Raw genomic sequence first — 1,153,433 nt, forward strand, 5'->3', positions numbered from 1 at the left:
CTCAAGACACTTGGAATTATTCAGAAAATGATGTCCAATTGAAGAATTACATCTACTATTAGGTAGTATGTTCTGAGTTTTCCAAGTAATGGCTGGTTATTGACTCTGCCTCATGCTATGAGACATCTTAATCATTGGATCCTAAACATTATATATTTCATTATTCTTTTTTGCATGAGGTGAAACATCTTGGCTTGGTGGTAGCATCCTGTTTTTGCATGAAACAGCTAGCTTTATTTGTTGCTGAAATCTTTCAGACAAAGAGTAATTTGAGATAGACTGGGCACGTTTTAGATCTGGATGTGAAAGCCACTTGTGAGTTGCACAATACACAGAGAGGAATGATTTGATTGGCATAGCTATTATCCTACAGGACAGTTTTAATGCGATCAGTTCTGGCATCCAAAGCAAAGTAGCTTCTCTGGTTGGTTTAAGATTCAAAACAAAGGAAAGCAGAGCGGATGATGGCTCAGTGTTTTCTACTGCTGCCTCACAGCACCACAAACCTGGGTTCGATTATACCCTCGGGTGACTACCTGTGCGGAGTTTGCACATTCTCCCCATGTCTGTGTGGGCCTCCTTCAGGTTCTCTAGTTTCCTCCCTCAGTGCAGGTTAGTGGATTGGCCATGCTAAATTGCCCATAGTGTTCAGTGATATGCAAGCTAGGTGGACTAGCCATGGGAAATGCAGTGATAGAGTAAGAGAAGGGACGGGGGAGATAAGGTGGGTCTGGGTGGAATGTCTTTCGGTGTGGACCCAGAGGGCCAAATGATCTACTTCCATACTGTAGGAATTCTATGATTCTATAAAAGACTGAATAGCAAAAGGAAATGAGATCATATGAACACGTCAGCATGAAATATGCTGTAATGCGCAAAGACAATATTCTTCAGAATATCCATGCTAAATTTTTTAAAGAACATTTAAAACATGAAGTTTAGATGTTTAACATGATGCCTATTCAACCACAGACTTGTTGGTAAAGAGCGAACCTGGAAAAAGCACAGCAAGTCAAACAGCATTAGAGGAGCAGGGGAGTCAATGTTTCTGGTTGGGATCTTTCATCAGGACCTGCTGAAAAGTTCTGCCTTGAAACATCAATTCCCCTGTTCCTCTCATGCTGCTTGACCTGGTATGCTTTTTTCTAGCTCCACCCTTTATCAACTCTGACTTTCCAGCATTTGCAGTCCTCACTATCCCCAAACACTGACTTCTGACAGTCTTACCACTTTTGAGTTCCCATCTTTAACGATCATGAATCATGATGCTCTCCATTCTCAGGTGTTTGCCTTCTTTTCTTGCTTTAGGTACAATAACAAGAATGGAGGATTCATGGCAATCATGGAGTGATATTAATACCATGTTTTTAAACTTAACTCACTGTGATAGTTTCCTGTGATTGAAAAGAAACTATAATTCTCTACATGCAGTTACCAGTGCAATTTTCTTTATTTAGAGTTCAATACGTTATAATATTCATTAACAAAATGGCCTACATTGTTTGCAGCAATTGTATTCTATCATTATCTGAAGTCATCATCAGTCTATTTCAAATCATTATTATGGTGACAAATTGAAATCTCTTTCCCACACGACAAAGACATCCCTTTCGACAAGGGTATAAAGTTTCTCCTGGAGGTGGTACATTATTGTCTGTCTGCAAGGTGTGATTGTCTGTCTACAAGGTGGGATGGGCAAGTACCAGATTCCAGAATTATCAATGGCTCAATTGCTATTTGATGATTTGAACAAGTGTCTGGTACCAAAAGGAGATTTGGTTTACAGAAACATTTAGGAAATGGATGTTTTGAAGTCTACACAATAAAAACAGGCTTTGGAGTCAAAAATCATGACGCAAAGGCAAGTGTCTAACCTATATGGTATGCAAAGAACCAACAGAGGTTCTTACACTTATGAATGATAACCGAGAAATTCAAAGACAAAATAAGCTTAAGGAAAATGCCACGACACAGAAAAATACTGATACAGAATTTACTGAGAAAACAATGCTGAGTTTAATGCATTTTGTTGTTGGCACATTTAAAAAATCAATTTGTGGTGAGACTGAGTGAATGTTCTGAGCTGCAGATCACCACAAATTGCTGAACAATTTGTATAGCTCTGCATTCATTCTCATAAAAAATGGTGGCTTGCCCTCAATCTCCCAATGAATTTGAAGAAATTGCTGTACTTTTGCCTTAAATGTCAATGAAACTCACTACTGTACGTTACAGCTTGAATTTCATCATCTAAAGACCCTGTGAATAAGATGATTTATGTTCCTCCAATGTCATTCAATTTCTGGCACCCAGAATGAGAATAATTCAAACTGTGCAGCCTCTTTCCTGAGCTGGTAAATGTAATGTCAAGATTTTCAAAAAAAAAACCAATCGTACAATTCCTTACTGACTCCTTTGTCTCTTTTTCTCAATCCAATTTTTCATTCCCTCCTATTATTTCTTCTTGTGTCTAATTTGGTCTATTTTTTCCTTCACCATTCTACTTTGATTCTTTCTTGATCTTTAAATCTTATTAAAATCAGTGGGGATTGGAGGAAACTCTCCAATTGTTGGAGTCAAATCCAGTTCATAGGTGGCGATTGTGGTCATTAGAGATCAGTCATCTCAGTTCTAAGAGACACTTGCTCAGCAATAATCTGCTCAATGATGCTCAGTTGGGTTTTGTCAGGGTCACTTAGATAAAAACAGGTGAGGGAGGTGAGGCGAGAGAGACTGCCCTCATTTGATTTGTCAGAGTGTGACATCAAGGACCCCCACCAAACTGGAGTCTATGGGGAATCTGGAAAAAAAGTCTTTAGAGTCCTATCTGGCACAAAAGAAGATGGGGGCAGGTTGGAGGTCAATCAAGACAGCCCCAGACCATCACTGCAGAAGTTTCTCAGGGAAATATCTGAGGTCCAAACACCCTCAGCTGCTTCATTAATGACCTTCCCTCCATCATAAGGAAAGAGGTGGGGTCACTGACAATTGCACAATGTTCAGCATCATTCACAACTCCTCAGATACTGAAGCAGTCCCTGTACAAATGCAAAACAACACCTGGACAATTTCCAGGCTTGGGCTGACAAGTGGCAAATAACATTTACATGAGACAAATGTCAGGCAATGACCATCACCAAAAAGAGATTATCTGTGAACTGACCCTTGACCTTCAGTGGTGTGTCAAGAGTCACTTCGTAGATAATGTTACCACCACTGAATCCCCTCCCAATCGGCATCCTAGGGGTTTCCATTCACCAGAAACTCAACTGGATTTGCCATAAAAACACAATGGCTCCAAAAGCAGGTCAGAGGCTAGGAATCATGCAATGATTAATTCATCTCATGACTGCCCAAAGTCTCTCTTCCATTCCTGAGGCACAAATCAAGAATATGGTGGAATATTCCTCACTTGCCTGAATAAGTACAGCTCAAACAACACTCAAGAGGTTTAACACCATCCAGGGCAAAGCATTGATTGGCACCACATCTGCAAAATTCCACTCACTGATGCTCAGTAGCAGCAGTGAGTATTATCTGCAAGATTCAATGCAGAAACTTGCCAAAGGTCCTAAGATAGCACCTTCCAAAACCTTAATCACCTCCATCTAAAAGGAAAAGTGCAGCAGATACATGGGAACACCATCATTCGCAAGTTCCTCTGAATGCTACTCACCATCCTGACTTGGAAATACACCACCGGTTCCTTCACTGTCACTGGGGCAAATTCCGGAAGTTCCCTCCCTGATGACATTGTAGGTTTGACTACAGTGCATGAACTGCAGTGGTTCAAGAAGGCTGCTTATTGCTACCATCCTAAGGGCAATTAGGGACAGGCAATAAATACTGGCCCCGCTCGTGACATCCATGTCCCGTAAATGAATAAAGAAAGTTAAGAAAATAGGCTGTCACGATTAACAAATATCCTAGACACCCTGTTGCCTAGTCCTGCCCTGATCAGATCATAATTTCTAAAATATGCAATGAAAAAAATTTCTAAATGGTAAACAAACAAAAAAAACTGATGACAGATGCTTTGCAATGCCTCATGCCAACAGATTCTGGCTAATTTTGTATGATTCAATATAAAATGTCAGTTTCATCGCAAAAATATTCATTAAGTTTCACTAAAGACAACATTGTATTTGTGATAAGAGATGATCAAATTGAAGCCAGGTTACTCAGAGCAAATTATATTTGCATAAATGCTGCAGTCAGCAAAACATTGTTTGAACCCCTCAAGCAAGTGAGTACATGCCATAAACAATGTTAGTGAAGTAGAGATGTCATTCTCTAACTGGGAAGATAAAAATCTGATGCAACTACTCAACTGTATTTCATGGACTTTAAACATATGGTAAATTTTATGTGCATAAAAGAATTGTTCACTGCATGGACAAATGTTGATATGGTATGATAATAGAGTCATTTTGTGAAAGTACACAAAGCAAGAAGAAATGATTGTCAAATAAGCAGCGAATAAAGAAGGACATTAATGATGTGGAAGAGCAGGCTTGAACTAAGAATGCAATTTTATGGATTCCATTCAGACAGTTGAACAGACAGCCAACTTCAAGATCAGCGATGGAATGGTTTACCTTCTGTGCAATATGACAGCTCAGTATGATATTGTGCCACACTTTTGGGAAAAACAAAGTTTAACATTCAGCGAATCTCATTTAGAAGTTGATGAATTAATTTGCTGAAGTATCAGACCAAGAGATAAACATAAATGTAAAAACAAAAGCACTAAATTCGACAACATCATGTTCAGGAATGCTAATTACTCTTGGATTCAACTGCTCCAACAGGAATTAGAATTAGCGAAAAATGATATTGATCTTTTTTTACGGGTAAAAGTAATCAAAGGATGTGGAGGTCAAAGCAAGAAAATTAAGTTGAAGTGCGTCTCAACTATGATCTAATTGAATGATGTGGATGTCCCGGGTGTTGGACTGGAGTTGACAAGGTCAGAAGGCATAGAGTCACAGAGATATATACAGCACGGAAACAGACCCTTTGGCCCAATTCATCCATGCCAACCAGATATCCTAACCTGATCCAATCCAAATTGCCAGCACTTGGCCCATATCTCTCTAAATCCTTCCTATTCATTTACCCGCAACTTTTTACAATGTATGTTAATGATATAGAAGATGGTATTAGTAATAACATTAGCAAAGTTGCTGATGATACTAAGCTAGGTGGCAGGGTGAAATGTGAGGAGGATGTTAGGAGATTACAGGGTGACCTGGACAGGTTAGGTGAGTGGTCAGATGTATGGCAGTTGCAGTTTAATGTGGATAAATATATGGTTATCCACTTTGATGGCAAGAACAGGAAGGCAGATTGCTACCTAAATGGAATCAATTTAGGAAAAGGGGCAGTACAAAGAGATCTGGGTGTTCTTGTACACCAGTCAATGAAGGTAAGTATGCAGGTACAGCAGGTAGTGAAGAAGGCTAATAGTATGCTGGCCTTCATAACAAGAGGGATTGAGTATAGAAGCAAAGAGGTTCTTCTGCAGCTGTACAGGGCCCTGGTGAGACCACACCTTGAATACTGTGTGCAGTTCTCGTCTCCAAATTTGAGGAAAGACATTCTGGCTATTGAGGGAGTACAGCGTAGGTTCATGAGGTCAATTCCTGGAATGGTGGGACTACCTTACACTGAAAGACTGGAGCGACTAGGCTTGTATACCCTTGAGTTTAGAAGACTGAGAGGGGATCTGATTGAGACATATAAGATTATTAAAGGATTGGACACTCTGGAGGCAGGAAACATGTTTCCGCTGATGGGTGAATGCCGAACCAGAGGACACAGTTTAAAAATATGGGGTAGACCATTTAGGACAGAGATGAGGAGAAACTTCTTCACCCAGAGAGTGGTCGCTGTGTGGAATGCTCTGCCCCAGAGGGCAGTGGAGGCCCAGTCTCTGGATTCATTGAAGAAAGAGTTGGATAGAGCTCTCAAGGATAGTGGAATCAAGGGTATGGAGATAAGGCAGGAACAGGATACTGATTAAGGATGATCAGCCATGATCATATTGAATGGTGGTGCAGGCTCGAAGGGCATAATGGCCTACTCTTGCACCAATTGTCTATTACCTATACCCATTTAGGTGCCTTTTAAATGTTGTAATTGTACCAGCCTCCAACTTCCTCTGGCAGCTCATTCCATACACCCATCACCCACTGTGTGAAAAAGTTGCCCTTTAGGTCCCTTTTAAATTTTTCCCCTGTCACCCTAAACCTATGCCCTCTACTTCTGGACTCCCCCAACCCAAGGAAAAGACATTGTCTATTTACACTAGCCATGCCCCTCATGATTTTATCAACATCTATGAAGTCACGTCACCTGACAAAGGAGCAGTGCTTCAGAAGCTTGTGATTTCAAATAAACCTGTTGGATTATAACCTGGTGCTGTGTGACTAATTGAATGAAGAGTATACTGAATGACTATTGCTATTTTGCATATTCCTGTGCATGTCTAGGATTCTAGACTTTCTAACCAGTTATACATTGACCATGAAAAGTGTCTGTTGTGCTTCATGATAAAGATTTTGAGGAGCAGCATAAAATGGAGATGAATAAAGGAAATGGAGGAGGTTGGAGTTCTTTGTGAAACTGTAAAATTGGTGATAATAAGCAGCCGGTTTATGATCCCTCAATATTTTCCCTTCCATTGACTTCAATCCACCAGCTTTATAATATTGCAAAGAGTCAAACATACCCTTCAGAAATGAAATTAGTGAATTGGGAAAGTGGTGAAGTAATCAAATTAAATAGTGAGGAAATGAAAACGTGCTTTGATTGTAAAGATTTAGATAAAGGTAACATCAATTAATACAGACCTTAAGAAGTTGAGTCATAGTTATCTGATGGCAATTTTTTTATTATTGTTTCTGCAAGTGCTGATGATTGGAAAGTACAACTGACTGAAAGCTCAAAGTGCATACAATTCATAATTCTCTTAGAAAATATGCATGTGCTGAATGCCTTTTAGGGTCAACTCAACTTCAAACATTTTCCAGTGATGCTAGATTAAATGACGATATCTACATTGGACTATAGGTAATTAGACATAGTTCACAAAGAAAATCACCAGATATTCCAGCAATTAAAGTGTTCAACTTAAAGCATAATTAGGCAGTATGAAAATCAAAATTTTTGCTAAAAGTACACTCATAAACAACTTTAAAAACAAGAAATGTAACCTGGATTCCAACAGTCATTTGCACTACAAATACACTTTGAAAAAAATATTGATTTTCATCCCTTAAAATTCAAAACTGTGAGTGGTATTTTCAGAGTGCTGATTTGAAATTGGTTGAATCCTTACTCAAAGTGTGTTTTGGTCTCCTTATTTAAGGAAGGATGCAAATTATTTGGAAGTGGTTCAGAAGTGCTTTACTGGATTGACAACTAGAATCAGTGGATTGTCTTATGCAGCTAGCTTGGACAGACTGGGCTTCTTTCTTTTAGAGTTTAGAAAATAAAGAGTGACTTGATTGTAATGTACCTGATCCTGAATGTCCTTGATAAGATGGGCATGGGAAAGATGCTTCCTTTTTTGGGGCAATCCAACAATAGGGGACACTGGTCTAAAAATAGGGGACACCCCTTTAGAATAGAGTTTGGGAGATATTTTTTTCTCTCAAAGAGTTGTACAACATTGGAATTCTGCCTCAGAAAATGATAGAGCTGGGTCATTATAGACAAGGGTATCCAGGATTATCAGCGGTAAATCATCATAGAATCTCTACACTGTGTGGAAGATGGCCATTTGGCTCATCAAGTCCACACCGACCACCCAAGGAGCATCCCATGCCAGCAACCCCTCCATCCTATTCTGGCATTTCCATTACTAATCCACCTAATCTGCATATCCCTGGACACTGTGGGAAATTTCGCATGATCAAACCACCTAACCTGCACATCTTTGGACTGTGGGAGGAAACCAGAGCATCAGAGGAAACTGACATAGACACTGGGATAACGTGTAAATTCCACACAAACAGACACTAGAGGCTGGAATCAAACTTGGGTTCCTTGCACTGTGAGGTAGCAGTGCTAACCACTGAGCCACCTGTGCTGCCGAAATGCTTTATATCTGCTCCTACTTTGTATGTTTGCACATCAAACATCAAACTTCATTGTACATCAAAAAGCAGAATATAATAGCTATGTTTTGGCTGCATGTAGAGTTGATGTCTTCAAAGATCTTTCAAACTACTCTCAAAGACAAGTTAAAATTAAGATCTACCTGTTACGAAGTTATAATGGGACTGCAAGTATAATTGCCTTGACATTTTTTTGAATATCAATTGATTTTCATGTGAAAGTGAAGAATATATTAAAATTTAATGTAGAATTTTCATCCGTTAATGATTTTAAGGTGAACATATGGCTAACAATCTTCTTAGCTGGAGACATTATTGATTACATCAGTGAATTGACTAATTTTAGCTACCCTACAATCTATGATATTGGAATCATTACTGTAACGCAATCCAGCCTTGACCCAGATATCAGCTCAGCTCAGCTCAGAGCTCTGTTCTGATTCAGAAAAGGTACCCAACAGTTCAGAAAAAAAGGTCAAGAAAATTCTGTGATCCCACAAGTCTAAATGTCATCACCTCCACCCTGATCCTTCATAGTCACAAGTCTACCACTCCTTGTAAGTCTGCCACTGCACAAAAGATATAGAAGTATATTTAGAACATTCAGCCTATCGAGTCTGCTCCATTATTCGATCATGGCTGATATGTTTTTCAACTCCAATCTCCTGCCTTCTCCATGTACACCTTGATCTCCTTATTAATCAAGAACCTGTCTATCTCTGCCTTAAATACACTCAATGATGTGACCTCCACAGCTCTCTGAGGTAATGAGTTCCACAGATTAGTCATCCTCTGTCTGAAGAAATCCTTCCTCATGTCAATTCATCCCTTCACTCTGAGGCTGTTTCCCTGAGTCCTCGTCAGTTCTGCTAGATAAAACACCTTCTCCACACCCACTCTACCCAGGCCTCTCAGTATTCTGTAAGTTTCAATTGGATCCCCCTCCATCTAAACTCTATCACATACGACCTGGAGTCCTCAACTACTGCTCATATGACAAGCCCTTCATCCCTGGGATAATTCTTGTAAACCTCCTCTGGACACCCTCCAAATTGAGTACATCTTTCTTGAGATACAGGGCCCAAACCTGCTCACAATATTCCAAATGCAGTTTGACCAAACCCTTATGCAGAGTCTGCAGTATTTCCCCACTCTAACATTCCAGCTCTCTTAAAATGAATGCTAACATTCCATTTGTCTTTCTCTCTGCCAATTGAACCTAGATGTTAACTTTAAGAGAATCCTGAGCTAGGACTCCCAAGTCTGTTTGTGCTTCAGATTTCCAAAGCCTTTCTCCATTTAGAAAATAATCTATGTGGCTATTTTTCCAACTAAAGTGCATTACCTCACACTTCGCTTAATTGTATTCCTTTGGCTACTTCTTTACCCACTCTCCTCGCCTTGCCACATCCTCCTACAATCTCCCTGCCTCAACAATTACCTGTCACTCCACCTGTCTTGGTGACACCTGCAATGTTAGCAAAAATACCCTCAGTTCCTTCATCCAGATCATTAGTGTATAACATGAATAGTTGTGGTCCTAAAACTGATCCCAACATAACTTCAATAGTTACTGTGTGCCATCTTTACCAGCTGCCATCCAACAAAAGTCCCCTTTATTCCCACCATTTGCCAGTCAGTCAATGTTCTATCCATGTCAGTACATTGCCCCTAAAAACCATGGGTTCTTATTTTATTTAGCCGCCTTCTCTGTCTCTCCTTGTCAGAGGCCTTCTGGAAATTCAAATAGACCATGTCCACTGGCTCTGCTTTGTCTAACTTGCTCATTACCTCCTCAAAGGGTCTCAACCAGTTCCATCTCCACCTTCTAACCAAAGCTGCACTCCATGCTTTCCACTAACAGTGGGGACACTTCACCACCTCTCCAGTGTATACATGAACGATAAATGTTCTTCCACCCACTTCCACCGTATTCACATTCTCAGCCATTAATTACTTCACCAAAATGCACACGTTTATCAGAGGCACTCAGTAAGCTGCCAACATTCAGAGGACAATGCAGGGCCCAGCATGTATGTGTCTGTCTGTGTCTTCAGACTGCTTGGAGACCCAAGTCTAGTACACACACATTGTCTGCCAGATGTGCATGACCTGCACTTCTTTGCAGTAGCCATACGCACAAAGTATCAATGGCAAGGTGTGGTACCTCACTCTAGGTACCACTATGTCTCAGGGAGTAAGATGGTATCAGCAGAAATCCAAATGGAGGAAGAACCACACATGATTGGCAGAAGCTCCTTCTCAAGACACTTCACATGTGTCTGGCTCCTCCACCTCACCATTGTCTGTGATCCCAAAGCCTGCAGAAACTCAATCCCACAAGGGTTAGCTTGCATCTGGACAGCAGAATCTCAGCAGACCTGGGTCTTCTGGGTACAAAGGTCCCCAGGAATGACCACCCAAGTCTTCCAGGGCAACAGGACTAACTCCATCCCATCTGCAGAAATCAGGACTGTAGTTTGGTACAGAGGAAGGCAGAAGAAGAAGTAAACTTGCAGAGGACATTAGATGACATGGGTGAAACATCATTGCAACTAATCTGCTACTTTTCTAAATACACATTCTTTTTCACTTTCAAAATCTCTACTGTAGTATCGTTTTCGCTGTCAGACTGTTACTGTATGAGAGATGAGCAACTTCTTCCGACAGCTGAAAGATGAAAGAACTTGAAATTGCCAAACATAGCTCACTTCTCACAAGCTACGCACTCTTTGACTATAGACAGCCTCAAATGTCAGGGATCATTGAACCATGACATTCAAGACTCCAAGTATGATGATCACCACGTGAGATTTGTGAATAGATTATCTATGGGGATTGTCAAAAAGAGAGCACAATTTCATTGAAGGAAAACCTGAGCCCTCAGATCCATCACAATGATGCCTCATGTTACACACAGTGTGAGACATGAGGTTTCCCATTGAGGTAATTGTCCTGCCTACACAAAAAGCTCTGAGGAATATGATATTATCCAATTGTACATAACCAACATTGTACTGTTTCATTAGAAGTTGAACTCTGCCAGCAAACCACCATCATAACACCATACTCAGCACCCCAAATAAAGTTTTCCTTCCACATCACAGACCATACTCTTGCAGACTTTCAGTTCACTGTGAGAATCTGGCAGCTACAAAGCACTGTCTTTTTCCAATAACAATGCAATATGTTAATGAAATGGAAAGTCCAGGTGTTACTTTTGAAGGTATTGTCCTACTGACAGTTGTTTTGCCGAAATCGCCAGGAGAGAATTAGTGCCCTCAATGTGATGCTCCTGATTGCTTGAGATCAAGGCATAGAATGTGCATTTGTGAACAACAAGTGACCTGCTGAAGAAGTGTAAATTGAAGCCAGACGGTGACATTACTGAGTCAGTGGAGGACAATTACTACAACTGCCCTAACAGTATTTCCATATCCAAAAGTGAGAATCTGTTCCCGAGAGAGAAAACAGCAAGTTTCTCTCTGCACTCCATTCAAATTAAAAGCCATTTTAGACGGTTTTTGCAGAGTTCACACAGCTAATTTTCAATCTGACATGGCTACGTTCCAACTTTGTGTCCTTCTGCGTAAGTGGCAGGCATATCCTCCCATCTTTCCCTAGATATTTCTGTGGTCAGTTTAGCCCCAGCTTGCCCCCAGTTCCACTGAGCCCCTTTATATTACAATGATCATGCCCACTTTATCCCCAGAGCCCATGATATTGGAAATTCCCAGGCACCTGATGGCCCTACACGCTCCCCATGGTGGAGACCAGAACCATTGTGACCTGTACGAACTCCCTATCAAGAAGCTCCCAGTCTCTTTCTATTCTCTATGAAGGAGAAAAATTTGATCTAGAATTGCCCCCTGTCACATTGTACTGTGCAATTGAAAGAATGGTCAATGAAGCCCATCCACAGACTTGAATTTCGTCCATTTCCCAGGACTCCACGGACATCGTCCAGATAGGTCCCCTGACCATTACTGACCAAATCTGTAGGACTCACCATTACCCACCACCCAGACTAGCTTGACAGGAGAGCTCCAACAGAGCGCAGTCAAGACTGATCTCTCAGCAGCACCTCATACAATTCCTACACTTGTTACATTGACCTGCAGGACTGACCAGAGCCCAATCCCCAGTCTGCAAGGATGTGGATCCCCAGAATGGTAGGACCAAGCACCTGACCCAGGCTAGAATCAGACAAAGCCTATTGACTGACTGTCATCCCCCTTGACATGACTAAGGATTGCTCACTTTTAATATTCATGTATTTAATTGAAGAACATGGGTTACCACATTGGGCTTAGATGCTACAAATATGACAGTGACATGGCACAGAGCCACACACAGCAACATGGATAAAGTGAGGTCTGCAGATGCTGGAGATCAGAGATGACTAGTGGGCAAACGCACAGCCGGACAGGCAGCATCCGGGGAGTAGGAGATTCGACACTTTGAGCATAAGCCCTTCATCAGGAATGAGGCTTATGGCCCAAAGGGGCTGAGAGATAAATGGGAGGGTGATGGGGCTGGATGAAGGTATCTGAGAATGTGATAGGTAGATGAAGGTGGGGGTGAAGGTGGTAGGTTGGAGAGGAGGGTTGAGCTGATAATGCAAAGGAAGCTGGACAGGTAGGACAGTTCAAGAGGGTGGTGCCGAGTTGGAAGGTTGGATGTAGGATAAGGTGGAAGGAGAGGAAATGAGGAAACTAGTGAAATCCACACTGATCCCACGTGGTTGAAGGGTCCCAAGGCAGAAGATGAAGCATTCTTCCTCCAGGCGTCAGGTGGTTAGGGTTTGGTGATGGGGGAGGCCCAGGATGGGAGAGTTAAAGTGTTCAGCCACAGGGCAGTGGGGTTGGTTGGTTGTGGGTGTACCAAAGATGTTCTCTGAAACATTCTGCAAGTTAGCGTCCTGTCTCCCCAATGTAGAGGAGATCAGGAGCAATGAACACAGTAGAAGACATGTGTGAAGGTACATCTATCAGATGTGGAAGGACCCTTTGGGGCCTTGGATGGAGGTAAGGGGAGAGGTGTGGGCGCATGTTTCGCACTTCTTGCGGTAGCAGGGGAAGGTGCCGGGAGAGGAGGGTGAGTTGGTGGGGGGGCATGGACCTAACAAGGGAGTTGCAGAGGGAAATGTCTCACCAGAATGCAGATAGGGTGGGGAGGGAAATGTTTCCCTGGTAGTGGGATCTGCTTGTAGGTGGCTAAAATGATGCAATGTATCTGTATCCCTCCAAACACACAGGATCAATGTGGATTTCACCAGTTTCCTCATTTCCCTTCCTCCCACATTATCCCAGATCCAACTCAGCACCACCCTCTTGAACTGTCCTACCTTTCCATTTCCTGCTCCATTCTCCTCTCCAGCCTATCACCTTCACCCCCACCTTCATCTACCTAATGTATTCCCAGCTACCTTCTCCCCAGCCCCTCCTCTGCTCCCATTTATCTCTGAGCCCCTTTGGGCCACAAGCCTCATTCCTGATGAAGGGCTCATGCCTGAAATGTCGATTCTCCTGCTCCTGGAATGCTGCCTGACTTGATGTGCTTTTTCAGCACCATACTTTTCAATGCACATGGCAACATGTACACTTCTCTTGACTGTTTATAATTTCCTACCGGGACAAATGTTGTATCTCTCCCTCTGGATTTAAAAGCTGCCCAAGCCACAGAAACTATCAGCTTGCTACTGAGCACTAAAGACCCTGTGTGCGAAAACATAACGTGACCCACACTAGGAGTAAGTCACTGCTGAAGTCACTGAGTCAACACAAAGAAAGCAATTTGAAGTAGACAGTGAATTGCAATCTCCAAAAAGAACAAAATGAATGAGTACTGAGAAAGTAAGTGAAGAGACATAAGATGCTTCCTGTGAGGATACTTGGATGTTTATTTGTCCCTGCGTGTAAAGTTAGCTGGCAGAAACATCCAAGTCCTAGGTGTCCCTGAGCTCCAAAGCAAAGTGCTGAATCACTTGCGATGCAATGAAAGTTGATCCAAACATGATGATATAGTCAGGCTGGTGGTTTACTGAAACCAACATGCCAACGAAGGGTGACGGAAGATGGTGGCCACGGAGCCTGCAGGGGCTTTGTGGTGGACTTAGCATCAGATGATGCCTGGGACAAACATTTGTTAGCCATTAGCCATCCACAATGATTTACAGACATTTGCAAAAAACTTATGCTGTTAGTTTCTCTGGGTAGGAGAGTAGAGTTGGAAGTGAGATGTAAGAACACAGATTGGAAAGACAGGGTTTGATGAGGAAGAGTCAGCACAGCTTTGTGAGTGGGAGAGCATGCCTCACATATTTGTTAGAGTTCTTTGATGAAGTGATCAGGAAGGTTGACAAGGGCAGGACAGTATACATAGTCTATATGGATTTCCATAAGGCCTTTAATAAGGTTTCACATGATAGGCTGCTCTGGAAGGTTAGATTGCGTGGAATTCAGGGGGAGCTGGCAAATTGGATACACAATTAGTTTGGTGGTAGGAAGCAGAGGGTATTGTGGAAGGATATTTGTCGGACTGGAGGCCTGTGACTAATGGAGTGCCTCTCAGGTCAGTTCTGGGCCCATTGTTGTTTGTTATCTATGTCAATAATTTGGATGAGAATGTACATGGTATAATTACTAAGTCTACTCGTGACACTAAAATGGGAGGTATTGTGGACAGTGAGGAAGGTTATCAGAAATTGTAGCAGGACCTTGATCAACTAGGGAAATGGGCTAAGAAATGGCAAATGAAGTTTAATATCGATAAGTGTGAGGTCTTGCATTTTGGAAAGTCAAATCAAGGGAGGAGTTTCATGGTGAATGGTAGGGTCTGAAGGAGTGCAGTGGAATAGAGGGACCTTGGCATTCAGGTGCACAGTCCTCTGAAAGTGGAGTCACATGTAGACAGGACAGTGAAGAAGACTCTTGGCACACTGGCCTCTAACAGTCAGGGCATTGAGTATAGAAGTTGGGAAGTTATGTTGCAGTTGTCCAAGATGTTGGTAAGGCTGCACTTGGGGCACTGTGTTCAGTTTTGGTCAACTCGCTATAGAAACTGGAAAGAGTACAGAAGAAATTTATAAGGATGTTGCCAGGACTCAGCTGGACAAGTTAGGACTTTTTTCTTTAGAGTGTAGGAGACTGAAGGGGGATCTTACAAAAGTGTGTAACATCGTAACATCATGAGAGGCATGGATAGGGTGAATGCACTCAGTCTTTTTCCGAGGGTTGGGGAATGGAGGACTAGAGGGCATCAGTTTAAAGTTGGAGAGGAAAGAATAAAAGGGAACCTGAGGAGCAACCTTTTTACACAGAGGGTGTTACTGCCTGTGAAGTGGTTGAGGCTGGTACATTAATAACATTTAAAAGGCAGTCGGACAAATACATGGATAGGAAAGGTTTAGAAGGACATAGGCCAAGTGCAGGGAAATGGGGTTGGCATAGTTGGACATTTTTGTCAGCATGGACCAGTTTGGACCAAAGAGCCTGTCTCCGTGTTGTAGGACTAAATGACTCTATGACTCTATTAATAAGATGCAAATGCATGAAAGTAAGATAGTCATTGTTCAATGGTAAAATACTGAAGTTGCCATTTAAGGGTTAGGAGAAAATTGCAAAATCTTTTCTCGACATCAAGATTTTGGTTCTTTCTATTTCTTCCATTTTTCTCAATGTTCTCACAATTGCTCTTGCCACACCAGAGAGGGGAATAATTCAATAACTGCATCTTCCCACATTAAACATAAGGCTGGGTGAGGTACAAACTGAAACGGAGAACAACTAGTTGTTATAAAAAATTAATTCCCTGATTTTTGTAGGATTCCCAGTCATGAAACCTAAAGTTGATCCAGAGCAGTGTTGGGATTTGCAAATTCATTTGAAGCAAGGCTTACCTTCAAAGTCAAACTTGCTAACCAGGGGATAAAAAAATATTGAAAGAAATACATCAAAACCACCAAAGGGTTGAAAACTACAAAGCATTTCTTTCTATTTAAATGCTTATTTAATTCAACCCCTTTGGCTGGGTTTTGGCCATTGAAGCTCACGAGTCCATATGTAATTCAACATCAAAATTTGTTTGATACTGCTACAGTAAAGTATCTGAGGATTTCTTTGTTATTAGCAATGTTATAAATTTATAAACTGTTGTCATCACAAGTTTACATCCACCTTTTCTATTCTAAATATGAACCTTTATAATGGAATCTACCATGACGCAGATGATAAAATGAAACAAGAAGAATATGCCATCAGAAACTCAGGTTTTGTTGTCACAAACTGCATACAACTGTTTAAAGGTGATCACAAACATGAAGCACATATGGGAATGGCACTACATGGCAATCCAAGCAGATCTTTGCAGAAATTTGGGACCCATATATTTGATTTTCATTTGCATTAATCACTATGACTGCTTTTTTCAATTTCCTTTTTAACTCTGAAAGACAGATCTTCCCCATGCTGGATTTCATCAAAAGCAAACACCGAGGCAGAGCATATAGTGAAAAGTCAACGAGGTAACATCAAATTATATACAATATTGAGTCCAACAGATAGCAGACAGATTACTGTTTATTTGCACGATATATTGTCTTCTGATTGTAACCAACTCAATCACATTGGGAAACCATCATAATTGTTCCTTTCATCATATATTAATGGGATCAACTTTGCTATTAATATAATTTGAACTCATTCTTATTCAATTTTATGCGTGTTACTAGTTTCCCCATTCATACATTTTCTCCAATTCCTTTCATAGGACTCTTCCTACTTACACCATGAAAAGAAAATCACCTGGAAGTCTAAAATGATTAATTGGTTGAATGAATCCAAATTATTTATGAGTACTAACAGGGAAATGACCCAACTACAATCATTGTCACATCCTAATCATTTCCCTTCATCATGTCATTCTTCTAACAAGTTCCTACTGTTACTTTTCCAGTCCATCACTATGTTTAAGATTTATCCTATCACTCCAAGCAGCTTCCCATGAAAAAACATTGTCATGGAATTGAATAACAAGATACCTACATTTCTATTGCACAATTGAGATGGCATACCCTCAAATATTGGAAAGTTCATCAAACCAAATTAGGCCCTTTGAAGTTTGTTGGCAAATTCTGATCATTTTGTTGGTGGTTGTAATCAAATTCATTAGTTTTTCAATTTTTGACCATCATGTAAATAGTCAATGGATCCCTAGATTGGATTTGTTTTGTTATTTAAATACACGCGCATTACATTTACCTAATATATTTCTGATCTCCCCGTCACCCATATGATAATTCTCAGCACTTACTCAAGTTTCACCTCTGAGGTCTCTTATTGTCTTGGGATAGAACCTAGAAATATGGGCAAGCCTTTTAAATTTGTGTTGTGCTTATTGATGTTAAAGTTGGTAAAATTACATCGATTAGCTCCAATATTCAAAACTGTTGTTGGCAACTTCCCTAGTGAGTGCTTCAAGTAAATAATCATTGAGCAAATACCCTATTTTCATCATCGGTTTCAACCCTACTGGAATAATTATTTTGTCTCTCCTCTGCCTACACATTATTTCACAATACTGAAAGAACCCTTGATGCTGTACCTCCCACCAACAGCTCAAATCATCTCCAGTTTATCCTGGATTCTCATCCCTTCAAATTCATGCTGTTTAAATGCTTCTGAAGTTTTCTTTTCAATGGATATCATCATTCCTTACTCTCTAGCTTTTTGAAACTTGTTTTTCTTTCTATTTTCATTCCTATCATCTTGCTACACCACTGTGTTCATATTTTCTAATATCTAAACTGGATCATATTTTACTATGGATTTGCTCTTCATACTTCTCAGTGGAACTTTAAAAGCTGCTCAATTGAGGTGTCAATAAATCAAATAATAAGGTTCAGCTCTTCCCTTCTGACCTTGTTGTTGACTTTGGGAAGCTTTGACATTGGTCCTTGCCCATTCGATCCCAAGTTATACCAAATTCAATCAAAATATGTTCACCATCACCCAGAGATGTCACAAATTTCTATTTGTTGTATGCGATTGGAGTCACATGTTGTTACTGAGAAAGGCTCACTGCTGCCTTTTGTGGCAGCTTTGACACACTGAATAACAGAATTATTATGATGTGAAAGGATACCATTCAGTCCATCGTGTCTGCATTGGTTCTATTACCTAGTGCCAATCTCTTGCCTTTTCCTCCTGTCCCAGCACACATTAAGGTCCAAACAATTATCCGGTGCCCTCTTGAGTACCTCAATTGAACCTGCCTCCACCACATTTCCAAGCAGCGCATTCCATACCCTAACTGCTCATTATGTGAAGAAGTTTTTTTCTCACAACATTCTCGCTTTGTTTGCTGTTGCGTTAAATTGGTGCGTTGTTGATTCTTTTACAAGAAGAAACAGCTTCACTCTATCTACACTGTCCAGCCTACTCAGAATTTTGAAAACCTCAACCAGATCTCTTCTCAGCCTTCTTGCTTCCGGGGTGAACAGTACCAACTTCTTCAATCTATCTTTGTAGCTGAGGTTTCTCAAACCTGGAACCATTCTTGTAAATTGTTTTACACTCTCCAATGCAGAGCACAGTTTCCCATAAGATCACTCCCACGACTCTAACCAGTACTCCAGCTGTGGTCTAACAAGTGCCTTGTACAGGTTCAACAGCACCTCCTCACTCTTGCATTCTCTGCTCCTGTTATAGAGTCATAGACTATGTTCCCAAACTAATCTAATCCCACTTGCCTTCATTTGGCTGATATCCCTCTAAACCTTTCTGATTCATGTACTTATCCAAATGTCTTTTAAATATTATTAATATTATTAATAACAACTATACATTTGTATAGTTTGTTTACTACTCTCGCTGTCTGTCCTGCCACCTTCGATTATCTGTATACATATAAGCCCAAGTCCCTCTGCTCCTCCATGCCCTTTAAAATTGTGTGCACTATTTTACATTATGAATCAGCTTTCACCCTTACATTGTTTTGCATTTGTTAACCCAGGAGGGGTACTTGCAGCTGGCAATCTTACCATGTATTTGCTGTCCTTGCCCTTGTAGTTGGAAGTGGTTGGGGGTTTGGAAGGAACTGTCTATGGATCTTTGATGAATTTGTGTAGAAATTCTTGTGATTCTTGTAGAAAGTACACATTGCTACTACTGAGCTTCAATAGTGGAAGAAGTGGACACTTGTGCATGTGGTGCTAATTATGGGACTGTATTGTTCAGCTTCTTAAGTGTTATTGGAGCTGCATCACATTCCTGCTTTGTGCCTTGAAGATGGTGGACATGCTTTGGGATGTGACGGTGAGTAACTCACTGAAGGAATCTTAGCCTCAGCCTTGCTCTTGAAGCCATAGTATTTATATGGTGAGTCCAGCCCAGTTTCTGGTCAATGGTAACACCCAGGACGTTGATTGTGGAAGATTAAGTGATGGTAATGTCATTGAATGCCATGGGGTGGTGGTTGGATTGTCTCTTCTTAGAGATGGTCATTGCCTTACATTTGTGAGGTACAAATATTACTTACCACGTTCAGTCTGAGTCTGGATATAGTCCAGGTCTTTCTGCACAAGGACATGGACTGCTTCAGTACCTGAGCAGTCATAAGTTGTGCTGAATATTGTGCAATCATTGGCAAACATTCCCACTGATGGCCAGAAGATCTGGCAGCTGTTTGGATTCTGACAGGGCATGCTTTCTCTCCACTGTCTCACATGTTTTGACCAAGTGTGAAATCGAGAAGATTCTGCCCTTATCTTTCCAGGATGTGCTATGCATTTTTAGTCTGATTGCATAAAGTTGGGTTGTACTTCCCTGAGCATGAGCATAAATTTGAAGGAAACACAGAAAGCAACCTATACAGCAATTTGAGGACAAAAAGATAATCTGTTTCTGTGCGTTTTTTAAATTCATTCACAGGATGAGGGCATTGCTGGCGAGGCCAGTATTTATTGCCTAAACCTAATTGCCCTGAACGGGGAGGTAAGAGTCAACCTCATTGATGTGGATCTGGAGTCACATGTAAGCCAGACCAGGTAAGGATGGCAGTTTCCTTCCCTGAAGGACATCAGCAAACCAAGTGGGTTTTTCTGACAATTGGCCACACTTTTGTGGTTGTCATTACACTCTTAATGCCTGATTTTTTTTATTGAATTCAAATTTCATCATCTGCCATGACAGAATGTTACCTGGGTCTCTGGATGAACAGTCCAGTAATAATACCACTAGGCCATTGCCTTCCCTGTGATTTTGATTGAGAGGTAAGTATTAACTAGGAGCTTGAGATAACATCCCTGCCCTTCTTCAAAATGTTGCCATGGAAATATTTTGCATCTATGTGTTGAAATAGTTCCATGGTAGTTGCCTTAGTGCTGGTTATTCATGTAATTAATCCTGCAATTGGTTACCTCAATCAGCCTCCTTTAGAAGAAGCAGATCCAGTTAGTTACAAAAATGGCACCTTTTATTTCTACAGCAGTTTATAAACAGTATCTATCCTCCGAGAGGAACAACAGATCATGTCCAATCATGTGGCACAGGACAGTGATGAAAGCTTAGTGAGTATTGCGACTTACTTACTGAGTTCCGGGTTAAGCATTAAAATGATGGATATGATGTGGAGGTGCCAGTGTTGGACTGGGGTGGTCAAAGTCAAAAGTCACATGACACCAGTTTATAGTCCAACAGATTCCTGATGGAGGAAATTCAATTACCATGGTAATTGAATTCTCAGTCAATCATGAAACCATGGGTCAGAAACATTTGGGGTGGGTAGCTGGACACCTTCTAAAATATTGGTAATCAGCCAATGATCCAGGGATACCTCAGACCATATCTTGAATACTGTTTATAGTTTTGGTCTCATTATTTTAAAAAAGACAGTTTGGATTGATACCTGAAATGAGTGGGTTGCTTAATTGAACAGGTTGGGCTTGTTTTGACTGGAGTTTAGAAGAGTTAGGGATGACTTGACTGAAGTGATGAAGATCCTGAATGGTGTTGACAAGAAGTGTATGGAAGCAATAGTCCTCTTGTGGGTTAGTCCAAAGCTCAGGCACACCATTTTAAAACCAGCCCCCACCTCCACACCCCCACAACCCCCACCACCTTTCAGGATAGAGATGGAGATAATTTAGTTCTCTCAGGCAGTTGTGCATCTTTAAAACTTTTAATGTCAGAAGGCAATGGAGGATCATCGCTTTTTTTTAAACTTGAGGTAGATAGATTTTTGTTTCACAGGAATCAAGAATTATTGGGAGTCGGTTCAAATGTGCAACTTGAAACACAAACAGATCTGAAATATTGAATGGCAGAACAGACTAGAGAGACCCAACAGTCTACTGCTGTTCCTATTCTTGTGATGGTTCATTTATAAGAAGCCTGTTCCATGCCAACTACACACTTCAAGTGAGCTAAATGAATTCCTAGCTGGAGTTGCGTACATAATCGATGGCACTGTCACCCTCTGCAGTTTTCCAGCCAGTCTATTTGGCCAACAGGTCTCAGAATCCACTAATACCAGAGCCATTAAGTGGGCACTGCTGGGTCAAAAGGTAGGCCCAATGGATTCCACAGTGAACTATAGGAAATAGGGACAAGAGTAGGCCATTCAGTCTTTTGAGCCTGCTTCACCATTCAATAAGATTATGGCTGATCTGTGGCCGAACTCCATATTTCTGCCTTGGGCCCATATCCCTTGGTATCCATACTAAATAAAACATTACCTATCTCAGGTTTAAATTTTGCAATTGAATTAGCATTGAACACCATTTGAGGAAGACAGTTCCAAACCACCAATACTCTTTGCATGCAGTAACATTTCTTCTGAATGTTCTGGCCTAATTCTTACACTATCCTTCATATACTTACCCCGTTCTAGAATCTTCATCTGGTGGAAATTGTTTATCTTTATTTATCCTGTCTTTCCCTGTTAAAAACATGATCAGTTACATCCCCCCTTAAAGTTTAAATACTAGAGAATAAAGGTCTAATTTGTCTAATCTCTCTTTAAAACTTACCCTTGAAGTCCAGGCATCATCCTTTAACCTTGCATTAAACTCCCTCCAGTGACAAAACATCCTTCCTACAGTACTGTAAGTGAGGTCTAAATAGCATTTTGTATAACTGCAGCATAACCTCTGCATCCCTACACCCAACCCTTCAGATATGTAGGCCAGCATTCCATTAGCCTTCTTGACTACATTATGCACCTGAGTGTGGCATTTTAAATCTCATTCAGCATCTAATGTATTTAACTTTGCGCCTTCTAAAAGCTATGCTAAACTATCCTTTTACCAGTCTAAAATGGAGTAACTCATGCTTGCTTTTATTAAAATCCATCTGCCACAGCTTTGCCCATTCACCAAACCTAACAACATCCTGTTGTAATTTTATGCTGTCATCAACACTACCTACGATGCTGCCCATCAGCAAGTTTGGATATTTCACACCTTATAGGCAGAAGTGGGTACTGCAGATACTGGAGCTTAGAATCAAGATTAGAGTGATGTTGGAAAAGCACAGCAGATCAGCCAGCATCCGAGGAGCAGAAAAATCAACGTTTCAGGCAAAAGCCTTCCTGATGAAGGGCTTTTGCTCGAAACGTCAATTTTCCTGCTTCTTGGATGCTGCCTGACCTGCTGTGCTTTTCCAGCATCACTCTAATCTTGACTCCATTTCACATTTTATGCCATTCTCCAAGTCATTAATGAATATTGTAAATAATTGAGGCCCCAGTATAGATCCCTGGAGATTTCACTCATCACATCTTGCCAATTTGAGTACATAACCATTATTCCAACTCTCTCTTTCCTGTCACCCAATTAATTTCCTATCTACCTCAGTAATTTACCCTCAGTTGCATGGGTTTCCACCTTAGTTAATAGTCTCTCATGTGGGACATTCTAAAAAGCCTCTGGAATTCTATGTAAATAACATCCATTGACTTACCTCTATCTACCACCTTTGTCACCTCTTCAAAAAACTCAGTGAAGTCTGTCAATAATGACCTACCCTTCATGAATCCATGCTGACTGTCCCTGATTAGCTGAAATTTTCTGAGGTGATCAATTACCCTATCTTTGATTATAGACTCCAACAATTTCTTCATTGTGAATGTTAAGCTAATTGGTCTGTAATTCTGCAGTTTCACTCTGTCACCCTTCTTATATAGCAGTGTGTCATGACCAATTTTCCAATCCAGCGGTACAACTCCTGAATCCAGGGGCCTCTGAAAGATTATGGTTAGGACATAGGCAATATGCTCTCCTACCTTCTTTAACACCCATAGATGGAAACCATCAAGTCATTGGGTTTTATCAGTCTATGGTTCTATTAATGTCCCTATTATTGATTATGAGGAGGTACCAGTGTTGGACTGGGTGGACAAAGACAAAAATCACAGAACACCAGGTTATAGTCCAACAGGTTTATTGAACAAGACTAAACAGCAACCTAGGTTTGTTCAATATATTGTAACAGCTGCATTACACTATGATCTTGTACTATAAATTCTGTGTCTTACAATCCTGCTCCATTAGCTACCTGATGAAGGAGCAGTGCTCCGAAAGCTAGTACTTCCAAATAAACCTGTTGGACTATAAGCTGGTGTTGTGTGATTTTTAATTTTGCCCATTGTTGATGACTTACTCAAGATAATTTTGCCCTGTCCCTAATTCTCTGTTAATTTCTTCTGGACTTTCAGCAAGCTATCCTGTTCTGCTGTGACTACCTGAAGCAAAATAATTGTTCAGCATGTTTGCCATTTCCCAATGGTCATTGACAATATCCCTACTCTCAGCGGGTGAACAGTGCTTTTAACCAGCTGCTTTCCCTATATAACTTCTTATTTTCTTTTATGTCCCTTACAAGTTTCATTTCACAATCCTTTTAGTTATTCTGGTAAGCTGTTTTTTGGTCATTTGTCCGTCTTCGTATTTGTCACATTCTCTGGAATCTATTTGCTTATCAAGAGCACGATTATGAGATGGTAAAGGGAAGTCTTACCTCTCTGAATGGCTACAATGGAGGAGAATTAAAATTATCTCCAGTGTACTGCAGCATACTGAGGAATGGCCCCTACAGAAGTAAATTCCTTCAAGGTGGTTTTAAGAACAGTATTGTAGAAAGCAATAAGTAACTAAGTGGATAACTTGCATAGTTTAAAACCATATTGTGAAGTTGGTAATACTTGTTTTGTTTAAGTATTTATATACAATAATGTTTATATGTAACAATGATTATTTAAATAATGCTTACTTAAAAATGTGAAGTCTTGAGGTATAGTTCTATTGGTTAAAACAAAGTATTTGATTTCTCCAGTCCTAAACCAAATTACAGCTAGATTATAGAATAATTTTCTACCACAGTTGGTAGATGCTCTTCAGGTTGGTCACAACTGAATGGAAGTCTGCTTTTAACTGCTGAAGTATATGACTTGGCAAAGCTTTAGACTTTGTAGGCTGTTTGCCCAAACTGTGAGAGAAATAAATGTAGCTGTCGGGCCTCTGCAACAATGCATCAATCACTTCCATAATACCAACGCAGTGCAATGACCAAAACTATTTGTAATCTTCCTCCTGGTGTCTGGAAAAACCCAGTAGCACAAGAAAAAAGCTAAATCAATGATTGCTGATATATTAATAGCCACAGGCATAGGTGTTGGTGGCACTAAGGTTTCTTTGCTATTTGCGATCATCGTCTTACCTCCCTCAGTAATTTCCTCAAGTGTATCTCTAAATTTGCTGTCAAGTTGTTCATTCACAGTTTGTAGAGTCTGCCTTGAGGGTATAATGTTTGCTTGCTACCTTACATGTCAGTGCCTTCATTGCCCATTTTACTTACTGCCTCTCAGTGTAATAGTTGTCTGACCACTGTAAAAACACTGCAGCAGTGTTTTAAAGTGCTGTGAAGTTTGTCAATGGCATCAAGTTACACTTAATTGCAATGTATATTACTGGCATAAAAACAATTGCTAAAAGACCAGAATACATAGAGTTAATTAAACTAATTGGATTTAACTCCTGATAATTAGTACTTTGTTGATTTCATTTCATAGAATCCCAATAGTGTGGAAACTGGCCATTTGGCCCAACAAGTTCACACCAACCCTTTGAAGAGTATCCCACCCAGACCCACTCCCCTACCCCATTTCCCCTGACTAATGCACCTAAACCTATACACCCCTGAACATAATTCACCTAACCTGCAAATCTTTGAATTGTGGGAGGAAACCAAAGCGCTTGGAGGAAACCCACACATACACAGGGAGAATGTGCAAACTCCACATAGACAGTTGCCCAAGGGTGCAATCAAACCAAGTTCCCTGGTACTGTGAGGCAGCAGCGCTAACCATTGAGCCACCATGCCGCCCTTTGACTTGGGGTGTGAGTAGAATCATTTAACACACAATCATTAAATCAATGTTGAAATATGCAAAGTGGTCCCAACATTCTCAGACTGGTAAATATTAACCAACTGAATGTCTACCCCATAATTCTACGTTGTTGACTGCCCAAAATAAAGCTTATTTCAGTCTATAGTTTGTCAGTTGCATGCTGGCCTCTTACTGAGATATTTATATCATCGATAGTCACAGATGAGGTGCCAGAAGACTGGAGATTGGCTAAAATGGTGCCACTGTTTAATAAAGGTGGTGAGGACAAGCCAGGGAACTATAGACCAGTGAGCCTGACGTCGATGGTGGGCAAGTTGTTGGAGGGAATCCTGAGGGACACGATGTATATGTATTTGGAAAGGCAAGGACAGATTAGGGATAGTCAACATGGCTTTGTGCATGGGAAATCATGTCTCACAAACTTGATTGAGTTTTTTTGAGGAAGTAACAAAGAAGATTGATGAGGACAGATTAGTAGATATGTTCTACATGGACTTCAGTAAGGCGTTCGACAAAGTTCCCCATGGGAGACTGGTTAGCAAGGTTAGATCTCATGGAATACAGGGAGAACTAGCCATTTAGATACAGAACTGGGTCAAAGGTAGAAGACAGAGGGTTGTTTTTGAGACTGGAGGCCTGTGACCAGTGGAGTGCCACAAGAATCGGTGCTGGGTCCACTACTTTTCATCATTTACATAAATGATTTGAATGTGAGCATAAGAGATATATTTAGTAAGTTTGCAGATGACACCAAAATTGGAGGTGTCATGGACAGCAAAGAAGGTTACCTCAGATTACAATGGGGTCTTGATCAGTTTGTCCAATGGGCTGAGAAGTGACAGATAGAGTTTAATTCAGATAAATGTGAGGTGCTGCATTTCGGGAAAGCAAATCTCAGAAGGACTTATACACTTAATGGTAAGGTCCTAGGGAGTGTTGTTAAACAAAGAGACCTTGGAGTGCAGGTTCATAGCTCCTTGAAAGTGAAGTCACAGGTAGATAGGATAGTGAAGAAAATGTTTGGTATGCTTTCATTTATTGGTCAGAGTATTGAGTACAGGAGTTGGGAGGTCACGTTGCAGCTATATCGGACATTGGTTAGACCACTGTTGGAATATTGTGTGCAATTCTGATCTCCTTCCTATTGGAAAGATGTTGTGAAACTTGAAATGGTGCAGAAAAGATTTACAAGGATGTTGCCAGGGTTGGAGAATTTGAGCGATAGGGAGAGGTTGGATAGGTTAGGACTGTTTTTCCTGGAGCATCGGATGCTGAGGGGTGACCTTATAGGGGTTTATAAAATCATGAGGGGCATGGATAGGATAAATAGACAAAGTCTTTTCCCTGGGGTGGGGGGGTCCAGAACTAGAAGACCCTAGGTTTAGGGTGTCAGGGGAAAGATATAAAAGAGACCTAAGGGGCAGCTTTTTCACACCGAGGGTGATACATGTATGGAATGAGCTGCCAGAGCAAATGGTGGAGGCTAGTACAATTGCAACAGTAAAAAGGCACCTGGATGGTTATATGAATAGGAAGGGTTTTGAGGGATATGGGCCAGGTACTGGTAGGTGGGACTAGATTGGGTTGGGAGATCTGGTTGGCATGGACGAGTTGGACCGAAGGGTCGGTTTCCATGCTGTACATCTCTACTATGACTCTGTGACTCATAAAAAATGTCTTTGAATGTTTCTCAAGTTTCATCTCTGAAGATGAAGATTTGCTCAAATGATTGTTTTCCATTACTTAAATTAGTACAATAAAGAACATTAAACTCAGCTCAGTTTTGACTTCACATTTATCGTGGTGGGGAGGAGAAGTTAAACATGTACCAATGTTTCTGGTGTAATTTTAGACTGAGTAATGTGACATCCACTCTACATTACTGTCCACTCAATATATCAGATCTCTTACTCTCAAGCTGTGTCTGCCTTAAAGTTTAAACGAGCATGATTCATCATATTCTTTTGTTAATGTCAGAAGTCAAATGACACCAGGTTATGGTCCAACTGGTTTATTTGAAATCACAAGCTTTCAGAGCGCTGGTCCCTCATCAGTCTTTACCTGACAAAAGGGCAGCACTCTTAGAGCTTGTGATTTCAAATAAAGCTATTGGGCAATAATGTGGTGTCATGTGATTTCTGACCTTGCTCATCCCAGTCTAATACTGGCACCTCCACATCCAGCTGTGTTTTTTTAAACAGCTATTTCTGTTTTGAATGTTTTCTCTTTAAATTACAATAGTAACACACTATTTTTATAGTTATGGAAATTTAGTGTTAGTTTTATCCCAGTTTAAAACTGTAGGATGACTAATTCAGTAAGGAAAATTGGGATGCGCCAACTACAAATCTTAATGGAATATGTGAATGTATTCATAAGATATTTTGCTGGTAAGAGGCTAATTTAGATCATCATTAAGAAGTACAGCAAAAGGGAAAATATTAATAAGATAGAAACCTCCTGAAAGATGTTTCCAAATATACAGGAATCATTACAAAATCCATAGAGGCCAATATAACATTTTCAACAAGATTTCAATATCATTATTGAGTATACTTTTCAGTACCTAAACCATGTTAAAGTAATCCTTACATTTATGGAAAAGATAGACTAGCACTAAAAGAAGAACAAAGGACAAACAACATTTACAGCTCAGGAACAGGCCCTTTGGCCCTCCAAGCCTGAGCCGATATAAATCTACTGCCTAAACCTGTTGCCCAATTCCTAAGCATCCATATCCTTCTGCTCACCACCTACTCATGCACCTGTCCAGATGCATCTTAAATGTTGTGGTTGTGTTCGCTGAGCTGGGAATTTGTGTTGCAGATGTTTCATCCCCTGTCTAGGTGACAGCCTCAGTGCTTGGGACCCTCATGTGAAGCACTTCTGTGATCTTTTCTCTGGCATTTATAGTGGTTTGAATCTGCCACTTCCGGTTGTCAGTTCCAGCTGTCTGCTGCAGTGGCCGGTATATTGGGTCCAAGTCGATGTGCTTGTTGATTGAATCAGTGGATGAGTGCCATGCCTCTAGGAATTCCCTGGCTGTTCTCTGTTTGGCTTGTCCTATAATAGTAGTGTTGTCCCAGTCAAACTCATGTTGCTTGTCATCTGCGTGTGTGGCTACTAAGGATAGCTGGTTGCATCAAGACACTGTTCAAAAGGGCCACAACATACTGCAGCACACCAGAACTGCAAAAAGAGGAAGATGAACACCTATACAATGTATTCACCAAAAACTGATACCCCCGCAATTTCATCAACAGATGCCTAAGGGAAAGACAATGGAATGAGGACATGGCACAACCCAAAGGACTAGCCACTTTACCATAGATCAAGAACATTTCTGAACTGACAGCCAGACTACTACGATCACTAGGACTCATAACAGCACACAAACCAACAGCCACTCTCAGACAACAACTCACCAGGACAAAGGACCCAATACCCAGCATGAGCAAAACCAACACAGTATACAAAATCCCATGGACTGCACAAAACACTACATAGGACAAACAGGAAGACAGCTAATGATCTGCATCCATGAACACCAACTAGCCACGAAACGACACAACCAGCTATCCTTAGAAGCCACACACACAGATGACAAGCAACATGAGCTTGACTGGGACAACACTACTATTATAGGACAAGCCAAACAGAGTACAGCCAGGGAATTCCTAGAGGCATGGCACTCATCCACAGATTCAATCAACAAGCATATCGACCTGGACCCAATATGCCAGCCACTGCAGCGGACAGCTGGAACTGACAACTGGAAGCGGCAGATTTAAACCATTATAAATGCCAGAGAAAAGATCACAGAAGCACTTCACAGGAGGCTCCCAAGCACGGAGGGTGTCACCTAGACAGGGGACAAAACGTCTGCAACACAAATTCCCAGCTCGGCGAACACAACAACGAGCACCCGAGTTACAAATCTTTGCACAAACTTTGTGCATCTTAAATGAATCTACCATGCCTGCCTCCACCACCTCTGCTGGCAAAGCTCTTATACTCAATACCCTGTCCAATGAAGGCAAGTATGCCTTCTTCACCACTCCTTCAGCAACCTTCAGGGTACAATGGACTTACGAACTTAATAGAGTTCTTTGAGGAAGTGACCAAGTTGATAGATGAAGGAAGGGCTGTTGATGTCATATACATGGACTTTAGTAAGGCATTTGATAAGGTTCCCCGTGGTAAATTAATAGAGAAAGTGAAATCATATGGTGTGCAGGGTGTTCTAGCTAGGTGGATAAAGAACTGGTTGAGCAACAGGAGGCAGAGAGTAGTAGTTGAAGAGAGTTTCTCGAAATGGAGAAAGGTGACCAGTGGTGTCCTACCAACCTCTGTGTGAAGTACTTGCTGTGTGTATTCTCCATAAACATTTCACCTCTCACCTTGAAAGCGTGACCTCTTGTTATTGAATCCTTCACCCTGGGAAAAAGCTTGTCTCTATCCACCCTGTCTATACCCTTCATGATTTTGTAAACCTCAATCAAGTCCCCCCTCAATCTCCTTTTTTGTAATGAAAATAAACCCAACCTACTCAGCCTCTCTTCATAGCTAGCACCTTCCATACCAGGCAACATCCTCTTAAACCTTCTCTGCACCCTCTCCAAAGCGTCCACACCCTTTTGGTAATGTGGTGACCAGAACTATACACAGTATTCTAAATGCGGCTGAACCAATGTCTTGTACAATTTTAACATGACTTGCCAGCTCTTATACTCAATACCCTGTCCAATGAAGGCAAGTATGCCTTCTTCACCATTCCTTCAGCAACCTTCAGGGTACAATGGACTTGCACTCGCAAATCTCTCTGCCCACCAACTTTTCCCAAGGCTCTTCCGTTCATTGTATAATTCACTCTAGAATTAGATTTGCCTAAAGGTATCACTTCACATTTGTCTGGGTTGAAATCCATCTGCCACTCTTCAGTCTATCTATATCCTCCCTTATTCTTTGACAGTCTCTGATGCTTTTTGCTACTCCACCAATCCTCATGTCAACTGCAAACTTACTGATCATACCAACAGTGCCATCTTCCAGATCATTTATGTTTTTCACAAACAACAGTGGCCCCAGCATTGCTCCCTGTGGAACACCACTGGTCACCTTTCTCCATTTCGAGAAACTCTCTTCAACTACTACTCTCTGCCTCCTGTTGCTCAACCAGTTCTTTATCCACCTAGCTAGAACACCCTGCACACCATATGACTTCACTTTCTCTATTAATTTACCATGGGGAACCTTATCAAATGCCTTACTAAAGTCCATGTATATGACATCAACAGCCCTTCCTTCATCTATCAACTTGGTCACTTCCTCAAAGAACTCTATTAAGTTGGTAAGGTATGATCTCCCCTGCACAAAACCATGTTGCCAATCACTGATAAGCCCATTCTTTTCTAAATATAAATAGATCCTATCCCTCAGTACCTTTTCCAGCAATTTTTCCACCACTGACATCAGGCTCACTGGTTTGTAGTTACCCAGAATATCCCTACTATCCTTCTTGTACAGGGGGACAACATGAGCAACCTTCCAGTCCTCTGGCACCTCACCTGTGTTTAAAGATGCTACAAAGATATCTGTCAGAGCCTTAGCTATTTTCTCTGTCACCTCCCTCAGCAACCTGGGATAGATCACATCCGGTCCTGGGGATTTGTCCACCTGAATAACCTCTAGCCTACCCAACACATCTTCCCTACTTATGTCAACATGATCCAGACTAACCAAACTTTTATCTCTAATCTCAAGATTCATCATGTTCCTCTCCTCAGTGAATACTGATGCAAAGTAATCATACAGAATCTCACCCATTCTCTCAGGTTCGACACACAGCCCTCCTTCATTATCCTTTAGTGGACTAATCCTTTCTCTAGTTATCCACTTGCTTCTTATATAAGAATAAAATGCTTCGGGATTTTCCTTAATTCTGCTCGCTAAAGCTATTTCATGACCCCTTTAGCCCGCTTGATTCCTTGTTTAAGACTTGTCCTACTCTTCCGATATTCCTCCAGGGCCCTTTCTATTCTTCGTGCCTAGATCTTATGTACGCATCCCTTTTCCTCTTGGCTAGTCTTACAATTTCTCCTGTCATCCACGGTTCATGAATCTTGCCTTTCCTATCCTTTGCTTTCAATGGGACATGCCTATCCTGCACTATCTTTAACCTATCTTTGAAAACTTCCCACATATCAAATGTGGACTTCCCTTCAAATAGCTGTGTCCAATCCACATTTCCGAGCTCCTGCCTAATTTTGATATAATTGATCTTGGCCCAGTTTAGTACTCTTCCCTTAGGACCACTCTCATCTTTTCTACGAGTATTCTAAAATTTCCAGAATTGTAGTCACTGTTCTCAAAGAAATCCCCCACCGCAACTTCTACCTGTCCTGGCTCATTTCCCAATACCAGGTTGAATATGACCCCTTCCTTCGTCGGACCATTGACATACTGCTCTAGAAAACTCTCCTGGGTGCTTCTTACAAACTCTACCCCATCCAGACCTCTGACAGTAAGTATATCCCAGTCAATGTTGGGAAAATTAAAATCTCCCATCATAACTACCCTATTGCCTCTACATTTTTCCATAGTCTGTTTACCTATTTGTTCTTCTACCTCACGCTCACTGTTGGGAGGCCTGTAATACAGCCCCATCAATGTCACAGCACCCTTCTTATTTCTCAGCTCCACCCATAATGCCTCACTACCCAAGACCTCCATAGTGTCCTTCTTTAGCACAGTCTAATATCATCCCTGACCAGCGATGAAACACCACCCCCCCTTTTACTTCCCTCCCTGTCCTGTCTGAAGCATCTATATCCTGGAACATTTAGTTGCCAATCATGCCCTTCCTTCAACCAAGTCTCTGTGATTGCAATAAAGTCATACTCCCAGGCACCAATCCAAGCCCTAAGTTCATCTGCCTTATACACTATACTCCTTGCATTAAAGTCGATGCATTTCAGGCTACCAGTTCTTTTGCGTTCAGCACCAGTTCTTTTGTGTTCAAAACACCAGCTTATAATTAGTTGAGCCTTGAAAAGAGAATGAACAAGTTACTCTTATTCCTAAAAGATTAGGAGATAAAGTGCAGGTTTTTAAAAAGTCAACAAAACCAATGAGATGCATCCCAAGAAACATCCAGACGCAACATTTATTTCAGATAGACTGTAGCTCACCACCACCTTCTCCAGGCTGTTAGGAAGGGTAATAAATGCTGGCCTAGCCATAATGCTCATAGCTCATGAAATGTGAAATAAACTTGTGCGATATGTGAACACATGAAATCCTCAAGCTCAAAAATACTGATTTATATTTTTACCAGACAGTCAACTAATAGGGTAAACATGGCTGCAATGTAAGTAATAATGGAAAAAGAAGGAGATTGTGGATGAATTGAAAAGCATTTTGCAACAGTCTGTCGGTGACACAAGTAACATCCAAAAATAAAGCTACAAATCAAGAATGGAAGGGAGGGAGGAACAGCATAAAATTGCTATGAGCAGAAAAGTGGTTATGAGCAAATTGTTGAAGCTGCAGACTGATACGCACTGTCTTCATGACCTGTCCTACCTGCCAATCTTCCTTCCCACCTATCCGCTCCACCCTCTTCTCTGACCTATCACCTCCATTCCCACCCCCATTCACCTATTGTACTCTTTGCTATCTTGCCCCACCCTCCCCCTGGCCTGTCACCTCCATCCCCACCCCCATTCACCCATTGTACTCTTTGCTACATTCCCCCACCCTCCTCTCTGACCTATCAGCTCCATCCCCACCCCATTCACCTATTGTACTCTTTGCTACCTTTCCCCACCCTCCCCTCTGACCTATCACCTCCATCCCCACCCCCATTCACCTACTTTACTCTTTGCTACCTTCTCCCCAGCCACCACCACCCCCCTCCCCCCGCCCCCAAACCATTTATCTCTCCTATCTCTCCATCCTGGAGACTTCGTGTCTCTATTCCTGATGAAGGGCTTTTGCCTGAAACATCGATTTTCCTGCTCCTCGAATGCTGCCTGACCTGCTGTGCTTTTCCAGCACCACTCTGATCTAAACTCTGGTTTCCAGCATTTGTAGTCCTCACTTTTACCTACATCCTGGGGTGCTGATAGACTTCATTCTATGGTTCTAAAAGAAATAGCTAGTGAGATAGATGATGATAGGTTTCAATTGTTCATCGTTTTCTAGATTTGGGGAAAGATCCTTTGGACAGAAGAATACTGCATGTCATTAAATATTGATGATTATGCTTTTTTCATTCAAAAAGAGAGGAAGTCAGAAAGTATAATCAGATAGCATGACTTCTGACAAAGGGAAGGTGTTAGAAGCACTGATCAAATATGCTTTACCAGGTCACTGAGAAAAGTTCAAATCAATAAAGCAGAGTCAAAATAGCCTTGTGGAAAGGAAATAATGTTGACCAAATTATTGGTGTTCCTTGAAGAAATAATATATGCTGTGGATAAAGCAGAACCAGTGGGTGCACTGTATACAGAATTCCAGAAGGCACTTAATAAGCTGATACAACAAAGGTTATTGCACAAAGTAAAAGTTCATGCTGTAGGAGGTACCATATTGGCATCATTCGAAGGTTGGCTAATGAACAGGAAACAGATTAGTTCTAAATGTGTCTTTTTCAGGTTCGCTTTCTTTCCATGAAGCAATCTAGTAATTCACAATCTCCCAATCTAACCTGTGGTCCTGCATATTTATTTCCTGTTAAGGGCCCATGGAATTTCCTTTTCCAAACCACTCATTACTTTAAAAAAAATCACCCTCACATTCCCTCTGCATCCATTGCCAAATATCTTAAATCTGTGTGCCCTCATTGATGTTTTATCAACTAATGAGTACAGATTTTCCTTGTGTATCTTATTCAAACATGTTATAATCTTGAACACTAATCAAATCTCTCTTAATCTCCTTTGTTCTATGGAGAGAAAAAAAAGCCCAGGTTCTCTGAATAATCTTAAAGCTGAAGTTACCATTCATGGAACCATTCTGGTAAATCTCCTTTGCACTGCATTAAGTTGTGGCCTAAGCAGAGTCAAACGACATAAAGGTTTGGCATAACCTTTGAGCCTTTGTGCTAATTTTTTTCTTCAAGATCCCATTAGCTTTGATAACACTTTCTCAATATGCCCTTCAAAAAATTAATTAATATAGGGGGTCAGGTTCAACAATAATACTTTAGTAACTGAGCCTGTTCCAGGTCTATGAAAGAATTTTAATTGGCATAGCAGATGTACTACTCGTCAGTTTTGAAAGATAGCTACCTGTGAAACAGAAGCACTGCCAGGAATTGCTATTTTCCTAAACCTTCAAGGTATACAGTAGAATTGATTTCACTCATGAGGCAACTTAAATGTGCAAATCCCTTTCATTTTCATCAATACAAAAGGACACAATTTTCTGAACAACCTAGTATTCTGTGAACACTTTCAAAAACTCACACTCACCAATGCATGATTTCCAGGGTATCACCACCTTAAGGGAATTTAGCTTTTCTTTTCTTATTCATCCCAAATAATAGAAAGAAATAATTTGAAATTCTATAGTATGGCTCATAGTGAACTTAATACTTTTTGATGTGTTCTCATTTTTATAAGGCAGCAATGTGTGATCAAGTTAATGGCCTTTTGAATAAAAAGTCAAGTCACATTAGTAAAACCTGTTGAGAAACAATTAAAATAAATACATGCCATTAGAAAGATAGTGTATGATTTCAAAACTAGTATGAGCTAAATGCATAATATTATTCCAAAAAATAGTACTGCAGCATTTTGACATCCCTTTATGAGCCACACAGCAGAGAACAAATGTTTAAATACATTTCACAGTAAGTGGTGAAGAACATCCCTTTTTCTAACTGAATATTTTATCTTTGATTAATCATTTAGTTCTTAAAACCACTGCTGAGCTTTCAAAGTGAACACTGGAATCATTGATGACTGGTTTCAGTCAGTTAGTCATAGTTTCTACATTTTTGAACACATTCAATGCAACTGATGAATAATCCTCTCATTTATCCCAACAATTTAATGTACCTTTTCTTCAATTGCACATTGACAGATTACAAAGTTGAAATTTCATTGGCTCATTGGTAGGGTTTTTGTCCCTGAGCCAGACAGTTGTTATCTCAAGCTGCATTCCAGAAGTTTCAGCAGGAAAACTGAGCTCCACTCTGTACAGATATCTTTCTTTTGGTTTAGAACTCTGCTTCCTTTGAAGGTGAATGTGAAAGACCCTGTGGCATTATTCAAAGGTGAGCAGGGACTCCTTTCCAGTCATCATTTATACCAATAACCATCACAACTAATACACAGGATCTTGACATTTATTTCATTGCTGTTTGTCAGAGATTACTGAGGATAAATTGACTGCTGTGTCTCCTACATTGTAAAGGGTGATTGCAATTTATGCTTTGAGACACTCTGAGCTTGCATAAAGCTACATTAAATGCAAGTTATATCCAATAGGCTGCTAACACACAAATGCTTACCGCCTCCTTTCAAAGTTTTCTCTTTGCATTTTGAGAAATTTAGCTTAAATGTGTTGATGCTTCCACTAAGATAGAGAAAATTTCAAATAAATATGTTAAACATGCCTGCACTAGAATTTTACAGTTTAGTTTTGTTGTGAATATTCTTAATATAACTTAAAGAAAAGAAAAGGAAGGTGAGTTTCTAGTCAGGATTTTGTATTAATATTTTGCAAGACCTCAATTTGAAACCTCAGCTTTACTTGCCTATTTATTGCCTACAAACATCAAAAGAACTTTAGGCACTCCAAATCAACTGTACTTTTGACATTTTATCTTGTATATAATTATTAGCTTTTCGATCAGGTTAATGCAATATGGTGATTGTTGGATGCTCCTGAAAACATCCCAGAAATTAGCAAGGAATGAGCTGTCAAACTGCGAGAATTGGGCAGCAAAAGATTCAAGAGTTTGCATCTAAGGTTCCTTCTTTTATTGAATACAATAACATTGGTTTCCACTAAATACCAGTCCATGAGAATGATTTTGAACACAAGAAAATTAAAAAAAAACAGGAGAGAGATATATTCTAATCAACCTGCTCAGAGATATTACTGCATACCTCTGTAGCACGTGGAACTTGAACCTAGACCTTCAGTTCACAGATAATGACACTACCACTGAGCCACAAGAGGACCCTAGTAGGAGGGATGTAAAGTAGATGGTTGAATTGCTATCACCTGCCTTGCTCTATTTGACAAAGTTAAACTTCCCCAATTTATATCTGAAATAAGTCTTTAAATTATTCAAAACAGGCCATGCTAACTCAACTGATCAGATACAGAGAGATAAACATCCCTATGTTTTCAAAACAGCTATACATGTTTTCTTCATTCTTTAAGGACATGCATTACAACATTCAGGTGTACAGAATTTGAATGTTGCTGAAAATATGCACATTGCTAAAGGTTTTCAACTTAAACTATTCAGGATAAACATAGAAACATGGAAAATAAAAGCAGGAGTAGGCCATTCAGCCCTTCAAGCTTGTTCTACCATTTAATATGATCACGGCTGATCATCCAACTCAATACCCTGTTCCAAATTTCTCTTGATATCCTTTGATCCTCTTAGTCCTAAGAATTATATCCACATCTTTCTTAAAAAGGCTTCAATGTTTTGGCCTCAATAGTTTCCTACGGCAGAGATTTCCACAGGATCACCACTCTCTGGGGAGGAAATTTCTCTTTAGCGCTGTCCTTTCTCCTTAAACTATGACTCCAGGTTCTGATGATCCCTGGTCATCAACAACATCCTTCCTGCATCTACACTGACTAATCCTGTAAGATTTTTATAGGTTTCTATTAGTTGTCACCTCATTCTACAAACTCCAGTGAATATGGTCTTAACTGAGGCAGTTTCTCCTCAGACACTAATCTCATGATCCCAGGAATTAGTCTGGTAATTCTTTGTTGCACTCCCCCCATCACTACAATATCCTTCTTTAGATAAGGACATCATAACTGCACACAATATTTCAGGTGTGGTCTCACCAATACTCTGTGAAGTTGCAGCAAGACACTGCTCTTGTACTCAATCTCTGTGTTGTGAATAGCATTTGCCTTCTTCACTGCCTGCTGCAGTTGCATATTTATTTTCAGTGATTGGTGTATAAGGACACTCAAGTCAAAGTGCACCCGTCCCTTTCCTAAGCTATCCGCATTCAGATAATAGTTCACCTCCTTGATTTTGCTACCAAAGTAGATATCCATAGTATACTGCATCTGCCATGTTTATCTTCCATACTTAACCCAACCAAATTGCTTTAATTTTACATGCTAACCTCTTCTGTGAGACCTCATTGACAGCGTTCTGAAAGTCCAACTAAACCACATTCACTAGGTCTCTCTTATCGACTCTATTAATTATATTTCAGAAAGTTTAAGTAGATTTGTCAAATACAATTTCCCCTTTGTAAATCCATGCAGAATCTGTCTGATCCTGTCACTATCTTCCAAGATAATGCTAATATATCTTTTTACATCTTTTACTGATGTCAAGCTGACTGGTCTACAATATGCTGTTTTCTCTCTGTCTCTTTTCTTAAATAGTAAGTTTACATTACCTACCCTCCAGTCAATAGGAACTGTTCCAGAGTCTGTAGAATTTTTAACCACTAGTGCATCTGCTATTTTTAAGGCCTCTTCCTTAAGTACTGTGGGATGCAGATGATCAGGTCCTGGGTATTTATCTGTCTTTAATCCTGTTAATTTATACAATACAATTTCCCTACTAATACTAATTTCTTTAAATTTCTTCTTCCCATTAGACCCCGAGATCCCCCATTTTTGGGGGGCTGTTATTTGCGTCTTGTGTTAAAAGAACTAAAGTATGCATTTAATTGGTCTGCCATCTTTTTGTTTCCCATTGTAAATTTCCCTGTTGCTGTTTCTAGGGGACCCATATTTGTCTTTACTAATATTTTACACTTCACGCATCTATAGAAGCTTTTATTATTCATTTGTATGTTGTCATGGACCACACCAAACCTGCTCAACATATATTAAGAAGATAGTCTAGACCCTATCATTTTAATATTTTAAATATAAGTGTAAGGTGTTGCATTCCAGGTGCAATTCGATTGGTCAAACTACCCGATGTTAACCAAAACACACTTTATTTTTATACTACAGTTAAAATATAGACAAAACAAAAAAGACTGACTTAGCTAAGTCTACTAAAATGCTGAACAAAATAATAGATATAATAACTACTACTAATTAACTGTTTCAATATAGTAACAGAGGAAGGAAAAGGAGCTTCCACATCCAGCTCCAATACCCCAGCAACTACTGAAAACTAAGACTAAAAATCTTGGTTTTGTGGGAGCTTGAGCCCACCCATTCAGACTGCTTCTGTTGTTCCAACTTTTAAAAAAAGCCTCACAATCTGTTTACTTTAATGGCTTTGAGCAGACTGCTCAGAACCTCTGTCTCAAGCTTTCTTCATAAAACAAACAGGACAAATTATACCTCTTAAAGCCATAGTACTGTCACAATGTACCCTGCAAGCTTACTCTCAGACCCTACCTTCTGCCTTTTAATCAGCCTCCTTGTCTCTCTTTGCTGGAATCTAAACTATTCCCAATCCTCAAGTCTGTTTTGTTTTATGGATAATTTGTAAGCCCCTTCCTTGGAATTGATGTGATCCTTAATTTCCCCTGTTAGCCATGATCTGACCACATTTCCCATTTAATTTTTATGTCAAATTGGGATGATTAAATTTTACAGTTCAACCAATGTTCTCTTGAAATATGTGACAATGCTTATCCACTGTCATCCCTTGAAATATCAATCCTCAATTTATTGTAGCACACAACTCATACCATTGTAATTTCTTTTTTAAAAAATTCAGCGCCCTAGCCTCAGAAGCAACATTCCATCTCAATGAAGAATTCTGTCCTATTGTGATCATTCTTCCCTCAGGGCCCACACACAATGAGATTGTCAATTATTCCATCCTCATTACACAATACTCAGTCAAGCACAGCCTTTTCTTAGTTGGTTCCTCAATATATTAATTTGTAAAACTATCACACATACATAGAGTCATGGAGTCATATAGCATAGAAACAGACCCTTCAGCCTAATTCGTCCCCTCTAACCGAACATCCCAATCTGACCTAGCTCCATTTGCCAGCATTTGGCCCATTGACCTCTAATTCCTCCCTTTTCGCATACCCCATTCTTGTGCCTTTTAAATATTGTAATTGTACACACCTTCACCACTTTCTCTGGCAGCTCACACCACCCTCTGTATGAAAAGGTTTTCCCTTATGCCCTTTTTAAATCTTTTCCCCTCTCACCTTAAATCTATGGCCCCTACCCCAGGCTATTCACCCTATCCATGCCTCTCATGATTTTGTAAACCTTGAAAAGGTCACCCCTCATTCTTTGACGCTCCAGAGAGAAAAGCTCCAGTCTATTCAGCCTCTTCCTGTAATTCAAACCCTCCAGTCTGGACAACATCCTTGTAAATCTTTTCTGCAACCTCTCAGGTTTAACAACATCCTTCTTATAAAAGGACAACTAGAATTGTATGCAGTATTTGAAAAGTGGCCTCACCAATGTCCTGTACAGCTACAACATGACCTCCCAACTCTTATACCAAAAGTTCTGATTAATGAAGCATGCCAAACACCTTCTTCACTACCCTGTCTTCCTGCAACTCCACTTTTAAGGAACTATGTACCTATGTCCTCAGTCTCTGTATGGCAACAGCCACCAGACCCATATCATTAACTGTATAAGACCTGCCCTGATTTGCCCTACCAAAATGCAATATCTCACATTTATCAAAATTAAACTCCATCTGCCACTCCTCAGTCCATTGGTCCATCTGATCAAGGTCCCATTATACTCTGAGATAATATTCTTCACTATCTATCACACCTCTTACTTTGATGCCATCTGCAAACTTACTAACCATAAGTTAGTAAGTTTAAAAAAATGATGAAAAGCAGAGGAGATCCTTGTTACACACGTTGGTCTCAGGCCTCCAGTTTGAAAGTAAACCCTCCTCCACTACCCTCTGTTTCCTACCTTCAAGCCAATTTTGTATTCAATTTTCTAGCTCATCTGGATTCCATGTGATCTAACCTGACTAACCAGTCTACCAAGCAGAATCTTGTCAAATGCTAAACTGAAGTCCATTTAGACAATGTCTTTCCCTCTCAATTCATCAATTTTCTTTGTGACCTCTTCAAAACTCAACCAAGTTAATGAGACACGATTTCCCACACCCAAAGCCATGTTGACTATCCCAAATTAGTCCTTGCCTTTTCAAATACATGAAATTCCTGTCCCTCAGCCTCCCCTCCAACAACTTACCCACCACTGATGTAAGGCTTACTGGTCTATAGTTACAGCCTTACAGCCTTTCTTAAATAATGGCACCACATTAGCAACCTGCAGTCTTCTGGCACCTCACCCATGGATTTCAATGATGCAAATATCTCAGCAAGGGCCAAGAAAACTCTTCCTTAGCTTCCTACAAAGTCTCGGAAACACCAGATAACTCCTGTAATCATTATGAGCATCTCTCTGTGGTAAGGAGTTCCAAAGACTCACAAACCTCTGAGAGAAGAAATTCCTCCTCATTCCCATCTTAAATTGGTGGCCCTTAATTCTGAGACTATGCCCTCTAGTCCAAGACTCACCCATGAGGAGAAACATACACTCACCATTTACTCTGTCAAGCCCCTTAAGAATCTTATATGTTTCAACAAGACCACCTTTCATTCTTCTAAACACCAATAAGTAAAGCCCCAAACTCTTTAATCTTTGCTCATAAGACAATCCCTCCATACCAGGAATCATCCTAGTGAACCTTCTCTGAACTGTCTCCAATGACATCATATCTCCGTTTAAATAAAACAACCGAAAATTTCTCACCATACCCCAGTTGTGGTGTCCCAGCACCTTGTGTAGTTACAATAAGACTTCCCTACTCTTACAGTCCAATCCCTTTAAGTAAGAGCCAACATTCCATTAGCCTTCCTGATTACCTGGTAGTTTTCTGTGTTTGGTGCACAAGTACATCCAAGGTCCTTTGAGTTGCAGTTTTCTGCAGTTTTTTTTTTCCATTTAAACAATACTGTTCTTTTGTCCTCTCTTCCAAAATGAACAGTTTCACATTTTGCCATATCACATTGTATTTGCCAAAATTTTGTCTGTTTATCTAACTTATCAATATCCCTCTGCAAAAATGTTTGTATCCGTCTAGCAAGCTGCCCTTTCAACTATTTTTGTGTTATCTGCAAATTTGGCACAGTGTATTCACTTCCCGCGTCCAATTATTAACTAACTTTGTAAACAGTGGGGTGCCAGCATCGATCCCTATGAAACCTCACTAGTCACAGGTCACCAACATGTAAAAGAACCCCTTACCCCCACTCCCTGTTTTCTATTTCCTATCTATGCCAACATACTACCTCCAACATTGTGAGCTCTTATATTATGTCTTAATCTTTTGTGAGTTACTTTGTCAAACAGCCTTCTGGAAGTCCAAATACAATACATCCACCGGTTCCCCTCTGTCTACTCTAGTGAAGACTTCTTCAAAAAAATTCAAATAAATTAAACAGACATGATTTCCCTTTCATGAAGCCATGACGATTCTGCTTTACGAGATTATGATTTTCTAAATGTTCTGCTATTACTTCTTTAGTAATTGATGCCAAATTTTTTTCCCAAGAATAGATTTTAGGTTAATCCACCTGCCTTTCTCCTCTCTCCCTTTTTGAATAGGGGTATTACATTGGCAGTTTTCCAATCATCTGGTATTTCTCCAGAATCCAAGAATATTTGGAAAATTAAAACCAACACATCCAGCATCTCTGTAGCTACCTCTTTTAGGATCCTAGGATGCAAGCCATTAGGGCCATGGGATTTATATGCCTTTTGCCACATTAATTCATCAATACTACTTTGTCTAGTGATGGTAATGGTCCTTAATTCCTCTCCTGCATTATTTAGTATTAGTGAGATGTGCTATGTATCTTCCATGGTAAAAACTAATGCAAAGTTTTTGTTTAACTCCTCTGCCATTTTCGTGTTCCCATAATCGCCATACACTCCAAAAATTCCTCCTCTTTGGTAATGCTACAGATTTGATTTGCCTACACTATGTGCAGATTGACATGACCTGTAATTACAGCCATACCTCTATTACTTGCATCTCCAATTTCTTTTTTAACACCTATCACTTCTACAGTTTGGGAATCTACATACAATTCCTACTATCATTCTCAGCCCCCGGTGTTTCTAAGCTCAGAAGTGTTGGCCCAATGAGTTCAAGACAAATAGCATCAATGAAATACATTTATGAAATATGATTACACTTAAATTGTGGATGGGCTCTTTCTTCTGAGAAAGCATTTTTTCCTCCTATTTGAAGCAGATTTGAACTGGATGTGACCTTTCTCACACAATGTCCATACAAATGTCACAATAATACAGTTCCTGCATAGCTGATGTGATTGCATTGTGCAGTAATTTAAAAAAATAGTCCCACTGCCATGTCACTGCTCATAGAGTCATAGAGACGTACAGCATGGAAACAAACCCTTTGGTCCAACCCATCCATGCCGACCACATATCCCAACCCAATCCCCAGTCCCAAATGCCAGTACCTGGCCTATATCCCTCCAAACCCTTCATATTCATGTACCCGTCCAAATGCCTTTTAAATGTGGCAATTGTACCAGCCTCCATCACTTCCTCTGGCAACTCATTCCATACATGTACCATCCTCTGCATGAAAACGTTGCCCCTTAGGTCTCTTTTATATCTTTCTCTTCTCACCCTAAACCTATGCCTTCTATTTCTGGACTCCCCCACCCCAGGGAAAAGACTTTGTCTATTTACCCTATCCATGCCCCTCATAATTTTGTAACCCTCTATAAGGTCACCCCTCAGCCTCCGATGCTCCAGGGAAAACAGCCCCAGCCTGTTCAGCCTCTCCCTATAGCTCAAGTCCTCCAACCCTGGCAACATCCTTGTAAATCCTTTCTGAACCCTTTCAAGTTTTGCAACATCTTTCTGATAGGAAGGAGACCAGGATTGCACGTAATATTCCAACAGTGGCCTAACCAATGACCTGTACAGCCACAACATGACCTCCCAACTCCTGTACTCAATACTCTGACCAATAAAGGAAAGCATACCAAATGCTTTCCTCACTATCTCATCTACCTGCGACTCCACTTTAAAAGGAGCTATGAACCTGCACTCCAAGGTCTCTTTGTTCAGCAACACTCCCTAGGACCTTACCAATAAGACAATGTTCAACTATTTGAAAAGTCAAATGAAACGTTTCAAACTACCTTAAAATCAGTTTTCATATCACAGCGACTATCCTACAGTTAACATAATATTTTAATTGTTTCCTACAGATAAAAACATAAGAGCAGAATTCTCTATCATATCACCATCAACCATTTAAATCAATGACATAATTTTGCAAGGCTAAGAATAAGTGATAACCTGATGACTGCGAGTAAATGTAAGAAATAGGAGCAGGAATAGGACATTCATACCTTTAAGCCTGTCTCACCAAACATAGTAAGATCATGGCTACTCTGACCCCAACCTCATCTCCTCTTTCATGCCAGCTTCAACTTCAAGATATTTTAACCATCTGTCTACCTCCTCTTTTTATACTTTCAGTGATCCAGCCTCCACAACTCTCTGAGGTAGAGAAATCCAGACATTCATCTCTCTGAGAGAAAACATTCCTTCGCACCTCACTTTTAAGTCATTGTTCCCATTGCAGGAACTGTGTCACCTAGTTTGAGATGCTCCCACTAATGGAAATGTCTTCTCAACACGTACCTTGTCAAGCCCCATCAGAATATTGTACATTTCGATAAAAAATTACTCCTCATTCTTCTCAATTCTAAGGAATGGAGTCCTAACTCATTTAGCCAAAAGAAATAAGGAAACTGAGCAATATAGTTATTTTAAACAACCTGTTTAGTTATGTTATGATACCATCTGGGTTAATGAATAGTTAAACTGAAATGACATGTGTGTCTTTACTCCTCATGTAAACTTTAAATTGCATAACATCCTTTCAGATTGTCAAGGAAAGTGATGATTAAATTTTCAGTTTACTGTCATATAGTCTAGATTAAATACCACATTCAATTAATCTGCATATATTTTAATGACTTGAATGTATCCAAGGGATTTCGTTGTGAGAACTTATCTTTGTCTTGAATAATAACAATTTAATGAAAATGAAAACAAATTAAAATTGGTGAAGATATATGGTTGAGGAACAACAAAAATGCATTTTGATACAGAGTCGAAATGCTCTTTAAATCTCTCAGAAGGAGCATGCTGAAGACAACAAATTTATTTCACCACTAGTTGACAAGCTAGACACATCACATTTGAATCTGTGCCTTCCTATTAACAGCCACTAGGAGAACATGGTCACATCCTGGCACATAAGATTTCAACATTAGCCATTATATAAATAATAGCACAATTGTAATCAACTACCTAGCTAAGTAGATATTAATTTATCTCATTTACTAATGTTACTGGACATGAGTCTGCAAAACAGTGACAATTCCTTGGAACAATGCTTCTATGTTATAATGAGAAATACAACAATGTAATGTTTGAATTCAATCAAGGAGTACAACGTAGTAAGAAAGAAACAAAGGGTGGCATTGGAATTTGTATGAACACAGATCTCTATCAATCATTTTAATGAAGATATAATCCATAGAATAGCACCTTGGTTCACACAGTAGCAAAAGCAATTTCATCCAAACAAGTTAGTGCATTCATCATCAATACTATAATATTTGTTCAAACAATTGCAATCATGTAAACAATTCATTCATTCAGTTCCAAATGCAAACATAGACATTTTTAAAGAACCTGCAATTCTTAAAATCTACAATATAATATTTAACTTTCAGAATATTAGCAACACTTGCTCTGCTAGGAATTTAGTGGGGTGAGACTTTGATTTTGAGGTTACATGCTTGCCAGAGATTTGAATCTGACTCCAGAGATTCCAAGCAAGTGATTTCTGGGTCAACATCCAGTAGCATACTTGCATCTGAAGGATGAATGTGCCTCTCCATCTCAAAAGATGAATTATGGAGTAGATAAAACTCTTGCAGTGTATAGTGGTATCCAAATTATTGGGTGGTATAAAGATGGTTACGACCATGGAAGGACCATTCATGTTGTAGCGAGTCAACTTGTCAGTCCTGGTGCTGCTTTGTATTATTCTCAAATGGATCAGCGTGAATGTACAGCAATGGCACGTACTAAAGTTTATGAATGTTGTATAAATCACAACAGTTGCTTTTGTCCTTTTTAATCTCAAGTGAATGTGAACTGCTTGCCAACATAGTATGTAATGATTAGAGTAGACAGATCGAAATTCTCTTTTTAGCATTTTTTAATGAGGCCACTTTTTATTGAAAATAGTTATGTAGGTGCCATTCTGAGCAGAGATCAATAGGAAACTGCTTGGAGTCAATAACTATCATTGATAGACAGCCCTTGGCCATTTAATTTACTGCCAAGCTTCAGGAACCTTCAACAGTTCTTTTTTTTTGGTGCTTGAATTCTGAAAAGCACAGAATTTTAATTCTTTAAGAGCAAACACACTTTAATATTTGGTGCTAAACTTTTCGCAGTAAATAAGCTGCAATTTGTTTTAGCTTGGTGCTCACAGATCTCATCTCCTATTCATGTTTCAGAAGAATGAGAGGTGATCTTGTTGAAACATTTAGACCCTATCCTTAATTTGGCTTGGGCATCAACCTCCCTAGTTCCCAATCTCACCATAAGTGGAAACATCCTCACAGCATCTACCACCATTTCAGATATTTCAATAAGATCTCCTCTTGCTCTTTTGAAATTCAATGAGTATAGACTCAATTTGTTCAATCTTACCTTCTAAGACAAAAACTTCATCTCAGGATTCAACCCAATGAATCTACTTTGAACTGTACCTTATGCAAATATATTCATCCCTTAAAGAAGGATACTAAAACTGTACTTTTACACTCTAGGCGTGGTACAAGAACAGAAAATGCTGGAAAAGAATTGGTTATACTTTAGGGAGTTTGTTGACATAAATAATTACAATGTCTAATCAAAATAAATAAAAGGAAATCTCTTTCTGCAACAATTTTAAAATCCAATGTAATCTGGCAAAGAAACATTCGTTTCCTGAACAGTTCAAGGTCATTCTTCTGCTATATGTGTCTGAAGTAGATGCACAGGTGCCATAAAGCTACAATAGTAAAATAAATCATCAATAGTATGTGGCATTAATCATTAGACCATAAGACCTTAAAATATAGGAGCAGAAGTAGATCCATTGGGCATACTCCCCCATTCGATCATGGTTCAAATGATTCTCAATTCCATTCTTCACCCTTCTCCCTGTAACTCTTGACCCCCTTACCAATCAAGAATATATTTATCTCTTTCTTGAAAATACTCAATGATTTGGCCTCCACAGCACTCTGCAGCAATGCATTCCAAAGATTAACCACCCATTGGCTGAAGAAATGCCTCCTCATCTCAGTTCTAAAGGGTTATCCCCATTCTGAGGTTGTGCTCTTGGGTCCTAGTCTCTCCTACTAATCAGAACATCTTCTCCACGTCCATTCCATCTAAGCCTCTCAGTATTCTGTAAATTTCAATCAAATTTCAACTCATCCTTCTAAGCTCCATCGAATACAGACCCAGAATCCTCAAAGGCTCCTAATGTGACAAGCACTTCATTCCCTCCTCTGGACCCCTCCAATGCCAGCACATCCTTTTGTAGATACCGGGATCAAAGCTGCTCACAATATTTCAAATGCAGTCAGACCAGAGCTTTATACAGCCTCAGCAGTACTTCTTTGCTCTTGTACTGTAGCCCTCTTGATGCTAACATTGCATTGGCTTTCCTTACTGCTAATTGAACTTAATCAAGTGTGTCAATGGGCTCAGGAGTGGCAGATGGAGTTTAATTTGGATAAATGTGACATATTGTGTTTTGGTAAAACAAACAAGGACAGGGTAATTAATAGTAGGACCCTGCGCAGTGTTGTAGAACAGAGTGACCAAGATATTCATTGATATTTGCATCACAGATAGCCAGGGTGATTAAGAAAGCATTTAGCTCACTTGCCTTTATTGCCCAACCCTTTGAGAATAGGAATTGGGACAACATGTTGAGGTTGTACAGGATGTTGGCGAGTCCTATTCTGGAGTATTGTGTGCAGTTCTGGTTGCCCTGCTACAGGAACAATGTTATTAAATTGGAGAGCATTCAGAAAAATAATTATCAGGGTGTTGCTGGGATTGCAGGGTTTAAGTTTAAAAATTGGTTGGATAGACTGGGAATTTTTTTCACTGGAGCGTAGGGGGTCGAAAGGTAACCTTGTAGAGGATTGTAACATCATTAGGAGCATAGGTAGGGTGATTAGCAAGAGTCTTTTCCCTAGGGTGGGCGAGTTAAAAACTATGGGGAATATTTTCAAGGTGAGAGGAGGAAGTTTTAAAAAAAAGGACATGATGGGCAACTTGTTTTACACAGACGATGGTTGAGTGTGGAACTGAACTGCCAGAGGAAGTGGTCAATGCAGGTACAATTATAATTTGGATAAATACATGAATAGGAAAGGTTTGGAGCCATATAGGCCAAACACAGGCAAGTGGGACTAATTGAGTTTGGGAACATGGTCACCATGGACTAGTTGGACCGAAGACTATGTTTCCATGCTCTATGACTCTATGACTCACACTTTCCCACATTGTTTTTCATCTGTAAGTTTTTTGCCTGTTCTCCTAGCTTGTCCAAGTCCTTCTGCAGCCTCCCAGCTTCCTCAACACTAGCTGTCCCTCCACCTGTCTTTGAATCATCTGCAAAATTAGCAACCATATGCTCAGTTTCTTCATCCAGGTTGTTAATGTACAACGTGAATAGTGTGATGCCAACATGAACCCCTGCAGAATGCCACTAGTCACCTGCTGCCATCCTGAAAGAAAATCCTTTATCCCTACTCCCTGCCTTCTGTCAGTCAGCCAATCCTTTACCCATGAAAGTACCTTGTTGTTAGCACTATTTGCTTTACCTTATTTAACAGCCTCCTGTGCAGCACCTTGTAAAAGGCTTTCTGGATATCCAAATGGATTATAAGTATGGATCTCCTCTGTCTAATTTGCCCAATACCTCCTCAAAGAATGTGAGCAGATTTGTCAGAGACGATCTCCCCTAGGTGAAGCAGTGCTGACTCAACACTATTTTACAAAGCACATCCAAGTATTCTGCAATGTCATCCTTAATAATGGACTCGAAAATATTACCAACAACTGAAGTCAAGCTAACTAATATATAGTTTTCATTCTGGTGCTACAGACCAATAAAAATGAGGTGTTAATTGATAGCATCCAATCATGCACCAAATATCAGTTAGAAACACTCAGGTCCTGCCTGTTAGGTCTATGAAAGACACCAAGTAACCTAAAATAGGTGGCAGATGTTTGGAACTCTCTTCTACAAATGACACTGGATGCTGGATAAGCTGTTAATTTTAAAGCTGCGATGGATAAATTTTTGTAAAGCAAAGTTATAAAGGGATATGGGCCAAAGACAGAAATCTGGAGTTAGGCCACGCAACAGTCTCGATCTCATTGAATGGTGGAGCAGGCTCAAGGGGCTGAATAGCCCAGTCCTTCTCCTACTTTGCTATAAAATGGATTTGAGAATTCAACTCAGCATAGATTGCTGCAACAACTTCCAATTTGGTGAAATTAAAATTCAGCATAGCTGGTATCCATTTAGAGCATCACAATTGTAAACACCATTAACTTCAATGACAATTGAGACTGAGAAACTTAGATACACCAACACAATCAGTCCTTGCTTTGTCCTTGAAGCCTCAGTTGAACAGAGTTTTAGTCCAGATTTTGGAGTAGTCGTCAGTACAGTGAAACTGTCACGGTCAGTTTCTACCTTGTGAAAATGACACGAACTCCCATTGTTAAGCAAAAAAAATCCAAAATTTGCTGTCCCCTTTCTTCCCAATTGCACTGTTGTAATCTTCACAGATGGAAATCAACTAGCAATCACCAAATTGATGAGAACTTAATTTTTTACACTATGATTCTCAACATAAAGACTATTTTATAGTTAAGTCGTATTCAATGAGATGTAACCGTGTTTAACAGCTTATTAAATCATAATTAGCAATAAATAACTTTGCTGGTATTGATAAAATAATAATATATGCCTGGAAAGTCAAATTTCTGCATTCCCACAGAAGTTCGAAAGTGGTATTACAGCGTCAACCATAATCCTGTATGTATGTATCATTCTTCAGTTTGGTGTCTGTCAAATTATACAAAGTGAATGAAAAAGTGGTTTGTAACTTCCTGGTTTGCTATTTATGAGAATTCTTCAAAGTGATTTGGTGCATGTCATTGACCTGATATCATTACTGTTGCTAGAATGAAGTTATAATTTGATAAAGGTGGAATCCATGTCAAAAGGTACCTTGGATGAGTACGCCACCATCGTCACAGACTTTATTAGCAAGTGTATAGAAGACAACATACTGAGGAAGTCAATTTGGGTATTTCCCAATAGAAACCCTGGATGAATCAGGACATACAGAATCTGCTAAAAAAACAGGTGTGGGGCCTTCAGATCAGGAGACCCACTCAAATATAAGGAATCCAAGTATGACCTTCACAGAGCCATTAAGACAGTCAAAGACCAAAACCAATCCAAACTAGAGACCCAGATAGACACCCAGTGACTATGGAAAGGACTGAATGACATAACAGGTTCTAAAAAGAGACAGTGCAAGACAGCAGACGATGACATATCCCTTCCAGATCATCTCAATGCCTTCTATGCTCATTCTGAGCAGAATTTCGGCAGAGAATTAACACTTATTCCAACAGGTCCTAACAAACCTTTCCCAACAGTCACTACATCAGAGGTTAGATCAGTTTTTCGTTGTATGAGTCTAAGGAAAGCGATGGGACCAGACAGAGTAACAGGTTGTGCACTCAGAGCACGAGCAGATCAACTGGCAGAAGTCTTCTCAGACATCTTCAACCTCTCCCTGTAGCAGGCCACTGTCCCTGCCTGTTTCAAGAGGGCCAACATCGTCCCTGTGCCGAATAAGGCTTACACAGCATGTCTCAATGACTACCGCCCAGGGGCCCTAACTTTGGTGGTCATGAAGTGCTTTGAAAGGCTGGTCATGGTATTAATCAATTCCAGCCTCCCCACTACTCTTGACCCACTCCAATTTGCCTATCGGACCAACCAATCCATGTCAGATGCCATATCACTTGCCTTTTACTCCTGCCTAGAACTTCTTGACACCAAGAACAGCTACGTAAAAATCCTACTCATTGACTACAGTTCAGCCTTCAACACTATTATCCCCTCGAGACTGATCACTAAACTTAGTGACCTCAGGCTAAGCCCCACTCTCTGCAACTGGATCCTCAGTTTCGTGACCCACAGGCCACAATCAGTGAAGATTGGGGACAATATTTCATCCTCACTAACACTCAACACTGGAGCTCTCCAGGGGTGCATACTCAGTCCCCTACTGTACTCACTGTATACTCATGAGTGCGTCGCCACATACCAAACTAATGCCATTTACAATTTCGCTGATAACACCAACATAGTCGGTCAAATCTCAGCTGGCGATGAAACAGACTACAGACGGAAGGTGGAAGACGTGGAAAAATGGTACACTGAGAACAAGCTAGCTCTCATTGCCAGCAAAACCAAGGAAATCATTATTGACTTTCGACAGGGCAATCACAAAGGCCAACCTCTTATCTATAGAATCCATCTACCAGGCCGGTTGTCAAGGAAATGTCGCCACATTCTCAAAGATCCATCCCACCCTAGCAATGTTTTTCTACAACCTCTACCATCGGGGAGAAGGTACATAAGCCTGAACACATGCACCAGCTGGTTTCAAAACAGTTTCTACCCTACTGTTGTTAGCATACTGAATGGACTCACAAACTCTTAACATTTGCCTGTACCTGTGTTTTTGTTTTTGCTGCTGCTTACCTACTATTTACTTATCTACGGTACTTAACTCTGTGATCTGTATTGCTCACAAGGCAAAGATTTTCATTGTACTTCGATAAATGTGACGATAAATAAATTCAATTCAATTCAAATTTGAAACATACACCTGGGCGGCACGGTGACTCAGTGGTTAGCACGACTGCCTCACAGCGCCAGGGACCTGGATTCGATTCCTGCCTTGGGAGACTGTCTGTGTGGAGTTTGCACATTCTCCTTGTGTTTGCACGGGTTTCCTCCGGGTGCTCCAGTTTCCTCCCACAATCCAAAGATGCGCAGGTCAGGTGAATTGGCCATGTTAAATTGCCCATAGTGTTAGGTGCATTAGTCAGGGATAAATATAGGGAAGGAGGGTGGATTACTTGTTGGAGGATCAGTGTGGACTTGTTGGGCTAAAGTGCCTACTTCCATACTGTAGAGAATCTAATCTAAATATCATGCAGGATAGCACAGAAATAACAAGGAAAATATTCATTGTCAGACAAAAATGAAAGCCTTTAGATTTATCAGAATCAGACCTTTTTTGGGGGTTAAGCACTGTGCAGGCAAAGGTTACAACAATGCTTTATCCTATAATTGACAAGACCTTCAGTGAGTCACTGACTGAAATCCTTTGTGGCAGAAGGACATTGATGTTTTTGCTTTATCAAAGTAATGACATCTCTGCGGATACATATTTTCAAATTGACGTGATCAGCGATGTCATTACACACTGCTGATGCAAGTGGGACTTGAAAGCAGACCCCCTAGTCCAGAGGGAATGACACTACTGCTGAACCACAAGAGCTCTTCATACAGTCACAATTAAGTGTGTTACGTAAAACCTGATGTTAGCCATTACATGACTATTGAAATCAAATGTCTAACCAAAGATTAAGCACTTTGTTCAGCTGGGCTCCTTTACTGTCACAAAAAAATGCTTTCCTTTCACAGACAAATCTGTTTCAATGTAAGCAGATTTACTTCACATCACATACTCATCCATCCAAGGCTTTCTACTGCCTAAAACAACTATAAAAATATAACCCACAGATAATCCATTTCAGAGAGACTTAATTTCTGTTTGCAATTTATTTTTCCAGACACAGCCTTCTAAATTTAGGAGAAGGAACTGATAGATAAGAAATATATATCAGTTTTTTTTTCATATAGAGGTTACTAAAATGACAACAGCTTGCATTTATAAAACATTCCTAGAATAAAATAGAAACATAGAAGAGTCAGAAGCACAGAAGCCAATCATTTGAGCCATTATGCCTACACCACTCAAAGAAATAGTGATGAAGGGCTTTTGCCTGAAACGTCGATTTCGAAGCTACTTGTATGCTGCCTGAACTGCTGTGTTCTTCCAGCACCACTAATCCAGAATCTGGTTTCCAGCATCTGCAGTCATTGTTTTTACCTCGTTGATTTTAACCATACTTCCCAGCTTTTGGTCCTTGCCCCTGTAGTTTACAGCCGTTCAAGTGTCTATTTAAGTATTCAAGGCACTTCATAGGAGCATTATCAAGTCATGTTTGACAATGAGTTACACAAGAAGACCTTAGCACAGGTGACTAATTAGTCATCTCGGTCACAGACAGAAGTTTTAAGGAGCATCAATAAAGAGAGGGTATAGTTTGCTGATGAAATTCCAGAGTTTAGCATCAAGGTAGCTGAAAGCCTAGCCACCAATGGAGTGATTATAATAAGTAAGGGGCTTTTCTCTTACTTTTAACCATTTATTTTCATGTTTACAATCTGGAAGAGAAGCATTTTTATGGCATTGCTCAGATTCTCTTGAATTATGTCACCATCTCCCTCCCTCATCATTACTGAATTTAATATATCTGATTGAAAATATACCAAACTGGTTGAAGTATTACTTCTTCTATGCTAACTCAAAGTTATCATACTTCAACCAACAATCATTGGAAACAACTGTGAGATTAATTGGGTTCACATTGATCCTTCTCAATTGAGCTAAGAGTATCATGCTTCAAAAATAATCAGTACAGTTTAAGGAACGACGTCTTGAATTTATCTGAAGAGTAAGAAATCATGGTTAATTCAACAGTCATGTTGTTGAATGATGGGTCAATCATTTTTTAAAAATCTTAAGTAAAAGCATAAGTTGGGTTTCAGCTGTGTCCAATGCTTCACCCACCCAGTAACAACATTTCTCCATAGTTCTTGAGGAGAGCTGCAAAAATGATTCTCAGCTTTAAAAAAATCATCAACTCTGAAAGACTCTAGATACTTGGTCTATTTAGTTTCAAGCAATATAGAGTTAATAGACATCTAGGAAACAAAAGATCTGGTTAGTGCATTTTTTGATTATTCTAGTTTAGAAGATTGAGGAGGATCAGTGAAAATGTGTTTAAATTAGTTGAATAGTTCTTCTCTTCCCAGAGAGTGAGCAGTGATCCTCGAGAATACTTTATCTTCTGCTTTGACGGGTTACTTATATTTTCTAATTCTAATGCTTAGTTCATGTAATCTCCAGATTGGTTTTGATGAACTAAGGGATAAGGATTTGTCATATTATATTTTCCCACAAACTGATTCTTTCACACACACACACACACACACACCCTCCCCCCACCACCACCACTTTGCCTTTCCCTTTGATGGAGCTACAGGGATAACTGGGAAACAAATGTTTGATTGAGATATTACAATATCTTAATGAGGGCTTTTTAATCAACCTACTTTTTATTTCCTTGCCTGTCCATTTTGTATCAGTGTAAACAATAAAATATTATTCAGCAATGGAAATCAGACAAAGGAGATTTTCCAATGTGGTTTCTGTGGCAACCTTGATTTTTGAACCAGTCCAGTTTATGTTTATCTATAAAAACATACATAATAGGTTAGATGCACCAAAATTAAGTGGTTCACACAAAAGGAACTGAAACTATCAATAAAACTGCTTCTCAAATTTTGCAAATGCCCATGATGCTATTTTACGCCAAGGGACTCCCCTTCTCTCAGGACCTGAGATTCTATCTTCCAGACCTTCCTGACACTCCACATGTTGGTCTGCGTGTGAATCCACTGGAAGTTTGGACAGGAGCAAATGAAATGAAACCTCGGCATATCTGGGTTTCACCTCAAATTCCTGCCCCATTACCCCTAGATTTCTGTCTGGGTTGCACTTTCCTATATCCTAGAGGAATGAAGAACAATGTCCTTATTACTCCCTCACATCAATAATTACGTTTAGCATATTTTCACTTGAGTGGGGATTTTAACATATTTCTGATATTAATTAAAATATAAGGAGAAAATCTTTGCCCTGTGATTCATAATCACAGTTGTGCAAAAATCTTAATGTAGTAACTAGAAAAATGATTATCACTTTTTTTGCATTCTGATTGGCTAGAATTGGCTCAAGAGCTAAGTGCCATAAATTGAATTCACTCTCCCCCTGCCCTTTAAAGGCAACCAATTTGCATCACAAATTGCTGGAACTGTAAGATAGTAACGATATGGTGATGTCAACAGGTTTCGTAAAATGCATGACATGGCTAAAAGTTACCCTCTCAAATAATTCGATGGCAAATGCCAGAAAAAGGGATAGGGAAAATTCGAGTTAGATGAAGTGAAATAAACAGAGAGGGGATTCAAGGAGAAAAGTAAAACAGACAAAGGAAGAGAAAAATAAATGAACAGAGAATCAAATTAAAGAAAAGCTCCAGAAATTAATTGCTGCCTGAAGGAATGATATTGTAGTTTGAATTGTTCCCTTTCTTGGTTGGAGAGTTTGAGTGGGTTTAGAAGAACCCTAAATGTTACTATTAATTTTGTTACATAAATAGGAGGAAGATTATGTCATTCAGCTCTTTAAGCCTGCTCTTCCATTTGGTAAAGATCCTGGCTGATCTGATTGTGGCTGCAATTCTACCTTCCTGTTTATTCTCTTAGACACCGCCCTATCGACCTACTTAACTCAGCCTTAAAAATATTCAATTAACCCAGAAGGATACAAACTGATTGGCCAGGTGAGCAGATGGAATCTAAACCTGATAATGGTGAAGTCATGCACTTTCGAAGGAACAAGACAAGGCACTAGGAATCTCAGAGGAACAGAGGGATTTTGGGATGCTTGTCCACAAATCCCTGAAGGTGGCAGGACAAGTTAAAGGATAGTTAAGGCATATGGGACACATGTCTTTATCAGTCGTGGTATACATTGTAACAGCTGGGAGGTCATGTTGGGGCTGCACAGAACTTTGTTTAGGCCCCACCTCGAGCAATTCTAGTCTTCACACTATAGGAAGGAGAGTTGCAAAGGAGATTCACCACAATGTTGCCTAGGATGGAGTATTTCAACTCTGAAGAGCGGCTGGAGAAGCTCAGGTTGTCTTCTTTACAGCAGAGAAGGTTAAGTGGAGACCTGATAGAGGTGCATGTGATTATAAAGAACATGAATAGGGTGAATAGAAAGCACCTAAGCTGAAGAGTCAATAATAGGCAGCATACTTTTATGGTGAAAGGCATGAGGTTTAGCAGCGATATGAGGAAAATATTTTTCACCTATGTGATATTGGGGGTCTGGAATGCACTATCTGAGAGAACCTTACAACCTTTAAAAAAAAGTCCTTGAATGATTACCTGAGGTTTCATAACATTCAAAGTTATGGGCTTAGAGTAGATACATAGGACTAGTGTAGGTAGAAGGATATTTTTAGCAGAACAGACTTGATGGGTTGAAGGGCCTCTCCTGTATGGTATGATTTTGTGATTATATGTCATTTAAAGGGGCCAGTGGTGTGCTAAAATGTGGGAGCAGCTTATCACCAAGGTGAGGCAGAAACTGGGCATATAGGAATCACCGCTTCCTCTTCTTTTCAGGTAAAAACATGGTCCCCAGATGTGAGATGCTCTCAGTGCTGCTATATGTAGCACAGATCAATCTTATTCCCCAAGCCTCCACTGCATAGTCACTTAAGCCATCTTTTACTTCAATTTGAAGTTAAAGATGGATTTTGGCAATAGGGACACCATGCCCAAATCTCTGGATGGGAGGGGGAAGATGTACCCAACATCTCCCTTATCGTGATGGCCACCTTTGTATGTGGCCACATCATTCTGTGCATAGACCTTCAGTACGCAAACACTAAGTGTCACTATGTGCTGATGTTATATTCGAAGGTTTGGTCAGGCCACACAATAGTCAGACTGCAACATATCACCTGTCCCTTTTGCAAATGTTTGTACCTTTTTACTACAAGTCCATTAGGCAGTGGTTGGTACATAATATCCTCAAAGAAAGAGGGTCAATCTTATCAGATGGTTCCCTGAGCAGACTGTCAAAGTCATTTGGCAGAATGTTTCATTACTACAAGTTTCTAACAAGCATCAAGACTTAGATCAGCTCTTAGTGAGAAGGGTACCACTTGTCAAATCTTTCATTCAAGTCAGGATTTTCTGCGCCACTATAAACTGCCCTTGATATTTCCATAATGGCAAAAATACTGTTATATTGAACCTTCTGAAATGTGCCTTTGCAAAGAATGTCTGGCGAGAGATGCAGTGGGTTTTTTTTCAAGGTTCAATCAAGCAGCTCTGTGATCCAGAACTTTGAATTCTAAGGGCTGTTCCCTGAGATGCACATTGACTCAAACATCAACTGTGCCCATTAGATCATCAGCTTGGTGAAAGATCAGTTTTGGTCTGCCCAAAACCTGTTAATCTTCAAATTGCAAGAGTTGGCCTTGACTGATTATTGCGGACTGGCACATTCCAAGGTGCAGAACTATGTGCTGAGACATGTACTAAAACTTGGGCCAGGCATCACCAAAGCGAAGTGGAGAAAAGCCACTAAGGTTTTTCTATTATCATAAGTGTCTGTTATCTTATAGAACCCTTTGTAACTTGTAATATACAAGAATATATATGGTTTTTTGACATACTGAGTAAACTTTCCAATTTTATATTTGGATGGAGGCACCTAAGAGTTCCATGCTCAGTCGAGAATTTGTTTTTACTGTATGTTCTGTAATGTCTGATTTGAACTGTTTTGCAATGTACACATAGGTAATTTTGAAAATAAGTATATTTTTGTAATGAAATTTTGATCAGTGACAAAATTCACAAAAATACATCAATTCTCAATTCTTTCCATTATTCAATGGACAAATTTTGAAAGTGCCATTCTGCTTTGGAAGTATTGTTCTGAATTGTCCCTGCAATGAAACAGAAGATTCCTTAATCAATCAAGCAGCAAAATGATTCAATCCCTAAGCTGTTAACAAAAACCAACCATAAGATTTGTGAACAGAATGAAAAGCAGATTTAACTTTCACAGTATAAAGCAATCTGTGCTACTGTCCTTTTGTGGATTAAAAACACACTGAAAATATTATAAAGGGTGCATTCTGTTTGGTAACTCCACCAGTTTTAGCTGCTCTGTTCTCACAGTACAAAGAGGTATCAACTAGTGGCAAAAACTTTTAGTTCTCTCTTCTTTCTTAAGTGACTTGATAAATTCAGAGTACTAGAGTTACTTTCTTTTCTAATACAATTATTGTTCCCACAGGATTAAAAAAATATGTAATCAAAGTGGTTATTCAGACTAAGTGCCCAATAGTGATATTACAATAAAACAATTATCTAAAATAAGCCTCCACTGGGACTCTGTATATGCAAAGCTCTAATGGAATTGGCACTGCATCGAACTTTAATAGTGCAGCTACATAATCAGTTTTACTTGGACAGTTAAAAATGCTCTTATTTTCTCAGAATTAATAGAGGAGAGATTCATTCAAAAGCATGTCTTTCTCTCATGTATCAAAAATCACGATTCAAAACTTTCAAGTTTTTAACTTTTCTTCTGCATGTTCATTCAAACGGATGGCCAACATGGAAAATAAAGCATCCTTCAATCCTGACAGACAGTGTTCATATTACAACTGGTGTAGGAAGCCACATATCCAAATGTTTCCATGTATACAGACAGGTGGCATAGTAAGCAATGTAGATGGAGGTGTAAAATCACAGTGATATTGACAGATTAAGTAAATGAGCAAAACCTCAGTAAATTTGTTTCAATGTAGCCAAATGTAGATTCACTTAGGACCTGAAGTAGACTGAACAGTGTCTTTTCTAAATCGTAAATATGCAAAAAGAATAAAGGTTCAAAAAGACTTGGGAGTTCAAGTACGTTGATCATTAAAATGTCATGAACAGCTATAGAAATAATCAAAAAGCTTAATAGAAAGCTAATTTTTATATCTACAAGATTAGAATAGAAGGGAGTAGAAATCATCCTGCAGCTCTACAAAGCCATGCTTAAGCTACATATTGTGTAACTAGAAGCAATTCCACACACTCTACCTTCGAGGCAATGCAACATAGATAAATCTGAGTGATATTTAGGATTAAATAATGACAAAATATTCTGGAGAAATGTATTCTCCAAAATTTGGAAAGTTAACAAGTGATTTGATTGAAGTTTTCAAGATATTAAGCGGAATTGACAGGGTAATTTAAAAATAAGCTAATGCCCCTGAAAAAAAGACTAGGTCTGGGAAGTATAGCCTAAAAATTAGAGGCAAGCTTTTCAGGAGTGAAATTCATGGAAACTTTTAGATACATAAGTTGTAACTCTCTGATAAAACACAATTTCAATTGATCATTTTAGTTCCGAGATTAGTAAATTCTGTTAAAAGAGGTATGGGGCATAGACAGTTTTATGAAGTCAGATCACAGATCAGTCATAATATCACCGAATATCACTCAATAACAGGTTCAAGGGGATAAATATCACTTTCATTCGATTACATAATTTGTAAAACTCTACAGCATATCTTATCTCTAATGTTGGAGATTACAGCTCAAAATATACCCAGAAAAATGTCCTTGGATCTACAAAAGCCTGGCTCATGATTTTTCCAAATGTGATGGAAAACTTAATGCTAATTTATGCATCGATTAATGACTAACTTTGCGTGACAGCATTGAAAAAGAACTCAGTTAAGAGTACCATGAACAAAGTCTTTCCCTCACGTTGAATAGAGGGATGAGACTTTCTGTCTGGGAATTTGATCAATGATTGCTCCAAACAACTCTTTTTCTTTTAATCTGAACACTATGCTCTCCATAGGGCACGAACCTATTTTCAGAGCATTCATTTTGAGTTTTTCATTCAATAAAATATAATACCTGACTCTGTGCTCTCAGAAAGCCCTGTCGTTCAGACTTAATGGTCCACTTGATTGATGCTTTTATAATAAAAGCTAAATACTTGAAAGGAAAATAATTGCTACTTTTATATGTTTGATGAATGACATTGTATTACAGTTGCGACTGGGCATGGGCAAATGGATCACTTGATCACTATTAATGGTAGTGCCATGTCCTACATTGGGAGTACACACTCTATCATCAGATAGAAAAAGGAACTGTGGTGAAGGATTGTTTGTTTAGAAGGAGATCTTCGTAAATATTCTCGTAATGTTTATGTTCCTTATATTACTGCTCTACACATATATTTAATGAAGCTTTAAATGTGCAATTTTTTTTCTCATTTGTTTCCAACAACAAGGGAGGTTAGGTGATGTAAGTATCACCATTAAATTGTGGAAGCAATATGAAGATGTTATTAAGGTGTCACTCCAGTTTTAGACATACAGGGCAGTGCTCCACATACTTGTAGTGTTTGCCAGAAAATAGCTTCCTGACCAAGAAAATATGTTACAATTGCAAGTGCATATATGCAGATGGGTCACAGAGGTCATTCTTAATTGCAGTGCTCATTTCCTGCACTGGGCACACATAATCCATTGCTCAAAGTCTATTGCATTTATAACATTTCTAGGCACTGATGAAAGGTCATTGACTTGAAACATTGAACATAATTTGATGATTTCCCATCTGCCCAACTCTGGAGGTGAGTTCAGAGCTGACTGGGCTCTGACCCTACACCTGATGATGCCCAAGCATTCCAACGTATTTTCCAGGACATCTTTGCCAAGGGAATCTGGAATAACCAGTCTACTGTCATGGACTATGATATCATTTACAGTTGTGAATGCTGACAGTCCTCAAAGTATGTGGATAACTCACTGGGCCCTTAATCTAGTCATTCACTAACACAATACTGATGAATGGTGTGGCATTCTCGATCTCTCTTCCATGCCTACTGTATTTGATTGAGCCTATCTTAGCTGCTGGTCACTATCTCTTTGCAATCAAATCAAACCAATTTACTATGACAGCATGGTTAATCTCAATAAATTCTTCCTTATTTTTCATTCTGTCGTAAATCATGGAAGCCCAATGAAATATTTTACCAGTTGTCCTTTGCCCAGTTTATCAACAACTGTTTGTTCTACAAACTTATGTATCTTTAACCCATGGTACCATAAATGGCTGCTCCTTTGCTAGTTATTGACTAACTTGGAGCAGTCTCGGCAAAACTGGCAGTCTTTTGACTCACTTGTTGTTTATTTTATCTAATCCAACTCTTTCTACCATTTGAATAAGCTTGATGGTCACAACATGCATTCATGCTGAAGATTGTGAAATATTGATTATGACGGGTGTATATATTTTCCACCCTCCTGCACTCTTTATGTTCCAGAGTTGTTTGAAGCATGCCTTTGGTACTCCCTGGGCCATGTGGTTGCACCATTGTAGGTTTTTCACTCAACGTATGTGATTTGATAGTGACACTGACTTCAGAGCTGCTTAAAATTAACGAGATCACTACCGATATAAATTACTTCTTGCAAAAGGAATATATTGGAATTATTTTCTCTTGCAGATTACTCTAGTTTGTTATCGGAAGAAAGCGAGGACTGCAGATGCTGGAGATCAGAGTTAAAAAGTGTAGCGCTGGAAAAGCACAGGAGATCAGGCAGCATCTGAGAAACAGGAGAGTCGATGCTTCTAGCATATGCCCTTCATCACTACTTCACATTCCTGATGAAGTGCTTATCCCCGAAACATCAACTCTCCTGCTCCTCTGATGCTGCCTGATGTACTATCTCATTATCATATTTGTGTCAGAAATTATTTGACTTTTTTGCTGCTCTGTAACTGCTCTCTGACTACTTGTGCATATCCTCAGGAAGTGATCTGTTATTTCAAAGATATAGCATTAATTTTAATAGTTACATTTATGTTTGTGAAGTCTCTCCTTCGTGATATTGACATTGACTCTTAGTATCTCCTATTTGACTTACTTTTTATTCCCTTTTATGTATTGTTAAGGTATTTATTATACTTTACAAATCAAACAGATTGTGCAGGTTTCCTGTGATAGGGGTGGCATTCTTGTCTTAGGATTGATGTGTGTTGTTTCCTAGATTTTTGCTTCAGTTGCTATTTAAATGGCTGTCTCCAAGCTCAAATCTTCTTTGGACTGCAATAAATCTGATAAAGACTCATCAGTAATTCCAACAACAACTTTCTCCTATGAATTCTAATTTTTAAACTTCATATTTATATGTTTCTGCTCAACTGTAGACAGCATAAATGAAATTATTTATGGATCAAAGGATTTTACTTGTTCTAAAATTGTCAAAAACTTGTTGAACTCCAAAGTATCTTTTCTTGAAAGCTTTTAGTTTATTGCAGAATAGCAATCAGGTACAAATTATGTTGCTACAAAGACTACAAGGAAACTTAGATGGGAGTTAATCTCCTTCAAGATTTAATGCCCATCTGTCTTTCCCCACACAGGTCCTTACGTTATTACCAGATTGGAGGAGCTTAATGTAGCTTTCAGCATTAACCTCTTCAGAGCTATTAACATATACAATGCCCTCACCTCTAACTCCAGTCAACTGCCTTGCTGGTGAAGGCCTGAGAGCAATACTAAGAATGGCCATTGCTCCTCTAACTGCTGCAGCAGCCAGCTTCTGGTTTGCCTGTACTTCTGGGGGTCAGAGTTTCTATTCTACACCAGATTAATTGAATGCTGACCCGACACTATCTGGGTAAATGGCACTTATCATCAAATTGCATCAGACCTCCTAAAAATGTTCAATGCAGCATTCCCACTGGGTTTCCAAACAATTGATGTGAACCCATCTCAAACAATAAATTCTACCCATTCAGTCTGTTTATTTCTCGACAGATGCTGCAGGACTTTGTGATCAAATTACAAAAAAGCAAACACATCACATCTCCAGAGCAGGCGGGACTGGAGTCTGAAACTTCTGAAGTAGAGGTAGTGATGCAAGCAATGGATCACAAGTAGATATTTTATAATCAACCTGTTCAGAGATGTTCTTACATAGTACTGGAGGCAGCGGGACTTTAACTCTGGCCTCTTTGTCCAGAGGTAGGGACATTACGACAGTACACAAAAGATCTACTGCTGACCAATAGTTATGTTAATCAACCTGTTCAGACATGTAATGACATACCTCTGGAGCAGCTCGGGACTTGAACTTCAGTCTCCTGGCTCAGAGGTTGGGACATTATAATTTGACCCAACAGCCCACAAACGATGTCTTTTTTTTTGTTTTGTCCATAATGCTCTTACACACAATTAATTTTTTTTTCTCTTATCACTAAATTTCAAACACATTGTTATAGTATTTTTTTTAAATCAGTTGTGGGATTACTAACAAAACAACTACCAGACTTAATGTTGGCATTGGGAATCAGTCATCCAATCAACACAACCGACATCAGTGGAAATGGAGAGCAAGACATCTGTATAATGGCAGACAATCCACTGTGCCAGGTAAGGTTTTGTACAGTACTGGCAGTGTCCCTACTTCTGAATCAGAAGACCTGTGTTCAAGTCTCACCTGTCCCAGGTATGGGTCAAAAATATCTGAATATGTTGATTAAAATATCTCCACTTTGTAGACTCTAATTTAGTAGAAAATCTACCCCAGTAATTCCAATGCCTTGATCTGGTGACATAAGTTCATCATACATTATTCTTTCCAGATTTTATGGTTGGTGGTGTCATGGAGTCATAGAGTACAACATGGAAACAGACCCTTCAATCCAACCCATCTATGCCAACCAGATATCCTCACCCAATCTAGCCCCACCTGCCTGCACCTGGCCCATATCTCTCCAAACCCTTCCTATTCATATACCCATCCAAATGCCTCTTAAATGTTGCCATTGTACCAGCCTCCACCACTTCCTCTGGCAGCTCATTCCATACATGTATTACCCTCTGTGTGAAAACGTTGCCCCTTAGATCTCTTTTATATCTTTCCCCTCTCACCCTAAACCTTTGCCCTCTAGTGCTGGACTCCCCCACCCCAGGGAAAAGACTTTGCCTATTTATCCTATCCATGCACCTCATAATTTTGCAAATCTCTATAAGGTCACCCCATAGCCTCTGACGCTCCAGGGAAAACAGACCCAGCCTGTCCAGCCTCTCCCTATAGCTCAAATCCTCCAACCCTGGCAACATCCTTGTAAATCTTTTCTGAACCCTTTCAAGTTTCACAACATCTTTCTGATAGGAAGGAGACCAGAATTGCATGCAATATTCCAACAGTGGCCTAACCAATGACCTGTACAGCTGCAACATGACTTCCCAACTCCTGTACTCAATACTCTGACCAATAAAGGAAAGTATACCAAACGCCTTCTTCACTATCCTATCTACCTGAAATTCCACTTTAAAGGAGCTATGAACCTGCACTCCAAGGTCTCTTTGTTCAGCAATACTCCCTAGGACCTTACCATTAAGTGTATAAATCCTGCTAAGATTTACTTTCCCAAAATGCAGCACCTCGCAATTATCTGAATTAAACTCCATCTGCCACTTCTTAGCCCATTGGCCCATCTGATCAAGATCCTGTTGTAATCTGAGGAAATCTTCTTCGCTGTCCACCACATCCCCAATTTTGGTGTCATCTGCAAACTTACTGACCATACTTCTTATGCTCACATTCAAATCATTTACATAAATGACAAAAAGTAGAGGACCCAGCACCGATCTTTATGGCACTCCACTGGTCACAGGCCTCCATGTCTGAAAAACAACCTTCCACCACTACCCTCTGTCTTCTACCTTTGAGCCAGTTCTGTATCCAAATGGCGAGTTCTCCGTGTATTCCATTGATTGTCTTGATGACTGCCATTATATACAGCAAGGTGAAAAGTCAGATATCTTAAAAGCACGGGAATTAGATAATCAGATGAAAGACTTTTATAGTACTGAAATCTATACTATGCACTTACAACCAAAATATATGTGATCATTCTTCATACAGGTGTCTGAATGTTTTAATATTTCATTGACAAAATCCTATATTAGCATAAATTACTTTTATACACCAATTTTAGTGATCTTGACAATTCATCTGTGAACTTATAGTTGATATATAGCTCTGTTACCTTGCTGAAAAAGTTGACGAGCACAGCATATTAATTCACAAGTCTTCTATTCTATATAAAGCATCCCCTTTGACAGACTGACTTGAGTTCCAGGGTAATTGACTCAGTTGATTGACTAGTGTGTGTAAAATGAGTATTGAGCTTGGATGATCTTATGTTATGCTGGGCTTGGCAAAAATGTTAGCAGACACATACTGGCATGACACAAGGCAGCAATGATATACTAGGTAGTATAAACAGGACATATGACCACATACTTGGAGGAAAAGGAAAAGGTGGAAAGGCAGAAGGGATTAGAAAGGAAATCCAGAATTTAGGGCCCAGGCAGTAGATTTAATCTATTTCTGTGACTGATATCACTTATGCCTGAGATAGCTCCTGTGAGGTGCTTTAGTACAAGTTGCAATATTAAAGTGATTACAGAAATACAAATTGTTGGGGTTTTTGTGCTTAGAAAGCTGACATGATTGTCATGCTTCTGAAACAATTAGACAATTAGCCTTCACCAAAACTCACTGTAAAATATGGAGCTCAGAATGCAAAACACCCAATATAAAAACTCCCATTATGTTCATCAGCAGCATTGAGGCAATTCATGGCACGTTGTTCAGGGTAATGCATCTCGCAGAAATGTCAGACTTGACTACACTCACACAAGCCTATTATTCATAGACCAGCACAGTTGAAGTCTTCCAATATTAATGCTTTGGGACAAAGCCCAGATGTACAATGATAATTCAGGAGTACTTAGTGACAAAGAAATGTGTAACCAACTGTGGTACTTAAAAAAGCTTCAAAAATCATCACTACTTGTCATTAGAAGGTGAAGGCTTATAGACAGATAAAAATGCTTTTGAAGCTCCTAAGAATCACTTTCTGTATCATTTTTACTGTGATCAAGCCCTTCCAATTTGACAGGCACTCTTGGTGAAAAAAGAGGCAACTCAACAAATGAAATTGCATCTAGTGAAAAATAATTCGAGAAATGGTTCACATGCTAAATCTTACCCTGAATACACAAACTCCCCTCACTGTTACCGGGAAGTAAAAAGTCCTGGGCTTTCAGAGGCATGAATATTGCAGTTCCAGAGCCAGACTGAAGGCAAACAACACCATAAATACTGTGAATGCAGTAAATCTGATGTAAACTCCCTTTCTTTCCCCAAGAAGCTGACCAACCACACTGAGCGTTCAGCATTCTCTGTATTTAATGGAATTTGCAGGATCTGTTTTCATTTCAGAACATAGCTAATGGGTTTGTTTACTTTTACATGGTTTGAATTTATTTATGAATTTATATATGAATTATTCACTCAGTCAAGACAGTGGAAACTCAGTTTCTTTGACTGAAATTCATAATTTGGGGAGTCCCGGATTTTAACTGCAATGACGATGGTATCCAATGCTCTAAGCTTTGAAATTTCCTGCTCTCTCTCTCCAGCATTAAGTTTCTCTTCAACATCTTCCTTGCTGACCAAGCTTTTAGTCAACTTGCCTAATCTGTTCCAAAACAAAAACTGGAAATGCTCCATTGATCTGACAGCTTCTGTGAAGAGACTGAGAGACAGCATTTATACATCAAGAGGCTGATCTTTCACCAAAACTGGCTGCAGTTAGAGAAGTGAAGCGAGCACAAAAGAGTAAAGATCAAAAGGGCAAGGGTGTCAGGCAGGAGAAATTAAATAATAGAAGACTGGTGATTTAAAGCAGTCTTCAATGTTTTTTAGCCCTTTGCAGAAATTCTCTTGTGATTTTCCTAGCATCCCATGTGATTCTGTAACTTAAATTCTTTCACACCTTTATTTTTTGCCAATTCTGATAAACAGGTAATTGATCGAAGATGTTAACTTTATTTCAATCTACTGACCACCTTAGACCTTCTAACATTTTCTGATTTTTCTTTAATTTCATGCTTCCAACATCCACAATATTTTGCCTTTCTAAGGCTACTTTGTAAATTGGTGCCATGTATTGTCTGATTACATTTCTGAGCAGCAGCTTGGAATGTTTTACCTTGTTAGAAGAATTATAAAAATGTAAGTAGATGTTGTGAGTGAATGGTACCCTTCAATGAGACAAACTGGTTTCAAATAATATTTTACAGTTTCAACATTGTCCATTTGTCTTTTGTCTTTTGTGAATCCCTGCAAAACCAGCTTGTAACAAGTCCTCACTGAAGATTAAGACAACCTGAATCATGAAGCATTCAGTCAACCAATCACAAAAGGTTTTCATGAACAGATCTCCAAGTTTCATTCTGTTTCCTAGCATAAAAGTTAAAGGATAGCAGTTAAAAGATTAGATTACTTACAGTGTGGAAACATGCCCTTCGGCCCAACAAGTCCACACTGCCCCGCCGAAGCATAACCCACCCATACCCCTACATCTACATCTACATCTACATCTACCCCTTACCTAACACTATGGGCAATTTAGCATGGCCGATTCACCTGACCTGCACATCTTTTGGACTGTGGGAGGAAACTGGAGCACCCGGAGGGTGCCCACGCAGACACGGGGAGAACGTGCAAACTCCACACAGTCAGTCACCTGAGGTGGGAATTGAACCCGGGTCTCTAGCGCTGTGAGGCAGCAGTGCTAACCACTGTGCCACCATGCCGCCCATGCCTTCTTATAGGTTTAAAATTGAGAGCTGAAAAACTTCCTCCAGGCATAGAATTAACAATAGCAGTCAAAATATATTGTCATTTGACAGAGACCTTCTGTTCAAAAGCACTAAAAAGTGACATTCCAAAGCAAAGAAGCTTACCTCTGTGCAGTAGCCAGTTGGTTCCACTATTTTGTTTCCTTCAAGGCTGGCGTAATGTCATTACTCCTTGTTTGGTGTGAACTCCCTCTACTGGCTGAACTTTGTTACTACAGACCTTGATCTCTTAAAGGCACAAAGCCACAATTAGCAAAACTTCTTAAAGAGCCCTCATGAAAAATAATGTAAAATAGAGGCAAAAGGAAGAAAAATAAAACAGAACAGACATCCAAGATAAAAAAGGAACTAATAAGTCTTAAATTCTATTTCAATAAACTGAGAATCACAGACCTTCTACAAGAAATAGAAGGCAAACATTTGCTTATGGATTGGCCAGCACATAACATCATCATTGAATTATTGCTTTTTAAGCAACATTTGCAACGTGACCTTGCAGATCAAGTCATAAATGATCCTTAAGGTGGATATCTGAAAATCTTACTAGCAATCAGAAAGGTGCAGCTTCACAGAATAAATATATCTTGTCTTTCTGAGCATGGTGAAAGTGATCCAAACAAGATTTGGTCAGTAACTCAGGACAACCTCATGGTATGAACCAACTTCAGGATTAGCAAACTCAACTAATGTTGTACAGACAGAAGCTACAATAACCTATTGCCATTTTTGTTGTTGTCAAGTGCTGCAGCAAGGGCATGAGTGACATTTATCCAAAGAAGAACTCATGAAGAGGCTAGTTAAATTGGTAATTGCATCCCCTTCAGCCATAGCTTTCCAAACAAGATTTTCTGGGCATTTGCAGAGACCACATCCTTGACCCCTTTCTGGAAGTTGAACCCAACATGAAGCTATAGGCGCATTTCAACATCAACTTCATGTTTTATGGGCAGGCAACATTATGGGTAGGGTCAGCAAACTGCACCAAACCAACAAGATCACTAATAGCTGCAATTTGTCACAGCCAACCAGATGTTGTCCAGCATTTCTTCACATCTGGAAATCATGTGACACCGAAGGGGATAATATGTGCAGAAAGTCTGGTGTTAAAGTTCAAACCAGACCCTGAAACAAGACCCAGGTGACCAACAAGTGGTACATCACCACATTACTGGCAGCACAGAAAGTCATCTAAATGTATACAAAAATATCAGCAAAATAAACAGGCAACAAACTGAAAAGCAGCTTTTGGAAGATGACCAAGTGTTCTTATTGTCAATCTCATAGACAATGTCAATGTTATAAGATGACCAGAAGCATCTTTTTTAAACTTGTGGACAAAATCATAAATCACACGACACCAGGTTATCATCCAACAGCTTTATTTAAAATCACAAGTTTTTGGAGATTTTACATAAACCTGTTGGCCTATGACATGGTGTTGTGTGACTTCTGACTTTTTCAAATTTGCTCATGCAATGCAGATATCATTGGCACTTATTGCCCATCCCTAATGGCCAGATGGACAGTTAAAAGTAAACACATCACTGTAATTGTAGAGTAGGCCAAGCCACATACAGATGCTGGATTACATTCCCTAAATAAGATTAGTGAGATGGATTTTTACAACAATTGACAATGGCTACATGGTCATGCATCGACAAGCTTGTTATTCCAGACTTCTATTGAAATCAAATTACACCATCTGCCATGGTGGGATTTGAATACATGTCCCCAGATTATTAGCCTGGGTTTCTGGATTATTCGCCTAGTGACATTACCACTTCCTCAAAATATCACTGTCCCAAAAGACAGGTTGATGAACCCTGAGAGCCAAATAGGGCCAAGTCCACTGTTTAAAAGACATGTTATTTTAACAGAATAACTTTATTTGTAAAACATTTCAGAGTTGCAGCTGAGTTTATTTCACACTGATTTGTTCTGGCATGCTCCTGATGTCAGAATTACCAGAGTCAATGACAGCCAGTTTGCACACTCTGTAGTATTTACCCGAAGCTGCACCTAGTTTAATGTTGTTGCCACTGTACTGGTGCTCACCAGTCTTGGCTAATATAGAATCATAATCAATCTCTGATTTACTCATGACTGGACAGCTGTTGGCATGAATACCAGCTTGGTTTTGCCTTGACAAATCATTTGTTTGTTTGTAGCCCAGCATATATTTGCCACTTTTCACAAACAGCTGGAGCCTAGAATTCATGGATCCTAATGGCTTTTTTTGTTTTCTTGGCCGCCACCATTTTGCCTGCCTAGCCATCTACTTTCCTGTGTTTGCTGAGCCCAAGGGGCCATAAGAGTGAGGAGGAAGACAAGAAGGAGCCAACAGTGCAGGGTCAGACTTCACTCAGGGATGACCATAAGCAACGAACCCAATGTGATATGTACAGCTATACATAATGTTCCGTGGTACAATATAGAAAAGACAGCATTGCTGAGCTTTTCCAGAAATTCCTGTTTTTGTTTCTGATTTACATTATCCGCAGTTCTTTCAGTTTTTATTTCCATGTGCTGAATTTCCATATTTTTATTTCCATTTTTTCCAGTTTTTATTTCCATACTTCTGTTCCTACATCTTATGGTCACCTGACTATATATAATGTTGTTGGGGATGAATTTTGTTTGGAAAAACAAATTTTATGTCTCACAGCGGATATGCAATAAAGCTTTAAAGGACATGCATATGACCTAATCATAAGTCTTAGTCATTCCTCTAGCATTATGATATAGATACATGGATGCAAACATGCTGTAGTATATCTAAAATCCTTAGCTTTGAGCAGGAGGAGAATGTGCAAACTCCACACAGTTACCCAAGGCTGGAATCAAACCCAGCTCCCTGGTGCTGTGAAGCAGCAGTGCTAACCACTGAGCCACCATGCCAGCCAGCATTCCAAAACATGCAGTCACCATCTCATTGCTCTGCAATGAATTTGGACTGGATGCTGTTCTAATAATCCATCTGATTGAGAACTGGAAAATAATGAAAATATTTCATTTAAACTTCCTTAAAAGATACATTATCAAAACGCAGAAACATATTGACCCATCTAAGTCATAAAATTAGATTAGAAGCACACATTTAACTTCAAAACTGCATGAACCAAATGCTTTCAAAAATGAAGAATTTTCAGTTCTGTGGAAGAGTGATATTGAAATCAATGTTAACTCTGTTCTTATTGCCACAGATACTGCCAGGTCTGTTTGGCTTCTCCAGAACTTTCTGTTTACATTTCAGATCTTCATGATCTACAGAGTTTTGCTTTTGGACAAGAAATGTGAAAAAAAAAAAATGTTTTGACTGGGAGAAGTTTGGAGAGCTGTACTGAAACATAACTTCACTCCAAGCTCTGCACAATAGCTCTGAGGTACTTAGTGAATAGAGAACTTTATTTTCTAGACCTTTTATTTGTTTATTTTTGTATTGTACACAAACAATTTAGCATCAAATACCAAAGACCACTTCTGTATTTGTCACCAATAATATTCACAGGAAACACTCATCACACAGGATCTGTTGCCATGTTGCCTAGCTCTTGGTTAAATATAAAATTAAGTTGTCGAGACTTCAGAGCAACGTGTATCATCATTCTGTCCACAATGGAGGTATTAGCCATCACTCAAAAAACACAAGCTCCAACATTATTTTACTTTCACCTCTTGCTCTGACCAAAAACTTCATATCTTCATTAACTAGAATTAGAATTGATATCACCTCAACTTAAATTCTTTGTCCTCACCAGGGAGATTTGACAGGCCAGTCAGTTCCCACTTATTATTAAACAACTGAAGAACAAACTCGCAATCATTCTCAAATTAGTGCAGTATATGGTGTATTTTAAGATTTGCTGTGCATTAAATGGTTGGGAGAGGACAAAAATCATGCCATTCACCTGTTCTCAATTACAATCCATTTGCCACCAAGTGAAGTGTGTTAATAGGCCAGAATTTTGTTGGAGCCAAGGGGTCCTCAGTGACAGCCCCAATAATTGGAAACAACTTTGTCATCCCCATCTACATTTCTAAGTTCTCAGGCGACTCACTAGTTACAATCAGCACTTGTTTCCACTTACAGGGCAGGGTCAACCCTGAAGAATTGCCATCTGGTCAAAGAATTGACACCACAGCAGTCTCAACAACACGATCTGGAACAATAGCTATTGCTGGGACTGAACTTAGCAGATAGGGCACCAGTAGACAGACTACCCTCCCGGCTAGTGAGTGCCAGTGTGTGGGGCCAGGGTTGGTCAACCTGAAGAAGACTGCTATCAGACTCAACATGTTAACTCCATTCCTTTCTCCACAGGTGCAGCCAGACCTCCTGAGTTTCTTCAGCACTTCCAGCATATACAAAATTATGAATGGAATAAAGGAAAGCGAAGAGGGCTATCTCAGATTACAACAGGATCTTGATCAGATGGGCCAATGGGCTGAGAAGTGGTAGATGGAGTTTAATTCAGATGAATGTGAGGTGCTGCATTTTGGGAAAGCAAATCTTAGCGGGATTTATACACTTAATGGTAAGGTCCTAGAAAGTGTTGCTGAACAAAGGGACCTTGGAGTACAGATTCAAAGCTCCTTGAAAGTGGAGTTGCAGGTAGATAGGATAGTGAAGAAGGTGTTTGGTATGCTTTCCTTTATTGGACGGAGTATTGATTACAGGAGTTGGGAGGTCATGTTGCGGTTGTACAGGACATTGGTTAGTCCACTGTTGGAATATTGTATGCAATTCTGGTCTCTTTCCTATCGGAAAGATGTTGTGAAACCTAAAAGGGTTCAGAAAAGATTTACAAGGATGTTGCCAGGGATGGAGGATTTGAGCTATAGGGAGAGGCTGAACAGGCTGGGTCTGTTTTCCGTGGAGCGTCGAAGGCTGAGGGGTGACCTTACAGAGGTTTACAAAATTATGAGGTGCATGGATAGGATAAATAGACAAAGTCTTTTCCCTGGGGTTGGGGAGTCCAGAACTAGAGGGCATAGGTTTAGGGTGAGAGGGGAAAGATATAAAAGAGATCTGAGGGGCAACGATTTCACACAGAGGGTGGTACGTGTATGGACCGGGCTGCCAGAGAAAGTGATGGAGGCTGGTACAACTGCAACATTTAAGAGGCATTTGGATGGGTATATGAAAAGGAAGGGTTTGGAGGGATATGGGCCGGGTGCTGGCAGGGTGGGACTAGATTGGGTGAGGATATCTGGTTGGTATGGATGGGTTGGACCGAAGGGTCTGTTTCCATACTGTATATATCTATGACTCTATGACTCTATGAATAGATAAGATAGAATGCAGGGAAGTTGTTTCTACTGGTGGGGGAAACTAGATCTAGAGGGCATAGCCTCAAAATAAGGGTGAGCAGGTGAAGGATTGAGTTGCGGAGGAAATTCTTCATTTAGAAGGTTGTGAATCTTCAACAACCCAGTGAAGCAGTTTAGGCTACCTCATTGATATTCTTTTTAAGGCAAAGATAGATTTTTGAACAGTAAGGGTTACAATGGTTATGATGAGCAGGCAGGTAAGTGAAGCTGGGGCCAAGAAAAGATTGGCCTTGATCTTATTGAACGGCAGATCAAGCTTGATGGACCAGATGGCCTACTCCTGCTCCTACTTCTTATATTCTGCTGCTATTTTAGTTAACGTGATCCCTGTCAAGGGCCCCCCCACCCCCCTCCATAGGCCACAGGTTGCTCAATAAGATCCCCTGATTTACAAAGGTTCAGCACATATTGTAGAGCCCATCTGCTGGGTGGCAAAAGGAGAGAGGCGCACAAGTGGCTCAATTAGTTTCTGGGTGGGACAGTGGTCATTTATCTTCCCTAGTAAAGAGGCAATGGGAGCAGTTCATCACTGGGTACTCCACCAACCCATATCCTCCCTCACCATTTTACAGTTTCTCCACTGCATTATCTAATTACCTCTTACCAATCTATAGTTGTCAGCTAAGTATAGGACCATGTCAACTCTGATGCCCCATAATAAAAAAAATTAACAACAATATCCCATGTTCATGCAAAGAGACAATAATCAGATCACTAATGCCCATAAGAAATGCCTTATTGTGAACTGCCACTATAAGGAGAGATGGAACAAAGTAAGAAAGTTTCCTGAGAAAGGTGCAGACAAAAAAATAATGTCAAAATAAATAATCTTTTCAGATGTTGACAAATCTATCAACGCGCATTGCAGTCAAAACCTCAATGCTCTGCACCGTGCAGTAAAACACGGACATCAAGATGTCTGTCATTTATTGGTGGAAGAAGAGATCAATGTGAATGCAGTGGGTCAGGTAAGAATGAAACTTTCTGTACCACTGTATAAACTCAGGTTTTGTCTCCAAACCTGCACTTAATCTCAATCAAGCAAAAATTAGTTACAGAAAATGTCTAGAGAAGAATGAAATCTAAATCAACCAGAATTTTCACTTCTGATCAGATTCCAGGGACAATTATTGATAAAGTGCATAGATGTCAGATGGTGACAGGGTTAGGCCCAGCTACTTCGCTCCTGTATATAAGGCTATGCTGACCCATGAAGAATAACAATTATAAACAGAAACTGCTGGAGAAACTCATAAGGTCTGGCTGCATTTGCGGAGATAGAAACAGTTATTGTTCCAAGTCCAGTACTACTCTTCAGAAGAACAATCACCTTAAACTCAAAATGTTATTGCTGTTTCTCCATGAATGCTGCCTGACCTGCAAACTTTCTGCTTTTATTTCAGATCTCCAGTATCTATTGTATTTTGCTTTTGTGTACTTGAAGACTGGATGTTTAAACTTGATATGGCTACAGGAATGGTGCAGGAGGGAAGGATTCAGATACCTGGGTAATTGGGGCTCATTCTGGGGTAGGTGGGACCTCTACAAGTGGGATGGTCTACACTGAACCAGAGGTGTGCCAATATCCTGGGGGGGATGGTTTGCTAATGCTTTTCGGGAGGATTTAAACTAATTCAGCAGGGGGAAGGGAACCGGAATTGTAGGTCCAGTGTACAGGAGGTTGAGAGTAGTGAGGTAATGAATAAGGTTTCAAGGTTGCAAGAGTGTGGCGGCAGGCAGGAAGGTGGTTTGAAGTGTGTCTACTTCAACTCCAGGAGCATCCGGAACAAGGTGGGTGAAGTTGCAGCATGTGTTGGTACCTGAGACTTCGATGTTGTAGCCATTTCGGAGACATAGATAGAGCAGAGATAGGAATGGTTGCTGCAGGTTCTAGGGTTTAGATGTTTCAGTAAGAACAGGGAAGGTGGTAAAAGTGGGGGAGGTGTGGCACTGTTAGTTAAGACCAGTATTATGGTGGTAGTAAGGACGTTTGATGAGGACTCGTCTACTGAGGTAGTATGGGCTGAGGTTACAAACAGGAAAGGAGAGGTCACTGTGTTGGGAATTTTCAAAAGGCCTCTGAAAAGTTCCAGAGATGTAGAGGAAAGGATTGCAAAGATGATTCTGGATAGGAGTGAGAGTGACAGGGGAGTTGTTATGAGGGTTTTAATTTTCCTAACATTGACTGGAAATGCTGTAGATGGGTCAGTGTTTTGTCCAGTGTCAGGAGTGTTTCCTGACACAAATGTAGACAGGCCCACAAGAGGCAAGGCCACACTGGATTTGGTACTGGGTAATGAACCTGGCCAGTTGTTAGATTTGGAGGTAGGTGAGCACTTTGATGGTAGTGACCAGAGTTCGGTTAAGCTTACTTTAGTGATGGAAAGGGACAGGTATATACTGCAGGGCAAGATTTTTAGCTGGGGGAAAGGCAATTATGATGCAACAAGGCAAGATTTAGGATGCATAGGATGGGAAAGACAACTGCAGGGAATGGGCACAATTGAAATGTGGAGCTTATTTAAGGAACAACGACTGCATTTCCTTGATAAGTATATACCTGTCAGGCAGGCAGGAAGTGATTGAGCGAGGGAACCGTAGTTTAATAAAGACGTTGAATCTCTTGTCAAGAGGAAGAAGGATGTTTACGTAAAGATGAGCCATGAAGGCTCAATTAGGATGCTTGAGTGTTACAACTTAGCCAGGAAGGACCTAAAGAGAGAGCTAAGAAGAGCCAGGAGGGGTCATGAGAGGTCTTTGCCAGGTGGGATCAAGAAAAACCCTAAAGCTTTCTATAGGTATGTCAGAACTAAAAGAATGAATACAGTAAGATTAGGGCCTATTAAGGACAGTAGTGGGAAGATGGGCATGGAATCTGAAGAGATAGGAGGGGCACTAAATGAATATTTTTTATCAGTATTCACACAGGAAAAAGACAATGTTGTCAATGAGAATACTGACATACAGGCAACTAGACTAGATGGGATTGAGGTTAATAAGGAGGAGGTGTTAGCAATTCTGGTAAGTGTGAAAATAAATAAGTCCCCTGGGCTGGATGAGATTTATCCTAGGATTGTCTGGGAAGCTAGGGAGAAGATTGCAGAGCCTTTGGTTTTGATCTTTATGTCATCATTGTCCACAGGAATAGTGCTAAAAGACTGGAGAATAGCAAATGTTGTCCCCTTGTTCAAGGAGGGGAGTAGAGACAACTCTGGTAATTATGGACCAGTAAGCCTTAATTCAGTTGAGGGTAAAGTATTGGAAAAGGTTATAAGAAATAGGATTTATAATCATCTAGAAAGGAATAATTTGATTAGGGATAGTCAACGCAGTTTTGTGAAGGGTAGGTCATGCCTCACAACTCTTATTGAGTTCTTTGAGAAGGTGGCAAAACAGGTAGATGAGGGTAAAGCAGTTGATGTAGTGTAAAGTGTTTGATAATGTTCCCCACAGTAGGCTATTGCAGAAAATGCGGAGGCATGGGATTGAAGGGGATTTAATGGTTTGGATCAGAAATTGGTGAGCTGAAAGAAGACAGACCGTGGTGTTTGATGGGAAATGTTCATCCTGGAATTCAGTTATTGGTGGTGTGCTGCAAGAATCTGTTTTGGGGCCACTGCTGTTTGTCATTTTTATAAATAACCTGGATGAGGGCATAGAAGGATGGGTTAGTAAATTTGTGGATGACACTAAAGTCGGCGGAGTTGTGGACAGTGGGAAGGATGTTGCAAGTTACATATGGGCATAGATAAGCTTCAGGGCTGGGCTGAGAGGTGGCAATTGGAGTTTAATGCAGAAAAGTGTGAGGTGATTCACTTCGGAATGATTAACAGGAATAAAGAGTATTGGGCTATTGGTAAGATTCTTGGTTGTGTAGATGAGCAGAGAAATCTTGATATCCATGTCCATAGATCCCTGAAAGTTGCCATCCAGGTTGATAGGATTGTTAAGAAGGTATATGGTGTGTTAGCTTTTATTAGTAGAGGGATTGAGTTTCGGAGCCATGAGGTCATGTTACAGCCGTACAAAACTCTAGTGCAGCCGCACTTGAAATATTGCGTACAGTTCTGGTTGCCACATCATAGAAAGGATGTGGAAGCATTGGAAAAGATGCAATGGAGATTTACCAGGATGTTGCCTGGTCTGGAGGGAAGGTCTTATGAGGATAGACTGAGGGACTCGAGGCTGTTTTCGTTAGAGAGAAGGTTAACGGATTACTTAATAGACACATACAAGATGACCAGAGGATTAGATAGGGTATAGGACAGATGTCAGATGTAGATTCTTTACTCAGAGAGTAGAAAGGGCATGGAAAGCCCTGCCTGCAACAGTAGTAGACTTGCCAACGTTAAGGACATTTAAATGGTCATTAGATAAGTATACGGATGAAAATGGAATAGTGTAGGATGGGTGGGCTTCAAATCGGTTTCACAGGTTGGCGCAACATTGAGGGCTGAAGACCCTGTACTGCACTGTATTGTTCTATGTTCTATGTTCTACTGAGTGTTTTAATTTTCTTATTGATACTTTCTTAACAGGCTTTCAATATGAATAACTAGCTACTAAGCACATCATTGCTAAAATGAATAAATAATACACCAATCAATCATGTAGTTAGCTCATGTTTGCAGCCCTGCAATTTATTGCTCCCTAAATGCATTTTTTTCTATGGTCTGCAATCAAATGAATGCTACTTGTCAGTGTATTTTCAAACCAGTACCTTAGATGGTTTGCATGTTTGATAAGCACCTGACTTTACTGTGTAGATATGGAAAGAATGTTTCCTCTTGTGGGAGAATCTAGAACTAGGGATGATAGTTTAAAAATAAGGGGTCATAATATCATATTCTTCAATACACCTATAGGAATATGTGTTACAAAGTATCATCAGCTTTTATAATAACATATGAAGGAATAATTTAGCAATAACTTAACCATAATTGAATGTCATTGTTTGAGAATTTGACATTCTTGACCCAAAACAGAATTACCCAACATAAAACTTTTTATATAGATTTATAAGACTTTTTAAAATATAATCTTTATTTCACTGTAAATCACTTAATCCATTTACACAGCTATTGGGGAATGAGTTAATGGTCCACTCATGCCAACTGAATTCATCTGCCACAAATTATCATGCAATTACGTACTGCTAGTCAGCAATTGTAATTCACTGAATTTTACTATGGAAGGCATGTGGAATTGATGTTTAAGATACTTAACATCACAGAAGCTTGGAGCAGATACATGATTTAAAAGGGTACTACTGTATTTTAGTTTTAACAACCAACTCTTGTTTACAGTTTACTTCCACAACAATTCTATTTGCTGCATCAGACTAGATTTAATAACTAAACAGAAATACAATTGAATCTATTCAGATACGTTGAGACCATCCTCCATTTCATATATACCAACTTAGTGTATGACAAAATCTTATGAAAACTTCAAGCCCAGTGGCCTCTGGAGAAGTACATTAGTTTTCAGTGCTGCTGACCTACTTATAAATGGCTCTCTGATTTATTTTACTGGGACTCCAATTGGATTGGTAACTTGAAAGTGACAGCTTTTACTTTGCAACAGAAGTGAGGCCAGTGGATTTGCAGCAATCAGGTTGCAGCAATAAATTCCACAGAAAAATACACTGACTACGGTATCTTGTTGCAGAAGGGTATGCTTGTCAATTAACTGCAATAGCGATGAACTCAGCAAGTTCTTGCAATAATCCACTCAAATCATATATTAATTCCCTTTGGCTTTGCATCATTTACTACACGAATTTCTCGTAGACTGTGATTTCCTCCATCCTGGGTGAATATGGGCCATTACTGCTTCAGGAACAGCATCTTTAGAACGATTATCAAACTAAATTAAACATTGCAGTTTTCTCCTGCTGATTAACTATTATTGTTCCTATGCATAATGGCTCTCAGATGGCAATTATTCTGAAAAAATTTCCCTCTAAGATAGTTACATTCAATGAATATTACCTTAAAAGTAAGTGAAATATATCAACTGCAATTAAATAATAAAAATGCTCAAATAAAGAATTTTTTTAACCAAGTCACAACAGCTGTTCTGTGTGTGCCTTTAATCTGTGGTTTGACTTTGGTAGAATTGTAAGAAGCAACTTCTTTTGGCACATTTTCCAAAGTCCAGCCATTTGAGAGTTGTCTTATTCAATTTAACCAAAATACAAAGTGATAGATAGCTTTTAAGTTAAAATAATTAATCACTGTTCATTTACTGAAACTTAATCATCAAAGAAAATCAATTTAGCAATAATCCTATTTTGTCTTAAAGATGGATGGATTTTAGATATCTACCATTTATTCCAAAACTGTGGCACTGCAACTGCTTTCAAATTGTGAGAAAAACGTACAATATAGGAGTGAGAATGAATCAACCTTTTCAGCTTATTCTTAAAACCAATAACTCTACATTTTCAGAGGAATACTCATTTTGCCAGACAATAGGTCTGGCACAATAACAAAACTAGGGAGAACATTTATTCAACTGATTGGAGAACAATGCTAACATAGAAAATAACATAGAATACTGTACTTCCACCTTGTGCATATTGTAGATAAACTGCAACTCCTTAACCAAAAATAGAGAATTTAAAAATCCAGCAAATCTGAGCAAAAATTGCAAATATGTTTCTCCGTAGATACTAACTGCACGAGGTTCAAGATCATGACCTAATGAAAGCAAACAGATAGTTAACTTGTGACTACGTTAAGAAAGGGAAGTGGAGTTGTGGTCAAAAGTGGTTCAGAACATAATATTATTTCACTTGATGGAATCCTCGTCTCAGAGTCAGAGGTTGTTCACCAAACCGCATCCAGGATTTCAGCACATAATCTGTGTTCACATTCCAGTGCCATACTAAAGCAATAAGTATGTCACAGGTGTCAACTTACAGATGAGATTTTAAACTGTTGTACCATCAACCTATTCCAGTGGTTCAAGCAGACATAAAAGATTTCTGGAATTGTCCTGATGTTCTCTCTCAACTAACAGTGTAAAAAAAAGGTTAACTTGTCATTCATCTCACTATTAAAGTTATTTCTAAGAGGTTATTTCTGTGTTCAAATCTGATATTATTTTTACAGATGTAAGAGGTAGTGAATGTGAAGCACTGCAAGACATGAAAGGGTACGGTATATGAACAAATCTTTATTTACCACATTTCCTTTCAATGTTTCATGTTATAAATGAAGAATGGTGATCCACAGAAAAATAATGTGTGATGCTTTTGTTAAGTAACAAGTAAACTATGCCTCAGTATTATGAAATGCTCCATGACTGATTAACAATGCTTTCAAGTTGTGTTCTTTATGTCTATAACAGACTCAATTTTATTTGTCTCTAATCCATCATCAAAGCAATAACATTGCTCACCTCTACTTACTGCCTCCTGCTGTTCAACTGACCTTCATACCCTCCAGAATCAACATTTTGCCAATGAATTCTTACTTTCACTGCACAAAAGCTATAACTCATCCAAACTTTCTTGTCCATTTATTATCCCATAACGTCACATCACCAATTTCCAATGATAGCCCATTCGTCCTTTTCTCTGCAAATTCACTCTTCCCTACCCATTGCCTGTTCTAAGTTATAAGCACCTGCATTGTATTCTCAACTCTAACTTTCCATCCCCTTCTTATGACGCTAATCTCCTTTCTTTCCTCTGCTTAGACTCCACCTATGATACCAATATCTTTCGGCAACTTGTACTGTTCTCCCAAACATTTTACTTCTCAGTACTTTAGCCATGCATTTGGCACCTTTTCTTATTTAATTCTGCACCTCTTCATAATGTTGTTTTTCACGTTATTGCTTTACTAAACATGTCTTTAATGACAAACAATTGCATTATATTCATTTTTTGAATTTTTTTGCTAATAATGTAACAGATGTTTCACATCAACTATTTTCCCATGGCAGGCACCCATTAATAAAACAAAGTATTTCTATGTCAAATAGAGTGCAATATGCTTCTCCAGCAATATGCTGTAGCCTCATTCTCTGGAGAACAACTTATGTTGTATCAGTGTCATTTTTTTTCACTTCCCACGCCTGCCATCTTCGTGTTCTCTTTGATGGAGATTGCTAATTTCATCACAAATATGTACAAGGCTGAAACTTATTTCACCCAGAACTCTAGCAGCTAGCAGAAAGCTAAAGCCTTCCATCTCATTAGTATGTGCTTGACTCAAAGTCATGCTCAATAGATTAAATGGCAAAAGGCCCATGCATTTTAGTTTTATTTTGTAATTTATGGTAAGCAAACTTCAGCAAAGGCCTGTTCATTAATATCATATTATTCAGTCAATCTATGGTAAATAAAACACTGGGCCCTGTGCAACCCACTGTGAAGGAGAGAGCAAAGGAAAGAAGTATTCAGAGATGTTTAGACTTAATAATTAGTAAGAATGTTGAGTCACAGTCATTGGATTGAGTGTCAGTATCTGTGACATTACTAAATGAGAGAAAGTTATCTGTTGATGTTAAATTCATGTGTATTTTATAACTGAATATAGTCATAGTCAGGTACCCAAGGCCAATTTCCAACGAAAACCTGTGTATCACTGTTGATTAGATTAGATTCCCTACATTGTGGAAACAGGCCCTTTGGTCCAACTAGTCCACACCAACCCTCCAAAGAGTAACCCACCCAGAGCCATTTCCCTCTGACTAATGCACCTAACACTATGGGTAATTTAGCATAGCCAATTCACCTGACCTGCACATCTTTAGACTGTGGGAGAAACCAGAGCACACACACACACACGGAGAATGTGCAAACTCCACACAGACAGTCACCCGAGGCTAGACTCGAACCAGTGACCCTGGTGCTGTGAGGCAGCAGTGCTGACCACAGAGCCACCATGCTGCCCTAGTTATAATGTTAATTGTAGTACTAATACAGTGAACTGCCATTGACTCTTAATGCAATTTGTTTCCATATCACACAAATTATACCATGAATATTTATATGAGGATTTTAAAAAATATTTAAAATTTCTCCTTCACCTCAGTCAAAATGAATGTGTTTGTATTTCTCATGTTTCCATGAGAAGCAAATAATGCTGCCAACAGGGACAGGAGTTTCATCAATCACATTGAGAATAGTAGTTGTTTTTAATCCTAATTGAATTGATGTTCTGCAATATACTGTCCCACCAAAAACAGTTTTTTTTAATGAAGTCTGTGTCCCTTGTAATTGATACTGTAACAAGATTCATATTTTCATTGGTATTTGTATCTGTTTGGACAAGGACAGTACACATTGAATGACTGGTTAATGTATTTTTGCAAGAATGAAGGAGTTTTATCATTTACATATAAAGTTACTTTCAGCTACTGTGATCATTGGAAATGGCATGCCTGTGTGGTAAATATTTGTTTCTGACAAGATGCAAGTTAGATTTTAGTAATCTTCTCGTTCGTGTTCATTCTTTCTCGTTCCTAATAATTTAAAGTGCTTAGGTTCCATTCATCATCCTGTAAGTTAGAAGATAAAACCAGCAGTGCCTGTGAATGTTGCACAAAAATTTAAGGTCAGGGCATGAATTCAGCCTGGATTTTGTTGACTGTGAGCTGGCAATTTCGACACCTACACTTTGCCCAAATAATCCCAGTCGTGGATTAGTAAAATAAATAATTGAGATATTGGTCATTCTTTTGTGAGAACATGTGAGTTGCTAACTAGAGTCGGGCTTCTCTGACATCCAGGAAGGGAAGGGGTTGTAAAAAATTCCACCCGGGCAATGACGCTAGTCAGGCTGGTTGGCCACATGAGGCAGCGCCTATCAATTCCGCTTCATTGCGTTTGCTGAAACGGAATATCAGGAGTTGCGTGGAAAAGGGCGCCCCATCCAATGTCGCTTGTTTTGCGCCACTACCCTTGCGGAATGTGTTAGCTCAGCACGGACAAGCCGTCGCATTACTCTTGTTCCTCATTATTAGCAACACTCCCCCGATGGTCAGCTAATAGCCAGAGGCTCATCATTTTCACGAACAAAAGAAAGTTAAGAGATCTGCGTAGATTTCACACACCATTAGATGTTTAGAAGGTGAGACAGCGAAGTGCCTGTTCCTTTTGAGTTTAGGGACCATTGTAACTTCAATCGACCTATTTAATTGCACGTTGTGAGGACAAGGTAGAAAGGTTAACAAAGCAAAATCAGGCTGAAATATTCTCATATTGAATATTATATTTGCCTTGTTTAAAATCAAGGAGCCGACAGTGACCCTTTGATGTTTATTCTGGATTAGTGGTGCTGGAAGAGCACAGCAGTTCAGGCAACATCCAAGTAGCTTCAAAATCGACGTTTCGGGCAAAAGCCTTTGATGTTTATTGTCGAGCGCATCTCTTGGACCTGTAGTGTCCCTATCTCTGAGCCAGGAGGCCTGGGTTCAAATGCCACCTGTTCCAAAATTGAGTGATAACATCTCTGAACAGATTGCTTAGAAAATGTCGAAAAGAACACGCCTAGCAGGAGTTTTCTCTAACACTAACCAGGTAAAAGCTGGCCAGGGCATCAGAGCTGGGTGTGTGATTAAATGGGTGTGTGTCTTTCCTGATGAAGGGCTTTTGCCCGAAACGTCGATTTTCTTGCTCTCAGATACTGCCTGACCTGCTGTGCTTTTCCAGCACCACTGATCTAAACTCTGGGTGTGTGATTAATCCCGCTCGGCCTAGGCAATAAAGTGGTGATCTCCCCATACAGGCCATATACTCTCCATTGCCAGCATGGCGTGCTGCACACCAGCAGACCCGATGCCTTCTCTACTTACAGCAGTGACCGCTTGCCCAGGCTTTTCACCAGGACATCCTTAATCCCTTGTCTTTCCTTACCCTCCCGTGTTTCTTTCGGTGATTGTCTCTCCACACCCTCTCCCTCAGCCCCCACATCAGAAAATCCCGGTTCCAGTATCTGAGTCATCACCACCCTAGGTAAAAAAAAAAGTGACGAGGCGACAGCGAACACTTCCTGAAAATGTGAATAATTCTCTCTTGGTGGCGAAGGGCTCAGAATAATTCTGGTTCCAGCTATGGGCTTGGCTGTGGCTGGAGGCGCGATTGAAGCGTCATTCTTTGTCTTGTATAGCAAACAACGGGGGGAGGATTTCTGGTGAATATGCCATGAGTTGCCGTGATCTAGAATCCGCTGCCTGAAACTGTGATGAGTGCCGATTCACCAATAAATGTTCAAGAGGAAGTGAACAAACAATGTAAGGGGTTTTGTAAAGGAGTGGGATTAATTGTACAGCTGGAACAAAGAGTTAGCACAGGCACAGTGGGCTGAATGGTCTCCTTCTGTGTCACATCATTGGAGAGACAGACCAATCCGTGTTCAGTTCGGCTCCTGAATGTTACGATGGGGTCTGGCTGCGATTGTCACTCGGGATTTCGTCGATGTTTCCAGTCGCGGCTGTAGTCTGTGACGGATGGTGCTGATCTTGGAACGCGGCTCCAGTTATTAGTTCTGACCGTGGCGATGTTTGTAACTCGGATTGATTATGTCTCCAGTACTTCTTGTGCTACACGGTGACTGGGAGCCGTGTTTGGATTCAGATGGCAATAGCTGAATGCCTGTGGCTGCTGCCAGAATTCAGACCATCGCCCCAGGTCAGCAGGCTGGATGTGTGGCCGCGATGACACTGTCCAGGGTGCTGAAACTCTCTCTCCCGCCCCCAATAAATGAACACATCGCACGTTTGTGCATGAAACTCCCGCATTCTTCATCAAAACTCAGGGCCCAAATGGCCAGGGGGCTGCGAAGTTGATTTGCGGGAGGGTAGGGGGTTATTCTGAAGGATATAACAACACGTTGGGCCAGAACATCTGGACAGCAGTGAATCATTGACTTATTTTTTTTAAAAAACTACTCTTAAAAATTTCAGCACACAGTGAACTAACCGTGTTTCACAGGGCTTTCTGGTGATATTACATTGACTGGAGTCACCGAAAGAGAGAGAGAGAGAGAGACTTATTTGCACTGTGCGTTCGTGACATTGAATTTGACACAGAGAGAAGTGAACCTGAGTTTTCACCTAAGCAGACATAATTAGTCCGTGTGCATTTGCAGTGGTAATCTTTTTTACAGGGGAGCAGGCGGTTCAGAATCCTTGAAAGAAAATGCATTGACCTGCTATTTGGTGCGAGTAACAATAACGAAGCTTCATGATTAAAGAAGTGAAGGTTACAGCCACAGATGGCATGTTTATACTTAACTGGTTTAATCGATTTTCGGGTTCTGGAAACATTAAATAGGCAATAACAGAACAAAATGTAAGCGGTTTTTTATGATTCTATAATCAGGAGTAGAGTCGCTTCTCTCTCTCTCTCTCTGATGCTTGTTAACAGAATAGGTTTCGACACTCAAACCCCTATCCCCTCTACAACCTTCATATTAACTGAAGTAAAAATAAACACGAATTGTTTCTTATGTCACTGTCGAGGTCGATACTAAACAAGGTGGGGCAATGGTTACATCTCCAGTGGAGCAGAGGAATTCAGGTCGCTCGCCGGTGCTAAGTTAAAACGAAGATGCAGTTCGGTTTGGTTTAAACTAAATCCCCGTCGAAGCCGCCGTCCAGATCTCATCGTCTTCCCCCCCCCCCCCCCCCACCCCCTTGCCCGAGCACTTGTTCCCACAGATTTGAATCAAATTCATGTTAAATCTGTTCAGGGAACCGGTCTGCCCCGTTCCCAAAACCCGGGGGGGAATGTGGTATGTGACAAAGCGAAGCCTTACAAACCAAAATGAGCAGGAGCTGAGCCTAACCTCCCTCCCCTCACGGTCTGTGCGATGCCGATACTGAATTTTGTGGAGGTGGTGGGGAGAGGGGAGAGAGGGAGGTCGGGCGGCGGAGGGGGGTGTTCGGTGTCGGTGAGGGTTGCAGAATGAGATACTGGCAACTTTCACTCTTGAAAACGCTCCAGTAAAACGGCCGTGGCCTTAAGGGACGGCCGGAGATCAGTGATATTATGGTGGCATATCTCGGCTCGTCAAGGGCAGAATATTATATCGTAAGTGAATGCTGGGGATATGGAGGGAGTGGGGAAGTCACTAGTGTTTCTCCTTTGATCCCGCGGCTGTCTGTTTAAGGGATATCACGCATATTTGAAAATAAAGGTGCATGAAAAGGGCCCTGCAAGGTTCGTGGGGCACAGCAGCAGTATAAATGTCACATATTTGTATTGATGCTATCAGTGTCGAAGCTCCCGACTCTGGCATGGGAGAGATGGCGGCGAGAGCCTGAGAACTGTAAGGACTGATGGTCAGATTCTTGCGGGCACAGTGCGCCGTTCGTGCGGTTCATTCTCACAGAGCGAGGTCAAAACGCTATCTGATCATTGGCGGTGGGCGGTTCCAGCGCAGGTTGCTGGGTACACTCTCACACTCAACAACCAACTGTAGGCTCTGTGCCTTTCTCTCCACCCAATCCACCCCCCCCCCCCCCCCCCCTCCAATCCCACCTCCCGATATGTACAAGAAAACGGCCAGAGGTCGTTTCTTTCCTCTCGCCGCTAATAGAATCACATCGCTCCTGAGAGCCTTGCTCACAATTCAGGTCATCAACTTGTGGCTGCGGGGGAAGGTAGAGACAGAGCCAATGCGAATGCGGCGCATCCAATCCTCAATAACTCTGTTTTCAATGTATAATTTCAGTTACATCACACTGTAAATTTTTGCTATAAATTCTGTGTTACGATCGAGCCCTCCACTATCACCTGATGAAGGAGCGTCGCTCCGAAAAGCTAGTGTGCTTCCAATTAAACCTGTTGGATTATAACCTGGTGTTGTGTGATTTTTTAACTTTGTACAGCTTCAGCGATTGGTATCAGTGTAGCACTCAATAAACATTCGCGCTTTTAATACTAAAACTTGTTGCGCCAACAGCGACGCCAATCTCCAAATGCAAAGCACCCCCTGCCACCCTAGCTCCCCCCCCCCCCCCAAGCCCCGCCCCGATGGATAGCTTTCCAAACACTGAGACTTTTCAGCCTGAACCTGACACTGGCGTGGTTTGATGTCTGACCCTCTCGCCGCTCCCGCGGTTGGTTTATCAGATGTGCCTTGGTGAGGAGCCTGACTCCGACATGATTTGCAAACAGAAAGCGTTAATTGTTGTCAGTTGTTAAGCGTCAGTTGTTTTCACACCTACATTTCAAATATTGAATCGCGCCTCCGACACTCCAGAGAGAACTTCGCCCCTGACAGTTCCTGTAATGAACTACCGACTGTAACTATACATGCGAGAAGAGTTTACCATCACACACACTCCTACTGCTTGTATCTCACAGTTGTGACTATTCAAGTCGGTTGGCGCGCTGTCCTAGTTTTAGGCCGGACTCTCCTTCATTCCTTTGCCTGTTTACCATTTGGAGCTAACCTTCTCGATTTGAGAACGGGCACGGTTTGGTCCAATAGTTGGATATAATGGGCTGGAAGACCTAGGGGTGAGGAGACATCCGGCTGATCCTCAATGCACATTCATCTCTTAACTCTCTGCCTCTTATGAAGGTGTGTTCAATTAAAAGGTGCTGTCCCACAGCAAGCATTTTTTTTTCAAAGCAAGAGACAAACAGTTCAACATCGCTGAGTATGACTGGTACGTTAACTTCATGTGGAATCAAAACAAAAGTTATTAGTCTGCGGAAACCCTTCTCTTCTAAAAACAAGAGAACACTGTGGTTAACAAGGATAGCACTGTCAATAGACAGGCCACAGCACACTCTGACAGTTGGACAGTACCCCCTGAGCCAAGCGGGGAAGCACTGGACTGTTATAAACAAAACTGGACATTTTAACAGCGATCAATGGAACAGGACACATTAACCCAGCCACACCGACGGGTCGACCACACAAGTTTCACAAATCTGCGTTTGTGAGGGAGAGCTCTGAAACTGAATATGTGTGTGTGTGTGGGGGGGGGGGGGGGGAGGGGGGGTATAAAAAATGTAAAATCTCACCAAATCTTAAAACGTGCGGCATTCCTTGAGAATATCCCATCCACAACAAGCACAGGAAAAGTCTAGTCGAACACTCAAAGACCAGGTTGTTTAGAAGCGGACAGATAATCTTCATGATTTCTTGTATTGAGATCAATTCCAGCGGTTGGTTTGTTCCGGCCCGCCGGCGGCACCTTCTCTTCTGGAGCAGCTTCCGCGCTCGGATTCGATCGAGGGGCGAGCAGGAGCGATCGGAGGGCCCAGGGACAGGATCACGACATGGTCACAAGAGAGGGATCCGAGAGCGAGTCGAACCCATTAGCAATCCCCGCATGTTTTTCATTCATTCACTGCGCAAAGGAGCACTCTTCCGCTGCAAGGAATGGCGGGACATCCCCGCTCTCCTCAGACTCGGGGCTTCTTGGAAAAATCCATCCACACAAGTCCGGCTCGGCGGCGCTAAAGGGAGGCAGGGGAGAGGGAGACAGAGAAAGAGAGGAGGGAGTGAGGTGTCGGAAGGAGGGGGGAGAAGTGGGAGGGGAGATCGGCACACAATTTGGGGGGGGGGGGCGGGGGGGAAACAAACCCAGTGGTGAGAATCAATACCGAGCGCATTCACGCCGTCAGACCGTACAGAAGAAAGACATAGAGAGCATCCCACTGCACTGCTACACACACACACACACACATACAGCCTTCTGACGTGGTGCGTTATAGAGCAGACACACAGACAGACAGAGACAGAGCCCAGAAGCTAGCTCACTGCCGCTACTGACCACACATCCCGAGGAGTTGGCATCTACTAGACAAATAACTCGATTTCCCCTTCAGTCCCCTGATCGCTCATTCAGTCACTCTTATTAAAATCCTATTAGGGCCGATGAGCCGGTAGTTCTCTGGCCCCACGATCAACAGCGTGCAAGCGAGAGAAAATAAAACAGACAGCTACACACACACACATACATACATACACAAGCACATATACACACACACACATACACACATATATATGTATACATACACACACATACACACATATATATGTATACATACACACATACACACACATACACACCTTATGAAAGGGAACAGACTGCGTGGCCAGCACCGGTTAAGAGTGAGTGAGCAATGCAATCACTATAATGCTGTAGTTTTGTGGCTGTTAGCCTTGGGGAGGGGGCGAGAGGGTCGGTTTCTGTCTGGATGTGGCCGGGAGGTGGGGGCTGCAGTTATGTTATTAACTGGCCCATCGGGAAGCAGTTCAGGAGTTGGGTCTGGAACAGCAATTCTCCTGCCAGTCTCACATATCACCTACAGAAGAGTCACCAATGTGCACTGTCACCGGCCAAGTCACCGAGGCGGCTGGTCAGAAAGCAGGGAGACCCCGCTGACAAATGCGCCGCTTGCACCGCCTGTTTAAAACAAACCGGAGCAGGATTCAGTGTATGGGGTGGTGAGGGCCGGAGGAGGAGATTGGAAACTTCCAGACACTGTTGCATTCGGAGGGAAAAGCCGCTTCACCAGGATTCAAAAGCTCAACATTCCCCGGGTTTATTAAACCCAACCCCGAACTCCCGGAGGTGGATGCCAACCCAGGAATGTCCAATTCGCTCTGCGACCCGTTCACAGCTGGAGCGAACCCACAAGGTCAGTCCCTGGTATAACACATCTTGCCAACTCGGATAGGGGACGAGTGTCTTTCTTTAACAGGAATGGGAACCTTTCTTAAATGCACGTTTGCCAGCACTATCTATCTAAACGAGTTCATCTCGTACTGAAGCAGAGCTATAGAGAGCCTGTCCAAGTGCTTTCAATTCTTATCCACGGCTGAACAGTTACATGGTTTGCTAAATTGGTACTCGGTAACCAGCCTGCATTACTGACTGAATTGCAAAAGGTCATGACATTAACTGTCTTTATACAATCCCGGGACACTACCCAAAGGAGTCTGCCGCGCTCCAGTCTCACGTTTTGACATTTTAAACGTGTCGCCTTGCTACTTTATGCTCTTGAAATGGAAAGGCCAAATATCGTAAGTGATTGGGAATCTGGAGGAGCAGACTCGAAGGCAGCAGCGGGGCACAGTGTCTGCATCAGGAGCGAGCGGCAGGAGCAAGGGCAATGACGGCCGAGCAATGAAAGCAAGAATTGGAGCGACCCCTTCCGTCCACATCGTCAACTGCAAGCTCCTGTCCAGGCTAAAAGCTTCCTTTGTGATAAAAACACGAGTAGACATAAAGCAATTGACTCCGCAGGTTTGGGGATATTTTTTTTTGAAAAAAAAAGACCAGCGCCAGTGAAAACGTGGATCTGATATCTGCCAGCGCAGCCGCGATAAGAAACCAAAGAAAAACTGTCTCAGACTTTCAGAGTCGCACATCCCAACCGCGCGGATGTACAAATGCAATCGCTTGTCGGGTTTCCCTTCACCAACGGGTTGGTGAGGGGGTGTACTGAGGGTAAATCCGCAGCCCAGGAATTATTGCAAGAATTTGCCTCCCACTCTGTCCAGCCAAATGCTGCTGTTCAGTTCGGATTAAAGAGCGCAGCAAGCGGGAACCAGGCAAAAAGCAAACTCAGTAACCTACCTCAGGGAGAAGTGCCATCAGCTCGGTGCTGCCGGCTGGCACTGCAGAAAGTGGACTCAGGCTTCGGCCAACTTGTTAATTCATTGGCAAGAGTCTGCCGACTGAGATGTGGGGTTGTGTGCGTGTCGGGTGGGTAGGGGTGTGGAAGTCTGTCACTTCTATGGATCCTAATTTACAATGAGTTGGGGGCGGGGGGTGTTCAGCATTGGAAATAAACACCAAGCCAAGCAGCTCACTCAAATAAAAGCGTCTAAAAGAAACCCTGTGGGCACACTAGAAAGCCGCGCCAAGGTGTGAGCCCCAAACCTCTGCCCATGTGGAAACTCAAGTCTTCCCCGGCCACTTCACGGAATGACCGCCCGGTCTGCTTTCACCGTCAGTCTGTCCGCGCTGGTTGTTACTGTTGCCAGAGTGCGGCCAACTAAACCCCTCCTTCAAATTAAATCCCCTCTCCTTCCCCGTACCTGAGTGCAGCCTTGTGTGTGTGTGTGTGTGTGTGCGTGTAATTCCCTGAGCATGATGTTCAGCTCATTCCGAGAGGGTGACACAGGGAGCTCGATTGCAGCCAATATCTTACACAGATCCAATACAGAGAGAGAGAGGGATAAAACCAGTTAGCACTCACATTTGCGTCAGGACCCTCAAGCCGGGCTGTGCGGAGTCTCTGACAGTGCGGGGTGGGCAGGTGAAAGTGAACTCTGTGTGTGTGTGTGTGCGCGCGCTTCCCCCCAATCCACTGACTGAACCATCGCTGCGTTTCTCAACTCCAGAGCGATTTGGACTTCCTTCCAGCCCCGCTGGGAAAGTACATGGCATTACATGGCACGTTTCACTGAAGCGCCCGCACACGCACTGTTTGTGTGTCTGTGTGTATCTGTGTGGGGGTATGTGTTTGTGATTGTCTGTATGTGGGTGTGTGTTTGTGGGTATGTGTAGGTGTTTGTGTGTGGGTTTGTGCTTGTGTGTTTGGGTGTCTGTGTGTTTGTGTGTATCTGTGTGTGGGTGTGTGTGTGTGCGTCTACGTGTTTGTGTCTGAGTGCGGGTGTGTGTTTGTGTGTTGGTGTCTGTGTGCTTGTATGTGTCTGTGTGTGGGTGTCTGTGCGTGTTTGTGTCTGTGTGTGGGTGTGCGTTTGCATGTATCTGTGTGTCTGTGTGTGGGTATGTGTTTGTGTGTGGGGGTGTCTGTGTGTGTTTGCATGTGTCTGTGTGTGGGTGGATGTTTGTGTGTGGGAGTGTCTGTGTGTGTTTGCGTGTGTCTGTGTGTTTGTGTGTGGGTGTGTGTTTGTGTGTGTGGGTGTCTGTGTGTGTTTGCGTGTGTCTGTGTGTGTGTCTGTGTGTTTGTGTGTGTTTGTGTGTGTCTGTGTGTGTGTGTCTGTGTGTGTGTGTCTGTGTGTGTGTGTCTGTGTGTGTTTGCATGTGTGTGTTTGCATGTGTGTGTTTGCATGTGTGTGTCTGTGTGTTTGCATGTGTCTGTGTGTTTGTGTGTGGGTGTGTGTTTGTGTGTGGGGGTTTGTGTTTATATGTGTCTGCGTGTGGGTGTCTGTGTGTGTTTGCATGTGTGTCTGTGTGTTTGCATGTGTCTGTGTGTCTGTGTGTCTGTGTGTGGGTGTCTGTGTGTGTTTGCATGCGTGTGGGTGTTTGTGTGTGTGTGTCTGTGTGGGTGTGTGTTTGTGTGTGTGGGTGTTTGTGTGTGTGTGTCTGTGTGGGTGTGTGTTTGTGTGTGTGGGTGTTTGTGTGTGTGTGTCTGTGTGTGTGTGTGTTTGTGTGTGGGGGTGTCTGTGTGTTTGCATGTGTGTGTCAGTGTGGGTGTGTGTTTGTATGTGTGGGTGTCTGTGTGTTTGCATGTGTCTATGTGTTTGTATGTGGGTGTCTATGTGTGGGTGTCTGTGTGTGTTTGCATGTGTCTGTGTGTGTTTGTATGTGTCTGTGTGTGGGTGTTTGTGTGTGTTTGCATGTGTCAATGTGTTTGTGTGTGGGTGTTTGTGTGTGTTTGCATGTGTCTGTGTGTTTGAGAGAGAGAGAGAAAGAGAAAAGGCGAAGAATGGTTTCTTGTCATTCAGCCGGTTCAAGCCGAGCCAAGTCAGCCTTGGCCGTCTTTGCCAGCGGCCACGACTAGTGGGGCATGTTCAATGAGCTGGCCGCCCAGCCAGGGAAGACAGAGCATCCTTATGTACAGTGCACACAGTGAGCGCTTCATGTGCATTGTTAAACAGAGGGAGACCGCTTTCCGGAGAAAACCACTTCATTAGTCTGGCCTACAGTTCAATCAATCCACAAAACGCGTTCTGATCTGTTGCATCTATTCGCAAGGCGAATGTGGGGGGGGGGGGGGAGAGAAAAACCGCCTCAAAGTGCCGCCACTCTATTGAAAGGTGCAATCAATCCACCTCCCCTCTCTTTAAGTAGATCCTCTCAAAATTGGAACCCAAGTACATTTCCAACAAGAGTAAATCGCGGCGTAAATTAATATTTGTTTTGGTTTGGAGAGGTAAAGGCAATGTTTCGTTACCGAGAAAGAAAAAAAGCGAAAAGAACCGCAGTTTAAAATGCTGGCGAATGCCCTTTCACTCTTGTTACCTCTGGTTTGAGAGTTCGATTAACCTCTCTCCTCCTATTTCTTCTCAGTCAGTTTCTGGATGCACGCTCCCAGCTAGGGTCCCGTTTGCACGGTGAATCGCTTCGGTTTTAACTCCAGCAGAGCCCACCCGTGTGTTCAGTGAACAGAAGGGGGATCTCTGCTCCAGTCCGCACGGATATATGTGTGTGTGTGTGTGTGTGTGTGTGTGAGAGAGAGAGAGAGAGAGAGAGCTGAGGGCACAAGCATTCCCAACAAAAGGCTGGGTTAATGGATCAGCACTGGTCAAACGCTCCCTTTACACATATCGAATCTCCCCGATTTTTCAACCCGGATGGAGGCGATATTTTTAACCAAACATAAATTCGGTTGCACCCGACGTAAGGTTTTTGTTTCAAGAACAAGGGACGACAGTAACCAGAAGTAACGAGCAAACAGACAAAACCGTCGAAATCTGGGGAAAAAAAATGTTTGACACAGGAACGTGGGGCGCAGTCCCTGCATGTGGGCTCGAAACCTCTAATCCCATCCGACTCGTGAGCTGTTAGTGGTACAGGTTGTTTTGTGAAATAACTTTGTGCATCATTTTAACGCTCTGGCCACAAATTCAGATGTTGCCTGGACTTTCACCAGCCAGTTTGCAAATGCTTGCACTGTATAGCAAGGGGACAGAGTCAAAGCACACGTACCTCACCTCCCCTACTTCCCCCACCCATCACCAAATTCCCCCCCCCCCCCCCCCCTTTATGAGAGTCTTCACGACCCCCATGAATGTGCTGGATAGTCCCAGCTCTGAGCTAGTGAGGATACTCGGCAACTGGGAGCGGCCACTCAAACTGATGCACTGTGCTTTCAATCCCTTTGTGCACTCATTAGCAATAATCAAACGTGGGAGGGGGTTTGGGAGCCCCCAGCTGGTAAGTGCAAAAACTGACCCTGCAAGGAGGTGAGGCAGAAGTTAGGTTTTTACTGGAACGCTCTCAGCTCTTAAAATCGTGGACCAGCAAGAATTAAACCGTTTAACAGGCCGAGGGGCTGGGGAGAGAGGGAGAGAGGGAGAGAGATCGTGTTACGAGGCCTCCAGGAATGCCTATCCCAGTTGGCAACCCTTATCTTCAGCAAGTGTCAGAGCTGGGCAGAGAGTTAATCACTGGAGGGTTAATGATTCCCGTGGCTGTAGATGGAAGGAGTTTCCAACTGGGAATCACTATCCTCGCATTGTGGAGTGGGTTTAGTGGAGAGCGAGAGATCGGAGCCAAGAAAATCATGAAATAATCAATAATGCCTGAAGTTTCACTTCCAGGACTCGGGATTGAGGATTGCTGAGGATTGAGGCGCGGGGAGAGGCTGTAATATGATTCCGTTACAAACTCAATTCGTTGGCAAATTGTTAATGAGGAGAAACAAGCGCATCACCCCGGTCTCCTGACACAAAAAAAAACTCTTCGAGTGCCCATCGCCAATCCGCACAGAATCCATTGCAGATACGAGCTTATTCGCAGCACGAAATGTAACCGACAGGCGAGACTTCTCAAGGAGTATATGGCTAAGGTAGTTTTAGAACCGGTCAGTGCTACATATTTGCAGGCGACGACTTGGACATTTTTTTTAAAAAAAGAAGAATTCAAACAAAGCCGTTCGGTTCGACACTGAGCTGAAATCCATTTCAGAGTGCAAAACACCTACAACCAGGTCCCTCCAGTTCTGAAGTACTGTGGTCAGGCTATCAAGACTGTCTCTCTTACTTCCAGAATTGCACTCCACATTACAGCGTTTGATTCTCCTAACAGGCTTTTGCACTTTAATTTCCACGCGAGTTTCTATTCTGCGCCTGGCTATATTCCAGAAATTGTCAAATGGTTAAGATATTACACACACACACACACACACACACCTCAATTCTCTTCTGAGACGCAATTCTGCAGCGAGCGCATTCTACCGGATCAGTGGTCCTTTATTATTTCTGTGCACTGACATTTATTGGCAAAAAAAACCCCACAAATAGAGTAAGTTCTGCTTGAAAGTCGAATGTAGAAATCTGCTGCTTACCTTGAACTGGTGTGATCCGAGAAGCGCCGCTGTGAGTGGCCTGCAGCGCCGGTGCTCCACTCTGTCCAACGCGGCTGCTGCTGCCGCCGCTAATGCTGCTGTGGGAGAGTCGCGCCCCCTCACGGTGGAACTCGCTACAACAACCTGACCACGTCCAAAACAAAAGCGTCAACCGATTTAAACCTGATGCTGCTGCTTGGGAACTTAAAATAGATGCAACCCAATCTATAATAAGCACTTATTATCAAGGCTAGAAAAAAAAAGCCATGTTCTGCATCAGGGCGGATATTTTAGGGGATATTGGGAATTGGTGAGGGCATCTGCCACGAGTTCAAATTGATACAACCGTGTCCATTTCATTCGTCAAATCAGTACGTTTATTTATCCAAACAACCATCCCGGTTGTTATATCCACGTTACCACATATTCTGGTATTAGAATCTCAAGAGCGATCAACTGAAAAGCAAATATAAGTTGTCGTTGAAGGTAATTTTCGTTAAATATTATGTAGAGAATTAAAAGACAATGCAGATTCCTCGCTCGTTGAAAGTGGAGTCACAGTTAGATAGGATAGTGAAGAAGGCGCTAGGTATGCTTTCCTTTATTGGTCAGAGTATTGAGTACAGGAGTTGGGAGGTCATATTGTGGCTGTACAGGACATTGGTGAGGCCACTGTTGGAATATAGCGTGCAATTCTGGTCCCCTTCCTATCGGAAGGAAATTGTAAAACTTCAAAGGATTCAAAAGAGATTTACAAGGATGTTGCCAGGGTTGGAGGATTTGAGCTAGAGGGAGAGGCTGAACAGGCTGGGACTGTTTTCCCTGGAGCATAGAAGCTGAGGGATGACCTTATTGAGGTTTATAAAATCATAGAACATCAAACAATACAGTGCAGAACAGGCCCTTTGGACCTCACTGTTGCACTGACCTGTGAACTAGTCTAAGCCCATCATGAGGGGCATGGATAGGATAACTAGGCAAGGCTTTTTCTCTAGGCTGGGGGAGTCCAGAACAAGAGGGCCCTAGGTTTAGGGTGAGAGGGGAAAGATATAAAAGAGACTTAAGGGTCAACTTTTTCAGGCAGAGGGTGGCATGTGTATGGAGTGAGCTGCCAGAGGATGTGGTGGAGGCTGTTACAATTGCAACATTTAAAAGACATCTGTGGATATATGTATACGAAGGGTTTGGAGGGATATGGGCCAGGTGCTGGCAGGTGGGACTAGATTGCATTGGGATATCTGGTCGCCATGGACAGGTTTGGACTGAAGGGTCTGCTTCCATGCTGTATGTGTCTATGACTGTATGACAATGTATATTAATAGCATGAGAATTGTAGCGTACCAGCTTCCTTGATCTTGTTGTTTTTTATTATTGGGCTATTTCATTTCTAAGTGTGTGTGCAAATAGTACCAAGTTGACTACCGCAATGACAGTCACATTTAATTTGCTAGCTTCAGGTTATAATAACATATAATATACAGCATCAATTACCTGAATCCAAATAGGCACCTGAACAACATTAGAGCAAAAGAGTAGCTACAGTTCCCGGAGGGCTTCACAAAACACTGGATTGTGAATATACAGATACATTTTTTTTTAAAAAACAAACACTCTTAAAAGAAACAAGTCACAATAAACTAATATCCAAGTTCAGCAAGTGACAGGGAGAGCAAATGGAATGTTGGCCTTTATTTCAAAGCGAATGGAGTATAAAATTTGGGAGATTATGTTTAAACTATCCAGACTATAGCTCAAATACTGTGAACAGTTTGGATCCCTTATCTGATATACTGGCATTAGAGGCAGTCTAGAGAAGATTTATTAGACTGATACCAGGTATGAAGGGACTGTCTTATGAGGAGAGGTTGAGTAGATTGAGGCTGTACTCATTAGAATTTAGAAGAATGAAAGATGACTTTATTGAAGCATACAAGTTTCCCAGGAGTCTTGATGGTGTCGATGTGGAAATGTTATTTCATCATGTAGGACAGGCTAGAACAAGAGGAATTAATTTCAGAAGAAGAGTTGTGCATTTAAGACACACATGAGGAGAAATTTACTCTCTCACAGGGTAGTAAATTTGTGGATGGTTTTTACCACAGAGAGCGATCGAGGTTGGGTCATTAAGTGTATTCAAGGCTAAAATAGATAGAAGTTTAATCAGGGGAAAGCGAGGACTGCAGATGCTGGAGAACAGAGTGAAAAAGTGTGGCGCTGGAAAAGCACAGCAGGTCAGGCAGAATCCAAGGAGCAGGAGAATTGACATTTCGGGCATAAGCCCTTCATCAGGAATTTCAGAAGTTTAATCAGTAAGGGAATCAAGGGTTTGAGGAAAAGGCAGGTAAATAGAGTTGAGGATTATTAGATGATGATCTCATTGAATATCAGTGCAGTTACAATAGGCTCATATGTTTTTTGTCTTTAAATAATCAGGCCAGCCACAAGCCTAACAACTGTACAATCACTGCAGCCTCATTCAAATTGTCATGGAAATCTATTTACTACAAACAAATAAGACGCAATAGATATGAAACATTAACTGTTTCTCTATTTCTCTAGATGTTGCCAGCACTTAAACATCTTTATTCTAGCACTGTTGGTCATATCACTAAGTGCTCAAGATAATTGGGTAATACCTGCATTATTTGTATTTACAATTTATATCAGTAAAATGGTTGTGAACATAATATATATGGATAACCTGCAGTTTAATGGATCATAAATTATGTAACATTTCTTATATAATAAATAATAGTAAAAGAAGCATCACCACCATTGCTCAATCGCCATTAATAATATCTATCTCTGTTGATTCTTCCTTTCCAACTCTATAAAAACTTCCATCATAAATCATTAACTATGCACTTCCATGATTACTCATTCATTACTTTCAGCAAGCCAATTTTGGCTAATTTCAAATTTCATTTCAATTTTATTTCTTTTTTCCCTCCCCGTAGGTACTGAATGATTGCTAAAATGCAATTGTATTTTGGTCTGAATTGGACATTACTAACTGCAAGGGCTCGCACACAATGTCTGGTTTTGTCAAATCTCAAATAGCCAACTTTTCAGACAAGACAAAGCAAAATACTGTAAAAACAGTCTGAATCTTCCCTTGAAGTGCAGAAACATTGACATTAATGACTGTGAAGTGTTTGCTACAAATCATTTAGAATCATTTAGATATCTATCAGTATGCATCATGCTCAGATGTAAACTGGTAGAGGGAATGAAAGGGAGGAAAGAAAATCTTGATCTCTAAACTCCACTACTCTGTAGGGCATCCTATTCCAAATGTCAAAAGACCTCTGGGTCAGATATTGGTCTGTTAAGGCAAATGGAAACCCATGGCAGAAATACATGACCAGGAGTAGATGGCATCCTCAAATCAAGGGTGTTGATTAACAGTCAGTAGCATTCTCTGATGCAATACCTAAGTGCTTTTGCTTATATCAAAGTACCAGCAGTCAGTGTCAGCAGTCAAACCTGGGATTTGTGGGGCATGTTATCAGTCACATCATATGAAATCCCAATAGTGTCTGTTCTGTAGGTCCTCACATCAAATTTTAAACAGGTACTTCCCCTAAATGCCCAACATAACTCAGAGATGGTTCAGATCAACTGTAGTACAACAACTTCTAGTGTGGCAATGATTAACAAACTCAGCACAAAGGGGTAAACCAGCCTGGGTTGTAGGTTCTTGCTATTTGGTGGAATCATACACCAAGCTAATAAAGTAAAAATGCTCTTAATATTTATTTCAGAAATAACAATAGGGCACAATGGTAATACTAAGCGTAAAGCAATTAAACTTAACTCAAGGGGAAAAAAAACACATTTGTTCCAAGGACAGGATTCACACATCAAAGAAATCCAATCCAATCCAATTCCATTTCCTTATCATTCTTAGTACAGGCACAATGCACATTAATTAGCCTATCAGATATCATTCACACAATTTCTGCAAAAGATATTTTGCACCATATAATGGTGCTTTGAAGCAGGTTAATGTGCTTTGAATTTGTTTAAATGGGCCATATACAGACAGTACAAATTGGACGTTACTTTTCAGAAACATTGAACCAGAAGCTCCAGTCTCATCATAATCGTGACCTAAGCAGATATTTCTTGGCAAGCTAATCATGCATTTATCAAAATTACCCTTAATTGATTTTTGTGTACATTTCTACACAAAATAAAGCTTTAAAAAGGCTTACTGATAAATGTAACAGAAACACTTCAGGTCACAATGCATATATTACTTACTAAAAGTCTAAAAGACTAAATCCAATTAAACATGCCCTGGAGCCCAGATGAGAGAAAGCAGGGATATCAAACTAACAATTTCAACTATAACAGTTTAAAAGATAACAGCTTTCTCTGGAGTAAGGTTAATTGAAAACATGGAAGAGAAACTGTGTTAATTTTAACAAAAAAAAAGACAAACACAAACACATTGCAAGACCAGAGGAAATTAACATTGAATCTTTTTCCCATCAGTGCTGTTATTCAGAGTCAAACTCCCTTTCTAAAATGAATGAGAAAATAAATTTAACCTTAAAACTTAAGTGTGGCCCAAAGTTATTCATGAATACTTCAATTATGTTATTCCGTGTAAAGGCAAAAGGAAAGAGATCATTAAAGAAAAGTAAATGATGTATATAGTCATACTCAACATATCATACCTTACAAATTATGCTACAGATACTTTCATCACCACTATATATGACCTGTACCACCAGCAGGCCACAACTATCAGAGGTGGGGACACATTGATATGCAGTCAGGTTCCCCTAGGAGTTGTCAAGAATGACTGAAGAATCTACATACTCTAATGGTATCAGTCGAATACACTTAAGAAAATCTCCTGCTGATTATCACCTTCCACCTTAACTCAAGTGATGTATTAGTACTCTTCCATGTTCAGCACTGCAGGTAGCAAAGACTCAAGAAATATCCTTTCCATCAGCAAGAATGGCTGAGGTGCACACTACTGGTCAAGTTGGCCAGGTCAAATGGGCTTAAAGCAGATGGTGAGGAAACAACCAGGAAGGGAAAAAACAGTTCTTGATATCCCTGTTAATGGCCCAAATGACAACCTATAACCTCATGGCTCACCAGTTCCCTCATCATCATCAAGCCAGCAGACCAATGCTGCTTCAATGAGGAGTGGAGGATAGAATGACAGGAGCAGTACCAAGCATACTTAAAACTCTCTCCACTTGATGAATGTGGGTTTTGCTGACTGAGTCATCCCTAATGGCCATGGAGAAAGTGGTGGTGGGCTCCCTTCTTAAACTGCCACAATGCATGTGGGGTAGGTAGACTCACAAAGCTGTTAGGGAGGGAGGTCAAGGACTTTGGCCTGGTGACCATGAAGGAATGGCAACACATTTCCCATCATGATGGTGAGTGGTTGATGTGATATTGTAGGCGATGATTTCCATGTATTTGCTGCCCTTGCCCTTCAAGATGGAAGGGACTATTGCTTTAGAATGTGCTGTCTAAGGATCCTTGGTGAATTTCTGCAGCAAATTTTATGAATGGTACAAACTTCTGCCACTGTGCATTGGTGCTGGAGGGACTGTGGACTGATCTGTCCTTGCTTGACAAGCTTTATGAGTGTTGTTGGAGATTCCATTGCAGTCCTGACTTATGATTTGTAGATGGTGGACAGGCTTTGGGGAATCAAGAGGTGAGTTACTTGCTCTGGGATTCCTAGACTCTGAGCTGTTCTTGTAGTCGCAGTATTTGTATAACTAGTCCAGTTCAGCTTCTGGTCAATGGTAGCCCCCAGGATGTTGATAGTGAGGGATTCAGTGATGGTATTCAAAGTCAATGGGCTACCATTCCAATTTACCCTCAGTCTGTGTTCATTTGTCCTCAGTTGTTCAAATATATGGAAGCAATTCCTTCCTTTGTAACTCTCTCCAGACTGTTCATGATTATATTATTGACTTAATACTACAATTAACTTAATAATAAAGACCATCATTATTTTTAATAACTGAAACCTTTACTGGAAAGGAACATTATTTACTGTTGAATATCAAAATAGATCCATAACTGGTGATGTAGCTAGGCCAGTCCCAACCCAGGGTCTGTACTGCAGACCCATCCTTGGGTCTGCTAGTTTTTCCTTAGATCTGGTAGGGCTATTACACACACTGAATGTATCCTGTCCCATCACCAAATCACCAATTCCTCTATTAACAACCATCGGTAAATCACTTGTGTTTCCAACTGAATAATTTACATCAAAGGTGAGGAAAAGGTAGGCAGAATGGGAATGAGTGAAATCAAAATGGAGTTTGGAAGGGGAAAATAATGGACTGTATCCCCTTCAGGGCCCACCTATCTATGAAGGCAATGAGCTTTTGGTGACACCACATGCACCCTCTCCAAGAATACCTGCTAAAAGCATAGCTTGCATACAACTGTACGGTTTTTGTGGGTCGGCTTTATATCATTTTTAAAACAACCTGCCTAGAGATGTTGTCACACACCTGTGGAGCATGTGGGACTTGAACCCAGGCCCCTTGACTCAGATGCAAGGACACTAACAATGCACGACAAGAGGCCTCCCTACAAGTCTTTTACTTTTCCTTTTTCTTTATTTTCCCACCCAGAAGTGTTAGCACATACAAGTGAGTGACCTTCCCATCACTAAAATCACCAGGATTGTTTTTAAGGTGACTGACCAAAACTAGTAAAGACACCCATGCAGCCAATTCAATATTTACATGCAAATTCCATTGAGGTCAACCAGTCTGCTTTTTCTTAATTTAACCAATGTTTCTAATCAATCTGTTCAGAGATGTTATTACACATGTCTGTAGCAGGTGGAACTTGAACCCAGGAGTAGGGACACTACCACTGCACCACAAGAAATGTTCAGGCGATAAGTGTGAGCTGGCAGGCCATTGCCTCTTACCAAGTGACCACACATCTGATGACCTCCACAAGAACATTCCCCACGAGTCTTATAGGAGCTATGACACTATTAAATAAATATCTGTGCACCAGTAGGGTGTTAATTAAATTTGGATCATTAATAAACCCCTACTGCTTCTCATTGATTCTAGGGAAAATTTGTTTCAGGTGGTGTGCTTACTGGCTCTCATAACAAAAGTGTAAGCACTGACAGCAGAAATAGAGGTCACTTGACTACAGCAAGCTAGCCTGAACACACAATAGACAAATGCATGCTCCAAACATCACACCTTCCAGTCCAAGATGACAGTGGAGTAGGGCTCCTATGCCAGAGTTCATCTGCTCTGATAATTTCTCTTTCTCTTTATCCTTCACTTTTTTAGTGTTTTAACTTACTTAGCCTTGAGCTTGGATGGCATCAAGAGTCCAGCAGACCTTGAGTGAAGCCAGGTTGTGGACCTCGAGCAGCCTCCAGCCAGGCCTAGGGTGCAGACCTTGAGCAGTCTCCAGCTAGGCCCAGGGTGTGGACCTCGAGCAGTCTCCAGCCAGGCCCAGGGTGTGGGCCTTGAGCAATGTCTAGCCAGGCCCAGGGTGTGGACCTTGAGCAGTCTTCAGCCAGGCCCAGGGTGTGGGCCTTGAGCAATGTCCAGCCAGGCCCAGGGTGTGGACCTTGAACAGTCTTCAGCCAGGCCCAGAGTGTGAGGCTCGAACAGTCTCCAGCCAGGCCCAGAGCCTGGAGCTTGAGCAGGCCCAGGGTGTGGAGGAGAGTGAGTCCCTACTTGCTTTTCTGGAGCAAGCACAGGAACTGGAATACAATGAAAGAAGCAACATCGATGAGGTATGCCCAGCGGCAAGGATGGCACCTGAGGATCTGCAACTTCGATGTTAGTTGGGTCCAATATGGAGGCGAAGTGGTTGTGGAGGGATGGCGGCATAGATGTCTTTGACAATGATGAACTGGCTCAGGACCAATGGACTGCTGTACCTTTTTATTGCATATTTTTAAATTATTCAAAATGGTGACATTTTATGGTGGCAAATGAAAGCTTTTCACTGTACTTTATTGTATTTCCACTGTAAAATATGTGTGACCATAAAATCAAAATCAACTCTTTCCATTAAAATTTGCAAACACTACCATTCGCAGCTATAAGTTATCCAAGTTACCCAATATCTAGTCAACAATGAATATTATCATCATTAACAAAAGTTTCTGAATTATAATCAATCAAGTGTCTTTTCATTGGTCTCTGTACATGAATTACATGGAGATCTGAAAATGATACCCATGTACCTTGTTATTGGTGATGATGCCTCCATGTTCTTAGAATGCTATCCCTTCTCCAATGAGTCTCATTCCAATGGTAAGTGCTGTTACTGTGGACTCCATTGTTGCTGATCCATTTCCATTGTTGAATAATGGTGAACCTCTGGAACTGATGGTCATTCTGTACTCTGGAGAGGTGGTGAGACCACAACTTCATGATCAGTTGCCTGCAGTAAAAGAACAGCTTCACTGGTTGTATACTTATGCCTGTGATGGTGATCGTGTAGCTGGTCATCCACATTTATCACCTATGATCGGAATGACAAAAGTCCCAAGTTGCCAGGTAGACTGACTTTTGTTAAAAGCATTGCATATTTGCACTTTGGCTCACTTCAAATACTCTGGTCTGGGAAGATTGGTCAGTTTTATCAGAATGAAATTTGTCTTTCTCTCATTTCCCTTGATTTTGTCACTTCTGCCTGTTACTATTGGTTTCAATAGTTTTTTCAATATTCAATATGGCATGATATTCAGTTTGGGATGGGACTGCCTTCAGTGCCTTTGGTCAATTTGTTTCTCCACTTGGTTTACCTTGTACAAGTCTTTACTGGATTTGCTTGATTTCTTTATGATTACCTGGGTGCTTTTTATTGCTGCCTCACCCTTCCTATGTAGTGTGGAGGTTAATAGAGGTTAAATCCTTTACTCATGAATTGAGGGCAATTTTCAATCATCATAATGCCATTTTAACTGACATATTTTCAGGCATTCTACGGTCTCGTCAATAATCATTGACATCAGAGACTCTAATTCTCAGTGGTCAGATTAGTAGCCAACAGTGACAACACAATTAGTTCCTGCGAGCCTGAAGAGGTCTGGTCTGTGGTGTCATGAGTCAAGAGTCACTTTTAGGTTGCCTAGCTTGGCATTCGTTATGGTCACTGCACCGGTTGATGCGGTGCTTAATCTTGTTGTTCGCGTTTGTGGTATGTTTGGCACTCCCCTTTCCTTCCTCTGACAAGACACAATTCTTGATTAGTGGTGCTGGAAGAGCACAGCAGTTCAGGCAGCGTCCAAGGAGCTTCGGAATCGACGTTTTGGGCAAAAGCTACAATTCCTGATGACTTGCATGACTGCAATTCAGCAGCTGTCTTCTCACCTCTTTAGGGATAGAATCTACTTCCTTTTGTACAATGTAAACTTCCTAACTTTAGTACATGTTCATGGATTGAAAGAATCAACAAAAGATAAACAAAAATAAGCGGTAATGACTTTCTGGAATAAACTGATTCTCAGGATGAAAGGGACAAAGGCAAGTTGTTACCCAGAGATTGAAAGCAATTAGCCATGTCTTGGTGACATTGCATAAACAAAACTGCTTCGATATCTCCTTGGTAATCTGGATGCTTTATTACCTCAAAAGACAATGTTTGCTCTGCAGAAGACTTTAAAAAGAGTTTATTGCAGGAAAAGCTGTGTTTCAAACAGGCAAATAACCCCAAATCTAACAAGGAATAGATGAGGTGTTACGATAAGAAGCGAGCAACATACCTGAGGTCACCAGGAATGTAATCAATGTTGGGGATGAAAGAATCTTTTGAATTGTCAATAATGCCACACCACAAACTTGAAGGTGGGAACCTTGTACAAGAGTCCAACATCAGAACAAGTCAGCAGTAGAACTTTGAAGAACAGTACTGCAGAAGGACTTCATGCATCTACAATGGAATCTTTCTATTGTTCAGCTTCAGCTTCATCTAGCAGGATCTCTTGCAGTATCACTAGATTATGATCAGAGTTTGCAATGGCTTCTTCCATTATGTTTCCACATACATAGATGAGCAGATAATTCAAAATAACTTCCACACAAGGAGAATCATTCATTATCTCATGCTGTCTGTATTGATAACCTTCTGGAGCAGTGGAAATGCCAAGTGGCATACTCATCCATCTGTAACTCTGAAAATTCACATAGACTGTAGTTAGAAAACTGTTGCTTGTATCTAGCTTCAATTGCCAGCAACTATTCTTCGCACTAAGTTTGGTAAAGATCTTTGCCTTTGCAAGTGGCAGCAAACTTTCTTCAATGGTTAGCATAGTGTAATGCTATCTCTGCAAAGTTTTATTCAGATGTTTTATGTCTGTAACACAGTTCCGACTGTCCATTGGTTTGTATTCACAGCTTTACAGGTTTTTTTTCACTGCTAGTGTGCTGCTAATGTAGTCTGCTAGAGGTCACTTTCTTAATTACTCCCTTCTTTTCCAGCTCTTCAACCTTGTCTTTGAGACTGGACTTCAGGGTGTCTGAAACCATTCCCAGCTGATGGTCCCTCAGTCTCAACTACTTTAAGATGATATTCACCAGGGAGTCATCGAAGATCTGTAAACGCATATTTGTAATATTCTTAGATCTGTGTAACAGTCATTGGCCAAGTGGCCTAGAATATGCTAGAAATCTCTTCTGGCTTATGTAGGGCTTATCATGATAAGATTTTCATGGCTTATCTGGAACTCCATATCATCACTGGGCTCTCAGCTTTGTTTGCCCTCTTGGAATGAATATTGTTCAATCATACAGCCTGAACTTGACCTTCACGGCCTTCATTATTAGGTCTATCTTGAGCTGCAATGCACAGATTGATATTGTCAACCAACTTAGATTTGGGTCATTTGGCTTTGCAGTATGGTCCATTTATGGGTATTGAAAGCTACATGTATGAATACATAGGGACCTATTTGTGCAGTCTGTTTTACAAGTTTATAAATATTGGCTGTTAAATGTCAGACAACATTAATGGGTGTATTTTCCATGACAAAACCTTTACCAGAGTCAATGTTCCAGCTGATCAGCTCTTCCTTTCTTGCAGTATAATTATTGTTCTTTTGTTGTTGAATTAGTATCATTGTGAATTGTCCTGATAAGTGCAAGACAAAATCTTTGATGCAGTGTATTTTTTTTTCAACAATACTCAGAAGTTGAATACCAGGAAAATGGATTCCTGGCATTCAAAGCAACACAAATGTAGTCAAAAGAATGAAAAATGGAGAGTACATCTCATCAGCTGGGAAACATAATTCAGGATGGAGCCTGAAGATTTTTAGACTTCAGAGGACAGTTAGAACTATTTTTGAGACATATGGATGTGAGGGACGAGAGATGATCAGGGCAGAATGCAAACTATTAGGAGAGATCAGATCTTGGTCACAGTGGATCGAACATTTCAAAGCCAAACAATGGATAACTGAAGTCAACAGAATCATTCATAATAAAAAACAGTTCTGTACAAAACATCATTCAACCAATAATTAGGCTTACCAAAAGGTTCCTTTAATATAATGCATTTACATCTGAGAAATTTATCCAGGTACCTTTTCAAAGTTAGATAACAATATAATTGGTCTAGAAAATCCCACTGTTTGCAGAAACTTTTGAACGGAGGTGCAGAAGTAAAGAATTATGGTGAATGGCTATTTTTCTGGAGGAACATTTTAATGGAATTTAATGGTCTGTATTGGGACCTTTGCTTTTCTTGATCTGGTTCTGGGGCTTGGTGTGCAGGAGGCAATTTCAAAATTTGCAGGTGATGCAAATTTGTATTCTCAGCATTACAGATGTTTTTTGGAAGAATTGTAAACTCTAAGGACAGTGCACAGTTCCCAAAGACTGGTGGAGTGGACAGATATGTAGCAGGTGAAGTTCAATGGAGAGAAGTGTGAGGTGATGCATTTTGGTAGGAAAATCATTGAAAGACAATATCAAATTGACTTTTGATCCTAAAGGTGTTACAGAATGAGAGGGACCAGAGTGTGTAAGTGCATAGATCATTGAAGGTGGCAGCAGAGGCAGAGAAAACATTTAAGAAAGCATATAGGGTGCTCAGCTTTATTATTAGGGGCATAGAGTACAAAAGCAAAGAGGTGATGTTAATCTTGTAAGAGACACTTAACAGACCTTAACTGGAGTATTGTATACAGTTGTGGGCACCACTTTATAGGAAAGATGTCAACACATTAAAGTGCAGAAGTGAATTTCAAGAATGGTTCCAGGAATGACTAACTTCAGTTATGAAGATAAAGTGAAGAAGTTGGAGCTGTATTCCTTGAAGAGAAAAAGGCTGAGCGGAGTTTTGACAGCTTTGGAAATCATGAGTGGGCTGGAATGAGTATAAAGGGAGCTCCTGTTCCAGCTAGTAAAAGGAACAAGTAACAGAAGGCACAGAGTTAAGATGATGTGCAAAAGAAGCAAGGGTGGTATGAGAGAAAAAAAACTTATTCACACAGCAAGCAGTTAGGGTATGGAATGCATATTCACCTGAGAAGCAGATCCACCTGGGGTATTCAAAAGGGCATTGGATGGTTATTTGTATTAAAATGGTAGGCAGAAGATCAGCACTAGGTAATAATGCTCCATTGAAGAGTTTAAGCAGGCTCAATGGGCCAATTGGCCCCCTTCTGCATAGTGACATTTCGTGATGCTGAGGTAATTTTTGAGTTTCATGGTATATATAAGTAGTAAACCTAATGTAGCCAGTTAACATAGAACATAGAACATTACAGCACAGTACAGGCCCTTTGGCCCTCGATGTTGGGCCGACCTGTCATACCAGTCTGAAGCTCATCTAACCTACACTATTCCATGTATGTCCATATGCTTGTCCAATGATGAGTTAAATGCACTTAAAGTTGGCGAATCTACTACTGTTGCAGGCAAAGCATTCCATACCCTTACTATTCTCTGAGTAAAGAAACTACCTCTGACATCTGTCCTATATCTATCATCCCTCAATTTAAAGCTATGCCCCCTCGTGCTCGCTGTCACCATTCTTGGAAAAAGGCTCTCCCTGTCCACCCTATCTAACCCTCTGATTATCTTATATGTCTCTATTAAGTCACCTCTCAACCTTCTTCTCTCCAATGAAAACAGCCTCAAGTCCCTTAGCCTTTCCTTGGACGACCTTCCCTCCATACCAGGCAACATCCTAGTAAATCTCTTCTGCACCCTTTCCAAAGCTTCCACATCCTTCTTATAATGTGGTGACCAGAACTGTACACAATACTCCAAGTTCAGCCGCACCAGAGTTTTGCACAGCTGTAGCATAACCTCATGGTTCCGGAACTCGATCCCTCTATTAATAAAAGCTAAGGCACTATATGCCTTCTTAACAACCCTGTCAACCTGGGTGGCAACTTTCAAGGATCTGTTTACCTGGACACCGAGATCTCTCTGCTCATCTACACTACCAAGAATCTTACCGTTAGCCCAGTACTTTGCATTCTGGTTACTCCGACCAAAGTGAATCACCTCACACTTGTCTGCATTAAACTCCATTTGCCACCTCTCAACCCAGCTCTACAGCATATCTATGTCTCTTTGTAACCTACAACATCCTTTGTCACTATCCACAACTCCACCGACCTTAGTGTCATCTGCAAATTTACTAACCCACCCTTCTACGCCCTCATCCAGCTCGTTTATAAAAATGACGAACAGCAGTGGACCCAACACCGACCCTTGTGGTACACCACTATTAACTGGACTCCAGGATGAACACTTCCCATCAAACACCACCCTCTGTCTTCTTTCAGCAAGCCAATTATTGATCCAAACTGCTATATCTCCCACAATCCCATTCTTCCGCATTTTGTACAATAACTTACTATGGGGAACCTTATCGAACGCCTTGCTGAAATCCATATACACCACATCAACCAGTTTACTCTCATTTACCTATGTGGTCACCTTCTCAAAGAACTCAATAAGATTTGTGCCGCACGACCTACCCTTCACAAAACCATGCTGACTATCCCTAATCAAATTATTCTTTTCTAGATGATTATACATCCTATCTCTTATAACCTTTTCTAACACTTTACCAACAACTGAAGTAAGGCTCACTGGTCTATAATTATCGGGGTTGTCTCTACTCCCCTTCTTGAAAAGGGGAACCACATTTGCTATCCTCCAGTCTTCTGGCACTATTCCTGCAGACAATGACAATTTAAAGATCAATGCTAAAGGCTCAGCAATCTCCTCCCTGGCTTCCCAGAGGATCCTAAGATAAATCCCATCCGGCCCAGGGGACTTATCTATTTTCACAATCTGCAGGATTTCTAATATCTCTTCCTTGTGAACCTCAATCCCACCTAGTCTAGTAGCCTGTATCTCAGTATTCTCCTCGACAACATTGTTGTTTTCTAGAGTGAACACTGTCGAAAAATATTCATCTCGTGCTTCCCCTATCTCCTCTGACTCCACACACAACTTCCCACTACTATCCTTGATTGGCCCTAATCTTACTCTCATCATTCTTTTATTCCTTAAATATCTTTAGAAAGCCTTAGGGTTTACCCTGATACTATCCGCCAACAATTTCTCATGTCTCCTCCTGGCTCTTCTGAGCTCTCTCCTTAGGTCTTTCCTGGCTACCCTCAAGTGCCTTCGTATCTCATCCTAACATAAGCCTTCTTCTTCATCTTGACCAGATATTCCACTTCCTTCATAAACCACGGTTCCCGCGTTCTACAGCTTCCTCCCTGCCCGACAGTTACATACTTATCTAGGACACTCAGGAGCTTTTCCTTGAATAAGCTCCACATTTCTAATGTGACCATCCCCTGCAGTTTCCTTCCCCATCCTATGCTTCCTAAATCTTGCCTAATTGCATCGTAATTGCCTTTCCCCCAACTGTAATTCTTGCCCAGTGGTATACACCTATCCCTTTCTATCACTAAAGTAAACATAACAGAATTGTGATCGCTATCACCAAAGTGCTCACCTACTTCCAAGTCTAACACCTGGCCGGGCTCATTATCCAGTGCCAAATCTAATGTGGCTTCGCCCCTTGTTGGCCTGTCTACATACTGTGTCAGGAAGCCCTCCTGCACACACTGGACAAAAACTGACACATCTATAGTACCCATACTATAGTGTTCCCAGTCAATATTTGGAAAGTTGAAGTCCCCCATGACAACTACCCTGTCTCTTTCACTCCTATCCTAAGTTGCAACATCTTATAAAGTTAAAAGACACTCTCCAAGTTACACCTGCCTATTTGTCCTAGCATCTTCAGAAAGATTTATGCCCAGCATTCTTGATATATTTGGTGACTAATTATTTTTAATGCATAACATAAGTTGTTTGTTTTTTTTTTCGAGCATCAGAAAAAAAGAAATGCTCATGCTGTTCATTGTTTCTCTGTTTAATAAAAATATAAAATTCTGGTTGCTATTCCTAACAATTGGTTGTGCTGGGGTTCCGACACGCAGGCTGGCTTCATCAATATGCAAGAGTGCAGAAGTTGAATTGATTAACAAACAGCAAGCTGTATCAGGCTTTGTGAATGGCTATTCCTGGCAATCATTAAAAAAAAATTACAAGTGGCAGGCACGAGGCATGGTGGAAGCAATATTCCACAATTTTGGGGAGTCGAATCAACTGAGACTGATAGCCTTAGCAAACACAGTGAGTTCAAAATTCAGCTGTCTGAAACAAGCACAGGCTTGTGTGGGTTTAATCACTTGCTTTTAAGTTTTGCTTTTTTGTCTAATATGCATTATGTCACAACAGTACTTCTTTACATAATTCTATTTCCTAGTACTAATCTAAATATTTCCTACACGTGTAGTAATAATTCATTGTTTAGTTCAGTGTGGTATTGGAAAAGCACAGCAGGTCAGGCAGCATTCAAAGTACAGGAAAATTGACGTTTCGGGCAAAAGCCCTTCATCAGGAATAATCACTTTGGCCTAGTAATAATTCATTGCTATTTCTTTGAATATGAAATTTGAGGAAAATTCACACAATTTGCAATTGTGTACTTGTACCTTGTTATTTTATTCATTCTTAATCCTTTCCAGATATTCATTATTTTTAAAAAGAGATAATTCCCTTGCTTTGTGCAATATTGCTGAGCTCATCTTCTTCAGAAAATTCTTGTGATCCTCCCTACCTGATTAGAAATATCCTGCAATTTATGCATTATCTAATCCACAGTGGTGCAATGAAGTAGGACTCAGATCTGTTGTTGACTTGCTAAGCCATTTCAGAGGACAATTATAAGACATCCAGATTGCTGTGGGTCTGGAGTCAATTTTAGACCAAACCAGGTAAGAATAGCAGATTGCCTTCTCTAAAAGGAACCAGATGGCTTTTTAGGATAATGATAATAGTTTCATGACACCATTACTAAATCTACTTCTCAATTCCAGATTTTTTAACTGTTAAAAATTGCACACCAGGTTTTAGTCTAACAGGTTTATTTGGAAGCACCAGCTTTCAGAGTGCTGCTCCTTCATCAGGTGGTTGTGGAATATAAGATCATAAGACACAGAATTTATAGCAAAGGTTTACAGTGTGATGTATAAATAATTTGCTATTAAGTTCTGTGTCTTATGATCTTATATTTCACAACCACCTGATGAAGGAGCAGTGCTCCCAAATAAACCTGTTGGACTATAACCTGGTGTTGCGTGATTTTTAACTTTGTACACCCCAGTCCAACACCTGCATTTCCAAATCATCAGTTTTTTAAAAAATATTTTCTAATTAACCTGTTTGGGATGTTTTTACACAAGTCTGGAGTAGGTAGGACTTCAACCCAGGTCTCCTGGTTCAGGGGTAGGGATGATATCAACTCAAGCCCAATTCTTGTACATTATCTGGGTCTCTGGATTAATCTGCAGTCCTTGTTTTTACCTCTCTGGATTAATAATTTGGTGATAATACTGTTTGGTCATCACCTCCCAATGTGTAAGGGAATCACTATTTACAACACTGTCACAAACTGATGCAACTGAGACAACTAGATTGGTGAGGACCTGCTTCACCTGGAAGGAGTACATAGGGATTGAACAGTGAGGAGAGAGCAGCATTAATGGTACATAATGTGTAATCTATGAACAATGGGAGGAAAACTATAAAGCCCCTGAAATGTATTCACTTTCCAGGCCCCCTTGCTTATTAAGGGAGGGAATATTAAGCCATTTTATGTATCCTTTAGTTAAGGTTCATCCATCAGCCAGTGCATGGAGGTTCAGCTTATTCAGTTTGGTTCAGTCCAGTTTCATATAATTGAAAAAACATACTTTGAAAGTATGCATTTGTGATTTGAAGGTCTGTCCACTAAATATGCATTGATTTTATGCTTCCCTGCAAGGTCTTGAGAAAAAGTATTTCACTAAACTAAATCTGCTACTTACAGCTGATGTTAAATATACTTGGAGTGTGCAATCATCTGACATAGACAAGTTTAATCAACAGAGGCCAAGCAATTGTTGGTCTAATTTACTTTCACATTTAAAAGCAGAAAGAATGAAGAGTTATAACTGAGCCATGATGTCAGCTAAAAATATTGAAAGATGAGATCTGTTAGGTCAGGATTATTTCTGTTGATCACAATATCCATTGTAATAAATTCCCATATAAATCACATGGACAATAGAGGCCGAGAATAGCAGGCAATATGAAATGTATAAGAACAAGAAAAGACACACTAGTATGAAAAATAATTGTCTACTTATATAGTTGCACAAATACATTTTTGATCACCTTGTTACATAAAGATGATGTACGGATCAGTTATAGTTCAATTTCAGTCCTGAATTCAATGATATGATCTATGAATATAATTGGTATGATTCTGGTAGAAATGTGTCATTTAGAGCAGCATGTAGCTGTCAGCTGGAATTCTACTGCATTGAATTTTCAGATGGTAGTTCACTTATCCCTGTTTGCACATAAAACTAGATATGACTTCAAACTGTAGCCTTAGTTGGAAGTCTGTTATGGTATTTCTACTATTCTACAGGCATGTCAGGAAGGCTACTTGGATATGAAAAATCGAGCCACACGTAGACTCAGAGGCAGCACCCGAGCAAGCAACAAGCACACATTATAAAGAATTGGTATCAATTTGTGAGGAGAAAAGTAGTATGAAGGACCAAAACTACAGCTTTAATATAATAATTCTGAAGCAGTGGAGGATTAAACTACAACCTGGTTGGGCAAAATGAAACACCAAAAGAATGAGCCTCTGGTAATCGAGGCATAAGAATCAAGTTACAGTCAGAAGACTTGTTTATTCTTTGAATGAATATTTTGCAATATAACCATTGTTGCTAATCGTGAAATGGAAATCTTTGACTATTTTCTCCCCCACTCTATTCCTTTGGTTTTGCTGCAAAAAACCTTCAACTTTTTCACATCATATATGACCCAATCTAATCATTTTAACAAAAACCAAAAATCTCTGATCCTCTGAACACATTATATTTCTTAAGAAATAAAACATAACATTCAATTTTGTCCATCTTCATTTTATTTTGCACCTGATTCAGATGGATAGTTTGTAAACTACAGAGACTCTAACAAGTCGTTTGTCATCTCTTGCTCACCATTTCACTCTCATCTCTGGCAGGTCAGTACCATACATTTTCTGCTGTCTTTGTTCTTGCAAGAGTTTGTTCTCATTTCATTGGCTTCATTACCCATTTTTTGACTTTGAAATGTCTTGGATCCTTGACATGAGTGACCTTCCATGAAGCTGTTGTCTTGAAAATTTTCATTCAGCTCTAATCGTTTTCAAATCCCAATGCCTTTAATTAAAGTTCTCTCAAATGCTTAGATTTCTGATTCCAGACCAGATTCAAACTATGTTCGCCATCTCTCAATCTCTTGATTCTTGGAGCCTGGAAAGCCAGTGTCTTATTCTTTTGATGTTTCATTTTTCCCAATCTGGTTGTAGTTCAATCTTCCACTACTTCAGAATTATGATGTTGCGGCTGTATTTAAGTTCTTTATTATTCTGCTTTTCTTCTTCAAACTGATACCAAGTGTGTATGATGCAGCTGTGCTTGTAGCTGTTTGTAGCTTGCCTCTGAGTGTAATCATGGCTTAATAGGGACAGCACAGTAGCTCAGTGGTTAGCACTGCTGCCTCACAGCAGCGGCATCCCAGGTTCAATTTCAGCTTCGGGTGACTGTCTGTGTGGAGTTTACACATTCTCTCTGTGTGTGTTTCCTCTGGGTGCTTCAGTTTCCTCCCACAATCCAGGTCAGGTAAATTGCCCATAATTTTAGGTGCATTAGTCAGTGGGAAACCGGTCTGGGTGGGTTACTTTTCGGAGAGTCAGTGTGTATTGGTTGGGCCGAAGGGCCTGTTTCCACACTGTGGGGAATCTAATTCTCCATGCCTAAATAACTTTCCTAACCTTTCTGTAGATTCATAGAGACAACATCATGGTATTTCAACTAAGGCTGTAGTTTAAAGTCATAGTGGGTTTTTCTTTGTGGAGCCAGGCATATGTGAACTACTAATTACTCTAAAAGAAAATTTGTAACAGAACATTATCAAGTCTCCATGAGACCAATAAACTTGTGGGATATTATAACTGTCCACTGAATTTTAGCAAAGCATAATTTCCATCTATCTTGTCAAGACTGACAACTATATCTGAAATATTGGAAACAATAATTTGCATATTAATGCAGATCATTAGTACATGAGCTTGTATGAGAAGCAGCTGCCTTAACCCAATCTGATCCAAGATGCAACAAACTCCACCCGTGGTTCAAATGAGCCGAAGAATTTTTGAAAATACTCTACAGTGGACACTGGAGAAACTCCAGTTCGCACTTGGTAATTGGAATCAGAGAATGATTACAGCACAGAGGGGAGACCATAATGTCCATCATGTCCCAGCCTGCTGTCAACAAAAGCGAATGACCCAATTACACTTTTGGGTATTTTCCCAATTGTCTTGAAAATATTTTCTCCTCAGATAAGCATCCAATTTCATTTTCAGTATCTCAATTGAATCTGCCTCTAGCACACTCTGAGGCAATGTCCCCAGACGCTTTCCCTTTATTGCATAAAAAAGGTTTTTCCTTAATTTGTTATTGCTTCTTTTGTTAATCCTCTTAAATCTGTGTGTTCTGGACCTTAGTTCTTATGCTTATAGGAATGGTTTCTTTCTTCCTATTCAGCCCAAATGTCTTCTTACTTTGAATATCTCCATTTAAACTTCTTCTGTTCTCTAATGAGAACATCTCTAACTTTTCCAATCTAACCACGTATATTCCTCATTCCTTGAATCAATCTCATGAATCTTTTTCCATAGACTTCCTTCCAAATATGTGGCAGCCAGAACTGTGAACAGTGCTTCATTTTCAAGCTGGGCATGTGTTTTCGAAGTAACATAACTTATCACCTTGTAGAACTGGTTACCTTACTTTGGCAAATGATTTAGCCCTGAAGGGAGCATTCTAGGTTTCAAGTAGCAAGAGGTTCTTCAAAGGCAAAAGCAATAAATTTCCTTGGAAATGGTGTGAAATCTTCATGTCATGGCCCTTTGATGCCAGGACGAAAGGAGAAGATTCACTCATTGCGCCTAATATTGTTGCTTATAGGTTCACACCAAATAAGTTTAATCCCAGTAGCTTCAGGTTCTAGTTTTAAATATAGGTGTAAATTGAATTGATGACTTATCTAGCTTTGGGTAGTCATTAGCCGATATTATTTCCCTGCGCATTACTTGTAAATAATCTGTTGAGCAAAGTGGTCTATTCAGTTTAGTAAAAGGAAGGGTGATTCCGGGTATCAGGAGCACACAGAATGTGTTGCAAATGTATGACATTACAAAGGCTCATATTTTACAACGTTAATCACAATTTCTTTATATTAATGCTATTAGTTGGATTACCTGCCTTCAATAAAATTCTAACCTATTGTGATTGATTTTTAAAATGAAATTGGTGTCTCTTTAAAACTGATTTTGTATAGTATTTCCTCTGATCTAATTTAGTGGCTGTTCCAACAGTTACTTCCTTTCTTCTAATAAACAAGAACAAAAGAGAGGTGACAATAAATACCACTGACGCCATTATGTTACATTAGCAATCAGCAAATAAGTACCTGGCACCATATGTATCCAATTATCAATGCAGGCCTAAGGAAAGTAAACATTTTGTTTCCATGAAAGATTAAAAACTGTCAGATGGTGGTGGACAAGGGGCAATGGTTTTTCTGATTTCATGAGTAGTTGTCCTGTGCTCATTGGCTAAAAGGATTCAGACAAGTGATTGGCACAGCATAGATTGCCAGTCCCCCGAAACAGTGGTTATCACCAAGTGTTCAGTCATTGTAGGTGGCAGACCTAATCTTGGAGCTGCTTTCTTCAGACTGGAGATGATCTAGAAGAGATAGAGGGAAGACCCAGGTAAGAGTTCCTGAATACTTCGCATAGAGATGGGGATGTTGCCTTCACAACTTTAGTTAGATCGGCACACTTCATGCCACCTGCTTGTGTGTTGTCTGGGATCAGTTGTCATGGGTTGTATCTTCTTTATATCTAAGTAACTAATGTTAAATATATAAACAGCAGGCCTTTTTAACAAACTTAAGAAGCTCTCTGAAAATTCATTAATTTTAATAACCGATATGCAGACTGGCATACTTGGTAAAAACAATGACTCAGATGCTGGAAACCAGAGTCTAGATTAGAATGGTGCTGGAAAAGCACAGCAGTTCAGGCAGCATCCAAGGAGCAGTAAAATCGATGTTTGGGGCAAAAGCCCTTCATCAGAAATACAGGCAGTGAGCTGAAGGGTGGAGAGATAAATGAGAGGAGGGTGGGGATGGGGACAAAATAGCATAGAGTACAATAGGTGAGTGGGGGAGGGGATGAAGGTGATAGGTCGGGGGGAGAGGAGGTGGAGTGGATAGGTAGAAAAGAAGATAGGCAGGTAGGACAAGTTATGGGGACAGTGCTGAGCTGGAAGTTTGCAACTGGGGTGAGGTGGGGGAAGGGGAAATGAGGAAACTGTTGAAGTCCACATTGATGCCCTGGGGTTGAAGTGTTCCGAGGTGAAAGATGAGGTGTTCTTCCTCCAGGCGTCTGGTGGTGAGGGAGCGGCAGTGCAGGAGGCCCAGGACCTCCATGTCCTTGGCAGAGTGGGAGGGGGAGTTGAAATGTTGGGCCACAGGGAGGTGTGGTTGATTGGTGCGGGTGTCCCAGAGATGTTCCCTAAAGCGCTCTGCTAGGAAGCGGTCCAGTCTCCCCAATGTAGAGGAGACCGCATCGGGAGCAACGGATACAATAAATGATATTGGTGGATGTGCAGGTAAAACTTTGATGGATGTGAAAGGCTCCTTTAGGGCCTTGGATGGAGGTGAGGGAGGAGGTGTGGGCACAGGTTTCACAATTCCTGCGGTGGTAGGGGTAGGTGCCAGGACGGGAGGGTGGGTTGTTGGGGGGCGTGGACCTGACCAGGTAGTCAAGGAGGGAATGGTCTTTGCGGAAGGCGGAAAGGGGTGGGGAGGGAAATATATCCCTGGTGGTGGGGTCCGTTTGGAGGTGGCAGAATTGTCGGCGGATGATTTGGTTTAAGTGAAGGTTGGTAGGGTAGAAGGTGAGCACCAGGGGCGTTCTGTCATTGTTATGGTTGGAGGGGTGGGGTCTGAGGGCAGAGGTGTGGGATGTGGATGAGATGCATTGGAGGGCATCTTTAACCACGTGGGAAGGGAAATTGCAGTCACTAAAGAAGGAGGCCATCTGTGTGTTCTGTGGTGGATGTAGATGTAATGTCAGCAGAGTAACATTTAGGAGACAATGATCATCATATCTTAATATCTAGGTTGATTGTGGATGCTGATGTGGTCAATCCACAGTAAGAAAACTCAGGTGACGTAGAGCCAACTTCAATATTGCAAGAATGGATTTGGGCAGAGTAGATTGGTCAGAAAACCTGGTGGGGCTGAGCAATGGACTGCTTTCAACAGTGAGATAGCCACAGTCAAGATGTATTCCCTCAAAAGGATAAGGTAGGACAAACAAATCCAAACCTCCGTGCATGCCAATGAAAATAGAAATTAGGTGACAGATGAAAAAAATGTGCTTACAACAAGCGTCAGGTTGAAATTATCATTGAGAACCAAGTTGAATATGAAATGGTAAGAGATGAGATGCGTAAGTGCATTAGAGAAGCAAAGAGGAATGTTGAGAAAAATGGACAAGCAAAGTTTTCCAAACACTTATGGCTGAATCAAAGAGTTAGTTATGACATCATTCCAATAGTAAGGAGACCAGAATTGCATGCAATATTCCAACCAATGTCCTGTAAAGCCACAACATGACCTTCAAACTCCTGTATTCAATACTCTGATCAATAAACGAAAGCATACCAAACGCCTTCTTCACTATCCTATCTACCTGCAACTCCACTTTCAAGGAGCTATGCACCTGCACTCCAAGGTCTCTGTTCAGAAACACTCCCTAGGACCTTACCATTAAGTCTATAAGTCCTGCTAAGATTTGCTTTCCTAAAATGCACCACCACACATTTATCTGAATTAAACTCCATCTGCCACTTCTCAGCCCATTGGCCCAATCTGGTCCAGATCCTGTTGTAATCTGAGGTAACCTTCTTCGTTGTCCACTACACCTCCAAGTTTGGTGTCATCTGTAAACTTACTAAGTATACGTCTTATACTCACATCTAAATCATTTATATAAATGAAGAAAAGTAGTGGACCCAGCACTGATCCTTGTGGCACTCAACTGGTCACAGGCCTCCAGTCTGAAAAACAACCCTCCACCACCACCCTCTGTCTTCTACCTTTGAGCCAGTTCTGCATCCAAATGGATAGTTCTCCCTATATTCCATGAGATCTAATCTTGCTAACCAGTTTCTCATAGGAAACCTTGTTGATTGCCTTACTGAAATCCATGTAGATCACATCTACTACGCTGCCGTCATCTCTTTGTTACTTCTTCAAAAAACTCAATCAAGTTTGTGAGACATGATTTCCTACGTACAAAGCCATGTTGACAATCCCGAATCAGTCCTTGCCTTTCCAAATACATGCACATCCTGTCCCTCAGGATTCCCTCCAACAACTTGCCCACCACCAATGTCAGGCTCACCGGTTTATAGTTCCCTGGCTTGTCCTTACCACCTTTCTTAAGCAGTGGCACCACGTTAGCCAACCTCCAGTCTTCCAGCACCTCACCTGTGACTATCGAAGATACAAATAACTTCGTAAAAGGCTCAGCAATCACTTCCCTAGCTTCCCACAGAGTTCAAGGGTGCACCTGATTACGTCCTGGGGATTTATCCACTTTTATGCATTTCAAGACATTCAACACTTCTGTAATATGGACATTTTTCAAGATTGGGGAGTATAATTAATCATCAAAGGGAATGCAAGAGGTACCAGGTTATGTTTCAGCTTTGATTCATTAATAACACTCTCATCTTTGAGTCAGGGAGTCATGGGTTCAAGGTTTAGTGCAAACTGCCAGCTCCAGCACATCACCCTGGCTAATATGTTAGTTCTCCTTTACCAACATCATGAAACCTCTGTTAGAGTTTAAGACTCCATGGTCAACATTTTATTGTTACTTGTAGGAACACAGATTTTGAGCCATGGTTCACAATATTTTAAAATGTCACATACTGTTTGAGTTTGGGAACTTCCTGAAATTGCAAAAGGGGCAGCCTAAAAACAAAGTCATTTTTGTTGTGGTTCTGTTCGCCGAGCCGGGAATTTGTGTTGCAGACGTTTCGTCCCCTGTCTAGGTGACATCCTCAGTGCTTGGGAGCCTCCTGTGAAGCGCTTCTGTGATCTTTCCTCCAGCATTTGTAGTGGTTTGAATCTGCTGCTTCCGGTTGTCAGTTCCAGCTGTCCGTTGTAGTGGTCGGTATATTGGGTCCAGGTCAATGTGCTTATTGATTGAATCTGTGGATGAGTGCCATGCCTCTAGGAATTCCCTGGCTGTTCTCTGTTTGGCTTGTCCTATAATAGTAGTGTTGTCCCAGTCGAATTCATGTTGCTTGTCATCTGCATGTGTGGCTACTAAGGATAGCTGGTCGTGTCGTTTCGTGGCTAGTTGGTGTTCATGGATGTGGATCGTTAGCTGTCTTCCTATTTGTCCTATGTAGTGTTTTGTGCTTGCATGGGATTTTGTACACTACATTGGTTTTGCTCATGCTGGGTATTGGGTCCTTCGTCCTGGTGAGTTGTTTTCTGAGAGTGGCTGTTGGTTTGTGGCTAAGGACCAGCTAGCCTTAGTAGCCACACACGCAGATGACAAGCAACATGAATTCAACTGGGACAACGCTACTATTATAGGACAAGCCAAACAGAGAACAGCCAGGGAATGCCTACAGGCATGGCACTCATCCACAGATTCAATCAATAAGCACATCGACCTGGACCCAACATACCGACCACTGCAGCGGACAGCTGGAACTGACATCCGGAAGCGGCAGATTCAAACCGTTACAAGTGCCGGAGGAAAGATTACAGAAGCGCTTCACAGGAGGCTCCCAAGCACTGAGGCTGTCACCTAGACAGGGGACGAAACGTCTGCAACACAAATTCCCAGCTCGGCGAACAGAACCACAACAACGAGCACCCGAGCTACAAATCTTCTCACAAACTTTGAACAAAGTCATTTTCTTTAGGAGTGGGACAGATAGGTGGCAGCAACACTTAAATGTGGAGATGTAATGCAGTTTTTGTTAAAGAACAATAACAGTACATTTACTTTACATTGCAAGGGACTAATTTACACTTTTCTGGCTGAAAAGTCATCCCTACAATTATGAAGCTCTCGTTTCACTTAAAGTTTGCAGCAGGGCTATGGCGGTGGAAGGAAAGAGATGTTGGAAAGTATTGATTCTAAAAAAGCATTAAGACCAGGCTGGGATAGCTTGTAGCAAGTTGTATTTATGGTACGGTATTTTATTGCAATGAACCTTTTTACCCATAGAACTATTCTGCACAGAATCTGACCAGCTCTGAACAAAATACTGATTGTAGTCCTACTTGCTGTTTTCTACATTAGAAGAAGCATATCACCTGAAATAGACTTTGGGCACTCAGGCCCTTTAAAAGTAAATCACTGATGTTAATAAGGCAACAGAACAAGCCATATTTTGAGGCTATTATTGTCTCATGAAAGAAGATAAACTACAATTCATATAATATTGATTGCAAACACTGCCAACATATTATGGATAGATTCATCAATTCTTCATATTAGTATCAGCGGGGAAGGTTGCCACACAAAGTATATGCAGAAGATGGTCTTTACAAACAGCAAAGATTTATAACATAATACTTAATAGCTAGTTGAATTACATGATTAATGATTGCATCTTGTGAATCATCAAGCTCATCTTAGGAGCATGTGGATGTTACTACTTAAGCTATATGTCATCAGCACAAAGGACAAGCACTTAAGCATGAGAGTCATAGAGTCACAGATGTACAGCACAGAAACAGACTCTTCGGTCCAACTCGTCCTTCCAACCAGCTACCCTAATCTGATCCAATCCAATTTGCCAGCACTTGGCCTATATCTCTCTAAACCCTTCCTATTCATATAGCCATCCAGCTGCCTTTTAAATGTTGTAATTGTACCAGCCTCCACCATTTCCCCTGGCAGCTCATCCTCTGCATGAAAAAGTTGCCCTTTAGGTTCCTTTTATATCTTTCCCCTCTCACCCTAAACCTATGCTCTCTCATTCTGGACACCCCCACTCCAGGGAAAAGACCTTGTCAATTTATCCTATCCAAGCCCCTCATGATTTTATAAACCTCTATAAGGTCATCCCTCAGCCTCTGACATGCCAGGGAAAACAGCCCCAGCCTATCCAACCTCACCCCATAGCTCAAATCCTCTAACCCAGGCAACATCCTTGTATATCTTTTCTGAACCTTTTCAAGTTTCATAACATCCTTCCAATAGGAAGGAGACCAGAATTGCATGCAATATTCCCAAAGTGGCCTTACCAATGTCCTGTACAGCCACAACATGACCTCCCAACTCCTATACTCAATACTCTGACCAATAAAGGACAGTATACCAAATGCCTTCTACACCATCCTATCTCCCTGTGACTCTACTTTCAAGGAACTATGAACCTGCACTTCAAGGTCTCTTTGTTCAGCAACACTCCCCAAGACCTTGCCATTTCCTTAATAAGCAGATGGACAGAGTGGGTGGAGTTTCCTTGTTTCATTGGGCCACTGGAAAGTGAGGCTGAAGAAGTGGTAATAGGGAACAAAAAAGATGGCAGAGGAACTGAATAGCTACTTTGCACCAGTCTTCACAGTGGAAGACACCAATAGCATATCAGAGCTTCAAGAAAGCTCGGATAGAGGTGAATGGAGTTACATCACTAAGGGGAAGGTGCTGGGGAAGCTAAAAGCTCTGAAGGTGGATAAATGATCTGGAGCAGGCGGACTACATCCCATAGTTTGGAGCAAATGGAGCACCCTCCAGAATGGAGAGAGGCAAAAGACAGAAAATTACAGATCAGTTAATCTGACCTCATCATTGGCAAGATTTTACAGCCCATTAGGGATGAGATTGTGGTGTGTTTGAAAGTGTACGGTAAAATGGAACTGAATCAGCACAGTTTCATTGAGGGACATCGTACCTGACAAATCTTTTAGAATTCTTTGAGGAGTTAATGAGCAAAATGACAAAGGAGATGATCTATTTGGATTTCAAGAAAATCTTTGACAAGGTGCCACACAGGAGGCTGCAAAATATGATAAGAGCACATAGTGTAAGGGGCAAAATACTGGCATAGATAGAGGATTGGCTGACTGGCAGAAGGCACAATGTGGGGATAAAGGGGTCTCTTTCAGGATGGTAGCCAGTGACTAGTGGAGATCCGCAGGAATCAGTATTGGGAAGATAACTATTCACGTTATACATTAACGATCTGGACAAAGGAATTGAGGGCATTGTTGCTGATACAAAGGTAGGTGGAGGGACAGATTTTGTTCAGGAAGTGGGGAGGCTACAGAAGGACTTGGACAGACTAGGAGAGTGGGCAAAGAAGTGACAGATGGAATACAATGTGGGAAAGCATGAAATTATCCACATTGGTAGAAAGAATAGAAAAGTAGAACATTTCCTAAATGGTGAAAGGTTTCAGAAATCTGAAACAGAAAGGAACTTAGGAGTCCTAGTTCAGAATTCTCTTAAAATTAATATGCAGGTTCAGTTGGCAGTTAGAAAGACAAATACAATGTTTGAATTCATTTCAAGAGACGAGAATACAAGAGCAGATATATAATGCAGAGGCTGTTTAAAGCTTTGGTCAGACCACATTTAGAATATTGTGAGCAGTTTTAGGCCCTGTATCTGAGGAAGAACATGCTGGCATTGGATAACGTTTAGCATAGGTTTACAAGGATGCTCCCAGGGATGAGGGGCCTTGTGATTTGATGAACAGTGGAGTATTCTGGGTCTGTACTCGATACAGTTTAGATGGAAGGGGAATCCAATTGAAACTTACAGAATACTGAGAGGCCTGGTTAGAGTGGACTTGGAGCAGTTATCTTCACTCATAGGAGAGACCAAGACTCAAAGACACAGCCTCAGAGTGAAGAGATGACTCTTTAGAACCGAGATGAGGAATTTCTTCAGCCAGAGAGTGGTGATTCAGTGGAATTGTCACAGATGGCTATGGAGGCTAAATAATTCAGTGTAATTAAGACAGAGATAGATAGGTTCTTGATATGTATGGGGACTAAAGGTTATGGGCAGAAGGCAGGAGAATGGGGGTTGAGAACCATATCAGCCATGATAGAATGGCAGAGCAAATTCAATGGGCTAAAAGGATTAATTTTGCTCCTACAACTTATGGTCTTATGGTTTGAAAGGGAATGAAGGTTAAGGCTTCAGAGACCATCAGGCAGGGAAGTTTTGAAGTGGTATAACCTTTGGGAGGCCCCTTCAATGGGCCCAGGATTCCATTAAGATGTGAAAAAAGGCCTCTCCTCCCCATTAACATCACTAGTCCTTGCAAGGACTTCTTCTGGAATGTCTGATTTACACAAGCAGTTCCTGCTGCTTGTTTAATTGAGGAAGTGATGGAATGAGGCCCTTAAGTGGGAATTAATTGCTGCCTGATGCCACCACTGTGAATAGGTAGGTGGGGTAGGGTGCCTTTAATGACACCCTCCCAAAATCACTTTCAAACTATTGACAGAGGAGTGCAAATTTCAGTCAAAATTGCGACTAAGATGGACAGGCTTCATAAATGTTCTGTGATTATGCACTCTGGATGGAGCATAGTAGATTTGTTAGAATGTGACCCAAGGATAGGGGAGTCTCGAGATCTAAAGGCAATTTCAATTAAATTGAGATTTAGTAGAGGTTTTATAAATAATGTCACAACTCTGGTTGGAATAGTGCACAGGAAATCAAGCCCCACTATCCCACGAGTCATTGCATTATACATACAAGTAAGTATGCTTGTAACCATTACCTGAGCTAAAACAAACTCACACCAGGTTTCATCAATGAACAAAAAACAAATTGCATTTATTATAAAAAGTTTATAAAGTAACTTACAGCAAAAACAGATTATTAATTGCTAATGTAAACTTTAAATCTAACCAGACACATTCATTCACACATGTGTTGGACTAATGAATGAGATAGTTTTTACAGAAATATTGTGGCTGGAAAATATTGGCAATAAGGCAGAGTCAGTGGATTAAAGTCCAAGCCAAAAGGGATAAAATGAAATGAATTCTTCATGAATACTTTTTGCTTTTTGGCAATGTTAGCATGTTATTATTGATTGCAGTCATTCTCCATTCTGCAACTGGCCAATAAACTTAGATATTGGCCTCAATAATTGGAAGTCAAAAGGTGTGGTGCTGGAAAAGCACAGCCAGTCAAGTAGCAGCCGAGGAGCAGGAGAGTCGAACGTTTCAAGCATAAGCCTTTTAGAATTACTTTTGGATTGCTGGTAATTCCTGATGAAGGGCTTATGTTCGAAACATTGATTCTCCTGCTCCTCGAATGTTGCTTGACTGGCTGTGCTTTTCCAGCACCACACTTTTTGACTCTGATCTCCATAATAGTTAGAAGTTTTCTTCTTCTGGCAAAATCTTTTAATTTTTTTTACAACTAAGAGAGTGAGAGAAAAGAATCTGGCTTGCTTACAATCTCTTTGGAGGTCGGTGTCTCAGTTTCTCTCTTTACAGTTCAGTGTCAAGCTGTTACTTTAGACCAATCCAAATCATGTTGCTGGGGAGTTGCTTTTTTTTATTCAAAAACACCTGGTACCAGTACAAAATCCAATTCCAGCAAAAGAAGACAGCACAGTTCCAATTTCTTTCAAAGAATAATTTTCTGCAACAAAACAGGCCTGATTTCCAGTTTATGTTTCCAAATAGAATATCTCTTGTCCGTGCAATTCTACAAAAGAAAGAAAAACCTGCAACATCCATGCAACATCTTTAAGAACTTCAAGACATTCTAAGCACACTTTGCAGCCAATGTAATAATGTAGAGAATGGCTTTAATGGGTTGAACAATAGGTTTCTTTTAGTAGTGAATCAGTGATGAGGACACCAATTTAAAATCACCATAAAGAAACTGAGGATAAGTTATTGGAGAATAATTATTTTGTACAGGCTTGTTGAAATGTGGAATGTTTTGTCACAAGGAATAGTTGAGGCAAAGACACTTCTGTCAAAAATTTGATAAATATTTGAATTGGTAGAAGGTACAATGTTACGAGCAGGGCAGCAGAGTTACTTTTAGAGTGAAGGAAAACAGGGAACTAAGGCTGATAGAATGGTGGAAACATTATAAACTTTTATGGTTCGAAGAACAATGGGAAGATGTAAAAGAGCCTTTTGTGAACAAGGAATAACATGAAATGCTTTATTCCAAATCATTTTAAAACTTCATTCATAGGATTGAGTGTTACTAGCTAGGGCAGCATTTATTACCCAGCCCTTACATGCCAGAGGCCAGTTCAGATTCAACCACATTGCTGTGCATGTGGAGTCACATGTAGGCCAGACTCGGTAAGGATGGCAGATTTCTCTCCTCAAAGTACATTAGAAAATCACATGGGTTCTTACAACAATTGACAATGATTTCATGATCATCATTAAGACTTTTAATACCAGATTTTTAAAAAAACAATTAAATTCAAATTTCACGACTGTAATGGTGGGAATAAAATCTATGTCCGCAGAACATTTAGTCTGGGGTTCTGGATTACTGGTCCAGTGACATTACTGCAACACAATGGCTTTCCCTGGATTAGTGACACAAATGGTCTAGTTTTGAGTGGAAAGAGACTTAATAATTATATAAGGATGAAAAGTATATGCTAGGATGCTAGGAATGACATAGTGGGAACAAGCAAGGAAACAGCAGTGAAGGAGACGCCTGAATGTTTTCACTCCTCTGCTTGAGTCCCCAGGATTTTCTTAGCTGTCAAAATGAATGGGAAGAAGGTCAGAGGCTGACAATGTAGCAGTAAAAAAAACATTGCTCATTGCTGAAGTATGGATGTGACTGGTCAAACAGTGTCCTTCTGTAACAATTTCTAGATTTTAAGCTGACCTTTGGAGTTCAGTTGCCAACTCCTGCAATGTCAGACTACATACGTAATATTTTAATATTATGACTTGAAGATTAGACCCGCTTGTTGAAGTATAATGAGCGCAAGAAATGGTGCAATTTCTTGTTATGCACAACAGACAAGCCATAAAACAAGCATGTTATTACAATGATTATTGTTATGTAAGTACCATCATTTTTTCACTGAATAAATAAATGAAGGTAAAACATATTTACAAGTGTGGCCTGAAGTTGAATACATGGAAATGATAACGGTCATTTCTTTGCGGCCACGTTGAAATTTTGGCCATGCCCGTTAGACTATGAAATGGTTCAGAAACCTTGCACCTCAAGACATATAAACATGTTAAATTGATCACCTGGAAATGTTTCTCATCTGTTAATTCTGAGATGTTAGTTAACATTAAATTTTGAATGGAACAGTTGTAACATTCCTCACAAATCAAAGCTGATAATTTGCCAGGGATTAATTATAGTGTAACCCAATTAGACATAACGACAGGTAAATGTGAATATCACACTTGCTTCAAGGATCCTCCATTGTGGTGTTTCAACTGTTATACTGGGTGACAAAGGGTGAAACAAGTCAACTTTATTCGATGTCCTGGGACAAAGATTTTCTGTTCTTTTAGTATGCAGCTATACTTCATTCCTAATTTAAAGCAATTTTATCACTTGATAACTGCTAAGAAAAATAATAAAGACCTGACATCATAAGTACAAATGAACACATATCTACTTTGAAGTTGAAAATTGATAGTTCCATTTTTTATCATTGTTGCATTATCTACATCACTTATTGAATAACCCTCATATTTTGACTACCTCAATGAAAGCTGCATTATGCCTCATTTGAAATTCTTTTTTCAGTTTTGGATGCCACCCACAACATTACAAATAAAGCAGCAGTGGATGCAGATAAGCTGTAGAATATTCAGGCTTGGACTGAAAAGTGGAAAGTAACATTCACACCTTGCAAGGAATAGACAATAGCCACCTCCCAAAAAGAGTCCATCCTTCTCACCTTGATAGTGCAATATCATTACTAAATTCCCAGCAACAACATTCTGCGAGTATTGATTAGTAACTTAATAGGACTAGCCATACAGAAATTGTGGTGAAAAGACCATCCTGACTTGGAATTGTATCGCCATTCCTTCACAGTCGCTAGATCAAAATCCTGCAATTCTCTCCCTAATACCATTTTGGGTCAGCCCACAGCAGGTTGGCTGCAATGATTCAAGAAGGCAGCTCACCATCACCTTCTCAAGGGCAATGAGGGATCAGCAATAAACGCTGGACAATCAGTGATGCCCACATCCCACAGCAGAATTTTTAAAAAGAGCAGATAAGAACATATTTTGGTAATCTGTAGAAAGTTACCTCACCTTTCACCAAATCGTCCCGACCACTGATCAGGTACAAGTCAGGAGTGCAATGGAATACACACCACTTGCTTAGATAGGTGCAGCTCCAACAACACTCAAGAACTTCAAACATTTGAAGTAAAGCAGCCTAATTGATCACTTTGTTCACTCTCTCCAACATGAAACGTCACTGTTGCAGTGTGTATCAACTTCAAAATACACTGTAGCAAATCACAACGGTTACATTGACAACACCTCAATGTAGGTTTGCTCACTGAGCTGGAAGGTTCATTTTCAGATGTTTTGCCAGCATACTAGGTAACATCTTCAGTGAACCTCTGCATGAAGCACTGCTGATAATTCCTGTTTTCTATTTATACATTTGGGTTTGTTTGGGTTAGTGATGTCATTTCCTGTGGTGATGTCATTTCATGTGGTGATGTCATTTCCTGTTCTTTTTTCTCAGGGGGTGGTAAAACGGGTCCAAGTCAATGTGTTTGTTGATAAAGTTCCAGTTGGAATGCCATGCTTCTAGGAATTCTTGTGCATATATCTGCTTGGCTTGTCCTAGGATGGATGTCTTGTCATAATTGAAGTGGTGTCCTTCCTCATCCGTATGTAAGGATACCAGTGAGAGAGGGTCATGTCATTTTGTGGCTAGTTGATGCTCATGTATCCTGGTGGCTAGTGTTCTGCCTGTTTGTCCAATGTAGTGTGTGTTACAGTCCTTGCACTGTATTTTGTAAATGGCATTAGTTTTACTTGTTGTCTGTGTAGGGTCTTTCAAGTTCATTAGCTGCTGTTTTAGTGTGTTCTCAGTCATTTCTGAGATGTCTTTGATGTAGGGGAGAGTGGTTAAGGCTTCTGGATGTGTTTTGTCTGCTTGTTTAGGTTTGTTGCCGAGAAATCTGTGGACTGTATTCATTGGATACCCTTTCTTTTTGAATACACTGTATAGGTGATTTTCCTCTGCTCTGCATAGTTCCTCCATGCTGCAGTGTGTGATGAATAATGTTCTGATGTAGCTTCCTTCGTGGATGTTGGGGTGATTGCTTCTGTAGTTCAATATTTCGTCCTTATGTGTTGTTTTCCTGTAGACTCTGGTTTGAAGTTCCCCATTGGCTGTTTACTTTACTGTGACATCTAGGAATAGTAGTTTGTTTTGTTTTTTTCCTCCTCTTTAGTAAATTTTATGCCATTAAGGGTATTATTGATGGTCTTGAAAGTTTCCTCTAATTTATTTTGTTTAGTGATGACAAAGGTGTCATCCACTTGGCAGACCCAAAGTTTGGGTTGGATGGTTGGCAGAGCTATTTGTTCGAGTCTCTGCATTACTGGATCTGCTGAGAACCCTGATATTGGAGTTCCCCTGGGTGTTCCGTCAGTTTGTCTGTAGGTTTTGTTGTTAAAGGTGAAGTGAGTGGTAAGGCATAGGTCCACTAGCTTGATGATACTGTCTTTGCTGATGAAGTTGGTGGTGTTTTGTGTATGTGTCTTTGGTCTTCTAATAGTGTGGTCAGTATTTCCTTGGCCAGGTTGATGTTGATGGATGTGAACAGGGCTGTTACATCAAAGGAGACCATTATTTCATCTTCTTCTATCTTAGTGTCTTTGATGGTCTTGGATGGAGTGGATAGAGTGGCGTGAGTCTTCTACTAAGGGTTTTAGTCTTTGGCGTAGCTCCTTGGCCAATCTGTAAATTGGTGCTCCAGGTAGCGAGACTATGGGTCTGAGGGGGGCTCCTGGTTTGTGAATTTTGGATAATTCGTATAGGCATGGTGTGTTGGATCTGTCTGGTTTCATTTTTTGGACGTCGATCTTATTTATGTCTCCAGATTTCTGAAGATTTTTAAGTTGGACTGTGATTCGGTTCTCTAGTTGTGGGATGGGGTCTATCGCCACTTGTTAGTAAGTGTTGGTATCTGCAAGTAGTGCATTCATTTTTTTCAATGAAGTCTCCTTGATTTAAAATGACTGTCAAGCTTCCTGCAGGTAGGATAACAATATTTTTATCTTTTTTTTAGTCTTTCCTTTCTTGTGTATTGAGTGTGTTTTCTTCCTTTTTTTCTGCTTAATGTTGGTGTGACTGCCTGTCTGATAACTTGCTGGATTTCTTCTGTGAGTTGGTTGTCTTTCAGTGTTGTTGCTAATGCTGCTTACAGATCTTTCTTGTCCGCATCCTAGAAATTATAGTTTAATCCTCTTACTAAGATAACTTTTTCAATGTCTGTTAAGGGTCGGTCAGATAAGTTTATTATCCATGCTTCTGTGTTGTCAGTGTTGTTACTTTGTGTAAGTTTGTCTAGTGTTTTTTTTGCAGATCTAGTTTTCTACTTTTCTGTGTTGGTCACTGGCTTGTTGTACTGTGTCCGTCCATTCATTGTTGCATGTTTCGGAATCACCATAGGAAATGACATCACCACACGAAAAGACATCACCAACCCAAAGAAATCCTGAACATATAAATAGAAAGCAGGGATTATCAGCAGTGCTTTGTCTGGAGGCTCACTGAAGGTGTTACCTAGTATGGTGTTGAAACATCTGAAAATGAATCTTCTACATCCAGAACCTCAACTTGAGCTACAAATCTTGTCAAAACACATTGACAATCCCTTCCATCTAGAGGTTAAGGGAAACGAACACCATCACTGCCTGCAAGATCTCCTCCAAGCACACACCGTTGTAACTTCAGAGGATATTCCTCAAAATCTTGGAACTCACTTACTTGCTGTATGTTCACAACACAAACTGTAGCAGTTCAAGATGGCATCCCATCAGTATCTTCTTCGGGTAATTAAGGATGGCAACAATGCTGGCATTGCCAGTGATGCCCACAGCCTAGGAACAAAAATGCCTTCTATTATATTGGGGGGAATGCAAAGATGTGAAGATGATTCCAGAACTTCAAAGTTCAATTGTGAGGAGGGTTAGGTAACGTTTTATCAAATGGCACTTTATAATATTTCACACCTGTATCAGCATGTGTGACACAAAATCAGAAATTGCGTGAAATACTTAGGGAGGGGAGGGGAAGGGAATGTGTTTCTAGTGATGGCACCCCATTGATTTTGACAGAAATGGAAGCTAATGGTCCTTTGGAAATGGATGCTAGTGGCGTGGAAATTAAGGACTAGGGGAATCCTTTATTGTAGGAGGCAGGAGAAGGGATGAGGGCAGAAGTGCAGAAAATGGATGCCCTATCGTAGTAGGGCATCTTCAGTTGAAGAGAAAGGTGGACATGATCAGAACCGATGTGTTGGAGGTGGAGAACCTGGGAAAGTGGAATCGAGTCATTACAGGAAGCAAGGTGTGAGAATCACAGATGGACAGATGGCAAGGAAGCGAAGGGAGAAGTCAGAGATGGACCAGCTGAAGATGAGGGATGGATAACAATTGGTTGCAAAATTGATAAATTTTACCAAGTCCAGACAAGAAAGGGAAGGAGCGCCAATGATGTTGATGTACCAGAGAAAGTTGTGTGGAAAAACCCAAGGAATGTTCAACATATCCAACAAAGAGACAGTAATAACTGGGCCACAAATGGGTATCCATTTTTTAAAAGATTGGAGATTTTATTACTCTTCAAGGCTGCTAATTTGTGAAAATCGTGAACTGAAACATATATTTCTAAATGATTTTAGTGAAAAATGTTTCTGAGCATTATTTATATTGTAATTATGCCATGTCTTGTCACGGTTATATTGTGAATTTTGATCAATCTGATTGTTAAAACAGTAGTGATTAAATAGTCTTTCAAGAAGTTAATTCAGTGATCATGCACCAAATTTAGCTGCAGCAGTAGTTTCTTTTTTCTGGAAGATTTGGAGATTTGGAAAATGGACAGTGGTATCAAACCGGCAAAAGTGGGGACTGCAGATGCTGGAGATCAGAGTCAAGATTAGAATGGTGCTGGAAAAGTACAGCAGGTCAGGCAGCATCTGAGGAACAGAAATCTGACGTTTCGGCCAGGAGCCCTTCATCAGGAATGAGGCTGGGTGCCCCTGGGTGGAGAGACAAATGGGAGGGGAGGGTGCTGGGGAGAAGGTAGCTAAGAGTGCAATAGGTGGATGGAGGTAGGGATGAAGGTGATAGGTTGGAGAGGAGAGTGGAGCAGATAGGTGGGCAGGAAGATTGGCGGGTAGGACAGGTCATGAGGATGGAGCTGAGCTGGAAGTTTGGAACTGGGGTGAGGTGGGGCAGGGGAAATGAGGAAACTGATGAAGTCCACATTGATGCCCTGGAGTTGAAGTGTTCCGAGGCTGAAGATGAGGCGTTCTTCCTCCAGGCGTCGGGCAGTGAGGGAGTGGCGGTGGACAAGGCCCAGGACCTGCATGTCCACGGCAGAGTGGGAGGGGCACGGGACGGTGGGGTTGATTGGTGCGGCTGTCCAGGAGATGTTCCCTGAAGCGCTCTCTGAGTATGCAGCCAGTCTCCTCAATGTAAAGGAGACCACATCGGGAGCAACAGATACAAAAAATAATATTGGTGGATGTGCAGGTGAAACTTTGATGGATGTGGAAGGCTCCTTTGGGGCCCTGGATGGCAGTGAGGGGGGAGGTGTGGGCGCAGGTTTTGCAATTACTGCGGTGGTAAGGGAAGGTGCCAGAAGGGGAGGGTGGGTTGTTGGGGGATGTGGACCTGACCAGTGAGTCATAGAGAGAACGGTCTTTGCAGAAAGTGGATAGGGGTGGGGAGAGAAATATACCCCGGTGGTGGGGTCCATTTGTAAGTGGCGGAAACGTTGGTGGATGATGCGGAGATTGGTGGGGTGGAAGGTGAGGACCAGGGGGTTTGTGTCCTTGTTGCAGTTGGAGGGGTGGGGTTGAGGGTGGAGGCGTGGGACTTGGATGAGATGCGTTGGAGGGCATTTCAACCACATGGGAGGGGAAATTACGGTCTTTCAAGAAGGAGGCCATCTGGTGTGTTCTGTGGTGGAACTAGTCCTCCTGGGAGCAGATATGGTTGAAGAATTCAGAATATGAGATAGCATTTTTGCAGAAGGTAGGGTGGGAAAAGGTGTAATGCAGGTAGCTGTGGGAGTCGGTGGGTTTGTAAAAAATGTCAATGTTGAGTTGGTGGAGATGGAGAGGTCCAGGAAGGGGAGGGAGGTGACAGAGATGGTCCAGGTGAATTTAAGATCAGGGTGGAATGTGTTGGTGATGTTGATGAACTGCTCAACCTCCATGCAGGAGCACGAGGTGGCGCCGATGCAGTCATCAATGTAGCGGAGGAAGAGGTGGGGAGTGGTGCCGGTGTAACTATGGAAGATGGACTGTTCTATGTAGCCAAAAAAGAGACAGGCATAGTTGGGGCCCATTCGGGTGCCCATGGCTACCCCTTTCATATGGGAGATTCGAAGGAGAAATTGTTAAAGGTGAGGACCAGTTCAGCCAAACAATTGCGAGTGTCAGTGGAAGGGTACTGGTGGGGACATTGGGAGAGGAAGAAACAGGGGGCTTGGAGGCCCTGGTCATGGCAGATGGAGGTGTACAGGGATTGGATGTCCATGATGAAGATGAGACGTTGGGGGCCACGAACCGCAAGTCTTGGAGGAGGTGGAGGGCGTGGCTGATGTCTCGAACATATGTGGGGAGTTCCTGGACCGGGGGGATAGGACAGTATTGAGGTTGGTGGAGATGGGTTTGGTGGGCAGAAGCAGCCTGAGACAATGGGTCGGCCGGAGTGGTCAGGCTTGCCGATCTTGGGATGGAGGTAGAATCGGACGGTGTGGGGTTCCCAATCTATGAAGTTGGAAACTGTGGGTGGGAGATCTCCTGATGTGATGAGGTTGTGTATGGTCTGGGAGATGATGGTTTGGTGATGGGGGTGAGGTTGTGGTCGAGGGGGCGGTAGGAGGAGGTGTCTTCGAGTTGGCTTCAGTGGTGTAGAGGTCAGTGAGCCAAATTACCACTGCACCCACTTTTATCCACTTGGGCAGCACAGTGGTCAGTGGTTAGCACTACTGTCTCACAGCACCAGGGTCCCAGATCCAATTCCAGTCTTGAGTGATTGCCTGTGAGGAGTTTGCACATTCTCCCTGTGTCTGCATGGGTTTCCCCCGGTGCTCTGGTTTCCTCCCGCAGTCCAAAGATGTGCAGGTCAGGTGAATTGGCCATGTTAAATTGCCCATAGTGTTAGCTGCATTAGTTAGAGGGAAATGGGTCTGGGTGGGTTACTCTTCAGAGGGTCGGTGTGGACTTGTTGGGCCGAAGGGTCTATTTCCATGCTGTAGGGAATCTAATGTCTAATCTTGTGGTTTGATGGTGAGGTTGGGATTGGAGCAGAGGGAGTGGAGGGCTGTGCATTGTGATGGTGAGAGGTTGGAGTGGGGGAGGGGTGTTGACAGGTTGAGGCAGTTGGAAGTGAAGAGATGGAGGGAGGGTAACGCCCTGCTCTAAGGTAGCAGTTAGGCTGCAGCAGATAGTTAATTTTCTGTAGGCCTCCTCAGTGAAACAGTAATATGTGACTTTGTTCTTCAATGAGGCTCAGGTCAGACAATTCCTATCAAGTTGAAAAAAAATATAATGTGGCAAAGAATCACAGTAAGCCAAAGGTTTGGGAAAGTTCTTGCTGCCAACAAATGATGACCAAATAAAAAACGGAGAAATAAACTTTCAGGGAACATTAGCAAGGAATACTTAAGAAAAGTTGATGGTGCTCTTGAGAAGGTGGTGAACTGCCTTCTTGAACCACTGCAGTCCACATGCAGTAGGTTGAACCACAATGCCCCTTAAGAAGAGAATTCCAGGATTTTGACCCAGCGACGGTGAAAGAGTCGTGGTACATTTCCAAGTCAGGATGGTGAATGACTTGGCAGGAAACTTGCAGGTGGTGGTGTTCCCATGTACACATTGCCCTTGTCCTTCTGAATGGAAGTGGTTAATAGTTTTGAAACAAATTCTGCCTCAAAAATGATAGTTATTGCAGTTTCTAAAATTCTTGAGGACATTTGTTACCTGTGACATTGATATGGAATTTTTATATATTGTAGAGTAATTTCTCCAAATTCATACTCTCACTTATCAGAAAAATGATTGTAGGAGTCAACACCTTACAAGATTTTTAGATTTTTTAAAGAGAATTCTTTTTTGAGGTGACATTTTGTTAAAGGGAAAATATTTGTTTTGCAAAATACACTCTATATTACAAATGCTTTACGTTCACAAATTGTATTCTTTTTAATGGAGTAGAGAGTTCACATAGAATAGTCACTGAATATATTTCCAAGATGCTACTTGTATCCTTTTGAATGAAGACTGGTGAAAAATACCTAAATACCTATACAATTCATCTGCCATCTCTTTATCCTCCATTACTAATTCCCCAAACTTATTTTCTATAGATAAAACACTTGGTCCATTATCTCTTTTCTCCTGGCACAGTTAACAGTAATGCCTCCCACATAGTGTACAGCTTTATTGGAGGTGTGCCATAATGTTTATAGCAAATATCTCCAGAGTCACTTGTTTAGAATGGAAAAGGAAGTCATTCGGCCCCTCATATTCATGCTGGATCTCTGTGGAGTAAACATATTTTCACACTCTACCTCAACAGTAGATTTATTTCATTGAGTTGTCTATCCATTTTTTAAATAATTGCTTGTGTCTGCTTCTGTCACTATTGTGGGTAACATGTTCAAGGCCATTCCTATTTGTTGTATACAAAAGTTCTTTTACACATCACCTCCATCACCTAAGACTTCAAATCTGTACCCCTTAGTAGTGTCTCCTGGTCTACTTTATCCAAACCTATTGCAATTTCATTCACATCTATCAAATGTAACATCAATCTCCTTCATTCCAAAGAGAACCAGACCAGCTTCTCTAACTTTAAATTGTACCCAAAAACCTCAATCCCTGAAACCCTTCTGATAAATCTCCGGTGCACTATCTCAAAGATCCTCACATCTTTCCTAAAGTCCAGTGGCCACTAATTATTTATAATATTTCCTTGATAACCTAACCAAACCTTTATGAAGGTTCAGCGTAACTTTTTTTAACTCAATGTCTTTCTTTATACAGCCCAAGATCCTATAAACTCAATTGACCATTCTTCAATAGGTTCTGCCATCTTCAAATACCTCTCCGCTTGTACACCTAGATCCCTCTATCCGAGCATTCTTTTAAGATAGTGCTATTAAGTGGTTAGCACTGCTACCTCACAGCACCACATACCCGGGTTCGATTCCAGCCTGGGGCGACTATTTGTGTGGAGTTTGCACATTCTCCCAGTGTCTGCATGGGTTTCCTCCGGGTGCCCAGTTTCCTCCCACAATCCAAAGATATGCAGGTGAATTGGCCATGTTAAATTGCCCGTAGTATTCAGGGATGTCTGTGCTTGGGTACATTAGTCAGGGATAAATGTAGAGTAATAGGATAAGGGAATGGGTTTGAGTGAGTCACTCTTCGAAGGGTCAGTATGAAATTGTTGGGCCAAAAGACCTGTTTCCACTCTGTAGGGATTCTATGATTCTGAGTCTATATTGTGTTTTCCTATTCCTTCTGTCAAAATACAGCACTTCATACTTTTCTGTATTAAATTCTATCTGCTACCATTCTGTCCATTCTGCTGCCTATTTTTGTCCTATTCCAGTTAATTCAATGTCCAGGTCATATGTGTGTAGAGATATACACACTTGGAGAACATTGCTACTTAAAATCCTCCAGTCTGAAAAATAATCATTTACTACAAAATACTTTTTGTTATCCCTTAGCCAATAGTTTTGTCCAAGCAGGCACTCACTCTTCTATCCCATGACTCACATTTTTTTTAACCAGCCTTTTATGTGGAATTTTGAGAAGCACGATGTTCAATTCATATAAGAAGCATCCATTGTATTTCCTTCATCACCTTTCAATGTTATTGAATAAAAAAATTAATTAGAATCATCAAAAAAATTGCTTTTAATAACTATGTAGACTTTCATTTTTCTTCAAGTGCCTTTTGATTTTATTTTGGATATTTAATTCTAAAGATTAATCCTTACCTACTACTGAAATTAAACTGACTTGCGGTTACTATCATAATAAAATATAGTTGTGTTTGATTCAGCCAGCAACTGGGCAGGCACTTGTTTGAGTAAGGTAAGGATCGTAGTTGGCAGACTTTGCAGGGGTAATGCCAATGTGTTTCGAACTTTAATCTTAGCCACTGAGCCACGACTACTCGCTTTGGTCTGTCCTGTCTCTTGCATTGGATGTCATTGGTGAATATTCCTGTTGTGAAGACACATGACAATCCCAGCAATTCTGCCTGGAGAGTGGTGGGTTAGAAACAAAAAAAAACTGCAGATGCTGGAATCCAAGGTAGACAAGCGGGAGGCTGGAACAACACATTAAACCAGACAGCATCAGGTGGTGGAGAAGTTGACGTTTTGGGTGTAATCCTACTTCTGGAGAGTGGTGGGTGAGAGAGAAGGCCTCCAGTGGCAGCAGCAGGCTGTGCCAGGGCAAACCAGGCACAGCTCCACCTCAGCTCAGTGTCTCCTGGTAAATGAGGAGCAGGCCCCAGGCCATACTCACAGGCTGAAGGGAGATGTGGAAGACCCAGGTTCCCAAAGGAGAGGAATCATCAGTGAAAGGGACAGTGGAGGACCATGGTGACCAATGACCTTTGGCAGCAGCTGGAAGGGCATCAGATGGGGAACAGGAGATGCAGAACCCATTCATCCCCAGGCCCAAAGTTCCAGCTCGGATTTGGCAGTCAGGATTGTGGTGATGGCAGAGTCCCATAACCAAGACCCAGAGCCCATTACAAAGACCCAGGAGCCTATTACATAGACCCACGGGCCCATTGCAGAGACCCATTACAGAGACCCAGGAGCCAATTACATAGACCCACGGGCCCATTGCAGAGACCCAGGGGCCCATTACAGATATTCCAGCCATGTCAAGCAGCAACAGGAGACACAACAGAGGAGGAACAAGAAGAGGAGAGAAAGATAAACTGTACTGCATGAAATCTTGCATTATTTTCAATGTCATCAAGATGGTACCAGTGCGCGATGACAATTAGCATATAACAGGTGAGAAAACACTGCATTGTTTATATACATGCATAGCGATTGGAACCAGATTGGTCTCATTGACTAGTAGGTCATTGATTGGGGTTGTTAACCTGGACCAATCAGGAAAGCCTTGGCTGACCAATATAACCAGGAGATCACACAGCATTAAAAAAGAAAAAAAAAAAAAAAAAATAAAAGGAGGAACGCCCCCGGGTGTCCTAAAGAAAGAAAAAAAAAAAAAAAAAAAAAAAAAAAAAAAAAAAAAAAAAAAAAAAAAAAAAAAAAAAAAAATATAAATATACATGGTTTCGATCACACAGCATTACCCTTTGGTGTGAAGGGCAGTACTTGTCACTGCCCACTTGGGTGTTTCCCCTTTTGAGAGTTGGACCATTTTTGTGACTGACTCTGTGTACGTGCAAGGACTCTCCCTATTGCTGCTTGGGGCCTGCCTCACTGCTGCTGCCTGGGACTTGCCTTGGGGCCCCTCCCCAGGACTTCCACAAAGAAAAAAAAAAAAAAAAAAAAAAGAAAAAAAAAAAAAAAAAAAAATATAACCAGGAGATCACACAGCATTAAAAAAGAAAAAAAAAAAAAAAAAATAAAAGGAGGAACGCCCCCGGGTGTCCTAAAGAAAGAAAAAAAAAAAAGAAAAAAAAAAAAAAAAAATATAACCAGGAGATCACACAGCATTAAAAAAGAAAAAAGAAAAAAAAAAATAAAAACTAGGTGTCCACACAGCATTGCCCTTTGATGTGAAGGACAGTGCTTGTCACTGGCCACTTTGGTGTTTCCTTTCTTCCTGGTGGTGGAAATTGAATAAAGATTCATGCACCTTGTGTCTAAAAGAAAAAAAAATATAACCAGGAGAGCTGTTTGAATGGTAGGGTTTGGTGCCTAGCTTTGCTGCTCCTCTCCCTTGTAAAATTGCTGTTGTAAACAGCTGTAAATGTTAACTGTTTTTTGTAAACTGTGTTTTGTAATTTGGTTAATAAAATAAAATATAACCAGGAGAGAGAAAAAAATATAACCAGGAGAATCAGGAGATTAGAATCGCCTTAAAAAGGAAAAAAAAATAACCAGGAGATTAGAATCTCCTCTGTTCAGGTGACTGGCTCAGGGCTGGCCGGCTGGCTGGCTGGCCGGCCAGCCACAGCCAGTGTATTGGGCACAAATAAAAAAGTGAGACTCTGTAACAGGCTGTAAGCCTTTGTTTCAGTGGTGATGAGAGTGGAATAGAGTGTGCCTGAAGAACATTGGCTTGCTAGTCATCTTGGAGTTGGGGTAAGCATTTCTAGCATCATGCCTTTATTTGGGAAGCTTGACTCATTTGATCCTGCTGTCACAGACTTGGCCCAGTGTAAGGAAAATATGGGATATTTTTCAGGGCTCATGACATTAGGGTGGATGAAAAGCAACGAACAATCCTTTTGATTGCTTACAGACCTACAACATTTTTGATTATAAGGGGTTTAACTTTCCCAGACACGAAAACCTTCGAGAAGTTGATGGAGCTGGTGAAGGACTATTACAATCCCAAACCACCTCTAATTCTGAGATGTGACAATGATTTGATTGTTAGAGAACCGGGGGAATCTATATCAAGATTTTTGACGAAGTGATTTTGGGTTAACACTGAATAACGTGCAGAGACCATTAGGTATGTGGGATTTATGACATAACCATGCAGAATCGCCTACTAGCTAAAGTCTAACTAGACTTCAAACAGTCACTACAATTGACTTTGTCATTAGAAAATATGGCAAGTGGAACATGGGAGCTACAAGACATCCAAATGGAAGTGGACTTCCTCAACTCTCTGGCTGAGCTTTGAGAACACCATTTGAGTGTAGGCAGAGCCTCACATGGGGCCTTTTCTGAGCAGAGGGACCCCAGGCCAGCCCCACAGCAAAGCCAAGCCTTGGCCAAGTGGCTAAAAAGCTCTTGAGGTTCTGAGTTGGCAAGCCATTGTAGTTGCTGCCAGTATGTGGACTTGAGACAGCAAAGGTGTCTTACAAGGCCTGACTTGAATAAGAAAACTCATAAGCTGGTACCCAGGAGAGTGCACACCTGGGAATGTTCCCCTATATATGGGTTGGAACGATTAAATTGCTTTGTGACATCCTAATCAATACCGATTACAATTAATGTTTGACAAAATGGGCACCCATTTCCCACGGAGATGCAGCTGTATCTGTGATTGCAGAATCTGTCTTTAACAAGATTCACTCGGGACTCCAACCCTGAAGTTTGCACAAGACCTGAGCCAGATGAGAACATACACTGGGGAACCATTGTAGATTAAGGGTACAACTTTGGTTCCAATCTCCTATGAGAAGCAGTTGGTGCAGTTAACACTGATGGTAGTAAGAGGCTCGGGCCCAAGCCTATTGGGGCAGAATTGGTTGAGAAAGGTCCACTTGGATTGGCTCAACATTTTTCAATTAGAAAATAGCTGCCTTAGTAAAATCTTAGTGAAATACCCATGAGCATTTCAGGGAGGGCTTGGAACTATCAAAGGGGCCAAAATCACTTTACATGTTGACCAGGACACAATTCCAAGATTTTGCAAGTCCTGCCCAGTGCCATTTGCCTTGTGGACAAAAGAGTAGGTGGAAATCAGGAGGCTGGAGAGTGAAGGAATTATCAAACCAGTGAAGTTTGCAGAGTGGGCAGCGCCGGCTGTACCGATTGTGAAGCTTGACGGCTCGGTTCACCTTTGTGGGGATTTTAAGCAAACGGTAAACTGCTTCTCAAAGCTGGATGGATAACTGATCCCTCAAAAAGAGGACCTGTACGCAAAGTTGGCGGGAAGGAAGGGGTTGGGAGGGGGGGGGATCTATGGGAATGGTTTTAAATTTCCTAGGCATTCTTCCAGTCACCACTGACAATAGATCCTGTCCTCGTGAAACTAAAACAGCTGGTGGTAATGGGGGAGACAGAAGGGCCATTGCAACCCAGATTGAAACTTTTATAATCCCAGTGCAACCAGATCACCGTAGAGAATGCTGGATATGAGCCATGCCCACCTGCAGTTGTGACTGGAGAAGGAATCCCGGAAGTATGCTATCATTAATATCCATAAGGGTTTATATCAATATATAAGACCACCACTTGGGGTGTCATCAGCCTGCATCCTTTTCCAATGAAGCATGGAGAACATTTTACAAGGGCTACCCCAGGTTGCCATTTATCTGGATGATGTACTAATAAGGGAAGATCAATAAAGAGCATTTGGTATAACCACTACTGCTGTTAGGTAGTGTTTAAACATTGCTCCCAGGCTGGTGTATGCCTTAGATGGGAAAATGTGGGTTCCAGGTGCCACAAGTGACCTACTTGGGTTACAGAGTGAACAAAACCAGGTTACACCCATTGGGAGAGAAAGTGAGGGCGATCTAAAGAACCCTGGCTCCCACGTCTGTACCGGACCTTAGATCTTTCCTTGGGCTAGTGGATTATTATGGACAATTCATACACAACCTGACCTCCACCTTGGCACCATTACACCTGCTACTGAAAAAGGGCCAGACTTCAAAATGGTCACATAGCCAAAAAGTAGCATTAGGGAAGTGAAGAAGTGTTTATCATCATCTAAGGTGTTGGCCCACCATGATCCAAAGTGAGAGGTAGTGCTGACATATGATGCATCCCCATTTGGTATTGAGATCGTGTTGGCTCACTGGTGATGCAACAGAGAGGAAGCCCAATAGCATATGTTTTCTGGACCTTGTCTGATGTCAAAAGTAAGTATGCCCAGATAGAGATAAAGGAAGATTTGGTGTGAGGAAGTTCCACAAGTACCTTTATGGGTGGGAATTTGTCATAGTAACAGATCACAAACCCCTGCATGGGTTCCTGAAGGAAGACAAGGTAATGTCACCCATAGCTTTCAGTAAAATTAAGCGCAGGGCCCTTCTTCTCAGTGCGTAAAAGTATAAGTTAGAACACTGTCCAGGAAGCCAAGTAGTAATGCCTTGAGCTGCCTCCCACAGGCAGATACTCCACAGGTGGTGCCTGCCCTGGAAAAGTCCATTCTGGTTTTAAATTTCCTGGGCATCCTTCCAGTCACCACTGACAATAGATCCTGTCCTCATGAAACTAAAACAGCTGGTTCTAATGGGGAAGACAGAAAAGCTTTTGCAACCCAGATTGAAACTTTTACAATCCCAGCACAACCAGATTACCGTAGAGAATGGCGTATTACTGTGCGGTGCAAGAGTGATTGTCCTGAGTAAAAGGCAATAGACAATAGGTGCAGGGATAGGCCATTCAGCCCTTTGAGCCAGCACCACCATTCATTATCATCATGGCTGATCATCCACTATCAGTATCCTGTTCCTGCCTTATTCCCATAACTCTTGATGCCACTATCTTTAAGAGCTCTATCCATCTCATTCTTGAAAGTATCCAGATACTTGGCCTCCACTGCCTTTAGGGCAAAGCATTCTATGTATCCACCACTCTCTGGGTGAAGGTGTTTCTCCTCAACTCTGCTTGCTTTCATTGACTGATGTATAAGAACACCTAGATCTTGTTGTACTGCCCCTTTACCTAACTTGACTCCATTTAGGTAGTAATCTGCCTTCCTGTTCTTGCCACCAAGAACCACACATTTATCCACATTAAACTGCATCTGCCATGCATCCGTCCACTCACCTAGCCTGTCCAGGTCACCCTATTCTCCTAACATCCTCCTCACATTTCACCCTGCCACCCAGCTTTGTATCATCAGCAAATTTGCTCTATTACTTTTAATACCTTCATCTATATCATTAATGTATATTGTAAACAGCTTTGGTCCCAGCACTGAACCTTGTGTTAGGAGAAAATGAGGACTGCAGATGCTGGAGATCAGAGCTGAAAATGTGTTGCTGGAAAAACGCAGCAGGTCAGGCAGCATCCAAGGAGCAGGAGAATCGACGTTTCGGGCATGAGCCCTTCTTCAGGAATGAGGAAGGGCTCATGCCCGAAACGTTGATTCTCCTGCTCCTTGGATGCTGCCTGACTTGCTGCGTTTTTCCAGCAACACATTTTTAGCTCTGAACCTTGTGTTACCCCACTGCTCTGCCGTTCTGAAAGGGACCCATTTATCACTACTCTTTGCTTCCTGACAGCCAGCCAATCCAAGTCAGTATTTTGCCCCCAATACCATGTGCCCTAATTTTGCTCACTAATCTCCTCCGTTGGACATTATCAAAGGTTGCTGCCAGATTCTGGCTTAACTTCACCAGGGTCATCCAGAGGTTTCCAAGATGAAGAAGCTCTCAAGAAGCAATGGCTGGCTGGGATTGGATGCCAACAAAACTGTGTTGGTGGGGCAGTGCCCAGAGTGCCAACAAACACAAAAATTGCCACTAGCAGCACCCTCCATATTTGCGAGAATGGCTGGGAAAAGCCTACACTTGGTTGCATGTTAACTATGCTGGTCCTTTCATGGGCTCAATATTCCTTGGTTGGATGTGCATAAAGTTCATTCGGCAAGCTCAGGGATGATGATTGAAAAGCTGCGAGCAACATTCATGATAGATGACTCCCAAAAGTATTGATCACAGACAATGGGATATCATTTACCAGCAGGGAATTTGAATATTTCCTGAAGTCCAATGGCATTCAGCACATAAGGTCAGCTCCATGCCATACATCGTCTAATGATCTAGCGTAAAGAGTGCTCTGAACATTGGGGGGAGGCTTAAAAAACCAGCCTACAGATGATTGATACCAAACTGTCCTGGTTCCTGTTTGATTGTAGAACCAGCCCGCACGCATCAATAGGAATAGGTCCAGTGGAGTTGCTGTTGGGGAGAAGAGAAGACTCCGCATCAGTTTAATCCTGATATTCCAAGACCTGGAGGAGGAAGGGTGAAACAGCATCAGCACTGCCATGCTGGCCACATGCCGCCTCTGAGCGAGAGAAACAATTTAATTTGGGGATGAAGTTTGGTGCCAGAGCCATGGAAATGGCCCTGTATAGGTATGAGGCGAGGGTGACGCAAGGTCAGGTCCCATCACTTACAAAGTTCAGGTAAGTGATACAGTCCTGAACAAACATGTCGATCGCCTGAAAACTGTCACCTCACAAACAGGGCTGGAGCAAAACATACCAGGCCCCTCAGAATATCCAGAAGGTCTATCGGAAACTGTTGGTTGTCTCTCTCCATCTAATGTCGAGTAAACCTCAGAGTCTGAGATGGATGCAGTCTCAATACTGTTAGCACTGGAAGAAGAGGAGGAGACTCTCCTGAAACACTCCAAATGCAAGGGATGGACGACAGTCCAGTACACTCTGCCCATGTCAGAGTCTGAATCAGAGAACCAGACTTGGGGCAAAAACGTTGCAGGAAACGCTACAAGCCAAAGATCAGGCCTACAACAGGAGCCAGGTGGACTTCATTGATGATGAGGTATTTTATTGGGGTTGTTAACCTGTGCCAATATGGAAAGCTTTGGCTGACCAATATAACCAGGGGCTTTCCTTTCTTCCTAGGTGTGAAATATAAATAAAGATTTATGCCCTCGTTGTCCTTCACTGTGTCCTGTACCTGCACACACATGACAAGCGTGCTGGGGAATTAATAAATACTACTGCTGTTAGGCAGTAGTGTGGGGGTCTTTTAAAAAAGCCTAAAACGAACAGGAGATGAGCATCTCAATAAAAAAAACAGGGGCTTTTCCACATGGATGTGCTCCTGGGCCTGACCAAGCTGGCTATAAACAGGTCCAGGCAGCGGGCTTTCCTTTCTTCCTGGGTGTGGAATATAAATAAAGATTCCTTAGAAGAGTATAAAGGCAGTAGGAGCATACTTAAGAGGATAATCAGGAGGGCAAAAAGGGGACATACGATAGCTTTGGCAAATATCATTAAAAAGAATCCAAAGGGTTTTTACAAATACATTAAGGATAAAAGGTAACTAGGGAGAGAATAGTGCCCTTCAAAGATCAGCATGGCAGCCTTTGTGTGGAATCGCAGGAGATGGGGGAGATGATAGAGGAGTATGTTGCACCAGTTTTTACTATAGAAAAGGACATGGAAAATATAGAATGTAGGGAAATAGATGTTGATATCTTGAAAAGAGTCCATATCACAGAGGAGGGAGTGCTGGACGTCTTGAAACACATAAAAGTGGATAAATCCCCAGGACGTGATCAAATGTACCCTAGAACCCTGTGGGAAGCGATGGAAGTGATTGCTGGGCCTCTTGCTGAAACATTTGAATGATTGATAGTCACAGGTGAGGTGCTGGAAGACTGGAGGTTGGCTAACATGGTGCAACTGTTTAAGAAGGGTGGTAAGGACAAGCCAGGGAACTATAGACCAGTGAGCCTGATGTCAGTGGTGGGCAAGTTGTTGGAGGGAATCCTGAGGGACAGGATGTACATGTATTTGGAAAGACAAGGACAGATTAAGGATAGTCAACATGGCTTTATGCGTGGGAAATCATGTCTCACAAACTTGATTGAGTTTTTTGAAGATGTATCAAAGAGGATGGATGACGGCAGAGCAATAGGCGTGATCTATGTGGACTTCAGGAAGACATTCGACAAGGTTCCCCATGGGAGACTGATTTGCAAGGATAGATCTCAAGGAATACAGGGAGAACTGGCCATTTGGATACAGAACTGGCTCAAAGGTAGAAGACAGAGGGTGGTGGTAGAGGGTTGTTTTTCAGACTGGAGGCCTGTGACCAGTGGAGTGCCACAAGGATTGATGCTGGGTCCTCTACTTTTCATCATTTATATAAATGATTTAGATGTGAGTGTAAGAGTTATAGATGGTAAGTTTGCAGATGACACCAAAATTGGAGGTGTAGTGGACAGCGAAGAAGGTTACCTCAGATTACAACAGGATCTGGACCAGATGGGCCAATGGGCTGAGAAGTGGCAGATGGAGTTTAATTCAAATATATGTGAGGTGCTGCATTTTGGGACAGCAAATCTTAGCAGGACTTATACACTTAATGGTAAGGTCCTAGGGGGTGTTGCTAAACAAAGAGACCTTGGTGTGTAGGTTCACAACTCCTTGAAAGTGGAATCGCAGGTAGATAGGACAGTGAAGAAGGCGTTTGGTATACATTCCTTTATTGGTCAGAGTATTGAGTACAGGAGTTGGGAAGTCATGTTGCGGCTGTTGGCCACTGTTGGAATATTGCGTGCATTTCTGGTCTCCTTCCTATAGGAAAGATGTTGTGAAACTTGAAAGGATTTAGAAAGGATTTACAAGAATGTTGCCAGGGTTGGAGGATTTGAGCTATAGGGAGAGGCTGAACAGGCTGGGGCTGTTTTCCCTGGAGCGTCGGAGGTTGGGGGGTGATCTTATAGAGGTTTACAAAATTATGAGGGGCATGGATCGGGTAAATAGACAACGTCTTTTCCCTGGGGTTGGGGAGTCCAGAACTAGAGGGCATAGGTTTAGGGTGAGAGGGGAAAGATATAAAAGAGACCTAAGGGGCAACATTTTCACACAGAGGGTGGTACGTGTATGGAATGAGCTGCCAGAGGAAGTGGTGGAGGCTAGTATAATTGCAACATTTAAGAGGCATTTGGATGGGTATATGAATAGGAAGGGTTTGGAGGGATATGGGCCGGGTGCTGGCAGGTGGGACTAGATTGGGTTGGTATATCTGGTCAGCATGGACAGGTTGGACCGAAGGGTCTGTTTCCATGTTGTACATCTCTATGACTCTATGACTCTAACTGCTGTGGATGCAAACCACCATTCAAGCTTTTTATTATTACAACAAATCATAAAGTTGTATAAAGCATTTCCCCTCAAATTTCCCACTAATGCTCTATTATGGACAAAATAATGTTTTTCCCTGGTCTGTCCACAAAAGAAATTTTACTGTGAATGCACCAAATCCTTGCAATCAAAGTTATATAAGTTTGGAATTTCATTCTGCCTTGTTGTTGTAACTTTGGCAGAAATACAAGGGAAATGTTGTTGCTGTCCTTCCAGCAAAGTTAGTGCTTAAAAGCAGTAAAACAAACTGAGGAAAAAAGTCCCGCTGTGGTGTAACCAAGCTCTAAAATTAACTTGCATATAGCCCACGTTAATGTCAGCTCCCACAGCAGTACTTTTTCAACCCTGTAACTGTGAATTCCCTCTTATCAGTGCGAACCTATTAAGTCATCCTCTTGATTTCCAATCTGGCACTGTCTTCAACAATTCTTTCCATAGGCTGTGATCCCAACTGCAAAAACAACTCCATAAAAGCTTATTTAAGAGCTATGACAGTGGATGGTGATATTAAATTGTATATAAAATTAGTGCCATATGCTGATGTACACATGACATGCAATTTAAAATCTCAAATGTGAGAACTTTTATGTTTTTAAAAGTTTATTTAAATTCAATACCACTTGAAATACAATTAAACTATTATTATTAAACTCATGCATGCTGTTTTGAATATCAACATCCACGCATGTCCTGGGAAATTCTTTACGGGAAAATATGGCTTTCCAAAGCCCTGTTTTAGTATTTTAATTGGTATATGCTTCAAAATATATTTTTCATACTAGGTGCATCAGACACTTCTGTTGCCTTTTTTTATGGAATTAAAAGTTTTGAGCTGTAGCCATTTTGCATTGTTCATTTAGAGTGGTATCAAAAGTGCGTATCTGGGATTGAGTAGATTTTGATAACTGTAATAATGCCAGAAGCTATGAAAAATAACAAGGAATAATTAAGATTTCATTTTGAAACTTTGTACTGGACTTTCACTGTTAAGTGAAGGTGACTCACGTCAAGTACATGGATCATGTACTAACAACTAAATAACTTGAAATCACTGAGGCTACAGCACTTTCAGAGTGACATCACATTCAGAAGTTGTGTGTAAAATATGTTGGTTTTAAACAAAGAAAAACTGTCCAGTAGAAACAAGTTTTTGACCTCCCTCACTTTCTACAAAAATACTCTGATCAAAATTTGAGAATTGAAAACCCACAGAAAGATTTCATCAAGTGAATGCTTCTTAAAGTAGAATACTGAATTTACAACACTGTCTCTAGAAAAAGAGTCTTCAACCAACTGTAACTGATCCATAGTTAAAAACCCAATATCAATTGTTTGTGTGGAAAGTGATTTCAGCTCCCAACTATTCTTCCAACAATTGAATTTTTTTTTGGTATTAACTGTTACTTGGCCAAGTTTTTTCAAGATAATTATTTGCATCATTTTTTAAAAATCCAGGATTCGAGAGGGTTGTTGTATATACAAATTGAGAAAGAGTGCCTGCATATTATCAGTTATTGTGAATATTAAAACCTGAAGCTGAATGTGGGAGATAAAGTGAAGTTCAATGAGGTTAGGTCGTTCGTATATGTTAAGCAACATAAAATGTCCAGGGATGTGCAGGCCAGGTGGATTAGCCATGGGAAATATAGAATTGTAGGGGAGGGGAGGTGTCTGGATCTAGGTGGGATGCTCTTTGGAGGGTCATTGGACATGATGGGCCAAATGACCTGCTTCCACATTGTAGGGATTGTATGACTCCAAAGCACCTTTCATTAACTGCTTCCATCTGGTCCAAACTATTCGTAAAATATGAGAAAGTTATACATGACATGCTTTGGATGTCATCAACATGGCAGAAACAAACAGGTGTCTTGGTTAGAACAAGAAAATTTCATAATGATGTAATTCTTCAGATACTATAAGAAGCTTCGGTGAAAGAATGGTGTGTGAAACCATTAAGACTATGCTTGTTATTATAGAAGGTATTTGGCAATACAGAGATGATGTAATAGTCCAAGATATCTTTTGTCATAATCTCTAAACAGAAGAGAATAGAGATGCAAACCATAAATGAATCAAGTCCAGTCTGAGGAAGGCATTCATAAGAAAGGGTTCAGAAAAGATTTACAAGGATGTTGCCAGCATTGGAGGATTTGAACAATGGGGAGAGGTTGAATAGGCTCAGGCTGTTTTCCCTGGAGTGTCGGAGGCTGAGAGGTGACCTGAAAGAGGTTTATAAAATCATGAGGGGCATGGATAGGATAAATAGACAAAGTCTTTCCCTTGAGGTGGGGAAGTCCAGAACTAGCGGGCATAGGTTTAGGGTGAGGGGAAAAGATACAAATGAGACATAAAAGGTAACATTTTCACTCAGAGAGTGGTACGTGTATGGAATGAGCTGCTAGAGGAATGGTGGAGGCTGGTACAATTGCAACATTTAAAAGGCATCTGGATGGAAGGAAGGGTTTGGAAGGATATGGGCCAGATGCTAACAGATGGGACTAGATTGGGTTAGGATATCCGGTAGGCATGGACGAGTTGGATCGAAGGATCTGTTTCCATGTTGTACATTTCTATGACTCTATGACTATATAAAGGACCACATCCATCAATGTAATGTTTGCAACAAACAGGCTAGAAAGACCAAATCATTTTTTGTTTGTATTTGCATGACACTTTTCTTCATAAAAATATGCTGTCAGAGCCTAACCAGACTATATGGCTACTCTTTTATTAGAGAGACAACTGGTAATGGTTTAGAAAGAGAGACATCAGATCTTAGGTGATGGGAGGGATTGAGAGTCTTTCATAACAACCTCAGCCATTGCAGGATTTGAAGCCACTTTGTGTTACTTTGCAGCATAAGCCAGCTGTCTAGCTAACTGATTTAAACAGCCCCCTTTTATAACTGATTTAAATAGTCCCCTTTTACCTTTGTGATAGGCTAGAAATATTGAGTAACTGGTTTATGTTTGTATAAATACCTTTGCATAGCAACTTGTCATACTCAAGTTTTTTTTTCCAATATAATTGTATATAAATAAAGGTTTTGGGCAGTAATTATTTTACAAACTCAAGCAACAATAACATAGCTTCCTTGGGAATAAAAGATAACAAACAGAACGTGCAGCAGTAACTCTAAAAAAAATTCAGCTCTTCTGCAACTGTTTGCCTCAACTATGGGAAAAACTAATGGTCTTGTGATATAGTTTGCTCAGACTTGGTGCAGATACCTGTCCAAATCTCATTCCTAGAAGAAACTATTTAGCCAGTATAGAAACAGACTGGATCGTTGTGTACGTTGTGATTTTATTTTACAAATAGTTAAGCTGCGATGTAGATCATTTTCTGGACATGGGGTTCTGTACATTATGTACAAATTCGCTTTAACTAACCTTAAAGATAAGAGCAATTACGGAAAGGTATCACTACTTCCCCATGTGATCTCTATTTATTTTCATGGTGATTAATTTATACATTACAGTATCAGTTTTGAAACCCAATGCTGGTACCAATTTACGTAGGACAACTGGTGGGAAAAGCTCAAAATTAATTTTAAGAACATTGAAAACTCATGGAATTTTGAAAATAAATCTTTCAATTATGAGAAAAATTCAAACTTTCCAAAATTGCTGAATGAACTTTATTCATTATTCTCATCTCCTAAAAAGAATTTCACGGTAATTTATACTACATTGCATCTTTTATTCAGATGTTTAGACATCAAAATATATGAATTAAGTTAACATCAATTATTTCCATTTTATATTATTCCTTTCATACATGATAGCACCTTCCTATGGTTTTTGAATTCATATTTTTCACATTTGTGTGCATTTATAAATATTCTTTAATCATGTTTTAGTGTTGTTGTTTAATATAATAGACTTTGTTACATGATGGATGAAATTGAAACTTGAATATGATTATGTTTACTGTTCATAATGTTACTAAAATTCCATGTTTACATGACACATTTGATTACTAATACTTCCATGGGTGATTCTTTTATTAGTAATGACATTTATTCAAAAATAAAGAATGTCAAGGTATCTGCAATGACTACTAAAGCAATTAATTGGGATGTGAATTTTAAGTTCTTTGCAAGATAGTTGTTATGATATTTACCCATTCAATTTGTTTTTGAGTATTAACTATGATTATAGTGAGTCATCTCTCTGGAACAGGAATCCGAAATGTAAGTGTGATATGCATGATTTTCTAACCATTTGAAAATAATGATTGGGAAATTGTGTGCAGCACGAGCTTGGAATCCCCAAGGAGTGCCAAGTCATGTTATTATCCCTTAGATGCTCAGCACTTCATTGTAAATTGTGCTTCATTTTGTTCATATGTGACACAGAAGAGTTTATATACAGTGTAAATCTTGCCATGGTCATTTGCCAATCTGTTCAAATCATTCTTAAACTTTTTCAAACTGACGTAGAATCTAAATCTGCTCTGCCTGTCAGATGGCCCTAGTTTCTCCAGCAGTCAGTCTTATCATTTCTGTCTCACACAGAAACATTTCATTGTCTTCTGTTTGCTGTGTGTAGACTCTCAACAACAATCAACCTCACTGTTCAAAGTTTCACTTTTCTCAGTCTCACTGCTCTTAGTCACATTGATCTGTTTCATTGCACCCCAATTTCACAAGCAGATAATTTGACTGTCAACAGACTCACAGACTATCAACAGCCTGATCAACAGACAGTCCATCGTTTTCAATCAGACTGGCAGCAGCCTTTGAGTTCCCAGTATTCAGCTGTCCATACTCCCCATCTGTGCTGTTCACATCTTCCTCACATTCGGTCTTTCTGTCCCTGCTCTTAATCTGACCCTGCTTACCTCAACATTCAATTTCTCCAACATTCTACATGATGTTTGCTCATATTACAGATGACAATACATTCTTTTTTCATATAATTCTGCTGCTTTGCTGTTTGGAAAAGATTCATTCTTAACAATGTTCCCTTATTTATGAGTTGGGGATTTTTTTCCACCAACAAGGAGCTGAAACTGGAAATAAACTATTACTAAATGAACCACTAAGCCTGTGAAATTCAAGTAATCACGATGAATGGCAGCAACCAGGGAAACTGGATAAATAGATGATGTAGGTCCAGAGAAAAATGCTCATGGCCAACAGAAAACCACATTTCTGTTCACTCTCACGAGCTCCTCACCCCTTGTGCTCACAGATCTCCCATACAACACCTACCCTCCAAAAGTTAAGGATCATGGCAATTTTCAAGCATCAAACTGGGGCCACAATGGTAAGCAGTGTAATATTTTCCTGGAGAGAATATTTGGTTGGGGTGGTGGTTGGGGAATGGGGAGTGTGGTCTCCTCTTCTTAGTCTGCCTGCAGACAATTCAACAATGTCATTATAAAAAAGAACTTATTTACAGATATTGCCCACACAACTGGAAAGTATTACTGAAGAAATGCAGGAAATAATTTCTAGTTGTTGTATTTGAAAAAAAATTTTGAATTTAAAAAGTATGTTTCAGGACCTTCTGACATCTTAAAGTCAATGAAGTAATTTTAGAAGGTTTATCACTACTGTAGCATAAGAGATGCAACAGCCAATTTGCAAAACATCCCACAAAGAGCAAACTTAGTCATCACTGAGTCAAAGGTGACTGATGACCACATAATAAATGAATAGCTGATGTAGTGGAGGTATCAAAGAAATATTGTCTTAAAGTTGAGTGCCTACCTTCAAGAAATTATAATCATTGAAACATTAAATGTTTACTGCACAATGTGATGAAATGTGCCTTTAAGAGGAATATTTCTGTCCTGGTTCTCCTTGAAGAGAGGTGTCGTAAACCTGGTGCTGTACTGTCTGCTCCATGGAAAGTAGAGTAAATAGCTTTGGGTTATTTTCAATTAGACAAAAGAAGCATGAATGGTTGAAGTTAGTTTCACTCAGATCCAGGGTTTTAATTTTGCTTTCAATGGTTGAAGTTCGGATTTTGGAGTTGAAGCTGCTGGATACAGCTCTCTCTCTCTGCTGCTGCAAAAATCTTGAGGGCTCTCTCTGCTGCTGGATTCATTCTGTTGGTATAGAGGAGGTAGTAAGTGAGGGAAATCTGTTTTGCTGAATCTGTCTTTGCCAAGGGTGCATTTATGGGATGCAGCTATACTGGAATGTTTGATGAATAATCATTAAATGATATATTATTTTGTTAAGTATTTCAATAAACTTAAGATTACACCAGTTTTTTTTTGATGTGGTGTATGAATAAAATGTGTTTTGCTTAAAGCCTCATAGTTTGACCAATCAAATTGCATCTGCAACACAGCACCTTACACTTGCCTTTAAACAAGATAAAAGTTAGGGTCTAGGCTATCTCCTTGAAATGTTATGAGGGGCCCATAACAACAGAAAGTGGCTGTTGAGCCCACTGTGTTTGTGCAGGTCAAAAAAGGCCTGCCTGCTTTCTAACATTTGTTCAGTCACCTTGCGGATTATGGCACTTATTTTATATATTCAGATGCCTTTTAAGTGAGTTAAGAGTTTCTGTCTCTACTACCCTTTCAGGCAGTGAATTCCAGACATCCAGCACTCTCTAGATGAAAGCAAATTTTCTTCATCACATTTCTAATATTTTTACCAATCAGTTTAAGTTGATGCTCACTGGTATGGCAGTGAGGCCCTTGTCATTATCCAGGCCCCTCACAGTTCCACAGAGCTCAATCAAACGTCCTTCTTGGCGTCTTCTGCTCTGTGGAGAACAACATCTCCCTCTCCATTCTTTCTTCGTAATTCCATCTTGCAGTGTCCATGCAAATCTCCTCTATACGCTAATGTAATTTCATCCTTTCTATAATGACATGATCGGAATTGCTTACAGTCTTCAATTTGTGGCTTACCTAATGATTTTTACAGTTTGGCAACAATCTCCTTGTTTTTTTATTCTATACTTAGCAAATAAAGGAAAGGATTCCATATGCTTTCTTTACTCCCTTTTTGACTTGTCCTGCTAGCTTCAGGGATCTATGAATACTCATTCTGAGGTCCCTCACCATGTTATTTGCTTATTCTTTTGTCTTGTTTCACCTCCCCAAATTCATTCTCATGATTCCATTTGTTACTTTGCTGGCTACCTGAAGAGTCCATTGATATGTTCATGCAATCTACAGCTATCGTCCTCACTGTAAACCATGTGACCTAACTTGTTGATCATGATCTCTACATTTACGTCCAACTTGTTAATATTTGCCAGAGTTGGCAGGGGACCTCGTTCTGACTCTTGTGGAACCCCACAAGAAACAGCCTTGCAGTCACTAAAATGCCTGCCAACAATTACACTTTCTTTCCTGTCATTGAGTCAATTTCGTACCAACTTGCTACATTCCCCTGGATCCTATGGGCTCTTTTGTTCAGCAAGTTGTCATGTGGGACTTTGTCAAAGGCCTTGCTTAACTCCAGATCAACTTCACTACACTCATCAATCTGTCTTGTTACTTGTTCAAAAATTTCAATCAAGTTCACAATCTTCCCTTAACAACTCCATGCTGACTACCCTTGATTAATCCATGCTCTTCTAAGTGACAGTTTATCTTGCCATTTAGAATTGATTCCAAAACATTCCCATCTACTGAGATTAGAATGACTATGCTGTAGGTATTCTGTCTGTCTCTCATTCTTTTTTTAAACAAAGGTACAACATTAGCAGTCTTCCAGCACTCCAACACCGCATGCATCCAGTGAAGATTAGAAATTGATGGTTAATCATTCTGTTATTTCCTCCCTGGCTTTTTTTAACTGACTGTGTTATATTTCATTTGTCCCTGCTGATCATTCCACTTTGATGCTAATCCCATTAGTACTTCCTCCAACCCTCTCTTTATCAATTCCATTATTTCCCATTTTCCTCTTCCCCAGCTAAAATATCTGCAGCCACTCCCTGTTCTGTGAAAGTAAACACCTTCTTGACATTCCATGCTGTTGACTTAATAAAGAGAATTCAGGAAGGTGATGGGCTCTCTACCCCATTCCATCCAATAATACCACTACCTTCCTACCCTGCCTCCTAGCCTGTTCCTGGTAGGGTCATTAAATTCCACTGTCAGGCAGTATTTCTGGAATTATTAGTCAGGTTTACTCTGGCAATGCTACCTGACTCTCAAGAAGTAACTAAATGGGAAACTCTGAAAAATAATCCTGTCAAATTTGAGAGATTGTATTGACTGCTATATTGTGTACAGATGCTGCAATTGTTAGAAAAGAGAAAAGGCCTTTGAAATGGCTGAGTGACAAATAGATATTTCTCCATTGCAGATTGATTCATAATTGGCAAGTTTCTCAATCCATTATAACATTATCCTGGGTAGACGAAAGGGGAATTTAAACAAGCTGGTCCACTGCCAGTCTCGAGCAATGTCCCCTGCTGTCATTTGGAGATTATACATTGTTGCTAAGCTAATGATATAATTAAAGCTCATTTTGGATCTGCTTGGGTGTTAAATCAACATAACGTTATGTTTAGACTGCTGGATGGCATTGGAATGCAGCTCCCTTTGAATGCAGTTCTGAGGACTTTTGTCAATTCTGCTGGTTTTATACTGTGAGTGGCTTATCTAGGCAGTCAGGAATAAGTACCAATTGACCACAGTGAGGATACATTAGATTTTTGACAGTATTGTAAATCATGTGCTATTACTCCCAGGTCTTCATTAGAAACGAAAACCAGAAGTATTTGACAAGTTATCAAATTAATGTTGCATCCTTTACACCATTAGCAAGAGTCAAAAATGCCCTCAACCTCTATTATCATTGCTTAAGCGTTTGAGTGTTATCAACAGAGCATCTCTCAAGTGTGACCCTTTTTGATCTGATTCAAACAGGAAAGAAAAGGGGAAATAAGAATTGCATCACATGGCTTCACACTTTACCTCTGCAGCATTTTATTTTTCTATTTCTTTTCTGTGACAGGAGTCATTTATAAAGGTAAGTCTGGCTGATCTGAAGGGCAACTGGAGGAGGAGACTGTTAAGTAACCCCTTTGAAGCCATACACTTGCTGTGACAAGTAAAAACATTGTTTTTCCAAAATTCATAATTTATGAAACAATAATAAATTAGAAAGTGTCGTTGTGTGTTTTAGTTGTTCTACATTTATGGTAGCAAATCAGACTCCAATTGTCTGATCTTTCTGATTGATCAACTTGTATTTGTAAATAGAAATGAAGTGAAAGTCAATGATAAAACTTTATTTTCATTAATGACAGAAAAATAAAACTGTACATGCTGTCAATCTAAAATAAATTCTGGTGCTGCTTAATAGGTTGATCACCATCTGAAGGAGAAAGGTAATGCAGTCATTCATCATTTTGATTAGTGCCACATTCAAATATCTCCAGAATCTCAAGAAACTTAATATTCAGTAAGCTCAGTGCCTGGACTTTGTGATATGAAATACATGACATTAACATGTCTTTGAAAGATTTATTCTAAATTAATATTTAGCCCTGAGAATCTTAAGATACTCCAGTTTGGTCTTATTCATTCCGGTCTAATGCTTTGCTATTCGGTATCAAATCTTCCAAGAAATGCTTAATTCAGATTTTTACTAATGGCTGTCTCATTTGACATATGGAGCAATCTGCCATGAGAGAACATTTCTAGCAGTTATCAAGAGACTATGTCAATTTATATTCCAAAGATGGCTAATAGATTAAGCTTCTTTATGATTCCTTATAAAGCTTAACGAATTTTAGTCTTCCATTCTATCCTTTTAATTGCTCTCCAGTCCTTTAAATTAACTTGAAATAAATTTCCACTCCCATTGTTACAGGCTTTCTGACTTTTTCAGAGTACAAACCTGATTCTTTTACAATGTTTACAGACCTACAGCAATTAGTCTGGGCTCAGTGTTATCATTCAATGTTGTAACAGGAGCACATACAACTGTAAAATTATTTTCACTGCACAATAAGTGGAAAAATTATTATATGACACAAAAGCAAAAAACAGAATTTTGAGTGGTCATTTGTGGATTTGTCAGAGTCACAATGTTGTAGGTTTAAGTCCCATTCAAGTCCTTGAACATAAGAATCAAGACTGATCCTCTCATGCAATCGTCAGTGAGTACTGCACCATTGAAAGTACTATCTTTTGAATGAAATGTTAAACTACAGCTCCACCTTCTCTTTCATGCAAATATAAATGATCTTATGTCACAGTTTTGAAGAAGAACAGAGGAGTTGTCCAATTACTTGGTCAGTCATTATCCTTCATTATGACATTGTTATTTGTAGTATCTTGTATGTACGTGAATTGGCTTCCTTGCTTCTTATATGACAATAGTGACTACATTTGCTTCCAAAATTGCTTTCTTGGTTATAAAGCAATTGGAAACATTAACTTATCATGAAAAGAGCTGTAAAGGCAAAAGGCAAATCTTTTTTTCTGCTTTTATGGTCCTGATACTGCATGGAATAATATCATGTATCTCAAGTAGTCTCCTATCTTTATAGCAGACAGAGTAGAAAGCTGTACAGATAGAATAGGGCGCCATCATCAAACAACAACTCTGTGACACCATTTAACGAATGTTCAAAAATCATGTATCAGCATGCAAAGTAGCTAAAAATGACAGATCAAGACATAATTAGGAGAAACCTTATTGGAGGTATAAGTGACATGGGTTTTGGCGAAATTTGTGGCAGAATTGGACGAGATGCGTGGTGAGGCCCATCACAATATTGGAAACATCTGGAGCAATTCTTTATATTTTTACCGAATTGCAAAATAGGCAGGAGGCTGGAAGAACACAGCAAATCAGGCAGGCGGTGCAGAAATCGACGTTTCAGGTGTAACCCTTCTTCAGGCCTGGGGGAATGGCTGTTGGGGGGGCTGCAGATAAAGGGGGAGGTGGGGTCAGGGTGGTGAAATGGGGATAAGTGAAGACAGGCAGAGGATATGAACTGGTTGGTCAATGGGAGGAATGAATCTGGTTGGTGGCAGGGAGCAGTGGAAGAGAGAGGGAGGGGCTGGGAAGGGAGTCGGAGGATGGGGAGGGAGGTTATTTGAAATTGGAGAACTCAATGTTGAGAACTCCAGGCTATAGGGTGCCCAGGTGGAGATGGGGGTGACCTGGCCATGGGCAAGGAGGCAGATGCCAAATCCACCCCAGACAGAAAGGATTCAAAACCCGTACTACTGGCACCAATTTTATCTGCAGTACCATCCAGCCAACCGGGATAACTACCCCTTCAAAGAGTCTGGTTTGCTGTGGAAAAATATATTCTTACATGAGTGTTGTAGATCAGAGCTATGGATAGTGATGTTAGCCTACAATTATCTTTCCATCTGCTATATTGAAAAGATTGAAACATTGATACTCAACTTATTTGATTATGTTGTGAATGCCATCAGGATTGATCCGAGGGCTTCAGCCTCATGAGCAGGATGACTCTTGAGGGCTGTTGATGGCTTAGTGATGTTATCACTAAGCTATTAATCCTGAGACCCAGGTACTGTCCTTGGGACCCGGGTTTGAAGCCTGACATGGCAGACGATGGGTTTAAGAGTCTAGTAGCGCCCATGAAGCTGCTGCTGATTGTTGGGAAAAAGGACCCCAAGTCTCGGGAAGGAAACAATGTCCTTACCCGGTCTGGCATAGACATGACTCCAAACCCACAGTAATGTAGTTAATTCTTAACTGCCCTCTGGGCCATTAGGGATGGGCAATAAATGCTTGACTAGCCTGTGACACCTACAACCTGTGAATGAAAGAAACAAAAGTGCTCTTCCACACTCACTTTTCAGCACTATTGCCAGAGATGAAGTGGAGCAAGTGAGCAAGGGCAAGTAGATAATGGCAAAAAATGTTGGTCTAACCAATGACAATCACATCCCATAAAAGAATAACTATTTTTAAAAACCGTTCGAAGAGAGAGGTGGCTCAGTGGTTAGCACTGCTGCCTCACAGCGCCAGGGACCTAGGTTCAATTCCAGCCTCGGGTGACTGTCTGTGTGAAGATTGCACATTCCCCCCATATCTGCGTGGGTCCTCTCCGGGTGCTCTGGTTTCCTCCCATGATCCAAAGATGCACAGGTTAGGTGAATTGGCCGTGCTAAATTGCCCATAGTGTTAGGTGCATTAGTCAGGGGTACATATGGGGGATGAGTCTGGGTGGGTTACTCTTCTGATGATCAGTTCGGACATGTTGGGCCGAAGAGCCTGTTTCCATACTTTAGGTAATCTAATCTAATCTAATTAGATTCTGTATGAAAAATTAATAGGATGAAGATCAAGTCAAGTCATTATAGTCTTACCAGAACAAAGGGTTGCTCTGTTGTTGGAGGGAGATAACTGGTTGTGCATTAATCTTAGGGCCACCACACTGCAGGCAAGGGGAGGAGTTGAGGATGAGAGTTCTTCATCGTAACTTCAGTCAGTGTGGGAACTGAACTCACACTGTTGGCTTTGCAAATCAACCATCTACCCAACCAAACTAAACCAACCCCCAAACACACTTGACTGGAAAAAAAAGAGATTTCAAAATGCTAACCTGGATAAATTGAAAATAATATCTGGAAGATAAAACAGTAAAAATGCACTTAGAAACTTACAAACAGAAGATAATACAAATGCAGAGTATATTCCTGTGAGAAATAAATGAGATTCAGGAAAAGCAAGAATTTCTTAGATGAGTAAAGAAATTAAATTTAAAATGTCATGTTTAAGAAAAATGTGGTCCAAACATAAGGCTAATAACACAAAATGAAAATCAGGTGGAGTGTAGAAAACAGAAAAGGGAAGGAAAAGACTATGGGGATTTGATAAAGGACAGAAACTGAATATAAAAGGAAACAGTAATGGATCTCACAGACAAAACAATTAAGAACAGTTGAAAGAAGAATAGTAATGAGAGAAATTCAGGGTAAGAAGTGGAATTTCTTGAAGTAAAGACAGACATCATTAAAAAAAACACAGAAAGTGCTATAAATATTCATTCGATCTGATCGCAGGTCTGACAGCATCGGTGGAGGTTGAGTGCATCCACCATTTTCCATCTTTCTACGTTTCCATAAAACCTGGCTCCTCTATGAAAAGAGTAACTTTCCTCAGCTTTTGCATTACAATATAATAGTGTAAATTTAAAGTTACAAGAGGAAAAGGCAACTTTGGCAAATTAAAAGGCAGAAGATTGGCACTGGATAATAGAGCCAGAGTAGGCACTATGGGCTAAATGGCCTTCTTTTGCACCAAATTAATTCTGTGATTCTGTGAAGTAAACATCTTTTGAGGAAATAGTAAAGTGTATTGATAAAGAGAATTAAATGAATATTGCTTATGTGAATAATCAAAACCTATTTGATTAAGTGCTGCATAAAAGTAAGGTACAATTGAAGTAAGTTTAAGTAAATTTTAAGAAACAAGTGAGCAAAGAATAGAAAGCAATAATTAATAGATTTTTTTTTTAGATTAGATTACTTACAGTGTGGAAACAGGCCCTTCGGCCCAACAAGTCCACACCGCCCCGCCGAAGCGCAACCCACCCATACCCCTACATCTACCCCTTACCTAACACTACGGGCAATTTTAGCATGGCCAATTCACCTGACCTGCACATCTTTGGACTGTGGGAGGAAACCGGAGCACCCGGAGGAAACCCACGCAGACACGGGGAGAACGTGCAAACTCCACACAGTCAGTCGCCTGAGGCGGGAATTGAACCCGGGTCTCTGGCGCTGTGAGGCAGCAGTGCTAACCACTGTGCCACCGTGCCGCCCACCGTGTTCTCCCAAATGGAGATGTAGACAAGCATCAATGTTGGGTTCACTACTCTTCTTAATATCAAAGTTTGCATCGAGGAAATGCAATAAAGGTCCATTAGATTTGTTTCCAGAGTGGCAGAGCTGTCTTAAAAAGAGAGGTTGTTAAAACTTTGCCTGTATTCTCTGGAATTTTGAGAAATTAAGTGTGATCTCTCATTTGTGTGGTCTTATGTAAACATGCAAAAGTTTGGTTTCAATTAGATTGTAACAGAAGAAAGTATGGTCACGAACTATCTTAGGACTTAAACTTTTTTAGAACTCTGTTTATTGCGTATAGGCACTATGACAATAGATGATAATCTGAGATCTGCTCAGTGTATTCTTACCCTACTGCATTATTGAAAGGTTACTCTTTTCTTGTGCTTCTCTCTATCAATCTCACAGACAACCCTCTCCCAATCTACTTGACTCCACACTCACTGTGCTCTTCATTCCCAGTGGAGGCTGATTGGTGATATCAAGTGAAAGTTGTTCCAGGGTCTTAACATCCTTAACAACAATCTAATTGAAACATACTAAGTGTAATGAATGTCACCATAATCCCAGATGATCATAGTTTATTCTCTCATTGGAAAGAGGTGACTGGTTGTGAGTTTAACCTGAGGGTCATCACATCTTAAGCAGGATGCAAGGTTGAGGAGGAACGGCTTTGATGGTAACCTCAAATTGAACCAGGCCATTGGCATCACACTGCATGACAATTCAGCCATCAACTAGAGACAAGGTAGATGCAGGTTAGGTGTTACCCCTGATTGGGAAGTCTAAAATCAAGGGATACAATCTCAAAATAGGGGGAACCATTTGGGACTGAGATAAGGAGACTTTGTCTTACTAAGAGGCTGTGAATCTTTGGAATTTAGCTCAGTCATTGAGTTTATCTCAAGTAGAGATTGATAGATTTCTAAGTACTAATGACAAAAAGACGTCTAATGTAGGAAAATGGCATCGAAGTAGATGATCAACCTTTATCTAAAATAAAGGAGCAGGTTTGATGGACTGAGTAGCTATTCATATTCCTATGTTAACATGTCCCCATGTAATGAAGTTAGAAATGGAGTGGGCCTGGTGGAACCCAACTGGCATGAGCGCGTGCAAGTAAATGATGAGCAAGTGCTGCTTGGAACCACTGTCAACAACATATTTACGTAAGATCCTAAGACCAGGAGTAGAAGTAGGCCATTCAGCCCATCGAGCCTGCACCACCATTCAATGAGATAATGGCTGATCTGACAATTCTCAACATTATTTTTCTGCCTTTTCCCCAGATTCTTTTACCAATTAAAAATCTGACTATTTCAGCTTTGAACCTACTTAATGATCCAAACTCAACAATCTTCTATGATAAAGAATTTCACAGATTCACAACCTTTTGAAGGAAAAAAACTCCTTATCTCTGTATTAGGTGTGCAAAACCTTATTCTGAGATCATGCCTTCCCATTTTAAACTGTCCCATAAGGAGAAATGACCTTTCTGCATCCCAGTCTAGTTCTCTAGAAATCATGTTATCACATTGTTAATGTTTAGGACTAGGCTGATGGTTTAGTCATTGGCTGAGTTGGAGTTTTCTTGCTTTTTATGGACAGGATATACTTAAGCAATTTTACACATTCTTGGGTGGATGCCAGGATCGCGGCTGTACTGGAATATCTTGGGTAAGGGCACTGCTATTTCTGGAGCACTAGTCTTCAGTGCTATTGCCAGAATGCTTTCAGGGTCCATGGCATTTTCAATGCCAGTGTTTTCAGCCATTTCTTGATAGTAATTGAACAGTACAATACTGTGTGCAATATTGGTCTCCTTATTTTCGAAAGGAAGCAAATATGCTGGAAGAAGTTCAAAGGTAGTTTACTAGATCAATCCCTTCAATGGATGTGTTCTCTTATGAGCAAATGTTGAACAATCCAGGCTTGGAGTATAGAAGAGTAACAGGCAGCCGCATTGAACAAATGGGATCCTAACAAGTCTTCAGGGTATGGATGCGGAAAAGATGTTTCCTCTTTGCCAGTATCTAGAACAAAGATTCATACTTTAGCAATAAAGGGATGGCCATTTAAAACAAGAGATTAAGAGACTTTTTTTTTCTCACAGCAGGTCATGAGTCTTTCCTCAAAAGGTGGTGGAAGCAAGTCTTTGAATATTTTGAGGCAAAAGTATATAATTAGCAAAGTGCTGAAAAAGTGTTAGGGATAATCGTGAACACACAGTAATTAGACTAACTATTAATTTATTGAATGGAAGATCAGGCTCAAAGAGCTGAATAGCCTACTCCTACACTTACTTTGTATATTTGTTTGTTTAAAATTCATAAAAAGTTTCCATTACCATCACAAGGGCAATTAGGTGATGTTTTATGAAGCAATCTGTTTATCTAGAAATATGCAACAAACAAATTAGCTTTTGCTGCAGTTTTTAACATTGCTTTTGATAGAGACTAAAGTTATCACTGACCTCTGTGCATTACACAGAAGTATTGACTTATCCACACACATAATTGATAACACAAAGTTTACAACCATTAGATGCTTTTCATATATTCAAAATACATAAAAATCCATTGGGAAGCAAATACTTAAATTCTTCAACACTCAATCAATCTTTGTTATCCTGTGTTATTTAAACTGGCAGTATCTTATTATGTAGGTCTGTGCAATTTATCTTACTAGTAAACAACAAGAAAGCCATGCATGTATATATTGCATTTAACATAACAAAATGTCCAACAGCCTAATCAGACAAAATTTACCAATTCTGGAAGTCATGCCACTGAAGCCGGTGACACCATTTTTGGCAGCAGGGGGACAGGGCAATTTATAATTGATGAGCCATGATTCATGGAAACAGTTGCACATGAAAAAGTGCATTTGCCTTCAAAGACTTCCAAATTGTTTCATGGAATATCCAAAATGTGACTTGTGCTCTTAATCTTTTCTTCAAAGGTTTAAAGAAGCCAGTTATTTTGAGTGATATTTTTTGTTTGTTTTTAATAGGTCCAGGAATAAGTTTGGAAGGAGTATGATAAATTGATAAAGAGCTACGTTAATTGGGAAGTATTACTTTAAGGGATTACATTGGATAGCAATGGCAAACATTTAAAAAGTGCATGGAAGAAATGCAACAATTGTTCATTCCTGTCAGGCATAAAAATAAAACTAAAAACATGGCCTGATCATGGCTAACAAAAGGGAAATTAGGTATATATAGGATCCAAGGAAGAGAACACACAAATTGGCCAAAAAATGCAACATGGTTACAAAACTGGCTGGCTACAGGAAACAAAGAGTAGGAACAAAAAGGTCTTTTTCCATGTGGCAGGCAGTAATCAGTGGGGTACAGCAGGAATCAGTGCTTGAAAGACAGCTATTCACAATTTGCATTCATGATTTTGATGAGGGAACAGAAGCATTACTTATAAATTTGCAGACAACACAAAGCTAAATGGGAGTGTGAGCTGTGAAGAGGATGTGAAAATGCTTCAGTGTGATTTGGGCAAATGCACGGCAGATGTAGTCTAAAGTGGATAAATGTCAGATTATCTATTTTAATAGCAAAAATAGTAAGTCTAATTGTTATCTCAATGGGGATAGGTCAGGAAAGGGGGAGGTGGAATGAGACCTGGGTGTCCTTGTATCCCAGTCACTGAAAATAAGCATGCAGGTGCAGTATGTGGTGAAGATGGCAAATGGTATTTTGGCCTTCATAGCGAGAGGATTCAAGTACAGGAGCAGGGTTATCATGCCGCAATGTTACAGTGACATTGTTGCAACTACATCTAGTGTATTGTGTGCAAATTTAGTCTCCTAATCTGAGTAAGGATTTTCTGACTCTGAAGGGAATGCAACAAATGTTCACCAGGATTCCTAAAATAGAATCAGTGATTTATGAAGAGAGACTGGATCAGTTAAGAAGGCCACATAGGACCAAGATGAAGAGAAATTTCTTCACCCAGAGAGTTGTGTGTCTGGGGAATTCTGTGCCATAGAAAGCGTTGAGGCCAATACATTGAATATTTTCGTGAAGGAGTTACATATAGTTTTTAGGGCTAAAGGGATCAAAGATTGAGGGGGAGAAAGCAAGAACAGGGGAATGAGATGGATGATCAGCCATGATTATATTGATTGATGAAGCAGGCTTGAAGAGCAAAAAAGGCCAACTTGTCCTCCTCTTTTATATTTCGATGATAAGGTGCCATTTAGGAGAGGTAAGATCCATTTTGGTGTTGTTAAGAGTAAACATGAATGTACATACAAGAAAGCTCTATGGAACTGTCAAGCTTTCAAAAGATTTGAATCTCCTGCCTTTTAAATGAACAAAGTCTGCCATTTTAAAGTCAATTCTTGCGATTTCACTCTTTCTGTTGGCATAAGCCTGAGGGCTATCAGTGTTCGAATTGTGCTGTTCGATTGATTCAGTAAATTACTATTATCACAGTTTTTAATTCAGTTTGATTTGCATTTCCAAATGGTTATAAAGTCTTTGATATGAGGCCATGAACACAGATGTTTGTTTGAAAGGGAATAAGTGTTTGAATTAAAGGGCCAGGGGATAACTTTTTGTTTTGTTTTAATCCTCTTCTCATCAGCTCCAAAGCACGAAGTCTGAATAAGCAGTCAAATGCCCCCTCAGCTATTGTTCTCTCAGGCTGTGAATGGTTTAATACTGAGGAGTGCCTTAAGCACTATCCTTATTAATGATGTCATCTGGAATTGTGGGCAGAAGAGTATAAGATCTCGAAAGACATGACATCCAGTTCCTCCTCAAACTATAATAATATCTATGATATCAATTATTATGATCACAAACCAGATTGCCAAGCTAATGTTATGAGTCGGCTAGGGACCAGTAACTTATGTATTTAAAGTCAACTAAGTCTGAGGTCTGGGGGACTTAATAACAGAATAAAGCCACAAGATTCCATTGAATTGAATGAACAACAATAAATTTTACTATACAATGTCAGAACAGTAATATAATCTACAACATATGCACAACTTGTTTCTACACCCCCAGATTAAACACGGTAAATATGGATTTTAAACAGTGATCAAACACCCCATTGTACACGTCAAATAGCAAATACCAATCAAGAAAGTTCCTACAAATTTTTCAGAAATTCCCATTGCCAGACATTTATGAAATGGGGTCATCAAATCTCATTAACTTCACAAGGGATCATAACTTGTCACTTCTGCATATCTGGTCTTCAATCTCCCTCTCAAGAACTATTCTATCATGACCTCAATTAATGGTCATGTTTTGATTGATCACATGTCTATCCTGAGTCTGAATTCCAAAACAGCCCTCCTATGCTCCTCATAAACATAACTCCAGCTCTTCACTGACAGTTAGCTTCACCAGGAGAAAGTGAGGACTGCAGATGCTGGAGATCAGAGCTGAAAATGTGTTGCTGGAAAAGCAAGGTGCAGGAGAATCAACATTTCAGGCATGAGTCCTTCTTCAGAAATCATTCAGGAAACGTCGATTCTCCTGCTCCTTGGATACTGCCTGACCTGCTGCGCTTTTCCAGCAACACATTTTCAGCAGTTAGCTTCACCAAGCCAGTCCTGAACTTGGGTTGTTACACGAGCCCCAGTCCTGTCTGCTTGCATCAAGAAAATGATGTTTTTGAAATTTTTAACCTCCTTTTCTCTCAGTTGCATTGAAGAACTAATACTCACTGCTTCTTCTAACACAGAGTCAGTGACTCTCCCACTGTCAGAACTCTCAAGGACTTGTCATGCACTCTCACTCCAATACATTGTTGCCTTCTAATTCCTGGAACTTTGTGCTGAGATTTGACTGAACCAGAGACATCCAACTGTACTGACTCCACACTAGCTTCTCTATACAGGATCTACTTAATTTAGCAGCATTCCCAGCAGGACAACTAACTATTAGCATCTCTGTGTCTGCATCTTTCTCCTTCTCCCACTCACAATCTGGAACTTTGAACTCTTCGTCGGTGAGCCCTGAACTGTCCTAAATGACAGATTGAAAACTTTGCAATAAAGTGGACAGAACTGAACATTCTGAACATTTTACAAGACACAAGTCAGGAATGTAATAGAATACTGGATAAGTGCAACATCACTCAAGGTGCTTGAAACCATCCTGGTAAAAGCAGCTTATTTGATTGGCACCACATTCATAAACATCCATTTTCTCCATTACTAATTTCAGTGGCAGCAGTGTGTAAAATCTACAAGATGCAGTCCAGAAATTCACGAAGGCTCCTTAGATAGTACCTTCCAAACTATTGACCACTACCATCTAGACAAACAAGAGCAGCAGGTATATGGGAAAACCACTATCAAGTTCCCATCAAGGGTCAAAATCTAGGTACTCCCTCCCTAACAACATTCTGGTTGTGCCTATACTAAATGGACTGCAATAGTTAAAGAAGGCCGCTCACCTCTAACTTCTGAAGAGCAATTCGAGATGGATAATAAATGCTGGCCCAGCAGAAGAAATAAAACAAAAATAAACTTGTTCAATGCAAGAGTGTCTTCTAGTTCGAGCACTAAATGCTTTTCCTCCCCCACATTAGACCTCAGAGACTCTGAAGAATGTTATAGTTAAAGATACTGGTGGCAGCAACCCTACCTCATGATGAGGTACAGATCTGGTTTAGATGAAAGTGTAACAACTGTCCTCATGCTCTTTCGGTTGGTGGTGAATTCAACCCTCATTAGTGCTTATTCCCATCCCCAAATGAAAGTTAGAGAGTCCAGGATAATTTATCCCGAGTTTGGTTTCTGGAGTCGATACTTTCCTGAACTCTGAACTTTGGTCCTGAGAACAAAAATGCAGTCCCCTCCTTCTTAATGCTGTCAGTTACACTGAGCAATCCCCGATTTGTTACCATTGTAGCAGACAAAAGATGTATGAATTGTGAGGCACACCGTCTGAAATCTGCATCACACTTTCTAGTAGCCCCTAACAACCTGAACAATGTGTAGGGAATGAATGTCATATCAGGAGCTGGCAGAAGAGATTTACAACAGAAGCTTTTGTGCACGTCTATGAAATACTGCAGCAGAAAGCAAGGTGACCACAGCCCTCAATTTCTATTACAGCAGTTTCTTCCAATCATCCACTAAAAATTCCTTCAATATCTGCCAGAGTGCTATGAAGGGCTGCATTTGCAAAGAAAGAGATGCCCTCTTCTGTAGGACATACGACTTCATCAAACAAAACATCTCCCTTTTGAAGCAGAGAGGCAGGGCTGCTACATAATGCCGGGTGATGTCACATGGTTCTGACAGTTCCACCTGAGGAACCGATCATATTTAGCAATTGGAAACGGACCCACTCCCAAAAATGTAAATTGTTGCAATGCCCAGTGAGGAACCCTGGAAATAAATTCAGAGAATCAGAAAAGCTATCACAATCTCTTAAACTGCTTCACTCCATAATTTCCAAATTATTCAGCAGGTACTAAAACCCAGAGGGAAAAGCAGTCTGGGCCAGTTTGAAACCTGTATGAACCTGGATCAGACAGTCACCTGAGGCTGGAATTGAACTCGGGTCCCTGGCACTGTGAGGCAAAAGTGCTAACCACTGAGAGCCATGGTGGTTTTGATCTGAGTATTTTGTTAGAGCTAGTGCTGATTTTCATAGTTTGTATTTTGACTCATTTGTCGATTTTGGTTTGGAGCCGTAAACTGGGAATTGTGAGCTGAAAAGGACATTGGGACAGTTTGCGATAAGAAGAAAAGAATGGAACAAATAAGTTTTCACTTTTTCTCTGAGGCCAGGGTGGAGGTTAGTTGCAGACTGATTAAAAGGATTCCCACAGATGCAGTGATCGTGGGAAGAGCATTGTGTTTAAACAGATAACAAAAGTTGGCTATTAATGAGGTTAGTATCTGAGGACTGGTCCCAGCAAGTCTAGAAGAGACCCTATATTCAAGCAGATGACAGGGGTTGAATGGTAATTGGGGCTTGAGGAAAAGATGATCAATCTACAGGGGTGGAATGCAGACTTGATCTTTGTTTTCAACTTTTTTTTAAATGGGAGAAGTGTTTTGCTGCTGATGAGACAGCATGTAAATTTGAAAGATCTCTGCACAAACCCATTTATCAGGTTTTAGTTGACCAGAAAGTAGAAATCTGGGTTAGAAATATTACTACTTATACCTTAGGAAACTGAAAAGCTGACCCTGATCAATGTTTCCAGGGCGGCACGGTGGCACAGTGGTCAGCACTGCTGCCTCACAGCGCCAGAGACCCGGGTTCAATTCCCGCCTCAGGCGACTGGCTGTGTGGAGTTTGCACATTCTCCCCGTGTCTGCGTGGGTTTCCTCCGGGTGCTCTGGTTTCCTCCCACAGTCCAAAGATGTGCGGGTCAGGTGAATTGGCCATGCTAAATTGCCCATAGTGTTAGGTAAGGGGTAGATGTAGGGGTATGGGTGGGTTGCGCTTCGGCGGGGCGGTGTGGACTTGTTGGGCCGAAGGGCCTGTTTCCACACTGTAAGTAATCTAATCTAATCTAAAAAGCAACAAAGGAGTTCACATCCATGCCTGTAAAACAAGGCATAATGAAAACCATTAAGTAATCTAGCAAATTTTATTATTTTCTTTTATTTATCTTTTAACTGTGCTTGTTTGTTTGTCCATCTATATGCAAATCAGACTGAAAACAGATGTTTTGGGGATCTGCGTGGGTTTCCTTAGGGTTTCCTCCCACCATCCAAAGATGTGCAGGTTAGGTGAATTGGCCATGTAAATTGCATGTAATGCTCAGGATGTGTAGGTTAGGTGCATTAGTCAGGGGTAAATCTTGGGTAGGGGAATGGATTTGGGTGGGCTATGCTTCGAAGGGTCAGTGTGAACTTCTAGGGCCAAAGGACCTGTTTCCATGATATGGTTCTATGATAAAGCATAGACATTAATTTGATTATCCCATTTTTTTTCTCTGTTAACTTAATTGTGTAAGATATAAAATTGGTGACTTGAATTCGTTATTCACAAAATCTGAGATTGGTTATTCAAGAGTCTGGTTTGGAAGTATCGAAGTAATTATTGAGGGTCTTCAACAGTTTCAATTCTACGGTGTTGCAAATACAGAAGTAGAAAGGCTGGTTTCATTTGGCTGTCTGCCTCCATTTTTATTGAAGGTGACTACTATCGGCTGTTGATTCTGTTGATCAGAAATCTAGCACCATTATTTTACAGCATAGAATCAGATTCATTCACACTGACTAATTGCATCATTGCACATGCTGGCATATAAAATCCATTTGAGTGTTATGTTCATTATCTCATTTGTTTTTTCTTTTATTCTTAGATAGCATCTGCCATCCACACAATCCTTCTTCCCAGCTCCTAGCCCCATACACACCCTCACAGCTCCTGCACCGTCCCAGCCTTGATTCTCTCCTTCTTTATAATTGCAGTCTTTGAACTGAATTACTCAATTGAGACCAGTGAAAAGTTTACAAGTCACCAGTTAGAGTGCCATCTTAGATCCATGGATTCAAACATCATGCTGAGGCCAGGGGTCCAAGTTTGCATTGAGGCCGGGAGTTCAGGATGTTGCTGAGAAGAGAGAATAAAACACAAAAGAGAAGAAAAAAACAAAACAAAATGGGTAGAGTGGATGAGCTCTGGCTGAAGTGTTCTATTCTTAACTCAAAATGGAAACTCATCCAAGCTACATCTTCAGTATTGTCATTTTCATGTTATTATTGAATGAAGAATTAAGGAAGTATATGCAAATGACGTGTTGTTTCCATACATGGAAGGGGAAGGCACCACCTTACATTTAGCCAGCACCATCCTTTTGGGGTGTCATGTCAGAAAAAAAATCGTTGTTGTAGAAATCCAGCCTTTACTGTGCCTTGGTAAATGGGGAGGGATGTGGGAGAAGATTTTGCCAACTTTCCTTTCTGCCCATTGCAGCATTTCAACTCAGGACGAGTGATTTCAGTGGCTGCTGCTGAGCAGCATACCGTGCCTGTGTTAATTTCAAAAGCCACACTCAGCAATGAATTTCATTCACTCTTTCTTCCCCTCTCTTGTATATTTTCCTCACTTTCTGTCTTTTGTTAATTTCTGTGGTAATCTTTCTCCCAGGACACAATTCATCTGCTGGGAGGAGCATTGGCTGCACTGTGGGATTTAAATCACTTCACTAAGCTCAATTTCAAAGGCTGCTCAGTGTTAGAGTTTGATCATGGTTCAGTCCCAATAAGGGGTCTTGGAAGGTCCAGCATTCTGGAATCTACCCTTTCTGGCCCTTCTCTGGATTGTGCCTTGTTCATCAGACAATCACGAGGGCAGGGAAAGAAGTCCACATGCAGACGGTGAAGGTCCTGAACGGTGAAATGCACATGGAGGTCATAATCACGATCCTTCACCACTAAGACAGCATAGACCAAATGTAGGTCCTCAATTTGGGGTGACATGGTGGCTCAGTGGTAGCACTACTGTCTCATAGCACCACAAACCTGGGTTCGACTCCAGCTTCAAGCGACTGTGTGTTTGGAGTTTGCAGGTTCTCCTCATGTCTATATGGGTTTCCTACGGATGCTCCAGTTTCCTCCCACAGTCCAGGGATGTGGAGGTTAGGTATATTAGCCATGGGAAATGCAGGGTGAGAGGATAAGGGGGTGGGTCTAGGTGGGATGCTTGTCAGAGGTTTAGTGTGGACTTGATGGGCTGAATGGCCTGCTTCCACACAGTAGGGATTCCACACAGTGTAACATATTTGCTTACCAATGCATGCTTATATGATTGCTTGTTTCCAATCAGAGCACAGCATCTGACTACAAAGAGAATGAAGAACTTTCTTTTTTCGTGTTTTTTTGCAACATGACCTCAACAGAGCAGCCAACCCATGGATCTCGTGAGACCAGAATCATCTAGCTCACTGCAGATGAGTGAGAACCATGTGCCACCATCAAATGGAATAAACAGAGAGCCTAGCTTCCTTCAAAGCACCCTCCAAACTTCCATCCAAGAGATGGCAATTCTCATTTGTTCATTTTGATACGTCTTACCACATATTTTGTTTTATATACTGACTGTGCACTTCTATGGAATGCTTATAGTGCAGCAAAAGTCCATTCAGCCCAATGAGTGTGCACCAACCTCTAAACAGCATCCTACTCTTACCAGGCCCCTACTCTATCCCATTTAGTAAACCTATCCACCAAGCCTGTATATCTTTGGGCACAGGAAGAAACCGGAGCACCCAAGGGAAACACATTCAGATACTGGGGGAACATGCATACTCCAGACAGACAGTGACCCCAGGGTGGAATCGAACACGGATTCCTGGTGCTGTGGATCTGCATACCGCCCCTCTTTTTGTATGTTGCATTTTGTATTTTTCACTTACATTCTCAATAAAATACCTTTCAAATTCTTAAATGAGTGCAACAATAGATGTTGCCATAACACTCACCGCAGTACAAACATACACCCACACAGACTTTTAAATCTAGTTTGTGAGACCTCAGGAGAACACTATCTGGGCAGAACTTGTATATAGAACCACAGGCAGTAACACTTTCTGTGTACAGACCAGCATCATAACGCACATTTCCAGTGCACTGCATCCTGACTGGCAGCTTGACCAGTATGATTGACATAAAGACCAGTGTTACTGGTGTCTGCTTCTACTGGTCTCAAATCTCAGTCTTTCACTGATTTTTCCCTCTGGGAAAGAAACTAATCAAGTCTGTGATTGAAGAGTTCTGCATCACGAGGATGTGGCTGATTTCAATATATTGCCTGAACTTATTGCTGCCTAACAATGAATTGTCCACAAAAGTTGCAGATCTTTTAAAGTTCTTTCAACAGGCAACACCAGGAAAACTTTACCTCAACGAGCTTTCACAGTGACATGTCTATTGTCACTCCATGGTTTGTCGTTGTGTTCACCTCAGCATTTCAGATGACTTTTCCAGGAAATCTTAAAATAAATTTGCAACTGGATGATATAGTGCAAGTTAAGGCGTGTGTTGCTGATGGTGGCATTCCTGGAAATTCTGCACTATTCTTAGATATTCATTTCATTGCTTTTCATAGGATCATACTGTGTGTAAATTAGCCACTTCATTTGCTGCATAACAGCAGTTACTACATTTCTAAAGCAATTTGTCTGAAATGCTTTGAGACTTTTCTCTAAGATGTAATAAAACATTATGGCACTGAATTTTCACTATTTTTTTCAATCTCCTGTCAGAGAGAGATTTACTGTGTGACTGATGTATTATAAAGGTTCACCTGTAGATTGGGGAAAATGTGTAAAGTACTCAATTGTACTATACATCACTTTATGATAAAATATTAAAATATCGATTAACAATGGATCAATTGTTCCAAATGCAATGGATTTTTGATCCATTTTTAAAGCATTTTTTTTCATGGGCAATGTGAATACTCGATGAGTGGGAAAATATAAAATAGCTGCTTAACATTAGGATTTTGGAATAGTTATTCACCATTCAGTCCATCAAGTCTGTTCCACCATTCAGTTAATGGAATATCATGTCTAACCACCTGTAGTCTTTAATATCAATGCTTAAGGAAAGTTCTTGATCATTTAACCAAGCCTCAACAGCATTTTGGGAAAGTTTCAAATTTTCATTACACTTTAGGTGAGGACGTGCTTCCAAACATTACTCCTTAATTTACAGCGAGACATAGGAACAGGAGGAAACCATTCAGCCCCTCGAATCTGTTCCACCACTTAATGAGATCTGGCTGATCTGTGACTTAACTTCATGTATTTGCCTTTGGCCCATATCCCTTAATCCCTTAACAAAAATTTATCTATCTCAGATTTAAAATTTCCAATTGATCCAGCATCCATTGCCATTGTGGAAGAGTATTCCAAACCTCTGCTACCCTTTGTGTATATATGTGTTTCCTAAGATCTCTTCTGAATGGTCTGGCCCTACTTTGCAGAATGTGTATCCTAGTTCTAGAATCGCTAACTAATGGAACCAATCTTGTCTTCCTCTGGAGATTCCACCAGAGAAGGTTGTTTCTCTCTTAATAGATATTTTCACATCAACCTGTTCAGAGATATTATTACACATTTCTGAACCAGGTAGCACCTGAAACTACAACTCCTAGCTACCACTACATGACAAAAATTCTCTTGTTTCTCTCAATCTAATCAATAAAATGTTTTAATCAATTTACGCATTTCTAACAGAACATCATTAGTGTTCTGGTTTCAAGCGACTTCAAGCTTCACCAATGCAAACTGTCCCTCCAATTTCACCCTTTTCGCCTCGGTATCATACTGGTGAATCTGTGCCGCCATTTTTTTCAAGGCCAATGTGTCTCTTCTCAAGTGTGGTGCCCAGAATAGAATGCAATAATTTTGGTGGTGTCTAACCAAAGCTAGCTAGCTATTGTTTACAGTATAATATAACTTCCTACCCACCCCCTACTTTGCCCCCTGCCAAGCCCAACCCAACTTCGTTATCAAAACCTCTAATTTAAGGTTGTGCATAGATTTAGAAACTCAAAATTATGATTTAAAAACAAACATCTTGTTGACAATAATGTCATTTATTGCAGGTGGTACTTTTGGTTCAAAGGTAGGGACACTACCATGGTAGCACAAGAGCCCTTTTTCAGACAACTTTGCCAATAGTGCAGAAATGTAATAATGATTGAAATCACTCTTGTCATTTCTGAAATTAACTTAATTCTGACACTCAGTACAAAACCTTCAGCAAACCTTACCACATTAAGGATCAACTCTTCCCCTCCCTGGTGTGGTGTAAGCATTGACAAGAAATGAATGGAATTAAAAGTTCTGGTTTAGATTATATTCCCCACAGTGTGGAAACAGGCCCTTTGGCCCAACAAGTCCACACCGACCCTCCGAAGAAAAGTCTACTTCACTTCAGGTACCAAATCTCGGGTGGAAGCAAAGAGGCAGCTCAGAAATTGCAAAAGCAGATGCAAAACAAAATCTCCTGAGGCTAAAACAAGCCAAAGGTGAAATTTGAACGCTGTCAATTTGAGGTGCTGTATGAGTGTCTAGCATACACAATGAGCGGTGTTCAAACAGGCAAAGTTGAAAAGGAACTGTAGACTTGAAGGGGTGGCATGGTGGCTCAGTGGTTAGCACTGCTGCCTCATAGCACCAGGGTCCCAGGTTTGACTCCAGCCTCAGGTGACACATTCTCCCCGTATCTGTATGGGTTTCCTCCAGGTACTCCGGTTTCTTCCCACAGTCCAAAAATGTGCAGTTCAAGTGAACTGGCCATGCTAAATTGCCCATAGGTTAGGTGCATTAGTCAGAGGGAACTGAGTTCTTGATGGAGAGGTAATAAACTCCTGAATCTCCTCTCATGTCTAAAGCTACCACTTCAGAATCTTGCCTTTGAGTGGTGATGATTATTAGCATGCATTTGCACTTAATATCAATTTATATACATGCCACTTTGAAGTCTCCGCTCCTCATCTGAGAAACTAGATGGTTCAAATTCCTAATATGTGTGTCAGAGTGGGTACCCAGCGGCTGAAACTCACAAAATCGTTCTCACACATTATGCAACAACTCATTCAGAACAACATCACTGCATGGTCCGTGATCACCTCCTTGAGGTTTCATCCAGAAAAGTTGACATTGACAAACCACCAACCTCACCACAACCTCATGCCTGGTCTTGATGTAACTCAAACCAAACTTCAGACCTTCAATGCTTTATGTTGGAGCTCAGGAACATCTCAGACTTCCATACTTCTGTCAGGTTGCTCTATATGCAGGAACATACACTCAATTTATGCATTTGTATAAGATGTACCTCATGGTACTTAACTTGCTTTCTTCGCACTCAGTCACTTTAATGTGGACTGGCAGTCAGCTGTATACTTCACATTGTTTTCTTAGTACATGCACAAATACTTCAGATTGCCAGCTTCTGTGGGGCTTATATTATGCCAAGGAAAGGCAAGCATCTTATGATGCTGGAAGCACCGAACTGACACTTTATTAATCATATAGGGAGTGGACATGCCACGATGTGACACTGTGCAACGTTAATGTCTATCCAGCAGCACATACCAGCAGTTTACATGGCAAACACAGTGTATGTACTTCGATCAAACAGTGATATGTGAAAGTCAAATGAGAACAGTCCTCAGTGGGGTAAAGTAGGACTTGACAGAAGGTGCGTGGGTATCATGAAAGTAGTCAAGGAGGTCATCTGATTACAATAGAGGGAGTTGGCCACAGTCGGTCATGCACTCAATTCTATCAGAATTCAAAGATCTGAGGAAGAGTCACTGACCCGAAATGTTAGCTTTGTATTCTCTTCACAGATGCTGCCAGTCCTGCTGAGCTTTTCCAGCAACTTCTGTTTTTGTTGCCAATGGTCCATTGCCTTGCAGTCCAGGAATCCGACAATGGTCCATGGTCACTCCTGTAGATCAAGTGCAGATATTAGTATTAGGTCAGTTTCATTAAAGTACAAGCTAGCTGCCTTCCTTTTAGTCTCAAATCTTTTTTAAAAAATGTCTTGGTTTGATTTTGAGAGAGATGACCATTGCCAACATCAAGAGGAAAATGGAAGTGATCAAAAATAATCAATAATGTACTATGAGCTCAAGTTCTGCTGTCAAATTGTCAAAAGGAAGTTTTATCTTGGCTGAAACTATTTATAAGTTGAGGCGTAAATTTCCAGCTGAAATTACACAACAAAAGCCTTGGCCTGCTCTAGCGAAGAGTCCACGACCAAGACAGCTTCATACCATTCAGCAGCCATGCAAATGCTGAATCAACATGGTTAACTGTACATCCCGTGACAGCCACCATGCAAACTGAAGATATCAATGGTGTTATTTAAAAAGTGAATTCCAGTCACTTCCATAGTTGTATAATGCAATATTGCTACAAGCCTGGATCCTTAAACTAGAAATCTTCCTGATGAAAGAAAATATCAGTGGGTTGGCAGATCGATTGAGCAAGGATTGAGTCAATGTTTTCTTCTGTGAGACAATGGGAGAATTTGAGGAGATGGAAGTGGATGCAAGGGCAGTTAGTGGTGAGCAGCAGCGGGAGTGGAGTGTACCCAGTGAGTGAGCACAAAGTGCAGAGGGCAGGAACATTTACTGGTTCAGGAAGAAGAGTTGGTTGAGAGCCTTTGAGAGGATATGCTGCATGAAATAATGAGAGTTGTAGTCAATGAATCTTACTCAGAAGCTGGAATCCCAACACCAAGTCATCCTTTATTTACATGTGCATAATAGTGGGCACTGGTCTGGCATCCTCAGAACCAGCTCTCAGAACCTGAGAGTTCCTGTTTAAATCTGTCAGCCAGAGCTTCTTGACTGGACCAGATTAAGCCCCAATCTGGGAACTCATATTCTATGAGATGCAGTTGGCCGATCTCATTACAATCACTACATAGTAACCCTGTTAATGTAAAGGAACAGATAAAAGAAGGTGGGGTATTTGCCCTTGCAGAGTGCAAAAAATCATTGATGAGCATCCCACTTCACCAAGAAAACACCACTGACCTGAATCTGTGCACAGGTTGTTAGTGTAGCTGGCACGGCCTTCAGTGGCAGTCAGCTGGAAAAGGGGTTGTCCTGATCTCCAACACTCCATTCACCAACACCTCCAAGTTTCTGTATATGAAGGAGGGAGAGAGAGCATTCCCATTCTCTGAGGCATGTGTTAGGTGATAATGATCAAGCACCACAGGGTGAGGACCAGTTCCTGGATTGTGGCATCTGAAATCATGTGCAGCAGGACTTGAAACATGTCACCGGAGGCTCAAAAGCCAAAGGATCCCACTGCTCTGGCCAAGATTTCCCAAGAAGATTGTGTTACAATGTGGACATACACTCCCAAATCAAATCAATCTCCTGATCCCTGTGTTCAAAACACAGTAATATTCAAATACTTAATGACCCTCAAAAATGACCACAATGGTTTCTCAGCAGATGTTTTGTATAACCAGTATCAGACTTTGTGAATAACCATGTTTATAGCTTAAACAAAATAACAATTTATTAATAATATACTAGTTTTAGTAGAGCAAAGTTAAACCACAAGATAATTTTAAATTAATGCTTATTATTTAAACCCAGTCTTACTTGATGTTAGCCCCAACTCACACAGAAACAGACAGACAAATTAACACAGTCAAATCTAAAGAAAAAGTAAATCAAACGTAACTGGCAAGTTCATTTATGCAGATTCCACAATCCATCATTTCACTGGCACCTGGGATTGCTTGGATTCTGAAGACACCAATGCATGCGAATAGCATCCAATGGGCTCCAAGGAATATTCATACTTACAACTGTGATTCTCGTTACCAAACTTTTATTCAGTTGATAATAGGAGGACAACCAGGGAGTATTAAAACCTCCATCCTGTAGCTTTCGTAGGCACAACCCATCTGATTTAGACCCAATTTAAAAGCAAGATTAGAGTGGTGCTGGAAATGCACAAAAGGTCAGTCAGCATCCGAGGAACAGGAAAATCGATGTTTTGGGCAAGAGCCCTTCGTCAGGATTCCTGCTGTTCTTTTCCAGCACCACTCTAATCTTGACTCTAATCTCCAGCATCTGCAGTCCTCACTTTTGCCCCAGTTTAAAAGCAGTTTGGTTTCTCTTTATTAGACTAGTTGTCTACCTAAGAGGTCTCAGGCAACATGCAAAATCTACCCTGTATTTCAGCGTATTGGTTTTCCAGAACCAAAACATTGACAGTGTTCTCTGAACAACAATCAATCTGCAATTAACTTCCAAGCCTGGCCTCGTAAACATATATCAGTTTGTTTTCTCACTTTTGTGCTAAGACGAGCCAGTGCTCACAGTCCAAAGTTCAGCTTCAGCTCTCAGCTCATCGTTCACAGCTCCAAACCAAAAATGATGTCAATAAATAAGAAAAATCAGCACAAGTTATGATAATTGTATGAGAAACATCACTCCAACAAAGCATTTTAACCACAATTGGGAAAATTCCACCATTAGTTTAAGTCACAATTGCATCTTGATCTGTGTTTTGAACATGTTTCATTCGAGCTCTGATATATTGACGGAGCCTTTTGATATTCATGTAATATTCGAAAATGTATCAACTTACATTCAAAATGTACAAATGCCGCAAACACAGATCAAAGGCAACCAGTTGCCAAGGTGAAATTGAATCTGAAAATTTCTGTAATAATTATTCTATGTGAATCTCCTTGCCCGTTATAAAGATTCATATGGACTATGTCAAGCACATTTTCTGTGGAAATGCAATGAACATATCTATAAACATGACAACCCTTTAAGGACAGTCTATGGAAAGAATACATTGTGGTTTTTATGTAAGTTTAATTCAGCATGATATGTATAACTCAGTAAAGTGTCCATAATTGTCCAAGTTTTCAATGAATTAAAATAATACTTTAACATCACAGGAGAAGATCATCTTGTACAAATAATATATGCACCTAGCATCTTTGGACAGTTGAACTCAAGCTGTACATGAGCTATCCAAAGTGAAGGTTTCCTGCAAACATATTCCTGCAATCATAGTTCTATTGACTCAGTGGCACACTTTGAGACTGAACTCATTCTTAATTAACAAAATGGATTCAGTCTTAAGCTATTAACTCAATTTGTCAAATGGTCTAGTTTTGGAAGCTGTCAAAAGTTTTATTATCGTTTTCTAAACATATAAATCTTCACATCCTCTGCCAAAATGGTAAGAATGCCCATTTTTAAAGCACATGTCCAAACGATTAATTACATCATCAATTGATTTTGTTTTAAGTTCAAAATTAGAATTATAAGAAGACAAAGAAAATTATGTGAATGTGGTTTCATAACTAAGCATCTTGAATAAATATTTGAAGATCTTTGAAGCAGTTTCTGCCAAAGAAAACATCATTACCATTACTATATACAAAACTGTTATAGAAGTGAACTTAAAATAATTGTCAACTACTTAAGAATGCAGTATTACAAATCCATACTGAATGGGAGGAATGCTTTGTCTTCCTAATTTATATTTTATGAAATTATTGCCATTAAAACAAATACATTTTCTGTAATAAAGAAATCTTTATTACAGAACCCTTCTGTTTAAAACTGGCATTTGGTTTCCTGGATATGTTCTTTCTCCCTTCTTCAATAAAGATATGATGTTAGCTATCCCCCATTTCCGTGGCATTACGTATATACTTTTCTAATACATTTTTAAACATGCATAATTGTGCCTCTATAATCTGCTTGCTAGGTTCTTTAAAATAAAATCCTTGTAGATGTAGGGAATTTATTGCTTTAGACTTTGATTAATTTAGTTGATATTTCCCTTACTTTTATTTTAAATGTGATTATAGAATCTCTAATCACATTTTAAAATGTTTGCTTTTGACCTATTTCCAGATAAATATGAAGATAAAGTGTATATTTTTAAAATATTTTTGCTAGTTTTCAATCTCTGAATGAGTTTTTATTGAGTCCATTACTCAATTATTCAAATTTTCATCCAAATATTTGTTTTATTTAATTAATATCACAGACAAGTATTTTTCCACTTTGCTTTATCTTTCTTAGAAGTTTAATTTCATGGTTCTGCTTTGTTGTCTTATTGTTGTTATGTCTCCTATCCTAATCTATTCATATTCTCCCTTACATTCTCATTCTATTCTGTTGATGTCCATGTCCGTTCCTTTCCCAGTGAACTTTAATTTTTCATGGTGTCACTTCAGTGTTAGCTTTACTCTTGGCTCTTATAGAATGAGTTCAGTGAGTAGGTAAATGCATGACAGATTAGGTACAATGTGAATAACTGAATTTTTGGTAGCAAACACAAGAAGGCCAATTATTATCTGAATTCAACAATTAATATCTGCCCTTGTACACCAGTAAGCATACAGGTGCAGCAGGCTATGAGGAACATAGATGGCTTGTGGCATTCACAGTGAGAGGATTCGAGTACAGGAGCAGAGATGTCTTGTTGCAGTTACACAGGTTGCTGTGATGAGACCACATCAAGAGTATTGCGAGCAATTTTCATCACCTTGCCTGAGGAGAGATGTTCTGACTATGTAGGGAGTGTAGCAAAAGTTTACCAGATGGATTCTTTGGTTGGCAAGACCATTTGTGAGGATAGATTGGCTCAATTAGGTGTTTAGAAGAATGAGTGGGCATATCATAGAAACCTATAAAACCGAACTGGACAGGACAAACACAGGAAGAAAGTTCCTGATGGCCAAGGAATCCAGAACTATGCATCATAGCTTAAGGATAGAAGGTAGGACTGAGGTGAAGAGAAATTATTTCATCTAGGAAGTAGTAAGTCTGTGGAATTCTCTGCTACAGAAAACGGCTGGGATCAAAGGGTGTAGGTAGAAAGCAAGAATAGGTAAATGAGTTTGTTAATCAGTTCTGATCACAGGGAATAGCAGAACAGTCTAGAAGGGCCAATTAGCCTATTTCTGTCTCCTATTCTCTGGGTTTATAATATATTTTCCCTGGATTTTATTGAAAACCATTTTAAATATTTCCCCTTTGCTGTTCTATGGTATTGATTTTAAATGTTATTATTGATTTTACTTCCATAAGTCCTGTTCTCAACCGTTCAGTGTAATAATTCCTCCAACCTATTGGGTTATTCTTTGTCCTCCCTTTCCCTTCTCAATTTTTATCCCAAGTTGTGTACATTGCTTACAAACAGAAATTGGTGGAGGAATTCAACAGGTCTAGCAGCATCTGTGGGAAGAGAAACAGAGTCAACACTTTGAGTCTTATGATTCTTCATCACAACATCTGCCAGACCTGCTGAATTTCCCCAGCAATTTCTGTTTTTTTTTCAAATCTCCAGCCTATGCAGTTCTTTATTTTATTTCCAGATTATATTATGCTCATATTGCCTCAATGTTACTTCACTGATTTGCTCTGGTTCATACTGCATTATTAGATCCAGTAGCAAATCTTTGTTCATCAAGTTTTGTTATATCTTGGGTTAAAAAGGTTTTCTGTGCACACTGTAGAAACCTACCCCTTCCCTATATCTCCTGGCAAATTATTTTTAGCTTCGTTGAAATCCCTTGTGATTATTGTTCTTCTTATTTTATTCATTGCCCTAATTTTTTTGCATATATCTTCCTCTACCTCCACTTCACTATTTAGAGGTCTGTACACAATCCTTATTAGTGTGATTTATCTTTTATTTTTGTCCATATGGATTCTATTTCTGGCTTACTGATGGCAGCTTCACTTTGTTCCTACTACCATTATACGGTAATTAATTAGTTACTCCACGTTTCTTTTCTCTTTCTCCAACTTTTCTAAATACGCTACACCTTATATTGTTTAATTCCCTGTCCCAAATTTTTTTGTCGATGTGTCATGTTTCATATCTGAGTAATTCCTACTTTACCTGGCTCCTCAAAATGGATTATTGCCTCCAATTTCCGGTTTTATTCCAACTGGTGTCCATTGCTGTCAAGACAGTTTATTCATTTTTAATGCTGTAAAAACAATGACTGCAGATGCTAGAAACCAGATTCTGGAGTAGTGGTGCTGGAAAAGCACAGCAGTTCGGGCAGCATCCGAGGAGCAGTAAACGTCCTGACGAAGGGCTTTTGCCCGAAACGTCGATTTTACTGCTCCTCGGATGCTGCCTGAACTGTTGTGCTTTTCCAGCACCACTAATCCAGATCATTTTTAATGAGGATCATCTTGCTTTATTTTTAACCATCTTTTTATACATCTGTTCTTTAACTCTGTTTATTCCCTGGGCATTTATGTCTTCCCTCATTTTATTCTGTCTGAACTCCTGCTTCATTTATGTTTTGGCTTGTTACATTTGTTATAAATTCAATCCACTCTAAGTCCCACTCTATTAAAGCCTTTGCTACTGCTCTATTACCCTGATCTCCAGCATTTAAATTTAACACTTAATCTTGATGTAACTCTGGCAGACTAATTGCCTTTACCTATCTGTATAGTATGTATCAATGTGGGTCATGCTAACTAGATTTTTATTTTACCTTCCTTTACAAATTTCTCTTCAGTCACCTGGGAACATAAATTAAGCATTAAGCGGACTCTCTATTTCAGCCCTCTCCCAAAAATCAGACTTACCTCTTACTGACCCTATGCTTCCATGTGCATTTTTCTTGATAGAACAATCCAGACATTTTTCCTCTCTCTGTCTCTCATGTTGGAATGTCTCTAACTCTTACATGCTCCTGTCCTGATACAAAGCCCTCCCATTCTTAATCTTATTTATTCAGGTGTTTATTAATTGTTGGAATTAAATTAGTCAGCCTACTTTTCATAAAAGATACTTACTATTTACCTCTTTAAGATCAGAAGTGCGCTGCTCACCAATAAATCACTAACCTGTTGTCCTTTGACACCAAGAGTTTTGAAAGTCATTTACTCTTTCCAAATTGACATTGCTGGAAAGTTTCACACATTTTGAAATACTCTTTAGTTGCCTTAGTAATTTCAACTTTGGTTCTTGTCTCATGTTTCTTACAAAACAATAATGACTATACTTCAAAACTACTTTTTAGCAGTGTCCGATAATAATGGGAAGCACAAAATGAGTCCAAGCCTTTCTTCTCTTAAACGCCTATAAGTAAATATAGACTATCTTCTGAGACTTATTTCCTGGGCTTTTTTTTGCTTACTTATTTTGAGAATGAATTGATATATGAATTAGCAGGAAATAGCCATTGGGGCTCTCATGCCTCCTCCATCAATCAACAATATTATGGTTGATCTGAGGGGGTCTAACTTCACTTTCCTTCCTTCCCTCATAATCCTTATCTCCCTTGTCAATCAAAATCTGTCTAACAATGAATCTTCGCAGAAACTCCTCCTCATCCTCACCTTAAAAGGGAGATTCCTTATTGTAAAACTGTGCTCGTAGTATGAGATATTTCCACTAGAGGAGACAACCTTCAAAAGCGCAATTCTTCAAAGTAGGAAAGAGTCAAGCGAATCTTCTCTGAACTGTATCCAATGTCAATATGTCCCTCCTTCAGTAAGGTGACAACACAGTGGCTTTGGTGTAATTTTGCATAAGCCCTGTACAGTTGTAGCAACACTTCATTTATTTTATACTCCATTTCCCATGTTTAAAAAATGCTGTTGTTCCATTTGTGTTGTTATTTTCCCTTTTAGTGATTTTAATGATTTAAATACCTTCTCAGTACACGTTTAGTGATTCAAGTTGTACCAAGGTCAGACAGGTGGACCTTATAGATATTATCTGGAGTGTCAGAGGTTCTGTTCAGTCTGAGAGTTGGCTTTGAGGGAGCTAGATCAGTGTCAAGGACTCTCCACAAGTAAATAAAGGGTAACCTGGTGACAGGATTCTGGCCTCTCTGGACTTATTTTATAAGTACCTCTATAAGGACACCCAGATTTCTATGTACTCCTGCATGTCGCACTCCACCTTTTGCCATTTATATAATATTCTGCTTTTCTGATATTCCTGACAGAGTGGACAATCCCACATTTTTCCACATTACATCACATCTCTCAAATGTCTGTCCACTATTTTAACTTTTGCAGGTCCCTTTAGAAATTCTTCATATGCTTTTCACACCTTGCTCCCTCTCCCCATCTTTATATCATAACTAAATTTTTATAGTCGGTCCCTTCATCCACATTATCAATACAAATCATAAATAGTTGAGGACCCAGCTCTGATGTCTCAGCTACTCCACTCATTACATTTATGTGACACTTTATTGAATATCTTTTGGAAATGGAGACACACTGGGTGCAACTTTCCCAGCCAGTGAATCATGTGGGCAATGACACAATAGTTAGAAAAACCTACCAAGCATGGAAAAATGAGATTCTCAACATCAAGAACAACAAGTCTAATTTTCTGCATTAAAATGTGACAACTAAATGGGAACCCCACCAGTGAACGGCAAGGGGTCTATTTGTATACAATAACATCCTGTTATTATCTAAGCTCATTTAGATGCCTTTTTACCAGGAAGAGGAGAGAAACTGACAATGGCAATTCCCAATTGGAAAGTTGGATCAGATACCGGGTGGTTTATACCTCGCTGGTATCATCTCCAGGCATGCACCTTGGCCAGCTTTCCCCAACATCTCAGGATATGCTCCATGAGCAGCAACTGCCTACAACCTCTGTCCATGGAAGTTCACATTAACAAAGCACCAGCCTTACTACATCATCATTGCAAACTTGGACTCACTTATCATACAATTCAGCACATCAGCATTGTATTTGAAACTCACTCACATCTTACATTATATTGCTACTACGAGGCTGCTTTGTTAATGGGGCCAGACGTCAATCTTGTGCATCTCTGGGCTGTTATCTTGCTTTCTTCAGGTTCAGTCACTTTACATCTTCTTGCTCATGTCTCTTCCTTGCCTTGTTCTGCCTTGTCTTTTTGCATGTAGCTTCTTCATTCAGAACTTACAGGCTCAGAGCACTTCGGTCTTGCCTGGTCTTTTAGTACAGACAGAAAGCCAGGCGGCTTGTCATGTTTGACAGCACTGATCAGCCTCAGGGGCAGACATGCTGCTGCATGACACCACGCTATGTCACATAGACAGGAAAGGGCATCATCTGATCTCAGCCCAGGGGCTTGGACACAGTCAATCAGCTGCTTGGGACATTCACGTTCAGGGGGTGCATATCATTTGAGTCTGGTTAGCAGGCAGTGTCGATCCTGTATGTCCAGAACAACAAGTCTGGGAATTAGTGATAAACTGACTGGGGAGTTACATTGAAATCACTCAGTGGTTTCGTCCCTTGTCAGTAGGGATGGTCATTCTGAATTGTTTAGGATGTTGGCCCTAGTTAGATCTGGCAAAGATGTCAATGTCAGATTTAGGAGGCTGGGGCCCAGTCAGATCTGGGAGGCTAGGCCCAGTCAGATCTGGGAGAGTGGGTCAATGTCAGATTTAGGAGGCTGGGGCCCAGTCAGATCTGGGAGGCTAGGCCCAGTCAGATCTGGGAGAGTGGGTCAATGTCAGATTTAGGAGGCTGGGGCCCAGTCAGATCTGGGAGGCTAGGCCCAGTCAGATCTGGGAGAGTGGGTCAATGCCAGATCTGGGAGGCTGGGCCCAGTCAGATCTGGGGCAGGTTTTGCTCATTGAAAGTCAGAGAGAGTTATCACTGTGGTAGGGAAGTTGACAAAATCAATTTTGGGAATTAAAAGCAATGTGCTGGGAAGCAAAGGCAACAATAACAGTTAACAATTGGCAACTTGGTAAATAAGGGCGGGAGCCATTACAGCACAGGAAAGAATGTCATCTATGGTCACCACTACCTCACCTTCAACAGGGGAGGAGCGGTGCACAATGATGTTTGATGTAAATAAGCTGTAGAACTAGAGCTTCGGAGTAAAGTGGGGAAATAAAGAGTTAAATAAAGGGGTTAGAGTGAGAATATGGGGAGGGTCAAATCTGTTGGGGTTGACAGAGGATAATGATACATGAAGAATTGGGATTCATTCAAATTGACAGGCCAAGTCTGCTATTTACTCTGAAGCTCTACATGTGTAGTTTTCCATCCAAATACAGATGTGAACAGAAATGTTAAAAAAAGCTGCTACTACTATATCCAGAGTTGGAAACTTTTTTTTTGTCTATGAAAACAGGAACCACTGTGAGCAATTTAAGACCCTTCAAGAGACAAATGAACTAATCAGACACTTACACAATATGGGCTAAAGACATGTGTAACCACAAAATTCTGGATGTGAAACTTATACAGAGACCAACTATGTTGAATAAAAATCTTTTCCACAGTCTTAACTATATAATCAATTATGAGAAATGAATCTTTGTAATTCCTGTGAAACGACAAACTGTGTCAGGTGAGCTGTAAATTTCACCTGGAATCCATAATTCACAAACATATTCCAAGGTCTTATAAACTGCACAAGGTCCCAGAGCTGCTTTTCTTGCACCTTGGACTGTAAAATCTTTAACAGCATTATCCTCTATACAATTCTTCAACCATGAGAGTTTGAGGGTCGGCACACCAGTTCTTCTTCTTCCCATCAAACATGCAACCTCCTACTGTGTCCACTACATGGCTTCAGCAGTACGTGTCTAAATTAGGTCTACAATGTAAAAGGTCCATGTAAAGACATTCTATTGCCCTCTTTATTGGAGGATAATGATAAAATATTATTTCTGTTTTCTGTGACTGCTGACTGATCACATTCAAGAGGAGTTGCTTTGTTTCTGATTTGCCCACATAGGTTCATTGGAACTATTCATAAGAGATCCAGGCACAGAAGCTGCTATCATTTCAACAATGGTAAGAAAGAAATGAGACTGGCATCCTTTGATAGGAGCAACATCCAGCGAGTGCCAAACAGGTTTCAAATGCAGATTTTCCCCTCATGGATCCCTTCATGATAGGGAAAAATTCTAGGAGCCCACAGTCTTTCATTTTTGATGAGGCATTCTCCAGATGAGCAAGGAATAGTGCTGCTGTTAAATGAGGATTTCTCAAGACATCCTAATAGCACCATGTCATCTGCTGGAGCAGTCAAACTGCAGGGGTCTTTGTAGACTGTACACAGCCAGTGGAGAGAGGACCATACTATGAGGCATAGTGTATATACAACACGTTCTTTAACCAGGGCTATTGAGGGCCATTGGCTGTCTGCTCAAGATGATGTTCTGCACAAGTCTAGGGTTCATTGCTGTAGAATGCAGAGGACAGTGTATAAACCCAGCATATTGTGCTCTGAAAACTGGAGCAAGCAATGAGTATGTGTGATGGACAATGAAAATCTCTGAGAATCACTGAATAGCTCCTGGCAGGAAAATGAGGACATTCATCAGGAGGAACATCTTCTATACCATCTTATAATGCAGCAGCATTGATTGCAACAACCCAGACAGGAATTACATACAAATCACTTTCAATGGAACTGAGATTGGTGAAGTCATCCTTCGTTGACTATAAATGTGCAGGTGCCGGAAAGTCACATTTATTCCTAACTGCAAATTTAGTTTATTGGTTTGCTCTTACTTTGCTTTTCGTGTCATTTAATAAAAGTTAATGTTGTGCACTGATGGCAGACTTGACAGCATGTGATGCTCCCTCAATTAATCATGATAGTATGGTACGCTAGTATGGATGCAGTGGAAAGTATAGTTATCCTTCATACAAGATTATAATCTTATGTGACACTAAGAATAGGTACCATCCCTAGCTTCATTCTTATGACTGTAGTTAAAATGACATCAATCACACAGTTGATGATGTGAAGTGAATGTTTCATCATAAATGTGTTGCTCCATTTACAATTAAGGTCTACATGTAAAATGTGCCCCCGTGTTCTCTTATAAGGGTTTATTTCTTCTTTGCCACCTACTACATCTCGGTGCAGTCCCAGGGTCCACAGAAGGGGTAGACAGAGATTTCCCTGTCATGGAATCTGTTGACCAGAATTTTAATTTGATGATGTTTAACGTGTTTGTCGCGAGAGGGTATATTGTTGAAAGTGTACTGGCCAGAAGCAGCTCTCTTCCTTAACTTGAACTTCCACAACTGTGAAGCTTGCAGACAGAGTGAATGGTCCTGGTACCTCAGGAGTATCCAATGAGGAGATTCTGGCCATATCTGTATGGGTTCCTCCTCTAGTTCAGTGCCAACTGATATTACCCTGTCTCCTTGTGAGGAAGAGGCATTTGAAATGAGGTCAAATTCCCTCATCCCCCTGTTAGCCTAATCATTGATGCTGACCACCAATAACTACAGCTTTCCAGTTCTAGTGGTGGCAGCAATTGAGGAAAAATGCTATATGTACTAATGGGAGTGGTAAACCATGGTTGGAGACAGATGTGGCTATAGTGTGAGATAATAGAGTGAAGATGGTGGTACATACCCTTGTGGTGCACAGAAAATCATTAACCTTCTTGCTGCATTGTTAGGCTTTCTTTGGGCATGCAGACACTGTGCTGACTTTGGTGGCAACTTTGGATCTGGTGCTGTGACCTCCTTTGCTGAGGAAAGAGTATGGCCCGACTAACCTTTAGGCCCTATTCAACAAACTGGGGTGCCAACTTGCTTCAACTGGCCATCTTGGACACAACTGTCCATGCACTGGAACTGTGACACCCAATTCTGAACTGGTGCACAGCTGAGGTTTAAATATAATGGAAAACTCAAAAGATTCCAGCAAACCCTTCCATAATCAGCACACCAGTGTGAGAGTGGAGTCATGGAGACATGGCACATTTTTAAAAAGATATAGCTACTGGGATGTGAGCATTACTGTCTAGGCCAGTATATATTGCCCATCCCTAATTGTCAAGAGGGCAGTTAAGAGTCAATCACATTCCTATGAGGCTGGAATCACTTGTACACCAGGTAAGATAGCCTTTCCTGAAGGATATCAGTGAATAATATGAGCATTTTATAATGATCAACAGGGAATATGTAGTTGCCATGATTTTGTTTTCAGATTTTATCCCAAATGAGTTTGACGGAATTCAAACTCTTGCCCTCAGAACATCAGCCTGGGGTTCTGGATTACTCCTGTAGTGACATTACACCATACTACATTCTCCCCTTACTGAGATGAACACTGTAAAATTGTGTATAGTAGCTTATTCCTGATGAAGGGCTTTTGCCCGAAACGTCGATTTCGAAGCTACTTGGATGCTGTCTGAACTACTGTGCTCTTCCAGCACCACTAATCCAAAAAGTAGCTCAGTAGAGCTGACTGAGAGAAATCTTCCATGAAGCTCTCCAAAATTGACAAAGCTACATTTTGGGAACATTCTACCCACAGCGCCCACTGTATCCACTGGTTCCATGTTATCCAAACTGTCTGTCACATCCTCATAGAACTCTGTTACAATCTCAGTGGAGACCAGCAACTTGTAAAAAATGTAAAAGAAATCTGAAAATCAGTTACTTATCAAAGGAATGAAGTCACAAAATCCAATGGTTTAAAATAGAGCAATTTTTGCTTCATCAGAATGAAACAAGAAAGGCTAACATGAAATACTATTTTAATTGATCACCTGCATTTTAAAATCCTTCCTTCTATCAGGTTTCATTATGAAGAATTCCAGCTCCTTTTCTTTCTGATATGGTCTGGTACCAACAGTGGTACGTCAGGCAGCATCCAAGGAGCAGGAGAATCGACGTTTCGGGCATGAGCCCTTCTTCAGGAATGAGGAAAGTATGCCAAGCAGGCTAAGATAAAAGGTAGGGAGGAGGGACTTGGGGGAGGGGCGTTGGAAATGCGATAGGTGGAAAGAGGTCAAGGTGAAGGTGATAGGTCGGAGTGGGGCTGGGGGCAGAGAGGTCAGGAAGAAGATTGCATGTTAGGAAGGCGGTGCTGGATTCAAGGGATTTGACTGAGACAAGATGGGGGGAGGGGAAATGAGGAAACTGGAGAAATCTGAGTTCATCCCTTGTGGTTGGAGGGTTCCTAGGCGGAAGATGAGGCGCTCTTCCTCCAACCGTCGTGTTGCTATGGTCTGGCGATGGAGGAGTCCAAGGACCTGCATGCCCTTGGTGGAGTGGGAGGGGGAGTTGAAGTGTTGAGCCACGGGGTGGTTGGGTTGGTTGGTCCGGGTGTCCCAGAGGTGTTCTCTGAAACGTTCTGCAAGTAGGCGGCCTGTCTCCCCAATATAGAGGAGGCCACATCGGGTGCAGCGGATGCAATAAATGATGTGTGTGGAGGTGCAGGTGAATTTTTGGCGAATATGGAAGGATCCCTTGGGGCCTTGGAGGGAAGTAAGGGGGGAGGTGTCGGCGCAAGTTTTGCATTTCTTGCGGTTGCAGGGAAAGGTGCCGGGAGTGGAGGTTGGGTTGGTGAGGGGTGTGGACCTGACGAGGGAGTCACGGAGGGAGTGGTCTTTTCGAAACGCTGATAGGGGAGGGGAGGGAAATATATCCTTGGTGGTGGGGTCCGTTTGGAGGTGGCGGAAATGACGACGGATAATACAATGTATATGGAGGTTGGTGGGGTGGTAGGTGAGGACCAGTGGGGTTCTATCCTGGTGGCGATTGGAGGGGTGGGGCTCAAGGGCAGAGGAGTGGGAAGTGGAGGAGATGTGGTGGAGGGCATCGTCGATCACGTCTGGGGGAAATTGCAGTCTTTGAAGAATGAGGCCATCTGGGTTGTACCGTATTGGAACTGGTCCTCCTGGGAGCAGATGTGGCGGAGACGAAGGAATTGGGAATATGGGATGGCGTTTTTACAGGGGGCAGGGTGGGAGGAGGTGTAGTCTAGGTAGCTGTGGGAGTCGTTCAGTTTATAGTAAATGTCTGTGTTGATTCGGTCGCCAGAGATAGAAATGGAAAGGTCTAGGAAGGGGAGGGAGGACTCTGAGACGGGGGCCCAGGTGAATTTGAGGTCAGGGTGGAAGGTGTTAGTAAAATGGATGAACTGTTCAACCTCCTCGTTGGAGCACGAGGCAGCGCCGATATAGTCATCGATGTAGCAGAGGAAAAGGTGGGGGGTGGTGCCAGTGTAGCTGCGGAAGATGGACTGTTCCACATATCCTACGAAGAGGCAGGCATAGCTGTGGCCCATGCGGGTGCCCATGGCTACTCCTTTGGTTTGGAGGAAGTGGGAGGATTGGAAAGAGAAGTTGTTCAGGGTGAGGACCAGTTCAGTCAGTCAAAGGAGGGTGTCAGTGGAAGGGTACTGGTTGGTACGGCGGGAAAGGAAGAAGCGGAGGGCTTTGAGTCCTTCGTGATGGGGGATGGAGGTGTACAGGGACTGGATGTCCATGGTGAAGATAAGGCGTTGGGGACCGGGGAAGCGAAAATCATGGAGGAGGTGGAGGGTGTGGGTGGTGTCCCGAATGTAGATGGGGGGTTCTTGGACTAAGGGGGACAGGACCGTGTCGAGGTATGCAGAGATGAGTTCAGTGGGGCAGGAGCAGGCTGAGACAATGGGTTGGCTGGGGCAGTCAGGTTTGTGGATTTTGGGCAGGAGGTAGAAACGGGCGGTGCGGGGTTGTGGGACTATGAGGTTGGAGGCGGTGGATGGGAGATCCCCTGAGGTGATGAGGTTATGGATGGTCTGGGAGATGATGGTTTGGTGGTGGGAGGTGGGGTCATGGTCAAGGGGGCAGTAGAAGGAGGTGTCCGCGAGCTGGCGTTTAGCCTCAGCGGTGTAAAGGTCGGTGCACCAAACTACTACCGCACCTCCCTTGTCTGCCAGTTTGATAGTGAGGTTGGGGTTGGAGCGGAGGGAGTGGAGGGCTACACGTTCCGAGGGTGAGAGGTTGGAGTGGGTGAGAGGGGTGGAGAGGTTGAGGCGGTTAATGTCGCGGCGGCAGTTGGCTATGAAGAGACCGAGGGCAGGTAAGAGGCCAGCACGGGGTGTCCAGGTGGATGGGGTGTGTTGGAGGCAGGAGAAGGGGTCGTCAGAGGGTGGGCAGGAATCCTGATTGAAGAAGTAGGCGCGGAGGCGAAGGCGGCGGAAGAATTGTTCGATGTCATGCCGCGTGTTGAACTCGTTAATCCGAGAACGTCGGGGAATGAAGGTGAGGCCTCTGCCAAGGACTGATCTTTCATCCTCAGAGAGGGGTAGTTCTGGAGGGATGGTGAAAACATGGCAGGGCTGGGAGCTAGGACCTGGTGTGGGGCTGGAGATGGGAGTGGGGGTGGGGTTGGGTGTGGGGGCAGGGATGGAGATCAGCATGGGGGCAGGTTTGGGCGTGGGGCAGGGACGAAGTTTGGCATGGGGGCGGGGTTAGGCATGGTGACGGAGATCGGCGTGGGGGTGGGGTTAGGCATGGTGACGGAGATCGGCGTGGGGGCAGAGTTAGGCATGGTGACGGAGATCGGCGTGGGGGCGGAGACGCATGCGGCGTGGTGGTTGTGCAGGCTAGTGATGTCACTGGGGGTGGAAGTGGCTGTGGTGACAACAGAAACGGTATTATTCCTGATAGCCGCGAAGGTCACGAGTCTGTCGGCAATGGTCTTCCTGGCGATCGTGGAGGCAGTTGTCTGGGTGGCGATCGCGGAGGCTGCGAGGTCGGTGGGTCGGACTCCTCCATCACCAGATCATAGCAACACGACAGTTGAAGGAAGAGCACCTCATCTTCCACCTAGGAACCCTCCAACCACAAGGGATGAGCTCAGATTTCTCCAGTTTCCTCATTTCCCCTCCCCCCACCTTGTCTCAGTCAAATCCCTCGAACTCAGCACCGCCTTCCTAACCTGCAATCTTCTTCCTGACCTCTCCGCCCCCACCCCCACTCCGGCCTATCACCCTCACCTTGACCTCCTTTCACCTATCGCATTTCCAACGTCCCTCCTCCCTACCTTTTATCTTAGCCTGATGGACACACTTTCCTCATTCCTGAAGAAGGGCTCATGCCCGAAACGTCGATTCTCCTGCTCCTTGGATGCTGCCTGATCTGCTGCGCTTTTCCAGCAACACATTTTCAGCTCTGATCTCCAGCATCTGCAGTCCTCACTTTCTCTACCAACAGTCGTACATGACCATTCCAATATATGAACGTCTTCAAAAGTTGTAGACATCAGTTGAATGTCCTCAACTCAATCTGGGAGGCATAGCTTCATCAATGTAAAACAGAAACACTGCTGCAATTATCCTCAGCTGCTAGATTTGGCCTCTTCTTTAACTTACTTGTACAGTACCACTGGCCTCAGAAACTTTAATGACTGAGCCTGAATGGTTTTATGTAACTTAACATAACCTCAACCAATTCCAGCCTGTTTGGTTTCCATTTCGGTTTCATTAGAGATGGGAAGGGTCAGGTTCCTCTTGTCTGATTTTGTTTCTATCTCATCAGTCATTCTGAAGCGGTTGAGTGCAATCTTAGTCAGAGGACTTCACAGTCATTAGAAGCCTCATAAAAAGTCAATCTCCATGTTTTAAGGCTAAATCTTGCATTGAGCTTTTGCACAAGAAGTGCATAAATCTTATTTTTGACATTTCAAGGAGATTACTCCAAGTTTTTCATTACAGTATGTACACTATTAACACTGAATGGTGTTTTGCTGCATATGTTCAACAGACTTGCATAGTGTTTTAAAGCCTGAGCCATGTTCTTATGCTTGTTGAAAAGCAGATTACAAGGTGATATGGAATATCATCCAATAAATTGGCGTCAGTGACAATGGTTCTCTGCTCATCCACTAGGCCCTTAGTACATTTACGTCAATTATGAATAGGTAAATGATGTTCTGATACACAAGTCTTTGGAATGGTTCCTGTCATTGAATTTGAGAAGCTCTCAAGGGCAATTAAGGATGGTTAATAAATGTTGGCCTTGTCAGTGATGTCCGCATCCTAAAAATAAATAAAACAATTTGGCATGAATCTCTTGTTTTACTATGACTAAAACTATAATACAATATATGAGTAAAACTGTAAATAAAAACATTCTGACAAAAGGACCATAAACCTACAGAGACATTAATAAAGTCAGAGGAGTTAACCCAGTTTTACAGTTACTGATTTAATATGTTGCTTGTTATGGTATGAACAATGGGGTGGAATTATTGACTTCAAATCTGCCTCTAATGGTGTGAATTTAAAGTTGCTGCAGTGAAGGCCACAGTAACAAGCAAGCAAGAAAGCAGGGCAAACCCATAGTAGCCATTTCTGAGAATCCCAGTGTGACTCTATTGCCAATAACAAATAACGCCTGGCATTGGTGTTCTGGTCTCAAAGATCCTACCCCAAGGATAGCTGGTCAAACAGTGGCTCCACACTTCTGCAGTTGAAACAGCATCCATGGAAATGATAGCCCCTGCTGAGTCTGCAATCAGACAGGATCAACCACACAGGACAGAACTCAAAATGCAGGGAGGTAGGTTGGAGTTACTGAAGCTGCTAACACATATCCCAGTGTGAGGATCCACCATCCTGCTCACATCGCAAGCCAGCAGAGAAGTCACTTAAGTGGGCACATAGTGTTCACAAATCAACATCAAAAAGTCTGGAGTTCAATACCACTTGGTATTTATTGATAATTTCACAAGCAGAAGGCACGGGTTTGATGTTGTTTTTGCTTCAATCACTTGTGGGACTGGGCCGGCCAGCATTGATTGTCCCCAATTGCCCTTAAGAAGGTGGTGCTGAGCTGCCTTCTTGAACCGCAAAAGCCCACAGGCTGTAAATTGGCCCTCAATACCCTTCAGGAGGGAATTCCAGGATTTTGACTCAATGACAGTGAAGGAACATCATTATATTTCCAAGTCAGGATAGTGAGTGGCTTAAAGAGGAATTTGCAGGTTGTGCTGTTCCCATATATCAACTGTCCTTGTCATTCTAGATGCAAGTATTCATAGGTTTAGAAAGTACTCTCAGAGGATCACTGGTGAATTTCTGCAGTGCATCTTGTAGATAGTATGCATTGCTGCTACTGAGTGTCGCTAGTGGAGGGAGTGGATACTTGTGGATGTGGTGCCAATCAAGCAGGCTGCTTTGCCCTGGATGGTGTCAAGCTTCTTTAGTAGTGCTGGAGCTGCACCCATTCAGGTAAGTGGGGAGCATTTCATCACACTCCTGAACTGTGCCTTGTAGATGATGGACGGGCTTTGTGGAATCGAGAGATGATTTACTCACTGCAGTAATCCTAGCATCTGACCTGTTCTTGTGGCCAAAGTTTGTGTGGTGAGTCCAATTGAGTTTCTGGTCAATGATAACCCCAAGGATGTCGATAATGGAGATTAAATGATGTAACACCATCGAATGTTAAGGGGCAATGGTCAGGTTGTTTCTTACTGGTGATGGTCATAGCCTTGCATTTATATGGCATGAATATTACCTGTTACTTATCAGCCCATGGCTGAAAATGTGTTGCTGGAAAAGCGCAGCAGGTCAGGCAGCATCCAAGGAGCAGGAGAATCGACGTTTCGGGCACGAGCCCTTCTTCAGGAATCAGCCCATGCCTGGATATTGTCCAGATCTTGTGGCATTTGAGCATGGACAGCTTCAGCATCTGAGAAATCACAAATAGTAATGAACATTATGCAATAATCAGCGAACATCTCCACTTGGACCTTAGAATGGAGGAAAGGTCATTGATGAAGTAACTGACAATAGTTGGCCTAGGACACTACCTTGAGGAACTCCGGCAGAGATGTCCTGGAGCTGAGATGACTGACCTCCAACAACTGTAACCATCTTCCTATGTGCAAGTTATGACTCCAGTAGTGGAGGGTTTGCCCCTCATATCCATTGATTCCAGTTTTTCTAGGGCTCCTTAATGCCACATCGGGTGAAATATGGCCTTGATGTCAAAGGTTAACACACTCACCTCACCTCTGGAATTCAGCTCTTTTGTCTATGTTTGAACCAAAGCTGTAATGACTTCAGGAGTTGAGTGTTCCTGGAAGAACCAAACTGGGCATCACTGAGCAGGTTATTGCTGAGCAGGTGCTACTTGATAGCACTGTTGATGACACCTTCCATCACTTTACTGATGATTGAGAGTAGACTGAGTGGACAGTAACTGGTTAAATTGGGTTTGTTCTTTTTTTATGTACAGGTCATACTTGGGCAATTTTCCACATTGTTGGGTAGATGTCAATGTTATAACTGTACTGGAAGAGTTGGCTAGGGGACCAGCATGCTCTGAAGCTCAACTCTTCAGTACTATTGGCGGAATGCTGTCAGGCCCCATCGCCTTTTCAATGTCTCGTGGCTCCAGCTATATCTTGACATCACGTGGAGTGAATCAAATTAGCTGGAGACTGGCATCTCTGATACTGGGGACCACTAGAGTAAGCTGAGATAGATTATCCACTTGGCATTTCCAGCTGAAGATTGCTGTGAATGCTCCAGCTTTATCTTTTCCACTGATGTTTTATCACTGATGATGGGGATATTTGTGGAGCCTCCTCCTCCAGCTCTGCAGAGGTTAGATCTGATTCATCGGCTATGGGATTGCTTAGCTCTGTCTATCACTTGCTGCTTATGCTGCTGGTCATGCAAGTAGCCTGGTTTCGTGGCTTTACCAAGTTGATACCTTACTTTTACGCATACCAGCTTCTTTTCCTGTGTGCCCTCCTACATGCGCCATTGAACCAGTGTGGGAAATAAAATTGCTGTGCAACTTTAATCAGTTCCGGTCATTTTCAGAAGATTGACTGGAGTGTTCCTCTGTATTTCACCCTCCAATATCTCAGGGGAGAAAGTTTCATACTGTAATTGGGTAATCATATAGGCAACAGAACTTCACATTCAAAAAATGCCATAATTGGTTTAATTACCACATATTGCTGACAGGATGAAAACCCCACCACAAAAGTTGTTGGAATTTAAATTTGATGAATAAATCTGGATTTGAACATTTGGTTTCAGTAATGGTACTCATGATAACATTTTCGATGGAACAAACATCAAATTTGTTTACTAATATTCTTTGAGACAGGAAATCTGCTGTTTGTAACTGATCTGGTACACATGTGACAATATTTATGTCAAAAATATTAGGAATTCTATCATCTGCAAGTTGTCCTCCAAGCCACAGATCATTCTGACTTAGAAATTTATCACTGTTTCTTCACTGTGATAAAGCTACAATTTTAGAACTATCTTCCCAACTACACTGTGGGTGTACTGGCATCCAAAGACTTCAGCAGTTCAAGAAGACAGCACACCACCACCTTCTCAAGGGCAGCTATGGAATGGTAATAAATTCAGGCCTATTCTGTGATAGTCATGTAAGATGAATGATTTCTTTTAGAAAGAGCTAACCCCATTCGATCCTTATTGCATTCCTGGACTCTCAATTAATTGGCTATGATAGGGAAGAAACCATTGCCCATCTCTTTGTCGAGGTGCGTTTGCAAAGCATCTCTGGAAATAAATGCTGTGGATTTTATCAATGTACATCCCAAATATTGCCAGGACTGTGTTCTGTACAAGCTAGTTGCAGGGATACATACCTAGATAAATGTCAACTGTGGCTGCATTAACTTCAACTCTGTGAAAGACATACATTGCTCTGTTTAAGACATGTTGGTCTTTCAGAGCAATTAGGTGTCCATAACTCAATTTGCAATTAATACTTTCCAAGGTGCAAGACTATGTGCTGAGGAATGCAACAAATCTTGTGCATAGGCTTAATTGGGAAATGCCATTGTCTAAGATCCTTCAAGATCTTAGACCTAGAGGCTAGAAGCTGAAAAATTCCCTTGGGCTATATAGTTGTCATGTGATAAATGGTATAGATTTGACTGCAATTGTAAATGTAGTATGTACCATTCAGTAGTGGAAGAAACTGATTTATTTTTAAATTTATGTGATTTTAACTTTGAGCATTTGCTGTTGATTTATAATGTATTTGAGGAAGTTGTGATGACATAACATCTTGAGAAGCTAAATCCATCTCGTGGAGGTCCACGCAATGTTTCGAAGAAGGTACACCCACTTGACTATGCCTCAGTGATACACAATGTTTCCACCACAAGTAAATTTCGTATGAGTCTTGCATGTGTGGGAACACCCTTGTGATTGATGCCCCTGCCTTCTAGGTGTTAAGAGGCTGTGAAGTGGTCTGGAGCCTTGGTAAGTTGCAAAACTGCATACTACAAATGTCACACACTGCTATCACAGTGTGCAGTGGTGGAATATGAATGTCTAAGGAGCTGAATGGTGAGGCAACCACAGCTGTAGCTTTAGTTTGCACAATGGCAAGTTGTTGCATTTCCGTTGGCCCAAAGCCCACATCACAAGTTTCACCTCACACTGCTCACTTGCCATCTTGACATGAGGACAAGCTTTGGTTAGATACAAGATGAAGTTGTCTCATTTGATTGTGAGGCTCTAGCATATAGTTACAGGCTCAGCATTTAAAGGGTGCCTCAAACACAAGCTGTGAATTTCAGCAAATTAAGTTTACAGGATTAAGCAATGCATTGAATGTCAAGGGGTATTCTGGCATTCTGTCTGATTGAGAATGGACAAATCCTGGAAGATGTGCAAGTGTAATCAATGGATACTAAGAGAACAATGGCTCATTAGGTACTTACAGCTAGATGGTGCAGTGAGATCCTCAGGGCTGCTCAGTATAAAGAAGCCCCTGGGGACAATAGCATCCTGAATGGATCTGGACGTGGATGTCTCGATCTGCCCCTCAGGATGTCTCCCACTGTCACCCTTTTTCATGGTTCCATCTTCGTCTGAAATAATACTGTCTTCCTTGCCTGCCCTCTCCTGTGGCCTGCTTCTTTCCAAGACATAGTACAATCCAGAATGCTGCAAGGTATTACACATATGTATCTAAGAGGGAATACTGGAAGTGGATGTTGTGATGATAGAGCTTCACCTTCCTATCTCCACTGCAATCTTACCTCTTCCTATCACTGCTGGTATTTTACTTGGGGCAGGGGAGTGGTGTGACACCAGTAGGTAGACCCTTATTTGCTGACTGATGTTTGGGGGAGAGGTGGTTTCTACAGTTCTGGTACTATGTGACCCACAAAGCATTTCATCCCCCTTCCCCGATAAGGGCCCATCCCCGGTTGATCACCTCTATTTCTGGCCTTCTCTTCATTTTCCTCCTACCGCAGTAATAGGGGGCTTTATTAAAATTCATTTGTGTGATGTGGGCATTGCTGGCTGGCTAGCATATATCACCCATTCCGAGTTGCCCTTGAGAAGGTGGTAGTGGATAGACTTGTTGAAACATTGCAGTCCCACCTGCTGTGGGTTGACCCACAATGCCATTAGGAAGAGAATTCCAGGAAATGGACCCAGCGACAGTGAAGAAATGGTGATATATTTCCAGGACGGTGAGCGGCTTGGAGAGGAATTTGCAGATGGTGGTGTTCCCATGTATTGGCTGTCCTTAGATGGTAACAGTTGTCAGTTTGGAAGGTGATCTCTGGGGCATCATTGGTGAATTTCTGCAAAATGCCTTAGGTTTGCCCCACTTGCATGTACTTGTAGCCTCCATCACTGTCCCTGGTTGTGAATTGGTTGCAGTCCCAGAAATGGCCATTGTTCCTCGAGATTGACAATTGCAACCCTGGAATTTAAGGATAGGGACATATTGAGAAATAATAACAAAAACAAATTTGCTGGTAAAACTCAGCAGGTCTGGCAGCACCTGTGGAGAGAATGCAGAATCAGCATTTTGGATTCAGTGACCCCCCCTTCAGACCTGGACATAAAACTGCCAGACCTCTTGAATTTCTCCAGAAATTTCTGCTTTTGTTTCAGATTTATAGAATCCTCAATTTTTGTTTTTTTTAGTTGAGAAATTGTAGCTCAGTTCATCTTACTTAACCATTGTTGAAACATACTTCTTAAGTATGAGGCAATATGAGGCATTGAGAGACAATTGCAAAAACAAAAACACAGAGCATTTGAGGTTTAAAAACCTAAAAAAAAATTCGGTGTCACACCAGCACAAGGGCAGTCAGAGAAGGGGTTAAGAAACATAAAGGCAACATGCTTAAAAAATGAAAAGTATTCATAAAATAGGAAATATTCTGAATGATGACTTCCTCTAGTTAATCACAGGGGAAGAACTGAAGAACATGCTGTCTCCAAGTAAAGCCATGCAGAGCATAATTAATGAGTGAAAGCCTGAAAAGCCTATTTAAGAACATAAGAAATAGGTGAAGGAGTTCTCCATTCTTGTCTCAATCAGCACTATTGAATAAATACCATCTATTCACAGGGCTTTTATACAAACATCTGTTGTAAGAAAATAGTTCAGATAATGAGAAGGTTGCTTGAAAGTAAAGGAAACGATTTAGTCACAGAAAAGACAGGGATGTCAAACGAATATTTTATTTTTGTTTTAAAAAGAAGTGGATATTGGGACTGCAGAACTACTGAAGAAAAATCCAGAATTTTACTTATTAAAGGTAGAAATTGTGAAGTAAGGAAAATATGATGATCTTAATGGACAATAAGGAAGTTGTGGAATGGAAATAGGCCAGTGTGGCTGTTTATTCAAAAAGAATGATCAAACAGAGACAGGCTGATTAGTTTCAAATAAACAGTACAACAGTACTATTGTTAATAACATCACTGATTCAATTGGATCACAGCCTACTTGACCAACCTGCCTGGTATCTTTGAGGAAGTACCATCTCTTGTAGATTTAGCTAAACTATGTGAATATTGTATCTTCATCTCCAAGACACCTTGAATCAAGTTCTAAATGTGATTATGAATTGATCAAATTCTCAGGAGAGGGCAGATAGAATTGGAAGAAATAAGTTGAAGATTACAGGATGAACTGAACAAAATATTGTAAAAGATAAGAAAAGGCCCTGCAAGGTGTTACTTTAGTTATGAGGGATAGATTGACGAAGTTGGGACTGATATCCTTGGAAAGAAAAAGGCGGAGAGGAAATTTGATAGAGATTTTCAAAGTCATGGCTGGGCTTACATAGAATAGAGAGGTAGAAGCTATTCTTACTTGTAAAGTTAAAAAACAGCATGATATTGCATGGATTTAAAATGATATCCAAATGAAACATGGGAGATGTGAAAAACAAACTTTTTCACATAGTGAGTACTTAGGGTATAGAATGCACTGCCTGGAAATGTGGTAGAGGTAGGTTTATCTGAAGCATAAGAGATGGCATTGATGATTATTCAGATAAAAATGTATGGGGAAAGGCAGGAGATTTGCACTAGGTAATAGAACATGATGGGCCAAATGACTCTTTCTGTGATTCTATTACACCAAGAAAAGAAAAGTAGATGAAATACATTAGCTAAGAATGGTGTAAAGATAATTAAAGTTGAAGCAGAAAGAGACATTGGAGTCTTATTAGACACTGATAGAGCAATCAGTAATCAGAAAAGTTCATGATATTGAACTGCATAGCCAAAACAATAGATTTGTAATTGAAAAAGTTGACAATTAAGCCATGTCTGTTGAATGTTGCATCTAGTTCTGATTGGCATGAAAGGAAAGAAACATTTAAGAAACATTTAAGTGTTGAAGAAAATGCACAGAAGATTAATGGGACAAATCCTCAATGACAAGATTCTGAGTCAATTAAATACTAGATAGTCTTGAATTGCTCATGCTAGAAAGAGGATATCAGAGAGGTGGAGACAAGAGCTGACAACGCTACACATTATACTAGACATCATGAAAAGATATAATTGAATAGAACTTTTAATTAAATGATGTAAGTAGAACTGGAGGCATGGGTTAAACTGATGTAAGTAGAACTGGAGGTATGGGTTAAAACTGATAAATAGCAATCTTAGAACTGACATCTGTATAATTCCTGCTGACGCTATTATTGGACAAGTCAGATTCCAAACTAATTTTGATTTTTTTGCGATTTTAGTAAGTGGTTTTTCACTGAAACACAAAGACACAATGATGCAGATTTCAATTTAACAATAAAAGGGAGGTTGATTATACAAAAGTAATAATGATGAAGTAGAAGAGATCAAACTACTTATACATAGTATAAATTTAAAGGTTTTGAAACTTGTGATATCATTTCATCCTATTAATCATAAAAAAATGTATTTGCTCAATTCTCTTTCTCATCTTTAGGGTTTAATTTAACTGTGGCTTCAATTTTTCTTCTTGGAATCAGATAACCTCTTTGGCTGGAGTCTTCATACAACTTAGCTTAGATTTTGTCCGCTTTAAATAATTCCTTCAGGTTTGTAAACAAACACATTAAGTCTGGAATGCAAATTAAACTCCTTAGACTGAGATATTCTTTTTGGAACAGCCCTAAACTACCACCCTTTTTAGGAGTAATTCAAGTGTGTTAGAGGCATCTTACTTACTTATTAGTTTCCTCTTACCTTGTGTATTTAAAGTGTGGAGGAAGAGGCCAATTTATTGAAGCAATGAATGTGTTAATTAAGATAAATTAAATTAAAAGAAGTTCAAATAAATGCCAAGAAACTACAATGAAAACATGATATAGAGGTACAGGGCTCTTGCGAAGAACCTTGGAGGCCTTACAATTATAAAATAACAGACCCATGGCAAAAAGTAAACAAAAAAAACAGTGAACCTTAATAATCCACACAAAAAAAAGTGTGAAAAGAAGAAGAATTTATTTTGGTTATACAATTGGTACACAATGAACAATGAAGCCTGGTCAATAGCTACAGAAACAGACTAAGATCTTAAAAGAGCCATAAAGCACGCACTAGAATATAGGGACACAAAAAGATCACTTTTACCACCAACTCCTCTTAAGATTTGAGACAAAGACATTCCCAAGAAATTGTACTGAATTGTGAATGTAGATTTCTTTAAATCATACTTTTTTGAATATCCAAATAGGTTTTTAAGTTGGATTTAGACACTGTATACATTTAAATTAGAATAGTTACATTATAACTGTATTTGATTGACTATCTACCATTCATTATTAAAGGAATACAGCATTGAATATTTACATTTCTTACAGTAATCACTGTCAGTAGAAGTAGTGGTGAATCAACTTCATTCGATGACCCAGTTTTCATTATTGTAAAATAATCTTGAATTGATTTTTACAATAAATATTCATCAATTACGACAGAGTTGTGGTTTTGTGTTTATATCCTCACAAGCTAATGTATACATAATTTTAAAAATTCTTAAATTAAGATTCTAAATGTTGATATCAGTAATTACGTTTTAAAGACTTGCTTCTTCTACAACATACCAGGAGATATATTTTTGATAATTTTGTTGGTTTGGAGGTTATTTCATAATAGCACCCAGTCTATAATTGGTAAAGCTGATGATCTGGAATTTGTCTTACTTGAGGCTTTAAAGCTTGATTGTGTAGGTTTACTTTGCTGAGTGGGAAGGGTAATGATACAACCTTTCCTAAAGGTAAATGTTATATTAACAATTGATAGAGAGTTCACTTAAATATTTTGCTATCATGATATTTCTATTTAAATATTGGATTGTCCTATAAATGTAGGCTTTGTGATCTGTATTTGCAATATATTAATTGGGACTTGGTTTTGAATCAAAAGAACAAAACACTTTAGTTTTCAATTCTATCAGGTGATTTGTGTTTTAACAAAGATCAAGTTTTGAATGAAGTAATCTTTTTCAAGATAGCATGTAACTTAAGTTAAATTACTTAATCATCGACATGGGAGGTAAATTGACAGAGTGGTTAAAAATAATTATGATATATAGAAAGACCAATGGTCAGGAGACACTGATAGGTTGGGTTCATCACAGAAGAAGGACAGGGTTTAGTTTGTCTAAGTTTCAAGACTGTGAGAGTTAGTTTGTGGAAGACTCCAAAGTGTGATTCTAGTTGTGAGACATTTCCAAGCTGTCAGATTGGAAAAATGTATCCAGACTATCAGAGTTGAAAATAGGTCTTAACTTCTTCAAAAAAACAATATGAGTTAGAAAGTAAAGAGGTAAGATAGAGGGGATATTTTACTAGAAATGAATAAATGTAAAGGATATTGCTTTGAAAAGGGTTGTGAATTTCTTTTTTCCATTAATGTTAAGTTTTTCTGAGTTGTCATGTCTATATAGCTTTGATTTCTTTTTTATTTTGTGGCATAAGACTGTTTTCTGTTATTAAAAGAATAATTACAGTCATATGTGAATATGTTCAATGACTGATCACTATAGTAACCAAACTGCAAAATATTAAAACATGTGATTGATCAAGCCAGACTTCAATCTGAGATCTGACTTGTCCAGTATTGCCAACAGTTGGAGTCGTAACAGGTTGTAATTTTACTTTTTCCAAAGACTGTTAATGTTGCAATTGACTGTCTCATCAACTGTGCACTTACCTAACTTTGCATGTTAGCTTTGTCAATAGGCTTCATATATAGTTTAGAACTTATACTGTCTTGTAGTCTTCTTTGTCACTAACTTGTAAAGCTCATCTCTCCAAATGCTTTAGTAGAGAGACACATGACTAAGGAAAAATCATTTGGTCTTTACAGATCCAGGATATTATCATGTGTTTGAAACTTGACAAAAAGGCTAACTGGGAGGTGATGAATTCTTAGTGTGTTTCTTTGCTGTGGGGTGACTTAGTCGAAGTCTTCATGTCAATTTAATGGCTTTAGAATTTAGCTTCCTTAGCCTTATGTTAAGAGTGAACATATGAGAAGTTTGAAAGGGACAAAGATTATAATCCACCACAGTTGACCTCTTACACTGGTGATGAGTTATCTTTAATGTAGAGAAACCTCTGCCACAAAACACAGTAAACTTAATTACTAATGAGAAAAATGAAAAACATTCAGGTCAACTCGTTATGACATAGACATTCAGTTTCAACACTATCATCAAAAAAGATGCTCAACATCCTATTATAATTATCATAGATACTTCAATAATACACCGTTATTAACAAAATCACTCAACATCAGACTATCATTAATATCGGCATGTTGATACATACAGTCTAATGCAATACTGTTATTAAAATAAACACTCCAATAGACCACTTGCATGACACTCGGATAAAAGATTGCCATTCTAATTCACTCAGCAGTACTTCAATACATAATGAAGTGTAATTCCAGTTCTTTCAACAATAGGGAGAGCTTAAAGTTCTTAAAGATCAGTAAGTATTAGTTGCATTCTTGGTTTTGCTAACATATGTTAGAACACACCTGCCTTTGAATTAACTCCAGGTGTTTGCACTATTTATATGTTGCACTGAAGATGGCGGAGGAGTAGCAGAGTTGTGTGTGGGCTTTTGCCTGAGGCTTATCAGTTCCCATCTGCTTTCCCACTTCTGTTTCACTTGCTTCTGCTCTTTTTCTTTCATTTTCTTTTTCTTTTTTTCTTTCTTCATCTCCTATGGTAAACAACATTGGCACAGCAATGAGCATGGACCATGTGTGGACTGGCAGATGTGACTTCCCCCAGAGATTGGAGGTTGCGGCAGTGGCAGCTAGGACGTCTTCCCTGCATTTGGAGACCTGCTGCAACAATTGGGACCAGCGGTGCCAGCACCCTGGACTCTTTAAAGAGGCAGCACCAGCATGACAATATTTGCAACCAAAGTGGGATTCTTGGCACAGGGGTGGCCTGGCTTGGCAGTGGAGCTAAGGATTCCTGGTGGGGATTCCTGGTGGCAGTGGGCACAGAGCAAGGATTTCTGGTGCTGGCATGGCAATGTTGGCAGTCTGTTATGCCCAGAGTGGGATGTCCTCGTGTTATCGAGGCAGTAGAGGAGTTACGGAGGCAGGGATCCTGGTTGCAGCCATGGTATGCCCAGAATGAGGACTTCTAGTAGTAGGCGAGGTGGTGGCAACAGTGGAGCTGGGGACTCCTTTTTGGGAGCAAGTGTGGGTTCAGTGGCATCGGTGTGGTGGGCCCAGTGATGAAGAGATAGTGCCCAAAATGTAGCAACTCCTATGTTGGTGGGTGTGGCGCAGATGCAGTGGAGGTAGAGACAGTGGAGGTCTCTCTTTCATTTACTGGAGGCTGGGTGCTAGTATGGACTGTTATTCTGAATTTTTTAATTCTTTATTTTTCTAACTTATTCTTATGGACTTCTTATTTCTTTACTTTTCCTCCTTTTCTTCTGAAGAATTTGTTCTTAAGAATCTGGAACTAGGTATCTTTGTACTGAAGATGGTGCTGTAATGTAGCAATTTGTAAAGCTTTCATTGTACTCATTTGAATACATGTGACAATAAAGCTACCATATACACTCGATTTGGAGATGCCGGTGTTGGACTGGGGTGTACAGAGGTAAAAATCACACAACACCAGGTTATAGTCCAACATGTTTAATTGGAAGCACACTAGCTTTCGGAGCAACGCTCCTTCATCAGGTGATAGTGGAGGGCTCGATTGTAACACAGAATTTATAGCAAAAATTTGCAGTGTGATGTAACTGAAATTATACATTGAAAAGTTGATTGTCTGTTGATTTCAGTTGATTTCAGTTACATCACACTGCAAATTTTTGCTATAAATTCTGTGTTACAATTGAGCCCTCCACAATCACCTGATGAAGGAGCATCACTCCGAAAGCTAGTGTGCTTCCAATTAAATCTGTTGGACTATATCCTGGTAATGTGTGATTTTTAACTATATATACTCGAGTAATAGTCGAATTTTTTGACTACTTTTTAAGGTTAAATTTATGGGGTTGACTATTACATGGATACTACTTTTGAGGGGCTGAAATTCATGCCTATCAAAATTCATAACGTCTCATTAGCAGAAGCCCAATTGATCTCTAAACAAATAAAGAAAGAAAAACACAACGAATTATGGTAATTTTGAAGACCCGGAGCAGAGCACGATGGCCGGTGAATTGGGAAGAGCCAGAGCGGAGTGGGACGACCAGCAGACCGACTCATAAATGTTGACCTGCTATCTGTGAAGAACTGGGGTCAACTTTTACATGAGATGTATACAAAATTCCACATTATTTTGCAAAAAATAAGGGGTTGAAATTTACATGAGATTGACTATTACTCGAGTATATGTGGTAATTCAGTTCAACAATGGAAATAACCTGTATGGTACCTTTAACAACATGAAAGACCCCAAGGTGTTTCATAGGAATGTTATGATGCAGTGAGCCATATAGGTTGATATTAGATTAGAATCACTCCGATCATTGTGGCACAGACAGTCTCACACAGGGCAGCTCACACCTTAAATGCATTGTCTGGGCCAACATGACACCAATTGTTAAAGTTCACTTGAGAATGTAATTTTTTTTAAAAAGTTTTGCGATTTACATATGAAAGAACTGAAAACAACATGTTCATTCTAAAAAATGAGAGACTTAACAAACAATTCAAGTCTTATTAAACATATAATTTCAGTTCCATCACAGTGTAACCTTGTGCTATAAATTCTGTGTCTTATGATCTTATACTCCACAACTACCTGATGAAGGACCAGCGCACCTAAAGCTCGTGCTTACAAATAAACCTGTTGGACTATAACCTGGTGTTGTGTGATTTTTAACTTTGTACACCCCAGTCCATCACTGGCATCTCCAAATCAAGGAATCAGAATTAGAGTACTACACAGGGTTGTGTGGTTGGAAGAGATTACAAAGATAGAGAAGGGTGGGGATATGGAGGCATTTGAAAAACAAGAATGAGAATTTCAAAATCAAAACATTGCTTGACCAGGAACTAATGTAGGTCAGCAAGTACAAGGCGTGTTAGGGGAACAGCACTTTCTGTGAATCAAGAAATAGGCAGCAGAGTTTCAGATTTCCTCAAGTAAATCCGAGTGTAGAATGTGGAAGCCAGTCAGGAATTAATTGAAATTGTTGAGTACAGAGGTTACATAGACATAAGTGAAGGTATCAACACCAGTTGAGTTGGCCTAGGGGCAAAGTCAGCCAATGTTGGAAAGACAGAGAAAGGCAGGCCATACTGAGGGTACAAAATGATGGTAGAAGTTCATCTCAGTGTCAAATATGATACCAAAATTGCAAACTGACTGACTTCACTTCAGACTGTTGCCAGGGAGTGGAATGGAATCGGTAATTAAGGAATGGAGTTTGGAGTAGGGGCTGAAAATAATAGTTTCAGCCTTTTCAACATTCAAGTGGAAGAAATTTCTGCTTATCCAGTACTGTGTACCAGATAAGCATAGAGTCAAAGAAATGTACAGCACAGAAATAGACCCTTCGGTCCAACTTGTCCCTTGCGACAAGATATCCCAACTGTCACAAAGCTGGCCCCTTTTTTTTGCTAAAAGCTGTTCCTCAGCTCAAGGAGACTCTGTCCTTAATTTTTTTTCGGAGGTGCAATAAACTGGGCTAGACCAAATCAGTCTGGTTAGGTATAGAGGTGAAAAGGATTTTGAGAGGTCTTTTGTTTATATGTAAACAGATGAGACTTCAGGCCAAAGTGGTCATGCTTTAGAAGTGACCTGTATAAAGAAAGGGGAGTGGTCAACTTTCTAGCTGAGCTCAGAAGATTAATTCACTCTTGAACTGGTTGGAAATTCAACAGGAAGCTGTGTGGAAACTCTCTCTCTCTTTCTGCCCTTCAACTTCAACCTATAAGCATGTGTTCCATTTATACTGTGTTTTAAAGGGAGTTTGCTAATTGGGAATGTTGCGTATATTTGGAACAGTATAATTACGTCTAGTTGGATAGGCTGAGTTCTGTAGGGATTCTTTATTTTGTTCTTTGTGTTTCATTGTGTAATGTTGTGAATAAACTTTTGTCTGTTTTACAAATCCGGTAGTCAACCTAGCTAACTTAATCCAGGTAATTTTCACTGTACACTTATCAAAGCAAATTGCAAAGTTATGGTCTGAGCTGCCTGCTTAAGAATGCTTTGAGTGATCTGGCCTAGTCCATAACACAACCAAATCTAGTCCCACCTGCCAGCACCTGGCCCATATCCCTCCAACCCCTTCCTATTCATATACCCATCCAGATGACTTTTAAATGTTGCAATTGTACCAGCTTCCACCACTTCCTCTGGCAGCCCATTTCACACACGCACCACCTTCTGCAAGAAAACGTTGCTCCTTAGGTCTCTTTTATATCTTTCCCCTCTCACCCTAAACCTATATCCTCTAGTTCTGGACTCCCCCAACCCAGGGAAGAGACTTTGTCTATTTTACCCTATCCATGCCCCTCATGAGTTTATAAATCTCTATAAGGTCACCCCTCAGCCTCCAATGCTCCAGGGAAAACAGCCCTAACCTATTCAACCTTTCCCTATAGCTCAAATCCTCCAACCAATGAAGCTCCACAGAGGTGGTGGAGAGGTAGACCTGTGTGTTGTCAATGTATATGTAAAAATCAATGCCGGGTCTTCAGAAAATCTCACCAAGGGTCAGCATGTAGATGACAAATGGGAGGGTTCCAAGGATTGATTCTTGGAGGCGACCAGAGGTAACAATGCAAAAGCAGGAAGAGAACCTGCTGCTATTTTGCAATGATTTAAACATGGAGTTCTAGGAAATTGGGGTTAAATCTGCGTAGAAAAACACATTTGAGCAAATAAAGGAGATTGGAGAGGGGACAATATTTGTCAAGAACAGTGATGTCAAGCATTGACTTTTTAAGGTGAGGGAAAATGATAACAGATGCCAAAACAAGACAAGAAGGGCAATGTCTGAAGAGATTACATCTTTGCCCCAGAGACATAGCAACAATTCAGGTTTTTTTGTAAGTCCATGGGCTGAATCTTCCGTCTCCTGGGTGCGGTAATGGTGATGTTGGGGCTGGGGGTGAGGGGAAGGTTGTGAATAGTCTTGGGGAAGGACTGGAATGAATTCCACAGAAGCTGGTGTCACGTCAAGTCTAGGCAATTTTTCGAGAGACAAATCGGAATGTGCATGAGCTCCTAAAGTGGCAGAAGTAGCAATCACCAACCAACATAATCCATATACAATTTGCAGGTTGATTGAGGAAGTTAATAAGATCTTTCTGAAAATGAATGTATTCACAGCTGGGGGCCAAGCCTGGCAGGTGCCTGGAGATATCTTGCCAGGTGTTGGTCTGGGCTCCCCATGAGGTATTCCTATATGCACCCCTGGTGGAGACCAATAATAGAGGCCCTTTGCCTGAGGAGATGTTTGCCCTCCACAGAGGTATTCCGAGAGCTTTCATCAGAGGTTTTCTATAAAACAAATTGAAACCCTTCAGAGAGCTTCTCAATACAAAGGTAGCCTTGCATTTCTACTCCAGGGTGATCGACCCTTTCACTAGTAATAAAGCTACTGCTGTTCCAAGTCTGCAGATCCTCCGATTGGGCTTGCAACCTGTTGCCCTTAATTGGAAGATTGAACCAGAGGTAGCCAATTATGAGATAAACAATCATTATCTGTGCAGACTGAAACACAGTTAATGATTCATAATAGTAGTTTGCTTTTGGCAGATATGCATCAATAATGCAAGGATAATGGTAGAACATTGCTTACCAACCTGAACAGTCACCTATTTCAAGCAGGCACTACATTACAGAATGTTAGTGCTGATCTTGTTAATGTTGATCTTGCTTTGCGAACGTTCTTAACAGTGTAACCTGAATGCCTACTCTGTCCAAGTTTTCTTCACCCTTTGATTTGTATGTCTTTGGTTATTATGATCTACCTGTAATTATTGCAAACAAAGCTTTTCACTGCACTTAATTCAAATCAATCAATCAATCAATCAATTAATTCCAACTATTAAAAATGCACCTATTTTTAGGTATCCTGATCCAAATTTGACCATTGGAACTTGGCAAAGAATGGACTCAGTAGCCATTCTTAAAGGGACTGCTGCAAATTCCTCTAAAAATACATGAATTAATTCAAATTAATTTTATTGAGTTAGGGGAATATGGATACTGCAGATCACTACATTCATTCCTCCTAGATACTATCCTCAACATCCTGGGCTGTGTTCACTGCCCCTTAAATACAATTTGTAATGTTGTAGTCAGTGGATTTTTGCCACTCCGTCCCTCTTCCTGAATTGAAGTATAGGCTCACATTGACAACTCACTGAGTATAGTCAAATAAGATCTAGCCACAAAAATGGCTTGGATTTCTCACCAATTCCATCAGTAATCCCTATTTGCCACCCAATGGAATTAAACACATTAAAATTTACTGCAATGGGTGAACTTACAAATTAAAATATGGTTAACCCAAGAAGACTTGCATTCTCCAAAACTGCTGACTGCTAAAGAATGAAATCTAAGATATCAAATTGGTGAGGTTAAAGATGAATTTAATTTATGAATTTGACCCAATTATAATACACAAAGCGTTGAATGGAAATTATGAAGCATAATATTAACATGCAGATGCTTAAGTCATTTATTGGTGAATTGAAGCTTTAATTAATATATTTTAAAACTAGCAGATAATACTATCATAGATTTATTTCAAGCACCCATTTGTTAACATTGTGGATCATAATTTCTCAGCTCATGATTCATTCTTCTTCTTGAGCTCTCTGCCTGAAGACAGGTCTTTTTGGCAATTAGTCACTGAATCATGGCAATAACATTTACTGTGGATGGACTGTAATTATGAAGAAACTTCAGTTAGACACATTTTAAAATACTTAATGAAAGTCACATGTCTTCAGCTAATTTTTTAACTTATTTTCTAGAAAGCATGTGTCTGAGTTTATGGCCATCAGCATCTGTGGCAAATCGATATTGTTTGCAGTTCTGTTGAAGTATAGCCTGCTGAGAGAAACAATGCAATTCCATTCTTTTGGCACCTTTTGAAGAAAACACTTTGAAAACACACTGTGAGTGCTGAAAAAACAAACTGATCTGTCTATTTTGCAGAAAAACTCTGGAAGACTTCTTCCCTACATCTCATGAATGAATTGCTTCTGGAAAGATTCCAGTGTCAACCATGGGTGTCGAAAGAAACTTTCAATGTATGCCAGGATGTGAGACTGAAAGGCACTTGAAATATTTCATATCTTACATTTTAGTATTTCAAGAATTAATAATTGTTTGGCTATTGTATATTTCCACCCACTTGCCTGGATAAGTGCAGCTCCAACAAGACTGAAGAAGCTTGACACCACACAGCACAAGGCAGCCTGCTTGATTGGCACACATCGACAAGCATCCACTCCCTCCACCACTGATTGTCAGCAGTAACAATGTGTACTATCTACAAGATGCTGTGCAGTAATTCACTAAAGATCCTCAGACAGTACTTTCCAAACGCATAACCACTTCCACCTAGAAGGACAAGGGCAGCAGATACATGGGAACTCCATCGCCCTCAGGTTCCTCTCTGAGCCACTCACCATCCATGCGTGTGTTTGTGTGCATGTGTCTGTGTGGGTGTGCCTGTGGTTATTTGGAAGGATATCTATATTTACTGTTGTATTTCAAAGTGTTAGTTAATAAGCTTTGCATTGTTATTAAGTGAGTGTAGTTATTAAATAAATCAATATGTTATAGACTCAGAATTGTACAGTGTGGAAACAGACTCTTCATCTATACTGACTAGATATCCTAAATAAGTCTATGCCCATTTACCAACATTTGACCCACATCCCATCAAAAGCCTTTGTATTCATATACCCTACCAGATGCTTTTTATAAATTGTAATTGTACCAGCCTCCATCACTTCCTTTGGCAGCTCATTATATACATGCACCTTTCTCTGTGAAAACGTTGCCCCTTAGGTCCCTTCTAAATCTTTCCACTCTCATCTTAAACATATACCCTTTCGTTTTGGACTCCCCCACCTCAGGGAAAAGACCTTGTCTATTCACCCTATCCATGCCCCTCATGACTTTATAAATCTCAGCCTCCAATGCTCCAGGGAAAATAGCCCCAGCTTATGTTTGTTGTTTAGTTAATATTCAGAATTTACATATGTAATTGGTAATACTGACAACTGGGTAAAATGTCTTCTCATACATGTTATGGTGAAACATTGAAGCTGCAGAGTGACAGTGCACACCTTCTGCCTCAGTTGTAATAACATAGAAGCAGGTTTGGAACACGGAAAGGAAATTCTCTATTGCTGCTGTTAATTCTATCAAATAGTTGTGTTAGCTGTGATAACTGAGTTAGCCATGACCCCAATGATTCCTCACACTCTGAAAGAATCCTATTCTTTGATATCTTGAGTTCACATATAAATGTATTAATAAAGTCGTAGTCCACGGTGTTTTTGCATTGAAGTGGGAGTGATGGGTGCTGACCAGGGTTATAATAATGCAGAAGAAACCCAGTACTGCAGTGAGTACAGCTGAACAATCAGTGTCTTTTTAAACAGAGTCACTAAGTAAGCACATATATTGAGGCGGTGAGACCAGATTCATAAAGGCATCAAAACATTAAGGAATGCAAGTTGAATAACTCCAAGATGCCCATAACCCTTTGGAACCTCTGTCTCCTCCTCTCCCCTTCCCTCTGACTCCATCTTGTGTATGTATTTACTATCACTCTGACTTTCCGCTTTCTGATGCTGAATATTATATATTCAGCAAAGGTCTTAGTTTTATCCCTCTGTGCCCCAACTCAATGAATTTTGGGCAAGACATGATGATGAAATCTTTTTCAGTCACCTCTGCCTCTGTGCCGATTTCTTTGGACAGGAGTCCTGTCTCTATCCCACAGACCTCTTCACTCGCCTCCAACACTCGCCCTTCTCCCTTCCCCTGGTCATCTCCCTGTGGCCTTTTAACTGTACTTGACCTGTTCATTGAGAACTGTCAATACAACTTTGCTCACTTTAATTTCTCTTCCCCCACCTTACTCCTTCAAACTTATCTCCCTCTGAACTGATCGCACTCGGTGTTCTCAGATCTAAGCCTGATTTTGTCATCAAGACTGCCAATAAGGGCGGTGTATTGTTGTCTGGTGTACTGAAATCTACATTGCAGAGGCTGAGAACTAGTTATCAGATCCCTTCTCCTATAATCCCTTCGACCATGACCCCACCATCAAACATCAGGCCATTGTGTCCATGACTGTCACCAACCTCATTTCACCTGGGATCTTCCCCTCCCCCCCCCCCACCCCCCACCTGACAGGCTCCAAGTTCATAGTCCCCCAACCCCATATAGTCTGCTTCTATATTCTTCCCATAATCCACAAACAGGACTCTTCAGGCAGACCAATCGTTTCTGCCCATTCTTGTCTCATGAAACTTATCTCTTTTTACCTCGACTCAATTTATCTCCCCTTGTCCAATCCCTTCCAACTCACATCCATGAGTATAAATACCGATTTTTCCTAGCTGCAACCAGTTCTGATGAAGAGTCACCAGACTCGAAGAGTTAACTCTGTTTTCTCACTCCAGATGCTGACAGACCTGCTGAACTTCTGTATATATTTCAGATCTTCCGCTTCCACAGTTCTTTGTTTTATTATTACAAAAAGATTATCATAGTGGGGCATTGACAGCAGGAGAGAGAGCCACCAACTTCTCTTAATTGATACTTTTAAGTTGCATCTGGGATCACTTTTATTTATATTTGTGTCTTTATTTGAATAAGATTAGGATGTCTGAAGCATTTGAAGCCCCAGTTATTGTTAATTTAATGGTCTGTATGATTGACACTTTTGGAGGGATTTAGGAACAACAGAGCCTCGTTTTCAAAGATGTGTATTTGATTTTGTTTTCTCTCTGAGTAGTTGCCCATAAGTTATTTTTACTGTATGGCACACTATACATAACATTGATTGAGAGAATGGGCATAGAAGGTTCATAAGTTGGCATGGCCATTATAAGGAGCCACGAGTGTTGGCATGGAGGTAGCAGAAGGAATGGTTGGGAAAGTGTGCAGAGTGAAGACATGAGAACCTAAAATGTCACATTACGCCATGATCAAACCGAATGAAAGCAACCCCCTTCCTGATAGGACCTAGGGTTGTGGGTACGGCTAATGGACAAGGTTCATATTTTGAAAATGTTAAACTCAATGTTGAGCCCTGATAGTTGTAAGAAACTGAAGCAGGAGATGAGGTGTTGCTCTGCCCACTTATGTGAGCTTCACTGGAGCACTGCAGTAGGCCTGTCACCTTTCCAGCTTCTCAACCACTACCTACAGCAAATCTGAAGCCTCCAAACAGTTCTTCCTCCAGATCCTCCACTCCACTCTCACAGCCATGTGCCACCAATTAATCTCCCTGCAGTCAGCTATGCCCAAACTCAGGGCCACAGTCTCCCAGACTTGCAAAGGACCTCTGCTGATCTTCAGCCTGAGAAGAATACACACATTTAACAAACACTTTTTCTACAGCTTATCTAACATCAAGGAATGTAAGTATATCAAAGTTCCACATACTTACCTCCAAACTTGGGATTCCTCGATCATTCCAAAACCTTCTCCCGGCCTCTGTAACTGTTCCGACGTCATTAGCCACACGGCCGCCACAGCCACCATCACCGAAACAAATGATGACATCACTTCCTCCTCCACCAGTCCACAGACCACGGCAACCATCCACTATACCATCTTCACAATCGCCACCATAACCACTGCATTCACATTTGCCACCAAGACAACTGATTCAATGATTACCACCAGAACCACTGTCATCGAAATCTACCCATCACATCACTTCTGCCCCTATAGTTGCCGTCGCCTCATCTACCCATGTCATTCACTGGCACACCACCGACGAACACGCAGCTATTATCAAAGTCATTGCCAACGTCATACAGAACGTCACTTCCGCCTCTCAGATGCCACCGAAAGCACCACTTCTTCCACCTGACCCCCATGGTGTGCGTCACTTCCTTTGGTGATGTCATCCATGACAGCATGACCACATCCACTCCAGAGACAGTCTCTGCCCTCAGTCCCTGCTCCAGCCACCACTAAGTCCTAGCTCCCAGCTCTGCGGTATTTTTACCATCCCCCCCAGACTGTCCTTTCACTGAGGATGAACAATCAGTCCTTAGTAAAGGCCTCACCTTCATCCCATTACGTTCCCAGATCAACAAATTCAACATGCATTTAACTTTTCTTCCACCGCCTCTGCCTCTGTGCTTATTTTTTCAATTGGGACTGCCATGCACCCACCTTTCTTCCACCTCCAACACACTCCATTCACTTGGACACCCCATGCTGGTCTGTTACCCACCCTCAATCTCTTTATGTCCAACTGCCACCATGACATTGATCATTTCAACCTGTCCACCCCTCTCACCCACTCTAACCTCTCACCCTCACAACATGCAACTCTTCATTCCCTCTACTCCAACCCCAACCTCACCACCAAACCTGCAGACAAGGGGTGGGGGGGATGGGGGGGGTGGGGTGGGCAGGGGGTGTGCAGTGGCAGTTTGATGCACAGACTTGTACGCCACTGAAGTCAGGTCCCAACTTGTGAACACCTCCTCCTATTGTCTGCTCGACCATGACCTCACTTCCCATCACCAAACTATCATTTCTCAGACTAACCACAACCGCATCACCTCAGGGGATCTCCCATCCACAGCCTCAACCTTATAGTCTGGGAACCCTGTACTCCCAAGTTTACCTCTTCCCCAAAATCCACAAACCTGTCTGCCCCGGTTGACACATCATCTCCACCTGTTCCTGCCCCACCTAACCTATCGCCACATACCTTGGTACTGTTTTGTCTCCCTTCGTCCAGGATCTCCCCATATAAGTTTGGGACACCACTCATGTCCTCCACCACCTCCATGACTTTCAATTCCCCAGCCCCCAATGCCTCACCTTCGCTATGGACCTCCAGTCCCTGTACAAGTCCATCTGCCATGATGAAGGCCTCCAAGCCCTCCAATTCATATCCTCCTGTCAACCCAACCAGTAGCCTTCCACCGACACACTCATTCGATGGTTTAAACTGGTCCTCACCCATGACAATTTCTCCTTCGAGTCCTCACACTTCTTTCAGACCAAAGGGGTAGCCATGGGCACCTGAATAGGTCCCAGCTCTGACTGCCTCTTTGTCAGCTACGTGGAACAGTCCTACTTGTCCTACTTCCCATCTATCAGCTCCACCCTCCACTCCAACCTTGCCCCCAACCCTACCTCCCTCCTATTTATCTCTTAGACCCTTAGCCCCCTTCCCACCACAGTCCTGATGAAGAGCTTATGCTGGATCGTCGACTCTCTTGATCCTTGGATGCTGCCTGACCTGCTGTACTTTTGCAGCAAAACACTCTTTGACTCTGATCTCCAGCATCTGCAGTCCTCACTTTCTCCTAGCTTCTCTTCTTCCCTGGCTCACTATCAACAAGTACTTCAGTTACCACGAGTGAGGAAAAAAGGCTAGCATTGGATGAGTATGACTGATAGTTAATGATATGTGTTTGCATGATAGTGCAGGAAAAAGCGTGAGATCTTGCAGAGAGGTACTTTTCATGAAACTCAACAAAAAATGATACTTAGCCAAATACAGCAAGATTTAGTCCAAATTTTTCTTCACATATTTTCGTAGTTTTAACATTGTGGTAGGCAACACAGGTGAATGTCTGCCTTTCCACCCATATCAATGAAATAAAAATCAAGCAGCTTCTCGATAGTAGTTACTTGATCAGTCTGGAGAAGGAATAGAAATACATTGGTAACTCAGTTAGACTACAAAATGGACGATGATATATAAACCCAGGCAATGTGACACAAATCCACTATCCAGTTGACCCCTGCTTTAGTTTTTCTTTTGTCTTTTGTAGCCTATCTACAACAATTCGAATTCATACCTGATCTGTGAGAGCTTCCCAAATAAGAATATTCAATAAGACTGTCACTGAATTTAGGCAAAAGTGAGGACTGCAGATGCTGGAAACCAGAGTTTAGATCAGAATGGTGCTGGAAAAGCACAGCGGGTCAGGCAGCATCCGAGGCACAGGAAAATCAATGTTTCAGGCAAAAGCCCTTCATCAGGAATAGAGGCAGAGAGCCTCCAGGCTGGAGAGATAAATGGTGGTGGTGGTGGAGGGGCTGGGGAGAAGGTAGCAAAGAGTACAATAGGTGGATGGGGGTGGAGATGAAGGTGATAGGTCAGAGAGGAGGGTGGAGTGGCTAGATGGGAAGGGAGATTGGCACGTAGGACAGGTCATGAGGACAGTGCTGAGCTGGAAGGTTGGAACTGGGGTAAGGTGGGGGGAGGGGAAATGAGGAAACTGGTGAAGTCCACATTGATGCCCTGGGGTTGAAGTGTTCCGAAGTGGAAGATGAGGTATTCTTCCTCCAGGCGTCGGGTGGTGAAGAAGCAGTGGTGGAGGAGGCCCAGGACCTGCATGTCCACGGCAGAGTGGGAGGGGGAGTTGAAATGTTGGGCCACGGGGCAGTGGGGTTGATTGGTGCGGGTGTTCCCTGAAGCGCTCTGTGAGGAGGTGTCCAGTCTCCCCAATGTAGAGGAGACTGCATCATCAGCATCACTGAATCTAGACTCATGTACAATATTATGTTTGAGAATGTTTGTAAAATGGCTGTACTTTGATGTTACCTGTAAATAATTCAAAATTTGGCTTTGTTTTTAATTAAATGCTTCGGTCATGTCATTTGGAACTATATTAGTTTGGTTCACTGTTTTAAATTGCTAATGACTGCACCAATGTAAATAGGTTCTCTCTAATCTGCATAAAATACTTTCGTGTCTATTCTGAGCATCTTATTAAAAATGCATATATCTATGAACCTGTTAAAGGAGTAGGTCATGTAGACAAAATGTATTCAAGATAATCTGATCTTGTAGGTTATTTAATTGAATTTAAGTAGGATGCCTTTGTCAGTTCAGAGAGTCATTTACTGGCAGACACAATTGCTAATCAAAAACATGAGTTGCTTTTTGATTTGGCCTGAGATAAGCAATGACTGAGATTTCCTATTTGAGGAATAAAGCATGATAAGGTGCACTGGAAGCAATACAATATGCCAATAGCTGCTGAAATATATCATTAAGAGACAACCTTCTACAGTACAAGCAAAAAAAATTCTTTCAAGGGTATTTGATTCATTATACACTTTTAACTTTGTTCACATTGTACTTTTAATAGTTGGTTAAATTTTATACATTAGTTTAATTATAAGTACGTTAATGGTTTAACCTGACTTGTGATTAATATTCAATATCCTGAAATATCCTGAAAAAAAATTGGTCATATTGTATTGAGGTGAGATGCAAGTCAAGAAAATTGCTATATTATGACACAATTGACACAACGAGCGCAGAACCAGAACTGAAACAGTGCAGTCCCTGAAGAGCAAGTTGTGGAGTTTCTTCAGGGAAGGATGGTCAAACTTGCCTGACTAACCTCAACAAGACCCCTACAGCAGTGATTTCTCTAAGGTTGACACTATGTTACATAATTAGAGACATAGAGATGTAAAGCATGGAAACAGACTCTTCGGTCCAACTCATCCATGCCGACCAGATATCCCAACCTAATCTAGTCCCAAATGAGATAACGAGAGAGCAGAGACAAGATATTCCTGTTCGGGTGAACGTAAAGGCTGCTAGGTGTAAGGAATGCTGGATGACTAGAGAAGTTGGGGTTTTGTTTTAGAAAAAGAAGGGAGTATATGTCAAGTATAGACAGAAGAGATCGAATAAATCCTGAGAAGAATATAAAGGCAGTAGGAGTGCCCTTAAGAGGGAAATCAGGAGGGCAAAAAGGGGACATGAGATAGCTTTGGCAAACAGGGTTAAGGAGAATCCAAAGGCTTTTTATAATACATTAAGTACAAAAGGGTAACCAGGGAGAGAATTGAGCTGTTCAAAGATCAGCAAGGCAGCCTCTATGTGTGGAGCAGCAGGAGATGGAGAAGATGCTAAATGAGTATTTTGCACCAGTATTTACTGTGGAAAACGACATGGAAGATATGGAATGTGGAAAAATAGATGGTGATACCTTGATAAATCTCCATATTACAGAGGAGGAGGGGATGGATGTCTTGAAATGCATACAAGTGGATAAATCCCCAGGACTTGATCAGGTGTACCCTAGAACTCTGTGGGAAGCTAGGGAAGTGATTGCTGGGCCCCTTGCTGAGATATTTGTATCATCGATACTCACAGGTGAATTGCTGGAAGATTGAAGGTTGGCTAACGTGTTGCCACTTTTAAGAAAGGTGGTAAAGAAAAGCAAGGGAACAATAGACCGATGGGCCTGATATTGGTGGTGAGCAAGTTGTTGAAGGCAATCCTGAGGGACAGGATTTACATGAATATAGATAGGCAAGGACTGATTAGGGATAGTGGACAGCAAAGAAGGTTACCTCAGAGTACAATGGGATCCTGATCAGATGGGCAAAGGGGCTGACAAGTGGCAGATGGAGTTTAATTTAAATAAATGTGAGGTGCTGCATTTTGGAAAAGCAAATCAGTGCAGGACTTATACACTTAATGGTAAGGTGCCGGAGTGTGCTGCTAAACAAAGAGACCTTGGAGTGCGGGTTCATAGTTCCTTGAAAGTAGAGTTGCAGGCAGATAGGGTAGTGAAGATGATGTTTGATATGCTTTCCTCTATTGACTAGAGCATTGAGCATAGGAATTGGGAGGCTATGTTGCAACTATACAGGTCATTGGTTAGGCTATCTTTGGAATACTGCATGCAATTCTGGTCTCCTTCCTATCGGAAGGATGTTGTGAAACTTGAAAGGGTTCAGAAAAGAGTTACAAGGATGTTGCCATGATTGTAGGATTTCAGCTTTTGGGAGAGGCTGAATTGGCTGGGGCTGTTTTCCCTGGAGCGTCAGAGGCTGAGAAGTGACCTTATAGAGGTTTATATTATCATGAGGCGCATAGATAGGATAAATAGACAAGGTCTATTTTCGACAAGTCCCAAACTAGAGGGCAGAGGTTTATGGTGAGAGGGAAATGATATAAAAGGGACCTCAGGGGCAATGTTATCACGCAGGAGGGTGGTGCATAGAATGCTGGAAAAGCGCAGCAGGTCAGGCAGCATCCAAGGAGCAGGAGAATCGATGTTTCGGGCATAAGCCCTTCTTCAGGATTCCTGAAGAAGTGCTTATGTCCGAAATGTCGATCCTCCTGCTCCTTGGATGCTGCCTGACCTGCTGCGCTTTTCCAGCAACACATTTTTCAGCTCTGATCTCCAGCATCTGCAGTCCTCACTTTCTCCGAGGTGCATAGAATGAGCTGCCAGAGGAAGTGGTGGAGGCTGTTACAATTACAGTATTTAAAAGGCATCTAGATAGATATATGAAGTGGAAGGATTTAGAGGCATCTAATTCATGAATCTCCATGGAATTTACTGGGAAAGATATCTTCATAAAAATTACAAAGCTCTGAACTGTTAGCAACACCAAACATTATGATGGAAAATGACGAAAATTCTCCAGAGGTCTGGCAACATCTGTGGAGAAAGCAAGACTCAACATCTCAGGTCATACAGTCATAGAGATATACAGCATGGAAACTGACACTTCAGTCCAACTCATCCATACCGACCAGATATGTTGAATTAATCTAGTCCCATTTGCCAGCATTTGGTCCATATGCCTCTGAACCCTTCCTATTCATATACCTCTCCAGATGCCTTTTAAATGTTGTAAATGTACCAGCCTTCACCACTTCCTCTGGCAGCTCATTCCAAACACGCACCACCCTCTGCATGAAAAAGTTGCCCCTTAGGTCCCTTTTAAGTCTTTCTCCTCTCACCTTAATCCTATACTCTCTAGTTTTGGACTCCCTTACCCTGGGGAAAAGGCCTTGGCTATTTACTCTTCCCATGCCCCTCACGATTCTTAAAAACTTCCATAAAATTACCCCGCAGCCTCTGATGCTCCAGGTAAAATAGCCCCAGTCTATTCAGCCTCTCCCTATAGCTCAAACCCTCCAATTCTAGCAACATCCTAGTAATTTTTTTCTGAACCCTTTCAGTCCTTGCCTTTCCAAGTACATATAAATCCTGTCCCTTCAGGATCCCCTCCAACAACTTGTCCACCACTGATATCAGACTCACCGGTCTATAGTTCCCTGGCTTTCCTTTTCCATCTTTCTTAAATAGTAGCACCACATTAGCCAACCTCCAGAATTCTATCACCTCACCTGTGCCTATTGATAATACAAATATCTCAACAAGGAGCCCATCAATCACTTCCTGAGCTTCCCACAAAGTTCTAGGGTACACCTGACTGGATTGAAGGGACTTATCCACCTTTATGCACTTTAAGACATCCAGCACCCCTTCCTCTATAATATGGACATGTTTTTCAAGATGTTGCTATTTATTTCCCCATGTTCTCTCATTGAAATTTCATTTGAAGAGACATACCATTAAGAGAATCATACTTGTTGCTGCAACATGCCACAACTTTACAAGGAGCCTCTAGGTAATGTGAAGGAGGCTATGAGGAAATACTCTGAAAATCAAAGGAATTTTACCTTTAAATTAAAGATGTTTTCAAAAGCTTTCCAAATATGCAGCCTTACTGCATTTGCATTGTAAATTGACAATTCGGCTTGCAACACATATTTAATACATGAATATTATCTGAACAGCTGGACCATGAAAATGTTTTTTAAGTTGGTGGCATCATCCCAATGATACCAACTGTCTTTCGGTATATTTGTGTGTTGATTTGTTAGACAGAAATAATTATTTCTTTATTTGAAATCCACTGATACACAGATATGTTTCAACTTGTATCAGTTCTCAGAACAGCAATACTGAGAAGTTTTACAACTTAGGAAAATATATGGAAACTACAGATGTTGATTTTTTTTTTAAAAGAAAATAGCTAATTTTCAGCAAATGGTGTCAGGAATTAAGGTGGAACTGATAAATGTAGTGTTATTTGGGTGGTACACTACAGAGATATCTTCTTTCTGAACTAGTTTGTCAGGTTAAGTAATTGTGATCATGATCACTCAGAACAATTCAGTGGGCTAGAATGGCTTTATTGAAGGTTACTGTTCTTTGCAATGACTTTCACTGAAGTAAGTTTAACTAAATCCATGACGATGATTGGAGAATAATCCGGGAAATTCATGTCTCCACAAACTATAGAATGGAAAAGAGAATTTGACTTATCCAATTATAAAGCAACAACTGTCACAGACATTTTGTAATTTTAAAAAATAAATCTTCCTCCCTACTCTCACCATTGGTCTGTAAGTGGGATATGATTTAATTTCTTTCCTTCTTTTAAACAGTGAGGATATATTTTTTCCATTACCCCTGTCTGTGAACTTTAACTTTGCAACAACCACAACAACACTGTGGTCAAGTTAAAAACCAGTAGTATGGTTTATTTCACATATTTTTAGATGTAGGGGTCGGGGAAGAGGGTATATGGTAGTAAATGCTTTGTAACACAACCACACAAAGACAAGCATACTGAGATGTATAGAATCAGAATAGATAAAGATACCACTCAACTTGTAGCAACTTAAGTGCAAATGAAAACAATTGAAGTTCACCAGTTTAACCTTAAGGATAGATCCTCATGTTGTATGTGACTCAAAACATTAACTCTGTCTCTTTTTCCACAGATACTTCCAGATCTGTTACGTGCCTCCAAAGCCCTTTGTTTTTACTTAAGGATGTTGACATTCTGTCAATGTTGTCTAGAGCTGTGCTGACCCCTGAACTGTCTAAAAATCATATGTTCCAAAGTTTTAGTACTGTAGGATGGTGATGGGTTTAGACAAAGGCTTACATTGCAGATAGCCAGTTGTTTAGGGTGCAATCCAGGGATTGAATGGAAAGTCATCACCACGTCTTCTTTAAAATGGATGCAACCTGTAATTCTATTGCTTATGGGTTTCCTTTGATAGGATCATTGCTGTGGCAGATTGTAATACAATGGTGTATATTCCTGATCTGGAAATAGTTGGTGTTCTGGCACAAAGAGTCATACAGTTATATAGCACGGTAACAGACCCTAATGTTGACTTCAGAAATTGTTCCACAAGATTATCAATGACTCCATTCACCGTATCATAGTTAACAACTCCCAATGATGTCTGCTATGTTTTTAAACAGTCACTATATATGGATGAACAATTGCCTTCTTCTCTGTTTGATTACAGCTGTAATTATGACTGGATGGAATTTGGGAATAACAGGCGCAAAACTTCATGAAATCCCACGTAATAATGTGACACCTTTACTTTCAGAGCCAATGAGTCTGGGGGTTCCTATACCCTTGCTGAAGTATAGCCTATAGCCTATCCTTATGAGGCCTGAGTCATCTTGATGTTCTTCAATGCCCATCTACCATCCATACACACTTTGAGATCTCCTTGCTCAGTAAAAATAAGTCAGTGTTCTTCACATTTTAATCTGTGGCTAATCTCAAAATGACCCTTCCCTTAGTTGTGCAAGAATGTCTTTATGCACAGCACTGTCAAAATTGTAGATATTATCTTGTATGACACTTTGTGGTCACATTGCCTTTATGATTATACCTAATGTTTCTGATTGATAACTGGGTGCTGTGACTCTTCAGCTCTACCTGTTTTGAAAGTGACAACCATGGAACCTTCATAATCAGAACATATCTGCAGAACTACAATAATTAACACGAATCTGTCAAAGTCTAATTGTCCTAGTGACTAACACTATAAATATAGATTAATTATAATCATCAATTTAAATTAGGAGTATCATAAAATAAAAAGCTTTAATTATTCATAACTGTATTGATACTGAAACCTACACTGATGGTAACGTTCATTTTGACTTGAGTGATTCCCTACTGAACTAAAAAATTGAATTCTTGTATTTCATTAAAACTGATATTTTTAGTACTGTTGTAAGATCAAAATAAATGCTAAACATGATAGTTGAGACTGGCCAATATATTGTGTGAATTGCTAATGCTTAATTACATTTTCTTCTTTTTTAATTACTAACAATGAACAACCATTACCCCCAGTTAAGAAGAAAAGGCCGGGAGCAGAACTCTATCTTAATTAAAGAAGGGAAAAGGGTTATGTAAAATCAATGTGTGGTTAACTGTCTTCCTGTGATGATTACTTATCATGCTGTGATTGAGCATTTGGATATAATTGACACTTTGGTTAAAGCATGAGAACTAAAAGTAAGGAACAAATCAATATTATTGTTTGTAATTGAATGTAGAATTTTCGCTCTCCTGGATATGTTGAGAATAATGGCACTAAATGTTACTGTTGAGATATCAGTGCAGGGAGTGGGCCAGGGTCTATCAGAGGAGTTTGGTTGCCAGTAATCAGCGGGACATATCAGAAGTTTGTCCTTGACATCCTGGAAAAGTGGCCATGTCAAGCATAGGGATGGAGTTCATTGTATTGGGAAATGGTACAAAGGGAATGGTCACAGTATTAAGGGGCACTGGAGCTTGGAGAGTGTAACCTCATGGGAAATGGGAAAAGGTAAGGAGATCTCAATGTGTGTGTGGGTAGATGGTGAATGGCCACTCAAGCACATCAGTATGACTCGGGCCTCATATGGGGAGACTGTAGGGTCAACAAGGAAATAGGAACCTGCAGAATCATTGGCTCTGGAAGTTAAGTGGACACATTAATGGTGGTGTAAAGGGGCTCAACAAAAATACAAGGAGGCTAGAGGGTCATAAGAAACACAAAGGCAGCAGTGTGGTAAGTTCAAAATGTGAAATTTAATCCTCCCTAATACCTGGATTAGTGCAGCTTCATTGGTAATTCTGTAATAACATTGGGTTCGCAAAATATGATCTGGATATGCTGGTGTTTGGTGAACAGGTCAGAAGTTACACAACACCAGATTGTAGTCCAACAGGTTTATCTGAAATCGCTAGCTTTCGGAGCACTGTCACTTCATCAGGTGAAGTGAAAGAGAAGCACTCAGGCACAGAATGTATAATCAGAGAGATCAAAAGTTCATACAAAGAGTGAGTGAAGTGGCGACAGGCTGAATAATAGTGAAAGATGGTGTCAGTAAAGTGTCAACAGCGAAATGGGAGAAAGTGAGGATTACAGTTGCTGGAGATCAGAGTCGAGAGTATGGTGTTGGAAAAGCACAGCAAGTCAGGCAGTACTGACGCTTCGGGCAATTCCTGATGAAAGGCTTATGCCGAAACATTGATTCTCCTGCTCCTTGGATGCTGCCTGACCTGCCATCAACAGCTAAATACCAAGTGAAGGGATGACCTATAATCTGATTAATTGAGGCAGAGCTAATTACAGAATATTTAAAATAAGGTGCTCGAGATTAACCAAAATGAATAGAATAACATGATAGGTATAAGAGTCGCATGTTAAGGGTCTAAACAAAGTAACAAGTAATCCAATACTGTACAAACTAATTAAGGTAGAGAGATCACAAAAGGTTTTGAAGGTGATAGTGAAGGAAATCCTGTTGTCTTCTACAAAGCAGCATAGGGCACCATGGTGGCTCAGTGGTTAGCACTGCTGTCTCACAGCACCAAGGCCCTGGGTTCGATTCCAGCCTCAGGTGACTGTCTGTGTGGAGTGTGTACATTCTCCCTGTGTCTGCGTGGATTTCCTCTGGGTGCTCTGGTTTCCTCCCACAAACCAAAGAGGTACAGGTCAGGTGAATTGGCCATGCTAAATTGCCCAGTGTTAGGGGTAAATATAGGGTGGGTGGTGGGTTACTCTTCAGAGGGTTGATGTGGACATGTTGGGCCAAAGGGCCTGCTTCTCTACTGTAGGTAATCTAAAGCCTGTTTTAAGTTTTACAAATCCAATATATCTGACCAACCTTAGTTGTTAATCTTTGATGTCAAATAAAGCCCTACCTATAATGTAACTTATTGGTCACCAGGGCATATTTTGGCAATTAATTAAATTCTGAAGGCACAAATACAATTAAAAACAATAGCTTTGTGTCACTTCCATCTCAATTACAGATAATAGAGTATTAGCTATGGGGAATATATTGGAAAGAGTGAAGGTCCATGAAATTTTTAAATTGTGGGCAGCACAGTGGCACAGTGGTTAGCACTGCTGCCTCACACCGCCAGAGACCCAGGTTCAATTCTCGCCTCAAGCGACTGACTGTGTGGGGTTTGCACATTCTCCCCGTGTCTGCGTGGGTTTCCTCTGGGTGCTCCGGTTTCCTCCCACAGTCCAAAGATATGCAGGTCAGGTGAATTGGCCATGCTAAATTGCCCGCAGTGTTAGGTGAAGGGGCAAATGTAGGGGTATGGGTGGGTTGCACTTCGGCGGGTCGGTGTGGACTTGTTGGGCCGAAGGGCCTGTTTCCACACTGTAAGTAGTCTAATCTAAAAAAAATGTGGCAGAACCAAACTAAGATGTAAGTTAAAGAAGATTCTTGAGATACAGTGAAACATAGACAATGGGTAGTTTGAGGATAAGGATTTTAAAGTCAATAAATTTGATCCAAGCCAGCAAGGATTGTGGATATGTGATGATTTTGGGAGACTTTGTACATGCTGCAGCATTTTGCATGTTCCAGAGGCTTCAGAAATTGAATAGGCAATCTTGGCACTAGTGTGGATATAGGACAAAGTGCTCATCTTAGGTTAACAGCACGTTCATGTTTGTGAATTCAGTCAAAGAGAATCATGGAGAGGAAGATAGAATCAGCACCTGAGGCAAATAGGAATAAATTCCAGTGTTGTTCCACAGTCTGCCTGGGATGGATTGCATGTAATCAAAATGGCCTGCAAAATGAATTGATGGATTCAGGCACTGTTAAATTAGAGAAAACCCACATAGTGTTCTGTTCAAATGAATTCACAACTTTGTGAAACCTAGTGTACAGCAGAAATTTTCCACCAGAGAAGCCTGGGGCTCCAAACATTTCTCAAAAAAGCAATTGGCTAAGTTTAACCAGCAATGATGTAGTTTACTTATCACCCGTAAAAAGGAAATGTGAAAAATAACTGAGACTTCAATTGACCAAGCTTTTTCCCTGCTTCATAGTGCATGTGATTTTTTATTTTAGAAGTGTTACTCTAGGGGTGGTATACACACTGGCCAAAATAGATTGGATTAATGTTTCCTCTGAAAGCGAAGTCTAAAACTTTCATTCATTCTTATAGAAATGATCTGCGCTTCAGTGAAACTCAAAATCAAAATTTTTCACTGAAATGTAATAAATTTCATGCAGTAAGCCTCAGCGTGAAGGACTGAATATTTATCAGACACTATCATTGACTGGTTAGAGGTTTATTCCAACTACCATAGATTTAATGTTACTTTGACGGAGTTATCTTATAATTCAATCAATAATATGCAATTGTAATCTTATTGTTTGCATTTCTTTCCACACTTCATTGCAGACAACTGTCTATATAACTAATGAACATATATCTTGTGTAACTGCTTGCGTTACAAGGATCATTATCTTTAGAATTGTGCAAAAGAGGGTTACACCATTGCAGAACTGCTGAGTGAATTTTGCCGCTTTAAATATTAACTCTTTTTGGTTGCATTTGCAAAAGATGACATAAAGTGAACTCTTGAGCTTTTGAACTTCAAAGTCAAGAAACTGAAAAAAGCTGTTCATTACACCAAGTTCTAGTATTATTTTATTTAAATTGATCCTGTTTTATAGAACAAAACTACATTTATTTCAGGTAAAATTATCAAAAAAGGGAATGTTGATGCTGGGGAATGAAATACATTATGATCAAAAATCTATTAGTCAATTGTCTAAAAAGAAGTAGTTTGTAGACTTCCATAATCATTAATCACCCTTTGTAATGTTGAAATCTGCTCTCTTAATTTTCAATCACTCCAAATAAACATACTTTAGTTTTACAGTATTTTGTTCATACAGCATTTCCACTTTTTACAAAATGTAAAGTAAAACCAAAATGGAAATATAGCAACTAGGAATAGGAGTTTTCAGTCCTTTTCAGCCTGTTTTTTCATTCAATATCGCCATGGTTGACTCTCTCTCTCAATGCCATATTAGCTCTTTCTCCTAGTATTACTGCTTTCTGTCCATGCCCCTCAATGCTAAAAATGTATCCATCTCATTTTTAAATATATTCAGTGACTTGGTCAGTCTTCTGTGGTAGAGGATTCCATAAACTCACTACCCTTTGAAGAAACTTTTCTTCAGCTCAGTCCTAAATATATGTATAAGTGCAAGTGTATCCTGAAATTGTATTTCCTGATTCTAGACTCCCAGCCAGGGAAAACATCCACCCTGCATTTAGTCTGTCCAGCCCTGCTAGAATTTTATGTTTTAATCAAAGAAAATATTTACTCCTCTTTGAAATAACTCCACAGTGGCTGGTATCTGTCACCAAGTCACCCTTTATTTACACAAGTATAATACTTGACACTGATACTTCTCCAGAGCCAGCTCTCAGAGTCAGTAGAACCTCTGACACTGCATTTCATATCTGTCAGCCAGGACTCCCTGAATGGGCAAGGTTAATAGCTCCAATCAGGGAACTCATATTCTATGAGGTCTACCTGACTGACCTGCTTACAATCATTAAGTCTTTCCCTCTCAAAGTCTGGGGACATAGGCATGTTCTTTCTCTTGTATGAAAATGCCTCAGGGGAAACTACAAGGGTTTTGTTGAGTTCCTCTGTTCAGGATATATCCTGAGTGAGTCCTATGCAATTGCCTTCACTTAAATGGCTCAGTCGACCTGGTGAGGGTGTCCACTTCTATCGGCCTACCCTGCAACTCAAATGCTCCACTACTGAATTTTCCAATGACAAAGCTAGTTGTAGTGCCTGTTGAAGTCCAGCTGGGCTTCAGCTAGTAGGTGCTTTTGCATGGTTCCATCATTAATCCCACATACCAAATGGTCTCTCAGTATCTCAGTAAGCATTAAACCAAAATCACATGTCTCTGCCAGTTGTCTTAACCTCATCCAAAATCCTGGCACAGATTCCCGAGTTCTTGAACCGCCAAGTAAAATCACTACCATCTCAGAATTAGAGGAGGCTTGGGGTTGTAATATTCCTTAACTAAATCTGTCAACTCTTGAATTGCGAGGCTCCTAATAATTGAAAAAGCTGTGTTCCACAAGCCATCAGGAGATGTATGCATTGTTTTTCATTTGCGTTAATGTAATTTGCCTGGAAAAAGAAAGTGCATTCTTTCCATATGCTGAGCACAGTCTTCAATGGCAGGATCAAATGGATCAAACTTCCCAAATAAAGTCATGATGCCAGAAATGCTTACTCCCAACTCAAAGACAACTGTTGTGAGTGAACTTCTTCAGGAGCATTTTTTTTCCCTCATCACCACTGAAATAATTCCACAGATGCTGGTGTCCCATCACCAAGTTACCCTTTATTTGCACATGAACAGTATTTGACACTGCCCGGCTTCCTCAGGGACAACAGAACCTCTTTCTATTGAGAACACTTCTTCAATCATTGACAACATTACAAAATCTTAGACTCAGTTCTCAATGTTAAACACTTCAAACCAGTGTTTTCTAATACAGAGGAACCTCAATTATCCAAAGGACACAGGTGGGGAGTATTTTGTTTGGTTAATTGAATTCCAGATAATCAAATGCCAAGCATCGGAACCTTGCGATCTTGCTGGGTAATCCAATATTCAGATAATCGAAGGCCAGATAATCAAGGTTCCTCTATATTTGCTCATGGTAGACTGACTGTAGAATAAATTCCTAAGTAATAGTTCATAGTTCTAAAATGACTATTAATGTGTATCAGTAATTCAATATTGGCCTGTCCTTTTATTATGTTAGATTATTTTGCAGGCTACTCGCTGCAAATAAATTTGCATGAATATTCTTTTATTGTCACATGCATTCCATATAAAATACAGTGAAAAGTGTGTTCTGTCACTCGTACATAAGCGCCATTCACAGAATAAAATTTTAAAAGAAGTAAAGGAAGTCCAACTTTTCCTACTGTGCTGTTACACCATACTGCTGTCAGAGTCCTGCTCTGGGCTTCCCAGCCATGTCATGCCGCCAAGAGAGTGTCCCGCTCTGGCCTAGACTAGCTCACGCCATGTCACAGGAAGTGTCCCGTTCTGGCCTCAGCCAGCTTAGATGCTGTTGTTATAATCAGGAAGAATATTAATTGCAATACTTGACATATAGTTAAGAATATTGTTATGTGAGATTCAAGAACATGGACCAATGTTTAGAGGGATCTTGTGTTGCACTGGCATCAAATTGTTAGAAACATTAATAGAAAAGCTTAACTTAGAGAAAACACTATTTAAAATGGACTTGGTATCCAGTACACCAGATTCACGAGGAGAACAACAAAAGTTTAGCTCCTGACCTCTTACAAATAGGCGGCTGAGTTCAGTCAGTGACCTCCTGTTATTAATTTCCTGTCACCACATGACCCGAATTACCTTGTCTTCCTGACAAAAAAGGAGATTTTTCTCTCCTTATGGCCTCTTGAACACAAGGATGCTTTGCAGGTAACCCACTTGGGTCTCTTGCAACTGTTCACCTACCCCTCTGCTACTTCCAAGTTTTTTATCCATTCTCCCCAGTGTTCTCTATTCATGACCGTTGCTCCTCAAAGCTGTGATTTGCCAGTCTTGAACTGCTGCTCCTGCTACTTGATTGCGACCTGCTCTCTGTTCTCTCTCCATATATAAGGCAACCATCAATGACCACTCTTTCTGTTTTCATCTTATACTGCTCGTTACGTTCTTGTCTTCCTCCCATCCACACAATACATAGGTCATTTCAGGATTCCTCATCCCTATTTGGCTCCACTGTACTTGAATACTGACATTTGATATTTCATGTTCAGCAAACCGTTGAGCTAGCTACTTGCTTCCACATCACCCATCAGACTTTTGGCTTTCAGCAAATTTAAGTGGTGAACTATTTTTGGAATCTATCTTCCCACTACTAGTTTGATAGCACTGGTATGGTAAACATGCATAAAATCACTTAAGTATTCTCTGGGGTTCAGGATCCAAGATAGTCTGGATCTTATCCTGACCCCTGAAATTCTTAGACCAATCAGAATTCTTGGAACCATGCAGGTCTTTTTTTTCTCAGTGTTTCTTTCTCAGTTCTCTTGGAAGTCGCCTACAATGTCTGGTTTAGAATTGCATAACTGCTCAGCAATTCACTCAACAACCTGGCTATTTCTCCCAGAATCTGTGGTGAGCTATGATCTAACGGTTGAACACACTTCACATTCAACAACCAAATATATGAACAAATCAACGGCACACCCATGGGCTCACCCATCTCTGGACTCATAGCAGAAGCGGTAATGCAAAGATTAGAACAAACAGTCTTACCGCAAATTCAACCCAAACTCTGGGTCAGATATGTGGATGACACCTTTGTAATCATTAAAAACACAGAAATAGAGAACACACACCAGATAATCAACGCCACACTCAGAGGAATCCGATTCATTAGAGAGGAAGAAAAGGACAACCAACTCCCATTCCTAGACGTGATGGTACAGAGAACACCTAACGGAGAATTCACCACAAAGGTATACAGGAAAGCCACAGACACAGACCAAGTCCTGAACTACGAAAGCGACCACCCCAACACACACAAAAGAAGTTGCATCAAGACACTGTTCAAAATGGCCACACATACTGCAGCACACCAGAACTGCAAAAAGAGGAAGAAAAACACCTATACAACGTATTCGCCAAAAACGGATACCCGCACGATTTCATCAACAGATGCCTAAGGGAAAGACAACAGAACGAGGACATGCCGCAACCCAAAGGACTAGCCGCACTACCATACATCAACAGCATTTCCGAACTGACAGCCAGACTACTGCGACCACTAGGACTCATAACAGCACACAAACCAACAGCCACTCTCAGACAACAACTCACCAGAACAAAGGACCCGATACCCAGCATGAGCAAAACCAATGTAGTGTACAAAATCCCATGCAAGGACTGCACAAAACACTACATAGGACAAACAGGAAGACAGCTAATGATCCGCATCCATGAACACCAACTAGCCACGAAACGACACGACCAGCTATCCTTAGTAGCCACACACACAGATGACAAGCAACATGAGTTCGACTGGAACAACACTACTATTATAGGACAAGTCAAACAGAGAACAGCCAGGGAATTCCTAGAGGCATGGCACTCATCCACAGATTCAATCAATAAGCACATCGACCTGGACCCAACATACCGATCACTGCAACGGACAGCTGGAACTGACAACCGGAAGCAGCAGATTCAAACCACTATAAATGCCGGAGGAAACATCACGAAGTGCTTGACATGAGGCTCCCAAGCACTGAGAATGTCACCTCGATAGGGGACGAAACGTCTGCAACAAAAATTCCCAGCTCGGCGAACAGAACCACAACAACGAGCACCCGAGCTACAATTCTTCTCACAAACTTTGAAGCTGGACACCATATCGTAAATTTGGTTTCACCTTCATCCTTTGAGGTTAGAATCTGCAGTGTCTGTTCTCGTGTAATCAAGGAAAACTATTAGGTAGTCTAATGAGAAGAGACTTTATTAGCGAGTTTTAAGAATCTTTATAGCTCAGGTTGAGGTTCTGCATGTAGGTTTGCTCGCTGAGCTGGAAGGTTCATTTCCAGATGTTTCGTCACCATACTAGGTAATGTCATCAGTGAGCCTCCAGTGAAGCACTGGTGTTAGTGACTCACTTTCTATTTATAAACGTGAAAACGAACCTTCCCGCTAAGCGAACAGATTTACATCCAAAAGACTTTTGTCTTAAGCAGAATCACTTTTTGATTGCAATGTGTTGGTATCATAGCCATTGTAACTAAAAATATAAGGAAGACCTTGTTCTTGCATCTTCAAGGTTAAAAACAGTTCTCGCGACCCAAGTCCTTGTGGCATCATTTTACTGAGTGAAGTTTAATATGCTCGTAAGCACTAAGAACTCTTTCAGAGTCATAGGCTTTTCTCCAATAATTACCATTTACTCATTCATGTATATAATTTCATTTATGACTAGTCCCTATCTATCTATCCCCTACCAACCCAAGCCTCTGACTTCATAAATTCAAGATGTGGAGGTGCTGGTGTTGGACTGGGTGAACAAAAATCACACAACACCGGGTTATAGTCCAACGGGTTTATTTGGAAGCACTACCTATTGGAGCGCCACTCCTTTATCAGGCAGCTCCTTCACCACAGTTGCCTGATGAACGAGCAGCCCTCTGACAGCTAGTATTTCCAAATAAACTGTTGGACTACAACCTGGTGTTGTGCAATTTTTAACTTCATAAATTCAGGCAGTTTAGAGTTTTCATTATTCTTACAGAGTGGTTGTCTTCAGGTTTGAAAGATTGGTGGATTTTTTTTAGGACCATTGACTTTGATTTTGTCTTGACTGTACAATGTCTGTAAAACTCATTAAGTTGGAAGATCCTTTATTTCTTGAAAGTCCTTACTGAAGCAGACAATTTCTTCTTAATTGCACCCTGAATCTGTGGACATTAGTGATCCCAAATCAATGGTTGGTTCCATGGAGTCATATGCAGTTCATCTGGAATCTGTTTGAGCACATCTTTATTCCCTGTCTGCTTACCAATATGTATTGAAGTGTGAAGACACTATATTTATTGTTAATCAGATGCTTGTATTTGCTGCTACAATTACTTTATTGGAGATCCCAACATGTTCATTTCCTCAGTCATGCTACGTTAGATTGCTGCTTACTAAGCACAATATCTATCACTAATACCAGTGATTCTTTGTTGGAAAATAAAGAATTAAGAAGTATCTCTTGAAATTGTGTTGTTTCATTAACAGTAAATCTAAATCTGTCATAATAATTTGTTTGCCAGGCTGAGTTACTGCCAAAACAATTTCAATCAAAGATACCTCAATAAGGTCAAATGGATCATACTTGTATTTGCATTCTCTCACAAACTTCGTTCTGTTTTATCATTTGAGCTAAATTTATTTTTGATACAAATGAAAAACATTTTAACCATACCTGTGTCGTGACTAATTTCCATTCTGTTGATGGCATGAAGCAAGTCTCTTTTGCAAGCCTTTTTTTAGACTGGAGGCCAGCGATGTTCCACAAGGAACAGTGTTGTGTCCACTTTTGTTTGTCTTAATATAAATTAATAAGATGAGAATATCGAAGGCATGGTTAGTAAGTTTACGTGTGATACCAAAATGGCTGGTGTAGTGGAGAGTGAAGAAGGATATCTCAGGTAAAAAAGAGATTTTGATCAATTGGATCAATGGGCTAAGATGAAGCCTAATTTGGATAAATGTGAGGTATTGCATTTTGGTAAAACAAACAAGGGGAAGATTTATACAATTAAAAGCAGAGCCTTGTGTAGTGTTATAGAACAGAGAGACCTCAGGGCTCAGGTACAGAATTCTTTGTAGACAGGATGGTTAAGAAGGCGTTTAGCACACCTGCCTTCATTGGTCAGAATTGAGTATATGAGTTGGAACGTCATGTTGAATGAGTAGAGAATGTTGGTGAAGCCTTTTTCTGGTGTATTGTTACAGGAAGGATATTATTAAATTGGAGAGGGTTCAGAAAAGATTTATCAGGATGTTGCCTGGAGTGGAGGACCTGAGTTTTCAGGAGAGGCTAAATAAACTGGGACCTTTTTCACTCGAATGTAGGAGAAGTGATACTATAGGGGTTTATAAAATCGTGAGGGTATAGGTAAGGTGAATAGCAGATGTCTTTTCGCTCAGGTGAGGGATTTCAAAACAAGGGGGCTTTTTTAAAGGCGAGAGGAGAAAGGCTTTAAAAAGATATGAAGGGCAATATTTTTTACACAGAGGTGGTACGTATGTGGAAGGAACTTTCAGAGGAAGTGATAGATGAGGGTACAGTTACAAAGTTTAAAAGACATTTGAATATGTACATGAATAATAAATGTGTGGTGGGATATGGGCCAATTGCAGGCAGATAGGACTAGCTTAGTTTGAGATATGGTCAGCATGGACTGGTCAGACTGAAGGGCCTGTTTCTGTGTATTCTGACTCTATGACTCCATGCTTAAGTCATCTTGATGGATTCTAGCTCCTTTTTAAGTTTCTTATGAGTCTATAAGCTATATGAAATCTGCCAGTGTCCTTTAATATCTGATTGACAATTAACATTTTCTTGTCCTATGGTTCCAATTTTGTCAATATCTTTATAAATTGTTCTATGACTGAGGTCTGAACAATTGTAACATCACTAGTTGCTGCATAGCCAGATCGCTATTAATTGTGAGCTGCTGAATTCCTTCCACCATCAGATAAGGTTGGTGAATACGCTCATGCTCAAGAGTGAGAACTCTTGATTATTAAGTACATGTATATTCTTTACTTTCTGACACCCCTTGTATTGCAGTGTTCCTGTAACATATCTTTAATCTTGAGATCAAAGCTGGCTGGGCCATGTATTTTCAATGTTGTAGGCTGTAATATCTGTGACTTCAACAATAATCTATGAACTGATACTGTAGTGACACTTGCTCCAGAAATAAGCTTCAACATGCTATTTACTATCCAAGCAAGTCAACGCTCTTACTTGCAAAAGTGTCATCATCCTTCAGTGTCACTAGGTCAAAATCCTGGAATTCCCCCTCATATGACATCATAGGTTTTATTTTAAATTTCACTTCTGCGACATAGACATTGCTGGCAGGGCCAGCATTTATTGATGACCCTAGTTGCTCTTGAGAAGGCAGTGATGAGCTACCTTCTTGAACTGCTACAGTCCATTTATTGTTAGTTGACCCATATTGCTGTTAGGGAAGAAGTTTCAAGATTTTGTCCCAACCACCCTCAAGGAAGTGACAATACACCTAACTCTAATAAGTTCAAGTTAGGTGGTGTTTCCATGTATTTGCTGCTGTTGTCCTTCTAGATAGTGGTGACTGTGCATTTGGAAAGCATTATCAAAAGAGCTTTGGTGAATTTCTGCAGTGCATCTTGTAAATGGTACAAACCGCTGCTACTGAGCTTTGATGTGGAGGGAGTAGATGTGGTGCTAACCAAGGAGACTGGTTTGTCCTAGATGGTGTCAAGCTTCTTGAGTGTTGTTGGAGCTGCATCCATCTAGGTAAGTGGAGAGTATTCTAACATACTCCTAACTTGTGCCTGCTAGATGGGTGCAGCTTCAACAACACTCAAGAAGCTTGACACCATCCAAGACAATTCCCTCCCTTTCCATTAAGGACATGCAGATCCTGGGCCCCCTCCATCACTAAACCCTTACGACCTGACACCTGGAGGAAGGATGTCTCATATTCTGCCTTAGGACCATGCAACCACATGGGATCGATGTGGATTTCAACAATTTCCTCATTTACCTTCCCCCCGCCACATTATCCCAGTCCCAGGCCTCTAACTTGACACTGCCCTCCTGACCTGTCCATCACCTTTCCCATCCATCCGCTCTACCCTTCTCTCCGACCTATCACCTTCTCCCTCACCTTCATCTACCTATCGCATTTTCAGCTACCTCCCCCCCCCCCAACCCCATCGCCCTCCCATTTATCTCTCAGCATCCCCGGCCCACAAGCCTCATTCCTGATGAAGGGCTTATGTCCAAAACGTCAATGTTCCTACTCTACGGATGCTGCCTGACCTGCTGTATTTTTCCAGCATCACAGCTCTTAAAGCTAGTGGTAGATGATGGACATGCTTTGGGAATCAGCAAGTGAGTTACTCACAGCAGGATTATATGTTTGCCATTCCTTCACTATCACTGGGGCAACATCTTAGAATTCCCTCCCAAGTGTATTCAGGGTCAACTTATTGCACGTGGACTGCAGTGGTTCAGGAAGGCAGCTCATCATCTTCTTCAGTCAATAGTAGTAAATATAAGATTTTTCAAAGACAGCAAGTACAAAGGACAAACAGATACTTCATGTGTGGTCATGTCAGATAATTACGATTGCAAGTGTATAAGCTCCAATTTTCAAATGATTTAAGTTTCAGAATTATATATGAATTTATAGATTCCAACCAACAGCAACCAAAACACACATGGCCCATTTACTAATTTTAAATATTACCTAGATTTCATATTCAGGAATTATTGTACATCTAATCTTTGAAATTACAATGTTGGTATTTTGCTACTTCCTGTCTTCAAGACAGTGTCATATTTAAATTAAAAGTTATCAGGGTTAAATTCAGCCAATTCAAAAATGAACCAATAATATTAGCTCTACAAATGCAAACAAACAAAATTTATTATTTTAAAATTAGAGCTTCCTCTAAGATATACTCATATGCTCTGTCTTTGTTGTACGAATATAATTCTAGCATATTTCTAAGGAAGTTTAGAATTGTTGAGGAAAAAAACAGATAATTTGGAATGCACAGAATTAGGGAATCCATGAGTTGTTTTATCAAAGTTTTAAAAATTATTTAATGCTTCTGTTGCTAAGTGATATGCAGATCATCCCATGAAAAGGAAAATTTAAGTCACTGGCAAAATGGTTCAAACTGAGTAAACTGCAGCTTAAATTTGGTAACAACAAAAACATACATTGCGCTACTTCAAATTATCAAAACGATCATAGTATCAAAATGATACTCAAAAGTGATAACGTATGTAAAAATGATTGTCTGAAAAAGCAGAGAGTCATAGAGTCATAGAGATATAGAATTATGATTAGTGAAGATCAGCAAATGTGTATTGGTCCTCTCATTTTAATGTTAATTATATGGATGAAATGGCAAGCAATTTTAATATTAGACTTACCAGTAATATCCATGTAACTAACGCACAATCAATAGATGAAAACTGAGCAAAGAGACATAGATAAATGAAGTGAATGGACTATGAAATATCTAGTGACATAATAAGGTAAAGTCACCATAGTCCAGAAGACTGTAGGCTGCTCTCTCATGAAAAACAGACAACTATTGATAAGTTTAACCTTACTGTCACTATGCCTCAGGTGAGGGGCAAGATTGAGAAGGCAGGACCTCCACAGTGACATCAGCCAGTACAGGAATTGAACCCACATTGTTGGTATTACTCTGCATTGCAAAACCAGCCATCCAGCCAATCAAGCTAACCAATGACCTGATACAATGCAATATTCCTCGGTGCAGTGTAGGTTGAGAGGGGGCCTGATAGATGTATAAGATAATGAGGGGCATAGACAGGATGATTAGGAAGGTAGAGGGATCAATCTCTGGGGCGATTAGATTTAAGGTCAGAGGTAGAAAGCTAAAGGAGAGTTGAGGAGAAACGTTTTCACCTAAAGAGTGGTGGGAGTCTGAAATTCACTGCTTTTATCAGGTGTTTGAGTCAGAAATGTTCTTACTATTTAAGCAGTAATTGGACATTCACCTGCATGGCCAAAGCTTCTAGGGCTATGGCCTAAGAGCTGGAAATAGGTTTAATGTAGTCAGATCTTTGTTGACTGATACAGACATGATAGGCTGAATTGCATCCTTCTGTGCTGAAATTGCCCTTGCATCAATGAGATTCAGAATGGACATAATGGGCCAAATAGCATCCTTTGTTTGGTAACCATTCTATGATCCAAACTCAGTCAGGTTTAGCAATCATGATTTGCCTTTAAAAATTGAGATTTCTATTAATTCTGAATTTGTATTAAAATGATAATCAATTATGATTTTAAAACTGGCAATCATATTTTCCCAGATTATTGCTTAAACTCATTCATGTTAAGCTTTACTTGCTGGGTTTAGCCCTCTACCATTTTGTGAACAGACATGTAACATTTATAATCCTGAAATGCTTATATAAATTCAGATTATAATTTTGGCATTTTCATTTTACACTTGGGTGAGGTGGTGGTGAATTGGTTCTTCTCTCCTTAAATCCCCACCTTGGCAACTACAACAAATATCTTTAATTCCTTTTAACGTGCAGCTAATAACACTTCAATTTTAAAATTGATCAAAATGAAGGAGACAATTACAAAGTTTTCTTGAGAGGCGAATTTCATTGCTTATTAATCTTGAAAAAAATAATAAAAAGTGACAGACAGCACCTACAAACATAAGTATAAAGTTTTTTTTAAAATGGAAGGAGGTTTGGAACAGTAAGATAAAGAACATGCAGATTAAAAACATTCTTAAAGTTTTGAGTTGTTATTGTTGAACTTGAGCTCATAGCTGTTTGTCTTGTATCCTCAACAGTAACACAATGCTTGGAATCCTTGAATTCTCAATCTGTGGATGTTTCTAAATTGTTTTGTCAACATTGGTGGCTTTCAAGTTGATGAAAGGAAAAAAGAATAAAGACAGTTTTCCAGCTTTTTCTGCCACTGATCCACTTCTCTTTCGCTTTCTCAGCTGATCTGGCTTCATTGGCTTTTCAAGCTGTAAAGCTGCAGGCACCTCATTCATGTCCAATGTGTGTAACTTCTCATGTTAATGTAATTCATCATTGGAGCACTGAGCTTTTTCATATGTGACTGCATTGACTGATAACAATGACTTTAGATAATGCGGTAATTTCAATGCAGACAATTTTGTTTAAAACATTACACATCCCTCTTGGTCCCACCCCTTCACTTCCCAGGCCCTATCCCTACAACCTAATGCTCTGTACTGTTTCCATGGGGCCCATTATCCTCCTTACAAAACTATGCCCCTGTACCCAAAGCCTGTTGCCTCTCATCAACGTTTTGCCACCCTATGGTCACCTAATTATCTCACATGGCCCCTCATACCCCAATGCCACCATATGTTGTTCGAGGCCCATTTACCCATCTCTCATGAAGAAGATCTCATTGTCTCTATGCCCACCAATCATCCCCATGTCCCTCGATACTCCCTATGCTTATGCCAACTCACTGTCAACTCATACACTCTACATCTACCCTTTCACCTTTCGTCTCCATACAAATTAGCTCATGACTATTCGGGTATACATCAGGAGGCATATTAATAGAAAGTAATATTATTGATATGAAATAAATCAGTATATTGAAATTCCTTCCACTAGTTGATTCTGAAAGCAAGCATTTAATTTATGTGCTTAATCCCATTTGTAAACAAACATTTAAAGTCAATGAGCAGTTGGAACTACCTATTAAAATGTGCAGTACTCTGAAAATGATTCTTTAGAAAATCAGTAATGTGGCACAAATCCTACAATAGATTACATAAAAGAAATACTTAAATACCTAGCACATGCTTTTAGGCTGTGAGTTTGGAGGATTACCACTTCTAGGTGGTGCAAGGACTGCATAAGATACAAAAACTTAACTTCAGTGCCATGTGACTTCTGAGAGATGCAAATGCTTTCCAATCAGAAGGACAGCACTCTCATGCAATCTTTTTTTTTGTTCAGATATTGGCAAAATCTAACAAATGGACAATTAAAAACAATTCCAGCAATCAGAACCCAGCTTGGCAGAGATTCATTCACAGGACACAGTTTGGTTGTAAATGCCTGGATGTTAGGCATCAACCAATGACTGCTCAGGCAGTTCCTCACAGAGCTTAAAATAATGGATGTAGAGCAGGCTCGTATTAACACTCCCATCCAAGACATACATCCCCTAACTTGAGATCATATCATTGCTCCTTCATTGTCACTTGGTCAAAGTTCTGGGACCCCTGTCTAAAAAGCAGTGTGAATGTCCTTGAAGCAGTTCAAGAAGGCAGCTCACTGGGCACCAGGATCTTCTCCAGGGCCATTAGGTTTCTCAGGAACCATCATACTCAACTTTTGTTTTATCATTTTTATCTACGTAATGCCTGATCGTATTCCTAATCAGCTATGCACCATTTTTTAAAAAGTTATTAATCTACTATTAGTTACATTTGATGGCACCACATTTACCACACTCACAATGCTGTCAAGACTTTTTATTCCCCAATACATCTTGTCTCAATATTTTGCACTTTTGTACTCTCGCTCATTATGTTCATCATCTACATTAGCTAACCACATTTTAGCTGCACCTTCTAATGTTCATAACATTGTCAGGATCTGAATCAGTACTTTACTGTAATGGAAACAGGTCCTACTCAGAGTTTGACATCATAAATTATGGGTTTAAGTTCTTCAGTCATTTTTGTTGCTGTCCTCTGCATTCTCTGCAACACATCAATGTCATTTTGAAAGTAGAGTATCCAAAACTGCTCATATCACAAATGGTTTATCATCAAATGTCCTTCATGTTCATTCCAGTCCTTATTAGGACATTCTAATAATAAATTTTACATTGAGAATTTTTTAAAAATCAACAATAATTACACTTATTTTCCTGTCTAGTTTTGCTGCCATTGTTGATTGACACCCCCTTATTTTGAATATGTCCTTTACAAAGTAACATTGTATTTATCAATATTGAGTTCCTAAAACTATTCTGCCACTTGTGCAGTTAATCAGGTCATGTTCAATTGAATATCCCTCATATTAATACTTGTCGCACAAACAGTTGTCAGAAATCCTGAACAATATTCCAACAATACAACTAAGGCCTTGTGCTCTAGAATTAGCTGTGCACCTAGGTAAGCAGTAAATTCAGATGAAACAGAAAGAAAGAGACACTCTGGAATGTTACAGCTGATGAAGTATCAAGGAAGATTTTAAGGGATAGGCTTAAGAGGGAGGAATGCACTACAAACTGAAACCTCCTGGGAGCTATCTCAGTGTTCTTCATTTTCTCGGCAGTAGTTGCAGTGGGAGAGTGACAGTGAGGACCAGAGGCTCGATGGGAAGGTAGGAGTAAAGTTTAAAAACTTACCTCATGTATCAGCTGAGTGCACGCTGAGCAAAAGAGAGGACCGCTGGGTAAGTGAGGCTTTATATTTTGGCAGTTGCTTTATCCGAAACACTACCTGGGTAGTGTCTCACACCCATCCTTCTTCTCTAATAAAAAAAAGTTATGTGCTCTGTATTGATAAGGTGACTAGTCTTTTTTTTCCTCTCTTTTAGTTTTCAGAGGGCATGTTGGGAATTTAGAATATTGGGAATGGCGGTTAGGGCAGTTGAATGTTCCTCCTGCAGAATGTGGGAGGTAAGGGTCCCTGCTAACTGCATCTGCTGGAAGTGCACCCAACTTCAGCTCCTCGAAAACTGCATTAGGGAGCTTCGGATCATTTGGAAGGTGGAGGGGGTAATTGAGAGGAGTTACAGGGAGGTAAGTCACACATCAGGTACAAGAAGAAGGTAGATGGGTTACCGTCAGGGATGGAAAGGGAATCGGCAGGCAGTGCAAGGATACCCTATGGCCATTCCCCTCAACAACAAGCATACCATTTTGGATGCTGTTGGGGGCAACGACTTACCAGGGGTAAGCAATGGGGCACAAGTCTCTGGCACAAAGTCTGTCCCTGTTGCTCAGAAGGGAAGAGGGAAGATGAGCAGAGCATTAGTCGTTGGAGACTCCATAATCAGGGGTAGTTGGGACCTCTACACAGGATGGTCTTCACCTGAACAGAGGGGTACTTTGCTAATGCACTTTGGGTGGGTTTAAACAATTTCAGCAGGGGGATGGGAACCTAAATTGTAGTTCAAGTATAGAGGAGTTTTTCAGGGTCACAAAAAGGCACCAGAAAGCAAGAAGTTGGTTTGAAGTGTGTCTATTTCAACACCAGGAGCATCCAGAATAAGGTGGGTGAACTTGCAGCAAAAGTCAGTACCTGGGATTTTGATGTTTTGACCATTTCAGAGACATAGACAGAGCAGGGACAGGTATGGTTGTTGCAGGTTCTGGGATTTAGATGTTTCAGTAAAAACAAAGAAGATGGTAAAAGAGGTGAGGATGTAGCATTGTTAGTCAAGGACAGTATTACGGCTGCAGAAAGGACGTTTGAGGACTCGTCAGCTGAAGTAGCATGAGCTGAGATTAGAAACAGGAAAGGAGAGGTCACCCTGTTAGGAGTTTTCTATCGTTCCAGAGATTTAGAGGAAAAGATAGCAAAGATGATTCTCTACAGGAGCAAGAGTGACAGGGTAATTGGTGTGGGGGACTTCAACTTTCCAAATGTTGACTGGGAATTCTATGGTTCAAGTACTTTAGATGGGTCAGTTTTTGTCCATTGTGTGCAGGAGGGTTTTCTGACACAGTATATAGACAGGCCAACAAGAGGCCATATTAGATTTGGTACTGGTTAATGAACCTGGCCAGGTGTTAGATTTGGAGGTAGGTGAACACTTTGATGATAGTGACCACAATTCAGATATGTTTACTTTAGCGATGGAAAGGGTTAGGTATACACTGGACTACAAGAGCTACAGCTGGGGGAAAGGCACTTACGATGGGATTAGTCAAGATTTAGGATATAAAGGATGGGGAAGGAAACTGCAAGGTATGGGCACAATAGAAATGTGGAGCTTATTCAAGTTACAGCTACTTTGTGTCCTTGACAAGCATGTACCTGTCAGACAGGAAGGAAGTTGTCGAGCGCAGGAGCCGTGGTTTACTAAGTTGAATCTCTTGTCCAGAGGAAGAAGAAGGCTTATGTTAGGATGAGATGTGAAGGCTCAGTTAGGGTGATTGAGAATTACAAGGTAGCCAGGAAAGACCTAAAGAGAGAGCTCAGATGAGTGAGGAGGGGACATAAGACGTTGTTGGCAGATAGGATCAGGTAAAACCCTAAAGCTTTCTATAGGTATATAAAAGATAAAAGAATGACTAGAGTAAAATTAGTGCCAATCAAGGACAGTAGTGGGAAGTTGTGCATGGAGTCAGAGGAGATAGGGGAAGCACCAAATGAATATTTTTCATCAGTATTCACACTGGAAGAATACAATGTTGTTGAGGGGAATACTGAGAAACAGGCTACAAAACTAGATGGGATTGAGGTTCCCAAGGAGGAGCTTTTTGAATCCTGGCAAGTGTGAAAATAGATAAATTCCGTGGATGGGACTTACCCTATGATTCTCTGGGAAGCCAGGGAGAAGATTGCAGAGCCTTTGGCTTTGAGCTTTATGTCGTTATTGTCTACTGAAATAGTACCAGAAGACTGGAAGATAACAAATGTTGTTCCCTTGTTCAAGAAGGGGAGTAGAGACAGCTCTGGTAATTATAGACCAGTGAATCTTACTCGGTTGTGGGTAAAGTGTTGGAAAATGTTATAAGAGATAAGATTTATAATCATCTCGAAAGGAATAAGTTGATTAGGTTTGTCAACACGGTTTTGTGAAGGGTAGATTGTGCCTCACAAACCTTATTGAGTTCTTTGAGAAGGTGGTCAAATAGGTGGATGAGGGCAAAGCAGTTGATGTGGTGTAAATGGATTTCAGTAAGGCTTTTGATAAGGTTCCCCATGATAGGCTACTGCACAAAATATGGATACATGGGATTTAGTGGTGTACCACAAGGATCTGTTTTGGGTCTACTGCTGTTTATCATTTTTATAAATGAGGGCGTAGAAGGATGGGTTAGTAAATTTGCTGATGACACTAAAGTTGGTACAGTTGTGGTTAGTGCTGAAGGATGTTGTGGGTTACAGAGGGACAGAGATAAGCTGCAGAGCTGGGCTGGGAGGTGGCAAATGGAGTTTAATGCTGAAAGGTGCGAGGTGATTCACTTTGAAGGATTAACAAGAATGCAGATTGCTGGGGGAATGGTAAGATTCTTAGTAGTGTAGATGAGCAAAGAGATCTCAGTGTCCGTGTATGTTGATCCCTCAAAGTTGCCACCTAGGTTGATAGGGCTGTTCAGAAGGCTTATGGTGTGTTAGCTTTTATTGGTACAGGGATGAGTTTCGAAACCATGAGATCATGTTGCAGCTGTACAAAACTCTGGTATGGCTGCACTTGGAGTACTGTGTGCAGTTCTGGTCACCGCATTATAGGAAGGATGTGGAAGCTTTGGAAAGGGTTCAAAGGATATTTACTCGGATGCTGCTTGGTATGGAGGGAAGGTCTTACGAGGAAAGTTTGAGGGACTTGAGGCTATTTTTGTTAGAGAGAAGGAAGTTGAGAGGTGACTTAATTGAGAAATATAAGATGATCAGAGGGTAAGATCAGGTGGACAGTGAGAGCTTTTTTCCTCGGATGGTGATGGTGGAGGGGCATAGCTTCAAATTGAGGGGTGATAGATATAAGACAGATAACAGAGATGGTTTCTTTACTCAGAGAGTAGTAAGTTGTGGGATGCACTACCTGCTACAGTTATAGACTCGCCAACTTTACAGGCTTTTAAATAGTCATTGGATAGGTATATGGACGAGAATAGAATAATGTAGGTTAGATGGGCTTCAGATTGGTTTCACAGGGTGGCGCAACATCGAGGGCCAAAGGGCATGTACCACACTGTAATTTTCTATGTTCTATTGTGAACATGAAAAGAAAGGGATCTAGGCAAGAAACAGGTTTTACCTCTCCTCTTTTCAAAACTTCCATGGTCTGTGTATGCTGGTACTTGTGTGTTCCAGCCATGGTTTGAGCACTAATGTGCTTTGAAAGTCACAGTCAAAGAACCACACAACAATCATCTCTATGTTAAAGTATAGGACTCAGAGTGCTGGAAGCCTGTTAGCTAGCAAGCTATTCATAACAAACCAGACAAAAACGGGACTTTCCCATTCTCAGAGCTGCCAGCAACAACTGTTGAAATAAGCCAGGGCAAAAGAGATTCAACTAACCTGCCAAACCTAGAATCCTGAAATCAATTGCTTAGTTATCAATGCTTCATTATCTATACTATACAAGCAACCCATACAGATTGATCTTGAAATCTTTCAACTTTTTTTTGGACTCACTTATTATTTGATGCATTTACGTGTGTTGACTTATTTCTTCTCACATTTAGTAACTAATAAACTCAGTCTTTCCTTGATTAAAGAAAGCCTGGTTAAATTGAATTCTTTTAATACATAAATTCACTTGGTCTTGGATTCGCTGTATTGCAACCAGGAGTGGGTGACAGTTCATTGTTCCTCATTCAGGAGCTTGACAATTTAGGATATCTCATTTGGAACCATATTAATTTGGGCATCTCCCCAGGGTTGCAATCATAGATTACTGCTTGATATCAAAGCAGCAATTAACTATTAATGGCATCAAGGAGCCCTAGCAAAAGTCCTTGATAATCAAGGATGAAACTTTCTGCAAGTTGGAATCATACTGAGCACAAAATAAACTTTTCTTTTATTCATTTATGGGAGGCGCACATTATTATTGCTTAGTGTGGTGGAATACTTTCCATGTGTCTGCATAAGCGTACCAACAGCACTCAAGAAGCTCAATAGTATTTGGGATAAAGCAGGCCATTTGATTATCACCCCATCTGCCACCTTCAATCTTTACTTTCTCCATCACCAACACATAGCAGCAATGTGTACCATCTACAAGGTGTGTTGCAGCAATTCACCAAGGATCCTTTGACAGTATCTTCCAACTCACCAAGAAGCACATGTCAGCAGATGCATGGGAATACCATCAGCTGCAAATTCCCTTCAAGCTGCACACCATTCTGATTTGGAACTAAGTCATTGATCCTTTATTGACAGAAGGACAAAGTGCCAGAACTCCTTCCTCGTAACATGGGATTTCTTCCTATATTGAGATGTTGTGCAAGGGCTTTCAGCCCTGAAGCAACCTTATGATGATGTCATGGAGCTGCTTCCTGCAAGGCATAAATAGAATAGCACAGGAAGTGCTGGCCTTAACAATGTAACAATAAACTCTGAATCTGGTGTATCATTGATCATATTGTACATAATGTATTGTACAATATAAAAATATTGCACAAATTTGTTCATGATTTGTGGGTATTGCTGTCTTGATCATCATTCATTGTACATTCCTAATTGTCCAGAGGACAGTTAAGAGCTCATCAGATTGCTGTGGGTCTGGAGTCACATGTAGGACAAACCAGGTAAGGTTGCCAGGTTGCCTTCTCAAAAGGAAATCAATGGATCAGATGGGGTTTTACAACAGTTAACAGTAGCCAACATGGTCACTATTTGTATAGCTTTTTATTCCAAATTCCAGATGTCCAGTAACCTAAGCTTGAAGATATTCCTTGCCTTCTTCTTGACCAATCCTCCAACCACATGGCATCAACATCGATTTCACCAGTTTCCTCACCTCCCCTCCCCTCCCCTCATCCCAGATTCAACCCTCCAACTCAGCACCACCCCCTTGAACTGTCCCACTTGTCCATCTTCCTTCCCACCTATCCACTTCACCCTCTGCTCCGACCTATCACCATTGCCTCCCACCTGCATCTCTCGTCTTCACAGCCAACTTCCCCATAGCCCTCCCACTACTTAATCTCAGTCTCCTTCACCCACCCCCCCTACCCCTCCCCAACATTCCTGATGAAGGGCTTAACACCAGAAACGTCAATACTCCTGCTCCTCGGATGCTGCCTGACCTGCTGTCCTTTTCCAGCACCACATTTTTTGACTCTGATCTCCAGCATCTGCAGTACTCACTTTCTTCCATATTTCTTTAAGTCAAACTCTCAGATTTGACTCTACAAACCATATGACAAAAGGTGGTGGCAATGATGGGATACATTACTTAGAAAATCATTGCCGTAAGGAAGAACTGAACAGAAATCATTTGGGGAAGAGAATAACTCAAAAAATCACTTGTCCAAAAAAAAATCATAACTACATCTTTAAGAACAGCATGCTGCCACAGAGCTGATCAGGAGGCCCCTGCAGAGAAGCCCCAATGACTGTGCGTTAATGAAGTCTTTCTCTCCAGCCAATTTTGGGGAAATAAATTTTAAGGGAAGAGAAATAGCAGCGAGAAAAATGAAAGCCCATTAGCAGTCAAGGCGATGAACATGGATCATACACCTGCAAGAAGCGGCTAATTACTGGACACACAGAACAGATTTGATTCCTTTGATTAACATCTCCCTCCCAAAAAAAAACAAGACTGGGAAGCCAGAGTCCAGAATTCTGACAGTCGTTTGTAGGTTTAGATTACTAATTCAATGGAAAATTTGTCAATAAGCAAGTTAAAGAATTGCTTTACTAACACTCTTAAGGAACATTGATTGATTGAAAAAGATTATAAGAATCATTTTGGGAATGCAAAGTATTAGAACCTTAACAATTAAATTAGCTAAATTTTCAATACTTTGATGGTTTGGGCAAAAAGTTGCATGTTTTATTCAGTAATAACAAAGTTTTACTGAGCTAAATTATGAAATAAACCGGCATGGAAGACAAGAAAGCTCAAATCTGATCACTTGGTGATAAACTTGGTGTGAAAATACCTCAGACGCAGAAAAGAAACTACACAAGAACATCACTGAAGACATCTTTGATACAGTCAAAGATAATTGAATTTTAGTGATTTAAGCCATTTTGAGAAAATTTCTAAATAGATTACTTGGAAATCCTTCAGGAAATCTTCATTCATCTCCATGAAGACAATATACTTGTAAAGGGTAACTGAACAGTAACATTTCTGACAATTCAACAGTCACTCAAGAAATTTACACAGTCTGTTTCTGAGGTTGGCTAGTTCTAATTCTAAGTTTTGGCCCTCAAAATTCTGAGGAAGGGTCACTTGACCTGAAACGCTAACTCTGATTTTTCTCCACAGATGCTGCCAGATCTGTTGAGCTTTTCCAACAATTTCTGTTTTCGTTTCTGATATACAGCATCTGGAATTCTGTCGGTTTTAACTTTAAAAGCGCTTCTTTTTAATATAATTTTATTTATGTTTTATTTAAAGAACTATGTATATAATAACTTCCATGGTCATTTTCATAGTAAATGAAGTAGATTTAAAATCTAGTCAGTGTTCTTAGGCAGACAATCTTTTGCAACACCATAGTTCTACAACAAATAATTGTCCAAATTAGTTGTTTCAGGAATAAATATTGGTCAGACCACAGGGAGCTCTCTCCCGCCCTCCCTCAAATGGTGCTGTAAGTGGTATCAGTTCAACATCTGACAAGCAGAAATTTTATGAAACCGCACTCATTCAATAATACGTAGACCAAGAATTTTAAAGTCCTTGGAGTTGAGTTTAAAGCCATGAGTCGCTGATTCAAGGTAAGGGTGCTACCAATGAGTCAAGGCTAACATCTCGAAATCTTTGTGAGAAAGAGTTTAATTTATGACCCGTATACCAGATAATTAAACATAGTGCGATACACAGGTTGAATGGAGCTTGCTCCAAGCAAGTAATGCTTTGAGTGGTTCAAATGACATCATATACCATAAGACTAAAGCTCGTGCATTTATCAATGTCATCTCAATCTTCATGTAGAGTACATTCTTCAATTAATATAATCAATTGTAATAAATCATGAAAATTTTAGTCAGAATTAGTCTGGATTTACCAGACACATATTCTTAAAATGGAGTAATAACATCTGGCACAGTTCTGACTTCCTAAAGTCTGCAAAATGTTTATATTTTAATAAGATCATACCAAACAGAACTGCCTCTACTTCTAAAAAGACAATGGTAAACTACTGTGAATGATGCAGTTTAATGTCAAACTAGGCTGATAAAACGGTCCCCTGGGAATTCAACCCAGTTATTTGTGGGATGTGACCAGGATTTATTGCCTGCCCATTGTTGCCCTTGAGAAGTTGGTGGTGAACTGCTGCAGTTCAACTGTCGTAGGTTAACTCACGATGCGCTTAAGGAGGGAATTGCAGGATTTGGATCAAGCGACAGTGAAAAAATGCCAATACATTTCCATGTCAGGATGGTGAGTGGTTTGGAGGGGAACTTGCAGGTGGTGGTGTTCCTGATACTGGCTGCCCTCATCCTCCTAGATAGAAGTGGTCATGGGTTTGGAAGATGTTGTTTGAGGATCTTTGGTGAATTTTTACAGGGGGTCTTGTAGATAATTCACACTGCTACTACAGAGTGCCTGTGTTGGATATTTGTGGATGTTGTGCCAATAAAGTAGCTGCTTTGATCTGGATGGTATCAAGTTTCTTGAGTGTTGCTGGAGCTGCACCCATCTAGGTAAGTGCTGAGTGTTCCATTACATTCCTGATTTGTGCCTTGTAGATAATGGACAGGCTTTGAGAAGTCAGGAAGTGAGTTACTCACAACAGTATTCCTGGCCTCTGACCTACTCTTGCAGTCAGTGATTATATGGCAAGTTGAGTTGATGGTCAATGGTAACCCCAAGGATGTTGATAGTGAGGGATTCAGTGACTGTAACACCATTGAATGTCAAGAAGCAGTGGTTAGATTGTTTTTTGTTGCTGATGGTCATAGCCTGCATTTATGCGGTGCAAATGTTACTTGCCACTTGTCTGCCCAAGCCCGGACATTATCCAGATCTTGTTGCACTTGAAAATGGACTTCTTCAGTATCTGAGGAGTTGCAAATGGTGCCAAACAATATGCAAACATTGGCAAACATCCCCATTTCTGGCCTTATGTTAGTGGGAAGGTAGTTGATGATAGTTGGGCCTAAGACACTACCCTGAGGAAATCCTGCAGAGATGTCCTGGAGCTGAGATGACTGGCCTCCTACAGCCAAAAGCATCTTCCCATTTGCAAGTTACGACTCCAACTAGCAAAGAGTTTGCTTTCTGATACTCATTAACTCCATTTTTGCTAAGGCTCCTAAATGCTACATTCGGTCGAATGCAGATTACTGCTCTCACCTCACCTCTGGAATTTAGCTCTTTTGTCCATGTTTGGACTAAGGCTGTAATGAGGTCAGCACTGAGTGGTCCTGGCGCAACCTAGACTGGGGGTCATTGAGTAGATGCTGCACGGTAGCACTGTTCATGGCACCTTCCATCACTTTATTGATGATCGAGAGTAGACTGATGGGGCAGTCACTGGCTGAATTGGATTTGTCCTGCTTTTTACGTACAGGACATATCTGCACAATTTTCCACATTGTCAGATGCTTGAGTTGTAAGTATACTGGAAGGGCTTGGCTTTGGGAGCAGCAGGTTCTGGAGCACAAGTCTTCATGACTATTGCTGGAACATTGTCAGGGCCTTTGGCCTTTATAGTATCCAGTGCCTCCAACACTTTATTGATAATACATGTTGTTTGTTTACGTACAAGACCCTCTAATCTTTCAGCCACACTCTGCATCACAAGCTCCCTCCCATCCCCAATGCCCACTCCATGTTAACTCATGCCTTACCCATTCACAATGGTCCCTCAAATTTTTCATGCCTCTCACCCATTCTTCATGGCCCCTCATACCCTTCATGCCAACTGAAGGCACCTGCATGCAAATTTACCTACATACACTCTGTACAGGACCAATTAACTGTTTTGTAATAATATCATGTGTGAAACTGACTTTACAAACATCCACAAATAAAGAACTGCAGATACTAGAGATCTGAAACAAAAACAGAAATTGCTGGCAAAACTCAGCAGGTCTGGCAGCATCTGTGGGAAGTCAGAACAGTAGTTTCTGATGATGAGTCCCTGGATTTGAAACATTAATTGCTTTCTTCCCACAAATGCTGCCAGACCTACTGAGTTTTGCCAGCAATTTCTGCTTCTGTGTAAACAAAACCTTGCTTTCTTGTTAAAAAATGCTGTTGCGTCAATCTTATCAAAAATAGCCCATCAACTAGACCTTTAAAATATTATTACAGGAGCATTCACCACTTAACACCTCTTTGTCTTGTGCAAATAAACATTGACAAAAATAGATCGAAGAATAGGACCTTGTTACTAATGGCACAAGGCTGTCGAACAAACAAATCTTTCAGTTATCTACAGTGATGTCAAAAAAGTTAATCCTTTAATGGGACTTTGGGTTCTCAGCCAAGCATGCAGAGGCTTTCGGACACATTTTAGGCCAAAGCAATTTATATTCACTCTAATATCTACTTTGGCAGCTTGGTATCAAATTTTGCTTGAAAGTGTACCTTAGAATTGCCTAAATAGCACCTTTAATACATTAAAGCATCCGAAGTGCAAGTTGTTGTTACTTTCAGATTGTTTGACTTCGTTGTCAGGCCAGACTTTTGTGGTATCATGGTCAACAGTGTGGTGCTGGAAAAGCACAGCAGGTCAGGCAGCATCTGAGGAGCAGGGAATTTATGTTTTGGGCATAAGCCCTTCATCAGAACTGAGGCTTGTGGGCCAGGGGGCTGAGAGATAAATTGGGGGTGGTGGGGGAAGATAGCTGGGAATGAAATAGGTAGATGAAGGTGGGAGAGAAGGTAATAGGTTGGAGATGAGGGTGGAGCAGATAGATTGGAAAGGTGAAGGACAGGTCAGGAGGGCAGTGCCAAGTTGGAGGCTTGGGACTGCAATAAGGTGGGAGGTATGGAAATGAGGAAACTGGTGAAATTCACATTAATCCCGTGTGGTTGCAGGGTCCCAAGGCAAAGATGACGAGTTCTTCCTCCAGGCGTCGGGTGGTTAGGGTTTGGTAATAGAGGAGGCCCAGCACCTGCTTGTCCCTGGTGGAGTGGGAGGGGATTTGAGATGTTCAGCCACGGGGTGGTGCATTTGGTTTGTGCAGGTGTCCCAAAGATGTTCTCTGAAACAATTCTTAAGTTGGCAACTGGTCTCCTGATGTCGAGGAGCCCACATCAGGTGCAATGGATACAGGAGATGACATTTGTGGAGGTACAGGTAAATTTCTGTCGGATGTGGAAGGATCCTTTGGGGCCTTGGATGGAGATGAAGGGGGGTGGTGTGAGCACAGGTTTTACACTGACTGCGGTGACAGCGGAAGTGCCAGGAGTGGGGCGAGGCTGGTGAGGGGTAGGGGGGTGGGCGTGGATCTGACAAGGGAGCCTTGGTGGGAATGATCTCTCCAGAATAGCTGATAGGGGTAGGAAAGAAAATGTATCCATACTGGTGCGGTCTGTTTATAGATGGCCAAAGTGGCAGAGGGTGATGCAGTATGTATGGAGATTGGCAGGGTGGAAGGTGAGGACCTGGGAAGTTCTGTCTTTGTTGCGTTTGGAGGGATGAGGTGCAAGGGCGGAGCTGTGAGTAGTGGAGAAGATGCGCTGGAGGGCATCGTTGACCAGGTTGGAGGGGAAATTGCGGTCTTTGAAGAAGGAAGCCATCTTAGATTTTCTATGGTGGAATTGTTCATCCTGGGAACAGATGCAGTGGAGGTGTTGGGAATAAGGGATGGCATTTTTACAGGAGGCAGGATGGGAGGGGGTGTATTCCAGGTAGCTGTGGGAGTCCGTGGGTTTGTAGTCGATGTCCGTAGTTAGTCGGTTGCCAGAGATGAGGATGGAGAGCTCCAGGAAGGGGAGGGAGGTGTCCAAGATGGTCCCGGAAAATTTGAGGTCAAAGTGAAAGATGTTAGTGAAATTGATGAACTGTTCAACCTCCACATGGGAACACAAAGTAGCACTGATACAGTCATCAATGTAGCAGAGGAAAAGGTGGGGAATGGTGCCGGTGTAGCTGCGGAAGATGGACTGTTCCACATATCCGACAAAGAAACAGGCATAGCTAGGCCCTATGTGGGTGCCTATAGCTACCCCTTTGGTTTGGAGGAAGTGGGAGGATTGGATGGAGAAGTTGTTAAGGGTGAGGACCAATTTAGCCAGGTGGATCAGGGTGTCTGTGGAAGGGTACTCGTTGGGACAGTGTGAGAGGAAGAAACGGAGGGCTTGGAGGTCTTCGTGGTGGTGGATTGATGTGTAGAGGGACTGGATGTCCATGTGAAGATGAGGCATAGGGGGCCAGGAAAACAAAGTCTTGGAGGAGGTGAAGGGTGTGGGTGGTGTTCCAAATGTAGGTGGGGAGTTCCTGTTCTAAGGGGTATGTAGAGATGAGTTCAGTGGGACAGCAGCAAGCTGAGACAAAGGATTGTTCAGTGGGACAGGAGCAGGCCGAGATAATGGGTCGTGGTATCATCACATGATTTGAATCTAAACACTGTACAACAACTGAACTACCCATTTCAAAAACAAAACCCTGTTTATTATCTTGAATAGTATACCCTGGTATGAAGGGTTATCTAATGGGAAAAGGTTGGACAAGTTGAGACCTTATCTAATGGACTTTAGAAGACTGAGAGATCATCTTATTGAAACATATAATCCTGGGGGTAATTGACAAGTGGAAACGGAATAGACTTTTCCCCTTTGCAGGAGAAGCTCCAATTAAAGTTCTCAATTTAAAAATAAGTGGTCTCCCTTTCAGAAAGAGCTAGGAATTTCTTTTACTTAGAGGATCACTAATCTGTGGAATTCTCTATACAGCAGTAGAGCAGGCAGGGTCATTAAATATTTTTAAGGTAGAGTTTTAGTTTCTAGACAAGAAAGTAAAAGAATATAAGGATAGGCAGGAAAGTAGAGGTAAGGCAACAATCATATCACCCATGATCTTATCAAACGGAGAGCAGATTCAAGGGACTAAAAGGCGAAAGTGAGTACTGCAAATACTCGAGATCAGAGTCAAGATTGGTGTGGTGCTGGAAGAGCACAGCAGGTCAGACAGCATCCAAGGAGCAGGAAAATTGATGTTTCGGGCAAAGGTCCTTCGTCAGGAGGCGAAGCTCCAAGTTTGTTTGTATGTTCATATTTAACGTCTGAAGTGTTTTTTTCCCCACAGAAATAACATTTCAAAACTCCCACAAATATTTACAATCACTATTACCATATAAACGATTTGGTTGCCATTACACGCTAATACAGTATTTGCTATGTTCTAAAATAGTTTCCCAGTCATCTCTTCAGTATCATGATTTTACAAACATTTAACCAACAGGCCACCTCCCAGTTTCCACTGAAAATATCAGGGGTCAGTTTACACAGCCTGTGCTCAGAAACCTGTAACACACCTTTGAATTTCTGGAAAACAACAGAAAGTTGTTAATGAAAATCAACATGAACATAGAAGAATTCCTAATTTGCTTTCTTTTTTCCTCCACTTTAGACAGTCTATCCATTACTGATTGTTCAACTAGGAGGTGTTTGCCACATTTCATAAGTACGGAGGAGAAAGTGAGGACTGCAGATGCTGGAGATCAGAGTAAAAAACTGTGGTGCTAGAAAAGCACAGCCGATCAGGCAGCATCCGAGGAGCACGAGAGTCGATCTTTCAAGCATAAGTAGAGCAGGCAGGGTCATTAAATATTTTTAAGGTAGAGTTTTGAAGGAGCGTTTTGAAGAACTCATTGCTGATGAAGAGCTTATGCTCAAAACGTCGATTCTCCTGCTCCTCGTATGCTGCCTGACCAGCTGTACTTTTCCAGCGCCACACTTTTTGACTCTGATCTCCAGCATCTGCAGTCCTCACTTTCTTTTATTGAAAAGCCATATCATTGACTTCAAAGAGGGGACCAGGTGCAATGAATCCAAGTAAGCTGATCATGTGAATCTAGAATGAATGAACAAGAGACAAAATAAACTTGATAGTCAATTCAGGTTTGGGAAATGGATGTTCCCTTAATTTCTGTGTCCTGACCTGTACTGCTTCACATGGGCAGCACAAGTGTTAATGTCCACATTAGGATGGAGGTGAACTTCACAGTCAATTAATGATGCCAAACTCTGCAAGGAGGTGGGAGATGTCAGTTTGAGCTGGAATATCAAAGTCAGATGGCAACCTGCTTCAGCTTAGCATAAAACAAAAGGAAGGAGTTCAGAGGCCCAGCAGCCTCAGAGATTTGGTCAAACAGCCAAGTAAACAATATTAAATGCAATTTCACTGCATAATTCTGGTGTCAAAACATCTCCTGGTTTACAAAAATAATTTCAATCTCCCTGCATTAAAAACTTGTTAACTACGCATGAACATGCACCTGGCTATTTAGTTTTGGCAATTTAACATTTAAAAATCACCTCCTGGCCTGTCCTAGTTTGTTTACAAGCTCCTTAAGGTGCCCAATGGATATTGGAATCCAGGGATGCTCTCCAGGAATACAAAAAAAGTCAAAACAACAGCACTTTTAAAAGGGAGAGGGACAGACAAAGGTCAGTGCAGGAGAGAGAAAGAAACCCACACTGCTGACAGCAGTGAACCTGTGCAGTTACTGCCTTTGCTGTTTGAATTCATGCATTGCTGGACATTGGAGTGTGTCTCAGAAACCTTAACAGTGAAATTCATAACTGATCTTAAAGGAATCAGTTTGGGAGAGGTCACAGCATAGAAACTGGTAAGTGAATAGCTTTAAGTACTAAATCTACAATAGTGAGTAGAGTGGGGTTTTTTAATTGATTATATGCTCTGTTGAGATATGTTTCTGAAGTCGTAAGTATTAAATTAGCCTGGAGCAGTGTTTTACAGAGGAATAAGATGGTATATTTTGTAGGTATGTAGATTGGGGCAAGCAAAAATGGCTTTTAGTAGAGTGATATGCTCTTCTGTCAGATGCGGGAGTTTAGGGAGAGATTCCACGTTACTGATGATTATATCTGCAGGAAGTGTCTTTGGTTGCAAATCCTATCCGATCGCACAGATCGGTTGTAGCTATAGTTAGAGACAATAAGGAATTTACAAGAGCAAGGGGGTGTAGGGCAGCACGGAGGCTTAGTGGTTAGCACTGCTGCCTCACAACATCAGGGATCCCGGTTTGATTCCAGCCTCGGGTGACTGTGCGGAGTTTGCACATTCTCCCTGTGTCTGCGTGGGTTTCCTCCAGGTACTCTGGTTTCCTCCCACAATCCAAAGATGTGCAGGTTAGATGAATTGGCTATGCTAAATTGTCCACAGTGTCCAGGGATGTGTAGGTTAGGTACATTAGTCAGTGGTAAAGGTAGAGTAATAGGGTAGGGAAATGGGTTTGGGTGGGCTACTCTTCAGAGGGTCGATGTGGAGTTGTTGGGCCGAAGGGTCTGTTTCCACACTGTAGGGATTCCAAGTGTGATGGATGGCAGTCATAGAAAGGGAGAAAAGCTGCAGATACAGTCACATAGATGGATTAACTCCAGTAAAGGTAAGAGAGGTAGGCAGGTAGTGCAGGAGTCTTCTGTGGCTATCATTTCCCCTCCCCCCAACTTACCCCAGTTCTAACCTTCCAGCTCAGCACCAGCCTCATGATTGGTCCTACCTGCCATCTTCCTTCCCACCTATCCACTCCACCCTCCTCTCTGACCTATCCCCTTCATCCCCACCCCCATCCATCTATTGTACTCTTTGCTGCCGTCTTCCCAGCCCCAATCCCCTCCCATTTATCTCTCCACCCTGCCTTCAGTCCTGATGAAGGGCTTTTGCCCGAAACGTCGATTTTCCTGCTCCTCAGATGCTGCCTGACCTGCTGTGCTTTTCCAGCACCACTCAAATCTAGACTCTGGTTTCCAGTATCTGCAGTCCTCACTTTTGCTCAGGAGTCTTCTGTGGCTATCATCATTTCAAACATAATAAGGAGAAAAATGGCGGTGGTGCCTGGATGGATAGAGGATGAGTGCTGACAATAAAACCCAACCTGTTGCTCCTCAGCTCATTCCCTTGTGCCAAAAGAGTTTGCTGTTTTGGAAAATGTAGGGAGTGACAGATTCTCAGGGGAATGTAGCACAAACAGCCAAGTTTCTGGTACCAAGACAGGCTCTAATGTAATGAGGGGTACGTCTGAATCCAAGCAATCGATTGTGTTCGGGGACTCTCTTGTCAGAGGCACAGACTGACGTTTCTGTGGCCATCAGTGAAAAATCAGAATAGCTTGCTACCTCCCTGGTGCCAGGATCAAGGATGTCTCAGATGGTGCTGAATGTTCTCAAAGGGGAGAGGGACCAGCAGGAGGTCATGTAAACATTGGAACCAATGACAGAGGAATAGAAAAGGATGGCATTCTGAAGGGAGAATATAGAACGTTAGGTAGGAATTTTAAAAAGATGTCCTCAAGAATAGTAACATTTGGATTACTCCTGGTGCTATGAGCGATTGAGGGTAGGAATAGGAGGATGGAGCAGATGAATGCATGGCTGAAGAACTGGTGTATGGGAGAAGGATTCTCACTTTTGGATCATTGGAATCTCTTCTGAGGTAGAAGTGACCTGTACAAGAAGGACGGATTGCACCTGAATTGGAAAGGGACTAATATACTGGCAGGGAGATTTGCTAGAGCTGCTTGGGAGGATTTAAACTAGTAAGGCAAGGGGTGGGAACCAGGAAGATAGCGAGGAAAGAGATCAATCTGAGACTGATACAGTAGAGAAAAGAAGCGAGTCAAGCCGTCAGGAACCAAGCAGAGAATAAGGTAGGACTGATGAATTAAACTGCTTTATTTCAATGCAAGGGGCCTAACAGGGAAGATAGATTAACTCAGTGCATGGTTAGGAACATGGGACTGGGATATCTTAGCAATTACAGAAATGTGGCTCAGGGATAGACAGGACTGACAGTTTAATGTTCCAGGATACAAATGCTACAGGAAGGATAGAAGGGAGGCAAGAGAGGAGGAGGAGGAGTGGCATTTTTGATAAGGGATAGCATTACAGCTGTGCTGAGGGAGGATATTCCCGGAAATACATCCAGGGAAGTTATTTGGGTGGAACTGAGAAATAAGAAAGGGATGATCACCTTATTGGGATTGTATTCATAGACAACCTAATAGTCAGTAGGAAATTGAGAAACAAATTTGTAAGGAGATTTCAGCTATCTGTAAGAATAACAGGATGGTACTGGTAACGGATTTTAACTTTCCAAACTGGGATTGCCATAATGTTAAGGGTTTAGATGGAGATGAATTTGTTAAATGTGTACAAGAAAATGTTCTGATTCAGTACGTAGATGTACCTACTAGAGAGAGTGCAAAACTTGACCTACTCTTGGGAAATAAGGCAGGTCAGGTGACTCAGTGTGGCCAGCAACCATAATTTTATTAGTTTTAAAATAGTGATGGAAAAGGACAGACCAGACCAGATCTAAAAGTTGAAGTTCTAAACTGGAGGAAAACTCATTTTGATGGTATTAGGCAAGAACTTTCAAAAGATAATTGGGGGCAGATTTTGGAGGTAAAGGGTCGGCTGGAAAATGGGAAGCCTTCAGAAATGAGATAATGAGTCCAGAGACAGTATATTCCTGTTAGGGTGAAAGAAAGGGCTGGGAGGTGTAGGAAATCCTGGATGACTAGAGAAAATTAGGGTTTGGTTAAGAAAAAGAAGGAAGCATATGTCAGGTATAGACAGGATACATCGAGTTAATTCTTAGAGTATAAAGGCAGTAGGAGTATCCTTATGAAGGAAGACAGGAGGGCAAAAACGGGACATGAGATAGCTTTGGCAAATAGGGTGAAGGAGAATCCAAAAGGGCTTTTACAAATACATTAAGGACAAAAGGGTAACTAGGAGGAGACTAGATCAGCGAGGCGGCCTTTGTGTGGAGCTGCAGGAGATGGGGGAGATACTCCAAATTCAATAGGTAGGTCCCTACAATGGGGAAAGGTGACAGATCTGTTCTTGCAGCAAAAATCTATCAAAAACGTTACCATCTATTGCTACTATATTAGTCGATAGAAAATGTACAATGTTAATTGCTCATCTTTGTAGCAGCTTCACATACATTATTTTTTTCAAACATGTCCAAATATGAAATAGGTGTCACAGGCCTAGTGCAGTGTTTCAGTTAGCCTCAGTGCAAGCTCAAAGCACATTTCATTTTCCACTTTGGACCCTGCAGCCTCAAGGAATCAACATTAAATTGAATAACTTTAGAACCTGATTCTATCCTTCCATGTTTTTGTCCGCCCCACAGCCTGTCCAGTTCCGACATGGGTTGATTTTTGCAGTCACCCAGTCCAAAATACTTTTTGGTGCATTATCACATTAGAGGAACCTCGATTATCTGGCATTTGATTACCCGCATTTCAGATTATCCAGTAAGATCGCAAGGTCCCAATGCTTGGCTACATTGTGTTATCTGGCATTCAGTTATCCGAACATTTGATTATCTGACAAAATACTCCCTTCCGTATTGTTCAGATTATCAAGGTTTCTCTGTATATGGGTTGCATTCAGCACAGCTAACCCATTTTCTCACTCTTCTCTCTCTTAGAATCAGAGATATATACAGTATGGAAACAGTTCCTTTGATCCAACTCACCCATGCTGACCAGATATCTCAATTTAATCTAGTCCTAGTCATTCAGTTATTTTTTTTTCCTGTCCTAGTCTGCTATCCATTATCTCCTTATTTACCTACTCCTTTAAATCTCTCTTTCTCTGGGCTCTGTGTCCACCTATCAGCTCACTTTCCCCTTCAAATCATATCCCCCTTCCAATCTTTGCCTTCAGCATTAAGTCCAGGTAATTCTCCTACAATGCCATAGTTGCGTTCTAGCAAAACCTTGCCTAACAGAAAATTGCTTAATATAAATAATGGGGCTTATGGGAAAAGTGGGTTAGGGCTAGGCCAGCAAAAGATATCATTCTCAATCGCTCGAAAATCACCCAAAAGTCTAACACAAAGTATAGCACAGCCTGAATGAAGTTTGAAATCATATTTATTAATGAAACAGAAATTTAACACAGGACATTCAAAAACTTTAAGAAAGCTATTCTCAGCAACATCTGCAGCTGACATTAGCACGTGTGCAGTATGACACAAAGACTGGTGCTGACATTGTGCATGCGCAGATTAGGGTTGAGACTTCGCTGTGGACTACGGCACACGCACAGAAAGGCAGGAAAACTGGTGCTGACATCGCACATGTGCATGGCAATGCGGAGACTTTGGTGCAGATATTAGCACATGTGCAGAACTGCACAGAGATTTAAGCGCATAAGCAGAATGGCACAGAGATTTTGGTGTGGACATCAGTACATGTGCAGAACGAAGGACCTGAATTGAATCCCTGCTGGAATTGTACTATTGCGAATAGAGGTAAGCCTTCTCAAAAATACCATTCCGTAATTCTTCAGCAACAGTATAGCCAAATCGCGCTGCCAAAATGTGCATTATTTCAGAACCACCTATACCAGTCTTTTCAAACTACAAACACTTCTGATGAAGAGTCACTGGACCCAAAACGATGCGTTTTCTGCCCATGGATACTGCCATGCCTCCTGAGTTTCTCCAACAATTTATTTTTCTGTTTCAGATCTCCAACATCTGCAGTTCTTTGTTCTATTTTTGTGTGAGAAATAGGCAAAATTCATCTTTCGATGCATGATTGGATTACCTGTAGGCAGGTGCTAACAAAAAAATTACTCTGCATCAATTTTTGTATGCCATGGAAATCAGTTTTACTTTTTAATCATAACAAATAGCTACCACAATTCTACAGGCATCGAAGAGTATGAGCAATATTTGTGAGGAGCTGGATATCATGAAGTGTTACTAGTTCCAAATGAAAAATGGGAACTGTTTATACACAGGACAATTGGTTGTTTCTCCTTAAAGACTTATGTAAAGAGTAAGTTTAAATGGACCAATGACTATGCCTAACCCAAACTAACCAAGTAAACTGAAACAAAAATTTTATTTGGTTTTATGCTTGATCGACTTATGTGCATTACATCTCCAATGAGACTAACCAGCTGAATGAAAACTCTCCCAACCATCTAATAGACTTTTTTAAAAAATAGTTTCTTGCATGAGGGTATTACTGATAATACTGACATTTGTTTTCCATGTACATCTGTCTTGACAAAGCGATGGTACACTGCTCATTTGAAGCACTGAAATCCATGTGATAGACATCATCTCATAATGTTGTATGGTAGGAGCTCTAAGATTAAGTCAATGAAAGCACAGTTAAATATGTCAAAGTCAGGATGCTGTGCATTGTGCAGGTGATCTGGTGAATATTTTAGTCCCTATGCTTCTAATTCATAGATTATAATTATTGAGAGATGTTGCCAAAGAAACTGTGCTTATCTGCAACAGTGCACTCTGGAGTACTCTCCGTTATCTGCAATGTGAATGACCTAATTCTTGTCATCCCTTATACGTAAGGGAGGAAATCGGGATAATCAGAAACTGAACCATTTGCCGCAAGAGTAGGTCTTACAGCTCTTCAAGCCTATTCTGCTTTTTCACATGATCGTGGCTGATCCAATCAAGAATCTGTCTCTGCCTTAAAAACATTTAAAGATTCAGCATCCACTGCCTTTTGAATTCCAAAGACTGAAAATCCTCAAAAAAGTTTCCTCATCCTTGTCTTAAATGGGCAACACTTTTCTTTAAACTATGACCCCTAGTTCTCCATCCTCCAACAGAGGTAATATCCTTGCAACATCTACCCAGTCAATTCCTCTCAGTATCCTGTATGTTTCAATTAAGTCATCTCTGACTCTTAAATACCAGAGGACACAGGCCTAACATGTCTAGCTTTTCCTCATAAGACAGCTTGCTCATGCCAAGTATTAGTTTTGTAAATCTTGTCTGAATTGATTTCAATGCATTAACTTCCTTAACTACAGTGACCAGTATTGTACACAATTTTCCAGATGCAGTAACACCAGTGCTGAATAACTAAAGTGCAGCCGTCCTACTCTTGCATTTAGTTCCTCTTGCAATAACAAACAAGTCTTGTAACTTTCACGATTTCTTGCTGTCACTGCATTGTGGACTAGGGCATTTAGATCCCTCTGCATCTCAGAGCTCTGCAATCTCTCACCATTTAGATAATACACTGTCTTTATTCTTTCTGCCAAAATGAAAAATTTAACATCTTCTCATAATGCATTCATTTGCCAGACTTTTGCCCACTCACTCATCCCATCTATATCCCTTTATAGGCTCCTTAAACCCCCTCCAAACTCACTTTTCTACTTATCTTTGGGACATTAGCAATTTCAGCAACCATAGCTTTGATCCCTTCATTCAACTAATTTAAATAACTTGAAAAGAGTTGAGACCCCAGCACTGACCCATGACACACCACTTGTGATATCTTGCAAACCTGAAAAAGATCCATTTATTCCTACCTCTGCCTCCTGTAAGCCAACCAATCATCTACCCATGTCAACACATCACACCCTACACAATGAGCTTCAATTTTCGGTAATAACCTTTAACGTTGCACCTTATAGAACATATAGAACATAGAACAATACAGCACAGAACAGGCCCTTCGGCCCACGATGTTGTGCCGAACTTCTATCCTAGATTAAGCACCCATCCATGTACCTATCCAAATGCCGCTTAAAGGTCGCCAATGAATCTGACTCTACCACTCCCTCGGGCAGCGCATTCCATGCCCCCACCACTCTCTGGGTAAAGAACCCACCCCTGACATCTCCCCTATACCTTCCACCCTTCACCTTAAATTTATGTCCCCTTGTAACACTCTGTTGTACCCGGGGAAAAAGTTTCTGACTGTCTACTCTATCTATTCCGCTGATCATCTTATAAACCTCTATCAAGTCACCCCTCATCCTTCGCTGTTCCAACGAGAAAAGGCCGAGAACTCTCAACCTATCCTCGTACGACCTACTCTCCATTCCAGGCAACATCCTGGTAAATCTTCTCTGCACCCTCTCCAAAGCTTCCACATCTTTCCTAAAGTGAGGCGACCAGAACTGCACACAGTACTCCAAATGTGGCCTAACCAAAGTCCTGTACAGCTGCAACATCACCTCACGACTCTTGAATTCAATCCCTCTGCTAATGAACGATAATACTCCATAGGCCTTCTTACAAACTCTATCCACCTGAGTGGCAACCTTCAAAGATCTATGTACAGAGACCCCAAGATCCCTCTGTTCCTCCACCTGACCAAGAACCCTACCATTAACCCTGTATTCCGCATTCTTATTTGTTCTTCCAAAATGGACAACCTCACACTTGGCAGGGTTGAACTCCATCTGCCACTCCTCAGCCCAGCTCTGCATCCTATCTAAGTCCCTCTGCAGCCGACAACAGCCCTCCTCACTGTCCACAACTCCACCTATCTTTGTATCATCTGCAAATTTACTGACCCACTGGAAATCTAAGTACAATACACCCATTGATTCCCTATAACTACAACATAGGTTATTTCTTCAATAAATACTAATAGATTTGTCAAACATGACTTGCTTTTGACAGAATTATGATGGCTTTGCCTGATTATCTTGAACATATCTAAGTGCCATGTAATAATATCATTAATGATTTTCGAACAATTTCCTAATTACAGCTGGTAAGTTAACTTGTCTCAGTTTTCTTTCTGTCTCTCCTTTTTTGAATAGAGCAGTTATGTCTGCTATTTTCAAAACCAAAGTAACAATCCCCAAATCTAATAAGTGTTGCAAGATTAAAAACACTAAGTACTATTTCAACTAAAATAAAACAAAGAACAGTAGATGCTGAAAATCTGAAATAAACGGAAGCAGAAATTGCTGAAGAAACTCAGCAGGTTTTGACAGCTTCTGAGGGAGAGAAAACTGAGTTAACTTTCAAGTCCTGTGATCTTTCTTCAGAACTAGATGCATCAATGATTTCAGGGGCTACTTCTTTTAAAGACCTGAGGATGAAATCCATTTGAAGCTGGGGTCTTGTCAACTGGCATTTCCAACATTTTCCCATGTAATTCCAAGTTTCTGGAGTTCTTCCCTCCCATTCAATTCCTTAATCACTGCTATTTCCATTCTCTCTAGGTGCATGGTAGCTCAGTGGTTAGCACTGCTATCTCTCAGCGCCAGGGACCGAAGTTCGATTCCTGCCTCGGGCCAGTATCAGTGTGTAGTTTGCACATTCTCCCCACGTCCGTGTGGGTTTCCTCTGGGTGCTCCAGTTTCCTCCCACAGTCCAGTCAGGCGAACTGACCATGTTAAACTGCCTGTAGTGTTAGGTGCATTAGTCAGAGGGAAACGTAAGGGAATGGGTCGGGTGGGTTATTCCTTGGAGGGTCGGTGTGGACTTGTTGGGCTAAATGGCCTGTTTACACACACGTAGGGAATCAAAGCTAATCATTAGGCGAGGACTGGAGATTAGAGTCTAGATTGGAGGGGTGCTGGAAAAGCACAGCAGGTCAGGCAGCATCCGAGGAGCAGGAAAATCGACGTTTCGGGCAAGAGCCCTTCATCCGGAATAATCTAATCATCCGGAATAATCTAATCACCATGCAATACATGAATGGCTCCTAATCAGGCTGCAACTTCTTCAACTAACTCGATGAACTATGAAAAAAATCCTCACAAACTGATAATGTTAGGTAAGTATGATCCAAAATAATCAATCCTGGAAAGTGTTCATGCAAAATTGATGTATAACAGTTCCCATGGAAATACCTTTTCCACCACCGTTTCCGCTTTCAGTTTCGGTTGGGGGCGGCCACGGCGCATGCGCCGACGTCAAACCTCTCGCGCTCCAAACCGCCCAGAGAATGCGGCTGATGTCGCACGCGTTGTCCTCCGCCCCGCTCATCGCACGCGCGCGAAGCGAAGCCCCGCCCCCCTCCTCCTCCAGCGGGCGCATTCCCCTTTCAGCCCCTCCCTCTAACCCTCCCGAAGCGGGGTTAACACGTAGGCTTACGCAGTAACGCTAGTGGCTGCAAGAGCAAGTCGGTCACGGTGCGTCCGGCTGCGAGGAGTTTATTGCGGTAGGTATTACCTGACCGTACAATGGGCAGGAGGTAGACGGGGATCGGTGGTCTTAAACAAGCTGCGTGGTTTCCCAGCCGAGGGAGGGTGGGGAGGTGGGTGGTTGGCTGGGGGAACGGATCAGTCAGAGCGAGGTGTACAAGCGTGGTGTGTGGCCTAAAGAGAAACTGAGGTTGGTGTGCCGGGTGGGGAAAAACTACAAATCCCGGTGGGCGTTGCGATTCCTGAAGCGGATGTGCATGCTCCCGGCTGAAAGGTGACAGCTGAGGGAGGGCACGGACGTGGCTATCCAGTAATGAAACTGAGCCCCTGATATATCTGTCAGGGTTTTTACCGCCACTCCGCTTTGCCATCTACGCAAAAAAAAACACCGTGAACCCTACGTTGCTCAAACATGGTACTTAATCTCTCGCAGGATCTGCTTTTGTTTCACTTTTTGGGAAATTCACCAGATGTTTTACAAGCTTGTTTTTAACGGATTTGTTCTGACAAGAGGGTATTAACTAAATTGTAACGATTGTAAGTTTCTCTTCTGACTCTGCTATTATTTCAGTGCTTGAATACATTTCAGTGGAACAGAGATTTACGTGGCTTATTTATGTATTGGATTTTTGGCACACTTGGCGGAATTGGAAACTTTGAACTCCATGAGCATAAGCTTGTTTAATCACAGGAACTGGCCAGTTTTGCCTAGAGATTTATAGGACAATGGTAGGATTAGATGCACCATCAAACAGAGTTAATAACAAAAGTTAAAAGTGGTGGAACATCTCAGCAGGACTCCATCATCTGTGGAGAAATAAACAGAATTAATATTTCAGTTATGGGGACTTGAAATATTAGCTTATTTTTCTCTCTGCACAGATGCTGACAAACCTGCTGACTTTCTCCAGCACTTTCTTTTTATTTTACATTTGCATAATCTGAGGTATTTTGCCTTGATTGTCAGTAGTGAGATCTCCTCTCCCTCAACATTAGAAAGATGGATGTAGGAAATATGATCAGGAGTATGCCATTTAGCCTCTCAAACTTGCTCCTCCATTCAGTAAGATCATAGCTGGGCTCATCGTGTCCTTAGCTGCCAAGTGTTAAAGATCTGAAGAGAAGGAATGTATTTGTATGTGGGGAGAGGGTAGGGAAGCAAATATGTCACTTGTTCCTGAGGATGACCAGCATGAATGTGAAAGGCATCTTCTGTGCTGTAATAATTATATGATAATGCTCAACTCCTCTGACCCAAATTCTATTGAATACATTCCAAGTCTGCATTGTGTTCCATCCTTGATTGCTTTATGGAGCTTATGTTATTGAAGTCATAACGTTATACAGCATGGAAACAGGCCCTTTAGCCCAACTAATCCATGCTGGCCAGGTTTCCTAAACTGAACTAGTCCCATTTGCCTGCAGTTGGCCCATATCCTTCTAAACTGAAAATGTGTTGCTGCAAAAGCGCAGCTGGTCAGGCATCATCCAAGGAGCAGGAGAATCGACGTTTCGGGCATGAGCCCTTGAAGAAGGGCTCATGCCCGAAACGTCGATTCTCCTGCTCCTTGGATGATGCCTGACCAGCTGCGCTTTTGCAGCAACACATTTTCAGCTCTGATCTCCAGCATCTGCAGCACTCACTTTCTCCATATCCTTCTAAACCTTTGCTCTCCATGTACCTGTCCAAATGTATTTTAAATGTTGTAAACTGCCTCTGTGGAGGAAAAAAAAACAGAATTAATGTTTTCACTTATGGGGACTTGAAATGCCAGCCATTCTTCTGTCTCCGCAGATGCTGAGTGTCTCCAGTCTTTACCACTTCCTGTAGCAGCTCGTTCATATGCATTGCCCTCTGTGTGGAAAAAATTGTCCCATGGGCTCCATTTAAACCCCACCTCCACTATAAACTTCCCTGTAGTTTAGACTCCCGTACGCAGGGGCAAAAATTCACTATTCACCTTATTTTTGCTCCACATGCTTTCATAAACCTGAACCTCCTACACTGCAGGGGAAAAAAAAGTCAGTCTATCCAGCTTCTCCTTATAATTCAAATCTTATAGTCTTGGTAACATTTTTGTAAATCTTTTTTGCACACTTTTCAGTTTATTAGCATCCTCAGTATAGCAGGGTGACCAGAATTATGTGCAGTACTCCAAATGTGACCTTACCAGTGTCTTGTACAGCTGTAACATGACAACCCAACTCCTGTACTCCGTTCTCTGACTGCTGAAGCCAGGCATGTCAAATGTCATCTTCGTCACCCTGTCTATCTGGTGATGCCACTTTCAAGGATCTATGTGCCTGAATTCCTTGGTTTGTTTGTTCAACAACACTCTCCAGGGCCACCGTTAACTGTGTAAGTCCTGTCCTGGTTTGTCTTATCAAAATACAATGCCCCACATTTATCTGCATTAAATTCCATTTGCCATTCCTCAGCAAACTATCCCAGTTGATCAACATCCTGCTATACTGCTAAGTAGCCTTTGGTGTTATCTGCAAACCTAATAGCCTCCTGCATACTCATTCAAATCGTTTATGTACTGATGAACATTAGTGGACTCAGCACTGATCCTTGCGGCACACTGCTAGTCACAGCCCTCCAGTCTGAACAACAACTGTCTCCTGCTGTCAAGCCAGTTTTGTAAGTAATTAGCTAACTCTTCCTGGATCCCATGTGATCTAACCTTACTAACCAGTCTACCATGCAAGACATCGTTGAAGGCCTTGCTAAAGTCCATGCCAATAATGTCTACTGCTTTACCTTCATCTATCTTTTTGGTCACCACTTTAAAAACTTAATCAAATTTGGAAGACACAATGTCCATGCACAAAGCCATTGTGACTATCCCTAATAAATACTTGCTTTTCCAAATGCATTTAGATCCTGCCTGTCAGAACCCCCTCCAAAGACTTGCCCACCACTGGCATTAGGTTCACCAGTCTGTAATTCCCTGCCTTTTTCTTACCACCTTTCTTAAATAATGGCACAAAATTAGCTACTCTCTAGTTGTCTGGCATCTCACCCAAGGATGATACAAATGTCTTTGCTTGGGGTCCTGCAGTTTCTTCCATAGCTTCTCACAATGGCCTGATGTACACTTAATGAAGTCCCAGAGATTTATCTGCCCTTATGTTTTAAGACCTTCAGTACCATCTCTTCTGTAATGTGTACTCTTTTTAAGACATCACTGTTTTAATTCCGAGTTTCCTAGTTTCTCCATGATAAATACTGACGAGAAGTATTCATTTAGGATCTCGCTCCACACATATGACCTTGTTGATCTTTAAGGGGCCCTGTTCTCTCCTTAATTCTTCTTTTGCCTTTGAAAAACTTGGAGAATCACTTTGGATTCTCCTTTGCCTTATCTGCCAAAGCTGTCTTATATCCCTTTTTTTTCCCCTCCTTATTACCTTCTATGAGTACTATATCCTGTTTCTCCTGAAGGGATTCACTTGATTCCAGCTGTTTATACTTGGCATATGCCTTTTTTTTTGATGACCACAACCTCAATATCTCTAGTCATGCTCTGTACTCCTACCAGTCTTGCCCTTCACACAGACAGGAACATGCTGGCCCTGTATACTTAATATCTCGCTTTTGAAAGCCACTCACTTGTCAGACATCCCTTTGACCTACGAATAGCCTCTCCCAACCAACCTTTGAAGGTTCCTATCTCATTCCATCAAAATTGCCCTTTCCCTAATTTAGAATTTTAACTTGTGGACCAGGGCTATCCTTTTCATAACAGTTTTAAAACTAATAGAATTATGTTCGCTGATCCCAAGGTGTTCCTCCATTAACATTTAAGTCACTTGCCCTGCCTTATTTTTTCAAGAGGATGTTGAGTTTTACCCCTTCTGTAGTAGAATGCAGTTAACTAATTCATCCCCATCCAAGTGCTTAAAAGTATGGCAACCCCATTGTAACAACCTACTTATTCTTACATCTATCTGTGATCTCCATACACATCTGCTCCTCAATTCCATGCTGATGATTGGAAGGACTATTGTACAACCCAACAAAATGATCATCTCTATCTCATTTTTCAGTTCCACCCATAGAGTTTCACTGGATGATCCCTCAGGAATATTCTGAGTCATTGTGGACACAATTATTCACAAGTATCTTCCTTGGACTCCAGGCTGCTTTAGGAGAAAGTGAGGACTGCAGATGCTGGAGATCAGAGCTGAAAATGTGTTGCTGAAAAAAACGCAACAGATCAGGCAGCATCCAAGAAGCAGGAGAATTGACGTTTCGGGCATGAGCCCTTCTTCAGGAATCCTGAAGAAGGCTCATGCCCGAAACGTTGATTCTCTTGCTCCTTGGATGTTGTCTGACCTCCAGGCTGCTTTAACCAATAACAAGCATTTGTGGAAACGCGCAAAGATTTAGGGTAAGGCAGGTAACTGCTCTAAACCCAATTTTCAGCTCTGGGTCCTATTGGTATGGCACTTTCAATTATAAATCCTTGTGTTCTTTTTTGAATGTTTTCAGGGGCTGTCTTTCTGTTCTTTCAGTGGCATGGTGACTCAGTGGTTGGCACTGCTGCCTTATAGTGCCAGGGACCCAGGTTCAATTCCAACCTTTAACTGTGGAAGCTTCACACAGATGTTTTGTGTCTGTGTGGGTTTTCTCTGGGTTTTTCAGTTTCCTCCCACAGTCCAAAGATGTGTGGGTCAGGTGTGTTGACCATGCTAAATTGCCCATAATGTCCTGGGGTGTGTAAGTTATGTGGATTAACCATGGAAGATGCAGGGTTACAGGGTAGCGGGTGAGTCTGGATGATCTTCAGAGAGTTGGTGTGGACCTGTTGGGCTGAATGCACTGTTTCCACACTGTAGGGATTGTATGACACAAGTCCCCACCTGTCTGAGTGTAAATAACTTATCATCTTCAACTCCCTTTGCTATTTCCAACACTTAAACGCCTGGTTATTGAACGTCTCTGGTAATGGGAAATAGTTTCTTTCTATCCATTTTATAAGGCTTTGAATAATTTTATACACATAAATTAAATCTCCCCAGACTAAGTATTCTGATTTAAAAACAAATAAGCCTAGACAATCTAATCTCTAATTTTAAAAAAATCCATTGCTGGAGTCATGACTGTGGTCTCCAGTGTTCCACCATGCTTTACAGAATCTTACTATTTGTGGAATATTATATTCCTTATTTCTCCTTGTCACATTTATTACCCCTCGCTTTTGTGTATTGATTTCCATTTGTCACTTTAATAAAGGAAAAATACTGTGGATGCTGGAAATCTAAAACAAACAGAGAATCCTGGAGAAACTCAGCAAGTTTGGCAGCATCAGTGGAGAGATAAACACTTGTCCATTTGTCACTTTCTTACATACTTGATCAGTCCAATAATAACTTGAAGTCTCAACTTTCTTCCTCAGTATCAATTTATGGCCTCCTTTATTGTTTATAGGAAGATGGGTAGGCAGTTCACTGTGTCAAGCCTGATCTGCCATTAATAAGACCACATTATCCTCAAACCCTTTTACACCATTGATAATCAAAAATGTATTAACTTCCACTTTAAATATCCCAAAAGATTGAACTTCCTGTCTTTTGGGTATAGAATCCCAAGATTCGCAGCCTTTGAGTCAGAAAAAAGTTCATAAATGGATTTACCCAGTTTCAGTCACACCAAATGCCTTTTAATATTTTACTAAGGCAAAGAACTATGGTCATTGAAAATCTGAAACAAAATCAGAAATTGCTGGAGAAACTCATGAGGTCTGCCAGCAGCTGTGGAGAGAAAGCAGAGTTAGCATTTTGAGTCAAGTGACCCTTATTTCATTTTGAACTAGAAAGGTAAAGCCACCATAGTCTTACCAGACCATAACACTTCAGTTACTCAGCCCCATATGCCCCTCTCATTAGAAAGAGGGGTGACTGGTGGAAGGTCACCGAGGTTGCAGAGGAGAGATCTTCATTACAACCTCAGCTCGTACAGAAATTGAACCTATGCTGTTAGCATCACAAGCCAGCCATCCAGCCAACTGAGCTAACTGACTCCATTCGCTATTTGGTACCTTCGGTCTGCTAAAATATCTTAGTGTGTCATAGGAACTTTTCAAAGGAAATTTGGCACAGAGCAACACTAGGAGATATTAGAAGATGAAACTGAAGTGCTGCAGTGTGTGTTGCAGAGAATACTGGTAAAATCAGTGTGGGGCTTAGTACTTGGAAGTATTATCCCACTATCCTGAAGTTCTGGATCCTTTAGATGTTGTCTCCAGGCTGGAACTACCACATTTTCACTACTCTCACCCTTGGTTATTTCCATTCTTAGCCTAAGTAAAGTAAAAAAATGCTGGAGACATTCAGTAGATATGGTAGCATCAGTGGTGAACGAATGTTTGCGTTTTAAGTCTTTGATTAGAACTGAAAAAATTTAGAACCATAATAGACTTTGCATATCCCATTTGCCTTTTCTGACTGGTTGAAGGATTGAGTAATGGAAAGTTAATGCTGTGCCTCGGAAGGAGTCATGGCAAAGCTTATCAACTAGTAGGTGCTCAGTCCCCAATATTTCGTCATCAGCATCGGACATTACCGAGGGCTGATCATGCAAGAATGTTTTTGCAGTTGGGAATCCTTGTTGACACTAGTTTACTCCCTTTCTCTGGTGCATTAAGGCCACTTATGACATTGTTCCACTAACCTTTTAATTAACTAACTTGGTACAGACTGGGAATGGAATCTTGGACTTTCTGCTTTGTCTGGTTTAATAAGTATCTTTCTGCATTAGGTTGTTTGGAAAGTGAAAGACCATTGTTATAAAAAGCAAATTATTTTAAATTGTTAATGTTATAGATGCGCACTGTTTTTAGATTGAAGATAATGCAGAGTAGCGTGCTACAAAATATCTGGATGTACACTTTGATTTTGCATTTTACCTTGTATAGGTGAATATTGTTTCTTTTTATAGATATAAGACAGCTGCTACTAGTCCCTTCAGGATTGAATATGCTATCTGTAGTCGCAAACAATAACACTGTACTAAAATGCAGGCTGAGGGTATATGCAGCTCAACTAATGACATTGCCAGTCAGGTCTTCTAAATATAAACAAAGCTATAGAATCATAGAGATGTACAGCAAGCACAGTGCATTATTTTGATAAAATGAAAATTGTTATGCTTTTTTGTGCAGCATATCAATCAAAGTATAGACACTATTTACTTTGTTAGTAAATGAATACTGCTCGTCATTCACATACCTAACCAGTAATGGACCATTTTAAAAGTGAATACAATTGGTCATTATTCTGGTTTTCATGTGTCTGTCCTTATAGTTTCATTACATAGTAATATGATAGAACCAATTGAACTGCATTTGAGCTATAACTACCAGAGTTTATATTTTCCTTGTTAAATAATTTCACATTCGTGCCATTTTTGTTTTGCCTGCAGATTTTGCGAATCCCAGTGGCACATTGATTACTCTTCCTATGGATCAGTGAATCAAGGTTAAATGGAACTACCTCGTCTAACAGGAGCTTTACGCTCCTTCTCAAATGTCACAAGACAAGATGAATATACTGTGGATTCTTCAGACTTGATGGTGGGTTTTTGCAATCACATTTTCTTTTCCAATCCACTTTAAAACCGAGAAAGGACAAATGCATTCAAGATAATGTTTCAGTGATGAGACTGTCTGTCTGTATTATAACAATATTTTGTGCTAGTATACTTTTTAACTCTGAAGATTTTTCAAGATTTCAATTGTAAAGACTAACAGAATAGACTGTGTATCTTGAACTCCTGAAGAATGGTTTTGGGACTTGTAGGTATGTACTGTAATAAAGTGATTATCTTTAGACTGGGCCAACATTACTCATGTGAACTTAAAATGCATAGCATTTACACTTTTTTTTTCGAGGATATTAAATCCCAATTGTTATTTCCTTGGACAATAGAGTAAACAATTTGCTTACTGGCCAGTGTTCTACAGAATAATTGAAGCACTGCAAACCTGATTGGTTTCCAAGTGTTGTTTGAATTAAAATAAAATTACAATCCGGAAAATACGGCCAGCTATTTATTACATCCAAACTCTGTGGAATAGTTGAAAGGACAAGTCTGTGCCAGTTTTCCTCCTGTCCTTGTGTTAAATTTCTATATTAAGAAATCAATACCTAATTGTTCAAATTTCATCAGTGAAACTACATATAACTATCTGAAATCCATACCCCCTGTTCATTGACAAAGGGGAAAAGGTTCTGCCTGTCTATCCTATCTATGCCCCTAATCTTCTCCCCCCCCCCCCACCACCACCACCACCACCATATTTTTATACCATTTCAATTATGTCCATTGCCTCTGTCTCCTCTGCTTGAACGAAAATGTTCCGGGTTATCCTAGCTCTCTCTTCGGAGCTAAAATTTTCCAGCCCAGGCAAATCCTTGGTGAATCTCCTCTGTACTTTCTCCAGTGTAATCATATATCCTTCCTATAATATGGATAATTGCACATAGTATTCTAGGTATGGCCTAAGTAATGTTTTATACAATTCTAGCATAACCTATCTGCTCTTAAACTCTGTCTTGATTAATAAAAACAAGTATCCCATGTGCCGCCTTATCCACTTTTATCTACATGTTTCACTATAATCAAACTATCACATGTAGGTGTTTTTCAAGTTTGTGGCCCATTCACAATGAAGCCTCAATTTAAGGGAAATGGGAAAGGAAAATCTTCTCAAAGGAGAGACCATTTGAAAACACGTCAACAGTCCTAGGTTAACAGAGTACATAAATCTTCTCTGAAATCTCACCAATGTAAAAACAATTAAAATATAACCTTTTGTTGACTAAAATAACTAAAGGTTAAAATTAAACCCCAAGATAAAAATCCATGACAACAAAATCATGATAAATCAGTAGACCAAAAGAAAGTGCATAACCAGTAAAATAGTGCAATGAAGTTGGGCGCCATGGGATAAAAATAATTAAAAATAGATACAAATCCTAAATATCCAAATACAGTAAAAGAGTTACATTTGACATGTAGCTGGCAAAGGTCTTTTAGTTTGTTTTTTTTTTCTTTTGAAACAGTCAGCAGTATGTCATTCATTTCAATCAACTTGGCCTGGGCTCCCATCACAATGCTGAAAATTTTAAGGTTTTTAGTACCAAACAATTTTTGTTAGACTGGCTTCAAATGCTTGTACTTTGTTGTCCTCTCCTCTAACATTGTCTTGAGGGAGGGATCGTTGTCTTCAGAGCAGATTGTAACGTCAATCTCATCTATATGCATGAAGACAAGCTCTAGCCACCTGTAGTTAGTTCCATATGAGGGTTCAACCAATACATCCCATCCATAATGTATGCCTTTCTCTTTCAATAACTGCTGTTTCATTTGTGCTGATGGATCCATATATTCTTCATGGCCAAACAATTCCCCAAAATGTGAGGAAGTGTTTCTTCTCTCTCTCCATACCTTCTGCAAGGTCCATCAAGGCAGGATCAATATTTAGTTAGATAAGTATTGGTTCTTATTTGCAGCATCTTGAACATCTGTTTCCCAACATATTGAATTGGAACCAGCTATTTGATTTGGAGTTGTTATGAAAGCAGGTGATGCTGACACTCTGAAAGCTGAGATTTCTACTTGATATTTAGCTCTTTAACAGTTTGTCTATTGGGGGATCTTAAAAAAATTTCCTCAATTGATAAATCAACAACTTTATTGTCAGTAATCCCATGAACCATGCCAACAACACTGGCAATAACCTCACATAATACTGAGACGAGTTAACTGCTGTATAAAAAGGATATTTTCTTTGCTGAACAAAGAGACCTTGCTGTGCAGGTTCATAGCTCCTTGAAAGTGGAGTTGCAAGTAGATAGGATAGTGAAGGTGTTTGATATGCTTTCCTTTATTGGTCAGTATTGAGTACAGGAGTTGGGAGGTCATGTTGTGGCTGTGCAGGACATTGGTTAGGCCACTGTTGGAATATTGCGTGCAATTCTGGTCTCCTTCCTATCAGAAAGATGTTGTGAAACTTGAAAGGGTTCAGAAAAGATTTACAAGAATGTTGCCAGGGTTGAAGGAGTTGAGCTGTAGGGAGAGGCTGAACAGGCTGGGGCTGTTTTCCCTGGAGCGTCGGAGGCTGAGAGGTGACCTTTATAGAGGTTTACAAAATTGAGGGGTATGGATAGGGTAAATAGGCAAAGTCTTTTCCCAGGGGTCGGGGATTCCAGAACTAGAGGGCATAGGTTTAGGGTGAGAGGGGAAAGATATAAAAGAGACCTAAGAGGTAACTTTTTCATGCAGAGGGTGGTACGTGTATGGAATGAGCTGCCAGAGGAAGTGGTGGAGGCTGGTACAATTGCACCATTTAAGAGGCATTTGGATGGGTATATGAATAGGAAGGGTTTCGAGGGATATGGGCTGGGTGCTGGCAGGTGGGACTAGATTAGGTTGGGATATATGGTTGGCATGGACGGGTTGGACTGAAGGGTCTGTTTCCATGCTGCACGTCTGAGTCTATGACCGAAGGGCTTGTTCCTGTGCTGTTTTGTTCTTTGTTCTTAGTCAGTGATGCCGACATGATGTGAATAAGTTGAAACATTTTCTCGGTCAGTTCTTCAAAATTCCATTTGTCAAACACAAACTTCCTTCTAGCAAATTAGTTGTACTGTTTTTGTTGAATAACAGCTTTTCTCAAATATCCGCTAATATATCTCAGAGTTGGCCTGAGTTGGTAGATTAGCCGGTTCATTGTTTCCTGATTTATTCATGTCTTCTCTTTTGCTAAAGTTGTTAAATGAGCTGCTTTTCCAGTTAAGCGCCAAATTTTGCATTTTTAGCTGGACTTCAGAACTGGTGGGCAGAGTCATTCTTTCCTCTCTCACTTAAAAAGCCTTTGTATCCCAAGAGGCCTGTTGACTCCACTGTCATAAGATATTGAAACATTCAGAACTAATTGAATCATAAGGATAAGTTCCTTGTGTTACTTTATAAAAATGACAGCTGCTTTAACTCATGAGACCCCACCTTTCTGTTCCATTGACAGATTAGAAATTGTAATCTAGGGGATTTTTTTTTGTTTTGAAAAAACAGGATTCTTCAGATTAATGTTGCCAGCATTTTACTCTGGCTTTGTTATATTGGTTGGCTCCCAGATTATTTTGAAGTACCAGTTATCATCATTAATCAGATGCTGAACGATGGCTTCCTAAAGGTCAAATGGAGCAGTCTAGCACTGAGGCTGCCTGACCTAATGATTCAGTTAAATTTGAATATTTAATTTCATTTTCTTTAGAAAGTTAGACTTCTGTGCCCGCAAAACTCTGAAAAATAAATAGTGTCCTCACAAGGAATCACATGAATTAAATTTGATATGTACCACAAGCGTGTTCACTACTATTCATGCTGTAACTAATATGATTCTAAAGAAATGCACCTTTTTGACAGTCAGGATTGTGGCTGTGTATTCTATCTTACTGTCTGACACTGTATTGTTTGTGTGTGTGCATATGTGATCCTCTCAACTTTTGCCATTCAGAGCCCAACCTATCCAATCTTTCTTCATAGTTCAGCTGTTATCAGCAATGACTCCATTTCACATAGCAGACAATCTTTCATCTCAGTTACTGCCACACCTCTCTATTCCCCAGTTCCTCTATGTACTGTTATGAAGTTAAAGGTTTGTACAGTACCTTTGAGAGAGAGAATGCTGTTCTGAACTGAGAATACAAGCACCTGAGTATATGACTAGATGGCAATCCCAGAATGTACTGTAAAATTAAAAATATGTAACATTTGGCTGGAAATGGATACCTGCGTTTGGGCTGCTGTTTTGACAACAATTTGAATTTAGCTATTCAGTTTAAATTATGTAGGAGAAGGTGAGGACTGGAGATCCGAGTTTGTGTGGTACTGGAAAAGCACAGCCGGTCAGACAGTATCTAAGGAGCAGGAGAGTTGACGTTTCAAGCATACATACTGGATCAATGTGGATTCCACCAGTTTCCTCATTTTCCCCTCCCTCGATCTTATCCCAGATCCAACCTTCCAATCTGCACTGCCTTCTTGAACTGTCCTACCTGTCCACCTTCCTTCCTACCTATCTCCTCCACCCTCCTCTCTCACCTATCATCTTCATTTACGTATCGTATTCCCATCTTACCCCCCCCCCTCCCCCCCCACCCTTCCATTTATCTCTCAGCTCTCTTGGGCCACCCACTCATTCCGGATGCCTGAAATATAATTCACCTGCTCCTTGGATGCTGCTGATCTGCTGTGCTTTTCCAGTGCCACACTCTCAACTCTGATCTGCAGTCCTCACTTTTCTCCCAGATGGAGTGGTCAGAGATCTTGTGGATAATGCTAGTTCAGACTAAGCTGATAGACAGCGCTAGCGCTGTTAGATGAGGGGTCAAGAGTTTATGCAGATATCAAGAAGGCTATTTTGAGTGCTTATGAATTGGTACCAGAAGCATATAAAAAGCGGTTCAGAACCAAAGAAGGGATCAGGTCAGAGTTATGTTGAGTTTGAAAGAATTAAACATACTAATTTTGATAGATGAGTGTGAACCTTTAAAAATAGATAAGACCTATGTGGCAATAAGAGATTATTCTACTGGAGGAGTTTAAAAACTCACTTCAAGAGATGATAAGCATTCGTGTGGATGAACAGAAAGTTCAAGAAGTGAGAGCAGCAGAGATGGCAGATGAATATACATTGGTGCATAAGGCAAAATTTAGCATCTCTTACTTTTTGGATAGAAATTAGGAGAAGGGGAGATCCTACACTATAAAACAAAGATTCGAGCACACTGGTAGTAGTTCTCCCCAAGTGAAAAAAGAAGCACGAGAGGGTAGAATGGAGGCAAAAGGCCTTAGGTGTTTCCACTGTAGTAAGGTGGGACATGTAAAGTCAGAGTGCTGATCATTGCAGGAAAAGATGTGGTAAAAGAAGCTAAGCCAGTGGCATTAGTGAAAGTAATAAAGGAAACCTCAAGACAAGTCGAGGAGCTGCAGGAGAGTGCACAGCCGAGGCAGGGGCTGGGTATTGAGTTAGTGCCCGATCTCTATAAAGACTTCACCTCTGTGGGTAAAGTTTACTCAAGAAGACCAAGGGAGAAATGAAAGAAGTTATAATTTTGAGAGATATGGGATCTAATCAGTCTCAAAAAGTAAGAGATGAATGTATTTGCACTCTCTCTGCCATGTTACCGAGTGAGTGGTAATTTATGGAATAGCTGGACAGAACTTTAGCATTCCCCACTATAAGATCAGGTTTGAGATCCAAATCAAGTCTGGGAAAGTGACTGTGGGAGTAATTGACAGTGTCAGTTCCAGCAATACAGTTGGTTCTTGGGAACGATTTAGCAGGATCCAAGATGTGAGTGACCCCCCTCTTGTTGCGGAGAAGCCAAAGGAAGTCCAGGGAACTGAGGAGTTAAAAGAAAAATACCTGGGAATTTTTCCAGGTAGTGTAGTAACAAGATCCCACTGTCGAAAGTCAAAGCAAAAGCTTTGACTTTCGACAAAGGAGTTGAGGTTCAGTTAGCTGAAACCCTGTTTGATGAAATGGTGCAGGAAAAACCTGAACAGGTAGAGGTTCAAGCAGAAGTGTTTAGTTCTGAAAGGCTAATGGACTTGCAACAGAATGACGAGACAATAAACAATCTATATTGATGCATGCTCAGGGGAAGAATCAGAATGTATTCCTGAGTGTTATTATCTTAAAGATGGAATCCAAAGACAAAAATGGAGATCACAGCAGGTCTGTGCAGAAGAGAAATGGGCAGAAGTACACCAGATTGTGTTGCCGATAGCATACAGACAGGAAGTGTTTTGGGTAGCACGAGTTACCAGTAGAAGGTCACCTAGGTGTGAAGATGACTCAGGCCAAGGTCCAAAAGCACTACTTTTGGCCTGGACTGCACAAGGATGTGGTTAAATTTTGCTGTATATGTCATATGTGCCAAATGGTAGATAACTCACAGGCAATAATAAAACCAGCAACTTTTGCCAATTTCAGCATTTGAAGAACCTTTTACGCAGGTTATGATTGATTGTGTAGGTCCCCTCCCGAGAACTAAGTGGGAACCAGTATTTGCTAATCATAATGGATGTGTCTACCAGATTTCCAGAAGCAATTCCATTAGAGTATTAAGGCAAAGAGGGCACTGGAGGAGTTAGTGTCTTTCTTTACACGGTGTGGGCTACCCGGAGAGATTCAGTCCAACCAAAGGTCTAACTTTACTGATAGGCTGTTTAAGGAAGTCATGGATAGCTTTAAATCAAGTGCATACCATCCTGAATGCCAAGTTCAGGAGTTTTGGAAAGGTGACATCAGATGCTGAAGACTATGTTAAGAGTGTACTGTCAGGATTACCCAAGTAATTGGAGATAAAGTTATCCCATTCATATTGTTTGCCATTAGTGATGCCCCAAATGAATCGACTGTTTACTCCTTTTGAGTTAATATTTTCACATGAAGTGAGAGGGTATTAATTAAAGAAAAAATTGACAGCCCCGAAGTTGGAGTTCTCATACTTGGAATATGTATTGGAGGTGAGGGAGAGATTAAATCAGGTAGATGCCATAGCTAAACAGCACCTGAAGAGGGCACAGCAGAGAATGAAGCAGGTGGCAGATTAAAAACTCTAAAATTTGGATGTTTTCCCATGAGGATGATGTACTAGTATTGTTAGCAGTGGTAAGAGATCCCTTCAAAGCCAGGTTAATGATCCCTATCAAATTGAGAAAAAGTTGAGACAGGTAAACTGTCTGGTAAAGATGCTGGATAGAAGAAAACGGTCTCAGGTATGTCCTGTGAATATGTGAAACCTTTTAATGTAGAGATGGGGAACTGGAGAAACAGGTGATACTGCCCTGTGAGGTGAGGAATCAAATCCAGATGCTGTGGAGTTTGATGTGCCTCAAAATACTTTAAATAATGAATTCCTTGAGGCAGTAGGATAGGTTAGTGAGCTTTCTGTCTCAAAGAATCCAGTTGAAAGGTTTGTTACAGCAGTATGAGGACATATGCAGGAATAAGATGGGGAGGACTAGTACTATTGTGCATGAGGTGGAAATAGGGAATGTTGTTCTGATAAAACAACACCCCTACAGACTTAATCCTCTTAAAGCCACACAGGTCCAGAAGGAAGTGGATGTGATGCTCAACAAAGATATCCTTGAACTGAATCAGTGAGTGGAGTTCGCTGATGGTGATAGTTCCCAAACCTGACAAGACTCCACAATTTTGTGGACTAATGGAAGGTCAACGCCATAACAAAATCCAACTCCTATCCAGTATTGGAGGACTGTATCGAGAAAGTTGGACAAGTCAGATACGTCACAGAATTGGACTTATTGCATGGTTATTGGCAATAACCACGCAATAATCTTTTTATTAGAGAAAGCAAAAGAAGTTTCTGCATTTGTAACCCCAAATGGGCTACAATCAATTCAAAATGATGCCTTTTGGAATGAAGAAAGCACCAACCGCATTCCAAAGACTCATGAACAGAGTTGTGGCCAGTTTAACAAACTGTGCAGTTTATCTGGACGATGTAATGATCTTAAGCGAGTCATGGAAAGATCACAAGATACAGTTGGCAGAGCTTTTTGAATGATTACGAGAAACAAGACCGGCAATGAACTTAAAGAAAACAGAATTCGCAAAAGCAGAGGTAATGTTCTTGGGACATAATGTCTGTTATGGAATGTTGACCCCAAGGAATGTGAAGACGAAGACCATTGAGGAATTTCCATGACCATCCTCAAAAAGATGTGCTTTGGTTTTTAGGACTAAGTGGATTCTGCTGAAGTTTCTTCCAAAAGAAGAACATAAAATTTCAGTGGACAGAACAATGCCAGGAGAGATTTGAGAATTTAAAACCGTATTAACCGCTGCACCTGTTTTAGCTACACCAAATCTTTTGAAATGCATCAAAATTGCAATTGATGCTAGTGATACATGAGTTGGAGCTGTACTGCTACAGGAAGTTGATGATGGAATTGTATGGCCAATTGGCTACTTTTCAAAGAAACTCAACACCTGCCAGAGAAAGTACTCTATTACCGAAAAAAGAATTATGAAGTTTGGTACTGGCCTTAAACATTTTTAATGTTTATGTGATGAACAATGTTTCGGAGACAGTTATGCACACTGACCACAATCTCTCTCATTCTTGGAAAGATTTGAAGACAAAAATATTAGACTATTACATTGGAGTGTTATGTTATAGACTTTTAATTTACAAATTGTAATTGCTGCGGTTAGTAAAAATGTGATAGCAGATGTGTTATCACTGATTTAAAGGAAACATATAGATAAGATTAGACAGATTCCAATATTATGTGTGCAGAAATTAATATGAAAGTATAACTGAGATTAATGACCTATGTGTTCCATTGTAATGAGATTAAGAATTAGGGAAAAAAAGCCATCTTTTCACGATGATGGTTCACTTTTTCTTAAGGGGGATGTGTTATGAAGTTGAAGGTGTGTACTGTACCTTTAAGAGGGAGTAAGTGCTGTTCTGAACTGAGCGATTACAAGCACCTGTGTATATGACTAGATGGCAGTCTCAGAGTAATGGAGAATTGAAAATATGTAACATTTGGCTATGAAATGGATTCCTAAGTTGGTTGTTGTTGTGACAACAATTTGAATTTAACCAATCAGCTTAAATTATGCCCCAGCATAATAAAACTCAATCGAATTTGAATTTATTGTTTTGCCAACCATTGATTCAAATGAGAAGATCTGATGTTGAGGATGTAAAAATGCAGATGTTTTGGAAATCGCAAAGAAAACAACTGCCATCAAGACGATCCAAGAAATTCGGAAACACTCTATCAAAGGTACCTTTTCATATGAAACATACTCGCGGTAAAAAAAAGACAACCACCCAAGGAATTCAGCAGCCAGAAGAGTGAAGTCACAAAAGACAACAGCGGCTGTGTGGTTTTGAAATTAAGTTGCTGTAATTTTAATAAGTGTCTTATTGGAACAGCATATTGTCATGGAGTTGGAGGCAGGTAATAAAGGGAGGCTTAGAGTTGTGAATAGTTGTTGTTTAATGTTCACTTTTCGAGTTGAAAAATAAATTGTTGTTTTCTTTAAATAGTGGAATTTGGGAGTTCTATCACTCATTTTAACAGCCTACAAGGGAGGTGAGCTTTTCTGGATATTTGGTTTAATTAACAAAGGGGTTCACCATACTATCCAAAGTAATTTTGCTTTGTGGCTCCATTCGCTTCTCTCCCAAAAAAATGCCTGCCTTCTATCTCTTCAGTGCTTACTGTTCTGGTTATGCACTTTCCAAAATCACAATATCTCCTTTTCTATGAAGTACTTGTTTTGTCAACCATGCTGTTATCTTCCATTGTCCCTTCTCATGTATCCAACCCCATGCTATTGCTGTTACGAAGTTTCATTTTGATGTCATCTGTGTCCTAGCATTGTCTTGTCATGTATCCCTGTTTGTTCTGTCCTTTTTTGTTTTAATTTCTCCTGCCTCTCATATGCATTTAAGGTCAGTTCCAAAGTAATGCAGGTTGTGTGGCTGCCTGTGAATTGGGCTGTGATTCCAGAATGAGAGTCGAGGTTGTTGATGACTATTATGGGTTACACAGCAGACATTGGCACTCTGTGAAGATTTAACAGAAAACAAATTCAAAAACTGCCTCCGAACTGGCACTGCTCAAAATGCCTCCACACAAACTCCAAATCCCATCCATGCCAACCCAGGGCCCATCAAATCCACTATTCCAAGATAATGTCCCTCTACATCTTCTATGCCAAACTACATCCTTGAATCTTCACATGGCCATTTAGAACTCTTCTGACAGCTTAGTGTTGATGCATGTGTTTTTCCAGCAAATTCTGTCATTGTTAATCACCAATCTTTGCGCTTTCACTTCCCATGTCAACTCACTCAGTATCTACATGGGCAGGGCCATGCATAGATGAGAAATTTTTTTTAAAATAAATTAAGTGTATAACAGGCTAAGACATTAAAATATCAAACATTTACTATGTTCATCATCTCAAAGCCTTATGAAAACATTTTGTTCAAGAGCAACAGTTGTTGGAATTCACTGTCCTTCATCGCACAGTCTAAGACCTCTTGGGTGTGGTAATAAAACTGAACTGAAAGGTACCCACAGTCTCAATGGTTCCATTAGATATCAGCAAGGCAGCATTAATCCAGTAATGGAAGTGCTCAGTTTTTTGTTAACGTAAAGATTCATTTAAAGTTCATACTTTCTTAACTCTCCAGATTTCTTCTTGAAGATTAAAAGGCCTGAAGTTGTAATGGCTTTGATAGTCTTGATTCTTTTGGCGACCTCAATACGTTTATGCATTTTTTTCATGCCTGCGCAGCTGTACTCCGATCAGATCCAAAGGAGCACCCTGACTATCCAAGTTTATCTACAAAGGTTATTCATGTTTGTACCTGGTCTAATCCAAATACTTTTGGGTTTGAGACATTTCCACTACCAAAATCACACAACAATAGACATGGTGTTGATGACCACCTGTTTCTATTAACCGTTATTGCATGAATCCCAGGCTGACTCCATTTCCACTCATTCAAAAGGGGACACACTTATGAATTCTGTCTACTTCTGACATTTTTACTATGATGGGGAATCACTGCTTTGACAAAAATCTGGGTTAGCATGCCTGTCATGTTGCAGATTAGAGTTTTTCTTCCAAATGGAAAAGACCCAAACCACCATTTTGTGTCCCTTGCCAGAAGCTTTTGCCACTGTTTCTGTCCTCAACCCTGGCTATGAATCAGGACAATATATTAACAATTTTAGATTAAATTGTGAGAAGCATTATTGAGAAATTTTGTAGATGACACAAACTGGCTGTCTAGGTGATCGTAAGGATGATGGCGGTTCGACTGCAAGATGTTGCCAATAGTTTGGTTGAGTGCGTAGAAAGATGGTAAATGGGTTTCAAACTGGACAATTGAAAGATGATGCAGTGAAGGCTGCAATACACTTATTAAGTAGAACATTATTTTTTCTCTTCTGTGCATGGCCCTGCCTGTGGATACTGAGTAAGTTGGCTTGATAGATAAAGAAAAACTGATGAGTTTACAACGTATAAATGGCCACGTGAAGATTCAAAGGCATAGATTGGCATGGAGGGTGCAATGGGGCAGAACAATGCATGAGCACCAGCCAATACACAATAAATTAAGGAGGTGCCGAGAAAATTTAGGTCCACTGGTGTCTGGTAGGTCAGGTAGATAGGTTGTCACAAAGACACTGATGATTTGCTTAATTGGGCAAAGTACTGAATACATGAGCAAGAATGTAATGCTAAAACTGTATTAGACTACAGCTATATTATTATTAATAATATTATAATAATAATAATTTATTGTTTATATTTTTAGATAGATATATAGGCTACAGCTGGAATTCTGTGTACAGTTCTGGTCTCCACATCATAGACTGGGTAGAGGGATGATTTACATAGGTTGCCAGGGCTTGAAAATTACATCTGTGAGTATAGACCAGGGATGCCAGGGTTGTTTTCCTTAGAACAGAGGGGACAATGCAGGGGAACTTGGATAGAGTGGACAGGAGACACCTATTTTCACCAAGATTAGAGATTTGTTACCGGGGGCACACATTTTAAGTTGTTTAGTAGAAAGATTATTGGAGACATGAATCTCTCTTTCACTAAGAGGGTGATAGTTTATATCTGGCATTTGCTATGCAGTTTGGAGATTGAGGTAGAAACCCTTAACTCACTTGAACAGAATCTGGATGTGATGTGAAGCCTGCATCTGCAAGGCTATGGACAAAATGGGTTAAGAATGGATGGCTAGTTTATTCAGCCATACACACATGATGGGCTGAATTGCTTGTCTTTTATACTGTCTAGGGATCCTAGCCAAAGCTGAGGCATCAGATCCAGAAACCCTACCAAAATCAAAACTTATCCAAAATATTTAGATTTATTGGATTTATTTGTCAACGACCCAATTTCATAGATACAAGTTATGCTAAACTTGTATTGAATTCGGTTTTGATTTAAGAGCGCTGTTTACCTTATTGAACTTTGTTAGAGAGCTAATAGCGGAGAAGTTGCAAAAATTATCAGAGGGATGGTTCTAGAATTGAGGTTATGACGATCAGGAAAAACTTATAAAGAAGAACAAAAACTGGGGACCTTTAAATAATGAGTTACTAATAATTTCAATAAAGAATTCAAGTTATTTTTCTTCAACAATTCGTCACTTATGGAATTCGCAAGCACAGAGTGGCTGAGGTGCATCGATTCCTTTATGGGAAAGCTGGAAAAGAATGAGAAGGAAAGCATTGGAAGCATTTGTGAAGAAAGATTAGGTGATGTAGAGTGGGAGGAGGTCACGTGGTACATAAACCTGTTAGGGTGAATTAACTGTTTTTGTGCTGTTCATTCTGTACACCAAGACAGGTTACATCTATGCAGCCTCGTACTTGCACTCTTACCAATGCAACTGAAATTCTTATTAGTCCTCTCCTTGATTTTTTGCCAACTTTAGACTTTTTTTTTCATTGCTGTCAGCTTCCCATTATTTACCCATCATATACTTGCAGTTTGGTTGAAATTCAGCTGTTTATTTCTTCCCCTCCATTTAAGTCTTGCTAAGTCATCAGACCTGAACTTGCTAACCCACATGTGTTTGTAGGGTCTCGTAATGAGTGACAGTGTCCTTACTTCTGACACAGGAATTACAGGTTTTAGCTCTCCTGTCCAATAGGTGTCACTATGTTCCTGCACAAGTTGGTCAAAAATCTACAGTAGCTTCCGGTTTCCCCACACAAAAATCATTCAGTGCTATGTCCTACTTTATCTTGACAGCCTTCCCTAGCTGGCTGCCCGATCTTGCTTCCTTTATTATTCTTTGGAATTCTCGTGTTTGTCCTCCGAGGGCAAGACAAAATATTTTGGCCATGTACCTTTTTTTTTCCAACAATACTCAAGTTCTGCATGACCATGCAACTGTAAATTACAGCTTTGTAGTTCTTGGAATTAGTACAAACAGTTCTACTTTAATGTGGTGGTTCTGTTCTCATGCAACCCCATGTTATAAGAAAATTGCAGCACCATTTAAACTAATGGGGCCGGAATCATGTTAGAGCCAATATATGCTTTAAAGGTTCGTGCTGTAGATACAGCGTTCCCAGTTCATCAGTCGGGTTACGGCGAACTGGCATTAATGAAACGTGTGTTATAGCAGAATGACCTGTACTGTTCATGCAATGATTTTTGAAACTTGTTAAACATTTACTAGAGTGCATTCTTGTAAACCGATCCAGTTACTAGCACAACAAAGTTTTCAATCAGGGATGCATGCTGTAGAACAGTAAAATGCCTCACCAGGTAGAAGCAATGGCTAGAAGCATTTCTTATTCGATAGGAAATTGATCTTTTAAAATTAGTAGTTTTATTTGCATTTTGAATTTTTCTGAGACAGCAGCATATCTATTTTTATAATTGAGTTTCTTTTTTAAAAAACGTTTAGCTCTTATTTGCCTGAAGTGTGTTTTAACATGAAGCACCATACTTTGCCTTTGTTCAATTGTAACACCATTAGTTAAAACAACAGTTTTCACAGTGCAACATTTAAGGCCATTTTATATTATTGCAGAATTGCTGACTCAAAAGTTATTATATCCAAATTATATTTTATTCATGAATATGAAATCTCTACAGTAATTGTTTATTCCAAAATGATAGCTGGAATAGTTTATTTGTTTCATCTTAATACGAAGAATTAATTGCCGTGTGTGTGTGTGTGTGTGTGTGTTCCTATTTAGTGGGTCGGTGCGGCCTCAATTGACCGAACAGCCTTCCTCCACTCTGTAGGAGAAATTATTTAATTATTTATTGTCTAAGTTTGTTTTTAAACATGCCCCATTCGCAGACCAAGAGATCAAAGTTGAAAGAATACTATTGCCAGACAGAGTTGACCTGGAATGATTTAACCCACTTTGTTGAGAACGTGGCACAGAATGAGCATCAAGTTGTCAGTGAAAATCTGAGAACTCTCTTGAAGGCGGCCAGACAGCTTGGTAAGTCAATTTGGCTATTTTGTTTATTAGTAAATGTTCAAGTACTACTTAATTTAAATTCTTAAATATATATCGGTCATCAGTAAAGTTTGAGCTGTTAATCTCATTGCTTACCATTCCTTTTCCTGAGAAGTTGATAGTTTCTTTGCTAGCTGTTGTATTTTTCTGGCATGGTGCTACGTGTTAGGGAATTTTGCTCTTGTGATCCTGCTGGAATGAAGGAAATATCCAGATCTGGATCATGTTGGATTTTGAGGAAATAGTCTTACTATTGTTGAGAGTGTTCAGAGGATTGTGGTGTGGAGTTGATCTAAAAGAATCCAAATATAAAGGCCTGTGAATGAAGTAATTCTAGAAAATAAAGAGATTTTACAGACTTTAATTTTGAGTTGGTCAGAGCTCATCTGAATTTTCTGCATTTTCAGATTTCTCCATGCCAAAGAGACAGGTCTTTTTCAGTATGTATGTCACCCATTTAACAAAGCTAGCAAATTCCATTCCATTAGTGCTGTGCCTGGAGGCAAGCCCTTGGCTACTGTCTGCTGATGCATCCTGAACTGGTTTCGTGGGCAGCTTTTGTCAGTGGTTATTTGCCATTGTCTTCTGTTCGTGGGTATATGGTAAAGAAACTGATCTGCCTCAGTCAGAATGGGAATTGTTAGTATTATTTAGTTGCATGCTAACAATCTAGCCTGTTAGGCTAACCTGCCCTTAGCTACTAAATGTCTGAAGAATATTTGATAATAAGTCACTACATACTAGGCTGCTTTTATTCTTCTTTGCTGTCCTGTTATTTGTGCACACAAATTGTATTTGAGCTTGTTGAATAATAACCAGAAGTGATATCCTTGTCAGATTTCTTTTCCTCTCCCCTCCTTCTCAACCTGGATGCTGAGGCTGATTATGCTATCGACACTCCCCTAGTTACACTCAGTTAATTTAGTGCAAATCAAGGTTTCACCAAAAACTTCAGGATTTTGAAAAAAAATTTCTGATCTTTGTAACTGTGCAGGGGAAAGATTTGAGCTGTTGTTATTAACAACAATTGTCCTAAGCACACAAATTGAATAACGCATTTGATTTAATTGTAAGTGGTGAACAAAGCAAATCATAGAATCCCTACAGTCTGGAATCAGGCCATTTAGCCCATTGAGTCCACACTATCCCTCCGAAGAGCATCTCATCTCATCTATCCTGTCCCGTTCTATTCCACCTAATCTGCATATCCCTGGACACTGTGGACAATTTAGCATGGCCAATTCATCTAACCTGCACATCTTTGACTGTGGGAGGAAACCGGAACACCCGGAGGAAACCCATGCAGACATTGGAAGATTGTGCAAATTCTGTACAGTCCCCTGAGGCTGGCTTCGAATTTGGGTCCTGGTGCTGTGAGGTAGCAGTTCAAACCACTGAGTCACCGTGTTGCCCAATCTTAAATAAATTATAAATCTTGCAGTGGATTTCTTGCAGTGAAGTATCTAGCATTATTTTGATAATTTTTGAAAGTTTGGATCATCTTTTGAATTTATTTTGGTGGATACCTAAACAAAAGTACAACCTTATGGAGAACATATTATTATGGCTACAAACTTTGAACCAAAGTTTGGTAGCCTACATCTAGTTTGCAAGCCACAAGCTATGGATGAACTATGGGAAAAATACTTAACATTTGGCTCTTTAAACTTGAAAAAGACTGATCAGATGTGACCTTTTATGGAGATATACATGACAGTAAAAGTTGTGGAAATGATAAATCTAAGAAATTGCTTATGAAAGAGGGATAGAGTGAGGCGTGTTCAAATAAAAGGAAAATTTTAGATCTGCTGTCAGAATGTTCTTCTTAGAAACGAGTCAATAAAATGGACTTCTAAATAGAGGAGTTCAGGTTGGCTGTTGTATTTGTATTTGACTCTAGTACAACAATGAGGTATTCTTCCAAAAGTTAGTAACATTTGGGATATGGTGAAGATGTGAAAGGATTATATAACCAGATGCTGTTTGTTATAATGCATTCATAAAGGTAACCTAAAGTATGTTCAGACTTTAAATAAACAGTACAGTATTTTCCAAAATTAGCAGAAATCTGGTTTGCTTCAACTTTAAAAAGGAAAGCTGCTTTCATATCAGTAGCTCCACTGCTTTATATTGGATAATGACAGATTTTTGGAAATTTGATGAGACTTTTCTGTAAAGCTATGGCCAATAGTATGGTATTTCCACATTTGGGGGTTAGCTAGCTCAATTGGCTGGTTTGCAATAGGCTGTGACACCAGTTGTACAGGTTTATTTCCTATACAAGCTGAGATCGACACAAGTCCTGCCTCACCTTTGGCTTGAGTCGTGATGATGACCCTCTGGCTAAACTCGCCATCAGCTCTCTCTCTCTCTCTCTCTCTCTCTCTCTCTCTCTCTCTCTCTCTCTCTCTAATGAGAGAGCAGCTCCATAGTTCTTTTTGACTGTGGTGACTTTATTTTTAGGTCCCATAGCTTTGGACCAGTTCTTGTGTTGGTATTACTCCAGGGTCAGTGGGAGGATTCTCCATTGGTTACCTGATCTCCCACCCCCACCCTCCTATTTATCTCTCAGCCCCTTCCCTCTTCCCCCACATTCTTGATTAAAGGGCTTATGCCTGAAATGTCAACTCTCCTGCCCCTTGGATGCTGCCTTACCTGCTGTGCTTTATCAACACTATATGCTTTTCGACTGAATAAATAAGCAGGTTATAAGTGCTTTATAGCATATTTATAAAGATATTAAACAACAACTGCGTTTTTACAATAAAACAAGAAGGTTTCTGTGTCAATATCTAAACTACTTAAAAGATAAAGCTACTCGTTATTAGTTCACATTTTAACCTTGGGATATCTGACATGACATAGCATATTATGTACCATTTGACAACAACATTTTAATCTTTTGTGGCATTGTTGATGAGTACTATGGGACCTGGAGTGACATGTTGGATTATTAAAATTCTGCTCAAAGTATGACAGTGAATCATTGACCAGTACTGTACACTGAAACAAGCAATATATGTTGGTTGACAGTCTCCAACTGTGACATCTATGCCAAACCAAAATCTTGGGTATAAGGCAGTCATTTTTCTGACCCTTCTGTATGGCTCTGAAACATCAACCACCTGAAGACTCTTGAAGTACTGCCAAAAATGTTTGAGATGGATTCTCCACATAAGCTGGGAGAACAGGAGTATTACGAGCAGAGTCCTTGAAACAGCTAATAGCACCAGCATTGAGGCCATGATCTTCTGAAACCACCTCTGATAGGCCAGTCATATGGTTAGGATGTCTGAATTCCAACTGCTAAAGCAAATCATCTTCATCCAGCTCAAGGAAAGCAAATAAACACTTTTTTGTCGTCTTCTTGTTCAAAGCCTCCCTCAAGGCTTTCCTCAAATGATGCAGCATAAATGGCAACACATCGGTGGTCCTTGATCAGAAGAAACTAATTTGGAGGAACCTCTTATATGAAGGAATACAATTCTTTGAGAACTCCTGTCGACAAGAGGAAGTATGGAAAAGGAACCAGAGAATGTAATGACAGTGATCTCGAGGCCGGGGGCCAATTGCATCTCCCTGAAACACCTACCAAATGCTTGGTTGGATTTGTGGCTCTAGATTTGAGTTACTCAGTCACACAAGAACCCACCGAACCCATAGGCAGTGTAATGGAATTGCCTAGATATCAGTCATACCTATTAGTGAGTGGTTGCTGATGATGATATTCACATTGAATTAGTTAGGATGAAACTCACTCAACTCAAATTGAGTTGCCTTTCTGCAATGACACAAAGTGATGAACTTGTCACACTTTCCCACATCTGTGGATCATACATATTTGTTTCAAGCAAATGACTTCTCACTGTTCTTTTCAGTTTTCTGAACTTGACTAACTCTTGATTTCTACATATTGACCTAACTATTCTTGCAGGTTTCCTAATACAAAAATCTTCTTTTTGTCCAGACTTTGTACTTCCCTCTTGTATCATTGGAAATTGCTTAACTTGAGTTTGAACCAAATACAATGTGGTGGCTTTAAAATGTTTTCAGTTACTGAGGCAAACAAAATACTTCACATTCCTAGCCTGTGGAGACACCAGCAAAGCTTCTCATAAACATCTTAAATGGCTTTCATCTTATTCAAACAAGTAAACAAAAGATTAATTAAAAATATATCTTGATGTTAACTTGTTTATTAAAATTCTTGTGGAGGAATGGCCAATCAATAGGTGACTGTCATTTCATTCATAAGATATCACCTTGACTTCAGCCACTCAGCAGTTGGATACTCCATGTGTTGACATCTCTTTTCTGTCTGTGTCTTGTGATGTTTAGTTAATACTGATAAGCTTGGACCAGAGAATTGAGTGCGATTTTTCAGTAGTTCTAAACTGTTTATGTTGTTGAGGACACACAACTGGCAGTGTCAGATCGTCAATATATTGCCTGAATATATGTACTGATTTGAAATTGTCAGCAAGACATTTCACAATATTGTTTAATGCAGTTTTCCTCAGGTTCTCAAAGCAAACCCAATCCCAAGTAAAACTGTTAATGTAGACTATTCTGTGAGTGGCTTAACTGTCTAAAGCTTATTTCTATCCCATGTTGTTCATAATTTTCTACCCCTGTACTGTGTCCTGGATGTTGTACTTCTACAAGTACGAAATGGTTTTGTTCTCATTTATCCAAGGAAGCGTTTACAGCTTTGAAGAAAGTGAGACAAATGGTTCACTAGACTGATTTGTGGAAAAGGATTATCTTATGAAGAAAGATTAAGTCAACTGGTACAGCCTTTTCTAATGTTTAGATGAATGAGACTTGATCTCATTGAAGTATATAAGTAATTCAATCGAGTAGATGCTTGGAGAATGGTTTGCCTGACCAGGGCCTCTGTTGATGAACGGTTTCAGAGAAAGGTATCAGCTATTTATGACTAATATTAAAAAAGTTTCAACTTGAAATACTTTACATATTTGTGATTCTGTTCCCCACAAGGTTCACTGCTCAGTAGAACGTATTTTAAGATCATCAAAAATCTTATAGCTCATTAAGTATTATGATTCCAGCTGGTGGTAAAACTGGATAGGTCAGCTTCCAGAGTGAAAATTAGCAATTGTATACGGTCAGTTTCTGAACACTGACACAAGCCTGTCAATGTACTTCTAATGAAGTACATAACTCAAAAGAGAACAAAACTCTTTATAAGTTATATATTTTATATAATATAAAGGCACAATTTGGAAGGATCGTATCACAAACAAAGCTAAATTCTTTACCCAGCATAATCCTTTGTAGAAACCCAGCCCCAGTGAAGAATCTCTCCGATCTTCTCTTTTTTTTCAAAATTTCTGAGTAAGTAATTTCGGTAGCAAGCATTTCCTGTTCACAACTTCTGCACCATTTGTCACTTGTGTTTCTGTGTGTTCTTGCCTCTCTCAAGAGTCACAGCCACCCAGGCTAACTCTACAACTTTTCTTACTAAAATATAAGAAATAAATTCAAGGCATTGACTATTTTTAATCGACAAAGCATCCGGTACAGATCTTTACTTCTGAATTGCAAGCTGCTTCTGATCCCTGGCAAAGAAGTTATAAAGTTCCGGTGTTTTCATTGTAATAAAGTGGGCCACACAAAATCAGTGTTGGTGCACTCGGAGAAAGCCAAGTGTCAGAAAACCAGACAAGCTGGAAGTTTTGTTGGACTAATAACAAAGCACAAGGGAAGTTAGACAACTGCCTCAGAGGTTGATTCAGGAGGAAGTGCCAGATCTGCTTAAAAAATGTACATGCAAGTGTAAAGTTTATCCACCATTGGCCAGGCGTAGTAGGTAAGAAGGTTACAATATTAAGGGACATAGGATCCTCTCAGTCTATAATGCTGAAGGATGAGGAGATATATACTCCTGAGGGACTATTGCCGGAAAAGGTACTAGTAACAGGAATTCATGGTGAGACAAAGTGTTCAGTTATGTAAAGTGAGGCTAGAGAGTCCAGAAAAGAGTGGAGATTTTGTGGCAGGAGTACTGGACAACTCTCAGCTCCAGGAGTACAGTTTGTCCATGCAAATGATATAGCTGATTCACCGGTAGACATGCTGTCCACTCTAGTTGAAAAGCCAGTGCTGATGCAGGCAACTGAAAACATGGAGAATGTTTATCCAAGAATTTCCCTGAGTCTATGTTCACAAGATCATAGAGGCACAAGCTGAAGCAGGAGAGTTCAAAAGACAGAGATAAGGAAGCTGACAGTGTTGTCCGAAACTCAGTTTGATCAGATAAGTGGAACAGAGAAGGAGCAAATAAGTGAACATGCAAGTATCTTTAACTCTACTAAGCTGATTGATTTACAGCAGAAAGATGAAGAGTTAAAACAGTTATATCAACAAGCATAAACAGAGAAAGAAAGTGAATACTGTGTGTTAGTCCTTCACAAATGATGTCTTAATGAGGAAATAGAGGCCATGGCACATTCATGCAGATGAGAAATGGGCAGAGATTCATCAAATTGTTTTGCCAATAGGGTATAAAAAAGGAGGTGCTGCGAGTGGTGCATGAGCTACCGCTTGGAGGTCATTTAGGGGTGAGGAAAACACAGGCAAAAGTACAAAGGCATTTTTACTGGCCTGAACTACACAAAGATGGAATTGAATTTTGCCATACATGTCAGCTAATCAGAAAACCACAAGCAGTAATAAAACCTGTGCCTTTAATGCCAATTCCAGCATTTGAGGAACCTTTCACAAGAATCTTGATTGATTGCGTAGGTCCCTTACCTCAAACAAAAAGTGGGAATAAGTATTTATTAATTATAATGGATGTGTCGACTAGATTTCCAGAGGCAATCCCATTACGCAACATCACAGCTAAAAGGGTTGTAGAAGTATTACTTAATTTTTTTTACTAGATATGGGCTACCAATAGAGATCCACTCAGATCAAGGATCAAACTTCACATCCAAACTATTCAAGTTGTTTATGGATAACTTGGTAATAAATTCAAATCTACTGCATACCATTCAGAATTTCAGGGAGCGCTGGAGAGGTGGCATCAAACACTGAAGACTACGTTGAGGACTTGTGGTCACGATTATCCAGATGATTGGGATAAGGGAGTTCCATTTGTACTTTTTGCGATCAGCAATGCACCGAATGAGTCTGCCAAATTCGGTCCATTTCAATTAATTTTTTTGGATGTGAAGTAACAGGACTGTTAAAATTAATTAAGAAGAAATTAATAAGTTAGAATTCAGAGACCACCCATTTGTCAAAGTTTAGAGAATGATTAAATAGAGCTGGAGAGATGACTAGACAGCATTAAAAAGTATCACTGCATGCAATTAAACAGAAAGCAGAAAACAAATCGCAAATTTGCAATCTTGTAATTGGGGATAAGGTATTGGTGTTACTTCCAGTGACAAGTGAGCCTTTAAAAGCCAGGTTTAGTGGACCGTATCAAATTTGAGAAGAAATTAAGTGAGGTGACCTCCTTGATGAGTACTCTAGACAGGAAGAAATCTCAGCGTATTATGTGAATATGCTCAAGGTATTTTGATGGGGAAGGAAAGCAAGAGGAGAAGGTATTAATGATTACAGCACAGAAGGAAGTACCAAGTTCAGAGGATTTTACATTGAGCATAGTTGTCAAAAATTGGGATAAATTGTTGAGTTACCTTCCACAAGAAAATCAAAATGACCTGAAAGATGACTTACTACCACATGGGGAGATATGCAAAAATAAACTGAGAAGTACTAACCTAATTGTGCATGATGTAGAGATCGGAGATGCTGTTCCAATTAAGCAACATTCTAAAGTTGGAACAGGTACAGAATGAGATAGAGTGCATGCAGCAAGATGGCATAATCGAAGTGAGTTAGTAACTGGAGCTCACCCATAGCCATGGTGCCAAAGCCAGCTGGTACCCAACAGTTGTGTGGACTATCACAAAGTCAATCCTGTTACAAAGTCTGATGCATATCCAATTCCACGTTTGGAGGACAGTGTCGAAAAGGTGGGACAAGCAACTTACATTTCGAAGTTGGACTTGCTCAGAGGCTACTGGCAAGCACCTCTGTCAAAGAGAGCAAAGGCAGTTTTGGCTTTTGTAATGCCAAATGGACTATACCAGTTCAAAGTCATGCCATGTGGTATGAAAAACGTTCCAGCTGCTTTTCAGAGACTGACTAATAAGGACATTGGCGGATTATCCAACTGTGTGGTGTATATTGATGACTTGGTGATTTTTAGTCACTTTTATGGAAGGAACATTTACAGCATTTATCGGACTTGTTTGATCGACTTTGGAAGACAGACTTGGTGGTAAACCTAGCTAAAAGTGAATTTGCAAAAACCCAAGGCATCTTCTTGGGCCATGTTTTGAACGTGGACAAATGGCCCCATGGAATGCAAAAACGAAAGTAATTGGGGAATTTCCCACACCGTTGACGAAGAAAAGCAGTACTATGGTTTCTGGGATTAAATGGATTTTCCTGAAAATTTGTGCTGAACTTTAGCAATGTGGCTACTCCACTAACCGAATTGTTAAAGGGCAAGAGGTCTCATGGACAGCGGACTGTCAAAAGGCTAAAAACTGTTAACCACTGCCCCAGTATTAGCTACCCTGGATTATACTAAGCCTTTCAAGGTGGCTATCAATGCCAGTGATGTGGGTGTCCATGCAATGCTCCTGCAGGAGGATGACAGGGAAATAGAAAGCATCCAAGTAGCTTCGAAATCGGCGTTTTGGGCAAAAGCCCTTCATCAGGAGGGCTTTTGCCCGAAACGTCAATTTCGAAGCTACTTGGATGCTGCCTGAACTGCTGTGCTCTTCCAGCACCACTAATCCAGAATCTGGTTTCCAGCATCTGCAGTCATTGTTTTTACCTAGGGGAATAGAATACCCATTGGATATTTTTCCATGAAGTTGAACGTTCATCAACAGAAATATTCAGCAGTGGAGAAAGAGACTTTAAGCTTGGTATTGGCCTTACAACATTTCAGTGTCTGTATTACCAGCAATGTATCTGAGACAATCATATGCACTGATCAAGACCCATTGACATTCGTGGAAAAATTTAAGGACAAAAATGCCAGACTGTTTAGATGGAGCTTGTTGTTGCAGCCATTCAGTTTGACAATTGTGTGTGTGGCAGGTCGTGAAAGCGTGATTGCAGATGCATTATTGAGACTTGAATGAGATACGGAGGCATCCGGTGGTGGGTGTACTGCAGTCTGAATTTGCATATAGTTGTGCATGTTTGCATGTTTATTATTAGTCTAAACGCGCATATACACAGTACTACTAACTGGATTTTGAAGGTTTAAAAATGAAGCTGTCTTTTGGTATTGATGTTTCATTTTTTTTTTGAGGAGGGAGGTATCACCAAAACTAGTCCTTTTTTTAACTAAAAGCTGTTCCTTAGCTCAAGGAGACTCTGTACTTGATTTTTCTTTTCAGAAGGGAATAAACAGGGCCAGGCTCCGATCAGTCTGGTTTTGTACAGAGATGAAAAGGATTTCGACAGGCCTTTTATTTATGTGTAAACAGATGAGACTTCAGGCCAAAGTTGTCTTGCTTTAGAAGTGACCTGTATAAAGCAAGGGGCGTGGTCAGATCTCTAGCTGAGCTGAGCAGTTTTAGTTCAGTTTGAACTGGTTGCAACCTCAACAGGGAGCTGTGTGGAAACTCTCTTTTTTTCTGCCCTCCAACTTCAACTTCAACCTGTAAGCATGTGTTCCATATATATTGGTTTTTAAAAGGAGTTTGCTTATTGGGATTGTTGCTTATTCATCAACAGCATAATGAAGTCTAGTTGGATAGGTTGAGTTCTGTAGGTCTACTTTATTCTGTTCTTTGTGTTTCATTGTCTGAATAAATGTTTGCTGTTTTAAAATCTAGTAGTCAACCTAGCTAATGTAATTTAGGTAATTTCCACTGTTCACTTACTAAAACAAATTGCAAAGTTATGGTCTGAGCTGCCTGCGAAAGAATGTTTTGAGTAGTCTGGTTTAGTCCATAATATTACCTCCTTGTTTCACATGAAACCAACCCATTGACCTTTGCCCTCCCAAGAATTTTCTCTGCTTTCTCCACCATCTGACCCATAAACATTCCATGTTGAAATCCAAGTGACTGTTTTTGCTCAACATTAATGATAAAAGGTGATTATGAGCAGATTCCTGGAATGTCCAATTAGATTGGCCAAATAATCAGGACAATCGAGGCATTCTCAGTTTGATCTATGGGCAGAAAAGCTGGGAAAGAGAAAAACATTTTAGGCATGAAATATATGCATCATTGTTTAAAACACATGTATATCTGAGCTACTTGGTCAACTTTGTGATGCTTCATAATTTTTCTTCAATGTCTATTAACTAACTTGTTTTCAAATTTTTCCCCTGTTTATTCAATCTTCATTAATAGATAACAAATAAATTAATTGTTCTTTGACATTTCTTTTGTTTATTCATGCACATATTTTGCCAATAACCAGATAAGTACTTAATTCAGAATCCTGTTACTAATTTGTTTTCTGTATAACTATGATGCCTTTTATGAAATGGGCAAACAATGGTTGCAAAGACTTTTGATTTTTGACAGTAAATATGTAAGAGTGTTACCACAGTACAATTAGGTAATCAGCAAAGTGAAACTTTTAAAGTTAAAGTTTGTGGGTCTTTAACTGATAACGTAGCGTGTTTTCTTCTGGCCAAAGTTGTGCTACGAAAGGACAAAGACCTTTTAAGCTGTTAAGCAGATAAATGGTATGTAGTAATCGTTCAGTTATGGTTCTGAACCCTTTAGCAACCAGAAATCAATGCACTTTGTTTGATGCAATGTTTGATACTGTGGAAAAGGATATGGAAGATATAGACTGTAGGGAAATAGATGGTGACATCTTGCAAAATTTCCAGGTTACAGAGGAGGAAGTGCTGGATGTCTTGAAATGGTTAAAGATGGATAAATCCCCAGGACCTGATCAGGTGTATCCGAGAACTCTGTGGGAAGCTAGAGAAGTGATTGCTGGGCCTCTTGCTGAGATATTTGTATCATCGATAGTCACAGGTGAGGTGCCGGAAGACTGGAGGTTGGCAGACGTGGTGCCACTGTTTAAGAAGGGCGGTAAAGACAAGGAACTATAGGCCGGTGAGCCTGACCTCGGTGGTGGGCAAGTTGTTGGAGGGAATCCTGAGGGACAGGATTTATGTGTATTTGGAAAGGCAAGGACTGATTAGGGATGGTCAACATGGCTTTGTGCGTGGGAAATCATGTCTCCCAAACTTGATTGCGTTTTTTTGAAGAAGTAACAAAGAAGATCGAGGGCAGAGCAGTAGATGTGATTTATATGGACTTCAGTAAGGCGTTTGACAAGGTTCCCCATGGGAGACTGATTTAGCAAGGTTAGATCTCATGGAATACAGGGAGATCTAGCCACTTGGATACAGAACTAGCTCAAAGGTAGAAGACAGAGGCTGATGGTGGAGGGTTGTTTTTCAGACTGGAGGCCTGTGACCAGTGGAGTGCCACAAGGATCAGTGCTGGGCCCTCTACTTTTTGTCATTTACATAAATGATTTGGTTGCGAGCATAAGAGGTACAGTTAGTAAGTTTGCAGATGACACCAAAATTGGAGGTGTAGTGGACAATGAAGAGGGTTATCTCAGATTACAACAGGATCTGGACCAGATGGGCCAATGGGCTGAGAAATGGCAGATGGAATTTAATTCAGATAAATGCGAGGTGCTGCATTTTGGGAAAGCAAATCTTAGCAGGACTTACACACCTGAATGGTAAGGTCCGAGGTCATGTTGCTGAACAAAGAGACCTTGGAGTGCAGGTTCATAGCTCCTTGAAAGTGGAGTTGCAGGTAGATAGGATAGTGAACAAGGCGTTTGGTATATTTTTTGGTCAGAGTATTGAATACAGGAGTTGGGAGGTCATGTTGTGGCTATACAGGACATTGGTTAGGCCTCTGTTGGAATATTGTGTGCAATTCTGGTCTCCTTCCAATCGGATAGATATTGTGAAACTTGAAAGGGTTCAGAAAAGATTTACAAGGATGTTGCCAGGGTTGGAGGATCTGAGCCAGGGAAAGGCTGAACAGGCAGGGGGTTTATTCCCTGGAGCGTCGGAGGCTGAGGGGTGACCTTAGAGGTTTACAAAATTATGAGGGGCATGGATAGAATAAATAGGCACAGTCTTTCCCCTGGGGTTGGGGAGTCCAGAACTAGAGGGCATAGGTTTCGGGTAAGAGGGGAAAGATATAAAAGAGACCTAAAGGGCAGCTTTTTCATGCAGAGGGTGGTATGTGTATGGAATGAGCTGCCAGAGGAAGTGGTGGAGGCTGGTACAATTGCAACATTTAAGAGGCTTTTAGATGGGTATATGAATAGGAAGGGTTTGGAGGGATATGGGCCGGGTGCTGGCAGGTGGGACTAGATTGGGTTGGGATATCTGGTTGGCATGGAAGGTTGGACCGAAGGGTCTGTTTCCATGCTGTACATCTCTATGCACTGCCTCTTTAAAAAAATCAAGGTTATTTGACTTTTATAAAAGATTTATAGTTTCAAAATTTTTATTTTGTATATTCCATTTCGTAGATTCCTTTACTGTGCATTTCTTTAATTGCATCAAGTGTACAAAGCTTAATAGGTTGCTATTTTTATTCTTTTATAAAATAATTCTTTTGGGATATTTCATCTGAGATCATGATGCGTCAAGGTGACATGTATTTTGTGTCAGTATAACTGTCAAAGCTACTTTGTCAATATTAGTTCTGAGGTCAAGCAGTAGACCTCAGTTTCCAGATGTATGGGACTTGAGGTACAGTGTTTTAAAAGGCCTTTAATCATATACTTTTATATAAGAGGTAAATTGAAATTTAAATACTCAGTCCACATGCAGACAAATAATGTCCTTTTGTAACTATTTTAAACTGATCAGTGAGATACTTTAACCTTCAATATCAGTGGTATTATAAAAAGAATTAGCTCATGTTTAGCAAATTGCATTATAAATGGCAAACTTGCTATTGTGCTTTCCTTCTCTACAAATGGAATATTATTTCTTGAAAGATACCTAAGGCATTATTAGTACACAGAAAATAATAGATTATGTAATCCTAAAACGCGCCTTCATGAAAAGAAATTTAATTGCAATGTTCTGCAGATATATAGCACCTCTTAATGAAACTAGGTAAGTAATTCTTTTGAAAAAGATTGTAATATCAGTGTTGAAAAAGGGTTGTAATATCCATAAAATCCACTAATTTAATACTTTAACATTAAGGAACAATATTGATACACAACAAGGAGAGAAAATAGTAATAAAGAATTTGGGGCCAGATTTTATAAGACATGACAATCTACTGTAGATTGCCACTCTGGCCATATTTTAGAAAGTAAGGGAGCTCTGCATTTCTGAGTGATTTCACTCAGGGCTCTCTCAGAAATTTTGAGCCCTGCTTCCCTTTGGGCAGTTCCTTCATAACTCAGAACTGGCAGAAAAACTCAAACTATGCACACTTTTTGTTTAACCACCGTGACCCAGCCCTTTTTTTTGTTAAATGTCGAGGTCCTCACAGCTGCTGTTATAAGAATGGAAAGAAGACATGACGTTAGTATGCTGGGAGGGTAGTGTACCAGGGATGGGATCCCAGATGGTTAAGGGATAGGCTGGTAGGGTGCAAGATAAGTAATAGATAAGTCAGAATGTGTGGGTGAAATCTGCCCCAGCAGGGTTGATGCGGGAGGGAGGGTTAGTGGGTGGGTGTTATTGTGAGGGATTTGGGTCTGTTGTAGGTGAATCTGGTCACTTCCTCTGAGGGGGTCAGGTCAGTCAAGTGTTGGATGGTGGAGGGTGCAGTCTGATGATGGTGGGCCATATTGCGGTGTGGGTACACGGTGATGTTTGGGGTTAGTGGAGAAGCGAAATATCTGGCTGGATGGAGTCTGGTGGGTTCATGTCACATCCAAAGGGGTGGGGAGAAGGACTGTTAGTTTCTCCCTGGCATGGGAAGAAATGGGGTTGGGATGGGTGTAGTGGGCATTTTTTAGAAAGGGGTTCCTGAGTTGGGGTGTTGGAGGTGGAGGAGTTGTGGGGGGTGTAAAGTAAGTTTGGGGTTTGCTGAATAGTTATTCAGAAGTTAGACTACATATTTAATAGAAATTAACTATTTCTCTTAATTCATTTGGAACCCTCCCAAAGTCTCCAAATTAAATGGATGCTTTCACAAGATTCAAAGGGTAGAGGAATTGCCAGTGGAAAGTTTTTAAAATTTTCCTGAGCGATTCTTCAGATCTGTTAAAATGAGAATTCCATAACATCCCCATTGGTAACGACTATCTATGCTGCCAGTACAAAATTCAGGCAGTGATTATGACTATAGATGAATTGTTCTTTTCAAGAAAAATTGTTCATCTCAACATGTTCATGGCTCATTTTTGTTTATCCAAATGCTTTCAAATAGAGGAGGAATAAACAGTGAATCTTGAAGGAGATGAACAAAGCAAAATGAGAATTTGAAAAAAAATCTTGCCGTAAAATGTGTGGCACAGTGGTAATCTGGGCCAGATAATCTAAGTTTATGTCCCAACTCAGAATCTGATAGCCACCATGTATGTCAAAATCTCCAAAAGTCTTGTGCTGCTACGGTAATGTCCGAACAATGTTGTGCCGAACATTTATCCTAGCTTAAGCACCCATCCATGTACCTATCCAATTGCTGCTTAAAGGTCACCAATGATTCTGACTCTGCCACTCCCACAGGCAGCGCATTCCATGTCCCCACCACACTCTGGGTAAAGAACCTACCCCTGACATCCTCCCTATACTTCAACCCTTCACCTTAAATTTATGTCCCCTTGTAACACTCTGTTGTATCCGGGGAAAAAGTTTCTGTCGACTCTATATTCCTCTGATCATCTTATAAACCTCTATCAAGTCACCCCTCATCCTTCACCGTTCCAGTGAGAAAAGGCCTAGCACACTCAACCTATCCTCATACGACCTATTCTCCATTCCAGACAACATCCTGGTAAATATTCTCTGCACCCTCTCCAAAGCTTCCACATCTTTCCTAAAGTGAGGAGACCAGAACTGCACACAGTACTCCAAATGTGGCCTAACCAAGGTCCTGTACAGCTGCAACATCACTTCACGACTCTTGAATTCTATCCCTCTGCTAATGAACGCTAATACACCATAGGCCTTCTTACAAGCTCTATCCACCTGAGTGGCAACTTTCAAAGATCTATGAACATATAGACTCCAAGATCCCTCTGCTCCTCCACCTTACTAAGAACCCTACCCTTAACCCTGTATTCCGCATTCTTATTTGTCCTTCCAAAATGGACAACCTCACACTTGACAGGGTTGAACTTCATCTGCCACTCCTCAGCCCAGCTCTGCATCATATCTAAGTCCCTTTGCAGCCAACAGCAGCCCTCCTCACTATCCACAACTCCACCAATCTTTGTATCATCTGCAAATTTACTGACCCACCCTTCGACTCCCTCTTCCAAGTCATTAATAAAAATTACAAACAGATTCAAGTTTGGATTCAAGTCACACTTGCCATGGAGGTATGTTGTAACCTGTCTGAATACATTGATTAAAATAACCAAAACGTCTTTAACTTTATTTTACATGGAAACAATCTCTCAACACCAGGTTAAAGTCCAACAAGTTTATTTGGAAGCACTAGCTTTCGAAGCATTGATTCTTCACCTGATGAAGAAGCAGTACTTTGAAAGCTAGTGCTTCCAGATAAACCTGTTGGACTGTAACCTGGTGTTTGTGATTTCTAACTTTGTCCACCCCAGTCCAACACCAGCTCCTCCAAACAATGTAGAATAGACCACTGAAACATGAACAACTAGATCTTAACTGAACAAAAGTGGATAACGAAGTCCTGATATATAAAATAATTATCCTTTGGAATCCAGACACTTGTAAGCATCTGGAATTGTTTTAGAATGCTGTACAGACAACTGCAGATGATGTAACATTTTTGATTGTGAATATTCTTTGTTAAAAAATGTATGTCTCTGTTATGGTCTGCTGCTGCTTATCTGGGCTTGCAAATAATGACCTCCGAGAAGCTACTCAAGCAGGATGATGTAGTCTCCCTGGACTTCACAAAGCTCTTGACAAGGTGTTGAAACACCAGCTGATTAAGAAACTCAGGGCAATTTGGCACATTGGATCCAAAATTTGTTTAGTGGCAGAAAGCAGGGGGCAATGGATGAAGGGTACTTTTGCAACTGAAAGCTGTGCCCAGCAACAAATTGCAGGATTTGGTGCTGGAACCTTTGCTGTTTGTTGTACACATGAATTATCTAGAAATGAAAATCTTGGATCCAGTGTGCCAAATTGCCCTGAGCTTCTTAATCAGCGTGTGTTTCAACAACTTGTCAAAAGCTTTGCGAAGTCCATGGAGACGACATCATCTTGCTCTTTGAGGTCATTCTTTATTTGCAAGCCCAGATAAGCAGCAGCAGACCACAACAGAGACATACATTTTTTAACAGAGAATATTCATAATCAAAAATATTACGTCATTTGTTGTCTGTACAACATTTTAAAACCATTCCAGATGCTTACAAATGTCTCGATTCCAAAGGATAATTATTTTATATATCAGGACTTTGATATCCACTTTTGTTCGGCTAAGACCTAGTTGTTCATGTTTCAGTGGTCTATTCTACATCGTTTGGAGGAGCTGGTGTTGGACTGGGGTGGACAAAGTTAAAAATCACACAAACACCAGTTTATAGTCCAACAGGTTTGTCTGGAAGCACTAGCTTTCAAAGTACTGCTTCTTCATCAGGTGAAGAATCAATGCTTCGAAAGCTAGTGCTTCCAAATAAACTTGTTGGACTTTAACCTGGTGTTGAGAGATTTTTAACTTTGTTTCCATGTAAAATAATGTTTTGGTTATTTTAATCAACGTATTTAGACAGGTTACAACATATCTCCATGGCAGGAGGTGTGATCAGAAAATTTGCAGATGACATGAAAATTGGGTGGATGGCTTATGGTGAGGAGGAAAGCTTTAGACCCCAGGCTCATTTTATCAGGTTGGCTGAATGGGCTAAGAAGGGATAAGTGGAAATTTAATCCTGAATAGTGCAGTGATACATTTTGGAAGGAATAACAAGGCATGGGAGTAAATGCTAACTGGTAGGACCCTAGGAGCACAAAAAAGCAGAGTGACCTTGGTGTTCATAACCAAAGAACCTTGATGGCAGCAGGACAGGATCAATAAGTTACCTATTGCACTAGACTATAGGAAGGATGTGATTGCCTTAAAGAGGATGCAGAGGAGGTTCATCAGGATAATTGAGAGATTGAACGATTAAGAGAAACTAGGAATGCTGGGGTTGGTTTCCATAGAGAAAGCTGAGGGTGCAGGGAGTGGAATCTGATTGGTGTGTACAGTGTTATGAATGGCATAGACAAGGTAGATAGGGAGAAATATTTCCCCTTAGTAGAGGGTCACTTGCTCGGTGATAGTTTTAAGGTATGGAATAGGAGGGTTAGAAATGATTTGAGAGAAAAGGCTGAGAGGAGATCTGAAAGAAGTTTTCAAAATAATGAAGGATTTGGACAGAGTAAATTTAGAGAAACTTTTCCACTCTATTTCAAAACCAGTGGGCATAGATTTAAAGTAATTTACAAAAGAAGCAAATGCAATGTGGGGGAGAAAAACCTTTTTCACTCAGTAAGTATGACACAGTGTAAGAGTACTCTGCCTGGAAGTGTGTTGGTGGCAAGTTCAAGCGAGGGATTAAAGAGGACATCACATGATTATTTCTATTCACTGTACAGGATTTTGTGGAAAAGGCAGGAGAATAGCACTATAGTAATGCTAACTCAGAACCAGGGCTGACATTGTTGGCTAAATGACCTCCTTTAACAGTGTAACAATTTTGGGATTCCAACAAAGAGTCCTAGAGATGTACAGTACGGAAAAAGACCTTTTGGTCCAACTTGTGCTGTATGATGCTTTGTGAGCACTGTCATTGCTGAATGGTGCAGAGGCTGGAGTACTTCTGTTTTTAAATGTACAAAAAGAAAGAGTTAGTATTGTCTTTTTCCTTGTGAACCAGATTGGAATATCTAAGGGAGGTATGGCATTCATGCCAGTGTGGATATTTCCATACAAATCCACCATCTGCTGAGTTGCCTTTTCAAACATCTGAACAAGTCTTTTTGAAAATGTCAGCATGAGAAAGTAAATGTAGTTGAATCTGATCGAATAAATCTATTAATAAATTTATGCTATCACACCAATGTGATGTTTGAAGACTAAGTTCATAAAATCTGGATTGAATAGTGGGAACAGAAGGAAAAATTCAGATGGGGACATTTTGTTACTGATTATGAAATTTGGAGAAAGATTCTCTAGTCATATGCTATTGCACATTAAATTAAGTCCTGGAAGACTGTAAAAATTAATTATGTGTAAGAAAAAATATAAGTGGTCCTTGAACTGCAGTGATATAGCTTTAGGAGCTAAGATTGACTTGCTAAAAGATTAGAGTCTTACCAGGCTCTTGAATAAAAGTCAATTATCATATCGTTCCTCTTCAAAGAGTGGCGATAATTAATGCCACCATAAAGATTTGTGTTCATACCTGAATCATAACTTTATAAATGCCTTTACTTAGTGATGGCTAAACAAAATAGTGTTATAATTCCATAAGTTATAACACATTTTTATATCCAACCAGCAAAACAAGATCCGTGTCCTAGGATTAAATCATCAACAGTTCTTTTACTTAATTAACTCGGCTACATATGTCCTTTTAAAAAAAATGTGCTGGAGATCATCAGCGAGTCAGTCAGCATCCAGGGAAAGAAAGCAAGCTAACGTTTTGAGACTAGATGATGAAAAGTCATCTAGATTCGAAATGTTAGTTTGCTTTCTTTCCATGGGTACAGCCTGATCTGCTGTGATCACTAGCTTTTTTAAATTTTCTGTTCAAATTCCAGCATCTGCAATAATTTGCTCTGACAAATGTCTTCATCTGTGCACTGTCAAAACACCCAGTCAAATTAGATTTTGTTTTCACTTTTTTTTTTCTGGCTTTCCATGTTTAAGTTCATTCAGAGCTCAGCATCCTGTATCCTAACCTGCATTAAAGTTCCATGTATTCATTAGGTATGTCTTCTCTGACTTTTGTTAGCTCCCTGTCCCCAACTTGAAAATGTTACCTTTCTTTAAATCCCTCAATGAAATTGCTCTATTCTACTACTTTGATTGTGGTTTACTGAGCATTTCCAATTCTCTTCCTGCCAGGTAAGCTGAATCCTGTACTCCAAAATTGATGTTTTCAATGATTTATATTAACTTCTTAGTGGTCTATTAGTCCTAGATAAGACATGTTGTCTAGTTCCTCCTGGGAAAAAAAGAACTAAAGCCTATGGGCTCAAGAAATGAGGAGCTTTAGTTGTAAGGGGCTTTCCAGGCTGGTAACAGACTATCAGGTTTGCCTAAATTATGTTTTTTTTCAGGAAATGGATCAAGGCTGACATTACCATAGGCCACAAAATGACCCCAAACTGCTGATAAATTTCAGTCAAACTTGTGTTCAGATATTATTGTTTGGCCTAAGTATGGTACAGGGATTTTGCTGGATTTAAGGCGATTTATGAACCTGACCTTGGATTTTGGGAAATGTTCATCAGGCATTGCGGTCTCCATGAGGAATTTGAAAGGATTTTATTACTTAGGAAAGCTGAGTTTCGAATGAATTATATTGTCTCCCAGGGTTTTATAGTCAAAGCATTGATCCAAGCTTAGTTGAAAAGGTACCAAGGAGGCAGCTGTGTAGTTCACAGCTGAAAAATCAACCAGCATCTGTGAGCTTGATGGATCTCCAAGTTGAGACAACAGGAAAAATTAGTGTTGTTTATTAACTGTTTTGAATTCCATTCGATTTTTAAAAAATTTGACGTTGGTCCCCGGCATGTTTGATACTGCCTAACAGTGGTATTATCTTTACTAAGACCTATGAGGCTGACTAATCAGGAGGAGCTTGTTAATGGTAATGCAATAAATATTCTAGGAGAGACGGGTGCTTCTGTAATGACCGGAACTGATTGTTGGAAGGGAAGTTTTTGTTAGTGCTGTTCGGAAATGTTTAACCTAAAATGGAAGGGGAATGGGAATCTATGCATGGAGACAGAAAAGAGGATAACAAGGGTAAAAAGAAAAGACAGAACATGAAATGAGGCAAGTGACCGACCATTCATGTGAAAGAATCAAACAGGACAATGAGTATTAAAAAGACTGGCCTTAAAGTAATTGTAATTATACTATTCCCACTTTTATCTATTTGCGTGACTAATTCATGAATTTTATTACAAATGCTCTACACATTAACACACAAAGCTTTCAACCCTGGATGTTGTGCCGGCCTTTTATCCTACTGTAAGATCAAACTAATCTACACACCTCATCATACTATATTCCATGTGCCTATCCAAGAATTGCTGAAATGTCCCTCATGTATCTGACTCTGCTACCACCTCTGGAAGTGCATTCCACGCACCCACCACTCTGTGTAAAGAACCTACCTCTGACATCTCCTGTAAACCTTCCTCCAATTGGCTTAAAATTATGCCCCTTTTCTGCCATGGGGAAAAAGGTCTCTGGCTATCCAATCTACCTATGCCTTTGAATTTCTTGTACACCTCTATCAAGTCACCTCTCATCTTTCTTCACTCCAGTGAGAAAAGCCCTACGTCCCTCCATCTTTCTTCATACGACATGCCCTCCAGTCCAGGGACCATCCTGGTAAATCATCGGGGTATGGTATAATTACGATTACAGAGATATGGCTACAAGGTGACCAGTGATGGATACTCAATGTCCAGGCGTACTCTGTTTTTAGGAAGAATAGACAAAAAGAAAAAGAATATGGGGTAGCATTGCTGGTTCAAGAGGAAACCAATGCCCAAGTGAGAAAGGGTATTGGCTCTGGAGAAGTGGAATGTGTATTGTTACAGCTTCGAAATACAAAAGGGCAGAAAACAATGGTGTGTGTATTTGTGTATATACACCCCAAGCTATATTGGTAATGTTGGAGAAGAAATAAAAGGAATTAGAAATGCACACACGAAAGATACAGTTATAAATCTGGGTAACGTTAATCTGCAAATTAAATCAGTGACAATACAGAGGAGGAGGAATTCCTGGTGCATATATGGAGTGGTTTCCTCAATATATTGAGGAACCAACTAGAGAGCATGTAAATAAAATAAAACAAAGAACTGGAGCCATGAAATAAAAAGACAAATTGCTGGAGAAAAACGGCAGACTGCATCTGTGGAGATAAAGTGGAGTTAATTTTTCGATTCAGTGACCCTTCTTTGGAACTGACCCGGTCACTGGACTCAAAACATTAACTCTGCTTTCTCTCCACAGATGCTGCTGTCCAGCTGAGTTTCTCCACTAATTTCTGATTTTGGTAGAGAACAGGTCATCCTAGACTGGGTTTTGTGATGAAAAAGGAATAATAAAAGGGTGGCACAGTGGTTAGCACTGCTGCCTCACAGCGCCAGAGACCAAGGTTCCATTCCTGCCTCAGGCAACTGTCTGTGTGGAGTTTGCACATTCTACTAGTGTCTGCGTGGGTTTCCTCTGGGTGCTCTGGTTTCCTCCCACAGTCCAAAAATGTGCAGGTTAGGTGAATTGGCCATGCTAAATTGCTCATAGTGTTAGGTGAAGGGGTAAATGTAGGGGAATAGATATGGGTGGGTTGCTCTTCGGAGGGTCGGTGTGGACTTGTTGGGCCGAAGGGCCTGTTTCCACACTAATGTAATCTAATCTAATTATCAATAGAGCTGTGCAAGACTACTTGGAGAAAAGTGACCAAAATATGATAGAACTATTGTGATATAGTTGATCTTGAGAATTGGATCCAGAATCTACTTACAGGGAATCAGTTAGCTCATAGGCTGGCTGGTGATGCAGAGTGATGGAAACAACTTGGGTTCAATTCTTGCACTGGCTGTGGTTACCACAAAAGAATTTCCTTCTCGAGCTCTCACCTCTCATGAGGCATGGTAACTCTCAGATTAAACCACTGCTAGTTGTCTTGAATGAGAGAGCAGCCTTGTGCTGTGGTAGGACAATGGCAATTCTACCTTCATCTTGCTGAATCAAGGTAAATTGCAGTATTCTAAGGTGTGATCTGGCTATGATAAAGTGGTGAAGGTTACTTAAGGGATGTCAGTGGCAATAGAAAGCATTTAAAGAGAGCATGGAGGAATTGCTACAATTGTTCATTCCTGTCTGGGGAAAATATATAAAACTAGAAAGTTGGCCTAACCATAAAGGGAAATTAGGGGTAGTATTAGACCCAAGGAAGGGGCATGCAAATTAGTCTTAAAAAGCAGCAGACCTAAGGATTGGGAGGATTTAGATTTCAGCAAAGGAGGACGAAGGGATTGATTAAGACTGGGGTGAGAATCTGAGAGTAAGCTTGTGGGGAACATGCAAACTTATTGTAAAGGTTTCTAAAAGTATATGATAAGAAAAAGATTAATAATAAGAAATGTAGAGCCCTTACCGTCAGAAACTGGAGAAGTTATAATGGGGACCAAAGAGATGAGAGGTCAATTAAATACATGTTTGGTTCTGTATTTACAGAGGAGAACACGAATGATGCCCCCAAATATTGGGGAACGCCAGGTCTAGTGAGAGGGTGAAACTAAAGGAAATCTGTATAAGGAGAGAAATGGTGCTAAGGAAAATGAGATTAACAGCCAACAAATCTCGAGAGCTGACAATGTCTATTCCAGAATACTTAAAGAAGTGATGCTATAAGTAATGGATGCATTGGTGGTCATCTTTCAAGATTCTATAGACTCTGGAAAGGTTCCATGGATTGAAGGATAGCTAATGTAATTCCATGATTTAAAAAAAAAGAGGCAGAGAGAAAATTGGATTTTAGGCTGCTGTGCCTGACGTTGGTACAAGGGAAGTGCTAGAGTGTTTTATAAAGTATAATAACAGAGCACTTAGAAGGTTTTCAAAGAGATTAATATGAAAATTTAAAGTGCGTGGGATTGGAGGTAGTGTGCTGACATGAATAGAGAACTGGTTGGCAGCTAGATAGAAGGCAGAATGGGAATAATTGAGCCCTTTTCTGAGTGGCAGTAGTTTTGGTAGTTGGATACTGCAGGAATTGGTGCTTGCACTTCATTTATTCACAATATATAAATGATTTAGATGAAGGAACTAAATGTAATCTCTCCAAGTTTGCAGATGTCACAAAGCTTGGTGGGTATGTGATCTCTAAGGAGGCTGCAGAGATGCTTTAATGTGATTTGGAGAAGTTGAGTGAGTGAGCAAATGCATAGCAGATGAAATTCAATGTGGATAAGTGTGATCTTATCAACTTTGGTAGCAAAAACAGGAAGGCAGGCTATTTTCTGAATGGCGATTTAGATTGGAAAGAAGGTGGTGCAATGGAACTTGAGTGTCCTTGTACACCAGTCACTAAAATTAAACATGCAGATGCAGCAGGTGATGAAGATGACAAATGGCATGTTGGCCTTTGTAGTGAGAGGATTTGAGGACAGGAGCAAGGATTCCATAGCAACACAGCCTACTCCAGCTCCTAATTTTTATTTGTCCTTTTGAGTCTGGTTCTCCATTTCAATGTGACTATGGCTGATGATCCAACTCAGTACCCTGTTCCTGCTTTTTCCCCATATCCTTTAATTCATTGAGCCCCAAGAACTATTACTAACTTCTTCGGGAAAATACTCAAACTTTTGGCCTCAACGGCTTTCTGTGGCAGAGAATTCCACAGGCTTACCACTGTCTGGGTGAAGACATTTTCTCCTCATCTCAGTCTTAAAACGCCGTCTGCATATCCTTAGACTGTGCCGCAGATCTGGACTTCCTAGTCATCAGGAATATTTTTACTGTTAGAAATTTGTTTCTGTGAGATCCTTCTCAATCTCCTAAACTCCAGTGAACATGGTCCTAACTGATCTAGTTTATTTTCATTCGTCAGTCCTGCCATCCCCTTGGATAAAGAGACCCAAAACTGCACTCTGTTCTCCAGGTGTTGTCTCACTGTAGCCTGCACACAAAACCCACTGTCCATTTCTCCCTTTTCACAATTTGGAGTAGCTTTTTTACTTTTTTCTAATTTGCAAAGATTAAGGAGCTCCAACGTTGAGAATTGTGGGGAGGTTAAATTTATGTTAAAAATAGTAAATATAATTTTAAGGAGTACATACATTTGGGGAATAAATGTCTATATTATAGTGAACTGCAAACTGGAAGTATTGCATTGTAAAACAGGAATTGCAAATACAAATAAAATCAGTTCAGTAATAGATGAGTGCAATAATAGATCTGTACAAATGCAGACCAAAGGGTTTTATTTTGTATAAAGGGAATGCCATTATACTCTTTTGACAGAAATTATGATCTAGAATAGCAGACCCAGAATATAAGTTGACAAGGCTGTGTATAGAATTTAATTTAAGGAATAGTTCATGTTTAATCATGTGGAGTACCAGGTAATCTGTTTTAGTGTTGTTAATTGAGGCATGAATATTTGTCTCAAAGAAGCCATAAGCTCCTCTTCAAATAGTACAATGGGATCTTTTTATTTTCAGCAAAGAAAGCAAATAGCACCTTCATTTAACATTTCATCCAAAGTGCACCATTGATCAGCAATACACTGAAGTGAGATCCTTGAGTATATGCTCAAGGGTTGGGGGAAATTTTCTGGACTTTCAATTGGGGTGCATACTCGTGTTTTAAGCCAAACCACCACCTCACATCCTTAAAAGGCACTCCTAAAAGTCAGAAAGGTTGCGAATCAGAGAATGGATCTCATGTGCCATTTTTAAAGGGTCTCTGAGTCAATAATGCTGCAAACATCTGGCCCAGTGACTCACAAGCTAACATTCCAATTTTGATTTGGGGCTCACAAATTACACAGAATTTGCAAAAAAGCTTTTTTTTTGCCACTTTTGGGCAGCATTGTTATTGAATGTAATGTATTTTTTGGAGCAGTTTTGTATATCTTTATGAACACTTTCATCGAGGCATGCCCAAACATGATCACAAATTCTGTTTGCTTTGTTTGTGGCAATAAATTGTTCAGCTGCGATTTAGTTAGCTTTTGCTACAGTTGTCTACTTTAATTTTCAATTCTTTCTTATTAAATTTATTATGCTGATATGATACTGTCATTTTAGTTATGATTTAATGGTGTTCATGTAGTTCTCACATTATGTAGCACCCTTCTGGCTATTGGTAGTGTTGACCCCTTCACCATTATCATAAAGGTAGTATTTTGGATGAGAGAAATTTACTTATTTAAACGTTTTCAGATAACAGTTTTGAACAGGGAAAGTAATATTGTGTTACTTTTAATTGATATCAACTTCCATTAAATTTATGACAAAAATGCTTTTGTTTGAGACTGCTTTGGTCAACTTATAATTCAAAAGTAGTTATTATGTTTGAACTGGAAATGTGGAAGTGTAGATTTTATGTTATAGTGAAATGCAAACATTTATGGTTTTTATGAAAGTTCATGAGAATGTTTTGTTATAGAAAGTGTATTCACTGTCCTCTATGCTGAACTGTATGTTTTGAAAATTTATTTTGATATTGCATAGTAAGCTACAGCACAATTTGTGTTATTAACAATTTTGAGAGCTTTGATTTGCTGCAGTTATTTTATAATGCAAACTAGTTTAGTGCAAAAGCAAGTACAGGTTGGAGCTTAAGCTTTTGAAAAGTGGTTTAAACCTGATATTCTTTCTTTTGTTCATAATGTTTACAGAAATGACAGAAAAATAGTCCTCAGCTCCTCTGCAGGGTGAGGGCATCACTTTTGAGACAGAATGGCCTGCTAACAAAGGGTGTTCTTTTTACCTCTCTTTGACCATTATATAATTATCGGATCTGAGACAATTGTTTGTTTCTTCTTATGTTGCTTAACCCTTCCTTGTAAAGTTGCAACAATTGAACATTTTGGAATTACTGCCATGGTTTTTGGAGAATTAAAGAATTGTGGATAGTGTTCATTTCTTTGTTTCTTTGGAGTTAGTGGCATTTACCAATATTTAACAGCAATGTAAACATTTAAGCTCATACATTTTAAATGCATGGGTTCAGTTGAGAACATAAATTTTGTGTTGAGTCAGTGTAGGAGAAGTACTAGTTTCACTGTTCACGATTTGCTCAAGAAAGTACAGAAATGTGTTGACTCCTGGCTTTATAAATATGAAATTAAGCTGCCCTGTAACAGAAATCATTTCTGAAATAGACATTATAATGGCCAAAACATTCATTAATAGTGACCTACTGTTGACACTTTTTTTTTTCTGTTGGACTTTGACTGCTACTAGTCACGTTAGGACTTGTTGAATGACATAGTAATTTTTGGTTTGAGTTTATTTTTTCCAGGAATAAAGATGTGACATTGACTACTTGTATTCAAAGGCTTCTCCATCCAATGGATCAGATTTCAGCTCTTAAGTACTGCAAACATTAGTTGTCAATAATGGTGGACAATTAAACAACTCACTGGAGGAAGATGCTCCATTAATATCCCTATCCTAATTAATAGGGGAACCCAGCGCCTGAGGATGCAAGATTAGCCTGAAACATTTGCAACAATCTTGAGCCAGAACTACCCATGTGGATGATTCATGTCAACCTCTAAGGTCTCCACCTTTGCTGACCTTCGGCCAGTTCGATTCATTCGATATGATATTGAGAAGTGATTTGAAGTACTGGATACTGCAAAGATTATGGGTTCTGACAATATTTCAGCAATAGTATAAACACCTTATGCTGCAGAACTTGCCACGCCCCCACCCAAACTGTTCTAGTGTAGGTAAAATAATAGCATTTACCCGAAAATGTGGAATGTTCCCAACAAGTATGAAAAGCAGAACAAATCAAACCCAGACAAAGGACACCGGTCAGTCTCCTCCCAATCATCAGTAAAGCTGTGGCAGTGGACATCAATAGTGTTATCAAATAGCACTTGCTTAGTAACCTACTTACTGGCTCTCAGTTTGGGTTCAGTAAACTATGCTGTTGACTATGAGGAGAAAGTGAGGACTGCAGATGCTGGAGATCAGAGAGCTGAAAATGTGTTGCTGGAAAAGCACAGCAGGTCAGGCAGCATCCAAGGAGCAGGAGAATCGACGTTTCGGGCATGAGCCCTTCTTCGGGCTCATGCCCGAAACATCAATTCTCCTGTTCCTTGGATGCTGCCTGACCTGCTGTGCTTTTCCAGCAACACATTTTCAGCTATGCTGTTGACTATGTCAGCATTTGAATTTTATGTGATTTAAAGTTACTGATTTTGGTTTAATGTTGCCTCATTTTCTTGTCCAGATCCTTTCACTGTGAATTTTTTTTAATTCCCACCTGGTTCTTGGGTGTCTTTGGCTGGGTCAGCATTTATTGTCCTTCTCTGGTTGTACGTGCACTGCCTTTTTGAACTGCTGCAGTCATTGTTGTGTTGCAGGTAGACCTGTTATACAATTAGAGAAGTACAGGATTTTGACCCCGTGACATTGAATGGGGTTATAGTTCCAAGTCAGGATGGTGAGTAGCTTGAAAGGGAGCTGGCATGTGGTGCTGTTCCCATGGATTTGCTGCCCTTGTCAAGTTAGATGGAAGTGGTTGTGGGCTTGAAAAGCTGTGTCTCAGAAATGGTGAATTTCTGCTGTGCCTTTGTAGATGGTGAATAGGCTTTGGGAAATCAGAAGGTGAGTTATTCACTGCAGGAATTCTAGCCTCTGACCTGTTCTGGTAACCAGGTACTTATATAGCCAGGAAAAAGTGAGGACTGCAGGTGCTGGCGAGCAGAGTCAAAGAGTGTGGTGTTGGAAAAGCACAGCCGGTCATGCAGCATCCGAGGAGCAGGAGAATCTAAATTTCAAGCATAAGCTCTTCAGGAATGAGGGGGTAGCCCAAGGGGCTGAGTGATAAATGGGATAGGGTTGGGGCTAGAGGGAAGGTAGCTGGGAATGTGATAAGTAAATGAAAGTGGGGATGAAGGTGATAGGGTGGAGTTGACAGGTGATAGGTGAGAAAATTGACAGGTAGACAGTTGAAGAGGGCGATGCAGAGTTGGAAGATTGGATCTGGGTAAGGTGGGGAGAGGGGAAATGAAACTGGTGAAATCAACAGTGATCTCTTATGGTTGGATATTCCCAAGGTGGAAGATGAGGCATTCTTCCTCCAGCTGTCAGGTAGCTAGCATTTGGTGGTGGAGGAGGCCCAGGACTTGCATGTCCTTCACAGAGTCTTGTCTCCCCAACGTTGGCTGCCAACTTGCGGAACATTTCAGGGAACATCTCTGGGACACGCACTAAACAATCCCTCTGCCCTGTGGCCGAACACTTTAACTCCTCCTCCCACTCCGCCAAGGATAGGCAAGTCCTGTGCCTCCTCTACCGCCAAACCCTAGCCAGCTGACGCCTAGAGGAAGAACTCCTCACTTCCATCTTGGAAACCTCCAACCACGCGGGATCAATGTGGATTTCATCAGTTTCCTCATTTTCCCTCCCCATGCCCCAATTCCAACTTTCCAACTCAGGACAGCTCAAGGGGGCAGTACTACCTGTTAAACTTCCTTCCCACCTATCTGCTCCACCCTTTCCTCTGACCTATCGCCTCCACCCAACCTTCATTTGCCTATTGCATTCCAAGCTACCTCCCCCACCCACCACACTCCCATTTAACTTTCAGCTCCCTTGTGCCATCCCCTCATTACTTATATAGCCAGTCTAATTTAGTTGCTGTTCACTGGTAACTCCCAGGATGTTGATATGGGGGATGCAGTGAGAGTAACGCCATTGAATGTTAAGGAACAATGCTTAGATTCTCTCTTATTAGGAAATGCTAATTGCCTGGTATTTCTGTACAGTAAATGTTACTTGGTAGTTTTCAGCCCAAGCCTCGTTGTTGTTCATGTCTTGCTGCATTTAGACATGGATGACTGAAGTATCTGAGGAGTCATGAATCATACTGAATATTGTGTAATCATCAGTGAACTTCAGACCTTATGGTGAAGGGAAGGACCCTGATGAAGCAGCTGTGCATGGTTGGTTCTGGGAAACTACTGAGGAACTAGGACTGTTGTGGTGCAGTTGTTGTGCCCTTATCTCTGACCCAGGTTTGGGTCCCACCTGCTCCAGAAATATGTAATAACATAATTGTGCAGGTTGATTAGAAAACACCGACCCCCAAGGACAATTTTAATGTAGGTTTCAATACATATTAAATTTATTTTAAAAATTGTATGTATGTTGTAGTGACATGGCTGGAAATTTGAATTGTCTAAGTTGCATTTTTTATGAACTGGTGTGCACATTAAAAGAATTAAAAATAAAGTTGGCAGATCTTCAAATTCTTCTGCCTTTTATAGGTATCTCTAGAAAATCCATATTGTAACATGCCATTTTATGAAAGCATTTTTTTTTAGGCATCATGCATGATTTAAAGATTTACCACATGTTAGGACAAATTAGCAATTAATGCTGTCTTTGGTTGAGGTTCATCGCAATTTTTGTTGATTTGTAGTAAAATTGTATCGTAGTATAACTCTCAGCTGAAATTTCAACTGTTTAAGTAAAAATTTAAATTTTCTTCACAGTTGGCATCGAACATGAACAGGAGACTGTTGAAAGTGCAGCAGTTTTTCTCTTCAAAACATTTCATGATAAGGACCACGTTGGACATGAAGAAACAAAAGCTGTTAAACAAATGTTTGGGCCATTTCCTTCTTCAGCTGCCACTACTGCCTGTAATGCAGTATATAGAATCGCTTCAAATTTTAGTGAAGAAGAATTACAGAAATTACTTTGTGCAAATGAACCTGCAGGACAAAATTCTCATGTACACTTTGGTAAAACTATTAAGTTTTCGTTTGACTCATTTGTTTTGGAACCTTCAGAAGAGTTGCCCTTGAACTGGCAGACAGACAACCAAAAGGATTTTAGTCTAGATTATATTAAGTATTTAAACAATAATCAAGGAGATTTTAAAAATGGATCAACTGATAGTTCAGACCTAAAATCTTCAAACAAAGTGGATGGTTCATTTTTAAGGCAAGAGGTTGATAGCTATATTATTAGAACCTTACAAGACTCATCAGATAGACCAATGACAGACGACTTGTACGGAACATTGTTTGAGATGCTGGCATCTACAAAAAGTGATGATGAACTTCAAAATGAGGTAAGCCAGCCTAATAATAGCTACAGCGTAAACTGTGTCGTTGCAGTCATTCAGGTTTTGTTTGTGAACTTCTTTCCAATCATTTTGGTAGCGTTACTTAATGTTTTTCCATTCAAAAAAAGGAGGAAACCCAGTTACAACAGCCTAACGTCAGAGATACTGTGAGAAGAGAAAGCCATGAGAGTGTGTGAGTGCATGTATATGTACGGTTGTGTTGGTGTAAATATTCTAAAATATAGACTTAGAAATCACAGTGTTATAAATTCATTTTGAATTTCATGTTTCAGTGTTAAAGCTTATCACAGTCACTTAAGGTCGAATGTGATACTGTAGCTCTTGAAGAATACTGCTTCAGGTATTGCTGGTTTTTAATATACTTGGGTGGTTATCCCATTCTGAGTGGAAAACAATTTTGTTTTCGGTCTTCTTTTTCTGAATAGCTGTGTTTTTGGACAGTGGGCACCCATAAATCAAATTTAAATGCTATGGAGTTAATGATTATTTGTCAATCCATGATACAATCAATAAATCTCTTAAATGTCCTGATCAGAAAGCAACTAAACCATTCCTGTGATCAGACGGCTGCATAATTCAAGTACTTATTTTATGAGCGATCAATTCTACATTTTAGCACATATTGTTAATTCTCTGGCAGAAAAGCAATGAACTTGTTATTTGCAAAATACTCTCTCTTGTTTTAGCTGTTTGAACTTCTTGGACCTGAAGGATTTGAGCTAATAGAGAAGGTTCTGCAACACAGGAGTGCGATTGTAGAAAACGCTCTGACCCACAGCACAGATCTGAAGCTCCGATATCTTCAGGGTAAGGACGTTGCTTTTTGGAGAAAAAATATGCTGATCCTCTATTTGAAATCATTTCAGGACTGTTGAAAGCTTTTGTCTAGGAAGTGGTATTAGTGAGAACAGCACAGCAGGATAACTTGCATTTATTTAGGATATTTATAGTTTTTTTAAAAAATCCCAGTATGTTTGTTAGAAGCAAAATCAAAATATGGATTAGAAGATGTTGAATTTTCTGACTGGGACAAAAGACCGTGGATTTGGTTTTGTAGTTATTAGCTATAAAAAATGTTGAGCTATCCTAGACTTAATGTCAGTCAAGATAAGAGAAAGCATAAAGGGGTTAGGAGAGATGGTGAATAAAGATAGGTCACTGCAGATGTCCAGGTGAGTTATGACTGCATATGATGATGGCAAGGGGCAACATGTAGACAAGAAAGGGGAAAGGATTGGGGCAGATCTTAAATCGCCCTAGAAATATCTGTATGGGGAAGGAAATCCATTGCTGAAGATACTCTGATTTAATAGCGAAGAATAGAATCAAACATGGTTTGGAAGAAGGTGATGTGGTTGATTATTTCCAAGACGGGAGAAAGGTTGCAGAGGGATAATATTCAAGAGATGCAGTCATGCAATTACATCCAATTTATAACTTTAGTTTGGGTATAACAGCAGTTATAACTTAGTGTTTTAAAGTGATCCATACTTACAAGAATGGTGCATTTAGGAGGTACCAATGAGTTTGGAGAGGAAAGGAAAGCTGAACTTTCCCAAGGACAGTGCTTTTGGATGTATTTTTGAGGAGTGGTGGTAATTGCTTTGAAAAGAGACAGACTAGATTTAAAGTGAGAGAACAATTTCAAAGTCTGAATTAGGTTGCATGCTATCCAAGAAGGAAAACTTTTCAGATTAACAACTAATAAAAGCTTCATGATTCTGCCATCCTTGAAAATTCTTGTTTGTAAGGTAGTGCCAATATGTGCATAAGATGACACAGAACTAGTTAATCTTTTGCTAGCTTGTTTTAGAATATCTGTTTTAATTTTGTGACTGTCATGATATTAAAATTTTCTGTTCACAATCTACATTGCTATACAAAAATTTTTCAAATCTTTATTTGTACTTCCACATACCAAACAGAATGTTCATTGCATGCTCTATAAAACATCAGTCCTTCCTGTAAAATGCAGTCCAGTAATGCATGTGGTACTGTTTTTGAGATTTAATTAAAAGTTTTATATTATCTCATGGCATAATATTCTATACCTTGAGTTACAACCTTGAATTCTAACTTTTTCTTCTGAATAGTCTTATCAACCTTGGGTATTGGCTATAATGTTCTGTGAAGATAAGTGTAAGTCTTCAGGCACTTAGGTTCAACAGTGTATGGAAACTAGAGATCTATGCATCTTGAGCTGAATGTTGCAAGTGTGATGTCCCATAATTAAATGTTTTAAAAAAGATTAGCACTGTATTCACTTACGGAAAAGCTTATTTTTTAAATCCTCCTGTTATGTGAGCACTGTTGGCAAGACCAATATTTGTTGCCTACTCAAAGTTGTCCTTGAGAAAGTGGGGGTGAGTTGGCTTCTTGAACCATTGCAGACCATGTTGGGAATGCTCACAGGTGTTTTGGAGGGAATTCCAGGATTTTCACTTCGTGACGGTGAAGGAACAGTGATATAGTTTCACATCAGGATAGTATGTGGTTTGGAGGGGAACTAGCAAGTATTGATGTTCCATATGTCTGCTACCCTTGCCTTTCTGAGTAGTAGAGGTTACTGATTTGGAATATGCTGTTGAAGGAATGATTTGGAGATACCGGTGTTGGACTGGGGTGTACAAAGTTAAAAATCACACAACACCAGGTTATAGTCCAACAGGTTTAATTGGAAGCACACTAGCTTTCGGAGCGACGCTCCTTCATCAGGTGATTGTGGAGGGCTCGATCATAACACAGAATTTATAGCAAAAATTTGCAGTGTGATGTAACTGAAATTATACGTTAAAAAATTGATTGTCTGTTAAGCCTTTCATCTGTTAGAATACATTAGTAGTTTCACTTCTGTCATGTGTAAATCACAAAACCCTTTTTTTTAAAGTTGCATTCTCGGGTTAGCTGTTAACAATGGTGATAGCTAGACAATATGTTGAAGGTGTTAGCCCCCTGTGTTCTCTGTCTATGACATGATGTTTAGATTGATTCTAATCTAAAAAGTGAGTTAACAGAGTTTTACATGAATGTATGCAGTTTTTGAGCAAAGTGCAATGTAACTCTGCAAGTACAAATTCACCCCACAAAATATATGTGTGCATGTAGGTCGTTGTGTGTGTGTGTGTGTGTGTGTGTGTGTGTGTGTGTGTGTGTGTGTGTGTGTGTGTGTGTCTGTCTGTCTGTCTGTCTGTCTGGGGTGGGGGTTGAGAGTGTGAGAAAAGTGGGTGAATGGGCACCGCACAAAATCAATAGACAGGAGGGTTCCCTCCCAGTTGGGGAACACTTCAGTTGAAGGAGGCTTCAATGATACCTACAGCTGTCCCTGCGTACTGTTAATGGAGGAAGTGAATGTTTAACGTGATTGATTGGATGCTGGTAAAGTGACCTGCTTTGAGCTGGGTGATGAGTATTGTTGGAGCTGTACTTTTCTATGCAAATGGAGAGTATTCCTTCACACTCTTGACTTCTGCTGTGTACCTGCTGGATAAGCTTTGGGGAGTTAGGATATGAATTACTGCAGAAACTTCTATCCTCTAATTCTTGTAGCCAAAAGATTTATAGGGGTGGCCTACTTTAGTTTTCAATCATTGTTCAGGAATTCATTTGATGGTATTGCTGTTGAATGTCAACGAAGATTTTTAGGTTTTTGCTTTTTGGTCATTGAAATTATCTATCTGGCAATTGTCTGCCTTGAATGTTACTCGCCACTTATCAGCTCAAACCTCAATGTTGTCCAGGTCTGGTATATGTAGGCACAGAATACTCCATTATACAAGGAGTAGCAAACAGTATGGCATACTGTGTAATCATGAGTGAAAAATGACACTTGTGGCCATTTCTTTGAGAAAAGATTATTGAACCAACTGAAGCCCTTCCTGATGAAGGGCTTATGCCCAAAACATTGATTTTCCTGCTCTTTGGATGCTGCCTGACCTACTGTGCTTTTCCAGCACCACACACTCAACATCTGAAGACAGTTGGGCTTAGGTCACTTTCCGGAAGAACTCGTGAGTGATGTTCTGGGGTTGGAATGACTGGCCTGTAACAGCCTTTGGCATTAGAGCACCATTTGATCAAGTTTTGCATCCAGAAGCCTTTGCAAAGCTAGAGTCACTGGGAGTCAGGGGAAAGCTCTCTAATGATTTGGAGTCATTCCTGGGACAGGAACATGGTTGCATGTGGCTGGGCTTGATATCCTTCCCTTATTTAGGCTAAGTTGTACTCCTCTCTTGTCATGTTCCTGAGGCTATACTTGATTATGTAGAGCATGAGGGCGGCACAGTATCTCAGTGGTTAGCACTGCTGCCTCACATTGCCATGGACCTGGGTTCAATTCCAGCCTCTGGACTGTGTGTGGAATTTGTACGTTCTCCCCGTATCTGTGTAGGTTTCGTCCGGGTGGTCAGGTTTTCTCCCACAATCCAAAATGCGTGCAGTTAGTTGAATTGGCCATGCTAAATTGCCCATAGTTTTTAGGGATGTGCAGGTTAGGTGCTTTTAGTCAGGGGTAAATGTAAGGTAATAGGGAATAGGTTTGGGTGGGATACTCCTCAGAGGGCTAGTGTAGACTTGTTGGGCTGAACCTTGTCAGGATTCTAGGAATTGTGCAGACCAGAGAAGTAGGGTGGGAAAAGATCAATTCTTAAACCTAGAACTGACTTTCTTTTGCAATCATAAATTGGCTTGATTGGATGTATAGCCTCAGCACGGCTTGATACAAATATGTCTTTTGTAACCAAAATAATTTCTATTTGTCATTAAGTCTGTGTCTGAAAAAATGATTTCAGTAAAATGAATTGTTTTATTATGTCACATTTGCATTCAGTAATTCTTCCAATATATGGATGGAGAAAAATTGCTGACCTGTTAATTCTCTCCCTAAGCGCCTCTGTCTTGCTCTGCTTCTTTTATGATCTCATTAAGGCCCTACCATTTTGACCAAATCTTTGACCTATCATCTCCATATGTGGCTCAGGGTCAATTTCTGTTTGATCATTAGTGGTGTGCAAGTGCAAGTTTTACAGAGAGCCAAATACAACTGATTTAACTCAACAGATGCTTCAAAAAAGTGTTTGGGAGGAAATGCACAACCCATTTATGGCTGTCAAGTCACTGTTCGTTCTGAACAAGAAAAGCAACTGTTAAAACAGTATCGTAGAGAAGAAAAACGTCAAGCCAAGCGAGAGAAAAAAGATGAGGGCGAAATTTCAGGAGATGGTCTGCAAAACTTTGATCCAAAAGAGTTACGTTTACAAAGGTAAGACTATTCAAAATTATATTTGCAACTTGCTTAAGTAATTTATTAATTGTAAAACTTGTGAGTAAAAAGGAATTTTAATTTTGAATTATCCAAAATTTTAGCTGACAAAGGGAATTTTTAAAAATAAATTGCATTTTTGCATTCAGTAATGCCTGAGATTGCAAAAAGATCTGGAAATTGTTAGAGAATTTGGTGGGCAGGAATGCATTACTAGAGGATGAGGGTGTTTTACTTGGTGGTTTAGTCCACTTCTGCTGCACCTAACCTCCCAAACACTGCTAGATCTGACACACACACTTTTTTTTTGTCGGATCAGTTCAAACAGATGCCTGACGGTTTATCAATAGTTTCAGTGCTGTAGATGGCATCCCAAATTGTCCCGTGTTTCATGGTCCCTTACCCCAGTAATCCCTAATCCCAGGACCTGGCCAATTGTTTCACAATTTCCTTCTATATTGTTTCTCATACCCATTTAAATTGCTAGAAGACCCCATTGTAGTTCCCAGATTCCAGCACTGGTCTCTGCCCCGTGCTGATAAATTGCAGTTCTGGTATGCACCACAGGAAAAAATGTTAGATTTATTTTTGAAGTATGAAGATCCCTCTACGCACTGTCATTTTATTGCGAAGTTTGTCTCATATTGAGTAAATTGCAGCATAGAAGTTAACTCCGTTAAAACGGTAAGATTGTGCATTACTTTGCATGCCCACACTTACTAATACTGTGCAGCGACCGATTGGAACTAAATGAATTACCTTAAGGAGGAGGCAGCTTATTAGCAAAGCCCATCAATGGATGAATATTATCTCTTTAACTGTGGTGTCCCTTTCTGACCTTGGTCATTTACTGTGAGGTTTTTCTAGGTTTTAATTTCCTCTTTTTAATGCATCTCTTTCCATTACATTGTCTCATCACGTTGTTTCTGTGTCTCCTTTCCCTATAATTGAGATTTAAACAAAAGTGTACAAACTGGCAAACAGTATTTCCGTGATTGCAGATGAGTTGAGTTTTTTTTTTGGCAGAAATTACCACAGTAGTAAAGGCTAGCAAAAGCACTTTTTAATCAAAATACACATAAAGAAAAATCTCAAGAATTGGTTTGTAACTTTATAATACATAAAACTTTGTTTTAGCTGGCTCCTTATGAATCGGCACTCGTTAAATTGGTAAAACTTGCATATCTCAAAAACCAGAAAAATAAAAAGATAACATTCTTTACAATAGTATCATTGCCATGATGGTCTGACATTAGAGGCACAGACATTATGGTCAATCATCGCAAATCATTGAAGACAGACAAATTAAAGGGTGACTGATGTTAGGAATTCTGCAAAGATATTGCTGAAGTTTTGCTTTAAGCCTTCAACTGTATTTGTGATTTTCACATATATGGCAACAGTTTATTTGGCTGTTTTGACTATCAACATTACTTTATTATTAGAATTACATGGGCTTATCGAAGTATGGAAAATTTTGATCCAGCAATGGTATGTTTTGGAATTGCCCCAGCAGATTAGTAGATCCAGCATTGCTATTCAAGAAGGAAGGGAGAGAGAAACAGGGGACTAAGGCTAGTTAGCTTAATAATGGCTTCCCTTATTAAAATAGTCTTAAAGACAGACTTAGGCATAGAATGGTTGTTGAAATTCAATGTTGCTTTACAAAAGTGGAATCCTGTCTGACAAATTGATCAAATTAGAATTCACTTGGAATGTGGAATCAGTTGATGTAGTGTACTTAGATTTTCAAAGGGCATTTGATAAGATGCCAAACCAAAGGCTGGTACACATTCTAAGGATTTAGGAAGTTATCGATGATACATTCGCATTCCTGGGAGATAACTTAATCAATAGGAAGTATACAATAGAGATGAGTGGAGCATTTTCAAGTTGGCAGGCTATGACCTCGAGTTGTTGGGACCTCAGCTATTTACAATCTGTATTAACGACTTGCATGAAAGGATAGAGGGCAATGTATTTAACTTTGCAGATCATACAAAGCTAAGTGGGAATGCAAGTAAGAGGAGGACCATGCGTTTTTAAAGAGATATGGACAGGTTAAGTGAATGGACAAAAAGTTTGCAAATAGTGGGTCACGTGAGATTTCTTTTTTGTAAGAATATCAAAGCAGTGTTTTAAAAAGCATGAAACTTGTAAATCCTGATGTTCAAAGAGACATGGGAATGCTTGTACAAGGTCCCACAACCAGTTAGGTGTGTAAATGGCATTTTGGCAAAACGGTCAGAACATAAAAAGGAGAAGGAGTAGGCCATGGCCTATTGAGGCTGCTCCACATTCATTAAAACCATGTCTGCTCTTTTCATGGACTCACCTCCACTTAGTCACCTGCTCATCATACCTCTTAATACTTTTGCTGTTCAAAACTCTATCTATCTTTGTCTTAAAAGCATTCAGTGAGGTAGTCTCAATTGTTTCACTGAACAGGGAATTCCACAGATTCGCAACCTTCGAGTGAAGACGTTCCTTCTCAATGCAGTCCTAAATCTGCCCCCGAGTTCTAGTTTCACCTGCCAGGGGAAGCAATCTCCCTGATTCTAAGTTATCTATTCTCTTCATAATTGTATATCTATCTATAAGATCCACCACCTTTCCCCACCCCCCACCCCCCCCCCACCCGACCCCTGCAAAATTATGATGAGTATAGTCCAAATGAGGATAGGAATAAAAGGAAAAGGGAGTCTTCCAAAACTGTATGGAGCTTTGCTCAAATCACACCTGGAATACAATGCAATTTTGGACACTAAGTAAGGGTGTACAGGGGGTTCTTGATTCTATAAATGCTTGACTTACAAATGCCTGTACTTACAAACGTAATTCCAAACAGGAGTGTCATTTTAAAGATTAAATATATAAACATTTCCTGTGCTTACAAACAGCTGCTTTATATTGTCCTACATTATGTTCTGATTTGCATACCAATTGACTTGTGAATGGATTCCAAAACGGAACCTTTTTGCAACTCTGAAACTACCTGGAATTGCTTTGGAGGTAGCACAGGAAAAGTTCAGTAGGTTTTTTTTGGAATGGAAGGTTGTCATAAGATGAGAGGCTGGGTAAATTGGATTTTTTTTTGAGTTTGGAAGCATGAGTAGTTGATCTAGTTAAAACATTCGATTTTGAAGGGGCTTGATAGGGCAGATATTGAAACATTGTTTTCCCTCTCTGTGATATAGAAACATACACACACAGTCAGGAGTATAGGTTAATCATTCAGGCCATATTGAGAAATTTCTGCACTTAAAGTGCTGCAATTCTTTGGAATTTTTACAAAATCGAGGGCTGTGTGGAATGTATGGGAAAGTGGAGTTGAAGCCCAAGATTTGCCGTGGTCATTATCAATAGAGAGCACACTAGGCAGGTTGTATTGTCGCTCTCTTCTATTTCCTATGATCTTGTAGAATGTATCTGACCACTTCCTCAGTACTGCAGTTCTCTGCTACAGAGTGGAGTTGTTTTATACTTCACCTCTGCAGTAGAGTTTGAGCCTGAATGGATTGTTTTTTTACTATGTGAAGATTCATTAAAATGTCAGTTTTAGGGTGGATATTCCAATTAGAGTAAAATGGAGAGGGAAAATTAGGTCTAGTTAAGCTTCAAGACATATATGCAGGTACGATTTTGAAATTGCATTTTCTGTTTTGTATTTGATAGAGAGCTTGCTCTTCAGAATGCACGGATAGCACCAATTCTGACAAGACAGCATGACTATGAACGAATCAAATATCCACATGTTTATGATTCAAAAAGTGAAGCTAAGCAATCCCCAGCTTTTGTTGCTGGTGCAAAGGTATGATTTTTGTTGACTTTGTCCATTCAAGTTGTATTCGTTGGATTTTGAGAAAAAAAAGAAAATGTTCAGATAACATCGGTGGACAGAGGAATAAAGTTAATATTTTAGATTGAGTTTTCATTAGAAAGAGAAATGTGTAACTGGTTTTAAGCAAATTAAAAATGAGTAGGTGGAAAAATATCCATGAAGATCATATTTAGGAGCACATAAATATTTAAATTCATGGTTTATGCTAAGGGTGGCTCTGGTGGGAAGTGAGTTTGATTTCTGCATCTTGGAGTATGAACGAGAAATGTTAATAAAGCAATTGTACTTGACATTAGATCTTTTTTGTGTGATCCTCCATGCGCATAAAAATAGTCACTATAAACGTGGCCTTAAAAGTTGATTTTGAATCAATAAATAACCAATGAAAATAAAGATCTGTTGACTGTCTTGCAGTTGTTAGCAGAATGCTTAATTCTTAACTATGCTCAACTATTCTTAACATCTGTATCATTTATGAAACCTTAATCTATTCATGTGCTAACATATGTACTTTACTGTTGTACAGATATATCTTTCAGAAGATGTTGAGCGAGAGAACAACAAAGTCCATGAACAAGTAGTCATTCCTGCAACACAATCTATGCCAATTGGTATTCAAGAGAAACTGATTGATATTAAAAACTTGGATGAGGTAAATAAATTAATACTCCAGATAAGTTGATCAGAAGGTTATTGTTCATCAGTTGTAATGTGCATACGTTAAATACAATTATGGAATTGATTTTGGAGTTAGTTACAACACAATTGATATAACTTTAAATTTCAGTTAGCATTTTTCTTTTTTTTTTGAGACTACAGCAATACATTTTCCTTCAATTAACAGTTTGCTGTGTTTTTTGAAGATGGTGATTCTGTTCTGAGTTGTTTTTGTCATTGTAGTAGTGAGAAAAGTTTTTAGTTTGTTCTGTGGTTGATACCAACTTCATTCCAGTCTTTTTGGCTTGTGTGCATCTTGTTAAACACCTGTTCAGATGTGTTATGACAACTGTGTGGAAGAGGTTGAAGTCTGGCCTTCTGGCTCAGAGGCAGGGGCACTGCTGCTGCTGTGCCACAAAAGCCCCCTCCTGATTATTTGTTTGTTTGCATGCATTAAAAGAGATCACAGCTGACCTGTTGTTTGGGAATAATGTAACACAGTTAGATAAGCCATCTTAGTGACACAAGATCAATCTTAACGGCACCTACTGTCAGTAAAGCTGCTTCTATTCCATCCCAAAACATGTATTTGTGAATTGCTATCTTCGGGATCCCTGAGACAGGATGAACAGAGTTGTTGGTGAGCCAGCTCTATTCCTCATTTTGTAACCCACTGAAAAATGAAATTTTTGATTTGCTAGATTGTTCTATCAGGAGCTTACAGTGGAGCCATTTAAATCTGTAAAGTTGCCTGGGGTTTTGTGATCACTGGTACATATAATGAAAGTGAACCACAAGAAAAATATATGGAATATTTTAGTTTTTAAAGAGACAATATTCACTTAAGTTTTGAGTTGAATAATTTTTAGGTCGGACGGAATTTGAAAAGTGCGTACAAGACAATTTTCTGGTTCAGTATGTGGATGTACCTACTAGAGAACGTGCAAAACTTGACTTACTCTTGGGAAATAAGGCAGGACAGGTGACTGAGGTGTCAGTCGGGGAGCACTTTGGGGCCAGCGAACCATAATTCTATTTGATTTAAAATAGTGATGGAAAAGAATAGACCAGATCTAAAAGTTGAAGTTCTAAATTGGAGAAAGGCCAATTTTGATGATATTAGGCAAGAACTTTTGAAAGCTGATTGGAGGCAGATGTTCGCAGGTAAAGGCTGGAAAATGGGAAGCCTTCAGGAATGAGATAACATTTGTCCGGAGAAGATATACTCCTGTCAGGGTGAAAGGAAAGGCTGGTAGGTATAGGGAGTGCTGGATGACTGAAGAAATTTGAGGGTTTGGTTAAGAAAAAGAAGGAAGCATAAGTCAGGTATAAACAGGATACATCGAATCTTTAGAAGGGTATAAAGGAAGTAGGAGCACCCTTTTAAGAGGGAAATCAGGAGGGCAAAAAGGGGACATAGCTTTGGCAAATAGAATTAAGGAGAATCCAAAGGGTTTTTACAAATACATTTAAGGACAAAAGGGGAACTAGGCAGAGAATAGGGCTCCTCAAAGATCAGCATGGTGGCCTTTGTGTGGAGCTGCAGAAAATGGGGGAGATACTAAATGAGTATTTTGCATCAGCATTTACTGTGGAAAAGGATATGGAAGATATAGACTGGAGGGAAACAGATGGTGACATCTTGCAAAATGTCTATATTACAGAGGAGGAAGTGCTGGAGATCTTGAAGTGGGTAAAGGTGGATGAATCCCCAGGACCTGATCAGGTGTACCCGGGAACTCTGTGGGAAGCTAGAGAAGTGATTGCTGGGCCTCTTGCTGAGATATTTGTATCATCGATAGTCACAGGTGAGGTGCCTGAAGACTGGAGATTGGCTAATGTGGTGCCACTGTTTAAGAAGGGTGGTAAGGACAAGCCAGGGAACTATAGACCAGTGAGCCTGACCTTGATGGTGGGCAAGTTGTTGGAGGGAGTCCTGAGGGACAGGATGTACATGTATTTGGAAAGGCAAGGACTGATTCGGGATAGTCAACATGGCTTTGGCTTGGGAAATTATGTCTGTCAAACTTGATTGAGTTTTTTGAAGAAGTAACAGAGGATTGATGAGGGCAGAGTGGTAGATGTGATCTATATGGACTTCAGTAAGGCGTTTGACAAGGTTCCCCATGGGAGACTGATTAGCAAGGTTAGATCTCATGGAATACAGGGAGAACTAGCCATTTGGATACAGAACTGGCTCAAAGGTAGAAGGCAGAGGGTGGTGGTGGAGGGTTGTTTTTCAGACTGGAGGCTTGTGACTAGTGGAGTGCCACAAGGATCAGTGCTGGGTCCTCTACTTTTTGTCATTTACATAAATGATTTGGATGTGAGCAGAAGAGGTACAGTTAGTAAGTTTGCAGATGACACCAAAATTGGAGGTGTAGTGGACAGCAAAGAGGCTTACCTCCGAATACAACAGGATCTTGACCAGATGGGCCAATGGGCTGAGAAGTGGCAGATGGAGTTTAATTCAGATAAATGCAAGATGCTGCATTTTGGGAAAGCAAATCTTAGCAGGACTTATACACTTAATGGTAATGTCCTTGGGAGTGTTGCTGAACAAAGAGACCTTGGAGTGCAGGTTCATAGCTCCTTGAAAGTGGAGTTGCAGGTAGATAGGATAGTGAAGAAGGCATTTGGTATGCTTTCTTTTATTGGTCAGAGTATTGAGTACAGGAGTTGGAAGGTCATGTTGCGGCTGTACAGGATATTGATTTGGCCCCTGTTGGAATATTGCATGCAATTCTGGTCTTCCTATCGGAAATATGTTGTGTAATTTGAAAGGGTTCAGAAAAGATTTACAAGGATGCTGCCAGGGTTGGAGGGTTTGAGCTATATGGAGAGGCTGAACAGGCTGGGGCTGTTTTCCCTGGAGCATTGGAAGCTGAGGGGTGACCTTTACAGAGGTTTACAAAATTATGAGGGGCATGGATAGGATAAATAGACGGTCTTTTCTTTGGGGTTGGGAAATCCAGAACTAGAGGACATAAGGTTAGGGTGAGAGGGGAAAGATATAAAAGAGACCTACGGGGCAACGTTTTCACACAGAGAGTGGTACGTGTATGGAATGAGCTGCCAGAGGAAGTGGTGGAGGCTAGTACAAATGCAACATTTAAGAGGCATTTGGATGGGTATATAAATAGGAAGGGTTTAGAGGGATATGGACCGGATGCTGGCAGGTGGGACTAGATTGGGTTGGGATATCTGGTCGGCATGGACGGGTTGGACCGAAGGGTCTGTTTCCATGCTGTACATCTCTGACTCTATGAATGACTTGATAATGTACTTTTGAGGATTGAATGCTTCTGATATGATGCTGTCAGCATCACACAGATATATAAGTTGGACTGACATTTGTGTATTCGTGCAAGTTCGTATACTCAATGTTACACAAACTGCTGTCACTGTACATCATTAATGCTGGTACTGATTGATAAAATTTGATGAGCTTCGAAGGCTGCAAAATTTGCTGTTGGTTGAGTTTCTCATTTTGTTGAGAAATGTTTTAATAAAACACTGCAGTTATGTCGTTCAGCATATTTCCAACATTTTCTTTTTATGTTTCTGCTAAGTGTGATGGTCAGACTGTTCTGCTATTGAAATTTATTTAATATTTCTCATCACTGAAATGATTACTCTTTGGATTGCATTTGTTTTTTATTTCAGTGGAGACTCAGTTATGATCTGTTGATTTCATCTCCACCTTCTGACAACAGAAAAATTGAGAATTTTTGTTCCCTAAACATTCTGGTTTTGATGTTCCATTTGTGATCTGTGAGTTGGTTTTAAGTGAGATTGGAAACTAATATTTTGAGTTTGGGTGGTAGCTTAATTTATCTCCAGTTTAGTTTGTCATGGGGGTCCTGGCAGCCCATTTGAATCAGTGAGGGGAGTTTTTGTTTTAACGTTTTACTACTTGTGAATCTGTGAATTGGCAAGTCTGTACTCAAGTTGGGGTTGGTTAACTCACTTGGCTGGATTGTTGGTTGTGATACAAAGTGATGCCAACAGTGTGGGTTTAGTTACTGCATTGACTGGGGCTATCATGAAGATCTCTACTTCTCAGTTTCTCACCGCACCTGAGGTGTGGTGACCCTCTGTTTAAACCACCACTAATCGCTTCTCTGTAATGAGAGAATGGCTGTATAGTTTAGTAGGACTATGGAAACATTACCTTTTACTCAAGTGCAATTATATAGACTATCCAGTTCACAAAAAAAATGTTTTCAAGTATTTGTCCCAGTGTGAAAGATGTACAGGTAGAAGATCCTTTATCCGAACATCTAAAAACCGAAAAGCTCCAAAATCCGAAGATTTTTTGTGAAGTTTTTTTCTCATTAACAAGGTTGCTTGGCAAGCAAACAGTTAATCCAAGTCGACACCAACTCAAGGCGTGTCACTCAGATGCGAGGTGGGGGGCATGGCCAAGCACATTCCTATTTAGAAGTCTGCTCCTCCGGTAAGATTTTTAAAAATTTCATCATTAAACTGTCACTTATTCTGAAAAATGAAAAATTCTGAATTCCGAAAAACAGCTGGTCCTGAGCATTTCAGATAAAGGATCTTCTACCTCTAAATGCATGTAACAAATTTATCTCCTTGTGTAAAAGACTTAGTCTTTACTGCAAACCCTTCTTATTTGGGTAATTCTCAATTTTGTCAGAAGTATAAACCTGGCATTATTCGATCATCCATCTCTTGTGCATTTGACCAGAATGTTTTTCCCTTGATGCCATGGGAAAGCGAAATTGGATGAGGTGAACATGGATGACCAATCCAGTCTCCAGATATTTTATGACGTTATGAAAGTTGTTAGTTAACCTGTTTTGATTCATAGAGCTACTCAAATTTTGATGCGCAAATACCCCAATGAGCGATATTTTCTTCGTCCCTACAAGTTTTCCCTATTAAAGTCCATTCTTTCAATTTTTAGGAAAAACCTATTTAGGGACTCAGAATAATTTTTTTTTGAAACTGAGCCTTCTTGGTGCTCTGTCTTAGTCCTTAAAATGGATCTTTAAAATGTTAGAATGCAAATGCAATTCCTTTATTCAAAAACAGAGGGAACTGGAAAGCATGGGCTAATTAGCTGAATGTCTGCCACAGGGAAGGTGATAGAAGCTCTTATTAAAGATGATGTAGCAGGGCATGTGGATAAGCTTCAAGGTGATCAGGCAAGAGCATGGTTTTGTGAAATGGAAGTTATGCTTAAACAGTTGGAGTTCCTGTAGGAAGTTAAGGGCTACAAAGGTTATTGCAGAAAATAAAAGCTCAAGGTGTAATGCCTTGGCATTGATAAAAAGTTGGCTAGTCAGCAGAAAATGTCAACATGTCATTTTCTGATTGCCAAGATGCAATGAGTGGTGTTAAGTTCTTAAGCTTTGGGGTTTCTTTATTTTGATGAAATTTTTGAAAACATGGTTTGGTATCAGGCTCATTTGGTAAGTCTCCTGTGAATTACCTTGGAACATTTTTTGTGCATTAAATGCACTATATAAATAGGCATTTTTGTTTGTATTAAAACATAATAGAAATTCAGAACTCTAACATGGAATCAAGTTGGATATTATTGTGCTTCAAGAGGTTTAGTGCAAGTGAGAAAAAGAGTTAAGGATATGAACAGGGATCAGGGATGTTGCCAAGAGCAACACTTGTTGCCCATTGCTCTCTGAAAAGGTGGCTGTGAGTGTTGTCTTGCACCATTATCAGGACTAGAAAGAAACCTCTCGGTGTCAGAATTGTGATGAAATTTCTAAGCTATCAAAACTGAAGAGTCAATTGAGTAAGAGATCTTAAAGTTAAGGTAGGAGTAATACTTATCTGGGATTGAGTATCCTTAAAGGATATTACAGATATGAAGGTGGAGTGATGAATTACCAGTTACTTTGATCTGAATGGTGACATGCTTGGTGAAACTGCATCCATCCAGGTAAGTGAAACTTATTCCACCAGTTCTGTCACCCCCCCCGACATGCCTTGTAGATGGTTTGAATAGTCAGTTAATGAATCACTTACCTCAAAATGCTAAAAAGGAATGTTTGACAATGTTTTGGACCAGGCCAAACTACTCAAAACATTCTTAAGCAGGCAGCCCAGACCATAATTTTGCAATTTGTTTCGGTAAGTGTACAGTGAAAATTATCTGGAGTAAGCTAGCTAGGTTGACTACCAGATTTTAAACAGACAAAAATTTATTCACAAGATTACACAATGTAACACACAGAACAGAATAAAGAACACCTACAGAACTGTCTATCCAAACTAGACTTAATTATGCTTTTCTGAATATACAACAGTACCAATAAGCAATCCTCCTTAAAAACCAGTAAAAAATGGAACAAATGCTTACAGGTTGAAGTTAGAAGGGCAGGAGAGGAGACAGTTTGTGCTTCTACACAACTCACTGTTGAACTCCCAACTAGTTCTGGACTGAATTGCTCAGCTCGAGATCTGACCACTCCCCTTTCGTTATACAGGTCACTTTTAAAACATGACCACTTTGGCCTGAAGTCTCATCTGTTTACACATAAACAAAAGGACTTCTCAATACCGTTTAATCTCTGTACCAAGCCAGTCTAATTGGAACTGGGAGCTAGTTTATGACCCCTCTGAAAATTTTCAAGGACACAGTATCCTTGAGAAAAGGAACAGCTTTTAGAAAAAAAAGAGGCCTTCGTTGTGACAACAAGTTGTTACATTTGCAGATGCCACACCTCCCTGCTATGTACTGATGGAGGAGAGCAAGATTTTAACATTGCAAATATCGTGTCAAACAAGTTGACTGGCATGACCCCAAACTTAACTGGATGAGTTCTATAAATACTGTGGCTGCAAGAGTAGAGTGTGTTTCAAGTTGATGTGTTCCGAAGTATATTAGCATAATGAGTGGTAGTGCATGATGCATAAACTGCTCGTCAACTCTTGCTGTCTTTGCTGACAATTGGTATAACTAGTTGAAAAAGAGACCTGAGTACATAAGCCTCTTGCACTAATATATACAAATGATAGTGAGAAGAAGGACGGTTAATATAGGATTGAAAGTGTTATATCTGAGTGCAAGCAGTATAAGGAATAAGGTAAATGAGTTTGTGGCGTAGATCGAAATTGGCAGATATGACGTGGCTGCAACGGGTTAGGATTAGGAGCTGAATGTTCAAGGTTATGCATCTTATCGGAAAGATAGGCAAGTGGGCAGAGGGGGTGGGATTATTGTTTTATTAGAAATAAAACTAAATTAGTAGTTAGAAATGAAGTGGGGTCAGATGGTGTAGAATCTGTGTGGGTAGAATTGAGGAACTGCAAAGGTGAAAAAAACTATAGTTGGAATTATGTCCAGGCCTCCAAATGGTAGTCAGGAGCTAGGGCACAAGATACACCAGGAGATAGAAAAGATGTATAGGGAAGGCAAAGTTACAGTGATCATGGGGAGTTTCAATATGAACGGGTCTCAGAAAATCAGGTTGGTAGTGGGTTGCAAGAAAAGGAATTTGTGGCATATCTACAAAATGACTTTTTGGAGCAGCTTGTGGTGAAGCCCACTAGGGAACAGGCAATACTGAATTTAGTGTTGTGTAATGAGGCAGATTTAATAAGGGAGCTTAAGGTGAAGAAACCCTCTGGAGGCAGTGAGCATAACATGATAGAATTTACTCTGGAATTTGAGAAGGAGAAGGTAGAGTCAGAGATAACGGTATTACAGAGGAATGAGGGAGGAGCTGGGTAGAATTGACTGGGAGAGGACCCTAGCAGGAAAGACAGTGGAACAGCAATGGCAGGAGATTCTGGGATTAAGTCAGAATACACAGCAGAGATTCATCTCGAGTAAACAGAAGCATGATACAGGGAAGATGAGGCAACCATGGCTGACCAGGGAAGTCACGGATAGCGTGTGATGTGGTGAAGGCCACTGGGAAATCAGAGGATTGGAAAGCTTGCAAAGATCAATAGAGGGCAACAAAAACAGGAAATAAGGAGGGAGAAGTCTAAATACGCGAGTAAACTAGTAAGCTAGCCAGTAATATAAAGGAAGACTGTAAGGGTTTCTTTAGATATCTAAAGGAGAAAAGAGGCAAAAGTGGACATTGGACCACTGAAAAATGATACTAGAGGTGGTAGTAGTAGTAGTAGTAGTAGATAACACAATGTCTGAGGAACTGAATAGTTACTTTGCATCAACCTTCATGGTAGAAGACACAAGTAATATCCCAAAAATTCAAGAGTGAGTGGGCAGAGCTGAGTTTGGTGGCCATCACCAAGGAAAAAGTTCTAGAAAAGCTAGAGCTTTTCACACCGGAAAGGAGGAGGAAAAGAGATGACTTGATGGAGGTGTACAAGGTAATGAGTGGCATAGATAGAATAGATAGCCAGAGGCAGAAATAGCGGTCACGAGGGGTCATACTTTTTAGGTGATTGGAGAAAAGTATAGGGAAGATGTCAGAGATAGGTTCTTTACACAGAGAGTGGTGGGTGCATGGAATGCACTGCCGGCAGTGGTGGTAGAGTCAGATATTAAGGACAATAAAGTGATTGCTGGACAAGCACAGGGGCAGCAGTAAATTGAGGGTTGTGTAGGTTAGGTTGATCTGAGGTTAAGGTAAGTGCTCAGCACAAAATCGTGGGCTGAAGGGCCAAGTCTGTGCTATACTGTTCTATGTTTTATCTTTTGGGTTGCAAGCTGGAATGTAAGAACAGTATGCCCTGGTTTTACAAACTACCTTCATGTTGGTGACATGTGCAAGCGGTGATCAATGAAGAACTTGCAAGGGTCAATGTGGGCATTACTGTGCTAAAGCAAACTAGGCTTGCTCAAAGTGGATCCCTCAAAGGGCAACATTAATTCAAAATGGACAATATTGGAGATATCAAAGAGAAGTCTTGCATTCTGTGTTTTGCAGAATCTTTTACCATGCACCATGTGAGAAGTTCTGAAACAGTGTCCACTGAATACTCTGCCCCTCCCATTCAAGTACACCATTTCTATAAATTTTGTGTTATAATAATTACATGCAACATTTGATGACATTGTTAGTCATGTCCCCCAATCTATACATCCAATCTTGTAAACACACAATCAATGATGGGCATCTCTATGGTTAGCCGCAGATCCCCCCCAATGATTACATGAAGTTACCAGACATCTTTATCACTAGTCCTTGGGACCTTGCACTGTGTTTATCCACATTCCAATATACCGATGACTGCACTCTTCCTCAGACACTTGCCAGCTGTATTATGTTAATTAACAATTATTTATCACTAAGGAACTCTTAAATTCTCTTATGTAATCTTTGTTTTACTGCTGTCATTATGGGATATATAAAAGAATCCTAATTTCTACCCATTATTATGACATTTGTAATATATCTTCCAATCTAAAGTTTGTAATGTGTATAAAGTGATATAGTTACAAATAGTTACAAATAATATTCTAATTATAATGTTATATAACAAGGCCAACAAATTGGGGAGCGGAAACAAACAATCTTTGCATTTTCCAGCTATAAGTTGGTTCAAGTTGAAGATCTGAAATCTGAATACAGGCTGAAGTAACTAGTTGTAGTCAGAAACAGCCATTTAATACATGCTCTCATTAACCTAGGCAACAATAAAAAGGCTTCTTGATGCCAATAACATAACAAATGGCTTCTAGGCTGCAAATTGACAATTCTGCTTAAAGCTGCTAAAAGCTGCATTCCTTAATTAACCATAGTGTGCTTTAACAAAGATTAGCAGAGAATGCTTCCTTTACAGCATAGAAATAAGTAGACTAGATAAGACATTACGAGCCATCCTAACTGACCTTGCAAGTGCAGGTGGAGAAAATAGTTTCTGGAGATAAAGGTACTTGGATGTGTAAAGCAAGGTTGGTTCCCAGGAAATATCACTAGGCTAGATTACTGTCAAAAATGTCATTTTATTAAATTTGATTGGTAATTGTTTGAATCTACTCAGTAACCATGGCTGTACTTCTTTTAAAAAAAGATATAAAAATGTCTTAAGCCATATGTGCAGCTTTTCCTAGAGACACAGAAGTGTTTAACCTCTGTGTTGCTGGACAACATGTTCCCGGCTGCGATGATTAAAGTGTGAAATTTTACAGAACCAGACTGAATTGCAAGTGTTTATTGACTGATCGCAGTACAGAGAGACCTTCCTCCCAGGGGGAGTGCAGATCTTCAAAGACAGAAGTTTGATTCCTTCTCCTTCCCCTCCATCCCCAAACCAAATCGGGCTTTTCTTCAGATACCTTCTACAATAATTTCCCTACCATCTATCACATATTCAAACTCCATTGATAACAATAAAGTTCAATAGCTTTCATAGCTTTCTGCATGCTCAGCTGCGAAGCTATGATCACTTATTTTCCATGCTTTATAGCCTCTTTTGCTCTCTTAAAGATTGTCTCTTTGCACCATTTGTTGCGCCATCTTCCCTGCCAGTGAGGGGTTCCCTTTGTACTGTCTATAGTTGGTTGCTCATAGGAATTCAACTGAATCCCTGTATGGAAACTTGTAGTTTTCATTTTTAATTTCACAATTCTAGTTGATACGTATGTTTAATATAGTTTTTGCTAAATTACAGGCTGGTTTACTAGACATCTCTTATCTAGACTTTTCAAGGATGCTTTATTATCAGAAATGTTTGTGTGTGGAGATGTCTGTTGACAGAAATTTAATTAACTTCCCGAATATCTAATATACAGAAATGACTGTGTGTGTGTGTGTGCTTTATGCAATTTACAGCTGTTTGGAAATGTTTTAACTAATTGGGTTCAGTTTGCCCTTCTACTTTATCTATGCATCCAATATTAGATAGGGATGCCTCACTGACTACATTCCCCTATCCTCTCTCACTGAGACCTTCCATTATCTTATCCAGTGACCCTGTATGGAGGTTACAAATCTGACTGTGAATGTCCGTTATATGTAACTATCAATCCCTTTCAATCATCTTATGTCATCTAAAAAGCCCCAGGTGGCCATCTTGTCAACTTTAGTCATAGGCCACTAGAACAGGCAAATTCAGCTTCTTTGACGTTCACAAAATCCAATCTACCCTAGTTCAGAGCAAAATTTTGTCCCAAAATGTACTTCACTTCATCTTTAATTGTGATCTGGGTTTCACAGTGTTCTTCTCATTGAGGTATGCAGTAGGAGAAGCAGACATGCATCCTGCTACCAGGACCTTCTGATGTTCATGCTGCTGGTCCCATGTGTAAGCTAGGAATTTCCGATCATTATTGTCATACTGCATTGCTATCATAGAGGATATGCTCCAGAAAAGTAGGTTATTTCGTACTTAGTCTACAGGGACTGGAACTGTTGGTAGATAGGATAGTTGAGAGGAGAGCACTACTTTATCCTACAGGTCAGTAAAGCAGGCCATGCCATAAGAACCAACCAGCCTCAACTGAGGCAAAATGTAATACACAAGAGTGCAGAAAGAAAGTCCATGATAAGTTTGCACCAGTGCTACCACCTACTCTAACTCTGTCATTATACATACCTCATACCAAGACTCATTATTCATTTTGATTGATTAATTAATGGGATCGGGGCTGACCATTTGTTGCTCCTTCCTAATCACCCTTGTTTTGAATGGCTTCGCACTTCAGACCACAGTTAAGGTTCATCTATATTGTGGACCTGGAATCAGACTAAGTAAATGTTTCAGATTTTCATTGCTACAGGGCATTATAGAACCAGATGGGTGTTCATGCCATTGATGCTATGTCACCATTAAACAAGTCTCTTAATTCTAGGTATTAATTGGATTTGGTTTTTTTGTACAGCTTTCGCATTCCTACAATTTAGCACTAATATTTGTCATATTTGTTTTTTTCTTTTAACTTGATAAGACCTTTAACTTCCTTGATGCACTGCAGCAACTCATCAAGCCTTCTGTGACAGCACCTTCAAAATGTTTGACCTGTACCACCTAGAAGGGCAAGAGTAGCAGATCTATGGGATACTGCATATTCCCCCTCAAGCCATGTATTGTTTTGATTTGAAAATATGATATACCCTAGTTCCTTCACTGTAGCTGGATCAAAAATCAAGAACTCCTTTCCACATAGTGCTGTGAGTACTCCTATATTAGAGGGACTCTGAGTTGAAGAAGGTGTGCACAATCAGCCTCTCAAAGGCAATTGAAGTTAGGCAAGAAATGCTGATATTGCCAATGATACTCCCATTTCCATGAAAGAAATTGCCATATCTAGTACCACTAGATTTAGAAGTGCATTCGGTACATGGAACAACACCATTTTCATGTTGCCCTCTGAGTAATTTACCATGTTGATTTGGAGAAATAGCGCTGTTTCTTAACTGTTGTTTGGTCAAAGGCTTGGAACTACTACTTCAGCACACCATCGGTGTATCTACACGACATTGACTAGTGGTTCAAAGAGGCAGGTGTCTGCCATCTTGTCAAGTGTAAATAGGGATAGACAGTAAATAACAGCTCAAACAAATAATTTTAAAAAACTTTCAAATGTAAAAACAATTTTCAAAATTACCAAATAAATCATTTTGTTGTGGTCCCATTCTAATCAGTTTCTGGTACACAGATATTTTTCAATTCCTGTTTTAGACCACTGTATTAAAGATTTTCTACGTTTTTGCTTGAAGCTGATTCATAATACCATCTTGGACAGACCTTTAAGTTTTTGTTTAAAACTAAGAATTTAAATGATTTCCAATAAATTGTCAAAAATGTAATACCTTTCACTTTATATTGTTCAGCAATCTAATCTTATTGAGGGATTTCCCTGCTCCTTCAAGAATGTTTTTACATTACAGCCAGCAAGAAATGTGCTCAAGGGATGAAGTAGATTAATCGTTTATGTGGTCTGCTTTTGTTTAAAATAGCTTAGAGAGCAACACCGTTAAAATTGTACAATACTGGATGATTTAAGGTGCATGCCGACTCTGCAGGATCTTTCTCTACCAGAGACCAGTAAAGCTGAGGTTATCATATATTACCATGCTCTATACAAAACTCATAAGACTTTTTTTTGTATTTTCTGGCAGTGAAAATAGATATGCAAGTTGCTTACCACAGACAGTTTTTTTTTGTTTTATTTTCTAGCTTTCTTGAACTTGCAGTAAATAAATGAAATACATTACTGTGTGACACATTTCACACACAATATTTCTAAGCTGACTTGTATTAATTTTTTAGCTTGCTTACTACTACAAGAATTTTGTACTGTATGTGCTCTTATTTTCAGTTAACTCTCAATTTAAAGTTGTTTAATTAGAATTTTGTCTATTCATTTTTGAGCAAATAAAATGTGCTTTTTTTTAAATTGTTTCATTTATAAGACTGAATAGTGAGCATTTTTGTCATTATGTATCTACATCTGTTTTGTACCTATGTGACACTGATAAAATCTTGTCAAAATGAATAATGATTAGCTTTCTAAGTTATATAGTTAAAGGTAATTGTGAAGTGTTTTAGGTTTGAGGAATAGGACTTTTGATTTTTTTTCCATGAGCAGGTATTCTTTAAGAAAATGTAAAACCATGTAATCTGATATGCAAGGCATCTTTTTTGGCAGGTTCATATTTCTGCCTTGAATTAAGTGTATGATTTAAATGCCTATTCAATTGTCATATTGAAAATTTAAAAGTGAGAGAAGTCCAGATTTTGTAGATGGAAGCTGAATAAATTTGTCATATTGTGTTTTGTATAACATTACCTATTGTACGTCACTCACATTATTTATGAAATGCAGCGAAATAACCTATGAAGATCAAAAGAATGGTATCAGGATCTCTTTCAATGCATTCCTTCATTAGTAATTTATGTTCAAGTTGACATCTTTAATATTGTTAATTATCCTAACCAAGAATGCATCTTGTTTGGCACTTTACATTCTGTGCACTGAGCTTGAAATTAATCACCTCTTGTATAGTTTGTTTAAAGTTGTCATTTTAATTTGAATTCAAGGAAGCTAGTTGTTTTATATTAATGCAATTTTACTCAGTTTTAGACACCTGACATTACTTCACTGGCTTCTGGTGTCAATGCTGCTAAATCTGGTATCCTTAGTTGCCAATTCTTCAATGCACCTTTCTTCATCTATATTGTTAAAAGGAGTTTCCTGAAATCTTACTGCTTCATCCATATCTTCAAACTTCTCTCCTTGAACATATTGCTTACTCACAAATAATCTTTTCACAGTTTGCTGTTTCAATCTATCCTGTCAGATTTCTACTCATAACCACAGAACAGAAGTAGCTGTAAATTCAGGCATCACATCACTATGAAAAATGCCTGTTATGCAGTATTCCTTCACATCCTGCGATGCAGACCTTTCGTGTGATTTTGATTGTGAAAGGATTAGCCTTTCCTTGTTTGTTCTATACTGTTGGACTGTCCTGTCTTAGTTGCATGCATACTTATCTGAACATAGCCAGAGCATCTCATGAATCTAATAGGGACTACTACTGACATTTAGTGCAAGGCAAATGGGAGATCATCCTAACAATAAAGCACTGGAAATTTGCAACTCATGCTGTCTATCATAATCCCTACACTTTCTGTCTGCCTACACTATTAGCAATGTGTGCTATAAACACACCCTTCATTTTCTAACAAGATCTAGTCATACTCTTTTCTTTCCTGATTTTCAGTTCTCTTTAACCTTATCTGTGTCGAAAGAAATGTCCAATATGATATTCTGATTTGTTATTGATCTCTTGATTTAAAAAAAAATCATTATAATGTCTTTGTTCAATTTGATTAGATATATTAATATTACCAATAAAGGAACTAATGGGAAAGAAATGTGAGCTATTTGTAAAACACAGATTTAATGTAGAACTATAATAGCTCTTTGGTAATGAATGGTAAATAGTATCCAAAATAACTCCATTTGTTTAACATAATTCACGTTGTATAACAAAGTTGTTATTAACCGGCACCTATGGGACCAAGAGTATGCTGATTGATCAAATGCTCTGAAGAATCAAGAGGTATGCATAATTGCAGTAAACCCTGACCAAACGTGATGCAGGGGGATACACATCATCACTATTATATTTCATTTACAGAGGATGTCACGGTAGATCGTGGCATTTGAGATATACAATTTTTGCTGGTTTATCAAGAGTGCTGTCTGATTAAGATGCCAGTTAAAACAAAGTTTGCTGTAGTTCATATGTGTTATTTAAATTGGTCCTATTCCTCCAAAATGTTAAAGGGAGCAACTTTATTTGTTTCAATTTTCTACTTGTTAAGTGTTTGTCAACAACATATTCAAAGTATCATGATAGGAATTATGGGAATACTTCAGATATTTTTTCTCTTTAGTTATGGTTATTTTATTGTAATTTTCATGATTGACCTTTCAGATCGGACAATTGGTTTTTAAAGGGATGAAGCAACTGAATCGTATCCAGTCACTGGTATTTGAGACCGCTTACAACACAAATGAGAATATGCTGATCTGTGCACCTACTGGAGCTGGAAAAACGAACATTGCCATGCTTACTGTTCTGCATGAAATCCGCCAGCATATCCAACAAGGAATGATCAGAAAGGATGAGTTCAAGGTATGGATTTCGTGTGTGTTTCTTTTTCAAATATGGTTTGTTTCTGTAATAGATACGTTGACAAACCTGACCAAATATGTCACAATCTTAGTATTTGACTGTTAATATTAATAAAATATGTGCACTAATCTGATTTTGTTTTGAACACGATGCAATTTTCAAGGTTAGCACTAAATAAATATGTTGTAAGCAGTTACATTTTGAGCTAACAAGGATAATCACTTTTCACACATTTAAGCTTTAAGCTTAAGTGAACTGAACCTATTTGGCAATCAAGTATCATTTATAATAGTTTCTGCTTCAAATACTTCAATTTGTTATGCATTTATTAACAGCATTTGATTTCTGTGCAGATTGTATATGTAGCTCCGATGAAGGCCTTAGCTGCTGAGATGACAAATTACTTTAGCAAGCGTCTGGAGCCATTAGGTATTCTGGTGAAGGAACTTACCGGTGACATGCAGTTAACCAAAGGAGAAATTTTAAGGACACAGGTATGCCTGAAGGTCCACGACATCTAACTGTTACCTTGATGTAATATGCCATCCAAACTGATTTTACTACAAATCTAACCATCCATTTTGTTCAAAACTGCTTTTTATTCTGAGAGGTTTAATTTCTCTATCAATGTCATTATTTTTATCTGGTATGTTTTCTATGATAGTTATAATCAAACTAGTAAAGGACAAATACATTGTTCTGTTAATTTTAGATGGTTTCACTTTGCAAGTAAAGTCTCAACATTTGTAGAAAAAAAAGAGAGGATCGCTAGTGCTTCAGCCCTGATTCTAGACATTTCACTCCCAACTCTGGCAGCCACCAATTTCACCAGTTGCTGAAAGGGAACATGTTGTACTATGTGTGTCGTGGAGGCAACTGCACACATTCAAGTTCAGTTGCCTTCAAACTGAGCTCATTTTCATTTATGGCTTGTCTAAAACATGACTTTGCAAGAAGAAGGTCTGAAGCTGCTGAAGTTATTTGCAGAGGTATAGGACATTTTTGGACAATCCTGTGGATGTCTTAGGGAGACGTCAGGTGACCTTTGGGCAAGGCAGGGTTTCTTGTGAGATTGCAAGTGCCCTATGTGGTTTTTTTTTAAAGGTTTTCATGAATGTGCATAAAAAGGTGGATAAGCTCATTTGAAATTGTTAAACTTTAAAGGGAATGTCACATTCATTGAAGCTGTCAAGCATTTAAATGACTTGGCCTTCAACTTTTGAGGAAAAAAACTGGGATAAAACAAAAAAAAAGCTGTTTGCTTTTTCATTCCATTGACATACACCTGAGAGTTATCATTGTAGGATTTGTGCTGCATGACTGATTTCAGAATCTACCTATCATCCTGGGGTGTCTGTTATTTAACATTTTGATTTAATCTCCCAGTCATTGTTAAGTTTATGAACTAGGTTTCTGTATATTAGTGCTTGTTTTTATAATAGCTCCTAAGTTTTTGACTATAAATAGTGAATTAATAAATAGACATTTTGGAAGCCCATTTTATTTCATCTGAACATAACTCCTGAGATCAGCCTATGATGGACTGTTGTGAGTTAAGGCAAAGGATGGTCGGTGGGGCATGGGTTGGCAAGTGGATAGGCTGTGGCTTAATGGACATGTCACTGGACAAGTAATCCAGAGTTCCGAATTAAAATCACATTAGGCAAGAGCTTTCAAAAGCTGGTTGGGGACAGATGTTTGCAGGTAAAGGGATGGCTGGAAAATGGGAAGCCTTCAGAAATGAGATAATGAGAGGGCAGAGACAGTAAATTCCTGTAAGGGTACAAGGAAAGGCTGGTAGGTATAGAGAATGCTGGATGATGAAAGAAATTGAGGGTTTGGTTAAGAAAAAGGAGGAAGCTTATGTCAGGTATGGACAGGATAGATCAAGTGAATCCTTAGAGTATAAAGGCAGTAGGAGTATATTTAAGAGGGAAATCAGGAGGACAAAAAGGGGACGTGAGATAGCTTTGGCAAATAGAGTTAAGGAGAATCCAAAGGGTTCAAATACATTAAGGGCAAAAGAGTAACTAAGGAGAGAAAAGGGCCTGTCAAAGATCAGCTACATGGCCTTTGTGTGGAGCCGCAGGAGATGGGTGAGATACTAAACGAGTATTTTGCATCAGTGTTTACTATAGAAAAGTACATGGAAGATATAGAATGTAGGGAAATAGATGGTGTCATCTTGAAAAATGTCCAAATTACATAGGAGGAAGTGCTGGATGTCTTGAAATGCATAAAAGTGGATAAGTCCCCAGGACCTGATCAGGTGTGCACTAGAACTCTGTGGGAAGCTAGAGAAGTGATTGCTGGGCCTCTTGTTGAGACATTTGTATCATCGATAATCACAGATGATGATGTGCTGAAGACTGGAGTTTGGCAAACATAGTGCCACTCTTTAAGAAGAGTGGTAAGGACAAGCCAGGGAACTATAAACCAGTGAGCCTGATGTTGGTGGTGGGCAGGCTGTCAGATGGAATTCTGAGGGACAGGATGTACGTATATTTGGAGAGGTAAGGACTGATTAAGGATAGTCAACGTGGCTTTATGCGTGGGAAATCATGTCTCACCAACTTGATTGAGTTTTTTGAAGAAGCAACAAAGAGGACTGATGAGGGCAGAGCAGTAGACATGATCTATATGGACTTAAAAGGCGTTCGACAAGGTTCCCCATGAGAGACTGGTGAGCAAGGTTAGATCTCATGGAATACAAGGCGAACTAGCCATTTGGATACAGAACTGGTTCCAAGGTAGAAGACAGAGGGTTGTTTTTCAGACTGGAGACCTGTGACCAGTGGAGTGCTACAAGGATTAGTGTTGGGTCCACTACTTTTTGTCATTTATATAAATAATTTCGATGTGAGCCCAAGAGATGTGATTAGTAAATTTGCAGTTGACACCAAAATTGGAGGTGTCGTGGACAGCGAAGAGGGTTACCTCTGAATTCAACAGGATCTGGATCAGATGAACCAGTGGGCTGAGGAGTGGCAGCTGGAGTATAATTTTGTTAAATGCAAGGTGGTGCATTTTGGGAAAGTAGATCTTAGCAGGAGTTATACATTTAATGGTAAGGACCTAGGGAGTATTGCTGAACAAAGAGACCTTGGAGTGCAGGTTCATCGTTCCTTGAAAGTAGAGGCACAAATAGATAGGATAGTGAAGAAGGCGTTTGGTATACTTTCCTTTATTGGCCAGAGTATTGAGTACAGGAGTTGGGAGGTCATGTTGCAGCTGTACAGGACATTGGCTAGGCCACTTTTGGAATATTGCATGCAATTCTGGTCTCCTCCCTATCGGAAAGATGTTGAGACTTGAAAGGGTACAGAAAAGATTTAAAAGGATGTTGCCAGGGTTGGAGGATTTGAGTGATTTGGGAGAGGTTGAATAGGCTAGGGCTGTTTTCCCTGGAGTGTAGGAGGCTGAGGGGTGACCTTAGAGGTTTACAAAATCATGAGGGGCATGGATAGGGTAAATAGACAAGGTCTTTTCCCTGGGGTGGAAGAGTCCAAATCCTCCAACCCTGGCAACATCCTTGTAAATCTTTTCTGAACCCTTTCAAGTTTCACAGCATCTTTCCGATAGGAAGGAGACCAGAATTGCACGCAATATTCCAACAGTAACATAACCAATGTCCTGTTCAGCCGCAAAATGACCTCCCAACTCCTGTACTCAATACAGGGCATCTTGAGATGGACAACAAATTCTGGCCTTGCTAATAATGCCCACATTCCACACAAGAATAAAGGAAAGAAAAGGAGTATAGAAGGGTAATTGCAACTGGGTGGAAGGGCATTGATTATCCTGTGTTGTATTGCAGGGTGGCTAGGGAGCAGAGATTGCAATGAGGGAGCATGGGAGGTGAGTTGAGAGATATGCAAACATACGAATTAAGAGTATGAGTGACCATCCGGCAACTAGAGTTTACTTATGTATTCTAGAAGAGCATGGCTGGTCTGCCTGGTCTGCATTTCTACCTATACCTGATAATGTTTCATTCCTTTGCTTATCAAGAATCTATCCATTTCTGTTTTAATATTCAAAAACTGTTTCTATTGTCTTTCTATCGAAAGCAATTGCAAAGATTCCTAATCCTTTGAGAACAAAAATTCTCTTCATCACTGTCTTTAAACAGGTGACCTCTTACTTTTAAACTGTTTCAGAATCTCCTGCAAGATCAAACATCCTTTCCTTATCAACCCTGTCACTAGCCCTCAGGATCTTGTATGTTCAATCAACTTTTCTTTTACTGTTCTAAACTCCAGCAGATACAGGTTGACTTTGTCTCATTTCCTCTGAAGCTGATCCAATCATTCCCAATATTAGGCTAGTTACCCTTCTCTGAACTGCCTCCAATGCATTTATATTTTCATTGAATAAATAGACCAATGCTGTACATAATAATCCAAATGTGGTCTCACATATGTCTTGTGTAACTGAAGCATAATCTCCCTTTTGTATTAAGTTACATTTATAAACAGAATTTCATTCTGTTAGCTTTTGTAATTATTTGTTGCCCCTGCATACTTGTCTTGTGATTCATGACATCTCAGAGCTGTGTAATCTCTCCATTTCAAATAATTTCTTTTTTTATTTCTCCTGCCAAAATTGATAATTTCACACTTTTTAACTTTATGGTCATTTTGCCAGATCCTAGGATAGCGAAGTATCCAATCATTGCACCTTTGTGGCCACCTAATGTCTTTTTCACAGCTTACTTTCCTATCAATCTTAAGTTATCAGCAAAGTTAGCTACCATACCTTCATCCCTTTATCCAACCATTTATGTAAATTGTAAAAAGTTAAAGCCCTAAAGCAGATCTCTCACCACAGCTCATCACATCTTTCAGCCTGATTTATGCTACTCTGCTTTCCATATGTGTCTATGTAGGAAATTACTGGCAGTAATGTTTTTCATTGTTTGATTTCTGTAAAGTTTTCTTATCTAGAACCATTGTTATAAATTGCCTGCCGCAACCCATAAACTGATCTCATGTAGGCTTAGTTTTGCAAAGAAAAAACACATGGCTTAACATAACTTGTATTTAAGTCATTTCTGTGAAAAATTAGTTACAGGTTCTGAACTGTATTAATGAGCCATGGGAATTGTTAAGTATATAAGTATTACTTCTGACCTTGAAATAGCTTTAGTATTTCTGTATAAAATCTTATCTTTCATCTAGCAGATTAATTTCCTGTCAGTCAGTATAACTTTGGAAATAGAAAAACTTCTCTCAACAGTAATGTGGGACAAAATTGATAAGTCAAGTGGATGAAATTTGTGTCCAGGAAAGGTGGCATGTTTTGTTCCAGGGACCATTGCAATTTGTGAAGAGGCAACAAAGACTATTGATGAGGGCAGTGATGTTGATGGTGATATACTTAGATATCCCAAACGTATTTGATACAATGCCATGTAACAGACTGGTGAGGCAAATTTGTAGCTTGTGGCATAAAAGGACTGTTCATAATGTGGATATGACATTGGCCGAGTGACAGGTAACACCAAAATGGTGGTTGCATTTTCTTCAGATTGGAGGAAGGCTTGTCGTGGCATTTCTCTGAATTCAGTGTTGGGCGTCTTGATTTTTCTGATATATCAATGACCTTAACATTGCTGGACAGGCTCCAATTTTGAAGTTTATGGACGATGTAAAATTTGGAGGTTATGTGAACTGTGAGAAGGACAAAAGTGGGGTGGAGGAGCATGGAGACCTGGCTATGTATGTTTAAAAGTTATTCAAACTGGCAGGACAGATTGAGTGTATGGTTAAGAAAAAAATAGTTTCCTAGACTTCATTAGTTGAGGCGTAGAGTTCAAGAGTAAGGAAGGAGCCTTTTAAAAATTTATTTTGGGTATTAGTTTGACCTCAACAGGTGTGTTGCCTGTAATTTGTGCACGACACCTTAGGATACATCTGAAGTTTTTGAAGAGTGCAGAAAAGATTCATGAGAATGGTTCCAGGGATGAGGAACTTCAGCTATGAAGTTAGATTGGAGCAGTTGGGACTGTTTTCCAAGAAGAGAAGGCTGAGTGGAGATCTGACAGAGGTATTAAAGGTTATGGTGTTTTGGACAGAGTAGATGGGAGGAACTGTTCCCATTTGTCAACTGATCAAGAACAAGAGGCCAAAGATAGGAGAAAAGGCTTTCTTACACAACAATGGTTCCCTTGATTGTGCTGGAGGCAGATTCAATTGAGGCATTTAAAAGGCTGCTATTTGAAAAGGAACAATATGCCGCTTCTCAGGGATAAAGTAGGACAAATTCAAAAGTTAATAGAGTTGGTGCAGACTTGTTGGGTTGAATCTGCGCTATATTAATTCTGAAATTCTGTGATTATAAAAGTTGAGTTTAAATAAGTTTGGTTCAATAAGGTGTAAAAGTGTAGCAAATTTCTTAACGTTCACAGTATAAATATTGTGATTTGTTAAAATGCACAATAAAATCTGTTTTAAATATTTCAGTAAGCTAAAAGACATCAGTCTGAGCCTCAATATACTTTTAACATTGCTTGAAATGGCAAAGTTGCTGTGATTTCTTTTATTAAGAAAGAAATTGCCAAATTGAAATTGTAAACTATGCCTGAAGTTATGCCAGATCTGCTCAGGATTAGCAGTTGGTATAAAAGACTACAAAATGCACATACAAAATACCACATAAGTACTCCAGGTATTTTGAAAATTGTGGATGTATCCTTCCATCATTTTCTGCACAATGATTTTTATGATTAATCATGCTCTTGCTGATTTGCAGAAAGCTGCCCACCCTATGAGGTACCAGTGCCTCAGGTCTTTTGAAAATTAGGTTCTTATCTCCAGGAACAGAGCTTTTTTTTTTGTTGCTTTATCTATTTTTTTCATTCAGTTAATACATTTTAGTGTTACTGATTCTCATAAGTTGGAAGTTTACTGTTTTGAACAGAGCTAAAGACATCAGGACTTAAGTTATAATAGGTAGAACATCCCAGTGTTTTCGGTTGGTACAGCAATACATTTTTCAGAGCAGAGTGTATTTACCTCAATTGTGTCTCTGCCATAAATACAATATTTTCATTAGTTCAAGGTATGTGAGCATTTCTGTTACAGCCTGTTATTGCTGATCCATAATTGCCTTGAAAGTGTATTGGTGAATGCCGTCTTGAAATGTTGCAGTCCTTGGCATGTAGGTACATCCACAGTGATATTAGGGAATTTTAGGGTTTTGACCTAATGACACCAAAGGTTCTTAGGGTGATGTGTGATTTGGATGTGCAGTTGACTGTTTTCGTGCACTGGCTATCAGTGTTGTGTGTTTTCTGCTGTCCCCCTCTCCCCCTTTACAAGTATGTGATAAGGAGTAAGAGGAAGCCATTTGGCCTATGAGCGTGCTGTGCTGTTTAATAAGATCATGGCTAATGCTATTGTGTAATCTACCTTCCTGCCTATCCCCTGTACCCTTTCATGTCAGACCTGAATGTGTCTGACAAAGCCTTAAAAATATCCACTGATCCTACCTCTACTATTCTGTCAGGGAAAGACTTCCACAGACCAATATGAAAGCTCTCTGAATTTCTATCTAAAATGGGAGGCTCCTGACTTTTAAATTGTATATCCAATTTTTAATCTCTCCCACAAGAGGAAATATCCATACAGCATCCATCATGTGATCTTTTATGTTTCAATACGATTATCCCTCATTACTTCTGAACTCCAATGGATACAGGTACAACCTGGTCAATCATAGAACATAAAACATTACTGCACAGTACAGGCCCCCGGCCCTTGATGTTGCGCCACCTGAAGCCCATCTACCCTGCACTATTCCATTATCATCAATATGTTTATCCAGTGATCATTTAAATGCCTTTAAAGTTGGCGAGTCTACTACTGTTGAAGGCAGGGTGTTCCACGCCCTTACTACTCTCTGAGTAAAAGAAAACTGCCTCTGACATCTGTCCTATCTTTATCACCCCTCAATTTAAAGCTGTGTCTCCTCTTGCTAGCCTTCACCATCCATGGAAAAAGATTCACTGACATCCTATCTAACCCTCTGATCATCTTGTTTGTCTCAATTAAGTCATCTCTCAACCTCTTCTTCTCCAACGAAAACAGCCTCAAGTCCCTCAGTCTTTCCTCATAAGACCTTCCCTGCATACCAGACAACATCCTGGTAAACCTCCTCTACACCCTTTCCAATGCTTCCACACCATTCCTATAATGTGGTGACCAGAACTCTATGCAATACTGCAAGTACAGCCACACCAGAGTTTTGTACAGCTGCAACATGACCTCATGGCTCCGAAACTCAGTCCCTGTAATAATAAAAGCTAACACACAACATGCCTTCTTAACAACCCTATCAATCTGGGTGGCAACTTTCAGGGATCCATGCACATGGACACTGAGATTTCTCTGCTCATCTACACTACCAAGAATCTTACCAGTACTCTGTATTCCTGTTACTCCTTCCAAAGTGAATCACCTCATACTTTTCCGCATTAAACTTTATTTGCCACCTCTCGGTCCAGCTCTACAGCTTATCCATGTCTCTCTGTATCCTGCAACATTCTTTGCACGGTCCACAACTCCACCAACCTTAGTGTCATCCACAAGTTTACTAACCCATCCTTCTATGCCCTCATCAGGTCATTAATAAAAATTGCAAACAGCATTGGCCCCCAAAACAGATCCTTGCAGTACACCACTAGTAACTGAACTCCAGGATGAACATTTCCCATCAACCACCACCCTCTGTCGTCTTTCAGCAAGGCAATTTCTGATCCAAACTGCTAAATTATCCTCAATCCCATGCCTCTGTATTTTCTGCAGTTGCCTACAATGGGGAACTTTATCAAACACTTTACTGAAATCCATATACACCAAATCAACCACTTTACCTTCTTCCATCTGTTGAGCACCTTCTCAAGGCACGACCTACCCATCTCATAAGTGTTGACTCTTCCTAATCAAATTAATCCTTTCTACATGATTATAAATCCTATCTCTTATAATCCTTTCCAATACTTCATCCACAACTAAGTAAGGCTCACTGGTCTATAATTACCAGGATTGTCCCTACACCCCTCCTTGAACAAGGAGACAACATTTGCTATGTTCCAGTCCTCTGATACTGTTCACTTCATATCAGGAATCAAGTCAAGTGAACTTTTTCTATATTGCTTCCAATGCTAGTTCAAAGAATCTCTCAAACCTGAACCTAACTTGAAAGAAAATTAGACGTACCTTATATTATTCATCTCCAATAAACTTATTGCTGGATTAATGAGTTTGCTGCAGTCCATGTTGCACCAGCAGATGGTGCTATGAGAGTTATTCTTAATGTCAGATATTATGTAAAATTAGAAGCTACCAAATTATTGTCAGCTTATCTGGCAGAGCGGCCCAAGCAGTTGCCCTTTTCTGCCAGTCAGCAATGTAATCCTTATGTTACATTCTGATACTATCAATGGAGCTTTGGCAGTGCTCTTTTGAAATATATTTTGGACTTTTTACTATTTCCCTTGTTGAATGATTTCTGTAATAACCTGCTTCCAGTTACTTCACAGCTGTAATAAAGGCAAGAATATGAGCAGGGTAACAAAAATCACCAGCTTGAGAGTGTCACACTGCATTGAAGGCATATTATGCTTGACATGAGAGTAATTAACGCAAATGCTGCATGGACAATAGAATTTATTTTCCCTCAAGCCAGCACTCCTGTTTTTGGTAATATCAGCAAAATTTGTCTGAATCTTGTTTTTCTTATGACTGTTACTTGCTTCGCAGCAGAAAAATGATATTAAAAAGAGCTCGCCATCATTGGGAAGTCAAAATTTTAAAAATCATGTAGCTAAATTGAACTTTTTCTCTGGTCAAAGTTAAGTATATAACTTTCTAAAAACATCATCTTGAGAACTGGAAATTGTCTGCTTATAGGCAAATCAGAGTTGTACTGTTGACCCATAACTAGCAGGTGTTGAAATTTACATCTGTTTGGTACAGTCTGAGAAAGGGCCACAGATTCAAAACATCTGCTTTTTCGCTGCAGATGCTGCCAGACCTGAGTTTTTCCAGCAATTTCTGCTTTTGTTTGTTTCAGATTTCCAGCAATGCAATCCTTTGTTTTAATTTAATATGTAATTCCACTCACTGCCACTTTCATGTGAGATCAAGACCAACCATCTAACAAAGGTAAAAAGGTTATAGTCTCTGTCAACTAAGAGTTTCATATTGAAGTACAGTAGGTTGTGTAGTCCGATGCTTTTTTAGAACCTAGTTATCCAGCATTAAAGACATTTTGTGTTGGTTTTTATGACCAGTAAAGACAGTTTTCTTACTGAAAGTACTCTTTCAAAAGGTTGTTTGAAAGAAACCTGTGTAATTGTGTTTGACAATGTGATGAATAAACTGGGTGATACCTGAGAAAAATGGTTCTGTTTTACTTATCGAATGGTATATGTTGGTATACTAATTCCAGTTCAAAAAGATTATTTTTGTGGTTTATTGATACATTTAAACTCTTATTCAAAATATTCTGGAATAAAATCATCAGATGTATAGTTTTCAAACAGATTTTTGTTTTGCTTTGTCTTAACCTTTGTTAATATTGCAGAAGCCTCAATTTCCTTTAAGTCTGGAGGTGTGTTACAGCCACAGAATTTGTATGGCTGGTCCAGTTCAGTTTTTGGCCTGTGGGATTTTGGTAGTAGGAGTATCAATGATTAAATGCCATTGAATTCAATGCATGACTGTTAGATTCATCTTGTTGAAGATACCACTGGCTGTCTCTTGTGTGATGTGAACGTTACTTGCTGCATATGGACACCTACAGCTTCGCTGTCTGAAGAGTTGTGAATGGTCCCGAATACATCAATACAAATGATAAGACTGAAGCATTTTCAACAATCTTCAGCTAGAAACGCTAAGTGCATGTCCATAAGACATCAAGATATGGCTGGGGGCTTGGACCCCACGGCAAATGCTATGGCTCTGACAACATCTTGACAATAGTGCTGAAAACATGTGCTGTAGGACCAGTTGTGTTCCAAGGCAAACAGTTCCAGTACAGTTTCAACACTTGCATCCACCTGATAATTGCCCATGTAAGTCCTGTATAGAAAAAGCAGGACAAAACTAATCTGCCAGTTATTGCCACATCAGCCTAATCTAGATCTTCAGTGACAATAGACAATAGATGCAGGAGTAGGCCATTCAGCCCTTCGAGTGGTGTTGAAAGGTCTCATTAACAGTGCAATTATGTGTCACTACTAATCAATAACCTGCTTATTGATTCTCCAGTTTGGATTTTACCAGGACCACTTCATTGAATCCCAACTTCGTTGCTTCATTCTCTTGACCTCTCAAACATGATCAAGAGAGCTGAATTCCAGAGGCGAGGTGAATGTGACTGTCCTTGACATCATACCTGGATCAAAGGAAGATGGCTGTGGTTGTTAGGGATCAGTCATCTCAGCTCCAAGAAATCTCCGCAGGTAGATAATTTAACAATGATCAGCACCATTCACGATGACCAGATATTGAAGCAATCCATGCCCAAAGGCAGCAAGACTTGGCCAATATTCAGACTGGGGCTGACAAGTAGTAAGTAACATTTATACTGCACCAGTGCCAGGCAACGGCCATCTCCAACAAAGAATCTAATCAACCCTCGAATTTCAGTGGTATTTGCATCACTGAATCTCTCACTATCAATACCTTAGGGGCTACCATTGACCAGAAATTGAACTGAACCAGTCATACAAATACTGTGTCTGCAATAGCAGTTCAAAGGTTAGAAATTCTGCAGCAAATCCAGTCCAGCCTGTTACAACCCTCAATCTAAACAGTGGTTAGCACTGCTGCCTCACAGCGCCAGAGACCTGGGTTCAATTCCCACCTCAGGCGACTGTCTGTGTGGAGTTTGCACATTCTCCCCGTGTCTGCGTGGGTTTCCTCCGGGTGCTCCGGTTTCCTCCCACAGTCCAAAGATGTGCAGGCCAGGTGAATTGGCCAATCTAAATTGCCCATAGTGTTAGGTAAGGGGTAAATGTAGGGGTATGGGTGGGTTGCGCTTCGGCGGGGCGGTGTGGACTTGTTGGGCCGAAGGGCCTGTTTCCACACTGTAAGTAATCTAATCTAATCTAATCTAATAAACTTGATCATAAGCAAGATGACGGAAGAGGTTGTCAACACTATTAAGCTGAACTTGTAAACTTACTAATGTCTAGTTTCTGCCAAGCTCCTGACCTCACTTCACCTTAGTCCAAATGACAAAATAGCTGAACTCTACAGTTCCTGATGAAGGTCCACCTGCAGCTATACCCAGTAGAGGTAAACTGAAGCCCTTAACAGATCACTGTTTGGCCACTTATGGACCTCAAGCGACCACTCGGGCACCATTTGGTGGGGTTGAGGTGACGATGGACATTCACTCTCAGAGATTGAACTGTGGTTGATGCAAAAGGATAGCAGATCCTTCCTGGATCCAAATTCACTAGGTCCAGGAGCAGATATTTGTCTTGTGGTGATGCTAAAAGGGCCGTGAAGAAGACCAAGGACAGTTTTTTAAAAAAAATCTTGCTGATAAATCTTATTTGCTAATTCAATTGGACAGGCAAGTATGGACTAGAATGATAAGTTCAATTTATATAACAGCTTTAAGATCACAAAATGATGTAAGCAGACCAATGTGTAACACTGAGCCAAATAAGGAAATCATGCGTTTTTCAAACTATCTTAAGTGTGAGTGCACTTTGTCCAATATTAATGGACTTTTTAATTATTTAGGTTGTTTTATGACCCACCATGGTAAATAGTGGGACTTCAAGCTTTAATGCTGACTTCTGAAACTTGATTTTTCAGCTGAAAAGAAAACATAGACTGTTAGGTGCACTTTTGCTTTTGAGTGGAACAGTCCTGTGAATCCTTTGGAATAGGATGACTGTGTAGACTAATTTTCCTGAGAAGGGAAAAATATACAGTGTACCAGATTACCTTAGAATGAAAGTTGGTGTTAGTACAGACCAGATAATTGGGAGAGAGAAACTCTGAAAAAGTTACTTCAAGCTAAGTACGTTTAAACTCAGATGTAGGATAGCTCCATGAAGAAGCTACACCATTCTAGTCTATGCATTAAATCACAAGTGAATTAAACCTATTGGGGTGTTAGTTAAAATAAGTAATGTGTGGGTGGTGTTTTTGGGTCCACACCAGTGGTGTTTTTTTTTGTTTCTTTTTCAGTTTATTATTGAGTGTTTGGGATTGATGAGATTATATTTTACTTTTTTTTAAAAAAAGTTGTTGAACTTGTATTATGAGGATTATTTTATTTTATCCTAACTTTTTTTTAGAAACATAGAATCTTGGTGAGGCACAATTTCAAAAAGACATCCCTGCTCCTGTACACTGATCATCTTGCCCTGAAGGCCAACATAGTATTTGCCTTCACCCCACTTGCTATATCTGCATCTTTACTTTCAGAGGCTGGTGTACAAAAACACCCAGGTCTCATTGCATCTGACTCTTTTATAAACCATGACTGTTCAGATAATCTGACCTGACTTCTTGTTTTAAAAATGGGTAATCTCACATTTATGGGAGAAAGTGAGGGTTACAGATGCTGGAGATCAGAATTGAGTGTGTGGCACTGGAAAAACACAGCTGTTCAGGCAGCATCCGAAGAGCAGGAGAATGAAGAGCTTATGCTTGAAATGTCGAATCTCCTGCTCCTCGGATGTTGCCTGAGCAGCTGTGCTTTTCCAACATCACACTCTCAAATCTCTCATTTGTCCACATTATACTTTATCTCTCATTCATTTGCCCACTTACTCAACTAGTCTAACTTGTTCTTCTGCAATAAACTTCCATTTTATTGTAAAACAAAATCTGCAGCATTGCATGTTTATGCTTCAGTGAGAGGACACTGAATTAAAACCAAAACAACTCAAAACATGATCTATCAAAGCAGGTTCTCAACTGGTATCTGACTTGTCTAGTCATGACATCAGCTGGGATCATCCAAAGAAATGCTTTGCACTGAATAATTTCCATCTTCTCAAAGATACTTAGGAATGGGCAATAATTTCTGGCCTAGCCTGTGGTACCCATACCTGTAAATAAAATCTGTTATTTCTGTGTCTAGTCTTTGCTAGAACACTTTGAAATTAATTTTAATTATTCTGCTTTTTCCCCCATACCTATATCTACCTTTCTTCAAATATTTCTTTACTGAGCTATATACACATACCCTATAACAACTACTTATTACCTTAATACTTAAGTGAAATATGTTTATTTCACTCTCGTGTGCAACATGCTAATGCTGCTGGCTAAAATTCTGTAGTATGATGAATGAAGATTAATGTAACCAAAAACAAAGATTTATGATTTTAGGAAGATTGGAGATTACAGAGGAGAGCTGAACTGTAAAATGGATCAGGTGTGAAGATGTGTTAAAGACTTAAACTGCACAGTGTGATGAGATGATCTTTTTAAGAGGGATTTGTTCTGTCCTGTTTCTCTTGAAGAGGTGTGTTGTCGACCTGGTGGCAAGATTTCTGCTCCACGGAAAGCAGAATAAGTAGTTCTTGGGTAATTGTTTTCAAAATAGACAAAAGAAACATGAATGGGTGGAGTCAGGCTCTCACAGATCCAGGATTTTAGTTAGTTCAGTTGAATTTTTGGAGTTGAAGCTGCGAACTACAGCTTGCTCTCTGCTGCTGCAAAAACCTTGTTCTGTCTCTATTCCTAGATTCATTCTTTTGATTTTACCTTTCTCCTGGACTGGAGAAGATTGAAAGCGAGAGAAATCTATAATGCTGAATTTGCTTTTGCCAAAGGTGTGCTTAGAGGATGCTGCTGTATTGGAACAGTTGATAAATGATGTATTATTTTGATAGAGTTAAATTTGTGAAATTTTTATGTATTGTAACTATGATGTATGAATAAAGTGTGTTTGTTTAAAGCATAATAGTTTGACCAATCAAATTACATATGGAATGCAGTGCTTTACACTTGTCTTTAAATAAAGTAAAAGTTAAGGCCTAGACTGTTTCATTGATATGTTTTGAGGGGGTTTGGTCTGGTCTAAAACAACAGCTCGAGTAAAATGAAATAATTACCAACTAAATCAAGAAAATACGACAAGAATGCATAAACTGAGGTTCAAAGCTGGAAAAGTTTTATTTACTATGATAAATCTGGGAATTATTTTTATATGTAACACAAATTAAAACATTAGGATATACAAAATAGTTTTGAATGTTATAATGGGAGCGTGGAGTCAGCTGTATAAAACTTCACTATGGATAAGTCAATTGTTTAAGATGATTGTAATTTAGCATCACAGGTGGGATCAACCAGCTCAGCTGTGTCTGCCAGTGGTACCAAATCAATAGTGGACAAATTGGAGTCCCAAAGTGATTTAGCTGACCATCTTGTAAGATTGTGCACTGAAAATCAATAACCTTCAATTTCAAGGTTCCAGGTTATTGAATTTTAAGCCCTCTGTATATGTTGGGCAAAAATGACATGCTTACCTGGTTAAGATGCACTTACAAACATTTTTTTAAAAAAGGAGCTGGAGTAAGCCATTCGGCTCTTTGAGCCTGTTGCACTGTTCAGTATGATCCTGGCTGGTCATCGATCTTAGTATCCTGATCCTGCTTGCTCTGCATACTCTTTGATCCCTTTAACTCTAAGAACTATAATCTAACTTCTTGAAATCATTCAATATTTTGATCTCGGCCACTTTTCTGTTGCAAAGAATTTCACAGGCAAAGAATTTCACAGGCTTGCCGCTCTTTAGGCGAAGACATTTCTCCAGTGCTTAGTCCTAAACAGACTGCTTTATCCTTAAACTGTGACCTGTCTTGTCCAGTCAGAATCCTGTATGTTTCTGAGATGTCCCTTCATTCTTTTAAACTCTCAAATACTGTCCTAATTGATCCAGAGTCTCTTCATATGTCCGTCCTGCCATCCCAGGAATCAGTTTGGTAAAGCTTGTTGCATTTCATCCGTAGTCAACTCATCCTTCCTCAGATAAGGACACTGGAACTGCACTTAATACTCCAAGCATGTACAGCAGGTCTTACTAAGGCCCTGTATGCTTAAAACCAAAACACAAAAAAAACAAAAAGAACTACAGTCAGTTCTTCTATAATGTGATGGTTGCAATCTTGTACAACCCTGCGTTATTAGAAAAATCACAGTTTAGAAACAGTGCTTTGTGCTGGAGCTGTAATCACATTACAGCCAACACACGTTTTAAACGTTGCTGTTATAGAAACAGCATCTCCAATTTGTCAGTTGCGTTACAGTGAATTCATGTTGACGAAATGCGTGTCATAACAACGGCCTGAAGGAATGCAGGATATCAAACAAAAATTGAAATTGTGCGGAAAACTTATCAGGTCTGACAACAAGAGAAACCAGAGTTATCGTTTTAGATTCAGTGATCCTTCTTCAGAACTGATTGATTGATTGTAACTAGGAAATGTATGGTATATATGCTGAAGATGGGTGGGGTAGGGGAGGGAGTAAATGATAGGTGGAGATGAAGCCTGAGCAGAGAGCAGTTGGACAAATAAAGAAATGGGTAACGATCACCCTTGAGAGTGAATAGTTGCTAATGGGAATCATTAGTGGCTGACAATGGACTGTTCATGGTAGCAGCCCATGTGATGACAGGACCTGGTTTTTGGGGATTGAGATGAGGACATGGGAGAAGGTGCTCGGGTCATAAAATTATCAAACTCAATATTGAGTCTCAAAGGCTACATGGTTCCCAAATAGAAAATAAGCTGTTGTTTTTCCAGCTTACACTGAGTTTCACTGGAACTCGGCAGCAAGCCAAATAGAGATATAGACCAGGGATCAGGGTGGTGTGTTGAAGTAGCAGGCAACTGGAAGCTCAGGTTCATTTTTGTGGACAGAATCTAGGTATTCTGCAAAGTGTTCGCCCAGTGTACCTTGTGGCTCCCCAATGTAGAGGAGATCACATTGTGAGCAGCAAATGCAGTAGACTAGATTTAGTAAAGTGGAGGTAAATCACTGCTCCATGTAGAATGTGTATCTGGGGCCTTGGATAGTGAAACGTGAAAAGTTAAACAGGCAGGTGTTACATCTTCTGCGATCGTTTACTCCTCCCCTTCCTCCCACCCCATCGTCAGCATGTATTGCATCCTTTTCCTAGTTACAATTGATTTGCACAACGGGTCACTAGACCCGAAATGTTAAGTCTGTTTTCTTTCGACAGATGCTGCCAGACCTACTGAGTTTTACAGCAATTTCTATTTTTGTCTCGGTATGCTTAATGTAGGAACAAGCCTAAGTAAGTTAAAACATTTTGTTGAATATTCAATAATTTTTCTGTGACCATAAACCCTTGTAATGCTTGAAGTAATGTGGGATTTGTTTGTAAACTAGCTGCAGTTTTAATAATAAACTTGGAGGTTGAGAGGTGACCTTATAGGAGTTTATAAAATCATGAGGGGTATGGATAGGATAAATAGACAAAGTCTTTTCCCTGGGGTAGGGGAGTCAAAAACTAGAGGGCATAGGTTTAGGGTGAGAGGGGAAAGATATAAGAGGCCTAAGGGGCAATGTTTTCATGCAGAGTGTGGTGTGTGTATGGAATGAGCTGCCAAAGGAAGTGGTGGAGGCTGATACAATTGCAACATTTAAAAGGCATGTGGATAGGTATATGAATAGGAAGGGATTGGAGGGATATGGGCTGGGTGCTGGCAGGTGGGGCTAGATTGGGTTGGGATATCTGGTCGGAATGGACAGGTTGGACCGAAGGGTCTGTTTCCATGCCGTACATCTCTATGACTCTCAATAAATTTTTTTGTCTTGGTGTGATCCTTGTTTAGGGACCTGTATTTTGTGATATCATTGCTGCCTGGATGTTGGACAGTGTCCCCCTCAGTGCCATATGTGGTTTCTCTTTTAGGACTAAGAACTGAAATGGAATTAGAGCTGCTACAACTGAAATATCAGGAAAGATTTGCAGCTTGAGAATCTAGTAGGAGATATTATTTCTGCTGGGTGACTATTGCTTTTTAAGCAGTGAGAAGAATTCAAGACTGTATGGCAATTCAAGACTCTCAATGGCACTGAGTGCCTGATCACAGCCTTCTGAGTTGCAGGGCAGCACCAGAGAAAAACACCCAGAGTCTGAAAACAGACAGTATATCTTTCTCTTGTGATCTTGCTGTCATTCTTTTTTTCCCTTGCTCACTCCCTTGCCCCCTCACTTAGTCATGTGCATTCTCTCTCTCCCCACCCACACTCACTCTCATACTTTTTCTCTCTTTGCCCCTTGCTTCCTTGTGCACTCTCTGTTCTTGCTCACACTCTCTCTTCTCCCTGACTTACTCACTCTCTTCCCCCTTACTTGCTAGCTCTCTCTTACTTTATCCTTGCTCGAAAAAGTGGGGGTCTTATTATAACTTATTCAAATTTTCTTCTCCCCTTCTCTGTTCTCCACCAATCTCTCCTCACCTCCCCCCCCAACCACCACTTCTGCTTCAGCATAAATACTACGTTTTTCTAGATACTAACAGTTCTGATGAAGAGTAATCGAACTCGAAACCGTAACTCTGCTTTCTACCCATAGATGTCATGAGATCTGTTGAGACTCTCCAGTAATTTCTGTTGTTGTTATGGAAGAAGTCTTGCTTTGAAAGAGATGCTGAAAAACAGTAGACTCCATTGGTTTGTGTTATTGGTTTTACAGCTTGCCTAAAGACAGAAGCAGTTTAACTGATCCTTTTACAGTAATGCATTGCAGTGTACATTGTGTGGCCAGCCACAAAGGTGAACTACAAGCAGAAGAACTAGAGGGTGAAGTGTCAGATACAAACAAAGCGTCACCAGACAAAGACAAAAAGAGGAACACGTTGAATTATTGTAAGAAGAAGATAAAGCAAATTGTTCTCAGGAAGAGGTTTCTTTTTCACATGACCGAAAAGAGGACTGGAGTTCTTGAAAGCAATATGTGAATGTGCTGAACAAAAAGAGCTCTGAGTAACTCAGATGCTAATAAGCTTAGTCATGTGCAAAAATTCACAAAAGCAGTCAAATCATGAATAATTCAGTAAATGTTGTTATTTTAGTTTACTTTTTCCCTGCGGGATCTTAGAAATAGATAATTCATCAAGACAGAATGATGATTATCATTGTATCTGGGGAGGAGGCTAAAATACAGGTTAACATAACTTTGCAAAGGTTAATAGCATAGCATAGTTTGGTAGGGAAGTGAAATAGATTTGTGGGATAGTAATTTAAATTTATCAATCAATTAGGGCTGATCTGATACTATTCAATGAAAACCAGTTTCAACAGATCATTTAAAAATTGATAAATTTAAATGTGAAGTTACTTGACTAGCATTTAGTTATGCACACATTCTGTCTACTTAGCTTACACTTCCATTGCTTTTTTTTAAAGCCTTCTCCCTGCCTCATTGGATCAAGTAATGAAGTTGCTTATTCATGATATTTTCAGGCAATTTTGAGTTTATAACTTAACTGTTTTAAATAAATTTAGTGACCTTTGGAATTCAGATTTGCAGGAGCCAGTGTTGGACTGGGATGGACAAAGTTAAAAATTAGCGAGTTTTGAGAAGATTTGTAGCACAGGTTGAGGTTCTAGATGTAGGTTTGCTCGCTGAGCTGGAAGGTTTGGTTTCAGATGTTTCATCACCATACTAGGTAGCATCATCAGTGAGCCTCCAGATGAAGCACTAATAGTATGGCCGGCTTTTATTTATGTGTTTAGGTTTCCTTGGGTTGGTGATGTTATCTCTTGTAGTGATGTCATTGCTTCTAGGGCATGGCATTCCAACTGGAACTCTATCAACAAACACATTGACTTGGACTCATTTACCACCCCCTGAGAAAAGGAACAGGAAATGACATCACCAACCCAAGGAAACTTAAACACAAAAAGCAGGCTATACCACCAGTTCTTTATCCAGAGGCTCACTGCTGATGTTACCTAGCATGGTGACGAAACATTGAAAATGAACCTTCCAGTTCAGCGAGCAAACCTACATCCAAAGTTACAAATCACATAACACCAGGTTACAGTCCAACAGTTTTATTTGAAAGTATTAGCTTTCAAAGTGCTGCTCCTTCATCAGGTAGTTTTCTGCACGATTGTCTTAGAGATCCTCTCCACTTTGAGCCAGCAGTTAGTGGTGTCACTGGTAGTCATGATTTGGAGGAGCTGGTGTTGGACTGTAATCTGGTGTTTCGTGATTTTTAACTTCGTCCACCTGATGAAGCAGCGTCTTCAAATAAACCTGTTGGATTTTAAACCTGGTGTTGTGTGATTTTTAACATTGGAATTCAGCATTACTGTTCACAGCAGACTATTAAGCTCAATCTCATGATGAATTTTAGGAAATCGGATAAAACTGTCAGAAAGGTAACATTTAACTGAAATAGAGCTTGCGATCTTATTGATCTCTTCAGGGCAACTGAATAAGTTAAAATATGTTTATTGTTTTCAGTTTGTGGATTTTATTAGTGTTTTAGATTATATCTCTCAATTCAGTACACTCCTCCAGGAATACAATCCCTTGTGATGTAGGAAAAATGCTCATAATAACAATTTAATGGGATGCGAATGCCTCGAGTGAAGGAAATATGGCAGCAGAAATATTAGATAGAATATCAGTAGCACCTTCACAGTGTGTAGTATTTTGATTTTACCATGAAAATATTTCATTTATGACTGCTTATATTTGCATCAAGTCTGGTTAGAGATCTTGTTTTATGAGTTTGGACTAAGAGATGATTAGCTGTTCGAGCAACTAAAAGATCTCACTGGTAGACTGAAACCACTACTGTTTAAAGCCAAATAAATCTCTGCAATGGCAGCTGATTACCTGTTATTGCAGTCAGATTTTGATGAACTGATTATTACTGCTATTGCTATAGTGCTCTCTCCTGGTTAGATTATGGAACTGAGTATCTGAGAGTTGTCAGGTTCTTAAGCACAAGCGTGGTTTACTGTGTCTCTATAATCCAGTTAGAAATCAAGGGGATGTAAACTTTTTCTTCCCTGGGAGGGATAAGAAGTGAGACCTAAATTACAAGACATATTTAAGCTTGGTTCACATACTTGTTATGAAGTCTCTTTTTCATTTTACTTTACCTTTTCCATTTATTTTATAAGTCATTTGAGAGATTTGTAAAATGTACATTCCTGGATACATTTTTGGGGGAAACAAAATGATTGGAAAAATGTATAATACTTGAATCAGTGAACTTTGGTTCAAACTGAACAGAACTTTTTAACTGATTCAAATTATCTATTATATAATTAAAATCTGTCTTGCGGAATGCTGATTTTAAAAAAAAATTAAAATTTTACTGATTAGGACTACTTTTTTCTCCTCAACCCGCTCGTAATTGAAATTCTTCATCCTGAACCCAACTGTAATTTGCTGAGTCATGCATTAAATTGTCTAATGATGAACAATAAAAACTCATTTGTGGCTTGAGTATTATGCTTATTACAATCTAGGTGGTGTGTGGTGAAACGTTTCCATTTAAATGTGGGATAAATTAATATGACTTGGGAAGCTCTCAAGCCAACAAGTTGTTTGCACCACCCCAGAGACAGCTAACTATGGGTTGCTGTCAACATTGATTAACAGTACCATGGGTAATGATTGAAATTGACGATGCTGTGTCAAGATAAAAGGTTCTTTGATTTTATGATATAGCTGTGATTGTTAATCTATATCAAAATCGCACATGCTTGTGCTTTTAAATGTAATATAAACTTTTGTATTTGGAATAGATTAATACCATGCTACAACAATCGTAATTATGCTAGGAATTTGGTTCTTAGCTCTCACTGAAATAGCAAGAAAAAAACAGTGATGCCTTCAGTAGCTGCAAAGGCAATCAGAAGATACAATGAACAGGGCATAAAACAATGAAAACATGTTTCAGGCCTGAATTTTGTCACAGTGTGTGGGCTGATAGGCCGGGTATGCGTAAAATTGGTTAATATAATGTGGATGTCATTCTTACCTACCCACCTCGGCTGTAACTTTAAAATTGATGGGTTATTCGTCAGGTGGTCTGCCATGACTAATGTGGCCAATTAAGGGCCTCCTCCTAATGCTACTGAAGTTTTATGAACACAGATGTTGCCTCTGCTGGTTTCTCTCCTTCAAGTCACCAACTTGTTTTGCAGATAAATGACTAATGACTGTAAAGTCTAGTTATGGTAGCTTCTTGGCCCAATAGAGGCAGTCTCATCCTTGATTTTTAGTCAATGCAAAGAACTGTTTTATGCAAGGTGCGCATCTTGTATATGTTTTAAGATAATTTATTTTTGAGTTTATATTTTTAAAATTTTGACTAGTGGCATACGGGTTTTCTGGGCATCTGAATGATTAACTTGAAATTTTACCATATGCTGACGACTTCTTAAAAAATATTGAGAGGCAGTTCTGGAGTTTATTAGGAATTTGCTTAGATTACACTTTTTTAGAATATATATATATATATATATATATATATGTTTATATATATATATATATATATATATATATATCATATTCATGGAATGTGCATGTTACTGATTAGGCCAGTAATTATTGTCCATCCCTAGTTGCTCTTGAGAAAGTGTGGCGAGCTACCTCCTTGAACCACTGCAATCCATGTGCTGTAGGCTGACCTGCAATGCCAGCAGAGAGGGCATTCCACGATTTGACCCAGTAACATTGAAGGAATGGCAAAATATTTCCACGTCAGGAAGGTGGGAGTGGCTTGGAAAGTATCTGTTGCTCTTCCAGATGAAAGTGGTCCTGGGTGTGGGAAATGCTATCTAAGGAGCTAGAGTGAATTTCAGCTGTACATCTTGTAAATGGTACATACAGATGCTACAGAGTATCAGTGGTGAAGGAAATGGATGTTTGTGGATGTGGTGCCAATTAAGCAGGCTACTTTGGCTTGGATGGTGTCAAGCTTCTTTAGTGTCATTGGAGCTCTACTCATCCCAGCAAGTGGGGAGTATTCCAAGGAGGTGAGTTGCTTACTGCAGAATTCCTAGCTTCTGACTTGCTGTTGTAGCCACTGTATGTTTGTGGTGAGTCCAGTTCACTGGTAAGGCCCTGGATGTTGATAGTGGGAGATTCAGTGCTGGTAGCACCATTAAATGTCAAGGGTGATCACTAGATTGTCTCTTCATGGAGACGTTTATTGCTTGAATTTGTATGCCTTGAGTGTTTTGGCCAAAGCCTGGATATTGTCCAGATCTTTTATTTGAACATGGACTGCTTCAGTATCTGAGGAATAGTGAATGGTGCTGAACACTTTGCAGAGTTGATGGGGCTAGGTTTGTAATTGTCAATATCAGGCGATCCATCTAGTTTCATTTCTTTTTTTTGATAATCTCTAGTGATTGTTACTACTATGGCATACCCATTTCAGAGAGCAGTTAAGAGTCAACCACACTGCTGTGGATCTGGATTCATGTGCAAGCCGGACTAGATGTGAGATAGAGAAGGGAATTTTCCTGTGGTATTTTGAGAACTGTACTGGGATATCATTGGAATTATTTTTACTGTGTATTTAAAAATCTTTACATGTATGTTAAATGCTACAGTAAACACTCATTCATTGGTTAGCATATACATTCACTATCTTTGCTGAAACTTGAGGGTTTTTTTTGTCGCATCAAGTAAAACAATTATTTCTATCTCGAAACATGGAATAGTCCAATAGAATGCAAGTTTGTTGCATTGCAGTCCACTTTGGTACATAACATTAAACCTTACTATGTAATGTAAGAGTTTTAAATGAATGTTTCTGTTAACTTATACATGATGTCAGTTGTGGATACCAAAAGACGTTAGTTTTATGATTGCGAGCACAGTATCGAAGCGAACACACTTATGCTTTAGAAAACGTTGGTATGCCTGAAGTGGAAGCAACAAATGCTGCAGATCATGCTGTGATTCACTGGCGCACTACAGTGTGCTAAAGATAAACAAGTGTGCATGCAAGCAGGCCACTGTGTTAAGATGACCAGCTACAGGAAGGTCAGGGTCATGCAGTATCCATGGAGAGAGAACAAGCTAACATTTCAAGTCCAGCTGACTCTTCATCAGAGTGAAGTGCGGAGGGGGGGGCAGCAACTATTTATGCTATAGTTGGGTTGGGGGGACACTTTTTTTATAGGTCTTGAAAAAGCAGAAGAAAAATATCTGTACAATGTTTTCAAGATAAACGAGTACCCAATAAACACAACTTGTCGATTCCTCAGAAGCAAACCCTAACAAGCAGACACAATGCAAGCAAAACTGTAGCCACATTACCTTGCATCAAAGACTATCAGCAATGACTTCCACACTACTCAGACTGCTTGGCATCATGGTAGCCCACAAACCTATCCACACACTTTAAACAATGAATAATGAACCTGAAAGATCCAATAGATACCACCAGCGAAACTAACATCATTGACAGGATGCCATGCAAGAACACTACATCGGACAAACTAGCAGGAAACTTGCTGCCAGCATACGTGAACACCAACTGGTCACCAAAAGACATGACTCAATATCATTAGTTTCTATAGATACAGACAAAGAAGGACACCACTTTGACTGGGACAATACAGACATCCTAGGCCAGGCGAAACAAAAGACACAGACAAGAATTCTTAGAGGCATGGCATTCTAATTAGAACTCCATCAATAAACCCATCCATTTAGACCTTATCTACCTTCCCTTGAAAAAAAGAACTGGAAATGACATTACCCACCTTAAGGAGCCAAGACCTATAAATAGAGAGGCGGGACATACCACCAGTGCTTCACCAGAGACTCTTGCTGACGATGTTGCCTAGTATGGTGATGAAACATCTGAAAACAAACCTTCAAACTCAGCAAGCTAATTTACAGACTTATGTTGTTCCTCAGTTTTAGCTGTGTTTCACTGGAGCACTGCAGCGTGCTAAGGATAAACAAGTGTGCATGCAAGCAGGCCATTGTGTTAAAATGACCGGCTATGGGAAGGTCAGGGTCATGCTTGTGCAAGACTGGAGGTGTTCTGCAAAGTGATCACCCAGTCTGCATTTGGTTTCTTTAATGTTGAGTAGGCCACATTGGGTACTCAAGATTGGAGGAGTACAGGTGAAATGCTGCTTCACCTGGAAAGACTGTTTAGGCCCTTGGATGGTGAGCAGGGAGGAGGTGAAGGGATGAGTGTTGCACCTTCTACAGTTACATGGGAAGGTGCACTGCGGAGTGAGGATGGTATTGGTGTTCAATGAATGGACTAGGGTGTCCTGGAGGGAATGATCCTTGCGACATGTAGACAAGGGAGTGAGGAGAAGATGTGTTTGGTGGTAGTATTCTGCTGGAGTTGTCTGAAATGGTGGAGAATGAACCTTTGAATATGGAGGCTGGTGGATGTGATGGCAAGGGGGAACTCACATCACACAGTTGAGTGATGGGAAGGGACGAAGGCAGAGGCACGGGTGATTGGTTGGATGTGGTTGAGGGCCCTGCCAACCACAGTGGGTGGGAAACCATGGTTATGGAAGAAGGAAGTCATGTCAGCAGCACTATTTAGGAACGTGGCGTTATCAGAACAGACTGAGATAGACGAAGGAACTGGGGGAATGCGATGGAGTCCTTGCAGGACATGGAACATGAAGAGCTGTGGTGAAGGTAGCTATCAGAGTCAGTGACTTTGTAGTGGATGGCTTGCAGTGGACAGTGTATTCCCCAAAATGAAAACAGCGGTTAAGGAAATGAAGGGAAGTATCGAAAACGGGCATGTAAAGCTTAGAGAGGTGGAATTTGGAGGCAAAATAACCAAATTTTTCAAGGTCCTAGCAGGAGCATGAAACAGCATTGAAATAGTCGTTGATGTAGTGGGAAAAGAGTTGTCAGAGGGGGCCAGTGTAGGACTGGAATAAGGATTGTTACACATACCCTATAAAGAGACAGGCATAACTGGGACCTGTGTAGGTACCTGTAGCCACTCCATCTCATGTCTGCCATTTCAAAGAATTCAGCGGGTGAAAAGGTTCAGCCAGGCAAAGGAGAGTAGTGGTGGATGGGGAATGTTCAGGCCTCTGGTCAAGGAAGCAACAAGGTTCCCCATGGGAGACTGATTAGCAAGGTTGGATCTCATGGAATACAGTGAGAACTAGCCATTTGGATACAGAACTGGCTCAAAGGTAGAAGGCAGAGGGTGGTGGTGGAGGGTTGTTTTTCAGACTGGAGGCTTGTGACCAGTGGAGTGCCACAAGGATCAGTGCTGGGTCCTCTACTTTTTGTCATTTACATAAATGATTTGGATGCGAGCATAAGAGATACAGTTAGTAAGTTTGCAGATGACACCAAAATTGGAGGTGTAGTGGACAGTGAAGAAGGTTACCTCAGATTACAACAGGATCGGGACCAGATGGGCTGAGAAGTGGCAGATGGAGTTTTATTCAGATAAATGCGAGGTGCTGCATTTTGGGAAAGCAAATCTTAGCAGGACATATACCCTTAATGGTAAGGTCCTAGGGAGTGTTGCTGAACAAAGAGACCTTGGAGTGCAGGTTCATAGCTCCTTGAAAGTGGAGTTGCAGGTAGATAGGATAGTGAAGAAGGCATTTGGTATGCTATCCTTTATTGGTCACAGTATTGAGTACAGGAGTCAGGAGGTCATTTTGCGGCTGTACAGGATATTGGTTAGTCCACTGTTGGAATATTGCAATTCTGGTCTCTTTCCTATTGGAAAGATGTTGTGAAACTTGAAAGGGTTCAGAAAAGATTTACAAGGATGTTGCCAGGGTTGGAGGATCTGAGCTATAGGGAGAGGCTGAACAGGCTGTGGCTGTTTTCCCTGGAGCGTCGGAGGCTGAGGGGTGACCTGAAAGAAGTTTACGAAATTGAGGGGCATGGATAGGATCAATAGACAAAGTCTTTTCCTTGGGGTCGGGGAGTCCAGAACTAGAGGGCATAAGTTTAGGGTGAGAGAGGAAAGATATAAAAGAGACCTACGGGGCAATGTTTTCACACAGAGGATGGTACGTGTATGGAATGAGCTGCAGAGGATGTGGTGGAGGCTGATACTATTGCAACATTTAAGAGGCATTTGGATGGATATATGAATAGGAAGGGTTTGGAGGAATATGGGCCGGGTGCTGGCAGGTGGGACTAGATTGGGTTGGGATGTCTGGTCGGCATGGACAGGTTGGACCGAAGGGTCTATTTCCATGCTGTACTCTCTATGACTCTTAAGAAGCCAAGAGCTAGCAGACCGTTCTGGTGGGAAGTAAATATGGATGGACGGATTGGACATCCATGGTGAACGTGAGGCAACTAGCGCCAGAGAACTGGAAATTGTCAATCTGTTGGAAGGCCTCCGAGGAATTGCGGATGTAGGTGGATAAGGTTCTGAAGATTGGGACAGTAACCAACGATCATAAATGTAAGCAATTGACAAAGGTTGTGAAAGGATGATAAGAGACATTTTCACACCACCTTCTTGGATCAGAAAACTTTAGCTGAAAAGATTTTGAAAGATGCTTCCATGAATAATTTTGATAGGCAATGCAGAAGTGCTTGAGCATGAGGAAGCTATATGGTTATAGATGACAAATCGGGATGTGGGATGGACATGAATATTTTTCACAGCCACGAAAAACTGCATCTCTCCTCTTACACTGCAGTTATCTGTGATTGTGTGGGAAGCATGTAAGGCGACTTTTGTGTTGACTGAAAATGGTAACAAGGTTTTGTTCAATTTTTTTTGTCCTTTCCTCAAAGTTGCTTGTTTGTTATGTTGTCTGTATATATTGTCTATCTCACTCAACTGGCTTTTAATTGTATATAATTCAAGATGGTGGGTACTGTGGATTATTTTCCCAGTGAGATCTTAAGAGCTGAACTGTATCTTGTCTTCACCTAATTTCTATAAACGTTCACTTGCAACATCATTCCGTTCAATTAGAATGTTGGTGATTGGAAGCTGGACTCCAAGCCTTTACCACTCTAAACTTATTTGATGTCTATAAATACATTTTGCCAGATAGAATCTTTTGGAATCCCTGGCTAATTTTTTTTTTGGCCATTATAATACCTTGGCTGAGATAAACCAGCCGAGCAAGGATCAGGAATGGAAGAAGGGAACATCCTGCTCTTGATGGTTTGTGACCAAGCTACATTTTGTCACCATGTCATTTTGAGAACTGGCTGTTAGTTTTAGTACTGTATACTGTGTACCTTTTGTTAAGTACTGGTACCGAATAGATAATTTTAACTTCAGGTAGTTGTGTAAAAGTGATAATATCTGCTTGGCTGCCTGCTGATTTCAGTGAATGGAAAAGGAGGGAAAAGAGTGTAATAGATGGGTGACTAAATGCTGTCCAGTTTATTTGCACATACAAGATTTAAAATCCTCCTCTAGAAATGGACTTCATTGTGTAGTTCTGCAGGCATTAAAGAACATCTGAATTAGAGGCAGTAGTAAGCCATCTGACACTTGGTAACATCATGGCTGATCTGATTGCTGCACATTCCTGACTATCCCAGTAATCTTGCACTCGCTCAATACTAGCTAAGTGCTCATAAGGCAAATCAGGGCAGGACTTGTACACTAAATGGTAGGTTCTGGGGAGTGTTGCTGAACAAAGAGACCTTTTGAGTGCAGGTTGTTAGCTCCTTAAAAGTGGAGTCACAGGTAGACAGGATAGTGAAGAAGGCATTTTGTATACTTGCTTTTATGGGTCAGTGTATTGAGTACAGGAGTTGGGAGGTCATACCATGGCTGCACAGGACATTGGTTAGGCCACATCTGAATACTATGTGCAGTTGTGTCCTACCAGCTATAGGAAGGATGTTGTGAAACTTGAAAGTGTTCAGAAAAGATTTACAAGGATGTTGCCAGGGTTGGAGGGTTTGAGCTATAGGGAGGGGCTGAATAGGCTGGGGCTATTTTCCCTTGAGCGTCAGAAGCTGAGGGGTGACTTTAGAGAGGTTTACAAGATCATGAGGGGCGTGGATAAGGTAAATAGATTAGGTCTTTTGCCCGGAGTGAGGGAGTCCAAAACTAGAGGTTACAGGTTTAAGGTGAGAGGGGAAAGATTTAAAAGGGACCTAAGGGGCAATTTCGTCACACACAGGATGGTGCGTGTATGGAATGAGCTGCCAGAGGAAGTGGTGGAGGCTGGTACAATCACAATTTTTACAACTCATCTGGATGGGTATTTGAGTAGAAAGGTTTAGAGGGGTTCAAATGGGGCTAGATTAGTTTAGAATATCTGGTCATCGTGGGCAAGTTGGACCAAAGGGTCTTTTTCTGTGCTGTGCATCTCAATGACTCTTAGTGTCATAATTTTTCCTAAGACAGGAGGGATGTTAGTTATGCTTCATTTCTCTGATGGGCAGACACTTTAGCTGTCACACCTTAGTGTGAGTGTTTTAATGCAAGGTCAGGGAGGTCAGATACCTCCTGTAAAGCAATAGGGCAAAAGTTCACTTGATCTTGATTTTTTGTATAAATTTAATACATTACTGTATGTCCCTAATAATTGGCATGGACATGGATATGGATGATTGCTGAACATTTGATCTTTCTTTGTAGAGGCTTCTATTGCACTGTCTAAATGCAATTTCAATATTGATAGGACAGTGCATTTGACAGTGACTTGTAAAGCAAACAAGTTACTTTAAATTGAAATCCAGCGTGCATTTAACTGTGTTTGCAGTGACTTTTTTCTCAATGATGAATACTGCGTACTATTGATCAAAAGTATGTGTAGGCTTTCTGTTAAATGATTTTGAAGAAATTCTTGCACTTAGTACATCCTATTTAGTAGAAATCCATGAGGCATGCAAATTTGACGTTTTCTTTTTAATCTTGGGATGAATATCAATGTCAAGGCCAGTATTTTTTGATCACCCCTAATAGTACTTGGGAAGATAGTGATAGCTGTAAACTGGATATATTATTTTAGCAAAGGCATGATCATTTTGCTCTGAATTCACCTTTTCCTCCCTAAGATAATTATCAATCTGTGTAGCTAGTTTAATGTTGGAATCTGAAGCAATATTGTCGATGGGAAGATGGGACTGACTTATTTGGTGTTGCTGTTAATTTCTAATCTCCACACAATCCTAAATCTGGAACAGCATTCATGATTCACAAATCACTGTCAAAGTATGCCATTTACATGATTTTGGAAAATTTGAGCTGACAGTAAAAATAGTGATAGTTAACCCATATCTATTCAGCCTTTGCTTAATATTAAATACAAATTGAAATGTCTTGCAGGAGTTCCAAGTCATTATACAAATATGACACTTGATTTTCAAACTGACGTGCTATTAAGTGGAGTAAAATGGTGAAAGTGGTCAGTGAAGTAAATAAAAATGCATGTTCCAGCACTGGTGACTGAACATGCATTCATAAAATGCAAGTGCAGTTGTTTATTTTTTAGCTTTTATGATTGAAATAGAAGATACTATTCTGTAATGTATCCTAGAGTTTACAGCTAAATTAATAAATAATATTTTCGGAGACTGTTTTACCTGGTTAGTTAAGAAAGTAATGTAAGCTAAGCAATCCATGCTTATTTTGAAGTGAGGACCAGAGGGATATTGTTCTTTTAGTGATCTGGAGAGGTTGGCTCAGGACAATCAAAGAATTGAGCGCATCAATGGCAATGCAAAAATTGTGATTTTGATGTAAGTTGAAATTTAGTGCAGAGGAGGAAGAGTTACATTTTTCTTTTTGTCCTTCAGTATTTTGTGGCTCATAAATTTGAGGCAGGATTTTAAAATAATATCCAGCGAAATGTTTCATGTAAGTTCGTGTGCAGAGGAAGAAAAATACTTCTGCAGTTTTAAAAAAAATCTTGAAGAATCGAGATTAAGTTTTGGCCAACTTAAAGTATGTGGGGAAAATGTGGGTAATAAGACTACACAAAATGAATATGTCTACAGAAGATGCCTCTGTGTAGAATCTTTCTGGTTCTGACTCGTTGAACAGTAATACTTGTTGGAGATGTTCTGACACTTGGAGAAAAGGGTGAGATTGAAGGAGTAGCAGTATCTTGCCAGGTTGCTTTAGACTTCTGTTATACCTCAGAGGGAGGTATGGGTTAAAATAGAGGCTGGTGTGTTTGATAGCAGATAGATAGTATGATTGGAACCTAGATAAAACAGAGGACAAGCTTTATTGAGGATGATTCTCTTGATAAAAAGTACTTGGTATCAGAGGATAAAAATAAGGACCATTGGGAAGAGGGCCAGAATGTAGACCTTGGAGCAAAAGACAGCTCAAAGTGGGGAAGAGGGGAAGCATAATGTGCTAACTGTTGGGGATTCAACAATTGAGAGTTTGGAAATGCTGTCATCTGTTGAGGTCAGGGACATATCAGACTGGCTTGAAAGGATACTGAAGAGAGAGGGATGGAGAGGGTCCAGTTTTTTGTGGCCCATGTTGGGGACAACAAAAAAAGGAAGCGTAGACAAAAGATCCTGTTTGCAAAGTGTGATGGACTGGAGCTATATTAAAGAACAGGATCTCCAGATTTATAATTTCTGGATAAATATCTAAACTATATGCAGGTTGTCATGGAGATAAGTAGATTAGAGGGGTAAATACACCTTGAATGACTGGTATGGTAAAAGAGGGGCACCATTTCATGGGCTCATGTATTGGTGCAGTAAGGAACTAAATCATTGGGAAAGTTTCCACTGCAGTGAGGCTAGGGTCAGATCCTAGCAAACAGGACACATAGTGTAGAGGCAGAATGCAAGGAGAGAGAATAGAGTAGCAGTCAAAATTTGCACTGTATGTTTTGTGCAGAGGAAAAGCTTTTAAAAAAAAAAGTAAATTGATTAAAACAAGTGAATTTTAAAAAAGAGGTAAGAGCTGAAAGACCGGTTGTTGGATATATGGCCCTGATAAAGTTTTACATACAAAGCTGTGCTGTAAGGAATAAGTTGAATTGTGGGTGAAAATTCAACTTGTTGGATGTGACATTGTGGCTGTAACTGTAAGATTAGCACAACCAGGGACTAAATATGAAGCCTACAGGAAAGAAGAGCAAAATGATAGTTTAGGAATTAAAACCTGTATGGTCACCGATGATTTCATCAAGTGATTTCAATGACATGCACTGGAGACTTCAATATTAATAAATCGAAAATGATTTAAGACTATCTTATGAGTTGTCTATAGGTCCCCCATGATAGTTGCTGTGAAGTGAGACATAAGTTCTCAGAATATCAAGTGTTTAGTGTGAGCAGAGTGGTTTTAGTGGAAAACATTCATCTTTATATATGTCAGAACAAATATATTAACATAGGTCAGAAAAATTGAGTTTCTTCACTGTCCAGTATAGTTTCCTGCAAACGTTTACATGAACAAACAAGACAGGATGCCATATTAGATTTAGGAATATTTGGATAAAATCTCAATAATAAACGAACAATTGTCTAATTATGATCCTAAAAACATGATTAAATCCTTGGTAGTGTTTGGAAGGGAGAAATGTGAAACAGTGATTAAAAATTAGAATTCGGCGTGGCTGACTTTGATGTAATGAATTTTGCAATCCACTTGGTAAGTGTGCAGATACTTGAACCCACTATTCCTGAGGTCATCACAAAAGTTGAAGATGTAATCAAACTTCTCAAAAGTACCCAGTTTTAAAAATAAATTTATTTCCCCCCTCCCCCTCTTTATTTGCCTGATAAACTCAGGTTAGTAAAATACACCAACCAGGTTTCTGTATTAATAAGAAACAAATTTTTTTTACAAATAAATCAGTTCAAATGACAGGCAAACATAAATATAACTTATCAACTTCTAACTCTTCAACCAAAACTCTACTACTTCAGAAACCCCTACATGCACGCATGCAGTTAGACTCAGACAAACAAAAACTGAGATGTTATGGGTGGAGAAAAGATGATAAGAGAAAGCATTTCAATAGCACATGTCTACAGGATTCAGTGGGATGTCCTTTACCAACTTCTGAGTCCTCTGATCTGTGATCTTTCATGTTACTTTGCTTTACTACAGGCAAATGATAATTGGCACACAAATTGTTCAGTCCTGCACTGTTTAGAGGCAGCAATTTATAGACAAATGGTGAGTGAGAATAGCTAGTTATGTTCTAATTCTTTGTTATTTCTCTGTAAGGAGAGAGAGGATTATTTTTAGGGCCTGGAGGGTTTCTGCAGTTGTATTGTTTATATACAGGCTGTCCATTTGTTCTGGAGCCAGTATTTGTCACGTTGAGCTTGTCTGACCCACATAACAGGTCCTGGTTTGTTTTTTGAATGAACAGCCTGCTTCTGAGCAACTGTCCTTAATCTACACCCATAGTGTTGATGAGTCTAGCATTTCTCCCCCATTGTTTGAAAAAGACAACAGTGTAAATGCGACTCAAGAGGAGTTCTAGTGACTTGTTTTAAAACTGCACCATCTTTTGCCAAAGTATCCTTGGTTTAAAACCGTATATTTCTTCCATTGTTGTCCATAATCCAAAACAAAAGGTATCCTTCCATGAGCCAGATGTTGTCCACAGTAAACTTAATACTTCTGTTAATGTGCAAAGCAACAGAAGAGGGAATATCCAGTCCATCGTTGCACCCATTAGATGGAGAAATGGTCTTGTGATGTTTTGATGCTAACAGTCTTTGATACAGATTGAAAATATTATAATCAGCTGAAAGTCCCTGTATCAGGCCGACTGCTGCAACTTGTTGACAGATAGCGGTTTTCGAACTATTAGTACAAAATCTAATAGTTTTAAATTTTACTGGTCAATTGTTGTTAATTTACATTTTGTTGCTGCTGATATTAGTGATGAACAAAAACAGAATTATGGTATCTCTTACCACCAGGTGATGCTGCATAATTCATGAAATGGCATTATTAGTACAATAGGTTATACTTTGTGATACAGTACATATTTGTACAGGCACATAGTGTGGGGTGATGCAGAATATCTCATGACATTCATAAAAATATCTGGAATGCTTCGATTCTAAAAGAGATTTGTTTCTAAATTGGTATTATGAATAAGTAGTAAGAGGTTATGTTATTCCGAGCTAAATGATGTCAGCTGTATGGCCTAATGAGTGTAAATTATTAACTTCTAGAGTGTAATTTTCTCATTTGTTGCATTAATGGATATTGTACACAAAATGTAAATGGAAGATTCAAAATTTATTTAATCAGTCTCCAAGACAGATATCAAACACGAGGGGTACTGATGAATTTATTATATTAAAATATTACCTTTTTACTGCATAACCATACAGTCCACAATTAATGTTTACAATGAAAACACAATAAAATGCATTATACCTTTTTAATGCATAAGTGAGATCATTGACAATATTTCACCAGGAAGCAGCATGATACTTATCTGTTTAATGCTTTTGACGAAACTGCATGAGACTATAAATACAGTAAGATTTGCATTAAATTGACATTTAATTAAATGGAGTTACCGTAGCAATTAAACATGAGAATTTTCCATGTGATAGTTACGTACTCCATTTGGATAGATATAGATGGATGGATGAATGAATAAAAGAATGAAAAGAATATTTTTGCAGCATGCATGCTTGGATGGACCTTTGGGTAAATGGTCAAAAATGGGGCGGCACAGTGGTTACCCCTGCTGCCTCACTGCATCATGGGCCTGGGTTTGATTCTAAACTCGGGCGACTGTGGAGTTCAAACATTCTCTCTGTGTCTGTATGGCTTTCGTATGGGTGCTCTGGTTTCCTCCTGCACTCCAAAGGTGTGCATGTTAGGTGGATTGACCATGCCAAATTGCCCATAGTGCCCAGGAATATACAGGCTAGGAGGATTAACCATGAGAAATGCAGGGTTACAGGAATAGTGTAGTGGGGTGAGTCGGGGTGGGTTGCTCTTTGGAGGGATGGTGTGGACTCAATGGGCTGAATGGCCTGCATCCACATGACAGGGATTATACTACAAATGTAAGAAGTTTAGGTCACAGGCTACATTGATAAAGTGGTTAAAAAACCCCATTGAATATCTACCTTTGTTTTATACATAAATAATCAAATTAAACATCAATCTGTGATTAGGCTTCAGATGGAATATTTTGTACAATGCTAGACACCAAGCTTCTCAGAAGAATATTACAGCCTAGACACAATAGGAAGGAGATTTATTTGTATGATAATAGAAATTTCAGTTATGTAATGAGATTGGAGAAGCTGAGAATGTTTTCCTTAGAGCAGTGAAGATCGAGGGGAGACTTAGAGGTTTTCAAATTATAAGGGATTTTGATAGTTTCTGTCCCTCCTTACACTATTTCTTTTCCTCTGACAAGCAGCTTGGTAACAAGAGTTCTGGAAGTAAAATTTGCAAAAGAAGTGAAAGAAGATTATTTTCATTCAACATCGGGAATGTAGTATCTACAAATGTCATGAAATCAGATTTGATTTGAATTTTTTAAAAGGCAAATTTTTATGTGGAAGGTGAGGACTAATTTGCATGGTTAAAAGTTAAAGAATGGTTAAATCAGGCGACTTTTTCAAAGACCTGACACAGGTATGACAGATTGAGGTGGTGGAGAGAGGAGCAATAATTGTTATCTCAGTATTACTATTTTAGCCGTAATAAAGTGCAGAATAACCAGTGAATAAAAAATGTTATTGGTTAGGCATCTGAAGTACCCCTACTCAATAAAATTTTCAGTGATCGTTACAATGATTATAAGTAAAGCCGCATCTTTTAGAAGCTCTTTTGTGCATTTGAAATTTCCTTACTCCCTAAATCTATGAGCTTAACTAATACAAATAGCAATGTCCTATGAATACACCTTGGTTAGCCATTGTTACTTAAAAATATAGTGAAAATTTCAAAACCTAACCTCATCTGTAACCAGGAGAGGATATGCAGAAGACAGAAAAATGAATGATTTATCTGCTCATGGAAAGTCAAAACATAGGCTATTGGATGTGTAACAGTCTGTATCAGTAGGAGAAAGCGAGGACTGCAGATGCTGGAGATCAGAGCTGAAAAAGGAGCCTTGGATGCTGCCTGACCTGCTGCGCTTTTCCAGCAACACATTTTTCAGTCTGTATCAGTAGTTTATTTCTTCTCGCTCCATTGATCTAGTGTGTTTTTACTCTGACAAACTGGATTTGTTTATTGGCTGTATAAAAATTACATTTAACTGAAGTGCATACATTTGTAATAGCTTTTTCAATTTAGTTCCACTTAATTTATTCTCGAAACATATTATGGAATCACGTGATTTTTAAAAGATTCATGAATCGCTAGAGGCATTGCAAATTATCCTTTAATATGTTGTGTCCTGTCTTTTCAAGAAATGCATTCTCATCAGAATAAAGACATGGGTTCATTTGTTGGTTGTCTTCTGTATGAATTACAGATTATTTCATTGCAACAAGCCTTGAATGCAAGCTCTCAAGTAGAGAGTTGTTGGATATATGAAACAAAGACTGATTAAGAGGATTAGTGCATTTGACAGGTAGAATGGGAGTGTGATTTACAATTACATTGTTACTCAAGTGAAGTTAGTGCAAAATTGATTTAAAATTATAATTATTTAACTCGACAGCTTTGTTTGTATAGTCTCTTTGTGCAAAAGTTAACTGTCTTGACATCTTATCACATTTCTTTTAGAATTTAACAATGCATGGTTTCCGTGTTTGATTTTATCCTTTGACAATTTGCCAGTTATATTCCAATCTGTTTCCACTTCAAAGCCACTGGAGTTAAGAAATTGGCCTGTTTTAAAATCTCTGCCATTTTAGTAAAGTTAACTCTTATAAAATCTAGAATTGAATGTAGTTATCCAAAACCTTTGACACTTTCAGATAACTGAAATTGTATAAAATTTGAGTCACTTTTGCCCAAGTCTTGTTCCAACTACTGGTTTTATAGCAAGTTAGGCTCACTATTAAGCACAAGATCAAGTGATTACCTAGGTTTGAATTGTTCATAAAAACAAACAGATAATGAGTGGAATTGTAAACAATTTCCTCTTCAAGTTTGCTCTGCATGCATTAAGATCATTGCTAATCTGTTTGTTATAGAACCATAGAATCCCTACAGTGTGGAAGCAGGCCATTCAGTCCATCAATTCCATGCTGAGTATCTGAAGAGCATCCCACCCAGACCCATCCTCTACCCTATTCCTGCATTTCCTGCGGCTAATCCATTTAGCCTGCACATCCCTGGACATATGGACAATTTAACATGACCAGTCCACCCAACCTGCACATATTTGGGCTGAGGGAGAAAACCAGAGCACCCGGGGGAAATTCATGCAGACATGTGGAGAATGTGCAAACTCTATACAGTTGCCTAAGAGTGGAATTGAGCCTGGGTCCCTGGCGATATGAGGTAACAGTGCTGTGAACTTCATCTTTTCACCTACCCCGTTAACTTAGATTCTTGTTAGGCAATGGAATCTAATCTACCTTGACTTTAAAAATATTTGACTTTGTCTTTTGAGGCAGAGAGTTCCAAAAAGGGTGAATTCAAAATTTAAATTAAGCCTCCTGGTTCTGGACTCAACAAGAGTAAATATCCATTCCATTTCCACTTGGTGAAGACTGTTCAGGGACTTATACACTTCAATCAAGTCAACTCTCACACTTATAAACTGTAGTGGAAATGTTCCTGTCTGCTCAACTCTTGTTTATGAGGCAATCCATTCATTCTAGATGTCAATCTAGTAAACCTTCGTTGAACTGCCAACAATGCAAATACATCCTTTCTTAATTAAAGCGACCACAATTACACATAACATTTGTGATAGGGTCTCCCCAAAGTCCTGTGTATCTGAAGCATACCATTTTTATTTTATTTTTGCCTCCTTTTATGAGAAAGTACAGCATTCCATTAGTCTTAATTACGTGCTGGGTACTTGTCTGAGTTTTTATGACTCATGCACAAGAACACCAAGATCTCTCTGCACCTCAGAATTCTGCAGTTGTTCTCCATTTAACTCATTCTTCCTGCCAAAGTGAACACTTCACATCTTTCAACATTTATTTTTGAACTGCCAGATCGTTACCCACATACTGAATATGTCTATCTACTAGCAAAATTCTTATGTCTGTCTTGCAATATACTTTCATACCTAATATTGTGTCATATACTATCGATTTAAATCTTGTACTCCAACTTTGCACAGTAACCTTTTATGTGGCAACTTTTCTGAGCTGTCTTTTGGAAATCCAATTACAGTCCCTCTCCAAGCTCCCCTTTAGCCACAGCGCATGTTACTCTTTCAAAAAGAAAACTCTGGTAAATTGGTTATGCACAATTTCCCTTCACAGAACCAAACTGACTCTTGCCCATTAGGTAGTGATATCTAAGTGCAGGCTATAAACTACTTCATGATCAATTTAAATACCTTTCCCACAACTAGTTGTCAAATTAAACCATTTCCTGTTTCGGCCTCCCTCCCTTCTTGAATAGTGTTTTATTTGCTATTTTCCAGTCTGTTTGAACCTTTCCAGAATATTGAAAATTTTGGAAAATTAACACCAATGCATTTATTAACTCATTAACCTCCTCGTTTTGAGACATCAGTTTGAAATACAAGAGCCTAGATTGGAATGAGCCAGCAAAAGTCAAATGAAGTTAATATCTTAAGATTCTTCCTACTTAATGTTTCTAATACCAGTACAGTATTTTGACAAAATTCAGCAATCCATTTTATATTTTTACATATCTTTACATCAGTAAGAATGTATTTTGTGCATAGTAGCTACATTTCCGTTACTTTTAGCAAGATAGCAGCAAAAGGATGTTATAAAACAGAAAATGCAGGAGAAACCCAAGAAGTTCTGACAGAATCTATGGAGAAAAAGAGAATTAGTGTTTCCAGTCCAATATGACTTCTTCTGAACCATAAAACGGTTTAAAAATGGCGGTTTTAATGTTGTTGAGAAATGGTGGCAGAAGGAGCAAGTGGAATAGATGGTAAGGAGACCCAGAACAAAAGACAAAGGAATTGCTGTGGTGGTAAAGGAGCAATTGACAAGTAAAATAGGAGGATATGATGGATGGTGAAAAGGAGAAAATGGATCAACTTTACTGAGAGCAAAACAAAGATACCCCTTTGAGGGTGGGGGTTTTAGTCCAAGTGGAGAGCAGAGGTTGGTGAATGAAGCTCATGCAATGAATGAAGTTTTTGAATTGAGTGAATGACATTGAATGGAATTGTTGAATTCACTTTTGAGTCCAAGAGTCTATAACATGCCTAAGAGGAAAGTAAGATATTGTTCCTCCAGCTTGCATTGAGCTTCATTGGAGCATTGAAGCAGATGATGTTACAATGGGATCAGGATGATTTATTGAACTGGCAAAAAAACTGGAAAATTGGGGCCATTCATATGGACAGGAAAAAGCAGAAGGCTTCCAAAGCAGACACCTACTATGTATCTGAAATTGCCAATGTAAAGGAGACCAAATTGTGAGCAAGAATATCTACCACAGCATAAAACCTTTTTAATACTTAAATCTGATTTAATAGTGAATGTAGTTAAAATGATACAGCCATGTCATTTTTCCCCTCAACGTATTGTGTGCTAAACACCATAAATGCAGAGCTTTGAATGTGATTGGTTCAAGATTGAACAAACTTGACCTGTTTAGCTTGCAAGTGTTTGAGAACTGCTGTTGCAGAGGTGCATAAAATATTTAATCTCATGATAAAGTAAATCTAGCAAGTTAAATTGTGAGTGTAGTACAAACAGTAAAGGGCAAATCTAGGAGTGATTTCAGCATGTCCTTCATACAATGTGATTAATTCATAGAATGAAACTTAAGATAAGGGTAGGCCTGTGCAAATCTGGATTCATTTAACAACAAATTGGCTGGAACATGGAGTAGATAGAATATTTCTGGATGGGTGAGTCAAGGTGAACTGAATACTCCATACATAAATAAGTGATGCTACATTTAACTTTTTGGAACAATATGCTATTATTAGATTGTACTACATTTTCCCAGGAAGACCGTTTTAAAACTAAAAGTAGTGTTGTAGTGATCGGAAGAGTGTCCTTCATTGGTGGAACAAATAGAGATTGGGACAACCAATAACCGAGGTTGGAAATGCAGTTTGGAACATGTAACTGAAGAAGGTTGCTGAAAGAATGTTTACCAAATCAGGAGCTCCATAATTGAGTATGCAAGGCAGGTATATGTGGCATGAAGTGGGACATATATTAGCATTCTGGAAGGATTTTAAAGGTGGAATTGCTTCTTATGGATGGTAATTTTGTTGCCACGTTGGAGAAACAAATTAATTGTTAAGGTGGTGGATGGTGTTCAGTCAAGGGGGTTGCCTAGTCAAAATGGTTTTGAGATACTAGCTTTTTATTGGAACTACAATCATCAAGGTAAGTGAAGAATATTTCATCACATTATTGACTTGTAGACAACATACACATATAGCATATGGATAGTGGATAGGCTTTGGAGAAGCAGTACATGAATTACATGTTGTAGAATCTCCAAACTGGTCTGCTGTTGAACTGACAGCATTTTTATAGCTGATCTAGTTCAGTTTCTGTTCAGTGATAATCCTCGGGATATTAATAGCAGTGGATTCAGCTATGATAATGCAGTTGAACAGCAAAGGACATGATTGTGCCGGTGTTGTCTGCACCTGTTTGAATGGTACTTGCCACTACTCATCCCAAACCTGAACAGCATTCAGACGTGGTTTCAGGTGGCATGGGTGTCTTCAGTGTCTGAGGATTTATGAATGGAACTGAGTGCAGTACATTCATCAATAAATATTCCCCTCTCTGACTTAAAAGTGGAGGAAAGATCATTGGTAAGATGTTTGAAGGTGGTGGGCTTAGGGCATTGAACTGAGGGGAGATGGGTAGCATGGCTTCAGTGGCACTGATCTGATAATCCAGTGGTCCAGGCTAATGCTGTGGGACCATGTCTTCAAATTGCAACGTTGCAGCTGGTGGAATTTAAATTCAGTTAATAAAGTCTTGCATTGAAACCTGGTCTGCAAAGGACATAATTGTACTATTGGTGCTACCTGCTCACTTGTTTGTTGCTTTTCACCATTGCTTGAGTGGGACCGTTAGCATCTTCGTGTTTTTTCCCTCTGGTTTTCTTCAAGTGTCCTTCAGTCAAAGTCTAAATCTTATTCACACATCAAATATTTTTCTTCTGCTTCGGTTTTTACTAACATTTTATCTTCCAATTATTGCTCAGGACATTGCTGTCAGGTCTTTGTTTTCAATTTCTGTACTTGACAATCTTTCTCTCTCTGCCTGTATTTAGCATTCCCTTTTTCTTCCTGGACTTCTGTTCTTTATTTAATTAACGCATCCGTCCAGCTTGTCCAACATGCTGATTGTGATATCCTCGTATAATAGTTTGAATGTTGTTATCCTTCTCTAGACATTTTTGTCAGAGATGACCTCTCCCATCTAGGGCTTATGACATTCAAACTAGTGACAATACAAGACTGATCTGGCTTACATGTAAGTTCAGACATATTGTTGACCCTTAATTGCTCTCGGAAATGGGATAGCAAGCCACAGAGGTATATCAAACTGCCTAAAAATTCTCAAAAGGAATGAGCCTGGAAGGACCATCTGACACTGACCTAACTACTGGAAACAACATGGCGAAATCAGCCCTGTTGACCCTTCAAAGTCCTCCTTTAATGGCTATAGCTGACTAAAGCCAAAATTCTGAATTGTTTCAGACTAGTCAAGAATAACCTCAACCTCCAGGTTTGTAGATTTTGTAAACATTTCAAAGGTCACCCCTCAGCCTCATTCTTTCCAGTGAAAACAATCCAAGTTTTATCCAACTGCTCTTCATAACTAAAGCCCTCCAGACCAGGCAACATCCTGGTTGACATTCTCTGCACTCCCTCCAAAACACCCATGTCCTTCTGATAGTCTGGTAACCAGAATTACACGCAATATTCCAAATGTGGCCTTACTAAAGTTTTGTACATCTATAACTCAACTGTCAACTTTTATGTTCAGTGTCCCAGCTGATGAAGGCAAGCATGCTGTATTCCTTCTTGACCACTGTATCTACCTGTGTTGCCATTTTCAGGGATCTTTGGACCTGTATGCCACAGATCCCTCTGTACGTCAGTGCACCTAAGGGTAGGTCTTAGCTGAATTTTTGAAAATTATTACTTGATTTTCAGTTGCAGTTTCTTCTTATAACAAAGCTTCACTTTTCAAATGATTTTTCAAACCCTAATCCAGCTTTACCAAACTCGATGCCATTCATATTGCAATGTCTGTGCAGAGCTAAAAGATTTATGCTGTTTATCATTCTTTGATTTTTCTAATACACGGTATGACTCAGCCATTTTTTAGAATTTTTTTACTGAGGTTTTGAGAATCTAAATAATTCTTCATTTTGATCCAAATGTATCTTTCAAATGTTTGCTTTTTCCAAAACAATGTATTAGCACCGAGTAATTAAGATTTGTGGAATGAATTAGAATAGAATTGGAAAGAAATGAGCATTGAAATTGGAGTTAGTCAGTTGAGACCTCATTAACCTGTCCTTTTAAAGTCTGTTTATTTACTTCAGTAACAGGTCTACTTTGATGGATCTAGCCTTAATTTGTATTGCCAGTTAGTGAACTCATTGATTATTGTTGTGCACTATTTAGCACCTCGTATTGAACTGTCAACTTCATGCTTACAAAAATTATTTTTATAATGAGCAGACAATTTAGAAGGACAGAAGTCTTGCAGCGAAAAATTGTCAACTCCCAATGCTAATTTCGGATGCCGATATCAGAGATATTTCCGTACAGAAGAAGACCATTCAGGCTCTCTGTAAAAATGCCGAATCAGTTGTATCCACTTGCTCTATCTCTGCAAGCTTCTTTCACTTCACTGTCCATCCATTTTCCTGACACCAGCTACTGGCAGTGTTCTCAGTCATTAATGCTTGCTGCACAAAAAAAAGTTTGTTTTCACATCCACCTGTACTTGCCAAAATGTTAAATCTTTCCCTTTGTGCTTGTACCATTAGCGAAGAGGAACAAATTCTCTTTGTCTTTTCTAAACCAGTCATGATGTAAAAAAGTCTCCCTCCAATCTCCTGTGCATACCAGCATTTATTTGAAGAAGGAAAAAGAAACATTCTGTTACGTGTTGGAGAGAATGTTATCTTTTTGGAGGTGCTTTCCTTTTGAGATGTTGTTAAATCAAGGTTCCAAATGCTATTCCTTTTTGTAGTTCAGGAATACATTAACAATTTCATGGCATTATTTACTAAGAATAGGCAGTGTTCTGCTGTATTCAACTTAATATTCATCTTCAGTAAAAACTACATAGGCATGGCTTAAAAGAAGTTTCAGCACAAAATACAATAGGAGTGGAAATAGTGAATTATTCAACAAAAACATTTAATAATGAAAATTCTCAGCATGACCATCAATGTTTGTATGGAGAAAGTTTTGTGTGCTGAAAGAAAATGATCGTAGAGTCCAAATCCAGAAGCCCCATCCCTGAACCCATGTTTGCCGTTTTTGCAGCGGTAATGGGTAGGTCTAGTTTCTAAAGTGGAAATCTGGATTTCTGGGTGTAGTTGCCCATAGAAATTGGTAGCTATCTGCACTCATGAGGTTTTAGTGAGATAACTGTCTGACATTGCAGATTTAGATCTGGCAGAGTCAGGTCCGAAACTTGAGAATTGTTTGGAAAATAAGCATTACTCTTTTGGTTAGATAAGTTATCCAGTGAGTATGGTTCCTGTGGCACATTTTGTAAGCTGTTGGATGCACCTGCAGATTGTTGGAAGTAGTAAGTAATGTGTGTACAAATGCAAAATCTCTTGTGATTTTCAGCAGTTTACCTGGGTGTGACATGCTGCATCTGCTTTAAACAAAGTGCACTGTGATGAATAAAATGCATTCATTGTATATTAACTAAAGTAATACTTTGATTTTGATGCACAATAACAATAGAAATTTGTCAGAAATCAATTTTACTCCAATGTTGGTCTTGCCATCAATGCCCATATACAATGAACAAATGGAAGGATTTGGCACAATTTTGTGATTTATTAGGCATCTGAAACCTATAAATAGATTCTTTTTGCATAACTAAATGAGCCTAGATAAAGCCCAGATAATTAAAAGAAGAATAAAACCTGTCTGGTCCTGGTGCTCTCGAGGGAAACCTACATGTATGTAAATTTGACACCAGACTCGCACTAATCTCATTAATCATTGAACATGCTTAGTTGTTCGAAAGCATTATGGGAATACACTTCCATCCGTGCAACAACTGAGTGGGATTATAAATGGATCGCACATAAATTATGCAGTATTTTGGACAAAATGGGAAAATATTTTGCAGACCAATGTACTGTACCATCAGTGCTCCTGAAATTAATGTTGCATCCTTTACTAGTGCTTAAAAAAGTTCTTCCTAAACTTAAAATCCAAATAGATATTGAAAACAAGGCAACTATTTTGATAGAGTGGAATATCAGGAAAACTAGTGCAACTTTACAGCGAACAAAAGGCGTACAGTTTCTATTGTTAGAGCTTCAGGTCAGTCTTCTGTGAATTATCAGGTGATTCTGAGTACCTATGAATACATGCTAGTAAATCTAATAGTTTGCAAAGCAATTTTTGCACACTAAATATACATGCATTGTTTCAGTAATTACCATTGAAGCAGTCTGACAATGCATTTTCACGCTTAAATACATAACTCACCTTTTTTATTCCAAAATATAATTTGAAAAAAACTTAGAAGTGCTGGTAAACAAGTGACAATAATGACAGTATTTATCATGCCAGTCTACATCGTGCATGTTGATATTTTAAATACAATCCTTAAAAGTTCATGAATTTTGATGAGAGTCATATCTGGAGCAGGCCTGGAGTTTTGCTCCTGGGTCAAAAGTACAAAGTTGGAACAACTCCTGATTCCACGGATCCGACCTGTGAAAATATAGCCCAGAGAGTTGGATGTACATTCTGTCTTAACGGGGTTCCCAGAACAAGAACAGGGACCACTGGGTATAGCGGTAGTGTGTAGAAGGCTGACTTGGGTGCTCTGACATTTTGTTGAAGCTGGTTTAAAAAAAATACATTAAAACTAGCCCTTACCCCTGAATGCTCACCCCTACAATGAACCATTCATGCTGACATGCAACGATACCCCACCTACCCCTACAACCATTCTTACCCTTTTGGTAATCAAGCTCCTTCTATTTGTGCCCATATTCCCAATGCTACCCTCTACATACTCACCGTAGACCACCCTTATCTATAGCTTTTTATAGTCTCTATGCCAATTTACTACCAACTCATACAACCTATACCCTCAGGAGAAAGTGAGGACTGCAGATGCTGGAGATAAGAGCTTAAAAATGTGTTGCTGGAAAAGTGCAGCAGGTCAGGCAGCATCAAAGGAGAAGGAGAATGGATGTTTCGGGCTTAAGCCCTTCTTCAGGAATGAGGAGGGTGTGCCAAGCAGGCTAAGATAAAAGGTAGGGAGGAGGAACTTGGGGGAGGGGCGTTTGGGAATGTGATAGGTAGAAGGAAGTTAAGGTGAGGGTGATAGGCCGGAGAGGGGATGGGGGCGGAGAGATCGGGAAAAAGATTGCAGGTCAAGAAGGCGGTGCTGAGTCTGAGGGTTGGGACTGAGAAAAGGTGGAGGTAGGGGAAATGAGGAAGCTGGAGAAATCTGCATTCATCCCTTGTGGTTGGAGGGTTCCTAGGCGGAAGATGAGTCGCTCTTCCTCCAGGCGTCGTGTTGCCATGGTCTGGCGATAGAAGAGGCCAAGGACCTGCATGTCCTTGGCGGAGTGGGAGTTAGTGTTCAGCCACGGGGCAGTTGGGTTGGTTGATGTGGGTGTCCCAGAGGTGTTCTCTGAAACGTTCCACAAGTAGACTGCCTCTCTCCCCAATGTATAGGAGGCCACATTGGGTGCAGCGGATGCAGTAAATGATGTGTGTGGAGGTGCACGTGAATTTCTGACGGATATTGAAGGATCCCTTCAGGCCTTGGAGGGAAGTGAGGGGGGAGGTGTGGGCGCAAGTTTTGCATTTTTTGCAGTTGCAGGGGAAAGGTGCCGGGAGTGGATGTTGGGTTGGTGGGGGGTGTGGATCTGACAAGGGAGTCGCGGAGGGAGTGGTCTTTCCGGAACACTGATAGGAGTGGGGAGGGAAATATATCCTTGGTGGTGGGGTCCGTTTGGAGGTGGCGGAAATGACGAAGGATGATCCGATGTTTCTGGAGGTTGGTGGGGTGGTAGGTGAGGACTAGTGGGGTTCTGTCCTGGTGGCGATTGGAGTGGTGGGGTTCAAGGGTGGAAGAGTGGGAAGTGGAGGAGATGCGGTGGAGAGCATCATCAACCAAGTCTGAGGGGAAATTACGGTCTTTGAAGAAAGAGGCCATCTGGGTTGTTCAGTATTGGAATTGTACCCTCACCCTGACCCTGTCCTTGCTAAATCATCAAGTATCCATTATAAGTGTACCATAGGTCTCATGAAAACAAAACAAAAAGTCAGATCGCTTGATCCGTGCAAGTGTCATATCTGACAGGTAGATCATGAGATTAATCAAACAATGAAGAACGGCCAGTGATCAATTCCCTAAGTTGATCAAATGAAGTCAGTTGTTCTCGACCGCTGTGCTTAGACAATTGGGTTGAAGATTCTGCTTCAATAGAATTAGTTCAAAGAAAACAGTGCTAAAATACATGACATTCCAGTATAAAATTTCATTTATTGCTGCTGTAGAGTAATGGTGCTGAAACGGAATCTTGAAGCAGATATTCGGAGAGTGAGAAGTGAATTGTTGTTGTGCAAAGAGTAGTAATTGTATTGTGTGATGAGGGTAATGAGGATTGAGAGCAGCAGACCTGGGAGCAAAGAAAAGGTGCATCTTCCCCTAATGTGAAACTAAGTGGTTTGAGACCAGTAATTGGGGTTGTGGGTGTTAGTTGGTACAGGGTGAGGAAGGATTTGGTTGGAATGACTATCTTGAATGATTCCATGAGGATGATCTTGCGTCTAGGAAGATTGGGAAGTCTGTGATGTTTTTGCAAGGATGGGATGAAACAGAAAAGTGACAGAATCTTTTATTAAATTCCTGGAGTTGCAGCTTCTTTAGACATTTTTGTAATGCTAGTTTCCCCATTTAAAGAAGCAACATGTGATCGTGGAAAGTTGAAGAAGAGAGAGTTTGTCAAGACGCCAGTCTTTCGATCCCTCTTTTGAATATGTTTTGTAGCTAATCAAAAGCAAGTTTAAAAAATAGGTACACTTGAACATAACAAAAAGAACATTATACCCAAGGTAAGAATATTTGCATATGTGTAACATCAGTTAACTAATTAGTTAGATGCTTAGTTGTTGGCATTCAAAGTATTTTGTTTTGTAGTTATTAAAGTCAGATGTATTTTAGTCTGCAGTCTTTTTGACCTAATGTGTGATGGCAATAGATGCCTTTCTAATGGTCCCTGGCATGGACTAAGAATGTATTCTGGTTTAACTCCGAGCCCTGTCAAACAAAGACAAGAATCATGTTTCAGTGATCTCTGGTAATAGCAGGCAACGTGCAAGAGGGCATTCGCCAACAGGAAAAAAAAAATTGCTTTCTGCAGTACTCATCTAGTCAGTAAAAATTAATGAAAATACAAATCATGCTGATTCAAATGCAGCTTGCAAATTCAAAATTTGTGTTTTTTGGCATTATTTTTCTTCTAAATGATTTCATGAAATAATTATGTAAGCATAATCTTCAAAAAACTTTTTATTTTATCTTTGGAATGTCATATTCTATTGAAAGTATTTTAAATTGGCCAGCAGAGGAAAAGCAGAATGGTGTGTTGTTTCTCTGGTGTTAGGATCAAGGATGTCTCCGAAAGGGTGCAGAATGTTCTCACGGGGGAGAGGGGCCAGCAGGGAGGTCATTGTACATATTGGAACCAACGACATTGGAAGGGAAAAGGTTGAGATTCTGAAGGATGATTAGAGGGTTAGGCAGAAATTTAAAAAGGAGGGCCTCAAGGGTAGTAATATCTGGATTACTCCCAGTGCTACGAGCTAGTGAGGGCAGGAATAGGAGGATAGAACAGATGAATGTATGGCTGAAGAGCTGGTGTATGGGATAAGGATTCACTTTTTTGGATCATTGGAATCTCTTTTGGGGTAGAAGTGACCTGTACAAGAAGGACGGATTGCACCTAAATTAGAAGGGGACTAATATACTTGCAGGGAAATTTGCTAGAACTGCTTGGGAGGATTTAAACTCGTAAGGTGGCGGGGTGGGACCCAGGGAGATAGTGAGGAAAGAGATCGATCTGAGATGAGTACAGCTGAGAATAGAACGGAGTCAAACAGTCAGGGCAGACCGGGACAAGGTAGGACTAATAAATTAAACTGCATTTATTTCAATGCAAGGGGCCTAACAAGGAAGGCAGATGAACTCGGGGCATGGTTAGGAACATGGGACTGGGATATCATAGCAATTACAGAAACATGGCTCAGGGATGGGCAGGACTTGCAGCTTAATGTTCCAGGATACAAATGCTACAGGAAGGATAGAAAGGGAGGCAAGAGAGGAGGGGGAGTGGCATTTTTGATGTGGGTTAGCATTACAGCTGTACTGAGGGAGGATATTCCCAGAAATGCATCCAGGGAAGTTATTTGGGTGGAACTGAGAAATAAGAAAAGGGTGATCACCTTATTGGGATTGTATTATAGACCCCCCAATAGTCAGAGGGAAATTGAGAAACAAACTTGTAAGAATAATAGGATAGTTATGGTAGGGGATTTTAACTATCCAAACACCGACTGGGACTGCCATAGTGTTAAAGGTTTAGATGGAGAGGAATTTCTTAAGTGCGTATAAGACAATTTTCTGATTCAGTATGTGGATGTACCTACTAGAGAAGGTGAAAAACCTGACCTACTGTTGGGAAATAAGGCAGGGCAGGTGACTGAGGTGTCAGTGGGGGAGCACTTTGGGGCCAGCGACCATAATTCTATTAGATTTAAAATAGTGATGGAAAAGGATAGACCAGATCTAAAAGTTGAAGTTCTAAATTGGAGAAAGGCCAATTTTGACGGTATTAGGCAAGACTTTTCGAAAGCTGATTGGAGGCAGATGTTCGCAGGTAAAGGGACGGTTGGAAAATGGGAAGCCTTCAGAAATGAGATAACAAGAATCCAGAGAAAGTATATTCCTGTCAGGGTGAAAGGGAAGGCTGGTAGGTACAGAGAATGCTGGATGACTAAAGAAATTGAGAGTTTGTTTAAGAACAAGAAGGAAGCATATGTCAAGTATAGACAGGATAGAGCGAGTGAATCCTTAGAAGAGTATAAAGAAAGTAGGAGTATACTTAAGAGGGAAATCAGGAGGGCAAAACGAGGGCATGAGATAGCTTTGGCAAATAGAATTATGGAGAATCCAAAGGGTTTTTACAAACATATTAAGGACAAAAGTGTAACAAGGGAGAGAGTAGGGCCCCTCAAAGATCAGTCAGGTGGCCTTTGTGTGGAGCCACAGAAAATGGGGGAGATACTAAATGAATATTTTGCATTAGTATTTACTGTGGAAAAGGATATGGAAGATATAGACTGTAGGGAAATAGATTGTGCAAGGTGTCACCATGTCCAGATTACAGAGGAGGAAGTGCTGGATGTCTTGAAATGGTTGAAGGTGGATAAATCCCCAGGACCTGATCAGGTGTATCCGAGAACTCTATGGGAAGGTAGACAAGTAATTGCTGGGCCTCTTGCTAAGTTATTTGTATCATTGATAGTCACAGGTGAGGTGCTGGAAGACTGGAGGTTGGCAAACATGGTACCACTGTTTAAGAAGGGCAGTAAAGACAAGTCAGGGAACTATAGACCGGTGAGCCTGACCTCGGTGGTGGGCAAGTTGTTGGAGGGAATCCTGAGGGACAGGATGTTCATGCATTTGGAAAGGCAAGGACTGATTACTGATTCGGGATAGTCATCATGGCTTTGTGCATGGGAAATCATGTCTCACGAACTTGATTGAGTTTTTTGAAGAAGTAACAAAGAAGATTGAGGGCAGAGCAGTAGATGTGATCTATATGGACTTCAGTAAGGTGTTTAAAAATGTGTTGCTGGAAAAGCACAGCAGGTCAGGCAGCATCAAAGGAGCAGGAGAATCGACGTTTTGGGCATAAGCCCTTCTTCAGGAGTTTAATTCAGATAAATGCGAGGTGCTGCATTTTGGGAAAGCAAACCTTGGCAGGACATGTCCCCATAAAGGTAAGGTCCTAGGGAGTGTTGCTGAACAAAGAGACCTTGGAGTTGCAGGTTCATAGCTCCTTGAAAGTGGAGTCGCAAGTAGATAGGATAGTGAAGAAAGCGTTTGGTATGCTTTCCTTTATTGGTCAGAGTATTGAGTACAGGAGTTGGGAGGTCATGTTGCGGCTGTACAGGACATTGGTTAGGCCACTGTTGGAATATTGCTTGCAAGTCTGGTCTCCTTCCTATTGGAAAGACGTTGTGAAACTTGAAAGGGTTCAGAAAAGATTTACAAGGATGTTGCCAGGGTTGGAGGATCTGAGCTACAGGGAGAGGCTGAACAGGCTGGGTCTGTTTTCACTGGAGCGTCGGAGGCTGAGGGGTGACCTTATAGAGGTTTACAAAATTGAGGGGCATGGATAGGATAAGTAGACAGAATCTTTCCCCTGGGGTCGGGGTGTCCAGAACGAGAGGGCATAGGTTTAGGGTGAGAGGGGAAAAATATAAAAGAGACCTAAGGGGCAACTTTTTCACGCAGAGGGTGGTACGTTTATTGAATGAGCTGCCAGAGGATGTGGTGGAGGCTGGTACAGTTGCAACATTTAAAAGGCAATTGGATGGGTATATGATTAGATTAGATTACTTACAGAGTGGAAACAGGCCCTTCGGCCCAACAAGTCCACACCGCCCCGCCGAAGCGCAACCCACCCATACCCCTACATTTACCCCTTACCTAACACTACGGGCAATTTAGATTGGCCAATTCACCTGACCTGCACATCTTTGGACTGTGGGAGGAAACCGGAGCACCCGGAGGAAACCCACGCAGACACTGGGAGAATGTGCAAACTCCACACAGACAGTCGCCTGAGGTGGGAATTGAACCCCGGTCTCTGGCGCTGTGAGGCAGCAGTGCTAACCACTGTGCCACCGTGCCGCCCTTCGGAGGGATATGGGCCGGGTGCTGGCAGGTGGGACTAGATTGGGTTGGGATATCTGGTCGGCATGGACGGGTTTTCCGAAAGGTCTGTTTCCGTGCTGTATATCTCTTTGACTCTGTGACTCTAAATTAACTTTGTAAACACTAATCTTGTGGGAAAGAGGCATTAATCTTTTGATGGGAATGTGCACTCAATTCCTGCAGATTGATGTACAGGAAACTGCACTACCCATTGCTTTTAAGTGGAAACCAGCACTCTCTTCATTGTGAGCCCACACAGATATAAGTGACATCGAGTGATCATGCAGATTTATTAAATCTGTTTTAGCAGATTTTCTGGCTGACTAGATACAGTTGTTATGGAAACAGATCACAGTCTTCCACTTTTACTGTCCATGAGTTGTCATGTTGGAAGTTGTATTTCAGACTCTGCAGTCTTTGAGTGAAATGATAAAAGTTAATTAGTTTTTTTGTCTCTAGAAGTTTATTATGCGGCACTTTTTTTAATTTTGTGGTACTGTTTGGGAAATGGGCTGGTTGGTGGAGGTGTTAGTATAGAAGAAAAGCTCAGTGATTTTATGTAAATTCTTTTGACAGCGTAAACGGTTGTAGCTAGGGGGCAGTGATACAATTAAGAGATGTTTCATATTTGATCCAAAGTTTTTCTGTGAGTAAAGAAAGCTAAATTACAAAGAAATATTTAGTTCTCTTGTGGGACTGGTCATCGCTTGCAGGCCAATATTTTATTGTCCATCTCTATTGCCCTGGAGAAAATGCTGGACATCTGCCTTTTGAATTCTGCTGTCTATGTAATTGGTTGCATATTGATTTTTTTTTCATTTTACATGTGTAATTCAGAAAGCTGCTGAATGATTGTTCATCATTGCTAACTATTTTTCATTTTAAAACTAAAATTTTTGGAGATGCTCCCACTTTAGATTTAGCGAGGCGCTCTGGGGCCAGATGGACCATGTGGAGACTCTTCGATCGCAAAGCGTGGGTCCTGTTGCAAATCGAGATCCTTCTTGCATTTTCCCAGATGTCCTTCCATATTTCAGAAGATATCTCAACATCCCACTCCCTCTCCCATATCTGAAAAACCGTCCGGTCTTGTCCGAGGAGCCCTCTCCAATTGATGATAAGCATTGCTAACAGATAATATACCCTCTTTTCTATGTCTGCCTATAAGGATCAGTTAGAAGTGTGGTCTCTTTGTATGAAATTTCTAATTTATAAGAACCAGAAGAGGTCCCTACTGGGCAATTCGTATTTCCGAGCCAACTGGTCAAAAGACATCAGCCCATGGTTTAAACCCAGAGTCTATCATCTCTGGCTGAAAGCCCAGCATACCAACAATGGGTATCAAAAATGAAGTTTTAGCAATATTGCCTTCACTCTGTTGCATTGCCCTCCATGCCTTGGCAGTGTTGATGACTGTTGGGCTATAGCAATATTCCTTCACTGTTCTCATTTTAAAATAGCAACGAGTTTAATTGATAGTTTTTGATATCTGGAAGGCCCACTCCTCCCAGTCTGTAAGGTAACTGCAATTTAGTCAATTTAATTAGCGGTCGCTTGTGATAAATATAAAGTGAGCATGGGCACCTGACTAATTGTCTTTGGTCCAGCTGTAGACAGTGGGTATACTGGAGCGCTGTGGTAGGCAAAATAGATAAGGCCTTGGGGATGGAGGTGGAGATGGACCTGGTATCTCCTCTTCTTGGCTTTAATTCTCTTTCATTAGATGCACACAAAAAAAGGCTTTTCAGTATCCTCACTTCTTGTGCCAGAAAGAACATTCTATGGATGTCAGAAAATCCCCTGGAGCTGGTGGGCTGGTGTAAGGTAGTGATGGAGCATATCCCCTTGGACTTTCTGACGAGGGTGGTGCACCATAAACTGAGGATTTCTGTAAGATGTGACGGCCCTTTTTGGACTATCTGGGTTCAGATTTGTCCGCCATATTAATAAGAGCCTTTATATAGCCATGGCAATTCTAAGAAATGGGTTTGGTATCTAGAAGGGAGGAACTGCAAACAAATGAATATGTGGACACGATGATAGAGGGCCATTGTTTTGTTTTGCTGAACTTTGTTACAGTAGTTGTGATTATTATTATTATTATTATTATTATTATTATTATTATTGTTGTTAAGATTTTCATTTTTTAGCTTAGTTATTAGTATTTATTTGTGTTAGTATAAAAAAATTTTTTAAAAACTTTAATTTTTTGATCCAGAAAGACAATGTTCTTATCTTTTATAAGTGAACAAAAAAATTCTGTATGTTGTAATTCGTCTCCTCACCGTAACTTTTTCTATTTATCAGTCAGGCAGCTAGAAAGTAATACTTTGTCAATTTGCAAATTTAATGGTTTATTTACGCTGAGAATGTACACAATAATGGCTTGCTCACATCTAGTGTTGATGTCATGCATATAAACAGTGAGTTCGTACTCCTAGGTCATGTGCTACAAAGCAGTGCCACTTGGATGATTAGCATTTCAAGTATAACAGCATAAGATTAATGTATCTTCTGCATAAATAATGCACAGTTGTTGTCTAAAATACAGGCTAGTATTAAATTTATATGTGGATTATACTTTCAGTATATTTACTAGTGTTAATGACAGCTGAATTCTACTTGAGTAGCCCCTACCAAACATCTTGCCTTGATGCACAATAGTTTAGTATTAGTTAGACTTTATAAAATGGTAAAAAGTGATTTTTACATTTAACAAATAATTGTTTTTAAGCTCCACAACAGTGTAATTTATTTTATTCACTTTCATACTTTATAGAAACAAATTTTGGATTGTTTTCATAAAAATTATTGAGAAGTTATGCACAAAATCTTAAATGCAACTAAAATGTTTGTCACAAATTTTTGAGTCATGTACTATGTATTGTTGAATGTGTCTTTTTCTTTTTTTCAGATGCTCGTGACAACGCCTGAAAAATGGGATGTTGTCACACGTAAAAGTGTTGGTGATGTAGCCTTGTCTCAGATTGTTAGGCTGTTAATTTTAGATGAGGTTCACCTGTTGCATGAAGATAGAGGACCGGTTCTTGAAAGCTTAGTGGCACGAACACTACGACAGGTAAATAAACCTGAGAAATTTAGACTTTGGTATTACTGTACAACATTTAGCGCACAATTGTACAATGTTTTCTGAAAAGTGACTGGTGCTTAAATATTGCAACTTTTTGAAAATTGAGGAAAAGGCAAAGTATTTTATCTTGCACATTCTAGCATGTCCTGTGCAGAATCTTTTTTATATTTGAAGTTGTATCCCTTACATGGTTTGCTCTAAAATGTGGATGTAAATGTGATGTGTATAAGGCGTAAATAATATATTCTATTGAATTTGGTATTTTAGAATGTATTGCTTTTTCCATGTTGTTTAGAATTATACTTGCTGGTAGTTATAAGTTTTATGCAGCCAATTTAATATTGCTTATGACATGTGTTCAAGACCCACAAAAACTGAACTTGTACCCAAATGGTTGTGAAGTTGCTGGAGTGGTCAGGTCTGACCCTGCAAGCCATTTGGATTCTGGCCTCATTTGAATGTAGGTGTGAACAGATTTGAAGAGACAACTGATATGGTAACGATGAAAACAGTTAACTTCAAGTCTGTATGCAGACTAAGTACAAAAGATGGATGTTACTGAGCAGATGCTGGGGAGCTGAACAAGGGAATTAGGTGATCATGTTACTGGGCGAGTTATCTCGAGGTCCATGCTCATGTTTTGGGGATACAAGTTTACAGCCGATCCAAGCAGCTGATGAAATTTTAATGGAATTAAGTGCTAGCCTATTGGCAACTATGTGACCACAGTTGATTGTCAGAAATATCCACCTTGTTTGCTGATGTCCTTTTTAAGGAGGGAAATCTACCGTCCTTACCTTTTTTGGACGATATGTGACTCCAGAGCCACAGCAATGTGTTTGACTTAAACTGTCTTCTGGGCAGTTAGATCAGGTAATAAGTGTTAATTCGGCCAACAATTCCCTACATTCATTAATAAATAAAAGGCCAATCTGTTTTCCTGATTCACACATTATCTTTCAGACAGGGGCATAGGAACATTGAACATGATTAGGCCATTGAGCCCATTAAAATGTCTTGCCATTCACTATGATCATGACTGATGAGTTTTGCAGTACCTGTTTGCGAATCAATAGTCCTGTAAACCACTGGGAATTAGAAATCTATTAATCTCTACCTTAAACATACGTAAGACTGGGTTTCCACAGGCCTCTGGGATAGAAAATTCCAAAGGTCCATGATCCTCTGAGTCAAAACATTCTAATCTCAGACCTAGGTGACACCCGTTTGTTTTTAAATTGTGCCCTGGGGGTTCTAGACTCTACAAGCATGACAAATATCTTAGCTACATCTACATAGAAACTTCAAACTACTTAATAAGATATACAATGAGATCACCTCTCATAAATAAAGGCTCAATTTGTGCAATCTCTCTCCATAGGACATTCTCAAATTCTTGGGAACAAGTCTAGTGAAGCCTCATTATGCTTCTGCCAAGAGCAATTATATATTTTGTGAAGTAAGGAAACTAAAACTGTGCACATTTCTCCTGATGTGGTCTAACCCCAAGCTAGACTTTACAAGTCCAGTGCTCAAATCTACTTACAATTGAGGCTAACATTCCATTATTGTTCCCAATGGCTTGCTGCACTTACACTTTAACCTTCAATGACTTATGAGTAAGGACACCTAGGTCCCTGTGTATATCTACACTTCCAAAACTCTTACTACTTAAGAAATACATTGCACTTCTGTTTCTCCTGCCAAACTGGATAACCTCACATTTTTCTACATCATATTCCATCAGTCATGCTCTTGCTTATTCACCATGCTTGTCCAAATCATCCTGAAGCGCTTTATATCTTCACAACACATGTTTCCACTCAGCTTTTTACCATTTCTAAATTTGGAAATATTGCATTTGGTCTCAACATTCAAATTTTGCTACATACTCCCATACCCACAGAATCATTTTCTGCAGTTTGTTACCTGTAGTTTACCATGGCCTAAACATATTTACAGGGAACATTCCAGAACCAGGGGCCAGAGGCTTCCGGGAAGGTAAATTTCCCATTTTAAATGAACGGGTCTGCTCCTATCTGCAGTTTTGGGCTTCCCCGGTAGGTCTTGGAACCCCTGCAGGTATGGGGAGACCACTGTATTTTGAACAGTTGGAGCCATCTACTGATTCTTGCAGAGCCCCACGAGTCACAGCCTGCCAATATGAAAATGACCCATTTATCCTTACTGTTTTTGGACTGCTAGCCAATTAATCCAAGCCAGCACATTACCTTCTGTCTCAACCTCTCTGGAGACTTTATCAAACCTTCTGAAAATCCATGTCTATTGGCTCTCCTTTATCAATTTTCTTTGTAAAATCTTCCAAAAAAAAGTTCATTAAACATGATATCCCATGCAGTTTGCAAATCCATGCTGATTATGTCCAATCAAATCAATATCAACCATTTTTTGTGTATTTTTTCTAATACTGATGTAAGATTAACAGGTCTGCAGATCCTTGATTCCTCTTTTGCTGTCTTTGATATGGGTTGCTACCTAGGCGAAAGTGAGGACTGCAGATGCTGGAGATTAGAGTCAAGATTGGAGTGGTGCTGGAAAAGCACAGCATGTCAGGCAGCATCCGAGGAGCAGGAAAATCAATGTTTTGGGCAAGAGCCTTGCATCAGGATTCCTGATGAAGGGCTCCTGCCGAAAACGTTGATTTTCCTGCTCCATGGTTTGCTACCTTCTAAGGAAGAAAATGAGGTATTCAGGTGAAGGTGTCTATGGAGGAAGTACTAGACTTTGGGAAAGAGGCAACTGAAAGCACAAGTGCTGGTGGTTGGGCACTTGTAATCTGGAATCCACAGAGGTCAGAGATAGACCAATGACAAATACCTTGGCAGATTTGTGTGGCTGGAGGAAGCTATGGAGATAGGGAGGGGCAAAGGCATGGTGAATTGCAAACTATAATGAGATTTTTAAAATCCAGGAAGGAAAAGCAGACTAAGATTACAGGGTTTAAAAATCACACAACACTAGGTCATAGTCCAACAGGTTTAATTGAAGCACTAGCTTTCGGAGTGTTGTTCCTTCATTAGATGGTTGTGGAGTACACAGTTGTAAGACGCAGAATTTATCGCTTGGTGTTGTGTGATTTTTAACTTTGTACACCCCAGTCCAACACCGGCATCTCCAACTAAAGAATACAGGCTCCACTTTGAGATGGTTAGCGTTTTGTTGCTGTCAGCTTTGAATTAGGGAAACTGATTGCATGAGGAGCTGTGAAATATTTAGCAAATAGAAGTTGTTCACATGAAGAATGATATTGCTTATTTTTTTAAAGCTCTCTAAAATATAACCATTGCCAAGCCAGAAGAAATACTTGTAAAGTTACAAAATAAATTCAATACTATTAAATTCTTTCAGAAGTTTGCTTGTATTCTCATTAATTTGAACATAGTGACCCAGTAATTATTATCCTTTTTGTAGTGTCTCAATATTATAATTCTTTCCCTCGGTAGATAAAGAGCTGACTCAGAAGTTCAGGTCGTTTACTGCGCTCAAACAAATGAGCTGGTGCACAGCCACAGTGTACACTTGAAAATGAAAAAGAATACCTAGAAATTTTGTTCAACTTCTGAGGACACTTTCTTACATTTGGAATAACATAGACTGAAATTAATTAATAGGTGAATCTACACCAAAAAAGTTTGTGAATGTTTAATTTGTGGATATCTTTACTTTGTCATTTTCTTCTGTTGGGTTTTAGGAAATAAATTACAATTTAAGGAAGGCGCATATGAAAAATGAGCAGAACTTGGAGTTCATTTGAGACCTTGCTAAGAAAACATCTTGCCTGTTTTATTATAGGTGTGCTTCCCACAACCTAATTTATTTCTTATGGTGTATTTGAAAATATAACATCCAAAACAGAAAACAAGAAACAGACCCTTTGGCCCAAGTCATCCATATTGACCTGGTTTCCTCCAGTGAGCCAGACTTATTTGCCTGCATTTGGTCCATATCTCTCTCAATCTTTTTCTATCAAAATATCTGCCAAAATCTCTATTAAAAGTTGTGACTGTACCTGCATCTATTACTTCCACCGGCAGTTCATTTCAATATATGCACCACATTCTGTGTGGAAAAAGTTGTCCCTTTTAAATCTTTCGCCGTTCACCTTAAACCTATGTCCTCTAGTTTTGGACTCCCCTACCCGGGGGAAAAAGACCTCGGCTATTCACCTTACCCATGCCCCTCATGATTTTGTAAACCTCTGTAAAGTCACTCCTCAGCTCCGATGTTCTAGAGGAAAAAATCTCAGCCTATCTAGCTTCTCTGGGAAGATCAGTTCCTCTGGAATGTATAGTATTGGAGAATTCTAAAAACTGATAAGATGTTCAATGATTTATATGTATGATAGGTGCAACACTGGTATCATTCCAGTTAAATCTTAGATAACAGTAGCAACAACAACCAGTATTTCTAACGCTCTTTTAACATTTATTAGATAATGCAAGTACTTTACAGTAGGATTGCAAAACAAAGCATGATATCAAATCGCACAAGGAAGTGATCGATCAGATGACCAAAGGCTTAGCCAAAGAAGCAGGTTTTAGAAGTGTGTTAAAAGAGAGGAGTAAAGTAGAAAGATGGTGAGAAGTACAGGGTACATATTCAGAACTTTGGTCCGATCCTGAAAGTGAAACCACTGAATGTAGAGTAATTAAACTCAGGGAATCATGCAAAGCCAGAATTAAAAGAGTACAAATATTCTGCAGGGTTGTTGTGTTATTGGAGATGACAGAAATACAGATAAGGCTGAGGAGGGATTTGAACCAAGAATAGCTAAACTAGGAGCTGTTGTAAATTAGGTGAAAGTGGGTACTGCAGATGCTGGAGATTAGAGTCAAGATTAAAGTAGTGTTGGAAAAACACAGCAGGTCAGGCAGCATCCGAGGACCAGGAAAATGATGCACCCACTTTTGCCCGAAACATTGATTTTCCTGCTCCTAAGATGCTGCCTGACCTGCTGTGCTTTTCCAGCATTACTCTAATCTTGACGCTGTTGTAAATTAGCTAGAACAAAATTAGAGGGAGAAGGATTGCTGAGAGTTCAACAATGTCAACAGGAGTTTGAATGACATGAAATTTACTGAAGATATAATGAGGGTGATCAGCCAGGATTGTGTTGCAGTGATTGGGTTTGGAGGTAGCAAGGCATGAATGAGGATTTCAGCTACAGATGAGCTGAAACATGTCGAAACATATCAAGAAAGGTGCAGAGATAGACCATTTGGACTTTCGAGCGTGATCATGCAACTCAGTAGCCTGTCCTCACTTTCTCCCCCTACCCTATCTAATGCCTCCTTGAAAACATTCAATGTTTATGCTTCAACCCCTTTGTGACAGTGAATTTCACAGGCCCACTCTCTGGGTGAAGAAATCTCTTCTCATCTCAGTCCTAAATGGCCTGTCGCTCACCAGTTGTGATTCCTGGTTTTGGACATAATTTTATGAATCATCCTTGACCCTGGGACTCCTTAGATGGGAGACTTGAATATTGTGGCCTTTGGGTCTGAATAATAATCAAATGTTGGAAACAGATAAAGTCAATAGAGGGATGTGTATGCTTAACTAAATTCAGTGATTTGCTGGAAATATTCTATATTAGACACATTACAAACCTAGAGACTGAATAATATAAACTTGACTTGTTCACACAACCTGATTTGATTGTTTTATTAAGTGTGATGCAAGGTGAGCATCTTGTTTGGTTCTAAGTCACAAGGAAAGTGGAAAAACATAAAGAAGATTTTGAAAGGTACAAACGTGGTAAAAGGAAGCACCATAGAAAAGCGCAACACAAGAAATTTGAAATGTACCACCAAATTATATTATTGTTAAGGATTGATTTAGTTTATGACAGGAGAAATTCTCTGCTGATATGAAAGACTTGCTTAAGCTATTGAGGAATGGCTTAATCTATCTGCTGTGTTGGGAATCTGGAAGTAGATGACTGCATTTTGAGATAATCCACAAATATTTAAGCCAAAAGTATGAATATGAACTATGAAAGCATGAAATAAAATAGTGTCTGCGTCCATGTAAGTATTTGAATGTGAATGTGTCTTTTTAGCTAAGAAGGAAGTAGAAGAAACATAAAGATCATTTGAATTAACAGCAACAGCAAGAAGAATGAATGCCAGAAGTAGTGGAAATACACGAGAGAAAATTTGTTGCATTTTGGGTGTAAATTATTTGGTTGGCAAAGAGTTATGTAGTAGTTGCAGTGTTTTATTTCCACCCACTCAACTCATTCAGTCTATATATATGCTACTTTAAAATTTAGTGACCTGAATTTTTTGAGTTCTGGCATTGCTGAGTGCATTGTTGCTTCAAGCAATAATTCTCTTGAGCTGTGCTACAGTACATTTCTTCCTGTCCAGGCTGTCCCCAAAATGTACTGCGCAGTGCAGCACAAGGTAAAGACCCTTCCCCATCCCCCCAGAGCTCTGATGGAGTGGAGTAAATGGGCAAAGCAAATCATCCCCCTCCAATGGCGTTGGCTGTCTTATTCCGTCTAGTAAGATGAAAAAAACTAGACCTTTTAAAGAGTGTTCGAGAGTGCTTGTGTAAATTACTGGGAGATTGTTCAGGTGAATGAAGGGCCCTTTGGATAGGAGTGGGTAGTTGTGTCAGGGGCAAGGGGCTAGTCAGGTGGTAGGGGAAGGGTGCAGATGGGTTGGGTATACTCAGGACAGGTTGGGAAGTAATTGTGTAGGCAGGCTGGGGTAGTTTGGATAAGGTCAGGAAAGTTGATTGGAGGTGTGAGTGGTGAGGGGAGGCAGTTTTGGAATGGTTGAGGTATTAGAGCAGATTTAAATTTGCCCTTATTTCTGCGTAATAATCCAGGTAAGCCAAGCTAAGAGTTGAAGACATTTGCAGAGAGTTCCGAGCAGCAGGCCCACTGGAATTTTAAACTCCCTGCACAATTCATATCTGTCCATTTGTCAGGACTTCCACAGGGTCCTGGCACATATCTTCGGTTATGTTCAGTGTCCAATGTTCAAAAGGCTGAGCTCCAATGTTTTGGGTAATTAAATTAGATTGTATGGATAGATTCTTTGGATAGATTATAATTCATTATAACCATTTTGATTCCACTTAAAATGACACCATGACTGATTATGAAAATATAGGAAGCATGAAGGGCCAATACTAGGAAAGAGAGATGTGTTTGGGAAGGGGCAAGCAATGATGTTGCCTATTTGCAGATAGTGACCTAAAATATTGGGAAATGACTTAATCTAATCTGCCATAAAATGGAGTGAGGCAAACACTAAACTTAGAATAATTAGGAAAGAGGTAGAAAACATATTGAAGAAATTATTTATGCTTATGTGAATGCAAATAGTAAAATTAGTGAGCTAGAAGCACTGACACAAAACAAAGAAATGTTGCTAAGGAAGACTAAAAGCTGTCTAAAATCAGACGATGCTTGTAAGCTAACTTGTAAAAAGTGTGTTTTTCAAAAGAAAGGTAAGTAGGAAATAGATGACATCAATTTTTAGAGATGGATCAGTAACAAAGAGATGCAAGAAATGACATCTGGATATTTTTGGAAAGAAAGAAAAGCAGAAAAAGGGGAAAAGAAGTAATAAGAATAGAACTTATTATTAAAGACTGGAATTTGTTATTCATGATGTAGTAACAGCATACTTGGAAAGTCGTGATTAGGCAGAATCAAATGGTTCTATGAAAACAAAAACATTAAACAAACACTGGAATTTTTTAAACGTAACAGTGTAGGTAGGTGGAAGTGGTAGGTGAAGCATATTTGGATTTTTTAGAAGGCCTTCAATATGGTGCCAAGCCAGAGATTATTCCAAAAATGTTTGAAAAGGTGGCACAGTGGCTCGGTGGTTATCACTGCTGCCTCACAACACCAGGGTCCCAGGTTCAATTCCAGCCTCTGGCGACTGTCTGTGCGGAGTTTGCACATTTTCCCTGTGTCTGCATGGGTTTCCTCTGGGTGCTCCGGTTTCCTCCCACAGTCCAAAGATGTGTAGGTCAAGTGAATTGGCCATGCTAAATTGCCCATAGTGTTAGGTGCATTAGTCAGAGGGAAATGGGACTGGGTGGGTTACTCTTCGGAGGGTCAGTGTGGACTTGTTGGGCCGAACGGCCTGTTTCCACACTGTAGGGAATCTAATCTGCACTGGTTATTTCACTGAAACAAAATTATTCTGAGAAGACTTGACAGGATAGATGCTGAGAAACAATTTTTCTTGTCCTGAGAGTTTAACTTCATCAAAAAAAAACTCCAAGTTATTTATTTACTATTGGCCTTTTAACAAGTCTTTCATAAATTAACCCCCATTTACTGAGTGTTTTCCTCAATTCACCCTTCCAGAAGCTTCTCCACCATCAACTTTGAAGTAACTGAGCTGTACCTACTAGCCTTGTTTACTCTTCCTTTTCAAAAAGGGTATTATTTATTCTTTATTGGATATGGGTGTTTCTGGCAAGGCCATCATTTGATGCCCATTCCTAATTCCCCTTGAACTGAATCGTTTGCTGGGCCATTTCATAGGGCTATTAAAGGTCCACCACATTGCTATGCATCTGAAATGATGTGTTAGTTAGACCAGGTAGAAATGACAGATTTGCTTCCCTAAAGATCAGTGGTAAATAAGATAAATTTTTGTGACAATGACATGGTTCCCAGTTTTGAGTTTTGTATTCCAGATTTTTAAATTGGATTTAAAATCCACGAGTTGCAATTGTGTTGTTTGAGCGCATGTTCTCAGAGCATTAGCCTATGTTCCCAGAGTATTAGCTCGTGCCTCTGGATGATGATTCCAATGGCATTACAACTCTGTCATTGAATTTGCAATTCTCCTATTTTTAGCTACCATTAGGCTCATTCATGAAGTCAGGAGGTATGAGATACAGGGAGAATTGCCTCTCTGGGTTCAGAATTGGTTGGCTGACAGAAGGCAGAGAGCAGTTGTAGATGGAAAGTATTCTGCCTGGAGGTCAGTGTTGTTTGGGGTCCCGCAGAGCTCTGTTATAGAGTCATAGAAATATACAGCATGGAAATAGACCCTTTGGTTCAACTCATCCATGCCGACCAGATATCCCAACCCAATGCAATATTCCAACAGTGGCCTAACCAATGTCCTGTATAGCCGCAACATGACCTGCCGACTCCTGTACTCAATACTCTGACCAATAAAAGAAAGCATATCAAACTCCCTCTTCACTATCCTATCTACCTGTGACTCCACTTTCAAGAAGCAATGAACCTGCACTCCAAGGTCTCTTTGTTCAGCAACACTCTCTCTAGGACCTTACCATTAAGTGTATAGGTCCTGCTAAGATTTGTTTTCCCAAATTGCAGCACCTCATTGCAGCATCTGAATTAAACTCCATCTGCCACTTCTCAGCCCATTGGCCCATCTGGTCCCGATCCTGTTGTAATCTGAGGTAACCACCTCCAATTTTGGTGTCATCTGCAAACTTACTAACTGTACCTCTTATAAATGATTTGTATGCAAGCATGTAAATGACAAAAAGTAGTGGACCCAGCACCAATCCTTGTGGCACTTGACTGGTCACAGGCCTCCAGTCTGAAAAACAACCCTCTACCACCACCCTCTGTCTTCTACTTTGAGCCAGTTCTGCATCCAAATAGCTAGTTCTCCCTTTATTCCGTGAGACCTAACCTTGCTAATCAGTCTCCTATGGGGAACCTTGTCGAATGCCTTAATGAAGTCCATATAGATCACATCTACCGCTCTGCCCTCATCAATCCTCTTTGTTACTTCCTCAAAAAACTCAATCAAGTTTGTGACATATTATTTCCCACACACAAAGCCATGTTGACTATCTCTAATCAGTCCTTGCCTTTCCAAGTACATGTACATCCGGTCCCTCAGGATTCCCTCGAACAACTTGTCCACCACTGACGTCAGGCTCACTAGTCTATAGTTCCCTGTCTTGTCCTTACCACCCTTCTTAAAGAGTAGCACCATGTTTGCCAACCTCCAGTCTTCCAGCACCTCACCTGTGACTATCGATGATACAAATATCTCAGCAAGAGGCCCAGCAATCCCTTCTCTAGCTTTCCACAGAGTTCTCGGGTACACCTGATCAGGTCCTGGGGATTTATCCACGTTTATGCGTTTCAAGCCACCCAGCACTTCCTCCTCTGTAATCTGGACATTTTGCATGGTGTCACCATCTGTTTCGCTTCTTCCTATATCTTCCATATCCTTTTCCACAATAAATACTGATGCAAAATACTTGTTTACTATCTCCTCCATTTTCTGCGGCTCCACACAAAGGCTGCTTTGCTGATCTTTGAGGGGCCCTATTCTCTCCCTAGTTATCCTTTTGTCGTTAATGTATTTGTAAAAACCCTTTGGATTCTCCTTAACTCTATTTGCCAAGGCTATCTCATGTCCCCTTTTTGCCCTCCTGATTTCCCTCTTAAGTATACTCCTACTTTCTTTATACTCTTCTAAGGATTCACTCGATCTATCTTGTCTATACCTGACATATGCTTCCTTCTTTTTCTTAACCAAGCCCTCAATTTCTTTAGTCATTCAGCATTCCCTATACCTACCAGCCTTCCCTTTCACTCTAACAGGAATATACTTTTCTGGATTCTCGTTATCTCATTTCTGAAGGCTTCCCATTTTCCAGCTGTCCCTTTACCTCCAAATATCTGCCCCTGATCAGCTTTTGAAAGTTCTTGCTGTCAAAATTGGCCTTCCTCCAATTTAGAACTTCAGCTTTTAGATCTGGTCTCTTCTTTTCCATCACTATTTTAATCTAATAGAATTATGGTCACTGGCCCCAAAGTGCTCCCCCACTGACACCTCAGTCACCTGCCCTGCCTTATTTCCCAAGAGTAGGTCAAGTTTTGCACCTTCTCTAGTAGGTACATCCACGTACTGAATCAGAAAATTGTCTTGTAAACACTTAACAAATTCCTCTCCATCTAAACCCTTAACACTATGGCAATGCCAGTCTATGTTTGGAAAGTTAAAATCCCCTGCCATTAACACTCTATTAATTGTACAGATAGCTGAGATCTCCTTACACGTTTGTTTCTTAATTTCCCTCTGACTATTGGGGGATTTATAATGCAATCCCAATAAGGTGATCATCCCTTTCTTATTTCTCAGTTCCACCCAAATAACTTCCCTTGATATATTTCCAGGAACATCCTCCCTCAGCACAGCTGTAATGCTATCCCTTATGAAAAACGCCACTCCTCCTCTCTTGCCTCCCTTTCTATCCTTTCTGTAGGATTTGTGTCCTGGAATATTAAACTGCCAGTCCTGCCCATCCCTGAGCCATGTTTCTGTAATTGCTATGATATTCCAGTGCCATGTTCCTAACCATGCCCTGAGTTCATCTGCCTTCCCTGTTAGATCCCTTGCATTGAAATAAATGCAGTTTAATGTTTTAGTCCTACCTTGTCCCTGCCTGCCCTGACTGACTAGCTTCTGTTCTCAGCTGTACCAGTCTCAGATTGATCTCTTTCCTCACCATCTCTCTGGGTCCCACCCCCCACCTTACTAGTTTAAATCCTTCCAAGCAGCTCTAGCAAATTTCCCTGCCAGTATATTAGTCTCCTTTCAATTTAGGTGCAAGATGTCCTTCCTGTACAGGTCACTTCTACCCCAAAAGAGATTCCAATAGTCCAAAAAGTGAATCCTTCTCCCTTACACCAGCTCCTCAGCCATGCATTCATCTGCTCTATCCTCCTATTCCTGCCCTCACTAGCTCGTAGCACCATGAGTAATCCAGATATTACTACTCTCGAGGACCTCCTTTTTAATTCCTGTCAAACTCTCCCTTCAGAATCTCAAACTTATCCCTTCCTATGTCGTTGGTTCCAATGTGAACAATGACCTCTTGCTGGCCCCTCTCCCCCTTGAGAACATTCTGCCACCTCTGAGACATCCTTGATCCTGGTACCAGGGAAGTAACACACCATTCTGATTTTTCGCTGCTGGCCACAGAAACGTCTGTCTGTACCTTGGACTAGAGAGTCCCCTAACACAATTGATCTCTGGAACCCGACGTACCCCTCATTGCATTAGAGCCAGTCTCAATACCAGAAACTTGGCTGTTCGTGCTACGTTCCCCTGAGAATCCGTCACCCCCTACATATTCCAAAACAGCATACTTGTTTGAAATGGGTATAGCCACAGAAGGCTCCTGCGCTAGCTGCCTACCTCTCACCTTTCCAGGAGTTAACTCATCTATGTGATTGTATCTGAGATTTTCCTCCCTTCCTATAACTGCCATCCATCACATACTGTCGCTGTTGCAAATTCCTCATTGCTTCTATCTGTCTCTCCAACCGATCTACTCGATCTGACAAGATTCACAACCAACAGCATTTATTGCAGGTATAATCCGCAGTAACCCTTAAACTCTCTTTAAATTCCCACATCTGACAAGAAGTGCATATCACTGCAAAGGCCATTTTTACTCCTTCACAAATAATACTGTCTTAATCCTCTACAAAACAGTGACCTAGGTTAAATTAATAGTTGTGGCTTTATATTTTATGTTTAATCAAGAGACACATCTCAAAAAGCATATAATCAAGAAAGAACCCATTCTACTCACTACTGCTGACTTTCTGTAGGTCTCACTTAAAACCATACACTTATCTGATTCTCTGCTGTGAACTTCACCCAAACAGTTCCTCCAAGATCAGTTGTGAATTTCAATATTTGTTAATTTTCCCACATGCACTCTGATGTCCAGCGATACATGAATTCAAACAGCAAAGGCAGTAACTGTGTCTTGGGCCTCTGCTGTTTGTAGTTTTTATACATGACTTGGATGAAGAGGTGGAGGGGTGGATTAGTAAATTTGCTGATGGCACAAAGGTTGGAGGTGCCATTGATAGTATTGAGGGCTGTTATAGGCTGTAGCATGACATTGACAGGATGCAGAGCTGTGCTGAGAAATGGCAGATAGAGTTTAACCTAGGTAAATCCGAAGTGATGCATTTTGGAAGGTCGAACTTGAATGCTGAATATAGGATTAAAGACAGGAGTCTTGGCAGTGTGTCCCTCAAAGTTGCCACCCAAGTGGATAAGGTTGTTAAGAAAGCATATGGTGTTTTGACTTTCATTAACAGTGGGATTGAGTTTAAGAGCTGCGAGGTTTTGCTGCAGCTCTACAAAAACCTGGTGAGACCACACATGGAATATTTTATCCAGTTCTGGTCGTCCTATTATAGAAAAGATGCGGAGACTTTGGAGAGGGTACAAAGAAGGTTTACCAGGATCCTGCCTGGACTGGAGCGCTTGTCTTATGAAGAGAGGTTGACTAAGCTCGGACTTTCCTCTGTGGAGAGAAGGAGGAAGAGAGCTGACCTGATCACGGTCTACAAAGTAATGAGAGGCGTGGAAAAGCCAGAAACTTTTCCCCAGGGTAGAATTGACTGCCATGAGGGGTCATAGTTTTAAAGTGTTAGGATAAAGGTAGAGAGGAGACGTCAGCGATAGACTCTCTATGCAGACAGTTGTGAACGCATGGAATGCATTGCCTGTGGTAATGGTGGAAGCAGAATTATTAGGGACATTTAAGCGACTGCTGGACATGCACATGGACAGCAGTGATTTGAAGGGTGTGTAGGTTAGGTTGTTTTATTTTAGATGAGGATTAATATTGACACAACATTGTGGGCCGAAGGGCCTATTCTGTGCTGTACTGTTCTATGTTCTATCTATGTCTCACTCTGTTTCTGCATCTAATGGTTTTATGGTCACTTAGGCCCTGTAAACTTGCAGCAAGATATTGTTACTCTGACACTCAATCCTCTCGCTGTGAAGGCCAGCATACCATTTGTATTCTTTACTGCATGCTGTACGCATTCTTTCAGTCACTGGTTTCCAAGGCCATCCAGGTATTGTAGCACCTGCACTTTTCCCATCTGTTGCCATTCACATAATTGCCCATTCTGGTGTGGGCGCTAACTCCTTGCTTTGCCCATCATACCTATGCATGAGAGTGAATAATGACTTTTAAAAAGTCTTCACAAAGCTCTGGCATTACAGGCATTTTGTGTTGTAAGGCTTTCAATCAACAATTTGGGCTGTAATGTCATCAGAGAAGTCCAGGTAAATTTTTTGCACTGAAGCTTCCTCGTTTGACTCCGTGTTGACTGTTTATTAAGCTGTAGTTCTACCAACAAACAGTGAAATGCTTTTATTTGTTTAATGAACTACTGTTTGTGCAAATATATTTAAATTTTTTAAAAAATTCCTAATTGTATTTGTGCTTTAAATAATTGTAGGTAACGAGAATAGATATGAATTTCACTGCATTTGTTGCTAGAAAATGTGTCCGAAATTGTTGCAAGTTTTTTTTTGTATGCCTATAGATTGATCTTATAATTAATAAAGATTGTAATGAATCTATTTAATTTCATTTATGGAGTGAATTAATGGTTAGTGCAGATGACCAGAGATTGCTGTCTGATTTACAAAAGGATTGATTAAACTGTGATCACATTCTACAAGCTGATTACAGTATTTAGTATTGTTTTTCCAATTCTGGAAAAGTAATGTTTGGTTTGTTTTGAGTAAAAGCTCACGAGGCTTTTTTTCTTTAGATGAGACATTGGTTTCCAAACACAGGTAGCTGACATAAGGAAAAGCAATATTAGAAGAGTGCGCTAAATTGGAAAAATAACAAAAATATCGTTTACCCACCTACTTGTTTTCGCTCTGTAATCATGATTACAGAGGCCCTTATTCCATCCAGTCTGTCCTACCAGAAAGTGTCACAATATTTTACCTAAAGTGGCTTTCAGAACAATCAATGCATCATTAGCAATGAGTTTTGGTTACAGTAACAATGCTCATTTGTGGTCAAAAGTGTTCAATTATACATCTTTTAACATCCTGATCCTGCTATTTTAGGAGTCATCAAAGAATGTATAAGTGTTCAAAAACCATTACAGCTTGTTAAATTTAGTGAAATTGGTCATTAGCATTCAAAAGTAAATATAAGGCAGAAAAAGTGAGCCTGGGTGTGTTAAGATGGAAAACCTCAATAAATCTCACTGCCTTTCAATGTTTTTCTTCCCTTAAGAACTTCTGTTGCCCATTTCGTTTCACCTGAGGCATCAACTCTTCCTTCATATCATTTTCTTCCCATCTCTTTGTTGTTTGCCCAATGCTGCCTCCAAATTTGCTGCCACATCCACTGGTGTTCTCACTACCTCTGCTGTTGTCACTGCCTCTTCCATGGTGACGAAGGCTGCAGTGGGGGGGAAAAAAAGGGATGCTTCGTCAGAGCAGTAGTGGGGGAGCTGGTGAGACGAGGAATAGTCTGGAGTTAATTCTCCCCAAGGAATTGCCGTTCATTATCAGCATTCAGGACCAACTATCCCTCAGATTGGCTTGACTCCTAGAGTGAAGGATAAGAGGAAGGAAGGGGGGGGAGGTGCAAGCATGAGGGATCCACAATCTGTAGGGTTGAGGGGAGATGCTGCAATCTAAGGGGTGTAGGTGCGGGTCATGCTCAGTTTGCACCACTCAGATAAATTTACGAAAAGACGAGTGAGTACAGAAATAATAATTTAAAAATGGTTGGGATTATGAAAATATCTTATTATTTTTGTAATGTGGAGTATTATAAATATATTAGTTCAGGCAATACCAAATGTATTCTTGAGTCAAATACTTAAGTATTTCATCGAGTAAATAGTACTTAAAGAAAAATAAAACCATGAAAGTGCCCCTAGAATGAATTCTCATTAACAGAACATGTGCACTCACCGGAAGAAAAATATAAAATAGAGATTAGTAGTCTGCAGGAGTGGGAAGGGACTCGCAATGAAAGTCAGCTAATAATGGGCAGACATATATAATGGATCACGAATTAATGCCTCTGTGCCTATGTTATGGGATTACTTGGGATCTGTTTGGAAAATTTGCTCAAATTTGTTTAATGCACCATTCCTCCTGTGATTTGTGCACAGATCCTATGCTATACAATCTTTACACTTCAGCTATGGCTTAGAAAATTTGATTTTCTTGAAATGTGGTCAATTTTTCAGTAATCCATAGAAATTGTTTTTCCCCAGAAAGCTCCTTGATTGTTTTTGATAAAAATTGAATACTCTCTGTGCACTTAATTTATTGCACATATTGTTGCTTGAGATTTGCATGATTTCATTTCATGTCAAATGATGATCGAATGATTGCTTTTGAACATAGATGATCTGTTGCATTTTGGTAAGACAAACCAGGGCAGGATTTACATTGTTAATGGTAGTGACTAGTGAGTGGTGTTGAATAGAGAGATCTAGGCTTTCAGGTACATAGTTCCTTGAAAGTGGAGTCACAGGTACACAGGGTAGTGAAGAAGATATTTAGCACACTTGCCTTCATTGCTCAGACCATTGAGTACAGGAGTTGGGACATCATGTTACAGCTGTAGGTGTCATTGATATGGCCAGTTCGGAGGAAGGGTCACTTGACCTGATATATGTTAACAGTGATTTCTGTCCACAGATGTCTCTTGCTCTCTCGTCTGTCTGTCTCTCTTTCTTTCTCTCCTTCTTTCTCCTTCCCTCCCTCCCTCCCTCCCTCCCTCCCTCCCTTCCTTCCCTCTCCCTTCCTTCCCTCTCCCTTCCTTCCCTCTCCCTTCCTTCCCTCTCCCTTCCTTCCCTCTCCCTTCCTTCCCTCTCCCTTCCTTCCCTCTCCCTTCCTTCCCTCTCCCTTCCTTCCCTCTCCATCTCCCTTTGTCTCTTGTTCTCTGTCTGTCTCTCAGATTTGTATTTTTTTAAATAATGGTTGCATATTTTGTCCACAGCTACAGTTTTTCGTTTGCTTCAGTCTCAGTTGTGTTGAGAAGTTTGATCCTCCACAGAGTAACAAGAATGAAAGATATTTCCATATCCTCAAAATAAATGCAGAACATGCGTTTGGTCCTAATTTATAGCTAATTGAAGCACAAATTGATTTGTTGTACTTGATATTATTAATCCATTAGAAGCTTTGTGGATGATGCTAAATAAGACTGCCTTGAGTAAATCAATTCTTCCAATCACTTGGGCAATGATGTATGAGTTCTTCAACCCTGAAAAGCTTGGGGAGTTGCCTGGATTCTTTGATCTAGTTACTCATTAATTGTCGCTACATACTTTGTAAGATTCATCTCTCAAATTTGTCAATTGTCATTTGTGATTGTTTACTTTTTGTGGATGTCAAATAGAGTCCTTTTATAAAAGTACTTAGAAAACTATGGTTCTCGATACATGGTCACATTTAATAATTTGTGACTAGCAAACCAAGTGATTTCCCATTATACTTTGGTTTACATATTGATTATAAAGTAATATATTATTAATTTGCAGACAGTTACATAAACTGAATAGTAACACATTTGAATGCAGAAAAAAGCTATGTACAACATATGAAGTCTGCTACAAATGAATATAGCTGTTTTCTCAGCAGTTGGCATCAGTTACAAAATCCTTTTTCTTCTTTCTTGCAGGTGGAGTCCACACAAAGTATGATCAGAATTCTGGGTTTGTCAGCCACCCTGCCCAACTATCTTGATGTAGCCACATTCCTCCATGTCAATCCCTATATTGGGCTTTTTTTCTTTGATGGAAGATTTCGACCTGTGCCTCTGAAACAGACCTTCATAGGAATTAAAGCATCAAATAAAGTAAGTATCAGTGTTCCATCTAACAATAAAGTAACATGAAAAGGAAATTTCATGCTGTTCTTTTTCACACATTTGGATTCAATGAGCAATCCTTCAATGGTTTCAAATAAAAGCATTCTTACATAGAAGAAAGGAACTGGTAATTGAGGAGCATCAGAGCTACACTATCATTTACATGACTTCTTTAATGCAAGAAGAAAGAACTTGGAGGCTATTTCAGAAATACAAATAATAAATAAATGCCCATCCAAAAAAAATTGGAGTGATTAGACTGTAAATAAAAACTTTGTAAGTATGTGAGCTTTAAGAAGGCTCCCAAAGTAAGTGTTTTCACTTTTGTTAGGATGGCAAGAAAAGTTGGTGAATTAATTATCCAAATTTTACAGGCTGACCATGGATCTATCCCCCTGTGTGAAAGTTGGCAGGTGCATCACTCTGCACTATGCCAGCAGTCAGGGTTTCCATAACTTTACAGACCAAGGTCCCGTCATCAAGAACTGCAAATCAATCAGAGGGCTGGCATCATTCGCTGCAATGCCACCAGTTGAGCTAGTCAGCTCCAATTCATCTCCATACTGAACACTCTGGAATGAATTTGAGTAAATGGCTCATGAGGCCTGACAAGTTCTGATGAGTGAGGAGGATTTCTTTCACCGGGGTTACAGGGTGCACTGGAGGAAGGTTCTTCTTGAATCCAAAGGTGTCTCCATATGGCCAAGTAGCCATCTGCCTTTGATAAATTTCAACAGTAGGGTAAAGAGGTCTTTGAGGAGTTCTTAATTAGTAATTTAAGGGCCTCAATTGATTCTGCAGAAAGATTCTGTTACCTCCCTATTGCATGCCACCTCTGACATCTCCTAATTTTTCACCCACCATATCTGTCCATCTAGAATGCCCTGGTGCTGGTTAAAATCCTGACCAATGTGTGACATATTATATACATATTTATTTCATATAATTTGGTTCTGTTTCTCTAAAGTAGTTAATATATATTAAAGTTTCTGAGCACATTTCTAACTTTGGAAAGTTATTCAGTGCAAACATAGAAGGAGCAAGGCTATATTATTTTCCATTTCCCAGATCTTTGCCCAAACACTTAATGAAATTACAAAAATATATAGTTAGGTTATGTCCTCTTCACCGTTTACTTCCCATCTTCCTTGTGTCATTAGCAAATTTGGTGACCATACACTCCATCCCTTCATCCCTTGATATTAATTGTAAACAGTTGAGATCCCAGCACAGATGCCTGTCATACCCCACACATTACATTTTGCCAACCAGAAAAATACCCCATTTGTGCCCGGTCTTTACTTTATGTTCACCAGCCAATTTTCTATCCATGCCAATATGTTATTGCATACATTAGGAGATTTTATTTCCACAGTTTTTGAACTGGCAATATGCCACATACCTTCTGAAAATTGAAATTGAACCCACTGGTTCTGCTTCATCCACAGTGCGTTCAGCGTAGGGTTATAAAAAAAATGTTGAAACATTTCCTTTTAACAAAATATGAATTCTGAAGAAGTGTTACACCTGGCTGAACATTTGTTTCTCTCTCCACAGATGCTGCCAGATCCGCTCAGTTTCTGCAGCCCACTGTCTGTTATTCCATATTTACTCTGTCTGATGATCTAGAACTTTACCAAGACCCCTGTTGTACCTCCTTTAATAATAGCTTTTTAACATTTTCCATCTGACAGATGTGAAGCTAACTGGCCTGTAGTGTCCCTGCTTTCTGTCTCCCTCCCTCCCTTGAATGAAGGAGTTGTATTTGTTATCTTCCAATCTAATTTGACCTTCATTGGTTTTAATTTTGGAAAATTAAAACCAATGTGCCGACTGTCTCATTAGCTGCTCAGTTGCTGAATAGTATTTTAGCTCCCTGTAAATTTAACTGCTGCTTCATTTTGAACATCTTAATTTTTTGTCATATCATTTGAATGAGGTAAAAACCATGACTGCAGATGCTGGAAACCAGATTCTGGATTAGTGGTGCTGGAAGAGCACAGCAGTTCAGGCAGCATCCAAGTAGCTTTGAAATCGACGTTTTGGGCAAAAGCCCTTCATCAGGAATAAAGGCAGTGAGCCTGAAGCGTGGAGAGATAAGCTAGAAGAGGGTGGGGGTGGGGAGAAAGTAGCATGGAGTACAATGGGTGAGTGGGGGAGGGGATGAAGGTGATAGGTCAGGGAGGAGAGGATGGAGTGAGTTTCCTCATTTCCCCTTTCCCCCACCTCACCCTAGTTCTAAACTTCCAGCTCAGTAACTGTCCCCATGACTTGTCCAGACTTGTCCTACCTGCCTATCTTCTTTTCCACCTATCCACTCCACCCGCTCCTCCCTGACCTATCACCTTCATCCCCTCCCCCACTCACCCATTGTACTCTATGCTACTCTCTCCCCACCCCCACCCTCCTCCATCTTATCTCTCCACGCTTCAGGCTCACTGCCTTTATTCCTGATGAAGGGCTTTTACCCGAAACACCGATTTCGAAGCTACTTGGATGCTGCCTGAACTGCTGTGCTCTTCCAGCACCACTAATCTGGAATATCATTTGAATGCCCTTGTTTACACGCTTAGCACATATTTTTGGGAATGAGGCAGATATATTTTTTGGGGTAGGGTGGAAAGGAGAGAGAGAGAGAGAGAGAGAGAGAGAGAGAGAGATTTGGGAAGTTGATGAACAAGGCAGGATTTTCTGAAATAAATGATAGCATATTTTTTTCATAACCATTTTTATTGTAGTCATTGGACCTCAAATATCTTCTGTCAGACCAAAGGAAGAAACTGTCTGAGGGTTTCGGGGGTCATCAGGCTGGTAGTAATCAGTCTGAACTTCACAACAGCCACCTTTCCCAAATTCCTTTATTCCTTATTACTAGAGATGGAATCTTTTAAATAACCATAGCATCTACAATATTGAGGAATTGATGTGGTGCAACTGAAGACTATAGGAGATGCTTTTGTGAAGCTCTGGATTTTCTCTTGTTTGTGGTGGTCATTGCTTGTTACTTATTTGGATATGATTAGAACCTGCCTCTTACGAAATTAAGGTAGAAAGTAGGAGGCTGGAAGAATACAGCAAGCCAGGCAGCATCAGAAGGTGGAGAGGTCAACGCTACACCCGAAATGTTGATTTCTCTACCTTCTGATGCTGCCTGGCTTGCTGTATTCTTCCAGCCTCCTGCTTGTCTATCTCCTGATTCCAACATCTGCAGTTTTTTTTGTCTCTTACCAAATTAAGCTTGGATGTATTCCAAACTCTGTTTTTGTAAACTGTGGTAAACTCATTAATTATGGGAGGAGTTGTGCTTGGAATAGAGGTTTTATAGATAACCGGTAACATAATCTTTTACTTTGAAATGGAATGGTGATCATTGATGAAACAATTGATATGGCTGGGTAGTGGTTGCAACCTTGAGCTTCAGCATTGTTCTGTTGTTGTGATGACAAGAGTAACTCTGACCTTTTATTAAACATTTGATATGACTTTAGCTGTGGGCACAAAAGACTCTTATTGGTAAACTAACCTAATGATTACTAGGCCAGGGAACAACATTGACACATTTTGAGAAGAGGACTAGAATGAATAGATTATGTGGAATAAGTGGGATGTCTTACGAGGATAGGTCAGACAGGCAGGGCTGGAGTTAAGAAGAATGAGATGTGATTTGATTGATATAAAATCCTGAAACCTCTTGATAAAGTGGACATAGAAAGGTTGCTGCTCTTGTAGGTGAGTCCAAAACTAGGGGACGCTATTTTGAAGTTAGGAAATATCCTTTTGGAAAGGAGTTGAAGAGAATTTCTTTTCAGCGGTTTATGCAACTTTGGAAGACTCTGTCTCAGAAGGTGAAGCGGGGGTCATTGAGTCTTTTAAAGCAAAGACATGTTCATTAGTTAGCTGAATAAAAGATTAGATAAAAAGTTGGAATTCAAAACACTTTTGGATCGGCCATCATCTTATTGACTGGTGAAGTAACCTCAAGAGACTGAATAACCTATTTCTGCTCCCGTTTTGGTTATTTACATGTAGCTTCACTTTTTCTTATGTTAAATGTCTCATTATAACTTTGAAGGTAAATGTTAAAAGTTATCTTTTTGTTATGATCCTGGAGGAGACTGCCAACTTTACAGCATTATCTGGTTAGGGACTAATAAAGCGGACAAAGTTTGAAATCCAAGATACTTAATCAGATTCCACAATTTTGAGTAAGCAAATTAAACGCTACAATACACTTAGAAAAATAAATAAACTACACATATTCAGGATTAGCATGGAACAAAGTAGTCCAAAGTGAAGTTGTAGTCAGACTTCCCATAGCCTTCACCTTAAATAATACAGTCAAGGCATATCCCGCTCAGATGTAAGTGACATTGTGGGTCACCAAATCTGATTAAAACTCCTGTCTTTTCTGCAACAGATTCCAAATTACTTTAGAAGCAGCCTTAAACTCTTACTGTTCATATCTTGATAATTCAACAACTTCTGAGACTGTGAATTCCTCAGAACTCCTGAGATTGCTCCCAAGTTTCTAATTACAAGCACATTTTCAGCTTTTACCAAATAAACCTTACCCAGCTGCTGCTGCATTTCTTGACGCTCGAATTTTTCTCAGCTGTTTCAAGCTCATTCTGCTCATGAGCTTGCTTGAACCTACTCTCAACTACAGTGAAACACCTATGCACCCAGGGCTTCCTTCTATCCCTTACCTTTCAAAACAACATGAAGGCACTACTCCCTGAGACTTTTCCTGAACCTTAACTGCCTGGAATGTGCTGAAAACAAAACTCGCTGCCTGGAGCCACTTCTGCTTCAGGACTCTCCCAGCTCCAAACTACAACTAATGTTTCCCAGAAAACACAAAAATAAACTGAACTGTCTCATCTTCTTAAATCACATCCACTTTCATAATGGCATGGCATAGCCTGCTCTGAGCTATCCTTAATTGGAATTTTATGTTAACCTTCCCTGATTTTCAACTTTGATCTGGTATGGTCACTGTGTTTTAAAGCTTTTCAGAGATCACTGAATGTCTTTAACAAATTTAACTTTAATTTCTGAAAGAAGCTCTCTGAACCATCATTACTGCAAACAGCATAGGCACCATATCTCCAGCTGAGCAAGCCCCCCTGGTATTTCTAATGCTACCTTTCTAGTTGTCAACATAGTAAATAAAAGCGAAGTATGGCAGATGCTCGAGGTCTGAAATAAAAATAAAGTGCTGCAGAAATTCCTTATGACCTCAATCTTTTACCTGTGGAACACTACCAGTGCTCAAGTTATCCTGTAAAACTTAGCCCATATTTTGATATCAAATTCAAATTTCTAAAACTACAGGTTATGTTCTAGCTACAATACATAAGCTACATATTTATAACATGTTGAAATTTGTGTGTTATCCAAATTTATACTCTTGCAGTTGGACTAGATTCCTGATTTCTGGAAGTTTGATGTCTATTTGACTTTGCTGAAAGTTTACCAACTTATTTCACCAACTTCCATCTGAATGATGTTTAATAAAATATTTTACACAGGGGAAAAAAAATTGCAGTTCTTTCTACCAAAAACATTTGCGAAAATAAACAAACCTGCATACATGTAAGTATATATGAAAGTTCCTATAGGTTTTAAACAAGTATTTATTTTCATGAATATATACTTATTTTCAATTCAGTTTGCAAAATCTTACCAACACATATCTTTGAATTCTTTGCAAGATGAGTAAACATTCATACTATGAATAAATCCAATATTAATAAGCAAAAGGTTGTCATTCATAGATTTTGATAGAAATTAGTAGAAATTTTCTGTTCCTGTCACCAGCACAGGAAAAAGCATCTTTGTGTCAAGAAGTCATACAACATAGAAACAGACCCTTGGTGGAATTAGTTTACAGAAATGTTGTTACTTCCGTTTTCTAAAATATCTTCATTCAGAATCATGAAATAGCCGATTCTTATGGGAAATATGTGAAAATAATCAGTATCAATTTTTGATATGAAACAAAATCTGCTTTCTTTGCCAACTCGCACTTGTTTTGCTTCACTTTAAATCAGCCATCCGTTCATCTTCTCTGAGTTCACTATTAATTTATTTTTTGAATGCAAAAACAAGCAGTTCTCTTCAATAAGACCCTGTGTTTCAGCTTTTGCTGTATATCTGATGAGAAATTAAGGGCCGAATCCTGTTTAGCTGAAATGATCATTTTTTTGGATAATTATCATTGTAAGTTTTTTTTTCTTTTAAGCTCATTACTGTCTTTCTGAAAGTATAATGGTTATGCTTGCAAACTAGGTTCTTGGAATATTGGGCATAACCTCTGCAATTAAGGATAGCTCTATTCTGAAATCTCTTTGACATCTTCACATGCTTCTGAAATGCTGGTTTATCCAACTTGCATATTAGCACAACTGTGTTGTTTCTGATGGAGAGGGATGGCTTTATGGAACTCTCCTCTATTGTACTGAATTACAAAATGCTAATATGCTTCGTGTTATGAATTGTGCTTGAACCCTGATCTGATTCTGATGTGAAATTGATAACCGCCAGGGTAGCTTTGCAGGTTGAATGCTGCATATGAATTACAGGGGTAACCAAACCACTGGTTGGGAAAGCATCACATCCAGCATTGTTCTCCATTCAATATGGAGAAAGTGAGGACGCAGATCAGAGTGAAATGGGTGGCACTGGAAAAGCACAGCAGGTCAGGCAGCAAATGAAGAGCAGGAGAGTCAACTTTTTAAGCATAAGCTCTTCATATATTCCTGATGAAGAACTTATACTCAAAACATCAACTCTGCTGCTCCTCAGACGCTGCCTGGCCTGCTGTGCTTTTCCAGTGCCATGCGTTTGACTCCATTGAATTTGTAAGAGTAGGTGGAAAATGAACACTATGTTCTGTGGCTAGCTTTGCATCTGGTGGTTAAGTTAAAATTTACTCCAGTTTGTACAGCAGTAATTTTACTTTCCAAATGCTACTAAGACTCTCACTTCTACATTGATGACCAGGGACTGTTATAACTACCTCTGTTGTAGGTTGTGTTAAGGGTTAAAATATAGTTTGTTGGTTTAAATTTAAAGTGAATTAGAGTTTGTCTACTTTGTTTGTAGGCACATACAGACATAACATAATATACAATGCTTGTGGCTTCTGAAGTAACTAAGAGATTGTCATGAGCACTGCTAAACGTTTAAATATTTGACAAAGCTGAGGGGCTTTCAGAAGTAAGAAGGTCCTGTAGTTACTATGCAGATAATTTCTGTGGGTTGAGCTGAATTGAATTGAATTGAATTTAATTTATTCTCACATGTACTGAAGCACAGTGAAAAGCTTTGGCTTGCGAGCAATACAGCAAGATCACAGAGTTAAGAGCTATGCCTTTGAAAACAGGTTGATCTGAATGTTAAGAATATCAAGTGAGAATAAAGCTGACGTGGAGGCTATGAATATACTTTGTGTTTGACCTTGTAATTCAGTTCTATATGTTTAGGGAGAAAAGGATTTCTAGAGAATTGTCAAGTAGCTCTGTACGGAGAGGAGTCCCACCCTGCGTGGTTCTCAAAGGAAGTGTCCGCATGTAGTTTCTAGTTTGTGGTGAGTTACTGGCACTTGGAATAGGAGGTCATTCTATCAGGATGTACCACGGACTAGAGCATCGACAGACTCTCAACATCCTCAAAAGTAATCCTTAAATTTGACTGCCCTCAGAAATTTGTCACAGACTTCCACCTAATGCATGATGCCACAATCCTCCCCAGCTAAACCAATGCAGGTGCTATACAAATGAAAATTGCGGTCAAATAAGATTGTCATTGCCAAGCTCCTCCTCCTTCTCCCCCTTTTGCAGTTTGGCACCACACCTCCAGCAAATTGCCGTCAGGCATGCAGGTAATTCACTGAAAATATGGGAAACTGTTGAACCTACACTATTTTTAATCCAGAACTAAAATTACTCCAACTTCAGTCAGGAACTCCAATATTATGACCACATCTGTATGCACATCACTCAAAAACTGAACTTTTGGTCATTGTTGACTTCTTTTCCGATGTGTATGAGAAAATCTGATGTTAATTAAACACTAAGATTCTCTTTCAAACACTTTCTCCAAAGCACAATACCTCCAAGTCATTGAGATCAGTGCTGACATCCTCCTGTGAATTATTTTCTGTACCTTGGTAACATTTTTTTTTTAAAACATGGATTGCTTTTGAGGATTTCATTCAGGGTCTGGCTGCACAGGTCAATGCTCTAGTCTGTGGTACGTCCCTACAAAGCCAGTCCCAGACACCAAATTCTTCTTCACGCCCAGTTTGCCAGCTTACCTTCTTCAATTGACACAGCAAAGATCTATTTAAGGACCAGGGTCTTGAACCCACAATTAAGTTCATGGTTTGTGTGGTGATGAAAAATCATACTGGTCAGGCAGCATCCGAGGTGCAGGAGAGTTGATGTTTCGAGCATAAGCCTGACTGGCTGTGCTTTGCCAGCACCACACCTTTTGACTCTGATCTCCAGCATCTGCAGTCCTCATTTTCTCCTAAGGTCAGGGTTTGACAGGTAGCATTGATCCCTGTGCTGCTGTCAGCCTCTGAGACCTCTGCAGCTGCAGCAGGCACCTGAAAGCATGAGAGAAGTAATATCAGCTTACTTTTCCAAGATTGGCCAAATCTGGTGGAAAGAAAGATGGCCCATCAGTGGCATCCTCTCCCAAGCCAACTGCCCAGTGTCAATGCACTAATCAGTAAAAAGCAACTCTGCGGGATAGGGTCTGTCATTGATATTTTGTCACTGGATATCCTTTTAGTCAGAACACAGGACAGGATAGCAACTGAAACTGAGGTTTAGATTACATTCCCCACAGTGTGGAAACAGGCCCTTCAGCCCAATAAGTCCACACTGACCCTCCGAAGAGCAACCCACCCAGACCCATTCCCCTACATTGACCCCTGACTAATGCTCCTAGCACTACGGGCAGTTTACCATGGCCAATTCACCTAACCTGCACATCTTTGGACTGTGGGAGGAAACTGGAGCACCTGGAAGAAACCCACGCAGACACTGGGAGGACGTGCAAACTCCACATAGACATTTGCCCGAGGCTGGAATTGAACCTGGGACCCTCTGGCCTGTGACCAATCAAAATGGCAAATGCTTATTTGGGAAGATGCCAAATACATTAAAGGATTTGGTCGAAAACAGAAATTTTAAGTCACACGTGAAAGCAAGTGCATGAACTTCCCAACAACTCATTCTGATCCTTGAAACATTACCTGTCTTTTGTGTGATTGATCTGAAGCTTGTGTATTGCACATCATCAACAATCTCAAGTTCATCAGACTGGAGTGGAATCAAAGTCATCCTTGATACCTAGGGACTGCCTCAGAGATAGAGGAAGGAGGAATTTATTGGTGAGGTTGAAGCAAGCAATGATGGGGAATTTATGAACTTGAGACGGAGTGTATTTATGCTAGCAGCTTGACTCAGGTTTGAACAGGATGCTGAGATTGTATGGTATGACTAGAAACTGTATATATGAACTAGTGACAAGAATAGGAGACTTGATCAAAGTCAATGGCTTCATTCTTTAGTTTCAACTAGATCATATTTTACCTTGTCCTTAGTCTAGATATTTAGTAAGCTGTTTAGTTACAGAGGTAGTTGACAGGTTGAGCAAGGCAGTGGAGAGATAGAGCTGTTGTTGTCAGTACACATGTGAAAACTGACCCAATGCCTGTGAATGAAATTACTAAGAAGTAGTATATAGATAAAGAAGAGGAAAGAATGAAGAATATTGATGCTGCAAAAATATTGATCCAAAAAATATTGATGCTGCAGTATTGTTAAAATGTTTCTCGAGTTACCTTGGCTACAGTAAGATAGTAATAAGTGGAATTGAGTGTTGACTGCATAAAAAATTCTCAACTCTGAGTAAAGGAATAATGCAGTAGATTAAATTATGTTTCATTGTCAAGTGTACCTGAGTACAGGAGTACAGTTAAAAGTGCATAGAGTTGCCATTGTCTGGCACCATCTTAGAATACAACAGCAAAATTAAAAAGAGACAAAATTAAAGAAACGGAAGGAAAAGAAAATATCCAGATTACCCCCTCCACAGCTGCTGTCACAAGTCTTGAGTCAGGCTCCTCAACACCGCCTGTGCTGGACCCACCGGACTCACCAATGCTGTGGTGCTGCCACTGCCAATGCCACCATCATGAGTCCTGCACCTCACCTCCACCTGTACTGGACCCACCAGCATTGAAGTTGACATGCTCTGATGCCATCACTCATCCATGAACCATCTCACCAATGCCATTTTGGAATCATTTCATGATACTGAAAGAAATCAGTAATGTAACATTTTTCAACTGAGCCTCAATAACCATTACCAGAAGTGACAATTAGAATTGAATGCATTACAACAACTGTTAACAAGTAAATTCAACTCTGATGATTGCAGTTTTATTTTCCCTCTGGCTAGTACCCATTCGTTGTGAACCTTTGATTGAACAGATCTAAAACATAATTTCAACATCACACAGGAATTTAGTTTCTGAACCAGTGGGAACAAATGTATTTCTTCCCTGGCTGATATTGGAACAGGGCAAAAGTGAGGACTGCAGATGCTGGAAACCAGAGTTTAGATTAGAGTAGTGCTGGAAAAGCACAGCAGGTCAGGCAGTATCCAAGGAGCAGGAAAATCGACGATTCGGGCAAAAGCCCTTCATCAGGAATAGAGGCAGGAAGCCTCCAAGGTGGAGAGATAAATGGGGTTGAGGGGGGGCTGGGGGAAGGTGGCAAAGAGTACAATAGGTGACTGGAGGTGGGGATGGAGATGATAGGTCAGAGAGGAGGGTGGAGCGGATAAGTGGTAAGGGAGATTGGCAGGTAGGACAGGTCATGAGTTCCAATCTTCCAGCTCAGCACGATTTGGACAGGCTGAGTGAGTGGGCAAATACATGGCAGATAAAGTATAGTGTGGATGAATGCACTACATCATTCTCTCAAAGGACATAATTTGTGACCTGTTTGGCTGTTTCAGTGCTGCCACAAGGATCTGTGTGGAGAGATCAAAATATAGAGATGCAAGCAAGTCAAGTACAGTATTGGAGAGGAGTAATACTTTCAAACATGTCGGAAATTACATAACGATTGGAGAGGAGCAGTAGTGTAAAAGAATAGTATCATTGAGAAATAGAGTTACATTATTTGCTGTACTGTAAAACTAATGGAAGGAAGAGTAGGAACCATGCAGCAGATGGCGCTTGCTGAAAGACTTGGCCAGCAAAGAAAGTTGCTTTTCTGTTCAGTTGCTAAGGTAAAATTTGGGTCTCATGGAGTGACCATGTTGGAGAGAGAATCAAGAGATCCAGAGAGAAGGCAAAGAAAACAGCAAGCTAAAGGAAGAGATGGCTGATAGGAGTATTGATCTAATAGATAGACATAGGTGGGGGATGAAATCAACAGAGATGACATGTCAACAGGGTTATGAGTTCTTTGGATTTTGGAGGTGAGTGTAACAGGCTAATAATTTACAGAGATGGTGTTCAGGGGATGATTATGGCATAGTGTACACCCCTTTCCCTGGTTGAGTTAATTTAATCAGCTAATTCTTTACTTTATCTTCTTGCAATATAAAAATGAGCCAGTCAATAAATTTGCTACATCTGTTGCTTAAATTTGACAATTAGAGTTTATAGTTGTCAAGTGTTATTCAGCAGCATCATGGGAATGGAAAATGTTAGATTAGTGTGTACTGAGATGTGTTTTTGTTGCTAATGTTGTAAAAACAAAAGTGACGAGGAATCAGACCTTATCTGCTCTTCTGGCTGATGGATTATAGGCTGGCCAAAGTGAGGAGACGTGTTCATTTTCTAAACTTGTTGCTCACTTTGAAGCAGATTTGGAAATAAATTATTTGCTTTTTTAGAAAACTGTTTCCCTTTTATTCAACCATAATATTTTCTTTTTCATAGATGCAGCAATTGCATGATATGGAGGAAGTATGTTACGAGAAGGTTTTGATGCAACTGAAAGAAGGACACCAGGTAAGGTTAATTTTGTAAATTCTCATGAGTTTACATGCTTAAAATGACTAGAGGACCAGAGCCATATTGTCATTATGGTTACAGGATTTAGCAGAAATCAGCAATATGAATGAAAATGATCAAATGTCTTGGTAAAACATGTTAAAACAGATGGTCCTGCAGTAGCATATTTCCATAAAGAGTTGTCTTTATCTCCTTATGGCAGTTTTATTACAGGTCAAATGTTGGGACTGGAGATTTGACTGTTCTCTAGTTGAAGAAATTTTATTTCTGTTATATTCCTAGCTGATTTTTTTCACTGAATCAATCAAATCCCAGAATAAAGTCTGGCTTTATAGATCATATACAGTTTGCTTTTGGATCTAATGAGATGATCTCCGACAGATATATAAGTATGTAATATTGTAGACTTAGTTTTAACAATAAAACTAATGTTTGTTCTGCAAAAATAAAGACCAAATTATTTACGCATAAGATGCTTTAAAAGATTTTGAAAAATATATTGAAAATAAAATGCCAATAATCACACTAATCTTTCTTTGTAGTAATCAGAAGCACTCTTTGCACAGTTCTTATGTCAGAAAAATCACTTTCCAACAGCACAGTAGCCTTAAGGTAACTGTGACCTCAACTCCCAGTCTGGAAAATGTGATCAGTTTTTTCTGGACCATTCAAATATGAATTTAAACATTTTCAACTCAAATAATTTCTTTGGGATTTTTTTCAAATAATTCTGGTGAAGGACTATCCCTAAACACTTTACTCAGGGCGGCACGGTGGCACAGTGGTTAGCACTGCTGCCTCACAGCACCAGAGACCTGGGTTCAATCCCCACCTCAGGCTACTGACTGTGTGGAGTTTGCACGTTCTCCCTGTGTCTGCGTGGGTTTCCTCCGGGTGCTCCGGTTTCCTCCCACAGTCCAAGGATGTGCAGGTCAGGTGAATTGGCCATGCTAAATTGCCTGTAGTGTTAGGTAAGGGGTAGATGTAGGGGTATGGGTGGGTTGCGCTTCGGCGGGTCGGTGTGGACTTGTTGGGCCGGAGGGCCTGTTTCCACACTGTAAGTAATCTAATCTAAAAGATGTTCTAGTTTTACTATCTTCCCCCCTTCTCAAAAACACTACTTTATCTATTCATCTTCATCCAAGAACTTCTGCAGAACTGCTCCAAAACTGAAAATTACCATAAACACTTTTCTGTGTTGTGTGTTTTGCTTAACCTTAAAGTTCCAGAATTTTATAGCAGAAACCTTGATGCCTTGTTCATTTGTAAACGCTTCCAATGTCAATAAAAATAATTCATTAGTTTTGAAAGCTACTCCTTTGAGCCATTTTAAAACTAATCACATGGCTGGAGAAATTCCTCCAAGTACATCACTAATTCTTCAGACATGGAAAAACCCATGTATCACTTATTCACAATTCATAAATCCAAACTCAAAACGAAGGATAAATCACAGAGGCCTTAAGTGCTGACATTATTTTACTGAAGTCTACTTAGAACTTTTCTAGTTTGAAGTGTAATGTAGTTGGAGCTTGGAAGTAATGACCAGAAATAATCAGTGCTAATAAAAAAAACTAGAAGGAATGTTTCCGAAATAGAAGTTCTCACTAACTCCTAACTGTGCGTGACTGAAATCCAATTAGACCATCATATTGGTCACAATTCATTGTTTTTATTTGCTGAAGTACAACTTTAACTATGTGTCATTCATTTGTTAAAAATGGTTTAAAAATTAATATTGAAGTTTTATTTTGTTTATTTCTGTAAAGTTGCTTCCACTTATGAAGCTTTGCTTTGCACTTTACCACTATGCCAATAGCTCCCTTTAATGTTAGTGGACAAGTAACCCAGGGCACCAGGCAAATGTCTGGTGCCATGGTTCCAACCCCATCCATTGCAAATGGTGAAAATAGATTTTGATTAAGAAAACAGAAGCAATGTGAATTGTCATGAAACCCATCTGAGCCCCTAATTACCTTTTGGAGAATGAAATCTGTGCTGTTTTTCTGTTCTGACCTAACTGTGACTCCAGTTCGACAACAATGTGGTTGATTCAAGTGCTCTCTGAAATGCACTAGGCAAAAGTGGGTACTGCAGATGCTGGAGATTAGATTCAAGATTAGAGTGGTGCTGGAAAAGCACAGCAGGTCAGGCATGGAGTGGGACCATTCGCCGCAGCCACTTTGGTGCGAGTGATTCGGCGCAGCCGGTTTGGCGTAACCCATTTCGTCACAGACCCATTTCGGCACAGAACTGTTTCAATAGTAGTTATTAAACTACTATTATTAAAATATATTAAAATAAAACATAGTAATATACAAATTATTAAAATAAAATAATTACCCTTTAAAATGCCATCAACAATTTTGTATTTGCCTTATTTCTTTCATTTTTATTTTCTTTGTAACATTTTTACTGAAGAGGATAAACATTATTTTTCTTTTTTTGCTTTCATTAATGCTTGTAAGTAAGCCTGAAAAGGAATTAATAAGACCTGCGCCAAATTGCTCGCACCAAAATGGGTCGCGCCAAACTGGCCGCACTGAATTGCTCGCGCCAAAGTGGCTGCGCCGAATGGTCCAACACCCAGTCATGCAGCATCCGAGGAGCAGGAAACTCGACATTTCGGGCTCTGTCTATGTCTCTCTCTACAGATGCTGTCAGACCTGCTGAGTCTCTCCAGCACTTTTTGTGTTTGTTTCAGACTTCCTCCACAGAACTTTGAGTTTATTCGTATGAGGAGGGATTGTTGCCTCCTTTGGGTGAATCTGTGACTAGCTTTCTCTTTAAATTTAAGATGTCACCCATTTAAGCTTCCAACTGAACATCATGGGGAAATGGTTAGATTCTCACTTGTTGGAGATAGTGTTATGAACACTTTGAGGACAACACACATGCCAGAAGATCAGAACAACTGATCTATAATTGTATTTATTAAGAAACTTGGTTGATTAGATCTTCATGTTTAAAACTTCATGCAGAAAAGATATTCAGTCAATCATCTTGGTAAATAGAGAGAGTCCTTTTATGTTGCGACCTGTGGCATAATGAGACTAGAGCAAGGGAGTCCACCTTTTGTTTTATTTCCCCACACTGTATTCCATTTGCCAGATCATTTCCCGGTCACTTAAATAACATAACGTTTTTGTAGGCTCCTTATATCATTTCCACAATTTATTTCCCTGTCTAACTCTGTCTCATCAGCAAATCTGGCAACTAGACCTTCCATCCTTTCATCAAGTCATTTATATAAATTGTAAACAGTTGAGATCCCAGCACCAGTCCATATGGTGCACCACACATTCCATTTTGTCAACCTGTCAACAACTTGTGCCCACCCCTTTGTTTTTTGTTAGCTGATCAATTTTCGGTCTCCAATGTGCTACCCCCTACACCATGAGCTTTTACCTTCCACAATAACCTATGATGTGACACTTTGTCAGATCCTTTCTGAAACCTAAGTACAGTACATCCACTGGTTCCACTCTATTTAGAGCATATTACTTCCTCAGAGAACTCCAACAAATTAATCAAGAAACAGAAGGGATGGAGGAATTCAGGAAAATTACAACCACCAGAAAAGTAATATTGAGTACATTTTTGGAAATGCAGGCAGGCTTATGCCCAGATCCTGATGAACGTCATCCTAGAATCTTAAAAGAAGTGGCAAGTAAAGTAGTTGATGCATTGGTTTTAATTTTAATTGGAAGGTAATGAATACAGCACCTTTATCCAAGAAAGAAGACACCAAACAGGAAACTAGAGGCATATTAACTTAACATCTATCATGATCTCTTTCAAAAAACTGTGCCTGATTAGCTTGAACTTATCTCAGTGCTCTGCTATAACTTCATTGTGAATAGCTTCTGACATTTTCCATATGATAGATGTTAAGTTAATATGCCTCTAGTTTCCTGTTTGGTGTCTTCTTTTCTGGGCATAAGCCTGCCTGCATTTCCAAAAATGTACTCAATATTACTTTTCTGGTGGTTGTAATTTTCCTGAATTCCTCCATCCCTTCTGTTTCTTGATTAATCACTTTAGGTTGTTAGTTCCATCATGTGTAGTGAAAACCAATACAAAATTCCTGTTCAGTTACAGTGGAGCGAGGGAGATGCTATTGGTGAGCAATCTTTATTGTTCATAAAAGCAAAATATTGAGTTTTGAAATAAAAACAGAAAATGTTGAGAAACTCAGAAGATCTGGCAGCATCTATGGAGAAAGAAATAGTTAATGTTCTGAGCTCAGTATGAAGAGGGAAAAAGGGTCTTATTGAACTGAAAACATTAACTCTGTTTTTCCACAGAATCTTTATATTTTATCCTGTTTAGGAATTCAAGAAACACTTGGTGATTCAGAATATGCAGGAATTTTCAATCTGAGAGCAATATTCAGCCAATATGGGAATAAGGAATTTCCCTCTGTATGCCTATTATTCATATCTGTATTAATAGAATTCATGGTACTTTGTTGCTGTATCTTAAAAAATCAAATTATAGAACACAGAAGGAGGCCATTCTACCCAATGTACTTGTGCCCACTGTCAGACCAAACCACCATGAATGCCACAAACTTTCTCTTTTCTCAAAAATCCCTCTTTGAAATAGAGATGCAAAACTTTTTGAAACTGGAACTGCTTTCACCATCCTTTATTAGCAATGCATTCCAGATCGTCTGACTTATTGAGTAGAAACACTTGTTTTTTGAGTATTTTAATTAGTTGTCATCTTGTTATTTGCTATTTTGTCCCTGTTATAGCATGAAGTAAACAAAGTTGCTTTTTTTGCAGTTACGGTGATAAATGCACAATAGTTTGGACTCCTGGTGCTTTGGAGTATTTTTTTCAGGCATCAGTGTTGAAATGGATCATGTTTCTGTTTGCTTTGTGGGAGGTTGCTATTTTATTGCTAAAATAGCTTCAATGTGTTTCCTTTGAAAATGCAGAATGGTAGGTGACAGACTAGTTGTAAGCATTTGGGATGACAGATGGAGCTTGTCTCAGTCTCTTTCGTTTGTTGATTTTTCAAGTCATACTGTGAAAAGTTTTCAGCTCTGTTTGGCTTTTGGGAAATTAAAACTTGGCTATTCAGTCATTAATTCTGATCCATCTGCTCTAACTAATGAGACAGCATGTTTCAGCCTTCAGTTTGAATTAACAGTTGCATGTACAACTCCTTCATCTGTGCATTATCCCCATCCTCTTGAGTTGCTTTCTGAGTGTCGATGTAGAATATCTGAAACAAAAATATATGAATATGACCTACAAAGCCTTAATTTTAAAGTTCTCTTGTGGCACTCTGCTTCAAACAGTTGCCAAAATTGAGGTGCTGAAATGCTGAGAATAGCTCCATGGTGTAATGTAAAGAATGCTGACTGGTTTTGATGTTATGGAAGGTGTATTTTAATCACTTGGGGGCTATTGTAATGTGAAAACAGTTATGATAATAACATTTTAAAGCTGATTTTGCGCATTTTGTGTAGGTTTAGTTGAGAACTCCAGTAAGATGTTCGACAAGGTTCCCCATGGGAGACTGATTAGCAAGGTTAGATCTCATGGAATACAGGGAGAACTGGCCATTTGGATATAGAACTGGCTCAAAGGTAGAAGACATAGGGTGGTGGTGGAGGGTTGTTTTTCAGACTGGAGGCCTGTGACCAGTGGTGTGCCACAAGGATCGGTACTGGGTCCTCTACTTTTTGTCATTTACATAAATGATTTGTATGCGAGCATAAGAGGTAAGTTTGCAGATGACACCAAAATTGGAGATGTAGTGGACAGCGAAGAGGTTTACCTCAGATTACAACAGGATCTGGACCAGATGGGCCAATGGGCTGAGAAGTGACAGATGGAGTTTAATTCGGATAAATGCAAGGTGCTGCATTTTGGGAAAGCAAATCTTAGCAGGACTTATACATTTTTATAGTAAGGTCCTAGGGAGTGTTGCTGAACAAAGAGACCTTGGAATGCAGGTTCATAGCTCCTTGAAAGTGGAATCGCAGGTAGATAGGATAGTGAAGAAGGCGTTTGGTATGCTTTCTTTTATTGGTCAGAGTATTGAGTACAGGAGTTGGGAGGTCAAGTTGCGGCCGTACAGGACATTGGTTAGGCCACTGTTGGAATGTCACGTGCAATTCTGGTCTCCTTCCTATTGGAAAGATGTTGTGAAACTTGAAAGGGTTCAGGAAAGATGTACGAGAATGTTGCCAGGGTTGGAGGATCTGAGCTACAGGGAGAGACTGAACAGGCTGGGGCTGTTTCCCCGGAGCATCGGAGGCTGAGGGGTGACCTTATAGAGGTTTACAAAATTGAGGGGCATGGATTGGATAAATAGACAAAGTCTTTTTCCTGGGCTCAGAGTCCAAAACTAGAGGGCATAGGTTTAGGGTGAGACTGGAAAGATATAAAAGAGATCTAAGGGGCAACTTTTTCACGCAGAGGGTGGTACATGTTTAGAATGAGCTGCCAGAGGATGTGGTGGAGGCCGATACAATTGCAACATTTAAGAGGCATTTGGATGGGTATATGAATAGGAAGGGTTTGGAGGGATGTGGGCTGGGTGCTGGCAGGTGGGACTAGATTGGGTTGGGATATCTGGTCGGCATGGACGGGTTGGACCGAAGGGTCTGTTTCCATGCTGTACATCTCTATGACTCTAACTTAACGTGTATTTTTGTTGTCCCAATGAACTCTTTGTTTTCTAAAAGCGAATTGACCATTCAACCTACAGCAGAAATTTTCCAAGGTAAAACCAAATATTAATCATGCATAATCCTTCTCAAAAATAACTTTGAGTTGCTGGCTGCACTTTTGTTTATTTCTGTAAATGCACATAATTCATTTACCATTGCTTTCTTCTTTCCAATTTTGTTATTGATGTTCAAATCAATTCCTCAAATGTAGGGCTTCACAGAAATAATGGATCATGTAAAATTTAAAAATAAATTTATTTGGTCTGTAAAATTTATAAATTGTCTCCTTTTCAAAAATTGACCAGAATGCAATCTTTTTAATTATCTGAATTGTATTGTTACATATCTTTTTTAATTGACAAGCTATTAATCTGATTCTCTCTCAATTTTTCCCGATATTGTTTGCAAAGGAAAACAGACTTCACACTTTTATACTTGGAAAATTGTACTGTTGGAAGGAGAGTGAAATGGCAAGGAACAAGTTTAAGAATTGTTGGTCGAGAATTGCTGATCTTAGACCTGGACAGCTGAAGGCATGGCCGTTAATGATGGAGCAGCTAACAGTGGATGATGAGATCAGGATTACAGAAGTGCAGTTCTCATGAACAATGTGAGGCTCAAACAGAGCGAAATGGGAACCAGTGAGATTATGGAAGAAATTAAAAGAAATAGAAAATAATTTACAAGTTGAGGAATACTTGACTGCACAATGAGCAGATCTTGGACAATGAGCACAGGGTTTGATGGATGAAGGAACCTTTGGTGCAATTTAGGACATTGATTGCAAAGTTCTAAATGTTTATAGTTGAGGTTAGTTTATAATTTGGGATATTAACCAGGAACGCATCGAGTAGTCAAATATAGGCAAGGCAGAATAGGGTGCTACTGTTTCAGTGGATGTGAGTGGTCTTACTCCAGATATCCAGTTGCAAGTTCTTTTTGCAAGTTAAATAGAATACCAAGACTCTGCAGTCAGGTTCAGCATTAGATAGTTGACAGGAAGAGAAATTGAGTTTGTTGTTAAAGAATGGAGCTTGTGAGGCAGGCCAGTGACTGTGGCTTCAATCTTGATAATATTTATCATGGACATTTTAGCTCATTTGGTGTTACATATCAGGCAGTTGAGATTCAAGAAGGGTAGTGAGGTAGAGATTTAAAAAAAGGATAGAATACAAATCCTGCATTGAAAAACAACAACATCTAAATGAAGCATACGATTATTCATAAGCAAAATATCGAGCAACATATTGTGAGGAAGAGGTATAAATTGTAAATCTAGGCAAGTTGCTGTCTGACTTGTATGTGACCAGTATTAACTTCACAAAAGTGTTGAATTGCATTTTGACTTTCATGTAGTTGCTACATTTTCATTTAATTGCTGTTTAAATTTTTAACAAATGATTAAGTCTAGTAATTTTCACTTGAAAAATGCATTAATTGCTAATCGCTATCCATTGGCCTCTGTTCCCCAAGGATTAAAAATGCTACGGATTGTTTTGGGATATTTTAATGATGTAAGTTTTACAATTTGACATTTCTTATTATTTTTCTTGTTAGTGTCTTGTTCTTTCTCTTTGTTTCTCTTCCTCTCTCTCTCTGTCTCTCTCTCTCTCTGTCTCTCTCTCATTTAATCTTTCTTTCCCAATTTTAGTTTTCTTTTTGTACACTGCATTCTCCATCTCAACATTTCATTTATTTTTCAATATTAAATCTAGTTGGTTAAGGATTGTTATTCATCAAGTTCCAAGATAATCCATTGCCCTAACTGCATCATTATCAACTTGTGCATTTATCAACTTTGTGAACAAAAACAGAATATAAATATGAACGTGCAAGACTACTTAATGAAACAGGCCCCAGCAAAATCAGATCATTGATTTTCAAAATCTGATAGGCTCAGTTTTGAAAATTAGAAATTTTGCTTTTCTTCAAATTCTGTTGGAACACTCCGTTCTTTAAAATAAGGCAGGGCAGGTGACTGAGGTGTCAGTGGGGGAGCACTTTGGGGCCTGCGACCATAATTCTATTAGTTTTAAAATAGTGATGGAAAAGGATAGACCAGATCTAAAAGTTGAAGTTCTAAATTGGAGAAAGGCCAATTTTGGTGGTATTAGGCAAGAACTTTCAAAAGCTGATTGGAGGCAGATGTTCGCAGGTAAAGGCTGGAAAAAAGGGAAGCCTTCAGAAATGAGATAACAAGAATCCAGAGAAAGTATATTCCTGTAAGCATGAAAGGGAAGGCTGGTAGGTATAGGGAATACTGGATGACTAAAGAAATTGAGGGTTTGGTTAAGAAAAAGAAGGAAGCATATGTCAGGTATAGACAAGATAGATCGAGTGAATCCTTAAAAGAGTAAAAAGGAAGTGGGAGTATACTTAAGAGGGAAATCAGGAGGGCAAAACGGGGACATGAGATAGCTTTGGCAAATAGAATTAAGGAGAATCCACAGGGTTTTTACAAATACATTAAGGACAAAAGGGTAACTGGGGAGAGAATACGGCCCCTCAAAGATCAGCAAGGCGGCCTTTGTGTGGAGCCACAGAAAATGGGGGAGATACTAAATGAATATTTTGCATCAGTATTTACTGTGGAAAAGAATATGGAAGATATAGACTGTAGGGAAATAGATGTGACATCTTGCAAAATGTCCAGATTACAGAGGAGGAAGTGCTGGAGATCTTGAAATGGGTAAAAGTGGATAAATCCCCAGGACCTGATCAGATGTACCCGAGAACGCTGTGGGAAGCTACAGAAGTGATTGCTGGACCTCTTGCTTTATATATTTGTATCATCGATAGTCACAGGTGAGGTGCTGGAAGACTGGAGGTTGGCAGACGTGGTGCCACTGTTTAAGAAGGGCGGTAAAGACAAACCAGGGGACTATAGACCAGTGAGCCTGACCTCGGTGGTGGGCAAGTTGTTGGAGGGAATCCTGAGGGACAGGATGTACATGTATTTGGAAAGGCAAGGACTGATTAGGGATAGTCAACATGGCTTTGTGCATGGGAAATCATGTGTCGCAAACTTGATTGAGTTTTTGAAGAAGTAACAAAGAAGAGTGATGAGGGCAGAGCAGTAGATGTGATCTATATGGACTTCAGTAAGGCGTTTGACAAGGTTCCCCATGGGAGACTGATTAGCAAGGTTAGATCTCATGGAATAAAGGGAGAACTAGCCATTTGGATACAGAACTGGCTCAAAGGTAGAAGACAGAGGGTGGTGGTGGAGGGTTGTTTTTCAGACTGGAGGCCTGTGACCAGTGGAGTGCCACAAGGATCAGTGCTGGACCCTCTACTTTTTATCATTTACATAAATGATTTGTATGCGAGCATAAGAGGCACAGTTAATAATTTTGCAGATGACACCAAAATTGGAGGTGTAGTCGACAGCGAAGAGCGTTACACCAGATTACAACAGGATCTGGACTAGATGGGCCAATGGGCTGAGAAGTGGCAGATGGAGTTTAATTCAGATAAATGCGAGGTGCTGCATTTTGGGAAAGCAAATCTTAGCAGGACTTATACACTTAATGGTAAGGTCCTAGCGAGTGTTGCTGAACAAAGAGACCTTGGAGTGCAGGTTCATAGCTCCTTGAAAGTGGAGTTGCAGGTAGATAGGATAGTGAAGAAGGCATTTGGTATGCATTCCTTTATTGGCTAGAGTATTGAGTACAGGAGTCAGGAGGTCATGTTGCGGCCGTACAGGACATTGGTTAGGCCACTGTTGGAATACTGCGTGCAATTCCGATCTCCTTCATATTGGAAAGATGTTGTGAAACTTGAAAGGGTTCGGGAAAGATTTACAAGGATGTTGCCAGGGTTGGAATATCTGAGCTACAGGGAGAGGCTGAACAGGCTGTTTTCCCTGGAGCGTCGGAGGCTGAGGGGTGACCTTATAGAGGTTTACAAAATTGAGGGGCATGGATAGGATAAATAGGCAAGTCTTTTCCCTGGGGGCGGTGAATCCAGAACTAGAGGGTATAGATATAGGGTGAGAGGGGAAAGATATAAAAGAGATCTAAGGGGCAACTTTTTCACGCAGAGGGTGGTACGTGTATGGATTGAGCTGCCAGAGGATGTGGCGGAGGCTGGTACAATTGCAACATTTAAGGGGCATTTGGATCGGTATATGAATAGGAAAGGTTCGGAGGGATATGGGCCGAGTGCTGGCAGGTGGGACTAGATTGAGTTGGGATATCTGGTCGGCATGGACGGGTTGGACGGAAGGGTCTGTTTCCATGCTGTACATCTCTATGACTCTACAGGTTGCAGCACGGTAGTGTTATTTAACTCGAACTTGCACGCTTAATTAAAACCCATTGAGCTAGCTGCAGGTCGATCACTAGGGCACAATGAGTCTATGTTCAGTGTGGCTCAGTGACATTGAATAAGTGAAGTGATGCAAATTAGCTTTTTTAAATGAATTTATTGAAGATGTTGATCTAATTATAATCATAGCTTATTTCATGGCATGATTATCCATTTCACTAATCTTTTGCCCTGAATTTATAACATTTCTTTGTCGTAGATTAGAGTTTTTTCCAAATATGAGTTGAAAGGCAAATGTTTTGTTTGTGTCGTCACTTGGAGCTTGTGACATCTTAAATAACAGTTTTTGTTGATTGTTGCTTCTTTGATAACTTTAGTTTTGAATAAATTGCAAAGGAATCCTTCCCTTTCAAACTATTCTTGTTTTTAAAAAGAAATGATAGATTGAGCTTCTTAAGCTGTTACAATTCTGGTCTGCACTTTATAGCCAGCAGTTAAGTGACATTTTTGTTTTGCTGCTGACTTTTCATGAAAACTGTCCACAAAGATCTGACTATTTACGTGGAATGGATTTCACCATTCTTAGTGCTGATTTCATTCTGACTTTGTTAGTGTGGATCTCCGATGACTAACCATACTGATGCCATCAAACGTCTAATCACATTTTAAAGTTTCTCAGACACAGCAAACCACAAAGTAAAATGTATTGATTTTTCTTCACATTTTATAAATTTCAAACAAAGCTAAATAGAGTGGAATATGGAATTTGAATGCATGCTTAAATATAATAAATGTCCTAAGTTTTTTTATGATTCTAAATCATAATAGGAAATTTTGACTTGCAACAAATAGATGTAGGACTTTCGGGCCAGAGAGATTGTTCAGTAACCATTGCCCAGTGAGAAATGAATGGCAGAGTATTACTTAAGTGATGATACTTATTGAGCTGTTAATGTACTAAGGGATGTGACTATCTTTGTACATGGGTCATTGAAAACAGGCATGCAAGTACATTGAGCAAATAAGTAGGGGAGAGGGTTCGAATACATGGGCAAGAAAGTCTTAATGCAGTTGTATAGGACTGTGATGAGACCACACCTGGGATATTGTGTGTGGTTTTGGCCTCCTTACCAATGAAATGTACCATAAAGGGAGTGCGGCAAAGGTTCACCAGACTGATTATTGGAATGGCAGGTTTTTGTATGAAGTGAAATGTATGATCCTGTGTTCAGTGGAATTGAAAAGATTGAGTGGGATCTCACTGGATCGCATAAACATCTGACTAGTTATTTTCATTCCCAGGATGTGGCAGTTGCTGGCTCAGCCAACATTTATTTCCCATCCCTAATTGCCTTTGAGAAGATGGTGGTCGCTACCTCCTTGAACTGCTGCAGCCCATTTCGTGCAGGTATACTCACAAAGAAGGGCGATCCAGAATTTTGGCCAAAGACAATGAAAAAACTGTGTTATATTTCCAAATCAGGTTGGTGAGTGGAAGGAAAACATGCAGATGATAGTGTTCCCATGTGTCTTCTGACTATGTCCTTCCAGATTCTAGAGGTCATTAGTTTGGAGGGTGTTAACTAAAAATATTTGGTGAATTTCTACAGTGAGCCTGGTACATAATATGCTGCTGTTGAGCATTGGTAGCAGAGGGACTGATTTTTGTAGATGTCGTGCCAGTCACGTGGCTTTCTTCATGCTGGATGATGACAAACTTCTTAAAGTTGTTAGATTGTCACTCATTCATGCAAGTAGAGGGGTGGGGGGTGGCGCGGCAGTATTACATCACATTCGGGCTTAAACTTTGGGAATGGTGGGCACACTTTGGAGAGCCAGGGGATGAGTTATTCACTGCAAGATTTCTAACTTCTGACCTGATCTTCTCACCATAATAACTGATTACTCCAGTTTAGATTAGACTAGATTAGATTCCCTACAGTATGGAAACAGGCCCTTCAGCCCAACAAGTCCACACCAACCCTCCAAAGAGTTACCCACCCAGACCCATTCCTCTACATTTACCCCCGACTAATGTACCTAACAGTATGGGCAATTTGACATGGTCAATGCACCTGTCCTGCACATCTTTGCACTGTGGGAGGTAACCAGAGCACGCGGAGGTTTCTCAACTGTGGTAACCCCAGAATGTTGTTAGTGGAAGATTCTCTGAGGTGATGTCATTGAATGTTGAGGAGTGATGGTTAAATTATCATGTTGTTAGAGCTGGTCATTGCCTGTTTTTATGTAATGTGAATGGTGCTTTTTTCTCATCACCCCAAGTCTGTAGATTGCCCAAGTCTTGCAGTATTTGGGTGTGGACTGCCTCAGTATCTGAGGAGTTGCAAATGGTGCTGAACATTGTGCAATCATCAGTGAACATTTCCATTTCTAAATGTGATTGAGGTAAGGACATTGATGAAATAACTGAAGATGGTTAGAACCTCATGAACTTGTGAAATCCCCACAGGGTGAAAACAGATCATTTGGCCCAGCAAGTCCACACCGACTCTCTGAAGAGTAACCCCCAGACCCATTCTGCTGCTCCACATTTACCCCTAACTAATGCACCGACCCTATGCCTCCCTAAGCACAATGGGCAATTTAACATGGCCAATTCAGCTAACCTGCTGCTCTTTGAATTGTGGGAGGAAATCTGAGCACCCGGAGGAAACCCATGCAGACACTGGGACGATGTGCAAACTCCACACAGTCACCCTTGGTTGGGATTGAACTCTGGTCCCTAATGTTGTGAGGCAGCAGTGCTAATCACTGAGGCACCGTGCCACCCTAAATTTCTGCAGAGAGGAGGTTATATTGCGGCTGTACAGGACATTGGTTAGGCCACTTTTGGAATATTGCGTGTAATTCTGGTCTCCTTCCTATCAGAAGGATATTGTGAAATGTGATAGGGTTGAGAAAAGATTTACAAGAAGGGTTGGAGGGTTTGAGCTAGAGGGAGAGGTTGAATAGGCTAGGGCTGTTTTCCCTGAAGTGTCGGAGGCTGAGGGGTGACCTTATGGAGGTTTATAAAATTGAGGGGCATGGATAGGGTAAATAGACAAAGTCTTTTCCCTGGGGTGGGGGTGCCAGAACTAGAGGGCATAGGTTTAGGGTGAGAGGGGAGAGATATAAAAGGTCAACTTTTTCATGCAAAAGGTGGTGCGTGTGTGGAATGGACTGCCAGAGGAAGTGGTGGAGGCTGGTGCAATTGCAACATTTAAAAGGCATTTGGTTGGGTATATGAATAGGAAGGGTTTGGAGGGATGTGGGCCAGGAGCTGGCAGGTGAAACTAGATTGGTTTGGGATATCTGGTTGGCATGGACAAGTTGGACTGAAGGGTCTGTTTCCATACTGTACGTCTCTATGGCTCTATGACACTATGCCTAGAGCTGAGAGACTGACCTGCAACAACCACAACCATCTTCCTGTGCGACAGATATGATTCCAACGGCCACCCCTCAAGTTCCCATTGACTTCAATTTTGCTAGAGCTTATTGATGCCAGATTTAGTCACGTAAAATCTTCATGCTAAGGGCTGTCACTCTGACCTCAACTCTGCAATTCAGCTGTTCTGTTCATGTTTGGGCCAAGTCTGTAATGAGCATAGTAGCCCTGATAGAACCCAGAATGAGTGTCAGTGAGCAGGTTATTGCTGAGCAAATGCAGTTTGATTGCACTGTCGATGGCACCTTCCATCACTTTACTGATGATCGAGAGTAGACTGATTGGACAGTTAATAGCTAGGTTGGATTTATTCTGCTTCTGATGACAGGATATACCTGGGTAGTTTTTCACATGGTTATTTGGATGCTAATATATTTGTACTGAAATAGCTTGGGTAGTGGCACAATATGCACTGGAGCACAAGTCTTCAGTACTATGCTGAATGATATCAGGGTCTGTAGCCTGTGCAGAATCTAGTCCCTCAAACAGTTTCATAATGTCAGTTTGATGGTAAATAGCATTTAGACATGGACTGAGGGAGTCTTGAAAGCCAGAGAAAAAGCAAGAGGATGCTGATGGTCCCACGTAAGCAATGGTAAAAAGCAACAAATGAATGAGCAGGCAGCAAGGTGTGCATTCCACATATTTATTTTTCCTTCCCTTAGCCTCATTTCAGAATTTATGGCTAAGAAACTAGAGAGGAGCACAAGGTACAGGTAATTTCTATGGTACACTTTTAATTATTACAAACTACTTATTACAAACTAATTGTGACAAAATACAAACTTCAATCACCTTATCACTGTGCTTTTCAAAGTGTGGCTTTAAGTTTTGTGTATAAAATCATCATGGATTTTAATTACTTCAGAGCTAAGTTGTTATTGTTTATAGCTTACTGACTTCATTCTAAGTTGGAACAGCATATTTTTGGAAAAAAAATTGGAAACTGAGTTGTACAGTATAAACAGACCAAAATATTTTTTTCTCCAAGCCTTCCCATTTCCAATTTCACATTGGCACTAAAGACAAAGTAGTTACATGTCCGCAGATGATTACAATATGGTAGAGTAATTTGGCAGATTGTAAAAAAAATTATCACATAATATGTTGGCAAAAAATCTGGGTTTTTTTTGTCCTCTCTTGTGTAAATTGAAAATGAAGAGAATTTCTTAAGAAAACAGCTATTTCACAAGTTGATTTTTTTTTGATGTAAGTGTAACTGCAGAAAGCAAAAATTAGGTTGAAGATGGGTCATTTGAAAATAAATTGATAAAAAACAGAAAAGCTTCAATGGAAGTGATGTCTTTCAAATGTACACCACTTCTAAAATCAACAATGAGGTGAATGACTTAAAAGGTATAAAATACACTACAATTTTATTTGATTATCTATATAATGTATGACTTATTTAATGTCTGATAGAAACAAATAAAAAGGAGCAGGATTAGCCCATTCAGCTCATCAGTCCTCCTCTTCTCTTCAATATGATCATGGCTCATTGTCTAATTCAGTACACGATTCCTGGTTTCTCCCCATGCCCTTTGATCCCTTTAGCTCTCCGAACTATAGCTAACTCATTCTGAAAACATTGTGGCTTGGCCTCAATTGCTTTCTCTGGCAGAGAATTTCACAGACTCTCCACACTTTTGGCTGAAGAAATTTCTCCTCATCTCAGTACTAAATGGTCTATCCCTAATTTTTAAATGTGAACCTTGGATCTAGAATCTTTGGTTATGAGGCACATGCTTCCTGCATTTACCCTGTCTAGTCCTGTTCGGATTTTATTCCAATTATTTCCTTTCTCATTAGACGATACCCAGTACAGTAAGATGGCCTGTTCTCTCATTAGTTCCTCACAGTATTGAGCTAGAAAATCATCCTCTGCTTGCTTCATGAATTCCTCCTTTATAGTATTGTTAACTGATTTCATTTGTCCTATCTATGTACAGATTAAAATTGTCCATAATTGAAGCTGTACCTTTGTACAGATATGAAAGTTCAGAAATATCTTGTACAGTAAATTCTGTGTATCCATGAAATCGCAAATTGCTAATTTTTCTATATGCACCAAAAAAAGTCTCAACAAAAATCAACATTCCTGGGCAAAAATAGTGTCTTTGTGATTTTAAACCTATTTTTCACCTTTTAATTGAGTTGCGCATTTGAAAATGTTATCATTGGCAGGAGTGCTCAGAAATTGAATCCTCGTAAATATGAAGGAATGATTGTATTTGAAAAAGAATTGAACTTTTTCTCGTTTTCTACATACTAATATGATAGAAAAGAAGTTTTTTGTTGGAGAATGTTGAGACATCATTTAAAACAGAGAACTATTCAGATTACCAAAGAGAAGACTGACAGCATAAGCAAAATTTACATTGCCCCAAATGTCCTTAATCTAAATTGCAAAACTGTATAGATCTGCTTACTGCTATGAGGCAGTTTGCTGAAACAAAAAAAAACTGTCATTTTCAAGCCCATTGTCTAAGTCCATTACATATGGCTGATGACTTTTATAATTGTCTTACCTTATGCATTTCATCAAATCCTTCAAAACCAGAAGAGAATTTTTAATGGTGTTTCTTCAACTAATTTCACATCTTGATAGACCATCTTAATAAGCTCTGACTCAGCCAATTACTGCCAAATCTACTCTAGTAGATAACAACAAATCCATCAGGACGTAAATCACTGATATTTACTGTCTGACTTCTGAGGTGTAACAGTGTTTTAACTTAGAGTGCACTATACTACCTTGTTTATATCACTGTAAGGTGGATTTTGCTCATGAATACAAAAGTGGCAGTATAACCTTGGACTTTTGGCCTGTTTTACTTTGAACTACAGGTGGAGTGGGAGCCCGTCCATAATGTGACATCACTGGGCTGCATTTTGTCAAGGAGGCAGAATCCTAGCATTGAGAAATTTCCTGATTCTGCAATTGAGTCTCCACTTTGGAGATCTTTGCCCCTCATTTAGGCTGAAGTTATGTTGGAATGAGGGTTGCTGCCTCACAAAGCAGGTCTGAGGCAGTCAGTGAAGGAGGAATTTCTTCTTCAGTCACAGAATGGTGAATCTATGGAACTCATCGCCACAGAAAGTTGTAGAGGCCAAGTCATCAAGTATATTTAAGACAGCGAGAGGTTCTAGATTAGTAAGGCGATGAAAGGTTAGGGGGCAAGTGAGTGGGGTTGAGAATGATCAAATGACTCAATGGGCCAAAGGCCTAATTTCTTTGTCTCCTGGATCTTATGCTTGTATGGTCAGTGGCAGGTGGATATAGAGTCCAGCATGTCTGAAGGCTACTTCTGCTTGCTGTGACATGACCCAGTTGTATTCGTGACTGGTAGACCCATTAGACTTTGCCATCCTCCATCCTCCTGCTTTTTCTTCTGCTTGCATGCTGCCATCTGCCTGCTATTCCCCCCATGGTGGTTACCAGTATCCGTGATGTATAAAATAAATGAGGTTTGTAATAGGTTTATCTATCTTTGAGATGCTTTTCAGTGCTGCCTGATGAATAATTTAGATCAGGAAATAGAGATTTTAAAAGGATTCAAGTTTTTTTTTTAATTATTGGGGCTGTGTTGACACTTTTATGAGGTTGTAATGGCGGGGTTGGGGGGGCGCGGTGCAGTGGTGCAGTTTTTCTCTTCCAAGGAAGATTTTGAATGTCCATTTACAACTTCATTTTCATGAACATTTCTAAGATGTTCCAGCTTTAGAAGAACTTTGGTGGTTGATTAAACCTGATTGCTAGTTATGAGGCTAATGCAAAGATTTTTGAAAAAAAGTATTTTTGAAAGCAATGTTGAGTGAGGTGATGGGTATAGATTCAATGGTAGTTTTCAAACGGCATTCAACAAATACAGAACAGGATAAAGAACAGGGACAGGTGGAAAGAGTCAGGAAGTTTATCTTCACAGAATCACAGTATGGAAGCAGGCCATTCGGCCCATCCAATCCACACTGACCCTCCTGAAGAGCTTCCCACCGAGGCCTACCCCATACCTGTAAATTTGCATTTCTTGCACCTCTCCTACATATCCCTGCATACTAGGGGCAGTTTAGCCCAGTCAATCCACCTAACCTGCATTTTTCTTAGGATTGTGGAAGGAAACTGGAGCACCTGGAGGAAACCCATGTAGACATGGGGAGAATATGCAAACTCCCACAGACAGGCAGTTACCTGATGGTGGAATTGGGGCCATGTTACTGCTGCTGTGCCGCAGCACGGCTAACCACTGAGCCACCATGCTGTCCCTTACTGGATTATTTTTTCAAAATACTGTTTAAGAACTAATGTGCTGGAAAACTATTTTGTGCTGTATTATTACATGACATAGCAGTAACTAGATGGTACTTGAGACCATGCCTAAAGAATTATTACTGCAGTAAAGCAGGACTGAGTGAAGCTCCTATATGAATTGCCTTTCGGGCAGCATCCGAGGAGCCGGAGAATTAATGTTTCTGGCATCTGGAGTAGATACAGAAACAAACAAGTAGAAGTTCAAAACAAGCTAAGGCAATTTCCAAAAAGAACTGACAATTATTTCAGAGCTTTCTTTGCACAGCCCTATCTTCCCTTCAGTCATTCAAAAGTTTACTTTGTAGAAAAGGTGCAAGAACACATTTGGTGCTCACAAACATAGAAGAGATAATGGGAAATCAAGTTGAGAAAGACCCAAAAGTCTTGGTAAAATCAATTTCAATTGTAGAATTATAAAATGATTACAGCACATTCATCCCATCGTGTCCGTGCCAGATTTTTGCAAGAACATGTGCGTGGAGGCAGAGGAGTTTGGAGAGACACTAAATCAATACTTTTCGTCAGTATTCACTCAGGAACAGGACATTGTTGCTGATGTGAATATTGAGTCACAAGTGATTAGAATGGATGGCTTTGAGGTATGTAGGGAAGAGGTCCGGGGAATACTGGAAAGGGTGAAAATAGATAAGTCCCCTGGGCCTGATGGCATTTATCCTAGGATCCTCTGGGAAGCTAGGGAGGAGATAGCGGAGCCATTGGCCTTGATTTTTATGTCGTCGTTGTCTACAGGAATAGTGCCAGAAGACTGGAGGATAGTGAATGTGGTCCCCTTGTTCAAGAAGGGGAGTAGAGACAGCCCTAGTAACTATAGGCCAGTGAGTTTCACTTCTGTTGTGGGCAAAGTCTTAGAGAGAATTGTAAGGGATAGGATTTATGAACATCTGGATAGGAATAATGTGATCAAGGATAGTCAGCATGGTTTTGTGAAGGGCAGGTCGTGCCTCACAAACCTTATTGAGTTCTTCGAGAAGGTGACCAAGGAAGTGGACGAGGGTAAAGCAGTAGATGTGGTGTATATGGATTTTAGCAAGGCGTTCGATAAGGTACCCCCATGGTAGGCTACTGCAAAAATTCTGGAGGTATGGCATTGAGGGTGCATTAGAGGTTTGGATTAGGAATTGGCTGGCTGGGAGGAGACAGAGGGTAGTAGTTGATGGTAAAGGTTCATCTTGGAGTGCAGTTACTAGCGGTGTTCCACAAGGATCTGTTTTGGGACCATTGCTGTTTGTCATTTTTATAAATGACCTGGAGGAGAGGCTTGACGGCTGGGTGAGCAAGTTTGCGGATGACACGAAAGTCGGTGGAGTGGTGGACAGCGAAGACGGATGTGGCAGGTTACACCGCGATATAGATAAGATGCAGAGCTGGGCAGAAAGGTGGCAAATGGAGTTCAATGTAGCTAAGTGTGAAGTCATTCACTTTGGTAGGAGTAATAAGAAGATGGATTACTGGGCTAATGGTAGGCTACTTGGTAGTGTCAATGAGCAGAGGGATCTTGGTGTCCATGTACACAGATCTCTGAAAGTTGCCACCCAGGTAAATAGTGCTGTGAAGAAGGCATATGGCATACTGGGCTTTATTGGTAGAGGAATTGAGTTCCGGAGTCCTGAGGTCATGTTGCAGTTGTATAAGACTCTGGTGCGGCCTTATCTGGAGTATTGTGTACAGTTCTGGTTGCCATACTGTCGGAAGGATGTGGAGGCACTGGAACAGGTGCAGAGGAGGTTTCCCAGGATGTTGCCTGGTATGGTAGGAAGATTGTATGAGGAAAGGCTGAGGCACTTGGGGCTGTTCTCATTGGAGAAAAGAAGGTTTAGGGGAGATTTGATAGAGGTGTACAAGATGATTAGGGGTTTAGATAGGGTTGACAGTGAGAACCTTTTTCCGCGTATGGAGTCAGCTGTTACTAGGGGACACAGCTTTAAATTAAGGGGAGGTTGGTTTAGGACAGATGTTAGGGGTAGATTCTTTATTCAGCGGGTTGTGAATTCATGGAATGCCCTGCCAGTATCAGTGGTGGACTCTCCCTCTTTATGGTCATTCAAGCGGGCATTAGATAAGCATGTGGAGGTTATTGGGCTAGTGTAGATTAGGTAGGCTTCAGTCGGCGCAACATCGAGGGCTGAAGGGCCTGTACTGCGCTGTATTTTTCTATGTTCTATGTTCTAACAGCTCCGCTTCTCTCAGTCCCACCTTTTTCCGATAGTCCTGAAGGTCCCTGTGCTCCTGGAAATCCCATATTTGTATCCTTTCTTTTAAATTATTGCTCCACATTCCAAAAGATACCATTTTATAGTGTTCTGCATTAAATTTCATCTGTCCCATGTCTATCCATTTCACCGATTTGTGTGATCTTGAAATCTATCTCCGTTCAACTCTCATACTGCTTCCACATTTCACATCATGCACAAATTTTAGAAGTTGTGTCCTGCAAACCCAAGCCTTGGTCATTATTGTAGCATTTACTGTAAAGTTTCATCCAATCTGTAAACCAACTGATCACCACTACTTTTAGTTCCCAGCCATTAAGCCACCTTCCTAGCCATGTACTTGGTGTGCTTATCATTGCAACCTCCTTTTAATAGGAGTGTAACATTTGCAATTTTCTAATTCTCTCGCAGCACATCTGAATCAAAGGAAGGTTGAAAGATTATGGCTATTATCCTTGCACATTTCAAATCTTATTCTCCCGATATTTCATGGATGCATTTGAACCAGTTCTTAAAATGTTATGTGAAGCCAGCTTCTCCCACCAATATCTTTTTTTAAAATTAAGTCCATTCCATTCCAGTAGCCTCCTCTTTCATTGGGACTATGAAAACATTTTCTTTCTTGTTAAACACAGTGAAAATACTCACTTAGCCCATACCGATACCATCTGCCTCCCAGTATAAATCTATTTCATTTAATGGTTGGTACATTTGGAATTGGGATATACAAATGGATCTTGGTGCCCTTGTACACCAGGCAATGAATCTACATAAGCAGACACCACAATTAGGAATGCAAATAGTATATTGGCCTTCAGTGCAAGAGGATTTTAATTCTGAGGTCAGGATGTCTTAACTGCAGTAATAAAGGACTTTGGTGAGACAACACCTGGAGATTTGAACTCCCTATCTAAGAAAGAATACACTTTCTGTAAAGGAAGTTTTATAATCACGGTCTCTTAAATGTTTGTTTTTTGAAGTTTGTACCATTTAACCCACCTAATTTTCTACAACCAATTGTAGCAATACCACCTCCCTCATTCGATCAAAAATATACTAATCTAAAACATTCTCTTGAATATAGATTAGAAACTTTTGCCCCACCCTGTCTTTTACAAGATTCCTATCCCAATTTTTATTAAAGCCCCTTATTTTAGCTATTATAAAGTTGATACTTCTGTAATATCCTTGAAAACTTTGTTCCTTTCTATCTTTCCCATGAGGTGGTGACTTATGGTGTATATACCCAGTAATATAACAGTATCTCTAATGCCTCTGAGCTGCAACCAGATAGATCTTTCTCTTCCACAGTTGTATTCTTAATTAATACTTCCACCCATCTTCCTTTGTTCCTTTCCTGTTTTCTTTGAACACCTTGCAGCTAGAAATATTTAGGATCCAGACCATAAGGTATAAGAGCAGAAATAGGCCATTTAACTCATCAAGTTTGCTCTGCCATTCAGTGAGATCATGGCTGATCAAATTATCTTTAACTCCACTTTCCTGTCTTTTCTCATAACCTTCAATTCCCTTTTTGATTCAAAATCTGTCTATTCCCGTGTTGAATGTACTTAATGATCCAGCTTTGACAGCTTTCCACAATAAAGTATTCCACAAATTATTTACCCTCTGACAGAAAATTCTCCTCATTTTGTCTAAAATGTCGAATCCCTTACTCTGATATTATGCCTTCTGGCCTGAGAGCCTCTTTCTGAAGCCTTCATATACACTGGCTTAGAGTTTAGAGTTTTATCCAAACAATTCTGGTCTTGAACAATTAACAAAGTCCTGACTGTCAGGTATTCTATGTTTGAATCATTGTAAACTATTTTCTTTACCTATCTGCTTTATCCATCTACCTTCAGCTAAAATTTCTGCAGAACTATCCCTTAGTGAAACTAAAACTGTAAGGTTTCTGTCCAAGCTGAGTATTTCTTCCTAAATTCAAATTTTAAAAGTCCAGATTCTTCCTTTTAAAAGCTTAATGCGCTACACTCTCAACTTTATATATGTTGATCTATTTAGTCAAAATAATGGAATAATGATCAAAATAAATCATGAGCAAACTCTGCAGTATTGTAATTAAGTTGCACCTTAAGTACTTTTGTCATGTATAGACAAGGTATTCAAGTATGGGAAATAGTGTAAACATGAAACTGATTGCTCACGTTGAGATTTGAGACTAAAAAAACTTGGTCTTTCAGCTTGAAAAGATATACCAATTTATCCTTTCAGAAGTTTTAAGTGATATGGAATAGGGAAGTCTGTAACATTATTTTAAAATTAAGTTTTGAGGAAATGGCATGTAGTCATCAAGATTACTCCAATTGAAGCAAAAGTTAGGTTTGATCTTGGGAAATGCTACTTTTTTCATTGTGATTAACATAATGGAATGGGCTCCCAGATATAAAATTTGAGGTAAAAGCTCTGCATTTATTTACAGACTACTGAGACAAATGGCACTTGTCCCTTATCGTTATCATATGAAAAGAGAATTTAAAAGGTATCAAATTCAAGCTTTTTAAAAGTGCATTGAAGTTAAAAGGACAAGGATAAAAGGAATTGTTCTTGACTTGCCTGCCAAGACCGTTGTCTAGCAGAGGAGATCATCTAATCTTTAAAGAATTAGCCTCACTTCCATCCTATTGATTTTCTTTTATTTATGATAATATATGTCATCTTGTTTTCAAGCAGTTCAGGATTTACATCCTGCTCAATAGCCTTTTCTTTTGTAAATACAAAATGGTAAAAAGCGAAGTCAGGAATAATGTTGGAAAGATTGTCTAAACAGGAAGATTAATGCCTTTAGTGATCTTAGGGTGGTGGGGGGCAGTTGAATGCTGTGATGGTGGCTCCTCAAACATTTGCTGAATTGGAAGAATGAGCTAAATTGCTCAATTTGGCACAGATCATTGATGAAACTTGGGACAGTTTTTTGTTGTATTTTACTGATTAGCTGTTAAAGCTGAGTCATTGAGGAAACTTGTGAAGGCAGACTCTTTTATTTAATTGTTACGTGTGAGTACAATTGACTGTGAGAACATTTAACAGGTTATTGATTAAGGTTTCTGAATCAAGCAGGATTTAAATTAAGGTCATAGACAGTTAGAGAAGGACAATAAATACTGTCTTGTCAGTGATACGCATATGTTGTGAATACATAAGTGAGAAAAAAGATTTCATGGCATGAAATGAATGACATTAGACAAGAACTGAAATCAACATGGTCGTTCTAAAAGATGCGAGACTTAACAAACAGGTCTTTTTAACTATATAATTTCAGTTACATCACACTGTAAACTTTTGCTATAAATTCTGTGTCTTACAACCTTATACTCCACAACCACCTGATGAAGGAGCTGCGCTCTGAAAGCTAGTGCTTCCAATTAAACCTGGTTGGACTATAACTTGATGTAACGTGATTTTTAACTTTGTACACCACAGTCCAACACTGGCATCTCCAAATCCTGACAGTAGACAAAGTTAGTAAATAATTTTAAAACCAAAAAATGTTGAAGTCAGTGTTGCAGTTTCTACAGAGACAGAAATAGACTTAACTTTTCAGATTGATGACTTTGTCAAAGCACATTCTGATGCCAGAAATGTTCTGTGTTTTTACTACAGAGTGCAACTTATTGTGGTTTAGGTTTTTTTCTAATGTTCTGTGCTTCATTTCGGTTAAAATAAACTTTTACCTTGATTTCACCTTCAGTGTTTAAAGTCTGTGTTGAAACAATTCACTTTGAGAGAGCAAGTCCTTTGTTTTTGAAAAGGTATCCACAGTTATATAATTGTGCAATGCAATGAGATGAGTAGTCATTAAGTTGGCCCTGAAAGGTGTTTATTGGGATAATGTATAAATATTGATTGTCTGTCTGCAATTATTGGAATAATGCATCAGATATTCCGCTTAGGAGTGATGTACTCTCCCAATAATTTGTTGAAGCATGAGAGATGAGCAATAGATATTTATAGCTGCTGAATGAGTTCTGGTAGATGGAAGCTAATGGTAATCTATAAAAAACATTTAAATGGGACTGTAATGTATTAACTGCAGTATTGAGTAGGTATCTGATGCACCAAGGTAGGCTTCCTGAATTATTGACAAACAATTTTAAAAATAAAGAGAATATATATTTGACATTATTATGGCTATAGAATAAATTGCACTGAATATTCAAAGTCACTTTCAGTTTGGCTAGTGCAATTAATTTACAGGTGTCTAGAAAGGCACTTTTGTTTTGCACTAACCAGTAGTTATTGATGAGGTAGCGCAGTTCTTGTTAGTGTACAGAACCTTGATTACACGTAATAACTATCAGCCATATGTACTAGAGACTTTTCCAAGTTTAAGTACCACATGGAATGACCGAGAAATTCTGTTAAAAATCACACAATACAGATTATTGTCCAATAGGTTTCTTTGGAAGCACTAGCTTTCTAAAAGCTAATGCTTCCAATTAAACCTGTTGGACTATAACCTGGTGTTGTGTGATTTTTAACTTTGTACACCCCAGTCCAACACTGGCACCTCCAAATCAGAGAAATTTTGTGCAGTCAAACCAAACTTCTGTTGTAAAATTGTAAGTAATCAATGTTTCATTCATTTGGAGTAATAATCCATTTCTGGTGTCTATTTTGATCAGAAAGTGTAAGTAATAAGTACATTCAAATAGCATTCAACTTAAAAATGAATGAAATTTATCCATTTTCAAAAATACCAGAAGACCTTTCTTTTTTAAAAAGACTTGTAAGTTCCTTGTAGTTGAAGGTTTCAAAAGAATTTCAATAAGTGTCTATAACAACAAAGTTCATTTTCTGTCCTGTGTTGTGAAAGGTGATAGTTCAGGATTGGATTCCAAATGTATTTTTAAGCACCATGGAATAGACAATAGATGCAGGACTAGGCCATTCGGCCCTTCATTATTCGCACCACTATTCATTATAATCATGGCTGATCATCACAATCAGTATCCTGTTCCTGCCTTATCCCCGTAACCCTTGATTCCACTGTCTTTAAGAGCTCTATCCATCTCTTTCTTGAAAGTATCCAGAGACTTGGCCTCCACTGCCTTCTGGGGCAAAACATTCCATATATCCACCACTCTCTGGGTGAAAAAGTTTCTCCTCAACTTTGTTCTAAATGGCCTACCCCTTATTTTTAAACTGTGTCCTCTTGTTCTGGACTCATCCATCAACAGACACATGCTTCCTGCCTCCAGAGTATCCAATCCTTTAATAATCTTATATGTCTCAATCAGATCCCCTCTCATCCTTCTAAACTCAAGTGTATACATGCTCAGTCGCTCCAATCTTTCAACATACGATAGTTGCACCATTCCAGGAATTGATCTCATGAACCTATGCTGCACTCCCTCAATAGCCAGAATGCCCTTCCTCAAATTTGGAGACCAAAACTGCACACAATCCTCCAGATGTGGTACAGCTGCAGAAGGACCTGTACAGCTGCAGAAGGACCTCTTTGCTCCTATACTCAATTCCTCTTGTTATGAAGGCCAGCATGCCATTAGCTTTCTTCATTGCCTGCTGTACCTGCATGCTTGCTTTGATTGACTGATGTACAAGAACGCCTAGCTCTCGAACTTGCCCTTTACTTAACTTGACTCCATTTAGATAGTAATCTGCCTTCCTGTTCTTACCACCAAAGTGAATAGCCACACATTTATCCATATTAAACTGCATATACCGTGCATCCATCCACTGACCTAGCCTGTCCAAGTCACCCTGTATTCTCATAACATTCTCCTCATATTTCACCCTGTTACCCAGCTTTGTGTCATCAACAAATTTGCTTTTATTACTTTTAATACCTTCACCTATATCATTAATGTATTTTGTAAACAGCTGCGGTTCCAGCACCGAACCTTGTGGTACCCACTGGTCACCTCCTGCCATTCTGAAAGGGACCCATTTATCACTACTCGTTGCTTCCTGTCAGCCAGCCAATTTTCAATCAAAGTCAGTATTTTGCCCCCAAACCATGTTTTGCTCACTAATCTCCTATGTGGGACATTATCAAATGCTTTCTGAAAGTCGAGGTACACTACATCCACTGGCTTTCCCTTGTCCATTTTCATAGTTATATCCTCAAAATATTCCAGAAGATTAGTCGAGCACGATTTCCCCTTCATAACTCCATGCTGACTCTGACCTATCCTGTTTCTGCTATCCAAATGAGTTTTAATTTCATCCTTTCTACTTGATTCCACCATCTTTGTTCATAATTAAGAGCTTTTTGATTGCAGTTTCTTTTATTTTAGATGGTTCTGATTCCAGGGACCCCCTTGTGAGGGATAATTCAGTAGATTAAATCATAGAACCTGCTCCCCTCCTCTCTTACAAAGACCTGTTTTAAAGATACTTTGCCGATACTTGTAACGAATGCAGACTTTGGAAATGTTTTACGTTGCCTTGCAGCTAGCTGTGGTATCTCCATTTTTAAAAAATTGAGCCTTAGCCTGTAATAAACAAATTTTAATGCTTTCATAATTTCTTCTACTTTGTTCCTTTTGCTATTAAGTAATAAATAATGGAAAAAAACCTAAAAATATAGAAATCCATTAACACTCCAGAAGGATTGAATATGTGCAAGTTTTATCTGTTGTATGTTAATAAAAATCCTAAGCTTCACATGTCCTTGTTCAGTTGTTCAGTTCCTGATCCACCTTTATCCGAAGACTCGATTGATAATCATCTGTGTTTGATGTTGTATCTGTTACTGGTCGTGATATGCCCAAGGGCATTGTGAGCTGAATTACTTCCTTCAGAGTCAACATGGTTTTGTGAAAGCGAAATAAATCAGTCAATCGATGTTTGACAAAATTGCTGGAGTTCTTTTGAGGATCTAACAAGCAGAGTTAATAACAGGGAACTAGGAGATGTCATATATTTTGAGTTCCAGAAGGCATTTGATAAAGTAGTGCATAAAAGATTGTTGTGCAAGATAGGAACTCATCCTATTGGGGTAAAATATTAGCATGGATTGAGGATTGGTTAATGCACAAGACAGAGAACATGAATTAATAAATAATTTTTAGGTTGGAAGGATGTAACTCATGGAATGCCATAAAGATCAGTCCAAGAACCTTAATTACTTAACATCTGTGTTAATGCCTTGTTTGTTTGAAAAGGGGACGCAGTGAAATATATCCCAATTTACTGACAATACAAAATAGATGGTAGAGCATATTGTGGTTGTGATAGAGAATCTACAAGGGGATACTCTACTTATGAATGTCTGACTTAACAAACTTTCAGATTTACAAACGTGAACTCATACAGTGATGTAACTTTAAAGATCCAACACATGAACATCACCTTTTTGAATGGCTCTTTTGTATTGTCCTGCATTGTGTTCTGACTTGAGTACAAATAAACTTATGAACAGACTCCAGCATGGAATCTGTCTCAACCTGGGACCGCCTGTAGCTAGGTTGAGTGATTGGGCAAAAGACTTGGCAGATGGAGTTCAGTGTAGCATACAGTGAGGTAGAATCAAAAGGCAGGCTATTAACTAAATAGAGAGAGAGAGAGAGAGAGAGACTCCAAAGAAGTGCAGCACAGTATTCTTGCATGAAGCACAAAAGAGTCAACATGCAGGTGCAGCAAGTAATTAAAATTGTAAATGAAATTTCAGCTTTGAATGTGAATGGGTTGGAGTTTAATAATGTAAGGAATTCTTGTTACAACTGTGCAGGATGTGGGTGAGGCTTCCCATGAAGTTCTGTGTACAGTTTTAGTCTCCAAATTAAAGAAAAATGATATGCTGGTATTGGAATTAATTCAAAAGCGATTCAATCTGCTGATTCCTGGGATAAAGGGACTAACTTATCAAGAGCAGCTAAACAGGTTTGGCATTTATTTACTTGAGTTTAGAAGAGTGAGGTGTGATCTTTTGAACCATACAAATTTCTGTGTTGGTAACTGTGGAGGAACTGTTTCCACTGGTCAGGTTGAAATAACTGCATAGAGGCGGCATACCATCACCAAGTCACCTTTTATTTACTTGTGCACAGTAGACTAGCTGTAGCCAGCCAGCATGGACTCAGTCCCCTGAACCAAGGTGATACTAAATCCCCTTTTTAAATATTTATATTTTTGTTTAAGTTCACATAAAGTTACAACACACGATGACAATCACCACAACAGAGAAATAGAAATAGGACACATATAGGGCACTGCAAATCTCACGGTAAACCATAACAAAACATCATAGAAAACAAAGCAAAAGTATTAGACATGTCACCTCTTTTAGAAAAAATATTTTCACAAACAAAATACATCACATTAAAAGAAAACATAACAATCTTCAGAAATAGAAGGATGTCAACAAGGTAAATTGCACAATGCACAACAGACACTGCGTAGCAAAGCACATAACTGAAAGTCAGGTATAAAACAAAACTGCCCATAAGATAACATCCCATTCAAAATGGTAGTACAAAACAGTTTTAAAAAAAATACAACCCACAGATCTGGCTCCCAGCAGGCCTGCGATCCCCTATTTATTTTTTTTCACTCAAGTGGCCAGTCACAACTCCAGGGTGTTGGTGGACACTGCGTGCTCCTTCTCCAAGGACACCCGGGCCAGATCCCCTATTTATTTTATTTATTTATTTTTTGTTTTCTAGCTCTCAAAGTGAACAGAACCTCTGACTTACCTATTTATGTTTTTTTTTCACAGTGACGACCTCCTGTTTTTTTTTTTTGTTTTTTTTTTTGGTCCAATCTCTCCAGCAGGGAAGGAAACACTCAAGTGGCCAGTCAGAACTCCAGGGTGTCAGTGGACACTGCGTGCTCCTTCTCCAAGGACACCCGGGCCAGATCCCCTATTTATATTGGTCAGCCAGGACTTCCTAATTGGCTCAGGTTAACAATCCCAATCCAGGACCCAGTAGTCCACAAGGTCCACCTGGTTCCAATCACTACATACCTCTCCTTAAGTCTGGGGATGTAAGCCTAGTCTTTCGCTTGTAACTTTATCTGTGGTGTTTTGCCCCAGGTCTGGTTCCTCAGATTTGCACTTTGACATGGGTGAGGTGTACCAGACAGTAGCCCATCTCCTGCGTCTGGAGTATCTCCTCTTCCAGCAGCAATGATATCACGGCTGTATCCATCTCAGACTCTGAAATTCCCTTGACATAGAGAACCTATGGTTTCTGCCAGGCCTTCTGCCTGTTCTGAGGGGCTTGGTATGTTTTGCTCCTGCTTTGTTTGAGAGAAAACAGCTTTAAGGTGATCCACATGTTTGTTTAGGACTTCCTCACCTACCCGAACTTTTTAAGTCACTGGACCTGACCTGACGTCCATCCTGCCTTGTACTAAAACAGGGCCATTTCCATGGTTCCGGCAGGAAACTTTGTCCCCTGAATTAAATTGCATCTCTCATTTAGAGGAGGTGTATGGCCTGCATTGGTGTTCCTGCTGCCATTTCACCCCCACTCTCCCACTCCTAGGTCTGGGAATATTAGGTTTAATTAGGTGGAGAATATTTTCCCCACCAGCAACTCTGCTGGAACTATCCATGTTGTTGTGTCCGGGGTGGTCCTATATTGGAACAGGAACTGGGACAGTCTGATATCAAGTGAAGCTGTAGGCTGCTTCTTTAAGCCTGCCTTCAATGCTTGGACTGCTCTTTCTGCCAGACCATTGGGCGATGGGGGTATGGAGCTGTCCTTATGTGCCAAATGCCATTTGACTTCAGGAAATACTGGTGTTCCCTGCTGGTAAATGATGTCCCATTGTCTGTGACCAATACTACTGGGAGTCTGTCTATCATGAACGACACTCGCAGCTTCTCTATCATCATCCCTTAGTTGCTGAATGGATTTTGTTCACGTCCAACCGCTTTGAATGGGTGTCCAAAATGACCAGGATCATAGAACATAGAACATAGAAAAATACAGCGCAGTGCAGGCCCTTCGGCCCTCGATGTTGCGCCGACCGAAGTCTACCTAACCTACACTAGCCCAATAACCTCCATATGCTTGTCCAATGCCCGCTTAAATGACCATAAAGAGGGAGAGTCCACCACTGCTACTGGCAGGGCATTCCATGAACTCACAACCCGCTGAGTAAAAAATCTACCCCTAACATCTGTCCTATACCAACCACCCCTTAATTTAAAGCTGTGTCCCCTAGTAACAGCTGACTTAATTAGTGGAAAAAGGTTCTCACTGTCAACCCTATCTAAACCCCTAATCATCTTGTACATCTCTATCAAATCTCCCCTAAACCTTCTTTTCTCCAATGAGAACAGCCCCAAGTGCCTCAGCCTTTCCTCATACAATCTTCCTACCATGCCAGGCAACATCCTGGCAAACCTCCTCTGCACCCGTTCCAGTGCCTCCACATCCTTCCTAAAGTATGGTGACCAAAACTGTACACAATACTCCAGATAAGGCCGCACCAGAGTCTTATACAACTGCAATCATTGAGCCCATGAAATGAGAGTCATGGTTGATATGTAACTGAGTCTACAGTTTACTTGGCCCTTCCCATAAATATGGGACTGCTGTTGGTGGCAATGTTGTTCCTTGGTAGCACTCATTGCATGGCCCAACTAATGCAGCTATGTCGGCATCTAACCCTGGCCACAGACAAAGCTTTTTGCAAGCATCTTCATCTTGGAAACCCCTGGATGACCCTGATGGAGGTCAGATAGTACTTGGCGCCGACCTTCACTCAGGACAATCCCTCTTGCTCCCCACAGTAATATATCGTCCTCTATGGTGATCTGGTTTTACTGGGTCCAGAAAGGTGTCAGTCCTGGTTGCAATGGCCTTTCTGTCATCCCCATTACCACCAGCTGTTTTAGTTTTGTTAGGACAAAATCTTTGTGTCCAGTCAGATATTGTCATTGGTGACTGGAAGGAGGGCCAGGAAGTTTAAAACCAGAATGGACTGTTCCAGGGGAGGCACCGCCGGTGGAGTATCTGCTTGTGGGAGGCGGCTCAAGGCATCCACACTAGTCACTTGGCTTCCTGGATGATGTTTTAATTTGTACATGTAAGCACTAAGAATACGGGCCCAGTGCTGAATTCTACCAGAACCTGTGGTACTGTCTTGTCTTCCTTCAGTAGTCCTAGCAGGGGTTTGTGATCTGTTAATATGACAAATTCCTGTCCATAAAGGTAGGGGGAACTTACTCACATCAAAAATGATCACCTAATCTTCCTTCTTTATCTGAGCATATTTGCATTCTTCATCAGCCAAAATCTGGGAAGCATACGCAATAGGGTGTTCCTCTCTGTTGGGCCACTGGTGAGCCAACACTACCCTGATGTCATACAGGGAAGCATCGCATGTCAGCACTATCTCTCTCTTTGGATCCTAATAGGCCAATACCTTAGCTGGCAATTAGTTGCTTTTTCACTTCCCTGAAGGCTACATCTTGGCTACGCAACCATTTCCAAAGCTGACCCTTTTTTTAACAGCAGGTGTAAGGATGCCAAGATGGAGGCCAGGTAATATCTGAATTTTCCATAATAATTCACTAGCCCAAGGAAAGACCTAAGCTCTGGTACAGACATGGGAGCTGGGGTTCTTTAGATCACTGTCACTTTCTCTTCCAACGGGTAACTTGGTTTTGTCCACTCTGTAACCCAAGCAGGTCACTTGGGGCTCTTGGAACACACATTTTTCCCATCTAAAACCTACATCAGCCTGGGAGAAATGTTTAAGCACTAGTTTTCGAAGTGTTCTTTATTAGTCTTCCCAGTTATTAGTCTGTCATCCAGATAAATGGCAACCTGGGGTAACCTTTGTAAAATGTTCTCCATGGTCTGCTGGAAAAGAGCGCAGACTGATGATACCCCAAACGGTGGTCTTGTATATTGGTATAAATCCTTATGGGTGTTAATTGTGGTGTACTACTTGAACTCCTTATCTAGTTGCAATTACAGGGAAGTGTGGCTCATGTCCAGCTTTGTGAAAGACAAGCAGCAGTAGTGCTTCTTTATTCCCCAGCACCCATGTCATGTGTGTGCAGGTGTAGGACACAGTGAAGAACGAGTGCAGAAATCTTTATTCACATTCCACCACCAGGAAGAAAAGAAACATCCGCGTGGCCAGTGACAAGCAGTGCCCTTCTGAACACAGGGCAATGCCTGAGTGATCAAAAAAGTGAAGGGGAGTCTAGGGTTTAGATCAAAATAGAATTGGAAGGGGAAATAAGACATTCCACACCATTGTTCCCACCTCTACCTAAAGGCGTCACAAGTGTTGGTGGGCACCACATGCTCCTTCTCCAGGGACACCCAGGCTTGAACATAGTCACAGAAGAGGGGATCTCCTTTTTTATATTGGTCAGCTAGGGCTTCCTGATTGGCCCAGGTTAACAAGGTCCACCTGGTTCCAGTCATGACCGGGAGTACATTGAACTATGGAACATATCACATAACTATGTGGAAAGTCATTTAACACTTAGATGTGGAGCAATTTCCTCCGAGGGTAGTGAATATTTGGAATTATATATCCTGAGTATTGTGGAGGCTAGATCACTGGAGTAGGATTTAAAGAGGAGGTAGATTGACTTTTCAAATATCTGGGGTGAGGGCCATGCGATGCTGGCATGGAAGAGGAAATGAGGTCTAGGGCAGATCAGACCCAAACTTAAAGAATGGTGAGGCTGCCACCTCCTATTTCTTAGATTCCAAGGTTCTCCCCATCTCCATGTTCACACTAGGGCATCACAACAATTTTCAGGCCTCGAAATAGGATCATACTAGGGCAAAGGTTTGGGAAACACTGCTGTCTACCCTCTTTCAGAAACTTAACCAAGCGTCTATTCCTCTGCTTCAATGCCCTCTGTCTCTAATATTCTTACCTGTAAACAGAAGAGGACGTACTGGATGTCTTGAAACAGTTAAAGGTGGATAAATCCCCAGGACCTGATCAAGTGTACCTGAGAACTCTGTGGGAAGCTAGAGAAGTGATTGCTGGGCCTCTTGCTGAGATATTTGTATCATCGGTAGTCACAGGTGAGGTGCCGGAAGACTGCAGGTTGGCAAACGTGGTGCCACTGTTTAAGAAGGGTGGTAAAGACAAGCCAGGGAACTGTAGACCGGTGAGCCTGACTTCAGTGGTGGGCAAGTTGGTGGAGGGAATCCTGAAGGACAGGATGTACATGTATTTGGAAAGGTAAAAACAATGACTGCAGATGCTGAAAACCAAATACTGGATTAGTGGTGCTGGAAGAGCACAGCAGTTCAGGCAGCATCCAACGAGCAGCGAAATCGATGTTTCGGGCAAAAGCCCTTCATCAGGAATAAGGCAGTGAGCCTGAAGCGTGGAGAGATAAGCTAGAGGAGGGTGGGGATGGGGAGAAAGTAGCATAGAGTACAGTGGGTGAGTGGGGGAGGAGATGAAGGTGATAGGTCAAGGAGGAGAGGGTGGAGTGGATAGATGGAAAAGAAGATAGACAGGTCGGACAAGTCCGGACAAGTCAAGGATACAGTTACTGAGCTGGAAGTTTGAAACTAGGATGAGGTGGGGGAAGGGGAGATGAAGTCCACATTGATGCCCTGGGGTTGAAGTGTTCAGAGGTGGAAGATGAGGCGTTCTTCCTCCAGGTGTCTGGTGGTGAGGGAGTGGCGGTGAAGGAGGCCCAGGACTCCATGTCCTCAGCAGAGTGGGAGGGGGAGTTGAAATGTTGGGCCACATTGGGGAGACTGGGCGCCTCCTAGCAGAGCGCTTTAGGGAACATCTCCGAGACACCCGCACCAATCAACCAAATCGCCCCGTGGCCTATATGGACTTCAGTAAGGCGTTCGACCAGGTTCCCCATGGGAGACTGATTAGCAAGGTTAAATCTCATGGAATACAGGGAGAACTAGCCATTTGGATACAGAACTGGCTCAAAGGTAGAAGACAGAGGGTGGTGATGGAGGGTTGTTTTTCAGACTGGAGGCCTGTGACCAGTGGAGTGCCACAAGGATCGGTGCTGGGTCCTCTACTTTTTGTCATTTACATAAATGATTTGGATGCGAGCATAAGAGGTACAGTTAGTAAGTTTGCAGATGACACCAAAATTGGAGGTGTAGTGGACGGTGAAGAGGGTTACCTCAGATTACAACAGGATCTGGACAAGATGGACCAATGGACTGAGAAGTGACAGATGGAGTTTAATTCAGATAAATACGAGGTGCTACATTTTGGGAAAGCAAATCTTAGCAGGACTTATACCCTTAATGGTAAGGTCCTAGGGAGTGTTGCTGAACAAAGAGACCTTGGAGTGCAGGTTCATTGCTCCTTGATAGTGGAGTCGCAGGTAGATAGGATAGTGAAGAAGGCATTTGGTATGCTTTCCTTTATTGGTCAGAGTATTGAGTACAGGAGTTGGGTGGTCATGTTGCGGCTGTACAGGACATTGGTTAGGCCACTGTTGGAATATTGCGTGCAATTCTGGTCTCCTTGCTATAGGAAAGATGTTGTGAAACTTGAAAGGATTCAGGAAAGATTTACAAGAATGTTGCCAGGGTTGGAGGATCTGAGCTACAGGGAGAGGCAGAACAGGTTGGGGCTTTTTTCCCTGGAGTGTCGGAGGCTGAGGGGTGAACTTAGAGGTTTGCGAAATTATGAGGGGCATGGATAGGATAAATAGACAAAGTCTTTTCCCTGTGGTCGGGAAGTCCAGAGCGAGAGGGCATAGGTTTAGGGTGAGAGGGGAAAGGAATAAAAAGACCTAAGGGGCAACTTTTTCACGCAGTGGGTGGTACGTGTATGGAATGAGCTGCCAGAGGATGTGGTGGAGGCTGGTACAATTACAACATTTAAGAGGCATTTGGATAAGTATTTGAATAGGAAGGGTTCGGAGGGATATGGGCCGAGTGCTGGCAGTGGGACTAGATTGGGTTGGGATATCTGGTCGGCGTGGACAAGTTGGACTGAAGGGTCTGTTTCCATGCTGTACATCTCTATGACTCTATCACCCTTTGAAGAACATTGGAACTTTTTTTGTGATGGAAGTGCTCTGTGAAACATGTTGATTTATTTATTAAAAATAAAAAATCATGATCTTATATTACACTTTTTTTGTTTTTCTTAAAATGTAAGAGTCTTAAAACTCCTGCTTGAAATGGAACATTCTGTGTCCCTGACATATAGGCTGGAACTTTGTGATTACCCAGCTCAAATTAACCCCTGGATAAAGGTGTTTGAGAGTCATCCATCACTTTAATCCATTTTCCTGCTACTTTCTTGTAAATGAATATGTGCTGAATAGGTCTATTCATTCTGCACTCCATAACTTGAATTTTTGCCCTAGATTCTTTTTTACCACTTTGGTTAATTTCAGCAATTACTTAAGATTATGGACCATAGATTACAGTCTTCAGCCATTCCGATTCACTCCATGAAATAGCAAGAAACAGTTGAAAGGTATTAAACTAAGGTCAAAGAGCCTCTCAACATCATACTCTGATGGTGAAGAATTAATTGTGTCCCTGACTAATTTTTTCCAGTATAGCAGCCTAATGAGTGGAAAATTACCCAGGTTTTTTGATAAAGAGTAGTACATCCCCAATTTAGCCAGTGATTCTCTGTCTGTATGCTGTAAACCATCAGCACGGTAATCAAAGGTGTTGTTAAGTCTCTACAAGCAGCACTTGCCAACAGGTTATTATTATCTATTCAGCGATGCCCCAATTGGATTTGGCAGGACTATTTGACTCCAGACTTCATTCAAAATTTGCACCACACATGGACAAAAAGCTGAATTTCAGAAGTGAGAGTTTTTAGGTTGCAGATAAAAGATGGCTGTGGTTGTTGGAGACCAGTCATCCCAGTCCTGCTACATCATTGGAGGAGTTCCTTGTGATATTGTCCAGGGCACAAACATTTTCAGCTCATTCGTTAATGATGTTTCTTCGATCATAAGGCCAGATGTTGAATTGTTCACTGATGATTGCATGTTGCTTTGTTCCACATATAACCTTTTGGATCATTCTTCCTCATCCACTCAGATCTGGGCAACATTCAGGTCGATATGATGGCAAGTATCATTGCCAAGATCCAAAAGAATGATTCTCTCCAGCATGCGAGAATTTATCCAAATCCTCTTGACATTCTACAGGAATCTGCATCAATATCCTGTTGGACATCATTCAACAGAAACTGGACTGGGCTAGTCATATAAATAACCTGGGTTGAAGAGCAGTTAAAGGGTTGGTTTTCTTCAGTGATTAATTGACTTGTCGACTTCCCAAAGGCTTTATGTCAAAGGCACAAATCAAGAGGGTGATAGAATACTCCTCAGTTGCTTGGATGGTTGCAGTTTCAGTAACAATCAAAAAAACTTGTCACTGTTGTGGATGCAACAGTCCACATGATTGACATGCCATTCACTACATTATTCATTCTTTCCCAGCACCACCAGCACACAGTGTTTACAGTACACACCATTGACAAAATACAATGCAACAACTTTAAGGCTTTGTAAAATAAAGCCTTTTGAACCTATAACTACTAACATCTAAAATAAACAACGGAGTCATTTATTAGAGAGATGTTGGGCTATAGGCATTGTCATGTTAATGGGAATGTTAATCCAGAGAGCCACGCTAATATTCTGATGATATGAGATCAAATCCCATCATGATAGTAAAAATTGGCATTTACAGGGTGGCACGGTGTCTCAGTGGTTAGCACTGTTGCCTCAGAGTGCCAGAGTCCTGGGTTCAATTTCAGCCTCGGGAAACTGTCTGTGTGGAGTTTGCACGTTTTCCCCGTGTCTGCATGGGTTTCCTCCCACAGTCCAAATTTAGCATGGCTAAATTGACCATAGTGTCCAGGAATGTGTAGGTTTCGTGCCTAAGTCAAAGAAAATGTAGAGTAATAGAGTAGGGGAACAGATCTGGGTAGGTTTCTTTTCAGGGTGTTGGTGTGGACCTGTTGGGCGAAATTACCTCTTTCTACACTGTATGGATTTTATGAAACTATGAAAAAACTGACCATATTGATTGTTGTAAAAGTCCATCTGGTTCACTAATGTTCTTCAGGAAAGGAATCCTGACCTGGTCTGCCTTACATATGGCTCCAGATCCATAGTAATGTGGTTGACCCTTAACTACCCTCTGGGCAGTTATGGATGGATTGTAAATATTGGCCTAGCAGGCAACACTGACATCCCATGAATGATTTTAATAAAAAGAAATACCCGTGTCCTTCAAGTTACCTTCCAAGTACCATCTTGACTTCATTGTCATTGGTTCAAAATTCTCGAGCATTTTCTCTAACGATCTTATGGGTATATATCTCAGACTGCAGCAATTCAACCATGCAGCTCACTCCAACCCACTGAACGGCATTGAATCTTGCCAATGTTACCCACATTCCATGGATTGAATAAAAAAAACTCATCATTTTGTAAACAATTAAAATACAAGTAACTAATTACTTTTACTTAATCAAGCATTGATTTTTTTTACTGTAGAAAATTGTTCATTAACCTGGTGTGTAAAAAGCTTTTCTAAAATTAGCAGCTAGTCGAGTACTGTGACTGCTAATGAATTAATAGTGTTTTAACCTAAACGGTTTATATCTTCAGTCATCAAATTTAAAGAAACACTGAATTGTTGAAGCAAAAGTACATACTGAAAACATGAAAAATCATAGAATCCCTGATGTGGAAGCAGGCCATTTAGCCCATCGAGTCCACACCAATTCTCCAAAGACCGTCCTATATCTACCCATCTCTGTAACCCTGCATTTCCCATGGCCAATCCACCTAACCTGCACATCTTTAGACTGTCGGATGTAATTGGAGCACCTGAGGAAACCCATCAGTTCAAAAGAGAGCTAAATAAATACTTAGAGGAAAGATTTTAAGAGCTTTGGAGAAAGCGTGGGGCATTGGGACTAAATGGACACCTCTTTCAAGATGTCGCTTAACAGTTCTGTATGACACTACTGTATACGGTTTGGTTTGCTTTTGGCAAAGCTTTGATCCAGGTAATCTGACAGTGATGTAGAGTCACATTTCTTGTACTCATCACGAAAACAATTATTCAAGTTTAAGGTTGTTTAAAACATACAGAAGGAGTAATGTTAATACTCTCAGGCATTACTTGTGATAAGTTAATTTAGGTAAGGAATATGAGGGGCATGGATAGGATAACTAGGCAAAGTCTTTTCCCTGGGGTCAGGGAATCCAGAACTAGAGGGCATAGGTTTAGGGTGAGAGGGGAAAGATATAAAAGAGACCTAAGGGGCAACCTTTTCACGCATAGGGTGATATGTGTATGGAATGAGCTGCCAGAGGATGTGGTGGAGTCTGGTACAATTGCAACATTTAAGAGGCATTTGGATGGGTATATGAATAGGAAGGGTTTGGAGGGATATGGGCCGGGTGCTTGCAGGTGGGACTAGATTGAATTGGGATATCTGGTCGGCGTGGACGGGTTGGACGGAAGGGTCTGTTTCCATGCTGTACATCTCTATGACTCTATGAATGCAAATGGATGAACTGAGAGGGGCAGGGAATTAATGGTGTTTCTTAATTAATGATGTAACGAGATATTCCTTTCTTCTTTTTTGCACTTTCTTATTTGTTTTAGATTTTTAGTACTTATTAAAATTTTGTCTATCGTTATGTGTTACAAGCATAAGGAAGCAAGAGACTCCTTGGGGGGAGAAAGGGGCAGAGTAGTAAAGGATTCTAAGGGGTGCAAATTCACATCATGTTAAAGTAGGATCTTGGATCTGACATCTTTTGTTTGACATATCCTACACTCTTCTGCATGAAAGTACTGCCATGCATTGCTGGAAATGCACACTATTACAGCAAGAGCAATAGCATTTTGGGAATCTTAATGAATGGAGATAAATGACGTATCTTAAACAATGAGATTTAGGATTTGAGAGGAAATACGATCATGGAGAAGGATTATTTGGAATTTTGATAGTTTAGAGATGCTTAAAGTCATGTTTACATAGGGTTGATGCAGTGCAATGTTTCGTATTGATTGGAGCGTGAAAACTAGAGGCTAAGATTTAAGGTGACTGACAAAACTGCTAACAGCGACGTAAGGAAAAATATTTTAACACAAGAACTGGTTATGATCTGGAACGCGCTGTTAGAAAATGTAAGGAAGCAGATTCAATCTTTAGAAAAGGAATTGGATAAAGACCAAAAGGAAACCCATTTGTAGGGCTGTGGCACTAACAACATTGCACTTGCAAAGATCCAACATGTGATCAATCAGGTGAATGACTTCCTATGCTATAAACATTATATGATTCTGTAAATTTTGATCAAGAAAGAAATAGAGGAAAACAATGGATACTATTAGTAGAGACAAAGAGATAGAAAGGAAAATTAATAAGAAAAGAAATCAGTGCAATTTTTTTGTATCTCTAAGTATTTGTTGCATGTCGAACAATTACATGTTCCCTTTCAGGACCCAAGTGATTTGATTGGCATTACATTATTAATTATCATGTTATTAAAAGGCTACTTGCATTCTTTATTACACATCCGACATTTCTGATTATCATGAAAATCCACAACTTCTTAAAGATAACAGGAAGCTAACAATGCAATGCCATTTTGAGGCAGTGGGACAAAGTAAATTGGCCAATAAGCTGAAGAGATTTCGACTTGTGATGCATCTAGTTCTTCTGAACTCACCTTTTGTTTTCAAAGATGACTTGACCCAATGTATCACAGCAAGAAAGTAGTGTTCTATTTTACTCCACATTCGATATTAGAGGAATTAAATCAAAACCACTCCAGTGCATTGTATGTATGTACTATACAGTTAAATGAAAGTCAGTCTGCAACATTGATTTAGATGCGCAATTACAGAAATTACAATGATTTTATTCTTAATTGCTGTGAACTGTGGTTATTACTATTGATATGTTCCACAAAATTGCTTTTAATGATCATTTAAGTGTGAAATACAGATAGCAGTTTAAACCACAGCTTTTTTTAAACAATTGATGTTACACTTAAAGATAACTGCAAATATATTATCAATACTATTATTGTTCAGAAATCTATAATGAAATATTTGGATTATAATACAAAGGAAATCAGTATTCGAAAATCTCCCATCAGGAAAAAATTGAATGCTACCTAGACAATAAGACAGAGTGGCAGAAATAGACCTTTGGACTATTGTGTCGGCTCCATAATTCAATGAGATCATGCCTGAGCTGATAATCCTCACTTCCACTTTCCTTCCTTTTTCCCATAACCATTAATTTCCTTATTGGTTAAAAATATGTCTATCTAGCCTTGCTAATTACAATGCCACACAAACAGTAATAAACATAATTGGTAAACATAGCATATTTGAAAAATCATGAATCAATAATCAATCTGGTTAGAAATTGTCAATTTGAATATGAAGTAGATTAGACCAATTAATGAGTGACTGGGAACTTGAAAGTTTTAGGAGTAATAAGATAAAAGGTGGAGATACTGAGGCAAGAAGTATGAAGATAACAATCTGTATTGCTAAGAATTAGACATGTTTGAAAAAGGTAAAAACCTGAACTTCTGACTTGCATTCTGTCATGACATTATATTCTGTGTCGTTGCCACATAATGAGTGGCAAATGTAATTTAGTGCAGAGAAGAATGAAATGGTTCATTTTGTAGGAAAACAATGCAGTGAAACAGTATAAAGTGCCCGATTCTAAAAAAGGATGCATGAGTAGAGGGAAGCGGCTGCATATATACATAAATCATTGAATATGACAGGACTAATTTAGTGGCTAATAAAGCATACAGCACACTTGTATAAAACACAGGTTTGGTTTTAACTAACTGTAACATGCAGTTCTGGATTTCAAACCTTAGAAAGGATATAAAGACATTATATGGGTGCTGAAAGGATGCACAAGAATGCTTCAGTAGATAGATTAGAGGTTGGGACGATTTTCCTTGGAGGGTATAAGGAGATTTGATGAGGCTATTCAACGCAAGAGCAGATGGGAAGACATTAGGGAGCACGGGCGTAAGATCATTAGCTAAAGAAAAAGTGGCAACCTGAGGAAAACCTTTATCCACACACTGAGTGATTAGGACCTGGAATGTGTCTCAAAACTAGTCCCTTTTTTTCCAAAAGCTGTTCCTTGGCTCAAGGAGACTCTGCCTTGATTTTTTTTTCAGAGGAGTAATAAACCAGGCCAGGTTCCAATCAGTCTGGTTTGGTACAGAGATGCAAAGGATTTTGAGAGGCCTTTTTTTATATGTAAATAGATGAGACTTTAGGTCAAAGTGGTCATGTTTTAGAAGTGACCTGTATAAGTAAAAGGGTGTGGTCAACCCTTTAGCTGAGCTGAGCTGAGCAGTTTTAGATCAGTCTTGAACCGGAAAGTTCAACAGGAAGCTGTGTGGAAACTCTCTCTCTTTCTGCCCTTCAACTTCAACCTGTAAGCATGTGTTCCATTTATACTGGGTTTTGAAGGGAGTTTGCTTATTGGGACTGTTGTGTATATTCTGAACAGCATAAGTAAGTTTAGTTTGATAAGTTGAGTTCTGTAGAGGCTCTTTATTCTGTTCTTTGTCTTTCATTGTGTAACTTTGTGAATAAATTTTTGTCTGTTTTAAAATCTAGTCGTCAACCTAGCTATCTTATTCCAGATAATTTTCACTGTATACTTACCAAAACAATTTGCAAAGTTATGGTCTGGGGCTGCCTGCTTAAGAATACTTTGAGTGGTCTGGCCTAGTCCAGAACAAATGCGCAACATGAGTGTGTGATGGAGGCAGGTTCAGTTGAAGCGTTTGTGCGGAGATGGATCATTATTTGGAAATAAAAATGTATTGGACAATGGGGAGAAGTTGGGGAATGGCATGAGTGAATTTCTCCTTCAGAGAGCAAGTATAGCCATAAGTGGCTTCTGTTGTTATCAGAAACACTTATTCTTTGCTCAAACCTCTTAGAAAATAAAAAAACCTGAATGTTAAAGTGTGTGCTTATTCCCAATAATCGTAAAATCCCAACATTGCAGGAAGAGGGTGTTCTACCTAAACAGTCCACACTGACCCTCCGAACAACATCCCACCCCAATCCTTCCCATCTACCCTATCCTTGTAACTCTGCATTTCCCATGGCCAATTTACTAACCTGAACATCGTTGGACTGTGGAAGAAAACTGGAGTACCCAGCAGAAACCCACGCAGGTCCGGAGAAGGCATGAAAACTCCACACAGATGTTCACCCAGGGCTGGAATCAGATCCAGGTCCCTGAGGCAGCAGTGCTAACCACTAAGCCACTGCCCAATGTTCTTAATAGTCTTGTGCATTCTATAGTCATAGAACTGATTACCTTAAGATCTCTAATATTTCATGTTTAGATATTTGAATTGTTTCTTATGGTTTACATCTAATCAGTTTTCGAAGAAATTTGTGTGTTAGTATCATTGGGTGTTTTGAACATTTGTAAAAGAATCAGTGACTGAATAAATGAGATCTTCTTAATTATGCCTTTCTATATTTTCCTGCAATTTTATCCCACTCCTCCATTTGACTTGTTTTAAGAATAATGCAAACTTTAAGTTTAATTTTTTCAATATAGGTTCCATATTCAGAGTGGGAAAGCATTTTTCAAGTTTCTTTGTATGTTTGTTGCTGTGGTATTGCTGTGTGTTAACAAGCATTTCATTGTGGTTTTGCCCCCTTAACTTGAAAAGCAAGGTGACTAACCGTTCAGTGCATTAAAATAATATATTTTTGCCTACCATCAGGAGCTCACTAATACAGAGAAAGATCAAACAATTCAGAAAAAGTCAGTCTGAATATGGCAAGGCTGCTGGACTGCTAAATTTAGGAAACTCATGTCTTTGCTCTAAACTTCAAAGTGGTATTGAGTTTAGTTGTTTAGTTTGTAGTTTGTTTCAGCTGTTTGAGGTGGAGAGACACCATATGAAGAGGAAACACTGAAATTGGCTAAAAGGCATTGGTAGTAGCAGCTCTAAAGTTTGTTCAAGGGCCTTAGTGTGGAGATGGTGATAAATTTTCACTGAGGTACTGGGTGCGTGTAAGGATTTTGCTGGGTAAAAGAAGTGTTATGATTTTGTGTCTTTTTCATGTGTCTGTTATTGGTATCTGTCAACCTTTACACCTAGTTTGATTAATTCATGCTCTTTCCCTTTGTTTAATAAAGATTTTACTCTTTATGTTAAATGCACACTGGCAAATTTTATGAATATAGTTATTGCATGACCTACATAGTGTTTTAAAAATAAACAAAATTAGGATGTGGATCGAGCAAGTCAGTTATTAAAAATAATTTGTTCCAACAAATATCTTGAGCAACTATGATTCAGAGAAAGAGACTACTACTGCACTAAGTGCCCATAGTTTTTACTCTAGGTTCTGACATGTTCATTATTAAAATTAGCAGGGAAACTAAAAGCAGTTAGCAGTTAATTAACATAGTACCTCCCAGTGAAGGTCACAGTTCCAATGAAAGGCCTCTGAAATAAAAAGGTTAACTTTTCTCTTAGCAGAAATGCTGCCACATCTGAGTATTTCCAATATCACAACTCACTGGGGGTAGCAAGCTACAAATCAAGTCCTGCTATTTCTGGGTCATCATAAAGTTAAACATTTTAAAATAAATATGCAAAATTCCCCAAATAACTTCACTTTCAGATCCAGATTAACAAAGTCAGAACTGGGTTTCAGAACATAAAAATTGGAAAGTCAAATTGCAGCTATATAAAATTTTAGTTAGGCCACATTTGGAGTATTGTGTGTAGTTCTGGAATAATATGGAGACTGTGGGAGGGTGAAAAGAGGTTTACAAGGATATTGTCTGGATAGAGTGTATTAGCTACAAGGAGGAGGTTGGACAATATTGGATTGTTTTCAGAAGAGCTTTGGAGGCTGACGGATGACCTGACAGAAGCTATATAAAATTGAGAAGCATGGATGGGGTGATCAGTCAAAGTCTTTTTCCTAGGTGGCATAGGTTTGTAGCTGAGAAGGGAAAGTTTAAAGGCGGTTTGAGAGGCAAGTTGTTTTACACAGAAGGTGGTTGATGCCTGGAACAGGCTGCCAGGGGAAGGTGATAGAGCAGATATGACAGTAATGTTTAAGAGGTATTTAGACAGACTCATGAACAGGCAGGGAACAGAAGGATACAGACCACGTGCAGGCATTCAGGATCAACTTAGAATGGCATCCTGGTTAGTGTCATGGGCCGAAGAGCTTGTTCCTGTGCTGTATTGCTCCCATGTTATTTGGGACTATTTCAGACCCCATTCTTTTATCTTTTCTACATTTGGTTCAGTTTTGGTATTTGTAACATATCAATTAATAGCTATCTCTTTATTCTGAAGAAACCGTCAGCAATAGCTTGTAATAAACTAATATTTAACCTGCTTTAACAAAAGCTTACTGTTGTTCTACTTTAAGGTGAGTCATACAAATTAAAAAGAGGGCTAACAAGCTATATTAATTCACAGTTCACTGACTGTGCTGCGAACATGCCTGATAATTTAAAGGGCGGCACGGTGGATCAGTGGTTAGCACTGTTGCCTCACAGCACCAGGGTCCCCAGATTCGATTTGGTGTCGACTGGTTGGACCGAAGGGTCTGTTCCCACACTGTCGGGAATCTAATCTGATCATGTCACTCCTCTAGCTGAGGTCAGAATTTTCTGCTGTTCTGACAGTTTCTACATCACTTGAACGGAGAATGAGAAATAATGGCCTTTCAGATTTGATAATGCATAATTTATTGCTCCAAGTTCAGTTATTAAGACAACTTTTGTGTCCCTTAGTCTTGTGTATAAATCCCATTGTAGGATTTCAGCTCAGAAAGCAAGGTTGATGCATCAGTGGTCACTAAAATAGTGTTGCATTATTGGAGATCCTGTCTTTTAGACAAGATAGGAGCCTGCCTGCCCTCATTAGTTAAGATAAATATTCATTGGCATTATTTTGAAGAATAATTATCCCTGTTGCCATGGTTAGTTATTTCTTCAAAGAACAATCACAAAAACAAATTATCTAGCTATGATCAATTTATTTTTTCAGGAATAGTTTTGAAACAATTGGCTGCTATGGTCCTACCAATATGATTGTAACATCCATTCAATAAATACCTAATTGTCTGCAAAACCATTTTGAGAAATCCAGGGGTCACGAAAAGCACTATGTTAATCAAAGTCTTTATTTTGCAAGTTGGCCTGAACTTGTTTGCTTGCTGCTGGTAGCTTGATGTAAGTCAAAATTATTTTAAAGTATCATTTAGTACAGGCATTAAATAGTTGTATTACAAACTCATTTCACCTGAGGTTTAAATGACCACTGATGTGTTTGCCTAACTATCTATGGTCATAAGATCATAAACTAGGAACAGGAGTAAGTCACATGGCCTCTAAATTGATATTTCACAGAAATGTTTTTTTTTCAACCAAAGCAATCACTAGTACTTGTGCATTAGAATACTGTTGTCCTCTTCAGGTTTTCCTTTTAATATCTCTAAACCACAAAGAAATCCATAACATTCCAAACTTAATGATTGTAATGGCTATTCCATGGAATAATGAAGGCAGTATGGAGATCATATAATTATATCTGCAAAGTATGATGGCTGTAGCCTAGTCAGCATGGGATCTGTTCAATTGGCCCTAATGTTGTCATGTTCAGAGAAGAAGCAAACTGATCAATATCAGCAAGCATCCTAGTTATTAAAAGCAGATTAAAATTGGCTATTAGCTTCACCACTTCTGATTTTCTAATGTGCCTGATGTGGCTAATTCTAAACAAAACCGGAGGGAGATGTAGAATATGTTATCAATGATGAGATTGATAGATTGGATTTATGCTGTGTTCACCGATATCTTAGTTGCAAGTAAATCTGGGGCAATTTTGGCAAATGCCTTTCAGAGTTAATTTTATAATCCATTTTATAAAGATCATTAAACAAAATTCTTGTGGTTTTGTTACAATTAGCATGAAATACCTTAATATAGTTTGCTTGAATGTACTCATCAGTAACTTTCTCCCCACTTATCAGCATTGATAATAAAGAACTACCTCTAAAGTTTCTCTTCAGTCATCATCTATTTACCTTCAGTATGAAAGTTATTTCTTACATGTGTAGAATTATAGAATCACAGAATCATAGAAGACTGAAGAGGTCCTTCAGCCCATTGAGTCCGCAGTGACAAAAACTAAATCTACACTCGTCCAACTTCCCAGTATGTTCTGATATTTTAAGTGCTAATGCAAGTAGTTTTTAAAGGTTGCGAGGTTTCCCGCCTCAACTACCCTACAATACAGACACCACCCTCTGGGTGAAAAGACCTTTGCCCAAATCGACTCTAAGCTTCCCCTTTTCATGTTAAAATGATGTCCCCTTGTTATTGATCCTCCAGCTAAGGGGAATAACTGTTTTCTATCCATCCTGTTCAAATCCCTCACATATTTATACATTTTATCAGGCCCCCTTCAGCCTTCTCTGCTCTAATGAAAATAACCTGAGCTTATGTGGTCTCTCTTTAAAGCTAAACTGCTCCACCCCAGACAACACCCTGCTTAACCTTCTCTGCAACCCCTCCAATGCAGACAGCTCCAACATAACCTCCCTGTTTTTATAATCTATACCTCAACTAGTAAAGGCAAGCATCCTGTATGCCTCCTTAGCTCCATATTCACCTGTCCTGCCACCTTCACAAATCTGTGGACAAGCACCCTAAGATCCTGCTGTTTCTCTGATCTAGTTATGTCCGATGATTCATTTGAATAATCTCTTGTCTGGCCATCTGTTATGTATTTTAACCTGCTGGTAGAGTCCAAACACAAAAGTGAACGTTTTCCCACAGTGTGAGCAAGGATGAATTGTCTTGATTTTGTTAAGACTGCCTTTCTGGTCTTTCCAGCTTGCCTTTGGATGTTTGAGAGAAGCAATGCCCTTCCTCCCAGGTATTTCTTTATTGAGCATTTTTCTCCCAGTCTGCCGCTTCGCCTGATTGCCTTTCAGGTGTCCTTGGAATCTTGATCTTGGCCTACTTCAGAGACTGTGTCTAAGTTAAAGTTGTGAATACATGACCAACTTTAGGGATTTTATTATCAGTCACAAATAATCCATGCCCACTCCATCTGAGCTGGGGTCTGATGTGTCTTTCAAGTAGACTTTTTTGCTTTTCAGAGTACCTCAATATTTAACATTTTGTCTTCCCATGATGTTCTGAATGCGTCTTATATGGAAGCTGCTGAATATTTCTGGCATAGTTTGTTCATGTCTTTCAAGCATCAAAAGAGGACAAGTGTTGCTACAGTCTATTTAATAAGAATAGATTTTGTTTAAAGTTTGATACCTTGGTTCCTCTGATCTCTTTGGGAAATGAGCAAATGTTGAGTTCACCTTACAATTCTGTTTGCTGTCTCATTATCAATGCAAAACTTTCTTAAGACTGCTTCTAAATAGCTGATGCTTCCTGCACTCTTAAGCCTTGTGTCACTAAAGTCACTTATACACACAAAGCATCATAGATTTTGAAACTGTCTTCCGCAATAGTTGGATTAATTGATCATTTTAAATTTGAGATGGATAATTTTTTGTTAAGCAAAGGTATTCAGGCAAGGCTATGGACTTAAGCAACAGATCAGTCATGATTTCATTGAATGGTGGAATGGGCTTGCGGGGCTGAATGGCCTACTCCTGTTCCTATGATACTGATAGTAAATAGGTATATTTAGGTTTGGTAGTAATTAGTCGAATGTCATTGCTTAAAGTAACGGTTTGTCCAAAGTAGTAAATCGCCTTTGAAAAACAGTGCATAATCCTTTGAAGATGACACTTAATATGACACAAGGACACAGTGATTGGGGGAAAAAGCAGTTTCTGTATCAGCTGTATTTTGCCTGGTTACCGCCCTCAACAACAATTATTGGCTTGGCAAAGGACAAGAGTCAAGTTTGTGTCAACTAACCACTACCTTTATTAGTTTGTTTAAAAGAATATACAGTTTGGTTAGGAAAAGGCTGACAACATGGATGCAATTCATACAGTGCTAACATCTAAGCACATACCCACTAAGTTTAATGTTCCTGAAAGAGTCAACAAAAATAAAGGCTAATCCGCAAGAATAAAAGCTCATGCTGGCCAGGTGATTTCTCTCAGATCTGGAGCCAGGTGATTTCCCTCAGATCTGGAGCCAGGTGATTTCCCTCAGATCTGGAGCCCGGTCCACACTTCCAAGTGTCGGGGCCACGACTTCACAAAGGTTGCTTTCCAGAGTTTTTGCTGATGGTACATCAAAATCCTTCATTTTTATCCTTTTTCCCAAACTATGGTGTCTTGTTCTTGTTAGTTCTTAGCTGATATGAGGGCTGGTGTCTTTCCACGATAGGGTCACTCCAAGGACACTTTTAGGGTAACCTCTTTACTCTTCCTCCCAGTAAAGACTTATGTTAACCTTAAAGCTGGTCTGATTGAAGCCAGTGGCTGAGGCTCTGGTAACTTCAGTTCACAAGCTTTCTGTTTTTAATGTGTGAGCAGCCCCTGTACAACAAGTGATACCTTAAGAATTTCAGTCACGTGAAGTTGAAAAGATTCCACCTTTTCTGAATTGGTGTATTGGATGCAAATTCCATCTCTTTCTTACTCATTTAGAATATGCAGTAGGGATCAAGCTGTTTATCTAATAAGTCAATGTTGGTCCCAAAGATCCATTTGACTTTCATCCTATCTACTTATCCACCTTCTCTTTGAATGCATCTCTGCTATTTGCTTCAATTACTCTGTGAAAAAGGATTCCATATTCTAACCACTATCCAGGCCAAGTATATTTTGGTAATAGGTCACAAGCTTTTTTTGTAAAATGTAGAGCTAGTTATTTTCTAGTCGTTACAGTGTAAAGCAGAGAAAGCCATTCAACCAACTCATTGTAACTGTGCCGAGTCTTTGATAGAGCTACCAAATTTGTTGTGTGCTGCTTTCTTTTACCCTAGTCCTGTAATTTTTGTTTTGCTCCAAGTATTTATACAATTTCTTTTTTTTTTGAAGGTTGCCCTTTTAGGCTGTGCATTTCAGATCACAGTCACTTTATAAATAAAACAACAAATCTTTCTCTCATGTTATCTCTCATTCTTTGCCAATTAGTTGAAACATTTGTCCTCTGCTCATTGTTCATTCTGCCAGTAGAAGCAATTGCAATATTTAAACTTGTTAGAAAGTAAAATTATGGATAAATATTGGTATCCATAGGGCTGAAAGAACTCGAAGGCACAGCAAAGGGGAAAAAAAATCAAGATCTGAAAAAAAAATGCAAAAGGGACTTGGGAGGCTATCAAGTACAAGATTTTACAATTAGGTCATACATATAGTTGTAATCAAAGAGAATGTAGACTCTTCAAAAACAGCTAGAAGTAATATGGAAGTAAGGAACTGGCAGACTTGCTGAATAATTTTATCTCAGTGCATCACAGATCGTTTCAGACCTTTACCTGTACATCTCTTGTACAATTGCTCATATACTTTTTAAAAACTTGAGTTGAATCTCCATCATACTGTAAATAGAATTGCATATAAAAGTAAGACCGGCCTTTTCTGAGCTCTCCTGGAAGCTTGAACTTTAGCACAAGAGTATGTTCTGACCTCAATCAGATGTTCCTGCTGGAAAGCAGAACGAGATTCATAATGTTATTAATTACTCTGATATTTAAATTTGTTTCATAGGCCATAGCCAAGTAGCTTTTGTTAAAATGTAATAAATCTTTTCATAAATATTAGCTATCCTCTGTTTTAGTGGTAGATTGAATAGTGTTCCACAGAAAAAGACAACTTGATTTGTTATGAATTAAAGAATTTAAATAACATTCTATTGGACAAGTGTGTTTTTTCTCTTCTGAACGCCAAATCTAAGATAGCACTCAGAAAGATGGTTGCTTTATTTAGATCTCTTCACATTTTCAATCCTTGTTTGAACTTAGAATTAATATTGCGCTGATTATTTACGAAAGATTTTTTATATAAAAGAGAGCTATTCAAGATTCACAAGAATTTACTGAAAGAGAAATGGAATATTTAGCTATACTTCTTTAGCATGTTGTTGAGACCGCATCTCATGTACTGCACAGCTTTGGCCTCCTTATTTAAGAACGCATTATGCAGAAACATATGAATTAGGAACAGGAGCCCCTCCAGCCTACTGGATCAAAGTCCAGTCAGATCATGGCTGGTATGTTCGTTATGAATTCCACTTTCCCATCTAATCTGATAATATTTGATTTACTTGCCCATCAAAACTCTGTCTACCACCAAATAAAAGTATTCAGTGAAATAATTCAGCAAAGGTTCATTTTGCCTGCTCCCTGTGATTGGCAAGCTTATGAGGAAAATTTTATCAGAATGGGTCTGTATGCTTTGGAGTTCAGAAGAATGAAGGGTGATCTTGTTGAAAAATACAAGATCCTGTGGGGCCTGGACAGGGTGGATTCTGAAAGGCTGTTTCCCTGTGTGGGGCAACTAGAAGGAGGGTACTCAGTTTAAAAATAAGCAGTCCCTCAGTTGAGATCGACATCAGGAGGACATCAGCCTGAATCTCTGGAACATTTCTTTTGTTGAACTGATGTAATGCTATAGCATGTTTGTGATAACTGACACAAAAAGATAACCCACTTAGAGTAACATATTATGGTCGACTCTTGATTAAAGTTCAGCTAAACATACAGTGCTCTTACTGCTGCTACTGGAACACAGATTCTGACTGATATTTACCAATAGAATTTATTTTCACTTGCAATGCCATGATTTTTTGTTAAATCATTATGATGTTAAGTTCAAACTGATCCCATACATTTTTCTCTTGGGTTTCATGTATTGTTTCAAATTATCCTCTGCTGTTGTATTCAGCCTTGCTCATTCAACAATGAAAAAGATGTGGATTCCTGTATTTCCTTGTTTATGCTAAAATGCACTTAATTGGACCACTTCTAAAAATTCTGGTGAAGTTAGCATAGAAATCCAAATAATTTTGGATGTAAGGGAATTCCCTTAGCAGCGTTTGTCTCAGATCAGTTAGCCAGAATGGTTTGATCTTGGGACATTCACACAGTGCCTGAGTGACGACTGAACTGATTTTGTTTTAATGTGGTCAGATCACAGTTAATTCATTATTTGAGGTTTCCTCATACAATTAAACAAGCTTAGAATATAACTCAAACCTATGAGGCATTGCTACATGCAAAATAGTTTTCAGAAATTTGTTACAGAAAAGTAGAAAATTAATGTGCTTCATTATCATGGCTTATGGTGTTGTTTAACCATTACATTGTTGTGTCTTCCTAGGTGATGGTTTTTGTGCATGCAAGAAATTCAACTGTCCGAACAGCCATGGTTCTTCAAGAGATGGCAAAAAACCAGGGTGATATCATGTACTTCTTACCAAACCAAAGCGCAGACTATGGCTTGGCCGCGAAACAGGTATGCCATCAAGAGAACCTTCAACTGAAAGAATATATGAGCATATTCACTCATATGCCTGAAATTCCTGATTGCAATGCCAGCAGCACCCTTCAACACTGACTACTCCACAGCTTGTGGATCAGTAAAGTAGGCCCCTCATTAGGACCAGGTCGGCAGGTAAAAGCACTATTTTGTGTCCATCTTTGACACCTCTTTGTCCCATGTCCTCCAAAACTTTGGCCTTCGCTTGCTCTTCTACAAATAACGAACAAGCATCTGTGTGGTGCAGCACAGAAAGAGCCCAAATATGGCTTTCTGTAGTCTATTAAGCCTCCATGCACTTGGTTGTATCAACTGCCACATACTGAACTTTAGAAGAGACAATTCATTTGTTTTGTAAGGGGCAGGTGGAAGTACTAACTTGATTGAGTTTTGACAAAAAAACAAAGATGGGTTATGAAGAAAGTGATGCTGATGTTGCATTTAAAAGGTACACAAAATAGTACAATTACAATTTAAGTTAACTTTTTAAAAGTGTGATTTGTTTTATATTTGTAGCGTTTTTCTAAAACTTCAAAGCTTAAATGATCCCAAAGTCTTTTTTGTTTTGTCATTGAAGAATATAATTTGTTCTTGTTTCCTCGTTATTCAGTTGATGCTAAAGTAGATATTAGTAACTGCGAACCTCCAGCTGTCATCAATTATGCATATTTGTTACATATTTCAAATTCTAAGTTGGTAAAATTTCTTCATACTCCAGTGCTGATGTTCTATAACTAATCAAATTGTAATTTTTTAATGGTCTCTCTAATAGTCCAATAACAGAACCCTAAGCATGATGATAATCGCTGAGCTTGAACTAAATGAAGTGAATAATTCTACCTCATTTTAACTGTATTATTTCCACTGCTTGTCCATTATCTTGAGGCATCTTGGAAAATAGAACAGCATCTTTTGGAGAAAGCATGGCCAAATTTCAAAATGGGCAATTCTTATCTATCTTTTTTAAGGAGGATACTTTACCTCAGTGCGTGAAGTGGCAGCAGAGAAATTGGGTGGGATAGAAATATGGAAGAGACACTTCAATTTGCCGATTTCCATGCATTACTGGCTATACAGCTGGTCTACAAGACAGAATGCAGGTTCAATTCTCATACTGGCTGAGATCATCACGAAGGTCCTATCTTCTTGAACTTGCTCTTCTCTATTGAGGCATGGCGACCTTCAGGCATGGTGATTTGTTTAACCTCTCTCTAATGAGAGAGCAGTCCTGTGGTCCTTTGAGACTTTGGCGACTTCACTTTTACTCATGTTCCAACTTATTTTTAAATTTATATTTTCATCGGATGTGGGCATCATTGGCAAGGCCACCATGTATTGTCCTTGAACTGAGTGGCTTATAACACTACTTCAGAGGGCAGTTAAAAATTAACCACATTGCAACAATAGGTTGGATCAGGTAAAGAAAGCAGATTTCTGTCCTTGACAAAATGACAAAGTGAACCAGATGGATTTTTATAAAAACTGATTAGTTTCATGGTCACCATTACTGATATAACTTTATACTTTGGATTAAATTTAAATTCCACTAACAACTGCAATGTGGTTTTAGTCCATGTCTCCAAAGTATGAGCATGGACCTTTTTTCGATTACTAATCCAGTGATATTACCACTACAGCATCATCTCTCCCCCCCATACTGTATGCCATCATATTCCCTTTCAAATAGACTTTAAAATTCAGTTTATAGTGAATGAGTTCCTTTAATTTAGCATTTTGTTTCTGCTCATCACTTCAACCTTCAAACGTTCACTTTGAATGATTCTGGGCCCAAGCAGAATTACATCTCGATTTTTTTCTAGTGTGCTCCTGCTGGTTGTGGCATTTTCTACCTATTGTTTTCACTAGACAGAGTTGGAGATCACAATTGTCAAATCTTGTGGCATCCATCACCAGTATTAAAATTGCAGTGACAGGCCATTTTAGAACAATCTTGAAAACAAGATTGTTTTCATCAACTTATTCAGAGATGTAGGAGACAGTAAGGACTGCAGATGCTGAAAGCCAGAATCAATAGATACGAAGCTGGAAAAGCGCAGCAGGTCAGACAGCATCCAAGAAGCAGGAAAATCAATGTTCCGGTTTAAAATGTTGACTTTCCTGTTCTTTGGATATTGTCTGACCTGCTGTGTTTTTCCAGCTTCACATCTGTTCAGACATGTTATTGCACACCTCTGGAGTAAGTGAGGCTCTAACCTTGGCCTCCTGGCAAAATTTTAAAAAATAACATTTTAATACTTGTCAGTGTCCATATTATACAATGTAGCCAAAAGTGAAGCAACGTATTTCAAAAAAAGAAACAACTGCATTGCCGGAAATCCGAAAAATAAATTGCTGCAAAAGCTCTACTTTCTCTCCATATGTTGCCTGACCTGCTGAGTTAACATTTCAAATCCAGTGACCCTTCTTCAGAATGTATTTCTTTTGGTTAGGAGTTGATCTAAAGGAATAATTTGAAACTTTTACAGCTTACTCATAGATGTTCACCATCAATAGCAGAATTGAAGCTGACATACAGTGAACTCACCAGTGAGCAAACCAATCAAGATTGTACAAGGGGTGCCATTCAGTTGAGCTACTCTCCTTTCAGATGTAGAAAAATCAATATTAGCTGCAACATCATTCAAAAAACTTGCACCAGTAATAGTTTACCACAATAAATCACAATAACAAATGCATTAGTTTAAATGCTCTGGTTTCTTAATAGATCATAAAGTCTATGATGTTATTCAATAACTCTCTATTCAGAAATATATACAACTATCATTTGTTCCTTTTCTTTATCCAGCTGCATCAAACTATAAATGATTAATTAAAGTAAGTCAACCCCGGAAGCTGTTTTCAATTGCTTGTAAATAACAAGCACTTAAATTTGAGCCTTTAGCTAGCTAACCAGTGCAGATGTTTAACGGGAATAGAATTGAAACCAATGAAACTGACACAATTCTAACTTTGCACGCTGCATTCTAATTCTGTCACAAACAATAATGAGAACATATAAACAATTTATTGTGCAGGCTACGGTTAGCTAAATGGATAATGTTTTTTCACTTATTATTGCATTAAAAAAACAGCAAATACTGTACAATGAACAATTTATACAACAATAATATGTATTTATATAGCAACTCTAACACAATAAATAGCCAGAAATCCTCACAGAAGTATTACGAAACAAAAGGAAGAAAGACAGTTAGGGAAGCAGAGTGGCATTAAGGAAGGTTATCCAGAGCTTGGGGCTTGGCCAACTGAAGGCACAGCCACCAGATAAAGTAATTACAGTTGTGGCTGCACAAGACACCAGAATTAGAGGCGTATAGATTTCTTGGAGGAAAGGGAGAAGCTATGGAGGAATTTTAAACCAAAGGGAGAATTATAAAACCAATTGTTGCTTGACTGGGAGTCAGTTTAGGCCAGTAAGCACAGGAGCAATAAGAGAATGTGGAGAGTTTGAAAAGTGTGATCTCAGAGGGAACGTAGGAGTCCTTACTCATGTCACTGACAATATGCTCCAGAGGGCTGTGGGTGCTCAGACATCAAGTAAGATCACAACACAGATTGATACATTTCTAGTTGCTAATAATGTCAAGAGACCTGAAGATAGCATGGGAATTTAGCATTTGGTAGGTTATCAGTCATGACCTAGAATATCTGAGCAGGCAGGAGGCTTTGAACAGCCTACTTTTGCTTCTATTCCAAAAATGGGACTTGTTACAAATTAAGTTAGAAGCAGCAGAGTTTTGAATGCTCTCAAGTTCATGGAGGATAAAATATGGGAGATCACTTGTTGAACAGAGAGACCTAGGGTGCAGGTTCATAGCCCCTTGAATGTGATATTGCAGGTAGACAGGTTGGTGAGGAAAGCGTTTGGCATGCTTGCCTTCATTGGTCAGTGCATTGATTTTAGGAGTTGGGATGTCATGTTGCAGCTGTACAATACATTGGTCAGGCCACTTTTGGAATACTGCGTACAATTCTGGTCACCCTACTTTAAGAAGGATGTTGTTAAACTAGAAATGTACATAAAAAATTTACAAGGATGTTGCTAGGACTGTAGGTTTTGAGTTATAAGGAGAGGCTGAATGAGGTGGGATTTTTTTCTCTGGAGCATCGGAGGTTGAGCGGTGATGTTATAGAGGGGCATAGATAAGGTGAATAGCAAAGGCCATGGTAGAGTTAGGAGACTGATTTATCCCTGAGTTACCTTTTCAATTTTGCATCAACATAGTGTCACAGTCACTTTGTATCAAGGAGTTCAAAAAGGCATGATAGGTTTGAGAGTTCAGATCCCGTGCTTTTTCTTTCATAGATGTGGTTGTCACCAGCTGGGCCAGTTATGTACAAGCAACAGTGGATGGACAGTGATCTAGTCCAAGTCAGAATGATGTTAGAATGGATAACCATGATTGCTTAAATATTTGGCTTCTTTTTTTATATATAAATGTGGAATAAGAAAAGTCTGATATTAGTATAAGAACCAAGATTGTTGTATTGTTATAAAAACCCACCTTGTTCATTGATGTCCGTTAAGGACAGCATGTTTCCTGCCTTAACTAGTCTGGCCTTTGTGACTAATCTCTGATCAATATGGTTGATTCCAGCTTTTCTTCTAACATGTCTCAATGAACCACTCCATTGTTTTAATGTGGGCTTTGCTAATAGATAACATCCTGATCATTTATTTATAAGCAAATGGAACCTTTATTTGTGAACAATTTCATTCAGTTTGATGAACGTTATGATGGGAGAGGAGTTGCTAAGTATCAGAAGCTTCATATAAATATCACTGTAAATACTCCTGTGTGACTGGATAAAATCTCATGGCCAAAAAGATTGGAGTCAATAAGCTGCAATTGTCATTTCTATTTTAATATTAGTTTTGTTTTATCAATTTGGTTGCTGGAGCTTTTGTTCTTTTGGGATGTAGAATTACTATTTTTTTTAAATTATCATTTATAAATAATATGGCTGATTGAAATTGAATCAAAAATTGACTGATATAGAAGTGCCCTCATCTAATTTATTGAGCTGTTTTTTGAATTTAACATCTTCACATAATCGTAATTATTATTTTACAAAAGTAGCACATTTATGTATCAATACATAAATGTATGTCTCAATACATGTTTATGTCTCAATACATGTTTGAGCAATAATCCAATCCTAAACCCTTTTTCATTATTGTGCATTTTAAGTGTGATGGTTTACTTGCTCATTGGCTCAGTACTTTGGAAGCATTCATTGTAACAAACAGTTTAAAAATCCTTGTTACCGTTTTGCAGAGAAATTAATTGGACTTGCACTGTAAATCCAAGACATTCTGAACTCCTAATTGAAATTAACGTAAATAGTGAGTCTGATTTACATTGATACGGTAAGTCCTTCAATGGCAGTAATATGGCGCTCTATAATCTCTTACTTTCGCTATATTTCTCATTAGCAGAGTTTTCACTTCAACACTTTAGTTTGGTATTCAAATATCAAAAGATACCTATAAATGGAGATAAAATATGGAAAGCAACGATATTTTGGTGGAAAATAAGTAAGAAATTAAGCACTTGGGATTTATAATACTGATAGAATAATGTGTACTCCACAATTTTACTATAATAATCCCTACAGATCTTTTATTTAACAAATGAATGCTAAGCTTCATAAAACCCAAGAAGGATAACCATTATCCAACTGCTTGGAGCAGTGATAAGTAATGAAATGCTTTGCTGCATTGTTACAAATGTCAAATACATCTTGGAGAGAAATGCAATACTGTGTTGTGTATGACAGTGTTATTTAACTGTTACCTGCAATGCTAACAATCAGATAACCATTGGCATTGCAATTACAAATGTTCAGGAAAGATATAGGTGATTTATGGAAAGTGTTCTATAGACATATTAATGTGAAAATGGTGTCAGAAGGCGGAGTAAAGCTAATGGGTTCAAAGATGAAGGCAAATCACATGGTTGAAGCACTAAATGGAATCTCTTTTTACCAATAAAGAAGTTGCTGCCAATGTCAAAATGAAAGAGCAGTGAATTGGATAGGCTAAAAGCTGGCTGGACATAAAGTTCTTAAATCATGAGGAATGGCTCAGATGTACCTGAGGATGCTGAGAGAAGTAAGAGAAGTAGGGGAAATGCAGGAGCACTGATAATAATCTTCCAATCTTTTTCCAATACGGATAGCTGTAGTAACAGAACTGGAGAATTGCAAGTGTTACAACCTTTTGCATATATGCACAAACTGCTTCAGTATCTGAGGCGTTGTAAATGGTACTAAACAATGTCCAGCGAATAAACCACTGCAGACCTTATTTTGGTGAGTGGGTTATTGTTCAAGCAGTTGAACATGTTTGGTCATAGAACACTGCTCTGAAGCAATGTCCTTGAGCTGAAATGATTGACTTCCAACAACTAACACCATATTCATTTCACTAACCATGACTACATCCCCCATAGAGCTAAATTCCTAATTTCCATGACTCCATTTTTCTTGGGCTGCATGAAGCCATACTCAACAAAATGCTGCTTTGATGTTAAGGGCAGTCAATCTCACCTCTGCAGTTCAGTTCTTGTAGATGATTTTTGTTTGGACCAAGGTTGTAATGAGGGAATTACTTTGAACTGTGAGGAGATTAGTGATAGTCTCTAATAGTTGAAACGGGGAGGTTGTGGCCTATCAGTATTATCACTAGGCTATTAATCCAGAGACCCTGGGAATATTGTGGGAATCCAGATTTGAATCCTGCCATAATAGATGGTGGATTTTGAAATCCCAAAATATCTGGAATTTGGAATCTAATAATGCTCATGAAACTATTGTCAATTTTCAGAAAACCCATCTGATTTACTAGTGTCCTTTAAGGAAGGAAACTGCTGTCCTTATCCAATCTGGCCAAAATGTGACTCCAGACCCATCTTTTCCCACAATTGGGAATTGATAATAAATATTACCGTAGCCCACATCCCATGAATGATTTTTTTTTTAAAAAGTATGTTAGCTAGTGGAATGAATGGAAACAGTTAAAATTTTAGACAGTGGTGTGAAGTGAAAAAAAAAGTTGTAGAAAAACAGTAGTAGAGTTGATGTAAAATTAAGGTTCCAATTCTAAATAGGACTGAGGAGGAGAGGAACTTGGAGGTATATGTTAACAAATGGTTTAAAAACAGGGCAGGTTGAAAAACTAGTTTACAACTCATAACAAAATTTAAATCACAAAGCAGGGATGTTGAGCATTTTAGACATTGCTTCACTGTCAAGTAGAATATTGTGTCCAATTTTAGGCTCTACACTTTAGAGAGGGTGTGAAACTATTAGAGAAGCTACAGAAAAGATTCATGAGAGTGATTCCATCAATGAGCAACAATGGTTATATGAGTAGATTGCACATTTCTTTGAGAGGAGGGGATTAAGAGGAGATTTGATAGAGCTGCTCAAAGTCTTTAGAAGCCGATACAAAGTAGATAGGGAGAATCTGTTCCCGTTGGATAAAAGTTGATAACCAGAGGACTTCGATATAAAGTGAATAGCACTGGCGGTTTTGCCAATATGAAGATTTTTTTTTAAAGCAATGAGTAATTTGAATCTGGAATAGACTGCCTGGAATTCAGTTGACGGTTTCAAAGGAGAATTGAAAAATTATCAGGTGAGAAACAAACTTGCATGGCTACAGGGAAAAAGTAGAAAAAAACTGGATTAGCTGAGTTGCACTTGAAGGTATTCAACATGGACGTAACAGGCTGTATTTGTCCCTTCCATGTTGTAACCACACTGATATAATGATTACTGTGACGATTTTGAGGCGAGTAAAATGTTGCACTGGCAGTTTCTAAATGCTCCACATCATTGTTTCTTGTTTACCTATTATGATTCCATTTTAAGTGGAATATTATGATTCCATTTTAAGTGAGAATCCCTTTTGACTTATAACGTCCTCCAATGCCTTCCTTCAAATGAGAACATTGTGAGTAACAGAAAGTTAGAAGTCATTTTGTTGCTGTTGTAAACCATTAAAGGTTAAATGATAAGCAGTTGTTGGTTAGGTACATGTAATTCTCCTACAATGCTGTAGTTGCATTCCAGTGAAACCTCGCTTAACAGAAAATTGCTTAATAAAAACAATGGGGCCTATGGGAAAAGTAGGGTTAGGGGCAGACTACAAAAAGTATCACTCTCAATCACTCAAAAATCACCCAAAAGTTTAACGTGAAGTATAGCACCATCTGAATGAAGGTTGAAACCATATTAACAAAACAAACGTAAATTTAACACAGTACATTTTTTAAATATAAGAAAGCCAGTGTCTGTATAGTACCTTTCACAGAAAGCTGCTGTCTCGGCAACTAACATTGGCACATGCACAGCATGGCAGAGCAACTGGAGCTGACATCGGCGCATGCACAGAACAGTGTGGACACTGGCTCTGACATCACACATGTGTAGAACGGTGTGGACACCGGCTCTGACATCACACATGTGTAGAACGGTGTGGACACCGGCTCTGACATCACACATGCGTAGAACGGTGTGGACACTGGTGCATGTGCAGAACGAAATGTGCAAACCAATTCCCACTAGAATCGCACTATTGTGAACAGAGATAACCATTCTCAAAAATACTGTTTCCTAATTTTTCAGCCATGTTATAGCCAAATTGCGTTGTTGAAATGCATGTTATCCCAAAATACCTGTACTGAAGATGGATGGATTGCTTTCTAATCAGAGATTAGACTCTTGCCTTTCATTGACTTCAAGCACTCGATCTTCTACTTTCAAAGATGGTGGGCACAGGTGTGCGAAGAGGACTTAATTAAAAAGGGGTACTGGTATATCCAAACAGCCACAACTTCTTGATCTCAGTCCCTGCTGCTGACGGGATTGACCATGCAGTGTACCTGACAGATATACCTTTGTAGCAGCTTGTCACTATGAGTGGAACAGGGATGGTCCTCAATCAAAGACAGTCAGACTCTGATCGAGGGTCTGCATATTGGACAGGAGACTGTCTATTGAATACCACCTTCTTGTTTTGCTTCTGACATTCCAAACTCTGCCCACAATCTTCTACCTACCTCTGAAATTATGTATCTGATTCTTTAGTCCTCTGAGATATTAGGTCTCAAAACTGCTTTCCAGCAACATCTACACCTCCTCTGTGACACTGTTGAGTGTAAAGCTGCCAACCCCTGATTAGCCAGTAACGCTCATTCAGTCGTGCTCCCACTCCCAGATTCTTGATTGTAAGACAAGACCCACTATTGATGTCCTGTCTGATTGGCCTGTGATTTACTGTGGCCACCTTGCAAACTGCAGTGCAGATTTCTCACTGGCTGTCCAGCTAACTGATAAGACTTCCTTCAACTCAACTAGATTCTGCCCCATATTTCTATACTTTATCATTTAAACTCCGACATCTCCTTTGGTTTTAGCCCCATTGTAAATTGCTATACATTGGATTAGATAAACTCCATACGCTGGAACCCAGTTCCTAAACATCTTCCTCAACACCTCTTAAGGCCTTCCTCCAAATCCATTATGCATTTGATCCATCTTCCCATTACCTTCTGTAATATCTCCTCCTTGTTCTGAATGTCCATTCTTGACTAATTATTTATGCTTCTGTGAAACATGAGAGAGAATTTTTTTCTAATTAGAGACATTTTATAATGGGTAATTATTCTTGTTCTATCACTCTCAGCCAGTCTAAAGCAGTTACCTATTTAAGGAATTGCGTTCGACAACATTGTAAATTGTGAGCAGCTTCTTCATCAGGCGAAGGGGGGTGTTGGTGGGGGTGGAGGACGTGGGAAGAACCCATTAATATCACAATCACTTATACCTGAGCACGCAATACTTATCTTTTTTCTGTATGTTTTTTGCTGCATTTTTCCATAGAATAAAATCAGAAATTAGAATAAAAAGCAATTTAAAAAAAAAATCCTCAACCACTAGTTTAATTAACAGTAGAAATGACTGAAAACTGAAATAGCATCCAAAGATGTTATTGAAGTGAACCATTTCATTAACATTTTACATAATTTATTTACTGGACAGAAACCAAACATCCATTAGAACATGCAGATGTTTTTGTTTAATGGCAAAGATATAATGCTGACAACAATCAACAATTCTTGGAGTTCTGAAGTATAAGTCTGATTTATTGGATGAATAATAAAAAGACCTACATTTATATAGAGCCTTCCACAACTTCCCAAATTAGTTTTATTATAGTTTAGGAAATAAGCAGTCAATTTGCATTGAGTAGGCTCTCTCAAATCGCAATATAATCATGACTGGCTAATCTAATTTAAAGATTGAGGAGCAAATCTTGGCCAGTAAACATGGAATCAAACTTCTGCTCCTCTTCACTTCAATTTGATGATTGACCAGCTTTGTGATGATCCCCCAGTAAAATGGGAGAAGATGAATGATTTTAAAAAGGTGAAGCAGTGAAGATTCACCAGAATTACACTAGAGCTAAAAATGTCATGAGACAGGTTGCATAGCCGATGGTTATATCTCCTGTTTAAGATTAATGAAGGTGTAATTGAGAGGTTATAAAGATTTGATGAGTAGATAGAGAGAAGCCATTACCTTTACTCAGGAGTTCAGAAGCAGAGTGTGAACTGACTCACTAGAGTAGCACACTGGAAATAGAGAACCAAAATTCCCAGAGTCATCCCAAAGTTCCCTAATTTACCTGACCTTACGACCTTGGTTGATGCAAAGCATGAGCCAGGTTTCTGAGATTAACAAGAATTACTTATTTATTTGTCTGTAGCTAACGTCTAATGACTCAGAATAGTTATAAACTGTTAGCATTTAATGCTACATATTAAATGTCAGATTTAAAATTCTAATCGCCTTAGTATCTTCACATCTTGCTCATAAGCGCGTGCGCGCACATACAAATAGTCTCTCTCTCCCTCTCTCTCTCTCTCTCTCTCTCTTTCTCCCTCTCTTCCGCCTCCCATCTCTGTCTGTCTGTCTCTCTCTCTGTTTCTCTCTCTTCGTCAGCTACCACTCAGTTCGAGTGTGTGTTCTCCATAAAGCGCCTACTTGTGGGGCTTCAGATAGCTGAAGAGGCTAACTCAAGATCCACAGATTTTAACACAGGTGCGCAATGGTGGGTGGTGATGGTATTGGATGGTTGTGGTGGGTGGGCTTCCAGATGTTCTGTCTGTCCTCCTGCAAGAGTCACTTCTGTTCTGCCACTTGACGGAGATTGTTTTTGTGGTGTATACTTCCCTGCTGGATGATGTTTCCCCAGTGATTCTGGTTTGTAGTTGTGTCCTCCCAGTTGTTTATGTTGATATATAATTACTTGAGGTTGGTCTGGATAATATCTTGGCCACCCTGACCTTCCTGCAGGTGCTGTACATAATCTGTTTTGGGAGGCGTGAGTTGGGCGTTCAGATGACATGTCCAGTCGGAATTGCTGTTGAATTATGGTGGTGGTGGTGCTGGCTATGTTGGCCTCCTCCAAGATACTGGTATTAGTGCGCTTGTCTTCCCAGGTGACCTCCATGATTTTACGTAGGGATCTCTGGCGGTGTTGTTCCAGTACTTTAAGGTACCTAATGTAGGTAGTCCATGTTTTAGCTCCATATAACAAGTGTGGGAAGGACTTCAGCTTTGGAGACCAGAGGTTTAGTCTGGGTCTGTACGTCATGGTTTTGAAGCATCCCTCTTCTGAGTTGGGTATAGGCTCCACTGACAGAGCTCAGTTGTTGTTGTATTTCTGCATTGGTATTGGCTTTGGAGGAGAGATGAGTGCCAAAGTATGAGAAGTGATCCACTTTTTTAAGGGGATGGTTGTTGATTCTTATTGAGGTGAGGTTGATAATTGATTGAGTACTCAAGTCTTTTTTGTTAAGTGTAAGGCCTAGTAGCTTATATGCCTTGGCAAAGCCATCCAAGATGTACAGCAAATCTTCCACAGAGTGTGCTGCAATAACGTTGTCATCAGCATATTGAAACGCCAAGATAGAAGTGGTGAAGACCTTGGCCTTGAACCTATTAAGGTTGTGCAGCCTGCTGTCCATATGGTAAATGATTGAATTCCCTTGGGCAGGTTTTGGCCAGTGAGACAGAGAATGGTGGTAAGGAAGGTGGTAAAGCCCTGCATGACCCCTGCCTTCACGATGAGAGTCTCAGATTCCAATCCACAATCACTGAGCACTGTCGCAGACTGTCATCATGTAGCAGCTGATGAATTTATCAGGGCAGCTGCATTGGGACAGTATCTGCTAAAGAAACTGGTGGATATCTGTGTCAACGGCCACAGTTAGGTCGATGAAGGCCATGTAAAGTGATTGCTTCTGCTCCTGACATTTTTCTTGTAATTGACGTGCTGTGAAGAACATGTCTTTTGTTCCTCTGGACGGGCAGAGGCCACACTGCAATTCAGGGACTATTTCCTCAGATAATGGCAGAAGTCTATTGGCAAGGACCCGTGCAAATATTTTGTCAGAGGTTCAAGTGTAGTACTTTCAAATAAACCTATTGGGCTATAACCTAGTGTTGTGTGATTTTTAACTTTATCTATCCCAGTCCAACATCGGCATCTCCTCATCATTGCCAGTGGTTGACAGAAGGGAGATGCTACCGTAATTCCCACAGTCAGTCATGTCCCCTTTTTGAATATGGTCACAGTCAGAGCATCCCTGAGATGTAAGAGGGGAGTTCTTCCTTGAACCAAATCTTCAAGAACAAAGCATTTGTGTGTTAATGGAGCTGTGGGCCATTTTTTAAAGATCTCTGCAGGAATCCCATTGGGACCAATAGCCTTGTTGTTTCTGAGGCTTCTTATGGCATCTTGTACTTCAATCACACTGCGAGGTCCTCCCATGTCACCTTGCATAGAACTGTGCACTTCTCTCTATCTCTTTTTCTCTTTCTCTCTCTCTCTTTCTCGTTCCCAGCTCCAAGCTGTTCAGTTACCAGAGAACAAATCACGTAGTTGCTAGCAGGAAAAAAAAGTTCTGTTATCGATAACTGGTCACTAGTCCATAAACAAATCAACTTTTTGTCAATCTGTACACCCCATCAGGTACAAATCTTCTGGAACTAAAGCTTCATTTACTGCTCGATCATGCCCGTTGTCTCCCTGATGCCTGCAATGTGTTCAGTACCAGTAGGCCATAATGGATTTGGTTGATGATTTCCAAGTTAACAAAAATATTATACTTGAGTCTTTGAATGCTTACGCCAGTGGGCATTTATTGCCTCGTCGTTGCACACACATATACGAACACACACGAATGGATGATAACACACATGAACTTATACAAACACAGGGAAACTAGGTTGTTGGGGAGTGGCAGAGAAAATGGAAAGATAGTTTAGTAGTCTGTGTTCAAGCTTCTGTGATTTAAGACAATGTTGCTGGCCAACATGTTAGATCATTTTTCTCTTGCTGTTTTCACTAGTAGGTGCAAGACACAAGATGATTGGTTCAAGTATAGAAATCCTCTGACTTATCAACAACTCTAGCAACAAAGATAAGTTGGTTTTGTGAAGGTTTATCATTAGTTTTGATTAGAGAACAGAGAGAGCTCTCCCAAACAAGGGAAGAACTGTGCACTTCTCTCTCTCTTTTTTTTCTCTCTCTCTCTCTTGTTCCCAGCTCCAAGCTGTTCAGTTACCTGAGAACAAATCACGTAGTTGCTGGCAGGAAAAAAAAATTCTGATATCGATAACTGGTCACTAGGCCAAAAACAAATCAGTTTTTTGTCAATCTGTACACCCCATCAGGTACAAATCTTCTGGAACAAAAGCTTCATTTACTGCTCGATCATGCCCGTTGTCTCCCTGATGCCTGCAATGTATTCAGTACCAGTAGGCCATTGCTACCCCATTATCACCAACTGTTAATCCAGGGACCCAAGTAATGTTCTGGTGGAATTCGAATTCCATAAAAATGTGGAATTAGGAGTCTAAGTGATGACCATGATGACAATTGCTGATTGTTGGAAAAACTCATCTGGTTCACTAATGTCCTTGGGGAAGGAAACTGCTGTCCTTACCTAGTCTGGCCTACATGTGACTCCAAACATAAAACAATGTGGATGACTCTTAAATTCCCCCCAAGACAATTAGGAATGGCTAATAAATGCTGGCCGTGCCAACGATACCCTCATCCTTGAATTAATTGTTTAAAAATCACTTTCAAAGCATACTGCCATTCTTTCAAGCCTTTAAAACAGTTCTTTCTCTTTTCAGTCCACATTTTTAAAAAGCACAAAAGTTTAAAAAAAATAGTCCTTTCAAAATCAACTTAAAATTTGAGCTGAAATACTCTGGCATAATGCCGGGATGTACTTCAAACAAAGAGGAATGAAAATCTAGAACTATCCTGCTCAAACTGCTGTAGAGGACAGGGCCCAACTGAAATTTCAAAAGGGAGTGGTTTTTGTTGGGTATACATGCGAAGGATTACAGGTTGAAGATATACCTCTTTTATTTTATCACCACCATATCACCTTTGGGAAAAACTGAAGTGGATGAATGGAGTTGGGCTACAAATCACATTTATTATCTCATGGAACAGACTGTGGGGGCCGAATGGCTTACTTCTGCTACCACGATCAAACAAAAAAAAAGGAAGAAATATTACTGAGTAGTGTTAGGGAAAAGCCATGATCATGCAAGAGGCTGGCATTGGAGACGTTCTGGAATGATAGTACAGTCAAATAAAAATACTGAGATAATATAAATTACAAAGCAAAACAGAAAGAGCTACAAATACCCATGTCAGGCATTGCCTGTAGAGAATCAGAAGTCACGAAGCTGGAGGGCCCATTGTTTACAGAGGCATCCTTTGGAACAGTATGGCAGAGTTACAGAAATGCCCATTTCCCCAATCACTGCGCAGTTTTAACTAGAGAGTCTCCAGATCCTACGTTGGTGTGGTCGAATCAGGGAAGCTGACATGTCTTGGGGTGTTAAGTAGGATTGGGAAAGGGTGTTGGAAATTGTAGAGAGTTATGTTGTGGGGGAGTGTGTGGTGATTTCAGGTCTCAGCTTCTGGAGGTAGCACTCCTGCTCCTTGTCCTTGCCCATGTAAAAATAATTATATTATGATGGCTCCTCTGTCCTTTTCAACCTGTAGTTTTTCTTGGATTTAGAGACATACATGCCATGTTAGTTACTTATAGATACATTGCTAAAACGGAAGTATGCAGTCTCCTTATAAAAAAAGCGCAATGACAGGCCAGCTGGTTGAGGTGACTTGTATTCACGTTGATTTATTTTATTGTTAACTTTCCATCTAAACCCACAGTCCTCCATCTTTGGGATTAACATTACCCTGGGCTTTCCAGATCTGAGAGTCGTCTTCAGTACTGTCTGTTTGAAGGAAGTGTTGTAGACTTGCAATGTCTGCTCACTGACTACTACTGATTGTGGTTCTCCATTGATTTATCATGGACCTCACACAGGGAGCTGCTGCAGCAAAGTTACTCAGTCTGACAGTATGAGGGGAATAAATTAAATTCAATAGATGCAATCATTAAATAGTTTTAGCATCCTGACAGTGCAGGTTAATTCAGTTCCTTTGCAATGTGAATTTCAGTAACTGTTGCTGACCAGTTCATTTGATGAAAGCATCACATCTACTGAGACAAGATATAATCAAATTAACTGTGCAAAGACAATATCATATGAGTAGTAAATTCAGTTTTTGGATTGGATTAGATTGCCTAACATACAGTAAAACAGGAATGGGAATGCTCTGTGCTGTCTTGTTTTCACATGCAGGTTTTCCACGATTGAATATCCACTTGTATTTTCTGTTTTTAATAGTATCTAGACAATTCCTATGATTACACATTGCTAAGGCATAATTGAAGTTATTCTGTTGCACACTCGAGTGAGATCTAGTGCCTTGGAAGATTTTCATTTTACAAGAAAAAAATTTGCCCTTTGTAACCTGATTTGGTGATGCATACTGTAGGTAAAATTGAAAAAAAAGGTCTGTTTCTCCTTCTGCCTGTAACTGATATACCCAATTGCTGATCATTAAAAATACCTCGATGTATTCATTTCTGCTTTCACACTGAAAAGAGCACTTAACCAAGTTAATTTAAAGTCTTCAAGATTTTGTTTTTGGAGTATAGATTTACAAAAGGAATTAGTCCAGCTAACAATTAATTTTTTCACTGTTATGTTTACATTGCTGAGTTTTGCAACAAAGAACATAGTTATGCACAGTTGCACAAGTATATAGCAGGAGCAAATTGATTAATTATACGTAACGTTGCAATAAACACAGACCAACAAATGAAAGAGCACTGAACTAAGAATAGTTCCTCACTGTTAGCCTACTGTCGTGAAGTGAAAACGATGTTTTTGTCATTATTTGTAACAACAAAGTTTTGCTGATTACTATTAATTATTGACAGTGCTGCATAGTGCACCTACGGATACTGAGGTTCAGAGGCAGTGTAATCCGTTCATGCTTCATCCTGCAGAGGACAGTCGAGAATAGTGAATAACTTGCACCACCCAGTGGATTATTACTGTACAGCGCTTATAAAGTCAGAGTCATGCAGAAACAGACCCTTCAGTCCAATTTATCTATGCAAACCAAATTTCCCAAACTAAACTAGACGCTTGTATTTGTCTCATTTCCCACTAAACCTTTCCAGTGTCTCCTTGCCCAAATGTCTTTTAGCTATTGCAACTGTACCTGCATCTACCACTTCCTCTAGCAGTTCATTCCACACGTGAACCACCATCTGTGTGAAAACGTTGCCCCTCAGGTCACTTTTAAATTGTTCTCCTCTTTAAAATATGCCCCCTAGTTTTGAACACCCTTACTCTCAAGTAAAGACCTTTGCTGTTCACCTAATCTATGCCCGTTATGATTTTTAAAATTTCTATAAGGTCACCGTCTCCAGTGGGGAAAAAAAAGTCCCAGTCTTCCCAGCCTCTCCTTGTAACTCAAATGCTCTAATCCCGGCAACATCTTTGTAAATCTTTTCTGTAATATCCTTCCTATAGCAGGGCAACCAGAACTGTACACAGTACTCCAAAAGAGGCCTCACCAATGTCCTATACAACTGCAACATTATGTTCCAAGACTTATACTCTATGGTCTGAGCAATGAAGGCAAGTGTGCTAAATGTCTTCCAAACCAATTTGCTTACCTGAACCCCTAGGTTTCTCTGTTCAAAAACACTGCTGAGAGCTGGACCATTAACTGTGTAAGTTCCTGCCTTGTTCATCTTAACAAAATGCAATACTTCGCATTTCTCCAATATAAATTCCATCTGTCACTCCTTAGCCCAATTGGCAAGCTCTTTGTGAATCCCATGTGATCTAACTTTACTAACCAGGCAACCATGCGGAGCCTTGTCAACAGTACATGTAGACAACATCTACTGCTCTGCCCTCCTCTATCTTTTTGGTCACGACCTCAAAAAAACCAAGTTTGTGAGACACTATTTCCCTTGCACCAAGCCATGCTGGCTATCTGAAATCAGCCCTTTCCTCTCTAAATGCATGTAGATCCTCACTCTCAGAATCTTCTTCAACAACTTGTCCGTGACTGATGTCAGACTCACTGGCCTATACTCACTCCCAGGCTCTCCTTACAGCCTTCTTAAATAAAGGCACAACATTAGCCTCCCTCCAGTCCTCCTGTACCTCACCCATGGCTGTGGATGATACAAATATCTCTGCCAGGGGCCTCACAATTTATTCCCTAGCTTTCCACAACATCCTGGAATATGCTTGATCAAGTTTATTCATTTTTGTTTTGTAACACCTTCATCACCTCCTCTTCTGTAATATGGACTGTTTTCAATAGATCAATATTTATTTCTCCAAGTTCTCTTGCTTTCATGAATTTCTTGACAGTACATACTGACAGGAAATATTTGTTTCATATTTCTCCCATCTCCTATGTTTTCACACTAAGACAGGCACCATCTTTAAGGGGCCTTATTCTCTCCCTAGCTGCTCTTTTACTCTTAATATACTGGTATAAGCTTTTTGGATTATTCTTAATCTTATCTGCTAAGGCTATTTCATGTGCTGTTTCTCCCCCCTCCTGATTTCCCTCTTCAATATGCCTGTCTTCACTTGATCCTAGTTATCTATACCTTGCATATGCCTCCTCCTCATTCTTGACCAGAGCCTCAATATGTTTATTCATCCATTTTTCCCTATTCCTACCAGCCTTACCCACAACTCTAACAGAAACATACTGCTTCGGAACTCTTACTATCTCACTTTTCAAAGTTTCCCACATACCAGTCGTCCTTTACCTGTGAATGGTCTACTGTAATCATCTTTTAAAGGTTCTGTCTCATACAGTCAAAATTGGCTTTACACTAATTTAGAACTTTTAATTTTTATACAAAGCTTGCCCTTTTCCATAACTATGTTAAAACCAATGGAATTATGATCACTGGTCCCACACTGCTCCTCTACGAAAGCAACTGGATAAAAATGCTTGATATTGCTTTTATATGCAAATAACATAACATTTCACACAAGTATATCTGTTTTGTTTATTTAATACTAGTACTTTTGTTTAATTTTATATCTTGATGTAAAAAAACACATTAAAATGTAAAATTGGTCGGAGGTGAATATCAGTCTTACTCCAGCAGTGATTGATTGTTCTGTGACAGACCGCACTTAAAGTAGCGCACCAGTCACTCATTATTGTTGTTAAAATAAAGTCAACCTAGTCATGGTTTTCTTGCTTCATGTGCTTTGATAAATTTATTAATTGCCATTGTTGAATGCAATTGTCAATTTTGGAATCTGCCTCAAAGGCTTCAACTGGTATGATCAGGTTCGGGTCGTTCTGGTATAATGAACGTTTCGTCAAGGCGAATTGGCTCTAACACAATTGATGAATTGTAGGCATTATTTGGATAACGCAAACTTTCTATTGAATGGATGTACTGATTTTCGATAGCAATCTTCCACAGTACAGTCTTCAATAGTGTTTTTCTATAGTGCGAGACTACAAAGGAACACAACTGCCACGTTAAACCAGAATGTCCTGCAATTTGATAAAATATGTCCCATGTTAAAATTTAAAAATTCAATTCCATGCCCCAAACTGATGATTTATTCCAACAAATAATTACCAAGGTGATCATCATTCAGATGTGCTGTGAATAAACTTAAAAAGGATCATAGCACCACTTCAGAAGACTTTAAATGCATATAATTCAATGAACACAAGAAAATCATTCATCTAGAGGGGGGAGTTATGATGATAAATAATTAATTTAACTTTCTTTATAATTTTGGTTACCAATAATTAAAGCACAAAAAGCATTAATGATAACAAATAATCCAAGTCTGAATAGCCTTCAAATATGTGCAAACTATTTGAATGTACATTGACTTCAGGCTGTTTACAAAGCACAAAACATTTATTTTTAATTTAGAAGGCCTCTGCTTTCATTTTGGACTTTATTAATGTTTTGAAATTCCTATATTTTTGTAATAATAGAGTCATTAACATTAACATAATTCATTTTGCTAGAACATGGTAAGTTGAATAATTGTTTATCAAGAAAAATTTCTCACTTGCTAGTTCAATTACTATTGGGGCTGTTCACAAGAATATTGTCAAATATTGAACGTTTATATTTCTTTACTCCTTTTTAATTGTTTCTCATTAAATTTAATTGTTTCTCAAATGTGACCACCTGAGAAATGTAGATTAAATTAGTAATATCCTGTGCTCCCATTGTTTTGACATGATCTGTGCATTGTTCTCCCATTTACAACTTCCTTTGTGGGTCAGTAGGTAAATGAATGGTACTGTATGGTCCCAAAGGAGTTAGTTGGACTCAGTCACAATTATGGTGGTACTATTGGTATTCATAACCTCTTTGTCTCGATAAGGAGAAGGAAATATCCAGAGCCCTTGTACTTGATTGCTTCCGATTGACAATTGCTGGAGGTGATGTACGTGTGAATGTTTCGTGAGGGCATAATCCAATTTAACTTTTGTGCTGTATAAAGTAATCTGGAAAAGTTCACCTTTTGGATGGCTAATATTTTGATGACATTTGAATAAGACCAAAGTCACACAGAAATAATGATGTGAAAAATAGGCTTGATTTCAAAATTCATAATGACTTCCTGAGGATAATGTATTAGAGAAAAGTTTGAGTTTTAGAATGCTCCCATTAGTATGTGGTAATTATAAACCAGGTCAACAAAATGTTTAATTACATCACCTAATTTAAATCCATAATGTTTTAAATCCAAAAATGTATATTGATGTTTCAAATTCAATTCTCATCAGCCTGCATCCAAGTTAGGGCTAGGTGGCCATTGATGCAACAAATTAGCATCTGTCACTGCTAAGTTCAGAGGAAGTTTAAGTGCAATTTTTTTTAGTTTGGCAAAAGAATAATGTCATCAAAATTATAGATATTCTGAGTTCATTTTCAAAGGAAATCTAGGAATAGTTTATGTAAAGTATATCTCAATGTCTGATAGGAATTGTTATTGAAGGTCCCTAATTGGAATATAGGGGATTTTCTTCTCTATTTAGTTTAAAGTGCTGCTCTTGGAATGGATTGTGCTAGTGTCGAGTGAGGAAAAAATGCAAAACCTGTTTCATCTGCATAAGATGACAACCTTCAACTTGATGAGCAGAAAATATTTATCTTTAAAATACCGGTGAGAGAGATTATCTTCAGCATCACATCACTATATTTTGACAACAGGCTTTCAGAGCTTGGCCAAAAATAACAACCTTGTGTCACTTATAACAGGATGGACAGGAATCAGCTCAACTATTTCTCATCACTTAGCAACTCGCAGGATTAAATGTGAAGCAATTAACATTTCCGTGCTTGTTCATCTGTTAAATCCTCCATTAAATATTAGAGCTAATGGAATGTTTATGAAAGCAAAAGTGCTGCACATATGTGACAGCAAGGTTCTGTTTTGCAGAACACCTCCACTAAACCTGCAAGCAATAGCCCGTGCTTCCAGTTGCTTGCCATTTTAATTCTCCACCTTGCACTCACAAACATTCCTGCCGCAGCTTGCTGCATTGTTTGAGCAATGCTCATGCCCAGCTCAAGGGAAAGCACCTCATCTTCCATTTAGGCACTTTACAGCTGTCCAATCTCAGTCTTGAGTTCAGTGATTTCTGACAATGAACTCTGACCCCATTCTAATTCTTTATTCTACTCTTAATCTAATGTAAATGGTAGTGCTTCCAGGCAGACTGTTCATTTGTCAGCCATTCGCACTCATCTTGAGAAATACATTGTTTCTTTGCCCCCCTCCTTGGTCAGGCCATAATCGCACTGCTATCAAACAGCAGAGAGTCATAGAGATATACAGCACAGAAATAGACCCTTTGGTCCAACCTGTCTATGCCGACCAGGTATCCTAACCTAATCTAGTCCCATTTGCCACTGCTTGGCCCATATCCTTCTATACCCTTCCTATTCATATACCTATCCAGATGCCTTTTAAATGTTGAAGTTGTACTCGCCTCCACCACTTCCTGTGGCAGCTAGTTTCTACACGCACCACCCTCTGCGTGAACCTATGCCATCTAGTTCTGGACTCCCCTACCCAAGGGATAAGACCTTGTCCATTTATCCTATCCATGCTTCTCATGATTTTATAAATCTCTATTAGGTCACCCTTCAGCCTCCGACACTCCTGGGAAAACAGCCCCAGCCGATTCAGCCTCTCCCTGTAGCTCAAATTCTCCAACCCTGGCAATATCCTTGTAAATCCTTTCAAGTTTCACAGCATCTTTCTGAGAGGAAGGAGACCAGAATTGCATGCAGTATTCAAAAAGTGGCCAAACCAATGTCCGGTACAGATGCAACATGACCTCCCAACTCCTATACTTAATACTCTGACCAATAAAGGAAAGCATACAAAACACCTTCTTCACTATCCTATCTACCTCCAACTCCACTTTCAAGGAACTATGAACTTGCACTCCCCGGTCCCTTTGTTCAGCAACACTCCCCAAGGATCTTACCACTATGTGTATAAATCCTGCTAAGATTTGTTTTTCCAAAACATAGCACCTCACATTTATCTAAATTAAACTCCATCTGCCACTCCTTAGCCCACTGGCCCATCTGACCAAGATTCTGTTGTACTCTAAGGTAACCTTCTTGGCTATCCACTACACCTCCAACTCTGGTGGCATCTGCAAACTTACTAACCCTCCTATGTTCACATCCAAATTTTTCATACAAATGAAAAAAAAGCAGTGGACCCAGCACTGACCCTTGTGGCACTCCAGTGGTCACAGGCCTCCAGCCTGAAAAGCAATCCATCACCACCACCCTCTTTCTTCTAACTTCGATTCAGTTCTGTATCTAAATGGCTAGTTCTCCCTGTATTCCATGAGATCTAACCTTGCTAACCAGTCTCCCATGGGGAACCTTGTTACTTCTTCAAAAAACTCAATTAAGTTCATGAGACATAGTTTCCCCACGCACAAAGCCATACTGACTGTTCCTAATCAGTTCTTGCTTTTCCAATTACATGTAAATCCTGTTCCTCAGGATTCCCTCCAACAACTTCCCCACCACTGATGTCAGGCTCACTGGTCTATACTTCACTGGTATTTCCTTACTTCCTTTCTGAAGTAGTGGCACCATGTTACCAACCTCCAGTCTTCCGGCACCTCATCTGTGACTATTGATGATACAAATATCTCAGCAAGAGGCCCAGCAATCACTTCCCTAGCTTTCCACAGAGTTCTCGGGTACACCTGATTAGGTCCTGGGAACTTATCCACTTCTATGCGTTTCAAGGCATTCAGCACTACCACCTCTGTAATATGGATATTTTTCAAGATGTCACCATCTAGTTCCCCACATTCTATTTCTTCCATGTCCTTCTGATACAAAATAATCATTTAGTATCTCCCGCATTTTCTGCGGCTCCACACAAAGGTTGCCTTGCTGGTTGTTGAGGGACCCTATTCTTTTCCCTAGTTACCCTTTTGTCCTTAATGTATTTGTAAAAACCCTTAACCCTATTTACCAAACCCCCCTTTTTGCCCTCCTGATTTCCCTCTTAAGTATATTGCTACTGCTTTTATACTATTTAAAAGATTAACTCGATCTCTGCTGTCTATACCTGACATGTGCTTCCTTATTTTTTTTAAACCAAAACCTCAATTTCTCGAATCATCTAGCATTCCCTACACCTACCAGACTTTCCTTTCACCCTAACAGGGATTTACTGTCTCTGGATTCTCATTATCTCATTTTTGAAGGCTTCACATTTTCCAGCCGTCCCTTTAACTGCAAACATCTACCCCCAATCAGCTTTTGAAAGTTCTTGCCTAATACCATCAAAATTGGCCTTCCTTCAATTTAGAACTTCAGCTTTTAGATCCAGTCTATCCTTTTCCATTACTATTTTAAAACTTATAGAAGTGTGGTTGCTGGCCCCAAAGTGCTCCCCCACTGACACCTCAGTCCCCTGCCCTGCTTTATTTCCCAAGTGTAGGTCAACTTTTGCACCTTCTGTAGTAGGTACATCCACATTTTGAATCAAAACATTTTCTTGTACACTCTTTACAAATTCTTGTCCATCTGAACCCTTAACACTATGGCAGTCCCAGTCTATATTTGCAAAGTCAAAATCCCCGACCATAACCATCCTATTATTCTTACAGATAACTGAAATCTCTTTACAAACCTGTTTCTCAATTTCCTGCTGACTATTAGGAGGTCTATAATACAATCCCAATAAGGTGATCATCCCTTTCTTATTTCTCAGTTCTACTGAAATAACTTCCCTCGATGTATTTCCAGGAATGTCCTCCCTAAGTACAGCCTTAATGCTATCTCTTATCAAAAACACCTCTCCCCCTGCTCTATTGCCCCTCTTTCTATCCTTCCTGTCACATTTGTATCCTGGAACATGAAGCTGCCAGCCCTGCCCGTCCCTGAGCCATGTCTCTGTAATTGCTATGATATCCCAGTACCATGTTCCTAACCATGCCCTGAGTTCATGTGCCTTTCATGTTCAGCCTCTCGTATTGAAATAAGTGCAGTTTAATTTATCAGTCCTACCTTGTTCTCTGCTTCCTTCCTGCTTGCCCTGACTGTTTGTTTGACTCACTCCTTTTTCCAACTGTACCAGTCTCAGATTGATCTCTTTTCTTAGTATTACCCTGGGTCCCAACCCCTCCACCCTTACTAGTTTAAATCCTCCCGAGAAGCTCTAGCAAATCTCCCTGCCAGTATATTAGTCCCTTTCCAATTAAGGTGCAATCCATCCATTTTGTACAGGTCAACTTCTACCCCAGAAGAGACTTCAATGATCCAAAAATGTGGACCCTTCTCCCCTTCACCAGCTCCTCAGCCACTCACTCATCTGCTGTATCCTCCTCTTCTTACCCTCACTAGCTTGAAGCACCGGGAGTAACCCAGGTATTACTACTCCCAAGGACCTCCTTTATAAATTCCTGCCTAATTTGCTATATTCTCCCTTCAGAATCTCATCCTTTTCCATTCCTATGTCACCAGTTCCAATGTGTACAATGACCTCTTGCTGGTCCCATTAACCTTTTGAGAACATTCTGCACCCTGTCAGAGATATCCTTGATCCTGGCACCAGGGCAGCAATACGCCATTCTGACTTTTTGCTGCTGGTCACAGAAACATCTATCTTTGCCGCTTACTAGAGTATTCCCTATCACAATCGATCGCTTCAAACTCCTTATTACTTTTGAGCACTCCAGGTACGAGAAACTTGGCTTTTCGTGTTACACTCCCCTGAGAGTCCGTCATTCCTTACATTTTCCAAAATAGTATACTTGTTTCAGATGGGGATAGCCAAAGGAGGCTCTTGCACTACCTTCCCACCCGTCCTATCTTTCATGGAGTTAACCCATCTACCTGACTATATCTGTTGCTTTTGTCCCTTTAATTAAATGTTATCCATCACAGCCCCTAGCCCTTGTAAATTCCTCATTGCCTCTAACTGCCACTGACTGATCCATGCGATATGATAGGATTTGCACCCAAAGACACTTCTTGCAAACATAATCATCAGCAACCTGGAAACTCTCCCTAAATTCCCATCTTCTATCGGAAGAGCACATCACTCTACCACAGACCATCTTTGCTACTTCACAATTTACAGACCCAGAAAATTACACCATCTTATTGCTCTTTTAAAAAAAAGTGTTCCAGGCTAATTCAGTATTAATGGGTTATGTTTTTAAAATTTAATCACAAGACAGATCTCAATAAAACATATACTCTAGAAAGAACCCACTCTACTCACTACTGAAGACTTAAAGCAAGGTTACACTTAAAAAGTATGCACTTATCTGCCCCTGTGTTGTGAGCTCTCCGACACAGTTCCTCCAAAATTCAGTTCTGAATTTTGCGGTTTGTTAATGTTTCCTCAGCGCACTCCGATGTTCTGTGATACATGAACTCAAACAGCAAAGGCAATAAGTGCTGATTCACTGCTGTGTCAGTCTATCAGTGTAGGTTTCTTTTTCTGTCTCCCTCACTGACCATGTGTTCGCTGACTTTTGTGTCTTCCTCCTTTTAAAAGTGCTGTCATTTTGATATTTTTTCCCCAAATTTCCAAAACAATGCAACAGCACATAAAACAGTAATTGCTCCTCCTGGAATTTGAGGAAATCACCTTTGACACCTAAAATATCTCAAAAAAGGAGCAGCTCTTACAGCCACATTTTTTTTCTGTACTCCATCTTGGATTCCCCCAGTTGCAAAAGAAAAGTCTGTTCACTGTCTCAGAGTTTCAGTTCTGATGGGGCCATCTGATTCCTGCAGTATAGCCTTACTCTAAACATTGAGTGGTTGGAGTTATACCTGGTACATAGGGTTGTGGTGTTTGGAGATCAGTCATTTCACCCAGGACATCCCTGCAGGGGTTCATCAGGGTAGTGTCCTTGGCCCAATTATCTTCAACTGCTTCATCAATGACTTTGCCTCCACCAAAAGGATTGGAAGTGGAAATGCTCTGGGATGATTGCACCGTGTTCAGCACCATTTGTAACTCTGTAGAAGGTGAAGTAGCTGTCTTCATGTGCAGGAAGACCTGGAAACATCCAGGTGGAGTCAATAAATGGCAAGTAGCATTCACATCATACAAATGCCAGGCAATGAACACCTCCAACAAGAAAGAATCTAATTGTCACTCCTTGACTTTAATTGCCATCACTGTTGCTGAAGCCTGGCAGTTACCACTGATAAGGAAGTGAGATGGAACTACAGGGCGTTCTGGTACAATGTGGCAGTTGTGTTCTTTTTAACCTCGTGCTATAGAAAATTGAGCTATGGAAAACCGTTACAGTAGATCGCTTTAGAAAATCGATATACTCATTCAATAGAAAGTTTGCATTATCCAAACAACCCCCACAATTTGTCAAATTGTGTTAAAGCCAATTCATATTAATGAAATGCACATTACACCAGAATGACCTGTATGTAAAAACTGTGGCTATGAGAGCATGCCAGAAACTAGAAATTCTGCAGAGAGTTACTCACTTCCTGACTCCCCAGTGCCTGCCCTCGATCTGTGAGGTACAAGCTAGGACTATGATGATCTTGTCCACTTGCCTGTAACTCTAAAAACACCCCTGAAGCTAGATGCCATCCAGGATAAGGCAGCCTATTGGATTGGCATCCCATCCACCACTTTGAACAATCACACCCTTTACCATTGATGCACAGCTGCATTAGTGTATAACATCCACAAAGTGCATTGCAATTACCCACCACAACTCCTCTGACACCATCACCTTGGATTGGCCAGGAGTTGGAAGCGGTAAACCTTAGCAATCATCCGTAGATTTGCTTTGTTCTCGAGAGAAATAAGGTTTCTGTTTAAAATGTACTGAAATTTTAAGACTGAGAATATTGAAGATTTTCGCAAATGGCATTTGGCAGTAAAACAGTGTGTATTCGTAGACAGAGTCAGAAAAACCCATTACCCTGGTTAAGGATCATCATTTTAAAATAGTCACAAAGAGTAAAGAAAAAATTTAACATTTTATTGAGGCAGGGACCACTGCGTCATTGAAGAGGTGAGTAGATAAATATATTTCAGGATATATACATGAAAGGGAGTTGCTCACCTGGGCTAGCATGTCAGCCATCCACAACAGATTGAAACACAGACAACTGTGTTTGGCTGCTAATGTAGCCAGAATGCCTCTCACTTGATTGCCAAAGCACATCTTCAATGGAGAGCTTTAGTCTGGGGTGAACTCTACTGGTGATCAAAGGAAGTGCAGCATTCTAATGTTTCACTTCAGAGTTTTAACATTAACTCAGTCCCCTGGGACAACCTTAGCCAGGATCACTGCACTTGGTACAACAAATAAGAGCCCAATTAAAACAAAATAAAAACTCTATGTACAAAGCAACAGCATATGAGAGATAGAGAGAAAATGTAATAAAAGGGAATCACAAGCCAGTGACTCATGGAACATGCAAATTACCTGTGGTATTCTATCCTATTTGCAGCAGATTATGCAAAAATTGACCTTAATGGTCACCTATGTACCCACTGAACCCCACCAGACATCACATGATGAGCATAATTATTTTCACCTCAAAAGATAAGCAAGTGATTTTAAAAGACACAAATCTGTACATTCTACCTAATAGGGCTAATTTTATTGTTCTCAATAGTTAGAATCTTTAGTTAGTATAGGTCTCTGTCATTAGGAGCCGGCATCGGCATGATATGACAAATGAAACCATTTATAATTCTCTGGTTCAATGTAAGTGTACCATCCAGAACGGCAAGGGTGGCAGACAGAAGGGAATACTACCACCTGCAAGTTCCTTACAAAAAAACTCCCCATCCACATTTGAAACTATATTGCTGTACCTTCAGTGTTGCTGGGTCAAAATCCTGGATCTCTGCTATTGGCATTGTGGATGCACTTGCAGTGGTTTAAGAAGGCAGCTCACCACCACCTTCTCAGCGGCAGCTTGGGATATGCAATAAATGCTGGCCCAATCAGCAATACCAATATTACCTAAATAAACAGAAAAAAATAGAATATAGTTATGCTGAAACAAATCTGAATTAGGTTTCTGATTATCTCTATTAACACCTTTTGACAAACAATTGATTAATTAAATAATATCAGAGTAGTACAGTGTTGGCTTCCCTGCCTGTGAACAGGAGATTCGGGTTCAAATCCCAAAATGTCAGAAGTGTGTGATGGCATCACTGAACAGATTGATTAGAAAATATCTACTTCACAACCCCACCTTTGGTACCATTCCTACCTCTCAGCCTGGAGGCCAGGTTCAAGCCCCACTTGCTCTAAAACAGCTGTCTGAACAGCTTAATGACAAGTTCCACACTCCATAAAATTTTATCTTTTGGAGATTTCCACAAAATGTATTCCTGCATAGATCCTCACTTACATTTTAAATCACAATTTACTGTGCAGAGAGGGGGGTTGTTGAAGATCATATCTCTCTTAACTATTACAGGCACGCTTTTACTACTTTTAAGATGGCACAGCGAATGCCTCTGTATGCTGTACCTTATTCAGTCTCTTCATTGGATGGTTTGCTAATCTGAGTTGAGGCATGTATCAATCCAGTTCACACAATCTGAACAAACTGTAAATGGGGTAAAGGAATGAGTATTGAGGAGTGCTTTTGTGCACCTCAGGATAGGTTCCCTTAAGTGAGAACCTGTCACTGTCCAAACCCAATGGTTCTTCAATGTGCCATAGGGTGATTGTGGCAAAGACTGAGCAAAATAGGTTGTTGATAAAAGGATTGATTTTTAAAAAAAAATTCATCCCACTAAAGGATCTATTCAAAGAATTAGATTGGTAAGCATGTTGTTCCATTACTTCTTGCCTATTCTATGGCAGCAACTATTGTTGAAATGAAAGAACAGAAAGTTATTTTGTTTATTTCTACAGTGCTTTAAAAGAAACTGAACATTCTCATTTAGAAGCCATTGTTTTCTGGTTGTTACATTAAATGTATTTTCACAAAAGTCACTTCCAAAAATAGGGTGGTATAATTGTGTTCCCACATGTCCAATTGATTTGTTGCATAAAAGGTTAAACAAAATAAAGATTATTGAACATTGAATGAAATGACACTCCATCAGCTCAGATTTATCTGATTGGATATGGTCCTTTTCATCATTAAGATCCAAAAGAAACAGTTGTTGGATGAAAAGAACGTGCACTCCAGTAACTGCTACTAATGGAAACAATTTGTTCTTTTATTGCTTCTGAATTTCAAATCAAAATATTCTTTATTATTGCAGCAGATGAAAATAGAGTTTCCTTCAAACTGTTTCAGTGAGATATGGAAAAGTGCAAAGATATCATTCTTGATTAACTTATTTTTGTTTTTGAGTAAAACCAAATTAAATTGGACTCTCAGTTTTTTTGCAAGCTGCAGTTTTGATAGAAATATTAACATATTCTTTACTCCTAAAGCTACAACATGTAAAAGAAACCTTGTTAATGTTTTAAAGCAACCCTGCATCCTCGTGAATTTAGTTGTGCAGATTTTAGTGCATGCCTTTCAAATTACAAAAATTCTGAATTTTGATTGCATTTTGGTAAGTCAAAGAAGACAGGGCTTATACAGTTAATGGTAGGGCCCTCGTGTTATCGAACAAAGAAACCTAGGGATGCAGGTTCATTGTTCATTGAAAGTTGCATCAAAGCTAGACAGGATGGTTTAGAAGATGTTTTACATACTTGTCTTCATTGCTCAGACCATTGAGTATAGGAATTGGGATATCATGTTGCATTTGTACGGGATGTTGGTCAGGCCATCTTTGGAGTACTGTGTACGGTTCTAATTGCCCTGTTACAGAAAGGATGTTATTAAATTAGAGAGAGTTCAGAGTTATGAGGAGAAGCTGGATAGGCTGAGAATGTTTCACTGGAGCAGAGGAGGTTGAACCTCACAGAGGTTTAAAAAAACTGCAATCAACCTCTGTCACCTGTCTTCAAGCTAATTGTATATACACATAGATAAGGTGAACAGCAAAAGCATCTTTTTATCTTTAGGATAGGGGTGTTCAAAGCTAGAGGGCATATTTTTAAGGTGAGTGGAGAAAAATTTAAAATGGAAGTGAGGTGCAACATATTCACGTAGAGGGTGGTTCATGTGTGGAATGAACTACCGGTGGAGGTGATAGATGCAAGTACGGTTACAACATTTAAAAGACATTTGGGCTGATACATGAATAGGAAAGGTTTGGGGGAAATTGTCCAAACACAGGCAAGTGAAACTAGTTTAATTTATGAAACTTGATCAGCATGGATGAGTTGGACCGAATGGCCTGTTTCTATGCTGTTTGACTTTATAGCTGATCATTCAACTCAATAGCCTGTCCCCGCTATCCCTTTTCTAGTTCCTTTGATTCCTTTCGCCCCAGATGGTATATCCAGCTCCTTGAAATCATGCAATATTTGGGTCTCAACTGCTCTCTGTGGTAGCAATTTCCATGGGTTCACCACTGAGTGAAGGAACTTCTCATCGAGGTCATACAGTCATAGAGAGAAAGTGTTGTTCAGCACGGAAACAGACCCTTCAGTCCAGCTCATCCATGCAAGCCACATATCCTAAATTAATCGCATACTATTTTCCAGCATTTGGCCAATATCCAAATCCTTTCTATTTATGTACCAATGAATAGAACGACACAGTTTAAATGTTGTCATTGCACCTACCTCCATCAGTTCCTCTGGTAGCTTATTCCAAACATGCACGAACCTCTGCATAAAAAGACTACCCATTAGGTCTCTTTTAAATCTTTCCCCTCTCATCTTATACCAATGCCCTCCAGTTTTGGATGCTCCTACTCTGAGAAAGGGACCTTGGCTATTCACCCTATCCATGCCCTTCATGACTTTGTAAACCTTTATAAGGTCACCCCTGAGTTTCTGATGCTCCAAAGAAAATAGCCCCAACCTGTTCAGCCTCTCCCTATAGCTCAAACCCTCCAACTCCAACAACGTCCTTGTAAATTTTTCTGAACCCTTTCATGTTTCACAATGTCTTCCCTGTGCAGAGAGACCAGAACTGAATGTAGAATTCCGAAAGTGGTCTGACCAATGTCCTGAACAGCTGCAACATGACATCCCAACTCCTACATTCGATGCATTGACCAATTAGGGCAAGCGTTCCAAATGTCACCTTCACCATCCTGTCTTTCTGTGACTCCATCTTCAAGGAACTACGAATCCGCACTCCAAGGTCTTTTTTTTTCAGCAACATTGTCCAGGATCCTCCCATTAAATGTATAAGTCCTGCCCAAATTTACCTTATGAAAATGCAGCACCTCAAATTTCTGTAAATTTAAGTCAGTCTTCCACTCGTCAGCCCACACAATCAAGGTCCCATTGTACTCTGAGACAACCTTTTTCACTGTCCACTACACCAATTTTGGTGTCATCGGCAAACTTACTAGTCATTCCTCCTATATTTACATCCAAATCATTTATATAATGACAAAGAGCACTGGACCCAGCACTAATCCTTGCCACATACTGCTTGTCACTGGCCTCCAGTCTGAAAAATAACCCTCTGCAATCAACCTCTGTCACCTGTCTTCAAGCTAATTGTATATACACATAGCTAGCTCTCCTGGGTTCCATGTGATCTCACCTTGCTAACCAGTCTACCATGTGGAACCTTGTCAAGCACCTTGCTGAAGTCTATATGGACAACATCCACTGCTCAACCTTAGTCAACCTTTTTTGGCATTTCTTCAAAAAATGTAATCAAGTTAGTGAGACATGATTTCCCATGCACAAAACCATGTTGACTATCCCTAATCAATTACTGCTTTTCTAAATGCATGTAATTCCTGCACCTCAGAATCCCCTCCAACAATTTACCCATCACTGACTTTTCCTTCCTGCTTTTCTTAAATAATGACACCACATTAGCCACCTTCCACTCTTCTGGCAGCTCATCCATAGTTATCAATGATACAAATCGCTCGGCCCCATGCTGAGATATCACTTCCCGAGCTTCCCACAAGGTTTTTTGATGCATCTGATCAGTTCTCGGATTCACCATCTTTCTACATTTTAAAAACTCCAGCACATTATCCTCTTTTCTTTGGACACTTTTCAAAATATTATTATTTATTTCTCAAAGTTCTCGAGCTTATGTATCTTTCTCCACAGTAAATACCGACACGAAATACTCATTTAGCATCTTACCCATCTCTTTCAGTTCCACACATAGATGATCTTGACCCAAATCCTTCGAGGAGAAAGTGAGGACTGCAGATGCTGGAGATCAGAGCTGAAAATGTGTTGCTGGAAAAGCGCAGCAGGTCAGGCAGCATCCAAGGAGCAGGAGAATCAACGTTTCGAGCATCAGCTGAAGAAGGGCTGATGCCTGAAGAAGGGCTGAAGCCCGAAACATCGATTCTCCTGTTCCTTGGATGATGCCTGACCTGCTGCGCTTTTCCATATCCTTAGACTTTGACTCCCTGGTTTTGCACTCCCTGATCATTGGTAACATCCTTCCTACATCTACCCTGCTTAGTCCTATTAGAATTTTACAAGTTTTCATGAAATTCCCCCGCATTCTTCTGAAATCCAGCAAATATAATTGTAACTGATTCAACCTATCCTCGTACCTCTGTCCTGAGAGCCCAGGAATTAGTATGGTAAACCTTTGTTACACTCCTCCTGTAGCCAGAGTGTCCATCCTCAGAGGAGGAGACCAAAGTTGCACACAGTATTCTAAGTGTGGTCTCACCAAGTCCCTGTATAATTGCTGCAAGACAGCCCTACTTCTGTACTCAAATTCTCTCTCTATGATGGTCAAAAATGCCATTTGTCGTCTTCACTGCCCAATGCACCTGCATGCTTACTTTCAGCGACTGGTGTACAAGAAAACAGAAGTCTTGTTGTACCATCCTCTTTCCCAATCTAACACAATTCAGATACTAATCTGCCATCCTGTGCTTGCTACCAAACTGGATAACCTCAAGTTTATCCACATTTCATTTCATCTGCCCACTCACTCAAGTTGTATAAACTAATCTGAAGCTTGTCTGCATCCTTGTCACACTTCACTATCATATCAAACTCTGCATCATCCTGTAATCTTGGAAATATTACATTTAGTTCCCTCACCTAAATCATTAATATATATTGCCAATAGCTGGGGTCCAAGCAATGTTCCCTGCACTAACTACCCCCCACCCAGTCACTGGTTGCCACTTGGAAAATCACCAGTTTATTCTTATTTTTTTTTCCTATCTGCTAGTCAGTCCACCCATTTTCTATCATAACCATACACTACCTCAATCCCATGCACTTTCACTTTAGATGCTAATCTGTTATATGGAATCTTACCAAATGCCTTCTAAAAATCTGAGTAAATGACATAAACTATACTAATTATGTCCTTAAATTCCAGTCGATTTGTCTTTTGTAAATCCATGCTGATTCTATCCAATCTGATCACTGTTTTCACAGAGCTCTGCTGCTAAATCTTTTATAATGGACTCCAGCATTTTCCCCACTATCAAAATCAAGCTAACTGGTCTATCATTTCCTGTTTTCTTGCAATCTCCCTTTTTAAATAATGTGGTTATGTTAATCCTTAGGAACTGCTCCAGTACCTATAGAATCTTTAAAGATGACTACTATTTCAAGGGTCACTTTCTTAAATACTCCGGGATGTAGATTATCGGGCCCTGGTTTGGCGGGCATCGTAGCAGGGTCCACAGGGGCTGACCGGACCTCCCAGTCACCACCCATTTCAATTCCCCTAACCGCTCACCTACTGACTTGACCATCCTTGGCCTCCTCCATTATCACAACTAACCACACCACAATTGGAGGAATAACACCTCATCTTCCACCTGGGCAGCCTACAGCCTGGAGGACTCAACATTGAGTTCTCTAGTTTCAAATAACCTCCCTTCCCAGCCACCTCCCACCCCTTCCATTGTCCCCTGCCACCAACCATGTTCATTCCTCCCATTGGCCAACCTGGTCCTACCCTCTATTGGTCTTCACTTCCCACTTCACCACCCTGTCCCCACCAACCCCTTTATCTGCAGCTCTCCCTGCACCCATCCCCAGTCCTGAAGAAGGGTTACATCTGAAATGTTGACTTCTCCACTTCTGGCTGCCTGGTTTGCTGTGTTCTTCCAGCTTCCTGCCTTTCTGTTTTGGATTCCAGCAACTGCAGTTTTTTTTTGTCTCTAACCTGGAGATTTTTCGACCTTTGATCCCATCAGTTTCTCAAACACCATTTCCCTATGAATATTGATTTCCTTCAGGTTCACCCTCTTTATACCATATGTTCCCCACCGTAGTTTGGGATAGTACTTAACATCCTCTTTTATGATGACAGAACCAAAGTATTAATTTACTTGGTCTGCCTGCTCTTCATTCCCATTATAACTTCACCTGATTTTGAATGTAAGGGGACAACATCTATCTTCTATAATTTTTTTTTCTCTCTTCTCATGTTGGGTGTGTGGAATTCAGGCTGCAATCAGATAATCAGTGACCATTGTGAATGGCAGAGTAGAACTGGGGAACTGAGTGTCTTACTCCTGTTCCTATTTCATGTGTTTGTATGCCTTCTGTTATCAAGCTTCTCAGCTTAGAAATCCATTCTTAAATTTCTCCACTACTCTATATTTTTCTTCTTTGTTTAAAACTTTTTCCGACCAAACTTTGGTATCACTTTTCTTTAATTCACATCTATTTTTATCAGAGGTATGACAATTAACCCAATTTCCACATTAGGTGCAAGTTGTTGGAAGCTTTGCTCCACAGCATCTAATCACGTGTTTGAACTGTAATTCATTTTGCCTCATTAAGAATGTCAAACTAATTTAACAAGCAGTTGAAAATTAGTTGTTCTGTATTAGATTATTTATTAATCCATCTGTTCATATATGCTCAGCATTTTACATTTTTATTGTTATGGTGCAGTCTTCATACAGTGCCCGAACTGTAAAAAGACTCTAATTTGTAGCAGTATGATGTGTGTATGTCACACTTGGTCCTTAGCTAATTAAAATCAGCTGGGAAGTTCTTCGTGTATTAAAAGAACTTAAATTCCTCAGAATAAAGGTCATAAATTTGTGAGTCTACTTGTTAATCTATATCCTCAGTAGGTTTGGAGGCTGCAGTAGCTTTGCAAAATAGTGAGAGTTGCCACCTTTCGGGTCACTTTTCTGCTCCATACCAACTCTTTTTGTACTGTCAATATGGTCCATCATTTTGGAGAACTTGAATAAATTTGTTACGTGATACCTCCCTTCCAAAAATCTATGTTGACTCTCCATTCAGTATCCATTTAGGTATTTGCAGGTTCTTCTTTCAAGATATCTAACACTTTATCATCGATATCTAGAAGACACTGAGCTGTAGATTACTGAGACAGCCCTATTACCCTTCTTTAATTTGTGCTAGGTTATAGAATCATAGAAATGTACAGCACGGAAAACAGGCCCTTCAGTCCAACTCATCCATGCCGACCAGATATCCTAACCTAATCTATTCCCATTTGCTAGCATTTGACCCATATCCTTCTAAACCTTGCCTATTCATGTACCCATCCAGATATGTTTTAAATGCTGTAATTGTACCAGCCTCCACCACTACCTCTGGCAGCTCATTCCATACACATACCACCCTCTGCATGAAAAAATTGCCCCTTAGTTCCCTTTTAAACCTTTCCCCTCTCACCCTAAACCTATACCCTCTAGTTCTGGACTTCCCTACCCAAAGGAAAAGACCTTGTCTATTTATCCTACCTAGGCCCCTCATGATTCTATAAGGTCACCCCTCAGCATCCAACATCCTTGTAAATCTTTTCTGAACCCTTTCAGGTTTCACAACATCCTTCGTTAGGAAGGAGACCAGAATTGCATGCAGTATTCCAAAAGTGGCCTAACCAATGTTCTGTACAGCCGCAATATGACCTCCCAACTTCTATCTTCAATACTCTGACCAATAAAGGAAAGCATAGCAGACTCCTTCTTCACTGTCCAATCTACCTGCGACTGTACTTTCAAGGAGCTATGAACCTGCACTCCAAGGCCTCTTTGTTCAGCAACATTTCCTAGGACCTTACTATTAAATGTATAAGTCCTGCTCTGATTTGTTTTTCCAAAACGCAGCTCTTGGCATTTATCTAAATTAAACTCCATCTGCCATTCCTCAGCCCATTTGCCTATCTGACCAAGATCCCATTGTACTCTGAGGTAACCTTCGCTGTCCACCACACCTCCAATGTTGGTGTCATCTTCAGACTTACTAACTATGCCTCTTATGTTCATATCTAACTCATTTATATAACTGACAAAAAGCAGTGGACCCTGCACCGATCCTTGTAGCACTCCACTAGTCACAGGCCTCCAGTCTGAAAAGCAGCCCTCTACCACCACCCTCTTTCTTCGACTTTCAAGCCAGTTCTGTATCCAAATGGCTAGATCTTCCAGTATTCCATGAAGTCTAACCTTGCTAACCAGTCTCCCATGAGGAACCTTGTCAAATGCCTTACTGAAGTCCATATAGATCACGACCACCCGTCTGCCCTCATCAATCCTCTTTGTTACTTCAAAAAACTCAATCAAGTTCGTGAGACATGATTTCCCCACGCACTAAGCCATGCTGACTATCCCTAATCAGTCCTTGACTTTCCAAATACATGTAAATCCTGTCCCTCAGGATTCCCTCCAACAACTTGCTCACCACCAACATCAAGCTCACTGGTCTATACTTCCTTGGCTTTTCCTTACCACCTTTCTTAAATAGTGGCACCACGTTACCAACCTCCAGTGTTTCGGCACCTCACCTGTGACTATTGATGATACAAATATCTCGGCAAGGGGCCCAGTGATCACTTCCCTAACTTCCCACAGAGTTCTAGGGTACACCAAATCAGGTCTTGGGGTTTTATCCACAAATATGCTTTTCAAGATATTCAGCACCTCCTCCGTAATATGGACGTTTTTCAAGCTGTCACCATCTATTTCCCCACATTCTGTATCTTCCATGTCCTTCTCCACAGTAAACACTGATGCAAAATATTCAATTAGTACCTCCCTCACTTCCTGCAGTTCCACACATAGGCTGCCTTGCTGATCTTTAAGGGCCCTAGTCTCTCCCGAGTTACCCTTTTGTCCTTGATGTATTTATAAAATTCCTATGGAAATCTCCTTAACCCTATTTGCCAAAGCAATCTCATGTCCCCTTTTTGACCTCCTGTTTTCCCTCTTAAGAATACTGCTACTGTCTTTATACTCTTCTCAGGATTCACTTGATCTATCCGGTCAAAACTTGACAACATGCTTCCTTTTTTGTCTTAACCAAAACCTCAATTTCTCAAGTCATCCAGCATTCCTTATACCTATCAGTCTTTCATTTCACCCTAACAGGATTATACTGTCTCTGGATTCTCATTATCTCATTTCTGAAGGCTTCCCTTTTTCCAGCTGTCCCTTTACCTGCAAACGTCTGCCCCCAGTCAGCTTTTGAAGGTTCTTGCCTTTCTATCCTTCCTATCACATTTGTATCCTGAAACATGAAGCTGCCAGTCCTGCCCATCCCTGAGCCATGTTTCTGTAATTGCTATGCTATCCCAGGCCCATGTTCCTAACCATGCCCTCAGATCATGTGCCTTTCATGTTCGGCCTCTCATATTGAAATAAGTGCAGTTTAATTTATCAGTTCTACCTTGTTCTCTGCTTTCTTCCAGCTTGCCCTGACTGTTTGACTCGCTCCTTTTCCCAATTGTACTAGTCTCAGATTGATCTCTTTTCTTACTATCTCCCTGGGTCTAACCATTACCTTGCCAGTTTAAATTCTCCCGAGCAGCTCTAGCAAATCTCCTTGCCAGAATATTAGTCCCTTTTCAATTCAGGTGCAAAATATCCTTCTTGTACAGATCACTTCTACCCCAGAAGAGATTCCAGTGATCCAAAACATGTGAAGCCTTTCCCCCTTCACCAGCTCCTCAGCCACTCATTCATCTGCTCTATCTTCCTATTCCTACCCTCACCAGCTCGTAGTTCCAGGAGTAATCCAGATATTACTTCCCTTGAGGTCCTCCTTTTTAAATTCCTGCCTAACTTTCTATATTCTTCCTTCAGAATCTCATCCTTTTCTCTTCCTATGTTGTTAGTTCCAATGTGTACAATGACGTCCTGCTGGTCCCTCTCCCCTTTGAGAGTATTCTGCACCCTCTCTGAGATATCCTTGATCCTGGCACCAGAGAGGCAACACACCATTCGCTAATATCCAGCTCTCTGCATGGGTACTCCTGCTTCTGATACTTTCACAGAGTTGGATGATTTTGCTTGCCTCATCTAAAATGTGTTTGTTTTCCTGTAGCATTTCCCTTTTTTCCAACAATTAAATGTTGTTAACGTCCACTCCCAGAGTACTTTTTTTTGAAAACACCAAAATCTGTATTGGAAAAGCTAATGTGGGCTAAGTTTTACATTTTACATTTTAACCTTTCACATTACTGGGCTAAGGTGCAATTTAGATTCAAATCATTAGCTATTGCCTGTTTGAAACAGGGAACATGTTGATGCCTTCAAGTATATATTTTCCTTGCTGTACATTTTGAGTATTTTCTGAGTTCAATTTCTCTTCAAATGTAGATACTTACAATCCGCCTGTTCAACAATGTTATGACACGTCTCTGGAGCAGGTGTGACTTAAACTCAGGCCTTCTTTCTCACTTGCGTAGTTATTAAAATTTAGTCATGTATTAAATCTCAATTATGATTAATTAACTGTCTAAAGTTAATTATGAACATTCAAAAATTCTAAAGTAATCAAAAGAATTATATTAAATTGGCTAATGAGTTATATTACTGCAATTCAGTCAGATGATATTCATGCACACCTGTTAAGCATAGGTGTTGACACAAACAAGGTACAATATATATTAGAGGAATATTCCAGAGAGGTAACTGAAAATAATTATTGGAAGCAATCTCAAAAGTTAGCTACCATAAATGTGTAGCCAGCAGCTATAAATAGCTAATAGTTATTTGTTTGTTGTAATAAATATCAATTATTCACATTCTCCAACCTTTATCAATCTTTAAGATCTTAGTTACTGTGATTCCTTTGAAGTTTTGTGCTGAGCAATAATGCATCTTTCCTAGCTTTCTCTGACTTAGTTTTAAGGCCCATAGCTAACTGGCAGCAGTAACCTTTATTTTAATAATATTCTGCTCTTGGCATGCAAATTCTTCTAGCTTTTATCTTATGAATTCATTTATTTGGATGTTGGGTCTTAGAAAATTTTAAAAACACCGTCTCCCTGGAGGCCACTAAACAGGGAAATATGAAATGTCATCGGAAGTTGGTGCTGAACTCAGCATCTGGCACTAATGCTGTCTTAGAGCAGAAGAATTCAAGGCATGAATTATATAGCAGCAGCAGTGGCAATTGGTATATTGAAACATGAAGTATGCTGAAAAGGGTAAGGTGAAAGTCACTTCTTATGTATTTCCTTTGCACAGGCAGAGATCTGACCATCTTTGAAATAACACATGGTGAACTGCATGATGTACAAAAACCCATCCCAGCTTGAAAGATAAATACATTTAAGAAGTAATCTGGATATGAGGAATGCACTGCAGTATTATACAGATATTGTTAGTGATGCATAAATAACGTGCATGATGTCCAATTTATAATTCAATGTTTTCCAGGTAGTTTAAAGTTCCTTACTTCTTCTCATCCGTTTTAATCTGTTAGCTTTTAAAACAAGCATTTCAAATCTCAAATTCAAACGAAACACAAGCAGAATATAGAAAATAGTGTGGAGAAGCAAAAAAAATTTGAAAGCCTGAGCAAAGGTGAGAAAGATTGTCAGGTAACTTCAAAGAAATAGTGGACAGTTTCATAAAATAAGTCAAAGAATATTCTTCCACCATCTGTAAATTATCTGATTGCTTACCTGGCTTCCAATACTGGATGAGACGAACTGAAACTTTCTTTGTCTAAATATTGCTGAGACTGAAGCCAATGTTTTCAGTCTATGTCACAATCTCCGTTTCCTACTTACCAATTGCAACCCTCTCCCTGGCAACAATCAGAAAGTTCCAAATGCAGTGTGATTTTCAACCAGGAAATGAGCTTCTAGATTAGATTAGATTAGATTACTTACAGTGTGGAAACAGGCCCTTCGGCCCAACAAGTCCACACCGACCCGCCGAAGCGTACCCACCCATACCCCTACATTTACCCCTTACCTAACACTACAGGCAATTTTAGCATGGCCAATTCACCTGACCTGCACATTTTTGGACTGTGGGAGGAAACCGGAGCACCCAGAGGAAACCCACGCAGACACAGGGAGAACGTGCAAACTCCACACAGTCAGTCGCCTGAGGCGGGAATTGAACCCGGGTCTCTGACGCTGTGAGGCAGCAGTGCTAACCACTGTGCCACCGTGCCACCCACAATGAATCAGCTATCCTTCACTTTAGCCATTAAGATTGCCTTTTTCCATCTTCGGAACATTGCCCCAGTTCCATTCTTAACCTTGTCTGCTGCTGAGGTTTTTATTCACACCTTTGTTACCTGAGACATAACTCTTCCAGCATAATTCTGACGAGCTTCCCATCTATCACCTTTCAAAAGTTTTAAGTTCAATCAAAAATCTGCTGCCTACACCATGTCCTATACTGTTTAGGATTTAGCCAAATAAGGGGAAATCAAATTGAGGTATTCAAGATAAAAGATGTGGATAAAATAGACATGGAGGGGGTGCTTCATCTTGTGGGGAGTGGTGGAACAAGATGTTCTTGGCTGTACATTTAAATACTGTAACCCTAAGACCCAGAATATCCCCCAACACCTCTCTGCTTCTCTTTGTTCCATTTGCATACTCCTTGAAGCCTACTTCTTGGTTGAAACTTTTGCTCATATTCGCCACTACTTCCTCGGTGTTAGATTTCCTTGTTTCTGTGTAGGGGATATTTTACTTTATTAAAAGTGAATGTAAACAGCTATGTAAGTATAAGAAGTTTATGGTGTTAAAGAAATTCTGTGGCAGATTAAAGATGAAGAAATAAGAGTTTATAGAATATGTTCATTTGATAACTTATCACAGTCTAGGTTTTCAAAGTTTGGGAGAAGATTTGTAGCTCGGGTGCTCGTTGTTGTGGTTGCGTTTGCCGAGCTGGGAATTTGTCTTGCAAACGTTTCGTCCCCTGTCTCGATGACATCCTCAGTGCTTGGGAGCCTCCTGTGAAGCGCTTCTGTGCTGTTTCTTCCGGCATTTATAGTGGCCTGTCTCTGCCGCTTCCGGTTGTCAGTTCGAGCTGTCCGCTGTAGTGGCCGGTATATTGGGTCCAGGTCGATGTGTTTGTTGATAGAGTCTGTGGATGAGTGCCATGCCTCTAGGAATTCCCTGGCTGTTCTCTGTTTGGCTTGCCCTATAACGGTAGTGTTGTCCCAGTCGAATTCATGTTGCTTGTCATCTGCGTGTGTGGCTACCAAGGATAGCTGGTCGTGTCGTTTCGTGGCTAGTTGGTGTTCATGGATATGGATCGTTAGCTGTCTTCCTGTTTGTCCTATGTAGTGTTTTGTGCAGTCCTTGCATGGGATTTTGTACACTACATTGGTTTTGCTCATGTTGGATATTGGGTCCTTCGTTCTGGTGAGTTGTTGTCTAAGAGTGGCTGTTGGTTTGTGTGCTGTTATTAGTCCTAGTGGTCGCAGTAGTCTGGCTGTCAGTTCTGAAATGCTCCTGATGTATGGTAGTGTGGCTAGTCCTTTGGGTTGCGGCATGTCCTTGTTCCGTTGTCTTAAGAGCATTTCAGAACTGACAGCCAGACTACTGCGACCACTAGGACTAATAACAGCACACAAACCAACAGCCACTCTCAGACAACAACTCACCAGAACGAAGGACCCGATACCCAACATGAGCAAAACCAATGTAGTGTACAAAATCCCATGCAAGGACTGCACCACAGTGTCTTATCCTGCTTGATCGCCAAGTGCCATTGGCCAGGGGCATTTCTCTCATAGCCAGTGTGGAAATGTTATGTACCCACACTCTTTAAGCCTACGGTTCCCCATATGGTGTCTGTATCTGAACTGGTGGAGATTCAGGAGGCAGAGGTTGAGATATGCATTTTTCGAGGCGCTGGGTGTTTCTCTGTAGTGGTCAAATGGAGGCCAGTGGAGCTGCAAGGGAAAGGGGAGTGGCTTGTGATTAGTCATGTTATGCCATAATTGAGAATGACAGTTTTGATTAATATGAGGATTGCAGTGGAATGAAGAGTGGTACTTACTCACTTGGTGGGACATGGATGTCTTGTCCCCCACAGGCACAGTTTGGGTCTTCTCCTGCGTGGGCCAGGATTCTGGCCTCCTAAGGAATGAGTACACAGATGTGGAGCACCCGTTCACCCTAATGGACGTTCTCTACCATGTTTTGGGCTGCTTCTCCTGTATTGAGCAGAAATGGAGAGGTGTGATGATGAGTGAGTTTACAGTGGGTTTCACAGCTTTTAGTGGATTAGTGGTGCTGGAAGAGCACAGCAGTTCAGGCAGCATCCAACGAGCAGCGAAATCGACGTTTCGGGCAAAAGCTTTTGCCCGAAACGTCGATTTCGCTGCTCGTTGGATGCTGCCTGAACTGCTGTGCTCTTCCAGCACCACTAATCCAGTATTTGCTTTCCAGCATCTCCAGTCATTGTTTTTACTTCACAGCTTTTAGACCTGGTGAATGTGGGGAATAGGTGGTGAGATGTACCAGAGGACTGAACAAGCATCGCATATGCATACAGGGTTTGTGGCATGGGAATTGAGAGGTTTGAGGGGAGGAGAGTATGAGTGAGAGAGAGAGAGAGAAGCTGTTGTCAGCAGTAGAGAGAGTGGCAGATTATTTACCTCAGGGAGCTGTGGAGTTGCTATCGCAGAGAGAAGAGATGGTACTGAAAGTGGCAGAGCGGAAAATGTCATTGACCTTATGGCACCACTGGCAACTCCTTTACACCCTGGAGTCAAAACTGACTGCATGGTGACCTCAGGCCAAGTGGACAGTGTTTTGGGGCATAGCTTCCTCTGCCAGTCCTCAAGTAATTTGAAGCTTCTTTTCTGGACCATTCCATCCACCAGGTCCCTTTCAGAGAATTATGGTGCCAGTTGCTCCTTCTCTGATATGTTTAGACTCTGTCAGTGACTGAGCAGTTTAGCTGTGGAATGCCAAATGCTTATCCAGGTGCAGAAGCACCGTTTAGAAGTGGTGCAGGTACAAATGAGACCATTCCTTCAGGGGGCATCTGAATGATGAGTTGTTGTGGGAATGGCACAGTGGTAAAATGCATGGAATTCAGATAAGAGAGACAGCATATCGACATGGTAGGTAATTAATGAATCAAGTTTGGTAAGAATAGAGAAAGAAATCTTACTAGGCCCCGCAGCAAAAATCCCTCCAAACAATTCATCACAGCTCAGATTTAGCTAAAAACTAGAAGATTCAGCCTAGTCTCCAAGTATTAAATCGAGAAAAAAAGTAAAACATCTTTATGTGGTCAAATTGTTTCTGTAAAGGTCCTAGAAAGATAACAAATTATAGATGCTGAGCAATACATTTGGTGGTGTTGTATGACAGGGTTCCAAAATTGTAAAAATTTTTAGTCATTATTTTGTACTTGAAGGTCAGATGTTTCTATGCAGTAATGGTTTATATGTATGTTAAAAGGTCAGTCAATATTGCATCTGTTTTATAATTTGTTGCACTGTCTGACATGTGGAACCATAATGCAGATCCCAATACCCTCAGTAGTAGTGCAGTAATCTAACTATTTGGCATTTACTCATAAATTACTGCTAAATATTTCCAAGCTTTCCTTCTGTGACTTAAAATATCATAGTTGTTTTAAAAATAAAAAGTTGTTAAACTAGGAAGCAAAAATGAGAGTTTAAAAATATTGATCGTGTCTTGCATTTGTGGAATAAATCCAGATGTAATAGAGAAAGAACTGTGGATGTTTTGAAATTTAAAAATAGATTTAAGATTGGAAAAGCTTAAACAATCAATCCAGTATTGTCACTGATGGGTGAGCACAAACTCAAAGCTCAAGCTATCATACAGTATGGAAAGAGCATTGTACTGTCAGACCTGCATAACCTTTAGATATTCCATTAAATTGACGTCCATCTGCTCTCTCATGTGAGCATAAAGTATCCTTTGGCTCAATTTGAAGAAGAGCAGGCTTTTTTTTTCTTATCCTCTCCCCAGTATTTATCAGTCAGTGTGACTATGTGCACATTCAATCTGGCTGTTACTGTTTTATGAATTTTGCAATGTGCAAATATACTTTGCCTTGGGCCGTTCCTCAGGTTTGAGGATGACTTTCTCCCACTTGTGTGTTGTAGGCTTTGAGGTGGCTAAATCCTGCCACTTGCTGGAATGGGTAGGTGGGCCGTTTCTTCCGCACTCTCTGCCTGTTGGATAGACTTAAAATATTTGGTTCCTTCATGGATGCTCCTCCAAATTGTCTGAGCTTGGGCTAGAAATTTCCATGAATTGGTGGGGGTATTGCATTTTCGTAGGGAGGTTTGGAGGATGTTTTTGGCATATTTCTTCTGCTGGTTTGGTGACCATTTCCCATGTTGAAGCTCAGATTTAGAGAGCTTGTTTTGGAAGTCTGTGTCAGGCATGCAGATGGTGTAGCCTTCCGAGTCCAGTTGATGTACTGCAACCGGTGTCTTGATGCCTAAGATATTGACCAGAGAGAGGATACTGATATTGTGGAGTGGCTAATCTGGCAGTAAATTTTCAGGATATTGTGGAAGCAATCACTGATAATATTGCTCAAAGGATTTGAGGAGATTTAAGCAGATATGACAAGTAATTTGGAAAGCTACTGGAATATTATCATGATTTGGACTGGGTGTACAAAGTTAAATATCACACAGCACCAGGTTATAGTCCCAACAGGTTTATTTGGAAGCACTAGCGTTTATAGTGCTACTCCTTCCTGATGAAGAAACCACCTGATGAAGGAGCAGCACTCTGAAAGCTAGTGCTTCCAAATAAACCTGTTGAAGTATAACGTGGTATTGTTGATTTTTAACGAAGAATATTATCATTTGTTGTAAGATTAATTGAATACAAAAGTACAGAGGTTATACTTTAGTTAGACCTCATCTACACACCGTATGCACTGTGTTGGTCATCTTATTTAAAGGTTGTAATTTAGTTGGAGGGGGTTCAGAGAACGTTATTCGAGTAATATCTGAAATTTAGAGGTGTGGATTGTCTTATTAGAAAAGGTTGGGTAGCCTAGTCTCATATCAACAGAGTTTAGGATAAGTCACCTTTTGATCATAGAGTAAATGTTGACTTGATTGAAGCATATGAGATGCTTTGGAAGGGGATGTTTCCTCTTGTGGGTGAATCTAGAGCTATGTGTCACTGTTTAGTGTGGATCTCAAGGATTTAAAGCAAGAGATGAGGTAATTTTTTTTCTCATGGGTCATGAGACTGGAACTCTGGTGGAAGCAAAGTCCTTGAATATTTTTAAAGAAGACATAGATAGATTCTTCATAAACAAGAGGGTGAATGATTATCATGAGTAGGTGGGAATGCAGATTTGAGGTTACATTCAGACCAACCATGATTTTATACAATAGTGGAATAGACCGGAGGGGCTGAATGGCATATTGCTACTCCTAAATTACATGGAACATCCTGAGATCACGAGAGCTGCATTGTGAATGCAGTTGTTTCTTTTAAAGTTTAAAAGGCAGTGGTTTCAAGATTTCACTGCTTTATTTTGTATTGGTGTCAGGTTAACTCAATTGGTTGGATGGCCGGTTTGTGATGCAGACTAATGCCAACAATGTGGGTTCAGTTCCCGCAATGGCTGAAGTTACTATGAAGGATTGACTTTCTCAACCTCTTCCCTCACCTGAGGCATGGTGACTGTCAGGTTAAACCATCACCAGTCTCTCTCTAATGAGAGAGCAGTCCTAGATCTGGTAGGACTATGGTAATTTTACCTTTTTACTTTTTTTTTGTTCTACGACAAAAACTAAAAAATGCAAAAGAAGTGGTGGTATTACCAACCTGAACATTGACGATGAGTTGGGAAATCTTAGGTTGTTGAGTATTTGTGAAAAGAAGAAATAAATTAATGATTTTCATGGGAACTCTCCATATCATAGCAGTGCTGGAGAAGAATCATTTTGACTTTTTCATGGTAAAATTTGTTTCACTTTAACTATACAAAGAAAAGTGATGGCATTGTCACCCAGTGTCATTATCAATGATAGACTAAAAACAACTTTCTGAAGTGGAATCACATTTGTACTCGAACAATCAATATGAAATTAATTTTTTGAGTTATTTGAGAATTTATGCAAGCAAAGGTGACTGAAGTCATTATTGAGGTTTTGATAACAATGTTGTGAAGTCTGTTTCTTCTGGAAATATATTGAACTGTATTTCCTTTCACTACCTCATAAACTAAGCAGTATCATTATTACTTTTGAAGATGCAATATGTACTTCTCCAATCTCATGCCACTTGACTCATATTCTACTGTGGTTTTCAGTTTGGAGATGAAAACATCTGTAATATTTCACTTTTGCTTGCATAGCTGCCATTATGTGACCATTCTTTTTCTTTCATAATTTCTTTCCTGAAACATACATTTATACAAGTGATTTAGATGTGAATGTAGGAGGGATTGTTAATACTTCTGTAGATGGCACCAAAATAGGTGGTATAGTGGACAGTGAAGAAGATTGTCTGAGTACAGCGGGCCCTTTGTCAGTGGGCTGATGAGTGGCATGTGGAATTTAATTTAGATACATGTGAGGTGTTTCATTTTGATAAGGCAAACCAGGGCAAGACTTGTATACTTAATGGCAGCACCCTGAGCAGTATTGCAAACAAAGAGACGTCTGATTCGTGTACATAGTTCCATAAAAATGGAGTCACAGGTTGAACGGATGGTGAATAAGGCATTTGGCACACTTATGTTCATTGGTCAGAACATTAAGTATTGGAAGGGATTGATGGATATGGGCCAAATGCTGGCAAATGGGATTAGATCAGATTGAGATGGACGAGTTGGACTACAAGGTCTGTTTCCATGCTCTATGATTCTATTAATAAAGAGGCAGCTTATTATCTAACTGGAGAGAAACTTCAGAGTTCTTAGGTGCAGAGAGATCTGGTTGTCCTCATGCATGAATTGCAGAAAGCTAGTCTGCAGGTACAGCAGATGATAAGGCAGATATATGGAATTTCAGCATTTATTACTAAAGGAGTAGAAAATAAAACTAGGGAGCTGTTGCTACAACTACCCAAGGCATTAGTGGGACCACACCTGCAGTAATGCATACAATTTTGTTCCCCTTACTTGAGGGATGTAGTTGCATAGTTGCATTGCTGGTAGTTCAGAGAAGGTTCGCTTGATTGATTCCAGAGATGAGGGATTTAGCTCATGAAGAGAGATTGAGTAGTTAAGGCCCATACTATCTGGAAATTAAAAGAATGAGCAATCTAATTGAAGTATTTTAGATGCTAAAGGGATTATACAATAGATGTAGAAAGAATGTTTTCTCATGTGGCGTAATCTAGAATGAGAAATCATAGTTTTAGGTTAAGGAGAAGCAGATTTAAAACAGATACACGAAGAAATTACTTCAGTCAAAAGGTGGTGAATCTGTGGAATTTTCCACCCAGTGTGTGCTAGGACTTTCAGTAAATTTAAGGAGGAGATGATTTTTCCTTTGTAATAGGTCAAAGGATTATGGAGACCAGGCAGAAAAGTGGAGTTGAGGCCAAGATAAAGTCAGCCATGATTATATCGAATGGCAGAGCAGGTACAAGAGGCTGAATTGCCGACTCCTGCTCCTAGTTCTTATGTCATGTAAAACATGTCTTTCATTTGATGCAAGACACTAACAATGAAGGCTTGTTTAGCTTTGAAATGTTATAACTTGTAGTAGCAACAATTTTTCATGTTGTACAGGTTATCAATGCTAAGTAAATCTTCTGAGTAGTCTGTATCAACATTTATTTATGAATTTAATTTGCAAGCAGAACCAACATTCAAGTTAGATTGTAATTACTCTGAAAATAAGATACGAATGATGTTTTGGGAGATCAGCCAACATTTCAAAGAAATCTACCATTCTTAGATCAAATAAACTAAAAGAAATGTTCATCATCATTCATCAACATTTGGCTTCTGTTACTTTGAAAGTTTCTCCTTTGACATTAAAAAAACAAATTGTTCAATTCTGTGTGAGAAGGCTGATGGTTTGATCCCTGATAGCTCCCTGAAGCCAGTTTTTGTTTAAGTGCAGCAGCTGTTTCGTGTCATTTTGTTGGTAGTTTTTTGTTGCTCCCAATTGGTAGCACAAGTTTCTGTGTATTTTTCTATTAGCAGATCAAATAAGATTAAGATCTCTTCAAATTAAAGGTTATGCCTGTAAATTTATGTCTCACCACTTCATGCACAATACCGCTCAGCATTAGATCAATAGATCTCTCTTGAAATATAAATGATATATTGTACTTAAATTATTTCCAAAGCAAATTTATCTCGCCGTAAGCTACTTTGTTTCTCAATTGACTGTGAGGGAAGATTTAATTCCACCTGACATTCTGACAGCTTTCATTCATGCAGACTGAAAGAAAGAACATCTCAATTGAACAGTTGTACTAATTTAAATATTAATTCCAACAGATTTTATAGTTTCCCCTTATTACTGAAATAATAGCTACACTAACAAGCAATTTCAGGCAATCAGTTGTGGACTCAGGTTGTGTCTCGAGTATGCTGGCTTGAAGTGATTTACTTTCACAAGCAGAGTCCCATTCTCTGCCACATGAAGAAATATGTTCAAACCTTGCATTGTTTATTTACTTATTCTGAAGTTTAGGGAGCCTGTTGTTTTCTCCATGGCAACCTCTACAATCTCTACCATCGGGGACAGAAGCCTGAACACATGCACCAGCCGGTTTTGCAATAGTTTCTACCCGATGGTTAGAATACTGACTCTCAAACTGTTAACATTCGCCTATACCTGTGTTTTTATTTTTGCCTATGTTTACATATTATTCATTATCTATGCTACTTAACTCTGTGATCTGCCTGTATTGCTTGCAAGACAAAGCTTTTCACTGTGCCTCGGTACATGTGACAATAAATTCAATTCACTATCAACTTCTGAATGAATCCACAACTGTTTCTCTTGGAAAGATACTGATTGTTTGAAATGTAGCATTCTTGTGTTTGGCCTGCTCAATGCAAGATGAAAAGTTTTGTCAACACATCACTTTTTAGCCGTATTGAATTTACATTAAATGCTTGTTAGTTCCTTCAAATATTTCCACACACATTACATATAACCTTTAATTTTTTAAAACTGAAAGCTATGCTCTAAATGATATGGATCTTGAGTTAGGTAAAGGGTTCTTGCAGAGTCACATTTTAGTTTCTTTTCACAAGCATATTTGTTTCTAAGTCAAATGTTGATAATTATGAAGATGAGATCTCTTTGAGTGAAAAGTATCAAGTAATCAAAATGATAAACTTCCAATAATGTTAAATCTTTCCTGTCACTGGATCATCAAAGACCAGATGATCAACTGAAATACGTGTTAGGATTCTGTGGAAATCCTGTGGAAGTCCCAGCTTCTGATAGACTGTTTCCTCTGTGAACATTTTTGACTCTAAGCTAGAGTGTGAGACTTTGGACAGTTCCATAGCACTTCGTTGGTTTGGAAGTGGTTGGAGCAAGCCAGGAAATTTTGGGCGTTTTGGCACAAGTACTCCAATGCACAGCAGTAGCCATCAAATTGCTGCTCTGCTCTTACTTTGTTCAAGCAGGACTGAGCTCTACATTTCTGGCTGGGATGTCCAATCCTAGATTCTTCAAAAATGAACTCTGTATCTTAAATTTAATTCTGCCTCCTAGCACTGGATTGTTGAAGGAAGACGAGCCACACCCACTATTTTCACCACATTGGCTGTCATACTCTAGTAGGACCATTGATTCAACTTTTCAGTTTTTGATGGCAAGATTCAGGAATGAGTGACAAAAGATATTGAAACTTTAGTCAAAAAGATAAAGGAGGCATATGCAAGGTTTAGGAAACTGAAGTCAGACTAAGGCCCTTGTGGAATATAAGTGAAACAGGAGAAAACTTAAACAAGGAATTAGGAGGGCTAAAAGGGCCCAGTGAAATATCCTTGGCAAGGACGATTAGGAAGAAACAAAAACAGAAACTGCTGGAAAAGTTCAGCAGTCGGGCAGCACCTATGGAGAAAAATCAGTTCATGTCACAAGTCAAATGACTCTTCCTCAGAACTTCGAGTCACTCAAACTGAAATGTAAACTCTGATTTCTGTTCATAGATGCTGCCTAACCTGCTGAGCTTTTCTAGTAATTTCTGTTTTTGTTTCTGATTTATAGCATCCACAGTTCTTTCAATTTTTATTCATTATGGCAATGTCTTGACCAATCAGAGTTGATTTGGCAGTTTAAATTGAGACAAAATCTTGGCATTCACTGGTCCATGGAAAGTTTCGCAAATAAAGCCTTTCTCAAGCAGAGTCTACTTGCTAGCTTTCTCTTCTCATACACTATCATTCATTGCTGCCATTGAGATTTGGCATTTTTGCAATTTTATCCTGATAAGTGTTAGATGCAAACTATCAACAGCATGTCTATAATTTTTAAACAATTGTGTTCTTGGCTAGCAATTGAGTAAAAATATTTTACCTAACTGTGGAATTACTGTTCTGTAAATCATAGGAAAAACGTTCAGTTTCTTTGAAAATATATCCGGCATTCTATTTAAAATATGCATAGCCCATCATCATTTGTTACAGAATGGTTTCAAAAGATTTTAAGGCAGTGAGGATCTAAAATTTGAATTTAAGTAACAAAATATGTAGATTTTTATGATAACAAGATGGTTTCTCGACTTTCAAGAATACTATAAAATGGCCTGTGAACCATACTGCTGATTTGCAGAATTAAGTTGCAGTTGAAAGATAAGAGGACAATTGAGTCTTCAAAAGCTGAATACTGACACGTTAATTGACCATTTGAACGAACCTTGAACCAGTACAGGGAATGACCATTTATGTATACAAGATATTTTTGAGCATAGAATACCATTGGATTAGCCTGTCTTCAATCATGTCACCTTATTACGGTTGGTTGGACCTTTCTTGTAATTAAGAACCCTTTCCCAGGAAATATCATTGGAATAACTTGCTGTAAATCATATCACCTTATTATATGTGATTAGTCTTTCTTGTAATTAAGGCTGTACTATTTCTTCAAAAACATATAAGTAATGTGTAATTTTCTAATGTAATTGCGCAACTTCACCCCGGAACACACAAGCTTCAGTCTCTGTGTTGCTGGATAGAATTGTGTCAAGGTACCTTAATTCAATAAACTAATCAACCTTGCTTTTTGAATAGACTGCATTTGTTGATTCCTTTGACCGATCTCGAACCAAGAGGCCCCTCTTGAGGGGATGCAGATCTTCAGCAGTTCTGACCATTGTATCTCTGCCAGCTGTAACCACAGGACTATAAGAAATAGGAACAGAAGTAGGCTATTCGGCCCCTTGATTCTGCTCTGTTATGCAATAGGATCATGTGTAATCTAGTATTCCTCACATCCGATCTCCTGCCTTTTCTCCGTAATCCCGATTCCCTTCCTATGTTAATGTTAAATATACAAAGGTGTCTACCTCCCCAGCTTTCTGTGGTAATGATTTCCAAAGACACTCATCCCTCAGAACAGGAAGGATCACTGGACTCAAAATGCTAACTCTGATTTCTCTCCATAGATGCTGCCTGACCTGCTGAGGTTTTCCTGCAGCTTCTGATTTTGTTTCTGATTTCCAGCATCTGCAGCTCTTTCGTTTTTTAAATTTAGGATATTGAAGAATCCCAAGGTGTTTTATACATATATTGGGACCTGGCAGGTAGTTAGGGAAGGGGTAGATCCACTCTAAGACAAAGGAAGGAATTTATGCATAGAGCCAGAGGAACTGGGTGAAGTCCTTAATGAGTACTTTGTATCAGTATTCTCCAGAAGAATGACATGGAATATGGGTTAGATTAGGGAGGGGAGTATTCATATTCTCAGGCATTTTGATATTAAGCAGGAGGAAGTGTTGGGTATCTTGAAAAACGTTAAAGTAGCTAAGTCCCCGGGGCCTGATCAGATCAGTCCCAGGATACTGAGGGAGGTGAGGAAAGAGATTGTTGGGGTCTTGGCAGAATTCTTTATCCTTTTTAGGCAGAGGTGAAGTCCCAGAAAACTGGAAAATAGCTACTGTTGTCAATTTGTATAAGACCGGCAACAACAATAATCCAGGAAATTAAAGGCTGGTGAGCTTTATTCATTGGTAGGAAAAATATTGGAGAAGATACTGAGGAACACGAGTTATTCGCATTTGGAGAAGTATGGACTTTTTAAGGATAGTCAGCATAGATTTGTGCAGGGGAGGTCTTGACTCACAAATTTGATTGTTGTTTGAGGAAGTGATGAAGATGATTGAGGGTAGGCCATTGGATGTTGACTACTTGATAAGGTCCCTCACGGTAGGCTGGTCCATTCGATTAAGTGAGATGAGATCATAGTGAGTTGGATACAAAATTGGCTTGATCGTTGAAGACAGAGGGTAGTTGTGGAAGGATGTTTTTCAAACTGGATGTCTGTGACCAGTGGATTTCCACGAAGATCATTGCTGGGACTTTTGATGTTTGTAATACATATGCAAATGATTTGGATGAAAATGTAGGTGGTTTGACGAGTAAGTTTGCAGACATGTAAATTCGTGGAGTTGTGAATAGTGAGGAAGATCGTCAAAGAATACAACAGGATATAAATCAGTTGGAAAGTTGTGTGAAGAAGTGGCAGATAGAGTTTACTCTTGACAAGTGCAAGGTGATGCGTTTTGCGAGATCAGATGCTAAAGAAAAGTTTAAGTAAATGACAGGACTCTTAGGAGCATTAATATACAGAGGGATCATGGGGTGCAAGTCCATAGCTCCCTGTAGGTGGCAACACAAGTGGATAAATGTTAAAGAAGGCATATGACATGCTTGCCTTCATTGATCAGGGCATTGAGTATAAAAGCTGGCAAGTCATGTTGCAGCTATGTAAAACTTTAATTAGGCCACTTTTGGAGATCTGTATGCATAACAAGTTGCCACACCTGAGGAAGGATGCGGAGGCTTTGGACGGTGCAGAAGTAGTTTACAAGGTTGTTGCCTGTTTGAGTGTAGCTATGAGGAAAGGTTGGACAAACTTGGAATGTTATGGCCAGAGTGTCAAAAGCTCAGGGGCAGTCTGATGGAAGTATATAGAATTATGAGTGATGTAGATAGCATGGAGAATTAGAGTATTTTTTGGCCCCCAAGGTAAAAATGTTAAATGCTAGGGGGTATAGGTTTAAGTTGAGAGGGGGAAAATGTAAAGGAGATGTCTGAGGCAGGTTATTTTTATTACACAGAGGATGGTAGGTGCCTGAATGCATTGACAGTAGAAGTGGCAGAAGCAGATGTGATAGCAACATTTAAGAGGCATTTAGACAGATACCTGAACAGATAGAGGGATATGGACTATGTGCATGCAGATGGGATTAGTTTAGAATGGCATCATTGTCGGCTCAGAAATGCTGGGCCAAAGGGCCTTTTGCTGTGCTGCACTATTCATTGTCGATGTTAGCTCAGTGGGTTTGTGAATGTGTTTGTGAGTAAATGAGTATACAAATGAATAGTTGTATGCTGTGTGAACAGGTTGGTTGAGTGATGTGTATGAAGTGAGTGGGTAATGCAGTAAGTGACAGCTGGGTAGGTGAGGATGGTGTTTTCTGGTCATAGAACAGGTTGGCAGGGAGTCAGGTATTTAGGGTGAGAGGAGTCGGTTGGTGAGGGGGTAAATGGTTGAAGCGGATAAATGAATGAGTGATTAAAGTGGGTAATCAGTATTAGAGACAAGTTCCAATGCAGATTTGATAATCTGGCTCTGATTTGAGCTTCATCCTTTTTAGAAAATGTAATTTACCGAAACCTACAATTACAGCTTTGTAAAATTGAATTTCCCATAATATTTAAAAACTACCTTCAAAAGCCTATTGCTTATGTTTTTAAAAAGCATTGTTCCTAAATGTTTCAACACTATGTTTAAGTTTTAAGGAAATTCTGTTCTTACAATCTTTCAATTGGAATGACCCTGTGATTCAGTGCTGTCTCACATCACCAGGGACCGAAGTTCAATTCCAGTCTCTGGCGACTGTCTGTGTGGAGTTTGCACATTCTCCCCGTGTCTGCGTGGGTTTCATCCAGGAGCTCTGGTTTCTTCCCACAGTCCAAACCTGTGCAGGTTAGAAATGACCCATAGTGTTCAGGGATGTGTAGGTTAGGTGCATTAGTCAGGGGTAAATATAGGATAGGGGGAATGGATCTGGGTGAATAATTCTTTCAAGGGTCAATGTAGAACTTGTTGGGCCAAAGAGCCTGTTTCCACACCGTTGGGATTCTATGATTCAATGATTGTTACATATCCAAAATATCACCATAGAATTATATGAAAGAAATATGGTTTAATCTTGAATTGCAAAGAACTGGAATTTGCATGGAAACTGGAAGATGTGCTGATGCTTACCTAGTTGTTTAATTATTCTTATATGGTTGACTGTAAGTAACATTTTATAGTACAAAAGTTATAAGAAACTGAAAAATTCAACCATTTGTATAGAGACTGAAAAAATGCCATAGGTTTACAGCCTATTACAAAACAGAATGTAAGCCTCTCAATTCTAGAGGGTGGTGATAACACCACTGAAGTCCAAATCTAATCTCCTAAAAATAATTTTGATGAGCATTTCAATATTGCTGGAGCTATCCTGTCAGTACTTGTAACATTACTTTGTTTGTTTGTTTAGATGATGATGCAGAACTGATGTCTTCTCTCTAATGCATCATTGCTATTTCTGCCTGTGGACATCATTATATGTGATCATTAAACAAATTTGATCCGTGTGCTTTGTGAGAATTGATAGAGTTTCTCTTTCTAGATTAGGTTCAGAATGTTTTCATTTGTTTTATCTGTTTTCAGCAAATGTTCAAGTGCCATTTTGCATTAGGGAAATTTTAAATGCTTCAAATCTAAGTAGTAAAATAAATCCAATCTCTCAAACACACTTATTTAGGGTTACTTACTTAAAGAATAGTAAGCATACACTGATAAAATGTGAATTGCACTTTAATAAACGAATTATTAATTATATTGGGATGCAACAACTCTTCCAAATTAAGACACACTGAAGATTTTTAAATTTGTGCAAGATAATTACCAGCAACATGAATCTGCAGCTATTTTAAAAATTGTTAATATATTGCCATAGCTTTCTAAATCCAAGACCCATTTCTCCTTTTAAAACAAGATCATATTCATATCCTTATTGTGATCACACATCACACAGTAACTCAACTGTAATGCAGAATGCAGATTGTTAATTTTCAGGCATACAATTCTATATGATGAGCTTAAATAGCACTCTGCCTCACAGCGCCAGGGACACAAGTTCAATTCCAGCTTCTGGTGACTGTTTCTTCAACAGCCTCATTGCTAATGCAAGAGATGTTACTTTTCTCAGTTTGTTATTTCACATAGTGGGAAAAATTACTTTTTCCAACTTTGTTCACATAACCATGCATCCTGTTTGTATATGACATGGCACTAGGTGGTTCTTCAAAAATCCATGATTCTACACTTACCATCCGATTTGGTCGGGGAATGCTTTATTTTAAAAGTTATTGTTCTGAATGTTGATTGCAAAGCTATCTTCACTTAGATATCAATAGGAAAGCAAGATACTGTGACTGCTGGAAATTTTAATGAAGAACAAAAAATTGTTCCAGTTATTTTTGTTTTTAATTTCATTTAGCTTGTCTTTGCACAAATGAGAAGAAAGGGAACACATTGTTAGGCTTTCAACTGGTTATTTCTTAGAGGATTTGTAATAGGGTTTGATTGATTTTCCTCAAACAATGTTCAGGTAAGCAACAATAAATTTGCAACTGTTCGGATCAAAGTACTTTAGGGTGATATTGAGCAGAAAGAGATAGAAATTGCTTTTTACGTCATACTGTAAATACTTATTTCACTCTTCTGCGTGACAGACAATTTGATGGTACTGATCCGACAAGTCATTCATTAAATTAGAGCTTTTAAAGATGAAGTAATATTAAATCCACATGGCAATTCATAAAAAAGCTTTCAACAGTGATCTCACCACCTTCCAGACTCTCCCAATCAAACAATGGGAAAGCTAGTGGGTGGCTTTCAATGCCCTGATTGGCTAATCTGAGTATTCCCACAGAATAGCAATCAGGTATCTGGGAAGTGGAGGTGGGGGCAGGGGTGGGGAGAAAGAGAGAGAGAGAGACCAGCAGGGAGGAATTAAATGCCAGTTGGTAAGAGTTGGACAGAGCTCGAAGCCAGCAAGGAACAACACTTTTGCAGATATTCTGGTTAATATCTCGAAGTTACTTGTAGTGATTGTAACAAGGTCAGCCAGGTGGACTTCATAAATATGATTCCCTAATTGGACCAGGTTAAGAACCACATTCAGGGTATCCTGGCTGACAGATACAAACATGACTGTCAGAGATTCTGTTCAGTTTGAGAGCTGGCTCTGAGGAAACTGGACCACTGTCAAGTACTATGCACGCGTAAATAAAGGGTAACTTGTTGATGGGATACTAGCCTTTGTGGAGTTACTTCATTACTAGTGGTAAATTCTAGGATTTACCATGGGTAGTCATTACTGGGTCAAATTATCAGGGGGTAGGTAGGGGTAATCTCTAGGAGTTATTAGGATAATATCTAACAATTACGAGGGATAATTTTGAGGGATTATTGGCAATAATTTATAGAACATCATGGGAATAATCATAATCATGAGACAGAAGTTCACAGCACAGAATCAGATAAGTTAATTGTTGTTTTAAGTCTGTCCAAGAGAAAGGCTGCAGGAGTGAGTATAGTGAATTCTTTTTTGTGTGTTTATGGAGATAATTCTCTTGATTAAACTTAAAATATAAGCCATAGCTATTAATTTCACCTGGGACAGTGTTTGTAGAGGAACAAGACGGTGTTATTTTCTCGGTCTATAGATTGTGAAGGAGCAAAAATGGCCTTTGCAGTGATATGTACTTCTTGTCAGATGTGGGCGTTTAAAGAGAGTTTAAGGGTTACTGCGGATTATATCTGCCATAAATGCTGTTGGATGCGAATCTTATCAGATCGAGTGGATTGGTTGGAGAGACAGATAGAAGCGATGGGGAATTTGCAACAGCAACAGTATGTGATGGATGGCAGTTATAGGAAGGGGGGAAAGTCTCAGATAGAGTCACATAGATGGGTTAACTCCAGGAAGGGTAAGAGAGGTAGGCAGCTAGTGTAGAAGTCTTTTGTGGATATACCCATTTCAAACAGGTATGCTGTTTTGGAAAATGTAGGGGTGATGGATTCTCAGGGAAACGTAGCACGAACAGCCAAGTTTCTGGTATTGAGACTGGCTCTAATGAAATGAGGGGTACGTCGGCTTCCAAGAGATCAATTGTGTTAGGGGATTCTGTAGTCAGAGGTACAGACAGACGTTTCTGCGGCCAGCAGAGAAAAAGCAGAATCGTGTGTTGGTTCCCTGGTGCCAGGGTTCAGGATGTCTCAGAGAGGGTGCAGAATGTTCTCACGGGGGAGAGGGGCTAGCAGGAGGTCATTGTCCACATTGAAACCAACAAGATTGGAAGGGAAAAGGTTGGGATTCTGAAGGGAGATTACAGAGAGTTAGGCAGAAATTTAAAAAGGAAGTGCTCCAGGGTAGTAATATCTGGATTACTCCCAATACTATGAGCTAGTGAGGGCAGGATAGAGCAGATGAATGCATGTCTGAGGAGCTGGTGTATGGGAGAAGGATTCACATTTTTGGATCATTAGAATCTCTTCTGGGGTAGCAGTGACCTGTACAAGAAGGGCGAATTGCACCTAAATTGGAAGGGGACTAATATACTGGCAGGGAAATTTGCTAGAACTGCTTGGGAGGATTCAAACTAGTAAGGGTGGGGGGGGGGGCGCGGGGGGGGGGGGGGGGGGGGGGTGGAGACCCAGGGAGATAGTGAGGAAAGAGATCGGTCTGAGGCGGATATAGCTGAGAACAGAAGTGAATCAAACAGTCAGGGCAGGCAGGGACAAGGTAGGACTAATAAATTAAACTGCATTTATTTCAATGCAAGGGGCCTAACAGGGAAGGCAGATGAACTCAGGGCATGGTTAGGAACATGGGACTGGGATATCATAACAATTACGGAAACATGGCTCAGGGATGGGCAGAACTGGCAGCTTAATGTTCCAGGATACAAATGCTACAGGAAGGATAGAAAGTGGGGCAAGAGAGGAGGGAGAGTGGCATTTTTGATAAGGGTTAACATTACAGCTGTGCTGAGGGAGGATATTCCCGGAAATACATCCAGGGAAGTTATTTGGATGGAACTGAGAAATAAGAAAGGGATGATCACCTTATTGGGATTGTATTATAGACCCCCCAATAGTCAGAGGGAAATTGAGAAACAAACTTGTAAAGAGATCTCAGCTATCTGTAAGAATAATATGGTTGTTATGGTCAGGGATTTTAACTTTCCAAACATTGACTGGGACTGCCATAATGTTAAGGGTTTACATGGAGAGGAATTTGTTAAGTGTTTACAAGACAATTTTCTGATTCAGTATGTGGATGTACCTACTAGAGAAGGTGCAAAACTTGATCTACTCTTGGGAAATAAGGCAGGGTAGGTGACGGAGTTGTCAGTGGGGGAGCACTTTGGGGCCAGCGACCATAATTCTATTCATTTTAAAATAGTGATGGAAAAGGATAGGCCAGATCTAAAAGTTCTAAATTGGAGAAACGCCAATTTTGACGGTATTAGGCAAGAACCTTTGGAAGCAGAAGTTCGCAGGTAAAGGGATGGCTAGTAAATGGGAAGCCTTCAGAAATTAGATAACAAGAATCCAGAGAAAGTATATTCCTGTAAGCCTGAAAGGGAAGGCTGGTAAGTATAGGGAATGCTGGATAACTAAAGAAATTGAGGGCTTGGTTAAGAAAAAGAAGGGAGCATATGTCCGGTATAGACAGGATAGATCGAGTGAATCCTTAGAAGAATATAAAGAAAGTAGGAGTATACTTAAGAGGGAAATCAGGAGGGCAAACATGAGATAGCATTGGCAAATAGAATTAAGAAGAATCTAAAGGGTTTTTACAAATATATTAAGGACAAAAGAGTAACTAGGGAGAGAATAAGGCCCCTCAAAGATCAGCAAGGCAGCCTTTGTGTGGAGCCACAGAAAATGGGGGAGATACTAAATGAATATTTTGCATCAGTATTTACTGTGGAAAAGGATATGGAAGATATAGACTGTAGGGAAATAGATGGTGACATCTTGCAAAATGTCCAGATTACAGAGGAGGAAGTGCTGGATGTCTTGAAATGGTTAAAGGTGAATAAATCCCCAGGACCTGATCAGGTGTACCTGAGAACTCTGTGGGAAGCTGGAGATGTGATTGCTGGGCCTCTTGCTGAGATATTTGTATCATCGATAGTCACAGGTGAGTTGCTTGAAGACTGGAGGTTGGTAAACGTGGTGCCACTGATTAAGAAGGGCGGTAAAGATAAACCAGGGAACTATAGACCAGTGAGCCTGATGTTGGTGGTGGGCAAGTTGTTGGAGGGAATCCTGAGGGATAGGACGTACATGTATTTGGAAAGGCAAGGACTGATTCGGGATAGTCAACATGGTTTGTGCGTGGGAAATCATGTCTCACAAACTTGATTGCGTTTTTTGAAGAAGTAACAAAGAAGATTGATGAGGGCAGAGCAGTAGATGTGATCTATATGGACTTCAGTAAGACGTTCGACAAGGTTCCCCATGGGAGACTGATTAGCAAGGTTAGATCTTATGGAATACAGGGAGAACTAGCCATTTGGATACAGAACTGGCTCAAAGGTAGAAGACAGAGGGTGGTGGTGGAGGGTTGTTTTTCAGACTGGAGGCCTGTGACCAGTGGAGTGTCACAAGGATCAGTGCTGGGCCCTCTACTTTTTGTCATTTACATAAATGATTTGGATGCTAGCATAAGAGGTACAGTTAGTAAGTTTGCAGATTACACCAAAATTGGAGGTTTAGTGGACAGCGAAGAGGGTTATCTCAGATTACAACAGGATCTTGACCAGATGGGCCAATGGGCTGAGAAGTGGCAGATGGAGTTTTATTCAGATAAATGCGAGGTGCTGCATTTTGGGAAAGCAAATCTTTGCAGACTTATATACTTAATGGTAAGGTCCTAGGGAGTGTTGCTGAACAAAGAGACCTTGGATTACAGGTTCATAGCTCCTTGAAAGTAGAATCACAGGTAGATAGGATAGTGAAGAAGGCGTTTGGTATACTTTCCTTTATTGGTCAGAGTATTGAGTACAGGAGTTGGGAGGTCATGTTGCGGCTGTACAGGACATTGGTTAGGCCACTGTTGGAATATTGCGTGTAATTCTGGTCTCCTTCCTATTGGAAAGATGTTGTGAAACCTGAAACCTGAAAGGGTTCAGAAAAGATTTACAAGGATGTTGCCAGGGTTGGAGGATCTGAGCTACAGGGAGAGGCTGAACAGGCTGGGGCTGTTTTCCCTCGAGCGTCAGAGGCTGAGGGGTGACCTTATAGAGGTTTACGAAATTATGAGGAGCATGGATAGGATAAATAGACAAAGTCTTTTCCCTGAGGACGGGGAGTCCAGAACTAGAGGGCATCGGTGAGAGGGGAAAGATATAAAAGAGATTTAAGGGGCAACCTTTTCACGCAGAGGCTAGTACGTGTATGGAATGAGCTGCCAGGGGATGTTGTGGAAACTGGTACAATTGCAACATTTAAGAGGCATTTGGATGCGTATATGAATAGGAAGGGTTTGGAGGGATATCGGCCGAGTGCTGGCAGGTGGGACTAGATTGGATTGGGATATCTGGTCAGCATGGACAGGTTGGAGCGAAGGGTCGGTTTCCATGCTGTACATCTCTATGACTCTATCATTGGAACAAGTCTGCTTTGTGATCTCTGGTTCATTTAAGGTTGCCAGATCTTGCCACATTCTGGGAGATGTCACATGATCTGCTTTCATCTGTCTCTTCTTCAAGTATATGTATCATCCTGAAGCCCCATCTTCTCAAGGCTTTTGAAAATATCCTTGTATTGACTTAAAACTTTGCTCACCTGACTCATAGATGAAAGCATAGTAGATTTTTACTTTTGCTGTTAGTTTTTAACATGTCCATTCTACCAGGTCAACATAGGCATAGCGTTGTATTCTCCAACTGCATGTGGATCTCCAATGGAAACAATTTTTGCATCCAGCATAAAAAAGGAGGTAACAAGTCATGTAGACTGTCTTGACAATCGAGAAATAGAGAAAGTGAGGACTGCAGATGCTGGAGAGTCAGATTCAAAACGTGTGATGCTGGAAAAGCAAAACAAATCAGGCAGCATCTGAGGAGCAGGAGAATTGACATTTCAGGCATAAGCCCTTCATCGGGAATGTGGAGGAGGTAGAGGTGGGATGGTGGTAGGTAATTGTGATAGGTCAGTGGGGGGAGTAGAGCGGAAAGGTAGGAAGGAAGGTGGACAGCAGGGCAGGTCAAAAGAGTGGTGCCAAGTTGAAAGGTTGGATCTGGGATGAGGTCAGGAGAAGGGAGATTTGGAAACTGGTGAAGTAGATGTTGATGCCGTGTGATTGTAGTGTCCTGAGGCGGAAGATAAAGCGTTTTTCTTCCAGTTAACAGGTGGCTTTGATTTGGCAGTGGAAGAGGCACAGGATTTGCATGTCATGGGGAAGTGTGAGGGGGAGTTAAAATGGTTGGTCAGAAACATATAGTGCTGGCCTTATTTGGAGGGTATTGGAAATGTACATACAAGATGGTACTTTCCCATCTCTCTCCTTCACTGCTGTCAAATAAGCAGAATTGTCTTTGAATGTTCATAGTCCAACCTTCAGAACAGACTTACATTTTAGAGCCAGGTGCTTGCTGCTTTCTACCAGAAAATGGATGTGGTAAATTGTTTTACCTACATTTTGTGCTGAAACCTGAAGCTATTTTGTCAAAATCTGTTATCCCTGGTAGAAAGTGAGAAATAGTGACTTATCTAGAGAAACAGAAGCTAAATTTGATTTCATCAGCAGGCCAAGAACACAATGAATGATCATCTCTCATGCACTCAGCTTGATAAGGCAAAGAATGATGTGTACATATAGGAAGGATGATCAATTTTAGAGTACTTTTCTGCCTACATTTAAGTTAGGTTATAAAGTAACATGCATGCCAATACAGACAACAGAAAAAAGCAACTTGTTTTGTTAGCTTATTTCAATTAGCAATTGTTTCATAAATCAGTTGTGATATCTGTTATCTGCAGTTTTGTATCCAGTAGCTGCATTTATAAAATACTGCAGAGTTGAAAGCATTTGAAATGTCACATTCTGTGTATGCCTGTTTCTTTTTAGGAAGCTAAACTACAAATTTACACGTTATAAATTAAACTTACCTCTTAGTTATTGGTGATTCTTAGCTTTAAACATGTATCATGATGCAAACATTTTATTATTACTTGTTATTAAAAATGTATGCTTTATTTTTGAAAAATCTACTGTGCAGGACACAACCACTGTTGGGAAGAGTAAGAAAAGCAATGTAAAGTAAGAACTAATGATTCGTGAATGCTGAACTTCATTTTTAAAAGCCTGACATATAATTAAAAGGAGAGGTTGTAAGACCAAAATTGGAGGTGAAGTGGACAGCGAAGAGGGTTACCTCAGATTACAACAGGATCTTGATCAGGTGGGTCAATGGGCTGAGAAGTGGCAGATGGAGCTGAATTCAGTTAAATGCAAGGTGCTGCATTTTGGGAAAGGAAATCTTAGCAGGACTTATACACTTAAGATCCTAGGGAGTGTTGCTGAACAAACAGACCTTGAATTGCAGGTTCATAGCTCCTCGGAAGTGGAGTCACAGATAGATAGGATAGTGAAAAAGGCATTTGATATGGTTTCCTTTGTTGGTCAGAGTATTGAGTACAAGAGTTGGGAGGTCGTGTTGTGATTGTACAGGACATTGGTTAGTCCATTGTTAGAATATTGCGTGCAATTCTGGTCTCCTTCCTATCAGAAAGATGTTGTGAAACTTGAAAGGATTCAGAAAAGATTTGCAAGAATGTTGGAAGGGTTGGAGGATTTAAGCTATAGCAAGAGGCTAAACAGGCTGGGGCAGTTTTCCCTGGACCATCGGAGGCTGAGGGGTGACCTTCTAGAGGTTTATAAAATTGAGGGGCATGGATAGGGTAAATAGGCAAAGTTTTTTCCCTGGGGTTGGGGAATCCAGACCTAGAGGGCATAGGTTTAGGGTGAGAGGGGAAAGATATAAAAGAAACCGAAAGGGCAACTTTTTCACACAGAGGCTGGTATGTGTATGGAATGAGCTGCCAGAGGAAGTGGTGGAGGCTAGTACAATTGCAACACTTAAGAGGTATTTGGATGGGTATATGAATAGGAAGGGATTGGAGGTATATGGGCCGGGTGCTGGCAGGTGGGACTAGATTGGGTTGGGATATCTGGTCGGCTTGGACGGGTCAGAGCGAAGGGTCTGTTTCCATGCTGTACATCTCTACGACTCGGTGAGATGAGTACCACCATAGTTACAAGGACCTGAGAAAGAGAGTTAGAGTCAGAGATAGTGTAATCTGATTTCCAACATGACAATGTAGAAAGGAACAGTATCTGGAACATAGAAGTAAAAGGGAAACTATCTTTGGAGCTTTGACCATTTAATATCAATTAAATCAGAAAAGGCAAGCAAGATTGTGACAGGTTAAGAAACTACTGTTAAGGTTTTGAGTACTTCACTGCATATTTCTTGAGAAACTACAGAAGACTTTTCAGTCCCATTAGAAATGGGAATACTTTTCAAGCCTTGGAGTTCTGCATTGTTGAGTGGGAGCCGTATGCTTAACACAAAAAAAACTGTTAATTTATAGATCTGTATGTGACAGCAAACAGAATGTGACTCTGTTTATAAAGCTAACCAGAACATTTTCCTTTATTTTGCATTCTAAAAAAAGATAATGAAAATATTTCCTCTTTATTAGCCAAGAACCAGAATAGGAGTAAAAGACAATGTGACTTTGTTTTGTTGTTGTTTACAGCAAATGCTTTGATTCTGGAATGCAATACTTGAGGCTGTGTGGAGTCAAATTCATTGAGACTTAAAAAAGAGATTGGATAATTATCTGGAGAAAATTTTGCAGGGACTTGGGGAAAAAAGACATGGGAGTGGGACTCTCTGACTAGCCCTTGTAATTGGAAGTTTTCAAAGATGTCACTGCCAGAGTGGATAGAAGGGAGCCAATGTTGTATTTGGACTATTGGAAAGCATTTGGTGAGGTGCCACACAAAAAAGTTAATCATACGATAAGACCCAATGGAGTTGGAAGTAGTACGTTGGCATGTATAGAGAATTGGTTATGGGGCAGGAAACAGCGTGTGGGGATAGTGAGGTTTTTGGGTTCACTCTGGAACCAACAGGTTTCCACAGGGATCAGTGCTGGGACTGCAACTGTTCCCATTATATATTAAAGACTTTGCAGCCAAATTTGCAGAATAGGTGGAAAGGTGTTTTCGGTGATATGTTGATAGGTTCAGTTCGTGGGCAAACTTTAGAAAATGGAGTACAATGTGGGAGAATGTGAAATTGTTCACCTTGGAGAACAAAAATTATTATTTAAAGGAGAAAAGCTACAGGAAATTGTAACACTGCATGAAACACCGAAAGCTGGCACACAGGCACGACAGATAATCAAGAAGGTTAATAAAATGTTGGCCATTATTCCAAGAGAGTTAGAATGTAAAAAAAGTAAGAAAGTCTTACTGCAACTGTACAAGATGCTAGTGAGACCACATGTGGAATACTGTGAGCAGTTTTGATCCCCTTCTTTAAGGAAATATATCATTTCATTGGAGACAATCAGAGAAGGTTCACTAGGATATACCTGGTGTGGAGGAATTGTCTTATGAGCAAAGGTTAAACAAGTAGGACTCTGCTCTTTGGAAGTTAGAAGCATGAGAAGTGATCTAATTCTTAAAAGGCTCAACAGGGTAAAGCCAAGAGGATGTTTTTCCTCATGGGGAAGTAAAGGACCAGAGGGCATAGTCTCAGAATAACGGGGCACTTATTTAAGACTTGCTTTTCTGAGGGGTGAGTGTCTTTGGAACTCACCACAGAGAGTTGGGAAGGCAGATACCTTTGCATATTTAATAGTCAGATAGTAAGGAAATTAGGAGTTATAGAGAAAGGGCAGGAAATTGGATGTGAGGAATGTCAGATCAACCAAGATCCAATTGAATGGCAGAACAAATTCTAGGGGCCGAATGGCGTACTCCTGTTCCTATTTTTTATGGTCCTGTGGTTATAGCTGGCAGAAATGCGGCATGGTGGCACAGTGGTTATCACTGCTGCCTCACAGCGCCAGAGACACTGGTTCAATTCCCGCCTCAGGCGACTGACTGTGTGCAGTTTGCACATTCTGCCCGTGTCTGCATGGGTTTCCTCTGGGTGCTCCGGTTTCCTCCCACAGTCCAAAAATGTGCAGGTTAGATGAATTGACCACACTCAATTGCCTGTAGTGTTAGGTGCAGGGGTAAATGTAGGGGAATGGGTCTGGGTGGGTTGCACCTCTGCAGGTTGGTGTGGACTTGTTGGCCGTAGGGCCTGTTTCCACACTTAGTAATCTAATCTTTAAAAAAATGCAATGGTCAGAATTGCCTCTAAATCTTTTATAACCATTCTGTGACATATGATGTTGATCCTTGCATATTTCAAATAGAGTGTTGTGTATTTTTCAAAGAAACGGAATGTCTTTCCTATGATGTATGCAATAGTGATTCAAGATCTGGGTAAAATATTTTTGCTGACTTGCTGGTCAAGAACTTAGTTGTTTAAAATATAGACGTGCAATTAGAAGTTTACATCTAACACCAATCAGGATAAAATTGCAAAAATATCAAATCTCAAAGGGGGCAATAGACAATAGGTACAGGAGTAGGCCATTCTGCCCTTCGAGCCTGCACCGCCATTCAATATGATCATGGTTGATCATCCTTAATCAGTTTCCTGTTCCTGCCTTAGCTCCATAACCCTTGATTCCACAATCCTTGAGAGCTCTATCCAACTCTTTCTTCAATGAATCCAGAGACTGGGCCTCCACTGCCCTCTGGGGCAGAGCATTCCACGCAGCCACCACTCTCTGGGTGAAGAAGTTTCTCCTCATCTCTGTCCTCAATGGTCTACCCCATATTTTTAAGCTGTGTCCTCTGGTTCAGCACTCACCCATCAGCGGAAACATGTTTCCTGCCTCCAGAGTGTCCAATCCATTAATAATCTTATGTGTCTCAATCAGATCCCCTCTCAGTCTTCTAAACTTAAGGGTATACAAGCTCAGTCGCTCCAGTCTTTCAGTGTAAGGTAGTCCTGCCATTCCAGGAATTGACCTCGTGAACATACGCTGCACTCTCTCAATAGCCAGAATGTCTTTCCTCAAAATTGGAAACCAGAACTGCACACAATACTCCAGGTGTGATCTCACCAGGGCCCTGTACAGCTGCAGAAGAATCTCTTTGCTTCTATACTCAATCCCTCTTGTTATGAAGGCCAGCATGCCTTCTTCACTACCTGCTCTACCTGCATGCTTACTTTCATTGACTGATGTACAAGAACACCCAGATCTCTTTGTACTGCCCCTTTACCTAACTCGATTCCATTTAGGTAGCAATCTGCCTTCCTGTTCTTGCCACCAAAGTGGATAACCATACATTTATCCACATTAAACTGCATCTGCCATGCATCTGATCATTCACCTAACCTGTCCAGGTCAACCTGTAAACTCCTAACATCCTCCTCACATTTCACCCTGCCACCTAGCTTAGTATCATCAGCAAATTTGCTAATGTTATTACTAATACCATTTTCTATATCACTAATATATATTGTAAAAAGCTGTGGTCCCAGCGCTGATCCCTGCGGTACCCCACTGGTCACTGCCTGCCATTCCGAAATGGAACCGTTTATCACTACTCTTTGTTTCCTGTCAGCCAACCAACTTTCAATTCAAGTTAGTACTTTGCCCCCAATACCATGCGCCCTAATTTTGCTCACTAACCTCCTATGTTGGACTATCAAAAGCTTTCTGAAAGTCCAGGTACACTACATCTACTGGATCTCCCTCGTCCATCTTCAGAGTTACATCCTCAAAAAATTCCAGAAGATTAGTCAAGCATGATTTCCCCTTCATAAATCCATGCTGACTCTGACCTATCCTGTTACTACTATCCAGATGTGTTGTAATTTCATCCTTTAATAGACTCCAGCATCTTTCCCACCACTGAGGTCAGACTAACTGGTCTATAATTTCCTGCTTTCTCTCTCCCACCTTTCTTAAAAAGTGGTATAACATTAGCCACCCTCCAATCCGCAGGAACTGGTCCCGAACCTATCGAACTCTGGAAAATAATCACCAACGCATCCACGATTTCTCGAGCCACCTCCTTCAGTACCCTGGGATATAGACCATCAGGTCCCGGGGACTTATCAACCTTCAGACCTAACAGCCTCTCCAACACCAATTCCTGGCAAATATAAATTCCCTTAAGTTCAGGTCCTTCAGCCACTGTTACCTCAGGGAGATTGCTTGCATCTTCCCCAGTGAACACAGATCTGAAGTACCAATTCAATTCTTCTGCCATTTCTTTGTTCCCTGTAATATATTCCCCTGTTTCTGTCTTCAAGGGCCCAATTTTAGTCTTAACCATTTTTTTGCCTTTCACATACCTAAAAAAAGCTTTTACTATCTTCCTTTATATTTTTGGCCAGTTAACCTTCGTACCTCATTTTTTCTCTGCGTATTTCCTTCTTAGTAATCCTCTGTTGTTCTTTAAAAGCTTCCCTGTCCTCCGTTTTCCCACTTATCTTTGCTATGTTATACTTTTTTCTCTTTTAACTTTATATGTTTCTTAACTTCCCTCATCAGGCACAGCCACCCATGCCTCCTCCTCGGATCTTTCTTCCTTTTTGGAATGAACTGATCCTGCATCTTCTGCATTATACACAGAAATATCTGCTGTTGTTCCTCCACTGTCATCCCTGCTAAGGTATTGCACCATTGAACTTTGTCCAGCTCCTCCCTCATAGCTCCATATTTCCCTTTATTCAACAGAAATATTGTCACTTCCGATTGTACCCTCTCCCTCTCAAATTACAGATTGAAGCTTATTGTATTATGGTCACTACTTCCCAATGGCTCCTTCACTTTGAGGTCCCTGATCAATTCTGGTTCGTTGCACAATACCAGATCCAGAATTGCCTTCTCCCTGGTAGGCTCCAGCACCAGCTGTTCTAAGAATCCATCTCGGAGGCACTTCACAAAGTCTCTTTCTTGAGGTCCAATACCATCCTGATTCTCCCAGTCTACCTGCATGTTGAAATCCCCCATAACAACTGTAGTAACATCTTTGCGACAGGCCAATTTCAGCTCCTGATTCAACTTACATCCGACATCCAGACTACTGTTTGGGGGTCTGTAGATAACTCCCAAGAGGGTCTTTTTACCCTTGGAATTTCTCAGCTCTATCCACACTGACTCTACATCCCCTGATTCTAGGTCCCCCCCTTGCAAGGTACTGAATATTATCCCTTACCAACATGGCCACCCCATCCCCTCCGCCCGTCAGTCTGTCCTTACGATAGCATGTGTAGCCTTGAATATTCATTTCCCAGGCCCTGTCCACTTGAAGCCACGTCTCAGTTATCCCCTCAATATCATATCTGCCAATTTCCAAAAGAGCCTCAAGCTCATCCATCTTATTTCTAATGCTTCGTGCATTCATATATAGTATTTTTAATTTGTTCCCTTCCCGTCACCCTTCCCATCAACTCCTATTTCACTCAACCTTACAGCATGATCCCTTTTGATACAGTTATCTTTCTTGACTTCCCTTGTTCTAACTTTCCCTTCAATTTCCTTCTTAAACATCCAGTTTGTCCCATCCCCCCCGCTACTTAGTTTAAACGTAGCTGTGTTGCAGTAGCAAACCTGCCTGCCAGAATGCTGGTCCCTAACCTATTAAGGTGCAAACCATCTCTCTTGTATAATTTATGCTTACCACAAAACATACCCCAGTGATCCAAGAATTTAAATCCTTGCTTCCTGCACCAGTTCCCCAGCCACCCATTAAGTCCATTATCTCCCTGTTTCTGGCCTCACCAGCCCGAGGAACTGGAAGCAAACCGGAGATAACCACCTTGGACGTCCTGCTTTTCAGCTTTCTTCCTAGTTCCCTGAAGTCCTGCTGTAGTATGTTCTTCCTCTTCCTCCCGATATAATTTGTGCCAACATGTACCACCACCTTCGTCCCTGAGGATATCCTGCACTCTGTCTGTGATGTCTTTAACCCTGGCACCAGGGAGGCAACACACCATCCTGAAGTCCCGCCTGCTGCCACAAAAACCACAGTCAGTTCCTCTCACTATGGAGTCCCCTATTACCACGGTTCTGTGCAATGTCTGACTCTTCCGCTCTGCCTCCACGCCAACTTTTGATTGACAGACTTGGCCGCCTCGCGGACTGGTAGTGTCATCTGCCTCTATTGTTTCCAAAAGATTCAACTTGTTCCTGACAGGTACTTCCCCCGGGGTCTCTTGCATCTGTCTCCTCTCTGCCTTCCTCATCGTCTGCTCTCTTCTGGTATGGTCGCTGTAATAACCTTGCTGGAGGTCTTGTCCAGAAAGATCTCGTTCTTTCGGATGAGCCTAAGGTCCTCGAGTTCTTTAATCAGTGCTACAATATGCTCTGTCAGTAGCTGAACGTGCACACACTTTCCACACTTATACGACCCAGACACACCAGAGTTGTTGACCTCCCACATCAAGCATGTAGCACACTGAACCAGCTTGGCACTCATGTCTTCGCCCTCTTCAACTGTGGCGTAATCACTTCACTCAACCTCCTTGTCAAAGACTCCTGAGCTAAAGCCTCACTCTTCAATCCACAGGAACTTTCTTGGACCCTCTTTTTGGGGCAAGTCTGTGGACTTTTAATTTAGGTTAGAGGAGGCCCTACTTTGTAGGACCTGGGGTCTAGAACACGCCCACTCAAATACCAATCACCTACCTTCCCAACCGGCTTTGCACTCCGACTTCACTTCCGCCCAGCACCCGCCGTTCTCTTCTGCAAATGAATTGTATTGTTTGGGAAGAGAATACTGACTGGCAAGTGGACTCTGTTCGGAAAAGGCTTCATCATGGGAAATGCACCATGGACCAGTGAATGCCAAGATTTTGTCTCCATTCTGGCCAGGCAAATCAACTCTCATCAAGACATTGCCCTAATGAATCAACCCAAGAAAAGAAGTCCACTAAGCTTTTGTTCAGTTAAAAAAAAGAAATATTTCAAAAAGAAAATGTTCTTTCTATTCGCAAAGAAACTACCTTATGTGTGAATAAGTGTGGCTTCTAGCATGTGGTATGTGAACCACCCTGGTAGCATGACTGATACTCTTACATTGTTTATTTGTGTAATCCTTAGCATGGTCAGATTATTTAAGAAATGTTGCCCAATCACAGAATTGCATCTAGTGTTGGACACTGTGGTCTGAGGTTTGCAAGCATGGAGTAGTTGAATATGTACAGCACTCTGCTTGCTGCAAACAACAGAAGGAGCTTGCCATTCCATAGAATTTCCAGGTCATAGCAATGTATGACTTAGATGCTTGACATTACAACAGTGCTGAATGTTTCATACATTACTCATTTAAGTAGCTAATGTTTTTTTGGCTTGATGGCAAAATCTCGTCAGTGAGAGATACCACTCATTATAACTGCATAATAGTAGCATGAAATAGCCAACTTCACCTGTTGCTGAAACTTTTAAGGCTTCCTACCTTTCCAGGATAATCTGAAGGGCCCTTTGCACCCTGAAAAGGCGCGTTCTTTATTTTTTGATTTTTCTGTCTTTATATTGTATATTTTGGTTTACTTTTCTGTTTTAAGATGGCAGTGGACAGTGGCAACACTATACAACACGTATCACTGTATTTTGTAACAAAATACATGTGACAGTAAATAAGTCAAATTCATAATTTTGCACATATGCCAAACATTGATTTGATTGGAGTAGCCATTTTCATGCAGAGGAGCTTTTATTGTGCCGTATTTCAGCATCAAGCCTTATTTCTAAGTTATGGATAAAATCAATCTTGTAGCATGTGGAAAATCTGTCAACTAGCATGTTGAGAAACAAGGAGCTCTGTTTACAAGTAAACATAGAGCCCATTGAAGTGTGTGAGGAAAATTCTGCAAGCAGCAGCAGATTCAAATAAAGCAAATATGTCAATTATGCATCTATGCAAAGAGCAGGTTAGAGGTCATTCCATCGAAGACCCATTTCTCATGGTACCCAACAATGATGTGAGTGAATATTGGGCCTATAGGGCATCCCATGGCAACACTATCTATTTGGGTGCACGTGGTACTATTACAACTGTACTCAACCACATGAGTTGTTACTTTTATAAGTTCAATATTATGAATTCAGCCAATGGAGCGTTGTTTAGATTCCCATGACATAATACTGCAATACAAATTCCTATGACCTCTTTAAGCAGCATATTAGTGAATAGGCTAGCAATGTTAAACAAGAACAATGGATACAGTATTACTATATGTGCAAAATCTCATTTAGACCTCTTAGTGGCAACTTGCTGAATCATTTGGTAAATTCATGTACAGAAGTAGCCATCGATACAACGTGTTTGAATGAGATATTAGTTTTGTGTGTCTTTTGACAGTCCATATATGTGTAGATGCAGTAAACCGTAATGACAAATACAATCCTATACGTCGCCACTCATTATTTCTGCATGACTCCAATAAATATTTTTGCAACTTTTTGAGCAAGAATCATCAGTTGGGCTCACCATGCAACTTCTTTACATGTGCTTAGCAACTGCATATATTTTACATAGAGGCCCCACAAACCAAAGGACTGATCTATTTCACTTTGTTGTGTATGGAATTTGACAACTTAGTTTGTCGTCTTAATATAAATTCTGCATCCAGTTGTAGCCTGTAACCAAAAGATTGCTTTTCTAACAATGGTTATATTGACTGTGATATACAGTTTTTTTACAAGAATTGATGTAATCTTGCCTATAATTCAATCTGACAAAGAAAAAGAATGCAAACTGTTATCTGTCATGGCTTACAGGAGAGGCCATTGTTTACAGAGGAAAATGCAAATGATTTATCTCTTCTTGCTGGCTCTGAATGTCTGCTACACATAAAAACATGACCATGATTTTGGAAATGCGTATTGTGGAAAAATCACAAATGGAAAATGGCTCACCATCTTAGACTGTCCTCTATGTGGAGAACCTCGAGCAAAGAATCAGATAATGTACATTTGAAACTGCCCAGAACATAATTGAATGAATGTTAATTGATTTATCTGCTTATTCCATGGAGATATTTTATTATCGATTGGTACTACAGCAGGATTTTGGTTGTAGTGACTAACTCAAATTACAATTATGGTTTGATTATATTACTGCTTAGATTCAACACCGATCTGTCATGAAATATCCCAAAGTTATATCAAAAACAGATTCCTTTCAAACTAAAATTATGCTGTATATTTGAAGAATTGAAAATAAAAGTATAGACCTTCTACTCTTATCTATATTGAGCACAATCTGACTGCTGCTGTTTGTCTATTGAAAGAATATTCCAATATAGAAAATAATTAAGTTCCTGTTGAGCTAAAGTGATTGAAAACTTTTTCAATCCTTTTTTGATATTTATCTGTTAGAGATCTGATTTCAACATTATAGCAGTCTATTGTGAAGTTTGCTGAAATTGAAGAAAGCTTATAGAGTCATAGAAATATACAGCATGGAAACAGACCCTTCGGTCCAACCCGTCCATGCCGACCAGATATCCCAACCCAATCTAGTCCCACCTGCCTGTAAAGAATTTATGTGGAATAGCTTCGAGTGCTTTTGAAACATTTTGAGCCCTTTCTAATACAGGTGTCTGTTGATATGACCTCTGTGATATTTCATTTTATAACCAATTTTTCCTACTGCTGCCCTCTTTTAATTCCTTTCTGTCTGGCAACTTTAAATCCATGAGAAGTGTTATGTGATTCTTCACAACCACAAGTAGGCCAAAAGAAGGCACTTCAAATTGTTTTGAGTTTTAGCCTTGATTTCTGTGCTTACGTCTTGGAATAAGACTTGAAGCCAGAGCCTTGTCCCTCAGGTAAGAGCTGTAACAACTGAGTTGCAGCTGACACTGATTGGCTATTGCATCTGTAGTTTTATTGGATTGAATGTTTGAAAGGTATGATCAGCCCAATTTATGGTGAGCTTCCAATGAGCAATTATTTTTTCCAAATAGGGCAGCCTGGATGATGAGATAGAAAGCCATGTGTCCAAATTTGTAATTGGGGCAAAGGTGATTGATATTTTAAGACGTGCACATGGAAACCTAAAATCATTCACTTTTGGCCGAGAAAGAACACAATAAAGTACTTGGAGTACTCTCTAAATGGTGAAAAGCTAAAAATAGTGTTTGGTTCATTTCGATAATCATTAAAATGTTATTAATGGGTACAGAGAATAATCAAAAGGGATAATGCCATGCTAAACTCTTTATCTGGGCTGGAATATGAGTCATGTTACAGAAAATGCAGGTTTTAATTAGACCAAAATTGGCATAAGGTGATCAGTTCTGTCACCACATTGTGAAGAGATATACAGTATTGACCTTGTTATGAGTCCAGCACAGAAAGGGTAAAATGATGAGGAACAGTTACACAGACCAGGCTTTTATTCCCTGGAATTTAGAAGGGTAAGTTCTGGGTTGAACAAATTTTTCAAATAACTGATAGAATAGATAGAGAGAAACTGTTTTGTTGAATTGTGAGTGGAGGATAAAGAAGCAAAGTCTAAACATTGGAGCCTGAGCCAGACTTTGTACAAGATTTTTTTAAACCCTTAATGGAATGTCTAGATCAGTGATTTTTGTCCTTCACTAATTGCCCTTCAGAAGATGGTGATGAGATACCTCCTGAAACTGCTGCTATCCTTAGGCTGTAAGTAAATCAAAGTCACCAAAGTCCCAGAGGATCATATGACTGCTCTGTCATTAGAATAAAATCATATAGTAGCATAGAATCCTTAATGTGGAAGCAGGCCATTCGGCCCACTGAGTTCACCCTCTGAAGAGCATCCCACCCAGACGCAACCTCTTCCACATTGAATAGAATAGAAATTTATTGTCACATGTACTTTTACATGAAAAATACATTGAAAAGTTTTATAAGTCAGCCCACCACCACACCTATATACAAAGAACAAAGAAAATTTACAGCCCAGGAACAGGTCCTCCAAGCCTGATCCGATCCAAATGTACTGTCTAAACCTGTCACCCAATTCCTAAGCATCTGTATCCCTCTGCTCTCCACCTACTCGTGCATCTGTCCAGACGCATCTTAAGTGAATCCACCGTGCCTGCCTCTACCACCTCTGCTGGCAATGCATTCCCGGCACCCATCATCCTCTTTGTGAAGTACTTACCACCTGTATCCTCCTTAAACTTTTCACCTCTCACCTTGAAAGCGTGACCTCTTGTTATTGAATCCTTCACCCTGGGAAAAAGCTTATCTCTATCTACCCTGTCTATACCCTTCATGATTTTGTAAACCTCAATCAAGTGGGACCTGTTGAGGGTAATCTCAGCCAGTCCAGAATATTGCTGTTGAAAGGGAGTTCCAGGATTTTGATGCAGTGAACTTTAAAAATGTTTCTCCACAGAAAGGGTGATACAAGTTTAGAATTTGTTCCTGCAAATGGTACTAACACCAATTGTTGAATTCATGTTTGATAGTGATAATTTGTTATCCAAAGGATTAATTAAATTTTGGGCAAAAGCAGCTTCATGGAGTTACGTCACAGATTAGTAATGATATCCTTGAGTGGTGGAAAAAGTTTGAGGAGCAAAATGGTATACTTGGGTCTAACCCTATCATATGTTTGTACCTGCGTGTACGATATTTTACCAATTTTTTTTCCCTGAATTAAATGAGCTGCCAGGAAAGTGATAAAGGCTGATACCATCACAATATTTAAAAGACACCTGGGTTGAAAGGAATATGGGCCAAATGCTGGCAGAAGAGACAAGATTAATATAGGTTATCTGGTTGACATGGATGAGTTGGACCACAGGGTCTGTTCGATGCTATATAGCTCAATATCTGTAATAACTCCATGGTCCGCCTTTTGTTTTGGCTTATTGGTGAAAATGGATTGCTGGCATTGATAGCTTAAAGGAATCATGTGGAACAACGATTCTTTTACTCCTTATACATGAAGTAATGCGTCATGATAAACAAAGGTTCTCAAATGCTTATGGGTCTTCTGTGCTAAATTCTGTTATTAAATAAACGAAAATAAAGCCCATCATTATCATCTTAGGAATTAGATTGTAAATATTACAAACCTGATGAGAATTCAACACTACTCATTTCGTAATAAATAGATTCCATCATGTCGATCATTTCTTTTGCAGAAAAAGCAAGTAGGTTAAGCTATATCTACATGTGATTTTCCTTGAGATATTGTGATTTACCAAAGTAGTGTAGTGAGGTTGGTCTGAAAAGAGGCACCTTATCAACAATATGCAGTCAGATATCTTATTGTGAGCTCTGCCAGCACTCGGAATATTATTCAGGTCAAGTCTCATTTGGTTTCACTTTATTCACTGTTGATGCATGAGTGTTCTTGCTCTATCAAATGAGTTCCAGAAAGATTGAAAGTGATTTCTATTCCTTAGACACTTCACTGTTCCATCTGAAGTATAAAAGCATAAATAAGGTTAGAGAAATAAAGTTTGCCACCACCGCGTAGTGATCATACCTAAGAGGTTAATGGGAAAGTCTGTTACAAAATCAGAAATTGAAGTTGAAGTGTTGCAGCTTGGTCAAGAAAACATTTTCTTCAGTTTTGATGAAGGTCAAGCTTAGATACAACCTAGTGTTGTTATATTTCTTCTTGTTAGTCAATCTATTCTTAATTGCTTATTAGGAAGTGTCTAAATCCCCGAATGCTGAGGTTATATGTAGTCTGAATTGTGCAGAAAGTGTGTCAGTATGACTTTTAGCTTGTCTGAAATAATAATATATCTATCCCCTAGCCTAGTTTACTCTGAAAATCTTTTGTATCTCAGTCATAAGCTTTTCCAAGTAAACATAAGTTCTGTCTCTCAGAATCCTCTCCAGGAACGTGCCCAACACTGATGTAAAACTGGTCTGTAATTCCCAAGGTTGTTCCTATTCCTTTTTTGAACAAGGTAATAACATTTGCTACCTTCCAATCATCTGGTACTACTCCAGTGGACAGTGAGGCGCCAAAGGCACAGCTATCTCTTCCCTCCCTTCCTGTAGTAACCTTGGGTATATCCCATCTGGCCCAGGGGACTTATCTATCCTCATGTTTTTCAAAATTTCCAACACATCCTCCTCCTTAATGTCAACCTGTTCAAGCATATCAGCCTGTTTTACGTTGTCCTCACAATCAACAAGGTCCCTCTCACTATTGAATACTGAAGCAAGGTATTCATTGAGGACCTCCCTTACTTCGCCTAACTCCAGGCACAAATTCCCTCCATTATCCCTGATCGGCCCTACTCTCTCTCTGGCCATTTTCTTGTTCCTCACATAAGTGTAGAACGCCTTGGGGTTTTCCTTAATCCTACCTGCCAAAGCTTTCTTTTTTGATTTCTTCTAGCTCTTCAAATCCATTCTTCAGCTCCTTCCTGGCTATCTTGTAACCTTCCAGAGCATTTGCTGATCCTTGCTACCTCACCCTTAAGTAAGCTTCCTTCCTTCCTCTTCACTAGGCGTTTCAGATCTCTTGTCATCCAAGGTTCGTTGACCCTACCAACCCTTCCTTGCCTCAGTGAGACAAACCTATTCAGCAATGGCAGCAAGTGCTCCCTAAACAACCTCAACATTTCTGTCATGCATTTCCCTGAAAATATCTGTTCCCAATTTATGCTCCACAGTTCCTGCCTAATAACAATGTAATTCCCCCTCCCCCGATTAAATACTTTCCCATACCGTCTGCTCTTGTCCCTCTCCATGACTATAGTAAAGTCAGGGAGTTGTGGTCACTATCACCAAAATGCTCTCCCACCAAGAGATCTGACACCTGACCTGGTTCGTTACCAAGCATCAAATCCAATATGGGCTCCCCTCTCGTCAGCCTATCTAAATACTGAGTCAGGAATCATTCTTGGACACACCTGACAAAGTCCAAACTATTTGCACTAATAAGGTTCCACTCATTATTAGGAAAGTTGAAGTCACCCATGACCACACCCTGTTACTTCTGCACCTTTCCAAAATCTGACTCCCAATCACCTCCTCTGTTTCTGTTGCTATTGGGGGTCTATAGAAAACTCCCAAGGAAGTGACTGTTCCTTTCCTGTTTCAGATTCCACCCATAATGACTCAGCAGACAAACCCTCCTCTATGATCTCCCTTTCTGCAGCTGTGATACTATCCCTGATTAGCAATGCCACTCCTCCACCACTTTTACCTTCCTCGCTATTCTTTTTGAAACATCCAAACCTCGGAAAATCCAACAACCGTTCCTACCCCTGTGATATCTAAGTCTCCGTAATACTCTCAACATTGTAGCTCCAAGTACTGATCCATGCTCTAAGTTCATCACCCTTTTTCACTTCTTGCATTAAAATAGACACACTTCAACCCATCGCACTCACTGCAACTTTGCCCTATCAAATGTCTGTCCTTCCCCTCAGACTCTCTACATGCTGTATCTGCCTGTTCACCAGCTACCCCATCTTTTGATCAGTAGCTCCAGTTCCCATTCCCCTGCCAAACTAGTTTACACGCTCCCGAAGAGCTCGAGCAAACCTCCTGCCCAGGATATTGGTGTCCCTCCAGTTCAGGTGCAACCCGTCCTCCTTGAACTAGTCCCATCTTCCCCAGAAGGTATCCCAATGATCCACATATCTGAACCCCCCGCCCCTTACACCAGCCCTGCAGCCACATGTTCAGCTGCAGTCACTCTCTGTTCCTATTCGCACTAGCCTGTGGCACAAGTAGCAATCCTGAGACTATTACTCTGTTCGTCCTGCCTTTTAGCTTCCAACCTAACTCCATATTCACTTTTCAGATCTTCATCCCTTTCCCAAGCTATGTCATTGGTACTGATGTGTACCACAACTTCTGGCTGCTCACCCTCCACCTTAGGATCCTGGAGACTCGATCCGAGACATCCCTGACCCTGGCCCTGAGAGGCAACATACCATCCTGGAGTCTCGTTGGCCTGTCTGTTCTTCCCCATTAACTCTCTTATCACTATAGCTCTTTTGTTGTCCCCCACTTCCCTCTGAGCCACATTCCCTATTTCCTTTCCCTCTCCTGACAGTCACCCAGCTACCTTTATCCTGTAACTTAGGTGTGACTACCTCCCTATAACCCCCAGCCTCCCGAATGATCCAAACTTCATCCACCTCCAGCTCCAGCTCCCTAACGCAGTCTGTGAGGAGCTGGAGTTTGATGTGCTTCTTGCAGGTGAAGTCAGCATGGACAGTCTTGGTGACTCTTACCTCTTGCATCCTGAAAGAGGAGCATACAACTTCCCTAGCTTCCATCCCCTTTGCTCTAAATTGTCAAAAGAGATTTTAAAAAAATACAACCTTACCAACCTTCCAGTCTATTTATGTTAGAAGAGGAGGACGGGTGGGAGACACTACACGTATAGTGTTTTAGGTTCAGCCACTGCCTGAATATATTAGGTCACTTAGCCAGCAGTCTCTGTATCTGCTTCTGCTCCGTTCAGCCTTCGCTCTGCTGATTCACGGGCTAAGTATTTTATATTAGATATATTCCCGGCTGCCCCCTGGCTTGTGCTTTCTGGATACCCGCTGCTGAAATGGAGGATTCATGAGATAAGTATTTTATATTCAAACTTACCTTGCTGGCAGGCCCCTGGACGACAGCCATTCTTCTGCAAATGAAAGATCAGTAACCTACGAGTTTAAACTATAGACTAGGCTGATACATTGTCTTCAATGTTTGAGAATGCTGGGGTCACACAGATTAAACAAAATCAGTAGAGTACAAAAAAAAATTGTCCATTTTCACACACTATATTTCACCCTCTTGATGTTTGTGCTCATTAAATTGTGCTATGTTAGAGCCTGTGATCCTTTTCACTTTGGACATATAGTTTCAAGATTTTTTCATGTTCATGAGATGTTTCTGCATTGATTTCACTGGCATTCTTTTGGGCAAAGTCATTCACTAGCAGAGGATGATACATTTCATAAAATATATTATATGCTCTGAATGTGTTTTTAAATGTACCAGGTAGAGCTATGAATCTCTTTTTTTTTTGATTGAATTTTCAAGTGGCTTGGAAACTGAATTTAATGGTGGTTAAGCGATAATATTTCATATGGAAAAGCAGTGTGACCCATTTCTCTTCTCAAAATGCAAATAGATTTAATGTGAAAAAGCTCCAAAAGACAGCCTTATTGCATTTCATATTCAGTTATGTAAGGGCATGGTATTGGATAGCCTAGCCTTGTTGGCATAGAACACTCAAGTAATTTGATGTTGTTATACTGATTCTTTGAAAAATTGTTTTTAATAAATGGAAATCTGCTGTCTGTACTAAATTATGATGAATTTTTGGCAAGTGCTTTTTGGAATTATTATTTGATATGTAAAACAATATGAAACTTGCTTTAACAGTTTTGGTTATTTGATGCTGTTCCTGTCTTTCAGCAGCTTTAGTAGAGGTTGCCAAAGATAAATTGGATGAATTTATATTCCTAGCACAGATATTCAATAACCGAGGGAACTCATCAGGAATTATGGATATGGGGATCAGAAAGCTTCACAAGATTCTCCATCTATTAATGCAAAGCTTGCTGACCTCTGCGCTCAAATTCTCATAGACAGCAGAAATGTAAACTGATAAACAAATTACCTGCATAAATGGACCTTTTCCCACTGTGATCTACAAGCTGCTTCCAGTCTTTCTTTTTGCCAATGTCTATTCGAATAATTTGTTTGTGGTATTCAGTTTATTTTTCAAGTCCAAATTATTTTCAAGAGTTATGTGAGGTCAAATGATTACATATTAAATCAGTTACTATCTTGATTTGTAGACAACTAGCAACCTAATGTACAATATACATATTAGCCCAGATTTTCCAGTCAATGGATAGTCAGAAATTGAGCACACACCTGAGTTGTTAGACCTCTCAGAAGTCCTGACATGCCAATGATTTGGTTATTGCCTGAAAGACCATGCCTATCCAGGGCTTTTTGAGACCACCACGGCTCCTACCATCACCCACACAATCGAAGCCTGAGGTGTCTCAGATTCAATAATAAATGCTCAGTAAGAATCTCCTACAACTCTACCTGGAGCCTCATAACAGTGTAAGCGCAGCATTACCAATGGTCAAAAAGGTCATGGTGGCATTGAAATTTTATGTGCCCAAGTATTTCCAGGCAGGAGCCTTTGAGGTACATTGGCATCCACAAGGTACACTACATGGTGGCACAGTGGTTAGCACTGCTGCCTCACAGCGCCAAAGACCCGGGTTCAATTCCCGCCTCAGGCGACTGACTGTGTGGAGTTTGCACATTCTCCCCGTGTCTGCGCGGGTTTCCTCCGGGTGCTCCGGTTTCCTCCCACAGTCCAAAAATGTGCAGGTCAGGTGAATTGGCCATGCTAAATTGCCCATAGTGTTCGGTGCAGGGGTAAATGTAGGGTCTGGGTGAGTTGCGCTTCGGTGGGTCGGTGTGGACTTGTTGGGCCGAAGGGCCTGTTTCCACATTATAAGTAATCTAATCTAATCTAAAAAAAACTACTTGCTGCAATGACTTATCAGCTTTCCAATTCCAAAATACAAATTCCAATCTCTTTTCAGTTAAGAAAAACTGTGAATATCTGTGGATAATCTCACATTTTGCCACATTATGCTCCAATTGTCAGATTCTTTCTCACTCACTATGCCTGTCCAAATCCTCCCGCAACTATTTAATGGTTTCTTTGCAGCACACATTCAAGCTTAATTTTATATCATCTGCAAATTTGGAAATATTAGATTGCATTCACATCCAAATCATTGTATTGTGAACAGCTGAGACCCCAAGTACTGATGCTTGCACTTACCAGCTAATCATGACCTGCCAATGTCAGAATGGCTCGTTTATTTCCACACTCTCTTTTCTGAATGTTAGCCAATCCTTACTCTTGCTAATGCATAATCTGTCACCTATCCAATATGTTTTAATTTTTGTAGTCAACCTCCTGTGGATGACCTTATCAAAAGCCTTTTAACAATCCAAGTATATTAGGTTCATGACTCCCCTTTATCAATTTTATGAATAACATCCTCAAAAAACTCTGCCAAGTTTGTCAAACGTTATTTCCCATTTGCAAATTCATACTGACTGTGCCCAACTAGGTTGTTTTTGTACAAGTGACCCTCTAACATGCTCTGTATATTAGATTCTAGCAGTTTTCCTCATGTTGTGTAAGGCAAACAGATCTCTAGTTCTCTTTGCTCCTTTTTGTTTCAGATTACTTACAGTGTGGAAACAGGCCCTTTGGCCCAACAAGTCCACACCGACCCACCGAAGCGCAACCCACCCATACCCCTACATTTACCCCTTCAACTAACACTACGGGCAATTTAGCATGGCCAATTCACCTGACCTGCACATCTTTGGACTGTGGGAGGAAACCGGAGCACCCGGAGGAAACCCATGCAGACACGTAGTGCTAACTTCCAATCTGCATTAACTACCGCTATAATCATCTCTTTCAATTCTCTGGGATGTAGACTATAAGTCTTGGTGAATCGACAACTTTCAGCTCCATTAATTTGTCTAATACAGCCTTCTTACCAATGCTAATTTCCTTAAACTCCTCATTCTCCCTCATCAATTTAAGACTAATTCTGGGAGATTTCTGATGTCTTCCTCAGTGAAAGCAGACACTCCACTACCATTTCTCTATTCCCCATTATAAATTCTGCTGATTGTGCTTATAATGTTCCTACATGCATTTCAGCCAAATAATTCTTTTTCTCTCTTTTTTAGAAACTTTTGCCGTCAGTTTTTTTTTTGCCAGATTACTTCATATTCTGTTCTTCCTTTCCTCATAAGTTTCTTTGTCCTCCTTTGCTGTATTTTTAAAAGTTCCCAAACCTCTGATTTATTACCATTTCTGATTCCATTTTATTAGCCTTTTCTTTAAGTTTAATGCAATCTTGAACTTCCTTTGTCAGCCATGGTTCAGTGACTTACAGTTTTTGAATGTTGAAAGAATGTACAGTTGCTGTGCATCATTGTTACATGTATTGTCTATGTCTTTTAATATATTTTCTCAATCAATCTCAAATTGTCAATTTATCCTTCATGCTGTTGTCATTTCCCTTATTCAAATTTAGTATCCTTGCTTCAGAGTCAATCGGGCTGCACGGTGGCATGGGTGGCACGGTGGCATAGTGGTTAGCACTGTTGCCTCACAGCACCAGAGACCCGGGTTCAATTCCTACCTCAGACTGTGTGGAGTTTGCACATTCTCCCTGTGTCTGCATGGGTTTCCGCTGAGTGCTCCGGTTTCCTCCCACAGTCCAAAAATGTGCAGGTTCGGTGAATTGGCCATGCTAAATTGCCCATAGTGTGAAGTGAATGGGTGAAATGTAGGGGAATGGGTCTGGGTGGGTTGCGCTTTGGGGGTCGGTATGGACTTGTTGGGCCGAAGGGCCTGTTTTCACACTGTAAGTAATCTAAAATCTAATCTACATCACTTTCAAACATGTAAAATTCTATCACATTGTAGTCACTCACCCTTGGAAGTTCTTTTACAACAATATTGTGAATAAGCTCTCTATCATTACATAATACTGGATCCAATATAACCTCTCTTCTTGTCAGCTTTTCAATATTCTACTCTAGAAAATAATCCCTAACGTACTGAAACTCATACTCCAAGCAGTTGGTTTGCCCCGTCTATATGCAGATTGAAGTGACCCAGGATTACTTTATTACCCATATTACATGCTTGTCTCATCACCTGATTTTTACTATCCCTGTTATTGTCATTATTATTTTGTGGCTCATAAGCAAATATTCACCAACCTTCTTGTGAATATTCCACGCATTCAGTTAGAGTCCCATTAACTTTGTATTTTTTGGACATCATTCCACATCAAAGCACTTGATGCTTAGCATCTTGTTCTCCTGTCTTTTAGTCTCACTAGCAGCTTTCTTTTAAACTTCCTTTTACCAGCTTTACTTCCTTCCAATGTGAATCACCCCTATATTACTGGACAAGCTAGTTTGAACCCACCTCAACAGCAAATCACCCTGTGATTACTACCTATCCCAGTGCTGTTAAATGTCCAGCTTGTACAGTCTCATCAATCCCAGACATATCCCAAAGCTTCAGAATCTGATACCTTCATTCCCACACTGGTTGTCCAGCCTGTTATTCAATTTATCGGTCCTCCAGTTCTCATGTTAAGTAGCATGTGGGAATGGAATGTATTCTTGAGATTATTGCGCTTGAGCCCCTGGTTTTCAATTTTATTACTATTTTCCTGAAATATTGAGTAGCTTAATGTGACCTCCAGATGTGAAGTGTCAAAATAAACAGGCATATCCCCGACCTGCATTTCTGCAATGGTGGCAGCACCATACCTCCTCTCAGACCTCAAACTTAGAAAGGGAAAATCCATTCTTACAGCGATACAAAAGTGGAAGGGTTTACAGTAAAACAGAGTGACTATCTTCTTTAAAAATACACACAAAACATTACATTTCCAATTAAATAATTCGGCAATGAAAGTAAGCATCGCACAAATAAATAGAAAATAAAAACGTAATGATTGTGCTTCCAATAAAGCATTGTTATGGCACCACAAGATAATGCCATTCAGCTCTTACAATTGACTATTTTGTGTACAAATCTGTGTCTGAGCATGCGGGCATAGCATGTCACGATTCCTAAGTTGATTGTCATCTGCCCCACAATACTAAATGGTGGTTAGTACTGTGGATAATCTTTTTTTTCAACAATCAAAACCGAAATTTAAGCATAATATCAGATTTACCACAGTTTACAAAGATGCTCATTCCTTTCCCAGGCAGCAAACTAATTTTACCTCCAACATCAGCATTTCTTCAAGCTTTATATGTGTATAGATATATACATATATAGAATCATAGGATGAAACAGCACAGAAGTTGTCTTTCTGTCATTGAGTCTGGAGAACCTCTTCCAAAGAGTAAATTCAGTTATATCTATTTCCTAGCTTTTCCTCACGTGCTTGCACTTTTATTTTTAAATATTTATTCAGTTTCCTTCCGAAATATATCATTGAATCTGCTTTTACCCAGCAGTGCTTTCTAAATCTTAACTCGTTTTCTTCATGTCATTTTGGTTCTTTAAGCAATGAATGTAAATCTGTACCCTGTGGTTATCAAATCTTAATTCATAAAGATGTGTTTCTCTTTATTCACTCAATTTATGTCTTTCATGATTTTAAACACCTTTTCAAATTTCCTATCAGCATCCATTGCTCTAAGGCAAACAATCCCAGCTTCTCCAGTTTACCTGCAGAATTGCAAAGCAGTCTGATCAATTTATTCAATACCAGGTTTCTAGATTTTTTTACATCCTTCCTAAAAGGATGATGTTCTCTTGGGACTGAGCTAATGCTTTATTTAGGTTAAGCATAACTACTTGATTTTTGTACCGATACCTTTGTTTATGAAACCCAAATTGCTTACATTGTATTAATGTTTTTTAAACACAAAACGCCAAGGACTCCGAAATATCTCTGTGCTTTTTCCATTTAAAATTTTACCCCTGATAGTAGTATCACTGTTAATTCAGTCTACCATAATGCATCACACTTTTCAATGTTAAATTCAATCTGTCACATCTACACCCATTCCTTTGACTTTTGTCTGGCCTCTTGAAACCTGTTATTGACTTCTGTGATCTTGTAAATAGTGAAGAATTGTCAGAGCAAAGAAGAATGCCATTTGACTTGATTTGGAGATGCTGGTGTTGGACTGTAGTGTACAAAGTTAAAAATCACTCAACATCAGGTTATCGTCCAACAGGTTTAATTGGAAGCACTAGCTTTCGGAGCATCGCTCTTTCAGCAGGTGGTTTTCATGTCACAACCACCTGATGAAGAAGTGGCGCTCTGAAAGCTAGTGCTTCCAATTAAACCTGTTGGACTATAATCTGGTGTAGTGATTTTTAACTAGCCATTTGACCTGTTATTATTATTGTTGCACCAACTCCTCATAGGAGCAATAGTGCCATTCCCTTGTCCTCTCCCTATAGCACTGCATATTCTCCTCTTTTCAGGTAACAATCTAAATTTCCTCTTGAATACATCGATTGAAACTCTCTCCACCATCCATAGATGCATTTGGTTAGCTGCATCACTCCAGATAACAATGAATTTGTCATGTTCATCAAAGAAAATCTGCTAATCTATTTTAAGTAATTCTACTCAAAGCATTATGTATGTTGCGAAGGTGATCTGGTACCACCTGAATTTAACACCACCTTTTTAGTTAAATCATTGGACTTTTGAACATATTTTTTGCGGTTTATTTAGTTAAGTGGATTGGATGGCCTCCTTCCATACTGTAAATTACTCAATGGCATTTTGGGGGCAGGGTAATGAGAAAATGTTTATTATTTTTATGTATTTATTTCAGTAGTGTTTTTATTCTTTCCCATTTGATATTGGAGGAGAATACCTGAATTCAACCATGTGTAAATGAAAAATAATTTTGGACAAAAAATGTATTTTAAAAAATATAAAAAATAGGAGCATCTGTAATTACTATATTTGACTATACAGGCTCTATTTAGGTCATGATTGCAAACTGTATAGGAAGTAAGTGCCATTTTATATATGAAAATCATTGAAAACATTGTAAAAATTTGTTTTGGTGATTAAAATGTTACATACTGTAATTCGGTAACACAACTCCAAACTGTATGTCAGAACATTTCTGGTGAAAGGAAGTTCACAGGCTTGGATGCATCTGTAGAGAGAGAAACCGAGCCAGTGTTCCAAATTCAGAAGAAGATCTGTATATTATACTCAAAGAGTTGGTTGTTTCCTCTCCTTGCAGATGTATTAGGCCTGCTGACTTTATTAAACAGTCTGCATGAGCATTTCCAGTACCTAGCTTTTGATTTTTACAGTTAATGAAGTCGCACTGTCAAAGATGACAGACTTTTAACAATTTGGAGAAAGATTGTTAGTTCAGTAACCAAAATTGTAATAACTCTGTTCATCCAGGAAGGGGTTTTTATCTTGTTTTCAATACTGTTAGTAATCAAACCATTGATTTTTCAAAATGTACTTATAGACATTCCATACGAAATGATTGATCCATAATGCGCGAGTGCAACTGTTGCTTTAATGAGTGAATGAGTGATTGCAGTTTAAAATATACAAGCAGCTGTTCCATTCCAATTTATAGTAATACTCCACTAGATATACACTCACGTTTCGTGAAAATATTATAAATTGTTGGTTTACGAAGACATTATTTTCCCTATTAAACATGACAATGAAGAGCACAAGCCTACCACTGTTTTTCTAAATGTGCCAGATGTGTTTTAAAGGGCATAATTGAAACTAATTGTCACATTATCTATTGTATAAATTGTGCTTCACATGTGCCTGAAGAAAATAATTGCGTAAAAGCAATGTGAGAATAATCATTACTTTTTCTTTGATCGGAAATAGTTTTCGATTTAATTTTTCATTTTAAATGTAATTTTCGTGATAAATAATGCATTGCAATTTGCATCACTTGGATTTTAAGTGTAAAGCCTCAATATTTAAAATTAGCTCATGTTCATAATCGATTGGAAATCTGAATAAAAAGTCTCAAATATTTCCCCATAGAATTTCTCAGCCAGCAAAACACTAATAGTGTGCTACCTGTGCTTTATCCTGCTGCACTGTTGAAAAGTTCTATCTTTTGGCTTCACAGATCAATGTAAAACATCTCATGACACTATTTCATAAAGGAGTAGCATAGCTATTTATTCCCAGTGTCCTGGCCATTGGTTATCCCTCGATCAATATCACATGCAAAATAAAAACTGTTCATTATCACATTGCTGCTTAAGGGATTTTGTCGTGCAGAGATTGGCTGCTGCATTTAATTTATTACTAGAGAGGTTTGGCATATATTCTCCTCCCAAAAGTGGCAGCTTGTGCTTTGAGTAGATTGCTACCATGAATCCTTCTTTCTATTCTTAAAATAAAATTTAAACAAGTTAGACAGTCCCTGATGACATCACTCCTCTTTCCTCAATATTTTTGACATGGAGGTGCCAGTGTTGGACGAGGGGTGGACAAAGTTAAAAATCACCCAAAACCAGGTTATTGTCCAACAGACTTATTTGGAAGTACAAGCTTTCCACCTCAATAGCTGCCTGACAAAGGTGCAGCACTCCGAAAACTTGTACTTCCACATAAATCTATTGGACTATAACCTGGTGTTGTGTGTTTTTTAACTTTCTCAATATTTTTGATCAACCTGTTCAGGATCCTCTAGAGCAGGACTTTTTTTTTATTTGTTCATTAGGATGTGGGCATCACTGGTTTAGCCAGTATTTATTGCCCATTCTTAATTTCCCAAAGAACAATTCATATTTAATCACATTGCTGTAGGTCTGGAGTCGCACTTAGGCCAGACCACATAAAGATGGCAGATTTTCTTCCCGATAGGGCATTATTGAACATGGAATTCGAATTTCAGCATTGGCCATGGTGGAATTTGAACCTGTGTTCTCAGAACATTCACCTGAGGTTTTGGATTATTAGTCCTGTGACCGTACCACTACACCAATGCCTCTCCAGAACTGTGCCACAATCCTCTCCAATCCTTGTTTCTAAATATTTTCTAGTTTAACCTCTTCAGAGATGTTATTGCACCGTTTTGGAGCAAGTAGGACTTGAACCCAGGCCTCCTGGCTCAGTGGTAGAGTAATTACCACCGTGTCACAAGTGCTGTAATCAGCAGTGACTGTAGGAATTAGACACTATTGAGTCTAAATGTAAAGTGGCATTAGCTTTAACAACAAGATATAGTTTATTCCATGATCGCAATTAGAACCATTCACATCGACTAGCGAGGCATAATTACAGAGTTAGTTAAGACCCTGGGAAGATGCGCCTATCTCCAGCAGGATCTCATTTTTTTTTCCATTTAATCTGTGTGACATCACCAGCTTGGGCAGTTTCAAATCTTTCAAACCATAACTATACAACAGAGTTGCAATTAAAACTGACTTCATTGACTGTAAAGTGCTTTGAGATATCAAGTGGTCATGCAAAGCACAATATATATCAAGGCTTTTTTTGCTCCAAAAATGTCTCTTGGTTGTTCCATATAACTAGCTGTAATTCAATGGTTCATTTTAAGTGATCAGTTTTGAGACATTTAAGTATAAAACGAGACATTTCTATTTCAAAATAAGTTTTTTTTAGTCTGCATGTGAAGCTCCTTTGCAGGTAGATGTCTAACTAGTATTGAAATTTGCACTGCTGATGTTTGCATTACTTAAACATCTGATAATCCAGTTCTTAAAAGGGTCACTGGATTCGAAACATGAACACTGCTTTCTTTTTATTCGTGCTGAAAGACCTGCTGAGTTTCTTCAGCATTTTGTTAATTTGTTTCAGACTTCCAGCATCCATAGTTTTTTGTTTTATTTATTTGATAATCTTTGATAAGCAATATAAAATACTTAATTTGTTTTCACTAAATTTCAAGGAGGTTAAAAGTAAAGTGCTTGGTGTCTCTTTTAAACAGGGCTGTTTATTCTGTTCCCCATCTGCCTCTGACCAAATTGTGCAGCGTGACACAAAGCAGCTAGTATAAGATGATGATATAATCTCTGTACTCTCGTGACTTTTAGCAATCAATGATGATTAAAATGTTGTCTTGAAATTTGTCATGGAAATGCATTTTTATACAATAATTGCAGATAGTTGGATAATTGCTAAAACTATGCCTTTATCACATAATTTAATTATCAAAGCACTTGCATGCAGGTTTTGTATGTCATTTAATTGTCTTTTGCTGCAGTGAATGAACAGCCAGAATTCAAGTGAGAATAACAGAGGTATAAGCATTAGCCAGAAATATAACCACTTGTGTTTATATTAAAAGATGTTTTAATATACTGGAGGGGAATATTTATAAGTGCAGTGACATGCTTGCATTTATGGAAATATGAAATATGGGTCGTTTCTTTAATGCAAATTTGCTATAACACGATTGACGAATTGGGGACACTGTTTCTAAAACGCAAAGTTTTAAAGTGTTTATTGGTTATAACACAATTCTGGCCACATTAGTTTCAATGATGCTGCTATTACACGATTTTCTTATAACATGGGATTGCAAGAGAACGGAACTTTCGAGTTATAGTAGAACTGACTGTAGATCAATCAGTATCAATAAGCTAGAACTTTGCACTTTATTAAAGCTGTATTTTTATTTGTCTTTTCCATCATTTGCAGATGTTTGTTTAAATATGTAATCACATACTGTAACAGTTGTGTTGTGATTTGTTACATGTTAGCATTATTGGTAGTTCAGCTCAAGATAGTGAATTTGGAGCCCCTTGTGAATGCAGTCTAAATTCTGAGAAGGCATGACAGCTTTTGACTTAGTTCATCTCAATTCCCATGGAAACAGAGTACAGGAGTAAAACAATCTCTGATTGTTTTGAATCTGTCAAAATGGTCTTCTGTAACTGTTATTAAAGATTGTATTAACAGTACCAGAAATTATTGTATTGTGCTGAAGGCACAATGAGCTTCATGAAGTTGTCTAGCTCTCTGTTAGCATTGTCACCTAGAAAGATAAAGGCAGCAGGTGTATGGTAGCACTACCATATACAAGTTTCCCTTCAACCACACACCATCCTGACTAGAACGATACTGTTGTTCCTTCATTTGTCACTACATCAACATCATGGAACTGCCTTCCTTATGGAACCGTGAGTGCACTTGCACCAGATGGCCTAGAACAGTTCAATAACATGGCTCACCCAGCCTGTTAAGGGAAATTGCCAGTGATGTCTGTAACCCATAGCAGAATTTTAAAGAAACCCTCTTAAAGAAGAATTTTCTCCCATCTCTGTCTTAAATTTGGAGACTCCTTATTTGTGAGCTGTTAACTAGTTTTTGACACCTCTATAAAGAAAACATTATCTCAGCATCTACTCTGCCAGCTCCCAAGAGTCCTTTATATTTTGATAGTATCACCTATCCTTCTTCCTAAGCTTTGGAGAATATAGGTTCGTGCTGCGCAACCTTCCCTTCTGAAGGCGGTCCCTTTATCTGAAGAAGCAGGCTATTTAATTTTCTCTAAATGGTTCCCAATGAATCTACAAAAAACCTATTCAAAAAATGCTGGGTGTGGTCTCAGCAATGCACTGTGTAGCAAGACTTCCCTCCTTATTTACTTCATCCCCCTTATAATATGCCTCTTGAAATGATGAAAATATAGCAAAATATTGCTGAGAAGCTGAAGAGAAACAAAATGCTTGAAATACTTGGCAGTCTGGCGGCACTTGCGAAGACAGAAATAGAGTTAATGCTTGAAGTTGACTGTGATTCTTGAAATACTTAACAATTTAAAATTCAGTTGCAGTCAAGACTAAAGCTGGTAAAGTACTGAACCAATTGTTCTTTGTCAACTCCTCAGATTCAGAAATCCCGGAACAAACAGCTACGTGAATTGTTCCCAGATGGGTTTGGCATTCATCATGCTGGAATGTTACGTCAGGACCGGACTTTGGTTGAAAACTGCTTTTCACGTGGACACATAAAAGTATTGGTGTGCACAGCTACATTGGCCTGGGGTGTCAATCTTCCTGCACATGCTGTCATCATCAAGGTAAGTTACTGAGAACCAATTCCTATTTGGTTATATTAAAACATTGTCATTAAGAAATCTAATACAAGTTTCTGATTTTAAGTTCTTAAATTAAATGGTTTATTTCTGTTATTCAGCGTAGAATTCTTGCTGATGATTAGTGAGGGTTTAAAATGTTTAGTAGTGCCAGGCAGGATGTTCTGCTCAAAGTGCGAGTGTGTGGACAGGCATGCATTCACTGGTTCATAAGGGCTTTTAGCATCAAGGTGAAAGTGTGTTCTGTCTCTACGATTGCCTCATCTTGCAGCTCCATCATACAGAGTGTAGTATTGTCAACCAGGATTTGTTTCCACAATTGTCCTTGCTGAACATTCCATGCTGGCCTCTCTCAGCTGGCCTTTGACAATATGAGCCTTGTCATTGGGCTAATCGGCTCATCTTGCTGCTCCTCATTCTTGGTTTCTTGAGCACCCTAGGCCTGTTTGTGCCTGCTGTGGCAGAAGCAGTTGGTGATTGTGACTTCTGTTACCATATTCCATATCTTTATCTCTCATATTTATCTGGCTGAATCCGCAAAGGCCGTGGAGATGCTCTGGGAGTATACACTGCAGAATGAGAATGATGCTTGACTGCACTGACAATATGGCAGACTCTCTCCAAGAAGAACAAAGAAAATTTATAGCCCAGGAACAAGCCCTTCAGCCCTCCAAGCCTGAGTTAATCCAAATCTACTGTCTAAACCTGTCACCCAATTCCTAAGCATCTGTATCCCTCTGCTCCCCACCTACTCGTGCATCTGTCCAGACGCATCTTCAATGGATCTACCATGCCTGTTTTGTACTTTTCCGAAGGCTGAGCAGAAAAATATTGCTGAACTTTTCCAGAGTTGGTGTGGAAGGAGTGGCCCAGTAGTATTATCATTCGACTATTAATCCAGAAACTCAGCAAATGTTCTGTGGACCCAGACATTAATCCCAACACGGCAGAATCTCAAATTCAATTTTTTTTAAAATTTGCAAGTAAGAATCTCCTGATGACAATGAGACCATTTGGTTCATTAATGTCCTTCTGGGAAGGAAATCTGCCACCCTCACCAGGTCTGGCCTACATGTTAGACCCACAGCAATGGGGTTGAACTCAGCTGTCCTCTGGCACTCAGTTATAGCTCAATTGCTATAAAGTCTCAACAAAAAAAGGGAACTGGAAGGACAACCTGGCATTGACTAGGCACCAGAAACGGCAAAAACAAACACAGCCATGAGGACTCTGCTAGGTCCTCCTTACTAATATCTGGTGGCTGGTGCCAAATTAGGAGAACTGTCTGACAGACTCATCAAGTGACAGCCTGACAGTCATGTTCACAGAATCATACCTTACAGGCAATGTCCCAGACACCACTGTCACCATCCTTACATATGTCCTGTCCTACTGGCACACAGATCTAGAGTAATCAATACCTCTCAATGTTGAACAACACAAGGAGGAGGGACTGAGGGTGGCAAGAGCATAAAATGTTTCAATGTCCACCACCAAGAATGGCTGCAGTACTACTGAGTGCAGTTTTCACATTGATTCTGTTACTGTAATATTGACATTGAGTGTACCCATTGGCAAATCAGGTTACACAGTGGCATCTTTGGTGATCTCAAAGCTCCAATTAATGCAAATTCGTGGGCAGGACACCTGAAATTCAAGTTATGATAATTTAATATAATAAATTTCAGCCATATTTTGAGAAAGCTGAAATAAGTGAGACTATTTTGCTTAAAAGGAAGTTTCATTCAATTCTGTTTTTGTAATCAATTCCTTTCAATGATTGACATGACAAAGTCTACCCACTTGCATCCATGACAACAGTCATGTTTGCCAATCTGCTACTGTGACACTCAGCATGATTAGCTCACCTGCAGAGCCAGCTATTCCTGACAAGACCGTAAGACAGAGGAGCAGAAGTGGTCCATTCAGTGCATCAATCGTAATCTGCTATTCAATGAGATCATGGTTGATCTGAAACTCCTCAACTTCATTTTCCTGTTTTTTCCCATAACCTTTTATTCCTTTAATGAATTAAAAAGTCCTGTATATCTCAGCTTCAAATACACTTAATGACCCAGCTTCAATAACCCTGTATAGAACTCTGAAGCATTCCACGGATTCACCACATTTTTGAGAAAATATATTTAAGGCAGAAATGAAGAAGAATTTGTGACTCCTTATCTGAGACTATGTCCTCGAGACCTAGACCCTCCCACCTTTCTACCTCGACATGAATTTTGTACATTTCTATAAGGTTACCTCTCATTCATTAATATTCCAATGAGTACATTGGAATCTGCTCAATCTCTCTTCACAAGATAGACCTTTCATACTGGCTGAATCTCTGCCTTCTCTGCTAAATCTGCTCAATCTCTCTTCACAAGATAGACCTTTCATACTGGCTGAATCTCTGCCTTCTCTGCTCTGCCTTCCAGTGGCAGTGTATCTTTTCTTAAAGAATCCAGAAATCTTTACATTATTCCAGCTGTTGTCTTACTAGTGTCTTATATAGTTTTAGCAAAACTTACCTATTTTTGTGCTCTACTCCCTTTGAATTAATGGACAGCATTCAATTTTCTTTGCCAATCACCTATTGAACTTAGATGGTAGCTTTTCATGATTCATGGGCTCAAGGAACCCAAATACCTCTATTCCATAACTTTCTCCATTTAAATAATATTCAGTTCCCCTCGTCTCCCACAAAAATGCATAAACTCACATTTGCCCAAATTATATTCCATCTGCCCAAGTTCTTGCTCACTTGCTGAACCTGATTCTGGATTAGTGGTGCTGAAAGAGCACAACAGTTCAGGCAGCATCCGAGAAACAGTAAAATTGACGTTTCGGGCAAAAGCCCTTCATCAGGAATAAAGGCAGAGAGCCTGAAGCGTGGAGAGATAAGCTAGAGGAGGGTGGGGGTGGGGAGAAAGTAGCATAGAGTACAATAGGTGAGTTGGGGAGGGGATGAAAGTGATAGGTCTGGGGCGGGGGAGGGTGGAGTGGATAGGTGGAAAAGAAGATAGAGAGGTAGGACAAGTCAGGACAAGTCACGGGGACAGTGCTGAGCTGGAAGTTTGGGACTGGGGTTAGGTGGGGGAAGGGGAAATGAGGAAACTGTTGAAGTCCACATTGATGCCCTGGGGTTGAAGTGTTTGAGGCGGAAGATGAGGCGTTCTTCCTCCAGGCGTCTAGTGGTGAGGGAGCGGCGGTGAAGGAGGCCCAGGACCTCTATGTCCTCGGCAGAGTGGGAGGGAGAGTTGAAATGTTGGGCCACAGGGCGGTGGGGTTGATTGGTGCGGGTGTCCCTGAGATGTTCTCTAAAGCGTTCCCCAATGTAGAGGAGACCGCATCGGGAGCAACGGATACAATAAATGATATTAGTGGATGTGCAGGTAAAACTTTGATGGATGTGGAAGGCTCCTTTAGGGCCTTGCATAGAGGTGAGGGAGGAGGTGTGGGTGCAGGCTTTGCAGTTCCTGTGGTGACAGGGGAAGGTGCCAGGATGGGAGAGTGGGTTGTACGGGGGCGTGGACCTGACCAGGTAATCACAGAGGGAATGGTCTTTGTGGAAGGCGGGAAGGGGTAGGGAGGGAAATATATCCCTGGTGGTGGGGTCTTTTTGGAGGTCGCGAAAATGTCAGTGGATGATTTGGTTTATGCGAAGGTTGGTGGGGTGGAAGGTGAGCACCAGGGGTGTTCTGTCCTTGTTACGGTTGGAGGGGTGGGGTCTGAGGGCGGAGGTGCGGGATGTGGACGAGATGCGTTGAAGGGCATCTTTAACCACGTGGGGAGGGAAATTGCGGTCTCTAAAGAAGGAGGCCATCTGGTGTGTTCTATGGTAGAACTGGTCCTCCTGGGAGCAGCTACGGCAGAGGCGGACGAATTGGGAATATGGGGCAGCATTTTTGCAAGAGGTAGGGTGGGAAGAGGTATAATCCAGGTAGCTGTGAGAGTCAGTGGGTTTGTAAAAAATGTCAGTGTCAAGTCAGTCGTCATTAATGGAGATGGAGAGGTCCAGGAAGGGGAGGGAGGTGTCAGAGATTGTCCAGGTAAACTTAAGGTCAGGGTGGAATGTGTTGGTGAAGTTGATGAATTGCTCAACCTCCTCGCAGAAGCACGAGGTGGCGCCAATGCAGTCATCAATGTAGCGGAGGAAGAGGTGGGGAGTGGTGCCGGTGTAATTACGGAAGATCGACTGTTCTACGTTGCCCCCTGTTCTACCCCTTTGGTCTCTACATTCCTCTACATTCCTCTACATTCCTCTGCAAACCCTTTGTGTTATCTTCAGCACTTGCCTTCCCACATATTTCTGTGTCATCTGCAAACTTGGCTATAATTCATTCACTTTTCTCATCTGAATCATTACTATGTATTGTAATTAATTGTGGTCCCAGCGATGATTCCTGCCACACTCCATTAGTTTATAGATTGCCTTCCTGAAAATGCCTCTTCTTGTCCCAACTCTGTGTTCTATCATTTAGCCAATCATCTATCCATGTTAATACACTGCTTCCAACACCATGGGCTCTTAGCTAATTAAGTAACTTATTATGTGGTCCCGTAATGAATACCTTCTGAAAATCCAAATAGATTACTTCCCGTTTAGCTATTGCTACTTGTTACCTCCTCAAAGAAATTTAGCAAATTGGTCATGCATGATTTCCTCTTCATGAAGCTATGTTGACCTTTCTTGATTGTATTGTGTATTTCTAAATGCTATGTTAGCACATCCTTTATGATAACCTTTATGTTTTCCCAACAACAGGCATTAAGCTAACTCACTGAGAGTTACATGTTTCTGTCACCTCTTTTTAAAGAAAGGTGTTACATTAGCAGTTTTCCACTGCTCTGGCATTTTTCCAGAATGGAAGGATTCTTAGAAGATAACTACTAGTTCATAGAGTCATCGAGAAGTACAACATGGAAACAGACCCTTTGGTCCAACTCGCCCATGCCGACCAGATATCCTAACCTAACCTAGTCCCATTTGCCAGCACTTCACCCATATCCCTCTAACCCCTTCCTATTCCTCTACCCAGCCAAATGCCTGTACTAGCTCTGTAACTACAATTGTAACATTTAAAAGGCATCCGGATGGGGAGATGAATAGGAAGAGTTTAGAGAGGTATCGGCCAAGTGCTGGCAAATGGGATTCGATTAGGCTAGGATATCTGGTCGGCATGGACCAGTTGGACCAAAGGGTCTGTATATCACTATGACTCTATGACTTCAATTTCGAGGATGCATCCAGTCAGGTCTAGGGGACTTAGCAGTCATTAGACCCATCAGTTCCCCTCGCACTGTTTCTCTAGTGATACTTCTTGTATTTATTCCCTTTCCTCCTTTTGCCAGCTCCTGTTTTCTATGTTTCTAAGTTCAAAATATTCACCAATCATACTGATCAGCTTTTTTATCTGTGTACTCACAACATGTTGAGGTTTGTGACATTACTCAGCTGCTGGTCTCACTGCAAGTTAGTCTCTTAATCCACACCTTTTATCCTCTTGCTCTGGAGAGTTTAGTGCTTACAGTAAAATCAAGTTAAAGCACCTGTGCCTGCTTTTTTTATCACCAAATTTCCACTCTGAAGCAAATTTCCAATTGTAGTCAGTCAATAATTCACTTCAGCCTTTGTCTCATTCTGCTGAGGTCCCACACTGACTATGCTCTTTACTCTGGCCTATAAACCTGTAAGATTCAGTTTATATAAAAACTCATGTCCGTAACCATTGCCAAAGCAAGTCATGTTGATCTACTATTCCTGTTTTTGCAGACCTACATTCACTCAAGGGTTCAATTTAAAATTGTCATCTTTATCTTTAATTCTCTTAATAGCTCTGCAGTTATTACTGTAGCTTCATCCTTTATTTGTTTAAAATCTCTGAATTTGTATTATAAATGTATAGCGTAGTTGATTCCATTATATTTTAATTTCTTTTGGTTAATAAACTCCTGTTTTATTGTTAAAACAAAATATGCAACCTTGCTTGCATATATCTCAGTAAGAGACCACTTTGCTGGAATTAAAACAGAAAAAAACATAGCTGGCTTTCAGTCTGGGATCTGACTTGCCCTGTAAATACATCAAATGGGATCATAATAACATTAATGGGTGAATTATAATGATTAGATATTATCGTGTTAAACTGGAATGTCTCAATGATAATTTCAACTTGTGCATTCATCCAGATTCACACACAATGCTTCCTTGACACTTTTTTTTTGCACCACCTCCTCCACCACCACAATGCCACCACCATACCACTCATGATCATGACTTCAAATATCTATACTTCACATCTTCAACTTTTCTCTCTAAATCTTGTTTTCTTTCCACTCTTTCATCTTTGAGGCCACGTTTTTAACCAAACTTTTGATCATCCTATCTAATAGCTTTTTCTTTGGCTTGGCAATTCATTTTGTTTAATTACATCTCTGAAGTACCTGGAGATGTGTTGTTCGAAGTGTTTTTTTTAATAAAGCTTTAATGGGAAACTGTAGAGCGCATAGGTATCCTAAAGCCAGGGGGTATTTTATAGTACCAATGTGCGTCATCACATAGCTTTGATTATAATTACATTATACTGCATAGCAGAATGTGACACTGATTAAGTATGTTTAAACATGTTGAGTACAAAATTAGAAAGCTTGGGGTGGTGGATAACACTTGTGAATAGTCCACACTTGCAATCTTAGTTCGAGCTTTTGTTTTTAAGAAGCTTTTCAAATTTTGTTTTATTGAATGAAGCTTTACAATTTCTAACTGATAAACTATTTCATTTTTTAATCCTTCAAATTAATTTCCTTCACAGAATTCAAAAGAACTTTTTCACACAGAAAAAAAAGACTAGCATTCAGCACAGAAACAGAATTACTATTTCACCTATTCAGGAAATAAATCAACAAGCTCCATATAGTTTAAAACCACAGTAATCAGTAAACACTCTGTTGTGTAAACTACCCATTGAAAAAAATGTGAATTATCAGATTTTAAATATTGCTGATGAATTAAATTCTTGAATTATGATTCAAGCAATTTTTTTCTGTATTTTTTTCTCCTTTTATTGAAGTGGGAAAAGGAAAATGTTGTGCTGGCGTATGATTTAGTGAATCTAACTCAAAAATGTACTAATGATGGTGCCATGAATATGGATGAATGCACAAGTTGAAATTATCATTGAGACATTCCTGGTTGACATGATAATATCTAATCGTTATAATTCACCCATCAACGTTATTATGATTCCAGCTGATGTATTTACAGGGCAAGTCAGATCCCAGACTGAAAGCCAGCTATGTTTTGTTCTGTTTTAGTTCAGCAAAGTGGTCTCTTACTGAGATAAATGCACACAAGATTGCATATTTGCTTTTAACAATAAAACAGAAGTTTATTAACCAAAACTGAAGATATACTGGAATGAGCTATACTATATAATTATACTACAAATTCAGAGATTTTTAAACAGATAGTAAGGGTAAGTCCCATTAATCCCAAAGTACTCCTTTATAAATTTTTTAAAAACCCTTGTATAATACCCCAAAATACTCCATTTTACAGTACTCATGCATGAGGAAAATAAATTACGAACACTTTGACAGACTTAAACTAACTGTGACATAAATTCCTAAATTGAAAATGTTGGTATCTTCTTCCTGGGGCTGTCATATATCTGAATGTAAACATATTTTGCTTAAAATAACCTCATCAATATTTTACCTCAATAATTTGCGGTTTGGAACTACCTCCTTACCCTAAGGTAGCCCCAGCAGCATTGCTCTTTCCAACTATCTCTATCCAATGAAATCACAGAACCACTCAAAACAAATTAAAATTTTTAAAATAGTCCCTTCCTCCAAGCAATGGTGTTCCCACCATGCTTTAAAAAATAAAATCTGGAAATTTCTACCAAACCTTAAAGTAGAATGGTTCTGGTTAGTTGTAAAATGGCTTGCTATTTTGTAAAACATCCCAAGGAAAACACAAATCCATCAGTGCTGCCAAAGTCGCTCTGTCAGACTGTTGGGAAAAAGAAATCACTATGGCCACAGCAATGCTTACAAGTTACACACACGCAACCCAAACTTAAAATAAATGATTAAAAATATATAGACCACACAATTTATATCACACGATTGATCTCAGTAAACTCCCAGCCAGTTGCTATAAGCACTGCCTGTGCAATATAAGTTATTGAATAAAATAGAAACAAGTATAGCTCAAAAATCAAAGGATGTTCTAAGCCATAAAACAATATTATATGTCAAACATAGATCTTTTTCAAGTTGTACTGATTGAAAACTAAATTATTTTATAGAAATGAAGCAATATTAATTGTAGATATTTATCGTGCTATTTGTGTGGATTTTCCACAGGGTACTCAAATATATGATGCCAAGAGGGGCTCCTTTGTTGACCTTGGAATTTTAGATGTGATGCAGATTTTTGGCAGAGCTGGACGACCACAGTTTGACAAATTTGGTGAAGGCACAATCATCACTTCTCATGATAAACTGAGCCATTACTTAACTTTACTGACTCAGCAGAATCCAATTGAAAGCCAGTTTCTGGCTCGTTTGGCAGACAATCTAAATGCAGAGGTAAGAGCCTTGAAACTTGGCCAGATCTTTGTCTTTTGAGAAATGTACGTTTTTATTTGTGATTTTCATTCATAATCATATTTTTTGTTCCAATACTAGTTTGCAGTATACCAGTCAAGGATACTCTTTCTTAGTGGATATAAGTTACATGATCAATGCCATCTATCAACTGAAATCATTCCCATTTTCTTCAAATTATTTAACATTGTTCTGGAAACCCTTTTCCTATTAATTTAACCTAGCAGTCGTGCTATCACAGCTTTTATGTAGTTGTTTTGAAGGGTCCTTATAACTAGTTTAAATGCTAGGAATTTTCATATATCTTAAAATCCATATCATGTTATTCAAAATCAGTAATGCTGCGATCGTCAGAAAAAGATCAAGATGGAACATCCACTCTCCGTTTCTGTCTCAATGTTTCAGTCTTGTCTAACATACATATCATACCCCACTTAATTGTTTAATTTCCCACTACTATTCATGGTTAGATGTGGCGCGATTGCAGAGCTTTGATCTGATTCATTTCTTGTGGGATTGATTAGCTCTGGCTGTAGCATGCTACTTCCACTGTAGAACATGTTTGTATTACTAGGTTTTACCTACACAAGTTTGATAAACTAATTTTTATGTAGGACTGATGTTCCTTTCATGTTTCTGTTTGTGAACCAGGGTTTGTCCCTTGGGCTTGATGATAATAGTAGGAATATGTCTGGCTGAGAGTTTATAGATTGTGACATTGATGCTCACAGTGTTTCAGTTGTTCTAGATCGATCCTATTTAACATATTGATGGTGCCACTGAACATAATGGTGAGTAACCTAAGTGTGAAGACTGGATTTTATCTCAACAACGAAAGTGCAGTGGTTATTCCTACTTCTGTCATTGATGGATACAATTGTGACAGGTAGATTGGACAGGGTTAGTTGGAGTAACTTTTTTCTCCTCGTTTTGATTCTCTTTCTTCTTGGTACAAGCCCAATCTGGTAGTCATTTGGCTACTTCAGTAAGTTGCAGTGAGCTAGTGTTGGTGATGCACATTGAAGTTCCCCAACAAGAGTACATTTTATGCCTTTGCTCCGTTAAGTTCTTTTCAACATGGAGAAGTACTGATTCATCACCTGAGGGAGGATGATGGGTTCTATTCATGATCTGATTCCTGGAGACTTTGTCGAGTCTGGAGTCAATGCTGAGGGCTTTCTGACCAACTCAGTCCTGACCAAGTACTGCATTGCTACCAATTCTGATGGATCTGTCCTGCAGTTGGGACAGGATGACAATTTTAAAAAGGCAGGCTTTCCAGGATCAGCTTAGAGTGGACTATTTGTTTTCGATCCTCAGTGGATGTCTGGTAGTATGTCAAGTTTTACTCTTACTCAGTGTCTGAGCAGCCTGCTGGGTCAATCAGACCGCAATTGCTGCTCCACTGCATTGCTGTGCACCTGGGTTCATACGTAGGCCACACCAAGTAAGGACTACTAATTGAAAGCCCAGGGTTTGAATCCCACCATGGCATAACAAAATCTGGAATTAAAATCGGATGATGACCTTAAAGGTGTTGTAAATGGTTGGAAAAAATCCATTTGAATCAATAATGCCCTTTGGTGAAGAAAACTTACTTGGTCTGGTCTACAATGGACTCTTAACTGCCCGCTGAACCTAACTGTCTAGACAGCAATACCCACATCCTGTAAATTTTAAAAAAGGATGAAGAGGATTTGGAAGTGCTTTATGAAGATAAGTTTAAAGATGAAACAAAGTTATTGAGCCTCAAATTAGAACTTGTTACTCTCTCCACTACTATCCCACCCCTATCACGAACAACGTGAGACTGTAACTATATGGAAAAAAACACACAGTAAGTGAAATTTGCTTAAACTGATAGCATTTTTCAAAAGGAATTGCCTGTGAAATCAGCTCAAGGGAAATCTTAAGACAACTTGATTTATTTTCCATACATTGTTGAAATATAGAGCTTCCTTCAGTGAGACTGCAGCAGTAGGCATGTATGTTGTATAATAGAAGTATGGGAGTGATGGATGTGGTGGTAACATTAGACTGAACGAGCAATGCAGATGCCCAGGTTAAATGTTTTGGGAATATTCCATTGCTATTACAACAGCTAATTGAAGATTAATTTAATTATTAAATCTGGAATTAGAAGATTGGCCTCAGTATTGACAACAATATAGACCATCAGCAGCAACAGATTTTTGTTTGACTCGTTCATGGGGTGTAGGCACTCACTGGCTAGGCCTGCATTTATTGCCCATCCCTGATTACCCTAAGAAAGGTAAGCTGCCTTCTTGAAAACTTTAGGAAGTTAGAATATCTGCAGTACTTTTAGGAAGGGAGTGGCAGGATTCGATCCAGCAATCATGATGGAGTAACAAAATAGTTCAACCCTGGCTGCTGTGTGACTTGGAGTGGAACTTTCAAGTAATGGCTTTCCAATCTGCCACCTTGGTCTTCCAATTGGTAGAGGCCGCAAGTGTGAAGATACTGTCAAAAGAGCCTTGGTATGTTACCAAAGTGCATTTTGCAGATTCGACACACTGTGCCATTATGAGTTGGTAATGAAAGGCGTGAATGTTGAATAATCAAGAAGGCTTTTTTGTCATGGATAGTGTGAAGTTTCCTTGGTGTTGTTGGAGCTGTACCCATCTAGACACTTGGGGAGTATTCCATCACTACTCCTGGCTTGTGTCTTTTAGATGGTGGACAGGTTTTGGGGAATCGGGATGTGGGTTACTCATTGTAGGATTCACAACTTCTGGCCTAATGTTGTAACCACATTATTTAAATGGCTTGTCCAGTTCAGTTTCTGGTCAGTGGCAACACCAAGGCTGTTAATAGTGGGGGATTCAATGATAATAATGTAATTGAATATCGTGGGGTAATGGTCCGATTCTCTCTTGTTGGAGGTGAACATTGCCTGGCATTCATGTGGTGTAAATGTTCCTTGTCACAAATCAGTTCAGGTCTGACTGTTGTCCACATCAAGAGCTGCATGTGGACATGAATTGTTTCAATATGAGCAGTTGCAAAAGATGCTGTCCATTGGGCAATCATCAGGAACATCCCAATGCTGACTTTATGATAAAAGGATAGTCACTGGTGAAGCCTAGGACACTCACCAGACGTACTTGTACAGAGATGTCCTGGAGTTGAGATTATTAACCACCCACAATCACAACCATCTTCTTTTGTGTTAGGTATGACTGCAACCAACAGAGAGATTTCCCCTGATTCGCATTGATTCCAGTTTTGTTAGGGCTCCTTGATGTCATACTTAGTGGAAAGTTGCCTTGATGTTAACAGCAGTCACTCTCAACTCATCTCCTGAATTCAGTGCTTTTGTCCTTATCTGGATCAATGAGGTCAGGAGCTGAGTGGTTCTAGTGGAGCCCAAACTGAGCATTTGTGAATAGGTTACTCCTCTTCAAGTGCTACTTGATAGCACTGTTGATGAAATGTTCCATCACTTTGTTGATGATCGTGAATAGACAGACAGGGTGGTATTTCGATGGGGCAGATGTGTGCCCCTTTCATGGACTCTGCATACCTGGGCAATTTTCTACACTGTCAGATTGATGCTAATGTTGACAGTGTACCGCAACATCTTGGCCAGTGCAGGGCCAATACCAAAACACAACTTGTCGGTACTTTTTCCATAATATTGTCAGGGCTCATGGCCTTTGTAATATCCGGTATATTCATCCATTTCTTCACATCACACGGAGTGAATTGGATTGGTTGAAGGCTCCAGGTATGATTTGGATACCTCCAGAGGAGGCCAATTTGGATCACCTTCTTGGTACTTCTGGCTGAAGATAGGTGCAAAAGCTTTAGTCGTATCTTTTATTGATTTACTGGGCTCCCTCATTATTGAGCGTGAAGCATGGAATCGCCACCTCCTGTCAGTTGTTTAGCCATCCATAATCTTTCTTCACTGGATATGGCAATACTGCAGAGCTTAGATTTGGTGGTTAGGATCACTTAGCCCTGACTTGCATGCGGGTTTCCATTGTTTGGCATGCAAATAGTCCTATACATCAGTTTCACCAGGTTTGCATCTCATTATGTAGGTATATTTGATACAACCCATGGTGTGCCTTTCTCCACTCTTTGTTGAACCGTGGTTGATCCCTTGACTTGATAATGATAGTAGATTGGGGAATAAACCAAGCCTTGTGGGTAGTAGAATTTGATTAAGCCGAAATATGGTTTAAATGGTGGATCACAGCACTCCAAGAATGCTTTGAGTTGCTAGATCTATTTGAAATCTGTTCCAGTTAACAGAGTGGTAGTCCCACAAAACACAGTAGAGAATATTCTCAATGTGAAGATAAGACTTCATCCCCACAAGGACTGTGCAGCAGCGATGAGTGAAGTAATCTTTCCTATTAATACTGTTATGCATGGACACATCAATGAGAGGTAGATTTGTGTGAATGAGTGCAATTGACTTTCCCCTTTTGGTCATCACATCACTTGCTGGAGACCCAGTCTAGAAGCTATATCCTGAAGTAGTTCTGAAGAAGGGTCACTGGACCTGAAATGTTAACTCTGCATTCTCTCCATTGATGCTGCCAGGCCTGCTGCATTTTTCAAGCAATTTCTGATTTTGTAGCAGATGTGGTCTTGTGTTCTTGGTTAGTAGTGGTGCTACCAAGTTATAATGAGGGCTAAATGCATGCTAATAAATAGACAGAATATGGAATAAACAGAGCTAAGCAGTCCATTTCTTAGTCTTCATGCTGCTTTTCTCTCAGGCTGGTGTGCACATGCATAATTGTATCTTTCAGGACACACTGACACATTAAAGTCGAAGCATCTTTTAACTACTTAAACTTCACAGCTATCTTTTCACGTGGGATAAAATATCTTTCAGCTCCATGCACTGTCAATTTAGGCACTCAATTAAGATTTTTTTTGTTAAGTCAAATCCCTCCGTGGAATCTAAATCATCCTTTCAATTATTATGTTATTTTTTTTCCTTTATTCTAAGCATTTCCCTAATCAAGTCATATTATCTACATTTTTTATTTTTGATAAAACTTAAGTTCCATTTTCTTTTCATTTTCCTTCTACCCCCTTTTGATTTCACTTTGCTTTTCTCTCTTGTCATTTTAAGCTTTCTTCTTTCTATCTTTCTTTCAATTTCTCCTTCCTCTCTCTCTCTCTCTCTCTCTCTCTCTCTCTCTCTCTCACTATACGTTCCATTTCTGTTTTTTTTTGCTTCCATCCATGTGTTTTTTTTTCATTTGTAACTGAATCATAGTGAATTCTACTGCTGACATGTCAAATTCAGGTTACCCTTCTTTAAAACTATGATCTCTGTCAGCATCTCAACCTGATGACATCCTGCTTTTATTTCTAAGTCTGACATTTCCACTAACTCTCAGTCTAGCTTTAGTCAAGGATTTCATTGTTACACTTTCTACTCTTGGGAAAATGTCATTTTGAAATTCCAACCTATGTAATACGTATCAAAAGCAATATTCATGTGTCTTTGCCCAGTTCTTCCATATGTATGTTTTTAAAGATTCACAGATCCATTTTTACTTCAAGGATTTTTAATTTCATAAAGAGTGCCTACTTTATGATCCCAGCCTATGGTAATACTGAATAAGTCCAGAATGAAACCTGGCTTGATGGATTTTTTTTTAAACCAGGAGCTCAGTCACTGAACATATTCAGGGGAAGCTGCCAACATACTTCTCGCAAAAGAACATAAAGGTTTATTGCACAAAGGAGAAACATGAGCCATAATACTCTAGTTCAGAAAAAAATTGAAAGGTCTCATTGTAAAGATAAAGAAATATTCATCCCTTTTTACTCCAGGATTTCCTGACAAGACACTTAAAATATCTGTGAAGAATCACATAATCTCCACGCTACAGATACTCACTCAGCTGACCTGGCTATCATTGGTTTCCTTTTGGCAACTTTCTATGTTTTCACGAGATGCTGTTTTCTTCAATTAATCTCTCTTCCTGAGGCTCTTCAAACAAACTGCTAACTCTATTGACTATGACTTAACATAGGTGCCCTAAGCTCATGTCTTCAATGGCTTTGTAAGATATCTTGCTCCCCTACACATCCAGACTCTTCTGCTTCCAAGGTATTCTCACTGACCTTTAAGCACCTCAGGAGTTTTCTGGAAGCCTTTCCTGCTTAGAGACTGATTGTAACGTCACTTTTTTCTGTTGTGGGTCTCTTTACCGTGAATGGCTCCTCTCTGGTAATATAGACTTCCCTTCTTTGTTATTCCTTTGTAAGCATTCTCACACCCTTTGGGTTCATATATCTTCTACTTCTCAATCATGTCAATCTGTGTAACAGTGCTGACAGTCAATTCTATTTTTGTTATCCACCTTATTGATTGCCAAACCTTTTAATTTTCCTATTTGTCCCTATTCTCTGGCTGTATTGTCATTGGACCAGTAATTCAGACTGATTCTAATGCTCTGAGGACCCAGGTTCAAATCCCAGCATAAGTGCAATTTAAACTTAATCAATAAAATATCAAATTGAAAATTAGTCTCAATAATAGTGACCATAAAATTATCATCAAATCTCATTAAAACGCAAGTGTTTCACAATGTCTTTTAGGGAATAAAATCTTTCTTTATTCAGTCTGGGTTACATGTGACTCTAGATCCACAGTAACATAGTCAGTAAATGCCCTGTAGTTCAAGAAGCTGCTGGCTTCGAGAATGATAAAATACAAACAACAAGTGTTGATCTTCCCAGTGGAAGGATTTTTTAAAATTGTAAGCTATGCATTTATGACCTCATATTCTGACAAAGTTTCATGTAATCTGAAATCATTAACTGTATTAACTTTCTTGACAAAAGCTGCCTGACTAGCTCATTGTTTCCACCATTTTCTGTTTTCATTTTACAATTTATATCTTTGTATACTTGAGATAACAACCTAGCATTTATACTAACTGCAGATGTTCCTGTTGTTGACAATTGTGTTATTAGGGACATTGACTTACAGGGACAGATAATCACATTGAAGGAATTCTGAAATAAAAGGCACTGTTAGGAGCAGTCCATCTGAAGGGCGGCAAGGTGGCACAGTGGTTAGCACTGCTGCCGCACAGCACCAGAGACCCAGGTTCAATTCCCGCCTCAGGCGACTGACTGTGGGGAGTTTGCACATTCTCCCCGTGTCTGCGTGGGTTTCCTCCGGGTGCTCCGGTTTCCTCCCACAGTCCAAAGATGTGCAGGTCAGGTGAATTGGCCATGCTAAATTATCCGTAGTGTTAGGTAAAGGGTAAATGTAGGGGTATGGGTGGTTTGCGCTTCGGCGGATAGGTGTGGACTTGTTGGGCCGAAGGGCCTGTTTCCACACTGTAAAGTAATCTAATCTTAAAAAAAAGATCATATTAAGGGAAGCCCCCTTTCACTGCTTTGATAACTGCAGGGTTTCTGTGTTTTTTAAAAAATATATTTCTTCACAGAAATTGAATCAAAAGATCTGCTGGCATGGAGAGTTCTATTAGTATCATCAAAGACAAGCAGGCTGGGTCACTGTCAGAGCACGTAACCAGCTACCATTCAGCAGTCAGAAGGGAGAATGGGTTTTTCATGTTAAATAAAATGAAAAAGCAATTATTCGGTATGGAGTGAACCTGGGCAGTTTCAGCCACAATTGAAATTGGAATCAATTGTCAGGAACTAGAACAAATCTGAGTAAAAGAAAATAGTTTTTGTTTCACCAAGGGGGGATTTGAGTTCAGGAAATTATGACCATATTACTAGTGAGCTGCCAGTGAAATAACTCGATAGAGACCAGTATCTTCTCACCAAGTCACTCTTTATTTACATGTGGAGAGTCCTTGACACGGAGCCAGCTCCCTCAGAGCCAGCTCCTAGAGTGAACAGAACCTCTGACACCCTTTTGCTCTGGCTGACAGATATAAACATCATCCCAGTCCCAAGCCTCCAACTCGGCACCGTCCTCCTGACCTGTCTATCACTCTTGCCACTCCCACCCCGACCTATCACTTTCTCCCTCACCTTCATCCACTTATTGCTTTCTCAGGTACCTTCCCCCCACCATGCTCACCTCCTCTCCCCCCCCCCCCCCCACCTTTCCATTTATCTCTCAGCCCCCTGCCCACAAGCCTCATTCCTGATGAAGGGCTTATGCCCACAATGGTGATTCTCCTGTTCCTCGGATACTGCCTGACTGGCTGTGCTTTCCTCGCAACACGACCTGGATAACTTCAGGCTTGAGCAAATAAGTGACAAGTAATCTTCTTTCCATATGTACCAGGCAATGTTCATCTCCAATCTAACCACCTCCCCTTCAAATTTAGTGACATTTCCTTTGCTAAACCCTCCACTATCAGTAACCTGGGGGTTATCATGGACCAGGAACTAAACTGGACCAGCTATTTACATACAAGGGCAAGGGCTGGAAATTATGCTCAACACGCCTCCTGATTCCCCAAAGCTTGTCCAGTGTTTACAAGGCACAACTCAGGAACACGCTGGAAAACTACTTGCCTGAATGTATGTCTCCAAAAACACTCCAGAAATTTGATACCATCCAGAACATTGCATCACACCCTCTTGCTTAAACATTCAATCTCCACCACCAATTCAAAGTGATGGCAATGTATAACATCCACAAGTTGCACTGCAACATCACATCAAGGCTGCTTCTAAATCTGTGGCCTCTACCACCTTGGAAAGACAAGCCAAACAAGTGCCAAGCTTTGCTGGATAGAAGGCCTGCCCCAATTCTCTGAGACTTCATCTAAATTATTTTAGAAAGTTCCAGGCTCTCTCATTTTTATCCTTCACTCCTACTAACCCCGATAGCAAACCCACATGGCCACTTATAGCCTCCATTCCAATTTATTGCTAAGTGTTACCACCCACCAACACCGTGTGACGTCCAATATCGTCTTTGCCACTCATCCAGTATCTATCATGAGCTCTACTCAGGACCCATGTCTAAATGAGAAAATGAGCCTTTAACAGCATAATGCAGCTCTCACTCCTACCAACCTGAGTTAAAAAGTCTCCCATTCATAAAAGTCATTCAAAACTTTTAAATCTCAAGAAATTTGTTAGATTCTTATAAAATCAAACTTTGTATTCAATAGTCACATGAAGGATGTCCATCAAACAATTCAGAAACCCCACTGAGATAACTGTAACTTTTGAAACACACGAATGCATTGACAATGGCATATGAAATCCCTTGGGGAAATGTCAATAAACAGCTCCATTGAAATGGCACAACGAGATGCTCCTTTTTTTTCTCTAGCCTATCCCTGTCAATCAAGGCAGAAGAAGAGAGGTTTGTTTTCTCTTTGACTGAAATCTGCAACTGTTTTTTCTAAAGTTTAAAGAGCAGGGAATAGAAGAAACCTCATATGTCAGTTATCGATGATTATAGTCTGTACTGTGACTGCAGTCTACTTCTTTACTGATCACTTAGTTTAACATTACAGCAAAAAATTGGATCAGGTTTGAAGCAAAGCTGCCTCAGACTCACTGCTGAGACTTGGACAGTACCCATACTGCTGAGGGAAAGCTGGCCTGGTTTCAGCCACTCAGCTGGGTTTCTCCTTCTCCTCTGTGCTCAAGGTCCTGTTTCTGAAATAGTTGTTCCTTGGTTACGTTGCTGATGTAATGGAGTCATACAGCATGGAAACAGACCCTTTGATCTAACCAGTCCATGCTCAACCTAATCCCAAACTAAACTAGTCCCACCTGCCCATATCCCTCCAAACCTTTCTTATTCATGTACTTATCCAAATGTTTTTTAAATGTTGTAATTGTAACCTGCATCCACCACTTCCTAAGGAAGCTCATTCCACACATGAGCCACACTTGATTCAAAAACATTTGCTAACTGTTACCACCCACCAACACCGTGTGATGTCCAATATGCTCTTTGCCACTCATCCAATTTTTAGATTAGATTTCTTAGTGTGGAAACAGGCCCTTCGGCCCAACAAGTCCACACCGACCTGCCGAAGCGCGACCCACCTCCCTACATTTACCCCCTACATTTAACTTGGCCAATTCACCTAACCTGCACATTTTTGGACTGTGGGAGGAAACCGGAGCACCTGGAGGAAATCCACACAGACACAAGGAGAATGTGCAAACTCCACACAGTCAGTCACCCGAGGCGGGAATTGAACCCGAGTCTCTGACGCTGTGAGGCAGCAGTGCTAACCACTGTGCCACCGTGCCACCCTACCATGACCTGAACTCAGGATCCATGTCTAAATGAGAAAAATGAACCTTTAACAGAATAATGCAGCTCTCACTCCTGTCAACCTGAGTTAAAGAGTATCCCATTCACACCTTTTTAAATCTCTGAGCTCTCACCTTAAAGTATACCCCCTACTCTTGATATCCCCCATCCTTGGGAGAAGAAACCTCCCATTAACCCTATCTATGCCCCTCATAATTTTATAAAACTCTGTGAGGTCACCTCTCAACCTCCTCCACTCAAGTGAGAGAAGTCCCAGCCTGTCCAGCCTTTCTTTATAACTCAAACATTCTATAACCAGCAACATCCTGGTTAATCTATTCTGAACCCTTTCTATCTTAATAATATCCTCCCTATAACAGGTCAAAGAGAACTGGACACAATACTACAGAAGAGTCCTCACCAATGTCCTGTACAACGTCAACATGACTTCCCAAGTCTGATACTCAAAGGACTGAGCAATGAGGGCTAGCGTGCTAAATGCCTTTTTTACCACCCTGTCTATATGTGACGCAAACTTAAAAGAATTATGTTCCTGAATACCCTAAATTTTACAAGACTATTGAAGGCTCTACGATTAATTTTATAGGTCCTGTCCCTGTATGTTTACTCATAATTATCTCACATTTATCCAAATTGAACTTCATCTGTTGTTTCTCAGCCCGTTGACCCATTTGATTGAGATTCCTTTGTAATCTTAGAAAACCTTCTTCACTGCCTATTATGCAACCAATTTTGGTGTCATCCTCAAGCTTACTAACCATACCTTCTACATTCCTGTCCAAATCATTGATATGTGATAAACAAAAGACGACCCAGAATCGATCCCTGTGGAAAACCGCTGGTCTGAGGCCTCCAATCTGAAAAGCAGCCTTCTACTTCCATCTCTGTCTCCCGTCTTAAGCCAATTATGTGTCCAAATAGCAAGGTCATCGTGAATCCCATGGGACCTAATTTTATCAATTAGTCTCGCATGCGGAGCCTTGTCAAAGGCTTTACTAAAATCCAAGTAAAGAAGGTCTATTGCTCTGCCCTCATCAATCTTTTTGCTAATTCCTCAAAAAACTAAAGAAAGCTTGAGGCACCATGCTGACTACCCCGACTCAATTCTTTCCTCTATAAATTCTTATCTTTAAGAATCACCTCAACAACTTGCCCACAACCAAAGTTACTCACAAGTCTCTCGTTTCCTGGTTTCTCCTTACAACCTTTTTTAAACAAAGGCACAACATTAGCTACCCTCCAGTCATCAGGCATCTCACTTATAGTTATAGATGATGCAAATATTCCTGCAAGGGGTCACACAAATTCTTCCCTTACTTTCCACAGCGTTCTGGGATACATTAGATCAGGTCCTGGATATTCTCTAAGACCTCCTAAACCTCCTTTTCTGTAATGTGGACTGTTTTAAAAATGTCAATATTTATTTCTCCAAGTTCTCTAGCCTCCATGTCTTTCTCCACAGTAAAAACTGATGTGAGTATTTATTTAATATCTCTCTTATCTCTTGGGGTTCAACACACAAATGACCTGTCACAAAACCACGTTTGCACTACCCTCTGAGAGAAGCAATTAATTCTCATTTCTGTCTTAAATGTACAATCCCTTATTCTGAAATTATATTCTAGATACTGAATTTATTTTACTGTTTTAATTTGTTAATTGTGTACACAGGATATGTTGTTCTGTGTGGCTTTTAATAGTGTTTCTCTCTTCCTGAGTCCCTGGTCTGAAAAATGTCTTGATAATTATTGAAACAAATTGTAATAATTGGTATGTAATTTAAGGCGAGATTCTTATTACAACAAATAACCTCTGCAAGTGTTGTTAACTCTGAAGACCTGTTCGTGCATCATGCCTCCAAAATGGAGAGAAAATTTCAGTAATGTAGGAACAAATTACTGCAGATGCTGGAATCTGTACTGAAAACCACCAGTGTTGGAGACCACAGCAGGTTAGATGGCATCAATAGAGAGAGCGCAAGCTAACATTTCAAGTCTGGATGATTCTTCATCAGAGCTGAAGTGAAGTCTGGTGGGGATAGCATTTATGCTATAGTTTGGTTCAAGGTGGGTGGGGGGGTGTAGGGTGTTAATGGAGAAAAGCTGTTGATCGTTCAGATTAAGTGATCGTTCAATCAGAACTAACAACATATTTTCTCCACCAACACCCTACACCCACTTCCCCCACCCCAAGCTATAGCATAAATGCTGTCCCCTGCACACTTCATTTCAGCTCGAATGAAGAATCATCCAGATTCAAAACTTAGCTCCATTGATGCTGTCTGACCCATGATGATCTCCAGCATTGATTGCTTTCAGGAGAGTTTCAGTAATGTTTAGCCTAGTGACTACAGACCAGGAAATCCCAAATTCAGTAGATGTTTTGAGCTGGATTTACAGGTCTTAACCAAAGAAGTTTTGAAATATTTGATAATCCATCATTTTTTTTTGCTGTGAAAGATGCTGTTTTGCTGAACTTTTAGATTAACACAGAAATTGTAAAATAAACTTCTGAGAATCTTAAGCCTTAAAAGGTATAGTCTACAAATAGCAGTGAAAACCACTAGATGGCACCAAAGCTATGTTGAAGTGTCGTTGCTTGCTTTATCAGCCAGAGCATATTCAGCATTCAGTAGGTTTTTCAGTTTTCAAAGTTGTCATAACAGTAACAGTTACTCCATGAAATGTTTAACTCATTAGTAAAGCAATTTGCCAGCAAAAAGACTTTAATTTTTGATTGAAGTATGAACACTATCTTTTTACTATAAAGAAAAATACTTGTTCTTGATGTAATTAAACTCATGCTGTTGTTGGGATCATAAAATTATGTTACAAGAGGAGAGGGTGTTATATATCCAAATTACCTGATTTTAATTGCATTACTCAATTTGAGAGTTCAAATGACACTTTATGAAGTCAAAGAAAAGTCTTCAATGATTTTTTTATAGGCGTCATGCAGCATGTTACAGCATTAACCAAGTGTGCAGGTACAGTCTTAAACCCCTGACAGGAAAGAAGCTTTTATATTCTATCGCAGAAGCTGGTAAAAACTGTGTTACTGAGTGGGCCTGCCATTGTACAATATCATAATGCTCTCTCCATGTTAGTGTTGAAAAATTAGAAAGAAGTTAGCACTATTTTTATCTATTTGTTATTGATAGCATGGGCATTCTCATTATGTATTACTCATCCCCTGTTGCCCTGAGAATGAGGAGCAAGTAAGGGTCAGTTAGACTCAAAACATCAGCTCTTTTCTCTCCTTACAGATGCTGCCAGACCTGCTGAGATTTTCCAGCATATTCTCTTTTGGTTTCAGATTCCAGCATCCGCAGTAATTTGCTTTTATTTTTAAGCTTTCTTCCTAGCCACTTCAATCCTTGGAGTGATCCTGCTTTCTCAACAGTATTGCTTGAAAGTGTGGTGGAGGCCTGTTCAATTGAGCCTTCAGGAGGGCATAGGAATTATTGTTCCTGTTGTAAAAAAAAATGTACAGGTTCATGGGGAAAAGACAGGAGTTTGCACTAGGTCAAATTGCACACTGAGCCATTGTAAACACAATGGGCTGGATTACCTACTCCTATACCATAACAATTCTGTCTCTCTGTTAATGTTAAAATTGAAACAATGGCTCCACATGTCCAGTTGTAAAAGTGTTAAACTGGGAAAGAAACTTAGAGATAGCGGCAGACTCACAACATTGCTACTTTGTCCATTGAGGGCTGTTGACAAGAAAGGTGTTGCCAAAGTAACCTTAGCAAATTGCTGCAGTTTACCGTATAGATAAAACGTATAACACATCAACAGGACAACACAAAGCAAATTACATGCATGCAAATTGTATGGCAGGGACGCAATTGCTCTATTCCAAACCCTGTCACGCTACTTAGATGAAATTACAACTTTTTCTGTCCTGGTGAAGGTGAGCATTTCATTACACTGTGGTTTGAACTTTGTAAATGATAGAAAAACTGTTACTGATCAAAAGCAGTGTCCCATTGATGAGCACTCAGCCCTGCTCTTGATAACTTACGTTGTTGTTGTATTCATTGGTGACCCCCAAAATATTAATGGTTGGAGACTTCGTGGCAGTGGTGCTATTGAAGGTTAAGGGCAATGTCTGGGTTTTCTCTTGATCAAGTTGATCATTTGTTTGCAGTTATTTCCTGATAGTGCTACATCAGTTGTCACTCCAGGTCTGGATGTCATCTCTACTGTAAGGTGTCATGTGATGCTGCTGCTGCTGTTTCATTTTTAAATGCTTTGGGAATAGAGTTGAGCACTCTGAAATTGTCGCCTTATGATGAAGGGAAGATAATTAATTAATCAGATGAAGATGGTTGCCTGAGGTCAACTGTCTGAAGAAATCTTGCAATGATACTCTGAAAGACACACTCATCTTCTTTTGGATCAGTTTGACTGAAGCCACTTGTTTAAGATACGCACATTTCAATATGCTTCGAGGGTTACTCTTTGTTGGGCTGAAGGGCCTGTTTCCACACTGTAGAAAATCTAATCTAATCTAATTAGCAGTTAGCTCCAATGCAGAATTAGTCATTTTATGTAATACTACAGGCAGTGATAAAAATGTTGTAATATAGTCACTTCATGTTTGAAATCCATTTCATGTGACAGTCTGAAAGAAAATCTGAATTTTTTTTTAAAAAACATGTTTTGACATTATTATGTTGAAAGGAATATTCAAAAATAGGGGTGACTAATATGTGACACATTAATATCAGGAACAAATGATGCGGTTACACAATTGAACATCACACACATTGTGTTGAATGTGTCTTTAATGCAAAACAGAAAAGGCCATTGTGCCAAATGCTCCTCTTTTTTGGGAATATTGATAAGGTAATAGGCATAAGTCATTCAGCTCCTCAAGTCTGTTTCACCACTCAGTTAGGTTATGGCTGAGAACCAATCCGAAACTTGGAAGTTATTAAATCGATGTTGTTTTAATTGTTCTATGATCATGTAATATTCTGTGATTCTGTGGTGAAGCAGTTGATATAAGTTAGCATCCGTTCCATAACAAGGTTATGTTCTTAGGATAACATTTCCTGTAGAATTGGGGTTTCATCATACCATGATTCTAAAATGAGACAAGGAAGCCTCTCTTTCCTTCCCTCCAATTTTGAAAATACTCAGGCAGTGGGCAATTCTGACCAAAAGGCCTCAAATCAGGCCAGACAATTTAAACAGAGACAACCAATCAATGAAAAGCCATCCCTAAAGTGTAATGGGTAAGGACCTGCTTCTCTGCTCTTAAGCTGGTTCAATCATATGCTTGCCATTGATAATTCATTATCTGCAGGCCAAGAGCTGCCCCAGGAGAGGCAAGGATGGGAACTGAAATCTGGGAGCAGAGGGACAAGAGCAGGAGAAGGCGTAGCTCCTGGAGATCTTTGGCTTGAATGGTAAACCAGTGGAAGGCGAGAGTGAGGCTGCAAGAGGGGTGTGGAGGAAGGAGGAGGCTGCAGGATAGGTTCCAAGAAAAAGAATGGCTGCAAATGGATTACAGGGGAAGATACTGTGAGAGTGCATTGAATGAAGAAAGGCTTCTAAAGGATTGAGGGAGAAAACGAAGATGGTGAGAATCAAAAGATATCTCCTGAAAATCAAAATGAATTAAAAGAAGTTGATCTCTGCTTAGTTACAGTGTAAGCTTGGGTTCTAACTCCAGATTTTATCTGTATTTACATTATAAATGTACACATCTATGCATTACATCAGGCATGTATGCCTTAGTTGTACTGTAAGTATTTCCCTCATTATTGGAAATTATAAGCTATTTGTCCAAAACTGTTTTAAGCAACAAGCTTCCATATTTTACAGACAAGGACATCATTTTATGTTCAGATTTCTTTTTGTTGTTTAAAAAATAATAATGTTCGTGCTGGAGTTGTTAGGAATTACTGGGGTAATTAAGTATAGGTTTGGGCTTGATATTCACCAAACAAAGTAACATTTTATGAGGTGGAAAATTGAGAATAAATTCGGTTTTAAGTTACTGTGTAAAACGTTTTAGAGTTTCAATTCAGTGCCAAAATACATTCTATGCATAAGTGATATTAGAAAAAAATCACTTCTTGTAATTCTAAAGTAAAAGCAAATAATGTTGAAAAACTAGATGTGTATTTTTTTAATGAAGTGGATTAATACTCCCTGGAAAACCTCTGATACTCATTCCATTCGATCAAAACATTCACAGTATGTAATATATTGTGAAATACACATTCAGTCAATTCCAGAAAACGTATCTCCTATTATTTTTAGTAATTTCAGTGTCACTGTGACAAGCAAAACAAAGATGAAAAGTCAAAACTGCACCCTTTTGCATCTTAGAGATTAGAATGCCTCAAACATTGTGACACCCACTTTGTGGATGTCAAACAGGGCACACTTTTGGCAACCAAATCCTTATGGTTAAGGGCTGTCTGAAAATAAGGTAGGGAATTTTTTTGGCCTCTGTAGGATGGCACGGTAAAGTAAGCATTATGCTTCAGTGCCTATTTAGATCCCCTCAGAAATTGGCAGTAATATAATGGAAATATAACTAGCCTGGTGTCAGATGGATCAACGCTGAGACCTTAACTATTTGTAGATTAGTTCCAGGAGTTGCAAGGTAGCAACATTCTATTTTGCTGAACGGTATTGGAAGGGCAGGTGCTTATTCAAAGCTTTTTGATAAGTCACTCAGGTCAGTTCAGAGGAGGAGAAGTCATCGTCTGGAGTTGAGAAAGTGAGATGGTCACTAGCTCTGTGTTAGAGTAAACTGTGTGAAGCTTGGAAGAAGCCAGTAAGCATTAATGCTTTAGTGCACCTGAGAGATTGAAGCTTGAAAATCTCACAAACAGTATTCTTCTGAGTGCTCAATGTATCACTTAGCTGCCTATTAATTCTTACAATGCCTCCCTGTGTTGTGATAGCACAGAGACATCAAACCGCTCTTGACTCCTCTTTGAGTACCCTACTCAGAACCTGTGTAGCTCAGCTGCCTTTCCGGCTGTACTGCAGCACTCCTCATTTGGAGTCTACATCTCTCTGTCTGTTTTTTTCTTGAATAGACTAGATTTACACCAGAGTGAAGTTTAACTTTGGGTGCAGTCAGATGGTAAACAGACACGGTTTAGATTTTAGGTCAAAGGTTTGAGGTCAACTTATACCCAAAATATATGAAAAATGAAGGATATTTTGACATAAGTTTAGAGTCAGTTTTTCTATAAGTTTAACCATTACTGGAACATAGAGAGTAAGAAACCGAATGGGGCTTTGCAGGATAGATGCAGAGTGGATATTTCCTCTCATATGGGAGTCTATAACCTTGGGGTACAGTTTCAGAATAAGATGGCAATTAGGACTTTTGTTTATGAGTCATTACAGTGACCATTTAGAAAACTGGTAGGATGGGCCTTACTCTGGAAGTCCTGCTGTATTCCCAGCACCACATTTCTTGTTACTGTTTGTTAAGTGCTGCTTGCATTTAAAGAGAGTTGGTTACAAGCCCCACGTTCTGCATTCTCAACCTCATCAGCTTCATTTCAGAGGTGAACATGTCTCATTGTCATACAATTTGTATGGACTATGCTTAACTGACATCTTTAAGTGATCATATTAAATTGTTTAAGTCATCTTTTTTTCAATGCATTTATTTATTTGGACAAATTAAGATGTGCAAAGTCTTTGAAAACTTTGTTATTGATAGTTAAATATCTGATACTTTTAAAAGGCTGGAGAATTTTTGGCAGTTTCTCACTCATTATTGCTATGTAGGTCAGTGCGTCAGTTGTCATGGAGCATTGAAGAAGCCGTGGAGATATTTGGAGGTGGGGCATGAATGGGTAAGGAATGTACATGAGGCCCTGAGGAGTGTTTGAGGGGTATGCAATAAGGACTAGAAGCCCTAACGTCTTCGAATATAACTGACACTAGGTCCCAGACAACTGAGAGTTGACCTTGGATCTTGCCCATCCTTGCAGCTGCCAAACACTCTGCTTCCACATTGGGTTTTGCTCCATCACATACCACAGCAAAAGTTGTAATTTTTAAAAATTAATTTGAGATGTGGGCTTTGCTGGCTGGGTCAGCATTTGTTGCCAATCCAGCCCTAGTTATCCTCCAATACATCAGGGCACATTTACCATGATGAGTTTGGTATATTGGGACATTTTCCAACTTCCTGCTTTGGTAGCCAAATCCCAGCCCATAGTTTCAGTCAAGGTTTATTGAGATAACAAAACACTGTACCATGTATGTCACCACCCACTGTCAAATAAGGTTTCAGGATACTAACAGCATGAGCAAATGCATCAGATGCTATAGTTTTTGAGGTCCTCAGTGCAGGATATGGGTTGTGAACTGGTGCACATCCTTATTACTATTAACTTACATGCAAAGGATGCTGACGTCCTGGATCTAGTCAGTTGCGATATATGATTGCAATCTGTGCAGCATAGTTATTTTAATCAGCTGCCTGTTTGGACTTGTTTTGACACATATCTGGGGTAGGTGGAACCCAAGCCCTCACCTCTGAGGTTGGGACAGTACCACTGTGCTACAAGAGCCCTATGTTTGCAGGGTAACTTAATGCAAATTAGCCAATGTTACATGATTGGGCAGTAACCAACCATCACTTGTTGGGAAGACCAGAGAGCCACATGATAAGATGCCTTCAAAGTGGAGATAATTATAAGCTATCAGAAATTACAAGTGTTCCAAAATTGAGCATGTAGTGGAATTTAGTGATTAAAGGTTAGATTTTAGTAGAAGTTCAAATGTTGGTGTATAATATGTAAACCGTGCCGCCCACCGTGCGTGGTTAGCACTGCTGCCTCATAGCGCCAGAGACCCGGGTTCAATTCCCGCCTCAGGCGACTGACTGTGTGGAGTTTGCACGTTCTCCCCGTGTCTGCGTGGGTTTCCTCCGGGTGCTCCGGTTTCCTCCCACAGTCCAAAGATGTGCAGGTCAGGTGAATTGGCCATGCTAAATTGCCCGTAGTGTTAGGTAAGGGGTTGATGTAGATGTAGGGGTATGGGTGGGTACGCTTCGGCGGGTAGGTGTGGACTTGTTGGGCCGAAGGGCCTGTTTCCACACTGTAAGTAATCTAAATCTATATCTAAGTAACAGTACCAAAGTTCCTGGATTCAAAATATCTAAAAGCAATTAATGTTTTTAAAATGTTAGTTGTGCAAGTAAATTGCTATCAAATAAAGTCATAAATCATTTCTTGTATTTTTCTGAAATCTTTTTTCAACAGTCATTCATTTCGCTGTCATGATTTGTTTTGTAGATAGCCTTGGGAACAGTAACAAATGTTGAAGAAGCAGTGAAATGGCTGAGCTACACCTACCTTTACGTGCGGTCGCGAGCAAACCCATTAGCCTATGGGATCAATTACAAAGCTTGCCAGGTAAAATGTAGATAAAGTTAGTGCGTACTTGTGTTTTTTCCTCTTTCTTCTGGTACAAACTGCAATCTGAGAACAGATATTTGTCTCTGTAGTTACTTTAAAAGATGTAAGTTTGTAAAGAAAACATTTTTTGTCATTATAAATCCACATAAGTACCTTAGTGTACTGACATTGTGACTGAACCCAGTGCATTTATTCTGATTGTTTTGGTAGTAAACATATTGGAATTGTTGCACATTAGCATTCAATGATTCACTGCTCAGTGTCTCATCAAAACAACTGTCGTGCTTCAGTTGACGTGAAATCTCATTCTGTTTCATTGTAATGGAAAGAGTGATTAATCCTCAATGTGGTACAGGAAAGAAAGAAAAGAAAACTCACCTGTTGGGTTAAATTGCAAAGACAGAAGTATAATGGTAAAGTTTATTTATTGTCTGCTAAATACCATTATCTTTTATCTGACTCTACCCTTTTGTCCTAATTATGTCCACTTATATCCTTTATTCAGATGGACCCTGGGCTGGAAAAATACAGGCGAGATCAAGTCATAGAGGCTGGCCGAAAACTAGACAAAGCCAAGATGGTTCGTTTTGAAGAGAGGACTGGTTATTTTTCTGTAACAGATCTTGGTAGAACTGCCAGCCATTACTATATTCAATACAATACTATTGAGGTATGGTTTTAACAATTTTGAAACTCGATAATCTGAAATTGTTCGGAAGAATACCTTGTTTTGAGTTCAGTAAAAAATAAGATTTTTTTTCTCTATTCGGTGTCAGTGAAATCCAGGATAAAATATACAAATGCCCTTCATCATTAATTGGGGCAGGTTCTTGGATCTATTCCTATCTATTGCATTTTTTTTAGAAAATAGTCTGGTTTTACATCAGTAGTGAAGGTGTTTGGTTAATTCATTGATTAATTGAGATATTTGTACTTGCATCATGACAGCCCAAATAACAGGTTTAATTGTAATGCCATTATTGCCACTTTTAGATCAAATTTCTTCATTTTTATTTGAGGGGAGATGGGATTTAATCTGTCAATGCTGACTGGCTATGTTGACCATTTAACAATTAGGTTAAGCTTAGGTTATGTCACAAAGATCATAGAATATCTCTTAGTTTAATAATTGCTGTGCTGTTTATTAGGAAAAATGGGGTGAATTTCCTGGAAGGGCATACTTGGCTCGAAGCTCCATAGTCAGTCTGTTTTGCTCTGGCAACATTATACTAAAATTTCTTACAAAGTTGAGGCTAATATGTAGTGAGCATTGGTGATAAAACAGAATTGCTACTGTTAATGTCCAGTGTTAATGTTGTGAGGCTAGACACAGAACTAAACAGCAGATTATTTTTCCATAAAAATGAAAGTAAAATTTCTTGTATCTGAGTTATGAGTTTACTTTTTTTTAAAAGTCTCATGGTTTGTAGGCATTGCTGGTTGAGTCAGCATTTATTGCTCATGCCTAGTTTTCCTTGAGGAGGTGGTGGGGTTGAACTGCTGATTTTCATGTGCTATAGGCAGGCCCATAATTCCATTAAGGAGGAAATTTCAGGATTTCGACACCTCATACTGAAGGAAGGATGATATATTTCCAAGTCAGGTGGCTGATGGCTTGGTAGGGAAGTGGTTATGGGTTTGGAAGGTGCTGTGTGTAAGGGCCTTTGGTGAATTTCTGCCTTGCATCTTGTCGATAGTACACACTGCTGCTACTGAATATCAATGATAGAGGGGATAGATGTTTGTGGGTGTCATGCCAAACAAGTGGGATGCTTTGTCCGGGAGGATGTCAGGCTTCTTGAGTGTTGATGGAATTGCACTCATCAAGCAAATGGGAAGTATTCCATCACACTCCTGATATCTTGTAGTTGGCGCACAGGTTTTGGGAGTCAGTTGGTGAGTTATTTTCTAGCGTACTCCTGGCCTCTAGCTTGCTCTTATAGCCACAGTATTTACATATCTAGTCCAGTTCAATTTCTAGTCAGTGGTAACCCCAGGCTGTTGATAGTGTAGGATTCTGTGATGGTAACATCAGTGAATGTCATGGGGTGATGGTTCGATTAGTTGAGGGCAGGGAGGGACTGCAATTGTCTAGGCCAGATTTGGAAGAGTGCGGAGTTTTGAAAGGTTTCTGACACTGGAGAAGGTTCGAGAAATAGGAATGTGAATGAATAGAGAGATTTCAAAGCAAGGATGACAGGTTTTATTATAACTAAGATGTTTACCAACACACTTTATTTGTGCCAGTATCAACAAGGCTAGTTGTAATTCAGAGTCAAAACGTGTGGCGCTGGAAAAACACAGCAGGTCAGGCAGATCCGAGGAGCAGGAGAGTCGACATTTTGGGCATAAGCCCTTCATCAGGAATGTGACATTTCTGATGAAGAGCTTATCCCCAAAATGTGAACTCTCCTGCTCCTCGGATGCTGCCTGACCTGCTGTGTTTTTCCAGCGCCACACTTTTCGACTCCGTCTCTCCATCATCTGCAGTCCTCACTTTTTCGGTTAGTTGTACATACAGGGTCAGTAGGTTACCTGAAAGGCATAGGATGACTGGAATTACTGTACCCAGGTTCGACAATCATCCCTTTAGTGAGACATTTTACAATTGAAGTCACATGAAATTTTCTCCATGTCCAAACTCTCCAACAGAAATAGAAACATCACATCACTGGGTTCAGCCTAAAGCTATAGAAATGTATTGCAGTAATTGAAAATATGCAGAGACAGAAAGAAAGTGGCAACACAAAGCTTTATGATAATACTGTAAAGTAATTGCCCCAAAATTTGAAAGCATATTTTCCAGAATATGTTTTACAACATCTGATAATCTACAAGATTTCCCGCTGCAATGTTTGTGCATGGAGACAGTGTTTTAATCAACATTCGCACCAAATTCTGTTGATTTTTCACACAAACTGAAATAAAGCTGAAAGAATGGTCTACGTACTTTGGAATATCATACCAAAGAGCCTTTGAGCATAGAGCTGTTAGTCAAGTCAGACATTTACCAATTGAACTGTTATTTGAAGAAGCTTTGGGTCTTTCTGAACAATTAAAAAGGAAATCTTTTTCTATTACCTAAAGGGTTTCAGGATGTGGCTAGTAAGTCATTGCTCTAGAAGTGTTTATGAAATTTAGCCTGAAAACCTTTGGGATCTCTATCTGACATGGTCCTTAAAGGTTTGTCACAATCACAAGCAATCTAGTTCTGTTTCACCACACAGTAGTAAAAAGTGCATACTTTGCTTTTCACTGATATAAACTAGTAGCCTGAAAAACTTGATTTCTTTTTATGTAATAATGTGGTGCCATCTTGCAACTACTGCTTTAGTATTTGACTTCCAAATCAGTTTTTTTTCTACTGTTTGCTGTTCATGCTTTATTGTGATGACCTCATTTATAAAATCACCCCAACATGTAAAAAGGCTGTGATGTAAATGAGAGGCTAGCTGAGAATGTATTCACAACTCCTTCTCTTTCATTTCCAGACATTTAATGAGCTGTTCGAAGCTCACAAGACTGAAGCAGACATTTTTGCTCTTGTATCTAAAGCAGAAGAATTTGAGCAGATCAAGGTAAAAAGATTTGAGAACTGAAGTGCTAGTTGCTTCACCGTCAATAGTTGAATAGCTGATGAAGGCTGACAGAGCCTAGTTATAGTTGCTGTTAAGTTTATTGTCACGTACTCACAGTGAAAGGTTTACAAGTTGCCGCTTATGGCGCTACCTTAGATACAAAGGTACAAAGCAGCAAAATAAATAAAATAAAGCTAAAAAATTTAAGCATGACACTCCTTCTTACTAAAAAGTAGAAATTTAAAAAACACAGTTAACAGTTCAACACCACAGTCCATAAGTGCCTGGCTATGCTGGGCTCGCACTCCTCACAAGGTCTCAATCTCCCCCAGTTCCAGGCTTGATCTCACCCTGCTGCCAAATGGGCTGTCTACTGTCATGACCTTGCAGCCTGTTTCTGCTCCTGCTCTCGCCACTGGCCATCTGAAGCTGTCTCCAGTTCAGGAGGAGCTGTCTGCTCTCACCGGCAATTGCCCAGGTTGTATGTTCTTGCTCTCACTGTCACTCGGGATGATTGCCATTGACGCCGAGGACCCCACTCATCATCACTTTGGATTCGCCCTCCCTGTGGTGGCTCGATCTCCTCAGCACCTCTCAAACTCACACCTTACAAGAGGTAGGTAAATTAAACGAAGAAAAGAATTAGTGAAAGAAGAAAAAGAAAGTAAAAGCGGACAGAGCAGATGAGCCCCAAACAGGAGCCCACACGCTGTGCTGCTACTCTGCTGCCATTTTGGAAATGGATGCATCTATAGTTGATTTGTAGGGAAGTACTTTTTGCTTTAACAGTTATGACTTTGAAATTGTTAATAGATTGGGCATTTATGAGGTTGAACTTAAAGATTTGCAACTTTAAAACACTCATACAATGATAAATGAAAAAGCATCCACTCATACCAGGCCTACATACACTGGGAACCATTTAACCGATTAATGAATTTAAACTTCAGTAATTGTATACCATAAGTAATTTAGCAATTAGAACTCTGAGATTTGTGTTTTTATTGAACATTGTTCAAAGTAATTTTGAAAAGCAGAAGATAGTGCTAAATCTGAGATCAAAGTACTTGTGGATTTTGGTTCCATTATTACCACAAAGCAGTCACTCAGAAGGTAAAACATTAAACCTGCAATTGATAAGCATCTTTTACTTAAGCCAACAATATGCCTTGACTCCTGCCTTAGAAAATTACTATCCATTGTACTAGTCTTGATGCTTGTATTTATTAGTCCAACCACCCTCATAGCTTTGCACAACAGTCAAGTGATTGTCAATTGACTCTCACTGGCAAGAACCTTATGTCACTTCTTCTGCGAAGGTGTACCATAACAGATGCTACATAGGCATTTTACAGGCCGTGGTAGACCTTCCCTGTGATCAAGGATCCCAGGAGCAGATGTCTCTTCCCCTGAAAGCTAATGGCAGATCAGAGGCTGACAGCTATTCTTTATCTCCAGTGCACGACCAGAAGCCCAGGATCAGCAAATGACCCAGGCCACATGTGAGTGGGGTGTAGGATAAAAGGTCAGGAGGTTTCTTTCACCTATAACCTCCCACCCCACTTCCCAAAATTGGGTTCTTCAATCAGAAACTCTAACTGACATTGAAGGATCCAATGACAGTGTTTGTTTCCCGGGCTTCCTGTCTGATGACTACCCTGCCGACCACTGACCAACATGGGATGAGGCCCTTAAGTTTGCATTAGTTGCCAGCTTAAGGGTTTCCCCTGATGTTGATATGGGAAAGTCATTCAAAAGGATATCCTCTCTTAATTAAGAGCAGAGAAAGGAATCTTTCAGTTTCGTCTTCTGCACTTTGTTTTATCCACATCTTGACTGTAATTCTTGTTCACTTCTTCCAACTTCACAGCTTCTGCACATACTAAAGCTTTGAAGAATTTCAAATTACTACAATTTTTACAATGGTTCTCAGCTGGTCAGAGCGTAAAATGAAATCCTTTGTGTCAGGCAACAATGAGCCTAGAGACAGGCAGGAGACTTAACCGGCATCTGCCTTTGTTTCTGACTCCCATACCCTATGAGACCTCTTCCCCCAATAAAACATAACAATTACCTTTTCTGTGGGTGACACTCTGGCCAGAGAAGTGGGTGTTAGACCAGCAGCAGCCTTGACCTTACTAGTTCTGAAGTCTCCAGCCTCTGACTGGTCCCTCAGAGTAGATGGGGCTACCTTGTCCTGGGTCCAAATCCTAGTGGAAAGACAACCAGCAACCAAGCAACTGCCTGTTTGCCAGAAGATCCAACAGACTTGACAGACCACAAGTTTCCCTCCTCCAATCTCACCTGCCTTTGAAGTAAACGAGGAAGATACTGCACATAATGTCTGTTGTAACTACTTTAAGGCTGTAATATATTGCCACCTTTTCTTTACCGAATTAGTGCAATGAACATATCAACTTCAATACATGATATGACTAGCACACTGTAGGTTTCCTCTAAATACAAAACCAGAACAGTATCCTGGAATGATATCATATGTCACAAGAGTGCATCAGCTCAACTATCATGCACCCTGATCATAAAATAGTTTTGCTGTGCAATAGTTTGAAGGAGCAAAATTGCACAAATAATTCGCTATGTTTTGAGGATTGTTGGAATATTGTATTCGTTTTGTTTAAATGCGCAATCTGGCCAAATATTTTCTTTCATGTCGGTCATCCTTGAATAGCAGCTTATTTAAGTCAAAGATTTTTTTGTGTGTGTGTGAAATAAGAGGGAGGGAGACAATCATCTGTTTATCTCAAGGAATTATACAGTCAAATAAAGAATTATTTAATTCTTCACATTGAGGAACAATGGCCTATCACTTCCTTTGCTTGACACACAATAAATGTCAGATAAATTGAAATGAAAGGCTGAAACCAAACATTCTCCTTACCTGAGTCGCAGTCTAGTAGGTCCTGTGTTCTGGTTTGCAGAGAATATGGTTTAATTTACTCTTTGTTTTATAGAATTAACTGCAAGATTATCTGAATTTAAATCCCCAGTTAGTCAAGAGAAAATTTTAGTTCAATGTGAAGTTTTATGAATGAATTAGCTACTTTGTCACGTAATCTTTTAAGGAAGTTCCAAAACTGCGCATGGAATGTGTGGGAAAATATCCCAGTGTTTCTCAAATCTGTCAATTTTGTGCCTCTGAAATAGTGTGTGTTCTATATCGTGCAGTAAACTGTATTTAAAACTAAAAAGAAAAGAAAGAGGCTTCAGAGATACTGAATCCATTGGTTAGAATATTCCAAAATTCCCTGGATTCTAGGAAGGATCCAATAGATTGGAAAATGCTAATATAATGCATTATTCAAAAAAAGAGCGAGGCAGCGAATAGGAAACCCCAGACTCGTTAGTTTAAAGTCTGTCATTGAGAAGTTGTTGGATTCCATTATTGACGAAGTAATAACAGGATATTTGGAAAATTAAAGTGCAATCTATCAGGATCAGCATGATTTTATGAAGGGTAAATCATTTTGACTAATTTGCTAAGAGTTCTTTGAAGGCGTAACTGGTAAAGTGGATCATGGGGATCCTGGAGCTGTGGTATATGCAGATTTCCAAGAGACGTTTGATAAGTGCCGCACAAAAGGTTAATATACAGGGTAAAATCCTGTGGTTAGAGGTAATATATTAGTTTGGATGGAGGTTTGGCTGACCAGCAGAAAGCAGGCAATCAGGATAAATGACTTGTTCTGGTTGGCCTGATGTAACTAGTGAGGTGTCATAGTGTCTGGTATTGAACCGCGACTATATACAATTTATATTGGACGACATGATAGCACAGTAATTAGCACGACTGCCTCACAGCACCAGGGAACTCGGTTCGATTCCAGCATCAGGCAACTGGATGGATGGAGTCTGTACATTCTGTCCATGTGTGCGTGGGTTTCATCTGGGTGCTTTAGTTTCCTCCCACAGTCCAAGATGTGCAAGTTAAGTGAATTGGCAATGGTAAATTGCCCATTGTTTCCAGGGATGTGCAGGTTAGGTGGATTGGCTATAGGAAATGAAGAGTTACAGGGAGAGGGAAGGAGGGTAGGTCTGGGCAGGATGCTCTTAAGAGGGTCAGTGTAGTCTCGATGGACTGAATGGCCTGCTTCCACACTGTAGGGATTATGTGATCCTATGATGCTGTTAATGACTTAGATGCTGGGTAATGTTGCCAAATTTGCAGACAGCATTAAAGTAGGTGAGAAATAAAAAAAATTACAAGTGTTTATGGATCCTTTAGGTGACTGTGTCAAAAGTTGGCTGATGGAGTTTAATGTGGATAAATGTAAGGTTATTCATGTTGGTTGGAAGAATATAAAGGCAACTTCTTAACTAAATGGAAGGAAATTTCAGAGTGCTTCAGTGCAGAGGCATCTGCGTGTCTGTATGAATCACAGAAATCAAGTATGTAGATACGACATATCATCAGGATGGCAAATGGAATTTTGGCATTTATGATGAAAAGAATAGAGTGTAAATGTAGGGAAGCGTTGCTGCAACTGTGCAAGGGATCAGTGAGACAACGAAGAGTCTAGACCAATCGAGTCATACAGCACAGAAACTGACCCTTCGGTCCAACCAGTCCACATCAAACATAATCACAAATTAAACCAGTCCCACCTGTCTGCTCCTGGCTCATATCTTACCAAATCTTTCCTATTCATGTATCTATCCAAATGTATTTTAAACGTGGTGAATGTACCCCCATCCACCAGTTCCTCAGGAAGCTCATCGCACATGCAAACCACCCTCTGTATAAAACGTTTGTCTCTTACCCTTTTTAAAATCTCTTTCCTTTCACCTTAAAAATGTGCCTCTCGTCTTGAGGTCCCCCATCCTAGAGAAAAGTCAACTGCCATTGACTCTCTCTATACCTCTCAATATAATGTAAACTTCTTTCAATCATCTCTCAACCTCCTTCACTCAGTGAAAAAGGTCCCAGCCTATCCAGACTTTCTTTATAGCTCAAACCTTTCATACCCAGCAACATCTTTTGAACCCTCTCCAGCTTGATAATATCCTTTCTATAACTGGTGACCAGAATTGGACACCGTATTCCAGAAGAGGACTTACCAATGTCCGGTACAAATTCAACATGACTTCCCAATTCCTATACTCAAAGGACTGAGCAATGAGGGCGAGCATGCCAAGCGCCTTTTTAACCACCCTGTCTATATGTGATGCAAACTTCAAAGAATTATGTATTTGCACCCCGAGGTCTCTCTTGGTCCCCTTATTTAAGGGGCGCAGTTGCATTGGAGGCAATGCAGAGGAGGTTCACTAGACTATTCTAGAGAAAGGGTTTTGTCTTGTGAAGAGATATTGAGCAATCTATTGCCTACACGGTCTAGAGTTTAGAAGGCTGAGAGGAGAGCTAATTGAATTATGTAAGATGTTGAAGGGGATTGACAAAGTATATGTAGAGTGGATGTTTCCTCTTTTGGGGTAAAAGAGCATCAGTGCAATGACAAAATCTTGCTTGACCCCAGTTTGCAAATGTATTAGATCAGTGGTAGGTCTATTGGTGAGGTTCAAGGTTTGCATGTCATCATGCAGCAAGCACACAAAGGTGATTAATTTTTTGGGGCAACTAGATTTGAGTAAGATGCAAAGTAGTCCTGTCCAGTTGCTTACGTCAAAAGTCAAAGAAAGCCAAATATTTAATTGCAGAACCTAGAGAGCAATAACCCCAACTGCATTACTTAGTTTACCAGTAAAGACTATTATACTAAAGCCTGAACTTTAGCAGGGTATTTTCACAGGATTTGCTGGATTTGTCGTTTACCGTGTATTTTCCCATTAGAAAGGGTGATTACATCACAAAAAATACTTCATTGCCTGACTGTAAAGCAGTTTGCGACCGCTGATAGTTTTAAGAACTTTAAAAGTTTTCAGGATAATGAAATGCCATGAGATCAAACAAGCTTAACCCAATTTTTCCAGCTCAACTCCCTTTGACAAACTTCAGCACACATCCATTCTTCCTGCAGATATAGTTCAGTTTATATTTTGAATCATTTTTTGCCTAGCAGTAACAATTCAACAGATTTATTCGCTCTCCTTCAACAATTACTTCTGACAGGCTCATCATGAACATTTGGACCCTGGTATTTGAGTATTTCATCAGAGTGAACAATTGCTTCTTTTTCAAAGAAAGCTAGTTGAACTTGCTTGCCCTTTCCTCATGATCTCAACTCCAGATGTCCTGTATTGTCTTTGCTTAAAATGTATGGTTTTGAGGATCATGTAATTTGTCTTCTCATTTGTTCCTAACCCAATTAAGTACGATATAGCTTGTTAACAATTTACTGGCAACAATATCTCATAATTTGATATTGTTTCCCTTGTAACTTATTTACCGTTTATTTAAATATCAGCAAATAACCCACTTTGCTTATGATTTCATCAGTCCACAGTCAGCATTAGAACAGTGGCTGTCAGTCATTTCTACCAGAATAACCTTTGAAAAACAAAATGCCTACAATGAAATCTGTTGGGAGCTGCTAAATGAACTTCTGGCACTTACAAACCAAATATTTTGCAAGTTACTTGTGTCTCCAATTGGATGCATAATTTTCAAATTTAGAAATTAAATAAATGTACTGAGCTTGTTTATCACTAGAAAATTTTTGGCTTAATTGAAGTTTTATAAAAAACTTTTTATTATAATCGCTAGATTAATATCAGTAGCGGATTGAAACTTTTGGATACATAGAGGCCTCAATTAGCGACATGGTCAGAAGGCTGTCCCTAGGCTCTACTGCTATGAAAATAATCTGGATGGAGATTTCGAAGGCAGCAGAGTATCAACTCCTTTGAGTAAATGCTCCTTCAGCCATAAACCAGCCACAAACAAGGGCATTTAATTCTGGAAGCAGAAATTCTCCCTGGTCTGTGTCTTAAATGAGAGATTCCTTGTTCTGAACCTATGCTCCCTGGTTCTAGTTTCTTCTGCAAGAAGAAAACATCCTCTCAGCATCCACCTTGTCAAGAATCTTTCTGTTTCAATAAGTTCACCTCTTATTCTTCTGAACTCCGATAGGTATAAGTTCAAGTTCATCGTAGCCGGTGATACGATGGCTCAGTGGTTAGCATTGCTGCCTCACAGTGCCAGCGACTGAGGTTCGATTTCACCCTCGGGTCCCTGGCATCTGTGCAAAGTTTGCACGTTCTCCCCATGTATGCGTGGGTTTCCTCCAGGTGATTTGGTTTTATCCCACAGTCCAGAGATGTGCAGGTTAGGTAGATTGGCCATGATAAGTTGCCCATAGTGTCCAGGGATGTGCAAGCTAGGTGAATTAACCATGGGAAATACAGTTTACAAGGATAGGATGGGGGTGTGTGGGTCTGGGTGTGATGCTGTTTGGAGAGTCAATGTGGATTTGATAGGTCAAATGGCCTGCTTCCACACTGCAGGGATTCTATGATTCTATGACTTTTCCTCATAATTCAACCTGCTGGAGTAGGAGGGAGACTCACAAAAAACTGAATCACTGGGATCCTTTCCAGGGCAGACGGGGTCTGAACAAGATGGATGGGTTGCATATAAACTGCATGGGCACTAATATCCTTGCTGGGAGGTTTGCTCGTGCCACTTGGATTGAAACCAATGTGGCAGGGAGTGGAAACCAGAGGAGTAGGTCAGCATATGGAATGATTGAGGAGAAGGTAGAGGTTAAATGAAGGAAGTTTAATAAAAGGAATTGGAAGGACCCGCTTGATGAACATGGCTGGACCGACAGTCTCAAGAAAATTTATTTTAATGCAAGGTGTATAAAAGGTAACACAGAAAGCAAAGAGCTTAGAGTCTCGATTAGTACTTGGAACTATGGTGTTGTAGCTATTACAGAAACTTGGTTGAGAGAAAGGCAGGATTAGACCTCAACATTCCAGGGTTTAGATGTTTCAGTCGAGATAGCAAGGGGTGTTAAAGGGTGGGGAAGTTGCATTATTGATTAAGGAATATGTCACAGCTGTATGAAGAGAGGACACCTTGGAGGGCTCACTCAGCAAGGCCATATAGATAGAACCCAGGAAAAAGAAAGGTGCAATCACAATGAAAGGTTTATATTGTAAAACAGTGGGAGACAGAGGAACAGATATTTAAGCAGATCGTGGAAAGATGTAAAAACAGTTGGGTTTGTGATAGTAGATGATTTTAACTGAAAGCAAACAAGTCCTGTCTGATATAAAGGAAGCAGGAAAGAACATAAACAAAGAATTAGGAGGGCTAAAAGTGACCATGAAATATCCTTGGCAGATAAATTTAAGGAAACCCCTGTTTATGAATATATATTAGGAGCAAGATAGCTAGCAAGAGTATAGGTATACTCAGAGACAATGGAGGGAATTTGTATGTAGAGCTGACAATCTTGGTATTTGCTGGAAAATTGGAAACTGAGACGTGACCTGATAGAAGTACATAAAATTATGAGAGGTATGGGTAGAGTGGATAATTGTCGTTTTTTTTAAGAAAGGAGACCAAAACTATATATAATGCTCCAAGTGTGGTTTCATCAACAATTATAACAAGGCTTTCCGACTTTTTTACTCCAGTCCCCTTATAAAAAATGTGGACATTAATTTACCTTCTAAACTACTTGTGTGAGGACATCCAGAATTACTCAATCCCTTACATTTCATAGTCTAACTACATCTGAATAATATTTAGCTTTTCTTCCCTTGTTTCTACCACAGTGGATAACCTCCACATTTCCTACTTTACACTGTATCTGTCAGATTTTTGCCTAGTCACACCGATCTATGTCCCTGTGTAGACTTTTGTGATCTTTTCATAACTTATTTTCCCACCTACTTTTTGTATCGTCAGCAGATTCTGCTATAATGCAATCAGTCCCTCCATCCAAGTCTTTGATATAGACTGTAAGCAGTTGAGGCCTCAGCGTTTTCCAGTGCCAGACGACCTGGAAATATTACATTTGCCTCAGCTTTCTGTTTCCTGCTAAACTTTTACTCTGCTCACACAAATGTATTCCCCTGAAAATCTTTTCTTGTATAGTAATCTTCACGTGCAACCTTACCTTTGGAAATTTAAATATATCTGTTGGTCGTCCTTTATCTATCCAATTTTATATTTTCAAAAAGGCCTAAAAAATTGCCGAACACCCTTTCCCTTTCATGTAACTGTTGCATTCCCTTGCTTGTATTGATCTTTTTTCTTTTAAATCTCCTGCTATACCTCCTTAGTCATGGATTCCTGCATTTTTGCAATTACAAATGTTAGACCAACTAGACACAGTTTCCCACTTTCTGTCATCTTCCTTTTAGGGATTTTATATTTGCAGTTTCCCAATCTGCTCAAGAAATTGTAGTAAATATATATATACCCTATCTTTGCAGCTACTTCTTTAACAACCTAGTGTGCAGGCCTTCAGGTCCAGGGAACAAACTGCCTTTCCTCTCATTAGTTTTCCTCAAGTCTTTTTCTTCAATGACGGCTCCTCTTTTTCCCCATTTATTTCCCAATATTCTTGACTGCTTTTGGTACCTCTGGCATGATGACACAAAAAAATGCTTGTTCAAAGTGTCCGCCATTTCTTTCCTCTTATTATTAATTCCCAAGCTTCATCCTCTAAGGGACCAATATTCACTTTAGCTACTCTTTCTTCTTACATATTTATAGAAGATCTTGGTATCTATTTTTATATTTTGCAAGTTTACCCTTGTATTCCGGTTTCTCTTTTTTTTCAACAATACCTCATGTGTCCCTAATAGATGAATGCAATTAGTTTTAACAGCAGAGTCACTTTTAAGTTATTCATTTGCTGTTATCACCTGCAGTGCCAGGAAACTACAGCAAACTTTGCTTCACTGTTTCTGATTACTAGTGATACAATCAATAAAGCCAATTATAGTGAATAACCAAAATATTAGAAGACATGTTAGTGAAATATTTCATCAAACTGTAATGTTTTACAAAACTTTTAATTCTGTAGCCACATTCCTTATAGCCTAAACTCTGCAAAGGTGATATTTTTAAAATTCTGAATTTAGTGAAACTAAATTTAGCTCATTTTCCTATTTATATTAGATTAGATTACTTACAGTGTGGAAACAGGCCCTTTGGCCCAACAAGTCCACACCGACCCGCCGAAGCGCACCCACCCATACCCATTCCCCTACATTTACCCCTGCATCTAACACTACGGGCAATTTAGCGTGGCCAATTCACCTAACCTGAACATTTTTGGACTGTGGGAGGAAACCGGAGCACCCGGAGGAAACCCATGCAGACACTGGGAGAATGTGCAAACTCCACACAGTCAGTTGGGTCTCTGGCGCTGTGAGGCAGCAGTGCTAACCACTGTGCCACCGTATCGCCCACAAATATATATAGTCCTTTTGTTTTTATATCATTTATTACATATCCAAAATATACTTTTTAATTAGAATGGTCTGTTATTATAACACCTTTGATGGGAAATTTTATCAAAATCTCTAAACTCTTCCTTACACTTAATTAGTCATACAGTCATACAGGAGTGAAACAGACCCTTTGGTCAATTTGTCCGCACCCATCAGACATCCCAATTTGACCTCGTCCCGCTTGCCAGCATTTGGCCCCTATCCCTCTAAACCCTCCCATCCAGCTGCCTTTTAAATGTTGTAATTGTACCGGTCTCCACCACTTCCTCTGGCAGCTCATACACCCACCACCCTCTTGCATGAAAAAGTTACACCTCAGGTCCTTTTTAAATATTTCCTCTCTCATCTTAAATCTATGTCCTCTAGTTTTGGACTCTCCCACCATAGGATTAAAGTCTTGGCAACTCACCCTATCCATGTCCTTCATGATTTTATAAACCTCTATAAGGTCACCCCTCAGCCTCTGACGCTTCCTGGAAAATAGCCCCAGCCTATTCAGCCTCACCCTATAACTCAAACCCTCCAACCCTGGCAACATCCTTGTAAATCTTTCTTGCATTCTCTCATGTTTACCAACATTCTTCTTATAGAACGTCGACCAGAATTGTATGCAGTATTCTAAAAGTGGCCTCATCAATGTCCTATAAACATGACATCCCAACTCCTATATTCAATGTTCTGGCCAATGAAGGCAAATTCTTCATAGTGTCTTCAGAAATACATAAGGGGATAGATTTCCTCCCTGCAAATGGTTATTAATATGTCCAAATGTTTTTTTGTCTGCACAGCATGTTTTCTCATTGACGGTATTTTTAAAGTGTTAGGGATGTTCAAGTAATGTATAATGTATAAATGCTGAGTGTATGGCCTTGGTATCTCTTTATCGTTTGAACAGAATTCTGCTTTTTATGTCTTAGTTTTTTTTCTTTCTTGATGATGGTACTTAAACTAACAAGAGACTCTGTAATTTGGCCATAAATCATCAATAATGCAACTTCTTCAAATATTTTCCAAAAATCTACATGTATAATAGATGGATTATCTAGTCGTATGAGGTGAAGAACTGGCATTTCTTTTAGTTGCGAATGTTTGATAGGATTAATATGTCCTTTATTTTCATGGGGCGGTCTGAGTTCTATAAGGTCTGCTTTGTATGAATCATTTAATGTTTTACATAAAGTGTTTCTTTGTGTTGATATAGGTAAGAGAAGAAGAAATGGAGGAGCTCCTTCAGCTGCTGGATGATTACTGTCAACTACCTGTCGCAGGGGGAGCAGAAAACACCTATGGGAAAGTGAATATTCTTCTCCAAACCTATATTGGCCACGGAGAGTTGGATAGCTTTTCACTAATTTCTGATACTGCTTATGTTGCACAGGTGAGTACTTCCACCTCTCATTCATTTGACGGATGTAGTTGAAGACTGCGGTACTGGAAAAGCACAGTATGTCAGGCAGCATCCAAGGAACAGGGCATAAACCCTTCAGCAGGAATGGGGGGTGTGAAGGGGGCTGAGCGATAAACAGGAGGGTGAGAGTGGGGCTGGGGGAAAGTAGCTGAGAAGGCGATAGGTGGATGCTGGTGGGGAGGGTGGAGCAGATAGTTGGGAAGGAAGATGGACAGGTGGGACAGGTCAAGAGGGTGGTGTTGAGTTGGAGGGTTGAATCTGGGATGAGGTGAGGCGTGGGGAGATTTGGAAACTAGTGAAGTCGATGTTGATGCTGTCCAGTTGAACGGTCCCAAGGCAGTCGATGAGGCACCCTTCCTCCAGGCATTGGGTGGCTTGGATTTGGCGGTGAACGGAGGCCTAGGACTTGCATGTCTGTGGAATTGGGAGGGGGAGTTGAAGTGGTTGGCCACAGGGCGGTGGGGTTGTTTAGTGCATGAGCCTCTGGATGAAGCACTTGTGGTATGGTCCGCTTTTTATTTGTGTTTAGGTTTCTTGGGTTGATGATGTCATTCCTGTGGTGATCTCATTTCCTGTTCTTTTTCTCAGGGGTTGGTAAATGGGATCCAAGTCAATTTTGATAATTTGATTTATCACCAAAAGAATAAATGGAGCAGTTGGCATCTCTTGGTTTGACATGTCATGTCCCAAGAAAAATGGAATCTGTAATGGGTTTCAATAGAGAATTGGACAAATAATGGAAAGTATTGGAGAAGAGAAGGAGAGTATAACTAAATTTACATTTATTTGCATTCTCATGGAATGTGTGTATCACTGGCTAGGCCAGCATTTATTGCCCATCCCCAATTCCTCAGCAGTTATGAATCAATCCCGTTGCAGTGACTCTGGGGTCACATGGACATGATTAGACAGAGAACAGATGCAACAGGAAACAACCAGTAAGACTAGAGGCTACAAAAATATTGGGACACAACCTGTAGAAACATATCGGAATGTAGAATTGAAGTCAAAATCAAATCAGCCAAGATTTTGATGAATGCAGAAGCAGATTGGAAGGACCAAGTGGTTTACCTTTGTTCTTTGATTATATGTAACCAGACTAGGTGACACTGGCAGATTTATTTCCCTAAAGGGCATCAATGAACCATGTGGAGTCTTGTTTTTAATGACATTCAAAAATGTTTACAAGGATTATGTTAAACTGGCTTCTTTTCTTAATTTAACTCTAAATTTTTTTCATTGCATTCAAGTTTCACCACTACCTAGCACGGGGTTGTGGATTATTGGTATTGTGACAAAAGCACTTTGCCTCCCATAATACCTCTCAGAGAGGTAGCACAAATGCGATGGAGTAATTTTCTTTGTTGTGCAGTTCTTTGGAACAACGAAGCTGAAATGGGGGAATGTTTTTTGAATAAGTTGTTGACAATGTAAGTTAAGAGCATTCAATTAATATGAAATAAATGTGAAACTGTAGGAGTACTTTTCTTCAAGATTACATATCAAATGTGCCTGAATTTCCATCTTAAAATTTCAATGTTTTTGGAAGCTATAAAAGTCATAAGTAATTGAACCCAGTCTTGAACATCTGGATAACTACCTAGAAAAGAATAACTTTTATATGGATCACAAGGACCATGTACACTAATATATCAAGTTCATATCTAAAAACTTATTATGTCTGTATTCTGAGCAAATTGCTACTATGGTAATTAGTAGAGCTCACATGCTGATAATTGGCACATACTAACTACATTGGATACCTTCAAATAACTTCTGCATTTGCAGCTTTTTAATTCTGATTTTAATTTAATTAAGCATGGTGCAATTTTGTTTTCTTTCCCCTGTGGGAAACTCATCAAGCCATAGCTACTTTATTACTTCCTCAGCTTTTTATAGTGTTATTTCGTTTCTGTCGAGAGAGTACTGCATTTTATCATGGACGTAAAGAAAGTTGAGCTCCTCTAGGTTATTTTTCTGGTCTTTAAACTGCTAATAATATGAGAACAGCATGAGATACCCCAACTTCTAGGTGGCAGTCCGCATTTTATTTTTTCCTATTACTTATGAGAGTTAGTTTGATAATGAGACAGAAATAATGTTATCTAACGTAAGGTGATATTTTTCAGAACTTCGTTTGTGAGCTTTATGCTGAGTCTCCAATTTGAAGGCTGTAATGTGAGCATTGAAGTTGCAGGCTTGTTCCTTGTTTCCCAGCCAATTGTTGTGCCAGTGTTCCTGACTGTTAAAACAATCATTTATGTTGCCAAAAGGGTGAAGAATATTTAAGCTGAACATTGATCAAGTCTCTTGGCCCAGTAAATAATTATTTCACTTTACAAAAGAACATACGGTGGCTCAGTGGTTAGCACTGCTGCCTCTCAATGCCAAGGACCCAGCCTTGATTCCAGCCTCAAGCATGTCTGTGTGGAGTTTGCATGTTTTTCCAGTGTCTGCATGGGTTTTCTCTAGTGCTGCGTTTCCTCTGACAGTCCAAAGATGTGCAGGTCAGGTGGATTGGCCATGCTGAATTGCCCCATAGCATCCAGGGATGTGCAGGTTAGATGGATTGGCCGTAAGAAATGCAGGGTTACAGAGATAGGGTGGCTCTTCAGAGGGTTGGTGTGGGCTTGATGTCCCAAATGGTGTGCTTCCGCACAGTAGGGCTTCTAGGATTTGCATAAAACTCCAAAGTGATGCATGGATATGATCCACTCATGAAATTCAAATCTGTTTCATGACAGCCTTCGAATCTATCACTTTTCTTTAGGATTGTTTCAAATTTGAACATTTTATTTATTTTTATCTGATCATTAATAGTAGCATTAGGTTGATTTGGGGATCTACTAATTTTTCTATATTTAATATCTTTCAAAAAGTAATTCAGTAATATATTTGCCTCTTGCTGCTGTTTGGCTAACTCCTAATTTATAGGAGAGGATGCAATCTAGACTTGGACTATGGGGGTGTTGTCCAAATTGATGCACAGCTCATAGACTCAACCACAGAGTCAAAGCTCTGCAGTAGCTGTACCTTAAATAAACTCCACATTTCAAGTGTGTCCATTCCCTGCAGTTTCCTTCCCCGTCCTGTGCATCCTAAATCTTGCCTAATCGCATCGTAATTGCCTTTTCCCCCAGTTATATCTTTTTCCCTGCAGTATATACCTATCCCTGTTCATTGCTATTGTAAACATAACTGGATTATGGTCACTATTGCCAAAGTGCTCACCTACCTCCAAATCTAACAACTGGCCAGGTTCATTCCCCAGTACCTCATCCAATGTGGCATCACCCCTTATTGGCCTGTCTACATACTGTGTCAGAAAACCCTCCTGCACACATTGAACAAAAACTGACCCATCTAAACTAGTTGAACGATAGTATTCCCAGTCCATATTAGGGAAGTTGAAATCCCCATGACAACCACCCTCTTACTCTTGCTCCTATCGAGAATCCTCTTCCTATCCTTTACTCTACATCCCTGGAACAATTCAGAGGCCTGTAGAAAACTCCCAACAGGGTGACCTCTCCTTTTCTGTTTCTAACCTCAACCCAAACTAATTCCGTGGATGAGTCCTCAAACATTCTCTCTGCTGCTGTAATACTACCCTTGATTAACAATGCCACACCCCCGCCTCTTTTACCATCTTCTCTGTTCTTGCTGAAACATTTAAATCCTGGAATCTGCAACAACCATTCCTGTCCCTCCTCTAGCTTGGGTCATCTACAGGCCATTAAATGGAAGGGAAGATGTGCAGAAACAAGTTTCCAAGGAAATTACAGAGGTACAAAAATGATAAAGTAGCAAGATTAGGAGAATTTAGTTGTCCAGCTATTGACTGGAATAGTGTTAGTGTAAAGGGTAGAGTGAGGCAAGTGGTCCTAGAATCTGTTCCAGAATAATAGTGTGATTCCAGTACAGGACGCACCAACATATCAATAGGAAAACATTTAGGGTGCAGTGAATATTGTACCTTAAACTTTATAATGACTATGGAAAAGGACAGCGTAATCCAGAGTAAAAGAAATTAACTGGGTTAGAACCCATCTGTGCTAAATGAAGTGAAATCAAAGGTTGGCGGGCAAAACCGTAGCTTAACCATAGCTACCTTTAAATAAGAGATTTTGAGCACAGTCAAGGTGTATTTCCTCGAAGGGAGTGGTAGGTAAAGCAAGTCCAGAGCCTCCTGAATGACAAAAAAAATGAGCTTATAGCCCATGTCTGGCAGAAGCTGCAGTGGGAGAGGCAGGCTGAATGTAGAACGTTCAGAGATGAGGAGAAAACAAATCAAATATGAAAGAGTGTATGAAAAGAGGGTGGTAGTTAATGTAAAAGGCAATCTAAAGTCTTGTATAAATAGTAGAAAAGTGATAAAAGGAGAAGTAGGGCTGATTAAGGGCCAAACAAGAATTTGTGAATGGGGAAGAAGACATGGCTGAAATATTCAATGGATATTTTGCACCTATCTTCAACAAGGGAGAAGGTGCTACCAAGGCCATTATAGAAGAGGATGTATTTCAGACTTGAAATGGAGAAGTGTTGGATAAGCTTACTGTACTTAAAGTCAATAAAGCATCAGGACTGGATAAGATGCATCCAAGGATACAGAATGAAGTGGAAATTGTAGACACTGGCTATAACTTTTCCATCTTTCTTTAATTCAGTTGTGGTGCTAAAGAACTAGAGAATTGCAAATGTTACACCCTTATTCAAGATAAGCGCAGCAATTACAGGTTAGTCAGTTTATCTGTAAGTGTTGAAGAAACTTCTAGAAACAAAATTAATAGTCAGATGGACAAATGTCGATTAATTCAGAAAAGTCAGCATGGATTTACTAAAGAAGAATGTTTTAACTTTTTGCAGAGGTAACAGAGGATTGGTGAGGGCATCGCTGTTTGTAACAAATTTGTGATTTAACTGTATCATGCTACTAGTTCTCATAGTGACCAAGAATTGAACTGAATTTATTCATGAAGCAGGTCATGTAGTAAGAATCATTTCACTGCAGTTTAGGCTGTGTTGTATTATATGTAGCACACTCAGTTTGACTTTAAGAGACGTGCTCATGATGTAATCACTGTTCAATAGCATGTTACCCAAGAGTACAAAGATCTCATATTCCACTTTGCCTCTGATCACTTGAAGCATTACACTGTACAGGAAATGTGGTCCTCAGTTCAGATGCTAGTTTGTGTGAGGAATGAAATGTTTGCACATTGAATTAGTTGTAATAAATGTTCTTTGAATTCTCCAATTCCGTGGTATCCATGCCCCGTTTGTTATGTTGTGGGGGATAACATGGGCATTGTCATGTCAGAGAATACACCTGTGTTGGAGGCAAACTCCCATCAGGCTACAGCCATATTCCAACCTCAACTAGCAAAGCACTATTTATGAAGCTAGAAAAAGAAGACCCATGAAATTCAACTCACTGAAACCCACATGGCAGTCATTGACAAACTGAAAGAATGTTGCTTTGTCAGATGTACCAGGTTTTATATGAGATGATATATAAGGAAAATCCTGCCTTCCTTTTTAATGTATGTTAAATATTCTAGGACAGTTGTATAAGGGCTGAAGCAGACAGTTTGTAAGTTTGATGTCATTTGTGACCCCACAATGATTATTTGCACCATTAGAAATGCTGCTGACTGCTATTTCCATACATTTGCATAACATTTCACCTCAATTTATCTGCTGCTGAAATACTATTCATATCTTCATTAGCTCCAACCTCCCATGTTCTACACTGTCAAACTTGATTTCCTCAAAAATCTTTTTTGTATATTAACTTCTTCACTGTTACCCATGTTGCTTGCTGACTAGAGGATACTGAAGTTTGAAACACTCTGGTTGAATGAAATTTAAAATATGGTCCTTTGAATACAACTCATTCCACCAGCAGAGTTGCTGACCAGCAAAGAGTTTTGAGATTTGTAGATTTTCCTGAATGTCTGAACGCATGCAGAGTCTTTATTAAATGATGCTGAAATAGTTATTAGGGCTATCATCATAAAGTTTAATTTGTAATAATCTATGCCAATATGTGATAACATAAATTTACTGTGTAATACTATTAAAACTTACAGTTGACAAGCAGGGTACTTGGTTAAATTTGCAGTAAGAGTTTTTGCAGGTAAAGATTATTGATCAATTCCAGTTATTTAATTAGATTGTTTCCTTGCAATGTTTGCAGAATGCAGCCCGTATTGTACGAGCACTTTTTGAAATTGCCCTGAGAAGACGATGGCCTGCAATGACCTATCGATTATTGAATTTGTGCAAGATAATTGACAGGAGATTGTGGGGATGGTGTAATCCACTACGCCAGTTCTCGATTTTGCCAGGTCATGTGCTCGCAAAACTGGAGGAAAAGAAACTCACCATAGATAAGATGAAGGACATGCGCAAGGATGAAATAGGTAAGATAATCTTAAATCTTCCTCTAACTTCTGAGAGAATTGGCAAACATCTAATGGTGTGGAACTTAATGGGTTTGGAGGGCATGTAGGCCATTTGATTGGGCAGGAAGGTGCAGGTTAAGTAGAACATAGAACATAGAACAATACAGCACAGAACAGGCCCTTCGGCCCACGATGTTGTGCCGAACTTCTATCCTAGATTAAGCACCCATCCATGTACCTATCCAAATGCCGCTTAAAGGTCGCCAATGAATCTGACTCTACCACTCCCTCGGGCAGCGCATTCCATGCCCCCACCACTCTCTGGGTAAAGAACCCACCCCTGACATCTCCCCTATACCTTCCACCCTTCACCTTAAATTTATGTCCCCTTGTAACACTCTGTTGTACCCGGGGAAAAAGTTTCTGACTGTCTACTCTATCTATTCCTCTGATCATCTTATAAACCTCTATCAAGTCACCCCTCATCCTTCGCCGTTCCAACGAGAAAAGGCCGAGAACTCTCAACCTATCCTCGTACGACCTACTCTCCATTCCAGGCAACATCCTGGTAAATCTTCTCTGCACCCTCTCCAAAGCTTCCACATCTTTCCTAAAGTGAGGCGACCAGAACTGCACACAGTACTCCAAATGTGGCCTAACCAAAGTCCTGTACAGCTGCAACATCACCTCACGACTCTTGAATTCAATCCCTCTGCTAATGAACGATAATACTCCATAGGCCTTCTTACAAACTCTATCCACCTGAGTGGCAACCTTCAAAGATCTATGTACATAGACCCCAAGATCCCTCTGTTCCTCCACCTGACCAAGAACCCTACCATTAACCCTGTATTCCGCATTCTTATTTGTTCTTCCAAAATGGACAACCTCACACTTGAACTCCATCTGCCACTCCTCAGCCCAGCTCTGCATCCTATCTAAGTCCCTCTGCAGCCGACAACAGCCCTCCTCACTGTCCACAACTCCACCTATCTTTGTATCATCTGCAAATTTACTGACCCACCCTTCGACTCCCTCCTCTAAGTCATTAATAAAAATTACAAACAGCAGAGGACCCAGAACTGATCCCTGCGGAACTCCACTTGTAACTGGACTCCATGCTGAATATTTACCATCTATCACCACTCTCTGACTTCTACCGGTTAGCCAGTTTTCTATCCAATTGGCCAAATTTCCCTCTATCCCATGCCTCCTGACTTTCCGCATAAGCCTACCATGGGGAACCTTATCAAATGCCTTACTAAAATCCATGTACACGACATCCACTGCTCTACCCTCATCCACATGCTTGGTCACCTCCTCGAAGAATTCAATAAGACTTGTAAGGCAAGACCTACCCTTCACAAATCCGTGCTGGCTGTCCCTAATCAAGCAGTGTCTTTCCAGATACTCGTAAATCCTATCCCTCAGTACCCTTTCCATTACTTTGCCTGCCACAGAAGTAAGACTAACTGGCCTGTAATTCCCGGGGTTATCCCTATTCCCTTTTTTGAACAGGGGCACAACATTCGCTACTCTCCAGTCCCCTGGTACCACCCCAGTTGCCAGTGAAGACGAGAAGATCATTGCCAACGGTACTGCAATTTCCTCTCTTGCTTCCCACACTCCACCATATCCCTGCAACTACTAGATTAAGTCATTGTTAATGGAATGCTAACTGTAGTATTGAAGGTTACACAACAAACAAATATTAGGAATGTATTGGGTTAATTAGAAAACATCTAAAGTGGTCAATAGATGAAAAAATACCATGGGCAGTTTGGTGATGGGAAAAAGAAACAATCGTTCAGTTGTGTGTATGAACAGTTCTGGATATAAAGAGAAAGAAAATATCTAAACCCCACAATTGAAGGGCTCTTGTAGTACAGTGGTAGTGGCTTTAAGCCTGGGTGCAAGTCCAACCTGGTCTCTGTGACCTAGTTAATCTGAACAGATAGTTTGAGGCTGTTGTGGCACAGTGGCAGTGTCCCTACCAGAAGGCCAACTTAAAGTCCTACCTGCCATGGATGTGTTGGTATAAGATATCTGTACATAAAAGGAAAGGCCAGCTCAAAGGACAGGGAGAGTATATTTCAATGGGGAAGCAAACTGTGTGTGAAGAAATGAAGAAGCTGTTCCAAAGTATCTCTTTATGTGTTTCACAAATAATGTAAAAGTCTGTTATATATAGACCACAGCAAAACTCTTTTCAATGATACTTTCTTTCCCTGTCCCATGATGCTGCATCACTGAAGTGCTGTTTTTTATAAGTGCCTTGCCGACACACAGTGACACAACAAGGCAGGTTGTGTAATTTGTGTGTAACAAACTGGTATCTTTACAGCAATTGGTAAGTTTATGGTTATAAAAATGGTAAATGGTTTTGCTAAAGCTCAGAATTTATTAGGTGTCAGCTGAATTACAAGGTGAAAATTCAAACTTTATAAACAGCTCAAATTGAATATAAAAGAAATCTCTTTTTACATTTGAGAATGTGAAAGTCTAATGGCCTGTTTTCCAACACAGGTACACAGACACACAAAAACACTACTTGATGATTTGATATAATTAGTTGATACTTAGTGCCTTTGGTTGCATTGTTTTTCAACATATCCCTAGTCATAATTTTTATGTAATTCTGTAGATAAGGTTTTGTTTGCTTGCAGAATTAGAATTTGTTTTTAATTGCAGTTAAGTGCAATTAGGTTGCCAGACTGCCATGCCATTTTGAGTTAATTGGGCTTGGTGGAGCATATAAGTCTAACATCACAAACAAAATTTATGATGTCAGGTACAGTTTTATGCAAAGTTTCAGGTTGTTGTAAGTTGAAGTAATTGTTCTTTACTGATTTGAGAAATGAATAAGATGCATTGAATACTCAATGTTGCTTTTGGAGTTAGATTTGAATATATATTACATATTAACCCAGTATGGCTAACCACTCAAAAAAGGCTGTTGAAATTTTAATTTTGTTCCTTCAGAAGGACTGAAACGTTTAATTTCTAACTTTGTTTCATTATTTCTAAGATAGGTGGAGTTGTGGACAGCGAGGAGGGCTGTTGTCGCCTGCAGAGGGACTTAGATATGATGCAGAGCTGGGCTGAGGAGTGGCAGATGGAGTTCAACCCTGCCAAGTGTGAGGTTGTCCATTTTGGAGGAACAAATAAGAATGCGGAATACAGGGTTAATGGTAGGGTTCTTGGTCAGGTGGAGGAACAGAGGGATCTTGGGGTCTATGTATATAGATCTTTGAAGGTTGCCACTCAGGTGGATAGAGTTTGTAAGAAGGCCTATGGAGTATTATCGTTCATTAGCAGAGGGATTGAATTCAAGAGTCGTGAGGTGATGTTGCAGCTGTACAGGACTTTGGTTAGGCCACATTTGGAGTACTGTGTGCAGTTCTGGTCGCCTCACTTTAGGAAAGATGTGGAAGCTTTGGAGAGGGTGCAGAGAAGATTTACCAGGATGTTGCCTGGAATGGAGAGTAGGTCGTACGAGGATAGGTTGAGAGTTCTCGGCCTTTTCTCGTTGGAACGGCGAAGGATGAGGGGTGACTTGATAGAGGTTTATAAGATGATCAGAGGAATAGATAGAGTAGACAGTCAGAAACTTTTTCCCCGGGTACAACAGAGTGTTACAAGGGGACATAAATTTAAGGTGAAGGGTGGAAGGTATAGGGGAGATGTCAGGGGTGGGTTCTTTACCCAGAGAGTGGTGGGGGCATGGAATGCGCTGCCCGTGGGAGTGGTAGAGTCAGATTCATTGGCGACCTTTAAGCGGCATTTGGATAGGTACATGGATGGGTGCTTAATCTAGGATAGAAGGTCGGCACAACATCGTGGGCCGAAGGGCCTGTTCTGTGCTGTATTGTTCTATGTTCTATGTTCTACTTTGTACCTAAGATTTTGTCCCGAGATATCTTTGTACCTAAGATGGCATTGGGAATGGCAACATGATACAATTTTCACTGTACTCATGTACCTCTGTATTTGATTGCACATGATATATTCTAATTCTAATGTGTAAACATATTTAATGACAATGACACAACAAGGCAGATGGATTATTCATTTGACTGCAGGTTTTTTTTGTGGTTTCTTTCACAACACTATTGACTGGTGTATGATATAAAGTGCAAAAAGAGAGTTAAAAGACACAACTTTTGATATGTGTAGGAATGTTATTGTTAGCTGGAAGCATGGAGTTTTTGCAACTCAGGGAGAGGTTATTTGTCTTGTGAAGGATTGTTACAACTTAATCCCACACATAGTTTTTTTTTCTCATAACATTGAGAATTGTTCAGTTTTTGATTTCAGTTTGAATTATCTTTCAAAATTTCCTGTGAACTCTACATCCACCATTTCAGGTCAGACGAGACTGGTGGTCTAGCAGTAATGTCACTAAACTAGTCACACTCAGGCCCAGGCTAATGCTGTTGGGAAGAGTCCAAAACCCACCACATCAGCTGGTGGAATTTAAACTCAACTGAAAAAATCTGGAAATGAAAGTCATCCTCTGTAATGGTGACCATGAAGCCATCATCTGTTTCTGAAAATATCGTCTTGTTCACTGATGTCCTTCAGGGAAGAAAATCTGCTATCCTTACCCAGCCTTGACTGCAAAAGAGTCCAAATTTGCAGTGATGCAATTCACTCTTAATTGCTACTTGATAGGCCCCAGCAAATCACTCCATTCAAGGTCATTTAGTGATTGGGCAGCAAATAGTGGCAAAATAAAGAGATTTTATTGAAATACGTAAAATTCTGAAGGGACTGGATGGTTTGGATACTTAAAGCATGTTTCCCATTGTGGGAGAGACTAGAACCATGGGCACAGAATTTAAAAGTAAGGGTCTCTATTTAAGACAGAAATTAGGTTTTCTTTGAGGGTTGAGTGTCTTTGGAGCTCTCTTCGGAGTATATTGGAAGCAGCATTATTAAATACTTTTACGGCAGAAGTAAATAGGGTTCTTGACTAACAAGGAAGTTGATGGTTATTGGTGATAGGTAAGAATGTGGATTTGTGGCCACTATCAGATTAACCATGACCTTGTTAAATAAAAGACGAGGATAAAGGAGCCCACATAACCTACCCTAGTTCTGTGTTTGTATGGATTTTAGACTTGAAGAATCTTCTGTGTAAGATAAAACATCCTCTCTACTCTCTGACTCACATGACAATTAATTTCAATCTATGAATTCTGGCTATTCTGACCCAGATGTTGAAACTAATCTTGAATACCTCTGTTTGACCTTTCATTAAAATTCTTGGTTTCTCCAATCTCTCCACATAACAGCAGTCCTAAATCCTTGGCAATGTCCTGCAAACCTCTTCTTTAACCTTTCCAAGACCATGACATTTGAATTGTGGTGCACAGGATCATACATAATTCAAGATAGCCAGTGTTTTGTGAAAAAAAATTTCCATGCTTTTTTTTTAAATCATTCATTTGCAGGATGTGGCTGTCTCTGGTTAGGCCATCATTTATTATACATCCCCAATTACCAAAGAGTAAACCACATCTCAGTGGATTTGGATCAAGAGTGGACCAGAACATTTTAAGGACACCAGATTTCCTCCCCTAAATGATATTAATGTGCCAAGTGGGTTTTATGACAAGCGTCTGTGGTTACGTAGTTGCCATTACATTAGCTATTAATTTTAGATTTTTTTTGTTGAATTCATATTTCACCCTTTGCCATGATGACGTTCCAAACCATTTTACCAGAACATTGTCCCGAGATTCTGGATTAATGGTCTAATGACGTTACCACTACACCAGAGCCTCCCCAATGATTTTCACCATCAAGGTAATCTTAGCTAACAAAGATGTTCACAAGCAGAAAACTCAACATTGGTGAGTGTTCCTACCTTGAAGACACGTGATGGTTACCAGAGGCAGGAAAAGGACAAATAAGGGTAAATTTGCTGGAATTTCATAGAAGTCCTACAACGTAGGAGCAAGGCTTTCAGCCCATCGAGTCTACAACGATTGTCCAAAGAGCAGACCCACCCCATCCCTGTAACCCTGCATTTCCCTGGCTAACCCACCTAGCTTGCATATCCCTTGACAGTATGGGAAATTTTGCATTGCCAATCCACCTAACCTGTGCATCTTTGGACTGTGGGAGGAAACTGGAGCCATCCAGAGGAAATCTACACAGACACTGGGAGAATGTGCAAATCCCTCACAGACAGTCACCCAAGGCTGGAATCAGGCCCGGTGCAGTGAGGCAGCAGTGTTAACTATTGAATCATTGTGCCGCCCCTAAGTTACTCACTAACGTTTTAATTTCGAATAAATTTAAATCTAAAATGTGGTTAAAATAGTTTTAAAATGCTAATTGAAATAAGAGTGATAAAGAGGAACACAAAATTTGAAGATATGAAATTTAGTTTTTATATTATAAACACTATTATGATAGTGTTTGTTTTAGGGCCACAGTGTGCAAGCTGAGAACTTGATAAAGCCTTAAATCTGTTGGCGGTCTAGGAAGTATGTGAACATGTGTCTAATATGATTGAGAAATACATGGACACTTCAAAACAATGAGGTTTTAGTGAATACCAGATGCTTTTAGCTTCATGCCTGAGTTTATTTTTGCAGTGGTATGTGTCTATTTGCCTCCATTTTTACAAGTAGTAGTTTGTTTATTTTTAATGGAAGTATATTAAGGCTGGATTTATTTGTCTCCAACCCTCCAGCTAAGCAAATACTTTATGGTCCAAGAATTTATATGAAAATTTCAGAATAAGAGTTGTCTTGAGCAGGAAGAAATTGTTTTGTCTTTAGAAGGAGACCTATTCAATTTTTTTTATGCATATCGACTGAGGTGGCAGACTTACTATTTTTAAATATGACCAGGAATAAGCCACATTTGAAAAAACAGTTTGCTAAATAATATTAGAAGGCAGACCATAGGAAAATTTAATTTGCAAAGAAAGTTATTTCCATTTGATTGTAGACATCTGTCTATTGTTTGTTGAATTGTATACATTTGTTTTTCCAAATTTTATTTTATTGTCTAGGCCACATGTTACATCATGTGAATATTGGTTTAAAGGTGAAGCAATGTGTTCATGAAATTCCTTCTGTAGCTCTGGAAGCGAGCATCCAGCCTATCACACGCACTGTCCTTCGGGTCCGACTGACCATTACTCCTGACTTCAAATGGCATGATCAGGTAAATATAAAATCCATGATGATGGCAAGACATGCAAAGGTGTCATAACTGATTATTACAGCTCACATTTAGTTATCTGCAATATTTGCATATACTTAAGAAAAAGTTGTTTTTAGATAGGGATTTGTAAAAGAAAGATTGCAAAATAATGGAGGTACATACTGTGAATTTGGAGCCACACGTTTGAATGTACTGTTAAGCCATAAAGTAGAAGCTTCTGCTTTGAACTACTTTTATTCATATTTCCTCATTTTTGAAGTTTTAATTAGGTGATGGCTTTCTTTGAGTGGACAGGGTAAGTTTTTGTACGCATTATGCTCTTGTCAATTACTCACTTTTATTAATCTCACAGCTAGAGGGAGCTGAGGCATTTAGTCTGAAAGGAAAAAATACTTTGTTCTTGATAACAGCAACTTGTATTTAATATTGTACATGCAAGATAACAAAAAGCCCAAATGACTTTGAAAAGGAGATCAGACATAAGTCAAATGGGGAATTAAGAAGGCTCGACAAAGGTTTCATTGAATAATAGGTGTCACAGCCGGCGAACCTGCAAAATATACAGTTTATCCCTGTTCTCTGTTTCCTGTCTTTTAACCAATTCTCTATCCGAATTAATGTATTATTCCCAAATTCAGCAGCCTTTACCTGAGAAATGAACATTTTTTGTGGCACTTTATCAAATGTCTTTTGGAAATCCACATATTGCATCTATTGGCTCTGTTTTACCTACCCAAGAAGTACCATCCTCAAAATTTTTCATAAATTTGTCAAGCATAATTTCTCTTTCATGAGACCATATTGACTATATCTGATTTTACTATGACTTTCGCAGCACATTATTAAAGCTTCCTTAAAATTAGATTCACTTTTTTAAAACATCTGACGTCAAGCTAATATGCCTTAGTTCCCTGTTCCTCCTTTCTGAAAGATATATAGAGATTTAAATAATTACACATGTATTTGGTTTATCCTTCCTTTGAAACTATGTAGTCTACAACGTGTACATGCTTTTTTAAAAAATAATTTCTGGCATAAAAACCTAAAAAGTTTAAAATTTGAACACTATTAAAAGGTGTGCTTAATTTTTGTAAATCCAGCATGGGGGTCAGTTCCCTTGAACTCAAGCAACAGTTAAAACTGTAGCAGTGTGTAAACATTAACTTTGTGATAGACCTTATGACACTCTGTAGATCAGTTATAGGGGTGCTATTTGCACCTCAACAGAAATTAATGCAATTTAACCTGAACTAGTTTGCTTTTCCTATGCCTTAATAAGCAATTTAAAACACAGTTGAGATTTCAGAAATGTTACCGTGAATTCAGTGCTACACTCATTTTTGACTCATTTGTGTACAATAGTATTATGATGCATAAAATTCCACTGGGTATTCATCCAAAGTGCTCCCTTAGAAAAGAACTGTTTTATATTTTCGGGATATGTTGCTTACATGTTAAAAATCATTGCTGCTTTTCCACTGTTTGAGGAGGTGTCGTGAAATACTTGATAGAAATAAGTCGTCAAAATATAATAAAGTGTTTCATGTGATAAATGTCACTTTATTTTTTGGAACAGAAGCATTTTCCATATGGTCTATGTGCATTTAGATAAAGAACTTTGACATGATTTTCAATTGACAATTGAAATAGCAAATTTGCAAAATTAGGCCATAAATCGGAAATCAGACTTTCAGCACTATTATTTTGATTTTCACACCCAGGCTTATTATTAATGGAGCTTTAAGTTAAGCACCAGGCTCTTGCATAATTTATCTTTAATTTCACTATGCTATAAAAGACGATTGGTAGACTGCTGGGCCACTTCTAACAGATAAATACTTGTCTTAATGTTTACTGGTGCATTAAAGTTGTATTTATTTTATCTTCCACAGTTCCCTGTTTGAGTGTTTAGTAACTTTTAATGCGTGCAGCTATGTTTAGGTTTATGTCCTTATGGAATTGACAGTGTAACAAGGCAAGATCTTTGGGTCATATGATAATAACTTAGCTAGTCTCGTACTACTTGGATTTTGTGATGGGTGCATTGTATCACAGTGTGAACCATGTCTAAAAACTACCCTAAATAAATAATTAGACCTCAAGGGCTTTAATAGTTTAATGTTGGAGAAGTCAGAACCATTTAATTAATATTAAAAGTTAAATGGGAGGAAATCAGAATTTATGCTGGAAGCTCATTTGTGAGTAATCGCAATGTAAATCTCAAGAAGGCAGAGTCAATAATATTCAGTTCTGCCCATAGATCATCATATTCCACAGATTCAAGCACGAGAGCAGTCAGTTTCATATAACTGCAGAATTGTAGTGAAAGTTTGAGAGCTTTGAGGTGGATGCTGCTCTTGATCTGGTTGCTGACTAAATGTGAAAGTTTTCTTTCTCTTTATGGAGATAGAGCTCACTTTTAGGTTTGGTATTTCCTAGATAACCTGAAATCATACTTCCTGTAACAGTGTAACCCCAGAGCACTGAGTTAGAATCATGACTTTTGTCAGAGGATAGGTGTGTAATGTTATGCAAAATTGAAAAGTTACCTCTCTGTTCAGGGTTTTATTTGGGTACCTGCAATGTAAGTAACTACTGGATGAAGAAGGGAATGGTGTAACCATCTATCGTTTATTTGTGTTCAGAATATACACAATTAAACTTGTGAACTCCACCATGAAAGAAAAATTTGCATATTGTGCACATGCAGCTGTACTGATGAATTAAGATTTGTAGTTAAAACAGGTCATCAAAACTAAATTTAAAGGAAAAAGTTTTTACAAAAAAAAAATCCAGTCTCCAAATCAGAAATTCCTGCATTTGAAAATAAGGTCAGTAGCCGATAGCACCTCTTCAACGTATAGGTGATTACAGTTAACACCTTCAAAAATTCACAATTAACATCATTTCAAGTGCTCACTTTTGAGTCATAAACCGCTGATCCCTTTCACCCATTCAATAAAGTTGTAAGTTAGAAAAGGTTTAACATAATGTTGTGTTAAGCACTGATACCAGATAACTTTTAAGGATAAGGTAGCACAGGATTTGTCATGTACTAGAGTGTTTTTCTTGTTCAATGTTGCTTCTTTCCAGCCATGCTCCTCCCTTCAGGTCATTTCTGCCTGTAGGCTTCGTTACTGCATTATATGTCACAGGCTAGCACTGGGAGTGCTAAAATAGTATTAATATTATGAATGTCACTTGGAATGGTGCATTGTTGCAGAAATGTCCCAGCTCGAAATAAACTGGAAAAACTATAATATAATTTGTATTTTTGCAATAGGAGTGTATTGTGGAAGAACCCAGAGGCTGAATTTTCTCAATCAGCTAATTTGGGGGATTTTCTTGTGCAGTGCTTTCTCTGCCAGCTCTCGCAAGTTATCTCATAAAATTCTCAACTGCCAACCTCATTATACATGCAGCAAGTTGCTATCTCACGTTGTCTTTGGCTCACTAGTAGCAAAGTGCTTGCCACTGCTGAGACCTTCTGAGATTTCTGGTGCCGGTGCCATATTTAAAGCCCAGCTGTGAAAGAGATCAAATGCTACAAGCCAGGACTAACCCTTTACAATACACTCTCCAACTGACTTGGAAAATCAGTCCTGACTGATGAATGACAAGGTTTCTAAACTGTCTTACTGTGAATTTCTGGACTGCTTGCATGAGACCTGCAAGACAGGCCATCGCCTAGTCTCCTGAAGAAGGGCTTATGCCCGAAACATCGATTCTCCTGCTCCTCGAATGCTGCCTGGCCTGCTGTGTTTTTCCAGCGCCACATTTTTCAACTCTGGTCTCCAGCATCTGCACTCCTCACTTTTTCCCATCGCCTAGTCTCAGACTATAATGGTGGAACCCCTGAACCTAAATGGCCCTAGTGGCTGCCAAACTAAACCCACAGACAGATATCAGACAATGCCCTTGAACTGACTGGCAGGACCCCTAAATGACAATAATCCCTTGACTTGACTGAGCATTTTTTTCCCTCAGACATTGAGTTATGCCAATTTAGTTGGAGCTTATTCTGTTTGCCATTTAAGCTGCTGGAACTTGATATAGGTATGACACTTTCATTGCACGGGGCCATGCAAAAACAAGTCCACTTCCTTGACCATTTGTCGCTAGCAAACATGACGTGCTGCCTGGCTTTGTGTGTGCGGTAAAAGTCAGAGCAAGACAGAGTGTGAATTTAAGCTGAGTGACCAGCAAGCATCCAAGCTAAGAGCCGGGACCCCTACTCTTACATGTGAGATGGGATCCAGTCCCTGCATGCACTGTCACCTGGCTATGGAATTGTAATGTAAGGTGTTGGTGAGCTTGAAGTGGTGAACTATTATAAGGGATGTGTGGTAATGATGTGGTGAGGTTGATGCATTTTTAATGCCAAGATCTGTGAACAAAGGATGCAGGTAGTTGCTGCCCATGCAATGTGCCCTGAGATGTTGGGAAATGCTGGCCTAAGTGGATGACTGGAGAAACTTGGTGAGCTGGCAAATTGAGACTTTCATATTAGGAATTGTCACCATCCAATGGAGTGTCACTCCAATACCTGAGATGAGTTGTTAGTAATTTGTTATGACTCATTATGACAGCATCATGCTGGAGATCCAAGCCCTGCTATTCCAAGTCATCACAAAAGTTAAGGCTTTTTTAAAGTTCACAAAGTTCCCTAATTTACCTGACTTCTGCACCCAGATTGATAGAAACGTGCAGCAGGTTTCTGTTTGGAATCTAGAATCGCTATTTATTACAAGTATTAAACCAACTACAGATAAATAATTGTAAAGCCTGTGCATATAGTGTTACTAATAAAAAAGACACTAATCATGTTATAAATTCCTTCTTACACACACATACTCATCTTCTTTCTCTCTCACACACTCTCTCATGCGTGCACACACACAGTCTCTCATGCACAGACCCTCTCAAGAACACACAATCTCACAGGATAAATAAGTTGTAGACCCAAGGGGAAAGCTAGAAAGATAGTTTGGTAATCTTTGTCTCCAGACACTAATGTTGAGGTGATCCTTATGACTTTTCTGCTGTCAAGTGCATTGCTGCAAAGTCTTTCTCCAGTTTCTTCCACTGATTGGTGGAAGATGCAACTCGACAAAAGTGAGGACTGCAGATGCTGGAAACCAGAGTCTAGATTAGAGTGGTGCTGGAAAAGCACAGCAGGTCAGGCAGCGTCCGAGGAGCAGGAAAATCGATGTTTCGGACAAAGCCCTTTGGGCTTTTGCCCAAAACATCGATTTTCCTGCTCCTCGGATACTGCCTGACCTGCTGTGCTTTTCCAGCACCACTCTAACCTTGACTCTGGTGGAAGATGCAAGGTGACTGGAACAGTTACAAAATGTTCCTGACTTAAGTTGAAAGTCACAGCATGCAAGAACTTTTGCAGGAAAGATAAGCTTTTTTTTCAGGTTTACAATGAGTTTTGATTGCAGAAAATAGAGAGATTGCATCTGAGCTGGGGGAGAACAGAATACTTCTCTATCTCTAGCTTGTTCCCAGCTCCAAGCTGTTCAGTTACCTGAAAGTCAATCACATAGTTGTTGGCAGAGCAAAAGGATGATGTCTGGTCACTAATCCAGAGACCATTCAAACTCTTGGTGCCAGCAAAAGCTGCATCAATAAACCCTCTCTGTTCCAAATCATCTATAACCCAAACTGCAATTGCTGCTTGTTCAAACAGTTGTTTACACTGTATTTGGCAGGGCTGGCAAGTTACTTGTCTTTCAAAACTGCAGCCACCCTTTCAAAAACTGCTTTTTGAAACAACATTCCTATTGTTTTCTCATTTAAAAAAAAACACAGAATAAAACAATGGACTTCCCTCAGCATGCAATAGTCACCTAGTAGTGTGATTCTCATCTAGACAATAAACCCAACAAGAGTTTTATTTTTTCATTCTCACCGTAATTTCCTCACAATCTGAACATTACCCGCACATTTCAGGCACTAGGAAAGTTCCACCCAAAATGGTGGCAATGCATGCTCTTTGTTCAAAAAAATCATTTACAGACCATTGTAATAAGCAATTGTACTGGTCTTCAGGGATAAAAAAGAAACAAACAAAAGGATAAAATGCTGTAGCAACTCAGCAGGTCTAGCAGCATATATGGAGAGAGAAGCAGAGTTAATATTTTGAGTCTAATTCGACTGTTCTTCAGAACTGTGTGGAAAAGCTTTGGAAATACAACATCTAGAAATTGGTGGGAGAGAAATTTTTAAAAGCACAGGGAAATGGTTAGATTTGACTTCAATCAGGAAACAGAATAACCAAGATTAATAAAGCTATTTGAAAGACTTAGAATTGCTTCGGGCTCAAATAATAAAGAAGAACTGAAACACAGAACTTACTGGTGTATTTCAGCTGATGCAAGACATTTTGTGCTCTTTTCAATTACTCAAGGTTGACAGGATGAGGTCAGTTTGAAAACAGGTTTCATAAATTGTTAATCTCAATTTAAGTATTGTTAAATTTGATCAGAAGAAATAAACAGAAACTTCATCAATGGTCAATTCTGTAAAACTCTTGTACTGTTTGTCCCTCTATTGTTTTACATTACATGAGAACAGTGGGGATAAGAGATTGAAGAACGATGTAAATTTACCATTGGTAAAATAATCACTCAAATCTCATAGCAATTAGTAATTCACCCACAAATATTAGGAGGACCAAATATCAAGCAATATAAAATGTGGGTTGAGACAACAGGAAATTACAACAACATGGTAAACATAAAGTATATTTGTAACCATGACTACAGTTGTTTAAGAAGGCAGCTCACTACCACCTCCTAAAGGGCAACTATGGACCAGCAGTAAATGCTGGCGAGCCAATGATGCCCACATGTGAATAAAAGAGGTAACCATGGTGATCAAAAAGGAATGAAGACACAGGAGATACAAAAGCCTTATTGATGTGAGAACTGATTTGTATATGTTTAATATTACTTATTTACTTCTATATTCCTCCCCTTAATAATAAAACCTAGAATCAAACATTCTTTGTTCATTTGTTTTTCTGTTATGGAAAACAATGCTGTGGACCAGAGGACCATTCCATAAAGTGTCACACCCAAATTTGGGGAGCCGAGGATGGACACAATATGTACACAATTTCCTTTGCTTTGGCATCTTCTTTAGAATTTTCTTTTTTATTTAAATTTTCTGCCTCCCAAAGTTAATCATCAAATATCCAGTGATATCTCCGTTGTCATTGGACATTCTACTACAATAGAATTACTGCTGAATTCTCCCTAACTGTAATCATTAGTACTACCATCCTGTTATTCACAGATTACTATAACCACACAATAACTCCTACACCCATCTGCAACTTTCTTTACAAATTTGACCCTGTAATCTTTTTTGCTGGTCAATGGCCCTATTAGAACTAGTCTTTGGCCCCATGAACTGAAACTTCTTTCCCAAGTCCTTCTGTCATTCCAGTTTTGAGTCTCTTCTGAAAAGAGACACATTTTTGAATAGCCTTTTAGTCACTTCCCCTTGTGTTCCCTTATTTTGCAGGTATCTTATTTTTATTGTAAATCCGACATACACGTTGGCCTTTCTGGATTTGTTTCTGTGTACGTGTGTGTGAGAGAGAAGGATGGGTCGCAGAGAATTAGACAAAGGGGAATTGTAAGAGTTGCACAGAGAAAATTAATGAAAAGAGATAAAGAATGGTATGCCAGAATTAAGAATAAGTAGGATAGGTGTAATTTTAAATTAGAGTGGTGCTGGAAAAGCACAGCAGGTCCGGCAGCATCCGAGGAGCAGGAAAATCGACGTTTCGGGCAAAAACACTCATCAATTTTCCTGCTCCTCGGATGCTGCCCGGCTTTTCCAGCACCACTCTGATCTAAACTCTAGTTTCCAGCATGTGCAGTCCTCACTTTTGCCTAGCTATTATAAATTACTTTGTATTACACTGAAGTGCTTGAATCAACGGGAATAAGTTGAAGGAGGGCAATCTGTTTGCTAGTGGGAGTCATCCCTAGTACAATAGAGAACGGTTATGATTGTTGGAGGTCAATCGTCTCAGCTCTAGGATCTGACTGCAGGAGTTCCTTCGGCCCAGCCATCTTCAATTGCTTCAATGACCTCCCCTGCATCTTAAGGTCAGAAAAAAGGATGTATGTTGATGATTGCACATTCTCAAATTCCTCAAATACTGAATTTTTCCTATCTTTATGCAGTAAGACCTGTTAAATGTCCAGGCTTGGGCAAATGGGTGGAAAGTAATATATATGCTATACAAACATCAGGCAATGACCAGAGAATCTAACTACCACCCCTTGATTTTCAATGTCATCGCCATCAATGAATCCTCCACTCCCAATGTCCTGGAAATTTAACATTGATCAGAAACTGAACTGGGCCAGTAATGTGTACTCTGGGCACATGAGTAGGTCAGAGACTAGGCATTCAGCCATGAGTCACTCACCTCTTGTTTACAAGATCTATTTCAGAATGGAATATATTCCATTAACCTGGATAGTTGCAGTCCGAACAACACTTGAAGTTTGACACCATCCAGAACAAAACAGCCTACTTGATTGGAACCTTAACCACCATCTTCAGCATTCATTTCCTTCACCACTAATGTACAGTACCCTAAGTATGTGTCACCAACAAGATGCATTGTAGCAACTCACCAAGACTCCTTTGATCTTCCAAACCTGAAAGTTCTGCTATCTACAAGGGCAGCAAATACATGAGAATACTTCCATCTGCAAGTTCCCTCCCAAGACACATACTGCCCTGACTTGGAGCAATATTGCTCCATATTGAATTGAGTCAACATCCTGGAGCTCCCTTTCTAAAAACAATCTGCGTGTCTCTACATCCTCCCAAAATGCAGCACCTCGATAAGGCATCTCACTGCCACCTTCTCCAAGGCAATTAAAGATTGCTGATAGTTATTGGCCAAACCAGTGATGCCTACATCTCATGAATAAATAAAAATTACCCCCAAACTGTAGTGTGCAAGCTTCCTAGCATACAGGCCCCTCTTTGGACCTTGAAGCCATTGGCTCTGACTATCCCCAGGACTGCTGCAGAGAACCTCTTCCACAAATCTGACAGTGTCCCTATGCTGCAGCAGACTTCTTCAGCATCCCAAAATGCAGGCATCCCAATCACAAAGCCCTGAATTGAGGCTTGAAATATTTAAATCAGCTGCCCACCACTCCAGCTTACAACTTGCTAATTTTTTTTACTGGACATTTGCCATCCCAAGGCTAATAAAATTCTACGTATAACAACAAATTAAAGGGGTTTCTAAGAATATCTAGAAAGGAAAAGTGATACGTGGAAGCTCATGTGCGAGAAATATTCTGAGAAAAAAGGAAATGATAGAAACATTATACAAATACATTGCTTCAGTCTTCACTGTAACTATTTTGAAAATTATTAGATCTAAGAGCTTAATGAGAGTCAGGAGGTTGAAGTAATTAATGTTAACAGCAAAGCATGAATGTAATTACTGGGACTGAAAACCACGGATCTCAGATACCACTCAGCCTTGAAAGAGGAGACTACAGAAACAGTGGATGTAACAGTTATCATTTTCCAAATGCTGCAAATATCCCAGAGTGCAACAAATCTTAGTACTGCTATTCATGAAGTAAGATGGAGAGAAAACACAGGTAACTATAGGCTACCTACCCTGACCTAAGTTGAAAAGAAGATGCCAAAACCCATTATTAAGAAAGTGGTAACAGAGCACTAAGAAAGTATAATATGATTAGGGAGTGTTGACATCGTTTTTTGAAAGGGCTGTTTGTTTGACAAATATATTGCATTTTTTTCAGGATAGAGTCATAGATTCATAATGTGCAGAAACAGACTCTTTGGTCTAACTAGTCTACATTGACCATGTTCCCAAACTAAACTAGTCCCACCTGCCTGCATTTGGCCAATATCCCTCCAAATCTTTTCTGTTCATATACTTGTCAAAATGTCTTTTAAATGTTGTAACTGTATCTGCATCTACCATTTCCTCTGGCAGTCCATTCCAATCACGAACCAATCTCTGTGAAAAGATGTTGTCACTTGTCCTTTTTAAATCTTTCTCTTCTCGCCTTAAAATACAACCACTAGTTTTGAACTCCCCCACCTTAGAGAAGAGACCTTAGCTATTCACATTATCTATGTCTGTCATGATTTCATAAACCTCTATAAGGCCACCCCACACCCTCCTAGCTTCCAGTGAAAATAAGGTCCCAGCCTATTCTTATAACTCCAGCCCTCTAGTCCTGGCGGCATCCTGGTAAATTTTTCTGAGTCCCCTCCAATTTAATAATATCCTTCTTATAGCAGGGCAACCAGAGCTGTACACAATACTCCAAAAGAGGCCTCATCAACGGCCTGTACAACCTCAACATGACATCCCAACTCCAATGCTCAAAGGTCTAAACAATGAAAACAAGTGTGCTCAATGCAGCCTTAACCACCCTGTCTACTTGTGATGCAAATTTCAAAGAATTGTGTATCTGAACTCCCTAGGTATCTCTATTCTACAACAGTTCCCAGGGCCCTGCCACTAATTACCCATGACTTGTCCTACCTGCCTATCTTCTTTTCCACCTGTCCACTCCACCCTCCCCCCTAACCTATCACCTTCATCCCCTCCCCCACTCACCTATTGTACACTATGCTACTGTCTCCCCACTCCCACCCTCCTCTCACTTATCTCTCCACCCTTCAGGCACTCTGCCTGTATTCCTGATGAAGGACTTTTGCCCAAAATGTCGATTTTCCTGCTCCTCGGATGCTGCCTGAACTGCTGTGCTTTTCCAGCACCACTCTAATCTAGACTCTGGTTTCCAGCATCTGAAATCATTGTTTTTGCCTTTTTAACTAATTATATTAGTCCTGCCCTTGTTTGTTTAATCAAAATGCAGTACAAAATCAAGTTATATCATGATTTATCCTGAGAAAATCTGAGCCAGTTATCCTTTATTCGACCAGAATTGTCCAAATAGCTGCGAATTACGCTTTGTAAAAGCGCCTGCACCACCAATGTTAAACTAGCCTGTGATTTTCCTCTGTTGTTGTGACGATTCAGAGAATAGATAAACAAAGTGGTAAAATAGTGTAATACAAAATGTAAATTATATTATGAAAAATGTTTTGTTTTCAGGCTAAGCTGCAGCCTTTCATTTTGTAATACCTTTGTAGACTCTCAAAATCTTATTAAAAGCCTCACTACTCTCCGACAGCCAGCGTGTGGCGTGCACTGACTGCAACTAGGTGACTCTTCAGTTATCACTTTCTTGTTCGATTCTCTGTTCCTACCATTGCAACCTTACTTCAGAGTTTTCATGACTTTGAAAATTATTTATACTAAAGTGGGCGGCAGGTTGGCTCAGTGGTTAGTACTGCTGCCTCACACTGCCAGCGACCCAGGTTCAATTCCACCCCTGGGTGACTGTGTGGAGTTTGTGCATTCTCATGTCTGCATGGATTTCCTCCCAAAGACCAAAGATGTGCAGGTTAGGTGGATTAGGCATACTAAATTGCCTATAGTATCCAGGACTGTGCTAGGTGGATTAGTCATGGGAAATGCAGGGTTATGGGGATTTGTTGGAATGCTTTTCAGTGTTGACTTGATGGGCTGAATGGCCTGCTTCCATGCTATAGAAATTCTGTGAAACATCTTTGCACTGTATTTCACTATTTTACGATCTTGCTTACCTGTTCTCTGAAAAGTTGCAACAGCACAGAGGAAAATCACAGGCTGGTTTAACATTGGAGGTAGAGGATCTTTTACAAAGTGTAATTCTCAGCTACTTGGACAAGTATGGTCTAATAAAGGATAACCGGCTCAGATTTTCTAAGGATAAAGTATGATGCAACTCGATTGAGTGCTTCACTAAGGTGGTGGAAAGGGTGAATGAGGGTTATACTGTTGGTGTATACATGAACCTGCGAAGGCATTGGATCAGTGCCATGTAATAAGTTTTTTTAGAAAAATTGAAACCCACTGAATAAAACAGACAATCGTAATATTGATATGAAATTACCTAAGGGATAGGAACCAAAACTGTGGTGACTAGATGTATGCAATTCCCTAGAGTCAGTACAGGGAGCAAATTTTCTATGCCGCAACCTTGGAGATACCAGTGCAATTAGGAAATTTATGGATGACATAAAACTTGGAAATATAATGAACAGTTAGAAAGAAAGTAGTAGACTTCAGAAGGACATTGAGAGGTTGAGTGGCATAGTCTGGTGCAGGACAGCTGAAATTCAACACCAAAAAGTGAGAGTGATATATTTTGAGAGGAAGAGTGAGCAGCAAGAACCAGCTAAATGCTACAAAATTAAAAGGGATGAAAAAGCAGAGGTATCTGGTGGTGTCTTAATATCTTGAAGAATAAGTGCAGAAAGCTGTTTATGAAAATTATACGGAGTGCTTGATTTTATACATAAATACTTTGGGCAGAATTTTCCCCTGCTTGGTGTGGTATTGACAACAGCAAGAAAATTGGAAAAATAATGGCAAGAATGAAACAATCAGCATCTTGACATTGAGAGAAAGTTTTCCAATTCTCCCATTCATCTTTAAATGTCAATTCCAGAATAACGTTATCAAGCAGTGATCAACTTGGTTCCATGTATTTGCATGTTGTTATTCGCCCAGCTTGCCTTATTTATACACCACTTGGTGGACCAACTATCAATAAATTTCCCAAATGGCTTTTACCGAAAATGTTAATATTTTGCCACAGAGTATTAAAGTTAGGAAGTTTTATTGAACTTCTATAAAACACTAGCTCAGCACTAGTTGTAGCATTTTCATTTCTGTGCATCATGAGGAAGAACTATTCTTGTGAAGAGGTACAAAAGATATTCGCTTGACTAGTTCCAGGGATGAAGGATTACAGTTATATGGAGAGACTGGAGAATTTAGGTGTGTTTTCCTTACAATAGAGAAGTCAAACAGAAGATTTAATAGAACTGTTTAAAATAAGGAAGTGCTTAAATGAACAAGTAAAGAAAAATATTTTCTGCTGGATAAAGGGTGAATGACCAGGGAGCACAGATTTAAGTTGAAGGCCAAAAGAACCATTGGTAACATGAAAAAAAGTGTTTTTGCACAGGTAGTGAGGATTTGCATTTCACTGTCTGACACAAGCTTTTAAAAGGAGTTGGATAAAAATTGAAAGAAAAAAAAAACTTCAGGAATATGAGGATAAAGCCTGAGAATTGGACGAACTAGATTGCCATTTGATAGAGCTGGGACAAATGTGTTGGTCCAGATGGCCTCTTCCTTTGCTGTAATATCCAATGGTTCAAAATAATAATAAAATTGAAAGTACTAGAGAAGCTCAGCAGGCCCAGCAGCACCCATGGAGAAGCAAAGTTCACAAAATATCATTGGACGTGATATGTTAACTCTGCTTCTCTCTGTACAGATACTGTAAGACCCCCTGAGTTTCCCCAACCCTTCCTATTATCATTTCACATCCCAAGCATTTACAATACTGTATTATGTACTTATTTTTCTTTCTCTGACACTGGCTTCATTTCCTTCAAACTGCTTTAAACAGTGCTGCAGTACTAAAATTAATTGATTGCCTTTATTCCCTCAGACTCACGGATCTGTTGGTGAACCTTGGTGGATTTGGGTGGAAGATCCTGTGAATGACCACATATATCACTCTGAATACTTCCTCCTCCAAAAGAAGCAGGTGAGATGTAACCACATAGCTAATGCAGTCATGATATTTTCACCACACCCACCAAGTTGTATCTTTGGCGGCTATCACAGTGAAGTAGAATTGACATATTGCTGCAATGCGTTTCTTACAGGAAACGTGTTTTTGTTTGGGAATACAATTGAAGGTTGTTTTATTTTCACTGCATAAAACACTATACTTATGTCTGAAAGCTCTTAACCATGATTTGATAACTTTGTAAAGTCAATTCTGTTTTCCAAATATGTGTTATCTGCAATATCCCACTGTTCCATAGAGCAATTATTTAATCCTATTGATCAGCCCTTTCGAACTTTCCTGGAAACAGTTAAAGTTGCTTCAGTAAACTTGTTGATTTATGTTTTGTTCTTCAGCATTGAAATCATACAAGACCATTAGAGACATACAAGATAATCAGAGGGTTAGATAGGATGGTCAGAGAGAGCCTTTTTCCAAGTATGGGGACGGCAAACACGAGGGGACACAACTTTAAAGTGAGGGGAGATAGGTATAAGACAGATGTCAGAGGTAGTTTCTTTACTCTGAGAGGAGTAAGGGTGTGGAATGCTTTGCCTGCATCGGTAGTAGATTCGCCAAGTTTAAGTGCATTTAAGTCATCATTGGACAGGCAAATGGACGTACATGGAATAGTGTAGATGGGATGGGCTTCAGATTAGTATGACCGGGCCGTGCAACATTGAGGGCCGAAGGGCCTGTACTACGCTGTAATGTTCTATGTTCTATTGAGATCAGTCAGTCCTTTTCAATTTGGCTTGAATGAAAGATGTGGATTCCATTGTCTGGGTAGCACTGCTACTTTTTCTGGTTGATCCCAACGGTTTTACTAATAATCTTCTTAAGTAAGAATCCTGCAACATAGTATACAAGAAAATAATGTGAAGGCACAATTTATGATGAAAAGAAAACAACACTTAAATTCACAGTTGGCAGTTTTCTCTGGATACTTTGATATTAAAGAGACTTTGAGATGGTCATAAGATGATGTTGAACAGTGTTTCCTTGTTGATAGAAAAGTTAAAGCATAAACAAGGAAAATCTGCCTTGGATGGTCATAAATAGTTCATTAAGAATCTCTGTGCAGCACATTTAAAAATGTTATGCAAGTACAAACAGTAGTTAAAAATTGTCCAAACAGCTGAACAGTAAAATAGGTCATCACTGAGGATGGTGAGCATAATTGCAAGCCATGCTTATCTTTCACTACTCACTTGCTGCTGTCTGTGATGCACCTGCATCATTCCTTTTCATCTCCTTGCCCATGATGTCTCTGCCTTAGATTGTACTTCAGCATAGGGTCTAGCAGTCTGACCTACCTGTCAACTGTAAAGGTTAGACCGAGTTACAGGGGGCGGTGCAGAATGCTGTCATTCAGAGCAAGGCCAGTTCTTGCTGCATGATTGCCACATCACTACTACCTTTTTTTAATTCATTCATGGCTGGGCCAGCATTTATTGCCCAAAGGGCAGTTAAGAGTCAACCACATTGCTATGGGTCTGGAGTCACATATAGGACAGACCAGATAACGATAACAATTGCATTCCCAAAGGGCTTTAATGAAATGAATTTTCTTTCCAACAATTCACAATGGATGGCCATCATTAGACTCTTAAATTTCAGATATTTATTGAATTCAATTTCCACCATGTGCCGCGTTGGGATTCGTACCCAGGTCCATAGAGAATTACCTTTGTCTCTGGATTAACAGTCCAGTGGTAGTACCATGAGGACCTTAGAATGTATGTTTTGCCCAATCACGAGGCTATTCATGTCAATTAGTGAAATTTCTTGTGACGCCGAATCCGTGTAGTCAGGGCTCATATCTGTTACATCTAAAGCCAATAGTATCATTGAGTAACTTCTTTCAATGCTATAATTGTTCCACCCATCTCTCTGAAACAGCAAATCAGTCCTACTTACTCCAGCATTTGCCCCATGGCCCTGCAAATTATATCTTTTCAAATAAATGCCTAATTCCCCTTTGAAAATCATGACTGAACCTACCTTCACCACATGCTGCGGCAGTGCATTCCAGATCCTAAACATTCACTTGGTTAAGATGGTGTTCCTCATACCACCTTTGTTTTTTTTCTGCCATTCACCTTGAATCAGGTTGGTCTAGTTCTTGACCATTCTGCCAGTTATTTAAATGCACAGGTACCTTTTTTTCTAACTGACTGTGCGGCCTCCTACACATAGTCCAAGCATCATTCAGAGAATTGAAAATCAGTCACATTTCAAACTTGCACCACTTTCCATTGACTCTAACAGGAAAAGCAAAAGTTATTGCATTTATTGCTCTGAATGACAGCATTCCTGCCATTATATGAGATTGCTCCCAGGTTCACATGAATAGTGACCATAGTCAGTGCTAGACCAAAGTGACAAGAGGGTTCCAAGAGGAATCAGTCTCTTCTGGACTTCCTCCACAAGGACCTCTACATCCAGGAACCTATAAGCCCTCACTCTTTGTCCTGAGCCATGTACTATTATGTATTAGCTAGAAAATTTCACATCTTCAATGAAAGTGGATCTAACACCTCGGTAGAATTTCTCCGAATCCACGCTGGAATGCTAAATGTCAGGATCTATGTTTTGAGTGCCTTCCACCTATTTGAATCATGGTAATCATAAGTTATCTTTAAAACTTTGGGCTATATCCAGGTTTTCAAATAGGTGTGTCTTATTATGACAGTATCTGTTTTGTCCTTGTTTTCACCCTTTACCCAAAATAACCAGAGCATCAATATGGTGAGATTTCCATTAGAACAAGATGGGTCACGAGGACAAATATGCAGTTAACAGAATGTCTGTACTCTAGATGAGAATCTTTATGAACTGTTCATGTGCATGATGTAATTGTTTTGTTTTCTCTTGGAAGTTTGAATAATAGACACTTGCAAATTAAAGGCATTTTGGGAGTGGACAAAGTACTTCATTTTCTATTTTGTTTTATATTGCTTGTAGGTTTTGTCCAAAGAGCCACAGCTGCTGGTATTTACCATTCCTATTTTTGAGCCGTTGCCCTCTCAATACTACATCCGGGCTGTGTCTGATCGGTGGCTGGGAGCTGAAGCTGTGTGCATAATAAACTTTCAACATTTGATTTTGCCAGAGAGACATCCACCTCATACCGGTAATATAGCTATGATATGCCAACTAATGTATTGTTGGTTGACTGAAGATACTTTTCAATAGTGCTCAGCACTCTAAGTGGCTCAGTAGTTTAATCAATGCATATCTGGTCCCAGCTTCAATACAATACAGCGCTGTTAGCTGATCTCATTCAGGTTGATGATCAAAGCCTTTACAAGTGGCCTCAGCAAGCATCATTCAGAGACCTGAAAATCAGTCACATTTCGAACTTGCACCACTTTCCATTGACTCTAACTGGAAAAGCAAATGTGGAGACGTTAGATGAGATTGCTCCCAGGTTCACATGAATAGTGACCATAGTCCATGCTAGACCAAAGTGACAACAGTGTCACTCCTGAATCAAAAATGATTGTGACTTCTACCTTACTCCAGGACTTAGCATCAGATGTTTCACTGTAGTAGCAAGAAAGGGTAGATTGTCAAAGATGCCACCTTTCATATGAGATATTAAACTTACGTTCCTACCTATGCAGTTAAATGGGTGCTCTGCCAAGAGAAGCAGGAAGATGTGCTCTTCTGATATCCTGCCTAGGATTATCTGGTCATATAAACGCCAGATAATCTTTCCTCGAAGCAATAATTGAGCAACGTCTGGTCATTTATTTACTCCTTGTGGCAATTTGCTGTCTGCATACTGGCTGCTGCATTCGATCACAAAACTGCATTGATCACACTTCCAATGCAGACATTACTTCCAGTGATTGGCTTTCAATAACTTTTTCATTAAAAAAAAGACATGTTGTATGCCAGTGCTACATAATGATATTAACAATTTAGCTAGAAAAACATTTTGTATTTTGCTCAAAGAAAGTGTTCATGTTGAGTTGTATCTGTCCCCAAACAAATCGGGAAACATTTTGTCTGATTTTTTGTTTTTTAGTCCATCTCTCTTGAATAAAGACATTGCAATTCAAACCTTGTCTTTTGCACCGTAAGAGGGTTTTTTAATCTTTTGACATTATCTGCTTGTTTCCATCTTGTCTGGTCGCATGTGTATATTCATAGATATTACATGCTTGAATTTTTTGTGCTTTATAGAATTGCTTGACCTGCAGCCATTGCCCATCACTGCTCTGGGAAATCGAGAGTATGAGGCACTGTACAAGTTCACACACTTCAACCCAATCCAGACTCAGATATTCCACACCCTCTATCATACCGACTGTAATGTACTGCTTGGAGCTCCCACTGGGTCTGGAAAAACGGTTGCAGCTGAACTGGCAATATTTCGCCTTTTCAACAAATACCCAACATCTAAGGTAATTTTGGGTTTAAGTTTGTCTCTTAGTAGCATATTTGTTTGAGTTATTTAAGTTACACTTTTATAAAGGCTTAGAGAAGGTTTATCATAAAAGCTTTCTCTCAAAAAATACTTTTGCCCTCTTTGAAACTTAGGTTCTGAGTTTTTATTGCCTGTTATTTGTTCAGGAATTTGACTCCTGAAGCTTAATTTTGTTACCTTTGAACTCTTGTATGATTTTTAGGCCGTTTACATTGCTCCTCTGAAAGCACTTGTCCGTGAGCGAATTGAAGATTGGAAAGTCAGGATTACAGAAAAGCTGGGTAAAAAGTAAGCATCAACCTGAATGGGATCTTTTTTTATCAAATGAGGTATTCAGTGGTGAAACAAATCAACTGCACATTTTTGCTGTTGTTTGGAGTAGAATTAAATCAAGCAGGTGTACATGTGGGCATTATATCCAAAACGTCACCTTGCTGTAATCTTGAATTTCTAGTATAATGCCAACCAAATACCCAGCTCCAAATGTCCCAAGCTTGAGATTCTTTCTTAAAACTTGACCAAGTATCAAGCTCACAAGATTAAGAGAACTGTAATTTAATTGTCAAAATAAAACATATTCATAATTGCTGAATCTTTTAACTTGCAAATGACATGTCCATGATGTAAATTATATCTGAATTGTATTTAATTTTTAGCAGGTGGTAGTATTAACTAGGGAATTAGTTGCGCTCATATTGGATAGAAACAGACTAGTATTGAGGTTGGATTAGGAGGTGCATGTCTGGAATGTATATCTCCATTAAATAAGTACCTACAACTCTGTAATGGTCGGCTCCAGAATCACAGAATTCTTATTGCAAAGAAGAAGGCCGTTTGCTCATTGTACCTTCATTGATTCTGCTAACTAGTGCCAATCTCCTGCTTTACCCAATCCCTGCATGTAATTTTTGAATAATTATCCAACGCCCCTTTGAATGCTTTAATTGAACCTGCCTCCACCACATTTCCAGGCAGTGCATTCCATACCCTGAGTAGATTAGATCAGATTCCCTACACTGTGGAAACACACCTTTCAGCCCAACAAGCCCACACAAACCCTCCGAAGAGTAACCCACCCAGACCATCCCCCTATCCTATATTTACCCATGACTAATGGGCAAATGACTAATGCATCTAACACTATGGGCAATTTAGCATTGCCAATTTGCCTGACCTGCACATCTTTGGATTGTGAGAAGAATAATTGATTATTTGGTTAATTGATTAAATGCCTATTCTCTAGGGCTCCGAGTTTTCTGTTAAGTCCAGCGCCAGGGACCCAGGTTCAATTCCCACCTCAGGCGACTGTCTATGTGGAATTTGCCCATTCTTCCCATGTCGTGTTTGCGTGGATTTCCTCCGGGTGCTCCGGTTTCCTCTCCGGAGACAAGACAACAGCATACCCTGCACGAGCCCCTGCCCACCTCCCAACCCCATTCAACACAGCAGCCCTCCCCCCCCCCCCCTCCCCCCCCAGCCCCACCTCTGCCTGCCTCCCAACCCCGTCCAATACCGTCCGGCCCCTGCCCACCCCCAAACCCCATCCGCCCCCCACCCCCCTCTCTGGGGCAACCAGACTGGACACCAACAACAAGATTGCTGCTGCCTTGTGGGAGATGAGTCTCCAAATAGCGCACACACAAACATAGCCACACATAGAACTTTTTACTAAAACTTCTTGACAGATTCCGCCTTTTCCCTATACAAGGCAATGTTGGAAAGATTATCTCAGGAAGAGGAGGGTTGAGGGTACATCCTTGTGTAGAACTCCAGAGAAAGTGTGGGGCGAGAAAGGGCAGGCAGTCAGTCATTTGGAGACAGTGTCTGAGCTCCCAGGACTGTTCTTGGCAGCATTTCAGTAAGTCAAGAACATACTATGTTTTATTAGCTGTTCTCTCCACCTGTCCTGCCACCTTTAATGATCTGTGCACATTAATCCAGGTCCCTCTGCTTAGGGAGAAACTCTTCCTGCTTTAGAATTGTACCCACTATTTAATATTGTCTCTCAATGTTCTTCCAACCAAAGTGCATCACCTTACACTTCTCTGCATTGAACGTGATCTGCCACCTACCCACACACTCCAGTAACTTGCCAATGTTGTTTGAGAGTTCCACACTGTCTTCCTCACAGTCTACAGTTCTTCCAAGTTTAGTGTCATTTGCAAAGTTTGAAATTGTTCCCACACACCAAGATCAGATCATTAAGGTATTCTCTATGCTAGTGCCAGCTGTATCCCTGAATATTTTGCAAGCTCTGGTATTCTCTTGTGTTATTCTTTCTTGGTTGCCACACCCCTTTAACTTTGTGGAGAAAGTGAGGACTGCAGATGCTGGAGTACCAGAGTTGAAAAATGTGGTGCTGGAGAAACGCAGCAGGGCAGGCAGCATCCAAGGAGCAGGAGAATCGACGTTTCGGGCATAAGCCCTTCTTCAGGAATCTGATTGTTTCACTATAAGAAATGTAGATGGAATTAAATGAGGCCCTGGAGAAGGCCACAACATAATTCTTTGTGTAGAATATGGAGGTCTTTTGATTTATTTGTTTCTTTGTTATATATTGAACCTAATTTTTATTTAAAGGAAGAGAGCAGAATCTGTTTGTTATGTGATGATTATTTTCATTGGTCGATGTTAAATAGGGGTTCACGTGGATTCATATAATTAGGGTCAAACTGCAAGTAGGGATGGGTTAGGTGGTGCATGTTTGAAATGTGTATTCTGTGAATAAATGCTAACAAAAGTATGTGGAGCTGATTGCCTCCAGTTCTTCATTTATCACTTGACTTCTGTGGGAATAATAGCATTTATCTGTCTTTAGTGTCGTGGAGCTGACAGGAGATGTGACTCCAGACATGAAAGCAATTGCAAAAGCTGACCTCATTGTCACAACCCCTGAGAAATGGGATGGCATCAGTAGAAGTTGGCAAAATAGAAGCTATGTCCAGAAAGTGTCAATCATCATTATTGATGAGATCCATTTATTAGGTAAGCATTGCAAGATATTAGTTTTGTTAATTAATTCTATACATTCTTTCCTCCCCTGAATTTTAATCATGTCTTTTCTATCCAAACAGCAGGATGAGGAATTTTTGCTGTTTGACAGATTTATTTCAAATAAACATTGTAACCTGGGCTACTTCAACATACGGGGATTTCTTTTTCAAAAGCATGAAAATGCAACTCTGCTGTAAATCAGTCAATGTGGAAGTTGACTGCATGTTCTAATTCGACAAGCAGATTGAGAGAGAGAGCAAAAGAGATGGTTGGAGAGAGATGGAACTAATCCTCCAATCAGCGATTCTGTCTTTGCCATGCAAGCATCATCAATTCCTTCAGTCAGAGATTCCCTCCTTGTCTGTCTTTGTTCCTTTCGACACTGGATCAATGGTTGGAAAAGCAGCAAGGCTGGCAGGGAAGGAACCTATGATTGGAGGATCTGGAGGAGTTATTGCGTCTAATTATGCTGATGCCATGTAGGAGACCAATTGGCTGCTTTTGATCATATTCTCAACAGGTTGACACACTTAATATCCTCCATAATACCAAGGCAAGAAACTGAGTTCATAAAGTGTGGAGGTGAAAAAAAAGCTCAAAACACCAAGTGGGGGATGGAGTAGAAATTTGTATATGAGTGAGGGCTTGGGTTGACGTCTGTATCAGAATGGATGTTGTGATAGGGCTCTTGTATGTGGTGGGAATTGAAGTATGTGTTAGAATAAGGGTTATAGTAAGGTTCTATACTGGGCTAAGACAGAAGCAGGGTTGTCTTCTAGAGAGTGGTAGAAGTCTACACTGAGGTGGAACCGAACTGTCTACTTGAGTGAGGATTGTGATCCTGGTGTGTATCAGACCAGGGTGAGGATCAGTACTGGAGTATGAATTTTGGTCTGTAGAAGACTGTGTGAGGCTAGAGTTCTCTTCCAGAGTATGGATCGATAGAGATCTGTACAAGAGTGTGGGTTGGGTTTGGAGTGTCGGCTAATGTCCCGAGAAGGTGGAGGCGGGTGGCTGTTCTGGAGTGGGAGTGGGTATCTCTCCAACAGTGACGGTAATGGTTTAGGGTACGGCGGCTCTCTAATAGCCAGTCCGTTCTTCTGAAAGCTCAAAGCTTTCAGTGGTCAAGGGTGGAAATCCAGGGGAGGATTTCCATGGCAACATCAAGGGACCTATCTATCAATTTAACAAGGTCCCATGTGCCACAAGTGAGGAATGATAAATTGTTGGGAACATTGCAACACTGATTATCTTAGTGTTACATCAAACTAAGACATGCACGTGCTGGTTTTGGACTGTATTACAGTTCCAATGAATCAGCAACAAATAACTAATTCAAGAAAGACACTTGAACTTGGAAATTTCCTAACTTGTGAAACAAATGAATATATGGCTGGGCTGTTGAAATCTTGACCGCTAGAATTAATTAAATCAGCCTGTGAATGGTGGGTAGCCAATGCCAAATGAGAAGAAAGATCATTAAGCATGCATTAGATTTTTTGGCATGCTACTCGTTTATATAAACTGCATCTTATGCTTGTCTGATTCCTGTTTCATTACATCAAATCAATGGAATTTGAGATTAAGATCTTAGTTTATTGCTGGGAATTGTATTTAGAATCCAAATTTGAAAAGAGCTGCCAAGAGACTATGAAAGAATAATATCACAAACTCCTCATTGTTAATTGCTTTGAATAACTGAGACCGAATCACCTCGTCTTCACAGGTGATGAATAGAAACTTTCTAAGGTAGCCTTGCGCCATGGGTGCTGACACCTCTTTTTTTCTCTATTACTAAAGATTGTTGGGTATGATGTACGAAATACTGTGCACCAATATCCTGATCCTTTATATGTATGGGTTTCACCCTTACAAGTACAAGTACTATCAGCACAAAAAGCTGAATTGTTAAGGTCACATCGGTGATTTTATACAAGCACATTGATCTGCAGTCTTGATGGCAATAGAAGATAAATAAACGGAAAACACATGTTCCAACTTACTTGAAATCTGATCATGTCATCTACTTGAGGTGGCACATGTGAGAATTACTTTAGTTTTCTGGTCCCCCATAGAAAATTAAAGTGACTTTATTAATTGTACGCCTCAAATGGATGGAATAATCAGATTTCAGTGACTTTGCAACTTCGCTTTTCTTTATATTCTGACCAATCATCTGGCCTGCTACTTTCCAGATTGATGCATTTTCATTAAGCTTGATGTTTTCCCTGGCTACTTTAGTAAACCACAGATAATGGGTCCTCCAATTGGAATTTTTCTTTATAGTATGAACAGCTATCTGAATATTCTGAAATACCTCCTTGAATGTCTGTCACTGTATCTCTATTGATCCACTTCCTAGCCTAGAATACCAGTTCACTTCAACTCGCTCAACTTTCGTCTCAGTATTGTTACCTTTATTCAAGTTTAAAGAATTAGTCTTAGACCCATTCCTTGTCCTTTCAATGTAAATTGCAGTGTAAAAGTTTTGGTCACTGCTACATGGGGTGCCTTTACTCTTAGGTCATTAATTCTGTCAAATTGCACAAAATCATGTCAAACATATATTTTTCTATGGTTCCAGAACACGCTGTTCTAAGCAATTAACTCAAAAGCATTCTATGAACTCCTTATACCCTCTGCCATAGAAAGTAGTTGAGGCCAAACAGTGAATGTTTTCAAAGAGTTGGATAGAGTTCTTAGTCTTTGATCTCTTTAGCCCTATGAAGTGGAACCAGGAATAGGGACTGAGTTGGATCATTAGCCATAATAATATTGAATGGCAGATCAGATCAAAGGACGTAATAATCTATTCCTGCTTTCTATGTTTCTATGTTTCATCTAGGCTATGACTGATAGTCTGATCTTTCCATGTGTATGTAGATTAAACTCGTTATACCACAAGTACCCAAATTGCTTCTTCTATACTTTCTCCTACATTGTGGTTACTATTACAGGGCCTGCAGACCACATACAATCATTTTCCCTACTTCTCCCTACTTTTCCATACTATTTCTTTCCCTTGCTGTTCCTTACCATCACCCAATTGATTCTGCATTCTGATCTCCTGAGATGAAGCAAGCTAGTAATATAAAAGAAGATTGCAAATGTGTTTATTTTTTAGATATTCAAAGGTAAGAAAGAGGCAAGAGTAGACATTAGACAGCTGGAAAATGAAGCTGGAGAGGTAGTAAAGGGCAACAAAAAAATAGTGGAGGAACTGAATAAGTTCTTTGCATCAGTCTTCATAGTGAAAGATACCTATAGTATACCAGAGCTTCGAGATTCAGGGGCAGAGGCCATCACTAAAGAGATGTTCATAGGTTCCCTACAGTGCAGACAGAGGCCATTTGACCACCAGCGATCCTCTAAAGCCCATCCCACCCAAACCCCATATTTACCATAGTTAATCCATCTATCTTGCACATGACAGGACAATGTAGTATGGCCAATCCATCAAATCTACACATCCCTTTGGACTGTGGGAGGAAACTGCAGCACATAGCGGAAACCCATGCAGACATGGGAGAACATGCAAATTCCACATAGAGAGTTGTCTAAGGCTGGAATCGAGCCTGCATCCCTGGTGCTATGAGGCAGAAATGCTAACCACTGAAGCTGACTGGATAAATCACTGGAGCAATGGACTCCACCCAGGGTTCTGAAGGAGATAGTGAGGAGATTGTAGAAGCATTGGCAGTGATCTTTCAGGAATCACTGAAGTTGGGAAAGTTCCAAGGACTGGAAAATGGCTAATGTAATGCCTCTGTTTAAGAAGGGAGGGAGGGAGGGAGGCAGAAGATGGGAAATTATAGGCTGGTTAGACTGACCTCAGACATTGGTAAAATTTCAGAGTCCGTTTTTAAGAATGAGATTGTGGAGTATTTGGAAGTACATGATAATATAGGGCTGAGTCAGCATGGTTTCGTCAAGGGGAGGTCACACCTAACAAATCTGTTATACTTCTTTGAGGTGTTAATGATAAATTTAGATAAAGGTGAGCCAGTGGGTGTGATCTATTTGGACTTCAAGAAGGCCTTTGAAAAGGTGCCGCACAGGAGACCATTCAATGAAAACCCATGGTACGAGAGGCAAGATACTGGTGTGGATATAGAATTGGCTGACTGGCATAAGACAGAAAGAGGGGATAAAGGGTCCCTTTCAGGATGGCAGCCAGTGACAAATGGAGTTCCACAGGGGTCAGTGTTAGGATCACAACTGTTCACATTATACATTAACAATGTAGAAAGGAACTGAAGTCATTGTTGCTAGGTTTGCAGATGTCACAAATACAGGTGGAAGTACAGGTCATTTAAAAAATGTTGTAAACTAACTTCAACAGACAAAGTGGCAGGTGGAATGCAATGTAGGGAAAGTGTGAAGTTATGCACTTCATTTGAAAGAAGAGAAGTGTAAATGGGGAAAGGCTTGAGAAATCTGAAGCAGTAATGGACTTAGGAGTCCTAGTTTGGCATCTCTTAAGGTTAACATGAAAGTTCACTTGGCAGTTAGGAAAGCAAGTGCAACGTTAGCATTCATTTCAAGAGGTCTAGATACTGTTAAGACTGAGAAGGTTCTGGTCAGACCACATTTGAACTATTGTGAGCAGTTTTCAGCCCTTTATCTAAAGGAAATGCTGGCAATGGATGGGATCGCAAGGATGTTTATAAAAATTATTCTGAGGAAGAAAGACATACTGAGGAGCAGTTCTACCAGAGATGTGCAGCACACAGAGACAGAATGAAGGCTTATCAATATTTCTACCACTTCTATACTGTTGTCTTAGAGACTGCTCAGCTGAGATTAGAAATGTATAACCATATCTAAAGTAAAAAGAGAAGTTTTTTAAATCTATTCAAATTCCAAAGGATAAAATGTTTGTCCCTGTGAGTTGTATCTCTGCGTTTTAAAAGAACCCAAGGAAAATATAGCAAATATATTGAATACTTCATTGGAAAATCGGTGTGGTATACATCTTGTCATAGCCATGTCACTCGAACTCCTGTAAGATTCCCCTCAAAGTTGATTAAATGGCTATTAAGATAACTAACATCCAACAAATATTTAGAAAGCAACCAGGGTAGTTAGATTAACTTTGGTGAAAGTAATGACAATTAAATTATTGTCACATAACGTATCCTGCCAAAGTTAATGAGTTTTACTTAGTTATTTAGTTATATTATTCACCTATTAATGTCACTGTTTTTATATTTTCTTAATTTTACTGCAATTTGTGAAATATTTCAAATTTTAAGAATATAATAGACCACACCCACTTACCAGATGCTCATCAAACAGCTAATTAATTCCCCTGTCGTAGAGCAGAAACCAATTCCAAGCTCTCAAGTTTGCACTCCATTTCATCAACCGCGTGTTTGCGTCTGACTACAAGTTACCTTGGATTGTAACTACAGTTGTGATTATTTTAACACAATTTATACCTTGCTGTACTGTTTTGTAAACAATGTACTTCACATTAACTGAAGAACCATAATTTGCCATTGCTGCTGTTGAAAGCATGGATTTAGTTTTATCTGAGCTTAATAATTAAAGTGTTGTTTATAAAATTGATTAATGCTTAAAAATAATGCAACAGCATAAATTGTGTTTATTTTCAGGGGATGAAAGAGGTCCTGTGCTGGAAGTAATTGTGTCCAGAACTAGTTTCATCTCCTCTCACACAGATAGCCCTGTGAGGATAGTGGGGCTATCGACCGCACTGGCAAATGCCAAAGACCTGGCTGACTGGTTAGGTATCCGACAGGTAAGAACAATATTAGAAAAAAAATCATTAGACTATAGGGAGCAGTTACAGATAATGGGCTTAATGCCAAATGAATTATATGTGTCTGTGCACTTTGTGAGCACATATCTAATGGTACATTGCCGAACCCAATCTATGATTTGCAAGCTGCAACTGACAGTGATGGAAGAATGTGCCTGTCATTTATATCACTGATGGTGCATTTCAGTTAACAATAAAAATGCATCTTTTGACTGAGGCCATGTATCTTTTAACAGAACTTGTATAACTCACTTCGCATTTAACACTAAACTGCCTTCTATCATTTTAAAGCTTCTGTGGCCTTGATTTTATTACCTCAAAGAAAACTGATAGCTTGAATGCTTAGGACATTTGGCCTTTCTGTTTATAGTGTACTGCATTCGGTGCAAGTAGGCACAGCTTATACAATAAATACTTGACAGTTCAAAAATGGAATTATCATACTGATGTACACTTGGCATGCAACTAGGTTAATGTTGTGGGAACATGGCATCAAATTCTATCATAATGATGGTGAAATCTGAATTTAGTAAAATATGGAATTAAAAATGTTAACCTAAGGGTGATCATGTAACCCCATCGAATAATGTAAAAGCTTATCTGGTTCATTAATGGCGTTTAGGAAGTAAAGTCTGATAGTCTTGCCTGCTTTGGCCTTTATGTGATCCCAGGTCCACAGCAATATGGTTGATTCTCAACTACCCTCTGAAGTGGCAGCCAGTTGTATCAAGCTACTGCAAAGTCTAAAGAAGGGAATGACACTGGAAGGTCAATCCATCATTGACCAAATTTCCAACAACAGGAAATCCAATTTGTCAACCATGCAAAGTCTTACTCACCAATATATAGGGGCTTGTACCAAAATTGGGAAAACTGTCCTGTAGACTAGCCAAAAATAGTCATGCTCGTACAATCATAAATTACAACATCAGGTCAAACAAGGAGTCCTCCTGCTCATTACCATGTACTGCACCACTAGCCCTCCCCCCAACCTAATATCATTGGCTCCAACTCCCTCCCATGCCAGCTGATGGATCAGTACCTCTTCATGGTTAACAGCACTTGGAGGCAGTGCTGAGGGTGGCAAGGACACAGAATGTCTGAGTGGGAGACTTCAATGTCCACCAGTAAGAGTGCATTGGCAGCACCTCTGCTGACAAACTGATTAGTTCGAAATGACATAGCTGCTAGACTGAGTCTGCTGCAAATGGTGAGGGAACCAACAAGAGGGAAACATATTTGATCTCATCATAGCCAAGACTGACCACCACATAATCCTTGTGGAGACAAAGTCTCACCTTCATATTGAGATTTCCCTCTATTGTGTTCTATGGCATTATCACTGTAGTAGGTTGGACAGAATTTGAACAGATCTAGCAACTCAAGACTGACTATCCATGAGCTGCATTATGGGCCACCAGCTCCAGTCATATGGTCCAGCATCACCCCCAGTCTAATCTTGCCAGGGTCACTCAGCTCCTGATCTCATTCCAGCTTTGTTTCAAACATGGACAAAAGAGCTGAATTCCAGAGGTGAGGTGAGAGTGACAGCCCTTGACATCAAAGCCTCATTTGACCGAGTATGGCATCAAGGATCCTTAACAAAACTGGAAATCAGTGGGTATCAGGGGGCAAACAGTCTGCTGGTTAGAGTTATACCTGGCACAAAGGAAGATGGTTGTGGTTGTGAAGGGTCAGTCATCTCAGCTCCAGGACATCTCTGCTGGAGTCCCTCAGGGCAGTGTCCTAGGTCCAACAATATTCAGCTGCTTCATCAATGACCTTTCCTCTGTCATAAGGTCAGAAGTGGAGATGTTCTCTGATGATTGCACAGTGTTCAGCACCATTCATAACTCCTCAGATACTAAAGCAGTCCTTCCTCATATGCAACAAGATCTGGACATTAGCCAGGCTTGGGCCGACAAGTGGCAAGTAACATTTGCGCCACACAAATGCCAGACAATGACCATCACCCCACTCCAACCATTCCCCCTTGACATAGAACGGGTATCACTATCACTATCAACATCCTTGGGGTTGCCATTGACCAGAAACTCTACTGGACTCACCACATAAACACAGTGGCTACAAGAGCAGGTCAGAGACTAGGGAAACTGCAGCGAGTAACTTACCTCCTGACACTCCAAAGCCTATCCACATCAATAAGGCACAAGTCAGGAGTGTGATGGAATACTCCCCGCTTGCCTGGATGGGTATAATTCCAACAACAGACAAGAAGCTTAACACCATCCCGAACAAAGCAACCTACTTGATTGGAACCCCATCTACAAACATTCAATCCCTCCACCACCGGCAGTCAGTAACAGCAGTGTGTACTATCTACAAGATGCACTGCAGAAATTCACCAAAGATCCTTAGACAGCACATTCCAAACCCACGACCACTTCCATCTGGAAGGACAGGTACTTGGGAACACCACCATCTGCAAGTTCCCCTTCAAGTCACTCACCTTCCTGACTTGGAAACATACTGCAGTTTCTTCACAGTTGTTAGATCAAAATCCTGGAATTCCCACCCTACCAGCATTGTGAGTCAACCCACAGCAAATGGACCTGCAGTGATACAAGAAGGCAACTTACCACCAGCTTCTCAAGGGCAAATAGGGATGGGCTATCAATGCTGGCCAGCCAGTGACACCCATGTCCCACAAATGAATCATAAAAAAGCTTGAGGTATAAACCTGGTTCAAAGAAGGGAACAGGAGGGCATGCAGTAGCAGGGCCAGACATAAGAATAAGGCGTTGTCATTGGTGAAACTGTGAAATGAAAGTAACAGTGCTAAGCAACAAGTGATAGAGCTAAGTGATTCCACTAGCAATGGATCAAAACTAAACTGTGCAATCCTGCCACATCTAATTGTGAATGGGTGGACAACTCACTAGAGGGGGAGGAGGCAATCTCACAAATATTCCCAACCTCAATAATGGGGAAGCCTAACACATCAGGGCCGAGTTAAGGCTGAAGCATTCACAACAGTCTTCAGCCAGAAGTACCAACTGATCTTTCCTGACTTCCTTCAGAGATCTGCAGAACCACAGAGGCCAGTCTTTAGCCAATTTGACTCATTCCATGTGATTATCAAGAAATAGCTGGAGGTGTTAGATACTACAAAGGCTTTGGGCCCTGACAACATTCCTGCAATAGTATTGAAGACTATTTGTTCCAGAATTTGTCAAGCTCCTAGTCAAGTTGTTGCAGTACAGCTACAACCCTACATCTACCTGACAATGTGGAAAATTGCCCGAGTATGTCCTGTACACAAAAGCCAGGATAAATGCAATCCAGCAACTTCGAACCCCATTAATCCAATCTCAATCATTAATAAAGAAGTGGAGAAGTCTTCTAAAATTGTGGTGTTAATCTGATGAAGGACTATTTGCATGCCAAATGGTGGAAAATAGGGTATGATGGAAAGGAAAACAAAGCAAAGAACTGAATACTGGAGATCTGAAACAAACAAAAACAGAAATTGCTGTAAAACTGCTGTAGAAATCCTCAACCCATTTCAAAGGAACCTGTATCTGCACCTGAAATGCTGGAACCTGCAAGGCTATGGACCAGATGTTGTTAAGTGAGATTAGACTGTGTGGCAATTTTATTCAACTGGTATAGACATGGTGGCTGACTGACATCTTTCTGTGCTATAACTTTTCTATGGCCTAACGCAGGTTGGTAATTGTGGACAGTCCTTGGACGTCACTTTAGAAGTTCCACATAGTAATGTAGACCCAAATACTTCCTACTACTTCATTGATTACTTTCTCACCTTTATAAAGTCAGAAGTAGGGCTGATGAATGGCAAGTAGCATTCATGCCACACAGGTTCTACCCAATGACCATCCCAATCATTGCCCCTTGATGTTCCATTGGCATTACCATCATTGAGACCCCAGTATCAATATCCGAGGGGTTTCCGTGATCAGAAGCTGAACTGAACAGGCAAAATAAATATTGCGCTACAAGAGCAGGTCAGAGGCTGGCATCCTGAAATGTCCACTCCTGTATCTCCAAAGCTTGTCCACCATTCACAAAGCACAGGACAGTAATGTAATGGAAAACTTGGCACTTGCCTGGAATAGTTCAGCTCCAAATACATTTGAGAAGCTTGACTCCAGCCAGGTCAAAGCAACCCACTTGGTTCAAGTCCATCTGCCATATTCATCCCCTTAACCATTGTTACTCTTTATTCACATCATGATCACAAACATTCACTGCCTCTCTACCATCGCACAATGGCAATAGCGTGTATTATTATACAAGTAACTCACCAAGTCTTCTCTAACAGCACTTTCCAAACCTATGACTTCGATCACCTAGAAGTGCAAGGCAGCAGCTGTATGGAATACCACTGCTTGCAAGTTCCTATCCAAGCTTTATGCCATCCTGACTTGAAACTGAATCAAAACCAAAACAACTGTGGATGCTGTAAATCCAAAACAAAAATTGAAGTAGCTGGAAAAGCTTAGCAGGTCTGGCAGCATCTGTGAAGAGAAATCAAAGTTAATGTTTCAAGTCCGGTAACCCTTCCTCATAACATTTCTGAGGAAGGGTCACCGGACCCAAAACGTTAACTTTGATTTCTCTTCACAGATGCTGTCAGACCTGCTGACCTTTTCCAGCTACTTCTGTACTTGTTTTTGAAACTGAATCATATTTCCTTCATTTCAGTGCATGAAAATCCTGGGATTTCCTCCCTAATAGCAATGTGTGTCTCACTATTAGCCATGATTCAAAAAGGCAGCTCATCAACACCACCTCCAGGGCAATTAAAGATGGGTAATAAATTCTGACCTAGACAGCGTTGGCCACATCACATCAATGAGTAATAAAAAGATCTCTACCTCTGCCCCAAACTTTATACCTATATCTGCCAAAATTCTTTTCTAATTTCTCAGCATTTCTAAATTTAATCTGTCCCATTATCACTTGTCAGAAACTGTTGGATCCATCATGTCCTGCTCATCCATCATGCTTGATCTCATTGTTTTAGATTTGCTCTCTCTTTCCCCGATGCATCAAGCTACGGATACTCACTTCTCTGTCATTTCATTCCACTGTACTTTTATCACATCCTACAGGACTTTCATTCTAGCCTATTCATACTGGTTGGTGGAATTTAAGGTGATATAAGAGCTGCCTCTTATAAAAGTGAAATGCTGTGGATACTGAAACTCTGAAATAGAACAAAGTACTGGAGAACAAAGCAGGTCTGCCGACATCAGTGACAAGAGAATCCGATGACATTTCAGGACTGTAGAAGAGTCTGTTTTACTCTGTTTATGTCTCCACACAATGCCTGCAGACCTGCTGAGTTTTTCACTCACTTTCCATTTTATTTTATTTTAAATTATGTAAGAACTGTTTCCTCCTGGCCATGATTCCAAGGATATAAAGAAGATGTCAACATCAAGGCAGCATGCCTGGCTGGTTATCTTGGTTGGGCCTGGAGTGCGTAATGAGGTCAGCCAGGTGGATCACATAGAATATGGGTTCCCTGATTTGGGGGGCTGCTAATCAGTCCAATCAGGAAACCCTGGCTGACAGATAAAAACAGAATTGTCAGAGGTTCTGTTCACTGAGAGCTGGTTCTGAGGAAACTGGATCAGTGTCAAAGTCTGTAAATAAGGGATGACTCAGTGACAGAATACTGGCCTGTATGGAGTTATTTAAGAGTGGATGTATCATTCAGCTGAAAAGAAGCCATTGAGGATGTTGTCTTTCAGCTTTGTATGACTTAGAACATAGAACATAGAACACTACAGCGCAGTACAGGCCCTTTGGCCCTCGATGTTGTGCCAACCTATAGAATCACTCTGAAGCCCATCTAACATACACTATTCCATTCTCGTCCATATGCCTATCCAATAACCATTTAAATATCCTTAAAGTTGGCGAGTCTTCTACGCGCAGGCAGTATGTTCCACTCCCTACTATTCTCTGATAAAAAATAACTACCTCTGACATCTGTCCTATATCTATCACCCCTCAATTTAAAGCTGTGTCCCCTCATGCTAGCCGTCGCCATCTGTGGAAAAAGGCTCTCACTGTCCACCATATCTAACCCTCTGATTATCTTATATGCCTCAATTAAGTCACCTCTTAACCTCCTTCTCTCTATCAAAAGCAGCCTCAAGTCCCTTAACCTTTCCTCTTAAGACCTTCCCTCCATACCAGGCAATATCTTAGTAAATCTCTTCTGAACCTTTCCAAAGCTTCCACATCCTCCTTATAATGCGGTGACCAGAACTGTGCACAATATTCCAAATGTGGTCACACCAGAGTTTTTACAGCTGCAGCATGATCTCATGGTTCCGAAACTCAATCCCTCACCAATAAAAGCTAACACATCTTATGCCTTCTTAACAACCCTATCAACCTGGGTGGCAATTTTCAAAGATCTATATACCTGGACACCGAGATCTATCTGCTTATCTACACTACCAAGAATCTTATCATTCGCCCAGTACTTTGCATTCCTGTTACTCCTTCCAAAGTGAAACACCTCACCCTTTTCCGCATTAAACTCCATTTACCACCTCTCTGCCCAGCTCTGCAACTTATCTATGTCTCTGTGGCCTGCAACATCCTTCGTCACTAACCACAACTCTACCGACCTTAGTGTCACCTGCAAATTTACTAACCTATCCTTCTATGCCGTTGTCCAGGTAATTTATAAAAATGACAAACAACAGTAGCCCCAAAACAGATCCTTGTGGTACACCACTAGTAACTGAACTCCAGGATGAATATTTCCCATCAACCACCACTCTTTGTCTTCTTTCAGATAGCCAATTTCTGATCCAAACCACTAAATCACCCTCAATCTTCTCCCGCTGTATTTTGTGGAATAGCCTACCATTGGAAACCTTATCAAACTCCTTACTGAAATCCATATACACCACATCAACTGCTTTACCCTGATCCACCTGTTTGATCACCTTCTCAAAGAACTCAAGGTTTGTGAGGCACAACCTACCCTTCACAAAATCGTGTTGACTATCCCTAATCAACTTATTCTTTGTAGATGATTATAAATCCTACCTCTTATAACCCTTTCCAATACTTTACCCACAACTGAAGTAAGGCTCACAGGTCTATAATTTCCAAGATTGTCTCTACTCCCCTTCTTGAACAAGGGGACATTTGCTACCCTCCAGTCTTCTGGCACTATTCCTGTAGACAATGACGACATAAAGATCAAGGCCAAAGGCTCGGCAATCTCCTCCCTAGCTTCCCAGAGATTCCTCAAGTAAATTCCATCCGGCTCAGGAGACTTATCTATTTCTACACTTTCCAGAATTACTAACACCACCTCCATATGCCCCTCAATCCCACCTAGTCTAGTAGTCTGTATCTCAATAGTCTCCTCGATCATATTGTCTTTTTCTGGTGTGAATACTGATGAAAAATATTCATTTAGTACTTCCCCTATCTCCTCTGACTCCACGCACAACTTCCCACGACCATGCTTGATTGGCCATAATCTTATTCGAGTCACTCTTTTATCCTTTATGTACCTATAGAAAATCTTAGGGTTTTCCTTGATCCTATCCGCTAACAACTTTTCATTTCCCCTCCTGGCTCTTCTTAGCTCTCTCTATAGGTCTTTCCTGGCTAATTTGTCACCCTAAAGCACCCTAACTGAGCCATCACATCTCATCCTGACATCAGTCGCGTTCTTCCTCTTGACAAGTGATTCAACTTCCTTAGTAAACTATGGCTCCTGCATTTGACAACTTCCTCCCTGCCTAACCAGTATGTACTCATCAAGGACACGCAGTAGCTGGTCCTTGAATAAGCTCCACATTCCAACTGTGCCCATCCCCTGCAATTTCCTTCCCCATCCTATCCGTCCTAAATCTTGCCTAATCACATCGTAATTGCCTTCCCCCCCAGCTATAAAGTTTGCCCTGTGGTATATACCTACCCCTTTTCATAACTAAAGTAAACATAACTGAATTGTAGTCACTATCACCAAAGTGCTCACCTACCTCCAAATCTAACACCTGGCAGGGTTCATTACCCAGTACCAGACTTGATGGAATGGAAAAGTACAATTATACTGGGAGCAAACTAGTTTGTTATTCTGTTGATTTCCTATCTCTGAAATAGACATAAACCCTATCTTTCCACATGGCCCTTGGAAATGTAATTGCAAGTACACAAACTGCAAGGCTGTGTACCAAAGCTGGAAGTGAAATTGTGTTGGCTAATCCTTCCTTTTGGCCAGCACAAGTACAGAGACCTCCTTTTTGTATCATAAAATTTCTCAATGGCTGGGCGCATGCCATTCCCAACCTCTTAATCGGAACTGTAAGTAACTTAAACTCTTCTTTTTTCCCCTCATTTCCTGCTGCATTTCCGTTCCCATAAGTCTTGAGAGTCCAAATACTATTAGAGGTTTCTCAACATTAAATTTCAGTTAAGTGTTTGGCATTGCATTGATTTCACTTTATTCATGTGTGCACCATCTTTATTTGTTGAGGTAAGCTTTGACAGAGAAGTCAATTGGTTTATAGCCTCACAGTTGATGTGTAAGATGACAATAGGGGAGTGTGGATATTGCTAAACAAAAAAAAAACAGAACTGTGAATGCTGGGAATCAGAGATCCTAAAGTAGAGTCACAGGACCTGTAAAGTTAACTCTCTTTTCTCTCCACAGATGTTGCCAGAGAATTTGGTTTTTCCAGCAATTTCTGATTTTGTTTTTGAGTTATGAATATTCCCTTTACAATGGAATTAAATATTGTTATGTTTTGTTTGCTCTTTATTTGATGTTCATGTTAGTGTCCAATGATGTACTTGTCAGTCTGAGAGACCTGGCTTAATATGCAGACTCAGCTGGCCCTCAGTACCTTGTATTGTAAATTACATTGTGCAATATCACTCAGCAGGACTAAATAAAACATTGTAGATGGACTGGAAGTACTGTAAGTATTCCTCCTGCCAACACCCTGAGAGGATGCACATTTGGGTAACACTACAACAGGCCCTTCATTTTCTTATCTTGACTGACTGTCCTGACCTCCTCCTCCACTTTCAGGACACTTTACCCTTCCATGCACTGACCCGCCCTCTGTCTTCTCCTGGATCCCTCTTCCTGTGTGCTACAATTCCATTGAACAACCCCCTTCAAAACTGACTCAGTCTTGTCAGTACGAAACCTCTATGCAAGCAATCTTTCTCTTGTTTTCCTCCCTTTGGCCATAAAATTAAACAGGGAAATCCATTGACTTGACCGAGAATTCTACAAATTCAACTGGTGCAGATCATGAGCTAAGTACCACAAAGCTCTTGAAGTTAGAACATAATAAAAACAGTTTTACACTAACAGATCCTCTTGGCTCTGTGCAAATTTATTACCTGTATGAACTTGCCACATGCCAGCATGATACTCAGCATACCACAACATGCCTGTGACTTGATCTCTGTCTTTCAGTCCGCTGTTGGGAAGTTGAAATTTCACATGCTTAATTATGTCACCCCCGATCATCCCATTTGCCACTCTTGCGGATGCCACAAAATCTCCCCTAATGTTCCCTTGCCTAATCCAAAGACTTTAAGGACAAATGTAGCACTTAAAACACTGCCTCATTTTAAATCAAGTAACTCAGCAATAAGGATGGGTCCTGTTGGCCTCACAGGAGTTTGTTTATTTCAACAGGCTCTATCCTTGTGAATATATTTCAAAGGAGAGCCAGCCTGTTTATTGAGTTTGTAACTCTGTGTGCCTTAAGTGAATATTAAAGATCAAAGTTATACTTTAAATCATCTTTAAAATAATATGGATTAACATTGTACTTCTTTTCCTGTTTAATTTAGAATGGTTTGTTTAACTTTCGACCATCTGTTCGCCCAGTTCCTCTTGAAGTGCATATTCATGGCTTCCCAGGCCAGCATTACTGCCCCCGCATGGCCAGTATGAACAAGCCGACATTCCAAGGTAAATATTAGAATTTATTAGATAGCAAAACAATCTATAAAATATTGAATCTTACTTTTTTTGCTGTTTATGTTCTTGAAACTATCCATTGCTGTCGGATATTATAGATGAGACAGTAATATAGTGGCAATATCACTGGACTAGCAAACCAGAACCACAGGCTAATGTTCTGGACATGGGGAAATTTGCATTCAGTAAAACAACAAAAAAATGGAATATAAAGTTGACTTAATGGTGACTATGCAGCCCATGTCAATGGGGACAAAACATCTGGTTCACTCATCTCCTTTAGCAGAGGAAATCTGCTATCATTACCCAGTCTGGCCGGCATGTAACTCCAGACCCATGGTAATGTGGTTAATTCCTAACTGTCTCTTGGCAATTACAGATGGACAATAAATGCTGGCCTCGTCAGCAACGTCCACATTCCCATGAACAAATATATTATAAAAATTAATTGGCCGTGTGACCTGATGAATGCAATGTACAGACTTTCTACGCATGATAAAATGTCTTTTACAAGAAGAAAAGTATTGGAGCAAAGCAGCTGCACACCTCCAGGATTCCTGTGCAATTGTTTCAACTGTTAAAAAGTAAATTAATATCATCCTGTAATAATTGCTCTGCATCTGTAGCCAATAACATTTAGTGGTACTTTTTAAAGTGTGATAGAAGCAATGTAAGTAAGCTCATTTGGAGTTTAAGTAATAAAGGAATGCAGTGTATTGTGACTGTTTTGGTACTCAATGTTTCCTTCCAGACATGTATTTTAATTTAAAATGAAATTAACACTAATGATTGACAAATGGTAGCCATAGAGTCATACTGCATGGAAACAGATCCTTCGGTTCAACTAGTCCGCACACACCATGTTTCCAAACTAAACTAATCCCATCTGCCAGCATTTGGCCCAAACCACTCCAAACATTTCCTATTTATGTTCGTATCCAAGCTTTTAAATGTTATAACTGTGCCTACATCCACACTTCCTCTGGCAGTTCATTCCACACACTAACCTCTGTGTAAAACAAGGTGCCCCTCATGTCCTTTTGAAAACTTTTCTTCTCACCTTAAAAATATGCCCCCTAGTTTTGAACTCCTCCACCTTAGGGAATAGACATTTGCTATTCACCCTATCCTTGTCCCTCATGATTTTACATTCTTCTCTCAGATCATCTCTCAACCTGCTCCACTCCAGTGAAAAAAGCCCCTGCCTATCCAGCCTTTCCTTATAACTCAAACACTCCAGTCCTGGCAACATCCCAGAAAATCTTTTTGGAGCCCTCTCTAAATTAGTAATATCCTTCCTATAGCATGGTGACCAGACTGTACACAGTACTCCAGAAGAGGCCTCACCAGCATTCTGTACAACCTCAACATGACATCCCAACTCCTATACTCAATGGTCTGAGCAACAAAGGTGTGCTAAATGCCTTCTTAACCATGCTGTCTACCTTGACACAAATTTCAAACAATTAGGTACCTGAAGCCCTAGCTCTCTCTGTTCGACAACATTAGCCAGGACCCTACCATTATTGGTATAAGTTCTGTCCTTGTTCGTTTTACCAAAATGCAATACCTTGCATCTGTCTGCCACTCCTCAGCCTATTGACCCAACTGATCAAAATGTCTTTACAATGTTAGATAATCTTCTTTACTGTCCACTATACTTCCAGTTTTGGTGTCATCTGCAAACTTACTTACCATACCTCCTATATTCACATCCAAATCATCTCTAAATGACAAACAAAAACGGACCCTGTACCGATTCCTATGAACACTGTTGGTCACAGGCCTCCAGTTCGAAAAACAATCCTCCACTCTCATCCTCTGTCCGCTTACATAAAGCCAATTTTGTATCCAATTGGCAACTCTCCCTGAATCCCATGTGATCAAACTTTACTAATCAATCTACCATGTAGAAACTTATAAAAGGCTTCACTAAAATCCAAGTAAATAATGTCTACCACTCCATGCTCATCAATAGAGTCACAGAAATGTACAGCACCAAAATAGGCCCTTCAGTCCAACTCGTCCATGCCGACCAGATATCCTAACCTAATCTAGTCCCATTTGGCAGCACTTGGCCCATATCCCTCTAAACCCTCCCTATTCATATGCCTATCCAGATGCCTGTTAAATGCTTTAATTATACCAGCCTCTACCCCTTCCTCTGGCAGCTCATTCTATACACTCACCAACCTCTGTGTGAAAAATTGCCCCTTAGGTCCCTTTTATATCTTTCCCCTCTCACCCTAAACCTATGCCCTCTGGTTCTGGACTCCACCACTCCAGGAAAAAGACCTTGTCTATTCCGTGCCCCTCATGATTTTATAAACCTCTATAAGGTCACCCCTCAGGCTCTGATACTCCAGGGAAAACAGCCCCAGCCTATTCAGCCTCTCTCCATAGCTCAAATCCTCCAACCCTCGCAACATCCTTGTAAACCTTTTCTGAACCCATTCAATTTTCACAATATCCTTCCGATAGGAAGGAGACCAGAATTACACACAATATTCCAAAAGTGGCCAACCAATGTCCAGTACAACCACAACATGACCTCCCAACTCCTGCACTCAATACTCTGACCAATAAAGGAAAGCATACCAAACTCTTTCTTCACTATCTTATCTACCTGTGACTCCACTTTCAAGGAGCTATGAACCTGCACTCCAAGATCTCTGTTCAGCCACACTCCCTAGGACCTTACCATTAAGTGTATAAGTCCTGCTCTGATTTGCTTTTTTAAAATGCAGCACCTTGCATTTATCCAAATTAAACTCCACATACCACTCCTCAGCCCACTGGCCCATCTGATCAAGATCCCATTGTACTCTTAGGTAACCTTCTTCGTTGACCACCACACCTCCACTTTTGGTGTCATCTGCAAACTTACTAACTATGCCTTCTATGTTCACATCCAAAGCATTTATATATATGACAAAAAGTAGTGGACCCAGCATCGATCCTTGTGGCACTCCAAAGGCTACAGGCCTCTCATCTGAAAAGCAACCCTCCATCACTACCCTCTGTCTTCTATCTTTGAGCCATTTCTATATCAAAATGGCTAGTTCTCCTTGTATTTCAAGAGATCTAACCTCGCTATCCAGTCTCCCATGAGGAACCTTGTCAAACGCCTTACTGAAGTCCATATAAATCACTCGTCTACTGATCTGGCCTCATCAAATCTCCTTGTTACTACTTCATAAAACTCAATCAATTTTGTGATTTCCCTCGCGAGTGTGCTGCTGGAAAAGAACAACAGGTCAGGCAGTATCCGAACAGCAGGAAAATCGCATTTCGGGCATAAGCCCTTCATCAGGAATCATTTCCCTCACACAAAGCCATTCTGATTATCCCTAATCAATTGTTGACTTTCCAAATCCGTGTCAATCCTGTCCCTCAGGATCCCCTCCAACAACTCACCGGTCTATGGTGCCTGTCTTTTCTTAAATAGTGGCACCATGTTAGTCAACCTTCAATCTTCCAGCACCTCACCTGTGACTATCAATGATACAAATATCTCAGCAAGGGGCCCAACAATCACTTCCCTAGCTTCCCACAGAGTTCTGAGTACACCCAATCAGGTCCTGGGGATTTATCCACTTTAAGCATTTCAAGACATCCAGGACCACCTCCTTTGTAGAATGGACATTTTTCAAAATATCTCCATCTATTTCCCCACATTCTATATCTTCCCAAGTGCTTCTCCACAATAAACACTGATGCAAAATACTCGTTTAGTATATCGCCCATCTCCTGCGGTTCCACACATCGGCTGCCTTGCTGATCTTTGAGGGGCCCTATTCTGTCCCTAGTTATCCTTTTGTCCTTAATGTATTCATACGAACACTTCGAATTCTCCACAACCCTGTTTGCCAAAATTATCTCACGTCCCCTTTTTGTCCTCCTGGTTTCCCTGCTACTTTCTTTATACTCTTCTAAGGATTCACTCAATCTCTCCTGACTATACCTGACATGTACTTCCATCTTTTTCTTAACCAAAACCTCAATTTCTTTAGTCATCCAACACTCCCTACACCTACCAACCTTTCTTTTCGCCCTAACAGGAATATATTATCTACCAATTCTTGGATTCTTATTTTTGAAGGCTTCCCATTTTCCAGCTGTCCCTTTACCTGCCAATATCTGACCCCAATCAGCTTTTGAAAGTTTTTGCCCAATACCATCAAAAGTAGTCTTTCTCCAATTTTGAATTTCAGCTTTTAGATCCGGTCTATCCTTTTCTATCACAGTTTTAAAACTAATAAAATTATGATCACTGGCCCCACTAATACTGAGTCACCTGCCCTGCCTTATTTCCCAAGAGTAAGTCAAGTTTTGCACCTTCTCTAGTAGTTACATCCACATATTGAATCAAAATTTTCTTGTAAACACTTAACAAATACCTCTCCATCTAAACCCTTAACACTATGGCAGTACCAGTCTATGTTTGGAAAGTTAAAATTCCCGACCATAACCACCCTGTTATTCATAGAGATAATTGAGATGTCCTTATAAATTTGTTTCTCAATTTTTTGCTGACAATTACAGAGTCTATAATACAATCCCAATAAGGTGATCATCCCTTTCTTATTTCTCAGTTCCACCCAAATAATTTCCCTGGATGTATTTCTGAGAATATCCTCCTTCAGTACAGCTGTAATGCTATCAAACAAACACGCCACTCCCCCCCCACCCCTCTCTTGCCGCCCTTTTTATCCTTCCTGTAGCATTTGTATCCTGGAACATTAAGCTGCCAGTTCTGTCCATTCCTGATCCACGTTTCTGTAATTGCTATGATATCCCAGTCCTATGTTCCTAACCATGCTCACAGTTTATCTGCCTTCCCTGTTCGACCTCTTGTATTGAAGTAAATGCTGCTTAATTTCTCAGTTCTACCTGTTCTCTGCTTTATTCCTTTCTGCCCTGCGCCTTAATAGTTTAAATCCTTCTGAACAGCGTTAGCAAATTTCCTGCCAGTGTATTATTCCAATTCAGGTGCAATCCGTCCTTCTTGGGCATGTCACTTCTACCCCAGAAGAGATTCCAATGATCCAAAAATGTGAACCCTTTTCCCCTGCAACAGCTCCTCATCCCCTACGTTTTTCCAAAACAGCATTCTTGTTTGAAACAGGGACAGCCACAGGAGGCTTCTGCATTGCCTGCCTATCCCTTCTACCTTTCCTGGAGTTAACCCATCTAACTGACTGACTGTATCTGTGGCTTTTCTCCCTTCCTATAACTGCCATCCATTACACCCCCTAGCTCTTGTAAATTCCTCAATGGCTGAGGGACTTGATGCTGTTGTCGTTTGAGAGAAGGTTGAGAGGCGAATTAATTGAGATGGATAAGATAATCAGAGGGTTAGATAGTTGGGCAGTGGGAGCCTTGTCCCTCGGATAGTGATGGCTAACATGAGGGGACATAGCTTTAAATTGAGGTGTGATAGCTATAGGACAGCTGTCAGAGGTAGTTTCTTTACTCAACGAGTAGTAGGGCGTGGAATGCACTGCTGCAACAGTAGTAGATTTGCCAATTTTAAGGGCAGTTAAATGGTCTAGGATAGACACATGACGAGAATGGAATAGTGTAAGATAGATAGGCTTCAGATTGGTTCCACAAGTCGGCACAACAATGAGGACCGAAGGGCCTGTACTGCGCTGTAATGTTTTATGTTCTGTGAAAATGAGGAAATCGCCTCCAACATCTAAAATATCTCAAAAAAGGAACAGCTCTTACACCCACAATTTTTCCCCTCCTCTATCTTGGATTACCCAGAATTACTTCCTCAAAAATCTCAATCAAGTTGTGAGACAATTTCCTTTGCACAAAACCATGCAGATTATCCCTAATCATTCCTTACCCCTCCAAATGCATGTAAATCCTATTTTCCAGAATTATCTCCAACAACTTACCCACCACCGATGTCAGACTCACAGGTCTATAGTTCTACCATCAGTGAGAATTATCCCATACCTAATGTTGAATCAAATGAGTAGTCCAAATTCAACCTTAAGATCAACATGTAACACTTGCCATATGTTTAATTTAAGCAACATTTTCTGATGGAAAACAGCAATTTTACTAACAGTGCTTGTTCCCAATTCTCACCTCTAGTTGTCACCAGTAACATCACCAAAGGCTAACAGCAATAATTGTAAATAAAGCGTACCATTTTCAAGATCTATTGCTTTATGGAAAAAATTGTCCAGGTAGAATGCATTTGGTTTAATAAAGAAGCGCAACATTAGACTGAAAAGAATAAAGGCCTTAATACAGAAGTGTGAAAATATACCTATCTTATTTTGCTAACTAGTGCTCACTGATTCTGTTGAGAATACATTTTGTATTGATTAGGTAATAGCTGAAAAAATAAATTCTCAAATGTAACTACTGTGTTATCAGGTTGACAGTTCCTGATCATCTTGGGTCAAGCTAATTACAGCTGTATGGCTGAGCTAATTAGCTGTATGACATAAATGTGTGTATTGATTGTAAAGAGGAGGCCAGGCATGTCAGCTCAGATTAATTACAACCTGACTGTCACAAAGTACTAAACATTAAGTAACAATAAATCTGTCCCAGCCTATTCAACCACACCTGTTCCTAAATCAGCAACAAGCCATTAGATGTCAAGTATTTACAAATTGTTAAGATAGTTTATTTTTTTTTAAACAGCTATTCGAAGCCATTCCCCATCTAAGCCTGTGCTGATCTTTGTGTCGTCCAGACGTCAGACTCGCCTCACAGCTTTGGATTTGATTGCCTTTCTGGCAGCAGAAGATGACCCTAAACAGTGGCTTCACATGGATGAGCGAGAGGTACAGTGCTCAATCTGAAACGTGTACTATTTTACATATTTTTGGTTTTTTCAAAAAATCACATTATTAATATCAGTGTTTTCAGGCAAGTAGAGTGGACACACTGTTTTCTCTTCAATCTTACCTCTTGTCATATCCTCACTCGATGTGCTGTATTGAGGCAGACTTTTTATTAATTCATGGCATGTGCACTTCACTTTCTTTCTCATTCCTCACTGGCCTTCAGAAGGTGGTGCTTAGTTGCCTTCTTGAATTGCCATATTCCCGTTAGCATAGGTATACCACAATGCTGTTCGAGAAAGACTTCCAGGATTTTGACCCAACAACAATGAAACCGCAGTAATGTCGTTCCAAATTAGGATGATGTGTGGCTTGGAAATGATGCTGATCCTATGAACCTGCTGCCCTTGGGTTTGGAAATTGTTTGGAAATGGTGAATTGTTGAGTGCATTATCTTGTTGGTGCATGATGTACCGTGGTATACGGACAGTACACTATCCATTGATGGAGTGAATGTTGAAAGTGTTGATGGAATGCCAATCAGGTGAGCACCCTGGATGGTGTTGAGCTTCATGAATGTTCTCGGAGCTGCTGTCATCATAGTAAATGTAGTGTATTCCATCACATTCTTAACTTGTTCTTTGTAGGTGCTAAACAAGCTTTGAGGAGTGAAAACTTACTCACCAATGAATTGCCAATTCCAGACCTCTTGTACAAACATATTTATATGGCTCGTCCAGTTCAGTTTCTGGACAATTGTAACGCTGTCCCCAGAATGCAAATGGTGTGGGATTCAGCAATGGCAATGTCATTGAATATTGAGGAACAATGATTTAATTCTCTCTTGTTGGAGATGGCCATTGCCTAGAACGTATGTGCCATGAATGTTACTTGCAGCTTATCAACTCAAGCCTGAATATTACATAGGTTTTGCTGCATACATGGACCGCCTTAATAATTAAGGTCATTGATGAAGCCAAGTGGCCTTAGGAAAGAGGAAAGCACTGATGAAGATGGCTGCACCAGAGAAACTGCAGCAGAAATGTGCTGTGGCTGAAATAAATGACCTTCAACAACTACAACCATCTTTTGTTGTTCTCGGTATGACTAACCAGTATTAAGTTTCTTTTTGATTCTCATTGACTCCAGTTTCACACATGCTCCTTGATCCTGCATTCTATCAAATGCTGTGTGACGATGACGTTTCTTTATCCTGGTTTTTTGGGTTTTTTTTTAAAGTTGGGACAACAGTGGCAGCCTGTATGGATTTGGTTGAGCTCCCACAGAACCAGGGATTTTAGGTTTAGTTTTTAGGAGTTGTTGCTGAGGTCTCAGCAGGGTTGGAAAGCAATGAATCTCTCCTGGCTGCTATACTGTGTCTCTGAACTATTCCTTCTGAGCTGCTGGAGTCGCATGTGCGATAATCTATTTTCTAAATTTACCTTTTGCCAAGGGTGTGCTTGTGGGCCTTAATTACATTGGAACAGTTACTGTTTAGGTGTAAAGTAATCTGTTATTCGGTTAAATTTTCCAGTAGAGTTGTTATTTCAAGTTCCTCTTTCTTTTGTTGTGTTTTAACTATCATGTTTGAATAAATTGTGATTTGCTTAACATCGAGTAGTTTAACCAACTGACTTGCATCTGAAGCATAGCACCTCACATTTAATTTTAAAATAAGAAAAAGTTAGGATTGAGGCTACCTTCTTAATATATTGTGAGGGGGTCTGGTCTGGTCTGGTCCATAACAGCTGCTTGATGCCAAGTTCACTTGCTGTCACTTCCCCTTATAAGTTCAACTCTTGGCCACTTTGGGTTTGATGGAACTGAAAATGAGCAATAATAAACCGATTATTGCTGAGCAAGTGCTTCTTGTCAACATTGTTGACCACACCTTTCGTCACTTTGCTGATAATCGAGAGCAGATTAATGGAGCGATAATTGACCAGTTTGGAACAATCCTGCTTTTTGTCAACAGGAGATACCTAGGCAACTTCCCGCATTGCTGGTATATACCAGTCTTGTAACTGTACTGGAACAGTTTGGTCAGGAATTTAGCTAGTTCTTGGATACATGTCTACAGTTGTATTGCCATAATGTTGTCAAGGCCCACAGCCTTTGTAGTATCAAATGCCTTCAGCAATTTCTTGATGTCCCATAGTGAATTAACTTGGCTGAGGGCTAGCATCTGTGACTTTGCAGACCTCAGGAGAGGGAATGATGAATCATCACTTGGCATTTCTGGTTGAAGAAGGCAAATGTTTAAGACTTTTTTTTTTCACGCTGATATACTTCACTCCTCCATCATTGAGAATGGAGATATTTGTGGGGTCTCTTTCTCGAGTGAGTTGTTTACTTGTCCACCATCGGTTGGGAGGAACCTTTAGCTCATGGAGGGGAACATGGAGCTGCTGGTGTTCTCAAGCATCCAACGACTTTCAGCTACAATTGAAAGACACTTCACAGTTATTGTTGTGCCTTTTGGAGAATGTACACAGTGCTGCCAATGTGTGCAAGTGCTAAATGACATCAAGCTTCTTGAGTTTTGTTGGAACTGTACTCAAAGTATTCCATTCCTGACTTGTATCATTTACATGATGTATAGGTATACATATACGTGTACAAGTCAGGGAGTGAGTTACTCAACACAGAACTCTCACCCTCTAACCTGCTGTTCAAGCCACATTATGTATAAGCTTGTCCAGTTTCTGATGAATAGTAACACCCAGAATGTTGATGGTGAGAGAGACAGTCAATTTAATGCATTGAATATCAGGGAAGATGTTTGAATTTTCTTTTACAGCAGATGATCTCTTCCTAATGTTTGTGGCAAATAGCATTCACATAATTATCAGTTGAAACCTGAAAGTTGTACAGGTCTAGTTACATGTGGTATGAACCTTTTCAGTATCTGAGGAGTTTTAAAAGGATAGAGAGGGAGGGGAGAGAGTCAGATAAGGAAGGAGAGAGAGGCAAGTAATGAGACAGGGAAGGAGGGAGGAGACAGACATGGAAAGAGGGGAGAGAAACACAGAAGAGATGGGAGAGTATGACGGGATAGAGGGAGATAATGATGATGAGTAGGGGAGGAGGAAAGGGAAGATATGAAAGGAAGAGGAGATGGACACGAGGGAGACAAATAGAGTAGGAGGAAGAAGAGAGCCAAGGAAGAAAGGCAGAAAGATGTGTGTATGGGAGAAAAAAGGAAGGGGGGGGGTAAAAGAAAAGGATGGGATGGCGGGGAGGGAAGGAGGAGACAAAGACTGAAGAAAGAGTGAAGGAGAGAAAAGGATGGAGGTGTAAGGGATCTCAAAGACTCCAAATTTTAGAATTAATTGAGAATATTTTGAATAATTTTCGACATCTGAATCCTAACCATCTAAGTTCATACTGATTTCACTCACAGGCCTACACATTTATTGGTGCAATTATAAATTCCCCTTCAAATGTTTGGTGATATCTCCTGTATAAAATGCAGATCACCAAAGTAATTGCATTGATCTTGCAGTCTGTAGCACTGACATCGGGACTGTGGTAAAAGACCTTTATAACAATGGGATATAGCAACAGGCCTATTAAATATCAAATTTGGACCCACTGAATTCATGCAGCAGCCCCTCAGGACTTGTTCGAAAATCAAATCAAAAAGGAACACTAAAGAGGGTAACAATGAGTAGTGTTCAAGGCTGTTCTGGTTGTGATCAATCAAGAAACCCTGTAGCATACACCAGATGGCTGTTTATTCCATGAAAACAATAAGGAAATAAGTTCACAGATGCTCTAATAGTTGAGCTTTCACACTTTCTAAATGTTTGGTTTAATGTTTGACATATAATGTTTGTTAGTAAGAGGTAATGGCTTTAAAATATTTATAAATGCTTTACATATGTTGCAGTAATCTATTACTGAATATTAATTTTGTATTTTATCATTATGTGACACATTGGTGCAATGGATTTATTCAGGTATTCTTTTGAAAGATATTATTGCTATAATTACAGTATGTAAACTGGATTCAAACCTGTATCCACTTAATAAAAGATTGCATTTTTTTTTAGAAAGTATTTAAATTATCGGCAGCATTGTTGGCCTGGTTAATTTTTGCACAACTAACTTGGTCAGAAATAGATTCGCAAATTCTAGTTTTGACCTTGAGTTTAAAACTTAACCCAATTTTCAGGATTGCTGCAAATTTTCTTTGAGGCCATTGGAAACCTAACAAGCAATTTTTGGCTTAAATTCATGAACTCATTTTACAAAACATAGTAGTAAAAAGCAAAGAATAATCTATTGCTGCTTTTCCCACTCTTTTCTCTGTTGGTTACTCATATTTGCTTTTCTGGTAAGCCTAAATTGGCCATGGGTTGTCCTCTCAGTCAAGTTACCATATGTTCAGACAAAATACAGTAGAGGTCAACCATTCAGCCCCTCGAGTCTGTTCTACCTTTTGGAAAGATCCTGTCCTGAAGAAGGTTTACACCCAAAACGCTGACTTCTCCACCTCCTGATGCTGCCTGGCTCGCTGTGTTCTTCCAGCCTCCTGCTTGTCTACTTTTGAAAAGACCATGGCTGAACTGTTTGTTTTTTAAATTCCACTCCCATCAAATCTATCAACCTCTTTTTTTTAAATATTCAATGGCCTCACCTCCCTCACTTACTTGATGTAGCGTGTTCCAAAATCTCTCAGTGCTCTGAGAGAAAAAAATCTGAGCAGGTAACCACTAATTTTAAAACAGTGTGCCCTCATTCTGGACTGCTCAAGAGGAAATATCATTTGTGTATCTACCTTGTCCAGAGAATTCAGGTTCTTCTATGTTTATTCATCTTGTTAATTTAAAAAATTGGAGGGGGGGGGTGAGAATAATGTTGGTCTGTAGCTTCCGCTATTGTTCACCATGCTATATGCTTCCGTCTGAAGCTTTTTTCTGAAAAGCTGCATGAAGCTAGTGTCTTTTCTTTCAGGTCCTGCTACGGGCTGTTGCAGCAACTGATGTAATGCTGTGTAAACAGCTATGTCGCAAAAAATTCCTTTCTGAAGCAGAGGAGCAAAGATAATTAGATTTCTTCTGTTTATTGTTCAAATATATGCACACACTTACTGTGGATGATTTACTTTAGGACAACCTTGAAATGTTGTATTTCAGTGGTTGTTGTGTTATCACATCCTGCTACTTTAGCTGCATTGAGCTAAAGGTTTCTTGTTTTCAAGTACAGGTCTTGCTCATTAAGAAGCTGTACTGGAATTCTGTGGTTTGCAACTATAATGCTAGGGAGAAAGCACAGATGCCAATCTTAATGAAACACACTGATGTTTATTTACAAGCATTTAATTACTGTCACCTACAAACTGGTAGATTAACCGGTGCCAGTTCTAACATAATCATTTTCCTATATAAATATGTACGGATGAAAATCGTCATAGAAATTCTTGTTCAGTAGTTTATATTGAAGTTTTGAGGATTTGCCATTCATCAACCCTTGTGACTAGGTAAAATATTGAAAATCTGTTGTGAGATAAGACATTGCAGAAAATTTACTTGTTGTGTCGCCATAGTCTTACCAGACCATAGGGGCTGTTCTCTTACTAGAGAGAAGCAACTGTGGTGATTTAACCTGAGGGCCACCAGACCTCAGGCAAGGGAAGATGTTGAGGAGGAAAGACCTTCATGGTAACCTCAAACCGGTGATGTGAATTGAACCCACGCTGTTGGCATCACACTACTCTGTAAACCAAAAATCCAGCCAACTGAGCTAAACCAATTCAAAATTACTTAGAACCTAACTGGCAGTGTAAGGCACTACTTAGACATCAGCTGAAGTACTGTGTAAAGTTTTAGGCACCACATTATAGGAATTTGAGAGAATGCAGAAGCAATTTAAAAGAATGGTTTCAGTAATGAGAAGCTTCGGTTATGAGTATAGATTGAAGAAGTTGAGACTGTTCTCCTTGGAGGGAAGGAGGCTAAGAGGAGATCTGATTGAACTTTTCAAAATCATGAGCAGGCTCAATTGAGTAGAGAAGGAGAAGCTGTTCCCACATACAAGAGGAAGAACAACAAGTGGGCATAGATTCATAGTGATTTGCAAAATAAGCAAGGGTGATAGGAGCAAATAGTTAGAGTATGGAATGCACTGCCTGGAAATGTGGAGGAGGCCAGTTCAATTAAGGTATTCAAGAGGGCAATAAATGATTACTTGCATGAACATGATGTGCAAGGATACAGGGGAAAAAGCAGGAGATTGGCAGTGGGCAGTGCTCATTTGAAGAGCTGGTGCGGGCACAGTGGGCCAACTGGCCTCCTTCTCCACAATATAATCTGTAATTATATGATTCAGTTCAAGCTGACATGTACAGTTATAAAAAATTATAAATGTTTCCTGGAGACCAATTGGTAGAGTGTAATTAAAATGTTTGTTCACCCCACCCATATTGATAGGTTGCATTGCTCAGACACTTGGAGGATTCCAAGGTTAACTTGCCTCATTTGACAGCATTCTCACCTGAGACATAGAATGTAGAAAAGTACAGCACAGAACAGGCCCTTAGGCCCACGATGTTGTGCCGAGACTTAATCCTAATGTAAAATAGAGTAACTTAACCTTCACACCCCTCAACTCACTGCTATCCATGTGCATGTCCAGCAGTCGCTTAAATGTCCCCAATGACTTCGTTTCCACCACCACAGCTGGCAACGCATTCCATGCATTCACAACTCTCTGCGTAAAGAACCTACCTCTGATGTTTCCTTTATACCTTCCTGCTAATATCTTCAAACTATGACTTCTTGTACCAGGCAGTCCTGCCCTGGGGAAAAGTCTGTAGCTATTGACTCTATCTATTCCTCTCATTATTTTGAACACCTCGATGAGGTCTCCTCTCTTCCTCCTTCTATCCAGAGAGAAAGGTCCGAGCTTATTCAACCTTTCTTCATAAGGCAAGCCCTCCAGTCCAGGCAGCATCCTGGTAAACCTTCTTTGCACCCTCTCCAAGACCTCTGTATCTTTCCTATAGTAGGATGACCAGAACTGGACACAATATTCCAAGTAACATTCAAGAGACATTCAAGCCCACTCCAAGACATCAGCATAAAATCTAGTCTGACAGTTCAATGTGATATTCAGTGCACCAGTGGTGAGCAGATATAGATTTGGCATTTTTTGGTTACATTGACAACTTGGCAGATGCAATTTAGTGCAGAAACATATCAGACAATGCTTTAAAGCATAGAAATATAAAACTCAACTTTTGAAGCAAAGCTATGAAAAGAAAACAGTGAAGTTGGTTTAGTTTTTGCTTATTTCAGCAAAAACCCTTTGCAAAACTGAAGGGTCAAATGTCTTTTGTGCTGTTAAATTGTAGAGTTCTATTACAGGTGTAGAAATGTTCGGCAAGGCATATGGAAAAGCAGCTGTCTAACTGCATACTAGCCAAAATTCCTTACTAAATAGCAGACCAAAGAATATAAGGTTTATGATTAAGAAAGGTGACAGACTGAGGCAAATAAAAGTCTCTATAACAAGTAATAGTAAGTAGAGTTGGCAGACCAGGTAAACATAATGCTGATTAAGTTGTTTAGAAGTGCAATTAAATAGCATAAAAATGTATAGGAAATATATAACCAAATATTCAATACAGCACAATTGTTGTGTGTGTCTGGAATCATAAGGTTAACATCCCGTGAACAGATCAATGTTAGCCAACTTGGAGCAATGTTCTGGATTGATGTATTGACCTTTTGAGAATGAAACCTTTTCCTCATTTTGAAACTCTACATTTAGCTTCCATGAGAGAGTCAGTTGAGTAGATACTACAATGGGACATGATACTGACAAATAAGTAAATGCTCATTTCAAGTTGTTCTAAGGGCATTAAAAGTTTACCATAAAGTGTGGAACTGACTTGAAGTGTAAGCCAGACCAGGTGAGAATGTTAGTTTCTTTTTCTCTGAAGGTCCTTGGGTTTTAGAACAATCCAGCAGCATTTGTAATTATTTTTCTATTGTTATCCCCAAATTGATTTATTATCCTCAATTTTACAATGTTCTGTTGTTGGGATTTTGAACTTCATGCTGACTTGCTCATCCTGTACCATAATCCGCAGTCCACTGGACCATGGGGCTAATGTGCATTTTCCTGCAGAAAATGGGCTTATAGTTTTTACTCGCGGTGTTTTCTTTTGCTTGACAGGGGTCTGAAAAGCAATTACTTAAGGAGCTTTTCTCAATGATTTAATTGCCTCTTTAAGTCTCATTAAATGGAAATAGTTGTTAGCTTGAAGTTTATGTTAGAAAATGAAATGCAGAAGTTGAATTTGTGGTCAGTTAGTTGATGAAATATTCTTAAAACCACTCAGCAGATGTAATTATGTGTGAACTGGTGACTCATGCACACACACCACTAACTTAAATAGCATAACCCAAAACCAATACCTTAATTTTTGCAGTAAAGAAAACCTGAAACTTGAAATGTGAAAAATTGCTGTGCTGTAATACAGATATGCAAATAACTTAGACTTTTATAGTATAATATATTTGTTTTGTTGTCAGTGTTATAATTCTAGAAATCCTACATGTAAATTAGTAGTGCCATAGGCTATTTGATGCTCAAAGGTATCAGTCTTTTTTTTACAACCTGAACAGATAATGTTCTATTATGTGAACTGTCATATTTTGAATATAGACAACTTTTAATTTTCTGTAAAACCAAACCATTTTCATTACCCGTTTGACATCTTGTTGGTAAGAAGCCAAATTAGCATTATTTCCAGACATCTGCTTCCTCATCTCAAATGCTTTGAAATCAGAATCCAATTAATTAATGTGATGTAAGCGTCAGCACACCAAGCATACACTGGACAGTTAAATATGGAGGGAATAAAACATTAGGCATCAGCTTCTAAAAATAAATGATTGTGGACAAAAGAACTGAGTGAAGCTAGGGATTTTTGATGAAGTCAGATCATTAGAACCTCCCCACCCACCCCCACCAAATTTTGCTCCTCGACACCCACCCCACACACAACCTCCTACCCACCTCACAAACCCCCACCCCCACCCCAACGCAAAGCCATCCCCTTTCACCACGGGCACTCATGCCTCCCCCACTGCAGGCAGCCTTCTCCTTAGGACCTGAATTTTACATGAAAGCTGGAATGCTGTCAAGTCCTCAACAGGATGCATCCATATGTTACAGCACAGCAGCCACATATCTGATTTGCTAAGTGTATCCTTGAAAAATAATCGAATAACCATGTGTCAACTATAATAACTGACTATAATAACGATAATGGTCCAACAAGTCTCAATTAATTTCATACAGAAATTGATAATAAATAGTGTCTGTTGGGCAAAATAATTCATTCACTTTGGAAAGTTGCCAAAGTATGCTGCTTCAGTACCTCTAATACTTGTGTTTAAACTATCACAAATAAAAGATAAATTATGCAATGTCGAATAGCTGGATTTTAATTTGGATATAACATGGTCTCCAAAACTAATGACATACTGGAAATGTGCATTTTTATTCATTTCTGAATGTGGCCATCACTTCAGACCTTCAATAGTTGCCTTGAATTGGTTTTCTTCAATTCATGTAGTGAAGGTCACACAAAATACATTGAAGTGGGGAGATCTGGGGTTTAGACCTAAAACTGTCTAATGCCGTGTGGCTTGAAATTGAGCCAGGAATTGGTGATCTTCCCATCCACTTAATCCATTTGATTTTCTACCTAGTAGACATCAGAGCTTTGGAAGGTGAAGGGGAGGTGATGGTGTGGTTGTATTATCTCAGGACTGCTTAATCCAGAGACACTGATAATACTTTGAGGATTTGAGTTTGAATCCCATAGCAGATGGTAAAGTTAGAATTTTAAAAAAACATGAAATTAAAAGTCTGATGATGATTATGAAATTATTTTTGAATGTTGTAAAAAAAACCTGTACCATTTTCTGTGCCATTAATACCCTTCAGAGGAGGAAATTTGCCATCGTTACCTGATCACCAACACTCCCCAGCAACTTCCAAACCTTCGACTACTGCCATTTAGATGGACAAGGGCAACAGGTAGTTGGGAACGCCACCGCCCACAAGTTCCCCTCCATGCCACTCACCATCCTGATTTGAAAATATATCGCTGTCCTTCACTGTTGCTGGGTCAGAATGCTGGAACTCCCTTCCTCATGTCATTGTGGGTCTGTCTATACTAAATGAACTTCAGCAGTTTAAGAAGGCAGTTCAGCACCACTTTGACAAGGGCAATTAGGAAAGGGCTATAAATGCCAGGCCAACCAGTGATTGCAGCGTCCCGTGAATGAATTAAAAATCAAACCTGGCCTATCTATGACTGCAGACCCACAGCATTGTGGTTGGCTCTAAACTAACCTCTGAAATGGCCCAACGAACCACAAAGCTCTAGAATGATCTGGATGATCCACCTGGAAGTTAGCAAATGTACTCAAGAAAAGAGGACCGTAAACAACAGACCAGTTAGCTTGATATATGTCACTGGGAGGTACTGGAATATCTTATTAAGGAAATCTTATAACAATGAATTTGGAAAATTCTATATGATTTGGAAGATGAAGGGGAGGCAATGGTGCTAATCCAGAGACTCAGGTAATACCTTGAGGATTTGGGTTTGAATCCCACAGCAGATGTGGGGAGTTAACACTTTTTTTTAAATGAAATTCAATATTATCAAAGTCAACATGTTTCAAATGGGAAATTATGCTTGAATGAATTTGTTAAAATATTTGGATGATCTAGCTAGTGGATAAAATGAACCCAGAAAATATAGCATGTTTGGATTTCCAAAAAAGCATTCATTAATATGAGTGAAATTGGTAAATCACAGAGTTATTACAGTATACAAGAGGCCATTCAGCCCCTTGTGGACGGACTGGTTCTTTTTTTAAGCTGCTGTATTATCTACTGCCAGTTTCCTGCCTTTTCCCATATCCCTGCACGTCATAAGTATCCAAAAGCCATCAGGTACCCTCAGGAATTCTTCAATTAAACCTGCCTCCATCACCCTGGCTTCATTTACACATTCTTTAACTCTATGGCCCCTCATTCTTGTTTCTTTTACAAGTGGAAATAGTTTCACCCTATATACTCTGCAGCCTGTCTGTGATTTTGAAAGCCTCAACCAGATCTCATCTCAGCCTTTTTCTCATTAGGGAGAATAGTCCCAACCTCTTCAATCTATCCTCATAACTGAAGTCAGTCATGCCTTGAACTATTCTTGTAAATTGCTTCCATATTCTCCAGAACATTCACATTTTTCCTATGGCACCCATAACTGTATACAATACTCCAACTGAGTTCTATCAAGTATCTTCTACAAGTTCAACATCACCACCTCCTCTTGTACACTCTGCCTGTATTAATAAAGCTAAGAATACTGTATGCTTTATTTACCACTCTCCACCTGTCCTGCCACCTTTAATGATCTGTACATATATACACTCAGGTCCCTCTGCTTCTAGACCCCTTTATTAAATAAAGCATACAATGCCATTGTTTTTCAGTGTTCTTCTGACCAAAGTGCATGTTTATGTTTTAAGGAGCTTAAGTGTGCAGAAGAAACAAAAGTTAACATGTAGGTACAGTAACAATTAATAAGACAAATAGTATGCTTGGCCTTTATTGCAGATAGATTGGAGTATACTCGTAAAGAAGTCTTGATAACATTGTGTAATCCAGAGTACGTGTGCAATTTTGGTCTCTGTATTTAATGGAAGCTGTAGTTGGGTTTGATGATGAAGGTTTGGTGATGAAATGAAGGTTCACTAGATTGGTTCCTGTGATGAGAGCATTGTAATAATTAAGATACTTGCATTCTTCACATTAGAAGAATGAAAGCCCACCTCATTTAAAACATACAAGATTCTAAAGAGATTTAGTGGGTAGATACAAAGTTATTTTCTGTGGCTAAAGAATGCAGATTAGTTAGGATAAGAATGCAATTATTTAGCATAGAGATAGTAAGAAATTTCTTCACTCAAAGGTTTCTGAATCTTTAGAATTCTTAACTGCAGATGCTTGTGGATGCTTAACTGTTGAATATGCTCAAAACTAAGAAAGACAGATTTTTGGTCTGTGTGCTCAATGTGACTCCAACTATGGAGATACTTCTAACGATGTCTATTGACTGAATGAGGTTTCCTTGTTAGGAGACTGCAATCCGTGCTGAGGACATCAACATTGGAGGTGTAGTGGATAGCGAAGAAGGTTACCTCAGAGTACAATGGGATCTTGATCAGATGAGCCAGTAGGCTGAGGAGTGACAGATGGAGTTTAATTTGGATAAATGCGAGATGCTGCATTTTGGAAAGGCAAATCAGGGCAGGACTTAGACACTTAATGGTAAGATCCGGGAGTGTTGCTGAACAAAGAGACCTTGGAGTGCAGGTTCATACTATCTTGTGGGCGGCACGGTGGCACAGTGGTTAGCACTGCTGCCTCACAGCGCCAGAGACCCGGGTTCAATTCCCGCCTCAGGCGACTGACTGTGTGGAGTTTGCATGTTCTCCCCGTGTCTGCGTGGGTTTCCTCCGGGTGCTCCGGTTTCCTCCCACAGTCCAAAGATGTGTAGGTCAGGTGAATTGGCCATGCTAAATTGCCTGTAGTGTTAGGTAAGGGGTAGATGTAGGGGTATGGGTGGGTTACGCTTCGGCGGGGCGGTGTGGACTTGTTGGGCCGAAGGGCCTGTTTCCACACTGTAAGTAATCTAATCTAATCTAATCTAATCTAATCTTGAGTGTGGAGTCCAGGTAGAAAGGATTGTGAAGAAGGCGTTAGTATGCTTTCCTTTATTGGTCAGAGGATTGATTATAGGGGAGTGTGGCTGTACAGGAAATTGGTTAGGACATTTTTAGAATATTGTGCAATTCTGGTCTCCCTCCTATCAGAAGTATGTTGTGAAATTTGAAAGGGTTCAGAAAAGACTTACAAGGATGTTGCCAGGATTGAGCTATCGGGAGAGGCTGAATAGGCTGAGATTGTTTTCCCCTGAGTGTCAGAGGCTGAGGGGTGACCTTATAGATGTTTATAAGATCATGAGGGGCATGAATAGGGTAAGTAGACAAGGTTTGTTTCCTTGGGGTGGGGGAAATCCAGAATGAGAGGGCATCAGTTTAGGATGACAGGGGATAGATTTAAAAGGGACCTAAGGGGCAATATTTTTATGCAGAAGGTTGTGCGAGTATGGATTGAGCTTCCAGAGGAAATGATGGAGGCTGGTATAAATGCAACATTTAAAAGGAATATGGATGGGTATATAATGTCAGAAGGGTTCAGAGGGATATGGGCCAAATGCTGGCAAATGGGACTAGATTTGTTTAGGAAATCTGGTCGGTATGGACAGGTTGAACCAAAAGGTCTGTTTCCATGTTGTACATCTCTACAACTCCTGGATCAGCCTCCTCCTCATTAAATACTGCTGTGCCACCATTCTTGTGGTTCTGTCCTGACGATGAGATGAAATGGTGATGGTGTTGTTTGGGACATTGTGTGGAAAGTATGGTTTGGTGAGTGTGACTGTTGTTTGACTAATTTGTGTGCGAGCTCTCCCAGGTTTGGAAGTAGCTACCAGGTATCGATGATAAAGATAGGCTATTTATGGTTCCGAGCTCAATGCCAGATGGTTAATCAATATCATTTCTTTAGCTTCACTTTGTAACAGTTTGATCCATTTCAAAGTATAGTTAATAGTCAACCACTTTGCTGTGGGTCTGGAGTCAAATGTAGATCAGATGTGGTCAGGATAGCAAAATTCCTTCTCTGCAGGACATTAGTGAACCAGATGAACTTTTTATGACAATCAATGGTGTTTCATCATTTGACTTTTAATTTCAGCTTTTAAAAATTTATATTCTACCCTCTTCTGTAGTAAGATTTGAATCATGATCCCTGCAACGTTTCCTGGATGTCTGAATACTAGTCCAATGACCCGAGTATGACACACTCCCTTCTGCCACCTTCCAAATTGGAGGTGTTCCCATACATAAGCATTTTAATAGCACAGAAGATGGATTTTTGTGAAATAATATAGCCAATGACAATGCAAAGCTGGTGAAGATGATGTTGGTGATCCACATGATGATGACACTGAAGAAGCAGTTTGGGGTGAATTATTGGTTTTGAAGGTGAGGAGGTGCCTGATTGTTATGGATTTTAAACACTTGTTCAATGTGTACTCTGCTTTTCATATAAGTACCAAAAACTGAAATTGTATACCTGGTTAAATTTAATGCAAGTCTTTTATGATGCATTTGATTAAATTTGTGAATAGAAATTAAAATCTGCATACAGTGAAGTGTTATTTATAATTATAAATTTAATAATAATTTTGGCTCTGTCTGTGCTACCTTTGGAGACCAGGTTTGGGAAACAGTCTCCGATGTGGTAGTCGCATGAGCAAGGTGATGGGAGAGCGTGGAATTCAACCTTTCCAAAAATATTACTCCTATGAGTTGAGGTCCTACTTTGTGATTAAATATTTAATCGTACAAACTATATGTTATACTTGCAGTCACTTACTGGCTCAAATTTCTTGGTCTATATCCTATACTTAAGCAGTGAATACCAGCTCCCCTCAATTCATAAAGCAGCTAAGTGAAGCACTCCGAAACGTCCAGAGGTCATGAAAAATGGTTACAAAGTGCAAATCCTTTTTTAATTAGTACAGTATGATTTTCAGCCTGGGGCACTGCTCTTATCTTTGAATGAGTATTCTTCTAATTTTAATTCATTGCAATTGATATTCAGTCATCATCATCTTGATGTTCATCACAACATCTCAGTGATTAATTTGTTAATGGAACTGAACTGAAGTTGTGAAGTAATTGATGATTAATGCTTTCTACAAGTTTATATTCTGACTTTCTTATGTCCAAACTACCCCGATGATATAGTTATTGTTCACATACTTCTTGTAATTAATTACGTAATTATAGTTCTCTCTGTACAGTCATTTTTATCAAAATAGTGTTATTTGTGCTATACCTTAGCAACTCAGAATTTTCTCATGGTTATAGTTGAGCACAGGTTAGTTGCGTTTCGTCGGACTGGAAACATATGTTGCAGTGATTTATGCAAACACATGACAATCTCCAAGCAGCAGCCTGGGTTTCCTGCTGTTAACAGCTCCGCAGGTTCATTAGGCAAGTACCAGCCCCCCTACCAGAGGCCTTTATTTTTCCAATTTACATTACATAGTCTACTTGGCATTATAGACAGGAAGCAAGGGCCACATGCTTGCCCCAATCAATGAAACCTACCCATTAATGTCTACAAGTAAAGAAAAGCATCATCTGTGTTTAAAACGTAACATTTATCTGCTTTTTCTTTCTGATTCGATGTGTTTTATAAATCTTACAAAGCAAAATTACAAAGGATACTTGAAGATTTTATTTGAACCTATTCCATGTGATAATGCAGCAAAATAAGTCATGTAGTTGAAGAAAAATCATTTTATTGTTTGATTAACGAATTCATTTTAAATCATTTCACATCTTTGATCCAAATTAGAAGAAATTATTTATTAAAGTACTGGATATGACAGTTCTTCAAACCTTAAATTTACATTGCAGTCTTTCAAGTCTGAGATATTTGTCATTGTTTTCAATGCATACTGTTTACAGCAATTTAGCCAAAATAAGTTTGCCATATTGCTTCAGCTTCCAGAGAGCTGCTGAATGCTAACTTGACTTCAGGACTGCGTGTTTGTCCTCTCAATCAGAACAGCTGTTTATAGTTAGTTACCATCGGCTTATAATGTCATGTCAACAGCCAGAAGGTTTTTACAAGAATGTCAATTGTACTAGACAACCCAATTCACACCATATTGTAAGCTAACTGTATTCTTCATTTTAATGGAGAGGAATATTTAGCGTCACCTTATTTCTGTTTTATAATTTGTTTTTTATTTGAGTGAAAGGGGTATGTTGTGACCTTATTCAAGAGTAATGGTTGCCATGCTGAGGATGAGGATGAGCATCAGCATAAGCACCATCCCTGTACTTAAGTGATGATTCTGGAAAAGATTCATGAAAGTAGATAGGTTTGCAGTTTGTGTACTTGTGCAATCATAGACTGGCTGACAGTTATTGTGTGTGCACAGATATGAGGCTTGTAGTTAGTGTGATCTTAAGATTATCACCAATGTATTTGTGCTCAACTGGTACATAAACAACAGTGTGGACTGGTTGGGATGAATAGTCTATTTATGTGCCATATGTCCTCCACAAATACTATTATAATTAGTGCGCTTGGGAAATCTTGGACAAGATGCAGTTTCTAGAAGTTTAATGGCAAGATTATTTTTAAAGTGAAATTTTCCTTTTCTCCTGTTTACGTCTTTGCAGATGAGTGACATAATTGATATGGTGAGAGATTCCAATCTAAAACTGACCTTAGCCTTTGGTATTGGTTTACATCATGCTGGACTCCACGAACGTGACCGGAAACATGTGGAAGAACTGTTTGTGAACTGCAAAATCCAGGTAAGTGGTTTCTCTTGTTTTCACACCTCCAAAATAGCCTTTTGTTTTAAATCCTTCATTTGACCCTGCGTTTTTATTTGTAATTTTCGAATATGTTTTAATCTGTTTGTGCTCACTACTGTTGTAGATTCTTATTGCCACAAGCACTTTAGCCTGGGGAGTGAACTTCCCTGCTCATTTGGTCATTGTTAAAGGTACTGAGTTCTATGATGGAAAAACAAGACGTTATGTGGACTTTGCTATCACTGGTAAGTGACATATTGTGTTAATTTCTCTTTTTTTTCCCTTGCAAGACAATGTTTTGGCATCATTGAATCTAGTCTGTGTTTCCCCAATAGGAATCATGGTTTAATTCGAAGAAATGTAACTCAGTAGGCCCAAAAGGCTTTTTCCTTTCTCATGCACCAACACTACTTCCAGACCACATCCTTCAAACCCCTCTCTCTCAAACTCTAAATCCATTTCCTATTCACAGTCTTTTGAGTGAAGACATTTCTCATCTCAGGGCTATTTTCAATGCCTGCCCCCTTATTCTGAGACTATATCCCAATATTCTGGATTTCCCAGTCATGTAACAGAGAAGCTAATTTGTGCACTCCAATGTCTCCCAAACGGCAACCAGACAATTGAGAATTTTAAAATTAAGTCACGTTTCAGTGCGGATAGTGGAACTCTGGGGGCAATGAAGTAAATGATGGGTTAAATCATTTATGATGGATTTGAATTGTGGATAAATGGGAAAGTTGTATGGTCCTCTGGTTATAACTTGGAGGTTTCTTGCATCCATTTGAGCTCAAAGATGGAACTTTGATTTAACATCTCATTTAAAGACTGCATTTCCAACATTGCAATTTTCCTGCGCAACGTAGGTTAAGTGCTAAATCATGGAATAGCTCTCTAACTCAGTCAAGTAATTAGTGTAATGAGTAACTGGTGGAATTCCACAATTCATATTAATGACTTGGGTGTGGAAAGTGAATGTACAATTTTGATGTTTGTGTATGACACAAAAATAGATGAGAAGATAAGTGGGGAGGATGACAGAAAGAGTCTGCAGAGGGATATAGACATGTTAACTGAGAAGGTGCAAACTTGGCGGAAAGTATATAATATGGGAAAATATGAGGTTAAGTACTTTATCAGGAAGAATAGAGGAGCTGAATATTATTTAAGTGGAGGAATGACTGCAGAAAGCTACAGAGCAGAGGGATTTAAGCGACCTCATCCATTAATCGCAAAAAGCTAATATCCACGTTCATCGGATAACAGTGAAGCAAACGGAATGTTTGCGTTTATTTCAACGGGAATAAAGTGTAAAACTAGGTTGGCTTTGTTACAGGTATACAAAGTACAGGTCAGACCACTGCTGTAATGATGTGAGCAATTTTGGTCTTCTTATCTAAGGAAAGAAGCATAGCCATTTGAGGCACTTCAGAGAAGGTTCACTAGGTTGATACTAGGTATGAGTCAAAAAGTGTGGTGCTGTAAAAGCGCAGCAGATCAGGCAGCAACCAAAAGCTGAAGAGTCGATGCTTCGAGCACAAGTCCTTCATCAGGAATTCCTGGTGGAGGGCTTATACCCAAAACATCGACCCTACTGCTCATCGGATGTTGCCTGACCTTCTGTGCTTTTCCAGCGCCATACTTTTCAACTCTGACTCTCCAGTATCTGTAAGTCCTCATGATTCCCTAATACTAAGTATGAAAGACTGTCTTTGGAGGAGCGTTTGGATAGGTTGGGAATGTACTCAGTGGAGTTTAGAACAATGAGAGGCAACCTTAATGAGTATTCTTAGGGAACTTGGCAGGATCGATGCAGAAAGGTCGTTTCGCCTTGTGGCAGAATCTAGGATCAAAACACTCAATCTCAGAATTTAAGACACGTATGAGGAAGAATTTCTTATCTCGGTTGTGAATCTTTGGAAATCTTTACCACAGAAGACTATCGAGATTGGGTTATCAAATATATTCAAGGCTGGAATAGACCGATTTGTAATCAGTAAAGTAATCGAGGGTTATAGGAGAAAGGCAGGTTGAGAATTTTCAGATAGCCATGATGTGATTAAATGATGAAGGGGACTCAGTGGTCAAAGTGGCTTATTTCTACTTCTCCTTTATATGGTCTCATGGTGTTAATGGTCCATCATTAATCCTCGGAATAAGTACTGAAATATTTTTTTCAACAAGTGAATTCTATACGATAAGTGCATTAGGAGCATATCTGAATGGATGAATGGTCAGGCAACATTCCCTTGTCTGTAATTATCTTACATTCTGGTGCCTAGTTGCATCCAAAGTAGGATTTTTTAAAAAATTATGAACAATGTGTAACATGAAATGTCCCACTTCCCTAACTGTAGATGTGCTGCAGATGATGGGCCGCGCAGGCAGGCCTCAGTTTGATGACCAAGGCAAAGCTGTGATATTAGTCCATGATGTGAAGAAGGACTTCTACAAAAAGTTTCTGTATGAACCCTTCCCTGTTGAATCAAGGTAAGCCATAATTACAGGCTTACTTTATGCTGGTGTTCACATTTGGATACTTGACTTTTTTATTTACTCATGTTTTACATGTTATTTGTTTATCTACTTGTCTTAGACTTGCATTTTCTACAAAAGATATGAGCGTTGCAGAATGGAATTCTTTCCCAATGTCCATCCAAAAATCTGTGTTAATTGTTTAACGTAAACATAGATGAGAGAAAGATGAAAGCTCCTTCAACATGACCTGAGAAATATGCTTCAAGCCCAGAGCATATTTGCATGTTGTTGCCTGAACTAACTATTCTCTATACCCCCTCTGAGGTAGATTTAACAATTCATGACTGCTTCAGTGTTAGCAACAAAAACAAACAAAATTCAGTTCACTAAGACCAGCCACCTCTGGCTGAGGAGATTTCAGCTGTTTTTTAAAAATTTTAAGCAACTCATCCCAAGGTAGAAAGATACAGTGCTCGTGCTACCTTCTTCCTAGCACTTCTAAATTAAGTTTAGCTTTCGTACCAGTGTCACCAGAGATACAGGGAAAGTACTAAAGTCTTGTTGGTCATAGGTCCGTTGATAGTTCTCTAGCCATTCACTGTACATAAGGGCAACCTTATTTTAAAATTAAATTTTATTGATCAATCTTGGAATTTAGTCAGTTTAGCTGTCTGATCTCAGATTCCATAACTCACAAACATATAAGCACATGTTTAGACTTGGTAGAGAAACATACATAATAAACAGAGTTCCTGAGTGATGGCAAATGCAACCCTGGAGGAGAATGCAGGCCAAAAAGGCCAAACAGAATGGAGTGTACTGCTGTGCTCATGTCCAGTGTAAAAAATGATAAAAGGTAATGGGATAACTGAGAGTGTAGTTCTTAGAAAATGGTTATTTTTGAGTAAATACATGTTTGTTGTAACCAGTCACTCCTTTAGAAAAAGAAATTCAAGGCTACTGTGTTTTTTTTCTGCAATAATATTTGAACAGATAGTTATAAATATTCCTAAAAGGGTAAAGATATCATGTGAAATTGCATGTTTTAAGGTTTTTACTAAAACAAACAAAAACTAACATTGATTAAACATTATTAATGTATAACTAATACGCAATAATATTGGAAAGGTAGTCTCCCTACCCTTGACTTCTTAATACTGCACATTTATATGTTTTATCACACTCTCCATAGACATGTAGACTTAAGTTTAAAACCCAATTATTCTTGATATTAAGAGAATCCCTTCTCCATGGTTTGTCGGTATTCATCTTCCAGAATGATTGCACTATCTCTAACTTTTCAAAATCTTTATTTACTTGAACATTGGTTCCATCCTTCACAATGCTTCATTTATTTGATTAACCCAAAAGCTGTCCTTTTCATCAGCACTTACTCTAATTCTACTCTGCCCTCCCCATCCCCACTATGCCCAATGTTAAAGCTTTTACTGTCTCTTACTCTGAGAATCTAAGAGTCTGCAACAGTGAGGCTTATTACTTTTTCCTTTATGTATCGATGTTGAAGCTCGCACATGACTTTACATTTTGATCTGTGCCTTTGTACCAGTGACAGCCAGATAAGGTGGCATCTAGTACAAACGTCATCTAATCCCACCTCCTCATCCTTACCAACCAACCCACACCCCTCACCCCCCTCAAAACTCCACCTTCCAACCACCACCACCACCAATTCCAAAGCATTCTGTTTTACCTTAAAAGAGAGAGAATATGGCCATCTCATAAAGTCTGACAGTCAAGGCTGTTGCATTGCTAATATGCATTTTCATACATTGCAGTTTGTTGGAGGTACTCTCTGATCACCTGAATGCTGAAATTTCTGCTGGAACTATTTCATCCAAGCAGGATGCCATGGATTACATTACCTGGACCTACTTTTTTCGGCGTCTTATCATGAATCCCAGGTCAGTGATGACGCTTTACTGTTGCAGAGTTCTAGTTTCGTTCTGGAAATTCTGATTTATATGTCTCAGCTGCATGGTTTTAAAATTATAATGTGAAACCTAGCACAGCAGGCAGCATTGTTGTGAACCAGACTGGGAGGAATGCACAGTGGACAGCATTGTTGTGAACCAGACTGGGAGGAATGCACAGTGGGCAGCATTGTTGTGAAGCAGACTGGGAGGAATACACAGCGGGTCAGCATTGTTGTGAAGCAGACTGAAGAAGAGAGAGGTGGATCCTGTGCTTCTGAAATGGCATGAGGGAACAGCAGCTTCAGAAAGAGTGTGTGGGAGAAGGAACAGCACCTTCATAAAAAGTGGGAGAAGAAGCAGAGTCAGCAGTTTCTCAAACAACGTGGAATAGCAGGTCAAATACTTAAGAGGAGTTCGAGCCTGTGTAAGAAGCGTAGTGACAGTGGCAGAGATCATCTTCAACTTGTTTCTCCTTGGGGATTGGTGGAAATTTCTCCTGTGTCTTTCAGTTGGCAAATCGGTTTAAATCAGGAGGTACCAATGTTCAGGATGTCTGTTCTGTGCTGGCAAGGAACTTGTTATGAGAGGGGAAACATCCAGTTGTTTTGATCCACATAGTTACCAACTAAATGTATGCCGAAGAATGTCACAGAAATTAGAACCAAAGAGAATAGCGATGGTAAAAAGTCAAAGTTTTAATGCTCTTTATTTAATGCATTCGGCATTTGTAATAAGATGAAATTGATTGCAGAAATAGAAATAGATGAATATTACTTGTTGGCTATTACAGAGCGGTGGTTGCAGGGTGGCCAAATACATCTAAAGTATATAGGTTTTCAGGAGGCATTTCATAAGGTGCCACATAAAAGAGAGGGACTTAACAAAGTCGATATTCAGAAGTCAATGGGGAAACCTCAAATTAGCGGGCACAGTTTCAGAATAAGGGCTTATTCTTTTAAAAAATGATAAAATCATAAGATATAGAAGTAGCAATAGTGCCTGCAGATAATCAAAGGGAGATCCAAGAAATTGGAGACACCACCAATGAAACAGAATATGTAAATAATGTGAAACCACAAAATGTTGGAAATGCTCAGTAGGTCAGCCAGCATCTGTGGAGTGAAATGGAATAAATTCAATTCAATGGTACTTCTATCGGCAGGGAATCATATCTGAACACTTTTATCTGAGGAAACTCACAATGTCTATCAGATTGAAATAGGCAACTGCAAATGGCAACCTGATACCTACTGGATCTGGTGATCTTGCTTAACCAGTAGTTGCCATGGACACCACTGCCGTCAACTTTTTTGCCTCCAAGACCCATTCTAGATTTATGCCAGATCTCTGAGTCAGCAATGAGTATATACATATACAGGTGGCTGAAATGTTGCTTGCTGCAACTGGAAATTATGTAAATTTGCCAATGATATCAGTCAAAGCATCAGCTTGGCTTTGTAGCTTTGGCCGGCATCCCCCATAGACTCATAGAGCATAGAAGCTAACCATTCAGTCTGAATCATTGGCACCGATCAGATATCGCAATCTGACCTTGATCCATTTGCCAGCATTTGGCCCATATCCATCTAAACCTTTCCTATTCATACACTCATCCAGATGCCTTTTGAAATGTTGTAATTATACCCACTTCCACTATTTCCTCTGACAGCTCATTCCATACACGTGCCACCCTCTGTATGAAAAAAGTTGCTCCTTAAGTCCCTTTTAAAACTTTCCCTTCGCATCTTGAATGTGGAGGGTACTTTAATTATGTGTAAGTTACAATCCAGATGCTCCCAGATTGATGAGAAATGGCAAGTTTTTCTACTTGTTAATATGTAACTAGTGTTCAATCATAGAAAGAGTTTATGTAGTTGTGCAGAAGAATTCCAGGTAGCTACGATAAACCTTTCCCCTAATGACCCAAAGATTGGCCATCCAACCTATCTTGCCCATGCCAATGAAAGCGAGCTATCTAGTCTAATCCATCTTCCATCCCTTGGTCCTTATCCCTGTAGATTATTATTCTTCAAGTATATGTTCAGAACTTTGTAAATGTAATGAGGGCTCCTGCTTCTGCACTATTTAAGGCAATGAGTTCTGGATTCCCACGGCCACCAACAGGGTGGAAACATTTTTCTTCCAAATCCCTGCTAATACTTTAAATAATTAATTCAAATGCATTATCCTCCCCCACTCTGCTTAGTAAACTAGGTCCTTCCTGTTCACCTTATCCAAATCCCTTTTGACTGTGCCTTACAAAACTGTATTTTCCCTCAGTTTCTTCTGTTCCAAAGAAAACAACCGTAGCCTATCCAACCTCTTCACGTTGCTAAAATTTTCTGTTCCTGACAATATCCTCATAAATCTCCCCTGTAACCTCCAGTGCAATCATATCCTTCCTGTAATGTGGTAACCAGAACTGTACACAGTAGTCTTGCTGTAGCAAACCAAGCTCCCTGATCTGTTTGTGCGTGGCATCATCCTTAAGGCATTGCTGATAGACAATCACAGCAAACGTTGTTCATTTTACCCATGAGAAACCTCATCACTGAAGCACAACGGTGCTACAACAAATGTTATCTCATACCAGATGTGTGCTTGAATAGAATATCAATATGCTGAAGATGCACTTGAAGTGCCTGGAGAAATCTGACTGTGCTCTTTGGTCGGAACCAGCCAGAATCAACAGGATCAGCATGGCTTCCTGTCTTCTGCACAACACATCATAATAGGAGGAATGGGACCTATAGAAAGAGTAAGGTGAAGAGTTCAAATCTTCATCAGGACTATTTAGAGTGGCAGTAGAAATCAGAGGAGGAGAAGGATAATGAGGGCAATGCCCTTTAGCCATTCACTTTGCTTAGCATCAGTAAAAGAGCCAGTCTTTCTTCCGGTTCCACCTCTGCCAAATAATGCTTCTGACATAAAACAGTCTTGCAGTCAAGCAACCACCTCGTCAACGTTCTCTCTTAGTCTTTTCAATGCCTTCTTCTCATCAATTTTTAGTCCATCTAGTATCTCAACTATATTGACTTTCATTATAATTGGCAGCATTTCTTTGCTTGGTAAAGAAATGCTTATTTCTTACCTCAGACATGTTCACTGGCTTCAGGAATAAATCCTCTTTTTGGTCACTAATCTCCCCCAGGGAGATAGAGGGGTCTGGATTTCCTTTTCTGTGAGCTGTCAGTCTCTCCCCATACTCTCTTTGCTCCTTTTATTTCCTTTTTCATTTCTCTAATGAATTTTCTATATTTAGTCGAGTTCTGAGTCATATTGTCATATTGACATCTGTCATACGCACCATTTTTCCATGTCTCCTTATTTCACCAAGCAAGGGGCTCTGACTTTGATTACTCTGCCTTTTTTCATGTGTGAATATACTTTAACTCTACCCAAATCAGCTCTTCTTTAAAGGCAGCCATTGTCTTGTTACTGTTTTGAATCCAGTATACCTGGAACTGGTCCCAGCCCATTGAAATTGCCTCACCACCAATTAAATATTTTACTCTAGTTTACTCCCTTTTTTTTGACCATAAATCTAAACTTTAAGTACTTAACCACACTGGTAGAACAGTAATAACCACATATTGGGAGGTCATGTATATATGGTAAGATAATAGTTTGGTATTGTGGTAGTTATGCTTCAATATAAGGATTAGAGGCAAAAAAACTGCAGATGCTGGAATCTAAAGTAGACAAACAGCAAGTTGGAAGAACACAGCAAGCCAGACACCATCAGGAGGTGGAGAAGTCACAGCACTGATCTCTGTGAACTCCATTTATTGCATCTCATTAACCAGAAAATGATCTTTGTGCCTATTCTCTATTTCCTGCTTGTTAACCAAATCTCTCTCCTTACACCATGATCACTTTCTTGTACTGTAGCCTTTGTTGGTGCCTTGTCAAATTCCAAGTTCAAGGCATCTACAGATTCCCCTTTATCCATGTTTTTATTATTTCCTCAAAAACCTCTCTTTTAAAAACAAATTCCCTTTCACAAAGCCAAAGTGACTTTCCCTGATAACCGTTATTTTTATTTAAGTACCCTGCTACAACGTGCTTATTAGACAGGCAAGAAACTGGAAGATCACGGCAAGCCAGGCAGCATCAGGAGGTGCAGAAGTCGACGTTTTGGGTGTAACGCTACTTCCTTATTGCTTATTATGTCAGTTATTAGGTTAAAGGGCCTGTAGTTTCCTGAGTTCTGTCACCATCCTCATCACCTTTCTTGTACTGAAGAATTGTGTTTATTATTTTCCAATTTGTTGAGACCATTTCAAGATCCAGAGAATTTTGGAAAATGCCTCGAAGAACCAAAAGGCCCACCCCTCATTCTCCGTAGCTTTATTTAACTTTGCAATGCCCGCAGACATTAACATTACTGCAATCATGGCCTGGCATGCATCACTGATTTCCTTTAGCTCACTGGCAGTTGTGATTTCAGTTACCTTTTGCATTCAACTTTGGACTCCCCAAGCCTTTGTCACCAATCTGTTCCATTAAAACATTCCTTCAAAAACTCCTGATGACCTGTCTTAATTTATTTAGCATATGCATAGTCACAGAACTAAGCAATAACCTTGTCAGTGGCAAGACGTTGTTCTTTAAGTCCACCCTTTACGTTTACTGAGGTGACCAAGCCTCGATGACATGAGTCACTGTTTAAATTTTACCACAGCTGAATCCTGGCTGGTCTCGGGGATACCAGTGATGTTGGCTGAACAGAGGGCTCAGTCAGAGAAGAAATGGTTTAAAAAGCCTGTAGTTGCAATGGATGATCCCAGCTGGGTGGATGAGTGGTGAGGTCTTTTTGAGTTTTGATGGAAGTTATGCTAGACTCGAAACAGTAACTCTCCTCACTCGACAGATGCTGCCAGATCTCTGAGCTTCTCCAGCATTTCCTGTGTTTGTTTCAGGTTTCCAACGTCTGCAGTAGTTTACTTCTTATTGTTTTGGAGTAAACCTTCTCCAGTAGTATGTCTGTCGCAGTTGCCCTCCTGATGTGGTAATGAGTGACCAAGTTGTTCAATACTGGGAGTGAGTGGAGATGCAGTGGTGGAAGAGTGTCTGTGATGATGGACATTATTGAATTATGAGATACACATTCTTTCCTTGATGTGGACAGATTGGCAGTACGTTGGGGCACAATATTTGTAGGGAATATATGGTGCTAAAACTGAATCCTTACTGCCTTGGCATACAATCCCTGTGCAGTACAGATCAGGTTATTAAGGCAGTTGATGCAGGTATTAATTTCTGCAGTCTTAATCAAATGCTGCCAATGTCTTTATCAGAATTCTATCAATGATGCTGGCTGGATAAACAGGATGGGAATCATAACTTCATTGTTTGGCCATTTAAGGTGATAATCAGTTCTCAATCAGTGCTGGCACTATGGAGGTGAAATATGCTAAAGGGCTGTTTTACTGATTGTAAGCACCATGTCTTGCAGCAGTCTGCCACATTTACGATATTGCCATTTAATGTGTCATCCAGTGCAAGGAAAGTCTAAGCCTTTATGCCACGATGTCTCCTTCTTTGGCTCTGTGTCACTTAATTTTCCAGTTACTCTTCTATGATTCCAAGTTGTTACTGGTTACACGGATGCTTTCATAAGACACAGGCAGAGCTGCACTAGGGGCTAACACCCAGAGGAAAAACAGTCTTCCTCATCACTGGTGTAAAAACTTATGGTTTTCGCTTCATCTGCCATCCTGATTATAGGTGATCTCAACTGTGAGAGATCCAGCCATCCAAATATAAAAGCAAACCAGAATACCAGGTATTTTGAGGGGGAAGGCTTAAAGTACTTTTACATATGGTTTGCAGTTGCACTATTAATGGACTCCAGATGGGCGATACTAGAAAATATGACCTGCTGTAAGCAAAATTCTACTCATTATTTTAAAGGAAATTCCTATCAGCTGGATTTTCCCATAAACAAAATATTTGCATAATTTTAAAAATAAATTCAGTGAAATCGATACAATCTTTGAATTAAGAGCATAAGAACAGGAGAATTGCTGAATATTACCAACTTTCAATAAATATTTCTTAACAGCTTTATGTATAAAAATCTGGCAGTCTCAGATTTAAAATTAACCAATGATCTAACATTACTTTAGGAACGAGTGTTCCAAACTTTGTGTAGAAGTGTTTTCTAATTACACTTCCGAAATTGATTTATGAACTGGTCTCCAGTCGATCAACCTGTCCTGACCAAAGCTTACATTTTACACAAGAAATATTTGCCTTGAGTTGCAAATCTACCTGTGCCATGAATTTATATTTGTTGATATTTTTTGCTTAATCATCAGAAACGGTTAGTGCGTTTCATTAGCTATTGTTCTGTGCAATGTGGGTTTGCTCTTTCCTTAAGATAATTCTATTTGAACCTCTTTGTTGGGATATTTTTCATTTTAGTGCTTTTGCATTAATGGACATTGACATTTTCTTAAATATTTCTGTTTGAGAAAGTAGGCTCTTGACATAGTATATTTAGTATATCATTCCCATTGTTCATACACTAACAATTTATCAATTTGCATCGCCCTCCAGTTTCTGTCCTACCTTCCATTGTACCATCTTGAGACATATCTTGACCATGACACTCAATTCTTGCTCTCTAGACCATGTTACAGTTTAAACCACTGACCACTCAGCTTTCCTTCTTAGACCTCTCTCCTTCAGTTTTGTTACCCTCGCCTTCACTTACATCATAAAGCTAACCTTTGATCATCCATCTTTGCAACTTACTGCCCCATCTCAAACCTACTTCTCCAAAATGCTTGGGTGTGTGGTCACCTTCTGTCATAAATCAATGCTAATCTTTCTCTAATCACTCTAATTAGACATCCATTCCCTTCAAATATCAAATCAGGTTTTATCAATGTCACAAACCCAAAGCTGTGCAGGTTAGGTGAATTGGCAATGCTAAATTGCCCATGTTGCCCATATTGTTCAGGTATATGTGGGTTAGGTGCATTAGTCAGGGGTAAATGTAGAGTAATAGGGTAAGGGGAATGGGTCTGGCTGGGTTACTCTTTGGAGGATCAGTGTGGATTTGTTGGGCCGAAGGGCCTGTTTCCACACTGTAAGGGTTCTATGATTCTATTCCATAATTACATCCTAGTTAATTAGGACTGAAGTAAATTATCCTTTCTCTTCCACTTCAGCTTTGTCAAAAGTTGTAAACTAGTCTCAAAGTCTGTTCCAATTGCTGTAATGACTGTCTGGCTAAGTTTACTTCACTTATCTGTTTTGTTCTTCCTCCCTATGATAGTCAATCTCCAACAATAACTGATCTCCCCAAAAGTCTGTCTTTGGCTGTTGCTTTTTCTCATGCAGTTGCTAGCTCTCAACAGGCAGCATCTGAAGTAATGGCATCACTTTTCTCAGGGACCTCCCTTTCACTTAGCTTCACTGCTGTGGGCAGAATCCTTTAGGATTGTGAACAAGTAGGCTATAGTGAGATTTGGAGCAGATTCATTTGAGGTTTCTGGTGAGCCCTTTCTCAACATCAGGACCAACTTGCTGAATCTTTTACGTGTCATTATACAGAGTCAGATTGCCAGTTGAGGTGGATTATTGCTTGTTAAACACCTTTTTACTGGCACAACTCACCTCAGTAATTTTCCGCTTCCAGTCTTACCAAGCACATCAAACAAAGTTAATATCGAGAATTCTCAATTGAAGAGTAGGTACCTACTTCCTCAGATTTTGTTTTCTCCCAAGGGCTTTCATGTTAGACACAGGGCACCAGCATCTCTCAGCAGCTCCATATACCTTGGCCACGTTCACCCCATGTCTACAGACATTGGCATCTGACATCTGCTAGTCTCTAAGAACCATCAGTTCAGGTTCACTTAGTGTTTTTCTGCACTTCAGTGCTGCATCCTGGGCTGCATGAGCACTATCTTTGTAACATTGCTGCAAGGACACTGTGTGCTGAGGACCATGTACCCAGCTCACAAAATGGACTGCATCTTAAGGCTGTATTCTTGCTGTCATAGTGTTTACTCATTCTGAGCTTGGCATCCCTGTCCTGCACTTCCTTTCCTTGTCTTTTTGCTTTTCTCCCCCTCATCCATATGTACCAGTCTCTCAGTACTGCAATTGGCTGTGCCGTTCAGTACAGTTGTAAAACCACTGTTACATTGTTAGCAATCTTCAGCGAAGTCAAGTGAGATGGCCTTTGCTCAGGGCTGCCCAGCGCAGTTAGACAAGGGCAGTATCCAGTGCCAGTTCAGAGGCTTGGCAAGTCAGTCAGCCACTTGGGCTGGTCAGGGTCAGGATGCTTTCCACAAAAGGGATGAGGTCTTGAGTCCTTCGGCCATTTTGGAGCTGTTTTACTCTTGGAATGTTAAGGGATATGAACGTGGTTGACCCAGCAGTTATTTTTGGTGCAAATGGAGCGGGTGTCCCAAATGACAACATATGCAGAGCACAGAACATGCTGGGTTATTGGTTTTGGGTGTTGGAGACAGCAATGATAACAGTGCTAGAGCATGACATGGTAAGAGGTAGATACAGTAACAGAGATGGATTAACTGAGGTATCAGAACGGGATGGTGCTTAACACTGGAGAAGGTAATTGACCCTCTTCCTACATTGCTGCACATTCATCCAACTGGTTGAAACTGCACTGACCCAGGTGGCAACCTCAGACCAGGCAAGAAGGTCTGCTGTTGTGGCCTGCTTTGCTGGTCCTGGAGGAAGAGGACAATTCCATCTGTGCATCACTCCATCAAGCAGGACCTCCAGGTCCCTAGCTTGCAAGATGGGTACCAAATTTCTCTTGTCTGCCATGTACGGGAACCGTATAGGGGAGCAGCAGCAGCCTAACAGTGCTTGTCCAAGTGCACAACTGCCTTTTAAAATTAATACTACAGGAACTATGTCAATCAATTCCAGGATATCTCAAAATGAACTAGCCACCACATATATCCTGGTCTATTCCAGAAAGCCAGTTCTGGAAGTATAGAACTGGGGCTAAGTTTTACAGAATTAATGTTTATTTACATGGCAAACGCCATCCAAAGCAAAACAATTTTTAATCTGTCTTTTTATAATTGGTATTCTAATCAACCTGATTATCCGCTCCTCATCAAACTGTGCCTTGATTTTATAATTCTCAATCATTGTTTTCAAAATCCCTCCATGACCTCATCCCTCTCCATCACTATAATATTGTGCCACGAGGATTTGTGTTGTGTACATCTATGGTAGTTTTTTTTTAAACCTACCTTGTGGAAAAAATTACATTCCCATTCTTCACATTATAAAGGGTGTTCCAGGAATTGGATCCTGTGCCAGTTATGTCACTTTTCTTTGATATTGCTGATGAGCAGGGGGTTTTTTTGCCATTTTTCAGTTGGAAATTGGCCATTGTTAAAAAGCTAGTAGCAGAACATGTAGAAAATCATAATGCAGTCAAAGTCAACATAGTTAAGAAAAAAGAAATAGTGGTTGACAAATTTATAAATTCTTTAAGAACACAACAAGCAGAATAGATAAAAGAAGCTTTAAATGTGGTACATTGGATTTTGAAAATTTGTAAGATGAAATGCCCCCAAAAATGTTTCTGCATAAGAAATGAGCTTTATGGTGTTGGGGGTTTTAAATAAACGTGGATAGAGGATTGATTAACTAACAGAAGGTGAAAGCTTTTAGATAAATGTGTCACTTTCAGGTTGACATTCTGCAATGAGTGAAATATCACCTTGATTAATGCTGGAACCTCCGTAATTTACATTCTACATTAATGAAGGCACCAAATTTATGGTAGATAAGTAGCAATGTAAGTTGAGGAGGATACGAGTCTGCATGACGAGATATTGATAGGTAAATCTAATGGGCAAAGTATTGCCTGTGGATCTGTATTGGTGGAAAATTTAGAAGTTATCCACTTTGGCAGGAAAGAAAAATTTAAAATATTTTTTTAAATGGAGATTGCAGCAAGAATGCTGCAGTGCATAGGGATCTGTCTTTGTACATAATGACCAGAAGCTGTCATTCAGCAAGTACTTATGATGTCAAATAGAACTTTTGTCTTTTATACTCCATTCCCTTATAATAAGTTAAGCTTTACAACAACTATATAGAGCATAACTGAAACCAAACCTTGAATACTATATAACAGTTTTGATGTCCTTACTTGAGGAATGATATACTTCCTAACAGTTCAGAGAAGATTCACTGAACAGATTGCTGGGGTGAAGGGATTTTCACATGAGGAAAGATGGAGCAGGTTAAGCCTTTACTTATTGGCATTTTTAAAACAATTAGAGGGATCTTATCGAAACATGTAAGATTCGAATGGGACTTGACAGGATAGATGCTGTCGGGGAACCTAACACTGGAGCCATAGTTTAAAAATATTTGGTCCCTCTAAAGATGGAAACAAGGATTTTTTTTTTCTCTCTCTCGGAAGATTGCGTATCTTTGCTATTTGCTACTGCAGAGAGCAAAGGAAACTTGGTCATTGAATATATTCAAAACAGACAGAAGTTTGATTAACAAGGAAGTCAAAAATTATAAAGGACATCAAAAAGGAAAGTGGAATTAAGGCCACAATTACCCTTGCCTTAGTATTGGGTTCAATTCTGAGTCAGAAGATTGTGGTTCACACCCCTTCATTTCAGGACTTCAAAATATTTATGCCAGCAGTTCAGTACAAAACTGAAGGAATGCTGCATTGAAGCAGGAACCCATCTGTCTAATTTATGTTTAACTGTTTGAATACTTCTGAGAGAATTGATCAGTCATGATAGAAGTTCAAACCTTGTTTTCTTTCTGTCGAGGAATACAGCTTTGTTCTCTTGAAGCACACAAAAAATGTTCCATTGTTGTCTCCATAGCATAAGCCCATTATTTTAGTATTTGAAAATAATTTAAATTTGGAAGTTACAGCTACTGGTCAAAACTTTTTTTTTCAACATTTCTAAATTCCAAACACACAAAATTCCTGAACACAGTTTTTGAAAATATTCCCTAAATGATTTATATGTCCAATTTTGTGCATTGTATTTCTTTTATTCAACCTTGACATGGTGTTTTGGACTTGGTGCACTTCTTCAGTGGTAACTAAAACACTTGTGTCATAAAATGCCTTGAAGTGCTTTTAAAAATGAATTAAGGACAGAAAAGAGATGATATTTACAATATATGGACCATTTATTCATATAATATTAAAAAACCTAAGCTTACACTTAGGCACCTGGTGCAGCTGTGTTAAGCCCATCTGTAAAAATGTCTTGCAGATTTATGACCAATTATGTGCTAATTCTAATAAGATTGCCTAATTATTCATCTCAGCACTCCATTGTACAAACAACAGACACCCACTATTAAAACAGTATGTTTTGACAATTAATATTCCACAACTTGCAAAATGTAAAAACTGTGAAATGGTAATTAATTAGAAAATTAGTGGGTAACAATACTTTTTTCCACTTTATTATCCCTTGTATCTATTTCCTCGTTATTTTCAGCAAAGAATTTTTCTTTGAACTTTGGTCCCTACTCCCCTATATGCAATTCTGTGAACACATTAATTTTTCTTATTTTCCCCACAGTTGTTCTTTTCTTCTGCTAACAGGAGATATGTGCTCCTTTTGTAGCGCCATCCAACATTGCATCTCAAAAGTAGTTCCAAGTACAGTAAACTGCAGACCTTTCAGCAGCTGTGACCTCGAACACTTATCACAGCCTCGAACAGGTAAAGGCTGCTATATTCCAGTAGGGTAAAAACAAGGACTGCAGATGCTAGAAACCAGAGTCTAGATTAGAGAGGTGCTGGAAAAGCACAGCAGGTCAGGCAGCATCCGAGGAGCAGGAAAATCGACGTTTCGGGCAAAAGGCCTTCATCAGGACTGCTATGTTCTAGCAGATGAGGAACTGCAATGATTTTGAGGCAGATGGGCCAGCAGATGCAAAAACTTGCATTGGGCTTTGCTGTAGTTCATATATTCACTCAGGTCCTGGGGTCATCAACTGAACCCACATAGCCATCAAAGAACTGACCACCCTTTTCAACAAAGGAGGGTGGTAAGATGTAGGAGTCAGTTAGCTTAATTCCTGTCATTGGGGAATTGGTGGAATCCGTTATGCAGCAAGTATTACTGGGATATTTAGTATGTCAAAAGGCAGTCATCCATGCTGCACAAAACGATAGTACACTTGATAAGATCAGTCAGGATTACGGTAATATATTAGCTTGGCTAGAGGATTGGCTAATCAAAAGAAAGCAGAGATTTGGATAAATGAGTTTTTTCTCGTTGGTGCCGCAAGGTTCTATTCTCGGGCCTCAACAGTTCACAAATCACATTCATGATTTGGATGCAGGCTGGAAAGTATTATCGCCAGATTTGCAGATGACTGTAAAATAAATCGGAAAGTAAGTTGCAATAAATAAATATGTTTACAAATGGATATGGATAGTTGGGTGAATGGGCCAAAATTTGGCAGATGACATTTGTAAGAGTGAGGTTATTCATTTTAATTGAAAAAAATTAAAAGGCAAGTTATTATCCAGATGGAAAGAAACTTCAAAATCCTTCATTGCGGAGGGATCTGGATGACTTCAGGCATGAACCACAGAAAACTAGTTTGCAGATACAGCAGGTAATAAGGACAGCAAGTGGAATTCTGACATTGCTGAAGGAATGGAATACAAAAGTAGAGGAGTGTTATAGCAACTGTACACGGCAAGGGTGAGACTGCATCTTAAGTACAGCTTACAGTTTTTGTCCTTTTACTCGAGCAAGAGTGTAATTGTATAGAGTAAATGAAGACTGCAGATGCTGGAGATCAGAGTCAAGAGTGTGGTGCTGGAAAAGTACAGCAGGTCAAGCAACATCCGAGGAGCAGGAGAATCAACGTTTCGGGCATAAGCCCTTCATCTTGTGGCTTACGGGCCAAGGGGGGGGCTGAGAGATAAATGGGAGGTGGGTGGGGCTGGGGGGAAGGTAGAGAGATGGTTCAGAGAAGGTTTGCTAGATTAATTCCAGAGATAAACAATTTGTGTTATGAGGAGAAATTGAGCAGTTTATGCCATTACTTCCTGGTGTTTAGAAGAATGAGAGGAGATCTAATTAAGGTATCACAACACCAGGTTATAGTCCAACAGGTTTATTTAAAATCAGAGTAGATGTAAAGCGGATGCTTCCCCTTATGGAGAAAGATAAAATGACAGGTCATAGTTTCAGGCGAGGAGGTGGCAGATCCATGGAATTCACTACCACCGGACTGTGGTGGGTGCAAGGGCACACAATAAATTTAAGGAGATTGCAAGGACCTGTTGCAGGATCTGGATGTGCGTTCCTTGTGGCATGGTGGCCACAACTTTATCAAATGCTTCATTATCGGTAACTTAATTGATTTGGTCCGTTTCTCCTGGTGGCGGTTTCACTGGCGGCTATAGCGATGGTGGCATCTGGCACTGACTGAAGTGGTAACTGCTTCAGCGTATTTGGCAGGTCCTGTCTATTCCACCTGGCTATGATAGTGATGGAGTGCCACTGTTCTTGGAGTCAGTAGTGGCAGCATGGTGCGTCTGGTCCAAAATTCCTTGCTTTAGCAGCTTCAGGAGTGGCTTCGGCAGTGAGTCCCATAGCTACCTCAGAAACCCAGGAGGAAACAGAAGATGAACTTTGTCTCAATTATTTATCTTTACACTTTCTGTAATTAAAATTGTGCCATATTACAGTGACTTATACACAGCTCATTGTGTTTTCATAAATACAAGTGAAAGTTGTAATATGTTATACTATACATTTTGATAAGGCTGGTACAAAAGGTAGAGTCTCATAGGATCCAGGGTATGCTGGCTAGATGGATACAGAACTGGATTGGTTATAAAAGACAGAGTGTAGAGGTGGAAGGGTGCTTTTCAGAATGGAAATCAGTAATTAGTAGTGTTCCACAGATTACAGTGCTGGGACCTTTGTAGTTTGTAATATATATATATATATATATATATATAGATGATCTGCAGGAAAATGTAGGTAGTCTGATTAATAAGTTTGTGGATGACACCAAAATTGGCGGAGTTGAGGATAAGTGAGGAGGATTGTCAAAGGATACAATGGCATATAGATAGATTGCAAATTTGAGCAGAGAAATGGCAGATAGAATTAAATTGGACAAATGCAAGGTGATGCATTTTTGGAAGATGATGTTCAGGTGCGAATTGTAGAATAAACGGCAGAACCCTTAGAAGCATTGACATATAGATGTATCTGGGTGTAGAGGCCAAAGATTCCTGTAAGTGGTAACATAGATAGATAATGTGGTCATACAGCATGCTTATCGGATCGGCGGAGCATCAAGTATAAAAGTTTCCGTGCCATGTTACAGCTGTATAAAACGTCAGTTAGGCTGCATTTGGAATATCGCACGCAGTTCTGTTTGCCGCACTACCAGAGGGGCATGGATGCTTTAGAAAGGGTGCAGAGAAAGTTTACCAGGATGTTGCTTGGTCTTGGAGGGTTTTAGTTAAAAGGGGAGGTTGGATAAACGTGGATTGTTTTCATGGAAAAATGGATGCTGAGGGGCAACCTGGTGGAGGTCTGCAAAGTTTTGAGAGTCATAGAAAGGGTGGATATCAGAAACTTTTTCCCAAGGTGGAAAGGGCACAAGTTCATGGTGAGAGGGAAGAAGTGAGGGGAAAAGTTTTCACACTGATTTTGTTAAGTTCCTGGAATTTTCTGCAGTGGAGGTAGTGGAAGCAGGCATGTTCGCGGCATTTATGGTGTATCTTAATAGGACACGTGATTGGGAGGCAAATAGAGGGATAAAAACAGCTGATGGGCATAACCAGAATTTGGAATTGGCACAGGCTTGGTGAGCCGAAGACCCTGTTCCTGTGCTGTATTATTCTTTATTCTATCCTCCAGTACGAAGCAACCAGAGTGTCTCATTTAATGGTCATTTTAAACCAATTTTTTTACGGAATGTGGATATTACCAGCAAAACTGACATTTATTGCTCATCCCTAATCGCACAAATGAGTGGTATATTAAACAATTTCAGAGGAGTTAAGCGTCAGCCACAATGCTGTGGGCCTTAAGTCACATGTAGATCAGACAGGCCTAAGAATGGAAATTTTCCCTCCCAATAGGGAATGAGTAAAGCGAATAGGTTTTTACAGCAATCGTGGTCATCATTACTGAAATTAGATTTCATTTCCAAATGTGAGACTCTTTAGTTATGAGGAAAGATTGGAAAAGTTGGGACTGTTTGTCTTGGAGAGGAGTATGCTTAAAGGAAATGTCATAGTGTTTTTACAATCATGAGGGATGTAAACAGAGTAAATAGGGAGAAATTGTTTCAACTTGTAAAAGGATTGAGAACTGGAGAGTACAATTTTAAAGTGCTTTGCAAAAGGAGTAAATGCAATATAATACAGCAAGTAGTCAAGGTCAGTCTGTAAGTTGTGTGAAAGTGTGGTGGAAGCAAGTTCAATTTAGGCATTCAAGACAGTCTTGGCTGATGATTTAAATAGAATCAACATACGGGCTTATGTTGGAAAAACAGGAAATTGGCACTAAGTAAAAAGATGAGAGACCTGGCACAAGCATAATGGGCTGCCTTCTGTACTGTAACAAGTCTATGAGTCTGTAGATTTAAGATTTATTAATTTGATTTAATGTCCACCAGTTACTTTTGAACTCCGAGCATTAGCCTGGACCTCTGTCCAGACACATCGCCACTCTGCCACTGTCTTCCCTTATCTGTATATGCTGCACAACTTGCAAAGAGGACTGAAGCTGGATGAAGAGGGGAACCTGGAACTATTCTACTATGCGGCTGTGGCAGGTGGTGATGAAAACTCAGGCTACTTGGCTAGTGCATCAGCACAAAGAAGCTCACAGATGACAGTAGTCAAAGAACCACAGTGCTTACTGGGCAAGTATTTCCTGTTAACCCTTCACCTGAAAATAGAGCTATCAGATGAGCTTCCCTTCAAGACTTCCTGTCTCGTTATCATCAATGGTTTGTCACGATGACACCCAAGCAATATTAAATGCCACCTCCCCTCTGAGGGCCAAGTCATAGAGGTCAGCAACACTGTCAGCCACAGGGCCATCTTGATCTATTGTTGTCTCACTTTTCATGCAGGATGAGGGAACAACAAAGTTTGATCATGCTGAGCTTTGTCACCTGTTCAAGGATGACTTTGACGTGATCTGCTGGACTCCTCAGTGATGCCCTCTTCTCAGTTGCACCCCTCAATGTGAGGCTGGCTGACTGACACTTCTGACTCACAATGTAAGGGAAACCTATGGACACTCATTCTGGTCAACTCACACACATTGCTGCATAAAGTTAGAGTTCGACACCCACCGTCTGAGATATTTGACATTTTGGCCATTCCTTCACTGTCACTGGATCACACTCCTGGAATTCTGTCTCTAACTGCATTGCGGGTCTACCTACATAGGTTGCAACAGTTCAAGAATGCAGCCCACCAGCGTCTTTAGTGATAGGCAATAAATGTTGGCTAGCCAGTAACACCCATGTCCCACAAGAGAATACCTTTCTTAAAATATTGCATTAAAGCTCTTGCAGCATTAGTCCTCTAACAGTATCCTTTATGGCCATTCTCAACTAGGCCCTTTTCAGTTTCAACTTTCAGCTATGAGATGGTAGAAAAAAGGATCTCTCACTACTTAGCAACTGTGTTCCTCAGACTTTCAAGATCGGGAAATTTGGGAACGCCATGTGGAGACTTGCGCATGCACCCTCCTGTGACGTGTCTTCAGCAAGCCCAGCCAGAGCCTTTCAGTGGGCTCTCTGGAGCCATCTCCCAGTTCTGAGTTGCTCCAGACACTATTAATGCGGGCCAAATTCATCCCTGGATGAATAAAACCATTTGAGTTTGAAAATTATATTTTGTCGCTGAGACTGTGCGGGGTCAGAAACTGGAAATTATCTGGGTATTGGTGATCGATTTGAAATTGAAAATAGAGTCCCTGTTTTTTTTTTGACTCAGCATCATATCAGGCTGTTCTATTTGTAATTACCTGCTCAATGGAAAGTTTGATTTTTATTTAGCCGTTCTCCATACTTTACTCCTCATTTGTGGCTGTCTTCTTGCTGTAATTTAGATTAATCTTATATTCAACCATTGTCAAATAACATATTTTCTAAAGCTGCAAATGTTTCCATGACGGTCTGTTCATACTCCATTTCTTTTTAGCTGACATCTTGAACTCATTGTCCGCAATCATGAGTGCAAACGAGTCAGTTTCCCACCCTGCTGCAGTATCTTGAAGTTGGATACACTATCCTCTCCTCCCTCTCTCAGGCATTACTGTTGGTTTTCTTTCATTGTCTCTACACAGCCTGTCTTTTAAATATTTATACTTCTGTAACATTGGAAGACATCAAGGCTGTGGTTTCTTTTCAAAATGTGATTTTCCTAACTCAGTTGTCATCATACTTCCCATCATTGTTATTCTTCAATAATATGTATTGCAATCTTAAAATTTATTACAAATCTCTCTATTACAACTAAAAGAATAATGTCATCTCTGCATCACTCTGTTGATGGTTTTATAGGCATGTTTGAAATTTTGATTACACATGTTTATGATACCTGAGGGAGTTGTTCCTGTGTTTCTCAGAAGGCTACTAATGGAAGTTAGCCAGTCTACCCCATGTGCTAGCAGCTATTAGTATGGAACTGCTTCTGATTTTGACTCATCTCCTGGGACAAGTAATTGTTGTGTTCAAACAGGGCTATAATTCTTATCCTGCTGGCTCTCTCAGTACGCCCCTAGCTATTAGAATCATTTAACATCTCAGCACCTGTTAACAGCAGTGTAAATATTCAACCCTGCTTACATGCAGGTTATGAGCCGTATACTGAGAAACCCTGTGAGGCTAGCCTTTTTTAAATTGAAGCTTCTGACTACTCAATTACTTGTGTTACTAGGGTGTATAATAAAATGTCTATTTAAAGGAAATGATAAGACAAGTCAATTAGTCTGTTGCTGGGGTGTACAATGAAACAGCTGTCCAAAGGGACTGGATTACTGCTGACTGAAAAACAACAGGTAAATGATCTTCACAGATTGAGGCTGCAGATAATTTCCTCCCTAGTTCCACACTTACCTAAAACAAACGTGAAGTTCATTTCTTCAAAGAAAAGATGCATGTAACTGAAAAATATTTCTATGTCACTCAGTAAGGTGATAATTTTACCACTTAGCAGAATTGTAAAAAAAAGATTTATTTTTCCCTGGCAGCTTCCATTTCTCTCCACAATTCTCTCACCTTCACCTTATCTGGCTCTTCTCTTCCTGCACATATCCGTTTCCAATCCTAACAGTAAACTACCAACAAGTATGATCTCTTTCAATCTTGCATTGTTCAATCTTCACCTTGTTTATCTCTAACTACAGTATGTCGTAAGATTTTGAAGCTTTTTACGCCAGTCTTCATCAAGGATTTCCACTCTCTGACAATCTGTCACATAGTGCTAAAAGGCAGTTAAGTTTTCCTAAAGCTTAAAACCTGTTATACTCACTGCAGATAGCTCTGGGCCTGGGAAACAGTGTTAGGTGAGATATAAGCATATTTAGCAAGACCTGGAGAACAGACTGTACATATCGATGAAAATACTCATTTGAAGCAGAAGTAGGCCATTTGGCTCCCTGAGCTGGACCTGTCATTCAATAAGATGGTGGCTGATCTGTTTGTGTTTTGAATTCCACATCTACCTCCCAATAACCTTTGATTTCTTTGCCAAATGAGAATTTATTAAGCTCCACCTTAAAAAATATTTCATGGCCCACTTCTGAAGCAAAGGTATCCACACAACCCACTGAGAGCAAAAGTTCTTATCATCTCAGTCTAAAAGTGTAACCCTTATTTGCAAAACAATGTCCCTTAGTCCTGATTTGGAGATGCTGGTGTTGGACTGGGATGTACAAAAGTTAAAAATCACACAACACCAGGTTATAGTCCAACAGATTTAATTGGAATCACTAGCTTTTGGAGCACTGCTGGTGTTGTGTAATTTTTCCCTTAGCCCTGGAAGCTTACACGATAGGAAACTTCCTTTCTGTGACCACCTTGTCAAAACCATTCAGGATTTGATGTGCTTCAATGAAGTCACCCTTCATGCTTCTAAACTCCAGAGAAAACAAAGCCCAGTCTGTCTAACATTTCCTCAAGATATCCTGCTCATTCCAGATCCCACTCTAAATGGTCTTCAATGCATGTGCATACTTCCTGTAATAAGGAAATCAGAACTGCACACAACATTTGAGGTGTGATCCCACCAATGCCCTGTGTAACTGAAGCATTACTTTTGCATTCAATTCCTCCCATAATGAATGAAAGAAACAGAGAAAGATAGATCATGTGCCCCTTTGCACCTGATCCACCACTCAGTTTGATCATGGCTGATCATAACTTCGTACACAGTTCCTGTTTTCTCCCTGTACCCTTTGATTCCCTTAGCTCTGAGATATACCTAACTCCTCCTTGAAACACTCAATGTTTTGACCTCAACTGCTTTCCGTGGCAGAGAATTCCACGCATTCATTGAGGTCTGGCCTGTAAGCTTAGTATCCATCTTCTCATACATCGTGGCAGAACCTCTCGTAACTTTATCTGTATTGTCAGTATGCACATGGACCACCGCATCTGGATCTCTTCTCTTTCAAATTCCATCTCTTCTTCTTTTCTTCCCCCCCCCACATTCACATCATATTTCCCTCTGCTAGTTGTTTCAGTAAGTGAGCAAAATACTCAGCAACCAATCACTTATCCTTTTATTGGTCTCTGAATGCACTTGGTGGTGGGGGATTGAAAGAGATTAATGCTGTCTCGCTATCTGTCCCCTCTTGTGTATCTTTTCAACTTATGCTTTGTTGGAAGCTGACGAAAGAAAGAACACCTTGCTCGCTCACTCACCAAACTCTGCTCCACTGCACTCTCTTAAGAAGCAATGGAAAATTTCTGTGTATCAACCTAACATTTTGAGGACTTTTAACATGAGGGTTTTAAGTTTTAAGACTTATATTTTATAAGGAAACCATTATAATTCAAGATTCCTTTGTTAGCAATTGATTTGTAACGCAACAAAAATCATATTCAAAATCAAGGATGTAGACAACCTCTTTTCAGTATGTCTTCAAATGAAGGAGAGAGGTATGGAGTACTGTGTGGAAGGGGAAGCAGGGGAAGGACCAAAATGTTTAATCCCAGACTAGTCTCCTGTTTTCTGAAGCAAAGAATATTCGCAAAATTACTGTCTAAACCATAAAAGCATATTGAGACCATTGACCACAGTACCTGGGCAAGCTTGATTTTCATTAGTCTGTGGTGAAATGTTCAGAGATAATTTCTGAAAATAAAAGTTTAGTGATTAATATCAGTGAAATCTTTGATATTTTAGTGTAAGGATTCAATGAAAATAGGAGTGGAAAATGTTCATAACATAAGGGGTGATATGACTGAAAATGTCTCCTTCATTTTCAAACCATACTAACTGCAATCCAAAAATCACATGTTTTGTCAACAGCAGCAATATTGTTCTTGGTCAGATTAAACAGACCAAATTAATAGCAAGGACAAGTGCCTGTCCAGACTTGTCACTATTCTGTGGAGAACAGTCTTGGAGAAAGAAAAGGTTTTAATGATCATAAAGCCCAGAAAAGCATAGGGACCATTTAAAAAATGAGAAACATTCATATCCAACTTGAACCATCAATGTTTCAATAGTTAATGAAGTAGGTTCAGGAGTTGATGTTTGATACTAAAGTATTAACTGTTACCACACCATTGAAAATTTCAGATGCTTTGCCTAAACCCATGTATACTGAACTAGCTACCTAACAGTATGCTGCTGCTTTTCCTGATTTTGTTGTGAACTTTTAGCATTGTGATTGCATACAGTTTTAAACTAAACCTGATACATTACTGTGTACTGCTCCCATTATTATTTGCAGCACATCCAATATCAGTCTTTTGGACGTATTGGTAGTTACTAATGTCATTTTTCTTTCTTTTAGCTATAGCTTTAATGTTGATATAAACTATTTCTGTTATGTACAACAAGAGAGCCTCCTCCATTTCTCACAATTTGCACATCCCCAATTTTTAGTGGTATTTGGGGAGAGGGTTCACTGTAGGCTGAGTCATTGGTGTATGCATTGGGCTGCAGACTGTCAGTTGCTCGTATGTGTGTAAAATAGAATAGCATGTCTCACAGAAATAATGTGCATCGTGAGACTTCTTCAGCAGAGCAAAGGTATTATTTGCCCAGGTATTTGCAGGGCAGTAGACTTCAGATGTAATATACTGCCACTTTTCTGATGTTTCCTCAATAATGCAACTAGCAAATCACGTACCACGATCAAATCTAAAGAAATGAGGAAGCTGTCCTCTTTACCATAAAATTGATATTTTGGCACTTGATATTTGCAAGTGCAAAAGATGGTGCTTCCCTTTACAGTAATATAATTCTACTTCAAACTGGCTATTATTCTACAGAGATGTAGGAAACAGTTGCTGTATTATCCTAGGACACGTTATTATTTCAGCCCTTTAACCAATGCACAAAGTGATTAGGTAAGCATACACAGGGTTAGTTAAAATTTGATTAGCCTATGATTCATATTGTAGACCCATCAGAGGAGATGTAAATATCGGTCTGTATTAAACATGGTGGAGCATAAGCCAAGAGTATCTTTTGATTTTTAATGTTTTCCTTTTTTTCTTACAGCTATTACAACTTAGATGATATTAATCATGACATCGTGAATAAATATCTCTCCAACCTCGTGGAGAAATCTCTTGCGGATCTGGAATGTTCCTATTGTATTTCAGTAGGGGAGGTAAAACTATCCTTATAAGCCTATTCATGCTTACTGCTAATCTATATCTGCATTTCATTGTTAAAAGATCCAACGAGAGTGATGTGAGTATTTCCTGCCAGCCATTTTGGTTAAAGGCAAGCAAGATCCATCCTTTGCATTACTCCCCAACCCCATCAAACCTGAAACAACGGTTAATTGCTTTGCCTATACAAATAAGGGAATATAAAAAGATAAGACTCCACTTTGACTTCCATGATAAACTATTCAGCCCATCAAGTCTGATCCATCATTCATTGAGGTCATGGCTGATCTGTTAATTTTCAACTATGCTTGTCTCCTTTTTCCTCATGACCTTTGATTGTCTTGCTGATTTTAAAATGTCTTTCTCTGCCTTTAGTATTTTCAGTGATCCAGCCTCAACACCTCTCTGCAGTAAAAATGTCCACAAATGTTCTACCATCTGGGAAAAGAAATTCTTCCTCACCTCCATCCTAACTGGATGAGCACTTACGCTGAGATTATGTCTTTGACGCAAGTCACTCGCTGAAGAGGAAAAAGCTGCCTAAGAATCTTATTTGTTCTTTTAAACTCCAAAGTATATAGGCCCAACCTACTCAACCTCTGGTCATGGGAAAAATCATTTCTTATCCAGAATCAAGCAAGCAAACTACCTTTGGACTGCCTCCAGTGCCAGTTTATCTTTTCTTGGGAGTTGGTTAGTTCAGTTGGCAAGAAAGCTAGTTTCTCTGTCTGTCTGCCTCTCTCTCTCTCTCTCTCTCTCTGCCTCTTTCACTGTCATGCACTAGTAGCCCCTTGGGACTCTGACACTATGACAACCTTATCTTTTTATCTTTCCTTAGCTGAGGGGTCCACAACTGTCTCCAGTGTTCTAGGTGGAGTCTGACTAATGCCTTGTTATTTTTAGCAAGACTCCTATATTTTTGTACTCCACTTGCTGAATAGGATGCTAGCTTTTTGTGATTCACACTTAAGGGTCTCCAAATCTCTTGGTTCTGCACTGTCTCTCCATTTGGATAATGTTCAGTTCTTCTATCTTTCCTGACAAAATGCATCAACTCATTTTGTCACATTATATTCCACCTGCCCAAAGTTTTACCCTTGATCTTCTGAGGTTTCTCCCCTCCAGGATTGGTTTCCCTTAAGGCAGTTACTGTCATGTTCACCAACAAGTAATACCAACACAGGCTTCAATTGGGAAAACCAACTCTATCAATCAGTCCAGTAAAGCAATTACTTAACCATTCAGCTTACTTAAGCTGAATGTGGAGCTGGGAGGTGTCAGAATGCTCCTCCCAGCCACATCTTTAAAACGAATGGGCTGCTTGGAACCCATGCCCCACTCACATCACTGGTTAATTTTCCCAAGGGAGTGGATAAATACTTGCAGGAGAAAAAATTGCACATCTTGGGGCAAGGGGCAGGTTAATGCAATTCCTTTGAAAGTTTTTTTTCATTGAGCCAGCCCAACACAATAGCCTCCACTTGGGCTTCAAAATGATGGGGAGACAAAATTGAATAAACTCACTAAGACCACAGCACAAAATCATAACATTTTGATACAGACTGCAACATTTTGGTTTTAACATTGTTTCAGCCTTTTGTGTACCTTCGTTTTTATCTTCTCCAGTTAACTCTCCCAGTTTCTCTGTTACTATAGTTTTAGCAACCTCCTTTCCTACAGGCTGATAAACAGTACTCATTTAGTCATGTTCCCTGTTTTTATGAGAAGATCTCCTATCTGGTCCACCCTTCTTTTGACTGACCCTTTTGATATTTATATTTTTATATACATTCCTTTTTAGATATTTTCTCATTAACCTGACCAGAGATGTTACTACACCCACCACCTGGCACAGAGATAGTTACACTACCACTGCACCAGATGAGTTCATATTCCCTTTTATGAAATCCAACTAATTATTCTTATGCATTGACTTTGCCTTGCTTGTTTACATGTTTTGGTCCTCTTCTATATTTCCTGCATTCAGCATTGTTCTTTATGTGAGCTTGAAATTTATCATAGCTGTACCCTTTTATTAAATAACTGCTATTTCTATAAATATTTGGTACCTAGTGGTAAATTTCAGTTTTCACCTACTACTATTCTAAAGTGTCAATTGTGACTCAATGGCAGTACCTTGCTCCTGAGTCAGAAAGTTATGCGTTTGTCTCCTTTTCCAAAGGAATGAACACAGATCCAAATACAGCACTGATAGATTGCAACTCTAACTGCAGCACTCTATCATGTGAGACACTAAACCAAGGTCTATCTTTTCCCTTAATTGAACATAAAAGATACCCTGAAACTATTTCAAGAATTTGGCAGGGAACATGTAATCAATGTTCTGGTCAATCCTTATCTCATTCCTGAAGAAGGGCTTATGCCCAAAATGTCGATTCTCCTGCTCCTCGGATGCTGCTTGGCCAGCTGTGTTTTTCCAGCATCACATTTTTCAACTCTGGTCTCCAGCATCTGCAGTCCTCACTTTCTCCGAATACTTAACTCTGCCCAATATTGTGAAGGAATATATTGTCTGATTATTATCACAGAGCTACTTTTGAGACCTATCTATACTACCTACCTGAGGTTACCATGAAAGTCCCTTCTTCTCAAGCTGAGGTGTAGTGACCCTCAGGTTAAAGTCACCACGAGTCATCTCTCTGTCTCTAATGAGAGACCTTGGCACTTTAGTGGTTTGACCTTTACTGCATGCCAATTGGCTAATAACCACTTTAAGATGGCCTGCTTTCATAAGTTGTTCCATGTACAAAAATAATTTATTTTCTTTTTTGGATATTCCGTAGATCATGATTTCTGTCCTGCTTGTACATGTAAATCACCTAGCCAGCAGTTCTGGTTGTGAGCAGAGATTGGTTCCTTAGAAAGGGGTAGGAAAAGCAAACATATTTGGGGAGCCTCACATTTCTTTCTTTAAGCGAAATATGTCAACATCAAATATCTGCATCAAATATCTTTTGTTTGCTTTTTTACAGTAGTATAGTTTGAAAGTAAATAATAAATCATTTGCAAATCTTTTCCTGTATTTGAGAATTTATTTAGACATCACAAAATGCATAATTTTAGCTGAAGGTGATGCAATCTATCAAATCAAATCACTCATGTATCAAGGACCTGCCCAAAATCAGTGACTTCTATAACAGGCATGTCACCTGCTTTTGCAGGTTACTGCCCATGCAGGAAACACCAAAATTTGCTCCAAATATCAGAGGAATGTTTTTGAATTTTAATTCTAAATTCATTTTTAATAAAGCATATCTTTGTCTTGTAGGATAATCGCAGCCTCCAGTCACTGGATTTAGGCCGTATAGCCTCTTATTACTATCTGAAACACCAAACTATGAGAATGTTCAGGAGCCAGATGAAAGCAGATTGTAGTGTGAAAGACTTGCTTTCTGTTCTAACGGTGAGTACAAGGTGCTGTAATGCATTTGCTGGAATCTCCAATCTATCTCTCTCAAACGTAGGATTTGCTCATGAAATACATGCTGAGAGATATTGACAAGGGAACCTTAAAATCTATGCATTGTATTGCAGTTGTGTGTAATGGGTATGTTACAATAGAAGGTCAGTTCATGGAAATTCATTTTGTTTCCTGTCTACATTATTAAGGGCTCTAACTGAACAGGAGGCTATTATGGTCACCATTTTGTACCATATGTCAGAATGTCTCTTATCTGTCATTTATGTTATTTACGATTGGCGGTTTTAAAGAATGGACTTGCAGTTACGTAATTTCTTTTGGTATGGTTCTGTGGTAACACTCTAGCCTTTTGAGCCATAAGGTTATGGATTCAGGTCCATTTGGGACATAATTTAAGCTGTTACTCCACTTCAGTGCTATGAGTGCTGCAATGCACATTCAGCAATACTGGCAAGAATTTTTGCACCTCTTGGGTTTAGCGAAAATTGTAATGGAGACTCCAGAAAACCCAACCACCCTTTAGCCAACAGGCAACAGGTAGAGATGGCATTGAGTCACACAGAATGCATATATTTCACAGAGGCAGCAGCATATGTAAAACTATTAACTACTTGCAGTCAGATTGATTTTTGCAAAGAAGGACTGGGAAATACAATTTGTGGTGATTATACCTGGTCGTGGAAGGTCTAAACTTTGCAAGGTTGCTTGGATTGGTAGGGACATCTTTTTGGACACATGCAGGGATCTGTTTGGAAATGCTGAAGAGCTGCAGCAAACGTCACAACAATGGCAGCAAATTAGTTGCAAATATCTGGCTTAATCCTAAGGGAGTAGGAGGGTAGAATAACTGCACTTGTCAAGGCAACACTTCTTTGCCCTAACTGATTCAGGTCCACAGATGGCAGGAAGGAGATTATGTGAAAATAAAGCATTGCACATTTTATAAAAGAAGAGACAAAATAGGCAGGCACTATTGCATATAGATGTCATAGATGCAAGGAAACCAGAGGAAGTATACCAGACCAAGAAGTAAAGGCCGGGATGCATGCACCAAGAGAAAGGGTTAGGATTTTTTTCCCTGGAGTGTAGGTGTTTGTGGGGGTGACCTTCATAGAGGATTATGAAATCATGAATGGCATAGATAAGGTGAATAACCAAGGTCTTTTCTCCAGGGTAGGGGAGTCCAAAACGAGAGGACATAGCTTTAAGGTGAGAGGGGAAGGGACCTGAGGGGAACTCTTTCACACTGAGTATGGTGCATATATGGAATGAGTTACCAGAGGAGGTGGTAGAGGTGGGTACAATTACAACATTCAAAAGTCATTTGGACAGGTACATGAATAGGGAAGGTACAGAGGGATATGGGACAAATGCAGGCAAATGGGATGAGGTCGGTTTAGGAAATCTGATCAGCATTGATGATTTGGGCTGAAGGGACTGTTTCCATGCTATTATAACTCGAATGAAGGTTGGGACAACTAATTTTGTGGGGAGGTATACTAACATCTTAGATCATAACTGAAAACCAGTGCTGAAGACAGCTGATGTTCACCTAAGATTATGGTCACAAATGTAGGTTGGAACAATTATAAATATACCAGAGGGAATGATCCTTGCAAACTGCAGGCACGTAGATGTAGCACATAGTGCAAGAAGATCTCGGACCACAGGTCTGTCCGCTCTTATGCCCTGCCAGTGGTTATAGAGGTTACCATGCCTACACATTTTTATACGTCAGGCTCTTTCCGGGGCTCAGCAGAAGACCTATCCAGAATGTCACAGTCAATCACACACTGTCAAATCAAATCTATTTGTATGCGAGGGGAAGTATATCCAGTTCTCTGTTAATTCGGAATCTCGAGTATCAGCTTCATTCAGATGCATGTATTTCTTGATTGTCCCCACATTGTCTTAAAGGCTCCAAATCAGCAATAAGACTAAATGGAATGAATTAATGAATGGAATGACTATTCATTCACTCAATGCCCAGGTAGTTGGTGACGGTAACCAAGCTTTCCTTCAGATCTTTGCAAAGGTCACTGTTAGCTGCCATAACTACTTCATACTGAAGAATTGCCAATTCCCTGAGATTTTTCATCCCCCTACATAAATCTGTAGTGAGCCTCTTGGGAGAAAAACACAATGCCTTTTCAGAAGATTGTAAATTACCCTTTTTGAACAGATGCTAACTGAGTACAAATGCACAATAGATGGGTGGTGACAGGGAGTAATATCGAGCAGGCACTTGGCAATCTAGGGTGCGTGGAACTTGTTGTGGAGAACAGCAGTATTCCTGTACAGAATACAGTAGGCAGAATGGTAGTGATTTGCTACCTGCTTGTCTACATTGCACAACAAAGCGACTCACATCTGGACTAGAAAAATTCCATGGCCAGAGATCCAACATCTGAGGAGCAGGACGGTAAGAGGAAGATTGTCATTTCTTTTCTGAAGAGTATGATACAAAGAAGGATAGGGGAGGGCGGCAATGGCAGAGCAGCTGAGAAACATGCCCACGTTACCAGGGCTATTCAGTGCAGGAGGGGTCATCACCAGTTATGCCTAATACAAAGCAGATTCAACTAAGATCCTGAGATCTAATCTTGCCATCAGTCAGTCCCTGGTGAGCAGCTTTCATGTAATGAGCCTATTCCATGGAAACCAGTTACTAAGGGAAATGCCCACCCCAATAAGATAGAAAAGCAACATCAATGAGTTTGACTCTCGTGATTGCAATGAGATCAGCCATGTGGACTTCATAGAATATGAGTTCCCTGATTGGGGCTGTTATTCTGGTCTGACCAGGAAGCACTTGCTGACAGATATATAAAAAAATGTCAAGATCTGTTCAGTCTGAGAGCTGGCTCTGAGGGAGCTGGAGTAGTGTCAAGGACTTTTCACGTGTAAATAAAGGGTGACTTGGTGACAGTACACCGCCTCTGTGGAGTTATCTCAGTGCTGACAAGCATGAGACAGCAAACAAGTTCCATTAGATCCAAATGGAGCAAGATAATTCATTGGCTGGTATCCAGGAGAATGCACACATGAAAGGTTCACCTACATCTGGTTTGAAACAGTTAAATTGCTCAGCAATATTCAAGACAAAACCAATCAAAATAACAATCTGGTTAAATGGTCACCCAGCTCTAATGGAAATCAGTAGCAGCATGGTCATTTCAGTAATCACAGAGCCGGTCATTAACACAGTTTGTTCTGGACTCCCAACCTTAAATTTGCACAAGATCTCAGCTAGACTGAGAACCTACACAGGTTGTTCTGATTTCAACAGTGCAAATTGGCTATAACGCGATTGATGAATTGTGGATAATGCGAACTTTCTACAGAACCGTATAGCAATTTTGCATAGTGGCCTTCTATAGAGTGGCCTTCTATAGCGCGAGGTTGTAGAGGAACGCAACTGTCACGTTATAGCAGAACGAACTATACTGGGGAACCTTAAGGATACAACTTAAATTCTGGTCTTTTATGAGCAGTTATTGTTGATTGTGGTAAAAAGTTCAGGCCCAAGCTTGATGGGGATGGAGTGAAATTGGTTGAGAAGATTCATCTAGATTGGCTCAACATTTTTCAAATGTCTGAGTGAAGTCCTAATTAAATACCCCAGAGGTTTTTCAGGAAGGTCTAGGATGCAAGGCTACCTTGCATGTTGACCAGGAAGCAATTCCATGATTCTGCAAGTCCACCCAGTGCTATTTGCCTTACTGGCTAAAGTAGAGGCAGAAATCAGAAAGCTAGAAAGCAAAGGAAGTGTCAAATCAGTCCAGTTTGCAGAATGGGCAGCACCACTCATACTGATTGTGGAGCCCGACAGGTCGATTCGCCTCTATGGAGATTTTAATCAAATAGTAAACCGCTTCTTGCAGCTGGATAAATAGCCGATCCCACACCAAGAGGATTCATATGCAAAGCTGGCAGGGAGTTGTTTTTCACAAAGCTGGATATGAGCCATGCTTACTTGCATTTCCTGTGAGATGAAGTTTCCCAAAAATATGTTACAATTCATACCAATTCAGGTTTCAATCAATATATGAGAATGCCATTTGGATTGGCAAAGTCTCATAGAGTCATAGAGATGTACAGCATGGAAACAGACCATTCGGTCCAACCCGTCCATGCCGACCAGATATCCCAACCCAATCTAGTCCCACCTGCCAGCACCCGGCCCATATCCCTCCAAACCCTTTGTATTCATGTACCCTTCCAACTGCCTCTTAAATGTGGCAATTGTACCAGCCTCCACCACATCCTCTGGCAGCTCATTCCATACATGTACCATCCTCTGCGTGAAAACGTTGCGCCTTAGGTCTCTTTTATATCTTTCCCCTCTAACCCTAAACCTATGCCCTCTAGTTCTGGACTCCCTGATCCCAGAGAAAAGACTTTGTCTATTTATCCTATCCATGCCCCTCATCATTTTGTAAACCTCTCTAAGGTCACCCCTCAGCTTCCGACACTCCAGGGAAAACAACCCCGGCCTGTTCAGCCTCTCTCTGTAGCTCAAATCCTCCAACCCTGGCAACATCCTTGTAAATCTTTTCTGACCCCTTTCAAGTTTCACAACATCTTTTCGATAGGAAGGAGACCAGAATTGCATGCAATATTCCAACAGTGGCCGAACCAATGTCCTGTACAGCCGCAACATGATCTCCCAACTCCTGTACTCAATACTCTGACCAATAAAGGAAAACATACCAAACGCCTTCTTCACTATCCCACTGCGACTCCCACTTTCAAGGAGCTATGAACCTGCACTCCAATGTCTTTTTGTTCAGCAACACTCCCTAGGACCTTACCATTAAGTGTATAAGTCCTGCTAAGATTTGCTTTCCCAAAATGCAGCACCTCACATTTATCTGAATTAAACTCCATCTGCCACTTCTCAGCCCATTGGCCCATCTGGTCCAGATCCTGTTGGAATTTGAGGTAACCCTCTTCGCTGTCCACAACACCTCCAATTTTGATGTCATCTGCAAACTTACTAACTGTACCTCTTATGCTTGCATCCAAATCATTTATGTAAATGACAAAAAGCAGTGGACCCAGCACCGATCCTTGTGGCACTCGACTGGTCACAGGCCTCCAGTCTGAAAAACAACCCTCCACCATCACCCTCTATCTTCTACCTTCTACCTTTGAGCCAGTTCTGTATCCAAATGACTAGTTCTCCCTTTATTCCATGAGATCTAACCTTGCTAATCAGTCTCCCATGGGGAACCTTGTCAAATGCCTTACTGAAGTCCATATAGATCACATCTACTGCTCTGCCCTCATCAATCTTCTGTCTTACTTCTTCAAAAAACCCAATCAAGTTTGTGAGGCATGATTTCCCATGCACAAAGCCATGTTGACTATCCCGAATCAGTCCTTGCCTTTCCAAATACATGTACATCCGGTCCCTCAGGATTCCCTCCAACAACTTGCCCACCACTGAGGTCAGGCTCACCGGTCTGTAGTTCCCTGGCTTGTCTTTACCGCCCTTTTTAAAACAGTGGCACCATGTTTGCCAACCTCCAGTCTTCCAGCACCTCACCTGTGGCTATCGATGATACTAATATCTCAGCAAGATATTAGCTTCCCACAGAGTTGTCGGGTACACCTGATCAGGTCCTGGGTATTTATCCACCTTTAACCGTTTCAAGACATCCAGCACTTCCTCCTCTGTAATCTGGACATTTTCCAAGATGTCACCATCTATTTCCCTACAGCCTATATCTTCCATATCCTTTTCCACAGTAAATACTGATGCAAAATATTCATTTAGTATATCCCCCATTTTCTGTGGCTCCACACGAAGGCCGCCTTGCTGATCTTTGAGGGGCCCTATTGTCTCCCTAGTTACTCTTTTGTCCTTAATATATTTGTGAAGCCCCTTTGGACTGTCCTTAATTCTATTTGCCAACACTATCTCATGTCCCCTATTTGCCCTCCTGATTTCCCTCTTAAGTATACTCCTACTTCCTTTATACTCTTCTAAGGATTCACTCGATCTATCCTGTCTATACCTGACATATGCTTCCTTCTTTTTCTTAACCAAACCCTCAATTTCTTTAGTCATCCAGCATTCCCTATACCTACCAGCCTTCCCTTTCACCCTGACAGGAATATACTTTCTCTGGATTCTTGTTATCTCATTTCTGAAGGCTTCCCATTTTCCAGCCGTCCCTTTACCTGCGAACCTCTGCCTCCAATCAGCTTTTGAAAGCACTTGCCTAATACCATCAAAATTGGCCTTTCTTCAATTTAGAACTTCAACTTTTAGATCTGGTCTACCTTTTCCATCCCGATTTTAAAACGAATAGAATTATGGTCGCTGACCCCAAAGTGCTCCCTCACTGACACCTCAGTCACCTGCCCTGCCTTATTTCCCAAGAGTAGGTCAAGTTTTGCACCTTCTTTAGTAGGTACACCTACATACTGAATCAGAAAATTGTCTTGTACACACTTCAGAAATTCCTCTCCATCTACACCTTTAATACTGTGGCAGTCCCAGTCGATGTTTGGAAAGTTATAATCCCCCACCGTAACCACCCTATTATTCTTACAGATAGCCGAGATCTCCTTACAAGTTTGTTTCTCAATTTCCCTCTGACTATTTGGGGGTCTATAATACAATCCCAATAAGGTGATCATCCCTTTCTTATTTCTCAGTTCCACCCAAATAACTTCCATGGATGTATTTCCGGGAATATCCTCCCTCAGCACAGCTGTAATGCTATCCCTTATCAAAAATGCCACTCCGCCTCCTCTCTTGCCTCCCTTTCTATCCTTCCTGTAGCATTTGTATCCTGGAACATTAAGCTGCCAGTCCTGCCCATCCCTGAGCCATGTTTCTGTAATTGCTATGATATCCCAGTCCCATGTTCCTAACCATGCCCTAAGGTCATCTGTGTTCCCTGTTAGGCCCCTTGCATTGAAATAAATGCAGTTTAATTTATTAGTCCTACCTTGTCCCTGCCTGCCCTGACTGTTTGATTCACTTCTGTTCTCAACTGTACCAGTCTCAGATTGATCTCTTTCCTCACTATCTCCCTGGGTCCCCCCCCCCTCCCCCCCCCCACCCCCCCCCACCCTTACTAGTTTAAATCCTCCCAAGCAGTTCTAGCAAATTTCCCTGCCAGTATATTAGTCCTCTTCCCATTTAGGTGCAATCCGTCCTTCTTGTTCAGGTCACTTCTACCCCAAAAGAGATTGCAATGATCAAAAAATGTGAATCCTTCTCCCATACACCAACTCCTCAGCCATGCATTCATCTGCTCTATCCTCCTATTCCTGCCCTCACTAGCTCGTAACACTGGGAGTAATCCAGATATTACTACCCTTGAGGACCTCCTTTTAAATTTCTGCCTAAATCTCTGTAATCTCCCTTCAGAATCTCAATCATTTCCCGACTTATATTGTTGATTCCGATGTGGACAATGACCTCTTGCTGGCCCCTCTCCCCTGTGAGAATATTCTGCACCCTCTCTGAGACATCCTTGATCCTGCCACCAGGGAAACAACACACTATTCTGCTTTTTCTGTGCTGGCCACAGAAACGTCTGTCTGTACCTCTGACTACAGAATCCCCTAACACAATTGATCTCTTGAAAGCCGACGTACCCCTCATTGCATTAGAGCCAGTCTCAGTACCAGAAACTTGGCTGTTCGTGCTACGTTCCCTGAGAATCCATCACCCCGTACGTTTTCCAAAACAGCATACCTGTTTGAAATGGGTATATCCACAAAAGACTCCTTCCCTAGGTGCCGACCTCTCTTACCCGTCCTGGAGTTCACCCGTCCTGGAGTTCACCCATCTATGTGACTGTATCTGAGACTTTTCCCCCCTTCCTATAACTGCCATCCATCACATACCATTGCTGTTGCAGATTCCTCATCGCTTCTATCTGTCTCTCCAACCGATCCACTCGATCTGATAAGATTCGCATCCAATTTATAGCAGATATAATCTGCAGTAACCCTTAAACTGTCTTTAAATTCCCACATCTGACAAGAAGTACATATCACTGCAAAGGCCATTTTTGTTCCTTCACACTCTACAGACCGAGAAAATAACACCATCTTATTCCTCTACAAAACACTGCCCCAGGTTAAATTAATAGCTATGGCTTATGTTTTAAGTTTAATCAAGAGACTTATCTCCAAAAACATTATCAAGAAACAACCCACTGTACTCACTAATACAGCCTTGCTCTTGGACAGACTTAAAACAACAATTAACTTATCTGATTCTGTGCTTTGATCTTCGCCCAAACTGGATCTTCCAAAATTAGTTGTGAAATTCACTGTTTGTTAATTTTCCCAGATGCACTCCAATGTCCAGCGACACATGAATTCAAAAACAGCAAAGGCAGTAACTGTGCAGGTTTTCTCTATCTCTCTCTCTCTCTCTCTCTCTCTCTCTCTCTCTCCAACACTGTTCTCACCATGTGCTTCCTTTGTCTGCTCTTCTCCCTTTTAAAACTGCTGTTGTTTTGACTTTTTTTTCCCAAAGTTCCAAAACAATGCAACAGCATATAAAACAGTAATTGCTGCTCCTGGAATTCGAGGAAATCACCTCCAGCGCCAACAATACCTCAAAAAAAGGAACAGCTCTTACAGCCAGAAGTTTTTCCCGTCCTCCATCTTGGATTACCCAGAATCCTCATCAGCCTGTGCAATTTTTCAGTGGTTAATGGAGAACGTTTTCCAAGGTCTACCCTAGCTCGCCATTTGTCTAGATGTGATAGTAACAGGGAAGATAAATAAGAATCACTTCGGGGCACTTCCAGGCCGCCCAAGTGATCTACTTGGATTACATTGTCATCAAGATCAGATTGTGAGGGTGATCAAAGGTGTCCCAGCTCCCACATCATTAGCAGAGCTTAGGTCTTTCCTTGGGCTGGTGAACTGTTACAAAAAGTTCATACATAACCTCGCCACCATCTTGGCACCTTTGCATCAACTCTTAAAGGGTCAGCCTTGGAAGTGGTCGAGTAGCCAAGCCATGGCTTTCAGGGAAGTGAAGAAGCCACCATCATCCTTGAAGATTTTGGCACATTGTGATCCCAAGCGAGATGTCGTATTGGCATGCAATGCCTCCTCATACAGCATCAGGGTAGTATTAGCTTGTAGGTGCCCAAATGGAGAGGGACGCCCAATACACACTAACTAATGCAGAATGTAAACACGCCCAGATAAAGAAGGAAGGTTTGGCAGTTGTATTTGAAGCCAGGAAGTTCTACCAATGCCTTTACAGACATAAATTTGTAATATCAATGGACCACAAACCCCTGCGAGATCTACTTTAAAGGACAAGTCAGTGCTGCCCATAGCTTCAGGCCAAATGCAACAGTGAGCTCTCATACTAAGTGCATATAATTACAATTTCTGGATTAGTGGTGCTGGAAGAGCACAGCAGTTCAGGCAGCATCCAAATAGCTTCGAAATCGACATTTCGGGCAAAAGCCCTTCAGGACTAAAGGCAGTGAGCCTGAAGCGTGGACAGATAAGCTAGAGGAGGGTGGGGGTGGGGAGAAAGTAGCATAGAGTACAATGGGTGAGTGGGGGAGGGGATGAAGGTGATAGGTCAAGGAGGAGAGGGTGGAGTGGATAGGTGGAAAAGAAGATAGGCAGGTAGGACAAGTCCGGATAAGTCATGGGGACAGTTACTGAGCTGGAAGTTTAGAACTAGGGTGAGGTGGGGGAAGGGGAAATGAAGAAACTGTTGAAGTCCACATTGATGCCCTGGGGTTGAAGTGTTCCGAGGCGGAAGATGAGGCGTTCTTCCCCCAGGCGTTTGGTGGTGAGGGAGCGGCGGTGAAGGAGGCCCATGTCCTCGGCAGAGTGGGAGGGGGAGTTGAAATGTTGGGCCACGGGGCGGTGTGGTGATTGGTGCGGTTGTCCCGGAGATGTTCCCTAAAGCGCTCTGATAGGAGGAGCCCAGTCTCCCCAATATAGAGGAGACCGCATCGGGAGCAACGGATACAATAAATGATATTAGTGGATGTGCAAGTAAAACTTTGGATGTGGAAGGCTCCTTTAGGGCCTTGGATAGAGGTGAGGGAGGAGATGTGGGCGCAGGTTTTACAGTTCCTGCAGTGGCAGGGGAAAGTGCCAGGATTGGAGGGTGGGTTGTTTGGGGGCGTGGACCTGACCAGGTAGTCGCGGAGGGAACGGTCTTTGCGGAAGGCGGAAAGGGGTGGGGAGGGAAATATATCCCTGGTAGTGGGGTCTGTTTGGAGGTGGCGGAAGTGTCGGCGGATGATTTGGTTTATGCGAAGGTTGGTAGGGTGGAAGGTGAGCACCAGGGGCGTTCTGTCCTTGTTACGGTTGGAGGGGTGGGGTCTGAGGGCGGAGGTGCGGGATTTAGTCGAGATGCGTTGGAGGGCATCTTTAACCACATGGGAAGGGAAATTGCGGTCTCTAAAGAAGGAGGCCATCTGGTGTGTTCTATGGTGGAACTGGTCCTCCTGGGAGCAGATACTGCTAGCAGCTATCCTACATTTGTGGGAATGCCCACAAACCTTGGACTCAGTACATGTTGACTATGAAGGTCCTTTCATGGGCTCAGTGTTCTTAGTCATTGTGGATGCCCACTCTAAAGTGGCTGGACATGTGTAGAGTTTATTCGTCAAACACTTGAATGATGATAGAAAAACTGCACACATTTTTTGCAATTCATGGACTTCCGAAAGTGTTGGTTGCAGATCATGGGCCATCATTTGCCAGCAGCGAAAATAGAGTATTTGCAAAAGTCGGATGTTATTTTTCATATAAGGGCAGCTCTATACCATCCATCGTCCAATTGTCTGGCAGAAAGAGCAGTCCTAATGTTGAAGGCAGTCTTAAAGAAACAACTTACAGCTTCACTAGACACCAAACTATCCCAGATTCCTATTTGACTATCGGACCACCCCTCATACGACTACAGGGATAGCTCCAGCAGAGTTGTTAATGGAGAGCAGACTCCATACCAGATTAAAACTGATCTTTCCACACCTAGTGGGGAGGGCGAAACAGCATCAGGAATGCCAATACCAGACACAAGACTCTGCTAACTGAGAAAGACAGTTTACTTCAGGGAACAAAGTTTGGGATAGGAACCATGGGAATGGCCCTGCATGGGTAAGAGGCATGGTTGACGCAAGACCAGTTCCAGTGATGTATAAAGTTTAGGTAGACGCAATGGTCCTGAACAAACATGTGGACCATATAAAAGCTGCAAACATGCAAACAGACAGGAGCAAACAGTGTCCAGTTCTCTGTCTGTCTCGCGTTGAGGATATCTCGGAATCTGAGATGGACATAGCGGATGTCGCCACCTTAAGGCCTTAGCTGCCTGAAGACGAGAATGAATTTCTTCCGAGAATCTCTACGCACAAGTGACGAGCTACTGTGTATGACGCTCTGCCCATATCAGAGGCAGAGTTGGAGGAACCTGACCTGGTGCTGAAATGCCCCAGTAGAAACGACAAAAAGAAAAGAACCAGCCTATGCCCTCGGACTCAGAGAAGGAGGGATGACATGATTGTAATCCGGTCAGCCAGGTGGACCTCAGAATATGAGCTCTCTGATTGGATCAGATTAACAAACCCAATCAGGGAGGCCTGGCTAACAGATACGAACAGAAGTGTCAGAGGTGTGAGACTGGCTGTGAGGGAGCTGGATCAATGCCAAGGACATTCCATATGTTTATTAATAAAGAATGACTTGGTGACAGGATACCGTTCTCTGTGGAGTTAGTTCAGACTCACGACATAGAGTCATAGAGAAGTACAGCACAGAAACGGATCCTTCAGTCCAACTCATTCATGCCGATCAGATATCTTAAATTAAATCGAGTCCCATTTGCCAGCACTTGGCCTATATCCCTCTAAACTATTCCTATTCATATATCCATCCAGATTCCTTTTAAATGTTGTAATTGTAACAGCTTCCACCACTTCCTCTGGTAGCTCATTCCATGCATGTACCACCCTCTGTATGAGTAAGTTGCCCCTTAGGTCCCTTTTATATCTTCCCCTCTCACCTTAAACCTATACCCTCTAATTTTCGATTCCTGGGGAAAAGACTCTTATCTGTGCCCCTCATGATTTTATAAACCTCTGTAATGTCACCCTTCAACTTCCGACACTCTAGGGAATATAGGCCCAGCCTATTCAGCCTCCCCCCTATAGCCAATATCTCTGAAATCATTACAACACATCATTACATAACTTCTGGATTTAGCATATTACAAGCTCACTACTTGAGATGTCCTTTGTGAACAAGACTCTTCACATTACTGCCAACAGCTGTCAGTAAGATGTCATTGTCACCAGTCTGTGCATAGTCAAATCATGCTTACAATTCTGACAGTGCTATTTGGAATTATGTCTTCATACCCAGTAGCTACTATTAAATTATTGGATTTGCTAACAAACATTCAGATAATGCATGTTATGCAAGGTGAAGATACAACTATGTTAGACCAGCTTTTTGAATGATGTTGTACATCGTCCATTCAGAGTATTGGTCCAGTTTCAGGAGCAGATAACATTTGCAATGTACAACATCTCCATCAACCTCAGCCCTCTTACACACCACAAGCAGAACAGATCTGAAGAAGGGTCACTGAAACTTGAAACATTAACTCTGCTTTCTCTCCAGACATGCTGCTAGACCTGCTGAGTTTCTCCAGCAATTTCTGTTTTTATTTTACTCAGATCTCCAGCATAGAACGTAGAACATAGAACATAGAAGAATACAGCGCAGTACAGGCCCTTCAGCCCTCGATGTTGTGCCGATCAAAGCCCACCTAACCTACACTAACCCACTATCCTCCATATACCTATCCAATGCCCGCTTAAATACCCATAAAGAGGGAGAGTCCACTACTGCTACTGGCAGGGCATTCCATGAACTTACGACTCGCTGAGTGAAGAACCTACCCCTAACATCAGTCCTATATCTACCCCACTTAATTTAAAGCTATGCCCCCTTGTAATAGCTGACTCCATACGTGGAAAAAGGTTCTCACTGTCAACCCTATCTAACCCCCTAATCATCTTGTACACCTCTATCAAGTCACCCCTAAACCTTCTTTTCTCCAATGAAAACAACCCCAAGTGCCTCAGCCTTTCCTCATAGGATCTTCCTACCATACCAGGCAACATCCTGGTAAACTTCCTCTGCACCCGTTCCAGTGCCTCCACATCCTTCCTATAGTATGGCGACCAAAACTGCACACAATATTCCAGATGCGGCCGCACCAGAGTCTTATACAACTGCAGCATGACCTCAGGACTCCGGAACTCAATTCCTCTACCAATAAAAGCCAGTACGCCATATGCCTTCTTCACTGCACTATTTACCTGGGTGGCAACTTTCAGAGATCTGTGTACATGGACACCAAGATCCCTCTGCTCTTCCACACTACCAAGTATCCGACCATTAGCCCAGTACCCCATCTTTTTATTACTCTTACCAAAGTGAATCACCTCACACTTAGCTACATTGAACTCCATTTGCCACCTTTCTGCCCAGCTCTGCAGCTTCTCTATATCCCGTTGTAACCTGCCATATCCTTCCTCACTGTCTACAACTCCTCCGACTTTCGTATCATCCGCAAACTTGCTCACCCAACCTTCTAACCCTTCCTCCAGGTCATTTATAAAAATGACAAACAGCAATGGTCCCAAAACAGATCCTTGCGGAACACCGCTAGTGACGGCACTCCAAGATGAACCTTTGCCATCAACTACTACCCTCTGTCTTCTTTCAGCTGGCCAATTCCTAATCCAAACCTCCAACTCACCCTCAATGCCATATCTCTGTATTTTCTGCAGTAGCCTACCATGGGGGACCTTATCAAACGCCTTACTAAAATCCATATATACCACATCTACCGCTTTCCCCTCATCTACCTCCTTAGTCACCTTCTCAAAGAATTCAATAAGGTTTGTGAGGCACAACCTGCCCTTCACAAAACCATGCTGACTATCCTTGATCACATTATTCTTATCCAGATGTGCATAAATCCTATCCCTTACAATTCTCTCTAAGACTTTGCCCACAACAGAAGTGAGACTCACTGGCCTATAGTTACTAGGATTATCCTTACTCCCCTTCTTGAACAAGGGAACCACGTTTGCTAGCCTCCAGTCCTCTGGCACTACTCCTGTAGACAAAGAGGACACAAAAATCAAGGCCAATGGCTCTGCAATCTCCTCCCTTGCTTCCCAGAGAATCCTAGGATAAATGCCATCAGGCCCAGGGGACTTATCTATTTTCACCCTTGCCAGAATTTCCAACACCTCTTCTCTACATATCTCAAAGCCATCCATTCTACTTATTCGTGCCTCAGTATTCATATCGACAACAATGTCCTGTTCCTGAGTGAATACTGACGAAAAGTATTCATTCAGTGCCTCCCCAATCTCTTCAGCCTCCACACGCAACTTCCCATTACTATCCTTGATTGGACCTATTCCTTCCCTAGTCATTCTTTTATTCCTAACATACCTATAGAAAGCCTTAGGGTTTTCCCTAATCCTACCAACTAAGGACCTTTCATGTCCCCTCCTTGCTGCTCTTAGCTCTCTCTTCAGGTCCTTCCGGGCTACCTTCTAACTCTCAATCGCCCCTATTGAACCTTCACGCCTCATCTTTACAAAGGCCGCCCTCTTCCATTTAACAAGGGATTCCAACTCCTTATTAAACCACGGCTCCCTCACATGACCCTTTCCTCCCTGCCTGATAGGTACGTACTTATCAAGGACACTCAATAGTTGCTCCTTGAACAAGTTCCACATATCAATTACGCTCTTGCCTTGGAATCTACTTTTCCAATCCACACATCCTAAGTCATGCCTCAACGCATCATAATTTCCCTGCCCCCAGCTATAACTCTTGCCCTGTAGTACACACTTATCCCTCTCCATCGCTAGAGTAAAAATCACCGAATTGTGGTCACTGTCCCCAAAGTGCTCACCTACCTCTAGTTCTAATAACTGGCCTGGTTCATTACCCAGAACCAAATCCAGTATGGCCTCACCTCTTGTTGGCTTATCTACATATTGTGTCAGGAAACTCTCCTGCACACATTGCACAAACACTGACCCATCTAACGAACTTGAGCTATAGCTTTCCCAATCAATATCAGGAAAGTTAAAGTCTCCCATAACAATCACCCTATTACTGTCACTCTTCTCCTGAATCATCTTCGCAATCCTTTCTTCAACGATTCTAGGACTATTAGGAGGCCTGTCAAAGACTCCTAACAGGGTGACCTCACCTCTCCTATTCCTAACCTCAACTCAAACTACCTCAGATGGCAAATATTCGTCCATCTTCCTTTCCACCGCTGTAATACTATCTTTGACAAGCAAAGCCACACACCCCCCCTCTTTTACCCCCACCTCTGACCCTACTAAAACATTTAAACCCTGGAACCTGCAACAGCCAATCCTGTCCCTGATCTAGCCATGTCTCCGTAATAGCCACAACATCGAAGTCCCAGGTACCAACCCACGCTGCAAGTTCACCTACCTTATTTCGTATACTTCTGGCATTAAAGTATACACACTTCAAGCCACTCTTCTGTTTACAGGCACCCTCCTTTAAGATTGATGCCATATTCCTAACCTCCCTACACTCCAGGTCCTGCACCCTAAGGTACAGTCTGGGTTCCCATGCCCCTGCAGAGTTAGTTTAAACCCCCCCCCAAGAGCACTAGCAAACCTCCCTCCAAGGATACTGGTGCCCCTCAGGTTCAGGTGCAGACCATCCTGTTTATAGAGGTCCCACCTTCCCCAGAAAGAACCCCAGTTATCCAAGTACCGAAATCCCTCCCTCCTGCACCATCCCTGTAGCCACGCATTTAACTGTTCTCTCTCCCTATTCCTGAAGCTCATCTGAAGCTCTTTGTTCTATATTACTGACATGAATTCACAGGGTTTCATTGAGGTGGAGCAGGACGCATGGCCAATTTTCCCTTCCCAAAGCTGGGAACACTGCAAATACTGAAGTAATTTATAGAATCTATCACTCAGGCAGACCTCTCTATTGACAGAAGCTTAAATCCTTCCCAATTAGTTTAACTGTACGTTTGAATACATTTGCTATGTTATTTGAGATACCTGTAGGTTCATTGTATTTACTCCTCCCTTTGCTAAAAAGAACAAAAATCTGTTTTGCAAAGCATTAAATGCAGACATAGATAAATTATTTCCTTCTGCACTATAAAATTTCAATTCTGTACTGTTATGTGATGACTATATATTTTCATTTAATTAACCGTTCATTAAAAACAAGATTTTGGATTTTCTGAGTGGGCTCAAATGCAACCAGAAACAAAGCAAAATGAGATGTTCACTCAGCTAGCATCTGAGTGTTGACCTGGCTGTTTATTTCAGGGTCAAACTCATTGAAGTATTGTTAGCAAGCTTCAGACATTAGAAATGGCTCTGGTTGGCAGATTAGCCTCAGGGGATGAAAAAATCTGCAGGATTTAGCAGCCTGCAGCAATTTATAGAGCCAAGCATCAAATCATCAGCCTATCTGTTTTCTCTATGCCCAGGCAAACTCATTAGTAAAAAAAAACCATGGCTGTGTGCCTCACATTTCTATGGCTGCAGTTGCGGAAGGTTGCTTCAGGAGTTCAGGCAGAGAAGAAGCTCCTATTTGGAATGAATCAAGGCAGACTGTGAAAGAAATCTGTGCAGGTGTGGTAACATGATTAGGGCACTGACATAGGTCATTCTTCACCAGAGAATTTATATTATTTGTGAATAGATATTTCTCTTTTATCTCTCCTCCTCCCATGTGATGCCAGTCTCTTGCCACTCAAATGTTTTCCACATTCTGCTTCAGGTTGATGTTAAATTACTTTGAGTACCTTTACTTTATCAAAACAAGCATTCAGTAGAGATCCTTATTCTCTATTGAGGGAGGAGGAAGTATTTGGAAAGTTGGGAGAGAGTCAGTGGCTTACAGTTGGGCCTTTCTTGGTTGTATTTTTAGTTGTGATATTGATCAAACTCTCTTGCGTGAGCTTATGAAAAATACTGTTTGTCCCCTTTCTTGTTGTCAGATGCTTTCTGAAATGAACCCCAATCACTACTGGTATACCTGTCGCAGTTAATCCGAGACAGATTGAACATTGTCACAAAGCCCAATCGCTAGTAACAATTAAATATCTTGTATCTTTAGATGTTAATAGAATTGAATATCTTTTTTCTGATTGGTAATCAAAGGAATGTCTTTTACTCTACAGTGTGTGTGAATAAGCAGCTAAAAATCCTAGTTATCAGAGGGACAGCATTATACCATTTACTCAGTCTTCAGCAATTCAGCAGTCAGGCTTCAGTCAGAATGAGCAGATGGATCCCTGACTGCTTGCTAATCCACAGCTGGAATTTTATCTTCCACTGTCTTATCCATGGTGTTGGAGAGGAGTAGTACCTCTACTGGACAGGGAGGGCAAGGAAGAAAGTGAAATCATTATTCATAAGTATCCCACTGGGAACACTGCCAGGAGAGATTAATTTTTCCAGTAACAAGCTCAGGTGGGATCTCTAATCCTTAGGGCATGGAGGCAGATCAAAAAAGATGCAACACAGCTAGTTCATTTTCTGGTTGTAAGCAAAACAAGTGACTGTGTTCAAAGTCTCAATACATGATTGCAAATTTCAGGAGGTCTTTTCCTCAAGGGAGTTTTTCATCTTCTGCATATGCTTTCCCAGACTTTTCATAAACGAAGTGGCAGTATTGGAGTTTTATTCATAACACAATGAAGACCTCGTCTGTTAAATTGGTAATATAAAGTTCAAAGTGCCACAAATATTTTGCTTAATAGATCTGTACTTATCTGATAACACTTCTGACAACCAGGACTTTTTTTTAATTAAAAGCCTGATGACATTTGAATACTGCAAAATGAAGGAGATTACTGTTTGAAATGTTGTAAATGCATCATATTTTTCCAATCGATGCATTTTCAGGTGGAGTAAAATGCACATTAAAACATAAGAGTAGAAAATGCTGGGGAAGCTCAGTAGGTCTGGCAACAACTGTGGAGTGAAAAACGATATTAATATCTCAAGTCTAATATGAGGTCTTCTGGACTAATGGAGAACTAATCTACTCTGAAAAAGAATCAATTCAAACATGAAACATTTCTTTCTTCACAGCTGCTGCTGGCAGACCTGCTGTGTTTCTCCAGTAATTTATGTTTTCATTTCAGATTTATAGCATTCAGAGTACTTTGTTTTTAGTATATTGTAACATGCAGACATGATGGCCTTGAATTTTCTAGAACAGGGCATTTCATGATATGAATCATTTATTAGACTTGATCAGTTAGCCAGAACAACATTTGCATCTCAAATTTATGGAGTTGACAAGATTAACAAGTATTTGGGCGTTGTTGAATAAGTTTGTATTTCCTTAACCGATGAGATTGAAGAATAGGAAAAACGCTGGAAGGAGAGAGGAAGACTGGAATTTGAGTTGAGATAGATATAAATAAACAACAAAAAAAAAGCACAAGGAGAAGTAGACTAAGGGCGGGAAACAAAGAGACTGAAGGAAAAAAACGAAATATTGACTTAAAATTTGAAAAAGCTCCAGGAATAATTCACTGCCTATGAAAATGAGATTGTGCGGTTTCAGTGGTATTCTTTAGAGAGTGGATGACAATACAGAAATATGAATTTCGCCATTAAAAGGTCTTTATCATTAAGTACCAGCTTTAACTTTCTGCAGTGAGCTTAATTTGTCTTATCGCATAATTACAGCAATTTTCTGAAGCTTGTGGAGAAATTCATACTCTGCTCCCATTTTCACAAAACCGACCATGTAACTCAATAAAAACTAAATGATGAACTGCGGACGTTGGAAATGAGAAACAAAAGCAGAAATTGCTGGTAAAACTCAGCAGGTCTGGCAGCATCTGTGGAGACAAACCAGAGTTAACATTTTATGTCTAGTTTTCCAGCAGTTTCATTAACGTGAATTGTCCAGAATTTTGTGTTTTTTACAACCCATTTCTTGTTGCCACAATATTTGGGTAACTTATCCATTAATTTAACATCTTTCCAGTAAATTCTGGGTCAGTGATAATGCTTAACTGTTAGAACATAGAACAGTACAACACAGTGCAGGCCCTTCAGCCCTCGATAATATGCCAACCTTTTATCCTACTCTAAGATCAAACTAGCCTATGCACCCTTCATTTTACTATTATCCATGTGCCTATCTAAGATTTGCTTAAATGTCCCTGATGTATCTGACTCCACCACCACGCTGGCAGTGCATTCCACACACCCACCACTCTCTGCAAGGAAACTACCTCTGACATTTGCCCAAACCTTCCTCTAATCATCTCAAACTTATGCCCCCTCATGATAGTGATTTCTGGCCTGGGAAAAAGTCTCTGGCTATCCACTCTATCTCAGCTTTTCATTATATCGTACATCTCTATCAAGTCACCTCTCATCCTTCTTTACTGCAATGAGAAAAGCTCCAGCTCTCTCAACCTTTCTTCATAAGACATGTCCTCCAGTCCAGGCAGCATCCTGGTAAATCTCCTCTGCACCTTCTGTAAAGCTTCCACATCCTTCCTATAGTGAGGTGACCAGTACTGAACAATATTGCAAGTGCGGTCTAATGAGGGTTTTGTAGAGCTGCAGCATAACCTCCTGGCTCTTAATCTCAATCCCCCTGCTAGTGAAAGCGAACACACCATACGCTGCCTTAAAAACCCTGACAAGTTGGGTGTCAACTTCGTGGGATCTATGGACGTGAACCCCAAAATCCTTCTGTTCCCGCACACTGCCAAGAATCCTGTGTTTAATCCTGTAATCTGCATTCAAATTCAACCTTCCAAAATGAATCTCTGCACACTTTTCCGGGTTGAACTCCATCTGCCATTTCTCAGCCCAGCTCTGCATTCTGTCAATATCCCATTGCAACCTACAACAGCCCTCCATTCTATCCACAACTCCACTAACCTTAGTGACATTGGCAAACTTACTAACCCACCCTTCCACTTCCTCATCCAAGTCATTTATAAAAAGCACAAAGGGAACAGATCCCAGAACAAATCATTGCGGAACACCACATGTCACTGAGCTCCAGGCTGAATACTTTCCATCTGCTACCACCCTCTGTCTTCAATGAGCCTGTCAATTCTATATCCAGTCAGCTTGATTTCCCCGTATCCCATGCCTCTTTATCTTCTGAATGAGCTTACCATGGGGAACCTCATCAAAAGCCTTGCTAAAATCCATATACACCGCGTCCACTGCTCTACCTTCATGAATGTGTTTTGTCACATTCTCGAAGAATTCAATAAGGTTTGTGAGGCATGATCTGCTCCTCACAATGTCAGGTGAATTTCTTGCCATCTATAAGATGTGGTTATGTAAGACTTCATTTGAAAACTTCAGTATAATCAATTCAATAATTTACCACAAGTGTAGCCATTCCAGCCTGCCACAGTCATGACACTGAACATGAGGTCAAGGAGCAAAAACGAACTGTTTACTTCGCAATTTAATTCAAGGTTTGAGAAAGCAGAGTTCAGCTCCAAACAAAGCTACTACTGCAGGATGACATTGTGTCCTAAATAGCAAGAATTGCTTGAATACACTTAGAGCTAATAACCTGTCACAGTGTTCTACCAGTGGGAAGGTAAATACTTCATTGATACAAGTACCTGCCAATTTCATAAACATACAAACCTCGGCAGGGCCAACAATGGATGTCCTACTCTTAAAAACATTGCATTGAGAAAAAAAAGATGCTAAGAAGTAGAAAATCTTGAAGCCCCAGATTCTCAAGGCAGATATTTCTCAAAATAAGCTATGAATCAATCATTATTCTTGACCTTCAAAGTAAGGTTATTGGCCATTCTAAGTTGCCCATAGTGTTAGGTGAAGGGGTAAATGTAGAGGAATGGGTCTGGGTGGGTTGCGCTTCGACGGTTCGGTGTGGACTTGTTGGGCCGAAGGGCCTGTTTCCACACTGTAAGTAATCTAATCTAATCTAGTAGTTTATTACCATTTTTCCTACCAAAACTGAGAGAGTGCACTTTGATTTTGTAACCCAACAGTCAAATGTGGCACTTCTATCAAAACATAATACTGGACATAACAACAGTAGACCCCTGAAGCCTATTCCACTATCTAACCAGGTTGATGTTGTATAATAACTCACCTTTGTTTTTTCATCCTTAATACCCTTGTTGTGGATATATGGGAAAAAATGTAAAAGCACAGCAACTTCCTTCTAATTTCCTTCTAACTTCCTTCCTTCTAAATCTCTCTACAGTTTTGCCTTAAATTAGGATCTAACCATGGTGTTACAACACGGGATAAACCCCAGCCCTCCACTAATTTAAACCAGCAACACAGAAAAGTGTTGTACACACCTCGTGCTGTAATCTGTGAAAATGCAAGAGGCAAAGAACTATCCCAAAAGTCACTATTTAAAGTAAAAATTAACAACTTTATGTTTTAAAGTCTAACAGAGCACAAATAACTAGCAAGTATTTACAACTCATTTATCTAAACATGTCTTTTAACTTCCCCTCTACAAACTGGTTCACTAAAACCCCCGATTAAAATTTACAGAAAAATTCAAACTTCAAAACCAGCCAGTTGTCGAATCTTCCCTTTATATCTTCTTCTGTAAATTTGCTCTCCAGGTCGGTGTCAATATTCTTTTCTGTGCAAACTCCTCTAGACAGGTACCTCTCAGAGTTCTTACTAGCAGCCTACATTTGTTGGTCTTTTAGCAGTTCTCTCTCAATTGTTCAGTTTTTTCCAGTTTTATACCCCAAAGCATCAGGTCATTTCATTGACTTTAATATTGTCAAAATACCAAATTCAAACTTGATTGGAGTTTGGTATCTTGGGGCATAATTTAAACTGGCTGAATTTGAATGTATTTTTGTCTTGTAGCAACCCAGCCAGTGCTAGCTGTTCTGACCAAGTGTTACATTGTTACTTTGTTCTGGACACACTGTGCCTTTCTAAGTCCTTGCTAGCTTTCAACTCTCTTAAAGGTACAGTATCCCTTCGACCTTCATAACAATGGAATGTTCCAAAGTAAGATCAAACATGCAACATCAGTTTTGGAATTTTTAAAAAATCACAGCATTCTGTAAATTTATTGTTGAAGTCTAGGCATTTAAATAAGCAACTAAAATGTTTTTTTGTCATTTATGAACACTATTTCACAGTATTTTAAAGACTGCAATTATCTTTAAAAAGTGCACTGAATTCACTATACTTCACCATTGCTATTTTTATGTCGGCATACTGTTTCACGTAGTAATATTTCCAAAAGATGCTGAGGTAGGATATTCACCATCAGCAATCTTCCCCAGATTATCCTGGAACGAGATGGTGTCTCAAATATTTGGACAACAAGTGAAGTTAACTGTCTGTTGCTGCTACAATGCAGCAAATCTCTGAGTGGTTTTCTCCAGTAACAGGATGCTGCCATCAAGTGAAAAAGACATTTTGTCTTCCACACAAATGTGATTTTTGAGTATCAGTATTGATGTGGTGTCAGGTGTGTAGACTGTATGCCCCATTGCCTGGCAGACAATATCAAGTATCTCATGCTATTGACCATTCAGAACAGGCACCATGCCACCCATGCCCAACCAGCTTGTGCTTGTAAGCCTCAGAAAAGTACATCCACCATTAGATGTGATTTAACTTTGGAAATCACTTCTTAAAAAGTTCAGACTGTGCCAGGAGTTACATCAGAAACCAATTGAAGATCATCAGGCTGGCACACTGTGTGGTGCGTTTTGCACCTGTTAAAAGCTACACAAGTATTCATGACCCTGTTTTTTATATAGACCAAAGGAATTTAAACATATATTTGCACCTTTTTCAAAAGCAAGGGTTTATAGAGACAGCCAAACCCTTTCCCAATGTCCTGACGAATCAAAATTTGGCTGTCTCATCTGCCAATTACGATTGAAAGTTAACAGTTCTTGCTGCATCTCCATGCTAATTATGGCACAGCCAATCGGCACTCTTTCTCATTCTGTATCAAATTAAATCTCTTTTATTGAAGTCAATGTTTTGTGTCTTAGTTCTGATGAGTGCAAGACAAAAAATTTTTTTAGAATTAAATTTTTGAAAAACTGAGGAGTTGAAATCTGGGAGAAACTGATATGAGAAAGGAGATTTGGCAGAGCCCATGTTTGGTCTGGCTTAAAAGGCCTTCTCCTGTTTTTTCATTCTGACATTAACATAAATCAAATTTTATGCCACCTTTACCTGCAGTGCGGAGGAGTAGGGCAATCTGCTCATCCATGGGTGAATTGAGACCTTTAGATATCAACTAATGATAATGTAAGGGCCCCCTCTCACCAGTGTGATTTTTATCTGTCGAAGAAGAGGCCTAATGCCCAGGCCAGCCAGTAAGATTTGGTGACTGCGCCAGAGGATGTGTCAATTAGAGGTTTTCTGCCCACATTTTGCCTCCACTGCCCTGAACACCCAAATCTCACCCACAATTAGATCCTCTATTCACCAGGAGAAGGTTACCATCAGCATAACTGATCTTAAAAATGGCCCAGAAGTGAATATGATGCCAATAAACCAGCATGCTAGCCAGCACTGGGCACCGTAGGCTCACTAGCAGGCATCCAGAATCCAGCTCAACATTTCACATGGTTGAGTGACCATTGATGTGAAGCATTAATTCAGTTTCTGTCTGCACAGATGCTGCCTGACTTGCTGAGTATTTCCAACGTTTTCAATTGTCGTACCACACTGCACCATTTTCCTAGTAATGGGCTAGATAATTGATCGCACCTGCTAAAAAAAAATGCTCTGTGAATAGAAAAGACAATTAGAAACATGCTAACACACATTGTCATTATTTGTCATATTCTTGAAAAACATTTTAAAGAATAAGCCAGTATATGTTTATATTTAGATTCAAAAATCTAGTTGTTCCTAATGATTATGAATTCTTCAGTAGATTAATTGGTTGATAAAGCCACATTGTTAAAAACAGTCTTAGTATATATTCTGTCATTTTTTAAATGAAAACAAATGTTATCCGCAATGCTTTTTTTTGAAAGATTTTAATTGGTCTTTACTACAAATATTTGCTTTTGTGAACTTAAACTTAAAGAAAGATTGCATCCATCTTTGGCTGCCTGTTTTTTCATATGACTTATTCCCACCATCACCTTTCTAAGCTGACCTCTCGCTGCTCTTTGCATAGTGGCCCATCTAATTCAAACCCATGACCCCAGTCATCTATAAAGCTATCAGCAATTTGTACTTTATACCTCAAACTGCAAAGTGAATGTGCAACTTGAAACTCCCTCAGGATTTAATATAGGCACTGAACTGTTTTGACTCTGACCCTTGTCCTGTGTTTCTCACTAGTTTTCAATGGTTGATCTAAGGTGTAGGAATAATTATCAGCCCTAAAGTAGAAATATAACTATTAATATTTTCTTTGTTCCTTTTGCGATAAGGTTCTTGACAGTTGCAATAAGACAACAAGAGCTTGTTGTAAATGTATGGAATTCATCAAACTCTCTACTCTGTTCTTATGTGAAATTTAACTCATAGCATCAAGAGCCTTTGGCGTCATGCTTTTCAGAATGGGAAAAGCTTGAATAAGGCGTGAGCTGCTGCTCCCAATAGCTCTGAGGTTTTGTCTTGAATAGCATCTATTCATTTCAAGTATCTAAACTCTTCATTGCTGGAGCCAACTGAAGCTAACAATCTGATACACTAAGCTAATGCAGTCTGACAGTATATATTTTTTACCTATTGGTTTCCAGCATCACTTCTCCAAGTGAAAATAATATTTTTTTAATAAGAAGAAACATTCAAACCTTCAAAGTATAGAGTTTTAAGGACTTGAAAGCACTTAATCAATGTACAAGTGTTTTTAGGAACTAGTTTGGGTAGGTAGCCACTCACACCTGAGATCACCCCATGATGGAAAGGGGAAGGTCAAATACCAAAATCAGCAGATCACGATGCTATATGAATAGATATTTAAAATTCAGTTGGGCTTTTTAGAGGCTCAATTGACCCTAACATGCTGCACACGCAAAAATATGACTGGCATGGGCAGTCAGACAGGAGTGCGCAAGGCAGTTTTAAAAGCCAACATGAACAAAGGTGGAAAGGAAAGGAGTGATTGCTTTCAAACTTCCCTGTGTGCATCAGATGCATAATCACACCCTAGGAATAACCTCACCCACCCTTCTATCCACCTGTCTGACTGAACTTGCTGCTCCTCCATTCCCGTCCCTAACAGTAGGTTTCATTCTCACCCAAAACCTCAGCTTCTCAGAGCTGTCATGATCCTCTACAAGTCTCTTCATTCAGTCCCTGGGGTGAGTTCTCAGGTTGGCCAGAAGCTCGTGAGCTGAAAATGTGTTGCTGGAAAAGCTTAGCAGGTCAGGCAGCATCCAAGGAGCAGGAAAACCGACGTTTCGGGCATGAGCCCTTCTTTAGGTTACACTTTCCTCATTCCTGAAGAAGGGCTCGTGCCCGAAACGTCGATTCTCCTGCTCCTTGGATGCTGCCTGACCTGCTGCGCTTTTCCAGCAACACATTTTCAGCTCTGATCTCCAGCATCTGCAGTCCTCACTTTCTCCCAGAAGCTCGTGAGGGCAAGATAGTTTCCTGATTGATGGGTAGATTCCAAAAGTAAAGCAATGCAACTCTTGCAACTTCTTTCTAATGTCATGGTGCATTGTCACTTTTCCTTCCTGTGGGTGGTTGGCTGGCCAAGTAGACCACCCACCTCTGATTCCCTTTCACTATCAGCCTTGTGTGGCTGACCTACTTTGGCACACAGTAAAAGCAACATCTTGATTTTGAAATTATAGAACATAGAATAGTACAGCACAGTACAGGCCCTTCGGCCCACAATGTTGTGTGGAGCACTTACCTTAAACTAAGATCAACTTAAGCTACACACCCCTCAATTTACTGCCATCCATGTGCCTTTCCAGAAGTCACTTAAATGTCCCTAATGTCTCTGACTCTACTATCACCGCCAGCAATGAATTCCACACACCCACCACTCTCTGCATAAAGAACCTACCTCTGACAGCTCCCCTATACCTTCCTCCAATTACCTTAAAATTATGACCCCATGTGACAGCCATTTCTGCTCTGGGGAAATGTCTCTGGCTATCTACTCTATCTATGCCTCTCATTATCTTGTACACCTCTATCAAGACACCTCTCTTCCTCCTTCCCTCCAGTGTGAAAAGCCCTAGCTCACTCAACCTCTCTTCACAAGACAAACCCTCCAATCCAGACAGCGTCCTGGTAAATCTCCTCTGCACCTTCTCGAAAGCATCTGCATCCTCACTATGATGAGACAACAAAAACTGGACACAATATTCCAAGTGTGATCCAACCAGGGTTTTATAGAGCTGCAACAAAATCTCGCAGCTCTTAAACTCAATCCCCGCTAATAAAAGCCAAAATACGTCTTAACAACCAATCAACTTGGTGGCAGCTTTGAGGGATCTGTGTATGGAGACCCCAAGATCCCACTGTTCCTTCACACAATCAAGAATCCTGTCTTTAACCCTGTATTCAGCATTCAAACTCAACCTTCAAAAATGATTCCCTTTTCATTTATCCAGGTTGAACTCCATTTGCCACTTCTCAGCCCAGCTCGGCATCCTGTCAAGAGCCTTCGACACTATTTACGACACCACCAACCTTTGTGTCATTGACAAACTTACTAACCCACCCTTCCACTACATCATCCAAGTCATTTGTAAAAACTACAAAGAACAGAGGCCCAAGAATAGATCTCTGTGGGACACCACTGCTCACCGACCTTTAGGCACAATACTTTTCCTCCACTACCACTCGCTGTCTTCTTTCAGCCAGCCAATTCTGTATTCAGACAGCCAAATTTCCCTGTATCCCATTACCTCCTAACTTTCTGAATGAGCCTAGTGGGGAACCTAATCAAGTTCCTCACTGAAATCCATACATATCACATCCACTGCTTGACCTTCGTCAACTTGTCTCCTCACAGTTAAAAATAACACAACACTAGGTTATAGTCCAAAAAACTCTTTTAGGGCCTCCCCTACCTGTTCAGACTTCAGGCATGTTCCCTCCACACTCCCTGATTGGAAGCACTAGCTTTCGGAGCGCTGCTCCTTCATCAGGTGGTTGTGGCATACTGTGGTTTTTAACTTTGTACACCCCAGTCCAACACCGGCATCTCCAAATCTTGTCTCATTATATCTTCAAAAAACTCAATAAGGCTTGTGACGCATGACCTGCCCCTCACAAAAGCCATGCTGACTATCTTTAATCAAACTATATTTTTCCAATTAGTCTTAAATCCTATCTCTGAGGATCCTTTCCAATACTTTACTTACCACAATGTAAGACTGACTAGTCTGTAATTCTCAGGGATTTCCTCCATCATCCCTTCCTTGGAGAGGAACAACATTTGCCTCCCTCCAATCATCTGGTACTACCTCTGTGGCGAGTGAGGGTGCAAAGATCATTGTCCGAGGTGCAGCAATCTCGTTCCTCGTTTCCCATAGTAATCTTGGATATATCTGGTCCAGCCCTGGGGTCCTAACTACCTTAATGCTTCCCAGAATTTCCATCACAACTGTCTTAATATCAATCTGTTCAAGCCTATTAACCTGGTCCACAGTGTTCTCACTTTCAACGGAGTCCCTCTTTCTAGAGAATACTGAAACAAAAAACTCTTTTCGGGCCTCCCCTACCTCTTCAGGCCTGTCCCCTCCATTCTCCCTGATCACGTTCCCTCCACTCTCCCTGATCAGCCCGACCTTCTTTCTGATCATTCTTTTATTCCTCACATAAGTATAGAATGCCTTCGGGTTTTCCCTAATCCTTCCTGCCAAGGCTTTTTCCTGCCCCCTTCTAGGTCTCCTCAGTCCATTTTCGAGTTTGTTCAAAGCTACCCTTTAATCCTCTAAAGCTGTGCCAGATCCTTGCTTCCTCAAATTACAAAGTCATAGAGTGAAAGAGATGTACAGCACGGAAACAGACCCTTCGGTCCAACCTCCTTGTCCTTGTTTTCAAATCCTGCCCAAGAGGGGACCCATTACCCCCCCCCACTTCCACTCCACTGTCCCACAATCATTAACAGTACCTGCAATAATCTAATCTGGCCTCTAGTGCTTCACTGATTTTAATCAGACTTGGAATACCTTGCATACAGCTCTTTGTCTCTCTCTACCTCACTTTCCTTCTTTAAGGCATGCCTCAAATCAAAGCTTGGAATCTTAGAGGGGCTGGAATAACGTGGAATACAGCATTTGGCTAAATCATGCAAACCATACAGTGAGGCCCTTCTTGGCATCAAGACCAACCCATTGAATATTTTAGCAAAGTTGACAAAAGATTCTCACTTGGCAGAAATGATTTGTTGAGGAGGATTATCATAAAGTGCAGCATTCCTTCTTGTCTTGCAAGCAATCTAGATGTTGACAATTCTCAACAGGAAATTCAGGGCAGGTACTTGGCATCTCCAATTCGCTGCTTGCTTCAAAAGCCCTCCATGTTGGACACCACATACCGACATCCCTGGGAAATCCATGGGCAGCAGCCACCTCATGTCAATGGACATTGACATCTGACGTGTCAGCCTGTAAGAACCCTCATGGCACATCGGTAATTCACTTTCATTGTACTTCTGTACTTCAGTGCTGTACATCAGAGCACATCAGCAACTATCATTGTGCTGCTCCAACAATACTTCGCACTCAGGGATGTAAACCCAGCTCATAGAACAGGCGACATCTCCACTCTGTTTGCTTGCTCCCTCACCCACTTTGACCCTACCTGGATGCTCACAACATACCTGTCTTGCTTCATCTTACCTTGCCTTGCTTTGCTTTTTCGAGCTTTGTCCCCCCAGCCAGTGATGACAGGCTTCCAGCACTACTGCATTATTTTACTGTTTAGCTCAGACATAAGCTTGTCAAAGGTTAGCAATGTGGGGGTTTGGGTTGGTGAGAGTGAATGTGGTGTGATTTTGCATGCAATATTGAATATCATCGAGCATGAGCCTTGGTGGGAGGTAGATGCAGTTGTAAGTAATGAGAGTGTGAGATACTAGAGATCTGATGGATATGGCAGATAAATTATTATCGGAATAGTAATAATTTGGGAAAGGGGCTGGTGCTACGAGATCTGGGTGTCCTTGTACATTGGTCACTGAAAGTAAGCAGGCAGTATTGTATTTTGGCCTTCATAGCAAGAGGATTTGAGTACAGGCACGTGGATGTCTTTTGACAGCTGTACAGGTTGTTCTGCTATAATGCAATTGATCTGTTCCAATGTGACCTTATGCTGTAGAAAATCATGCTATGAAAACCTCTATAGAAAATGGCGCTGTCGAAGATTGCTATAGAAAATCACAATACCAGTTCAGCAGAAAGTTTGCATTATCCAAACATCATCCACAATTCGTCGTCGCATTATAGCCAATTCACATTGAGAAAACCCATGTTATACCAGAACGACCTGTATAAGACATCAGTAATATCTTACCTAATCTATTGTGTGCAGTTTTGGTCTCCTTACCTGAGGAAGGATGTCCGATTTTGAGGGCATGCAAAGAAGGTTTACTAGTCTGAGTCCTGATATGTGGGGCAAGACTGGATCAGTTAGGACTTTATTCACTCAAGTTTAAACAAATAAAGATACATCTCAGAATGAGGAATAGATAAGGTAGATGTAGAAAGGGTGGGCTCGATGATCAGGTAGAATGAGAGGTCACAACCTAATGATAAGGGGTAGACCTTTTAGGACTGAGATGAGGATGAATTTCTTCACTCGGAGAATGGTGAGCCAAGGAAACTGTTGAGGCCAAAACATTGTGGAGACTTTCAAGAAAAATGTAGATACAGTTCTTAGAACTAAAATGATCAAAGGAAATGGGGCAAAACAGGGACAGGATACGGAGTTGGATGATCAGCCGTGATCATATTGAATAGTAAAACAGGCCCAAAGGCCTGAATGACTTCCTACTGCTCATATATTCAGTGTTTCTATGATGGCTGAGACTGCACTGACCTAAGTGGCAATATCAAACCAGACTGGCAGATCTGTTGCTGTGGCTTCCTCTCATTTTCCTGAGGAATGCGGACATGCTTCCTCAGTACAGCCACTTCTACCAGGATGGCCAAGTCCTTGCTAAGAAAACAGGGCACCAGTTTCCCATGTCAGGGCAAATGTCCAGAAGAGAGTCATAGAGATGTACAGCACAGAAACAGACCCTTCAGTCCAACTCGTCCACGCCGACCAGATACCCCAACCCAATCTAGTCCCATCCGGCCCATATCCCTCCCAACCCTTCCTATTCATGTACTCATCCAGATGCCTTTTAAATGTTGTAATTGTACCAGCCTCCACCACTTCCTCTGGCAACTCATTCCATACACGTACCACCCTCTAAGTGAAAAGTTGCCCCTTAGGTCTCTATTATATCTTTCCCCTCTCAGCCTAAACCTATGTCGTGTTCTGGACTCTTCCCACCCCAGGGAAAAGACTTTGTCTATTTATCCTATCCATGCCCCTCATCTCTATAAGGTCACCCCTCAGCCTCTGACGCTTCAGGGAAAACAGCCCCACTCTATTCAACCTCTCCCTATAGCTCAAATCCTTCAACCCTGGCAATATCCTTGTAAATCTTTTCTGAACCCATTCAAGTTTCACAACATCTTTCCGTTAGGAAGGAGACCTCTGGATTGACGGAGCTTATCCAAGTGCACAATGGTCATTTAAAGATGGCCTAGTGCCAGGAATACTGGTCCTTTCCCATATGACCCAGAAGTGACAAGTTGTGGAGGCTAGGGAAAGTAGTAGAATAGGGGTTAGATGCTGACACAAGGGACTCCATGTGATTGGGACAGATAATTCTAATAAGATGCTGGAAAAAAACCCACTAGACTCACATAGAGAAAGCATCCAAGAAGCTTGACAAAATTGACACTTAGCCAAAACAAATGTAAGATCTATCTCTTTGAAGCTTTTGGCCATCTGACCTAATGTCTCATTCAGTGGCCTAGTTTAGTTCTATAATTCTCACGCAAAGAGTCGTGGAATGTTTTAAGATTTTAAAGTTGTTCTGGAAGCATATACTAACCTAACCTACCTCATTAGTACCACTGTTGATGTACCTTTAATTGAAAAATGTTCCTAATGAATTTTGAGACCATTTAGAAATTATTGTTGGAAATTTCTCCAGATTTTTGCCTGTTCGTGGTGAGACCCAGGTTACTTCAAGGCCAGAAAATCTATTAGCTAGTGGCTTTTGTTACAACTTTGTTTTTTTACTGCATAGTTTTTTTATATATTTTCACAAATTTCTTGGCCACCTTTAGTTGTCCTTGAGATAATTCTCATTACCTGCCTTATTGAATTGCTGCAGATCATCAGTTGACAGTGCATCCATGTTGCTATTCAGGGAATTCCAGAATTTTGACCCAGTAACAGTGAAAACCAGCGATAATGTTCCAAGAGTGTCAATTGGTGGTATTCCCATGCATCTGCTGCCCCTGCCCTTCTCGGTAGTAGAACTTAAGGGTTGAGAGATAATGCCAAATGAGCTTGGTGGGATTCTGCTATGCATCCTCTATGTGGGACACACTTCTGTTACTGTGTTGGCGGAGGTCTACATTTAAGCTGGTGGATAGGTTGTTGGTGAAGCGGGCTGCTTTGTTCAAGTGTTGTTGGAGCTGCATTCATTTCAAGCAACTGAAGAGTATTCCGTCATACTGCTGAGTCATGCCAAACAACAGGCTTTGAGGAATTGGTGTTTGCAGGATATGACATCTGAATTGCAACGTTGACTGTGACAGACACTTTCTCAAGTTTCCTCATTTAAAAATCTTGTATTTGTGGATATTTCACATTTGAGTAACGTGTTCCAATTGTTTGTGTGCATTTGAGTCTTCCAAACTACAAGACTGTTCTCTGGAGTCCTGTCCATCTTGACAATTGCTTTCTACCAGGATATTTGATCATTTATTTTTTCTTCACAGAGAGGATTTGAGGATTGAGTTCTGTTTCTGTGATGTGAATTCACTTTGCTGTAAAGCACATTTTTTTAAAGATTCCTCAAGCTTCAGACTCTGAAGAGAGAGAGGTTGAAGCTAGGGAGGCTAATTTGTGCAATGCCACAGCAATGAGGATAATTCTCGGCACATTGGGCAGGATAACACAATTCATCTTAAATGATAGTGCTGGTACTCTTAAAATCCACATTCAAAGAAAGCAAAATTAACTTTTTATTGTTCATCCTATTGTTGAACCACTAACAAGAGAGGAAATGAGTGTCAGAATAATCTAGGAGGACAAGGAGGAAACGTACATGTACTTAGGAGTTTTCAAATATGAGACAACATAATCACAAGGTGACACAGTGGTTAGCACTGCTGCCTCACAGCACCAGAGACTCGGGTTCATTTCCCGCCTCAGGCGACTGACTGTGTGGAGTTTGCACATTCTCCCCGTGTCTGTGTGGGTTTCCTCCAGGTGCTCCGGTTTCCTCCCACAGTCCAAAAATGTGCAGGTCAGGTGAATTGACTGTGCTAAATTGCCCATAGTGTTAGGGGAATGGGTCTGGATGGGTTGCGCTTCAGCTGGTCAGTGTGGACTTCTTGGGCCGGAGGGTCTGTTTCCACACTGTAAATAATCTAATAAACAAGGTGGAGTGTAGAGAGATAGATTGGAACACAGGGATAATAGTGTAGGAATGTTACTGCTATCTTTGCAGGGTTAAAACTCATCTAAAAGTCATAAACTAGCACAGTCATTCTAACAAAGCCTGTCTGTCTTGTTTTCTAAATCTCCCAGCTTCATAATCAGCTGTGTTTTCAATAATCTTAAGGATTTTCCAGACATCTGTCAAGTTTGCATGAAGAAAGTCATCATAATATCTAATTTTATTTTATGTTTATGACCTCTGGTATCAGTATCTTTGTTTGTTTTAAAGTAATTTTGAGGGTTTACCTTATCAAGCTATTTGACGCTTTAAAACCATCACCAGCACCCTCTGTAGCAATGTTAGAGATTGAACGTCTTAAAAAAAAATTCCTCTTGAAGTGGATGATTTGATAGAGATAATTAATAAATTAGGAACAATAATGCAACCTTTGCTTCTCACCAATATGCACACTGAAATGAGGAAATAACGTAGTCCTATTTTGTCACCTCTGTATGTTACACATTAAACAGGATTGCCCTAAAGTCTTGTGTCCATTAACCACAACCTCATTGCTCATCTCTTAGCAGGCAAACAGTTTAAAGATTAAATCCTATTCACTTTCAAATAGGCACTTATTGAAGTGGTAAGACACTCAACTTGTGCCCCTGCAGCATTTGGGTAACTACTTCATTGCCTCAAGCATATAGTTTTAAATATTAAAGAATTGCTACAGAACAACAGCAACAACATTCGGTCTTGCATTTTAGTCATGTTCCCTAAGAAGGTTTATTGTTACTTCCCTATGGAGTGGTGGGGACAGGAAAAGATTTGTTCTTTTAGACCTTAAATTTATCATTTGAGTATTGAAGTCAACAACTTAAAAATGGGAAATTTACCAAATCCTGCTCATTTCAATGAAAGTGATATAGAAGTGTGTGATTTCTATCTCAGAGAAATTTCATGATGATTTCCAAAAGGGATGTAATTCCCTTCTTTGGAATCTCTGTGAGGAAATATAACAGAAGATTTTTAAAACTTGGCATTAAATAATCATCAGGGCATAAGGGAAATTCAGACAAGGGAAGTCTTTGTAACAGAGGCTGTCAGATTTTCCTTCCATTTAAATGAGAGAGTATAAATTCAGATAATTTCTCTTACAAGTGTGCAAGAAGATTATTTAATGGTAAGATAGATAAGCAAAGATCTGTCTGATAGTTTGGAAAATGACTTTAGATTACTGCTTCTCCTGACCCCACCTAAAAAACCATAATATTAAATTTGAAATTGCCTATGATTTTCCACTGGTGAATATTGTCTCCAAGAAGTGTTTTAACATTTTCCTGATTGAAATGCCCATTTCTTTCAAAACTGGTATTATTTTAGTGTTGTGAAAGCTATAGGTAAAGTAATTGTTAACACATTAAAGTAGCACCGTTAATTTAAAACCACATTCCAAAGGAACTTAACCAGACAAAAATCAATATGAAAGCAAAGGAGATATTGTGAAAGGGTTACTACATTCTTAATTATCAAGGTGGGTTTTAAGGAGGTTGTTAAATGAGAAAATAAAAAAGAATAAAAGTATAAGGATGTCATTCCAGTGCTGAACGTTTGGCAACCAATGTTGTACTGAAAATATTAAACACTACATTTAACATTGGAAAGAATCTTCCATTATTTCTGCAGGAAAAGGTGCAGGAGCTTTAAATTTGATACCATAGTGCAATCCAGATTTTCTTGTTACAGTTATTATCCTCCACAAATGTATATTTTATAATAAAAGATGTTAAAATCTGAGACATTTCATTATGCTAATTCAGTTAGACAGATCCTCATTTAGATCACTTCCACCTAACTTTTACCTTTTTAACCAGCACAGTTGTATTGCTCTGCTCTGTTTAATTTTAAGTGTTATTATTGAATAGACATTGACTGCTATGTGATATTTTTCACAATTCACAGTTTCAATATCTGGAATGTATTAAATGGTTTGAAATTAGCAAAAATTCATTTAGTTTCTGGACTTGTAAAAAGAAATACTCATTCATCCTGCCCACGCTAGGCAGTTTTGAATGTATTGTAGCTGAAATACTCAATAAGCTAGTACATGTTTTAAATCTTATGGGACAACATGTGTCAACACATATTCTGTTTCTATATTTTCTCTGTTGCATATTCAGACAGTATATGCATTCAAAATAAAATTGGTAAATGCTTTATTCAAGATTAAAACTAATTGCTGAACTTGCTTCATGATTCAACTTCTGAGTAGTTTCCATATGGTGATAATTGTCCAAGTGAAATGCAAAACTATTTGTGCTATTACATGAACTGTACGCTCCTCAATGTAATTAATTAACCTTCTTTCATTGTGATATAACAAAGAAATCAATGGGAAAGAAATATTCTGTTTTTTTTAAAATGCAGATATCAAGGAATTAAGTACTTCTGAGATCATTCGTTAACCAAAAGCAAGAAGCTCTTAATATAACCAGTGTTATTTATATGTTGTTGTATTTATAACTAGTACCAGAAAATTAGGTGGATGAAAAATCAAGACTTCAAAATCATAAGCAATTGTAGTATTCTTCTTCTGTCACCAACTAATCTAAAAATGACCTGCAGAGTAACTCCAAGGGTGCCTTGGTATAAGCCATTTGCTGCACAGATTGAGATTTTCATTCAAGAAAGTACAGAAGTCACTGCGGGAATAGGTGGCCTTCTCATGTCAGCATGAAGCATGGTTTCCTTATTCACTCCATTCTGTTGCAGACTCCAAGAACAGTAGCTGGGTTACAGCGAGTGTTCATCACAGAATTGTCAATCACTGTCTCAACATTTGTGAGAGTAGATGTCTTTATTCAAAGACAGCTGGGCAAACCAGGGATACAGACTGGTAGTAAGCAATTTGCTTGGACTGCAGAAAACAAACAAGGGCAGGACATAGAAACCAGCCCTTCACATAGGAATATAATGGGTTATGGTGACCTTTTGCTACTCCATTGAATTCCATTCTCTGTTACACAAAAAGCCTCAGCCCCTGTTGTCAATTTACTTTAATTAGTGGCATGATGCAGATAAGAAAATGAACTTCACTTATGTTCTAGCTGTAACTATGTACTAGAACTTAACTATTTCTGCTTAAAATGACGAGGAAGTAAATGAAGTCTACTCTTTCTGAAAAGGCAAAAGGAATACATCCCTAACAAAAGCATAACCAAGATATGGCATTCTGTCAAGACTGATGAGATTTGAAAGCGTCAAAGACTCCTTGGTAAATAGAAGCCAGTGCACTTTGAAGCGCCTTAAAAAGAAGCAGGTCCCATAGAAAGAGATCAGAGGATAAATAAACCTGTAAAGGGTTTAAAGTAAATAACTACATTCCAAGGCTAGAATGTCTAAACATTTCAAAAGCTGTAGAATATCGCACTGATTGAGGACATTGTTGGCAGTCACATATTCTGAATTATAAATAAAATTTTGTTTTAAAGTTTTCTCTAATTTTAAGCAGAACAGAAATAAATAAAATTGTCTTATGATCTTAAGTTTTTCAGTTTTACTCCCAATACTCACCTTTTCTTTACAGCTCTGATACCTTCTGTGACACAAAACATTAAATCCTCACCCAAGTTCCATGAGCCTTGGCATCAGAAGCTCATCCAAATCTGTCCGACCTTATATTGCTATAAATATCGGAGAAAAGCAGAATTGATGTTTGAGGCCAAGATTAGTTCCCCCACCATCTTAATGTGTCCCGTCCCAACCTGGCTTTGCCATCAGAGCTTCCAATCCATCCCAAAAAGCCATGGCACGGCCATGATCAAAGTGATGTGCTCCACTAAATACTCATTAAATTCTCCCCTGGGAGTCTGTTTTTTTCACTGGTTCCTATATAAAGCAACCTGGAATGCTTTTCAATGCTCAAAACTGCATTTTATATTTGGCATGCATCCTTACAGCCAAGATATTCCATCATAAAGTCATGGCATATTTACAGCACAGAAGGAGACCATTCAGACAGCTAAGTTCATGTTTGTTCTTTCTGAGAGGAATTAAATTCTGTCAAGACCACTCATGATTTTGAATGCATCTACCAAATCTCTTCTAAGTTTCATCTCATGAGAGCAACTCAATCTTCTCCAAAGTATTCAAGCAACTGAAACCCTTCATCCCTGGAATTATTCTTGTAATTATTTTCTGCACCCCTTCTCAAGCCTTCACATCCTTCCAAAGAATGCTGCCAGGAATTTGATGCAGTACTCCAGCCATGACCAAACCATTGTGTTTTTAAGGTTCGTCATAACTTCCTTGCTGTTGTGTTCCATTTATAAAACCCAAGATCACACGTGCCTTTTTAACCATTTTCTCAATGTACCCTGCTAAAATCAATGATTTGTGTGCATATACGCTCGTTTCTCTGTATTCCTGCACTAACTGTTAGTGTCATTCATTAACAAACACCAGGGGGAGTCCTGGCATTTTTTTTCCCCATTTTTTTCCCCAAAGCAACTAAAGCCAATTGTGTGCTTCCAATTAAACCTGTTGGACTATAATCTGGTGTTGTGTGATTTTTAACTTTGAAAGCTAATTGTAGCACTCTTGCTTCTTGGCCTAATGAGTTAAACACCCCTGCTTAGACCAATAATCGATTTTGGTAACATTAATATTTTGTTTCTAGGGATGCAGTACTCTGAAAGCTAGTGCTTCCAAATATACCTGTTGGACTGTAACCTGGTGTTGTGTGATTTTTAACTTTGTTTCTTGGGAAGTTACTTTGCCCGTTTGCTCACAAGGAAACTCAGCTTATTGTTTTTCAGAAAAGCACAACATTTTCAGCACCATATTTCTGTATGAGGCATTCAAATATAACATTATTCTTTCTTAAAAATCTGTGAATCAGTACATGATTCTGTTTTATGGCAGATGGAACATAAATTAGGAGGAGGAGAAAGCCATTTGGTCTCAAGGACCTGGTGTGCCATTTGGTAAGACCATGGTTGATCTGATGGTAACCTCAACTCCACTATCCTTTGTACCCCTGTTGAGTCCATGTTAGTCAAGAACCTATCTATTTTAGATCAGAGTGATGCTGGAAAAGCACAGCAGGTCAGGCAGCATCCAAGGAGCAGGAAAATCAACATTTCGGGCTGCCTTCTCCTCGGATGCTGCCTGACCTGCTGTGCTTTTCCAGCATCACTCTGATCTAAACTCTGTTTTCCAGCATCTGCAGTCCTCACTTTTGTCAAAGAACCTATCTATCTCTGCTTGCAAATATTCAGTGATTTTGTCTCCATTATTCTCTGAAAATGTTGAATTTGATTCATTTTATCACATGTGAAATGATGATGATTGCAGAAAGTTTTAACTGTAAAACAATTGAAATGTAATTGATCAATAATAGCTTGAATCTGTCCTAATTGTTGAGTGTGCAATATAATCAATGTACCTATGTAACGGCATGAAAAGCATAGCCTCCCTAATGTCAGATGTCATGGTCAGCTTCTTTATCTGCTGTCATGTGCTGTTGAGAAGACTTCCACAAAAACAAATAAGTAATTGCCTTCCTTTTGCTTATTTTCTTTTCGTTCTTTGTGATATACAAATTGCTGAGTTTGCACCAAAAAATTACTTTGAGATTTTCAGAAGAGCTTTTGAGTTTCATCTTCCCTCCCCTTACATTTAAGTTTAGAAAGCTGTTCCCAAAAAAGTACTTAGAACTAGTTGGGGCCTATTTTGATTTCTGCTTGTTAAAATTTTGAAACTATCACTTTGTTACTGTTTTCAGAATTTCGATTGAAACATGCATATATTTTAAATGCATCTTTAAAAAAAGGTAAGGCAGGTAACAATAACTATTTGCAAGCGTATGTTCCCAGGCATTATTTGTGCACTAAAATATTGTAAGAACAGGTCAGAATCTTGATTAAAAGTACTAATCAATAAAAAATTTATACATTTTAACAGCAACCATAGGATCATTAAGAGTCTTCTTTCTGATTAGACAATGAAAGTGAATGTGAAAATGCATTTTTAAGTGACCAGTAAAATCAAGTAGCGAGGTAGTTAAGCAAGAATTTGGCTCATGAGAATGCTTTCTGGCTTTTTATTGTGAGTCTGTAGTTCTTTTTGAAGAGTATGTGCCCAACATGTATTTGCAATGAGCAACAATATCAATATCAAATTTCATGGTTTTTCAAGTTTTGGTTAAGTATCGAATTGATTAGAATACCAAATCAAAATGAGATCTAAAATTTCTTCACTATCTCAGTTTACTTTATTATTTAGTCCAGTGTGTTTTTCTTCTTGTGTGTTCATTTGCTCTCCATATTGTTAATACTCATAGCAACTAAATCTTCCAAATCTAAGGTCTAGTTTGTTTTCATTTTTCTCAGGATGCTACTGAATATGCAGACCTTCCAGTGCGCCACAATGAAGACCAACTGAATAGTGATCTGGCTAAGCATCTTCCCCTTGAAGTAAATCCACATTCATTTGACAGTGCAAATACCAAAGCCCACCTGCTGCTTCAAGCACATTTTTGCCGAGCTGCCTTGCCATGCCCTGACTATGCTACAGATACCAAATCTGTGCTGGACCAGGCCATTCGAATCTGTCAGGTAGGAAAGCTAAATATTGTCAAACTATTCAAGTAACAAAGAAGGTTGATGAGGGCAGAGCAGTAGATGTGATCTATGTGGACTTCAGTAAGGCGTTCTACAAGGTTCCCCATGGGAGACTGATTAGCAAGGTTAGATTTCATGGAATACAGGGAGAACTAGCCATTTGGATACAGAACTGGCTCAAAGGTAGAAGGCAGACGGTGGTGCTGGAGGGTTGTTTTTCAGACTGGAGGCCTGTGACAAGTGGAGCACCACAAGGATCAGTGCTGGGCCCTCTACTTTTTGTCATTTACATAAATGATTTGGATGCGAACATAAGAGGTACAGTTAGTAAGTTTGCAAGTGACACCAAAATTGGAGGTGTGGTGGACAGCAAAGAGGGTTACCTCAGATTACAACAGGATCTTGACCAGATGGGCCAATGGGCTGAGAAGTGGCAGATGGAGTTTAATTCAGATAAATGCGAGGTGCTGCATTTTGGGAAAACAAATCTTAGCAGGACTTATACACTTAATGGTAAGGTCCTAGGGAGTGTTGCTGAACAAAGAGACCTTGGAGTGCAGGTTCACAGCTCCTTGAAAGTGGAGTGGCAGGTAGATAGGATAGTGAAGAAGGCGTTTGGTATACTTTCCTTTATTGGTCAGAGTATTGTGTACAGGAGTTGGGAGGTCATGTTGCGGCTGTACAGGACATTGGTTAGGCCACTGTTGGAATATTGCGTGCAATTCTGGTCTCCTTCCTATCGGAAAGATGTTGTGAAACTTGAAAAGGTTCAGAAAAGATTTACAAGAATGTTGCCAGGGTTGGAGGATGTGAGCTATATGGAGAGGCTGAACAGGCTGGCGCTGTTTTCCCTGGGGCGTCGGAGGCTGAGGGGTGACCTTATAGAGGTTTACAAAATTATGAGGGGCATGGATAGGGTAAATAGATAAAGTCTTTTCCCTGGGGTTGGGGAGTCCAGAACTAGAGGTCATAGGTTTAGGGTGAGAGAGGAGAGATATAAGAGAGACCTAAGGGGCAACCTTTTCACGCAGAGGGTGGTACATGTATGGAATGAGCTGCCAGAGGATGTGGTGGAGGCCGGTACAATTGCAACATTTAAGAGGCATTTGGATGGATATATGAATAGGAAGGGTTTGGAGGGATATGGGCTGGGTGCCGGCAGGTGGGACTAGATTGGGTTGGGATATCTGGTCCGCAGAGACAGGTTGGACCGAAGGGTCTGTTTCCATGCTGTACATCTCTATGACTCTGTCATTCCTACCAAAAGAAAAATTGCAAACTTAAGCTTTTTCAAATTTTTAACAAATGTTTAAGGGATTGTTCTGGCTCATTTAAGTTTGAAGGTGGTGTGTTCTTTTACGTCTTTGCACCTTTCTGTGCAATGGAAATAAGTTTGACCAATTTGTCTTGTTGATTTTGTGACCAACACAAGTTTATTTTGTCAGGGTAGCATTTAAAATCAAGAATTCTAAATCTGGTTTACTGTCTAATTACTTGGTTTTAGATTAGAATAGTGAAGAGTTAATGCATCTGGATGTTAGAAATGATGAAAGTGCAGTTAGTCAAATAGGTGACTGATTTGTTAGACTTTCCAGAGGAATGTCAAAGGAGGATGTAGGCTCTTTTATTTTCCATGTATTGTTATTATTAAAGTTAAGATAAGTGGAGCAAGCAACAATTAGCCATTGATAAAGAGTGCAAAAGTGTACAAAGACAATGTTCCCTTTACAAGTTTAACAAATTCTGTATTTAAGGTGATGCCAGTATGCTTTTTAAGACATGGATTCTGCAGAATTTTCCTTGCCTGATGAAGCTATATAATTTAGATTTATAGAGCAAATATACGTGTGCAAGTAAGAAGGAGCAAGCCACTTTCTTTGTTGATGTATTAAGTTTATGTTGTGAAATTATAATTGATTTTAATAGTTGTGGAACCATAGCTCCAACAGCAATTTATACTTTCGCTGAGCATTAATCCAAGGAGAATGAGATAAGGTGATGAGATGATAAACAATATCCAAGCGACAAGTTTTGAAAATAAATTAGCATCATGCACTGCCTTTAACATTGAAAAATGACTCCAGGCACTTCACAAGAACATAATGAAAAAGCAAGAGAAAAGAGATCAGGAGATTTGATTTGAAAACTTGGCTAAAAAGGTCTCTTTTAAGCAGCGTCGAAAAGAAGAAACTCGAAGAGAGCAAGGGTTTTGAGAGAATTCTAGGCTGTGGAGTCTGCTACTTGTGGGACAAGGAATAGACATGAGGAATGTGTGACAACCTTTGACCCAGAAGAAAAAGTAAATTGATGAATCCAGAGGATAAGAATTTATATATCAGGGATTTGTCCTTGAATTCCAATTCAGAGCTACCCTTAACCAAAAGCCAAATTTTTTGCCATCAGTCAGCAATGTTCGTCTTGACTAAATTAACCGAGCCTGGCAAATTATAAAACCTTTAAGCCTAACACAGGTTGTGATTGGAGACAACCCAGTACAGAGTTTGAAAAAGCAAAATAAAGATTGCAAAACCATGTTACAGATCTTTAACCAAGAATCCAAAGGCTGTTATAATGGATTATGAAGTTGTAAATGTTTCCAACAAAAGTTTTGCCTGTGTATACTGAAATAACATGATTTTGGATGCCACGTAGAGAGTTTAAAGAGCAGTGAATGGTAACAGTATCTTAAAGACAAGTGAAAGTATTCAGTTTTAGTAGATTGTAAAATGAGTGTTAATGTATCGAAGTCTGGTTTATTTTGAAATAAAATACGCAATTGTTTTTATCAGTGCAACATGTAATATGCCAGTTGATAAAGTGGTTATGATGTTGGATTCGCAACATTTTGAACACAGTTGTAAAGAAAGTTTTAGCATGGTAAAACTTGATTTTGTGATGCCCTTTGACTCAGAAGCAGTATAGTCAGGGAAATTTGTAATTTCTTTAAAAATCTGTGGAATCTGTCGTTGTTTTTAAGAATGTTGGAAAAGGGCTTTTAAGAGTTAGGACAAGAATGAATTGCATTTTCTTAGATAATAAGAGATATTGCCAGGAAGGAAGTTGAGAAAGAATTTGTGTGGCTGGTAGACAAAGGCAAGCTACAAGTATCAACAGACAGATGCAGACACAAAGAGAAACAGGCAGAGAGAAAGCAGAACACTGAATTCTTGTGAGGATAGCAAGCAAGTCACTGTCAAGATGAGGTCATTTTTTTTTCTGTTTGTCAGTAAAGAAGACAAACAGAAGGTAGTGTTCAAGCTAAATAACACTACCTTCAAGAAGGTCTGAAACCTGAAAGGCTGTGCAAATGTTTCAGATACTAAATCTCAGGATGTTTTGCCAAAAGTGAACTGGGGAATCACTGGTCAGTTGAAGAGAAGCTCTGGAAATCTAATGCCATCAGCACTGTCATGACCTGAGAGATTGAGGGTTCATCGAGTGTGTATTGCTTATTATAATCATGCCCTTGAACGTTGAAGGTGAAAGTTGTTGGGTAGGCCTCTGACTTACCCTGCATGAATGGAGTGTAGCATATTGTGTAACAGTGTAACCACAGACTGTCACACATTTGCAGAAGGAGGTATACGTTTACTTCTGATTGCATAAACTGTACCTTTTTGTTGTATTAGTTTAAATTTAGGTTTAGTTTTTCATTTGTGGTATGATTTATCCGTGAATATGTTTAATTTATTTTGGTTTTGATGTTTGTTCAAATAAGTCACAATAAGTGAAATTTTTTCACCTTTTTAAATTTGAGAGTCATTTGATAAATTTTGATTTACAGATTTCCCTCCGGGATTGTTAAAATAAAATCACAAGGCATTAGGTTTAGAGGAGCATAAGTTACAGGGATGTTTTAATACTGAATAGAACCAATGTCTTTGATTTTAATGCAAGGATTACATTTTTAATTTGAGGGTCTAAACTGTAAGGACCAGAGTGATGAACAGGAGGAGGTGATGAATGTAACAGGAGTTTGGATAAAGGTATTGTGGGAGGATGGACTGGCGGAAGACAACAAAGGCATGCAAGAGGGTTTCTGTAGTTGATGAACCAAGATGCAGATGGAAGCACTCAGTGTTACAGACGTAGTAGTGGGCAATCTTTGTGATTGTTAAGGGCATCATTACTGAGCTCAGGAATATAATTTCGTTCACATATGTTTAATTACTCATGGCATTGTCTGCCAAGAACCAAGATCAACTGCATTTCTGAGATGGCATGCAGTTTGAACATTTGGATGAGGAACCGCAGTATAATTCAACTGCAATTTTAAAGATCGTGTTTTTATGTTTCTATTGAAAATTCAGAAAAAAACAATTTTGGATGGAAACAACTTCTTTTGAACTGCAGTTACACCTTCCTCCCAGTGGTGGCAACGCAACATTGATATTTGATAAGATGAAATTAGAGCATGAGAAGTTTACTTCATTGTAAATATAGATCATTAGAATTTATTACTGAAAATGTTGAGAAAAAGGAAAGTAGATAAGTAAGCATTGCTAAAAATAGACATTAAATCAAAACATTTTGCCTTGCATTCATTCAGATTAAAATGTAGTGAATCTAAAGTTAGGGAGTGAGCAATAGTTTAACCACCATGAGAAGGGAATGCTGATTGCTTGGACTATGATTGGCATGGAAAAGCAGCAGGAACTACTGTCCATCCTAGTTAACTGATTAAATTCAAACCAGACAAGGCCACTCTGGCTGTTAAGGACTAGACATGGGAAGAGACAAGAAATAAAAGGGAAATTGTGCCATGTGACTTGAAACCAAATAATAAACACCATGTCACACTTCAATAAACTCCATTCATGAAGAATGAAGAAATGATGAACATAAGAATGGATTTGAAATATAAATTGCAGTTACTGGATTTACTACATAAAGCGCAAACATAACACTGACATGCTTTATGTTATAAGTTAATCTTAAAAATATAAATAAAGGAACTCACTTAATAAATATCTTTCTGTAGTATTCAGAAAACACATTACATGACACTTTTATTTTTTTTAAATGCATTAAATGATCCAAAAATAAAATACTTAAGCAATGTTAAGAAAAAAAAGGATTTTTTTTTACTCTTTTAGGGAATGTACATGTCTCTGACAAGGCTAGCATTTGGTTTCTATCCCAAATTATCCTTGAGAAGGTGGTTATGAACTATCTTCTTGAACAAGTGCAGCCAGTCTGGTGCAGGTATGCCCACAGTGGTGATAGAAAGGGAGTTCAAGATTTTGATCCAGTGACAGTAAAGAAATGTGATGGAGCTTGAAGTCTGGCTGATGTGTGATTTCCAGGTCATGTTCCCATGTTTCTACTGCCCTTCTCTATGGTGGAGGTCGCGGATTTGATAGGTGCTTTCAAAGGAGTAAGTTGTTGTGCATCCAGAAGGTCAGGCCGCATCTGTAGTGAGAGAAAATTAATGTTTCAGGTCAGTGATAAAAAATAATTTGTTTGGAGCTCACCATGTTGCAGATTCTAAGTACACTTTCTGGCATTGTTTGTTATATCTAATTATATATTCAATTTCCTAAGGGTTTTTGTGGCTCAGTGATAATGTTCATAGCTCGGAGGCAGGAAGTCCAGATCCAAGTCCCATCTGATCCAGAGGTGTATAATAACACTACTGAACAGATTGGTTCGAAAATATCCATATCAAGTTGCTGTGCAGTCTGAAGCATTTATGAACTTTCCACAATCTCAAAATTAAAAGTGGACTTAAGTTATACGTACTTAAATACGTACTGGATTCAATACAAAGTCACTACAAGCAATGGAACCTCAAGAAAATGGATAATCCTAACGAATGCCTCAGGGATATTGTAGTCATGTGATCCAACTCAGAAATTCATTTACTCTCTTCAAATCTAAGATGGTTTAATCTTTAAAGTGCAGACTATGCTTTATAACTGGTAGTAAAGTCCACATACCTCTAATTGAGTACATGATCCAGTGCCTCAAACCACTGCCTTTTATTACACAGTTTTATCCCCACTGCGCTGTTCAATCACAGAGGCTGTAGATTCTAGTGTGACTTAGAACTGAGGGTTAGGAAACATATCGTGTTGGGAAGAATAGCTAGCCATTAATGTTAGATGAAAATTATCTCTATGCTGGTCAAAGATGCGGGCAATGAATGTGACCATTCCAGTTAGCTGAACCCTGAAGGTTGCTCATTGTTGACAGCAATTACCATCTTGCATAATGTCAAAATGCCAAGAGTTAGATTGCTGTGTCCCTTGTCTGAATCAGTCTTCTTTGATAACATTATTTTAACTCCTCACATACAACTATTGATGAAAATATACAAGTATAATAAATTAAAAATGGAATAAAAGCAAACACCAATTATGCCCACTAAACATGGCAGCAGTGATATTGTTTATGGGTAAAAACAAGGACTGGAGATGCTGGAAACTGGAGTCTAGATTAGAGTGGTGCTGGAAAAGCACAGCAGGTCAGGCAGCATCCGAGGAACAGGAAAATCGTGTGTCTAGAGGCCAAATTATTACTTTTTATGCTGCTGATGCAGATTTCAATAAGTTAAAAATTACTGCAGCCACATTATATGACAGAATTTTTTCCAAATCGGAAAAATGGGAATCAGTTTAGTGTGTATTCTCCTTAACAACAACAAGACGTATTTATAGATAGTACAAATACTGAAATGGGATTAATCTGGGAGATTCTAAACCAATTGAATAATTTCAGCATATAAGAACCAAAATGTATAAAATATCATCCCTTTTTATAATACCTCCCAAATCTTTTTGTGGCATTAAAAGCTAATGGAAATTTCCTTTTAAATCTATTACACTGAATGCTGGACCGCATAACAGTAGAAACTGGTGTCTTAGAAACTAAAGAAGAGGTCTATTTTGGAATCAGAGGAAAGGCTAGAGGTGTAGAATAGTTAGCATAATTTACAGCCAGCTGCAGTGACATGGAAACCAACTACCTCATAAAAGATGTGTGTGCAGGGCTTTCTAAACTGCTGTCCAGGGAATCGCCTTGTTTATCATTGCACAGAAAAGCTGAAGTGCAAGCTTACGTATCTGCTACTAATTGTCCATGCATGTCCTATGCTTATAAATGTCTCTCTTCTGTCAAACTGTGGAAATCAAGCTACTGTTGATTCATGTAGCCTTTAACTCACTTCCCAGCCCCCTTTATTCCAACAAAATCCTTTGACATTCCTAACTGTTCACCTTCATTTACCCAACACTCCTGCTTCAAATATTTGTACATATGCTTAATGTTTATTGCATTTCTTCTATTTATTCCTCATGTCTGAACAAGTTGCCATTGCAAAAATATTGCTACAAGTCGCACGTTTTGAAGTTATCACCTTGAAAACCTTAAAAAGAGTTTATTTTGGAAAGGATAAAATGATAAAGCTTTAGAGTACTGAACATAATTTATAGCCAGAAATTACTTTGAGAATTTGTCAGAAGAACTTAATGCAGTTGACCAATAGGGATCTTAGCAAAGAAAAATTTGCAGAAAGCTAGATACTCTGTGAAAAGAGGAGGGGACATTTGTCCTGTAACCTCAGTTTACAAGATACAGTGAGCCACGGCACAAAAACCAGCAAAAAGTCACATTGTTCAGATGTATTCAGTACAAGACAAGCCACCACCCTCTTACCTCATTCTCAGCTCTGCCTGTCTAGAGAGAGGGCTCTAATACAGTCTCCTGGCCATACACCTATTAAAAATGACTTAAGCATCCAGATCCTGTCATGTTACATCTTTGTTTCACTAATATGGAATGTATTTGCTTAACAGTAAAACACACGCACGCACACACAACACAAAATTGAAAATCCTGAAGTACTCAGTATACCTAGTAACATTTGGTGGGGGGGGGGGGGGGGGGGAGGTGGAGGTGGTGGAGAGAGAGTGAGAGATGTGGTGTTGAACATTTAAGACAAATGACCATTTATCAGATCTGGGAATATTTAAAGATGTAACAGTTTTCCATCAAGACAGCGATGGAGAGAATGGGTGGAAAGTACAGGAGAAAACTTAGTGATAGGTTGATGGACAGGACATTTTAAATGACAAAACAGATGATGGTGATAAGCAAAAGGTGGTAATGAAGTGTCAAGAAAGCTTCAGAGCCGGTATAAATGGGGAAAGCGGAATCATCACTAATAACTGCAGTCATGGGCTGTTGAATCTGTGACAGGTAGTTTATGGTGGTGAGGGCTATACCGTTACTCTGTTTTGCTGGTGAAGCAACAAACTCACAGGCCTAGTCTCACAGATATGACCTTCAGGACTCAGAAGTGATGCTACTGAGTCTTTGTGATAAACTTGAAGTTTCTCATTGAGGGTACATTCTGTGCCCTAGCTACTTTCAATCTTTCCTGTAAGTGGTGTTCGATATGGGCATGTACTGATTCATCAGCTGAATGAGGGCTTAGGTCATAACATTATATTAAAAAAGAGCAAGAAAAGGCTATTGACGCCTTGAACCTGTTCTGCCATTCAGTAAGATCATGGCTCATCCCATTGTAACCTTAACTCCACTTGTCTGATTGTCTCCCAGAGCTATTCACTCCTTAGTTAATTGATGTCTTCCTAAATCAATTCTTGATCTTGGAGCTTAATTCTAAAACACAGCCTGAAATATATTCAGTGAGTCAGCTCTACAGGAAGGAGAATTTCGAAGGCTAAAAACATTCTGAGAGAAGCAACATCTCCTCATCTCTGTCTTAATTGGGAATGCCTTATTTTGACACTATCTCACCTAGTTCTAGATTCCTCCACAAAAAACAACACCCTCTCATTCTTCTAAACTCCAATGAGCAGATATAGCCCTGACCTGTTCAACCTTGTCTTGTAAGTCAAGCGTTCCTTTTAGGAATCTGCCTGGTGAACTTGGTCTGAACTGTTTCCAATGCAAATATATCCCTCCTTAACCAAGTAGACCAGATCTGTACAGAATATTCCAAATATGAACTCGCCAATGTCCTCAACAATTTGTGGCAAGAATTGCTAACTTTTATACTTCATCACCTCCATCATAAAGGCTAACATTTCATTTGCCTCCCTAATATTTTGAATGCTAACTTTCATGATTCATGTACAAGGACATCCAGAATTATCTGATTTTCTATTCTTCCTACTAAAGTAGACATCCTGTCTCATTCCCACTATTCTTTTAACACTCAAAAAATACCGTTCGTAAGTATAAGGATGCATCTTTTCCACCATTTTATCCATTCTCTTTGCTACTTTATCACAGAATTCTATCTGGTTAGTCAGCAATGATTTGTCTTTTAAAAATTCCATGCTGGCTGTCCCTTATTAACCAGTACTATTTGAAATGAAAATAATTTTGTCCTTCACAATGATTTTTAATCGCTTTTCCACTACCGAATTTAAACTTATTGGAGCTATTAGGTTTATCCCTCCATTTTTAAAGAGGGAATTTAACCCTTAAGAACTTGTTTGTCTTTTTGGCATTGCTGGATATTTGAATCATTTAAAATCTGTTTATCACAAATCATACAGTGAGCTACATTGAGTTATGTTGACCTCTTTATTCTTAAAAAAAAAGTGATAATGGGAAAATGCTACCATGTCAACTGAAAGCAATATTTATTATGTACCAGGAGTAGTGTTATTTTCTTTCCCAACAAAACAAGAGGCTGACTGAGAGGAGGTGGGTTCAAAACTGAGATGAGGAGAAACTGCTTCTCTCAATGGATAGTGAATCTGTGGAACTCACTGCCCCAGAGTGCAGGCGAGGTAGAATCAATCAACAAATTCAGAAAGAAAATAGGTGTGTTCCTGATGAAAAGCAGAATAAAGGATCGTGGAGAGCAGGAATGAATATGGAGGCGAGACCATGATAAGATCAACCATCGTCGTGTTAAGTGGTGGAGCGGGCTCGAAGGGCTGAATTTCCTACACCCATTCCTAATTCCTATGTTCATATGAGTAACGCAGCTGCATTAATAATGCATTTTTTGTCAGTGGTAGAAAATCTGTCCCAGTGGTTCTTTAAGTCTCCCAGAATTGCTTTCGTTTGCAAAATGAAATTTTAAAAATGTATTACGCACACTAGGCTGGAGTTTCTATTGGATTTATTCAATAGGAATATAATAATTTGTGTTAAGTTCTTACACTGGTTTGAATTAACTATGTGCTAGATCTTTGAAACCACTTTCATTTTGATATATTTTAGATAAGCCACAATTTCCTTATGTTTATTGGAATTAACTATTCTAAGTTGTTCATACTAGCTTTGAGCACATGATGTCCCTTCTTCAGAAGAAAGGAATGGTTAGCAGGGTCTCTTTAGGATCGAATTGGCTTAAAGATGAAACATGGCATTTGCGTTCAGAAAAAGTTAACCTTCGAGCAGCATTATGACCTAATACCTGAGCCCACCAACTCTGCATTACTCTTAGGCACTGTTATAAGACTGTGTCATGATTATGTCTAATTTTTGGGTGTTCACACATACACAGTCTCTCCTATTTTTAAAAAAAAGTTTCCATGAACGTAGTGTCTTGTTACGTATCTTAGAAATAATCACAGCTTTTCAAATATGCACTGTCGTTGAACTAAATTGCTATCGTTATGGTAGCAAATGTGGCAGCCTGTGCAAGGAATTGCAATAAACAACTTTAGGAAACCTCTTAATCTATTTCTGTACTGTTGATGGGAGGAAGAATCTTGTCAGAATTTAGGAAGAAGTCTCTGCTGCTCTTTAGTTAGTATAATGAAATCTGTCATTTCCATCTGATATGCCTAAACAAGTAGACAGTACTTCATTCAAAAAAGCCTTTGGTAGTGCAACACTCCAATATTGTATTGCAGTCTCAAATTTAGTGCTTGAATGAGGCTTAATTCATAGTTTTCTGACTAGGATGAGCATGCTGTCAATTAAGCTAAACTGGTTGAATTTTGTTTAGTAATAAAATAGACTGAATTTATTTTTGTTTGTTGAACTTTGATGTTGACTGATGGGAAAAGCCTGTGTTTTATTAGACCTAGTCAGAATGTAGGGAAGTCTTTATGTAGTAAACACTTTTTAAGAGATATAAACAATTGCATATTGTTCTTTTGATCTAGAATACACTGCCTAAAAGTGTGATAGTATTAGATTTAATAGGTGCCTGTACTTCCAACAGAAAATTGGATAAATACTTGAAAGGGAGAATATTGTGGTGCTAAGACAGACCTGGGGAATGAGATTAATGAAAAGTTCTTTAAAGAACTGGCAAAAACATGATGGGCCAAATTGCCTCCTTCTGCTATGTAATATTGTATAATTAACATGGCTACTTCTCATACAGAGATTTCTTCCTCTTTCCATTTATATAATTTCCCATTTAAGTCTGGCTGGTGCATTGTGACGTGCTGGAAGAGTCTGGAATTTACAGATTTGATTAGTTATTACTTTTGAAATATCCACTTTTTACTTCTAATTTCTGCCAGTCATCTAAATATGTCAAGTGGGAAAAGATGTAATTTTGAGTAAGTTTTTTTTCACTGTGATCTTACACTGAGTGGTTTACTATGCCATCACAAAGAGTTTGTAAGAGTCAACCACATTGCTGTGGGTCCGGGTTCATGGCTAAGCCACAATGATGATAAGTCCCTCCTCTCAAGGACATTGGTGAACTAGATGTGTTTCTTTTTCCCAAGTGATAGTTTCATGATCACCAATACCAAGATGAGCTTTCATTCCATTGAACCCATGTCTCTAGAGCATCAGTCTGGACCTATTGGTTACTAGTCTGGTGACATTACCACAATGCTATTATCTCTCCCTGAGAAGTTCCTATTGGCCAAAGGAAGTTATCAGATGCATTTTTTTTGAAAGATGCATAATTTGAGGATGGCCTTTGCATTTCTGTAAGTGTCAATCTCAAACTGGGATGTGCTTGCCAAATAAGACCATTAAGCATCTCTGAGTTAAGTTATTTGATTTTCTAGTTGGATATTGCATTAAGCAAAATGGCATAACAGATCATTTTCTTGCAACATAATATAGAAGTGCAAGTCTCTGCCTGACAAAATAAGCCTTCCGAAAGTTGGTGCAATTGCATGTTTCAATTTTCCATATTCAACATCAATATCACTCAGTCTCAGATTAGCCAAGGCCCAGTCGGGTACTAGGTAAACTTTCCTAACTCATCTACCTGACCTTTAGGTATCACCTGTCCACCCCTGCATACAGCAGAGTTTGCAGCTTGGGCACTGAACTTATCAGTCATCTCAGAAATCTTAGATCTAAGGGGATTGCCCAAGAAGAAAGCTGCCTGTACTCTCAACAGTATCCACTGACATGAATTGTAGAAGAATATAGGCAAAAGTGAAGACTGCAGATGCTGGAAATTAGAGTCCACATTAGAGTGGTGCTGGAAAAGCACAGCCAGTCAGGCTGTGGACGAGCAGGAAAATCGACGTTTCGGGCAAAAGCCCTTCATCAGGAATTGTAGAAGAGAAGATTATATCCAATTTCAGATGGCATCAGCTTCAATCAAACATGACATTTTCTTAAACAAAAACAAGTTGCTAGTAAAGCTCAGCAGATCTGGCAGCACCTGTGAAGAGAAATGAGAGTTAATGTTTCCTCAGAACTGTTCTGAGGAAGGGTCACCAGACCTGAAATGTTAACTCTCATTTCTCTTCACAGACGCTGCCAGACCTGCTGAGCTTTTCCAGCAACTTCTGTTTTTGTTTCTGATTTACAGCATCTGCGGTTCTTTCGGTTTTTATGACATTTTCTTAATTTGTTCCTGTTGACATGTACATAACAAAATCGTTCCCATTGCAGAATTGTAATCAATTCTACGTATAATCAAGTTCATCTTGAGAATACTTTTATTTTAATAATAGAAGTTATCTTGATTTGCTTGGAATCATGGACTGGTCAAGTACAGTTAATATCTTTCTTGTTGTGCACAGCCAAAATGATATGCTGTTTGATACAACCCACCAGTCTTTGGGACGTATGACCTACTCATAAACCATATTTTGTCCTTGTGTGATCGAGAAACATTTTTTTTGGCTTGATGGCAACATCCTAAATGCCCCTTGTGTTGCTACTACGTAGTAACAGGATGAAGTAGCTATCTTCACCTCGTAATCAAACGCTTGATGTACCTTGAATTTAACTGGGCACTTTTCAATATCGTAACTGACCCTCTTAAGGCTTGAGTTGGTACTAACCCTCCAGGCCACTTTTTTTTTTAAGGTGAGCTTTCAACTTACTATACGAAGTTTGGCCGAATAAAGATGAGCCGATGTCTTATCATTCTGTAATATTTTGTAATATAATACCAACATATTGCGCATTACCTTTTTTATCGACTTTCCTATCAAATCAACTTCTTAATACTAATAGTCTCACCAGTTAGTTTAGTTTCTGGGTTTAAGCAATAATTTTCGTTCAGGCCTTCAGCAGACTGCTTAATGAAGACATCATCATTTTGTTGAGCACAGTCCTTTTAAATCCAGACATGGGAAGCAGGTTTGATTTCTTAATGGTTATAAAGAATTATCAGTATCATCATGTGCTTTTCATAATGAAAAGCTGAATGCAGATCTGTTTACTGTGAGAATCCAGAACAACAGCTGGTGAGACCAGGAAAAAATGCAGTGGAATCTCTCACAGTGTCTAAAATGCTCTGTGAGCCTTGTGACAGTTTAATGACAATACAATGCTTACGAACAATCCATCTTCAGCACATGACAAACCTTTTCCCATTTCAGTCTGGGAGGAAATGAGTAATGTGTAATCCATTTGTGTGATCAATTTGCTCAAGCAGCTACTGTGAAATGTTAATCACAACTTTAATTTGTACAGCATTAGCATTTTGATTAACTTGTAGGTTTGCTGGCATACTTAAAACGCTTTTTAGTCATAGTTACAGCAAGGAAATGACTTTTTGATTAATTAAGTTTGTTAGACAGCAGCTGAGCTTCCTGATTGGTAACCTTTCAGGATGTAGGTTCATAAAGTAACAACAGACAATTGCACAAGTTACAACAACCAAAGGCTTTTTAATCATTTATTAATTACCACATATCCTCTGACAACACTGTTAAACGAGAGTACAGTGGCGCATTTTTTTTGTAAAAGAGCACATGTCACCAGGGCCTTTTTAAAAGTCAAATAATTACAAAAAAAAATCATTAACCTGAGGAAATACGCAGAGAACAAACTATTCAGCCCATTTAGGTTGCTTCTGTATAAGACCTGCTCAGTTGCAGGCCATTCACTGACTAGTTGACTGTTGGTAGTATACTCCTTTTGCACGAATCAAGACAAAAGCATGCAAGCTTGTCTTTGTCGAATACTTGTGCATATATCGTCAAAGTGGGCTATCTCTAAAATTTAACTTGATGTTTTTATTTTTAAACTTTGTCATGTGGCAATAATGTGCCCCAAACCTGCATTTCCCAAAGGTGTTTCTTGTTTTGTAAGCGAAAACTGGGTAGAAAGAAATAAAAGTGCAATTAGAAGCCAAATTACTGTGACTTCATCAATGGCTAGGCTGGACATTTAATCTGGAGGCCATTGCTTAGATAAACAGTAGGAACAGATCTTATTGTGAGGGTATTCAGCCTTATAATGCCACAGAGTGCATTTGTGATGGTACTGCTCCTTCAGACAGAGTCCAGTTCCAAAACTACTCCTGTGCTGAATTCCTCCAGTGATTGCAGGTGGAAATTCATAACTACTGTAGAGTCACTATTTCATCAGCTACTCAAACTACTACTACTATTGTCATTTTCTTGTTCAAAAAGTACTTGTCCATGGTCACGATCACAACTAGAAACTTTGACTTGTTGCTGCCATTCAACAAAACTCTTAGAACCTCTTATAAGATAATTCTGAAATTGCTGTGACAGCTCTACATAGAACATAGAACATAGAACAATACAGCACAGAACAGGCCCTTCGGCCCACGATGTTGTGCCGAACTTCTATCCTAGATTAAGCACCCATCCATGTACCTATCCAAATGCCGCTTAAAGGTCGCCAATGAATCTGACTCTACCACTCCCTTGGGCAGCGCATTCCATGCCCCCACCACTCTCTGGGTAAAGAACCCACCCCTGACATCTCCCCTATACCTTCCACCCTTCACCTTAAATTTATGTCCCCTTGTAACACTCTGTTGTACCCGGGGAAAAAGTTTCTGACTGTCTACTCTATCTATTCCTCTGATCATCTTATAAACCTCTATCAAGTCACCCCTCATCCTTCGCCGTTCCAACGAGAAAAGGCCGAGAACTCTCAACCTATCCTCGTACGACCTACTCTCCATTCCAGGCAACATCCTGGTAAATCTTCTCTGCACCCTCTCCAAAGCTTCCACATCTTTCCTAAAGTGAGGCGACCAGAACTGCACACAGTACTCCAAATGTGGCCTAACCAAAGTCCTGTACAGCTGCAACATCACCTCACGACTCTTGAATTCAATCCCTCTGCTAATGAACGATAATACTCCATAGGCCTTCTTACAAACTCTATCCACCTGAGTGGCAACCTTCAAAGATCTATGTACATAGACCCCAAGATCCCTCTGTTCCTCTACCTGACCAAGAACCCTACCATTAACCCTGTATTCCGCATTCTTATTTGTTCTTCCAAAATGGACAACCTCACACTTGGCAGGGTTGAACTCCATCTGCCACTCCTCAGCCCAGCTCTGCATCATATCTAAGTCCCTCTGCAGCCGACAACAGCCCTCCTCACTGTCCACAACTCCACCTATCTTTGTATCATCTGCAAATTTACTGACCCACCCTTCGACTCCCTCCTCTAAGTCATTAATAAAAATTACAAACAGCAGAGGACCCAGAACTGATCCCTGCGGAACTCCACTTGTAACTGGACTCCATGCTGAATATTTACCATCTACCACCACTCTCTGACTTCGACCGGTTAGCCAGTTTTCTATCCAATTGGCCAAATTTCCCTCTATCCCATGCCTCCTGACTTTCCACATAAGCCTACCATGGGGAACCTTATCAAATGCCTTACTAAAATCCATGTACACTACATCCACTGCTCTACCCTCATCCACATGCTTGGTCACCTCCTCGAAGAATTCAATAAGACTTGTAAGGCAAGACCTACCCTTCACAAATCCGTGCTGGCTGTCCCTAATCAAGCAGTGTCTTTCCAGATACTCGTAAATCCTATCCCTCAGTACCCTTTCCATTACTTTGCCTACCACAGAAGTAAGACTAACTGGCCTGTAATTCCCGGGGTTATCCCTATTCCCTTTTTTGAACAGGGGCACAACATTCGCTACTCTCCAGTCCCCTGGTACCACCCCAGTTGCCAGTGAAGACGAGAAGATCATTGCCAACGGTACTGCAATTTCCTCTCTTGCTTCCCACATAATCCTCGGATATATCCCGTCAGGCCCGGGGGACTTGTCTATCCTCAAGTTGTTCAAAATGTCCAACACATCTTCCTTCCTAACAGGTATCTCTTCTAGCTTATCAGTCCGTTTCACACTCTCCTCTTCAACAATACGGTCCCTCTCGTTCGTAAATACTGAAGAGAAGTACTTGTTCAAGACCTCTCCTATCTCTTCCGACTCAATACACAGTCTCCCACCACTGTCCTTGATCGGACCTACCATCGTTCTCGTCATTCTCAGGTTTCTCACATACGCATAGAATGCCTTGGGGTTATCCTTGATCCTATCCGCCAGGGATTTTTCATGCCCTCTCTTAGCTCTCCTAATCCCTTTCTTCAGGTCCCTTCTGGCTATCCTGTATCCCTCCACTGCTCTGTCTGAACCTTGTTTCCTCAACCTTGTGTAAGCCTCCTTCTTCCTCTTTACTAGACATTCAACCTCCCTCGTCAACCAAGGCTCCCTCACACGACCATTTCTTTCCTGCCTGATAGGTACATACATATCAAGGACACGTCGTATCTGCTCCTTGAAAAAGTCCCACATTTCCACCACATCCTTCCCTGACAGCCTATGCTCCCAACGTATGCTCCTCAAATCCTGTCTTACAGCATCGTAATTTCCCTTCCCCCAATTGTAAAAACTTCCTTGTTGTGCGCACCTATCTCTCTCCATAACCAAGGTGAAAGTCACAGAATTGTGGTCGCCATCACCAAAATGTTCACCCACTAACAAGCCCACCACTTGTCCCGGTTCATTACCGAGTACCAAATCCAATATGGCCTCCCCTCTGGTTGGACAATCTACATACTGCGTTAGAAAAGCTTCCTGGAGACACTGTACAAACACCGCCCCATCCAATCTACTTGATCTAAAGAGCTTCCAATCTATATTTGGGAAGTTGAAGTCGCCCATGACTACGACCCTGTGGCTTCTGCACCTTTCCAAAATCTGTTTCCCAATCTGTTTCTCCACATCTCTGCTGCTATTGGGGGGCCTATAATAAACACCCAACAAGGTGACTGCACCTTTCCTATTTCTGACTTCAGCCCATACTACCTCCAGAGGCAGATCCCCCTCAAACTTCCTTTCTGCAGCCGTTATACCATTTCTAATTAGCAATGCCACCCCCCCTCCTTTTTTACCACCCTCCCTAATCTTACTGAAACATCTGTAACCAGGAACCTCCAACAGCCATTCCTGTCCCTCATCTATCCATGTTTCCGTGATGGCTCTCTGTTGTACATGAGCATCAGGATTTGTGCCTTGTGTTTTACTTGAATATTTATCAATGAAAATGGCTGTGGAAATCTTTTCAGCAGGTAAGTTATTTCTAAAAGTGAAATATATCCTTCCTTCTCTGTCACTGTTCATTGAGTGAAAATATTCACTCCAAATACTTCTTGAAAACTTCAGAGGCCTTTTGTTTAATCCCTCAGTAACTGAATATTCTAATGTTTGCAGTGAAGATTTTTAAGAAATGAAAGTAATAAATAGATAAGTGGGAAAATATGCGATTATCCACTTTGGTAGCAAAAACCAGAAGGTAGATTATTATCTGAATGGCGATAGATTCAGGAAGCGAGAGATGCAACGTGGCCTGGGTGTCCTCATGTACTAGAATCACAGAATTGTCACATTGCAGAAGGAGGCCATCAGCCTCTTGCATCTGCACGAGTTCTGTTCCCTAGTGCCAATCTCCTGCCTTTTCCACAGATCTTTGTGAACCATTTCTATCCAGATAATCATCCTCTGCCCTCTTGAATGTCTCAGGTGAATCTGTGTCCACCACATTTCAATGTAATGTATTCCATACCTTAACTCAGAACTAATACGCTGTGGAAAAAAAGTTTCTTCTCAAATCAGCCATGCTTCATTTGCACATCACTAGTTTTTTTTTATGAGCGAGATCAGCTTCTCCCTATCAATTCTGTCTAGCCTCCCTCATAATTTGAAAACCTCTGTCAGATCTGCTCTCAGCATTCTAATCTCCAGGGAGAACAGTCCCAGTTTCTTCATCTGATACTCATAACTGAATAAACAGTCGCTGAGAGTATGCTTGAAGGTACAACAGGCACTGAAGAAAGCAGGTGATACATGTATAGGATTCAATTAGGAGCAGGGATAGCTTGCTGTTATTGTACAGGGCCTTAGTGAGAACACATCTGGAGTACTGTGTGCAGTTTTGGTCTCCTTTGCTGTGGAACAGTGTTCGCGCTATGGAGGGAGTGCACCAAAGACTGATTCCTGGAATGGCAGGATTGACATACGAAGAGAGACTGGATCGGTTGAGACTATATTCACTGGAGCCTGGAACAATGAGAGTGAATCTCATAGAAACCTGTAACATTCTCATTAGACCAGACAAAGTAAAATCTAGTATCTGGGGTCACAATTGACAGATAAGGTCATTCAGGATTAAAATGAAGAGAAATGTCTTCCCAGAGAGTGGTCAGCCTGTGGAATATTCTGCCAGAAAAAGGTAGTTAAAGCCAAAACATTGAATGATTTCAAGAAGGAGTCAGTATAATTTAGCTCTAAAGGGATCAGAGTTTATATGGGAGGAAACACTGGGACTATGGTACTCAGTTAGATAATCAGCTATGATCTTATTGAGCTGGCTCGAAAAATCATGGCCTACTCTTTCTATGTTACTAGATAATATCTCATTCCATTGACGTTTCTCCACTGAATTGACATCGAAATCCTAACCCATCAGAGCCTTAGATTTTGGAAATTTTTAACATTTTAATTGGAAATGCATTTTGGTCATACACATGCCTTCCAGGCATGTGCAGTCTTTGCATTATTGGACATCACAGGGCATAGTTGAAAGTGTGGTGCTGGAAAAGCACAGCAGGTCAGACAGCATCCGAGGAGCAGGAGGATCGACGTTTCAGATGTAAGCTCCTCATCAGGAATGAGGCTTGTGGGTCAGGGCTGAGAAATAAATGGGAGGGGGGTGTGGGGTTGGGGGGAAGGTAGCTGGGAAAGCAATAGGTCAATGGGTCATTGGGTGGGGGGAAGAGTGATGGACGGGTCTGGAGGGTGGTGCCAAGTTGGAGGCTTGGGACTGGGATAATGTAGGGGGAGGGGAAATAAGGAAGCTGTTGAAATCCACATTTATCCCGTGTGGTTGCAGGGTCCTAAGGTGGAATATGAGGTGTTCCTCCTCCAGACATCGGGTGGTAATGGTTTGGCGGTGGAGGAGGCCCAGGACCTACATGTCCTTGACAGAGTGGGAGGGGGAATTGAAGTGTTCAGCCACAAGACAGTGGGGTTGGTGGGTGATCCCAGAGATCTTCTCTGAAACTATCCGCAAGAAGATGCCCTGTCTCCCCGATGTAGAGGTTACACTCGGTGCAACGGATGCAGTAGATGACATTGATAGAGGTACAGGTAAATTTCTGATGGATACGGAAGGGTCCCTTGGGGCCTTGGGCGGAGGTAAGGGGAGTCGTGTTGGCTCAGGTATTGCATTTCCTGCAGTGGCAGGGAGAGGTGCCAGGAGTGGGGTGTGGACCTGAGGAGGGAGTCGCAGAGGGAATGGACTTTTCAGAATGCTGATAATGTTGGGGAGGGAAATGTATGGGGCCCGTTTGGAGGTAGCGGAAGTGGCAGAAGATGACGCAATGTATGTGAGGTTGGTGGTGTGGAAGCTGAGGTCCGGAGGGTTCTGCCCTTATTGCGTTGGGAGGAATGGGGTTCAATGGCGGTGGTGCGTGAAGTGGAGGAGATACGCTGGAGGGCAGTCAACCACATGGAAAGGGAAGTTGTGATCATGGAAGAAGGAGGCCATCTGTGAGTTTCTGAGGTGGAATTGATCATCCTAGGAACAGATGCGGTGGAGGCGGAGGAGTTGGGAATAAGGGATAGCGTTTTTACATGAGGTAGGGTGGTAGGAAGTGTATCTAGTTAGCTGTGGGAGTCGGTGGGCTTGTATATGTCTGTGGTTAGTCAGTCACCAGAGACGGTGACGGAGAGGTCCAGGAAGGGGATGGAGATGGTCCAGGTGAATTTGAGGTCAGGGTGGTAGGTGTTGGTAAAGTTGATGAACTGTTCAGCTTCCTCATGGGAGCATGAGGCAGCACTGATACAGTCATCGACTCTGCAATTATACCAGCACCATCCCCTGCCTGTTCCTCTGAACCACAGACACTCACTACAAGCCCACCGACTCCCCCAGCTACCTAGACTACACCTCCTCCCACCCTACCTGCTGTAAAAACGCCATCCCTCATTCCCAATTCCTCTGCCTCCGCTGCATCTGTTCCCAAGATGGTCAATTCCACCTCAAAGTCCCGGCTGACCACTTCCTTCCACAATCACAACCTCCCTTCCCACGTGGTTGATGATGCCCTCCAGCGCATCTCCTCCACTGCCCTTGAACCCCACCCGCCCAATGCAACAAGGACAGAGCCTACCAGTCCTCACCTTCCACCCCACCAACCTCTGCATGCATTGCATCATCCTCCGCCACTTCTGCCACCTCCAAACGGACCCCACCACCCGAGATATATTTCCCTCCCCACCTCTATCAGCATTCTGAGAAGACCATTCCCTCCACGACTCCCTCGTCGGGCCCACACCCCACTCCTGGCAGCTTATCCTGCCACTGCAGGAATTGCAAAACCTGTGCCCACACTACACCCCTCACCTCCGTCCAAGGTCTCAAGGGATCATTCCACATCCGTCAGAAATTTACCTGTACCTCTATTGATGTCATTTACTGCATCCAGTGTGGTCTCCTCTCCATCGGGGAGACAGGACGCCTTCTTGCGGATCATTTCAGAGAATATCTCTGGGATACCCACACCCACCAACCCCACCATCCTGTGGTTGAACACTTCAACTCTCCCTCCCACTCTGTCAAGGACATGCAGGTCCTGGGTCTCCTCCACCGGCAAACCGTTACCACTCAACGCCTGGAGGAGGAACGCCTCATATTCCGCTTTGGGACCCTGCAACCACACGTGATAAATATGGATTTCAACAGCCTCCATTGCTTTCCCAGCTACCTTCCCCCCACTCCCCTCTTCCATTTATCTCTCAGCCCTGACCCACAAACCTCATTCCTGATGAAGAGCTTATGTCCAAAACATTAATTCTCCTGCTCCTCCTCGGATGCTGCCTGACCTGCTGTGCTTTTCCAGGCGGAAGTGGGTACTGCAGATACTGGAGATTAGTGTCAAGACTAGAGTGGTGTTGGAAAACGCAGCAAGTCAGGCAGCATCCAAGGAACAGGAAAAATCGACGTTTCGGGCAAAGCCCTTCATCAGCCCTTTTCCAGCACTACACTCTCAGCTCTGAGCTCCAGCATCTGCAGTCCTCACTTTCTCCTTCTCAGGACATATCACATTTCTGCTCCTATGTCTATGTGGTTTCTTGAGCCTGTTCTGCCATTGATCATCTACTTTACCTGGTTGGGTCGTGGTGGAGTTCAAGGACTGTACCGACCCTCATGCACATATACCAGAATAGAAGCAAGTAGGAAGCAGTATGGAGTGTCAGCTAGAGACAATCAAAGAAGAGAAGTAGCATGAAAAATTAGCAAGACATGTACTCGCACTCATTAGAGACTCTCAGCTTTCAGCAGCTGAGCTGCAGGCAAGGGCAGAATCATGTAAGCGTATTTTTGTGGCTGTGTACTAGAGAAGTGTGGTTATTCCTGCTGGGTCCTAGGTTGATCTACCTGCTAGTGGTAGTGCCTAATCAGCAGTCAATGCAGTGGGAGGTCCAGCTCAGGTAACACACTGTGCAGAGGGGGGAACCTAGAAGGACCAAAAGGAGGTAGCCATCAAGCTGAAGCTGCAGCTGTTCAGCATCCAAACTGTGAGCTGCTGACCTTGAGCTTCAAGAATTATTTCAGCAAGCTGAACTGGAAAAAAGGTGGAACTTCTGGGGCCATCAAGAGTTGGTAAATTCAAAGGCTTTGGTCACTTCTAAACACTTCCAGGGTTATGAACACCAGACACCAACCCATTACCATTCAGGACCAAGCTGTTCATCTCATGGAATAATATTACTGCAATAACAGGATAAATCTGGAGAACAACTCCATCGCTCTTGGCATTGTGAACACAGTGCAGAGTAGGCAGTGTCCAATTGAGGGCCTTTCAGAATGCAGGTACTGGATAGTCTGGTATAAAGCCACTCAAACCTCATTTCTGCCTCCCTGCCCTAACACCATGTCCCTTGATTCCTTTGGTGCCAAAAATCCATCTCCCTCAACCACAAAAATATTCAATGTTTGATCATTCAGAACCTTCTATGGATGAAAAGTGTCAGAGTCATAACCCTCTTAATGACGACATTTTCTTTTTTTCTCAGTCCTAAATGACTAACTCATTAGGCTATATCTAAGATGCCTCAGTTTACACTCACCAGCCAGAGTGAAATGCCTTTCAGTATCCAAGTAAGTATCCTCACTCTTAAGTATTTTATGTATTCCATGTAACCTCCTTTCCCCCAGTCACAATAAAGTCTACTAGCTATTTGATTTTCTGATTGCTTGCTGTACCTGCAGTTCTGTGATTCATGCGCAGGGTCACCCAAATCTCCTCCACCCTGATCCCTTGCAACACCACCTTGTTGATATAGAGAGTCAGATAGAAATTCCATTATCCTCTGGGGATTTTTTTCTCATTCTTGAGATTGGGCTCAGTGCCATTTGTTGCTAATCACTTCATTGCCCAGAGGGCAGTTAAGAGTGAGTATGGAGTCTGGTGGAATCTGGAGTCACATGTACGCCAGACCAGGTAAGAGCAGCAGATTTCCATATCTAAAGGACATTACCGAAAAAGATGTTTGTTTACAACTAAAACAATCACAGTGGCGTTACCACCACTCAGCTAGCTTTCTAGTCCAGATTTATTATTAAATTCAGACATTGCTATCTCTCATGGTGGAATTCAAAACCCACGTCTCCAGGTCATTAAAAGCAAAATACTGTGGGTGCTGGAAATCTGAAACAGAAAATGCTGGAGAAACTCAGCAAGTCTGTCAGCATCTGTGAGAGAGAAGCAGAGTTAACGTTTTGAGTCCGGTTTAACTCTAATTAGGAGCCTTTGCTGTTTCTAAAAAACTGATGGTAACTGGAGATTAAATTCTCAAAGTACCTGTGAATTTTAGGTTCGTTGGCAGTTACCTGGATAGTTATTATTGTTAAAAGCAGAATTTAAAGTAATCTTCTCTGAACAATTTTTGAAACTTAAGGTAAGTTTGAGTACAGAGGAGGCATGTGGAGTGTGGGGCTCAAACCTGATGCATATGTTAGGAAACAGTACCCATGATTTTAGGATAGCCCTTGCTGCTGACATGTCTGAAAGTGGAGTAAGGCAGGGTGCATTAAAACAAAGCAAGTGGCCAGATCGCCACCTTCCTGCTTGCCCCAGCCTATCCCTCATGCCATGATAATGGATTAAGCAATCTATCTATTGTTAGACCTATTGACGCCCTTAATGGACACTTAGCTGTCACATAAGGGCCTCATTCTGCATCCTGTGCTTTTTTTTTCAGTCTGTGGGGAAAGGCCTGTGTAAGGCAGGCAACCAGCACATTTGGCACTCCCCCTTTATCCCCACCTGATCTCTCTAAACCAACCCCCACACTCCGCACCAGGGCCTGGCAGGCATGCCCAGCAAATTCCTGGACTTAGGTAAAGACCAGGAGATGTGTTAATTTCTTTGTGGGGTCTGGTTGTAGTTCAAATCCTGCCAACTGCTATTTTCGGCTACAGTGGGGATTGCAGAGTTGCCAGACCCACTATGACAGGGTTTCCAATCCCTGAGGAGTAGAAGTTCCACTCGGCACCCAGTAAGACTGACCCAAGCATATTATTGCTGCAGAGCAGCCAGATTTCACATTGCTTAGGTAAGTCAGCATTTGGTCTTTTCAAGAGGAGTTACTCCCACCTCTGTGTCCCTCCAAAATATCCACTTTAATAGTATATACAATTTCTGGTTGCAGATTACTATTGAATCTCCATGTGTCAGTCTATTTCAAATCCCTACCACTTGTTATGTAAGCATGTTTTCCTCATGTCCGACCAGTTCTTTTCCCAATCACCTTAAATCTATATCTTCTGGTTGCTGACAGTATCTTTTTTCCAGAGTTGGAAACAAATTCTCCTTAGTTATTCTGTAAAAAAAAATCTTCATGGTTTGAATCACCTCTTTTGATTATTCTCTAAACTAGTCTTGCTCTAAGCAGAGCAGGCTCAGCTTTTGCGGTCTGCCGGCACAAATAATCCTTTATCCGTGCAACTATTCTGGAAATGTCTTGTGTACCCTCTCCAAATCTTCAAGTCCTTCCAAAATTGTGTTATTCAGAATTGAACATAATATTCCAGCTGGGGCCAAATTAGGGTTTCATGTAGATATACCGTAACTTTGTGATTTTCGTACTCTGTGTCAACAATCCAAGATTTCATACGCTTAATTAACTGCATTATTAACCTCTCCGCCACCTTCAAGGATTCTTGCACAAACAGTGATAGCTCCCCATCCAGCAATCCAAATCTCTGATCTTAAAGCTGATTTAAAATTGCTCAATTTAGCTTATAATGTCTCTGCCCATTTTTCCTACAGCATCTTTAGTATATCGTCTGATTTATTTCATATTGAATTTACTTTGTCTTCTGTCGGCCATTTCATCGGTTTGTCTATGTTCTCTTTAGTGCACTTGCAAATTTTCCATCATTTGCTCATTTCAAAATTGTACTGTTATACTTCCATCCATTTATTTTGCATGGTTTAAGACAAGAACAAAGAAAAGCACTAATGGGGAAATTACTTACGAATAGAAAGGGAGTTGCAAATTGTTGCTATATTCCCATGAATTATATAACTTTATGATTGCCTTGTGGGCATTTCTTGGCAGGGACGTAAAATCATATATAAGACAGAGGAGTTACTGTGTACAAGAAATTGTTTAAGTATTTGGGCAATTGCTGTAAATCCACTTGCAGAATAAGCCAAGTGAAATCCAAGCTCTTACAGCCACATTATATTGTGGAACTGCTTTCATTTGAAATGGTTCAGCAGTATAAATAGGGCATTAAGTTACCAGTGACATAACACACAGACAGTAGGCATGGAATGACTTGTGTGTGTTGTTGGGTGTCTTGTCAGTGTCTTTAAAGAGAAAAAAATAATTTAATTGAAATGTCGCTCGGATGTGTAAACAATGCCTCTGTTTAAAAAGGATTTTGGTGGCTTGTTTGCCTTAAGTAAATGCAGCTCTCATGCATCTCCTTCAGGTTGTGATTACATATACAGTCTAATATAAACTTCTGTACATTGAACCAGCCCTTGTATGTCTTTTGAATGAGCTTCTGTGTATAAACATAGGCAATTTTTCAGAGTGTACTAGGCAGAGACAAAAAATTGCTTCTTATCTAAACACTGACCCTTTACACCTATAAGCTGGGGCTTGCAAATAAACAGGATGATGCAGAATAAAAGGCTTATAGGGGACAGCTGAGTATTTCATTAAAATTTAAAATAGGCACTCTTCTAGCAGACAGGTCCTTTAACAAAAGCTCCAAGATCTGATTAAATACCTTGGGCGACTGAATTGTTAATACGCTCAGCAATGAGTGGAGCTTGCAGTGTCTCAGATGTGTTCTTTGCGTGCCACTGATCTGTGCATGCCAACAGCCAGCTGCCATTTCATAGAAACACATTCATTCCCCAATCGCCCAGTTTGTGAACTTGCCAAAGTGTGGCACCGAGTTGTATCAAAGTGACTGAGCAAGGTACAACAGGGCAGCAGAATGTTTATTTGAATAGTCAGAAATATGTTTAGTTAGAAGATTTACAGGCTGAGGGTGTAGAGAGAATTGACAGTGTGGAGTAAGTCACCACATTTTTCTTGTTGTACTGTCTAGACATTATCACTCTAATCCGTATTAATATTGAAACAAATGAAATTTTATATATATATATAGAACATTACAGTGCAGTACATCGGCCCTCGATGTTGCAGAACCAATCTGAAGCCCACCTAGCCTACACTATTTCATTATTATCCATATGTCTATCCAATGACCATTTAAATGCCCTTAAAGTTGAGACGTCTACTACTGTTGCATGCATGGCTTTCCACATCCCTCCTACTCTCTTCAGTAAAGAAACTATCTCTGAAATCTGTCCTATATCTACCACCCCTTAATTTAAAGCATTGTCCCCTCGTGCTCACCGTCACCATCCGAGGAAAAAGGCTCTCACTGTCCAACCTGTCTAACCCTCTGATTATCTTATATGTCTCAAATAAATCCCCTCTCAACCTTCTTCTCTCCAACGAAAACAGCCTCAAGTCCCTCAGCCTTTCCTAGTAAGACCTTCCCTCAATACCAGGTAACATCATTGTAGATCTCCTCTGAACCCATCCCAAAGCCTACACATTCTTCCTATAATGCGGTAACCAGAACCATACACAATACTGCAAGTGCGGTCGCACCAGAGTTTTATACAGCTGCAGCATGACCTCATGGCTCCGAAACTCAATCCCTCTACTGATAAAAGCTCACATGCCTTCTTAACAGCCCTGTCAACCTGGGTGGAAACTTTTAGAGGTCTATGCCCATGGACACCGAGATCTCTCTGTTCATCCACACTATCAAGAATCTTACCATTAGCCCAGTACTCTTATTCCTGTTGCTCCTTCCAAAGTAAATCATGTCAACTTTTCCATTTTAAACTCCATTTGCCACCTCTCAGCCTAGCTCTGCAGCTTATCTATATCCCTCTGACCCACAACATCCTTCGGCACTATCTACAACTACCAACCCTAGTGTCATCCGCAAATTTACTAACCCATCCTTCTATGCCCTCATCCAGATCATGTATAAAAATGACAAACAGCAGTGGACCCAAAACAGATCCTTGCGGTACACCACTAGTAACTGAACTCCAGGATGAACATTTCCTAACAACCACAAGCCTCTGTCTTCTTACAGTTAGCCAATTTCTGATCCAAACCACTAAATCACCCTCAATCCCATGCCTCCTTATGTTGTGCAATAGTCTACTGTGGGGAACATTATCAAACACCTTACTGAAATCCATATACACCACATCAACCGTTTACCTTCATCCATCTGTTTGGTCACCTTCTCAAAGAACTCAAAGGTTTGTGAGGCACAACCTATCCTTCACAAAATTGTGTTGACTATCCATAATCAACTTATTCCTTTCTAGATGATTATAAATCCTATCTGTTGTAATCTTTTCCAACACTTTGCCCACAACGAAGTAAAGCTCATAGTCTATAGTTACCAGGATTGTTCCTACTCTCCTTCTTGAACAAGGGAGCTACATTTGCTATCCAGTCTTCTGGCACTATTCCTGTAGTTACTGACGACATAAAGATCAAAACCTAAAGCTCGGCAATCTCCTTCCTGGCTTCTCACAGGATCCTTGGATAATTGCCATCCAGACCCGGGGACTTCTATACTTTCACACTTTACAAAATTGCTAACACCTCCTCCTTGTGCACCTCAATCCCATTTCTTCTAGTAGCTGGTATCTCAGTATTCTCCTCAACAACAGTCTTTTTCCAGTGTGAATAGTGATGAAACATTTTCATTTAGCGCTTTCCCTATATCCTCTGTCTCCATGCACCACTTCCCACCACTATCCTTGATTGGCCCTAATCTTACTCTAGTCATTCTTTTATTCCTGATATACCTATAGAAAGCTTTAGGGTTTTCCTTGATCCTGTCTGCCAACAACTTCTCGTGTCCTCTCCTGGCTCTTCTTATCTCTCTCTTTAGTTCTTTCCTGGCTAACTTGTAACTGTCAAGTGCCCTAACTGAGCCTTCACGTCGCATGCTGACATAAGCCTCCTTCTTCCTCTTGACAAGAACTTCAACTACTTTAGTAAACCATGACTTTCTCACTCGACAACTTCCTCCCTACTTGACAGGTACATACTTAATCAAGGATACGCAGTAGCTGTTCCTTGAATAAGTTCCACATTCAATGATGCAAATGTGTGCAATTATATGTGTATAATTGTATGTAAATGTGTATAATATGTATGTAAGAGTGCATACATATATATATATATATGATTTCCCTCTTTCATGAAAGGCATGAAGTTTGAACTGGAACATGGGTTTTACCACCAAGGATGCTACTCCATTCTCTGACCACTGTTTGCTTGGAGTTTGTTGGCATGAGACTGTTGCTGCTATTGAGAAATGTCATCATACTGTCCAACCAATCAGGAAGTTGAATTCATTAGTCTCTTTCTTCTCTTCAACCCAACTCCCACTATGTCCTTCTCATTGCCTTAAATTAAAACACAAAATTCTAATTAATGACTGTGAAGTAACTGCTATATAATTTGTATTACAGTACTCAGTTCATAAATTCCTAACTCATTTTTTGACTGCAGGGTGACATTGGTGTTGTCACAGAGCTGTATGGCACAGAAACAAGCCCTTCAGTCCAACTCATCCATGCTGACTAGATACTCTAACCTAATCTAGTCCCATTTGCCAGCATTTGGCCCATATTGCTCTAAGCCTTTCCTATTCCATATACCCATCAAAATGCCTTTTAAATGTTGTAATAGTACCAGCCTCTACCACTTCTTCTGGCAGCTTATTCAATACACGTACCATCTACTGTGAGAAAAAGTTGCCCTCAGGTCTCTTTTAAACCTTTCCCTTCTCACCATAAATCTTTGACCTCTCGTTCTGGATTCCCCCACCCTGGGAAAAGACCTTGGCTGTTGCCCTATCCATGTCCCTCATGATTTTCTAAACCTCTGTAAGGTCACCCCTCAGCCACCAGCGCTCCGGGGAAAATAGCCCCAGCCTGTTCAGCCTCTCCCTATAGCCCAAAAAGTCCAACCCTGGCAACATCCTTGTAAATCTTTTTTGAGCCCTTTCAAATTTCACAGCATCCTTTCCATAGCCGGGAGACCAGAATTGAATGCAGTATTACAAAAGTGGCCTAACCAATGCCTTGTACAGCCACAACATGACCTCCCAATTCCTATACTCAATGCACTGACCAATAATGGAAAGCATACCAAACATCAACTTCACTATCCTGTCTACCTGAAACTCCGCTATCAAGAAAATATGAACCTGTACTCCCAGTTGACTCGGAAGTTGTAGCACACTGGTATTGCTCCTACCTCTTCATCAGGCGATCCACCTTCATGTCCCACCTGTCACAGAGGTGTGACCATGCCTGACGGCTTGATTTTAAAAACAGTACTTTTATTTTTAAAACCAAACTGTTTTTTTGTATATTGAGACTCTATGACCCTACTGTTTAAGGGATGGTGTATGTAGGAAGCACAGAAATAGAAGATGCTGACAAATTTAGCAGTAGAACCTAATCAGAATTCTTTGTTTCTGGTTCTTGGCTGTGATGTGGAACAGTTTTCATCATCAAGCCTCAGCCAAGGAGTGCAGTGGAGAGAAGAAGAGATCAGTAAGCTTGGAGAAGGAAGGGAAATAAGCATGAGGTTTGACAGCTTGAAAAAAGTCAGGGCCAGGAAGATGAGAGGATGTGAGAGGATCAGATTGCAGTAGTGAGGTGGGGGCAGTCAGTCAAAGGAAGAGAAACAGGTTGGCTTGGGGGGTCTGTGGGAAACACTCTCCTAACTCACAAGCAGATGCTAGATCTTATCGAACCTGTTGTTCTTGCCTTTTGCAAGTATTAAAAATAAAACTGCTAGAATTTGAAGTACGTAACCTCTTGCAAATATTTAAATGATGTCATCCTTGGCAGAACCGCCTAGTCAGCTGCCTACAATCTATTTCCGCTAGAAGGGACTAGAGTCCATGTCAAGTCAGTAATCATAAGTGATTCTCTCAGGTCACACTTTCCAAGAATTGTTTGGTACAGAGTCCTTTCTGATTGGTCCAAAAGGTTTAAAATTTTGTGGAAATCTGAGAGGCTGAGAAGTCTTAAGTTATTTAAAGTATTTTAGATCCTTCCATATAAATTGCTTGAAATAAGGTTTTTAAGTTCGTTTTTTTAATCAGGCTGCTTCACCTTAAGTTTATTTTATACAGGCACATTATGGAACCAGAGAACCTGACCATTTTGTTTTCTCTTTCCAAAAAGCTAGACAGTTAACCTCTAATTTACCTCACCTTGCACAGTTCTGCAGTAAACAACTAATTAACCTCCAAACCAAAACTCTGTTTTCTTAATAGCAATAGAATTTGTGGAAGCAGATTGATATTTTATTTTCATATAAAAATGCACCTTTTCTTATGAATGTGGTATCCCAGATTTATGATGGGAAATCTGTTAATAATAGAACCACAGAATCAATTACACACGGCTTGGCCATACCAGCATGCTGGATCTAGTTTTGTGGTATATTATACTGGCATAGTCCTGCTTTACCCCAATAGCTTGGAATTTCCACTCCTTTAAGTATTCATCTGCTTTTCCCCTAAAAGATGTAATGTTCATCTCCTCATCTAATCCCCGTTAAAAAGCATTCCATGTTTCTGGACCCCTCTGTATGAAAACATTTTGTGGATGAACAATCTCGACGTTTTCTTTGTGAACTTGAATTTGGTGAGCCCTCTGATCAGTATCAGAAGTTGAATCAAGCACAGAACAATGAGCAAAATAGCCATGAAGGAAGAAAGTTTCAACTTCTTAAGTAACAAGTATCCTAATTAAGATAAATTGAATATTTTGGTTTTCTGTCAATTCTATCATTCATACAAAGCACTCCTTAAATTCAATGCTGTTTGTTTCAACTTGCTCTCTCAAAGAATTTATTAATACCATATATGCTCCTATTAATGGACATCAGTTGAACAAACTGAATGTGTTTAAATGGTATCCAACGTGCAGTGAACCCACCATTCAATTAAGAATGTAGAACAGTTGCAGATTATAGCCATTCATTCTCTTCTAAGTTCAGTAATATTACTATTCTTTTAAAATAGCTCATCCTTTTACAAAAATGTAAAGAAAGAATGTCTGAGAAACTCAACAGGTCAATATCCGAGGAGAGAGAAAAACAGAGTTAACATTTCAAGTCTGGTTTGACTCTTCGGAACATCTTGCAGCTTAGATATTGCAAGGTGTGTTAGTGATGACTATTAGTAATATATTGGACAGATTGTGTATACCATATGCTATCACACACTTCTTGTAACAGCTTCCATTAATTATATATTAATTATGGTTAATTATGTGATGATGAAGGACATTAATTGGGATTTTACTTGAACATATAAAGAGAGAGACTGAAACTGGATGCGTGGGGAGGGGAACAGGGCGGGGGGAAGAGGTGGTCAGTAGGTACATACGGTTAACCTGTAGCTCAGTAAATAAAAACTTATAAAAGTGAAAAGATTACCTCCAGTAATGTTCTAGTTTCTAACATTCTCTAATTTTTTTGTCACATTCGGTTATAGTTAAATATTTTCAAAAAGGTGTTGATAGGATATATTAGTTGTTGCTTGTTTATAAGAACTGCCACACTGCATTTGCCTTTTATCATGAAACGTCACTTGCCAGAAGCTAAAGTTTGTAAAGGTTTTCTACTTTTCGGAATACCATGTTGTTGCTAGTGGACTATTTAATTTCAGGAGTGACTTTCAGGGATGATATTAATTTAAATTACTTTCCTTCTAAACTTTAAAAGCATTAGGCAGCCAGGTTTCTGACTTTACAATGCAGCATGCAGTTCATTAGGTAAATATACTGATTACATGATTTACAAGATGACTTGTCCTCTAATAATTTGAAATAAACTAAGATAATCTAAGATATCCAGTCTTGATTTGAAGGAGATTGGTGAAACACTCAAGATCACCAAGAAAAGGTGATGAGGGTTGTCACAGTCGGTCTTTTTTATGTACATTCCTTTCATCAGCAAATAAAATAGTGTTTGGTGATTAGATTAGATTATTTAATGTTATTTCTGACTTTAAAAGCTGAAAGTAGTGGAGTGAGACCACTCAAAAAGGGGCAGAAAGAATATAACATGACAAAGAACATCCTGATCCGTTCTCCAGTCAACTTGTGAGTAATCTTCCTAACTATTAAAAGTACTGCCCACTACTTGTCATGATATTTAGGACATAAGAAATAATACTGCCAGAATATTTGGCAGAAAGCCTTCAGAGCAAACAAAATTAGAAAGGATCTGACTCTTAGGATTACTCCACATTGTTGCCTGATCCCCAAAAACTGTTCACTCCCTTGTTTATCATAGCCTGTAGTTTCTTGTATTGCCACGTTAGAAGTGTCGCTCTTTTTAAGTTGTGGAAACATTTGAGTGTCTACACCAATTATGAGAAGTGATAGAGAATCACTTCCACCTGGTAGACATTTTAAGTATGAGTTGATCTTTGAGTCAGCTTAGAGAGGTTCAGACACTTGGAAGAAAATGGATGGATGAGTGAAAGCACCAACATCCATAATGATTTGAGTCAATACATTAGATATATGCATGAAAGTTGATGTCATTGGTACAATTCAGCGAAAACCCAGAGGCAAATAGCTGAAAACACCAATCAGTATTCCACCAAGTTGAACATTACTTGGAGAAAGCACTGAGGGTGGCAAGAGCTTAAAACATACTCTAAGGAGATGATTTCCACGTCCACTACCAAGAGTAGCTCGGCAGCATCATATTGATCAATCTCGTCAGATCCGAAAGGACATAGCTGCTAGACTGGGTCTATGGCAGGTGGTGAGGGAACCAACAAAAGGGAAAAACATACTTGACCTCATCCTTACCAATCTGCCGGTTGCAGATGCATCTATCCATGACAGTATTGATGAGAGTGACCACCGTAGAATCCCTACAGTCTGGAAGCAGGCCATTCAGCCCACCAAGTCCTCACTAATTTTCCAAACAACATCCCACCCACACACACCCCACCCAGTCCTTGCAACCCTGCATTTCCCATGGCTAATCCACCTAACCTACACATCTTTGGTCTGTTGGAGGAAACCAGAGGAAACCCACACAGAGACAGTCCTTGTGGAGATAAAGTTTCACCTTCCCATTGAGAATCCGCTCCATCATGTTGTGTGGCACTACCACCATGCTAAATGTTCTGTCTCCAAACACATCTAGCAACTCGAGACTGGGCGTTCAGGAGGTGCTATGGACCATCAACAGCAGCAGAATTGTACTCCAACACATTGTGTAACCTCGACATATACCCCACGCAACCATTACCATCAAGCCAGGTGATCAATTTTGACTCACTGGCGAGTGCAGGAATGCATGCTAGGCTCAACACCAGGCATGCCTAAAGATGAGGTGTCAACCCAGTGAAGCCACCAAACGGGATGCATGCCAAACAACATAACCAGTAAGCGATAGAGAGAGCTAAGTGATCCCATAACCAATGATTAGATCTGAGCTCTGCAACCGGCCACATCCAGCCACGAAAGATGGTGGACAGTTAAAGAACTCACTGGAAGAGGAGATTGCACAAATATACCCATCCTCAATGTTGAAGGAGATGAATACATCAGTGCAAAAGATAAGGCTGAAGCATTTGCAGCAATCTTCAGCCAGAAGTGCCGAGTGGATGATCCAGCTCGGCCTCCTCTAGCGGTCCCACCATTAAAGACGTCAGTCTTCAGCCACTTCAGTTCACTCCGCATGATATCAAGAAATGGTTGGAGGTACTGGAGACTGCAACAGCTGTGGACCTTACAGTCTTCCAGCAACAGTACTAAAGACTTGTACTCCAGAGCTTGCTGCTCCCCTAGCCCAGCTCTTCCAGTATATTTCCAATACTCGCATCTACCTGATGATATAGAAAATTGCCAAGGTATGTCCTGTACATAACAAGCAGGACAAATCCCACCGGGCCAATTACTGTCCCATTGGACTACTCTCGATCATCAGGAAAATAATGGAAAGTGTTATCAAAGTGTGGCCCAACATTTCAACTCCCCCCTCCCACTCTGCCGACAACTTGGAGGTCCTGGGCCTCCCTCACCGCCGTTCCCTCACCACCAGACGCCTGGAGGAAGAACGTCTCATCTTCCGCCTAGGAATACTTCAACCCCAGGACATCAATGTGGACTTCGATAGTTTCCTCATTTCCCCTTCCCCCACCTCACCCTAGTTCTAAACTTCCAGCTCAGCACTGTCCCCATGACTTGTCCAGACTTGTCCGACCTCCCTACCTCCTTTTCTACCTATCCACTCCATCCTCTCCTCCTTGACCTATCACTTTTATCCCCTCCCCCACTCACCCATTGTACTCTATGCTACTTTCTCCCCACCCCCACCCTCCTCTAGCTTATCTCTCCACGCTTCAGGCTCACTGCCTTTACTCTTGATGAAGGGCTTTTGCCTGAAACGTCAATTTCGAAGCTACTTGGATGCTACCTGAACTGCTGTGCTCTTCCAGCACCACTGATCCAGAAATCAGTAATAACCTGCTCAGTGGCACCCAATTTGCGTTCCACTATGGCCATTTTTCAGTTCTGAAGAAGGATCACTAGACCCGAAACATTAACTCTGCCTTCTGTTCGTGGATGCTGCCAGATCTGCTGAGTTTCTCCAGCAATTTCTGCTTATGTTTCTGAATTCTAGCATCCGCAGTTCTTCGGTTTTGTTTCCTTTCAGAAGTGGGTATGTTTGCCAATGATGGCACAACATTCAGCATCACTCATAACTTAGATACTGAACCAGGACACATTCAAATGCAACAAGATCTGGATATATCCAGGCTTGGGTTAACGAGCAGCACGTAGAGTTCATGCCACAGAAATACCAGACAATGACCCATATAACTGAAAGGTGTTACCATCACTGAACCCTCTACTAATAACGTCCTTGGGTTACCATTGACCAAAAACTCAACTGAATTCACGACATAAGCATAGTGGCAACAAGAGCAGGTCAGAGCTCCCCAGATGCTGCCTGACCTGCTGTGCTTTTCCAGCAACACACACTTGATTCTGATCTCTAGCATCTGCAGTCCTCACTTTCTCCCAGAAGCTATGAATACTGTGTGAAATAACTCACCTACTGGCTCTTCAACGTCAGTAACGTTATGAAATACTCCCTACTTCTCTGGATGAGTGCAGCTCAAGCAACACTTAAGCTCGACTCAATCCAGGGCAAAACAGTCCACTTGATTGGCACCACATCCACAATAACAAAGGTCTTTTCCCTAAGGTGGGAGAATTCAAAACTGAAGGGCATATTTTTAAGGTGAGAGGAGAAAGATTTAAAAATTACATTAGAGGCAACTTTTTTTTCGCAAAGAGAAGTTAGTATGTGGAAAGAACTGCCACATGAAGTGGTGGATTCAGGTACAGTTACAATGTTTAAAAGATATTTGGGTAAGTATATGAATAGGGAAGATTTGGAGGAATATGAGCCAAACGCAGGCAGGTGGGACTAATTTAGTATGGGAACATGATCAGCATGGACTAGTTGGACAAAATAGTCTGTTTCCATGCGGTATGATTCTACTGATGCTTGCTATTGATCTTTAATTAGTGTTTCTGGATAAGTCTGTTTAAGGGAAATCATGGAATCAAGAAGTTACACATTAGCATGTAACTATTCTGTTCTACTCTTATCTGACAATGTGCTCAATATATATATTTTTACCCAATTGATTTCTTTCTGTTTTCTGTATTCCTTTATTTAGGCGATGTTGGATGTAGCAGCAAACAATGGCTGGCTCGTTACAGCACTAAACACAATCAATCTGATTCAAATGGTAATTCAAGGCAGATGGGTTCATGACTCCTCTCTGCTTTCTCTGCCGAACATTGAGCAACAACACCTCTACCTATTCAGGTATTCACTACAGATTTTAATTGTGGGTTTTTAATTCTTTTAATATCAGGGACAAGTCTTAATGTTAAACAATTGATTTCTTATTCAACACGCAATTGCTTTAAGAATGTGCTGTAATTAATTGATATGCCAAGAAGCTTTTAACTGCTTTCCATTTTCTTGTATGCAGGGTTCCAACTAGAGTAGGAGCAGTGTACAAAAACGTAAAAACTACAAAGTTAACATCACCATGTCTTTTAATTCATTTTTTGGATACTAATAGCATTAGAAAAATGTAATGTTGCACATACAAATGAAATACTGACAATTTAAAAGGGTTCTTGGAATATAATTTGTTTTGTCTAAACTCTTAAGTGAATACCTTTTGTGGTGATCACTAATAATGAAAACTTTTTAACAAATCCTATTAGAAATTCTCTCGGGATCATGCTTTGAAGAGATTAACTGTGATTTGTTTCAAATACTTACACCTCCCACAGCCATATGTGCATATCTTGCCTTGACTGTATAAAACTGGTGCAGTTGCAGGAAAGGTAAACAGATTGTCTGTTCTACTGTGCAAAAATTGTAGGTTGCAAGAAAGTTCTTTGAAAAGATTTTAACACTGATGTCTGTTATTAGCATGGTATGCCATTAATATGTTGACAAAGGTCACACATTATTCCTTAATTCTGTTCTTCAATGAACTTGCTTTAATGTTATTAATGATGTAGTTACATAATAAATCCCATAAGTATTCCAAAGGGATAAAGACAGACTAACCGAGTGAGCAAAACTGTGGCAGATGGAGTTCAATGTGAGGAAAGAATGAGGGCATCTGCTTTCAATCCACAAAAGACATCAGAATGTTTTCCTAATGGTGAGAGACAAGGAGCTGTGGGGGAAACAAAAGAATTTAGGTATCTACGTACACAAATCACTGAAAACTTGAACAAGGGTGCAGTAAGTAATTGAAAAGGCCATTGGCATGTTGGCCTTTATCTCAAGGGAATTGGAATTCAACAATGGGGAAGTGATGCTTCACTTAACTAGAATGCTTGACAGACCCCACCTGGAGTATTGAGTTCAGATTTGGGAATGAATACTATCCCAACAAAGACATCTTGGCATTGGAAATGGTAGAACATGAATTCATCAAAATTATGTCAAGGCTAACAGGGTTAAATTATGAAGTCAGGTATCACACACTTGCCTTTAATTCATTTATGTTTAAAACCTTGTTAGATGATCTAAAAGGGGGTTTTTAAACTGAAAGAAGAATTTGATAGGAAAGATAAAGTACTCCTCTGCTGGAGAACCCAGAACAAAGGGATACAATATTAAAGATAGAACTAAGTAATTTTAGAAATGATAGTAAAAGTAAAAGTTTCTTTCAATACATAAGAAACAAACGACAGACAAAAGTAGACATTGGGCCACTTCAAACTGATGCTGGAAGCCTAGTGATGGGAGATAAGGAAATAGCAGGAGAACTTAACAAGTACTTTGCGTCAGTTTTCACAGTGGAAGACATGAGTAATATCCCAACAATTAAAGGGAGTCAGAGGGCTGAGTTGAGTATGGTTGTCATTACAAAAGAGAGAGTGCTAGAAAAGCTAAAAAGTCTTAAAATTGATAAATCTCCTGGCCCCGATGGGATACATCCTAGAGTTCTGAGAGAGGTGGCTGAGGAAATAGCGGAGGCATTGGTTGAGATCTTTCAAGAGTCACTGGAGTCACGGAACGTCCCGGATGATTGGAAGATCGCTGTTGTAACCCCCTTGTTCAAGAAAGGATCAAGACTAAAGATGGAAAATTATAGGACAATTAGCCGAAGCTCGGTTGTTGGTAAAATTCTAGAATCCATCATTAAGGATGAGGTTTCTAAATTCTTAGAAAAGCAGAGCCTGATTAGAACAAGTCAACATGGATTTAGTAAGGGGAGGTCATGCCTGACAAACCTGTTGGTATTCTTTGAAGATATGACAAGTAGGTTAGACCAGGGAAACCCAGTGGATGTGGTCTATCTAGACTTCCAAAAGGCCTTTGATAAGGTGCCACACGGGAGACTGCTGAGCAAGGTGAGGGCCCATGGTGTTCGAGGTGAGCTGCTGGGATGGATTGAGGATTGGCTGTCTGACAGAAGGCAGAGAGTTGGGATAAGAGGTTCTTTTTCAGAATGGCAGCCGGTGACGAGCGGTGTCCCGCAGGGTTCAGTGTTGGGGCCACAGCTGTTCGCATTATATATTAATGATCTGGATGAAGGGACTGGGGAAATTCTAGCAAAGTTTGCAGATGATACGAAGCTAGTTGGACAAGCAGGTAGTACTGAGGAAGTGGGGAGGCTGCAGAAGGATCTAGACAGTTTGGGAGAGTGGTCCAAGAAATGACTGATGGAATTCAACGTGAACAAATGCGAGGTCTTGCACTTTGGCAAAAAGAATAAAAGAATAGACTACTTTCTAAACGGTGAGAAAATTCGTAAAGCCAAAGTACAAAGTGATCTGGGAGTGCTAATCGAGGATTCTCTAAAGGTAAACATGCAGGTTGAGTCTGTGATTAAGAAAGCGAATGCAATGTTGTCACTTATCTCAAGAGGGTTGGAATATAAAAGCACCATTGTGCTACTGAGACTTTATAAAGCTCTGGTTCGGCCCCATTTGGAGTACTGTGTCCAGTTTTGGTCCCCACACCTCAGGAAGGACATACTGGCACTGGAGCATGTCCAGCGGAGATTCACACGGATGATCCCTGGAATGGTAGGTCTAACATATGAGGAACGGCTGAGGATCCTGGGATTGTACTCATTGGAGTTTAGAAGATTAAGGGGAGACTTAATAGAGATGTACAAGATAATACATGGCTTGGAAAGGGTGGATGCTAGGAAATTGTTTCTGTTAGGTGAGGAGACTAGGACCCATGGACACAGCCTTAGAATTAGAGGGGGTAAATTCAGAACAGAAATGCGGAGACATTTCTTCAGCCAGAGAGTGGTGGGCCTGTGGAATTCATTGCCGCAGAGTGCAGTGGAGGCTGGGACGCTAAATGTATTCAAGGCAGAGATTGATAGATTCTTGCTGTCTCGGGAATTAAGGGCTAGGGGGAGAATGCGGGTAAGTGGAGTTGAAGTGCCCATTAGCCATGATTGAATGGCAGAGTGGACTCGATGGGCCGAATGGCCTTACTTCCACTCCTATGTCTTATGGTCTAGGAGTTAAATGAGGACATAAAGTTGATGGAAGTCTGAAACTCTCCCTAGCCTGAAAGGCCATGGATGCTGACATTTTTATTCAATGAAGATTTAAAGGGTTTGGAATAAAAGTAGGTAAATGGAGTTGAGATACAGATCAGCCAAGTCCAAGCTTGAGGGGCTAAATGGGTTATTCCTGTTCTTGTGCCAGAGCATGAAGGTTAATTCTTTTTAAAGAATGTTAATTAGTTAGAAAATTACAATAATTCATTTCAACGATAAAATGTACTGCTGTGCAACAAGGATGCTTTTTCAGATGTTCAGCTTAGTAGTTCACGTGTTGGATACTACTTCGTGTTGTGTCATGTGCTGTTCTGATATTTATAAGTGTGGCCTGTCAATATAACACAAGGGCAAGACAGACAACCTGTACACCACTCTTGATAAAAATCCGTTCTTGAAGTAGGTTTAGTTACTAGAGTGACTTGTTTGGTTATTCCCTTTCTTTTAGCTGACATCACTACTAATACCTCCTTATCAATTTCCCCTCTATAAAAGATGTTTTAGCAATACATTGCTTTAAGGTGAAGCCCTGCCTATCCAATTGTAAAACAAAAGGAAGAACAAAATCTGGTCATTCAGCTTTTCATGCTTATCTTATTATTTGTACTGCTGTACAAAGTCAATAATTAACTTTTCCCTTTCCTTTGATGATGAAATATCACTCATAATGAATAAAAGAGGGATGAGTTAATTTAAAAACTAATTTAAAAAGACAGTTATAAAATGTCTTTGTATCCATATGACAAGTATTAGTATTAAACAGAACAGATTGGACTGAGAGAAAATATTTCTGCCAACTGGGGATGCTAGGACCAGGGATATAGCAGGCATTCAGGAAAGAAATTATGAAACCTTTTTATAGATAAGTGGAAGTAGAAATTTGGAACTGTCCTGCAAACAGCAGTAATGTTAGGGCCTCAATTATTCATAATATTCATTCATGACTTAGATAATGGCATAAAAAGTCAAATATCCAAATATCCTGCTCCTATGTCAGTTGTCAATTTTTAAATCTGCAATGATAGATTTTTTTTAACCAAGTGTGACATTACTATATCTTTAAGAGGTGTATTTTGTCCTTTTTTTTAATGAAGAAAGATTGAGACAGATGTATCAAACAGTCTGTTAAAAGCCAATAAAGTATACAGCTTGGGAGGCCTTTTTTTTAAGTTGGAACAATGGAAATGGCCTGAATGGAAGGAATCATTCTCCTTCAGAACTAGGATTTTTAGTTTTAGCTTTCTACTGTTGTTGCTGGGTCTTGAAGCTGGATGTGGAAGCTTTGCTACAGCTAAACATTGGGGTTCTCTTCCTGCTAAAAGAATTACTTGTGAGGTTATCTCCAGTGCTGAATTTGCCTTTGCCAAGGGTGTACTTATGGAATGTTACTATATTGGAACAGTTAATTAGTAATGAATATATGTAAAAATATAATTTTGTTCAGCATTTCAGTAGAGTTACAATTAAGCCAATTCTTCCTTTTCTTTCATCTGTATTTTAACTGTAGTGTAAAAATAAAGTTTGTTTTGCTTAAAGTCGAGTAGTTTGACCAATAAAATTGCATCTGAAATGCAACATCTTATATTTATCTTTAAATTAAGAAAACATTAGGATTTAGGCTATCTTCTTCATATATTTTGAAGGTGTTTTGTCTGGTCCATTACACAAGAGATATGGGGCAAACCTATCTGGGTCATTAATGTCTTTTGTGGAATGAAAATCTGGCCTATATATATTGCAGATCCACAGTAATGTGGTTGAATTGTACCTGCCCTTTGAACTAACCTAGCAAGCCATTTAGCTCAAGGATAATTAAGCATGGGCAAAAATTGCCAGCCTTGCTGGAGACACTGGCATCTCATCAATTAATGAAGAAAGAAAATGGTGGTAGATAATGAGATCACAGATCAACTGTTGCTTCATTGAATGGTTGGACAAGCACAACAATCAAATATCTTACCCCCATTCTAATGTATCTTGTTCAGATAAGTGGATAAGAAAAGCTCAATGTCACTGCTTTTGTCTACAGCAACACAAGGCTCCAACTAAATGAAAATAAGTCCCATGACATAGTGTACTTGTGCTCAAATTTCAGAATGTTGAAGGATGCCCAGCTGTTTTTCCAAACGTTTACACTTTACATGTGTTTTGATCCAGGCATGTTTTATATTTTAACTGGAAACTTTCTCTTGGTAATCACTTACCTCATTTGTTTCAGACAATATAAAGAATATAATCACTTTGGAAAGAGTGCAGTGCTGATTTAGCAGGATTTTAGCTGGCTTCAAGAGTGAGGTTATGAGGAAAAATTGCATAAACTAAAATTATATTCCCTGATGTATAAAAGAGCTAATGTTCATTTGATTGAGGGTTTTACAATGTTCAAGTTAAATATAAAGAAACCTTTTCCTCTTGTGTAGGATTCCAGGACAATAGGACATAACCTTAAAATCAAACTCAAACAATTTAACCAAGAAGGTCGTCAACTCTTCATCATTGAAAGAGTGGTAGAAGTGTAGAACTGTCCCCAATAATAATTTTAAATCTTGGGATAAATTTTTGCCAACCAAGGCTGTAAAGAAATATGAAACCAAGGTGGCCAGATAATCTTAGGATACCAATCTGCCACGTTCTTATTAAGTAGTAGGACCAGTTCAAGGGACTGAAGGAGGTGACTTCTGTCCCAGTGCTCCATCCAGTTGCTCTTGCTATTAACATTTTAATAACATTTCAGCTGGCTTAGGAAAGTCATTTGTGAACTAGAAGCCCTAAGTTGTGTGTATAACTTTAATTTTAGATATATGTGCCAATTTCTATTTGTAGGAAGTGGAATGTAGGCAGTAGGAAAAACAGCTCTAAAAGTTGTAAGGGTCCTATTGAATGCCTTCCTGAATTGGTGGCTGCATGTGAATGGAGAGAGAACATATTTCATTCCATTGTCAGTGATGAACTTCAGGCTCCACAGATTTCACAGGTAACTTGCTCTTTCAATCACCTCTTCTCCTTCTGTTTTTTTTAATATTTCCATCACCTCACCAGTTTTAAAGGTCTCTCACAGCTGTTCCAATCTGTAAAAATGCTTTTGAGGTAAGGTTCCATTTTATTTACTGTGTGAATCATCCTTGATGGAGCTGCTTTAAGGTAAATGTTGCTGTTGCTTTTAGGCAAGCACCTGAGATGGGGATTAAAAGTGGTTGTCATACATCTACAAAGAAAAGTAAATGCCGTTCTGTCGCAGCATTATACTTTGACATCATCTTGAAAATTAAATCCCATTTCATTTCCTCTATGAGAAATGGGTCTATTTAATACCCTCCCCTTTAGTGAGTTTGGTGGCAGGATGACATTTTATTAAAGTCATAGAGATGTACAGAATGGAAACCCTTCAATCCAACTCGTCCATGCCAACCAGATATCCCAACCTAATGTAGTCCCATTTGCTAGCACTTGGCCACATTCCTCTAAATCCTTCCTATTCACATGCACATCCACGTGCCTTTTAAATGCTGTAATTGTACCAGCCTCCATTATTTCCTCTGGCAGCTCATTCCATACACACACCACCCTCTGTGTGAAGAAGTTACCCCCTTGGGTTCCCTGTCACCCTAAACCCTCTAGTTCTGGACTCTCACCCCAGAGAAAATACCTTGTCTATTTACCCTATCCATGCCTCTCATGATTTTATAAACTTCTATAAGGTCACCCCTCAGCCTCCGACCTCCCAGGGAAAACAGCCCCAACCTATTCAGCCTGTCCCTATAGCTCAAATTCTCCAACCCAGACAACATCTTTGTTAATCTTCTCTGAACCCTTTTACGTTTCACAACATCCTTCTGATAGGATTGCACCAGGTAGGAACTGTCTTCCCCCATCCCTGTTATGTCCATGACAAGAATACCTCCTGTCCCTCTGCCAGTTGAGACATTTAGATGGGCAGCTATTGTACGCATTGGACTCTCCATCAGGAGAGAATGACGAGCAAATCTGTGCAGCGTTGCTTGTGAATTCCCAGGGAGCATAACATGCTCAGAGGTAATCGGTGCCTGGTTTTGGGAGCTAGCATTAGGAAGGGCCCGGCCCAAAGAGAGCCCTGTCCTTGTTGCCAGTCTCCTCCCCACAACCCTCCTGGCATAACTCATCATGGCCTGGAATCCGGCACTGATGGCCAGCATTACTCAGCATACAAGAGTTACATCCTGGAATCTTTGATCCCAAAAAAGGCTCACTGCTGTCCAATTAAGTGTTAGAGTAGCATTTATTACAGTGGGCACTGTGACTTGCATTGGCACTGTGGCTGCGTGTGTGTATCATGTTGCCACCATTAAATACCATCCATAGTTTTGGTAAAGAGCTCTATGGTGAGGAAAAATACAACACGTGTTTCAAACTTAATTGTTTAATGACTATGATACGCCTGGAGTATTTAAATATTGAATTCATCAAAGTAAATTTATCACATTTGATGTCATTACATGTGTGACTAGGCAGCAAGCATCTATGCATGGATTTTTATTGATTCTTTTGGAATGTGAGTCCTTAATATGTGTAAGATGAGGGTAAAAACTCTGTCTGATAAGATTTACAGCCCATACTTACAAGTGAAATATGTGGTTTAGGGAAGAAAGGAAAAAGTAGATAGAAAAGAGCAGACGGTTTCAGTTGAGTAAACATATCTCATGAATTCTACCATTAACAAATAGCAAACTTTTCTCTCAAAATGTTCAGTGTTGATTATATATTTTGGATAAAGCATTCATATTTTTTGGAACATGTTTAATTATGAGGATCATTTGGAATTTGAATTTGCACAGTGTTGATCACAGACTTTGGTACTGAACATAAATCCAAGAGTCATAGAAATTTTGATAACTAATCATTTAGGATATTACAGATTTCCAGATGACGAAATGTTCGAAGTATAGTTCCATCAGCTAAATTAACTAATTTCAAAAACAAGGTTATTACCCAGACAAGCAGCACTTCAGAGCTTCAAGGCATTCTGGCTGGTCTACTGTCACATGGCAGGCAAGGCAAGGATCATTTTGTTGTGAAAAAATATGTGCCAGCAATAAATAACTAATAACATGCATTGCATAGACAGCATCCCCAAGCACAATTATAGTTTGTACTTTAAGCAAAATCAGGGAAAAATAAATTTTGTACAAAAGTAAGGTTGTGGTCATTTCAAAAAAGATGATCGACATTTTGAAAAAAAAATGTTATTGTAGCCACTCCATTGTGAAAATTATTTGGATCTAAAATTTATTCTCCAATCTGCCTCTGCCAGTTTGGCATAGCAATCACAACTAAAATACATAAAAAAATTATTCTGGAAATTAGTGGGTTTAAAGCATCAATTTAAGTGCTAATTGCAGTCGTAATGAGAAAAGGCAGTCATCACTGTGAGATTTGCATCTGTTCTGCCATCAGTATGCTCTGAACGGCTGGCAACCGGCAGAAGATTTGGCAGCTAATTAAATAATTGCATGCGGCGAGGTGTTCTCATCTGATTCAAATGATGAAGATTAATCCTCGGATAAATATGTTTTGCCCGTATTGAAATGTTTTAGCCTCGACTGCAATAACCTAGATTTTATTTTTAATCAAAAGGCAGCTACTATCTGAGAGCTTTGTGGTATATTTAAGCAATAAATTATCTTCTGTAGCTGCATTAAGACAATAACGCTTACACAGACTGGTAAACAGTGTGAGGTGTTATCTTGACTGTCCTCCACACAAATTGCACCAGTTGTGCCTCAATATTACAGGCAGCTAAGAGTCTTCCAAAAAGACAAATGTTTTGGCAGTTCATTGAAATTTTTTTTTAATATAAAGCCTCTGTACCTATAACCTGATCTCCCCAGTTGCCTCTGACAGTGATGACATAACCTGGATTTCTTTTATCTCTGATTTTGTTCAGGAAAAACAATATTGTCTGGATGATTTTAATTTTTCACCTTAGTTTGTTGAGGCTTTTTAGTATTGAAGCATTCATATTGAGTTTTCTAACATGTGGCACCAAACACTGCCATCTTCTGTGCTGAAAGAATGGGGTGAGTGGGGGTGGGGGGTCGGTGGAGGGAGAGGGAATTGGTTAAAGCAAATGAACATCTTCCTCACTAGGAGGTGGTGCAGGAGGCGCTGCTTTTCTCTACACTGAGGAGAATATTAAGGTAGCTGCCTGTACTACCCACAGGAGGCAAAAAAATTTTATCTTATTTCAAAAAAGGAATAAATGTTCAAATCAACATAATACATTTCACTCCAACAAGTGTATGAAAATATTACCAACCTTATCAGAATGTTGAATAATTTCTGTATGATAAGCTTAATGACTTGAGGATCATCATTTAGAAAGAAATGTGTTTTTAAAAAATGGGTTTATTAAAATAGGCATTATTTTTGTAAGGCTTTATCATTTCAGAGGCAAAAACAGAAACGTTTTGCTAGGATGTACCTCGAGTACACTGTGATAAACACTAATTCTTGAATTGTCATTTCAATTGCATTTTAAGAACACTTTAACTCCCCTTCCCACTCCACTAGGGACATACAGGTCCTAGGCCTCCTCCATCACTAAACCCTAACCACCCATCGCCTGGACGAACAGCACCTCATCTTCTGCTTTGGGACCCTGCAACCACATGGGATCAATGTGGATTTCAGCTGTTTCCTCATTTTCCCCTCCCCCCACCTTATGCCAGCCCCAAGCCTCCAACTCGACACCGGCGTCTTGAAGTGCCTTACCTGTCCATCTTACTTCCCATCCATCCACTCCATCCTCCTCTCAGATCTATCACTTTCTCCCCCACCTTCATCTACCTGTCACATTCCCAGCTACCTTCCCATACATCTTCCCCCCCCAGCCCCCCCCCCCCCCCCACCCCCCCCCCCCCATTTATCTCTCAGCACCCCAGCCTACAAGCCTCATTCCTGATGAAGGGCTTATGCCTGAAACATCAATTCTCCTGCTCCTTGGATTTTGCCTGACCTGCTGTGCTTTTCCAGCAATCTCGACTTTTGCATTGTCATTCCAAATTTTAAAAATTGAAAATTGTCTTTTGGTTTTCTTGCAATTTTGATGTTGGTTAAATGGTACCAAAACTGCTATTATTTACTTCTAATGTAAAATAAAACAAAAAGCTTATGAATGAATTCTATAACAGCCACTAACAAATTCAATAACAACTTGCAGGAGAAAATCTGTTCATTTCTAATGAAGGGCTTATGCTTGAAACGCCAATTCTTCTGCTCCTTGGAAGCTGTTTGACCTGCTGTGCTTTTCCAGCACTACACTCGAAAATGCATTCATTATGGAATAACATTGTAAGGACTTCCAAAGATGTAATGATTATTGAATCGCAATCCAAACCTCAAAGGATTAGAATAACAAATTAAATATTTGATCAAATAAGTGTGAAGAAGGTTGAGGAAGTGCTTGGAAAGAGGGAGAGTGGAATTCCAGAGGTGGACGACAAACAACTGAAAATGCTTATGGTGCAGCGCAATGGGAAACTGAAGCACAACTGGATAAAAGAAGGATTGGAAAGCTAGAGATATGAGAGAATCACAGAGCTAGAGGTGGTGACAAAGACAGAGGGACAAGACCATGCAGAAATTCAAAAATATGGATGAGAATCTTAAATTTGAAGCATTGGAGCTCACCATACAATGAAAGACAGAGATGTGATTGTCAAGTGTGAAAGGATGCCAGCAACAGAGTTTTAGATGAGTTGAAGTAAACGAATAGAAGAGGATGAGAGGCTGCCAAGAAAATGTATTCTTTTTAAATGAGATAAAAGCCCTTGCCTCCTATGGGTAGCACAGGCAACTACCTTAACATTCTCCTCAGTGTAAAGGAAAGCAGCTTCTCCTGCACCACCTCACCTAGTGAGGGAGATGATCATTTGCTTTAGCCGAGCCCCCTCTTTGTTAGAAATTTTCAAATCTGGTGTTGACAAAAGCATAAGACTTTTAGCAGCAAATAGAGCTGATATGTTTAGGGAGATGGATCTCGTTACAAAGGTGGTAATCAGCAATTTTTGTGATGGAGAGAATATAGACTCAAAGGGTGGATTTAATAGCCCCAATGACAAGTATGGTGCCGGGCAACATTTAGTTTGGAGTTTAGGGGATGGGGACCCTGCCACATTGTGCCACTGCCTGATTATATCACTGGTGGGAAGATTTATGGATGTACTTGCTGCTCTGCCACAAATAGAGGGGCATAAGTGTCTTCTTAAAAGCCTTATTCACCTGCCTCCGGTATTCAACTAGCGATGAATAGAGGAGTTGCCACGCAAAACAAAGCCCTGTTGGATTAGCTTATAGTGTTCTGGGTTGGGAGAATCCCTTCTTGAAAGGCATTAAGTCTGACCAAGGAGCTGAATGTTAGCAAAGGGAGGGTGACTGAGAGGGTGTTGGCCCCATTCATCTTCAGCCTGAGGTCCATCATTGATCGTAGTCCTCTGGTGGGTGCATTTCCAGGTGTTGCTATCATTCACAGTGGTACTAATGCAACAGACAGCTACCAATCTCTGATTGGCTGGCAGTTCTCCCCAGGATTCTAAATCTACTCGAATACCTGACAAGTGCTTAACTTCAATCGGGCTTCCTGATCAGATGTGCTATGGGGCTCCCATCAATTCTCCAGCTGGTGAATGAGACCCCAGTCCCAAACATTAAATTCAGCCCATACTCTATGTGAGGTCCGACAGAATACTGAGATTTAAAACATTAGATAGTGGCTTTGTGTAGTGACATGTGATACACTTAGTGACAAAGGTACAGATAATCTTGGGAGCAATGGTGTTCGTGTTCCAGCAAATCGTTGTAAATAGTTATATCTTAGAAAAACTGGTTAAGCTCATAGATGTATTTAAGATATTGAAAGAAGTTAAGGGGTCACCACCATCATATATGGAAAAGCAGCTCTATGTCTCCATTGACCTGACCAAAGAACAGCATGTGTAGGTGAATAAGAGGAGAGGGCCGAGGATGGATCCAAATGGTGTTCACAAGGTCATGCTTAAGGGTTGGAAAGAAAGATCATCATGAGGGATACTGTAGTTACCACAAAATAGGTAAAAATGAAGCTAAACCGAGGTGGTTGCATTACGTTGGACAGTGGAGGAGAGGTATAAAAGGATAATCACGTGGTTAAACCCTTTGAAAGCTGTCACAAGAGAGGTCACAAGAGACCAGGAGGGATTGTCTACTCTGGCCACAGAAAATGTTATTCATGACTTTAATGTGGACCTTTATAATGTACTGAGAGGCATTCCTGATTAGAGGAATTCAAACAGAATTATGGAAAAAATAACGAAGATCTGAATGGCAGAAACATATTCGATTCATTGGAGAAGAGTGGGCAGATGAAGCAGAAATTAGTAAAAGCAGAGGAGTCAAAGTGGGTTTCTTGGGAGCCAGTGATGATTACATCAATTTTGAAAAGAAGGATGACAATGCTTGAGAAGACCACAAGTCGCAGTATTACCTAGAGTGAGAAGGGAAATTAGATTATTAGGAATTTAGAGGGACCAGGAAGTAAATGGGTGAATTGGACATCGAAGAAAATGCAAAGAAATTGGATTAATGGCTGCTTTCATTATTTTTGTACTTTTGTAATTTTATACTTGCAGAATTACATTTTACTTTACTCAAAAACTTCACAAATCCATGTAAGAGTCTGTCAATCCATTTTTTTTAGATTAGAATCAGACCTGATCATTGTGCACAGACTGTCTCACACAGGGAAGCTTACACCTTTCAATGCATTATCTGGGCTGACATGACACCAATTGTTAAAGTTCACTTGAGAATGTAACTTGTAAAAAAAGGTTTGCTATTTACAAATTAAAGAACTGGAACCAACATGGTCATTCTAAAAGATGAGAGACTTAACAAGCAATCCAGGTCTTTTTCAATACATAATTTCAGTTACATCACACTGTAAACATTTGCTATAAATTCTGTGTCTTACAATCTTATACTCCACAACTACCTGATGAAGGAGCAGTGCTCTGAAAGCCAATGCTTCCAAATAAACCTGTTAGCCTATAACCTGGTGTTGTATGATTTTTAACTTAATTAATTTTGTATTCTATTTGATAATACACAAACTTATGTTGACAAATCTTTGCTTTTACAATATGCGATTTAGTTCTGAATATGTATAAATACTTAATGCAACTGAAATGGAATTTTTTTTGTCAACTAAGATTACTATAATTGCCAAAGCTTGTGTAATTATTCCAATTTCTATCACTTTCTTAGGCTTGGAACTTCCTGTCTCACCTACCAGTCATTGAAGTTAATCTGCGTATCAAAGGTTGGTGGGAAAATGTTCCAAATGGGGAAAATGAGAAAGCCCTGCCTAATATAGGCCCTGGCATCCGAGATGAGAAGAACTGGACACAGGTCCATGCGGATCAGGAATACGTATTCCAGATCAATCTTCGCAGGATTGGCTTAGTGTGCAGCAAGGTATAAATCTTTGCTTACTGAGAGATAAAAGTTGTGGGGCAACATAAAACTGTGATCAATCCCATGCCATTACTTAATACTGTTCCAGTCTTAGATGTTGGTAATCTGTATAATAACTTCATTTGTCTGCCTTACCTTTATATCCCTTAAAACCTTTGGATAGATGTTACAAGAATTTCTTGCTTGTCTTTAAAGAGGCATGAAGGACAAGAACTTCACACAACAGGGGTTCCTGCTCCTCAGGCTACAATTCAGTTTATCAAAGAGTTGGTGATGTCAGCCAAGATGTTGAGGAGGTTTCTAGTGAATATTGGACATCTCACTATATAGAGCAAAGAAGAATCAAGATTTGCTGGGAGCCTTTTTGGCAGGCAGCCGTCCTTAATAATGACAGCCATAGCCACTACAATGACCACTGTCCTGATGCAGCCACAGATCAAACTGACCACTGAAATGGAGTCATTCTTTTCTCTGTCTTTCCCTCTCAATATCAAACACCACCACCACCATCTCTTCCTCTACCCGCAATCACGAAACGCCTCCTGATTTCAGGCTGCTATCAAAATGGCAGATAGCAGTAAAACAGCAAGATGAGATGAAAAAAAACAAACAACAAAAGACCTACAAATACTGAAAATCTGAAACAAAAACAGAAATTGCTGGAGAAACTCAGCAGGGCTGGTAACACCTGTGGAGAGAAATCAGAGTTAACATTTTGGGTCCAGTGACCCTTCTTCAGAGCAGTTCTGACGAAGGGTCACTGGGCCCATAATGTTGATTCTGCTCACTCTCCAAAGATGCTGCCAGACCTACATGAACAGAAGAGAAATTGCTTTCAGCATGTAGCTTTAATTAGGAAACAAGGCATGACAAATATAGTTGAACTCTCTTCTTGGCATTGTCCTCTCTTTATTTCTGAGTTATGGCTAAAGGAACAGGACAACTCCATCCCACGTTGCGCAAATCTAACTAGATATGGATGTGCCTGTGTAGCTGAGAATCCAGAGCAAATGTTTCCAGTTACAACCACTGAAGCACATTGACTTTATAAGCAGTAGAAAATTCTTAGGACATTTGGTTTTGTTGTTCCAATGATGATTGTTTGAAGCAAAGAGTCAGCAATGCAGCGGTCCTGAGAAATCTAGTCATTACAGGAATAGGCAGTTGATTTAGTAAATATGAATATAGAAACATAGAAACCTAGAAAATAGGAGTTGGAGTAATCCATTCGACACTTCATGCCTGCTCCACCATTCAGTATGATCATGGCTGATCATCCAACTCTGTCTCTGTTCTTGCTTTTTCCCCTTAGTTTTTGATCTCCTTAACCCTAGGAACTATACCTAGCTCCTTGAATACAGTCAATGTTTTGTCCTCAACTCTTTGGCAGAGAATTCCACAGGATCATCGCTTTTTGGGTGATGAAATTTCTCCTCATCTCAGTTCTAAATGGTCTACCGCAGTATCCTAAAACTATCGTCCGTAGTTTTAGATTAGATTACTTACAATGTGGAAACAGGCCCTTCGGCCCAACAAGTCCACACCGCCCCGCCGAAGCGTAACCCACCCATACCCCTACATCTACATCTACCCCTTACCTAACACTACGGGCAATTTAGCATGGCCAATTCACCTGACCTGCACATCTTTGGACTGTGGGAGGAAACCGGAGCACCCGGAGGAAACCCACGCAGACACGGGGAGAACGTGCAAACTCCACACAGTCAGTCGCCTGAGGCGGGAATTGAACCCGGGTCTCCGGCGCTGCGAGGCAGCAGTGCTAACCACTGTGCCACCGTGCCGCCCACAAGTTCTGGACTCTCTAGTCATTGAGAACAAATTTCCTGCAAATGCCAGTCCCCAAATGGTGTCTTATCTTACCAAGCAGTGGTCTCAGGTATAGAAAGCTAGAGAGACTGTGTGTCAGTTTTGAACGTATCCCACTCATTTCAAAGCCACTAATTAAAAAGGAGACTGGACTTTTAAGGACAATTCAAGGAGGTCTACTTTTCCAATTGACCTCAAAGTCCCTGTAGGGACAAGTTTGGCTTGGCGGGAGGCAGCTGCCTCTTCACAGATCCTGAGAAGCAATACTACAGTCTGGCCAAAAGCCCCACCCCACCCCACACCCGCCCAATCTACCATCCCCAACTCCTTGCCCTGGTACACAGCCTGTTGCTGCCTTCAAGTTAAAAGACTTCTGAAGGCCTCCAGCTTTGTTACTGTATCCAGCCTCTTTACTTGGATAGCAAGCCCAACATCTGGCCATGAATTGGCTGTTTTCCAAACATTGCTGATTCTGACATGCATTTCAGCTTGATGGTTAAGTTTCTAATGTTTGGATATCCTGCTCTTGACCAGTTCTGAATAAAAGTGAGCTGTACTATTAGGTATGGGACAGTATCCTTATAGCATGGTTAACCAGATCAGTGAGGTTCACTGTAAAGGACACTGCTTTATACTAATTTGGCAGGATAACAAAAGCAAGAAAAGTAAGTGTCAGAGAGCAAGTGAAAGAAAGTATGCCTTTTAAAAATTAGCAATTTAGGAATCTAGGATCATGCATTTAAAACAGAAACTCCTAACTTTAGATCAGTTACAGAAACTTAGTGTTGACTGGATCCGGATCAACAGCTTATTTTCCCAGATTATGAGACTTCTGTTGAGTTTCCTTTCTCTACCCGTTATTATTTCTTCAAAAGTTTAACTGGCCATCCCCAAGCTGCATTTCATTATCAATACTGCTAGTATAAACGTTAGAATAAGGAATTAAGAGTAGGCGAAAGAAACAACATATTTTTGTTTACAAACCATTGCATCAATGTAAAGTTCATCCAAACGGATTATTGTCGAACGTTTGTATAACAGAATTACAATAACATCAACTATATTTGTGAGCAAGATGTAACCGTTTAATAATGGTGTTACTTTTTATAAAATTAAAACCCTGAACCCAGTTTTGCACAGAAGAAAGAACTTCACTTTTAAAGTTTGAAGGTTTGTCATGGAATTTTTTTTTGCTGGAGGCTAATACATTCTAAAAGCAGAGCTTTCTAAAATAATTTCCTAAACACTGTACTTAATTGTAACTGATAGCCTGGCAAAGAAACAATGCTCTGTCAAGCTCTTGAACATTACTGCATTCTTTTGTTTATTTCATAAGAAAACTATGAACGTTATGAGCTTTCAGAGTAATTATGTACTGGAGAAGAATACTTACATTTGGTTGGGCTGTTTTCAAATTTGACTTCCAATTATCTAAGGTTCATTTTACTTGTTATCCTCTGAGATGAACTGGCAGATTTATCTTGCTGCACTACATCCAAACCAGCTGCCAGATGTGGTTACACATTTCTTCACTACTGCTGTGTTACATTAAACCATTATAAACCTGTGAAGCAACAACTTAATATTGCAGGAATTGTTGATTTTGGCAACATGTTAACTTTTGCCTCATTTCCTAACAATAGCTAACTGACCTTTTAACCAGTGAGGTCAGCTTCGCAGTGCTCTTGTCTGTAGGTCAGGAGATTGCAGGTTCAAGCTAATAATCTAGTCAGACACTTGCATTACTGAAGGAGTGCTTTGTTACTGAAGGAGATGATTAATCTATCTTTGCTAAAACCACAGCGTAAAATTAAATGGCTATTTAACTTGATGCAAAATGGCTGCCACTTTTCTTAGTGGGACACGTGAACCTGAAAGGTTAAAAACTTTAAACCTTCAGTGGAAAGAGTTTTCCTGAAGTCTTGGACAGTCTTTTTCCTGCAACTAAATCACCAAAAAATTAACTAATCAGTTATTTATCTCTCCACTGCCTGTAGAATATTTCTGGTGCAGAATGACCAGTGTTTCTCTAGGTTATCATGATTACCACACTCAAAAGTTTTCTATTTTGTGAAGTGACTTATGGAGTTTCAATGGGATATACAATAAAACTATACAAAATAAATGTGAGCATTATTATTTACAAAATCACTTCAATGAACAAAAGCCTGCTCTGATCTGTTGTTTTGTATTCTTCATCAGGGAAAGTATGACAGCAAAGCCATCACACCACGCTTCCCAAAGGCCAAGGATGAGGGCTGGTTTGTCATCCTAGGGGAAATCGACAAGAAGGAGTTAATGGCTTTGAAACGGGTGGGATACATTCGAAATCATAGCACAGTGTCTCTAGCTTTCTATACGCCTGAGACCACTGGAAGGTAAACTTCTGTCACTTCTTAACTTATTTGTTACCTCTAACTTGGTAAAATATTAATTAATATCTAAATATTTAACATCTAATTGATGTTTTGCAATGAGAAAAATGATACTGAGCCTAAGGAGGTGATACTAGTACAAGTAAACAAAAGCTTAGATGTAGAGCTGTGTTTGGAGGGTTTTAAGTGAGAGAGGAAAGTGAAAAGCTAGAGATTTTAGATCATTAGGTTCCATGTAACTGAAGACACAAGCACAAGCTGTGATACAAAGATGAGGTGACAGTTGGGATGCATAAGAGACTAGAGTCTGAGGAAAAGCAAGTTAGGACAACAATAATTAGGTTGCACAAAATTAGAGATAGAAAGTACGAAGGTAGCATAGGGATTTAAATACAGGGATGAAATGTTTAAGTTTGAGCAATTGCAAGTTAACCTAACTCATAAGAACAGGACTAATGAATGACCAGAATGTGGTATGGTAAAGGATACTGAGTTTTTGGATGATCTTACCATTGATTATAGCATTCTCAGCAATCTGCAATGGTATGCTTTATTCAAATTCCATTATCTGATCATCAAGGAAATAATGATGTGACAGAGTCAATCACCATAACGTTGACTGCTGCAGGGACTATGAATAAGAATTAATTCAAGCTTGACCATCCTCAAGCATAAATAGTACTACAATGTTCAATGGTTCATGCCCATTTCAAGGTCAGTGTAACGATTAGTCTAAGCAATTAGGCTACTGTTATGATGCCAGAGAGCAATTTTTAAATAAAGTAAAATATTAACCTTTTAAAAAAGGTACAGCATGTAATTCATTGTAACTTAGTTTTTTCAAAAGCAGAAAGATTGCTTATTCTGCCCCAGTATGACTGTTGCAGCAATCTTCAGATATTTAAAGTTCTTCTTATCAATACGCCTTTGCTTAAAAAAAACTCAAGACTCTTTGCAAGTTTTATTTTAAGTTGACTGTGGGTTCCCAAAATTGCCTCGCAGCAGCCATTTGAAGATGTGAGTATGTATCCTTGGGTAATTCTTCCTTCAGTGTTCCCTGAGGCCACTTGTGAGGAGTTGAGAGAATGAATCTGTATCCATTTTGAAATGCTTTATATTAGAAATTTTAACAGTCCTGAGTACATGTAAATGAGTTTTTTGTCACCAAATATGCACTTTTATGTATAGGATTATCTACAGTTTCCTAATACAACGCCCTATTACAAATGAAGAGATGAGTCTTTTTTTTTACATCTCATCCACATGGAAATATTTCAGTTATAATAATTCAATCCTATATTCCCCAGCATCATAAGACCATCCCACAGGCCTGCAACATACCCTAAATCTTACTCTTTTTCAATATTTTTGGTCACTAATAAATAATAGTGAATATTATTGGATTAGTAAATCAAAAACAATCAGGTTCAAATCTATTTATGAAAATGGGAAAACTTCACAGAAGCACAGAACAGTTACTCACTGCTTCAGTCCATTGTGTCTATGGACGAAAGAGCAAATCTCCTCTTGTCACTTTAGAGTTAAATTTAAAGTTTTTAAATAAAGAAACTAGTATAAGTAAAAGTCACCATAAAGCTGTCAGAATGTTATAAAAATGCAAGTACTTCACTTTTGGTGTGGAAAGCAGTGCCCTTACAGCTCTAGTCTATATGCAATTCCAATTCGACAACGATATAGTTAACTGCTAACTGCCCTCTTATCTGGCCAACTAAAGCACACAGCTGTAACAAACTGCTTGCAGTTCAAGAAGGACCACCTTCTCAAGGCCTTCTAGTGGTGTATAATAAACTCCAGACTTCCCAGAAACTCCCTCATGCTGAGAATTAATTTAACCAAAGTTTTCTCTTCACCAGTGCAATGGTTTCTTCCTCTACTTGTACATGTATCCATCCTATCTAGGCCCCCTTGATAAAAAGTCAAGCAAGTTAATTTTTTTCCCACCAGTTGCCTTGGTGGGATTTGAATCTATGACCAAAAGTGTTAACCTGGACCTCATTATTACCAGTGCAGTGACATTACCACTACATTACTGTTGTCCTATTGTTTCTCTGACACTTATCACAACAATTTAAACTAACAATGCAATTAACTCTCCAACCAGTGGAAATGGTGATTACTTATTCAAACTCTCAAAAATGCTTAATGATTTTAAAAACATTTTTAAAACCTCCTTCTGGCATTCTCTAATAGAGTGGAAATTGTGACTTGATCTCAAATATCCCCTCTTTACTATAGTCTATTCTTCATCTGGTGATTTAGCATCTACATTGATATAGCATTAACCCATTACCTATAAAATGGTACCAAAGTTGCAGATAGTGTGCTTATGAGCTAATGAATACTTTTCATGAACTCATCATTATTTCTTTACTCTTGTAAGCTTCAACTAAGTCCTCAAGGCTCCATATGGTGCTCCACATTTCCATAGTAATCCTTAAGGGAAAAGTTCAATCATGCCAGAGTGTGAAAGTAAATCAGTATCTTGATAAAATTGGCATTGAATTAAGATAAACTGTAGAATTGTGGAATGTGAAGTGTTTTGTATTCAAACAATTTTTTTACAAAAGCATTCTCAACAACTGAAGGAAAGGACTCAGAAATAATCTCAAAACTAAAATACTAACAAATTTATGTAGTTTGATACATTTCACAGAAGTAAGAAAACATATTATTGTTTAATTACTATTTCAGACATCTGTAGCATAAAATATCATTGATATTTTGTGATTGTTTTAAAATTTGTTATATTCAAAATACATTGTTCTAGTAAAATATTTTGTACATTAGTGTTTGCAAAATGAATCAAGATAATATTTTTTAAATGTATTTTGTTTTTACTTTTAAGGTATATCTACACTCTGTATCTGATGAATGATAGCTACTTGGGGATGGACCAACAGTATGACGTTTACTTGGATGTGATACCAGCAAGCATTGCTGCTCAGACCAACACTGAGGTCTCTGATGCCATGAGTGACCTGACAGTGGCATAACATGACAAACTTAGCTTTGAACAACCCAGGAGCAATGATCTTAAAATCCAGAGTGTTTGTATGTTGGGGCGCACTGAAATTACTTGATATTTGCCTTAGTCGATGCAACTTCTAACCTCAGACTTGAAGGAAATTACAAATAGCAGCTGAGGTGACCTCTAGCATGATTCATCTTTACAGCTTGGTGGCCTTATGTAAATTTGCATTTTAGATTAAAGTTACACCCAGATAACTTGGAATTCTTTTTTTATATATTCCAGCAGGTGAAGAGCTAAAAGTTATCCATTAAGAATCATAACTTCCTTCTATATTACTTTATGCAGGATATGCATTTACTGTAGAAAAGAAATTAAGTACTTTTATTTTTTATTAAATTTTACTTTAATCATTCACTCACTTAATACAATGTTGTTTCTACTGCAGACAACAGTCAATGTGATGTCTTAGGTGACAAAGAAATTAACCTACTTTCTTCTTTACAATTAACAGAGCAGGGACTTTTATTTAGTTCCTGTACTTTGTACTGGTGTATTTAAAAGTTTGTTCTGTATAGTGTAAATTATTTTGAATGTAACTCAACTCATGAGTAATATCAGCAGGGCAAAATGGATGCCTTGAATCGCAATCAGTACAATTTTTTTGTTATGAATTTAAAGTATATTTTTTAAAAAAAAATCTCTATCTGTATGATGGGAAAGTAAATAAGGTAATTTAAAGGCAAGTTGTGATTGAAAATTCATTCTCGTATTGACTTGGTGCAGAGGGTATTCATTTCCATGGTAACATGGAGGCTAAACTTGACACATTCATAACCATAGGGTCAGGTTATACCTAGTAACCTTTCTCTGCAGTGAGTGCAGCAACACTTCATTTGTCAATATCAATTTAGTTGTATCTGTGAAAATTAAGTTGTGCCAAAAATGCTTACATAGCACAAGAAAGATTTGATAGTTACTGAAAAAGGGGAAATTTCCTTTGAATATGAGTTTGCTTATGTTGGTTGCAAATGTACAAAATCATTAAACTTTGTTGCAATATACATTTTGTTATTTTTGTCATATTCATTTTTAACTTTATTGGTGTTTATTGTGACATTTTTATTTTGTTCTAATTTTCATTGCTCATTTCATCGCCAACAAAGAGAACTGTTGTTTCCTAATTTTAATTTACCAATAATTTAACAACTGAATCATCTAACCATTCAAACCAATTATTTTGCATTAGATTTATTCTACATGTTCTATACTTTTTTTTAACTTCATTCAGATGCAGAATGGTAAAGCATGCATGTCAGAATTCTTTCTATTACATTCTGCAATATTGCAATGGCAAATCGAAAGAATTGCTTTAATTTGGATCATTGCTGATTGAATTGCTCGTACCAATGTTAAAAATGTGCCAAATATTTCTTTTTCTTGTCGTATCAATTAAGTGAATAGCAAAATTGCTGCTACTGGCAACAAGACTTAACACAAAGGCAAGCTGGGAAAGTCTTGTTGCATATTCCTTTTTGGTTCCATTTTCAAAACAATGTGCAGTCCAGTAATGGAAGCAATCTCTGCTGCTTTGGCTGAGCTCAAGGTAAGTAACACTGACTGATAAAAATTTCAATACTTCAGCAAACAAAAACGTAAAATCAATTGTGGTCAAAGGGATTAAGGTGACATGAATATTGTTCAAAACATGCATTGTGCCATCCTCACCCAACACAGGCACAATCAGACCTCCTGGATACTCCCCCTGCTTCAAACAAGATGACACTAATTCTATAATTACAGCTGTGTGTCATTTTGTAGTATTATATTCTTCCAATATTAGTGAAAGGGCATTTGTGTGTGTGTCAGTGATGAGTGGAAGGATGCTGGTAACAGAGTATTACTTTCAAAAAAGATATATTCAATATGATTCAGTTGATTCATTATGTATTCACTGAGTTCAGTGTATTCCGGTTTAGTTAACTGGTTATTACTGGTCTGATAAACCCTTTTCTGTAACAAGCAGCTTTTTCCCCTTTTCCATACCAGTTTTGTTAAAGGAAATCTTACTGAGTCTGTACAGCTTGCTCTGTGGGAATTATTTGACTGAATTTCAATGGTGTAATGAAATGTTGACTCTGGAAGGTTTCATTTACAACTTGAGTGAAAGTCTTGCTGTGGCATAAATTCCACCATCTCTGGTATAATCCAAATCAAGGAACATACTGGAAATATCCTCTGTCTCCATTACAGAAATGGTAATATGTGTAACATGTGTATACCCAATCTTCCCCCAATATTTGCATGTTTTAATTCCTTCATGGGATATGAATGCTAACCTGTACAGCCCATCCCTGTTTGCCCTGGAGAAAGTGTTGGGGAACCACCTCTTGAACCATTGCAGTCCACATTGTATTGTTACCCCCAGAGTGATAAGGAGTTGCAAAAATTTCACTCAGCAACAGTGAAGAAGCGGCAATCAACTTTCAAGTCAGGGTGGTATGTGCTTTAAGTGGAACTCTCAGGTGGTGATCTTCCCATGCCTTCGTCCTTCTGGATGCTAAAGGTCACAGGGTTGGAAGGTGCTGTTGAAAGTATTGCTGGTGGAGGGAATGAATGTTTTAGATTGTGGATGAGATACCAAGCAAGAGGCTGCCATGTTGAATTTCATAAATGTTGAAGAAGTGCACTTGTCCAGGCATGTGGCAAGTACTCTATCACACAACTGACTCAGGTCATGCAAATGTGAACAGATTTTGGGAAGTTTGGGTGTGAATTACACATTGTGGAATCTCCAGCCTCTAACTTGCTCTTGTAACCTTGTGTTTACATTCCTTTCTAGGCAGATCCAGAAGTTTGATGGTGGAGAACTCTTATTAACTAACTTCAGAGCGCTTATGATTTTGCGAATAAGCAATTTTTTTTACACATGTGGAAGTCAAATCGAGCTGCGTATTACAAACCCCTGCTAGGTCCTTTATCAGTAGGGAGGAGGGAGAAGTAAAATAGGGTGGGTACCCTGAGCTGACCCCCCAGAATATGGGAGAAGCTGATGCTGGAGATCAGAGTCAAAAAGTGTAGTGCTGGAAAAATGCAACAAGTCAGGCAGCATCCGAGGAGCAGGAGAATCAACATTTTGAGCATAAGCCCTTCAGAATGTGGCGGAGAGAGGGGGTGGGAAAGGGGCTGAGAGATAAATAAGAGAGTGGGGGGAAGGTAGCTGGGAAGGCAATAGGTAGATGCAGGTGTGGGGGCAATATTGATAGTTCGGAGGGGAGGGTGGAGTGGATAGTTAGGAAGGAAGATGGTCAGATAGGGCAGGTCAAGAGGACGGTGCCAGGTCAGAGGGTGGGATCTGAGATGAGGTGGGTGGAAGTGAGATAAGGAAACTGGTGAAGTCAAGGTTTATGCTGCCACCTCCAAACAGACCCCACCACCAGGCATATATTTCCCTCCCCACCCCTATCTGCTCTCTGCAAAGATCATTCCCTCCAAGACTACCTGGTAAGGTCCACGCCCCCCAAAAACCCACCCACCTCCTGGCATTTGCCCCTGCCACCAGAGAAATTGCAAAATCTGTGTCCACACCACCTCCCCCCAACTCCCTCACCTCCGTCCAAGGCCTCAAAGGACCCTTTCATATCCATCAATGTTTCACCTGAACTTCCACACGTGTCATTCATTGTATCAGTTGCTCCTGATGCGGTCTCCTCTACACTAGGGAGACCAGTCGTCCACCCGCACCAATCAACCCCACTGCCCCCATGGCCCAACATTTCAACTCCCCCTCCCACTCTGCCGAGGATATGCAGGTCCTGGGCATCTGCCATCGCCCCTCCCTCACCACCCAACGCCTGGAGGAAGGCCACTTCATCCTCCGCTGCGGGACCCTTCAACCCCATGGCATCAATGTGAACTTCACTGGTTTCCTCATTTACCCTCCACCCACCTTACCCCAGTTCCATACTTCCAGCTCAGCACCGTCCTCATGACCTGTCCCACCTGTCAATCTTCCTTCCCACCTATCAACTCCACCCTCCTCTCCGACCTATGACCTTCACCCCCACCTCCATTCACCTATTGCACTCTTAGCTACCTTCTCCCCAGCCCCACCCCCCCTCCCATTTATCACTCCACCTTCCTCACCGACCTATCACAATTAACCCCCATCTGTATCCACCTATCACCTTACAAGCAACATTCCTCCCAGCCCCATCCTACCCCCCCCCTATTTAGCCCTTCCCCCTCCACATTCCTGATGAAGGGCTTATGCTCAAAACGTTGACTCACCTGCTCCGCAGATGCTGCCTGAGGGCTGCTCTGCTTTTCCAGTGCCACACTTTTCTACTCCCCCTCCCCCACCTTATCCCAGTCCCAACCTGACACCAGTCTCTTGAACATCTACCTGTACATCTTCTTTTCCCACCTATCTGCACCACCCTCCTCTCTGACTTATCACTTTCACTCCCCACCTTCATCTACCTATTGCATTCCCAGCTACCCCTCCCCCCATTTATCTCTCACTCCCCTTGGCCCACGAGTCTCATTTCCGATGAAGGGCTTATGCAGGAAACATCGATTGTCCTGCTCCTCGGATGCTGCCTGACCTGCTGTGCTTTTCCAGCACCACATTGTTGCCCTAAGACCTCTATTCTTGGCCCCTTTCTCTTTGATTTGGTATCTTGAATGCAGTCTAAGAGCAGTATACACTTTAAAACAAAAACCCCGACTCACCATGAACAGTACTGCAAAAAGACTTGGTAAATAATTTTACAACCTTCAACTCTAATAAAATTCAAATAGCAAAAAACGCCTATTTCCTTTTGATAAATTTGATACACTCATTCACAAAGCGGAGTATTTAGACTTAATTGTGCACATCAGTGAGTTCTGAATAAACTGTGGTTTGGCCTTCCTCTTCTGTTTTCTGTACTATACAACTGTATATCTAACAACATAGTAAACCATGATATGCAGATGATTTGACAGTTCTGATTTATATAAAATTTAGTCTTGGAACATTGAATAATCATACTACAGTGAGCAACTCAACACAGGCAGTAGTACAGATTGCACATTGAAATGAAAGTTAAGGTATCATTTCTGGATTCTTCATCCAGAAGAGAAAAGGATAATATCATTAATCCCATCAGCACATAGAAAAGCCCCAGATTTACAGACGTTAAAAGATAAAACTCATTGTTATTACTTAATCAAACTTTCTCTTGTATTAAATATCTCACTGGAGAAATTGTATTCCTAATTCTGACACTGTTCTCTTGTTCTCCTGATCAGGTGACGTGAAGATAAGAAGCCCATTACCATTTCTAACAATAAAATAATCTCATTTTTAAAACATGTCAATTTTGAAGGTTGGTTAATGTGTGTGGATAAATCAATAGGAGAGCATAAGTGGTGGTAAATTTGTGTAATACCTCAGACATGTACTTTTACAAATGAAAAATCTCAATAGGTATGTACTTAAACATGCCAGTGAAAGGTAGAGAAGCTAATTCAGGATATTTCAGATGAGTTGATGTAAAGAGGCTTGGAACAGATGATTGAGGTCAGTAACACTCTCAATTTAGTCAGTCACTGATAGAGTTCATGCCCACTTTATCTTCTACTAGTGCAATTATTCTATCTGCCCAAAATAAAGTTCTCTAAATTTAAAACATCTATTTTTTGGATTGGCTATTCTGCTTAATAGGCTCAACACTGACATCTTCTGCCAACCCACCAACTCCCACAGCTACCTGGACTACACCTCCTCCCATCCTGCCTCCTGTAAAAGTGCTATCCTTTATTCCCAATCCCTCTGCCTTCGCCACATCTTCTCCCAAGAGGACCAATTCCACCACAGGACATCTCCGGGGCACCCGCACCAACTAACCACACCGCCCCCGTGGCCGAATACTTCAACTCCCCCTCCCACTCAGCCAAGGACATGCAGGTCCTGGGCCGCCTCCATCACCAAACCCTAACCACCCGATGCCTGGAGGAAGAACGCCTCATCTTTTGCCTTTGGACCCTCCAATCACACGGCATCAATGTGGATTTCACCAGTTTCCTCTTTTCCCCTCCCTAAACCTTATCCCAGTTCCAACCTTCCAACTCAGCACAGCCCTCATGACTTGTCCTACCTGTTCATCTTTCTTTCCACCTATCTGCTCCACCCTATCACCATTAACCCCACCTCCCATCCACCTACCACACTCTCCACATCAACCCCCACCATTTATCTCTCCAACCCCTCGGCTCACAAACCTCTTTCCTGATGAAGGGCTTTTACCCGAAATGTTGATTCTCCTGGTCCTCAGATGCTGCCTACCTGCTGTGCTTTTCCACACTGTCTACTCTGTATAACAACTATTTAAGTAGCTTATTTGAAAAACTTACATTATAACTATATAATCACCTTTCTTGTCAAAGCTTGTATTAGTTTCCCCTTGTAGAGTTTGTATTAGACATCTGTCTGAGTTTCACTTTATGTACACTCTTAAGGATTTTAAACATTACCAACTGTGGTACTTTTCTACATTGAATATTGATAATATCCATACTCATTCCTAATAGCACAGCTGTCTAGTAATATTTATCAATTGAATCGTCCTGCTTTATATTTTCTACAGGGCTAGGATTGTCTTCAAGCCTGTGCAGAGTAGGTTTTATGCAATTCTGATCAAAGCTTCTTCAGAAATACAGATCCAATCTTCCATTCTGACATGTTCCTCATAACATAGAACAGTTGTGGGCAGGAAAACCACATCCCCCGACTGCTGTGTTCTGAAATTCTGAAAAAGTCCAGATTCATAGGTAGATGCTTTGACAACTGGTGTCAAAAGGTCAGGAGATAAGGCAAGTGGAAGATTAAGGTGCCAAGTTGGTAGGGGGGATACAAGTGGATACAGTGCCAGGTAAGTAGGGCACAAGTTGGCAAGGAGGTCAGCTATAAGTTGCAATGTTTCATGTTGGGGTGAGGGTTGGGTGCTGGGAGGGTGTGTTACAGTCCAGTCCAGTGGCAGAGCAATGGTATCTGGTCCAGAGTGGTGAATTCAGATCCAGCATGAGGGGAAGGGGCTGTCAGATCCAGAACTAGGGGCAGGAGGGTTGACTCTGGGGCATGCCACCATGAGGTGCTAAGGATGTCAGGTCCAAAGCAGGGAAGGTTGGGTTCCAGGTTCTGGGCCAGCTTGAGTACAGAAGGATGGATGTAAATGCAGGTTAGGTCCAGCGATGGAGTAGGAATGTTGGGTTTGAAGGCGAGCTTGTTGGATCAGGGCATGAGCAGTGTGTTGGAGGTCTAGGGGAGTGTAGTTGGGGATGTGTAAGGTAAGTTTGGGGTCAGTTGGTAGTCACTCAAGATTTACATGAGGACTAACTTTTCCAGAGTAGCTATAAACCGGAATGGAACCCTCTGAATTACTGAGAGTGTTCCAGGTGTAGGGGAACTGCCCAGTGGGGTCTTCAATTTCACAGCCAATTTCTTCAGTCTGTTACAATGGGATTCTGCAGGGTCTTCCTGCACAACTCCTACCAATGCTTCAGAAATGATTATCTGACCATTAGAAAATCTGGACCAAAACCTCATGAATTTGTCAAGTAATATATATTAAATATCAGCAGCTAAATTGTTGCTTCCTATTTATCATCATTTTAGAATAATTCTTTACTTCACCAGTATTATATAGTTGTAACGTTCTCGTGGCTGAGTCCAAGGGCTTAATCTTCACTGCCTGTTTGTTGAGGGGCCTGTGTGTGTGGTTCAAGTACATGTCGTAGACCAGATGGGCTTTTCCTTCACAATCGGCAACAGTTTCATGTTCATCATTAGACTCTTAATTCCAGATTTTTATTGAATTCACATTCCACCATTAGCCATCTTGGATTCAAACCCAAGTCTCCAGAACATTACCTGGGTCTCAGTATTAATAGTCTTGTGATAATATCACTAGCCATTGCCTCACCTAAGCTACCCACCTTCACTTTTACAGTCAGCAGCAGATGGAGCATTCTTTCCTTAGTATCTCTCTCTTTTCTAAGTATTCTGGAATATTTTCTTAAATATCTGCCACAAGTCAACATGGATTTAGTAAGGGGAGGTCATGCCTGACAAACCTGTTAGAATTCTTTGAGGAGGTGACAAGTACATTAGACCAGGAAAACCCAGTGGATGTGGTCTATCTAGACTTCCAAAAGGCCTTTGATAAGGTGCCACACGGGAGGCTGCTGAGCAAGGTGATGGCCCACAGTGTTCGAGGTGAGCTACTGGGATGGATTTAGGATTGGCTGTCTGACAGAAGGCAGAGATTTGGGATAAAAGGTTCTTTTTCGGAATGGCAGCCGGTGACAAGCGGTGTCCCGCAGGGTTCAGTGTTGGGGCCACAGCTGTTCACGTTATATATTAATGATCTGGATGAAGGGACTGGGAGCATTGTAGCGAGGTTTGCCGATGATACAAAGTTAGGTGGACAAGCAGGTAATACTGAGGAAGTGGGGAGGCTGCAGAAGGATCTAGACAGTTTGGGAGAGTGGTCCAGGAAATGGCTGATGGAATTCAATGTGAGCAAATGCGAGGTCTTGCACTTTGGAAAAAAGGATACAAGCATGAACTACATTCTAAACGGTGAGAAAATTCGTAAAGCCAAAGTACAGAGGGATCTGGGAGTGCTAGTCGAAGATTCTCTAAAGGTAAACATACAGGTTGAGTCCGTGATTAAGAAAGCGAATGTAATGTTGTCATTTATCTCAAGAGAGTTGGAAGATAAAAGTACCGTTGTGCTACTGAAACTTTATAAAGCTCTGGTTAGGCCCCATTTGGAGTACTGAGTCCAGTTTTGGTCCCCACACCTCAGGAAGGACATACTGGTACTGGAGTGTGTCCAGCGGAGATTCACACGGATGATCCCTGGAATGGTAGGTCTAATATACGAGGAACGGCTGAGGATCCTGGGATTGTATTCATTGGAGCTTAGAAAATTAAGGGGAGATCTAATAGAAACTTACAAGATAAGACATGGCTTGGAAAGGGTGGACGCTAGGAAATTGTTTCCGTTAGGTGAGGAGACTAGGACCCATGGACACAGCCTTAGAATTAGAGGGGGTAAATTCAGAACAGAAATGTGGAGACATTTCTTCAGCCAGAGAGTGGTGGGCCTGTGGAATTCATTGCCACAGAGTGCAGTGGAGGCCGGGACGCTAAATGTCTTCAAGGCAGAGATTCATAAAATCTTGATGTCACAAGGAATTAAGGGCTACGGGGAGAATGCTGGTAAGTGGAGTTGAAATGTCCATCAGCCATGATTGAATGGCGGAGTGGACTCGATGGGCCTTACTTCCACTCCTATGATTATATCTCTACTGACCTATTCCTTAGCATGATTTCCCAGCTATTCAGCCAGCTTAATTTTCACGCCCTCAAAATTATTTGCATTTAAATTTGAAACCATAGCCTTAGATTACTCTTCTCTCCTTCAAATCTAACCTAAAATTCAATCGCATTTCCAATCCATGCTACTGAGTGGCAACTTTGCTTTGAAGTCATTACTTAATCCTGTTTCATTGTACATGAACAGATTGAGGGAAGGCAGTAGTGTATTGGTAATCTCAATGGACTCATAATCCAGAATCCCAGTCTAATGTTTTCGTGATTAGGGATTGGTCCCAAAGAAAGGAAAGGACAATTGAATATACAAAGGAGGAGATAATGATCTGGCTAGGAGGGTGAATAGCTGTTCATGGAGATTGTGGCTAACAGTGGTTTATGTATAATAGCAGACTATGTGAGAGTGAAGGCTAGGAAAGTTCAAGCCATAAAGTTATTGAACTTGATAATGAGTCCAGAAGGCTGCAGGGTCCCCAAATGGAAAATGAGGTGCTGTTCTTCCAGCTTACGATGAGCTTTGCTGGAGCACTGTAGCAAGCCTGAGACCGAAACATTGGCTAGGGAACAGGGTGGTGTGTTGCAGTGGCAGGAAACTGGGAGCTCAGGGTCATTTTTGCAGGCAGAACATAGGTGTTCCGTGAAGTGGTCACCCAATCTACGCTTTGTTTCCCCAAAGTAAAAGAGACCATACTGTGAACACTGAATGCTCCACCAGGGAGGGGGAAGAGTTACCTGGACACTGTGTTTCAGGAGACAGCCACACCCTTAGACTCATTAACTCGAACTTGTGATCAGGGACAGAAGGGTGAGGCTGTGAGTGAAGCAGGTAGATGGTTCGAGAAGGTATAGTTGCAAGTGCCTCCGCCCCTGTCCTGTCTAAGAATTTTGCTCCCTGTGTGGACGGGGAGGGGATCTGCAGGGAGGATGAGCAGACTGATCACAGCACTGTGCTGCAGGGAACCATTCAAGTGGAAGGAGTGAAGAGACATGTTATTGTAATTGGGAATGGTATAGTTAGAGGCATAGACACTGTTCTCTGTGACCAGGATCCCCAAAGGTTGTGTTACCTGCCTGGTGCTTGGGTTCAGGATATCTCATCCGGGCTGAAGAGGAACTTGGAGTTGGAGGTAAACATCCAGTGGTTGTCGTCCTTGTAGGTACCAATGACATAGATAAAACTAGGGCAGAGGTTCTGCTAAGGGAGTATGAACAGCTAGGAGCTAAATAAGAGGGATATGGGCTGGGTGCTGGCAGGTGGGATTAGATTGGTTTGGGATATCTGGTTAGCATGGATGAGTTGGAACAAAGGGTCTGTTTCTGTGCTGTACGTCTCTATGACTCTGGAGTACTACCTGAGCCACAAGTTAATTGTCACAAGGTCAAAGCTAAAAAAGCATAGTTGGATTTATGTAGATTTCCAAATAGTAGTGAGGAGCTGGGCGCAAGATATGCAGAGAGATAGAAAAGATGTGTAGGAAAGGCAAAGTTACAGTGATCATGGGGAGACTGATTAGCAAGATTAGATCTCATGGAATACAGAGAGAACTAGCCATTTGGATACAGAACTGGCTCAAAGATAGAAGATGGTGGTGGTGGTGGAGGGTTGTTTTTCAGACTGGAGGCCTGTGACCAGTGGAGTGCTGAATCCTCTACTTTTTGTCATTTACATAAATGATTTAGATGCAAGCATAAGGTACCGTTAGTAAGTTTGCAGATGACACCAAAATTGGAGGTATAGTGGACAGCAAAGAGGGTTACCTCAGATTACAACAGGATCTGGACCAGATGGGTCATTCGGCTGAGAAGTGGCAGATGGAGTTTAATTCAGATAAATGCGAGGTGCTGCATTTTTGGAAAACAAATCTGAGCAGTTCTTATACCCTTAATGGTAAGTCCTAGGGAGTGTTGCTGAACAAAGAGACCTTGGAGTGCAGGTTCATAGCTCCTTAAAAGTAGAGTCGCAGGTAGTTAGGATAATGAAGAAGGCATTTGGTATGCTTTCTTTTGTTGGTCAGAGTACTGAGTAGAGGAGTTGGGAGGTCATGTTGTGGCAGGACAGGACATCGTTGGAATATTGCGTGCAATTCTGGTCTCCTTCCTATTGGAAAGATGTTGTGAAACTTGAAAGGGTTCAGAAAAGATTTACAAGGATGTTGCCAGGGTTGGAGGATTTGAGCTTCAGGGAGAGGCTGAACAGGCTGGGGCTGTTTTCCCTGGAGTGTCGAAGGCTGAGGGGTGACTTTATAGAGGTTTACGAAATTATGAGGGGCATGGATAGGATAAATAGACAAAGTCTTTTCCCTGGGGTTGGGGAGTCCAGAACTAGAGGGCATAGGTTTAGGGTGAGAGGGGAAAGATATAAAAGAGACCTAAAGGGCAGCTTTTTCACGCAGAGGGTGGTACGTGTATGGAATGAGCTGCCAGAGGAAGTGGTGAAGGCCGGTACAATTGCAACATTTAAGAGGCATTTGGGTGGGTATATGAATAGGAAGGGTTTAGAGGGATATGGGCCGGGTGCTGGCAGGTGGGACTAGATTGGCAGGGTTAGGATATCTGGTCGGCATGGATGGGTTGGACCGAAGGGTCTGTTTCCATGCTGTATATCTCTATGACTCTAAGTGGACTGGCAAAATCAGGTTGGTAGTGGATTGCAAGAAAAGGAATTTGTGGAACATCTAGGAGAGACTTTTTTTGGAACAGCTTGTGGTGAAGCCCAGTAGGGAACAGGCAATACTGGGTTTAGTGCTGTGCAATGAGTCCAACTTGATAAGGGAGCTTAAGATGAAGAAACCCTTAGGAGACAGTGACCATAACATGATTGAATTTACTCTATAATTTGAGATGGAGAAGATAGAATTAGAGATAAAGGTTCTACAGCTGAATAAAGGCAACTATAGAGGCATGAGGGAGGAGCTGGATAGAATTGACTGGGAGAGGAGCCTCAGAGGAAAGACAGTGGAACAGCAATGGCAGGAGATTCTGGGATTAAGTCAGAATACACAGCAGAGATTCATCTTGAGTAAAAAGAAGCATGGTACAGGAAGGATGAGGCAACCATGGCTGACTCGGGAAGTCAGGAATAGCATAAAAGCAAAAGAGAAAGCATATAATGTGGTGAAGGGCAGTGTGAAACCAGAGGATTGGGACGCTGACAAAGACCAACAGAAGGCAACAAAAAAAACAAAATAAGGAGGGAGAAGATTAAATAGCCAGTAAGCTAGCCAGTAATTTAAAGGAAGGTTGGAAGAGTTTCTTTAGATATCTAAAGGGCAAAAGAGAGGTAAAGGTGGACATTGGAAAATGACGCTGGAGAGATAGTGGTGAGGAACAATGAAATGGCTGAGAAACTGAATAATAACTTTGCGTCAGTCTTCACAGTGGAAGACTGGAGTAATATCCCAAAAATTCAGGACAGTGAGGGGGCAGAGCTGAGTATGGTGGCCATCACCAAGGAGAAGGTGCTAGAAAACTGAATGGCCTGAAGGTAGATAAATAACCTGAACCCGATAGACTACACCCCAGAGTTCTATAGGAGATAGCTAAAGAGATAGCAGAAGAGTTGGTGGTGATCTTTCAGGAATCACTAGAATCACGACGGTCCCAGAGGACTGGAAAATCGCTAACGTTACACCCCTGTTTAAAAAGGATGTATGGCAAAAGGTGAAAAGTTACAGACCAATTAGCCTAACGTCCATTGTAGGTAAGACACTGGAATCCATTGTGATGGCTGAGATTTCTGAATACTTGGAAGTGTATGGTAAAATAGGGCAAAGTTAGCATGGTTTCATTAAGGGGAGGTCATGCCTGACAAACCTGCTAAAAATCTTTGAGGAAGTAACAAGCATGCTAGACTAAGGAAAACCAATGGATGTCATCAATGTGGACTTCAATGAGGCCTTTGACAAGGCTCCACATAGGAAGCTACTGAATACAATAAAGGCCAATGGTGTTAGAGCCGAGTTGCTATCTTTTGTAGAAGTCTGGCTGTCTGGCAGAAAGCAGAGAGTGTGGATAAAAAGTTCTTCCTCAGGATGACAGCCAATGACCAGTGATGTTCCACAAAGCCCAGTGTTGGGACCACAACTTTTCACTTTATACATTAATAATCTAGATGAAGGAACTGAGGGCATTCTGACTACGTTTACATACGATACAAAGGTGGGTAGAGGGCTGGTAGCATTGAGGAAGTGGGGAGGCTGCAGCAGGATTTGGATAGGTTAGAAGAATGGGTAAACAAGTGACAGATGGAGTACAACATGGGTAAGTGTAATGTCATGCAATTTGTTAAGAAGAATAGAGGCATGGACTATTTTCTACATGGGGAGAGAATTCAGAAGTCTGAAGTGCAAAGAGACTTGAGAGTTCTAGTCCAGGATTCTCCCAAGGTAAACTTGTAGGTTGAGTCAGTAGTTAGGAAGGCAAATGCAATGATGGTATTTATTTTGAGATGATTTGAATATAAAAGCAGAGATATATTTCAGAGGCTGTATAATGCTCTGGTCATTTAGAGTATTGTGTGCAGTTTTGGCCCCCATATCTCAGGAAGGATGTACTGGCCCTGGAGCATGTTCAGAGGAGGTTCACAAGAATGATCCCAGGAATGAAAAGCTTAACATCTGAAGAACGTATGAGGGCTCACTTCTAAACTCCATTGAGTATAGACACAATGAGGGGGGGGATCTAATTGAAACATACAGATACTGAATTGGCTGGACAGAGTGGATATTGGGAAGATGTTTCCATTGGTAGGGGAGACTAGGACCTGAGGGCACAGCCTTAGACTAAAGGGAAAACCTTTCAGAGCAGAGATAAGGAGGAATTTCTTCAGCTAGAGAGTGGTGAATCTGGAATTCATTGCCACAGAGGGCTGTGGATGCCAGGTCATTGAGTGTATTTAAGACTGAGATAGATAGGTTCTTGATTGTCAAGGGAGTGAAGGATCATGGGCAGAAAGCAGGAGAATGGATTGAGAAACTTATCAGCCATGAATGAATGACAGAACAGACCTGATGAGCTGAAAGGAGCAGAAATTAGGCCAATGTCTTATGGTCTTTAATCCAACATTTGGGTGTTAACAGTCCAATCAAGTAATTCCCAAGATGTTAGTAATTTGCCAGGTTCAACCTGGCAAATGCAGTGCAGGGAATATTGCAATGCAACGGACAGGCTTGGAAGCCTTTGAACAGTGAAACTGAACACAGCCATGCCCAGGTGAGTAGCTGGTACTCGGAACAATTATTCTACGAATGTGCTACTACTGGTTGATGGGGTGATTTCCAACTTCCTAGAAGCCAGTTTAGCTGTCTTGGACTTAATCCACCTTGGTCTGCACTTATGTGCTGCTAGCCGTGGGATCATCCAATTGAAAGGGAGCAGGAGACGCAACTTCCTTCTCCTTGTCCAGATGTCATTCCACAGGTTATAGACAATGAACTGAGAGATCCAGATCATAAGATCTGCAAACCACAAAAGAGAGTCTGAGGCAGAGAATCAGCTGTCTTGGCATATGTACCCACCAGCCACTCATTAGGCTCAGGCTTTTGTATCAGGTCATTATTACCTTGAACAAACTCTCCTTCACTGTAGGCCCAGTTGAACATCCGTTTCCAGTAACAATTGAAATGCCTATCCTGGAGGAAAACCTCCAGCACCCATTTACTCCATTCTCTGCCTCACGAGAGTTCTGCTTGCCTTTTACAAGGAAGGAAAGCTAAAGTTATGTGTTAGAAATGGATTGTGTGAATAGACAGAAGGATATGGAAGGTGACTGTGAGGCTTAGATATGATATGCTGCGAATATTGTTTTTGTGGGGGTAATAGAGAACTGACTCAAAAAAGTCAGAATAGATTAATAAATATTCCTGAAGACAAGGTGTTCAAGAAGGATGGAGAAAGCAAGTAAAGTGAAGGGGTACCAATATTAATTCAGAAGATCATTAAGTACTTGCGTCAGAGGGAGGATATCTGAGAGAATATAACACAATCAATGGGAATTTACACTTTGTGAGGTGAAAAATCAGATCTACATTTCTTTTTGCTTCCTCCAAACATTTCCCTTAATGGTTCAGCAATCCACATTAATATTTAAAATAGGTGGTTTACGCAAACATCATTTTCACTTCATTTCTGAGCAAACCAGAAAAAAACCACAAGCACATTTTCTAGGATAGATTATTGTGAGATCAGGTCACTTCATTAGTTTTTCAGGTAATGAAACTTCCTGGGAAAAGTTCTTGCTGACAGTCATGATGCTGGGACAGAAGTTAAATAATGTATAGCCTTAGGTTCTTTGATCCTTTGGCACAATGGCTACAATGATGTTGGGGAACAGTGAGGGTGATGGAAGGAAATGAAGAGGAATAACCAGAAAATAGCTGGAATACGCTTATCCCAAACTGAATGTGGCCTTTGACCTTCCATCCTATAGCCCTGTCAGTCTGAGCATTGAAGTATTATTTACATTTAACCTCCACCAGAATATTGAGGACTGGCAAGCAGGATAAAGATCCTTTCATATCAATGTTTAAATGAAGTTGCAGCCTATTTGTCATAAGCAAGGTAAATTCAATAAATTTGCATTGAGCCTCTGAAACCAAGATGCAGATGACTAAATGGTCATCAATTCTTTAATAGTTTCATTCAAGGTGTTTCTTTGTCAATTCTATGAAACAAATTATGAATCTGAGAGTTCAAGAATTTGCTTGAGAGGGTACATAATCAGTAGACTGTCATCATTACTTAGTCAAAAGTGAGGACTGCAGATGTTGGAAAACGAGGGTTTTGCTCAGAGTGGTGCTGGAAAAGCACAGCAGGTCAGGCAGCATCCAAGGAGCAGGAAAATCGATGTTTCGGGCAAAGGCCCTTCATCAGGAATAGATGTCATCATTACTTATCAACCCTTTCTCATTCCCCCACCCCCATCCCTCCCTATCACCTCTCCTTCATTCAATTGGACTCAGCATTATGCAGACAAGTGCAACAACTTGGACACCCCTAACCCTGAAAACCTTCACAATCCCTCAACTCATTGAAAATCCCTTCAGCCATGAAATGAACATGTTAAACTCCGTAACACTGATGAAACCTGGAAGAAGGTTTGGGTAGAAAACACTACCAAATGAACAAGGACACTATGGTTTACCCAATACCTCAACAATAAGGCCTCATATGGATGACTCCCTCACTAGAATACAGACTCGACCTGGTCAATGAAACTATCTGGTGCCCACGTTGCAACTCATTCTCTCACCAGGCTGCAGCTGCAGTCTGATCAAATCATGGAGCACACCAGAACATCTTGCCCTTTACTCACATTTGTGGGTGGCATCTTAAAGTATTTGCAGCTTCTCCTTCTAATGCGAAATGAAAAATATGCTCCATCTCTTCCAGTGCTGTAGGGAAAACCTTATGCAGGGTATTTCCTTCAAGCTGCTTCAGCTCTGTTGGTGAAACTTCAGCAAAAACATACAACAGATTTGAGAGTGAGGTGCTGGAAAAGCACAGCAGGTCAGGCAGCATCCGAGGAGCAGGAGAATTGACGTTTTGGGCAGGATTTCTGAAGAAGGGCTTATGCCCAAAACTTTGATTCTCCTACTCCTTGGATGCTGCCTGACCTGCTGTGCTTTTCCAGCACCACACTCAACTCTGATCTCCAACATCTGTAGTCCTCACTTTCTCCTAAAAAAATGTACAACACCCCATTTTGTATATATCCATTACAGCTGAGTGACAGAGCAGAAGCACTCTGTACTTCAGCTGTATTTTCATTGATGTCCTTTCGGGAAGGAAACTGCCTACATTACCTGGTCTTGCCTACATGTGACTCCAATCCCACTGCAATGTGGTTAACTCTTAAACTGCCCTCTGGGCAATTAAGGATGGGCAATAGATGTTAGCTTAGCCCTCATCCCGTGTATGATTTATAACGAGAAAAAGAATTGCATGCCTGTTTCTCAAAATGCCCTAAGGTTTTCATATTTAATGATAAAGACAGTCTATTATTTGAGGTGATTGAATAATCTCTGTATGCCCTGCTCTAGTTCTATAAATGTGGGTTGAAGCTTGTTGTGGTGTTCTAATCCAAACCACTATCAAGAATCTTACCATTAGCCCAGTATTCTGTATTCCTGTTACTCCTTCCAAAGTGAATCACCTCACACTTTTCCGCATTAAACTCCATTTGCCACCTCTCAGCCCAGCTCTGCAGCTTATCTATGTCCCTCTGTAACCTGCAACATCCTTCTGCCCTGTCCACAACTCCACCGACTTTAGTGTCATCCATAAATTTACTACCCCATCCTTCTAAGCCCTTGTCTAGGTCATTTACATAAAATGACCAACAGCAGTAGCCCGAAAACAGATTCTTGCGGTACACCACTAGAAACTGAATTCCAGGATGAACATTTCTCATTAACCACAACCCTCTGTCTTCTTACAGCTAGCCAATTTCTGATCCAAGCCATTAAATCCCCTTCAATCCCATGCCTCCGTATTTTGTGCAATAGTCTACCGTGCAGAACATTATCAAACACTTTACTGAATCCATATACACCACAAGAACTGTTTACTCTCATCCACCTGTTTGGTCACCTTCTCAAAGATCTCAATAAAGTTTGTGAGGCACGACCTTCACAAAACCGTATTGACTATCCCTAATCAACTTGTTCCTTTCTAGATGATTATAAATCCTATCTCGTATAATCCTTTCCAAAACTTTGCCCACAAAAGAAGGAAGGCTCACTAGTCTATAATTACCAGGGTTGTCTCTTTTAGAATAAGGGGACTACTTTTGCTATCCTCCAGTCTTCTGGCACTATTCCTGTAGACAATGACGACATAAAGATCCAAGCCAAATGCTCTGCAATCTCCTCCCTAGTTTCCCAGAGAATCCCATCCAGCCCAGGGGACTTATCTATTTTCACACTTTCCAGAATTACTAACACCACCTCCTTATGAACCTCAATCCCATCTAGTCCAGTAGCCTGTATCTCAGTATTCTCCTTGATAATATTGTCTTTTTCCTGCATAAATACTGATGGAAAATATTCATATAGCATCTCTCCTATCTCTTTGGACTCCACGTACAACTTCCCACTACTGTCCTTGATTGGCCCTAATCTTTAGCCTAGTCATAATTTTCTTCTTGACATCTCATGGAAAATCTCCCTGAAATTTCTAATTTCTTTTGTCATTCTGCTGCTTCCCTCCCATGAAGACACTGGGAAGGCTGCCCATAAATTTCGCACAGGAAAAAACAATTCATTGATTTTTTGACCACTTGATATTCCCAAATTCTCACCATTCACTTGTAGTACAAATGGGTTTTAAAAATAAGCACAATAAAAGACTGTTAGAAAATTAATTCTAAAATCCACTTGTTGCCATTTTATTGTAAACAATGAGGATTGCTTTCAGTGCTCCCTGTCATGCTGGAAATATAATCATTTAGGCTTACATTTTACAGAAAGGCCAATGCAATCTCCTAAAAAAGACACTACCATGAGACAGCTCTGTCAATCACGGACAAAACATACAAGTTCCTTCCAAGTTTCACAAGGAACACTTGAGTATCAGCCAATTTGTTGTTCACAGATGCATCAAACAGATAATCAATGCATTGTCTATCAATGTCAACATCTTTATCTCCTGTCCTGCACAATAGCACCAGGAGAGGACTGTATGACTGAACTCTGTTCTTTAACAAAATAGAAGTTATTGATAAAATGAACAAAACAGCTAATATTTTATTAGTGGTTGCTTTCTGTCCACCTACCCCCCTTCCTCAGTTTAATACAGTACTGGACAGGTAGATCAAACAAGGATGGTGTGGTATTCACTTTGGATACTGTTAATGGTATAAATATTTACAAAGTAGCTTTCCTTTTAAAGGTACATGCAGTTTGTGATTGAAACCAATGTTTCATCCAATTAATTTTCTAATTGGTTATTAGCTCTGGTGGAAAACTAGCCTCTTAACTCTTGTCATCTCAGTTAAAGCTTGTATTTATAAGACCTTGTATTTATAAATAGTACCTTTATGACCATTAGTGTCTCAAAGTGTTTCACAGCCAATGATGTATCTTTTCATGCCTAACCATTGTTGTAATGTGGGAAACTTGGCAGCAAATTACCACACAGCAAGCTCTTGCATACAGCAACATTAGTGCCTAGATAAACTGTTTCTTTAAATGAGGTTAACAGGAATAAATAATGACTAGGATACAATGGAGAACTGTTCCGCTCTTCAATGAAACAATGGCATGGAATCATTCACATCCACCTGGAGGGTCATATGGGCATAGATGTAATCTATGGGGCGGCGCAGTGGCGCAGTGGTTAGCACTTCTGCCTCACAGCACCAGGGTCCCAAGTTCAATTCTAGCCTCGGGCAACTGTCTGTGTGGAGTTTGCACATTCTCCCTGTGTCTGTGTGGGTTTCCTTCGGGTGCTCTGGTTTCCTCTCACAATCCAAAGATGTGCAGGTCAGGTGAATTGGCCGTACTAAATTGCCCATAGTGTTAGGTGCATTAGTCAGAGGGAAATGGGTCTGAGTGGGTTACTCTTTGGAGGGTCGGTGTGGACTGGTTGGGCGGAAGGGCCTGTTTCCAAACTGTAGGGAATCTAATCTAATCTAATGCCTCAGCCAAAAATAGATTAGCTATTTGTTCAATGTCATGAATAAAATAAGCTATTTATTTCTTGACATCCGATATATATGAAATTAAATACTCCACGATGCAATATCCCCTCATCCTAATTTAGAATAATCCTCCACTAAATATGCTTTCAAACTGAAACTATTCATGCACAACACCACAGATGATCAGACATTAGTGATACATTTATCTGCAAGTTCACCACATCAAAAGTGGCAATAGCTGAGATCGGTTACATACACAGAAAACGATAAGTGAGTAGTGGTCAGAAAACGATAAGTGAGTAGTGGTCAGGAAACTCAAATACTTTTAAAAAAGCATAAAAGGTAAAAGGACAGCTGGATATAAAACAACTGACCAGAAGTGACATGTAATAATATTACATCAACACAAATTGCCAAAGCCAAAACAGCAGCTAAACTGAAATCCAACTATTGGTACAATAAGAGTGCAAAAAAACTTCCAGATTTGTAAGCAGAAATCTAATAAAATAACAACAAATATCTCAACAAGCACTTTGAGAATTTTTTTTAGCACTGACAAGCAAAGCAATTTTTCAGAATGAACCAGGAATAGTGGCAGATGTAATTGCATTTTGGTGCTGCTACTGACAAGTTGCACAACAAATGGGAGAATTGATTACAGGGAGCAAACAGTTCTGCAGGAGAAAAAAAATGTTGAGAAACAAAACAAAATCTGCAGCTATCACAACTTCGCAGGTTTGGAAACACGCAATAATATGAAAAGCATGTAGGAGCCAACAGATTATTTGCATCACCTTGCATACATGAATGATTATGCTCTGCTTTGTCTCTTTATACTAAATCTCTTGAGCACAAAATTTTCTTTAATAGGTTGATGAAGTGCACCTTTTAATATGGCCACTCAGAATTTCTATTACCCAGTCAATAGATATTCAGAAAGTCTGTCATGGACAGCAGCAGAATCTTGATTAATAAATTGCTTCTCATTATGAACATGTTTCCTTTCAAACATGGTATTACAGTTTGAGATTATTCCAGATACTTTGTTCACATATCCAATACATTCATAAGCTAAGCACACAATGAATTTATCACTTTATGCAAGAAGCAATCTAGATGAGCAGATGAACAATTAATACTTTTCGCATCACCATGTACACACGAACCATAACGGGCAGGATGTGACTTCCTTTACAATCTACAGGGTTTACACAATGAATCTGATTGGTCTGGGTTGATGGGCATTGTGAGTTTGATGCTGTATACGTGAACATTATTAATTTTTTAAAAGCCACATAACAGATTCTTAAAAGAAAATTGATTTAATGAACAACAACATGGTGAATGCGAAATTGGCTCGGGAAGAGTTTCTCAACCAATAGGATGCATCCCATTGATGGGTTGCGAAGGTTGCCCAGGTGGGACCCCAAGAATTGACATTTCTGACAATGAAATCCAACCACAGGCTTCTCAGTAATCATTATCTATATTTTTAAAAATATAATAGTTTAACAATAAAATCAATTCTCAGCAAAATGATTACTGTTTTTCAAAAACTTAAACATTCACCAGTGGTTGATATAATACGAAAATACATGTAAATGTAAAATTACACTTTGCTGAAAAGTGGGGTGTTGTTTTTATCATCGTGGGACAGACTTTTTTTTGAAAAAATACATAGTTGGGCCACACAAGATGCAAAAGGTGGACATTTGCTTGTTTACTGGAGAGAAGTATACAATAGTTTTCTCCAGGACTCAATATTAGAATCACGGAGCTTTGTGACATATATGTATATAACAACAGGACTTGGATGTGCAAGGAATAAGTTCAGCACTGACTAATCTGAACACAGAAAGGTTGCAAAAAGAGAGAATAGGAACAGATATCAGATGGACTCTCAGAAAGCCTGCTGAAATGTAGAAAAAAATGAAAGATAAAATCTAATGTGGAGGAATCTACATCATTGGAGATCTCTGTCCTCCTCCAATTCTGAGCTCAAGCTGGATCTTCTTTACTGAATCATTGTTAGCTGTGTCTTCAGATGCCAAGGTTTTAATTTGGAATTCATTCTGCAAACATTCATGTATTTCTGCCTATTCTTTAAAAATGGCCCTTAAAGCTTATTTTAAGAAATTCATTCACGGGACAAGGACCTCGCTGGCTAGGCCAAAATTTATTGCCCAATATGAATTGTCCATTAGGCAGTTCAGAGTCAACCACATTGGTGTGGGTCTGGAGTCACATGTCGGCCAGACCAGGTAAGGATGGCAGTTTCCTTCCCTCAAGGGTATTAATTATCCAAACGGATAATCGATCATGGATTCATGGCCATCATTAGACTCTTAATTCCAGGTTTGTATTGAATTCAAATCCAGGTCCCCAGAACATTACTTGGGTCTTTGGATTAAGAGTTCAGCTCCAATATCACTAGGCCACTGCCTCCACATGTCAAGGTTATTGGTCAAGGTTTTTGTCATCTATCCTAACATGTGGTACAATGTCAGTCTCTATTTGACAATACCTCTGTGAAGCAACTTCTCATGGTTTACTATATTAAGTGTTTTATAAATGTAAATTGTTGTTATGGCTATACAAACCAAATGTGACTATTTTAAAGGGGTTGCACAAGAGAACAAGTTGCGGAAGCTGCTGGAAAAGCAGGTTCATGCTTTGGCTTTAGAAACAGTGGCACAAACAAAATTATCAATAATTTTTAACATTTTATAAATTACTAGCTCCCTCTTTGTTGGTGAATTGTGTCCAATTCTGGAGCCAATGCACAGGCTGACACTGATGTTTCAGAGTGTTTGCGTAAGAAATTTTCTAGAATTGTACCAGGGATGAGATTCTTGAGTTATGTGGAGAGACTTCGGAGATGTTCCAAAGTTTGAGTGGTTTCGAGAGAGAAGAATCTGTGTCGCAGTTGAAAAGCAGACCAATTGAAGGTGTTAAAAGTTGTCACCCAGGTTGATAGAATTGTTAAGAAGGCATACCATGTGTTAGCCCTTAATGGTCGAGGGATTGCGTTTCAGAGCCATGAGTTCATGTTGCAGCTGTACAAAACTTGAGTGTGGCCGCACTTGAAGTTTTGCATACAGTTCTGGTCGCCCCATTATAGGAAAGATGTGGAAGTATTGGAAAGGGTTCAGAGGAGGTTTACCAGGATGTTGCCTGGTATGGAGGGAAGGTCTTATGTGGAAAGGCTAAGGGACTTAAGGCTGTCTTCAATAGAGAGAAGAAGGTTAAGAGGTAACTTCACAGAGTTATACAAGACGATCAGAGAATTAGATAGGGTGGACAGTGAAAACCTTTTTCCTCGGATGATGTTGGCTGCCACGAGGGGCTATAGCTGTAAATTGAGGGGTGATAAATATAGAATAGATGTCAGAGGTAGATTCTTTACTCAAAGAATAGTAAGGGCATGGAATGCTCTGCCTGCAACAAGAGTGCACTTGCTGACTTTGGGGGCATTTAAATGGTCATTGGAAAATATATGGACGATAATGGAATATTGTAGGTTAGATGGGCTTTAGATTTGTTTCACAGGTTGGTGCAACATCGAGGGCCGAAGGGCCTTTATTGCACAGAAATGTTCGATCTTCTATGTAGATACTCTAATTAACAAATGTAAGGAGTTAATGTCTGTGTTAAGTAGGCACCATAGTTTCACAACTAATTAGGCTGATATACCAGCATACTGATATACTGAGTGGGTTTCAACAGAAGTTGACCCTTGGACAAAAACAGAAACTTCTGGTGAAACTCAACAAGTCAGTTAGTATCTGTGCAGAGAAAACAGACTTACAGTTGACTTCTGAAGAAGAGTCACTAAACTAGAATCATTAACATTGGACTAGAACCTTAAAGGAGGGTGACTGATTAAATATTTGAGCCTTTTTTGAAAGAATGTCATTTTGTGTGTTTTTGTTTGTCTTGTTTTTTTTACGCACACCAGAGGAAAGAAATGGGAAACCAACTCATGAATTATTCTCCCTTGTCATATTTAGCACTAAAATTAAAAAATGGGAGGAACTTCGGAGCTACTGAAGTGGAAAGAACCAGACTGCAAAGTATAAAGAAATAAACAGAGGAGGCAGATTTTTACGAGCATTTGAGGAAGAGGTGAATAAGAGATTTAATTTTTCCCGAATGACCCAACTGAGTGCAATCTGTTTTTCCACCTCACTTTTATTTTCTATTTTTTTTAAGTTTCTTCCGTTATACCTGATCTGCACATGATTAGAATTAAAAATGAAGTTCTTGCACAGTGCATGAAAGGAATTGTCCCTCAGATGGAAAGTCAGGTTAAGAATTTGTAGAAAACACGTGACCTTCTAAATTCTCATGAGGCAAACGTCTACAAACGGACAAAATGGCAGAGAGAAAAATCGTGTCCCACCAACCCTATCGGATCTAGACATTACCGCCTTTGACACCACGGAGCGATTAATCTCCCGTCTGTGAAGTAATCCTGAACAAAAACATAAATAAATCACAAGACAATTAAGAGGGAGGAAAAACTGTGGAAAACCTCCTTTGTGATCTTCCCGATTAATTTAAGTCAGCTCCAAGAGATTGCAGTAAATCAGGTAAAGACAGAGCATCATTCCACCCCACCTTCTATAACACTTCACCCCCTCCTCCATCTTTCGAAGGGGGTAACGTGCTTACACTGAACATGTCCTTTCGGAAATAAACGATTCTCTCTGAGAAAGCGACTCTCCTTGACTTCTAAACCAATTTGTTTTGAATTAGAAAAGAAAAATATCGCATTATATTTTAAACTCGTCCGCGTAAAGCTAATAATCTGAGCGGAATCTACCCAAATCTGAGAGGGAAAAAAAATATCTTTCCGAGGAACTAGCAAACGTACAAATTTCAAAACCATTGAAAACTCAAAAAGGCAATCAACGCCGTTCCAGTTCAATGATGGGGGCCAGCCAGTCAAATAAAACCCTTCAATCTGATTTTCAAATAATCTCGGTTTCTCCGATATAAGGGAAATTTGCAGGCTGAATGCCTCAGGGTTTAGTGCGCTATAACTAGATATCACTTCAGTTGCTTTCCTTTCGTCTTTCTCCAGCATCTTTTGATTGTTCCTAAATTTTGCACGGGGAATTCTACAATCAGTCTATGCACACTTCACATCTTGAGAAAGAGCTAGATCATTGGACGTCACAATTAGCGTTGCATTGTCAATGTTTAGTGCTATTTCACTTCTGTACAGGAGCCTTAAAACTGGATGCTGTTGGAGAGGTTATAGCTGGGCTGCCATCACTCTCTGAAAGCTTCGTTTGGATTACTGCTTTCTGACTGAGTGAGGAATCTCCATTCTCCTCCGTGAACGCTGGTGGACAAGCTGTGACCCGCCAGCTCCTGGTAACCAGATATAATCCTGTCGATGCGCTTTAAAAGCGCCGACGGATTTGGAATCCAACTGCAACTGATCACTACATTGTGTTCATCAATGTAAATCAGATTCTTGTTCAAAATCTTGAAGCCAATCGTAATTTTCAATTAAAATAGCAGAAGCTTTGGATCCTTACAGTAAAACCTCAAAGAGACGTTATTTTTGTTTTATATAATCAATGTCCTTCTATTAAAATGCATTCCTTGAATGTTCCAAACTATAATGGCAAAGCGAGTAGCACGCAGTGTGGGCACACATCTCCTGATATTGTTTCCAGCTCTCTCAATTGTCTCCAACTTCCTTAGTGCACACAGGAGCTGTTGTAAACATCATAGTTTGTTCCACAACACCTTTGTACACTCCAGTCCAACACCGGCATCTCCATATTTTGTTCCATATGTGATATAATTTAAACTGCTCAAATGCGTTTAATTAGAATTTGGAGGGTGCAGTTTACTTGCAGAATATTTAACTGTTAAGTGTATGACCATCACATTTTTGCGAGGGATGTAGAAGGTTACAAGTTGCACGCAGTTTATGGCAAGTCAAATCAATCTGATGTCTACTTTGGAGCATCAAGACGATATTTCACCAGGAACGAACTTGTAAACCAATTGAATCCACGCACGTCACCAGTCTTCCAATATGCATTGAGATTTTGTGCTTCTGTAGTCCAATTCCGTCCTTGATCTATTATGTCAAATAGCAGCAAAATAGTTTCCGGATGTTTTAAACTTTATGTAGTTTTTTGACCAATTTATGTTTATATGTCTAACAAAAAATAAACTGGCAGGAGATCGGATCCCCGCAAATAACGTAAGGAATACATCAAAATATTGGTGAGTTGTTGAAAAGGTGTTTGCTTCATGGTGGCAAATTCGGAGCTTTGATTTGTGATTAATATTTCACAGAAGTATTATGGAGTGGAAGGTGCCATTCTGCCCATCGTGTCTGAAACTTTGACTTTGTGTTATTTGTATGTCTTTTCACCAGACCGTTACTGGCTGTTTCTGTTTAAGTAGTTCGCCAATGTCCTCTTGGATGCCTCGATTGAATCTACTCCACCATACTTCCAGGCAGCACTATCCACACCGGAATCACTTCCTCCCGACTTCCCATTGGCTTCTTTTCCCTAACTCTTTTAACACTGTTCCTCCGGTTCTCGATACTGGGAACAATTTCCCGCTGTCTATCCATATCCCTCATGATTTTGAGAATCTCTTTCAAATCTCTCCTCAGTCTCCTCCAATCCAAATAAACTAGTCTAAAAATTTCTTATATTTTCTCTAAACTGAGGTTTCCCATCCCTGGAATCATTCTCACTAATGTCTTCTGCACTCCCACCAATAAAATGAGGTGTCCAGAGCTCCACATATAATACAGATAAAGGGTAACCGATGTCTTATATAAGTTCATCATAAACTCCCTGTTAATGTATTCTATAACCCCATTAGTGAAGCCTAGAATATTGTATGCTTTATTAATAGCTCTCACTACCTGTCTTGCCACCTTTAATGACAATGTAGATATATGCTCAGGATTTTCTGTTCCTGCACACCCTTTTTAACAGTGCCCTTTAGGTTGCACTATCTCTCCAAATCTTCCTATCAAATGGTACCTCTTCACACTTCTCTGCATCAAGCTTCATCGGCAATCTATTTCAGCAATTTATTAATTTCATTTTGACCTCAAAATTTAAAATTCTTCCAAGTGTTCTGCCATCCACAGACTTTGCAATTCTTTCATATATGCATCAGGAAAAGTGGGAGTCCCAATTCCAATCCCCGGGGAACTCCGTCTTCATCCCAAAAGTGCCAATTAACCATTGCCAATTCTGTCTCCATGTTGCGGCTGGTTCTTTCATTCTATGACTTGTAAGTTTTCGCACAAATCTCACATTTGGAGCCAACTACCAGAAACAATAAGTTGAGCATTTAGTTCCTAGTTAAGCCACAATCGTAAATTAAGGGGTATTTAAGATGGGGTGGAGTCAATGTGGAAAATGTTAATTATTTAAAATGTAACATCTCTGACAAGAAGTCGGCAAAAGTTGTGGAAGGCAATATACCAAAGAAAATGCAGCTATCATATTTAATTATTAACCGAATCATTCCAATAAGAGGTTGCTCCCCTCACGATTCTTCACTGGAGCGCTGGGTGGGGTAATGCTTTGGGTTATCTTTCATACTGACTGGAATGAAAAATGATATATTTATTGTCACATACATCTTAAAGATGCAGTGAAAAGTATTTTGTTGCCACAATCCGGTATATTTTGCGGGACAGTAAGGATACGAAGAAATTACTTTAAAAAAAAGTTCATCTTCTGTTCACATTGTGGTCTCAAGCACGGCTTCAAGGTTCCTGCAAGGTGTTCTGGTCCTCAAGGAGTTCCCCCGCTCTAGGAACAGCACCTGATGCCTCGGAAGACGCCAAGTCTGCAGCCACTACAGCCTCGCCGACACCGACAACAATCCAGTCTCTGGGCCTACCATCGCCAGGAGTCCAGGTTTCGGGCATCACCACCGGCTCCAGCTAACCTCACTGCCAAGAGTCCAGGCGCTGGGCCCACAGGCGCCAGGAATCCTGGTCCACGCCGCTGAACCAGCAGCCACCGCTCTATCTACACCGCTCCGGCCTGGAAGATGAAGAACAAGAAAAGGAGGAAAATGTGGAGTTTGCACATTCTCCCGGTGTCGGTGTGCGTTTCCTCCCGGTGCTCCGGTTTCTTTCCTACAGTCCAAGGATGTGCAGGTTAGTTGCACTGGCCGTGGTAAATTGCCCAGAGTTTTAGGGGATGTACAGACTGGGCGGGTGAGCCATGGGAAATGCAGGACTAAAGGGATGGGTGAATCTGAGTGCGACGCTCTTCGGAGGGTCAGTGTGGACTCGATGGGCCGAATGGCCTGCTTCCACACTGTAGGAAGTCTATGATTCTATGAAAAAAAGATGAGGACACAGTGGAAACGATGGTGTTGGCCTGGAGCGGATCTACTGGACCGGTGCCCTATTGAAAAGGGTCAGGTACGGATTCAGGTAGAAAGCCAACCCTTCATTTCAAGGTGAATTTTATTTTAAAACTCTAGTTTGAATTTCCGCATCAACAGCGATGGTGCCACCGTTTAAAAGATCAGAGCAACAATAATCTGGGGATCACGGTGATTGCATACTCAAACCATCAGCACTGGGCAGAACACAGAGGAGACAGCGGACGGTCTGCTATTGACTCCCAGATACTTACAGACACATGGAACACAACAGGTCACCTCTAACACCGCAGCCGAGCCTAGAATGAACTACAAAAACAAAATATTGCTCATTTCGTCTGGAAATCCCTACAGCATCCACTACCAGCACCTTCCAACTTAAAATCATTCGAACCTATTCACAACCGGAATAGACCAGTGGCCAGCAATTCCCAATTTGACAAAGTGAAAGACGATTCTTTGAAATGTTTCGCTTCTGATTTGAACAGCTTCGAATTTCCCCGGAGGAAGATTTCAAACTCCGGGCCGGCAGTGCTGGCATTCCTATTCAGATCCATTTCAGGTTCCCCCACTTTAGCATTCTGTAACAAACTGAAAGTGTGTAGAAGAATGCACTTGTCATCAATGAGAATTGATTACGTTTGTTGAGAGAAAAATTGCCTACATCAAATATTTACCATAGAGTTGCAGATGGATTGCCTGACTGAAAGATTGAAACGATCTGGTGCTTATGCATGTCGAGCCTTCACTCGAGTACCAAGGTATAGCACTTAGACCTCTTGTTAATATCCTCACGGAGCCGCCTCTCCGCCACCCAGTCTCTGCCAGGCTTCAGCTAGGGCTTGAGCACAGGAATAAGGGATATGATTGGATCTGAGCACATGAATAAGGAATAAGGAATGTTGTTAGGAATACAGTTGGAATCTGAGCATAGGAATAAGGAATAAGGTTAGGATCTGAGCGCGGGAATAAGGAACGTTGTTAGGGTCTGTGCACAGAAATAAGGAATATTGTTAGGATAATGGTTAGGTTCTGAGCACAGGAATAAAGAATATTGCTAGGAATATTCTTAGGATCTGAGCATGGGAATAAGGAATATTGTTAGGGTCTGAGCACAGGATTAAGGAGTATGGTTCGGATCTATTGATCTGGGGTGAATCGTTTCACTCTTCCACAAATCCGTGACTCCCTCCCGTGATATTTAAAAGGAGATCTAATGCTAATAACAGAACGGACGTTTGAATTTATTCGGCGAATTTATAAGCAACTTCTCTTTCACCTCAAACTTGAGTAGATTTAATGGTTCCTGTTTTAGGACAATTGTTTATTTGGGCAAAAGCAACAACTGCAAATATTTGAAGGCTTTATTTTACGACAGAGCTAGGGGAAAAGAGCAGGGCGTTGGGTTACATTAGAGAGCCATTTCTACTGAAGAGACTCTCACCATGGGCCGAACAAGCGGCTTATGAGCTGTATCACTCTACGATTCCACCAGATTCAATGCCCAACTGAGGACGATTTGAGAAATAAACAGTTGTCCTAAAACAGGAACCATTAAATCTACTCAAGTTTGAGGTGAAAGAGAAGTTGCTTATAAATTCGCCGAATAAATTCAAACGTCCGTTCTGTTATTAGCATTAGATCTCCTTTTAAATATCACGGGAGGGAGTCACGGATTTGTGGAAGAGTGAAACGATTCACCCCAGATCAATAGATCCGAACCATACTCCTTATTCCTCTGCTCAGACCCTAACCATATTCCTAACAATATTCCTTATTCCCGTGCTCAGACCCTAACAATGTTCCTTATTGGGACGGTCTGTACAGAGGTCGACTCACTGATGTCGTTTTTTAAAAAAACACATGATTAACGAGCACGAAGCGGTACTGGATTGATTGTCCTACATTTCTTATTGAAGGACAGCAGACTGGATGGGCCGAGTTCTGTCCTGCGTTTTATGGTCTAATTATTCAACTTTCAACATTTGTGACGCATTTGGATGGGTATATGAATAGGAAGGGTTTGGAGAGATATGGGCCGGGTGCTGGCAGGTGGGACTAGACTGGGTTGGGATATCTGGTCGGCATGGACGGGTTGGACCGAAGGGTCTGTTTCCATGGTGGACATCTCAATGACCCTGTAACAAATAGCTCTTCTGGCGCCCGGGTTCAAGTCCTACCTGCTCCAGATTTGTGTAAAAGCATCTTTGAATAGGTTGATTAGAAAATCTCTAAAACAGATAGCCTGAGGGAAGAAAGGGGGGGGGGGGTGGAGCCAGTGGAACATCCCATTGCAATGTTCCACTGTATTTGTCACTTTGGAATCAATGCGCATGCTTAACAAGCACTTCCAAAGAAACTGACATCCTGGAAAAGATTTGGGAAATGGCAACTAATTGCAGCAGAAGGAATAAAATGCGAAGTCTGAAGCGAAGAGCCCCCATTTAAGTCAATAGTTGTGACATCCACTTGTCCATATGCTTCATGCTGGTAGCGAGCAGTATGTGTGAAGAGGAATATTGGCCGCTGTTTATCCGCCGTCAGTGGCGTTGCTTTTGGCAGTCTTGGCTGACCAGCCTAGTCTTCAGATGGAGCTGAGGCGGAGCTCAGCGTTTCCTACAGCAGCGCCCAAAGGCAGAAACCACGTTGTTAGATCATCCTCTAGTCCTACCTCCTCATTTAGAACACGGCTCTGCAACTCCGACCTGCTCCCTGGGGGTGTCACTGCATTGGGGTGGCGGGGGGTGGGGGTGGGGAATAACTGCACTACTGCAAGTTTAGATCAGCTGCTTCAATTATTGATTTAATTTTAACATACAATTAAAAGTGTTGCCAATGCATGCAAATGAAATCTGTTGACTGTAAATAAATATATAGTTTGAATGTTGTTTGCTCGATTGTTTGTATGGAAAATGTAACTGAGTTAATTTTGTATGATCCAATCATTCTTTTTATTTATTCGACCTCCACTTCGCCGTGTTTCCTAACTCAGTAATTTGTTCTCGAAGCGATGATTTGACTCTAGTGCTGTACTTAATCTTCCCGGGCCAGACAGTCTCTGAGCGAGTGAAAGCAGCTGGGCCTCGAGTGCGTATACTTCAATGCAAGGAGTATCAGAAATAAGGTGGGTGAACTTAAGGCATGGATCGGTACCTGGGACTACGATGTTGTAGCCATCACGGAAACATGGATAGATGAGGGACAGGAATGGCTGTTGGAGGTTCCTGGTTACAGATGTTTCAGTAAGATTAGGGAGGGTGGTAAAAAAGGAGGGGGGGTGGCATTGCTAATTAGAAATGGTATAACGGCTGCAGAAAGGAAGTTTGAGGGAGATCTGCCTCTGGAGGTAGTATGGGCTGAAGTCAGAAATAGGAAAGGTGCAGTCACCTTGTTGGGTGTTTATTATAGGCCCCCCAATAGCAGCAAAGATGTGGAGAAACAGATTGGGAAACAGATTTTGGAAAGGTGCAGAAGCCACAGGGTCGTAGTCATGGGCGACTTCAACTTCCCAAATATTGATTGGAAGCTCTTTAGATCAAGTAGATTGGATGGGGCGGTGTTTGTGCAGTGTGTCCAGGAAGCTTTTCTAACGCAGTATGTAGATTGTCCAACCAGAGGGGAGGCCATATTGGATTTGGTACTCGGTAACGAACCGGGACAAGTGGTGGGCTTGTTAGTGGGTGAACATTTTGGTGATGGCGACCACAATTCTGTCACTTTCACCTTGGTTATGGAGAGGGATAGGTGCACACAACAAGGAAGTTTTTACAATTGGGGGAAGGGAAATTACGATGCTGTAAGACAGGATTTGAGGAGCATACGTTGGGAGCATAGGCTGTCAGGGAAGGATGTGGTGGAAATGTGGGACTTTTTCAAGGAGCAGATACGACGTGTCCTTGATATGTATGTACCGATCAGGCAGGAAAGAAATGGTCGTGTGAGGGAGCCTTGGTTGACGAGGGAGGTTGAATGTCTAGTAAAGAGGAAGAAGGAGGCTTACATAAGGTTGAGGAAACAAGGTTCAGACAGAGCAGTGGAGGGATACAGGATAGCCAGAAGGGACCTGAAGAAAGGGATTAGGAGAGCTAAGAGAGGGCATGAAAAATCCCTGGCGGATAGGATCAAGGATAACCCCAAGGCATTCTATGCGTATGTGAGAAACCTGAGAATGACGAGAACGAGGGTAGGTCCGATCAAGGACAGTGGTGGGAGACTGTGTATTGAGTCGGAAGAGATAGGAGAGGTCTTGAACAAGTACTTCTCTTCAGTATTTACGAACGAGAGGGACTGTATTGTTGAAGAGGAGAGTGTGAAACGGACTGATAAGCTAGAAGAGATATCTGTTAGGAAGGAAGATGTGTTGGACATTTTGAACAACTTGAGGATAGACAAGTCCCCCGGGCCTGACGGGATATATCCTAGGATTATGTGGGAAGCAAGAGAGGAAATTGCAGTACCGTTGGCAATGATCTTCTCGTCTTCACTGGCAACGGGGGTGGTACCAGGGGACTGGAGAGTAGCGAATGTTGTGCCCCTGTTCAAAAAAGGGAATAGGGATAACCCCGGGAATTACAGGCCAGTTAGTCTTACTTCTGTGGTAGGCAAAGTAATGGAAAGGGTACTGAGGGATAGGATTTACGAGTATCTGGAACGGCACTGCTTGATTAGGGACAGCCAGCACGGATTTGTGAAGGGTAGGTCTTGCCTTACAAGTCTTATTGAATTCTTCGAGGAGGTGACCAAGCATGTGGATGAGGGTAGAGCAGTGGATGTAGTGTACATGGATTTTAGTAAGGCATTTGATAAGGTTCCCCATGGTAGGCTTATGCGGAAAGTCAGGAGGCATGGGATAGAGGGAAATTTGGCCAATTGGATAGAAAACTGGCTAACCGGTCGAAGTCAGAGAGTGGTGGTAGATGGTAAATATTCAGCATGGAGTCCAGTTACAAGTGGAGTTCCGCAGGGATCAGTTCTGGGCCCTCTGCTGTTTGTAATTTTTATTAATGACTTAGATGAGGGAGTCGAAGGGTGGGTCAGTAAATTTGCAGATGATACAAAGATAGGTGGAGTTGTGGACAGTGAGGAGGGCTGTTGTCGGCTGCAGAGGGACTTAGATATGATGCAGAGCTGGGCTGAGGAGTGGCAGATGGAGTTCAACCCTGCCAAGTGTGAAGTTGTCCATTTTGGAAGAACAAATAAGAATGCGGAATACAGGGTTAATGGTAGGGTTCTTGGTCAGGTGGAGGAACAGAGGGATCTTGGGGTCTATGTACATAGATCTTTGAAGGTTGCCACTCAGGTGGATAGAGTTTGTAAGAAGGCCTATGGAGTATTATCGTTCATTAGCAGAGGGATTGAATTCAAGAGTCGTGAGGTGATGTTGCAGCTGTACAGGACTTTGGTTAGGCCACATTTGGAGTACTGTGTGCAGTTCTGGTCGCCTCACTTTAGGAAAGATGTGGAAGCTTTGGAGAGGGTGCAGAGAAGATTTACCAGGATGTTGCCTGGAATGGAGAGTAGGTCATACGAGGATAGGTTGAGAGTTCTCGGCCTTTTCTCGTTGGAACGGCGAAGGATGAGGGGTGACTTGATAGAGGTTTATAAGATGATCAGAGGAATAGATAGAGTAGACAGTCAGAAACTTTTTCCACGGGTTCAACAGAGTGTTACAAGGGGACATAAATTTAAGGTGAAGGGTGGAAGGTATAGGGGAGATGTCAGGGGTGGGTTCTTCACCCAGAGAGTGGTGGGGGCATGGAATGCGCTGCCCGTGGGAGTGGTAGAGTCAGATTCATTGGCGACCTTTAAGCGGCATTTGGATAGGTACATGGATGGGTGCTTAATCTAGGATAGAAGTTCGGCACAACATCGTGGGCCGAAGGGCCTGTTCTGTGCTGTATTGTTCTATGTTCTAAAACCTTGTTCTGTTCACACGTGAACACACCCACACAGCCCTTTATCCGAAAGTGTTCCTCTTTGAAGGCCTATCCAACGATCTGTTGTACATTTAATGACGCGGTTCCTTGACAGGAGCAAATTACTGCAGATGCTGGAATCTGTACTGAAAACAAAAAGAAAATGCTGGGTCGGGCAGCGTCCCTGGAAAGAGAGGCAAGCTAACACTTCGAATCTCGACGAGTTTTCATCAGGATTCGTTGATACCCGAACTGATAACGTACAAATAACTACGTGGTCGAGATTCTGAATGCGTGTACCACGGCCTCTGGGCCACGGCAGTCCCACTATCCCCACTTTCTCCAACTAGTTCATACAGGATTGCATCCTCCTATTGTTAGATATAAGCATTTCTCTCACACACTTTCTCATGCAGGGAGAGACCTCTGCTCCCTTGTTGACTGTGGCTCATTACTCTGCAGGCGTTGGGGCCGCCTGTGAACATGAGCAGCGATCCTGCAAGATCGTCGGGCAACGGTTGTTGGCCACCTTCACCCCCGTTTTGTTCGTCACCCTGACTTCGAAAACACTTGGGTAGCAGTCAGGAGTTGGTGCCAGATTGCGAATTGTTTCTCTTGTCCACCATGTCAATGCTTTGACAACGGCGCGGCTGACACCAGCACAAGTCGAACATGTGCTTTTCTGTCCCACTCTATCTGGCTCAATGCCACCTCAGTTGGTGTACACCAACTGGGCAGTGGCGGCGCCTCCCTGGTCCGGATCGAGTGGTGGCACCCAGAGTAACGGAGCACAGACCGGAGCTGGAATCGGAAATCTGACCGAGAAAGTGGCAAACCAGACACTTCGCCGCCGAATCGTTAGCCAAGGCACCCATTTTCTTGCGGATATGGAACCTGCATATATCGATTGACCAAAACAAAAGTCAAGGCAAAATAAAGAACTACGGATGTTGGAAATCTGTGGAGGAACTCAGTCGTTCGGGTAGCATCTGTGGAGAGAAAGCGTTCAACGTTCCGAGTCCACTGCCCCTGTTTCAGCTCAGTGGTTCTTCGTTCATTTCTGTTTTCGTTTCAGTAAAAAAGGGCAAAATAAGGAACGCCACTTAGCATGAATATCAATACAGCCCTGAACACAAATTAAATTACATTAGTAATGTATCGATCAAAAAATGATAACCAACTGAAAAAAATTAGGAAGTACTTCATAACTTTTGCGCTTAATTAATACACCCAGAGGATTCACAGTAATATTTGTACTGCAGTTAATCTGTCAGTCAAAATAACCAAATAAATAATGATTTACTGCAATGCATATTTTGCCGCGTTAACGCTTCAGACTAATGGTTAATTATTGTCCAAGGTTAAATTGCGTTGTCAGACTTTGTGCAAGAAACTCTACCAACTAAATCCAAATCGCTTAGGTTATAGAATTCTGCGGGACCTGTGCCTAGAAATGCAAAACACGTTCTGTAAAAGGCGAACTCTCCGTCCAAATCGCGCTTAGCCTGTAATGCGATGAAGAATGTCTTCTCCCAAGTAAAAGGAATTGAGTCTGGATCTTTTTGAGAAAAAAAAGTGCTTAAAAAGCATTAATTCTGACTTGTCCTGCTATGTTGTCTAAACGGTAACGTTCAATGTAGTTCAATAATATTCGCCATGTAGTGATGCTACATGGTAAATATTAGAGATAAAACTAATCGTACACAATTGTTGTTGTAACATTAAATTTTTCATTGATTTGCTCGTGTCTGATTAACGAAGACAACTTTCACACGCATTGAAGAGTTTGAGCCTGTGATCGCGCAGTGGAGACTGATGCATTGGACTGGCTGTGTGAGTACAGCAGAGAAAAAAATGTACTCTTCAGCAGAACGAATCTGTTTCAGTTCCACGCCTTGTAACTGTTCGCTCCTCCTACAGAATATGGTACTGATAAAGATTTTAACAAGTGTTTAATTCGAACTATCGGAATCATCCTCAGAGTCAGAAAGTGGAAAGGCAGGGTCAACATTTGTAAAACAGGGCGCATTTGCTGTATTCTGATTCGGATGCATTTGAGTCTCGCGATTGTGACTGTAATTAATAGACCTGTCTGGTATTTGGATTGGGCTGCAAAAATTAAACCAGAGTATGACAGGTTCCAGCAAGAACCGTATTAACGCCATCCTTACATGTTGAAACTGATGACGAAACTCAGTTGCCTATTTTAAGTAAGTGGCACCATTTCATGGCATGGAATATTTTGGACACCCCGAATCGACATGATGTCTAAGAGTTTGGGAAGCAGGTTTTGCAGTGGGAGTTGGCGTGTAATGGCACTGTAGCTTGTCGAGAATGGCCAGTGAACGCCTGGGCCCAGTCACAGCGACCGTTACCCCTCATGACCAAGCCCATGTTAACACCGCAGTCTCCTCACTACACTTCAGCAGGGTTTCTGCTCAGTTCATCCAAGATACTTTTTCATTTGGACGAGAAACCTGTTGGCTCGGGCGCTCCGTTTCTGTTTAAGGCATTAGCCTGCTCTAGGAAACCCTCCCACGAATTAGCACCTCATTGTAGCCTTGTAATCCCTAGGTGGTGACTAAATGTTTTTCACCTCCCCGGCCGCTCAGCTGCAACGCTCGGCTGGCTGCGGAATGAATTGGATTCACGGGGCGCTTGACATTTATGAGCAAAATTGACATTTTGTTTTGAATGTCCTCGCCGCTTATAAAGCGGTTTCTTCTCAGCCGCTACCCTTGTCAGTGGGAGGTGCATTACTAAAGCGCCGGCTGGAGAATCCAGTCAGCAAAGGGCTGCGAAGCTGTCGGCAGTCACCGCTTTTAAGCGTCTAGCATGAAATATGTGAAAGACCAGGCGGGAAAGCATCAGATCGACTGCTCAGCCGAATCCATTCCGCACCGATTCGATCGGCAGGTTCATTTCATCCATTAAATCGTTTTTTTTAAAAAGGAAGAAATCAAAGGCCTCACAGTTTGGAAAGCAAGTGGTGTTTATGTAGTGAATAAGCATTTTGTTTTGCATTTTGCGGCAGACGCCAATGCGTGTGCAGACGAATGGATAATGTAGGCAAACTGCTCCCGGCTCCATCATTGTACTTGACAGCTCTCCCCTCCCGAAATCCAATGTTTAACAGAAATTCTTCTCTGCCATTAACCTTAACGCTCTACTCGGTGCTAAATACAAGCATGCTGGGTGGAAAACTACAGAGCGTATGTCACTTGCAGTTTTTTAAAAATTTCACAGTTCGCTCTCAAAAGATGTTTTTGTGCGAAAAGACCCGACTTCCAACGCTTCGCCGTCACCACTTGTAAGAATGATCTGCTCGTGTCTGTGAAATAATATTGCGGCAATGATACACAAAGTTACAGAGTCTTTCTTATTGGGGCGTGTGCCGTTTTAATTCAGGTGTTAAGAGAATATCACAGCCACTATTATAGACCGCTTGCCTACTCAAGACATTATTTCTCAATTGTCTTTGTTTATTAGTAACAGACCCATTGATACAGATTGGGAGTTCTTCACTTGGAAGTTAATACATTAAAGTATGCATTGAACAAGGGAAGTAACACTACGACGGGCGCTTGCACGATGTATCTTTTAACATAGAACCTGTATTCATCTTCTGCAAAGGATCTAAATAGGGGATTTAGGAGGAGCAAAGTTTTTTTTAAAAAACCTCGAAAGGCTTATTTACTCATTCAAAAAAATCAACAGGGAAGTTTTGCTATTACACTAATGCATTTGCAAGCAAGATCACAGTAATTTCAATTGAGATTGCGTTCTAAGTATGTTTCTGTGTGTGTCAGTACAATTAATAGGGTTATATAATTGCTACCATCTCTGGAACGCGTGTCTCTCACGTAGTCAATTTCATTCTGTAAATTAATGTGAATGTTCACCGGAGTAAGGATGTCAATTCGTTGTGGGGAATATGCAATGTTTTGTGCATTGCAAATACTTCTGCAAACCTTGCCGCTTTGTGCAATAATGAGGGGACAAACATTCTAATTAACTCGGCAAGAGATCCCAATAATACCATAATTAACGATTAGTTCTACGACGAACAGAATATGCCATTAAAAGGAGTTAAGAAAATAGCTTTATAAAGGGTTTAAAAGCAAATTCAATTACTCGCTTGTTGCAGTCATTAAGAGTTCGTGGGAAGAACATTGTATTTCAATTAAATTATGGATGTAAATTCAAGTTGTAGAATGTACTGAGACATCGAATGTTGTTGCTGCGATTACTGTTTAGATTTATATTTTAAAATAGTCATTTTACACATTACATTATTATACGCGTCATTGTCTAATTGTGAGGCGCGTTAAAACCGCTAGGGCGTAATTAATATTCACTAGATGAGGTCACATTAAAGACATATTTAGTATCACCTTTAAGCTACATTGTGCCAGTAACATTTGTCTGTTGCTAGCTTTCTAATATAAAAAAATCAGTGAAATTAAAGTAGAAGCGAATGTAAAATACAGGAAAGGGATTAACAGCTCCATGTGTGCAAAGACTCTCGGGCACATCCTTGCATCTGTTTGCGGAGCTTATTTTCACGTTTAGTCAAGCATTGGACCCATGTTTAAAAACAGGTTGTGCAACGAAACTTGAAACGTCTTCTCTCTGCACTCCTATGGACTACAGTACTAACTGATGCTGGGCTGCATTATTCCGCCTCTGCTTTGGACAGTTTAACGTTTAGAGTGATGCGCGTTTGTTGTATACAATGAACACCTATACCTCGACTATGCACATCTTTGCTTCATTTTCTGATAGAACGCACTATAAATAGTTGTGAAATTAGCTAGAATCATGAACTATTTTACTGACTTAATTATGTGGGAGGACCTTTACCATGTTACTGGAAATGTTATAACTCGTGCAGAGATTTCAATTGTGACAATTTTTTTCTGATTGTTTTATGTAACGCCCTGAGTTTATGATGCTTAACAATCATACATTTACACATATACGAAGTAGGAGACTCGAGATAATACATTTCGTAGCAGCACAGCATAAAGATATTGACAATAAGTTTAATTTAACTATGCCATCCTGCTCCAAGTTAAGTGAAGTTCGTGTCTCGTTTATAGTTTTCAGCAAATGAATACATAACGCAATGACATTCAACTTCCTAATAACGCGATTTGCTTTCTATATTCCACTATTTATTGCTTCACGAACGGATAAATTTTCTTCTGAGTTCACGGTACAACTCCAACTCATTTTGCGGCACAACCTCTTTGCAATGAAGATGTGATTATTTCCCTCTATGCACTGCGATTATTAAATCTTTACTATTTCCTGACTTCATAACGCTGATATTCAATGAATTCCAAATAGTTATGTACTTATAATCATATTTGCCATATATGCGTACATGCAACGTGAACTCTGCATTTCTCTGCCATCCTGGACCGGTCCAACTCGTTTTAACCGTGTGTCAATCTTGCCGCACCCAAACAACAGCTTCCCCCCAACATATCTCCCCCCACGATTTGGGAAGGCGAGGGTAGAGGAAAGAGGTCAGAAGTCAATCTCTCCCTCACATCCTTGCCTCACGCAAGTGGGAGCGGCGGGGCGCGTGACCCGTCCAGGGGCGGGCCAGCCAATCGGAGCCGGGCTGAGGGCGGCTGATTGACAGGTTGGGCGGGAGCGGCGGCGGGCAGCGCCAGTGGGGCCGGGCTGGGAAAAGACTGGAGCAACAGCAGCAGCGGCGGCGTTAGCGGCGGCAGCGAGGCGCGCTGCACACACTGCTTCGCCAGGCAGCTAAAGTTCAGCGCCGGGTTCTGGGGGGGAGGGGAGACTGCTCCTCAGAGCCGGCGGGAGCGGTCGTGGCAGCAGCTGTACGGGGCAGCGACGGCCTGCCATACAGACCGAGAGGAGGAGGAGGAGGAGGAAGAGGGGAGGGAGGGATCTAGGAGAGAAAAACTCGACAAACTGAGGACTGTTCGTTACCCCTTGGCTATTTTGCGAGTGTTTACTGAAGATTGCACTAAATTTCCGCTCCCCCCCCCCCCATACCCCACTTTCATCCTATATAAAATGTAACTTGGCTTTTAATAAGTCACCTCAGGTGAGCAACGTGAGGCCAAAGTAATATGATCATACCTTGTGGGGAAAGAAATTCAAGTAAATAGTAAATGCCATTATATTTAATGCAACATATACAGAAAAGTGCTGCAAGTAAAATTGCGGCTAATTTGGAGATTCCCCATAATGAAATCAAACCAGCCAACAACACCACCACAAGGCATCTCATGCGAGTTTGCATTAGCATTTCGTCTATTCGGTAACTGTAAGTTACCCATCGAATTGAAATGCTGTCATTAACAATCTGTTGCACAGCAGAGCGAGCATTTTGTTGTCTCCTCCCGTTCTGAACTGAAGCATGGGGTTTGGGTTTTTAACTCCCCTTCTAATGCCTGTCTCTTTCTGCCTTCCTCCAGACACTTGCCATTTGCGGCTATGAAGGCTTGAAGCACTTTGGCGATTGCATCTGCCGTGAGAAAGGGAACTTTGGGACTGAGGTTTGGTTGGATTATGGCTCGCTCCCTGCGAAAGCAGTTCCCCTCCAGGTATAAAATCACAGCAAAGAGCCCTTGGCACGGTGCACCCACTGGCACAGTCATGCCAAGCCGCCTGCGAGAGTTCTGATCTGCATTGGAGTGCTGTCAAAAAATCTCACACTTGTACAGAGAAGAGACACCACGGCTTCTACTTGGCATTGATTTTAATATAATTGTGGCTGCTCGTGAATATATCGACGTTTATGTTTTCCTATTTAATATTGCCAAATTTAGTTCAATTGAAAAGGGGGGAGTTACTCTCCACCCCCTTCAAAAACGGTTAATTTCGACATATGTGCTGGTTTTCACACGTGGTGTTAAAACCACTACCGTTCCTTTTCTTGGGGGAATGAACCTATGGCAACGACGTTGTAAGAAAAGGGAACAGAAGACGCAATGAAGGAAAAGTCCAAAAATGCTGCCCGGACTAGACGGGAGAAGGAAAACAGCGAGTTTTACGAACTGGCCAAATTACTGCCACTGCCATCTGCAATAACCTCCCAGCTCGACAAAGCCTCCATCATCAGACTGACAACTAGTTACTTAAAGATGAGAGTGGTTTTCCCTGAAGGTAGGTAACGCTATTCAATTTCTCAAAATTGTTGTCGGCCCGGTTAACACACGGTAGTATGGAAGAATGAAGGTTACTGTTAAATCTGAACAGAGCACACGGGAGAGACTGCCACCGGTTACAACTTTAGTAATAAGCACCGTGGTTGCAATGTATACAGTGTAAAGAAATGTTATTTGGACAATAACCGCCTCTCAAAGTTCTGAAATTGTGAGTGGTTTTTTGTTTCATATGATCGAATGTAAGTGTAAAATCTTTAATAATGCATAGCAGTGCCGCACTGAGGAAAATCGTAGATACATTTAGTCTGCCAAATGCGTCAGTTTCCTCTGAAGTCGTATTTAATTTTATTTACAATTAGACCCTTCTATTTTAAATGTTCCATGTATGCAATAGTGATCAAATTTGGTGTTATTCAGACTCACCGACATGTCACAAGTGAACAGAACAATCATTCGATTATAGTAGGATTTACTCGTGTGTATACTTACTGTCCACTAATCCAATATGTCGGTCTTATTTTTCTTTTTGAGTTTAATGAAAACTTTGGCAAATCGCGTGTGCCGCATTGAAAGTATCTAATTTATTTTACAAAAGTTCGTGACGTACAGTTGTTGAAGTCCGATCAGTACAAAGTAAGGAATGCTGCTATTTTAAAAAAACAAAGCGACAGTTTACGTGGTACTTGGCAGAATAATTCAATTCTCCGACAATGTTTGAGAAATATTGGCTGTATGGCTTAACAAGGGAATGGCTAATTCAGAACACTTGAAAGAAACACGTTAGCATAATTTGTAACAACATATTTTAGTGGGACAAAGCGGGATTTCTGACAGATGTACACAAGACGAGGCTTGAGCTCTTGCTGTTGTGGAGGCCCATTCACAGGATAGTCTTCTTGGCCAGAAGTGAATCAAGTGAAATGTGAAGCTAAAGCCACCCAGACTTGTATTTAAAACTTTCCTCCGCCGTATGATTTATGCGCTTATGTTGTGGCTCAGCCGATGTGTCTCCACATCGTTACTGTTGACTTTTCGGAGCGTCTTCATTGCAGTTCACATTTGGGATAATCCTGTAAATCGTGAAAGTGTTGACATTGAGTGCTTAACTCAATTAATATTTTAGTTTGCTGTTTTGTGCATGTTATGTGCGGGAATGTTGACCAGCGGTCTGTTGAAGTTGATTCCTTTCTTGTTTGCACGCGTTTCCTTTAGCTGTGGGCACAAAGCGTTGTCTAATCATTTCGTTTATTTATATCCTCAATATCCTCCGTTTCAAAACCAAAAATGTTCGCAAGTCTCCCTCCCTCCCTCCCTCCCTCCCTCCCCCACCCCGTGGTGATTTACCAGCCCCAATGGGCTACTTTTCCGCATGCTTTCAGGAGACTCTTGTCAATTATGTTTTTGCATATCTGACGCGGGGTTTGATCAAACGAAGCATATGGCGCTGCTTGTAAGGTGATGACTAATCTATAGGGTTTTAGGGAGTGAGGGGAAACGGATCTGCTCATCAGAAACTCCCTTGAAAAAAAAATGTTTCAAAACCCCAGGGAAGCTGGGACAAAGTACGCTACAGCAACAACAGCTTGATATATTCAGCACGCAGACAAATTTATCTCACCACATACCACACACAATCTCAGGTCACGTAAGGATACGAATTATTTCTCCACACCTCAAACCGTAACTTGCTTAAAACAGCGAGAACAGGGGCTGACTATCCTTTCCTCAGCTGGTGTATCCCCACAAAAGTACATTCTCGCCGTGTAAATTATGCCCTTGTAAATCCGGTTTAAGAAACGAACTAAATAATTTCGTGTGACATTCCGAATGTGAGTTGCAGCTGTAACCAGGTGAGATATAACGGGGATGTGTTCCTCACCAGCTCAACTTCAAATCATACACGGATCTCCGCTATAAATCCCCCTCCTCCCAGCTGATATTTCACAGCTCGGTGCCACTTTTATTAATAATGTCGACAATGCCACTAATCCCTCATAATATTGGGCATGCATACTCCTATGTCCGATCAATAATTCCGGATGGGATTATTTCTCAAGATAAATCGTTTATATTTGAATGGATCTGTGAACAGGAATACGTATTTAAACCCGGGTGAACCCGCATCTTGAAATGGTCAAAGTGCCAAGAATCGCAAGTTTTGCAACTGAAACTCTGGCTGCCAGCCTGACAAAGTGCCAACCACTTTGCAAAGTGGTGGCTTGGGCTGTCATCATGTCCCAACATCGCTGCACCTTTGTGCAAAGGACACATGAAGTTATTCGGGAATCGACAGAAGATGAACAATTCTATTCTGAGTCACTGAAGGAGTCATCAAAGAGAGAGACTCCGAGGCCCGTCTCGAGTAGCTACATTAGGCCGCTGTGATGAGTTTGCTTTCTAGATCCCCTTCGCGCCTCGGAAACAGTTTCATTCTGGAGGCTGCTGTTGATACTCATTCTCAGAGAGCATCGCTTTCACGTATGAGAGAGAAAGAATGTGTGTACTTCAAATTCAAATCTTTTACACGCGCCATTTAGAAGCCTTTGCAATTATTTGCTGCACGAATTCGCTTCTAAATTATAACCAGTGAAGTGCAGTGTTGAGAAACGAGTTGTTAGGAAACAAATGTAATGATTTAAGCCAAGGTAAAGCCTTGGCGGGGGAGGATAAGAGCATCACTGCGTGAAACAAACGCATTTTAAGAAACTAATAGTTTTGTTCCTTCGCATAAAGTTATGTCCAGTCGATTAAAGTGACAGGAGCGCTCTCTCTGCTCAATGTTTACTGTCACCGGGCGATTTGGATTAATACCTTTGAGTCCGGGCAGCGGCCGTTTGTCGTCAAACTGGGAATCCCAAGGGAGCAGGAAATTATGTTTAAGAACAATTTTCGATTTGCATCAAATTTACTCAGCGGTGAAGGGAATGTTGCTTGAGAAGAATAACTGTCTCTGCACCAAAAAGACTGTGACACTGTTGCTTAAAATGTCAATTTGATCCCGACAGCGCTGGAAATCTTTCCCCTCGCGAACAAAACAGACAATCCAGTTTCATTTCAGACTGTCAAATGGTTTTGCAACGCCGGTATCCACAACACAAGAACGCTGCCATTTTCTCTTCGCATCGCCGTGGCCTGCAGGTTACCACATCGTTGTGTTGGCGTGTGGACCTTAGACCAATACTTGTCGGTCTGCTGAACAATTCTCACTGTTACAGCCGAACGAACCAGTCTCCGAGATCGCATTACTCCTCCGTTCGCAACCGTTTAAAATGAAGAACATGTTTTCGTGGTTTCTAATTGATAAGGGGAAAATGTCCTAAAACCTTCTGAGCCGACAAGTTGCACCCCAACTGAAAATCAGAGGAGCATTTGATTTCCAAGTGTGTGTGTGGGTTGGCAGGAGGGGGAGATACGCCCTTGCTGGGAGATTGATATGCAACTAACCGCCCCCCCCCTCACCTTTTTACTAAATCAAGTGTTGGCCCTATCATTTGTAGTTAATGAGAACCACCGCGGCCTCTCACCTCAGACAGTGCGCTGTCTTTGATCTTAATCTTTCGTTTTTGCCGAGAGCCAGAAGGTCACTGAGAGGTTTGAGATTTTGGAGAGCCAGGACGGTGTATCAATCCACACGCTAATTCCTGACTGTGGGCTCCCCAGCTATGTCACCCTTGAATTAGGAACAGGGAGGCCACGGGGCTAAACTGGCCGTACTACCTTGCCTTGAGGTTTTGGAGTGGAACACAATGTGAGGTTGGGGCTGTTTTTTTTTTCGGGGGTTGGGTACCGAATCTTGTTTTGTTTTATTTGCAAAGTTGACTGGATATTCCTGCCTGCTTTACAGACAGATCCCCGTGTACAGGACAACTTTGGAGAAATACGCCACGCGAATTCGTAGGGACTGAAAAAAAATTTATAAATACGTTATGCCAACCATCCTGGCGTTTGTTAGTGCCCCTGTGAGGTAGTCAGCTGCAGACATCACTTTGGCGAATGCCGGATAGAAGTTGGAACCGAGAATACCCAGGGTCTGCGGAATCCACAGAGAATGCTTCTTCAGAAAGTAAAGCGGCTGGCTTTTTTTTTAAAAGATAAGAAGGCCGAAGGAGAGGAAAGGAAACGTGAAGTGTGTGGGTGAGAAAGGGATATTTCCCCCTGTTGTTGTATGCATATCAGATTCCATTGCAAGTCTCAAAACTTTCCGAGCTCCCTGGCAGCTCGTCTTGGAATCCATCATCAGCCTCGGGCCTTACTCGCTCAGAGCCTGGACACCTCAGCTTCAGATGCCACCACACACAGGCACACACCAATCAATCCTGCAGACGTACACACGCAGATGGAACCAACTCAGGACAAGATTCTGCGGAAAAAAAACAAATCCGATAGGCTGGTCCGTGATTTACGTCCATCAGGACAAACACAGTCAGAGCAATTCAGACTGTGTTCCCTCTTCCCTATACGGGCCCTGGTACATAAAGGTATCATGAAAAGGTAGCCCCAACAGAGACATCGCACCCTCAAAGCTTGAATTATGCTGCTTCCGACTCAGTGCGCGAAAATACCACTCCAGCATTTACAAAATAAAGTTTTTTTAAAAAGAAAATTGCAATGGGCAGTTTTATGTTTCTTGCGGGTAACTGTTATTTTCTTAACCTTTGGCAATTAATGCAATTGAATTGTGTGTTTCTGGAGAAAAGAGCGGGGTGCATATAAATATAAGGGGTTTTGTGTGATTTGAAGTAAACAGGAGTCTGTGAACTGCGTCCCATTCTTCGTGTCCTTGCGGCGCGGATGGTTGTGTCCAAGCTAATGCGGGACTTGCCAGCTCTGAGCGCTGAGGTGTGTTGCAAGGATCCATCGAGCTGCCGGGCTGAGAAGCTTGGTTTACCTGTTGGAATGTGCACCTTTCCTCGCTGTGCTCCTGCGGCCTGACAGGCCCGTGACAACCAAGCGGCAACTGCTTGCTCCAATCGGAAAGAAGGAACAACGACAACCCGGGGACAGATGTCCTCTTTGAGCGGGTGTAGCTAAACACGGTTTCTCGAAAAGACCTCTTCACACGGAAGAAATCGTCGGCATTGAAGCGTGCTCTTGTTTCGTTCACAAGAGCTATGCAAATGCATTTGTAACAATCATTTGCTCTGTTCCCAGGTATTAGATTAGATTAGATCAGATTTCCTACAGTGTGGAAACAGGCCCTTCGGCCCCACAAGTCCACACTGGCCCTCTGAAGAGTAATCCAACCCCCTCTGACTAATGCACCTAACACTATGGGCAATTTAGCATGGCCAATTCACCTGACCTGCACATCTTTGGATTGTGAGAGGAAACAGGAACACCCGGAGGAAACTCACGGGCCAAGAGACTGTCTTTGATGCTTGCATATCTCCTGTATTCACTCGAAACAATGTACACTATGGGAGTCACTTTTTTAAAAAAAACGTAATTACCACACATTTACTTAAATTTATTGCTTGTTCCATTCAAATTCTGAAAATCAATTGCTTACCTTGTTTTCTCCAATAACAGTGGAGAAACTAACTGTAACCCAAAACACTCAGTTCTCAAACAAGCCATTACTCCGAATTATTCTGACAAGAGAGCAGCATGCGGGCTTATCCATCTTGGAAAATTATAGAATGAGAGCGGTCCACATACAAAATGATTGTGAATTAACGGCGTGACCAGAGTCAGTAGTCATGATCGCTTTAAATCGCGTTAGATTACCAATGAAGGGCTTATATCGTGTTAGATTACCAATGAAGGGCTTATACCTGAAACGTCGATTCTCCTGCTCCTCGGATGCTGCCTGACCTGCTGTGCTTTTCCAGCACCCCACTCACGACTCTGAGCTCCAGCATCTGCAGTCCTCACTTTCTCCTTCGATCTTTAACGGCTTTCATGTCCAGCCTGCATCGAGCAACGGACAAAAGTAGGGATGAATCGAATTTTATTTTAAATGAGGTGCCAAACAATCCAAAGGTGGGGACTTTGTGTAAGGAGCAAGAACAAATGAAACTGCTTTAAGAACTATGTTGTTCATAGGCCTCCTGGGTCCTATAGTAATCATCCCCACATTCACTCCAAAGTACAAAAAGGAGACAGTTTTTTGAAAAATAAAACTCAATTACCACACATTTACTTAAATTTATTGCTCGACCCATCCAAATTCTGAAAATCAACGACTTCAAATGTCATTGAATACATGCTAGTTCTCAAGCTCGAAAAATGTATATAATACTTAGGGTTATGGATGGTGCTGAATTATTTTTAACCCTACTTTAAATAAGATTTTCAAAGATGTGGAATTGGAGACTGGGTCTGGAAAACTTGGATCGATTGCTCTATTTTGGGGGGGTTGGAGAGCCGAAAGCGCAGCTGGAGAACGAAGCGAGCTGCAGGCTGATTAGAAACCATTGTGTGACTCGCCAAGAACTTCCTTAAATGACCCCCCTGGGATTCGCTCCATTTTGCTGGATCTACTTCGCTTCATTTGGTTACTAATTGGTTTCTTGTTTTATAAATCGAAATCTCATTTTCAGGAAATTACCAAACACAAGCGTCTAGTCCATTGAGGTAATCCGGGTCAGGGTGCATTTCAATGGAAGCGGTCCCCACACATGGCTTCGTTGCTGCAGTCAAGATGTTTGGCAGAAACTTCTCTCTCTCCACACCTTCCCGTCTCCCCCCACCCCCACCCCCAACTCAATTCTCTCATTATCCGCTTGTACGTCCGCTTTGAGGTTTCACTTGAACTCAGTCATATTACCCGCCAGCTCCCTGCAGCATCATGTCACATACACCTGTACAGTAACTTTTCCTGTTTTTTCTTTATTAAATCAAGTCTTTTAGCGCGGAAAGGCTAATCTGAAGGAGGTCGATGAATTATAAGGAGCTTGTCCACCTCTGCATGGCTGATAGCATCTTGGAGCTGGAAAAAAAATCCTTCGCACCCCCTAAAAGCTGCAGCTTTATATTTTCCAAAGCACAAAAACACATTGTTTCATTTCAGGCCTCTTCAGTTTGCAAGACGATCACCACCCCCAATGTCAAGCCCTGTTGTCATTCTAATGCTAGAGAATAAATCTCTCTCTCTCTGCCCCTCCGTGCTAGTGGCCGTGCCGCTTCTCGGCGTTAGGTCAAGTGCAACAATCACATCTCTTTTCAGTCTCGAGTCTAATTCCTCACAGTGGTTCGCTGGACGTGCTCTGTTCAGGAAATGATTAACATTGGGTTACTTGTCCCGAACAATTCCTGGGCGCCATCGTTTCAATGTTCTGGGACATTGGAACTTATTAGGCGGCTGTCAAGAGAAAAAATAGTGAGTCTACGAACGATAGGCCGCCTCCCGTTGCCAGATAGTGCCATCATCAAAGAGCCTTCAGGTTGATCGAGGCAAGATCTTGGGCTGACTCGCCCTATCCAAATGATAGGCTGTGGGCAATAATACGCCCCTTCTCACTGACGCTGTGCATGAAAGAAAATATGGCATTTACACTGATGTCTGAATATAAACCTTCAAGCATTTCGCATTCGTGACTGTTTTATTTTCCTCTGCAAAATACTTTCTGGCACCTTCTTAGTGATCCCACATGCTGGCAATCTGTTAACACGCGCCCACAATTTACCCAGATATCGCACCGTTTGTAAAAACACAAACTTTTCTAGACCTGGGACAGGAAGGGGGTGTCGGGTGACCTCGATGTCTTGGCTTTCCAAGCAGATCAGGCGTTGATTTAAAATGTTTCAGTGTTTCCCAGGTCCTCCTTAAACGTAATTGTTTACGATGACTGCTCACTGTCCTCTCCAGAAAGTAGGGCAGAGGGCAGGCCATACACGAAGAAGAGAACTATCCCTTGCCTTGGATTTCTCACACCGTAGTGCAAGTTGTTTCCGGAGCCGCCCTTGTAAACTCTCCCAACTCATCCCTCTCTCATCCGCAACCCGGTCAGAATCGGCTTTGTGTAACTCACTGGGCAGAGTAATGCTCCGGGAACGGGTACTGGCTGGTCCACCAGGGAAGGGTGTGCTTTGGCAGACAGCAGTCTGCTCTGTACGGGGCTAGCAACAAGAAAGTAATTTGCTGGGAACTCTTAGTCAATTTGCATTGCACCAGTCTGGGTTGGGAATCTTGTCTTGCAACCACTGATTGTAACTCGGAGAGTTGCATTTTGTGTGTACAGTAGACGCCGTGCGCCGTTCCGCGAGATTTTGTCGCCAAAACCACGATCCCACGGGGTCACTGAAACCCCTGAAGGACGGGGGGGGGGTGGAGGGGAGTGGTGGGGCTCATGGGCAATGAAAGACCTTTCCGAGGGATCGGGCGGGATTGGGGGGACTGAGTCCCTTCAGTGCATTATTTTCACAAGAAAGGCCAACACATTGGGCTGACGGACAGGGAATTGTATTTAGTACAGCAAGCAAGACAGACAATACCGAGGGTCCCCCCTCCCCGGTTTTGCTGGCGATAAATCGCTGAAGGGTCTCTGTCGCGGGGGGTGGGGGCTGGGTAGGATAAGCGGGGCCGCCTTGTGAGCAAAAAGAAAGGGGGTTCGAGGGACACTGCCACCGGGGGAATGTCCTTACATCTGCAGAACTTCAGCGGTCTGCAGCAAAGAGACTGAGTTTGGTGAGGCGGGGATGTTGGGGGTGGTGTGTGTGTGTGTGTGGGGTGGGGGGATGTTGAATGTTGTAGGCAAGAATTTGTTTTTACAATGATTAAACGATCCCTGGCGAATGCTGAGTGCACATACCTAACCTTCGCGTGTGGAAATTAATCCCGCCAAACGAGATTGCGAACCACCAAATGAATTGCATGAACAGAATAAATGAAACCATAATGCGCCCAGAATGGGGAACTAAACGGCGCATTGTTTAATTCCGCGTTCGATTGGGCAACTCAAAGCCGTTTTCGATTGCTACCTGCTCTCCGTTTAACAGTTTGCATTTTACCGACCGAGTGAATTTTGACTAAAATGCGTGCAAGGCGATAAAACAACGGTCCCACTTTGCTCCTATACCCGCACCTCAGCTTGGGGAATAGAAACAGGACCGAGCTGTTTCTCTTTTTTTTTAAAACATACGGGGACGTTAGTATCGATTCATTCCCCGTTCTTCACAGGTTACCTCGATGGAGGAGACGCCCTGGAGTTGGCCCTGCTTAGTCCAGTATTTTAGTTGAGATTAAAGAATCTGAACGATTTATTTCTGCTTCTGCTCTGTTGCTATACAGAAACCCAGCATTCAGAAACCCCGAGCTGGGCTGCTGTAAGGGTGAAGGACACCTGTCCTGACACTGGACACTGCCTGTCTGCACTTGCTTTTGCCCCAGCCGCTGTAGCACCGTCCGATTTAATATGGGTGTCTGGTAAAGATATGGGTCTGTAATAGTGATGACCACCCCCAATCCAGCCTCTGCTCTCTCATGGTTAGTTCTTCCACAATGTGTGACAGATTGTTTGTCACAGGGAAACAACAGGGAAACAACAGAGTTCAACGAGAGAGAAAAAAAGGCACCCTAGTTAAGAAATGCCGAGCTCTGTTTGAATATTTTGCTTCGGTAAATGAGAATAATGTACTTATGAGTCCTGATTCTGGTAGAGAGTGAAGATTCACGCATTGCTGTTCCCATGTGTCCCAGGGAATGGGGCATCTTTATATTCGACCTCGATATCCCTCGTCAAACATGAATGAAATATAATAAAAAAAGATCGCTGTCAATATAAAAACAGCAAATATTTATTCAAATATCACTGAGCTCTAGACATGCACTTAAGATGTCCTCTAATCCCCATTTTATATAGTTACGTTAAATATTAAACACAATTACGGTTTGGCCGATTATTATTTGGAAAACTGACGCCACATTACACTGAGCCCGTGCTCATGGTTGCATTCGCCTCGCTGTATCTTTGTTTAAACATTTGATTATTTCCCCACATTCATGTAAGTCAAACGAACTGATTATTCGGAAATGTAAAATAAAACATTACAGCTCAGAGACCCTGCCTCATTCCCTCGCCATCCTACCTCCCCCCACCCCCCAACAACACCAAAAAAAAACCTGTTTTGCTAACGACCCTGAAATAAAGTGAAAATAATTATTTGGAGATAAATCTCGCCCCGGATCCGCTCCGGCGTATTTCAATGTGCAGCTGCTGGGTTTGACAGGCCAGCAGAGCCTGCCAAACTTAGGCCGTACCCGGTCCAGTTTCTCACTGTTCTCCATTCTCCTGCAGGACTCGGAGAGGCCTGGGGGCAGACCAGTCGCACTGGTCACTTGGATAACGTCAGCCGAGAACTGGGGTCTCACCTGTTACAGGTAATCGACAGGAACATTCATTGTCCCCTGCGGAGAACGTCATGTCTGCGACTGGCGGTGTTTGTATGTGTGTGTCTGTGTCGTTTATTCCCAGGAAAGCAAATTTCAGGGCGACCAACATGGGGACCCCAATTAATAACTTAGACCTGTAATGTTGACACTGAACAATCTAAGCAAAAGCCGCACATTAGCGCCATGTCCCAAGACCCCTGCTCTCGGATGATCAGTTTTATCAATTCCATGTTTGAAGGCTAACCCCCCCCCCCCCCCCCCCCCCCAAAGCATCCATCCCGAACCTGGAAAGAAAGCCTCTTTAAAAAGGCCATTCTTGAAGGGAGGAGGAACTATTGCCATCATTATTTGTTGCTATTGGAATACGTTTAATGCAGATTTGATTTTAAACGAATATTATTACTGAAAGTTGAGAGATGATTTCGCTGAGGCCGGCTGATGTGCTGAAGATTGTATATCGAAAAAACAAACACCAGCCTCTGTTTCCTAATCGCACTAAATAATTTCACATTTTAAAAAATCCAAACAATGACTTATTCATGCGGTTTCCCGATAAGATGAATGATAAGGATGTTTTACCTAAGGTGGGGGAGTTCAAAATTAGGGGCATATTGTTTATGCGAGAGGAGAAAGGTTTTAAAAGGACGTGAGGGGCAACTTCCTACACAGGGATTGGTTCTTGTGTGGATTGAAGAGGAAGTGCTCGGTGGCAGGTACAGTTACAGTTACAACATTTAAAAGACGTTTGGATAAGTACATGAACAGGAAAGGTTGGAAGGATATGGGCCAACGCAGGCAAGTGGGACTAGCTTAGTTTGGAAACATGGTTGGTGTAGACTGGTTGGACCGAAGTTCTGTTTCCATGCTGTATGACTCTATGAATCAAATAAGGGGGTGTAAACACCGCCGCATACACAAGCAGAAGTCACGATGGTTTTACCAGAGCTGTCTCATTGGAGGGAGAGAGAGAGAGACGACTGGTCTCCTCACCCGAGGAGGAGAATGGTAACTCAGCTGGTGTGGGAATTGAACCCATACTGTTGGCGTGGTATCGCCAGGGTGGCTGTGGTTCTACCGAATTGGAAACTGCAAAGCACATGATTTGCAGAATAAAACAACAATTGTCTTCATTTCTTGTACCCCAATAACGTCTGGAGAATATAAAAGGTACACGTAACAATTTCATTTGGGTAAAAAAAGAATCAAAGCCGGATGCATGAATATGCTGTCACCAATTGTATTCGATTCTTCGTGTAAAATATACAACATTTCTGAACGTGGATAAGAATACTTAGTGTACACTGTGACAATAAAATAACTACTCCTTTAGAACACAATTGGTGCATATTTTATAACCGGCGTTTCCCCCCGTGTTCTGTTTTGAGGTTAAACATCTGGCTAAAGTTCAAACAATCTTCCTGAACATTTCACCAACAAGTCAGAGTGTGTCTAGCTTCACGGCTTGGTAAACTACCTCTCTCATGTGCCCTGCAACTAATTACAAGGTGGGGCGCAGCGCTTCCCCCCCCCCCCCCCCCACTCCCCACAGAGTACCGATTACCGCTGTCTCAGGAAACAACGGGCAGGGAAAGGGCAGGATATTTCTTGCGGAAATCAAACCGAACGGAATATTGTTTAAAATAGAGCCAACATGCTCAGCCAGTAATGCATTGATTTGTGTGATTGTTTCTGGACCTGTAGACCCTGGACGGCTTTATTTTCGTGGTGGCTCCGGATGGGAAAATTATGTACATCTCTGAGACCGCGTCAGTTCATTTGGGACTGTCACAGGTAGGTCAGGACATCTCTCCCTTCATTTCTCTTCGGTGGCTAGAATATGTACGCGCAGATGTAAAGCCATTTGTCTTCTGCCATATGATTACCTAGTAATAGCGATAAACATTAAGTGGCCTTTTTTTTTCCAGAAAAGATGCGTTGGGATATTTATGGCGGAACAAAATGAAGACCTCTATTTCCATTCAGTCACCGCCCCATATTTATACTGCAGTCATGATGAATCTCGCAGATGATCATTTCTGCTGTGAGCACACATCATTCCGAATCATTTCCAGAGATTGTCTGCTGCTTTTCAAATTGATGCAGCGAGGACTGACCCACATCGATGTCAGGTGCTGCTGGCTCAGACATATCCAATCCCGATGCTCCTTTGCCTTCAATCACCATCAAAGCCATATATTAAAAAAACACAATGACAGACAAGCCTGATAAAAAAATATGCCCGGGTTAAAGCATCACTGCAAGCAAGCAGACTCCACAGTCGCATTTTGCTTGGCTGTCACATTGTTTTCTTTGAAGGAGGTGGTTTGTCGGGGTCGGTAGAAGGTAAAATCTGAGCAAATCAGATGTAACATTGCCACTCCAGGTTTTGTGTAAAGTGTGAAGGATTATCTGTAGGATCCACTGTTTAGTGATTCTGTGTCTGAACTGTCTTCTAAAATTGTTATAAAAATGCTCAGTTTTAAATGTCCAATCTTAAAAAAAATACAATGCTGTACGTTGGTAAGTAGCATAATCACAGTTCGTTACTTAATCACAATTTACATACTTATCCGTTATCTAAAATGTAAATTCCAATTTGAGTCTTTCAAGATCCAGTGCCATTTTATAATTGCAAAATAATGCATTAGTTGCAACACAGATGAAACTTTCTCCATGATAGAATATGCAGAGGCTAACAAAATATTTATAGATCATAAATAAATGGTCAGTTATTTTACACATCAGGATGCACTTATTGCACTGATGACATTGGCATGGTAACAAAATAACATGATTTTTCTTTAGCTTCCATGAAGCTTGAATGAATAGCCAATATCAAACAAATGCACCTAAATGTATAATTGGACAAATAAGTACATTGTTTTGCTAAACAACTATAATTCTTACTTACAACTCTTTCTTAAAAACAAACTACCATGATATTGAGAAGACTGGCGCTGTCTAGCTGTTGTTACCTCATCAATTGCACCCACCATGTGTTTCCCATAATATTGCTGAAAATCATCAACAAGATGACAATGTTATATTAATGTGGCAAGTGGGTGATGAATTGTTTGTGAATACTGGGGTCTACAATAGGAATGCCCATATGCATGGAAGGATCAATGTCATGGAAAGTACCTTTAATATATTAATTTGAAAATAAATATTTCTTGGAACATGAGCATCACAGGCTTGGCCAGTTTTTATTGCCCATTCCCAGTTACGCCTGAGAAAGTGGTGACAGCCACTTTGGTGAATCTTGATTATAATTCATGAGCTTTAAAAGCACCAGCAGTTTTTGTCTGAAATGTTTGAAATCTGCAAATTTCTGCAGGACTGCAAGAAGAACATACAAACACACAATCTGACCTAACTTCTTCCATTTTTTTCTTTTTGATTTAAATTTTTGAAGTTTCTCTACTGATTTTTATCTTTCACTTTTGGCTATTACAAAAACTTGGCAAACAATATAGTGGAATAAAGAATCTATAAAAGACCATAACTAATTAGTATGCATGGTGCAAACAATCATGAAAGAATGCTAAATGTGAATATTTTGAAGTGTCTTTAGAGTTGCTCAAACCTATTGGATGCATATAGAAATAAATGGTTTTCATTTATGCTAAATGACAATACACAATTGAATACATATATCATACATGTATTTTGTTATGAAACCGTTTTCAAGGAATGTTTAAAAGTGTTTATGATGTTAACAGGTAGAGCTGACTGGGAACAGTATTTATGAGTACATCCACCCTGCTGATCATGATGAAATGACTGCAGTTCTGACAGCTCATCAGCCCTACCACTCTCACTTTGTTCAAGGTACACTGAATCTATTCTCATACATTCATACTTGTGCTCATGTTTCTCATTTCTGGAGGCTTTATTCCCCCAGTAACCCCTTCTACTCTTCTCCATGCAATTCCCACCAGCCTGTTACCCCAACACTATTGTCAACTCTTATGATGTGTTTTAACAGAATATGAAATTGAACGGTCCTTCTTTGTGAGGATGAAATGTGTCTTGGCAAAGAGGAATGCTGGTTTAACCTGTGGTGGTTACAAGGTGAGTTCTGCTCATTGACGTGTGATCACATCAGAACTGTACTTGCTTTCTTTTTCTTGTTTTACATAATTTTTGCAATTGAAAAACAGACACATTCAACATCATGTTTGAAAAAAATGTTTTATTTTGTGTCCAAGGTTATAATGGTAACACAAGTCTGGATGAATGTTTATAGTATTTGTTTATTTAAAACCAAAAGGCTAACAAAATATAAAACTATGTTTACATATTTTGGTAAGTAGAATGTAGAAAAATAATCGCAGCAATGTGGTCTCTCTCTATTTGGGAAAGTTTGTTCTTAATTGTGCAAAGGATGTGGGTGATACTGGGTGATGTGGGTGATACTTTATGACCCATTACAAGTTGCCTCAGGGCAATGTAATATAGGGCTCAAGCAATATGTAGGCCAGATCAAGTAAGGTTGGCAGGTTTCTTTCCTTGGCCAATTAGTATACCAATGACAATGCAACAGCTTTCATGGTCATTTTTTCCTGTGCCACCACATTTATAGAAGAAGTTATCATGGTGGATTTGAATTCACAATTTTTGCAAGTCCACATTAGCAAACCCCTGCATTCAGTGACTTCAGGACACACTTTGAAGGAACTCACATACATTGTTATTTTCTACTGTCAAATCTCCCCCCAAAAAAGCAAAGTACTCTTTGTATCTAAAAGGACACTGAGAATGTTGGTTGTGAATTGGTTGGTAGCCTTACTACTTGCTAATAAAATGTACCTCCATTTCAATGGAGTCCAGAACTCTAATCCACTGTACAATATTTCTGGTGGTTTTGCCAGATCAAAGTTAAATTGACAGGTATTAGGGTGTCACTGGGAACAAAAATGACACAATTTGTGTTTTCTTGATGGAAATGTATCTCATTGGCTTCCAATTCTGTTAACTTAGAACTCATAGAGGACTTTAAGGATTATCTAGGGGACAGTGATGACTGCAAATGCTGGAGAATAGAGTCCAGGGTGTGGTGCTAGAAAAGCACAGCAGGTCAGGCAGCATCCAATAAGCAGGAGAATCTGCATTTTGGGCATAAGCCTTTCATCAGGAATTAATTAATTCTCCTGGTCCTCGGATGCTTCCTGACTTGCTGTGCTTTTCCAGCACCACACTCTCGACACTTAACGATTATCTGACCTGATTAGAAATAAATGGTAATATACATTAATTAGTTGTGAAAGAACTAGAAAAGGGATTAATGCAGGGGGCAAAAATGTACCACAAAATTCTTCTACTGTACTGTTGGAGGATGTTAGCATGTTAAAATTAAGTTAAAGATCACACAACACCAGGTTATGGTCCAACAGGTTTATTTGGAAGTTCAAGCTTTTGGAGTGCTGCTCCTTCATCAGGTAGCTACCTGATGAACGTGCAGTGCTGAAAAAGCTTGTACTTTCAAACAAACCTGTTGGACTGTAACCTGGTGTGGTGTGATTTTTAACTTTGTCCACCCCAAGTCCAACATTGGCATCTCCACATCCTAAAATTAAGACTATCCATGAAAATTGAAATGCAGTCAATTATCAACGAAGCTGCTTTGTCTTACTTATTGTTAGTTGGCCATGTGAGATACTTGCAACCAAGAAAGCAGAGATGAGACTTAAAATTCCCCATATTGTACCTCATAACTAGTTATTAGTTTACCAGACAATTAGCCAAGAACTCAAGTTTAGGGTGACATGAGTTTTATAATTTTGTCAATGAACCACAGTAGAATAGTATGATGCATGTTTCTCTTGCAGGTTATCCATTGCAGTGGCTATCTAAAGATTCGTCAGTACAGTCTAGACATGTCTCCCTTTGATGGTTGTTACCAGAATGTTGGATTAGTGGCAGTTGGCCATTCTCTGCCCCCAAGTGCTGTGACAGAAATCAAACTGCACAGCAATATGTTCATGTTTCGAGCTAGCCTTGACATGAAACTGATATTTCTTGACTCCAGGTAAGAGTATGATATTATCAAGTAATCTTTACATTTCATGAAGGTAAACAATTTTCATTCGGGTTTATACATTGCAAGTGCAAAGTTGTTTGTTTTAGTTTAGTTAGAGCTCTATTAGCTAAGTAAAAACCTCTACAGTAAAGTAGCTGCATAACAATTTGAAAATTAGCCTTTGTTCTGAATGCTTGTGATTTGTATAGCATACGCCTCTGACTGTTGACTAGCATTAGTGCAGGTCACCAAAAAAATGCTTAGGTTCGTCCAGCAGCCTGGAACTCCACTCTCAAGAAAATATCCTTCTTGGCATCAGATGATATTTATATTGGGTCGACTGTCTAACATAGATCTTTCAGTATTTTGAATTAGAAATGGCTGTGTATAGTATATCAATATAATAGTACATGGGTGGTACGATAGCTTAGTGGTTAGCACTGCTGCCTCACAGCGCCAGGGACCCAGGTTTGATTCCAGCCTCAGGCGACTGTGTGGAGTTTGCACATTCTCTCTGTGTCTGCATTGGTTTCCTCTGGGTAGCCCAGTTTCCTGCTACAGTCCAGAGATGTGCAAGTTAGGTGGATTGGCCATGCTAAATAGCCCATTGTGTTCAGGGATGTGTAGGTTAGGTACACTAGTCAAGGGTAAATGTTGATTATTGGGGAGTGGGTTACTGTTCAGAAGCTTGGTGTGGGCTGAAGGGCCAGTTTCCACACTGTAGGGATTCTATCTATCTAACATCTGTTGAGAAGTGGATTGACAGCACATCCAATCATTAGAAGTTAAATTGCAAAGGGTAATATTTAAACTGATACATTCAAGTTGGAGGACATCTTATCTTCATTTATCTATCTTCCTTTATTCCTTATCTTCCAAAATTGTTAGAGTTAATTTTATCGAACAGTATGGTAATGTGTACAAAGGGACAGCGCTTAAGGGACAGTGTTATTATTTTATGGGATATGAGCAACACTGTAAGTGACATTCGTTGCTCATCCTTAATTCCTTTTGCAAAGATGAAGATGAGGTGCCTTCATGAATTACCATGACTTGGATGTACTGTTATTGGACTGGGGTGGACAAAGTTAAAACTCACACAATACCAGGTGTAGTCCAACAGGATTATTTGGAAGCATTAGCTTTCGGAGCACCGCTCCTTCCATCAGCTGATGAAGGAATGGCGCTCTGAAAGCTAGTGCTTCCAAATAAATCTGTTGGCCTATACCTGGTAGTGTGTGATTTTTTTAACTTCATAAATTACAGCCATCCATCTTGATTTTGCATGTTGAATTATTTCTGTTTACACATGACGTCTATTTATCTCATACAGGGTAGCTGAACTGACAGGCTATGAACCTCAGGATTTAATAGAAAAAACTCTCTATCATCATGTCCATGGATGTGATACGTTTCACTTGCGCTGTGCTCATCATTTGTGTAAGTATTTTTACATACGAGAGGATTGATTCATTACTGATTAACAGATGAACACAAGGATTGTGTTGTTTGCTGTTAGGAGTGAGACTTCAAATCACTTCTTTTTCTTTAATTAATCAATTGGACATCTAAAGGTATAGTAATTTTGCATATTGCAAAGGCAAAACTATGTTCTGCTAATGTGCTGGCAATGTTGACTGCCAAAATTGGTTTGTCCTATGGGAAGCAAAAAGCAAATCTGCCTCAGGGCAAAATAAATACATTGGGCCTGAGTTGTCTGGCCAAAATGCCAAAGTACTTTGCTTCATAAATAAAAATGTGATCTTGATTGTTCAAGAGTATAACTTGGAGGAATTATAAATCTATTACAGGTCATGCTTTCAATCTGCAGAGCAAAGTTTTAGCACCAGAACAGGAGACACATTGTGTTCCAGAATTGCAAGCTTTTTATTTTCATAAAGATTGAACAAGGAATAATTATCAGGGTAAAAATAGTCATAATTTTTCCTTTCTGTACACAGTGCTTGTCAAAGGACAGGTAACAACAAAATATTACCGCTTCCTTGCAAAGCATGGAGGTTGGGTATGGGTTCAGAGCTACGCAACAATAGTCCACAATAGCAGGTCATCTCGGCCCCACTGCATTGTTAGTGTCAACTACGTTCTCACGTGAGTAACCATTTACCTCCTCATTATTTACTTAAACACAGGTGTCCTGGAAATGACGTAAACACTGTGTCACCAGAACAAAATGTTCCTTAAAAAGGACGTTGTTACAGAACGTTGGTAGGATGATCAGGTTCACATTGTGTGCAGTTATGTCCATTACCTAAGCAAACAATGAGTATGTGGTAGAATATATGTTGGGCTAAGTGGGGTTATGTGTGACCTTATGGGAAAGAAAGAATTAAATATATGTATTATTGAGTGTAAAACATGTTTATTACTTATTGTACTGTTTGTAACCATTGTCTAGTGTTATGGACCAGGCTTGACCCCTTAAAAACAATTTTAAGCAGGTAGCCCAGACCGTAACTTTGCTATTTGTTTCAGGTAAGCGTATAGTGGATATTTCTGGAGTGGATTAGGTGGGCAGCCTGCCAAGTTTCAAACAAACAGAGTTTACTTACAAAATTACAGAATGAAACACAAAGAAATGAAAATAGACTACCCGAATAACTTATCCTATCCGAACCTGACAGGCTATCCTGACTTAATGATGCTGTTCCAAAATACTTGCAACAATCCCAATAAACAAACCCCTTAGCACAAAGATTAAAAATAACACAAAAAACTTACAGGTTATGAAGGCAGAATGTCAGAAGGAGGGGCAGACCATCCAGTTTCAACTGTGACCCTGACTCAAGTAACCCTCAAACTGAACTGACCTAGAGCGTTGGCCACGCCCCCTTGATTATACCAGTTTTTAAAAAAAGACTTGAAAACTTTCTGCCTGAAGCATTATCTGTCAGGTCTAAACAAAAGGGCCCTAATGAACCATTCAAACTTCAGACATGTTGGAGCCTTGGGTCACTTGGAATCTCTCTGAACAAAATCAACGACAACATAACCTTGTAAAAGGACCAGCTTTGCGACACCTCCCCCCCCTTAAAAAATGAACCATCCATATTCAAAGATGGTTTAATTTTTCAAACCCCCCCCCCCAAAAATTGGTTAGTCCTCTAAAACAGATGCATTCACTGACTATAAACATGTAAACATGCACAACTACATCTGGATTCAGTCTGTGGTACTCCCACCATCGAACATCGCCATCTCTCATTCGAGTCTCAACAATGCAGCGGCAATCATGTTTCCTTGACCTGCCGCCTGCACAATCTTTACACTGCATGGCTGTAACAACAGGTTCAATTGAAGCAGTCTGGCATTTTTTCCTGAAATTTCTCCACAAATTTCTATGTGTTATGATCAGTGTATACGATTGTCTCATTTGCATCACTAGTAACATAAACGCTGAAATGGTGTAATGCCAACACCAAGCTCAAAGTCGGTTTCTCAGCTGTCGAATATTCATGCTGATGAGCATGCAACTTCCTGGAGAAATACCCAATTGGTCATTCTATCTCCTTGTCGTCTTCCTGCAGGAGCACAGCATTGACATTCACATCACTGGCATCGATAGCCGCCTTGAAAGACTTTACATGATCTGGTGTGGCTAATGCCGGAGCAGTGGTTAACACACTTTTCAGGCTGTCAAATGCCTTCTTATTGTCTGCTGTCCACTGAAACTTCTTGCCTTTCTTTAGCAATTCAGTGAGTGGAGCAGCCACACTGCTAAAATTCAGCACAAACTCCATGAACCGTAATACTGCTCTTTTTGTCGTTGGTATGGGAAACTCCCCAGTTGCCTTTGTGTTCACATCCCATGGGGCCATTTGTCTGTATTCAATACATGGCCCAGGAAAGGTGACTTGGGCTTTGGCAAATTCACTTTGAGCTAGGTTTACCATCAAGCCTGCCTTCTGAAGTTGATTGAACAAGTCTGATAAACGTTGTAAATGTTCCTTCCACGAATAACTAAAAATCACCAAGTCATTAATCTCCACCACACAGTTGGATAATCTACCAATGACCTTATTGGTTAGTCTCTGAAGTGTGGCTGGAGTGTTTTTCATACCAAATGGCAAGACTTTAAACTGATACATTCCATTTGGCATTATGAAAGCCAAAATTGCCTTTGCTCTTTCTGACAGACGTAGCTGCCAGTATCCTCTGAGTAAGTCCAACTTAGAAAAATAAGTTGCTTGTCCCACCTTTCCAACACAGTCTTCCAGCTGCAGAATCAGATGTGCATCAGTCTTTGTAATTGCATTGATTTTTGCCACACATAACCATTGGGTACCATTTGGTTTTGGCATCATTATGATGGGTGAGGTCCAGTCACTGTAACCCATTTTGATTATGTCATCTTGGAGCATGCATTCAATCTCCTTCTGAATGTGTGCCAACGTTAGAGGGTTATGCCTATAAGGATGTTACCGAATCGGAACGGCAGCTCCTTTATCTACATCATGCACAATGAGATTAGTATTCCCAGTTTATGTCCGCATTTCTCCCCTTGTGTTAGTAATACCTCTTTCAGGTCAATTCGATTTTTCTTGTGAAGGTAACTCAGTAATTTATCCCAATTTTTGACAACTTCATCATTGTCCAGTTTGATTTGAGGAATGTCCAATTCAGAATCCTCTGAACTTGGTTCTTCCTTCTGTGCTGTAATCATTAACACCTTCTCCTCTTGTTTTCCTTCCCCATCAAAATACCCTTTGAGCATATTCACATGACACACTCTGTGAGATGTCTTCCTGTCTGCATTCCTTATCAAGTAGTTCACCATCACTCAATTTCCTTTCAATTTGATAAGGTCCATTAAACCTTGCTTTTAAAGATTCATCAATTACAAGAAGTAACACTAATACCTTATCCCTGATAGCAAAATTGTGAATTTTTGACTTCTTGTCTGCTTCCTGTTTCATTGTCTGTTGTGATACTTTCAAAAGCTGTCTAGCCAACTCCCCTGCTCTATTTAATTGCTCCCTAAAATTTGATGCTTGGTCCAAGTATGTGGCCTCTGAATTCTGACTTATTAATTTGTCCTTAATCAATTTTAACGGTCCTCTTACATCATACTCAAAAACCAATTCAAATGGACTGAATTTGGTCGATTCATTTGGTGCATCTCTGATCACAAAAAGCACAAACGGAACTCCCTTATCCCAATCATCTAGATATCCTGACTATAAGCCCTCAATATAGTCTTTAGTTTTGATCCCACCTTTCTAGCACTCCCTGCATTTCTGGATGGTCTGCAATAGATTTGAATTGTTTAATGTCTAAGCTGTTATCTTCCTTGAATAGTTTTGATGTGAGGTTTGATCCATGAACTGACTGTACCTGTACTGGTAGTCTGTATCTAGTAAAAAAATTGAGTAATTCCTCTCCAATCCTTTTAGCTGTGATATTGTATATTGGGATGACCTCTGGAAACCTAGCCAATACATCCATTATTGTTAACAAATACTGATTCCCACTTTTTGTTTGAGCTAGGGGACCTATGCAATCAATTAGGAATCTTGTCAAAGGTTCCTGAAATGCAGGAATAAGTATTAAAGGTGCAGGTTTTATTACCGTCTGTGGTTTTCCAATATATGACACATCTGACAAAATTCAACTACATCCTTATGCAGTCCAGGCCATTAAAAATGTCTTTGTATTTAGCCTGTGTTTTCCTCACCCCTAAATGACCCCCAAGTGGAAGCTCATGCGCCACTTGCAACACCTCCTTTCCATATCCCACTGGCAATATGATTTGATGAATTTCTGCCCATTTCTCATCTGCCTGTATATGTGATGGTCTCCATTTCCTCATTAAGACACCATTTTTAAGGTAATAACATTCAGGGATACATTCAGATTCCTTCTCTATATATGTCTTTTGGTACAACTACTTAAACCTTTCATCTTTCTGCTGTAATGCAATTAATTTAGCTGAGCTAATTTGTCTACATGGTCATCTAATCTCTCCTGTTTGAACTGGTAACTGTGTGACCTCATGACCACACAATCAGGAAAGATTCCAGAATAAAAAACCTGAATTGAGATTCCACTGGCTTTTTAACCATAGTAGGCAGCACTCCAACCGGTGAATCAGCTATATCGGAAGGTTAAATTGTATTCCTGGAGCTGAGAGTTTCTCCAGTACTCCTTCCTGTTACCTGTAGCTTTTCTGGCAATAGTCCTTCAGAAGTACATATTAGATTAGATTCCCTACAGTGTGGAAACAGGCCCTTCAGCCCAAACCAACCCTCCAAAGAGTAACCCACCCAGACCCACTTCCCTCTGACTAATGCACCTAACACTGTAGGCCAATTCACCTGAATCTGCAGGTCTTTTGTGGGAGGAAACCAGACCACCCAGAGGAAACTCACACAGACACAGGGAGAATATGCACAGACAGTCACCCGAGGCTAGAATCGAACTGGGGATCCTGGTGTTGTGAGGCAGCAGTGCTAACCACTAAGCCACCGTGCCACCCACGTCTCCTCAACTTTTAGTACCACAGACTGAGAAAATCCTGTATCCCTTAATATTGTAATCTCTTCACCTGTTACTCCTGGCCTATGTGAATAAACTTTACCTTTGCAGGTATATTTTTTAAGCAGATCTGGTACTTCCTCCTTAACCAGCTTGTACACTCTGATGCAACTTTCTAGCTTCCCTTGTGCTTTCTGTTATCATTCCAACAAAACTCCCAGGCTTGTCCTGTTTTCCTACATCTGGCTTTTTCCTAGCCCAACAACACTGTGATTTCATGTGGCCCACTTGATTGCAATGAAAATACTGGAACTTTTTAACTTTTTTGTCCTCTTCAAGGGTTTCCTATTTACCCTGTAGTAAGTTATCCTTATGATCTCCACTGAGATCTATCTTTTCCTTTCCATGTAAGGATTTCTCTTTGTCCAAATTTCTATCCCTCGTGGACCGAAGTTGACCCTGGAAGCCGAACCGTGTTTTATGGACCAACTCATAATCATCAGCCACTTCAGCTGCAAACCTTGCTGTTTAAACTCTGCTGTTCCACATGAGTTTACACTACTTCAGGAAGTGAATTCTTGAATTTCTCCAAAATAATTGTCTGACTAAGAGCGTCGTAAGCTTGCTCTCTTTTTAATCCTCTTATCCACATATCAAAATTACTTTGTTTGATCCTTTCAAACTCAATATAGGTTTGACTCAACATAGATTTAAGGGCCCCTCCTTAAATTCCTGAAACATTGTCTCTCAACTTCTGGTACAAGCTCATATGCACTTAAGATGGCTTATTACCTCCTCGTACTCCCCAGATACCTCCTCTGAGAGCAATGCTAATTCCTTACTAGCTCTACCTACAATTTTTGTTTGGATCAACAAAACCCACATAGTCACTCACCACTGCATTTGTTTAGTCACTTTTTCAAATGAGATGAAAAAGGCTTCCACATCCTTCTCATCAAATTTAGGTGATGCTTGAACATACTTAAACAGTTTCGCACCAGGCCTTTGACTACCAGGGGTGTGCTCATCCTCATTCTGTTCCTCATTATACTTATCTTCAGCCTTGGTCTCCATCTGTCTAAGCTGACTTTCCTTTCTTAGTGTCATTTTCTGAAATTCAAACTCTCTCTCTTTTTCTTTCTCTTCTGCTTTTAATCATAACTCAAACTGTTTCATTTCTGCTGCCCTTCCCTTATGTCTCACCTCCATCTCAAGCTGCTTTGTTTGTAATTGAATTTTTGCCATCTCTATGATCCTGATGATGTTTCCAGCAAATTTAAATACCAAGCTACTGCTGAAATCATCTCACCTTTCCTCACATTAGGAGGTAGCTTCAACTCCAGCTTGTCTGCTAATTCCTGCAGCTTGACCTTAACTACCTTTTGTAAAACTGCCAAGGTCACTTCTTCCACCTCCAGAAACTCTTGGTGACTGAAAGAGCCATTGCTATCCCAAGCTATGTTTACCCAACCAAATCAGCACCCAAAGTAAAAGACAGTAACACCTACCACTAGCTGCCTAAACCCCAATTTGGAACCACAAGCAAATCCAACAAAGAGCTCCCAGTCTGTTATGGACCAGGCCCGGTGTCTCAAAACATTTTTAAGCAGATAGTCCAGCCCATAACTTTGCTATTTGTTTCAGGTAAGTGTGTCATGGATAGTCCCAGACTGAAATAGCTGGGCAGACTGCCGAGTTTTAAACAAACAGAATTTTTTTACAAAATTACAGGATGAAACACAACGAATGAATGAAAACAGAATATCAGAATAACTTATCCTCTCTGAACCTGACAGGATATCCTGACTTAATGATGCTGTTCCAAAATACATGCAACAATCCTAATAAACAAATCCCGTAGTACAAAGATTACAAATAACACAAAAGGTTTCCAGGTTATGAAGTGAGAAGGGCAGAAGGAGAGGCAGAGTGTTCAGTTTCAATTGTGACCCTGACTCAGCTAACCCCCGAACTGAACTGACCTGCCCAGCTAGAGAGTTGCCACACCCCCTTGATTATACCAGTTTTTAAAAAAAGATTTGAAAGCTTTCTGCCTGAAGCATTATCAATTAGGTATAAACAAAAGAGCCCCAATGAACCATTCAAACTTCAGACATGTTGGAACCTTGGGTCATTTTAAATCTCTCTGAAAGAAATCAAGGACAACATAACCTTGTAAAAGGACCAGCTTTGCGACACTAGATATTTGGAGATACCTTGAAATTATTACACGTTAATCTAATGTTTTGAAATAATTTTCAGTCAACCAAGGTTTGACTATGTTTTATAATGACAGGGGTATTATACCATGTAGACCAAAATGCATTCTTCAGCTGATAAAGTGCTCTTACTTTAAATTGACATGTTCCTTTAAGGCTATGCAGCCTAAATGCTGTGATCAGAGACAGTAAATTTCAAGTGGATTTCTCTAAGACACAACTGCGATCAGCTGGATAGTGGCCTTAGCCTACAAGAAGATAACTGGCTTTCTTTGTAATGTCTGTTAATTCTTTACTTATGTATCAAAGAGAGACACTTAGAAGTGTGATGAGCACAAAATGTGTGGATGACCTGCACCGTGAAGTCTGTGAGGAAGTATCAGGTTCTGTTTCTGTTGAGCTTTTGTGTCTGCATCATCTGTCAGTGACAAAGCCGATATGGAATGTGCTCTGTCATTGATGTGAATCACCATTGTGATGTAATCACCGTAGTTGTGCTGAACAGTATGGGACGTCGTCTTTAATGATATCACAGTATTTGTAATAAAGCCTCACACAGTAGGGACCCAGGTTCAATTCTAGCCTTGATGGCCTATGTGTGGAGTCTGTACATTCTGCCTGTGTCTATGTGGTTTCCTCCAAGTGCTCCAGTTTCCTCACATGGTCCAAAAGCTGGACAGGTTAAGTGGATTGGCCATGGCAAATATGGGGTTAGAGGGACAGGGTGGGGTGTTGCGTCTGGCTAGGTTGCCGTTTGGATGGTTGTTGCAGATGTGATGAGCCGAATGGCCTCTATCTGTACTATAGGAGATTCTATGATGGTATCTATAATACTAAGAATCTTTAATTATTTGTAATTTTGAAAAATGATGGGCTGAAATCATCTAGCATGTCATAACAAGTGAGTGCAAATAATTGTTCGAAACATGAGTTTGCATATATTTGCAAAGCCAAACTCAATATTAACTCAGCATCATTTTAAATTAGTTAATTTATTTTTCCTAATCAACCTGTTCAGAGATGGTATTACACACCTCTAGAGCAAGTGGGTCTCTCAGTCCAGGGGTAGGGATGCCCTTCAGCAGATCCAGCTCTCCTGTACCTTTCATCGCTAATGGCACGTTATGATATATGCTCTGGCCTTGTAACACAGACCACAGAGAAAAAGAAACAAACTGAGAACATCAGGTTTCATCAAGCTAAGTTGCATCATAAGCATGTACAGTATTCACCCATCAAGCTAATGCCAAAGTTAAGGTTACTTGCAACTTTCATCAGAATTAGAAATTACTTGCATGGTCAACACTGTGTAGATCATGACATAACACTTTAATTAGTACATGGCATACCTGAATACCTTCCACACTCCATTAAGAAGGGATCACCAGCAAAATAGAAATGTCACTCTTTCTGCTAAATTTAATTTACATATTGAGTTTCTTAACATTTCTGTGAAAGACTGTTGCCTGGGATGTTTATTTCTTGTGCAAGGATGGTTTAGAATCTTCTGTTGTTCCCCTCTTTTGCCTCTCATTTGGAGCTGTTAAACTGCTTACTAAGTACTATGTCAAATTTCTTCCTGAGCTATCATCACTACTTTCCCTTCAGTGTCTGCCCTGATTTCAACCTCCACCTCAACCCATTATGCTCTATCTGCTCTCAGTTCACTACCTTCCTATACTCATCTCTCTCTCCCCAAACCATTTTCATGGCTCTCTCTTTACACTTGTCATCTCAAGAAGCCTCTTACTCCCATGGTGTAAATTATAGATAAGACCAACTTGGAAAATTGTCATTATTCCACAATCATCATTTGAAGAAGGGCCACTGAACCCAAAACATTAACTCTGCTTTTTCACACCTTTCTCAACCCTGCATAAACTTGCAGTCATCCAAATCTCTGCTGTTGTATTTGTACTTCTCCCAAATCTGTTCACCCAGCACCTTCTGTTTACTGGATATGAGGAATGCTGGACATTTTAAATCGGAAATACAGGAAAGAGATCTGCGTGTGCATCAATATAAATATGTAAAATACAATTTATCAATAAAATCAGTGCATCATCCTTATTAAGATACTTTTTGAAGTATAATTGTTCACTTACTAACTGGAGTGGTCTGATAATACCTGGTTGTAAAAAATCTTCCTTGTTTTTAAGCCCTTTCATGGTTTCAACCTTCTCCATTACTGTAACCTCCTTCATACTTACATCCCTCCAATGTCTCTGTGCTCCTCCAGTTTTGACTTTTCACGTAGCCCTCATTTTAATCACTCTAATATTGATGTCTCTGCCTTCAGCAGTCTAGGCTGGAAGCTGGAAACCTCTCCTTGAACCTTGTTTCCTCCCTACCCGACTCTTCTATTTTAAAATGTCCCTTAAAACTTACACATATTTGACATCCGTCCAAATATCTTCTTATGAATGAGCTGCTAGAGGAAATGGAGGAGGAGAGTCTAAAACTGGAGGACATAGGTTTAGAGTGAGAGGGGAAAGATTTAAATCTGACCTGAGGGACAACGTTTTCACACAGTGCATATATGGAATGAGCTACCAGAGGAAGTGGTGGGGGCTGGTACAATGACAACCTTTAAAAGAGATCTAGATGGGTACATGAATAGGAAAGGTTTAGAGGGATATGGGCCAAGTGTTGGTAAATGGGACTAGATTAATTTAGAATATCTGGTCAGCACCGACAAGTTGTACTGAAGAGTCTGTTTCCATGTTGTACAGCTCTATGACTCTATGCCTTAGGTATCAAAAATCACCTGAATGTCCCTATGAAATGCCTCAGCACATTCTATACTTTTAAAGATGCTACATCAATGTGAATTATGATTGTTATTGAAGCAGGTAACGATAAGATATTTGTGTGTTTGAAAGTGATTCTCTTTTTGGCCTGGAAGCTGGTACGGCAAATTTTCTGATTATTGCTGGTGTAACAATTATTGCATTTTTTTAGGACTTCAGATCTAAGTTTCTGGGCTGCTGGTAAGTTTCATATTACTGAGTGCTACCTCAGTCAGACAGCAAACAATTATACTTTAAAAGGTATCTTGATATTCAACATATTCACACTGGTGTATGTGCACATCTCTTACCCGCATTTCTGGCTTTCCTTTGGAAAGAAAGAAAAATAAACTTGCAATTATGCCAAAGATGTCAGCCAAGTCTTTTTCCATTACAGAGGGTTACCACATTTCTCTGCATTAAAGTAGTGACTAAACTATAAAAATATATTATTGACCGTGAAATGAATTGGGATATGCTAAGGTTATGCAAGGCACTATGTAAGGTTCTTTCTTCCCATTCAGTCATCCGAAGAAATGGTAATATGTTTTTCAAACACTTTTTGATTTTTGCAAACTTATGTTGGCTGGCCCTTGATTAGTAAATGCTTTTCTGCCTATACACCAAGTTAGTTTCACCAATAAATTCTAAAAGTTTACCTACATTTAATTTTAGGCCAACTGATCTAGAGTTACACTATTTTACTCTCTGTTCCCTTCTTGAATGCTGGTATTACATCAGCAATTCTCTTGTCTCATTTAATAATTTTTATATCTATGAAGGATTGATGAATTGTAGCCAAAACCTCTGCCATTTCCATTTTGACCGCGATCTAATAGTACATGGTGCACAACAGCACATCATCAATTGTTTTTCCACAGTTATCCCTTAGAATTATTCCGCAACCTTCTCAAGCACATCTACATCCTCACATCTATCAGCAATTGCACAGAAAGAGAGAGCAAAATATATACTTAGTAACTTTGCCACACCTCACATTCACCAGTTCGACTGATTCTTTCACTCTTGACTGATCCGAGATTTTATGTGATAAATCTTTTTTTTTACACTTATAAACATCATTGCAGAATATTTTTATTTTATTTGCAAGCCATTTTTATATGCCCTCTTCGCCCTTTTAATCTTGCTTCTTGCTTTGTCATAATATTTTGTGTTTGTCGATGCTTTCTCTGATATCCATAATGACTAATGCCTTTAACATCTTATCATGCTTTGAATATTGACTTTCTTTCCTTTTGCTGTTTAATTTTCTCATATCCTTCATCCAAGTATTATTAAAACTCATTATATCAATTCTCTTTCTTTATATACTCAAATTTTTTTCTCCAGCTTTGGCTTTGTTGATTATAATTTTAATCTCAGTCCAGGAATGTTGTGTCAACTCACTGCTAGTAAAACCACTTGTTGCAAGAAGAATTTGCTCAGTTTGGTTGCTTCAACGAGCATAAAACCAGCTTTCAAAACATTGAGTGAAGCTTATTCACAGCAGGCCACAAATTAAAGGCTCTGGAGTGAAGCAACTAAAACAATTGCTGACTATTTGCACACTTCCATCAGCAGTCTAGACAAACATTGGTAATAAACAGTGACATAGAGCTAATTTGATATTGAAACAATAGGGTATATAGAGGAAAGACTTTTCAGTGAACGTTAGCCACTGCCACTAATTGCATGTTTATATTGTTGTTTTTGATACGTAAATCAGTGTTGCTTTATTCATTATTGAGATGTCCAGGCAGGGAGCCTCCGCTTCACTGCGTATGCAGACTTTAGTGATTTGGAGGAAGCAATAACAACTGATAGATGCTGTCAAGAGGAGAGTTAACATGTCTAAAATACAGAAAGGCTGAGGTGAGGTAACTGGGATGTAAGGAGACTTGTGTTGAGTCTAAATTTTACCACAGATGAGTTAAATAGCTTGTTTTATTTTACTTACTCTGTGTAATTCTATGTAATCACTGTGATATCAAGTGGAGAAGAAGGCAGGGCAAGAATTCATAGAGTCATAGAGATGTACAGCATGGAAACAGACCCTTTGGTCCAACCTGTCCATTCCGACCAGATATCCCAACCCAATCTAATCCCACCTGCCAGCACCTGGCCCATATCCCTCCAAACCCTTCCTATTCATATACCCATCCAAATGCCTCTTAAATGTTGCAATTGTATCAGCCTCCACCACTTCCTTTGGCAGCTCATTCCATACAGGTACCATCCTCTGTGTGAAAAAGTTGCCCCTTAGGTCTCTTTTATATCTTTCCCCTCTCACCCTAAACCCATGTCCTCTAGTTCTGAACTCCCCAAACCCAGAGAAAAGTCTTTGCCTATTTACCCTATCCATGCACCTCATAATTTTGTAAACCTCTATAAGGTCATCCCTTGGCCTCTGACACTTCAGGGAAAACAGCCCCAGCCTGTTCAGCCTCTCCCTATAGCTCAAATCCTCCAACCCTGGCAACATCCTTGTAAATCTTTTCTGAACCCTTTCAAGTTTCACAACATCTTTCCAATAAGAAGGAGACCAGAATTGCACGCAATCTTATTCCTCTACAAACACTGCCCCAGGTTAACTTAATAGTTATGGCTTATATTTTAAGTTTAATCAAGAGACATATCTCCAAAAACACATAATCATGAAAGAACCCACTCTATTCACTACTGCAGATTCTCTGTAAGCCACATTTAAAACAACGATTAACTTATCAGATTCTGTGTTGTGAACTTCGCCCAACAGTTCCTCCAAGATTAGTTGTGAATTTCACTGTTTATTAATTTTCCCAGATGCACTCCGATGTCCAACGATGCATGAATTCAAACAGCAAAGGCAGTAACTGTGCAGATTCTGTCTCTCTCTCTCTCTCTCTCTCCTGCAATGACCTCACCATGTGTTTCCTTTGTCTGTTCTTCTCCCTTTTAAAGCTGCTGTTGTTATGACTTTTTTGCCAAAGTTCCAAAACTATGCAGCAGCATATAAAACAGCAATTGCTGCTCCTGGAATTCGAGGAAATCACCTCCAGCACCTAAAATACCTCAAAAAAGGAGCAGCTGTTTGAGCCAGAAATCTTTCCTGTCCTCCATCTTGGATTACCCAATTCAAAATGAAAAATAAATTAATAGTGGAAAAACAAGTAATCACCCAAAATCCTTTTACTGTGCAATGTCATTAACACAAGATTTCTAGAAAACTGTGCATGTTTTGTGAAAGAGCTAAGAAGAAAGAAAGTTGTGTGGAAAAACACTAACTTGACCATTAACCTATGCCGTAGACTTAATGAAGACACATTTGGAAAGGACAAGGTTCCTGGATGTCTTCCTGCAAAATATTCATAAATAATCACAGAAAATCTCCACAAGAATTCTGTGTATTAGTTGCCATAACTTTGGCACAAAAACTTTCTCAGGTTTGCCAAAGATTGAACAATAATGTAGATTTCTATTTAAATATTTGACAGACTCTTTGCATAGCAATGGTGAAGTTTCAAATTCTTCCATTTACTCTTGTCGATTTTAGGAGGCAAGTACATGAGATGTTTGTAGAATCTTGGTCTGTCTACTTTTACACATGATATTGATATAATACAGCAATAATATATATCCATAAGTTGAGGCCTTTGGTAATATATATTATTAAGAGTGCAATGAGTCCTCAAAGTTGTGTTGTGATCCTGAAAGCAGGATTTTATATGAAATGACTTGAATAACATTGGATTTCATGTTAAAACTGTAGTTAGCTTTTGTAGGTTCTTCATGAGAAAGCAAAATATTGTGTGGAATCTTATAGGAGCCTGAACAATGTCGGCTATGGTGAGAAATGTGACAGAATGTTGTGAGAAGTTTAATGAGTCCAATCTCCACATTGGCAGCAACTCAACGCATGAATTCTAACTAAGTTACAAGTATTGAGGCAAGATTGTCATTAGGGAGCAGTGAGTTACCAATTAACGGAAATCTTTGCTTGTTGATAAGCTTATTAACTGCATCTGATTAAAATGCAAATTCCTATAATACCACCTGCTGCAAGTAAAACAGAAGCCATAAATTCTTGACTTGGAAGTCAAAGTGGGTCCTTGGCATCTGGAGCTTGCCACTTGTTCCAAAGGGTCTCCATGTTAGATACTAGGTATCAACCTCTCAAAGAACATAGCATTGGCACTACCCCATGTCTGTGAATATAGGTATGCAACATGTGCAAACCTATAAGTATCTTCATAGCCCATCGATCCACTTATAGTATGGTTCTGAACTTCTATGCTGCATCTAAGGCTACAATGTCAATGGTCATGATAATGCTGCAGCAAGGAGACTGTGTGCTCAGGGACATAGATGGCCAGCCTTCAGCAAACTTGATTCATTCCATGTGATATTAAAAAACAACTAGAGGGACTGGATATTACAAATCTTATAGGCCCTGGTAACATTCCAGAAATAGTCCTGAAGACTTGTGCTTCAGAACCTGTTGTGCACCTAGCCAAGCTGTTCCAGTACAGTTACAGCACTGGCATCTACACAATGTGGAAAAGGCCCAGGTATGTCCTGTGCACAAAAATCAGGACAAATCCAACCCGGCCATTTACTGCCGGGTCTACTATCAACCATCAGTGAAGTGATGGAAATGATCATCAATGGTATTATCAAGCAGCACTTGCTTAGCAATAATGTGCTCACTGATGCTCAGTTTGGATGGCCTAGAACCCACTCAGCTCCTGACCTCAAGGAAGCCTTGGTTCACACATGATCAAAGGAGCTGAATTCCAGAAGTAGGTGAGAGTGACTGCCCTTGATAGTAAGGCCACATTTCACTGAGTGTGGCATCAAAGAGCTTGAGCAGAACTGGAGCAATGGGTATCAGAGGGCAAGCATTTCCCTGGTTGGAGTCATAGCTGGCACAAACGAAGTTGGTTGTGGTTGTTGGAGGTCAGTCAGCTTGGCTTCAGGACATCTCTGCAGGAGCTCCTCAGGGTAGTATCCTGGGTTCAACCATCTTCAGCTGCTTCATCAATGACCTTCCTTCCATTAAAGGTCAGAATTGGGGATCCATTGATGATTGCACAATGTGCAGCACCATTCACAATTCCTCAGATACTGAATCAGTCCATGCCAAATGAAACAAGATCTGGATAATATCGAGGCTTGAGCTAACAAATGGCAAGTAACATTCATAAGTGTCAGGCAGTTACTGTTTCAACATATCACATCCTGTGGGTTGCCGTTGACCAGAAATAGAAGTGGAATCATCAGGTAAGTAACTATAACTACAGGTCAGAGACACTTACCTGGATGAGTGCAACTCCAACAACACTGAATAAGCCTTCCACTATCCAGGACAAAGTGACCTTGCTTGATTGGCACAGCAGCGCAAACCTTCACTCCCTCAATGCTAATGCTCAGTAGTAGCAGTGCGTACCATCAGCAACATATACTGCAGAAGTTCATCAAGGCTCCTTCGACACTACCGTACCAACCTACAAGCATTACTATTTGAAGGACAAGCTTATCCAATCCCCAAAAACATTCACCATCCTGACTTGGAAACATATCACTGTTCCTTCACTGTCGCTGGATCAAAAACTTGAAATACCCTCCCTCAGGGCAATTGTGGCTCTACCTACAACATATTGACTGCAACTGTTCAACAAGGCAGCTCACCACCACCTTTTTCAAGGGCAGTTAGGGATGGGCAATAAATTAGAGTGGTGCTGGAAAAGCACAGCCGGTCAGGCAGCATTCAAGGAGCAGGAAAATCGACATTTCGGGCAAAAGCCCTTCCTGATGAAGCATCTGCAGTCCTCACTTTCGCCATGAGCAATAAATGTTAGTCCAGTCAGAGACACCCTCATTCAATGATTGAAACAAAAGTTTAAATATTTCACATTGCTAAATTCCTACAGTGGTAAAATGACAATGTTTAAATATAAAGTAAGTTTAAAAATATGAGAGAAAAATGTAACCTGCTGCTAATGGTACATCTTTGTCACTGATATTCCTGCTTCCTGAAACATCTGCCCTTGATCTTCTTGCTCATTGTAAACCCTCACCATTCCTCCAGCCTTCAAATTGTGTCTCTTCTCACTCTCCAGCTTCTGAGCTTTGGCCTCCCCCTTCCTTCCTAATCTCGGAATAATAGCCATTCGTACTCCCTGACCTCTAAGTTTTGACCTGCCCCCAATCCTAACTCAACTTCCTTCCACTAACATCACCATTCAAGATCAAGATCCAGATTCAGACCAAAGTTAGAGCTCCAACTTTGTGCAAGTGTGGGTCCTGCTAGTTCAGAAATGTTGTGGCATTTCTAATCCATGTTTCTTTAAAGTTTTTCCACTCATCCCTTCCCTCATTTGACCTTTTGCTGTACGTGTGAACATTGAGGCCAGGAGCAAATTTTAAATTCACTTATTAGAGATGTGGATTGTAACATTGCAAGGATTAGAGGATTCGAGCTACAGGGCGAGGCTGAATAGGCTGAGGCTGTTTTCTCTGAAGCATTGGAAGCTGAGGGGTGACCATATGGAGGTTCATAAAATCATGAGGGCCATGGATAGGGTGAAAAACCAAGGTCTTTTTTCCCAGGATAGGGGAGTCCAAAACTAGAGGACATAGGTTTAAGGTGAGAGGGGCAAGATTTAAAAGGGACCTGAGGGACAACTTCTTCACCCAGAAGGTGGTGTACATATGGAATGAGCTGCCAGAGGAAGTGGTGGGGCCTGGAACAATTATAACATTTAAAAGGCATCTGAAAGTGTATGCAAATAGGAAGAGTTTAGAGGGAATTGGGCCAAATGCTGGCAAAACGGAATAATTCAGTTTAAGATATGTGGTCGGCATGGACAAATTGGATGGAAGAGCCTGTTTCTATAATGTACAATTTTATCACTCTGTAAGTACCCCAGCACTATGAACCAGCACTTCCATGACATTAAGAGTTCCAGTTTTAGATTCAATACAGCTCTTGAACAGGATCAACAGTGCAAAATGAAGTGACATATGGATTGGTCAGGGAGAGGAAAGGTGCAGTAAGCTTAAGTGGAAGCTTTGGTGTAGTGATAATATCATTAAGTTAGCAACATAACTCCTCACGCTAATGACCTGGGAAGATGGGTTCAAGAACTGCCATGGCAGATGATGACATTTGATTTCAAATCTTGAATTAAAAAAAACTATTGTGACAGTGGCATTGTTAACTAGAAAAAAAAATCCACTAGTGCTTTTTAGGGAAAGAAATCTGCTAACCTTATCTGGCCTGGGCTACTTGTAATAAATATTAGTTTTGCCAGTGATGCCACCAAAGCATAAGGAGATGAGAAATTACATCTAATTTTAAGTAATAAATATTTAACGGAATGACAAAAAATATCTGCTCGCCTGAACAAATTACTTTTCAAGTTTGTTCTTTGTTCATTAATATTTGGCTTGCAATCCCGACTTTGTTTTTGTAATCCTTAAAGTATGTTTGCTTGTGGAAATTTGCAATTTGAAAAGGTATGCAATGTTTTTAAGTTGTGTATCAATTCCTGAACGATCCAAATGTGTAATGGCCAAAATTGGAAAAGCACAGATATATCAGAGGTTTTGTGGAGTTGGATGAAATAATAAAGGTGGGCAGGGGCTAGGCTCTGGGGAGATTCAGAAACAAGGATGAGAATTGGAATGAGATGTTGCTGGAATGGGCAGTAGCATGGGCCAACAAACACCCGTGGTGATGGCTGAATGGGATTTCCTGAGAGCCTGGTGTATGTACAGTAGAATGTTTTGTATGACCTTAAATCTTGGAAGGTTCAAGGTGGGAGACCAGCCCTACAGCACTGAGATGCCCGCGCCTCTGAATTAGTCTCTTGCACTGCAATTCTTCAATCTTATTGCTCCATCATTTGTGGCTCTGTGTTTCAGTACGAAGGCCTAAAGTCTGGAAGTTCCCCTTTAAACCTCTCCACCTCTCTACCTCAATCCTCTCTTTAAAACTTACCTCTCTGGCCAAATTTCTGATTGTTTGCCCTCATAATGCCTTTTGTAGCTTGGATCATACCTAAGTTTTGGTGGTGCTCTTGTGAAGTATTTGGGCATTTTACAATGCTAAAAATGGCCTATTAAGATAGGTTGTTGTTGCTGTTTGTTATTGTATGTTATTGGTAGTTTTGTTATTTACTCTCTGGAAATGATTTTTAAGAGGGTCTTTGGAGTGGATGAAGTATTTAGAGAATTCTTCTTATGCTCAAATGTGACTAGCTATGAAATCTCATGGTTTGATGTGCATAAAAAGGATTGGTACATTGTTGGCGATCGGCTATGTCAGGTTAACTCAGATGGTTAGCATGTGGTTTGAAATATTACCAAACACACTTGTACCAATTCCCAAACCTGCTGAGATAAACTTGAAATTGACCTCTTAGCCCTGTAATGGCAAACTGTCACTGACCAACAAACTGCCAAAGCAATGTTCCAAGATGAAGCATCAGCAGACAATAAGCTGTGGGCCTCTCTTCAGGCAGATATTATGTGAATGCATAAATGAATGTGGACAACATTATTGTTGCTGCATATGACAGAATCAACAAATGTTATTTCTGAAGCTAGCCAGGGTAGAGTCTTAATGATAAGTCCTGATTAACTGTGTAACATTAAAAATTTGTTGCTGTCACTTTTTGTTGCTATTACTGGGGATAACATTTCATAGATTTTTTATTCAACCTATTCAGGGATGTTATTACAGTCTCTGGAGTAGGTAGGATTTGAACTCAGACCTTGTGACTCAGATACAGGGATACTATCACAAGAACCCAAATGTCCTTTTTTCTTTTGTGCCCATGTTTCCCATCATTGACAGCAGCTGACTTATCATCTGCTTCACATGATTTATGAATCAGGCAACAGACCTTTATCCCTGCTCACTCTTTTCTATTTGCTTCTACTTTGGGCAGTCTGGTTTGCTGACATCAAATTGGATAAGAACACCGTATCAGAAATTTTTGCCTCAATTTTCACTTGGCCAAACCCTTTTCACTTGCAGCTGCAGTTAAATGTTTGCAGTGCAGTTGGTGTCAGGGGAAGGAGCAATGGTATTACTGGACAGTGGGCACCCAATGTGCAAAACTGATTGGTTACAAAGATGTAATGTTCCCAAAGTTCCAAGTGCCGCTCAAGTGGATAGTGAGGATGAAATGAGCTGACAGCTAGTGGACAAGCTCAGGACACTGTTCAGTGAACTCCAGTATTCCATGTGTTCTGCAGTGCTGTTGAAATGGGAAGGTTGATTGTGCATTAAAAAAAAATACATTAATTCATACACCTTCTGTCTTTCTGTCATGTTTGTACACCTATTATTATGGTGTGCCTCCCTCCCCCTCCAAATGTATGTCTTGCCATGGAAGTTAGTACCCTAGCATTGTAGGTCTGACATTTCACCCACAACATTATTATTAGAGTCAATAATATAAATGATTGGATCTTGTTTGATTTGGAGTAGTCATTCCATTTGGACAGAGTGAGATGTGGTATGTTTTTCATTGCACTACTGGCTCAATTTTATTGAGCTCATTCCAAAAAGATGGAATTTGCCTTCGGGATGGGGACTGGAGTAAAATGGGTAATACCAATCTAATGAGTAATGCAGTCCATTCTGCATGAACATAGCTACTGGGTAACAGAGGCACAGACTTCAACATTATTAAAACAACAGACACATTGGATGGAATGTTATATGGGCCTGAGCCACATGGTAGAACCAGACAACAAATGTGACAGGCCTATCTGGATGTCAAGATCACCTTGTTCCATCCTCGATGCTTTTTCCAAGCAGTGTGGTGAGATTCTTGCTAGGCAGCGAATTGCCAGTTGCTGGAGATTATCACCTGATAAATGACTTATTACCACCACAGCTCATGAGTATTCAGTCTGCAGTCTCACAACTTGCCAGACAAACCAGATGCTGAAGAAATCGGTGAAGAAACCAGAGCGGATTCAGGTCACCATTTATTTCGAATGACATCCATGTTGAAAATCGGGCAGGCTCCATGGTCATTGGTCATATACGCACATGCACAGACACTGGCATTTGATATGTGCCATGTTCTAAAAACCCTCATGGCACATCTCTAATTCACTTGCAGATCAATTCTGCACAGCACTGCTGCATTGCAAGCTACACTGGTAACCATGCACTCAAGGACATATACCCATGCTGTATGTCCAGGCCCTTTGTCATAGAACTCATTCGATCTGAGTCTACCTGTATGCTTACCTCATTGTGCTTGCCCCCTCAGCCAAATATACCAAGCTGGTATTACTGCTGCAGCTCTGAGGAAGGGTCAGTGGACCTGACACATTAACTCTGATTTCTGCCACAGATGTGGCCAGACCAGCTGAGCCATTCCAGCAATTTCTGTTTTTGGTTGTGACTTACAAAATCCACAGTTCTTTCGATTTTTATTTAATATTACTGCTCTCTTGGCTTGCTGTTTAATGGTAATTCAAAGCCAGGAAGCTTTGTCATAGTTGTTAGCATGCCTCAGTTTATCCTCAAGGGGATAGATAGCCACTGCTTAGAGTGTCTCGGCAAAGTTAGTCAACAGTGGTCTCCAATATCAGTCCAGCACTGCTTGGAGTGTTAAAATAAGGCTCCTCCCCTCGTAATAGGTGAACGTATCAAGCAGTACACCACTTGCCTTGACTGTTTCTGCCCTACTGGAGGCTGTTTTCCTCCTGGAATAAGACAGAGGGATGTACTTTCAGAGGTGAAAGTGGGTAACACCTATTACTGCTGATGCAGTTGGGGAATATACTGAGACAGTGAGTAGGCAACACAGAGAACTTGCAGGGTTAGTGGTGTCAGGGGTTGAAGAAATACACCAGAGCAAATGGGGAAGGTGTTGCAGGATCATTGAGAGTGGTAGAGCACGAGCCTTGGCTCAGTAGCAGAAATGGAACAAGCGTGAGGCACTGGAGAGAAGATGGAGGCACTTACGCTGGTGAAGTGGGAAGGCCTTTAACATTTTTCCAACAGTGCTGAACAGCTGAGACTGCTTTAGACTTGGTGCTAACCTGAGACCAGACTGGCTTGGTCTGGTGCCATGGCCTCCACTGCTGGTCCAGGGCAGAACAACGTTCTGTGCTTGCACCTACCTGTAAAGCAGAACCTTCAGCACTCTGATAGCAAAGTGGGACAGCAGTTTCTTCCTGTCTGCCAATATTCAGGGCAAAGTTCAGGAACAATGCACAGCAGCTCCAGATTGACAGACTCCCTGTGTGATGCACGCTGAGGTTTTACAGATGGATTCTGGGTAATCCAAGATGGAGGACGGGAAACATTTCTGGCTGTAAGAGCTGCTCCTTTTTTTGAAGTATTTTGGTGTTGGAGGTGATTTCCTTGAATTCCAGGAGCAGCAATTACTGTTGCATTGTTTTGGAACTTTGGAAAAAAAAAGCCAAAACAACAGCAGTTTAAAAGGGAGAAGGGCAGACAAAGGAAGCACATGGTGAGAACAGTGCAGGAGAGAGAGAGAGAAAGGGAAAGGGAAAACCTGCACAGTTACCGTCTTTGCTGTTTGAATTCGTGTATGGCTGGACATCGGTGTGCATCTGGGAAAATTGTCAAACAGTGAAATTCATAACTAATCTTGGAGGAACTGTTGGGTGAAGTTCACAGCACAGAATCAGATAAGTTAATAGTTGTTTTAAGTCTGTCCAATAGAAAGGCTGCAGTAGTGGGTGCAGTGGATTCTTTCTTGATTATATGTTTTTGGAGATAAGTCTCTTGATTAAACTTAAAATATAAGCCATAGCTATTAATTTCACCTGGGGCAGTGTTTGTAAAGGAATAAGACGGTGTTATTTTCTCGGTCTGTAGATTGTGAAGGAGCAAAAATGGCCTTTGCAGTGATATGTACTTCTTGTCAGATGTGGGAGTTTAAAGAGAGTTTCAGGGTTACTGCGGATTATATCTGCCATAAATGCTGTTGGATGCAAATCTTATCAGATTGAGTGGATCGGTTGGAGAAACAGATAGCAGCGATGAGGAATTTGCAACAGCTACAGTATCTGATGGATGGCAGTTATAGAAAGGGGGGAAAGTCTCAGATACAGTCACATAGATGGGTTAACTCCAGGAAGGGTAAGAGAGGTAGGCACCTAGGGCAGGAGTCTTTTGTGGATATACCCATTTCAAACAGGTATGCTGGTTTGGAAAATGTAGGGGTGATGGATTCTCAGTGGAACGAAGCACGAACAGCCAAGTTTCTAGTATTGAGACTGGCTCTAATGCAACAAGGTGTACTAGTAGAGACTGGCTCTAATGCAATAAGGGGTACATCGGCTTCCAAGAGATCAATTGTGTTAGGGGATTCTGTAGTCCGAGGTACAGACAGACGTTTCTGTGGCCAGCAGAGAAAAAGCAGAATGGTGTGTTGTTTCTCTGGTGCCAGGATCAAGGATGTCTCAGAGAGGGTGCAGAATGTTCTCATGGGGGAGAGAGGCCAGCAGGAGGTCATTGTCCACATTGGAACCAACGACATTGGAAGGGAAAAGGTTGAGACTCTGAAGGGAAATTATAGAGAGTTAGGCAGAATTTTAAAAAGGAGGTCCTCAAGGGTAGTAATATCTGGATTACTCCCAGTGTTACGAGCTAGTGAGGGCAGGAATAGGAGGATAGAGCAGATGAATGCATGGCTGAAGAGCTGGTGTATGGGAGGATTCACATTTTTGGATCATTGGAATCTCTTTTCGGGTAGAAGTGACCTGTACAAGAAGGACGGATTGCACCTAAATTGGAAGGGGACTAATATACTGGCAGGGAAATTTGCTAGAACTGCTTGGGAGGATTTAAACCAGTAAGGGGGGGGGGGGGGAGGGTGGACCCAGGGAGATAGTGAGGAAAGAGATCGATCTGAGACGGGTACAGCTGAGAACAGTAGTGAGTCAAACAGTCAGGGCAGGCAGGGACAAGGTAGGCCTAATAAATTAAACTGCATTTATTTCAATGCAAGGGGCCTAACAGGGAAGGCAGATGAACTCAGGGCATGGTTAGGATCATGGGTCTGGGATATCATATCAATTACAGAAACATGGCTCAGGGATGGACAGGACTGGCAGCTGAATGTTCCAGGATACAAATGCTACAGGAAAGATAGAAAAGGAGGCAAAAGAGGAGGGGGAGTGGAATTTTTGAAAAGGGATAACATTGCAGCTGTGCTAAAGGAGGATATTCCTGGAAATACATCCAAGGAAGTTATTTGGGTGGAACTGAGAAATAAGAAAGGGATAATCACCTTATTGGGATTGTATGACAGACCCCCCAATAGTCGGAGGGAAATTGAGAAACAAACTTGTAAGGAGATATCAGCTATCTGTAAGAATAATAGGGTGGCTATGGTAGGGGATTTTAACTTTCCAAACATCAACTGGCACTGCCATAGTGTTAAAGGTTTAAGTGGAGAGGAACTTCTTAAGTGTGTACAAGACAATTTTCTGATTCAGTATGTGGATGTACCTACTAGAGAAGGTGCAAAACTTGACCTTCTCTTGGGAAATAAGGCAGGGCAGGTGACTGAGGTGTCAGTGGTGGATCACTTTGAGGCCAGTGACCATAATTCTACTCATTTTAAAATAGTGATGGAAAAGGATAGACCAGATCTAAAAATTGAAGTTCTAAATTGGAGAAAGGCCAATTTTGATGGTATTAGGCAAGAACTTTCAAAAGCTGATTGGAGACAGATGTTCACAGATGTTCACAGGTAAAAGGACAGCTGGAAAATGGGAAGCCTTCAGAAATGAGATAACGAGAATCCAGAGAAAGTATATTCCTGTCAGGGTGAAAGGGAAGGCTGGTAGGTATAGGGAATGCTGGATGACTAAAGAAATTGAGGGTTTGGTTAAGAAAAAGAAGGAAGCATGTGTCAGGTACAGACAGGATAGATCGAGTGAATCCTTAGAGTATAAAGAAAGTAGGAGTATACTTAAGAGAGAAATCAGGAGGGAAAAACGGGGACATGAGATAGCTTTGGCAAATAGAATTAAGGAGAATCCAAAAGGGTTTTACAAATATATTAAGGACAAAAGGGTAACTAGAGAGAGAATAGGGCCCCTTAAAGATCAGCAAGGCGGCCTTTGTGTGGAGCCACATAAAATGGGGGAGATACTAAATGAATATTTTGCATCAGTATTTACTGTGGAAAAGGATATGGAAGATACAGACTGTAGGGAAATAGATGGTGACATCTTGCAAAAATGTCCAGATTACAGAGGAAGAAGTGCAGGATGTCTTGAAACAGTTAAAGGTGGATAAATCCCCAGGACCTGATCAGGTGTACACGAGAACTCTGTGGGAAGGTAGAGAAGTGATTGCTGGGCCTCTTGCTGAGATATTTGTATCATCGATAGTCACAGGTGAGGTGCCGGAAGACTGGAGGTTGGCAAACGTGGTGCCACTGTTTAAGAAGGGCAGTAAGGACAAGCCAGGGAACTATAGACCAGTGAGCCTGACGTTGGTGGTGGGCAAGGTGTTGGAGGGAATCCTGAGGGACCGGATATACATGTATTTGGAAAGGCGAGGACTGATTCGGGATAGTCAAAATGGTTTTGTGCATGGGAAATCATGTCTCACAAACTTAATTGAGTTTTTTGATGAAGTAACAAAGAAGATTAATGAGGGCAGAGCGGTAGATATGATCTATATAGACTTCAGTAAGGTGTTCGACAGGGTTCCCCATGGGAGACTGATTAGCAAGGTTAGATCTCATGGAATACAGGGAGAACTAGCCAGTTGCATACAGAACTGGCTCAAAGGTAGAAGGCAGAGGGTGGTGGAAGGTTGTTTTTCAGACTGGAGGCCTGTGACCAGTAGAGTGCCATAAGGATCGGTGCTGGGCCCTCTACTTTTTGTCATTTACATAAATGAAATGGATGCGAGCATAAGAGGTACAGTTAGTAAGTTTGCAGATGACACCAAAATTGGAGGTGTAGTGGATAGCGAAGAGGGTTACCTCAGATTACAACAGGATCTTGACCAGATGGGTCAAAGGGCTGAGAAGTGGCAGATGGAGTTTAATTCAGATAAATGCGAGGTGCTGCATTTTGGAAAAGCAAATCTTAGCAGGACTTATACACTTAATTGTAAGGTCCTAGGGAGTGTTGCTGAACAAAGAGACCTTGGAGTGCAGGTTCATAGCTCCTTGAAAGTGGAGTCACAGGTAGCTAGGATAGTGAAGAAGGCGTTTGGTATGCTTTCCTTTATTGGTCAGAGTATTGATTACAGGAGTTGGGAGGTCATGTTGCGGCTGTTTAGACCATTGGTTAGGCTACTGTTGGAATATTGCGTGCAATTCTGGTCTCCTTGCTATTGGAAAGATGTTGTGAAACTTGAAAGGGTTCAGAAAAGATTTACAAGGATGTTGCCAGGGTTGGAGGATCTGAGCTACAGGGAGAGGCTGAACAGGCTGGGGCTGTTTTCCTGGATCGTTGGAGGCTGAGGGGTGACCTTATAGAGGTTTACAAAATTATGAGGGCCATGGATAGGATAAATAGGCAAAGTGTTTTCCCTGGGGTTGGGGAGTCCAGAAATAGAGGGCATACGTTTAGGATGAGAGGGGAGAGATATAAAAGAGACCTAAGGGGCAACCTTTCCGCGCAGAGGGTAGTACGTGTATGGAATGTGCTGCCAGAGGATGTGGTGGAGGCTGGTACAATTGCAACATTTAAGAGGCATTTGGATGGGTATATGAATAGGAAGGGTTTGGAGGGATATGGGCCGGGTGCTGGCAGGTGGGACTAGATTGGGTTGGGTTATCTGGTCGGCGTGGACGGGTTGGACGGAAGGGTCTGTTTCCATGCTGTACATCTCTGTGACTAAGTGTTGCAGATGCAAATAATGCCAATTGATTTTGGGATCACCATTGAATGGTGGGTTGTGCTGCAAGGTGCAAGGCCAGATGGGATGGAAATTGGATGTGAGATAATCATGGGCGTGGTGGATAATTAATGAAACATGTTTGATAAGACGAAGCGAGAGAATGCACGAGGTGTCATGGCTGCAAACCCTCTAAAACCCTGATTGCAGCTTGGACTTCAGCCCTTTAAAACCTACTTGAAAATCATTTGGTGCAATGTTCCCAAGAAGAAACTTAAATAAAACAAATTCTATGACAGAAATTCTTCCATTGAGTTAAAAGATCCAGCAGAGCTGTCTCTGGGAGTCTGCGCACAAACGTAAAACAGATCCCTTACAGAGCCGGAGTTTCCATTGATTTATACATAATTGCTCGTGCCATTTTTTTTGCCAAGGCTGTAAGTTGAAAGATACCTCAAAATCCTAAAAAAAATTACTTGATCTTGGCTTACTAAACTAGACATTAGGAATAGTTGGCCATTCAGCCCTTCAAGCCTGCTCCATCATTCAAAATGATCATTTCTAAAGGATAAATCTCAGCATAATACTCGTGGATTAGCCTTTCAATGGCAAGTGTTATAACCAAATGGAGTGCAGTGAGATTTCTGTTTTTTTTATTTTTTATGGAGGACAAGTGGTGCACTTAACATTTTGCACCACGGAAATCCATTCTTAAGTAATTCAGAGAAATTACAGAGTTAGCAAATTCAGTAGAGTTAGCTCAGATAAATTTTAAAGATCATATAATTTTCTCAGTTTTAAGGTATGAAGTTTACTTTTAATCATTGAGTTTCTGAAGGCAAGTCCTTTTCCTCTTGCATGGCATAATTAACGTTGTCTGAAGGCCTAATCAAGCTGCATTCTCCCCAGTGGAATGATTAACTGTGTACTTAAGAGCAAGTATGAATTATTTATTAAACCTTTAATTTTTTTTCAAAGACTTACAGTTTTGTATAACTGACAGAGCCATTTTATAATAAAGCACGGCAGCCAAATAAATGGATTCTGGAATAAAAGAAAATGCACTGCAAGACATATAAAACTATAGGCCAAGTGCTAGAAATTGAGATTAGAATAGTTTAGGTGGTTGTTTTTGACCAGTGCTGACTTGATAGGCCGTAGAGCCTTTATCTCTGCTGTCAACCCCGATTGCTCTATGACACGTAGGCAGTGGAGTTATTGTGGCCCATGGTGGTGAGCTTGGAGGTTGGGAGTAGGGGTTGCTGCTGGTAAAATAGAAGGAGCTAATGAATGCAGCTTCATTGCAGCAGGTTGGGTAACAGTTGGAGACTGCATACTGAATAGAGGGACTTCTATTAACCAAAGGCCAGAATTGACTGATCCAGTGGAGGGGTATCTCCTTCACCTGAAACCGTCTGCTGATCTATATCCTGACGAGTTAATACTGATGTGCAAACTAACAAAAGGCATCCCTGTGATCTATGTCAAGTCCAAAAATGTGCTGCTGGTGCACAAAATTTCTGTCCAGAAATACAAGTGATTGAAGTTTACTTTTCTAATGCTGTTGGTTTTGCCATCTTTCAGATTAGTGGAATTGCTAGATATATTAGTGACTCTCGTATGCCTATAATTCTTCACTATGTGTCGTTTCTGAAAACCGTAGTTGTGGTAGTAATGCCTTGTGATTAACCTGCTTGAAATTAACTGTCTTTTCAATGAAACTGTTAGGGTTTGTACAATTTTGTGATTCTGCCAACAATAATGGTTCCTCTAAGTCATCCGTTCAACTGAATGACATGGTCACACAAATCATTAAATTTATTTTCATTAAATGTCGCAGCTTGGAGTTCCTGCTCAACTGTGATGGCACATTCAAGCATAAACATAACAGAAATTTAAGGGTCTTTTGCACTTGATGCAGTTCAAAATTTTCAGTTGTCTTTTGCACCAGTTTTCAAACCACTATTAAGTTGGCCATACCCTCATATTTAATTACTGCTGAGGGTTTCCACTAACTACTTGTTTGCAAGCCTTCAGGAAGGCTTTAGAAATGAAGCTAACTATTCAGGTGCAAGGGCACCTGAGGTGCATTTTAAAAGGTTTTAACAATGATCTTTAGTTCAATTTATAAGAAACTGACTAATGCATCCAGTATAACTAAAATACTTTCTACATGTAGCTGCTCCCAGTTCACTTTGATCAGCTCCTGCCATTTTGTATTAAAATCACCTTCCTCCAATCGAGAATTTTTATTTCCAGTCCATCTTTGTATTTTTCCATGACTACCTTAAATCTTACCAAGTCGATCATTGAAATGCTGCTCGACTTGTACCTGTTACCTTACTTTGTTCACTAAAATTAGATCCAGCACATCCCCCTGTCTTGGAGTTTCTACGAGCTCGGTTAAAAAGCTCTGCTGGATACATTTTAAGAATTCTGCCTCCTCTAAACTTTTCATAGTTTGTCAATTCTGGTTAATATATACCAATACATCTTGTGGACGGTGGCATTTCATGAAGGCCAGCTTGCCGCCCTCTTTTTTTAAAATTAGTTCACAGGATGTGGGCATCACCGGCTAGGCCCGCGTTTATTGCCCATCCCTAATTACCAGAAGGCAGCGAAGGGTCAACCACATTGCTGTGGGTCTGGAGTCACATATAGGCCAGACTGGATAATTAGGACAAGGACAATTAGGAGTAGGCAAAAAAAAATGCTGGCTTTTCCAGCAATCCCTACATCCACTGAAAGAATAAGAAACAAATGGCATTCACTTTGCAATCCCACGTAGGATCATAGAATTAATACAGCAAATTTGGTTTGCTATGTCTGCATGGGTTCTGCGAGCATTTTAACTATGTGCCAATTGCTTGCCTTTTCTCTGTAATGCTACGTGTTGTTTCTATTTAAGTACCACTGTCAGAATCAAGTTTCTGATTTTGTTTCTGATTTCCAGCATCCACAGTTTGTTTTTGTTTCTATGTAATCATCTCCTACTCTCTTAAATTGAACAAGCCACCACCACACTTCCAGGTAGTGCATTCCATGCCTGAATTCTTCTCAATTCACACATGTCATAATGCAGCTGATATGCAGTGTTTGGTATTCTTCTGAATTTGAAACTGTGGCTGAAATGAAGCACATTCCATCCTCAGCACAAGCATCTCTCATCTTGACACAACATGTTTATCGAAGAAAGCATAAATTAAAATTAAATTGCTTTATTGTTTGACCAGATTTGCACACACTTGTCGCCAGGAGAGCTGGTTAAGGTTCAAACCTTTCCTGGCAGTGATGTGTTGCATTATTGAGAACATAACGTCTTACCACATGTACAAGTCAAGAGTTGGTATTCAAGCCCATTCATAAGACAATCAATCAAGAGTTAACAATCGCAGAGTTGAAAATACATGTTAAGTCAAGCACTGGTGTAGCAGTAATTTAGCAGACAAAGTCAAAATATACCCAATGCTGCAGAAATGGAATGTTCAACAAAAACAAATGAACTACACAGAAGCTGTAAGTGTGTTAGGTGGTTAATCATTAACTGCTCACAGTACTCTGAAAGACTCAAAACATAGGCCATTGAGTTTAACAAATCCATTGACTGAGGTGCTTTTGTAAAATGCTTATCAATTTTCTGATAATAGACTGATGTTAATATCCTTTTGGGAATGATTACATGTAAACAAAGTATCTTAACGTGTTGCCTCTCATATGGCACAGGGACCAAACCTGAGTGTTGGCCGGTTGTGAGAGTTATGTTCCTCACTAGTGCTGAAGGTTTGACATTTTCTTTTCTAAATATTGGTGTGCTTTTGGCATCAGCATCGCACAACAGTTCTTGTGGCAGAATTGGCTCTGTTAGTACCTAATAAAGAAAGACTTGTATTTACACAGCATTGTTCATGATCTCAGCATGTTCCAATATGCTTTAAAGACAGTGAAGAGCCTTTGAAATAAAGTCACTGCTGTAATATAAGAGACAGTAAATTTCTCAGTTAGCTCAAACAAACAGCCGAAGTGATATATTTGGCTGAATTTTCCAATGGGTGGCAATCACAGTCTGATTGCAATATGTCTCCTACTTTTATGTTAAGAATGAACTCCACATTTCCAAGAGGAAATACTGATCTTGCAGTATCTTGTAGAACGATAGAGCGTACCTTCAATCCAACTGTCTCCTCATTGTGGAAGATAGTTAGGGAAAGGCAACTCCTGCTCCCTTTTTCACAACACTAGTTGTCTTATTCTCTGATTTAAATATCTAGAAGAACAGATTGCCACTTCAATTGCCAATTTGTCACTAATGGAAACCTAAGCATTTAAGGTCAGGGTATGGTGCAGGTGCTATGCAGGAAGAGTGCCATGTGGGTAGGGTGCTCGATGGGTGAGATGCTGGGTAAGTAGAGTATCGGGTGGCTAGGGAGCCAGATGGGTAGGTATCAAGTGGGGACAGACCTAGGAGCATAAGGTGGGAAGGGTGTCAGGTAAGTGATTGAGTATTTGGGTAGATTGTTGTGGTTAATGGGTTCTGGATCCAGCACGGACAGTGTATTTCTGGCAAGCAGGAGGGACACATTAGTCCTGGGGGAGAGGGTGTTCTGGAGTCATAGAGTTATAGAGGCATACAGCACAGAAACAGGTCCTTCAGCCCAACTCACCCATGCTGACCAAATTTCCCAAACTGAACTCGTCCTATGTGCCTTCATTTGACCCATATCCCTGTAAACCTTTGCTATTCATGTACCTGTCTAAATGTCTTTTAAGTGTTGATGTACCTGCATCTGCCTCTTCCTCTCGTGGCTTGTTCCATATATGCACCGTCCTCTATAAAGTGATTGCCCCTCATGTCCCTTTTAAATCTTTCCCCTGTCACCTTAAAAATATACTCCCTGGGTTTGAACTCCCACAGCCTGGGGAAACAACCATGGCTATTCTGCTTATCCATGGCCCCATGATTTTTAAACCTTTATAAGGTCACCCCTCAACCTCCTACACTCAGGGAAACAAGTCCAAGCCTATCCAATATTGCTTTAGAACTCAAACCCTCCAGTCTTGTTGGATCCCTGATGGGAGGGGTGCGGGTTGGACAAGTGTGGGTTGGAGGAGGGGATTATCAATACCCATGGAGGAGAGGTGTTGAGTCTGGTGGTGGAGTGGCGGGGGATGAGGTCGGAGGGTGATTTCACAGCCTGGAAGTAGATGATGTCTCAACTCCTGGAAGGAAGGAAGGAAGTGTTGGGGTTTAGGTATCAGGTCCTGTGGGAGGGTTGTGCTGAGTACCAGGACTTAATGGCTGATCGGCATTTCGGTCCCAAGTGGAAGAGGGGTTTGTTGGCCCATCGCTAAGGGGGTGGTGCCGAGTCCCAGGATGAGACAAGAGTGACAGGATCTGGGGTGTGAGGAGGCCGTTGGGTCCTGGAGGGAGAGTGAGTTGTTGTATATCAGGAGAGAGAAGGTTGTTTGGTCCAGGGCTGGTATTGAGGTTTCAGGTTCTGGATGGATTGTCAGCCCAGGTTCTGTGAGGTAGACACCTAGTTCAGGGTGCATGTGGTCGGCCAGGGTGTTAGTTTAATAGCTACCCAAAAGTTAGACTAAGGTAGACTAGGTCCAGTCTTTCCTGGATAGCCGTTAACTTAACTGAGCAGAGTCTTCCCAACTCCCAGTTTAAATGAATAGTTTTGGAGGGTTCCAGGTGTAGGGGAATTGCCCAGAGGAATCTTTGATTTGCTGGATATTTCCCTCGAATATTGGGAAATTCCGCAGGTTCTCAACACAGATCTCCCATCAGAGCTTCAAAAACAACTGCATGCCCATCAGAGTACATAGTGCAGTATGTGTTTCTGTGGTAACCAAAGACAATGCTATCAGCGTTGCATTAGGGTTCAACTATTGTAATCATTCAGAAAGCTTAATGCAATATTTTCTAGCTTACTTAACTAATAGCATTGTAACTTATTTTTGACAGCATAGCTTTGTTCTGAAATCTTTTGCACTAGTTACGAATATGTTACCACATAAAATGCAGGCTGGAATCAGAAGGAGTGAGCTATTCCAACATCACTTTTAATTTTGAACTTGTTTTAAATTTGAAATAAGTGTATTGTAGACCTACACCTCAAATTTGTCATCATTTATAACTGGAATAATATTCATGTTCTTTCCCTATTCTTCCCAGTTTAAGTGAGAAAAGATCAATTTTAGTCTCCTTTTGTGTGAGAGAACCTGGGCAAGATGAGAGTGAATATTATGCAGCTGTGTTTGTTACAACAGTTCTTGCCTTGTTGCATCTTTAACCCTGCTGCTTTTACAACACACCAAACCAGCTGCTTAACACAGTCTTTTATGTTAATGTCATAGTCCGTATGATGCTCAGGGAAGCTTATCAGAATCAACCCAGCAGTTTTGTATATGCCCTTGTATGGCCAAAAGGACTAGGTATGTTCTTCTTCTGGGCCCTGCAAAGGAACTCTGGAACTCAATATGCTGCTTTGGGCACTGCCGTCCCTCTCATCACATACACAGGATCCTTTATGAATTTGGCTTTGAGAGAGAGAGAGAGAGAGAGAAAACATGCTGCCAGCTTCCCAACCAAGAATTAAAATCCCCCTTAAACTCTGCAATGCAGTAAGTGCCGATACCTTGCAAGCAGAACTGATTCGGTGGATTTATAGAGGGTGAATATCATTGGGCTCACCCAAATGACCTCTCCAAGTTCAACATATATTCTGTTTACATGTGTAAGTGGGCTTTCTGTCCGTCTGCCTCTGATTGGGAGAATCTCTATGTTGATGCGAATGTTGTTACGATGTCTAAATTTGATGCAGAACTCTAATATACCGGACTTCCGTCTCTCTTTAAGAATGATTAAATTTCTGAATAGGCAGAGGGCTGAGGAAGTGTGTTATCTGCCTCCACTTCCATTTTGAATGTGATTAAGCTGAGGCTCGGTTTGCCCTCAGATAGATGAAAAGGATCTAATGGTGTTCTTGTCAAAAAGCAAAGGAGTTTCCTCAAATTCCTAATGAATATTTATCCTTCATTCAACATCAGAGATCAAAAGATCATCTCGTCATTATCATTGCTGTATGCAGATTGGTAGCCACATTGTTAGAATATAATAAAGACTATGCTGCAAAAGTGCTTAATTGGCTGTAAAACAAATTGAGAGGACTGGTGGCTGTGAAATATCTAACATAAATCCTCATCTCTTTCTGTTTCTTTTTTTCCATTTTGTGAAACAGTTTACCATTTATAAAACATAATGTAAAACCAAAGTATTATAAAATACTTCAGAGAGCCAGTAGCCTAGTGGTATCATTGTTGGACTATTAATCCAGAGACCGAGGTAATGTTCTGGGTACAAAAACAGAAATTGCTGGAGGTCTGGCAGCATCTGTGGAGAGAAAGGTTCACTGGACCCAAAATCAGAGTAATCAAATGTCGGGGCCCTCCATTTTGTGTTCAGCAGCAGGAAGAGCAAGAGCGATGACCGGGGACTGCCAGGAAGGTGAGTCACTGATTTAAAAACATACCTCATGAACAGGTGAAGCGCATGCTGAGCAGGAGTGAACACGGACTGCTGAGTAAGTGAAGTAATTTATTTGGGTGGTTGCGTTACCTGAAACTCTACTTAGGTAGTGTCTCCTACCCACCCTCCTCCTCTAATCAAAAAAAGGTTCTGTGCGCTGGATTGGTAAGGTAACTAGTACGTTTTAATTTTTTAATTTTTCAGTAGTCTCTTTGGAAACTTAGAGTGGGAATGGTGGTTAGGGCAGTTGAAAGTTCCTCTTGTAGAATGTGGGAGGTAAAGGTCACCACTAGTGTCCCTGCTGACCTCATCTGCGGGAAGTGCACCCAACGCCAGCTCCTTGAAAACTGCATTAGGGAACTGGACCTGGAGCTGGATGAACTTCAGATCATTCGGGATGCGGAGGCAGTTGTTGAGAGGGGTTACAGGGAGGTAGTCACACCTCAAGTACAAGAAAAAGACAGATGAGTTACAGTCAGAGGACGGAAAGGAAACCAGGAGACAGTGCAGGATCCTCTGTAGCCGTTCCCCTCAACAACTGTTTTGGATATTACTGGGGGGGATGACTAACCACGGATAAGCCATGGGGTGTAGAATCTGTCCTTGTTGCTTGGAAGGGAAGTGGGGAGATGAGCAGAGGAGACAGATAGGAGGTTCTGTGGGAACAAGAGAGATTCAGGTTGGTGTGTTGCCTTCCAGGTGCCAGAGTTCGTGATATTTCGGATCGTGTTTTTGGGATCATTGAGGGGGAGGGAGAGCAGCCCCAAGTTGTGGTCCACATAGACACTAACGACAGAAGTAGGAAAAGAGATGGGGATTTAAGGTAGAAATGCAGGGAGCTAGGGTGGAAGCTTAGAGCTAGAACAAACAGAGTTGTTATCTCCGGTTTGTTACTCGTGCCACGTGCTAGCATGGCAAGAAATAGTGAGAGAGGAGTTGAACATATGGTACAGGGATGGTGCAGGAGGGAGGGTTTTGGATACTTGGATGATTGTGACTCATTCTGGGGTAGGTGTGACCTATACAAACAAGATGGTCTACACCTGAACCAGAGGGGTACCAATACCATGGGAGGATGTTTGCTAATGCTCTTCAAGAGGGTTTAAACTAATTCAGCATGGGGATGGGAACCTGAATTGTAGTTCCAGTGTCCAGGAGGCTGAGAGTTGTGAGGTCAGAAATAAGGTTTCAAGGTCGCAAGAGTGCACCGGCAAACAGTAGGTGATTTGAAGTGTGTCTACTTCAAGGCCAGGAGCACCCGGAATAAGGTGAGTGAACTTGCAACATGGATTGGTACCTGGGACTTCGATGTTGTGGCCATTTTGGAGACATAGACAGAGCAGGAACAGGAATAGTTGTTGCAGGTTCTGGGATTTAGTTGTTTCAGTAAAAAGAGAGAAAATATTAAAAGAGGAGGAGGTGTGACAATATTAGTCAAGGACAGTATTTTGGTGGCAGAAAGGATGGTTGAGGACTCATCCACTGAGGTAGTATGGGCTGAGGTTAGAAACAGGAAAGGGGAGGTCACCCTGTTGGGAGTTTTCTATAGGCCTCCCAAAAGTTCCAGAGATGTAGAGAAAAGGATAGCAAAGATAATTTTGGATAAAATCGAGAGTAACAGAGTAGTTGTTATGGGGGCTTTAACTTTCCAAATAATGACTGGAAGTACTGTAGTTCAAGTACTTTTAGATGGGTCAGTTTTTGTACAATGCGTGCAGGAGGGTTTCCTGACAGTGTGTAGACAGGCCAACAAGGGACGAGGCCACATTGGATTTGGTACCAGGTAATGAACCTAGCTAGGTGTTAGATTTGGAGTTAGGTGAGCACTTTGGTGATAGTGACCACAATTTGGTTATGTTTACTTTAGCAATGGAAAGGGATAGGTATGTACTGCAGGGCAAGAGTTATAGATGGGGAAAGACAATTATGATGCGATTAGGCAAGATTTAGGATGCATAGGATGGGGAAGGAAACTGCATGCAATAGGCACAATTGAAATGTGAAGCTTATTCAAGGAACAGCTACTATGTGTCCTTGATAAGTATGTACCTGTCAGGCAGAGAGGAAGTGGTCGGGTGAGGGAGCCATGGTTTACTAAAGAAGTTAAATCTCTTTTCAAGAGGAATGGGATATGGGCTGGGTGCTGGCAGGTGATACTAGATTGGGTTGGGATATCTGGTTGGCATGGAGGGGTTGGACCGAAGGGTCTGTTTTCATGCTGCACACCTATGATTCTATGATAAGAAGGCTTATGATAGAATGAGATGTGAAGGCTCAGTTAGGAGACTTGAAAGTTATAAGTTAGCCAAAAAAGACCTAAAGGGAGAGCTAAGAAGAGGAAGCATGGGACATGAGCAGTCATTGGCAGATAGGGTCAAGGACAACCCTGAAACTTTCTATAGATGTATCAGGAGTAAAAGAATGATTAGAGTAAGATTAGGGACAATCAAAGACAGTAGTAGTCTGAGGAGACAGGGGAAGCGCTAAATGCATATTTTTCGTCAGTATTCACACTGGGAAAAGACAATGTTGTTGAGGAGAATACTGAGTACAGGCTACAAGCTACCGAAAGGTTTGTTCTGCACTGTAATGTTCTGTGTTCTATGTTCTAGACTAGGTGGGATTGAGGCTCACAAGGAGGAGTGCAATTCTGGCAAGTGTGAAAATAGATATGTCCCCTCAGCTTTATCCTAGGATTCTCTGAGAAGCCAGGGAGGAGTTTGCAGAGCCTTTGGCTTTGATTTTTATGTCGTCACTATCAGGAATAGTGCCAGAAGACTGGAGGAGAGCAAATGTTGTCCACTTGTTCGAGAAGGGGAGTAGAGCCAACCCTGGTAATTATATACCACTGAGCCTTATTTCGGTTGTGGGTAAAGTGTTGGAAAAGGTTACTAGAGACAGGATTTATAATCATCTAGAAAGAAATAAGTTGACTAGAGATAGTCAGCACGATTTTGTGAAGGATAGGTTGTGCCTCACACACCTTATTGAATTCTTTGAGAAGGATACTAAATAGGTGGATGAGGGTAAAGCGGTTGATGTGGTGTGTATGGATTTCAGTAAAGCGTTTGACATGTTAAGCTATTGCACAAAATACAGAGGTATGGGATTGAAGGTGATTGAGCAGTTTGGATCAGAAATTGCCTTGCTGAAAGAAGACAGAGGGTGTTGGTTGATGGGAAGTGTTCATCCTGGAGTTCAGTTACTAGTGGTGTACCGCAAGGATCTGTTTGGGGGCCAATACTGTTTGTCATTTCTATAAATGACCTGGATGAGGATGTAGAAGGATGGGTTTGTAAATTTGCAGATGACCCTAAGGTCAGTAGAGTTGTGGATAGTGACAAAGGCTGTTGCAGGTTTCAGAGAGACATAGATAAGCTGCAGAGCTGGGCTGAGAGGTGGCAAATGATGTTTAATGCAGAAAAGTGTGAGGTGATTCACTTTGGGAGGAGCAATGGGAATAAAGAGTACAGGGCTAATGGTAAGATTCTTGGTAGAGTAGATGAGCAGTGAGATCTCAGTGTCCATATACATAGATCCCTGAATGTTGCCACCCAGGTTGATACAGTGGTTAAGAAGGCATACGGTGTGTTGGCTTTTATTGGCAGAGGGATTGAGTTTTGAAGCTATGAGGTTTTGTTGCAGCTGTACAAAACTCTGGTGTGGCCACACTTGGAGTATTGCGTACAGTTGTCGTCATTGTGTTATAGGAAAGACGTGGAAGCATTGGAAAGTGTTCAGAGGAGATTTGCTAGGATGTTGCCTGGCATGGAGGGAGGGTCTTATGAGGAAAGGCTGAGGGAACTGAGGCTGTTTTGGTTTGAGAGAAGAAGGTTGAGAGGTGACTTAATTAAGACATAAAAAATAATCAGAGGGTTAGATAGGATGGATAGTGAGAGCCTTTTTCCTGGAATGGTGATGGCAAGCATGAGGGGACATAGCTTTAAATTGAGGGGTGATAGATATAGGGCAGATTTCAAAGATAGTTTCTTTGCTCGGAGAGTAGTAGGGGCGTGGGATGCACTGCCTGCAACAGTAGTAGACTCGCCATTTTTGAGGACAGTTAAATGGTCATTGGATAAACATATGGATGAAAATGGAATAGTGTAGGAAAGATGGTCTTCAGATTGGTTCCACAGGTTGGCGCAACGTCGAGGGCTGAAGGGCCTGTGCTGCACTGAAATGTTCTATGTTCCATGTTCTATGATCTAATCAGTGTTAACATTTTGGTGATTAACCAGTGACCCTTTCTGTCCACAGTTGCTGCCAGACCTACTGAGCCTTTCTAGCAATTTCTATTTTTGTTTCTGATTTCCAGCATCCGCAGTTCTTTTGACTTTTATTTAATGTCCTGCATATTTGGGTTCAAATCCTGCCATTGCAGATGGTGAAATTTGAATTCAATAAAAATTTGGTGTTAAGAGTCTAAATGATGATCATGAAATCTTTGTTGATTGCCAGGAAAAGAAAAACTCATCTTTCACGAAGGAAACTGTTGCCTATACCTTGTCTGGCCTACATGTGACTCCAGACCAATGTGGTTGACTCTTAACTGCTCTCTGGGCAATTAGGGATGGGCAATAAATGCTGACTGAGCCAGTGATGCCCTACATCCTGTGAATTAGTTTTTAGGAAATTTAAAAAAAAAATACACTATTTAAATATAAAATTGCAACTGAATTATATATGCAGACCCCAGTCCAGCCCTGCACAGAATTCTAACCCTGCTTTGCTTGATGAGTGGATCATTCTGTTCTCCATATATTAGAAAGGTCAGCTGGAATATGATTTTCATAAAGATATTTACGATCATTCATTTTCACTGAAAGATATGGTAATGATTGTGTTGAATGCTATAAACCACAAATTAACGATAATAATGACTTTGGCATCCCTCAATTCCTGGTTACTGGTGAGACAGGTTTTCTGGATCGTTGATCCTTCGGCTAGCTAAACCGAGGCTAACCTGCTTTGAAACTTTGTAGCTGCCGCTAGTGCACAGGTCTGCTATTGAAAGGATTAAAGTTTCCCTACTGTTTATTGCTACCAACGTTATTTGGTTAAATCGTGGTAAAGATACAGCGAGTTGAACAAGAAATACTGCACAAGCACAATTTTGTGCAAATATGAAAACCACAAAAGAAACTGGTCAATCTTTGTATCACGGTTAATTTAATCATTCACTTCACCTAAAAAGGTCGTGTAAGCGTTCATTAATATTTTGTGCAACAGTGTCAATGATCTTTTGTAATGGATAAAAGATGCACATGGATAAATGATGAATATTTTATATTTGCACAGGATCTTGTACTTTCATTTATACTATTTTCCGCAGGATTTGGGCTTTGCTGAGTAGGCCATTCAGCAATACTTCAGTGTAGCTTATGCATTCTACATAATAGAAATGAATTGTGAGATAATTTAACTGATTCAATTTCCGTTTTGTTGAATTAAGTTTCTCAGGGACCTGGCATTTGAGGTTAGCTAAATGAAATTTCTCAGAAAGAAATCAGGTAAATAATCAGTCAACAATGGGATGGAAGTTAAAGGGTGCTGATAGAGCCGTGGAAGAGCAAATTACCTCTCAAATTTCAATGCTTGCTGCATTTATGTAGCATTGGGGTGGAGCGACAGATGGAATTTGCTGGAATGGTTGCATATTTCATCAGGAAAATAGAGAATGCATGAACATATACCTAGAGAGTTGTCAAAGTGTATGACTTGTTTTCTGATGTAATAACAGAGGTGAACAATGTAAATGCATTTAAAAGGAAGCAGGTTAGAAATCTAGGGGGAGAAGGAACAGAACAACATGCAGATATAATTTGACGAAATGAGGTGGGAGGAGGCTTATAGATCAATTAGCCAAAATAACCTGCTTCCATTCTGTGAAATCCATATAACTGTATAGTTTTGCTCATATAGTTGTACATGAGCAAGAAGCAATCATGCAGAGATTTCCCTCCAGAGATTCAAGTGGGGTGGACCTCATAATATGGAAGACTGGAAGTGGTCTTTGAAGGAGCAGAGTTGTTGATTCGGATAACCTTGTTTCAATTTTCCTTAACGGTATTCTTTTGAGATTGAAGTTAGTGAAAAGAGACAGGGAGATGATCAAACACCGTGAACTGATTAGAGTTCCAAGAGGCAACTGAGCCTGATGTGAGACTGATTTGACAGAATATTAGACGAGGTGTTTATATGAATGTATGTACATTCTTGTTATTTATGAGATTGAATCTAAGAGAATCTGGTTTGACTACTTCTAGGGATGCTGAATACAAGGGATTGCAACTGTCACTTGATCAAGTAACAGCAACAAAACCATCCTTTTCATATGCAAACTCAACCCCAACCATCACGGACACAAGGAAGACAAGCAAGTCCCGTCTTAGCCGAACAAAATCCAAGCCAAGAACATCACCGTATCCACAGGTGAATATCTCCAATTGCTGTTATGTTTGAGTGGGTGAGCAAAAACCTTAAGAAAAGCTGTGACACATGAACACTGTCAGCGCTTCATGACAGGATACTGGGACCCATGTTTGCCTGAACACCTAATTTTGAGTGTAAAGCAATAGAGATAAAATTGTTAAGTTTTAATTCTCCATGTTATAGCTTAGTAATATTCCCAAAGCAGTTGCTTCCAAAATGCGATAAAGATTGCTATTTTATTTAATGCCATTAATACGAAAATACATTGAGGCTAAAAGTCAATGAGGATGGGCATACAAGGGTGTGCCTATCCAGAAAGTACATTGCCAACCCCACGGTGAGTCAAGGTGAAAAGGTCATGCTGCTAAGGACACATCTGAGGCTTTCACACATCAAAAGACAGCAAATTGCTGGATAGCTTACCAAGAGGTTATCACACTCTTCCCTCAGAAAGACAATAAGGTGCCAAAGTGATCCTCTTTTTCTGATGGTTTCAAATTTAAAAAAAAGACTTCTGCTTTTTTTTCTATAGATTGCTGTCCCAGCCATTGATTAAATCAAAGCATTAAATATTCTAAAGAGCTATGTTTTCTTTGAGAGAGCTCATGCAACAGATTATGGCTCAAAACTGCAAAAACATCATATTATCATATAAAAACCAATATTTCCTATAGCATTGTAGTGTACTGGGTGCAAAGATCTTCTGTAATTGGCTGCAGAGGTTTAGACAGTGCACAGAGTGCAAAATGTCCCACTGTATAGGTCCCCTGTGCACCGGGTGTCTCCACTCAGAGCTTACACATTATTTAACATCCCCAATTTATATGTAAATTAGTGACAAGATACATGGTACACCAAGAATGATTCCAGAAATTCCAGATGTCAGTGCCTGCTTGCAGAGGACACCACAGAGGTCTTTTAGGAAACTCTTCTACTGTCTTGCTGTTTGTTCCCTATTCCAAGGAAGGCCAACCACTGTCACAAGTTGTCTTATGAACTCCAATACCTAAACAGTGCAATGGGGTACTTCTTGAGGGGCAATAAAAACAGCACATCTTTCTCGATAGCAAACAGCACGTGCTTATGTGACCTCCATGCTTTCTCAGAACTTCAACAGCTACTTGCTCAGAATGCTTGCAAAGTAAATTAGCTGACCTTGATAATAAGGATAGCTCAGTTTGGAACTCTACTAGGTTACAAGGTAAGTAACCAATGAATGGCAGCCCCACCCGCTGCATTATCATGCCCATAGTGTAATATAGTCTTGTGGAATAACTTGAAATTCTCTTATTTGTTTTGGCAGAAACATTGATGTCGGAAAATGCATTGAGTTCACTAAAATTTATACATTTTGCAATGAAATATTCAGATCAATTTTCATAAAAATAATAGAGCTACTCATGAGCCTTTGGGCTGAACATTTTTTTTCCTGTGATTAGCAGTTTAAAAGCGGTTTCACCTTGAAGTGTGAGAGCCACAGTGCATTGCCAGTATACTGTAGGAACTCTGAAGTTGTGAAATTGTGATTCAGACATAGTGAAACCAGTGTTCCTCGTGCATTTAAGCTTGTGTTTAATTCTTCCACCATATGTGGACATTGGTGACAGGACTATAATTTGTTGCTCATCTCCAATTGTTAGTGAACTGAATGACTTGCTATGCTATTGAAGTGGGTAATGAAGAGTCAACCACATTGTTATGGGTCTGGAGTCAGGTGTAGGCCAGAGTAGTTAAAGATGCCAGATTTCCTTCCCTGAAGGATATTAGTAAATGATAGAGATTTTTATAATTGATGATAGTTTCAATTACACTGTTACCTGAAATAAATTTTTAAATCCACATTTTCTGATTCAAATTAAGTTCTTGCAGCTACCATGGTGGGATTTGAACTGATAATACTGTAGCATTAAATGAGCCTCTGGCTTGCTGGTGCAATGTCATTACCACCATGTTACCATTTCCCATAGAGTATGTGTGCAGTGCTTTGTGATAGTGTAACTGAGCAGTATGACTCTGTGCTCTTTTGTATGCCTTTGAAAATGTGCCAGCGTAAAATTAAAGATTTCTTTAAGCAATTATGACACTGACATTATTTCCCACAGTGGCAGCACTGTGCTCACATAGAACGTGATATTGACCCAAATTTGTTGATTAAGCACAAATAAAGTTGTGATTAAAAACAGAAATTCCTGTAAATGTGAAGTAGATCTGGCAGGAACTGTCAGAGAAAGAAGCAAGTTAACATTTCAGGTCAAAGATCTCCCATCTACAGCCTGTCTGTTTAGTTTGGAATCCCAATATCTGTAGTAATTTCCTTTGGTAAATTGTAATTCCAGTCTTAAGTCAAAATTATAACTTTATAAAACAGTAGAATCGGCAGAGAAGGAAGCTATTTGGCCCTGCTGTGTCCATGCTAGCTTTCTGCAAGACCAATTTATCGCCCCACTCCCCTGATTTTTTTCCATAGCACCGCATTTTTTTCCTCTTCGGACAAACAATTATCCAATTTTAAAAGTGTCCGCCACCCTCTCAAGCAGTGCATTCCATACTCCAACTGCTTACCCATTAAAATGTTTTTCCTTGTGTCATTTTTTTTTGCCATTCACCTTAGGTCAGTGTCCTTTGCTTCTTGATTTTTCCATTCATAAATAATGTCTCGCCAGCTTCACTTCACATCACTTCTCTTCAGAGAACAGCCCCAGCTCCTTCAGTCTAACTGATGCTCATCATATTGGAACCTTTCAGTGTAAACCATTTTTTAAAAACTCATTCACAGGATTTGTTGGGCAGCAAGCATTAGAGATCACCCACCTCTGATTGTCCAATGTTGTTGTGGACTTGAAATCCCTTGTAGTTCAGACCAGAAAAGCAAGGACATTAATGGGCCAGATGGTTTTGTTCAATAATGAACAACAGTTAGGTCATCGCCATTTGATTAGCTTTCAGTTCTAGATTCTTACTGAGTTCAAATTTCATCATTAGCTATGGGGATTTTGACTATCAGCACCCCTAGTGCTTTTAGGTTAAACCATGCTTTTTGTAACCATAACTTTACATTTGACCACAGGATGGTCTTCCAATCCAACATCCACGCGTTTGCTAAGATTACCTCTTACCACCCCTGTGGCATCAACTGGCTTTGCCCCTGTCTCAGCTTGTCTGAAGCTGAAATCTTCATTCATGCTTCCTTCACCTCAAGAGTTGACTAGTCCAATGCATTGCTGGTTGGCCTCCCACATTCTAATCTAAATTTGAGGTCATCCAAAACTCTGCTGACATGTCTTAACTAATACTCCTGATTAGTGACAACAGTTACAACCTGGTGCAAACATTGTCCTTTCATATTGAGATACCTTGACCAAGTTGAATAGTGCAAAAAACCAGCAAGGGTGAAGAAGTCAAGAGGGAAAGTGACATTTATCATAATATAAAGGTTAGGTGGTGCCATGAGTGGAATGTATCCTCCCTGGGAAAGTAGAGTGAGATGCAGTGTTGTGGGGGGGACCCATGTAATGATGGCGAAAGAAGCGTGATGGAGGGCCTATCATATTTTCAACTCACCCCTTTGCCCTTCTCGTCCCAATTTGATTCCAGGAAGTTTAGATTTAAAGCCATGCTTCCCATCCTGAAGTCATTGGAGAGCATTCAAAGCCTCATCCTGCCACTGCAGCATTCAACCCGTGCTGGATTTGGGACTGCACTCTGTGGCAGCCTGTCAGGTGAAACCTAGGGGTGTTCCTGTGTCCTGATGGTGGGGACCCCGTCCCTTCCTACTTGAGCAGCCTCTGCAGCAAGGTATCTCCACGCCTGAAGACCACTACCTGCCCTTTCAACTGAAGGGCAGCTAACACCTCCCTGACCATGACAACATGAGAGCTTTGAGATATTAGACATGAGGATGAAACAATATCTTTGTGGCCTCTTTTGATGTTGGAAAATGCAGGAAGAAGCAAAAAGATGAGATATGTAGAGCAGAGTGGAAGCAAGAACAATTGAAGGCACTTTCTTATTATTACTTAAGGTTATTTTAAATGAAACCCAGTTACAGATTTGTGATCCTTTCAGTAACTTTATCCTTTCTTTCATCCTCTCCTCTCTTCCAGTATTCTGGATTTCACAAAGAAAGATCTGAATCGGACCATGAGAGCCAATGGGGAGGAAGTCCACTGACAGATAATGCTTCCCCACAACTGCTGGGTCACACAGAAGGGTCACAGCCTTCCCAGCACGACATTATTTCCTGTGCCTATGGACAGTTTTCCGACAGAAGTTCGTTGTGCTACGGCTTTGCCCTTGAGCACTCCAGATCGGTGGAGGAAAGGCAGTCCCACTTCCACACCTCGCCGTGTGAGGCTGGAAGGTGCGAGGCAGGCAGATACTTTCTTGGGGGCTCGCAATCTGGAAGAGAGAATTGGTGGAACTCCTCTCGTATGACACTAGCTCTGACTAAGTCGTCTCCAGAGAGCAGGGAGGGATATGAAAACAGCATGCCACACATAGCTTCTATTCCCAGTATTCATGGTAAGCTCACTTTAAGGAAGGATCACCAGAAATTGGAAAATTTGCAATGTAGGAAGCAACCATTTCAATCAAAGACTGAATTACATTTTATTAGGAAAAGAAATCTTATGACTTGCTCAATGAGCTTTTCTATTGTAACAAAATAATCTGAGCACTGATACGTGAGGCTAAATTGCTTCTAAATGACATACTGTCAAGAAGAGAATACTGATGGGACTGATTTTTTACACTTTTAAGTGAATGGGTTTTGAGTGAGCTAAAATTGGGACCGTTCACAATATACTACCTTTTGGAAATTCAGAGAAAAACCAGTGTACATAAGGACCATACTCAATAATCTGAGCTTCCCTCCAATTAATGCAATATGTATCTCTGCATCAGAAAGAAAGATAATTGCTTAGCAGGGTTAATCTCCTCTTGTTTGAAAAGCAAGATGAAAATTTACCCTTCATACTTGGGCAGTAATCCTGTGGAAAATATCACCTTCCCATTGTATAATTTGCTGAAATTTGGTTCAATTGAAATGGTGTTTTGGCCAACATTCACTGCTCAACTAGCATGGCAGAAACAAAATAAATTAAATCTACATCACTATGTCACATTCTTGAGGTTACTGCACAATATTAGATTTCATCCAAGTTACATTTGCATACCTTGAGGATTAGATACTAAACAGGAAACTGAATAGGTACAATTGTGTCATTTCCAGGTTGGTAGACTGTATTACATAGAACATAGAACGTAGAACATTACAGTGCAGTACAGGCCCTTCGGCTCTCGATGTTGCACCGCCCTGTCATACTAAATCTGAAGCTCAGGAGAAAGTGAGGACTGCAGATGCTGGAGATCAGAGCATCAAAGGAACAGGAGAATCAATGTTTCCTGAAGAAGGGCTTATGCCCGAAATGTCGATTCTCCTGTTTCTTTGATGCTGCCTGACCTATTGCGCTTTTCCAGCAACACATTTTAAAATTCTAATCTGAAGCCCATCCCACTTATACTATTCCATGTACGTCCATATGCCTGTCCAATGACGACTTAAATTCAATTAAACTTGGCGAATCTACTACCGTTGCAGGCAAAGCATTCCATACGCTTACTACTCTTTGAACTCTTTCTCAGGAATGAGGGTCATTCCTGATGAAAGGATCTCGCCTGAAACCTCGATTCTCTGGCTCCTCGGATGCTGCCTGACCTGCTGTGCTTTTCCAGCACCCGACTCTCGACTCTGATAGACAATAGACAATAGACAATAGATGCAGGAGTAGGCCATTCAGCCCTTCGAGCCTGCACCGCCATTCAATATGATCATGGCTGATCATTCCTAATCAGTATCCTGTTCCAGCCTTATCTCCATACCCCTTGACTCCACTATCTTTAAGAGCTCTATCCAATTCTTTCTTAAATGAATCCAGAGACTGGGCCTCCACTGCCCTCTGGGGCAGAGCATTCCACACAGCCACCACTCTCTGGGTGAAGTAGTTTCTCCTCATCTCTGTCCTAAATGGTCTACCCCATATTTTTAAGTTGTGTCCTCTGGTTCGGCACTCCCCCATCAACGGAAATATGTTCCCTCCTGCCAGAGTGTCCAGTCCTTTCATAATCCTATACGTTTCAATCAGATCCCCTCTCAGTCTTCTAAACTCAAGGGTATACAAGCCCAGTCACTTCAGTCTTTCCGTGTAAGGCAATCCTGCCATTCCAGGAATTGACCTCGTGAACCTACGTTGCACTCCCTCAATAGCCAGAATGTCTTTCCTCAAATTTGGAGACCAGAACTGTACACAGTACTCCAGGTGTAGTCTCACCAGGGCCCTGTACAGCTGCAGAAGCACCTCTTTGCTTCTATACTCAATTCCTCTTGTTATGAAGGCCAGCATGCTATTAGCCTTCTTCACGACCTGCTGTACCTGCATGCTTGCCTTCATTGACTGGTGGACAAGAACACCCAGATCTCTCTGAACAGCCCCTTTACCTAATTTGATACCATTGAGGTAGTAATCTGCCTTCCTGTTCTTGCCACCAAAGTGGATCTCCGGCCTCTGCAGTCCTCACTTTCTCCTTTGGGGAATACAGTACCTATTCACCACACTCAGTGAGGTGTCCTTTTTTTCCTTCTAACCTCTGATTTTCTTTGTACCAAGTCCCTTGAATTCTTTACTCAAGACACATTATTCTGTCTCTCAGTCACTAGCTAGAGGCAGCAGCTTATAGGTAAATGGTGAGTGAGAAAAGGCAGCTTTCTTCCAATGCTTTGTTAGTTCTGTGCAAGGAGAGAGAAGATGTTGTCTTTTTAGAGTTTGGAGCCTTTCTGCCACCAGATAGTCCATCTGTGTAGAGTCACTCAGAGAGCTGTTGTCATGCTGAACACTTCAGACCTACCTTGGTCCTGATTGATAAATCAATCAATAGACTTCTATGGTTTAAAAAGAACTGCCCTGAATACATACTCATGATGATGATGAGTCCAGCAATCTTCTTCCACTGCCCTTCCATGTAAATATGACTCACAAAGAGATACAGTAACTTGTTACAACACTGCAACAAGTCCTTATATAGTTTCCGTGGTTTAAAACAGTATCCTTTTCACATTTTGGTCCACCACTCAAAAGTAAAGGAAAATGTAATGTTATGGTCTTTACACAATCCCTGTCAGTGACTTAGAGGTGTCGATCAGTTATATCCAAGTTTGCTGAGAATACAAATCTAGGTGAGAAAGTAAGCTGTGAGGAGAATACAAAGGTCTGGATCAGTTCAGAAAAATATTCAGATTGAACATATGATGAGCAAGTGTGAACATATCCACTTTAGCAGGAACAATAGAAAACAGCATTTTATTTAAATGGGAGAAGCTGGAAAGTGTTGGGATTCAGAAGGGTGTTCTTGTACACAAAATAAATAGAATACCGTGTAGGCCCGGCAAGAAATTAGGAAAGCAAATGGCATGCTCATCTTTATTACATCAGGATTGGAGCATGAGCATATCAAAGACTTACTACAATTATATTAGATCTTAAAGAGACCACACTTGGATACTGTGTCCAGTTTTGATCTTCTTATCGAAGGAAGGATAAATCTACCCCAGAACCTTGAGTTGTCTGATTCCTAGAGTTAATAGTTTGTCTTATGATGAGAGTATGAGTAACCTCGACCCATATGCCATAGAATTCAGAAGGATGAGAAGTGATCTACTTCATAATATAAAAATGAATAAAGAACTTGATGGGCATGTGCTGGGAGTATGTTTTCCCAGCTGAGGAGTCTAGAACTAAAGGTCACAATCTCAAAATAAAGGAGCAGCTAATTAAGATGGAGATGAGGAGAAATTTCTTCATTCAAAGGATTGTGAATCTTTAAAATTCTCCGAGACACTGTACATACTCATCTGTTGATTATGTTCAAAACACAGATGAATGGAGATTATGAGAGATGGGGAGAGTGCAGAAAGGTGCAGGTGAGGTTGACAAGCAGCTGTGATGTTATTGAAAGGTGCTGGGGGGCCACATGGTGTAACAGCTTTCATAATGAAAGGAGTAGGGACTTCTTGCTGCAATTGTACAGGGCCTTGGTGAGTATTGTGTGCAGTTTTGGTCTCCTTATCTGAGAAAGAATGTTTTGCCTTTGGAGAGAGTGCAACAAGCATTGACCAGGCTGATTCCTGTAATGGCAGGACTAATGTATGAAGAAATATCATATCAATGAGGAATATATTCACTGGAGTTGAGAAGAATGAGGGGAGATCTCCAAGAAATGTATAAAATTCCAACAGGACTAGACAAGGTAGATGCAGAATGGGTGTTCCTAATTCAAAAATGAGATAAGAGTCCAGAGAAAATATGTTCTTGTTAAGGTGAAGGGCAAGGCTGATAGCTGTAGGGAATGCGGGATGATTAGAGAAATTGAGGTTTTAGTTAAGAATAAGAAGGAAGCATGCATCAGGTATAGACAGCAGAAATCAAGCGATTCCCTAGAAGAGTTTAAAGGCAGTAGGAGTATACTTAAGAGGGAAATCAGCAGGGAAAAAAGGGGATATGACATAACTTTGGCAGATAGGTTTAGGGAGAATCCAAAGGTATTCTACAAATACATAAAGGGCAAAGGTGTAATGAGGGAGAGAATAGGGCACCTTAAAGATCAGCAAGGTCACCTAAGTGTTGAACTGCAGGAGATGAGGGAGGTACTAAATGTGTATTTTGCATCAATATTTACGATGGAGAAGGAAACGGAAGATACAGAATGTTGTGAAATAAATAGCCATATCTTGAAAAATGTCCAAATTGCAAAGGATGAAGTGCTGGACATCCTAAAATGCATAAAGGTGGATAAATCCCCAGGCCTCAATCAGGTGTACCCTACAACTCCATGGGAAGCTATGGAAGAGGTTGCTGGGCCCCTTGCTGAGATAGGTGAAAACAATGACTGCAGATGCTGGAAACCAGATTCTGGCTTAGTGATGCTGGAAAAACACAGCAGTTCAGGCAGCATCTGAGGAGCAGTAAAATTGACATTTCGGGCAGGTAAAATTGACATTTCGGGCAGGTAAAATTGACATTTCGGGCAAAAGCCCTTCATTCCTGATGAAGGGCTTTTGCCCGAAACATCGATTTTACTGCTCCTCAGATGCTGCCTGAACTGCTGTGCTTTTCCAGACTCTTGCTGAGATATTTATATCATTGATAGTCACCGGTGAGGTGCCAGAGGTCTGGAGGTTGACTAAGTGTTGCTACTTTTCAGAAAGCTGGTAAGGAAAATCCAGTGAACTATAGACCGGTGAGCCTGACGTCAGTGGTGGGCAAGTTGTGGAAGGAATCCTGAGTTTAGGATTTACATGTATTTGGAAAGATAAGGACCGAATAGGCATGGTCAAATGGCTTTATGCATGGGAAATTGTGTCTTACTAACATGATTGAGTTTTTGAACAAGTAATGAAGAGGATTAATGAGCCCAGAACAGTGGGCGTGATCTATTTGGACTTCAGTGAGATGTTCGACAAGCTTCCTCATGCTAGTCTGGTTAGCAAGATTAGATCTCATGGAATAGAAGGAGAACTAGCCATTTGGATACAGAGTTAGCTCGAAGGTAAAAGACAGAGCATGGTGGCGGAGGGTTGCTTTTCAGACCGGAGGCTTGTGACCAGCAGTGTGTCATAATGAACAGTGCTGGGTCCACTGCTTTTTGTCATTTATATAAATGATTAGAATTAGAATTAAGATCCTACACTGTGGAAACAGGTCCTTCAGCCCAACAAGTCCACACCAATCCCCCCAGACTTAAACCCCATCCTACATTTATCCTGGACTAATGCACCTAACCTACACATCCCTGAACAATTTAGCATGGCTAATTCACCTAACCTACATATCTTTAGACTGTGGGAGGAAACCAGAGCAACCCCATGCAGACACAGAGAGAATGTGCAATACAGACAGTCGCACAAGGTTGGAATCGAACCCAGGTGCCCAGCGCTGTAAGGTAGCGGTGCTAACCACTAAACCACCATGTCGCTGATTTGGATGTGAACATTGGAGGTATGGTTAGTAAGTTTGTGGATTACCCCAAAGTTGGAGGTGTGGTGGACAGTATAAAAGGCTACCTAAGAGTACAGTGGGACCTTGGTCAGATGGGCCAGTGGGCTGAGGTGTGGCTGATAGAGTTTAATTGAGATAACTGCGAGGTGCTGCAATTTGGAAAGACAAATCAAGGCAGGACTTATACACTTAACTGTAAGCTCCTGGAGAGTGTTGCTGAACAAAGAGACCTTGGAATGTAGGTTCATATTTCCATGAAAGTGAAGTCCCAGGCAGACAGAATAATGAAGAAAGCATTTGGTAGGCTTGCCTTTATTGGGCAGTGCATTGAGTATAGGAGTTAGGAGGTCAGGTTGCGGCTGTACAGGTCATTGGTTAGGCCACTTTTGGAAAATTGCATGCAGTTCTGGTGTCCCTCCTAATGGTAAGGATGTTGTGAAACTTGAAAGGTTTCAGAAAAGATTTACAAAGATATTGCCAGGTATGAAGGATTTGAGTTTTCGGGAGAGGCTCAATAGGCTGGGACCATTTTCCCTTGGAGCATCAGAGGCTGAGGAGTGAATTTATAGCAATTTATAAAATCATGCGATACGTGGATAGGGTAAATGGACAAAGTCTTTTTCCTGGGGTGGGGGAATCCAAAACTAGATGGAATAGGATAAAATTGAAAAGAAGAAGATTTAAAAGGGACCTAAGGGGCAACATTTTCATATAGAGGGTGGTGCGCATATGGAATGAGCTGCCAGAAGTAGTGGTGGAGGCTAGTACAATTACAACATTCAAAAGGCTTCTGGATGGGTATATGAATAGGAAGGATTTAGAGGGATAGGAGGCAAATGCTGGCAAATGGGACTAGATTAATTTAGGATATCTGATCGGCATGGGTGAGTTGGACTGAAGGGTCTGTTTCTGTTCTAACCATCTCTATGACAGTGGAGTCCAGAACCAGGGGGGTCACAGTCTAACGTTATTGGGTAGGAGATTTAGATCTGAAATGAAGAGCATTATTTTTCACCCAGAGAGTGTCGAGCCTGTGCAATTCTTTGCCATTGAAAGTGATTGAGGCCACATTATTGAATGTTTTCTAGAAAGTGATCGTTATTATTCTTAGGGCTAGAGGGATCAAAGGGTAAGGTGAGGAAGTGGGAACAGGAATTGGATGATCAGACTGCCTGGCCTACTCTGCTCCTATTTTCTATGTTTTGACAAATGGCCTACTCCTGTCCTCGTGTTCGTTAGTTCAGAGCATTGGTGAGACTATCCTGTGTGTAAATTGGCTGCTGCATTTGCCTACAAACAAAAGTGATTTCGAAGTGATTGTAAATTGTGGTGCGATCTCCAGAGGATTGGTGAAGTTATTTTATTACAGTCTTTTTCTTAAGTAGTCCATGCCCTTATCTTTACAGCACTTTTATAAGCAATGGTAATATCTATCTAACATGTGATTAAATTTACAATAGGAAAGAAATGGAGTAGGTCTTTGTTTACTAGCTGTTCTAAAGAAAGTGCAGAATGCTAATCTTTCTTGTGTTGCCTTTGGAACCATGACAAGAAAGCAGCTCCAGCTCTCCTAAGAAAACCAGATCTGCACAGCTCCTCGAAGCTTGCACAATATTTGGCTGATTCTCACACCAGCTGGATGTGAATTATTCTCATATTGATTCATTTGACGCTATCTAACACAATGAACACTTTCTGGTTCATTTCAACTTAATTATTAATAAAGCTGGATCTCTTCCAGATCTGTGTTGCTGTGGCTGGAGGATATTTTCAAGACATTAGCAATGACATGTTTATGTAAACATCAAGCTGAGTTGCACAATTCCTGATTAACATCTTTCTCATCATTTATTTGAGTTGATATCTTACATCAAAATGGTGACCATGTCTGATATTGGAGTAAAATTTATTCCACTGTTTACCTGCAGCAATATCACAAAAAGTTTTTTTTTTATTTCATGTGATTTTTTTTTGTCTAAATAGTAAACAGAGGAAATCTATGAAAATGCATGCTGCAGTGTCAGTGTACAAAGTGACCAGAGAAATTCTTAACCTGTTGTTTGATTATAAGTCAAGTACTCAAATCTATGTTCAATCTTTGATTTTTGTACTTACTTGGCACTTGGTTAAAATGTCACTCTATCTCTGTTTGTGCTTTTTGTAGAAGCTTTTCCAGTTTACATTTGTTAAATGCTAAAAAGATTTCTTTTATTTGCACCAGCTGCAAGATATTTGTTGAAGCTCTCTGAGATATCTATGAATTCTCAGGCTCACTCCTGGCAAATAAGAGGAGAGCATGGAAAGGAAAAAATTAGACAATGTTCTGTCTGTCAGTAGAAAATTGTAACTCATGGATAGGTCCCCCGTTATGCACAAGATCTTTCATCTAATTTGTCAATCAGATGACCTTAAAGACATTATATATTTTTTTATTTGCTCATGAAATTAGGGTGCATGGTATTGGTGGCAAAGTACTGACTTGGATTGAAAATTGGTTGGCTGACAGGGAACAAAGAGTAGTGATAAACAGCTCCCTTTTGGAATGGCAGGCGGTGACCAGTGGGGTACTGTAGGGATGAGTGCTGGGACCGCTGCTTTTTACGATATATATTAATGATATAGAAGATGGTATTAATAGTAACATTAGCAAATTTGCTGATGGTACAAAGCTGGGTGGCAGGGTGAAATGTGAGGAGGATGTTACGAAATTACAGGGTGACCTGGACAGGTTAGGTGAGTGGACAGATGCATGGCAGATGCAGTTTAATGTGGATAGATGTATGGTTACCCACTTTGCTGGCAAGAACAGGAAGGCAGATTACCATCTAAATGGAGTCAAGTTAGGTAAAGGGGCAGTACGAAAAAGATCTGGGTGTTCTTGTACACCAGTCAATGAAGGCAAACATGCAGGTACAGCAGGTTGTGAAGAAGGCTAATAGCATGCATAACAAGAGGGATTGAGTATAGAAGCAAAGAGGTTCTTCTGCAGCTGTACAGGGCCCTGGTGAGACCGCACCTGGAATATTGTGTGCAGTTCTGGTCTCCAAATATGAGGAAAGACATTCTGGCTATTGAGGAAGTGCAGCGTAGGTTCACGAGGTCAATTCCTGGAATGGCGGGACTATCTTATGTTGAAAGATTGGAGTGACTGGGCTTGTATACCCTTGAGTTTAGAAGACTGAGAGGGGATCTGATTGAGACGTATAAGATTATTAAAGGATTGGACACTCTGGAGGTAGGAAACATGTTTCTGTTGATGGGTGAGTCCTGAACCAGAGGACACAGCTTAAAAATAAGGGGTAGGCCATTTAGGACAGAGATGAGGAGAAACTTGTGTGGAATGCTCTGCCCCAGAGGGCAGTGGAGGCCCAGTCTCTGGATTCATTTAAGAAAGAGTTGGATAGAGCTCTCAAGGATAGTGGAATCAAGGCTTATGGAGATAAGGCAGGAACAGGATACTGATTGAGGATGATCAGCCATGATCATAATGAATGGTGGTGCAGGCTTGAAGGGCAGAATAGCCTACTCCTGCACCTATTGTCTATTGTCTATTGACAGTATTGGCAAGGGCAACATTTTCACCCATCCCTAACTGATGTTGACTTTATTGCACCACCGCCTTCAGTGTGGTCTCGTGCTGTTAGGATGCGACTTTCAGGATTTTCACCCAGCAAATTTAAAGGAATAGTGATCGAGCTTTAAGTCCGAATATCTATGACTTGGAGGGAGTTGGCAGTTGTAGCATTTCCATGTGCTTGCTGCCTTTGTTTTTCCAGGTGGTAGAGGTTGTAAGTTTGGGAAATACTATGAAGAAATCTTGGTGAGTTGCTCCACTGCATCTTTTAGCTGGTACACAATAGAGCCAGGATGCCTTGGTGATGGAGAGAGTGTCTTTCCTGCAAGTTGATTTGCAAATGAAGAGTATTCAACATATTCCTGACTTATGCCTTGAAGATGATGGACAGGCCTTGCCACATTTAACTGAGTGTGGTGTCAAGGCACACTGGCAAATTTAGAATCAGTGGGAATCTGGAGAAAATTTTCTGGTTGGAATTATATCTGGCACAAAAAAAGATAGTTGTGGTTGATGGAGGTTGTCATCTCAGTTCCAGGATACCTCTGCAGGGGTTCTTCAGTGTAGTGTCCTGGACCACTATAAGGACATGGAGATGTTTGCTGATGATTGCATCATGTTTAGCATCATTCATAACTCCTCAGATATAGAAGCAGTCCATGTCTAAACTCACTAAGTCCTGGATAATACCCAGATTTGGGCTGACAATGGCAAGTAACATTCATGGTAGGTAATGACTATCTCCAACAAGAGAGAATTTAACCATCGTTCTCTGACATTCAATAGCATTACCATTGCTGAATAACTGACTACCAACATTGTGGAGTTTACTATTGACAAAACTGAACTGGGCTAGCCATCTAAGTACATTGGCTACAAGAGCAGCTCAGAGGTGAGGGATCATGTGGTGAATAATTCACTTCCAGACTCCAAAAGCCTCTCTACTATCTACAAGATGCAAGTCAGGAGTGTGATGGAATGCACCCCAGTTGCCTGGATAAGTGCAGTACCAACAACACTGAAGAAGATTTGCATCATCCAGGGCAAGGTAGCCACTCGATTGGCACCACATCCACAAACATTCACTCGCTTTTGCATTAGTAATCACTGGCAGCAGTGCATACCATTTACAAGATGCACTACAGAAATTGACTAAGTCTCCTTAGATGCCTCTTCAAAACCCATGACAAGTTCTATTTCGAAGGTCAAAGCCAGCAGTTGTGAGACCACACCACCATTTGCAAGTTCCTCTCCAAGTCCCCACCATCCTTACTAAGAACTATATCCCTGTTCCTTCTTTGTCACTGGGCCAAAATTCTGGAACTCCCTTCCTTGAAGAATTGTAGTTGTGCCTGCGTCAAATGGACTACGATGGTTCAATAAAGCAGATCACTCTTGTCTTCTTAAAAGCCTAGAGGTTCTCAGGTCCTAGAGGAAAGGATATCCAGGGCTGTTAAGGAGTTCAAACTAATAACGTGTTGGAATGGAATTGCTAGAAATATCAGAAACTTACTTTGATTTGATTTGATTTATTACTGTCATGCGTACTAAGGTATGGTGAAAAGTCTTATGTGCTTTACAGATTGTACTATACAAGTGCATCAGGATAACAGAACAGAGTACAGGGTTCAATGTTCCATCTGCTGAGAGGATGCAGAGAGAGACCGACATTAACATTAAAGAGATCCATTCAAAAGTCTGATAACAGTGGGGAAGAAGCTGTTCTTAAATCTGTTCTTGAAACAGTTTATATGTGTATACAAACTTTCATGTTTTCCGCCTGATGGAAGTTGGTGGGAAAGAGTATTACTGGGGTGAGAGGGATCTTTGGTTATGTTGTTTGCTTACCTGAGGCCGCTGGAAGTGTAAATTAAGTCAGTGGATGGGAAGCTAGTTTGTATGATGAACTGGGCTGTATTCACAACTCTCTGTAGTTTATTTTGGTCTTGGGAATAGTAGTTGCCGTACAATAGTGTGATACAACCAGATGGGACGCATTTTATGGTGCATCTGTAAAAATGTGTAACAGTCTTTATGGACATGCCAAATTTTCTTGGTCTTCTGAAGAACTGGAAGCATTGCTCTGCTTTCTTGACCATAGCAGCAACGTGGGTGGACCAGGACAGATTGTTGGTGACTGCCACTCCCAGGAAATTTATGCTTTCAGCCAGCTCCTTTATTTTGCTGAAGCCAATGCAGAGATTGTTGTCTTTATACCATGCCGATTAGCATTGGACCTTTTTTCTGTATTTTGTCTTGTTTGAGATCCGACCTATGACAGTGTTTTCATTAGCAAACCTGTAAATGGATTTGGGGCAAAACTTGGCCACACAGTCGTGAATGTATAAGGCATATAGTAGGTGGCTGAGTATGCACCCATGTGCGGCACCAGTATTGAGGATTATCATGGAGGAGGTGTTGTTGCCTATCCATACTGATTGCGGCCTGTTGGTTAGGAAGTCGAGAATCCAGTTACAGAGGAGGGAGCAGAGACCTAGGTTCCGGGGTTTGGAGATGAATTTATTTGCTATCGTGGTGTTGAAGGCTGAGCTATAATCAATAAGTAGGAGCCTGATTGTAGGTATCCTTGTTGTCCAGATGTTCCTATGATATGTGTGGGGCCGGGAAGATGGACTCTGCTGTGGACCTGTTGCAATGTTAAGTGAATTGCGAGAGATCAAAGTAATCTGGGAGGCTGGAGTTGATGTCAGCCATGGTCAATCTTTCAAAGCACTTCATAATTATGGATGTCAGAGCTACAGGCGATAGTCATTGAGGCACACTGGATGATTTTTCTTTGGTACTGGGATGACAGTGGTCTCCTTGAAGCAGATGGAGACTTCAGACCATAGTAAGAAGAGGTTAGAAATGTCAACAAATACTACCATCAGCTGGTCTGCACAGTATCTGAGTTCACAGCTGGGGACTCCAACCGGGCTAGTCGCTTTCCGTGGGTTCACCGAAAAGAAGGCCGATCTAACGTCTCCAGCGGTGACTGAGGGTGCAGGTGCATCCTGGGATAGGTGACATTATTTCACTGCTCTTCTGTTCAAAGAATGAGAGAAAGAAAGTCAAATTAAAGGAAGGAATAAGACAACTTGAATGGCGAGAAATCAGATTAATCCATAGAGCAGAAAATTAAAACAATTGCTCAATACAGAGAAAGAGGAATGACCAAAAAAAAATTGCTTGACTATGTCATTTTCAAAATAAAATAAGTGAACTTGATGCAATTACTTATAATTAGCATTGGGATGTAATAAAGATTTCAGAGACATGGCAACAGAGAGAAAGAAATGCAACTAATTATTTCAGGATATAACTCTTTTGGGAAAAAATATGAAGGAAGGAGGAATTATGGAATAAACGTAATGTTAGAAGTAGAACAATAATGTTAGAAAAAACACTGTATTCTACAAAAACATAGATACAGAATTCATGTGGATTGAGTTAAAAGACAAGGGAACCATCACAAATAATATATAATAAGAACTAGCAAATAATGGAATAAAATCAGAGAAAGAAAAATGCAGTCAAATCATTGAGTATCAGGCAATAACAGTCATGGGAGATGCCACCTAGTCCCAAATAAACACTGAACTAAGGTGATTGAAAAAAGAATTGGATATGACATGAGGAAAATCCCTTTTTACACAGCTGGAATGCACTGGAGACAGATTCAATCATAGTTTTCAAAATGGAATTGGATAACTATCTGAAGAAAAATGGTTTTCAGGACTTTGGGGGTAAGGCCAGGGAATGGGACTGGAACTCAGTGTCTTGCTATTGCAGAACCCACCCAGGTAGTATTAGTCAACTTCTGTGCTGTAACCTTTCTATACTTCTATTAAACTGACCAGAAGAAATAATAATTGAGAAAAGGACATGCAAAGGACATGGAAGAACAGTTTTAAAAATTGAAAAAGGAAGAAAAATGACTAAACCAGATTATTAAGGAATAATAGAATTAAGTAAAAGTGTGCGATAAAAACATTGTAATAAAATAGGGAAAGGATTGCTAAAGATTGAACAAGATAAGCTCACAGATAATGTAAGAGAATTAGCAGACTATTGAGTAACCACATCATTTTTTACTAACTAAACTAACGAAACAGACAGTTCTTTTGGGAATGAGCTTAAAAATAATATTACTACTATTGGGATAGAAAAAGGAGAAAACTAATTAACAAACTAGCAAAGCTGAAGGAGGATAACTTCCGAAATCAGGATATACCCAAATATATGCAAGGAACCCAAGGAGGAGATAGGAGAAACAGTTTTCAACATGTCATAAAAAGGCAGATGGTTAAGGCTACTCCAACACACACATTAGAAGTCAGTACCAAACTTTAGAAATCCAGACCAATGGACTGCACCAAAATACAATAGAAAGGCATCTGAGGATGAGAAACATATCAACATTATTCGCATGGTTTGTCAAAAGATTAAGTCATACTCCGTAATCCTGAAAAAAAAACCTTTTGTGAAGAGGTAACAGCAGAGTAGAGAGGGGTAATGAAGTAGATGAGGTATACTTGGATAACAAAAGGCTTTAAATTAGGTACTATGAGGTTGAGTCACGACAAACACTTGGGCATTTGGAACAAAATAAGAAAATGTCAGAAATGCTGAGCTGATCTGACAGCATCTCTGAAGATAAAAACACAGTTAATTTGTCAGGTCAATATAATCTCATCAGAAATAACAGGAGACACAATGGTGAAAGGAAAAAGGAGTTATCAATTACCCTACTTCATATCAATTTTGTCATTTATTTTCTCCTGTCTTTCACTCAATTATAGAACTTCCTTTTGTATCCCCCACAATTTCCTTGCTTTAAATGTTAAATCTCTAAATTTGATGGTTGTCAATCATTTATTATTAATTACAGGGATCTGGGCTTCACTGTTTGGGGCAGCATTTATTGCCCAACCCTACCTATCATCTTGAATGGTTGCAATTCATTTGGTGTAGGTACACCTACAGTGCTGTTAAGGCAATAGCTCCAAGATTTTGACCCAATGACAGTGAAGGAACAACAATATATTTCCAAGTCAGGATGGTAGGTGGCCTGGAAATGAACTTGCTGGTGGTAGTGTTCCCGTGTATCTGCTGCCCTTGATTTTCTAGAGCGTAATGGTGAGAGTTTGGAAGCTGCTGTTAAAGGGTCTTTGGAGAATTTCTGCAATGCATTTTCTAGATGGTATACACTGCTGCTACTAAGTGTTGGCGGTGGAACAAGTGGATGTTTGAGGATATAGTATCAATCAACTAACTATGCCATGGAGGATGTCAAGCGTCTTGAGTGCTGTTGAGTGCTGTGAGAGCTGCACTCATCCAGGCAACCAGGGAGAATTCTGAATGCTCCTGACTTATGCCTTGTAGATGTTGGACTGGTTTTGGGGAGTCAAGAGGTGAGTTACTCACCACAGGATTTCCAGCCATCCAATCTGGTCTTGTAACCACAGTATTTATATGGCTAATCCAGTTTAATCTCTGGTCATGGGTAACCCCAGTATGTTGATAACTGAGGATTCCGTGATACTATTCCGTAATGCTATTGAATGTCAAGGGGCAATAGTTAGATTCTCTCTTGTGGGATGTGGTCATTGTTTGGTATTTGTGTGCCATGAATGTTACTTGCCACTCGTTAGTCCAAGTCTGGCTATTTTCAAGGTCTTATTCTATTTGGACATTGACTGCTTCAGGATCTGAGATTTGTGAATGGTGCTGAACATTGTGCAATCATCAGTGGACTTCCCCATTTCTGACCTTACAGTGGAGGGAAGGTCATTAACGAAACAGCTGCAGATGGTAAAGCTTAGGGCACTACCCTGATGAACTTCTGCAGAGATGCCGGGAGCCTGAGATGACTGACCTTCAATTGCCACAACCATTTTTCCATGTGCGAGGTAAAGCTGAAATTTAACTCTGTCCCGAAATGCTGTCTGACCTGCTGAGTATTCCCAGCACTTTATTATTTTTACAAATTTCCAGCAGCATTTGCAATATTTTGCTTTTGGGTGATGGTTATTCAATTTGCAGAAGACTTGAAAAAACTGTTTTACGAAGATGTATACTGGAACAACTGCATGTCTATAAGATCACAGCCATGGGCAAATCACAACTTTATCGACAGGTCTGTCTGTCTGAGGCAATAACTGGAAAGGTGAAATCTACTGGTTATACTTTGAATCATGCTGTGAAATCAGTCAGTGTTAATATTAGCTTAGAAATGCTTAATGCATTTAGCTAAAATTCCTTGATGATACTTTTAGAGTTATTAACCTGTTTAAAGTAATTGGAAGGTTAATTGTCAGTGTAGTGTTACAAATTGGAACTGAAGCACTTGTACTCTTATGTACCTAAAATAATTAAACAGCAAGTTGTCTTTATTCTTGAAAAGAGTTCCGAATGTGTCTTTAAAAATATGTGCTCAAGCCAAATGTAATTTTCCAATTAGTTTCAAGCAGTTTGCCTTTGCAGTGATGATACTTAGAATTTACAGCACAATTGGGACTTTAATGAGCTTTGCATGCAGTCCATCTCTTTGCATTCACCAACCAGATGGCAATGCACCCAATTATGCTGTTATATTATCAGCTTCTTTGTTTTCATCTACCATAGTTTAAAACCTTAAGCTAAGGGGGAATCAGAAAGTAAATTGAATCCATCAGTCTCTGAATTATTTATCTGGTGAATGATACAATAGACCAATTGATGGTTTGAATTCCTCTGTCACAACACAATTACAGAGCATTTTGTCAGGAAATGCAGATGGCACAAATATGATAATAATCAACATTAATTTAAGTGATGTGTGACACGTTATTTTTATGTAACAAAATACAAACTAATTTATAAGAACTGCTGTGACAATTCAAAAGCTGCCCCTTGCTTTCCAGTTTAGAATTAACTGTTAAAAACAACAATGTTTAACCAATGAATTTTTATTGTTATACTAGTATTTTTATTATCAATGTGAAAATTATCCTTAAACTTACAGACAGGAAGAGACATTCCAAGAATTGTGAATTGCTACAAGTTACTAGCATGTGATAATCATGTCTTGGATTTTCATAAAGTTGTTGGATTTCTACTTTAATTGCCTGGTAAATAGGGACAGAATGTTTAGTGGTGTGATAATTGTTAAGACTGCCAACCAGCTTTTCTTCCCCTAAAATTAACTAATTGAAATTGGAGAGTTGCATTCCTTTAGATGGTGAATTGTTTTCGGAGATTTTTAAAAATGTCAAATTTAAAATGATCTTTATTTCTTACTTCTTTTTCTATCTCTTTTCTCTACCCTTTCTATTATTTCATTCTGTTTTATCCATGCCTGATTTGATGTTAAATCCACCCACTCCAATTCATCTTATTTGTCAGCCCTTCCTCTCTTGCTGCTCAACTCTGACAATATTTAAGGAGATCCACCAGTACAAAATCAAAACATGGAAAATGTGAGCAGATCTGAAATACAAATTTAAACAATGAAATGTTCAGCAGATCAGGCAGCATCCACAAAGGGGAAAAAAAAGAGTTAACGTTTCAAGTTTCTCCATATATCCTTTCTGACCTGCAAGTATTTTCAGAACTTTCTGTTTTCATGAAGGATATACAGTGTTGGCCAAGATCTTTGCTGTGCCATTATCAGCTGGTACAGCCAACAACATTATGGGTGAAGCATTTTTGAAGCTCAAGGATGTAGGAAGACACACATGCCAAGCAATTCCCTACTTTAGCAAATTCTGAGTTATAGACTTCCTCCCTCAAGTGATATTTGGGCAGCTGACTGGCTCAGTGACAGAAGAAGTCCAGCTCCTTTGTTTATTAACTTATATCCTTGAAATAATTGCTGAACACGTGGATTAAATTCATTCAAGCAGTGCAGCTGAATTCTACTGCACATGATATTGGCAGACAGCTGTTTAATATGAAGTTTTAGCATTTTTTCTATCCACTGTTGTAGAATCAACAATTCAGTGTCTCAGTTAAAAGATTGCAGAGGAAAACAAAGTGTTTCATGAGCATTAAACAATTATCGGCTAATATTTCCAACAGTGAGTTCTGGGCTTATTCTGGGGATATTATTTATTTTGCTGTTGTTATCTTTCATTGCAGGAAGAGGACATTGGGATGAAGACAGCGTTGTCAGTTCACCAGATCCTTGTTCTGCCAGTGAATCCGGGGACAGGTACCACAATGAGAGGTATCAGAGTAGTCCACATGAGCCAAGTAAAATCGAGACTCTGATTAGAGCAACACAGCAAATGATCAAAGAAGAGGAGAGCAGGCTGCAAATGAGAAAAACTACCTCGGATCAGTTGCCGCCGATGAATGGTGTAGGCAAGCTCCATGCTGCATGTTTTAATGTAAGCTACCAACAGCAACAAATGACCAGTGTTGTGTGTCGTGCTCCACCAATGTCTAACATCTCTCGCTGTGATCACCTCCAACAAAGAGATGGGAAGATCGTCAGCCCTCACGAGAACGAATACAATGGCAGCCCCATTTCACTCTCAAGAATAAGTAGCCCTAGTTCAGATCGAGTTTCAAAGACAAATGTAGCCTTAAATAAGGACTACCTAGCTTCAGACATGTCTCCTCATCAAACAGGGGGGAACTGTGCATCATCCCCAAACTATTACTCCACCCATCCCCGACAGTACTTTGATAAACATGCCTATGCACTGACTGGCTATGCTTTTGAGCACCTGTATGATAGTGAAGCCATTAAAAACTATTCTCTGGGCTGCAATGGCACTCACATTGACGTGACCTCTCACTTCCGAATGCAACAGGATCCAACCCATGTACACAAGAGCACCACGGTAATTATTACTAATGGAAGCTGATGTTTCACTGTAGTAGAAGTTAGGGTGAAAAATAGCAAGCAGGAAGAGAGCAGCAACTTGGATTTAAAGGAAACATTGAAGCTGCACTTGTATTCCCAGTGCCAGCTTGCACATGGGCACTGAACCGGGTTTATCACTCTGCTGTGCTTGACAGTCAATCTAGTGTATGCACTACACGTTTTAAGTTAATCAATAAGGCTGGTGGGGCAGGAAAGCTTTCCTCTTTTCTATTTGTGGCAAAATCATAAATATGATTTTTTTTTGAAAGGCGTTTACAATTTTGCTACACATAGCACACAAAGTTTTCCCCCTCTTATTCCCACTCCACCCCATGGTATAATCTGCATTAAATGGTTAGTCAGTTACATCAGAGTTAAATATAAACCAAGCTATAGGATCTATTTTGGTTTGTATTTCAATGCGTTTAATGAAAGTTTTTCTAAAGCATTCTGGCAGGAGTATTAAGACAGGGTTGAATAATTTAACCTTCTACAATGCACAGATTCAAGTGTAATAATTCCTAACTTTAAAAGCAAAGTATTGATTGTGATAAACTGGCAGAATGGGAATTACATCTAGCTGATCAGCCTAAGGTAATATCATAATGGCGAGCTGGCTGGTTGGCAGCACCCCATATCAATAAGTTAATTCACATTAGTCACTTATATAGCTGAACATTGAGGGCTAAATTATGTTGAATCAGCCACATGTTGCTTAAAAGGACTTGGTTAACATGGAAAGGAAAAGATTTATGAAAGCTTTCATGTATCAAAGAGCAGTTTGAACGTTGGCATCAAAGTCTATGAGTGTAGCAGTGAAGAATGATGGGCACTTGACTTTAACATCCATCAGCTCATTTCACTCTCCAGCCTTACCAAAATGCTTGCTTGTGAGACAGGAAATCTCGTGTTTGCAATTGGAGAAATAAATGCAGTGAACCAACTAAACAAATCAAATTGAATTGAAGTTGCTTGGCACACAGCGGGTCTTTTTTTCACAAGGTATTTAACACGTTTTACACGTTGCTTTCTTTTGCTGAGTTGTTCACACAGAATGATGGCAGTTCCAGCAATTAACAAAAGAAAGTCGTAGACCAACACTTAAGGAAAGATTACACAAAAAAGATTTTTTTTTCTGTTGGTTACACTCAAAATATTGAAACACCTGTACAAGTTAGGCCTATTTTTGTTCCCATTGCAAATGCCTTTCCTTAAGTATCTACTTTCCATAAGAATACAAGTCCAGTTTTTAAGGTATCTTGAGATGCAGTGGCAGTGTCTCTACCTCTTGGCTAGGCAGCCCAGGTTCAAGTCCCACCAGCCCCAGACATGTACCATAACATTTCTGAATAGGTTATTTCAAAAGCCCACTTTTGAACTTGTCATTTTAAAAGAAAATTTGTGCCCAATAAAGGAAAAAGGAGTTTGCTCACAAATCTAATCTTCTATCAAGTTTTCCCATCCAGACCCAGCTGTGTACAGGAAATCCAGTTTTTCAGATTTTTAAAATCACTTGCCTTGAATTTGAGTAATCTTATGATGAATTTGCAAGTCCCTTTCAGTCAACCCTTTTCAGATTGACAAGCCAGCCCAGCCTGAATGACAAGCCTGCATGGTGGCTTGTAACAGGCCTCATTAGCTTGTGGTTCTCTACCTTAGAAACTGCCTGTTCAGTTTGACATAGCAGCTAGTAAAAATGGGTAGAAAAGGAACAAGTCAAATGGAATGAAGCAAATGGCAAAAGCAGGCCAGAATGCTACAGAACTGTATTCTGTTTCTATGGTAATTGATTTTCAATCTAGAAAGTCATTTTTACTTAAAAGCCAGAGGGGTCATTTGGGGCATTTTTGGTTATTTTAGCAACTTACCTCAATAGTTCTTTCTCTGTACATGACAGAAACTATAGTGAGTCCGTATTATGAAGAGAATTGGATCATCCCCAATATTCTTTTAAACAGTCAAGAATACGATTGAGAACATGATGTTTTCCATTCAATAAGATCCTATTGAATATCTTCACTTTTTTTGTTAGGTTCCACTGATCAGCCAGCTCCATGTTTTGGCAGGTGTTCTGCCTTTAAACTGTACAGTTCCTGGCTTGTTCCATTATTGTTTTAATAGATGAAACTGTAAATAATTGAGTGCATGACTTGAGATTACAGTTATGGTCAAAGCTCAGAAAATTTGACTTATTGCCTTTCCAATAATAACAAAAAAAACTGGAACTCTGAACTGAAACTGGAACGAGATGTATGCGATTAAATTATTGTCCTACTGAGAGTTAATTTTCTTACGCAATTAATTTCTTTCTAACTTCAGAAGCTAAACAAAGACATACTTTATCAGCCCTATACTACAGCAGGTCACTAAATACCATACAAAGAATGACAAGAAATCACGTGACAAGAAAGCTGGACCATGCAACAGCCCTTGAAGCACCAGTAATGGCATTTGATATTTTGAACAATATAGAGTTTCTGTTTATTCAGGAGGCTGGGTGCTTATTCATGGATAGATTAGGGTCTGCCTTGCTTTCTCTGTCTTGATGTCCTGATTTTAAAAAAATCCGGTGATATTCTGTTGGAAATGTTACTGTTCTGATAAAATTCTGCCTGCAACCCACCACTTAACAGTGTACAGTTGTTGGTAGCCTTGTAGTACATGTTGATGTGAATACAATTGTAAAATGGTGCCAAGTTCTTTTTGTGTATTCATATAGATGACTATTATTTGTATAGTTAATCCCTAAGATCCTGTAAAGTGTTTCCTGTTAGATTTATTTATATTGTAAATAGTTCTAACATTTGAAGTACATGTGCATAAAATGTATTTATTATGTGAAGAAAGAATGTTTTGGGTTTTGAAACATAGTTACAATTAAACAGGTTTTTTGTTTCTATGAGTCCACTCTGGGCAATATGAGCATTGTGGTTGTATAATGAGTCAGGAATTTACAACGTAGAGACTTTACAGTTTTCTTTGAAGGGCTAAAAGTTCTTAACTTTCTTTGGACAGTAAGTTTTGTGCACATCAATATGGAGGGTATCGGTGTTGGAAAATTGAGACTTTCATCGACTGGTTTTGAAACACTCAAATAAAAGCAAAATACTGCAGGTGCTGAAGATCTGAAATGGAAGCAAAGTGCTGAAGAAACTCAAGAGCTTGGGGTTCCAAAGAAGTCATCAGATTCAAAACATTAACTCTGTCTGTCTGTCTCTCTTTCTATAATGGTGCTAGACCTACTGAGCTTTTCCAGCACTTTCTGTTCTTGATTTTAAAACGCTCATAGACCAATTGTCTTTTTACAAAGCTCCAAGAAAGTAATTTGGAACAACATTTTTTACTAGGAGAAAGTGAGGACTGCAGATGCTGGAGATCAGAGCTTAAAAAGGTGTTGCTGGAAAAGCGCAGCAGGTCAGGTAGCATCCAAGGAGAAGGAGAATCGATGTTTCGGGCATGAGCCCTTCCTCAGGAAGAAGGGCTTATGCCCGAAACGTCGATTCTCCTTCTCCTTAGATGCTGCCTGACCTGCTGCGCTTTTCCAACAATATTCTTTACTGCCCATTTCACTTCACGAAGCAGCGTGTTGCAAGAGAATTGCCAAATTAGAATCAAGCTCTGGAAGCTTTTGTATTGTGGTTCATGTGTTTATGCCACTTGGTAAAGAATGCTTAGAATTTACATTGCTCAGTGATCATTCATCTTTGTGGGTGCATGCTCAAATACAGTCCAGACCAATGGGATAATATTCATTTTTGCTTCTTTACTTTCATTCATGAGGTTTGGGTATTGCTAGCTGTGCCAGGATTTTATTGCCTATCACTAACTATCCAGAGAGCAGATAAGAATTAACCACATTGCTGGGACTTTGGAGTCACATGTAGGCCATACCAAGGCAGGATGTTAGATTTTCTCCATTGAAGTTCATCAGTGAACTTGATGTTTTTTTTTCTGGCAATCAATAACACTTCCATGTGTCATTATTAGATATTTAATTCCACACGTTTATTGGATTCATAATTTCAACACCTGTCATGGCAGGATTCAAGGCCAGGTCTCCAGAATATTATCTAGGTCTCTGGATTAATAGTCTAGCTATAATATGATTAGGCCAACAGCTAACCTCTGCTGTGTATATGGGTACAATGTGAAATGAGTTTGAGCAGTCTCAATCCAATTCCTAGGGTGTTTGCCCCAAAGCGCATAACAAGTTTGGTAATCACACTTGGGAAAACCACAAGGTAGTTGGAAGGAAGTTAGAAGCATGTCAAAGTGGTACAGTATGGTGTGTTTTCCTGACATTGGCACTGATAAAGAGAGCCTTACTTCGTGTCTGGCTAACCAGTGTGCATTTATTGCATGAAATAAGAAGTGTTCCATTTCCCAGGAACGGTAAGCACAAAGCGAGGCTAAAGTTGGTCTGTCGTGATCACAACAGTCTTTTGGCCGTATGCGCAACATCCTGAAAAGAAGGACATGTGTAAACTGGGCTGCTGCCTCACCACTGGCTGTTTTGTATAACTGGCAAAGACAAGTTCACCATCAAAAAGTCAAAGGTACAAGGTTTCATTAGGATTTTTATTTCATGGCACCTCAAACCAGCAGGAAGTTAGAATGTTCATTGCAAACAAAGGACAACATTTTCATCAATCTTCTTGGTACTTGTTGAGGTGACTGAGCAGACTGGTGCAGAATGGAGCATTTTTGCATTTTCCACTTGTATTTAGCAATAACAATATGTCACATGATATACAACACAGACTTGTTTTCTTCAGTAATTTATACTTTGCTGCTTGGGTAATCATTTGGGAGTGAGAATGAAACATCCATTTCACCGCCCATTCAATTTTCATCTCTTTGAATTCAGTGGAGACAAGAGCACTGTTGTGATTCCACTGTCTGGAACTAAAACTTGTCCTAAAACCATGGACTTTCAACAAAGATATTTTTTGAAAAGTCAACTGCTAAGAGAAGTCTGGAATACAGTATGTGCAAGTTTGTTTTGAACAACTGACATCAATCAACTGATGAGACAATTGGACGTACCTTTGACTTAATAACTTAAGCATTGTTTTCCTGTCCTTGCAGGCAACCATTCAGCATTAATGCTGCACCAATATCACTCTCCTCCCCTTCCCAGCCTTTCTTCCAAGCTTGCTGACTGTCATGATGAATCCTTACAGGCAGTTGGCATTCATCTATCCATGAATCACAGTTCCTGGTTTAACATTGTGCCTGGGGTTTACTCTCTATTATGTGGAATGTAGCATTCTTTCCCAATGTTTTGTCATCCCGTAAGCTAGGCTACAATTACACTTGTGATGGAATTTAATGTCAGTACTGGGGGATCTCACCCATCAACTGGAGAGTATGAGACCACATCAGCACCTTTCAGTAAGGCCTGCCATATGAAGTGTTAACCAGGCATTTACCTGGGCATTGGTGGCCTTTCCTAGCATCAAGAGAGTGGAAGTCCTGTTTGCCAAGTAGAAGCCTGCAGCTTTTTGTTGCACAAGAGCGAGAAACCTGGAAGGCAGTGGCTTCTGGCAAAATTGGGAGAGCTGTCTCACAGACTGGTCAAGCAACAGCCTGACATAGTCATCCTCATAGAATCATACCTTCCAGATAATATCCTCGACACCACCACCATCATCCCTGGATATGTCCTGTTCCACCACCAGGACAGATCCAGCGGAGTTAGCAACACTGTGGTACACAGCTGGGAGGGAGTTGCCCTAGGGGCTCTTAATATTGAATCCAGACCCCATGAAGTCTCATGGCTTCAAGTTAAATGGGGGCAAAGTTGCCTTCTGCTGATTACCACATGCCATCCACCCTCGGATGATGAATCAGTACTCCATCGTGTTGGAGGAAGTACTGAGGGTGGCAAGGGCGTAGAACATATTCTGGGTGAGAGATTTCACCACCAAGAGTGGCTTGGCAGCAGCACCACTCATGGAGCTGGTGAGGTCTGAAAGGACATAGCTGCTATACTGGATCTGTGGCAGGTAGTGAAGGAATTGACAAAAAAAGGAAAAATATAATTGACCTCATCCTAACCAATGTACCAACTGCAGATTCATCTGTCCTTCACAGTATCAGTAAGACTAACCACTGCACAGTCCTTGTGGAAACGAAGTCCTGTCTTCACACTGAGAACACCCTCCATCATGTTGTGTGGCTCTATCCCAGTGGTAAATAGGACAGACTTTGAACAGATCTAGATATTCAAATCTGGGCATCCATGATGTGCTGTAGCATCAACAGCAGCAGAATTGTACTCCAGCAAAACCTGTAATCTCATGGCCTGGCATATCCCCCACTCAACCATTATCATCAAGCCAGGAGATCAACACTAGTTCAATGGAGAGTGCAGGAGGGCATGCCAGGTGCAGCACCAGGCATATTTGAAGATGAAGTATCAACTTGGTGAAGCCACCAAACAGGACCACTTGCATGTCAAATAGCATAAGCAATCCCACAACCAGTGGATCAGATTAAACTCTACAGTTTTGCCACATTGTCATAAATGGTGATGGACTATTGAACAACTCACGAGAGACTCGACAACTATTCCTCCCCAATGATGGAAGATTTGCGTATCAGTGCAAAAGCTAAGGACTCATATCAATCTTCAGCCAGAACTATTGAGTGGATGATCTAACTCGGCCTTTTCCAATGGTCCCCAACATCACAGATACCCATCTTCAGCCAATTTGATTTACTCCATGTGATATTAAGAAAGAGTTGAGTTACTTGACACAGCAAAGCCTATGGGCTCTGATAACATTCCAGCAATAGTACCGAAGACTTGTGCTTCTGATCTTCCTGCACCCCTAACCAAGTTGCTGCAGCATAGCTACAATATCCAACAATGTAGAAAATTGACCTATAAACAAAAAGCAGAACAAATTCAACCTGCCAATTACAACTCCATCAAGATACTCTCGATCATCAGTAAAGTAATGGAAGGTTAAATCAATAATGGTATCAAGCAGCACCTGCTCAGTAATAACCTTCTCAGTGATGCCCAGTTTGCGTACCACCCTGACCATTCAGTTCCTGACCTCATTCCAACTTTGGTTCAAACATGGACAAAAGAGCTGAATTTCAGAAGTGAAGTGAGAGTGACAAGATTAAGATCAAGGCTGCAGTTGACAGAGTGTGAAATCAAAGAGCCCGAGCAAAACTGGAATCAATGGGAATCAGGGGGCCAATTCTCTGCTGGTTGGAGTCATACCCGGCACACAGGAAGATTGTTGTGGTTGTTGGAGGTCAGTCATCTCAGCTCCAGAATATCCCTGCAGGAGGTCCTCAGGGTAGTGTTCTAGGCCCAACCATCTTCAGTTGCTTTACCAATGAGCTTCCTTCCATCATATGGTTAGAAGTGGGCTCTGATGACTGCACAATGTTCAGCACCATTTGTGACTCCTCCAATACTGAAGCAGTCCATGTTCAAATGCAAAAGAGCTGGACAATATCCAAGCTTGGGCTGAAAACTGGAAAGCAACATTTGCTCCACACAAATGCCAGAGGCAATGACCATCTCCAGTAAGAGACAATCTAACCACTTCCCCTTGACATTCAATGGCATTGCCATCACTGAATTCCCCATCATCAACATTTTGGAGGTTACCATTAACCTGAAACTGAATTGGATTTGCTATCTTAATACAGTGGCGACAAGAGCAGTTTAGAGACTAGGAATACTGCAGCAAGTAAATCAACTCATGATTCCCTCAAGCCTGTTAACCATCTACAAGGCACAAGTCAGGAGTGTGATGCTTGTATGAGTCCAGCTCCAACAACACTCACAAAGCTTGACACCATCCAGGACAAAGCAGCTGCTTGATTGGCATGAAGAAGGGTTACACCCAAAATGTTGACTTCTCCAACTCCTGATGTTGCTTAGCTTGCTGTGTTCTTCCAGCCTCCAGAGTGTCTACTTTGGATTCCAGTATCTGCAGGTTTTTTTTATCTCTAACTATGCTTGATTGACATGGCATTCACAAACATCTAGTACCTCTACACCCAATGCTCAGTAGCAGCAGTGTGTACTATCTACAAGATACACTGAGGAAATTCAGCAAAGATGCTTAGATCTGCACCTTCCTTCCATCCACAAGGGCAAGGACAGCTGATACATGGGAACATCTGCAAGTTCCCTTCAAGCCACTCACCCAACTTGGAATTATATTGCCATTTTTTTACTGGCACTGGGTCAAAATTCTAGAAATCTCTTTCTAACAGCACTCTGGGTATACCTACAGCACATAGACTGTAGTGGTTCAAGAGGCACCACACCACCATCTTCCCTAGGGCAACTAGGGACAGGCAATAAATACTGACCAGTCAGCAATGACCATGTTCTATGAAAGAATATAAAAAAAGGTTAAAGCTAATGGAATTAATGACAAATTGTATGAATAGATTGAAACTTAGTTAGCAATAGAAGAAAAAGAATGCCAATATTATTTTTTTTTAAAGTACGATAAAAGAATAACAGAGGTTAGGCCTGTCTTCAGAATATTTTTTATTTATAACCACGTTTCTGGGGTAATAATGTTACCAAATTTATGCACAGCAAGCAAGGTATAGCAAAATCTTCCAAACTGTTTCAAAAGAGCGAACTATCGTGCCGAGTATATTCTGAACTTTTAGACAGTCCTTAACAAAGTTTGACACAGGTAGTTCTAAAGTTTAACATTAGTGGTCATTAAAAAAAATGGCCAATAGAAATAATACGATAATTAGTTTCTTGGGTTTCAGACAGTTCTGAGTCTCAGATGAATACGCAATTAAATATGAGCATTCATAGCCACGTAACAAATTTACGCAGAGCTTTGACTATGGATGGACTATGAATGAAGAACTATAGGATTCCGATGAGTTATTTTCCTGTTTCACCATGAACAAAAGAAACATTGACCTTTCATTGTAATGTGTTGGCCCTCATCTAAAACAGCTTCGAAGTGTCAAAATGACAATAATCAACACACATTCTTTCTTTGAAAAATATCTATGACCTTGCACAAATCACTTGGTGTGGAAGCCATATTTTTGTCAAAATAACAAATATCAGCAGAAGCTATTTGGACTGCCTACACAAGAAGCCTTCCACCTTATTGTGAAACAATTTTATACAAGGCCTCTACATCAACTAAAAATAGCAACATTTCTAAGGAACTACAAGCCTGCCATGAAACAGAGACTGAGATAATTATGCATTACCACAGACCTTTTTTTCATTTGTAGCTAAAAATCTTTGTGGTCATGTGTGTAAGTTGAGTTCAAAGTTTGTGAGAAGATTTGTAGCTTGGGTGCTCGTTGTTGTGGTTCTGTTCGCCGAGCTGGGAATTTGTGTTGCAGACGTTTCATCCCCTGTCTAGGTGACATCCTCAGTGCTTGGGAGCCTCCTGTGAAGCGCTTCTGTGATCTTTCCTCCGGCATTTATAATGGTTTGAATCTCCCGCTTCCGGTTGTCATTAATGATCCGTATCCATGAACACCAACTAGCCACGAAACGACACGACCAGCTATCCTTAGTAGCCACACACACAGATGACAAGCAACATGAGTTCAACAGGGGCAACACTACTATTATAGGTCAAGCCAAACAGAGAACAGCCAGGGAATTCCTAAAGGCATGGCATTCATCCACAGATCCAATCAATAAGCACATCGACTTGGACCCAATATACCGGCCACCGCAGCGGACAGCTGGAACTGACAACCGGAAGCGGCAGATACAAATCACTATAAATGCCGGAGGAAACATCACAGAAGTGCTTCACAGGAGGCTCTGAAGCACTGAGGAAGTCACCTAGACAGGGGACAAAACGTCTGCAACACAAATTGTTAATCAGAACCATCCTTTTAAACATAGGCAATTGTGGGATAAGAAACATGTTCCTATTTTAACAGTTTCAAAAAACGTTTACTGCTGGAATTATCAATCACATTTGGGCAATCACTCTGAAAGTAATAAAATACACACACCTAATATACAATGCTTTTTGAAATTGGACAGTAGTAATACAGTTTCTGTCTGTGACAGCAAGTAATCAAAATTTGAAATTGAGTCAAAGAAGGAAATATTGAAACAGCTAAACAAGAAAAAAAATGATTTTAAGAAGAGTCTTAAAATTAAAGAATCTAGGACCTAAAAGCACAGAACATGGACAGTTTAAACATAACAATAATGTATTAACACAAGGATATATGAATAAGTAATGAATAAAGAGATAACTATCTTCAGCAAGATAAAGAATGAGCATGTGGATGTGATGTGAGAAAGCAGATTGATTGAATTCCAGACTCTCGACCTACAGTAATGTAGTTGAATCTGAGAGGTGGGCAATGAATGCTGGCCTATCCAGCTCCTAGGCAGAATATCTAATTGAATCATCAACACCCAGAGTCCACTGCCAGTATCAAAATTACACCAATGGGAAGAAAACCTCTAGGCCTTCAGAACCTTCTTCACTAAACAAAGGGAAGACAGAAACTTTTGTACATCTGCTTTTAGCCCACCTGATTATGAACCAGTTGGAAACCAATTGTGTTATTGATTGACTACATACACATCCAATCATTGTTAATCATGTGAGTGTATGATTGTTGAGGAACAGTTATGTGCCTTGTCATGATCTTCAGCCACTCTTATCACCCAACCTTGGGCTTTAACAATGCATCCTATTCAACCACATTCCAATACTGCTGACTTCTGCATCTGTTATTCAATCTTCCCTGCTAACATATTAAATAGAAAACTTTGAATTAATTTGCAAGAGGTGTTTCTATCAGTGCTTCTCAAGGATGTCCCTTATCAAAACTGTCTCTGTGTAAGCAGTGGCTACATTGCTTCATCTTAATAAGATCCTAATGTCTGATTTTTGCAAGATGCTTTATATTTTATCCAATTGCTATCAGTATATTTCTGACTGTGTACATGACTGCTTTAGTGAACAATCTTCTTCAACCATTGCATGTGAATGAAAAACCACAGCAGTCATCTTATGTTACCAAGAGCCATGGGCAGCCCTAACACTTAAATAGGGACGGGAAGCTTGGGAGTGTAATAATAAGAGAGATGTTCATGTCAGAGGAGAAATATAAAGTGACTGTTAGAAACATTCAGAATGACAGTAGTCTCTTTATTTAAATTTATTCCTCACAGCTTTTACTTCATTTTTTATCCTAAAAAGTTCCCCTTTCAGTAAGGGCCAACAAGGGAAAACGCCAATTGACTGAACCTCCTGCTACGATTACCAGAACTTGCTGTCACTCTCTTACTAGGGTCTGTTTATTTTTATTTCCTATCAGACCTACAGGCCATTATTGCTTATGTCAGAGCTGATACTATATTCCTATGACCACGTGTCATATCATCCTGATCTAGGGGTATATTTTAATGATGTTTTTAACCGTTTCTGTGCCTAAAATCTGTGTTCTATAAACACTTCAAGAATGTCTAGTTCTGTTGTAACAAGTGGTGTAACTTGACTAAGTTCCCCCTAATGCTTACTTATGTACTTACTTAGAACCTGCACTTCCTCACAGTCCATCACGTGGTCGTAGAGCATGTTGTATATCTTGAGCATTTCCTGTTTTTGTTGTCAGATGTGCATCATACACTCCTGGTCTATAGTAACCGTCAGGGGTGAAGCAGAAATTGGTGAATGTGATGAGGCAGTGTAGGCTTCTATGTTTGTGTGATATTTCTGCGGTTAATGCACAGTATTGTCCACCACCACCTCTTTATTGAGTGAAGTGTTGCGGGGATGGTGTTTATGGATGATTTCTAGGACACAGCCTTCCGTGCAGTTGAATTGTAACTGTCGAAGTCTGTTTGCCCCTTTTAGACTTGATGCTTTGTGCAAACATTTGTGCTATTAATCCAGTCAGATACTTTACCCTTTAGAATTAGCATTACAATTATTTTGAGGTTTTATTGTCAGGTGTACTCAAGTACAGGGATTCAGGAGTAAAGTGAAAAGTGTGCAAAGTCTCCATTCCTGGTGCCATCTGATGTACAAAGTTAGCTAGGAACAAAATCTAAGTAAAGAAGTAATTAAGAAGTTCGACGTTGCAACCCTTCTTTAGCTCTCAGCCTGCAGTTGATCCTTGGTGGGGTTTCCCCACGAGGGCTTACACTCCCTATGAAGGCTGAATCTCTCCCCCATGCTGGGCTTATTCTCCTCCATATGGAGATTAATCTTAACCTTGCGTTGGGCTCGGTCTCCCTGCTTGGGCTTGATCACTCTTCTGCATTGGTCTGATCTCCTCTGTGCTGCCATCTTACCAGCTGTCGCTGCCCTCTTTGGATCTGTTTGAGGTTGTGTCTTATCTGATCTACCATCTAACATAAATCTTTTTGATATCGTCTTGTTCCTTGTCAATCAGATGGTTGATAGTTTTAGCATGGGCGTCCATCACCATCACCCTATCTAGTTGTGCTGCTATTGGTAACTCTATCAAACCAACCTGATCTCCCTTGGGATTCCTCAGCTTTTGTAATTTCTCTGAGACATTCCACAGTCTTGTTTATCCCTTTGGTCAATTCAACAAATATCCACTACTGGGACTCCATTTCCTTCCGTTTTGAGGTATGCCCACTACTTTTATTTTCGGGAAACCTCATCTCTCTGTCCTAGCTGAATTGTTGAAGTTTCCATCCAATCTTTATCACTAATAACTTTAAAAATTCTATATTCCTTTATTGCAGAAGATCATAAAAGATGCTAATTTCTACCAATTGTTGGAAATCTGTAAGATCAACTCTAATGTAAAGGTTACATTAAGTGCTATAATTCTTTAACAAAGCTGTTTAGGAGCAGCTTCTCTCTCACTCGACCTTGAAGGGTCAAATAAACACAATCTAGCTCAGTCTTGCTGCAGCAATTATGACTTCTTCTATTTACATCTATGTTTAAAACTGAAATTTAGTTCCTGCATGGGCCTGTTTTACTTCAAATTATTTTCATACAATTTCTCTTTATTAAATAAGATAACACAAATATTTTAAAATCCATTGATAAGAATGAAATTCAATCACTTTTACAGCTTAAATAAGACATTGAAAGAAACTTGTTTGGAATCTTAAGTTTTTACAGGACATGATCCTACTTCCTCTCGTGTTATTTTTTTTTCTCTCTGTCATTCTTCCCTTGGTCTTTTAATGTGACGACTTGCTCAAGTTGTCCACATTTGTGTTTTCTTTGAGTTAGTCTGTTTCCATAAATTATTTGAAACTTCATCATCTGTAACCTCTGCATATTATAGATTCACATTTATGCTCCTTAATTTGGTTTGTTATCCTCCAGTTCTCTATTCAGAATTCACTTCACTTAACAACAGTAAAATAACATCATACACGGACTTAAGGTTCTCCAGCTCCTTTTCATCTGTATCCATCTTGAGGATACTTCTTACTAGGTGTTACAATCCCAAAGCCCTTGATCATTCAAATCTAGATTCTCGTTGCTCTTTTTAGCAATTTTGCTCACTTTAACTCTATCCCAGCTGCTTTAAAGTCAGTTTCACTTGGGAGGAGGTATCATTGCCTTGTAAATTAAGATGTTTCCTTACTTTACTGGTTAAATTGACCATTTCATGCCATGCTGTTTGTCAAGTAGGTGCACATGATTGAAATCTGTTCTTCAGTGCAATATTTCTCATCCATTGTACCAGACTATTTTGGACTAGTGTCAGAATATTCTTGCACACTTATGTGGTATCTCAATACCATGCCATACATTCTTGACTCTCATATGACCTTATCGAAACGATCTATGTGGTTTTACTTATCTCTCCATGTGGAGTCCCGAAGCCTCAGGTGGTGGCTCGACCATTGAATTCAGTTCTCTTAAAAGGAAAGATGAAGACACAAGAGAAAGCCATCAATCTGATACTGTCATCTAGACTTCTCTTTCACTAGAATGCATGTTAACCTCATTGCCATTAGAACCAATTATTTTCATTTTCTTTGTTGCTAAGCTTCTTCTGCCACCATTCCCCACCTTTCGTCACTTCCAATCATTCAATTTTGCAATTCAGTTAGTTACCATTCTATCCTACTTCTGAGCCCTGGAGAGATTTGCAGTCCAATAAAATATATTCTATAATATCTTTAAAATGTTTCTGTTTGATTCCAGGCAATAACATGCTTCGCTCATACCTTCTCTTAGATGATGTTGTTTTTTAAAAATGTCACTTGATAACTCACTCTGGATATTTTATATGTAAACGTAAATTTGTCCAAATTCAATATTTCATTTATTCCCTCAAAAGACACTAAAATTTTTCCTTGTATACATTAAAATCACTGAAGCTGTGCACATGAAATTTATTAATGCCCAGAATCCTTTTAAATTTAAAGATTTGGAGATGCCGGTGTTGGACTGGGGTGTACAAAGTTAAAAATCACACAACACCAGGTTATGGTCCAACAGGTTTAATTGGAAGCACTAGCTTTTGGAGCGACACTTCTTTATCAGGTCACTTCCACCTGAAGAAGGAGAGTTGCTCCGAAAGCTAGTGTGCTCCCAATTCAACCTGTTGGACTATAACCTGGTGTTGTGCGATTTTTAACTTTAAATTTCAAGTGACTGTTTCCCTTAAATATTTTAGATTGCCAGGACATGTTAGTTTAAATATATTTCTTATTATGATATGCTCAAGTGTGCCCAGGCTTCGTGGTTTTGAAATGCCTGATATTCAATATACTAAATGTTTTCATAATAATTCTTCACTACTGAGGTACATGGTTAACAAATGGCTTGATGGTTTAAGGATGACTTGTCCATCACCATGTTGCAATGTTGGAAGTCTGCAAACAAGTTCAGAAATTCAAAGCAGTTGGAAAAACTTTCTGTAACTGCAGTTATCTGAAAATCAAAACAGTATCCATCTATCCCACTTCACTCAGAGAAGGTTAAATCATCCAAGTATCTGTGTTGATAAAAGAAACACATAACTATATAAATTCTTCAAACTGATAGTTTACTGCTGATCTAAAGGGACAGGGTGAAGTCTCTTGGATGTAACTACATCAACTGCCCCCTCCCCTTTTCAGTCTGAACAGGGATAATAGCCATGTGTTGTAGTTCTTTTCTGATTAAAACAAAGACCTACTTTCTTGGATTTTACTTCTTTTTCAAACTCTTCGCTATCAGTTTTCTCATTTTAGCACATATTGTTGGATACTTTTGTTAAATAAAATTACTTTTTCAAAATTCCACTTTTCCTTTTTTTAAGAGCATCATTTCACACCAATGATCATGTGAGATGAACAAATCATATCATCCGGAATTAAAGACTCACCCAGATGTTAAAATAATATTTGGAAGTTCACTCTGGCCAGAAAATGAAATTCCAAACATGATAATTCAATCATAAAGGGTCTGAAATGAACCTTTTACCCAGCACTTATTCCTTAAACTAAATGCAACACAGATAGTATGGGTTTTATGGAAAGAGGAAATAAATGATCTCATTTGACTTGATTTTTATTTTGTCAATTGTGGAATCATGGAATTCTTACAGTGTGAAAGCAGGCCATTTGGTCCATTGAGTCCACACTTATCCTCCCAAGTGCATCCTAAAAGACCCATCCCTATCCTATCCCTGTAACCCTGCATTTTCCATGGCTAATCCTAGACTGCATATCCTTGGACACTATGTGCAAATTAGCATGACCAATCCACTTAATCTGCACATCTTTGTACGATGGGAGGAAACTGGAGCACCCGGTGAAAACTCATGCAGACAAAGGGAGGATGTATAAACTCCATATAGGCAGGAAGACCTGAGGATGGAATAGATCCTGGGTCCTTGGCACTGTGGGGCAGCTGTGCTAACCATTGATTGGTTTTATTCAACTATAATTAGTCCTAAGAGGTTTTTTTTTAAAATGATAGTTCCTTAGAGGGACTTCAACTTTAAGCATACATGTTCCAAACTGTTACAGGTATACATCACATTTCCAAATCGCCATAACCTTTCAACATTTAAACTAAACTCATAACTTCACTAGATCTTGAGCTCCAGGGAATGAAAATGCACAAACTACACAAGACAACTCTTAATGACCAATGAATAAAAATGCATACAAACCGGACTACAAAGAGTTAACATTTAGTTCCGGGACTTTGGAAACTTGAATTTACATCCAAACATGGACGATTTATTACCTCAGTCAAACACACAAAGCTAGTCTCTCTCCTACAACTTGTGAACACTTTCTTCCAGTCTCAGTTTTTAACTTGATGTTTATTCTTTACTGGTAGATAGAGTGAAATGTACAATCAAATCAAAAGATTAAATTGCAGAACCAGCAGATAGAGCACACAGTCATGATAGAGGAGTTGCCTCAGGACATCTCAGCTGTGGCAAATATCCACTGCCTGAAGAATTTCTCCCTTAATTATTTAGGCTTGGTTCAAGGACTGCTAATATTGGCCCAGCCAGCATTACATTGGACATCTTCTGTTTCTCTATCGATTGATTAACATGCTTTGTCAGCTCTACATGAGGCTTTCTCTATCTTTCTTCTCCTCTTCTCACCACTCTCTTTGTCTGTTGGATGGGTTCATGGGGTTCCAATTAGTTTGAATCATTTGGCCAATTAATTTCTTACATTTTTCTGCTAGGAATAGTGCAAAGGATTCCCCCCGGTCCCCTATCTAGTTCCTTTTCCTCCATGGCCATCCTTTGTTTGATCTCTTTGTAGGATCATTAAGTAAGCAGTTGTGTCTTTATTTTATTTCACTTTTGATCACAACGTCCCGTCCGTTTCAGTCAAGTCCTATCTGTGGGTGACACCTGTCAGAGATCTGTGACTTATGACTTGCCGTTGTTATGCTTAGTTAACTTTAACTGTCCGAGAAGTCTCCTGCTGTCAAGGTGGCCTGTGACATTGTGTCATGGTTGCAACGTTTAGCCGACCTCCCATCTACTGCCATTTGGTATTGCGTGGACCTCTTCTTTTTAAAAGGTTCGATCACGAGATCATAAGGGGAAGACCAAACCAGCCAGGTTTACAGGTCACTGTGATACAGAGTACTCACATAATTTTATTCCTCACTTGCCATGGTCCATGCCTCTCATATCTTGCCGACTATGCTAAACTGTTGCGGCAGAATGACTAAATGAATTATTCAACACCTGGAGTCCTTTTCCATTATCAAAGAGTTTATTGACATTACACCAATGGGAAGAAAAGCGTTCGGGGTTCAGAACCTTCTTCACTGAATAAAGGAAAGACATAAACTTTTATATATTTGTTTCCAGCCTGCCTCTGAATTTACAAACCAATTGCTAACAAATTGTTATTGATTGATTACATTCTTGATAAAGGGCTATGCCTGAAACATCGACTCTCCGGCTCCTTGGATGATGCCTGATCTGCTGTGCTTTTCCAGCACCACACTTTTCGACTCTGATCTCCAGCATCTGCAGTCCTCACTTTCTCCTGATTACGTTCACATCCAATCATATATGTCTGTGGTCAGTTGATGAACAGTCAAAGGTGTTGGCATGATCTCATGATGCTTACCAGATAACCTTATCAATTAGCCTTGGGCTTTCACCCACATTCCCATACTGCTGACTTCTGCAATCCTTCCTGCTAACTTGCAGGGGACTTTTCCCTGCTGTCTAAGGCTGTTTATGCACAGGAATTCAGTTAAATCTTTAATGTTTATTACATTTAAATCTCTATTAATCATACATGTACTCATATACATATGTGTGATTACAATCACCTAAAGGCAATGGCCTAGTGGTATTATTGCTAGATTGTTAATCAAGAGACTCAGGTAATGTACCAGAGACCCAACTTTGAAAAACTCCATGGCAGCTGGTGTAATTTCAACTCAGTAAAATCTGGAAATAAGAGTCTAATGATGACCTTGAACCCATTGTTGGAAAAACCCATCTGGTTCATTAATATCCTTACCCAGTCTGGCCTACATGTGAAGCCAGACCCACAGAAATGTGGTTGACTCTTAACTACTCTCTGGGCAGTTAGGGATTGGCAATAAATGCTGGCTGAGGTGAAAGTGAGGACTGCAGATGCTGGAGATCAGTCAAGATTAGAATGGTGTTGGAAAAGCACAGCAAGTCAGGCAGCATCGGAGGAGCAGGCTCATTCCTGATGGAGGACTTTTGGCTGAAATGTCGATTTTCCTGCTCTTCGGATGCTACCTGACCTGGTGTGCTTTTCCAGCACGACTCTGATAAATGCTGGCTTGGCCAGTAATGCCCTCATTCTGTGAATGAATAAAAAAAGTAGTTTCCCTGGGAGTCCGTGAATTCTAGGTCCCATGAATTTTGTGGCAATAGGCCAAAGAGGGGCAAAGAAATCTCTTGCTGATTACGCCATATGGTTTGTCCTCGGTAGATGAATCAGTACTTTTCTACGTTGAAGACATGAGGCTAACAAGGTGTAGAATGTACTTTGGGTGGGGAACTTTGTAGACGACACAAGGATAGTTCGGAAAGTATATTGTGATGAAGTATGAGCAGCTTGCAGTATGAGGTAGGTGGAGAGAATGGACATTCTAACTTGGAACTATATCACTGATCCTTCAGTGATGGCAGAAGATTAACAGAATTACTGGAAAAATGATCAAAAAAGCCAATCTCAATTATTTATACCATTTCTGGAGAAATTATTGTAATTTTCTGCCAGAAGGAAATCCTTAGAATTTGCAGAGATAGATTCAGAGAAAGCTATTAAAAAAGTATGAATCATATTGCAATGGATAATATTGCAACAAGGGGTAAGGTCACATTAGGTTTGGTACTGAGTAATGAACCCGGCCAGGTGTTAGATTGGAGGTCGGTGAGCACTTTGGTGATAGTGACCACAATTCAGTTATGTTTACTTTAGCGATGGAAAGGGATAGGTATATACACAGGGCAAGAGCTACAGTTGGGGGAAAGGCAATTACGATGCAATTAGACAAGATTTCAGCTGCATAGGATGGGGAAGGAAACTGCAAGGGATGGGTACAATTGAAATGTGGAGTTTATTCAAAGAACAGTTATTGTGTGTCCTTGATAAGTATGTACTGGTCAGACAGGGAGGAAGTTGTCGAGCGCAGGAGCCGTTGTTTACTAAGGAAGTTGAATCTCTTGTCAAGAGGAAGAGGAAGGCTTATGTTAGGATGAGATGTGAAGGCTCAGTTACGGAAATTGAGAATTACAAAGTAGCCAGGATAGCCTAAAGAGAGAGCTAAGACTAGCGAGGATGGGACATGAGAAGTTGTTGACAGATAGGATCAAGGAAAACTCTAAAGATTTCTACAGGTATATAAGAGATATAAGAATGATTAGAGCAAGATTAGGGATCTTGCTGTAATCAAGATTAGCAATCAAGGACAGTAGTGGGAAGTTGTGCATGGAGTCAGGAGATAGGAGAAGTGCTAAATGCATATTTTGCATGAGTATTCACACCGGGAAAAGACAATCATGTCGAGGAGAATACTGAGATACAGGCCACTAGACAAGATGGGATTAAGGTTCACAAGGAGGAGGTGTTAGCAATTCTGAAAAGTGTGAAAATAGATAAATACCCTGATCCAGATGGGATTTTTCCTAGGATTCTCTGGGAAGTCAGGGAGGAGATTGTGGAGCCTTTGGCTTTGATCTTTATGTCGTCATTGTCTGCAGGAATAGTGCCAGAAGACTGGAGCACAGCAAATTTGTCTCCTTGTTCAAGAAGGAACAACCCTGGTAATTATAGACCCATGAGCCTTATTTCAGATGTGGGTAAAGTGTTGGAAAAGGTTATAAGAGATAGGATTTAAAATCATCTCGATAGGAATAAGTTGATTAGGGATAGTCAACACAATTTAGTGAAGGGAAGGTCGTGCCTCACAAACCTTATTCAGTTCTTTGAGAAGGTGACCAAACAGGTGGATGAGGGTAAAGCCATTGATGTGTTGCGTATGGATTTCAGTAAGTGTTTGATAAGGTTCCCTGTGGTAGGCTACTGATCAAAATAAGGAAGTATGGGATTGAGGGTGACTTAGCAGTTTGGATCAGAAATTGACTTGCTGAAAGAAGACAGAGGGTGGTGGTTGATGGAAATATTCATCCTAGAGTTCGGTTACTAGTGGTGTACCGCAAGGATCTGTTTTGGGTCCACTGTTGTTTGTCAGTTTTATAAACGCCCTGTATGAGAGTGTAGAAGGATATGTTAGTAAACTTGCGGATGACAGTAAAGTCAGTGGAGTTGTGGACAGTGCTGAAGGATGTTGCAGGTTACAGAAGGACATAGATAAGCTGCAGAGCTAGGCTGAGAGGAGGCAAGTGGAGTTTAATGCGTAAAAGTGTGAGGTGATTCACTTTGGAAGGAGTAACAGGAATGCAGAGTACTGGGCGAATAGTAAGATTCTTGTAAGCAGAAAGATCTCAGTGTCCATGTACATAGATCCCTCAATGTTGCCACCCAGATTGATAGGGCTGTTAAGAAGGCATACATTGTGTTAGCTTTTATTGGGAGAGGGGTAGGATTTCTGAACATGAGGTCATGCTGCAGCTGTACAAAACTCTTGGCGTATTGTGTGAAGTACTGGTCACCGCATTATAGAAAGGATGTGGAAGATTGGAAAGAGTTCAGGGGAAATTTACTAGGATGTGGCCTGGTATCTTACGAGGAAAGGTTAATGGACTTGAGGCTATTTTCATTTGAGAGAAGGAGGTTGATAGGTGACTTAATTGAGACATATAAAATAATCAGCAGGTTAGATCGGGTGGACAGTGAGAGCCTTTTTCCTAGGATGGTGATGGCTAGCACGAGGGGGCATAGCTTTAAATTGAGGGGTGATCGATCTCAGACAGATGTCAGAGGTAGTTTCTTTACTCAGTGAGTAGTAGGGGCGTGGAAAGCACTGCTTGCAACAGTAGTAGACTTACCAACTTTACAGGCTTTTAAATGGTCATTGGATAGGCATATGGACAAAAATGGAATAGTGTAGGTGAGGTGGGCTTCAGATTGATTTCACAGGGCGGCGCAACATCGAGGGCCGAAGGGCCTGTACTGTGCTGTAGTGTTCTATGATCTATGTTCTATGAATAAATTAATTAAACTTTCAACAAGTCTTATTTTATCGAGAAAACTGACAATATACCAGGTATCACTGAGAGCTTCTCTGAAGAAGTCAGAGTGATTAAAAAGCTTCATTGAGTTTTAATTTTCCATTGAAAGAGGCGTCACTTCCTGTGAGCATTCCCTTCCATGTGGACATTATGACAAATGGTATCACAGGCAGTGTTCATCTTCAATGCTCCAAAGGCATATATTTCTTTATAATCTGAAATCTATCCATGACCCTCTCTTGTGTTGGTTATCAGTCAGTTATCAGATTAAATAAAAAGCATTATCACTAGGGATTCTCTTTCAGGATAAAGGACTCACCATTTAGGACTGTGATGAGGATAAATTTCTTCAGAGGGCTATGAATCTTTGGTTATTCTCTCTCCCTAAGAGTTTTGATGTTCAGACATTGAGTTTGTTTCTTATTTTGCAGGTCAGTAGATATTTCTGGACAGTAAGTGAATCAATGTGGATAGGTCAAGCAAATGAAGTTGAGGTCAATGATCAGCCATGAGCCATATATTAATGACTTGGATGACAGAAGTGAATGTATGGTCCTAAATTTGAGGATGATACACCAATAGGTGAGAAGGTAAGTGGATGAAATGAGAATGAATAAAAAGTCTGAACAGGTGACTGGACTGGTTAAGGCAATGGGCAAAAACCCAACAGATGGAATATAGTGATGGAAAGTGTGAGGGTATGCATTTTGTCATGAAGAATAGAAGAACTGAATATTATTTAAACAGGGAGAAACTGCTTTAAGCTGCAGCACAGATGGATTTAAGATCCTTCTGCATAAACCACATACATGTTCAGCAATTGGTAGTGAGGTAAATGAACTCTTAGCTTTTAATTCAAAGGACATGGGGTTTAAAAATGGGGAGGTGCTACTAAAACTATACAGAGCACCAGTCAAAACAGAACTAGTTTATTGTGAATAGTTTTGGTCCCTTTATCTAAGGAAAGATATTCTGCATTGGAGGTGGTCCAGAGAGGGTGTGTTAGGTTGATCCTAGGCATGAAGGGATTTTCTTAAAAGTGGAGCCTGAGACAGTGGGACCTGTACTCGTTGCAGATTGGAAAAATGAGATTCAAAATATGTGAAGTCTCAAAGATTATTTACTATTGAACAGTGATATCACAAAGAATTCCAGCATTGCTTTGTGGAACAATGATTCATCAAGGGTAACATTTGTAATTATTTTGTTTGACTGTGATAACACTGGCTGAGGACTGCAATTAAGAACAGAGCCATCAGAGTATCACGTGAGAGTTATCTTGAAACTGTAACTGCTTCTCAGCAAGGAGACATGAAAAGCACAGATAAGAAACTATCATACTGAGCCAGGCTAACAAGAGCTACAAGGTATAATGTCAAAGAAATGAATCAAAGGAGCCTTCAGTCATTCCTGTTCTGCTTAGTCCACTTTCAGATGCAACCTCTAGCTATTCAACTACAGAATCATTGCAGCTACTTCACCTGACTTCAAAGTTTCAACTGGCCCACTTCAGATATAATCGCACTAAAAATATTAATATTGCAACAATGTTAGCTCATTTTCATCTTTATATGCAACTTATATACTTGGCTATATTAAAACTTTGCTTCTGCATTTTAGTAAATAATTTGATGTTTAGCCATTAACTTTATGACTTCTTACTTACACAACTTTCAGCCATAGTTGGATAATAAACATTTCACTTGTTTAAACCATAAACAAGTGTGCTGTTACTTTTAACTGAAATATTTGGTAGTTAAAGGAGACTGCACGTGAGCGTAGCTCATGAATTACTCTGAGGCAACACACACTATCTAGTTGTCATTTTTACAATAATTAAGTGAAACTTTCTTTTTAGTTCTGGGCCCAGTTGCTATTTTTTCCACCTGACAAGGTCAAACATTCTTGCCAGACTCATGCACGTTCCTGGCTTGTGACTGAACAAAATGAAGGAATTCATTCCAGAAGGCAACGAACAGAATGTTGGAAACATTCAGAATGAAAGCTGAGGGATTGGAGAGCCCGAGTAAAACTCCAAACACCAAATCTGCTTGAACATTCAAGCACCACTTGCCATGCACGTCATATATTAGACTTATCAGCTACCTCAGAACCCATTGAAGAGCAATGCACATTGTGATCTCAAGATACTGCCAAAGGGGCTACTTTGACCTTCATCTCTGTGATTCTCTTCAGCTAACTTCCCTACGTTTGTTTCACTGAAGTCTGACATAGCCCCTCCTGTCTCTCTCATACATTGCAAATGAACAAGAGAAGAAATGGATCTATAGGTTGCAGCTGAACTCAGAGGTTAAGAAACCAAATACTGAGTACACTTCCAAAGGACGGTAAAATAGTACCACTGTGTAACACCAGTTCTGGCCAACACATGTTACTTCTGATTGGAATATAATGATTTCCAAGTATTTATACCATATAGAGGATGTGAATGGTCTAGATTGGTGGGTGAGTGGGCAGGGTGGAGGAGGAAAGGAGGCAGGTATTCTAGGTAATGATTACAACATGTCATTTTGAAGCAGTGCAGTTTGAATAGCTGACCTTTGAGTCTGATTAGATCTGATAAACCAAAGCCATATACTTCAGTTAATTATCAAAGAGGCCAGTTTCTTCAAAATAATATTTTTTTCAATCTTACATGTGCATAAATTATAGCACAGCTCTTCTTTAGAATTTCCTTTCTCTGAAATATTACGACTTCAGCATTCATTGCATCCACCACTGGCAAGAAACCACAGGTTGATTGAAATGATTATCAGGCTCAGAAAGGGCCTTGGAAACCAGCTGATACTAATAAAACAGCCTTTAAGCTGACAAACTATTCTTCCTGTGATCAATCTTTTCAACTGTTTCTGGCTATGTTTTATTGCAGTCCGCAACTTGAGCTGAACAGACTTGAAGAATAATCTTGCTGATCGCTGCAAGTTAGTCCAATATCCCACAAGCACACAGTGTACTGGGATGATAGCGAAACAAAAGGTGTGTTTTATGTGATGTTCGAGGGAAAAACAAAGTTGAAGGGTGTGATTTTCTGCTTTCCTTGGTGGCAAAAAAAATGGCGGGTATGACGACTTTACCAGGCTAGAATCGAGAAAGTCAGATTCTGGCTGTCATGTTAAGCTTTGGGCTATTAATTCCTTCCACATCAGAAGGTGAGTCAACTCTCTTGCCATCAGATGGATGCATCAAATGTCAAAAACACATTGAGAATATCTATGTGTTATCTTGATCGTTAACATCTCCTATAAGTGAATTCTTTGTCTGCCTTGATCAAATCATTGTCAACATTCATTGTCTTCACTGCTACTGTAAGCTCAACAACTGCAGTAGACACACCAAAATAGTTAGCTTAAAGATATAATCAACTTTTTAAAAAAAGCATATCCTTGAGAAAAGACAGCTGATATGTTAGATGACTTGACAGAATGTATAAACAGCAAAGGATGATTTAAAATAAAAGGAACAAAATAAATCGAGAGATGCAAGGGAGGAGTGGAGGACTGCTGGGAAGGTGACTAAAACTGTTTAAAATACCTACCTCAGGTGTCGGGGCCTCCATTTGTCAAGAGGTGCAAAGGAGGAGCGGACAACTGCTGGGAAGGTGAATAAACTCAACATTTTTTTAACAGAGCAGCGAGGAGAGAGGACAGAGAGAAACGAGGGTTTCCAAGAAGTTTTTAAGTGGGTGAGACCCTTCACTGTAGGGCCTTCCTCCCACCCACCTCCTTTAACCTTACTAAGAGTCTGTAAACTTGGTATGTTTTCACATTTTCTCTTTTTTTTTCTTTTCATCTCTTCCTTTGTTTAGTCCTGTGTGGGCTTTCAGACTAGCAGGTTATAGCTGAAAGGGCTATTGCATGTTCCTCCTGCAGAATGTGGCAAATGAGAGAAACTGCACATGTCTCCGCTGACCATATCTGCAGGAAGTGCACCCAATTCCAGCTCCTTGAAAATCGAGTTAGGGAACTGGAGCTGGAGCTAGATGAACTACGGATCATCCGGGAGGCTGAGGGGGAAATTGAGAGGATGTACAGGGAGGTGGTCACTCATCAGACACAGGATAAGGACAGCTGGGTTACAGTCAGGGGGAGGAAAGGGAACCAACAGATAGGGCAGGGATCCCCTGTGGCTGTTCCCCTCAGCAATCAGTATACTGTTTTGGATACTGCTGGTGGGGAAGGCCAAGCAGGGGAAAGCCATAGTTGTCAGGTCTCTGGCACTGAACCTGGCACTGTGGCTCAAAAGGGAAGGGGGGAGAATAGAAAAGTACTAGTGGTAGGGGACTCAATAGTTAGACAGATTGACAGGAGATTTTGTGGTCAGGAATAGGACATCCAGAAGGTATGTTGCCTCCCCGGTGCCAGGGTCCGGGATGTCTCAGATCATTTACAGGATTAAGAAGGGGAAGGGTGAGCAGCCAGAAATCGTGGTACATATTGGCACCAATGATATAGCCAGGAAAGGGATTGAGGATCTGAAAAGTGACTATAGAGAGGTAAGTTGGAAGCTGAAGAGCAGGATGAGTAGAGTAGTGATCTCGGGTGCCATGTGATAGTGAGGTGGGGAACAGACAGCGAATGCAGCTAACGTGCCTACGAGGCTGGTGAGGAGGGAGGGCTTCAAATACCCAGACCATTGGGATGCCTTCTGAGGAAGGTGGAACCTGTACATGAAGGACGGATTGCACCTGAGCTGGAGGGGCACAAATGTTCTGGGTGAAAGATTTGCTCGTGTGGTTCGGGAGGGTTTAAACTAATTTGGCAAGGGGTGGGAATCAGAGCTACAGATCTGAGAGGGAGGCAGTTGTAGATGGGGCAGTGACAAGATGTAGTGAATCTATCAGGAAGGTTTTTCACGTGTTAAAAAAAAGGGATCAGTTAAAGTGTGCCTGCTTTAATGCAAGGAGTGTCAGAAATAAGAGTAATGAACTTAGAGCATGGATCAGTATTTGGGACTATGATGTTGTGGCCATAATAGAGACATGGGTTTCACAGGGATAGGAATGGTTGCTAGATGTTCCAGGGTTTAGAAGGTTTAAGAACAGGGAGGGTGGAAAAAAAGGAGAGGGTGTAGCATTGTTAATCACAGCTACAGAAACAAAGGTTGTTGAGGAAGGTTTATCTACTGAGTGAGTATGGGTGGAAGTTAGGAACAGCAAGGGACCAGCCACTTTTTGGGGGGTTTCTACAGACTCTCTAATAGCAGTGGAAAGATTGAAGAACTAATAGGCTGGCAGATTTTGGAAAAATGATGGGTTGTTGTTATGGGTGATTTCAACTTTCCCAATATCGACTGGAACCTCCTTAGTGCAGATGGTTTGGGTGGAGCAATTTTTGTCAGGTTTCCTTACTCAGTATGTAGACAGGCCGACGAGGGAGAGGCCATTTTGGACTTGATGCTCGGCAATGAGCCAGGACAGGTGTCAGATCTTGCGATGGGAGAACACTTTGGTGATAGTGATGCAACTGCCTCACATTTACTATAACCTTGGAGAGGGAAAGGAGCAGTTACCATGGGAAGATATTTAATTGGGGAAAAGGAAATTATGATGCTATCAGACAGGAGTTGGGAAGTACAGACAGGGAGCAATTGTTCCACAGAAAGGGCATAGCAGACAAGTGGAGACGGTTTAAGGACCAGTTGTTGCAAGTGATGCACAAATTTGTTCTTCTGAGACAGCTAAGAAGGAATGAGATTAAGGAGCCTTGGCTGACGAAAACAGGGGAGCTTCTCGTCAAAAGGAAGAAGGCAGCTTACGTAAGGTGGAGGAAGCAAGGTGGAGGATCTAGCACAGCTTAAGAGGATTATTGGCTTGCTAGAAAGGAGCTCGGAAATGGAATGAGGAGAGCCAGGATGGGGCTGAAAAAAGGCTTGCCAAGAAGGATTAGGGAGAACCAAAGGCATTTTACTCATATGTGAGGAATAAGAGAATGATCAGGGAGAAGGTAGGGCTGATCAGGGATAGCGTAGTGAACTTGTGTGTGGAGTCTGAGCACATAGGGAAGCCCTAATGAGTTTTTGCTTTGGTTTTCGCTAAGGAAAGGGACCTTGTTGTGAATGAGAACTTTGAGGAGCTGGGAAACAGGCTTGAACAGATCAAGATTGATGAAGTTGATGTGCTGGAAATTTTGGCAAACATTAAAGTTGAGAAGTCCAGGGCCAGACCAGATTTATCCTAGGTTACTCCGGGAAGTAAGAAAAGAGGTTGCTAAGCCGCTGACAAAGATCTTTGCTTCCTCACTCTCTGTGGGAGTCGTACTGGAGGATCGGAAGGAGGTGAATGTTAATCCTCTTTTCAAGAAAGATAATAGGGAAATCCCTGGCAATTACAGACCAGTCAATCTTACGTCTGTGGTCAGAAAGGGATTTGGAAGGACTTCTGAAGGATAGGATTTCTGACTATTTGGAAAAGCATAGCATGATTAAAGGCAGTCAGCATGGATTTGTGAGAGGTAGGTCATGCCTCACTAATCTTAATGAGTTATTTGAGGAGGTGACAAGACAGGTTGACGAAGGTCGAGCAGTGGATGTGGTGTGTATGGACTTCAGCAAGGAATTTGGTAAAGTTCCCCATGGTAGACTTATTCATAAAGTCAGGAGGTATGGGATACAGGAAGATTTGGCTATCTGGATTCAGAATTGGTTGGCTGACAGAAGGCAGAGAGTGGTTGTAGGTGGAAAGTATTCTGCCTTGAGGTCAATGTTGAGTGGTGTCCTGAAGGGCTCTGTTTTTGGGCCTCTACTCTTTGTAGTTTTTATAAATGACTTGGATGAGGAGGTTGAGGGGTGGTTAATAAATTTGCAGATGACACAAAGGTTGGAGGTGCCATTGAAAGTATCAAGGACTATTGCAGGCTGTAGCATGACATAGACAGGATGCAGAGCTGGTCTGAGAAATGCATTTTGGAAGGTCGAACTCGAATGCTGAATATAGGATTAAAGACAGGATTCTTGGCAGTGTGGAGGAACAGAAGGATCTTGATGTTCAAGTACATAGATCCCTCAAAGTTGCCATCCAAGTGGATAGAGTTGTTAAGAAATCATATGATGTTTTGGTTTTCATTAACAGGGGGATCAAGTTTAAGAGCCACGAGGTTTTGCTACAGCTCTACAAGTCCCTGGTGAGACCACATTTGGAATATTGTGTCCAGTTCTGGTCTCCTACAATAGAAAAGACACAGAGGCTTTGGAGAGGGTGCAAAGAAGGTTTAGCAGGACTGGAGGGCTTGCCTTATGAAGAGAGGTTGACTAAGCTCAGACTTTTCTCTCTGGAGAGAAGGAAGAAGAGAGGTGATCTGATCGAGTTATACAAGATAATGAGAGGAATGGATAGAGTCAATAGCCAGAGACTTTTCTCCAGGGCAGGATTGACTGGCATGAGGCGTCATTGTTTTAAGATATTATGAGAAAGGTACAGAGGGGATGTCAGAGGTAGGTTCTTTTTGCAGAGAGTTGAGAATGCATGGAATGCGTTGCCAGTAGTGGTGGTGGAAGCAGAGTCATTAGGGATATTTAAGCAACTGCTGGACATGCACATGGACAGTAGTGAATTGAATGTGCGTAGGTTAGATTATTTTATTTTACATTAGGATTAATCCTTGGCACAACATTGTGGACTAAAGGGCCTGCTCTGTGCTGTACTTTTCTATGTTCTATGTTCTAAGTATGAAAGAAAGCTGGCCTGAAATACAAAAGACAAATAGTAAGACTTACTATAAAACAATTATAAAACAAGTTAACAATATATGCATGGAGAATTAATAATGGAAAATAAGGAAATGCAAGATGAATTGAACAAGTAATTTGCCTCAGTCTTCACATAATGGATGTAAGTAACATCCCAGATGCAGCTATAAATCAGGAAGCAAAAAAGAAGGAGGACATTGTGGAGATTACAATTCATAGAGAAGCAGTACTGAGTAAGTTGTTTTTGTTGTGGGCTGACAAATGCTCAGGTTCTGATGGGCTTTATCCTCGAGTCTGAAAACAAATAGTTGATGAAATGGTTTTAATTTTCCAAAACTCCATTGATTTCGTTAAGGTTGTATTAGATTGGAACAGAGCAAATGTAACTCCTTTATTTAAAAGTGGGAGGGAAACAGAAGGCAGGAAACTACAGGCTAGTTAGCTTAACAAATATTATAAGGAAAATGAATGAATTGATTTTTAAAGACGCTGTAGCAGAGCACTTAGCAAATTCCAAGATAATCAGGTAGAGTCAATGTGGCTTCATGAAAGGGAAGTCAAAGGTAGCCAATCTATTGGAGTTTTTCAGGAAGTAACATGTGCTATGGAAAAAGGGAAACTGGTTGATATGCTGCACTTAGCTTTCCAGAAGATATTTGATAAAGTGCTACAACAAAGCTTATTGCTGAAAATAAAAGATTACAGTCTTAGGAAAAACATATTGGCATGGATAAAAGATTGGCTGGCTAACAGGAAGCAGAGAGTAAGCATAAGTGGGTCTTTTTGTGGTCATCAAAATGTAATGGGTCATAAGGTACAGAAATTGGTGCTGGGACTAAAATTGTTTAAATTTCACATAGATGATTTGGTTGAATGGAAAGAAAGTGCAAGCAAATTTGCAGATGACACAAAAATAGGTAGGAAAGTAAATTGTGATGAAAAGTCATGAAAAGATATAGATAGGTGAAGTGAGCATGTATAACTCTGGTAAATGGACAGTAATGTAGGAAAATATACAATTGTCAATTTTGGCAGGAAAAATAAAAAAAAAATCTAATGGTGATATAGCTATTGGCAATCTCACACCATTAAATTTTCCAGAAACAAATAAAAACAGAAATTGCTGGAGAAACTCAGCAGGTTTCATAGCATCTATGGAGAGAAAACTGATTTGATATTTCAGTCCAGGGATGCGTCTTGTTTTTGAATTTGTTTCTATTTGTTTCAGATCTTCAGCATCTGCAGTTCTTTATTTTATAGATTTTCCAGCATGGTTTTGAGAACCTCAGTAATCGGACAAACCTTTTCTAATAGAGCATCTACTTGGCATTAAATTAGCATAGCGGCTATAAAGGGTCATGGTGCTTGGCACAGGGGATCAATTGGCATGAGAGTATCAGTAGACTTGAGATTGAGTATTGGGCATGAAGTAGCATGGAAGGGAGGTGGGTCTGTGGGCGTTTTTTGTTAATTCGTTAATGGGATATGGGTGGGACTGATGGGCCAGCATTTATTGCTCATCGCCAGTTGCTCTTGAGAAGGTGGTGATGGGCTGTCTTCTTGAACTGCCACAATCCACATGCTGTAGGTAGATCCACAATGTGGTTAATGCCAAGTGGTTCATCTGGTTTCATTCCTCAGAGTTCACAGTGTTGTGTACAGAGGTATGGATTGACTTGGAGAGCATGAGGGACTTGAGGAGTGAGGATGACCTCATTCCTCTAAACCCCAATGAGTATCAGCGCCCAACATTTTCTCAGAGACAACACTTTTATTGCGTGAGTCAGCCTAGTGAATCTCCTTGAAAATGCTTCCAATGAAAGCTTCCAAAAAAGTACTTCCTTCAGGAGGACACCAAAAGTGCACACAGTGCTCCTTTTGGAAATCCAAATATACTACACTATCAGTTTCCCTTTTATTCACGCTGCTCATGAAATGCTTGAAGAGTTGCATTGAAATTATCAAGCATGAATTTCCTTTCACAAAACCATATTGATTTTGTATGAATGAATTATTATCTTCTAACTTTTACTTCCCTGAGAATGGATTTTAGAATTTCCCAATTATGACTTTAAGAATTACTGACATAATTTTCTGCTTTAAGTTTCCTTCCTCTCTTGAACAAAAGTATTACATTTATGGTTTTCCAGTTCCATGGGATATTTTCAGTACCAGAGAATTTTGAGGGATTGGTAATATCTCTACAGTTACTTCATTCACGATTCTGCACTGTAGCTCATCAGGTCCACAGGTTTGTTAGTCCTTCGACACAATGGTTTTCTGAGCAGTTTTTCTCTAGTGATTGTCATTATTTTAAGTTTTATCTGCTTTTTTTCCTCTCCACTTTTACTGATTCAGGGATCGTTCTATGAACTTTATTGTGAAAATCTCTTTGTGTTTCCAAGTCTTTGCCATTTCCTTGTTTCCCATTATTCATTATTCTCCAGTCTCACTGTCTAAGGTACCAATGTTTATCTTAGCTATGAAGTTCCTTTTCATATACGTAGAAATACAATTTTTACTTCTTACTAGTTTTTCTCCACCATCATTTTTTGAGTCAATCTTTGACAGTTTCTAAAATACTCCAACCCCTCTGGGAAAATTACAATCTTAGTAGCATTGTGTGCCTTTTCTGTTAATTTGATATCATCCCTAACTTTCTTAGTTAAGCATGGGTGGCACATATTTTCGTTGCGTAATTCCTTCTCAATTTAACACATCATATTGAAAATTATGAAATATCCACTTAAATGCCTACTCTCTACCGACTTACCTTTTAACCTATTTTCCCATTGACTTTTAGTTAATAGAGTCATTTTAGTAAAGGTTCGTACCCGTGACTAAATATATGAGTCAAGGAGGTGAGTCCGAAGGGCCCCTCCAATCACAAGGGAAACCTTTCTGGATAGACTCATAGGGACATCGCGCAGCCTTTCCAGCCTGTGGTTCTGTCTTTGGGAGATGGAGCATCTGGTTCCAACAACACCTTTGGACTGTCCCAATGAGTCAGCCTCCATAAAGCTTGCAGTTCTCACAGGCACCGTGAGAGCATCCCCCCTCTGCTAAGACACTTGCAGCAAACCATAAAATTGCTCCTAATCGGGGTCTTAATGATTTAAATTTACTGGCTGCCTCCATGGTGTTGGCAGCTGATCTATTTTCCTGCCCACTTTTGGGTTCCTTGCTGATCAGGATCTTGAAAAGCATAGCTTACCAGACCTGGGGGTTGTTAAGGTCAAGAGAAAGATAAATCACCCCAGGCAGATAATGGTGGATAGAATGGAAACCTCATCTGGATCGAAGTTCCAAGTGTCTTATACTTTGCAGAATTTACTGTATGTTTCTAGTTTGTGTTAATTATGCTTCAAATCAGCAGTATTACTCATGCAACATGCATGGTACCCCTTGCCAGATTCCTTGAGAAAATGGGCAGTGTTGCATTTTTGTTGACAGTAGTGAGGGTGATTAGAAAGTGTAGAAACTATCCTGCGAGGACACATTGAGATTTTCATTAGGCAACGAAACAAAAAAAAAACCTATTGATGTGTGTAGAATACAAAAAGCATCTGGTCTTTTAGAGAAATGGATACAATCAAAATGTATTGAACATTGAACAAGACCAAATTGGATGTGGGGGGTGGTCAGTAAGATTTTCTCATCAAGCGTTTGTAATAACAATTGAAATCTAGTTTCATCATGCAATCATACATGAATTAATTGGATAATGGACAGACTTGAAGTGCTGAGTGGTTTGAATGACTTTAGCTCAATACATTTACGTTTCTGGCATAATTTCTTTATCCACCCCAACCTTACATTCAAGAGACAACTAAGGTAGAGTTTCCATTCATATCTTCTTTAGGTATTTTTTCAATGACAGATTATTTTGTACTGGCCTCACAAAATAATGTAAATAATTCCTAGACAATAGACTGGGCTGGAATTCAAGAAAAGTATGACATTTAGCACTGTAACTCAAATCAGCATGGCAAATGCATACACCTCATGCCAACTGGTTGAGGTTATGGAACAGCCACAGACATACAGTGAAGAAGGTAATACTGGTTTACAATTGTAAATCAGTCAATGCTGAAAGAGGAATTCAAAATCATATACTGAACAGCAAGACCCCACTCTAGGTTTCCCAAATACTGGTGACAGTTTACAATCTGAATCTTTTCAAAACTCAACAAGCAAATTTAATTGGATTGAAAGTGAAATGCATTGAGTAGGTAAAATCACAGATTTTATTCATTTCTCACTGCAATATTGTTTTTGGAAAATGAGATGTTATTTAACAGTTGAATTACCTTTATGTAAAAATCCTTGAATTGAAGCATCATGGAGCACAAACAGAAAAAAAATTGTAGCTTCCCAAAACCAAGGAAGGTAAAGTACATCATTGAAATAATATCCGGAAAACTGTGCTTGCTTATAATTGGAAGTTATAAGCAAGTGAAGTCACAATTTTATCATCAGACTTGATTCATTGGTAGTCAATCTACTTCTTAGACACAAGGTCATGATTTCAAACTCCAATTCAGAGAATTGAGCATAGCATATTGGCCATCACATCAATGTAGTACTGATGAACTGCTGTGCTGCTGCAAGTTCTATCTTTCAGATGAGACATTGAACTGAGATCATGAGAGAGATCAGGTTTAGTGAACAAGTAAAAGAGCCCCTGAAGTAAGCTTTGATATTATTGTGATCTCAGTAGGTCATGTGTGAGCGTTCTGTGAAGAGGTTGGTGTGATATCTGTGGGAGAAGGATGCTACCAACATCCTTTTCACTTAACTATAACTTCAGTTTCTTCAGCAATGGCATCCAATCTGAAAAGATAATGATTCTCTTGTGTCAAGATTAAAATTAGTTGGATGTCCATCCATGTACACAGGCTCTTATTCATTTCCCTAGGAATGTAGTCAGTATCTTTTCTAATGCTGATAGTGCCATTATATTGATGTTTTTATACAAATAGACTTCCAAAATTTTGTTACTGTAAGCTGTGTCCTCCCTTCTGGACATTCTCTGGAAATGGCCTACGGTGTTAGAGATGTGGCATTTTCTCGACTTAGCTGAGCACTGTGCATGTGAAACATTTTTATTCCACTGCACTGACTGTGATTCTTAGAGTGGAATTTTGAGAAAATTGGGAAAATATGGCAAGAATGAAAATATCAGATTTTGTTTTCTCATGGCGATTCTAAATCTTGTCAATATGTCGCGTCTACCTTATTTTCTATATTTGAACCAGACTAATAACTAATCAGCTCATTTCAACTTCGTTCCCAATTCATCCCTCCTTCCATGACAGCCTATGTGGTATCTCAAATCTCGATGTGAAAGTGAGAGTGGTTACCTCTGCTTGCTTCTTCTGACCTTTTTCCAATGCCACAATCATCATCATTTCCCTTCTTGTTCCATGGACGCACATTTTGTCCACATTATTGGGCATCACCAAACTAGTGACCTCATTACATCATTGTAACGGCTTGTGGAATAATCCAGTTCAGCCCTTGAGGATTTGGGACATATCTGCCTTTCATGCTTCTACCAGCTCTCAGGTTACTTTGAGCACAGGTATACATGTGCATTGTCTGCATCTTATGATCCATCTAATGGTTCTCGGTTTACTTTCCCATGGATCACCCATTTTGTGCTGACCTGGAGGTGACCAGGCTCTCTCTTGCTTACATTTTTTTGATTGTATAAGCTCTTCAGTGCTAATTTACAGGCTTTTGGCCTCTATAGCTTGCATTATCTTTTAACACAGAGGATAAACAGGCAGTTTGTCATGATTCGGAGCACTAAACAGTCAAGCAGTAGATAAAGTAGAGGATTTCCTGCTACTAACTTCTCAACATGTAATGCAGATACCCCTCCACAATTTTTCAAATAAAGCTTTGTGGTTGTGATCTTAATAAGTCTTCCTGCTAAAATTGCAGTTTAAGTTATTGATCTCCAGTTCTTATCACTACCTTCAAAGTTTCCTAAATATCTCATTTTTTTAGGACTCTGTTTTCTTTATCATTTCAGTTGACATTTTGTTGCATTAAATCTACTTTGCTACAATTTTTGATGTTGCAGCCTTGGTATAAATGAAACCTATGGCTTTTGATTTTGCTAGTGTAAGCATACCCTGTCACTTAGCCAGTTACCCTGTTGTGAATGATAAGCACCGGTTCTTTAATTTCTGTATTTCCAGCCTGCTCCATTGCACTTTTAATTTCAAGTTTTTCTCTGGGTCGAGCAGAATATTTCACCTAATCTTGGAGTTCTGAAACAGTTTCTTCTCAACTGAACCCCCAGTCAGGTCTGTCCCGACAGGTCCTACTTCCCTAAGGACGCTATATGTGTTTTTTTTAAAGTTCTTCATAACTCACATTGCTCCTTCCATGGTCCTTAGTCAGCTCTGAAATGAAAGTTTTGGCCTGCACGCTATTGTTTCTCCTATCAGCTCTGCTGACTGTTTGTTCGTTCAAGCACTTTCAGTTGTCCACTACCTAGGTGCTCAGTAAAATCCTTGAAACTGTAAATTCATTAAGTCTTCTGGAAATTTCTTCTTCTGGATCCAAAGGTATTTTTTGCTATTGAACCTTGTAATTAATGGAATTGTTATTCACTGCTGTCCAGATCATCTCCTGCCATTGCCTGTGGGCAGATCTCTTTGAGACCTGACCTTAATTTTACAATGCCCATGCTGATCACCATGTGATATTTGTGGGTAAGAGGATGCTGCCACCAATCTCCCTTCATTGGGTGCAAGAGTCGAATTGGTTTAGTAGTGGAGGATTAATCGACATTGACTTTTAAGAAAATGGGGTCTTGTCTTAACAAGATGTAATTCATTGCATGATAGCAATTAAGTACACTCTACATTAGCTCATTAGACATTATGAATAAAACTTAGAAGAGACCGGTAGACATCGGTCAGCATTCCATGAGATCTTTTTCTGTTTTATCTGCACCCAAGCATGTATGACATCATCAGATTGGGTAGAGCTTAATCCAGTCTCAAATATTAACCCTTGCAGGACCATTACTTTATGCATTAACTGTTATGTACCAGCTGGAACAGCACAGTGATGAATGATCTGTGACCTTATGCAGTATGTTAAAAAACATACAAATAAGCAACCTCAAAATCAGGGCTGACCTTGTATGAAGACCCAAAGAACCCAAATCTGAATGTTTTACAACATCTGTGTCTGAGTAATCATAAAATAATCCATGATATGATTTGAAGATTGAATGAGTGTTATAAATGTGCTGCTCAACATATATTCTTTAACGAGCATCGCTAAACCATATATCGGATGTCTACTGTTGACTAATGTGTGTGTGAATTGATTGCCGTTTGCTCAGAAGCTGTGATGACACTTCAAAAAGTGTTTCATTCCACAAAGAATTTTGAGATGCTCCAAGGTTGAGAAGGGCAGTAAGTACATTTATTTTCTTTCTATCTTGTACAATTAACAAAGTGGTAATCTATAGAAACAATAATCAGAGAGCCATTGACACATATTTGCCTACATTTTCCTGACCAGGAGCGAACTAGCCCACAATGAACAAAAAGCAATGCAATTTATTTTCGTGCGTTGATGTTCCTGACCTTTTAGGAATTTTCAGTGTCTTTAAGGTTTTTGTTTGCATGAGCTACAGTCATTGTGAACTCCTCTAAATGAAGTGTGAGTCTTTATATGGATCAGGCAGAGTAAGCTGCCCTGAAATTTAAATGTTTACAACAACATAAATTGGTAGACCTTATCAGCACCAGTTTGTACAATGAAAGATGAGAATTTTTAAGATTCTAGAAAATATATTTGGCTTGCAGAAGAGTAGAGAATTATTATTATTTCTGATAGCTCTGTGGAAGTGTTGTTGCAAAGAATTGGTAATTAAAGGGGTGGGGTTGGAGTTTGATTATTTGTAAAATTAAGGTCAGGTCTCAAAGAGATCTGCCCACAGGCAATGGCAGAAGATGATCTGGACAACAGTGAATAACAATTCCATTAGTTTTTCTCCTCCTCCATTCATCTAGTCAATGAGGGAAATGTAATCATTATGTCAGGCCAGCCAAGCTAAGAGAATCCACCTACACTGCATTAATATTCCATGGAAAAAGTCTATTTACAATGATGACTCAATCACCTTGCTACTTTGTTTTATTATCTGACTAATCCTGAGCTTTTCAAAGACCTTTAGGAATTGCTACTCTAATTAAATGTGAAAGCTCCCATAATGATATCAACCAAAACTCATTAAACTCCTTATTTATTTATTTAGATGTCTTAGATGTTAAATGCATCACCTAAATTTATTATGACAAACATTCAACATTTCAGTTATCTGAAATTAAAGAAAAGATCTTAATAAATGTTTCAGAAAGATCACATCCTTTTTTAATATGTATAGTTGATCTGTAATCAATGGCTGATCTACTAATGTTAACAAACAGTTTATGAACAAAATGGCATTAAATATAGCAAATATAGCATCCTAGTTTTTGTTCAGCAGTCCAACAATTAGTCTTTATTTCGTTTCTATAGAATGTAACAATTTTCATGCTCGTTTTTCTTCATGTCTAATTCTATGGGCTTGAGATCCATTTATAACACAGTCAGGAAAGAATCCAGGATGTTCTTCTTGTAACATTTTAATTTTGTCAATTTTCACATGTTCCACTACTTTGGTGATACCAATATTCTTGAAACTGCGAGGTCATTTTCCAAAATAGTTTATTCCTTCTCTTGAGACTTGTTTCATTAGTCCCAATACAACTTCTCCATTTACTAGGTCACTTTTGTTATTCTTTGATCCAACTCTTTCTAACAAGACTGGTCGATAACTTCCATTATAACTTTCTTCTTCATCACCCTTCCACCAAAGGCAAATATCATCAGTCATCATTGGTGATTTCTCCAGTATCTCTCATGACTCTATTGGCTTAACTCCTTGGTTTGAAGGATAAGGAAATACCTTCCCTTTTGAAATAAAAAAACTTATAATTTCGAGTGGTCTGACTTTCCTTGTTAATATCAAAAACTTAAAATTCATGCCTATCTTGAGCCATTTCTTCCGTCTTGCTTCATTCTAAGAAAACATTCTGTTTGTACTACTGCCAGTTTTAATACCTACATCCTTTCCTGATGCAACGTGTTCCTAAGACTCTTTATGCTATGGAGGTGTCGGTATCATACTGGGGTGGACTAAAGTTAAACATCAAATAACATCAGGTTATAGTGTAACAGGGTTATTTGGAAGTACAGGCCTTCAAAGTGCTGCTCCTTCATTAGGACCATAACCTGGTGTTGTGTGATTTTTAATTAAGACTTTTTAGACATTCCTACTTCAGGTAGACAATCCTTTATCTGAAAACCTTGGGGCCAGCTGTCTTTCAGACTACAGAATTTATTGGATAAAGGATTAAATGATATTTTCATAGTGAAGTAAAAAAAATGACCAAACAGCCGACCCACCAGTGATTACTATGAGCACTGAGACAGAATTGACATCTGCCAGTGCTGGGCCGCGCCGCTATGTCATATCTGACTGACATGGGTCGAGTGGGTGTGGAGTTGTGTGAACTGCTTGCATGCCTAACAACTTTGTTACGCAGAAAAGTATCTTCAGGAAAAAACTTCGGATTTCGGAGCTTTTTGGATTTCAAAGTTTCAGATATAGGATTGTCTACCTGTACTGCAATCAGCATCCCAATTAATTTTCAGCAATTGCCTTTGGTATGTTCAGTTTTATTACAATGGTACTGTGTTAGTTTATTCATATCACTTTTTGGTTTCTTTATTACTTTGTCTCTATTGAGAGGGAATGAATAGACTGGGATTGTTTTCCTTAGAGCAAAGGAGGCAGGGGGGAGACATGACTGACATGTAAGAAAATTATGAGGAACATAGACAGTGTAGAGAGGAACAAACTTCTCCCAGAGGCATTGTTTTAAGTTAAGGGGCAGAAAGCATAGAGGGGTTATGAGGAAAAATGTTTTCACCCAGAGGGAGATGGAAATTTGGAACTCAATGCCTGTTAGTACGGGAGAGGCAGAAGCCCTCCTGACATTTAAGAAGGATTTAGATGTGCACTTGCGATGCCATAGTATACAAAACTATGGGCCAAATGCTGGAACAATTTAGGCAGTTGTTTTGAACCAGTGCAGTCTTGATGGGCTGAAAATCTTTTTTCTGAGCGGTCGCCATCTATGACTCTATTTTGGTGTTGTTTTACCTGTTCTCTAACACTGATACCCCTTCTGTCCATTTTTTGCTTTAAGCTGTTTCAGGGCCAACCCATGTTCTCTTATTTCTTTATCGTTTCTTCTCAAGGTTTATTATTTCCATTTCTATCTGCTTTCCTTTTTCCTCCCTTTGAATCATTGTTAGCTTTTCTTTATCCTCACTTTCCCTCTTTCTCTCTTTTTCTCTTTTCTCAATTTCCATTATCTTTTATTTTTCTTCTAACACGAGTCTCTTCATTTCTCTTTCTCTCACTAATTCCAGTTGTTAACATTTTTAACTGTGGCTTAGCTGATTCGAGCTATGACATCCCAATTTTGGGATCCCTTTCTTCCAATTCTAAATGTTGGATAAGTACATGATGCATCTCACCCTGATGGGATCTTACTTTTCCTTTTTCGTTGAATTTATCTGCTAACTTTTGCAGTTTAGCTTTAGTCAAATGTTGTATCAAATATTCCACTGTTATATGCTTTACTTCCAGAAAACTCTAAGCAACATTGAAAGATCTCTTCTCATGTAACACATTTTATCACACAAAACTGTTTTATGCCCAGAACTATATTACTTTACAAATAAAGAAAAAGATTCCTCTTAAATGTGAATTTAAAATCCTGTCAAGAGCCCCTGGTTGGTATGGTCATAACTGATGTTTTAGCTGAACACGTCAGATTCTATATTGAATCTGATAGGCTTGATAGATCATTTGTCATTCATTTCTGCTTTAACAAGTTGCTCTTGCAGTGAAATATGCAATACTGCAGATTCATTTTTAACAATAACACAGAAGTTAATTATGTAAAAGGTGCTTCAATTGAAAATGGGGGAGATACTAAATGAATATTTTGCATCAGTATTTACTGTGGAAAAGGATATGGAAGATATAGACTGTAGGGAAATAGATGGTGACATCTTGCAAAATGTCCAGATTACAGAGGAGGAAGTGCTGGATGTCTTGAAATGGTTAAAGGTGGATACATCCCCAGGACCTGATCAGGTGTACCCAAGAACTCTGTGGGAAGCTAGAGAAGTGATTGCTGGGCCTCTTACTGAGATATTTGTAACATCGATAGTCACAGGTGAGGTGCCGGAAGACTGGAGGTTGGCAAACATGGTGCCACTGTTTAAGAAGTGTAGTAAGGACAAGTCAGGGAACTATAGACTGGTGAGCCTGACCTCGGTGGTGGGCAAGTTGTTGGAGGGAATCCTGAGGGACAGGATGTACATGTATTTGGAAAAGCAAGGACTGATTTGGGATAGTCAACATGGCTTTGTGCGTGGGAAATCATGTCTCATAAACTTGACTGAGTTTTTTGAAGAAGTAACAAAGAGGATTGATGAGGGCAGAATGGTAGATGTGATCTATATGGACTTCAGTAAGACGTTTGACAAGGTTCCACATGGGAGACTGATCAGCAAGGTTAGATCCCATGGAATACAGGGAGAACTAGCCATTTGAATACAGAACTGGCTCAAAGGTAGAAGACAGAGGATGGTGGTGGAGGGTTGTTTTTAAGACTGGAGGCCTGTGACCAATGAAGTGCCACAAGGATCGGTGCTGGGCTCTCTACTTTTTATCATTTATATAAATGATTTGGATGCGAGCATAAGAGGGACAGAAAGTAAGTTTGTAGATGACACCAAAATTGGAGGTGTAGTGGACAGCGAAGAGGGTTACCTCAGATTACAACAGGATTTTGACTAGATGGGCCAGTGGGCTGAGAAGTAGCTGATGGAGTTTAATTCAGATAAATGCGAGGTGCTGCATTTTGGGAAAGCACATTGTGGCAGGACTTATACACTTAATGGTAATGTTCTAGGGAGTGTTGCTGAACAAAGAGACCTTGGAGTGCAGGTTCATAGCTCCTTGAAAGTGGAGTCGCAGGTAGATAGAGTAGTGAAGAAGGCGTTTGGTATGCTTTCCTTTATTGGTCAGAGTATTGAGTATAGGAGTTGGGAGGTCATGTTGCGGCTGTACAGGACATTGCTTAGGCCACTGTTGGAATATTGCGTGCAATTCTGGTCTCCTTCCTATTGGAAAGACGTTCTGAAACTTCAAAGGATTCAGAAAAGATTTACAAGGATTTTGCCAGGGTTGGAGGATCTGAGCTACAGGGAGAGGCTGAACAGGCTGGGGCTATTTTCCCTGGAGTGTCGGAGTCTGAGGGGTGACCTTATAGAGGTTTACAAAATTATGAGGGACATGGATAGGATAAATAGGCAAAGTCTTTTCCCTGTGGTCGGGGAGTCCAGAGCTAGAGGGCATAGGTTGAGGGTGAGAGGGGAAAGATATAAAAGAGACCTAAGGGGCAACGTTTTCACACAGAATGTGTATGGAATGAGCTGCCAGAGGATGTGGGGGAGGCTGGTACAATTGCAACATTTAAGAGGCATTTGGATGGGTATATGAATAGGAAGGGTTTGGAGGGATATGGGCTGGATGCTGGCAGGTGGGACTAGATTGAGTTGGGATATCTGGTTGGCGTGGATGGGTTGGATCGAGGAGTCTGTTTCCATGCTGGACATCTCTATTTCCTGATTCTGAAAATCTAATAATTTCTTCCTTGAACTGTCAAGCGACATAGTGTAGGTGTTCTCACCTTCAACTAAACCCTTCGGTCTAGAACTTTAAAGTAATGTTCTTATGCTGAGGTTACCTATTTCTTAAAAAGTTCTAAATTACCTCCATCTCCTAGAAATAATCTTTTTACACATCCAGCTTTAGCCAAAATATACTCAAAAACTTAAGCTAAAAAGGCTTTCTTCAAGCTGTGGGTGGTTTATCTAAGGCAAAAACAAAATTCCATTCTAGAACCTTCTAACTTGAAAGCTTAATGATCAAATATTTACTTTGTTAATTCATTAAAATAAATTTTCCCACCTTAAACAAAACCCTACTGCTCAATTGGGACCCGTATTTCATTGTTTTTGAAATGTCATCACCATGCCTACAGAAATACTTTCAAGTTATTTATTATATCAGTTCGGACAAACAGACCAAAACCCACATGCCACTAATTCAAATCCAAAGTCTAAAGTAAAGGATGTTAAAATATTAATAAATTATAGACATTGTATCAGTTTCATACCATAAACATGATGCAACATTGTGAGTACTGATTTAGCTGCTGTGTCTTCCATTGCTAACAACATTGGAAGAATATTCAAGAAGAAACGCAAGCAAAGAGGCAGAAACTGAACCATTCATCTCATGTGAGAGGATGTATAGTTAATGGACAGACATTAAATAATTTACAACTAAATTGAGTCAGATTTCAATATAGGACAGTCAACACTATTTATGATAAATTCAAATCTGGCATTAAGTATTTAGGTGATTAACAAGATTAATTAATAAAATGTCTTACCACCCCATCTTCCAAAAAAACAGTTCCCAACAACCACAAGGGCATTATGCCAAGCAAGGATAATACAATTGAGGAAATGAACAAGTTGGATTCATAAATAATTCAGTCGTTGAGAAGGAAGGAGAAAGTCTTCAAAGCCTATTCAAGAAGTTGAAATATGAAGTCAACCCACTTTAGCACAGATGAAATGAGAACGAAGTTTCACTGACACACACTGAAGATGCGGGTGCATAAAACTTCACAAAATATACCTGAAAGAAAAGACAATAAAGAAAAGCAAGCTGTAAAGGATTAAGTGAGCATATGGCATTTCTTTTTTATCTCTTAATTCCTTAGTACAAGCTGAATCACCTATCTAAGAGTTGGATAAAGCTCATGTTTTTGCTCTTTATACTAGTTCCATATTCACGTCTACTCTCATACAAATGGCTCAGAAAACTGGTGAGTATTTCCTACCAAAGACCACCACTGAACACATCCTTTGAGGTCTTGAATTTAACTCTTTTCAGTTTAGGAAATTATCATTGAAATTGTACTGACAATTGTAATTTAAAGGGAATTGGGTGGCACTGGCCTTTCAGCTCGAGTTCAATCCAGCTTGGACTGATAACCTGTTTCAAACTGTCAATTATAAAAATAATCTCTGCTTCAAGTACACCGCCAGACAGATTTCTCTTGAGATCTCTGTCAGTCTTCAAGAATCAAGGAAGCAGGACTGAAGGCAAACCTATTCAATAATTTGATGTTCCTCACACACCTAAGACTAATACTTTTCATTTCTCATAGTCATGAACTGTTAACCATGAAAGGATATCTTCCACCAACTTGGTTTTTGGTTACTTTTGTTGCACTCCACACTATATCACCTTTATGTTGTGGGTAGGATCCAAAGAATCCAGTGAGGTCTGAATGCTGAACAAAGAGAACCTAACAAAGAACAATTCACTCTCTTATTCCCAGATTAACAATTAACATATTTATAGAAAAATACAAGAGAAAAGTATTAAAATTGTTCTGTTGTAAACATAATTGCAACTTTTATGAAGAGGACTTACCCTTACTAATTGCGATGATTAAGATAATGGATAATTAAAAACTTCAGGGCATGACAAAATCCTCTAATGATATTTACAAATATGCCTATTATAGTAAAACCAAATTATACATTCAAAATTATGTTTTTCAATCATTGAATTACACAGCGGGTATGCCATGAAAATTGATCATTTGACGTTAAGACAGTCTTTTTGTTTCTTTTTCTACCAGATTCATTTACTTTCTTCCTTAAGTATGCTACCCTTTGTTTCTTTGAATTTTCTATACTGTCCCTAAGGAGCTGCATGGTAGCTCAGTGGATAGCACTGCTGCCTCACAGTGCTAGAGTCCCAGATTTAAGAACAGCCTCAGGTGACTGTGTGGTGTTTGTACATCCCCTGTGAGTTTGCTCTGGTCTCCTCCCACAGCCCAGAGATGTGTGGGTTAGGTGGATTGGCTGTGTTAAATTATTCCTGAAGAAGGGCTTATGCCCGAAACGTCGATTCTCCTGCTCCTTGGATGCTGCCTGACCTGCTGTGCTTTTCCAGCAACACATTTTCAGCTCTGATCTCCACCTCACTTTCTCCTGTGTTAAATTATCGTCAGTCAAAATGTGTGGTGCTGGAAAAGCACAGCTGGTCAAGGAGCAGGAGAGTTGACATTTTGAGTGTAAGATCTTCATAGGGATAAGTTTCCTGAAGCTTATTCCGATGAAGAGCTTACGCTCAAAATGTCAACTCTCCTGCTTCTTGACCAGCTGTGCTTTGCCAGCACCACACCTTTTGACTGATGATAATTTAGCATGGCCCATTCACCTAACCCACACATCTCTGGACGGTGGTAGGAAACCAGAGCAAACTCACAGGGGAAGTGCAAACCACACAGTCATCTGAGGCTGGTATTGAACCTGGGTTCCCAGCACTGCTATCCACTGAGCCACCACACTGCTCCTTAAGGAGGACAGAAAGAATTCAAAGAAACAAAGGGTAGCACTTAAGGAAGAAAGTAAACGAATTTGGTGGAAAAAAAGCAAAAAGACTTTAAGTCAAATGATCAATTTTCATGGCATACCCGCTGTGTAATTCAATGATTGAAAAACATAATTTTGAATGTATAATTTGGTTTTACTATAATAGGTATATTTGTAAATATCATTAGAGGATTTTGTCATGCCCTGAAGTTTTTAATTATCCATTATCTTAATGTCATTGCAATTAGTAAGGGTAACTCCTCTTCATAAAAGTTGTAACTATGTATACAACAGAACAATTTTAATATTATTCTCTTGTATTTTTCTGTAAATACATTAATTGCTAATCTGGGAATAAGAGAGTGAATTGTTCTTTGTTAGGTATGTCAGGAATAAAAGGATGACTAGGGTAGGTATCGGTCCAGTCAAGGATAGTAGTGGGAAGTTGTACGTGGAGGCGGAGGAGATTGGTGAGACACTAAATCAATACTTTTCGTCAGTATTCACTCAGGAACAGGACACTGTTGCTGATGTGAATATTGAGTCACAAGTGATTAGAATGGATGGCCTTGAGGTACGTAGGGAAGAGGTCTGGGGAATACTGGAATGGATGAAAATAGATAAGTCCCCTGGGCCTGATGGCGTTTATCCTAGGATCCTCTGGGAAGCTAGGGAGGAGATAGCGGAGCCATTGGCCTTGATTTTTATGTCGTCATTGTCTACGGGAATAGTGCCAGAAGACTGGAGGATAGCGAATGTGGTCCCCTTGTTCAAGAAGGAGAGCAGGGATAGCCTGAGTAACTATAGGCCAGTGAGTCTCACTTCTGTTGTGGGCAAAGTCTAAGAGAGAATTGTAAGGGATAAGATTTATGAACATCTGGATAGGAATAATGTGATCAAGGATAGTCAGCATGGTTTTGTGAAGGGCAGGTCATGCCTCACAAACCTTATTGAGTTCTTTGAGAAGGTGACCAAGGAAGTGGACAAGGGTAAAGCAGTAGATGTGGTGTATATGGATTTTAGCAAGGCGTTCGATAAGGTACCCCATGGCAGGCTAATGCAAAAACTACCGAGGTATGGCATTGAGGGTGCATTAGAGGTTTGGATTAGGAATTGGCTGGCTGGAAAGAGACAGAGGGTAGTAGTTGATGGTATAGGTTCATCTTGGAGTGCAGTTACTAACGGTGTTCCACAAGGATCTGTTTTGGGACCATTGCTGTTTGTCATTTTTATAAATAACCTGGAGGAGGGGCTTGAAGGCTGGGTGAGCAAGTTTGCGGATGACACGGAAGTCGGTGGAGTTGTGGACAGCGAAGAAGGATGTGGCAGGTTACAGCGGGATATAGATAAGTTGCAGAGCTGGGCAGAAAGGTGGCAAATGGAATTCAATGTAGCTAAGTGCGAAGTCATTCACTTTGGTAGGAGTAACAAGAAGATGGATTACTGGGCTAATGGTAGGCTACTTGGCAGTGTGGATGAGCAGAGGGATCTTGGTGTCCATGTACACAGATCTTTGAAAGTTGCCACCCAGGTAAATAGTGCTGTGAAGAAGGCAAATGGTGTACTGGGCTTTATTGGTAGAGGAATTGAGTTCCGGAGTTTTGAGGTCATGTTGCAGTTGTCTCAACTCTGGTGCGGCCTCATCTGGAGTATTGTGTGCAGTTTTGGTCGCCATACTATAGGAAGGATGTGGAGGCAGTGGAACGAGTGCAGAGGAGGTTTACCAGGATGTTGCCTGGCATGGTAGGAAGATTGTATGAGGAAAGGCTGAGGCACTTGGGGCTTTTCTCATTGGAGAAAAGAAGGTTTAGGGGAGATTTGATAGAGGTGTACAAGATGATTAGGGGTTTAGATAGGGTTGACAGTGAGAACCTTTTTCCGCTAATGAAGTCAGCTGTTACTAGGGGACACAGCTTTAAATTAAGGGGTGGTAGGTATAGGACAGATGTTAGGGGTAGATTTTTACTCAGCGGGCTGTGAGTTCATGGAATGCCCTGCCAGTAGCAGTGGTGGACTCTCCCTCTTTATGGTCATTTAAGCGGGCATTGGACAAGCATATGGAGGTTATTGGGCTAATGTAGATTAGGTAGGCTTCGGTTGGTGCAACATCGAGGGCCGAAGGGCCTGTACTGCGCTGTATTTTTCTATGTTCTATGTTCTATGTTAGGTTCTCTTTGTTCAGCATTCAGACCTCACTGGATTCTTTGGATCCTACCCACAACATAAAGGTGATATAGTGTGGAGTGCAACAAAAGTAACCAAAAACCAAGTTGGTGGAAGATATCCTTTCATGGTTAACAGTTCATGACTATGAGAAATGAAAAGTATTAGTCATAGGTGTGTGAGGAACATCAGAAAGCTTATCCTGATGAAGTGCTTATGCTCTCCTGCTCCTCGGATGCTGCCTGACCAGCTGTGCTTTTCCAGCACCACACCTTTTGACTCTGATTTCCAGCATCTGCAGTCCTCACTTTCTCCATGCTAAATTATCTTTGGTTTTGTAGGGCTGTGTGGATAACACTGCTGTCTCACAGTGCTAAAGACCCAGTTTCAATACCAGCCTCAGGCGACTGTGTGGAGTTTGCACATTCTCGGTAGGTTTGCTCTGGTTTCTTCCCACAGTCACAGAGATGCGTGCGTTAGGGTGGATTAGCCGTGCTAAATTATCGTCAGTCGACAACCTTAGGAAATATAGGTTGGGGGATGGGGTGGGAGGTGAGTCTGGGTGAGATGCCCTTCAGAGAGTTGGTGTGGACTTGTTTGGTTGAATGGCCTGTTTCCACACTATAGGAATTCTATGATAATATTTGTGGGCCTCTAGTTCTGGATTTCCCTACAATTGGAAACATCTACTCAATATCTTAAGCATTACTGTTGCTTTATGAAGTAGAGATGACAGTTGCAATAACCAATACTAATCTATTGCCACAATGCCGCTCTTATTTAAGCAAAAGCTTTCATATGTTATACCTCATGTGCTCTGGAAGTAGCACACTCATTCTATTGTTTCAAAGTTCAGGCTCTTTGTGCATACAGGTTAGGTTTCCAGAATTAATGAAGGTGACATCATATGTTTTGTACTCACAGATCCTTGGTTTTCAAATACTTTCCCGCAAAACATGAATATGGTGCTTGACTTCCCCGAATGAAGTAAAAGTTGCATTTGGCATTGGAAACACCATTTGCCTTCATGATTGACATAGTGCAGCTTTAAGGAGTTTCTTCTTGCCAAAACCTTTACACATCTGCTACAATTAAACTGGTTTATACCTCCAAACAGCTTGCTGAAACATATTGACATTATCTGGGTGTAGACATGGGAGAGTTATCAAAGAGTCTTAGTCTTCAGCAAATTTTTGAAACAAGTGAGGAACTCATACAGGCACTTGCCAAGTATTGTTATCCAAGTATTAATGGTCAATTCTGTGGCTGTATCCTTCAGAGAGAATGAAGGTTGCTGCTTTGCACAAATAAAGGTTCCTGTCACATTGAATGCTTGATGAAAAATGCATTCACACCAGGTTTTGGTTAGTTTTCTTAGATGGTGGTTAGATGTGGGATCCCTTACCCCAGAAAGCAGTGGAGGCTGGGCCATTGAATTTATTTAAGGCAGTGTTAGATAGATTTCTGATGGACATGGGAATCAATGGCTAGACAGACAAGAAAATGGAGTTGCGATCATAACCAGATCAGCTGTTAACCTACTGCAGTAGTGATTGAAGGTTCAAATGGTTTATTACCTCCTGAATGGCATTGGGGGCCAACCTACAACACATGGATTGCAGCGGTTCAAGATGACAGCTCATCACTACCTTCTCAAGGCAACTAGGGAGGGGTAATAAGTCCTGATCAGTCAGCAATGACCACATCCCACAAATGAATTAGAAGAAATGCCTACTCCTAAGCCCTAGGCTCTAATGAAACTCACCCACCTTTACCTCCTGCCATTGTTGTATGTTGGATGGATTAACAAGTTGATGATCAATTTGGCCGTGTTACCAATGTATCGTCTTTAACCATCAAACTGTGGGGTGGAACTGGATTCTGGATCCTCTGACTTAGAGGCAAAGATACTACCCAGTACACAACAATACATTGATTTGGGAGGTAGCTTTTCATAAATGACCCATTTTCCATCGGACGAACGTGTGCATCATAAAACAGTTTCTCCCTGTTTCTTAAAAACAATCAAAATGCATTCACTTTTGTCACAAAAGATTTGTTTCTAAGTTATGATTAATTTATTCAGTTCTCAAGCTCTATTTGCTGCAAAGCTGGCTACTGAGTTACTGTTTTGTTTGGTTCCTCCTTGCTGTATTTATGCTGAAGTCAGCTTGTCTGTACCAGATAATTCAATGATATAATTCAACATAACAACCTCTATTTGCCATATATTTTGATTCAGGTTCTTTAAATCAACTTGATAATATATTCACTGAGTGCAATTATTAAATATGATGCATTTCTTTCAGCTGCAAAAATTCCGAGCCAATACATCATAATCTCTTGCTAAATCCTTATTGTTCTATAAATTCTACCAGCTTCATTTGTAACAGAATTGCATATGCAAGATTTATACCAAACATTAGTCTAATGGCCTGGGAGGTATTAAAAGCTACTTCAATGTGAGTTATAGTTAACCTATTTAAGCTTTAGAAAGAGTGGTAAATGGCAGCTTGGTTTATTTTAATCAGGTCCTCTCCTTAATTGGTGTTTAATCATTGTGTGCAATAAGAGCTGTGTTTAATTCAATTTGCAAAATTATAAATATATCCTCATTACATCAACAGGAAAATGATAACATAAAAACAACTGCCCTTCTCTGAATGATAGCCAACTAGCGGTACTGTGGCAGACAGGAGATTTCTGGGTTGCACCTGTTTAAATTTCAGTATTTATTTCCATTTCTGTTATTATAGCTTTAACAAATCAGAACTCTTTGACAATTAATTGTTTTGTTTTTGTTTGGATTGGAAATAGATGCTATGATTTATCGAATTTCCCGTTATATATTATTTGTCTTTACCAGTTAAGGGGGAACTTGTATAAGCAGTCCCCTTCCAATCAAAACAATGATACAGAGAGTTGGATGTAATGGACCTCAGAATAAATAATTTATCCACCATCACGAGGTTGTACTGGTTGTTGCATATAATAGCAACTTACATTCATATAACATTTTGAATGTAGTTAAATATTCTTTTGCCTTTCCAAACAAAGTTTGATACCAAGTCATATTGGAAACCATAAGTCAGATGATCAAAAGGTTGTTTTACTGTTTATTATTTCATGGGATCTGGGTATCCCTTACAGGCCAGTATTTGTTGCCCATTCCTAATTGCATTTAACAGTAATTCCATTTTGGCTACTGTTGAACGGGATAGTCTCTCAGAGAAAAATAGAAGTGGTGGTCAGATCTTGGGCACTAAGAATGAATCTTATGTTAAGCGGGGGTCTGTCAAGATTTAAAAGAATAATTGTAATAGGGGTGTTTCCTGGTGGGGCATAGACAGGAGAGTCAGCAGCCAAGAGCATGAATCTAGGATAGTGTGTTGTCTTTCTGGTGCCGCAGTTAAAGATATCTCAAAACAATCGAAGCATTTGTTACAAGGGAGAGTGAGAAGCTGCAAGTTGTTATACACATAGGTAGGAACAACATAAATCGGGAAAGGGCGAAGGCTAAAGAGTGAATATAACAGGTTATGGAGAAGGTTAAAAAGCAGAATCTCAAAGATACTAATCTCTTATTCACTCCTCATGTTATGTTCGAATGAGAGTAAGAAAGTAAAAATAGGGCCGATAAATCAATGGCTGAAGGGATGGTGCAATGTGCAAAGATTCAGATTTTTAGATTATTGGGATCTCTTCTAGGGCAGAAAAACCATGTTCAAAAGGGATGGAGTTCACCTGAACGAATATCCTGCTGGGGTGATTTGCTAGTTCTATTTTGGCAGCCTTTAAATTATTAGAGTTGGTGGAGGGTACCTAAGTAGCAGTAAAAACAGAAAAATAGATGAAGATGGTTCTGAATCAGAAAAGAGCAAGGTAATTAGAAAAGGCAGACAAGAGCAAGTCAGAGAACGAGGTGACCCTGAGGAATTAAACTTCATTTTCTTCAATGCAAGGTGTCTAACAGTTAAGACTGATGAACTCAGAGCCTGCATGGAAACATGGAACTGGGATGTCATAGCTATTACAGAAACTTGACTGATGGAAGCACAGGAGAAAGTGAGGACTGCAGATGCTGGAGATCAGAGCTGAAAATGTGTTGCTGGAAAAGCGCAGCAGGTCAGGCAGCATCCAAGGAGCAGGAGAATCGACGTTTCAGGCATGAGCCCTTCTTCAGGAATGAGGAAAGTGTGTCCAGCAGGCTAAGATAAAAGGTAGGGAGGAGGGACTTGGGGGAGGGGCGTTGGAAATGTGATAGGTGGAAGGAGGTTAAGATGAGGGTGATAGGTCAGAGTGGGGGTGGGGCCAGAGAGGTCAGGAGGAAGATTGCAGGTTAGGAAGGTGGTATGGAGTTCGAGGGTTGGGACTGAGACAAGGTGGGTGGAGGGGAAATGAGGAAACTGGAGAAATCTGAGTTCATCCCTTGTGGTTGGAGAGTTCCTAGGCGGAAGATGAGGCGCTCTTCCTCCAGCTGTCGTGTTGCTATGGTCTGGCGATGGAGGAGTCCAAGGACCTGCATGTCCTTGGTGGAGTGGGAGGGGGAGTTGAAGTGTTGACCCACGGGGTGGTTGGGTTGGTTGGTCCGGGTGTCCCAGAGGTGTTCTCTGAAACGTTTTGCAAGTAGGCGGCCTGTCTCCTCAATATAGAGGAGGCCACATCGGGTGCAGCGGATGCAGTAAATGATGTGTTTGGAGGTGCAGGTGCATTTGTGGCAGATATGGAAGGATCCCTTGGGGCCTTGGAGGGAAGTAAGGGGGAGATGTGGGTGCAAGTTTTGCATTTCTTGCGGTTGCAGAGGAAGGTGTTGGGAGTGGAGGTTGGGTTGGTGGGGGGTATGGACCTGACAAGGGAGTCACGGAGGGAGTGGTCTTTTCGGAACGCTGATAGGGGAGGGGAGGGAAATATATCCCTGGTGGTGGAGTCAGTTTGGAGGTGGCGGAAATGACGATGGATGATACGATGTATATGGAGGTTGGTGGGTGGTAGGTGAGGACCAGTGGGGTTCTGTCCTGGTGGCGGTTGGAAAGGCGGGGCTCTCCAACCCGGACCAACCAACCCAACCACCCCATGGCTCAACACTTCAACTCCCCCTCCCACTCCACCAAGGACATGCAGGTCCTTGGACTCCTCCATCGCCAGACCATAGCAACACGACGGCTGGAGGAAAAGCGCCTCATCTTCCGCCTAGGAACCCTCCAACCACAAGGGATGAACTCAGATTTCTCCAGTTTCCTAATTTCCCCTCCCCCCATCTTGTCTCAGTCCCAATCCTCGAACTCAGCACCACCTTCCTAACCTGCAATCTTCTTCCTGACCTCTCCGGCCCCAGCCCTACTCCAGCCTATCACCCTCAACTTAACCTCCTTCCACCTATCGCATTTCCAACGCCCCTCCCCCAAGTCCCTCCTCCCTACCTTTTATCTTAACCTGCTTGGCACACTCTCCGCATTCCTGAAGAAGGGCTCATGCCCGAAACGTTGATTCTCCTGCTCCTTGGATGTTGCCTGACCTGCTGTGCTTTTCCAGCTCTGATTGAAGCAGAGGACTGGCAAATCAGAGTTCCGAGTTTTAGATGCTTTATGAAGGAGAGAAAGGGAGGCAAGAGAAGAGGGAGAATGGTGTTTTTGATTAAGTATAAGGCAAGACAAGTAACCAAGAATGATTTGATTACATGCTATGCATGGACGAACGCAATTTGAGGTCAGTAGATAATTGACAACTATTGTCCTCATTTTCAACAGTTGCCCTAGCTTAATAAATGTTTAATAGTTTATAATGGAATTGCATTTTTAAAATGCCTTACCAGTTTATAATTTGAGCTTTTTTTCTTTCTTGACAATAAATGGGTTTGGGCTTTGAGTTTACCTCCATTGTATTTATTTTTAATCAGAGTTGATGCACAACATCCAGTTATGGTAAGTGCTTCTTTGCAATTCTGTGCGTCAGTAGCAGCAAAGTTGTAATGATGAACATTACCAGTAAGGCATAAGATATGGGAGCGGAAAGTAGGCCATTCAGCCCATCAAGACTGCTCCACCGTTCAATATGGGCGGCACAGTGGCACAGTGGTTAGCACTGCTGCCTCACAGCGCCAGAGACCCGGGTTCAATTCCCGTCTCAGGTGACTGACTGTGTGGAGTTTGCACGTTCTCCCCGTGTCTGCGTGGGTTTCCTCCGGGTGCTCCGGTTTCCTCCCACAGTCCAAAGATGTGCAGCTCAGGTGAATTGGTCATGCTAAATTGCCCGTAGTGTTAGGTAAGGGGTAGATGTAGATGTAGGGGTATGGGTGGGTTACGCTTCGGCGGGGCGGTGTGGACTTGTTGGGCCGAAGGGCCTGTTTCCACACTGTAAGTAATCTAATCTAATCTAATCTAATCCTGGCTAATAGGTTTTTCAACCCTACTTTCCTGCTTTCTCCCTGTAACCTTTGATCCCCTTGGCAATCAAGAACTTATCTCTCTCAATTTTAAATATATTCAATGACCTGGCTTCCACAGCCTTCTGTGACAGTGAATTCCACAGATTCACCACTCTCTGGCTAAAGAAGTTTCTCTTTATCTCCGTTCTAAAAGGTCTTCCCATTACTCTAAGGCTGTGCCCTTGAGTCCTCGTCTCTTCTGCCAATAGAAGCATCTTCCTAAAGTCAACTCTGTCCAGGCCGTTCAGTATTCTGAAAGTTTCAAACAGACCACCCCTCGTCCTTCTAAACTCCATCGAGCTCCAGAATCCTCAAATGGTCCTCATATGCTAAGCTTTTCAATCCTGGGATCATTCTCGTGAACCTCCTCTGGACCTGCTCCAGTTCCAATATACCTTTACTGAGTTATGGGGCCTAAAATTGCTCACAATGCTCTAAATGTGGTCTGACCAGAGCACTATAAACCCTCAGAAGTACATCCCTGCTTTTATATTCTAGACTTCTGGTGATGAATTACAACATTGCATTGGCCTACCTAACTACCAGCTCAACCTGCTAGTTTACCTTGATTTGGAGATGCTGGTGTTGGACTGGGGTGTCCAAAGTTAAAAATCACACAACACTAGGTTGTGGTCCAACAGGTTTTTTTGGAAGCACCAACTTTCGGGGGGCTGTTCCTTAATCAGGTGGTTGTGGAGTGTGGGATTGTGAGAAGGAGAGTTTGTGGCAGGAGTTTGCAGTGTGACATTGCTGAAGTTGTGTATTGAGGAAGACCTGGTTTGTTTATTGGGTCTCTCAGCTTTTGGAATGAACATGTTGGTATCAGTTTTTTCATGTGTGGATTGCAGAACTTTTTTATAGTTACATTCTCAAGTGAACTTTCCTTTATTGGTCAGAGTATTGAGTATAGGAGTTGGGAGGTCATGTTGCAGCTGTACAGGACATTGGTTAGGCTACAGTTGGAATATTTGCATGCAATTCTGGGCTCCTTCCTATTGGAAAGATGTTGTGAAACTTTGAAAGAGTTCAGAAAAGATTTATAAGGATGTTGCCAGGGTTGGAGGATTTGAGCTATAGGGAGAGGCTGAACAGGCTGGGGCTGTTTTCCCTGGAGTGTCGGAGGCTGAGGGGTGACTTTATAGAGGTTTACAAAGTTATGAGGGGCATGGATAGGGTATGAGACAAGAATTTTCAAAAGTCAATTGGAGTAGACTGCATGCAAAGGGATGACTGACAAGTGGGAAGCTTTCAAAGTGTGATAACAAAAATTCAAAGGCATTATGGTGCTGTTACAGTGAAGGATACGACTGGTAGGTGTAGTGAACCATGGATGAATAAAGATATTAAGGTCAAGAATTGAAAGAATCATATGTAAGATATAGACAACTGGGGTCAAATGAATCTGTCAAATAAAGAGTATAGAGGCAAACTTAAGAAGGAAATCAGAAGGGCAAAAAAGGGACATGAGATAGCCTTGACAGATGATGTTGATGATAATCCAAAGAGATTGTACAAGTATATTAAGAGCAAAAGAGCAACCAGAGCGAGAATAGGGCCCCTTAAAATCAACAAGGTTGTCCATATGTTGAATTTCAGATGATGGGAGAGATACTAAATTAATATTTCATGGCAATTTCTTTCTGTGGAGAAAGAAATAGAGGTTACAGAACTTGGGGAAATAAATATTAATGTTTTGAAAATATTTCACATAACAAAAGAGGAAGTTCTGGAGGTCTTAGAAAACACAAAGGTGGGTACATCTCTGGGATCTGATTTAATGTATCCCAAGATTCTGTGGGAAGTCAGAGAAACAAATTTCAGGGCCCTAGCAGAAATATTTGTATCTATAACCATGGATGGGGTACCGAAGGACTGGACAGTGGCTAATTTTGTGCCTTTATTTAAGAAAGAATGTGAGGAGAGACTTGGGAACTACAGAATTGTCAGTCTGACATTGGTGAGGGCTAAGTTGTTGGAGGTGATTCGGAGAGATAGGATTTACATGCATTTGGAGAGGAAAGGAATGATTAGAGATAGTCAGCATTGTTTTGTGTGAGGGAAATTGTGTCTCACAAACTTGGTTGAGTTTTTTGAGTAAGTAACCAAAAGGATTGATGAGGGCAAAGCGGTAGATATTGATTACATGGACTTTAGTAAAGCCTTTGACAAGGTTCCACATGGTAGACACATTAGTAAAGTCGATCACTTGGGATTCAATGTAAGCTTGCCAACTAAAACAAAATTGTATCAGACTTAACCCAATTACTCTGAGTCTAGAATCACATATAGGACAGAAGGAAAGAACATCAATGAAACAGATGGATTTTTAACAACAATCAATAGTAGTTTCATTGTCACCATTATGTTGGCTAATTTCACATTGAGTTTATTAACCAGCTGTCATAGTTTGAACCTGTGTTTAAACTCACATTAGCTTGGGCCTTCTACCTTACTAATGCTGCTGAAGTTACCACTTTGCCACTATCTCCCACCACAGAAGCCAACTTTAATGTGTGTATTAAAGGAGGACAAAGAAATAAAGGTGTTGGGCAAGTTTTTGAGGGAATTCCAGAGCAAGTGTTGAATAGTTGAAGATAGAGTTACTTATAGCAGAGCAATGAAAATCAAGAATGCAAAATAATCCAGAATTGGAATAGTAGAAAAGTGTGAAAGTATTGTATTACAGAGCTATGGAGGTGTGAAGCTGTGGATGGCTTTGAAAACAAGACTGAGAATTTTTAAACTGCTGTGTTGCCAGACTGGGTACTACTATAGGTGAGGAAGCATAATGGTGCCGGAAGATGACAAATTACAGCAAATTAGAAGGTGGGCAGAAGCTGGAGAGTGGAAAGCCTCTCAAATGAGCATTAGAATAGTTGAGTCTTAAAGATCAACGGCTTTGATTATGGTTTTGGCAGCAGATGAGCTGAAGTTGAAGCTGTGGGTGGAGCACTATTCAGAACCAGGACAAGGTGGCCCTTATGATAGATATGTGGTCAGAAGCTCTGTTCCAAGTTTAAAAGAGAACAATGTTGTGAACAGCCTGATTCAACTTCAGTCAGTGGACAAGGGATTGTTAACCATTTGAGTGAAAAGCATGGTCAATATAGGGGAGGCTTGACTTGAAAGGTTAGAATCGACAGTATGACAGAGGCTGAGTGACAATATCCAGGAATTTGGTTCAAAGTGTGAATTCAGTACAGAGGTGTAAAGAGGAGTTTAAAGTAAGGTTTACTGCAAGATGTTTATTCGATTATTCGAGAGGCTGAGAGGGTGATTGATAGAAGCTACAGGGACATAGTTACGCCGGAGAACAGAGGTAGCTGGGTAACAGTTAGAGGTGGGAAGGGGAAGAAGCAGGCAGTGCAGGGTTCCCCTGTGGTCGTTCCCCTAAAAAATAAGTATACAGCTTTGGAAACTGTTGGGGGGGACAGCCTTGCAGGTGTAAGCTGCAGTGAAGGGGTCTGTGGCTCTGAGACTCAGAAGGGAAAGGGGGAGAGGAGGAGAGCGCTAGTTATAGGGGACTCTCTAGTTAGAGGGACGGACAGGCAGTTCTGTGGACATGGGCGAGACTCTCGGATGGTTTGTTGCCTCCCGGGTGCTAGGGTCCGAGACGTCTCGGACCGTGTCTTCAGAATCCTTAAGGGGGAGGGTGTGCAGCCAGAAGTTGTGGTACACATTGGCACCAACGACATAGGTAGGAAGAGGGATGGGGAGGTCATTCAAGAGCTCAAGGAGTTAGGCTGGAAGCTAAAAGCTAGGACAGACAGAGTAGTCATCTCTGGGTTGTTGCCGGTGCCACGTGACAGCGAGGCAAAGAATAGGGAGAGAGTGCAGTTGAACACGTGGCTGCAAGGATGGTGTAGGAGGGAGGGCTTCAGATATTTGGACAATTGGACTGCATTCTGGGGAAGGTGGGACCTGTATAAACAGGACGGGTTGCACCTGAACCAGAAGGGCACCAATATCCTGGGGGGTAGGTTTGCTAGCACTCTTCGGGGGGGTTTAAACTAATTTGGCAGGGGGATGGGATCCGGACTTGTAGTCCAGCAAGTAAGCTAGCTGTGTGTCAGGATGCCCAAGACTGTAGTGAGGCTGTGGAGAAGGTAGCACTGACAGGGACTACTTGCGGACACAGAGATGGGCTCAAGTGCGTATACTTCAACGCAAGGAGTATCAGAAATAAGGTGGGTGAACTTAAGGCGTGGATCGGTACCTGGGACTACGATGTTGTGGCCATCACGGAAACATGGATAGATGAGGGACAGGAATGGCTGTTGGAGGTTCCTGGTTACAGATGTTTCAGTAAGATTAGGGAGGGTGGTAAAAAAGGAGGGGGGGTGGCATTGCTAATTAGACATGGTATAACGGCTGCAGAAAGGAAGTTTGAGGGGGATCTGCCTCTGGAGGTAGTATGGGCTGAAGTCAGAAATAGGAAAGGTGCAGTCACCTTGTTGGGTGTTTATTATAGGCCCCCCAATAGCAGCAGAGATGTGGAGAAACAGATTGGGAAACAGATTTTGGAAAGGTGCAGAAGCCACAGGGTCGTAGTCATGGGCGACTTCAACTTCCCAAATATTGATTGGAAGCTCTTTAGATCAAGTAGATTGGATGGGGCGGTGTTTGTGCAGTGTGTCCAGGAAGCTTTTCTAACGCAGTGTGTAGAGTGTCCAACCAGAGGGGAGGCCATATTGGATTTGGTACTCGGTAATGAACCGGGACAAGTGGTGGGCTTGTTAGTGGGTGAACATTTTGGTGATGGTGACCACAATTCTGTGACTTTCACCTTGGTTATGGAGAGAGATAGGTGCGCACAACAAGGTAGATTTTACAATTGGGGGAAGGGAAATTACGATGCTGTAAGACAGGATTTGAGGAGCATACGTTGGGAGCATAGGCTGTCAGGGAAGGATGTGGTGGAAATGTGGAACTTTTTCAAGGAGCAGATACGACGTGTCCTTGATATGTATGTACCTATCAGGCAGGAAAGAAATGGTCGTGTGAGGGAGCCTTGGTTGACGAGGGAGGTTGAATGTCTAGTAAAGAGGAAGAAGGAGGCTTACATAAGGTTGAGGAAACAGGGTTCAGACAGAGCAGTGGAGGGATACAAGATAGCCAGAAGGGACCTGAAGAAAGGGATTAGGAGAGCTAAGAGAGGGCATGAAAAATCCTTGGCGGATAGGATCAAGGATAACCCCAAGGCATTTTATGCGTAAGTGAGAAACCTGAGAATGACGAGAACGAGGGTAGGTCCGATCAAGGACAGTAGTGGGAGACTGTGTATTGAGTCGGAAGAGATAGGAGAGGTCTTGAACAAGTACTTCTCTTCAGTATTTACGAACGAGAGGGACCGTATTGTTGAAGAGGAGAGTGTGAAACGGACTGTTAAGCTAGAAGAGATACCTGTTAGGAAGGAAGATGTGTTGGACATTTTGAACAACTTGAGGATAGACAAGTCCCCCGGGCCTGACGGGATGTATCCTAGGATTATGTGGGAAGCAAGAGAGGAAATTGCAGTACCGTTGGCAATGATCTTCTCGTCTTCACTGGCAACGGGGGTGGTACCAGGGGACTGGAGAGTAGCGAATGTTGTGCCCCTGTTCAAAAAAGGGAATAGGGATAACCCCGGGAATTACAGGCCAGTTAGTCTTACTTCTGTGGTAGGCAAAGTAATGGAAAGGGTACTGAGGGATAGGATTTACGAGTATCTGGAAAGACACTGCTTGATTAGGGACAGCCAGCACGGATTTGTGAAGGGTAGGTCTTGCCTTACAAGTCTTATTGAATTCTTCGAGGAGGTGACCAAGCATGTGGATGAGGGTAGAGCAGTGGATGTAGTGTACATGGATTTTAGTAAGGCATTTGATAAGGTTCCCCATGGTAGGCTTATGCGGAAAGTCAGGAGGCATGGGATAGAGGGAAATTTGGCCAATTGGATAGAAAACTGGCTAACCGGTCGAAGGCAGAGAGTGGTGGTAGATGGTAAATATTCAGCCTGGAGCCCAGTTACAAGTGGAGTTCCGCAGGGTTCAGTTCTGGGTCCTCTGCTGTTTGTAATTTTTATTAATGACTTGGATGAGGGAGTCGAAGGGTGGGTCAGTAAATTTGCAGATGATACGAAGATAGGTGGAGTTGTGGACAGCGAGGAGGGCTGTTGTCGGCTGCAGAGGGACTTAGATATGATGCAGAGCTGGGCTGAGGAGTGGCAGATGGAGTTCAACCCTGCCAAGTGTGAGGTTGACCATTTTGGAAGGACAAATAAGAATGCGGAATACAGGGTTAATGGTAGGGTTCTTAGTCAGGTGGAGGAACAGAGGGATCTTGGGGTCTATGTACATAGATCTTTGAAGGTTGCCACTCAGGTGGATAGAGTTTGTAAGAAGGCCTATGGAGTATTATCGTTCATTAGCAGAGGGATTGAATTCAAGAGTCGTGAGGTGATGTTGCAGCTGTACAGGACTTTGGTTAGGCCACAGTTGGAGTACTGTGTGCAGTTCTGGTCGCCTCACTTTAGGAAAGATGTGGAAGCTTTGGAGAGGGTGCAGAGAAGATTTACTAGGATGTTGCCTGGAATGGAGAGTAGGTCGTACGAGGATAGGTTGAGAGTTCTCGGCCTTTTCTCGTTGGAACGGCGAAGGATGAGGGGTGACTTGATAGAGGTTTATAAGATGATCAGAGGAATAGATAGAGTAGACAGTCAGAAACTTTTTCCCCGGGTACAACAGAGTGTTACAAGGGGACATAAATTTAAGGTGAAGGGTGGAAGGTATAGGGGAGATGTCAGGGGTGGGTTCTTTACCCAGAGAGTAGTGTGGGCATGGAATGCGCTGCCCGTGGGAGTGGTAGAGTCAGAATCATTGGCGACCTTTAAGCGGCATTTGGATAGGTACATGCTTAATCTAGGTTAGAAGTTCGGCACAACATCGTGGGCCGAAGGGCCTGTTCTGTGCTGTATTGTTCTATGTTCTATGTTCTTTGTAAAATTTTCAGAATGAGAGTTGTAGTGGGAGAAGGTCAAGAGGCTGACCTGCTGCAAGACCATTGGCAGAATAGTATCAACCACAACATAAATTAGGGCAAGCAGCTGCTTTATGAGTAGGACTGTTTGGGTATTTCTAGTCTTTAAGGTAAATGTAAAGTTTTTAACCTGTGTTCAGGACTCTCGTCCATTCTTACTTTCTTTTTTTCTGAAATATATCTTGCTAAGTACAAGATTGATACTAGTGTGAAAAAATACTTCAATAAAGTATAAGGACAGGGGATTCTTCAAATGTAAAAGCAGGAAAAATAGAAGAACCAGTTAAATAAAGTATGATTATGATGCAAGATGGATGATGTATTGTTGCTGCATCATGTGGGTGAGATAATTCAGACTGAATGCATCTGTAGTATATGTTTGCAGCTTGAGACATTGGAGCTGAGTTGAGGAGCTGGAGGCAAACTGCAGACATTGTGTCACATCAAGGAGGTGAAAGTTCCCAGACACATTATTGAAAAATGTGGTCAGACCCTTCAGGTTAGTTAATACAAATTTGGCCTGTGATCAGCAACAGGAGGGAATGACTGCAGGTGAGGTAGATATGGAAATGCAAAGAGTAGTGTTTGATCACACACACACACACACACACACACACACACACACACACACACACACACACACACACACAGAGTTGTTCCCTTGTAAAGTAGGGATAATCCAGGCAATTATAGACTGGTGACCCTGACATCAGTGGTAGGGAAGCTGCTGGAGAAAATACTGAGGTATAGGATCTATTTACGTTTTGAAGAAAATAGGCTTATCAGTGATAAGCAGCATGGTTTTGTGCAGGGAAGGTCATGTCTTAACAACTTAATAGAATTCTTTGAGGAACAGACAAAATTTATTGATGAGGGAAGGGTGTAGATGTCATACACGTGGACTTCAGTAAGGCGTTTGATAAACCCCATGGTAGGCTGATGGAAAAAGTGATGCCCCAGGGGATCCAGGGTCTACTAGCTAGATGGATAGAGAACTGGCTGGGCAGCAGGAGTCAGAGAGTAGTAGTGGAAGGGAGTTTCTCAAAATGGGTCATCGTGACCAGTGGTGTTCCATAGGGATCCATGTTGGCACCACTGTTGATTGTGATATACATAAATGATCTGGAGGAGGGTGGTCTGACTAGTAAGTTTGCAGATGACGTTAAGATTGGTGGAGTAGAAGACAGTGAAGGGGACTGTCAGAGAATGCAGCAGAATATGCATAGATTGGAGAGTTGGGCTGATAAATGGCAGCTGGAGTTCAATCTAGGCAAATTCGAGGTGATGCATTTTGGAAGATCCAGTTCAAGAGTGAACTACATGGTAAATGGAAAAGCCTTGGAGAAAATTGATGTACAGAGAGATCTGGGTGTTCAGGTCCATTGTGCCCTGAAGGTAGCAATGCAGGTCAGTAGAGTGGTCAAGAAGGTATACGGCACGTTTTCCTTCATCGGACAGGGGTACTGAGTACAAGAGTTAGCAGGTCATGTTACAGGTGTATAGGACATTGGTTTGGCCACATTTAGAATACTGTGTACAATTCTGGTCGCCACATTAGCAAAAGGATGTGGGTGCTTTAGAAAGGGTACAGAGGCGGTTCATCAGTGTGTTGCCAGGTATAGAGGGTGCTAGCTATGAAGAGAGGTTGCGTAAATTAGAATTATTTTCATTAGACAGATGGAGGTTGAGAGGGGACCTGATTGAGGTCTACAAAATCATGAGAGGTACAGACAGGGTGAATACCAAGAAGCTTTTTCCCAGAGTGGGGGACTCAATTACTAGGAGTCACGAGTTCAAGGTGAGAAGGGAAATGTTTAAGGTACACATGTGTGGAAAGCTCTTTACACAGAGCGTGGTGGGTGCCTTGAATGTGTTGCCAGCAGAGGTGGTAGAGGAGGGCACGATAGTGTCATTTAAGGTGTATCTAGACAGATATATGAATGGGCAGGGAGCAGAGGGATACAAATCCCTTGAAAATAGGTGACAGGTTGAGATAGAGGATCTGGATCTGTGCAGGCTTAGAATGCTGAAGGGTCTGTTCCTGCGCTGTATTTTTCTTTGTTCTTTGTTCTTGAGCCTCATTATTCACAACTGTCCAACAGTTATGAGGTTCTTGTAAGCTGTGAAGTCAAGAGTTGGGTATGCAGGGAAGATGAGAGAATTGACCATCTCCAGTCAAAAGCAGATTACGTACAGTGTGGAAACAGGCCCTTCAGCCCAACAAGTCCACACCGACCCGTCGAAGCGCACCCAATCAGACCCATTCCACTACATTTACCCCTGCACCTAGCACTATGGGCAATTTAGCATGGTCAATTCACCTAACCTGCACAGTTTTGGACTGTGGGAGGAAACCCACGCAGACACGGGGAGAATGTGCAAACTCCACACAGTCAGTCGCCTGAGGTGGGAATTAAACCCAGGTCTCTGGCGCTGTGAGACAGCAGTGCTAACCACTGTGCCACCGTGCCACCGTGCCACCCACAAATGGAGAGAGAAAATAGGAATATAGTCATGTAGGAAATGGTATAATCAGAGGGTTAGATACGGCTATGAACATGAATCCTGAAGATCCTGCTGCCTATTCAATGCCACGGTTAAGGACATCTTCATGTAGCTGTAAGGGAAGTTGGAATAGAAGAAGAGAGATTCAGTTGTTGTCATTTACCAATGACATTGTTAGGACTAGAAAGGTGATTCTACTGAAAGAACTTGATCAGTTAGGAGCTCAAATAGAAAGGAGAATCTCCAAGGTAATAATTTCAGGATTTCCACTTGAGCCACAGACAAGCTGTCTTATGGCAAAGAAAGTCAAAGGGTTATTATGGTAGAAGTAAGCATTCGTTTGAGAAAGAGGAACTTGGGTCAGAAATAACTATGCTAAACTTAAGTAAGAATAGTTACAAAGGAATGAGGTCAGAGGTGACTCGAGTGGACTGGGAAAGCAATTTGGTAGAAAAGATGCTTGAGGAGCAATCATAGACATTTAAGAAAATTGTTTTCATGATTCACAGTAAAAGATATTTCCTGCTGAGTAAGGAAGATGCATTAACCAATGTTTATCAAACATTGATAATACGGAGGTATGGCATTGAGGGTGAGTTGGAGGTTTGGATTAGGAATTGGCTGGCTGGAAGAAGACAGAGGGTAGTAGTTGATGGTAAAGGTTCATCTTGGAGTGCAGTTACTAGCGGTGTTCCACAAGGATCTGTTTTGGGACCATTGCTGTTTGTCATTTTTACAAATGACCTGGAGGAGGGGCTAGAAGGTTGGGTGAGTAAGTTTGCAGATGATACGAAAGTCGGTGGAGTTGTTGACAGTGAGGAAGGATGTGGCAGGTTACAGCGGGATATAGATAAGCTGCAGAGCTAGGCAGAAAGGTGGCAAATGGAGTTCAACGTGGGTAAGTGTGAGGTGATTCACTTTGGTGTGAGTAACAAAAAGATGGGGTACTGGGCTAATGGTCGGATACTTGGTAGTGTGGATGAGCAGAGGGATCTTGGTGTCCATGTACACAGATCTCTGAAAGTTGCCACCCAGGTAAATAGTGCTGTGAAGAAGGCATATGGCGTACTGGCTTTTATTGGTAGAGGAATTGAGTTCCGGAGTCCTGAGGTCATGTTGCAGTTGTATAAGACTCTAGTGCGGCCGCATCTGGGGTATTGCGTGCAGTTTTGGTCGCCATACTATAGGAAGGATGTGGAGGCACTGGAACGGGTGCAGAAGAGGTTTACCAGGATGTTGCCTGGTATGGTAGGAAGATCGTATGAGGAAAGGCTGAGGCACTTGGGGCTGTTTTCATTGGAGAAAAGAAGGTTTAGGGGTGACTTGATAGAGGTGTACAAGATGATTAGGGGTTTAGATAGGGTTGACCATGAGAACCTTTTTCCACATATGGAGTCAGCTATTACGAGGGGGCATAGTTTTATATTAAGGGGTGGTAGGTATAGGACAGATATTAGGGGTAGATTCTTTACTCAGCGAGTCGTGAGTTCATGGAATGCCCTGCCAGTAGCAGTGGTGGACTCTCCCTCTTTATGGGCATTTAAACGGGCATTGGATAGGCATATGGAGGATAGTGGGCTAGGATAGGTTAGGTGGGCTTGGATCAGCGCAACATCGAGGGCCAAAGGGCCTGTACTGCGCTGTATTTTTCTATGTTCTATGTTCTATAATCATCTACCAAAATAAAAGAACTAAAACGTACCATGTGACAAAGATTAGTGGTAAGTCAGAGGATGGGGAAAGTTTAAAAAATAAACAGAAGATGGCCAAATGAAAAGGAGGGAATAAATTTTAAGGATGAAGTATCAAGTAATTTAAAAAGGAACAGTAAGAGCTTCATCTAATATATTATAAGGAAAAGAGAGGTCAAAGAAAACCTAGGCTTCTTAGAGAATGATGCTGGGGAAATATAATGGGAACTAGAAAATGAGAGAGAAGTTGAATAAATTCTTTGTACCAATCTTCATGGTAGCATTCCAAATATTCTAAATAAGAGAGTAAAGGAAGGGAGGAAATAAATCCATAACTATCAACAGAGAAAAAGTATCAGGGGAAACTAATGGGGCTAAAGGCAGATAAGTCCCCTGGACCTGTGTGTTGCATGCTAGAATATCAGCAAAAGGAAGCACAGAGAAGCTGAATGCACTGGTAATAATCGATCAAGAAAAAAGTCCCAAAGGATTGAAAAATTGTCAAAATAACATACCTTTTCAAAATCGAGGGAGACAAAAACATACACGTATAGGCCAGGGAGCTTAAAATCTGTCTTTGGGAAAATGCTAGAGTCTATTATTAAAGAGTATAATAACAAAACATTTTAAAATAAATAATACAATCAAACAGAGTCAGCATGACTTGATGAAAGCCAAATCTTGCTGACAAAGCTATTTGAATTATTTGAGGACATAACAAGGGGTACCAGTAGATGTAATATATTTGGGTTTCTAAACGTATTTCAATCAGATCCTTAATAACATATGAACCCATGTTATTGTGGATCGTATTTTAATAGGGTTGGATGACTGGCTAATGATTAGAAAATACAGCTTTATGATAACGTGGGGGGGCAGTTTCCAGATGGCAACCTATAGCTAGTGGAGTGCCACCGGGCTCAGCGCTGTGGCCACAACTAGTTATATTATAATTCGTGAATATTGGTCAAAGGAAGTAAATGTATTATAACCAAGGTTACAGATTCAGCAAAAATTGGGAAGAAAGTGATGAGGATGATACAGAGTCTGTAGTCAGATATGGATAAGGTACATGAGTATGGAAGAAACTTGGCAGATGAAATATAGTGTGGGAAAACGTGAAACAACCACTTTGGCAGGAAAAATATTATTTAAATGGAGAAAGAATATAGTAAGCTGCAGCACAAAAGGATTTGTAGGTTTTTGTGTATAACGGACAAAAAAACTGGCTTACAACTTTAGTGGGAAATTGGGAAGACAAATGGAATGTTGTTCTTTCTTTAAAGGGTTACAAGTATAAATAAATATAAAAATAATATAAATAAAAATTATATAAAAACAAAAGGAACTCATTATTGACTTTCAGCGGGATGTTACTCATACCCCCCAACACATTAACAGCATAGAGGTGGAACGAGTGGAGAGTGTCGAGCTCCTGGGAATGGTCATCCACAACAAGCTTTCTTGGACTCTTCATGTGGATACACTGGTTACAAAGGCCCAACAACGTCTCTTCTTCCTCAGGCAGCTGAGGAAATTTGGCATGACGGCGAATACCGTTGCCAACCTTTATAGGTGCGCCATCGAGAGCATTCTGTCTGGATGCATCACTGCCTGGTATGGCAACTGTACCGTTCAAGTTCAGAGATGGTCCAGAGAGTGATGACCTCTGCCTGGATAATCATAAGGGCCAACCTCCCATCTATAGAATTCATCTACCAGGCCAGCTGTCAAGGAAAGGCCGTCAGCATTCTAAAGATCCATCCCACCCTGGCAATGTTTTTCTACAACCTCTACCATCGGGGAGAAGGTACAGAAGATTGAACACATGCACCAGCCAGTTTCAAAACAGTTTCTACCCTACTGTTGTTAGAATACTGAATGGACTCACAAACTCTTAACGTTTGCCTGTACCTGTGGTTTTGTTTTTGCCGCTGTTTATCTATTATTTACTTAACTCTGTGATCTGCCTGTATTGCTCACAAGACAAAGCTTTTCACTGTGCCTCAGTACATGTGACAATAAATAAATTCAATTCAATTCAAGATAAGGAAGTCTTGCTAAATCTAGTTAGATCGCATTTAGAATGCTGTGAACAGTTTTGTTACCTTTACCTAAAAGATATACTGGCATTAGAGGCAGTTAAGAGAAGGCTCCCGGACATGGAGGGATTTTGTTGTTAGGACAGGTTGAGTAGGTTGAGCCTGTACTCACTAGTGTTTAGAGTAACAAGAGGTGGCATTATCGAAAAATACAAGATTCTTCATGGACTTGACAGAATAAATGCAGAGAGGTTGTTTCTCTTTGTGGAAGACTCTATGATTAGAGGGCATAATCTCAGAGTAAAGGGTCACCTATTTAAGACAGAGATGAGGAGGATTTTCTTCTTTCAGTGGCTCATAAGTCTGTGGGTTTCTTCATTACAGAAGACTGTCAAGGTTAGGTGGTTAAATATATTCAAGGCTGAGAAAGGCTGATTTTGAACTAAGGATATTAAGGGTTATGGGGATCAGGGAAAAAAGGGGAGATGACGATTATTAGGTCGGCCATGATTTCTTTGAATAGTGGAACAGACTCAATGGGCCAAATGGTCTACCTCTGCTCATTTATCTTATGGTCCTAGTGTAGCTCAGTCAGATTTCACCTGGCTGTTGCTATGATTTTGCACATTTCATACTTACCATAGCTATTACAAATTTTATACTTCTAAAAGGTGTGTAGTTTTGGGGTCTGAAGAAATTGCTGCTGATTTTAAGGCTTTTACACAACCCAACTGTTCACTGTTATGGCTGCACATATAATAATTCCATTTGGCATACATCAAGATTCAGAGATGCCTTCCTAAATTGAAGAAGAGGAAGGGAATATCAGTTTCACGTCTATGCAGGTTGTTGAAGAACAAATTATGATACATCTGCGCTTCTCTAAGGATGCCCCAACTGAAATCTGCCAACTGTGCAGTCTCATATGTAAGTGCAGACCACTGTTAGTGGCTATGAAGCTGACCAAGGCTATGTATTTTTAGGCATCTGGCTCCGACTGACTTGTTCTGGAAGTATTACCAAGATCTTGTATTTGGTATCACTGTTGTAGAAGGATATCATTGAAGGTCTATGTTCAATCAGAGTTATCTTGATTTCATTTTCTCTTGCTTGAGGTAGGGAGATGGAATGAATATAAGGGTTTACAAAGTTTACAGAGTTCCTCATGATGTACGACATCATTATTTGCACACACATTGCTTTGTGGGCACTGCAAATCAATTGTGTAATGTACCAGAATCAAAATTGTTTCCATTTCCTTAGTGTTGCAGGTGGTGTGCGTGCATTGTGAAACTCAATATCTGGCAACCTGACAGCAGTGAAAATTCTTCATACTTTAGATGTGTATGATATGCCAAATGCATTTTAGCTGTCATGCTAAAGGATAGCTACTGGGTGAAAGGGCTATCTGCTGATGACAGGGCTTTTGACTCCTTGATGAGTGGTTGATTTTGAGACATTATTGTTAACATAATAGGAACATAGGAAAAGAGATAGACCATTCAACCATTGAGCATACTCTGCCATTTAACATCATTGTGGTTGATTGAATATTCAAGACGAGTTCCTCAGAACCCTCAATTCCTTCATATTTCAAAGATCTATCTAATTCTTCTTTAAATCCTTTCGGCAGTGATGATGGGACTGTGGAAGGGAGGGAAAGAGTTTGCAAACAAAATAGTGCACTAGCAGATGAGAATAAGGATCACAATTATAGTAAAAAGACAGAACTAAAGACTCTGCATTTAGATGCATTTAGTATTCATAATAAAACAGATGAATTGACAACACACATAAAAATATGTATGGTTTGATAAACATTACAAGACATGGCTGCAAGATACAAATTCAGGGCCTTCAATATTCAAGGATACATAACATTTGGAAAAGACCACTTCACCAAATCCATGGGGGAGATAGTTTCTTCCAAGGCATCAAATTGAAATAAAAGCAATTAATTCTGTTAAGATAAGTGACAGATTAGAAGATTGAACAGAATGGAAAGAATGATTAAAAGATCAATAGGAAAGATAAAATAGAGTTTGAGAAAAAGCTCATGGAAAAAAGTACAAAAACCCGGATTGTCAGAGTTTACACATGTAGTTATAAAGAGAAAGAATAAGTAAAGTGAGCATTGGTTCACTGGAGACACTGTTTAGAGAATTAATAATCAAAAAATAATGAAATGGCGGATTAAATGAATAGATATTTTCATGCTTCTCTTCTCTGTAATGGATACACATAGCATACCAGACAGAATTCTGAATCAGGAGATGAAAGTGAAGGAGGAACCTAAAGCAGTTAGAATCACCAGGGATCAATTACTTAGATAAGAAATGCATTTGATTTAATTTTACAAGACTCCATAAAGTTCCATCAGGTTGGAAATTAATGCATGAGACTATTCTATTGTAGAAAAGGGGGACAGAAAGCAGGAAACTAAAGACCAATTAGCTTAACAGCTGGGTCTTGTCAGAGAATCTGACATGTTATTGCATACTTACTCCCTTACAGGAGCACAAAGTTAGGATAATTCCCTGGTCTGAAAACCAGACCAAAGGGGAAAAGGCCCAGATGTTGGGATTTTGATGTAGGATAATAGGGTTCCCTGAGAGTTGTGCTGGGTATCATTGGAATGAGTGAGAAAGCTGCTGAGTGCAGAAGTGGACAGGATAGCAGGACATTGCCAATCGATGCTCTGACACTGCCAAAGGTTAAAAATTCCCAACAAACATAAACCGTGCAACACAATGGCTTAGTGGTTACCACTACTGCCTCACAGCACCAGGGATCTGGGTTTGATTCCACCCTCATTCTGGATTAGTGGTGCTGGAAGAGCACAGCAGTTCAGGCAACATCCAAGTAGCTTCGAAATCGACGTTTCGGGCAAAAGCCCTTCTTTGCCCAAAACGTTGATTTCGCTGCTCGTTGGATGCTGCCTGAACTGCTGTGCTCTTCCAGCACCACTAATCACATATTCACCATAAGCAAACTTAAACATATATTCTGATATCAAATAAAAGAAAGTGCTAGGTATCTATTTCAGACTTGTTTTTCAAAATTAAAGACTTCTACTCATCAAAACCTTTTCACGAAGTTTCACAACATCTTTCCGATAGTAAGGAGACCAGAATTGCACACAATATTCCAACAGTGGCCTAACCAATGCATAATCCCTTATAGCAGCAAACACTCCATTTTAGTGCATGGTGCCTTGTTAAAAATAAACATTAGAGTTAGAAGTGCTACTTCAAAGGCTCTTTAAACATTTGGGGCTGTCAATCAAATTGACAAATGTCAGGCATCCTGCTGTGATAATTGAAGGTGATAAAATCAGTCAGGCTGCATTAACATGGTTATGATACCTCTCAGGCCTCTGTCAAAAGACAACGTTATGTAGCAACAATCTATTTTAACAGTCTCGGCGTTTCGCTCAAGATTATAAAATCAGAAGTTTTAAATACTTTGACATCATGACCATGAGTTTTCAATGACAGTTTGACTGAACTTTTAATTTATTCATGGGGTGAGGACGTCTCTGGCCAGGCAGCACTTTTTTTGCCCATCCCTAACTACCTAGAGAGCGTAGAGCAATAGAGTCATAGAGATGTACATCATGTAAACAGACCCTTCAGTCGAGCAGATATCCCAACCCAATCTAGTCCCACCTGCCAGCGCCCGGTCCACATCCCTCCAAACCCTTCCTATTCATATACCCATCCAAATGCCTCTTAAATGTTGCAATTGTACCAGCCTCCACCACATCTTCTGGCAGCTCATTCCATACACGTACCACCTCTGCGTAAAAAATAGCCTCTTAGGCCTCTTTTATATCTTTCCCCTCTCACCCTAAAACTATGCCCTCTAGTTCTGGACTCCCCGACCACAGGGAAAAGACTTTGTCTATTTATCCTATCTATGCCCCTCATAACTTTGTAAACTTCTATAAGGTCATCCCTCAGCCTCCGACGCTCCAGGGAAAACAGCCCCAGCTGTTCACCCTCTCACTGTAGCTCAGATCCTCCAACCCTGGCAACATCCTTGTAAATCTTTTCTGAATCCTTTCAAGTTTCACAACATCTTTCCAATAGGAAGGAGACCAGAATTGCAAAAAATATTCCAACAGTGGCCTAACCAATGTCCTGTACAGCTGCAACATGACCTCCCAACTCCTGTACTCAATACACTGACCAATAAAGGAAAGCTTTCTTCACTATCCTATCTACCTGCGATTCCACTTTCAAGGAGCTATGAACCTGCACTCCGAGGTCTCTTTGTTCAGCAACACTCCCTAGGACCTTACCATGAAGTGTATAAGTCCTGCTAAGATTTGCTTTCCCAAAATGCAGCACCTCACACTTATCTGAATTAAACTCCATCTGCCACTTCTCAGCCCATTGGCCCATCTGGTCCAGATCCTGTTGTAATCTGAGGTAACCCTCTTTGCTGTCCACTACACCTCCAATTTTGGTGTCATCTGCAAACTTACTAACTGTACCTCTTATGCTCGAGTCAACCACGTTGCTGTGTGTCTGGAGTCATGTGTAGGCCAGACAGGTAAGGATGGCAGTTTCCTTCCTTTAAGGACATTAGTGAGCCAAATGAGTTTTTCAAACAATCGACAATGGATTCATGGTCATCATTAGACTCTTAATTCCAGACATTTATTGAATTCAAATTTCACCATCAGCTACGGCAGGATTCGAACCCATGTGTCCTGAACATCATCTGGGTCTCTGCTTTAGCAGTCCAGTGATAATACCACTAGGCAAGATAATGATTTTATATTCATGTTTAGGTCTACTGGGAAAAATCCAAAGGCAGCTTACCTTTACAAAAGGACACACAGCATCTCTCAAAGATAAGATCCAAAAGGATACCTCATCTCTCCAACAAGATACCCTACTTCTCAAAAGACCCTGGCAAAGATCTGCTTCTACCAGGTACAACATGTATATACCTATGTCAGTACCATCAGATATGAGGTGCTGCTGGTTTATATTGGCAGTTGCCTTCATGAAACATGCATGAAAAAAACATAAGTGGACTCCATTTTCATCCCTTTGAAAATGGTAGGGGCTTTGATTGGAGGCAGGACGTCTACATTTTGGCCTCCTCTACTATTTTTGCATCAAAACAGATGTTTTCCACTGTTTCAAAAAATCCAGACCATGATGTTTTATAATGATGTCCCTAAGTGTTGCAGGTAGGTGTAAAATGAAATAGTAAACAAGGATTTCAAAAAGCTTTCCTAAAACTACATGAATTAACACTTACCTGATATTTGCATGTGTGTGTGCAAGTTTATGTTTGTTGAAGGCTCAAAGAAGGTATGTGATTTGATTGCTCCTCTCCTGAAAATAGTAATTTGTTATCAGCTTAAAGGAGGTGAAAGGTACTGGTTCAGAATTATTGCAAATGGAGCAGGAAGCCTTGACTCAGTTAGATACTAATCTGTGAATTCCGAAGTTCTGGGTTGAACTCCCTTTTCAGAACGAGAACACAAATATCAATGTGAGACCCCACTGCAGTACTGAGGGATCCTGCACTATTGGAGGTGCTGCCTTTTAGACAAAATGAGAAACCCTGTCTTGTTAAAAAGAGCAGTAGGTTTTTCCTCATTGTCCTGGCCAATAATGATCCTTCAGACAACATCGCATAAACACATTAAATTGTCATTACCACTTTTGTAGGATCTTGCTGTGTAAAAATCGGGCACTGTGTTTCCTACATTCTAACACTGATTGTCATTCAAAAGTACGTATTTGTCTGTGAAGTGCTTCAGAATGTCCCATGCTTGTAAAATTCACTTTCTAATTACAAGTCCTGTCCTTTGCAGGCCCCCACATATGTAAGAATATCTTGGCGGAAGGGTAAGGGGTGGCTGCATCTTACTTTCCCTATCCACAACTGAATTTGTAAGCCAAACAAAAAAAAAGTATCAAATCTGTAAACTGTCAGATTCTAGTGGTTAAATAAACTGAATGTTTATTTGGTGGCTTTTCCCAATTTGTGGTAATTCATTTCTTTGAAGCAAAAGAAAATTGCAGAACATCATTACTACTTGGGCCTCTAATACAGACTTCTTGAAGAACAGTAAGATCAGTAATAGAAATTCTTGAAGTAGTGAGCACTTCTGTAAAAAGAAAGCACTTAACTGCAGGGTAGCAACTGCTCAATTAATAAAATTATCAAAGTTCTTTCTCCTTTTCCAAAATATAGATTTTTCTCATTTTATTTTTCATCTTCATCTATTGCTGTCTTTCTCTTCAGCTAAGTTGAACTGGAAATATTGACACTTTTATTGGTTCATGAATAAGTGTGGCTGGTGTCTGATTCAATGCTGCATGTTTCACTGTATAAGTTTGATTGATCAATGGACTGCAGCAGTTTTTTTTCCTAAAATTTGCATCCAAGTAGGAATAAAAATCTTTCAGAACAAAATGTCTTATCTTCAACTCTCATGTTTTGCTGTTTCCAATTAAATTCTTATAATGCATTGCATGTATTCCTTTTACTGTCTTAGATTATAAATGAAAGAAAAACTGGTATCAAAGAATCATATAATCATTGGGCTGGAGAGTGGAACTAGCTGGGTAGATCTTTTGGGAGTTAGTATAGACACGATGGGTTGAATGGCCTCCCTCTGTGCTGTAAAAGTATATGATTCTATAATGGTTACAGCACAAAAGGAGGCCCATTCAATCTGCACTGGTTCTCGAAATGAAAAAATTACCGAGTCACAATCCCTCACCCTTCCCCCATGGCACTGAAAGTCTTTTCTCTCCAAATAATTATACTATTCCTTTTTAAAAGTAATGATTGAATCTGCCTCCTGCACACTTTCTGATATTTTGTTTTAGATCCTGATCATGTGCTGTATTAAAAAACACTTTTTTTGCCTTTGATTTTTTTCCCCCACTAACCTTACATCTGTGCTTTTTCAACCCAAATGGAAACAATTTCTCCTTATCTACACTGTTCACACCCCTCGTGATTTTGAGCACTTCTATCAAATCTCCACCCATTCTTCAGTCCTCTAAAGAAAACAGTTCACATCTTCTTCATCCCATTCATACAAATAAATTCCCTCACAACCGGAACAATTCCTGTAAATTATTTCACATTCTCTCTAAGGCAATCAAACTTTTCTAATGTGCACTGCCCAGGCAAAATTGTTAAGTTGATACTTGCCAGTGTATTATAGAACTCCATAATAACTTGCTTCCTACTCTGTTCTATGTTTCTATATTTAAAGTTCAGGTCCCATATGCCTTTTAATTCACTTTTTTAACCTTTTAAAACCTGGCATCTTCAGTGATATATGTACATATATTCACAGGTTTCATTCTTCTGGCATTGCCTTTAACAATTGTATCCTTAAGTTGATATTGCCTGTCCTTTATGCCAGAGTGTATCACAATTCTATGCACTAAATTTCATCTGCCAGTATCTGCCCATTCTACCTCTTTGCCTATGTCCTCTTGAAGTCTATTACTAACTTGCTCATAGTTTGCAGGTCTAAGTTTCCAAGCCTTTTGTCATATGCAAATTTTGAAATTGTTCCCTTTATCAAAACTTAAGTTATTGATATATCACAAATAAACAGTGGTCTTAGTAATGGTCCCTGGAAAATTCCATCATATAATGTCATTCATTGAAAGATTAGTATCTTATAATTCCCATTTTTGCTTCCCTCAGCATCAATCAATGCATTCAGTTTGGTCCTGATTAATTATCAACTTCAACTAAAATCATCTTTTCTATTATCTCTTGTTCCTTAATTTTAATCTATCTAGTGTTTCGTCTGTCTTTTCTTTTACTATAATTCTGACAGCACCATCTGGTTAAAGATGTATACAAAGCACTCATTAAGTACCTCAACCAAACTCTCTGCCTCCACCTGTAGATCCCCCTCTTTGATTGCTAATTGACCCCACACTTCTAAAATCGCTGTTTTGCTCTCCATATGACCGTAGAACATCCTTACATTCCCTTTTATGATGGCTGCTAATCTCTTCTCATACTCACTTTGTATCTCTTATTGTTCAGATTTACACTTACGCTATCAACCTGACATCTCTTATACACCTCCGCGTTCTGTTTCACCTTACTTGTACACCTGTTCAAGTGTGCCAGTCAATACATCTGTTCCAGTTGTGAATTGATTACTTCAGATTCTTGACTTATTAATTTTAGATGTATTGTCGCTGATTGACTGTAGAACACCTCCAGGACACATGCACCTAACAACCCACTGCCCTGTGGCCAAGCACTTCAACTCCCCTTCACACTCCACCAGAAAACATGCAATTCCTAGGACTCCACCACCGCCAAATCGTAGCCACCGATGACTGGAGGAAGAACACCTCATCTTCCACCTTGTGACCCTCAAACCACACAAAATCGATGTCGATTTCACCAATTTGCTCATCTCCCCTCCCCCAACCTTATTGCAGATCCAAGCCTTCAAATCAGCACTGCCCTCTTGAACTGTCCTACCTGTCCATCTTCCTGCTCCACCCTCCTCTCCATCCTATCACTATCACCAACTCCCCACCTTCATCCACATATCACATTTGAAGTTCCCTTCTCCCCAGCACCACTCGCCTCCGATTTATTTCTCAGCCCACGGGGATCTCCAGCTTCTGTTGCGACACTACGGATTTCTTACAGAAACTCAGCACACACAGACCAGTCATCCTCGTCACAATGGACGTTTCCGCACTCTACACCAGCATCCCCCACAATTATGGCATTGTGGCAACAGCCACAGCACTCAACACCAACAACTGCCAGTCTCCAAACACCATCCTACAACTCATCTGCTTTATCCTCGATCACAACGTCTTCACCTTTGACAACCAGTTCTTCATCCAGATACACGGAACAGCCATGGGGAACAAATTTGCACCCCAATATGCCAACATTTTTATGCACAGGTTCGAACAAGACTTCTTCTCTATGCAGGATTTCCAATGAACATTGTACACCAGGGACATTGACTACATTTTCTTCCTCTGGACCCATGGCGAGGAGTCACTGATAAAACTACACAGTGACATCAACAAGTTTCATCCCAGCATCAAACTCACCGTGGACTACTCTTGACTATCTGTCTCATTCTTGGACACATGCATCTCCATCAAGGATGGACATCTCAGCACCACACTCTACCGGAAACCCACAGACAACCTCACAATGCTACACTTCTCCAGCTCCACCCCAAAACATATTAAAACAGCCATTCCCTATAGACAAGCCCTACGCATACACCGGACCTGCTCAGATGAGGAGGAACGTGACAGACACCTGGAAGTACTCAAGGATTCCATCACAAGAACGGGGTACGATACTCAACTCATCAACCGCCAGTTCCAATGTGCTACAGCAAGGAACCGTAATGACCTCCTCAGGAGACAGACACGTGCTGCAACTGACAGGGTACCCTTCATTGTTCAGTACTTCCCAGGAGCTGAAAAATTACGCCATGTTCTTCATGACCTGCAACACATTATCAATGAGGATAAGCACCTCACCAAGACCTTCCCCACACCTCCACTACTTGCCTTTAAACAACTTCCAAACCTCAAACAGATCATTGTTCGTAGCAAACTGCCCGGCTCTCAGGACAACTCCATACAACCCTGTCATGGTGGATGCTGCAAGACGTGTCAGATTGTGGACATAGATACCACTATTACATGTGGGAACACCTCCCACCTTGTACATGGCAGGTACTCATGTGACTCAGCCAACGTTGTCTATCTTAAACGTTGCAGGCAAGGATGCCCGGAGGCATGGTACTTTGGGGAAACAGAGCAAAGGCTACGACAACAGATGAATGGGCACCGCACAACAATCAACAGACAGGAGGGTTCCCACCCAGTTGGTGAACACTTCAGTGGTCCAGGACATTCAGCCTCGGACTTTCGGGTGACCATCCTCCAAGGTGGACTTTGGGACAGGCAGCAGAGAAAAGTGACTGAGCAGAGGCTGATAGCTAAGTTCGGTATCCATAGGGAAGGTCTCAACTGAGACCTTGGGTTCATGTCACATTACAGGTGATCACCATTGCACTACACACGCACAGATATTCCTACACACACACACTCTCACATACATACGGACACAGGTACACACAGACGCGCACACAGACACCTACACACACCTTTATAGACACACACACTCCCACACTCACACATGTACCCCCTCACAGACTTAAGACACTCTGCACTCACTACACACACACACACTTTCTCACACTCACAACCCCCACCCCAGACAGACACACACACACACAGACAACGACCCACATGCACACATATATTTTGTGTGGTGAATTTGTACTTGCAGGGTTACATTGTACTTTGCTCATTCATGTAGAACTCTGAGCTCAAAAACTGCATGAATTTATATAAAACTCTGTTATCTCACTTTTTAGATTAGAATCAATCTAAACATCATGACATAGACAGAGAACACGGGGGCCAACATCTTCAACATATTGTCTAGCTATCACCATTGTTAACAGCTAACCCGAGAATGCAACTTCAAAAAAAAGGTTTTGTGATTTACACATAAAAGAAGTGAAACCATCACTGTATTCTAACAGATGAAAGGCTTAACAGACAATCAATTTTTCAATGTATAATTTCAGTTACATCACACTGTAAATTTTTGCTATAAATTCTGTGTTACGATCGAGCCCTCCACTATCACCTGATGAAGGAGCGTCGCTCCGAAAGCTAGTGTGCTTCCAATTAAACCTGTTGGACTATAACCCGGTGTTGTGTGATTTTTAACAATGGTTTGCTCTCTTTATGTACCATCTCTTTAAAGAGATGGTACATAACCGCGTAATATACTGAAAATGTATAGAAATGAAAAGACACTCTTTAAAAATAGCTTAAGTCAATTAAAAATTAAATAGTAAATGTCTTTGTTGCTATTTCAAAGGCACAATTAAAAATAAATAGGCCAATGTAATTTTTAAAACAGAAAAGCCTTCCATGTAATTATTTAAGCATTGATAGAATAATATTGATTTATAATTTCAACCTTCGTGATTAAATTTAGATAAGAAATTACACTCATTTAATATTATTCCTACTGTTTAGTGATCATTGAACACTCAGTCTGATAGGATTATGGAAAAAGATTTAATCAAACATTACAAAAGAAAATTGGATCTCCAGCTTTGAAAGAAAAGAAATGCAAGTTTCTGTGGAAAGCATAGGGCTAATTGGTCATTCTTTCGAGGGCTGCTTGGTAACTCTTTCAAAGAGCTGGTACCAGCCTGATGGGCTGAATGGTCTCCTTCTGTGCCATACAATTCTGTGTGAATGCATGTTCATAAGGAGAAAAAGTGTAAATGTCGAATTAAACATATTACTGCAGAGTGCTACATATGTTAGGTAGTGAATGCACTGCAAGGTGATTAAATGGTTTGATTACGGAAGATGAATCTTGCTTGGAGAAAGCAAAGGGGAAAAGTGTAACTTTTTTTAAAAATGTGGAATCTTGAGACTTTAAAAAAAAATCTTTTACTAAAATTTTGACATCTGGAGTCAGAAATGAAAACCTGTAATTTTCCAGAGTGTCAAAATTTCACATCCCTCTTACTTTTTAAAGTCCATTTATTTTTGAGCTTTCCGATCTGTAAATCATTTAGTGCCACAGATTTGTGCCTTGTCCACATTTGGTAGTAATTTCCTCAGCCCAACAGCTCAGCAGCCTTCTAGCATAATCATTTTAGTAGTCTATTAATAGCCCAGGTTCCCATGTCATACTAATCTTCAGTTACTGAACTATAATTTTCCTTCCTTTGTGTTAGTGAAGCATGAAAGGACCTTACCAGTACAGTTTGTGTCTGTAACTGAGACTGAAAACAGCTGTAAGATCTCGTTTACATTGGATGATAATTAAAAGAAGTATCAGACGTTTTGTACAGTGGCCTCCGTATTATACGTATTGAAGCCCTTTATGTCTTGAAAGAAAATGCTTTTAAAAACCATGCCATCTTATGATTGATGCTGAGAGTTAAAACATTGGAGCCTGTGCTTGAAACCAGCCTAAATGAAAGAATTGAAGGTCAACTTGATCTCATAAAGATCAAGTGAACTGGGTTTGGACAGTCTCATGTTATTGCGGACTGGCACGAGTACAGTTCCAAGCACCTGTAGCTCTGCAGCAAACTGGCAGTCTCTCTCAAATCGTAAGGGTGCCTGAATGAGTAAATCAAAATGTCAGCTGTGAGGCACTTTACCCATTTGGAGGTTAAGCCATGTCGTGTAAGCAGTATAGTGGGGTTGCTTTACTGCGCAGCTGCACCCTCATTAAATATTTGGGAATTACATAACTCAGAAAATAAACCATAACAGCTTGCAAAAATCTCCATCTTTATTCAGTAGAATTCAGCTGAATAAATGCATATCATGTATTCTCTTCTTGAACTTGTTCCAAAGTTACTAACTGCAAAAACTACCATCACTGCACAACACATACAATACTTGGATAAAATTTTAGAGCAGATGGACGAGATGGGAAGGCGTGCTACAGAACTGCCGGAATCACACACCTCCTGCATTCCTTGCCCAGGAACTAATTCACCAAGGCACCATGGAAAATTTCCCAGATTAAAGACAGATATGCATTTTAAAAACAGACATATGCAAAAGCTGGAGATCATCAACCGATGCAGAGTTCTTTACTGGTATGGCTTGTAAACTTATGGCATATTGCATCCCCCAATACTCCAACACCATAAAATTGGGAGGCACACTGAAACTGAAAGATGAGTATAGATTAGAATGTCTGCAAAGGCACCAGGCCTTGAGGGATCAGTTAAATGAAACTACTACACTGGTGAGCTGTAAGATAAATGAAAATAAGAAGTGGGCCATGGACAATATTCGGGAGCTCCAAAGTAATGGATCAGAGTACACATCTACTGGTCTACTGGTATTCAGTCAGAAAAAAGTTCATAAAGGCAATTATAAAAATAGGAGACTTGGCAATGATTCCCACCAATAAACTTGCAGGAATCTATCACACAAGTCAAAGCATAAAGGTGAATTGCTTGCAAGCATCTGCAGTCAAATATATTAATTGCATGATCCTAAATGGCTTTTTCTGGTTTTTCCCATCATCAATGTTGTTTATGTCCAACTAATTTGATTCAGTCCATTTGATATTAAGAAGTAGCCAAGGACACTGGATTCAGGAAAAGTTGATATCATAAAAAGGTGTAAAAGAAGAAATGGTATTAAAATAGTAATCAAGGAATCAACTATTCCAATAAGGAATCATGATGTAGAGGTGCAGGTGTTGGACTTGGGTGGACAAAGTTAAAAATCACACAATACCAGGTTAAAGTCCGACAGGTTTATTTGGAAGCACTAGCTTTCGGAGCACTGCTCCTTCATCCACAATCATCTGATGAAGGAGCAGCACTCCGAAAGCTAGTGCTTCCAAATAAACCTGTTGGACTATAACTTGGTGCGTGTGATTTTTAGTTTTGTCCAATAAGGAGGGATGAGATTTTAGAAGTTTGTCATTTGAGGTCATATGAAAGGGACTCAAAATCAAAAAGAGGGCAATTGCATTGTTGGGAGTATATTATAGACCAATCAAACAGTCAGAGAGAGAGAGAGATAGAAAGTCATAAATGTAGACAATTTCAGAGAAATGTAGAAATAATAGAAGAATGATTCTCATGGACAATGTTTCAATTAAGACCATAAGACATAGGAGCAGAAGTCAGGCCATTCAGCCCATCTGGTCTGCTCTGCCTTTCAATCATGGCTGCCGCCTCAGAACACTTCAACCCCATGGCAGCAAAGTGGATTTCACCAGTTTCCTCATTTCCCCTTTCCCCACCTCACCCCAGTTCCAACCTTCCAGCTCAGCACCATCCGCATGACCTGTCCTACCTGCCTATCTTCCTTTCCACGTATTCACTCCACCTTCTTCTCTGACCTATCACCTTCATCCTCACCCCCATTCACCCATTGTACTCTTTGCTACCTTCCCCCACCCTCCTCTCTGACCTACCACCTCCATCCCCACCCCCATTCACCTATTGTACTCTATGCTACTTTCTCCCCAACCTCACCCCCCTCTCATTCATCTCTTCACTCTGCAGGCACCCTGCCTCTATTCCTGATGAAGGGCTTTTGCCCGAAACATCAATTTTCCTGTTCCCTGGGCGCTGCCTGACCTGCTGTGCTTTTCCAGCACCACTCTAATCTAGACTCTGGTTTCCAGCATCTGTTTTTACCGAGTTGATATGTTTCTCAACCCCATTCTCCCACTTTCTCCCCGTAACCCTTGATCCCCTTGACAATTAAGAACCTATCTATCTCAGGTTTAAATATATTCAGTGACCTGGCCTCTGTGGTATTGAATTCCATAGATTCATCACTCGCTGGCTGAAGAAATTTTTTCTTATCTTTGTTCTAAAAGGTTTTCCCTTTACTCTAAGGCTGTGCCCTTAGATCCTAGTCTCTACTACCAATGGAAACATCTTCCCAACATCCACTCTGTCCAGGCCATTCAGTGTTCTGTAAGATTCAATTAGATCCCCTCTCATCTTTCTAAACCCAGAGTCTTCAAGTGTTCCTCACACTTTAAAAGGTCCAGGACATATTAAGTAGGATAGATTTAGAGGTTTATAAGTTGGCATGTAGACATTTTTTAACTTCAAAACACACTTTATTCATAAAAAATATTTTCATGTGTATACATAGTCACCAATGCAGTTTGGTTCTGTACAGTGGCAGATAGAGTCACAGAGTCACAGTGTCCTGCAGCATGGAGACAGGGTCTTTGGCCCAAACTGGTCAATGCTAACCAAAATGTTCACCTACACTAACATCATTTCACTGTACTTGGACCATATCCTTCTAAACCTTTCTATTCATACATCAAGGAAACAAATGAACATTGCAGTTTGACCTAATCCAAACAAATCTTAGGCATCTCTTACTTGAAACAGACTACATTTGCATGCATTTGAGGCACCAGGAAGACCTGATAACTGAACGGACCTCCTTTGTACTTTGACGGAAAGATCTTAGGTGATGGTCTTCCCCACTATGTTTTGGCAGCAGCTGTCCCATTTGAATGGGAATCTTCGGCCCAACAAGTCCACACCCGACCTTCCAAAGTGGAGCCCTACATTTTACCCCTTCACCTAACCCTACAGGCAATTCTACCACCTCCATCCCAAGCTTTAAAGTGCCTCTCAGCACATAGTTCTGGACCTTGGAATGTGCCAGCCTGCAACACTTGGTCGAGGTCAACTCCTTGTTCTGGAAGACTGGCAACTTTCCGGCAGACCACAGAACACCTTTCACCAAGTTGATGGTCCTCCAGGTATAGTCAATGTTTATCTCAGTGTATCCCTCAGGAACAGACAGTGGAGCACAGAGTCCTGCGTCATGAAGCTGCTTGGGATAAACCTCGACAAACCCCACTGCATCTTTCTCTAGACTTCCTTTGCAAAGGCACATTCTAGAAGGAGATAGAAATGTAGAGTCCTACAGCACAGAGACAGGCCCAAACGGGTCCATGCCAACAAAAATGTCCATCCAGGATAACCCCATTTCCCTGCACTTGGCCCATATCCTTGTAATCCTTTTCTATCTATGTATTTGTCCAAATGCCTTTTAAATGTTGTTAATGTACCCACTTCAACCACTTCCACTGGTAACTCATTCCATCTTCTGTCTAAAAAAGTTGCCCCTCAGTTTCCTTTTTATTCTTTCCCCTCTAACTTTAAACTGATATTATTAAAAAGGGTGGCACAGTGGCTCAGTGGTTAGCACTGCTGCCTCACAGCACCAGGGACCTGGGTTCAATTCCCACCTCGGGCAACTGTCTGTGTGGAGTTTGCACATTCTCCCCATGTCTGCGTGGGTTTGCTCCAGTTTTCTCCCACAGTCGCAAAGATGTGCAGGTTAGGTGAACTGGCCATGGTGAATTGCCTGTAGAGTTAAGTGAAGGGGTAAAATGTAGGGCTCCACTTTGGAAGGTCGGGTGTGGACTTGTTGGGCCGAAGAGCCTGTTTCCACTCTGTAAGTAATCTAATCTGATGCCCTCTAGCCTCGTTTGTCCAACCCTGGGAAAAAGACTGAGTGCATTCACCCTATCCGTGCCGGTCAAGATCTTATACACGACTGTTGGATTCCCATTCAGACTCCTACTCTTTTAAAAAAAATGTCCTAGCTTGAGGCAACCTTTCTCTATAACTCTGACCCTTAAGGCCTGGCAGTATCCTTGTAAATTTTTTCTGTGCTCTTTCTAGTTTAATAACATCCTTTCTATAGCAAAGTGACCAAAACTGAACACAATACTTCACCATGTCCTATACATTTACAACATAACTTCCCAACTTCTTTACTCAATGTCCTGCCTGATGAAGGCCATTGTGTCAAAAACCTTTTTCACTGCCCTGTCTTCCTGTGACTCAGAGAACTGTGCACCTGAACTTCAAGGTCCCCCTGTTCTACTACACTCCTTAAGACCCTACCATTCACCATGAAACTCCTACCTTGATTTGACTTCCCAAAATGAGGCACCTCACACTTATCTATATTAAACTCCATTTGCCATTTCTTGACCTACTTCCCCAGCTATCAAGGTCCTGCTGCAATTGCTGGTAACTTTTCCCATTGTCCACGAAACCACCTATTTTAGTGTCATCAGCAAACTTACTAATCATGCTTTGTACATTCTCAACCAAATCACTGATATAGATAACAAACAACAATGGGCCCAGCACTGACCCCTGAGGCACTCCATTAGACACAGGCCTCCACTCCGATAAGCATCCTTTCACTATTACCCTCTGCTCCCTACCATCAAGCCAATTGTGTATCCAACTTGCCAGCTTCCCCTCAATTCCATGTGATCTAACCTTCCAGAGCAGCCTACCATGTGGAACCTTATCAAAGGCCTTACTGAAATCCATATAGACTATGCCTACTGCCCTACCCTTGTTGACCTTCCTGGTCACTTCATCAAACAACTCTCTCAAATTTGTGAGGCATGATCTCCAATGCACTATGTATGCTGACTATCTTAATCAAACCCTATCTCTCCAAATGCATGTATACCTTATCTCTCAGAATCTTCTCAAATAACTTAACTACCTCAGAGGTTAGGCTTACTGGTCTATAATTCCCAGGTTTTTCTTTGTAGCTCTTCTTGAGGAAGGGCGCAATATTTGTTACGCTGCAGTCTTCCAGGACCTCACTCATGGCTAACAATATGCAAAAATATCAGCCAGGCCCCCCCCAACAATTTCTTTTCTAGCCTCTTGCAGTGTTCTTGGATAGATTTGGTCAGGACCAGGAGTTTCATCCACCTTAATACATTCAAATACATCCAACACCTCCTCGACTGTGATAAGGACTGTCCCCGAAATATGACCACAAATTTCCCCAAGTCCCCAAGTCTTCATGTCTTTCTCCAGGGTAAACACAGAGGAGAAATATTCATTGAGGAACGTGTCCATCTCCTGCGGTTCTATACATGCATGTCCACTTTGGTCCTTGAGGGGTTCTATTCTTTCTTTAGTTATTCTTTTTCCTTTCATGTACTTAAATAACCTCTTTGGATTCATCTTAATCTTCTCAGCTAAGGCTAAGTTGTGCCCCCTTTCTGCCCTCCTGATTTCCTTCTTTAGTAAACTCCTGTATCCTCACTGTTCCTCCTGGGATTTCCTTGATCCCAGTTGCATGTACCTGAACCATTCCTCCTTTTTTCTGGTCAAAATCTCTTGTCATCCAGGGTTCCCTATTCCTGTCAACCTTGCCTTTCACGCTCACAGGAACATAGAGACCTTGAACTCTAGCTATTTCACTGATAAAGGCCTCCTACTTGCTTATCTGTAAATAAACTACTCCAATCAACATTCTCAACTCCCCCCACCATGCAGTCACTTTGAGGACTGACCGGGTATACAAGAGGGAGAAATCCTACAAGAAAGATAACAGTGCTAGACTTAGTTTAAGGGACAAAGCCAGGTAAGTGTCAGCAGGATTATATTTTGATGATGGTGACCATAACTCAGTAAGATTTAAATTAATCCTGGAAAGGGACAAAAGATGGACCAGAGCTAAAGGTTTTGGATTTGGGGGGAGGGGGTGGAGTGTGGAAGCTAATTTCAAGATGTTAAGACAGGAGCTGGCCAAACAGGACAGGCAGCAGCTACTTCTCTAACAATGTACATCAGAGCAGTGGAAGTTCTTCAAAAGGAAATCGTAAAAATGAAGGCCAACATGTTCCTGTAAAGTTGAAGCATGGAACCTACGAGTCTAGAGAACCCTAAATATCAAGCAATGTACAGGATTAGATAAGAACGAAAGGGAAACTTATGGCAGATACTGAGAGCTCAATGCACCAGAGGCACGAGACATGTACAAAAGTTTAGTTAAAAAGCTAATTAGAGAATCAAAGACCGGGCATGGAAAATGCTGACAGGTAAGATAAAGTAGAATCTAAAAGCAGTTTATAAATTTGTCAAGATCAAAAGGAGAACCACTGAAAGAATAGCACCCATTGGGGATGAAAGTGGCAGACTGAGTTTGGAGCCTGAATATGTAGGCGACGTTTCTGTATACTCAGTATACAGAAGGATGATATTGGTATAGAATTTATGGAGGAGGAGTGTGAGAGGAGGAAGGTAATAATTGTATTGAGCTTATAAGTCCAAATGAGATGTATCACAAACTGTTATAGGGAGGGATATTCAAATCCTCTCTGAACAGAGGGAAGGTGCCAGAGGACTACAGGGCAACTAATCATAGTGTCATAGAGATGCATAGCATGGAAATAGACCCTTTGGTCCAACACGCCCATGCCAACCACATATCTGAAATTAATCCAGTCCCATTTGCCGACATTTGGCCCATATCCCTCAAAACCTTTCTTAATCGTATACCCATCTAGATGCCTTTTAAATGCTGTAATTGTACCAGCCTCCACCACTTCCTCTGGCAGCTCATTCCATAAAAGCACTACCCTCTGCATGAAAAGGTTGCCCATTAGGTCCCTTTTAAATCTCTCCTCTCTCACCTTAAATGTATGCCCTCTTATTCTGGACTCCCCCACTTCAGGGAAAAGACCTGATCTATTTACCTATCCATGCCACTCATGGTTTTATAAACCTCAACAAGGTCACCCCTCAACCTCCAATGCTCCAGAGAAAACAGCCCTAGCCTATTCAACCTCTCCCTATAGCTCAAATCCTCTAACCCTGTCAACATCTTTGCAAATCTTTTCTGAACCCTTTCAAACTTCACAACATTCTTCCTCTAGCAGGAAGACCAGAATTGAATGCAGTATTCCAAAAGTGGCCTAACCAATGTCCTGTACAGCTGCAACATAACCTTGCTGTGCCTATATTCAATGCATTGATCAATAAAGGCAAGCACTGCAAATGTCTTCTTCACTATCTGCAACTCCACTTTCAAGGAGCAATGAACCTGCACTCTAAGGTCTCTTTGTTCAGCATCACTCTCCAGGACTTTACCATATAAGCCCTGCCCTGATTTGCCTTTCCAAAATTCAGCACCTCACATTTATCTAAATTAAACTCCATCTGCCAATCCTTGGCCCACTGGCCTATCTGATCAAGATCCCATAGATCTGAGGTAACCTTTTTGTCCACTACATTTCCAATTTCATTTCCTCTGCAAACTTACTAGCCATACCTCCTATGTTCACATTCAAATCGTTTATATAAATGATGTTATACCATTACACAAGAATGGTGATAGTGATGACCCAGGGAACAATAGGACAGTAAGCGTGGTATCAGTGGTAGGAAACCACTTCAAAAAAAATTACATAGGACAGAATAATCTACACTTGTAGAGGTAAGGATTGCTGAGAGATAGTCAGCATTACTTTGTCATCGGAAGATCATACTTGACAGTTCTGATTTAGGTTTTTGAGAATTTGATGAGGTGGAGGTTCATTCATGTCTGTGTTCATTACAAGGTATATAAAGAATATAACAGTATGGGTGTCTTACTATAGTTGCACGGGGCCTTATTGAGACCACAGTTAGGATACTGTGCACAGTTCTAGTCTTGTTATTTTAAAAATGATATAATTATGTTAGCAGCTCACGGAATATTCACTTGACTTATTCCTGGGATGAAGAGCTTATCTAATGAAGAATGTTTGAACAGATGGAGCCTGAACCCATTGGAGTCTAGACAATTGAAAGGTCAGCCTATTGAAACATTGAAAATCCTGATAGGAATTGATAACTTAGATATTAAGAGGATGACCAGAACTAGGGGACATAGGTTGAAAATAAGAGGTCCCTCTTTTAAAATAGCAATGTGCAGAATGTTTTTCTCTCCACGCTAGATTGTGAATTTTTCTTCTCCAGAAAGAAATGGAGGTTACATAATTATTTTGATTAGATTGCTGTTTACAGACAAGGGAATCAAAACTTATGAGGAACAAATACCGCAGTAGAATTTAGACCATCATTAGATTAGGCATGATCTCATTGAATGGTGAAACAGGCTTGAGAGACTGAATGGACTTATCGTGCTCCTCAATCCTATGTTTCCATTATGCTATTCCAATTTTACTAATTCATGTTTAGGTGACCACTCTTGATCATCCACTGCATTGGTCATGGAAAGACTGAAAGAAGCAGTATTCAGGATCCTCAGCTGCTGACAGCTCCAATTAAGGCTGTTCAAAATTAAAGTTCCAGTCTTGTCACGGATCACAACCAACCATCTTAGTTCAAACTTCAGATAGAACCTTTACAGCTAAATGATCACAGTTACTTCAAATTTGAATAACTTTTAAGTGTGTTCAATTAGGCCAATTTACTTTAATATCCCATGGTTGACATGGGTGTGTAATGGCTGCCTTTTAACTTCCAAGTTTTGGGGAAAGCTGAAATGAACATTTTCACAAACTCAGAAGTTACAAAGGGAAAGTCACATGCCTGAAGTTTCAGGTTGCTTTATACAAAGGAAACATCGCTCCATATGAACACTGAATGAAAGTTGACATTGTGCCAATCAGACTGCTTCAAACAGGACATGTTCTGTAATATGGTGTGATCCAGCATCTACTCAGACACTAGGACCAGGGAGATGGGATTTTTGGCAGCCAGCAAGGCTTCCTAACATTTTAAAAGTCCTTATTAAATAGAACAAACCACGGGAGTATTGTAAAACTGTGGCAGACCTTTGAGGTGGGGGAGGTAGATGTTGATGATAAGTGTGGATTTTTGACTTTGTGAGCCTAATGCTAAATGTGTGCAGGAGTGCTGAACTGCATTTAATTGACTAGTTTAAGTGGAGATGAAAACATGTAAGTGCTGGCCATTCTGACACAAGGGGCACTTCAGTGTGATAGGTTTCTAACTTAGCAAGTTTATCAAATAGAATCAGAAGGATTTTACCAACCTGCACTGCAGAGTTTAGACTGAGGAATTACAGTCCCACTTAGGTAGAATTTCCACCAACTTAGTTATTCAAATCCACCGTTGTGATCCAGTTTCAATTCACTGGCACTTTCCCTCATTTAAGCTGCAGTCCAAATGCTTTGAAGATGAAGGGCTGTTGTTCCAGGCGCTTCAATAGCCTTCTGTTGCGTTGTTTTAAAAAAAATTCCCCTTCAATTCTTCTTTACACAAGTACTGTCATTTGTGCCACACGCTGTCTGCCATGATACGTATTTTCCTCAATATTGCCTTTCTTTAGTCCATTTAGTCCACTTTCTGTAAACAAAGTGAAGGTTTTGTATGGCAAACCTTAATGGGTGAACCCACCAGTAGTTTTATTGAAGTATTGATGCACTACCTTACAGTGAAATCCAGCTATGTGTACCACTTTCTGTTCCAGTTCAGTGTGTTTTATTTTAAATATAGACAGATGGTTCAAGTCTGAACCTCTGATTTCACAGATCTGGTGTTTGCACACTGGAGACTCATTTTGTGCAAATGTATTTATTACAATTTCCTACAAAGAATGCTGATTTCTATTGATTTCTAAAGAAAGGCATTTAAAACATTAACAGATGTGTTATCATCGCTGAAAAACTCAAGCTCAAACCCACTTGCTGTAAATGTTGCTGCAAAGTTGGATGTCTTGGATTATTTCAGAATTATTCATCCTTGTTTTTCTAGTTTGCCTGTGAATTATTTTAATGAGTTATTTTGACAGGTTTTGGCCCTGGGAATGTTGTGAACATAATAGTATATAAACTAACACATTTGTATGAAATTCCTACATCTGGTACCAACCATATATTTCAAACATGGTAATGCCCCTGTATCAATAAACATCAGGTGCAAGTTTTGAATCCATAGTGTTGCTGAAGGCAGCATCAGAGAAGCAATCTCCCTTCTGGGCTGTGCAGCCTCTGATTGCTTCCAGTAAAGCTTACTCAGTGCATTGTCTTGAGAAAGCTGTCAGCCCGGTGCCCAGTGTGATTGCCCAAAAGGAATGAAATGAATTATATCCTGAGAACATGCAGCTTTGCTGAATGATTCAATGCCCATTTTCCAACTTTGAACCATACAGGCCCGTTAAATAATGTCTGCCATCAATCAAAAAAATTGCGGCAAGGTGGCTCGGAGGGGTGGCATGCTGGCTCAATGCTGTCTCATAGCACCAGGGACTCGGGCTTGATTCCAGCCTCGGGCAACTGTCGGTGTGGAGTTTGCACCTTCTCCTCATGCTGACATGGGTTTCCTTCGGGTGCTCTGGTTGCCTCTCACAATCCAAAGATGTGCAAGTTAAGTTAATTGGAGGTGCTAAATTGTCCATAGTGTTCAGGGGTGTGTAAGTTAGGTGCATTAGTTACGGGTAAATATGGGTTACTCTTTGGAGGGTCAGTGTGGACTTGTTGGGTGAAGGGCCTGTTTCTACACTGCAGGAATTCCATGATTCTATGAAAATTGAGCAATAGAATTTTATAGTCCACCAACCTTTCTGTGTGGAGTTTGCACATTCTCCCTGTGTCTGCGTGGGTTTGCTCTGGTTTCCTCTCATAGTCCAAAGATGTGCAGGTCAGGTGAATTGGCAATGCTAAATTGCCCAAGTGTTAGGTGCATAAATCAGAGGGAAAAGGGTCTGGGTGGGTTACTCTTCAGAGGGTTGGTGTGGACTTGTTGGGCCGAAGCACCTGTTTCCACACTGTAGGGAATCTAATTTCTCCCTCACCACAACTGAGATCCTTAAGTGGCCAATTTATGACTACAATTTTGAGGACTGTGGGAGGAGATTTGAAATGGTGGGGAAGTGTGTTAGGTCATCCTGCTTGGAACTAAAGTGGCAAAGGTGGAAGGTGAGCCACTCATACTGGCCCCTTTCCACATTGAACACTTCCATAAGACTCCTCAGATTCTACCACCTCTCCTACCACTCCCCTCCCATTCTGTCCCTCTTCTCTCATGTGTCGCATAAATCAACAAATTTAACTTCAGGCTGGCTCTGCGACCCATAATCCATGGCTGCATGTTGCTGCAACAGGGCCCCTTACTCCTGGTGAAACTGCTGGAACTACAGAGTGATTGGTCAGTGTAGTGTACTGGAAATTGCATTATGCATTTTTTTCTACTTACAGCTACTTTACACATCTACCAGCAGAAGGAGACCAGAATGAAAATAAAAGAATTCATATTGTATTAGCATCTGCAGCAATTCTACTTCTTGCTTAATCTTAAAGTTTCTTGCCGAGAACATTACTGTGGCAACGAGGATGGATTGAAATGGAGGAAACATCGTTGTGACGAATGCAACTTTTGGAAGGTGCTCGTCTATTTTCAGCAGATGGTATTTTAATTTGAAGAATTAGGAAATACATTGAGTTCATAACCTGCTGTTAAACACTCAGCATTCCAGCTCATTATTAGCAACAGGAGGGTCTGCCATTATCCGCGCACAATGATCTTGCCAAAGTAACCAAAGTAACTTTGGACCATTACAACGTACAAGGTAGTTTTTTTACTTTAAAAGAAGTCTGATGCTGGATCCTTGATCACACACTATCACTGTTGATCAACTGCCTTCTCTGTTACATTCTCCATAAGCATTTATAGAATTCCTACTGTTGGAAACTCGACATTTATCCTATCAAGTCCACACTGACCTTCAGAAGAGCATCCAACCCTGACTAACTTCCCCCCGCCCCATCCCTGCAACTCTGCACTTCCCATGGCTAATCTACATAACCTGCAGATCCCTGGACACTATGGGCAATTTAGCATGGCCAATCCACCTAACCTGCAAATCCACATGGATGTGGGAAGAATGTGCAAACACCATACAGGCAGTCATCTGAGGGTGGAATCGGACTCAGGTCTCTGGTGCTGTGAGGCAGCAGTGCTAACCTCTGAGTCACTGTGCTACTTCATTCAAAACAATCATCTGTATTTCAACATTTGTAAAAATGGCTGCGATGTCTCGAAGACACAATGTATGTTTTGCAATCACAGATAACAAGGAAAAAAGACCTGACTTAGGGGCATAAACAATTTGCAGACATTTGTGAGATAATTAAACCTGTGCAAAACAATTATGGCTCAGCAAAAACAAAATTCACCAATAATGTACTTATTGCCCTCCAAATATATAAAATACAAAAGTGTCATCTTCCAATGTACTAAGGAACAAGCAAATGAGACAATTGAACAACGTTGATTCAATTGAGGCATCTAGCAACCAAGCATGCCTTCAATGATGTTGAACACGTCAACTATGTAGTATAATGTTAAAAAGACATGACAATGATGAACGTTATATCTTTTTATGTGTGCAATAAATAATAGCATACTGTGTGGAGTTTGCTCATTCTCCTCATGTCTACGTGAGTTTCTATGTGGTGTTTCAGTTTTCTCCCATAGTTCAAAGATGAATAGGTCAGATGGATTGGCCACACTAAAAGAAAATTGCAGGGATGTGTAGGTTATGTGGATTAGCTGTGGTAAATGCAGGTTTATGAGATAAGGTTGGAGGTTGGGTCTGGGTGGAATGCTCTTCGGAGGGTACAGACCTGATGAGCCAAATGGCCTCTTTCTGCACTGAAGGGATTCTATGATTATTATATCATACAGAAAGTGAATGACCCAAGACAGGCAACCATCAAATTGGCTTGAAGAGGAATCAATGTATCATACACAACTCCCCTTCTTGTTGGACATTTTCCGATAAGAGTCTCAATGTCTGAGCCAATTCAGCAGCTGGAGCATTTCAGCACATGATTTGGTCTGCACTTCCAAGAACACTGAACTTTATTGATGCCATTCTCATCTATGGTCATACTGAAAGACATTATTTCAACGTCTTAGACTACGTAACTCTACCTTGAACAAATATAAGTACTTGCTCAGTGAAAGCAGAATCTGATTCTTTGGTCATGTGTTCATTGGTGAAGAAATATCACCAGATGCATGGAAAACTGAATCTATTTCAAATGCCATAGATCTTACAATGGATCATTGCAGGAATTTTTGAATCTGCTAGGATTGATTAAACTAAAGTGTCTTTACTCTCGACCTTGCTAGTTACTTTTCTTCTTCATCTTTTTTCTTCTTAGACAGTGCTTTGGGAATAAGGATGACTTGTTTCAAAAAACATACTGGAAAAGCTCAGCTGGTCTGCCACAGTGGTTTGTTGGGTTCTGAGGTGGGATGATAAACTTAGCAACAGATCTGTACACCCTGTCACGTGTCGTGTGATTGGTGCTTGAAGGGCTAGGTTGCTCGGTTGTTTGAATGTATGTGTGCTCCCTCTGATACCATGATTTTATCTCTGCATGTTCCTGACAAAGTTTCTCAAAGCGTTTGGTGCCTTCATGAATGATCCTTCTCAACATTTGTAAATCACAAGCCAGTATCTTCTATGAATTCATGCTGATTCACTTTCCTTTAATGATGTCCCTAAAGTATTTCTGCTGTCCCCCTGAAAAGCCCTGGTAATGTACAAGCTCCAAGTAGAGTAATTCCTCTGGGGGTTTGGAGTCAGTTGTATAAACAACATGTCCCATACACTGGTATATGTTTCTGTGATTAGTATCTTGAAGTTGGGAAAATAACATTTGCATCACAGAAATAATAGGCAATGACCATAAGAGAGAATCTAACCATTGACCCTTGATGTTCAATGGCATTACCGTCACTGAATTCTTTCAACTTAAACATCCTCGGGATTACCATTGGCCAGTTATATAAATACTACAGCTACAGGTCAGAGGCTAGGAATTCTGAGGTGAGTAACTTATTTCTCGCCTCTCAACGCCTGTTCACCATTTATAAGAAAAAAGTCAGAAGTGTGTTGGAATAATCTCCACTTGCCTGGATGGCTATAGGACCAATGGCACTCAAGGATCTCCACACTTCAGCCAAAAATGTAGTCCACTTGCTTGGCAACTCATCCACTACCTTCACCATTGATACTATCTAAAAAGTGTACTGCAGAAATTCATCAAGGTTCCTTCGACAACAGCTTCCAAATCCACATCAAACCACAACTTTGTTCTTGAATTTGAGACCTCGGTTCTCAAATATTAATTTCCTCGTTGTCATTTGGTTGAGCTGGAACATTGGAGGTACCTTACCTGCTTTCATCAAGATATGGAAAACCATTCACATTTTTCAGGATCATGCCTTTGATCTTAACAGCTTGGGAGTGATGTTCTGAGGTGAGAGCTGAATGGAGAGGACCTGCATTTTACAGAGGCTTAGTGAAAGGCTCATCTTCTCATAGGGTTTGGAGAAGAAGATGATAATAATATAAAGTTCATTTTCTGAAATGAGCTCATTGAAGCTCTTTGGCTAAAGTTGGAGTAGCTTTAGCAAAGCAAGCAGAAATGAACTAAATCACATGAACTGGGTGTACATCAGACAAAATGACAATTGTCAGCAAGTTGCAGAACTGCTTGTTTCAACTCTGAGATAACCACCCTGTTGGTGATGGATGTTAAACTGATTGGCTTGGTTATAATTCTCACACAGAATGACTTGACAGGCAATACATCAATAATATGTCTATCATTGTAGGCTGAATGTTAACGCATGTACAACATTATTCAGAGAGAGCGATGTCCTTAATAACATGGAAAATCTTCTACTGTCATTTCTAGTTGTTTGGAAGTGAATCATAAGTATTAGCAGTTTTTAGCAGTGTGCCCAGTCTAACAAGGAAGGATACACTGTTGGACCCAGATCTTGGAAATGATGTGGGCCAAATGGATCAAGTGTCAGTTGAAGAAACATCTCATTGCCAGTGATCATTGTATTGCAAATTTCAGTGTCATAGAGGAGAATGACATTAGAGATTGCACATAATGATCAGGTTAGGTCAATTCTTTGGCTGAGTGCCAGAGAAGATTCTGTAAGGATGAGCACATTTTGGGAAAAACGGTTTTGAAGGAGTGATCCCTTCCAGGCCACCATTTGAGATGCACAAGTTCTGAAGGTAAATGTTCTGAAGAAGAGTCACTGGACCTGAGACATTAACTCTGCTTTTACAACACAAATGCTGCCAGACCTGCTGAGCTTTTCCAGCAATTTCTGTTTTTGTTTCTGATTTCCAGTACCCGCAGTTCTTGTTGTTTTTATTTGAGGAGCACATGTCCTCTTGCCTTTATTGCTCAGACCATTGAGTAAAGGAGTTGGGATGTCATGTTGAGGTTGTACAGATGAGACCATTTGTAGACTATCGTGTAGTACAGTTCTGGTTGCCCTGATTTGGCAGGATCTTTTCAAATTGGAGAAGGTGCAGAAAAGATTTACCAGGCAGTTGCTGGGACTGGAGGGTTTAAGTTTTAAGCTGAAAATATGTTGCTGGAAAAGCGCAGCAGGTCAGGCAGCATCCAAGAAACAGGAGAATCGAGGTTTCGGGCATGAACCCTTCTTCAGGAATGAGGAGAGTGTGCCAAGCAGGACACAGCGAATGAGGAGAGTGTGCAAAGCGCAGTCTGACCTGCTGCGCTTTTCCAGCAACACATTTTCAGCTCTGATCTCCAGCATCTGCAGTCCTCACTTTCTCCTCGAAGGTTTAAGTTATAAGGTTAGGTTAAATAGGTTGGGACTTTTCTCATTGGAGCATAGGAGATTGAGGGGTGACCTTATGGAGGTTTATAAAATTATGAGGGGCATAGATATGGTGAATAGCAAAGGTCTTTTCCATAGATTGGAGGAGTTCGGAACGAGAGGGCATATTTAAGGTGAGAGGAGAAAGATTTTGAAGGGACCTGAGGGGCAACTATTTCACCGAGGGTGGTTCATGTGTGGAATGAACTGCTAGAGGAAGTGGTAGATTCAAGTACAGTCACAACATTTAAAAGACATTTGGACAGGGAAATGGGCAAGTTCAAATAGTTTAGTCTGAGAAACTTGGTCTGTACGGATGATTTGGACCGAAGGGTCTGTTTCCATGCTGTAGCGTTCTATAACTCTATGGGTCTATGACACGAGGCAGCATCTACACCCAGAGGAAAGTAACCATGTCATTCAAATTGGGGTATTATCTGATTCAAGCTAAACTTATTGAATTAAAGTTAAGGTTGGAGTTAAATGTGAATTAAGTTAAAGCGAAAGTGAAGTGAAATTAAATGAAGTGAGTTAAAGTTGAAGATAAATTAACTGAAGTCAGAAGCAAATGTTGCAACAAATCTATGCTTTACATTGAATATTGTAACCTAAAGAGTTAAAAAAAACATTTGCAGTATTAAAGTCTGAGTTTATCTTTTGTCATTTGTCTTGAGTACTTGAGTAAATGTTTGTGTACTCTTTTCAGACAATTAGGTTAAACATGGGCAAGGAAACATCCTGCTAATTATTGCATACCATCCACCCTCAGATGATGAATCAGTACTCTACCATGTTGAACAACACTTGAAAGAAGCACTGAGGTTGGAAAGACTACAAAAAAAAAGACTCTGGATGGGAGATTTCAATGTCCACCACCAAGAGTAGCATGACAGCAGTACTACTGATCGAGCTGGTCGGGTCCTAAAGGACATATCTGCTAGACTGGATCTTTGGTCGTTGATGAAGGAACCAGCAAGATACAAAAATATAACTGACCTCGTCCTTCCCAATCTACCAGCTGCAGATCCATCTGACCATTACAGTATTGGTATGAGTGACCAATGTGCAGTCTTGTGGAGGTGATGTCCTGCCTTCACATTGAGAATACCTCCAACATGTTGTGTGGCACTATCATTGTGCAAAATGAGACAGACTTTGAACAAATCTTACACCTCAAGACTGGGTATCAATGGGGCGATGTGAGGCATCAACATCAGCGGAATTATACTCCAGCTCAAATGCAGGCCTGGCATATCGCCCACTCGATCATTACCATCAAGTTCAGGAGCAACCCTGCCTCAATGGAGAGTGCAGAGGGTCTGTCATGAGCAGCACCAAGCATACTTGAAAATGAGGTGCTAACCTGTTAAAGCTACCACACAGGACTAGTTGCATGCTAAACAGCAGAGCTAAGCAATCCCACAATCAACAGATCAAATCTAAGCTCTGCAGTCTTGCCACATTCAGTGGACAAGGATAATGGTGGGCAATTAAACAACTTATTGGAAGAGGATACACCACACATATCCCTATTTACAATGATGTGGGAGTCCAATACATCAGTGAAAATGATAAGGCTGGAGGATTTGTAGCAATCTTCAGCCAGAAGTGTCGAGTGGATGATCCATCTCAACCTCCTCCAATGGTACCCACCATCATAACTGCCAGTGTTCAACCAATTCAATTCACTCTACATGATATCAAGAGACAATTGGAGGTACTGGATACTGCAAAGGCTGTGGGGCCTGGCAACATTTTGGCAATAGGATTGAAGATTTACTTTCAGCAAGGCAAGAAATGTCTCCTCCTCTTGTTTATTAGAAATTCAAATATGGGCTTTTAGAGGCTGTGACTTCTGGCTATGAGTGTGCAGTTAAAAATTGATCACTTAGGCAATTTCTCTCGTAGAGGGTTGATCGAGACACAACTGCATGTATCAATTGTTCTCTTTTTGATATTTATGCCATAATAAAAGCTTTGCTTCCTCTGCAGGTTACTGGGATGTGGTCAACCCATGTGTATTTGAAGATGACACCAACAACAAATAAATGAGAGTGCCTTCTCACTGGCAGCTGTTAAGGGTCTGAAATGAAATATATTTGACTGCACCTGGACTGAGACTGAGTCAAAAGCAAAGACAAAAGCCTATAATTTCGTGGCAAATTGACGATATAACTCAAGGAGTTTGCAAGAGGCAATGTAACAAGTTGAAAAATCCAGACAGCTGTTCAAAGAATTCATCATGATGGAAAGGGCCTACAACTGAATTTGCAGCAGGTACAGTTAACGTTTACCATGTGCTTTACCTGTCTTCTGTAACAGTTCAAAATAACTACCCAAAGACTCTGCATGGAGTTTGTGAGATTTTCTTTTCTTCCAACAGTGGGGTTGCAGCAAGGCAAAACTTTTGTCCATCTCCTACACTGCCACAGCTCTGCTTCTGGGTCAGTTTTAATCACAGCTGCAGAAGGAACAAGAAATAGTTGATGCATTTGAAAGGACTAAAGAATTGAAGAGGAGAACAGTTGAAATTCCAGCCCAGTACCTTCTGTCTTTGAGCTTGTTAAGGAAAAAAAAAGAATGTTACAAAAATGGCAATATTTTTGTAAATACTCGGGTAACAAGACAAATGAAAGCAATCCCTATATCGGAAAATAGTTCTTTTCTGTTTGCTTATGCGTTTTGAAAATAGATAGAAGAGAAAATGCAGACTTAATTTTGTAATCTGAAGTTAGAAGATGTATCTCAGTATAAAACGCATTAATATGTACAATTCTTTTGCAAGAGTGAAATTGGATTGCAGAACCCAAAAATTCAGGATATCCTCAAACAATGTGAGTATTTCTTTTAAACAGCTAAAATGTATATTGATGACATCAGTGGAGAAATGTATTGTGGACAATTCAATCTCTGTCGGCTTTTTTATTTAAAAATCACACAACACACCAGTTTATAGTCCAACAGGTTTATTTGGAAGCACTAGCTTTCGGGAGTGCTGCTTCTTCATCAGGTGTTTGTCAGCTTTTATTAACTATTTAAGATGAATGAGCTAATTTTTTTCCCCTAAAATAATAGCCAGGAGCCTCTCAGGTGAATATGTTAAGTATTTTCCATTAATATTATGGGTTTTAGCCAAACTTCCTCTCTGCTTGTAATAAAGTGCCCCCGCAGCACCTCTGGCATTTTCTGTTTTAAGTGACATTCCATATCCATCCAAATAATGGATGGATGCATTATATTGAAGGAATGTTATGGAAAATACATCATGAGTTGTACTTCTTGTCATTCGTGACCTGGCAATACTGGGTTCAGAGGATGCCTGCACGTACTTGGCATCTAGTGTTGCTTAAGGAGGCAGAGGGGTAGTGAGGGATGGATTGTAATGGCCAATTTCCCTGAACTTTAAGGTTTCTGGTATTTTTTTTCAAAGTGCCTCTTTTACAATAAAACAAATATTGAACCAGCACTAACAATCAAAGCCAGGACCAGCAATCAAGGGATCTAGTGCTTCTCTCATTTCCAGGCTCCTTATTCCCCAGCCCATTATGAGCCCCCATCAAATCATCCTTTCCCTCCTCACACCGTAAACACTCCTCCTCAGTATGCTCCCTTTTAGTCTTGCACTTTACTTTTTCCCACCATTTTCACATTCAATTCAGCAAGTAGTCAAAGCAAAGTCCCATTCAAATGAAACCACTCATTAATGGTATTCTATACTGATTTCAGTGACTGCATTCATTAAAATGTCCTATGGATTGCACAGTACACGATAACGTTAAATTCATAAGCAAAATACTGGGGACATTAGTAAGGTCACATAAAGTTAAAATACTTTACAGGCCTGCAACATCTGCGTAAAGAAAGAGTATTACCATTTCAGGCTGATGAACAGTCAACAGAACAGTGATGTTAACACTGGGGGGAACAGGTTCAACACTTGCAACTGCGATTGCAAGAAACCCTTTCTGATATTATTTATTTGCTTTGAGTACCTGTTCTGTGTAGAAAATAAGGACTGTCTCCATGCTGTAGCTGACATTGTTTTTGTATTCCACAATTTTCAAGCTATCTCTTGTAAGTGCATTACATTGATTCAAACACAGGTGAAAAAGACAAGGTTTACGAATATCCTCACAGTCTTGAATTACAAATCCTTAGAGCAAATTTCCTATTGTGAACATCTGTTTGTAGAGTGTGGGTAATATATCGCATATATACAGACCAGACTTTGGAATTCAATGCAGTCAAATCACTGCAGCTTTGTGTAAACTAGCAATAAAGCAGGATTTCAATGATCTGATTCAATGTTCATATTTTTCTGAAATAGAAATTTGAATAGGAGGTTAATAATTCCAATTCCTGTGTGGATTTGAGTTTCATGAAGATAAATATTTTCTTCACTCCAAACCAAAATCCTATTAGGATCAACTACTGTCAATATACAAAAAAGAGAGAATGCCATTCTACTGGCATTGCAGAGATACATCATTCTTTATGGAGAGACACTCACTGAATTCATTGAAGACACCTCTTGTGCTTACTGTGACAGGAAATCAATGTAAATCTGCAATGCTACTAGAATGGCTCCCACTCCAAATTCCATTAAAATCAATTCGCTTTCCTCAATTCAAAAGAAAATCCCCACTCGGATCAACTTGTAGTCCATCCTGATTTTGCAATCATCTGCCATTCACTACTTATCCCAGTTGACTCAAAGACTGGCAAGACCTTTCCAGATTCTGTTGCTTGTTCAGTCTGTGGATGAATTTTGGGCAGTAGTCTGCTGATCCAGAGCATTGCTGTATATAGACAGTAGCAGCTGCTGATCCATCATCAGGAATTCCTGACTCCCAAGAATAAGCACAGGAATTATCATTTACAATTTACTGTAGAGTGAAAGGAATTATACCTTTGCCCTGTGTATAGTGAGCATGTGTAAAAGGAGCCAGATCATAGAGATGTCAGATCGCATAGATCAGGAGCCTGGAATGGTGAGGCTCCAAGTAAGGCATCCTCTTTATATAATTACAATTCAATAAAGCCTGTTGCTGTTCATTCACAAAAGTGTAGATCTCACATTACTACAGCTTACCAACGCTCTGTCTTGACAAATAGTTTGTCTTTCGTATCACCAGTAGGATAGTGAAAGTTCTTTATGGATGACCAAGTGTTGAACAAAGCATAAAAATCCATGTTGAAAGAGGACTGGATAGTGTCACCAATGAATTGATGAACACAAAAGTTCTTCTGCATATGGGCTGGAATCAGCAGGATTAATGAATTGTTGACATATCTGTGGCCAGTATATGAAGGAATGCTGGTTGTTTATTTCAAAGAACTCCAACCCCAAAAAGCTTAATGGCTGTGAGCTGTAAGCATTGAACAGGAAGTGGAGGTAATATCTCAGGATGAGGTTGTCCATAGGTCTGCACCCAGCTTTGCTCTGAGACGGCAGGTCTCAGAGATTGAGGAGTAGTCCTCGTCTGGCACCCTCCTCATTCCCACCCTTGACCCACAGAAGTAAAAACAAGCAGAACCTAGTCTAAACTCTCTTCGTCAATGAATCCAATTTGACTTTGTAATTCTCAGCAAGTCTAGCAGCATCTGTAAGGAGAGAAAATAGCTGACGTTTCGAGTCTAACTGACCCTTTGTCAGACCTGCCAGACCTGCTGAGATTTTCCAGCATTTTCTCTTTTGGTTTCAGATTCCAGTAACCGCAGTAATTTGCTTTTATATTTATTGACTTTGTAATTATTTTTCATCACATCTCTAAAAGCAGGACATCCAATAGAGAAATAAATCCGACACTTGTTATGAGACTAGGCATGTCTTCCAAATAATGCTTGCTCCTTATCTTAATTCTCTTCCATACAGGAAATGTAGTGATAAATGAAAAGGTAAGCAGCAGGTTAGTATGTATGCAGGTGGGTTGAAGATCAAGGCAGACTATGAAAGAAGCAAAAATAAGAATAACCCAGGAGATATTAGAGATGTTGTGAATCATGATGGTAACAAAGCTAGCATAAAGGCACATTACTTGAATGCTCATAGCATTCATAACCAGGTTGATGAGTTAATGGCACAAATCATTGTGAATGAATATGATTTGGTAGCCATCATGGAGACATGGCTGCAGAATGGTCATAACATGGAATGAAATATCCAGGGTTACCAGACTATTCAGAAGGACAGACAGGAATGCAAGGGAGGTGGTATAGCTCTGATATTCAAGGATGACATCAGGGCAGTGCTGAGAGATAACATAGGTTCATGGAGCATGAGGTCAAATCCATTCGGTTGGAAGTTAGGAATTCCAAGAAGAAAAAGTCACTGATAAGTGTAGTCTATAGGCTACCAAATAATAACATCACATTGGGGCAGGCAATAGATAAGGAAATAACTAAAGCTTGCAAAAATGGTACAGCTATTATCATAGGAGATTTTAAACTAGCTCAGTCAGGGTAGCCTTGAGGAGGAGTTCGTTGAGTGTATCCATAATTGTTTTCTTGAACAGTATATAATGGAATCAGCGAGAGTGCAAGCTATCCTAGATCTGGCCCTATGTAATGAGACAGGAATAATTAATGACCACATAGTCAGGGATCCTCTTGGAAAGAGTGATCACAGTGTGGTTGAATTTAAAATACAGCTGCATAATGGGAAGATAAAATCCAATACCAGAGTCCTGTGCTTGAATGACAGGGACTATAATAGAATGAGGGAGGACCTGGCTAAAGTAGACTGGAAACAGAGATTTTATGGTGTGACAGTTGACGAGTAGTGGAGGACCTTCAAAGAAATTTTTCAAAGTAGTAAGCAAAAGTATAGTCCGGTGAGAGGGAAGGACTGTAAGAGGAGGGATAATCTGCCATGGGTATCTAAGAAAATAAGGGAGGTTCTCAAAATGAAAGAGAAGGCATAAAAAGTAGCCAAAAACAGCAGGAATCTAGAGGATTGGGAAAACTTTAAAGGTCAACAGAAAGTCACAAAAAGAGCCATAAAGAAAAGTAAGATAGAGGTTGAAAAAACTAGCACAGAAAATAAAGACAGATAACAAAAGTTTCTATAAATATGTAAAATGAGGAAGAGTGGCTGAAGTAAATGTTAGTATTTTAGATGAGAAGGGACAGTTAGTTATGGGATATGATGAAATGGCTGAGGCATTGAACAGGTACTTTGCATCAGTCTTCACAGTGGAGGAGACAAGTGACAAGGAGATATAAGGATCTGGAAACAATTATTATTATAGAAGAGCTAGTGTAGGGTAAGGTATTGGAGCTAAGGACAGATAAGTCTCCTGGCCCTGATGGAATGCATCCCTGGGTACTAAATGAGATGGTGGGAGAAATAGCAGGTGGACTAGTGGTAATTTTCCAAAATTTGCTGGACTCTGGGGCAGTCCCAGCAGATTGGAAAATAGCAAATGTGACGCCACTGTTTAAAAAGGGAAGTAGACAAAAGATGAGGAATTATAGACCAGTGAGCTTAACCTCTGTAATGGGGAAGATGCTTGATTCTATTATCAAGAAAGAAATAGCAGGACATCTCAAAAGAAATTGTGCCATTGTACAAGACACAGCATGGGTTCATAAAGAGCAGGTAATTCTTCACAAATGATTTGGAGTTTTATGAAGACATTTCAAGCAAAGTGGACAATGGGGACCCAGGGAATGTGGTGTACTGAGATTTCCAAAAGACCTTTGAGAAAGTGCCGCACTTGAGGCTGTTGCATAAGATAAGGATACATGGTGTTAGGGGTAGATTGCTAGCATGGATAGAGGATTGGTTGACTGACAGGAAGCAAAGAGTGGGAATAACTGAGTGCTATTCTGGCCGGCAATCAGTGACTAGTGGCGTCCCTTAGGGATTGGTGTTGGAACCACAATTATTTTCAATTCATAAAGTTGATTTGGAGTTGGGGACCATGTGCACAGTGTCAAAATTTGCTGATGACACTAAGATGAGTGGCAGAGCAAAGTGTGCAGAGAACTGTGAAACTTTGCAGAGGAACATAGATACATTGAATGAGTGAGCAAAGGTCTGGCAGATGGAATACAATGTTAGTAAATGTGAAGTCAAACATTTTGGGAGAAGTAACAGTAAAATAGATGATTACTTGAATGGTAAAAAGTTGTAGCATGCTGCTGTGCAGAGGGACCCGGGTATCCTTGTGCATGAATCGCAGAAGGTTGGTCTTCAGGTACAACACTCTGTATAAGAGTGTGGTGTATAAGACTCTGGTGCGGCCGCATCTGGAATATTGTGTGCAGTTTTGGTCGCCATACTATCGGAAGGATGTGGAGGCACTGGAACGGGTGCAGAGGAAGTTTACCAGGATGTTGCCTGGTATGGTAGGAAGATCGTATGAGGAAAGGCTGAGGCACTTGGGGCTGTTTTCATTGGAGAAAAGAAGGTTTAGGGGTGATTTGATAGAGGTGTACAAGATGATTAGGGGGTTAGATAGGGTTGACAGTGAGAACCTTTTTCCACGTATGGAGTCAGCTATTACAAGGGGGCATAGCTTTAAATTAAGGGGGGGTAGATATAGGACTGATGTTAGGGGTAGGTTCTTCACTCAGCGAGTCGTAAGATCATGGAATGCCCTGCCAGTAGCAGTAGTGGACTCTCCCTCTTTATGGGTATTTAAGCGGGCATTGGATAGGTATATGGAGGATAGTGGGTTAGTGTAGGTTAGGTGGGCTTTGATCGGCGCAACATCGAGGGCCGAGGGGCCTGTACTGCGCTGTATTGTTCTATGTTCTATGTTCTAACAAGTAATTAGAAAGCAAATGGAATTTTGTCCTTCATTGCTAAAGGAGTTGAGTTTAAAAACAGAGAGGTAATGTTATAGCTGTACAAGGTGCTGGTGAGGCCACATCTGGAGTACTGTGTGCAGATTAGGTCTCCTTACTTTAGAAAGGATGTACTGGCACTGGATTGGGTGCAGATGAGGTTCACCAGGCTGGTTCCGGAGTTGATGGGGTGGTTTATGAGGAGAGGCTGAGCAGATTGGGATTATATTCATTGGAATTCAGAAGAATGAAGAGGGATCTTATAAAAACATATAAAATTATGAAGGGAATCAATAAAATAGAAATAGATAGGATGTTTCTACCGGTAGGTGAGACTAGGACAAGAGGGCATGGCCTCAAGATTAGAGCAAGCAGGTTTAGAACTGAACTGAGAAGGAACGTCTTCACCCAGAGGGTTGTTAATCTATGGAATTTCTTGCCCAGGGAAGTAGTTGACGCTACTTCAGTAATCGCTTTTAAAGCTAAGGTAGATACTTATTGAAAAATAAAGAAATTAGAGATATGGTAAAAACACGGGTAAGTGGAGCTGAGTCCACGAAGAGATCAGCCATGATCTTATTGAATGGTGGAGCAGACTCCAAGAGCTGGACGGTCTATTCCTGCCCCTAGTTCTTATGTTCTAATTCCTCTCTCAATGCAATACACATGGACATCAGTTTACTCTTTACTGTACTTGAATGTAATCACATCACCATTTTGACTGGTTGTGACTGGCCAGCAGTAACAACAACAATGGAAGAGAAATAAGGGGATGAGAATCAGGAGAGATGCTGGAGGACCAGAGCAAGGTGCAGATCACACTGAGCCAGCTCTCAAAACTCAATCTTATCACTGACAACATTGTTTAGGACACAGACCCTGGGCCCCAGATCCCCAAGCTCCGGGCCCTGCATCTTTGTTTCGAATACATCTCCTTCTCCTGAGATATACTTCAAGCTTACTCATATTATTGTAAAGAACTTTCATTTACGCACGCGAGGCTACGTTTATTCATACACATGGCTGTGTTCTTTTAGAGAACCAGGATATATTTGCATGTTACAATTTTTTTTCAGAGGAATGTGCTTTGTGGACCGACAATTCCTGCTGTATCCCAATGGCAATAGCCTGACCAATTTGAGTTGACTTACTTGGTTTGAATTTAATCATTTAACGATGATCATTAACAGTATATTAAAAATGTGGTTAACAGGTCTTGCTAAACCTCCATTCCCGCCATGATTCAACCAATCAACACATTACTTTCATGCTGGATTAGTTGTTACTTCCTGTCTAAAGTTATTTTTTCTTGCATTTCAGTCCTCATGAGTTTAAGACAAAAAACTTCAATACATCTCTCTGTAGTGATATTTAAACTCTATATTACCAAGCAATTCAATTTCTTTTCATTGTTTCACAGGATGAGGGTATCACTGCTAGGTCAGCATTTATTGTCTATCCCTAAATGTCCTTGGGGTAATGGTAATGGTGGGACACCTTTCTGAATCACTGCAAACCATGATTTCCTTGTGGCATTGTTACAATCCCTGATATCTGCTCTTATCATTGCAGTCACTGAATATGATAATCAGGAGAGAAGGCTGACAGGTAGCTGAACTATTATCACCTATCTTACATCTTACCAAAGTCAAGTAACTTTCGCACTATACAACTGTCAGGCAATGACCACCTCCAATAAGAGAAAATCTAACCACCTCCCCTTGACATTGAAACCCCTACTACCTGTGGGTTACTACTGATCAGAAACACAACTGGATCACCACTTAAGTGCAATGGCTACAACAGCTGATCAATAACTAGGAATACTCAGGCAAATAACTCATTTTCTGACTCTCCAAAGCCTGTCCACCATCCACAAGGAACAAGTCAGGAATGTGATGAAATATTCCCCACCTGCCTGGATGAGAGCAGCTCCAACAAGACTGAAGAAGCTTGGCACCATTCAGGACAAAGCAGCCATATTCACAAGCATCCACTCTGTCCACTATTAAGGGGCAATTGCAACAGTGTGTACTATCTAAAAGATCCACTGTAGAAACTCACCAAAGATCTTTAGACAGTATCTTCCAAACCTATGACCACTTCCACTTAGAAGTAACAGGTATGTGTGAACACCACTACCTCAAGTTCCCATCCAAACCACTCACTATTCTGACTTGGAAACATATTGGCATTTCTTCATTGTCAAAACCTTGGAATTTCCTCCCTAACAGCATTGTGGGTCAACCCACAGCACATGGACTGCAGCGGTTCAAGAAGACAGCGCATCATCACCTTCTCAAGTGCAACTAAGGACAGGCAATAAATACTGACCAGTCAGTCACACCCATATCACTTGAATAAATAAAAAAAAGCACCTTTTTTGTGTTGACTTTACTGAAGATTGCCTCTTTCCACTTCCAAAACTCATCAGCTACTGAAGCCCTCATCCATCTTTCTGGACTCACCAGCCTCATACGTTCTCTCCTTTGTAAACTTGATGCCATGCAAATACTGTTGCCCTTGTCCTTACTCAACTTTTAACCCTATGCTCGCTAACCTATGTTGGCTCCCATTTAAGCAATATCTTGATTTTACAACTCTCATCTTTGTATTTGAGTTCCTTTGTGGCTTCATCCCTCCCTATCCCTCTAATTTCCTTCAGGCAATAAAGCTCCTGAGGGACCATTCATCAAATTCTGGCCTATTGAGCGTTCCAATTTTAACTGGTGGTTGCCTTTAATTAAAACTGATGATAAAGTTTGTCACCTTCCTGTCTTTGGGTTGGGGCCTGGGGTTGGGGGGGATGGGTGTACTCCTTATATTTTCACAATGTAGTTTCTTGTACTGCTACAGCCATTCTACATAATATTTTCTTACTTTACCTACTCTTTCCTCCTTTAAAATACTCTTTAAAACCTCCCTGTTTAACAAAGTTTTTGCCATTAGATTTTGCGTGAAAAAGCCACTGTAAAACATCATATTACATTCATAATGCTATATAAAGTGCATAAATTTTGTGATTGTTAATATCATCTTGCTTACAGCAAAATATTGAATTTTGTACTGATAGATTCCCATCATGAAACACTTGATTAACCCTTGTTTTTAATTATTCTAATAGTTTTAGTTAAAATTATTAAGTCAATAAAAATATATGTACATTAGAAGATTATTATTATACATCAGCTTGATATATATCTTCAACCACTCAATATATTAGGCATTACTATCTGGCCTTTACCAAATGTCTAGCTAATGATAGAGACTGTCACCACTATGTCCTCGAGTAGCGCATTTTATGTATCATTTTCCATTTCATTTGCTCCAAATCAGTTTCCCCTAATGATATCAAATGACATTCAGATACGTTTCCAAGGAAGCAGTGCTGGACAAAGTGTCAGAGCGCTGATGCACTGTGTGATGCCACTAAATACCTTTTGCCATCAAGGCTATCACATTGATGTGATAAAGTTCTTTTCCTTCAAGATTGGGAACACTGATTTTTTTTTGTTTAACTTGCTTGAAAAATATACTTGTTTAAGAAAGGGTTCAATAGAAAAAAATAAATTTCATTAATTGGTGGCGGATATCATTAGGAAATATTTAAAAATCAACTTGAAACCAAAATGGCTTTTCATGAATTTTCAAAATTTTATCTCATTCTGTGTATTGCCTCCCTTCTATCTATGTTTTGCTGAATGTTCCACCTATGACTACCTGATGGATCACAGGACTCATAAGATTCATTCTAAGAAATAGTTGTGCTGGGAAGGGTGCAACTCCCAACTAATTAATTAGAAACTGGTCTTTTCCAGTTATATTCATCCTACTTTGAAGCTACACAGCAATCTTACTGTTCTCTTTGTGGATATATTTGACCTATTTCTTCACGTCATTCACTTTCAATAGATCTCTTAGAAAACCTTTCTCACAAGGATACAATGTTCATTTCAGACACCATCATGCTCAGTTGCAGAAGTGTGTATTATCTACAAGATGAACTGCATAAATTCACCAAAGATCCTCAAGTAGCACCTTCCAAATCCAAGACAACTTTCATCTAGAAGAACATTGGCAGCCAATACATGGGAACATCACCACTTGCAAGTTCCCCTCCAAACCACTCACCTTCTTAACTTGGAAATATGTCACTTTTCCTTCACTGCTGCTGGGTCAAAATCCTAGAATTTCTTCCTGAATGGCATTGTGGGTCAACCGACAGCGGATGAATTGTGTGATTCAAGAAGGCAGCTCAACACCACCTTCTCAACGGCAACTAGAGATGGGTAATAAATGTTGGCCAACTGGAGACATCCACATTCCATGAATGAATGAAAGAAGCGTTAGGATGATGTCCATCAGGACCAGGGACTTGTCCTGGTCCATCACTTTACTCAGTACCAGTTCTCTGGTGATTATAATTTCACCAAGTTCCTTCTCCTTCCCATCTCCTGATTTACAGTAATTACTGGATGGAAGAATGTACTAGTCAGCAGTCTCTATCCATCCCAGCTGCAGTTGTCAAAGATACATCTAAACATAGTATTAGACTAAGGGAGAGTAAATAATTTTGAAGTCAGCTTGGTGGAGTTGGGGGCTTATTACACCCTACCCATGCAAATATATCTTCACCTTCATTGTCTCAATCTTTGTTATATTCTCATTTCTCCACTGTGTCCCTATATGTTGTCTGATGTGAAAGCTGTGTAGCATCTTCTCACATTACAAGGAGATACTGTCCTTCCCTTAGGACACCTTTGAACATCTCACTGCATCAGCAGCATCTGTGCCTGTACTCCATCTCATAACTCAGAGAACTCAGTACAGTGAAAGCTGTCAAAAACATATCCAGACACTCCTACATTTTGCAATATGTTTAACAACAGAATATTAGCCCTAGGCTGATCATGGCGGCCCCACACAGGCAATTCATGGAAGTCATACAGGATCTCTACAGCCAGGCTAGGGATTCTCAGCATATGAGATAGGCAAAGCGCACCTGAGTGGGCAACTCTCCCCATTCTTTGACATTGCTCATGCAGCTTGGTCTGCACTGAAGTGAGGTTTTCATTACCTTTGAGGCCTAGCCAGTTTGTCTTGGTATCTATGAGGGCAGCCCTGGATCTTCTCAACATCCTCAGATTCACCTTCCTCCTCAGAGAGAACTTCCTTTTCCTCAATTTTGTCTGACCCAAGACAGGACCTCTTTACCAAGTCTGCTTATGATGGATATAGCTCCCTGAAATAATCCATTGGCACAGAAACCAAGGGTTGCTGTTAGCTTCAGGGCAACTTGGATGGGATTCCCTGTTTCTGCATGTTTTCACAGGTATGTATCCAGCAGCTGGCAAATATAGGAGACAACGTCCCTAGAAATCGTGATTGTCATTGACACAGACGATTTGTCACATGCAGATAGCTGTATCAAGGGCTGCAGACTCTGGTTGAGGTCAACAGTGTCAGCCTACGTTGGTCCTCTTGTTGTGTGTGTCTCTGCAGGCTGGTCCACAGCTGTTGCCAGCTGCTGTTGCCATTGGAGCAGTCAATGCTTGTGGTTTCTTCTGAGAAGAAAGGAGATGTGAACAATCAGTGGCAGGGTTGATCTGTGTATCTTTGATGTAGCTTCCAGATCTGGTAGAGACAATAAAGTCATGGAGATAACCATGACCCATCTTGTCTCGGAGTGCCCATCACTTCATGTCTTCCCCACTGGCCCCCCTCCCTGTTGTACAATGTCATGATTCTGAAAGGGTTAATGCTTATGTTACATTGGATTTCCACATTCTACTATGTCACAAAGAGGCAGAGGGTGGAGACACCAAGATTTACTCCAGCTTTCAGAGGGAGCAGATGCAATTGTACCAGCTTTCTAAAGGCCTTGTAATTATACCTGGCCAAATGTAGTTATATTCATTACCAACATGTATGAGCTTTCTTGTTATTATAGGACAGTCCCTGTTCTGTAGATTCTCTACTGGCATCTATCATCTACCACTAACCATTAGATAAGCACAAGTCAAAGCAAATGCAAATGAGGATTGGTATCAGTGAGCTACTCGAGGTAGCAATGACCACTAGATATCACCAGAACTCATTGAGGAAAATATCACATTCCCCAACCATCATACATTTAATGGGAGCTGCATCTTGTGTTACTTGGTACTATTTTAGTACTATAGTGGGGAGAGAACAAGGCAGGTAAACATTGAATTCCAGGAATGATGGGAATAGATTTAGCAGGTTACTTCTAAGGACTTTGGGGATGAAAGAAAGGCTGGGAATGGGATGTCGATGTCCACGTGCAACAAGGCATGTACAAACTTCAGGTATGAGGTGATAAGTGGCAAGTAACATTCATGCCATACAAATAACCATGTCAAACAAGAAAGAATTTAACCATCATGTAATCAAGAAGGTTAATGGAATTTTGGTCCTTATTTCAGGGCAGTTGGAATATAAGAGCAGGGACGTCGTACTGAAACTGTACAAGGTGCAGCTGAGACCACATCTGGTGTTCTATGAGCCATTTTGGTCCCCTTCTTAGTAAGAGAATCAAAGATTATTTGGGTAAAATAGGATGGTGGTTTTGAGGATTATGAGACCAACCATGATCTCATTAAATGACAGAGCAGATTCAATGGGCTCCTAAATCTTATGATATTATTGTCAGTTTTTACCAATATTGCATGAGGTCTTTCTAGTGTGGAATATGCAAACACAGAACATTTGCCATATTGGACCCTTACAGGCCCATTTATTTCCAATAAATGGGTGCAACACCAATGAGTTCTTGTCGTTCTTTTCCTGTCTGCTGCATTCTTACAGAAATAGGACCTCAGCCTGCTTTAGTCAGTCCAAGCTTGACATAAGATAAATTGCTCAGGTCTCACGGATCACTGAGATCACTGTGCAAATATAAGGTTAAGTTTTCTTTAAGAATGGCACTAAATGAGATCCTGCTATGCTGAATGGTGTAGAGGTGGTCCGCTGTGTAATTAGGATCAGCCATTTCTACAATAAACACTCCAAAAAACTGAACTCACTTTCTGGCATTCTTCCTGTCTTGCTAATTAATCTCTCTTTCTTCTTTCTCTATTTCAAGCGTGCGGAGCTAGTCCTTGGTTTGCTTGGTTGCCATTCTCTACTTGATGACAGATAACCTGCCTCGCAATTAAAAGATGTGGCTCCAGGCAATCCCTGCCTTCTATCAAACCTAATACACTCAAGAGTATCAAAGGATGTCACTAAATCAGCAAATAATTCTTCACTGTGCTTAATTTGTTTACTCATCGCTGAATTTCCAACAGGCTCCTGATGTATTTAAGACCTGCTCAAAAGATCATACACAGCAATTGAATAGAATCTAGTTTGAAGTGATGTTTACTGTTTAAGTGATTGAAAGTATGTCCAATTTACTGGTTCCTAGTTGATTAATAGTGTCACGGGACTGACAACCCTGCAAGAAGCTTGCCACCATGCAAGAAGTAGAAACATTTTCGGAAAAAAAAATGAGCCAAATGCTTAAGTAATAGTACAGATGTTTCAAGATTTGCAAAGGAAAGGTAAGGTGTGCCACAGAATAAGTGCAGACTTGAGCATTTAGGTAACAATGCAGAGCCATCGGAACCTGACTTTAGAACTTTCCAGTCTCTTCCTGAAACTTCATTTCTCCTTCTGTTTCAGTATACAATATAGCAAACACAGAAACTTGGGAAATGCTTTAATTATTTGCAGCAAATATGGGAATTTATAACAAATTAGAACACAAAGTCCTTCAAAGGAATAACTAACCAGATTTTAACACACTCATTATTAATATCTCAAAAGAAGCAAATAATGCAATTATTGGATATAACTAAATTTTGTTGTAATTAAGGAAATAAAATATGCTAAGTTTAGAGCTATATAAACACTTACTTTATAGAATCATAGAGTCATAGAGATGTACAGTTTGAAAAAAAACCCTTTCGTCCAACTTGTCCATGCTGACTAGATATTCTAAATTAATCTAGTCCCATTTGCCAGCATTTTGTCCATATCCCTTTAAACCCTTCTTATTCATTTATCAATCATATGCTTTATAGCATTGTTATGGTAATATAGCATTAGTAATATGGGATCATGCTAAAACTAAGTGCTAGCTCATCATCTCCCCCCATCCAGGTTCAAGGTGGGGGCAAGTCTATGTTAAAAATAAGAAAGAAATCAGGTCACATACTTGTTGCTGGACTTACTAGAGAAACCGAATAAACCATTTGAGAAGTGTGCTGATAATTATTCTTTTATTATCTGGTCTTATGCCCTCATCTAAAAATTTGGGTTCAAGATAGATTGGTTGAGGACAATGCAGGGTCAAGAATTGTCTTCAGACTTGGACTTCCTTAGATCTCTGTTTATCGGAAATGAATAACAGCTCCTACTACTCGAGGTTATCAGAGATGCATTAGAATCTAAACCTATTTTAACATTACTGACAGACTATTCTCTTCATGTGCTTTTCTCTATCAATTCAATGCACACCTCCAACTAACTCAGCCCACTCTGTACTATTTATCTGTGGAGCATCTGGGTGCCATCCAGAATCCTAAAGCCCTTATAACAATCCCAAGCTTTTCTCCTCCATCATAAACAGATTATTTCTTTTCAGAATAGGTACTGCATATTTTTCCCATCCTCAAGTTTTTGACTTGATTCATCTGTGTTGACAGGTGGATCAGGAAAGTTTTTGACAAATTATGGAAACATGAAGCAAAATTGGTGAGCTTTCCTTTATTTTCTGCTGGCTTCCATTAAATCAGAGATTTCATCAAAATAAAACAAAGAACTGCCGATGCTTGAGATCTGAAACAAAAACCAAAATTGCTGGCCAAACTCAACAGGCCAGGATGCATCTGTGGGCAGAAAGCAGGGTTAATGTTTTGAGTCCGGTGACTCTTCATCAGAACTGACAACAAGGAGGAAAATGTGGTAATTATACTGAGGGCATGGATGAGAGGGTAGGGGCAGAGCTAAGTGGAGAGGTGGAGATGGAGCCCAGAAAGAGAGACTTGTATGAAATGAGGTCAGCAGTTGAGGAGTTTACTGGTGGTAGGCCAGGACTCAAACAAAGCTGAATAAGTGATGATGAGAGTAGAAAGTAGGAGTGAATGGGCTGGCTATGTTGAAAGCAATCCATGTCATTTGATAATAGGACAAAGATTGTGAGATTTTACCTGCCTGGTAACCTGCATGAGTAACACTTGCTGAAGGTCTTTCATTGATGTATGGGGAAGTAGGGATATTTATTCACAGGTAGCTGTTTCTCAGATAAAGAAAACTATTCCCTTGTAGTATTGACTTGTTCATCAAGATTGTCTATCAATGTGTAAAAGTACTTGGAGTCATAGAGTCATAGAATCATACAGCATGAAAACAGACCTTCGGTCCAACCATTCCATGCTGCGCATAATCCCAAACTAAACTAGTCCCACCTGCCTGCTCCTGGCCCATACCCCTTAAAATGTTTCCAATTCATGCACTTAACCAAATGTCTTTTAAATGTTGTAATTGTACCCACATCCACCAAGTCCTCTGGACATTCATTCCACGTATAAGCCACCCTCTCTGCATAAAATTGCCCCTCATGTCTTTTTTAAAATCTGTCTTCTCTCACCTTAAAAATGTAATCCCTGGTCTTGAAATCCCCCATCCTAGGGAAAATACAACTCCCATAAACTCTATCTATACCTGTCATTATTTTATAAACTTCAATAAGGTTACCGATAGGAACATATATGCTTGTGATATGGCCATTCAGCCCATTGTGCCTGCCCTGCCATTCAATGCTATCATGACTGATTCAACACTTCAATGCATTTCACTACCCCATCCCATAACCATACACAGCATTGGTAAGTAGAAATCTATCACTCTCCATCTTAAACATAATCAAAATCTCAACTTTGGTAGACTTCTGAAAATTCCAAAAGAGTGAAAAAAAGCTCCTCATCTCAAACCTAAATGGCATTCCCGTTGTTTTGAAACTGTGTCTACTGGTTCTGCACTCCTCAATCTGGGAAAGCAGTTTACCTTCATCTGCTCTGAATATCCCGTCAAGTTTCAATACTTTTCAATTTGGCATGGAGACCATTTGATTTGACTCTTGGTTTGTTCCTTAGACTGAGGTTGTTGAATGTAATTTGTTTCTCATTGGCCAGTTGGCTGCATCACGCTTGATCAATACTGTAGAGAAGTGTGTTAACCTGTTCATTTGATATGGTGTCCCATCCAGAAGCTGTTTGTTACCTTAGGAATTGTGCTTTCCAAAATTATGAATTTCTGATCAATCAAATCAATCCGATAGCCTGATCTTTTCTGGAAGAATAATTGGTACTAAGGTTGCATTGGCTGTTGCTCCCAGGTTCTCGAAATGATTGATTATTTTCTGAATCTAGAAAATCATTGCTAGGATTTTGATCTCCTTGTACTACACTCATTTTGTTGCCTTGCTGTATTCTTAGTTGATTAAAGTTAAGTATTTGCTGTTGTAAAGATTGTTATTGTAGAACTAAAACTAGAAGCTGTTAAAGTTTTGCTGTTGTAAATGCTGATTTCAATGTAAAGTTCTGTCTACTTTTACAATATATGTGCCTTCACAGAGTTAAATGAAGATATTCCTTTACTATTGCCACATCTACTGAGGCACAATGAAAAGTTTTGTTTTGCATGCAGTATAGGCAGATCATGTCATACAAAATACATTAGGGTAATAGAACAGAGCGAAGAATGCAATGATAATGGCTGCAGAGAAGCTGTACAAGAGCGAGACCACATTAAGTTTAAATTTTGATGGTCCATTCAGAAGTCTGATACGAGCCAGGAAGAAGCTGTTCTTGAATCTGTTGGTATGTGTATTTAAGCTTTTGTGTCTTCGGTCAGTTGGAAGATGTAGGAAGGGATTATAACCAGTTGAGAAGGGTACTTGATTACGTTGACTGCCTTCCCGAGGTAGATAGAAATAAATTTATGCAGTCACTCAGATCAGGAATCGGTGAGAAATGAGTCCACAGTCATAAATTTGGAGCTGAAGCTTGATACCGGAGCACAGGATAACGTACCTCTCAGATAATAGCAGAATATCTTTTCAGAAAATGTGAACGAAAATCACTACGAGAAGAAAAGAAGCACTGAAACAAAGGAACAGCATGTTGATGGTATACAGGGGAATTGAGTTGACAGCCCAAATCAGAGTTGTCCAAAGAAAAAGATGTTAACCATATGTTCTATTTCACTGATACAGTTGAGAAAATCTGGAACTGATCTCAGTAAATTTATGGAAGTGTCACTAGAGATGGAAGGTAACACATCTATTGAAAATTGTCCTCCCAACTAAAAACAAGAATGATCTTGTCCAAATGTATTTGGAGTGTATTGATTCAGGAGGGAGTTGGATGCTTTGAGGATTTTGTCATAATTGATCCAGAGAAGCAACCAAAAGATTCATCTCCCTTGTAAAGTACTGATAGACCATAAGGCAGCTCTCTCATTAATGAAAGATGCCTGGTGGCAGTTTAACCTGAGGATCACTACATCTCAGGCAAGGTGCAAGGTTAATAAGGAGAGACCCTTTGTTGGTGACTGCAGCCAGTGGTAGGAATTGAGTCCACACTATTGGTGTTACTTTGCAACAGAACCAGCTATCCAGCCAACTGAGCTAACTAGAAAGCTTGACAAATAACTCCAAGAAATGGAAGAAAAGAAAGTGATCACTAGAGTCACAGAACCTAGAGTCTGGAAAAATTCTCTTGTTGTTGTTCTGATATTGATTAGGCTATAAAAAGGAATTAATGTACTATGCCAAACATTGGAAGAGATCATGCCAGCACCTGCAGGACCAACACTGTTTAACAAGATTGATGATTAAAATTCTACTGGAAGATCAAGCTTGATGAGGATGTTTGTTGTGGACAACACTCAGCATATTCTTTGGATGATGCAAATTCCTGCATCTACCTTTGATCTTAAAGTCAGTGCCATGTCTTCGAGCAGCAAGTAGATGTTCCATATAATGGATGATTTACAATGAAGGTCAAGAGTGTGGTGCTGGAAAAGCACAGCAGGTCAGGCAGCATCTGAGGAGCAGGAGAATCGATGTTTAGGGCATACACTCTTCATCTGGATAAACGATGAAATACATAACAGGCTTCTGGCATGTAATGACATCGGCATCCATAAAGGTGCAGTAAGACCATAGAGAGAATCAGGAAAGCTAAACATAGGTAAATGTACTTTGGAGATGACAGAATGCCAGTATGCCAAAGGATGACAATATTGAGCAGAAAGAGAAGTCGGTAGCTACTGAAAACACCATCCAGACAATGGCATACTGTGGGAACTGATTGTTCATATACAGTTGAGAATCTTCTCCTTTGGCAGTTGCTCAGAATCAAGGATGACTTGCTTCCACTTCAGGGTCAGGGGATGGGTGATGCAGTGGCTGTATAGTCCAAGTCTACAGTTGCAGACTCTGCCACAGTGGGTTAGTTGCTCTTTGAGGAGGTAGGTGGCTGGGACACTCTGGATTCTGCAAAGTCTTTCTGCTGCTGGTGAGGGCCTCCACATGCTCCACTTGATGTTGCTCAAAGTGGTTGGTGTCTTTATGAATGATTCTTCTCCAGTTTGTGCATTCTAGGGCAAGTGACTCCCACACATTGCTGGGTTAGGGTGACTTTCAAGGAGTCCTGGTAGCACTTTCACTGCCTTCCTAGTGATCACTTACCATTGCGAAACTCGGAGATAGAGCACTGGTTTAGGGAAACTTCTGTCAGGTATGCTAACAACGCAGCTTGCCCATTACAGCTGGGAGATGGCCCAACAGCAGGCAGGTGGGATTAGGTTAGTTTAGGATTGTGGTCGGCGAGGACTGTTTGGACCAAAGGGCTTGTTTCTATGCTATGTGACTCTATGACTCTATGATTACTAAATAGGCATATTAACATGGACGATCTGATAAATACATTTGATATCAACTTCTGTAACTGCATTAAAGGGTGTGATTACTTTGAACTTCTGTAAATCACAAAATGTAATATCAAGATGCTTTAAAAATGAAGCCCAGATCTTGGAGAGGAAGCAGAGAGGAGATTAGTGGAATTGTATCAAGGATGAGAATCTTCAATTTTATGAATGGACAAGGAAAAATGTGCTTCTTCATATATCAGAGAAGGTGAAGAGTAGATTTAATAGTAATGTTTAAAATCCAAGAAAGGTTTGAATAGACTAAGTAAGGAGAAACATTACTATTGAAGGAGGGTCGGTAAAAGGGTTAGGCCTGAAGGTAATTGGCAAAGAAGTCAGAGGCGTAATTAGAAAGCTTGTTACACGACAAGTTATGATCTGGAATGGATCTCCTGAAAGTTTGATGCAAGCAGATTCAATTGTAATATTCAAAATAAATGTATAAATATTCAAAAGGAAACATTTAGAGAGTGATTAAAAGGAAGAGTGAGGTGGGACTAATTGGATAGTTTTATGACAGAGTTGTCACTGGCATGAAGATTTGTCAAAAGGCAATATTTGTGCTCTGTCATCGTATGATTTTATGGAAATTTATGGCACCTTATCATGAATCTCAGAAACAATCCTGAATTTTGAAGTAAGTGAAATAATTGTCTGTTTGCAGCCTGTTTATGAACAGAATTTGTAGCAGATTGCCCATGCTTATTTATAAGGACACAAAACCATGGATTGTGCAACAGATTTGTCATGACAGAAAAGGGTTTTGCCATAATCAACCCAGACCTATCTGACCCATTCAGTCATAACATTGTTGATTAATCCTAGCATTCAATTCAAATTTCTTGGCTGTATATAACATCTAAATTGAATAAGAATTGTGTCATTATTCAATGAATAATTACAATAAAATATAATGTTTCTTGAAGATGATTCTCATAAATAAAACTTTACTATGCTATGACTATTAATAATATGTGCAGTGAAAGAATCCTCTAGTATTGTGATTTTCATGTAATAAAAATAAAAATAAATACTGGGCTATGAGAAAAAATAAGGCAATGGAACTGACTGGAAAAGTCTTTCAAAAAACTGACACAGACAGGATGGGCCAAGTGGCCTCCTGTGTTGTACTTTCAATGATTGTAAAACATCATAGTGAGGGTAAGATAATTTAGGTGTGATCAACCTGCTTGATAAATGCATTGATTCTCGACCTACTAATATTGAAGTGGAGAGATGTTGCAAATAATGTGAGTGTAAATGTACAAGCATAAAGACAATTTATTTTAAATCGGCACTCATGCATATTTACTACATGAGAGTTAGTGTACAGAGCAAGGAGGCATGGTATTGATTTGCCGATGGCTTTCAGTCAGCTCTACTGAGTAAACAACATCAATGTCACTCAATGGCAGGAAGCTAGAGCACTGTGTGTTTAAAATCGACAAATTAGCTTTCCAAAGTGAACTGATCCAACTCCTTTATAGATTAAAATTCATTGTATTCTGTACCTAGCATTGGCAATTGGCCTAGATCCAACACTTTCAGAATTATCACTGAAATCAATTCAAAACTCAGGTGATCTTTGATGTAAAGGCACAGAAACATATAAAAGGTATTAAAAGCAAACTCAAGATCAATCTTCAAAGTTCAAAATAATGATAACATTCAAAAATGCTCTTTAGTTTCTCCACAAATGGAAATGAAATACAGCACTGTAGTAGGTGTAACAAGATTAGCCAGATGGATCTCATAGAATATGAGTTGCCTGATTGGGGCTGTTAATCTGGTCCAATCAGGGATCCTTAGATGACAGATAAAAAACAGGAGAGTCAGAGATTCTGTTCACTCAGACCTGGCTCCGAGGGACTTGATCAGTGTCAAAGAATTTTGACATGTAAAAAGAGTGTGACTTGGTGATAGGATATAGGCCTCTATGGAGTTATTTATGGGGCAATGAGAGTAAAGCTTGGTCCTGAAGAAAACCACTCACAACAGTCGTCTCTGAGTTGGTTTCAGCATTTCTGGCATCATGCTGTTATATGGGAGGTTTGACTCATTTTTGATTCAACCATTGAAGATTGGGCCCAGTTTGTAGAAAGAATGTAAAATTTATTCTGGGCAAATGACATTGGGGCAGACAAAAAGCAATGAGAAATTCTCCTGACAGCTTGTGGACCTATAACTTTTTTTGGTTATTCGGAGCCAAACTGTTCCTGAGACACCAGATATGAAAATCTTTCAAGGTTGATTAATTTAGTTAAGGAATATTATGACCCCAAGCCTCCTCTAATTCTGAGTTGTTATTGTTTTGATAGAGAATTAGAGAACCAGGCATTACAGAACCAGGGGAATCCATATTGGTGTTTTGACTTGGGTTAAGGTCACTGGCAGAGGTGTGTGACATTGGTTTAACCTTTAATGACATGTTGAGAGATCGTTTGGTATGTGAAATTAATGATATAACCATGCAAAGGCGCCTACTAGCTGAAGTCCAACTGGACTTCAAACAGGCACTATAAGTGGCTTTGTCATTGGAAAATGTGTTAAGAGGAGCATAAGAGTTGCAGGGTATTTTGATGGACACACTCACCAGTCTGATTGAGGTTGGAGAACACCACTTGAGTGAAGCAATTGCATAACTTCACTCAGGGCATATCCCAAAAAGAGGGACTCTAGGTCAGCTCACTGCAAAACTCCAAAATAAAGCCAAGCCTTGGCCAAATGCTTAATATTTTCTTCAGGATCTGGGCGACAAGCATTGTAGTTGCTGCCAGTGTGTGGGCTTGAGACAGCAAAGGAGTTCTACTAGACCCAAATTGAGTAAGACAACTCGTAGGCCAGTATTCAGGAGAGTGCACACCCTGAAAAAACCACCTACATCTGCTTTGGAACAGTTAAATTGCTTAGCAACATCCAAATCAGAACCAATCAAACTAAATGGCTGGTCAAATGATCATCCGGTTCTAATGGAGATTAATACTGGTGTGGCTGTTTCAGTGATCGCAGAACCTGTCTTTAATAAAATTCACTCTGGACTCCAATCTTTATGTTTATACAAGACCTTGGTTAGACTGAGAACTTATACTGGAGAACCTTTATAGATTAAGGGTGAAACTTCGGTTCCTTGGGCTGGTGAACTATCATGGAAAGTTCATACGTAACTTGGCTTCCATCCTTACACATTTACATTAACTCCTAAAATAGGGTCAGCCTTGTAAATGGCAGCATAGCCTAGCCATAGCTTTCAGGGAAGTAAAGAAACAGCTGTCATCCTCTAAGGTGTTGGCATGCTATGATCCCAAGTGAGACCTGATATTGACATGCGATGCCACCCTGTATGGCATCAGGGTAGTATCAGCTCATAGGTGGCTCGACAGACAGGAACACCCAACACCACATGTACCAGGACTTTGGCTCATGCAGTGCATAAATATGCCCAGACAGTGAAGGAAGGTTTTGGGGTCATATTTGGAGTTAGGAAGTTCCACCAATATCTTTATGGATGTAAATTCCTAATAATAATCAACCACAAACCTTTACTACTTGAAGAAGACAAGACAGTGCCTACTATAGCTTCAGGCCAAATTCAGCGGTGGACTCTAATACTAATTGCATATATTTACAACATGGAGCACAATCCAGGAGGTACCACCACTGAACGAATCCAGATTGGTTTTAAATTTTCCGGACACACATCCAGTCATTGCTGACAATATCAATTTGGATGCAGAATAATCCATTCCTGGCAAAACTGAGACAGCTTATGGTGATGGGGGAAACCAAAGGACCATCACAATCAAAATAGAAACCTTTTTAGACTTAGAGAGACCAGATCACAGTAAAGGATGGCATACAATTATGGTGAGCAAGAGTAATTGCCTCGAATAAATGTCCACCGTGCACTCCACCATGATCATCAAGGGGTCTCCAAAATGAAGATGTTGGTGAGAAGTTATGTCTGGTGGTGAAGCCTGGATTCAGACATAGCTGCATTGATAGGGCAGTATCCAGAGTTCCAACAAGGACAAAAATTGCCCCTAACGGCTCCCCCACATTCATGGAACGGCTGAGTAAACCCTAGACCTGGTTACAGATCAACTATACAGCTCCTTTCATGGGCTCAAAGTTCTTAGTCATTGTAGATGCCCACTCAAAGGGGTTGGACTTCCATACAATTTATTCGTCAAATACAGGGAATGACAATAGAAAAACCTTGCACTTCTTTTGCAATACATGACTCCTGGAAGTGTTGGTCACAGATAAAGGGCCACAATTTACCAGCAGGGAATTTGAGTATTTCTGAAATTTGTGTAGGAGCCACCATGTAAGAGCAGCTCCATATTATCCATTATCCAATGGCCTTGCAGAAACAGCAGTCCAAACTTTGAAGGCAGGCTTGAAGAAACACCCTACAGCATTACTAGATACCTAACTGTTCTGGTTCCTATTTAGTTATAGGACCAGCCCTTATACAACTATAGGGATAGCTCCAGCAGAATTGCTAATGGGGAAAAGACTCAGCATCAGATTAAATCTGATCCTCCTAGATGTGGGGGTGGGGTGAAACGGTATCAGGAAGACTAATGCTGGATGCCAGACTCCGCTAAGTGATGGAATTTGTTTACTGCAGGAAATGAAGTTTGGTGTAGGAAATGGCCCTACATGAGTAAGAGGCTTGGTCGACATAAGATAAGGATCAGTGACATTTAAAGTTCAGGTAGGTGCAACAGTCCTGAACAAGCACGTGGAGAATTTAAAGCTGTAAATATATAAATACTGCAGGAGCAAAACATGCCGTGCTCCTCAGAACAGTTGGAAAGATGGTTGGAACATGTGGGTTCTCCATCTCCCTCAAAAATTGAAGAGACCTCTGAATCTGAGATGGTCACGGCAGAACTTGACGCATCGATACCTTTGCTGCTGGAGAAGAGAGAGAATTTCTTCCACTCTGGGCCCAAGAGGTGAGCTTCTGGGGGTTACATGCCACCTATGTCCAACACAGAGTCAGAGGAATCTGACCTACAAGCAAAGGAAATGGCCTATGTCCTTGGAATCAGAGGTGAGCGCTGTAGTAATTATAATGAGGTCAGCCAAGTGGACCTCATAGAATCTGAGTTCCCTGATTAGGGCTGTTAATCTGGTCCAATCAGGGATCCCTGGCTGACAGATATAAACAGGAATGTCAGAGGTTCTGTTCACTCAGAGTAGGCTCTGAGGGAGCTAGATCAGTGTCAAGGATTGTCCACATGCAAATAATGGGTGCCATGGTGACGGGATTCTGGCCTGTGTGGAGTTATTTCAAGCGTTGCTCCAGAGTAGTAAATCTACCTGGAAATTCCAGTCCCATCCTCAAGAATGTGCACAATTTAATTTGTAATCTTATAGAGAAACAACTCTAGTTGGCAGCAGTTTCAGAACCTTCTGATCATAGTCATGCTGCAAAATAGCATGAGCCAGCTCCTGCTTAAATTGGTAGTTTTGATTTTCTGTTAGTTGGAGTAGCAAACTTATGCTGAAATATTAAATGAAGATTATTTGGAAGCTATGGATGGACAACAAGATTTACCTCCTGTTTGTACAATGAGCAGCCCTGCAGTTGGTGCTGACTGAAATTTATATCTAGGCAGCAGAATGGAAAATATCTGTTGCCTGTTTCACTGAAAGTTTTCTTTTTGCCTTAGTTACCATAACAGTGGCCCACTTTTGGCTTGTGTTAGACATGGGCTTCTGTTACATCAGATACTTAGATCCAGGTTAGTGCCTGAAGAACATTGGCATTAGCCAAAATCTGATCCCTTTTATTTCTTTTATCTTCTGGTCTCAAACTGTCTTGGTTACCACTTGAAATCACCTACTGACATGCCTCAGTCCTGATGAAGGGCTTTTGCCCAAAACGTTGATTTTCCTACTCCTTGGATGTTGCCTGACCTGCTGTGCTTTTCCAGCACCACTCTAATCTAGACTCTGATCTCCAGCACCTGCATTCCTCACTTTCGCCTTCCACCATTATTTCTCAAACTCTGATACATTGTATTCCCTGAAGTAAATCTTGAAATGTTTGCAAATTCCATTTTACATGTCCTTGGTATTACATTAGACATATAAGCTAAAGTCAAGCCATTTGGCCCAACGTGCACTTTGGTGTTGATGCTCTACTTGCCTCCCTCCCACCTTTTCTTCTTTAAATCTACCATGATAATTATCTGGACCATTATTTCTCATAGGCCTGTCCAACATCCCCTTAAGTGCAGCATATCATTCGCTTCAACCACATCCTCTGCAAGTAAGTACCATGTTCTTTCCAGTCTTCAGCTGAAGAAATTTCTTCTGGATCCCTTACTGGATTTCTTAGCAACAATCTTACAGTGATTGCCTCTAGTTATACTCTTTCACACAAGAGAAAATTTTCTCTCCAAATTCACCCAATCAAAACTTTATTTTAATGGTCTCTTTTGGTTACCCATCATCTTTCTTTATCAACAGATAAGAGACCCAGACTGTTAATCCTTTCCTGATATGTTTATCCATAAGTTTCTGACATCTTCCTTGTAAACCTTCTCGGTACTCTCTCTGGTGTTGCTCTGCCCGGTATATAATGGGACACCTAAACTGTGCACTGGAGTCTAAGTGTGGTTGAATCAAGGTCCAATATGGGTTCAGCATAATTTGCCTACTTTTCAATTCTATCTTGCTAGAAAAAAGAACGACTGCTTGTTTAGCATTTTTATGGCATTGTTATCCTGCATCATAATGTTTTGTGATTGTAGACTCACTGAACCATAGAATTTTTATGATGCAGATGGTAGCCATTCAGCTTGTTATGTCTGCACTGGCTCTCTGAATGAGCATTATGACTCTGTGCCATTCTTCTTTTTCCTTGTAACTATGAATATTTTTGCTTGGTAAACCATCATTTAGTGTCCTCTTGAATGCTCAATTGTAGCTGCCTACTCCACATTTTCATGAAACTCCAGACCTTTTCAGACAGAAGAGGCAACAGCCTAGGGGTCACTGGATTGATAGTGTTCTGGAGACTCGTGTTCACATACTGCCTCAGCAGATGGTGGAATTTGAATTCAATAAAAATCTGGAATTAGGAGTCTATTGATGACCGTGAAATGATTGTTAGTATCCCCTAGGGAGGGAAACTGCCTTCCTTGTCTGGGCTACATGTACTTCAGACCCACTGCAATGTGGTTGACTCTTAACTGGACAAGTAGAGGTGGGCAACAAATGCTGACCTAGTCAGCAATGCTCTCATCCTGGTGAATAATTTTTAAAAACTGTAACTACTGGCTCTTTTTTCTCGCTTCACGTTTCCTTCTTTTGCCTTGCATCAAGGCTTTTCCATTCCTGATCATTTTATGATCCAGTTTCTCTCCAATTGCTCAGTCCAGCCGCTTCATAATTTAGAAAACCTCGACCAAATCTACTATTTGCCTTCTCTTTATTAAGGAAAAAAGTCTCAAATAAATTACGGTCCCAACAGTCATAACTGAAGCCTGGAACTGTTCTCATAAACCCCTTCTGTACTTTTTGCAATTTGTTCAAATCCTTCCTAAAGTGTGGTGCTGAGAACTGTACACAATACTGTATCTAAGATTTTATTAGTGTCTTATGTAAGTTCAGCAAAACCTCCATCCTCCTGTACTCCTCACTATTAATAAAGTCTAGGATACTATATGTTTTATTACTTGCTCATTCTAGCTGTTCTTCCACCTTTAGTGACTATTACAATCTACATTCAGGTATTTCTGTTCCATCACACACTTTAGTGTAAATTTTGTCCATGATCTTTCTACCAGAATGAATTGCCTCACATTTCTTGAACATGAACTTCATTTGCCATCTATCTTCCCACTCATCAACTTGCCAATATACTTTTGTCCTTCTTTTTGGTTGCAGGTTTTGTATCATCTGCCAACTTTTAAATTATCCTAACTGTGCCAAGATCCAGAATATTAAAATAAAGCAAAGATCCCAATATTGACCCTTGGGTATCTCCAGCATAAGTCTTCCTCCAGATCGGAAAAATATCCACTGATAATTACTCTGTTTCCTATCATCTAATTTTGTAACCACATGGCTCCTGTTATTCCATGTGCTACAGTGGCACTGTGTCAGACATCTTTCGGAAGTCCATGTATACCACATTAACAGAATTATTCTTATCAACTCGCTTTGTTACTTCTGCAAAAACTCCAGTGTGTTTGGTAAACACTATGTTCGTTTATAAAACCTGTGCTCGCTCTTCCTAATTAACTCAATTTTTCCATGTAATCGTTCATTCTGTTCCAATTCATTGTTTCAAGAAGTTTTTCCACCACTGAAGGTAAATTCACTGTTCTGCAATTGTTGGACTTTAATCTTTTCAGCCTATTTTGAACAAGGATTTTCCAGTCCTTTCCCTTGAGTCTAGGGAAGATTGAACGATTATGGCCAGTCCCTCTGCAATTTTCACAATCACTTTCTTCATCCTCAAAATACATCTCACCCAGTCCCAGTGCCTTACTAACTTAAGCACCAATAACTTATCTGATAATTTTATCTTGAGCAGACTTTTCTTCCTAGAAAAGACATGGAAAATATTTTACCACCTTAGCCATGACCCCTTCCTCCATGTGTAAATCTCATTTCTGGTCATTAATTGGTCCTAATCTTAATAGTACCACTCTATTACAGTTCATGCGCCTGTAGAATCATAGAATTTCACAGTACACAGGGGGCTATTTGGCACATCCTGGAAGAGCTACCCAGCCAGTTCCTATTTCGGTAGCCTTCTAAATTAATCACTTTCAAATATACATCCAATGCTCTTTTGAAACCTCTTATGGAATCCACCTCCAGTACTCTCCCAGACAACATCTACTAAATCCGAATGCTCTGAGTAAAGAAGTTTCTCCACATTTCATTCCTAGTTCTCTTCCTGACAACTTTGAAATTGACTTCTAGTTACAGATTCGACATTTCAGGCAAACGCCTTTCATCAGGAATGAAGCTTGTGAGCCGGTGGGGTGCAGAGATAAATGGGAGGGAGGAGGGGGTGAGAGGAAGGTAGCTGAGAGTCCGATAGGTGGATGGAGGTGGGTGTAATTGTGAGAGGAGGGTGGTGCAGATAGGTGGGAAGGAAGATGGACAAGTAGGACAGGTCATGAGGGTAATGCTGAGTTGGAAGGCTGGACCTGGGATAAGGTGGGGGGAGGGGAAATGAGGAAACTGGTGAAACCCACATTGATCCCATGTAGTTGGAGGATCCCAAGGCAGAAGATGAGGCGTTCTTCCTCTAGGTGTCGGGTGGTTAGGGTTTGGCGATGGAGGAGGCCCAGGATCTGCATGTCCTTGGCTGAGTGGGAGGGGGAGTTGAAGTGTTTGGCCATGGGGCAATGGGGTTGGTTGGTGTGGGTGTCCCACAGATGGTCTCTGAAGTGTTCTGAAAGTAGATGTCCTGTCTCCCAATATAGGGGAGACCGCATTAGGAGCAACTGATACAATAAATGATATGTGTGGAAGTGAAGGTGAAACTCTGATAAATGTGGAAGGCTCCTTTGGGGCCTTGGATGGAGGTGAGGGGGGAGGTGTGGGCACAGGTTTAGTGGTGGCAGGGGAAGGTGCTGGGAGGGGATGGTGTATTGATGGTGTGCGTGGACCTGACAAGAGAGTTGCAGAGGGAATGGTCTTTACAAAATGTAGATAAGGGTGGGGAGAGAAATATATCTATAGTGGTGGGTCCATTTGTAGGTGGCAGAAATGGCAGAGGATGATGCAATGTACAAGAAGGTTGGTGAGGTGGAAGGTGAAGACCGGGGAGGTTCTGTCTTTGTTGCTGGTGGGGGGCAGGGTTCAAGGGTGGAGGTGCGGAAAGTGGATGAGATGCACTGGAAGGCATTGTTGATCACATGGGAAAGGAAATTGTGGTCTTTGAAGAAGGAGGCCATCTGTGTGAGGTTAGATTGGAGTGCAGGGAGTAGTGGGCTGCGTGTTGCGAGGATGAGAGGTTAGAGTGGGTGGGAGGGGTGGACAGTTTGAGACGGTCAATTGTGAGGTTGGGATTGGAGCAGAGGGAGTGGTGGGCTGCCTCATTTACTGCCTTGGGACCCTCCAACCACACGGGATCAATGTGAATTTTGACAGTTTCCTCATTTCCCTTCCAACACCCCCCCTCCCCCACCTTATCCCAGATCCAACCTTCCAACTCGGCACCATCCTCATGAACTGTTCTACCTGTCCATCTTCCTTCCCACCTATCTGCTTCACCGCCCTCTCCAACCTATCACCATTACCTCCGCCTTCATCTACCTATCGCACTCACAGTTAACTTTCTCCAGCCCCACCCCCTCTCATTGATCTCTCCACCCTATTGGCTCACCAGCCTTCTTCTTGATGAAGGGCTTTTGTCTGAAACATTGATTGCCCTGCTCCTTGGATGCTGCCTGACCTACTGTGCATTTCCAACACCACACTCCAGACTCTGACTTCCAGCGTCTGCAGTTCTCACTTTCCCCTAGTTACAGATTTACCAACTAATGGAAACAGAGTATCCTTCTTTGCCCTGTCAAAGTTGTTCATAATTTTGAACACCCTAATAAGCTCTAAATCTTCTCTGCTCCAAGGACATTAAACTCAATTTCTCTGATCTTTCTTTGTATTTAAAATCTTGGTATAATTCTGGGAAGGCTTCTTTGCAATCTCTCCAGGACTTTAACATTCTCCTTTAAATAAAGTGCAAAGAACTGAACACAGTAAGTTTTCTTAACAACTGTTTCAACTTGCTTGGCCACCTTCAGAGAATCGTGCACTTGAGGTCCCTCTGCTCCCGTACTCTTCCCAAAGTTGTGCCATTGAGCCTGTATTGTTTCTTAATGTTTTTCTACCAAAATGCATTACCTCACATTTCTTTCTATTGTAACGTATCTGCCAGGTGGCTGCCCATTTGTCAACTTATCAACATGAAGTCACTCAGTGTCATCCTCACAATTCACTACTCTCCCTCTCTTCGTATCACTTGCAAATTTTGAGATTTTGCCCTAAACATCCATCTCTAAATCATTTATATAAATCAGAAAAAGCTAGTTCACAACTCTGGTCCCTGGGGAACATCACTTTCAACTTGACTCCAATCTGAAAAATGCCCATGTTACACTTACCCTCTGTTTGCTGTCTTTTAGTTAACTTCTAATCCATGCTGCCAAGGACACATCAATCTCAAGCATTTCTAATTTGCTAACCCCACTGCCCTCGGGCACCATATCAAATGCTTTCTGAAAATCCAAAATTACGACACCCGTAACATTATCCTTGTCCACTACCGGTGTCGCAATGTCAATGAACTCAATTAAATTTGTCAGACATTACCTGCTCTTGACAAAGCCATGTTGACTATCTAGTATTAACTTATTTTTCTCTAATTTTATATTTATCAACCAGTATTTTGGCCTGCTGCTGTTTCCCCACTATTGATGTCCAGCTGACAGGTCTGTCATTTCCAGAGTTATCCTTACCCTCTTTTTTAAACAGCAGCATCACATTGGCAATCCTCTATTACCCTTTTGGGCATTTCCTTTCTTAGCTTAATCACTGAATCCTTTTCATCTTGGAAGCTTTGAGTATTTTTTTATCCTACTTTTTCTTTTGAGGGAATATACCCTGACTATGCCTGAACCACCTTTTCTTTAATTAGGCCTTTCAGCTAAAGATTTTCTTGCCCACCTTTGGTTCCAGTTTATTTGGTTCAGCTTCATTCATGCCCCATGGACATCAGCTCTCCTCCTGTTAATTATTATATTGCTATTTGATGGTCTCTTTATGCCTCTGCACCACCAAGATTTAGATCTCCCAAGCAATAAATCGCCTCCCTATACTTCTTACTAAAATGTAGTCTACCCCATTTCTGTATGTTAAACATAATTTGCTCATGATTTGTCATTCAGCACGTTTATCGATGTCCTCCAGGAATTTATTGCAGCCCTCTTCAGTACTGAATATTCTCCTGAACAGTTGCCATCTGCAAATTTAGAAATAGTTCATTTGATTCCAAATCATTTAATGTAAATGGTGAATAGCATCGATCATTGTGGAACACCACTTCCCATCTTCTGCCATTTTGGACAAATAGCCTTATTCTCATGCTTTGTTTTGAGTCTGTGATGTGGGTGAGGTAGGGAAATGGGTGAGGTGAGTTAATTGATACATGGCTAGGGTGTGTAGAATGTGTAGCTGGGTATTTGAGTAATTGGGTAGCTGGGTCAGGTGTTAGCTGGGTCTGTGAGTGGGCTGAGTCAGGTTGGGTGGATAGTCAACCAGTCAGAAGATCAGTCACATGGTTGATAGATGGTTTGGCAGTCAGTGGACTAATTGGGTAGATGGGTAAGTAATCAATTTGAGAGGGCAGTCAGGTGTTGGGGGCATTATCCAGAGGGTGAATTGTGTAGTAACCTGAGTGTTAGACTAGATTCAGTTTAGATAACATTTCCTGGGTAATTATCCAGCAAATTACCATGACAATATCTGAAGTGTCCAACTCTATCTCAGAGTCAAGATGTCAGGACTTCCACAAGGTTCCAACTTATATCATATGTCATTGAATTCTTTAAGGAGGTGACCAAGCATGTGGATGAGGGTAGAGCAGTGGATGTAATGTACATGGATTTTAGTAAGGCATTTGATAAGGTTCCCATGGTAGGCTTATGCGGAAAGTCAGGAGGCATGGGATAGTGGGAAGTTTGGCCAGTTGGATAGAGAACTGGCTAACCGGTCGAAGTCAGAGAGTGGTGGTAGATGGTAAATATTCAGCCTGGAGCCCAGTTACAAGTGGAGTTCTGCAGCGATCAATTCTGGGTCCTCTGCTGTTTGTAATTTTTATTACTGACTTGGAAGAGGGAGTCGAAGGGTGGGTCAGTAAATTTGCAGACGATATGAAGATTGGTGGATTTGTGGATAGTGAGGAGGGCTGTTGTCGACTGCAAAGGGACTTAGATATGATGCAGAGCTGGGCTGAGAAGTGGCATATGGAGTTCAACCCTGTCAAGTGTGAGGTTTTCCATTTTGGAAGGACAAATAAGAATGCGGAATACAGGGTTAACGGTAGGGTTCTTAGTAGGGTGGAGGAGCAGAGGGATCTTGGGGTCTATGTTCATAGATCTTTGAAAGTTGCCACTCAGGTGGATAGAGCTTGTAAGGAGGCCTATGGTGTATTAGCGTTCATTAGCAGAAGGATTGAATTCAAGAGTCGTGAGGTGATGTTGCAGCTGTACAGGACCTTGGTAAGGCCACATTTGGAGTACTGTGTGCAGTTCTGGTCACCTCATTTTAGGAAAGATGTGGAAGCTTTGGAGAGGGTGCAGAGGAGATTTACCAGGATGTTGCCTGGAACGGAGGATAGGTCGTACGAGGATAGGTTGAGAGTGCTAAGCCTTTTCTCATTGGAACGGCCAAGGATGAGGGGTGACTTGATAGAGGTTTATAAGATGATCAGGGGAATAGATAGAGTAGACAGTCAGAGACTTTTTCCCTGGGTACAACAGAGTGTTACAAGGGGACATAAATTTAAGGTGAAGGGTGGAAGATATAGGGGGAATGTCAGGGGTAGGTTCTTTACCCAGAGAGTGGTGGGGGCATGGAATGAGCTGCCTGTGGGAGTGGCAGAGTCAGAATCATTGGTGACCTTTAAGCGGCAATTGGATAGGTACATGGATAGGTGCTTAAGCTAGGACAAATGTTCGGCACAACATCGTGGGCCAAAGGGCCTGTTCTGTGCTGTATTGTTCTATGTTCTATGTCATATGTTTGATCCTTGACAATCTGGAAGTGAAGATTGTACCCATAGAATGTAAAAAAAAAGTCTACTGTTAAAGACAGTTTAATGATGAGGTAAAATACTTAGTAGGAAATGCTTTAGACAGTATAAACACATCTATTGAGGCACATTACTGGTTTCTCAAAAATATTTCATATGCGAAACTGCCTTTATGGATATTTATCCGTTTACGTTTCCCGGTCTTAAAATATCCACACCTTGCTGCCAGCTGTGTGTAGACAGGATTGAAGATGATTCAGCTGGAAGTGTTTACAAAGAAACAACTCTGTCTGACTTCTTGTTCTGCATCATCGGAGATAAAGTATGACCTGGTGAACCTCTGGCAGCGTTGTGTTGACATAATTTTCTTCAGCTGGCATTCGTGCAGGTTTTAACCATCAGGTGTATTATTTAAGACTTGGTTCCTTAAAGGGTAATAAAAAGATAATCGAACCATGACATGTTTTAGTTATTCATTGTTTTATGAGAAAAAGTGTGTTGCACCTTCAAATTCATTGCTTGGTCATGGGCCCACCTTAAGTGCTATCACCTCAGGACCATTAGGTTATAGATTCAAGTCCTTGGCATCCACAATCTGGGAGTCTTGAAGTCAGGTCTCTTGGCAATGTGACTCTAAACTGAAGTAAATTCTCCTCATGCTTGTGGATAATAAAATTCACTGAGCTACTCATCACACAGTTCAAGTTATTTGGCAGTGTTTTCCACAAAACATTTATGTATCCAAGTTATTAAAGAGCTCTTGCATATCTTTGTTATTGAGTTGCACAAGTTTTCCAGCTTTAAAGAATTACCTCAGCAATCCTCCTGCAATTTTATCAGAGTTTCAGCTTCATTCTCAATATTTCCTGATTGTGAAAATCCTCTATGGGTTAGTTGGCCCTGAGTCAGGCAGCTATAAAGACAATCTCACACCTGCAGAATTCTTCACAAGGGAATTGTTGGGATGAATTGATGCTTTGTTCCAAACAGCACGATATCTTTTAGCTAATACAGAACGCCATGGGAGAATAGAGATAAGATCAAAACTTACTTTACAAACTAATTCAAACTGGGACCACTGGTGCAAATGCATTTAGTGAAACCTTGAATGATTTGGGTTTGACTTGCCCAATCTATGAAAAGTAACCGAGCATCTTTCAGTTCCTCTGCTGTGTCCACATTCTAATCTCACATGGTTTCTCTCAAATGCCAGCTCAATCCTTCAAGTCAGAGTAATAAGACCATAAGAAATTGGAACAAGAGGCCCCTCAAGCCAGCTCCACCATTCAATAGAATCAGGGCTGCTCCGACGTTCCTCACATCCACTTTCCTGCCCTTTCCCTGTAATTTTTGATTCCCGAACTGATCAAGGATCTATCTCAGCCTTAACTATACATAGGCCTCACCCCCACAGTTCACTGAGGCAAGGAATTCCAAAGACTCACAATCCTCTGAGATTCCTCCTCATTTCAATTTAAGTAGGGGGACCAAAAGTGAAGATTCTAGATGCGGCCTCACCAGCACCTTGTACAGTTACAGCAAGACATTCTTACGCTTACACTCTAACTCACTTGAAATAAAGGCCAACACTCCATTAGCCTCCCTGATTACTGGGTGTTAGCTTTCTGTGTTTCATTCACAAGTATCCCCTAACCAAAATAAAAGATGTGGAGGTGCCGGTGTTGGACTGGGGTGGACAAAATTAAAAATCGCACAACACCAGTTTATAGTCCAATAGGTTTATTTGGAAGTACAAACTTTTGGAGCACTGCTCCTTTATCAGGTAGCTAGTGGGGCAGATCAAAGTGTCATACAACTGATGCGATGTATTGAACAAACCTCGATTGCTGTTAAGTCTTAATCAATTCGAATGGGTTGCAGGTTTCAATTCATTAATATGTAAATACCAGAACTTCTTTCAAGTCACATTCCTGAGATAACTTAAGGTTTTATAAAAAATGGTCTCACCTCAGCTCAGATAATGCGACAAAGGTGTGAGGTTAGAGTCTGTCTGTATTCCAACCTTTAGACCCTCTCTCATGGTGTCTCTCAGACACATACGCACACACGCACTCTCAAAGGCATATAAGCTGTCACACTCATGCACTGTATTAGCTAAATTTTGTCACGCACACACACAGGTACACTCTCTCTCACACACACACACACGTACACACCTTCTCACAGGCATATACGCTGTCACACTCGTGCACACATTCTGTCAAGCACACACACAGGCACACTCTCTCTCTCTCGTAATCACACACACACACTCTCATAGGCATATGCGCTGTTACACTTGTGCACACATTGTCACGCACACACACAGGCACACTCTCTCTCATGCAAGCACACACGCACATACACACATACACACAGTCTATGGGGTGAATTTGCATTTGCAGATACATTCCATTTTGTTCCAAAAGCGCACAATCTGTAGGCAGTCAGTCCATGTGACATTTTATAAATTCCTACTTTGGAAACAGATCTGGTCTGACTGACTCAAGGTTGGGATGCAGACAGACTCTAACCTCACATCTTTAATGCATTGTCTGAGCTGAGATGTCACCTTTTTTTATATAAAACCTTAAGTTATCTTGGGAATGTGACTTGAAAGAAGTTCTGGGATTTACATATTAATGAATTGAAACCTGCAACCCATTCTAAGTGAATCACACTTAACAGCAATCTAGGTTTGTTCAATGCCCTGCATCAGTTGTATGACACTTTGATATTTCAGTATAAATTCTGTGTCCTATGATCCTGCCTCCACCTAATGAAGGAGCAGTGTTCAGAAAACGTGTACTTCCAAATAAACCAATTGGACTACAATCTGGTGTTGCGTGAAAAAAGATAGAGAGAGATTGAGACAGGCTGTTAGAAAGTTTGTTGTAGCCTGGAGGGTATTTGGTCTGTTTGTAAGGATTGTATTGGAATTTAAGTAACCAGTTACTGCTGCTATTTAGTATAAGTGCGGGCTGAGGTGAATACTGGGCTTCCGTGGGTAAGGCGAGCAATGTAAAGATGCTTTTATCTTCCTCAGTGTAAAGGGACAGGGACGGTATGTGTGGCAGTGGTGTCCTCTTCCTTCCAGGTTTGGGAGATCAGAGAGCAGTCTAGCGTCCCTGATGACTATGTCTGCAGGAAGTGTGACGGGCTGCAGCTCCTCACAAATTACGTTGTTCAGTTGGAGCAGCAGTTGGACACAGTGAGGAGTGCACGGGATGCAAAGAGGGTGACAGGTTCATATCACAGGGTCAGTCAGGTAGATGGGTGACTGCAAGGAGGGGCAGGCAGGTAGTGTAGGAGCCTTCTGTGGCTGTTCATCTCTTTAACAGGTATACCATTTTGGGTACTACTGGGGAGGTAGATCAGTGGAATATAACAGCAGCAACCACCATAACTGGTGCTGCTGTAAAGCAGGGTCAGGCCAGATCCAAACAAGCGATAGTAGCAGGAGACTCTATTGGTAGGGGCACAGACAGCTGTTTCTGTGGCGGTAATCGTGACTCAAAGGTGGTGTGTTACCTCCCTGGTGCCAGGATCAAGGATGTCTCTTAAAGGGGGAGTGTGAGCAGCCAGAGGTCATTGTGCACACTGGTACCAATGACATAGGTAGAAAGAGGGATGAGGCCCTGCGCAGTGAGTGCAGGGAGTTGGGAAAGAAGCTGAAACGCAGGATCTCAAAGGTAGTAATCTCTGGGCTACTACTTATACCATGTGCTTGTTAGGCAAGGAATAGAAAAATAGGAGAGATGTATTTTTGTAGCTCAGGAGCTGGGGCAGGGGGCAGGGTTTCAGGTTCTTGAATGATTGGGACATCTTCTGGGGCAGGGGTGACCTGTACAAGAAGGATGGGTGACACCTAAACTGGAGAGGAACCAATATCCTTGCAGGGTGGTTTGTTGTGCTACTGAGGAGGGCTTAAACTAGAGTGGCAGGGGCTTGGTTGAGAGAGGGACAATACTGCCTGCTCAAGGTCCCAGGGTTTTGTTGTTTTAGTTGAGATAGAGGGGAAGGTAAAAAAGATGGAGTTGCATTATTAATCAGGGAGAATGTCACATCTGCAGTCAAAGAAGACATACTGGAGGGGTCATCCAATGAGGTAATATGGGGAGACCTCAAAAATAAGATGTGTGCAGTCACTCTAATAGGATTATGCTATTGGTCCCCAACAGACAGCAAGTAATTGAGAAACAAATATTGAGGCAGATTAAGCAATAAATACAGAGTTGTCATTGTGGGTGACTTTAATTACTCCAATAGTGACTTGGCCTCCATTAGAGCAAGAGGCTTAGACAGGGCAGAATTTGTTAAGTGCATCCAAGTGGGTTTCTTGAAACAGTATTTAGATCGTCCAACTTGAAGATGGGCCATACTGGACCTTGTACTGGCCAATTAGCCTGGTCAGGTGACTGACCTATCAATGGGAGAGTATTTTGGAAACAATGATCACAACTCCATAAGTTTAAGATAGCAATGAATAAAGCTAAGTCAGGATGCTGTGGCAAGGTATTAAATTGGAGGAGGGCAAATTACGTCAGTATTAGGCAGGAGCTGGGGAGTGTTAATTTGGAGTTATTGCGTAGGTCCACCTGCTGATGAGAGTTCAGGACCAACATGTTCCAGTAAGGAGGAAGGACAAGGATGGCCAGGTAAGGGAGTCTGGGATAATGAATTTAGTCAAAAGGAAAAGAGAAGCATGTGTAAGGTTTAGGAAGTTGGACAGGGCCCCTGAGGAATAGAAAGAAAGCAGGAAAGAACTCAAGCAGGGAATTAGGAGAGCAAAAAGGAGCCATGAAATGACCTCGACAAGTCGGGTTAAAGAGAATCCCCAGGCATTCTATACGTATAGTAAAATCAAGAGGATAACTAGGGGGAAGGTAGGACCACTCAGCAATAAAGGAGGCAACTTTTACTTGGAGGTATTGAATGTAGGTAAGATCCTAAATGAGTATTTAGTATCAATATTCACCCAGGAGAAGGATATGAAGGATAGTGAGATTTTAGATTAGATTCCCTAAAGTGTGGAAACTGGTCCTTCGGTCCAACAGATCCACACCGACCCTCCGAAGAGTAACCCACCCAAACCCCTGTTCCCCCTGACTAATTCACCTAATTGACAATTTTTAAGCATGGCCAATTCACCTAAACTGCACATCTTTGTTCTGTGGGAGAAAACCGGAGCACCCAGAAGAAACCCACACAGACACGGGGAGAATGTGCAAACTCCACACAGATAGTCACCCGAGGTTGGAATCGAACCCAGGACCCTGGTGCTGTGAGGCAACAGTGCTAACTACTGAGCCACTATGATGCCCTTGACCCACTGTTATATGGAACGTGCTAATATGCTAGGGCATTTTGAGATCAAGAAACAAGTGGTGTTGGGGCTCTTAAAGAGTGTAAAGATGGATAAGTCCCCAGGCCCCAATGGTATTTCAGAGGAGATTGCTGGGGCCTTTACCAAGATCTTTGTATCCTCACTAGTCACTGGAAAGGTCCCGGAGGACTGATGAGTCACTAATGTTCTTCCTCTTTTCAAGAAGGGAAATAAGGATAATCCAAGAAACTATAAACTGGTGAGTCTTACATTGGTAGTTATGAAACTATTGGAGAGAATTCTTAGGGATAGGATTTACACACATTTGGAAAAGCATGGCCTAATTAGAGACAGTCAGCATGACTTTGTGTGGGGCATTACATGTCTTACTAACTTGATTGAATTTTTCCATGAGGTAAAAAATATGATTGTTGAGGGTAGAGCAGTGGATATTGTCTACATGGATTTTAGGAAGGCTTTTGACAAGGTCTCACATGGTAGACCCATCTAAAAATTAAGGTGCATGGGATCCACAGTCATTTGGCTATGTGGAATCAGGATTAGCTTGCCCAGAGAAGTGGATGGTTGTGGTGGAATGGGTTTTTTTTAGGCTGGAGTTCCATGACTAGGGCTGTTCCACAGGGACCTGAAATGGAACCTCTGCTATTTGTGATATATACAAATGACTTGGATGAAAATATAGATGGGTGTACAAAGATCGGTAGATTTGTGGATAGTGTAGAAAGTTGTCAAAGGATACAGCAGGATCTAGATCTGTTGTAGACATGGGCAGAGAAATGGCAGATGGAGTTTAATCTGTGTAAGTCTGAGGTGCTGCAGTTTGGGAGATCAAATGTGAAGGAAAGGTATCAGCTAATGGCAAGACCCTGAACGTCATTGTTGTACAGAGGGACCTTGGGGTTCAAGTCCATAGCTCCCTGAAAGTGGCCATAAAGGTAGATAGGATGGTGAAGAAGGCATATGGCATATTTGTTTTTAGTTGTCGGGAATTGAGTACAAGAGCCAGAATGTTTACGACATTACAGGAATGATGTGGAGACTTTGGAGAGGGTGCAGAAGAGGTTTATCAGGATGCTGCCTGGATTAGTGGGTATGAACTATAAGGAGAGGCTAGAAAAACTCGAGTTATTTTCTCTGGAGCAGCGGAGGCTGAGGGAGAATTGATAGAAGTCTCTAAAATTATGAGATTAACAGATAGGGTTGACGGTCAGAATCCTTTTCCCAGAATTGAAATGTCTAAAACTAGAGGCCATGCAATTTAAGGAGCAGCGAGGGAGGGAAATATATCCCTGGTGGTGGGGTCTTTTTGGAGGTGGAGGAAATGTCGGTGGATGATTTGGTTGATGCGAAGGTTTGTAGGGTGGAAGGTGAGCACCAGGGGTGTTCTGTCCTTGTTACGGTTAGAGGGGTGGGGTCTGAGGGCGGAGGTGCGGGATGTGGACGAGATGCGTTGGAGGGCATCTTTAACCCTCCCCACCCCTTTCCGCCTTCCGCAAAGACCGTTCCCTCCGTGACTACCTGGTCAGGTCCATGCCCCCCTATGACCCACCCTCCCATTCTGGGACTTTCCCCTGCCACCGCAGGAACTGTAAAACCTGTGCCCACACCTCCTCCCTCACCTCTATCCAAGGCCCTAAAGGAGCCTTCCACATCCATCAAAGTTTCATCTGCACATCCACCAATATCATTTATTGTATCCGTTGCTCCCAATGTGGTCTCCTCTACATTGGGGAGACTGGGCGCCTCCTAGCAGAGCGCTTTAGGGAACATCTCCGAGACACCCGCACCAATCAACCAAACCGCCCCGTGGCCCAACATTTCAACTCCCCCTCCCACTCTGCCGAGGACATGGAGGTCCTGGGCCTCCTTCACCGCCGCTCCCTCACCACCAGATGCCTGGAGGAAGAACGCCTCATCTTCCGCCTCGGAACACTTCAACCCCAGGGCATCAATGTGGACTTCAACAGCTTCCTCATTTCCCCTTTCCCCACCTCATCCTAGTTTCAAACTTCCAGCTCAGTTATTGTCTCCTTGACTTGTCCGACCTGCCTATCTTCTTTTCCACCTATCCACTCCACCCTCTCCTCCTTGACCTATCACCTTCATCTCCTCCCCCACTCACCCATTGTACTCTATGCTACTCTCTCCCCACCCCCACCCTCCTCTAGCTTATCTCTCCATGCTTCAGGCTCACTGCCTTTATTCCTGATGAAGGGCTTTTGCCTGAAACGTTGATTTCGCTGCTCGTTGGATGCTGCCTGAACTGCTGTGCTCTTCCAGCACCACTAATCCAGTATTTGATTTTCAGCATCTGCAGTCATTGTTTTTGCCATGCAATTTAAATTGAGTGGGGGAAAGTTCAAAGGAGATGTGAGAGGCAAGATTTTTACACAGAATAGGAGGAGTGTGGAAAATGCTGTTGAGGTTGGTGATGGAGACAGATATAATAAGGATGATTAAGATACTTTTAGATAAGCATATGAATATGCAGTGAATAGAGGGATATGGACCAAAGGCTAGAGGAAGGGATTAGTTTGGCGTCATGTTTGGCACAATACTGTGGGCCGAAGGGCGTATTCCTGTGTTGTACAACTCTATGTGCTACATTCTATTCCAAAGTCCCTCTGTGTTGCACCTTTCTGTAATTTCTCTCCATTTAAATAATACTCTATTCTTTTGCTCTTCCTTCCAAAATGAACAACTTCCGATTTTCTGACATCATCTCCATTTCCCAACTTTTTGACAATTACCAATTGCTTGCTAACATCTCAGTAAGTAATTCAGTTTCTCCTATAATTATGAAATATGTACTTTCTCCTGCTAGCCTAGTTAGGATCCACTGCATCCATTAGGGGGGAGATTTGGATGCAAAGTTCTTTTCTAATTGATTCATTGGACGTTTGTGCTGCTGGCTGGGCCAACATTTATTTCTCATCCCTGTTTGACTTTAAAAAGGTGCTGATGAGTTGCTTTCTTGACCAGATGCAGTCCATTTGGTTTAGCTGGACCCACAATGCCATTAGGGATGGAGTTGCAGGATTTTGACCCAGCAGCACTAGGAAAGGCAGTATGTTTCCAAGTCAGGATGGTGAATGGTTTGGAGGGGAACTTGCAGGTTATGGTGTTCCTATATATTCATTGCATTTGTTGTAAATGCTAGTGGTCGTGGGTTAGGAAGATGCAACCTTAGGAGCTTTGGTTATTTCCTGCAGTGTATCCCACACTGCTGCTACTGAGCTTTGGAGACGGAGGTGATGAATGTTGTGGATGTGATGCCAACCAAATGGCTACTTTGTTCTCAATGATGACCAGATGCTTGGGTGTTGTTAGAGTTGCACTCATCCTGGCATGTGGAGACTATTTCATGATATTCCTGACTTGTATCTATTGGATGGTGAACAGGCTGTTCGGAGTCAGGAAAAGACCTGCTCTTGTAGCCACAGTATTTATATGGCTAGTCCAGTTTAGTTTCCAATCGATTGAAGTACAGGAATCCTCTGATCATTCAAAATTCTGTTACGATTAACAAATCCTAATTAACATCCTATCACCTTCACCCACCACCATTGTGGTTTTCAATACATGTTGATTCATGTTATTTTTATTTTTTCATGAAACATTTGCTGTCCATTTCTAATTGCCCTTGAAATTAGAGGTTTCAGAATGCATTCAGAATGCTTAGTCTTTTAGAATGCATTAAGAGTCAACTACATTGTGGTATGTAGACCAGTCATATGTAGGCTGTACCAGGTAAGGATGGGAGATTGCCTTGCCAAAAGGACATTAATGAACTAAATGGGTTTTTAACAACTATTAATTATAGTTTCATAATTGATATCACTGAGACAAGCTTTATGTTCTAGGCTTGTTAACTGAACTGAAATTTTACCAGCTTCTTTTGTGGGATTTAAGCTTTGAAGTATTTACTTTGATCATTTACTAGACTAATAACATTCCCACTGTGTCACAATTTCCAAAATAATGCCTTTATTTTTAAACTTTTGTCTTTATTTTCAAATTTTTCAGTGGCTTTGTTCCTTCCAATCTCAGTAATCTCCTTCAATCCTAGGAAATATCTGTGAATTCTCCTGTGCTGCCATGATTATAATCATGCCACATTTGGTGGCTGCACCTTCAATCTCCAAAGTCCTAACCTTTATAAAAACCCTATTATTGATCTTAAAGGTGCTAGTGTTTCAACAAGCTTTTGGTAACTCTCCACAGTACTTCCTTTTACTGTTCAATGTCATATGTTAGAAGTTTATTGTGAAGCAGCTAGGGACGTTTAAACAGCAAGCAAGAACTAACATTCTTGCTCTGTGCATTTATATTTTGGATTTTGTGGTGCATGACCTTCCCTTGGAATTGTGTCAGCTGCAGCTCAGTAAGTTGTGAGTTGAAGTCCCACTCTAGAGTTGAGCATAAGAATCTAGACTGACACTCCACCGCAGACTTGAGGGCACCATTACTGTTGGATGTGACATTTCTGCTCTCTTAGGTAGATCTAAAAGGTTGCATTACATTATTTTGAAGGACATGGTGTCCTGTACAATATTTCTTCTGTCCTGGCCAACATTTATCCCTCATTCAACAACAGTAAAACAGGTTACCTGGCCATTCATACATTTTTTTTGTGGAATCTTGCTCTGTCCAAATTGACTGCCACATAACTTACATTACAATAGTGAGTATACTTCAAAAACATTTCATTTCCTGTCAATGATTTGAAAGCCACTCTGAAAAAAGTAAGTCATGCTTTGCATAAAATAAAAGTGCTGTGCCTAAAAGATTGAAATCCTCCTGGTCTAAGACTGTAAAATTGGCTGTTGCTGAAAACAATGAAACTTTCCACTCTCTTCCATCTTGTCCCCGCTGCCCATCACAGGAAACAATTTATTGATGTTGGAATTTGTAACTTTAAAGCCAATTGTCAAGATGGTTATCTTCCATGTCTTGAAGGTCAAATGGGAGATGATGGAAATGTTGAAACCAATACTTTTAACTTTTTGGTATCTTTGGCAGATTGTGTGCTCCGATTGGGTTCAGCAGGAATTTTTAAAATCCTATTTTGTTGAAGGGCGTATATAAAATTCATAAGTGCTCCTTTGGAAATGATGAAATTGTCAACTGAACAAAAAACTATATTCAGTCATTGCTTTGGCAAACAATTAGGATGATGTTGGTACTTTGCTGTGAACCTGTAGCTGCTTTGTAATTGAAATATTGCGTGCAATGGTTGGGATCCTAGTATCAATGTAACTGATTTGGATAAATCCCTATTGGTGCTGAAATAATGATTGGAATTCTAGGTTTTCTGTTGTAATTTATCTTGGCAATGGAATGAACTTCTCTTCTGAATTTCCAGAGTATTTAAATAAATCTCTGACTAGAAATTTTCATGTGACAGTAGTTATATTGCTGCAAGGTGGGGAGAAAATTTTCAGTAGTTGTGATCACATTACAATGTACAGCACATAATATTTCATAATATTCCTGTCATTCTTAAACAACTAAAGACCAACAATCCTCAAACTTAGGTGGTGCTGGGGATTGAGATATGGGTGAATTTTGGATGGGGAGTTATTCTGTTAGTTTCATGCTTTTCTTACATAGAAGACAGATTGGATCGGTTAGGACAATATTCACTGGTGTTTAAAAGAAAGAAGAGGGAACCTCATAGAAATCTATAAGATTCTTACAGGATGAGGTAGGGTAAACACAGGAAGGATGTTCTTGATGACAGGAGAGTGTAGAACCAAGGTTCACAATCTAAGGATATGGGTTAGGCAATTGAGGACGGAGATGATGAGAAATTTCTGGTACCTCTCGAATTCTCTGTCACAGAAATGGTTGTGGCAATATCACTGAATGTTTTCAAGAAAGAATTAGATACAGTTCTTCAGGCCAAAGGGATCAACGGGTAAGGGGAGAAAGCAGGGACAGGGCACTGAGTTGGATGATCAGGCATGATCATGTTGAACGGTGAGCAGGCTCAAATGACCAGATGGCCTATTCCTGCTCTTATTCTCTACGTTTTCATATTTCTATTCTGTTTGATGGTGCTTTCGGAAATCCCACTGAGAATGAAATTGGGGTGAAATATGTCTTCTCAAAAATGAGTGGGCATATTATAATTACATGAAAATTACATGTTTGCATGTTCCAGTATGAAGTCAAATTTGTATGTGAGATTTTTTTGACTTTGTAACAGTTTGCACAAACTTGGCTGCAAAGTAAATACTGTTGCATTAATTGTTCATTATTTGTCTTTTCAGGTATACAGTTCTATTGGGGAACAAAACTAATGCAAAAAGAGCTATTAAAACATTAAAAACTAGTTGTAAGTTAATAGGCACAGGCAGTTCAAAGTATCAGCTGGATTTGGGCTTTTTCTTTTTATTCATATAAAGCTACCAGGTGTATAGAGGGCTTTAACACACCATTCATTGTTTATGACTAATATTCTAATGCAGTAATTGCACTATACATTTCTTATCATGATCAAACATATATTCAAAGTTGCTGAACTGAAGGTGTTACTTTGCTGGAAACCAAGTTTACAGAATGTAAAGCAAGTTTCTGCCATAATTTCAATAAAATGGGGCTGGAGGAGCAGGTGCAACTTTGAAGATTTCCCTAACCCATATCTTTCTTTTTGTCTGACCACTAATAGGCAGTACTATTAACTGGCCCTGTACATTGCTCTAAATATGATGTGTCGGTGCCAATGTTGGACTAGTGTGGACAAAGTTAAAAATCTCACAACACTGCTTTATAGTCCAACAGGTTTGTTTGGAAATAATAGCTTTTGGAGCTACCTGATGAAGGAGCAGCATTCTGAAAGCCAGTACTTCCAAATATACCTGTTGTTGCGTGATTTTTAATTTTGCTCTAAATAGACACTACAATTCTCCAGGACAGCTTATCTTTTGATCACTTACATCACTAGTACATCATAAGTCTTTTGTTGTTGTAATAATGCATCCTTTTTTCTTCAAAGGCAACTCTCAGTTACAGGTTCTCTACAGCTCAGCTCTTACAACTGATTGCTGTAGCATTTCTATCATCTCAGTGAGTAACCGAAAGTGATATAAGAACTCACATTGTAAAGCTAATGAGATTGCTGAAAACGTTGTGCAGAGCTAGCATCTTATTTTTATAACACAGCTGCATTTCCATAATTTACAGATCCTAACCTGGAAACACTTATGGCTATTTGCAGGAATATTTCACTGTGCCTCGCTGTTCTTCCTCTGATCCGATACCAATGAGAATTACTGTTACTCCTTCTACCTTGGGCCTTTTTGCATCATAGCCTATCAAAGTCCACACCTTTATTTTGCTGTTCTATCAATCTGTCAGATTTTCATTAATTCATGGGGTTGGGGCAGCGTTGGAAAGTGCAGCTTTTATTGCCCATTCATGACTAGCCTTCAGAAGATACTGATGAGCTGCCTTCTTAACCTACTGCAGGATCACCTGCAAGGCTGTTATGTAGGCAGTTCCAGCATTTCAAACAAGCAGCAATGAAATAATTTAATTACAGAGACTCCAAGAGACAATGGTATGTGACTGTGAGGGGAATTTGAGTGTAATGGTGTTCTTGTGCACTTATTGCCCTTGATCTTCTAAATGTTCAATGCTATAGGTTTGGAAGGTGTTGTCGAATAATGCATCTTGTAAATTGTACACTGTGCTGTCACTGTGTGCCAATGCGGAGGGAAATAGTGTTTAAAATGGTGGCTAAGGTGCTAATCAAATTGGTTATTCTACCTTGCATTGCTGAGTTTAATTGGAACTGCATTCATCCAGTCAAGTGGTTGGCTACCCATCATACGATTGATTTGAAGCTTATACGTGGTGGACAGACTTTCGAAAGTTCTATATGTGATTCATTGGATGTCAATCATTTTAGCTCCAGGGCACCACTTGAAGGGGCTTTTCAGGATAATGGTCGGAGTTCCAACCATTTCAAGCTGCTTCATCAGTGGCATTCCTATGCTCATTGATGATTGTACAATGTTCAACACCAATCTGACTCCTCTGATATTGAAGCAATCCATGCCCACATGCCACAAGACCTGAATAACTTTAAGCTTGGGCTGACAAGTAGCAAGTAACGTTCACAATGTATAGTGAATTCCCACCATCAACCTCCTAGGGGTTACCATTGATCAGAAATCTAACTGGACCAGCCACATTATGAGGAACTACAAGAGTATGTCAGAGCTAGGAATTCTCTCGCAAGTAACTCATCTTACAACTCTCCCAAACCCGTCCACCATATAGGCACAGCTATTATCAAAACTTAGATTACTCTTCAAGTACAACATGTAGTCCTGATCACCATATTGCAAAAAGATTATAGATCAGGTCCTTGAGTAGCTGCAGAATTGATTTACATGGGTGTTACTGGACTTGTGTTGACACAAGTATCAGGAAAAGTTTGACAGTCAAGGTCTCTTTACTTTTGAGAAAATAAGGCTGAGTGGTGAACTAATATAGCCCTTTAAAATTGAGAAGAGTTTTATTGGAGTGGAGTTGGAGAGAATGTTCCCTCTGTAGGGAAGAGTATAACTAGAATCTATCTAGTAAGGTAGTCACCAGGAAATTGCAAAAAGAATTCAGAACAAACCTCCTTACCCTAAGTGCCTAACTGTGGTAATAATGTGGATCTTGAAACAAATAATATAGATGCATACAAGTAAAAACTGGAATTGAATTGATAGCGATGATGATACATTTTGATGAGAAAATAAGGGAGAAGGCACTTATGAACTATAAACATGGATGGGCATGTATGGGTGGGCTAAATGGTCTGCATCTGTGCCACTTATCATTTCGATAATTCTGGTAATTCAGAAGATTTACCAACTATTACTTACTTAACCATATGAGTGAAACTTCAAAAACACTCAAAATTCTCGTCATCATCCCAGACAAAGCAAACCACACATCTGGCATATCAGTGATCACTATTCCATTTGACACAAACTGCTGACAAGTTTGCGGGTCAACAATTGTAACTGAGCGGACACTGAGTACCTGTAATGCTATGGACACTGGTTTTTGCAGCTTAAAAGTCTGAAGGATGACAAGACCAAAACACTTCCTTTATGTGCCCTGGCTTTTCACAGGAGAAGAACTTTGGGCATTTTCCCACCTGTTCTCCATCTGGACTTCTCCTTTTAATGGTCGAGGGTAGATCTGATTTCTCTGAATTCCCTTCTCTCTTCAGCTTTTCTCGGGGGTATTTACCTCATCCTTATCTCTTTCTGGTCTGTGACAGTTCCTGGACCCCTAACTTCCTGAGGTTTATGAGTCTGTGTGTTAATACATTGTCTCTGGCAGCATCGCACTCTGTCTGGGCCTTGCTTCTCTCTGTTCTTCTACTTGCACCTGGACTAGAAAGGGGATTTAAGTTTTGAATTCCTTAAAGAGGAAGACACCATGAAAGTTAACATGAACTGGCCTCAATTTTAAATGCTTCTACAGAATGGTCAACAGCAAGTTGCTTAAATCTCTCAAATTCCAGGTATGTCTAGTCGGGCCATATCTTGAAGGTACGGAATACTAACTAGCACATAATTAAAATCACTCCTTTGCTGCCCATTCGTCATTACTCTCCTCAGGTAAGTGGGAGCAAACAGCATGAACTTTTTCTGTCAGCCTGCTGTGAAACAGCAATGGACAACAATAGGCTGGCAATTTTAATGACTGCATTAACTTTACAGAAAAGATAAACCAGACATTAATTACTCGCTCTTCAAATTTAGGAATTAAATGAGCAAACTTGGATACTTCAGCCTTTATGACTAAAGTTGATGTGGTTTCCTCACTACAGCATTTGCTCCCTGTCAGTTTGTGCTGTCTCAATTTAAATTATCTGTTTCATCTGTTATTTCCTAGAACTCTTTTTTTCCTTTTGTCTCCTTCCTCTTCTTTTCATTTCCAGAATTCCAATTCTAATCTTATTTGTTCCAATTTTAGTAAGTCTCACTCTTCTATGTTTCCATCTTCAGACACCTTGCCACTCACTTTGCAATCTCTGTTTATCTGGTTTTTCCATTGAACACGACTTCCAAGTGCCTAGCCATGCATATTAATTCTACCAGGAAAAGGCTTTTAATTTTTTAAGCATTATTTATCCTGCTCTATGACTGCAGCAATATCAAACATAGATGTTTTAGCATTTATAATCTAGGAAACGTAAGGAAACTTTTTTTGCAGTTTCTTTTCATTTTCAAATAAAACAGCTTTTAAAGGAGTACTTTGTTTCATAATTCTTTCATTATACTATTTGGCACATATGAGCAAGCCCCAAATTTGTTAGATGAGAAGAGATGCTTCATCTCTTCCTTTTCAGCCCCTCTTGGTAGGTTGTAACAAATATCTTAATTTGTTTTTAACATGTCAATTAAATATATAAACTAAATAAAAATGAAGGACCCAATTATGAGGCTTTCTCAAAAGAGAAAGGAATTTTATTAAAGCCTTAAGAAAAATATAAAACCAACATCAAATAGATACTTAAACGCAAAAAGCAGAATGTTTGCTCCTTAAAGGAAGAATACAGGTTATGAAGTATAAAAGTCCTTACAGTCTTTGAGTGTTAGATTTTTAATCTGAGACCACAGCAATTTAATTGTGCATTTGTATCCTCAGCAGTGGTGATGTTTTTGATATCTTTGACCTCTTGATAAATGATTTTTGATTCATGAACATTAATAAAATTGAAGTAGGTGCTCAGTTTTGTGATATTCTGCTGCAATGGAATATTTTATCTCCAAATGCCTAAATGGAAGAGCACTCCGTGCTGAGTACCAACCTGTCCAGAACTGGGGTGAGATGAGAAGTCTCATTTTACACAGCAAACTTGTCTGGGTCCTGCCGTCTGGCTCCTGCCATCTGGCTGTTTGCATGTCCTGAGCCTGCTTAGACAACAAGCAGAACTGTGGTGGTAATCTTCCTGACAATGGCTAGTTAAGCTAATTAAGGACAGTATGTTGGCTGTCTATCTATCAGTGAATTGGAGGGCTGTCTGGTCTGTAGCCTTAGTCAGTATAATGATAAAGGTGAGTACTGCTGAGGCTGCAAGGTGAATGAAACCCACCATTTGATCATGGGGCCTCTGGATATGATGGCCAGCCTCACATAGCTAGTAGCCTCCTCATGTGACAGAGGGCCTCTTCACCACAAAAATATCTTAGGAAAATGGCCAAACATTTTTCTTTTGCCCACTAGCCTGGCAGAAGTGGTGGAAGTTAGGTGCCCTTTGGGGCAGATAAGGTGGGCTTGGAATTGTTAAGTGCAGGCATAAATGTGCATTCAAAAGTTCATAAACTCAGTACAGTCAAGCGTATTGGAATTATCAACATACTTGTCAAAATCAACCTTCTTCAGTGCCCTTAGGATGGGCAATAAATGGGTGTCACTTTATCTCCAACCAATGGCTTTGTCTGGGACAGGCAAATGTTCCCCATGCAACAAAAGGCAGAGGAAGCTCCACCCTCTGTTCTCTTCCGATGGGAGACAATGTGTAGATGAATAAGAATAAAATAGCCGGAGCTAAAAATGCCTGAACCTTGTTGTCCAAGCGTGTCCAGATATTTCTTCATTCACAACTTCCCTTACTTTTCCTTTACAATTTTCAATCTGAGTTAAAAATCATCCCGAAATAATTAATTTCTGATTGAAGTTGCATCTTTTCTGTGCACTTTAAGTGGAGTTATGATGGGAGATTTCTCAAAGGGTCATGCGCTCCAGTGCCTATTCTCATTGGTCAATCTTTCATTTCCCACTGCTTTCCATTTGATGTATTAATCAATCGAATTTCATTATTTTAACTTTATTTTTTCTCATGAATGCATACTGTATCCCATGTTATCCACTGTCTGATAATTTTTAAATTAAAATAAGTTACTTTATTGACTCCCTGAGGTCATAATCCAATTTGGATGTGGGTGCGACTTTATTGAAAACAGCAGCCGTTGTTTGATTATAAGCTAATTTCAAAGGCTGATTTAGTCAGCCTACTAAGTACATCAGTTGTAACAATTGACGTGTCAAATCATGGCATGACAATGGGAATTAAAAGAAATCCCTGGTTCCAAATTAAGGAGGATAGAGCAGAGGATAACAGATGACATTAAAATACAATCCATAGTAGGCTGATGAAGGGCTTTTGCCCGAAACGTCGATTTCGCTGCTCGTTGGATGCTGCCTGAACTGCTGTGCTCTTCCAGCACCACTAATCCAGTATTTGGTTTTCAGCATCTGCAGTCATTGTTTTTACCTTGATGACACCCTCAATCTTGAGTGAAAAACCCAAGCAATTTCATCAGAACCTTTGAGGGTTAAATAACTCCAGTAACTATTTTGAATTCAGCACATTTTAAATTAACTGTTTGAACTTCTTGGATTAATCTAATCTTTACAACCTTACATTTTGGTAGTTATGGTTCAAACGCAGGTTTTCAGTGAAAAAAATGCTCCTTTCAGAGATTCATAGAGACTCCTGGCCGTAGTTTGTTGTTCGCCTTTTCTTCATCCACCAGGGGTTAAAATGTCCAAGATATAGGAGCAATTTTAATGGTACATGCCTAATTGAAAGTAGGAAGGTGGTTGAACTAACCTAAGTTGTCTACCTCCCCTTGATCCACGAGGAGCAGAATATTAGAATTTTAATCCACTTTATTGAGCAGTGAACAAGAGCATCCACTCAAAGTTAATGGGTGTCTTTTCTATTTTCAAATGATTACAAACTTTGTATTTCCAAGCTGCACTTCAAGCAAATCTACTTTTCTACAGGACCATGGAATTGCCAGACAAAAACTGAATCAAAATTAATTTAGTTCACCTTCTACCATCCTGATAATAGAATGTTACAAGATATGGAGATGTCGAAACATCCTGGCAATTAATATTTAATACTGGGCTTACAACAAATTTAGGCACAAGCTCAGGGAAATCCCGAATGAGGAAAAATATTGCAACCCATAAATTTAAAATCAGATGTCATGTCCCAAAATACTTATGCAACCTATCCCAAAATACAACTTTTCAAAACAAATCAATGTAAATTTTAGTTAAATTCACCAGAACTATCTGTTTCTACTTTCTCCACCGGGGCTTAGATCCATAGATACAACAGTTGTTTCACAGATTTGCTTTATGTTCAAATGCTTTGCATTTTTTATTGTGCTGGCAAGGTGAAATATTGTGTTATATTGTACATTAACTATTGCCCTTTAAAATCCTGAAAGTTACAATCGCTTAGTCATTCAACCTTGATTTTTCTATGGGGAATATTCCCATGCTCTAAATTCTCTCCTAATTCAAATCTCGTTCTTTCCTCAATCATTCTGCTTTGCTCTAAATGTAAAACCAAAGAGGAAGAGCTTCCAGAATGTTCAAAAAAAAAAGCTGACAAAGTGAACATTGGACCCATATAAAGTGAGTCTGGAGAGCTGATCATGGGAAATAAAGAGAATAACAGACTAATTGAAGAAGTGTTTTGCATCCATCTTCATTACAGAGGATGAAGGTAACATCCCATAAGTAGCTGTTGATCAGGAAATGTAAGAGAAAGAGGAACTCAGGAAAGTTATAATAATCTGAGAAAGTGATAGATATAGGACAGATGTCAGAGGTCGTTTCTTTACTCAGAGAGTAGTGGGCTGTGGAACGCACTGCCTGCAACAGTAGTAGACTCGCTAACTTAAAGGGCATTTAAATGGCTATTGGATTGGCATATGGACGAGAATGGAATACTGTAGGATAGATGGACTTCAAATTGGTCCCACAGGTCAGCACAACATCAAGGTCCAAAGGGCCTGTACTGAGCTGTAATGTTCTATGATACTGAATAGATTGTTGGACATGTCAAGTGCCTGTGTCTTAATAGACATCACTCAAGGATCTTAAAACAAGTGGCTGTAAGGCAACTAATGCACTGGTTTTAATTTTCCAAAATTTCCTTTGATTCTTGGAAAGTCCCATTAGATTGGAAGATACCAAATGAAACCTCTTTATTCACAAAGGGAGACAGAAAGTTGGAAGTTACAGGCTGATTAGGTCAACATCTGTCATAGGAAAACTAGTTGAATTTATTAATAAAGAAGTAATAGCAGAGTACTTGGATAAGTTCAAGGTAATCAATCAGAGTTAACATTTTATGAAAGGAAATCATGTTCAACCAATTTATTGGAATACTGAGAAGAAGTAATATGGGCTGTGAATAAAATGGAACCAATGAATGTGCTGCATTTGGATTTCCAGGAGGCATTTCATAAAATGCCACATCAGAGGCTAATGTGGGAAATAAAAGGTCATGGCATATGGTAATGGAGGTGGGGAGTGGGTTAATCAGAGTGAAGACTGGCTGGCTAACAGGAAACTGAGTAACTACATGTGTGTCATTTTCAGATTGACAGGAGTTAATGAGTGGTGAAGCACAGGTATAAGCACTGGGACCACAACTTGAATTGATTTTAATGAAGGGATTAAATGATGTGAATTTGCAGATCTCTGAGATACAGAAGGATCTGGGTATTGGACATGAATCGTGAATCGTTTGTATACAAGGGCAGCAAGTATGTAGGAAAGCTAATAGAATGCTATAATTTATCATGGGGGTGAACTGAATACATAAATAGGAAGGTTATGTTTCAGTTATGCAAGGCACTGGTAACATCATAACTGGAATATTGCACACAGTATTGGTCACCCTATTTAGGGAAGGATGTAAATGCATTGGTAGCAGTTCAAGGAAAGTGTACCTGGAATAACAAGTTAGCTTTTATTCACTGATGTTTTGAAGAGAAAGTGGTGTTGTGATGAAACTTGTAAGATCCTGAGGTGCTTTGACAAGGTGGATGTGGAGATAAAGTTTCTCTAATATGATAATCCAAACTAGGGGATCATGTTTGCAAATGAAGGGTTGCCTATTTAAATCAGAGATGAGGTGTATTTTTTTCTCACAGAATGTCATGAGTCTTAGGAATCCAAAATGCAAGAGAAGCTGAATATTTTTAAGGCAGGGATGGATTATAATTCTTGTTGAGCAAAAGGGTGAATGCTCATCAAAGATAAGCAGGAATAACCAGATCAGCTATGATCTTACTGAATGCCAGAGCAGGATTGAGGGACCAAATTTTTAAAATATTCTCTGGCTACAGAGGAGATACCAGAGGACTGGAGGACAGCTCATGTGCGATCACTTTTCAAGAAGGGTAAGATGTATAACATCATGAGTGGCATGAATAGGATAAATAGACAAGATTTTTTCCCTGAGATGGTCGAGTCCGGAAATAGAGGGCATAGGTTTAGGGTTACGGGGGGAGATATAAAAGGGACCTAAGGGACAACTTTTTCACACAGATGGTGGTGTGTGCATGGAATGAGCTGCCAAATGAAGTGGTGGAGGCTGCTACAATTACAGCATTTAAAAGGCATCTGGATGGGTATATGAATAGGAAGGGTTTAGAGGGATATGGACCAAGTACTGGTAAATGGGATTAGACTAAGTTAGAATATCTGGCTGGCATGGACGAGTTGGACAGAAGGGTCTGATTCTGTGCTGTATATCTCTATGACTCTATGAAATAGATCAAGGAACTATTGACCACTGAATCTAACATCAGTGATAGGGAAACTATTGGAGAAAATAGTGAAGGAGAAAATGAATCTTCATTTACTTAGGTGAGGTTTGAACAGAGAAAGTCAGTATGGGTTTGTCAGAGGGAGGTCATGCTTAACAAATCAGATTGAATGTTTTGGGCAGTGACCAAGTGGTTGGATGAGGGTAGTGCAGTTGGTGTAGTTTATACAAATTTCAGCAAGACCTTCAAATAGGTCCCACATGGGAAACTGATAAAAACGCTGAATGCTCACGGGATCAAAGGTAACTTGGCAAGATTGATCCTAAACTGACTTAGTGATAAGGGACAGGGTAGTGTTGGAATATTTTTTGTGTGACTGGTACCTGGTATGCAGTGAAGTACTATAGGGCTCAGTACTGGGTCCTTATTATTTGTGATATTCATAAATTATGTAGATAAGGAGGGATAATATGTAAGTTTGTGGTTGATACAAAGATTGGCTGGGTTGTTAGCAGTGAGGAGGGAGGTATTAGGTTATAAGAGGATATAAATGCATTGGTCAGATGGGTAGACCAAAGGGAGATGGAATTTAACCCTGATATATGTGAGGTCATGCATGGGGGAAGAAGGACCAAGGCAAGGGAGTAATCAATGAATGGCAAGACACTAGGATCTTGGGATGGTTGACCACAGATCTCTAAAGGTGGCAGAGCAAGTTAAAAGGTTAGTTAATAAGGCATATGGAATGCTTGTCTTTATAAGTAGTGGTATGGATTATAAGGACAGTGAGGTCATGTTGGAGCTGTACAGAACTTTGATCAGATGACAGCTAGAATATTCTGAGTAGTTCTAGTCACCACATAATAGAAAGGATGTGATTGTATTGGAGGCTGTGTAAAAGAAATTCAGCATATGTTGCTTGGGATGAAGCATTTCAACAATGAAGAGTGACTGGATAAGCTTGGGTTGTTTTCTTGGGAGCAGAGAAGGTTGAGGGGGATCTGATAGATGTATATAAGATTATGAAGGAGATGGACAGGGTGAATAGAAAACAGCTGTTCCCCTTAGTTAAAGGGTCAAGGATAAGGATGCAAAATTTTAAAGTGGAAAGCAGCAGGTTCAGAGGAGTTTTGAGGAAAAATGTTCTTACCTCATTCATGATAGGGGTCTGGAATGCTCTGCTGGCAGGGTAGTTGAGGCGAGTAGCCTCACAACGTTTAAAAAGTATTTGGATGAGTACTTGAACTGTCAAAACATTCAAGGCAATTGGCCTAGTGTGAGCAAGTGCAACTAAATAAACGTAATATATTTTGATGGCTGTAGAGCCACTTCTGTACTGAATGTGTCTATGAATTGTGTATTCTTCCAAAGATTCCCCTGCTCTTTGTTTGCGTGTTCTTCGATTTTCATCATTTCCAGCTTTCCTTACTTGTTTTCAACATTTTTCACTACATAACTGATTGGCATTCATCTCTGGCATTACATTTCAATATAATGTCCTTTTTAAATTAAGCATCTGCTCGTAGAGGTAGCACAATAAGTATGATGATTTGTATCTATCTGGGCTGATGTAACAATGCAGGGTCAATCAGATGACCTCTCAGCTCCAGTCTAATGTAACAGCGTGTCAGGCTGAAATAACACTTCCTCAAAGATGTGTACCTCTCCAAGGCGATTGAAATGTGTGTCACTTCCTTATGTATTATTCTATACTCAGGGGAAACTTCCCTTCATGCACTTTGTATTGTGAAGTTGAGTGTTTAAAAGATGTATATGTGATTTCAATACATGTGAAGCACAAAAGAAAGTGTTTTATATAAAAGGTCAGCAACGTTTGATCAATCTGTAAGTAACAGGTTAGTGATAGGAGAATAGTTTCAGTGTATCAACAAACAATTGTGCATTTGTGTAAGTATTATCGAATGTGTAATTACTAGTCAATGAGTATATGAGTTACAGCAGCAGGTAATGAAATTTCAAATAGTACAATTGAGATTTCAGATTGCGGAGTTAGAAGATATCAGTTGGGTTGGATATACACTGAGTAATATTTATAATCTGTATGAAATTTTCAATTGGAATGAAATTGTTAAATAAAAGTTACCTTTTTTTAATGTATTTCAATGTGCTAACAATGTTGTACAATGCAATCGCCTGCTTATTAAATTTGAATCATATTTAAGAAAATGTATATAAATGCTCATGGTACCTATTTAGTACCACAAATTATTACTTCTACACGTTATGTATAACTCAGAGCTGTACATTTATTTATCAATTCATGTCCAGGTTAACATTATAATCATACCCAAACAAAATACATCAAACAATTCCTTACAATAAATTTGCAAAACATGGAATTCAGCTTCCATGATAGACATAGTTAAGAATATACTAATCAGACAGAACAAAGGTCATTCATTCTTCCATTGTTGCTCAGTAAGTATCTGGCTTGCATTTAGGTGTCACTTTTCCGGAGCCTCTGTCCACCAAGGGCTAAATATTTGGCACTGGTCCATTTAGGAAATAATACACATTGAATAATTAACAGTCAGCCACATTTTGCTCTCAATTGTTTCACATGTGCTTGGAATATGAAGCCTATTCCTCATACTTAGAAGACTTTGGAGATTGATGAGGACCATTAGACCTGATAGCTTTGATTGCATGGCACCAGAAAACTTACTTCAGCCTAACATTTCACTCTCTGCAGGCTGGTGACCCTCAGTTCAAGGGAGGCCACACACTGCTCTTCATGTTTTTTTCTCTACATTTGAGTTTACCTATTCCACCCCCTTTCACTATTTCTTGCTGATCCTGATTTATGGGTGGGCAGTCAGCAGGAGATCTCACCTGTACAAACAGAGCATACTGAGTTGTTTATTGTACTAACAAGGCTACATGCAGAGCACTTGCATGGTACATTTGCAAAGGAGCTGCTGAAAAGGTTCATAGATCAGCTCTGGCAGATCCCCAAACTAAGAGCTAGAGTAGGATGGCTGTACTCTTTTTCTGGGAAAATAATATATAGGCTAAATATTCTTTAAGTTGTGCACATAACTTAGTTGACATGGCTGAGACCACCTGATTTTAACCCCCAAACCTGGACGCCACCAAGCACAGTGGGGGAGGGTTAAGCTCAAGCAACCTGACCCCATTGCCAGCTGCCACAACTTGTGATAGTGTTTGAGGTTCTGAACAAGATTCCCTCTGATATGGCCTTATTTAACACGAAAGTGATAGTTCAGTCATACCAGCAGCATTGTCACTTACATTTAACCTTATCATATTGTCCATTTCCTGCCAGAACAGGCATAGGTAAGTTTTATAGTTTTGCTCATTTTTCAATTGCTTGCAGATCAGGAGGAGCAGGAATTCATCCAGATGTACATTAGGTCATCTTTATCTGATGCATCAGATCTTACGTTATCTCTCATAACAGGCAAAAACTAGGATGGACTACCAGCTTATTGAAAGATCCAATGGATGTTTATTGCAGCCCACTAATATACACAATACTTTATTCACAGGCAGATCTATTCACCATTTGGTTGTAAAAGGAGGAGGCTTTAACTGGCTCGATTTAAGATGCATCTGAGACCTTTAAACTCTAACATCATGTTATGAAATGATGATAATACCATGAGTATTACTGTTAAAAGTGTATTGTAAAAATAACTGCAAGATATAACACAGCATCCCCCCTTTTGCCAAACATTAAATAAACCTATTCTAAATAGATAGACTTGGATCTATTTTGGTACGTTATCCAGTTGTTTAACTTGGGCACAGAATCTGCAAAATCAATAATTCAAACATCAATTTAATATTCTGAAGGTTTAAGAACACATCCCAATGAGGTGATTGTCTACTAATTTAGAAATACACATGTCACAGTACAATTGTCATCATGATCATCATCATCATGAATTTTTTTCCTCACTCTCTTAATGCATGATTTGTGGGCTGTAAATTAGTATGAGCTGTTTTCCCGTCCTTCGCAATATAGTACCATGATCAGTGATGACTTTGTCTGACCTCAGTTGGTTGCATATTTGAGAAACCTTTGCTAGTAACTAAGTATTTGTGATTATCTTTCTAACTTGTACTCTCTACCCGGTGTGCAGTTGTTGTAATTCTGTATCTTTTCATTAGTTCAGTATTGTTTTCATTCTCTCCTGTCTTTGAAGAATATCCTGTATCCCAGAATGGTTAGACAACTGGTTGTTAGCAAAATAATTTGCACATTCATAAGTTAGACAATAAAATGTAGCAGCAGAATTAGGCTATTCAAGCAATTGAGTCAGTTCCACCTTTTAATGAGATCATGAAAATACTCAACTCCACTTTCTTTCTTTTCCCAATACCCTGATTGCCTCACTGATTAAAAATCTGTGAATCTTAGCCTTGAATATACTTAATGATCCAATCTTTGCACACCTCTACATTTAAGAATGCCACAGATTCACTACTCTCAGAGAGAAGAAATTCTTTCTAATTCTGTCTTAAATGGGGGAATCCCTTACACCAAGAAATGAACTCTGATCATGGAAGACCTACAATGTGGAAGCAGGCCATTCCACCCATCGAGTCCACACCAACCCTCTGAACAGCTGGGAAACAACCTATCAACATCTACACTGTCAAGTTCCTTAAAAGTCTCATTTGTTTAATAAGGTCTCTTTCCATTTTTTTAAACTTCAATGAGTACAGGCCTAAAGTATTCAACCTTTCCCCTTTTGTTAGTCATTTCTTACCTGGGATAAACCTAGTGAATCTTCTCTGAAACGCTTCCAATGCCAGTGTGTCTTTCCTCAGATAAGGGAATCAAAAGTGTTCACAGTATTCCAGCAGTGGCCTGACTCGTATCATATACAATTTTGGCAAGACCTCCCTTTCTTTTACTCCATTCCTTTTGAAATAAAATCCTGTGATCTATTGGCCTTGCCTATTACTTGCTGAACTTGCATACATGTTTTTGTGATTTATGCAGGAAGACTCCCAAACCCCTCTGTGGTGCAACTTCCTGTTGTCTTTCTCCATTGAAATAATATTAAGTTCCTCTATTCTTCCTGCCAAAGTTCATCCCCTCACAGTTTTCACACATTATATTCTATCTGCCAAGCTTTTGCCTCCTTGTTTACCGTGACCATCCTCACCACTTGCCTTTCCACCTACACACAAATTTTGTGACATGCACGTTTACTCACTTCCTTCATTCAGGTTATTAATACATATTGTAACTAGTTGAGGCCCCCAGTTCTGATCCTTGTGGCCATCCTGAAAATGTCATCTTATTCCAAAGTTCAGTCTTCTATCAGTTAGCCAATTCTCCTTCTAAGCTAATCTACTACCTTTAACACCATGGGTTCTTATCTTATTAAGTAGACTAACATGAGAAACCTTATCAAATGCCCTATGAAAATCCAAATATACTACATCCAATACTTCTCCTTTATCCATCTTACTTATTTTCTCTTCGAAGAATTCTAATAATTCTTTCACTCATGATTTCCCCTTTGTGAAGCTATGCTGACTCATCTTAAACATACGGTGCATTATAAAATGTTCTGCCGTTATGTTTTTTTATAATAAACTCTAACATTTCCAAATGACAGATGTTAAGCTAACTAAACAATCGATACTTGTGTTTGTCTCCTTTCCATTTTAAACAAAAGATATTGCGTTGTAAGTTTTCCAATCCTCTGGAACTTTTCCAGAATCTAAGGATTCTTGGTTGATTACTATCATTTCATACACTATCTCTGTAGTTACTTCCTTGAATATTCTAGGATATATCTAATCAGATCTGGTGGACTCATCAGTCTTTAGGAGGAAGTGAGGACTGCAGATGCTGGAGATCAGAGCTGAAAATGTGTTGCTGGAAAAGCGCAGCAGGTCAGGCAGCATCCAAGGAGCAGGAGAATCAACATTTCGGGCATGAGCCCTTCTTCAGGAATGAGGAAAGTGTGCCAAGCAGGCTAAGATAAAAGGTAGGGACTTTCCTCATTTCCCCTCCCCCCACCTTGTCTCAGTCCCAACCCTTGAACTCACCACCACCTTCCTAACCTGCAATCTTCTTCCTGACCTCTCCGCCCCCACCCCCACTCCGGCCTATCACCCTCACCTTATCACCCTCACCTTAACCTCCTTCCACCTATCGCATTTCCAACACCCCTCCCCCAAGTCCCTTCTCCCTACCTTTTATCTTAGCCTGCTTGGCACACTCTCCGCATTCCTGAAGAAGGGGTCATGCCCGAAACGTCGATTCTCCTGCTTCTTGGATGCTGCCTGACCTGCTGTGCTTTTCCAGCAACACATTTTCACCTTATCAGTCTTTAGCCACATTATTTTCCATAGTATTTTTTCTCTATTGATAGTTATTGCACTAATTTCCTCTCCTCCATTTGTCTCTTGATTATTTTGTATTTTTGGAATATTATTAGTATCCTTTACTTGTGAAGACTAATGCAAAGTATTTATTCAACTCCCTTGCTATTTCTGGATTCCCATTATTATTTCGCCAATCTCATTCTCTATGGGGCCTATGTTCACTTTGGCTTCTCTCTCCTTTTTTATATATTTAATGAAGTCTTAATATGACTTACACAATTACCGTCAAAAGTATCCAGAGAGATCCAGACACTAATATATACAAATATTGCATTCACAAGTATATCCACGTCTATGGTAACGTCAGGCTTTTCAGTTACAAAGAGCAACATGCTTCATTTAGCACAACTTTAGGTGGTGTCTGAGAACTTTCCACTTTCATGTCACCTAGGATACAGTGATGATGATGTTACGAGCATGTCTCTTAAAAGGTGTACTGACATACTGACCAACACAACACATCCCACCATCCCACTGAATGTTGTTCCAATTTTTCACGCATACCCTTCTTTCAATTATGATTCTGGTTTTTCAAGTACAATCCCTAGACTCACACACTGAGTCTTCCTCTATGTGGCTGCCAAAGACTTGCACCATGGGTTACTGGTGCTGCCTCCAAATACTATTCCTGCCAGTTGCTTAGACAGTTGATCCATTTAGCTTCTGTGTAATTGACATTAAGTTCCTTAAATAAGGTCTTCATTAAGATCTGCACATCTCCAGTGTTTGTAAGCTGGAAGCCGACTTACCAATAAGTGACAACGTGTCCATCACAATGCTCCTGAATCTTTCAATAATATTGCACCCAAAGAGACTGATATATAAAACTTCAAGATGTTTTTCAAGTTTCACAACAAATTGACCATATTCAATAACCTGTCGGCATATTTTATACATTAACTACTTGTTGCCACGCAGTAAGTTTCAAAACTTGTTTATAATCTCTGTATTTTCTATTCCTTTCAGTGGATATTTACTGTAATGCTTTGATTCTCCTTTTCACTCTTCCAACTGGGAACCACTATGAATGTGAAAGGTCATAAGTCAATAATCTCTCGGATTTATGTGGCATCTTTTAAATTGTAAAATGTTAATTTATCAGTGGAAGCATCATCAGTTCCCCATTTTCACATTCATGAAACCACTCTAGTAATCCACTGTCAAATACATAGACTGACATTTTCACAGGTTGATTGTTAACCATTTACATTGTGTCACCTTTACTTGAATAATTTTTAGCATCACCTGAACTCAAATTAGATTATTTTAGAACAAAATTTCAGCCAAGTCTTTTAGCCACCTATTTGCAATGTTGCGCTGATGCAATTCTTTGAATCTATATATCATTTGTTGACATGAACATGTTGAGTGTTCTTTCTGAACATGCATTCTTCTTCTATAAATCATGCTAGTAATCTCTCTCATATACTTACTTTGTGTGCACTCCAATTTAAAAAAAAATCCCTCTTCCAATTACTATTTTCTTTTGTTGATCTTAACTTGAAAATTAACATATTAATAAATACCAAATTCTTGGCAGAAAAAGGTTACTTGTTTACTGAACAATAATGAAGGATTTGCTCATTTTCAGGAATGTAATTTTCTTCAATTTTTGATAACATAAATTTAAAACAAAAATGAATTAAAATAAAATAAACATTTCAGTCTCTTTCACACCAGCTTTTAAACCGCACTTGGCAGTATCAGCATTCAAAATGTTTCAGCAGTCTTTATAATGGTTTACTTGAAGTCCCTTGTACTATTTCATGTACTTGATGTCCCTTGCTTCAGATCAAGACTCACCAGTGAAAATGGACAATGCAGGAAATGGGCGAAGGAATTCTGGATACATTGTCCAACAACCTTTTTTTTCTGCTTGCCTGATGTGGAACAGCCTTGCGTTGCAATAGAAGTATGCAATTCTCTCTCAAGACTTCCATTTCTTTCTGATAAAGATTGATAGGATTTTGTCAATTCCCCGAAACAATTTCTCCTCTACCAGTATTAGACTAATTATCTAGAAATCAGTCATTAAAATGTTTGCATATTGTGACAGAATCCTGCACTATTAAGGACAGATGCATTTCCACTCGAAGAAAATGATTTCACATTTGTTAATTCTACTATGAATTCAATGCTGCTTAGATTCCTAACTGTGACCTTTTAATTGCAATGATAGCAACCTATGAAAGGTAAATCAGTACTGGTAAAATTGTTGACATACATGAGAAAATAAACTGCAATGTTCAGGAACTTTATGGTGATTGAATATTGTGTAATAAAGTACATCTTGAGCTAAGTACAAATCCTTCTAAATGTCCAACGCAGCGAAGGAATGTACAGTTGACAGGCATCCTTAACAAAATGACAATCTCAGAGAGATTACAGTTTCTGCGCAATTAATTTTCATCCTGAATGTACCTTTCTCAATTTGTAATCGACATTGTTATATCGTCATGCAAAGCTTTGTTCTGCAAAGTAAAAAAAAAGTGAGATCCACTAAATATTTGTTTGTTTCAATCAGCCAATCCTGATTTCAATCATTTGCAGCACAACTTTGAAGTGATTTTGAATTTTTTTCTAGGATAAATGCAAATCTTCCAGATGATCTTTCTCCTGAATTCCTAAAATCACTGTTACCAGTCCTCAACCAATTTGAGTCACTCCCTGTGATGGGCCACTAACAACATGCCACCAATAGTACTGAAGTTGTGAGTTCCAGAACTAGCTATGCCCATGGCAGAGCTATTCTAGTATAACTATAACACTGGATTCTACTTGACAATGTGGAAAATTGCCTCAGTATATGCAATGCACAAAAAACTGGATAAATCCAACCCAGCCAATTAACACCATCTAGTCTCAGTCACCAGCAAAATGATGGAAGGCCATTGCAATGTGAGTGGAACCTGTGAATGCTTAACACAGTTTCCAGTCTGTGTTTAAACTCAATCAGCATTTGGTTCCAGAAAGCACAATATCTACTGCGAACAGCAATTCATTAGGCACAGCTACGCCACTCTCACATGACCCCACTGTATCCTGTCCTATTGTTGCTTTCCCTACCACTATTAACATTGCCAATCCATTGCTACAATTGAGTTAGAAAGGTTATGAAAGATATAATTTAGATATATACTAATAAGAATTTAGAAGGTAAATTTTTCCTTGGAAATGAATAAAACGTTGAATTTCCATGGAGGTTTTCTTGAAAATTACATCAAAATCAGAGTCCTTTTTAAGTAATGACCTTAATCCACCAACATTCAAAACAAGTGACTGTATTTATGCCATAGTGGTTTACAAAGAATGAATATAAACTTTGAAGGCCATTAGCATTTCATCAGCGCAGACTAATCAAGGATTTATTTCAGCTGGGAAAATCCAGACATTGAAAGTTGGGCAGCACGGTGGCACAGCAGTTAGCACTGCTACCTCACAGCGCCAGAGACCCAAGTTCAATTCCTGCCTTAGGCGACTGACTGTGTGGAGTTTGCACGTTCTCCCTGTGTCTGTGTGGGTTACCTCCCACAGTCCAAAGATGTGCAGGTCAGGTGAATTAGCCATGCTAAATTGCCCGGGGTGTGGGCTTGTTGTGCCGAAGGGCCTGTTTCCACATTGTAATCTAATCTTTTTAGTAGACAAACAGGATGCTAGAAGAACACAGCAAGCCAGGCAGCATCAAGAGGTGGAGAAGTTGAAGTTTCGATCGAGCACCTGGCTTGCTTTGTTCTTCCAGCTTCCTGTTTGTCTACTTTGGATTCCAGCATCTGCAGTTTTCTTGTTTCTTACCATGACATTTTTAAGAGCAGTTTGGAGAAAACTTGACTGGGATCAGAGACAAATTTAGTTTTCTATTATTAAAAATGAAATGTTTCTCCTTAAGAAAATCATAGTTACCTCAGTTGGAAAGTTTAGGTTGTGCAGCTAGCACACCAGAGGAGTTCGGTTAGAATCTGCAGGTTATTAGAAGCTGAAAAAGCTGAAGCTCTTCGTTCTGTGAAGTAGTCATGTAAGAAAGCTCCACAGTTCATTGGAAGAAAACTGGGGAGAATCAATTAAATGGAACTGAAGGTGTGATACAGAGGGATTATTTCTTTGGTCTTGAAATGTAAATTGATGCTGTTGGGAATTCGACTGAAGTTTGTTTTGCTGTGTGTTTTAAAGTACTTCTAAACTGTCTTCCATATTTGGACAGTTTGCTTTACTTTTAATCTTGAAATAATAACCTTCTGTCTGTCATAAAAGAAACTTTGCAGCATTATATGATTATGTCCTAAAGACTGACAACGACATTGAGTAAATTTTAAAAAATCCAGGAAGCCAGCTTTCATTATGACATTTGGCTTGTTCAATAGTTCCATCAGCTGGTATCATAATAAGTTGGAACTTTTGACTAGGATTTGAATTATTGAATTTATGAGGGATGTTTTTACTTGAGTGAAATATATAAGATCAAAGGGGTCTTGACAGTGTAGATTTGGAAAGGATACTTCCACGTATGGGAGAATCTAGAATACAAAATTATGGGTCCTACTCTTGAAAAATCAGGGAATACCCTTTTCAAAGCAAGTTATTTTTCTCAAATAGGGTTAGTGGAATTTGGATCTCTCACCTTGAAAAAAAACAATGAAAGCAGATTTCTTGAAATTGTTTTTAAGCCAGATGTAGGTAGAGTCTTATTAAGTTCAGAAGTCAAAGATTACTGAGGGTAGCTCAGAATACAGATTTGAGATTATCATAGATCAGCTATGATCTTATTGAATCTTGGAGCATTCTCAAGTGGCTATACCTGCTCTAAAGACACATGTTCATATTTATGTATGTATCTGAGTCTCTTTAAAGAAAAACAGGAAGTCCTCAACAAATACTAGAGTGCTTTGATGACCGTCACTGATAGATTGGATTTTAAAAATGGTTTTGGATGATTAGATCACTTACAGTGTGGAACAGGCCCTTTGGCCAACAAGTCCACACCAACCCATTCCCCTACATCTAACACTATGGGCAATTTAGCATAGCCAATTCACATAACCTGCACATTTTTGGTCTGTCAGAGGAAACCGGAGCACCTGGAAGAAACCCACGCAGACATGGGGAGAATGTGCAAATGCCACACAGTCAGTCACCTGAGGCAGGAATTGAACCTGGGTCTCTGCTGCTGTGAGGCAGCAGCACTAACCACTGTGCCATCGTGCCGCCCAAAGTTGCTCAAAGTTTTCAAGGATCTGAAGACATAACAGTGGATTGTTCTAAATTTTTGGCTCAGGCTAAACTGAGAGAGTGAGAGCGTCAGAATGAAAGCTGGCTTCCTGGATTTTTTAAAAATTTACTCAATGTCGTTGTCAGTCTTTAGGACATAATCATATAATGCTGCAAAGTTTCTTTTATGACAGACAGAAGGTTATTATTTCAAGATTAAAAGTAAAGCAAACTGTCCAAATATGGAAGACAGTTAAGACAGTTTAGAAGTACTTTAAAACACACAGCAAAACAAAGCTTCAGTCGAATTCCCAACAGCATCAATTTACATTTCAAGACCAAAGAAATAATCCCTCTGTATCACACCTTCAGTTCCATTTAATTGATTCATTTAAGAAAGAATTGGATAGAGCTCTTAAAGATAGTGGAGTCAAGGGTTATGGAGATAAGGCTGGAACTGGATACTGATTGGGAATGATCAGCCATGATCATATTGAATGGCGGTGCAGGCTCGAAGGGCTGAATGGCCTACTCCTGCATCTATTGTCTATTGTCTATTGTCTATTGTCTAAATTGGTGTTGGAAACAGTACCTCATAAGGAGAAGATGCATAAAGTGTATACCCAACATTTAGAACTGAGGAGGAGGGAAAATGGAAATGGGGATATCACAACTAGAATCAGCTAAGAAACAGTGAGAAATGGAAGAAGATCGTGTTGGAGGAAAAAAATCAGAAAGTGAAATTGAAAGACTCAAATTGAAGAGAATGAAAATCGAAGACAAATTGAAAGGGAAGATAAAGAAAGGAAAAGAGAAGACTAAGAAAACTTGAGTTGGTAGAGAGGATGAAGAGATGGTGTAAAAACCTTAATTCCAAGGAGTTTGAGAAATTAGACAACACAACTAGGCCACAGAAAAGATTAAAATAAAGAAGTAAATAAGAGACAGTAGCTTGGATGTTGGTGATTCTGATTCTAATAAAGTATTTGATTTAATTCAAATTCTACTTTTGGCGTTTAAATGTACTGAGAGTAGAGTCAATAGAGACTCATTTGGAAACTTGGCTGAGCAGACAAAAGTGGCAAAAAATGTTTTGGATCTTAATGTTACAAAATATTTTGACAAATACAACAACAGTTGTGTATACAAGTTTTTCAGAGGAACAAATTTCCTTGTTTTGCAGATTTGAAATATTGAAAAATCACCCTAAACTCATGAACTTTTCTTTAAAAAAAAGGGCTAAAAAAAAATGCTGTTGTTTCGATTGCTGAAGTTAGAAAGAAATGATAAAATGAAGGAAATTATGATTATGGAAGAATTCAGAAAGAGCATTCCTACAAATCCATAAAATTGATCAGATAAGGGTCAAGCAATAAAGATATGAGAACCATCAGTTCTGGCAGATACTAATGATATATTACAGAGTTACATGTGGGGAGTTGGTCATATGGGAATCCAAAAGGAAACTGGAATAGTATAAAAGCAGCAATTGGAAGAGGTACTTGTTTCAGGGAACAATCCAAAGATGAGAAAGTAATAAAAGAGAATGTAATATGAAGAAAGTATGTTTTCTTTGCAACAAGTCTTAATATATCAAAGTCAATTGCTGGAAGTTAAACAAGAGACTAACTGAAGTGGTAGAATGTTTAAGAAGCCTCTCAGAAAGGGATCATCATGAAAGGAAGTAGATATTAAAACTGTAGTGGTAATACAAAAAGATGTTTCCTTAAAATATATTAAGAAGGGAGAGCTGACCCAAAACAGTAAAGAAATTTTTTCTTCAAATTTTGATAGAGGGAATCCAAACCCTAGAAATTTTGAGTATTTTTTTTCTCAAAAGGAGAGGTATTTCCTTATGCCCCGTATCAAGGAGCTGAACCAATAAAGGTATAGAGAGCCACTAATTCTGGTTGTTGGTTACATTTGTCTACCTAATGAAGGTGAGAATAGTAAGTGAAGGTTTACATGGAGGTTACAAAACAGTACTATTGTACACAATTAGTTTCAAAATTGATTTATTCAATGCAAAACTTGCAGTTGGAGTCGTGAAAAATATTCCTGTGAAAGGAATTAATTTTATCTTGAGAAATCAGAGTATTGAGTACTGGCGTTGGAGGTCATGTTGCAGTTGTACAGGACATATGTTAGATCACTTTTGGAATATTGCATGCAATTCTGCTCTCCTTCCTATCGGAAAGATGTTGTGAAACTTGAAAGAGATCAGAAAAAATTTACAACAATGTTGCCAGGGTTGGAGGATTTGAGCAATAATAAGAGTTTGAAAAGGCTAGGGCTGTTTTGTCTGGAGCTTCAGAGGCTGAGTGGTGATCTTATAGAGGTTTATAAAATCATGAGGGGCATGGATAGGATAAATAGACAAAGTCTTTTCCCTGGAGTGGGGGAGTCCAGAATGAGAGGGCATAGATTTAGGATGAAAGGGCAAAGATATAAAAGAGACCCAAAGGGCAACTTTTTCACACAGAGAGTGGTACGTGTATGGAATGAGCTGCCAGAGGAAGTGATGGAGGCTAGTGCAATTGCAATATTTAAAAGGCATTTGGATGGGTATATGAATAGGAAGGGTTTGGAGGGATATGGGCCGGGTGCTGGCAGGTGGGACTCGATTGGGTTGGGATATCTGGTCGTTAAGTTGGACCGAAGGGCCTGATTCTGTACTGTAAATCTTTATGACTCTATGACTAAATGAACTGATTGGTTCAAATCTCTTGGCCCCACCAAGTGGTGGTTGAACAACCAGTAGAGGTAAAAGAAACTGAAATTCTTCAGGAGGAACACACTGGTTTATTTCTTGACTTGGTTTTCATTAGATCCTAAGTGCAATAGAATTAGACAGAAAGAAAAGTCGATGAAAAAAAAATGGTTTTGAAATTCAATTATCAGATACAATTCTCAAAGATGTAAATCAAAGACTGTAGGTGTAGAGAATAAGACTGATACTTTTAGTTGATCTTAAATCAATAGAAATGTAACATGTGGATCGTGACTGAAGAGATTTATAACAAAGAGATTGAATCGGAACCAATACTTGAGTGTTATTATGTAAAAGACAAAATTCTCATGAGGAAATAAAAATAAAGTCTACCTTATCCAATGAGTTAAAAATCACACAACACCAGGTTATGGTCCAACAGGTTCATTTGGAAGCACAACCATCTGATGAAAGAGCAGAACTCTGAAAGCTAGTGCTTCCAATTAAGCCTGTTGGACTATAACCCGGTGGTGTGTGATTTTTAACTTTCTCCACCCCAGTCCAACATTGCCATCTCCAAATTATCTAATGAGGAATGGGCAGAAGTCTAACTTGTGGTGGTCCCATCTGAATATCTTAATAAAATTTAATAAGTGACTTACAAAGTTTCAGTTTTATGTCACCTAACTATGAGGAAAACACAGGCTAAAATGCTGGAATTTTTTTTATTGGTCAGAATTACTCAAAGATGTGGTCAACTTTTGTCAGGTGTGACAAACATGTCAGTTAGTTATAAAAACCTCAACCATAGATTAAACATGTACCTTTAATCCTCATACCAGCTGTGAAAAAAACCCTTTAGTAGGGTCTCAATAGATTTAGTTTAACTGCTAACTTAAATCAGGAAAGGGAATAGTATCTTTTAACAAATATGAATATTGCAATATGGTGACCTTAAAGAAGTTTATAAAATCATGACAGGCATGGATAAGGTGAATAGCAAAGGTCTTTTCCCTAGGATGGGGAAGTTCAAACAAGCAGGCATGTTTTTAAGGTGAGGAGATTTAAAAGGGAACTGAGGGGTAACTTTATCGCACAAGTGGTGGTTCATATGTGGAGTGAACTGTCAGAGGAGATGTAAGATGACGGCACAGTTAAAGCATTTAAAAGACATTTGGATAGATTCATGAATAGGAAAGGTTTAGAGGGATATGGGCCAAACACAGGCAAGTGGGACGAGTTTATTTTGGGAAACTTGGTCAGCATGGATGAGTCGGACTGAAGGGTCTGTACATTGTATGACCCCATGACTCTATTCCCGGGAGCAATGCTGTTAGGAAATGTTACTACAAAAATGGCAGCAGGAATTTTAAAGAAAATTTGATAAATCAAAGAAAAAATGATAAATCAAAAGCTCAGAGATTACATTTCCAGTTCTATGTTTCAAGTTTCAGGGAGGAACTACCCATAGCATGTGAATTATTCAAAAAACATTTAAGGAGTACTCAACTAACGATGAAAATTAAAGCAGATAAAAAGGCCAAAGTTTGAAATGTTATTGCTGGAGACAAGATGTTATTGTTCTTACCTGTCCCTGGGGACCCATTAAAAGTGTGGTTCACTGGAAGTTATCAAACTATAAAGAAACCCACTGATATTAATTATACACTGGGTACTCCCAATAGGCAAAAAACCAAAAATCAGTAAGTGTGTTTTGCTAATATATTATGACAGGAAGGAGCATAGTCCAAAAGAACAGCATATTTATGGTAGTGAAATTAATATCGAATGAAATGAAGATACCAGAACAATTGGAATCAAACTTTAAAATTTAAAAGTTGATCTTGAAACAATCAGATTGAATAAAGTGCAGATTGCATTGAACAAATAATGTATGCATGATTTGTCACTAAAATTAAATTGCTAAAAAGTGATTGGAAAGTTCTATTGATGGATAGGGCCATTAAAGTATCAGTTCTTGTAATACCAGATGAACTTTATCAAAAACAGAAGTCATGTAGAAAGAAAAATGCACCTACGACTATCCAATGATTAACCAATAAACATAATGAGGCACAATAAATTGAATTATTCATTTCAATGACTTGATTGTGTTTAACAATCTTGGGAAAAACGTTTACATCACTTGGATAAATTGTTTGATTTGTTACAAAGAGATCATTTGATTATAAATCTGATTAAAAGTAAACTTGTCAAAGCAAAACTGACTTATTTGAGTAACGCTGTGATCCAAAGTCAAGTAGCACTTTAGAGAAAGCTAGGATTCTTGTATATTTTCCCATGCCTAAAACAGAATGCCAGTTTTTGCAATATGCTGCCATGAATGGTTATTATCTGAGGTTTGTCCCAAACTTCAGCACTATAAGTGGTTCATTTGACAAATTTACTAAAGAAAGACAAAATATGAAGAGACACAAGGATGTCAGACAAGGCTTTGACAATGAGAACCACATCAATTGTTATTGCACCAACTTAGAATAAGCCATTTGAGTTGGCTGTTCGTGCCATTTTAATACAAAAAAGATAAAATGGAGATTGTAGATCCAAAGAAAATGGATGCCTGTCAACTGAAATATTTGATAATCTTAAAAGAAACATTGTGATAGCTCCGTATCAGTTTGAAATTTGCTTTCATAACAATGCTGAAGCAACTGTTAGAACATAGAACATAGAAAAGTACAGCACAGAACAGGCCCTTTGGCCCACGATGTAGTGCCAATGTTTAATCCTAATGTAAAATATAGTAACTTAACCTACACACCCCTCAACCCACTGCTATCCATGTGCATGTCCAGCAGTTGCTTAATTGACCCTAATGACTCTGCTTTCACCACCTCAGCTAGCCACACATTCCATGCATTCACAACTCTCTGCGTAAAGAACCTACCTCTGATGTCTCCTCTATACCTTCCTCCTAATATCTTCAAACTATAACTCCTCGTACCAGTCAATCCTGCCCTGGGGAAAAGTGTTTAGCTATTGACTCTAACTATTCCACTCTTTTTCTTGTATACCTTGATCAGGTCTCCTCTCTTCCTCCTTCTCTCCAGAGAGAAAAATCTGAGCTTATTCAACCTTTCTTCATAAGGCAAGCCCACCAGTCCAGGCAGAATCCTGGTAAACCTTCTTTGCACCCTCTCCAAAGCCTCTGTATCTTTCCTATAGTAGGGCGACCAGAACTGGACACAATATTCCAAGTGTGGTCTCACCAGGGACTTGTACATCTGCAGCAAAACCTCACAACTCTTAAACTTGATCCCCTTGTTAATGAAAGCCAAAACATCATATGCTTTCTTAACAACCCTCTCCACTTGGGTGGCAACTTTGAGCGATCTATATACTTGTACACCCAGATCCCTCTGTTCCTCCATACTGCCAAGAATCCTGCCTTTGATCCGATGTTCAGCATTTGAGTTCGACCTTCCAAAATGCATCACTTCACATTTATCCAGGTTGAACACCATCTGCCATTTCTCAGGCCAGTTCTGCATCCTGTCTATGTCACACTGCAGCCTGCAGTAGTCCTTGATACTATTGACGACACCTCTATATATGGACCTTAAAGCAAATCAAAAGGTATACAACCTTTGTGTCATCTGCAAATTTACCATCCCACCCCTCAACCTCCGCATCCAAATCATTTATAAAAATACAAAGAGCAGCGGCCCAATGACAGAGCCCTGCGGGACCCCATTTAACACTGACCTCCAGGCAGAACATTTCCCATCTCTAACACTCTCTGCCTTCTGTCAGCCAGCCAATTCTGAATCCAGCTAGCCAAATCTCCCTCTATCGCATACTTCCTGACTTTATGAATGAGCCTACCATGGGGAACCTTATCAAATGTCTTGCTGAAGTCCATATACACCACATTCACTGCTCAACTGTCATCAACCTGTCTTGTCACCTCTTCAAAGAACTCAATAAGATTTGTCAGGCATGACCTGTCCCACACAAAGCCATACTGATTGTCTTTAATCACATTATGCTTTGCCAAATAGTCATAAATCGTATTCCTCAGAATTCTTTCCAAAACTTCCGACCACAGTTGGAAGACTGACTGATCTTTAATTGCTAGGGATTTCCCTGTTATCCTTCTTGAAGAGAAGAACAACATTCGCCTCCTTCCAATCCTTTGGTATGACTCCCATGGAGAGTGAGGAGGCAAATTTATATAGACCATACTTCTTTGATTTTATTTGGAGAAGTTTTAAAACAAGAACCAATGATTGTTTTAGTGGAGTTTAATGGACCAGCAATACAAGTTAAATATCATTCATGAGCCTGTAAAAGATGATGTAGCAGACACATTGTCAAAAACTCATATTAAAGAGACTGAATAGTTTTACGTAAAATATAGTTGCCATGAAACTTATTTTGTGTTTACTGTAAATATATTATCACCATTAGTGTTACATAGGAATAAAGGTATGTAGTGCTATTTGATAGGATGTGTATCCTCTTAAAGATGCATCTTAATTTTTCTTTTGGGGTGAGGTCTGATGAGAGAGGTGTACTTTGTATTCATTGATATCACTTTTGGAAGGTGAATTTTTACCACAGAGGCAGATGTACCTATCTCTTTTCTATGGAAGTCACCTTTAAAATAAAATTAAGGTCAAATCTTTATGAAACAGTTATTTCATTTCAGCATTCCTCAGAAAACAAGTGGCTGTGGACCCCTGAGGTATGTTAATAGAAAATTGTTTATACCATGATAGTTTACAAAAAGTTAGAAAAAAATTGAAAACCATTAATTTGTTTTTAGTATAAAATAATCAATGATTGATTTTAGTTGAGAAAACTTAGAGGTTGAAGGTTTTAAGATCAGGTCACAGGAAACCTGACTAGGGTCAGATGCAAGTATCTTCTTTCTCTTTAAAGGATTTCAGGACAGTTCGGAGAAAATATAATTGCCTCAGTAGGAATATTCAGTGTGTGCAGCTTCCAAACTAGGAGAGAAACCTTAGGTTTGGTTAGAAACCTTAGGTTATTCGAGATTGCGAAAATTTAAACCTTTAATTATGTGAATATTCATGTAAGAAAACTCCATACAGGTCATTCTGCTATAACTTGACAGTTGTGTTTCTCTGCAACCTCACACTATAGAATATCACACTGGAAAAAAATCATGAATAGAAAATCGCTACACCCTTCAATAGAAAGTTTGCGTTAGCCAAACAACGTCCACAATTCGTCAATCATGTTAAAGCTAATGAAACGTGCATTATAGTAGAATGATCTGTAGTTCACAGGAAAGAAAGTGGGGAAAATCAATTCAGTAAAACTTTAGGATTTGATGTTGGGATATAATTTTTCTATACTTGAATTTCTAAATTGATGGTGTTGTGAAAGAGGTTACAAGCTATATTTTGCAGTACGAATCTTATGAATCTTCTAAACTGTCTTCCATACCTGAATACCTTTAGTTAGAAATTACACAACACTAGGTTATAGTCCAACAGGTTTGTTTGGAAGCACTAGCTTTCGGAGCACTGCTTCTTCATCGGGTGGTTGTGATGAAGGTGTTGTGTGATTTTTAACTTTGTCCACCCCAGTCCAACAGCAGTCCCTTCAAGTCATGGATAGCTTTATTTTGTTTTCATCTTTTGTTTAGTAAACTTCTGTTGTTAATTATTAGAATTCTGTAGCCTTATATAACTATGTTTCAATGACTGACCAACATTTCAGCTGAAGTAAACAAAATCAAGCCTGCTTTTATTCCTGGATCCTAATTATCCAGTAGGACTATCAGCTGGCATCAGCTGGCGGGTGAACTTTTTTTTTGTTCTACTTCTCTAATGGTTGCAGAAAGTGTTTTGAATTTTTAAAAGTAGGTCATATTGCCAATGCTATATAAATCTATAAAAATCAATGTCAGAAATAGTTCCTCCAGGTTCCTTAAGTGACAATAAATAACTAGTTGAGTGCAAACAAAACTTATTCAAGCAAAGATGCAATGCTTATCAACCAATTGTTCAAGCTGTGCAAAATTGTACAATCACTATTCTTAAAAATAACACATGCATATCTTGAAATCTGGGAAAAATGTAAAAACTGTGAGTGTTATCTTAAAAAGTACTTTGGGTAAGTTAGAATTACATTTCAGAAACAGATTGTTTCAAATATTAGTCTATATCTGAAGCCATTTGCAAACAAGCTGCTGGTGAGGTGATGCCTCTCTCGATAAATTCTGGTTGGCTGAATTCACTTTTCTGGAGAAAGTGTCATGGATTTCAAATTCTCTATCAAGAATTCTTCACTTTTGGTTTTCAACTCACAATCTTTGAGAGACATCTCTAAGGCAAAGAGAGAGAGAGAAAAGGTGGACTGCTGAGACAAGTTATCTCAGACTCAGTATTCAAACTATTTTCCCAACCAAAGACTGGGTCATGTGATCAGCTTCTGAAAGTGATGCACACTCTCTGTATCAAGTCAAGGAACTTATTTGTTGGAAACGCAACAGTGCCTGCATATTTTGCTTTACAAAGTATTCATTCCAAAGTGTTGATGACCCATATACATTTGTCCAGTCAATGATATTATAAAGTAATCATTTCATAAGATATCTGAATAAAACCATCTTGGAAGTATCAGACACAGCCAAAGATAGGTGGAGATAAAGCTGGAAGATATGATCTAATATATCTTTGACAGTGCAGAGGTTTGGTTGATTTGTTCCCCTAAGCTTCTGATATTAAAGTGGACCTGAAGAGCTCTTGATACTCTGTTTAACAGAAAATACACTTACCAGGTTTTCTTCCTTTACTAATTACTCTTTAGAACTTTGATGGTACTTTCAAATTTGATTGGCACAGTAAAGCTTATTATTGCAGTATTCCAAGTTTATTCAGGAGGTCTGCAGATTATACAAATTAAAAAAAAAGAACTATTACCATAAAACTGGCAGTATGCGATATTTCAGCTCCAGGGCTTTCCAACAACTCTTAAAATATCAGAACTAGAATTCCTGTGTGGTTTTCTCATTGGCAGGAAGCTCACAGGTTGATGTAACAGTTCAGTGGTTCTCAAACTTTTTTTTTGCTTGGAAGACTCTGTCACAAATGGATTCTTAATTCTAGACCCCTCATCTATGTCATAATGATATAGGTTATGCATAATAAAAACACGTTGAGTGTGAAGAACACTGTAATAATGCTATCCAAAATACTGAAAGAAATGTGGATGCTGGAATGTTCTGAAGAAGAGTGACTGGACTTGAAATGTTAACTCTGCTTTCTCTCCACAGATGCTGCCAGACTTGTTGAGTTTTCTCCAGAACCTGGTTTTTTATTTTAATAATGTTTTTAAGGAAACAGGTATTTACTGTCAGATGGTGGTGAGATGGGCGTGCCTGTTTCTCCCTGCATTGTCAGAAAGGAACACAGAGAAAGTATCAGGCAGGCAGTGCAGTGTGGGAGCACTGTTGGAACAATGAGAGCAGCAGCATGGGATGTGAGTGATGTAATTAATAGTGGGTAGGCAGCAGAGCATGAGAGCACTGGAGGAGCTGTGGGTTGGGATGTGTGGCAACTGAAAACATCGTAGCAGTCGCACATTCATTACTCTTGATCATGACATCCTCCTCCTACTGCATCCCAGACTCCTGAAAGGTTTCTGGAGACCCGCTAGGTCCATAGAGGGCCACTATTGTAAATCAGTGCAAAGGTAAAGGCCAGGTAATCTATTTCTATTGGTACTGCTTGAAAGAAAATTTTGGCTAAGGCACTAGAAGTATGATTTCTTAATTTTTTTCAATCATTCCAGTGAATCTTAATGTTGAAAAATCTGTGACAGTGTTAAAATCACACAACACCAGGTTGTAGTCGAACAGGTTTATTTGGAAGCACTGGCTTTCAGGCCGCTGCTCCTTCATGAAGGAGCAGCACTCGAACACTAGTGATTCCAAATAAACCTGTTGGACTATAATCTGATGTGTGATTTTTAACGTTACACCCCAGTCCAACTCTGACATCTCCAAATTGTGATCTGTGACCTAATTCATAAACCAATAGACCTATCAAAATGATGCTTTTATTGAACATATGAGAGACATTACTTAAGAAAATGCAACACAAGCCACAAATATATTCTTCTAAAATGTATTCCTGATTTCTCAAGAAATGCATAACATTACATATAAGATGATCAGAGGATTAGATAGGGTAGACAGAGAAAGATTTTTTCCTAAGATGAAGACGTTAGCTTGTATGAGAGGGCATAACTACAAATTGAGGGGTGATAGATTTAAAGCAGATGTCAGAGGCAGGTTCTTTACGCAGAGAGTGGTAAGGGCGTGGAATGCCCTACCTGCTAATGTAGTCAACTCAGCCACATTAGGGAGATTTAAACAATCCTTAGATAAGCACATGGATGATTTTGGGATAGTGTAGGGGGACGAGCTGAGAATAGTTCACAGGATGGCGCAACATCGAGGGCTGAAGGCCTGTTCTGCGCTGTCTTGTTCGATGTTCTATGGTCTATGTTCTCTATATTCTATTCAAGGCTTTGGGTCAAGTGCTGGAAAGTGGGATTACCATACATGGGTGAGTGCAGACTCAATGGACCGAAGGGCCTCTTCTGCTCTGTATGACTTGTTGATGTTGCTGTGACCACATTGTGATTCTACAAGTACACAACTGTTTGCCCTGTTACTAGTGAGTAAAGCAGGAGGCAGTGGCAAAATGGTAATGTCATGTAGTTAGTAGTCTCAAACTCCAGACTAATGCTCTGAGGATGAGAGTTCAAATCCCCTCATATGTGATAGTGAAGTTTAAGTTAGTTTTAAATTCATTCATGGGACGTGGGTATCACTAGCTAATCCAATATTTATTGCTCAGAGGGTAGTTAAAAGACAACTACATTGTTGTGAGTCTGGACTCACATGTAGGTCAGACTAAGTTTCCTTTCTGAAAAGATATTAGTGAACCAAATGGGTTTTTCTGACAATCAACATGGTGATTAGACTCTTGATTCCTGATTTTTATTCAAACTCCATAAATAACCGGGTAGATTTTCAAACCAGGTCCCCAAAACATTACCTGGACTTCTGGATGAATGAGAAAGTGGGGACTGCAGATGCTGGAGAGTCAGAGTTTAAAGTGTGATGTTGGAAAAGCACAGGAAGTCAGGCAGCATCTGACGAGCAGGAGAAATGAAGGGCTCCTGCTCCTCGGATACTGCCTGACCTGGTGTGCTTTACCAGTGCCACATTTTTCCACTCTGGGTTAATAAGCCTGTCCATAATATCAGTAACCCATCACCGTCCCTACTTTGATAATTAGGAATATGGACTTTAAAGCAAGTCACAAGGTAACCAACATCTAAAGCCCTATTAATAAAGTTATGAACATTCTATGCTTTAGAACTGCTCTCTCCACCTTTCCTGCCACCTTCAGTGATTCATGCATGAATGTACTCATGTCCCTCTGCTCCTGCACCTTTACAATTGGAACCCCTATTTTATATTATCTTACAATTTTCTTCCAATTGAAGTGCATTACCTCACAATGCTCTGCACTGAACCTCATTGGATTATTCCATCACAGAAGGATGAAGAGGCACGCTCCCTCTACATTATACCAGAGGGCATATCCCAGAATGGTCCAAGCAGCAGAACCATACCTTCAGCACACCCATCGTCTGCTCCACCGTGGCTCTGGTTGAAACATGGGCGACACTATATCTGCACTCTGCATCACTCAGGAGTTTGCATTATGCTACTGAGCCATGACCACAGTGGATAGCCCTTGTCCCCCAATAAGCAGTCTTGTCAGCTGCCTCGGGATATAGGAGTTGTGTCAGCTGCTTGGGTAATGGCACATACTTCCAAGAAGTGGTAATGGTGATGACAGATTAACTGATCATCTATCTTGTTGATGAATTCCGCAGTACTGTGATACCTCCCTCTCAGTGTGTACAGTTGAAGGCACATGGGGGAAGCCAGCTCTGGTTCCAAGTTTGATTTTATTTTACTTTGTTTGTTATTGTCACCTAGGTACAGTGAAAAGTTTTGTTCTGCATGCAGTTCTACATGTGGTTTTACTGCCCCAAGCCACAGCACTACTGTCATCATGGGCCAGCAAAATGAGCCGGTATGATCTTGCACAGATGTCATTGATCATTGTCCTGATGCTTTTGTAGGTGAGCAGCTGAGTGATCCCATACAGGTCACCATTACTCCTGAAGGAGCCAGTTGCATGGATGTTTTAGGCAGCTGTCACTTTCACAACCACTGGGAGAGGATGGCGTCCCAGTCCTCCAGCCCACTGCAGCATCCAGCACAGTTACTTCATAGGGTCCCAAGATGTAAGGAGCCTGCATTGACACTGGACCTTGCTTCTTGTCGGGACATGGAGGCGGAGACCCCATACATTCTGGGGAGAGGGACCCCGTGGTTATGACCTCTCCCTGAGCTCAGTGTTCTTCAGTGTCTGGTTTGCATCAACCCTGGTCTTTCTGTTTCTGCCTTCAACATCCTTATAAGGCCATCCCAGAGTCTAACATCCCACTGGAGGCTGGGCGCTGGACACTTGCTGGCAATGTCCTCTGTAGTGAATACAAGAAGCAGAGCAGGTTCTCAGTTCTCCAAACAGTCAGTGATAGCTCAGGGCTGCACACACGCCTCCACATTATGAGACATACTACATGCCAATACTAAGGGCCATATCTCGATCATTCATTCAGATTCAGTCTCAGCATGTGCAGCAACTTGAAGGTTGAACCAAAACGGGCGGTCTGCTGTGTTCTGACCCATTGTGTTCAGCCCAGGCCCATAATAATAATTCAACTTTTCATTGCATTCAGTACAGACCATCATTAAAATTACAAGACACGTGCTGAAGGGATTGTCTCTACCTTGATCCCACAGCATCATTGGAATCTGTACAAGTCACGTGTCGTCCTTTGTCAGCATTGGCACCTTTTTGTCATTGCTCTTAATTTCGACATCATTGAGATGCCAATATTTAATTTGTAAGCATCAATGGCACAGTAAACTTTTCCTCTGGCCAGCATTTGAACCCTAAGCATGTTCATTCTGCCTGCATTGTAAATGGATGATGAAATGTTTGCAAATTAAATTTAGCTGTGGTTTGCAAATGCTTGCTTCATGTATTTGACCCTTCAGTATGAGAATCCACAACTTCACTCATCAAACTAATACTGACTCTACCAACCCTGGGCACTGTCCAGCCATTTTTCAGTTGCAGTAATCATCTGGAAAGCAGCCAGTGATTGTGGTGGACACCATCAGTGCAGGGCTTCATCTGGTTACCATGCACGAAATTGATAGTCCGTTTCCACTCATTAATCCCCCAAGTCACATGGAGGTCTGCCACATTGAACTTTGCCTCCATCAATGCTCCCTTTCCCCCCTGACATTACACTTTACTGATGCCTACTCTGGTCCTCTATGCTCTCCTACCAGAGACCATGGTGGTGGTCTTTGCCAGTAAATTCTCTCCCACAGCCTACCATGTTCTCTAATGCTGTTCTGCACACCTGCCTTAAATCTTGACATTCCCTCTGCCACCAACCTTGTTCCCACATCAGCACGAGCTTCTGCTGTTACTCCCTGCAGCTTTGACAACCCCATTACTTTTTGCAATGAGCCTCCTCTTTCCTACAGCCAGTTTATGCATCACCCTCATTGATCAATACACAGACACCTGGGACTGTAATTGTCCCGGCATATGACTGACTTTGACCAGCAGTCCCTGGACATGACTGACTCCTGGTAGCTCCCTGACTGACATTACATGATTTCGTTGCCTGCTTGCTATGGCCCTCCAGGACTGACCATTGCCATTTGCTGGGCTGTAGTATATCCCCTGACTTGCTCAATCAGATGATTAACTGTAGCCAAACCCTAAGCTGATAGTGTATGGATCTTGCCCATGTCTGGTGATATGGGGACCCGTGACTGACAGCAGCCACCTTTGACTGGACTGACCACTAGTCTCCACCCACTTTCTAACAAGGTCTTTTGGTTAAATAAACGTGCTATATGTTTGCTGTGCGGGTCGCTCACAAGTCTTGTAGGTGTTAGATTGATGCCTGTCTGCTGTACAGCAAGAAACTGTTCCCCACCCATCCCCAAATACCCTTCCCAATGGGCCACAACTGACAATCAGCCTGTCTGTGTGTCCATGCAAAAGAGTACATCAATGCAACAGCTCTGATAGCATTCAAGCTCTGGTTGAAGTGCCAAATGTGCTAGCAGGCAAGGCAAGGCCTGTATGCTGTGAGCATGCAGGAAGATCCTAAGTGAACAACGGTAAGTAAGCAGCCCTGAGATAAAACCTGGCCAAATCCATGAGTCTGGTGTGTGTCCATGCAAGCAAAGAGTCCTTGCAGCAGTCTTTTCATGATAGCTGTGTCCTGCAATACAAGCTTATGCTTCCTTAGCATGTTGCATGTAAATCAGAGAGGTGTCATGATGATTGATGATTCACAGATATGGGATGCCAATGTACGTGGATGAAGAGTGTGTGCGGTTGGTGCCCATGGACCATGCTCTGAGATGCTGTTGTAAGCAACTTGGAGACTCTTTCCAGCGCAGTGATAAGCTGAAGTTGCCAGGTACCACTCTGATTTCCATATCTAAATTCCTCATGGCAGGTGGTAGGATAGGAAGATACATACTAAAGATGTGAGTTCTGCAATCAATAAGCTTGTGTCCAAGTAATAATCCCCTTAATAAGCAACTTGCCACTTCTTCACACGAATCTCGGCTCAACGCCCTGACCTTAATTTTTAAAAATGCAGTGAGATATTCCTGATGTTTATATAATTTCTCATCTGATAGTTTCTCATCTCATCCAATTACTGGGAAACTAGGAGTGACTATTTAAATTCATCCATTAATGGATTTGTTTTCACATTAAGTTTTCTGATTCTTAGAACAACTGAAGAACAAAAATATTGAGGAAAGCAGTCGTTAGCTGATGGGATAGTTTGGTCTCCAAGGAAATAATTGCAAAGGCAAAAAAACCATAATTGAAGTTGTGTACAGACCTCCTAACAGTGGTCAGGACCAGGGACGCAACATGTACCGGGAAATAGAGAAGGCATGTCAGAAAGGCAAGTTTACATTGATCATGGGAGACTTCAATATGCAGGTGGACTGGGTAAATAATGTTGCTAGTGGATCTAAAGAAAGGGAATTCATGGAATGCTTACAGGATGGCTTTTTGGAACAGCTTGTCATGGAGCCCACAAGAGAGCAGGCTATTCTGGGCCTAGTGCTTTGCAATGAACCAGACTCTATAAAAGATCTTAAAGTAAGGGAACCCTTAGGAAGTAGCGACCATAATATGGTAGAGTTCAGTCTGGAGTTTGAAAGGGAGAAGGCAAAATCGGATGTAATGGTGTTACAGTTGAATAAAGGTAATTATGAGGCCATGAGAGAGGAACTGACTAAAATAGACTGGAAGCAGAGGCTAACCGGGAAGACAGTAGAGCAAAAATGGCAGGAGTTTGTAGGTATAATTGAGGACACTGTACAGAGGTTCATTCCCAAGAAACGAAAGATTAACCAGGGAGGGATTAGACAACCTTGGCTGACAAAGGAAGTCAGGAAATGTATTAAAGAAAAAGAGAGATCCTATAAAGTGGCTAAGAACAGTGGGAAATCAGAAGATTGGGAAGGATACAAAAGCAAACAGAGGATAACAAAGAGTGTAATAAGAAATGAGAGGATCAAATATGAAGGTAGGCTAGCCAGTAATATTAGAAATAATAGTAAAAGTTTCTTTCAGTACATAAGAAACAAACGACAGGCAAAAGTAGACATTGGGCCACTTCAAACTGATGCAGGAAGCCTAGTGATGGGAGATAAGGAAATAGCAGGAGAACTTAACAAGTACTTTGCGTCAGTTTTCACAGTGGAAGACATGAGTAATATCCCAAAAATTAAAGGGTGTCACGGGGCTGAGTTGAGTATGGTTGCCATTACGAAAGAGATAGTGCTAGAAAAGTTTAAAAGTCTTAAAATTGATAAATCTCCTGGCCCCGATGGGATACACCCTAGAGTTCTGAGAGAGGTGGCTGAGGAAATAGCAGAGGCATTGGTTGAGATCTTTCAAGAGTCACTGGAGTCAGGAAAGGTCCCGGATGATTGGAAGATCGCGGTTGTAACCCCCTTGTTCAAGAAAGGATCAAGGCAAAAGATGGAAAATTATAGGCCAATCAGCTTAACCTCGGTTATTGGTAAAATTCTAGAATCCATCATTAAGGATGAGGTTTCTAAATTCTTGGAAGAGCAGAGTCTGATTAGAACAAGTCAACATGGATTTAGTAAAGGGAGGCCATGCCTGACAAACCTGTTGGAATTTTTTGAAGAGGTAACAAGTAGGTTAGACCAGGGAAACCCTGTGGATGTGGTCTATCTAGACTTTCAAAAGGCCTTTGATAAGGTGCCACACGGGAGGCTGCTGAGCAAGGTGAAGGCCCATGGTGTTCGAGGTGAGCTGCTGGGATAGATTGAGGATTGGCTGTCTAACAGAAGGCAGAGAGTTGGGATAAAAGGTTCTTTTTCAGAATGGCAGCCGGTGACGAGCGGTGTCCCGCAGGGTTCAGTGTTGGAGCCACAGCTGTTCGCATTATATATTAATGATTTGGATGAGGGAACCGGGGGCATTCTAGCGAAGTTTGCCGATGATACAAAGTTAGGTAGACAGGCAGGTAGTACTGAGGAAGTGGGGAGGCTACAGAAGGATCTAGACAGGTTGGGAGAGTGGTCCAGGAAATGGCTGATGGAATTTAATGTGAGCAAGTGCGAGGTCTTGCGCTTTGGCAAAAAGAATAAAAGCATAGACTACTTTCTAAATGGTGAGAAAATTAATAAAGCCAAAGCACAAAGAGATCTGGGAGTGCTAGTCGAGGATTCTCTAAAGGTAAACATGCAGGTTGAGTCTGTGATTAAGAAAGCGAATGCAATGTTTTCTCTTATCTCAAGAGGGTTGGAATATAAAAGCAGAGATGTACTACTAAGACTTTATAAAGCTCTGGTTAGGCCCCATTTGGAGTACTGTGTCCAGTTTTGGTCCCCACCCCTCAGGAAGGACATACTGGCACTGGAACGTGTCCAGCGGAGATTCACACGGATGATCCCTGGAATGACAGGTCTAGCATATGAGGAATGGCTGAGGATACTGGGATTGTATTCGTTGGAGTTTAGAAGATTAAGGGGAGACTTAATAGAGACATACAAAATAATACATCGCTTGGAAAAGGTGGATGCTAGGAAATTGTTTCAGTTAGACGAGGAGACTAGGACCCGTGGACACAGCCTTAGAATTAGAGGGGGTCATTTCAGAACAGAAATGCGGAGACATTTCTTCAGCCAGAGAGTAGTGGGCCTGTGGAATTCATTGCCACGGAGTGCAGTGGAAGCCGGGACGCTAAATGTCTTCAAGGCCGAGATTGATAGATTCTTGTTGTCTAGAGGAATTAAGGGCTACGGGGAGAACGCTGGTAAGTGGAGCTGAAATGCGCATCAGCCATGATTGAATGACGGAGTGGACTCGATGGGCCGAATGGCCTTACTTCCACTCCTATGTCTTATGGTCTTATAGTTTCATTCAAAGATTTAACTTGTCATGAATTACCATTATTTGTCGGAAATGTAAACAATTTGACAATGTTATTTTCATTTTCTGTCTGTCTGACTCTGAAAGTATTATTAGAAAAGTTGTGATGCAAAATGATGTTGTTGTAAAATCTGCTTTAGTGATTAATAGAATCATCACGTGTCCAAAAACATGAGAGAACTCATCCTGACTGTAAATTGCTAAGTTCCCGACTGAAATAATTTCCCTGATATCTTACTATGTTCCAGTTTAATGACAAATGCTCCTTATGTTTTCTGATTGATTTATCTGCAATATTTACTCAACATTCAAATAATGCTTTGCATAAAATATTTCATTTTACCTTTTTCCCTTTATACATTCATTATCGGTACCTATTGAGTGTATGATTCTTATCCTCTGGAAGTAAGGAAAATGAGTTAAACAGAAATAGCCTCCAGAAATTGTAGAGAAATGAAGTAAAAGTGCACAAAACATCTTTCTTCTGTTGTAAATCTCAATAAGTCTGGTTAACCAGAACTTAAATTCTGGAAGGTGACTCCTGTGTTGACGCATTTTCCTGTGTTGACGCTATGCCTGCCTCTTCGTAGGATATGTGGAACAGTCCATCTTCCACAGCTACATTGGCACCACCCTGCACCTTTTCCTCCGCTACATCGATGACTATATCGGCGCTGCCTCGTGCTCCCACGAGGAGGTTGAACAGTTCATCCACTTTACCAACACCTTCCACCCCGACCTCAAATTCACCTGGACCGTCTCAGACTCCTCCCTCCCCTTCCTAGACCTTTCCATTTCTATCATGGGCGACCGAATCAACACGGACATTTACTATAAACCGACCGACTCCCAAAGCTACCTAGACTACACTTCCTCCCACCCTGCCCCCTGTAAAAACGCCATCCCATATTCCCAATTCCTTCGTCTCCGCCACATCTGCTCCCAGGAGTACCAGTTCCAAAACCATACAACCCAGATGGCCTCCTTCTTCAAGGACCGCAATTCCCCCCAGACGTGGTCGACGATGCCCTCCACTGCATCTCTTCCACTTCCTGCTCCTCCACCCTTGAGCCCCGCCCCTCCAACCGCCACCAGGACAGAACCCCACTGGTCCTCACCTACCACCCCACCAACCTCCATGTACAGCGTATTATCCGTCGTCATTTCTGCCACCTCCAAACGGACCCCACCACCAGGGATATATTTCCCTTCCCTCCCCTATCAGCGTTCAGAAAAGACCACTCCCTCCGTGACTCCCTCATCAGGTCCACACCCCCCATCAACCCAACCTCCACTCCTGGCACCTTCCCCTGCAACCACAAGAAATGCAAAACTTGCGCCCACACCTCCCCCCTTACTTCCCTCCAAGGCCCCGGATCCTTCCATATCCGCCACAAATTCACCTGCACCTCCACACACATCATCTATTGCATCCGCTGCACCCGATGTGACCTCCTGTATATTGGGGAGACAGGCCGCCTACTTGCGGAACGTTTCAGAGAACACCTCTGGAACACCCAGACCAACCAACCCAACCACCCCGTAGCTCAACACTTCAACTCCCACTCCCACTCCACCAAGGACATGCAGGTCCTTGGACTCCTCCATCGCCAGACCATTGCAATATGATGGTTGGAGGAAGAGCGCCTCATCTTCCACCTAGGAACCCTCCAACCACAAGGGATGAACTCAGATTTCTCCAGTTTCCTCATTTCCCCTCCCCCCACCTTGTCTCAGTCAAATCCCTCGAACTTAGTACTGCCTTCCTAACCTGCAATCTTCTTCCTGACCTCTCCGCCCCCACCCCACTCCGGCCTATCACCCTCACCTTGACCTCCTTCCACCTATCGCATTTCCAACGTCCCTCCCCCAAGTCCCTCCTCCCTACCTTTTATCTTAGCCTGCTGGACACACTTTCCTCATTCCTGAAGAAGGGCTCATGCCTGAAATGTCGATTCTCCTGCTCCTTGGATGCTGCCTGACCTGCTGCATGTTTCCACCAACACATTTTCAGCTCTGATCTCCAGCATCTGCAGTCCTCACTTTCTCCTCTAAGACTTTATAAATTCCTTGTATTCAATAAGTGATCAGCAGTTCTGATAAAGGACCTGAAACATTAACTCTGATTTCTCTCCACAGATGATGCCAGACCTACTGAGCTTTTTCAGTAATTTCTGTTTCTGTTTTTATTTTCCAGCATTTGCAATTCTTTCGGTTTTACACAATAAATATCAGTTGTTGACCTTAATGACTATTTCTGAAAAGATTACAGTTAGCTTTACTTTATTTTTGACTAGAAGTGCACTTTATATGCAGATGCTGTAGTGATGAATGTATTTCTAATGAATTTTCCCTTGAAGTTGATGACTTCATCAGAAACCACTGAATGAGTTGGGGGGCAGTTAAGTCATCATGTCCTCGAGAGTGGAAAGCCAGTCTTTATACGTTTTCTAATCTGTTACCTTTTGCTCATCTCAATTACAAATTGAAGATATTTTTCTCTTTGACAGTTTTGTTTTGCACTCATGAACTTAGTTTTTTTGTGGAAGTAAAATGAGTAAGATCACGTCTCTCACTTGTAAACAATAGCCTGGGCATTAACACACCCAAATTACCTGGGCGGAAATTCCAGTTTCAGACGGGAAGTCTGAAAGTTTGAAGACTACTTTGTGCATCCTTTGGTCCTGACAGATTTCTGCCTGGAGGTCAGCCTGACTGGCTTGGCTTCCAGTCTATCATGAGGCACAGAAGAGAAGGCTACATGACTGTGCAGGCATGATCCAACTTGCTGGGGTGTAGATGTCTTAGCTCATGGGGGAAAGATGATTAGATAGCCAAGCTTGGGCTTGGGAAATGAAAAGTTAGGGAGGGGGGTGGTGTCCTTTGCATTATGATGCTTTACATGGAGAACCTACAGATACGTTGGGAGAGCTATTTTGCTTCTCTTGATCCCCAAGACATATAACAAAGGCACTTACTTTCTCCTAAGAGTTGACCTCAATTCAGTTCAGCTTCTGGGTTTGCTCAAGCCTGGGATAAAAGCATTGCTAGAATACTGCTATTAACAGGCAACCTCGAGAGAGCAATTTGCTGCCTGCCTCTTGTCTCTCAATAAGAAAAGATTGCAGTTATGATGCACCTTTAAGGTAGTAAAACATCATAAGGCCTTCAGAGCAGTGTCATCAATGAGCCACACTGACCAAAAATAACTTGAAGTGTAGATTTTAATGGATGTCTTAAAATAGGTGTGATGAAGCTTTACAATATTTAACTATTATTTAGGAACCTGGATTATAAAGTAAACATATGTATTTCATTTCTAAGAAGGTGGCTTGTATCTTTTAAGAGCTGAAAGCTCATTGTTTTTAGCAGCAGGTAAAAACAGTATTTCGGAGAAAACGTGATTAGGTTAAGTGACTAGAGAAGCCATCTGGTTAGTTAATCACATAAATCTTTACTATGTTGAGTTTCAGTGGTTGAGAGAAACACAGACTAAAGGCCAGAAGCAGACATAAACAAAAGACAAGATTCATACCAATAGATACTACGTAGCAGTCTCAAATTCGTCAAGGTAAGTGGAAAAATTCCCAAGGTTATTTTTCCTTACGGTGTATGTAAACAGGAGAAATGTCCTCAAGTAACAAGTATTAAATAAGTTCACGGTTGATCTGATTGTGTTTTGATTTTCAGATTTTCATCCAATAACCTTTGATTCCCTTCACAGGATACTATCTACCTCAGCCTTAAAAATATCCAATGACCCTGCTTCCACTGCCTTCTGAGGCAGAAAGTTCCAAAGCTACACAATCCACCAAGATAAAATCAAATCTCTTTATCTCTGTCCTAAAAGGATGATGCCTAATTTCGGAACAGTGGCCCTGGATCTGGTCTCGTCCACAGCAGGAAGCATCCTTTCCACCTCCACCTTGTCAAGACCATTCAGGATCTCAAATGTCAACCAAACCACTCTTCACATTTCTAACATTCAGTGAAAACAAACCCAGCTTATATAACTTATCATCTTAATGCAATCCATTCACTCCAGCTATTAGTCCAATAAATCTCATCTGAACTACCTCTAATGCATTTACAACTTGCATTAAGTAAAGAGATTAAGACTGCACACAGTGTTTGAGTTGTGGTCTCAACAATGTCTTGTATAACTGAAGCAGAATATCTTTACATTTATGATTAGATTCCCAACAGTATGGAAACAGGCCCTTCGGCCCAACAAGTTAACACCAACCCTCCAAAGAGCAACCCACCCAGACCCATTCCCCATCCCCACATTTACCCCTGACACTGTGACCAATTCACCTGAATTGCACATCTTTGGATTGTGGGAGGAATCCGGAGCACACAGAGAAAACCCACGCAGACACGGGGAGAACTTGCAAACTCTACACAGACAGTCGCCGGAGGCTGGAATCAAACCCGGGCCTCTGGTGCTGTGAGGCAGCAGTGCTAACCACTGCCCCCCATACCCCCGCCATTCAATTCCCCTAGTAATAAGGGATAACATCCTATCAGCCTTCTTGTTTACATGCTGCACCTGCATAATAACTTTTTCTGACTTATGCACAAGAGAACCTACATTTCTTTGCACTGCAGGATTCTGCAGTTGTTCTCAGTTACATAGTATTCTCTTTTTGTATTCTTTCTGTCAAAGTGAACAACTCATATTGTTATGGACTGGACCAAAACCCCTCTAAAATTCATAAGATAGTCCAGACACTAATGCTTTTTTTAAATTTTAAAGGTACGTGTAAGGCATTGCATTCCAGATATAATTCGATTTGTCAAGTTAATCGAAACACACTTTATTCACTTTATTCCTACACTATAGTTAAATACAACAAAAGAAAGAAGAAATTGGAATAACTTAAACTCTATCAGAAAAGTCAACAGAATAATAGATTATGTAACAACTAAATAGTAACAGTTCCAATGTAATAACATCCCATAAACACAGACTTGACAAAGACATATTCAGAAAAAAACAGATTGTCTCACATTCAACTCTAACTTCAGGAAGAAACTCCCAGCTTTTAGCTGTAACTGAGAGTGAAAAAAAATAGGTTTCACATCTTCATGACCCCAGCAGCTAACTGCTGAAAACTAAAACTAAAAAATCCATTCAGGTTGTTTCTATCGTCCCAACTTTTAAAAAAAAACAAGGCCTCACAAGCAGTTTACTTATGGACTTTCAATAGACATTTCGGCATCTCTGCCTTAAAATGTCTCTTCAGAAGAAAAAGACAAAACACACCTCTTAAAGCCATAGTATTGTCACCATATTTTCTCAACCATTGTACTCCATTGGTCAAAGTCTTGCCCAATTCCCTCATCTATTGGGGGAGGCAATAGCCACGTGTTATGTCAAGAAACCCAAGTAAGAATTTGAATCCTACCATGATAGATAAATTCAATTTAAAAATTCTAAATTCTAAATTATATGTCTAATAATAACCATGAAACAACTGGCATAAAAACCTACCTGGTTCACTATTGCCTTCTAAAGGAAAGAAACTGCAGTCCACTTGATTCCAGCCCCACAGCAATGTGGTTAACTCTTAAGTGCCCTCTGAAATGGCCTAGCAAGCCATTTATTTATATCAACTATTTGAAATGAGAAAAGAAGTGAAACTGGGCAGACCACTTTGCATTACCCAAGGCACTGGAAATAACAACAGTAAACACAGGCCTATTAACCCAGCAACATCTGGGAGACTAATTTGGAATAGTTGTCTCGCAGACTAGACAAGCTACAACCTGACACCATCATATCCACGGAATCATACCTTACAGAAAATGTCCCACTCAATCCTTTACAGGCAAACCAGTATGACAGGCCCAACACTGTGCCCTGGGAGTCTCAACAATTACTTTGGACCCCATGTCTAATGACAAATATGAACACGGAAACCTCCTGCTCTTTATTGCGTACTGTCTTCTCTCGGCTGACAAATCAGTATTACACCATACTGAACTGCACTGAGGGTAGCAAGCAACATTCCCTTTAAGCAAACAGCTGCTCCAATGTTCCGATTCTGGAAGTCACTGCTGTACATGCATTTCAGACAAAATTAGAGAGAATGTTGGTGGCAAGGGTGCAGAATATACCCTGGGTGGGATCATCAACATCCACCAGCAGAGTGGCTTGGTTGCAGTACTACTGATTGAGCTGGTCAGGTCAACAAGAACACAGTTGCAGGCCTAGATCTGCGGCAGCTGGTGAAGGAACCGAAAAGAGGGAAAAACATATTTGACCCCATCCTCACCAGCCTGTCTGCCACAGACCTATCTGTCCATAATAGTATTGGTCATATTGACCCTAGCACAGTCTTTCTGGAGACAAAGTTCTGTCTTCACATGGAGTGTTTTATAAAATCATTGTGTGGCACAATCACCATGCTAAATGGAATGGACTTTGAATAGATCTAGCAACTCGAGATTGGGTGTCATAAGGCACAGTAGATCATCAACAGCAATAGAACTGTATTCCAGCACAATTTGCAATCTTATAGCCAGCATATCCCCACTCAACTATTGCCACCAAGCCAGGGGGTCAGTTGTGATTCAATAAAGAGTGCAAGAGCACATGTCAGAAGCAGTGGCTGATAAACCAAACATGAGATGTCAACCTGGTGAAGCTACAAAGCAAGTCTACCTCCATGCCAAACAGCAGAAGCAGCAAGTGATGGACTGGTCTAAGGGATTTCATGGCCAAAGGGTAGGAGCTATGATTTGCAATCTTGTGATATTCAGTCATGAATGGTGGCGGATTATTAAAAAAACTCACTGGAGGAGGAGTCTCCACAAATGTTCCTATCCTTAATGATGGGTGAGCTCAGATCATAAATACAATAGATGAGACTGGAGCACTGGGGGAGTGAAGAAGGCGTTCGGTACGCATGCCTTAATTGGCCAGTGCATTGACTTTAAGAGTTACAAAGCTATCTTGCATCTGTACAGGACATTGGTTAGGCCAATTTTGGAATACTATGTTCAATTCTGGTTTGCTTGCTAGAGGAAGGGTGTTGTGAAACTTGAAAGGATCCAGAAAAAATTTACAAGCATGTTGCCAGGGTTGGAGGGTTTAACGACAGGGTGAGGGTGAATAGGCTGGGGATATTTTCCCAGGAACGTCGGAGGCAAGGGGTGAACTTATGGAGTTTTATAAAATCATGAGGAGCATGGATCAGGTGAATAGTCAAGGTCTTTTCACCTGGCTGGAGGAGTCCAAAACTGGAGGGCATTGTTTGAAAGCGAGAGGGAAAAGATGTAAAAGGGAGCTAAGGGGCAACTTTTTCACGCAGAACGTGGTGTGTGTTTGGACTCAGCTGCCAGAGGCAATGGTGGAGGATGGTACAATTATAACAAGTAAAATGCACCTGGATGGGTATATGAATAGGAAGGGTTTAGAGGGATATGGGCCAAATACTGGCAAATGAGACTAGATTAATTGAGGATATGTGGTTGGCATGGACCAGTTGAACCAAAGGGTCTGTTTCTATGCTGTACATCTTTATGACTCTGTTAGCAAAAAGAAACAATTGAAAACTCTGGATACAAAGGCTTTGGATCTTAACAACATATGTGCAATAGGACTGAAATCCTGTCCTCCAGAACTTGTCGCTCCCCTTGCTAAATTGTTCCAGTCCAGCTACAACACTGGCATCTACTTGCCAATGCACAAAATTGCCCAGTTAAAGCCTCTGCACAAAAGTAGGATTAATCTATTCCTTCCAATTCTCATTCCATCAGCCTACTTCAATCAACAGTAAAATGATGAAAACGGGTAATCAAATTGTTATCAAAGAGACGAGGCCACGTTGGATATGGTTGATTAGATTAGATTACCTACAGTATGGAAACAGGCCATTCACCCAATAACTGAAAAATGTGTTGCTGGAAAAGCGTAGCAGGTCAGGCAGCATCCAAGGAGCAGGAGAATCGACATTTCGGGCATAAGCCCTTCTTCAGGAATGAAAGAAGGGCTTATGCCCGAAATGTCAATTCTCTTGCTCTTTGGATGCTGTCTGACCTGCTGTGCTTTTCCAGCAACGCATTTTTCAGCTCTGATCTCCAGCATCTGCATTCCTCACTTTCTCCTAGTTGACATTCACCCAAAAAGTCCACACTGACCCTCTGAAGAGTAACCCACCCAGACCATTATCCTAACCTACATTTACCCCTGACTAATGCACCTAAAACTATGGGAAATTTAGTATGGCCTAAGGTGCACATCCTTGGATTGTGGGAGGAAACTGGAGCAAACCCGCATAGTCACGGAGAGAATGTGCAAACTCCACACAGATAGTTGCCCGAGGCTGGAATCAAACCCGAGTCCCTGATGCTGTGAGGCAACAGTGCTAACCACTGAGCCACCATGTTGTTTTCTGGTACTGGGTAATGAACCAGGTCAGGTGTTAGATTTGGAGGTAGGTGAGCACTTTGGTGATAGTGACCACAATTTGGTTACATTTACTTGAGCGATGGAAAGGGAAAGGTGTATACCGCAAGGCAAGAGTTACAGCTGGCGGAAAGGCAATTACAATGCGATTTGGCAAGATTTAGGATGGGGAAGGAAACTGCAGGGATGGGTTCAATTGAAATGTGGAGCTTGTTCAAGGAACAGCTACTGCGCGTCCTTGGTAAGTATATACCTGTCAGGCATGGAGGAAATGGTCAAGCGAGAGAGCCTGGTTTACTAAAGAAGTTGAATCTCTTATCAAGAGGAAGAAGATGGCTTATGTTAGGATGAGATATGAATGCTCACTTAGGGCACTTGAGAGTTACAAGTTAGCCAGGAAAGACCTAAAGAGAGAGCTAAGAAGAGCCAGGAGGGGACATGAGAAGTTGTTGGCAAGGAAAACCCTGAAGCTTTCTATAAGTATATCAGGAATAAAAGAATGACTACGGTACGATTAGGCCAGTCGAGGACAAAACTGGGAAGTTGTGCGTGGAGTCCTAAGAGATAGTAGAGGTGCTAAATGAATATTTTTTGTCAGTATTCACACTGGAAAAAGACAATGTTGTTGAGGAGAATATTTGGATACAGGCTATTAGACTAGATGGGATTGAGGTTCATAAGGAGGAAGTGTTAGCAATTCTTGAAAAGTGTGAAAATAGATAGGTCCTCTGGGTCAGATGGGATTTATCCAGGATTCTCTGGGAAACTGGGAGGGGATTGCAGAGCTTTTGGCTTTGATTTTTATGTCATTATTCTCTACAGGAATAATGTTAGATGACTGGAGGACAGCAAATGTTGTTCCCTTGTTCAAGAAGGGGAGTAGAAACAACCTTGGTAATTATAGAGCCTTACTTCGGTTGTGGGTAAAGTGCTGGAAAAGGTTATAAGAGATAAGATTTATAATCATCTAGAAAGGAATAATTTGATTAGGGATATCTGACACGATTTTGTGAAGGGTAGGTTGTGCCTCAGAAACCTTATTGAGTTCTTTGAGAAGGTGATCAAATAGGTGGATGAGGATAAAGCAGTTGGTATGGTTTGTATATTTCAGTAAAACATTTGATAAGGTTCTCCATGGTAGGCTATTGCAGAAAATTTGGAGGCATGGGATTGAGGGTGATTTTGCGGTTTGGATCAGAAATTGGCTAGCTGTAAGATAACAGAGAGGGTGGTGTTTGATGGGAAACGTTCATTCTGGAGTTCGGTTACTTGTGATGCAAGGATCTGTTTTGGGGACACTGCTGTTTATCATTTTTATTAATGACCTGGATGAGGATATAGAAGGATGGGTTAGTAAATTTGCAGGTGATACTAAGGTAGGTGGAGTTTTGGACAGTGCAGAAGGATGTTGTAGGTTACAGAGGGACATTGATAGGCTACAGAGCTGGGTTGAGAGGTGGCAAATGCAGTTTAATGTGGAAAAGTGTGAGGTGATTCACTTCGGAAGGAGTAACAGGAATAAAGAGTACTGAGCTAATGGTAAGATTCTTGGTAGTGTGGATGAGCAGAGAGATCTCAGTGTCCATGTGCATAGATCCCTGGAAGTTGCCACCCAAGTTGATAGGATTGTTAAGAAAGTGTATTAGCTTTTATTGGTCAAGGAATTGAGTTTTGGAGCCATGAAGTCATGTTGCAGCTATATAAACTCTGGTGCGGCCACGCTTGGAGTACCGCATACAGTCCTGGTCACCGCATTATAGAGAGGATGTGGAAGCATTGGAAAGGATGCAGAGAAGATTTACCAGGATGTGGACTGTATGGAGGAAAGGTCTTATGTGGAAAGGCTGAGGGACATGAGACTACTTTTGTTAGAGACAAGAAGGTTACAGAGTGACTTAATAGAGGCATACAAGATAATCAGAAGGCTAGATAGGGCGGACAGTGAGAGCCTTTTTCCTCAGATGGTGATGGCTAGCATGAGGAAGATAGCTTTAAATTGAGGAGTGATAGATATTGGACAGATGTCAGAGGTAGGTTCTTTACTCAGAGAGTGGTAAGGGCGTGGAATGCCCTGCCTGCAACTGTAGTGGACTCACCAACATTAGGGGCATTTAACTGGTCATTGGATAATAATGGAATAGTATAGTTTAGATGGGCTTTATATTGGTCTCATGGGTCAGTACAGCATCAAGGGCTGAAGGGCCTGTACTGCACTATGTTCTATGTACTATGTCCTATGTTTTATCAAGTAGCACATGCACAGCAATAACCTGCTCCCTGTTGCTCAATTTGTATTCCACAAAGGCCATTCAGTTCCTAACTCCATTACAACCTTATTGTAAACAAAAGAGCTGAGCTCTAGAAGGATAGTGAAAGACACTGCCCTTGACATCAAGACTATATTTGAGTGAGTGTAAAATCAAGGAGCCCAAGCAAAATGAGAGTCAATAGGAATTCGGGGAAATCTCTCCATTGGTTGGTGCTATTCCAAATGCAAAGATAGATGGTATGGAAATTGAAATGATGAGTCCCATCACTTTAGCCACAGACCATCAGCACAGGGGTTCCTCAGGGCACTGTCCTAGGCTAAACCATTTTTAGCTGCTTCATTAATGGCATTCACTCGATCATTAGGCCAGAACTGAGTGTTTTTGCCGACCATTAGGCCATGTTCAGCACCATTTGCAACTCCTCAGATACTGTGTACAAATGTTGCAAGACCTGGACAATACCGCGCTTACAAGAGGCAAGTAACGTTTGCAGTATACGAATGCCAAGCAATGACCATCATCAAGAAGGGAGAATCTAACCATCAGCCCATGACATTCAATGGCAATATTACCACTGAATCCACTACAATCAACATGCTGAGGGGGACCATTGATCAGAAAATAAACTGGATCAGCCTTAAAAAATCAATGGTGACAAGAAGAGGTCAGAGACTAGGAATCCCTTGACAACAGCTCACCTCCTGATTTCCCAGAGCCTGTCCACCATCTGGAAGCATAAGTCAGGGGTGTGATTGAATAATTCCTACTAAATCTAGATGAGTGCAACTCCAAAAACATTCAAGAAATGTGACTCAATTCGGGAAAAAGTAGCTCCCTTGATCATCATCACATGCAAAATCATTCCTTCACGTTCAGTAGAAGCAGTGAGTCCCATCCACAAGATGCACTACAGAAATTCACTATGGTTCCTTAGACAGAACACTTCAACTCCATGGCTACTGTCATCTAGAAGGACAAGGACAACAGATACACAGGAACACTACCAGCTGCTCATTCCCCTGCAATCCACTCAACATCCTGATTTTGAAATATATCACCGTTTCTTCAGTGTCGTTCGGTCAAAATCCTGGAACTTCCACCCTAATGGAATTGCGTGTCTTTATAAAGCAAATGAACTGCAGTGGTTCAAGAAGGCAGTTCACCCCCACCTTCCCAAGGGCAACTAGGGATAGGCATAAATGCTGGCCCAGCCAGTAACCCCATCCTGTAAGTGAAATAGCCCAAATCCATAACATCTTGTGGAGAATCACATCTGGTAAATCTGCAGAATATCATTACAATGAAATGCCTGTGACCTCATCAGTTGAATAAAAAATTAAAGAGTGAATTTAAAAGGGATACTTCACTGAGGTAGAATGTCTGCAAAAGGAAAATGGGTTGAATTATTATTTGTGGCATTTATGATAACAAGATCTAATACAAAATATATATTTTTTCTTTTTTGTAATAAACCTATGTCTATTCTTCCTAGTACATTAGCAGCCTTGTTTAAATATGCTTAGTGACTACCACCATGGCAACTAAATTTCAAAAGTAAACTTTATGCTTTACCAACCCTGTTTTCACACTGGCATATGATTTGTCTGGTATTACTACCAATTGGAATCATTACGGAAGAAACAGATGAAGATTATCAAAGGCATATATTTAGTTTATTATCAGAACACAGGGCTCAATAGTTGGTCCAACTATCAATGATGCAACAATTAATATTGTGGATGCTCAACGGGCTAAAATTGGAGAAGCAATGATATCACAGAGAGTTATAGATATGGTGGACATTATATGAATAGGGAAGGATGAGACCCCCAGGAGGAAATTGAAAACAAAGCTGTAAATTTTAAAAGCAAGACATTGTTTAACCAGGACCCATGTTTATTAGTGAGCAGAGGTGTAATTGGTGAACAGGACTTCGGGGATGCAAGTAACACAGTGGTCTCATTCCATGAGACCAGTGCATGGTTCATGGATACCAGGTTCAGCACCCTCAGGCTCATCTGAAGAAGTGCACATACCTTCACTTCATTGCTCAAGTCATTGCCACTCAGGACAAAGGCATAGTCATGGGGAGACTGGGAACCTGGCATGTTCTAGAGGTGTCCCTTCCTCGCATGGAAGTAGGGTGGCAACACATGTCACTCAGGATGTTCCACTCAGGGCACCCTGCTTGCCCCTTCCAACCCTTGGAGGTTGACATTGAGGAAGGTCCCCTTGCCGCTGGCAAGAAGATTCTCAACTGGGCCATCTTCTCACAGTATCCTGGGGTGATATGATCAAACCTTCAGGGCCAGTGGGCTCCACTGCCAAACAATCTTTCTCTCTCTCAACTGAGGACCCAGCATGTAGCAAGAAGGAGAGGAAGAAGAAAACTTATTGAGACCACTATGGTGGCATGGGTGACAATGCATGATTCATCATTTGGTTCTTTCTACAAATCCAGTATCTCTGAGGTAGTTGGTGGTGCACCGGTTCACCTCAGATGGATCTGGAAATTTCTTTGACACATCGGAGAAGGCAAGAGGACAAATTAACTTAATCTGAACAATTTAGTATGTACAAATAGTAGTGTTGTTTGGGTGTGTCTCTGTTTTTCTTTTTTAAAAAAAGAGTAAGTCCGATCAGGCTTTCTTTTCCTTCTTTTTATTGGTAATAATCTGGTCTAAACTATGTTCGGGGGTGGTTGGGATGTGTACTTTCACTTTCTAAGTAAAGTTATACTAAAAGATGGACGGGGTACTTAACCTTTTTTCTCAAAATTCCTTTGTTCGCATTGTTATTTCACGTATTTTCTTTCTTTTCTGCTTGTGTTTACGGTGCAGCTCTAGCGAGGAGGAGGGAAAATGGTTGGGACGGTTAGATGCCTACTTATGGGCAGTTTATGCCCGGTTCAGGTATTTAATTCCCGGGCTGCAGTATCGGCAGTGGGATGGGTAGTTGGGTTCTCGGATGTGTAGATGTCCCCTTTGGGCAGGGAGTGAGGTCCCCTATTCAGCACCATTGGCATTTTTTATGTTGATTTGTTTTTTGGTTTTTGTTATACCTGTATAGTCTTTGATAGCTTTGTAGGTTTGTTAATTGTAGTGGTTTTAGCTTATGAAGTTTTTATGTTTGATGGATCTTGCAACACTAAGGCTCGGTGATTTGTAATTCGAGTTCCTCCTCTCTGGAATCTAAACGTTACTGCAGAAGGTTATGTCTAATGATTTGATTAAATGATGTACAGAACATCAAGGGGAATCACTCAGCAATTAAAAGGAAGAAGGTACTTTTGGGTCTTAGAAAGGAAAAGGTGGATATTGCTTTATTACAGGAGACACACTTGGATGATAGGGAGCATTTGAAACTACAGCAGAATGGTTTTGATTGGGTTTACTTTTCATCTTTTAATACCAGAAGCAGGGGAGTGACTACATTGATTTGGAGGAATATCCCATTTAAGTTAAAGACACACATGGGAGATTTGTAATCCTCAAAGCCCTGATAAATGGGGAAGAATATGGTGTTTTAAATGTTTATTGCCCTCCCGCCCATCCCTTCAAATTTCTGGTAGATGCGTTCTCTAAATTGATCAGCCTTGAGTCCTGGCATATCATTATAAGGGGAGATTTTAATTGTCTGATGGATCTCACGGTAGACAGGTTGCCCAAATGCTCCCAATACTGTCTATAGAAACTGATCAATTAGATTAGGTTACTTACAGTGTGGAAACAGGCTCTTCGGCCCAACAAGCCCACGCCGCCGCGCAACCCACCCAGACCCATTCCCCTACATTTACCCCTTCACCTAACACTACGGGCAATTTAGCTTGGCCAATTCACCTAACCTGCACATTTTTGGACTGTGGGAGGAAACCAGAACACTCGGAGGAAATCCACGCAGACACGGGGAGAATGTGCAAACTCCACACAGTCAGTCGCCTGAGGTGGGAATTGAACCCGGGTCTCTGGCACTGTGAGGCAGCAGTGCTAACCACTGTGCCACCGTGCCGCCCAATAGTGGATCTGTGTGTGGAGTTTGGCGTCTCCTCCCTACAGGCAGGGATCTTACATTTTTTTTCCGATCCACACAGATGTCACACCGGGATTGATATCTTTTCTGATCCCCATAGCAACCCTGGACTTGGCGGCATCTTGTACGAATGGGAACATTATCATCTCCGATCATGCTCCAGTGTACCTGTTGGTTATGATTAAGGACGCCATTGTGGGACTGAGGCACTGGTGATTGGATTCCTTTATCCTTAAGGATAATAAGTTTGTAGACTACTTCTCTAAGGAATTTCAGGCATTCCTAGACATTAACTCAGTCTAGATTATTAGCCTGTCTGTCCTTTGGGAAACTGCCAAAGCCTATGCCAGGAGTTAGTTATCTCCTACTCTGCCAGTAGGAAGTGACAGAAAGGTGAGCAGCACCTTCTCCTTGAAGCATGGTTGAAGGCAACTGAGAAGGATTACTTTGACAGGCCCTCATTGGCCAAGCTACAGAGGATTACGGTGCTGCGGTCTGCATTGAATTCCACGCAGACAGCAAAGAAGGAGCTTACTTTTGCAAAAGAAGAGCTATATGAGCATGGTAACAAACCGGGCAAGTACCTAGCATATCTTGCCAGATAAGAGTGCCCCGCAAGCCATTACATCGATTAGGGAAGGGGTTGGAGACTTAACATGTGATTCCAAAAAGATTAATGTGGCATTCCAGAGATTTTACTCTGAATTATACCAGTTTGAGGGTTGTGAGGAGGGTGGGCCAAGGTGGAGCCTTTTTATAAGGATCTGGAGCTCCTGGGTGTCACCACCAAGTCTTTTCTCAATGCCCCCTTATCAGAGCAAGAAGAGCAGGAGGCTGTGAAGCAGCGTCACAATGGAAAGGTGCCCAGTCCTGATGGAATTCCTAGAAAATTCTATAAGGAATTTATAAACATTTTGTAAGGCTGGATGCTCAATATGTTCAATGACTCACAGTCATGATCGTCTCCCGCCATCTCTAAGAGAGGCCAATATTTCACTTATTCTTAAAAAACGGAAGGTCCTGGAGGACTGTGCTTCATACAGGCCTATTTCACTCTTAAATGTAGACTTCAAAATCCACTCTAATACACCTGTGTTAAGGCTGGAGACTGTGTTACCTTCTAGATTAGATTACTTACAGTGTGGAAACAGGCCCTTCGGCCCAACAAGTCCACACCAACCCGCCGAAGTGCAACCCACCCATACCCCTACATTTACCCCTTACCTAACACTACGGGCAATTTAGCATGGCCAATTCACCTGAACTGCACATCTTTGGACTGTGGGAGGAAACCGGAGCACCCGGAGGAAACCCACGCAGACATGGGGAGAACGTGCAAACTCCACACAGTCGCCTGAGGCGGGAACTGAACCCGGGTCTCTGGAGCTGTGAGGCAGCAGCGCTAACGACTGTGCCACCGTGCCGCCCACAAATTCTATTGTTAATGAGGACCAGATGGGCTTCATAAAGAGCCACAGATCCTCCAATAATGTTAGAAGGCTACTTAATGTAATTCAAGTGCGACAACAATAATCAATATAGGGATTGGTGATTCCTCCAGCTGCAGAGAAGGCATTTGACCAAGTTGAGTGGCCATATCTTTTTTAAACTCTGGAGCGGTTTGGCTGGGGCGAAGCCTTTATGACCATTGGTAAAGGTTCTCTACAGTGATTCTCTTGCTGCAGTCATCACCAATTGGGTACGATCAAGCAATTTTAACATTTTTAGGGGACAGCTGGCAGGGTTATCCCCTTTCGCCATTGCTTTTTACGTTGGTGATTGAACCATTTGCGGAGGCCATTCATAGGGATACTAATATAAAAAGTGGGGTCAAAATGACATAAGATTTCGTTGCATGCGGACGATGTCCTCATGTTTTTATCAAATCCAGCAGTTTCGGTGCCTCAGCTGATACAGCTCATTTGGCACCTTTTCAGGGTACAAGATTAATTTTGCAAAATCAGAGGCTATGTCTATGGGTGGTAAATCTTACAAAGGTGCTAAATCTTGAGGGTGAATTTTGATTCTCATCTAAGTGGTCACGGGGTGGGGGGAGGGGGGGAGGTGGATTTATGTATTTGGGCATATTCATCACTCCAGTTCTTGATCGGTTGTTTAAAGCTAATTTTGTTCAATTATTCGACAAAATCAAAAAAAGACCTTCAGTAATGCGAGGCGCTTCCGGTCTCATGGTTAGGTTGGATAGCACTTATTAAGATGAATATTCTCCCCAATTTGTTGTACCCTATACGGATGCTCCCCCTGATTTTTGATATGCAAACGTTCAGGAGACTGAACAACTGGTTCAGCTCTTTTATTTGGCATTGTAAGCGGCCCCTTATTAAATTAGCTAAACTGCAATTGCCTCACAGATTGGGGGGAGTGGATCTCCCGGTCATTAAAAATGATCAACTAAGCTCGTTTTTATCTATGTGAGTGATTGGCTTTGTGGTGAACCCTCTTTCAATGTGGTTAGATATTGAAACCTCTCAGGTCAAAGTGCCCCCTTACCAGCTTGTGGTTTTTGGACAAAATGAGGACAGTTAAGGAATATTGCCATAATCCAGTAGTTATCAATAATGTTAAAGCATGGAGGGCAATTTGGCAAAGGGAAGGCAATATTGGCAAAACATCTTCTCGTACACCTATAGTGAGTATGCCGGATTTTCAACCGGGGATGATGAATTCAGGATTCAAATATTGGGCAGCTAGGGTTGTCTTGCACGGCTTATTTGTTTGAGAGAGACACAATGATGTCCTTTGATCAGTTAGCATGGAAATACGAGCTATCTTGCAGGGACCTCTTTCGTTTTTTTTCTTGTTAGAGATTTTATTCAAAAAAAAGACTACACTCTTGACTGATCCCTACAAATCTGACATAGAGAGGAGAGTGCTCAGTGCTAAGGGTACACTTTCTGTCAGCACTTTATATCATCAAGTTGGGGGGGTGGTGGTGGTGTGGGGTGGGGGGAGGTAGCCACTCAGATGAGTTTGATCGACGGTGCAGGGTGTGGAAGAGAGAGCTAGGCATTGAGGTTTCTTCAGAGGCATGGGAAAATATTTGGGAAAATGCAATAAAGATATCAATTTGCAATTGGACCAATGCTTTACAGTTGAAGATTCTCTACAAGGTCAACTTGGCTCTGGATCATTTATCAAAATTTAAATCAGGTTTATCTTCAACATGCCCCCAATGTCCAGTTAGTATGGGCACTCTTACCCATTGTCTCTGGTCCTGTGGTAGGATTCAAACAGACTGGAGTGCTGTGGTGGGTGCAATGGAGAGGCTTTTAGGTGTAAGGATGGAGAGAGACCTGACCTTTCTTCTTCTTGGCCTGTCCAGTGTGTTCCCTGTAGATGCGCATAAGAAAAGTTTTTCAACATCCTCACTTTCTGCACAAGAAAGAATAACTTGTTGGGTTGAGTATCCAAAAATCCCCTGGGCCTGTTGTGTTGGCGGAAGATTGTTATGGAGCATATCCCCTTGGATTTTCTCACAAGTATGGTAAACTCCAAAACTAAGAATTTCTAAAAAAAACATGGCACCCCTTTTTGGACTTGCTGGACACATAATTGTTTGCCACACTAATAAGGGCTTTTATATCACCGTAACAATTGTGCATTATGAGTCCCATATCCAGAGAAGGCGAACTGTGAACTTATGAATAGGTGAAAATTAATGCTCTCAATATTCATTGTTTGGTTGAGCTGCATTATTTATTAGTTTGTTGTTAGTTATTATTTGTTTAGTTAAGTAGTTAGTTGGGTTTTTAAATTTTTTTTTAATACATATTTATACATTTGTACATGTGGGTGCTTTGGGTTTTTTACAACTTTGTTTTACAACTTGGTGTTCTTTCATTGTATTGTTTTGAATTGTATTGTTAGGTGTTTGTTATAATATTAAAAAATCTATTTTTCAATAAAATGCATATATTTTTAAAAAGTCCTTCAGAGCAAACCAAGAGCAGAAGTCGTCCAGAAGCCATCCTACTTTTCATGCCGAGTTTTCTCAATGGTTAACTTGTACGGGGTATTCGTTTAATATTAATGTGGCAACTTGTGCAATTGATGAGATGTTTAACAAACAATAGTCCCCTTAGTTGCCAACTTGCCACTGCCTAACATGATTCACACCATGCTGCTTGTGAAAAGCATAAAAGATGGAGCAAGTTGATCCCAAAGCCAAGATGGGTCTCAGTGCACTTGTTGACCGAATCTGCCACAAACCTTGCAATATCCCACATCACTTAGACCCCTATACCATTCCATCCACAGTGTCAAGTGGCTTATCTATAGGCAATTCAGCAAGTTATTATGCTCCATGGCAACTTACATTTGATTAGATTGTTAAATTCACTTCAGGAAACGTTGTTGTCAAAACAAATGTTTGCATTTTTGTGATGAATTTATGGATATTGGAGATGGTGGCTACAAAGAAAAAATAATACTCCCTCAAAGAGAAAGCTGAAAGAAAAATGTTGGATAGATTTATTTTTCTATCAGGCTCGGCAATAGGCTAGGCCTTAGGAATGGCCAGTGATCCAACTCTGCACCTGACCAAGTAGGCCTCAGGCCAAACATTATCAGGCCTCAATCCTCTTTAGTTAGCCTCGCTGCTGTGGATACCTGTTGTAACTTAAGGTAGCTCGTGCGGAAGACACATGAGTTTTTGGCCCATTATATCAGCCCAGCTGCCCCAGCTAAGTATGAAATGACTCCACAGAGGCCAGTATCCCATCATCAAGCCATCCTTCATTCACACATGAATAATCCTTGACTACACTACTGTCCCATGCAGTGTCAGGTGCCAGAGTGTCAATTTCCTTGACATTTAATCTTTTTATGTTGGCCAGGGCTCCCTGATTGGACCAGATTAACAGTCCCTCATATTCTATGAGGCCTACCTGGCTGACTTTGTTATAATCACTACACTGTGCTTTAAAAGTAAGAGACCTTGATCAGGAGGGAGGTGACCAGCAATGTGCAATGATTGAGAGAAGGGTAGATAACTGTTTTGAATGGTTAGAAGATAAGATTAAGGTGAACAAGAGGTAACCATCACCAGATAGTTTTGCTGAAGATTTGGAGGACCTCCACATTCACATGTATCATTTTGCTGCTGGTGTGAATATAGAAATCTAAGGACTGCTGCTCTAAACGCTGCATCTGGGCCACATTTTCTGAAATGAGAGTCTTTGTATAGGGCAGCTCAGTGTTACAAAGGAGCCTTCAAAGGGCTGTACCACCCTTTCATTTGCAATTGCAAAAGGTTGATGCCTATTTTCTTGCTTACATCAACAACTGGGGTGGGGGAGTGGGGGGGTGGGGGGGGGGGTGGGGTTACATGGGCACACTTCCAGTTTGTCATGACAGCACAATTCCTGCCTACCCAATTGATGTCTAGGCATCCAGTTAATGGCTGATAAATGAGTAATCACCAGAGAATTTCCAAAACAAAGTCCTTCTATGCATAATCAGCTTTAAACCTCAAAATGATCAGATAACATTTATCACTGAAATATCTGGAGGTCACAGTCACAGAGCCATTAATTATTCCTTCAAACAGTAATTTACAAATTTTTGTAATGTGTCCAAACTGTTCATTACTCTTTGCTCTTTCCTGGGCATCCTGGTAAAAGAAGCTCCATTGAAACCTGAAGAATTATGCTGGTTAAATATGTATCATAATTAAACAAAATGTTACAATGTATTTCCACACAATTAATAGAACTGAGCCAAAAGAAGCATTTCAGTGGTCTCAGGAATTGTGACATGTAACAAAATCTGACAATGCAAAGGTGTATGGTCATCAATTGTACTGAGAGTTATAGAGTCATAGAGATGTACAGCATGGAAACAGACCCTTCAGTCCAACCTGTCCATGCCAAACAGATATCCCAACCCAATCTAGTCCCACCTGCCAGCACCCGGCCCATATCCCTCCAAACCCTTCCTATTCATATACCCATCCAAATGCCTCTTAAATGTTGTAATTGTACCAGCCTCCACCACATCCTCTGGCAGCTCATTCCATACACTTACCACCTTTTGCATGAAAACGTTGCCCCTTAGATCTCTTTTATATCTTTCCCCTCTCACCCTAAACCCATGCCCTCTAGTTCTGGACTCCCTGACCCCAGGGAAAAGACTTTGTCTATTTATCCTATCCATGCCCCTCATAATTTTGTAAACCTCTATAAGGTCACCCCTCAGCCTCCGATGCTCCAGGGAAAACAGTCCCAGCCTGTCCAGACTCTCCCTACTGCTCAAATCCTCCAAGCTTGGTAACATCCTTGTAAATCTTTTCTGAACCCTTTCAGGTTTCACAACATCTTTCCAATAGGAAGGAGACCAGAATTGCACGCAATATTCCAACAGTGGTCTAACCAATGTCCTGTACAGCTGCAACATTACCTCCCAACTCCTGTACTCAATACTCTGACCAATAAAGGAAAGCACACCAAACGCCTTCTTCACTATCCTATCTACCTGCGACTCCACTTTCAAGAAGCTATGAATCTGCACTCCAAGGTCTCTTTGTTCAGCAACACTCCCTAGGACCTTACCGTTAAGTGTATAGGTCCTGCTAAGATTTGCTTTCCCAAAATACAGCATCTCGCACTTATCTGAATTAAACTTACTGTGCACAAAGATGACAAGTGTATCTCACCATAACAAAAAGACCTCTTGTACTAAAATGCACACTGAGTGAAGTGCAACAATCATCATGAACAATTTGTTTTGAAAATGATCAGTGTATTCCACTTATTATTTAGGAATTATTACTGCTAACATTAACTGCTATTTTAATGGTAAACCTAATTCCATTATTACTATTAAATGAGCAGTCAAGTAAGTTTTTAAAGTGCCCTAAATGTTGATACCATAATACCTGCATTAATACTAATTATAACAGTATTAGCTATCTTGTGCATTACATTTCAAAAAGTATTTTTATGCAACTTGCAGTTTGTAAAATGCCCTTACTTTTGTATAATTGACAAATGCTTTCTGCCCAATTCCAAATTATTTCTCAATCTGCTGTGGTGGCAATTGAAACTGGGTCCCCAGAACATTACTTGGATCTATTGGATTCATAATCCAGCAATAAAACCTCTTGGCTACCATCTCCTCCATTCCTTTATACCAATCTGCTGTCTTTTCCACATCACCTTACTCACACTCTCTCGCCAATACAATTTATATAATTTGGATTTTGTCATAAGAAAAAAAGTGTGTGATTTCAAAATTTGCTTATGCTACTGATAGGGTGAGGGCAAGGAAATGAAATTCACTTAGGCCAAGTTGCCATAATGAGCAGCTTCCTTCTTGTCGTGAACTTTGATGGCTCCTCCTTTATTTTGACATTAGCTGAACAAAATAGTCATAGGGGCTAAATACCAGAAGTCGAGAGCAAAAAACAATTAAACCTCTTAGAGTTTACAAATGAAATTCACAGGATGAAGCCTTGACAATAGAAATAGGTATCTCCTCTTATTTCCTGGATATTACAAGAAGAGCTCGAGAGCAAACTTTCATAGAACAGCTCGCTGTCTATTCTCATCACCACTTGTTCAATACACTTTGGGTTACTCTAAACTGTACTTATCTGATTTGTCATAGCCTTGCAGAGATGATGTTCATTCTCATCCAAAATGTTTATTTATAGAATTTTCAATCTTTTAGCGCCTACAGAAATTCCAACACATGGTCATTCCAGGGAATCAGGTATCAGCAGCATCTCTGCCTGTGTGTGTATGTGTGTGTGTATGTGTGTGTAGTCAGTTACTTGACTTTGTTCTACTATTGTTCCATTGTTCAGAATATGTGCAATACTGGACTTCTTCCTTCCCTACTTTTCTAAGCACTGTAACTTTTGTATCTGCCTAGGGACCTTTGTACTTAAGATAGCACTGTAAGTGGCGATTTGTACACTTTTCACTGTACTCATTTGAGTACATGTCACAATAAAGCTAATTCTAAAATAAAAATTTATTTAAATGTGTTACTACACACTTCTGGAGCAGGTGGGACTTGAACCCAGGCCTCTTGACTCAGAGGTAAGGGACACCACAAGAGCCCATTACTTGACTTTGTAACTCAACCCATGAGTTTAATCAATCAAGCTCAATTATATAGATCAGTGAACAGACTAGGATAACCAAAAGCAGATCAATTACCATTAAACACCATACAGTCCTCACATTTTCTAGAATACCAAGGCTTTGAAGTCAAATTTTTAAAAGAAGCAAACAAGAACAGGAAATAGGAACTGGTTGAAATGAAATTGTTGGCCAAATGAAAGTCAGAAAAAACAGCTTCTAAGTATTCAGTAGCACGCTCTGCATATATTCACACAGTGCATAATGCAGCATTTGAATATTCTCAAGAAAACAGAGCAAAGGCCTCAAGATTGCAAACCATGTAAATGAATGCACCACAGAAGACAGAGCTGGCTTCAATAAATATTCAGTGTAATCATAATGTTCATACATTTATGCCTTATGGATATTTCATCCTTTGCTTGTCTTCCTGTGAGGTTCCTGCTCATCAACAATGACAAATTAGAACATGACAGGACACAGCTCTTGGTAAAGAATCATAATATAAATTAAATATGGCCCGCATAAATCAGAATAGAACCTCTCTGAGTAAGAGATAATGATGTCATAGCTATCAGTACTCCATAAATTAAAGTTCTGATGTGACCATATCCCTGCTAACAGCACCCTGGCTCAGGGGTTAGCCACACAATTCCAGGAACCTGGGTTTGATTCCAGACTCAGGTGACTGTCTGCATGGAGTTTGCACATTCTCTCTTTGTCTGCATGGGCTACCTTCGGGTGCTCCGGTTTCCTCCCACAGTCAAAAGATGTGCAGGATTGGCCATGTTAAATTGCCCATAGTATCCAGGAATATGCAGGCTAGGTGGGTTTGCCATGGGAAATGCAGGGTTGGGGGGTTGGGGGATTGGAGAGGTGCATGGGTAGATGTGAGCAGGGTGCTCTTTGGAAGACCAGTGTGGACTTGATGAGCCAAATGGCCTGTTTCCACACTGTGGGATTCTATGATAAGCAGGCATACAAACTGTTTGGAAAGGTGCATGTTACTTTCCTTTTACATCAACAAATTAGATGTACTGCAACAATGCAAAACTAAGTAGATATTTTAAGCTTCTCCATTTTTCAAGAGGAGATGTAACAGGAATCACAAAATAAAGAACTAATCACTCTAATCGTAATGCTCGCTAGCAGTGAGAAAACAGGTTTATTGTACCTTGTTATCAGAGTGTTCAACCACAGCCGGCAAATTTTAACTCTGTCTGTGGTGTGCTATCATCACTGACTCTGAAGTGCAGAGTGAATAATTACTGTTTTGAAGAGGAAATCACACCAAGAGGGAATATGGTTCAAAGCTCAGGTTTATTGTTCTCTTCCTTTTTTATAATGGTCCCTTCAAGTGTGGCTCCTCACTAAGGCAGAGATGGCTGTGTTTGTCCTGTATACAAGTGATTGATTGGTAAATGGGACAGTTGCTTCAGAATATGGTGAAGGAAAGCATGTATGGTAGAGAAACTCCATTACAGCTCCATTAAAATTCTGACTGGATCATTGACTCTTTTTGAGGGGTCTCAGGGTGGGAATGGTATTTTTGATGATATTTTTGATTTTCTTTGTATACCCCCCTCAATGTTCAGTGTCTGCTTGTACTGGACATCTCTGCAGTTTTCAGTTGTACATTCCTGAACAGCGTACATTCCTGAACAGGCTGATTTCATGCAGCCTGGCACAGTTAGAATTATAGTTGGTGCCCTGCCCACATAATTGTGGGTGAGGCTTCACACCAATCTCCAAGTGATACCAAAACCTTCCCCCAGTCAATGGGAAGGTCAAACTGCCCATCTGCGTTTGTGCAGGCTACTTATATCCCATTATCATTCAACAGTGGCTCAGCAATTAAATAATGGCCACAGTGCATTCTCACTCCAACATGAAGCCTCTCAGGATGTTTCCGCTTAACCAGGCGCGCTGTACCCAATCAGGGGGCCTGGCAGATATGTGGACTAGCCATCTAAAGTCAATGCCCTTACCTTACCCCCAATGTCTCTGTATTACTCTCAGAAATCCCAAGCCACTATCTCCATCCAATATTCACTTAGCTTTGGCCTCAGATCCCACATGATTCCAGGTCTCTGCTGGGTGTATAGCCGCCATCAACCAACACTCCTTTTGGCATAAGGAGCTGCCAGCATCATGATTGGTCAGCATTTGCCTGAGGGCAGAACATCCATCACCAGGATCCTCATTGGTGGGTCCTACAGTTAGTCACCTCTGTGCCTGACAAACACTTCAATTCTACAGTGACTCCAAAACTGATATGAGGGGTTTGGGGGTTGGGGGAGGGTGGTGTACTCCATGGGTGGGACCACTATCAGCCCAATGAAACCCCAGTCTTTGAAACTACAAGCATTTCCCAAAAGGACACCTCCATTTCTTTGAGAGTGTACCTGACATCTCAAAAGAATCTGGTAGATTTAATAAGATCCACCAAATGCCTAAACTCTGCATCTTGTGCATCTTGGGGTTCAATGGTATCATTATGATTGAGATGCAAAACCCTTCTAAATTAGTGAAGATTTGGTTCAATATGATGCATCCTGTCAGGTTTAAATATGCTAAATTACCATCTCAATAGCAACAAGGCACATGTAAAGATGATACACATGTAACTTTGCATGAATTACTTCTGCAGAACACTTCAACACAGCCCTTTGATTCCCAAGGTAAAGTTGCCATAGTCCCAGAGAACTAGAGGGCTGTTCTTTCATTAGAAAGAGACGTGGAATGTTGATTTTATAATCTGCATGAATCATTTACATTTTTAATGGAGATGTATAACACCCCACTGTAGAGATTGTAAGCCAGGTAGGCCTCAAAGAATATGAGTTCCCTGTTAACCTGGTCCAATCAGGGAGTCCTGGCTGACAGCTAAGAACAGGCGTATCTGAGAGGGGGAATGAAAAGGCAAAAAAAAGGGGTGTCAGAGGTTCTGTTCACTCACAGAGCTAGCTCTAAGGGAGCTGGATTAGTGTCAAAGGACTCTCTATGTGCAAATAAAGGGGGATGTCAATATCGATCCAGAGCCCCAGCTTAATGTTATGAGAACATGTGCTTGATCCCACATGGTGGCTGGTGCAAATAATAAATCTGGAATTGAAATTTAGTTTCAGTAATGGTCTCCTTCATTGAGTTATTAAAAACGTTTTTTGGAAAGGAAATCTGCCATCCTTACCTGTTCTGTCCTACATGTGATAGCAAACCCACAGCAATGAAGTTGACTCCTAACTGCCCTCCAAAATGGCCAAATGATCATTTAGTTCAAGGGCAGTTAGGGATGAACAACAAGTGCTGGCACATTCCCTGCAATTTTTTTTTAAAAAGCTATATACTGATGATATGTGGATTATAAATTCAATGTTTACAATAATCTATTTGTCAGTTTGTCAAAGTTAACTTCTATTAACTAATTTTATTAGGATGAACGCTGCGGCTGTTAGAATTAAACAAAAACATCACAGATCCTATGAGCTACTCTCGGGATAAGTAATGTGGGGTTCAAGGTCTCACAACTTCTGAAATATTGTTCAATATACACTGTTTTACTATTGGTTTGGTGCTGCTGTTTTGGTGCATACATTCTATTTGAGGGCTCTATTTGTTGGCTGAAAGAACAATGATCCGAATGGTCAAATTCAAACTGTGTCTAACTGGTCTTTCAGAACAATAGTGAAATATAATGTAAAACAGGCACATTAGAAATAACAAATTACAGAACAAATTAATTGTCTAAACAGCAACATAATATTAAGCCTATCCAAGTATGACAGAGTGCCATGGTGGCACAAACACTTGCCAGACTTATTTAAATTGATGTGATCTGTCTCTACTAATTAGCTTAATTCATGTTTATAGATCTGTAGAAGCAAGTGTTTATCACTGAATTACACTCATGTAGAAAAACTCTAATTTGATGCTAATATCATCAAAATGAATGTGTATCCAGGAGAACTACATTATAGCTTGCATCAAATTATTGTGTAAATTACTATCACTCAAAAAATATGGAACATTTAACAAGGTTGTTATGAATGTATCTTCTTAATGTGTGACTTATGCTGCTTTGTTTATCTCAGATGGCTTATTTTGAGAAATTGTATACTTTCTGAAATTGGCTTTAATGTGTATGCATTGTCCTTTCAATCCTGAGGGCTGATCAAAACATAACCCAGATCAATGGTGTGAAAGAAAGTTGACTTGAGCCACTGGTTAAAAATGGTATTTGAAATTCCTTCAGGCCTAGTTCCAAACTAGAAATGTCTGCTGCACAAGGGACATGTGCCCTAACTGGAAAGCTTATGACTGTCTTCAAATTGTGCCTCAGGATGTATTAATAATGATTGGAAACTCTGCTTGCATGTCCCCAGAAGTCATTTCATTCATTTGAAGAATATGATTATTGGACTTCTTACCTAGCTGTTGGCAGCCCTGAGATATACCCCAGGTTTGGTTGTTTTTGGGTTGGGACAGGATCAATGCATTGAAATCAGATGAACACTCATGTAGCTCCTGTCTTCCCAACTCAATCAACACTTATTTTCTGATAAAAACATGTTGAAAATATCACTTTTGGATAGCTTCAATATCTTTTGAAAAGTTCAAGGCCATACACTCCAATTTAGTGGAGACCAAATCAAACATTTCTCTTGGAGTGTTTGCAACAGGCAGGAAGCTGGTCAACAGGCTCCTGTATACAAACCACAGAACACCAGGTACAATATTAAATTGATTTTGCAATTGGATAACGTTTAATAAATAATTCTGATTTTCATAAGCATTAAAACAGAAACCAAAGATGATTATTGAATTGCCAATATGATCCATCTGTGTGTACTAAAAGTTAAATACTCAGGATTCTGGTCTACGAAGGTGAAGGGAACTTGTCCATTAAAGGGTTTTAGTGATTGCTTTGCTCCCCATTGCAATAACCTGACCAATCAGAATCAACTTGCGTGCTCTGAGTTTGTTTCCTGGCTGATTAAAATTGATAGTTAACAGTTCCTGCTGCACTATCATATTAACCATGATCCAACCAAACAGTACCCATTTCTTACGCTGCATAAATGGGTGTTCTCTTTGCAAGTTTGATTTCTTTCAAGTCAAAGATGAAGCACACAAGATAGAGAGCTTCTAACTTGTGTGCCATTTTAAGAATGTTTTGGTTTGTACGATCATAGAGTTGCAGAGTTATATAGCAAGGAAACAGATCCTTCGCTCCAACTCATCTGTGCCAATCAGATGCCCTAAACTGATTTCATCCCATTTGCGAGCACTTGACCCATATCCCTCTAAACTCTTCCTATTCATTTACCCATCCAGATGCCTTTTAAATGTTGTATTTATACCAGCCTTCACCACTTCCTCTGGCAGCTCATTCCATACACGACCATCCGTTGCATTGCCCCTCATTGTTCCTAGGGCCACGTCCTTGAATATTCTAGGATGTAGAATATTGAACCCCAAGGATTTGTCAGCAGCCTTTAATCCCTTTAGTTTCCCCAACACCATTTCCCTAATTATATGGACTTCTTTCCCTTCCTCACTAAACCATGAGTTCCCCAACATTTTGGGATGTTAATTGTGTCCTTCTTTGTGAAGACTGGAGAAAAATATGTATGAAATTGGTATACCGTTACCTTCTCATGGGCCTCACTGTTATTTCCCTCCTGGTGGGGCCCACTGTAATTCCCCTCCTGGTGAGCCCCACTGTTATTGACCTCTGACTTCTGGAAGCAAGAAACACATTCCTGATTGGAAAATCTCAGCAGGTCTGGCAGCATCTGTAAGGAGAGAAAAGAGCTGACATTTCAAGTCTAACTAACCCTTTGTCAAAACTAAAAAGTTTTTTAGTTTTAGCAAAGGGTCAGTTAGACTCGAAATGTCAGCTCTTTTCTCTCCTTACAGATGCTGCCAGACCTGCTGAGATTTTCCAGCATTTTCGCTTTTGGTTTCAGATTCCAGCATCTGTAGTAATTTTGTTTTTAATACATATTCCTGATTGTCTGGCTCAAATAAAATCCGATCTGATATCCTGTTGCTACTGCTAATGTGAACAGGACGGGATCCAAAAATAACCCTGAACATTCTTAAAGGTCCAGAAGATTCTACCCGCATGTACAGTTTATATTGTCGCACTTGACCAGATAATACCAAAGAAAAAGTTACTCGTACAAATAATTGTGTCCAAATTTTTATTAATAAATTACTCAATAACTTTAAAGTTCTTAAACTAAAATTGAAATTTGGCATTTTAACTGCTTTGACTCTTAAAAGAGGTGTGTGAGGCAAGTTACTTTTTACATTTCTACCTCTCAAACAAAAACACAGTTGAACTGTTGAATCAGGATGAAATCTGTTTTTGTGTCAAGGTGCCTTTTAGCAATATTTTCAGAAGAAAATGAACTTACGATGGCCATCCTATTAAGTGTTAAATTGTTTCTTCTCCTCCTCCAATATTATTAAACCTCTTATTAAAACAAGAAGCGAAGCATCAATTGATGTCAATCAAGTTTTCACAGCTTGACATATACCATCCTAGTAAGTTATTGTTTCACTCCCACTGGATATTTCCACAACTCAGACTTTCAGCTGTTTATTTTCTCTGCCAATTATGCCCTGATTTCACTTTGTAGAGACTTTTCTGTGACAAAATGATCATGTAAAATCATATAATTATGAATTGTTGCTATTGGATATGAAACTGGCTTGAAGGTAGGAGGCAGAGGATAATGTGGAGTGTTGCTTTTCAGACTGGAAGCCTGTGACCAATGGTGTGCCGATCAGCTTGGATTTACGAAAAGGAGATCATTCTCGACAAATTTATTACATTTTTCCCAGGATGTAACCCCTTGTGGAGTTAAGGGGGAAGCAGCGGATGTGGTTTACTTTCAGAAGGTGTTTGATAAGGTTCCACATTAGAAATTAACATGTAAAATTAACACGCATGGAATTCGGGTTCATGTGCTAACATAGGCTGGAAAACTGGAATCAAAGAATAGGGATAAACAGGTTATTTCCAAATGGTCATGAGTGATTAGTGGAGTACCACTGATATCAGTGCTTGTACTCTAGCTATTCACGATATGTATCAATGATTTAGATGAGGAGACTAAATGTAATATTTTACAAACACAAAGCTCAATGTCAGGATGAACTGTGAGGAGAATGCAGAAACATTTCAGTGTGATTTGCACAAGTTGAATGAGTGGATGAATGCAATGCAGATGCAATGCAATATGGATAAAAGTAAGGTTATCCATTTTGGTAGCAAAAACAAGAAGGTGGATTATTAAAAGAATGAAGAGGGTTCTCATTGAAACCTAGAAAATTTTAACAGGATCTGATAGGAGACTAATGCCGGAGAGATGTTCCTGATGACTGGGGAGTACAGAACTGGGAGATCACTGTTTAAGAGGCACACGTCTTTTCCCTGAGGTCGGGGAGTCCAGAACTAGAGGGCATAGGTTTAGGGTGAGAGGGAAAAGATATAAAAGAGACCTAAGGGGCAACTTTTCATGCAGAGGGTAGTACGTGTATGGAATGAGCTGCCAGAGGATGTAGTGGAGGCTGGTACAATTGCAACATTTAAGAGGCATTTGGATGTGTATATGAATAGGAAGGGTTTGGAGGGATATGGGCTGGGAGCTGGCAGGTGGGACTAGATTGGGTTGGGATATCTGGTCGGCATGGACGGGTTGGACCGAAGGGTCTGTTTCCATGCTGTACATCTCTATGATTCTATGACTTAGGACTTAGCTGAGGAGAAACCTCTTCACTCTGAGAGTGGTGAGCCTTTGGAATTCTCCACACTGAAAGAGGCTGAGGCCAAACATTGAATGTTTTCAAGAAACAGTTCGATATAACTCTTAGGATTAAAGAGATCAAAAGGCATGGAACAAAACTTATAACAGGGTACTAAGTTGGATGATCATGTGAGACATATATCAGGCATAAACAATAACTGCAGATGCTGGAAACCAAATTCTGGATTAGTGGTGCTGGAAGAGCACAGCAGTTCAGGCAGCATCCAATGAGCAGGTATAGACAACTGCAATCAAATGAAACTCAAATGTATTAAGGGACTAGAAGCATTCTGAAGAAAGAAATCAGGAGGGCAAAAGAGGAGATATGAGATAGCCTTAGCAGATAAGGTTAAGGATAATCTGAAGAGATTCTATAAGTACATTAAGGGCAAAAGAGCAACTGAGGATCCAACAGGGGTTCTTAAATGTCATTGAGCTTGTTTATGTGTGGAACCACAGGAGATGGTAAAGATATTAAATGAATATTGTTTTTCAGTATTTACTGGGGAGAAAGATATGCAAGCTAGGGAACCTGGGGAAATAAATACTGATGTCTTGAAAATAGTCCACATTACAGAAGAGAAAGTGCTGGAGGTCTTAAAAAGCATAAAGGTGGATAACTGTCCAGGACCTGTTCAAGTGTATCCTAGAACATTGTGGGAAGCTAGGGAAAAAATGGTACAGCCCCTAGCAGGGATATTTGTATCATCTACTGCTGTGGGTGAAGTGCTGGAAGACTGGAAGGTTGCTGATATTGTGCCTTTATTTAAGAAAGGCTGTGGAAGGATAAGCCTGAGGACTACCGATCAGTGAGGCTGATATCAGTACTAGCAAGTTGTTGGAGGGGATTCTGACAGAAAGGTTTTACATGCATTTGGAGAGACAAGGACTGATTCAGGATAGTGAGCATGGCTTTTTGCATGGGAAATCAGTCCTCACAAACTTGATTGAGTTGTTTGAATATGTGACCAAGAAGACAAAAGAGGGCCAAGCGGTAGACGTTGTTTCCATAGACTTCAGTAAGACCTTTGACAAGGTTCCGAATTGCTGTTTAGTAAAGTTAGATCACATGGTATTCAGGGAAAGCTTGCCAATTGGATACAAAATTGGCTTGACAGCAGGAGACAGAGGGTGGTGATGGAGAGTTGTATTTTGGGCTGGGGGACTGTGACCAGTGGTGTTCCACGGGGATCGTTGCTGTTCCATTGTTGTTTGTCAGTTATATAAATGATTTTGATGAGAATATAGTTAGTAAATTTGTGGATGACACCAAAATTAGTGTTGTAGTAGACAGTAAGGAAGGTTATCTAAGATTACAAAGAGATCTTGATCAATTGGGCCAATGGGTTGAAGAGTGGCAGATGGAGTTTAATTTAGATAACTGTAAGGTGTTGTATTTTGGGAAGCCAAATCAGGGCAGGGCTAATACCGTTAATGGTGGAGTCCTGGGGAGTGGTGTAAAACAGAGAGACCTAAGGGTTTAGGTACATTGTTCTTTAGAACTTGTATCACAGGTAGACAGAGTGGTAAAGAAGGCATTTGGCATGCTTGCCTTCTTTGCTCAGACCACTGAGTGTAAGAGTTGGGACCTCATGTTGTAGTTGTACAGGATATTGGTAAGGTTACTTTTAGAATATTGTGTACAGTTCTGGTCACCCTGCTGCAAAAAGGATATTATTAAGTTGCAGAGGGCACAGAAAAGATTACAAGGATGTTGCTGGGATTGGAGAGTTTGAGTTATAACGAGAGGGGGGATAAATTGGGACATTTTTAAACTGGAAAGTAAGAGGTTGAGGGATCTTAGAGGTTTTTATAAAATCATGAGGAACATAGATAAGGTGAAAGAGTTTTTTTTCTTAGGGTTGGGCAGTTCAAAACTGGAGGGTATAATTTTAAAGGTGAGAGGAGAAACATTTAAAAGGGACCTGAGGGGCAACTGTATTAGCCCTGCCCTGATGTTTGACCTAGAGTGTGGTTGATTATATGGAATGAACTGCTAGGGGATGTTGTAGATGCAGACACAGTTACAACATTTAAAAGACATTTGGAGAGGTACATGAATAGGAAAGGTTTAGAGGGATATGGGCCAAACACAAGCAAATAGGATTAGTTTAGTTAGGGAATCTGGGTCAGTATGGATGAATTGGACTGAAGAGTCTGTTCCCATGCTGTATGACTTGGTCAGCCAAAATCATATTGAATGGTGAAGCCAGTTTTTAAGGTTAAATGGTCCACTGCACCTATTTTCTTCTATGTTACTTTGAATACAGTGCAGCCTATTTCTTGAACAGCTAATAGTCGTCATGCTGTCAGGAATGTGATTGTATTTGAAGGACAAGCAGGACCAGTAGCAATTCAGTAAGGTGCCATCATTGGCAGGGAACAGGCTGGTGTTGTATCAGTCCCAACACTATTGAAGATATTCACATTCAGGAGATCCTCACATAATGCAAAACGTTGGACATAGGAATGAAACAGCCTTGCCATTTTTTTGCCGGTAAATGTAAAACAAAGTCTTGAAATGTTGTCGAAATTTGACCTTCAGCTGGTAAAATTGCCTTAATCTGGAAAAAGTTCTCTAAACATTATTTCTTAACTATCGTAATTAGCTTTGCAGCATGGAGAAAGATAAAATGGCAGTGGTGGCCCCTCAGAAAAGTTGTTGGGAATAGAACATTTTCCTCATGCTGGTCCAACACATTTTTAACAAAGTTGATTGCCCTTGCCTTCCCCCCACTCATCTCCATTCTTAAACCTGTCTTTGAGAGTCTGCTGAAACTACTCCCATCACCTCACACCTCCACCTCCTCAAACCCCTCATCCCCCACCCCTCCCCTCCATCCCAATCCCACAACAGTCTCTGCATTTAGATTCTGTGTGAAAGACACAGGTTTGTATGTTTGTGCACACACACATAGAGCCATAGAGATGTACAGCACGGAAACAGATCCTTCGGTCCAACTTGTCCATGCCAACCAGATATCCCAACCCAATCTAGTCCCACCTGCTAGCACCCGGTCCATATCCCTCCAAACCCTTCCTATTTATATACCCATCCAGATGCCTTTTAAATGTTACAATTATACCAGCTTCCACCACTTCCTCTAGCAACCCATTCCACACACGCACCACCCTCTGCATTGAAAAGTTGCCCTTTAGGTCTCTTTTATATTTTTCCCCTCTCACGCTAAACCTATGCCCTCTTGTTCTGGACTCCCCCACAATGGGGAAAAGATCTTGTCTGGTTACCAAATACATCTTTGTATTTGTCTGCATGTTAGTTTATATGTATCTGTGATGGTCTGGATTTAGCTGTGGTAATTTTTGCCAGGATTTGTAAAGACATTATGTCAATGTAATGTAAAGCTGTGAAAATACTTTTAAGGTTGCACTTGCCCTACAATGTAGAGCTTTGCTCAATGGGCTCTCAGGACATGGAGAAATGTTTAGAAGCCAACAATATATCTTTAATAGCAGATCCTTTATTTTTAAAAAGAATGTAATGGGAGAAGGGGCTTTCTCTGCTATCAACTTGTTTCTCTGTCATTTGGAATTGACAAACTCCACCTTTCCCCTTTTGTCACAGAGGAAACCCTCAGGTAAAGTTTAGTTCTGAAGAAAGATCATTAACCTTAAATGTTAACTCTGTTTCTTTCTTCACTAATATTGCCAGACCAGCTGAGAACTTCCAGAATTTTCTATTTTAATTTCAGATATTGAGCATCTGCAATGTTTTCATTTTTTGAGAGAGAGAAAGTGAGAGGAAGAGAAAGAGAGAGATAGAGAGATAGATAGATAGAACCAACTCAAATGTCCTTCAGCATCTTGCCATCTTCTGTTCTATGGTTTGGAGAAAAGCAGCCAACACAAAAGAGGTGGTGAGTTGGTTCATCATGTGATCACCTCTCACTTACTGACCAGGTACTCAACAATGGTCATAGCAAATTGATTCCAGCTTCATGGCTCAGACATGATTAGATAATGGGTGGAACATGCTCTTTCTCAGCCAAAATCTATTGTCCAAAATGATTATGTCTAATGCTCATTCTCTACCCATTCACATACACATGATTGTCTGAATAATTTGTGAATGAGCAGGAAGATGGTCCATTTATATTACATCAAGATGATTCACAGTACTCACTGATGTAAATTTCCCTACTTTGAGCAAACAAACTATAGATTCTGCATTTAACTCTCCCATGGATTCATTGCTAAAGTTCATTATTCACGAACATTTAATAATTCATTGTGAAGAATATTGTTTTGTGGAATGAAACAAAATAAATTGAGGGGCATGAATAGGACAAATAGACAACGTCTTTTCCCTGGGTGGGGGAGTCCAGAACTAGAAGGCTTAGATTTAGGATGAGAGGGGAAAGATATAAAAGGGACTTAAGGGGGCATTTTTTTCACACAGAAGGTGGTGCATGGGATATCTGGTTAGCATGGACAAGTTGGGTCTGTTTCCGTGCTGTACCTCTCTATGATGAGTAATTGCAGTCTACTGGTAACTGATTAAACAAATTGACTTCAAAACCACTCAATTTAGCTTCAAGATATGTTTAAAGTATGATGCTTAAGCATTACAGATTAATCTGTTGATTACTGTAGCATCATTTGTTTTAGCAAAATCAAAAATGCAACAGCATTACAATTCTGTTGCTCTATGTTTGATACGTACAAGTTACTGTTTAGCCAACATGTTATGTAATGTTGTAAAGCAACAGCAAGAGTTAAGTTCAATGTGAAACTGAACTTTCTGTGCAGGAGGGAGTGTAGTGTTTTTTCCCACGATCTTAGAAAGAGTAATTTATAGTTATTCAGAGTGTACAACTATATGAACAGATGTTATAAGTATAAAAAGAATGTGAGATATCAGGTAGAGACCACCCTCAGTTTGGTGCAAGGAGACCAAACCAAAGAGAATAAGTAAAAAGATAAGCAAGGTGAGAATGCAAGCTGGAGGAAAGTAAAAATACCTACATGGGGAAAATTAAAAATTACACAACACCAGGTTATAGTCCAACAGGTTTATTTGGAAGTACAAGCTTTCAGAGCGCTGCTCCTTTGTCAGGTAGCTAGTGAGGCAGAATCATAGGACAAAGAATTTATAGTAAAAGATCAAATTGTCATACAACTGCTGTGATGTATTGAACAATTTAGATTGTTGTTAAGTCTTTAATCACTTAGAATGGGTTGCAGATTTCGATAAGGTAAAAACAAT

The 1,153,433-nt window shown here is 40.3% G+C and overlaps 3 protein-coding genes, 2 long non-coding RNA genes and 1 pseudogene across 16 annotated transcripts in view; 2 read left to right on the plus strand and 4 right to left on the minus strand.

Moving 5' to 3' along the window:
* LOC140458462 (glutamate receptor ionotropic, kainate 2) overlaps positions 1 to 95,270 on the minus strand; it is a 445,566-nt gene extending 350,296 nt beyond the window's left edge. The window contains exons 1-2 of one of the 6 annotated variants that reach the window (XM_072553089.1): positions 95,178 to 95,270; positions 87,987 to 88,424 (exon numbers count right to left, since the gene is read on the minus strand). In XM_072553089.1, the coding sequence (XP_072409190.1) occupies positions 87,987 to 88,101 (115 nt within the window). In that variant the 5' untranslated portion in view covers positions 88,102 to 88,424; positions 95,178 to 95,270. Of the gene's footprint in view, positions 1 to 87,986; positions 88,425 to 89,040; positions 89,449 to 90,553; positions 90,672 to 91,178; positions 91,231 to 93,130; positions 93,311 to 95,177 lie in introns of those variants that run through there. The other 5 variants (XM_072553097.1, XM_072553104.1, XM_072553079.1 and 2 more) reach the window with 5 other exon arrangements.
* Positions 69,576 to 69,915, minus strand: LOC140454615 (large ribosomal subunit protein eL30 pseudogene; annotated as a pseudogene).
* A 165,808-nt stretch (positions 95,271 to 261,078) lies between the features above and the next one.
* On the minus strand, positions 261,079 to 265,950 carry LOC140458508 (uncharacterized). The gene is made up of 2 exons (XR_011953502.1): positions 265,811 to 265,950; positions 261,079 to 261,787 (listed from the first exon to the last, which is right to left on the minus strand). It is a non-coding gene; the product is annotated as an uncharacterized lncRNA (long non-coding RNA).
* On the plus strand, positions 265,924 to 816,178 carry ascc3 (activating signal cointegrator 1 complex subunit 3). Of its 3 annotated transcripts, none has more exons than XM_072553139.1 (42): positions 265,924 to 266,121; positions 273,534 to 273,684; positions 288,032 to 288,179; positions 317,865 to 318,448; positions 319,150 to 319,270; positions 323,519 to 323,720; positions 327,396 to 327,531; positions 328,088 to 328,213; positions 343,578 to 343,778; positions 344,132 to 344,272; positions 397,906 to 398,070; positions 415,576 to 415,752; positions 427,739 to 427,810; positions 480,042 to 480,176; positions 571,258 to 571,449; positions 579,838 to 580,062; positions 599,616 to 599,735; positions 600,244 to 600,408; positions 603,230 to 603,316; positions 614,907 to 615,083; positions 621,313 to 621,538; positions 628,551 to 628,705; positions 642,316 to 642,414; positions 645,406 to 645,574; positions 646,633 to 646,853; positions 647,079 to 647,164; positions 649,695 to 649,861; positions 655,489 to 655,634; positions 665,499 to 665,619; positions 672,301 to 672,443; positions 688,808 to 688,945; positions 689,073 to 689,193; positions 691,306 to 691,438; positions 693,223 to 693,348; positions 715,109 to 715,220; positions 718,514 to 718,648; positions 757,774 to 757,998; positions 794,055 to 794,206; positions 800,262 to 800,412; positions 807,714 to 807,923; positions 811,953 to 812,128; positions 814,992 to 816,178. In XM_072553139.1, exons 2-42 carry the CDS (start codon positions 273,595 to 273,597, stop codon positions 815,137 to 815,139), a joined length of 6,624 nt encoding a protein of 2,207 aa, XP_072409240.1. In that variant the 5' UTR covers positions 265,924 to 266,121; positions 273,534 to 273,594; the 3' UTR covers positions 815,140 to 816,178. The 3 variants fall into 3 exon arrangements, with proteins under 3 accessions (XP_072409240.1, XP_072409257.1, XP_072409249.1); XM_072553156.1 differs by lacking the exon at positions 265,924 to 266,121 and adding an exon at positions 266,379 to 266,519; XM_072553148.1 differs by lacking the exon at positions 265,924 to 266,121 and adding an exon at positions 266,529 to 266,641.
* Positions 816,179 to 846,644: 30,466 nt separating this feature from the next.
* sim1a (SIM bHLH transcription factor 1a) lies at positions 846,645 to 939,638 on the plus strand. Of its 5 annotated transcripts, none has more exons than XM_072553200.1 (13): positions 846,645 to 846,662; positions 855,912 to 856,602; positions 866,843 to 866,925; positions 868,639 to 868,728; positions 870,660 to 870,768; positions 870,926 to 871,011; positions 872,769 to 872,968; positions 874,293 to 874,399; positions 874,921 to 875,068; positions 914,110 to 914,275; positions 918,379 to 918,796; positions 936,020 to 936,729; positions 939,072 to 939,638. In XM_072553200.1, the coding sequence occupies exons 2-13, from the start codon at positions 856,428 to 856,430 to the stop codon at positions 939,120 to 939,122; spliced, it is 2,343 nt and encodes a 780-aa protein (XP_072409301.1). In that variant the 5' UTR covers positions 846,645 to 846,662; positions 855,912 to 856,427; the 3' UTR covers positions 939,123 to 939,638. The 5 variants fall into 5 exon arrangements, with proteins under 5 accessions (XP_072409301.1, XP_072409291.1, XP_072409272.1 ...); XM_072553190.1 differs by lacking the exon at positions 846,645 to 846,662 and adding an exon at positions 852,325 to 852,763; XM_072553171.1 differs by lacking the exon at positions 846,645 to 846,662 and adding an exon at positions 855,204 to 855,538.
* LOC140458513 (uncharacterized) lies at positions 857,171 to 863,207 on the minus strand. The gene is made up of 3 exons (XR_011953503.1): positions 863,155 to 863,207; positions 862,379 to 862,514; positions 857,171 to 857,816 (listed from the first exon to the last, which is right to left on the minus strand). It is a non-coding gene; the product is annotated as an uncharacterized lncRNA (long non-coding RNA).
* Positions 939,639 to 1,153,433: the final 213,795 nt, after the last annotated feature.

Source organism: Chiloscyllium punctatum, chromosome 3 (assembly GCF_047496795.1).
Source record: "Chiloscyllium punctatum isolate Juve2018m chromosome 3, sChiPun1.3, whole genome shotgun sequence".
Taxonomy (NCBI): Eukaryota; Metazoa; Chordata; class Chondrichthyes; order Orectolobiformes; family Hemiscylliidae; genus Chiloscyllium; species Chiloscyllium punctatum.

What these genes read in the sequence shown, in the direction of transcription:
- ascc3 (XM_072553139.1), top strand. Translation starts at nt 273,595, where the DNA reads ATGGAACTACCTCGTCTAACAGGAGCTTTACGCTCCTTCTCAAATGTC. An exon ending in CAGACAATCTAAATGCAGAG is followed by an intron (nt 580,063 to 599,615) that starts GTAAGAGCCTTG and finishes TTTGTTTTGTAG; the next exon opens with ATAGCCTTGGGAACAGTAAC. An exon ending in ACTGGTTAGGTATCCGACAG is followed by an intron (nt 655,635 to 665,498) that starts GTAAGAACAATA and finishes TGTTTAATTTAG; the next exon opens with AATGGTTTGTTTAACTTTCG.
- sim1a (XM_072553200.1), top strand. Translation starts at nt 856,428, where the DNA reads ATGAAGGAAAAGTCCAAAAATGCTGCCCGGACTAGACGGGAGAAGGAA. An exon ending in GAGAGTGGTTTTCCCTGAAG is followed by an intron (nt 856,603 to 866,842) that starts GTAGGTAACGCT and finishes ATTCTCCTGCAG; the next exon opens with GACTCGGAGAGGCCTGGGGG. An exon ending in AGTGTCAACTACGTTCTCAC is followed by an intron (nt 875,069 to 914,109) that starts GTGAGTAACCAT and finishes GACTACTTCTAG; the next exon opens with GGATGCTGAATACAAGGGAT.